General features: G+C 34.3%; 2 protein-coding genes, 1 long non-coding RNA gene, 1 other non-coding gene and 1 pseudogene across 7 annotated transcripts; 2 read left to right on the forward strand and 3 right to left on the reverse strand.

The window, feature by feature from the left end:
* Positions 1 to 47,296: 47,296 nt before the first annotated feature.
* LOC127560596 (uncharacterized) lies at positions 47,297 to 54,884 on the reverse strand. The gene is made up of 2 exons (XR_007953380.1): positions 54,632 to 54,884; positions 47,297 to 47,470 (listed from the first exon to the last, which is right to left on the reverse strand). It is a non-coding gene; the product is annotated as an uncharacterized LOC127560596 (long non-coding RNA).
* A 41,609-nt stretch (positions 54,885 to 96,493) lies between these two features.
* WDR7 (WD repeat domain 7) lies at positions 96,494 to 597,085 on the reverse strand. The gene is made up of 28 exons (XM_051969585.1): positions 597,004 to 597,085; positions 575,879 to 576,050; positions 568,207 to 568,313; positions 566,311 to 566,389; positions 564,608 to 564,782; positions 563,442 to 563,518; positions 562,527 to 562,646; positions 559,942 to 560,087; positions 559,401 to 559,503; positions 552,627 to 552,768; positions 552,259 to 552,507; positions 550,934 to 551,154; positions 520,209 to 520,404; positions 503,751 to 503,965; positions 477,863 to 478,632; positions 476,521 to 476,609; positions 466,381 to 466,479; positions 463,208 to 463,326; positions 457,379 to 457,502; positions 389,987 to 390,100; positions 333,167 to 333,391; positions 241,866 to 242,052; positions 203,359 to 203,476; positions 199,535 to 199,684; positions 198,293 to 198,375; positions 177,520 to 177,619; positions 104,292 to 104,396; positions 96,494 to 99,341 (listed from the first exon to the last, which is right to left on the reverse strand). Exons 2-28 carry the CDS (start codon positions 576,035 to 576,037, stop codon positions 99,138 to 99,140), a joined length of 4,476 nt encoding a protein of 1,491 aa, XP_051825545.1. The 5' UTR covers positions 576,038 to 576,050; positions 597,004 to 597,085; the 3' UTR covers positions 96,494 to 99,137.
* Positions 395,015 to 395,133, reverse strand: LOC127546157 (5S ribosomal RNA). The gene has a single exon (XR_007950000.1). It is a non-coding gene; the product is annotated as a 5S ribosomal RNA (ribosomal RNA).
* Positions 416,535 to 416,855, forward strand: LOC127543479 (NADH dehydrogenase [ubiquinone] iron-sulfur protein 5-like; annotated as a pseudogene).
* Positions 597,086 to 618,615: 21,530 nt separating the features above from the next.
* Positions 618,616 to 664,321, forward strand: TXNL1 (thioredoxin like 1). 4 transcript variants are annotated; one of them, XM_051969587.1, is made up of 9 exons: positions 618,616 to 619,051; positions 636,730 to 636,826; positions 638,357 to 638,530; positions 651,715 to 651,837; positions 654,433 to 654,502; positions 655,961 to 656,133; positions 657,163 to 657,267; positions 662,066 to 662,109; positions 663,531 to 664,321. In XM_051969587.1, exons 1-8 carry the CDS (start codon positions 618,954 to 618,956, stop codon positions 662,102 to 662,104), a joined length of 879 nt encoding a protein of 292 aa, XP_051825547.1. In that variant the 5' UTR covers positions 618,616 to 618,953; the 3' UTR covers positions 662,105 to 662,109; positions 663,531 to 664,321. The 4 variants fall into 4 exon arrangements, with proteins under 4 accessions (XP_051825547.1, XP_051825548.1, XP_051825550.1 ...); XM_051969588.1 differs by having other exon boundaries at positions 662,066 to 662,090; XM_051969590.1 differs by lacking the exons at positions 662,066 to 662,109; positions 663,531 to 664,321 and adding an exon at positions 661,036 to 661,338 and having other exon boundaries at positions 618,618 to 619,051.
* Positions 664,322 to 1,153,433: the final 489,112 nt, after the last annotated feature.

Genomic DNA, 1,153,433 nt, shown 5'->3' on the forward strand with positions numbered 1-1,153,433 from the left:
TTTTAATTTGATTTTTCTTGTGCAGCATGATAATTGTGGAAGTATATATAGAGAAACTGCACATATTCAACATATATTGGATTACTTGCTAGCTTAGGGAATAAGTGGGGATAGGGAGGGAGAGTTTGGAACATAAGATTTTGCAAATATGAATGTTGAAAACTATTTATGCATATATTTTGAAAATAAAAAGCTAGGGGCAGCTAGGTGGCACAGTAGATAGAGCACGAGTCCTGAAGTCAGGAGAACTTGAGTTCAAATCTGGTCTCAGACACTTAACACTTCCTATTTATGTGACCCCTGGGCAAGTCACTTAACCCCAATTACTTCAGCAAAAAGGAAAAAAAAAAAAAGAAAAGGGGAAAAAAGAGCTATAAAAAAGAACAACTTTGAGTAACTCATTTTGGCTATTATAAATACCCAGATCAGCTACCAAAAAACATATGAAAGAAAACAGTCTGCATCTAAAAAAGGAACTAATAAATAGAAGTAGGTATAAAATGATTTCATATGTGTGTGTGTGTGTGTGTGTGTGTGTGTGTGCATATATATACTTAATGTGTCTAGTGATAGTCATCTAGCCATCTCTAGGGAGAGGAAAAAGAAAAAAATAAGAAATTTATATAATAACTTTATTATAAATTTAAAAGGAATAGCAAGTTATACATAATAGATTTGCAATTTTATGTACAATCATCTTTTTATTACACTATGTTATGGAAGTTACATAAATTAAAAAGTTTTTTTAAAGTTTTTTAAAGAACCAAATGTGACAATGTATACAAAGTACTTTACAAATTTCAAAGTACTACATAGAGGTTAGCTTTTACTCATCCCATATTCAAACTCCACTGGTTCCCTACTGCCTCCAAGATTAAATATAAAATCCTCTGTATGGCATTCAAAACTCTTTATAAAGTATCCCTGCTCTACCTTTTCAATCCTCTCACACCTTCCTCCCAATCCCTACATACATCCTTCAAAACATTGACACTGGCTTTCTTGCTGTTCCTGAAACAAGACACTCCATCATTTTCTCTAGCTGTCTTTCATACCAGGAATTCTCTCCCTCCCCCCCAACCCCATCTCTGTTTAGTGGTTTTCCTGACTTATTTTAAGTCCCAACTAAATCCCATCTTCCACAGGAAGCTTTTCTAACCCTCTTAATTCTAATGCCTTCTCTCTGTTATATACTTCTTATTTAACCTGTAGATAGCTTAATTGTACTTATTTGTTCTTTTTGTATTAGACTGTAGGGTCTTTAATAGCAGGGTTTGCCTCCTTTTGTATCCACAGTGCTTAGCACAGTGTCTGGCACGTTGCTGCTGCTCAGTCATTTGAGTCATGTCCAATTCTTTTTGACCTCATTTGAAGTTTTCTTGGCAAAGATGCTGGAATAATTTTCCATTTCCATCTCCAGTTCATTTTACAGATGAAGAAACTAAGGCAAACAGGGTTAGATGACTTGCCCAGGGTCTCATAAATAGTATGGGTCTAAGGTCTGGCACTTGATAGATATTTAATACATGAATGCCAATATAATAAGATTTTTAAAGCACTTTACAGATAATACCTCATTTAATCTTCACAACAATCCTGAGAAGTAAGTACTTGTTTTATAGATGAGAAAAGAGAGACAGATGGAAATTGTGTCCTGCCCAGGGTTACACAGAGAATAAGTGTCTGAGGTCAAATTTGAACTCAGATCTTCCTAATTCTAAGTCCAGTGATCTATCCACTGTGCCATCTAGCTACCTATTGACTCATATCAATCTTAGAATCTATTAAAAACCGAGTCATTCTCTAAACCATTTTCTATTTAACTTTGCCTCTCTCATTTTGAACTTGTGAAAAGAGTATTAGCTCTTTTAAAAACTAGGCATTAGTTAGCTAATTTCTCATCAGAGACAAAAAAATATAAAATTGCAACCCCCATCCCTTTACTTTCATAATAGTTATTTGGTATATTATCTTGGGCCTCTGGCTTTGCATACCCAAGGCAAATGTCTCACTAGACTTACCCTTGTAATGGCTCTGCTTCTGAAGTCGGTTTTTTGAAGCTAAGTATAAGACTTGAAATTTAATAAAGATAAATGTAATCTTATTGGATTTGGCCCAGTGCTCTAGTCTGTCAGAATCTTATTGAAGTCTGATTCTGCCATCCCTCCCTCCCAGCTTTGTGTCATCTGAAGATCTAATAAACATCATCCATGACTTTATTCAAGTCATTGAAAAAAATGTTAACCAGGGGAAGGCTAAACACGATTCATACAATATCTCATCAGGGACATCTTTTCCAGGTTGACATACAACCATCAGTCAGACCCACTCTTTGGGGGTTAGTCCTTCAATAGATTCTGAATTTACCTACTTGTGCTGTCATCCAGCCTACATCTCTCCCAAAGAATAGCATGAGAAGTATTGTCAAAAATTTTGCTAAAATGCAGATAAACTAAATCCACAATAGTCCCTATTCTATCAGCCTGGGGACCATGTCACATAATGAAATGAGGTTAATCTGGCATGATCTATTCCTGAGAAACCTAAGTCTGCTCTTTATAATTTCTGCTTCCTTTATTCAATGCTCATTAAAACCATCCCTTTAACCATGCAATCCAGAATTCTGCCAAGAATTCAAAACAACTCTCTGCTCTATAATTCACAGTCTTTATTCTTTCCTCTACCCTACTCCCATGTTTTTTTTAAAGTAGAACATTTATCCCTCTCAAAGTATGCAGTAGTCCTTCCCATTCTGAGAGTAACTTTGATCATGACTGCCAATTCTCTCAGTAATGCCCAGGTGACTTAAATCACCCAAAGAAGCCAGGTACTCTTATACAATCTCCTTGCTTATGGAGTATCAGAATCCACTAACCATTTCTGTTTTATCCTTTCTAATCCAAAAAGCACACTCCTTGGCATAGAAAACAAAGAAAATAAGAGTTGAGCATCTCCAGTTTTTCTCTGACTTCAGCTATCATTCTTCTATCCATCTCCAAGCATCCTTGCCAGTTTTTCTTTGATCCTTTCCCCAATTTGGCTTTTGAATACTGCTTTATGCTATCTTATGTTTTTCTCTTCAGTCTTAGCTTATTCCAAACTTTAGAGCCTTAAACACTATATTATTAGGATATTGCCATATGTATACATATTCCGTTATCTGCCTTGCTGTGAATATCAGAAATCTCAGCAAACTGGAGTTTTCCTGTGTATCTATATTGAACTCTTTAGACAAGTCTTCCTCCCTGGATTTGTTTTCCTTTTTTATTTTTAGAGTTTCACTCTTGAGAGTTTTCCTTTTCCTGTGGATTGTCTCCTATGGAATTGTTCATTCATGGAATTTTACCTGATCCTTTTTCTGAAATCTTTGAATATGCTTTCACAAAATTTAGTATATGCGTTAGTTTTCTTTTCTTTTCCTTCTCTATTAGCAACATTAAAAGACCTTGTGGTCTTTTTCCTCACAAAATACTCATCATTTCTATCCAACAGCCAGTTTTCCCATAGGATTTTAGCTTCTGAGTCACTGGCCAAATCAAAGAATGGGGAAGTCAAGATAGCCTAGTGCCAGAGAATTCATTTTCGATGAAGAGTTGGTAAAGAAAATTGGATAGTGTCTGTAAGGAGAGTACCTATAGCTAGCTCTGCAGAATTGGCTAAGATGACAGGAAAAAAATAATGATAAATATTGGAGGGGATGTAGGAAAACTAGGACACTAATGCATTACTGGTGGAATTGTGAACTGATCCAAACATTCTGGAGAGCAGTATGCCCAAAGGGCTATCAAACTGTCATACCCTTTTATCCAGAAGTACTACCACTGGGTCTGTATCCCAAAGAAATCATAAAAGAGGGAAGAGTGCAAAAATGTTTGCAGCAGTTCTTTTTGTTCTGGCAAAGTATTGAAAAATGAGTAAATGCCTATCAATTGAGAAATGGCTGCATAAGCTATCGTATATGAAAGTAATAGAATATTATTGTTCTATAAAAAATGATGAACAAGCTGTTTTTAGAAAGGCATGGAAAGATTTGCATGAACTGACACTGAGTGAAACAAACAGAACTAGAAATACATTGTACACAGTAACTGCATGATTGTATAATAATCCACTATGACAGACTTGGTTCTTCTCAGCAGTTTGGCGATCCAAAGTAATCCCAATAAATTTTGTATAGAAAATGCCATCTGCATCCAGAGAGAAAACTATGGAGACTGAATGTAAATCAGTGCATGATATATTCACTATTTTTTCCTTTTCTTTGGTGATTTTCCCTTTTGTTTTAATTTTTTTCTCTCAACATGATTCATAAGGAAATATGTAAAAAAGGAATATACATGTATGACCCTCTCTAAGGACTAGTAGTGACTGAATCCAGTTGAAATTCAACTACACACAAGCCAACAGGCCCAAACCAGGTTCAGAAAGTTGAAGTAATAAGACAGAAAATCCTTGCCTATCTAAATACATCAGGACAAGTTTGGGAAGAGACAGTCTCTGAGGTGACAATTCTGGAAAGTTATGGAAGTGATGGAGCGTGTGAGTCTGGAAGGTTTTGAATCACCAGAGGACAGACCAGGAATGCTGTATTTCCAGAAGTAAGAAAATGAAACAGAGGAACTAGAAATGAGAAGTTGTTGAGGGACCTTGCCTACCTGTTATTTTTGATTGGGGTCAGTCCTAACAGATGATATTAATGTACCCCCAGAAGCCTACTCCTAGCAACTGCTCTCACCTCAGAACCTGACAGTAATTGAGATAGCTCAGCCAACATTAAACCTCCTTCTCCCAGAGGATGTAACCATCAGCTAGACAATATGTCAGCTCCCCCTGCAAAGGACAGGATGGGACACTCGATGGGGAGAATTGCACATTGCCCATTTTGCTGGAGGCCGAGAGGCCTTTCTTTAGCTGCTGTGCCTGCCGGACTGATGGAGCCACTGTCCTGACTTCAGTCTCCCACCCTGCGGGGAGGTTATGAAAGCGCTGGACAAAACCCAGAGCTCCCTGGGGAATCAGTGATTCTGAAGAGGTCTCTGAGGCTGTGGGGAGGACAGGTCAATCAATAAATAATAATAATAGTGTGGAGAAGGGAGAGGAGAGAGCAGAAAGAGAAAGGGCTTGCATGTTAGCCTCTAAATACAGATGGCTTTTTTCCCCTCCTCCTTTTCTTCTCTTCCCTTCCTCCTATCCCCTTCAGGCATTTGAGAAGGAAGGCTCATCCTCAATTCACATCTGCATGTTGTATAAACACACACACTTCACACACACACACACACACACACACACATTCACAGAGGTATGCACACACATTATCGGATCTGAGCAGCTGGATTTTGTTTTGCAATTTTCAATTTTCTCTTTATCAACATTTAGCTTCATCTCTTTTTCCTCACCAATTGTTAGGCTTTTTCCCTTGAGCAGATGTGGAAGAGGTACTGAGAAGTCCCTCTTTCCTAGGATAGTAATTGCTACACATTTCCTTGGTTATGTTAACAGCTGCTTCAATTTTACTCACAATTTGCAGCTTTTTAAATTCCCTTTGGCATAGGTGTCTCTTTCCCCTTTTTTTCTCCCTATTATAATCAAGCTAAAATTTGCCCTAGCATCTCACTACAGAATCTCCCCTCTATCCCATTCCCAAGATCTCACCAGAGCCCTACAGAGATTGCAAATCATTCCAGAAAACTGGGAGAATGAGATGAGCTCCTTTCAAAAGGTGTTCTCTCTTCTCTTACTGACAATGAGGCCTTTCTGATTGGAGTCCTCCTGTTCTTGATATACTTTTGATGAAAATGTACATATCATCAAGAAGGAGTAAACTCACATTAGCACCTACCATAATAATGAAATTAAAATGAAAATGTTGGGTGATTAAAATTTGTATTAAAAAATCTTTTCCTACTAGTTTTCATTGCAAGTATAGAATAAAAACCATGTCTACTTGAATATTTTCTTGCATATGGGATTTTATTAATATGTACCAAAGCAGAAACTAGGAATGAGGCCCAAACTGAACTCATTATCTTTTCCCCAAATCTTCCCTCTCTTCCCAACTTATCTATTACTGTTTACAGTACCTCTATCCTCTGCATCATTAAGGCTCACCCCTCAGGTATCTTATTCAGTCACTGCCAAAGCCTGTGGATTGGCTCCTGTAACATCCTCTTCCGTACTGATTCTGTAATCATAATGGCACAGGTTCTCACTATTTGGAGTTTCTTTTCATTCCAGAATATATTCTGCAGGGACATAATTGTTTGCTTATTGTCTTACCCTTTAGAATGTAAGTTCATTGAGGGCAGAGACAATATCTTTGTCTTTTTTTTTTTTTTGCATCATAGTAATCAGTTCATTGATTGGCTTATTGACTGGGTGACAGATTAACAATAATATGCTGGCGAAATTTACCAGTGAGATCTCTGTTCAAATGTGTATGAATTTAAAAGTTTAAACAGGTGCATGATGACAGTGAATTAGAATTGGGAAGGAATTGACTCAGCCTTCCCAGACCATGAAGGAGAGGTTTAGTGGTAGAGGGAAAGGTTAGACTGACACAGAGACCCAGGATCTTGGGTTCTAGGAGTTTGGGGATGTGAGGAGATACTGGTGTGCAGAGCATGATGCTCCCCTTGCTTCCCATGGACTCCCCCCACTGGGAAGAACCTTTGTGTTTACCCACAGACCTCAAGTCAGGGGACCAGGACTCCAGTTCCTTAACGCAGCTGCCCCAACGTGACTTAAAGACAATTCTAGGAACACTGAGGACTGGGCTATTCATCAAGAAGCCCAGTACCAACTCTGAGCATCTATTTCCTCCTCCATAAAATGAAAAAAATAAATAGGGTGGTCTCTGGAGGCCAAGGGAAACTCCTTCATAGACACAGATTGATTTCAATCCATCTGAGCTCTAGTAGATATGAATGTCTTTGACAAAATAAAATGAAACTGACCTTTTTTGTAATTGCTATTGCCTATCTGAATTAATCTAGATGCAATACAGAAGGCCTTTCCAACTCAGTGGGACTTGCCATCTATAGGCATAGTTTTCTGGAACTCATGTTTGTCTACCCACCGGGATGAGAAATTCAATTTTAAAAAAGCAAAATGTATTTAAGCCAAGAAATACAGATTTCCTCATGGGAAGCAAGCAGGTGGAATATTTTACAGGGACAGAAGCCAGATTTTAGAAAGGTTTAAAGTGTGATCTGCCCCTCACACTATAACTTTTTTCTATTTTGTTTGGGATGAGATCTTAGGCAGGCCTGATGTTTCAGGATCAGCATTGGAACAAAAGTAGATACTCAGAAACAATCTCACTGTTATTTACTTAGGAATAACACAGAGAATTTATTCAATCAATACTTTGATTCAACTGGGTGCAGCTTCCCTGCTTCTGAATTTCCTTTGGTGGGGTGTATCCATCAGAAGCCTGTGTCAAATCTAAAGGACTGAACAACTTATACCTTGTCTGCTTGTTCTTTTACTTGGAGCAACCAACAATCTATGTCAATGCGTTAAGCCTTAGACCTCAGGACCAATTAGGCTTCAAGAATGGTTTCAATACCTTTGGAGTAAAAACTAACCTACTTTATGTGGGATATTTGTTGCTTCTTCTAGGACTTATCTACTTTCTAAAGTCCTTAGTCATAAAAGGCATTATAAAATCAAGGCTCTCTTTCATAAATATTTTATTAATTTCTTTAACAAACCTAAATTTGGTTTATATCCAAAGAGACCTTAAAGGAAAGAAAGGAACCCATATGTGGCAGCTCTTTTTGTAGTGGCAAGAAACTGGAAACTGAGTGGATACACATCAGTTGGGGAATGACTGAATAAGTTACGGTATATAGATGCTATGAAATATTATTGCTCTGCAAGAAACGACTAGCAGGATGATTTCAGAGGGGCCTGAAGAGACTTAATGAACTGATGCTAAGTGAAGTGAGCAGAACCAGGAGACCATTGTAGACAGCAACAGCAAGATTATATCATGGTCAATTCTGATAAACGTGGCTCTTCTCAACAATGAGACAGTTCAGATCAGTTCCAATAATCTTGTGATGATGAGAGCCATCTACATCCAGACAGAGGACAGTAGGAATTGAGTGTGGATCACAATATAGAATTTTCACTTTTTGTTGTAGTTTGCTTGAATTTTATTTTCTTTCTCCTTTTTTTTCCTTTTTGATCTGATTATTCTTGTGTAGCAAGATAGTTGTATAAATATGTATGCCTATATTGGATTTACATATATTTTGCCATGTTTAACATGTATTGGATTACTTGCCATATAGGGGAGAGGGTGAGGGGAAAAGGGAGAAATTGGAACACAAGGTTTTGCAAGGATTAACGCTGAAAAATTATCTTTTCATATGTTTTGAAAATAAAAAGCTTCAATTAAAAAAAAAAGAAATAGTTCTTCTTGGAAAAAAAAGAAAAGAAAAATTTAAATGAGAATAGCTGTGGGAAAGATAACAAAGATGACTAACATATATTAAGAATTCTAACATCAGAATTATTTATTCAATTAATAGTTATTAAGTAACTGCTATGGACCAGACATTGTGCTTAGCACAGAAGACACTCAAAAAAAGAAAAAAGACAAAGAATAGTCTCTGTTCTAAAAGAATTCAGAGTCTAATGAGGAAGACAATACACCAACAATTATATACAAGCAAGCTATATAAAGGATAAATTAGAGATACTCTCAGTGAGAAGGCACTAAGATTAAGGGAGTATGTGATAAGGTTTCTTGAAGGTGGGACTTTAACTGAGACTTAAAGGAAATTGGGAGGCAAAAATGATGTGAGAAAAAGTTTTAGACATAAGGAACAGTCAGTGAAAGTGACCAGAGTTAGGAAGTTGAGTGTCTCGTGTGAACAGCATCAAGGAAATTAATGCCAGTGGATCACATTATACAGAAGGAAAAAAGATGTAAGAAAACTGGAAAGGTAGGACAGGACCAGGTTATAAAGGACTTTAAAAAGCCAAACAATGGATTTTATATTTGATCTTTAAAGTGATAGGGAGTCAATAGAATTTATTGAATATTGGGGCTCCATGGTCAGCTCTGGTGCCTTTGGAAGATCAATTTGACAACTGAATAGAAGATGGATTAAAATGGGAAGGAACTTGGAACAAGCAGACAAATGAACAGGATATTGTAATAATACAGGCGTGACATAATTTGAGGGATGCCATAAAAGTAAAACTAGCAATAAATTGGATATGGCAATGGTAGTGGATATAGTGAAGAGGCAAAGATGACCCCTAAGTTTCCAGTCTGGGGACTAGAAGGATGGGGATGCCCTTGACAGTAGGTAGTATGATGATCGGAGTAGAAAGCCTAGAGTCAAGAAGATGGATCTTCCTGAGTTCAAATCCAGAAACTTGTTTAGCTGTGCAACCTTGGACAAATCACTTAATTTTGTTTGGCTCAGTTTTCTCACCTGTAAAATGAGCTAGAGAAGGAAATGGCATACCAGTCCAGTATCTTTGCCAAGAAAAGCCAAAATGAAGTCATAGTTAGTTATACATGTCTGAAACTACTGAACAACACCATTTCCCACAAAACAAATATGTATGACACATTTTTAAGTTTAATCTGTATTAATATTTTTATGATTTTCTTAAACCTAAATGATCAGCAAAACAATAAATCAAGCTCTCTTTTGTAGCACTCATCAATTTCCAAGGTATTTGTAGTTGTCTTTTTATTTTTTTTTTAACAGCTCCATAGATGCTAAATTTCAGATTGAATTTGGAAGCAATTCCCAAAGAAGGAGAGTTTGTGTTTGTTGAGCCTTTCAAAAACCTTTGAGATATCAGATTGTATTATTTTCATAGAATCATACATTTAGAACTGGAAGGGTCTTTAGGGTACTGATCCAACCTCTTTACTTTACAGGTGATGGAAACTAATGTCCAAAATGACAAAGGGACTTGTTGATACAATTCTACAATAATACCATTATTAATTCAGAGTTGGAAGGAACTCCAATTTTTTCATTTTATAGGTAAGAAAACTGAGGTATATTTTAGAGTCCCACTTTTGCCATCTCCTCATTGCCCAGTTCTTCTCTCTCCAGATCCAGGGAGTTTCCTTCCTTTGTTTAGGCCCCCCACTTCCCCTCGTTTTCCTGGCACCCTGTGGCTTTGCCCAGTGCTGGGCTTTCTCAGGGGCACCTTTCCTTCTCCATGTTCCCCTACGGTGTTGTTTGGTACCAGGCTGACCCAGCCCCCTCCTCAGTATGGGCTGTGCACTCTCAGCTGGGAATTTTCCACTTCAATCACTTGCATTAGAGAAGCCTGAGTGTGAATGACCTAAAAAAGAGAAATGGGAAAGTTTGCTGCTCCAAAGGATTGCAGCCTCCCTAGAGAATAAGGCTTCCTAGTGCTCTGTCCCCCACCCTCTCCCAACCAGATCATGTCAGGAAGATAAGAAGATGCCCCTTCTTTCCATCCTTCACACAGCATGGCAGATAGCCTCCCTTAACCACTCTAAGAAGGAAAAGGATCTAGAGGTGATTAGCACTCAGTTCACTGAAAATCGGGTTCTCTCCAGGAAGCTGCTAAAAGAAGGTGCTAATTCAAATTTCTGCTCACATCAGTCACTGATGGTATTAAGGCCAAACCATAGCATCCCAGTGAGCACAACATTGTACGGACGTGTGATGCAGTCTATTCTCAATTCTCTAATCTAAGAGAAGTCAAGAAAGGCAGGCAAGGAAGATTACTGGGACAGATAATAAATAACAATCAATAACTTCTGATTTGGAAGGACTCTAGAGAGAGGCAACATGATAGGAGGGAATGAACTCTAGATCTGCAGTCTGAGGACCTGGGTTCGAGTTTCTGTTCTGAGTTCTGAACTTTGATTTCCTAAATAAATCATCTATAATACATCCTATACTATTCTAACTCTAAATCCTTTCACTTGACAGATAACAAGCGTTTCTACCTGCAGTATTCATAGTAAGTGGTGACCCCACCTCCAGCTATTAGGAATTCACTCGTTACTGAGGCATTTCTTATTGTGAAGAAGTTTTTCCATATATCCAATTGAAAATTGTCTCCTCTGCAATGTCTGTCTAATGTTCTTGTCTCTGCCCTTTGGAACAATTTTGTAAATCAAGTTTTTATTATCTATTCTACCTTTTATGCAATAAAATTTTCACTGAGGTATATCAAGAATTGCTTGCATGTTCTGCTTTTCGCAGAGATTCAACAGATTTCTTACTACTTGTATTCTCCCATCATTACTATATCAAGACTCTGTTTACTGAATTCATCATTTATATGTTCCTTTTTATCAAGTGGTTTAAGATACTACCACCACACTATTGCTTTTGTTTCTTCTCTCTTACATAAATGCTCTTTCCTCCCCTCTACAATTTAAAGGTTGCCTTATATGGGAGTATATCTTCTTAATATAAAATGCTACTTGGCTGTCGCTCTTATCTAATCTGTACATTTTAATATAAAACTTTCCTTTACAAAATTCCAATCTTGAGTTTTATTTCTCCCTGAAACTTGGGGAGAGGATCTCCTGACCAAAGTCATGGGTATTATTGCTGCCCTTTTCCTTAGATCATTTCCCCTATAATATCCATACCTGAAATTCTTTGTGGTATTTGAATTAGTCAATTATAGGAATAGAGTTATTTTTTCCTCTCTCCCCCTTAACTTTCAATTTGAAGCTCTCTCCATCATATCCCGTATCTTTAAATGGCACATGGTCTTCCTTTGCCATTCTTCATTACCTCCTAAATCCCAGAAACAGATATACAAGCATAAGAGATGCAAAAAATTGAAATGCAATCTCCAAAAAGAACATGGGGTGCATTGATTTAATTCCACCTTTTGCCTTTTTTGTTATTTATCCTCTTTTAAACTACCCATTTTGCAAGATGAAATAACAACTCTATTGCTCAGAATATAATACAATCTTCATGATTGGTAAGGTAAAAACAACCAAGAGGTAATAGAAGCTGTAAAAACAAATGGAGGATGCAACTCCATGGCACAGTAGATAGAGTGCTGACCCTGGAGTCAGAAGAATCTGAGTTAAAATCTGGCCTCAGATACTTCATGCCTCCTAGCTGTATGACCATAAGCAAGTCTCTAAGACAAGACCCTAAGTAATCCCAATTGCTTTGCAAAAATAAAATAAAATCTTTTTTAAAAATGGAAAGAAAGTTAAAAGAAATTCTACATGATGTGGATGAGAAACTCCAGGGGAATATAGAATTGAATTGAGATGATGCTGATTTTGACTATGGCGATGACAATAATAGCTTACATTTCTACAGCACTTTAAGGTTTGCTATGGATACTGCACAGTACAAATTACCCATGAAGGAATGACACTAGTTGTATATAAAATGCAGGATAACATATCTTCTATCATCTCCTTTTCCCACAAATTAAATATAATTCATAGTTCCACTCACTTACTATGTGAAATAGAGCTATCTGATTAAATTATGGAGTCACCCTGTCTTATTTCGATATTTTGTAATATAAGGCCATTAAATAGAGTACCACTTTCTATATGTAAGGAAGAAACAAAGGAAGAAAAGGAAAGGAAGGGAAGGAGAGAAAGAAGAAAGGAAAGAAGGAGGGAGGGAGGGAGAGGGAGGAAGGAAGGAAGGAAGGAAAAAAGGAAGGAAGGAAGGAAGGAAGGAAGGAAGGAAGGAAGGAAGGAAGGAAGGAAGGAAGGAAGGAAGGAAGGAAGGAAGGAAGGAAAAAAGGAAGGAAGGAAGGAAGGAAGGAAGGAAGGAAGGAAGGAAGGAAGGAAGGAAGGAAGGAAGGAAGGAAGGAAGGAAGGAAGGAAGGAAGGAAGGAAGGAAGGAAGGAAGGGTTCGCTAAAAGTTATTCCTCTCTGTGTCTGAGGTCTCGCGGGGAGGAAAAATCAGAAGTGAGATTTGAACTCTGGTCCTCTGACGGCTAGTTCTTGATCAGCCTACGAAGGCCTTTCCGGCTCTTAATCCAGGATCCTATTATCCTATATGCGGCAGTTTTATGTGAATGAAAGCTCTCAATCACACTCAAATCGCGCCAACTGGATGTGTGAGGTTTAAATCATTGTAAACTCAGAGGTAGTGGTTCATACCCTTTAGGGGCCAGCCCAGGGCTCCAATTTACACTTACACCTCAGGTGCACTGCCCCGAAGCCAGAGCTTCTGGGGAATCTGCGGGAGATGCTGTCTTTGTTTGCCGCTGGTCCCTCCCCTCAGGGCTCGCTGGTCAAATCCTCCGCGCAATCTTTCTTGTCAGCCTGACGGTTTTCTCTCGGTCTATCTCTTCCTCTTTGTCTCTGAATCTGTCTCTGTTTCTATTTCTGTCTCTGTTTTCCTTTCATAATTTATCTTTGATTCTCTGTCTCCGCATCTCTGTGTCGCTCTCAATCACTGCCTGTCTGTCTCCTCTGTCTCTTTGTTTTTGTCTCCGTTTCTGTCTCTGTCTGACCGTCTCTCTCTGTCTCCTTCTCTGTCCCTTTCTCTCTCTCTCTGAACCTTTCTCTCTTCCTCTGTGTACCTCTGTGTTTCTGTCTCTGTTTTTTTCTGTCTTTCTGTGTCTCTATCTCTCTCTGTGTGTGTCTGTTTTTCTTTCTTTTTGTCTCTGTTTCCGTTTCTCTCCATCTGTCTCTGTTTCTGTCTCAGTCTCTATCCCTGCCCCCCCACTCTCGAATTCCCTCCCTCCCTCCCTCTCCTCTCCTCTCTTGCCTTCTCTTCTCCTGTCCTCTCTTCTCTTCTCCTCCTCTTCTGTGTGGAAGGAGCAGTTCAGAAAAATGAACGTTAGGCAATTCATACCCCAGGGGGGCAGTGAAGTGTGAATAATCCTGGAAGGATGTCATTATCTCTTGAGAAGCTCATCCCCTGAGGTTCCTTGTTTCAGGTTATGGGAAATCTTTAGTGAGAACAGGGAGAGTGGGAGAAGGGAGATGGGATTTTTTTTTTTAATTCTGAACGGGGAATGGAACACAAGCAACTTAAACATTTACCTACTAAACCAAAAGTGTTTTCCAGGTATTTCAGGAGTAAGAACCTCATTCCTTAGATGTCACCTTTTATTTCCTATAATATTTAGTGTTTACTACTATAAAAAGGAAGACTTAGGATCTCTCCACCTCCATAGGTAAAGAGTAGGTATTTGGAGAAATGACAAAGGAAAAACTTTTCTCAATAACACTAAAGAAAGTTAGATTGAGACTATGAAGAAGGTTATTAAAATCATTACCAAACCAGGGCTCTCATATCATGATTAGAGGATCACAGAAATTGTTGTAAAGGCCCAGAGACTAGCCAGTCCAACCTGTAACTGACTTAGAATTCCTTTTCTAATATTACTAAGAAGTGGTCACCTAGCTTCTGCTTGAAGATCTCTGATGAAGGAGAAATCACTAATAAGGGAAATCATTGCCTCCCAACATAGCTTATTCCAGCTATTGATTATTAAGGATTCCCTCCCCCCAAAATCGGCCCCTCTGTAACTTCAACTCGTTACTCCACTTCTACCCTTTCAAGTCAAGTAGAACACCTCTAAACCCTCTGCATGTGATAGCTATCATGTCTCAATTAAACTTTTTTTTTTCAGGCCAAATACCCATTTAATCTACCATTAACTTTTCCTAATATAATATGTTCTCTAGTCCTGTCATTACTTTGGTCACCCTCTTCTGAGCAAACTACAGAGAAGAGAACAATGGGATTATTACCTCCTTCTCCTGAAACTTTTTTCTGCACTAGCTTGTTTTAAATGCCATATCAAAGGGTTGACTCGTCCATTGGTGAAATGGATAGAGAACTGAATTTGAAGGCAAGAAAAACTGAATTCAAATATGTATTAGTTACTTAAACACTGCCTGACTCAATTTCCTCATCAAGAAAATGGGGACAACAACCTTTGCATTATCTCTCCCTCATAGAATGCTATATATATAGTGCTCATTAACTGTAAAGAACTATGTAAATGTGAGAACATTATTTCATGCCTTTAATCTTTATGTTCTTTAGAGATCAGATAGAAATCTTTCTGGGACTCTTTTCTACCTTCCATTATTATTCTGTTATGCATAGTAAACTTTTTTTTAAGTGGATAAAATGATTCATTTTTTTTAATTCAGTAAAAGTACTGCTAGGCATGTTTCTCTAAGCTCATTGAAAAATGCCAGTTTATAATCCAACCATTCTAAAGAGCAATTTGGAACTATATTCAAAGAGTTATCAAACTCTGCATACCCTTTGATACAGCGATGTCTCTACTGTATCCTAAAGAGATCATAAAAAAGAGAAAAGGACCTACATGTGCAAAAATGAATATTATTGTTCTATAAGAAATGATCAGCAGGTTGATTTCAGAAAGGCCTGGAGAGATTTACATGAACTGATGCTAAATGAAATGAGTAGAACCAAGAGAACATTGTACACAACAAGATTATAGGATGATCAATTCTGATGTACGTGGCTCTTTTCAACAATGAGATGATTCAGGCCAATTCCAATAAATTTGTGATGGAGAGAGCCCTCTATATCCAGAGAAAGGGGATTGAGTGTGGATCACAACATAGTATTTTCACCTTTGTTGTTGTTGTTGGCTTGTTTTTTTTTTTCCTTTCTCATTCTTCCTCTTTTTAATCTGATTTTTCTTATGCAGCATGATAAATATGGAAATATGTTTAGAAGAATTGCACATGTTTAACCTATATTAGATTATTTGCTGTCTAGGGGAAGATATAGGGGGAAGAGAGGGAAAAAATTGGAACATAAGATTTTTCTTTTTTATTAAAGCTTTTTTATTTACAAAGCATATTTATGGGTAATTTTTCCAACATTGACATGCATAACATTTTGTTGCAAATTTTCCCCTTCCTCTCCCAACTCCCTTCTCTATCTGGCAGGTAGTCCAATACATGTTAAATATGTTGAAATACATGTTTGATCCAATATGTGTATACATATTTGTACAGTTATCTTGCTGCACAAGAAAAATCAGATCAAGAAGAAAGAAAAAGAAAAACTGAGGGAAAAAATGCAAACAAATAACAACAGAGAGTGAGAAGGCTATGTTGGAACACAAGATTTTTCAAGAGTGAATGTTGAAAACTATCTTTACTTGTATTTTGAAAATAAAAAGCTCTTATTATATTAAAAAAGTCCCAGTTTACACTTCAATGGCCTTGGAACATTTCACAGAGAGTTTTATGGAGAAGGGAATGGAATCAGTGTGAGGAAAGCTTCCTTACCTATTAGATGAGTGTGGCATTAAGGTGATGGTGGTATTGCAGAATTCTTTGTGTCTCACAGAGATCATAGAGAAAACAAATTATCTTCTTTCTTTCTTTTTTCTTCTTTCTTTTTTTTTTTTTGGGGGGGGGGGGTTGAGGCAAACAGGGTTAAGTGACTTGCCCAGAGTCACATAGCTAGTAAGAGTCCAAAGTCTGAAGCAGCCAAAGTCTGCAAGTGAAGTTTTTGAACTAGCTCCTCCTGACTCTGGGGCTGGTGCTGATCCACTGTGCCATCTAGCTGCCCTAAGAAACAAATTAGGGGAATAATGAAACAAGAGGCATGAGGGAGGAAAGGGCAACTATGGATTAGAAATTCAAATCTGATGACACTTCCCTCTAATTATCCAGAACTCAGTTTCTTCATCTGTGAAAAAGTAAAAACACCAGCATTGCCAGATGGGAACTTGGACTAGATGCTTTCTCAGATACTTTCTTTTTTTTTTTTTTTTAATTTTATTTTATTTAATAATAACTTTGTATTGACAGAATCCATGCCAGGATAATTTTTACACAGCATTATCCCTTGCAATCACTTATGTTTCGTTTTTTCCCCTCCCTCCCTCCTCCCCCCCCAAGATGGCAAGCAGTCCTATATATGTTAAATATGTTGCAGTATATCTTAGATACAATACATATTTGCAGAACCGAACAGTTCTCCCGCTGCACAGGGAGAATTGGATTCAGAAGGTAAAAATAACTCAGGAAGAAAATCAAAAATCAAATAGTTCACATTCATTTCCCAGTATTCCTTCTTTGGGTGTAGCTGTTTCTGTCCATCATTTATCCAATGAAACTCAGTTAAGTCTCTTTGTCAGAGAAATCCACTTCCATCAGAATACATCCTCATACAATATCGTTGTCGAAGTGTATAATGATCTCCTGGTTCTGCTCCTCTCACTTAGCATCTGTCCATGTAGGTCTCTCCAAGCCTCTCTGTATTCATCCTGCTGGTCATTCCTTACAGAGCAATAATATTCCATAACATTCATATACCACAATTTACCCAGCCATTCTCCAATTGATGGGCATCCATTCATTTTCCAGTTTCTAGCCACTACAAACAGGGCTGCTACAAACATTTTGGCACATACAGGTCCCTTTCCCTTTTTTAGTATCTCTTTGGGGTATAAGCCCAATAGAAACACTGCTGGATCAAAGGGTATGCACAGTTTGATAACTTTTTGGGCATAATTCCAGATTGCTCTCCAGAATGGCTGGATTCGTTCACAACTCCACCAACAATGCATCAGTGTCCCCGTTTTCCCGCATCCCCTCCAACATTCATCATTATTTTTTCCTGTCATCTTAGCCAATCTGACAGGTGTGTAGTGATATCTCAGAGTTGTCTTAATTTGCATTTCTCTGATCAATAGTGATTTGGAACACTCTTTCATATGAGTGGTAATAGTTTCAATTTCATCATCTGAAAATTGTCTGTTCATATCCTTTGACCATTTATCAATTGGAGAATGGCTTGATTTTTTATAAATTTGAGTCAGTTCTCTATATATTTTGGAAATGAGGCCTTTATCAGAACCTTAATTGTAAAGATGTTTTCCCCGTTTGTTGCTTCCCTACTAATCTTGTTTGCATTCGTTCTGTTTGTACAAAGGCTTTTTAATTTGATATAATCAAAATTTTCTATTTTGTGATCGGTAATGGTCTCTAGTTCATCTTTGGTCACAAATTTCTTTCTCCTCCACAAGTCTGAGAGATAAACTGTCCTATGTTCCTCTAATTTATTCATAATCTCGTTCTTTATGCCTAGGTCATGGACCCATTTTGATCTTATCTTGGTATCTCAGATACTTTCTAACTCTAATGTTCCAAGAATCCATAAGTTAAAAAAAGATTTTAAAAGCACAAGCTTTCCAAGATGAGAGAAACTGATGTGGCTTTGTTCCAAGTGCGATGCTAGATGGCAGACAATACTGATGGAAACAAACGCTAGTCTATGAATGTGAATGTCTAGGACTGAGAAGAAGAAAGTATTAGTGAAGAAGGACCTGACATTTAGAGAAGAGTTGGATTGAACATGGCTGAACTATGTAAGATAGAGCTGTTTGTTTGTCTGATGTGCTATCCATCAGTGTTTCTAGGGTCAGTCACAGAAAGCATTACTGAGATCACCCTAGACTAATCAGAAAAGCCAAGTATTTTGTTCTCACATCAATAGTACCTGACACAGTTCTTGAAATAGCTTTGTCAAGGCAGGTATCTTAGTGGAACTGAAACTTGAGTAAGGATATGGTTGGTGACTGACCTACAAATATAATATTTGTGATTCGAATCATCAGTTAACACAAGTATTTGGTTCCTATTCTTCTAAGATCCTTCCTAGAAAGAGCCCAACTTATAATTACACTGCAAGTGAATTGACCTGGAACATTTGATAGAAAGGAATGAAATCAGTACAAGGAAAGGTTCCTTTCCACTTAGTTTGATTATGGCATTGAATTGAGCGCAGATCTTCTTTATGTCCTACAGAGACCATGGGGGAATCAATTAGAGGAATATTAAGACAAGAAGATGAATGGAGGGCATGAATGTGAGAGAGGCAACTGTGGTGTAAAGGGAAAAAACAATAGATTTGGGATCAAAAGAACTGGGCTAAAAATCCAAATCTGACAATACTTCCCTTGGAAATATCACTTCAGTTATCTGGAATTCAGTTTCTTCAACTGTAAAATGGTGACAATACCTGCTCTTTCACAAGGTTGTTTTGAAAGTCAAAAGAAGGAATATATGCAAAGTCTAAAAATTATAGCATAAGGTTTTTAAAAGTATTTATTATCATTACCATTAATGAATTGAGCTCTGAATTCAAAGACAGAAATGGATGAGAAAAATAACCAAAATTGATTTTTTATTTCATTCATTCATTTGCTTATTCATTCTTTTTGAGAGTCATAGAATCTTACATTTGGAAGGGACTTCAGAGTTCCTATTCTTACTCTTTCATTCACGTCCTACACCATTCCATCCACAGCTCTCTTTTCTAACTTACTGTTTCATTGCGTTCTCAATTGAGTGTTTAATTTCTTCCATTGGGAGTTAAAATTATATCTTGTTACATTGTGTGATGACCAATTGTGATGGACTTGGCTCTTTTCAACAATGAGATGATTCAAGGCAATTTCAATACATTTGTGATAGAAAGAACCACCCACATTCAGAGAAAGAACTATGGAAACTTAATGTGGATCAAAGCATAGTATTTTCACTTCTGTTGTTGTTAGTTTACTTGTTTTTTTCTCTTTTTTTTCTTCACTTTTTGATCTGATTTTTCTTGTGTAACATGATGAATATGGTAATATGTTTAGAAGAATTATACATGTTTAACCTATATTGAATTGCTTGCTCTCTATGGAAGGGGGTGGGAGAAGGGAGGGAGAAAAATTTGAAACACAAGGTTTTGCAAAGGTGAATGTTCAAAACTATCTTTATATGTATTAAGAAAAATAAAAACCTATAAAAAAGGAAAAAATGGGAAAAAGAACATCTTGGTTGTAGTCATCTAATCACCCCAACCTTTTAGTGAGTATAGTTAGTTTATAAGCATTTGGTATTAAGGGGAAATAGCAAGAAATAAGATTGCAAAGGGGAATTTGGAAATCATATACAAACCATTCCAAAGATAAGAGGATAATTTATAAATTGTATCATATATTAACCAAAATTCACAGGCTGGTAATATTTGATGAATCAACAAAAGCTATCTAAACATTATTATCAAGGTTTCTGGCCCTATATGTAAATTCCAGACAAATTCCAGGCCTCCAATATTTCGGCCTAGTAGAATATTAAAAAGATCTAACTTTGGGATAATGACGGTTTTAAATTTTACCAATAACTTTGAGATGATTTGGATATATTAATGAACTAACTTCAAGGTGACACAGAAATTAATCTTCTTCCCTCTTCCCCCCAAAAAAAACTATAAAATTGAAACCTCAAATAGCTGTCTCACAGGCCCTCTCCTATGTCCATTGGGTCCATGATGCTGAGTGCTCCCAACTCTAATTTATGGTTACATAGGTGAATGATATGCTCTACTATTCCTCCTTCCCATCACTTACTCTGCCTGCTTTCCTTCCTATTCTCTGTGCCTAGGTCACCATCAATCGCTGTACCGTTTGTCACCACTTGTCTACTTTTATGGGATTCTTGCCTCCATACCTTCTATATTTAAAATGTTATTGCTACCCCATTTTCCTCTACCACTCATGGTCTTTCCCAAAGAATTCCCAGAGAATTGGGTGTACCCACCTTTATTTTCATAATGTCATAAATTATCAATTCACTTTTCTTTCCTTTTTTTCTCACTTACTACTCCAATAGTGACACTAAGCCATCTTAGACTTTAGCTTCTAGATGGTCATGACAGCAAAACTCCTTTCCTAAATGGGATCCCAAGTCTCTGTGCACACAAAGTACTGGAAAAGGGTATAATGGGCACCCTGTTTCATCTTTAAGAACTAACTACCTATATTATATGTAGAATATAAGATAGGGGGTTAGATATGAATGTTCTATATATAAGTATGTCTAGTAACATTATTATAATGTATTATATTTTTAGAAAAAATTTTTCTTTTTACAAAAAAAATTAATACTGAGATAGTATATAAATTGAAAATTAAAAAAAAAAGAAAAAAATTTGGGTGTGACTCATATCAAATCATCTTTGGACAAAGTTTCTTGTCAGTGAAGAAAGTATAATGCAGCCTTCGGGGACCTATTACTTTATTCTTTTTCTTTTTTTTTTTAAACCTCTAAAAATCCTCCTTATTGAAACAGTTAAAAATAAATATTCAAGGATTAAATGGATAATTCTAAGAGGGTAGAACATAACCTAGACCAAGTTTGAATCCTTTCTCCTTAATCTGATTGATATCAACTCCAGCTTACTGCCATACACCACAATTTCTCTGAGATCGAAGTCATGTATTTCTTGACTTGTATTCTATGGAAATTCTCAATAGAAGTTGTTAAATTGATTTAACACATAATTAATGTGGTAAATTACCATCAAACTCATGTCTATACTAACTATAAAACACAGAGTGAATGAGTGGAAATCACATAGTACCTACCACTCTCTCAAGTGGTATTTCTCTTAAGACTTAGAAACTGGGGTAAGTTAAGCTTTATAAAAGTTTTATGGTATCTTTTGGTTTTACCTTACAATAATTTTTAAAAACACATTTTCCCCAACACTCTCCATAATAAAGAAAAAAAATTAAACAAAACCAATCCACACAGTGACCATATCAGACAGCAGAAGCAATATTTCACAACTATGTTCTCCTATGTCTCCAAGAAAAGGAAAAAAGGTATATTTTATCACTTCTTCAGAGTGAAGTTTGGTCCTTATAATTACATATTGTTTAACTGTGTTTTATTGTTCTTTTCATTTATGTTGCTATGGTCACTGTGAATGTTATTTTACTAGTCTATTTAGCTTCACTCTGTATCAGCTTATGTAAATCTTTTTATGCTTCTTAGTATTCTCCATGTTCCTCACTTTTTATGATATAATATTTTGTTACATTCACATGTTATAATTTGTTTAACCATTCCTTAATCAGTGAACATCTTTGTGGTTTTTAATTCTTTGCTACCACAAAAAAAGTCATTTTATGAATATTTTTGGTACACAGTAGGACTTTTCCCTATTTTTTAACCTCCTTGGTTTTGCAGAGCAATGAAAGCTCTGGGTTAAAAGGTATGAAAAGTTTAGTTGCTGTTTCCACATAATTTCAAATTGTTTTCCAAATTTTTGGACAATTCCACCAACAGAGTATTAAACCCTGCATCCTTCAACATTAACTATTTCCATATTTTGTCTTTTTGCTAATTTGCTCAGTGTAAGATGAAATCTCAGAATTATTTTTATTCTTTTTAAAAATTATTTATAATTCATGGAATAAATATTTCCATAATGTGATATAACCAAAAAAGATGATTGTATATGAAAATGCATATCTATTATGAAAACTTGTTGTTTTTTAAAAATATGTAATAAAGTTATAATGTAATGTTTTCTCTTTTTTCCCCTTTTCTGCTCTAGACATGGCTACCATTAGATACAAATGTATCACAAACATACATGCATTCATATATGTATATAGTTATCATTAGACACAAAGGTGTCTGTGTGTGTGTGTATAAAATCATTCTATACATTTTTTTATTTTTAATTATGATCTGGAACAATCTTCTAATGGTTGTTAATAGTTTGCAATTCTTCATTTAAGAATTCATGTTCTTTGGCCACCTTATATTTCCTCAGCCACTGGGGCCTCAGAATTATAAGAGATCCTAATCCTTGGGGTATTACATGTACTGAGATTCTGCACTATCTCTCTACTCAGTCATTATAAGAAACTAGAAAGTGATTGCTCTCCATATATCAATGCTACAATAATCATCAAATGATACAAATATTCTCCCCATTTCCTTTTTCCTCTTGTTCTCATTCTTCTTGATTTCATCCCTTTTCCCATCCAAAGTCAATGTCATATGAAAAGTAAGGGATGAAAATACAGATGTGAGAAAGTCTCTGCCCTCAAAGAACTTATTTTACTAAGCAGATTCTTGCATAATTAATACCCATATTTGGAAGCCATTCATTTCTCAATACTGTCTCATAAACTACAAGCTCTCTCCATAAGAGCCCTATGATGCCTTTCCTGATCTCTTTCCTTCACCCCTTCCCCATAGTTATTCCCATTCTTTATCTCTTGAAATTACTCTACATTTGCTCATTAGAGTGTAAGCTTCTTGATGGCAGTGAGTTTTTATTTGTTTCTGTATCCCCTGCATTTAACACAGAGTCTGGCACAGAATAGGCATGCAATAAATATATTTACCTCCCTGAATACATGTGATATCTTTTAAATTGAATACTTCAAGTCCTTTGAAAGCAAGGTGTCTAGCCCTGACCCTTATATACAATTGGAGCTTGATGAATGTTTATCAAATGGAATTTAATTCACAGAACATGGCAGAAATGCTTATCTGAAACAAACCTTACCTAGATAGATGGACCCCTAGCTGGCAATCCTCCCTCTTTCAGTACAAGCTTAACTAGGCTTCAAATTTCAGATAAAACAGATTTGCTGCTGAAGCAAATTTTTTTCCATTTATTCCACCCACCCACTCACCATCTCCTTTGTTCTTTTCTACCTGTGCTGCCCATCTTAACCTATTTAATGAAAGCAATTACTGAAAAGCCCTTTTACAGTTGTTAAGACAGGTTAATGATTGTCCTGCCACAATATGAAAGCATTCCATAAGAAAAGTGGAAAGGATAAAAATGTAAAATGATCAATTTTTTTCCATTTTCCCATTCACTCATTTGTTCATTTATTCACCCATTCTTAGCTCAGTCTTCTAGCTGAGCACTTAGTTCATATGTGTAAAGAGTCTTTCCATTCCCCTTGTTCAAAATATATTAATACAAGAAGGAGAAATTTGGAAAGAAAATGAGTGTAAGTGAACAATGAGACTATAAATCATTAAAAAATATATAGGAAAAGAAAAATGTTTTAAAAACCAGGAAAACTAAGGGAAATGGAATGGAAGAAGAAAGCTAGGATACATAAAATGAGAAACAGAAATGAATTATAGAACAAACAAGAGAGTAAGAAAATAGGGGGAAAGATATAGATACTTAAGAGAATAAGAAATATATAGTGATGGGAATCTGAAAATTAAGTTGAGAATGATGAGATACCTTGTGAGTATATTTGAGATTGTTCCCTATATCAGAACTGAGATTCCTTAGCAGCACCTCTCCAATTCCATTGTCACAAAATCATACCTAGAAATCTGGGAACTTGTATTATGTTTAACAACATATCTATTTATAAAGGGAATTCAGATACTAGTAGTGTCGATCAATAAATATTTATTAAGCAAATGAAGTCAAAAACATTTATTAAACACGTCTGACACTCTGCTAAAGTGAAAATGTTAGAAAAAGGTATTCAGCTCACGATCTAATGGAAAAGACCATGCAAAGAACTATTTATAAACAAGACATACACAGGATAACTTATATATAATCTCAGAGGGAAAGTGATAATAATAAGGAAAACCAGAAGGTAGGATTTTTCTTGATTCTTGAAGGAAGGCAGTGAAGTTAGTGGAAATGAGAAGGGAGAGAATTCTAAGAATGTTGAATTGACAGGGAAAGTATTTAGAGTCAGAAGATGGAGTGTTCTATGATCAATGCATCATAGAAGACATGGAGGGAAGTCAAGTCAAGAAAGATAGCAAGGGTCTGGAGTCTTATGAAGATAAAGTTGGCCTTTACTGTGAGAAACTTCTAGTAAGGAAAATGTTTCCTGCCTCTGTGGATCAGCTACTATTCTGAAATTTATAGTCTTAGAGATTTACCTGAAAGATTGAGAGTTTAAGGAATTTGCCACCATCACAGAGGCAGTATGTTCAGAAGAAGGTTTCTTTAAATGTATCTTTCTAACTATAAGTTGCTCTTTTTGGTGATTTATAGTTGCAAGGTACCTCAAAACTCATCTAGCCCGACAATCTCAATTTTATAGGAGAAAGGAAATAAGTATTTCTCTAGGAGTTACTATGTGCCAGTTACTTTCTACAAATATTATCTCAGTTTTAAGTGAAGAACGTCCAAAGAAGAGTTATAAGTTCAACTTTTGACACACATATTTCTTATTTATGGGCTGCTGTGTTATCATAGTCTAAGTTTAAGCTTACTCATCTGCTGTGTGTATTTATGGAAAGGACTGAAGGAAATTTTTAGGAGAACATTTTGTATTAACTGTCTTCACCATGTTATCTGAGTAAAAATGTTTGGTAAAAATGAATTGAGACCATTGGATGACTGTCAATGAGTCAATGACTGCATTTGGCAGTTGGAACCCATAGTAGCAGAAGCACAGCTTCTGGAAGTCATTTCTAGTACCCTGGCAGTATAGTAGCTTCCCTCTGGTGACCCAACCTGCCAATTTAAGCAGAAGTTTGGGGATGCTATTTCTTCTCTTCCTTCTCCTTTTCCTTTTCCTCTTCCTCTTCTTCCTCCTCCTCCTGTTTCTTCTCTTCATCTTGCCCCTGAACTTTGATGACTGGAGGAGAGAATGAAACTGAAGACTTTGCACAGGTCAACCTTACTTAAATCAATTCAGGTACAAATCGGGATGTCACCTTATGATGTCATTGCTCCTTTGAGAACAATGGGTCATCAACAACAACTCCAAGTCGATGTCTCTCTAGTTACTATTCCAGTGTGCCTAAAATATGAAATCTTTACAAAAATAAATATGAGACAGTTCAGGAACTGGAGAAAAGCACTAGGTGTTAGGGGCGGGGCTCAGGAAAGGCCTCATGTAGAAAAAAAGATAGTATCTCCACTGTACTTGGAAGGAGGATAAGGGCTCCAAAGGACCAAGGAGAAGGGGGAGTGATTTTCAGGATTTGGGAGAATAGTCTCTGCAAACCACACAGAGGAGATTGAATGACATGCATGAGAAACAACCATTCAACCAGTTCTACTAGTTATATATAAAATGGATGAAGAGAAGTCATTTGACCTATATATAGCTTGTTTGTGGATATTTGTTTGCATGTTGTCTCCCCCATTAGAATATCTGCTTCTTGAGGTCAGTGATTATCTTTTGCCTCTTTGTATTTCCACTCTTTGCATGGTATCTGGCATATAGTAGGTATTTAATATAAATGTATTGATATTAAGTTTAGAAAAGTAGTGTGGATCCATATTGCTAAGTGTATTAATATTTATTTAGTATTTTCCCCAGTTACACTCAAAACAAGTTTTTTTTTTTTTTTACATTTCTTCTTAAAATCTTTGAGTTCTAGGTTCTTTGGGTTTTCTCCCTTATCCCACAATTAAGAAACCACCTGTGAAATTATACAAAATAAGTGTGGAGAACTTCTAGAAAAAGGAAATTCTCATTGCTGATGCTGATGGCAAATATCGAATCAAATTCTCTCAGTTGTCTGGAGCACTCAGAGGTTAAGTGACTTGAGCCCAGATTTTCCTTGTTCTGAAGCCAGCCCTTTGTCTACTATATCACACAGCCTCTAAGTTCAATAAGGTAAAATAAGATAAAATTTGGATAGAAAATGAATTCATGCCATTTGTATTTGTTCTGTTTGAATTTATAGAGTCTTTTCCTCTTAAATATCTTTCTACAGTTAGCATATGTAGCTCCCACATACCAGTATTGGTCTTGCCATGATTACACATGAACAATAAAATTTATACCATGGATATGTTCTGTGTGGAACAGAAATAAGTACTCTTATCTCTCTCAGCTCCATCACAAAGAACTTGATCTTGAAAGCCAAAATGTTTAGTCCTGGTTCATTCTAAATAGCTAATTATATGACTTGGTGAGCCACTTCATTTCTCTGGTGAGAAAAGGAATGTGGAGTTAACCTGTATTCTGATCCTACTTCTGCCACTTATCCTCCGTGTGACTTTCCGTAAATCATTTTACAGCTTCGGACCAGAGTCATAAGTGTACATAATGAATAGGTCAGATATGACAACACATTCTGGGAGAACATTCCCATTAGTCTTTGTCCTGAGGGGAAGAGGAAGAGGTAAAGGAAGAGCTCTTCCAGGCCGTACAAGTATATCTGGTCCACAATCTATATGCAGCTCTAATCTCAGTTTATTCATTTCTGAACTAAGTTGGATTTGATGGTATCAAAATTTCCTTCTATCTCTAAATCCTGTTTACTTTCCTCATTTGTCCCTTTCTCAGTTTATCCTTCCTATTATAAAGCACTTCTTACTCTCTTAAGACATAAAATGTTAGAGCCAAAGGACATCTTGGATACCACCTACTCAGTTCTCACATCCCATTTTACAGGAAAAGAAACTGAGGCCTTAAGAAGTTAAGGACTTGTCCATGGTCACATAAGTGCCAGTAAGACCACTTGAACCCATGCTTTCTGATTTCTATGTTCAGTATGCAATAGCACACTGTCTTTCTTATTTTCAGACATTGATTTGATTGATCCTTATCCTAAAGGCTTCTATTCTTCCCTAGAGGAAAAAAAAAAAACTTGGTGTTTCTAGAGAAGCAACTTTCTTTCCCATTAGACCTGCACTGTATCAATAATTCACAGGTCTTCTACAGGATAAAGTCAAAATTTTTACTCTTCCATATTATGGTTTATGCTGATCATTCAGCTCCAGGCCACATGATTGATTCTCTTTCCTTCAAGAAGCTGGTACCATTAAGACTTTCTTCTTTCTTTCTCTAGAAGTCTGGGTCTTAAAACCCTCCAGGAGCTTGACATTACGTAGGAAATCCTTCCTCCTCTCTTCAGGAGACTGGGTGATATGGATTCCTTCTTTCTAGGGACATTATTGAGAAATTCTATCACAACCTTTTGCCAACACTTCTTGGGATGAACAGGAAAGCATGCACAATTGCAGCATGTCTCTTTTAAGCTATTGGTGGCTTCTAGGATCGTGGAAGGATAGGGGAGAAGGAGGACAAGATTGTTCATGTAAACTAGCTTTCTCTCCTTCCTCTTGTTCCAACATACCCAGATCTGCTCTTAGCTCTCTATCTTAGCACAGTGCCCAGTATTTATGTCAACTTAGTCCTGATGTGTTTCAGGACCTTTAAGAGTCTATCCTGGTGGAGTTAACTTTGTTCCGATCCTTTTTTAGTCAAAAAAAGGGCACCAATGACAATGGCCTAATTCAATCAATTCATACCCAGACCCCAGATTTATCACTCATTCAATAAGATGTGAACATGTCAAGAATCCAGGTTCAGGAGATGTCTTGAATTCTCAGTAGGTCCATATCTTCATTGGGAGGTACAATCAAAATCAGTCAAAAATGGCTTCCCCACCTACAATCTCATCAACAGGTTACTAACTGGTCACCTTCTCTACAATACAGATCTGAAATCTCTCCATATTGTCATTCCCCACATTTGATAAGCATAGAAATCTATTTCTCCACCCAAGTCATTGATAAACAGATCAGTTTAAAAATGTTACAGAAATTTGCTGTATACCCAATTTTGCTGAAATTCACATCACCCACAAACCTCTGAATCACATGGGGAATGAACATGGATGAGCTGTTCCCATAGGCCAATAGGAGCTTAATGGGGGGGGGGGGGGTGTTACAAAGAATAAACCAAATTGGTAGAAGGATTTGTGAGCCCAAGCTAGATGCAGACATTTATCTTCAGACTTCACAAGAAGTTCTCTCTACACACAAACTTTCATCAGTCAGCCTCCATCTATCACATCTAGTCAGCTGAATTTTGAAATGTTAAATGGTTCAAGGCCATCCGAAGCCTCCAGAGGGGACAGGGCTCCACATCCCTAATGAGGTAGAAAAGACATTGGTAAGAAGTGTTTGTCCTGATTATATTTCACATTCATCTTTATTCGTCTTCTATATTCTCACTTCATTCATTAAAAGGTTGACTTGAAAGAGATTTGACATCCACAAAGCCTTTTGAGTCCCTTAGTCTTTTCGCTTTTAACAAAGAAAATACACACGCAGAGCCCCAAAGGTAAGTTGGAAACATAGAATCTATTCATTTTGTTTCAAAATGTCTCCAGTGATCCACTGGGGGCTGATCTGGTGTCGATTAACCCTGGATTCTACCTCAATAATGACAAAACAGCTATATACTTTCTCAGCACTGGGAATAAGCAGGAGGGTGGGGAAAGTGGATAGAGATTATATACTTTAATGCCCCCATAATGTATGGATTATAACAAAATTCCACTTATAATCCAGGTGGGGCATTACTCTGTGGCTGAAGGTGGGAGCCCATGGAGTGAAAGTAGTAGGGAGATTGGTAAAGGTATATCCATTTGTATTATTCTGAGATAACTTTGCTTAAGCTACATTGCTATCAGCACCTGGGAACCACTAAGTAAATAAGAATGGGAAAACAAGAAGCTAGGACTAGTTCCTAACAAGGGAAAGAGCAGCCAGATATAGATTTGACTCAGAATCAAATTGATACTCATAAGCATGATGTCAGGATATTTGATTCAATTCAACAAATATTTATTTAGTACCTACTCTGCATCAGATATTGTGCTAAATACTAAGGCTGGAAACAAAAACATTAAATATATAATATGTATTATAGCCAATTTGGACTGCTTACCCATTCTTGTCTTGATTCTTCCACATCTATGCCTTTACTCATGTTTTCCTATTTATCTGGAATGAATTCATTCCCAAATATTCCTATTGAGATATAAATCTTTTCTAATTCTCCTTCCTTTTTCCTCCTTTTCCCCCCAAAAAATGAAAGTGGGCTTCTTCCTCACATCTGACATTCCTCATAGCTCTTCATCTTAACCTCTTTACACTTGGTTCATACTCCATTATGTCATGGTTATTTGTACATATCCTTTATCTTTTAGTATCCTTCCTCTTGAGACAACCCCCCCGGCCCCATCCCATGAGCACTTGTACTTCCAGGTAAGGTCTCTAGAGGGGTAATTACTTTTTATTCTTTTTGAGGTTCTAGGGATAACATTGGGGTCTGGATTTCTAGTACTGTTACTCCAGAGACCTATTGTTCATTAAAATCGGTTAGCTAGACTTCATTAGCTTTTAGAAAAGGGATTTATTATTCTCTTACTACAGCAAGAAGAATTGCTATATCCATATAAAGTATAGGCTCATTCTCCAACAAATACACAGAAAATCCACAAGATGTTCAGGTGGAATCCAATGGAAATAAGGCACTTGGATAGAGAACTTATGTGGCAAAGTGTTATCTTTCCACTCCTGGCCCCAGAAGCCCTTTCCCGCTTTTGTAGAGCCTTCATGAAGTTTGTAGTGATAGATGAGTCATTCTGTTGCTCAGATGACCTGACTCCTAGAAAATCACAGCAAGTCTGCTCTTTGGACTGATCTGAACTGATCTGTTGGATCAGGCTTCTGCTGAGCCATTTTCCTGTCCTGGATTAGGACACATTCAAACTTGATCAGGTTTCTCCACCATTGCTGGCATCTCCTCTCTACTTTAGCCTAAGTACCAAGGAAGATGTTATGTTGCAATATTCAACATACTCAACTTTGTGCAATACTCACAAAGTTATTCCCTAGAATTCAAGGGTCCTCAAACTACCACCCGCGGGCCAGATGCAGCAGCTGAGGATGTTTATCCCCCTCACGCAGGGCTATGAAGTTTCTTTATTTAAAGGCCCACAAAATGAAGTTTTTGTTTTTACTATAGTCCGGCTCTCCAACAGTCTGAGGGACAGTGAACTGGCCCCCTATTTAAAAGTTTGAGGACCCCTGCCTAGATTCTCAAACCTGCTGCTCCTTCACCTAATCAGGAAAACAAATGCAAGAGCAGAGACAGGAATAATTCACAGTCAATGGTGGAGTGAAAAAAGTCCTTCACTCTCCTCCCCCCCCCCAAAAAAAAAATAATAATCCTGCCTTATCATCTACCTCAAAGGAAAGAGATTGCCATAGGGACAGGACACTCCTTTTTTTTTTCCCCAAACCCTTAAGTCATCAGTTCTTTCAGCTCTGCAATTAATTAGGTGGTTATGTTATCATATGGTACCAACCCCTCAGTCACACTTGGCCAAAAACAGGTTTTACCCCAATCTCTACAAAGCTACTTGGAGACTGAAGCCAGGAGAGCAATATTAATACCTGCTTTAAGGACTGACTCCCTTATAAATCAATCCATTTCTATCACACACTCTATTAAATGATAAGTTTCTTGAGGGTAGGAACTGTATTTTATTTCATCTTTGTATCAGTAGTTAAGGCAAAATATTTTTCTAACCTGGAATAGGCACGTAACAAATATTCATTGGATGTAACTTTTGTGGTATGAAATGTTTGTTGGATTGAAGTCAAAGGTTTGATTCCTGGTTTGAATATAAACTCTTTCCATTTATATATAGGGCAACAAATCATTAGACCTCTCTGGGTCTCAATTTCCTTATATGAAAAATGAGGAGTTTGGACTATACAATCACTAACTTCTCTTATAACTATATTATATGATACTATGATGGGGATTTAAAATTTTTACTTCCTTTTTTTCAGTTACTACGGAAGGAGGTGTCAGGGCAATTTCTCCTAGTAAGGAGACTACTGAGCTTGCTGAAACTTGTCCCATGGAATGTAAATACTGATGTAAGACATTAAACATTCTTCAGATAAATCAAGAAAAGATCCAAGGCTTCTTAAGAAATTTGAGGAAGGGATTCTACTAACTCTGTAGGTATGTAAATCTCCATCTCTCAATCAATCCATTTTGTACCTGCTAAATATAGTTTAATCTGTAACCAGACTTAGTTTATCTATTCAAGTGTATTTAACTAGGTTTTTTTCCCCCTAAGGGATGTATGAGATTATGTCTCTACTTAACAAAATTTATTCAACTTTTGCGACATTAAAAGAAGCATAGGATTATGAATCTATATTTTTAAACTTTTATAGGTTAAAAAAACGAGAGATTGAAATATGTAATTTATTTGCCTGTCACTCTGACCTAATTTTATCTATAAGAAGGCTTGTTAGAATCCTAATCATTGTTTCAGGATTGCTTTTATACTTTTTGACCCTGTCCTTACACAGAATAAAATCTAGATTTTTATCTATAATTTCTGCATTGTGATACAAATATTGTGGCAGCAGCTTTCTACCATGTGAACTGAAAAGGAATTTTCTCCCACAAAAACCCTATGAATTTTTTTTCTCATTCACTTGTTGTTCTTGCTGTTTTTATTTATCCTTCATTCTTGAAGAGGACTATGACATCAGGGAGGTAATTCCATGACACACAAGGGAGTTGAATTTAAGCCTCCCTCTCTCCTCTGGAGTCATCTGGCTCCAGTGACAAGATATAGATTAGAGGGGGTGGAGATGGCCCCAGATGCAGTGGGAGATCTTAGCCTTTTTAAACTAATATCTTTAATGGGTCTCAATGTGACTGAGGCAATGCCCAGTCAGTGATTAAGCCTAAGTAAGAAATGGGGCAATCAGTCTCCAAGGTTGGGCTGGTCCCAGACCCCATGCATGGAGTTTTCTGTTTAACTTTTCCTTTTCAAAACTTTTATTAAACTCATTACATATGCAATTTTGATGGGGTATGGTTTCACATCTGTGCAAGAAGGTACATTTGTAAGCTTGTACTTGTCTATTTTTAATTACTATTTATGGCAGCTACTGGTTGATTGACTACTGTTACATAAAATGTCTATAATATACCCTGCATCCTCCAACTTCTTGTACAATTTTTGCCCATTTCCCAATAGTCCAAATCCCAAGTTGTGCTGAGAAAGGCCGAGCCTTGGCCTCTGACATGTGAGCTAGACTCCTTTTCCCCCAGCTCAGCCTTTGTTTGGCAGGTTGCTCTAGTGACACGGGGAAGAAGGAAAGGTTCAATTGGCCACCATTGCCTCAGGCAAAGTGGGAAGGCCAGGCAAGGATGAATGATCAGGCTGCCCATTTTCCATTAATATCCCTGGATCCATTGTCTGGGTATATACCCCCAATTCATAAAGGTTTAAGAACAATGGATTTTTGTGTTGCTTGTTGCACCTGTAACCTCCCCAACTTGTCTCCAGGGCCCCTGTGTGTCATCGGGCAGGCTAGCAGCATGGGTAATGTAGCACCGCTGTAGAAGAGATGGGCACTCTGGGAGTAAGGACATTAACCAGATGAACAAGTGCAAATCAATCAGCCCTTTTTTTTCTTCAGAGACTCCAAGCAGTCTCTCTGTGTGCAAGGGGCTTCTCTCCAGGAGCAAGAGAGGAAAAGTGGTTGGGTTCTGGACAAAGGCTATAGGGGAACAAATGGGACCAAACCCCCAAAGTAGAAAACAATCTGATCACCATTGGCCAAATTCCATGCCTTCAATAGACCATTGCCTGAGCCAAATTAATTTCTCAAAGCCTTTCACAGGGCAAGGGGTAGTATGAAAAACATCATAGAATGTGTAATGACCTCCCAGCCCCTCAGCTGATCCTTCCCACCCATATTCCCCATCTCTTCATTGTTATCTCAGAAAAAATTGCCCCTACAATTCAAAGAAGCTTATTAAGCATTTGTTATGTGTCTGGCACTATTCCATAAGAACCTAAGAAGAACCCCCAGCTCAGGTCCAGTGAGACAAATTGAGAAATCAGTGTAGTTCTCCTCCACTGCCTAAATAAGTAGGGATCAAGATCAACAAAGCACTGAAAGAATGACTAAGAGTCAATTACCCAGAAAAAGAAAGGCAAAATGGATAAATCAAAGCTGTTGCAGTATGTCTCATTTTCTCTGTTTGTCGTGTGTCTCCCTCTTCCTAATTCCTCTCTATTTATCTGTTTCTTCATATATGACTCTCTCTTGCCCCTATTCATCTGTCCCTCTGTCTCTGTCTCTATCTTTGTCTGTCCTTCAGGCTTTATCTCTCAGTCTCTCTTATTATCTCTGACTATTTCTATATCTATTACTGTCTCTGTCTCAGTCTCTGTCTCTGTCTCTCTTCCTCTGTTTTCTGTTTCTGTCTTTGTCTTGGTCTCTCATTGTCTCGCTTTGTCTGCCTCTGTAACTCTGTCTCTCCTTTTTTTTCCTTCCTCCCTCCATTCTTCCCATCTTCACTTTTTGTCTTCATGCTTCTCCATGAGCTTTTTTCTCTCACACATCTATACATCTCTGTAACTATCTGGATTTGGGGGATGAAGGGTTCTTTACCATGATTTATAGAATTTTTTAAGAACCCACATTTTCAATATCCTTTCTATGAGAATCATACAAAGTGAGAGTTCTATGGAAGATTCCTATTTTTCCCCAGAAAAGAAGAAAAAAAAATGTAATCTTTAATTTATATTTCCAGGACATTTAATGGAACCCCATGACTGCTCCAATTCCCCTCCCCCTACTACTGACAGCCCATCTGTCTCCCTTACTCTTACAACCCTCTAGCAAGCTTCATATGAAGACTCCTCCTGCCCCTAGACTATGGGACCAATCCTGCCTTTAGGGCAGAAGGGCTCTAAGGACCACTAGCATCTGTTCACCAGTTCAGCATCCTATTAGTCTTGCTACTGGTCCTGCTTTGGACCTTTGTGTTAAAGTCCCTGACGACTGGGCTCCCTGCCTTAGACCCTAGTGCCCCATGGAGGGATTTATACTTCATAACCCAATTATCTGATAGATGACTTGCCTTTTACAGAATCCCCAGATTCCATTCCTGAAGCTTACAAGACCTCCCTCTTGTTATTTTTTTGTCCTTTGTTCTCAAGGAGGACCATGACATCAGGGAGGTGATGCCATGACATGCAAGTGAATTAGACTTAAGTGGGAGAGGACTGGGCAAGATCACCTGCCTCAGTTTCCCCTCCAGAGCTATCTAATCCAATGGCAAGATGTAGATCAGAATGACTGGAGATAGCCCTAGATACCTTCTTATTACTGCTTTCTTGGACTTCATACTTTTTAGACCTCTTCTATTTGTCTGCCCACCCCATAGTTAGTTGATGCTGCTCAGACTTTGTCTAATACTCCTATCCTTTTCCCCCTTATCCTATAGACTTAGTTTGTAGTTTCCTAAGCTCATTGCTAGGCCAAGGTTTAAGTCATAGAACTGAAAAATCTCAAAGTTAAAAGATTCATCCAATCTAACTCTTCTGTGAGTAAGTATACCATAGAAACCATATCTGACAAAATACAATACTTCCTTAGAGCAGCATTATAAATACCTGGCCCTTTCTCGGCGGTTCACATAGTAGCACATGCCCAACTTCATGGGGCAGATCTATAGGGAGTTTTGTCCCTGAAAACTCATTGTGTGAGCTTTGCATACCTGGCACTCCACTCCTATGTGAGAGCTGGGCAAGCCTATTCCTTTGACTTCCTGTGTACTTCTCTTCCCCATGCACTTGTTTATTTTTCATATTTGAATGTTTTTCTTGTTTTTTTCTTCCTTTAGGGGCCTCTAAAGAGGTTCCCAATCTTCCAAGGCATGGATGCTGGTATGAGACAGCATATTTTTCCTTACCTCATTCAAATTTACCTCTCTGCATCTTCTACCTAGAATATTTCTGAGCTTAAGAAAAATAAAACAAGGCAACTAGGATGGTGCAGTGGACAGAGAATCATTCTTGGAGTCAGTCAGAAGGGCCTTAGTTCAAATCTGTCTTCAGATAGTTATGGACCATATGATCCTGGCCAAATCACTTAGCCCTAATTACCTCCAAAAGAAAAAAAAAAGTTTAATTCTCCTTTCAAATGACAGCTCTTTAAATACTGGAAAGAAAGAAAAAACTTCACATATGCCTTCTCAATGTGGGAGGTGGGAGGAAGGAAGGCAAAGAATCTGGAACTCAAAGTTTTAAAAACAAATGTAAAAAAAGTTTTACATGTAACTGGGGGAAAATAAAATATCAAATTAAAATAAATACCTGAAAATAATTCTCAAGTCATATGCACCCTGTCTTTTTTTCTTTAACAGGCTAAGTTTTCATGATTCCTACCACAATGTTCAGATACAGGACTTTGGAGTTTTTTCTGTCCCCTGGATTCTCATTAAATGATTAAATTTTAAAATATCAGGGACTTTTGAAAGATCATACGGCCAACTCCTTTTCATGTGCATTCCTGATACAACAGACCTCTGGCCACACTTTTCCAAGTATTGTGATTTTATTCTAACTTTGCTTTTCTTGTCTGGCCACTTCTTAGAAGTGAGTACCCTGGTTATGGCAGGGTACTCATTTTTTCTTTTCTCACCCTGGAACCATGGATATAAAGTAGAAAGAGACCTTAAGAGATGTATAGTACATCTCTCTCAATTTATAGCTGATGAAACTGAGGCACAAGGACATTAAGTGATTTGACCAAAATCATGCAAGTAATAATTGTTGGATGTGGAATTTGAACTCAAATCTTCTGATCCCAGAACCTGAAAATATGATAGTCTCTGGGACCCAAAAGAAAACTGGAAAGTTAGTGAAATTTTAATCAAGGGGCCTCCCCCCCTTCATTTTGGGGTTTTCTTCTCTCTCCTCCAGCTCTCTTCTCCAGTTCTATTATGTGTTCCATTCTTTCCGAGGTTTTTTCTTTCCTCTAATTGTCATGGTGGAAAACAAAACTAGCTAAAAGTATAACTTGCTTAAGATTATACTTTCCTAGAGAACCTGAACCATTTTGGAGAACTAGAGAAAATAGAAAAAGACCTTCAAAACCTAGAGAAATGTCTAGCAAATGGCGAAATTTTAGGCATTGTGGTGGAAAATAAGAGAGAGCTTTTCTTTTTTCATGGAGACATTTGTGGGTTACTGTCATCAACACAATATACAAATGACTGGGTTTTTTTTTTTTTTTTGGTGGTGGGGGAGGGGGTTTGTTTGCCTACTCCTAGGCTAGTCCTGGCTAGTTAGGTTATATAAGAAACCTGGAGTCAGAAAGACTCCTCTTTCTGAATTCAAATCTGGCCTCAGACACTTACTAATTATGTGACCCTAAGCAAGTCACTTAATCCTGTTTGCCTCCGTTTCCTTATATGTTAAATAAATTGAAAAGACCACTCTAGTGTTTTTGCCAGGAAAAGTCCAACTGGGGTCATGAAGTGACAGAAGCAACTGAAAGGCAACTATAATAGGCCTGTCCTATGACTAGGGTATGGATGTATTTGGCACACAATTTTCTACACAGATTAAATATTTCTTCACCCCAAATATTATCAGCCAAGGGAAAGGAAATCCTAGTCACATTTAGAATGTGTAAAAAAAGACAACATTTAACTTGACTTTTTCTTTTGTTTTTTTTTTTTTAATTGGCAATGCTTTTCTGAGTTTAAGAGGGTTGTATCCCTCCTTGTGGATTTCAGCACAGAAGATTTGCAAATTCTGATTCTGACAGTTTCTAAATGTGATACCATGAGCTAGTGACTTCATCTTTTGTTCCTTCTGTTTTGGAGGTCATTTTTCCATTTTCCCCAATGTTTAATGCCATTGTGATCTTAAATGAGTCACTGAAAGTCATTGGACCTCAGTTGAACCCCTAAATCCACTAACATTCTTCACAAGGCAAAAATGGACACAAGATTTAGAGCTGGAAGAGATTACAAAGACCCTCTAATCTAATCCCCTTCTTAACATATTAGGAAACTGAGGCCTATAAAATTAAAATGATTTACCCAAAAGATCTAGACATAATAGGAGGCTGAGTCAGTATTTGAATCTAGATCCTACTTCTACAGGGCTCTTTCAAAGATCCTTAAACCATCATAGAAGTCTGAGTAATTATTATGATTGTTCTTTGTGTTAGTAACAGTTATCATACAACTTAAAGTCCAGAAAAGGCCATGGTTTAAAAATAAAAAATAAAAAATAAAAACGCCGTCAATGAGCAGTTTTCTTCCAGGACCAAGGTCAGTTCCCTTTGTTTATCCTGATTTTTCTGTACCTACAAAAAACCAGGCTTGGGCAGGGTAATGTTTGTGTTTCTCCGGGAGGACCTGGATTTATGCAGAAAGGAATACATGAAAGAGTAATGAGGAGGAAAGAACAGAGTGGATCTACCTTGAGAACAATCATTTAAAGCTTTCATGTTTGGGGACCAATTAATTATCCAAACCTACCCATTTGAGAAGGAGGATATTTAATCTCTCTTTTTCCCCTGGGTCCCTGCCCTTTAACCCTGGCTTCTTGACCTCTGCCCTCATACCTAGGCTGGCTCCCCAAGGATGGGCCTAAATATAGCACTATTGTTTTGTAAACAACAGCTTCCATAAAACTGGGGGAAGGGGAGAGAGTTTAGAAGTGGGGAGTGAAGCTGGTGACGTGAAGCAGTTTAGGCTAATGAAGCCCCATGCTTTTCACGGGTGACATAACCTGAGATGAAATAAAATGGGAACTAGGAGTGGCTGGAAGCTAAGAAGCAACATTCCATTGGGTTCCGCCTTGTGACCCAAAATGATTTTTTTTAATCCCAAAGGTCTGAGAAATCTGTATTTCCCTAACACCCCTAAACGGGTGAGAACCTAGTACTTCTCTTACAAGGGATTGTGATGCAAAAGAAAGTGATTAGCAGTACTTCCTTCTGCACTGCAGGATAGAAAACAGGAAACCAACTTTACAGCACTGCATTGGGGATTTAGGGTAGACTTAAGGGGGAAAATCCTGACTGTTAGTACAAAGAAGGATGGATTTGGAGTTCCGAAGACCTGGGGTTTAATACTGGCTCTGCTACATCCTATTGGTTTGACCTTGGACATGGTACTTAAGCTTTCTTGGCCTCTATTTCCGGATCTGAAAAATGAAGGGCTGTGTGCTAAATGGTCTCCCAAGTGCTTTCCGATGTCTTTAATCAATGGTTCCAGATCTACCAGCCTCCAAACTCTATTCCTCACCGGGCTGCCTTTCTGTCTATAAGGGAACTGCACCTGGGGCCTTTAGTAACAGGAAATTGTCCCTTTTCTCTAGGGTGGTCCAGGAGAATTGGATAATGATAGAGGAATAGGCAAGGAGATCTCCAGGATTTCTGAGAGAGTTGAGGACTAGAATTACTTCACAGCATTACCAGGTGACCAAGGCAAACAATTTATATTGGCACTCTATAGATTACAGGACAGGCAAGTCTTTAAGAGACTCAAAGCTGCAGAGTTATTGCTGATCTGCTTTGTTACCACACCCTATATTAATGAAATCACAGGTACAGAGTCCATACTCACTATATATAGAATCTATATATAATGTAGATTACATGTATTTGATCATAATGGAGATAACTAATTTTTACAAGTGATCAGTAATTAGAGTCACAAAGAAAATTCCCAGTATGGAAATCTCTTTCACCAGTGCAGATTGCAATCCATCTCTGACTAGTTAAATAAGTTCTAGGAAGTAGACTGAGATGTACAGAGGTACATTACCAAGGATGATTCAGGTAAGGAAATATCAGAAGCAGACTTCTTATCCAAATTTTCCAAACTCACAGCCTAACATCCCACCATCCTAAATTGCTTTTCTACATGACATGTATAAGTACACATTTATGGGAACTAAATCACACAGTGAATAGAGTGCCAGGCATGGAATCAAGAAAATGCATCTTCCTTAATTCAAATCCAGCCTTAGATACTTACTAGCTGTGTGTGACCCTGGGCAACTAATTTAACCCTGTTTGCTTCAGTTTCTTCATCTGCAAAATGAGTTGGATAAGGAAATGGCAAAAAACTTCAGTATCTTTGCTAAGAAAACCCCAAAAGAGGTTGCAAACAGTAAAATATGTCTGAAAAAAACAACTAAACAACAACATCAAACAATGTATTATGTGTGTATCTAGCTATCTATGATATGTATATATGTCAATAACCAAAATTATTAATTACAGCATTTTCTAAGCACTGCTTTGCCAATGACAAAAAGCACATCAATATTTTCAATAAAATGAAAAAAATTATCCACCATCCCTCAGTCTGGTTGAGTGTCTGTGACACTTTGTCAGTCAGCCCAAGCTCTCACAGGGCTTAGAAGATGGAAGATTCTTTACCTCATAATGCCATGGTCTTTCCAGTAGCTAACCCTCAAGTCTAATCTTTTTTAGGTTCAAAGATTAGATTTGCCTTCTTACCCAAGAGATATGAATCTTATCACTTGGTTATATTCAAGCAAGCCCCTCTCTGCAATACATTCAGAAACAAACCAAACAACCCAAGAACACCTGCATTTCTGAAAATTTCCATAATTCTTTCTCCAACATGAAATGTCATTACAATTGCAATCTTGTGAAAGGAATAAAGTCTTTCCTGAATTCTATTTTTAAATACTCAGCTAATAACATTATTCCATATGTCAATAGCTACAATTTTATGGCATCATGCAACAGAATAACACTGTGTTCTGAAAAGCCCCTTCATCTCCAAATCAAACTTTAATTTTATGCTTCTCCAAATACTGTAATTGGGGGAAGTGCTAAGTATTTAAGTCCGAAACACTTCTTTTTGATATCTTTCCAACCGATTACCATGATATCTAAAAAGCTGACCATCCCTGACCATGAACAGATTTCATCATCGGAGATGAAAGGGATTTGATCGTAGCCCTGAAATTGTGTGCAAGGCATATGACAGGCAATCAGACTTAATTCATTTTTTTTCTTTAAGAAAAAAAAAGCAATTTTCAAAACCAATAGTCATTTGGGGTCACAAAAATAACAATGTACTTTTTTTTCTCAAGATCTCTAAAAGATATGGGTATTCTACACATAAAATCATTGTTCCCTACCCCCATACTGAGTCCTTGATATAACAGAGTTAGGCTGTCAGGAGGGTATTGTTCTGATCCCTCAATACTGGCATTAGAATGAGGTTAGTTGTAAGGAATGTACATGAGTATTCTCAACATTCTTTCTACAAAACAATAGCCAGTTGGGAGGGGGAAGAAGATGAATAAATATAACCTTATCTTGGTTATATCATGTGGTCCAAAATCAATGAAGTTATTTGAATTTTCTATATTTTTACCCGTTACTCTGGTAATAAGGAAATATTATTCTAGTCTCAGTAAAGCACTTCCCCAAATTCTTCCACACCTTTCTCAGCTCCCCAGGGAAATGGGAAACATGCACACCTTCATTGAAAAAATAAGGGTCTGACACTTAAAATTTTTTTATAAGCTTGACATTCCCTGGGTCAATTAGCAAATCAACAATATAAGCAGTAGAGGAAGAAACTTAATTCCTTGTTGAATGGCCAAGTTTATGTTGGCTCTCCCACTCTTAAAAGAAACCTATTCAATGCCTTTCTTGATAGTCATCAACAAGTGTTAGAAGCCAGAAAACCTATATCCTAATCTCAGTTATGCCACCAATTGGGTGACTTCAGGGAAGTTATATTCTTTCTTAAGCCTAAAATGAGGAAGTTGGACTAAATTTCTACAATTTTCTAATCCTAATACAGAGATATAGCATCTCAGATTAGGCAGAGGATCATTAGGTTTTATTATTGGCAGATATTCTTATACATAATAAAGGTGAGGGTCTTTGCTTCATCCCAACACTTTAGTCACAACACATCTCCTGTTGATTTTTTTTTCTTTTTCTTTTTTTTTTTTAGCAGAATACTCAATATATATTTTGGGGATAGAGGGAAGGTTAGATAAGAATTACCAGGAAGATCCTAATCTTAAGTCAGATAGTCGTCTGGGACCATGAGCTTCAATCAGCATCAAGAAGTTAAAAGAACAAACATTCAATCCTGGAATATTCTGCTATGATTTGTTGATGTCACCTGCCTAGCTGTGGTCCCAGCCCCCAACTATTCTATAAAAAAACCTATGGTTCACTCCCAAAGAGGATTTCTAGCTAGTAAATCTCCAGAAGATAGGAATAGAAGGAGAACCAGTATTCCTGAAAGAGATAGGTGGCTGAAGTTCATTAGATGGTATCAAAGAATAGCACGTTGGCCACCATGCATCACTGAAAAGGTACAAAGAAGTCTATACTCAACTCCCAATGGAAAATGCATATGAAGTACCCAACAGAGAGTAGTAGGGAGCAGTTCAATGGCAACAGATGCATCTGTGTAACATCAAAGGTGTGAGTTTAACTAAGCATGTACTCTATGTATGGTGACCATAGGAGAGAGAGCGTTATATATATATTCATGGTGGGAGGGGGATGGAATATTTCTTTTGCCCCTTTATTTGCCTTGAAGTTTGACTAGCTGTCTTTTTCCCTCAAAACTAATCTGTCTTTTGGCTCTGATAAAAATAAGCAAGCATACACTATGGGGGCTCATGAGCTTTGTGGTTTTAAGTGGATCCTCAACCATGTAATGCCTCAGACCTCAGCAACTATCCTGGAATTCCTCAAGGGAGGAGATATCCAGGTGATACATTAAACATTCAAAGATTCAAAACAGTAAAGGAATCCCTTACTTGGCCAATCTAGCTACCACAATTTGGGTTATCAGCTATTCCCTTTGTCATTGCCTAGCTTCTGTAAAAATATGCATTTATTCTCTGCTTCAGAGAAGGTAAATGTCTCTGATGGAAACAAGTTGGAAATAGTAATATAAATTAAGCAAGAGCTTAACAGAAATGTAAAGTATATTACATCCTATTATTATTATTTTGTTGTTGTTGTTAGGTCATTTCAGTTGTATATGACTCGTTATGACCCCATTTGTGCTTTTCTTGGCAGAGATACTAAAATGACCTGCCATTCCTTCTCCAACTCATTTTATAGATAGGAAAACAGAGTTAAGAGACAGGGTCACACAGCTGGTAAGTATCTGAGGATGGATTTGTCAGGTCTTCCTCACACCAGCATCAGCATTCTAGTCTTTTAATTCTGCTTTATTTCTTCCCAGATCTCTGTCTGTGAGGGTACAACTCACAGATGGAATTTTGTTTCCTCAGTCTCTGAGCAAAAGGGAATCCAGATGAATACTTAGAGGAGCAAGTCATTGCACTCCTAAAGAAAGGGAAGAAGGTCTCATTGATCAACCTAAGTGCCTAAATAGCCTGATGTTGGTCTGTATTCTACAAGATCATATTCATAGGAGCATAAATTTGGAAGATCATGTAGTTCAACTCATACTTTACAAGTGAAAAATCTGAAGCCCAGAAAGGTGATGTGATACCCAAAGTGGTAACTTTGGCCAATATTGACCAAAATTGACCAATATTAAGAACTATTATTCAAACCCATGTCCTCTGACTCCAAATTCATTACACACACACACACACACACACACACACACACACAAAGAGAGAGAGAGAGAGAGAGAGAGAGAGAGAGAGAGAGAGAGAGAGAGACAGAAAGACAGACCAAGAGGCAGAGAGCACTAAATTTTAGTTAGAAGTTAGTCAAAATAAAAATGCAGTTTTTTTTTCCATCCAAGTTACAGACTCCCTTAAATCTACCCAAGTTAAGAATCCCCAGTTAAGTGACTTTCTCGTGATCACCTACCTAGTAAATATCAGAGAGATTCAAATCCAGACCTTTTTTGACTTAAGTCCCCCTTTTACAGCACAAAAAGACTACTAATACTAGAAAGATGAGCCTTTTTTTGTCTTCAAGAAGTATGTTGTCCTCAAAAGATTGACAAAATTTTCCGATTATAATCTAACCCAGTCTTCCTCCTAATCATTGACTACTTCATTGCTCATCAGCAATATCTGTTCAAGAATTACAGATTCTGTAAGTGCCGCCTACCCAACTGTATTGCCATTCTTGATCTACTTCAGGATGTGTGTGTGTGTGTGTGTGTGTGTGTGTGTGTGTGTGTGTGTGTGTGGTGTGGTGTGGTTCAGCTGACCTCTGAGTGAGCTTAGATTTCATTTAGGAGACTCCTCTCCTCAATGTTCTAGGGATTGATGAAATCAGTACCATGTCATCTGCAAACTGGAGCATCTGGAGAAACTGACCGTCTGCAGGGAATCCCTCTTCCATCTGAATGCGTATGATAGCCTTCGTGACAGAAGCAAACACCTTTGGTGAGCATATGTCTCCTTCTTTCATGCTTCACTTCATAGCAATAATCAGAGGGTTGTCAAACAAAGTTATCTCTGTTATTTCAAGGAATTATGTATGATTTTGACACATGGATAAGAGACACCTTGTTGGAGGAAAGCCTTTATGGTGTTGTTTTGCTCAATCAAATTAAGTTTTGCTTTTTTATCATTAATGTTAAACTCGGTGCATTCTTTGCATCTTTTAGTTAACTGGAAGAATATTAAGCAGGAATTATGTTATAGAATATCATTTGCAAGGGGCTTTCCTTCTCTTACTTTTCTCTAGAATGTCCTTTATACATCTGTAAATGCTTCTCATAAAAATTTTGTAGAAATAGGAAAATAGGTCAGTAGTTATTGATATTTTCACAGAAAACGGCCCAGGCCTATTCAACTATTTGAATTGTTGTTATTTTCCTCCATGGGTTGGAATAAAACTAAAGATCACCCTTACTCACTCTAATCAAGAATATCAAAAGGATTTGGTGTGAGTATAGACCACAAGATTTAAGTGCAGAATTGTGATGGGCCAGAAATAAAAGTAGTCTAGCAGAGTATGGAGTTGGTCTCACAGCAATCACTAGCTCACCAATTGGTGGGGTCAGAAGAACATAATGGACCCCTAAAATTTCCCTCCTCCTTTCCTCCATTATTTCCTGTCCTTCAGAAGAGACTCTAGGTGGATCCCAGACTTTTCCTTTGTCATCTTCTGGACATTGGAAGGAGAGGGTAAAAGAAAAGAGTATTCAATAATTCAGAACTGTCTCTCCAACATCCTGAAGGGGAAAGCTAGGAAAAGCTTTGGAGACTATGTGCTGAGTGTTCCAGGAGAAGAGAAATGGGCAATTCTTTTTTTTTTTTTTTTTTTTTAGAATTTTGCTGTTTGTTAATGTGGGTGATCATATATATATATATATATATATATATATATATATATATATATATATATATATATATTATATATATATATATGTATACATATGTATATATATATATATATAGAGAGAGAGAGAGAGAGAGAGAGAGAGAGAGAGAGAGAACATATAAGACTATAATTGAGATGGGGAGATCTCAGAAGTAGTGATGGGGCCAGTGAGTTACAGAGATTTTCTTATATTTTTCAATTATTTGTACTAGAATTCCACTTGCAAATTACTAGAATTCTGGAGCAGGGCCAGAAAGGGCTTCCTTTCTGCCTAATCTGAGGGTTGATGGATTTTCATGACTTGCATGTAAGCATGGAAGTTTTTCTCAATTTCAAACTGATTAATTAAAGTGAAAACTTACTTCCTGTGGATGTGCAGAAAGAAGGGCTTGAGCTGGGTACAGGTTGCTGTTACTTTTGTAGTATCTAAATTGTCATTTGGGAAACCAAAAGTCCCATCTCAGTAACCATTTTTCATTAGTGATAATTCATGGAATTCTCCCTAAGCATCTTCTTCTCTTTCAGATATCTTGATAATTGATCCTTCATTGCCCCCAGAGTTACTTTGTCTCTAGTATGGTTCATCTCTGTGTTCATTTGTTTCAGTCTCTCTTTGCTCTCTATTTGTTCCCGCTTTATTCTCTTTAGCGTAATTCTACTTCTTCTGCAATCTCACAATAATGCGTGGCTCTGTTTTCACCAATATAACACATCTGCTCTTTCATCCCATTCCTGACATAACTCAATGGTTCATATTCTCCTCATTTTGTGCCTTCTTTGAAGAATGAGCTTTCTAATTATCTTCCTTTCCTTTAGGACAAGGGTTCTTAACCTTTCTTTGGGTTATGGACTTCTGGACAGTCTATTGAAGACTAAGGAGCCCTTTTCAAAATAATGTATTTAGATATATAAAATAAAATATATAAGATTACAAAGGTAACCAAAAATTAGTGAAAATAAATATGTAATTTTTCTCATCCAAATTTCTGGACTTCCTGAAGCTATCTGTGGATCTCAGGTTAAGAATTCCTGCTCTAGGGCCTCCTACCTCTAATCTATCCTGTCCCCTATGACCAGGTTAATTTTCCTAGAGTACATCTTTCACCACATGATGAAATCTTATGCTCAGAAATCCTCAAGGTTTTCTGCTGTGTACAAAATAAAGCCATACTCCATAGTCTGGCACTGAAGCTGTTCCGCAATCTGAACACAACCTACCTTTCAAGTACTATCACCACTACCATTGTCTTCATCAGAATGTCTGGCTTTTATGTTACCTTAATCAAGAAAAGTCCTTTGTTCTCCTCAAATTGGTCTACTTTGTTCCTATTCCCACTCACCTATACATATTCATACCCATACATTTCAAACCTCAAGTTAAATCCCACAGATTCTTGTGATCTGATTATCCCTGCCTGCCACCCCCCCACTCTTTCTTTCCTCTGAACACTGAGAGACTCTAAGAGCCTCTCATAAAGCACTTAACCATTTATTACCGTGTACTATCTATTCTTTTCAAATGAGGAAGAGCCTCTCCCTAGAACATTTTGGTATACACTATGGTGCCTATCTTTGGTTGGTTTTTGTCCATTTTCTAAAAGGATCAAAATGACATCACTATGTTATAAGGTGTCCAACGAAGGCTGATCAGATCAATATCATCTCAGAATGCTCTACCACAGATTGGGCACAAATAATCCATCGAACATTTGGGGTGGATTCTCTAAATGTACATATATGTCTCTGTTGAGCTACTTCATTTCTGCTATGGAACACAGCTCCTTCTCTGATGAGGACTCCATACTGGGCGGTCTTGTCCCAGTGCCTTCCATGTCATACAAACAATTCCAAAATTCTTCAAACCTTGAGAGGGTCCTTGTGTTGCCTCTTCTGATCACTACATGAGTGCTTGCCTGTGCGAGTTCTCCATAAATAGTCTTTTGGGCAAGCATATGTTTGGCATTCAAACAATGTAGCTGGTCTATTATAAGCTTTATCCAAAATAGTTGCTCAATTGATTGTTACTGATTAAATTCAAGTCTCCCATCCTTTCATTCCAAGTTCTTTCAAACAAATTAATCAATGAATCAATATAGATTTAGACCATAGCACATCTACTACTACCCTAGAAGGAACATGCTCAACGTAAAGTAAGTCAGTATTAGTTAACTAAGTGGCACCTGTATCTGTATCTGACAACTGGATAGAAAAGAGACAGAGATAGAAAAAAGTTAAAGAACATGGTTCAAGAGAAAGAGCTATAGGTTCTCACTTCTTAATGATTTCTATTTAATTATATCCCTTTAGACTGAATTTTTTTAAGCTATGCAGATCCACCTTACTAAGGAATACAGATTTGGAAAATGTTAAAAATCAGTGTCTCTCTGTCTTTCCCTCCCTCTTCCTCTGTCTTTCTGTTTCTCTCTATGTCTCTCTGTTTCTGTGTCTCTGTCTTTCTCTCTGTCTCTATCTCTCTCTCTCTCTCTCTCTCTCTCTCTCTCTCTCTCTCTCTCTCACACACACACACACACACACACACACACACACACACACACACTACACAAATTAGAGAAGCTGAATGAAAATTTAGTTGTGTTTGTAGGCAATTGTTATGTGCTCCAGTGAACCTATGGGACACAGATTCTTTTTGTGTGATCAACCTGCCTCAGGCTTCCCTGGGTAATGTTGCCTTCATGGAAATTCCACATCTGCGGCCAGCATCCCAACCCACTGATGAGCAGGTGAGGCCATTCAGGAAACTGAAAAATAGAGAAAATGACACTGAAATTAGTCATCAGGATGGGGATGACTAAAGCCCTCCCTGGTTTCCAGTTTTCCATAGTAAACATTCCCCAGAGAATCCATGTGCCTGACCCTAAAGTTTCCCCATTTTCCAAGTCAATGCACTTGATGGGAACTCATCTTCTTACCCACTCTTTGATTACATACCCTGTAGATATTTAGCTGGAGAACTGTTGCCAATTTAGGGTTGGTAGAATTCATTTCTTCATTTCCACTTATGAGCTTATCAAAGAAATTGTGAGGGGCCTCAGCTTTTTTTTGTTGTTCCTATTCTCTCCCAATACAATATGCCCTTCCCCCGAACCTAGTCCTCCCATCCAGATAATTCGACCTCTTTGAGGTTAATGACTACACACATATTCTTGTATTATGTCCCTAGCCACTCTGATATTTTAAATTTGTGTTCAACAAACGTGGGGCCATAGAATCATCATTTAGGAAACAAAGCTTACTGTGTGCTTTTAAGTTGGTTTTTTTTTCCCCCAATTTTAGCCAGCTAGTAAAAATCAATACAGCCATGTTACCATCTGTAGGCCACCTGACAGCTTATGAATGATCAATGGGGCCTGCACCCAGACTGCAAGAAAGCCAGGCTCTATAGTGACCAGCAGGGCCCAGGAACTGGGAAAGAGCATTTCTCTTATGCTCATTCAAAAGCTTCCTTTTTTCAGGGGTTTCAAGGGAGCAGGAGGTGGAGGGGGTGAGTATCTCTGCTTTGGGGAAAGTATTCCCAGAGTAAGGAATGTTTAGCCAAAGGGTCAAAAAAGTTTAGGGGGAATTTGAGGCCAGAGAGACACAAATCCTTTGTTCCTCAAAGATTAGTCAAATGGGACAATCTGCTGTGGAGGTAATTTGAATCTAAGTGCAATTAAACAGGAGCTCCGGGAGGCAGGAGGCTGAGAACTAGGGACTCTACAATTCTAATCTGTGCCCCTAAGTACCTGCACCACTTCTTGTTCACAGAGAACACAGGGTTGATCTTAGTGTCAGGAAGATCTGAATTCTAATTCTGCCCCATGCACTAACTAGAAATGAAACTTTAAATTAGTTATTTAACATCTCCTGGCCTCAATTTTCTCATCTGTAAATGAGAACTATAATAATACCAACTTCACAGGGTCATGACCATCAAATGAATAACACATATAATGTGCTTTTCAAAACTTAAAGCTTTAGATGTAATTATTATTATTAATCATCATCCAACATAGAAATAGCTTAAAACTAGCCCTAGTAGCAAGTGAAACACAACATTCACCTTCAGAATACAAAGCCTCTACAAGATGGAGCTCTTTTATGAGTCAACTAATGTCACCAAATAATAATAATAATAATAATTGACATTCATTTAAGAATTTTAAGTTTAGCAAAACATTTAGGTATAATATCTCCTTTGATCTTCATAATAACACTGTAAGGTATTACTGTTATTCTCATTTTATAGATGAGGAAATTGAGACTCAGAAAACTTAAATGACTTATGCAGAGTGACAGAGCTATTAAGTGTTTGAGTCGACCTGACACCAAAGGCAGTGCTCTATCCATGACAAGCAGACTGACTCACTAAACATATTTGCTGATCACAGAGTCACCTCCGAGATTGTGGAGGACAGATTTGGAGAGTCATAATCATTTTGAACCTTATAATCAGCACTTTCAATTCCTTCAAGTACTACTTGGAAAGTAATTCAACTGAAATTCAGAAGCCAACCTAGCAACAGTACACACACTCTGTGTGAAGGAACCGAGACAAGGAAGGAGGCTACACAAGCGGGGCTGGCACCCCCTCTTCACCCCCCCCCCCCGGCCTTTCAAAGCTGTAGCCTGAACCATATTGTCACTCCCAAGCCAAGTTTGACTTCTAAAGAAATCTTTTCAAGATGTACAAAGCGGCAGAGCCCGGCGGAGTCATAAGCACTACCATCTGCCACACCAGGCCTGGTCCCATAATCCCTCGGTCTGGCAAAGTACCTTTTAACAGAGTTGCCTGCTGTGCCCAGTGAAGAATGAGCATTAGGTAATGACCTACAAAGAGTCGTGCTGTTGGAGAGTCCAACCTCTCCACCCCCACTGTCCCCCCCTGCCCAGGTCCCAGGCCTTTGGGCAATTCTAGCAGGTCTGTAGGAGGCCTTGGCACCCAGGTTAATGTGGGAAGTGTGGTGGGGTGAGGGGTTACCTGTGGGATGAGCTATATGCATTATGCATGTGCACAAAAATTGAAAAATTGTTTTAGAATCAAGTAAAAAGGATGTGGCAACATCTCTGAATGGCTCCTGGTTAAGCTGGTTAAGCTTCCACCTAATGAGCGACCGAAATCTCTTTTACAGAAAGAATAGAGAATTCTGAGAGATTTCCATGTTTGGCTTTATACCACAGAGTTTCAGGGCCATACTGTCTAAGAAGGATTCATCAAATTCAAAATGGAAATAAATTTTTCTCTTTTCTTAGAGGGCAAACATCATCCTTAGAGGAGTATATATAGTGGATAAAGAGCATGTCTGGAAGTACTGCCTCTGACACAATCCCTCCATCAATCTAGCAACCAAGGTAGCTTTGAAATTAAACAATAACGCATTTTAACACAGTGTGTAAGGTCCTGATAAGCAAGAAACTTCCCACAGTTTCATGGGGAGACCAGACATCAGGACTAACAACCTATGGCAAAGCCTTTAAAACAGAAACTTTGGGCCAAACTTGAAAGTTTCAGCAGATTGAACACTACTTAAGTGGTCTCTAGCATCTACTAACTTCATCTGCTCCAGTGGATTTTCATTTTAAGACATGTATATGTTTATCCATTTAAAAAAAAAAAAGACATTTCATTAAAAAAAAAAAAAGACAATAACAAATTCAAGAAAAATAAGTTCAAATTTGTGGAAACTTTCAAGGATTACCTATAATTATTCTTATTTCAATTGTTTAAAAGTTGCAGCTTTTGGAAACTGGCTCATTATGTTGATGAATTTAGCTGAGTGAAAATTATAACAGATATTAATTTTACTTTTAACTGCCACAAAAAGATTAATATTGAGTTGATATAGATTGAGGACACAGCACAAGGGTGCAATTCCTCTGTGTCATTAGCCTAAATTCATTTAACAGGGATAGTGGCAGATCATATTATGTAAATAAATTAGATTTCATGTGTGTATATCCTATTAAACAAATGTTACATTGCATTCAATGTTAATGCCAAGTTTTCTAGTTAGTCTTGTCTTTTCTGATTTTGATTTTAATCTTATTTTCACTTTCAAAAGTGGATGTATTTACATAGCAGTTATATTTGGAAATATCCAATAATTTTGTCAATTGCTTTGAACCCTGCTGAGAGTGTCTTGTGTCTTCCTCCAAAAGAACATGTTTCAGAGTTTGGAAAATGTTGCCCTTGAATAATAACTAGAATGTTGGCTAAATTCTCTGGGGAGGATATCTTAGGATGACAAAGACAAGAATCTCATTGGCTGAGAATTCTCGGCAATGGATTGGTTAGACTAGCTGGAATCTTATGCTTTTTCTAGTTCTGAAATTCTGACATTTTGTGAAGAAATGTATGTATGTATTGCTGTATTCACTGGCAGAGTACATGCCTTTATCAGTGAACTAATGGACCTATTGAAGATCATGAATCCATTCTCTAGTGTTGGGGTTGGAAACATTTAGATAAGTGGAAACTAGTTACGCCTTTGTACGTTGCCTCCACCTTTCTCTGAATGGAGTCACTTTTTCCAAACTCCTCTAAGGCCTGTCCATCTTTTTTGGAAATTATGGTATTCCATGACTCACAACCATATATTGCCAGACATCCTTAATGAGGGAGTGAAAAGGAAATAAGCAGTTTCTCATAAAGGATAACCTAGAACAAACCACAACTTTATAGATATACAATTAATCAAAACATATAGACAATGCCCAGCTAGTCCTCTTTTTTATTGACTACAGAAAAACAGATTTGATTCAGTAGAGCAAAATGTCATCTTGCACATAGTAGATGCTTAACAAGTGTTTGATTTAAATTTTGAGTGATCATCTGCAACGCTATCTGTAAGGAACAGAACCAACCAGATAGCTGTAGAGTCTCCTGTGACACTTGGGAAGTCAGTTGTGACCTCTTCAACCTCCAGGTCTGGCACAGATTTCTCTGGATTGTAAATTTAAAATTGAATTAAGTATTGAATGACAGTATAGTGGATTATGAAGATTGAAAGACTGCTGATAACTCCCATATGGGGAGAACAGAATCAGGGCAGCTGGTGACTTGTGCATGTGCTAACTCCATAATTAGAACCAGGAGAGAAAGGATGGCATAATGGAGAGAATGCTGGCCTAGAAATCAGGAAGGCTTGGGTACAAATTCCAATTTCATTCACATTTCTAAATTACAAAACTGTGAGTATCAATTAAACTCTTGAGCTTCAGATTCCTAATCTATAAAATAGGTATAGAGAAGATAAAGTGTTTATTATATGCTGGTACTGTGCTAAGCACTGGGAATATAAATACAAACAAACAAAAAATTAGTCTCTAATCTCAAGGTGCTTATGAGGATCAAGGCTACCAGGGTCATGTAGCAGTCCAGAAAGTATTATATCAAGTTGAGAATGAAGAAAACATGGCTAGGATTCCTGAAGAAATGGTGAACTCATAAATCAGAAGAAACGGTCCCAGGATAGAATCACTGTGAGGTAAGGGAGGCTGTTGAAGAAATGGAAAAATTCACTCTACAATGCAGCTTCAAATGATGATCAAAATAGAGATAATAATAGTACCAACTTCACAGAATTGGGAAGGAAAAATTGAAGTAATTCAAATGAAAGAATATATAAAGCACTTTGAGAAGCCCTAGAGAAATGTCAGTTATTATCCCTTTATAGGATGTGAAGCAAAACTCAAAGCTCCGTTTACATTAGATAGCTAAGTGGCTCGATGGCTAGTGTACCAGGGCTGGAGGCAGGAAGAACTCAGTTCAAAGCTGACCTCGGACACTAGTTGTGTGACCTTGTATAAGTCACTTAACTCTATTTATCTTAATCCACTGGAGAAAGAAATGGTAAAAACCACTCCAGTATTTTTACCATTGGTTGATTCACATTGATCCACATGATTCATGGGGTCAGGCATGACTGAATAACAACACCCCATTTCCTTGCTCCATTTCCCTGGCAACCTTGACTCTTGTAAGCTCCTTAAGATTAGAGCCTATTTTTTTTTCTTATATTTATATTCCCAGTGCTTAGCACAGTACCAGCATATAATAAATTCTTTATCTTCTCTATGCCTATTTATAGATTAGGAATCCAAACAACACCTTTATAAGACCAAAGGACATTAGAAAGACGGGAAACCCAAGAATTTGGAATTTGGAGGATCTGATTCTGTTCATTCAAAAAAGGTTTAAAAAAATACTTCTTAAAGACTTCAGCGTTGCAATTCTCCATATGCTAAAACTGGCCTTTACTACTATTGTTCTTCAGTCATTTCAGTCCTGGCCAACTCCTTCTAACCTCAATTGGGGTTTTCTTGGCAACATTTCTGGAGTGGTTTGCTATTTCCTTCTCCAGCTCATTTTACAGATGAGCAAAGTTTGGCAAATACTGTGAAATCTCTTGCCCAGCTAAAAAGTGTCTGATGCTAGATATGAATTCAGGAAAATGAGTCATACCTGAGGCCTCGTATTCTATCCACAGTGCCATCTATCTACTAACCAAACCTGGCCTACTTTCCAAATTTGACCATGGCTCAGTGATTGGCACAAAACAATTCCCACAAAAGGAATATAATATGGAAGACCTAGTTCATCAAGAAGTGTGCTGCACATGGTAGACACTCTCCTGTAATGATCTGCTGGACCATGGCCCAAGAATTCTTCAGAAAGATTGATAAAAGAGGTTTATTATGGGGATTGGGAAGTAAGGTTAGAAACCCCAACAGAGAGGTGTAAAGTCTTGTTAGGGAAATAGATGAGGATAGAGAGAGGGTAGCACCGGAAGAGAATGTTATTCCACTGGGGAGAGGTTTCCTTGGCATAGCAAGCCTGGCATAGCTGGCATGTCAGAACCTCTGTAAATACAGGATTTTAGATTGGCTCTTTTATAATAGGAAAGAAAGAAAGAAAGAAAGGAAGGAAGAAGGAAGGAAGGAAGGAAGAAGGAAGGAAGGAAGGAAGGAAAGAAGAAAGAAAGAAAGAAAGAAAGAAAGAAAGAAGAAAGAAAGAAGAAAGAAAGAAAGAAAGAAAGAAAGAAAGAAAGAAAGAAAGAAAGAAAGAAAGAAAGAAAAAGAAAGAAAGGAAGGAAGAAGGAAGGAAGGAAGAAGGAAGGGAGGGAGGAAGGAAGGAAGGAAGGAAGGAAGGAAGGAAGGAAGGAAGGAAGGAAGGAAGGAAGGAAGGAAGGAAGAAGGAAGGAAGGAAGGAAAAAAGAAAGGAAGGAAAAAAGGAAGGAAGGAAGAAAGGGAGGGAGGGAGGAAGGAAAGAAGTAAGGAAAGAAGAAGAAACCCTTTTGTAGCATACAGAGCAGTGCAAATGGAAGAATTTGATATTCCTGGATGACTTTGTGTCTGTGTCTGTAATTCTTCTGTATTGTGTGTGTTCTTAGGGAAATCTTATGTGGTAGAATCTGTTACCTAAGGTCTTGTATATATACAAACACTTATCACTTTGGTGGTGATAAGTCTGAGTCACTAGAACAGAGATAGTCGCATCCTCAGGGATGCCTATTGAAGCTTTACCTGGTCTCTTAGCTGTGACAGTGTCCAAAAGCTGCAGGGCATCAGAGTTCAAAGGGGAACTGAGAGCTGCAAGCAGCCTCTCCACCTCGAAGGCCCCTCCCAGCCCCTCCCATCACCTCTGTTTCTGTACCTCCCCAGTGCTACAAAGCAGCAAGATTATATACTTTTAATGCTTCATTAAGCCCAATTGAAAGAGTTGATGAGAAACAGTTACAGAAGAAAGTGGATGTTCCTTAACATGAAGTATGCAACCTTGTTCAGGCTGATTATTTGCCTGGGAACTCTCTAATTGGACATTTTGCACATGTAATGGGGAAGGTTCCCTGCTCTCTGGTAGTCGTGAGGTTTGGGAAAAAGACATTTGTTGAGGAGGGTAGATTTGTCAATTAAGCACTCACCGCCTGCCGCTGAGGCAATCATTATTCCCCCGAGGAGAGGCCTTCCCTCACAGTCACACTAGGGCTCCACCATTGTCAGGTCCAGCCTAAAAGCTGGAAGATTAGTCACCGAGTCAGTTACATGTTGAACGTGTCTGAAAATGAGGGGAAATCGCCCAGGATTTGTGAGAACTACTTTCAGTTTAAACCTTTGATCAGCAACTGAGATGAGGCTCCAGAGGATCAGCTCCTTTAAAAAAAAAATAGTTTTAAGTGAATTTAGTTAATGGGAAATGAAGCACATTGACAATCCCGAGCTGCATGCAGCCTTTTCACCAAGCAGGTGCATTGTGAGCAATAGGAAAGGAGGCTGATGCACATCTGCTACTAAACAATGGACTTTGGTCATCTTCAGACAGCTCCCTCTCCAGGTGTGATGGGGAAGGTCATTTCTTGTCACTCTGCATCTAATGCTCCTCTACTCACCGTTAGAGAAATGCATCAGTGCTCGGGTGTGAGAAGGTGATAGTCCTTGGCAGGGGAAAGAATCAGGAGACATAAGGTCTCGCCCCAGCGTTCTCAATAACTGTGTATGGTGATTGTATGGATCACCGCATTTGACAGCATAACAGGGTTTAGCACGGAGCAGAGCTCATCAGTTTGTTTGGCTGAGGCAACCTCTTCATGTGGAGGAGGCAGTGATGACATGGAACAGAAGTGCTTTGTAGGAACTATGGCTTGTGGATGGACATTCTGAAACTCAAGTTTCAATTTCCTCATAAAATGGGGAAAAGGGACAAGATGACCACTCAAGTCACTTTCTTTACTGTGAAATCTATTATGAACCCAACATCGCCAGAGAACAATAGATAATCTGGATTTAGGGACGTCATACCAACTTTTATGCTTTTGTTCCTTTTGTGACTAATGGAATCAATGTGTGAGACCACTGGTTGGGGTTTGTAATGCAAGCTCTGACAATGTGAGAAAGAAAAGATGAGTGGCAAGTGTCAGAATAGAGACCATAATCATATCCTTATTAGTTGTTGTTGTCATTTCAGTCATGTCCAACTGATGAGGTTTAGGTTTGGGGGCTCCCTTTTGTCAGGGAACCAAATGATGAGGTCTAGATTTAGGGAACCAAAATGAGATTAGGGTTTCTGGTGGTCAGGGAGTTAGATGATAAGGTCTAGTGGCAGGTTCGGGGTTCAAGGAACCAAATGGAGAGTGACTTGCTACACCCCCTTGGGTCCAAGGGTTAGGGAGTTTGGGGAACCCCCTTCTGGTGGTGCAGAGATTCTCTGTAAAGGAATTTACAAACCCCAAAACCTAGATTGATAAAAGAGGTTTATTATGGGGATTGGGAAGTAAGGTTAGAAACCCCAACAGAGAGGTGTAAAGTCTTGTTAGGGAAATAGATGAGGATAGAGAGAGGGTAGCACGGAAGAGAATGTTATTCCACTGGGGAGAGGTTTCCTTGGCATAGCAAGCCTGGCATAGCTGGCATGTCAGAACCTCTGTAAATACAGGATTTTAGATTGGCTCTTTTATAATAGGAATTTTGGCTACAAGCTGAAGGGGGCTAGTGGGTGGAGTCCCAAGTTGGCTCATCTACAGGCTGGGTTTCAGCTTGAGCTGAATTTGAATAGAATTGAATGAGTTTCTTTAATTGAATAGTGTTGGAATTCTTTTGCTCAGGACTGAACTAACCCCACCTAGATAACAGAATGAAGCTGTTTATCTTGTTTCCCTCGGGTGGGGTCCCTCGCTGAGGCAGAGTCCAAGAAGAATTTCTCCTTCAAGGAGTTTTAGAGTTCCAGGGTCCCTTCACAACTTTTGTGACCCCATTTAGGGGTACTGCAAAAGTTTTCCAATTCCTTCTCCAGTAAATTTCACAGATGAGGAAACTGAGGCAATCAGGGTTAAGTGGCTTGCTCAGAGTCACAGCTAGCCTGAAGCCATATATGAATTCAAAAGAATGAGTCTTCCTGATTCCTGCAGGGTCCAGCCCTTTAGCCATTGCATCACCTAGCTATCCTTATTAGATCCAAATTCTAACCAGGTAAACAGAGTAAGTATAGAGCACTGTATAATTAGGTGACCACAAATTCTCCTAAAATCTTTTTTCTGCATGCTCAGGGATGAATAAGAAGCCAATCAGAAATTTTAGTGGGACATGGGAATACCAGAGTAGCTCTGCTTTACATGGGGTCAAGATGTTGATTGTCTGAATTCTTATAATAGAGGACAGAGTCCTTAGAGAGGAGGCTTGAAGTGCAAATACACAAAGGAGAAAGAACATAGTGAATACAATTCATTCAGTTTAAGGTAATATCTGATTTCATGCAGGGGGGTGGGGGTGCGGTTTATGTGGAGAGGAAGAATTTGATAGGGTGTCATTGAAGGCCAAAGAGGATAGAGAAAGAATAATTCTAGAAACTAAGCTTTCCTTTATTTATAATTTTGCCACAGACAAACCTTAAATATGAGCTGATTGACTGAAAATTCCAAACAAGGAAGTCTGGAGAGAAGAAAGAACTATCCATCCTGATGGTTTATGATGTTTAGGATTCATTCATACATCCCATAGATATTTATTAAGCATATATTATGTGAAGAGCACTGTGTTATGCTGAGGAGACAATACAAAGATTATATGTGACATAAACCCTAACCTCTTGGCCTTTATAGAATAATCAGAGGATAAACTGCATACACAGATAACTTCAATACAAAATCATATGCAATAAGAACTCAGGAAAGATATGAAATAACGTACTATATGAGATGTGAAAATAAAAATAGCATTTTTACCTGGGGAATCAAAGATGTCTCCCTGGAGAGAGTAGCATTTGAAGCTGCTTGGAAGAATTTCAGGAATAGAGTAGTCTATACCACATACTTAGCAACCCCAGAATCCTGGTATAGTCTTTAAAAAGGCTTCCACTTTCTCTGTTAGCAGCCTTCTTTTCCTACCCATCTTCCCAGCCAATTCACATACCAGTGAGGGATGATGTTCCTCCACATGGTGGGAAAGGGGAGAAGAAAAAAAAATACCAATCAGTTGTGTTTCCATTATTTCCAAGGAGTATTTTGCTAAAGAAGAAAGGGGTTCTGAATCCCAGTGGGTCCTGAGATGAAGAAAGACAGTTTTAATGACTTCCTAATTCAATTAGAATCTGATTCATATCTAAAAAGTGAAAGCTGTTTTCCACTGAACTGCTATTAGAACCCACTTTTGTCTTTGGGGGGTAGGGTTGATTCATTGTCTTGGAGTTGAAATTCTGAAATGTCAATTGTTAAAAACCTGCCAAGTCCAAAGGAAAACCATGAACAGGATAAAACTAGCCTGACATTTACTAGAAAGCAGGTTGTAATGAGAAGATTCCAAATAACATCTTCCATCTTATCCCATCCTCCAAGGGTGTCAACATGTTAGAGTTTGGGGGGAATCTTGTTTCATAGAAATAACTTATTAGTCTTCTTCAATGAATTAGACCAGAGATAATCACGGGTAGTGTATTTTATCTCCAAATGACTTAACAGAACTACTGTTCATTATGGGTCTTCAACCAATCAGTCAACCAACAGGTATTTATGAAATGTCTACTATGTATCAGACACCATTCTAAGTTCTAAAAATACAAAACCCAAAGTAAATCTGTTCCTACTTTGAAAGAATTTCCATTTTCACAGGGGAAATGTATGCAAATATGTGGATATATATCACACTTAGATAAAATAGATATCAAGTCACCTTGGATGGGGAGACAGCTGGGGAGATCAGGTAAAGCTTCATGTAGAACATTGCACTTGAATTAAGTTTTGAAGGTATCCAAGGATTCCAAATGCTGAAGGTGAGAAAGGAAGATGCCTCTTAATTTCCCTAGCTTTCTGCAGGACAGTGCAAATTCTACCTTCTGTAGATCTTTCCTAGACCACCCCAGTTTGCTAGTGCCTTCCCCTTTGAGATAACCTTCTATCTACTATTTCATCATCTATTTTTCAGGTTATTTTTACATTTACTTTTAGATTGTACATGTACATTTTTACACATTTCCATATGAATCATATTGGAAGAATAAAAAATAAGAACAAAAGGGAAAAACCACAAGAAAAAAAAATACAGAAAAAAAAAGGTGAAAATAATAAGCTCTTTGATCTGCATTCAATTCTCATAGTTCTCTTTCTGGAGACAGAGGAAATTTTCCATTCAAAGTTTATTAGAATTGCTTTGGATCACTGAATTGCTGAGAGGAGCCAAGTATACATGTATGTTGATCATCATGCCATCTTGCCATTGCTGTGTTTTCCTGGTTCTGCTTACTTCATTCAGCATCATTTCATGTAAATCTTTTCAGGCTTTTCTAAAATCAGTCTGTTCATTATTTCTTATAGTACAATAACATTCCATTACATATTCAGCCACTCCTCAATTATAAGCATCCACCCAATTTCCAATTCCTTGCTACCACAAAGAGATGCTAGAAACATTTTTTTCATATGTGGGTCCTTTTCCTTTCTTTTACGATTTCTTTGGGTATGTCAGGTTATTTTGATGTCTTCTTCACCAATAGAATGTACGGCCCTAGAAGGCAAAGACTACATTTTTTTATTTGTTTTTACTAAGGCAGTTGGGGTTAAAGTGACTTGTCCAGGATCACACAGCAAGGAAGTGTTAAGTGTCTGAGGCCAGATTTGAACTCAGTTCCTCCTGACTTCAGGGCTGGTGCTCTATCCACTGCACCATCTAGCTGCCCAGACTTCTGGTTTTTTTTTTTTTTTTTGCCTTTCTTTGTATCCCTAGGATTTGGCACAGTGCCCGGCACATTATAAGCACTTAAATGCTTATTGACTGACTCACTTATACTTACACTACACTATACACTATACACTTATACTCATTTATATATAGGGGACAGGCAGTGAGAAGATCAAGTTGGCTGGATTGTGGAGTATTCAGAGAGAAGCAATTATGGTAGGAAAAGAAATATGGGGCCAGGTTGTAAGTCATCATCATCAGTCTGAACATTCATATAGCTCTTTAAGATTTGTAAAGTGCTTTAATAAAGACCTTCAAAGACAAACAAGAGTTTTGCTACTAGAGATAATATAGAGTCATTAGAGTATATTGAGCATAATTATAATAATAATTTCATCCTGTGACTTACAAAAATCAATTTTTGACTTTCATTTTTAGAAGTGAGAAAATTTGAAGCATTGTAAAGTCTATTTATTGAGGAGATAAGGTAAAGCCCCAAATCTTAGAATGATCAGGGAATGAAATTTCTGAAAAGTGACTTCTTGATAATAACAATCATTAAATAACATTAACGTACTGCTTTAAATTTAAAAGGCAATTTCCTCACAGCAAGTGCAAATATTATCTACATTTTACAGAGGAAGAAACTGAGGCTGGAAGAAATTAAGCAACTTGCCAGTATTCACTTGGCTAGGAGCTTTGTGACCTGGGTCAAATTCCATGCCCTCTCTAGGTTTCAGTATCTGCATTCTAAAATGAGAAGGCTGGGACTAGAAGATCTTTAAGGTCACATCTTGCTCTAAATTTTATGATCCTCTGATGAATGACATGGGCAGCGAGGTGGCAAAGTAGATAGAATGCCAGGTCTGAAGTCAGGAAGATTCCTTTTTATGAGTTCAAATCTTACCTTTGATACTTTCTAGCTATGTAACCTTGAACAGGCCATTTTACCTTGTTTGCCTCAGTTTCCTCATCTGAAAAATGAGATGGAGAAGGAAATGGCAAAGCATTCTAGTATCTTTACCAAGAAAACCCCAAATGGGATCATGAATAGTTGAACATGATTGAAAAATAACTCAACAACAATGATAAATGTCAATGTCAGTATTGGAAAACAGATGTCTTGACTCCAGTGCTCTGCCCTACCATTTGTATTGACTTACAGTATCCATGCACTTACTCCTTCTAGTTTTCATTTTTAACATTAAGTCACTGGACAAAGTATCTGTCCAAATATTTTTGACAGGAGTTTGATAAACACCAGTATCTTTGAGGAAGGAGAAGAACCTGACATCTAATCTCATCTTGTCTTCCACAAAAGCCCAAATTTAGAAAAGACCTTAAGAGTTCATCTGCTCTAACCCATACCTGAACAAGAATCTCCAGTGTAAAATCTCCATGCAATCAGTCTTCTTCCCTGGAAGACATCCAAAAATGAGATTTCTTCCTAAAGTAGTTCAGTTCATTTTTGGACAGCTCCACTTGTTAGAAAGGTTTTCCTTACCTTGAGCCAAAATCTGCTTCTCTTGTTTGTACTCATTTCTCCTAGTTTTATCCTTTGGGGCCCAGCAGAACAAATCTAATCCTTTTTCATAGGAAAAGTCTACACAGACATCTCCATTCCTATTCAATGATCCATCATCCACAAGTGATTCTCTATAGTACCTCACAGTGCTTCCCGCCTTTCCCCTTGCCCACTACAACTGAGGGCCATTTCTCTCCATCCCTATCCTCTCAAAATTAATGAGTCAAGAATTAAGGCACCACTTTCCTTCTAGTCAACATGGAATATTGAAAAGACACTGAACTATGTCTGAAAAATTGTTGCTGACTGTGAGACCTTGGGCATAATATTTTGCTGAACCTCAGTTTTCTCACTGTAAAATGGGGAAGTTGACTTAGCTCTCTCTGCTTTGTTTCCAGTTCTTACATCCCATGATTCTATCAGCCCTCAAGAATCAAAATCTTTGATATGAACTTTTCTCTCCCTGAAGTCTTCATCAGAAAGTTATTCCCAAATAGCAAATATCTATCTTTCTATCTATGTGGCAGGGGGAGAAGTGGGAAGGGATACATTATAATCTTTTATGTGGGCCCTGAATGACCATAAGAAATGTATATAAATATGTATTCGCAGGTCGTCCTCCCAAAAGTGAGGGAAAGACTGATATGATGAAATTGCTGTACTTAAGATCCAATGGATGATACATCCGGCTTCCAATTAGTGTGAATAATGAATCCAGTGAGGGGGTCACATTATTCAAATTTTTGTTACATATTTTCATTGGATTCATTGCATTAGAACCAATTTCATTTTTATGTAATCATAACTTCAAATAGTGCATCATGTCAGGGATTTTGTCATTTATTTAGGGATTTATTATTTGCACTAATTGGGACTTAGATCTACTGCACATGAGGATGATTTTTTTAAGGTAAAGCATAGTGGTTTGCATTTTTGCTCTGCTTAGAGAGAGGATTTCAGAGCTATATAATTATTGTATTCCTCTCTCCATAAATATGGCTGCCTGCCTTTGTGCATTTATAGCATTTATAGCTACTTCTCTGTCCCCTATCCTTGAATCTAACATACTTTGTAATTCTCAACTGAATTCCTCTGATTTTTACCTTAGATACTGACAAGAAAATGAACACTGTGCTGAAAAGAAATTGGGGTGAGGAGGAAAGGGAGGAATGAGGATGAAGGGAAAAAAACCAAGAAGGAAATTTCAGGGTACAAGATAAGTTTCCTTTCCCACAAGCCAGATGCAGATTTCAATCAATTCAATCAATGAGCAATGTTTGCTGGCTATAAAAATGGCCCAGAGGTTGCTGCAGACCTGCCCTAAGATGGATGACCAATGGCATTGGAGGGTCCAAAGGTCAAAGATGACTATCCTCTGGAAATGTAATCTATGACCAGGCCCTTCTTCTCCCCTCCCCCATCCCCAAGAGGCTTCAAGAAATAGCAAGTCACTCCCACCCCGTCTGCAGTGGAGCTGTCTGAAATCGAGCTGCTTGGCTCCTATTCCTTTTCTGCTTTCTAAGCTGCCTTCCTCCACACAGGAGCAGCCCGGAGAATCCTTGTAAAACACTAGGCCCCATTATTCCAATATGTTATGACAAATAACATTGGCGCCAACCAGGAGGGTCAACAATTCTCATTGTACCACTCACCCCAGGACTTCTTCATTCTCCTCATTCTAATGGATGTACAGAAACCAAAAGCTTAGCTGTCAGAAGCTATCCTGCTCAGAGGTTCTTTCGCAAATACTAGTTTCCTAGCAAAGGTGTAACTAGGAATTATTTCGCCTGAGACAAAAATGGTTGATGGACAAAATTTGTACTTTCAGGTCTTTCTGAAAGTGGAAATGAACTGGGAGCCATTGACTTGTCACAATAATGGACTTGTTACATTTAAGGTCAAATGGAAGATAATTGCAAATAAAGTTTTTCGTTTTTGTTTTTTAAATAAATCACAGTGGCTACTCTAGAGTAGTAGTAGTTACTGAGCTGTGTAGTTACATATAGAGGAATGGAGATGGAACACATAGTCCTTGTAAAGGTATAATCCGGCGAATATCCATTGCCCAGGGGAAGTCAAGAGAAGTTTGTGAGCACTCTCTGAGCATTAATGGTAGAGAACAATTGTGTCTTACACTATTGAAGGCAGTGGAGGATCAAGAGTCAAGGCACTCATGTGGTAGTCAGCTGGGGATGAAGAATCTACCATCATTCTTCCATGTAACATACAGATCTGTTCCCTGAGATTTTATAATAAAAATGACAATGCAATCCAAGATCTACCCACACAGTCTAGATTTTATTGAAAGAAACTGTAGTGCAAGAGAAATAAATATATTTCCATGTTTCTTATTTTGAGATTTGGAGAATATAATCATATTACCAAATGTACACTCAAAAGGAGAGACACATTCCTTCCATTCAGACACATTACTTTAAACTCATTGTGTACTCTTAGATATCTTATGCTTTGGGGACCCAGACTGCTTTTCCAGTTATGAGTTTGTTTTTGCACCCTTCAGACCCTTTTTCAGAATCCAAAAGAACATGTTTTTAAGGGTTTGGCTTATGTTTCATAGATTAAGAATTACCTCAGGGAAATATGATATTCTACAAGGCTAGGTCTCCACAGATATAAGTAAAAAGATCCCCAGTGTAAACACTAAACAAAAGTGTATGTTGACTGTAGGCTAGCTTTTGCTCTACCTCCCAAGAAATGAAAAGGAAAAAAAAACTCAGAAAAGCCTATAAATAATCAATACAATTCTTTGAAACAGCAGGTTTTGGAGTCAGATAATGTGTATTCATATCTTAGTTCTTTCATTTATTACCTATGTGAACTTTAGCAAGCATTTATCCTCTCTGGGCCTCAGTTTCCTCATCCATAAAAATTGGAGTTGAACATTGTGGCCTCTAATATCTCTTCCAACTCAAAATCTATGATCCTATATTCTTCCCACTCTAGAGGCCTCCATACTAATAGCACTGCTTTTTACTTCCTTGATTGCCTTCAAAAACAAATGCACAAACAAACAAACTTGGAGTTACTGTTGGAGTACTCAACATTCTGATGAATACTGCTTAATCTTAAAGACCCATAGAGTTATACAGCTTAATGTTATAATCAGCCTGGGTTTAACCTTATCCTAGAAGATAAACTTACTTGGGACTTTATTAGCCCAGTTGGGTCTATATTGTTTAGCTAACTCATGGTAATACTTGGAGGCAAATTCCACATCTTTAGCTTTCCTATATTTTGGCTTATACTCCCAAGTTACTTCTCTGGCTTCAGTGTTCCTTATCTGGCTTCAGAAGTCTGGCACTTGTCAGAAATTCCTCATTTCTTCTCTAAAAATTTCTCCAGTTTTTCGATTGTGTCAAAGTCAATGTTGTCCAGATATTTTCCTTTGTCATTAAAAGATAAATGCCATTGCTTTAGGGATTGTTCAACTAGCAACTCCCCCCTCTCTAATAGTCTGTGTTTCAGGAATTCCCAAGAATTGATCATATAGTATCCCTCTGTGTGGCAGGTATCTTTCTGCCTAAGAGGTTATGCCATTGATACTTCAAGCTTCATGTCAAGAATGTAAGGTCAGAGCTGAAAGTACATGCAACTCATATGTCTCTGTCCCAAGGTAGTACTTGATAGAGATCTCTCTCTCTCATCTCTCTCTCTCTCTCTCTCTCTCTCTCTCTCTCTCTCTCTCTCTCTCTCTCTCTCTCTTTCACTCTGTAGCACTCAGGTTTGACCTTTGTGAAGGATACACAAAGATAAATTTTTGAGAGAATCTTGATGTCATTAATGGGGCTTTGAAATTTTCTCAAGGTAACCCAGAACATTCTTCCTTCTTTTCAACTCTGGGTCCAACTCATTGTCCATTTCTAATGTCTGTTCCAGATATATGTACCAATGTACAAGTTCTATAGGTTTTCCTAACCTATTCATTCTAAATGAATTGGTCATAACCTAGGCAATAGGCATTCTTTATTCACTTTATCTTCCCTGCCCAGGCTAAACTCTGAGTTATTACAGATCTCTTTTAGTAGGCTCTGAAATGCTCTGGGGCTTAATTCAACCAGTATAGTATCCTATAAAAACAAAAGCATCTGTAAGATCTCCCCATTTATAAAGAAACCTTTGTAAACATAGACTTTGTGTAGGATGTCCACCACAGTGATGATCATCATTGGCAAGCATATATCTCATTGTTTTGTCTTTCCTGATGTTTATGGCAGCAGAGAATGATTGAATGGGGTTATTTATATTGTTATGTTGGAATGTTTTGGGAAGTTGGGAAAGGTTTTGATGTGTGGATGAGAAACACCATGCTGGAAAAGCACTTTTAAAGAAACATTTTATATTACTTTAATTAAATGCTTTTTCATAAATTCACAAACAATAAGCATAATGGGATCGTATAGTCTCTACATCTTTCAGTCAGTTGTAAAAATTATTACAGTATGGAGGTAACCTTACCTTCTCAAGAGATATGCTCTGGAAGCTTCTCTCCCCTTCTGAAAAGGTTTGAGTTTGTCTCATCCAGACCCTGAATCTGCTTTCCAAAGATCAGCCTAGCTAAGTATAAAAAGTCTCATCATCCAAACACTGGTTATTTTGTAATGGATATTTTGGCCATGGCAACATAAAATATAAAAAAGGAAATATAAAATTACTCTGTCCTGTGTAACCCCTTTCTGCTTTTTCAGTGACAACAGCAGAGAAGCAAAAATAGGGCAGAAAGTGCAAAGAATAGCACTATTGGTACAAAAATGTGAGCTCTTTTTCTAATGACCAATGAGTAAAGATATTGCTGAAAGAGAGTTGAATCAAAATTAGGGCTTCCTTTCTCTAAATGAAACCAGAAGGAAGATGCAGCTAAAAAGAAGAATATTTCACATGTACTCAAGCAAAGAAAAAAGTTGGCAGAGTTGGTTTTATCATATATCCAAAATAACAGGAAATATTTCATGGGATAGCTAATAATTTAATATGTCAGTGATAGTGATAAATATTGCATAATATCTGTGATATGAAAATATTGTAATATATATACTAGTATCAGTTGCAGAGAAAGGAGAGGTGGAGAAATTCTGTGAAAAGTTTGATAGGACTTTTCATTTCAAATAGCATACATTCTGATATTTGATAACTTCAATCCAAAGGTGGAAAAAAGTGAAATTGATGAAAAATATGTAAGAAAGCATATTTCAGAGAAAAAAGATTGAGAGAAGCCAAAGATTTTCCAACTATACTGCTGATTTACATTTTTACATCTTGAATAGCTTTGAGAAAAATAATTGGTAGGTACTAAAAGCCAAAAAGGATCACAACAACAACAAAAAAAAATTGAAACATTATGTTTTAACCAAAAGGAAAAAAAAAACTTATTACTGATGTAAGAATTATTCCTGAATCATCTGTCTTGGTATGTAGACTTATCAGGACAAAAATGAGAATTCATAATGAGAAAGAAGAGTAACGAGAAAAAGATGCATGGGCCATTCAAGCAACTTGATCCTGAACTATTTAAACAAGTAGTAAGCAATGAATAATGAAGTGGACATCAGAAATGACAACAATTCTGATGACAAGAATTTTATATAGAAGTTTAAGCACTGTAATCTATTGCTATAACCAGAAAAATAAAAGCACGCAGGAATCACCTTAGTCAGCAGATATTTGACTTATAGGACAAGTGAAGGGAGCAGCATCCAATAGTAATACTAGTTTGAAATATAAACTCATTTGTAAAATCTCACAATGGAAGATGATAAATGATTATGATCAGTATCATCTCAAGAAATAGAGAGCAGCCATACAACATAAAACCAGTTCAAGGAAAGTTTGACAGAAAAAATTCAATCAAGCAAGGTCATTTTAAGAATATAAGAATGAAAATGGAAGAGAAACAATAGCAGAAAAATGGAAAAGACCCTGTAATCCTCTAATTAGACAAAAATAATTTGTGGACTAGACAGTGGTTAAGAGATAAGGGTTTTCTTGCCACCATTGAGACATCTGTGTAATATTATTCCCTTATTTGAGTAAGAAGACGAAAGGGGAAGAAGGAAAGGTCCAGGACAATGTCTCTTATGTTTCCTAATGTTTTATCTCTTTAGTTGTTATCCTTTCATTTCTTTGGATAATTTGTTTTGCTAAGTCCAGGTCCACTTCCTAGCCATCTCTGAATTATCTCATTCCCAGCCCCCATATCTTCTCCAGTCTGGTTTGAACCATCTGGTACAAGCTCCTCTGTATCTCAGAGGCTCATTAGTTCCCCCACTTCTTTCCTTAGCTCACCTTCAAGTAATTTTTTTCTCTCCCCACCACCCCTTCTTCCCCCCACACCCAGCATGATAGACATACAATTTTTTCTTTGTGTTGCATCTTTGGAGCTTCATTCCCTGTAATTTTTACCATCTGCTGGGTTGCATTTAGAAGGCGATCAGGGATGGGCTGAATAAGATAAATACAACAGATGATGAACTTACATTTTGTTTTAGCAAAGGCTCTCTCCAATCTTTCTCATTGCAGTCTGCTTATTAGTTGCTTAGAAAACATATAAGCTATATTTGAATGCTGAGTATCAATCTCATTTCACAAATCATTTCCATTTAGCTATTTAATGATATATATGTCACCCAAAGATGCAGTATTTCCCAAAAGTCAGGAAACAAATAAATTATTACAATTTAAAAATGAATCTATTTATTGATCCCTTTCTTTTGTGCTATTAATGCTAATTGTTTTTCATGGTGCATGAATTTCGGATTCATCAAAATGAATCCTTAATGAATTTCCAAATGCAAAAATTTTTATCAGGATAACAAATAGATCCAAATCATTCAGCCATCTCTTGAGTGGCTGCTCTGAAGGATCATGACAGCCTTTAGAAGTTCAGAAGTTGTCAGCATTTTTGTGGCAAGGGATTCAGTAGTTTTATGAGCAAGACATAGAATCCAGTGATTTAGCATATAGTGCTGGGGTGCCTCTTCGTACAAGTACTTGTGCCTCACAAGGCCTGCTGCTGTCATTAAGCAGCTTAGTTAGGAATGAACATAGCAATAGAGGGTTGCTGCATATAATGGAAATTATCTATCCCCTGCCCTCATTCTTTTGCTGAGACAGAGTATGGATTTGAGGGAATCAAGCTTGAAAGAAACAGTGGTAGTATTTTGAGGTCTAGAAGCAGTGTTGTAGTGACTTAGATTTGATGCAAGGGTACTCATAGATTCAGTTGTGTGGTACTCTTGTGAATATTTCCTAACATTGTCACCCAATGGGCCAGGTTTATGGAGATATGGATAGCCATAAATGATGCTACTGTCACCAGTAGATCTTTCTACTTTGAACCTACATGAATAAAGGCTTTAAGTTTTATGAAGTCTATTCAACAAATCCAATTCAACAGACATATATTAAGCACCTGCTTTGTACAAAGCATTGTTCAAGATGATGGTGGAAGCTCCAAATTTAGATATGATATCATTCTTGCTCTCAAGGACCTTATAAATTAGTAGGTGTGTAGAAATAATAGAAATGAGAAGGAGTACAATGCAAATAACTACAACACACGATATTAGTTAGTGCAAACTAACTACACAGTGTGATGCATCAGGAAAATTCTTAATTTTTAGTATTTTTCATAAAGTGAAACTAAATTAAGTTTATATAATAATATAATACAAACTACATGCTAAAGTACTATGGGAAGATAATTAATAAACATGAATCATCAGAGTGATATGGGAGAAATATGGTAGGAAGGGCCCTAGATTTAAGAACAGAGGACTTGAGTTCTAATTCCAGGTCTACCACTTAATACCTATATCACTAAAAAGTGATTTGGACTGAATCAGAGGTGCTACACTTGGGGTGTTCAGGCTGTGGACCTCCAGAAAAACTGGCTGAGCATAGAAAATTAGGGGAAAAAATCAATACAACATAGATAATTTGCAGCTTTCTTAGTTAATATGTTTCCACAGGGACCTATTTCTATTGAACTAAATGACCTCTTAGACCTCTTCCAGATTTGAATCTATGATCATAAACCAGGGAAAGTATCTTGGAAAAGGTAAATCTTGATCATGGATATAAAGAAAGTTATGAGTGTAGATGAATAGAATTCCAACAGGAAGCATTCCAATCAGAAGGAACAGAGAATTTTCGTTGATCAGAAATGGTAACAAATAAGGCAGATATGTGCTAGTCTGGTTTGAGCCAGATTAAATAGACTGTTAATAAAGCATGGAGCTACCACCAGTAGTTCCAAGCTGTGCTTTAAATTAGGCTGTAATGTTTAATAAGTTTGCAGATCATGAAGGGGGTAGAGGTAGGGTAGAGAGGGTGAATAATCCATGTCTATATGCTACTTTTAGAGTTTAGAAAGTGTTTACTTCACAGTATGTTTGTTAGGTAGTCCCTATATCATACATATTTTACATATGAGTAAATTGAGACCAAGTGTGTGTGGGGGGATTGACTGAGGTCATCCAAGAAATCAGTGGCAGAACTAGGGTTCAATCCCAGATCTTTCCATTGTATTCCACTGCTTTCATTATCTAGCCTACCAATCAAGGTCCCCACTTTCTAGCTAAAATACTTTAATGATCTTCCACAATTTTTCATTTTTCCTCAAGGAACTATTTTGCCAGGACAGCTATCTCTTGTCACCGGACTGCAAATTGGACTTCTCTATCCCAGGTAAGCACATCTTTTTTTCCTTTCCCAGCCATCCCCCATCCCTTTTTAGCTTACTTTTATATGTTGCTTTCCCTCATTAGAATGTAAACTCTTTAAGGGCAGAGTCTATTTTTCTTTTTGCTTCTTTTCCTAGCACTTTGCACTGTTCTTGGAGCATACTAAATACTAAATACTAATAAATGTATGCTAACTGACTATCTGACTGCTATAGGTATATGGCTGCACTGCTAGTTCAGTTGAATTGCAGATTCTGGTAGGATCTTCAGACCTTTCTTTTATTCCATGTGCTAGTCCTCTTCATACAAAGTTGTTCCATTGTTCTCCAATTGTGTCAAGGAATTGAAACATACTGGTGGTTGGTAAGGAGTCAGTCAGTCAGTAAGCAAATGAAGCCATCCTTGCATTAGAATTTTCAAACCTAATGTAAAAAGAAGCTGATCCCAAAGCCCTCAAGGAATTTACAGTCTAGTAGTGTGGGGAAAACCAGACTACATTCTATCAATATTTATATTTTAGTTTACAGTTAAGGCCTTGCCCATTGCCCTGTTTGTGAAGGGCATCTGCTGGGATCAGGAGCTCCAAAAGGAAGAAATAACTAAAGTAGCTAGGGAATCTGTTCTGTCCTCTCTACTACCATTCATGGAAAGTTCTCATTACCATATACCTGGAATTAGCACATGTACTTCCTACCAGGTCCTTCCTGCTATATAAATATTGATTGGTTGGTTGTGATCATTATTTAAGTAATCAACCAATCAATAAGTCTGGACTAATGATAGCTTATATAGTGAAGGTTTTTCAATGCAATTATATATACATACATGTATATGTGTATATACATATGCATATATATTTGTATTTAAATGTATGAATTATCTCATTTGAGCCTCACAGCAATTCTCTGATAAAAAGAAAGTCTCTCTCTCTCTCTCTCTCTCTCTCTCTCTCTCTCTCTCTCTCTATATATATATATATATATATATATATATATATATATATATATATATTTGCAGCAGGATTTCTTGTGGGAGCAAAGAACTGAAAACATTAAATGTCCATCAATTGGGGAATGGCTAAATAAAATTGTGTTACAATGGAATATAACTGTACCATAAGAAACAAACAATGATTATGATGAACACAGAGATGCAAATGACTTATGAGAACTGATTCAGAATGAAGTAAGCCAAACCTTGAAAAGAATATACACAACTATAACAATGTAAAAGGGGGGGGGGGCAGAAATCACCACAAAACAATTTTGAAAGTGATTGTTTCAAAATGACAAAGATTAAACATAATTTCTGAAGAAGAACTTTCCACAATTTTGAAGGACTGGGAGATTCACAAGTGTGGAATATTGCAGATGTTTTCTTTTCTTTTCTTTTCTTTTTTTTTTTTTTTTTTGATTGATTGATTTTTCTAAATTGGTTTTATTCTTTTTATTTATTTATTTTTTTCATTTAGAAAATCCTTTACTAAATGGGATCTCTCCAGGAAAGAAGAGAAGAAGGGATACAGGAAAACTTTAAATGATACAATTACAAATTAATAAAAATTATTAAAAAAAAAAACAAACTAGGAGAACTATTAGACAATGTTCATAAAGGAAAATAATTTTGAAAAACTAAAGAACTCTAATCAATGCAATGACTACTCGTAACTTTAGAGTAGTAGCCTTGTTTTCTGCCTCCTGGCAGAAAGATAATGGATTCTTAAAGCATAGAATAAGAGGTTTCAGCTATGGACAAAATTTTAGCTCCTCTTCCTCATTCTTCTCTTTCTCCTCTGTCCTCCTCCCTGTTCTCCTCCTTCTTTTTCTCTTTTTTCTGTCCCCTCCTCTGTCTGTCTGTCTGTCTCTCTCTGTCTCTGTCTCCTTCGCTCCTTCCCTCTCTCCAACTCTGTCTCCCCCCCATTTATAAACATTTGTACATATAGGCATTTAATTGCATTTAAACATAACCTCTATTACAGAAGTGGGCAAATCGTTGATGAAAAAGAATCAGTGAAATAAAAATATACAAAAGAAAACAAAAAGTTCAGAAAAGGACACAAATGGGGTAATTTGTTACTTTGCTAAATTTAATATACACCTTTTAAAACAAATTATACATAATATAAGTTCACAATTTCATAGACACTTCCTCTTTTAGGATCTTTGTATACTGGAATATATGTATGTATTTGTTGATTCAGTTCTTTATTTAAAAAAAGCCAATTTTTAAAAAATTCACATAAACATTTCTTTCTCATTTCACTGTGATAGCTCCCTAGTATTATTTCCTTCTAAAGGCTGAACACCTCCTTTAAAATAGAACAGATTATAAAGTGAACAATGGCAGAAATGCCAGCCTTATTAATTTTTTATATGTAATTAATTTTTTATTGTTACACATGAGTGATCAGAGTCTTAGCTTAGTTGGCCCATGTGTGTTGCATTTTTAAATTTTATTTTAAAAGCATTTTATTTTTCCAGATACATGCAAAGCTAGTTTTCAACATTCACCTTTGCAAAACCTTGTGTTCCAAATTTTTCTCCTTCTCTCTCCATTTCCCCCCTCACCAAGGCAGCAAGAAATTTGATCTATATTAAACATGCAATTCTTCTAAACATAATTTCCATATTCATCATGCTGTGCAAGAAAAATCAAATCAAAAGGGGAAAAACACAAGAAAGGGGAAAAAAACAAGCAAACCAACAAAAAAGTGAAAATCCTATGCTTCAATCCATACTTCTCTCTCTGGATGCAGATGGCACTTTCCATTCCAAGTCTATGAGAATAGGCCCGAAGTTTTAAAGCCACAGGATGGGTAACAGTCATCACTTTTGATGGATGTTGTCTGGCCTTTCAGAGAAAGGGAATATGGCCTATCCAAATGTGACTAGAAGCATGGTTACTATAGTTTTCCTTAATAACAGGAGAAATAGAATGTTACTAAAGATAGGATTGGATAGTCTCTACTGCTTATTTCAACCAGCTTATAACTTTTTTGTAGCAAATAAATTAAATATTCAAAGGATACTTAATACATACAAATATATAATTCCACCCACTCCCAAATTACTGAGTTAAACAGAAGCATTATATTAGGAATGCAGAGATCTGGGTTTTAGCACTTTCCCTATCACTCCTCAGCTATGCACTTAACTGTCTGAGGCTCAATTTCATCATCAAAACAGAGATGGATCTCACCTTCCAACTTCAAAAAGTAGTTTCATGGATGAAATTAGATGATGCCTATAAAAGTGCTCTGAGAGGTATATTCTATACAAATGAGAGGTCATACTTTCTCTTTTTACATCAAAATAGGGTGAGTTCCAACTGGGCCATAGTTTTCCTCTAGCTAGCTCTGCAAACTCTTAATTCAGTTATCTCAGAAACAAATTGCCTACCTCAAGGCTGTGCCTTGGGGCAAAATAGACTTTGCTAACACTAAACACCTGTTTCTTGACACTGCCCTCACTTGATTCTTAGCTCCTAGGGCTATTTGAATCCCCGACTTCAGAGATTTATCCCTACCAATTCTAAATTACCTTTCCACTTTCTTCTGTCACTGCCTTAGATGTAGAAGTTCTAGTCCCACTAACTGCCATTTGCCACTAAGTGACTTCTCGTGGCTTTTAGATTCCTATTGCATTGGGGTCCTAGAGGATTCTGCTCTGGGTCTTCTGTTTTTTCTCTCTCCCTACTACTACTATACTTAGTAATCTCATCAACTCCCATGGATTTAATTATCATCTCTTTGGGGATGGTTTTCAAATCTACCTTTCCTGCCCCAACGTCTCTAATCTCACATCTTTCAAATATTTTAAACTGGACATTCTGTAGACATCTTAAACTCAAGATGTATAAAATTAATTTTTTAAATTATCTTTCCCTAAATCTCTCACTACCTCCTAACTTTAACTTTCCTATTATTATAGAAAACTACTCCATCCTCCCATCCTCAAACCTGGGGACACTATCTTCAGCTTCTAAGTCTCTCATCTTCTATATTCGTTCTGTTGTCAAGACCTGTCAATTTCAACATTGCAGCATCTCTGGAATACACCTTCTCTTTTTATCTCTGACACAAACATTTGCAATATTGTAATAGCCTTCCACTAAGTCTGCCTACCCCAAGTCTCTTCCTGCTCCAAGCCAACCTCCATTCAGCCACCAAAGTGATTTTCCTAAAATGCAGCCCCAACTATGTTATCCCTCATTCCCCATTCAATAAACTCCAGTGGTTTCCTATTTATCCACAAGATCAATTCAAAATGGTCTCTTTGGCATTCAGTCTTTCATAATCTACCCCCTTCTATCTTTCTAGTTTTCTTATACCATGTATTGCTTGATCCAATGACACTGGCCTCCTTTAACCAATCAATCAACATTTATCAAATGCCTACTATGTACAGAAACTGCCAACGCAAACTGATCGAGGCTTAACCAGAAAATGGGAAAAATGTGGCTAGAGGTAATTCAAAGTGAAGGGACCTCATCTTATTGCTGAACTTCACTATGACTACAATGCTACAAATGGACTGCTCTCCCTTGCTACAGGACTCAATTCCATCATTCATTAATGGCATGAGTTTTCAGGGATTATGAGTTGAATCTCTAGGGGAGGAAAATGGAGATTATTAACCTGTTCCTATAGGTCAAATGAGGACATTTCTCAGTTTTCTGCCAGAAAGGTTAATTCACAAATAAAATACATTTTAGAGAATGAACAAAGGAGATTAGAGGACACTCCAACCTAGCTAATAACCTAGTTAAAGGAACTGCTCTCTGTACCTTAGCTACCTAAGTATTAATCTTTCAGCTCAAAATATAAAGTTTTAATGTTCCAAGGTATGTTCTTTCAGGTTGAGATGATAGACTAAATAGTGATGCTACCAGCTGAGCAGAGATGATCTGAGATACTAAACATAGCTAGTGCCACTACATTTTCTAGACTTTACCTTGAAAAAAAAAAAAAAAGGAATACCAGGGAAACCATTCTCACTCATCTTCTACATAAAATATTCTCCAACACATTTCTAGGAACAATGAGCTGTAGCTAGAATGAGATTGACTGGGGCTTTTGTCAATATCCAGAAAGCACCCACCATCTCCTTGGAGTTCTTACAGTGGAGTACTACTAGGCTCTCACTCCTTTCCTCTTCCAATCTGTATTCATAACTCAACTGAATTTATCCTAATTATGACTTGGAGTACAGTAAAGAAGTTGATGCTTTGATCAGAGGTCTGCCTGTTCCTAAATATGAATTCAGAAAGAACCCCAAATGGGAGCTATCCAGTGGAAAATGTCAGATTTTTGTTACATTTTAGTTTTCTTTCCTCCTGTACAGTTCTATTTAATCTCTCTTAAAAAAAAAAAAGTTTATTTTTTCCTGTCATTTCGAGAGTTTACATCCTTTATAAAAGAGCAAATGCTTTACATAGGCTTTTCATATAGAAAATATAGATAAACATAGTTTAATGGTAGATGAAAACACATTTGATGTGTAGGGCAAGAAGGGACAATGGTTGATCTAGCAACCTAGCAATCTAGGTAGCAAATATGGGATTGAGAAAGAGAAGAGCAAGATCTTGCCCAATCTCTGATCAGGTAGTTTGTGAAAGCCTGCTTATTAAATATTTCCATCATGCTGATGTAGGAAATGGATGTAAGAGAAGAACATAAAACAGACAACATTAATACTCCTTGGAAACTTTTTTGAGGGTAAGGGAAACCTGTAAACAAAGTAGGTTTCCCTGATCTAGGATAAAGAAAGATTTCTTTTTGGAGATATAGTAATATCAATCAATAAACATTTATTAAACACTTGCTATGTACCAGGCACTGTGATCAGCAAAAGTTTGTCCCTCTCCTCAAGTAGCTTACACACTAATAGGGGAATTCACATGAAAACTAATTATAAACAAAGCAAGCCAAATGCTGGCTAAATAGGAAACAATTAACTTAGGGAAGATACTAGAACTAAGAGGGGATTGAAGAAAGTTTTCCTCTAAAAAGTAGGATTTTAGTTAGGACTTAAAAAAAGCAAAGATATATGAAGTATAAGTATTAGATTTTTTAAAAAAATATTCTTTCCTTTTAGAGATATAGTAGGATGCTGTAACTCCCTCCCTCACTATTGGTACCCAAGTTTTTCTCTTCCTCTTTCCCATCTTCCCTTTAAAATGAGTGCTTATTTGTTGTTGTTGTTGTTGTTTTTGTAATAGGACAACTAAAGTCTCACCTGGTGAAAAGAAATATATGGAAGGTGCGATGAAATACTGGCCACTCCCTTCCTAGATCTCACCCCATGATAGTTCTCCAAGACAAGGCAAAATACTATCTTTGAAAGAAAAGTCTGAGGAGTTGCTTGGGTAGGACAATAGGAGGGATTAAAAAAGGGGGATGAGAGTTGAAGAGCTAAGGTGGTTAATTTGGCAGAGTTCTGAAGAACAGCAACTCCTCAGACGGTGAAATCAACAGTGCTATTCCTAATCATTCACCCCAATTTAAGAGAGCCAGAGACTCACTGAGGATCATCATCTATGCCATCATGGCCTCTTCTCTGATCTCTTCAGTAGCTGTCACCTGATTTACTAGCTACTGCTCCAGAAGCTGCTTTCAATCCTGCCTTGTCCTTATCACTCTTCTCTCACTCTTAAAAAAAATTGTTTACATCCCTGGAGAAGAAAGAGACATAATCACTAATTAGTTGAAACACAATAAATTTTAAGTGTATTCTTATCTTAGTAGTAAGAAAAATGCTTGTCTTCTAGAAACAGACACAATTTGCAACTATACTACTTGATTCTTGGGCAAATTTTCTGATTTATATATTTAAAGCTATTCAATTTCCTCCTAATCTTTCACTGATTTGAAATTTGTTGGCTTTGTACAGAGATATAGAGATGGATAATCTTAGGGATAAGATGGATCTGTGATTTCATTTGTACAGAAAATTCCCAGATGAGGAAACTTCACCTATCAAAGCAGGTTCTTCTTTTGAAATTACAGTCTTAGGAAATTTTCGAGGGATAGGCCCAATAGACTCTCTTCTTTCTTCTTCTCTTCTTCTCCTTTTAATAAGATTAGCAAGCTAGGGATGGTTAAATTTTAAATTTATTTATTTTTTAATTTATGAAATAAAATAAGCATTTCCATAACATAGTGTAGAATAATAATAAAAAGATTGTACATGAAACTAAAAATCTATTACGTACAACTTGCTATCCATTTAAATATATAATAAAATATTTATGTAAATTTCTTTTTTTTTTTCTTTTTTCTTTTAGATCTGCCTCCTGACTCTAGAGGAGGCTATTATTAGACACAAATATGTGTGTATGTACACACACACACATATATATATAAAATCATTCTATACATATACTTCTATTTATTAGTTCTTTCTCTATGTGCAGATAGAGCCTTCCTTCATATGTCTTTGCAATGTATTTGGGTAATAATAATAGTCAAAATGACATATTTCCTCAGTAGTTCTTAAAACTATATTGCTGTTACTGCATGCAGTGTTCTCTTGGTTCTGCTCATTTTGCTCTTCTTTATTTCATGCGAGTCTTTCCATGTTTTTCTAAGATCATCAAACTCTTAATTTGTTATAGCATAGTAGTATTACATCACTACCATACACTACAATTTGTTCAGTCATTCCCCATTTGATGGACAATTCTGCAATTTCCAAATCTTTGCTACCATACAGAACTGAAATAAAATTTTATTGAATAAATTTTATTTTACAATGTAAAAACCATTTGTTGACTGGTGGGCCATGCAAAAACTAGTGGCAGATTTCTGACTTCAGTGTTAGCTCTCTTTCTGCTATGCAATACTGGCTTTCATAGATAGCCAGATTTACATTGAAAAAAAAAATCTACCTAGAGAGAAAAAGAAAAATTGGGGAATCATATACACAGTGATGATATGCAGAACTATAAGAAACTAGTGAGATCATCAAGAGAATATAAAGAAAGGAGAAAAGGGACAGGACAGAGCCTTAAAGGACAACTATGCTTCTGGGATGGGAGAAAAATGATGAGTCTGCAAAGAAGACTAAGGAATATTCAGACAAACGGAGGTGATGAATGACTGAATAAAAATAAATGGGGAAAAAAAACCCTCACATTTATTAAGAATATACTATGTGTTAAGCCAGTATAAAAATGCAATGGTAAAGATATTTCCTACCCTCAAGGAGCTTACATTCTAATAGCAGAGACAAAACACAAAACAGGAAGTGGTGACCAGGAAGAAGGACTTTGGACTAGAGAAAAGATTGACATACCCTATCTAGACAAAAAGAAAAATTGATTTGATCTGGATTCATAGTTCCAGAACCAAAGTGAGGTGATTGTTTAGAAGATTCTGGAGGAGGTACAAAGGAAGGTATGAAATGAAATGTATCAGGGGCTTTCCTGGAAGTGTTCTAGATGAGATAGTAGTGGAATCCCAGGGCAAACAATCTTCCATTAGTTTTTGTATGGCCCACCAGTCCAAAAATGGTTTTTACATTGCAAAATAAAGTTTTATTCAATAAAATTTTAGTTCAGTTCTTTATGGTAGCAACTAAGAGAAAATAATAGCTTGGAAATCAAAGGAGGAAGTGACTTGACAGCATCAAAAGCTATTGAGGGCAAAGTACAATAACAACTAAAAAAAGGTCATTAAGAATTAGCACACAGGAGTCCTCAAACTACGGCCCCAGGGCCAGATGCAGCAGATGAGGACAATTATCCCCCTCACCCAGGGCTATGAAGTTTCTTTATTTAAAGGCCCACAAAACAAAGTTTTTGTTTTTACTATAGCCCTCCAACAGTCTGAGGGACAGTGAACTGACCCCCTATTTAAAAAGTTTGAGGACCCCTGAGAAATGAGCCTGGTAATCTTGGAGAGAGCATTGTAATCTTGGAGAGAGCATTTTCAGGTGAGTTATCAACTAGGAAGCTACATTGCCAGATGTTGAGAAATAAATAGGAAATAAGAAAATGGGTTGTTTTTGCTGTTGTTCCTTCCTTTCATTCTAGAAGGGGACCTATGACATCAAGAGGGTGATTTCTTAACTTACAAGTGAAATGGATTTAAGTGAAACAAAGTCATGTAAAGTCATCAGCTCCACTCTCTCCTCCAGAGTCACTGGACTCCAATAGCAAGACATAGTTTAGGACAAGTGGGAAGAAATGAATGAGATAGAACCTTTCTAGGGATTTGGTTATCAAATAGAAAAGAGATGTAGGATAATAAACTGAGTAGGTGGCAGAGACAAGTTTTAAGGGATAGAAGAGGTCTGAAAATGTTTTCGGAAGCAGAAGTTCTGACCATTGGATTGTGTAGTGGTAAAGGGGAAGCTTTAAGGCAGATTTACAATAGGAAAAACAAGTCTTTGAATATGATGGATTTTGTACCTCATTTGGGAGATAATGAACTATGGACTGTTTTAGGGGAGAGTGTAACCTAACCAGATTTGCTCATTCTGAAGTTTAATCAGGAAGAAGTATTTAATGGTGTGAACTACAATGTAGAGGAATGACAGGAACTAGGTCTGGCAACTGTTTAATATGTGAAATAAAAGCGAGAAAGAAACCGTTTTCAAGTCATTGTGGCTGAGAGAATGTGAAAATGGGGAGATGGCTTGCGAGAAGAGAGATATTAACTGTTTTTGAACATGTTGAGTTTGGGATATTGTTGCAATATCCAAGTGGAGATATTAAACATTTGAAAATATGGAATCTTTACAGAAAAAAGGTTGGAACAATTGATAGAGAGATTTGTGTCGTGTTCATCAAGGTTATGGTAGAAATCATGGGAAAGAAAGAAATTGTCAAGGAAAAGAGTATAGAGCAGAAGTTTTTAACCTGTGGTTCCCAAAACCCCAAGGTGGTATATGGATAGATTTCAGAGTGTATGTGAACTTGGTGGGCAAAAATTACATCCTTATTTCAATATAACTTGTTTACTTTGTAATTCTATGCATTTTATTCTGTACCTTTAAAAATATCATTCTGATAAATTCTCTAGGCTTCAAGTTTGCCAAAATAGTTTAAAAAAAAAAAAAAAACACAACTCTGGTGTAGAGGGACAAATAGAAAACTATATTTAAGGGATGGGAATGGAAATCTAGGATAATACAACGCTTTAATAATCAAGGGAGGGATTTCAAGGAGAGTATTCTCGGGGTAGCCTATCTTAAGCCAATCCTCTGGTAGTTAATGTTCAATTTTGAAACAAAATGAGACATTTGTAGGTCATTCAACAGTTAACAAAGGAGATTTAGGTAACTATGGTGGAGATTTAGATAACAACAAGGATGCACATTGAGGATACCCATGAGACTGAATTCAGGGGCCAAACATCCAAGAGACCCCTCTAGCTTCTTGTGACTGCTTTGATTCACTGGATGAGTGACAACAGTAGGAGTCTTTAGTTCCCCAAAGCCAACCAAGTTTCAATTAATGTCTTAATACTATTTAAGGAAAAACTGGCCTATTCTGAATGGGGAATGTTGTTGTTGTTCATTTGTTTCAGTCATATTCAACTCTTTTTGACTCCATTTGAGGTTTTCTTGGCAGATTACTGCAGTAGCCACTCCATTATCTTCGCCAGCTCATTTTACAGATGAAGAAACTGAGGTAAACAGGGTTAACTGACTTGCCCTGGATCACACAGCTAGTACATGTCTGAGGCCAGATTTGAATTCAGAAAGATGAGTCTAGAGTTCTATTCACTAGGCCATCTAGCTGCCCCTAGAACGGGAGGTAGGCTGTGGGAAGGTAGGGAGTAAGATTATTGCTTCTACCCCTGAGGGAATAGGAAATCTTGATTAATCCAGTAGGCAGATAAAAGAGGTTAAGCCGCAGGGGTCCTCAAACAAACTACAGCCTACGGGCCAGATGCAGCAGCTGAGGACGATTATCCCCCTCACCCAGGGCTACGAAGTTTCTTTATTTAAAGGCCCACAAAACAAAGGTTTTGTTTTTACTATAGTCTGGCCCAACAGTCTGAGGGACAGTGAACTGACCCCCTATTTTAAAAGTTTGAGGAACCCTGTAAAGACTTATTTTTCAAACCACATTCTCTCTCTTCAATGATTTTCAATACATAAATAGCAGGTAATCCAAAGGGTAATGGAGAGTTGTACAGATTGGAGGCAGCAGATTTTCACACTTGGTTCAGGTATTAAAAGCAATGGTTTCAACCTCAAATAGAAACAGTTGCACAGTGCATGGAAACCACGAATTAAAAATATCTACATTGTATTGTATCTTATTCTGTTAAACATTTCCCAATTACATTTTAATATAGTTCTGCAGCATTCGAGAGATCTGAGAGTTTCAAGGGCCATGACTTTGATTCTCCTGGTGGGGACAGTCATTTTAAGTTAGTTTATGATCAGAAAAGGAAGTGGATCCACCATGTGGCAAGAGCAAGAGATAGAGAGATGTACATTCCAACTCTGCTCCACTGATAGCCATACCTAGAAGAGCATCTCTAGAGTTCTAAATAGATTCTCTGCTGAGGTTTTGTAGAAAAACATTGATTAAAAACTGCATAGTGTGAGACATCATAGACGGGTTTTGCAGTTTGCATCAAAGGAGGAACTATTCACAATGATGAAATTATAACTCTATTAAAGTTGATGTTGCAGGGGATGTGTAGTCATATTGAGGGGGGGAGGAGGGGGAGAAGGAATTGGCCCCAGGATGTAAGAAAATCTCACTTAGGAATGCAGCAAACCTTTAAAAATCATATGTTTAAAGGAAAGTCAATACCTTTATGATAAAATATTGATAATACTTAAAAATTCAGAAAAGAGGAATGCAAAGTAGCAATAGCTGTTTTTAAAATTTGGCACAATAGCCATTAGGTTTGAAAAAACATAATAGCTTAAGATGACAGAACTAAGAAATAATTGGTTTTCTTTAGGGCATCATTATGTAGCATATTGAACATAGTTGATATGGATTGTAAAGTTACTCAATTTTTATCAAATTTCATCTCCTTTCTAAGCTAAATATTCCAAATCAGATATTCTTCAATATTTCAAAAGATTCATGATCTCATTTTCTTTCATCAATGCCTTCCTTACTATAATCTATTGATGCCTTCATGGTCTTCAGGAGTTTCTGTGGCCAAAAGAAAAATAATGGTGGACAACTTTTTTAGTGATGAGCGTCTTTGAACCCGGGATAAGTGATGGAAAACAAATTAATAATATTATGTGGCCTATAATCCAAGCTTTTATTCCTGTCAAAACTTGAACTCTACTGATACATTTAAGAAATCAAATTTATTTCCACACCCCAGTGAGGCCTAGCAATAGGACTTTAAAAAGGACAACTAAACATACTAAAACAATTCTCTTTGATTACTAAGATCTGTTCTTTTTTTTTTTTTTAATAACTTTTTATTGACAGAACCCATGCCAGGGTAATTTTTAAGATCACTTCTTTAAACTTTGTGGAATAATAATAATACGAACTAACATTTGTATAGTACATACTATGTTGCCAGGTACTATGTTAAATATTTTACAATTTTAATTCCATTTCCCTCTCGCAACTACCCTGGAAGGTAGGTTTATTATTATTATCCCTATTTTACAGATGAGGAAACAGAGGCAAATGATGGTTAAATGACATGCTCAGGGTCATAGAGCTAATATGTGCTTAAAACCAAATTTGAACTCAGGTCTTCTTGGATATGTCACATTATGCCACCTCGCTGCTTAATCTCATTATATTTAATATTAATTTAGATTTATTAGCCAGCGTATGAGTTAATCATTTTATTTCTTAGTAAATATATTATTATTTTTTCTTTCAGAAAAGCCAGGAATAGAGATTAGGAAGGATAGGATTGCTATAATCATTTTTATAGTGTGTTTCAGTTTGGTTTTTAATCCTGGATTCAGTACTAACTAGTTGTGTGACTTGACCTCTCTGGACTACACACTCCATCTATAGAATAAGATTTAACTAGATGATTTCCAAGATTTCACTCCCCTAAAAGCATACATGTTTTCATAGTAGACATACATTTAGACAATTGTAATGGTAGACAGTCTCTGTAATCATTAGCATGACTGTTAGATGGAGGGCAAAGATAGTACAATAATTAGCTCTTCCAAGTCTTCTGTGATTCTGAACCAAACATCCAGATGACTGTATTCTTTTCTACTCACCAGCTCATGAGCTTAATTCAGTAAAAGTAGGGAAGTATTTGCTTCTTATGCTTTAGTCCTACTTTGGTGCCATTTTCCCCTAAAAGTTGTTGTGATGCTTCATTAAGATGGTGACCTAGACTCTTGCAGATTATACCAGCACCCATGCATGCTCTGCCACATCCTACTAGGTGGGAAAGGCTTTCAATACAGGGTCTGGAAATGGGCTTTGTGTACCTATCAGTTGGGAATCAGTCTAGTTAAACTCCATAGATTAGATAGTCAGAAAATTTGTTTCCAAAAATTAAGTTTTCCGATCATAGCAATTCATTGAGATATTGAGACAATTATCATAAAAGAGGTACCCAAGTTGGTGAAATCATTCATCTTTTAAAGTATGAAAGACATTGAATCATTTTTAAGGACATTACCAAATTTTGATGAAGGAAACACAAATTAAAAAGGCAAAGGAATCAGAATAGCCATGGAGATGCTGTGGTTTTTTGGGCAAGAGACTAGACCTATAACTCCACCAACATACATAGAGAAGAAATTGTAATTATTTATTAATTACAATTATTAAAATTGTAATTGTTTCCAAAAGAGCAGACAATAAACCAGGTATATTGTGTATTATCTGTATTGATAACTATTTAAATATTTATTTTTTCCATATATCCCCACTCATTAACACTCCTAAATCTCCTCCTTATCATTACTATGACCCATCTCTCACTAGAACTATATAATCACCCTATTTTATCTGTATTCCTCTCTCTTTCTAATCTTGATTCCTTGGTGAATCAATTCAATTTAACATTATCTTTTGCTTTCTTGTTCCATGATTCTATTGCTGATCATACTTTGCTAAAGACCGATATTGAATTATTCCCAACATTGTTGCTAAATCTTTTGCTTTCTTGTTCCATGACTCTATTGCTGATCACACTTTGCTAAAGACCAATATTGAATTGTTCCCAACATTGTTGCTAAAGGAAACTGAAGAAAATCATGAAACTATATTGGTTGGGTCCATTCTGAATAAATGTTAACTAATCTCACCTGCGCTCTCCCTGCAGCAAGGAAATTTTGCTATCACTCTAATGATTCCACCTCTGACTCACCATAGCAGCTGTTCCAAACCTGTTTTTTGTTTTTTTCCAAGCTTTTCATATTTCCTTTGCCTACACTCTGAGGTCAGGGCTGTGCATCATGTTTCACTGGGAAAAACTGAAGTCATTGGATGAGGGCTCTCTCATCTCAATTCTCTGTCACTTTTCCCCACTATCTACTTCACTACATTCTTTGAGGAAGAGGTGACTCCTCTTCTGTTTGGCTATTTTCTCCTTTCTGGGTTTTCATGAGAATGCTCTTTCAGGATTTTACTTTCTTTCTGATTGCTCCTCCTTAATCTACTTTGGTGATTAGACCAAAGATTAGATTCTAGACCATGCTCACCAACTGTGCGTGTTTCCAAAGGCTCTATTCTCTTTTCTTTTCTCTTTATGCTGTCTCACATTGCAAAGCAACCTAACTCTTGTAGCAGGACACTCTGAGGGGGAGACAGGAAGCAGCATGCTCCAGGCAGATAGAATCATTACCACTGCTATTGTGACTATCACTTCTTTGGACTCTGATGGAGACAGTCCAGGAAAGGAACAAGAGAATAAATGTTTTTAAAAACACATAATATCTGTGCTAAATACTTTTTTTTACAACTAGTATCTCATCTGAACCTCACAACACTGAACCAGGTGCTATTATTACCCCTATTTTTTATATTTGAGGAAACTGAGGCAAAAATTAAGGGATTTGACCACAGTCACACTACTAGTGTCTCGGGTTGCATTTGTAAACCAGGTCTTTTATCCACTGTGCCAGTACTTAACTTTGAATCCAAGAACTTTGAGAACAGTAATAGTCTCCAAACTACCAGACTTGCTTCTAGCACAATGACAGATGATGGGAAAAATCATCATACACAAGGAGCTCATCATCTTTATCACCACCAGCAACAACTGGTAACCAATGGCCATCAACAGTAGATGAACAAGAATCCCAGAAGAGGCAAAACATCTGAAACCACTGGTCTTGTTTCCAGCTCAGGCTTCATAGCTATCACCTGAGGAAGCAACTCCTACAGAGCAACACTGACCTGTTTTGTTATTCTTGCTCTTGCTCAAAATCAGTTATCCTCTTTTACCTTAGAGATTGAAATTCAAGTCCAAACTGAGTATTAAATGAGATGAATGTAATAATCTTTCATGATCCTTCATTACCAACTATCAATCAACTGTTACACACAGAGTAGATAAGCAAGCTAGTCTGGATGAAGCAGCAAGGCAGGCTGAGGGAGAGACAAAAGGTAGAGAGTATCGGAGAAATCAAACTATCACCATCATCTTGCCCACCATCTTGCTTTAGACCCTGGTGTCCAGAGCCCTGGACCCTGAAGCCAAGAATCCTCAGAATATCAGTGCTTCCAGGTCAGTGTCTGTAGTTACCAATTTATGAAGCAATCCCTAAGTGATGCATTATTAAACCGAGATGATTTTGTCAGTGGAAATGACATTAAAAAGAGGCATTAACATCTGCTTTGCAGCTCACTTTAAGGACTATGGGACTTTTCCACGTGTATTGTCTCTGTCATTAGAATGTGAGCTCCTTTATAAACAAGTACTATCTTACAATTCTATTTGTATCTTTAATGCTTAGCACAGTGCTTTGCATAAAGTAAACACTTCTTAATAAATGCTTCATTCATTTGCCTGGTCATCATCTCATCATCTCCCACTGGAATCAAATATCATTTCTATGCTAATGATTCCCAGGTCCATAGATTCAACCCTAGTCTTTCTCTATTCACTAACTGTTAGAATCCTAGTGTTAACTTGAAACAAGGTGATAACTCAAGGGAGATGTTAGAATCCTAGTGTTAACTCAATGGAATTGATACAATGCTTGTGTTCACACCCAGTACTCATTGGAGTTCACAAGTATGGGAGATTCACAAAGTAAACTTTGTAACTTTGTGAATTCACACCTCCCTTAATCCCTGCCTCCAGAAGGAGTCAACCTTTGGGAGATCATATATATAGAAGCTCTTAAGAGCTTCAAGTTAGTTACTTCAGAACACTGCCAGGGGTCGGAGAAGAGCACTCTGGGAGGAAGTCCACAAGCCCACTCTCGGAGGCAAGACAGATTCATTCCAACACCTTGGGGCTGGCTGGAGACATTTGGAATGGTGGCTGGCCTCCTGCACTCCCCCCACTGAGACCAAGGCTGGTCTGAAAGGCTCTCTAGAAAGCTGCCCAGCCCAGCAAGGAGACAAGAGATTCATTCCATCTTTTACCTTTGTGCTGGCTGGAGGCTGAAGAAAGCAGAGGCAGAAGCAAAGGACAAAGCTGCAAGAGCTCTTAGAATCAAAGAGAGAGAGAGAGAGAGAGAGAGAGGCTTCTAAAAAAACTAACTAGGCTATATTTGAACATAGGAAGAAGAGTCTTCTTAAGCCTAAACTTGGTGCTCTAGACCTAGACCAACAGACTTAACTTCCTTTTCTAGAGGGGCCCATTCTAGACCACTGAGTTCTAGATTGCCTAAAAAAGACGTCTTTTGTCCCAGAATGCTGTGTTCTGGGTCATCACACAAGACATGGCTGCTTGTTCTAGATTGGCCCTTCCTAGGCTACCGTGCTCTAGGCAGCCCTGTTCTAGATCGCCCCAAAAGGCATGCCGTCTGTTCTGGACCACCCTGTTCTAGACCACCTGGTTCTACAGCTGGGGGCTCTGGACGGTCTGTTCTAGATCACCTGAAACAAGAGGTCACTCTTCTCCAGACTACTGAGTTTCAGAACACCCAGAAGGCAAATCTGTGTGTTCTAGATCATGCACAGAAAAGGGTCAAAGATTCTGTTGGAGATCGGTCCGTGCCAGGCACCTGCAGGCTATCCGCCATGTTCTACAGCCAGAGCTCTAGAACATCATGTTCTAGGTTGGGGCTCTAGAACGTAGTATTCTAGAACCAAAAGCTCTGGAACGTCCTATTCGAGATCACTTTCGAGGGGCACAACTTTCTCTTCCACATCACTCAACTTTCTCAGGCTGGATTCAAACTTAGCAAGGACAATCTTCTTGACTCTACACTTGGCGCTTTTTCTACTACAACAAGTAGCTATCCCTAGCTCTATTTTACAGATGAATAAATTGAGGCACACAGGGTAAAGTGACTTGCCCAGGGTCATATAGCTATAAAGTGTCTCAGGCTGGATTTGAACTTTGGAAGAAGAGTCTTCTTGTCTCCAGACCGGCCGCTCTATCCACTACATTATGGAGCTGGCCATATCTGTTTTTTTTTAGATTTTGAGATCTTTATGTCCTAATATATGGTCAAATTTTGTATAGGTTCCATAAACTGCTGAGAAGAAAGTGTATTCCTTTCTGTCTCCATTCAGTTTTTGACAAAGATCTATCATATCTAGCTTTTCTAATATTCTATTTACCTCTTTAAATTCTTTCTTATTTATTTTGTGATTTGATTTATCTAGTTCTGAGAGGGGAGTTGAGCGCTCCCACTATCATAGGCTTCATAAATTTTAAATACAAATAAATGCTTATGATGCCTCATTTTTTATTAAGAGGGGGAGTTTAGGAGAGAAATTATTCCAGGCATGGGGGAAAACCAGTGCAAGGGCATGAAGTTAGAAGATGGTGCATTTTGTGTAGAAAAACAGCAAATAGGCTAGTATGACTAGATCATAGAGAGTATATGGGGGAAGGGAAAGTCTACTGTACTAAAAGACTAGAAAGATAGAAAAGGAAGGGACCAGGTTGTAGAAAGCTTTGAATATTAAAGCACTCTGTGTGTGTGTGTGTGTGTATGTGTGTGTGTGTGTGTATGTGTGTGTGTATAAAATGCTACCAATAATAGGGAGCTTTTGGAGTTAGTTTATTGAGTAGAGCTGTGATGTAGGATGTAGTCTTGGGATTTTGAGCAGGTTTCTTGGGGAGGTTTCTGGAGGCACCCTTAGTTTCTGTTCCATGTAATAATTACTTCAAATGCAGCCAGCTGATAAAATTCAAACATTTATTTTCTCCTTCCAAGTCTTATCTCTTTCCTTGGGCCTGATTAGCTTTCTTAAAGGCCTCTCTCCCTCCTTGGTTCCAAGAGCTCTTGCCACTTGTCTTTTAGCTCTTCCAGCTTCTGCCTGTAGCTCAACTCCGACTCGTGGATTCTCAATCTCCAACTGATGCTCCCCTCTCAATCTTTTTCAACTAAACTCTCCTGACTTATGCTCTTTTAGAGGTGTAAACTCAAAGGTTGACTCTTCCTCTGAGAGTGGGATTATAGGAGGTATGAATTTGGATATCTCATACTGAACCCTGAAATCTCCCAAACATGTGAACTAATGTGTAAGCTAAGGTATGAATTATCAAAGGTGTTAACTTAAGCATTGTTTCTATCAATATTAGTGACTTAACACCTTGTAAGGATTTGCTCTAACATGTGAACCAATAAGTACTTTATCAATTCCATTGAGTTAAAACACTAGGATTTTAACAATGTCCTACATAGCATTCCCTTTTATCTATTTGAATAGCTAATAACCTTCCAAATGGGTCCCTGGTTCAAGTCTCTCTTTATTAAGAATCATAGAATTGCTAAAGTGATTTTCCTGAAATATAAGACTACATTACAGCTCTACTCAATAAACTAACTCCAAAAGCTCCCTATTATTGGTAGTATATATATATATGTGTGTGTGTGTGTGTGTGTGTGTGTGTGTGTGTGTGTGTGTGTGTATATATATATACACACAGAGAGAGAGAGAGAGAGAGAGAGAGAGAGAAAGAGAATGAACGTGAGCTTTCATATTCAAAGCTTTCTACAACCTGGTCCCTTTTCTATCTTTCTAGTTTTTTAGTACAGTAGACTTTCCCTTCCCCCCTATACTCTCTATGATCTAGTCAAACTAGCCTATTTGCTGTTTTTCTGCACATAATGCACCATCTTCTAACTTCATGCCCTTGCACTGATTTTCCCCCATGCCTGGAATAATTTCTCTCCTAAACTCCCCCTCTTAATAAAAAATGAGGCATCAAAAGCATTTATTTGTATTTAAAACTTATGAAGCCTATAATAGTGGGAGCTCTCAACTCCCCTCTCAGAACTAGATAAATCAAATCACAAAATAAATAAGAAAGAATTTAAAGAGGTAAATAGAATACTAGAAAAGCTAGATATGATAGATCTTTGGCGAAAATTGAATGGAGACAGAAATACACTTTCTTCTCAGCAGTTTATGGAACCTATACAAAATTTGACCATATATTAGGACACATAAAGATCTCAAAATCAAATGCAGAAAGGCAGAAATAGTAAATGCATTTTTTTTCAGATTATGATGCAATAAAATCACATTCAATAAAAGGCCAGGGGAAAATAGATCAAAAAGTAATTGGAAACTAAATAATCTCATCCTAAAGAATGAATAGGTGAAAAAGCAAATCATAGATACAATCAATAATTTCATCCAAGAGAATAACAATAATGAGACAACGTACCAAAACTTGTGGGATACAGCCAAAGTGATAATAAGGGGAAATTTTATATCTCTAGATGCTTACTTTCAAAAAATAGAGAAAGAGAAGATCAATGAATTGGGCTTGCAACTAAAAAAGCTAGAAAAAAGAACAAATTAAAACCTCCCAATCAAATACCAAACTCTAAAAATAAAAGGACAGGTCCATAAAATTGAAACTTTAAAAAAGTATTGAATTAACAAATAAAACTAAAAGTTGGTTTTATGAAAAAAAAAACAACAAAATAGAGAAATCTTTAATTAATTTGATTAGAAAAAGGAAAGAGGAAAATCAAATTGTTAGTCTCAAAAATGAAAAGGGAGAACTATCCACCAATGAAGAGGAAACTAGAGTAATTATCAGAAGTTACTTTGCCCAACTTTATGCCAATAAATTTGATGACTTAAATGAAATAGATAAATACCCTCAAAAATATAAGTTGTCCAGATTAACAGAGGAAGAAGTAAATTGGTTAAACAGTCCCATTTTAGAAAAAGAAATAGAACAAGCTATTAATCAACTCCCTAAGAAAAAATCCCCAGGACCAGATGGATTTACATGTGAATTCTACCAAACATTTAAAGAAAAATTAACTCCAATATTATATAAACTATTTGAAAAAATAGGGAATGAAGGACTTCTACCAAATTCCTTTTATGACACACACATGGTACTAATATCTAAACCAGGTAGGATGAAAACAGAGAAAGAAAATGATAGACCAATTTCCCTAATGAATATTGATACAAAAATCTTAAATAAAGTAGTAGCAAAGAAATTACAGAAAATCATTCGCAGGTTAATATACCACAACCAAAAAGGATTTATACCAGGAATGCAGGGTTGGTTCAATATTAGGAAAACTATTAGCATAATTGACTATACCAATAACCAAATTAATAAAAACCATATGATCATTTCAATAGATGCAGAAAAGCATTGATAAAATCCAATACCCGTTCCTATTAAAAATCCTAGAGTGTATAGGAATAAATAGACTTTTCCTTAAAATAGTAAGTAGCATCTATTTAAAACCATCAGTAAGCATCATATGTAATGGGGATAAACTGGAACCATTCCAAATAAAATTGAGTGAAACAAGGTTGCCCACTATGACCATTACTATTCAGTACTGTATTAGAAATGCTAGCTTCGGCAATAAGAGATGAAAAAGAGATTAAAGGAATTAGAGTAGGTAATGAGGAAACCAAATTATCACTCTTTATAGATGATATGATGGTATACTTAGAGAACCCCAGAGATTCTACTAATAAGCTGTTAGAAATAATCTACAACTTTAGCAAAGTTTCAGAATACAAAATAAATCCACATAAATCCTTAGCATTTTTATACATCCTAACAAAATCCAACAGCAAGAGATACAAAAAGAAATTCCATTTAAAATAACTGTCGATAGTATAAAATATTTGGGAATCTATCTGCCAAGGGAAAGTCAGGAACTATATGAGCAAAACTACAAATATCACAAATAAAGTCAGATCTAAGCAATTGGAAAAATATCAAGTGCTCTTAGATAGGTCAAGATGACAATACTCCCTAAACTAATCTATTTATTTAGTACTATACTAATCAAATTCTCAAGAAACTATTTTATTGACCTAGGGAAAATAATAACAAAATTCATCTGGAAGAACAAAAGGTCAAGAATTTCAAAGGAATTAATGAAGAGAAAAGCAAATGATGATGGCCTATCTCTACTAGATCTAAAACTATATTATAAAGTAGCAGTTATTGGGGCAGCTAGGTGATGCAGTGGATAGAGCACCAGCCCTGAAGTCAGGAGGACCTGAGTTCAAATCTGGTCTTAGATATTTAACACTTCCTAGCTGTGTGACCCTGGACAAGTCACTTAACCCCAGTTGCCTCAGCAAAAAAAAGTAGCAGTCATCAAAAACATTTGGTATTGGCTAAGAAATAGAGAAGTTGATCAGTGTAATAGGTTAGGATCACAGGACAAAATAGTCAATAACTATAGCAATCTAATGTTTGACAAACTCAAAGACCCCATCTTTTGGGATAAGAATTCACTATTTGACAAAAACTGCTGGGAAAATTGGAAATTGGCAGAAACTAGGCATTGACTCACTTTTTTTTTTAATTTTTATTTAATAATTACTTTATATTGACAGAATCCATGCCAGGGTAATTTTTTTTTAAAACATTATCCCTTGCACTCGTTTCTGTTCCGATTTTTCCCCTCCCTCCCTCCACCCCCTCCCCTAAATGGCAAGCAGTCCTATATATGTTGGATATGTTGCAGTATATCCTAGATACAATATATGTTTGCAGAACCGAACAGTTCTCTTGTTGCATAGGGAGAATTGGATTCAGAAGGTATAAATAACCCGGGAAGAAAAAACAAAAATGCAGATAGTTCACATTCGTTTCCCAGTGTTCTTTCTTTGGGTGTAGCTGCTTCTGTCCGTCATTTATCAATTGAAACTCAGTTAGGTCTCTTTGTCAAAGAAATCCACTTCCATCAAAATATGTCCTCATACAATATTGTTGTCGAAGTGTATAATGATCTCCTGGTTCTGCTCATTTCACTTAGCATCAGTTCATGTAAGTCTCTCCAAACCTCTCTGTATTCATCCTGCTGGTCATTTCTAACTGAACAATAATATTCCATAACATTCATATACCACAATTTACCGAGCCATTCTCCAATTGATGGGCATCCATTCATTTTCCAGTTTCTAGCCACTACAAATAGGGCTGCTACAAACATTTTGGCACATACAGGTCCCTTTCCCTTCTTTAGTATTTCTTTGGGATATAAGCCCAATAGAAACACTGCTGGATCAAAGGATATGCACAATTTGATAACTTTTTGGGCATAATTCCAGATTGCTCTCCAGAATGGTTGAATTCGTTCACAACTCCACCAACAATGCGTTAGTGTCCCAGTTTTCCCGCATCCCCTCCAACATTCATCATTATTTTTTCCTGTCATCTTAGCCAATCTGACAGGTGTGTAGTGGTATCTCAGAGTTGTCTTAATTTGCATTTCTCTGATCAATAATGATTTGGAACACTCTTTCATATGAGTGGTAATAGTTTCAATTTCATCCTCTGAAAATTGTCTGTTCATATCCTTTGACCATTTATCAATTGGAGAATGGCTTGATTTCTTATAAATTTGAGTCAGTTCTCTATATATTTTGGAAATGAGGCCTTTATCAGAAACTTTAACTGTGAAGATGTTTTCCCAGTTTGTTGCTTCCCTTCTAATCTTGTTTGCATTAGTTTTATTTGTACAAAGGCTTTTTAATTTGATGTAATCAAAATTTTCTATTTTGTGATCAGTAATGGTCTCTAGTTCATCTTTGGTCACAAATTTCTTTCTCCTCCACAAGTCTGAGAGATAAACTATTCTATGTTCCTCTAATTTATTTATAGTCTCGTTCTTTATGCCTAGGTCATAGACCCATTTTGATCTTATCTTGGTATATGGTGTTAAGTGTGGGTCCATGCCTAATTTCTGTCATACTAATTTCCAATTATCCCAGCAGTTTTTATCAAATAATGAATTCTTATCCCAGAAGTTATCTTTGGGTTTGTCAAATACTAGATTGCTATAGTTGACTATTCTGTCTTGTGAACCTAACCTTTTCCACTGATCCACTAATCTATTTCTTAGCCAATACCAAATGGTTTTGGTGACATTGACTCACATTTAACACTGTATACCAAGATAAAGTCAAAATGGGTTCATGACCTAGGTATAAACAATGAGATTATAAATAAATTAGAAGAACATAGGATAGTTTACCTCTCAGACCTGTGGAGAAGAAAGGAATTTGTGACCAAAGAAGAACGAGAGATCATTATTGATCACAAAATAGATAATTTCGATTATATTAAGTTAAAAAGTTTTTATATAAACAAAACTAATGCAGACAAGATTAGAAGGGAAGCAATAAACTGGGAAAACATGGATCTGATAAAGACCTCATTTCTAAAATATATAGAGTTGACTCAAATTTATAATAGTTCAAGCCATTCTCCAATTGATAAATGGTCAAAGGATATGAACAGAAAATTTTCAGATGAAGAAATTGAAACTATATGTAGTCATATGAAAAGGTGCTCCAAATCACTACTGATCAGAGAAATGCAAATTAAGACAACTCTGAGATACCACTGCACACCTGTCAGATTGGCTAAGATGACAGGAAAAGATAATGACAAATGTTGGAGGGGATGTGGGAAAACTGGGACACTGTGGATGGATCCAACCATTCTGGAGAGCAATTTGGAATTATGCTCAAAAAGTTATCAAACTGTGTATACCCTTTGATCCAGCAATGTCTCTACTGTGCCTGTATTCCAAAGAGATCTTAAACGAGGGAAAGAGACCCACATGTACCATAAATGTTTGTGGCAGCCCTTTTTGTAGTGGCTAGAAACTGGAAACTGAGTAGATGCCCATCAATTGGAGAATGGCTGAATAAGTTATGGCATATGAATGCTATGGAATCTGTAAGAAAAGATCAGCAGCATGATTTCAGAGAGACTTGGAGAGACCTACGTGAACTGATGCTAAGTGAAGTAGCAGAACCAGGAGATCATTGTACATGGCAACAATAAGACTATACAATGATCAATTCAGATGGATGTGGTTCTTTTCAACAATGAGAAGACTCAAACCAGTTCTACTTGTTCACTAATGAAAAGAGCCATCTATACCCACAGAGAGAACTGTAGGAACAGAGTGTGGAATACAACATAACATTCTCTCTCTGTTGTTATTTGCTTGCATTTTGTTTTTCTTGTTTTTCTTTTCTTTCCTTCTTGATCTGATTTTTCTTGTGCAGCAAGATAACTGTATAAATATAAATATATATTGGATTTAACATGTATTTCAACATATTTAACATGTATTGGACTACCTGCCAGCTTGGGGAGGGGAGGTGGTTGAGGAAAGGAGGGGAAATTTTGGAACAAAAGGTTTTGCAAGGATCATTGTTGGAAAAATTACCCATATATATGCTCTGTAAATAAATAAATAAAAATTTAAAAATAAAAAAAGAATAGCATGAAACAATTGGAAACATTCAAAAATAAAATGTTAAAAATAAAAAAATTATGAAGTGGACACAGGATATTCATGGCAGCCAAACTTTAGTGCTGAATTTGTTGTTTCATTGTTTATCCTGGAAATTTATTCTCATCTGAAAACTCCTCAAACCCAATACCTATCTTTTCAGAACATTATGAAGGTAAGTAGCTGTAATAAATTTGGGGATTTTAAGAAAGTAAATAAAACAGGAGATATTTTCATTGTTATTATTTGAATAATGATAATATCAATGTATGTTCTAGAACAGTAACCAAAATGATGTTGAACATGAGGAATCCTCAGAGGTTCTGCAACCTTAAGAATATAGTTGGAAGGTATTAGAGGTTCTTTGACACATTTTACATGTAAACAAAAGTGAAAAGAATCCCAATTAATTTGATATGAGTGTCTATGGAATGAATTGACCTGATGTTGATAACTGAACAAATTGTTTGCCTTTCTAATGGTAAAATAATTTCTAAGAAAAAAGTACTTATTACAGAACTTAGGGAGATCTTAGGTATATCAAAAGGGTTAACAAAATATAAAAGAAATGCAAAACCAAACAACAAATTGTGAGGTGTGAGCCTAAAATATGTTAATCATTTTATATATAAAAATTGCCACAGTAAACATATCACAAGGTACAATGTTTGGTCAAATACATAAGCAAGTCCCATTCACAGGAATTCCTTTATAAAATGAAATTGCTAACACAAACTGGCATCTACTATATTTGAGGTTTGATGAGGATGGGGGAGGAGGAGAGGAAGAGCTAAGATCTGAAAAGCATGTAAAATTGGGTGCTTAGTTCATTTTAAGAACAATTCCACGCCAAAGCCATTCTGTGGTCTTTTTAGTCTATAAACAGCAAAAAGAACTGAGCATCTAATTTTTGAAGTTCTTCTGGCTTTTCTTTTTGACCTTTGGTATTTGTATGTATTGACGCTCTCTAAACCATCGTACAAAAACACCTTGAAGTGTCAAGCTTTAAAAATGAGTCTTCTTTTCTCTTTCTCCTGTGTAGCTTGGATTATCTTGGCCTTGTCAAAATACATTCTCTAGTTAGAGCTTGGAAATATTTCCCTCCTGGCTCTCAAGTATTGATTTTTGAACATTCAGTTCTGTCCATCAGCTGAAGAGGTGAAAGGTGAAAGTTCATCTAGCACTGCCTGGCTTTGCCTTCCTATTAATGTCATGCCCTTTCCACATTTGATCAGATTATGTAATCACCAATCATACAGGGAGGGATGTTATTACACCTACTTTACCTATACAAAAGCACTTAAATCATCATCGGATACTAAAACAATTCATGGTCCAGACATTCTAGGCCTTGGAAGAGCCATAGCTATTGTGATCAGCTCCTTTTATGCTTATCTAATTGTCAAAGAAAATACACTGTTACATAATGATTTTGACTCTGAAATTCAAAGTATCCTAACTTTTTATTTGAAAATTGAAAAAAAAAAAAAAAGGATTACATTTACTGCTGGCACTATAAACCTCTGGAAGCAATAATGACCTATTTTGTTATTCTTGCTCTTGCTCAAAACCAATTATACTCTTTTATCTTGGGTATTTGAATTCAAGTCCAAACCAAATATTAAATGAAATGAATTTAATGATCTTAGCTCAGCTCCCATAGGATAGCATCAGCCCATGTTAACAAATCTAACGATGTATAATTTGGTGCAATTAACAAGATACTTAGAAGATCATAAAGGCAGATAAAATGACAATGAGCTCCACTACTCTGCCCAAGCCACAGAGGATACTGGGTTTTTATCATGGTAATCTTTCTTCCCTGGTCTATACACATTTCTAATAACATCTGAGGAGGGAATTTGCTCTCTAATATCTCTTTAGAACAAAATTTTGCATTTCTTGAACATGATTTTTTTAGATTCATTGGGAAGTGAAAAACTATTTCAATAAACTATAGGTTTTATTTTAGTGGTGAAAAGCAAAAAAAAAAAAAAAAGTAAAAATCAGTATAAAATGTCATTTGAAAAGGTATAAGAAGAATGAATAAAAGAGCCAACCTAAATACACAGCACAGTAAAGCTATTTTTCAGTACAATTCAGTTTTATTTCACACACATATGTACACAGGGACATTCAGTACAGAGAGCATCTATTAAGGGGAATCTGGCAGAATTTCAACTCATTTGTAATCCACAGAAACTTCAGTCATCATAACATTTTCATACATGTGTCCCATCATGTCATCTTTTGCTTGTAAACTGCCAATGAAGCCACAGATGTCTCTACATTTACAAGGACAAGTCCAAATACTGTACTAACAAATCAATAAAAACACTAAAAGCTTATACTGGAGTGACAATATGAAATTTACCATGGTGCTGAGAGCTCTAAGCTGGAATGAAATTTGGGACTGTGGTTGACAAAGTGGTGAAAAGGTTTGTGTTTAACTAACTGACCAATGTTAGTTTAGCAGTTGGATATGTCTAACAACTAACATCATTTCACTATTTGTTTGGACAGAGACTGTGAGAGATGGAAAGATGTTATTAAAATTTGGAGCATTTTGACTCATGTAACTTTCCCAATTTATTTAAAATCTTCATGCCACTATTATATTTAGAAGAGATATGAAAGGAGGATGTTTTGTCCTGTTCCTTCTTATGAAATAGTCAACTCTTTTAAAAGAAACATAGGCAGTTTATTCTTTTTAAGGTACACTTTTACAGTATCATCCCAAAATATTTTTGTACACTAAAACAAATTAATTCTCTTTTAGATTCAGAAAATAAACATGGACGTGTTCTTTCCAAAAAACATGACTTGGGGTGTTCATGGCTCAGGTAGCCTAATGGTAAACAAATTAAGTGCACCTTTTTTTTAGTTTTTCTTCATATTTCTCTATCTATGTTGAGCACTACAGCATCAAAGATTATGCTGTATAATTCTTTACTTCTTCCTTAGAAACTACATATATAGTCTTTATAAATACAATATTCATGCATGTGGCATAAATCCACTTTTAAAAACATCCAAACTCTACTATAGAATTTGACCACCAAGGAACACAACAGCTTTGCCACAGTTAGAAATAATATACTTTACAGCAATATGAGAGAAACATTCCTAATGGTCTTAATTTCTTATTTTTGTTCTTTAAAAAACTCACTTCAGTAAAATAACCAGTGTGTTGCTTTTGGACTGTGATCCTACTTTTTTCATATATTACATAAATTTTTTCTTTGAAAAATCAATGCTTTTTAAATTTAGAAGCAATCATTTGCTCTTTTTCCTTTATTACCATTTTTGGCTTCTCTTTAAGTTCCATATTTTCTTTTTCTCTAATAAATCATTTACTTTTTTCCTTTTATGAGTTTTCAGACAAAATGGCCACCATCCTCCTGTCCCACAAATCCTTAATCCAACAAAACTATACATATGTCAATGTTTGTTAGGAATAATTTATACAAAATATTATTTTAAGGATTTCTTTCATTACTGTAAGCATAAAGTAGCATAATCTGACAAACTGATATGTAGCAGAAAAAAAATGAACATCTAAAGTTAATAGTGCAGAAGAAAAAAAATCCTTCTTTGGATATATGTTCAAGCAAATTTACAGAAATATAAATCATTCATCTTTCATACGTTTTCAAGAATTTTGTGCCACATTTGCTAATTGCCTAGGATATTTTTATTTTGGCAGAGCCTTTGCAAAAACAAACAAAACCTCTTACCTTACTCAATCAATGGTTTTTGAAGGCTAAATTCAACATTAGAGTTATTGACATGATAAATGCATGCCATAAATGTAGTTTCTTGTATTTTGATTTGTAGATTTGAAATATTTCTGAGGGGAGTAAGTTCTTTCTCAGAAAAAAAAATATCTTCAGTATATATATATAGATAAGAATGATCTTAGATTTTGCAAAATTGAAAATATTGCTATATCAACTAGATGCTTCTTTTGTTTAGGTCACAAGAGGCAATGGATTAAAAAAAAACAAACGCAAACTATTTAATGAACAAGCCATCACTTGAACATTACAAGGGCACATGCCTGAAAAAGGCTGTTTTGTTTTGAAAATGTCTTCATATACTTTCTCACTTCTCTCAAACCAGTTAGATTCCATAAAAGGAAGGTAACTGATAAGGCCTACAACACTGGACTGAGTAATCATCCAGTGATCACCTGAAGATATACATGTAAATGCAGAAAATTTTTGGTCAATAATAATACACATTAAGAAACTGTAAGTAAAATTATGTTGATAATTAGGACTGCCATATTACCTCAACATCCAATATCAAAACTACTAGATCATACTTTACTTTAGAGCTTGAGCTTAAATTCCTGAAAATGCTGAAATAGTCAGGGAGTGCAATCACAGTGTTTATTGATTTTCTAGCTTCTGCTGCACCAAGCAACAAGAACCTTCCCAATAACTGCCTTCCTTTCCCTTCCACCAGTGGCAGGATTAAACCATCTGGTGACCAAATAACAACATGTTATTGAGTTGGTGTATATTACTTCTAAATCCACAGTTGATACAAAGGGGATTCTGCCCTATAGAAAGAACTATATGCATAAATGTTGCTATCTGGTTGATCCCACTGGATGACTTCTATAGGCACTGATGTGGGTAAATCCAGTATGAGTAAGGATGGAGAAATATAGGTTTATAGAGAATTTTTAAAACAAAAATTATATCATTAAGAGACATTAATTCTAGACCATAAATCGATGCTCCTTTCCATCATGGGCCATAAGAATAACATTGCGATTTGAAGTCCAGATCAGCCGGGCCAGTCTGAGTGCATTATGTGATCCAGGAGATGCAGGTTGAACAGGGGGTACTTGGTAAGTTTTAATACAACGAAGCTGAGGTGCTGAGTTCAGCATGCCAATACTTCCTAAAAGTGAGGTGTTCATCTGGAACAAGAAAGAAATAACATCTTCATTTTTTTCTTTAAAAAGATCAAAATCAGTGTTTAATAAGATTCATTCAATCATTCTTTCTCAAAATGAGTATTCATCATCTTTAAAAAGTTTACTTTCTTAAATCCTGAAGAACTTCATATATAATGCCTGGAATAGTGTTAATCATTTTTCTGTAAATTTTTTTTGGGGGAAAGAAAACTTTTTCTTTGATATGATATTTGTTCCCTAATTCTTCATTAGTAAATGACTGGGAACTCACCTAAACTAAAAGTGCTGATACTAAATATAAAGAAGGGCCTACATTTGAAAATATATGCTTGAAATAAGAACTTCTTGCTTGCTATTAAAAACTAATACAATTCTATTTTAACATCCTATATATGAATGGGAGATACCTTTATGTAGAAGAGTTTATAAGGCAATATATTTCTCTACTGATTAAAATGCCTTTTAAAATGTTTTATTTTGTAATTAACAAACATGAAATATAAAAAAATCTATTTTTCCTAAAAACAAACAAACAAAAAACCACCGTATAATTTTGTGAATTATGGTCTATTGGAACGAGGAAACAGAGTAAAACTGAACAGAGTACTAAAATACTGATTCAGATCTCACAACGTAACCCTCTGTCCTTCATGTCTTACTTAGTCCCTTTCTCTTGTGTCCCTTCAAATTAAACTGAGAGATCTGAATCAGCATTTCAGCACTGTATCTATAGCTCATCTATGATTTCCCTGTCAGATAAAGAAAACTTGAAAGCTTATTACAATGCATTTTACCAGGTAGTGAATCAAGTTTGGGCACATTATTTTGTGTAAGCATTATAACTTCTCTTATTATGTTCAATCCATAAAAATAAGGAATGTCAAATTATGAATGACAAATTTATGACACATGATTAACAATTTAAAAAATTAAATTACAAAAGGATAGTGAAATAGAGTTATCTAAGCAATTATAATCTAGTTAACAATCTCTGAAACATTTTTCTGAAGTTTTCCTTTGGAGGGGGCTTATAACACACTTTTAACACTATGACAAATATCCTGAAAGCCGGAAAGATAATCTCAGAAATGGGTTCCCCTCCTAATTCACTCCTTCTCATATAATAACTTTCATTTCCAGCTCTTTTCTTCAGTACTATTTCCATCTCAATACATTAGGTTCTTGGGATTTGTATGGCTCAACTGCATATGTAAAATCTGACACATAAAACCTAGGCAAATCTTAGCACATTTAAGATGTGTTATTGCTGATATCATGTTCTGAATTCTGATCAGTACAAAATATAAGCCATTACTTTTTCTGGCCCTTCTCAGCAGCAGAATGGTGTCAGAGAGCGTAAATCACCGCATCTCTAGCAGGGAGCATGCAAGCTGCACTGACATTTTCACAATTTAAATCATCTTGAGTAATAACCCTTTTAAGATGACTAATGTTACTGATTTTCTTGCATTAATAATAGTGCTGAATACAACACAGAGATGAACAAAATCACTAGTGTATGAGGTCACATTTTAAAACCAAATATATGGTTATGGTTAACTCTTTCTGCTAAAGTTAGGCTGACATTTAGTATATTTTAAACCAAATAGTCAAAAGTCTTAATTCCCTTGCTGTTTTACAATTTTTCCCTCCAAAGATTTAGTGAAATTAAAAAAAATCAATCTCTTAATGTTTTCTAAGATTCCCAAATAGTTTATAAAAGAATAAAATTTCAAAGATGTTATAGTTACAAAAAGTAACAACTTTTAATTATTCAATCCTCATTATAGCATGACTCTGACCAAATTACCCAGAAAATTAGTGGTTAAAAATGAACTAGCATTAAAGAGTGTATTTTATTTTTTTAAACATCTAATTTTTAGCTGATAAAGACAAACTGTACTTTTTCACAGATTTTCTATGAAAACATAAATACATGAAATTGTACTGTGCTCATGAGTAGTCAAATGCTCAGGTACTTCCTTCTTTTTTTCCCTCCTTATTTCTAAGTCCACTATGTGAAAGAAGTACATGAAGGCTAAGGGGATGTTACGGCTAAAGGTAGAAAGTAGATGAGAGGTTTGGGAGAGGACATCTCTCTAGGGATACCATAGAAAGTATAAGATTTAGGAAAATGCTCAGTATGGATATGAGGATACCCTTCATCAATTAATGACATGGCCTTTTCTTCAATGTTGTAACAGAAACTGTAAATCACAACTAAAACATTAAATCAAATAAGCTAAAACTATGGAAATTCATTGAGTTCTAGAGCTGGAAAGCACCATAGAGAGCATTCATTCTATATTATTTCACTCTTCTTTTCAAATTTGTGATTAATTGTTCTGTCAAAAAATCCAAGGTCTCAACCATTTTATTATTAAATTTTAAGATCTTTCTTGACCAATACATGCGGTGCTAAAATGCATGACTTCTCTGAATGAATCATTGAAAGTAGAGGATTATTTAAAATGATGGGTTAAGGAGAAATTTCATTGGAAAAATTCTCTACACTTAATACAAATGTTACAGATAATATAAAATAATGGCTAATCTGAATATCACTAGCATTTGGTTTTGGAAACATAAATGCCAACAAACACAAACCCATCCACAAAAACCCTCTCCTTGTTCCTTATTCAACCTTGCTATCAATAATTTGAGGCTCTGCTCAAAGTAAGAGAAAAAAGTTGCTATTTCTAAAGATTATTCAAAAAGTAGAGATCTATTTTATGGACAGCTAAAAATTAATCATTATTATTTTCAAATTATATTCTAGACATCTCAGAAAACAATGAAAGGCATATTCTTCAAAACCCATGTACACTATACCAAGTACGATGTAGTTTTACATGGGTAAGCTAATGGAATATAAATTACCCGTCATATTTTATTCTTACTAAGGTCAAAAAGGAAATGCATAAATGATGTAAAAATGACATTTTGGTTAGACTTCAACTATTTCCTTTTTAAAAATTTTAGCAGAGGTATAACAGGAAGTAACCAGACAATTCAATTTCATTTCCCTTTAATATACTTATCTGCTTTAATAGAGACATTATCAAGTAATGAAACATATGAAATAAGCTTTAATATTATTTTTATATATTAATATACTTTGATCTGTCTCACCCATGTTTCTCCCTCATGACAATAGTCAGCATTTATAGAAGGATTGAAGGTCTGTAGAATACTACACACATTGTCTCACTGGATCCTCATTCTATTATCATCCTCGTGTTTTAGATTAAGATGACACTGGAATCAGAAAACTTAGCTCTAGTTCTCAGCTCTGATACTAACTTTATTTTATTAGGATTACTTTGCATCTGTTTTCTCATCTATGAAAATGGGTATGATGTTTTATATATATCTCATAGCATTGTGAGTACAATGTACTGCCAATCTTGAAATGCCATTCTAATGTAGTTATTACAGTTATAATTATGAATTTTTAAAAATCTGTAAAATTCAGAAATGAACTTGCTCTTGGGGTATCCTAAAGATGTAAAGCATCAATTTTTCAACTGGGAGCAAAGACCTATCAGTGGAACAAAATATGATTTATTTAATATAATAGTTCTTGTAAAGAAATGAAGGGAAGGCACTGTGTTGGATACAAATGTAGTATAGTTCTTTTCTTTGCACATCTCCAAAGAAAAAGAAGAACAAAGTATAAATTGATGAAATAAATGAACATTTGGTAAGTATTAAACAGGAATAACATCAGTAGGTAAGCTCTTTAAAAGACATGCTTCTTCTGTACATGTTTGGCCTATATCAGATTGCTTGCTGTCTTGGGGAGGAGGGGTAAAAGGGGAGGAGAAGGAGAAAAATTTGGAGCACAAGACTTTGCAAAAATGAATGTTAAAAACTATCTTTGTATGTACTTGGAAAAATAAGATACCATTAAAATAAAATAAAAAGATAAAAAAAAGCCAAGTTTCTTGCAAGAGTCCAATTTAGGGTCAGCTAATGGCCTTATTATGGGATCTAAATGGCATAAAGCAAGAACACTGGTTATGTAGGGGAAAAATGAAGATTAGGTAATATCTTTAGGGAAAACAATTTAATAAAAGCTAATTAAGATACTAGAGATATATTTTGGAAGTCAGGAAAAAGAGAAATAAATGGGAAAACTAAATTAGATAATGAAGAAAAAATCTGTGAAAGGTTTCGAGGTTGTCATCCTTTAATAGTATGTTGTTAATTAAGTAATTTATTGTATACGTTTACATTTTATTAGCTATTGATTTTTTAAAGTCATCATCAAATTGTGTTCAGACCTTGTTTAAACTTTTTTTTTTTTTAGTCTTTTAAGGCAATAAATAGAACCTCATAAAGTATCCTATTACATTAGAAAAAAAGTAAATGTGGAAAAGAATGACAAAAGTCTTAATTATATATCTCTATATAGTTAACTATATATCTACAGGAGGGGCAGCTAATGCTTAAATGTGAGTAATTTTCAATGGCCAAGGGAAGGCAACAGTTCCATTACCATTAGCTGTAACAGAAGTTTTGAAAAGGAAGAGAAGAACTTACTACCAAAAGTAGAAGGAAGTTAAGAAGCATAAAGACTGATAACTAAAACTTATAAAATATCTCAGAGGTCAAAACAATAAAGTTTTAAATGTTCATCTGAATCAAAGAATAGACTAAGTAATTATATGGCAACCAAAGTCTGAGATTTATAATAAATGGCTTTTATGGCAAATTATAAGGGCTAATATAAATCCACCATGGATTTAATACTAAGGTGCTTTGTGGAAAATATATTTTTTCTTTTAGCTTTTCTTTCCTATAACTTTTTTTAGTATTATCTTGTTGACTCAAGAGTCTTGATTATTTTCTGTTTTCAATATTACCTGACTTATATTTACTAAAGTTTCAAAATCCATACATATAACATGTATTACAGAATCAATTTATAGGAGTAGTAAATGTATTTACCTGCCAGAAGGAAATGTGACTGTCAGAATTTGAGTAGGTGGCAAGATACCTTCCATCAGGAGCAAATGCCACAGCAGTTATTGGTCCCTTGTGCCCATGAATTGTCTAAAATAAATGTCAAAAGTGATTAATTATATTAATTTCTCAGAGACATTGTGATAATATTGTTATCTTAATTACATATATACATACAGATAAACATAATGTTCAAAAGGTCATTTTTACAAATAGTAAACTTTTTTTAGTCTCCCCCCCCCCACTTTTACAAACTGACTCATATTTGTAGTTCTAGGGTTAGCTGATAATTTCTTCACTAGTTCGTCAAAATGCCTCAGACCTCTTTTGGTGAGTCTACCTGTGTCCTGATGTTCTGGAAAGTAATGGGCTAGTTAAGTTTGGAATTGACATTCCTGACCCAAATGTATAAGAATCAGCCTAGTACCCTTCTTTTATTGTCTCCTATCTTCACTTTCTTGGATATGTTTGATTAAATCAGAATTTCCATTTTGGATCTTTTAAAAAGACCCTGAATTTAAAAAAAATTAAAAAAAGCTATTTTCAAGCAATAATTAACTAGATCATCTAATTCCTTTGTAAAAACTTTTGGTTCTGTATGTGCAAAAATTGTTTGTGGCAACCCTCTTTGTAGTGGCCAGAAACTGGGAACTGAGTGGATGCCCATCAATTGGAGAATGGCTGAATAAACTGTGGTATATGAATGTTATGGAATATTATTGTTCTGTAAGAAATGACCAGCAGGATGATTTCAGAAAGACCTGAAGAGATTTACATGAACTGATGCTGAGTGAAACAAGCAGGGCCAGGAGATCATTATATACTTTAACAACAATACTATATGATGATCAATTCTGATGGATGTGGCCCTCTTCAACAATGAGATGAAACAAATAAGTTCCAATAGAACAGTAACGAATTGAACCAGCTGTACCCAGTGAAAGAACTCAGGGAAATGATTGTGAACCATTACATAGAATTCCCAATTCCTCTATTTTTGTCCACCTGCATTTTTGATTTCCTTCACAGGTTAATTGCACACTATTTCAAAGTTTGATTTTTCTTGTGCAGCAAAATAACTGTATGGACATGTATACATATATTGTATTTAACATATACTTTAATATATTTAACATGTATTGGTCTACCTGCCATTTGGGTAAGGGGGTGGGGGGAAGGAGGGGAAAAACTGGAACAAAAGGTTTTGCAACTGTCAATGCTGAAAAATTACCATGTATATATCTTGTAAATAAAAAAAAAGAATATAATATATATATATATAAAAATAAAACTTTTGGTTCTAGTGAAATAGCCTAATACTTGTAAATCAATTAATGCTAATGAGTGAAAAAAGATTTAAATGAGTTATAATTAAATAATATAGTTAATAATAGTTAAGATGCTTATAAAGGGATCTAGATATCTCATTAATTCCCAACCAAAACCTGCATTATCAGTTTTCTGGGAACAGTAAAAATTCTGGTAACTAAATAAATGCTCTATTTTCATAAATTAAAAATATATAAGAAATATACATGTACTATGTATACCAATATATACAAGTATGTGTATAGTTACATACACACACACACACACACACACACACAAATATCTAAAAACATATATGTACAATCAGCATAGGAAAATGATGCATAAAATATGAAAATAGGGATAGCTTGATGGCACAATGGATAGTGTGCTGGCCCTGAAGTCAAGAGGACCTGACTTCCAATCCAACCTCAGACACTTAATACTTCGCAGGTGTGTGACCCTGGGAAAGTCACTTAACACCAATTCCCTCAGCAAGAAAATAAGATAAATAAAATAAAATATAAAAATATATCATATCATGCTTGAAATATATTAGATACCATATTATACGTTTGCATAGTAAATACCTAGTTATATATATATCTGCTTTATATATGCATTTATGATGAATATATAATCATATTTTAGTACTGTTATAGAAACTAGTAACTATAAAAATGAACATTAAAAACAAATTAATAGCATTTGAATCATAAATAACCAGACAAATAACTATGAACAGTGAAAATGAATTAGAGACTAAAACTTTGATAAAAGAATTTTGCTGAAATATGATCGATACTTTTTATAGCTTTTTATTTATAAAACATATGCATGGGTAATTTTTCAACACTGACCTTTGGCAAAACCTTCTATTTCAAATTTTCCCTTCCTTCCCCCTACCCTTTCCCTAGATGGCAGGTGTTCCAATGTTAAAATATATGTTAAATCCAATATATGTATACATATCCATAAAGTTATCTTGCTGCACAAGAAAAATCGGATCTAGAAAGACAAAAAACAAAACAAAACAAAAAAACCTGAGAAGGAAAACAAAAATGCAAGCAAAAAACAACATAAAGAGTGAAAATGCTATGTTGTGGCCCACACTCAGTTCCCAGAGTCCTCTCCCTGGGTGTAGATGGTTCTCTACATTTACTGAACAATTGGAACTGGTCTGAATCAATTCATTGTTGGAGAGAGCCACATCCGTCAGAATTGATCATATGATCAATACTTTTAACCCTAGTGGTTTTGATAAGTACAGAAAAGAGTAGGGCAGCAAAAAAGATTAAGGACCATGTTGTTTAAATCAAAGACTTCTTGAAAATTTAAAAACCGACAAGTATAGAAAATATTAATCATAAGATATATTGATTCCTTCAGGTGATCCCATGTAATCTTTTGTGAATCTATAGCATTAACAGCAGAATTAGACTGAATCTATAATCTACCTTTACATAAAAGAAATTCAGGAGGACTTCATTAAAACGTTTAAAATGATAGATAAAAAAAGAGTATAAGAACTTTCCTACTTTTGAATATTATTTCTATGTCATTTCTTTTTCAATGAACAGTGGCAACAAAATCATACAATAAGAGGCACATTTATTCCAAACAAAGGTACCAGTGATTAAGAACATTCTTAAAATGGAATCTGAGCTATTTAATAAGTACATTACCCAGTGGAGAGTTGAGGAAAAAAGACTAATCCCATGTCAGATTACAAATCTGCTTACATTTAGAGTTCAGAAGAATACCAATTATTTAGAAGACAAACTGGTAAAGGACAAACTTGGTAACTGTCCGTGGTACTACCGCAGATTTGGCTTACAAGGTACTGCTCACATTAAATATAATTTAAATAAAAATTTATAAAATACTTTATATTTCTGAAAATCATACAGGCCTATTTTCTAATAAAGTAAGTAAATGCTTCTAGTTTGGGGTTCTTGCTCTTGTAGACTATTTGGTATATCTGGTGAGTTTGTAACAATTTCAACCTAAGAGACGCTTCAGACCTCAACGTAATAAAAATGTTGCTATTGTCTTTTGTTCAAAATCTCTGAACTTCTGAGATCTGTAAAGGTACCACCTGAACTGACTTTAACCTCTAGATTACTGTTTTAGGGACACAGCTGTGCAAGGATCAAAATCCAGTGATTTGGATCTTAAATGCTAAAACTGCTAAGAAGAGTTCACCTCATTTGGTTTAAGGCCAAGAATAAAAAGAAAGAATAGTTGTTTTATTTTCATATGCAAATGATTATCATGTCTTGCACCACTACTTTGGACAAAGATAGTTCTGCCTTCTAAAGAGAGAAATGGAACATAAAGAAATTAATGTAATTTAAGAAGTACTCTTAAAAATTAATCAAATAATCATTATTAACAGGAAACTAAATTGTTCTGTTGTTAAGCATTTCTCTCTTAGAAAAGATATTGAGACAGGATTTATAATAAGAAATGCTTGCATTTATATAACATCATTCAATATATCCCATGTGCTATAGAAAGAAACATGATTAATTCCATTTTACACAGAAGGAAATAGAAGCATATATTTCTTAGATGGCAGTATCAACAAAAACTGTAACTCTCTCTTACAGACAAGACCATTTTCTTTAAAACTCAGATTCACATGGCTTATCACTCCCTAGGGTGTTTGCCATTCAGCTTCCAAATGTCAAATGGTAAAATTAAAACTAAAAAGTAAGACTTTATTATACCTTCTTTGGAAGGTTAAACAGTGTAAAAAGGAAGACATTTTATATTACTGATATTTTATTGTCAGTAATAAGAAAAAAACCAATACCCAATGAATGTTTTTTTTTTTAAATTCAACAATGACTATTTAAAAATTCAATACAGGACTAAAATATAACAAGTATTATTACTATTAAAAGCTCTGCAAAATCCACGGCCCTCACTTCAAATAGTTTTTATGACATGAAAAACCAAAGCCAAAAGAATCTGGCCAGTCCTTTGAATTTCAATGCAATGGAAAGTAAATTATATTACTATAATGTAGAGATAACTAATGCTGGAAAGAAGAGTTAGAATCCATAGGAAAATTATAATTTTTAAAAGAATTAAGAGATTTTTCAAAATTTTATCTTACAGTTTATCAGAGCACTTTCATAATCACTTCTTGAATAAGATAGAGTAGTATGATTTGAAGGATGCAAAACAAGTATGAGACTTCAAATATTTACTTCCATTGGTTCTATGCAGTGCTTGAAATCCCCATCATTAGTTACTTTTGGGGTTCTTTCATTAAGCACTTGTTAAGCACCTTTTATTTACAATACACTGAGAACACAAAAACAAAAATAATATACTGTTTCCCTGTTCATGTCTCCTCACCCCCCATATCTTCAAATGCTTTAAGAAACTCAGTGTTTGTGGTAGCAAGCATATCACATGCACAAGCACAACCTCTATAACTAGTTGTCAACTCTTAAGATTGAGACAATGAACACGCATAAGCATGAATAGAAAAAGTCCTGTATTTGAAGTCTAAAAACACAGGCTCATATCAAGACTTTGCCACTTACTGCTTGTTTGACTCTGGCCAAGTGATTTAACCATTCTTTCTAGGTCTTAGTTTGAAAAACAAGAGGGACAGAATGAATGGATTCAAAAATCTCTTCCAGACTTAAACTGATGATACTCTGACATTCCTTTAAAGGATTTATAATCTAGAAATAGGAAAAAGTAACAACAACATGTACTCACATATTGTAACAGTTTACTTGAATTAAGTGCCCAGGAGAGCTTTAAACAAAGCATTTTGAGAGATTAAAGAGAGGATTCCTTCTGGTTTAGAGTTGGTGAGGCAAAGAATCAAGAAAGACCAAGAGGTCTCTTGGATTATGTCTTGTACATTAAAAAAGATTTTCAACAAGTAAAGGTGGAGGGACAAGAAAGGCAAAGAATTTGAGACACAAAAACAAAAGAAGGGGAAGGCTAAAATATTCCAATAAAATATAAATTCCTAATAAGGTACAAGTATTCCATCTACCAAAGGTAACAGTATCTGTTATCACATTAGAAAGAGCAAAATACTAAGGGAATGAGACACAGGCTATATTTAAAGCCAGGAAAATCTGGGTTCAAAGGCTGCTTCAAACATTTATAAGTTGTCAGATCTTGAGCAAATAGCTTAGCTACTTTGTATCTCAATTTCCTCATATGTTGAATGAGGAGACTGGATTCTATAGCTTCTGAGGTCCTTCTAACTCCAAATCTATCATCATTAAGAACATAACTAAGCACATTTTGTAGAGGTTACAAATTTGCCAGTTCAATAAACATTTATTAAGGGCCCATTATGTGCTAGACACCATGCTTAAGTGCTGGGGATATAAGTAAAAAAGGCAAGATAGTCCCTGCCTTCAAAGAATTTACAATCTAATGAGGGATGACAATACACAAAAGGAAATCTAAAGGAATAAGGGAGGTAGGAAGGACTAGTCATTAGGAACATGATCTTTCACTTAAATGCAATTCACTTGTATGTCATGGCATCACCTCCCTGAATATTATGGTCTTTTGCGAAAAACAAAGTACAAACAACAACTCGATGGAGTTAAAACCAAGCAGAACTGTTGATGGAAAATGTAGAGTTCTACTACTAATTGATAATGCATAGTATTAGCTTTGTTAAAAACTAATTGGCAAAAAACATATTTGCGCAAGGCAGCATTGTAGAGTAGATAAGGAGCTGGTCTTGGAGCAAAGAAGACTTGGTTTAAAGCGAACCAGAGCAAATAGTTGGACCATACTGTGCTCTAAGCAACTCTATTCAATTCAATAAATATTTATTAAGTGGCTAGTATATGCCAAGCATTCTCTAAGACTTTATTCTGCAAACTGGGAGTTTCCTATACTAAAACAATCACAGGTCCTAATGTGTAGGACACATTTCCTCTGGTATTAGTCATTGGATACAAAGGGAAGATATTTTATTATTCTATATCATAAAGGAAGTCAAATAATTAAAGGTAAGTAGGGCTACATGTCTCTTCATGACACGTCAACACAAAAGGCAAATTATTTCATGATTAAGTGGCACTGAGGGAACCAAGGAAGGCAGAAAGAAGACAAAGACATCTTCTTGACTGACAACTTTGCTTGTTAGTCAAGAAAAAGGGAAACTAGTTTAAAGGAAATGCATCTCAGTATGGTGGAAAAGTGAAAAATTAATTCCCTTTCCTTTTCTTATAAGCATCTGATGCTTTAAAAAGTTTATTAGGTATGTATCCTGACGGTCTTCCCTTATGGTAAAATATAATTTGTGACATAGTTAAGCTATTTATAAAAATAATAGTGACAGAGATACAAGTCATATTAAAGTATGGGTGTTCCTAACATATCTAGTGAGAACCCAGGAGTAATAAACTGTGACCTATTTGCTAAATATTCCTCAGTCATACCAAATTCAGGGTTATTTAATCATAGTAAAGAAAGTTAGCACTTTAAGGTTTGTAAAGTTTTTACATTATTTCATCTTAGTCTCACAACATCCTTGGAAGTGGATGCTCTAATTGTTCTCATTTTACAGATGAAGAAATAAGGCCAAAAGAAATTAAGTGACTTGTCCATGGTACACAGTTATTAAAAATATTTGAGGACATATTTGAATTGAGATCTTCCTGATTCCTGGACTGGCATTTTAAGTACCACCTAGCTTCCTTAAATGATTATCTTTTCTATTCTTCAAGCACATTGAGCAGACAAAAATCTATCCTGTTTTCAAACACCTCCAGAGAAGATTCTGTGATCATCTTTGAGCCTTCTTTTCAGTGTTTAACAATGTATACTCTGTCAGGAAATTTTTCCTTCTATCAAATCTAAATCCATCTAAGTGCTACTATTTAAGCTATTGTCCTTTGTTATATCCTTAGCAGAAATGGAAAATAGCCAGGCACCAGTTTTCCAGATGAAAGCCTTCATGCAGACTATTATCAACAACCCTTTCAATCTTTTATTTTCTGGCCTGAAAAATCTTATTGATTTTAATATTTCTTTAAAAATATCATCTTTTCCAATTGTGATGGTCCAGAAAATATTTCTGGTTTGGGTTTTTTTTTTTGGGGGGGGGGACTAGTTTCTCTTACAGCAGGTTGTCCCTGCTCCTTCTCTATTCTTGCTCTTTTCTAAAAAACTACACCTCACATTTGTACAGCGTGGGTTTCCTCTGGCCATGTTGGGCATTTCCTTGATAGTGACATCAGGGATAGGAATGCAGGATACAATTGCAGAGTCCCTAGTCCTTTGCTGATCAAAGCCACAATCCTCACTTTCATCAAAGACTGCTTTGATATGGAAATAGCAAAGGACCCATGGCTTCTACTTCTGGACTAGGAGGTGCATGTGGGATGAGATGGAACTTCAGGGTGCCAAGATCGAGTATAGTTTCTTATAAGATGATGATTGAATTTAATACAGTGATTTGACTATATGATTTCTTTATTTATTTTTGGTGAAAAGGAAACCATATTAAAAATTATAATCTCAAATTATTTTGTTATAAATCTCAGTAAGTCACAAGATTTGTAAACTAGATTCAATAAAAGATATATTGAATGTATAAATGTAGCTGAAATGTGCAGAATATCCTACAGTCAGATGGAAGAGAATATACCTAAATTCAAAGCAAAGGAAATAAATGAAAGGCATTATAGGTCAAGAGATTGAACTTCTAAAATATTTACTCACTATGTAGGAGATTTGCTGGCTTAAAAAAACCATTGTGTCTTTAATGTAATCACTATTGCCTAATGATAAGGAAAACTAAAAGGCCAATTAATTATAGAATTCAATATTTAGGCCATCAAATCCTTTAGTACTTAACAAGCAATTAATATTTGTCAATGAAAAATGTTTTGGTAATACAAAGGTGAAAATCAATAGTACTAGCACACTTGTTGCAATCTTTACCACTGACAATTTATCCAAATAAATTCAATCCTTAAGGGAGCAAAACTCTTTTGATGTTTTAATTTATGTGCTTGCCTGGAAAATGTTAATCCTTTAAAACAGAGATTTAGCCCTTTTTGGTTTGTTATTCAGAATATACTTTTTAATAATCATGCATTTAATTTGTAATTATAATTTTTGTATTCCTCTAGCAAATATATTAATCTTTCAAAACAAAAAAAGTCATTTCCTTTTATATGTGACATTCAATATGTACTTCTGTAATATCTTTTTAATTATTTATTAGGAAAATAAGCATATAATAAAATCTATGTGATTCAATCAATCAATAGTTCTCTTTTTAGGCCTGAGTGATTAAAGGACATTTTGTCACTTTCCCAGAGGTTATTGGGTCACTTGGCTTTAGTTAAAAAAAAAATTAAGTTGAAGTATAATTTTGTGAAAATCATTCCTATCCATATGATCTGAGTGAAAATTTTTGCATCATGTGTCCCTTTGTTCTGTAGTAACTTAAATTTTTAATTAAAAATGAGTTTTTATACTGATATTGAAACAGATAAATTTTAATTTTTCAAAGAAAAAAATGGGTATGTATATGTGCATATAGATAATTGTAGATAGATATCTTTGAGATAACTTTGCTGCCAGGATAAAATACAAATAATGCTTATATTACATAAATGAATACAATATTTATACAAAACTAGTATATACTAATATGCAACTTATTCCCTATGTCATACTTCAGTTGAACCTACTTCTTTGTCCTCATCATAACTTCCAATTCTTCTCTCTCATAGGTTGTTAATGCTGCTCTGGGTAAATTTACCCTTACACCTTTCTGATCTTCATACCTCAGTGAATCAGTTCATTTCTATATTGTCTCAAATCCCTAAATCCCTTATCTTGATCATCCATCACATCCTGCCAAACCACAAGTCTGATTTACTTCCACTATTTACCTCCTTGAATCCCACTCACATGCTGTCAAACAGAACTGGAGGAAATAAAGAAACAGTGTTGATTGGTTTCACTATAAATATATGTTAATTAATTTCACTGGGCTTTCACTGCAGCAAGGTGATTTAATAATCCTTCCTAACTGATTCCCTATCCCATTCACCATAGCAGCTATTCTCAACCTTATCTCCTCTTTTCATTCCGTTTCCCCCTACCATGTCACTTCTTCCTCTCAGCTGAAGAACCCACTTCATACATTATGAAAGAAAACTATTTCTTCTCATTTTTTTCCTCATCTAATATTCCTTTGATATCATTTTCTACTATCTCTTTCACTCCAATCTCTGATGAAAGGGGTGGCATTTTTATTTGCCAAGGTCACCTCTTCTACATGTAGCTTTTACCCTCTGCTATCCCACCTTCTTTTGCAGATCAAAACCTTTGATTGGCTCAGGGGACTAAAGGCTCACATCATTGATATCATTTATTTCATTGTCAGCTAAGTACAAAGCAATGGCTAATGGATTATAAATATGTAACCCAGGCAAAGGAATTTTGCTCAGCTAAATGAATATGCGGTGTCCTGAAGACTTAGCCTTATGGTCTATCTTCCTCTTACTAGGGACAACTTTTTGGTAACTGTAGAATAACCTGTATATGTCTCATTTTGTTTTAATATCAAAACTAAACAAGATGTATCCAGAACCCACCCTCTCCCTCAGCCTTTATCTAACTCTCTCTAATGGTTCATTCCTTGTCAATAGCCCCATCTCCCCTATTATTGAAAATCCTGGCTAGATCCTGCTACATATGCTATCATTTTATCTCTCTCCTTGATTTCTTAGCTAAAGTTCTCCTTGACTTCTTAACTAAAGTCCTTGAGAAAACATCTATATAATTGGTGCTTCTACTTCCTCTCACTTGCTTCTAATCCCTCCGAAATCTGTCTTCCAATTTCATTGTTCAATTGAAACTGCCCTCTTCAAAATTACCAGTGAGGGTCAAATCCAATGGCGTTTTCTCAGTCCACTTCTTGTTCTCTAGTCCTAGTTTCTTTACAGAGCTCCAGTTCTACATCATCAACTGCGTATTGGTCATTCGGAACTAGATGTCCATCAGTAATCTCAAATTCAGCATAGCTAAAATGCAATTCATTATTTTTTTCTCACAAACCCCCTCTTCCATTCATCTGATTTTCCTGAGGGTACTTTACTGCTCAGGATACTGCTATCCTCCAGTCATCAAGGTTCTGACCTTTAGAGTCATTTTCAACTCCTGTCATGAAACATATCAGGTCAGTTACCAAATCTTAAAATTTCTTCTCCTACAATACCTTTTCTCTACTCACATAGTCACAACCCTAGTATAGGTGCTTATCAACTCTCAATGAGACTACTGGAATAATTTTTAATTAGACTCACTTTAATCATATTTTCTGCCTGAAAACTTCAAACAGCTGTCAATGATTTTTCTAAAAAGTTATTCTAACTTGTTTATTTTCTTCCTTACTCAACAAACTCCAATGATTCCCTATTATTTCTAGGATCAAACATGAAATATTGTTTCATATTTAAAGCTCTTTATCACCTGCCCCCTTCAGATATTTTCAAGTCTTTAACCAACTTATTCCCTTTCACACACTCTATGAGTCATTAATTCTCTTTCTCACACAAAATGTTACATCTCCTGTCTTTGCACCTCTTTGATCTTAAAAGTGTAGGAAAATCATAAGATGTTTCTATTGTGCTATTGGCTATCTCCTATGCACTGAATACTCTCCTAACCTTGATCTTTTGGAATCCCAAGCTCCACTTTCCAGAAAGCTTCCCCAGTACCTGTAGCTACTAATACTTTCTACTTTAAGGTATTCTTTATTTATCATATATGTGCATGTGTATATGAAGTATGTGCATGTATGTGTGTGTGTGTATATATATATATTTTAAATTTATATACACACACACACATCTATGTATATAACACATATACATAAGCATATGTATATGCCTATGTATATTATATATGCAAATGTATATAGGCATATATATTATTATTGATATATGGTAATGATGGGGGAGAATTCTGAAACTGTCCTGACTTTGGGGTAAACACTTGAGAACTCCTTGAAGGGGGAAACTCCTTGAACTCTCCTGGGAGAGGCCTACCTCAGGGAATCAAGATAAAGTGGTTTCATTCGGTTATCTTGGTGGGACTAGTTGAGTCTAGGATCACTCCCTACTTAGTTCAAATTTAAGTAATCTCATTTAGCTGTAGATCTAGATTTCTATCCACACTGTTGAGCTTACAATTGGCTCAGGACTACTCCCAGTAAATTGTCCCATTCTACTAGAAATGTAGGCCTGAGGGCAGTAATCTTATTCAATTGAAACTTCAATCTCAAATCTCTTTTAATAGAGCAACTTTGGGCCTCATTTCTTTGCAGAGGGCCAAAGCAGGACAATGCCTTGTCAAGGAATTCTTTTCTCTCCTTGGCATAACTGCCTGCAAGGACCCCCTGCCTGCTGAGAAGATATTCTCTTTTCTCAGCGTTAACCCCTCTTTAGCTTTCTGTCAGGATTTTGCTACACTCCTTGTTTATCTTTCTGCCAGGACTCCTCTGCTACATCTTTTCTTTTCTGTCAGGACCTTGCCACTGAGGAAGTCAGCCTCCTAGCAAAGGCTGACTTCTCAGTGCCAATAAATTTGTTTTTGCCAATCTAACTTTTCAGGATGGTAAATTCTTTTATGAAGGACCTGTGCTGACCAGAAGGGCCTTATCAGTAGCCAAACTTCATCAGTAGCATCCATTGAAATGTAAACTCTTTGAAGGAAAGACTGATTTTGCTTCTTTTTAGCATAATGCCTATCAAAAATAAGAATTTAATAACAGATACTTATTGATTGATAATATATTTGAAAAATGAAAACAACTTTACATATTTATTTTGTGGTTTTATAGTATTATATATGAAAAAACTATGTTTTTAGTTTCAAAGGCAAATACATACTACTTAATTTCTACATTGTAGTCTGTAACATTATAAAGAGATGACAATTATAACATATAAAAAGGTGAAATATGGCAAACCATATTCTTTACATAATAAGAAAGTTTCAAAAAGAAATACTGGATCTGAAAGAAAATGGGTTGAGGTTTTTTGTATCATTATGGTAGCAATTTTATTGCAAGTGTTTTTATTTAACAGTCAACTGAGATTAGTATTTAGAGAATTGCATGTTATAATGCCTACTGCAGTACCATAGGTGTAGTTAGACTTACTGATTTTTAACTTATGATTTTTCAGGAATAAGGGTCTATAAATGTTTTAACAAAAATTAAATTAAAAAAAAATCCCAAATAGTTAAGAATACTTTTCAAAAGCATAGCAAAACTTAAGATTTTAAACTGAGGTATTTGTATATTATATATGCATCTTTATATAGGCACATACATTTCAAAAGATAAGTGATTTCATTAGAGTGTGTGTGCACCAACATAAATGATAATTCTTCCCTCCTCTCAGAAGGATGTTTCATAAATGATAGAGGCCAAAATATTTATTCCCTGGTTTTCTGATTAGACTGTCCAGACTTAGGTAAGATGGTGTGTGGATAACAATCTATTACTTGGCCTATACTCAAAAAATACAAGCTTGGTGAGGTCTGTCAGAACCTGTGTTCCATAAGCATGGCTCGCAGAGTAGCAAAGTAGTACAGTGGATAGAGCACTGGGCTTGGAATTAGAAAGAATTGAGTTCAAATTTAACTTCAGACACTTGGTTTTGTGACCTTGGGGCAAGTCATTTAGCATCTGCCTGTGTCCTTATTTGTTAAATGGGAACAATAATAGCCTCTGTCTTTCATGATTGTAAAGTGCTCAGCACAATATCTGGCACATAATAAGTGATATATAAATGTTAAACATTATTAGCTATTATAGTCTTTAAGAATGAAATGTCAACTTTATAACATATTAAGATTCTGAAGTATGTGTTATATTTATATAATTCTGTTGGACAATTTTATGTGAAAAAGTAGTAATAGTCAATGTATACTGTGAGAGTGGTAATTAGCCACTATAATCTTATAGAACTACCTCTCAATGAAGTTTCAAAAATTCTAGAATCATATATGAGAGACAGAAGGGATTTTGGAGAACTCTGATTGGGCCTCAAGTCTGGTGTTCTTTTTTTCCCCATGTGATAAATGTGATAAATATAATAAATGTGACTAAGACATAGGAAATTTAAGTGGGTATGCAAGTAGCATATTCTTTATGTAATGAGAAAGTCTCTTTCAAAAAGAAATACTGGATCTTAAAGAAAATGGGTTGAGGTTTTTTGTATCATTATACATTATACAATCTTAGAACACAGATCCTATTTCTTTAAAACTATTGTGTCTTCCATTTTAAGGTGAAATTGTATTACTTGAAATATATTATGTTTAAGTTGATAATGTTAAATGAAGCCATAATTATGACATTTAAATACTGAGTTAAATTATGACATTTAAATACTGAGTTAAATTATGGTTATTTTATAACTGGGAAAATGTAGTACGCTTTGATTATGAAGCTTAAACATAGCAAAAAAAAAAATTCTCGTATTTTCTGTTGCTATGTAATAATTCTAAATTATTTAAAAGGCTAAACTATTTGAATGTTTCAGATGTTACTGAAAAACATTTTCTTTAGATTCTCTCAAATATAAAATGTAATTTTTATAATTTATCTGTATATAATTTTAATAGTCTCATTTTACAAAGGTTATTCAAAGAATTTTAAAATGTTTTCAATTTCAATTTCAACTATGAGGCCACATAAAAGTAATCATTAAAGTAGAAAAGTTCAAATTTTGCTCACAAACTTATTGAAAAGGAGAAAAAATATTTATCTAATATCTTACATATTTGTAGTTTAAGATTCTGTTAAATCTTCCCAATGTAGCAAAATAAAATCATGGTTATAAAGTCATTTAATTTAACTAAAAAAATGATATAACAATTAGTAATGAATTTCATAGCACTCTAAAGTTTTATCAGGTATCACAATTGTTTAGAATTAAAATGTGACTTGCATGAATCCTGTTGGCTACATACAATGAAAGCATCAAATGACCTTGAACAGCAGCAGTGTATAAAAATACATTTATCACTAAAATGGCATGCTGGCTGTCAGTCAATATATGCTTCTCATTTGTTAGGAGGTTCTCCTGCTGTGATTCCCTCATTACAATTTGCTTTTACTTCCTGGGCAAATGACAACTAGAAAATGAGGCAGCTTCTTTCTTGACCAAACTTAATCCAGAAAAAATTAGATGACAGCTGCAGCCATTCAAGTGTTACAGGACATTTTACACATGTTTGTAAAATGTACAATTATATATTCTAAATATTATATCACTAAATATGACAGCTAACAAACTCATCTTGCTGAGTCCACTTCATCAGTGGCAGGAGATGCATTTGCAATATGAAATGCTTTTTTTCTTAAAAGAAAAAAAAATAATCCTACTATCCCTTTGCCAAGAGTATTTAGATGTAAGGTATTTATAAACTTTGCATTTATGGAAACACTCAGGAAATACTTTTTAAAAAAGTTATATTTACTCCTTGCAAAAGTCTGACAATGGGAGTTTACTATTGTACATCTATATGTATTTTTAAGGTTGTAAGTAAACATTTATAAATGGGCCATATGTGAGAAATTTGTCATGTTTTCTTGTCCATTTATTTTCGCTTTACTTATCTCCAACCCTGGTTAAGAAATATTTCTAATTGCTCTATTTTACAAGTGATATTATGAAAACTAAAAAAAAAAATCCTCAAATAGAAATTGTTCTTTCCTTTTAAATTTAAAAAATAAACACAGGCTAAGAGAAAAAGAAAAAAAAAATCAAACCACCAAAGTGTAGTAATTTAAAGAATCAGCATTTCTAATTAATAATTCACTTTTTGGATCTCTATTTAAACTGGTTATGTAATTTCTGATGTAACCATGTTAATAGATTATGATTATTATTTCAAACATTTTATTCAGTATTAGTCCAAGGAAACAATGGAAATAATATGTTGGGAATAGTAAGTTATTCAAACATATATGGCGTTCTCCCCTCCCTTTTCTCCCCTCCCCCATTGCCTGCAATCACAGGAAATGCAGATACAAATGGATAAGTACTTAAAGTATCCTCTAATCAGTATGTAGCTAGGTCCTTAGGATAAGTTTTCTGGTTCTTTATTCAGACTTGATAGAGAGTGCTCCTGTAACTTCCCTTGGGAAACTAAACCACAATCTAACATGTCTCAATCAGACTACCTTTCCTGTAAGTTGGCTAAAAATACTCCTTTCCTAGAATTCTTGTCAATCATTTAGTCTTATGTCCATTGTACCTCAAATATCACATTTTCTCTTTTGATAAAAGTGGCCTATTTTTTCTTGATTTGGAATAGCCTGTTTTAAGTCAAGAAGTGATATTACTCTTAATTTTTATATTTTCAAGATTTGCATCTGAAAGCATAAGCAAGATTTAATTTCAATTGGTAGTCCATGACAATATTAAAAAAAAAAAAACAGAATTTTCAAATATAAAAATTACATGCTCAAGAATTGCTGAATTTACAAATAAAACCATCTAAGTGCTTATGATATGCCAAACACTATGCTGAGTTCTGAGATTACAAAAAGAAAAAAATAAGACTACTCTCGTTTTCAAGGAGCTCATACTCTATGTGAGGGAAACCATACATAAAAGAAAATTCAGAAGCAAGGAAGATGGCATTTTCTATTTGATGGAAATGGAATTTGATAGAAATAGTCTGTATTTTTTCTGATACTCTAGCTTTTTATGTAAATAAAGTCTTCCATTAGGCTTTGGAGGCTAAATGCAAGGACAAGGGCATGAATCTAATTCCTATTTGATCTCAGCAACTTTAGTAGTCAAAATTCAATTCAACAACTTCTTAGACACCTACTAGGTACAAGGCAAATCCCATTCCAAATCAGAATAATGTATAATAAAGAAAAAAAATAGAGAATTATTGGACATTATCGATCTATCCAAAAAAGTACTATTCATTACAATAGCACACAGCAAAAAAGCAAAGAAAACAGAACAGTGTCTTCAACGCAAATAGAAAAATACCAGTTATTTCTTGTATTATCTTTAATCCACTCCTATCTTAAGATGACAGTACAGGGATTGAAACAATTTTTTAAAAATCAGTGATTAAAAAAGGGGAAAATAAATATAGTTTCAGTCATTCAAAATTCAAGCATATCAATGACAGTGAATGATTTCATTCTATGGCAACATACTTCTCTTTTGCCCAGGTAATATATTTTGTCCATCTATTTGGAGAGAGGAAGCCATTTCCTTTGGAGAGTTTTCCTGAAGTGTGGAACAATGTTTTGATACATATCCCCACTGATAAAACATCTGAACTTTTTATATACTGAAGAAATTGCCCTCTGTTAATATCAAGATTTTTTTTTTTTTTTTAATCTCCTTCAGTTGCTGGCATGGTATCTTGCAGGTAGCTGGTGCTCAATAAATGTTTGATAAGCTGACTATTTAAACCTCACTAAAAGATTGCCACAGGAATTGCAAAATTTGTGTTAAGAGTATGGTTGTGAAAAGGGTATATAAAAATTAGGTTTCTGTATTGCTTTTACCTATTTTTCTTGACATTGGATGAAAAAATAATTTTAACACAATGTAAACTTTCATTTGTATAATTCAAAAAATAAGATATTCAATTCATTTAAAATTTCTCCCATCTTCCAATCTTACCAACTTTATTTTCTAAACTCCTTTAATTTAGTCGTTTCTTTTCATTTTCATCTTTCTGATATTTGCAAATCTAAATGAGTTCAACTTGTTATATTCAGGCAGAAAGATAGTTTTATCCATACTGTTTCATGTACCCATATGCTTTTGAATAAATACTTCAAAACAATAATATATGATATATTTTTTCTCTGAGTAAAATATGGATCCTATTTACCATTCATTTTGAAAAACTAATTTTTTCATCAGCAAATTTCCCTTGTGTTTTATTTAATATGTGTGTATATATATATGTATATATATGTATATATATACATTTAAGTTTGCACACATATTAGCTTCCTCTAAGATGTTCATATAGCTAAATTTTCTGTATCAATATATTCATATTTCCAAAAAAATGAACAATCTCTCCTAAATTCTTTGTCAAATGTTTCCTGAAATATATATATAGGACAAATTAAAAAAAAAAAAAAAAAAAAAAAACAACCAGATTTTAAAGTATAAAAGGATCCTGAACTAATTATTATTTGTAAAAAAAAAAAAAAAAAATCCATTACCAAATCATACCAACATTGTACCACAAAATGTAGTTTAATTTTTAATGTAAAGCTATAAACTGAGCAACAACTGATTTTTGTAACCTATAAAAACTTAATCAGCACTGAACTTGAAACAATGGCAAATAATTGCTAATGTGGACAATATTTCTCAATTTCTTTTAAAAGTATTTGAAACTCAAAAATTTTTTAAAAGAATGTTAAAATTTTTCTATGTGTATTTGGAAAAAATAAAATATCATAAGTATATTACATATTTTTAGAAAACAAAACTCATGTAGCTAGTTTTGTTGAATCATTCAGTTTATCTTTTTAAAACAAAACAAAAAAAACAAATGAAACAATATTAATCTTTTAGCATACATGAAATGTGCAGCAAATAATACTCTCATATGGGTAGAAAAGACATCAGTGTAACAAACTATCACTGTACAAGGCAAATTAGATTTTTCAATTGATCAATATCAACTAATTTTTCCTTTTAACTGCAAAGGAGACAAGATTATTCTCACTTTTCAATAAAGTACAATAAGAAAGGGTAAAAGTTTAAAGCCATTCACAAGACATAAACAAGAGGCACTAGTTTCATATTGCCACAATGACAGAACTCAGTTCTGCTCCAGCTAAATAGTTTGTCACCAAATTACCTCTCCTGCATAAGAGGATTCTGCTAGTTTCTCAGTTAAAAAGATTTTTACCCCTTATTTTATTCATCAGGATCTATAAGGAAAGACTCTTAAACTGAGTAGTTGTAATGTCAAATATGCATGTAAGAAGCTAGAAACACTTGACCTTTGGCTTTAAGATGCCCCGTGGAAGAGAGTCGTGCATCTGTGCAGAACTCCCAAATGGCCAGCATTTTAAACACAATCACTCACAGGACCATGGGTGAAAGAAACCCCAGAAAATTCAGGCTTCGCTGCTTACACACTGGGAGTTTGGGGGAGGGGGGAGTTCTTTTTCAAACTGTTCTTTTAAGAAACATCCAGGGAATTCAGCATCATGCTTGTGGTATTGGGGAGTCCTGAAATGCTCAGAAGTAGAAATGATTTGTCTTCTGTTCCTTTTCTTGTCTCAAAGGAGGAGAAGCAGGGAGCAAAACAATGATTAGAAGGGTGGCTTCTCCCCTCCCCCTCTCTCCCTGCAAAGACAACATGGTTTCTCTAATACATTAGAAAAGGACTTAAAGTAAGATGTCTCTCTCTGTCTCTCTGTTCTGTATGTTTCTCTGTCTCTGTCTCTCTCATACACAAATACACACACACACACGTGTACACACATACATACATACATACATACACACACACACTCACACTCTAATTATGGAGGCTAAGCTCAAAGAAAAGGAAGTAGAGAAAAAGTAAAGATAATTACTTTCTCCAATACTGTCTTTCCTCCCTCCCTCCCTCCCTGCCTTCCTCTTTCCCTTCCTGCCTTCCTCCCTCCTTCCTTTCCTTTCTTTCTTCCTTCCTCCCTCCCTCCTTTCCTTCCTTCCTTCCTTCTTTCCTTCCTTCCTTCCATCCATCCATCCATCCATCACACATAAATTATGGTTCCCTTATGAGTAAATTGGAATTTAGGGAATGATTCCAGTATCTTGCACATAGCATTCACTTTAAATGTTTCTTGAGTTTGATGAAGAGGTGCCACCTCCACCTCACCAAAGAAAAAAGAAAAACCGATTAAGTCATCTTCTGTCATATACTACACTTCCATAATTTTTTTTTTCATACTGTTATGAAAGTGATTTTTGGAGGGAAGGGACAAGGAGGAGTGCAAGTTCTGTCAATGCTACCAAGTTGAAAAGATTTTTTAAAAGAGATCTCAATGTCCTTTCCTTTCTTTTTTATTTTTGCTATCCTATCCTTATCATTGCTTTATTCCTGTCCCTATTAGAAAAAGAAAAGAAAAAAAAGCAAAACTCATATAATAAATATGCATATTCAAACAAAATAAATGCAAACATTATCTATGTCCAAAAGTATGTTTCATTCAACAACTTGAGTATCATTCTCTTAAAAGAGGTGTGTAGCTTTTTTTTCATCATCAGTATTTTGGAATTGTGATTATTACACTGTTTAAAATTCTCAAATCTTTTAAAGTTGTTTTTCTTTATAATGCTACTATTATTGTATTGTTGAAAAATGTTCTCTTACTTCTGCTCACTTTATTTTGTATCAATTCATAAAATTCTTCCCAAGTCTTATATTTTATAACAATAACAACAGTATCACATTTTAAGACTGGCAATGTACTTTATATACGTCAACTCATTTGATTCTCATTATAACCCTTTAGGATAGGTGCTGTTATTAAACTCATTTTAAAGATGAGAAAATTGAGGTAGACAGCAGTTAAATGATTTTCCCAGATTCATAAAGCTAATAAATATATGGATTTGACTCTGATCAAGTCTTCCTGATTCCAAGACTACTGCTCTATCACTGTGCCAACTAGAATAACAGATTAAAACATTGTCACTGATATATAGGAATTTCATAAGACACAACCCCATTTTCCCTTGATTTGTAGAATTTCCAATTGTGCATCATAATTCTTGTTTCTCATATAAATACCTTTTGATTATTTTAGTATTAATACTAAAGTATTAGCATTAATACTTTAATATTTGTATTAATTTACTGTATTTATGATCTCCTTTATGTGATTATTCCTACTAATGATGCATTTTGCAACTTTTTCATGCTTGTTCATTGCATGCATCATGTGCCTATTGTTGTTTATATTTTCTTGCAAATTCACCACAGTAGGGAAGGGATGAAATCTGCCTAAAATGACATTCTTCTTATTCTCCTGACATTATATGGATATCAATGGCAAATATGGGCTGTTTGATGTTTTATCCCTCACTTTTTCCTTCCTTTTCCTTTGATCACAGCAATATAAAAACAGTTAATAAGAATCAATTTAAAAAAAAAAATTGTTTCTTTTTTTCAAGGAGAACATTAAGGATATTAAAATAAAAATATGAAATTCCAAAAGCAATCCTCTTTAAGGTACTCCACTACTTCCCTGGTCCTGAACCAGCATAAATACTCTTTATTTTGGAAGATCAAGACCAATTTGAAGAATTTATTATAACAATAAGTTCCCAGATTAGCTTCTCATTTCCACAACTCATAGTCACAGTTTTAAGTCTAACAAGGCCCATGGCCTCCAGACCTGACCCAGGGGAAAATTCAAGAACACAGTCTATTCCACAAATGCCTAAGCTTTGCCTTAGATGTATACAAGTGTGATAAACATTTATTCTTTTTGATATCTGCTACTACAGTGAAGTTATTGATCATGTCATACTTGGAATCACTCTGTGAGAGAGCATGAAGAAGAAGGATATTTTGTTTCTGAAAAATAATTGCTTCCTCTGTGGTGTGGTTCATTTTTAATGAGTGCTTTAAATTTTTACATTCTATAACTTCTTTTAAAACATTCATCAGATTAAAAACACTATCATTATAACTTTTATCAAAATGGCTTAAATGTGATAAGTTTTTAGTTTAAAAATTTGAATAGGGCAGTTTAAGGAACTAGGCCATGTGGGAATAATTCTTGTCAAAATGTAAATACATTTTATCATGTACTTTTTTCCTACTCTCAAATGGATTGGGCAAATGACAAACCAACAGAAAAGAAAATAATACTTGATCTTTAACTGTTTTAAAACTGTACACAAAAATTGAAAGCATTTTTTAAATACTTAAAGGGAATTTAACTTCTAAATCAATAAATTCCACTACCTTTAAAATTTACTACTTATTAAAATGTTAAGGCTTTTTATTTCTCAGTTCTATTATTTCACCCTTACTAGAATTCAAAGGCTCTTTCTACTTACTAGTTTTCAGAACCTGCATTGTGAGAAACTTGGCATATTTGTAAGGTTTTTCATTTTACCATTTGGGGCTTGGTTCTTTTCTGAGGAATATATGAAACTAAACTCTACTTTGTTCTGGCTGATAAAGTGAAAAGAATAAATATGGTAGGCATATTTAGCTATGTACCTCCTTAAAGTGAAGACCTACCTACAATTTCTCACAATTTAATTTGAATCAAACTGCCTTGAAGCTGGAAGGAAACTAAATTAAGACACTGGAACCTGGAGGATCATTAAATTTTATAATTTCTTAAAACTTATAATAGCCCATTTGAATCTCCTAGAAATGAAATTTTACTTTTAGATAATACTTTTTTCTTTGAACTTATGTTAGAACTTGTGTTTTTATAATAAATTATCAATGGTCTATAAACAAACATTTCTGAATTTGTCTCTCTGCCCACCTGTTTGTTTTTGTCTCTCTTATAATATAAATATGCAAGATCTTCATCTTGCATGAAAACATGTTATTGTTCAGCCACTTCAGTGCCTGATACTTTGTGACCCTCCTTGAGATTTTCTTGGCAAAGATACTGGAATTGTTTGCTATTTCCTTCACTAGCTTATTTTTACAGATTAAAAAAAAAAAAAAATTGAGGCAAGTAGGGTTAAGTGACTTGTCCCGGATCACAAAGCTGTATCTCATACAATCTTTGAAATGAGAGAGAAGAGTCTTCCTGATTCCAGGCCTGGCACTTTATCCACTGTGCAACTTAGCTGCCCTAATCAGGAACTTAGCTTTCTCCTTTTTATTGGTTCTACTCAGTCCCTGTGGAATAGATTTAAAACTTAAAAGTAGTAGTTTGATTTCATGGTTTTCCAGTTTCTTAGGAGGAAGCAACATCCAAAAATCAGGAAAGGTTCCATGTTGAATCTGATTCACTGGGAGATGAGAAAGATAATGCTCTAACTTCCTCTGGCTATCAATCACAAATTGTTACCATATTGTTTAAGTAACAATCAATTGGGCTCATGTACTAGAAACTGGCCTTGCCACCAAAATGGTTTGAGTCTCAATTGTCCCTTTTATAATGTCTCATGTGACAGGCACTCATGTGTCTGACATATTGGACAATATAGCCTTTTAATCTCTTATAATTATTTTCCTGAAAATTAATTCATAGCTAATATGTACATATGGGTATTATATATGGGTTAAGTACAGGCAAAAATTTTTAATAATAATTTCAGAGATGGGGTGTTTTAAAAATATATTTGTCTCATTTCTTGTGAGCTCTTCACTGCTCTACTGAAAGAAATTTCAAGCAAGCTGATTTTTGAATGAAGGGATATATGTTAGGAAATGGGTATATATCAGAGAATATAAAAGTAGTTGAGGAATAAAATCCTGACATGGCCTTAGGAAAATCTAAGCTTCATCTCACAGTCATTGGTACATCTCATGAGAAAGAAATCATGTTTTGCTCAAAATTAAAAAAAAATAGGATTAAATCTAGATATAAAGATTGATATTAGATATATATATATAGCAAGGAGCTATATCTATCTCACATGAATGAATTGAACAAGAAGCAAACTGTATCAGGTTTTGGAAATACATTGGTCAGACAAGCTAAATGAACATCAAAATGGCTCTGAGACAATGATACCATTTAAAAACTTACTCAATACTTTGGAGTTTACTAAGACCAAAGGGAAATAGCTTTTATATATATTTATATGCTTCTATCACTTAGCCTGTGAACCGGGGCAATACTGTCTTAAAAACTCACTTTTTAAAGCCTTTTCCTCTTCATAGATCTAAAGCAAGAAAGGCCCTCAGAGGCCATCTCTCTTTATAGATGAAAAAACTAAGGCCTAGGGATATTGAGTATAGTTGCAGTAGATTAGTTTCCCTTCTTTATCACCTGAAGCATAAAGATGATATGGAAGAAAGAGAGCACTGAGTGACTAGATAGTCTGATATAAAAGATCCTGGAATTCTGTGACAGTGGAATTATAAGGGAAAACGAAGAAGCTCCCACTGTTTCTTTCCCTTTGGTTATCTTGATGAATACTTAAGAAACTTACTAAGGCAAGTGAAATATAGCAAAATTAAATATCTTGTGGCCTTTTATATTGGTTTTAGCAAAGTTGGATCACCACTGAAAAGGAAACAAAAGAAATTACCTTTGGGCATTTGATAAAAGGATACAGATGTGAATGTGCTTTTGATTTTTAAGAACCATGCCTTGAAAGCCAGAAACTGGTTCATGGCTTTAAAAGTATCAATGAAAAGGGTAATGCTAATGGAGATGGCTTCTGATAGGTTCAAGATAGGAAGTATGATATCTGACACAGAGGTTTCTCTAGAGAATGTGTCCAAACTCTTCTGAGATTAAAGTTATAATGGAAGAGAATGGAAGCAGAAGTAAAGATGAAAACTGGAAATTGGTCCTGGTGGAAAGAGAACCTTGGGTTTATATCATTACTATACCCCTAGGCTATACCACCTCCCAAGAGTTCTCCATAGGGAAATCAAAGGGCACCAAAGAACTGAAGATGATGGGTTGGTACAAAATTTCAATTATCAAACTAATAAATCATCAGAACAAAAGATGAGGATGTGGTCTAATGAGGCAATGAAAAGTTCTTGTCAGTTAAGAAGATCTATTAGCTTAGAAATTTTACAGAGGATTTCTCTTACAAAGTCACCTGAAAATGGTTAATAGGCCCTTAGATAGGAATTGCTCTCTGTTCCCTTCTTAGGTGGCTTGAACGAGGAGTTGGCAATATTTGGTCCATTAAAAATGAACTTTGTCTACTTATTTCCTGATAGGGTATAGCAAGGGAAAGGCTGAAGACTTGTAAAGAAAAGGATTTGATAGGCTGGATATTTGCCTCTAAATTACACTTCCTTCCCACTGTGTCCACTCTGCTTTGAGTACAATTAGATCCCACTGGTTGGTTGGCATGCCATCTGAAATGCATCAGGTTTTAGCTATGGGTGCCTTGCCACCAAGGAGTGGGATGTGGTGGGAATAGCATCTGCTTTAGAAAAACAGGGCTAGTTTCCTTTTAAAGGTTTCTTAGACGCATCACTGATTTAGTCTATGAAGAATTGATTTTGGAAGTTTTAGCACAATTCTTATTGCCTTTTTGATCTAGCATGGCCAGTTGCTGTGTTGAATGTAATGATAACAAGGAACAGCATTTTATATGAATAGTACCCTGTTTAACTTTAGAACTGTTTTATTTATTTTTAAAAAATAATTTTAATAATTTTAAATAAAAAGTTATTTTGTTTTGTTTTTACCAAATGTCTCACTGCATTTAAACCCCAGATCTGAATTACTGGTCTCATCTGAATTAGTTCTGGCACAGAATATTAAGTGACTTGATTAAAGTTAAACAGATAATATATATCAGAGCCAGAATTTGAACTCAGGTTCTGTGGTTCCAGAGCCATATGTTATCCTCCCTTTCAATTTAGAAATTAGCTACAATAGAATCCATTTAATTTTGCTTTGTTCTACAAAATGCTCACTTAAGAAAAAAAAAAAAAGAATGATTTTATTTAACTTCAAAATTAAATATGGGTTTCCTGAAATACTATATATTTGATTTAGGTTCTTCATGTTTTCCTTCCCAATCTTTTTGCTAGCAGGTCATCATTACAATACACAGTAATGTTTCTAGAAAGTAGTGAATAATTGAGTATTTTTTAAAAAATGTATTATTTGTGTATGCAATAAAAATTCCATTCCCAAAGTGTTGAAATTAGAAATGCTTAGGTAAATGGTAGTCATTAATATCTAGCCATATATTATCAGGTTTTTTAGAAATCAAGTTTTTAAAAAAATTTATGCCTTTAATTTGGAATTCTGAGAGCCTTAAAATTCACAAAAACTATATTAAGGAAGATTCAGAGCAAGCTAGCTTGGCATCCATTCTGAGCTTCCAAATATCACCATCACAGACACTCTAGATATTAAACCTAAGAGGTGGGAACTCTTCTCTCTATTCTTTTAAAAATCAGATTCTGTTCATTAAAACTCATGGATTTAAAAAGATCAATGGGGGATGGGGAGAAGGATTTGGAAAAATTTAGAGAGAAAATTCCCTGAGCCATAACCCAACTACTCTCAGCTATACAGGTAGACTATAGTAACGATACTTATTGGGAAGAAAATTAGTCTGGCAACTGGAAGAAAAGAAGTCCTTGTCCTAGAACAACAAAAATGTCGTAAGAATAAAAATTCCTAAGTTTTTTAAACATCTCAATTGTTTCACTATGGTATAGAGGAGAGGTATGGATTACAATGAATGGACCATTTTAAAGAGTAATGGCTCAGCAGTAGTTGTTTGCTTCTAAATTGTCTAACTTTTATCAACAAAAAATGCAAGACAGGTAACACCCCCCAAAAAAACAATCTTTCTCACCAAACTAAAGTTGACTGACTACAATTTATCTCACTGATTTCTGCCAAATCTGTATATAGTAATCTGAAGATTATTCTGAAAACTGCCTGATCACTTTACAGGAAAATATCATTCCTGTGAAATTGTTTCCTATAAGAAGGACGAACAAGAAAAAAGAAGGAAAGCAACAACAAACCTACTCTTTTTCCCTGTGTAGCTGCATCCCTGACAGATTAAAGAAAAGTGCTTTACTAACAGACTTAAAGTAAGATGGAAGCATTCACAGAGTTAAAAGCTGGAAAAGGCTGATCCAGGAAAATAGTAGGTAACAGACACATTTCTGCATTTCTTCTGATGCAAATTCAATTTTTTAAAAGCCCCACAATTTTTTCTTCCCTTTATTCTAGACACTACATCACATTTTTTATGATAATAACAATTTAAAATCATTGTACCGGATGATATAATTTTAGAGACTGATCAGCATTACAATTATTTTTCCAGGCAAGCTAGCTCCATTATAGTAAATGGCATCATTTATTCCTCCATATATACACTTCTAAAAAGGAAAAGAAAAATGTTAAAAATGGTTATTATTTTATGTTGTTACTGTTTATATGATACATTAATCTTAGGAATTAATTTTGGATAGATTTGGAATAAAGTAACTTTTCCTTTCAAATTGTATTTTTCCTCAATAATTTTTTTACCAAACCTACCCAATTCTTACAAACGGATCTAATTTCTTCATCTAAGAGATGTTAAGTTTTAAAATCATCTATCACATCAAATCAGCTACTGAATATTTTTCACGTCTCTTCTGGAGTTGATTTATCAAACTGCTAAAAGGCCTCTGTTTCATGAATTTCTAAATGCTAAAAGAAATTTATAAGCAAATATGCACATGCAAATAAAAGATATGCACTAATGATGCTTATAAGTTTTGGGAATGTTGTTAAAATTTAGCTTGAAATAGGTAACAGAAGAGAGGTATAAGGGACTGTGGGAAGTGATTTTAGGAAATGTAAAACTGTTAAGAATCATTAACTCAAGCCTCAAGGGACTGAAACTTATTGAAAGCAGTATCACATGTAATTTGTTGATAAAGCCAACAGTTCATACAGAGGACATATGATGAACTTACTGGGCAAAGGGTCACTAGGCTATCTAAGAAAGGTGAACCAGTTCAGGCTAGAAACTTCTAGTTTGTGAAAAACAGATATATACATACATATGTGTGTGTGATAGGTAGGTAACTAGGAAGAGAGGAAGGAAGGAAAAAAGGAAGAGAGAAAAAAAGGGAAGGAAGAAAGGAAGGCAGAAGGAAAATCTTGATAATCTTAAAAATGACCTTACTTTCATTGCATATCACTAGTAGATTAATGCTTCCCTTAATTTCTTAAGAATGAGCATATTAGGAATGGGACAGGAAAACCATGGGATGAAGAAGGAATACATTCTAGCTGTCTCTGGTGTTAACTTTATGTCTGCTTTATTACACATCATTTCTCATAATAATCTGTCTTTATTTAGAATGATTCTGAAAGGTCTTAGTTTCAACACAGGTCTATTTCTACCTGCTCAGTTATTAGCTTTGAGTCTAGACCAAAATTCACTGTGACCATCCAGCATTTTTTCTTTTTAATTCTTTAGAAAATTAAAGCTTTATTTTAAATGAAGGTATCTGTTAAAACATACTCAGATTTCATTAAGGTAAACTACCATTTTAATTTTATAAATGGCATATAGAAACAAAAGAAGTTTAGGAAGAATCTGCAGAATCTATACCTTTGGCAGGCTCTTCCCACAGATCTAAATCACAAACATCTTAGCTATAAAACACTGCAGCTAATCCCATAAAAAAAGGCAGCTCACCTCACTCTTCCAGCTATCTATCATTCACTTGGATGCATTTTGCTATTGACACATGTCTAGCTTGGAACGATTCCTAGGTTAAAGGAGTGATTACAGAGGACCAACTGCCTTAATAAAGATAGGTAAGAGAATAAAGGAAGCTCTTATTTGGTTAACTGAATTATTCTTTTTCATTATAAAGGCTTTATAAAATTAAATAATAAGAGCTCTAGGCTACTTTACACTGAGCAGATCTCATATCTTCAATTTTAATTGATTAATATGATTCATCACCAGAAGAAGTTCAGATTAAGAAAATTAAGTAAGCAATATTTATGATTTAAGCAGAGAAAATTAATATATCCTGAAAGATATGAATTGTCTGAATGTGTACATAAGGTTAATTCTACCATTAAATTACACATAAGCTTATGGAGGGCAATGTCTAACATAATTAAAGTAAGTGAACAGAAAAAGACAAGGGCATTCTACCAGTTATTTGTTCTTATTATACAGCTTTGTGATAAAAACTCCTATATACAACTCATATACACAGATGCACATAATCAATACCTGTGCTATTTCCAGAAAACCAAATTTTTATAATATAATGTAATGCAGTTCACAGATAGATGTGTTTTCCTCCTATACCTATTAGCAGCCAAACTCCTTGCTCACAAAAACAATGATATTTGTGATTTAGTAACTGTCTAGTCAGGTGAATATCTTTTCTCTCTTCTACATCTCTCCCACATATTTAACCCAATTTACCTTAATCCCACTGTCTATATACTATATTTCTCTCTTCCTCCCTTCCTTCCTTCCTCCTGTTTCTTCCTATCTTGCCTAGATAGTTGTAGGCAACTACACTTCCTGTATTTGCTATTCAAGGCTCCAATGCCAAAAACTAAAGCTTTAACTTGCTCTGTTTTTCCAACTTGGGCTGGTTTGTTTCATTCTTAAACAGCCTGGTCATCCTCCACTCAGTAAGCTCCCCATATTAATGCTAGACTTAGAGAAGTCACCCAATTTGTTTTAGTCTTTTGCACTTCATAACTCTCAAACTCAACTGATCCATGAGACTTAGCATCTAGGAGGAGAGGGTTATCAAGTACTTGCAGATTCTGGGTCAAATAATGTACATTATTTGATGTACATTATTTATCTTATCTACATTATTTGATAAGAGGAGAAGACTGAAAAAGCCACTGGATATGGCAATTTGAAGACTAGTTTCAGTTGAGTGAGGAGATCAAAAAGGAAGAGAGGAATTGGAAGCAACTATTATAAACAGGTTTTATAGGAGTTTGGCTATGAAAAAGAGAAGAGAAGTGCAGAAGTTTACAATATGCAGTAAAATATGCAATAAAGGAAATCACAGATTTAGTTTTCTATGCATAAAATGTCTCTCCAGGTGATAAATACTCCATTTTCTATCAGCAGCTCTGCTGGGTTCCAATCTATGGAACATCTTGCCTTTCCCAATAAATTAACCATCTGAATGAATCATCATGCAGAATGACTCAGTTTTTGTTACTCAACACTATCACAACCCCCCACTGATTAGAGGGCTGGAAGTTAAAGCAGTTTGTGTTTCTTCTTTTATTTCTTGAAGAGGACAAATGACATCAGGTGAGTTGTCATGACTTGATAAAACATAAGTCAAGGGGACAGCTAGATGGCACAGTGGATCTGGTTTCAGACACAACACTTACCACTTACTAGCTATATGATCCTGGGCAAGTCACTTAATCCCAACTGTCTCACAAAAGGGAGGAGGGAGATATTAAGAAAAAAAATCAAAAGGACTGGCAATGGCCCTGAGTAAACTCCTTTCAAATACTTCCTTTAGAGAAGGCTCAGACCCTCCATTTTCCATGATCTTAATTTAAGCCTGGTTTCAACTCCATGAACATCATGCCCCAGAGCTGAATATTCCTAGTAGTACCCACCCCTTTTATGTGTTGTTTTATATTATTAGACTCTGGTAAGCTCTTGAGAATAGAGTCTCTCTTTCTTTTTTTAACTTGTACACACAGTGCCTGGCACACAGTAGATATATATTAAATTTTTCTGAATTGAAAATGCACAAAGTATAAGTGACAAGGAAGATGAAGATCCTAATATCACAGAAGTATTGAAGATCAAGCAGAGAATAGATATGCCCAGTTGTGTGAAGTGGTGTTGAGTTTCCTTTTCCGGTTGAGTTGAGCTAGATGGCCTTTTAGTTCTCTTTCAACTTGAACACCATGATTCTCCTAATCAGCTAGATTGATCCTTGATTCTTTCCTGTCCTAATTATGCTTCTTTTCTGAGCCCATACGCAGTCTAGTCATTACTCCTAACACCACCTCCTACATATATTCTTTTGTTTCCAGCCACATGGTCAATGCTTTCTCATTGCCTTTTGTTTGGAATATAATGCTCTTTCTGTTACCAGCTACTAAAGTAATCCAAAAAAGAAGTCTGACTATGCCACTCTTTGGCTAATACATTTTCATAGGCTTCCTAATGATTCTAAAATAAAATGTAAATTTCTCAAACTGACATTTAAAGCTCTCTACAATTTGATGCCCAGCTATTTTTCTAAACATTTCATCATATGCCCCCCATTCACACATTAATGCTTTAACCAAGATGACATATTAACTGTTCCTCAAATGAGCCATCTCCTCTATCTTCCAAGTTCATGCCTTGGAATAAGATGATGGTCCTCTTACCCCTGCAATGCACTCTTTGAACTCTTTCTTTTGGAATCCATGGCTTCAAGAGTTATCCCCTGGATAAATAAGACCAACAATCAGGACGAATCTCATTAGAACAAGGATCAGCTTTATTATTTGCTGATTGAAAAGGCAAAACATTTGGAGAAAGTTTTCTATTTTGTTCTCCCTTTAAGATTTGAAGTTAGGAAGCTGAAGTCCAAATTAGGAGGAGCTGCCTCCTACTTGTGAGACAGCTGGTGGTGCAAGAGATAAAGAGTGCTGGGTCTAGAGTCAGGAAGATCCAATTTCAAATGTGAACTCAGATATTTACTGCTTGTGTGACCCTAGGCAAGTCACATAACTTTTTTGCCTCAGTTTCCTCAATTATAAAATGTTATTAATAGTAACTCCTACCCCAAAGAGTGCTGTGAGGATCAAATGAAACATTTGTAACAGCACTTAGTAGGTACAACAAAATGCCCAGGTCCTTTCCTCTGGCAAGTGTTTTAACTTTTTTTTTTTTTTTTTTACTGAAGGCAATTGGGGTTAAATGATTTGCCCAGGGTCACACGCCAGGAAGTGTTAAATGTCTGAGATCAAATTTGAACTCGAATCCTACTGACTTCAGGGATGGTGTTCTATCCACTGTGCTGCCTAGCTACCTTGTGTTTTAACCATTTTGAACATCAGTTTCCTCATCTCTAAAAGTAGGTGTTGGACTAGATAACTAAAGTCCCTTCAATTTTGAATCAGAGTCTCATTCTAAAATATTTATTACTACTTTTCTCTTGTATTAAAGTTACTTATGTTTTTTTCCTCCAACAGACTGCAAATCTTTTGAGGAATATGATCTTATTTTTGTTAATCTTTATGTCCTTCTTCCAGGAAAATTTTCCTGATGCCATCAACCAGAAATGAATTTTCCTTCTATTAAATTTCAAAACACTTTGCTCAAAAACTCTTTTATTAACTTTATTCTATTTTGTATTATACTTAACTGGGTTCGTATTTTTAACTTCTCTAATGGCTCTCTTTGAGAAGCAGGGGCAATATTTTATTTATTTTTTAAATGTATGCTACATGAGTTAATGACAACTTTCCTGAGCTTATTTTCTTTCATTCACTTAAACTGTCCAAAACTCATAAAGGTATTTATAAATATTAATTCCCTATATCCTTCAAAAATTATGATATATATTACATAGTATAATACATATGATACAAAGAACTATATATAGGATATATGGTATGGTATTTCCTAGATCTCTTCTCAAACTTTCAGAGACTACTTATTTTCCTTTGCTTTCCTTTTTATATATTAAGGAAAATAGATTTCTAGTGATATTTTAATTTTGGTAGCACCTGTTTTCCCCCATATTCCTTTCCATCCTTCCTCTAAGAGATATATCTGATTCAGCCAAGATTCTTTTTTTTTTTTAAAGGAGGAAATGGAAAAAAAAAACCACAATAAAACTGATAACATATACACGACAACACATACAATGTTTCACACTCATGTCCAACTCCACCTTTGCAAAAGTATTGAGGTATTTTTATATTTCTTCCTTGGTGTAATGCTTGTTTTTTGGAATTGTGAAACATTCACTTTCAATTGTTTTGTGGTAGCTGGTCTTTCCATTTACATTGTTGTAGTTATTGTGCATTTTTTTTCCCCACTCTGTATAAGTTCATATGTTCTTTCATGGTTCACTGTAGTCATCATAGTCATCATTTCTTACAGGACAATAATATTCTGTTACATTTATCTACCACAATTTATTTAGGCATTCCCAAAATCAATGGGCATGTACTGTTTCCAAGTTTTTGCTACCACAAAAAGTCCTGCTATAAATCATCTATTATCTGTGCGACTTTTTTTTTTTTAAATCAATGACATCATTGGGATCCACTACTATGCCTGGTAATGGAATCACTGGATCAAGGTGTGTGGACATTTTTGCCACTTAATTTGCACAATGCCAAATTATTTTACAAAAAAAATGGTTTCAACTATATAGGAATTTGTTTTGTTTGACAAATGCATACTTATTACAAGGTTTCTTTTTCCCTCTTCTTTTCTTTGGGGGCAGGGGAAGAAGAGAATGGCAAGATAAAATAAATGGTTTCTGTTTTAAAATTTTCATTTAATTTAAAATGTATAGCATTACCAACTATGCATTAGTATCTTTCTTTCCATAACCCCTCTAACACTGACTACTTATATCTTTTGTTAGGTTGGCAAATTTCCTAAATGAGATAAGTGTGTGTGTGTGTGTGTGTGTGTGTGTGTGTGTGTGTGTGTGTGTGTGTGTGTGTGTAAGGGGGAAGAGGGGGAGGTAGATAGAGGAAGAGAGAGGGAGAGGGAGAGGAAGAGGGAGGGAGGCAGAGAGAAACAAGGATTGATTTGGTGTGTATTTTTCACTCATTATAATGAGAAGTAAATTTAAAAGCCCCCAAATTTTGATTGTAGTTCATTCAGATTACAATGTAATTGAGAGAGGTTTAACAAAATAAAAATACAATGCAATCCACATACTGTTAACATATAGTTTTCTAAGTTAACATGCTGTCCAATTTGAGTTTGACACCACTGCTTGGGAACATTTTTTCATGTGGCTGTAAATAGTTTGTAATTGTTTTAAGAAGTTTTTGTTGTCAGAAGTAGACCTATGCAAGTGGCTTATTGAAATGAAAACTGTAAAAGAAAAATAGATGAATCACACAATGATAAATTGTGTGTTATATTAGCTTTAAGGCAAAGTTCTTCTTTTAGAAATATGATAATTTCTTCTGATAAGATATGTTCTTCTTCCTCTTTTCCATCCTTATTTTCCTTCTTTGGTTTTAAAAATTAGCATTTAACATTTGAAACATTATGAAAATTGCAGACAGTCAAATGAAATAAATTTTATCTTACCTTTCATTTTCTATGGAAACTTAAATTTGATACTTCATATCCTATTACCAAACCAGATTTTTTGCCTCTCAGTGAAAATAAAAAAGCCTAGGAAAAACAGTATCTGATGATTTGGGAGAAGGTGGTTGAAAATCTTTTTATTTAGTTTTAACAAGAACAGATGCAGATGACACATAAACAACAACAACAAAAAAAAATACTGAATTTACTCTGTTTAAAAAAAAAAAAAACTTGAGGTTAAGTAATTCTTATTACAAATTTAAGAAAGCCAAAGGGATTCTTCATTTTCTGTTTCTGGTCCAGAAATGTCTATGTATACATCACTTAGTTGTACTTTGATGGAAAGGTAGCTTCAAAGGCTACCATTATATTTCTATCTAAAATCTGGTTCCCTGTAAGACAGAGAGGTTGGAAAAGTCTTTGAATTCCACATTGTCATTAGTGGACCTCTTAAAGGAGTTTTTCCTATGTCTTTTTGCATGCATGTTTTGCTATTTCATTGATTTTAATATCAATAAATAAGCCTTATTACAGGAATGTACTTTAACTAAATATCACAAAATTGGATATTCTGGCTGTATTCAAGAAACAATCTTGATAAAAATCTGGTAATAGGTACTCTAACAACACCATTTTCTTTTAAAAATAGAATAATTTTATTTCAAAGGTTGTGTTTTATAAGGCTGAGATTAGCTACAGATTCTAGTATCTTATTACAAAAGAAATTGACATATCTGCTTTTCTTGACAATCAGAGACCAAGTACTAAATGGGCTATAACAACTGAACTAATTGCCTAATGAGTTAAGATCTGTGGCAAAATATGTTGACCTCAAGATATTTCATTAAAAGAATCAGTCATGAAGTGCCAAGGGCATAAGGAAGAGACATGAAGAATAGATGAAAAAAAAGACAAAAGATTTTTCACTAAGTCGCTAAAGCTTGAATAGATTTAACAAAACTTAATGCTTTTTTCTAAGCTGCCTAAGCAATTTCCTATAAAAACTCCGCAGGTTTTTAGTTCTATCAAACTATCCAAATGTTCAAATATAAAATTTCTATTTCATTCCATGAAATATAAAAATGGTAGGCAAGTGGTATGCATAAATATGACATTTGTTGTATTTAGTCATAAAGTGTCATTGTCAAAAGTAGTTCTGTCATTTTTCAATAATAAAAGTTTTTTTGAAAAGTAATTTTTGTCTGGCAAAATTCTTAATGTTATCATGGGACTACATGTTGAACACAACTGCCTAAAATTTTTTCTATCTGAAAACAAGAATTTAAGCCAGAAGAAGAATGCTAATAAAGGATATTGAAAGTTCCTATATGAATAACAGATACTCCATTGTACGCAAAAGTCTTTTTCATCTCTTTTGAACAACAAAGGCAATTAGATCATAAACGGGCTAACTACTTAAAAATATTATTTTTTAACCCATGGTCATCCATTTTCAAGTAATGTTCAAAAATATCTCAAAAATACATATATTTTCTAAGTGTTTATTATTTTTAGAACAAAAGGGTTATCTTAAATTTATGCTTAAAATATCTAAAAGTAAGGCATCTGAGTCTATTTTTTTTCCTTAATGTATCACAAAGACTAAACATAATTTCATTTTACCTTTTGAATGTTAAAGTGTGGTTAGGAAGGGATTTAAAAAAAATTAATCTTTTATGAAATATTTTCAATTATCAAAAATTTAGAAGTATCCCTGAGAGATTATCTGGCCTAATCGATGTTTCTTGACTCTTAGGCCTATGTTTTTCTGACATCGTATTACTTCTACTAAAAGACATGCAATCAAAGATGGATGAAAATGGTCTCATTTCATGTTCAACATAAGAAACGCACATATAAAACAACTAAGAAAATTAAATATGAAATTTATCTTTATAAACCAAAAAGGGAGTTGAATATATTAACGAGGGAAAATAAATAACCTGGTAGTAGCATAAGTAAAGGAAAACTAAGAGAAGAAACAGGAGTCCCAAGTTTCAGTATTATTCCATATACCTATTAGTAGAACAATGACTATCATGTCACAACATCTCAAAGCTTCAGTTTCTCCATTTGACCCTCTTTGGACATCACAGTCCATCTCTCAATTTCATGCATTTTTATTGGTTTTCCTATATGCCATGCCTACTATGGTCTCATTTCTTGTTTCTGCCACGAAGAAGCCTTTCCTGATCCCCTTAATGCTAATACTTCACCTAATGGACATTACTACCTTCTATTTATCCCATGTGTATCTTGATTATACAGTTGCTTGTTATAGTCTTTCTTCCAAGAGAACTCCTTGTGGGCAAGGACTGTTTTTGGCTTTCTTTGAATCCTTAGTACTTGTACAATGTTTGCCATGTAGAATGTGCCTAATAAATATTTATTGACTGATTTGTAAAAAGAAGAAATTGTTTTATTACCAACCTCAGAGGGTTTTGATAAGAAATATGTTTTGTAAACCTCAGAGTGTTATAGAAAGTTTCATACTCTCTACATTACAGCCAAAATCAAATATCAATTATTTCTGGATCTCATTCTGCCTCTGCATAATTGCAGCCTATTCTCTAAAAGCGAAAACACATCTCCCAGTGAAATAACTGTCTTCCTTCAAAGTCAGTCTTAGCACATTTTATGTTTTATTTATACTTGTCAGAATATATGTCATATCTCACCCCACTATCTTTGAATGTAAGCATCTTGAAGGCAGAAATTGAAAAAAAAAAAAAAAACTGAACTCAGTGAGGACAGTGGCTAGTATGAAATGTAAGAGGGGTTTTAGTACAAGTTGTCTGGAAAGGTAGATTGAACCCAACTGGACGGGGTTTCAGATGCCAGACTCAAGACTTTCAAATACACACACACACACACACACACGTATGTATGTATGTATGTATTGCTGAAGCAATTGGGGTTAAGTGACTTGCCTAGAGTCCTACAAGCCATTTGAACTTAGGTCCTTCTGTGCTACCTAGCTGCCCCACTTTCAATAATATTCTATCCTTGGGATGACAGGCAGTCATTTAAGATTTTTGAATAAGGAAATGGCATGATCAAACTTTAGGAAAATTGTTCTTATAATTGTGTAGAGCATAAGTGTCAAAACTGAAGCAGGTAACCTGAACTAGGTTAAATATATTTGGGAACTATTTAACAAAACGTTGTTAAAATATAGATAACATTTCATTTTAAAAATTAAGTCAATATGTGGCCTGCTTGGATCCTAATATACACTTTAAGGGCTCCTGTGTCTATCTGAATTTGATACCATTAATATAGAGGCTAGATATTGGAGACTAAAAGTATGAAGAACAATCAGGAGATTATTGCAATAGTCCAGGAAAGTAATGCAGTTTAACAAGGGCAGTGAGCAAATGAGCAGAAAGAAAGGGACACATATTAGAGTGGTAGGAATAGACCTGACAAAACTTGAACACTAATGAATATGGGGTTGAGAATGAGCTAAAAATCAAGGATCTTTAGAGATATAAACTTAAGTGAATAGAATAAATCATCATCACACCAATTACCTATTTAGTTTATGGTCATGTAGTATTCTTGACCAGATTATTTTTGAAAAATATTATTGGTGTCATTTAAAATACATTAGTCATTTTCTGATATTTCCATTCCCCAAATTTCTTCATAACAAAGAAAAACATTTCAACAACTTGACAAAGAACCATATCTGTCAGCATATGCAACATTCTCTTCTCATAATGCCCCTATCTCTCTCTACTCAGAAGAGGAAAGTGCTTCATTATTTATTTTGGGGAGGAGACAAAAATTCCAGACTATAATTACTATTGCAACAAGTCAGACATTTATTATCTCTCTCTTACACACACACACACACACACACACACACACACACACACACACACACACACACACAGCACTAGCATGTTCTCTGGGTCAGACAACTGATACCAAACCGGGCAGCTCAACACACACAATGAGCTGCATGGTTTTCTTCAAAAATAAAAAATTTAGTTTTTTAGTTTTTTTCTTTTCTTTTGTTTACAAAATTCCCAACTTCCAACAATATAAAACAATAAAAAATCTCCTTCTATGGAATAGGAGAATTATATAAATCAGTAGTGTTAGATTCAAACAGATATAGATATCTTTAGGCCCCAGATTGACTTAGACTAACATTATCCATGATTCATTGTATTCTTATTTATTTTATTAAAAAATTCCCCAATTATTTTTGAATCTGGTTCTAGTCAGTTTGTAGGTGAGTTAGCCATCTCTAATGTACAAGGTCTATTTCCCTGAGTTCAGTGGAAATTTTTTCCTGCAAGTCAGAGAATGAAATTCCATTACATATTCCAAAATTATCAAGCTGAATAGTATCATTCCATTGTGACAACCTAATTGAAGTAATCATTTTTTAAAAAGTACATATTACAATTAAGTATGAAATGTAACTTAAGCAAAAATCTTATAAGTTTAAATTTCTGGTTTGTAACTATCAGTTTCCATACTCATTTTATCTCCATAATTATTTTAAAAAACTAACAAAAATAATTTTGCGTGGAAATGGCAATTCTATCTAAATTACAGTGGTATGGACATGCTGCAATGATATCAATGGACTGCAATGTGGTGTGTTTATCATGAGATAATCACACCCCTAGAGGATTAGAAGCACTCAGCTGAACCTTGTGCCTCATAACACACTTGGGGTGTCATTATCTCATGATAACCATACTCTCTGTCAAGCCTTATTGCTTAATTAGAGGTTACGAAGGTGATAACAAGACTAAAAGAAATCGGATGAAGAGCACCTAAGATGAATGATACCTTAATCAACTTAAACCTTGTTGCAGAAAAAAACATAGTCAACACATGCACATAAGACTTATGCATTTTTTAAAAAGAGGAATGGGTTAATAATTGATTAAGAGAAATCAAGATTCACATATCTTTGACTTTGATTTGTCAAGTGTCAATTTCTTGTGATCAATAATTTAAATTGTGTTTTCATATAGTGTGTAAAATGCTCAAGAAATTAATGGCAACATGAAATTTAACTTTGACCTTAGATACCTAGCTCATACATGACAGTGATTCATCATAATCCAAATGTGGGATTTAAGTATTAAGTCTGCAATGGACCTAATCAATAAGAACTATGCTATGCAAGACTTTAACAAACTAATCTGAATCCAAAGATGAAGCACATGATTGCTTTACTTCCTTTTTAAAAAATTTAGAATTGAAAACTGAAAAATGTTAAATAAAAAGTACAATATTGAATACTTTGCAAAAATCATGCCCAAATTACCTAATTTTAGTTCTTTTGTTCTATTTTATAAACAATTGCCATATTTGTGGACAGAATACAGCTACAGTTATGGTACACTTGGAACTGCTTTCCAATTCACTGTGAAACATCAATTATCGTTATCAAATAACAGTATCTCATCTCAGTCCATTATCAAGATGGAGTCTTATTTTAGCTGGACTGCAGCCCTATCTGTATATCAAGGCTGGCCACAGTGGCAGAGAGTGAGTGAAAGGCTGTGAAATAATCAATAATAATCATCAAATTGTGGTCGAAAGGTTGTGAGGATGGAAGTTTTTGATGAAACCTCAACCTTTTTTTGTGCACAGATGATAAGGCTTAACCTTTGCAATACCTGATAACTATGACTCAGTTAAGAGGCAGCCCTCATACACTTTAAAGTGGTTCTGAATGTCCAAAGACAGACTGAAATACTATGGTTTAAGTGGGAATACAAACCTCATGCCATCAAACACCATCAGGTGGGAGGGCTCAAAACCATTGTGAGTCTGGTTTATTGTAAACTTGCAAGTCTACTCATAGAATTCAAAACCTGACTTGCTGTAGATGTTAAATCTATACAAGTAAAGGTCAGATCCAAAAGAACAATGTTTGCATAACAATGGGTAAAGTGTATCCTGCTATTTTTCCCAGAGGTTATTGAACTGCTGCCTAAGCCAGTGACTCTGGGAGTTGAACAAAGCCTGCACTGAATCCCTCCCCTCACCCTTCCCCCAACAATAAACTGACCCAAATCAACCTGAAATTTAGGAATGTGTTGTTTTTAAGAAAAACTCAAAGCTTTTTTAAGGAAGATTTTTTGTACTGTCATGTCTTCCTGACATGACATGTCATATGGACAGAAAGTGTAAAAGCAAGCTGGCAGCAGCATCTTAGGCAACTTTCACTTAGGTTTTGGTTTTCAGGCTGACCAAGGAAACAAAGGAAGTCACTTGAAAAAAAATCATATTACATACCCAAAGGATAATACAGTTTCCCCTAAAAGTTACTGGCTTGTCTTCTTTTCCAAACAATATCCTGGATTATTATAAAATGTCATCCCACAAACTCAATAAAAATCCACTTTGTATTTTTAGAAAATAAATACAGGACAGATTTAAGTCAGAATTCACTAACTACCACAAATGAAATGCGCTTTTGATGTCTTCACGGAACCATTTTCATAAACTTGTTGATAAAAAGATTTTAAAAACCATATTCTCTTTCTACATTGTTATCTTAAATGGTCAAATGCATCATGTAATATAAGCAGAATTACATTTTACCAATAGTAAGTTACTGATCATTTTAATTGCAAGCAGACTGAAATCATAACCTTGAATGATAGCCCCATTTCCATGCTGATAAATAGAACAAAGAAAAAAGTATTTTGCTAATAAATAGAATCAATAAAAGATTCCCAAATCTTGCTTGACTGCATATCATTTAAGCTTTAAAGAAAATTTAAAGGCCTTCTGACTATTAAAAATATTTTTAAAAAAACAAAATAAGAAAAGTTGAATAATGATTATATATGAAACTCATATGCAAGTTCTGCTTTGACATAATCTTTTATATAAAAATGATCTAATACTACTAGCAAGAGCAGAACAAAACAGCCTCCTTTTGGAAGTGTATAAATTTTTTGAAGTCTGCTTTAGGTAATAATAGTAAAGTAGAGTTAAATATTTAAGGTACCATTAAGAATTATGAACATTTTAATCCTTTTCTTATTAGTATGATAAATGTATATTCTTGAGGGTCTTTGAGTTTGCTCCTAAGTTTGTGAAATGCTAAATACTAACTACATAATCAACAAGCAAGTTATAAAGGAATTTTGCGCACATTATATGATGCCTGAGAAAGTGAAAGAGAATATATTCTTTTTAAATATAGAACAATCCAATATTAATAAGAGGACTGAGCCCCAGAGACACAAAACTAAAAGCTACAGAGGCAAACACATTTTTCATTATTTACATCATCTAAAGGAAAACAAAAAACATTCACCAATGTTACTAAAAATGTGAAACGAAAGGTTTTGCATGATTTCATCAGTGCAGATTAATACACTTCAGAAGAAATGTAAAATCAAAATACATTCAGAATGCAGTGGTAATAAGAAATTCAGAACATAAGCCTGGTCAAATATGCTTAGCAATTTTGCAACAGAGAATCACTGTAGTAGATTCAAAATTGAGTTCTGAAAATTCATGCTACCATTACAGAAAATAAAAACCAACCAATAATGTTTATAGGGAAAATACCTTTAATTGGATTAATGTTTTTAAAAAATGTAATGTACAATGCAAAATTTCAGATGCAAGGCTACTAGATAAGACCTTTTTTTTTTTTTTTTTTTTTTTTTTACTTTAGAAAAATAAAATTTTATTGTGTGGTGCTGAATCTTGCTATGCAGGTATCTACTAAAATAGCACACAACACATTCTTAAAATTGCTACAACACTTTACCCCACATACAATAAATGTTCTCTAGAAATGTTGCCGTTGTTCTCAGGCTACATCAGTTGGCTCCCAGAGCTGAGTAGCAATAAGATAGTATGTTTTATTATGAGTGTCATGGAGACGGTGTGAAAATCCAAAAGCCACAGGCAGTAAGCGGCAATGGGTCAATACTGCTCACAGAGACATTGTGTAGATAATCAACAACGAGGCCCTGGGTTCTCCATGCACTGCAAACAGCTGAAGGGCAAATCAATACAGCCAAGGGAAGGACACTGCCCTGCTCCACTCCCCACAATACACTATTAGCACTTTAGGAAAAACACTCTAAAAATAAATGAAATAAAACTTTCAGTGCAACCAACAATCACCTACATAATGCAATCAAAATTCATCCTTCAATTAAAGCTCTTCAAAAAGAATTTGTTTTTTTTTAAAAATCAAGTAATCTCCAAGACGATCTTAAAGATGCTTTATAACTTAAAGTATTTCTAAAATTTAAGGAAAAAAATTGCTAAGAAAAATTGTTTTTACTCAGAATTACAAAATTATGTACCAAGACATAATTACTTTTAATGTAAAACTGATGAAGAAACTTCTCATTCATCTGGTGACATATTGCTGATAACCATAAAAATGAAATTTATATTCATTAATTATAAGTAAGCATTTTAACTAAAGGAAGTTTTTTGTTTGTATGTTTTAACTTTGAGATGTAATGTTAATAACTGAGAGATTAGGTCCATTTTGAATATCAGAAAAAACGAACAGGAAATATAATACTATACTAAATTAACAGAATTGTAAATTATATTTGTATTTCTATAATCACTATGTTTCCAGGAAGAAAGATAACACTAATATATATTACTGGTTCACAGGGCAGCATTTTATAGGTAGTATATGTATCTGACACCTTGTTAAATATATGACGCTAATATTTCAAGTTTTTCAGTAAAAATTTATGGGTAGGAAAATGTTGATTTATTATTACTTGAGAAAAAGGTGATTCATCACATCCATCATTCTGTTAATCATAAGATATATTTCTAAGCTACTATGTAAAGCCATTTTTTCTTAAACCAAGAAGAAAATTGCTGGAAGGAAAATTAATAATAGGAAAATTAAAATATTTATTTCTGTTTATTCAAAATTAAGGCTTTTTTGTGTTTCTAACAGGGTGAAACCATGTACATATAGAGGCAGGTCTGACCTATTTATCCCACTAACAAAATTTTACAGAAAGGAATGTAGTATGTCCCTCTTGTTTACAATATCAAAAGAAAATGCAGCAGGAGACACTAATATTGTAGAAATGTAAAATTACATCTAAGTGAATTCAAGAAAAGAAATGTTACCTAGAATATTCATCTATGGTAGCATTTTCTAGTTTTTAAATCAATAACAAGTATTTAGGTTATTAGGAAATTTGCACTATATCCTAATAAAGCTTCAATAAAATGCTAACATGAAATACCACAGAAAATGAGACTATGATTGATCTAGTAATATCCATTAAAAAAAAAAACTATAAAGGATCTGGATTCATAGGCAAATGGGTGATTGTAGTACATTTTAGGAGACTCTATGACTGGAAGTCAGTGTGTTTATAGTATGTGTTTTTTTTCCTTCTTTAGCTTAATTACAGGATTCCCGCTGAGTGGTAGAACTTGAAACTAGATTTATCTGTGGCTGTTACTGAATACAATCCCATTCTGAACTACCTGTTTAGGAACTCGTAGTTGATGCAAAATAATTTAAAGCAATTTTCCATTTTTTTTGGCAAGTTATAACACATTATCTAGTTACTATAGCAACCAAAATGTCACACTATTGCTAATCTTGGTGGGGGGGGGGAGAACCTTTACAAAAGAAATACTAGCTTTTATAATGGTTTTAAGGTCTCTGAATAGAATACTCCCCCCTCCAAACATCTCATCATAAACAATAATTTAAATAAATGATTAAAGCTTTAACATATCATATATGCTACTGTCAATGAAAACAGTTCAGGTTGAAATGTTAATGACAGAAGGCCTGAAGAAGGAAAGAACAATATCATTATCAAAGCAGATTGCTTATCCATGGGACCTCTTATTGTGCCTTAATATTTAACTATGTAACAGTATAGAATCTATGATTGCCAACTTAATTCTGGACTTTCTATCTCTTTGTCCCAAGTGGCTGAAATCAGATTGTTCAAGTTCTTCTGTTATGAGACATGCTCGATTTATTTGCATATTGCTTTCCTATTGGCTAAAGAATTTACTTAGGAGATGATATACTGTGGGGAAGAAGGACCCAGATTAAAGTTGTCTGTTCATTTAGAAAACCAAGCATATTTAAAAATCACATCATTATGAATTCTGGTTTTATTGTGTTTATATGAGAAGAGAAAAAGGATAAGAATGTGTTTGCTGGAACACATACTAGCACATTTTAAATCCCTAAATTCTAATTCTAATTAGAGGTGAGGATGTTTGGTGGGATTTTTAAAGTGTCATAACTACATGATCAATCCAGGTGATTTAAAATCAATCCCAAAGCCAGACAAAGCCTGTTGTAAACAGCTCTCCATTTACTTTATTGAAAAGGTGAAAAGATCAGACAGAAGCTTCCGCTTCAATGAGATATCTCTTCTATATAAAAATTACTCATTTGAACAATGTCATTAGAATTCACCCTTACTTTCTTAGTGGATTTATAATAAGATGGAAGACTTCATAGAAAAGGCAAGGAGACTTATGCCCATATTTATTGTCTGTTGAAAAATAAGTATAAATATATATAAAAATTTGTAATCATCAATATCATCAATATTTCTTCCTATTTTAAAGAAAGAGCTATAAGTATACCAAATTTCATCATTCACTGAAAACAATAGGATTTTGGATTCTAACATTAGAGGTCAACTATAATATCCAAATCAAATTTTTCTTTCTTTAGAACATTCAGAACATTATTATAGTCAAATCCAAAATAATTTTTTGTTCCATTTGTGTGAAATCTGATGTCCCTAATGTGCTACTGACAGTATGCTGAGTAGGTTTAAGGGCAGATAGGTGGCCTTGTGGATGGATTTATAGACTTGGAGTCAGGAAAACTTGAGTTTTAATTCTGCTTCACATACTTCCCAGTTGTGTGATTCTGGAGAAGTTATACTTAAATCATTCTCAGGCTCAATTTCCTTATCTGTAAAATGGGGATAATAATAGTAATGCCTACATGTTTGATTTTTTTTGTGAGGATCAAATGAGATAATATATGTAAAGGGCTGTTAACCTTAAAGCATTATATAAATGCTAACTATTAAGCAAAGTGTAGCCAATTTGGACGATATGTACGTAACCCAGTAGGTGCTATTAAACTTGGAAACAATTTTAGAACTTCTGGAGACTTTGGGATGCTCTTCAGGAATATTATCATAAATGATATAGATTACCGGGGACACAGTAAACAATGAGAGGTTCATCCCAAGTTTTGTGGATCGGATCTCCCAGGCAAGAGAAAGGGAAAGAAAAATCTTAGAATCCTCTAACTGGTGGGCTTTCTGAATTGGGAGAACACAGATGTTAGGACAGATCTCTTCAATCCTCAATAGGACCAGAGGTTCATCTAGTCTATCCTGATCTTGACATGTGTTTCTGTGATGATTACGGAGGCTCTAGAATTAATCATGGTCAAAAAAGTGGAAACCTATGTAGAAGGCAGTGGCATAGAGAAACACTCTCGTTACTTTCTAATGTGAAGAGGATACCATTGCTAGTCACTATAAAATATATTCTTAGATATGACCTAATTATAGAGGTGTTAACAAAAATAATTAAGTACTCTGATTAGACTTAGGGTTTTAAAAGTAGTGCTATCCTATAAACATGCAAGCATGTTTTCCCTCCTCAAACGTATATGAGACTCAACACTGGTCCAAGAATAATAATAATGATAATGATAAAAATAATGACACTAACATTTATATTGTGCTTACTATGTGCCAGGCATTCTGCTAAACGCTTTACAATTATTATTTCATTTGATCCTCACTACAATCCTGAGATATAGATGCTATTTTTATCCTCATTTTACAGATAAGGAAACTGAGGCAAACAGAAGTTAAATGACTTGCCCAGGGTCATACAGTTGGTAGGTATCTGAGACCAGATTTGAAATTTGGTCTTCCTGACTCTAGGCCCAGTGCTCTATCCAACAGAGTCACTTAGACCTATTTCAAATATTCTTGATCAGAAAGAAATTAGTTACCTTTCAAAAAACAAAGTTTCTATGAGTATCTTATATGTACACTCTATTGTAATAATCAAAGCTCCCATTCAGAAGGCATTTTTAGAGAGAGGGATCTGGGGGAAAAAGTCCTCAATTGATTAACAAGACTTTGAGGGAATTCAGTAATACAAATGTTTGATGATTGATGAAAATAGGATGTTTCTGATATTTTTCACATTTCCTTATGTTTGATATTCATTCTAATAAGGGATAAACTGCTATGTATCTAATTGCCTTTACAATATGACCTTTTCTTACCTCTGCCTGTAGAGGAGGCTATAATTTTACATTTTGATAAGATGGCCATCAGTACTATAAAAATCTGAATTATTGCTGTACACTTGTAGCATTAATTCATTTCTGGCAATACATTTACATAAATTACAGTAACAGTTTCATTTCCTAGTTTAGGATGACACTCTCAGAGGAAACTTCAAGATACTGATTAAATGCTTCCTGCACATGAGGAAGTATTTAATTTAAGCCAGTGGCCTTTATCTTCAGGGTTCTTTAGAAGGCTATATTTTGCTGCTACTTTTCCTTTGGGAAAAAGAGCTATTTCATTTACAGTTCTCCACATTAATGAATAATTTGAGCAAAACAACTTTAAGAAGTGACAAGACTGCTAAAATGGCAAACGTAAATGAAACAGGCATTTTTAAAAGGCATACTTTCAGCAGAGACAGTGCAAGATAGAGGGGAGGTGAACTTGGGATCAAATATGCTATTTGGGGGACATTTGATCCTCATTTGACATTTGATCATTTGACATTTACTAGCTATGTGACACTATACAAGTCATAAGGCCATAAGATCAGTGCTGGAAGAGATTTTAGAAGGTACAAGGTCTGGCAACCTCATTTTAGAGATGAGGAAATTGAGGTCCACCAAGGTTACATAGGGCATAAGCAGTGGAGAAGGAGCAGGACCTCTGAGGCCTGAGTTGGTGTTCTTCCCACTATGTTCTGCTTTCTCCTATAGGCTAATTCCTTTAATGCATCATAGGCAAAACTAAGGTTTTGACAGGTTGGTCTAGGACTTCTATTTAGTTGGTTGACACTACAACTACAAAAGGGACTGACCCTTTAAAATAATAGTACTATTATTGAACTTAATTTAAAAAACACCTTTATTAGTTGAGTTTCTTCTTCAGAGTAAAATAAAATGTTTTTTCCCATATTTTGATAATCATTAAACAATGCAGATCATTATTCTGCCTCCTTACTTCTGGATGACTTCACCTAACCAATTCCTAGGACACTGTTTACTCAATCTTAGAGAATTCTAAAGAACAAGTCATTAGAAACTCCCTTGGTAAAATGTTTCACAAGCTCTGTATTCCAAGAATTTCTCTCTAACGTTTGCCTAGCCCAAGTTAGAATTGAAATTCATTTCTTCCTGTATTCTCCATAGATAATATTTAACTTCCCTTTTTTTACTTCATTGTAATGTATCTTTATTTATTTTATAGTGTATTTTACAATCAGATAAATAGATAAATATGAGAAAATGCTTATGTATATTTTTAACAATCATATCAAGAATAGATCAATATCAACTTAAACATTTGAGAATTTGTTAAAGACTACAACTTAAGTTACTGAGAAATATGGTTAACAAACTGTTGTGTTTAAAATAGCAGAAATCACTCTCTATGCCTCATATTTATTTTTCATGGGATTTCTTGTAAAGATTCAGTGTTCTATCTTGGCATAAACATTTTGAATGTATAAAAGACAAATTCAAAAAAAAAGAAGGAAGAAAGGAAGGGAGGAGGGAAGGGAGGGAAAGAAGGAAAGGAGGAAGGAAGGAGCAGCAGAAAGGAAGAAAGGAGAGAGGAAGGGAGGAATTAAATATTTATTAAGCATCTATTATGTGCCAGACACTATGATACTAAGCACTTTACAAGTATTATCTCATTTGGTCCTTAAAATAGGTGCTATTATCTTTATTTAATAGTTGAAGAAACTGAGGCAAGTAATAAGTGATTTGCCTAGAGTCACACAGCTCTAAGTATCTGAGACCAGATTTAACCAATATCTTCCTAACTCCAGATTTAATACTCTATTCACAAATCACCTACCTGTCTCAGACATCAATCCCCCAACCAACAATGTCTATTATATGCTAGGCAATGGAGATACAAAGAAACAGTCTTGACTCCCAAAGGACTTAACATTCTACCTCAGAAGGCAACAGGTCCATTCATACATGAGTATACACATGATAGAGAAAAGGAATATTGTGGAAAAGGTTTCAAACTACAAAATTAGCTTTTATATGCTCTTCTCGCACTGAAGTATTATCTTCCTATAAATAAAATTAATCCCTTTAAAATGTTTTAAAAATTGTTTCAATATACTTAGGGGAAAATGATAAATATACAGCTACATTTCTTTTTGGATTGGCATAATTATTTTCTCAAGAGAATTTTGTCTTAAAAACAGGTTACTTGTTACGGAATTCCTTACCACTGTGCTAAGAGGCCTCTGTTTACCAACCATTCATCTTTTTATCATGCATGATGCTCTAGGATGGCAGAAAGAACACCTGACAAAACCTAGCACTGAAAAGAAAAGGAGAAAAATGCTTCAGATGTTACTGTCTGACCAAATGCTGTGGCCAGTTCTTATTGCAATTTTTTGTTTTCATTGGATAAGTGCCCTTGATGTATAAGCATTACAGACTTTTGTACAGTAAAAAGTATGCCTGAAGCTTCAGAACTCCATCTTAAAGCAACATTAATCTAATTGTACATTAGGTCTCTAAAGTTCATGATAATCCTAACAAAGAGTAAGAATCTTTTTAAAAAGTTATTTTTAGAAGATTATGTTTTATGAGTTTTTATCAATATAGATATGCCTGCTGTGATGTTTCTGCTGAGTTGTAGATGAACTAATTCTTTCATAATTATAATTATTATGATTTATATTGTTTTTGCTGGACCTAAATATACTAAATCAAATTTCCTTCCTTATTTTATTTTTGCAAAAATTGCCAATGACCTCCATCAGCATATTTTAAATAACATGTTTGATCTATTAATTATTTAATACAAATACTACATATCCTTGAGCATATCTTTTCCCAAACATATTTTAGACAACAGAAAATGCAAAAGCTCTCATTAAATCATGGGAATCAAGTCATCTCAAATTTTACTAATATAAATATGCTTTTGTAAACAAAAATCTATGTTTCAGTTGTAGCTTTTAATAATAATTTATGCATAAGAACCATGTCTATTTGTCTCCTGGATTTAGGCATTCTTTTTTCACTCAATATTTGGGCATTTCCCAGTAATATTTACCTAAAATTTACTGTATCTTGAATCATTTAAAGATTCATAAAAGAATAGTATTTGTAATTTCAGAAGCAGAACTATTTATAGAATGCCTTCTTATATTGTCAGTGTTCTATATGTTTTGGAGAACACTAAGAAGAAAATCACTATTTCTATAAATTAGCTAATGTTACACTTAAATACAGGTCAAATTAACCTTGAAGGAAAAAAAAGGCTAAACTTGAGGAATGATCTCCATTATAACTAAAATACAGGTAGTTGAGCATTTCTCAATCTTGCTTTCCTCAGAAAGAACCTAAAAACTACAGTATATCTTTCCAGTATGAGGTTTAAGAGTTTGCTAATGGAATTGGAATATTATCTCTGTAAGCATGGGATTAATCATAAACAAAAGTTAAAAACTTTTATTAGAAGCAAAATAAAAGAAAAATTAGGGGCTTTAACCTACTTACTCCTTTTCTCTTGCAATATACCCAGACTGTCCCCATTTAAAAAAGAAAATAACAAGCAACAACATCCCTAAATGGGCCATCTGGTGTTATCTCCTCCCTTCCTCCTCCTCCTTCTGCTCACGCCTCTGTCACATGCTGTATATGGGCCAGTGGGAAGATAGCTATCTGACAGTAATGACTACTTGCATTTTTTTATTTTTTGTGACCCCTCAGTGCAGAATAGTGCCTTGCACTTAATAAATGTTTGTTAATTGAATTTGTGATCTGTGCTGTTGGAGAACAGCAACTCACTGATAAAACTGCAAAGCTACTTTAAGTATTAATGTGCCCCCATCATCATCAAGGCAAAACAGTTTAAGGACTCCTTCCCACCTCCTCTCATGTCCCCCACAGTGATGCCAAGTTTTCTAACATTCTTTCAGAGTTGGGAGGGACATCGTCCTAAAATGGAGACCTTTTAGTCAAACACAGACTTAAGCCGGAGTTCAAATTTTGACTGTTTTCATATCAGCTCTATGATCTTAAGCAAATGACAATCTCTCAATGCTCTAAGCAACTTTTTTAGAAGGACAAAGAAAGATACACACTGGCATTAGTAAAAGAGTTTCCTTATCAAATAGCTGTCTATACCAATGAAATCATAGGTCCTGAACTATCTGCAACTAAATAAGGAACCCTGCTACAACAGACCCAACAAGATATACTTATCCAGTCTTTGCTTTGAGTCCTCTAGTAAAGAGAAACCTACTACCTCCCAATAAAACCCATTCCAAATATTTCCAACTGCAAGAAAGCTTTCCTTTACATGGAGACTATTATCTACTTCTTTGCAATTTCTATCGATCCTGCCCTTTGATCAAGTAGAACAAGTCTATTGTCTTTTAAGTACTTAAAGATAGATATATAGTCCTTCCCCAAAGTTTTCTCTTCTGTAGGTTAAAAATCATCATTTGTTTCAAGTGATCATCATGTAGAATGATTTCACCATAAGGGACATCTTCCATTGATGCTTTTCAGTTTCTTAATGTCCATCCTAAAATACCTTTCCCAGATCCGAACACAATATGCCAGATGTCATTTGGACAAAACAGAATACAATGAGCCTGTCACCCTCCTAGTCTTTGATACTTTCCCTTAATGCATTCTATTCAGTCTAATAAGCTCTAAGATCTTTTTTTTTTTCCTTTTCAGAGGAACTGTGATCTTGTCATGCCCATTGCATCTAATAACAGTGTAAAGCTGATTTTCATAACTTAAATGTAATACTTATATATGTATTCTGATCAAATTTCAGTTTAGACAATTCTGTCCAATGGTAGTAATGTGATTGACTGGAATGTTGTCCTCAGAACCAGGAAGACTGGGTTAAAGTATTTATTGCCTTGGGCACACACTGACTATGTGATCTGGGATGAGACACAATCTTTCAGTGCTTTAGGTAACTCTGTAGTTATAGCAAAAAAGAGCTGACTTGCAATAGCAGTAAAAGCTTCCTTACTTGGGAGTTTCTTTTATTTAGCATATCAGAAGCTCAGTCTCTAATCATACCTCAGTGACATAACCTATCAAAATGTTTTTGGCTTTGGAACCTGTCACTAAACATTTTAGCTATCCTCCTTAATTATGTGTCTTATGAAAATTTACACAAGGTATCCATGCTTTTCATCAAATCATTAATAAAAATAAAAAGTAGCAAGTGGCCAAGGACAGATTCCTGAAGCATTCAACTATTAATAAGCCGCTGCTAGAGTCAGTCACTACTCCATTAGTCTTAAATCAACTTACCTGTACATATCCTAGGTCATGTCTCAAGGTTTGGCCCACAAGCAAAACATGTGAGACTTTATCAAATGTTTTACTGAAGACTCAGTAATTTATATACCTAACATTTCCTTTATTTCTATTAGTCTAGTAAACCTGTCATTAATGAAAACAAAAGTGTCTTGTAGTTTGGTATTGAAGTAGATAGAATTAAAGTGGCATCAGAAAAACCAGAGACTGAATCCTACTGAAGACACTGGACAAGTTTAAGACCTCTGTACCTGTTTCTTCATCTATAAAAAAGATAATAATGAGACAACTAGGGTGGTTGTGAGGATCAAGTTCCTACATGAACTGTAACACTGCTCTTGTAGATATATTTTGTACAATGAAGTTATTTAAATTTTAGCACTATTATACTAATGTGATATTTTTGATTAAGGATGAAGATTTGCTCTCTGCTTCTGCTTGAGAATGACACAAATGGACATACTCTTATTACAATATTTGAAGATATGTTTTCACACAAAATTAGTAATTCTGTTACTGACAGTTATCAATAAATTTTACATTAAGAGGAAACTGAGGCCCAGAATTTAGTAACTTGCCAAGTTCACACAGGCAATGAGGAGTAAGGCTAGCCTTTAGTCCATTTTTCTCTTAACTCTTATTCTTTCTATCAGCAGTACTACCTCCTTTTCAAAATGAAGGTTCCTTTTCAGATTGCTTTGCAGCAGAACAGTGAAATGTCTTGTGATTTTTACTGTCTGAAGATAATCAAATAAAAATCATCAGAGATAACATTGTTAATTGTTATAATACAAATTTGTCTAAGCAGTACAACATATTTGGAAACACAAATATATCATAATTTTCATGAAATCAATTCGTAAATCACAGGATTCCAATTCTATTCTAGCAAAAGTTTAAAACCTAATCATATAATGGGATAATGATCATTATGTTTTGGGCCTAGTGTGGTCCGATCTTTCTGCATAAGCCCAAAGAAACAAATTTCCTTCTAGGAATTGCTTTTACAAACCAATCAGCAATTCAGTAATTGAAAAGGCAGTTATAACAATAGTGATAGTAACAATAGTTCTGCAATAAGACAATGCTGGTATTCATCCTGCCAGTGCAAACTCAAAGATAATACAAATTTTCAAAATATGGTGCCTAAAGGATTATGCTTTTTATTGTTTCTTTTATTTTTCACAATTAGAATGTTTATTAAATTGTTTAAATAACTTTTGATGTTATACTTGTAAATTAACTTTAGTTACTGACCTTTACTTTGTGCATATATACATATGTATCATAGACTGCAATTTTTTGTGTATATAGTATAATATACACACAGTATATATATATATCAAATATATGGATGCATATGTCTGTTCAAGATTGTATAATTCAAGGTTACATATATATTTATGTTTACTCTGCTTGGGATCTGGATTAGATGGGTGAGTTCTTATTTCATCTATACAATTTCTTAACCATTTCTAAACTGTTATATCTATATTCTACTCTCTTTTTTCTCCCTATTCCACCTCTGGAACCTTGTATTCTGATGGATTTTTTCACCTTATCCTGGCCAGAACTTGGAGCCAATCCACTTCCCAGCCATCTCCAAATCATGTGCCTATATGAATGTGCTCAGCAATCCTGCCCTCCAATTCTAGACTTCCTGTACGCTTTCTATTAGAATATAAGCTCTTTGTGGGCTGGGACTCTCTTGATTGCTTTTGTTAGTTTCTGATTCAGCCCATAGTAAGAGCCTAATTCATGCCTCTATATTTTGTCTCCCTGATTGAATGCAAAGTCTTTGAGGACTGGGATTGTTTCTTTTTTGCCTGTATCCCCAGAATCTGTAGAGGGCTGAAACTCCAAAAAGGCGTGTTTGAATCAGATAACCGAGCACTTAAGACTAAATACCTATTTGATGTGAGACAATAGCTTTATATACATATTTAGATGAGATGGTGATGTGATGGGTCTCCTTATCATTGGCACTTGCTGAATGTGTGTGTTAACTTAATCGTAGGCAAGAATTGGAGGGCAGGGGGAAAGAAGCCAGAGTCACTTGGTGGCAGGAAGAGGAGGAGACAGGCTGGAGATTCTGGACTCCAGAATCCAGGATACATCTTTGGCAAGTTGAATGGCAGGTTGCCTTCCCCCTTTACTTGTCCCCCTAAAGACCAAAGACTTTAATTTATCCTGACTCTGGCTGACCCTGAAGCCCTCCAGGGAGCTAGCCCATACTTTACATTTTGGCACTCAATATGGACCAAAGACCCTAATATCACTGAAGAAATCCCTGTGACTAGGAAACAGGATGAGTATTAAAATAGACAAACAGGGAACTTTGTTAAGAGATAAACTAGTAACTTTCCTTTTCTAGCTGAAATGGGGCAGATATTAAGAAAGGATTCTCCTCTACCCCCACCACAGGGGAGCTCTATAGAAAGCATACTTAGGTGATAAAGAGGCAAGGGTTTGCTTGTAAATTGGGAGCGGATTGGTGGACTCTTGGAAACATTAGAATGCACATCCCCTTGGTTCTTCAAGGAAGAAGAAAGAGAGGCAGATAATTGCAAACTAGTAGGAGATCAACTATGTGAATATTAAAATGATAAAGGTCCTGATTCAATTTCTAAAGAAACATTCTATATGTACAACTTAATATAAAGGGCTTCAAAGAATCCCATAAGTTCTAGAAAAAAGAAAAGCTCTAAGGAGAACAGCCAGATAAGGAAGTTTGTAGAGAAAGAGAAAGCAAAGGGAGAGGGTAATGAGGAGGGCATGAGGAGTTAAGTGAACTTGAAGGGTGTGATGATTCTCATTGTCCTAGCCCAGCTTCACCTCCTCCTATACCCTAGAAGGCTCTTGACCCACCTTCCTGGATGGAGGGAGGAGGAGTGGGAAGGGCAGTGATATCACCAGTACCTCCCCCCCAGCAATCATCACCTCCCTCTTCTCCCCACTCTGCATGACTTGATTGCAAAAGGCATTCCTTAAAGCCAAAGAGGAAGGGCAGAATACAGCTGATTTGAAAATAGAAATGTATTCTGCACTTGAACAGCTTAAATCTTCAGGTCAAGAAAGTAGAATATAGACTCCTTTTAATCTAGAAATTATCAAAGACCTAAAAAAGGCTTGCGCTCTTTATGGAGCTACATCAGCTTATATTAAGATCTTATTACAGAATTTGGCTTATGAAGTCTTAATCCCTAGTGACTGGAAATCTATAACAAGGACATGCTTAGAATCTGGACAAAACTTGTTATGGCTTTCTGAATATAGTGAGCTCTGTAGGATACAACCCCAAGGAAATAGGCAAACTGGAGTTAATACTCCAATCACCTATGACCAACTAATAGGTTGCAGACCTTTTCAGCACAGATTAATTACCCCATAGCAGCATATGAGCAAATTGCTTCTGTTTCTATCAAAGCAGGGGCTTCTCTCCCCAGTAAAAATGATAAGGGAGAGGCCTTCACAAAAATAGAAAAAGATCAAAATGAATCTTTTGCTGATTTTGTGGGACATTTGCAGACTGCTGTCGTATGAACTACTGGTGAAAATGCAGCAACAGAAATTATGATAAGGAAACTTGCTAAAGAAAATGCTAATGAGGTTTGTAGAAGAATTATACTAGGACTATGCAAGGATGCTTCTTTAGAGGAGATCACAGTGGGCACAAATACCTTTTATAGCCAGTTTATGATGCAGACTTCCCAAGATCCGAACATGGAAAGACAAGGTCCCTTTTGGCAAGGGACTTCCAGGGATACTCGTCAATGCTTTCAGTGTGGTAAAGTAGGACATCTGAAAGCTCAATGTTGGTATAGAGACAGAATGAGAAAACAGGGTGGGAGAACAAGACCCCAAATCCCATGTCCAAAATCAAAAGAAGCTTCCACTGGGCCTCAGAATGTAGACTGATTCAGGGAAACGGAATGGAGGGCTCAAAACAAAAAACTTAGGGCATGATGGCAGCCGATGCTATACCCAGAGAGTCTTTGGAAGTTCAGTAGTCAGACATGACCAATCAGCCATGAAGCAGTCTGATGGGAGAAAGGAATTACACAATCAATCAGCCAGGAAGCAACCTGATGAGAGAAAGGGATTACAATTGGGGAGAATAGAGTTGTATGCAGCTAGGATTACTGAGATATCCCCTGGAAAGGTGAAATCTGTCCCTCTCCAGCCTATGGCTCCCTTGACTCCAGGCACAGTAGGCTTGACCATTTCACCTTTTTATACATACAAAACAGTGTCCATCCATATACTACCGATGTGGGAAACTGGGGAATGTATAGATAATATCCCAGTCACTAATACAGACAGACAATGTGTGACTTATTAACCAGGAGAAGTAGTAGCATCACGTTTACTGATACAGACTCCTAATAGGCAATATGGTGATAGCTACCCAGATTCTGACTCCAAGCAACAAAATCCAGGAATATACTGGACAGCAGCTGTGACAGCTGACTGATTTATGCTCATGATCTATATAAATGGCCTACCATTAGAAGGATTTAGACACTGGTGCAGATCGTACAGTCATTAGAGGTGTCAACTGACCCAGTCACTGGTCAAAGATTAAGGCAGACACCTATATGTCTGGAGTAGGAGGATCAATAGCAGCTGAAGTTAGTGCTGCCCCTATGAGATGGACTTTTGAAGGTGAAACAGGAGTTTTTACTCCTTTTATAATTGAAAAAATTCCCATGGGAATCTTTGTTTTGAGCCCTCCATTCCGTTTCCCTGAATCAGTCTACATTCTGAGGCCCAGTGGAAGCTTCTTTTGATTTTGGACATGGGATTTGGGGTCTTGTTCTCCCACCCTGTTTTCTCATTCTGTCTCTATACCAACATTGAGCTTTCAGATGTCCTACTTTACCACACTGAAAGCATTGACGAGTATCCCTGGAAGTCCCTTGCCAAAAGGGACCTTGTCTTTCCATGTTCGGATCTTGGGAAGTCTGCATCATAAACTGGCTATAAAAGGTATTTGTGCCCACTGTGATCTCCTCTAAAGAAGCATCCTTGCATAGTCCTAGTATAATTCTTCTACAAACCTCATTAGCATTTTCTTTAGCAAGTTTCCTTATCATAATTTCTGTTGCTGCATTTTCACCAGTAGTTCATACGACAGCAGTCTGCAAATGTCCCACAAAATCAGCAAAAGATTCATTTTGATCTTTTTCTATTTTTGTGAAGGCCTCTCCCTTATCATTTTTACTGGGGAGAGAAGCCCCTGCTTTGATAGAAACAGAAGCAATTTGCTCATATGCTGCTATGGGGTAATTAATCTGTGCTGAAAAGGTCTGCAACCTATTAGTTGGTCATAGGTGATTGGAGTATTAACTCCAGTTTGCCTATTTCCTTGGGGTTGTATCCTACAGAGCTCACTATATTCAGAAAGCCATAACAAGTTTTGTCCAGATTCTAAGCATGTCCTTGTTATAGATTTCCAGTCACTAGGGATTAAGACTTCATAAGCCAAATTCTGTAATAAGATCTTAATATAAGCTGATGTAGCTCCATAAAGAGCGCAAGCCTTTTTTAGGTCTTTGATAATTTCTAGATTAAAGAGACATTTTACAACAATTAGGATTAAAAATGAGTACCTCGGTTTTTTAGGCAGGGCTGCTGTTGAAAGCCTGCCAACACTTTCACCTGTTCCTATCCAATGGAAAACTGATACACCAGTGTGGATAGAACAGTGGCCCTTAAGTAGCGATAAAATTCAGGCCTTATAAGATATAGTACAGGAGCAACTTGACCAAAGACACTTACAACCTGCTCTTAGTCCTTGGAATTCCTCTGTATTTGTTGTAAGAAAGAAATCTAGAAAATGGAGGATGTTGAGTGATTTAAGAAAAGTAAATGAACAGATGGAAACTATGGGAACTCTTCAGCCTGGGCTTCCATCTACTACTCAGTTGCCTAGAGAATGGCCTCTTTGGGTCACAGACATTAAGGATTGTTTGTATTCTATCCCTCTAGATATGGAGGATATGAAAAGATTTACTTTTCAGTGCTTAGCATTGATTTAGCTGAGCCTTATAAAAGATATGAATGTACAGTTTTGCCACAGGGAATAGCCCAACTATATGTCAAATGTATGTTGCTACTGCTGCTCTTACTCCAATAAGAAAAGCATTTCCAAAAGTAATGTTATTACATTACATGGATGATATATTGGGATGTGCACCTGAGGAACAAATGCTAGAAGCATGTCTACAAAAGACCATAGAAACACTAAGGAACTACAAATTGCATATAGCTCTAGAAAAAATTCGAAGACATGCTGCTTTTCAATATTTAGGCCATGAAGTATATCCCCTAAGGTATAGTTTATATCCCCCTAAGGTGCTTATAGTATAAAAATTTGCCTTAAGAACAGAGAAGTTTTAAAAAGCAATTATCAAACCAAAAATAAATAAATAAAAGAACAGAGAAGCTAAACATCTTAGATGACTTTTAGAAATTGATAGGAGATATCCAATGGATACAACCAGTCTTAGGTTTGACTACCTATCAATTGCAACCACATATGACATTTTAAGGGGAGACAGTGCTTTAAACTCACCATGCCAGCTTAAAAAAGAAGCTCAAGAGACTTTGAGAGAGAAGCTTTGAACTGGCTTTATCCAATATGGTTGAAAGAGTCACTTAAAAACCCTTGGAAATATCAGTTTTTGCTACAAAAGAGGCACCCACAGCAGTCCTTCATCAAGGAGACAGTGTGATAGAATGGGTGAACCTCCCAGCACAACCAGAACAAAGCCTTACTCCTCATCCAGTGCTTGTGGCTAGAATTTTATTAAAGGTTATTAAGGGAGCAGTACAATTATCTGGGATAAGACCTGACAAGATATACACCTTTTATACTAATGCACAAATTAATGTATACTGCGAAACCATCCCAGAGTGGCAAATTTTATTGGCCACAGCTCCAAATTTTACACACAGGTCTCCATTAAAGGTAACCCAACTATTATATAATTGGCAATGGGTTCCTGAAGAAAAGGTTTTTAAAGTTCCTCTTAAAGGACCAACTATCTTTTCAGATGCATTCAAACATAATATTTATGCTATATACTCTCCTGACTTAACTATAAAGAGAGTAGTCAGAACTCCTTTTCAGTCCACTCAGCAGAATGAATTCTATGCGATCATTTTAGCTCTTATTATCCAGGAGATATAACTATACTATCTGATTCAGCCTATTCAGTAAGTGTGGTACAAAGAATTGCCACAGCCCAAATAAAATTCATAGCCTCTAGTATATATCAGTTCTTTAAGGAACTTCAAGAGGCAAGTGAAAAAGCATCCAGGTAAGATTTATATCTTGCATGTCCACTCTCATAGTGGACTTCCAGGTCCTATCTTTGACGGTAATTCAAAGGCAGATAGTCTTCTAACCATGTTGTCCAATACTCCTTTATTTCAGGCAGTCCAAGAATCTCATTCTAAATATCATCAGGCTGCTCGAGCTTTACATTTACAATTTGGAATAACAAGAGAGGAAGCAAGGAGCATAGTAAAAGCCTGTACAGCTTGCCTTCCTTTCCACGCTCCTACGCTCCCTCCAGGGAAGAACTCTTGTGGTTTGAGACCCAGTGAAATCTGGCAAATGGATGTGACACATTATAAATCTTTTGGTCGTCGGTCTTTTATCCATGTTGTGGTAGACACCTTTTCAGGATTCACTTTTGCAATACCAGCAGAAAAAGAGACAGCCCGAGTGGTCACTGAATTCCTTATCCAAGCATTTGCAATTATGAGTGTGCCACAAGCAATAAAAACAGATAATGGACCTGCATATACTTCTAAACATTTTGTACACTTTTGGGCACAGCATAAGATTTTACACACCACTGGCATACCTTTTAATCCTCAAGGACAGGCAATAGTAGAGAGGAGAAACAGAAGCATTAAGATACTCCTCCAAAAACAAAAGAAAGGGGGAGTCACAGGTAACCCTAGCGAACCTCTAAATTTTGCTCTTTGTACAATTAATTTCTTGATTTTTGACAAAGATGCACTGGCTCTGGCAGACAGGTTTTATAATCCACTGGAAGGGCAGTGTCCAGTGAGAGCAGCTCCACTATCTTTAGTTAATTGCCAGGTGATGTGGAGGGACCCAGAAAGTGGTGAACAGAAGGGATCAGATAGGCTAACTGCTTGGGGGAAGAGGGTTTGCTTGCATCTCTACAGGTGGAGAAGGGATCAGATGAGTGCCAACGAGCCGTATTTGCCTTTTCAAAGAGAGAGGGAGCAGACCCTTGAAACAAAGAAGACCCAAGAAACATTGGGTGGTTCCACTGCTGACTGTGCTCACCACAGAAAGAGCACAGCAGTTATGGCAATTGACTCATGGACATCAAAAATTGTTGGACTTCAAAACCCTCAGGAATCATTGGATTCTCTGAGAAATGATAAGACATGTTGCAGGATTTCAAAACCTGCAGGAATCATTGGATTCCTTAATACATAAAAAGAATTCCTTAATACATAAAAAGACTGTTGCAAGACTTCAAAAACTTGCAGGGATCATTGGATTCCCTGACACATGAAGTAATGGACAATAGATTGGTTTTGGACTATCTCTTGGCTGCATAAGGAGGCTTATGTGTGATTGTTTACATACCCTCCTTCTAGGACTTCTGGAAATCTTTTATAACATCATGTTGATTCATATTGTTTGTTATATCACTACTTGCACGTAAAATTCATGATTATTACACCACATTGAGCCTGCACTGGCTGTGGGGGGAGTCATCACTAATAGCCTGTGCTTTATTGCTATGTCCTTGTGTAATACCTCCCATGTTGATGGGTTTGTGCATACCTGTTTCTAGTAAGACCTTTCAGCCCAAAAACCCATTAGCAATATCTGGCTTGACTCCCCACTTCTTTTGGTGTTTTTCACCTCCCTTCATGAGATGTCAGGGGGAGCATGATCATTTCCTTTTTAGTGCTTTTACCTCCCTTTCCTGAGAAGTCAGGGAGGGTGTGATCACCTCCTTTTTGGGGTTCTCACCTCCCTGAGAAGTCAAGGAAGGCATGATCACCTGTGTTCTAAAACAAAAGAAAGTAAGAGATGTAGAGGGCTGAAACTCCAAAAAGGTATGATTGAATCAGACAACTGAGCACTTAAGGCTAAACACCTATTCAATGTGAGACAATGGCTTTACATACATATTTAGATGAGATGGTGATGTGATGGCTCTCCTCAGCACTGGTGCTTATTGGATGTTTGGTGTTGAGATAATCGTAGGCAAGGATTGGAGGGTGGAGGGAGAAAAGTGAGAGTTACTTGGTGGCAGGATAAGGAGGAGAGAGGCTGGAGAATCTGGACTCCAGAATCCAAGATACATCTTTGGCAAGCCCCATGATAGCTTGCCTGCCTCTTTCACTTCTTCCCCTAAAGACAAGGACTTTGATTGATCCTGACTCTGGCTGACCCTGAAGCTCTCCAGGGAGCTAGTCTGGACATTACAAGAATCTATCATAGTGACTCACACAAAATAAGCGCTTAATAAATGCTTAACACCATTGTATATTCTGCAAATTAATTTTCTCCAATGCTTGAATTTCAACTTATTTTTTTCTTGGTTTAGATCTTTGATTTCACTGACATAGGGAAACTTTCAGTATAGAAAATCCCTCCACTAGGGATCTTAGCAACTCTTCTATGGGTTACTTAAAGTAGTAAGTGGAGTAAAATGGTTTCCTCAGGGTAACAGCCAGTATCTATGTGCCTCTGAGGAAGGCTCTTTATTATGCCACACTGTTTTTTAATTTACTGCTTCACATACTAAGTTCAAATTTCTGTTTTATAATATGACTGAAATAATATATTGCTGCCATAAGTAATATGGAAGAATAGGCTTTCTTTCCTTGAGCCCAAAGATTTTTGCATATTCTTGAGGTATGTATTCAAATAAGTAGTCTTTGATAACTATTCTACATATTTGCCATTTGGGACATTCCTGGGGATATTTGTGAGAGCTATTGTTGGAAGACCCCATTGAGGTTTTGTTTTAAAGTAGGAATGGCTTTTGATCATTGAAGCGAAAGCCCTGAACAAACTCAAGTTACTGAGCTCCATTGGTCCACGGTACCTTTTGGGATTATCTTTTTTGTTCCCCCTAAAGAAGTTACTTTATTATCACATCATGTATCAATGAGTGAACAAAAATACTCAATAATTTCCAAAGATATTTTCTAGGTTCTTGAAATAAAAATAATTCTTATGAGAGTCAAAACAACTAAAAGACTGTTAATATAGTTTTAGAAGAAGTATAATAATTAGTTACAGGATGAGAGCATAACTTCATATATACAGTATCCTAAAGTTCTTTCTAACAAATTGTGTCCTTCATTTCAACTTAAGTATAGTTCCAAAGAAACAGAATTGGCTATCCTTTGTCTCCTTTGGAAGTTAATATTTTATTATTATAAAGGAGAAAGAATGTCTCTCCACCCCAACCCCCCAAAAAGGTATGCTTTATAGTTCTATCTCCTATCCAAGACAACTACTTATTCAGAAGATACAGCTCCATTCAAAAAAGGAAAAGGAAACATAAATGGGTTGCATCTCCCTAGATTACTTCACACCTTTCTCTTCCTTCATCTTTATATTATGTATTACTACGTAGGCTAGGTTATTCTACCTTAGTTTTTTATAAGTGAGAGAAGCTTATATAGAAAATCCAATCCTAACTGAAAGGGACTCACTCTATCATTATTGTGTGTGTATGTGTGTGTGTGTGTGTGTGTGTGTGTGTGTGTGTGTGTGTGTTTTGTTAAGGAAACAAACTTCACAGGGAGCTTCATTTTAACAACAACAACAACAAAAATTAAGTTGGGCATTGGCCATAGCCTGACATATGTGGAGTTAAAAAAAGGTGATGAATTTTTAAGTCAGTTCAAAATCTAGTCAAAATCAAATAGAAATAAAACTTAAAAATCCTAACTTCAGGGTTACCATGATAACTTTAAAGTTCCCTACCTCTTTATGTAGTATCAAACTTTTGATTTGCAAAGAAGTTGATTTTTTGATGCAAGTAAACAAAGAGCAGATTAAAGATCTAAACTAAGAAATATCAAGAACCTAAGAAATATCAAGTTTGGAAGGAAAAACAAAGGGATAAAAGAAAATTAAGTGTGTCATCAAAGATAAGAAGGTGAAAGTATAATTAGCTTCTTGGGAACTCAATAGTGAATATAGAAAAAAACAGACCAATAAGAGCATAGAAATGGATCTTTGATTGTATATTTTTCAAAATTCATCTCTTAACAAAAGAAATGAAAATAAAGTCAGAGAATCAGAAAGTAATAAAATCCTTGAAAAAACAATAAATAGAAACTTTAAAAAGTAAAGGAAGATTTAAATATATGCAAATGAATAAGTTTAAATCAACTTTAATATGCTATACTATTTAGAGTACTGATTAATGAACTCAAGATTCACTTAAAACTATTTTGAAACATGATAAATAGTACATTATCACCAACCTCTCCAACAAAACAAAACAAAACCAAAAACCACTAATCAAGGCCATTAATCATACATTTCTTAGTTTTATAATATTGATAGTTTTAAAATGTCAATATATATAGAATAACTAAGGATAATGCAAGTATCTATTGAAAAAAATTCAGACTATATTTATTTAAAAGCTATTTCTGGCATTGGAATAAAGGAGTAAACTGGAAATAAAGAAGAAAGAATGCATTATAATGAAGAGAAGTAGAAAATAAAAATCATTGTCACAAGTATGGTGTTTTGCAGCTTATAAAGTGTCTGCATTTTATTGTTTTCTTGCAACAATCCTGTGAAGTAGAACTCAGACATATTATCCCTGCACTTACATCAAAATTTCTTAATAACCATCCCCTATTTTCTCCTCCCTGACTTCACTCACTGAGAAAAAGAAAAAATTTGCCCCCACAATCATCCCCTCTTTATCTCCCTCTAATTTTGAATTTCTTTCTATTTACTGGCCCTTTTCCTCTAACTTCAAATGGCTTACATGTTCCAGTCTTTACTATTCTGAGAAAAGCTTCATTTGATTCTACCATTCCTTCCAGCTATTGTCCCATCCCTCTCCTCTGTATAGCAAAATCCTAGAAAGTCATTTATGTATGTATGTATTCTCCTACTACCTTTTCTCTATGCCTCAAAAATCTTCAATTTGCTCTTATCATTCAGTTAAAACTGTTCCCTCTAAAATTATCAATGATCTCTTGATTGCTAAATTCAATAATTTTCTCTCAATCCTTACCTTCTTAACTTCTCTGTATTTGACACTTTTGATCACTTTCCTCTTGAATTCTTTCTGGATTTTATGACAAGGCTCTCTCTTGACTCACCTACTTGTCTGGTAACTTCTAAGTTTCCTTTCCTGGTTCATCATCCATATCATGTGCCTTAACAGTGGCTATTCCCAAGGCTCTGTTCTGGACTCTCTTCTACACTCCACCAGTTCTTCAATAGCATTAAAAACTAATGGACATATGATTGATGGCTTTCTGTTTATTTTTTTCAAGTCCTGACTTTGACACATAATGGCTATGTGATCCTGTGAAGAATGCTTAACTTTATCAGTACTTTAGGTCAGTACTGCAATGGTATTAAACTCAAATAGAAATCTGATCTCTGTGGGCTATATATTGATTTAGGAAACCAGAAATTAACATTATCTGTATTTTGTTGTATTTTATTTATTTTGTTAAATATTTTCCCAATTACATTTTAATCTTGTTCTGGCAGTTTGACATCTCTACTCTAGGTAATTCTCTAAGACTATACACTGCAGAGGCACTAAACTAAGTCATTAGAGGGAGTTTCCTCACTTGGGAATTTCCTAGGCTAATTAAATAACAAATCCATTCCCTATCATTTCTCTGGATCTTTTCATTTTCAATTTAAAGCCCTTGGGTTAAGATTTTTAAGATTCCAGGCAAATTCATGTATTCTGAATGTGTTTCCATGCTTATAGTTTAAGCCATTTTCCAGAAACTCAAATATCATGCTTAAACATTTTTTAAACTAATTATTCACTTTCCAAATTTGTTTCTAATAGTGAAAATAGCACCTATGATTGGAAAATTTTATTTCTCTTATCTGTGGGATCCACATCATCATTCTTTGAGAATATGTGGCTGCTTTCTCCTCAGAGATTCTAATGTTCTCTTTGATAAAGAGGGACCTACTTCCCAATGCTTAATGAGCCGCCTTCTCTGCATCACATTCTACTAATATCAAAATTTCTCATACAAGTCAAGATATGTTTCTGTCTCTTCATAATATTTTTCTTCTTTGCTTTCATATTGAAACTTTCTTTCCATTTGTTCTAAAACAAACATTTTTCTCTTCTATAATCTAGTGAGTGAAGTCTTTTTACATGTGAGACTAGCTTTGACAAAACAGAGATGATAATATCTTAGTCATGGAAAACATACTAATATGACATACTTCCTGCAGTATACCAGTAAAGTTTAAATTTCTTTTTCTGGCATCAAGAGCCCTCTATAATTTGGCACCACCTACCTCTTTAGTTTTGTTTTCTACCTTTTCTCTAAACATTCTATGCTCTTACTAAACTGGACTCCTCTCTGAATTGGAACATCTTCTGTAACCTCCAACCTTCTATGTCTCTGTATACATCGTCACGTATATATACATTGTCCTCTTAGCCTTTAAAGAGGCCTTTTGGTGTGCTCATGTACCACTGTGCATTATAATTATTTGTGTTCATCTCATTCCTATCACATATTTTAAGTAAGCTCCATGAGGGAAGGAGCCTTGTCTTATTTAAACTTTATATCTCCCTTAGAACCTAGCACAATGTTCCACACAAAGCAGATGCTCATGAAATGTTTGTTAAATTCATGAACTGTTAGATGTATTTGTAAATAGTAGAATAATTGCGTTCCAAAAAAATGATTTGTGAGAAAAGGGAATAGGAACACAGTATCACTAAGAAAGAGGAATTATATTTATTTGTTTTTAGAAGATAGTTCTAAAAACAATGAATAGCAGCTATAAGAAGGCAGATTTCAGCTCCATTCAAGGAAAAAATCCCCAACAGTAACAAATTTCCCATCATGGAATATTTCATTTAATCAAAGATAATGCACAGGATCTTGACATTGCAGACCTTTTCAAGTAGAGGTTTGATCATTTATCTAGAAATGTTATAAAAGGGATTTTATATTTCAGATTAAGGATTGAACTGTGTGATTCCTTTCAGCTTTCTGTCATCTACCTCATTCAACCTCCTTCAATTAAACCTGCTTTTAACTCAAAAATTTAAAAGGATTCAACAACAACAAAAAGATTTAGTTTCAATTTTGAATTTCAACATTTTTTAGTTACAAGTATTGAAGCATATTATTGTTCATTATTTTAGGCAACAAAAATAATGCATTTTTGCCACATTGTGGATTGTGCAATTTTATAGGCTCACTTAGGAACCTATGATAATTATTTCTACTGGAAAATATGTCCAAACACCAGATTCATAAAAGAACATTTCAATTTAAGGTTCGTCTCTCCCCAGTTTCAAGAATTGCACAATTTTTTGTAGGCAGCTAATCTCAGGTTCTCCTAGATATAACTGCATTCTATTTGGATGCTTTCTCTAGAAAGGAAGAAAGGCTAATTCAAATGGCATCTTTTAATAATTTCTCATTTTTTAGAATCCCAATGGGCTCATCATTTACTGTGTCCTAGACAAAGTCATTTCCAAATAACATATTTCTAATTCTCTTGCACCAGTTTTCTACAGTGCTTGCTACATCAATGAAAACAAACATTTTTACTGAACATTTAACAGTTTAAATATCTAGGCTCAGTAATGAACTATTTCTATTATCTGAGAATCACTCTAAATTCAGAGAGGCATATTATGAGAAAGACTGGCTATGATACAATGGTTTTTTGGCTATAGTGATTCATGCAACTATTTAGTAGAGGGGCACAACTATTTAGATGGCACAGTAGATAGAGCACTGGTCCTGGACTCAGGAAGACTCAAGTTCAAATCTGGCCTCAGACTTTTAATACTTACTAGTTGTGTGACCCTGGGGCAAGTCACTTAATCCCCCAAAGCCTCACAAAACAAAACAAACACAAAACAAGAAACCAAAACTATTTAGTAGAGTAAAATGAGATTATCTGCATAGATAGTGGCAATATACTGATATTGATACATTGATAAAATACTATTATTTCAAGGATCTGTGATTTTAACAGTTTATAAACCTGCTCCTTGCCAGCCCTCCTCCCAAAAAAACCCAACAAAATAAAACCAATAAGACGGGACAAGTAAATTTACCCTCATTTTACATATGAAGAAACTTTGGCTCAGAGTGCCTTCACACAGCTAGTAAATATTGCATCTAGGACTTGAATTCAGATCTTCTGAATATAAATCTAGTTACCTTTTCCCTATTCTACTCTTTCTTAAATTGAAAATATAATCTGATTGGGAAGGTTGGGTTGTCTAAAAATATAATACAAGGCATTATTTAATACATAAGTAGCACAGGCAATAAAAGTTACAATGAATCAAAGACAGAAAAAGAGATTGTAGACTAAAGTGTGGTCTTTGAAGAATACACTGAAACTTTGAAGAATACATTGAATATAGATAGATGGATGTATGGGAAATCTATGCAGCAAATTTGAGATGATAAAGTACAAAAAGTTGTATTCCTAGAATGATGGATAAATGGAGGGTCCTAGAACCATAGGATCATGAATCTAGACCTGTAGGACCTATAGGGGACTTTGGAAGTCATGAAATCCAAAGACTTCATTTTACAGATGAAGAAATTAAGACCCAGATATATTAATTGATTTAAGGTCATACAAATAGATATCAAGTGTCAGGGTCAAGATGTTTGTTGAAGAACTGGAAGAAATAAAGAAGGCCTTAAATATCAAGTTGAAAAGTTTGGATTTTAGTCCATAAATATTAAATGAATAAGTGTTTATTAACTGTCTGCTACATACAAGACACTGTGCTAGGTATTGAGGATACAATGACCAAGAATGAAATTCATTGATCTCTATTTGAAGAAGCTTATGCTGTAATGGAAAGAACAACATATATATATATATATATATATACATATATATATATATACATACAGTATAAATAAAAACATTAATGAATAGAAATACTCTATGGGTAGTTTGGAAGGGAGGGCACCAGAAGTTGGGAGATTGGAAAAGGTTTCATGAAGAGGATGATGCTTGAGCTGCATCTTAAAAGAAGGCTCCTATGAGGTAGAAGTCCTAGGGTATCCATCCCAGGCCATGTGGGATGACAACAAGGGCAAAGACAGAGATGACAGATGGAGAGCTCGGTTCAAGGAGAGTTGGATACCACTTTAGATGGGTCACAGAATAAATCAATAAATTGGAGAGACAGATTAAGAAAAAGTGGTATAGGGCTTAAGGAAAACCTGCTTTGGCATCACTGCACAGGACAAACTGGAATGGTGAAAGCCAACGCAGAGAGATCAGTCACCTATTGTCAAAATCTGGGTGAGGGGATGAAAGGGTGAGGGTGGTAGCTAGGTGAATAAGGAGAAGGGTTCAGATGTAAGAGATGTGAAATAGAAATGACAAGATTTGGTAATGTGAGGTTAGTGACAAGTATGGAGGGTAATGACAAGGTTACAAATCTGGGAGAATTTAAAGATGATGGTCATTGTGACAGAGATGGGAGGCCTTGGAAGAGGGAAATCTCAGGGGAAAGGTAAAGAGTTTAGGACATGCTAAATTTAAGAGGAAGAAATCAATCCAATGTTATAAAACAGTATGATGTGATAACCAGCCCTGAATTCAAGTCTTGCTTCTGACACAGACTGTTTACATTATGCTGGGCCAGTCACTTAACCGCTAATCCTCTTCATCCCCCCAATTAAGATTCTAAGATGCAAAGCAGGTGCAAATTTTTACTGATATAGAAAGTTCCTCACCACAAGTTCTCTACACCACTATTCCAGTCCCCTGACTTCCATTTCCCCACCCCAAAAAATCAGATGGTAGCACAGGGGTGAGAAGTAAATGGGAAGATGATGTGGGCAAACAAATCAATAAGGTGACTATACTTTTGCATGAGACAGTAAATCTATGCATGAAGCAATAAGAGTCTGACCAGGCTGTAAGCCATGGAAAGAATGCTTTTCAGGTATGATTAAAGAAGAATCAGTGAACTGATGGATGGGATAGTGATAAAAACAAACAAACAAACAAAAAAAAAAACACAGTAAAAGCTGAAAAAAAATTCTGAAGTTGCAAATTTGGAAGACAAAAATTCGAGTTTATTGGGATTTTTAACCAAAAGGAGTCAGAGGATCCAGATAATAGGATTTTTGATCTTACAGCAATATAGAATAGGAATTAGAGCTAGAGAGAGAAGTTACCTAGAATAACCTGATTTCAAGAATTATGTTTTAGCTAATATAAAAATTACTCATCATTGTGGGATAAATCTGGGGGACTGAAGACAAGTTTTGGCTGTAGGTTTCTTGTGATTGGGAAGATCATTTATCAAGAATAAGAAAGGCTCCTATAAGAAAGGAAAAAGGGTCTTCAGTTTGAACCTGAAACATAAAATAACATATCTTGCTTTTCTCACAACGATACTAATTTTAGATAAATGATTAGCTATTAATTTGAGAGAATCTATCAAAGTACTTGTTTTAATACAGGATTACTTTAAAAATTAATTGAGAAATTGGGAAAAAATATTGGGAAATCATTAAGATAAGCTACTTTAGCAAGTATAACAAAACGAAAGCAAATCTTGCCAGTGGGAAGCCTTTTCCTGCAGATTTTTCACCATCCCTATCCTGTTACCAATTCTAAATATTTAAGATTATTAACTAGGCTGACTATCAATGCTTCTGGTTTTCAACACATACTTAAGAATGACATAGAAGAAAAAAATTATCAGATTTTGAAAGCTGTGCTCTTCAGGGACAAAGACAAACTCTGCAAACATCCTAAAGCAATGAATGGGAAGAAAATGGGGTTGAAGGGAGTAATAGCCAAAGCCAAGGTTGGGAAGTATGATTTGGCTTTTCTTACTGTATCCACCACCAACCAATCACAAGCTCTGACCAGTTTTTACAGTGCTGGAATGTTATGGGCCAGAACTCTGAAACAAGGATTCTTACAAGGTAGCTAACTCAGTAGAATTGATAAACATAGTGTTTAAAAGTTCTCTAGTTCAGTATGTGTACTTAGTACTTACTATAGTTCCACAAGATTCACACCTATGATAAGAGAGCATATAAGCTTGGACAAACTCAGAGAGAGGCAGAACTGGAAGACAGAGATTGTGGTGGTGGTCCTCTTGCCTCCCCTACAGAAACCAAGACACATTCAGGAGGACACCTCAAGAAGCTGGCAGAGGCAGAGAACACAAAGGACTGGCGGCAGGAGTTCAAGCTCTCGAAACCAAGGAGAGAGATAGGTCTCTAAGAAAGCTAACGGGGCCCCAGGAAAGGAGACCAGTCTTTGAAGGAGATAATAAAGGATTTGGACTTTAACCCCTGGCTACTTGTGTGGTGATTACTGAACTGAAACGAAGGCTACCTCAGACCCCAAGAAACCCAAATCAGAGAACTTAACACTGGAAGAGTTTTGAATATAGACCTGGAAATAGACAGTTGCCTTTTAGGGACAATCCTGAAAAAAACATCAAAAGCAATAAAAATATCTATATTTTAGAAGACAGGAAAAGACTGAAAATTAATGTGTCATCCCCAAATTAGCTATCTTTGTCCAGTCATGGCACTGACTTGTTAGGCCATCAGAATTAATAGAATGAATAATTATGAGAAAAACATTTCGTATTCAATTGAAACAATTTAATCTTCAACTATTTAAATAAGAAACTGATAAAGAAAAATGAGAAATGGCAGCAGAAATGACACTGGTATTAATTATAATAATTTCATATAAGTTACAGTGATGTAAGGTAAATGGGTAAATGGAGACAATCCATTTTTCTTAATCAACAGAAACTGGACTGACTTACCAAACACAAAGAAATAGTGACCAAAAGCAATACTGATTTAAAATATAAATGAGTAGGGATATACTTGGATGGATGATTATAAACATTATTATTTCATAAAGCTGAGGGTAAGACCAGTTTAAAGAAAGTCTAGAAAGAAATGCAGCTTAGCATAGTCATTCCAAAAGCATTAAAGAATGAAAATTTAAGGAGGATGAGAAACAGAAGAAAATGGACAAGATGTATAAAAAGTTATATTTGAATATCGTATATACACACAAATATAATATACACAAAGTATTTAGTAAGAACTCATTATATGTTAGGTACTGTGCTGAGTATTTTATAAATATTAACTCATTTGATCTTCACAACAACACTAGGAAGTAGATGTTATTAGTATCTCCATTTTACAGTTGAGGAAACTGTGATAGACCCAGGTTAAATATCTTGTTCAGGGTCACATAGCTAGTAAATATCTGAGGCCAAATCTGAATTCTAACCTTCCTGAGTTCTGAACTGCACTACTGAACCTTCTATCCACTGCACTATTGAACTATTAGAGTTTATTAAGCAAAGAGATAACACAGTCAGATCTGCACTTAGGGAGTTCACTTGGACAGCTGAGCAAAAAATGAACTGGATTAAGCAGAGACTTGTGGCATGCTGGCTGACCCACCAATAGGCTCTTGCAGTAGTCCAAGTCTTAAGTGTTGAAGTAGTATACAAGAGTCATGAAGAGTCAGAGGAGAGAACTGGATAGATACAAAGTAAAATGGATTGGCCTTGCCAACATATTGGATGTTGAAGGTAAAATATGGGAGTCAAGAATGATAACTAGGTTGTGGGGCCTTGATGATTAGGAAGATAGAGGTGCTCTCAATAGCAACAAGGAAGGGAAAGGATTTTGTGAGAAAGACACTAACTTCAGTTTGGGACATATTTAGTTGAATGTGACATGACAAATTAAGAGGTCCTATCCTTTTTCTACTCATAGAATCAGCCACCATTTGCATTCAAATTCTTGTTGTCTCTCTTTAGTATTATTTTAATAAACTTCTAATACGATTCCTTGCCTTGTATCTCCCTACCTTAGTCCATCCTTCATATAATCACTAAAGTGATTTTCACTAGGTATAGATCTTAATATATATCCTCACTCAATAAACTCTGATGGCTTCCTATTATTTCTAGGAATAAAAATAAATTCCTCTGTTTGTTATGTGAAGCTCATTACATTAGGGCTCCTTCTATCTTTCCAGTATTTAAATATATTATTCCCTTTTACATATCTATTCTATGAGCCATGATCTATGATCCAGTCACACTAGCTTGCTTACTATTTTTCATAAATGATTGTCAATCTTCTTATCTCTATGACCTTGCAATGGCTGAACTCATGATTAGGACATGCTTCTTCTTTTCCCCTACCAAACTAACAGTCAACTCAAAGCAACAATTGCTGCAGAAGGATTTTTCTGTCTATTATATCAAATGGACCCTCCATTACTCTTGTTTACTATCTTATCACTTCATGCCTCGACTTCTACGATAGCCTGCTGGTGGGTCTGCCAGACACAAATCTCTGCTTAATGCAACTAAGAGTCTGTGATCTTCCTAAATGCCTATAACAGGGGTTTATGTTTATTTAACTATTTTCAATTGATGATGAAGCTGGTGACTTCTCCTGAGAATGTTTTTAAATGACTAAAATAAAACACATAGGATCATACAAAGAAAACCATTTAGTTATTAAATTTTTAAAGAAACAAATGCATAAATCCTAGAATAAGATCATCTGCCGTATATGCCAGTCTTCTTCTCTAAGGCTTTTTCTTCCTGTTTGTGTCTTATACATATTAATTTAGGTTTATGTTGTCTCATCTCTTTAGAAGGTTAGCTCCTTGAAGGCAGGTGTTGCTTTCACTTTTTCTTTGTTATTTTCAGTCCTTAGAACAGATTTGAGCACAATCATTTAATAATAATCATTTAATAGCTGATTAATTCAATTACGTTTCCTTTTTCTAGATGTTTAGGTAACACCAGAAGTCTAACATCTATTTAGGATTCTGCCAAGAAAAAAAAAAGTTGTTTACTGGTCTACAATTTGCAGATTTCATTCTCTTCCCTTTTTTGAAAACCAATTCTCTTCACTTTACTAATACTGAAAAAGAATATAAAAAAACTACTGATCTATATATTCAAGAGGCTCAGTGATTTTTTTCAAGGTTATTGCAAGTAGTACACAGCAGTTCAGGGATTTAGACCTGAATTTTCTGACTACTGATATAGTACTTTTTCTACTTCTTCAAATTTCTCTCAGAAATAGTCTGTATCTCTTTCCTCTTGACATTTAAATAGAATTTAAAGGAAATTTCTGAACAGAGACTTTAATATGGTTTCATCATGGCAATATATAGTTTACTTTTAAGGAACTTAATCAATAGTCAAGATTGATGACTGTTTTCAAAATTCATTAAGACCAGAAAATTTATGTAAATAAATCCAGTAATTCATAATAGTGTAAGCAAATAATTTAAAAGGCTCAACCAATTCTCTATTATATTCATCTTTTAAGTATCCTGCGATCAAGCCTAATTTAACAGACAATTCAAAACCTCAATTAATTTGATAAATCTTGAATTTCTTTATATTTTGTCTTTTGAAAGAGCAAACATATAGATAGTTTTCCATTAGTAATGATGTGAAGTGAAATGTAAGAAAGGATGAATCAAAATGAATAAACTCATCACTGACACAGGCACAGGAAAATTAATTTTCATTCAGGTAAATCAAGAGATTAAGTTCTAATTTCAAAATTCAAAGCAGTTTATAATATATCTGGCTGAAAACTCTATTACCTAGTTCTGCTAAGATAACATGTTAATTAACATTTGAAAAGCTATTTTTTGAAGTCATAATTATTATCAAACTGTAGCATTATAAATTGATTTTACAAAGAAACTTGGAAAAATTAGCAACACAACTGAATCCTGCATAACGCCAGACAATTTTTTTTTTTTTTTAAATAAGGCTTACTATAGGGTGGTTTGTGAACAGTAACACCTTACTTTGGGCTTCTATTATTAACCCATCTATGGCAGCCCTTCAGTTCCAGTGAATGAAGACAGTAGGGCTTTATACTCTTGGAGTCCTTCATTAAACTATTGATCCATTTAGTATTATCCATAATGTTCCAGCAGCTCCGCACGTCAACTGGGGCAGCGCTAGTCTCTCTTTGCTTTCAATAACTTCCACACTTTATGGAGAGGAAGTCACAATGATTTATTTACCTGACATTTTCCAGTCCGGATGTCGTACAGGGCCACTGAACCATGGCGAGCTCCAACTGCTATTCTGTGATTCCGTTCATAATAGCTGACCATGTAGAACCTGAATTGAACATTATAATAAGAAACAGGTGAGACTTGTCCTGAATGTAGAGAGGAATATTAACACATTTTAGTAATCAATTCTAATGATTCTTTAAAAAATAAATACATAAATCCATAGCAATTAAGAATTAAGATTCTTTAGTAACTTTTAGAGTCAGCTAATATTTAACAAAACATTGTGATGTTGAATCAAATTTTGGCTTTCTGATAATAATTTGAAAATCATGTGGTTTTAAACAGATTGTTTAAACAGGCTGAAAAATAAAAACAGGTGAGAAACCAGAATAGTAAACCTGAGGGTGTAGTCTTTTAATAAAAAAATTGTTAATATCCATATATTGGAGTTGACTATAAATAGAATGAATATTAAAATTTGAATTTTAGTCTCTCATTCTGTTATATTATAAAACAAAAATACTTTTACTGAATAGAATAACTGGAATAAAGCTGATCCTGTTAGCCATTATTCTGTTACATCTTTCAGAAAACTAAGCTTTGCAATAAAACAATTATTTCTTGTATAAATTTAATGGAAGAATAATGTAATTGTAGATAATAGGCAGGGATAATTTTTATCCTATTAGACATGTGTAGAAGACCCTAGTTAGTTAGGTCAGATATAGCTTATATACCTGGAATACCAGAGCCACTGATTTTCTCTTAGCAGCTTTTAAGGAATTTAACTAAAGACTACAGAAGAGGAGAAAGGTGGAGTGCCTACCTCTTGGCCAAAGATAGTTGTCTAACAATTAAGTTAGGCTTAAATCCTGGCTGATGTTCAGCATGAGGCTAACAGAATAGAATTTTAAGCTTGATTCTGAATGGTTCTGCAAGTTAATTAACTGCTGAATCTGAACAACTCTTTCATATGTAAGTACAGATTTTGATCCTGTACCTTGTAAGTAAATAATATTTGCTCAAGTAATGAATGACTGCACTTGGGATTGTGCACAGAATTATGAATACTCAGAGCATGGATGCTTTCAATAATAGAAAGACTATAGATAATGGGTAATAACTTTGGGCTGTTAGTGAGGAGAGGTTCCCTAGCCTAGGCATGAGTAAGATCTGAGTTCCCTGAAATGGCAGATTTCAGTATTTTTTCACAGGCTTAACAAAATAACTTAAATTGACTTTTAAAAATCTATCCACTTAAATTATAATTTACATATTTACAATATATAATTTACAAAGTTATAATTTATGTTATAATTTACAAAATTTTCCAATTTTCCTCATGCTTGCCACATCTTAAAAACAAATGACACAGATAATACTTGTGACTACAATATGAAGGAATATGGTATTAGTGGTCTGAGTCACTTTTAACTATTGTGTTATTTCGCTTTACATACAAATAGCATTTTGTAATTGCTTTTTGGTGGTTTTATTGTCAAGTCAGAATAATTTATTATAGCTTTGGTTTACTCTGCTCTTCTTGTACTTTGAACTTATAAACATTATGCTAATTTTCAAGTCTAGATTTAATATTTCTATTCTTTAATCATATGATGGCAGCTTGCTTTACTTATCTGTGGATAAGTAATGACTAAAGATTGCAAAAATAAAAAGAAGGATGATGGTAAGATGCCTGAATAAGGTTTGGTTTCCACTGCAAAATAATTTGTTAATGAGCTATATCCATTTATTGTCTACATCAAATTTGCTTGGTTGGACATGATAGTCCATATATTTTCATGAATGAGTTCCCTTAATATTATCCTCTCCCACTTTTTAAACTTCATTCCCCTTTTCTGTTTGATTCATCCTTTATTTTCAAAATATATGCATAGTTTTCAGCCTTCACCCTTGCAAAACCTTGTGTTCCAAATTTTCTTTCTCTTCCTTCTCCCTACCTCCTTTCTTAGAAAGCAAGTAATCCAATATATATTGAACATGTGCAATTCTTCTATATGTATTTCCATAATTATGCTGGACAAGAAAAATCAGATCAAAAAGGAAAAAATAGAAAGAAAACACAAAGCAAGCAAACAACAACAAAAAGAATGAAAAAACTATATTGTGATCCACATTCAGTGCGTACATTCCTCTTTCTAGATGGCTGTCTTCATAAGACTGTTGCAATTGGCCTGAATCATCTCACTGTTGAAAAGAGCCATATCTATCAGAAATGATCATTGCATAATCTTGTTGCTAATCAATGTTCTCTTAGTTCTATTTACTTTATTCAGCATCAGTTCATGTAAGTCTCTCCAGGTCTCTCCAAAATCATCATTTCTTATAGAACAATAATATTCCATAACATTCATATACCATAACTTAATCAGCCATTCTCCAATTGATGAGTATCAGTTTCCAGTTCCTTACCACTACAAAAAGAGCTGCTACAAACACTTTTGTACATGTGTGTCCTTTTCCCCTTTTTTAATGATCTCTTTGAGATATAGACCCAGTAGAGATACCTACAAAGGGTATTCACAGTTTGTTAGCCCTTTGGACAAAGTTTCACATTGCTCCCCAGAATAGTAGGATCAGTTCACAACTCCACTAACAATGTATTATTAGTGTCCCAGTTTTCCCACAATCCCTTCAACATTAATCATTATATTTTCCTATCATCTTAGCCAATCTGACAGGTATTTAGTGGTATCTCAGAGTTGTCTTAATTTGCATTTTTCTGAGCAGTAGTGATTTAGAGCATTTTTTCATATGAAATGTTTTAATTTCTTCATCTGAAAGTTGTCTGTTCATGTCCTTTGACCATTTATCAGCTGGAGAATGGCTTGTATTCTTATAAATTTGAATCAATTCTCTATATATTTTAGAAATGAGGCCTTAATCAGAACTCTTGGATGTAAACATTTTTTCTCAGTTTTCTGTTTCCCTTCTAATCTTGTCTGCATTGGTATTGTTTGTATAAAAACTTTTTAACAACATAATCAAAATTATCCATTTTGTATTTCATAATGTATTCTAATTCTTTGACCACAAATTCCTTCCTTCTCTACAGATCTGAGAGGTAAACTATCTTTTGTTCTTTTAATTTGCTTATAGTAATACTCTATGTCTAAATCACGAACCCATTATGACCTCATCTTGGTATAGGGTGTTAGGTGTTGGTCAATGCCTAGTTTCTGCCGTAGTATTTAAGGATCATACTTTTTATTAAAGCTTTTTATTTTCAAAACATATGCATGGACAAATTTTCAACACTGACCCTTGCAAAACCTTGTGCTCCAAATTTTTTCCTCCTCCCCACTCCCTCTCCTAGATGGCAAGTAATCCAATATAAGTTACACATGTTAAGATATATGTTAAATCCAAAATATGTAAACATTTATACAATTGCTGCACACACAAAAAAATGACATTAAAAAGAAAAAAAGTGAGGAAAAACCAAATGCAATCAAACAACAACAAAAAGAGTGAAAATGCTATGATCCACACTCAATTCCCATAATCCTCTCTCTGAGTATAGATGGCTCTCTTCATCACAAGATCATTGGAACTGGCCTGAATCACCTCATTGTTGACAAGAGCCACGTCCATCAAAATTAATTATAGTATAATCTTGCATTTACAATAATCTCCTGGTTCTGTTCATTTCACTTAGCATCAATTTATGTAAGTCCCTTCAGGCCTCTCTAAAATCATCCTGCTAAGGATCATACTTTATAATAAGGAAGCCAACGTGAATGTAACTACGTACATACAAGCTATAAACAATGAAGACTAAAGGTAATCTGAGAGTGGAAAGCATTAGTAGCTCCTGAAATAAATGGGATTTCAGCTGGGTATTGAAGGAAGCTAGGAAAACTAAGAGGTGGTGGTGATAGAGCATCACAGACATAAAGAAGAACTAGTGCAATGGTAGGGAGCCAGGAGATGGAATGATACGTCTAAATAATTGCAAAAAGGCCAGAGCCGAGCATGCTATAAAGTGCATGGAGGAAAATAATATATATGAAGATTGGAAGAAAGTACCAGTTTATTAGCAAGTTTAAAAAGTCAAAGCATTTATATTTGATCCTGGAAGTAGTTTAGAGTCACTAGAGAGGAATTACTTTTTCATGAGACTAGGAAGAAGGAGATAGTTGGGGAAAGCATCTGAGAGATGAGCATGAGAAGATAAAAGGAAATTGAAAAGCTTCAGTTTTTTTAAAGCAAAATTCTCAGCTGGGAGGATAGGAGCACAGAAAGAAGGATGGATGGGTACTAAGAGATCTGAGGAAAAATTAGGAAAATGTAAAAGGATTGCCTTGCTACAGGGAGATTACTTAACATAAACTTGTTGTGATTTTTCTCCAACTTCATCCAGCAGCATGTAAGAGCAAAAAGGTAGGAGATGGTGGAAGTAATCCAAAGTCTTATAAGTCTTATAATATAAGCACAGGAGTTGGAAAGAAGATGAAGACTCTGAGTCAGACCCTAAGCTTGTTGAGAAAGAAGGACACTGTCTTGGAGATTAGTAGACAACAGGTATACCAGAATTCTATATATATTCCTTGATTTGAAATCCCTGAGTCATCTTTTGTCTTATTTTCCCCCTCATCTCTCCCTTCATGTAACTGTCAGATCCAGTAGATTCTACCTCCACACTATCTTTGCTATGTCTTCTCTCCATTCCAAGGCCAGCACCCAGCTCTGGCCCTCATTAACTTTCATTATTACAACAGCCTTCAAAGTATTTTTTTTGTTTTGTTTTCTTTATCCAATCTCTCATGCACACTGCTGCCAGAAGTCCTACCCATGTGGTTTTTGCCATGACACTCCCTAATCGAAAGCCTTCAGTAACCCTCCGACACCTGCTGAAAAAAGAAAAAGCACAAACTCCTTAACCAGAAGGCATTTAAGGTCTTTCACAATCTGAGTGTAACTACATTTTTAGTCTTATTTGATTGTCCTCCTGTTCATGGATTCTTTATTCCTGCTAAACCAGACTGCTATCATATAATAAATATGGACTGAATGAGTCTCAAAGAAAAAGAAATTAATTGATGGTGGTGGAAGGAAAGCCTGGAAGTGGCAATGAGGAAGTAAGAGTATTCCAACTTTTCACAATAACCAGTGAGTTGGGCTGTGAGTCAAACTTCAATCTGTGCTGGAAAGTTAAAAACTGTTGAGACCAGAAAGAAATGTGCAGTCCGGTTCCTAGATTAAGAACTCAGAATGGTTAAATGCTTTCCCCAGTGTTAGTTTGCTATTAACTATCAGAGCAGAGACACTTGTCAAGTATTGGTAATTCATTTCTCCTAATTACAAACTGAGTGAGTTTTCTACTCTATCACACAGACTTTTGGGGATCTGAAGGAATGAACACATCCTTTAATGACTAGAATATTAATTGTGTTGAAAGACTTACTGTTCTTAAAAATGCATACTTTATAGTACGTAAAATAATAATTGAGAAAACAATTAAAGTGATTAATTACCATCAAAAAAGCAAGGCAGAGATTGCCATATGGGGTATTTGTACCCATTTTCCTAATACAAATATATTTTCAATTCAGTCAAACAATTGCTGATTTACTAGAAACTATTTATAATAGCCCCATATGCCAGGCTACATACATTAGCATGAAACTGACAGTTTTATAATGGAAGACACACTCATATCTTTAGAATATAGAAAAACTTATCTCAGTTAAAATGCCAAGAGGCCAATACAATTAAAATGCACTAAAAATGTGAACTAAAAAGATAATTATGTTGTATATGCTACATGATGTACTGGGAAAAAAATCAGTTCTAGGATTGACACAAATTCTATATATTCATTTTATTAAAAACTGTACTCATCAAAATACTATAACATCTAACATCATACTTAAAAAAAAAAAAAAAGCCTGGGACAGTATAATTCATTCATCATCAAGCACTAAAATGAATCATCAGGGGAGAGTCTGGATCTACATCTCTCAGGTCTTTAAAAATAAACAAAAAAAGCTATAATGTTTTATGAAATGTCTCATTGAAAGATAGTATGGTGGGGGGAGGAAGGGAAGGGAAGGGAGAGAAGAAGGATTAGTAGGAGGAAGAGAAGGAGGGAAAAAAGAGAGGGAAGAAGGTGAAGGAGGGAAGAGGAGAGGGAGGGAAGAAGAGAAGAAGGAGAGAGAGAGACAGAGAGAGAGAAGAAGAGAAGAGAAGAGAAGAGAAGAGAAGAGAAGAGAAGAGAAGAGAAGAGAAGAGAAGAGAAGAGAAGAGAAGAGAAGAGAAGAGAAGAGAAGAGAAGATTAAGTGTTGTTGTAGGATTTTTTGTTTCCTAAGACATTTCAAATGGAAACAATTCAGTTTCCTGGTACAATGCTGGTATGCTGTCCAGGTTTCACAAGTATACAACCCTGAGGTCAATACAATGGCTCTGTAGACCTTCAGTTTGGTAGTCAGTCTAATATCTCTCTTCTTTCACATTTATGAGCCCCCCAAACACTAAGCTAGTTTTGACAATGCATGTGGTCAACCTCTTTACTGTTGTTGTTGTTTTTTGTTTTTTGCTGAGGCAATTGGGGTTAAGTGACTTGCCCAGGGTCACACAGCTAGACAGTGTCTGAGATCAGATTTGAACTCGGGTCCTCCTGACTTCAGGGTTGGTGCTCTATCCACTGTGCCACCTAGCTGCCCCAACCTCTTTATCAATGTGAATAGTCCTGGAAAGTATATTGTCAAGGTAAGTGAATTTATCCATAGCATTAAAAACTCATAACTTTTCAATAAGTACTCACTAAAATGAACAAATATTAAATATTTAACAGCTGTTGATTTTCTTTTGATAAAATTTTCTTTCTACCACAATGTTGTGGTAGACATTCTTACAAAGAACAGGAGTCGCCACCAACTTGCTATAATGTTCAATGGAAACAATTACTTGTTTCTAGGTGGAAACCCAAGCGAGCAAAAGTGTAATGCAAATAAATCATAACTAAAGTTTCTTCATATCAGAAGAATTCCTGAGTAGGTATGCTGGTAAGAATAGATATCTGGTTAAATTGATTTTAATGTTACATGTTACTAATATTGAAAATGCTATAGCTATCATTCAAAAATGCTCAACATATTTCTGAAATAATTAAAAATGGTAAATATAATTTAAACATAGTTTCCAATTATGTGAATGTTAGAGGAAGCTGGCAAAGAAGAAATGGTATCTATCCTTTGGCAAAACTCCTACACTTTAGCAAAACTATTACCCTCTTTATTCCTAACAATTTAAAAAGAACTATTCTTCCTGTTAAACAGTGAACTGGAGGAAGCTGTGGATTTTTTTACCTGGAGGTCTTTAATAATGAATGATAGTAATTCGTTGAGGTAAGTTTTAGGTGGAGGAAGATGGGAAATATCATGCTGGGGATCTATCTGGCCTTGTGACTCCATGAGTAAGATGCATAATTATTTATTATCAAAATCATTCTCTCATAAATGATAACATTAATTTAAGATTTCACAAGTTGAGGTAGATACTGTTTTTAAATTCCATTAGTGTTATCATTCTCTATTGAGTAAGAACAAACCACAGGTTTGGACAAGATTTTTTAAAAAATGAGATCACACTGTTATTCTAAAGTAGACAGCATTCATTTCCTTACTGGATTTTAAGTGCCCATTTAGGTGAACAGAGCTGATTCAGCTTTTTGCTTGAAAAGCAGAATCAATCAGTCTGTCTACTTAATAACAAAGTTACAGAAAACATAAACTGTCCCTGAAAATATATACTTTTAACTACTACATAGGTTCTTTATGCTGCTCTATTCTTTTACAATTTCAATTCAAAACATAAATATTTCTTTAGTTTTGATTTTTATACCATATGTTTATATTGCATTTCCAAGAAACTTCAAATCATGTATTTTTCATTATTCCTTTCAGCTGCTATACTAATATTTTAATGGAAAATCTACTAATGTGCATTAAAATTTCTTTAGAGAGCACATATGAATAATGATGAGTATTTTACTGTAAAGCGTATACTATATATATAAAAAAATACAGTCATTTTTTAAGCCACTGATAGCAGAGGTCAGCTAAAAAACCAATGTACACAAGAACTAAACCACAAGAGGACATTTTAAATTCCAATGGCAATATGCCTTCTGAAAATCCAGGTGATTTATCCCTTCTAAATGTTGGCAGATTAGATAAATCTATATTCTGGGTGATGGCTTATTATTGTTCACAAGAATAGACAGCAGCCAAAAACTAAATGCTTACATAGTAACACACACTTCATTGTCATATTCTTTATTCAACTTGCACATGAGGAATGCTAAGTGCTCCATGATTAGGGCTTTGAGGATGAGATAAAGATTCAATATGGTTTATATTCCCTTAGTTAGATAAAGATTCAGTTGTAGGTTAATTATTAACATTCAGTCATTGGTATCACATTATATAATTTGATGATATCTCTAACACATAAATATGGAATATTAGATATAATTTCCAGTAACTAAAGACTTAAAATTGGGTCACATTAAAGAATACATTCTAGACTAATGTCTACAGTAACTTATCACTGTATATATTTATCTTCCTGCTTTCTGAGAAAACATTTTGTATTCTGACATTGAAAGTCTGTATCTTTTAATTGCTATAAAACACAGCTAAGTGCTAGGGTTGTTCTCTCCAAGGGCTGTTACATATTACTGTAATACACATCCAGGTAACGAGCTAGTATATGATTGAATTCCCTAAACATTGAAATGCTCTTGTAGTCATAAAATACATTACAGTAAACTTAAGAGCCAAACAATGTAATATATGTTAAGTAAAAAGACTATATTTCTAGTTGTTTTTTTCAAGTGTTTGAACTGAATGAACTGAAATCATTTTCACCAAAATAATAAATTTATTCTCATGTTTAAAAAAATTTAGATCTAAACCTAACTATAAATTATCTTGATGTGATAGAGATTTATTATATTTTAACAAACATCATAGTAATGCCATGAAAAAGCTTATGAATTTTTATGAACGGGGATGCTTTTTCCTTTTGTTTTCGATTTCACAAATTTGTGAATCCTAAAGCAAACTCTGAGATCATTTAATCCAATCCTTTCAGTGGATAGATATTTAAATGCTAGACTCAGAAAACTTTTTTAACCATCTTAACATTTTAATAAGTTACTATTATGAACAAATTTTTCCTGGACAGATACTACAGATGAACAACAAATTGCTTTCAGAATTTAATAGTAACAGAAAATTAGGCTCACTCACATTTGGCAAACTGAATTGTATTTAAAGATCTCAAACTTCTCTCTTAAAAACAATTGAAGAGATAGTGTGGTACAGTGGACAGAACAAGACATATGAAGTCAGAGGGTTCAAAATATACCTGAGATATTACCTCTGTGTCCTGAGGCAAGTCATAAAATAGAGAGGTTTAGCTTCCTCAGTGATGAGAATGGCCTAGAAGATTCTCACAGCCTTTTTAGCTTTAAACCTATGAGCTAATGCTGTTAAATGCTTTCATGTATCCAAAGAATTAAAGATACAGATCAAATACAGAATACATGAAGGATATTATAGAGATAGATGCATGGTGGGTGTGAATAGGTAGTAATATGTCATCAATGAAGAATTATTTAGGAGAAATAGCATAAAATATATATTATTAGGGATGTATAAATGGAAGAGAAAGAAGATTGGTCATTAGCCAAGAGTGTTGGATTACTGATGGATAGCCCACATGCTCCAATGTTATTTACACAATGACAAGAGCTTGCTCATAAGCTCCCAAACATTTTAAATGGCACCTAAGAATGATTTTTAGAACACGGAGGAAAGACATCATGCAGTATAAAAGATGCAGAAGAGTTAGGATCTATACAACTGTAAGGTATACCCATACAGATGATATAAAAGATCCAACAAATGATCAAAGCAAATATTTACTTAGTGTAAAATGACAATTACAATAGAATACATAATAGCAATTACTATTAAATCATGTAAAAAATCACCCACTAACCCATTTAATATGGCTAAATAAGAATCTGGTAGATTCTATTGTAAACTAGGCAGTATTTTAAAAACTATTACATGATGCTATTATGAGACACTTGTCAGATGTCTTATAAAATTGGGATATGCTATATCTATGCCAGTGATAGATGGCATAGAGGTTGAGAACTGCATCTGGAGTCAAGAGGACCCAAGTTCAAATTGAGTCTTAGGAACTTACTAGCTGTGTGACTGTAGGAAAGCAACTTAACCTCAATCTGTATCAATTTTTTCTCCTATAAAATGGGATAATAATAATACCTACCTCCAAAAGTTGTTTTGAGGATTGAACAAGACAATATGTGTAAAATACTTTTGCAAACCTTAAAGTGCTATGTAAATGCTATCAATTAGTAGCAATAATCCTAACTAAAATGATTTGATTTTGCATGTTTTGTTCTTAGTGAACCTGTATTTGACTGTAGTGGCAATTGTTGTTGTATTGTAGTTTGTTGTAGATTGTAGCTGACAATATCAAATAAAGAAAAAGATCCAGAAGTATTGGGGAAAAAGCCAATGGATCTGGCAGCTGGGCTATTTGTGACCTTTGGGAGAGCCATTTCAGTAGTAATAAAGTGTAAAAGAATCAAGTATAGACAATATTTCCCAGAAGTCTGGCAGTTAAGAATAAGAAAATAAGATTATTTGAAAAAGTAGCAGAGTCAAAAATGGTAGATTTTTTTTCTTTTAAGGATGATGAGATGTTAATTTGTTTTTAGGAAGAAGGAAAGAATTTGGTAAAGGAGAAGTAGAAGATTTTTATGAGAAGAAAAAGACATAGGATTTTAGTGTACAAGTAAAGGCATTAATATTTTGGAAGGAAATACATTCTATGAAAAGAAGGAAAAAAAATGGAGGAGAAAGAAAAGGAGAAGGAAAAAAATGAAGAAGAACAAAGGGGAGGAAGAAGACGAAGAAAAGGAGTACAAGATAAGTGGAGAGGAGAAAACTAGATGAAATAAGGTTAGAAATGTCATTTTTTAAAAAATTGATTAAATTTATTCTATGCAATTACAGAAGTAAATTAAGACCAATGAACAGAAGTTATATCAAACTTGATTTTATTTCATAAGAACTCCTTAACTATGAATTTTATCTGAATATAAAATGAGTTGCCACAATAACTCATTATTATTAAGTAGAGAGCCCACTATCATTGAATGTATATAATTAGAAACTTGATCACTTATTAAATTTGAGCTCTAGGGTGGGGTCCAGCTCTGAAACTTTATGAAAAGTTGAAGAAAGCTCAGATTTCTTTGGGAGATACCTAACTTAGGCCATTGAGATTGAGGACTATGTCATTTTTGCTTTTTTTTTTTTTTTTTCAGTATCAAGGACAGTGGCAGAATACAGAACATACTTAATAAATGTTTGGTGATGGATTAATGAAAAGTTGCCAGGAGATAGATAGATAGATAGATAACATTCAAGAATGTTTTTGGTTATGGAACATTAAATAAAAAGATAAAATCATAATTTTTACAAATTACAAAGGAAGCTTTGTTTCCTTACTTGGAGCTTCAATATAGTATTTGAGATAATAATGAACCACAAATTAGAAACTTTCAATTAAGGCAAATATTCACTGAAATTCTTTGTTTTATCTATTCCCATTTCCTACACACACACACACACACACACACACACACACAGAATAGTAGTTTTAAAAGCCCATACAAATTAATTATAGTCATATTAAGTATAATGTTAATAAAATATAATATGCTTCTCAATGATATTTTTAAACTGTGAATTAATGAAACACTTATTTTTCAAAATATTTCTAATCTTTTGAATTACTTTAAATGTAACACTGAATAAATTAATTTTAAAATTAAAAACTGAGTAACAAATGTAGGATTGGAACCCAAATACTGTGATTTCAAATCCAGGGCCCTTTCCCATAATCCATGAAATACTTTCTTTTTTTAGAGAGTATAAAATGAAGGAAATTCCTAACGGGTTTTGTCACCTCCTGGGCAAATTCAGAAGATTCTTTGGGTAGATAATATATCTCCCAAATCAAAGATGGAAAGGTCACCCTATCTAAGCACAGAATTTCTAAGGGAGATTTTTAATATGGCTGAAGAGGAAGGCAAGAGCTCCCAAGCAAGGGTTCCATGGAAGAATGCAAAAAAAAAAAAAAAGATGTTAGCTACAGTAAATGGAATCCTAGGATGCTTCTCTGGTACTAGATTAGTGAATTCTATCTACAAGGGAAGTAACTGAAATAGGGTCAGAAGACTTTAATTGACTCAAGTAGACTACCTGAAGTGTGTGATGGTTCTCAGAGCAAACCTGTGAGACATGTAGGTGGATATACCAAGACAGAAGGTCTTCCTCTGCTCTTTCTTGTGCCCTTTTGCCTCAGACAAATTTTTACTCATGGATTCACAAAATATTCAAGTTAGAAAGAAAATTAAAGATCACTTAATCTAACTTCATTTTGTTCTTTTTCTTCATTCAAGAAAAAAAGTGACTTGCATAGGGTCATACAGTAGTGAAAAAACTAAGACTCAAGTTATGTAACTCCAAGTAATACAAAATAAAGTGTTATATTACTTTGGTCTGTTAACACCTAAAAATAGTTTTTTTGTTTTCTCTGTAAAATTTAAAGGATGAACTAAATGATATCCCATATCCTTTATTTATATTTCTCAGACTCCAGTATTTCTGGATTTCTATAAAAATGATTCAGTGAGCTTGCTATTTACTTTTTGCTCTTACATAAAGTTAAAGAAATAGAGATGGAAGACATCTTCATAGGTCATTTAGGCCAATTTCTTCATTTCACAGATGAAGAAATTGAGGAGCAAAGAGGTTATATTTGTTCAAGGATCATATTGAAGGAACAGGAATAAAGTAAGATGGATACTCGAAAGGAATAATAATAACATTAAGGAACCCTATGCATTAGTACTAATGTTGAGAGCTAGAAACCTATACAATTATTTAGCCAGTAACATTCCTCTCCTTTATCTACTTACATATAACAATCTAAAATGATTTAGGAAAACATTCAGACCACATTTAGAAAGCAGAAAGGTAGATTATAGCATGGCTATACATGCACAGTAACCCCATGTGAGCTCTCAAGAGGTAACACTGAAATTTGAGAATGTTGTAATCACGCTGATCCTCTCAATTCTGTTGATTTTTTTTATTTTCTGGGGTTCCAGAGAAGGGAAGGTGAAATCGATAGCTTTGACAGTATACCGCCTAGGGTATTAAAAAAAGAAGACTATATTATTAATATCATATGCATTAATAAAAAGTTTACTTAGAAATGTGTGCCATGAGATTGAAATAAACTATAGTGTTTTTTAGAAGATCAACGAGGAGACAACACACTAGTGCATGTTTCAATGAGATTCTAGAGAAATGAAATGGTAGCCTCATTATTCTAAAAGAGTTAACATCATCATGTTGTTCTGTTATATAACATATAGCACCTCTTGGCTTGATTATACATGCAACCAAATTAATTAAAAAAAGAAAGCATTATTTCTTTGTCTTTTAAAAATAGTATTTAATTCCCATATAACTATGAATATATATTTGTCATACAGATGAAAAGTCCTTGACAGTAGAAGCATTTTGTATAACTGGGTTCTGAGTCAGAAATTGTGTACTATATTCAATCTCAAGGGCATAGAAACCTAAGCAATTTTCTTGTATTATTAATGGAAGTCACTGTATTATTAATAATATGCCTGGAACTAAAATGTAAATTATTAGGACACATTTAAAACTATGTCTACAATATTTGGGTATAATACTGATAGTTTCTGATATTGTTTTACTGAAATATTTTGGAAAATGTCTATAGGTAAAAAAAAATCCAGACCATAAGGACCAACAGAGATAGTACAGAAGTACTTTAAGTAAATGTTTACTATTTATCAAATTAGGCTACTTATGTGAAGTGATGAAATACGATTAATAATTACACAAGGATGTTGTTCTTCCATTTGGGGATAATTCAGGCTTTCCCTTCTTACTTTTTTGAGTTGCACATCTTTTGAACATATCTCTATTCACAGAACCTTGACCACAGTACACCTAAAAAGTACAAATAAGAAGTGCTAAAACTCAAGCACATCAGTTTTAATTTTTATCATGAGCCTCAGTTATAAGATTTGATGGAGAAAGGAAGTGACAGCTCCTGGCCAGTGTTGTTTTGGAGTTATCTACAGATTTCAATTATTCATGCCATTCCTATTTTGTGTTACCACAGAGAATCAAAAGCAGTTTTTGGTAACAGGATTATGCTGATGTCTAATTGTATGACTCCCGCCCCTCCTTCCCCCCAAGCTATTCTAAAACAGTGGTTCTCAAACTTTTCCACAGTAGTAGAAGTCTTTAATTTAAACCAAATTTTGGCAAAACCTTTACAAAATCCTTTAAAATTATCATTATTAAAACTAATTAAGAAAATACAAATTCATTAAAATAACCAACTTTGGGTGTTTCAAGGTTGCTTGAAGAACATTTTGAGAATTACAGTTCTAAAACCATTATTTTATTGGCCTGGATCAGAACGGTTTTACCTATGTTATTAAAAGTGGGGAAATGACAATAAATTTGATTATATTATTATTAAATCATAAACATATGATTGAATGATTTGAGCTCACTGGTAGAAGCTTAAGGCTTAGAAATGATATTCCTGTGTGCTCTTGTCCAATTTCCATGTCCAAATAAAAAACGATCAAAATAACCTCTAGCAATTTACATGAAATATGACTAAGAAGAAATAATTTTCTTGCACTATTTTTTCTCCTTTATGCTTGAATTTCTTGCTTTTATGTTAAGAATTAAATGGATTTTTTTCCGTGGGGAGGGGCAACCTATAGAATTAAATTGGTGATTTGTCCATTATGACCAGACTCTAAATTCAGTAACACAGTCACTTAGAAATTAACTCAATTTATGGAAATGACAATTTAAAACACCAAGCACATAATGAAAATTTTCTTAAACAAAACACTGCAATTTCACATACCAAAAAAAATTGTCAATATTGGTTTTTTTAATTATAATTTTTTGTTGACGGAACATATTGCCTGGGTAATTTTTTACAACATTATCCCTTTCACTCATTTCTGTTCCGACTTTTCCCTTCCCTCCCTCAACCCCCTCCCCGCTAGATGGCAAGCAGTCTTATGCATGTTAAATATGTTATAGTATATCTTACATACAATATATGTGTACAGAACCAAACAGTTCTCTTGTTGCACAGGAAGAATTGGATTCAGAAGGTATAAATAACCTGGGAAGAAAAACAAAAATGCAAACAGTTTATACTCATTTCCCAGTGTTCCTTCTCTGGGTATAGCTGCTTCTGTCCATCATTGATCAACTGGAACTGAGTTAGATCTTCTCTTTGTCGAAGACATCCACTTCCATCAGAATACATCCTCATACAGTATTGTTGTTGAAGTGCATAATGATCTCCTGATTCTGATCATTTCACTTAGCATCAGTTCATGTAAGTCTCTCCAAGCCTCTCTGTATTCATCCTGCTGGTCATTTCTTACAGAAGAATAATATTCCATAATATTCATATACCACAATTTACCCAACCATTCTCCAGTTGATGGGCATCCATTCATTTTCCAGTTTCTAGCCACTACAAAAAGGGCTGCCACAAACATTTTGGCACATAACTGTCAACATTGTTAAGAATGAAGAAAATCTTGGCTGAATTGTTTTTTTAAAGCTCTAAAATTATTTTTAAAACAAAACATACAGCAATTTGTCTACTTACATTGCATTTAAATAAGTAAGACCATTTTAAGGCATTAATCTATATATTTTGACCTCTCTCTTATACCGATACTGTTTCTTCTGCTGGAAGTATCACTCACTATACTCTCCTATTGCACCAGCCTTTGTTAAAAAAAATTTATTTATCCTTCAGAGTCAAGCTAAAGAGCCACCCCTTTCCTGAAATCTTTTTTGATTTCTCTTCTCTTTGCTATTTTTACATCACATTGTGTATTTTTTCCTACATATATTGTAACTCTTATCTGTCTTTCCATCCTTTTTATTAGCAGAAATTTATTTTTAAATGTTTATTTCAAAACTAACTTTAAATAACATCAAAATCATGGTTACCTAGCATCTTAGTAATCTTGTGACTAAGAAGCAATCCTTAGTTCTGTACATCAAAAGATACTTTGAATTATAAAAGATCTCATGAACATCTGTGTTATATATTAACAGATTCAAATAAACAGAAACAAATTTTTCTCCACAGTAATCTACGATATTTTATTGCTCAACTATGAAACTATTCTTGAGGATAAAATAGTTTATGTAAAATACCCTACATTTTAAATCAAATGTAGCACTTTCAAATATATAGTTTGTCTACTTAATGTATATTTATTTTCAGATGATTGTTTAGGGCCAAGCTTCTTAAAGATCCCAAATGAGGTTTTGCAACTGAATGTGGGAGTCATGAAATTATGATTTGTTATCAGTAAATGTTTGATTTGTATACCCATTTTATATACCTATAATGTTGGGGCATGTAAAAATTTCTTGGATGAAAAAGGGTCATAAGTGGAAAAAGTTTAAGAAGCCCTGGTCTAAGTGACAAGAAATGAAAATGAAACTACCATTCTGCTTTATAAACTACTTTCAACATATATTACAGTACATAATACCAGTACCTATCATTATGTAGGACAGCCTAAGATACAGATGGAGACAACTGAAATAGCTTTTAAAAGAGCGTAAGATATATACTTAGAGAACTCCAGAGGATTAACTAAAAAACTATTAGGAATAATCCACAACTTTAGCAAAATTGCAGGATACATTAGCATTTTTATACATCACTAACAAAATCCAACATCAAGAGATAAAAAAAGAAATTCCATTTAAAATAACTGTCGATAGTATAAAATAAAACTACAAAAAACTTTCCACACAAATAAAGTCAGATCTAAACAATTGGAAAAAATATCAAGTGCTCTTAGACAAGTTGAGGGAATATAATAAAGATGACAACAAATTAATTTATTTAATGCTATACCAATCAAACTCTCAAGAAACTATTTTACTGACCTAGAAAAAATAACAATAAAATTCATCTGGAACAACAGAAGGTCAAGAATTTCAAGGGAACTAATGAAAAAAAAAAATCAAATGAAAGTGGCTTAGCTGTACCAGATCTAAAATTTTATTATATAGCTGCAGTCATCAAAACCATTTGGTATTGGCTAAAAAATAGAGAAGTTGATAAGAGTACTAGATTAGGTTCAAGGACAAAATAGTAAATAACTATAGCAATCTAGTGTTTGACAAACCCCAAGACCCCAGCTTTTGGGATAAGAATTTATTATTTGACAAAAACTGCTGGAAAAATTGAAAACTAGTATGGTAGAAACTAGGCATTGACCCATACTTAATACCATATATCAAGATAAGGTCAAAATGGGCTCATGATCTATACATAGAGAATGAGATAATAAATAAATTAGAAGAACATAGGCTAGTTTACCTCTCAGACTTGTGGAGGAGGAAGGAATTTGTGATCAAAGAAGAACATTATTGATCACAAAACAAATAATTTTGATTATATTAAGTTTAAAAGTTTTTAGAACACACAAAACTAGTGCAGTCAAGATTAGAAGGGAAGCGATAAACTGTGAAAACATTTTTACATTCAAAGGTTCTGAGATAAAGGCCTCATTTCCAAAATATAAGATTCAAATTTATAAGAAATCAAGCCATTCTCCAATTGATAAATGGTCAAAGGATATGAACAGACAATTTTCAGATGAAATTGAAACTAATTTTAGTCATATAAAAAGGTGCTCCAAATCATTATTGATCAGAGAAATGAAAATTAAGACAACTATGAGATATCATCACATACCTCTCAGATTGGCTAAGATGACAGGAAAAGATAATGACGAATATTGGAGGGGATGTGGGAAAACTGGGACACTGATTCATTGTTGGTGAAACTGAATAGATCCAACCATTCTGGAGAAAAATCTGGAACTAGGCTCAAAAAGTTATCAAACTGTGCATACCCTCTGACCCAGCAGTGTTACTACTGGGCTTATATCCCAGGGAGATATTAAAGAAGGGAAAGGAACCCACATATGCAAAAATGTTTGTGGCAGCCCTGTTTGTAGTAGCCAGAAACTGGAAACTGAATGGATGTCATCAATTGGAGAATGGTTGGGTAAATTATGATATATGAATGTTAAGGAATACTATTGTTCTGTAAGAAACAACCAACAGGATGATTTCAGAGAGACCTGCAGAGACTTACATGAACTCATGTTAAGTGAAATGAGCAGAACCAGGACAAGCTGCTAAGTGAAATGAACAAAACACGGCAACAACAGGACCATACAATGATCAATCCTGATGGGCGAGGATTTCTTCAACAATGAGATGATTCAAACCATTTCCAATTGTTCAGTGATGAAGTGAGCCATCTACAGCCAGAGAGAGGACTATGGGAACTGAATGTGGACCACAACATAGCATTTTTAATCTTTCTGTTATTGTTTGCTTACATTTTTGTTTTGCTTCTCAGGTTTTTTTTTTTTTTTTTCCTTTCTAGATCCGATTTTTCTTGTGCAGCAAGATAACTGTATAAATATGTATCCATGTATTGGATTTAACATATACTTTAACATATTTAACATGTATTGGACTACCTGCCACCTAAGGGAGGGGGAGAACGCAAGGAAGGAAAATACAAAACCTTCTGTAAGGGTCAATGTTGAAAAAATTACCCATGCATGTGTTTTGTAAAGGAAAAGCTATAATAAAGAAACAAAAACCTAAAACATTTTAACCATGAAAAAAAAGAGCATAAGATATATAAGGATTTAAAGAATAAATACCATATGGGAGGATCTAATTAGCTTCGTAGTTATTTTCTCTAAGTTGCTTAAAAATTTAGATTTAATATGAATACAGACTATCATTTTACCTAAAAGTTAATAAAGGACATGAGCAATGGGATACACACACACACACACACACACACACACACACAGAGTGTTCATTCAATTGTTTTCACTCTAGTTTTTGTCCTACTTCAGATGACCAGAGTAGAGGTTCCTTCCATCATTAGTGTTCTCCTAGGGAAAGCAGGACAGTATAATGGAAAATGTTGGACTCTGATTCAGGAGACAGAGCTTCTTAAGTTCAAGCTCCATCATTTACTAGCTGCGTGACTTTAGTCAAGACCCTTAACTTCTCAAAGATTCAGTTTGCTTTTTTGTAATATACTACTATTCATAATACTGCTACTCATATACTATCTACTTATAGAAAGTTGTCAGGAAAGAATTTGGACAATATACATATATATGTGTGTTGAGTCATATAAATGCAAAATATAAGTTGTTCTTATTTTCTGAACTTCATCACTTAATGTTTATGCTACTCATTTAAAAATTAGCACATGGGTATAAAATATTCTTACATTTGAATATACCTATGTATTATCCATTATGTAGAAAAAAGGAGAAATATTTTTGAAATAGTACAAAATTAAATCCATGCAGATATAAAGGAAAAACTGCCACTTGTCTTTTTAAATATTTCTCATTTAACTTTTTTGTTGTGATAAACTGGACAGGACAGCAAATTAAAAAGGCTAGCATGAGTGAGCAGCCAGAAAAAGGAAAGATTAAGGAAAGTGTAAAGAGTTTAGGCATGAAAATAACTTTGGACATGCACACATATATTGTATTTAACTTATACTTCAACATATTTAACATGTATTGGTCAACCTATCATCTGGGGGAAAGGGTGGGGAGAAAGAGGGGAAAAGGTGGAACAAAAGGTCTTGCAATTGTCAATGCTGAAAAATTACCCATGCATATATCTTGTAAATAAAAAGCTATAATAAAAAAAAAAGAATTTAGGCATGAAAATTAACAATAAATATACCTATATGGCTGGCACAGTCTAGGACAGAAAGAAAAAAAAAAGTTCAACTAATATTAAATGTCAATTTGGGGAGGTTTTAAATTACTCTTGTTTAGCTTAGTGCCTTTTCTACTGAAAATCTCTAGTTGGACAGGTTATTATTTCATAAATGGATCTAAAGATAACTTTAAAAGTAAAATCAAGAAAAACTAACGCTGACAGGTTCCCTTTTATAAGTGGGGAAATATGCTTCAGATGGATGTATTTATGGAAATAAATATATACATAATTATTATAGGTATATTTAATGTATTCAACATAAATCTTCAATGAAAATATAAATATGTTTTTCAACACAAATAATCCTAAATAAATGGAATTAAAATAGAAGTTTTGCCCTTGGCACTGAATATTGCTTGGCATTTCACATGTAAAATTCACTGGTGAGAAAATGAGGTGAAGGTTAAAGATCACTGATAGAAGAGTATTTTTTATTTTACTAGGAATGAATTTAGCAAATACTTTTAAAAAGCAGACTGACACTACTTTTTTTTTCAGGAATGTTTCTTTCTAGCTCCTGAAGAACAAATATCAGAGTATAGACCCAATAGACCCAATCAACAGATACCCTATCTCCTCCATTTTTTTAATCCAAAATTTTAATTAGAAATATATTTAATGTTTTATGTCCTAATTTCTAGTTGGGCCAGACTAATAAAACAAACACAAAATATAAAAAAAACTATTACATTACATACAATTTGCTTTATAATTTTGTTGAAGATTTCTTTACCTGCAGATGGCTGGGAAACATTCTTGAAGTCCCTTCTTTTTAACTAATGATCCTTCAAGACAATACATTATAATGTCCATAACCTTTGAAAGAAAAAGTTACACAACTGACATTACTTTTTAATAATTAATTTTCTTTTACAGTTACCACATTTAATCTCTAATTGTGTCACTTTTGAGTTTTAATATTTATAATTTTAAAAATATCTTTGAAATATTTTTCTTTAAGCTATACTTGCCAATTCTGATCCTACCAGCCTTCAGAATTATTTCTCACATTGTCACATACTATGCAGGCAAAATAAAACCTTTTGGCTACATGGGAATGATATGAGTAATGATATCCATTGGGTTCCTAGGCTTCACCTAATCCACCTAATCGGGTCAGCCGCCCTAACACTCATATCCATCAACATCGCACTGTCATCAATCACATTTATCATCTTATTCTTCTCACAATCCTAGAACCGGTGGTGGCTATGATCCAAACCTATGTTTTTACTCTACTAGTAAGCCTGTACTTACATGATAATTCTTAACTCAATCACTCTAACAGTGAGAGGTCTCTCATAACAAAGTTAAACAAGTAAAAGTTAATAGTATCATTGATCCCAATGGAAAATAAATACAACATTCCATATCAGTAGCATTCAAAACAAATTTCCTCATTGGTTGCATACAAAAATCTAAATCTTTCACTCTTTACCTTAAATCAATTTCTTCTTTGTCACAGAAAGCATTAATGTCTTCTAGAATCATGGGTGATCAATTTATTTAATCCCTGTCCAACTGAAGGGCAGTCCCTTACTTTTCAGTTTTTGTTTTGTTCTGGCCATCATACACAAAAAAAGCTGCTAAAATATTTTTTACTACATATAAGACTTTTTTCTCTTTCTTTGGTCTCCCTTTGAGTATAGGAATAATATGTCAAAGGGCATGCACTATTGAATAATTTTCTGTATATAATGCCAACTTGCCTTCCAGACTAGTTATATCTATTAACAGATCCATAATAGTTCATCAATATACCAGTTTTCCTATGGAAAATAATAGTAACATTTATCCTTTTCCTTTTCTTTTGTCATCTGTGCCAATTTTATGAGTATGAGATAGAATCTCAGTACTGCTTTATTTTGCAGTTTGTTTGAAGTGTCTGAAGCATTTTTTCACATAACTATATATAGCCTGGGCTTCTTATACTAGACCATTTATCAATTGGAAAATGCCTCTTATTTCTATATACCTCAACAAGTAGATCAACAACATCTGTGGGCATTTTTTCAATAAGAATTTCAATGACTCTCAGGATCTCCCCTTTAGCGCGAGCAAGAGTTGTAGTATGAATATTCTGCTGTGACTGGGTGTTTGCTGCTAGAGCAGTATGTCTATGTACCTACAAAAAGAATGAGATAATATTATATTGGTCACTCTGTTAATATTTTATTCAATCTTCCATTTCTATTTACTAGGCTTTTGCTTAGATATTATTACACCTTTTGACAAAATATCAGTAAAAAACATCTAACATATATAGTACTTTTAAGATTTGCAAAGCACTTAAAAATATTTTCTTATTTTATTTTCATAACAACCACAGTAGGTAGATGTTATTATTATTCCACTTTTACAAATGAGGAAACCGAGGCAGATGAGGACAAGTACTTTGTCCAGAGTCCCAAAATTAGTAAGTGTACAAGAAAAAGTTACTAAGATGTGGATTTAAGGTCTTTGTGACTCAAAACTTTCTATGCCATTTTGCTGCCTCTTTGGGTTTGGGAAAGAAGTATGTTAAAATTTACCCAATAAAAATTGCTAACTTCCAGACTATACATAGAATTATATGACTTACTAAACAATATTAACAAAAGACAACTTTTTATACTTACCATTTATAGGACAACACAGAATCAAGTATACAAAAACTTCCAGAAATAATGATTAAGTCATCAGGCAATGTGGAATACTTTCATTTTTAACATTTGTGTACATTTTACAAGAGAATGGATAGGTAAAAAAATCTTCCTATGAATTATTACAATTATGAAATGTTATATACTTATATCACATTAATGTACATTACAAATGCAAAACTCATATAGAGATATATCAGAGCATACTAATACTATTCTCCATAGAATAGGATTGAGTATATGGTGTATCTGTCTCAGATTTTAGCTATAAATGAGGATTTTTTTAAGGACATGCCAAATTTAATATGAACTATTAGAAGGTTTCAATATATTACATGTATTTATTAAGGTTAACTATAACCTAGAAGTTAATAGTGATATTAATCAGAATACATTAAGTGAAAAGTAACAGCTTACTTTTGTATAATACTTTAAGGTGTATAAAATATTTTATCAACAACAACCCTCACAGGGTATAGGGTATAAGTATAATAGTACAAATGTTAAGATTCTCATTTTACAGATGAGTAAGGTGAGATTCATAAAGGTTAACTGATTTATTCATAGTTACAAAGACATTATTCTGATTTCAAATTCAGTGATTTTTCTACTACATATAATAACTTTTTAATAAAAAGTTGAATCTACCTCTTTGATGCTTTTTCCTATATGGCTTGTAATATGGTAACAAAGGGAGGCAGTACAAAAAAATATATATATATATAAGTCAAAGAGAAAGAAATGCCACCATCTTCTCCAGGGTTCAGGGTTCAGGAAAACTATCAAGTTCAGCACCTTCAGAATTTTATAGAAATTGCATAAAACGATGCTTTTTTTTTTTATCATTAGTACTAGTTCTTTAAAAATCAACAAAGAAACTATAGGTGAATTTGGGTCAGAATGCACCAAAATTTACTTTGGAGGGGAAAGGGATGCATGGAAAATAAGTGCAGATAATATTGTATAGCAAAAAGTTCAGTGAAACTGCAAACAGGAAGTCTAGATTTGGGGCATTGGCTTGAGCAGGGACTTGTAAGTCACAAAGTTTCTAACTCTCAGTTTCCTTTTCTGAGGACTCTCTTTTGCATTGCTTTGTATTCCTAGCTTGGCACAAAGTAGGCATTCAAATGCTTGTTGATTTGATTTTACAAAAACCTACCCAACTCATAGTATAGCCATGAAGAAAGCACTCCTAAGGCTTTAATTATTAATAACTAAGTAATTAGTAATTAAGGCCTTAATTATTAAAATGTAGAAAAAACATTATAAATGGTAAAAACAAAATTAGAGGAAAAAGTACTTATCTGTTAGTCATATTTACATGTAAAAAAGTTCATATCAATCCTTTGTTAGCCTAGATTTAAATAACTAAATGGTCAGGATCTCAGTTTCTTCATCTATAAGAAGAGAATGGACTAGATAATCTTTAGAGTATGCCTGAAGCTCTACTAGGTGACACAGTAGATGGAGTACTGGGCCTGGAGTCAAGAAGATTCATCTTTGTGAGCTCAAATCTGGCTTCAGTCATTTACCAGTTGAGTGACTTAAGAGTAAGTCAAGTAACCCTGTTTGCCTCAATTTCTCATCTGTAAAAATGATTTAGAGAAGAAAATGACGAACCACCTCAGTATTTTTGACAAGAAAAATCCAAGGGGAGAGGGGAGTCATGAAAAGTTGGACATGACTGAAATCAATAAACAACAATGAAATTCTAATATTCTGTGATATTCATGGAAATAATTTTTTTTTTTTGGGGGGGGGGATGGCTTTGAATTACATAAGCAGCAAGACTGTATGAGGTGGTGGTTAGGGAGCTATCCTCAAAGCCAAGAAGATCTCTGTGAGTTCCACCTCTGATACATATAAATATATGACTGAAGAACTTCTCAGTACTCTGTTGAATATTGAATTACTTCTTTAAACTACAGAGAAGGTACTGATTAGAATTAATAGAGGGAATTTCCTTATCTTAGATTTCCCTCATATCAGTGGAATCACAAATTTAATCCCAGTCCTATATTGTTTTCCTCCTCAGACTGTGAACTCCTTGAGGGTAAGGACTATCTTTTACATCTTTAACATTATTTAACACAATTCTGGCCCACAGAAGGTGCTTAATAAATATTTGATGGCTGTAATTGACTGACTGTCCCTAATCCAGTAAACTATACCATAGGTGTTTAGGTTCATTAGTTCATTTGTTCATTCAAAAGATATTTACAGAGTTTCCATATAGAGATGGCTCTGGGAATAGAACTTGAGTTCAAGAGTCTATGAATTAACAAGTTGGTACATCTGAGGGCATTTAGTATTTGCAAATCTATCCCTACAATATAAAAAAAACAATTCAAAGTACACAACTTACTCAGGAACATCATCTTACATATGCTGGCCTTATGAGATGGAATAAAACCACTTTTAGTATTTTGAATCTTGCCTTCTCTTCCCTTCCTCCTGCAAAAAACTTATCATATCTTTACTGAAAAGATCTACTGCTCTTTATTTGAATTTCCAATTAGTAATAACATTACTCATTACACTACAGCCAATGATGAGATCAACTGATTGTCTTATAGCAGACTTATAGCAGAGAAAAACAATTAGCAATTTCAATTATATTTCTCTTTACACATCTACTGTCAGCTAGTTAATTTTAAAATTCCATCTTAATTACAAGGAATTACTTGGTAAATAAGTTGTATTTCAATTTAACATAATTTTTGAGCATATAACTATATAATACAAGGTATTATATTAGGTTCTCAAGGGATAAAAAGATGAAAAATGTGAAATCTTTTCCACAAGGAAATTATAATCTAGATTATTTGAATTTAAGAAGCCTTGAGCTTCACTCTAGGAAACCAGAACCAATAAGAAATGCTGCTACTGCTGTTGTTGTTGTTTTAATCATTAGCTTTTAGAATAAAAAAGTCTACAAAAGTAAATAAATAATCAGCTAATTTTTTTTTTCTGCTGTGGACATTAATAGTTAGCCTTTAGGGAAAATGAGTTTATTCATTCCATATTAATTTCTCAACTTTATTACTTAAGTTATTATTCTATAAGGTTTAAATGTCAATATTTAAAGACTGAATGTTAAAATCAAAGTATTCCTTTAAAGAGAGAAGCTCAGGGATTGCTCAAAAGCTCCTCTTACCTCCTTGGCAATAGTTGTGATGAAGGCGGGTGGTCTGGCAGTGGCAATGAGTGAGAGGGCATGTCTCGCGGAGCGGGCGGAGTCAGCTGCTGGACTCAGGGGCAGCCCCATTGTGATGCTAAACAAGGATCAGACAAAAGGGAAAAAAAGAAAAGCATTAGAAATATAGACTGAAAAGATTAGACACAGCTTATAATGTCAGTTCAAGGTCAATGGGAGCACTCAAACAGTTAGAATATAATGGACTGCCAACAATGAGCAGTGATTAGGAGTCAGGGTGTTCTAGCATCAAATACAAAATCGAATAATTAACCGTGAAGATTGAAAACAGTGTGTGCATCTGTCCAAACTGTTAAAAAAGCCTTGTTAACAAATTATCAAGCCCTAGTACTGAATAAATACCACAAAGCCTAGAATAAGGCAAGAAAGAATGTCCTGAAACAATTTTTCTTTTACATTTTCCTTTATAAATTAAAAGGGAACATGCATTCAAAAGTCAGGATTTGAGACATTAAAAACAAAGTTCTTTAAATAGCATTAAGGTCCAGATAAACATTCAAGAAACGGAATGGACAAAATTATTTCTGTCTCTTGTGATGTTATGAGATGTTCTATGTAAGACAGGCTTACCTAGACAATCCTTAAGCAACCTACATTCTTGTTCAAAATATATAAAGTATTTTGTTGTAATATATAGGCGTATTAACTAGCGCTGATATTCTGAACATAGCTGAACAGAAAAGATCAAGCATAATCTATTTTAGGTTGTGGATAAAGAAGAACATGCATTAAAATCAACATTTGTCAATAATGAAAAATAAATATCACTATTAGATTGTGAAATGATGATGTGCCAAATTTTGTTGCACCTCTATCTCTTACAATCAGTTCTAATAAAGTCAAAGTTAAATATTTTCTTCTCTCTCTGTAATCCTCCCTGATCATAGTAATAAAAGTAAAAATCCAAACATGATGTCTTCTGGTTAAAGTGTTACATATAAGTGCACATTAATCATATGAGGAATTATCTAACATAATGAGATAAGATTTGTTTTCTAGCTTGGTAATATAAACTCATTTTTTAAAAACCATTAAAGATAAATGAAAGATGATAGAATGTTTCTAAGAAGATACTTCATTTCTCAAGCTAGTAATGCTCATTTTAAATTCTCAGAGTTGATCAAAATCTATTTCTTCCAAATTTATCTAAGTTTCAGCATTTTAAACTTTGATTGGTACCAGAAGCAAAGTCATTTATAAAAGTTCTTAAAAAATCAAAATCTTTCATACAGTAATTTTATAATCTTTGCTGAAAATATTAAAACAGGCACAAAACTACATATATTATCCCACATAGAATTTTCTTAACCTAATTAGCCTTCCAGATAAAGATGCTTATATATAACATCATTTTATCTTTCAAATATTTAATATTCAATGTCATTTACAGAGGAAGAAAAAGAAAATTTGTGGAGAGATAAATGGACAAGTGAAATTAAGAAATGAATTAGTTAAAAAAAGGTCTTTTTCATACAAAAGTACAACTGACTGACTCACAAACATTGGCCTGTCCCAAAAAAGTTCCAAAAACAATAAATATTGTTAGATGATTCTCTGATCTTCTTAATCTTAAGACTTTACATCCTTACCTAAAATTAGTTCAGAACTCTGAATAACTTTCCTAGACTTCACCAATTTTAACCCTAATTCAATTCAACAAAGATAAACTGAGTGACTAATATAGAACTAGTATTATGGTTTGATTGTTTTATTTAAATTAGCTTAAGTTATAAACAAAGGACACCTCCTCATGCAAATGTAAATTTTTAAAAATCACAACTCAAAACTAATAAGTGTTTATGAAATTAGCCCTGCTGATATTTCTGTCCATAAATGTTATTAAACAGAACTTAACAGTATTAATAAAGACAAAACACAAAAGAATAATTTAGGATATGGAATTTATAATGTAGTCAAATATATTTTAAACCATAATAAAAATTTTCTCTATCAGGATTTATTTGGTATGGTATATCTAATCTAAGATTTTGAAAGCATTTTGTATATTATTAGTATTTAATGATTACTCGTTTTAAAATCTTCAAAACTTGTTTGATTCAGAATTAACACAGGTTAAAGATAGTTAATATTAATATCATAGAAGCTGATCATTTACAATAAAATAAACTTAAGGAAGCTAAATAGTTCACTATAATAAAAAGACCTTTAAACCAGAGCAACTAAGCTCTTTGACTGATCTAAGATCTCATCAATTTGAGTACCCCTGCACTATTGCAGATCATAACATATTTGTTTTCTGTGACAAATTTATGCCTAAAATGATCCATAAATTTCCCATAAAGGATCTACCCAACATGACACCAAGGCATTTTTCTGGGTCTTTTCATATGTTGAACACCAAGACAGTTCTTGGGTTGCTCCTTTGGTGCCCAGATACATGACTTTTATAACTCTTTTTATGGTCATGCCTATTTTGTGGCTAATGCAAATTATGCTGTTTTTTGCATGCAAGTTAAAAATGACGATGTGCATCTTTCCATTTTCTGCAATGCTGCAGAATTATCTGCAATTCTGATTCTTCTGAAATTACAGGCAGCATTATTAGAAAAACATTAGAATTAAAAAGTCTTTTATACTAGGGCACAGCATCGGATGATTGAAAGCACTATAGACTTTCCAAAATATAATCTATTCCTCCTCTTCCTATTTAATACTGGGTTCAGCTCACTATCCATTTTTGGTACCTAAAATTCACTATAATTCAACAAATATTTAAATTTGCAAAGCATAGTTATCACCTGAAGACATAAAAGTAAAAATAGTCCTTGTCCAAAAGGACCTTACATTCCACTAAAGGAGGGGTTCTTAATTTGGGGTCCATTGATCTATCCCTTTCTTATTATCCCACCAAACAGTCTGTGGATGGATTTCATAATGCCCATGCAAAATAGAGGTTAAAAATCTTTAATATCTTTAATTAAAAATCTTTAATATAGAGGAGAAAATTAAGATATAATTTTCCCTAAATTCTAACTGAAATTTAGCATCCCCTTCAATCATGAATATAAGCAGTAAAACAAAAACAAAAACCAAAGCTACTATCTGTAGCTTTGTTACAAAGAGAAATCAGATATTTTCATATAATAGTACATAAAAAAAATAACTGGATGTTCAAATTAACAAACGCACTGCCTTGTCAAAGATCACACTCCACAGCTTCAGGTCCTTATAAAAGTTAAGTGAAAATAATCTTCAAGTTGATTTTTAAAAATTAACCTTAACTTACCTATATTTTAATGTATTATTTTGTTATTCAATGCATTAAAACACATGCATTACTTCATAAGTTTATTTGAAAAATAATTACATTTCAACAGAATTGGTTTCCCTTTGTATTTTATTTCATGCATTTAAACATTATTCTGAGGATGGTATATTCATTTTTACCAGTCTACCAACGGGATCCATGATACAACGAAAGATTATATGCATTGGAGGGATATAACAATATGTACACAAATGAGCAAATATAAAGTATATACACAATATTACAAAGTATCTTCAAAGGAAAGAGAATACTAATAACCAGAGAAATCAAGAAAGATCTCATGTAAAATGTCACCTGTAATTGTCTTTAAAGGAATAATTCTGGGAGATAACAGGTGAGAATTTTTTAAATCTATATGGGAAATTACTTATATCAATAAGGTGAGAAATATGACATTGTATATAGAGAACATCTAGCAAGACAGAGTGGTACTTAATGTAGGAAACTATTGATTTGGAGTAATATGAAATAAAACTTGAAATTGGGGAAGTAAAGGGCTTTAAATGTTAGTCTGAGTTAGCTATATTTTGTCCTTTAGTTAAGGAGTTACAGAAAATATTTTAGTGAAGGGGGTGGTGGTCGTATGATCAGATCTGTTTTAAGAATGTTAATTTGGCCTCTAGTTATATAGAGAAAGGTTTGCAGAAGGAAGAGACTTGAGTTAGGGAAACCATTAGGAGGTCATTAGGGGATGAAGGGAGAGAAAAAAGAGGGAAGGAGGAGGCAAGAGGAGGAAGAGGAAGAAAAGAAGGCAATGACAATGATGATGATGACTTAGAACAAAAAGGCTGTCTTGAAGTATTTAAAGGAATGTTGCACAGAAGAGGTTTAAATTTGGTGAGTTTGGCTAGAACCAAGAGGTACTGAGTAAAGTTGCAGAGGCCAAACAACTAATTGCAAAGATGGCTTGATATTAAGAAAAATAGGCTAACAATTAAAAATGTCTAAAAATAGACTGTGCTTCTTTAAGACAGAATGGACAGCTTCACTTCAGTGAAAGTGTTCAGAAGCAGGATAACTGTAAGATATATTTTAGTGAGGTATGTAGGGGTTCAACTGCCAAACTGTGGAGGTCCTTCTAAATCTCAAAATTAATGATTCTATTAAATGTTTTCATGCTTCTCTGATTCTTCATATTGTATCTTTTAATATTCAATTATATTTATATACACCATACTTTGCTTACCATTTTACCATTCCTCAATTAATAGAACTCTACATTGTTTCCAGCTGTTTGCTATCATTTAAAAAATGCTGCTGTTAATTGTTTTTATGAATACGGGACTTTGTTTTTTTAACCTCCCTGGGGTAAATGTAGAAAAATGGAATTTCAAGGACAAAAAATACAGACATTCCAGACACTTTTTAAAATTTTACAATTTAAAATTTACAAATTACCTTCCAGGATAGCTTGACATTAAATTCACCATTCTACAATGAATACACATATTACCACCCCTCCATTTTAAAGATAAAGAAACTCAAGATAAAGAAACTCAATGCAACTCAAGTAGATTAAATGACTTGTAAAAAAAAAATTACAGAGCTAACGAACAGCAGAACAAAGATGAAGTTTTAGTCCCTCCAATGATCTTTTTAAGATAAACTTTTTGCCTCTTGCTTGATTAGCATAACTATTAGTTATTCCACTGGTCATATTAGGATTTCATCATCACTTTTTTGGATAGTTCTTAAACTCAAAGTTAACTCTGTATAAAAGTATAAGATTCTATAAAATCTAGCATTTAAATACAATGTTCTTTTACAGAATAACTGAATATGAGAAGTCACTCTGTTAATCTTGAGGAAATTAAAGGAGTTATAACCAAAATCTTTTAAATTATAGGACTTAAAGGGTTAAGTAAATAAAGACATCTTAGAACTACTTGACTTTTTAAATGTCCAAATAAAGCTTAGTCTTGAATGAACAAAGTTAAAAGGCTATATTTTGTTTATAAAAATACAATATAAAGGATGCAACAGAATAAATTAGATAAGCTTTTATTGAACTTAATGTGTTCAATATGTTGAACAGTCAAGAAGGAAAAGAAATTGCTTTTATAAATTAATCAAATATAGAGGAGTAGCTGTGATTTTTTTTTATAACTTTTTTTTTCTTTGAAGCTTTAAAGAAAGCTTCAAAACTAAACCATAGCCAATTTATAGTCAAAATGAAAAACATAATACAATATATATTACAAATAAGAAATCTGTATAAAAAACTCTCAAAACTAAATTCATAATATGACTGTTAATTCTATTCTAACCCTTTATCCATCTGTTTGAAAGTACATTAAATGTTACACTTAAGAAAATTTCAGTTAAATGTCAATATGCAAAAACTGTCAGACTTTACCATCTGTCAAAATGAAATCTGAAGTAAAAGAATAAATACACATGTACATGAATGAGCACACATAGAGATGCAAACACATTTTGGAATTTTCCTTGAAGAGATAAAAACAAACTGACTGAATAATAACAGCATACTGAAAGAGAAAAAAAATCCAATGACATCCAAAATTAGTGGAAATACATAGTCAATCAAGTAAAAGGAAAAGCTTTGGTAATTCTTTTGTATTTTCCCTGCTCCCCACCAAAGTCTTCCATCAATTCCCTTCAGTTCTTTGGGTTATCTTTAAAGCATTCACTTTCTTTCATGTTTTGACCCTTAGTTTTCTATGTCAATTAGCTGTTTGAAAATAGAATCCAATTTTATAGGCAATTAATACTGTTTGTTTTTAAAGTTTTTTTCTTCCCTCAGATTTTTAGAAATGGAAGATACAATAAGAACTTGATTCTAAAAGATAAAGCTTCTATTATTAATTTCAATTCTATTTTATACAAATCAACATATAAAAACAAAACAAAACAAAAACTTTTAAAAAGTATTATACTATACATAGTATTATACTAAAGTATTATACTATACATAGAGGGTTTGCACCTAATTTATCGTAGCTACATATATTTCTGTCAGTGAGTTGTTTTCTTTTTTCTTTAAGGTTTAGCAAGGTATGACTCTCCTAGAAAAGCAACAGGCTTCTTGTTCATTCATTAATATCACCCAGCAATTATCATATGTGGGCAGAGATTAACCATCTCCTGCAGCTGGGCTGGCTGCTTTGTAGGGCCTCTTTCAGAGCAGAATCTCTGCATGATGAAACAGGTATACTGAAGGCAAGATCACACATCAAAACAAAAGACAAGTGTAGCTCTAGCATTCCCAAAACATCTCTTGGTTCATCTGAAAATATTACTCTTTTATTTTATTATAATTTTTACTTTTTCATATGTCATCAAGATAAAAATCCAATAAATAATGGATTTTAAAACAGGCTAACATAAGCAGGTATTTTTCTCACTTTTCAGAGCATGGCCCATTCTGTCATTTGGAAATAACGTGCTCTCAATTTTTTGCTAAACAATGTATCACAACAGCAGCATAACAAAGTGAATAGAGGGCTAGTCTTCCAGTCAGGGAGCCTAGGATTCAAATCCTGCCTCTAAACCACTACCTATGTGACTCTAGGCAAGTCACTGAAGTGCTTAGTGACCCAGACAAATTTCTAACACTGCATTATATATATAGATATATAAAAGTATGTATATATTTCCTTGTACTAAGGAAATAATAAGTCCAGATTCCCGTCTTTGTCTCATAATAAGCAAAAACAAAGTCTTAAAATGAAACTATATTCCAAAAGCTTACTTTTATTCAAAATACATTTGTTAAGCACGTACTAAGTAAAAGACACTATGCTAGGTACTATGGAGAATACCGGATTGCTTTGAAAATGACAGCTATTTAATAATTTAATAATTGTATTAAAGTACATTTCTTTCCTCCTAGAATATAGCTTATAAAGGAAGATTCAATAGAGGCATAGTGTTTTTCACTATTCCAAGAAACTACAGTGACACTGAAAATTGTCCCTTTTAATGCCAATAGTCTCATTCTTCCACTAATCCCTACTTTAAAGTCTTACTGTGGAGAGGAAGTTTTGATGTTCTCCAAAGTTCTTCCAGAAAAGCATAATAGCAGGAAAGTCCTACACTGAAATGGCTTTTAATAAGGGTCCAATAAAGAACTGCAATATTACTTATCTGAGAATTAACTCTGCTAAATCTGGAGAGACTTATTTGTTGCCAGGATGGCTACAGGGCAATTCTTTTTTTAATCAAAAAAATTCTCAGAACATATCTATTATATCAGCTGTATCAATGAATAAAGTATCCATACTAATGAAATTAAAGGAAGAAAATCAAGATAAACACAAATAATCTGAAGTATATTATTTTTGTGCTTTTGTTGTTGTTGTTGTTTGGTTTTTGCTGAGACATTTGGGGTTAAGTGACTTACCCAGGGTCACAGAGCTGGAAGTGTTAAGCGTCTGAAGCCAGATTTGAACTCAGGTCCTCCTGACTTCAGGTCTGGTGCTCTATCTATTGCACCACTTTGCTGCCCCTGAAGTAGATTATTAATGATTACTTCTGCACAAAAAGTAGCACAAGGGATCTTATTCAGGAAATGTCTTTTTGAAGGGCAAAATTGGGAGAGGTGTAACAGATTAATATTCCAAGTGGTACAATGGTATCCACAATTTTTTAAGACCAAAGAAAGGTTCCTAGTTCATTCTATAATTCTCTACAGAAGAATTAATGGGAAAACAAGAACAAAAGTTACTCAGGTTGAAAAAACATGAATTAGTGATGATTTGTACTGATAGAAGAAGTCCCACATATTTGGAAGAAATAAATATAAGTAAGCAAAAGAAATCAACACATTGACCATGCCTGAAAAGACTTCATTCTGTGCCTACATTCTACCATGTCTTTGTCAAAAGGTGGGTATTGTCTTTTCTACCCTTTTCAAAAATAAAACTAAATGGAAAATAAGAAAAAACAGAATAGAAAGCTACAAAATAAAAATAAAAAACCATTGTCATATGCCTATTATCAGAATATCAGAGAAGATTAAAAATATATAACAATATCCATTTCAAAAAATCATATATATAATAGAAAAGATTATATTCATGAGTATCCATCTTTTCTTTGCTTCCTTGTACATTATTCTTTTGTTCTCTTTTTGCACTTTTTACTTTATTCGAAACCCTTTCAAACCTTCTAAAACTCCCAACATATTCACACACACATACATATTTATATACACACATACATACTTACATGCAAACATACCCATAAATACTCACATACACATGTGTGTATATATTTACCCATATGAAAACATGCATCTAAAATAACATTAACATGATTTCAACTTTAAATATATGGTGTACATTTTCATGTTAAAAAAATGATATATTCATGTTGTATTCCTTGAAATTAATCTTTGATATTGGCTCTTATTTATTGAAGTTTCTATTAAGTTTAGGTGAGTCAAAATCCTGAAAATCTGCAAATTTGTTGATTTTTAGCCTGTTCAATATTATGGATAATTTTGCTGGATATAATATTTTTGGCTGCAGGCCTAGTTCTTTTGATTGTTGGTACATATTCTTTTTTTTTTTTTTAAGTAGAATTGTCATTTTTTTTTTATAGCTTTTTATTTACAAATATATACATAGGTAATTTTTCAGCATTGACAATTGCAAAGCCTTTTGTTCCAACTTTTTCCCTCCTTCCTACCACCACTTCCCCCAGATGGCAGGTTGACCAATACATGTTAAATATATTAAAGTATAAGTTAAATACAATATAAGTATACATGTCCAAACAGTTATTTTGCTGTATAAAAAGAGTCGGACTTTGAAATAGTGTACAATTAGCCTGTGAAGGAAATCAAAAATGCAGGCAGACAAAAATAGAGGGATTGGAAATTCTACGTAGTGGTTCATAGTTATCTCCCAGAGTTCTTTCACTGGGTGTAGCTGGTTCAGTTCATTATTGCTCTATTGGAACTGATTTGGTTCATTTCATTGTTGAAGTGGGCCACGTCCATCAGATTTGAGTTTCATATAGTATTGTTGTTGAAGTAAATAATGATCTCCTGGTCCTGCTCATTTCACTCAGCATCAGTTCATATAAGTCTCTCCAGGCCTTTCTGTATTCATCCTGCTGGTCATTTCTTATTGAATGATAACATTCTATAATATTCATATGCCACAATTTATTCAGCCATTCTCCAATTGATGGGCATACACTCAGTTTCCAGTTTCTGGCCACTACAAAAAGGGTTGCCACAAACATTCTTGCATATACAGGTCCCTTTTCCTTTTTAAAAATCTCTTTGGGATATAAGCCCAGTAGTAACACTGCTGGGTCAAAGGGTATGCACAGTTTGATAGTTTTTTGAACATAGTTCCAAATTGCTCTCCAGAATGGCTGCATGTATTCACAATTCCATCAACAATGTATCAGTGTCCCAATTTTCCCACAGGTACATATTATTCTAAGACCTGAGGTCTTTTATTGTCCCGATGATGAATCTTATACAATTCTAATTGTAGCTCCACCATATTTGAATTTTTTTTTGTTTTATTTCTTGTAAAATTTTGTCTTTTATCTGAGGGTTTTAAAATTTGGCAATAATATTCCTATGTATTTCCCACACAGGATCTCTTTTAGGTGGTGACTATTGGATTTTTTTTTTTTCCTATTTCTACTTTCCCTTCATGTTCTATCACTCCAGGACAATTTTCTTGTATTTTTTCTTGCATTATTGTGTCAAGGTTCTTTTTTTGGTCACAGCATTCAGATAGTTCAATTATTCTTAATTTTTTTTCTGATCTGCTCTCTAGATCTATTGTTGTTCTTTTAAGATGTTTCATATTCTATTCTGTTTTTCATTCTTTATATTTTGTTTTGTTATTTCTTAGTCTTCTAAAGCTTTACTGGCTTTCCCTTGTTCAATTATAATTTTCAAAGAATTATTTTCTTCTTTAAGACTCTGGACCTCCTTTTCTAATTAACTTATTTTTTTCATAATATTATTGTTTTTCTTGGGTTTTTAAAAAAAAGTTTTTCCTTAATCTCTCTTGCTTAATTTTAAAAGTATATTTTGAATTCTCCTTTCTAGGCAAGTAGCCATTTAATGTTACTCTTTGGAATAGAAGAGACTTTTTTTTTTTTAACTTCACTGTCCTCCTTTGAAAATAAACTCCTGTCTTTCCTCTTCCCATAGTAAATTTCTATGTTTGGTTTCTTTTTTGCTGGTTCTTTTTTTTTTTTTTTCTTTAAATAAGAACTTTTAGTGTAAGCACTTCTAATCCTGAGTTGGAGGACATGGTGACTCTAACTTCACTTCAGCTCTCCCTTCTGACTTGGAACCCCAAACTAAAAACTTTTCCTTCCTCCAAATGCTGGCAATGAGAAACATCTGTGCCCACTGCTTCTGAACTTACTAGATGTGTTTGGTTCCTTCTCACCCAGGACCAATTCTCAGTAGCACAGCTGGACCTGGAGTTCCTAATCAGAAGAGGTTCCCTTAGTGTTCCTGGACTCAGACTTCTGATTCTCCATACTATCTCAGAGATTAAAGCTTCTGTGATTCTGGTTGAGGCTGTCCAGCCCAACCCAGCTAGCCCTAAGGTTCTCCACTTTCTATTTCTGCAGAACTAGTCTGAAGATGCTTACACTTCACACTAGGTAAACTCAATCCTGAAGTCTTTCTTCAGGTCTTCTTAGGTTGTCCCAGTAGGACACCTCGTCTGTCTCAAATCATTTTTGCTTTTCACCAATCCTTTTTCATTTGGAGGCACAAATTTGTACTGTTGGGAAAATCTAGAGAGCTTGAAATTTTCTGACCTATTCTGCCATCCTCTCAGAATCCTCCCCCAGGCAATGTCTTTTAGTGTTTTGATTAGTAACTGTTTTAATCAGAGTACATAAAAGTTTTTCAAAATTGTTATTTAGTATTGTTAGAATTGTATAATTTGTTCTTTTAGTTCTTTCATTTCATCAACTTCATATATGTCTTCTCACATTTTGCTAAATCTGTATTTCTCATTTCTTATGGGTCAATAATATTCCTTTATATTCACATTTTTTTTTCTGCCATTCTTCTTTTGTCATCTTTGCCAATCTAATATGTGCTAAATGGAACTTCAATTGTTTGGACTTCCTAGACCTGAAAGTTCTATTATATAAGAGTTTCTCACCTATGTACTCTGGAATGTGATCCAATTTAATTCAGTAATTTTATTTATTTATTTATTTGAACCACTTGTTTCTGAACCACAGTCTAATAAGCTTCCTAAGAATAGGAGTCAGTCATATACTACCTTGTCATCTCCCTATAAAGCTTGGTATAATTCTAAGCAGATACTATAAAGCAGTGAGTAAAAAATGTCATTAAACTCAACTATAAAAACTATAAATGCCCAATAAAAATAACATGAAGTTATTTTAATAGCCAACTCTTAAAAGTAAGGATAGACATCTACTTTTTTTTGGTGCAATTTGTCATTTCTTGAGAATAGAGAACCCCTGAAAATTACTCCTACTAATGGAGATCAACTACCCTGAAAATTATAGTGTTAAGACCTGAGTTACTGAAAAGTTAAGTGTATTGCCTAGGATCATATAGCCAGTATATATCAGAGGTAGAATTTGGAACCATGCTTAACTTTCTTTGAGTCTGGTACTATATTACACATTACTTTAATTAATACAGCATCAGCATAAGACTAGAGCAATAGAAAACTCAAACTCTCACTATTAATACTATGTAATTCTGGAAATCTGTGACTACTTCTAGCTTTCATGAGTTTGCAGAGGTGTATCAGGGAAAGCATTGGATTTAAAGTCAGAGACACTGGGTTCCAATTATGCAATATTTACATAGAGCAATTAAATATTTGCCCCAAAAATAAGATATATGCACAACAGTCTTTCACATATGGAAATGAAATTGTTGTTTATTTCTACTGAATGTAAATGGATTTCTAGACTCTATGCTGTACAGTCTTTATAATTCTAAATAGTGATTTTTAAACTTGTTTAAAATTTCTTTTTGGAGGTACGGAAGAAGAAGATTTGAAGGTGATTCATGAAATACTTGACTTAGATGAAAAATAAAATTATGTTTTCCTTCAGTAATATAGGTGTCCTATGATATCTTTCTTAAGCCTTTTCTCATAAATATATAACAAATGAAACTATGGAAATGTTGTTTTAATTCTGTTATATTATAGCATATAGTGAGCATTCAGTAAACACTGACTAAAATAACTATTCTTTAAAAATTTTGAATTTCATATTCTTTCCCCTTACCTCCAACTCCTACCTCATCTATTGAGAAAACAAGCAACATATCAATTATATATGTGAAATCACATAAAACATATCCCTACATTAGCCATATTTCAAAAAAGCAAGAAAAATAAAGAAAATATGAAAATTACACTTCAATATATACTTAAAGAGTTCATCAATTCTATCTGATTTTTCATCATGAGTCCTTGGGAATTGTTTAGGATCATTGTATAGATCAGAATAGCCAAATCTTTCATAGTTGGTCATCATTACAACATTGTTATTATAGAATGAGTACCTGATTCTTGCTTTATTTTCTATTACATCATATAAGTTTTGCTATGTTTTTCTGAAACCACCTTCTTCATCATTTGTTATAGCACAATAAGTACTTCATCACAATCATACACTACAACCTATTCATCCATTTTCTGACTGGTGGTCATTTCCTCAATTTCCAATTCTTTGCTACCACAAAAAAAAGAGTTGCTGTAAATATTTTTGTACATATAGGTCCTCTTCCTTTTATCACTTTGGGACCTAGTGCTGGTTAATCATAGTTTTATAGTCCTTTGGGCTAGTTTCAAACTGTATTCCAGAATGCTTAGACCAATTAAGTATTCTACCAACAGTTCATTAATTTGCCTTACTCTTCCCTGAAATGCTCCAGTGTTTGTCATTTATGATAGATGTTAAATGGTACCTTGGAGTCTTTTTTTGAAATTTGCATTTCTCTAATCAATAATGATTTAGAGATATATCTCTATATATTATTTAGAATATTATGTAATATTCTATATATGAAAATTATATGAATTCTATATATGAAAATAAATGAAAATTTATATATTCTATATATAAAATATATATTTCATATAATTATGTAGATATTCAAATGAACTACAAAGTTTCTATGAAGGAAGTTGCTATCGACCACTAAAAAAGAACTGATAAAAAGAAATATGCAAATAATGGTTTTACATGTATTCAAACTTTTTTCTGAAAACTGCCTGTTTCATTTGACCGTTTATCAATTGGGAAACAACTTGTATATTTATAGATTTTAACTAAGTTCTATACTTAGTATATATTTGAGAAATGAAGTCTTTATCAGAGAAACTTGCTGTAACTTTGATATTACTTTATTATCTAAGATACCTTTTAGCAAAATGTAGTTTCCCTGATTGTAGTTTTTAATTAGGTCTAATTTTGCTTTTGCTCTGAGATCATGCTTGCTATCCATGCCTTTTTTTTTTTTCTTAATCACTGTAGATTTTGTTCCAGTTCTTTAATTCTATGTGAATATTTCTGTTTAAAATCTGTTTTTTGTACACAACATATTGTTAGATTTTGGTTTCTAATCCATTCAGTTATCCACTTCCATTTTATGAGTGAGATCATCCCATTCACATTCATAGTTATGATCACTAACAACAAAGGACTTGGAATTTAATATTCCAGAAATCAAAGCAGTTAGAAATATAACCAAGAACATCTACCCAACCAAATTGAATATAATCTTTCATGGTGAAAAATGGATTAATGTGTTTTTGCCTCCATATTATTTTCTTTTCTTTCTTCTCTTTCTTTTTATCCTGTTCTTCAAAAGTCAATTTTTGCCTCTAAATCATTATTTGAGATATCATCTCACACTTATAAAATTGACTAAAATGAGAGAAGGAAAAAAAGACAAATGTTGGAGGGGACGTGGAAAAATTGGGATATTAATACACTGTTTCTGGAACTGTGAATTGATCCTATCATTTTAGAGAGCAATCTGGAATTATGCCCAAAGAGTTATAAAACTCTCTATGACCTTTAATCAATAATACCAGGATTAGGTCTGTTTCCCATAGTGATCAGAGGAATAAGGAAAAGAATGTATATGTTCTAAATATTTATAATAGCTCTCTTTGTGGTCACAAAGAACTAGAAATTGAGGGAATGCCCATCAATTGGAAAAGGGCTATACAAGTTGTAACTGTATGATTGTGATGGAATACTACTATGCTGTAAGACATGATGAGCTAGCTGATTTTAGAAAATATGGGAATAGTTGCATGAAATAATGAAAAGTGAAATGAAATGAAACTAAAAAATATTACATACAGTAATTGCAAAAAATTGTTTGAAAAATCAAGTTATACTGGGCTTATATCCCATCGTGGTGGCCCTTTTTGTAATGGCTAGAAACTGGAAATTAAATGGAAGCCCATCAATTGGAGAATAGTTGGATAAATTATGGTGTATGAATGTTATGGAATATTATTGTTCTGTAAGAAATGACAAGCAGGATGAATACAGAGAGGTTTGGAGAGACTTACATGAATTGATGCTAAGTGAGATGAGTAGAACCAGGAGATTACACTTCAACAATACTATATGAGGATCAATTCTGATGGAAGTGACTATCTTCAACAGTGAGAGGATCCAAATCAGTTCCAGTAATGAACAGAACCAGCTACACTCAGTGAAAGAACACTGGGAAATAAGTGTGGACCACAACATAGCATTTACTCTCTTTCTGTTCTTGTTTGCTTACATTTTTGTTTTTCTTTCCAGGTCATTTTTACCTTCTTTCTAAATCCGCTTTTTCTTGTGTAGCAAGACAACTGTATAGATATGTATACATATATTGTATTTAACATATTTAACATGTATGGGACTACCTGCCATCTAGGTGAGGGAGTGGAGGGAAGGAGGGGAAAAGTTGGAAAGAAGTTTTTGTAGGGGTCAGTGTGGAAAAATTACCTATGCATATGTTTTGTCAATAAAAATCTATAATTAAAAAAAAGGAAAAAAAATCAAGTTATCCTGAGTTTTATAAATACTCAACTGAATTACAAAGGATCTATGAAAGAAGATGCTCTCTACCACCAAAGAAAGAACAGATAAAAAGATGTAAGTATAATATAATTTTACATTTATTTAGAAAACTGTATCAAATGATGATCTTCTCTAGTTGGAGTATGAAAGGAGGAAAAGGAACAGGTTAGAACTTAAAATTTAACCAAAAAAAGAAAAGAAAGAATTTTAAAAAATTAAAAAGTCTCCTGTGCACCTAACCATTGCTTTCCTTAATCTTTCCTACACACTCTACTTTCTGTTATTCTCTTCCCCTTCCCATTTCCCTACTGGGTAAGCTACATTTCCTTATACAACTGAGTATGTATATATTCTTCCCTCTTTGAACAAACTGCAATTAATGTGATGTTTAAGCATTGTCTGCATCATCCCCCTCTATTTCCCCAACTACTTTAAAAGCTCTTTCCTTTTACTTACTTCTTCTATCTGTGCATTCCTCTTTTTCATCCCTTAATGTTTTCTGGAGATCATTCAAACATAATTTTCATCATTTTCTTATATTAGTCTCATTTCTTTTCCCAATTTTTCATCTATCATTCTAATTTCCTTCTTTCCTTCCACATCCCCTCCAACATTCATCATTATTTTTTCCTGTCATCTTAGCCAATCTGACAGGTGTGTAGTGGTATCTCAGAGTTGTCTTAATTTGCATTTCTCTGATCAATAACGATTTGGAACACTCTTTCATATGAGTGGTAATAGTTTCAATTTCATCAACTGAAAATTGTCTGTTCATATCCTTTGACCATTTATCAATTGGAGAATGGCTTGATTTCTTATAAATTAGAGTCAGTTCTCTAATATAGAGAATTCTAAACACAATGTTTTGTACCTGTATTAATGGACCTTTAGAATTAGTTCAGGAGACTTGGAATAGAAAGACAAACCACCACCACTACCATCATCAGTTAAATTCTAGAATATTTAAAGAAGTAAATTTCCTTTGAAGGATTTCTGTCAAAAACATATTGTTAGTTCTTTTTATGAAACACAAAGACATGTACCTTAGGCTTCATTTCATGGAAATGAGATGATAATATTTTGTCAAATACTGATTCAATGAAAATATCAACATTTCTGTGATTTTCAAATGAAAATGCTGATAGATCCTTTAGCAGTTACAATAATATTGCCTCTAACATTAATAAATATGAGAGATATTTTTATAATTTAGTTGAATTACAAAATGATTCCAAAATTAATATTTATTTAAAATTTTAATAAAAATCTGTAAGTTGCTTTCCCTTTTATTCAACTTGTATTTTCTAATGGCCCAAAGTTTCACTTAGGAATTTATCCTCTTATGTCCAATTAAAAAAAAAGATTAAAAATTATAATCAACAAAATCTAAAATGTTGTTCCTAGACCACTTGGTTGTCCTTTATTACATTAGAGAGCTGATCATTTTCATTAAAAAAACTTATTTACCAAAAAGACAGTTAAATTAGTTAACAACTACAATTATATCGTAATAATTAAGATCAAGTCTTCAAAAGTTATACAAGGGATTAAAAAAGATCAGAACTGAAAGAATTTGTAAAGTCACATAAATAATTCAATATGGGAAACCTTAAAACTGGAATTTAACTTATTTTTATTTGTTTGTAATTATATCTTCATCAGTCTAACAATAAGTAATAACTAGATTTACTCTAAAATCAACTAGATTCAAATGAAGTAAAGATTATACAAATGTTTTAACAAAAATCACTAGCATCCTTAAATTCCTAACAAATGATTAAATTAAGGTGGTTAAAAGCAAAAAAAAAAAAAAAAAGCTAACCTGAAACAGTATTTCTGATGCAAAGATAAATAGGCATATAATCACTTTGCTTAAAAATAAAAGATTAATTAATTTCAACTGAAATATTGTTAATCTTCATGGGAAGGAGATTTAGTAGAGCTTATGTAATATAACATGATGGCCTAACAGGAGAAGTATGAGGCAAGTGGGGTACACACAACTCGAAGGCACTGAGCTATGAGATAATAAAGTAGTAAGTCTGAGCTAAGCTTCTTTTTGTTTGTTTTTCTTGAAATGAAGAAAAATGAGGCTAAAGAAGGAAATACAGCCTGTGCATTTCTTAATAAATGTGAACTGAAATTTTAAAAAGCACAAAACTGACATAAAAGCTCTGTCATAAAACATATTTAATATCACAGACAGAAGCAAGGTGGCTGTGCACTATTATGTGTACATATTAAATAAGACACAAAAAGGAACATCCCAACAGGCCAACAGAAGGGAGAGAGGAACTCTCACACCGCTATACAATATTGTTGCTCCATCTCTTTCTTTCTCGTTCCTTCCTGCAGTCAGTACTTTAACTCTCATGGATGTAACAGGCCATTTTCAATCTAAGTCTTATTATGGATTAATAAGCAAACACTTTCTTGCTTATTATGCAATTTATCATGATGAAAATTACATTGGGCTCCTCAAGGCTACATGCTGATACATTCATTTATTCAGTGCTGTGTACAGAGAGTCATACTAATCTTCATGACAGAAAAGGATGTAATAGGAAGATTAAAATTACCTACTGAAAAACTATGGTGTTTGCAAACACACCAACATGTAAATGCAACATAACTGTATCTTTGTGTTTTTCAGGATAAGCAACAAGTAAGAATAATCAGATTGCTATAATAATAAACACATTGTTTATCAATTTTCTTCCCTAGAAATAAAAAATCACAAATTATTTAAATTTAGTTAAGAAATTAGGGAAAAAATGATTTTTTATTTTAGAAAAATGCTACCATGACTCAAGATAATTGAAAGATCCTTTCAAATTATGACCCAATATGGGGTAACTTTTTGGAGAGTATGATAAAAGTAATGGCATTCAGGGGACTATTAGGCATACATTGTGAATGAATCTGCTATTACTAATTTTTGGAATCTTACAGACTCATATCCACAAATCTTTGGAATCATTAAGAAAATGTAAAGATTGCTCTGTACACTACTATGTTTTTCTTACTCAACTCATTTTGAGTTGGAAGTTCTTGGTCTAAAGCATAGAAAATTAGCTGTCCATTTAAGGAGCAGTTTGTTTTGATAAGGATAGGCAGAACATTGTTCTAGATTTATTAAAAATAGTCCCATCATAAGACAGACTAATCAAACCTTACTCTGGAGTCATTAAAGTTTTAGGAATAACATGTTGAGAATGCTTTGTATTTCAGCAATGAACACGGTCTTACAATTCCTAACCATGCGGCAATCCGTCACAGGTTAGCAATTCCTGTGTGGTATTGAAATATCAGAGGTTTATATCACATGGAAAAGGTAAGACAAAATTTGTATTTTTAATACTGTCTAGTGCTTAAAAAAAAAGATTCAAAAATACCCAAGGATATGAAGAATTCAATTTCAAACAACAGAACAGATATGGTACTACAGGTCCTCCTGTAGGCTACTTACTTAATTCCCAATGGACTCCCATTGAGTACACAGAGGGTGGTTATTCCTCCTGCTTTAGGATTTCATAGTGTTGTGGCTCATGAGTACCTCACTGAAGATATTTCCTATTGAATATTGTATTGATCATCCAGAAAGTCTGAATTAATTTGACTTAGGCAACTTTCTAAAACTATGAACTCAGAGGTCCATTCACTATCCTGTCCTATAATAAACCAGGTGGTTGATTTTGAATTTAAATTGATCAGAATTTATGTCTTTTGAAACCTGTACTATAGTGATGTAGTAGAAAGAACACAGAAAATTCAGAAGACTTGCAGCTCCAGCTTATCTCCTTACCAGCTGCACAAGTCACTTATTATTCTTCATTTTCTCATCTCTAAGATGATGTCTTAGGTTCCTATCTCAGATCAAAAGAAATTCTGTGAAATTATATTATATTATATTATATTATATTATAATTATATATAATATATTATATTATATTAATAATATAAATTATTAGATAAACAGAAGCGATTGCTACTATATTCCATTTTTGCTTTTCTAAAACATTATAAATTATGGCATTAGAAAAAACTAGATAGACATTGTACCAATTCATAATTAGCCTAAAAAATCCAACTAGCATTAAATAATTTATTTTTTAAAGCAGAAACCAAATTTGAAACAAAAGATTTCCCTTGAGTCTTTCACTTCTTTCCTTCTACCTTATTTCTGAAAAGATCAAGAGAGGGAAAGGGAGGATTTCTCCATTACTACTTCCAGAAACCATTAATGACTATCTTAAGGCCAAGGCACATGGAATATGTCTTTGTTTATTAATGAAGTTCATTGGCTTATTTTGGTCTTTTCTTCCAAGCACAGTTTAGAGACAAGCAATTTGAAAGAGTATTTTTCTAATGTAAGAGAAAACAGCAGCAGGAACAATGGTTAAATATCTTACTGAAACTTGCTGTGCTCACTCATATGGCCTAAGGGGAATTCAATAATGCCTAGATCAGCTTCATTTCTGAGCCTCTTTCTCCTTTATGGAAGATTGTGAATTTCTGAACCTTTCAGACAGAGAAGGGAAATTATTTGGGCAATGCTAAGGTAGGAGTTATTTCCCAAGTAACCCAAATTTTAGAAAGTCCCTGAGTGTAGACTTCCTGTCTTTCATCCTAAGGAAAAGAATTTCCTGTGAAACAAGTCTTTTGGGGAGTAAAGGTGATCACTCACATGGACTCTACAGGTAGACACAAGAACTAAAGTTGCTCAAATAGTGAAGCTTGCCAAAGGGAAGAGAACTGCCAGCCCCAGAATTCCACTAGTTTTTCCTTTCGAGAGAATCCAAGCTGTCAGATATCTCTAAAAGGAGGATGTGAAAAGATGAGTTGGCAGACAGAAAAATTAAAAGGAAAAGGACAAATGTTGGAAAGATTGTGGGAGAAAAAACAGGTACATTAAAGCTCTATTAGTGGAACCATGAACTGGTCCAACCATTCTAGAAAGCAAAGCCCAAAAGCTATAAAACTATGAAAACCTTTTAGCCCAGCAATATCGCTACTAGAATTACACTCAAAGGAGATTAAAGTAAAAAAAAAAAAACCTCAAATATAGAAAAATATTTATAGAAGTTTTATTTATGGTAACAAAGAATTGGAAACTGAGGGTATGTCCATCAATTCGATTATAGTTGAACAAATTATAGTATATGAAGAACTACTATTACTACACTTCATAAAATGACAAAAATGATAGTTTCAGAAAACTTGGAAAGATTTTCATTACATGATGCAAAATGAAGTAAGCAGAATCAAGAGAAAACTATTAACAACAATAACAGAAAGATAGGACCTTTCAAAGACTTTATAGCATTATGGCTGTTAAATTTTTTCTTTATGGACTAGCATTATGGTTGTTAAATTTTCTCTTTATATACTTTTTACATTCTTTTTTGATATCCATCACTCCTCTGTATTTTGCACATTTTTATAATAAAATCAGATACAGACTGTCACATATGCCCCAACAATAGGATTTTGTTTAAGGTACATATTGTTATGATTCTTATAATTCTACTTGTAGACTTCTTGAGTACTGGATATCTCCTTTCCAAGGATCACAAATATTTTCTCCTAAAAAGTTGCCACATTCATCAACCCTTCATTTGCCCAATCTAAACCATCTTAGAGGTATTACTATCCTTATCTTATTATATAGTAAAACACAATATAACATACTCTTTTTAAGTACAAGATATGAAATTTAATTAAGTTATTAGTTTTATTAATTTATTGCAAAGGGTTTTTGATAAAATTCTTGTGAAGTTATAAACTGTATTTACAGAGGTTATAGAAATAAGAAAAATAATCTTTGTAAGTAGCATGCAGTAAATAATAATCTTAAATTTATATAATAATATAATAAATTTATTACAAATAAATATATAATAAAAATAATGAATTAATAATAAAATAATAAATAATCTATATAAGTAGGATTTTAAAGCAAATTTATTCAAATTAAGACTATACAAAGCTATATACAACATATCCCTATTTCAGATTCCATGGCAAAGAAAAAATGGATATTATAAAAAGTAATGCAACCTATGTTCTCTGACCATTGAAGTTAACTGTGAAAATAAATTATATTATTCTTTAGTGGCAAATTCCAAATGTTTCTTAAATAGCTAAGCTTAAGTTGAGTTTTTAAAAGTTTAAACACTATTCAAAGATTTTATGAAGCCTCATGGTAAACTTCTAAATCTTTAACATAATTCAGCAAAATTACCTCATTTGAAAAAAATATTCTGCTCATTTTTACACATAAACATTCCCCCACACAATTACATACACAGGAATAATTGATAAAACATGTAAAGAATAAGAAATCTTAATTTTGTTTTCAACTCTGTTGGAATCTTTACAAACTGCTAACTCATTAGAATTGATAGATTATTGATCTGATCATACAAGGAGATATTTTGGGCCAGAACCTGAAACAAGGTACTAAGTAGAACTAATTGATACAATGCTTGTGTTCACACCTTTACTCATTGGAGCTCACAAGTATGGGAGATTCACAAAGCAAACTTTGTAACTTTGTGAATTCATGCCTCCCTTGGGTCAACCTTTGGGAAATCATATATAAAGAGGCTCTTAGCGTATGGTGAGTTAGTTTCTTTGGGTTAAAGAGCCAGAAGCTCTCCAAGGAGAGAGAGATTCATTCCATTTTCCACTTGGCTGGCTGGTAGCAGAAGACAGAGTTCAGCTGAATTACATTGGAGAAGAGCACGCTGGGACAGCCGCAGAGCACTCTGGGAAATTGAGAGCCAGAAGCCCTCTCTCAGAGGCAAGACAAATTCAACTTGGTGCTAGTTCCGGAGGCTGAAGAAAGCAAAGGCAGAAGCAAAGGACAAAGCAGCAAGAGCTCTTGGAACCAAGCAGAGAGATAGGCCTCTAAGCTAACCAGGCTATATTGGAGACAATAAAAGATCTGAACTTTTATCACCTGACTGCCTTTGGGATAATTATTGATCTGAACTGATACTAAGGCTGCCTCCAGAAAACCTCCCCGAGAAACCTGCTCTCTCCCAGAGAGAACCATCATATTATTATATTTTAAAAAAGAAAATCACCACACTGCTCTTCCTTCTATTTCTAACATATTTAATATCTCCTCTTTCCTACTAATTTCAAGCAGGCAGAAGGTATTCCTAATGCTTCAAGATCTGTTTGGCCCCCAAATTGCCAGGTTTCTTATGTGATATATATACCTCACCTCCACTACTTATTCAATAATCTTTTGAAACTATTCCTCACTCCAGCACTCCAAAGTTGAACAAAATCTGACTCATTCTATTTTTTAATTAAGTTTTTTATTTTTATTTATTTTATTTTATTTTTTAACCTTTAAACAACTTTTTATTGACAGAACCCATGCCAAGGTAATTTTTTACAGCATTATCCCTTGCACTCACTTCTGTTCCGATTTTTCCCCTCCCTCCCTCCACCCCCTCCCCCAGATGGCAAGCAGTCCTTTACATATTGAATAGGTTACAGTATATCCTACATACAATATATGTGTGCAGAACCAAACAGTTTTCTTGTTAAAACTTTTTATTTTCAAAACATATGCATGGATAATTTGACAACAATAACTCTTGCATAGCCTTGTGTTTCAGATTTTCTCCTCTTTTCCCCCATTCCCTCCCCTAGATGGCAAGCAATCCAATATAAGTTAAACATGTTAAACTATATATATAAAATCCAATATGTATGAACATATTTATATAATTCTCTTGCTGCACAAGAAAAAGCAGATCAAAAAAAGAAAGTGAGTAATAAAATAAAATGCAAGTGAACAACAATAAGAGGGAGAATGTTATGTTGTGATCCACATTCAGTTCCCACAGTCCTGTCTCTGAGTGTAGAATGCTCTCTTCATCACAAGATCAGTGGAACTGGCATCATCTTATTGTTGAAAAGAGTCATGTTTGTCAGAAGTGATCATCATAAAGTATTGATGTTGCCGTGTACAATGATCTTCTGGTTCTGCTCATTTCACTTAGCATCAGTTCATATAAGTCTCTCCAGACGTCTCTAAAATCATCTTCCTGATCACTTTTTATACAACAATAATATTCTATAACATTCATATACCATAACTTATTTAGCCATTCTCCAAGGGATGGGCATCAAAAAGGGCTGTGTGGCTCTTATTTTAGAGAGCAATTAGGAACTATAAAACTACACATACCCTTTGATCTAGTAGTCTTACTACTGGGTCTGCATCCCAAAACGATCATAAAGAGGGGAAAGGACCCAAATGCACAAAAATGTAGCGGCTTCTTTTTGGGGGAGTGGTGGCAAGGAACTAGAAATTGAGTGAATGCCCATTAAGTGGGGAATGCTGAATAAGCTACAATATACGTATATAATGGAGTATTATTGTTCTGTAAGAAATGATGAGCAGGCTGATTTCAAAAAAGCCTAGAGACTTACCTGAACTGAAGTTGAGTGAAGTGAGTAGAACAATTGTACATATTAACAGCAAGATTATGTGATGATCAATTTAGCTTTTAGCAATACATAGATCTAAAACAATTCCAATAAGCTCGAGATGGAAAAAAGCCATCTGCATCCAGAGAGAAAACTATAGAAACTGAATGAAGATCAAAGCATACTACTTTCACCTTTTTTTTCTTTGATTTTTCTTTCTCGTGGTTTTTTCCTTTTGTTCTGACTTTTTTTTCCCACAACATGACTAATATGGGAATGTGCTTAAAATTATTGTACATATATAATCTATATCAGATTGTTTGCAGTCTTGTGGAAGGAAGAGATATGGAAGGGAAAGGGAAAAAATCTGGAACTCAAAAGCTTACAAAAATGAATGCTGTGTGCAAAAATGTTTGTGGCAGCCCTTTTATAGTGGCAAGAAACTGGAAACTGAGTGGATGCCCATCAATCGGAGACTGGCTGAGTAAGTTATGGTATATGAATGTTATAGAATATTATTGTTCTGTAAGAAACAATCAGGAGGATGATTTTAGAGAGGCCTGGAGAGACTTACATGAACTGATGCAGAGTGAAATGGGGAGAACCAGGAGATCATTATACACAGCAATATCAATATTACAGGATGATCAATTCTGATGAACGTGACTCTTTCCAACAATGAAATGATTGATGCCAATTCCAATGTGATGAAGATATGCCATCTACACCCAGAGAGAGGACTGTGGGAAGTGAATGTGTATCACAACATAACATTCTCATTCTTTTTGGTGTTGTTTGCTTGTATTTTGTTTTCTTACTCATTTTCTTTCCTTTTTGATCTGACTTTTCTTGTGCAACAAGAGAATTTTATAATTATGTTTACATATATTGGATTTAACATATATTTTAACATATATAACATATATTAGATTGCTTGTTATCTAGGGGAGGAGATAAGGAGATAGAGGAGAAAATTTAAAACACAAGGCTGTGCCAGAGTCAATGCTCAAAAATTATCTGTGCATTTGTTTTGAAAAGAAAAAGAAAAAAATGAATGTTGAAAATTTTACATATAATTGGAAAAATAAATACTATTGAATAAATTTTTAAGAAGTGAAAAAAATCTGTGGCGATCAGTCTTTCATTCTTCTAGCTCTATCTGCAGAAGTTTTTACTTGAAACTATCTTCTTCCAATTTTTGTATTATAATCCACTTTCCTAGCATCCAAGGCTTTTTCCTTAATCTCAAATACCAATTTCTTACCAATTTCTCTCAATTTGTCCTTTGGAAGTCTCTTAAATTAGATCGTTTCTTTCTATTCACACTGCCCACATCGTAATCCAGAACCTCTCAATAGTATGCCTCCCTGAGATGTTCTTAAAAATGTAACACAAATGCAGAAAAACATTATACTTCTTTGTGGTTTTTCTGGTAACTTTCAAAAACTTACGTTTGTTTGAAGATTTCCCAGATATTAAAAAGATTCAAATGGTTTAGTGGGAATCATAATCAACAAAGGTACTAAAGCAGAATTTTTTTTTTTTTTGGTCTGCCATAAGGATAAAAGACAACTTTAAAATTCACTTTAAAAAACACCACAATTATGTATGATGCAATAAAAACTTTTTTCTTTAAAAGAAATGCCTCATCAAAACAATTTATGATAAAATACTTGTATAATGCACAAAAAGTATTTAATTTCTTATTTGTTTTTAGTAGAAAGGAACAGAGTAATTCAATTCTAACATTTATTCTTTCATATGTGCATTGTGAGAAATGCTGAAGATACAAAGATAAAAAACAAAATGATCCTTATTCTCAAGAAAAGTACATTTGTGGCAGTTCTATTTGTAGTGGCAAGAAACTGGAAATTGAGTGGATGCCTATCACTTGGATAATGGCTGAATAAATTATGGTGTACGAATGTTATGGAATGTTATTGTTCTGTAAGAAACGACCAGCAGGATGATTTCAGAGACACCTTGAGAAACTTACATGAACTGATGCAAAGTGGAATGGGCAAAACCAGGAGATCATTGTACACAGCAACATCACTATTATAGGATGATCAATTCTGATGGACCTGGCTCTTTTCAACAACGAGATGATTCAAACCAGTTCCAATTGTTCAGTGATGAAGAAAACCATATACACCCAGAGAGAAAACTATGGAAAATGAGTGTGGACCACAACATGGCTTCCTTTACTCCTACTCATGTGTTTTTTTAAAATAGTGTTAATCAAGGGGCAGCTAAGTGATACAGTGGATAGAGCACCAGCCCTGAAGTCAGGAGCACCTAAGGTCAAATCTGGCATCAGACACTTAACACTTCCTAGCTGTGTGACTCTGGCCAAGTCATTTAATCCCAACTGCCTCAGCAAAACAAACAAACAAACAAACAAACAAACAAACAAACAAATAAATAAATAAATAAATAAATAAATGAAAATTATCCATGCATACATTTTAAAAATAAAAAGCTTTAATTTAAAAAATTACAAAAAAAAAATCAAGAAGCTTGCATGTCACTGGTTTTCAAAATATACTTATTGGCTTCATCTTATCTGTAGCTGGAATCCTCTAACCCATTAGGACTGACAATTTTTTTTTAGCAAATCTTCTTAAGAAAGTAGACTAATACTATTAAGATTGCCAAGTCTGTAAAGTTGGACAACTTAGCTCCATATTTTAGTACAACATGCAAAGATGAGTTGCCATTCCCATAGAAAACCACATTTCTTTGTATTCTTATCAATATTCATCATGGTAAAGGGATTGAATGCTTGCAATGAATTTTTATTTCTGGAACAGGCATTAAACATTTTTACTTCTGGAACAGTAACACTAAAGTGTCACTGATGCTTCTAAATAGTTATGGAAATCATGAAGCAAGTAACTGGTTTTTAGGGAGAAAAGTGAGGGGGAAGGACAAAACTGCCACAAGCTCTCCATCAACCTCCCTTCTCCTCATCCTCCTCCAAAGTCAGTCTGGCTTGTCTCATTCCACCCCCAATCCCTCCTATGATTATCTGTATACACCAAAAGATCAAACCAGCAGGGAATAGTGAGAAGGGCCGTTTTTTCCAAGTATATGCTAATAGTTATTGTCCAATAAGTAACTAGCCTTAAGTGCTCGGTTGTCTGATTCCAGTGTGCCTATTCAGAGTTTCAACCCTTTTACAATATCATTCATACACACACACACACACACACACAAACACACACACACACAATTCAGACTACCAGAGACTATTGTTTTCCTCATTCCCCTAATTCACAGTAGTGGGCAATGGATTGGGCATATTAATTATCTCCAATGCCACTTCTAGACAGTTTCCTTTTTCAAGGTCCATATGATCTGCTTTTACTTACCACCCTCTCCTTGTTACTAACTACTTAACCTCTAGGTCAGCCAACTAGCTTTACCAAGAATTTTAGCATCTTGCTCCCAAGTCTTCTTTTCTATACCAACTCCTGGACTACAAAAATCATGTTGACAGACCCTTTAACTACTTGATCATATAATACCTGAAATCAAAGAACTCCACCTCACTCCAGAGACATACCAGATTAGTATCTCATCCATCTTTCAGCATTGTGGCTTCTGATATCTACTATTTGGAAATTCTATTCTCCAATTATATTTTCCTATCCTTTCAATTCTTTGACTCTCACAGACACATACTACCCCTACTTTTTATCCTTATCAAGACTTTTGGCTCTTTGAGCCATTTCTGTTCTCTTAAGTCTTCTATTCACTTGCCTCCATATCCAACCTTGACCCCATGATCTGCCATGTTAATGTAGCATGAATTAATATATTAGAATCTCTTGAATTCTGTAAACTTGTTATTTCAGAGTTTTCAACATAGGAGGGGGTCAATTTTTCTGCTGTTATTGCTATAAATTTTCTGAGAAAGCCACAAAACTGAACTGATCCTACCCACTACATATTCATGTTCAACAAATTCATTTGTATAAACCCTACTCTGTTTGGCAATCTCTTTAGACTTACTGACTCCTTATCTTAATCCAAACATTTAATGTTTCAACCTTTCTCTTTTAATGAAATCTCTAATCACACTTGTATTTTTCTTGACCTATATTAGCTTCCCTCTATTCTCAAATTGCAATATCATCATTCTCCACCCTCTTCCTTTTCATTAGTGACAGAAGTAGCATGTCTCCTATTGATTAAGGCTAATCTTTCAATCTGAATGCTTGATTCCATCTCATTTCCTCCTATCTTTTCTAGGATCTCTTGAAATCATTAGCTCTTTTATACAAATTCATGTAAGGTTTACTAAGCATTTCACTTAAAACTTCCTTAGAGGAGTAAGCTTTATTAGTCTCATTTTATTATATATAAAGACAGAGGCAACTTATAGTGGGGAAAATAACTTGTCTGATGATCATATAGCTAGTAAAAGGGAGAGATGTGACTGAACTCAGGACTAATAACTGCCATGTCCAGTTATCTTTCTCCTATCCCATAATGTATTTACTGTCTTTCCTTCTTATCTTGCCTTCAAAAATGCTTAGGTCTCCCTAATATCCCAAAGTTTGATCTTTATAATCCATTCAAATCAACTGAACTTTATTAAGCACTTTCTTTACACATAAAGTATTACGCAACTTTTCTTCCATCTTTCTGCCTCTCCATTACTAGTAAACTTTAAAATAAAATTTATATATATGCTTTATGAAATAATGAATATGATAAATTCAGAGAAGGATAGAAAACTGAAAGAAAGTACAGTCAACACAAAACAATCAAAAACAAATATCACAATGTCAAAAAAAAAAAATTAGGCTGGATCCCAAAGCAGAGAGGGGTGATCTACAAGAATAGGACACTATATATTGTCATATTTTTGATATATTAATCATTTTAATAATTTTTTTCCTTCTCATATTATCTCTTATGGAATGATATAGCAGGCCAGAACTCTAAAAAGGCCAGAATTTGAATCACAACATGGTGCTTATGGTTCCACATACTCAATGTGATGTAATGAGGTAATTGTACTGAAAGGATTTAAGGGCTGGGGGAGGGATACAGAGCTCTCTCGGCCACAGCACTCTCAGATACAGAAGATTCAGGCTCCAGACTCCAGAGTCCAGACTCCATCTTTGACCAACCACATGGCGGCTCTCCTGCCTCCTTCATTTCTCCACCTAAAGACCAAGGACTCTGGCTGATCCTGGGGTCCTCTAGAGAGCTAGTCCGGACATTACAGAATGACTCTGGAAAAAGGTAGGGGGAAGGACATGGGGATCAATTTAGATATTGTAGAAATAAGATATCCAAAAATTTATTTTTTAAGTTACCTATATCGGATAATACTATATTCCCCACTATTCTGAATTTGTTACCACATCTATTTTCATACAATATTTAATGTATTCTTCATTCTTCATTCTTGAAGAGGAACAAAATGACATTATCATATTAGAGTCAAGTTACAGTGTATCCAACTGTGGCTGATCAGACTAATATGAGCTTGAAATGCTCTGCCATAGCTCAGACACAAATAATCCCTGTGAACATTTGGGATGGCTTCTCTAATTTTGTGGTTCTCACTTTTTTTTTCCTGAGCTAGTTCAATTCTGCTTTGCTCACAGAACACAACACCTTGTCTGATGAGAGCATGCCATACTGGGTAGCCTTGTGCCAGTATCTCCCATGTCATATAATCAATTTTTTTTTTTCAGATTTAAAACTGTATTTATCTGGTATGGAGGCAAGTATTTATAAACTTTCATTCAAATAAAGAAGTCCAACATCAAAATTAAGTTTACATGCAATTATTATATTATTAAATATCTCCAACAGTAAATTACCATTAAAAGGTTATTTATATTTAACAAAATTTGTAAAATAGAGATTTAATATGAAGTATTTAAGATAATAGTAAGCATGAGGTCTTGTTGAATTACTTCTTAAGTTTTTTTGCTTTTTTAATAGCTTTTGATTTTCAAAATGCATGCCTTGCAACCATTTCCTCCAACCCCAATCTAATATATACTAAACTTGTGCAGTTTTTCCATACATTATTTCCACAATTATCATGTTGCATAAGAAAAATCAGATCAAAAAAGGGAAAAAAAAACGAGAAAGAAAATTGCAAGAAACAACAACAAAAAAAGTGAAAATCCTGTGTTGTAAACCACATTCAATCCCCATAGTCCTTTTTCTGGATGCAGATGGCTATTGGAAATGGCCTAAATCACCTCATTGCTGAAAAAAGTCACGTCTATCAGAGTTGATCATCACATAATCTTCTTGCTGCTGTATGCAGTGTTCTCCTGGTTCTACTCACTTCAATTAGCATCAACTCATATTAATCTCTCCAGACCTTTCTGAAATGATCCTATTGATTGTTTCTTATGGAACAATAATATTCATATACCATAACTTATTCAGCCATTCTCCAACTGAGAAAATGTAGCAGCCCTTTGGGCTGCTACAAACATTTCTGCACATGTGAATCCTTTTTTCCTTTTTTTATGATATTTTTGGGATACAGACCCAGTAGAGACATTTCTGGGTCAAAGCATATGTGCACAGTGTAGCCCCCTTTGGGCATAATTCCAAATTGCTCTCCAGAATGATTGGATCAGTTCACATCTCCACCAACAATGTCATACAATCAATTCTAAAGTTCTTAAGAGAGACCTTGAGAATGTCCTTGTATTTCCTTTTCTGAGCACCTTGTAAATGTTTGCCCTGTGTGAGTTCTCCATAAAACAATCTTTTTAATGAATGTACATTTGGCATTTGAACAATATGGCCAGCCCAACTGAGTTGTGCTCTTTGCAGTAGAGTTGGAATATTTCACAGTTTATTTTAAGAAAGGACCTCGGTGTCTGGTATCTTATCCCACCGAGTGATCTTCAGCATCTTCCTAAGACAATTCAAATGGAAGTGATTCAGTTTCCTGGCATGACACTGATATACTTTCCAGGTTTCACAGGCACACAACAATAAAGTCAGCACAATGGCTTTGTAGATCTTCAGATTGGTAGTAAGTCTAAAACCGTGTGTGTGTGTGTGTGTGTGTGTGTGTGTGTGTGTGTGTGTGTATTTACAGATGTATCCATACATAGACATTCACACAGTCACTACTTTAATTCAGGCCCTTATTACTTCTGACCAGGACTATTGCGATAACTTTCTAATTAACACTCTTCTTCAGTCTCTCTCCAATGGAATTCATCCTCTACTTAGCTACCAAGGTAACTGATACTTTTCTTGAAGCACAGGAATATATTAACTTTTCTACTCAATAAACATTAGTAACTTACCATTTCCTCCAGAACCAAATATAAACTCTTCTGTATGGCACTTAAACCTGTCACCTTCTCCCTTTTCCAATATTTTTATTTCCCTACATTCACTAAGTAGGCTTCCATTGGCCTACTTAGAGGTTTCTTGAATATGACAATCTTTATGCCTTTGCAATAGTTGTCACCCATACTTGGAATGCTTTCCTTCTTTATCCCTGACTTTTAAGTTTCTAGGGCTTCCTTCAAGACTCAGTTCAAGGCCCCCTTTCTATAGGCCTTTTCTTGTTCTCCCAGTTGTGAATACTTTTCTCTTTCAGATTAGATTCATCTATTTCATGTTTATTTGTATACTTCTATTAATTTATATTTGTCTATCCTATCTGTATACTCTCCTTGAGGGCAGAAACATGTGTATGTGTGCATTTCTTTGTATCTCCAGAGCCTTAAGTACTTAATATTAACATCTGCTGACTGACCCCTTGTACTCAGTTTTTGCCCCTAGTAACTCTGCTAAAATTGCTCTCTCAAATGTCACTAAATTATCTTCTAATTGTTAAATCCAATGGCCATTCTTCTGTCTCTTTCACCCATGAACCATTTTGTTTTGGCATTATCAATCCACACACAGGATATATTCTCTTTTCTCAGATTCAGAAGTATCACACTTTTGATTCTTCTATCTCTAATATTTCCTTCTTTGTCTCTGTTGCTAGTTCCTCTTTTTCAGATTGAACCTGTGGTGTGTATGTTCCCCAAGTGTCTAGCCTTGCTCCTTTCTCTTTAACTTCTTTCCCTTAATTTCTTTCATTCTCATAGCTTCAACTACTACCTTTAGAGATATCCAAATCTCTCTTTAAGCTAGACTTTTCTTCTGAGCTTTAGATGTTCAATTATCCATACTTCTTTACCTGGATGGACCACTAGTTCTTGTAGGCAACATCTCTGTCCAAAACCAAGCTTATCATTCTCATTAAACCTGTACTTTTTTCTGACTTCCCTACTTCCATTTAAGCCCTTATCTTGTTCATAATCTTGAGTTGTTTTGTTTTGTGTTTAACTTCTTCAAATCTTAGTCAGTGATCAATGATGTTTATGAATTTCAGTTATAAATTTCATCTCCAAAAACAACACTTCTGTTGTCTTTCTATTCCCAATGCCAAAACCTTACTTAGTGCAGACCTTTACTACTACCATAAATGTGAACAACTATCATGGTCTTCTAACAAGCTTCCTCATTTCTCTTCTTTCCTCCTTTAAATCTATCTCACATACTAAAAGAACAATATTTCTTCAACATTTATCTAATCAATAAACTTCCAAGCTTTATAATCTTCAATGGTTCCATACTGCCTACTGAGGAAAAATCAAAATTTTTTACTTACTATTAAAAGGCCTATCATAGTCTGACATAAAACAGTCTAAGCTAAAATTGCTACTTTCATGCACTTGATAATACAACGAAAATGTGATGGATCACATACAATTGTGTACTGAATTACCACCAATCTTTTTTGGGGGAATATTTTATTTTATTTTGGTTTCTTTTTTAAATATGTAAACATATGTATATAATTATCTTGCTGCACAAGAAAAATCAGATCAAACAGGAAAAAAAAAGGGAAAGAAAACAAAATGCAAGTAAATAACAACAAAAAGAGTGAAAATACTATATTGTGATCTACACTCAGTCCCCACAGTCCTCTCTTTGGGTGTAGATGGCTCTCTTCATCACAAGATCATTGGAACTGGCCTCAATCATCTCCTTGTTGAAAAGAGTCACGTCCATCAGAACTGTCATATAATATTGTTGTTGCCGTGTACAATGATCTTCTAGTTCTGCTCATTTCATCAGTTCGTGTTAAGTCTCTCCAGGCCTCTCTGAAATCATCCTCCTGATAAATTTTTACAGAACAATAATATTCCATAACATTCATATACCACAATTTATTCAGCCATTCTCCAATTGATGGGCATCCACTCAGTTTCCAGTTTCTTGCCATTACGAAAAGGGCTGCCACAAACATTTTTGGCACATATGGGTCCCTTGCTCTCCTTTAAGATTTCTTTGGGATATAGGCCCAATAGAAACACTGTGGGGTCAAAGAGTATGCACAGTTTGATAACTTTTTTGAGCATAGTTCCAAAATGCTCTCCAAAATCCACCAATCTTTTTATTATTATTATTATTATTATTACAATTTTTTTTATTTACAAAATATATGCATGGGTAATTTTTCAACACTGACCCTTGCAAAATCTTCTGTTCCAAATTTTTCCCTCTTTCCCCCACCCCTTCCCCTAGATAGCAGATAGTCCAATATATGTTGAATATGTTAAAGCATATGTTAAATCCAATATATGTATACATATTTATAGTTATCTTACTTCACAAGAAAAATTGGATGTAGAAATAAAGAAAAAAACTTGAGAAGGAAAACAAAAATGCAAGGAAACAACAGAAAGATTAGAAATGCTATGTTGTGGTCCACACTCATTTTCCATAGTTCTTTCTCTGAGTGTAGATGACTCTCTTCATTACTGAATAATTGGAATTGGTCTGAATCATCTCAATATTGAAAAGAGTCACATCCATCAGAACTGATCGTCATATAGTCTTGTTATTTCCATGTATAATGATCTCCTGGTTCTGCTTATTTCACTTAGCATCAATTCATGTAGGCCTCTCCAGGCCTCTCTGAAATCATCCTGTTTGTGGTTTCTTATGGAACAATAATATTCCATAATATTCATATACCATTCTCCAATTGATGGGCATAAAATTCAGCTTCCAGTTCTAGCAACTATAAAATGGCTGCCACAAATATCTTTGCACATGGAATCCACCAATCATTTAAAGTCTAATTAATGTGTTAACTAAAGGAATCCTTCCACAATGCTCTTTCCTACTTATCTTGCCCAGAGCTGGCCATGGTCTTACCATTTAGTCTTCGTAAAGTACTTTATTTTGCAACTCTTTGAACTTTTCATTTATCTACGCCAGTGTCCAACACTGGGATTGTTCTGCATACATAAAGCACACAATTAATAATTACTATTATGAATGAATAATGATTTGAGTGCTATTCCCATTGGATGGGAAATCTGTTTATACCTACACTTGCTTATCTGTTGAGCATCTACTAGGCATTCTATGTAATCTAGCTATGTGTTAAAGGGAAGCTAAGAAGTGCGACAGTAGAGGCAGCCCAGAGCCCCTGGCCCTCAAGGAGCTTACAACAATTACAACCGACTGTAACTGAAACAATTATTGATTGAAAAACATACAAAACCATATAATAAAGTGCTAAAAGCACACATTGTTGAAACTCTAAGAAAGAAAAAGTCACTGAGGATTAGAATTGTGAAGTCAAAGTTTAGAGATGAAGTAGAGTTTGTTCTGGGACTTAAAGGACACAGGATTTGAATCTATGGAGAAGAGAATAGAGAGTATGTCTAGCAAAGGCGACAACAAGAACCTCAAGTAGGACCTGATATATAGTTAGGATACTAAAAAAATAATATTAACATAGATACGTTAGCAGAGATTAGCAGAGGAACCCTAATTGTTTACTGGATATTTTTATTTATATGCTTGGTGATGAATGAGTCGGACTTTTAAAACTGAAAAAATTTTTGCTCTTTAAAGTTATAAGATTTGCTTTTGATAGCATTTCTTTAGTTTATAATCAATTTACTTAAAATGCATTTACTGAGCACAGATTATATATCCTATACTATATCAGGCAGAATAGGCATCATAAAACTATTAGAAGATACAATTCTATCTCTCAAGAACACAACACTATAATTTGGGAATCCCTTAAAATTAGTATTATCACAACAGAATAGATCTAAAGAAGGTAAAACCTAAATCAGTCATTTCTGTTACTTGTAAATGGTATTGTTTGCAATAAACTAGAAACTAAAATAATTTATGCTATTATTTTTCCTTTACCCTAGAAAACCAAGAATTAATTATATGTCTATCCATATCTTTTCACCTTAGTTTTTTAAATGCCTATAATGGGAAAATCAATAATATTCATATGTAATAATATGTAACATGAAGAAAAAGAATGAAACGTTATACTTGGTATTCAAATGCATTTTTAATATCTTCTATATCTGCATAAATTCTATAATAAAGTATTAAAGCTACATAGTACTTCTAACTATGCAAAAGAAACACAACAATGTCTTTTAGAAGGAAGTAGAGAACTATATTAAAGTACAGATCTTTATATCACTTAAATAAATTGAATTTGTTTTTTGCATATAAAAAAAAAACCCTAGTAAAGTACATTTTAAAATAGTGATGACAATGGATACATTTACATTATACATTTAATAGTAACTGATTTTTAAAAGCCAATAAAATAGTTTAGAACTCTACTTGCTATAAAGCAGGTAAGGCTAAATATTACATATAATAATCACACTCAGAATACTAATCTGTCATTGCAGGATTAAGAAGAAAAAAAAAAACATTTTTTTTTTTGTTAAGATTATATTACTTAAGAGTTGTGGCACAACTAGATAGCATAACATTTAATTTAGAAACAAAACAAAAAACTAAATGACTACAGAAACAAAACAAACATTTTTAATATGCCCTAACAAGATGTCAATTTTTAAGCTCAATCAGCAGTAGAAATGAATGGAAAAAAGGAGAGTCAGCTCTTTAGAGTGACAGTAGAGAGAAAATTCAAGGTAGACAAATATAGGTCTTCCATACCAAACCAATATACAAATCTTTTAGTAATGTTTCAATGTTAAATACTGAAGAGAAACTGCAGACCAATCAAGGTTTCTGCTATAAATGCTTTCATTAATGTTAATAGACCAACACTGTTCTGCTTAGGTGTCAAAGAAATTAAATTTCCTAAAGAGAATCTGAATTTCATTTGAGGATGATTTTCTATTTTTATTTAATATGCCCAGATAAATGCAGTTGAACTACAAATTTGTTCTGATATAATCTCAGTCTCTTTATGATTTTCTTGTTAATTCCAGAGATCCTCACTTTACTCTCTATTATTAAATTCTAATGAATATAGCTATCTACCCTACAGACTGAAGCTAAGGCAAAAGTAGAAGAAACAAAACACAATGAAAAAAGAACAACAAAAAGAGCAAATGAATCTGCATTTAATTTTCACCAGTGCATAGTTCCCATCCTAAAAAGCTATCACTAAGTCATCACAATTCTATCCCCTAGGCTACAAAAACAATTTTATCTGATACATTTCTTGCTTCTTTTCCTAAAGGGGAGATTGGACTTCAACCTCAGGCCCTACCACAATACCAAGAATGTTTCTTAGGGAAATATAACACTGAGATTTAAAAAGTTATAGTAAGAATCTCTCATTTTATATATTCCTTCAAAAGAAATGTTCTGAGAAAACTGTATTTGTAGCTGAAAAATCCCAAGATCATCTAGTACTTGTTCACTTTACAAAAGAAGAAACCTAATCTCAAGAATATTTTAAAACCCCAAACACACATCCATGTTTGCCACAGACAGTAATTCAATCAAGATTCAGATGGACAATAGTACTTTAATTGCAGTGATTTAATTACTGATTTCATGTATCTCTAGTTCAAGTATATTCACCTATTTAAATTTGCAATGTACAAAAATCCTTATTTTTTCTTTATATGGAGGCAACTGCTAATTAAATTTTTCTGTAGAGATTACCTTTATATTTAGCTAACATACCTAACCTCTCTAAAAGGTTCAATTACAATATATGTACAATGAAGATATGGGACTAGATGAATTTTGGGGTTCTACTTAATTTTAAAATCATGTGATTCCAAGATTGTATTACTGAGTTATGATATTGCTGGATTATCATCTTTCTCCAGCCTATCTGTACTTAACCCTCAAGATTCTGTCCTAGAGTCTACCTTTTCTTGATGCTCCTTTGGTGAGCTCATTATTTTCCTTTAGGTTCAATTATTATATGTATAAAGGAGATCTCCAAATCTAAAAAATTAATTTTACTTTTTTTCCTGAACTTTAATCTTTCATTATGAACTGCCTGTTCGATGGCCATCACCCAAATGTCCATAAGCATCTCAAATTCAACATATCCTGGAACTCAGTGTCTTTCCCCATAAGTCCACATTTTGTTCAAACTTCCTAAGTTTTATAGGGACAACCATCATCTAACCAGACACTGAGATTCACATCTTCAAAATTGTTCGTCACCATTACCTCTTATTAACTCCTCCCCCTCATATCAAATGAATTGCTAAGTTATTTTTCCTCCACCATATATATGACATCTCATAAGACCACCAACCTAATTTTAGACCTTATCATCTTTTGTCTGGATTACTCTTAATAATCTCCTAAATGGCTGCCAAGATAATCTTCCTTAAGTAGAGGTCTTATTAAATTACTTCTAGTTTGGCTGATAGGTACCAATTCCAGAGCCCTGATGGACTTTTTTTTTAAAAAACAGGAATTTTGTTTGTGGGGATTTTCTCTCTTATCAGTCAGTTTATAAAAATTCTTTAGAGTTGGTAATGACTGGGGTGAACTTTGAAACTGTATCTCCTTTAATCTGTAAAATAATCACTCTGAAACTGTGTTCCCTTTGATTTGTAAAAGAAGGGAGAACGGGGTCTCCCAGAGAGTCTAGAATGGGGCATATTTTCCAGAAAGGCCTTCTTCTAAGATAAGCAACATCATTCAATTGGAAATCTTGGGCAAATCACCCCACACTGATCATTTGGGTAGCTGGATTCCTATTCAGGAAACTCCAAATTCTGAAAAAAGTCTTCTAAGTGATTTCATTCAATTGGGAGACCTTGGTCTAATAATCAGTTCAAACTGCCCTCAGCCCCAAGATTTGCTCATCAAATAGGTTTCTATTTACACATTCTTTGCAAATCTCCTCAATAAGAGATTGGTCTAAGAGAGAGCCTCTTAGTGAAAAATAAAACTTCCTTTTTTTGTCACTAAGACTTCAGATTCGTGAATTCTTTCACATTGAACCTGTGCCTCTGACCAAAGAGGGGATTCTCACATCTCAGTTCTCTACCACTAGAACCGCATCAGTAATAACATGATTCATAAGGTAAAGGATTGGTCTTACAGTCAGGAAGACCTAAGTCCAGATATGGCCTCAGTCAAAAACTCTATGACAATAAAAAACCAAGTCATAGATCATTTCAGTGCTCTAGCAATTCTCCAATAAATTAAAGAATTTCCCTGCAATGGTGAAGGAGTTTCCACAAAAAGTTCCCTAAATAAATGATATTACAAATCAAGAACAACAAAAAAAATTTTTTAATAGTATAAATATTTTTAAATAGAATAAATACATGAATAAAAATAACTAAAACCGGGCACTTACTTAGCCAGTTGCTTCTCAGCATCAGCACAGAGCTCGAGAAGGCCCATTAGGACAGCAGACACATCCATATAAGGCTCCCATACTGTAAAACCTCGTCCTATTAGATCAATAGCAGTTCTTCTAATTGTGCTGTGAGGTGGGAGTTTAGGACTAGGTGGTTGTAGGAGAAGAAACGTCAATGCCTTGCCTAAGTACAAAACAAAATGCAAAGGAATACTGTTAACTTTGCTTCTTAGATTTTTTTTTCCTGACACAAGTTTTCAAATTGTGTTCCACATATTAGATTGAACTAGATGCCAATTCAGATTATAAAGAAGTAGTGAAATATGAAATGCCTACAATTCACATAGAAATAGATCATAAACCTTAAGCATCTTAATAAAATCATCAAAGTAAAAATAGCTTTCTCTATATATGAACTATGGAAAAATCATTATTATATCTCATATTCCCCCCAAATTGTAATTTGATAACCAAAACATATCTATGATAAATACATTTGTTTGTTTGTTTTGTATCAAAACTACCTATTTTTATGAATGAGAAAATCAAACTTTACAAAAATTAAGCAGTACGAGCAGGATCAGGCAAGTAATAAGTGTTAAAAGAAAGAAAAGGATAGGATAGAAGGAAGCAAAGAAGGGGAAGGAAACACATATTTATTAATTGCCTATTGTGTGCCAAGCATTGTGCTAAGAGAGTTTTTTTTACAAATATCTCATTTGGTGCTAAATGCTTTTACAAATATCTTATTTGATTCTAAAAACAACTCTCTGAGATAGGTGATATTATTATGCCTCCTTTCACTCTTCTTTATAATTGAAGAAAGAGAGATAGATATCGATTAAGTTACTTGCCTAGGGTCACATAGCTAATAAATAAATAAATAAAGCAGAATTTGAACTCTGATCATCCTGAACACTGACCCAGAGGTCTATCCACTTTCTATTACATGCCTTCTTTTTCAAATTTTGTCTGATAACAAGGAAACTTGAAAGGAATGCTAGAGGTACAAACAAATAAGTAAATAAATTTAAGAAGGCATTGGTGTTTCAAAGGTGGCTACTACCCAAGAAAGGGCCATCAAATTGTCAACTAACTAGTAATGGGCCTTTTCATATTAGTCAGATTGGTCCTTGCACCATATTAGGAACCCTTAGCCCAAGAGAAGGAATGCTAGAACATGCCTTTCTTTAGTATAACTTTCAAGATCCCAAGGTCACTTGGGACACTGTGACAAACTAAGACTTCACTGAATGTTTATTAAACCCATGCATATGACCAGGTGCTGCAGATACAAAGGCAAAATACTAAATTATTGGTATTCCCTATAAAACTTACGTCTTCATTGGGAAGAAACAACAAGGTGGAGAGTAATGAGGACAACCACTGGTCATTCTCAGAGGCAGGAGAGAACAATAACAACTATGGGGCCAGAGAAGAATTTCGGAAGATGTGGAAACTGAACTGAGACTTGAAAGAAAATGAGATTCTGAAAGGCCAAGATAGGAAGGCAGAGCAGAGCACATGCTATGAATATGCTCATAGAAGCAGGGAATGAAAAGCTGTCCATCTGGACTGAAACATAGAGTCTATGATCTCAATCATATAAGCATTTATTAAGTGTTCAATGTGTGCTGAGCACTGAGGATAAAAGATCTTAGTCCTAGCCCTTGAGGGGCTCCTATTCAAACAGGGAAGTACACATGTCAATAAATAGGTACATATAAGAGATATATACTATAGATGGAAAGTAATGTTACTTAAAACACTTAAAGCTAACTTTCTGAGAGATGACTACCAAAATGTTTAAGTTAACACAAAAAACTGTGAAGGGCCTTAAATGCTAGTCTAAGGCATTTAGATTTTATTTTAGAAGCAGTAAGTAGAAAAATATTAATATTTTTGGGCATGGAAGTGAGATTACACCTGTAGTTTAGGAAAGTTTTTTTTTTTTTTTTGGGGGGGGGCAGGGGCATCAGAGGAGAAGGGAAGCAATTTATAGAGTGGATTAGAGAGAAAACAAGGCAGGGAGATTAAAAAGCAGGTGATAATAATAGCCCAAAAAAGAAATGCTTGATTAAAAAGAAGAGGATAGAAGATTTAGAATCAGTAGGCTTACTGACAGGCTTAGCAGTTGAGGAAGCGGAAAGAATCATGGATGACTAGATCATAAAAGTGTGTGTAAGAGGATGATGGGGCTTTTAAACAGCTATAGAAGAGAATTAAAATGACAATTATTCACAGAAAGAAATTTGCTTTCTTATCCATTACATATTCTAAATGTTCAATTCATCTGTAAAAATTAAAGAGAAAAGGGATTAAAATGGCTCACATTTGAAATCATCTATATACCTCTATCCATATTTATACATATAATTACAAATACAAATATGTATAGTTGTGTATAAATTTGCATGAATTAATACATAATTCTTTTTTATGGTTCCATTATATTATGTAGCTTTATTTAGGTACTAGTTAAGGATCCAATTAGAAGGCTTGTGTTTTTCATTTGTTTTTGAAGAAAGGAATTCTTTGTTTTGTTGTTTGTCTTTCTTGGAAGTACATCCAGTCATTATAAACAAATACTCAAAAAAAAAAAAAAAAAAAAAAAAACTAGTAAAGTTCAGAAGTTTTTAAAAAAAAAATTTCATTCAAAGTTCTCCGTATATTATCCTGAACAACTTGTTTCACTGTTGGGGCTGAGTACCAGCCCAGAAAATGGCAAAATCAGTTTTCCTGCATCCCTCAGTTGTTCCATCTTTAAAAGTCACAATATTTATTCCCCACTTTTTCATTCCCTATTTAACAACTGTATTCAGTATGATAATAGTGAACACTGTCTGAAATGGACAAATCCCTCCTTCCCGCCTCAGGCCAGCAGAAGAAAGTTTGCTTAGTTAGATTGGGGATTTCTTTTGTATTTCAAAAGACTGGGTCAACAATGCCCTTAAGGTTATCTGTTCCAGGTGGGTGGTGCTCAGGCAGTGCTCAAGATTGATCTATTTATGCAGAATACTTACTCCCACCTTGGAGTAAAATGCTAATCACAGATTCCAATGTAACATAGCTGAACAAAGAAAAACGTCTATAAAAGCTGTCCTTAGTGCTGTGAAGGTACGGAATTCGATTAGAACTCTGTTCTGAGCTCGGTACCAAATAAACTCTAAATCTTCCTCATTGCGGCTGTCTTGAATTTTATTGCCTGGGCTATTTCATGTCCACTGATGATATTCTCCTTTTATTCTTGGTCTCCAATTTCACAAAAAGAAATGGGCATGACAGTATTTAGGAAACAATTTGTTCCTCCTCTTGCAAAGCTTCAGGCAGTTGGGACTCTTCCTTCTAATATTGTACACTCTGAGGCTTCTTCTTGCATTGTTACAATGATTATTAACCTTCTCCTTCCTCCAGGACTTTATCCTGCGATTCTTTCTCTGGTTCTTGCAATGTGATTTTTTTTGTTTCTGTTTCCATCATCGATTTAGACAATATGTCCTCTTTTTCTTCCAGAATGTTCACTTGCTTTTTTGTTTTTTTTGTTTTTTCCACTAGTTTAGACTCTGTGTCCTCCTATTGGTTTTAGACTTTATTTCCTCCTTTTCTTTCAGAATGATCTTTCTTGCTTTTGATTTTTTCTTCCACAGCTGACCTGGTTCTCTCTCCTCTTTCATTTTGAGCATTATTTTTATTCTCTGAAACATTTTATCCTGTTTCTAACTTGACTTCCAACTTCACTACTCTTGATTTTACATTGTCTGCCTTCTGAATTTAATTAATAGTTTCTTTTTTCATTTTAATCTGGCATATATATCTCATCTTCCTCTTTTTGGGGTGCAGGTTTTTTTTTGTTTGTTTTATCTTCCTTCTCATTCATGTCAAGAAAAAAAAAATGGCATCTTTGGGCATTACTTCATCTTCTATATTACAGTCCCAGTCTTCGACCCTTCTTTGCTTGAGATTTAGGAGTCTTTTCCTTGATATCTCTTCTTTGATCCTCTTTTATGCATTAAATGAAAGCAACAACTTGCTTGTGGAATTTCAGTTTTAGTATCACTGAAGTTTTCTTCCATTTCCCAATACATATAATATTCACTTATCTGCTCAAAATTTATTTTTAATATTCTAAAATTCTAAAATTTAAATAAAAATACCTATAGTGGACAATAAATTTTGTATTTAAACACTAGAACATGCTTGGCACATAGTAGGTACTTAAAAACATTTTTCTGTGAGTGTGCTGAGTTGAAATGTAGGTAACATTATTAAAGGCAATTAATAAAGGTTAAAAAGTAAAAACCTAAACAAACTATTTATCATATAATTTTCTAAGTAGTTTTTTAAACTTACAGGGGAATAGAGATTCCTAACATCATTATTATAACTATTGTTTTTGTAATTTTGATATCATCCAGACACTCACAATCAAAATGGAAAAGACAAAGACTTATTTTGAAATAACACATATACAGTAAGATGAATGTAAAAATTAGACAAACTAAAGATGTATTTGCAGAGCATCTTGTAAGGGATTCCCAAGTCAATAATAAAACAATTTAGTCTTCTATAATTTGCACTGCTCTACTGTCATTACCATTTAAATCATTCCTTCATTATCCATTGTTGGAATCCTTACTAACTGCTAAGTAATTAGAGTTGATCTAATCTTACAAGAAGTTGTTTTGGCCAGAACCTGAAACAAGGTACTAAGTAGAACTAATCAAGACAAGGCTTGTGTTCCCACCTTTACTCACTGGACTCCACAAGTATGCTAGCTTCAAAAAGTACACTTTCTACACCACACCTTAAAGCTCTTTGGGCCAGAGAGCACTATGGGAGAAAACCCATAATCCCATTCTCTCAGAAGGTTCACATATAAGGCGAGACAGCCATTCCAGAATACACTTTTTTCCTCTTGGCTGGCTGATCGCGCTAGACTCGAGAGGAACGACTCTGCTGCAGAGAACACTTTTGACGGACTTCAGTGGAGCTACGCCAGAAGCCCTTTCTCCGCGGCAAGTAGGTGGCTGGGCTCCCCAGAAGGAGATAAGAGAGATCTTCCATCTCTGTTGGAGGCAGAAGAAAGTAGAGGCAGAGGCTGAAGGACAGAACCTTTGGATTTGGAGACATCCGAAGGGCTCTAAGCCTCTAAACCGGCTGTGCTCTGAGAAGAACAAACTCCAACATTTGAACTCTAACATTTGGCGCCCAAGCGTGGGAACTAAGGACCCTACTTTCACTGAAGAAGTCTCCAGTGACCAGGAACTGAGTGAGTACAACCTTTTTTGGCTGAAATGGGACAGATCCTAGGTAAAGATTCTCCATCCCCCACCCCAACCCCCCGAACCCCAGACCCACCCAAGAGTGGTGCTATAGAAAGCCTGCTTAAGCTGATAGAAGATCAAGGGCTACTTGTAACTTAGGGACAGACAGCTAGACTTCTGGCTACATTAAAACGCACCTCCCCTTGGTTCTTAGAGGAAAAGCAAATCTCTCTAAAAAACTGGGCATTGGTTGGTCAACAGATCTCTGCATATAACAATGAAAACGGTCCTCGTTCAGTTTCCATTGCAGTGTTCTATTTATACAATACAATACAGATGGCCTTAAAATACCAGGATAGCCAACGGGGGAAGCCTGAGATAAAGGAGGAAGACAAAGAGCAGATTAATGGCCATATCCCCACAGGGCAGGGAGACTTAAGTGAGGCTCAAGGGTGGGGTGAATCTGAGGCAGCCTCAGCCCCACCTGAGGAGCAGGTAATTGACTCTCCTTCATCAACTCCACCCTCCGGGATGGAGGGAGGAGGGGTAGTGGGGGGGGGGGGCAGTGACAGCACCAGCACCTCCCCCCCAGCATCTAGCACCTTCCCCCCAGCATCCAGCACCTCCCCCCCAGCATCCAGCACCTCCCCCCCGGCATCCAGCACCTCCCCCCCAGCATCCAGCTGCTCCTTTGACTAGATTGCAAAAGGGACTAATTAAGGCCAGAGAAGAAGGGAAAAATGTATCAGAATTTCAACACCACATTTTTCCTGTAATTCAACAGTTTAATTCTTCAGGTCAAGAAAGTAGAAGATACTCACCTTTTGATATAGAAATCCTCAAAGACCTGAAAAAAGCTTGCACTCTTTATGGGGCTACATCAGCTTATGTTAAGATGCTATTACAAAATTTGTCTTTTGAAATCTTGACCCCTAATGACTGGAAATCGATAGCAAAAATATGCCTAGAACCTGGACAGAACTACTTGTGGCTTTCTGAATATAGTGAACTCTGTAGGATACAAGCCCAATAAAATATTCAAAGTGGAGTTCATACTGCAATCACCTGTGACCTACTAACAGGTACAGGTCCTTATGCAGATGTCACAGCACAAATTAGTTATTCTGTAGCAGCATATCAGCAAATTGCTGATAATGCTATCAAAGCGTGGGCTTCTCTTCACAATAAAGATGACAAGGGGGGGCCTTCACAAAAATAACACAAGGGCCAAATGAACCCTTCGCTGACTTTGTGGGACGCTTGCAGACAGCTATCATAAGAACAAATGGAGAAAATGCAATAACAGACATTTTGATAAGGCAACTTGCTAAGGAAAATGCTAATGAGGTTTGCAGAAGAATTATACTAGGACTGCGCAAGGATGCTCCTTTAGAGGAACTCATAAGACGCTGTGCCACAGTGGGCACAGGTGCCTTTTATAGCCAGGCTATGATGCAGACTTCCCAAAATCCAAACATGAGAAGACAGAGTCCCTCTTGGCAAGGGACTTCCAGAGAGACTCGTAGATGCTTTCAGTGTGGAAAAGTAGGACATCTGAAAGCTCAATGTTGGTATAGAGATAGAATGGGAAGACAAGGTGGGAGAACAAGACCCCAAACCCCATGTCCAAAATGCAACAGAGGCTTCCATTGGGCCTCAGAATGCAGACAGATTCAGGGAAACGGGATGAGGGGCCCAGCCCCAGGGCCCAAGGCAAAAAACACTTGGGGCATGATGGCAGCCAATGGTGCACCCAGAGAGTGCCTAGAAGTCCAGTACCCAGACATGACCAATCAGCCAGAAAGCCATATGATGGGAGAAGGGGATTACACAGTCAACCAGCCAGGAAGCAACCTGATGGCAGAAGGGAATTACAATTGGGGAGAATAGAGCTGTATGCAGCTGGGACAACTGAGATACCCCCTGGAGAGGTGAAATCTGTTCCTCTCCAGCCTATGGATCCCTTACCTCCAGGCACAGTAGGCTTGACCATTTCACCTCCTTGTATGTACAAAACAGTGTCCATCCACACACTGATGTGGGAAACTGGGGAATGTGTAGATAATATCCCAGTCACTAATATAGGTAGTCAATGTGTGACTTATCACCCAGGAGACGTAGTAGCATCAGGTTTACTCATACAGAATCCTAATAAGCAGCCTTGTGATAGTCACCCAGGTTCTGACTCCAGACCACAAAAACCAGGAATATACTGGACAGCAGCAGTAACGGCTGACCGACCTATGCTCACTATCTATATAAATGGCCTACCATTGGAAGGATTGGTAGACACAGGTGCGGATCGTACAGTTATTAGAGGTGCCAGTTGGCCCAGTCACTGGCCAAAGATTAAAGCAGATACCTATATGTCTGGAGTAGGAGGATCAATAGCAGCTGAAGTTAGTGCTGCCCCTATGAGATGGACTTTTGAAGGCAAAACAGGAGTTTTTACTCCTTTTATAGTTGAAAAAATCCCCATCAATCTGTGGGAAAGAGACGTTTTACAACAATTGGGGTTAAAAATGAGTACTTCGGTTTTTTAAGCAGGGCTGCTGTTGAAGGCCTGCCAACACTTTCACCTATTCCTATCCAATGGAAAACTGATACACCAGTGTGGATAGAACAGTGGCCCTTAAGTAGCGATAAAATTCAGGCCTTATTAGATATAGTACAGGAGCAGCTTGAACAAGGGCATTTACAACCTTCTCTAAGTCCTTGGAATTCACCAGTGTTCGTTGTAAAAAAGAAACCGGGAAAATGGAGGATGCTCACTGATTTAAGAAAAGTGAACGAACAGATGAAAACTATGGGAACTCTTCAGCCTGGACTTCCATCTCCTACTCAGCTTCCTAGAGAATGGCCTCTTTGGGTTATAGACATCAAGGATTGTTTCTATTCCATTCCTCTGGATAAGGAGGATATGAAGAGATTTGCCTTTTCGGTGCCCAGTGTCAATTTAGCTGAGCCTTATAAAAGATATGAATGGACGGTTTTGCCACAGGGTATGAAGAACAGCCCCACTATGTGTCAAATGTATGTTGCTGCTGCTCTTGCTCTAATAAGAAAAGCATTTCCAAAAGTTATGCTATTACATTATATGGATGATATATTGGGATGTGCACCTGAGGAACAAATGCTGGAAGCATGTCTACAAAAAACCATAGAAACACTAAGATACTACAAACTTCATATCGCTACAGAAAAAATTCAAAGGCATGCTCCTTTTCAATATTTAGGATATGAAATATATCCTAAGGCACTTACTCTACAAAAACTGTCTTTAAGAACAGAGAGGTTGAACACCTTAAATGATTTCCAAAAATTAATAGGAGATATCCAATGGATGCGTCCAGTATTAGGTTTAACTACCAATCAATTGCAACCCCTATATGACATTTTAAGGGGAGACACTGCTTTAAATTCACCACGCCGGCTTACAAAAGAAGCTCAAGAGACCTTGAGAGAAGTTGAACTGGCTTTATCCAATGTAGTTGAGAGAGTAACTCAAAAACCCTTGGAAATATCAGTTTTTGCTACGAAAGAAGCACCCACAGCAGTCCTTCATCAAGGAGACAGTGTGATAGAGTGGGTGAACCTCCCAGCACAACCAGAACAAAGCCTTACGCCTTACCCAGTGCTTGTGGCTAGGATTCTATTAAAGGCCATTAAGCGAGCAATACAATTATCTGGGACAAGACCTGACAAGATATATACCTTCTATACAAATGCACAAATTAATGCATGCTGTGAAACCATCCCAGAGTGGCAGATTTTATTGGCCATGGCTCCAAATTTTGCACATGGATCTCCATTAAAGATAACCAGACTACTGCATAATTGGCAATGGATTTTTGAAGAGAAGGTTTCTAAGGTTCCTCCTGAAGGACCAACCATCTTTACAGACGCAGCCAAACAAAATATTTGTGCTGTATACTCTCATGATCTAACCGTAAAAAGAGTAGTCAGAACTCCTTTTCAGTCCACTCAGCAGAACGAATTATATGCGATCATGCTAGCTCTCACTTATTACCCAGGCAACATAAATATAATATCTGATTCAGCCTATTCAGTAGGTGTGGTACAAAGAATTGCCACAGCCCAAATAAAATTTGCAGCTTCTAATATATATCAGCTCTTTAAGGAACTTCAAGAGCAAGTGAGAAAGCATCCAGGAAAGATTTATATCCTGCATGTCCATTCACATAGTGGACTTCCAGGTCCTATTTTTGATGGAAATTCAAAGGCAGATAGCCTTTTAACTATGTTGGCCAGTACGCCTTTATTTCAGGAGGCCCAGGAATCCCATTCTAAATACCATCAGGCTGCTCGAGCTTTGCGTTTACAGTTTGGGATTACAAGAGAAGAAGCTAGGAGCATAGTAAAAAGCTGTACAGCTTGCCTTCCCTTCCACGCTCCTACACTGCCTCCAGGGAAGAACCCTCGTGGTTTGAGACCCAATGAAATCTGGCAAATGGATGTGACCCATTATAAATCTTTTGGTCGTCTGTCTTTTATCCACGTTGTGGTAGACACCTTTTCAGGATTCACTTTTGCCATACCAGCAGCAAAAGAGACAGCCCGAGTGGTCACTGAATTCCTCATTCAAGCATTCGCAATTATGGGTGTGCCACAAGAAATAAAAACAGACAATGGTCCTGCACATACCTCCAAACATTTTGAACACTTTTGTGCACAGTATAAGATTTTACACACTACTGGCATACCCTTCAATCCTCAAGGTCAAGCAATAGTAGAAAGAAGAAACAGAGACATTAAGACACTCCTCCAAAAACAAAAGAAAGGGGGAGCCACGGGTAACCCTAGAGAACTTCTAAATTTAGTTCTCTATACCATTAATTTTTTAATCTTTGATAAAGATGCACTGGCTCCAGCAGATAGGTTTTATAACCCACCAGAAGAGCAGTGTCCAGTGCGAGCAGCTCCACTATCTTTAGATAATCGCCAGGTGATGTGGAGAGACCCAGAAAGTGGTGAATGGAAGGGACCAGATAGGCTAACTGCTTGGGGGAGAGGATTTGCTTGCATCTCTACAGGTGGAGAAGGAATCAGATGGGTGCCTACGAGCCGCATTCGCCTTGTCCATCGCAGAAAGATGGAGCAGACCCTTGAAACAAAGGAGAAGACCCAAGAAATATCGGGTGGTTCTGTTGCTGATTGTGCTCACAAGAATTATTAGATTCCTGGCACATGAACTAATGGACAATGGAATCCTATTGGACTGTTTCTAGGACTTATGGACATGTGTAAATTTTCAGATTGATTCTTGTTATTTGTTACATTACTACTAGCCTGTGTTATATTGCTATGTGCTCATGTAAATTATGTATAATGCCTCCCATATTGATGGATTTATGTATACCATGTATATCTGTTACAAAGTTCTGGCCCATATTGATGGATTTATGTGTACCCCCTCAGAAACCCCCTATGCTTTAAAACAAAAAAAAAAGGGGAGATGTTGGAATCCTTACTAACTGCTAAGTAATTAGAGTTGATCTAATCTTACAAGAAGTTGTTTTGGCCAGAACCTGAAACAAGGTACTAAGTAGAACTAATCAAGACAAGGCTTGTGTTCCCACCTTTACTCACTGGACTCCACAAGTATGCTAGCTTCAAAAAGTACACTTTCTACACCACACCTTAAAGCTCTTTGGGCCAGAGAGCACTATGGGAGAAAACCCATAATCCCATTCTCTCAGAAGGTTCACATATAAGGCGAGACAGCCATTCCAGAATACACATTTTTCCTCTTGGCTGGCTGATCGCGCTAGACTCGAGAGGAACGACTCTGCTGCAGAGAATACTTTTGACGGACTTCAGTGGAGCTACACCAGAAGCCCTTTCTCCGCGGCAAGTAGGTGGCTGGGCTCCCCAGAAGGAGATAAGAGAGATCTTCCATCTCTGTTGGAGGCAGAAGAAAGCAGAGGCAGAGGCTGAAGGACAGAACCTTTGGATTTGGAGACATCCGAAGGGCTCTAAGCCTCTAAACCGGCTGTGCTCTGAGAAGAACAAACTCCAACATTTGAACTCTAACAATCCATAATTTTTTATTGTTCCCCAAATTAAAGGCTAATAAGTTAGTATTTATATAAAACTTAAGAGTTTATAAAGTAGTTTTATACATTATGTCATTTGATTCTCCTAATGACCTATGTTACAAATGCTAAGAACCTACATAAGTATCACTACACTACATCATTACACTATTACAGATTAGGGAACAGGTTTAAAGGGACTAAATGATAATACTAGAAGTCTCCCACTTGACCACATTGCCTCTCACTCTATTGAATTATCAATATCTGAATTTAGCAAGCAACCTTCTTTTTCTCCATAAGCAATTCCACAAATGTCAAATAAAAAGGCAAAATATTTGGTTTCATCTGGAAGGTTCTATGCAAATGAGTGCAATAACTACATTCCAGGCTATCACATTTTCAAGTACCTGCTAAATATTTCCATCTACCTTGGATACACCAGCAAGAATTTTAAATGTGAAAGTTTAAAACTAAGCCATATCCCTCTAAATTCTACCTGACTTTCTATTTCTGTTTATGCAACCATCATTTCTTCGGTTAATGCATATTACCACAAATAATACTTCTAGAAAGCAATGAAAAATATTAGCATATTAGATTTGTAATGTTCTTGGCAAATATATACTTTTCTTGTTACACTATTTCATCTGTCCCTTTCTAACTTTCTAATCTCACTATGCTTTATTCCACTCCACATATTCTGTTGACACTGGCCTACTTGCTATATCTCTGATTCAACATGTCATCTTCAATCTCTATGTCTTTGTATTAGCTATCCCTCATTCCTGGAACGTTCTCTCTCCTGGTTTCCCTTAAATCTCAACTGAAATCCACCTTTTACAAGAGGATTTTGATCTCCCTTAATCATAGTTTCTTATTTCTGAGATTAACTCCAATTTTTCCTGTACTTGTTGTTGTAAGTAGTTGTTTTAATATTGTCTCTCCCAATTAGAATGTCAGGTCCTTGAAGGCAGAGATTATTTTTATGTTTCTTTGTATCCCTAGCATTTAGTAAAGGTTCGGACATATAGAAGGTAGTTAGTAAATGCTCTTTGACTGGAATGGAGCTCCATCATTCCTATATTTTGAATGATGACTCATGCCAAATTTCACTCTTAATATGCCATCTTAACTAGATATCTACTTCTGAATTATTCTTCTATCTTTAAAAACCTTCAATAGCACAGATGAAAACAATACCTGGGCTTTTAAGTTATCAATTTTTTGATTACACAAACATTTCTCTAAAAATGCACTTTCAAGGGACAGAGTCAAGATGGCAAAGTAAAGGTAGGGAAATATCTAAGCTTACTTAAATTCCCTTCCAAACAACTTTAAACAATGCTTCAGAACAAATTCTGGAGTGGTAAAACCCACTAGGTATATACATACATAGAAGGGTGAGAGTAGAATATGACGTGAGAATATCTAGGTCAACAGACCTAGAATGAGAGTGGAGTTCAGTGCAGGCTGCAAGAACATACATAGCCCATGCCACAAGAAACCAATATCAAGCCTTGTGAGTGACTGAATCAGTGGTGATAGTAGCTCCTTCTGTAGTTCTTTGTCCACAGTCAGTAAGATCAGACAATTGGACAGAAGATTACAACGATCCCTTTACTGCCACTGGATGCAGGACTGTTGCATTATTCATACTTGGATCTAAGTCACAGTGAGGGTGAGGAGTTGCAACAGTACACTAGAGATGGTGGCAACAGAGGAACAGGGACCAAGGTCACATTTCCAGGGAGGAAAAGAATGTTGTTTTTTTTCACTCATACACCACAGTACAGTGTAGGAGAGTAGTAAATGCACTTCATACCATCATGGAAGAACTAAAATCTTACAGATTCCCAAAAGTTGCTTTGAACATAGCTGTACAAAAAACTTGAAGCTAAGGGAGAACTATAGGAAAACAGTTCAAATTTATTATAAAGATAAAAATCAAGAAATAGTCTGGGGAAAATTAGCAAACATTTTAAAAACAGAAACTTTCTATGGTGTCAAAAAAGATAAAAAAGTTAACTGAGAAAATAGCAAAGTCAAAACCGCTACATTCAAATCCTCAAAGAAAATTGTGAGTTGGTTTCAGGATCAAAAAGAATTCCTGGAAGAGCTCAAAAAAGATTTTGAAAATCAAGAGTTGTAGAGTAAAAACTGGGCAAAGAAACAATGATGCAATAAAACTTATTAAAAAAAAAAGTTAACAACTTGGTAAAAGAGGCACAAAATTACTGATGAAAATAACATTTTAAAACACAGACTAGGCCAAAAGGAAAAAGATATGGAAAAATTCACTGAGGAGAATGACTTAAAAGATATACTTGGACATATGGGAAAAATATATAAATGTTCACTTAAGAAAAGAACTCCTTAAAATGCAGAATTAGACAAATGGAAAAAAGATTTAAAAAGCTCAATGAAGAAAATAATTTCTTAAAAAAAATTTCTTAAAAAGAACTGGATTAAAAAATAGCACTTGACAAGCAGAAATTAATGACTCCATGAGACATCAAGAAGCAAGAAAACAAAATCAAAAGAAGGAAAAATATAAGAAACTATGAAATATCTCATTGGAAAAACAATTAGAAAATAGATCAAGAAAGATAATTTAATAATTATTGCACTACTTAAAAGCCATGCTCCAAAAAAAAAAAAAAAAAGGTCTAGACATCCTCTTTCAAGAAATTATCAAGGAAAACTGCCTGACATTCTAGAATTAGAGGGTAAAATAGAAATTGAAATAATTCATTTATCATCTGTTGAAAGAGATCTAAAAATTAAAACTCCCAGGAATGTTATAGCCAAATTTCAGAGCTCCCAAGTCAAGGAGAAAATATTCCAAGTAGTCAGAAAGAAACAATTTAAATACTGTGGAGCCATAGTCAGGAGAAAACAAAATGTAGCAGCTTCAATATTAAAGGATTACAGAGCTTCAAGTATGATATTCCAGAAGACAAAGGAGCTAAGATTACAAACATAAATCACCTAACCAGCAAAACTAGGCAGAATGCTTCAGTGGGAAAAAAGGACATTCAATGAAACAGAGGACTTTTTCAAACATTCTTGATGAAAAGACCAAAGCTAAACAAAAAAATCTGATTCAAATACAAGACTCAAGAGACACAGAAAAAAGATAATCAGGAAAGACAAATCATAAGGAATTCAATAAGATCAAATTATTTATGTTCCTATATGGGAAGATGATGCTTGTAATCCCTAAGAATTTTCTCATTATTGGGGCAGTTAGAAGATGTATATACATACATAGACAGAAGGGTGAGAGTAGAATATGATGTGAGAATATCTAAAAAACAAAATTCAATGGTGAGAAAGAAGAATGCACTGTGAAAAGAAGGAAGGGAGATAGAGATTGGTGTAAATTATCTCACATAATAGAGGCATAAAAGAGCTTTTAGAATGGAGCGTAATCTGGAGGCTATGATGAGAAGCACTTGAATCTTACTCTTACTGGAATTGGCTTAAAGAGGGAATAACATAAACACTCAGTTGGAGAGAGAAATCTATCATACTTTACAGAAAAATAGAAGGGGAAAAGGACTAAAAGAAGAGAGAGGCTGATGAAAGAAGAATAGATTAGAGTATAGTTAGAGGGAAAAAAAAAACAATTTTGAGGATAGACAGGTTGGAGAGAGAGAATATTATATTAACAGTTATTATTAACAGTTGGGGGAAAACAGGATGAACAGAAGTAATGTTAGTAATCATAACTGAAAAAAAATTATAGCAAGTATCTCTGGTAAAGGCTTCATTTCTCAACTATATAGAAAACTAAATCAAATTGATAAAAATGAGATTTTCCCAAATAAGTGGGCAAAAGATATGAATAGGCAGTTTTCAGACAATGTAATCAGTTATCTATACTTGAAAAAAACTACTCTAAATAACTATTGATTAGAGAAATGCATACTACTCTTCCATCATCAGATTGGCTAATATGACAAAAAAGAAAAAGACAGGTTTTGGAGGGCATGTGGGGAAACTGAAACAAAATGGACAGTTAGCAGAGTTGTGAACTGATGCAATCATTCTAGCAAGCAATTTAGAACTATGTCCTAAGGCCTATGAAACCTTTGGCTCAGCAAGACCACTACTAGGTCTATATCCCAAATATATAAAAAACAAAAAAAGAAAAGGACCTAAACCTACAAAATATTTACAGCACATCTTTTAGTAGGGACAAAAAATTAGAAATTGAGGAGATGCCCATTAATTAGTGAATGAAGGACCAAGTTATGGTATATGATTGTAATGGAGTCCTATTATAAGAAATGATGAGTAGGATGTTCTCAGAACAACCTGGAAAAATTTACATGAAGGACACAAAGTGATATAAGCAAAGCCAGGAGGACAATGTACATAGTAACAACAATACTGTATGATGATCAACTGTGAATAACTTAGCTATTCTCAGCAATATAATGATTTAAGAGACTTTAAAACTACTGATGACGAAAAATGCTGTCTACCTCCAGAGAAAGCAATGATGGAAATCTGAATGAAAATCAAAACATAACTTTTTTAAACTTTTTTTTTCCTTTTTTGTGTATGTTTTCTTTTACAACATGGTTAATATATAAATATGCTTTGCATGACTGCACATGTATAACATATCAATTATATCAAATTGCTTGCTTTTTCCAATGGGGGAAGAGTGAAGTTAGGGAAGGAAAGAATTTGGAATTCAAAATTAAAAAAAAATACAAACGTTAAAAATTGCTTTTTACATATGTGGAAAAAATAAAATAGTAAATATATATATTTTTAAAATGTATTTTTTTCTGGGTTTATCCTACATTTGTGTGTATATGATCATCAGAATAGAGCAACAAGTTTTAGGAAGTTACATACTGCATGCAGATCCCAGGAAGACTGCAGACATACAACTCTTACGGGCAGATTGACAAATGGCTGCTATAGTTTCTCAGCAAGGTATTACCAACCACCACTGCTCATCTATCTCTACTTCCTCTGAACCTTTCTGAATGATCTCTTTCATTATGGTGGATGCACAACATCATTCCTCACTGGAAAAACAGCAGCCTACAAAATTGAGGCTTTGGGGAAGAACCTCATTTAGATTACTGAGCTCTTAAGTACTTAGTAGTTCTCTTTTGTTCCTTTCATATTCTTCCATCTTCCACCTCCTCACCTATAGGTCACCACCTATAGGTCAGGATTCTATTTTACCTTTTCTTCAATTCAAATGTCTCTTTCTCCTTTTCCTCCTCCTCCTCCTCTTCTTGGAACACAATTATCTCTGATAACTTCACCTCTTGAAGGAGGGAGACTAGCTTGCACTTTAAACATTAGATAACAAGGACTATGGTAAAGACAAATACTGGCCACTTCATTCTGTCACTTCAAAAGTTAGTACTTAATTTCAAGAAGTATTTTATAAAGTGATAGCTCAATCCCAATAACTATTTTATAAAAGAATGTGTTAGAGTGCATGAAAATTTTCTCTTTTCATAGATAGTAAAGATGCATAGCAAATAAGTTGGGAAATTATTTCAAAAAATACATCTGCCTTTATGGACATACACTTTCCTCATGCTGCAACACTCAATTGTTGGAATAATATTTCAAAATGTTAAGAAATCTCCCACTTCCCTGTTTATTCTTTACTTCTAGGAAGTTGTAAGAGCTGCAGAGAAAATCCTGCTGCTACTCTCGAAGGACCTTCTGTAAGAAACCAGCAGCAGTGGCTTTCAATCTAAACGAATAGGGCTACCTAGGGACATATCTTTGCTAAGTAATATTGCAAAGGTGAAGTAAAGTTTCCTAAGTACAATGTTTTATAGTATTTCAATCATTATTTTCCCTAAATGTATCTTGCCATTGCTCTGTTCATTACAGGAAAGAGCATTCTGGCAATAGTAGAGACACTGCTGAATTCTAACAGTCTCTGTGGTGGGAGCTCTACAGGCAACTTACTCACTACTCTGACAATTTTTTCCTAAGAGCAAAAATAAACAATGGGTAAGTGAGAGATTTCTTGCTATTTTCAATCATTCTCCTAACAAAGTAAAATAGAAAGCATGGAGAAGTGATCACTTGCCTCTCATATGCTGGTAGTGTTTTAACAATATGACAGAATAGGGAAAACCAGCAATAGTCCATAAAAAGATCTTTTGCCCCAAAACGGACCACATGTGTGGCTGTTGCTACTCTGAGAGTGATTGACGCTTCACAAAAGGCTACATGGTTGTATAGAAAAGGCAGCTATTCTACACATTTATTCTTCTAAATCACATCTCCTTTTAAAAAATGGCTCCCACATGTTAAATTTTCTTATGCCATTTTGTTCCCTTATATTTCACATTACTAATTGAATCTGAGTAATTGACCATTTTCTCTGGCAACAAATAAGCAAAATTTATATAATCTAGAGAATGAATTATAGTAGTGAATTCACTGTTACTGACATCTAACATTCAACAAAAGTAAGAAGATAATAAAGGCCATGATGGCTTTCAACTGTCCAAACTCTCTTTTGGACTTTTTGATATTTCAATTGAGAGGCAGTTTGTTAATATTATTGTCATAAGGAATAATATTTGGCTCTCTAAGCTTTATGTTTTCAAAATAACCCTTTTTGATTGATGTTAAGCAACTAACATTTTAAAATTCGATATTCATGAAAACCAAACTAAAAAGAACTGAACAGATTAATTTATCCTGAACATAGATACAAAATAAATCTTCCTAAGATTCAGAATTGATCATATCATTCCCTTTGTAAAATACTTAAATGCCTCCTCATTATATATGATATGAATTCTAAATTCATGATCATGCCATTTGGGATACTCCATCACTTGTTTACAATGAAGCTCTCAATTGTTATTGCCACCCCCGTGTTTTACTAACCTTCTGGTTCATCAAGCTGCTCACTACTTTTCCATCTCTATACCTTTGAAAATGCTATTACATCTCCATTACATCCATTAATTGCCTTGTCAGCTCCTCTCTGCCTATAATAAAATTCCTTCCCATTCTTAAGATTCGGCACAAAATCTCCTTCTTTTCTTATTAAAGCCTTTGATAGTTGCTTTAGACTAAACTCTTCCTTTTTTAGAACTCCTAAAAAAATTGCTTGACACAAAATTAATTTGTAATAAGCCATGTTTCCTTATGAAATAATGTCATTTAACTTTTATACTTTTAAATTTTCTCTCTACCATCTAAGTCATTAGCAATCTCATGGCAGGAACATGTCACATATGTGTGTATTCCTCAAGAGTACTTATCAGAGTATATACATTCAGGGAAATACTCATTTACTTTAAGAAATATAAGATTTCATGACATATGCAATTAAATTTAGCTATATTCAGTAAATTCTTTATTCTGAGATATGCCTAAAATAAGAATATCCTCAACTGAAATCTTTTAACCAGCACATTCAAAAAAGAACAGAGCTTTCATATCACTAGCTCCCAGTCAGAATGCCAATGATCATGCTATATAACACAACTTATTAGAGTATAAATTTTAGCATAACCTGGTTAATATGTGTATTTTTTTCAACATTTTCCACCTCATGGACAAATGCTAGTTTGCAAATGATGCATCTGTACATATACATGGGTATGCGCATGCATATACAATCTCACACACATGTACCAAAAAAAATCATAAAATTAATCAGATCCAAATTAGCTAATTGTGGCTGGTACAGAAAAAGGGATCATTCTATATTCTCAATATAATTCACATTTAACTGTTTTACAGATTTATTCTTTTAACTTCAGTAACAATAACCCAGTAAAAAGCACTTCCTTGACAACTCACTGTATATGTATTTTTCTATTATACCATGATAAACAACAGAAGAATGTTTTAAAATGTTTGACTACAACATGAAAACTACAACAACAAAAACTAAAATACTCAACAAAACTGGTAAGAGTTGAGATATGAATAGCAATATGATCCAGAATACTAAAATAGGGGGAAATTAGATACAGGTGACATAAAAAAAGCCTAAAAGTTTGATGCTTTGACTAGAAGAGCCCACGCTAATCTTAACTGAGCCAGTCTAAAGTTAGCTATTCTTTTTGTATTTTTACTACTCATGCTAGCTAATTTATACATGGTCATAGGTCAGAAGGTGTAAGAGCCAAGGACTGAGATCTAGTTATAACATAAATATAAATTCACCTTACAAGTAAATATTCCCAAAGAGAAATGTTGCTTATATGCATGTAATTTGTATATATGAAGAATATATATATGAAAAAATGTGTATGAGCAATAATTCATATTGAATGTCATTACTTAGATATATTCATGAGTAGATTTTATTTATATCAAAAATTAGGAATAACTACTACAGACTTTCTTCATAGGCAACTAGGTAGGGAGGAGACAGAATGCTGGACTTGAGTCAGGAAAACTTGAAACTCAGACTCAGACATTTACCAGTCATGTGACTCTGGGGAACTTCATCTCTGTCTGCCTCAGTTTTTTCTATGTAAGATGGAGATTATAGTACCTACTTTCCAGAGTTGTTGTGGGGATAATATGTGGTAGTATTTGTAAGACTGTTCATAAATCTTAAAGCACTATATAAATGTTAAGTAGTGACAGCAGCAGAGGCAGCAGCCACTGTTAAGGGACAAGTCAATTCTCCTAGAGCCTCCACACCTGTGGATCATATAGCATAGCATCTAAGGAGTTGCAAGGCAGTCTTTGCTGACACACGTTGTGTGGACTGGGAATGAGATAAATTGGAAGTGGAGGGAAGAGGAGAGAGGTCAGACATCGCAAAGGCCTTTCAGTCAGAGGTCAGAGAACGCAACTGCCTCTCAGTCTTCTTGTATCATCCTCTCACAAGAGGAGATCCATTTCTGGGTTGGATCTCCAGTAGCCACTGTCAGGTGGCTCCCGGGTATTCCAATACTCTGAATACTTCTAATAATAATGATTTATTATTTAGGAAGGCATTCCTCCTAGTTTTGGAGAATGCTTATCAATATAAGTCTTTCTTCTACTGAAAATCTTCCTTTTCGTAACTGCTACCAAGTGATAAATAATTCTGACTTCTTTAACTGAAGAGATGAAATTGCCCCCAGGCAAACAATCCATAGCTTCTTAGGTCAGAGTTTCTATGATTTCAAACTCCGGTATTCAGGACATGGGAAGATTGGAAAAGTGGAGTCCTTGAATGTATGAAAATATATTTAAGCTCTGTAGTTAAGAATTGAGAGTTCACCCCTTCTGATCTTAGACAGGCTTTATCAAATTCAGCACCTGACTCAAAGTTGATACAAGATATGAAAAAAAAAGTCTCCAAATCAACTAATTTAACCTTCATGTTAAAATTTCATGGCTAAAATATGTCAATTGAGAGTGCTGGCAAAATTTGCAGAATGAGAGTACACAGGTAGAGTCCAGAGAACCTCATTCTGAGTGCCATAAGTGAGTTTGTAGGTTATTAAATAAAATCCCTCTAATGTTAGTGTTTTCCCTCCTATTATTTCCAATTTATCCTGTATTTTCTTCTGTGTATTGTTGTCTCTCCCATTAGATTTTGAGGTCCTTGAGGGATCATATTTGTCTTTCTCTGTATACTCAGCACTTAGTATGCTGGCTCATAACACATAGCAGACAATTAATAAATGAGTCTTGACCAATCAGTCAGGGGGCCAAATCTGACCATTTCTAAATTAAGCCATTTTATTTGGAAGGTCTTCAATTAATAGAAAAGATGAAAACACTACCTGTACTCTTAAAAGACCTTAGTTTTTATCCCAAGTCTTTATTAAACTTTTTTTTAAACAAATGCTTGTGGACTTGACTTGACCTTTGTCTTTCATTATGCATAATACTTGTCATATGTATAAGAAATACAATAAGAGTGATGACAGCTGAAGTTATTATAACAAGTACAATTGTTGATATCCAATCTGAATAGAGACAAAGAATTTTTAAAATTGAAAAGAAGTTTAATGATTACAACCAATAAACAAACAGTATGCCTAACGGCTATCCACAAAATAATAAGTATAAGCCTCAGATTAACCTTCTTATATGTGAAGACAATGTTTAGCACCCTGAATACTTTAATATCAGAATAAGCAAAGGTCCTTTATTTTTATTCTTTATCGAAGGAAGAGGAGAGCATGTGGACACAGGAATCCTCTTTCTTTTACCGCTGGGAGTCACATTCGCTTATCCTACTCCACCCTTTTTCCTTCTTCCCAATCTCCCTATACACCAACCAACCAAGCCAGCACAGAATGGTGGGGCTGGCCATTTTCCAAGCAAATGCTAACAGAGTATTGTCCAATTGGTAATTAGCCTTAAGTGCTTGCTTGTCTGAACCTCAATTCATGAACTCAAGAGTTTCAACCCTTTACACTCTCTTAGATGCTCAATCATTACAAGTCTCTCAGATGCTCAATCCTCCACTATTAGCACATAGTCCTAAGTGTCTGCTTGCAACTTTTAAAAATTAAATATTGCATTTGCAATGTGCCTCCATCAAAACTTTTGTTATTCTTGAAGTAACTCAATTCTTCTTTAAGAGAAATACTAATTAGGCATGAATGAGGCAAAAATTAATAATCAGAAGTAATCTTGGGCTAAACAAGGTTCAGTTTCTCAGTCTTACTTTTCTTATCTATAAAAATAGAAGATAAATTATGGAATCTGTCATTGCCCTTTCAGATCTAAAACTTTCATTTTTTCATTCATCTAAAACTGCTATTACTATTAGGTAGAACACATAATTTTTTCAGGTTAAGTTTCTTTATGGAAAGTTATAAGCTCATATGCCTTATGATATTAACAAGATTGCCAATGTCTATAAAGAAAATACTGAATAAATAAAAGAAGAAATAAAAACTATCCATGTAGTTGAAGCAGAAATAGAAAAAACAATGACATCAAAAATATTGATACAATAATTAATAGCTCAATTACAAAGATATTCCTGTGGGATAAGAAATTATACACACTTTAAAGCCAAATGAGTTTATGATGATTTATGTTGTTATAATAATGCCAAATGAATTAATAATGATTGGCTATTTATTTCATGGTGTTACCAAGTGAAAGCAGGCTTTGCCCACATAGAGCAAAGATTGCAAAAAGCTACAGCATCACAGGAACAGTCTATCTGATTGAAAATAATTTGAAGGCAGGACCTATTACATAGAAATGGAATTCTCTAAATGCAATCATTCTTTTAAGTTAGATTTTTGCCCTCTATAAATATAATTCTTCATTTTAAAAATATAATTTAAGATAATTATATAATTTTAATATAATTTAATATAATATAATTCTTGGTTTTTAAATTTTTCTTTGCAATGAAATTTTAGAATTTTAAAGTTTCAAGGGGTCTACCTCTGATAGATCACTAAATCACTTAGTTACATTATTTTACAGATAAGAAAAAGTGAGGATCAGAATGGTCTTCTCTTAGGTTACAGGGATAGTAAATGATAGAAGAAAAACTTAGATCTTATAAGTTTTATTTCAGTACTCCAGGGGGCAGAGGGAAAGAGAAATAAATAATATGACCATGGTTTAAGAAATCAGAATAATACAATCTTGTTAAATTTAAAAAATCAGTTTAACAAATAAGTTTTTTAAACATCTTTAATATGATACTGATTTACTCAACATTGCCAAGGGCAAAGTAATTAGAGCTTTTTTGTCCTTTCACAGAAATTCTATATTATAAACATGCTTAACTCAAAAAATTTAGATTTCTGACATCTTAAGTTCTAAATTAACAAGATTTTATTTTTTAGGGCCTTTAATTATTTTGATTCAGCTTAATTATAAACATTTTATTTTTATTGGCACTTGATTTATTTTAAAAAAATATTTTAAATTACAATAAACATGAAGAAATATCACCTCCCCTAAAAACTAAACATTTTCTTTAAAAGAGAAAAACACTTAACAAGGATTTTTAAAATGCCTAAATACTGGTCACCCTTTTCCAATCTTCTGTCTGAGACTACCCTCAATTTATCCTTTTTATATCTTATCTTCCTCATTAGACTATAAGCTTCACAGAAGGAACTATTCTTTTTATTTTTTTCATATGCCCAGCACTTTCACAGTACCTAGTCAACTGACTGACATGAGAATTCTGAGATCATAAGCAAATGCATTAATGGGAGTATGTGGCATGAATACTCAGTACCACTGTACCTATTCAAAGGGAGATAGTTATGCTGATATTTATTGAGAGTTGTGTAGTAGGAGTGAATGAGTAAGGAAGAAGACCAAGAAGGTTAGTGGTTGCGATAAATAGGATTAGGGACATAAGCATTAGAGCTCATGTTTGACCAAGATTATTGTGTATTGATATTATTTGTTTGGTGATGAGTCGGATAAGTCAGATTTGTAGAATTTGGATTCAGTTGGGTAATCAATGCTGGGGCATTGTAAAGATTAGACGAGGAAACAGTATAATAACAGGTAGAGTTGAGATGCCTATAATAATAAGGTAGATGAAAGGGGCAAATAGATTTTTGTTCATTTTTTCTCTCAAGGGAATGGAATTTCTGGGAGTTTTAGGATTTCTTCTGGAGGATAAATATAAATTATTTCGATACCGATGAGTTGGAGTTGGAATAAACAGAAAATGTTGATAATGGTTAGGCCGACAACGTGAAATCAAGCTGATGTTTCTAATTGAGGCATCACTTTGAGGAGATGAGGAGAAACAAGACATAGAAAGTTGTTCAACTTGCCTATGGACAGAAAGTCTATGAAAGAGCACATAAAATTGGAAAAGTAGATTGGAAGTAAACTGTTAGTCAAAAACCACTTGTTTACTGGATGAATGTTACTATTCTAAATATGTAACTACATATATATATACAACATATAGAGTAGATAGAAAGTAATCTGAAAGGAGAAAATGTTAGCAAATGGTGGGGGAAAGGCTTCCCACAGGTGGGATTTGAGCTGAGTCTTGAAAGAAGCTAGGGAAACCAAATGTAAAGTTGTGAAGGGAGAGCATTCTAGGCAAGAGGGACAGTCAATGTAAATGTATGGAAACAAGAAATAAAGTATCATGTTTGATCAAGAACAACAAGGCTAGTGCGCCTGAGCATGTAGAAGAAAATATCCTATAAAAAGACTGGAAAGGTAGGAAGTGTCCAGACTGTGAAGAGCTTTAAATACTAAACCATTAGGAAAAATTAGTACTTAATCAATCTTAACTTAGAAGAAAAAAACTTAATTCTGACATCATATATCCATAATTGTATTTGACAGTCATGCTGGGGGAGCAGAGGAAAAGTGCAGAAGGAATGAAAGAAAAGAGAGAAGTGGCCCTTTTCCTTGCCAAAACAAATCTGTCTATCTAACCCCTTTATTTCATTCTCTCATTACACTCACTGCTTCTCTTATCTTCAATCTTTTTTTTTTTTTTTTTTAAATCTAGTGGCTCTTTCCTCATTGCCTATACAGATGTCTCCCTCATCCTTAAGAAACTCTCACTTGAACTGTCCATCTAAGAGCAAACATCCTATTCTCTTTTCTGCCCTATGGTAAATTACCCATGATTTTGTAATTATCCAATCTGAGGCTTTTTCTCAGTCCTTGTCTTTCTTGACAGTTCTACATTTGACTTCATCCTCATATTCTCTTCTGATTCATTCTGCTAGTTCTCTCTTTGCAACCATTTCTCTCTTTTGTGAGTTCTTTATCCACGTCAAATGTTCTAATCATAAGAATATATTTTAGTCTGCACTGTCTTCTTTTTTCACTCTTTAATGATCATTTTCATTTTGATGATTTCCATATATCTATATGTTCTGCCCTACTGTCTCTTTTGTGTTATAGTCATGAATTTCCAGCTGCCTCTTGGATATCTCAAATTCAATACGTTCAAATCTTTCACCCTAAATTCTTGCTCCTTCACAACTTGCCAATTTCTGCTGACTAAATCACCATCTTCTTTTTTATCTAGGCCCACAATCTTGATGGTATTCTTGACTCTTTAATCTCATTTGCTCCACAAATCCAATCAATTGCTAAATCTTACTATTTCAAATATATATCCTCAAATATATCTTTTTCTCTATATACAATTCAAATCCTGGTTTAATCCTTCATAACTTCTCTTCTAGACTACTGTGAATCCTTGTTCCTAAATACCTCTGATCTATTCTCCCTTCAGGTGACAGAATAGGTTTTCTTTCCCCGAAAGCCTACCCAATGAGCTTGAGTGACTATCACCTCCAGGAGTATGACTAGTAATAGAACTCAACCATATCAGTTGAGTAACCACTGAATGAAAAATGATACTTATCTAATTATTAAAGGTTTAAAAAAAAAAAAAAGACATTGTAGAAGGAAACTGCTATAAAACAGCACTGAATTTGATGTGAAAAAAGAAGCCGTCACCTTTCCTCCCTGGGACTGAGATTTTATTTTTATTTTTTAATCTAAAAAATGAAGGAGTTAGACTAGATGATCTCTAAGAGTCCTGATATGTCTTGATCTGTCATGTTCTGAATTGCTATGCCACGAATAAAATCATTATGGCCACTCCTTCCCCTTCCTTGCCATCAGGCCTAGGAGAATTAAGTCAGGAAAAACTTTAACATATCAATGAGTCATAAAATTCCAAGTGCCTTATTTTAATCCCTTTTATCCTGTCATGACTAAGTTATGATTCTTTCCTGAAATTATGGCTTGTCAGCTCACCTCAGTGTCCTTGTCCCACTTATCTGCCTTTATTTCTCCTATAAGATAGTATACCAAGTTAAGTATTCTGCTTGCAAACCCTAGTTAGCTAAAACCCTATAAAAGTTCCCTGACTCAGTTCCTCAGGGCCAAACGATTTTTGAACATGAAATGTTATGCCACAGTTCTCTTTTATTGTCCTGACTCAGTTTCCCTAATTATCCTGACTTAGTTTCCCTAATTGTTCTGCCTCAGTTTATAATTGTTCTGTTCAATCCTGCAAAACCTCCCCTCCCTCATTATCAGAATATTTGATAAGGATAAAAGATTTTATGTTTTAGAATATCAGAATGCCTCTCCCCATCCCAAGCTATCAGAATATCAGATATCATCTTAGCTAGATGCCTCTCCCCATCTCCAGTGGCTCATCCCACTCATCAAGAGTCCCATTCCCGCTCTCAGCACCTGACACCGCCCCTGCTTCAGCCTATCCCCTGAGTCTGAGCCATGTGTATATATGTCATTGAGAACTCACACTGTTTGCTGGATTCCTGGAAATGATAGTCTCATTCAGCCTGGGGACCAAACCATGGACTCATTTGGTCCCAGTAAATCTCTCCCTTTTAAATAAATTATTAAATACTCTCTAACCTCTTTTGCCTCAGTTTCTCTGGCATTACATTTTGGAAGTCCCACCAAGATGTTAGAAAATGAGAGCAGGATTAGAGAATAGAGACATTCGGGTCTCCACTTTGGGCCTCAGGGAGGCTGGGGATCTGGGTTGTTTTTTTTTTTTTTTGGAGAAGTTAGCCCTCTGGATTTTTTTCCAGAGCCTCTGGGAAAAGAGCAGTTTCCAGTCACAATTGTGGAGTAAGTCTGGATGTCTTAAGACTTGTTCTGTTCTGTCTGTGCTAACATCTGGATTCTCAGAATAATGAAATGCTCATAGGCATAAATTCTGAGAGTAGTGTCCTCAGGATGCAAGGGCACTACCTGGGTGTCTAAAACATATCTGATTCTGTGTGTCAGTTGGTATAACTCTGGGCATTCCAGAATATAAATCTGAATGTCTTTTTAAGACACCATCTGGCTAAAAAATCTCTGTTTGGGTTTTGGGAAGAAAGACTCTTGTCTCGAGCTGACAACTTCCCTCAGGGCTATTCTAAGGTTTCCAGATAGCCCCTGGTCTGTGTGTTAAATGTTTTAACTGCGTAGTCTATGTCTGTGTGTTCTGTGTGATCTGTTTGTCTGTTTTGTTGGTTAAGAGCTCTTCTAAAGGTTTAAGAACAATGATTAAGAAATCTGGGAATTGGTTATTTCAATGTTGCAACTATACTTAGTATAAAATTTGCTTGTGAGTTTAAACTTTTTAACCTGTTGTACTAATTTGTGAGTAAAAGGAACAAAAAGGCAGATGGTCTTTCCTTAAAGCAGGTTTTCAGAGCCTGCTACAGTAAAGGGCAATAAAACCTTTTCTGATTGAAACTCAGGCTGGAGAAAACATTTGATTAGGATTTTAGGATGATTCTGAAATTGTGGAAAATAATTTTACTACTGCCTTTGCATTCCAGATTTGTTCTGAGTATTCTTTTGGGCAGTTTTAAAATTGTGGGAAATAATTTTACTGTTGCCTATGCAAGCTAGATTTGGTTGTCTTTGAATATAAGATCTTAAGAAGTTCTATTAACTTGCTTGAAAGGCCTCTAATTAGATAAAGAAGGGTCTGACTTTTCTAAAGGCTCCAACTCTGGCCAAAGTTGGAGCTTAGGAAAAATCCACTGGGAATAATGGCCATGTGGAATCCTCCCCCTACCCCTCCACTGCTCTCTGCTACTTCAGCTATGGAGTGCTTAGTTAGCCTGGGGTGCAGTTTAGCTTGCCTTCCCTTCCCCCTACCTCTTTGAAGGTGGAATGAGGGGAAGGGTGACCACGTGGACTTTACCCTCTCCCCCACTAAGTGTGTTCCAGCCTCTTTCTGCAGAGGCTTGGCTTTGGCAAAAGATTTCAAGAAATAAGCCCACTTTTAAGTTAACTGACTGACCTATAATTTGGTAGGGCTATTTCTAAAAGTTCAAAGGACATTTTTAAGAATTTAAGAATTCTTTTATGTAGAATTGGGTATTCTGTATAATTTTAATTAATTATATCCTGAGGTTATGCTCATCATTTAAAGGGCTTCTGAAAATAATAGTTTTTCCTTGTTTTGAAAATGTTTCTGTTAAATATGAAAGATAACTTGTGAACTTAATGAAAAATTTATTACTGTTATCAATATGAGGTTATGATATTTCTAAAAGTTTAATAGTTTTAAGAACCTCTTGAATTCTTTTATGTGGTATTAGGATATTCTGTATAGGATATTCTAAGTTTTAATTAATTGTATTGGATCATCCTGAGGTCATTTAAAGAGCCTCTGAAAATAATTTTTTTTTTTTTTGTCCTTTTGAAAATGTTTCTGTTATGGACAATATATAATTTGGGATATTTATCTATGTATGTATTATTTTTAAAAGCAAACTGATTTGTATGTATAATGTTCACTTATGGAAACATCTACTTAGATATGAAAGAAGTGAACTCACTGAGACAAATTCTTACTGTTATAAATATATAAGGTTATGGTAAATATCTGTTTAGAATTTATCTGAGACTTTAGTTAATAGAATTTGTTACTGGAGGTAAAATTTCTTGGGCTTTTAGTTAATATTATTTAGGAGTTTTAAAGCTCCATTGAGACAATTAACTGGAGTAAAAGTGAATTAAAGCTATTTTATCCTGTTTTGCTAAAAGTTAAGTTTTAATTGCTTATGTTATAGTTATGTCCCTGCATTTTTTCTCCTGTAACTAATTTCTATAATCAGAGCAATGGTCAATAGATACTGTTAATGCAATTCAATTATGTTATATTTTGCTGTTTCCAATCTGGTTATATGTAATCATTATATCCTAAATACTTGGGGGCAAATAAGTATTTAGTCTGATCATCTATCTGTTACTGGATATTGTGTCTGGATATTCAAGTTTTTTTTAAGGTTTCTAACTAGTGAAAGGACAAAAGCCTAACTACCATTTAATCAGTCTGTTCTAACCTTCATTTGTTAGATTTGTATTTTTGTTTTAGATTTTGGTCAGCTTGCTGGTATTGACTTGCTTCTGAGACATGGACCAGTCCATCTGAAGCTTTGATAGCAGGCAGCACGGCCATGCCCATCCTCTCCCTGGACTGAGAATCTCGGATCATCCTCGGCAGGAAGCAGTTTTTGAGAGACCACTGCTCCTGATGTAATTTGGACTGATATAGGGGAATGGGAAAATAGTTGAATTATTGTTAAAATTTTAACTGTATTACTGTGTTTAAGATTTGTTAAAATTGTGTAATTATTGCTGTATGTTTGAGGGATTTTTAGGAAACTTACTGTACTAGTCTGTTATGTATAGGAATTTTGATTCACTCTTGGGACTTATATGTGGAATGGTTATTTGATAATTCCTTTCTGTGAAAAAAAAAAAAAAAGGGAGGAAGAAACTGGTTAGGAAATTGGGAAAACTGATGTATTTTTCTTAGGCACTTCTGCCCTGTCCTCTATTTCATTAGTTCGGATTGAGTTGGAAATTATTTAAAGAGTCCTTTTCGTGTTTATTCCTTGCTTAAAATTTACCGGACTATGATTTACTGGTTATGTTTTAACTTTGAAATCCCTTATTCTGCTGGAATTGCCCTGGCAGACTCAGTTTTGGGGGATTATTTTTTAGAAACAACCAGAAATCAGACACCTGTTTAGGGATTGGCAGTCTCTCTAATCTATTTTTCCACTCCTGTTACCAAATTCCTTAATTAGTATTTCAGCATTCTCAAAGAACCTTAAAGTTTGATATCTGACCTCTAAGAGTTTGGGGTTGCCTGCTTGATCTTATGGTGATCTTCTTTTAAAATAAGTAGAATAGTTCTCTCTGGGGGAGAGGTGCAGGTTTCTCGGGGGAGGTTTTCTGGAGGCAGCCTTAGTATCAGTTCAGATCAATAATTACCACAAATGCAGCCAGCTGGTAAAAATACAAACGTTTATTTTCTCCTTCCAAAGTAGCCTGGTTAGTTGAGGCCTGTCTCTCTGCTTGGTTCCAAAAGCTCCCTCTGAATGTCTCCAAATGCAAAGGTTTTATCCTTCAGCCTCTGCTTTCTTCAGCCTCCAGAACCAGCACCAAGTTGAATCTGTCTTGCCTCTGAGAGAAGCCTTCTCAATCTCCCGCTCAACTCTCGACTCGTAGCTTCTTCCTCTCAAAACTCTCCTTCTGCTACCAGCCAGCCAAGTGGAAAATATTCTGGAATGAATCATTCTTCACTGGCTTATATATGACTTTTCTGAGAGAATGGGATTATGGGTTTTCTCCCATAGTGCTCTCTGGCCCTAAGAGCTTCAAGGGAGGTGTGAATTCAGATATCTCATACTAAACCCTGAAATTTCCCAAATGTGTGAACTCCAATGAGTAAAGGTGTGAACACAAGCATTGTATCAATTAGTTCTACTTAGTACCTTGTTTCAGGTTCTGGCCCAAAACATCTTCTTGTAAGATCAGATCAATAATCTATCAACTCTAATGAGTTAGCAGTTTGTAAAGATTCCAACATCTCCCCCTTTCTTTTGTTTTAGAACATAGGGTGGTCATGACCTCCCTGACTTCTCAAAGAGGTGAAAACCCCCCCAAAAAAGGTGATCACGCCTTCCCTGACATCTCAGGAAGGGAGATGAAAACACCAAAGGAAATAGGAAGTCAAATCAGATTAGCGGGTTTTTGAAGGGGCTCACTTGAAACAGGTACACATAAATCCATCAATATGGGCCAGAACTTTGAAACAGATATACATGGTATACGTAAATCAATATGGGAGGCATTATACATAATTTACATAAGCACATAGCAGTATAACACAGGCTAGTAATAATGTAACAAATAACATGAATCAACAGGAAAATTTAAGTACTGCAATAGTCTCATCAACAATTTTTCACCTCAAGAAATCCAATGATTCTTGCAATTACATAAAATACATAAGCACATAGCAATATAACACAGGCTATTAGTAATGTAACAAATAACATGAATGAACCTGAGAATTTACACTTGTCCATAAGTCCTAGAAATAGTCCATAAGGAATCCACTGTCCATTAGTTCATGTGCCAGGAATCCAATAGTTCCTGTAAGCTCTGAAGTACTGCAAAAGTCTCATCAACAATTTTTTCATCTCAAGGAATCCAAGGATTCTGTACCTTGTTTCAGGTTCTGGTCCAAAACATCTTCTTGTAAGATCAGATCAATAATCTATCAACTCTAATAAGTTAGCAATTTGTAAAGATTCCAACACGATCTAATTGCATAATTTGCTCAGAAATCTGTTTCATAGTAGCAGTTCCTGTTCTATTGAGAGGAGATAGGTGGAGTTATTCCAGGTCCCACTTTTTCCCCCCTTTGGAGTCCCTGACAGACTTGGGGTGCCCCTCTTAGGATGAGTAGCAGGACTGTCTTGAACACTGCTGCTCCCTCTATAACCAGAGGCAGAGTTAAATGCACAAATGACTACAGACCTAACTCACAGTGGACTGTCCATCTCAAACTGGATTCTTTGGCTAAGATGCTCCTCAATTGCAGAGGACCTGCTATTTCTCCAACAGGGAGGTCTGTGTGCCTCCCTAAATGAGGAATGCTGTTTTTATGCTAATAATTTTGGGGTTATAAGGGAAAAGATTTGTCCTTGCCATAAGTCCTTGCATTTTTCTAGTTTTAGTTGGTTTATTTGCTTTACATAGAGTTGGTCAAAATTATGGTGCTAAGACCTTCTAGAGGAAGGTAATTCAATGACTTGAATATTCAGAAGAGAGAGAGTGGGGAATGTTATGCCACAGTTCTCTTTTATTTTCCTGACTCTGTTTCCTTAATTATCCTGACTCAGTTTCCCTAATTGTTCTGCCTCAGTTTATAATTGTTCTGCTCAATCCTATAAAACCATCCCTCCCCTCTTTATCAGAATATTTGATAAGGATAAAAGATCTTATATTTTGGAATATTAGAATGCCTCCCCCTATCCCAAGCTATCAGAATATCAGATATCGTCTTAGCTAGATGCCTGTCCCCATTTCTGGAGTGCCTCCCCCCATCTCCAGTGGCTCACCCCACCCTGTCTGTCCCGTTCCCGCTTTCAGCACCCTGACTCCACCCTGCCTTGGTCTACCCTCTGAGTCTGAGCCATATGTATATATGTCATTGAGAACTCACATTGTTTGCTGGATTCTTGGAGATGACAGTCTCGTTCAGCCCTGGGACCAAACCATGCATGGATCCATTTGGTCCCAGTAAATCTTTCCCTTTTAAATAAATTATTAAATACTCTCTAATCTCTATCTTGCCTCAGTTTCTCTGACATTACAGAGTTCCATTCAGTCGACTAGCCTAAAACTCCCCACATTAAAAGATTAAAAACCAATCTCTATCTTGCCTCAGTTTCTATTGCATAACAGTCCTTCTCTCTTTAAGTCTATAATTACATGGAAAATAGTTGTAACATTCAAGGAATTTATGCTCTATTAATAGGTGTAGAAAAATATGTTAGATAAAACAATTTAAGTCTCTTTTCTCATTATTTTCTTCTGGGTAAATTTTCTGTTCTTTGTTTCTCCCTCAACCTTCAATCACTCCCTTATTTTTCTTCTTTCAAGTCTTTGCTATTCCTTAAAGTCTTTTCTCCTGCCTTCTGCTAAATTTTGAGTCATCCTTGAAATTCATATTACTTTACTTCTGCTAAGCATCTGTCATATTTTCTTTATCTTAGATCAACTCTTTGCCATACTCATCAAAATTTTCCCAAATTTTTCCTCTCTCCTCAAACTCCAATCTTCCACAGATAACTTCATGTTTTACCATAGTGTGGACATTAAGGTCATCGTGAGCTTCTTCATCTTCCTTCTTTCATATATCCAAGCCTCATTGTACCTTTGATTATTCTTTCCTTCTTAGTTCCACTCTTGGAGGATGAGGTGGTCCTTCTTAACAAAGCTAAATCCTTGATCATATCCTTTCCACTTTTTTGGAACTTGCCCCATTCTATAAGTTCCTAATTTTTCAATTTTTCTCTACCTATCAGCTTGTTTACTAATCTCCAGAATTATTCTCAGCACTCCCGTATCCTTAAAAAGAACTTTAATCTTCCTTTCTCCACCTCTAAATTTCTATCACTATAACTCAATAAGAACTAAACTATAAGAAAGAAAAGAAAGAATGGTTGTTTCTAGTTCTTTATCACCTCTTAACTATACCTTGGAATCTGGTTTCTATTGTCACCATCCTCCTGAAAGTACTTGAAGTCCGTCAATGACTTTTTAATTGCCAGATCTAATGGGATTTTTTAAAAAATCAGTTTCTCAGTATGCTTAACCTTTCTATAAAATTTGATATTATGACCACTTTCTCCTCATGGATATGCTCTCCTTCCTGGGTTATCACTGCATTGTTTTCTTTTTCCCTTCCTACATGTGAGTCTCTTCTCTATCTTCTTTGCTGGTTTACAATCTCCCTCTCACTCTGTTCCCCAAATGTTCCCCAAAGTTTTACCCTAAGTCTTCTAATTCTTTCCCCCTAACTTCTCCCTCTTAGTGATCACATACAGAAGCTTAATTAGCACATCTATGAAGTTGAATCCTAAACTCATGTGTATCCAGATCTAATCTCACCCCTAATAAAAGGAGGAAAAAGGAGAGAAAAGAGGGAAGGAAGGAAAGAAGGAAGGAAGAAAATATAAATAATAATGACTGGAATTCTTAATACTTTAGGATTTGCAAAGTATTTTACATTTATTATTTCTTTATTGCATATATTCCATATTGATTTTAACTGTCTTTTACTCAACAAACATTATTAAAGTGTACATGTCTAGGTATTAGGATACAGAAGGGAAGCAGTTCCTGTCCTTAATAAGTTCATGGACTCCTTTAGCAATCTAGTGGTGTCCTTTTCTGAGTACTTTGCCTACATTCTCAATTGAAGGAAAAGTTAAATTAAGGGCAACAAAAATTCAATAAGTCCCTATTCTTGGCTAGCTACTGCCTAATGGCATGATTTGAAATTCTTATAACTGGGTTTCCAGATAGTGTCAGTTTAGGGACTAGATACCAACTCCTCTGATTCTAATGGAAAAAGTTAACACAATTCCTTGCTTCTCAGCTTCCATTACTTTTGCAACTTCCTTCAACTTCCTGTTTATTAGTATCTAACTAATGCTTGAATTAAAATATGGACTTAGGATAAATGAGTTCTCTAATCACTCAAGTAATAGAGTTATGAATAAAGTAGCTAGGGGTTAAAGCTTAGGAAAACTAGAAAAATGTACTCCAGGCAATATGGTAAGAATCTATAATTAGAATTTTTAAATTTATTAACAGCATAATGTAAATCTTTATAAAATTATTAACTAAGAATTGTTTTTAATAGAATGCAAAAAAACATTAAGTTTTCTGTCTAAGAGCAACTATGCAGATACAAAGTCTTAGATGATATATATTTATGAAATAATATTTACAGGTAACATATAATGCCTTATGGTTTGCAAAGCATATTATGTATTTCATTTAATAATATGACATTTTAAACAATTATTAACACTTATGCAACCAAATGAATATTATATCCTGAAAATACTATGTATTCAAATACACAGTGAGTACTGAAATATTCAAAATATTTGAAAAGTATACAATTTTAGAACTAAATGGAACTTTGCAGATGATGAGCAGAAGTTATATTTTATAGAAGAGAAAACAAAGGTCAATCAATCAATAAACATTTATTGAGCACCTACTATGTGCCCAGGCACTCTGCTTAGCACTGGAGATATAAAAAGAATAGGAAAAAAAAAAATGGAGAGGAGTGAGAGAAACCAGTCCATGCCCTGTAAGGATTTCATACAATCAAAAAGTGAAATGAGTTGTTTAAGGTCTACTTTTTAAATAATTGCCTTCTGAATCATCATATCTTCTTTTGAACTTCCTTATTGGATAACAGACTCTTACAGTCTTAAAGTAAATGTTCCTAAAGTAAAGGCCAGAACTATGTGATCCTTCATGAGGAAATTGTATTGCATTGCATTTAGGGTAAACACAAACTCTTCTGTGTATTATTCAATGCTTTCCATAACATTTCTCCTTTCCACCTTTTAAGCTTTATTGGAGATTCCTCCCCTTTTCATATTTTAGAAGCCAGCCAAATGAGTCTTTTTTATTTTCCTCACATATGACACTTCATGCCTAGAATATAATTCCTCCTGACCTGTTTGCAGGAATCACCTGTTTTCTTTAAAACTGCTCAGGTGAAACCATTTTCATCAATTCTTTCTTCATCTCCTAGCTCCTAATATTCTCCTTTCATTAAATTATGTTAATACGTATATTTTGCATAGACTGAACATCTTATTTCATCTGTTAAATTGGAAATCAATTTAGAATAGCCACTGTTTTACTTTTGTCTTTGTATTTTCAATACTTAGCACACTATATGGCACAAAGTGGTTGCTTGATAAATGATTGCTGATAAATTAGACTAACAATCAAGCTAGATAATCATTTTTTTGGTAAAACTTACCGTGTGACTAAAAAGTGTTTTTTGTGAAGCTTTTTAAATTGGAATATAGTCTTTCAAAATGACTAATTTAGAGGACAACATTCATTTGATAAGTTCATCTATGAGTTAGAGGGTGGGGAACAAGTATTATCTCTTTAGTCACGAGAAAGACAAAGAGACAGACACAGACAGAGAAAAAGAAATAGAGAGACAGAGAGACAGAGATAGAGAGAATACTCACCTAATTCCATACTTCATTGAGTCTTTCATCCCAACCATGAGAACAATTCCTCCACTTAAAGAAACTGGAGTTTATTTAGCCCTTCTTCTAACCCTTATTCAACATGTCTTTCTATATATTTCTATTCCCATCAATCCCTAAAAGTCCACACAACATACAAGGGGCTTCTCTGGAGCAATGCCTCTACTTAAAGAAACGAGTTCATTCAACCCTTCTTCTTACCCTATTCAACATGTCTTTCTATGTGTTTCTCTTATCATCAATCCCTAAAAATCGACACAACATACAAGAGGCCTCTCCTTCAGATCTTTTCATATCAATGAAGGAATGTTCTTTTTTCCCTTAGTAATCAATCCCATTCTATGTTCTTTTTTTTTTTTTTTAATAATTTTTTATTGATAGAACGCATGCCAGGGTAATTTTTTACAGCATTATCCCTTGCATTCATTTCTGTTCCGATTTTTCCCCTCCCTCCCTCCACCCCTTCCCCCAGATGGCAAGAGTCCTTTACATGTTGAATGGGTTGCAGTATATCCTAGATACAATATATGTGTGCACCATATATGTTCTTACCATATGACTAACTCCTTTTCAGATTTCTCTGAAATAGCTTACCATATACAGATCACTTCTCCTACATAATTCTTTGTAATTAATATATTATGGCCTACTCATTACTCTTTTATCTAATATTAAAATCCTAAATTTCTTTATATTATTTTGATACCACTTCTGAAAAAGGAGTGAGTAGCTAGACATTTTAACCCCTTCAGGAAATTTGTTTCTTATTAAACAAAGAAATAATTTAAAAAGCAGTTTTTATTGATCTTAAATCTAAAGTGAGGAACTCATTTCTCAATAGAAGAATGATACCCAATTAATTTTATCTTCCTAAACTTGCCTATAGTAATTTAATCATTGTTCAAAAGAAAGTGAAGCTAAAACAATGATATTTCTTGAGAAAGATCATTCGTGTTAACCACAAATGTGACAAGAACCTAAAAGGAAGTAAATTAGTTCATTTATAAATTCATAACTGCTTCTTACTTCCTTTTTGAAAAATAATTCAAACTTAGCTAATTAAATTATTAACTGCTATCAAAGAAATGCAAAGCAATTCTTACAGGTATTTCATTGGAAAATACCAGAAGTAATATGAAAAGTGATTTGTTTAAAATAATAGCCATAGTAAAATAAGTAAATGGTAAGTACCTTAGAAAAGCATTGGTAATTAACCTTTTATAGACCTATATTCAAGGTCAACAGTAATTTGTTCCTGATTAAAAAATATCAAGTTATGAGATGCAACTTGTACTGCTTTTAATGAAAAAATGATTACTACTATTAAAAACACTAGAAGATGGACAGATGGTTTGCAAGACATATATCCTAAGTACTACTTTCTCATGTATTTACTTTACTGAAGTTGAGTAAAATAAGAAAGAAAAAAAAAGATGAGCAAACAAAAGTCGTTGTGCTTCCTGTTTCTCAGTCTGGACATCTTTGTTTAAGCTTTGACTTGGCTTAAATGAACGAATTAATATTGACAAAAACATCAACTAAGCTAATGAGTTGTTAGTTAAGGCAATAAACATGTCACATTAGAGTCAGCGCAGTAAAGAGGTAATTAGCCCTGGAAAAGCTCCGCTGATTGGAGCTGTTGAGATCTTTGCTCTTAACCTTTGAGTCCATTATCTAATGCAGGACAAGTAGTGGCTATGCTAATGTGAATTCGCCAATACATATCAGCTCTGCAATAGTAGCCAAAGCCTAAATTAACAGTTTTGAGATGGTGCTACTTTATACAATCTACCTTTTTAACAAATGGATAGACAAACTTAAAACATCATTAAAATTTAAAAGTCCACATAAAAATTAAAAGTTGCATATATAAAAATTATACTTAAGCTTGAATTAAATATACTTAATAAAACATGAAGAATTCTACTAAGCACAAAACACTATCCCTTTCATATAAAGGGTTGCTATACTACTGCTATTCTATTCCTTAGATCATGGTGATAAAAAAAAATAATAGTAATAGTAATAAATGATACCACATTTTAAACTTTAGCAAGGCTCAAACACAAGTATTATAATTGAAGACAGAGCAATAAAATGGCGTCAGAAGTAAGATTTAAATTTAAACTTCTACTGATGCCAGTTTCATACTATTATCTGCTACATTGTGTTGTTCTGTGCTAATGGATGAAAGTCCTGATGCATATAATCCAAAATAGCAGATAATGTTCTCACATATGAAATAAATGCCCAGATGCTATAAAGCTTTGTAAATATGTGAGCTTTTATCTATATATTCATTTTATATTTCAGAACAAATTATTTTCTGCTGAGCGACAGGATCCTTCTGGAGGCTGTTTTTATGTTTTTTTTTTAAATTTTACTTTGGCATAAATAACTCATACTATATGTAATTTACATTCAGGAAAAAAAATTAAAAAAGAATACTGTGTAGAAATTTTAAAATGTTAGCCAAAAAGCCCTAAGCACAATTATCCATGCTTTTAAACTATAAAATGATGTTTTATTTGTGCTATGTAAAATTACATATTCACCTAACATAATAGTTATAAGATTTGCCAAGTAATTCCCATGTAAATGAAAATAATACCTTTCAATGTCAACTAAATTTTCTTCCATATAAATATTTCACTAATATAAAAAATTAGAAAATTGATGATTAAATATGAAAATTGAAATTCATATATCATATGTCCAAATGTGTTCAGACACATATGCAGAAAAGAAAAAAAAAGTAATTTTTCAAGAGAAAGGCATTAAATCCCACAATAAACCTATTGGGTTTTTTTTTCTTGTGTTTAAATTCCTATAAGCATAATTTAAAATATATTAAATAGTTAAGTGTTTAAGATGTATTCTGATTTTTGTTTTATGTGTTTAAGAATTATATGCAATTTTTTTTCACAGAAAATGACTGAGAATTATCCAAGGACAGTATTTTTTTTCCCAAATTTAAGCAAGTTGGATCATAGATAAGGACAGATTTGCAGCTAACTTTCCCATGCAAGTGTGTATGTGCGTGCATGTGTACATGCGCACGCACACATAGGTGTTATAGGAGGAAAGACAATGGGACATTTACTATACTACTGTGTACTAATCAATAAGTACTATCTTTTTCAATCTGAGTAATTTCAAAAGGGACAGGAAGCAATTAGCTGCCTCACGCCTTATTGGCCAGACTATAGTTGTGATATTTTTTATTTTTTTCCTCTCATGGGAATTCAAATCTCTCTCTCTCTCTCTCTCTCTCTCTCTCTCTCTCTCTCTCTCTCTCTCTCTGTCTCTGTCTCTCTTCCTCTCTCTCTAACTTTTTACTAAACATTGCAAATCTAGATAACATTTAGACATCTCAATGACATAATTTTTTATTTATTTGGGGGTTGTAGAGCATAATTTATGTTAAATAACTTAAAAGTTAAGTTTTCCTCTGGAATCATAAAATAGAAATAATTATATAGATGAGTATGTCATTTTTCAGTGGTGCCTAAAAAGCTAAATCATAGAACCTCATACACACATTTCTGTTGATCATGTATATTTCTGTTCTCATCATGTATAAATTTTTAAATGAAAAAATTATCTTAATAAACATCTTACCACTATCTGGTGGTAAGAAACAATATTAATAAAAATGTTAACATACATTTTTATTTTGAATATAATTCCTCTACAAAACTTCTAAACTTGAAAAAATTAGCTCCCTAATTGTTTTCTTTAATCACAGTTATTTGTACATGGTAGATAAATGATACAGCAGTTCCTATAAAAGAAAATCTTATACTTTAAAAAAAATGTCAAAATACCAATGAAATATATTTAAATTGTTGCTTCAAAAGTGGCACAAAATGTAACAGAAAAATTATACAAGTTAAAGGTTAAAGAACTATATTTTTTGAAATTTCAAGTTAGAAGATTAAATTGATCATATTTAAGATGTCCTTTTAAAGTTATTTTTAAGCTGGATATTTCATATTAACTATATCTTCTTGAGTTTTATCTAAATAATCATATATATCATAAACTGCCATCCTGATGATAAAATAATGGTTAAATCATTTTGCATATATTAAGGATAATGACCCAAACTAGTAGAACAAAATAGCTGTTATTAAAAGGAGTAAGTGTTCTAAAACCCAATAATAAATAATAAAGCAAAGAAAAATAAAATAAACAGATATGTTATAACAACTGGTTTGCTAGCCTTTTCTGTCTAACTCTGGCCTGGTTAAACTGATCTAACAATGCTATTTTTCTTCCTCTCCAAATCTGCAGTGGGTGAATCAAATGTGAAAGCAAGATCAATTCTGTTCCAAGACAGTAAATGAGCTTTAGATCAGACTTGTTTCAATTTATGGAGAGTCCAACTATGCCAGCTCAAATGCATGCTCACTTGAAAGTATAAAACTATATTACAGAATCATGAAAAGAGAGAACAATCACTTTCCCTTCTATTGTCCATGCAAAAATTTTGTTATAGTCTAATAAATTGTGTATGTATGTTGGGGAGTGTTCTTAGGAGTTCTCTAAGGTGGGGAATCAATGGGGATTGTGATCTAAAACATTCAGCAATTGTACTTAATGTTTGTTAAAATTAATTTTACATTTTTAGAATATTTTCAGTGATCATGAATGTTTACATTTTCACATTTGATACAGGTTATCTGGAAAGAATACTGAGCCAGGTAGAAGTATCTCAAAGCAGAAATACAAAGAAATGCAAAACTGTTTCTCATGCTAGCAATGTGCTATGCCAGTAGCTTAATGGTAGAGTTTCAGAAAGTTCCTTTTTCACAATCAAATTCACAAATAAATTAACGTTTATCTTTAGTATACTATGGACACCTTCTAAAAATGATAAATATGCCTTTTCTATATAATTTCAAGTTTCATGCAAAACTGGCCTCAACAACTCAAGAAGACTATATCCAAAGGCAAAAATATGTACTAAAGACACTGCAAAGTATTCTAATCTATCTTTTCTATATGTAATGAAATATTCCTATCCATCATCTGGAAATTCATCACCTATACTCCTTTCATTTCAATAATAATGTAGTGAGAAATTTGTTGCTGATCTTTGAAGATCAACAATACTGATAATGATTTCAAATACATATATATATACATATATATGTATATATGTGTGTATATATATATATATATATATTTACAAATAGGATGGCACATTATTTCATGCATCTATTGGAATTGCCTTGAATCACCTCACTACTGAAAAGAGCTAAGTCCATCAGTTGATCATCACCTAATTTTATTGTTACTATGTACAAGGTTCTCTTGGTTCTGCTCACTTCACTTAGCATCAGTTCATGTAAATCTTTCCAGACTTTTCTGAAATCAGCCTACTCGTTATTTCTTATAGAACAATAATATTCCATAACATTAATATACCATAACTTATTCAGCCATTCTCCAGTTGATGGGCATCCACTCAATTTCCAATTCCTTGCCACTACAAAAAGGGCTGCTACAAACATGTGGGTCCTTTCCCCTTTTTTATTATCTCTTTGAGATGTAAGTTCAGTAGAGACACCACTGCATCAAAGAATGTAATACGTGAAAGAGAGCATTTTTTGACTCAATTGCTATCTATCTTTATTTATTGAATGGGCGTTGCCTCAGTCAAACTTAGACCTGTTGAAGATCTTAGCTTTGAAAGGCCAAGGTCTCCCATTTTATTCTAGGCCATTTCTAGTTGTCCTGATCTGGACACTGGACCCAATGGCTCTGGAGGGGAAAGTGAGGCAGGTGACTTTGCATAGCCCTCCCTCATTCAATTCCAATTCACTTTTATGTCATGGCATCAAGCTCCCTGATGTCAGGATCCTCTTTGAGAATGAAGGATAAACAACAACGAACAAAAGTATGTGTGTGAACTTTTTCACTTTTTGGATCATCTAAGAAAGTACCATTTGCCATTACTTTTGTGATATTTCTGAAATCATGGAGGAAATAAAAGTTTAAATCAACTAATCGGTTACAGAAAAATACCCAAATTTATTTTTAATAAAATTGTCTAAATTTTTCTAGATGATGAATAAGATATGAGGTCTTTTAAAATAATTATATGACATACAAAATAAATGGAATACGGAAATGGTTGATAACAAAGTCACAAAAGTAATATAGGAATGAAGCGATCTGAGGATCACACTAGGATAATTAGCTAAATAGCAATAATGTGAAGAATGCTTTAAGAGATAAAATAGGAAGATAAAGATTAGTTAAAAGGCCATTTTAAGTTCAGATAGAGGGAATGAGGGCCTAAACCAGAGTGACAGTAGTGGGGTAGGAAGGAGAGAGATGAAGGTTATCAAAGCAAACCTCAGAGGCAACCTTATTAAGCTTCAAGGCCATTCTTGCTTTCCATTACATAACACTAACTCTTAATTATAATGTTTACTCCACTCAAATTGTATTCTATACTCATAAAATATTCTTTGGTTTGTAGATTATATTAACTTCTCAATTGGGAATTCCCATTTTAGGTATTCCTTATGTATCACTATACCAAGACACTTTTCTGATACTTATGGAAGGGAACTAAGAATGAAGTTTTTCCTGTTCAACTTAAGTGACAGTGTAAGGCATTGTGAGACAAGTACTAAATTAGATTAATCTTCCCTACATAAATTTTAGTTTATTAGAGGCAAGGACTATTTTTTCATCACTATTTTCCCTATTTAATTCACCTATAGTACCATATAGTTAATAAATGTTTCTTAAAAAAAAGAATATGTTCATAAAATTTAGAGGCTGGTTCCCAGATGAAAATTATAGTAAAAGAAACATAGCTCAAAACAGTGAGAGTGCACCTTCTCTAAGAGTGTGGTTTCTGGCCGTCAATATGCTTTAGCCACTGTTAATCCCTAAATAAGCTCCCATCCTAATTTATTGATATATCCTTTACTAGATCCCCAACATTGTCTCTTCACAGGAAGAGTAACTACCGTGTTTCCCCAATAATAAGACCTATCCTGAAAATAAGCCCTCCCTTTACTGTGTAAGATTCCTCGAAAATAAGCCCTCCCCCGAAAATAAGCACTATTGAGATTGGTACTGTAATGAAGGTGATCCCCTGCGCTACATGCTACATTACGGTACCCGCTGTATGCGGGTCCCCTCCCTTCCCCCGGGTGAAACGCACGCCGCACTCCGAGCTGCATCCAATCAGAGCTGCAGCAGTGAGCGCGTCATCCTGTTCTTTCCCCAGTGATTTGCTTGCTGGTGCCATTGAGAGCAGTGCCGCGGAGGAGAGCTGAGGCAGGACAACATAAAAACCCGGTATGTAAGCGGGAGTGAGGGGGCATGATGGAGGATAAAAGGGGCATGCATGATGGAGGATAAAAGAAAAACTCAGCCAGCACTCACCGCGCTAAAGAAATGAAGAACTTCCTTGCAGAGATAAGAATAGATCAAGTAATGATTCCTGCAGGAATGACTGCCTATCTCCAGACCCTTGATATTGCAATAAACAAGCCATTCAAGGACCATTTGCACATGGAAGTCAATGACTACATTGAAAATAGAATGGAAAGAAATCAGCGTGGAAACTTTGTGAAGCCCTGTCTGCAAGAAGCCGTGACTTGGGTGAAGAAGTCATGGGATAAAATTACTGACAGCTGTGTCGCCAAGGCACTACGAGCAGGTTACCTGGACAAGACATGTTCATTTAAAGAGAGCTATGTTGCTGGACATGACAGATTGGGTCCACTTCTTCTGAAGGAAATAGAGGCGCGAGACATCCAGGATGGAATTCAGGGTATGGATACTTATGACGATGTTGTTGAAGAAGATAACATGATCATTATTGAATAAAGGTACTTTTTTTTTTTCACAATTACCTGTTTATTAAAATTGCTGTCAATGTTCATTAAAGTAAGCCCTCCCCTGAAAATAAGCCCTCTGGTGTTTTTCTGTCCAAAAAATTAAGACAGTGTCTTATTGTCGGGGAAACACGGTATGTCTGTCCAAGGAACCTTTATTCAATCATAATCCCTCTCTTAGCATGGAGAGGCATCTAAAAGTTGAAATTTTGAAGAATCATTAAAAATAACCTGATTTTCTTTATGTTAAAAAGATACTTACCAACATATATACAAGCCTACTAATATAACCTTTATGTACATCTACTATATATACAAACCATTCCCAAATTCAAATTTATAGTATTTTCTTCCCTTGTAATCCTTGCCCCTAATCTTATTTCTTATTAAATACCACACTTGGATTATCTCACCCAGTGGCTTCCTTCACTCCTACTTATGTGTTTTTTAAATAGTGTTAATCAAGGAGCATCTAGGTGGTACAGTGAATAGAGCACCCGCCCTGAAGTCAGGAGCACCTGAGTTCAAATGTGATTATAGACACTTAACACTTCCTGGCTGTGTGACTTTGGGGCAAGTCACTTAACCCCAATAGCCTCAGCCAAAAAAAAAAAAAAGAAGAAGAAGAAGAAAAAGAAAGAAAAATTAGTGTTAATCAAAGTCAAGCAATGAAGATGACTGAGTTGATTATAAATTTCTGCTATCTAATCTTAACAAGAGGGGCATGAGACAAAGTCAAAAGATCTGGAAATAGATTTTTAAAATACAGTTCTAGTCTTGTCTCTGACACATGATTGGCTATATGCACTGAGAAAATTGTAACTTTCAGTAATTACAGGAAACTCTCAACATCACAGAGAAGGTGCCTTACCTGGGTTGGTAAAGGAAGTTCCTCATTAGGAATTCCCAATGCAAATGGAATCATAGGTTTGGTTTGAAAAAATCTCAATGGAGTCCTCATTGCATCAAGCATCAAGCGGATCATTTTTTGCTTCCTCTACTACTCATTCCTTACTTCATTTCTCATCAGATACCCATAACTCATATTTTAGTGGTAAAATGAAAGCTACTCTTCATTTGCTGCCTCTTTTCTCATTATTTACATCTCAAATATCATTTATCACTGCTCCTTCCATTCTTTTTTCCCTTATTCCAGACTGTCAAAGAGGTAGGTTTTTTTTTTTTTTTTTGGGGGGGGGAGGCTAAAACCAGCTACTATACTGATATCTTTGATCTCATTCTCTCCCTCCTTAAAGAGAGCTATATGGTATAGTGTAGAGAGTGCCATAGATCTGCAGTCAGAAAATCTCAATTCATGTCTGGCCTCAGACTTACTAGCTGTGTGGCCCTAAACAAATCACTCAATCCCTGTCTGTCTCAAGTTCCTCAATTATAAAATGAAAATAATAATAGCACTTACATCTCATGGATATTACAAGGATCAATGAGATAATATCTGTAAAGCAGTTAACACGATGCCTGCCACATAGTATTTAATAAAATCTTATTCTATATATTTTCCCATTTTCAAATTGTCCCTACAACTATCCTTTCTCTTTACTTTTCAATCCCTTCCTAGCTAACTATATCCTGCCATATCTAAGCTTTTTTCTATGGCTTTTTTCCCTTTCATTGTTAAAATCCTTTAAAAAAGACTATCTATAATTATTGTTTCCATTTCCTTTCCTCTCACTGCTTAGCTCCCTGCAATAAGGCTTTGGACCTCATTAATCAACTGTAATTACTGTCTCCAAAGTTACCAATGTTCTCTGCCCAGTCTAATGGTCTTTACTCAGTTGTCATCCTTCCTAACCTCTCTGTGGCACCTGAACCCGCTGTTCACTCTACCTGGCCCAGACTGTCTCTCTTCCCCAACTTTTATGACACTCGTGGTTCTTTCTCCTCCTACTCATTTGGCCTCTTATTCTCAATTTTCTTTGTAAATCACCATCTATATTCCATGCCAAACTATGGGTTTTGAAGGAAGAAAGGAAGCTAAAGAGGCACAAGGGATTGAAGTTCTTATATCCCCTTATCTGAACTACAGCAAAGACCTCCTAATTGGTCTTCCTGCCATAAGATATTGCCCTCACCAATTCATTCTTCATAAATGATATTTCTAAGAAAGACAGACAGACAGACACACACACACACACCAGTCTCATTTGCTTGTTCAAAAATTTTCCTATTGAATCTAAGATAAAATACAGGCTTCTCTATTTGACATTTAAATTTCTTCACAATCTGGTTCTAACCACAGTCTGAGTTTATTACACATTACTCAATAGTTCAGCCAAAAAGGCCTTTTTGCTGTTCCTTCTGCTTGACATTTCATCTCCCATATTTTATCATATATCATGTTCTGTTTAACTATTATATCATGTTCTATTTCTTTCTCTTTTTTTTAAATTTAATTTTATTTAATAATAACTTTATATTGACAGAATCCATGGCAGGGTAATTTTTTACAACATTATCCCTTGCACTCGCTTATGTTTCGATTTTTCCCCTCCCTCCCTCCACCCCCTCCCCAAGATGGCAAGCAGTCCTATATATGTTAGATATGTTGCAGTATATCCTAGATATAATACATATTTGCAGAACCGAACAGTTCTCCTGTTGCACAGGGAGAATTGGATTCAGAAGGCAAAAATAACTCGGGAATAAAATCAAAAATGCAAATAGTTCACATTCATTTCCCAGTGTTCTTTCTTTGGGTGTAGCTGCTTCTGTCCATCATTTATCAATTGAAACTGAGTTAGGTCTCTTTGTCAAAGAAATCCACTTCCATCAGAATACATCCTCATACAATATCGTTGTCGAAGTGTATAATGATCTCCTGGTTCTGCTCATTTCACTTAGCATCAGTTCATGTAAGTCTCTCCAAGCCTCTCTGTATTCATCCTGCTGGTCATTCCTTACAGAACAATAATATTCCATAACATTCATATACCAAATTTACCCAACCATTCTCCAATTGATGGGCATCCATTCATTTTCCAGTTTCTGGCCACTACAAACAGGGCTGCCACAAACATTTTGGCACATACAGGTCCCTTTCCCTTTTTTAGTATCTCTTTGGGGTATAAACCCAATAGAAACACTGCTGGATCAAAGGGTATGCACAATTTGATAATTTTTTGGGCATAATTCCAGATTGCTCTCCAGAATGGTTGGGTTCGTTCACAACTCCACCAACAATGCATCAGTGTCCCAGTTTTCCCACATCCCCTCCAACATTCATCATTATTTTTTCCTGTCATCTTAGCCAATCTGACAAGTGTGTAGTGGTATATCAGAGTTGTCTTAATTTGCATTTCTCTGATCAATAGTGATTTGGAACACTCTTTCATATGAGTGGTAATAGTTTCAATTTCATCATCTGAAAATTGTCTGTTCATATCCTTTGACCATTTATCAATTGAAGAATGGCTTGGTTTCTTATAAATTAGGATCAGTTCTCTATATATTTTGGATATGAGGCCTTTATCAGAACCTTTAACTGTAAAGATGTTTTCCCAGTTTGTTGCTTCCCTTCTAATCTTGTTTGCATTCGTTCTGTTTATACAAAGGCTTTTTAATTTGATATAATCAAAATTTTCTATTTTGTGATCAGTAATGGTCTCTAGTTCATCTTTGGCCACAAATTTCTTTCTCCTCCACAAATCTGAGAGATAAACTATCCTATGTTCCTCTAATTTATTTATAATCTCGTTCTTTATGCCTAGATCATGGACCCATTTTGATCTTATCTTGGTATATGGTGTTAAGTGTGGGTCCTATCATGTTCTATTTCAATTTCTATTTCTCTATAAATAAAGCCAGGAAATTTAAAAAGAATTTATGGTTAAATCAAAGAATGACTTTAAGTGGTCAAAAGATATAAACAACCAGTCCACAAAAGAAATGCAAACTGTTAACAACCACATGTAAGAACTTCAAGTTTCACTTCATATCCTGTAAGTTGGCAAAGATGACAAAAGATGAGAACAGTCAATGTTCATGGGGTAATGGCAACATAGATGCATTTCTGCACTGTTGACAGAATTGCAAATTAATACAAGCATTTTCAAAAGCAATTCAGAAATATGCAAATAAAGCAATAAAATTGCCCCAAAATTCTGACCCAGAGAATCTATTACTAGGCTTATATCCAAGAAGCCTGCTGATAGTAAAGTATCTATCTAAACAGTAAAATATATAGTACCACTTTTAGTGATCATCAAAAAATGTTAACAAAAAAGATATTACAACAATTGTATGACCAAACTGTACTATATGAAAGTAATATTAGTGTAAGAAATTATGCATGTGATAAATAGCAAGTACTTAAAGATTTACATGAACGGATACAGAAGGAAATAAGCACAGACAAGAAAATAATACATATAGTAACTACAATAATATAAAAAAACAAAAAAAAAAATCACATGTCAAAAAATTAAGGGACTAGCAAAATTATAAAGATAAAAAATGACTCAAAAGAAACTATTTTCTAAGGGGAAGATAGCCCCAATTCATTTTTCATTAAGGAGGGGGAGGGCCACAGGTGTTATACCTTGCACATGTTTTCACATTTTTCAATGTACTGATCAGTTGTCCTGATATTCCTCCCTTTTTAAACAAATACTATGTTATATGAGATGGTTCTCAAGAGAGTGGGAGGGAAAAGGATGCTTGAACAACTATGATAACATAATAAACAGAGGACATTAATAAAAATTAATTAAAATATTATTTAAAAACAAGAAATGAAAGTTGTGAAAGATTAGTAAAATCCTTAGGTCTATATTACAAGAACACTTGCTTTTTCAAAAGAGTATGAAGACATTGGCCATGGACAGCACTGAATAAGAAATTTTCAAAACAAAACAATATTATAACAGAGAAGAAATAAGATGCTGAAGTCACTACAGTCATTTTAGATTTTGCTGTGTGAATGTAAACAGGATCTTTAAATAGTTAAGATCAAAAGTATCATCAAATAAAAGCAAGAATAAAGATGAGAAAAAGAAACACAAGAGTAAATGCTCCAACCTAGCTAATCTAAATAAGTTATTGACTCTGAAATATAGGAAATTGATAAAAAAAAAAAAAGACACTGAATTTGATTATAGCTACTACATGAAACAATTGCCCCAATTAAAAAACCAAATCATCTCATAAACCACTTCAATGTACAATTCTTTTATGATTTTACCAAACAGAGATGACAATCAAAATCAGCCTTGGTAGGGGGCAGCTGGGTGGTGCAGTGGATAGAGCACCAGCCCTTAAGTCAGGAGGACCTAAGTTCAAATCTGGCTTCAGACATTTAACACTTCCAAGCTGTGACCATGGGCAAGTCACTTAACCCCAACTGCCTCAGCCAAATAGAAAAAAAAAAAAAAAAAAAAAAGATCAACCTTGGTTTAAAATATTTAGAATACTTAATTAGCAAAATATTAAAGAGGAAGGTAAATAAGATTATTAAAAGTATTGTCTCCACATCAGTGATGAGTAGTAAAGGATAAAAGAGCCTGCAGAAAACTTAATATGAAAGTGAAATTAAAACAAGAGTCCCAAGAATATTTATCAATGAAAATTGAAGGATAAAAAAATGCAACATTGCTTTAATAAGATGTATTGTCCTCACTGTTAACAGTGTAAACACCATACTTAGCTTCTATTATCTCAGTTTCCAAATGCCAGGTAAAAGAAGAACTAAAGGAGCAGACAAGAAAGGGGATATGATATTAAGAACACTTAAAGTTCAGCTCTGAAAACTGCTATGTGAAAGATGTTGAAAAAAAAATCACACAGTACTAGTAAAAGGCCACTAAGATGATAAATACAGATTCATAGGCCTACCATTTTATCTGTGCCACAAATAATACACCACAAAAGTAATAGTTAGGTTTTCTTAATGAAAACATGAGAAAAAAATTGGAAAGTTTTGATGGGAACTCTCTTCTGTAGGACACTCATTGGATTCCATTAAGATCCCAGAAATCAGGATATCTTATATGACTAAAAGTTAGTACAGAAAAAGGATAAAGTCTTATTTCAAGTATAGATATAACCTTTTATCATTTCAGCTATAAATTCTGACAACAAAGTAATCCCTATAATAATACTATTATGCTGACATACTGAGCTTATGATCCACCCTGCCTCTTTGGTCTTCCCTTATTTTATAATGCAAACTAGTCATTTCCTTTTTCTAATCTGTGTGGCTTATTTGTTTCGCTTACTTTGGACTTTTTCCCATTGAATTTTGTTTTGAACAGTCATTGGGGTGATTTGTCTAGGTCAACTTGAATTTTCTGTTTTCAAATATTTTAACAATGCTTCCAAATTTAATGAACATAACTCAAATGATATCAACTTAATATGTCACTGGAATAATTCTGACCTCCTTGATAAAATATTCAATCCTTCCTCTCAGTTAATTTAACATAATAAGCCACTGATAATTTATATACCTGATTTCATCTCAAATTAATAAGTCACAGTTTTTATGTTTAATTGTATTATGACTGAAATAAAAATATTAAAATTGAATTATGCACAAAGGAAACACTAATAGGATGTAGAATATTGTCCATACTGTATTATAAAGTTGGATGGACAGTCTTTAAAATTGGTCCATGACCATATGTCTTGCACAGACAAGATAAGGTTCAAATTGAATAGGAGGAAAAAATAGGCTGAATTCTATCTGGGAAACTATGCAGTATCTTTAATTATTCCAAGATTTTCCTTGAAACAAAAAATATTATCCTTTTTTCAAAATCTTTTTGTATTTGGCCAACTGAACTTTCATGTGAAGTATTTTGTTCATTGCACTTTTTTCCATTTCACAGATTTTGTTTTTCAATGAATTGGCTTCTTTTTCAAATCTATTTTATAAGGAGTTATACGCTTTTTCTAGTTCATCAAGCCTGGTTTTTAAGGAGTTTTTTTCAGATAATTGCTGGTTTTTCTTTTCCATACCCTCTTTTTTTTTTAATATATAAATATTTTATTTTATTTTATTTTATTTTATAATAACTTTATATTGACAGAATCCATGCCAGAGTAATTTTTTTACAACATTATCCCTTGCACTCGCTTCTGTTGCGATTTTTCCCCTCCCTCCCTCCACCTCCTCCCCTAGATGGCAAGCAGTCTTATATATGTTAGATTTTTCCATACCCTCTTGCAAAAATCTCATTTCCTTTCCAGATTTTTCTTCCAATTCTCTTTTAAGATCCTTTTGGAATTCTTTCAAGAGAGCCTTGTGAAATGGGGACCATTTTGGGGGGAAGGTTTCATCTGGAGCTGACTTGCCTTTAGGATCCTCAGGGTTTGAGGTCTGTTCTTCTCTTTCTCCAAATAAGCTATCTATGATCAGAGTTCTTTTTGCTTTTTTGCTCATTTTTTAAAGGTTGAGGGCTGCTTTTAAGACAAAGGGGTGATAGAAGCTTTAGTTTGCCCTGGGGCAGGTCTGCTGAATGATTTCTGGAGCTGAGTAAGCACCATCAGGTCCCAATTTCTTCTGGCCTCAGAAGCTCTCAATTTGCCTTTTGTATTGGCTTTTGGGTGTCTTACATTAAATCTCTGAACCAGGACCAAATAACCTTAAAGCCTCACAGTATATTCCCCAGTGCAGGGATGGGGATATAGCAACACCTTGGCTCCTTGCCCTGGACTCCCTGAACTGTGGTCTGGGCTCAGCAGCCTCCCCCCTTGCCTGACTGAAACAGACTTTTTTTGAAGTTCTTCCACAATATCTTCTTCTGGAAATTTGTTGTACTCCAAATATTTGTGGGTTCTGTCACTTCAAAACAAGTTTAGAGGCTTAATCTGCTGCTGATTTGAGGGAGGCTCAGAGGAGGTCACAGAAAGCTGTTTCTGCTCTTCACCACCTTGGCAACACCAAAGAATATTATCTAAAGTCATCTAGAATACTTCTACATTGTCATGCCTAGAAAAGTACCGTATAGACAATCTACGCACACATTTAGTGACTGATGAAAATAAGTGAAATAAAACTGGTAGGCTTTTATTGACATTTCTTTATAATCACTCACATGTTTAATGTCATAAAACTGACTGAGATATGGCAATTATTACAAGATGTTTTGTGTTTATTACATGTTGAATATTAAAAAGGAGGCACTCCCTTCCCCATTTAAGGTACTTGAAAGCAGGGACTGTTATTGTCTTTTTCTTCCCACTAGGGTTTCATTTAAATAATTAACAACACCTCATTGCTTGACTTAGTAAACACTATATAGTGATGTGAAATGGCAATAAAGTTGGTGGAATACCCAAAAAGCCAGAGAGACAAATGATAAGGATATGCGTATACTCTAGTATATTACTAATGACAAAATACAAAAGTAAGAAATAAGATAGGAACTCTTCAGATGTCCCACTGCTATACACACTATACACTGTGAGAATTCCTGTCAAGGATTACTATGAATATATATCATATATATTTATAAGATACAGATGAGTCGCAATGTGTAGGGACTTCTCATAAAATGAGATTATAGATACAATGAAGTAAACAATTTTTATAACTATTTTTTCTGAGTTATTGTTAAAAAGCCAAAAAGACATAGAAATATCTTTTAACATGGCATATAATTGTGTAGCCACACCAACCAAAGGTGGATATAAAGAAAGTATTAGTACCTAACTCTTAAATGTCACATCTCCTTTCCCAATAAAGATAAAATCTATGAGCACCTACGAAACAATGAATAAAACAGAACTGAATCAAAGACTTGAAAACTATATTGAATCAAGAATGATTAGTCCATACTTCATGGCAAAAGAGAAGAGTTAAGACTAACTAGCTATGTCCAACCTGTGAAACTAGAAAAGCATGGGAAAAACAAGAGGAGACAAAGACAAAAAAAAAGAAAAAGAAATATAAGGGAAAAGGGGGAAAAAAACAGCGCAGATGAATAGCAGAAGCAGCAGTAAAGGGATCAACAAAGTAAGAAAATTTCTTTGAAGTAGAAGGGAGTCAATCGTAACGGGGCAGAAAGGAGAGAAACTGTAAATGGAGAAGGGAAATGGATGAATAGGGAAGAAATGCCATTTAAATCTCAGTAGTACCTAAATAGATACTTTGTCACAGGATAATTTTGCCTAAGAAGATAAAATCAGCCATAGCCAAAGAAATTTAATTATCACATAAATTGAAAACAGGAGCTAAGTAATATAGTGAATGGAACATGGGACTTGGACTCAGATGTCCTGAGTTCAAATTCAGCCTCAGATACTACCTGTATGACCCTGAGCAAGACATCTGGCCTCTTTGGGCTTCAGTTTTCCCATCTATAAAATAAAAATAATCAGTCACTAAACTTTTATTGTTTGCAATATGCCCAACACATTGCTAAAAACTGAGAACACAAAGGAAGGTAAAAGATAGTTCCTACCCTTGAAGACAGCACAGTCTAATGGAGAGCCAACAGGCAAACTCACTATATACAGGATAAGGAGGAACTCATCAACAGCAAGAATGCACTACAACAAAAAAGGATTAGTAAAAGGTTCTTACAGAAGATGGAATTTTAACTAGAACTTGAAGGAACTCAAGATCCTGAGATGAAAAAGGAGAATATTCCAGATACAGGGAAACAGCTAGTGAAAATTCCTAGAACCAATAGATGAGAAGCCATTTTCAAGAAACAAAATAAAGATCAAAAGTTATTGGGGGAGGGGGAGGAATGGGAAAGCAGAGCAGGCTCTGTGGGTTTATTGAAATACATGAAAACTAGAAAGTCTTGGGGATGGGCTAGGTTTTGAACGGCTTTGAAGCAAATTACTTAATCTCTAGCTTAGTATCTTCATCAATAAAATGGGATAGTAATAGCACCTACCTCCCAGGAATGCTGTGAGAACAAAATTATTATTATTTGTAAAGCACTGTGCAAATCTTACAACATTATAAAATGCTAGCTATTATTATTGTTGTTACCAATTCTAAAGAAAATAAATTAATTTTTAATTTCATGAACACTATTTTCTTTCTTAGAAATGCTATCTCACCAATTCTAACCTATGAATCAGAATGATTTTTAGAGTCGTCAAAGATTTCATGAGAAAGTTGATCTAGTCAGGTGTTCTAACCTATCTTTGATAGGTTCAACTAAATATATAATAGATAAAATGATATAATAGATGGAAACTAAACCAGTATTATAATGGATGATATCAAATGAACATATTACAGGATAATTTCATGTCTTTAACTTGGGGTTGCTTATGATTTATTAACAAATTACTAGAAGATAATGTTGCTCAGAGAGACATTATGTAGAGTATGACTACATTAGTTTCTTGTTAAAAGATTAACAATTCCATTTGTAATGTTGTCTATGCCAAGAATTCTTGTAAAAGTTCAACATTAAAAAGAAACTAGGAATACATATAAAATAGCGGTAGAGATTTCTAAAATGCTTTTTGTCCATCAATAACAGTAGAAAGACCATAGTTCTCAGTAGGCTGAATTAGGAAGTAGAAAATGACACTAAAGAAAACAAAGCTGAGAAGCACAGCTGAACTAAACAAAATAGAAAGAGGAGATTGATTCTAGTGATGACACAATTTTGAGGGGCATAAAAGATTACTTATAATATATCCAAGGTGGAGAGAGGGAGAGGAAAGAGACTATAGCAAAGTGGCAGAAAATAATTTCAAAAATTATGGTTATACAAAGAGATGATCCAGGCCAGTTCCAATTATCTTGTGATGATGAAAGCCATCTACACCCAGAAAGAAGATTGTGGGAACTGAGAGTTGTGATCTACAACACTATTCAAAACTAGATCAACTTTCTCATGAAATGAGCATGTTTATAGAGAAGGGAAAGGAGACGTTCACAAATTACATGCTATAGCAGACCACAATAACTATTCACAGAATCAAACAACATAGCACTTTCACTCTTTTTGTTTTGTTTACTTGCATTTTATTTTCTTTCTCATTTTTTTCCTTTTTTATTTTATTTTTCTTGTGCAATAAGATAATAGTATAAATATGTATGCATATATTGGATTTAACATATATTTTTTACCATGTTTAACATATATTGGATTACTTGCTATGGGGGGAGGGGAGAGGGCGAAAACTGGAACTCTTTTGCCAAGAGTCAGATAATTAAAAAATTATCCATGCATATGTTTTAAAAATAAAAAGCTTTAATAAAAAAGTAAGGGTACTGCTCCAGGAAGGATGGTTATAACAACAAAAGAACATTTTTTTAAAGTTGCAAATATGAGGTATTAATATGGTTGTATGTATTGTTGGGATTACTAGCTCAAAGCCAAGCAATAAACAGGCACTCAATAAATAGCCACATTTTCCCATTAAAAAAGTAAAATATGGTTATAAAATGACCAAGCAAATATTAATAATTAGCAATGTTTTGGTCTATGTTCTCATTTCTAGAAAACTGTTGTGCAAAATAGTATATACATATATCAAAGGAATTTTTAATAGAGGGACAAGAGAACGGAAAGGAGACGTTCATAAATTACATACTATAGCAGACCACAATAACTATTCACAGAATCAAATCTAAGATCATCAGTATGGCATTCGAGGGCTTCCACAACTACTTATTTATCTAACCAATTCCCCTATATGAAAACTTAGGTTTAAATACAATGCATTTCTTTCTGTTCCCTAAACATGACATGCCCCACTACTTAGAATGACTTCCTCCTTGTTTTTTGGTTTGTTTTTGTTTTGTTTTTTGGTCAGGCAATTGGGATTAAGTGACTTACTCAGGTTCACATAGCTAGAAAGTGTTAAGTGTCTGAGGCCAGATTTGAATTCAGGTATTCCTGACTCCAAAGGCCAATGCTCTATTGACTGTACCATCTAACTGTTCCTTTTTTGGTTTGTTTTGAATGACTATTTCCTTATTCTCCTTTCCATGAGTTCTCTGATCAAATCTTCCTTATGTAATCCTACTTTCTTTCTATCACCTATTATGCCTCTCATAAAATGTTAAATTTGGAAGTGACTTCATTAGTTACATTGTCCAAATTGTAACCCATTACAATTATAAGGAAGAACTAAAGATATAGGAGAAAATGGGAATCATGAGGAAAATGAGTTCCTTGAAAAGGTAAGAAATCTATCTATACATTTTCGGTAAAAGGGTAAAGTAATCTGCAGAAATTAGGTGTGAGTGAAGTAGAAATTACACTATGGAATATTTAACAAAAAAGCTAAACAAAAATTAATAAAAAAAATAGTATCACAAAAAAGGAAGGGTCAAACTCAGGAAAAATAGTTTGAATCTATTGTACATCAAAAAATAATCCATGACTTTTCCACAACAATAAGAAAGTATGAATAGTATGAGTAGCAAAAAAGATGTTAGAGATTGCTCACATTTATAGATGAAAAGAGACAGAATGGTAGATCAATGGATTGAAAGGGGAAATAGTGGAGGTAAGAGAGTATGCACATTATTAAAGTGGCTGTCAGTAGAGTCACAATCAGATAGGCAGGTATGTAAAACTAGAAGAGAGACTGATGTCAATTAGAAAACAAGAAAATAGGGTCTAGAGGTTATGAAGAATGCAAAACACAAATATAATGGCACAAGAAAGGAGTAAAAGAAGAGTAAGAAATTATGATGACAGGAATTTTAGAGTCTAAGGCCTTAGAAGTGAGTAATGCTAAGTTTTCAAGTATGGCTTCCCTGGAAGGGGCTTAACAGAAAAATGGAGATAATTGAAGAATTCTAAGACCAGAATCACAGAAGAACCATTAAATAGATAGTGAAAAGTCACTAATACAGGAACAGGATGAAGCCTGTTGCAGAGCAGTGGATGAGCTCACTGAGAAATGGTAAAGAATGTGAAGTGTAATTAAGAGATCAAGAGATGACACTAAGGCAGGAAAAGGGCACAGAAGCAAAAGAAGGAAATTAAAAAGAAGAGGTGTTATTCAGCAATAGTGGCAGAACAAGAACCTGAAAGAGAACACAGATCAAGAAACAAGCTAACATCCTCTTCATGGTCTGCCTGCACATTAAAAGAGAATACCCACAACTTAAACAGGGTTTTGATGGCAATATTTAAATTATAAAATCAATATGCAATCTTTATCCAGATTTTTAAAAATAAAAATGGTTATTATTAATGATAATAATAATAGGCAAATTAAGATAGTTTCCAGATATTTTCTGATATGGAAGATATTAAGATTTTTATGGTAGCTTTGCACTTGTAAAATCTTAGACTTTTCCTCTCGTGTTCTTTTTTATTAAAGCTTTATTTTCAAAATATATGCATAGATAATTTTTCAACACTAACTCTTGCAAAACCTTGTGTCCCAATACACATTTCCTTCCCTAGATGGTACATAATCCAATATAAGTTAAACATGGAAAAATATATGTTAGCTTCAATATAGGCATACGTATTTATACAATTCTCTTGCTGTACAAGAAAAATAAAATCAAAAAAGAAAGGAAATGAATAAGAAAACAGAATGCAAGCAAACACCAACAAAAAGTGAGAATGTTATGTTGTAATCCACATTCAGTTCCCACAATCCTCTCTCTGGGTGTAGATGGCTCTCTTCATCACTAGATCATTGAAACTGGCCTGGATTATCTCACTGTTGGAAAGAGTCACATCCATCAGAATTGATCATCATATAATACTGTTGCCATGTACAATGTTCTCTTGGTTCTGCTCTTTTCACTTTACATTCAATTCATGTAAGTCTCTTTAGGCCTCTCTGAAATCATTCTGTTGGTCATTTTTTACAGAAAAATAATATTCCATAGCATTCATATACCATAATTTATTCAGCTATTCTCCAACTGATGGGCATCCACTCAGTCTTTAGTTTCTTGCCTCTATAAAAAGGGCTGCCACAAACATTTTTGTATATGTGGGTCCCTTTCACTTCTTTAAGATCTCTTTGGGATTCAGGCCCAGTAGAGACACTGCTGGATCAAAGGGTATACACAGTTTGATGGCTCTTTGGGCATAGTTCCAAATTGCTCTCCAGAATGATTGGATCACTTCACAACTCCACCAACAATGTATTAGTGTTATAGTTTCCTCACATCCCCTCCAACATTTGTCATTATCTTTTCCTATCATCTTAAAGCCAATCAAAGAGGTGTGTGTAGTGATAACTCAGAGTTGTCTGAATTTGCACTTCTTTGATCAATAGTGACTTGCACCTTTTCATATGACTAGAAATTATTTTAATTTCTTCATCTGAAAATTGTCTTCCTATCCTTTGACCATTTATCAATTGGAGAATGGCTTGAATTCTTATAAATCTGAGTCAATTCTAATTTTGTCTACATTGGTTTTGTTTGTACAAAAGCTTTTAAACTTAATAATCAAAATGATCTATTTAGTGTTCAATAATGAATTCTAGTTCATCTTTGGCCAATAATTCCTTCCTTCTTCACAGATCTAGGAGGTAAACTATTCTATATTCTTCTAATTTTTTGCTTATAATATCACTCTTTATGTCTAAATCATGAACCCATTTCGACCTTATCCTAGTATACAATATTAGGTGTGGATCAACACCAATTTCTGCCATACTAGTTTCCAATTTTCCCAGCAGTTTTGTTAAATAGTGAGTTTTTATCCCCAAAACTGGGATCTATGGGTTTGTCAAACACTGTATTACTATAGTCATTGAGGATTTTGTCCTGTGACTCTAACCTATTCCATTGATCAACTAATCTATTTCTTAGCCAGTACCAAATGGTTTTGATGACTCCTGCCTTTTAATATAATTTTAGGTCTGGCACAGCTAAGCCACCTTCCTTGGCGTTTTTTTTTTTTTTTTTCCATTAATTCCCTTGAAATTCTTGACCTTTTGTTCTTCCAGATTAAACTTTGTTATTATTTTTTATAGATCTGTAAGATAATTTCTTGAAAGTTTGATTGGTGTGGCAGTGAATAAGTAGACTAATTTAGGTAGTATGATCATTTTTATTATATTCACTCGGCCTACCTATGAGCACTTGATATTTTTCCAATTGATTAGATCTGACTTTATTTGTGTAGAAAGTGTTTTGCAGTTGTGTTCATATATAGTTCCTGACTTTGCCTTGGCAGGCAGAATCCTAAATATTTTCTATTATTGACAGTTATTTTAAATAGATTTTCTCTTTGTATCTTTTGCTGTTAGGCTTTGTTAGTTATATATAAATATGCTGATGATTTATGGGGATGTATTTTGTATCCTGCTACTTCTGCTGCTAAAGTTGTGAATTGTTTCTAGTAGTTTTTTAGTTGATTCTCTAGGATCCTCTAAGTACACCATCATATCATCCGCAAAGAGTGATAGTTTGACTTTCTCATTACCTACTAAAATTCCTTTAATCTCTTTTTCTTCTCTTATTACCAAAGCTAATACTTATAATACAATAATGAATAGTAATGGTGGCATTGCACAACCTTGTTTCACCCCTGATCTTACTGGGAATGGTTCTAGTTTGTCCCCATTACTTATGATGTTTGCTGATGGTTTTAAAAAGGTGCTACTGATCATTTTAAGGAAAAATCCATTTATTCCTATACTCTAATATTTTTAATAGGAAGGGGTGTTGGATTTTATCAAATGCTTTTTCTGCATCTATTGAGATGATCGTATGATTTTTGTTAGTTTGGTTATTGATATAGTCAATTATGCTAATAGCTTTCCTAATATTGAATCGGTTCTACTTATATAAGTATAAGTATAAGTCCTACTTGGTTATATTGTATTATCCTAGGTTTGACTTTCTGTAATCTCTTTGCTACTATTTTATTTAAGATTTTTGCATCAATATTTATTAGGGAAATCGGTCTATAATTTTCTTTCTCTCACCCTGCCTGATTTAGGTATCAGAACCATATTTGTGTCATAAAAGGAATTTGATAGGACTTCTTCTTTCTCTTTTTTTTCAAATAGTTTGCATGGTATTGTAATTAATTGTTCTTTAAATGTTTAGTAGAATTCTCATGTAAATCAATCTGGCCCTGGAGATTTTTTCTTAGCTGATTAATAGCTTGTTCTATTTCTTTTTCTAAAATGGGACTATTTAAGTAATTTATTTTCTCTTCTGTTAATCTGAGCAATTTATATTTTTGTAGATATTCCTCCATTTCACTTATATTATCAAATTTATTGAGATATAGCTGGGCAAAGTAACTCTTTAATTATTGCTCTAATTTCCTCTTCATCGGTGGAAAGTTCTCCCTTTTCATTTTTGAGACTAACAATTTGATTTTCTTCTTTCCTTTTTCTAATCAAATTAATTAAAGGTTTATCTATTTTGTTGATTTTTTCATAAAACCAACTTACTTTTATTTGTCAATTCAATGGTTTTTTTAGTTTCAATTTTATTGCTCTCTCCTTTTATTTTTAGAATTTCAAATTTGGTATTTAGAAGTTTTTAATTTGTTTTTTTTTCCGCTAGCTTTTTTAGTTCCAAGCCCAACTCATTGATCTCTCTCTCTATTTTATGCAAGTAAGCACCTAGAAATATAAAATTTCCCCTAATAACTGCTTTGGCTGCATCCCACAAATTTTGGTATGTTGTCTCATTGTCATTCTCTTTAATGAAATTATTGATTGGGCTTATGATTTATTGTTTCACCCAATCATTCTTTAGGATTAAATTATTTAGTTTCCAATTATTTTTGGTCTATGTCCTCTGTCCTTTTATTGAATGTAATTTTTATTGCATCATGATTTGAGAAAAATGAATTTACTATTTCTGCCTTTCTGCATTTGATTTTGAGGTTTTTATGCCCTAATACATGGTCAATTTTTGCATAGGTTCCTTGTACGCCAAGTTAAAAGTATATTCCTTTCTGTCTCCATTCCAAAGGTCTGTCATCCCTACCTTTTCTAGGATTCCATTCACCTCAAATTCTTTCTTATTTATTTTGTGGTTTGATTTATCTAGTTCTGAGAGAGCACAGTTGAGAATAGAAAACTAGCGTAGTTTTCTAATTTTCTTTCTAATTCATCTTGCAGTTCTCTTAACTTCTCCTCTAGAAATATGGATGCTATACCACTTGGTACATATACATTTAGTATTGATATTACTTCATTATCTATGGTACTTTTAAGTAGGATGCAGTTTCCTTATCTCTTTTAATTAAACCCATTTTTGCTTTTGCTTGATCTGAGATCATATTGCTACTACCTGCATTTTTTTTTTTTTTACCTCAGCTCCAGCATTTTATCTTTACTCTGCCCTGCTTTAAATGAGTTACTTGTAAACAACAAATTATAGGATTATGGCTTTTAATCCAGTCTGCCGTCCAACTTCTGTTTTATGGGAGAGTTCATCCCATTCACATTCACAGATAAAATTACTAACTCTGAATTTCCTGCCATCTTATTTACCCCCAGTTATAGTTTTCTCTTCCCTTTTCCCCTTTTTCCTCCTCCCCAGTATATTCTCACTGATCACCCCTCCCGCAAACAGCTGTCCCCTTTTGCAGCCCCTTCCCCCTTTTTCTTATACCATTTCCCTTCTAATTCTGTTCTCCTTTCTATTAGCCTCCCTCCTTCTCCTCCTATTTTCCTATAGGGTGAAACAAGCTTCTCTGTGAAGCTAAATGTGTCTTGATATTCTCTCTTTGAGCCATATCTGATGAGAGATCTGATGCTCATTCCCCTCCCCTCTTTCCCTCAATTATAATAGGTCATTTTTGCCTCTTCATGAGATATAACTTATCCCATCTTTCTCTTCTTTCAGTAGAATCACCTTTCCTCCTGTTGTTTCCTTTTTTAAAGCATTACAATAAAATCAAATTATACCTGCACTCTGTAAGTATACCCATAATGGGGTATCTCCCTATTAAACCTCAAGAATTATTAAACATATCTTTCCATACAGGGATATAACCTTTTTAACTTTTAAAAGTTATGTTTTCTTTCCTTTTTTACCTTTTTATACTTCTCTTGAATTCTGTATTTAAAGATCAAATTTTTTATTCAGCTCTGGTCTTCTTATCACAAACAGATGAAATTCACCTGTTTCACTGAAGGTCCATTTTTTTTGCCTGAAAGATGATGATCAGTTCTGCTGGATAATTGATTTGTGGCTACAATCCAAGTTCCTTTGTCTTTTAGAATATCAGATTCCATGCCCTTCAAACTTTTAAAAAGAAAACTGTTAGGTTCTGGGTAATCCTAATTGTGGCTCCTTGATATTCGAATTGTTTCCTTCTGGATGACTGCAATATTTTCTCCTTGATTTGATAATTCTGAAATTTAGCTACAATCTTCCTTAGAGTTTTTATTTTGGGATCTCTTTTAGGGGGTGATCTATGAATTCTTTCAATGGCTATTTTATCCTCTGGTTCTAGGACATCCAGTCAGTTTTCCTTGATGATTTTCCTGAAAGATGATGTCCAGGCTCTGTTTTTCATCATGGTTTTCAGGAAGTCCAATAATTCTTAGATTGTTTCTCCTAGATCTAGTTTCCAGGTCAGTTGTTTTTCCAATAAGGTATTTTACATTTTCTTCTATTTTTTCCATTTTTTTTTTTTGTTTTGATGACTGATTGCAGTCATTCACTTCCATTTGTTCAATTTTAATTTTTAGTGAATTATTTTCTTCAGTTAGCTTTTTTATTTCCTTTTGCATTTGGCCAATTGAGGTGTTTTGTTCATTGCATTTTTTTCTTCCATTTCATAAATTCTGTTTTTCTACGAATTGGTTTCTTTTTCATATGTATTTTGTAAGGAGTTAGTTATATGCTTTTTCCATTTCATCAAATCTACTTTTCAGGAGTTTTCTTAAGATAATTTCTGTTTTTCCTTTTCCGTACCCTCCTACAAAGATCTCATTTCCTTTCCCCATTTTTCTTTTAACTCTGTTTTAAAATCCTTTCCTTTCCCCATTTTTCTTCTCTCTTTTAAAATCCTTTTGGAATTCTTTCAAGAGAGCTTTGTGAAATGGGGACCAACCCATATCATACTTTGGGGCTTCATCTGGAGCTGATTTGCCTTTTAATCCTCAAGGTGTGAGGCCCCTTCTTCTCTCTCTTCATAAAAGCTGTCTATGGTCAGAGTTCTTTTTATTTTTTTGTTCAATTTTTTTTAAAAAAAAGATTGAGGTCTGCTCTTAAGGCAAAGGGGTTACAGCCAATTTAATTTGCCCTGGGACTGGGACTGCTGACTGACTTCTGGGTGCTGGATAGGCATGACCAGGTACTGAGTTCTAGGGTTCAAGGGCTCACAATTTGCCTTTTGTATTTGCTATGTGTGTCTTAAAGTTAATCTACTAAACTACAAGCTTGTAATCAGGACAGAGCAGCCTTAGAACCTCATGGTAGATTTCCCCAGTGTGCAAATGTAGCAACACTCTGGCTTCTTGCCCAGGGCTCTCCGCCTTGTGGACTGGACTTGGCAGCCTCTCTTTCTGCCTGATTGTTCTTCCACAGTACTTTCTTCTAGAAATTTGTTTTACTCTAAATATTTGTGGGTCCTGTCACTCCAAAACCAGTTTAGAGGCTTAATCTGTTGTTGATCTAAAGGAAGCTCGGAGAGGGTCAAATAGAGATGAGTCTACTCTCTGCCATCTGAGCTCTGGTCCCTCCTTTCTTGTTTTGTAAGAAAAATTCTATTTCTTCTTAATATGTTCACTTAACTATGCTTAGACATAGAGAGGAACTAAATCTGTGATTTCCTCTTCAAATGCAGATAAACACTTTCTCTGCAACTTAAAATCTGAGGTCCAATTTGAATTCAGGTATTGCTATCCATGCCATTATGTTTCTTCTTATAATTATTATACTTGTTCCATTCAAATCTAGTCATTGTGTCCTATCAATTTTTTTTAAGTTGATAAAGAGAATGGTTTTTTTCTTTAACTTTTAAAAAATAAATTAAATTAATGTTTTTATTTATTGAATAAAATAAGCATTTTCATAACAGGGTCCAATAAAAAAGATAATTGTATATGAAATTGCAAATCTATTTACTTTCGACTCCTTTAAAATATACAAGATTACCATGTAAATATCTTTTTTCTTCTTTCCCTCTTCCCCACCACAAAGTCATGAGACGCAAATAGGTATAGATATGTATACATACACAGAAACACATACACTCTCTGTATGTTTAAATTTATGTAAAACTATTCCATACATTATTCTATCATTTATTTCTCTGAATACAAGTAATATTTTTCTCATATATCCTTTATTGTTAATTTGGGTACTTATAATTAACAAAATAATTTATTCACTCAAAGTCATTCTTAAACAATATTGCAGTTATTATATAAAATTTTCTCTTCGTTCTGTTTATTTCATTCTTCATTATTTCATGCAAGACTTTCTATGTTTTTCTAAAATCATTGAGCTAATCACAGTAGTTTTCTATCACAACCATATATAACAACTTGTTCAGTCATTCCTCGAATGATGGCCATCCCTATAATTTCTACTTTGCCAACTTGTTATAACAAAATCCCTATAATCCACTTGTATATTATTCAATAGTCTAATGCAGGGGTCCTCAAACTTTTTAAAATATGGGGCCGGTTCACTGTCCCTCAGACTGTTGGAGGGCCGAACCATAGTAAAAACAAAAACTTTGTTTTGTGGACCTTTAAATAAAGAAACTTCATAGCCCTGGGTGAGTGGGATAAATGTCCTCAGCTGCCACATCTGGCCCACAGGTCGTAGTTTGAGGACCCCTGGTCTAATGGATCTGTGATCATATTGATGAAAGCCCTCCCTTAATGATGCTGCTCACAAGCTAGTCATACCCGCCCATCCTATAGAATTCTCCCCCTTACACATAATTTTTCCTCAGGGAAGTCCTCAAAAGCATTCAGGACCTTTTTGATAATCCTTTATTCTGTGTGGATACCAATGAAGCATGTAGACCATTATTAACCCTTACAAAAAGGAGATTATTTTGAGATTATGTTACCAGACACAAATTTCTCTCATTACATCCTTTATACTATTTTTCCTGCACAATTCCTCCTTCATAATGTTACAAGCTCACATTCACCATGCGTTTCTTTTGAAGATTTTAGTACATTATTCCTCACAAGAGGGTACAGACAACTCAGGACCCACACTTCGATAATATTTAATACCAGTTCTTCAGAGAAAATAATGTTTCTACAATCATAGAACATAATACTGGTGCCATTATTGAAGGAGATACTTATGGTCATTAAAAGAATTGTGCAATTTCACCAAATTTCGTTCTTATTCCATTCTGTGCCCAATGAATCAATCAACAAATATTTACTAAATACCTATTATGTGCCAAATCCATGGTAAATGCTGACTGAAAAAAAAAAAATAAAAAGATACTTGCCCTCAAGTGGCTTAAATCTAATTAGTAGAGATACCATGTTTATGCTTACAAAAACAGAAAACATTCAAAATGAATACAAAGTAGATTGAGGAGGAAAGAATAAGAGAGAGAACCAGGAAAAGATTTGTTTACAAAGTGGTACTGAGCTAAGTTTTGAAAGAAACCAAGAATTCCAAGAGGCAGAGGGAAGGAAAAAGAGTATTCCAGGCATGGAGGAGAGTCAAATCAAAAATACATTATTATTCAAGAGATGCAGTATAATGTGTCAGGAATAGCAAGTAGGCTGATATGACTAGCTTGTAGAGAATGTGTAAGAAGACTAGGAAGGTTAGAAGGGGCTAGACTTTAAGGATCTTTAAATGCCAAAAGAGGAGTTAACATCTGATTTTAGTTAAAAAAAAGTGACCTGATTTTAGTAAAAAAAAAAAAAAAAAAATTTCCCATATGGAAAATTAAGCCGAATTCTCTCAAATAATTACAATTACAATCTCTGCAATATTTTGAGGCTTAAGGCTACTAGTACATTATCATTAAATAGAAATCACTGGAGGACCATTCAAGGTCACTGTTTTCCATTTGACATCTTTACTGTATGTGACAGACCTCCTTCTATGACAGTGGTTAGCATTTTTGGTGATCAAAAATCTCCCAGTGTTAAGCTTCACCTGATATTAATAATCAGAGAGTTAAAAACTTATTTTTATTATTAACTTTTTTGATAAATCTTAAAGATTCTTAAGAGTCTATTAAAATCAAATGAAATTTTAATAGCCAACAAACAATAAACAGCATGAGATCTTATATTATATACAATTTTTAGTTAATTCTTTTTTTTTGCAAAATGTGTACTACAGTAGAATAACACTCTTGAAAGCTTGCTGACTCCCTGGTAATACCTTCACAAATTATGCCTTTGATCTATGTATTAACCATAAAAAGAGGTGGCAGAGATACAAAAAATAGATAGGAAGAAACAGAACCTTCTATAATTATAATAAACAGTATCTTTTTAAAATCATGAATTAACATTATTGGTGATTAGGAAAATGTAGAATCCTTTCTAGTAAAATCAGGCATAAAGCAAAGTTGTTCACTGGCTATCCCTATTCATTTAATATAGTCTAGAAATATTAAATATAAGCTCAAAAAATAAAAAAAAGACATTTAAGGAATGGAATCATCACTTTTTACAGGTGAATTGATCTAGAGTCAGTTAAACATTAACTAAAATGATTATTTCAATTAGTAGGATAGAAATAACTCCAGAAAATCATCAGTCTTTCTATATGTTGCATATAAAATCATGCAGAAAAAGGAAACAAATTTCATTTAAAATAATTACAAAATATACAAAATATCTGAGAATCTACCTACCATGTTATATATAGAAATTATTTCAAAACAATTACTAAAAATACTTTGCTGAAATATATGAAGACAAATAATTAGGGTGATATTAATTGCTGATATTTGGGTCAGGAGAATATTGGAGTAAAAGAATCTTCCATATTCCCACTTCAATAATTATAGAGGAGCCAGATATTGTTTGATCAAATCAATTAATCAGGAAGATGAATTAAATGTGTAAGGACTAGCCATTTCCATTGAATCAATCAATTAATCAAAGGCATAAACTAGGTATAATCAATCAATCAAAAGGACTGAACTGCTCTGAAGTCATTGGCTAAAAACAAATGATTACATTGTAGCTTGTTTAAAAAAAAATCACTATCAATATTAGATAAAAATAGTGAATTGGCTCAGAATCCAGAATTTCAATATCAGAGAGGTAAGGTATTCTAATAGAGAAAGAATACTGCCTTTCCAAGACAGAGGACCCAAGTTCAAATTTTGATTTTTGTCACTTAGTATGCAAAATTCACTCTAATTATTTATCTTCATATATTGATATCAATTGCTGATGTTTGGGTCATGAGAATATTGGAGTAAAGGAGTATTCCACACTTCCACTTCAATAATTACAGAGGAGCCAGACTTTGATCAATCAATTAATCAGAAGGATGAACTAGATGTGTTTGTAAGGACTAGCCATCTCTACTAAATCACTTCATCTCTTGAAGCCTCAATTTCCTCACATGTAAAATAAGAATTTTGAACTAGATGTTATTTAACATCCTTTCCAGCTTTATATACAAGACCTTAGGAGTAGCAGGCCAGCCTAATGGCAAAATGGAGGATGCCGTTTATGTCTAAACCTTCTACTACCAGAAGACAATCTACTTGAAAATGTCATAGTTTGGACTTTTTGCTGACATTATAGAAGTCCTTAGAATAGCAGAAGGTGATAGCAATATCTACGTAAGGTACTAAGCACAAATTAGAAACACTTTGAAAAGGAAGATTTGGAACTCTACAAGGAGATTGGGGGGGGGGGGGAATAACTATAACTAAGGAAGTGGAGTAGTATGAGTGGTTGCTTTTTTTTTTGGGGGGGGGGGGTTAATAAAACATTTTTTAAATGACCAAAGAAAGCAGAAGGAAGAGGATACAAATAAGCACAGCAGTGTTGACAGTGTAAAATTTAATGCATTTTTTTAAAGTTATACTTCTGTGAATCTTTGACATGTTCTAGTAAGCAAATTATATCATCTTGTAAGCTCTCAATAGAACTTGGGACTCTACCTCTTCATTTACTCTTTGCTCTTCTAATGATGATATGAACTCCATTTAAGGAGGGAGAGCTCAGCTCAAAATATCTCTTTACATTTCATGTAGCTATCCTACTCTGAGATTTCTCAGATTCCTCCACCACATTCTCCAATCTCAAATTCTCAATTTCCAGCATCCTTTTGTATATAATCATTCTCTCTAAACTGTAAGTTCCCTAAACACAAGAACTATGTTTTTGTTTTCTTGCTTTTGTCCTTTTTTCCTGTCTGTATACCTAGCACTTCGCATAGTACCTGGCATATGGTAGGTATTTGATAAATGTTTGACTGATAATCAATATTCACAGTCATAAAAAATATCTTTTTCTGTTCTTGTATAAGAAGATATCTGTGTTTATCTGTTTGCCAAAATCATTATTAAAAAAGAAAAAAAAAACTTTTTAAAAGTGTGAGTTAATCAATGATTCTTATCACTTTATTTCTAAAAATAATGTCCAAGTAATTCCCATGTCTTCTTTCAAATACATTGAGGAATAATCTTTTCTGAGATTACAGACTTAAAATAAGGAACTGATTATTACCCTCTTCTATACACACCAGGAGGAAAAGAACCATGGTGGTGCCTCCTTTCCCTCCCAATAAGTTCGGGTAATTTAAATGTCAACATTATTTATTTTGGTACTCCTTCCTCTTTTATGTTCTCCTTTATTGTTTTTACTCAGCTTTCTTCAACCGATGATCATGTTAGCAGCTGAAGAGAAGATGGAAAAGGATGGGAAGAGACTTGGGGCAGGTAGACACTCTAATGGACTATTATAGTATTAATTCAGGTGTAAGGTGATAAGGGCCTGCACTACAGTGGTAACAGAGTCAGAGGAAAGAAGATTTAATATTCAAGAGATGTTAAAAGGTGAAATGAACAGGATATCAGAAGTGAGAGATAGTAAGGAAACTAGGACAACTCTTAGGCAGGTTTTGGAGATGTATTACCTTCTATAAAAATAGGAAAAGTACAATAGGTTTTAGTAAGTTTTGTTTTAGATATATTGAGTTTAGGATGTCTAAAAGGCAATCAGAAATACAAATTTGGAGATCAACAAAAAGATTCAGGCAGGATAGATAAGTTGGAGAATCATCAGCATCTTCAGTTTCCTCATTTGTTAAATAAGACTAATAATAATACCTACTACTATGTCAAGGTTATTATGAGGATCAAATGAAATAATATTTGCAAAGTACTTAATATAGTATCTGCTACATAATTATTACAACAATTATTATAATTATTACTACTTGGATTAATTGATCCCTTACAATTATAAAACTTATGATCCCATTTTCCAACTCAGAATTTCCAGGAAAAAAAAAATTAAGTTGTGAAATAAACACAGAAAATTCACAGACCCTATAATATTCATTGTAATAGTTTTGCTAGAATGAGAATCTGACCCAAACATTACATTGTAGTTCATAGTTATACTTGCCAATAACAAGAAAAGAACTGAGTCATTATTCATTTTTCCACATTACTTTTTACAGCAGCACAGTCACCATCTCTTTGGTTTGGGGCTTATAAAACTTATCTATGCAATTTGAAGCTTCTTTCAAATTTAATTTTCTGGTTAATGCCAAATAACTTTCTATTTAACAAAGATATTTAGACACTTGTTTATAAATAAAAATGGGCTCACAATTATAAAATACATATAACCACCTATATAACTGAAAGCTCTACATTTTGAAATGTATGAACTTTTCTCTTTTATCATTTAAAGCAAAAAAAAAAGTATTATATAAACTAAATACAGATGTTATCATTTTAAAACTTTATTAGTATATTTTTTTAAAATAAGATAATTATAAAACTAGTCCAGGCAATACATACATGCACGTATACCAATTATTTTTTAAAATTAATTAGTATGCCTAACAATATAATAGGTTCAGCATTAAGATTCTTGAATATAAAGCAATGCCAGGACAAGATACTTCATATTCTTTATATTATATGGCCATAGTGTCCACATCAATACTTTAGGCTTTATATGACTATCCAAAGCAATGCAACTTCCAGAAACAGTGGCATGATATACCCATACCTAATTACTAATGTTATGTAGTGTGACAATCATTCAAAGAATGTGAAATTTTACACGTTTGGATTTTAAAATATTACTTTCCCTTGGATTATAGTTCTTTTCTAGCTTTTAAAAATACCAAAAAGTTCTCCATATACTTAATATCTTCCTCCATTCCCAGGCAACTGAAAACATTAAGAAAAACATTTTGAAAACAAATAGGAAAGTAAGCTTTTAACACATTGTTTTCCATTTGCATGGTGATATCTTATGGGATGTTAGAGAGTTTTCAGTCAGCTAATAAAGATGGCAATATTTTATAACATTTATGACATAAGACATTGTAGAACTAGAATCTCTATTCAGGAGAGGCCTCTATGTCTAGAAACCGAAGATCACAGATTATAAGAATCATTTCATTCAGATCCATAAAACAGGAGGATAAAAGACACAGAAATCATCATATGAAAAAGCAAGGGGAACTTAAGAAGAAGGGAAGGAGGGAAAAAAAGAAGAAAAGAAAGAAGCAGGAAGGAAGGAAAGGAGGTAGGGAGAGAAGGAAAGGAAGGGAAAAAGGGAGAAAAGGATAAAGGAAAGAAGGAAGGGAGAGTGGAAAGAAGGGAGGAAGAGAGGAAAGGAGGGAGGAAGAGAGAAGAGAAGAAGGGAGGAGTAATAAGCATTTGCAGAGTGCCTATTATATACCAGGAACTGTGCTAAGCACTTTACAAATATTATCTCATTTGATCCTCATAAAAACCCTGCAAGGTAGGAATAGTTATTATCCCCATCTTCTAGATCAGGGGTCCTCAAACTACGACTCGCGGGCCAGATGGGCAACTGCGGACATTTATCCCCCTCACCCAGGGCTATGAAGTTTCTTTATTTAAAGGTCCACAAAACACAGTTTTTGTTTTTACTATAGTCCGGCCCTTCAACGGTCTGAGGGACAGTGAACTGGCCCCCTAAAGTTTGAGGACTCCTGTAATCTAGATGAAGAAATTGAGGCAAATAGAGGTTAAGTGATTTGTTCAGGCTCACAGTAAGTGGACTTGAGCTCAGGAAGATGAGTCCTTTTGCCTCCAGGCTGGCACCCTATCCCTTATTACATCTAGCTATCCAGACTTAAAAAGTACCAAAGCTGAATTTGAACTCAAGGCTTCCTAAAACTCCTGGACTTCATCCACTGAGCCTCCTAATTATATAGTGTTGAATAGAAGGATGGTGGCACCAACAAAAATAAGGACACTGAGTATATAAGAAGGATTAAATATGTTGAACTTTCTATATATCTATTCTCTTACTATCAAACTGATTCCCTGGCAAAAGGGAATTCAGAAATTACAAAATCCCATACTTACAACCAGCCAACATAAGAAACCCCACAAAACCAAGACATATACAGTTCAGTGGAAGGAAAGTTCATTTGCTTATAGCTAGATGATTACAGAATGTATCACTGAGTTGAATATTAAAAATAAGGAGACAGTTCAATAGGGGAAGAGCATCCCAAGCATAAAGAATAGTCCTAATAAAAGCTTACAGCATTTTGTATAAAACTGAGCAATCTGTCTAGATTATATGAAGTGAACAATGTAAAATACAGTTGAATATATGAAATGATATTAAATTAGAGGTACTTGAATGCCAGGTTAAAGAGTTTCAACTTTATTCATTAATCAAAGAAGAGACAGTTTTTCATCAGAGCAATGACATATTAGAGCTGTGCATTAAGGAGATTAATCTGATAATATTTTATAGAGTAGGCTAAATGGAGATGAGCCTGAGGCAGGTAACTCTTTTAGGGAGGGTATTTGTGACAGTAACAAAAGTTAATGAGAAAAGTTAACAAAAATTAATGAGAATGTAGAACAGGAAAGGGGCAACAAAAAAAAGTAAAAGAAGGGAACAAATTCAAGATATTTTGTAGAAAAATCAGTAAGACTGGGTTACTGGATATGATGGGGCAAGAGAATTGTCAAAGATAAACCTGGGGTTTCAAGTTCAAAAAGGAAGGAAGGAGTTTTGTGGCAATTTATTTCTGACATTCCAAATTTGAAATATTGGTGATATAGATGGAAATGGTCAGCAGGCAAAAGGAAATGTGGGTCAACTCTAGAGATATAAATTTGGCAGTCAGCTATTTGGCAATGGAAGCTAAAGGCAGGACAATAAATAATTTAGCCAAGACAGAAAATAAGAGATTCGAAGACAGAGCTAAAGTGAATGCCTACATTTTAGGGAAATGTATGAAAGGAAAGAAGGTAAGGGAACAAGCATTAAGTGCCTACTACTTGCCGGGTACTGCTAAATATTTGTCAGATATCTCATTTGATCTTCACAACAACTTTAGGAGGTAGATAATGTTATCATCCCCATTTTACAGTAAAAGAAACTGATTCTCCCAGTCATAGAATCTGAGGCCACATTTGAAATCAGGAGTTCCTGATTCCAGGTCAAGAGCTCTATCTGCCTTTAAGGAAAGAGGAGAATGGCTGGAAAAAAAAACAGGAAGAAAAATTTATTTCAAAGGACCCCTGAGAGGAGGAGGAGTATCTACTATTTATACTGATTTCTTCCCTCATATATCAATCACAATGAGTATGTTTTGTCTGTCTCTTTGAGCTCCTAATTGTGCTGATACAGAATAAATGACTTAACTTTATCACATATGTTACAACATTTCTTAAAACTGTAGATTGCCATCACATATGGGATCACATAACTACCGTATAAACTCGAGTATAAGCCGAGTTTTTCTGCCCAATTTTTGGGCAGAAAATCCCCTCCTCGGCTTATACTCGAGTCACTAGATAAAACATGTGTAGATATCCCTTTGAATGCCCCCCTGCTGTGTAGTATACAGCGCGAATGCCGACTGTGATACTATAGGGCCGGCCGTTGCTATGGTGATGCGGCTGTTCCTGTAGTATCATAGTCGGTAACCGGACTACTGGCATATATATGTATACCGGCACCCGCTCTCCTCCTCTGCGGGCACCGGTGCGCTACCTAAACTTACTGATATAATAAGTTTACCCATATTTTTGGGTTAAAATTAGGGGCCTTAGCTTATATTCGGGTCGGCTTATACTCGAGTATATACGGTAAATGTAGGAGTCCAAAAATAATGATTTATTGTCAGTGTTTGATTTGTATACTTTTTTTATACACCTATATGCCAGGGATCTTGTAAAAATTTCTTGGACAAAAAGGGGTGGTGAGTGGAAAAAGTTGAAGAAGCCCAGATTTATAAAAAGGACGACAACCCAACAATAAACTTCCTCAAATATCTCCTTCTACTCTTCTATCATTACTACTTTTAACTTCTTTTCATTCAATCTCTGAGGAAGAAGGATTTCTATTCCTTACTACAATTAGCCCTTCTGTGTCTTTGATCTACCACCTCAGGCTTCTATCAGGCACTTATTCTAGCAATTATTGTGCCTTTCATTTTAACAAAAAACAAACTCCAAAACTAACAAACTTCTAATGATAGTTTTCTTTTCAACACACACACACTTCCAAGTATATCCTTCTCTTCTGAGACTGACATCTTTAATGTCTACAAACTACTTCCTATCTACATATAAAGATGCATAAATCTTTTTAGAACTAAAAATAACTTCATCTCACCCAACAAACCCACCTAGCTACCCTCTAATCTCTTTTTCACTTTCTTACTGAACTCCCTTATAAAGCTGCCTGTACTCAATCACTTCAGTACCTGACCATATACATTTTCCCTACCCTCCTGTAATCTGATTTTTGCCTTTATTGAAACTGATCTTTCAGAAGTCTACATTTCCATGACATTTAATTTCACTTTCCTTGATGTCTCTGCAGCACATAATGCTGTAGGCTGGCCTCTCTTTCCACTTAATTTTCCTTTCCCTCAGATTCAAAAGCATCTAACTCTTCTAATTCTTCTCTTAATTACTTTTCTTCTAGGGATTTTGAGGGTGGGGTGGGGGGGATTCTCCAGATCTTCACTCCATCCTGTTTTCAATTATGACAACAACAAAGCTGTTTTCCTATTTCTAGAACTGATCTCTAGAAGGCTCCAGCTTCATATTTCTATTAGTCACCTTCATTTTTCTGTCTTATAAGCAACTCTAATATATATCCACAAATGGCCTTGTTTCCCAAACCAAGTCTTCTTTCTAAGTTCGCTGTTTATGTTAACAGCATCATTATTAATTCAACTTTTCATATTTGAAATGTTGGTACTATCTTTGACTTTCCCCCCAATCTCATTTTCATGCATCATTCATGATAATTCTACCTCTGTAATATCTATTATGGCTATTTTATTTTTGCTTTTTATTGCTATCTCTAGCACTTAACAGTGTTTGGCATTCAATAAACATAAAATAAATGCATGTTAATTGGGTAGGAAAGGGAAATATGATTACCAACCTCACTATAACTAATATAGACAGAAAAGGCCTAGAATATAACTTCTTAATGAGGTATACCCTGACTTCTTTCTTAGATATGAATACATTTCTTATTGAATCAACTAAGAGAGGAAAAAGCTATACTACATGCAAAGTATTAGACTAAGCCAATGGGGAATAAACAAGGATAATAGCCCTAATGTCTAGAAATTCACATTTAAGTAAGAGAACATAACTCAAGAAGAGAACTATGTGACTGGCTGAGAAGACAAATGGGCTAATCCCATTTGTTGCACAAGAAGCAGATGCAGAAAAATCTCTTGTCTAGAAAAGGGCCTAGGGGGAAGAGGTGATCTGGCCTCAGTAGCCAGGACACCAATTATACCAATGAAAGACCACTTTTGAGGAGCAGAGATACATACTCTAGATATATAAGAATAGAGAGAGATCATTATTTATGGGAAGAAATAAGAGTACAAGTCCAGATAATCAAGAATTAGAAGTCAGGCTACTAAGAGAAGTAAACCCTGGGAATTCAGAGTGAAGACTTTATTGATGAAGAAAAAAAAAAACTTCTTAGCCCTGAGTTGTAAGTTGTTTCTGCCATACAAAAATTTTAAATATATGCTTTGCTAAAACTCTAAGTCTGAGCCCACTTTTCTCGGGATCACTCTGTATATCTGTTGCAGAGAGTATTCCAAAGGACAAACTAAGGAAAAAATGGGAGAAATTTCATTCTTATTATACAATTTAGCCATACCATCTTAGCAAATGTGTTCACCGACTATTAATGGAAAACACAACAGAGGGAGTTACAACAGTAATAGAAATTCTTGTTCAATCATTTCAGCTTTGTTTCATGACCTCATTTGGGGTTTTTTTCTGACAGAGTGGTTTGCCACTACCATTGCCTTCTCTAGCTCATTTGATGGATGAGGAAAGTGAAGCAGAATTAAGTGATTTACCCAGGATCACACAACTAAGAAGTACCTGAGGTCAGGTCTGAACTCAGATCTTCTTTATTCCAGGCTGCGTTTACTATCCACTGTATGATGTAGTAGAAATAGTCACCAACAAGATAATCCCTAAAACTCAAGCCAGCAGCCACTGCCTGGGGAATCTATACTGCAGAAGTATAAATCTATAGATTTATAGTGTAGAAGTATAAATTGGGATAAATGGAGCAAAGTGGTGTGTATATGTGTGTGTGTGTGTGTGTGTGTGTGTGTATAATAGATTAAATCTATTCCCATTACAACCACCCTATGGTTAGTCCTCATTAACATCCACCTATGCTATTGCCATAACCTCCAAATTATACATCTCCATTTTTTCACTACTCTGAATACTCCTTCATAATTTTATTAAATTTATTTTATTGGTCATTTTATTTTATTTTATTTTATTTTATTTGGTCATTTTATCCACTCTCCAAAATAGTTCCATTGAAAACTCTGAAGAGTTTGTGGAAAGACAAACACATTAATGCATTCCTGGTGAAACCTTCAGGTCAGAAAATAACTGGGAATTGTTTTAAGAAAGTAGACTTAAATGTCTACTCACTATGATCCAGAGATTACATGTTCCTAAGGAGGTTAATGTTAAAAATAAAGATCCCACATACAACAAAATATCTGCAATCATAAAAACTCATCTATAAATGAGGGAATTTGACTCAATTGGCCTTAAGTTCTTTACAATTTTAAATTGTTCGACTGAGGAGTAACTAAGCAAAATACATGGATGTGATGGGATATTACACTTAAATTTGAAAAAAAATTTTTTTGACTATTGCTAAGCTTTAAAAACAAAACAAAACAAAACAAAAAAACAAGTTAGGCCGGCAGGAAGGACAGAATGCCAAAATGAGGAAGGAATATTGTATAAAGATGAATGAATATGAAATATGAATATGGTAAGAAAGTGGAGGCCAGATATGCCAACAATTCATTCTGGAGTCTGGCAATGGAAAAAAGAAAGATAAAGGACAGGAACTTATAAGAACAGCAGAGTTGAAAAAAAAAAGTTCTTTTGTATAAGGGAGATGAACTTAATTATAGGAGAAGAAGGACTTAATGGATAGAAAGTAATCAAGTTTCAAATGCATGAATGATTAATAGAGGAAATTACTGAAGGAGACAAAAGATAATTAGAAAAAGAATAAAAAAAATAATATTTACATTATTCTTTAAAGAATCTCATTTGAACTTCAATATAAACTTAAGGCAATTGCTATTATTACCCCTACTTTACAAATGGGAAAACAAAAGCTGAGAGTTTAAGAAGTCTATCAATAGTTACACAACCAGCAAATGTCTTAAGAATAATTTTGAAATTGGGTCTTCCTAACTTTATATGCAGTACTGCATCCACTATGCCAAGTTTCTCCATGTTTGAAGTACAAAGTATACTATGGGTTACCTTGGATAAAAAAAAAGTCAATTTTTCCTTTGATAATTTAATCTAAAGTCTTGAAAGGTTTATATAAAATGAGCTAGAGTAGTGATCAAACACAAAAGAAAAACAGAAAGTGATGTCTCTTCTTGGTAGGACTACAAAACTTGTAAAACACTGTTTCAGTACCTTAACTTAAAAATGAAATTTCTATTAGGCCTCAAGCATACCTCATCATAAAGAAACACCATAAAAATGAACCTTTCCACATAACAACAGTTATTGGTGACCTAGGAGTACTGATGAAGAATATGCTGTTTTATAACCTATAATTCATTCTAAGTAATTATATGTAATCTGTATTGTTTCCTTTTCAAGAATAATCTCAAATCAATGTTATAACTTTCTAAAATTACTCTACAATTCAAATTCAATATTTTGATGATCATTCTGAAATAAATTAAGTTTTAGATACACCTCCTACAATGTCTTTAAATATTAACTAAGTAAATTTTAGCAAATAATAACAAACTTTTTTTTACTCTTTTAGTATGAGTAAATATATTTTCATGGAGTGGCCTTTAGCAGTTTACTAAATATGGTAAAGCTAGACTTTCTTAGTTACTGCTAAATCTATTATTAGCAGTCCGATAGGACTGCTATTTAATTTTATGTAATAATAGTCTCTGACGGAATTATAAAAATAATTTAGTAAAAGAGCTAAGAGTTAGTAGTAATATATTATAAAAAGACCTTTTCTGATGTGTATGTAAATCAATTTAATTCAGATACTTTTTCTTTATTTATTATTAAGCATTATTTTCACTCCAAAACAAGCAAAAATATATAGATATTCACAAAGTAAAAAATTAACAGTTTTCTGAAAACAGTAACATCTCAAGGGTTTGTTTCTCAAACTAAGCATTTATCAACATGTTAACTTTATTCTTTTAGTGAAAATAAAATACCCATTTACCCTTTGAGGTTATAGGATTATCAGAATAATGAGCATATATTTATTACACAGAGGACCAACAAAATAATACTTGGTCAAAGACAGTTTTAGGCCCATTGTATTTAGAATAAATTTATATCAATGAAACTTTAAACACATGCTAATAAATGAGAAACATCATCACGATTTAAAGATATAGTTTTACTTTACTAGGTGAAAAGGATATAGCAAATCATTTGTAAGAATACTGGAAAGAAAAAACCAACAATATGAGACATATCACTAAGAGCAATTTTAAAATTTGAAACAATAAATCAAAACATGCCTCCTTAAGAAAGACTTTTAAAAAAATCTGTCAAGAAAGTAAAAGGTAAAATTTTGTTAATAATGCTTTTCTATGTGATAAGACATAAAAGCAATTTAAAGTATGTAAATCTTAATTTTGATAAAACTCATTAAATTGTAGATGGGAAGTATGTTCTAGTGGACACTACAGCACATACTGCCTCTTTGGAAATGAGGTTTCTATTGCAAAGCCACATTCTAGTATCTATTCAGTTCACTATTTTCCCAATCTATAAATAACAAATTTGCTAACTTATCCCCATAAACAATGAAAAGCTTCTTAAAAGAACATGTATAAACATAAAGAACCATTCATTTGCAGTTCTTCTCTACATATCTATTTCATGATCAAACTAGTGCAGAGCTCACATTCATTATGAAAGTAATAAAGATAATGCTTTAGCTAAGATGAAGACTTTTCACAAAGATACAAAAAACAAGAGCATTTCAGAATGGAACAATTAGCCAAGTCACTAATATTAACTTTCAATAGCTGTACTACAATCACAGTTATTATTAAATAGATTACAGAGGAAAAATATCAGAAAACCCATAGGCTTTCAATATTTACTAAACATTTTAGTAAAAACATTTTTAATTATTAATAGACTTAGCAGTAACTAAGAAAGTCTATCTTTACCATATTTAGCAAAGTGCTAAAGGCTACTCCATGAAAATATATTTATTCATACCAAAAGAGTAAAAAAAGCTTATTTTTGCTAAAATTTACTTAGTTAATAATATTTAAAGGCATTGTAGGAGGTATATCTAAAACTTAATTTGTTCCAGAAAATGCTTCTATCAAGTTAAGAAACACTTCTTATTATAGACTTTTAAGAGTATCCGAGAAAATCTTGTCTCCCATTTTAAATTATTTAAAAATTCTATTTTATTATCATTCTAAATTCTTTTCTTCCTTTCTCTCCTTTCCCCATCCACTGAGGAAACAAGAAAAACAAAACCCATATAGATATACACAGTCATACAAAACATTTTCTCATTATCTCTATTCAGAAAAAAAGAAGAAAGCATACTTCAGTATAAACTCTGACTCCATTAGCTCTCTATCTGGTGGTTTAGAGTTATAATTGGTGATTGTGTTGTCTAGAGTTACTCTTTACAATATTGCTATTATTGTATAAATTGTTCTCTTGGTTCTGCTTACTTTACTTGGTATCAGTTCACATATGCTTTCCCAGGTTTTCCTAAAATTATCCCCTTCAACATTTTTTTGGCAACACATTATTATTCATCACATTCATATATCATAACCCATGTAATTATTTCCTAATTGAAAGGCATTCCTTCAGTTTCCAATTGTTTGCCACTACAAAAAGAGTTGTGATAAATATTTTTGTATATTTCTTTGAAATATCTTTAGGATATAGACCAGCAATATCACTGGAGCAAAGGGGATGAATGATTTAAGAGCTTTGGGGGCATCACTTCAAATTGTTTTCCACTGAACTGGTCAAACCAATTCACTCTTCCATCAACAATGTGTTAGTGTTTTCTCATTTTCCTTTTTTTTTTTTTTCCTTCCCATCTAAGCCAATCTGTTGAGTATGAGATGGTACTCCGAATTGTTTTAATTTTCATTTTTCTAATAGTAATTTAATGTAATTTTTTTTCATATGGCTATTAAAAGTTTAGATTTCTTCCTCTGAAAATTGCTTATTTATATCATTTGAACATTTATCAATTGGAGAATGGCTTTTATTTTTTATAAAATTTGACTCAGGTTGCTCTATATCTTAAACTTTTATCAGAGAAACTTGATGGAATACTTTTTCTCCTGCCTCTATCATCCATTTTCCTGCTTTTTCTTCTGACTTTAGCTGCAATGACTTTGTGCAGGAACTTATTTGAAATTTTCCATTTCACCTTCTATGAACCTCTTTCTCTTGTTGGTGATGAACTCTTCACATGTTCATTAATCTGATAGGTAACTTCTATATTTCACTAATTTGCCTATGATGTCACAATTTATGTCTAAATCATATACCTATTTTGACCTTACTTTGATATACAGTATGAGGGTATTGGTTTATATTTTGTTTTTGGCAGACTACTTTCCAGCAGTTTTTATTGAATAGTGACAGAATCTGTTTCTTTAAAAAAACTTCTCTAAATCTTACCCAGCACTCAACTATTTCAAAGATTATACCTTTGTAATATAGTTTGAAATCTTGTACTACTATATCCTTTTGAAGGGGAAGGTGATGTTGATTTCCTTGATAATCATGACCTTTTCTTTTTCCAGATAAATTTTTTTTAAGCTGTCTAAAATAATACTTTGGTAGTTTGATATGGTACTAAATAAGTAAATTAATTTAGGCAATATTCTCATCTGTATGCTATTGGTTTGGCCTGTCCACAGGCAATAATATTTCTCCAAATATTTAGATTTGCCTTTATATATATACATATATAAAGAATGTTTTATAATTGTGTTCACACAATTCCTTTGGATTTCTTGGCAGGAAGACTCTCAAGTATTTTATACCATCCATACTTATTTTAAATGAAATTTCTTTTCTTATCTCTTCTTGCTAGGTTTTAAAATAATATATAAAAATGCTAATGATTTAATATTCTGCAATTCTGTTAAAGGTGTTATTTGGATTAGTTTTTCTTTTTTTTAGCTGACTCTAAGATTCCCCATGTAAATCATCACATAATTTACAAAAAGTGATAGTTTTGTTTTTTCTTTGTCCATGCTGGCTTCTTTATTTTTTTCTTAATGAAATTGCCAGCATTTCTAATAAAATACTGAGTAATAAAAGTGAGAACAGGCATCCCTATTTAACCCCTGATCTTACTAGAAAGGTGAGCTTAATTTCATTACAGATGTTTGCTCTTTGTCTTAGAGAGATACTAACTATAACTTTAAGGAAAGCTCTGCTCATTCCCATACTTTCTAATTCTCTTTGTTATAAGAAGGATACATATTGTATTTTATTAAAAGTTTTTCTACATTTATTAAAACAATCATATTTAAAATCTAGAGATAATGACAAAACTTCTCGTACATGCTTCTGAAGCATAAAGGAACAAAGTTATACATCAATATATGTAAATAAGCAAGAGCTATTGTTTAGCTGACAGAGTTCTATGTACTGATGATCACTTCAGAAAGGACATAAACCATTCACCAACCTATACCAGTAAAATGAAGGTTTTTACTGGCAATACTAAACTAAAAGCTATCTCATTATTCTACTAGGCAACAGTGTCAAGGATAATAGGAATAATGAAAACTGAATAAAGCTGGATAAGACAATCTTTGGAAAGCTGGCATAGAGCCTACTACCAAAATAATATCATTTTCCATATCAAAAAAAAATATATAAAACCACACTATGATTTAAGCTCTTGTATGTCTTGGAGGTTTAAAACTACAATGACTATTAGCACTACAGGATTTTTAAAAGTCATTTTAATAATTTCACATAAATGGTCTTTTAGTACATAAAAACAGCAGAACACTAACAAGCTTCTGAAATATAATATCTGTACAATGAAAAGATATCCAACATGATACAAGTCCATTGAGTTGGACATGTATGGAGAATGAATTATAAAAGGATGCAGAAACAGCTGTTCTATGAAAGCTCATGTGGGGGGAACACAAGGAAGAGGAGTAGAAAACATGCTTTAAAGATGTACTGAAGCATAGTATGAAATTATTGGCATAGCTGCAGATTACTGGGAATGAGAGAAGCAGAAGAACGAGACTGGCATATATCAGTGAAGGTATGGCATAGGCAGCTTTGAAAAGCCAAAATGAAAATAGTGGCAAGACAGATAGATAAACGAGAAGGAAGACAGATGGAAGGAAAGAAGAGAAAGAGAGAGAGAGAGAGAGAGAGAGAGAGAGAGAGAGAGAGAGAGAGAGAGAGAGAGAACAAAATGAAACCTCCTCAGAACAACAAAAAATAAACCTAAACTCCCAACTTTGTAAAGCAAAGAATAACCAATAATCCACACTGAAACTAACTAAAACTTTTGGGGAAGAGATATCTGTGCCTGAATTTAATGTGAAAAAGCTTAGTGAAAAAGACAGTTGCCTCTCATGTAGGTACTTTAGAAGGCAGCAGAAGGAAGTAATGTCTTTTTGTACTATTTGATAATTTATCTAAGAAACAGGAGAGTCTATACTATTAAAAATATTGCAATATAGTATAAAACTGGAAACAAAGGAAATGGATCAATTATAGGATCATTGAAAAATTGTGGCTTTGCAAGTGAAAATATTTTTGTGTTAGAAGAAATGACAAATGTGAAGAAATCAGAAAATAATGAAATGATTTATATGAACTGATGCAGAATGAAATAAACAGAACCAGCATAATGGCTAAAAGACTAAAACATAACTGAACTTTACCAAAAAGTAATTGATTTTTACAAAGTAATTAATGATCAATCTTGGTCTTAAAAACTGATGATGAACCATACCTCCTTTCTCTCAGTAGAGGGGATCAGGGATGTGGCATATATATATGCTTAAAACAGATTACTCATTTCATTTAAATTTGCTTAAATTAAATAGTTTTTCTTTAAATGCTTTTTTCTTTATTATAAGACTATAATTAAGAATTATTATGATTTATAACAAAAGCTAACAATAACACTAAAAACAGTCCAAAAAACTACAGGATTCCATAATTTTCTCCATTCCAGTTTTCTAATATTTTACAAATCCCATTGTCAGAAAGTACATTCATAGTGAACTTAAATCTCTCAATCTACAAATTAAGCCTATATCATCCAAGTCTATCTTGTATGGAATCAGAGAACAGTTATTTGCCAACATCTTTATAATAACCCTTGAGATATTTAAATGCTGCTATTAATATTTTATCTTCAACAGAAATATAATACAAACCAACTCATTAAGAATTTATTATTGTTAAATACTGAAGGAGATATAAATTTAACAAAGTTTGAAAAAGTTCCTGACTTCAAGAAGCTTGAAGCTGAGGGAAAAAACAAGAACATAGATAGTATAATATTTGGAAGTGAAGACAATTTGGGAGAATAAAGGTAGGACACTCACTCAATTTTTATGCTGAATTACTCCAAATTCCTTTAAATAATGACAGTTATAATAATACTAAATATGACATGCATAAAAATATGGAAATAAAATCCCATATAGAGTTTGAGAGAAGAACCCCTTTCTTAGGAAGAGATCCAGAAAATTTTCTTGGCATTTGAGGGGGCTTTAAGGAATAGGAGGAATTCAATAGGCAATGAACAGAGAGACTTACAAAAAAGACAGAAGATGGGAAAAGATGAAGAATTATAAAAAAAAAAAAAATACCGTGTGTTTAGGGGACAGAAATTGTCTGGTCTTCTGGAACATATAATACATAGAAGGGAATAATGAGAGATAAGGCTGAAAAGAGAGAATGGGACTTGAAAAGCTCTGAATGCTAGACAAAAGAGTCTGCCCTTAGCTCAGTAGAGCAATAGGGAGTAAATGAAAATTTCTGATCATCAGACTGACAAACATATCTGTATGTATAGATGATTACTCTGGCAATAACAGATCAGATTTCATCATTTGTATGACATCAAGTACTTCATAATTTTACAGCCATTTAATTACCACATGCAGGCAAGTTGATACCAAATAAAACATAGAACACAATAAATTTCATTGAAAATCATTATATCTACTTTGTGAACACAGGAAAGTTGTTTATTCAACCTGGACCTCAGTTTCTTCTCATGCAGGTGTCCAATGAATTAACTTTCTAGCTGTTCTAGCTCTAAATTTATGATCCTTTGAATTAATCAAAGCTCAGTTAGCTTTCTCACCAGCTAAAAAATATTATCAGTTGAATGCAGTTTTAAAAATTTCAACTGCTTAATATGAATTTTTTACCTTCTTCCTTTGTGTGACAAATTCAGTAGAAATTTTATTATAATTTATTATAATACATAATGATAAAAACACAAATATATAAATAATAAATATGAATATAAACAATAAATTTATTATAATCTGTTTCTCATGATTGATTTCTCTTCATCTCTATCTAGTAATATCAATGTTCAGGAAAAGGGAAGGGAGGTCCAGATTGATTTTCCTCCACTATGAAATGATCTGTCAAAACCACAGAACTGGAAAACATCAGTAGGAGAACTAGAATTCTGACCCTAAGTTCATTGTTCTTTGCACTATATAATTTTACAATAAATTTATCTTCTGAATCAAGTGAATTCTATGCTACTAGATTTCCATGATTATAGATATAAGCTACTAAGTTGTGAACTGCTATTGATATTATTTGTTGATTCTTTCACCTCTGCTATTCATCATCTCAGTATTACTGCTGGATCTAATTCTCTGCAAAATGCTTTCAGCCCAGAAAAACCTGGTATTGAAGATTTGAGGAGTTGGCAAGGTACAATAGAAAAATCACTGGATTAGGAATCTGGTGTCCTGAATGTAATTTCTGCCCCAACAAGCAAATTACTTAAATACTCTTGGCCTGGCAAAGTTGTTCAGCCTCTCTGGGCCTTCAGTTTTCTTTTCTGAAATGCAAAGGGTATGAACTAGATGAGCCCCCCCCCCCACTCCACCCCAAATATACACACAAACCACAGAAATATGTCACAACTTGTGCTAAGTGGGATTGCGTGTGTGTGTGTGTGTGTGTGTGTGTGTGTGTGTGTAGTGTAAATGGAAAGTAATCCATTTGTTCCATAAGAAATGAGGGATAACTACACACCTGTTAGATTGTCTAATATGACAAGAAAAGATAATGATGAATATTGGAGGAGATATTAGAAAATTGGGACACTAATACATTGTTGATAAAACTGTGAATGGATCCTACCATTCTGGAGAGCAATTTGGAACTATGCTCACAAAGTTATCAAACTATGCATCCCTTTGATCCAGCAGTGTTACTACTGGGCTTATATCCCAAAGAAATATTAAAGAAGGGAAGGGACCCACATGTGCAAAAATGTTTGTGGCAGCTCTTTTCATAGTGGCTAGAAACTGGAATCTGAGTGGATGCCCCTCAGTTGGAGAATGGCTGAATAAATTGTGGTATATGAATGTTGTGGAATATTATTGTTCTGTAAGAAACGACCAACAGAATAATTTCAGAGAGGCCTGGAGAACTGATGCTAAGTGAAATGAGAAGAACCAGGAGATCATTATACACAGCAACAAGATTAAACAATGATCAATTCTGATGGACGTGGTTCTCTTCAATAATGAGATAATTCAGACGAGTTCCAATTGTTCAGTGATGAAGAGAGCCATCTATCTACACCCAGAAAGAAGACTTATGGGAACTGAGTGTGGACCACAACACAGCATTCTCACTTTTTCTGTTGTTGTTTGTTTGCATTTTTGTTTTCTTTCTCAAGTTCCCTCCTCCCCCGCCCCCTTCTTGATCAGATTTTTCTTGTGTAGCAAGATAACTGTATAAATATGTATACATATATTGGATTTAACATATATTTTAACATATTTAACATGTATTGGACTACTTGTCATCCAGAGAGGGGATGTAAAGGGCTGAAACTCTGAATAGGTGTACTGGAATCAGACAACTGAGCATTTAAGGCTAATTACCTATTGGACAATACTCTATTAGCAAATGCTTGGAAAAAAGCCCTTCTCACTATTTTGTGCTGGCTTGATTTTTTGGTGTACACAGATAATTGTAGGCGGGATTAAGGGGTGGAGTAAGACAAGCCAGAGTCACTTTGGAGGAGAAAGACAAGGAGAGTGGAGGTTGGTGGCGAGCCTCCTGGAGTTTCATCCATCTCCTTTACTTTTCTCCCTAAAGACCAAGGACTTTTGCTGATACTGACTCTGGCTGATCCTGAGGTCAACAGGGAGCTAACTCGGTCTCCACAGGGATGGGAGAAGGAGGGGATAATTTGGAGCAGAAGGTTTGCAAAAGGTCAATGTTGAAAAATTTCCCAGGCATATGTTTTGTAAATAAAAAGTTATAATAAAATTTAAAAAAAAAAAAGAAAAAAAAAGAAATGAGGGATAAGATGGCTTCCAAAAAATCTAGGAAGACTTGTATGAACTGATGCAAAGTGAAGTGAAAACCAGAAGAACAATTTATACAGTAACAGCAATATTGTAAGGATAATAAATTTTGAAAGACTAATACAATGGTCAACCATAATTTCTAGAGGATTCATGATGAAACATTTCAAAGAGAACTACCTGACTCATTCTGCAGACTGAAGCATTTCTTTCTTTTTATTACTTTTTTTTTTTAAATTAAGAATATGATTATTGTGGAAACTTGTTTTATATGACTCTATATACATATATATCTGCATATCTGTAATAGGTTTTGTTTTTCTTGCCCTTTCAGTGGATGGATAGGAGGAATTAAAAATTGCAATGAAGTAACAATAATGATAATAATATCTTAAAGAGAAAGCATAACTAGCAGACAAGGGGTTGTAGGAAGAGAGGTAGCTCAGGTTTCAGAAAAGGTCTGTTGAAAAAGGTGGATTTTGAGCTGATTTTTGAAGGAAGCCAGAGAAATTAATAGGAAAAAGTAAGGGTGTGGAACATTCAAAATATGGAGGGTAGGCAGTGAAAAGGCATGGAGGAGGGAAATGTCTCATCTACGACTAAATTAAAGAGTCTGTGGAAAGGATTAGTGTTCAAGAAGAGGTCACTGGAATGCGAGTAGAAAAGTAACATGATCAGACCAACAATGGGAGCTGACAAGGGAGAATAGAAAATGCAGAGAAGAGTCTAGGAAATCCTTCAGCCATAGTTAGTAGGTATCAATTGAATAAATAAACAGCAAAAGAAATAGAGAAAAAAAGTAACTAAATTTAACATTTTGAAGCTTAAATATTTCATAGCAACACAATACTATTATCATTAAACTATAATTTTCAATACTGGAATGAGATTTCAGTAGCCATGAATCTCACTGAGGAGGTCCAATTGCATTCTGCAACTTGATCTTTCTCATACAACTTTTCATTCTATTCATGTAGCCTGTATTCTAGTTGACATCCTTATAACCTCTTACTTGAGTTACTTGGTATCTTTTCATCTAGTCAGTCACTCTCCAGCTTGTCAGTCCACCCTTCAAAAAACTGACATATTAAGACTCCAAAAGCCAGATCCAGTTGTCACTATTTGATTCAAAAATCTTCAGTGATTTTCTACATCTCCAGAATATAGTACAAAATCGACAGCCTGATATTTAGGGTCCTTTACATTCTGGTTCTCATTTACTTTTACAATTGTATGTTCCTTCACTACTCTCCATTCTAGTGATAATGACCACTTAGCTTTTCTGTACATAACATTCCGTCTCTCACATTTGTGTCTTTGAAAAGGTAGTTTCCCATTTCTCTGGTGCATTCTTTCCATAATTCTACCTTCATGAATTCTTCCTTCAAAACATCCTTGACACAAAGCCTTTCTTGATTCTTTTAGTTTGTAGAATTTTTCTCTTTTGAAATTACTAAATATCTACTGATTTGGAGTTATCTCCAGTTGTCCTGACCTATGGCAAGCCACTGGGTTCAGATGACTCTAGAGAGGGTGGGGCTTATGACTTTGAAGAACCCTGCCTCGCTTGAATTCAATTCACTTGCAAGTCAAGACATCACACGCTATTGGTTCTCCTCAAAAACTAAGAAGAAACAACAACAAATGTTTATTACTGTGTGTATATATCATTCCAGTAGAATATATGTTCCATTAGAGTAGGGAACATTTTTATTTTGGTTTTTATATCAACTAAGTCTAGCATATAGCCAATGTTTGATAAATGTTTACTGAATTATTGAATTGATACGATTAGTACAATGTTGTTCATAAATAGGTGCATATTGGGCAGTAGGGAGAGAGGAGGAAACCCTAGGAAATTGTTCTTTCCTTTGTAAACAAAAAAGAAACACCTTTGGCAAACATATCTTCAAATTTCATGCCTTAATATTTACAATAGTGATGCTATATGACTATAAATCATGGCATCATACTATAATCTCAAAAGAATCAAAAATTCCAATAAAGATATGTGTGTGTGTATGTGTGTGAGAGAGAAAGAGAGAGAGAGAGAGAGAGAGAGAGAGAGAGAGAGAGAGAGAGAGAGAGAGAGAGAAAGAGAGAGAAAGAGGTAAGTGCAATTTGGTTATTATATATTATTAAAAGTAGGTCAAGAGATGTAATTAGTAAATATCAGTCTGAAAAAGAAAATGAACTAACACATAGTGAGAATGAGGAATATAAAGTAAAAGCCCATGTATCTGTTATTACAGATAGAATGTTAAAAGATCTAGAAGGATTTTAATACACTGGGTAAATTCTCAAAGGAGGATTTATGGGAGAATATAATCAAGAATTACACAGCATGAAAAGCTGTGAAGAATTTAGAACAGTCCTGTTAAAGAGAGAAACATACTGATAAAAGCACAAATTAACGAAAATATCAACTCAATAAAAACATTTTTAGTGCCTTATGAGTCAGGTATTATGATAAATGTTTGGTGATTTACAAGAGACAAAAAAACAGTTCTTACTCTCAAGGGACTTACAATCTAATGACTACTACTCTAAGAAGAATCCAGAAAGTGGCATATTTAATTTTTCCTTACAAAACTCTTCTAAGTACACTTTATTCTTTTTAGCCTTTTGTTTTCAAAATATATGCAAAGATAGTTTTCAACATTCACCCTTGTAAAACTTTATGTTCCAAAATTTTCTCCCTCCCTTGCCCCTATCTTTTCTCCTAAATGGCAAGTAATCTAATATAGGTTAAACCTGTGCATTTCTTCTATATATATTTCTATCTTTCTCATACTGCACAAGAAAAATCAGATCAAAAAGGAAAAAAAAAATGTGAAAGAAAAAAAAGCAAACAACAAAAAAGGTGAAAATCCTATGCTGTGATCTACACTCGGTTCCCACAGTCCTTTCTCTGTGTGCAGATGGCTCTCTTCATCACAAGTTCATCACAACTGGCCTCAATCATTTCATTGTTGAAAAGAGCCACGTCCAACAGAATTAATTGTCATATAATCTTGCTGTTGCCCTGTACGATGATCTCCTGATTCTGCTCATTTCTCTTAGCATCAGTTCATGTAAGTCTCTCCAGGCCTCTTTGAAATCATCCTGCTGGTCATTTCTTACAGAGCAATAATATTCTATAACATTCATATACCACAATTTATTCAGCCATTCTCCAATTGATGGGCATCCATTCAGTTTCCAGTTTCTGGCCACTACAAAGAGGGCTGCCACAAACATTTTGGCACATGTGGGTCTCTTTCCTTCTTTTAAGATCTCTTTGGGATAAAAACCCAGTAGAGACATTGCTGGATTAAAAAGTATATGTTGTCATACCGGAGCCACCTTCCAGTGGCTGATGGAGATCTAACTCCGACCCATAGAATGGATTTCTTCATATGAGAGGATAATAATGACACAAGGAGACTGAGAGGCAGTTGCATTCTCTGACCTCCCTCCTCTTCCCTCTTGCCTCCAATTTATTTCATTCCCAATCCACAAATAGCTGTGTCAGTAAAGGCTGATTTGCAATTCCTTCAGGGTTATTATGATTCACAGCTGTGGGGGCTTTTGGAAAATAGACCTGTACCTTCCCACTTAGGTGTGGTCCTTAACAGGTATGCACAGTTTTACAGCCCTTTGGGCATAGTTCCAAATTGCTCTCCAGAATTGGTTGAATCAGTTCACAACTCCAACAATTATCATCCCCTCCAACATTTATCAATATCATTTCCTGTCATCTTAGCCAATCTGAGAAGTGTGTAGTGGTACTTCAGAATTGTATTAATTTGCATTTCTCTAATCAATAATGATTTAGAGCATTTTTTCATATGACAATAGTTTTAATTTCTTCATCTGAAAATTGTTCATACTCTTTGAATATTTATCAATTGGAGAATGGCTTATATTTTCATAAATTTGATTCAATTCAATAGAATTCTTTATGAAGGAGACTGCACAAACCAACATCTAATCCACCTTCCTTCCATCTCACCCATCCTTCAAGAAACAAATACAATTCTGCAAAGAGGAAGAGAATAGAACAATCTCAGAAGTTCCTTTCTTTTTCAAAATTCCTTTATTCAAGTTAAAACACAAACTAATATATAGCAACAAAGAGTATACCTAAAAGGTGCTGACATGGCTAAAATGAGTATAGTAGCTGAAAATGGGGTAGAATTAATCATAGAAAAATTTATGAAAGTAAATTTTGATTAAGCCTTTGATGAATAAGAGGCATGGACTTTGAAAAGGATGAAAAAATCATTTCAGGATAGTGAGACTGGAAACAAAATAAATGAATTTAAAAAGCATTTATTAAACACTAGCCATGTATCTGATACTAAGTACTAGAGATACAAACATGAAAGAAAGCGTTCTCTTACATCAAGAGGCTTATATTTTAATAGAAAAAAATATATAGGATAGTAGAGGAGTGCTTCTGTCCAGGCAGTAACAGGAATGCTGAGTATAGTAATGAGACTTATAATATTGAGACATTAGACATTCTTTTCCAAGAATGATTATTATGATTTAATTTGGTTATTCTTCCCAGAACAAGAGATGGGAAGCTCAGGAAATGGAGAAATGAAGTAAATAAAACTTTAGTTGCATATCAGGATTCAGTACAAGATGGCTCTGATAAGGGCTTTACATAAAGATGTTGAGTATGGCTAAAAACACCTTGTTTACAACATGGTTTCAATTATGTATTAGTTTCCCATAGTGAATCTCAACAACATTTTAGTAATTCTTTTATATAACCTGACAATACAGTACAGATTAAATAAATTCAAAGTTGTTGGAATCTTTTTTCCAAAAATTATTTTCGTCAATAAAGTTGTAGATTGTAATGTAGAGTAGGCTTTGATAAAATCTCAGTCTGATGATAGACAAAAAATGTGAACAAAGCTCAGAATCCAGCTGTTATAAGAAAACCTTTCTTCATGTAAGATCACAGATGTAAAGAAGAGAACTAAGAGATCATCTAATTGAATCCCTACATTTTGCAATTGAAGAAACTGAGATTCAGTGAGGTAAAGTGTCTTGCTAATGGCCACAGAGCTAAAGAGGGTCAGAGATGAAGTTTGAAATTAAGACTTTTTGAATCTAGATCCTAACACTTGATCTACTACAATATAATAATAAGGCCAAGAATTATAAATGACTTTCTGTTGCACTGACATTTAAATTTAGAATACAGAAATTAAAGGAAAAAAAAAAAAAACTCAAGTGTTTTAACCACTACAGTTTGCAAACATGACATATAATGCATTGGATATTTTCTTACTTTAATGTAAATATGGTGGAAAAGAGAATATGTTTATTTATTTTTTTAACTATGGTTTTAATACCAAACAATGATTGTATTTAGAAAAGAAAAAAAAAATACTTACAAGTATGTCTGGCTAATGAATAGTTGGATCCACCACTGGTCAAACCAAACCCTTCAGGAATTTGGCTGGAACTTCGAGGTCTTGTCAACAATTTTGGAGGTTCAATTTCTGCACCAAATTCGGCTCCTATAACTCCTAATAAAACAATAGCTGTAGCTTGTTTACGTCTTTCTTCATATGATGTGGATATTTTCTTCATGTGTGGAAGACCTGATGATAGGCACCCTGAAATAAGAAATATATATTAATGAGCACATATCAAAATAACACAAACACACAGACATAATATCCCTCTTGCTAAGCAAAATCCAAAGATCTCTCCAATTCAAAATGTTAAAAATAATAAATTTTATTTGGAATTTTTAATTTGTATTTTCATGATTAATTTAGCACAAGTTTAATATATGATATATTTACACATATTTTTGTTTGTGTATATGAAGCATAGCTCAAAGAAAAGATACTAATTAGGCTATATATAGTGTTCCAAAAGTCTTAGTGCAGTTTCTGCACTAAAATTTCAAGCAAACTCTTATAATAGAATCTGAACTTTTTAAGAAAAAGGGGCTTGAAAAATTATAAACTTTGGTTTCTTCATTTTATTGATGAGGAAACTGAAGCTTAGAAAAATTAAATGTAAATAGAGAAAAAGCCTAGAGAAATGTTATTTATATGGGGATGTTACGGAGGAGATTTCCCAAAAAAGATATGGGTTGATTTTGATGGCTGCTCAGGATCTCTTTCCTATGCTCAAAGTCTAATTCTGTGACATTTCCAAAGTTTAGGAAAAAGTATGAGGCTTCCTAGTTCCAAAACCAGTATAGTCTCTATGCTCTCTAACAATGACAAATTCAATAATAGAAATAAATATCTTATAAATATTCAAGAATTAATGTATGTTAAAAAAAAAAAAAAAAAGAACATACTTCTTCAAAATATGTGGATATTGCAAGGTCAGAGAAGAGCCCAATCAAAAGGGCTATGAACTAGAAAAAGAAAGAGGATGGTGAAAACTGCAAAACCACCAACTAAGGTATCAGAGTAATTAAAAAGTAGAAAGATGAATAACAATAGAAATGTCCAGAAATCCATAGGACACTAGAATTCAAGAAGGAGAAAGTAATAAAGCCTTTATTTTCAAATACACACACACACACACACACACACACACACACAAAGCTGGAAAAAAATTCCAAATTAACTAGAATAACTAATGTGAGGAAAACAAATACGTTACAAAAAAACCCTCTGAAATTTGGGGGATGGGATCTTGAAAAAAAGAACAGCAAAGGAAATAGGACGATACAAAATAATACTCATTAAGAAGATATGTTCATATAAGGAAATTGAGGAACTAGAGAGGAGAAGCATGGTAGAAAACATTTCTACAAAGGTCAATGGAGGCAGAAAGTGAATGATGTTACAACTAGTTTATATATAATTAGAGATCACCAGTCAAATCGAAGGGCCTTTTCTCATTCCTCATTTGTACTGATTGCATGCCTTTGACACACTGACCATGCTCTTATCTTTGATATTTTCTTCTCTGGGATTTCATAACACTGTTCTTCCCTGGTTCTCCTCCTACTTATCTGACCCATTCTTCCTAAATCACTCTTGCTGGATCTTGATCCCTATTTAAGCCCATTAAGAGTAGAGGACCCCTAAAGCTCAGTTTTATAATCTCTTCTCATTATATACTACTTCACTTGAACTCACCATGGATTCAACTATCAACTCTATACAGATGATTCTCTGATCACTTGCCCAGTCCTGACTTGTCGCCTGATCTCCAGTCTCATATTTCCAACTGACTCTTGGATATTTAGAATTGGATGTCCTGTAGACATCTTAATTACCCCTGTTCTCTCCTTTTTCTCACTTCCTCACTGCATCTCACTCCCTCATTACCTCTCATTCCATGGCTATTCTGTTCAGCTTCAACTTCAATGAACAAGATGACTCTCCCAAGATAAGCTCATGACTTTTAAACTCACCACTATGCTGCTGACTCAAATTTTGACTGATTTTACTTTCCTCAACCTCCTTTCCCTCTTCCAAGAGGGCTAAGAACCAAAATCATCTTAAATACTTTCCTTTATAGAAGGCTGAAATTAGACTCAGATCATTCCACTTTCCATCTTCTGCTCATCCTGGTTTCAACCCCAAGCAACAAGATACCATACGTACTCCTGGTTCTCCCACTATCCCACTTTCTTACCTATTTTTATGTCTTTAGATTGTTAAAGTCACTGAGGGACTTTCTTTCTTTTTTGTTAATTATATCCCCAATGCTTTACTTAGCCAGGCACATAATAGTAATTTTTAAAAAAATTTAATGGTTTATTGAATTATTTTTGTTGAAAGTATCATCATTTTCAAAATCACCCAATGCCCAATGAGTCAATAAGTATCATTAAATACTTTCTTTGTGAAAGGTGCTATGTTAAGCAAGAGGATACAAAGAAAGCCAAAAAACATTTTTTCTCTGGAAGAAGCAAATGATCTAAAGGGAGAGATAAAAAGCAAAAGAATCTATGTACATATAATTTATATGCCATGGAAAAGTTTTCCTAGAGAAGGTAGATTTTAGTTGAGACCTGAAAGACTGACTTCATTCCTTCCTTCGAACTATCTGGACATATGGAAAATGCCAAATGCCATTTGTGGGGAGGGGAAGGAAAGGAGGAAGTAAGGAATCACAGGAGGGAAGGAACAGAGGGAGGGAGAGGAAGAAGAAAGAGGGAGAGGAGGAGGAAAGGGAGGAAAGGAGGAAAAGGTAGGAGAGGAGGAAAAAATGGGAGAGGAGCAAGGGAGAGACAAATTGTTGGAGATATTCAGTTTCTGGTTAGTTAAAACCTACATAATAAAAATAACAACAGTACTTCCTCAATTCCACAGGCTTCAACAAGAATGTATTAAGGAGGAGTTGTGAACGAATCCTGGAATTATGCCCAAAAAGTTATCAAACTGTGCATACCCTTTGATCTAGCAGATGCTACTACTGGGCTTATACCCCAAAGAGATCTTAAAGAAGGGAAAGGGACCTGTATGTGCCAAAATGTTTGTGGCAGCCCTGTTTGTAGTGGCTAAAAACTGGAAAATGAATGAATGCCAATCAATTGGAGAATGGGTGGGTAAATTGTGGTATATGAATGTTATGGAATATTATTGTTTTGTAAGAAATGACCAGCAGGATGAATACAGAGAGGCTTGGAGAGACTTACATGAACTGATGCTAAGTGAAATGAGCAGAACCAAGAGATCATTATACACTTCAACAATGATACTATATGAGGATGTATTCTGGTGGAAGTGGATTTCTTTGACAAAGAGAAGATCTAACTCAGTTTCAATTAATCAATGATGGACAGAAGCAGCTACATCCAAAGAAAGAACACTGGGAAATGAATGTAAACTGTTTGCATTTTTGTTTTTCTTCCCAGGTTATTTTTACCTTCTGAATCCAATTCTTCCTGTGCAACAAGAGAACTGTTAGGTTCTGCACACATATATTGTATCTAGGATACACTGTGACATGTACAGGACTGCTTGGCATCTGGGGGGGGTGGAGGAAGAGAGGGGAAAAATTGGAATAAAAGTGAGTGCAAGGTATAATGTTGTAAAAAATCACCCTGGCATGGGTTCTGTCAATAAAAAGTTAATAATTATTAAAAATAATAAAAAAGGAAAAAAAAGGAAAAAATAAAAAATAATAAAATAATAATATACTAAGCATCTACCATGTGTCAGAAACATTTTAACAACTAGGGACTCAAAGACAAAATGAAAACAATCCTTTCACTCAAGAAGCTTACATTATACAACATATACATAGATTAATTCAAACAAAATATATACAGAAAAAATTCAAAAGAATGTGGCAGCAATGAAAAAGATTATCCTGTTTAGGAGATGGTACTTGAGCTGAACCCTAAAATTCCCAAAAGCTGCGATAAAGAGGTAGATGATTTCAGACCTGTGCAAAGGCAAGGAGCCGAGAGACCAAATGTCCTAAATAAAGGACATGAAGTTGTCTGGTTTGATTGAAATACACTGTGGCACAGGTGAAGAAGAATAATGCATAGTATGAAAGTATGAGTGGGAACCAGGCTGTGAAGGACTTAACAAGAAGAAGACTTTAAAGCTTAACTCAGAAACAAGATGGAGGACACAAACTTTTGAAAGGAAGTGATAGAGTCAGACACATGATTTCAGAATATTAATTTGGCAGTTTTTTAAAGAGTAAAGTAAAAAGGGCAGAGGACGGATTTAAGGAGAAGTTAGGTAAGTGACTGATAAGTAGAATTAGGATAGAGGGTATGGAAAGAGAAAAAAGATGAATGTAAGAGAATATTGGTTTATGTCTAAGGAGTGATAGGGGAAGAGTAGAATATGATTTAATTATAACCTGGATTGGAGAAAATAGTGGTGTCCTCAACAATGGATGGATTTGAGGGAAAAAGATAAATGAATTCTATTTTAGATATATTGGGGTTGACATGACATTGAGACATCAAAATGTGCAATCAGAGATTAGGTAATGGAAGATTTTAATAAATTCAAAAGAGATAAGCTAGATATATAGATTTGAGAGTCATCCGTATTAAAAATCATAAACAAAAAGCTGCAAAGACATCAGAGGTCATATAATATACATTTCTCATTACAGATGAGGCATCTGAGGCCCAAGGAGATTAAATGATAGTACAAGATCAGGTAGGTAATATCAAATGAAGAGATTTGAACCCAGAATCTTGACTCTAGTCCAATAATTGCTCTTTCAACAATGTCCCAATACAATGCCTTAGAGAGATGATGACTGAATCATGGGAATGAATGAGATTACTACAATAGAGAATGGTGCAAGAGAAGGGAGTCAAAAACAGAACCTTTAGATATATGAACATACACACAGAGAGTAAATCACAGATGATAATCTTGCAAAGAATAATGAGATGAGTTGGTCAGGAAGTTAGAAGGAAAATCAAGAGAGAGAAAAGGGACAAAAATATAAAGAGAATATTCAGGGGATGAGGTAATATATAATGTCAGATACTGGAGAAGACAAGAAGGATGAAGACTTCAAAAAGGCCATTGGATTTAACAATACAGAGGTCAAGATTTGCCATAACGATAGCAGTTTCAGTTGATCCTTAGGGACTCAAGTCACATAGTAAGAGGCTGAGAAGTGAAAAAGCAGAGGAAATGAGCATAGTTTGGGGTGTGAATATAGCTATAAGGAAGTTGTATAAGCATATAATTAAAAAATGAATACCAACAAAATCCATTTATTAAACATCTTCAATGTGCGGGTCACTAATACAGGGTTTATGCCAGGAATACAAATACAAAAGTGAGACAGTCCCTGTGGGCAGTGCCATTGCCATATACTTTCCAGAGTAAGAAATGGAAAAGGAAGTGGTAGGAGGTAGAGCAGGGAAATATAATAGCAGGGCATTCTAAAAGGATGGATGTAAAGCAAGATCCTCATCGGACTAAATAATGCATTAAATGAAACTTTTCTTAGAAGGGGGTGGAGAGAAACTGGGAAGGAGAGTTGCTAGACTCGAATATCACAAGGAAACACCCTCTGCTCATCCAGTTTTGGCCACTCTCCTATAACTTATGGTTTGAGAGAGTTGCCTAGGACAGAGAGAAGTTATGTCTTGCCCATGGTCACATAGCATGCATAAGTCAGAACTGATTTACTACTGAACTGATATTTTCCTTTCTCCAATGCTGGCCCTCCATCCCAAGATCATGCTGTTTCCTTAGGACACAAATACTAATCTGAATCTTGATGCTCATGAAAAGAACTTGAAGAATATAGTCATTACTAAGAGTACTAAGAGTACCTGAAGTTAGTGTGAAGCCTTTAATCAAAATTTAGTATTTGATGACTTATTTTCCTAATCAACTAAACAAATCTAAATTCTGATGGAAACAGAAGATGTTTATCTTAAATGACTTGAATTTAGAATCTAATCCCTTTGTTCTATTTCACATGTTTTTAGACTGAGTGAGGATAAGGAATTCAAAAGTCACATTGAAAGAAAAGAAATAAATGGGAGAAGGTTGCTTTAAATCTGTATGACTAGAGAAGAGAAAAAAGGAGAAAAAGTTGTTCTGTATTTTAAGAAAATTAGATGGTCAACAATAAACTCTGGACTTTTTTTACCTGATTCTATGATATTTGTTATGTATGGGTAATATTTTTTTAAAAATCAAATGCTAATTTCAAAAGGTTTCATGTAATAAATTTGAAAAAAACAGATGTGAAATTCTGTCAGCTTTGGTTATTATTAACTCCATCACAGTACATACAGAGAAGAAAGGCAAAATAATTTCTCAGGGAATAAAACTGTTCTAAAAAATGATCAAATTCCATAAAGAAGGATTTTAAACAAACATTAAAAATATTAAAGCTTATTAAAATGAGCATACATTTTCATAACATATGACTTATATAGTAACGTATACTATTTTGTGTGTGTTGCAGAGCTAAAATAGTTTATCAATTTGTAAATTCTAACAAGTTCAAGATAAACATTATTTAATTAAATATAATTTCCATTCAAAAGCCAAAAGGAAGATGCTTTTTAAAAAGCGCTTAAAAACTGCATTTAAAAAAGCTATTTGCTAATAGAGTAACATTAAAGAATTTACTATTTTTTGTCATTACTAAAAAGAAAATACTATTGAACAAAGCTATTAGCATGTGTGTATGAAGAGGTGGGGAGTCACATCTATACAACATATATTTCCAATCCATACAGTACTATCTATGGTAGTTGTGATGGTCATATGGCAACTAAAGGAAAAAAAAAAAAAAACTAAAAGCTTAACCATGCTAAGAAAAAAAAAAAAAAAATCAATAATCACTGCCTCCCTGGGAAGAAGGATGAAAATGGACTTTAACATCAGACGAAGTGATATTTACCAGTTTGATCATCTATATCACAGTGCATACATTTAATAATAGTTTTATGTCTATACATAAACATACACAAGGAATAAGAGCTCTATTTATCTACATCTATACAGAGAGATAGAATATTTTACTCTTTCCATAGTATCCTTAAAACAGGAAGCAAGCCTGGCTCCCCTCCCCCAGTCCCAGCAAGAAGCATGCTCCATAACAATAGTTCAAAGGAAAGCTCTAGTCGGCAGTTGCACTGATTGTTCTGTCAGCTGACCTCTGCAGAAGGGAATTGCTAACCACGGCCATGCTCCTGAGCTGACAAATGAATGATCGCAGCTCCATCTATTTTCACTATGGCTGCCTCTAGCCCAGGTGCTCAGACAGAGAGCCCGGTGTGACATCTTAGATCAAGATGAATTGGCACAAACTCCTGATCCAAGATTGTTTTATACCATTTAATTTAGTTTCTTCCCCTGCTTGGATGAGCACAGCTCTGGTTATGGATTTCTATTCTAATGTACTGAAGCAGGCACTGAAAGAAGCCAATGAAGCAGATGCTAGAGCAAGGGACTGCAGGGATACTGATCAATAGGCAAGGCACTGACCCCAGCAGTACAGCTTCTGCAATGGCCACTGCTTAAAGAAAACACACACACACACACACACACACACACACACACACACACACACCCCTTCCAGTAAGAATTTAAAAAACAGGGGCACTTGGTGAACTTTTTTCTCCTTGTTGGGCTTCCTTTTGTTTGAGTACTACAATCATATGTTAATCATAACTCTCCATATATACAGAAACTGGGAATTCTAAATGGCTTTAATGACATTCTTTAAAACATAATCAATTTGGACGTTTTATCCCTAAGTTAACAGGAAGAATGACTAGTACTTTTTGTTAAATGGTGAGATTATGAAATTTTAATTCTTTCAAATTTTTTGAAGTAATTTCATATTTCTAATAGTATAGACATGTGTATACGTATATACACAGAAATTATCTATTACATTTATATGCATATTGCTCTAATGATCATAGTATTAACTCCTTTATGCTCCAAACATATGATACATAATTTTTTTTATCAGTATTCAGATCTAAAAAGGTAAGGGCTCCTTATTCAATAAAAGAAATTTCATGGCCAAAAGAGGAGCAAAAAAAAAAAAAAAGTATTGACTATTTGATTAGCAACTCTGTATATGCCACAAACATGCCAGACCTTATTCTAATAATGGTCCATTTTCTCTGTTTCTTGAAATTAAAAAAAGAAAAAAAAAAAGAAATCACTGAACAACTCTTTCTTCTTGGGTTACTCTCAATAAAAATATTGCAAATAATACAATTAATTATAATGACTTCTCATAAATAAGCTGACAGCTAAAGAGGAGATTCTAAAATTTTAAAAATGAAATAACGTCTATAAAAGTACTCTTCACTACAGTTTCATTTGTCTCATGAAAATCTGGTATTTTCTCACAGCAACGAGCCTCCATTTAATCATGCTAAAGGGTGACACAGAGATTCATTTTCTTGACAGGACGGTTGATCACCCTATCACAGTAAGAAAATTAATATCCTCCAATAGCCCTATGTGGAAAACAGAAGCTACACTGCACTGCTCAAAATAGTAAATGTGTATGTTTCAAGTTACGAACAGGATGAGATTTCTGGATTAAATACAAATGAAAAAGATTTCTTAATTCTTGGAAAACAAAATGTGAGACTTCGATGCTCTATTAAATTAACTGCCATACATATTCTTCTTTACCCAAAAGTGTATTAGCTGTAATTTAGTATAATTGTCTTGACAGCCATACTAACAGGAATAAACACTTTGCTTATTGTTTAAATAGAACATAGGTAAAATATTTGAAAAGTTTAAGCTATTTAAGGAGCTGTGAGGTATTGATTAATTCGTTTAAAAAGCAGTCAGAGAGTGCAACCATGAGGTCAAGATAAATTTAACAGTTTGGAGCACTTTACTAAATAACTCTAAAGATCATGTTAATTGGCTTTACACCATTACAAGGTAAAATTAATTTTATCTCAGCTTAAAATAAAAGGATTAAAAGACATATTAAGTTCTTCAGATTTAACTAGAACAGGAATCAATGGATTTGAATTAAAGCTAAAGGCAGTTTTATGAAAGATGGACTACCAGCAGATACTTTATACTTGCTATTAGGCATATATTGATGTTATTGTATTAGGTATTAAAATCTTGGAGAAGCAGACAACAAACCAATTTACTACCATTAGAATAACTTGTAAGAACAAGCATTATTGTTGGTTCCCAAAACTCAGCTATTTTTATTTTGCTTTATATATTTAGATCTATCTAAATATTTTTCATATCTGCTTTACGGTTTAATTTTTTAAATGCTGGTCAAAAATCATAAGAATATTTAATAATTTCATTGGCTTGAACTTTAAAAAGTATTATTATGTAATTAAAATAACTCAAAGGAGAAATAGAATTCTGATATTTTAGCTTATCAATTTTAGGTCAGAAATTTCTAAAACATGGAACAGTCTTAGTGACAATATGAAAAATTTCTCAGTTAACCTAAAGTAAAATAACATATTTAGAAGATACTAGTATGACCAAGAGAATATAAAGTCTTTTTATTTTTATTTCCATTTACAGAGTTAAATAACATGCTTAAGATTGTCATGAATTAAGAAACTATAATTGGATTAACTGGTAAGAAATGGAAAAAAGAAAGAAGTGGAAAAAATACAAATAGAATATAATGAAAAATAAAGAAACAAATATTAATATATATAAATAATTACCAAATTTTGTTATAATTTATATGAGATAAAAAAGTTTAAAAAAATCAGGGACCTTGTTGCAGAATGTCAACTATATTTTACATTAATAATAATAAATAATATTTGTAAATACTCTTACAATATATTTTTAATATATATGGATAAAATTTTAATTTATAAAATGTAAAGAATATTATTAGATATTTTTAATAATAAAATAATACAAGGGAAGTAACTTTTCTAATTCTACCCTACAGACATAATCAAAGTTTGGTTAAGGATGACAAGCATAAAGAGAATATAGATAAAAAACTATGCCTGAAAGTAGTTTTCAAATTACTATTCCACATGTTGTGCATGCCAAGTAAGAACAGTCTTAGCAACACAAATGACACAAAGCTCTTCCAGTGTTAGTTAATAAAAATACAAAAGAATTCTTGCTATTCCAGATTCTGTTTCTGATCACAGTATTATATTTTTCTCAGTTTCTTCTTCCCTTTATACCTTTGCATTGAAGACATATGAAACACATGGAGGGAAGGGAAAGGAAGTGAGGCGGCTATAGAAAGTATAAGAAAATGAAAACCAATAAGAAAGAGAATAAAAGAACAATATTAAATACAATATTAGAAACATAAAGACTAAGAAAGAAATTTGTCTAAGACGAGAAGATTTTACTAAATTCCTGGACATAGAAATATAGGGAAAATGACACTGATATGTAGAAATAACATTTTCAAAATTAACAGTTCTTTCAATTATATTTCAAATAAGTTGCAACTCTGCAATACTATGATATAATATAGCATACTCTAGCATCTAATGGATTATTAATAATTTATTAATAAAATATAAATTATATGAAACCAATTGAATTGATATGCTACTTACCAAGATACAGAAAATATTTAAAAATATTTAACTTCCAAAGTTCAAACTATCCTTTCCAAATCAACTGAAGCCAATTTTTTAACTTTTAAAAGTTTTAAATGAAAAATGCCATCAAAATTCCAAATCTTTTCATATAATTATTGTCAATGAAGTAAATGTAAACAAAGGAGAAAAATAAATTCTTGTCACTCTTATTTGCAAATCCATTGAATAAATAAAAATGTTACCTTTCAGATTATAAAGACAAATAAACAAAAACTTCAAAATGGTGAATGTTTTGGTACTAAAGTACTACACAATGCTGGTTAAACTTTAATGTCTCCCAGCTAGCCTTAACTTGCTTCATGTCTTGCTCATGTCAAGTTGAGAGACAACTCAAACCATATGCTACCCTGGTAACCTTAAGTCATATAAGATAGCATTATAAATTTATGTTTTTAAATAAATCCTTTAAATATTTTAATACAAATACTATCAACCATTCCACTTTATAGTCTAAGTTCTAAGACATTAACCAGTGAAGTATCAAAATGGGCATTTTACATTGGGGAGTTGCAATTAAATTTTGACAATTCAACTCAACCGATATTTATTAAGTATTTGCTACATGGAAGTAATATTGCTTTGCATTGGAATGTGGAGAGGAGTAGCAATTATTTGATCCAGTGAACATTTTAAGGAAGAATAAATTAGTTTGCATACTCGAAAATCACTAATTTACACCCTTATCTAATGTAAGCTAAAATTTATGCTGAAAAATTTTATTAAAAATTCTGGTTTCCTGTGATTAACTTCCTCTATGTGTTTTAGGAGAAACAGGAACTTTTTATAGGAAAAAAAAAGTTTATGGAAGCACATACACAAATACTTATGTATTAATTTTGCAAACATCAATACAATTACTTTAAAAGTACATTTTTAGAATTCTCTCAGTTTCTTCTCATAGTTTACCTGGAGTTTCTTCCATTATATTAAAAATATTTACATGGATGCTTAAGAGACATCTACCATATATAGTATTGGTTTCTTCCTACAGACTGATAGAACAAATTGAACATAATTCCTAAGTTTATTAACCTTTGCTTCTTTTTTTTTGTCTTCCAATATTCCCTTAAGAGATATAAACATAGCACTAATTTGTATGCATGCATGGTAGCCCCCTGCTGGAATACAGCAGTTCTGCAAACATTTTATTTCTATTTAGTAACCTGCTGTTGGTTTAGTTTATCTAGCTGGTTTGTTTTAAAATAAAATTTATTGCATTTCTAAATATACATGGAGAAAAATATTAAATTCAAATCAAAAACTGATAAAATTGAAATAGGTTAAAAATCTAGAATAATTTTCCTTCAAAAATGTTAGCACCATAAGAAACATAATTAACAGCTATAAATTTTATGCTTTGATTTACTTGTATTCTCCAGATAATCCATCTTAGGATTCCTTTATTCTTAATACATAGAAACTATGATATTCTATGAATTATGTTTTCTCATCAATTTGTACTTAGTTTCTTGAACTCAGTTAAAAGAAAATTTTATTAAATTTGAATGTAAACATCTATTACTATTAAAATACTTGACTTGTAAACATTAGAAATATGTCGTAAATCTCTTATAAAGTATGACTTTTTTCAAAATAAATTCTAGTTATAATTGATACATTAGAGAGACAGTTTCAATTTTTAAAACTAGAAATTGTAACACTAATCTGAATATTATTAGCTCTCCCCTAAGAAAACAAGAAAAAATATTTTAACCATAAAAATATTTTAAGTGATCTTTTCAAAAATTAAGTAAAGGTAAAAATATCAGAAATCACTAAAAGCTCTCTCTAAACATTTTTCAAATGGCAAATACCCTTTCACAAAAGGCTAATTCAACGATAATGATTCATATTTGCAAATTCTAAGCATATACTGACACATGCTTTGTGTATTTTTTATCCATTAAGCATAATATTTGATAGTTTGTTAGAATAGAAACCTCTAAAGATTCTGCATCAGTGTATTAACAGAAAAGAGCTAAGTTGGCTTACTTGTGATGATTTTTGCTTACAAAATGACTTAAAATGTATTGGGATTATCTAAAAAGGATTTCCACATATTTATTTTTGTGTTTTCAGAGTTATACCAAGGTCAGAATAAGAGGGATAATTGCCTCAGTGGACCCTCAGAAAAGTTATTAAATATATCAGCCCATTTATAAAATAAGCTATAACAATGGAACTAATAAAAAAAAGTTCAAGAAGCCATTTTTCAAGGAGCACTTCAAGCTTTGCTAAGAATGATTTTAAAATACTAGTGGGTTTTTAGTTTACCTTTTCTCTAGCTGAAAATTTGTTAGAAAAACATTGTTTACAACTGAAAAGAATTCATTAATTCTTTCTGAACCTTCCCCTAAATTCCTTTCTCCTGCTCCCTTCACAAAAAAAGGATTGGAGAAATGAAGACATTTCTGGTCCCAGTCATAAATTGTTAAATGAAAATCAATTAGTTGAAGAAAAAGGAATGTTTTGGAGGTACTCTAAAAACCAAGGGTTGGTCTTATAGCAGTATTACTAACTAGTAAGTACTTGATTGGATTGTTCAGAACATATTAGTCAATCTATGTGAGGCTTATACAAATCCACTGTTTTTTCCCAATCTAACCAGCTACTTAACCTGTTAAATATTTCATTGTTAGCTTCAAAAATATTCATCATTAGCTAACAACTCTAAAAGAAGCTGGGTAGAGGGGATATGAAATGATACTATTAATTATTCTAGCAGCTCTAGCAAAAGTTTTGGAGGATGATAAAGTTCAAATAGAAAAAATTTTTCTTATTGAATTTCTGATGTCACAAAAAAAAGCCTAATTTTGATCACTATTAGCCTAAATAAATAAGATCTGTTCCTTTTTAAAAAGTTCTTATGCACTATAAAGAAAATGGGAGAGATGGAGAGTGCTATAGAAAATATACTGTAATATTGTTTTTAACATATATTTTAACATGTATAACATATATTGGATTGCTTGCCATCTAGGGGAGGCGATGGGAGAAGGAGGGGAAAATCTGAAATACAAGGCCATGCAAGGGCCAATGTTGAAAAATTATCCATGCATATGTTTTGAAAATAAAAAGCTTTAAAAATAAAAAGAAAGTACAGTGTAGGAGAATTATGCTATAGTTAACTGCTTACATAAATTTCCTTAAGCATATTTTTAAAAACAATATAGGGAGAACAAGAGGGAGTCAAGCATGAGGATCAAAGTTAAGTATAACCAAAGATGTTAAGGAATAGTTATAGATTTTGAGCAATTCTTTTATGTTACTGTTCTTCATAAAGTAAAAGAATTTAAAGATAAAATATAAAACAATAGAAAATTATCAAATACATTTCCATGACCAATTACAGTCAGACTGCAGAAAAAGCATTAACCTGTGAAAAATTTGTCAAAGTAATGAGATAGGATCGCACTGTAGGTAGAAATATATTGTTATCCTGATAATTTCAGCTCTTAATGAAATATTTTCTATGGCTAATTTGGTAAAATTTTATCTTTACTAAAATTTAAAGATTATTTACAAATTGTAGGTGCTAATAATTTTCTGAATAGCTTAAAGAAAATGGATTTGAAGTCATGAGATAAACTAGCTAATAGAAAGTTTCTAAAATAGTTTCAAAGCTCTTATAGAAAATGTACTTTTTTTGGACTTTGGGAAGAGATAGGAGAAAGGGAAAGAAGATTTAATGTGTACATAGTAACATGCTCAGTTTTACAAATACCAATAATAAGTGATAAAGAGTTAGATTCACCGTTAAAAAAAATACCTAATATTTGGAATAGGGTGTAGGGTACAAGTCAAACAACTAGTTTGGTTGACTTTTTCACAAAATTGATTGTTTTCTTAATATATAAGATCAATTTACAAGTTATTCAGATGAAGTTTCAGAATTATCTCTCATAATCATTTCATCATTTCCATAACATAGATTTTTGCAGAATAATTCTTATTATACTTAATATGAAGATATTTTTAGCTGGAGTTTTATCTGATACATTTATGGGGCAAAGTGTTGATTTATTAATGAAAAGGATAAGACAGTTTGCTGAAGAAATACCTTAGAGGAATAGAAGATGCATGACTTCATAAGAACTGAAAAAAAAAAAACATTAAGGAAATATTCCTGAATGAAAAGTTAGTGTATTCAACAAGGACATAATATCATTATGTACTAAAAATGCAAAGATTAAAATTATCAAGAGATGATTCTAACATATACATTCAAAATTTCTAGAATATCACAAGTTCTAGAAATATTTAGACATGGTAAGAAAATAAATTACATCCTTTACTTGGGAAAATCCAAATATGTGCAAGGTTAAGGTTCCAGATGTAAATATCTAATGTTAATTGGTAAATTAAAGTCATCATTGATTCTATACAAATTCATTGGCCCACTCATTCCCCTATTTCTATTTTTTGTTTGCTGATCTTATCACCAGTATCTGACTGAACTACAATATGTAAAAGAGTATACTTTTCGAATTAATATCAAATAATATGTTTCTTCAAGGAAATCAAATTAAAATGATAGTGAATACATTCTGCAATGAACATTTTTTTCAAATTCCTAGATCAAACTTGGCAATAACTTTTTCATATGCTTTTCATAAATATATAAAATAATAAAATGATAGTACAGATGCAATGCTAATCATAAAAATGTCAATCAATGAAAAGGCATTAAAATTATGTATTATTCAACAGGTTCATAAAATCACTATCATCAAAAATAAAGACAACCACACATAGAAGAAACTTAACCAATAACTGAAAAAATTAGCAAACAACAACAATAACAAAATCTACACCACTACTCCCAATTTAAGAGATGAAAATATAGGATCAAAATAACAGTCCAGAGCTTACATTTAATTCTGTTAAGTCACTTTAAATATCTTGTAAATTATTTTTATTTATATACAGCATAACCATCAAAAATAGAAACATCCAAACTTATGTGTGAAAGCAAAAAACATTTCAAATAATTTATGACAACTTCAAAATTCATTATCATTATATTAGATAGCTAAGAGTAACAATAAGGGTTAAGGCAATCCTTTCCTGCTGTATGCTGGAGCTATTCTAAGCCGATAGTGTGTTTAAATCCACACCAATGAAATCAATACAGGCCTGTTCTATTCAAGGTGAGACCAAATAAACCTGTCTGCAGCTTTGAGAAATAGGCTTTGCAGTATACTTTGAGTGCTAAATGCCTTTCAGGCCAGAGATCTGTCATTAAATAATCATTAGCCATCATTCACTCTTTTTAAAAAGCTTAACATCTAAACTTGTTTGGCATTCACTAAAGTATCACTATAGACTAATAAGTACTCATTAACACTTAGAGATGTTCATATCACTTTATTTATAAAACACTATTTAAAAACATATTAGAAAAAATCTATCACCAATATTATATTAGCATATCAATAACAATGCAGTTTATTCACTAACTTTAAGACTCATATGAATTTTTGAGTGATAGATGGTACTTGACTTCATCTATACTTAAGATTGGTTATTTTTAATTTCTATTGAGAAACTACGCGTTTCTAACTAATATTCTTTTTGTTCAGTGTCATATATTGGTGGGCCTAACAAACACTATATGAAATTTATCGGAGAACACTAGATTTGTCTATAAAAGTATTTTCCTCCCAAACTGCAAACTGTTCAATTTATAATCTCATTTAATTTCGGAGTACATTCCTAATAATTGCAGACCATAATTAAAAATGAGGCCCAGAGATAACAAATAAAAATGCACAGACTTCTAAGCATGTAAAACATCAAAAAGAAAATTACAAAAATGAGTATTTCATAGATACAATAGTACATATACAAAATACTAATAAATTTAACTATGTCTAGCATTATATGTAGGAAGATTAATTCTAAAATGATCATAAAACTGTCCTTTTCTTGTTAAATTTAAGAAGTCATTTTTGAAAGATATAATTTTATTCCCCACTTTTAATTACTAAAATAAAAATATATTGTCTAAATGTTTGTAATTGCACCTAGAGCAATACAAATATCCACAAAAAATTTCTTTTTATCTCTACAATACACATTTCAATGACAATTATTTCACATGTATTTAATTGGTTACAAAATAAAGAAACATCAAAAGAGACTAGTTTTGTAATTTTAAATGAAAATATCCTCTATGACATAAACTGGGACTAAACATACACGGATTTCTATGTATCACTGAACAATATATTAGAAATATTGATTTTTATTTTTCTGTCAACATTCCTATATAAGTATTTTAAATGTTAAAAATAAAATTATTATTTTGAATAGTTTGGCAAGTACAGCATAATGGTCATTTTGGTCACTTTATTCTACATAGAAAGGACAAATTTGCAAATGACAAATTTGAAGAAAATATATAATATATATGCGTATTTATATATAAACAGAAATATATAATTAAAGATTTACGAACTGTTTTCCCTCTAAACAGTTTGCTTTTAAATACTATTTAGAAATCTATAGTGAATCTATAATAATTACTCATTTTGAACTTTTAAATTATGCTCAAATGATTTATCATCAACAAAGAAAAAACAATTTAAGTCATTAGAAAAATACAACATTTAGTGGTCAAAAAGAGAGGAAATTTTTTAAAAATTCTAAAATATATAGTATTTTATACAGGAGTCCTATTAAAATTGGAAGAATTACAATTCACTGAGGAGGAAAAGAAGCAGCGACCTGTTAATCCTTTTACAAAGCACATTTAACAGAATACTGCTTGGAGGACATTATAGTAATTTATTTTAGAAATCTAAATATGCATATATATATATCATCATGATCATATTTACAAAATTAATAGTATCATAACTTATTTTATAACAAACTCCTCTACTGAAGGAAATCCATATGTATGAAACTATAATAATTTCCTCAGGAATTTCTTTTTTAAGTCTACAAAAAACTCTGGCAAAAATTATTTCATCCCCTCACAGAATAACTTACAATAACAAGTAGTTTTCCTGTAAATCTAACAGCAAAATCAAGGTATAGTCATTTATTCAATCTCTTCTAAATTGTCAATAATAATACCTCTGGTTTTTTTGTTACAATTATTCATTAAGCTGAAATATCCTTATCAGTTTATGGTTGATTTTAAGAAATAAAATTTGACTTGTATTCTCTGGAAATATTAATAATTTTTCATATATAAGTAACTATGATTTAAAAAAACTAAAACTATACTTCCCAATAATTTGTGTGTTTAAATGTTAGATTAGCTCTCTATAAATATATGAAATATGTAATATTAATATATAATATGATGTATTATATATAAATATATAAAATATGATCAATAAAAGCAATTCATTCATAAGTATCAAATCTCACAGGGTATAAGAAAAACTTGAAGAAAACCCAGTACTCTTTTACATTTTGAAGTATGATTTCTCTTTTATTGAAAAGGAGTAACATACTACTTTAAATTACAACCATTTTGAAACTGAGTTGCAACTTATCCTGATTCTTTATGAATAGACTAGGCTCTTATTGGAAATCAATTGGAAGGCAGGTAAAATTAGATAGCCATGGTTTGCCAGAAAATCAATAAGAGATATAGCAATATCAAAATCTGAGCCTTGTGCTTTTTAAAAACTAAAATTCCGTTTTCCTGTGAGAAAATGTTAAAGTACACAATGCTAAATATATTTTCAAATACTATTATATACTTTGAGAGATATAAGAAACATAGATTAAAATGTATATAATTAAAAAAAAATTTGTTAATAGAAAAAAAGTCAAAAGTCGTGAGAATTGACAAATGCTTCCAAATAAACATTTAAAACAAATCTCCCCCTATACTCATACAATATATACTACAGACCACATTTTCTAAGTGAAGGGCATATAAATCTCAAGAACAGTTCTGAAAGTCTAGAGATGAATTTAGAAGCAGAATGTTTAAAATTAAGGGAAGAAATAATGAGGGAGCCCATCATGAACTCATTTAACTGTACTATATAATTATAAATTTAAAGCAGACAAAGCTGGCCAACAGTAAAATTCATTGTTTTTAATAATAAATGCATCCAGAAAAAAAATGAAATCCATAACTGAAAATAATATATTTGTACCTAAAATATTTACACTAGTGCCATATCAAAATCATCCTTATTTAAAAACAAAGTATATCATGACGTTTCTAAGCCCTGTAAATCATACCTAATGGTTAGCAATAATTGAGTATTTCTAAGGATGAAGTTCCTATCTTTCTGAGTTTTCCTTCTTCGGTGTAAACATATAGACTATATATAATTTTTGATCATATCACATTTGTCCTCTGGCCTATTGCATGTTTATGGCTAGACAGAACTTTATAATTTTAGACAAGAGCATAAATAAAAATGTATTCATCCCATTTATTAACATCCTTCTCACCAAAAGTAATATGCATCTATCTATATGATGCAATATTCATTTACATATCATATATAATATAATTATTGATATTCCCAAATTGTAATCATTAGCTTTTAATATTGATTCTCCTTCACAGAGAAGACTGCTAAGCATTTGTCCCTTTTACTCAACAAGCTCATCAAATAACTAGATAATTTTCATATGTGCACAATCAGTATGATACAACTTATTTTAACATTTTTTTTTAAAAAGCCATTTAACCTAAACACTCAACTTATTCTCAGAAGTACAATGTACGGGTGTATAAACAAGATATTCTTGAAATATGCTTACAAAAGACTTCTAAACAGAAAGCCAAATACAGTATTAGAACAAAAAATAAAACCACAAAATAAGTAACAGAATTGTGGCAGGCCCCACAGTATTGTGGAAGCTCAATACTAGACTGTTTCTGCAGCTGGAGGAACTCCAGAGAGAGTTAACCTGGTGTGATAAAAGACTTGACAAAGCAATTCTGACTGTGCAGCAATGCTAAGTTGTGGTCTGATACAAGAACAGGGGGCCCAATCGCCTGTCTTTCAACATGCGCAATTTACACATGGCTTTATCAATAGCCTTAGTGCTGAATACAGAACACACTCTATTTGGCTTTCAGTCAATTAAGCTTTAAGCTGTCAGCAAACAAGACTTTTAAGTTAATTTTGAATCACCACGAATCAAGTTGAAGGTTGTGAAAGGGCGGCTCACATGCCGGCATGAAAAAAGGCAGTTTAATTGCCTCTGAATAGCTATTATATGCTGCAATTGGCCTATTGAATCTTAGATGATCTATTTATTTATCAAGCTGCAACCAAGAAAGATTGGTAAAAGAATGAATAATAACAACTTCACTTTCACTATTTTTACATAACAAATAATTGATGCAATGTTGACTATATATATATATATATATATATATATATATACACACACACATACACACACACACATACACACACAAAAAAATCCATTTTTAAAAAATGAAACATTTAAATAAATGAAATAAGTTCTGAGGAAGTCAGAAAGAATAGAAAATTGCTCAAACAAAAACAAAAATACATGTTACATTTATATCAATACATACATGTTCTATGAAATATTTTAGTTTTTTACACAGTTGACATCGCCTTTCAAATATAAAATCCAAACATATATTTATTATTTAATATAAATATGTGAAATGTCACAACTTGAAAAGAATTTTGAAAATGAGTAATACAAAGCCAAAGAAATTCATGCTTACAAAATTAATAATAATTCACCAACTGGTATTTAAAATACTCATTTAATTCTAATAAAACTTAGGATATCTGAATAGTGTCCTGAGGTACACTATAATAACATTAAAGGAGTTTTCATTATATCCAAATAATCTTTGACATCAGTTTTCAAAAAATAGTTGGTTGAATAAAACCCTAATATGGTTCCTTCCTGAAATTATTTTCTCTCCAATTTCATGTGCTGTGGTTTATTATTGTAGGGTTACTCACAAGTGCTAGCTGCTCATATTGATTTTTTTATTAGAAAAGAGCACTGAAGCATTAGGTTGAGGGGGGAAAATGCACAGATTTTGTAAACAGATGTAAACATAGATCAAATTTAGGGCCTGCAAAACTGAACAATCTCTCTCCAGCTAATATAACTAACTGGTTCTTCATTTGCAGGAATTGCACGTTTTATTGGTAAACAGTTCAAAAGCAAATGTATTTACACAAGAATTTTTAACTCATTTACATACAAAAATCTATACCAACATTGGCACTTAAAAATACTTCTAGAAATGCTCAAATATAGAGTGTCATTACAAAACTGAATATGTTGATGGAAAAAAAAAGATCCAGCTATTTGTAGCTTTCCCACATGAGCATTTAGGTATCCTTAGAGGTTTTGACCTATCATCCTCTATTTCCAGTCAGCAGCTGTGATCTGGTTGTGAATCAGAACTGACTAGCATCATTCCAGTAACTGCTACACACTTAGGGACTTAAATTCAATGAAAGATTGTGGAATTCCTCTCGACTTCCCCATCCATTATTATAAAGTACTTCTCTTGCACTTTATGTTTACAAAGTGTCTAATAATCATTTGCTAGTTATTATAAAAATCAATGTTATTAAAACTAAAAATATGTAGATACTAGGCAAAGCATATTTACATGTTATTGAAAAGAAACACAACAAAAGATACAGAAATAGTATTAAGGTCAGATTTGTCATGATAAAACAGAATAAAATTATTGGCTTGAGTGGACTCTTCATTATTGAGATGAATCACTTACTCAATATTGTTTGGCACATAACACTTTAAATGTTAAGATCAAGAAAAACAGCACAAAACAAGCATGCTTTTCCGCAAACAGGATTGTAATTGAAGACAACACTTAAGTACAAACCAACATGGCATATAGGAATAACATATACTAGGTAAATGGAGTAGTATGGTGGTATATTTTTTCCCCTTCACATTTTGAGAAGATCAAATGGGGGCAAGGGGAATCTTGTATAATTTCCTCTTTAAAACCTGTTACAATATGAGCTTCTCAATAGCAGAGTCTGTTTCAGGTTTCTTTTTATATCCCTGGGAGCTTAACACTATATACAAGGCACATAGAAGGCACTTAATAAATATTTACTGACTGAAGATTGAAAAACAACTCCCATTACCAGGAGAGTCTACTTCATGTAAAACATGCTATCTTGCCCCCAAAAAATCAATGAGTAAAAGAATTGTAACTCACTGTGACCATCCTTCCACTAAAATGTCACTCAAATGCTTCCTCATGATGGGGATGTAATGCCAGATTTTTAAAGGTTATTTGAGAAAATCCTAAATCCTGGAAGGTTGAACTGAGCTGAAATCCAGTATGGGTGTGGCACTAGATCATGTCTGCTGTCCAAGGACAAAGATGGTTGAGTTTGTCAAAACTGATTTCTAGAAAGTTAGTTACCAGATTCCCCCCCCCATCCCAATATCAGCAATTAATTCACATAGACCATTTATTAAGGGCTAGAACAGTTTCAATATGTATCAGTAAAGAAAGAAATTATATTAATGACATCTATCATCTATAAATTTATCTAAATGTTTTCCTGAATCCACTAATATTTTCAGCCTTTCCCAAACAATACATAAATTTACTTTTCTTTTTATTTGTTAAAAATCTACTTTCTTTAATAGACACAAAACAATCATGTTGAATTCAATGAAATTTAACATGAATTTCCTCTACAGGATCCTGTCATTTTTCATTAAATGACCTGAGGGATAACCAAAAAGAAAAATATGTTTTCTAATGTAAGAGGCTTATAATCTAGACTGTGAATTGAAAGAGTAGCGGAACAGAGAAGGAGGAAATTATACAAGGCATTGTTAGTAAGTATAACAAAAAAGATTACAAAAATTAAATCATAAAAGAATCCTGACATTCCAAGATTTGGCTATTTCAAGATAAGTACAGTATAATTTAAAAGATGCAACATTTAGTACAAATTCCTGCTCTTTTACTTAATACTCACATGACTTTGGCCAAATCACTTAATGTCTCTATGTCTCAGTTTCCTACTGTGTAAAATGAGCTGTAAGATCTTATCCAGCTCTAAATCTATACTATAACTCAGATATTAACTGCTTCTCTGAGTTCACATTTGAACTCGGGTCCAAAACCAATCTGATTTTAATCATCACTAAGTCCTAGGTGAAGCCTCATTTGGTCATTATTTGGATCCTGACTGACTCAGATTGAATGTAAATAACAGTCATTTCTTCTTTGGCCAGAAGCCCTGAAGGTCTTCCCCTCCCAGATTCATCCATTTATTTATCTGGATTATTATTTTTTTTTGGGGGGGGGGAGGAACCTAGGTAAAAAAAGAGATTCTTTGCCTCAATTGCTACTTAGTTTTAATCACCAAATGGGGAGGTGAAAGGGGATTGCCTCAGTCAAACTGAGACCTGTTGAAGACCTTAGCTTTAAAAGCTCAAGATCTCCCACTATATCCAGGATCATCTCCAGTTGTCCTGATCTATAACTTATCTCTGGACCCAAATGGCTCTGAAGGGGATAATGAGGCAGGTGATCTTGCACAGCCCTTCCTCACTTAAATTCAATTCACTTGCATAGCACAGCACATCACCTGCCTAATGTCATAGTCCTCTTCAAAAATGAAGGACAACCAATAATTGCTTCTCAAAATCTCCTACTCTGGGTCATCTATCCTTATATTATAGTTCAGCCTCTTATCATTTTACTTGCCTTTCTACAGATGTCTGCCAATTCTATAATCCCCTTCTTTAACTATAATAATTAGAATTATTTCATGTTCAGGAAAAATATTATCTTATACAATGGTAACATAATGGTTTTTTTGTAACAGCCTGATGAGGATGATACCCAAAATTCTACAGAATTAAGCACTAGAATGAAGTCAGACAATGTTTACAATGAACAGTCTACAAAAATCCCCCAAACCCTCTCCTGATATAACTGAAAAATCAAAGTCTATCAAATTCAGTACAATCTGTGTGGTTTTTATTTATCTGAATTATCTTATGCTTCTAAATAGTGATATTAACACATTTTTCCCAATAACTCCCACTCATATGAATTTATAAATATTCCTGTAGTTTATTTTCATTTACCCACCTATTTTAGGGTTCATCTGTGATCTTCCTAATAAAAATGCAAACAAATATTCATGTTATTTCTCAGCTCGAAAATCTTACTTGGCTCCCTTATGACCAAAAAAAAAAAAAAAGCAAAAGTCCTAAGCCTGGAATTCCAGGTCCAACTCTTTTTTCCACTTGAATTATCTAATACTCCATTTCATACACTCTACAGTTTCCAATCTAGTCCTGACTTTTTCTGCTTTCCAGCACATTATACCCTATGCCTAAAGTAATCAGTCCTCACATTTCTACCAGTTAAAATCACTTGCTATATACTATCCTAAGTATAGAGGACACAAATATAAAATTGTCCTTGCCCTCAAGAAGCTTACATTCACTTGGGGAAAAGAACATGTAAACAGTATACAAAATAGCTGGAAAATATTTTCCCAGAGGAGGAAGGAGAAACACTAATAGTTATAAAATATTTATTGATGACTTTGAACTGAGTTCTTAAGGAAACAGAATTCTCAGAAGCAGAGGGAAATGAAAGCATCTTCCAGGTATCTGAGGAACAGCACAAAGACAAGTTTCCCTGGAATTAAGGTGCTTGAAAGAAACGAATGCATAATCTCCTGGGAAAGGTTGGCTATCAGGAAGATTGTAAAAAGTTTAACTGTTTTGATACTAGAGGCAAAAGGGAATCACTGAAGCTTATTAATCAGGGAAATAAAGAGACTTGACACTGGTCATAATTTTACTCTAATAATTTCAGTCAAATGCATAAAAAATAAACTGGAGAGGGGAGATACTTGAACTAATAAATAGTCTAGGCAGGAAGTGAGCGCTTGACCTGGGATAGTGGTATACAGTAGTAGATCTGGGTAATGGGCTTTTGAGTAGAAAGAAGAGGATAGATGTGAGCTACACTGTGAAGGTATAATCAAAGACTTAGAAACTGATCAAATATAGTTGACTGAGGCAGGGAGGATGAAAAAAATAAAGTACAACATCACTCCCAAGTTACAAACCTAGGTAACAACAGTACCCTTGACAGCAATATGGAAATTCAGAAGAAAGGTAGTACTGGGGAAAAAAAATAATGAGGACATGCTGAAATGGAAATTTCAGTGAGCTATCCAATTCTAAATATTTGATGTTGGAGACTTCAATAGCACAGGGCAGGAAAGAAACTGGTATAGATTATATAATCATCTCCATAATATGTGTGTGTGTGTGTGTGTGTGTGTGTGTATGTGTGTGTGTGTGTGTGTGTGTGTGGAGAGAGAGAGAGAGATTAAGCTTTTATGCCATTCCTATAATAATAATTTGCCAATAAGTTCTAACCAAAGTTCAAATTTTCCTTGTACTTCATTCATACCTTCCTATGTCTTATTATGTATTTAAAATTTAAAGCAAAATAAGAAAAAAAATTGAAAAAGAGAGACAGAAAAGCAAACAAACAACATTTTCATGTGCCCAGCAAAATATTGGGGAAGATTAAAAATCTATAAATAATTTTCCATTTGAAGTAAACATATATAATAGAACACATTGTACTCATAACTTTCTATCTTTTCTCTTTTTTCTTACAGGTTTTCTTGTGTGCTCTGCTGTACACTTTTTACTTTACTCTTTTTTTCCCTTTCTTCCCCCAACTCCCAGAAACAGGCTACAGATAAGCATGAATATATTTATGTATACATATATACATACATGCCTATATATACACACATACACATATATACATATATATGCATATACATATGCATCTAAAATAATACTAATACAATTGGCATACAATGTAGATTTCTCTTTTAAATTTGACTTTGAGATCAATGATTACTATCCTTACCTTTTTTCCTAATAAATTCTACTCCTAATCATTGTTGTTATGTTTGTTTGTGTGTGTGTGTGTGTGTGTGTGTGTGTATATCTTAATCTTATTTCCTATCCCTGCTAACTCTTCTACTTTACTTCTACCCATTAACTTGCCTTGCTATGACTTAACCTCCTCACTGCTTTCCTCCCTCTCCCCCTTTCCCCCACCGCCAAGAAATCCCTCCCTTATCTTATTCTTCACCCTTCCCCTACTTCTTTGTCTTATTCTTATTAATCTACACATCATATCCCACTCCCATTGATTTACACACTCTTCTATACTCTACCTTATTGTAATCCCTCTCCACTTATTACTTTATAGATGTTGAAGGTGTTATACTATCGTTGGTATATACATACCTTTATATTTCTTCAGCACTAATATACTATAGTCACAACATGTGAATTTGGACCACACATATAAAAATAGACTCAGTTAGGATAAAAAGTAGAGAAAAAGTATAAAAACGCAAATGAAAAAACTGAGATTCAAAATGGTTCTATAACTGACAAAGTCATAGGTTTTAAATGAGTAAGCCAGGAATCAAAACCAAGTCCCCTGATTTCAAATCCTTTACACTCTTCAGAACATCATAATTTCCAACTATATTGTAACTAGAATAAATTCAATTCAATTCAACATCTATAAGGCCTATCATGTACAAGATTCAACTAGGTAGTGAGAATACAAAAGGGAAAATCAATACAGTCCTTGACCCAAAGAACTTTACAGTATAACCAGAACAATAACCTAGTCTTTTAAGTTTTACAAAGTACTTTGTTCAAAAGAAACTTGTGCAGTAGATAGTGCAAGGATTGTTTTTGTTTTTAAAAAATGGAAGCTAAGGCTCAGATAAATGATACAATTTGCCCACAATCAAAAAGTCAGTATGTACCAAGATCAGAATTTAAACTCAAGTCCCTTGATTTACAGTCCACAATGGAGAATGAAATATATACCCAAATAAATTTTGTTGTTATTGTTTGGTCTCAATCAATATAAAGAGGCAAAAGAGAGCTGTAAAGTAATTTAGGAAAATTTGAGAAATGAGAGAACACTGTTTTGCTGAGATCAGAGAACATGGTACAATATGGTGAGTTAAGATTAAGAAAAAATTTGCCTGGTAGGAATGTGGAGTACATATTGGAGAATATTACACAAGTTTATAAACAGAGGTGGAAACAAGTTTATAAACAGAGGTGGGAGCCAGTTTATACAATAAATTAAGTGTCAAAAAGGAATCTTATCTTTTAAGCAAGAGGGAGCCACTGAAAAGAATTTCTGAGTAGGTGAATAAAATAGAAAGACCTGTGCAAAAGGAAGACAACGGTGGCAGTTGTACCAAGTAAGGATTAAGAAGCCAGCAATAGACTACCAGACCAAGTAGTATGACTATTAGAATAGTATAAGACAGAAATGATTAAGGATTGACTAAGTATGATAGCAAAATGAATGGAAAAGGAAGAAAAACCCACAAGATTTTGCAATTGAGTAGATATAGGGTAAGAAGAGGAAATAGTGAAACATGACCCAAAGGTTTTAGATTAGAGTGCCTGGAAGTAAAGAGATACTATCTGGAGAAACTAGAAAGTAGGAACTAAGTAAAACAGGTTTGGAGATAATAGTATTTCAGAATTCACAACCATATAACATCATTGGTAGAATTTTGATACTGGGAAGAAAATATTTTGTTTCAGAGAGATACCAGGAGTCAATAAAAACACTGGTTAAAACTACTCGAGAAATGGAATTCAATGGGATTAAGGGTACATGTAATTGGTTTTTCCCTTTTGAAGAAAGGTAATACTTCTTCTTGTGAAACAGGGATGAAGGAGAAAGTGAGGGAAGACTTCTGAGAAATTGTAATAACCAAGAGGGGAGAAGAGGAAGCTTTCCCATTGATGAGCATCCTCTCAGTTTCCAATTTGTGACCACCACAAAAAGAGCTGACGTAAATATTTCTGTATATATAGACCCTTTTACCTTTTTCTTTGATATCTTTGGGATATAGTTGAATGGCAATGAATGGAGATGGTTAGATCAAGTGAAGATTTTTGTTTCTGTTTTTTTCTTTTTTAAGGATGAGACATAATTATATTTATATACAGAAAGGAAACAACCAGTAGACAGAGGCTGAAAATTAGGGAATAAGGATGAAAGGTTTATAAGCTATTCTGATCAAGAAAATCATCCAAGATAATTCCAAAAGACTCATGATGAAAATTGCTATCTATATCTACAATGAGAATCAATGAATTCTTGAGTGCAGATTGAAATACTTTTTACATTTTTTTTCTTTTTTTATTTTGTGTGTGTATGTGGGGGTGTTTTCTTTTACAAGATGGATAATGTGGAAATGTATTTTACACAACTTCATACGTATCATATTGCTTGCTTTCTCAAGTGGTGGGAAAGGAAAGGTGTGGTGAGCTTTTTCTTCTCAAAACGCAGCTAGGTGATAAAAGTTCAGATCTTTTATTATCTCCAATATAGCCCGGTTAGCTTAGAGGCCTATCTCTCTGCTTGGTTCCAAGAGCTCTCTCCGAATGTCGCCAAATCCAAAGGTCTGGTCCTTCAGCCTCTGCCTCTGCTTTCTTCAGCCTCCAGCCAGCTCCACTCTTCATGTCATTCCGGTGAAATCTGACCGAGACCCTCTGTCTGTTTCTTTTATCCAAGAGGGAGGAATTGTGGGATACGAGAGAGAGGGGTTATGGGTTTTCTCCCATAGTGCTTTCTGGCCCAAAGAGCTTCAAGGGAGGTGTGAACTCATAAAGGTACAAAGTTTACTTTGTGAAGCTGGCATACTTGTGAACTCCAATGAGTAAAGCTGTAAACACAAGCCTTGTATTAATTAGTTCTACTTAGTACCTCGTTTCAGGTTCTGCCCAAAACATCTTCTTGTAAGATTAGATCAACTCTAATTAGTTAGCAGTTAGTAAGGATTCCAACAGAAAGGGACAAAAAGAATGAAAAAATGTGGAACTCAAAATGTTTAAAATGAATGTTAAATAATTTTTTACATGTAATTGGGAAATATTTCATTATTTCATGGCTAAACTCTTTGAGAAAGCTGTCAATATCTGCTGCTACTAATATATGTCTTTCACTTGCTTTTAAATCCTCTGTAATATGGCTTCTAACCTCAAAAACTCAAAATTCTCTCAAAACCTACCAATGATCCCTGATTACCAAATCTAAAAATATTAGCTAAACCCTCAACTCTCTTGATTTCTCTTCAGAATTAAGTGCTATTAGAATTTTATAACATTACTCTCTCATTGTTTTCCTACTAATTATTTAGCTATTCCTTCTAAGTTTCCTTTACTGGTTCTTAATCTAGGCCCTGTCTGTTAAATGTGGGTTTATGTTACCCAAAATTAGTGTGTTTCCTCTCTCTACAGTGCTATCTCTCTGCATATTATTCTCACATCTATTAATTCAGCCCTATCTTCTAATCTAATGTGCAGTCTGGCAACTGCCAGTTGAATATGTTGAACTAGATATCCCAAAGACATCTTAAATTTAATGTGTCCCAAACAAACTTAATTTCTTTTCCCCTCACCTTATTCTCCCCTCTTCAAACTTCTCCGTTATTGTTGTTTTGAAGAGGACCAGTGACATCACAGGGTGATGTCAATATGAACTGAAGTTAAGCAAGCAGAGTTGCACAAAGTTGCACAAAGCCTCTCTTCCTTTCAGTCACCAAAGACCACTGGTAAGACAAAAGTCCAGACAATTGGCAACAAGTAGGAATGCAGTGGTGTATCTGATTTCTGACCAAACTCTAAATGGTCTACATGACTTCTTTCTATCACTCTTAACCCTATTTAATCTGAGAAAGTTTATACAGTGGCCACAACCCCAGCAAAACCATCGTTCTTTAAAGCCTCAGGTGAGAGTTGGGTGACATGTGAACACTAAAGGTAGATTGAGCAGCCCTGAAAAAGACTTGACAAGCTCTCACACCAGAAGTTCTAGTCCTTAAAAGACCCTAAGGGAGAAAGCAAGAATGGCACTAATGATATTGGAAAAATCTGAATTCAAAACATCAAGTATTCAAAGAAAAAAAAATTAAAAGTATTCTCTAAAGAATAAATCAATTTTGCCTAAATAAAAAATTGATTATTACATACTATGACTACCCGACTAGTCCCATCTTTTTCTTTGACTGCATATTTGTCCAATAAGAGAGCATATGGAGATTCAGATTGAACTCCAGAAGTAGAATGGTGTTACCTGTATAATTCTTATTTGACAATAAATATGTTGCTTCATTTTCAAAGAAGACTAATGCCCACTGCTTACCACTAAGTCTCCACTGTGACCAAATCTACTGTGTCTTTCCTTTTAGTGGCCAACAATTTTAATTCTTCAAAGATTTCTGTATGTAATTAACCATAGCTATGGTTATGAAAGAAGGAAGGAAGGAAGGAAGGAAAGAAGAAAGGAAAGAAGGAAAGAAGGAAGGAAGAAAGGAAGGAAGGAAGGAAGTGAAGAGAGGGAGGGAGGAAAAGAAGGAGGGAAGGAAGGAGGGAGGGGGAGAGAGGAAGGAAGGAAAAGAATGGAAAGAAAAGAAAAGAAAAAGAAAAGAAGGAAAGAAAGAAAAAAAAGAAAATGCAAGGTAAGCTTAGAGGGAACCTGGAGAGTCATGATGAACATAATTTGGCTAAACTAAAATACACAGCAAAGGGAATTAAGTATAATGAAATTGAAAAAGTTGTCTGGGCCCAGAATCTTTAAATGTTGACCAGAGAACTTTATATCTAATCCTTAGAGATAACAGGAAGCCAGTGAAGTTTACTGAAGTGACACAGACATATTTTACAGAATCATTTTGGCAGTGCTGTGATTCACGCAAGAAAAGACTCAAGGCAGAGAGAAGAATTAGATTGCTATTGCAGTAATCTAGGTGAGAGGTGATGTCTACTTAAATAAAGAGATGATGAATACAGAACCTGTTGTGGAAATTGAAGGAATAAGACTTGAAAATTGATTAAATATGGTTGGGGTAATAACTAAGTTGAGAAGCAAAGGAAGACACTAAGATGGTGAAGTTGGGTGATAAAAAGACTACAGTATTCTCTATAATGATAGGAAAGTTGGGAAGGGGCAAGAGTTGGGAGTATGGGTAAAGGCGGGGGGGTGGAGAGGCTGGGAGATTGCAGAAGGCAATGAATTTGTTGTGGACACAAAATTCAAACTAGCAACAGAAAGCTCATGATGAAGAACAATAGTTCAAAGAAAAAAGTATGGAGCTGAAATGATTAATAAAGCAACAAGTTAGGAAGAAAGGAGATTATTGCTAGAAGAGAGGTGATGGAAAGTACAAGAAAAAAGATTTAAAATGGCAAGAAGCTGCTTAAGAACAGACTGGAAGTTCCAAAGGACAGAATGAAAAAAAGTGACAAATCTGGAGTGTGACTATAGCATTGTCAGTAATGAAGGGTTGATTGAGGGGTATGGTAATGAAGAAAAAAATAGCTAACAAGATTTAAGGAGAGGGATTTTGTAATTGGCAGTTAGGGTTTCAGTATCACTAGAATGGAGAAAGTAAAACAAGGTAGAATTATGCTGGGAAACATTCCATTAGGAAGGAGTAGAAGCAGAGTATCAGTGAAAAGTCTTCTGATTGTGCCCCATGTGGCATCTGTTCTGTAACTTAAAATGGGATAATATTTGCAAAACACTTAGCACAGTGCCTGGCATAGACTAAATACTTAATAAATGTGTATTCCTGTTTCTTCCCCTTATAGTCTTACAACATTGCCTCAAGGTTAAGTGAATTGCTTATGATCACAAAGACAGAATCTGGGACACAGAATTTGAACCAAAGTCTACATGATTACTAGCTCTCTATCCACTATACAACACATTCTCTCTAACTTATAATTCACAATAAATTCTGTCTCTCTGTGTAGTGATTCTAAAGAAAAAACATAACACTATTTGTCTAGAGTACAGAAAGGAGAAGCAATTTTATCAAACAAATATTTGATAAAAATAATTAGAAACAATATCAGTAAATTTGATTGTATGCAATCAGGGGTAGCTGGGTGGCACAGTGAATGCCCTAGACTTGAATTCAGAAATACCTGAATTCAAAATCTGGCCTCAGACACTTATTAGCTGTATGACCTTGAGCAAGTCACTTAACTCTGCTTGCTTCAGGTTTCTCACCTGGAAAAAGAGCTAGAAAAGGAGATGACAAACCACCCAATATCTTTGCCATGAAAACTCTAAATGGGGTCACAAAGAGTTGGATAAGACTTAAATAACTGAATAACAAAATACATAATAAATTAAATTTCAATAACAAAAATATCAAAATATAAGAAAAGGCAAAAACATTTGCAATCATGTCAGATAAAAAGTCTCACATATAGAACCTAAAAGGAAATAATGACTATCTATAATGTTAATACATATTTCCTCATGGAAAGAAGGTTATAGAATTAGACCCAGAAAGGAAACTTTTAGGTCATCTACTCCAATCTGCTCATATCACAGGAGAGAAAATCTGTGAGGTAGGGGACTTAAGCAACTTGATATGATTACTACATAAGGAGTAAGTAGTAGAGACAAAATGTGAATCTAGCTCCTCTAAATCCAAAGGCAACATTCAATCCAATAAGGTCCAATTTACCAAAGAAGGAAATACAAATAATTTTTAAATAACAGAAAAAGATGCTCAGTGTCCTTAATAGCGAGTTATAATTTTTAATTCCATATACATACATATCTTACATATATATACATACACACACACACACACACACACACACACACACACACACACACATATATATATATATATCTAACATATATATGTATATATCTTACAAAATGACAAAGAAAAGAAAAATTAAACACAATATTGGGTAGAACTAGAAGAAACAGGCAGGGTATTCTTGAGATTGCAAAATTGTGCAAATGTTTTGGAAAGCAATGGAGTGAAAATGCAATATGAGTTTTTAAAAAACTTAAACTTAAAAAAACTTAAAAAAAAGACCATGTCTTTCAATTCAATGAGCCCTGCTAAGACTTTAATCTCAAAAACATAATAAAATTGGGGGGGGGGGCGGGACAGAAGATCTCTGCATAAAAATATTCATAGTTGGACTATCTCTACTAGCAAAAAAGACAAAAAAAAAAAAAAAAAAACCTGGAAACAATCTACATACTCCCCAAGAAGGATTACTGATTGAATTGTAGCATATTAATTTAAAAGAAAAAGTGCCATAAATATAAATGAATCACAAAAAGAACCATGAAAGGACCTTTATAAAGTGATGCAAAGTTAAATCAGCAGAACTAGCACTTCATAGAAATTGGCTATAACTATTAAAAAAAATTTTTTTAAGCAAAAATGAAGCCCAAGGTAGTGAAACAATGTAAATCTGAAAGAGAACAGAGAAAAGTCAATTTTTTGCATGTTTGTTGATTCATTTGGTAATACCTCTTAAATATTAAGGATTTTGTATAATACTTTTCTGATCATGTCTTTTGACTTATTTTTATAATACAAGAATTTTACATGTAAATTACACTAAAATAAAATTTACATTTGTCAATAAGCTCAAATATACACACACTCACACACATACACATACACATATATCCACACAGTTCATTGAAATTAAGTCCTAGTCAATGATTTAAATCAGGAGTTAAGCCAAGTCTGTTCTCAATAAGGTTAGTATAGAGTAGATAGGATGCAACCAAAAAATGTGTTCTAATCATAAAATAATGAGCATAAAAACATTTATGCCTAAAAAGATAATTTTATAACTTTTTAATAGAACTAAAATAAATTAGCTAAAGAGAAAAAAGAGACATCCTGATAAAATTCTACATACCTGTTTTTCTTCTAATGATGGCAAAATATTAAAATACTGCAAAGGTCAATTCTTAGAAACACAAAGAAGCTTCATGCTTGTAAATATTATGTGATCTAAAACTCATTAATGAATATGTGGTTTTCTGATTCTCTGTATATGTGTACACTTAAAATAGACACAATTACAAAACAAACTTCATTGGTTGGCAAAAATCCCACTCTGCAGGAATCCAATATAATTGCATCCTGAAACTTCTCAAATCAATTTATCCTGCCTCCGAATTATTATGTCTCTAAAAGAGAAAAGCAACTATAACAAGAAAATTGGGTCTTAAAAATCAACATTAGCTGAAATGATCATTTTAAGTCCTGCTTCCCCCATGTACACAGTTCTGATGTGCCGACATTCGTTTCCATGGAAACATGGAAACATGTTTCAGCCTTTAGCTGAATTGTCTGAAATCTCTAAGTTTTGCTTGTAGCTTGCAGGCAAAGCTGTAGCTGCTACTTCCCATAACCTTGAACTTTTTAACTTAAAATGGCTAACTGAAAGGTTACGAACCTACATATTTCCTAAACTATAGATGAAATGAATGATACTTCATCTTGCTTTGTTGTCTTTTCTAATCCTCACTCTACTTAACTTTTTCTTCATTATTTGGAAAAACTATTGACGAAAAAGAGTCATCATTTTCAAAATTAACATCAGCAATAACATCACCAACAACAAAACTAACATCACAAGGAAAACAAGTATTCCTATATTGCTCAGAAGATGAAGAAAAAGTTAGTTTTTTGGGGAAAGGATGATGGTCATTCAGCCTTCTGAAATGCTGTCCAAGGAAAAGGTTGGGGAGTAGAAAGCTGGGGAGTTCATAACTTTCATTATTAAAAGACCTAAAAGGAAGGAGATTTTTAGTGGCAATGATATTGCCTGTGAAGACTGAAGAGCAATTCATCAATTTCAAGCAAGAAAGAGCCCCACTTGTCCAAGCAGCAGACAACCTCATGGAAGGATCATCAATTTCAAAGAAGACAAGTAAAGATGGGGAGAGGAAGGAATGCTCTTCTCTGGTCTAGGAGGCCATAGTTTTCTAGTGGCACATATAGATAGGCCATTGTCCTTGTATGCAAGAGAGATATGACCAAGAACAATGATCTCTAAGACCTTTTCCTTAAAAACTAAACTCTGTAAGTTTATCTCCTAAATAAAAAAATAAAATAAAATAAATGTAAATTATACAAAAATCTCAAATACAAATATTTTAGTATAATAAAATAGCATACAGATGAGCACAAAAATTTGGTAACAAATTATCTTTAAAAAATGTAAATCAAAACTCACAATTACATGTTGTACATATTTAACATGTATTGAACCACCTGTCATCTAGGGGAGGGAGTAGGAGGAAGGAAGGGAAAAGTTAGAAACAGAAGGTTTTGCAAGGTTGCAAATGTTGAAAAATTACCCATGCATATGTTTGCATGTTTGAAAAAAAAGCTATAATAATAATAAAAACCAATTACATAATAAAAACCAATTACATGTTGTATCTATAAAATATTATAAGACACGGTTTGCCATATTTTCATTTATTTCATAATCCATTATACTTCATATAAATCTGAAAGATACAGTACGAGCATTATTTTATTTTTTTTTGCATGTTAGTTACACCCAGTAGCTGGTCTTCTGAAATTTCATTCCTAAGGTATCATCTGATACACAAAAGAAAATGAGTATTTAAATTTAAGTTAATAACTTCAAGATAGAAAAAGAGGAGTATAAAAATCAAAAGCATTAAGAAAGTGAAGAAAATTTACATTATGGGGAAGAACAAAACTAGATGTTTGGATTTAATTACCTGAAACACTTATTATATCACTTGCTTGGAATTAAGGACATGCTATCTGCTATGCTGTAATTTATGTTTTTATTCATATATCTTATATTCCCAACTATTATTATGTTTCTGAGGGTATTATGTCATATATATATGCCTTTGTATTGCTGTAATCTACAAAAGAGTAGATATGCAATAAAATGATGATGATAATCATCATAACTACAATAAGAAGAAGCTAGGAAGGATTGATTTCATATATATATATAAGGAGGAAACAAAAATCTAGTGCAAGGAGTAAAACAAGATAGTGAATAATAACAACATATAGTACATATAATGTTTATCAATAAATTAACATCCTCAGAACTGGACAAAAAAAGAATGAGGTACCACAAACCAGATGTTAGCAAATTATTTTTTTAAACATATGAAATTTTCTACTTTAACACAGTTCAGCAAAATAAAACAACTCATTACACATATTTATAGATTGTTTCCCTGTGGTGGATTTACAGGACGATAAGGACAAACTTCCTAGAAGATGCATGTGAGTTGTTATTTGCATTGCTGGAAAGAGCAGCCAATTGATGACATACATTTTAGAGGATAAAGAATTTATGATATTATACATACATATATCAAATATACAAATTCTTTAAATAGAGTCTACATATTTTTAAAACATATAAAATGTATTCCATTTTGGAGGCTTAGAAAACTTTCAGGCTTCAACATAATCAGACTGTCATCAACAAAAATAATCATCTCCATGGCAAACTCTTTTTTCACTTGATCTTTGCACAAGATATCATTCAATATCAATTCGATAAACATTTGTTAAGCACCTACCACGTGCTAGGTACTTTACTAAATAAATAAAAACAAAAAGAATTCCTGTCCTCAAAAGCTTCCAATCTATCGAGGGAGGCAACATGGCAACAAATATGTACAAAGCAAGCTATGTACCAGATAAATAAGAAAAATGAGCAGGAAGAAAGCATTGGAACTAAGAGAGGATAGGGAAAAGTTCCAGTAGAAGGCAGGATTTTAATTGGAATTTAAAAGAAACCAAGGAAGTCAATATTTGGAGTGGAGGAGAGAGAGCAGTCCAGGCATAGGCAACAGCGAAAGTAAATGTATAGAGCTGAAAGATGGAGTATATTGTTCATAGAAAAGTCAGGCAGCCAGTGTCAATGGATTTAAGAATACACATCAAGGAGCAAGATGTGAGAAAACTGGAAAAGTATGAGGGGGATAGGTTATCAAGGTCTTTGAATACCAAACAGAGCATTTTGTATTTATTCCTATAGGAAACAGGAAACCACTAGAGTGTCATTCAAAAGTATTACATTCAAGTTGACAGCAACTTTTTAGTAATCAAAAATTCAAGTTCCTGAAATTTGTGAGTCAAACTTAGTAATCAAATCTGCCATACTTAGAAGGTTACATGGGGAAACTCAAAAAGAAAGCATGATTAGACCTTCATTTTAAAAAGAAAATAAGATGACACTGAAAAGACAAAAAGATTAATGATCAATTATACTGCATCCAAACTCCCAAGATAGATTAAAGCTGTACCAACAAAAGAAAATAACTTCATCATTCTTTGTATGCTACCAAAAAAATCAACAAAAGAAAATGAAATTAGATTCAAAATTTATTACAGTATAGAGAGATGATTGTTTGCCTGAAGATTAATTCATACAAATAGTAATTTCATTGATATTAAATTAAACTTACCACAACAAATGGTTAATATGAGCTTAGTTATTGAGCTAATAACATGAAGTTTATTCTGACATCCTACTATCTTTATTTTTATGTCCCCCTGGTTAGATATGCAGTGATCACTCACAGTTCAATCCTATTACTAACTAACTTGGGAGCTTTGACCTGCTTTATTTATCCAACCCAAACTGGCTCATACTTCCTTATGCTCCCCAATGGGCCCTCTATTCTAGAGAGCTCACCATACTGATGCTGAAGTTCATGTAGACATCTCATCACCTTGAGTCTTAATGTGGCTCAAAACTATTGGATTTGAAATCAATCTGATCAACCTAAATTTCCCCAGCAGCAGTAATTACAAGTAAACATGACTATACCCAGCACTACTTTCTAGCAGTCAAATGGATAATCAAGAGATTTGAAATTATAAGTGGAAGTAGCTTTGATGGTAGTCAAATACTGTTTTTTGATGTTTGGTTCTAACAACTATGGTAGTTACATATTAGTTTTCTTTATGTTCCATTCTACAGAAATTTTGAAATTTTATATAGTCCTCAAATGAATTTTTTCTTATTCATTTTCAATTTTCACTTACTATATTGACACACTAACTTCAAGGTTTCATTTCAAGATCAAATGGAATGTATTACTTTAAAATAGCTGCTGTAAAGTGACATTTTTGAATAAACTAATCAAAATTAGAGGCTATAAAACATGTTTAAAATTTTATAACACAAAATTGTTAAATAGATTCAGCTTGTGACATTTTTACCTAAATTTGCTACTGATTACACACTGATGAGAAACATTAATAAATCCAATAACATTTTTCTACACAGCCATTTTAAAATGTCAGCCATTGCTAATCAATAAACATTTTTGACTGGTCACAGTGGCTCACAAAGTGGGCACGATGGTTATTTTTTATTCCTTTAGAAAGGCATATTCATGCAAAACTAAACACAGAAGTATGTTCTTCAGTATCACTTACAAAAGCAAATTGCATTAGTTTATAGATATCTCGAATTTAAAGAGAAAACAGATGTAATTTTTTTTCTTAATATTGACTTCAAAACTGAATAGTATCTTAACTGCATAGATATCTGCCATTCAAACATATGTTAACTACTAAATTCTGACAAAGGACAAAACTGTTTATGCAAATTTACTTGGTGGCATCTGTTTGAATGACAGATGTCCATATCTGAATACAGTTCTGAGCACTCATATCTGACTGCAAAGCACTTTCAGAATTTTTTGTTGAACTGTAAGCATTCACACAAGTAAGAATTAATACACTAATAAAAATGTTATGATCCTATTAAAATGCTAATAAAACATAATAGTCTCATTTAAAAAGGTAACAAATTATTATAAGTTTAAATTACGAGGTGAAATAAAATCCTTCATTGACAAATTGAGGGCAACATCTTTATGAAAGTTTTTACTTAACAGATTTATTTCAAAGAAATAAAATTTTTTTAAGCATTCATTTATTTAATAAAAAAAAAAACCAAACTTTTTGTAATTAATACTATCTTCTATAATAATAGCTATTACAATAAAAATGAGATGAGAAATGCAAGAAAGTTTTTTTTTTTTTTTACTTTGCATCAGAAAGAGCTAAAATCTGCTTCAGATGAAAAAAAAAAAAAAGTCATTTATCTGGTGGTTTTCTATACAATAGCCGTTCCTGGATATGGTGGATGGTTTTTCAAAAAGTGATTAAACACAAATTAAAAGGTTCTTTGATCTCCGTATGACAGGCTGAGTTAAGGGAATCACATACTGAAATATATGTTGACAGGGCCTGTGTAAGTTTCTCAGGTTTAGTCTAACCTACTTAAATGAAACTCAGCAGGAACTTTGTCCAGGGCCTGACTCTCTTGGCACCTGTATTGTCCTGAACAGTGGGTCATTAGCTTGTTTGCTGGGGGTAGCAGATGGTTTCATTTGTTGTATACTTCCACTCTTCACTAAATTTTAGGTGGTTAGCTTGGCCAGAGATGAGAGGAAAGTAATACATGGTTGCACCTGTTGCTTTTTTGCTGCAAAGAATACTAAATCCAATAGGAAAGACAGAGCAAGAAAAAACTGTTAAATTTTAATTTAGATGCTCAATACAACAGACAAGTTATATGCCTATTGTATGAGATTATAGATTGTTTTCAATTAGTTGTCCTTTTAGTTCTGATGTTATCTTTTATAATTATAATTACATTCTTTAAGTTAATTGCTATAGATGTATTTGAAAGAAAGGTAGATGGCATAAGTATTTTTCAAATGTGTGAAGGACTCTAATGGAGATTAAAGATAAGACTTATTCAGTTATAGAAGGCAGAAGTATAATCAAAAGGTAGAATTAAAGGGAAACAGATTTAAGTTCAATATAAGGAAGAACTGTTTTAATTAGACTTTCTATAAAGGTAGTGAGCCCCCTATCACTGGGAAGTGTTTAAGCTCAGGTTAAATAATTATTTGTCAGAGACGTTGATAAAGAAGGATTCCTACACTGGAGAGGGTTTGAGAATGGAAACTATCATTTATTCTAACCCCAAAGATTCTATGTTACTATATCATGTAACAAAAGCTAGCTATCTAAAAATAAAAGCTACGTCATATCACTTTTTCTCTACCTTTTATCACACTCTTAATTTAACTGCATTTTTTTTGAAATGTTACTTTTCTTAATTTAAGGTTTTGATTTAGGCATTTTATTATGTAATCTAAATCCATTTGGTTTTGATTAGAACATTTTATTTTGTTTCTACATAGAGATCTCCAAACAAATAGAATATCAAATATAAAAAGTCAAAAATTTAAGTTATTAATGGTAATGATGTTTTTAGGAAAATCTAAAGGAAATTATGTTCCCTAAAGAACCAAAAAAGCAAAGTAGAAGGAAATAGTAAAGCTGAGTTCTGACCAACTGCTCTTCAAGATCTATAAAATGTGGCAGCCCAGAAAATCTTCTCCTCCAAAAAACCATAGTAAGTCATCTTTCTATCCCAAGTCAATAGAGAGAGGTTAGAGTGTCACTAGAAAATGGACCTAGGTAGGATTTCATATGACTGAGCTTTTGAACCTGGAACCTGAATGATGTCCTGTCTTCTCCAGTGATGAACCAGGGCCCAAATGAAGATTAGAAGGGTCTGACATTGAGCAAGGAGAGGAAACAAGTGCCAAGTGGCAGGTCTATTGCTCTCTACCCAAAGCTGGATAACAGATCCACGGCAAACTAAAGAGTAAAACTGCATCTAGGAGGTTGTGGTTTAGGCTGACAAGCAATCCCAGGTCTTAGATATATATAATGAGCAAGGAACAAGTGAAAAAGCAATTAGTACTTGTGAGGCTCTGACCCAAAAGCAGAATGGGGTCTCAGATTCAGCTCTTAGTCCAATCTAAAGCCTACAGTGGAAGAACCAGGGCATGAAGCCTAAAAGAAAAGAGATCTAGGAATTCTCTTGCTCAGAACCTTCAGACTTTTCACAGCAGCTGAATCCAGCAAGCTAAACTAAAAGCTCCAACCAAGGGCAGTCCCTCACAAGTCAGGAACACATAAAGCTCAACCCAGTAGGGCAAGTCTCCTAATCCTACAATCAAAGCCACACTTACCGAAAAACATATAGCTTGGACAGAAATTCAACTAGAATTCCTGGAAGAGATTAAGCAAGAAGTGTTTTTACTTTTGCTTAAATTAAAAATAAGAGGGAAGAAGCTGGAGGTCAGTAAAATTGTTCTCCAAATTTGCCCCACAAACAGAATAAATTTGTGTCTCGAGACGAACATAGAAAAGAAACGAATACACAAAGAAGATTAGGGGCAAAACAGGGGTCCTTCTGGTACAACCTAAGAAAACCTGAAGAAAGATTCCAGGCCAAGATTAACTAGTGTGAATTGCAAACATATCTAGGCTAGCTCCACAGAAACACCAAATGGGAACCCTGGGAATACCTGAGTTTGGCTGGAGCCTAAGCGGGAACCCCAGAAACATTTACCTCCTGGAATTTGGGCAGAGTCTAGGATCTGAGTTCTGAAAGACTTGAGAAAATCTTGGCTGATTAGGAGGAATGCCAGGCCCATTTGGGCTGTAGAGACATAGCCCTGGGTGACAAGGAGCCAGAACACTCAGTGAGTATAGAGGCAGTGGGGCAGGGGCATTGCTACTTGTAGATAGTTACAGGAAGGTAGACCTTATAAATGAATAAGATCTTATAAATGAAATGAAAGTACTATGACAAATAGCTGAGGGAAATGGGGTGCTTTAAGGAGAAAAATAAGTGCTGAAGGAAAAAGAAAAATAAATTGGATCTATGAAAGAAAAAATTAAAAGTAAATTAATTGCTCAGGACAAAAAGCATAAAACTTTATCTAATGATATAATAGAATGGACAAAACAGAAGTTAATAACTCCATGAGACAACAAAAAATATTTTTAAAAACACAAAGCACTGAAAACAATAGAAGTATAAGATATTTCACAGCTAAAACAACTGATCTGGAAAACAGATTAAGAACAGATGATTTTAATAAAGACTGTAATACCTGAAAACAATGAACAGTAACAAAAAAAAAAAAAAAAAAAGCCTAAAGATCATATCTGAAGAAATTTATAATTTAAAAAAAACTGCCCAGATCTATTAGATTGAAGTACAAAATAAAAATATGAAGAATCCATTACTAAAGAAATTCCAAAATGAAAATTCCCAGGAATATTATATTCAAAATTCAGAATTTCAGGGTCAAAGAAAAAATAATTTTTTACCATTATTATCATGCACAGTCTGTGCATCTGATTTATTGCATCTCTTCCTATATTTTGCATATATATTTTTAAAATGTGAATTGGAAGAAGCCAAAATGGTGAAGAGCAGACACAACTATCTGTGATTTCCTTTGACCTTCTCTCACACCAACAGCAGATTGAGCCTTTAAACTGGTTTTGAAGTGACAGAACCCAGAAATATTTGGAGTACAACACATTTCCAGAAGATAACTTGGAAGAAATTCAGAACTGGTCTGTTTCAAACAGGCAAGGAGACAGTCAGTAGATACCAGAGTGCAGCACGGATAGACCAGGCTAAGAAACGAGGGTGGGGAGCTAGAGTGCTGTGTGTGTCCCACACTGGGAATCTTCTGTGAGCCTCTTAGGCTACTATGTCCTGGTTGCAAGCAATGGTTTGGCAGTTTTGCTACAAAAGGTAAATTGTAAATCACTGACCCCCAGAAGAACTGACCAAGATTACCTAGCACCGGATTCCAGTTAGAAACACCAGCTCCAGAGCAAACTAAAGCAGCTATCATTTCTTTGCATTAAGAGCAGACCTCAACCCTTCAAAAAAAAAAAAAAATGATGAGAAAAATAACAAAAAGAACTCTCACCATAGGCAGCTTTTATGGAGAGAGAGAAGAATCCACTTCAAATTCTAAGGTTCCTAAAGGCAAAGCAACTCCAGAAGAAGCTCCAAAGAGAGATATGAGCTGGACCCCATTTCTCAAGGCTTTCTTGGAAGATTTCAAAAAGAATCTTAAAAAAGAGTTAGAAGAACAATGGAGAAAGGAAATTAGATCTTTGCAAGAGGGTATGGAAAAGGGAAAATTCAAAAATTTTCTGAGGAAAACTCCATAAAAATAGATATTTGATGAAATGGCAAAAGCATATAATTCCTTTGATGAAATGGAAAATATATAAAATGCATTACAAAATAGATATGAAAAAGAAAACTTGTTGAAAACCAGAATTTGTGAAATGGAAAAAAAAGCAATGAACAAAACAACTCATTTAAAAATTCAATTGAACAAAAATAAAAGGAGATAAAAAAGTTAACAGAAGAAAATAATACACTAAAAGTTAGAATTAAACAATGGAAGTGAATGACTTAAGACTTCAAGAATCAGTCAAAGAAGACCAAAAAATTGAAAAAAGAGGAAAAAAAAAAAAGAGAGAAATATCTCCTAGGAAAAACAACTGATCTGGAAAATATATTTAGGAAAGACAATCTAAGGATTATTGGACTTCCTGAAAGCCATGATGAAAAAAGAACTTCGACATTATCTTATAGGAAATCATAAAGGAAAACTGCCCTGATATCCTAGAATCAGGTTTTTAAAATAGCCATTGAAAGAATTCACTGCTCATCTCCTCAAAGAGATCCCAAAATTAAAATCCCAAGGAAGACTGTGGCTAAATTTCAGAACTAATGGACCAAGGAAAGCAAGCAGTCAGAAAGAAGCAAGTTAAATACCAAGGAACCACAATCAGGATTACCCAGGACCTAGCAGCTTCCACCTAAAAGGATGAAGGGGCCTGAAATCTGATATTCCAAAAGGCAATATCAAAAGCCTTTATATGCAAAATATAAAGCCTTAATATGCAAAAGCTTACAAAAATAAGGTAGCCAACTAAAATGAGAATTATCTTTCAGGGAAGAAGATGGCCCTTCAATGATACAGGTGAATTTCATCTATTTCTGATGAAAAGACTATACATGAACAAAAAATTTGATCTCCAAACACAGAACTCAAGAGATTAAAGAAAAAGTAAAAAGAAAAGAACTCTTGAGAACTATATTTCTATTGTAAGTACACTTAGAGAGGTTGAGTACAATTTGACTTTATTCTGATTAAATGAAAAAGAAACTGGAGGTGGAAAGGGGATTGTATTGGAAAAAGAGGAAAAAAGTAAAATAAAGGAAATTATATCTCATGAAGAGGCAAAGAAAAGGGAAAGAAAGGAAGGGAATGAGCAATGTGTGAATCTTACTCTCATGAAATTTGGCTCAAAGAGAGAATATCAGACATATTTGGTTTCACAGAGAAACTGGGAGAAAGTGGGGGGCAGGAGAAAGGCTGTTTGAGGGAAGTGGTGGTAAGAAGCAAAATATTGGGAAGAAGAGAAAGGGGGAAAGAAAAAAGAAAGAAAAAAAATTCATCTGGAAGAACAAAAGATGAAGAATTTCAAGGGAATTACTGAAAAAAATGCCAAGGAAGGTGGCCTAGCTGTGCTAGACCTAAAACTATATTATAAAACAGCAATCATCAATACCTTTTGGTACTGGCTAAGAAATAGTATAGTGGAGCTGTAGAATAGGTTATATTCATAGGACAAAATAGTCAATAATTATAGCAATCTAGTGTTTGACAAACCCCCAAAAAAACAGCTTTTTGCAACAAGAACTCACTACTTGACAAAAACTGCTGGTAAAATTAGAAATTAGTATGGCAGAAAATAGGCATTGACCCACACCTAACACCATATACCAAAATAAAATTGAAATGGGTTCTCAGATCTGTGGAGAAGGAAGGAATGTGTGACCAAAGAAGAACAAGAACTCGTAAATGAATACCAAACAGATAATTTTGATTATATTAAGTTAAAAAGGTTTTGTACAAACAAAACCAAATGCAGACAAGATTAGAAGGGAAGCAATAAACTGGAAAAACATTTTTTTTTTTTAAAAATTCAAAGATTCTGATAAAGGCCTCATTTCTAAATATATAGAGAATTGATTCAGATTTATAAGAATTCAAGCCATTCTCCAATTGACAAATAGTCAAAGGATATGGACAATTTTCAGATGGAGAAATTAAAACCATTTCTAGTCATATGAAAAGGTCCTATAAATCATTACTGATCAGAGAAAAGCAAATTAAGACAACTCTGAGATACCACTACTCACTTCTCAGATTGGCTAAGATGACAGGAAAAGATAAAGATGAAGATTGGAGGGGGTATGGGAAAACTGGGACATTAATACATTGTTGGTAGAACTGTGAATGGATCCAATTATTCTAGAGAGCAATTCGGAACTATGCTCAAAAAATTATCAAATTGTGCATAGCCTTTGACCCAGCAGTGTTACTACTGGGCTTATAGTCCAAAAAGATCTTAAAGGAAGAAAAGGACACACATGTGCAAAAAATGTTTGTGGCAGCCCTTTTCATAGTGGCAAGAAACTGCCCATTAGTTGGAGAATGGCTGAATAAATTATGGTACATGAATATTTTATAATATTATTATTCTATAAGAAATGATCATCATTATGATTTCAGAGAAGCCTGGAGAGACTTATAAGAACTAATGCTAAGTGAAATGAGGAGAATATGGAGATTATTGTATATAGCAATAATATTATATAATGATCAATTCTGATAGACATGGCTCTCTTCAACAATGAGATGGTTGAGGCCAGTTTCAATGATCTCGTAATAAAGAGAGCCATCTACACTCAGAGAGAGGAATGTGGGAACTGAGTATGGATCACAATATTCTGTTTTCTTATTCATTTTCTTTCCTTTTTGATCTTATCTTTCTTTGCAGCAAGATAATTGTACAAATATGTTTACATATATTGGATTTAACATATATTATAACATGTATAACATATATCAGATTACTTCCCATCTAAGGGAGAGGATGAGGGGAAGGAGGTAAAAATCTGGAATACAAGGCTATACAAGGATCAATGCTGAAAAGTTATCTGTACATATGTTTTGAAAATAAAAAGCTTTAATTGAAAAAAAATGAATTCATATAAGAAAAATTAGCATGAAGCTTCCCCCATATATCTCAAGCCTAAGATTCTAGAGTCTATCTATGGGACCAACTTTTCATTCAAGTTTTAAAATCAAATTTTGTAAAATCTAATATTCATTTCCAATAATGTCTAAAACTCTCTCTCTACACTATTATGGACCTTCAAGATGAGATGGCAACTTTCTGTCAAGATTCACTTCATCAAATAGTTCTTCAACCTTGGTCAGAATTAATTCAAATACATTTCAAAAGGAATAAAAATGGGGATCGTAGGTCTATACTGAAATGCTTAGGATTATCAATAATCAATAATTCATAATCTGAGAATTTGTCAACTGTGATTATTTGAACCAGGGATAAACAGTTCACGTCTTTGCACTACTTAGAAAGAAATAGTTTCCTAATCAACTAAAAATATATTCAGAAATAATATTTTAACATATCAAAAAGCTTTCCAATAATGGCAAACAATTAATCTAACTATATAAAATGCTTATCTGCCAAGTAAAATAAATATTTACGATTTTTAAAAAGCATGATTTACTGAAAGTACCTATCATTTCACTTGCAACTAAATGATAGGAGGTACCAATATATCTTTTGTATTTAAGTTGAAGGATTTGTCATTTACATTTCTCTTTATTTAAATCCTTAACTTAATTCTGTTTTGTTTTTAATTATATCCTGTTATTTAGATCTCTAAAGTGGCTCTATTATTAATACTCCTTTCCTCTAAAAAAAAAAAATTAATTTTAAAAAGATGTGAGAAAATTCTTTTTAATTCTCTGTGATTTTCTCTATTTCAAACTAAGCATACTTTTGTTCAAATTACTAACAGGTAAAAGAGGAAAAAAATCTCTCATTATATTATCATTTTTTATTTCCTGTGTCCTTTTGATCTAAACTGTGCTTATAAAATGTGCAGAAAAGCAACTTAACAATTTGCTGCACTTGAAAATGCATTTTAATTTTTAATTTCAACTTCAAATTAAACATAAAAAATACATGTGATCAGCAATGAACTTTAATCAAAAAAATAAATTTCAGACTACTAAGTTAGATGCAAAATTATTGAAGTGTCTCATTAAAGCGACTAATTAATTACTTCTTTCCTTGGTCTCAGTTTCCTTACTTGTAAAATGAACTGGTAAAAGAGCAAGCACTATATATAATAAAGAAAAGACAGATGTCTTTCCAATAAGTACACCTATTATAATCATTACTATTTAACAGTCCTAGGAATGGAACATTTTTATACCAATAACACAAGGATGAGAAATTGAAAGAACAAAGTTGAAAAATTGTCAGTTTTTGCTGATAGTATAATGAGTTCTAAGGAAATCCTATAGCCAACAACAACAACAAAAGTATTAAAATGATTTAAAAACACCACAAAGCTTCAGAATATAGAATAAAATTGCCTATATCATCAGCATTTCTGTATACTAAACAATAAATCCTAGAAAGAAAAATTCCCTCCAAATAACTATTTTAGATGGGAAATATTTAGGATTATATCTACAAAAATTCATGCAAGAAGTATGTAAATCAAACTGTTAAACATTCCATAAAAAAAACACTTAAACAGAGAAATACTAAATAGTTAGTAATAAAATCAACATAATAAAACTTAATAAGCCAAATAATAAAAATATGTAGTAATAAAATTAATATAATAAAGATAAGAGTATTATTTAAACCAATTTATTCATTGCTGTAACAATTGAATCACCATAGGATGATTTTAAAGAGTCAGAAAAAAATTACAATGAAATTCATTTGGTAAAACAAAAGACCAAAAATCACAAAGGGAAAAAAAAGCAAAAAAGAAGGTGATCTTTAAGTATGAGATTTCTACAAGGAAATAATTATTTAAAATTATTTGGTTCTGGCTTAAAAAAAAAAAATAGAGAGGTTGATCAATTAAACAGTTTAGATATCCAACCAAGCAAATTCAGTAGCAGGATATTAAACAAAACAAAACACCTACCTTACTGAAATAAGGATTTATTATTTTACAAAAAAAAAAAAAAAAAAAAAAAAAGGAAAACCGTCAAGGAGAATTTGGGTACAGATCAAAATCTCATGCCATATTATAAGATAAATTCTAAATGGATATATGACCTAAAGATGATATCATAAGCAAATTAGACAAATAAGGAAGGAATTCCCTGTAAGATTAATAGATGGAAAAAAAGTTGCTGACTAAACAGTGATAGGAAAGATCATAGAAAACAAAATGGATAAATTTTATATAAAAGTGAAAAAATGTTTTTCCATAAATACAATGCAAGTGGGAAGAAAATCTTTGCAGTAGCTTTCTCTGATAAAAGATATCCTATTGAAGATATAAGTTGATTCAAATTATAAGACACTGAGTCATTCTCCGATTGATAGATCAATAAAGCATATGCACAGGTAGTTTTCAAACAAGAAATCCAAGTTATCAAGAACAATATCTTTAAAAACTTTCACACATCACTAATAGTTAGAGAAATCCAAATAAAAATGCTCATATGCTTCAGGTTGGTAAGGATGACAGAAGATGAAAATTAAAGAGTTGAACAAGGGACTGAGGACAAGAGACAACCACAATGACTGTTAGTGAAGGTGTAAATTGGTCCAATCATTCTGGAAAACAATGAATTACTAAAAACTGTGACCAACGTAGGATGTGAACAGACAATTTTCAGATGAAAAAATCAGTCATTTCTAATCTAAAGTGAAAAATTTCTCTATATCACTACTGAATAGAGAAACACAAATTAAGTAACTCTGGGCTACCACTTCACATTTCTCAGATTGGATAACACAACAGGAAAAGATAATGATAAATGTTGGGAATGTGGGAAAATTGGGATACTAATGCACTGTAGTTGAAGTTGTGAAATGATCCAACCCTTCTGGAGAGCAATGTGGAACTATTGCCAAACAGCTATAAAATTGATTCAGCAAAGTCAATATTTGATCTATATTCCAAAGAGATCATAAATGAGGAAAAAGGACCTATACATGCAAAAATGATGTAGCAGCTCTTTTTGTAGTGACAAGGAATTAGAAACTGAGTAGATGGTCATCAGCTGGGGAATAGCTGAATAAGTTATGTAATTTGAATAATGGAAAACTACTGTTCTTAAGAAATGATGAGCAGAAAGATTTCAGAAAGGCCTGGAAAAACTTACATAAACTAAAACAGTGAAGTGAGTAGAATCAAGAGAACATTGTACAAGGTAACAACAAAGATTATGTGATCATCCACTGTGATGGATTTGGCTCTTTTCAACAATGAAATGATTCAAGGCAATTGCAATACACTTGGATTGGAAAGTGCCATTCACATCCAGAGAAAGAACTATAGAAACTGAATGTGACTCAAAGTATAGTATTTTCACCTTTAGTTGTTGTTTGTTTGCTTGTTCTTTTTTTTTCCTTTCTCATGATTTTTTTCTTTTTGATCTATTTTTTTTTTTTTTTGGTACAGCATAATGAATATGCTATCTTAGGGAGGGGCTAGAAGGAAAAGGAGAAAAATTTGGAACACAAAGTTTTATAAAGGTGAATGTTGAAAACTATCTTTGCATGTACTTGGAAAAATAAAAGACTATTGAACAAAAATTCTGTGATGATCATTTGTGATGAACTTAGCTATTCAACAATGAAGTGGTTCAACAAGACAATTCCAATAGACTTGGGATGGAAAATTGTAAAGGGCAAAAACTCTGTATGATTGATTTAATCCTAAATAAGGTGTTAATTCAGGTATTAAGATGATTCTCTAGTTTACATGTACTTATTTATAGTTTTACAAGTTGATATATTTTACAAGATTGACACCTATGATGACGTACTTATAATAGAGTATATAAGCACGAAGAGATCTGGATGGAAGACAGACTGGAAGATAAAGACCCTGGTGGTAGCTCTCCTGTCTCCTGCACTTTGAGAGAGAAGACTTGACCAGTCTCTGGTGGCTCTCCTGCCTTCTGCATTCCTCCACTGAAACCAAGACCCATTCTGGGGCGTCTCCAGAAAGCTAGCCGGGCCCCAGGTGAAGGAGACAGACTGTGAAGGAGACAATAAAGACTTTGGACTTTATCCCTGGCTATTCTCTTGGTAATTATACTGCTGAAATGAAGGCCCATGTGGAGGGCCTCCAGAAAGCTAACCAGAACATTACAGAAAATGCCATCTGTATCCAGACAGAAAACTATGGAGACTGACTGTGGATTGAAGCATAGTATTTTCACTTTTGCTGTTGGTTGTTTTTTTCTTTCTTGTATTTTTTTTCTCTTTTGGTCTAATTTTTCTTGCACAACATGACATATAGAAATATGTTTAAAAGGATTGTGTATATTTAACCTATATTAGGTTGCTTGCTGTCTTGGGGAGACGGGAGGTAAGGAAGGCAGAGAGAAAAATTTATAACACAAAGTCTTACAAAACTGAAAACTATCTTTACATGTCCTTGGAAAAATAAAATACTATTGCGGAAGAAAAAAAAAAAAGGACTATGACCAGAAATGTATTTAACTGTGATCCTTTACCTAACCTATATACCAAAGAGATCAAAGGAAAAAAAAAAGGATCCACATGTACAAAAATTTTATCACAACAATTTTTATAATTACCAAAAAGCAGAAATCAAGAAGACATTCATCTACTGGGGAATAAATAAAAATATGAAAGAAAAACATGAAATATATGAATGTAATGAGAGATTATTGTAACATAAAAGAAATGATGAAATGAATAATTTCAAAATAAATTGGGAAGAACTCTATAATCTGAATCAGAAGGAATTGAATAGAACCAGGAGAATAATTTGTATAATGAGAATAACATTTGAAAAACAACTTTGAAAAATTTTACATCATTAATGCAATGAAAATCAGGATCCCAGAGACTAAAGTATTTTTTAAACTTATTTTAACTAGCCATTGGAAAATTCATTTTGAATTCATATTCCTTTTAATCTATAACCCTAAATTGCTTTCTCTCTTCTTGTGTTTAACTTAGAGATGTTATATATTAGAAAAAATATAGTATTATACCATATTGACACAATTGGGTTATTGTAGATTAACAAAGCTTAGACTTATTTATCAACTGGTTATCATCTCTGAGAAAAGAAATTAAGAGAAATAAACTCACTTGATTTTTGTTGTTTTGCAAATAAAATATCCCACTCCAGATAATTCATCTTTCTATAATTTTTTTCTTTTAGGTAAAAAAGATCAATTAAATAACATTTTAACTACAAAAGATATTAAATGTTGATTGTTGATGCTGAATGTTGGTGGTACATTTATTATATGTGAAGTCATGTGACTGAATTGTGATCTGCTTTGGGAGGGGGAAGAGAAAGAGAGAGACAGAGACAGAGACAGTGTGTGTATGTATATATATATACATGTCACACATGCATATATTTGTGAAGATAATGCTTAATCAATTTTGTGACCCAGATAATAAAACTCTCTTAAAAAAAAAAAAAAAAAAGGCATGGTAGCATATATCTGTATCCCAAAAAGTTGAGAAGAGTAAATCATCCTGAGTTTGGAAGTTCTAGGCTACTAAGCAATGCTGATTGGATGGCCAGATAAAAGTCCAGGATTACTATGCAGCCATCTTGATGAAGCCCCTGGAACAGAAAGCCACCAAGTTGCCTGAAGAAGGTTTAACTGCTCCAGGTCAGCAAAAAAGAAAAGGTTAAAACCCTCAAGCCAATCAATACTAGGACTGAGCTGGGAGAGATCATTAAACCTGATTAGGGGAAGGCTTGGCCCAGATTCCCAATCCCTTCAAAAATAAAATAAAAGCTTATGTGACCAAACCAAGAATGTTTATAGTATTCTTTTGCTTTATAAGATCAAATAATTATATATATGATTTAGGAAACGTGAAACTTTTTTCAAAAAGTTCCTCATCTGTAAAATGAAAGATCTGGTTAGATAGATTCATAAACCTAACACTACTGTGATTATATCACATATACAAGCATTTTTAACAAATCAATTTTGAAAAAAAAACTTTGAAAATTTGGGGATGTTGAGGAAATACAGGTACCAGAAAGTATGCTAGATGTATTTGTGAGTCTTTTTTCACAGCACCACAATAAAGACTCACTTGTATGTAATCATTTATAACCATTCCTCCTCCATCATGCACCTGTCTATTGGCCACAATAGTTTCCAATGCAAGCTGCCAAGAATTTAATGCTAAATTCATGAAGCTGCGTAATCTTCAATATTGTTCTCTGTGGATTTCTAATTAAATTTTAAATGACACTAAAACGTAACATGAAAAGGATACATGTAAATCAAAATTAAAAACTATAGTAAAAAAAGGAGTAGATGAATAGCAGAAATAATAAAATTGGAAGAATTCTATTATTAACTATTGCTAGGAAGGCCATTTTACTAAAAAAGCATAATTTCTTTAAATAGATGATAATACCTAAAGTAATTCCATTAAGAGAGGTTAAATGTTGTTAGATTAAGTAATTAAGAAAAATGTTTTCCTAAAACAGAAACATTGTGTATCTTTTGTATTCTGTGTGAATATTCAACATTTTGTATCTATATGCAAATAGAATATATTAATTCTTAAAATTATTGGTGTGAAAGTGATCGTTTATTGTTTTTAAAACTGTTGATGAACGCACATTAATAGTACTTTGTAGAGCTGATCAATAGATATTAGCTTTAAAAAGAGATATATTTAGAAAAAAGCTATACTATTTTTTAAATGACAAGATGAGGATTTAAAATGCCACAATCAAGATTCAATTTTTTCTTCCTCCAGTTTTCCAGCTGTTCTCTTCCAGTTGAGACTATTTATTTCAAATATTTAGATCTAATGGATTTTAAACTACATTTACACAGCATTATTCATATTTCTATACCTTCATAAGGCAATCATTTAGTAAGGAAAAGCTCAAAGCTCAGTTTCTAGTTATCACATATAAAACCATCAGAAGGCAACATTTGCATTTCAAATACTAATTTTTTTTTACCTAAAGATATGGGAGTTTTTTCTTTTAAATGGCTGCTTTGCCTTTAATATAGTAAAAAAAAAAAAAAAAGTATTTAAATTTAGAAATTAAATAACCTAATACAAATAAAATTAAAATATCAAATTACAATGAAGAGACTGAAACAATAAAGTAGATTATTCTAAAAACTATTTCAGATTAAGCTTTCATAATCATAAAACAAAATATATAGTAAAAACCACTATGATAATATTACTGTTTGTATACTATATACATCAAAATAGATCTCTCCTTACATGGCAAATGAGACAATGGGACAAATCTTCCCCCATAAAGGAAAAATGAGCTAACATAGCCCATTTTCCCTTAAAGCTTCAGTGAAAACAACATAACAGGCCTCAAAATATGGTTATTATGTCTCATATTACTTCCTCATATTGTGCCCACTATATTTTTCATAATGTAATTTATATAAGCTTCTGGTCAATAAAAAGAAATATGGTTTTCTTTCAAACCCTCTCAAAAATCTATACACAATTCAATCACATCACACAATCTAAAGGCAACTTGAATCATCTATAGACTATAGCATGTGAGTTGCTTTGACAATATATTAAAGAAGTACCTTTTAGTTATTTAAATTCTTTGGATATTGAACATTCTTGATGCTAATACTCATTGTATAGATTGGCATTAAAAAAATCAGCTAAAGAAAATCAAATGACATATGTTTGAAACTTGATTTATTTTCTTAAGGATTTACATAATGTATATTTTAAAATGAAATAGATTTCCCAAAACAGATTCCTTTGTAGATTCTTGTCTTTGTTATTGTTAAAATTTAAAAATGTGATTGATATAGAATACTACCACCAACTAGTTTTAATAAAGTATATCTCCAAACTTTTATGTGTCATGTGTTTTGGTACTAAATTACTTTTAACTCAAATTAAAACAAATTGTTCTATCTGACCTAAACATCTTTTTAATTAATCCCTGCTTTTTTGAAGTAAAGTAAGATTTTTGAAAACACTGATCTATTAAGTTAAGGATCAAGGAAGCAGAAGAATTAACACATGCAAAAATACTGATAGTACAATAGGTAAAGTCATATAAGTACTGTAAAGGAAAACTAAAACAGGAGATTAATTTTATTTAGTAGACAATACTATATAACTAAACAACTTCCATAAATACTAATTGACAAATAGTTTGTATTAATTCCAGGAATTTCTGAAAGTTGTTATTTGCTTTGGAATTATTTGGAATGATTTCATTTAATTATTTTGGAACTATTTTCCCCAAATGATTACAATATCTAGCCATTTTGAAGTCCATATAACAACAACAATAAAAACTATATAGTCATTCACAGCACAAAAACTATCCTTACTTTTATTTGCAAAATTTGTAAATAAGGCTAAAAATAGAACCATCCCAAGTTAGACAACTAACTACATTTGCTGCATGTGGCTTAAATGTTTAAGCTCTGTAACAAAGGCTTTGAGGGCTTGCAACTATCTAGGGAGATCATTAGATTCCTTCAACTCTATTCCCAAAGGAAAAAATTTAAATCCACTCAGGTGTAAAGGCTATTTGGAAGTGCTCAGCTGAACTAAGATAATAATGGATTACAATAAGATAAGAACAGATGACTCAACAAGTTACATTTTGACATATAACTACTGGTTATACCTGTATGTGTATGTTATATATACACATAATTAATTACAAAATGAATTACTTAAATCATAATTTTAGTTTTATATGTAATTTAAACTTTATCAATTCATAAGTAAAAGTGTTTACAAATCTTAAAAATAGCAATTATCTCAATCTAGTCTTTAAGCTACTTAAGGCTAAGACTGTTTTTTATCTTTCTTTGTGTCCCCAGTGTCAATGCAATGCCTAACATACAAAAGTAAACACATAATAAATTCTCGATGACTATTTTAAAATTTACTGTATACATAATTCCAAGTCACATATTTCATTTAAAAATTCATTTCCATAAAACTAGTAATACTTTTATGAGACTGTTTAACTTCATAGACTCTTGCTTATATTGTTACATATTCTTTTCAAGTTTCCATCAAAATGTTTATCAATCTTTCCAGACAAAAGAGAATGTTTATGTTATTAACTCAATTGCTTTAAGACTTCAAAAATTTTGCTGAAGAATACCATGATCATACCTTTAATCAATTTACTACTAGGTATTTGCAGATTGAACTTTGGTTTGCCAATAAAGCTGCTGTGCATAGAGAATATTGCTATTTATGATGCAGCTATTTTGTCTGATGCCTTCATGATACCATCATTACAAAAAACCTCCCCAGCTGCAGCATACCATATAGTGTTATCTGATAGAGTTACCCCATTTTCTTTAGCTGTGCAATTGTCCTTAGAGCATTTCTGCTCCCTTGTTTATCTGCAATCACAATTCAGTTCAACACACCGCTGTACCTCTATAAAATTATCTCCAAAAATGCCCTGCCTACAATTGAATTAAAGCAAATTACCTTCTGATGGTGAAAAAAATACTATGCAATGTAAATACTAATCTTTCTATTTAACATTAAGTAATAATGAAAATTTTCAAGATTATATAATGATATCAAGGGCAGTCATAAGGAAAAAAATAATACTATCATCCAAAAAAGGCTTTCTCGGTTAAACTTGAAGTTGGACTACACATTGGCATCAGTCAGTTTCAAAAAGTAAAATAAAATTCCTCATTGGTTTTCTTTTTTCCTAGCTTTTTTTTTTTTTTTTTGGGGGGGGGGAGATTATTCAATACCTCAATCCCATGGGAACTATTTATCATTACCCAAAGTACCTTTTTTATATTCAGACTGAAGGTGAAAGATATGCATATCAAGTCACATAATTTCTTTCTCTAGAACATGTTATCTATATGTCTATGCTTTTTACCTCTACTAGTGCAGGACAGTTAGATGGCACAATAAATAGAGGACTGAGCCTAGAGTCAGTAAGACTTATTTTTCTAAGTTCAAATCCATCCTCAGACACTCACTAGTTGGTTGACCCTGGCCAAGTCACTTAACCCTGTTTGCCTCAATTTCCTCATCATAAAATAAATTGGAAAAAAGAAAGGGCAAACCACTCCATATCTTTGCCAAGAAAACTCCAAATGGGGCCATAAAGAGTTGGATGTAACTGAAACAACTAAACAACAATTTATACTACTATAATTTATCGTTGTCTTGTTGACCTCATTACCTGTAGTCTCACAACTATATCATTTTATACATATATATATATATGTTTATATATATATATATATATATTATAGCTACCGTTCTATGTCACTATTTCAATGATATATCCAAGTCTTCCAATGGTCTTTAGAAAACTAAGATGTTAATGGCTTACAACTTTACTATCTACACTACCATCTACTAAGCCACAAACAATTCTATTACACTTGTTTAAGAATGAGTATCCTTCATTCTTTTTTACCCTAAGGAATCCCAAATTCATATAATTTCATTATTGTCTGAAGTCTTCCAATAGCTTTCAAGCCTTGACATACCTCACAGTTTTTAGGGAATGGCCTAGATAGCTTCTATGGAATACTTAATGCCGACAAAATGAATAGGGAAGTAAGAAAAAAGTGACTAGCAAGAGGCTGGGAAGGGAAGAGAGAAGGCATGAGAAACACCAGGGTAGAACACTGAGAAAATCCACTTACCCCCAAATAGGACTAGATCACTTATTATTTTTTCTACTTAATATCAATTACTCTGAAAATGCATCAGCACAATTCCTTTATACCTCTTCTGCACGCATAAATACAACTTTCTGCCACAAATCCTAGAAATTTATTAAAATGCCGATCTCAACAAAGGTATCTTAAGTTTTAAGTGCATGCGCCCGCACACACACAGAGTCTCTGTTTCTCTCACAATATTACAGAGCCAGGTACCTCACAGTTTATCTAGATTATTATGAGACATGATTTTACTTGTCATGTTACTGTTCTTAAACCGACTATATGTTTATCTTGTCTAATTTATTAGATTTTGAAAGAAATTTCTTGTCCCATCCTTTCTCTATGTACTTCTAAGATCCTAAACTACTAGTGCTAAATATCTAGTCATCTGATTGACTCATCTTGCATTCTTTTTCTGTGTATATTATTAGATAAGAAAATTAACAAGCTCTTACTTTTAAAATTGCAATTCCTCTCCTTTTGAACTGTAACCAGGTGATTTAAAAAAAAAAAAAAGGATTGTGCATATCTTGATAAAGATTATATCATCATCACAAGTACCTGCTGTGATGTCATCATCAACAAGATCATGCTCTTCTTCTTGGACTTTAGTTTCAGTCCCCAAGGCATCTGGACTGGCATTTGCAGTCTGAATGGATTCTGCTGTCACTCCAGCTAAAATAAATGAAATAATAAACACTGAGTTTAATAAAATGGAAGAAAAATGGTGGGGAGAAAAACTTCCAAGTTATCTGAACTTGTTTACAGTAATCAAACCATTACAGAAGATGATTAATATATATTCAGAAATACACAAAGACAAAAAAAAAAGCTGCATATATGCCTATATATATTTTAAGAAGACTAAACAAATTTCTGCTAGAATTGAGTATTATTAACAAAATGGGGAGATAAAGTAAAATTAGGCCAATTTTGCAGATGAAGAAACTGAGGCTTAGAGATCAAATGATTAGTTTAGCTATACAATTAGCAAAGATCAAGGCCTGAACAGACATACACTACTAGCTATGGGGTTAATTCCTTTTTTTGCCAATACAAATTCTAAAAAAAAAAAAAAAAGAACAGAACTAGAAAAATTAGAACAACAATAAGATACAAAATCACCCATTCTTATTATTTAGCTATTAGTTGTTTTAATGAAGATCACCTAAAGGTGAAAGACAGAAATTGTAAATGCATCCTTTTCAGATCACGATGCAGTAAAAGTTATAGTCAATAAAAAACAAGGGGAAAATAGACTAAAAAGTAATTGGAAACTAAATAATCTCATCCTAAAGAACAAATGGGTGAAACAGCAAGTCATAGACACAATAATTTCACCCATAAGAATGACAATAATGAGACGACATACCAAAATGTGTGGGATGCAGCCAAAGAGGTAATAAGGGGAAATTTTATATCTCTAGAGGCTTACTTGCATAAAGTAGAGAAAGAGAAAATCAATGAATTGAGGTTACAACTAAAAAAGCTTGAAAAAGAACAAATTAAAACTCCCAATCAAATACTAAGCTTGAAATTCGAAAAATAAAAGGAGAGTAATAAAATTGAAAGTAAAAAAAAAAAAACTATTGAATTAATTAACAAAACTAAGACTTGGTTCTATTAAAAAAAACAACAACAAAATAGATAAACCCTTGGTAAATTTGATTAGAAAAAGGAAAGAGGAAAATCAAATTGTTATTCTTAAAAAAGGAAAAGGGAGAACTCCACTAATGAAGAGGAAATTAGAGCAATAATTAAGAGTTACTTTGCCCAACTTTATGCCAATAAATTTGATGACTTAAATGAAATAGATGAATACCCTCAAAAATATAAGTTGCTCAGATTAACAGAGGAAGAAGTAAATTGGTTAAACAGTCTCATTTTAGAAAAAGAAATAGAACAAGCTATTAATCAACTCCCTAAGAAAAAATCCCCAGGACCAGATGGATTTACATGTGAATTCTACCCAACATTTAAAGAACAATTAACTCCAATGTTATATAAACTATTTGAAAAAATTGGGATAAAGGAGTCCTACCAAATTCCTTTAATGATACAGACATGGTATTGATATCTAAACCAGGTAGGTTGAAAATAGGAAAAGAAAATTGTAGCTCAATCTCCCTAATGAAAATGGATGCAAAAATCTTAAATAAAATATTAGCAAAAAAGATCACAGAAAATCATCCCTAGGATAATATACCATGAACAAATAGGATTTATACCAGGAATGCAGGACGGTTCAATGTTAGGAAAACAATATCAATAACTAAATTAACAAAAACCATATGATCAACCCAATAGATGCAGAAAAAGCATTTGATAAAATCCAATACCCATTCCTATTAAAAATACTAAAGGGTATAGGAATAAATAGACTTTTCCCTAAAATAGTCAATAGCATCTATCAATAAGCATCATATGTAATGTTGACAAACTGGAACCATTCCCATTAAAATCAGGAGTGAAACAACGTTGCCCACTATCACCATTACTATTCAATATTGTATTTGAAATGCTAGCTTCGGCAATAAGAGATGAAAAAGAGATTAAAGGAATTAGACTAATGAGGAAACCAAATGAACACTTTGCAGATGAGATGATGGTATACTCAGAGAACCCCAGAGATTCTACTAAAAAGCTATTAGAAATAATCCACAACTTAGCAAAGTTGCAGGATACAAAATAAATCCACATAAATCATCAGCATTCTTTTTTTTAATAGCTTTTTATTTACTAGATATATGCATGGGTAATTTTTCAAAATTAACCCTTGCAAAACCTTCTATTCCAACTTTTCCCCTCCATCTCCCTCCCTCCTCCCCCAGAGGGCAAGTAGACCAATACATGTTAAATATATGTTAAATAAATATGTTAAATAAAAAATATGTTAAATATATATTTATTATATTAAATTAAATTATATTATATTAAATATATTAAATATATATATGTGTGTGTGTATGTGTGTGTGTGTGTGTGTGTGTGTGTATATATCCATACAGTTATTTTGCTGCACAAGAAAAATCAGACTTAGAAATAAGTTTTATCACTGGGTGTAGCTGATTCAATTCATTACTGCTCTATAGAAACTGATTTGGTGCATCTCATTGTTAAAGAGAGCCATGTCCATCAGAATTGATCATCATAAAGTATTGTTGTTGAACTATATAATGATCTTCTGGTCCTGCTCATTTCACTCAGCATCAGTTCAAGTAAGTCTCTCCAAGCCTTTCTGAAATCATCCTGCTGGTCATTTCTTACAGAAAAATAGTATTTCATAACATTCATATACCACAATTTGTCCAGCCATTCTCCAATTGATGGGCATCCATTCAATTTCCAGTTTCTAGGCACTACAAAAAGGGCTCCCACAAATATTTTTGCATATACAGGTCCTTTTCTCTTTTTTAAGATCTCTTTGGGATCAAAACAGTAGTATCACTGCTGGATGAAAAGGTATGCACATTTTGATAACTTCTTGAGCTTACTTCCAAATTGCTCTCCAGAAGGCTGGATTTATTCACAATTCCACCAACAATGTATCACTGTGCCAATTTTCCCACATCCCCCCCAACATTCAGCATTATCTTTTCCAATTATTTAGCATTCTTATATATCACAAACAAAATTCAACAGCAAGAGATACAAAAAGAAATTCCATTTAAAATAACTGTCGATATATTTGGGGATCTATCTGCCAAGAGAAAGTCAGGAACTATATGAGCAAAACTACAAAACAATTTCCACACAAATAAAGTAAAATCTAAACAATTGGAAAAATATTAAGGGCTCTTGGATAGGTCAAGAAAATATAATAAAGATGACAATGCTACCTAAACTAATCTATTTATTTAGTGCTATATCAATCAGACTCCCAAGAAACTAATTTAATGACCTAGAAAAAATAACAACAAAATTCATGTGGCAGAAAAAAAGATCAAGAATTTCAAGGGAAGTAGCGGGAAAAAAAATCAAATGAAGGTGATCTAGCTATACCTGATCTAAAACTATATTATAAAGCAGTGGTCCCCCAAATCATTTGATATTGGCTAAAAACCAGACTATTTAATCAGTGGAATAAATTAAGGTCACAGGACAAAATAGTCAATAACTATAGCAATCTAGTATTTGACAACTTCAAAGACCCCAACTTTTAGGATAAGAATTCACTATTTGACAAAACCTGCTGAGAAAATTGGAAATTAGTATGGCAAAAACTAGGCATTGACCCACACCTAATCCTGTATATCAAGATAAGGTCAAAATGGGTTCATGATCTAGACATAAAGAATAAATTAGCAGAACATACGATAGTTTACCTCTCAGACCTGCAGAGAAGGAAAGAGTTTATGACCAAAGAAGAACTAAGATCTTTATTGATCACAAAATAGATAATTTTGATTATATCAAGTTAAAAAGCAAACAAAACTAAAGGAAACAAGATTAGAAGGGAAGCAATAAACTGGAAAAACATTTTTATAATTAAAGGTTCTAATAAATGCCTCATTTCTAAAATATATAGAGAATTGGCTCAAATTTATAAGAAATGAAGCATTCTCCAACTGATAAATGGTCAAAGGATATGAACAGATAATTTTCAGATGAAGAAATTGAAATTATTTCTAGTCATATGAAAAGCTACTCCAAATCACTACTGATCAGAAAAATGCAAATTAAGGCAACTCTGAGATACCACTACACACCTCCCAGATTGGCTAAGATGACAGGAAAAAATAATGATGAATGTTGGACGAGATATGGGAAAACTGGGGCACTGATACATTGTTGGTGGAATTTTGAACAGATACAACGATGTTGGAGAACAATTTTGAACTATGTTCAAAAAGTTATCAACCTGTGCATCCCTTTGATCCAGCAGTGCTACTACTAGGCTTATGTCCCAGAGATCTTAAAGAAGGGAAAGAGACCCACATGTGCAAAAATGATTGTGGCAGCCCTTTTCATAGTGACTAGAAATTGGAAACTGAATGGATGCCCATCAATTGGTGAATGGCTGAATAAATTGTCATATATGAATGTTATGGAATATTAGTTTTCTATAAGAAATGACCAGCAGGATAAATACAGAGAGGTTTGGAGAGAATTACATGAACTAATGCTAAGTGAAATAAGCAGAACTAGGAGATCATTGTACACTTTAACAATGATTTATATGAGGAACAATTCTGATGGAAGTGGCTCTCTTCTATAATGAAAGGATCCAAATCAGTTCCAATTGATCAGTAATGAACAGAACCAGCTACACCCAGTGAAAGAACACTAGGAAATGAGTGTGGCCCACAACATAGCATTTCCATTCTTTCTGTTATTGTTTGCTTGCAGTTTTGTTTTTCTTCTCAGGTTATTTTTATCTTTGTTCTAAATTCAACTTTTCTTGTGCAGCAAGATAACTGTAGAAATATGAATACATATATTGTATTTAATATATACTTTAACATATTTAACATTTATGGGACTACTTACCATTTAGGGGAGGGGTGAAGGGAAGGAAGGGAAAAGTTGGAACAGAAGTTTTTGCAAGGGTCAATGTTTTTTGTTTTTGTTTTTGTTTTTTTTTTTTTAAACCTACAGCACCCGGTATTCCCAGGCGGTCTCCCATCCAAATACTAACCAGGCCCGACCCTGCTTAGCTTCCGAAATCAAATGAAATCGGGTGCGTTCCGGGTGGTATGGCTGTAGACTGTAAAGGTCAATGTTGAAAAATTACCCATGCATATGTTTTGTCAATAAAAAGCTATAAAAAGAGAGTACAAAATTTCCTCTACAAATACAGTAATTGTATTTTTAAAGAGAAAACCAAATACAAAGATTCTGTCCACTACATAGTCTACTGTAACTAAGCAATTAGCCTCATTAGTAGAGAGAAGAAAAAAACAGATCTCCAAATCTATATAATAAAGTATCTGTCACTCCTAAAGTTGTTGCCCTAAATTAAAGGACTGAAAGGATGTAATGAGAAGTAAAAGGTAATGAGAAGAAACCAGAATATGGCACAAAAGTGAATCGATAACAATTACTAGCATGGGCAGTTCCGGCCAAGATGGTGGAGAGGAGGCACACAACTGTGTAACCTCTGCGTTTTTCTCTCACTATCCATTTCATTTCATGCCTCTGAATTAATGCTCGACTGAAAAAAAAAACCACACACAATTAGTTACCAAGAGAAACCATCCTTGAGACTCGTCAGGAATGGTCTGTTTTTGCACGAGGGTGGGGACGGTTATTAGATCGGAAGCAGGCTGAGGGTAGCAGCGGCAGCGAGAGCACGGAAGGCGACTCAGAGCCGAGCAGAGTGGAGAGGGGGTGGGGAGTGATCGCAGCAGTCTCTACGGGGAGCGCTTTGCTACAGGATTAGATACTTTGCTCCGGCAGCAAGTCAGCAGTCCAGCAGAGAAGCTGAAAACACCGGGGGTGAAGAATACAACCCCAAACAGCTGGAGTGTCTTGGGACCTGGCCACCCCTCCCCCACAGTGTCTCAGCAAGCTCTCGGATCTCAGAGCGCAGGCGCCAGCACAGTAGGACCAGTGCCTCACTGCTACCCTGCAGTCTGTAGAGGAAGCTCGGCAACACCACCCAGCCCCTCCCCCAAAGAAAGCAGCCTCCATTCAAGGGTTTTTTTTTCTTCTGTTTCTTTGATAGTTTGTCTTTGATTATTAGACAGAATGAGCAAGAAACTGAAAAAGACTTTAACCCTTGACAGCTTCTATACAGATAGAGAGCAGACTCTAAATCCTGAGGAGACTAAAAACAGACAGTCCCCAGGTGAATCCCCAAAGGAGGAGATCATCTATTCCTCAGCACAGATGAACCTCATAGAAGTAATTAAAAAGGCTCTCACAAGGGAGCTAGAAGAAAAATGGGAAAAGCAGAGTGAGGCTTGGCAAAAGGAGAAGGAGGCTTTGGAAAAGGAGAGGGAGGCTTGGCAAAAAAGTCTGGAGAAGTCATCCCACTCAGTTAAAGAGAGACTGGATAAAGAAATCAAATCCTTGAAAAATAGGATTAGTGAACTGGAAGCAGAAAATAGCTCTCTAAAAAACAAAATTGGCGAAATGGAAAAAAATTCCACAGAACAAAAGAACTCATGTTATAGAAACTAGATGTGGAAAGGACATTGTACCAGAAAAAGGGGAAAATGGGGGTAGTACATCTCATGAAGAGGCAAAGAAAACCTATTATATCTGAGAGAAAGAATGGAGAGGGATGAATATAGTGAGTATTTTACTGCTTTCAGAATTGGCTTGAAGAGAAAAATTTTAGACATGTTCAATCTATGGTGAGACTTCTCCCACCTCATTGAAAAGTGAGAAGGGAAAAGTGAAAAGGGAAGGAATAAGCTAAGTGGAAGGGAATACGGTAACTGGGAGGGAAAGGGGTAAGAAAGGGGGAGGAACTCTAAGGGGGAGGGGGGAGGGATATTAAAAAAGGGAGGGCTGTGAGAAGCAAGTGGTGCTCACAAGCTTAATACTGGGAAGGGGGGTAAGGGGGTAAGAAGAGAGAAAAGCATAAACCAGGGTTAACAAGATGGCAAGTAATACAGAATTGGTCATTTTAACCATAAATGTGAACGGGGTAAACTCCTCCATAAAGAGGAAGCGGTCAGCAGAATGGATTAAAAGCCAGAATCCTACAATATGTTGTTTACAGGAAACACACCTGAAGCGGGGAGATATATGCAGGTTAAAGGTAAAAGGTTGGAGCAAAATCTACTATGCTTCAGGTGAGGTCAAAAAAGCGGGGGTAGCCGTCCTGATCTCAGATCAAGCTAAAGCAAAAATTGATCTAATTAAAAGAGATAAGGAAGGGCACTATATCTTGCTAAAGGGTAGAATGAATAATGAAGCAGTATCTATATTAAACATATATGCACCAAGTGGTGTAGCATCTAAATTCTTAAAAGAGAAATTAAGAGACCTGCAAGAAGAAATAGAGAGCAAAACTATAATAGTGGGAAATCTCAAACTTGCACTCTCAGAATTAGATAAATCAAACCACAAAAAAAAATAAGAAAGAAGTTAAAGAGATAAATAGAATACTAGAAAAATTAGATATGATAGATCTCTGGAGAAAATGTAATGGGGACAGAAAGGAGTACACCTTCTTTTCAGCAGTTCATGGAACTTATACAAAAATTGACCATATATTAGGACATAAAAACCTCAAAGTCAAATGCAGTAAGGCAGAAATAGTGAATGCATCCTTTTCAGACCACGATGCATTGAAAATTACATTCAATAAAAAGCCACGGGAAAGTAGACCAAAAAATAATTGGAAACTAAATAATCTCATACTAAAGAATGATTGGGTGAAACAGCAAATCATGGACATAATTAATAACTTCACCCAAGAAAACGATAATAATGAGACATCATACCAAAATGTATGGGATGCAGCCAAAGCGGTAATAAGGGGAAATTTCATATCTCTAGAGGCCTATTTGTATAAAACAGAGAAAGAGAAGGTCAATGAATTGGGCTTGCAACTAAAAATGCTAGAAAAGGAACAAATTAAAAACCCCCAGTCAAACACTAAACTTGAAATTCTAAAAATAAAAGGAGAGATCAATAAAATTGAAAGTAAAAAAACTATTGAATTAATTAATAAAACTAAGAGTTGGTTCTATGAAAAAACCAACAAAATAGACAAACCCTTAGTAAATCTGATTAAAAAAAGGAAAGAGGAAAATCAAATTGTTAGTCTTAAAAATGAAAAGGGAGAACTCGCCACTAACGAAGAGGAAATTAGAGCAATAATTAGGAGTTACTTTGCCCAACTTTACACCAATAAATTCAACAACTTAAATGAAATAGAAGAATACCTCCAAAAATATAGCTTGCCTAAACTAACAGAGGAAGAAGTAAATATCCTAAATACTCCCATCTCACAAAAAGAAATAGAACAAACTATCAATCAACTCCCTAAGAAAAAATCCCCAGGCCCAGATGGGTTTACATCTGAATTCTATCAAACATTTAAAGATCAATTAACTCCAATGCTAAATAAACTATCTGAAAAAGTAGGGATTGAAGGAGTCCTACCAAACTCCTTTTATGACACAGACATGGTACTGATACCTAAACTAGGTAGGCTGAAAACAGAGAAAGAAAATTATAGACCAATCTACCTAATGAATATTGATGTTAAAATCTTAAATAAAATATTAGCAAAAAGATTACAGAAAATCATCCCCAGGATAATACACTATGACCAAGTAGGATTTATACCAGGAATGCAGGGCTGTTTCAATATTAGGAAAACTATTAACATAATTGACTATGTCAATAACCAACCAAACAAAAACCATATGATCATCTCAATAGATGCAGAAAAAACATTTGATAAAATCCAACAGCCATTCCTAATAAAAACACTTGAGAGCATAGGAATAAAAGGACTTTTCCTTAAAATAGTCAGGAGCATCTATTTAAAACCTTCAGTAAGCATCATATGCAATGGGGAAAAACTGGAACCTTTCCCAGTAAGATCTGGAGTGAAGCAAGGTTGCCCACTATCACCATTATTATTCAATATTGTATTAAGCAATGAGGAAACCAAACTATCACTCTTTGCAGATGATATGATGGTATACCTAGAGAACCCCAGAGATTCTACTAAAAAGCTATTAGAAATAATTCATAATTTTAGCAAAGTAGCAGGATACAAAATAAATCCCCATAAATCCTCAGCATTTTTATACACCACCAACAAAATCCAAGAGCAAGAGATACAAAGAGAAATTCCATTCAAAATAACTGATGATAGCATAAAATATTTGGGAATCTACCTACCAAAGGAAAGTCAGGAATTATTTGAGCAAAATTACAAAAAAGTTTCCACACAAATAAAGTCAGACTTAAATAATTGGGAAAATATTAAGTGCTCTTGGATAGGCCGAGCGAATATAATAAAGATGACAATACTCCCTAAACTAATCTATTTATTTAGTGCTATACCAATCAGACTTCCAAGAAAATATTTTAATGATCTAGAAAAAATAACAACAAAATTCATATGGAACAATAAAAAGTCGAGAATCTCAAGGGAATTAATGAAAAAAAAAATCAAATGAAGGTGGTCTAGCTGTACCTGATCTAAAATTATATTATAAAGCAGCAGTCACCAAAACCATTTGGTATTGGCTAAGAAACAGATTAGTTGATCAGTGGAAAAGGTTAGGTTCACAAGACAGAATAGTCAACTATAGCAATCTAGTGTTTGACAAACCCAAAGATTCTAACTTCTGGGAAAAGATTTCATTATTTGATAAAAACTGCTGGGATAACTGGAAATTAGTATGGCAGAAATTAGGCAAGGACCCACACTTAACACCATATACCAAGATAAGATCAAAATGGGTCCATGACCTAGGCATAAAGAATGAGATTATAAATAAATTAGAGGAACATAGGATAGTTTATCTCTCAGACTTGTGGAGGAGAAAGAAATTTGTGACCAAAGATGAACTAGAGACCATTACTGATCACAAAATAGAAAATTTTGATTATATCAAATTAAAAAGCCTTTGTACAAACAGAACGAATGCAAACAAGATTAGTAGGGAAGCAACAAACTGGGAAAACATCTTTACAATTAAAGGTTCTGATAAAGGCCTCATTTCCAAAATATATAGAGAACTGACTCAAATTTATAAAAAATCAAGCCATTCTCCACTTGATAAATGGTCAAAGGATATGAACAGACAATTTTCAGATGATGAAATTGAAACTATTACCACTCACATGAAAGAGTGTTCCAAATCACTATTGATCAGAGAAATGCAAATTAAGACAACTCTGAGATATCACTACACACCTGTCAGATTGGCTAAGATGACAGGAAAAAATAATGATGAATGTTGGAGGGGATGCGGGAAAACGGGGACACTGATGCATTGTTGGTGGAGTTGTGAACGAATCCAACCATTCTGGAGAGCAATCTGGAATTATGCCCAAAAAGTTATCAAAATGTGCATACCCTTTGATCCAGCAGTGTTTCTCTTGGGCTTATACCCCAAAGAGATACTAAAAAAGGGAAAGGGACCTGTATGTGCCAAAATGTTTGTAGCAGCCCTGTTTATAGTGGCTAGAAACTGGAAAATGAATGGATGCCCATCAATTGGAGAATGGCTGGGTAAATTGTAGTATATGAATGTTATGGAATATTACTGCTCTGTAAGGAATGACCAGCAGGATGAATACAGAAAGGCTTGGAGAGACCTACATGGACTGATGCTGAGTGAGATGAGCAGAACCAGGAGATCATTATACACTTTGACAACGATATTGTATGAGGATGTATTCTGATGGAAGTTGATTTCTATGACAAAGAGACCTAACTGAGTTTCAATGGATAAATGATGGACAGAAACAGCTACACCCAAAGAAGGAACACTGGGAAACGAATGTGAACTATTTGCATTTTTGATTTTCTTCCCGAGTTATTTTTATCTTCTGAATCCAATTCTCCCTGTGCCATAGGAGAACTGTTCGGTTCTGCAAATATGTATTGTATCTAGGATATATTGCAACATATTTAACATATATAGTACTGCTTGCCATCTTGGGGGGGAGGGGGAGAGGGAGAGAGGGGAAAAATCGAAATATAAGCGAGTGCAAGGGATAATGTTGTAAAAAAATTACCCTGGCATGGATTCTGTCAATACAAAGTTATTATTAAATAAAATAAAATTAAAATTAAAAAAAAATTACTAGCATGATTTCACAAAACAGGCTAGTAAGAAAATAATGGTGATCATCCAAAGAAAGGTTTTATTATGCATATTTTGAGGTTTATCTTTTTTTATAAGATGAACAGCCTATTAAAATAATTTTATACAATCTTTTTTCACCAAGACATATTTAATAGGGTATTTCCTAAATAACTAGCAAATTTAACCGACCAATTTATAATGTACGTACTCAAATAATTACACAGATACTGTAAATTAACAGGACCAGTTGCCATGCACCAAGAGAACAACAGACTAACTTGTATGATCTGAACTGCATTGAAAAGTTCTTTCTAAAATACTTGCTTCACTAGCAAATGTATGTTACTAAATATTACTAAATAAAAATACTGTATATTATTCACAAAAATAAACAATGAATTTATAAATTTATATAATAATACATTTTAAATATTTTTAATTTAAATTTTGTCTTTGAATTCAAAGTTGTTGAATTTTAAAATATTTTTAAAAACATTTTCATCTTTGAATTCAATGTTGTTTCACTTTTCCCCACTGGAACCTCCAAAATCTGTGTCCCAGTTCCCAGAGAAAGTTCATCACTCATTTTTTGGAAGAGGGGTTGAGTTATTTTTGATGGATCACTTGAATGAAAATAAACTCTCCTACCCCATCTTATGAAAACTACGCTTAGACACTGAATGAAAGATAAATCATATCACAACCAGATATGTACTTAGACAAAATTATTAATTCATTTTGCTACATGCTTTGTTGCCACACAACATCTCCCTCTCCTCCCACTGCCACCTCTTCTTCTGGACAAAGTAATAAAACAAATAATTCCACTCCTTCTGGAAAAGGATACATGAGAAAATAGCATGTCAGTTAGCTGTCCTTTGGATTAATTCATTAATCCTGTGACTTCCCAGGCCAAAATTTATTTCATTGACTACCATTCCTCTATAAGAATGGAAGCTTCATTGACCCATACCTAATACCATATACCAAGATAAGGTTGAAAGAAGTTCATAATTTAGATATAAAGAGTGATATTATAAGCAAATTAGAAGAACAAAGGATAATCTACCTCTTTAATTTGTGGAGAAGGAAGGAATTTGTGGCCAAAGAAGAACTGGACTTCATTATTGAACACAAAATAGATAATTTTGATTATATTAAGTTAAAAAGTTTTTGTACAAACAAAACCAATGCAGACAAAATTAGAAGGGAAGCAATAAACTAAGCAAACATTTTTATATTCAAAGATTCTGATAAAGGCCTCATTTCTAAAATATGCAGAGAACTGACTCAAATAGGTAAGAATTCAAGCCATTTTCCAATTGATAGTCAAAGAATATGAACAGTCAATTTTCAGATGAAGAAATTAAAACTATTTCTAATCATATGAAAGGTGCTCTAAATCACTATTGATCAGAGAAATGCAAATTAAGACAACTCTGAGGTACATATTACCTGATTAGCTAAAATGACAGGAAAAGACAAAGCCGAATGTTGGAGGGATATGGGAAAACTGGGATACTAATACATTGTTGATGGAATTGTGAAGTGATCCAACTATTCTACAGAGCAATTTGGAACTATGCCCAAAGGGCTATCAAACTGTGCATACCCTTTGATCCAGCAGTGTTTCTTCTGGGCTTATATCCCAAAGAAATCTTAAAGGAGGGAAAGGGACCCACGTGTGCAAAAATGTTTATGGCAACCTTTTTGTAGTGGCAAGAAATTGGAAACTGAGTGGATGCCCATCAGTTGGGGAGTGACTAAATGAGTTATGGTATATGAAATGTTATAGAATATTATTGTTCTGTAAGAAACTATCAGCAGGATGATTTCAAAAAGGCCTGGAGAGACTTTACAGAAACTGTAAATTGATGCTAATTGAAATGAACAGAACCAAAAGGACATTGTACACAGCAACAAGAAGATTATGTGATGATCAATTCTGATGGACATGGTTCTTCTCAACAATGAGATAATTCAGGCCAGTTCCAGTAATCCTGTGATGATGAAAGCCATCTATACTCAAGAGACGGGATGTGGGAAATAAGTGTGGATCACAACATAGCATTTTCACTCTTTTTGTTATTGTTTGTTTACATATTATTTTCTTATTTTTTTCTTTTTCTTTCTTGGGCAGCAAGATAATTGTATAAATATGTATGCATATACTGGATTTAACATATATTTTTTACCATGTTTAACATATATTGGATTACATGTCATCTAGGGGAGGGGTTAGGGAAAGGGAGGAAATTGGAACACAAGGTTAATAATAATAATTATAAGGGTTAATGTTGAAAAATTATTCATGTCTGTGTTTTGAAAATAAAGGGTTTTAATTTTAAAAATTAAATTAAAAAAATGGAAGCTTTATGATATGAGGATCACTGATATTTCTTAACTATGGAGATCTAATGATAACTAAGGATGAGTTACTTTAGATGAAGTAGATACTGAACAATGACGGATATATTTCTGGAAATAAAGAACTTTCCTTTTATTTTTTACTGGTAAGAAGAACTCAATAACTGGAAAAGATAGAAATTAGGTTCAAAATAAAAAATTCTTAAGGAAGAAGTCAATAAAACTAAAAAGTAAGAAATTTAGATTGAACAAGTATCACCTTAAAAGAATAAATTCTTTACATGAGATATTGAACGATTTGTAATGCAATAATACCAAGGTATAATTTAAATGATATATATATATAAATGTATATATTATATATTATTTAAACTAAAATTGTTCACTTTGAACAAAGTGAATAAGCAACATGATTGGAAGAATATATGAGACCTCTGCAAATCAAGGACATTATGGTTAGTTAGGCTATAAGGAGATAATTATTGAATTTTAGGTATGTCAGAAAAATAATGGAAAAATCAGTATGCCACTTTTAAGTCAAGGAAAATTTGCTTAAGAAATATTAAAAGGTGGCAGCAAAGAATTTATTCCAGAGAATCTATAAAATACTGATGGACTGAAGTTCAAAATTTAATTTCTTTAAAAGTTGTTTGACAGTTGAAAAATGATGAGGGCTTAAACTAGGTTACTATTCCTATTCTTGGAGAGAAGAAGATAAACATGAAAGTTGTTAAGGGGGTATAATTTTTATTTATTTATTTATTTATTTTGACCATGGATTGGATTTGCATATATCAGTTAAGAGCCAAGGAAGAACTAAGATTATAATTCTTTGTGACTAGGAACATAGCACTGTCATCAATAGAAATAAAGAAATTAAAAAGAGGTAGGGGGAGGGAAGAATTCACTTCTGTTTTGTGGCATCAACATTAAATGTGTAGAGGAAATCCAGTTGAGAAGATTAAATTGATTCTGTATGATTGTTTATTGATTCTAATGACAAATTTTAAAAAATAAAAATTGTGGAAAAAACATGAGAATTACAATGTTAAAAATTAAATACTGCAAGGAAGTAAGGAAAAAGCTTTTTACAACCAAAATAAATTAATCAGATTAGAGCAGGATTACTTCTCATTTAAATTAGAATAATAAATTAGAACCAAAAACAAGGAGTTTAGTTGATAATTCAAAATGACATCTCTTTTTGTTTATTAATTTTGTGCATGTGTAAGGCAATTGGGGTTAGGTAACTTGCTCAGGATCACACAGCTAGGAAATCTTAAGAGTAAAGGCAGATAAGGTCCTTCTGACTTCAGGACCAGTGCTCTATCCATTGTGCCATCTAGTTGTCCCACTCAAAATGACATCTTATAGAAGTGAATTGAACCATAACTGCAAATAGCTGTACTTTCACTAGTCATACATTTAAGCAGAGGGGAAGAGATATTTGATAGGAGGAAAAAGAAAAAGAAGGAGGGAAAGAAGAAGAGAAGGAAAAAAAATGGGCTTCATTTGATATTTTTGACATTTAATATCAGGCTCGAAAGTAAATTTATGTCAGTTCAACTCAACCTGAGCTCAGAGCCCTACCTGAAATCTGGACTATGTCCAAGGATTTTTATAGAATAATTTATTTTAATGAGAACCAAAACTTGGCCTCATTTCTTGGTCGCTAGCTCGAATCCTTGCCACTTCCATTCAGCTTTCATTCCAACTCTTCTTCATTTCAACTTTCCAAGCTTAAAATTATGACTCCACTAGAAGAGCCATGGTATCACTGAAAGGTAAGCTTTAACTTTCCTTGCCCAGAAACAAGCCTGCAACTCACTTCCCAGCTACCACCAATCCTGGCAACCAATAAGTGCCTCTATAAATGTTAGCTATTATTATTACTCTTTACCCCTGCCTGGCTTCCTTTAAAATACCATTCCCTTTCCAACTTTGCTTTATATTTACTAGAATATAAGTTCCCTCAAAACAGGGACTATCTTATTTGCTCAGTACTTAGCACAGTGCCCAGCACACAGTAAGCACATAATCTTTCTATGTATGTATGTATGTATGTATGTATGTATGTATGTATGTTATCTATCTATCTATCTACCTACCTACCTACCTATCTATCTCAAAAGGTAACTATTTCTGAGCAAAACACCTAATGCTTTTCTCATTAAGAGGGGAGGAGTAACTAGGTATCTCTTGGGGAAACACCTCAGAAAAGTAGGATACTGGTCCACAAAGGATATAAGGTAACAAATAATTCTGATAATCCTAATACTTCATTATAAAAGGAAGAACAAGGAAGTAAGCTTTGGGGTTTAAAGAGAAAAAATGGTTATGGTCTAGAAAATCCATTTGGAGAATATATCATACACTAAGAGCTAAATTTAATAAAATACTGTCATGCCGCAATCAAGGCCCAATCTGTCTTGATATACTTGGTATACCTATATGAGTATAACTGGAATATGTGAAATGCCAATCATTTGGCCAAACCCATCTTATGATGTAAAACAAAATCAAAAGATTCTATGACTGCACCCTCACAACAGAAATGGTCCTAGAGAGGACTTGTTCATTTTAGTTGTGTCCAACTCCTCATGATCCTGCAGACCACATGGTTCACTGGATTTCCTTCATAAAGATACACCATTTTCTTTTCTAGTAGATTAAAGCCAACAAAAGTTAAGTGTCTTCCTGACTCTAGATCCAGTAATCTATTCACTAAGCCACTTGCTGCCTCCAATCAAGACTGAATAAAGGAGGTAAGTCATCATTTCTTCCCTTTAGTATATTTTTCTAATGCCTTACATTCAGCCACTCTTTCTCCTTGTTTCTTTATTCTTTCTTGTTTTATACACAACCAAATTTATGCTACAAAAGCAAATAAGGTCACCACTGTTTCCTATCTCTATACATAAAAGAATGACAATTAGCTTTGTTTTCTAGTACTGTTTATTATTTTCAATTTTAATACTGTATTTTTAAAGTAATGACCTAGATCAAAGATACAAGTAACTATTTTAATTCTGGGGAAAGAATTCAAATCATGTTATCTACATCTCTAAAATACAAGAAAAGTGTTAGGAAAGATTAAGTAGAAATAAGCTAGAAAAGATCAAAATAGAACTGACATTGTTAAGGAAAATAAAGGAACAGTCTACTGGAAGAGCTCTAATTTAAAAGTCAAATCTCATTTTCTATCAGCTCTTTAATGCAATAAAACATTTTGCTTCTTCAGTTGACAGATTTATCATCAAGATTTTAATAAAAACCATTATTTTAAAAAGTTAGTCTTCAAAGAACTTATAATTCACTAAGGAGAAACTATATGAACACAATGTATATAAATACAAAACATACAAGATAAATACACTAAGTGTATTGGTCATGATGAAGGAAAAAGCATCTAAAGGGAACCAGAAAGACTTCTTTAAAAGTAAGTATTTGAACTATTCTTTATAGGAAAGTAAGGATGCTAAGAGTCAGAAGAGAGAACACAGTATATTTAAAGTAGAGGGAACAGCCTGCACAGCACATGTATGAAAGATAGCATATTACATACAAAAACAAACAAGAAAGTCAGTTTTGCATGGACAATAGAGTTTGAAAAGGAATAAGGGACAATAAATTTGAGGAAGTGGGTTGAAAAAATGACTATGAAACATTTTAAACAACTGAGTGTTAAGTATTTTATTCTAGGAGTAATAACAAGATGATAATTTGATACATCAGAACCAAAGAGATCACCAAATGAAATAGGGCAGAGAGAGAAAAAAAAGGGAGCACAGAATATGGCCTTATAGGACACCCACTTTCAGCAGGTATGATCTAAATGAAGATCTAGCAAAGGAGACTGAAGAGGAGAAGTCACATAAATTGGAGGAGAACAAGGAAAAAGTAGTGCCACAAAAAATTTGGAGAAAATAGTATCAAGGAAGGAAAGGTGATCAGCAAAGTCAAAGGCTGCATAGGAGTTAAGAGGGATGAAGACAGATAAAAAGTCACTATATAAATCAAGCTATTCTCCAATTGATAAATGGTCAAAGGATATAAATAGGCAATTCTCAGATGAAGAAATTGAAACTATTTCTAATCATATGAAAAGATGCTCCAAGTCATTATTAATCAGAGAAATGCAAATTAAGACAACCCTGAAATACCACTACACCTGTCAGATTGGCTAGAATGACAGGGAAAAATAACGCGGAATGTTGGAGGGGATGTGGGAAAACAGGGACACTGATACATTGTTGGTGTAGTTGTGAATACATCCAACCATTCTGGAGAGCAATTTGGAACTATACTCAAAAAGTTATCAAATTGTGCAAGCCCTCTGATCCAACTGTGTTACTACTGGGCTTATATCCCAAAGAGATCTTAAAGAAGGGTAAGAAACCTGTATGTGCAAGAATGTTTGTGGCAGCCCTCTTTGTAGTGGCCAGAAACTGGAAACTGAGTAGATGCCCATCAATTGGAGAATAGCTGAATAAATTGTGGTATATGAATATTATGGGATATTATTGTTCAATAAGAAATGACCAACAGGATGATTTCAGAAAGGCCTGGAGAGACTTACATGAACTGATGCTGAGTGAAATGAGCAGGGCCAGGAGATCGTTATATACTCCAACAACAATACTATATGAGGATCAATTCTGATGGACCTGGCCATCTTCAGCAATGAGATGAACCAAATCAGTTCCAATAGAGCAGTAATGAACTGAACCAGCTACACCCAGTGAAAGAACTCTGGGAGATGACTAAGAACCATTACATAGAATTCCCAATCCCTCTATTTTTGTCCACCTGCATTTTTGATTTCCTTCACAGGCTACTTGTACACTATTTCAGAGTACAATTCTTTTTGTACAGCAAAATAACTGTTTGGACATGTATACATATATTGTATTTAATTTATACTTTAACATATTTAACATGTATTGGTCAACCTGTCATCTAGGGGAGGGGGTGGGGGAGAAGGACGGGAAAAAAAGGGAACAAAAGGTTGGCAATTGTCAATGCTGTAAAATTACCCATGCATATATAACTTGTAAATAAAAAGCTATTTAAAAAAAAGTCACTATAATGTGGCAACCAAGCGATAGTTAAATGTGAAGTTAGCAGTTTCAGTTAAATGATGAGATTGGAAGCTATCTCTCAGAAGCTACACTTGAACCCAGGATCATATTATTTCTTAGCACAGTCTTCTAGCTATTATACTATTCATTGTCTCCTTATCTTCTACACCAGGGCTTTTAAAAAATTTTCCTCTTGTGACCTTTTTTAGCCTGAGAAATTTTTATATGATGCTGTATATACATATAAAAAGGTATTGTAAATCAAACATTTACTGATAATAAATCATAATTTCACAACCCCCACATTCACTTATGAAACTCCATAGGGGGTCATGACCCCCAGTTTAAGAAGCTTTGTTATATAGCATCTCACATTTCCAGATGGTCATCAGTCTAGTACTAACTAGGTCTAACTCTGCTCAGATTCAGTTAAAAACTAACATGGAGTGTGTTACAGCACTATTTTTTTTTTTTCAATCAGCTCAGATTTTGACTCACTGGAACCCCCTTCAGGTTTTAAGCTGTAACTCTATGTCCTTGCTTATAATAGGTTTACCAAAAATCTTGGATATCCCCCAGGAAAAGAATACAGGGTTATCTTCATACCATATCTTCTTCCTCTTGATAACAAATCAGAATGGAAAGCACTGAATGGAGACTTGCTATGAAACAATGCTGGGAGACAGAAATGGGAGGAGATGGAGAATGGTAGTATGATAGAAAAATTCGTGTTCAAAATGAACAAATATTAACTATATTAACTCCAATTTATAAAGGTTCTAACCTTTATAATCTGTTATTTACTTACTTAACTTTTGAATTATTTGAATTACCTACATGGCACAAATTAGTAGCATTTATTAGACAACAGATATAAATACACTTTATACAAAAGGTACTGTTATTACATAACAGTATTATTAAAGTGTTTATAAAAAATAAAAAGCATTATTAAATAGAAGCAAAACTCAAATAACTATAGAGTCTGAACTACCCCCAAAGATATTGAAATGAATTGGTCATTATATCAATAAACAATAATGCTTCCTAAGTCAAGTAAGTCAAGTATTCCCCTAAGTCAACTTGGGGGAAAAGCAAATAGAAAACAGAGATGGACTAGAGAAGGATTACAATTATTAGAGCCAAGGAAAAACACTGTTATCCAAGAATCTGAAAAAAATCTTTTGTTGTTGTGTTCTTTACACAACAACTGTTGTGACCCCAACTGAGGTATTCTTGGCAGAGATATTGGGTGGTTTGCCATTTCCTTTTCTAGTTCATTTTACAGATGAGGAAACTAAGGCAAACTTGGTTAAATTACTTGCCCAAGGTCACATAGCTAGTAAATATATGAGGCTAGATTTGAACTCACAAAGGGGAATATTCCTGATTCTAGGAAGAGCAGTCTATCCATTGTGCCACTTAGCTATCCCAAAGAAATTTCAATAATCACCTAATCTAATATGGTAAAAGGAGTCTAAGGGCAATTATACATATCCTCTATATTTAAAAAAAATCACTTGTGATCATAATATATAATCCTTGTGTATATACATAAATATATATATACACACACACATATGCATATACTCCCACTCAAACTGTAGATTTTTTTGGTAGATATTTAATTTTATAATGATTGATAATCTGAGTAATATGAAATGATACTGATCATTCAACAATTCTGCTATTTTATATTTCATTTCAAGACTAAAGTCATAAAAAACTGATTTAAATTTATTTCACAAGGAAAAACAGCAAAAATTCATAAAGATGAAAATGTGTTTGCAGAATATTTATAAACGTGAACAAAGAAATTACGTTTCTTATTCTCATAGTAATATAGATTTCCAGTGATATTGAAAAAGCAGATCCAAATTTAAAGAATAGAAGGTAATTTCTTTCATCTGTTTCTCAGGACTGTAGTTTTTAGTGGTCCAATTAAATCACAAGAGAAGCAACAATTTGATATGAACATTTACTTGAATAAATTGGAATTTAACAATGTAGGAGCTAGAACGTGTTGAGTGTCTATAGTTTATTTTCAGACAGAAGGTTTAAATTTATTGGAAGCTGATCTCTGCAGTGACTGACCAACACTGCCCTACATTCCCTGCAATCCTTATGACAGACAGACTGCTTGCCTCACATTAATTCACTTCACACCACTTCTATCGATCCACAGCCGGTTCCCTAGTCTCTTTGCACACATTGCCTGTCTGGTTCTCTACATCCACATCAGCACATACACACAAAGGCCAGAGAAAGATAACCTTTTGCTTTCCATTAAAGACACAGTATCCATTTTTTCCATCAGTAGTAATATCAGAAGTATAAAATATACTAGTACAGATGTTCCCTGATTTAAAAAAAAAAATCTTCCAAGAAATTTAATAATGATTATTCATTCTATAAAGATTTTTATTGCAATACAGTTAAAAACAAAGTTAACTTCTCCAAGACCACAAAGAAATTAAGGAAATTAAAGGTACATACAAAAACATCAGTAAAATACACTATCAAAAATACAAGTGCATTTATAATACTTAAATGTTTCTAAACTCTTTGATCTTTTTTTCAGAAAAGCACATAAATTATCTTTTCCTCACTGCATTCTTGATTAAAAAGAAATGCACAACCTCTCTTCTTATGCAAAATGCATTTATAGATATTGCTGAAAGTAATCTACATTCACCCTCTTAGTCCAGGAACTCCTGAAAGGGAACATAAGGAACAGGAATAAGGTTGGAAAGTGCACCATAGCCATAAAAAATTAATATGAAAGTACAGCATAGCTTTATTCTTCCTCCAAAACACCTTGAAAATGATCCGTGGCAAAAAATCACATCTAATACTTTTAATTCGTAGTGTGCACTTTACACAATTTTGTTTGATTTGCAGGCAATCAGCTGACTCAACACCAATTTTGGTTTCAGAAAGCACAAATAAACAAAGATATATTGTTCAGTCGACAAAGTGTTGTGAAATGAAGGCAAATCTATCTTGACACCAACTCTAATTCATTTACTGTACTCAAGTGTAAACTTAGAATTATAACCTTCAACTAAGTTAGAAATCTGGTATGACTCACAACAGAACAAAGGAGGTTTCCCTTTTAGATACAAATATATCCTGGAAATTCTTCATAGAATTTTATTAGTGTTCAGGTTGCACAGACAGATTATAGTGTCAAGAGAGTATAAATACAGTATCTTTGGTGTATGTGAAATAAAGATTTTATATTTGAAAAATGCAAAAATTGTCTGAATGTTGAATGAAACACAACAACAAAAACTTTACAACATAAGTAATTCATCTTGTCAATAGTTGAATTTTCTACTAAACATTTCATCATAAATTCTGAACGAATTTTTCATTGTGGATGTACAAACCTTTTATTTATTAAGTGATTTGTTATTGTTCACAATAGTCACAGTTCAACTTATTCAATTTATTCCACAAACTCTCTGCACTTATATGGGTATAGAGCTGTGTGAGTGTGTGTATTTACAAATATGTATGTGTATATGTATGTCATATGCAAATATATACATATTTTCCCTTAAAAGTATACACCACAAAATATTGTTTATCAATTATGCAAAAAATACACATTGAGGCAAAACAACAATCATAAGAGACAGTAAGTTGCAAAATATCAAGGTTATAATTATAAGGATAATAAGCAGACTACCCTCAGAAGAATGAAAACTGATCTGATTCAAGCACTATCTTAGATCATCAACAACTATCCCATAGGTGTCTTCAGTAATAAAACAAAGTTACAAGATCTCAAGACAGCAGTCTAGGAAATTGGTTAGTGTATTAATGATGTTATTGCAAAATGATGTGAGGTGTGGCAACATTTTATTAAATACACATAGAAAATCTGGCTTACGGAGAATTGTCAGAAATATTTCCTCCCTGAGCTCATTCTTTCTCCACTCCATTCCAAACACTCCTTAGCCTTCTGCCATTCCCATTTTTATCCTCTTAATCATTTAGGTTCTCTTAGATATTATCCTTAATAATATCTTTGAAATATGCTCCCTCCTAACACTTCCATAACCCTGGTGAAGGCACTCATCACCTCATGCCTGGTAGTTGGTCTTCCTGAATCAATTCTTTCCCTACTCTAGTTCATCTTCCATTCAGAATATCCTTCCATTTTTCATCCTAAAAAGCAGGTCTGACCATATCATACTGTATTCATAAAACTCCTGTAGCTCTTTGTTTACCTCCAGGATAAAATACAAATTTTTCTATTTGATATTCAAAATTCTTCATAACTTGGCTCCATCCTATTTTTCCAATCTTCTTATATCTTATACTTCCTCCCCTCTATCCCCCCACATAAACTTTGTGATTTAGTGACAAATCCCTCTTTGGTATCCCTTAGACAAAACTGAATCCATCTTTGGACTCCAGTCATTTTCACTGGCTATTCCCCACGACTTACTCCTTTTCTCTCTGTCTCCTAGAATCCCTGGCTTCCTTTAAATCCCAGATATATTCCTACTTATATAAGAAAAGTCTATTCTCCAAGATAATACGAGTAATAAGCAACAAATCAAAATTTGAACCCAGATTCTGTGACCCCATATACAGCATTCCTTCCATGGCATCATACTATATTACTTGCAGTCCATTTATCTCTTATCTTGCATGACTCATCTATTAGTCCCTAGTTTCTCTAAACAGAATATACAAACGTGTCATAGGCTTTCCTCTATCTACACACATATTTTGTAGGTACCAGAACAGTATTTGGGCTAATCATGCTCCAGGATGAAACTTCCCTCTATCTATAATGTTTTTTCAACAAAATCTAAACACCCTGCACAAAGGTATAATGTCTCTAGTCCCAAGTTCTCATGCCTTACTAATGAGATCTTTGTTGTGATTTTAAGCTGAGTTTATGCAATAGCAAACTTTTCTGTGAAGAGCTATTTCTGGTAATCATTTTTATTGCATAAAGGATGTGCTTAATAATGGTGGGTTAAATTTTTTCTGTGTTCTATCCCAAGGTCTATTTTAATAAAGGCATAATATGATATTGAAGAATGTACAAATACAGATATGTATGTTTCTTAATGCTACTATTCAGAGGGATGGCTTAAGTCTTTCAGATCTAGTCTTTCAAAAACTTGTGTTCAAGTGCACATTTTACTTTTTGTTTATTTTTCCTCTGACATTAAACATTAAACAATTATAACTGTATTATCAGTGTCTTATTAGAATTCAGCATTATTTTTGTTTTAATTTTCCATTATAGATTTAGATGTCCCATTTAATACATGTAAATTTAATAAGGATACCTTTTAAAAAGTGTTTTATATGGAAATAATATAGTTTTAAATAATATAATTTCCCTATCTCTCCTGACATCATGATATTTTTTCTTTTTTCTTCTACCAGCATGACTGCAACTATATTTTAGTATTTTTTTGAAATAACTTAATTCATAGTAACAGGTGGCTAGGTGACACAGTGGACAGAATGTCAAGACTAGAGTATTCTTATGAGCTGATCAATTGTGATAGACAAAGGTCTTCACAGCAATGCACTAATACAAGACAACTTCTAATAGACTTGGAAAATGCCAGAGAGGGAACTGTGAAGATTGAATGTGGATCAAAATATAGTATTTTCAATGTTTTTGTTTGTTTGCTTGCTTTTTCTTTCTTGTGCTTTTTTCCTGCATCAAATTGGTTGTTGTCTTGGGGAGGGGGGAAGGTAAGGGAGAGAGAAAAAAATTTGGACAACAAAATCTTACAAAAATGAATGCTGAAAATTATTTTTACATATATTTAGAAAATAAATATATTATTGAGAGAGAAAAAAGAAAATGAGTAAATGAGTTGGAGAAGAAAATGAAAAACCACTTCAGTACCTTTGTCAATTAATTCCAATATAGTCAAGAAGAATCAGACAAAACCAAACAACAACTAAACAACAATACATAGTAAAATCTTCAATCATATGTCTTTGTTTTTTGGATTGGGAATAGGGATAGTCAGTGAATAGATCTTTATTTTTAATTTACATAGGGAATTCTTAATTTAAGAAAGCCCTTATACAAAGTAGGCAGGCACCATCTCTCCAACCTCTGGTCTTAGAAACTGTTTAGAGGACAGAAAGATTACATGCTTTTCCCAGGATAACAGAGCCAGGATATGTCAGGGATGGGACTTGAATCCAGTAGTTCTTAATTTCAAAGACAGAATTCTATCTTCCATCTTGGTCCTTATTCTCCACTGCTTTTTTTCTATTCTGCTACAGCTCCATGTCTTACTGAGAGACTTAAAAACTATCTTTTTTGCTTACCCATAGAAATACATCCCCAGCTCCCTCTGTCTCTTAGTTTTCCTCTTCCCTTCTGTACACATAATGTTAAAAGCTCTGGAAGGTAACTTCTAGCGTACTGGGAAAACTCTTAAAGGATTCATGGGAGGACATGGATAAGTGTTGTAGAGGATGAAAAGATAATAGGTGCACCACTAGAAGAAATCAATGATATCTACTGAAGGTTATGACACATTCAGAATCCTCCATAATATGGAGTTTTATCGTTCAGTTTAACTGAACATTCTTCTCCCTCAGTTTTTCAGTTTAAAGTCCTTCTGATCAGATTATCAAGTCTACAGATAAATCCAGTCTTACTGAGATGCATGCTGCTCCTATCCACGAACCTCCTATTCATAATATATTATTTTCACAATCTGGAAAATTGAATTCCTGTTCTTCATGTAATCTGTGTGAATTTCTCAAAGTCATTTTGGCCTCAGTTAATTAACTCTAAAATGAGATTTGGGTAGATACATATGGTCTTTACTAACCAAAGTTCCCTTTAAATGTTAAATTTTCTCTTCATTTCAATCTTCCATTAGGAAAATTATACCTCTTATGTACTCCTGAATCTTTCAATCTTCTTCAAAGAATTTCATAGATTCTGAATGTTTTCATAGCTCAAGATCCCTTAAAGTTTAAAAACAAACAACCAAGATGGCTGCCATAAGGCAGCTCGCTTAGCTCCCACATACCACACACCAGAAATTCCCACCAGACAATATATCCAAAAAGAAAACTATAATAAATCACCTCTGCCACTTCAGTACTGAATGAATCAGAAGCCTACATATAATAGGAAAAGGAATTGATAGCAAAGCCAGGACCAGACCGGACCAGACCAGACAAATAAAACCAAGCAATATAATAGTACCAATAACAGGCCAGACGGTTCCAAGAAGATTCTGTGTGTCTGAATGAAAAAACAGAAGGTCAAATAAGACCTTTCTGTTTTCTGTACAACAGAATCCCCAGATTCAGAGATCTCTGAAGCCCCTGAGAATGCCAATGATTACTGTGGTACACAGCATCACTTAGACCAGGACAATCCAAAGCACCAGATCCTCAGAGGTCTTTAGTACTCTCTTCTGAGTTACCACATGGGAAAATGAAGATTCACAGAAGGTGTAGATCATTGCTAGAACTCAGGACATCCAAAGCAAGACAAAGCAGTGCTAACCATGAAGCAGAGGACTGCAAAGTGGCTGTATAGCACTTCATTATTTTTGAAAGAGACTAGTATCTAGCTCGGGCCAGTTTTGCTCTCCCATAATTAAGGCAAAGACCACGGTCAGTAAATTGTCTAGTGTGGGAAAAAGCTAAGATAAGTAAGTAGCTGTAGGACTTTCCACAGCTATAGCTATACCCTCAGCCACCTTCTGTTCCCTTGCCTCAGCCTCATCCCCTTCTACAGCCTGTGATATAGTCTACAAATCTGCAATAAAATAAAATTTAAAAAGACTTCCAAAAAAACTGTATTGCAAAAGATAGGAAAGAAACAAAATGGCAAGAGTAAGAAAGTGGAGGAAGGTAAGACGACAGAGACTTGTGACTCTGGGTTTGGACTAGGCCACAGCCATGCCATTTTTTGACGTTTAAAGCCGGCTGAGCCTCAATGTTGACAAATGGATGACCATTATGAGTACTGAACAACCTTACAAAATGCCAGCCCGATGCCATGCTTTAGAGAAGGAATTCATTGAGTGTGCCTATGGAATTGGTATAACTTGAGCCAAGAAAGAATGCAGACTGGAATATGAGGATTTCATTGAATGTTTGCATAGGCAGAAAATGATAGAACGTTTGGGAACAGTCATGAAGCAGAAAGAGAAGCTAATGAAAAAAGTGAAGTATACTCCTCCATCTCACTACTCAGGCAAGGAAGAGCCAAAGTCTTGATTGGTGGCTTCACATAGCTTCACTCTATGTGATGGGATGAAAGTATACCCTTTTTTTACTGAAAATGTATATTTATTAAAACAGATATTTTCCAAATCAAAATTTATTCCAAATAAATTCCAAAAGTCAAAAATCAGAGTGTAGAAGCTATCCCATTTTCCCCTGCCTCTAGTTCTCTCTGTACTTTGTCATTGAGACAACCACACCAGACAAGTTGGTAGCAGTGGTTCACACTCTAATATATGATTTGTGATTCTGCCTGCATCTGAAAATAAGCATTTTGGAAAGGAAACATTTACCAGTGTTTAAAAAAAAAAGCAGAGAAGTAGATGGCAAAGAATTTGTGGTGGAAGCAACACTGAACCAACAAGTAGTCTGGAAAGAAATTGGAGGAAAAGTGAGTTAGGCAAGAATTAACAGAAACATTTCTGAATTCCCAGAACACTGGTAAAGAAAAGTCTTTATTCCATAGTTAGTCAGATGATGGCAAATCAAAGAAACCCAAATCTGGGGATAAGTCTTAGGGGTTGTACATAGAGTCTTGATCCAGAGCAAATCAGTAGCGTTCTACACAACAGTGGAGCCAAACTTATGTTTCTCATGAAGTGGAAAGATCTCTGAAGTGGAAACGCTGACAGTGTTGGCCAAAGAAGCAATCATGAAATATCTCTCAATTCCATTCTTTGATTTGTTAGTAGTATGAGGCACCATTTCTGAATTTAATGAAAACTGAGCTGGATAAATTGTAAATGGTTTTTGCTTTCATTTGAGCTAATCTTTGTAATCAATAACCCTAATAACTGAATGAGTAAATAAAAGTTTTCTGCATTTACTTAACATTTATCACAGAAGAGAACATCTGATACTTTGAAATTATTAACTTTCTCCACATTAAAGAAAAATTTTATAATAGTGGTTAGTATCTTCTGTAGTTACTATTCTGAATTCTCACAAATGTTTTAGTTCCTGTGATTAGATGTCTGAGAAAATGTATCTAGATAGAATTTTGACATTTACTTGAAACCCAACTAATTAATAAAAATGATTTAACACCTTAAAAAAAAGAACTTCCTGGAATAGAAAAGCATAGATGGGTTATAATCTTACAAGATTGAAGGGAGTACCCCCGATTTAATAAGTGATATGAAGTACTTAAAATAGGAATAGCTATGTAGTAGGAATTAAAGCTAAAAAGATGAAATAATGTTCAAGGAATTACAATCCAGCAAAAAGAAAATATAGGTAAACATTTAAATTCCAGTGGTTCCCTTTTGCATCCAGGATCAAATATAATATTTATTTGGCATTTAAAGTCTTGCTCCCCTTCCTATTTTTCTAGGCTGCTTATACCTTATCCCTCTGTTCTCAATGATCCAATGCTACCAGCTTCATTTCTCATATTAGAGATGCTATGTCCCTATTCCAAATACTTTCACTAGCTACCCTCCCATGACTGAATGCTTTTCTTCTTCAACTCCATCTTTTGCTTTTCCTGGCTTGCTACAATGTCTAGCTAAGATCCAACATTCTACAAGAAGCCCTTCCTAATATCCCTTAATCTTACTATATTCCTTCTATTGATTCTCTCTCCAATTTATCCTTCATAAATCTAATATATACATGGTTATTTGCATGTTGTCTTCCCCATTATATTATAGGTTCCTTAAAAGTAGTAACTACCCACAAACTCTAGGCTTGTACTCCAGCAGACTTACTTGGTATTTTCCTAAGACACTCACTTCATCTAATGTAAAGAGCTGAAACTGAATCAGACAAGAGAGCACTTAAGGCTACCTATTTGATGGGAGACAATGGCTCTATTAGCATATATTTAAATGATGGCTCTCCTTACCATTGGTGCTTGCTGAATGTTTGATAGTAAGATAATTGCAGGCAAGAATTGGAGGGCAGAGGGAGAAAAGTGAGAGGCACTTAGCAGCAGGATGAGGAGTAGAGAGGCTGGAGACTCAGGACTCCAGAATCCAGGATACACCTTTGGCAAGCCTCATGGCTTGCCTGCTTCCTTCACTTCTCCCCCTAAAGACCAAGGACTTTGATTTTATCCTGACTGTGGCTGACCCTAAAGCCCTCCAGGGAGTTAGCTCATACTTTACAATCTAACCCTGGTTCAAGTCATGCTTTACTTCACTGTCTAACCACCATGTCAATACATATAAATCTTCTCCCTTTCCCCTATTTTCTAATTCTGGAACCACAATCAAATCAGTTCTGATACTGTTTCAAAAAAGGGTATATTAATCTAGTCTGCTATGGCTCTATTCTTTATCCCTGTAATTTTCCAAACAAACAAACAAACAAAAATATGCCTCCCTCAACCTCACTCTCCTACACATGTTGATCCCACTATTAGAATGTAAGTGCCTTGAGAGTAGCTACTAGTCTACTTTTGTATTTATACTCACAGAATTTGGCACAGAGCAAGTTCTTAAGAAATAATTTTTTATTGATTTATTCATTCACTCATCCATATAGAAAAGAAGTCAGACTTCCGGCCAAGATGGCGGAGAGGAAATACACTTCTGTGTAACCTCCGTGTTTTTCTCTCACTATTCATTTCATTTCATGCCTCTGAATTAATGCTCGACTGAAAAAAAACCATACAATTACTTACCAAGAGAAACCATCCTTGAGACTCGTCAAGAAAGGTCTGTTTTTGCGCGAGGGCGGGACGGTATTTGGAAGCAGTCTGCGGGCAGCAGCAGCTGCAACCAGAGCACAGATAGCAGCTCAGAACCGGGTAGAGCGGAGAGGGGGTGGGGCGCGATCGCAGCCGTCTCTGCGGGGAGAGCTTTGCTACAGGAGCAAGTCAGCAGCCCAGCAGAGAAGCTAAAAACACCGGGGGTGAAGAATACAACCCCAAACAGCTGGAGTCTCTCGGGACCTGGCCGCCCCTCCCCCACAGTGTCTCAGCCCGCTCGGATCTCAGCGCGCAGGCGCCATAGCACAGTAGGACCCGTGCCTCACGAATACCCTGCCCCTCCCCCAAAGAAAGCAGCCTCCATTCAAGGGGTTTTTTTCCTTCTGTTTCTTTGATAGTTTGTCTTTGATAAATAGACAGAATGAGCAAGAAACTGAAAAAGAATTTAACCCTGGACAGCTTTTATACAGATAAAGAGCAGACTCCAAACCCTGAGGAGAGTAAAAACAAACAGTCCCCAGGTGAATCCCCGAAGGAGGAGACCTTATGTCCCTCAGCACAGATGAATCTCATGGAGGAAATTAAAAAGGCTCTCACAAGAGAGCTAGAAGAAAAATGGGAAAAGGAGAGGGAGGCTCTGCAAAAGGAGAGGGAGGCTCTGCAAAAGGAGAGGGAGGCTTGGCAAAAGAGCCTGGAGAAGGCAGTTAAAGAGAGAGTGGATAAAGAAACCAAATCCTTGAAAAATAGGATTGGTGAACTGGAAAACAAAATTGGCGAAATGGAAAAAAATTCCACAGAACAAAAGAACTCAATTGGACAATTAGAAAAAGATCTTAAAAAAGTGAGTGAAGAAAATACCTCACTGAAAATCAGGGTCGAACAATTGGAATTGAATGACTCGAGGAGACAAGAAGAATCAGTCAAGCAAATCCAAAAAAATCAAACAATGGAAAAGGATGTGAAATACCTTCTGGGGAAGACAACAGACCTGGAAAACAGATCCAGGAGAGACAACCTGAGAATCATCGGACTTCCAGAAAAGTATGATGAAAAAAAGAGCCTGGACACTATCTTCCAGGAAATTATCAAAGAGAACTGCCCAGAAGTCATAGAAACAGAAGGTAAAATAGACATTGAAAGAATTCATCGATCCCCTACTGAAAGGGATCCTAAAATCAAAACACCAAGGAATATAGTGGCCAAATGCCAGAACCCTCAGGCAAAGGAAAAAATACTGCAAGCGGCTAGAAAAACCCAATTCAAGTATCAAGGAGCCACAATAAGGATCACCCAGGATCTGGCAGCATCCACATTAAAGGATCGAAGGGCCTGGAATATGATATTCCAAAAGGCTAAGGAACTTGGTATGCAACCAAAAATAACTTACCCAGCGAGATTGAGCATCTTTTTCCAGGGAAGAAGATGGACATTCAACGAAATAAGCGAATTTCATCTATTTCTGATGAAAAAGCCAGAACTTAACAAAAAATTTGATCTACAAGCACAGAACTCAAGAGAAATCTAAAAAGGTAAAGATTAATCTTGGGAACTATATTTCGGCTGTAAAGATGTATAAAGAATACATGTATACCTTGTTCTAGAAACTAGATGTGGAAAGGACATTGTACTAGAAAAAAGGGAAAGTGGGGGTACTAAATTTCATGAAGAGGCAAAGAAAACCTAGTATATCTGAGAGAAAGAATGGAGAGGGATGAAAATAGTGAGTATTTTACTGCTTTCAGAATTGGCATTAAGAGAAGAATTTTAGACATATTCAATCTATGGTGAAACTTCTCCCACCTCATTGAAAAGTGAGAAGGGAAAAGTGAAAAAGGAAGGAATAAGCTAAGTGGAAGGGAATACTGTAACTGGGAGGGAAAGGGGCAAGTTGGGGGGGGAACTCTAAAGGGGAGGGATACTGAAAAAGGGAGGGCTGTGAGAAGCAAGGGGAGCTCACAAGCTTAATACTGGGAAAGGGGGTAAGGGAGTAAGAAGGGAGAAAAGCATAAACCGGGGTTAACAAGATGGCAAGTAATACAGAATTGGTCATTTTAACCATAAATGTGAACGGGGTAAACTCCTCTATAAAGAGGAAGCAGTTAGCAGAATGGATTAAAAGCCAGAATCCTACAATATGTTGTATACAGGAAACACACCTGAAGCGGGGTGATACATGCAGGTTAAAGGTAAAAGGTTGGAGCAAAATCTACTATGCTTCAGGTGAAGCCAAAAAAGCAGGGGTAGCCATCCTGATCTCAGATCAAGCTAAAGCAAAAATTGATCTAATCAAAAGAGATAAGGAAGGGCACTATATCTTGCTAAAGGGTAGAATGAATAATGAAGAAGTATCTATATTAAATATATATGCACCAAGTAGTGTAGCATCTAAATTCTTAAAAGAGAAATTAAGAGAGCTGCAAGAAGAAATAGACAGTAAAACTATAATAGTGGGAGATCTCAACCTTGCACTCTCAGAATTAGATAAATCAAACCACAAAATAAATAAGAAAGAAGTCAAAGAGATAAATAGAATACTAGAAAAATTAGATATGATAGATCTCTGGAGAAAATGTAATGGGGACAGAAAGGAGTACACCTTCTTTTCAGCAGTTCATGGAACTTATACAAAAATTGATCATATATTAGGACATAAAAACCTCAAACTCAAATGCAGTAAGGCAGAAATAGTGAATGCATCCTTTTCAGACCATGATGCATTGAAAATTACATTCAATAAAAAGCCACAGGAAAGTAGACCAAAAAATAATTGGAAACTAAATAATCTCATACTAAAGAATGATTGGGTGAAACAGCAAATTATAGACATAATTAATAACTTCATCCAAGAAAACGATAATAATGAGACATCATACCAAAATGTATGGGATGCAGCCAAAGCGGTAATAAGGGGAAATCTCATATCTCTAGAGGCCTATTTGAATAAAATAGAGAAAGAGAAGGTCAATGAATTGGGCTTGCAACTAAAAATGCTAGAAAAGGAACAAATTAAAAACCCCCAATCAAACACTAAACTTGAAATTCAAAAAATAAAAGGCGAGATCAATAAAATTGAAAGTAAAAAAACTATTGAATTGATTAATAAAACTAAGAGTTGGTTCTATGAAAAAACCAACAAAATAGACAAACCCTTAGTAAATCTGATTAAAAAAAGGAAAGAGGAAAATCAAATTGTTAGTCTTAAAAATGAAAAGGGAGAACTCACCACTAACGAAGAGGAAATTAGAGCAATAATTAGGAGTTACTTTGCCCAACTTTACGCCAATAAATTCGACAACTTAAATGAAATAGAAGAATACCTTCAAAAATATAGCTTACCTAAACTAACAGAGGAAGAAGTAAATATCCTAAACACTCCTATCTCAGAAAAAGAAATAGAACAAACTATCAATCAACTCCCTAAGAAAAAAACCCCAGGACCAGATGGATTTACATCTGAATTCTATCAAACATTTAAAGATCAATTAACTACAATGCTAAATAAACTATTTGAAGAAGTAGGGATTGAAGGAGTCCTACCAAACTCCTTTTATGACACAGATATGGTACTGATACCTAAACCAGGTAGGCTGAAAACAGAGAAAGAAAATTATAGACCAATCTCCCTAATGAATATTGATGCTAAAATCTTAAATAAAATATTAGCAAAAAGATTACAGAAAATCATCCCCAGGATAATACACTATGACCAAGTAGGATTTATACCAGGAATGCAGGGCTGGTTCAATATTAGGAAAACTATTAACATAATTGACTATATCAACAACCAACCAAACAAAAACCATATGATCATCTCAATAGATGCAGAAAAAGCATTTGATAAAATCCAACAGCCATTCCTAATAAAAACACTTGAGAGCATAGGAATAAAAGGACTTTTCCTTAAAATAGTTAGGAGCATATATTTTAAAGCTTCAGTAAGCATCATATGCAATGGGGAAAAACTGGAACCTTTCCCGGTAAGATCTGGAGTGAAGCAAGGTTGCCCACTATCACCATTATTATTCAATATTGTATTAGAAACACTGGCCTCTGCAATAAGAGTCGAGAAAGAGATTAAAGGAATTAGAGTAGGCAATGAGGAAACCAAACTATCACTCTTTGCAGATGATATGATGGTATACCTAGAAAACCCCAAAGATTCTACTAAAAAGCTATTAGAAATAATTCATAATTTTAGCAAAGTAGCAGGATACAAAATAAATCCCCATAAATCCTCAGCATTCTTATACACCACCAACAAAATCCAAGAGCAAGAGATACAAAGAGAAATTCCATTCAAAATAACTGTTGATAGCATAAAATATTTGGGAATCTACCTACCAAAGGAAAGTCAGGAATTATATGAGCAAAATTACAAAAAAGTTTTCACACAAATAAAGTCAGACTTAAATAATTGGAAAAATATTAAGTGCTCTTGGATAGGCCGAGCAAATATAATAAAGATGACAATACTCCCTAAACTAATCTATTTATTTAGTGCTATACCAATCAGACTTCCAAGAAAATATTTTAATGATTTAGAAAAAATAACAACAAAATTCATATGGAACAATAAAAACTCGAGAATCTCAAGGGAATTAATGAAAAAAAAATCAAATGAAGGTGGTCTAGCTGTACCTGATCTAAAATTATATTATAAAGCAGCAGTCACCAAAACCATTTGGTATTGGCTAAGAAATAGATTAGTTGATCAGTGGAAAAGGTTAGGTTCACAAGACAGAATAGTCAACTATAGCAATCTAGTGTTTGACAAATCCAAAGATTCTAAATTTTGGGATAAGATTTCATTATTTGATAAAAACTGCTGGGATAACTGGAAATTAGTATGGCAGAAATTAGGCAAGGACCCACACTTAACACCACATACCAAGATAAGATCAAAATGGGTCCATGACTTAGGCATAAAGAACGAGATTATAAATAAATTAGAGGAACATAGAATAGTTTATCTCTCAGACTTGTGGAGGAGAAAGAAATTTGTGACCAAAGATGAACTAGAGACCATTACTGATCACAAAATAGAAAATTTTGATTATATCAAATTAAAAAGCCTTTGTACAAACAGAACGAATGCAAACAAGATTAGTAGGGAAGTAACAAACTGGGAAAACATCTTTACAATTAAAGGTTCTGATAAAGGCCTCATTTCCAAAATATATAGAGAACTGACTCAAATTTATAAAAAATCAAGCCATTCTCCAATTGATAAATGGTCAAAGGATATGAACAGACAATTTTCAGATGAAGAAATTGAAACTATTACCACTCACATGAAAGAGTGTTCCAAATCGCTATTGATCAGAGAAATGCAAATTAAGACAACTCTGAGATATCACTACACACCTGTCAGATTGGCTAAGATGACAGGAAAAAATAATGATGAATGTTGGAGGGGATGCGGGAAAACGGGGACACTGATGCATTGTTGGTGGAGTTGTGAACGAATCCAGCCATTCTGGAGAGCGATCTGGAATTATGCCCAAAAAGTTGTCAAACTGTGCATGCCCTTTGGTCCGGCAGTGTTTCTATTGGGCTTATACCCCAAGGAGATACTAAAAAAGGGAAGGGGACCTGTATGTGCCAAAATGTTTGTGGCAGCCCTGTTTGTAGTGGCTAGAAACTGGAAAATGAATGGATGCCCATCAATTGGAGAATGGCTGGGTAAATTGTGGTATATGAATGTTATGGAATATTATTGCTCTGTGGGGAATGACCAGCAGGATGAATACAGAGAGGCTTGGAGAGACCTACATGGACTGATGCTAAGTGAGATGAGCAGAACCAGGAGATCATTATACACTTTGACAACGATATTGTATGAGGATGTATTCTGATGGAAGTGGATTTCTCTGACAAAGAGACTTAACTGAGTTTCATTGGAGAAATGATGGACAGAAACAGCTACACCCAAAGAAGGAATACTGGGAAATGAATGTGAACTATTTGCATTTTTGATTTTCTTCCCGAGTTATTTTTACCTTCTGAATCCAATTCTCCCTGTGCAACAAGAGAACTGTTCGGTTCTGCAAATATGTATTGTATCTAGGATATACTGCAACATGTTTAGCATGTGTAGTACTGCTTGCCATCCTGGGGGGCGGGGGAGGAGGGAGGGAGGGGAAAAAATGAAACATGAGTGATTGCAAGGGATAATGTCGTGTAGAAATTATCCTGGCATGGATTCTGCCAATGCGAAGTTATTATTAAATAAAATAAAATTTATATATATATATAAAAAAAAAAAAGAAAAGAAGTCAAACACAGAAAACAAATCAAGAAGTAGCAGTATTTTGCAAGTAATGAGAGAGAATATCTAAAAGAGAGTGGCCAAAAATTTTTAATGAAATAGAAAGGTCAATATAATTGAGGACTAAGGAAAAAAAAAAAAATAGAGGGCCTAAAGGCACCTCCAGACAACCAGTAAGTTAAAAAAAAAAAAAAAAAGGACCCTTTGACTCTTCCATAAAGCTCTTTTGAATTAAGAAAGCAAAAGGAGCCTGTCCAGATAGAAAAGCTGTGTCCAAATAAAAGACGACGAGCATATGCCTCTATTCCATATGATAAATTTGTTTCTCCCTTTCTTCATTTCGAACATTGACTACCAGTCTAAGAAATATTACTTATCGTGACCAACTTTAAACTCTGTTACTAGTTTCAATTCAATACTTGCAGTTCCCCAAAGGTTGTGATTTCTTATATCAAACTGGAAAAAAGGATCACAAAATCAGGGGCTTCAAGAAGAAAGACAGCAATGCAAGACAGTAATGCAATCCAAATCCTTCACTGTACAGTTGCAAAAACTGAGTCACAGCAAAGTGACATGTCTTAGCAGAAGAAATAGAATTCCAACCCAGATCCAAAGCCCTTGCCATTCCTCTTCAACATGCTTTCCTTCTTCACATGTACTTCTAAAAATTATTACTTTAAGATTCACTTCAGGTACAACTGTCAGGGAGTCTCTGAGTCTCTCCTGTTGCTCTTCATTTACAATCCTCTCCTCTCTTCATATTATCTTTAATTTATTAACCTGTTTGCTTATTATTCAACCCCATAAAACTTAAATTCCTTAAAGTGAGGGCTGTTTTTCTTTTTCATTAATTTTTTCTTTTTTTGGTAAAAGGATTTGCTTACTGACTGAATCTAACATGTATTTGTTGAATTCAATTCATACACACAAACACACACACACACACACACTCACATATATTAGATACTTAGCAGATAGATTGAATAAATCTCTTTGTGTATCTGTCTCTCTGTGACCAGCTCTCTCTTCTCTCTCACATTGTCAACTGCCTATTAGACTTCGTTTCCATAATGTCCCATAAGCATATCAAATTCAACATAACCAAAAATGCCTTTATTTTTCCTTCTAAACGCTGCTCCTAATTATTCCTCTATTTCTACTACCACTATCTTTCTAATCACTCAGGTTTCCAATTTCAGTTCATCTTCAACTCTTCACTTTCCCTCACCTTTCAGATACAATCACTAGTCAAATCTTGTCCAATCTATTTACAGAAAACTTCTCAAATTGTTCTGCTTCTCTCTACCCTTTGGCCATGACTCTATTCAGGACCTAATTAGCTTCCCCTTGGACTACTGTAATAGTTCCTTAATTGATGTTCCTACTTTCATTTTGGCTCTTCCTACTCTCCCAGACACCAAATTAAAATTTCTAAAACATAGGTTTGAGTTTGTCACTCTTCTGTTCAAAAAGTTTCATAGACTTACTAATATAAGGGGAAAAAAACAATCACTTTATCTATTATTTGCAGTCCTTTACAATCTGACACTAACTTGTCTTTCCAGACCTATTTCTGATTAATTTCTCCTCCCCCATTCATTCACCACAAACTCTTGTCTTCTAGCCAGGTGGTTTATATGTTATTCCCACATATAATATTCCATCTTTCACCACTCATTGTACCTTTGCATTGAGATGCATTGCAACTCCCATGCATTTAATGTTCTCTCTCCTCTTTACTTAGAATCCCTAACTCCATTCAAAGCTAAACTCAGTTGCCACTTTTTTATTCTAGGCTTTTTCTTAATGGCCCCAGGTGTCAGAATTCCCCATTCTTATCCTTAAATTTGAACTATAAATTATCTGTATGTGCTTTCCATACTTTTTTTTTGTTTGTTAACCTAAGTACACCAGTTGGCATAAAATTATGTTGTTTTAGTTCAGCATGATTCAAAATTAAAGTATCTTTTTATTACTTAGTAAATTTATTATTAATTTGTGATTTCTCACATCATGAGAGTAAAGGGGAGCACGGATATGACATTATGTACACAGCATTCATATTCTTATGCAACCTTTTTTGCAAAGCAAGCATTGCTATAATTAGCTACCAATTAGTTCCTTAAAATGCAAACTAAATTATGTTTTAAGTCACTAAGTGAATACTTAAAATATAAAGCCTTCTGATCAAAACAAGGAAGTAGTTGTATGAAATACATTTATTTCCACCTAGAAAAAAATGACTGTCAGAAGAAATTCACTTTCATATACTATAATGAATGTAATGCATTCATAGAGGCATGTCATTATTCCACTACATTACACAGATTAAATCTCACAATTTATTTCAAAGACTATTCATATCTATTCAATGCTTTATAGGAGAATGGAGAGCTGAATTAACTTAGAAAACACCAATAATTGCCTATAGCAAAGCTTTTAAAGAATTAACTTATAAACAAAGTTATGAAAAAAATGAAGAACGATCAAAACTTGCAATGTAATAGAAATCTAATCAGGCAAGCAAAAGTGGTCATAAGAAAAGCAAATATAAATTTTCAAACTTCCCATGCCCAACCAGCAAATAAATAGAATTTAAAAGACGATTGTAGCAGCCATCTGCCTCAACTGTTTTCCTTATTTAGTCTACCAAAGACATAAGAGGCTGTGTGGGATAATGCTTGGAATATTGGACTTAAGAGACTGGAAAACTTAAATTCAAATCCTGCCTCTGACAGTTAAAAACTAAGTGGCAGTGAGGCAGTCATTTAACCTCACAGAGTTTCAGAAAAGTCTGAATTACTTTTCGACCAAGTAAACACATGAAGTGACTTAAGAAAAAAATTAAATTCAAACAAACAAACAAAAAAAAAATTAAATTCAAACAAACATACTATAGTACTGATTTCTGAGTTTTAAAAGAGCTCAAAATCACGACACTGTAGATCCTTAATAAATACTTATTGACTTGACAGAGCAGTATTTATTCTTACAAATAATAAGATAATCTATTTGATTTCACATTACCCTCTTGCTTTAATTCCCTTTACCAAAATAAATATCTATGGCATATTTATTTTAAATTAATTTCATTTTAATTTTTCCCTAAATTATTTTAAGAAAACTAGATTTGTAGCTTCAAAATACCTCACATAATAATGCACACAATAATGAAACAAAACAATTCTGTCAGAGGAAAAGAGGAAACACTAGCTTTTCTGTAAAACTGGAAAGTAGGAAAGCCAAATAAGATCTATAAATATTGGTCCAAATACTTCACACTTTTTCAAGGAACCTTACCAGCTTTCTCTCAGGCATAAGCTCAATGCTATCTTTTACTTTTGTAGCCCCACTTCCTACTACAGTGCTTGATGAATCATTTGTATTAACATTAAGTTCAGCTAGATAGCAAAGTGGATAAGAGTGCTGAACTTGGAATCAGGAAAACCTGGGTACAAATCTAGTCTCAGATACTTAATAGCTGTATGACCTTGGGTAAGGCATTTAACTTTATATTTACCTCAGTTTCCTCATATATAAAATGAGCTATGGAGAATAAAATGGCAAACCACTCCTGTATCTTTGCAAAAAACAAGTCAGACAACAATGAAAACAACTCAAAAACAAAAACAAAAAAAATGGACTTATGGATCAAACAACAATGAAGAAAATATCTGGCTTTATGAAGACATACTACATACTAGAGTACAGAGAAGAATTGGCCAATATAATTACTGAAAGTATCTTAGTGATTTTTGAAAGATAATGGAGCTAGGAATAATGACTATGGAATTGAAAAACAAATCTCTTGTTTTCTAAGAAAAAAGAAATAATATGAAAGCTACAAAACACAGACCTATGATTGTGACTTTAATTCCTGACAAAGTTTTTAAAGTTATAGTTAGTGAGCTTTTTAAAAATAAAAATGTGGTCATTTGATCAGTGTGATTTAATAAACAGCAGCTTAACTCCATTTCCTTTTTTTTTTTTTTTTTAAGATTATTGGTAAATTAGTAAACAACAAAGGTAATGGAGATACAGCTTACCAAATTTTAGCAATGTATTTAAGAAGGTCTCTCTTAATATTTTCATACTATTCATATAAAAGTTGAAAGGCAGTGGGCTAGACAATGCTATATTTAGGAAGATCTGAAATTGGTTGAATGGTCACACCCAAAGCTATAAGTCCACTAGCATTAGTCAAGTGGCTCAGGATATGTAAGTGTTCTTGAATTATTTTAACTTTTTTTTCAATAATTTGTATAAAGACACTGCTGAAATTTTATAAAAGGTAAAATGTATACAAATATGTATAAATTATATTAAGAGAATGATGACAGAGTCAGGATCCAAATTTCTCAACATGTTGAGATAAACCTAGTAAGAATCTTAAAGTTGAGATAAAAATAACAATTTCCAATTATAAAATGGAATAAGCACAGCAAAAGAGTACTGTTTTTGTTCAGTCTTTTCAGTAGTGACTTTTCATGATCCCATTAGGGGTTTTCTGGGCAAAGATACTAAAATGATTTTCTATTTCCTTCTCCAGCTCATTTTAATCATGGTTGATCAGGTCAATGGTCAATCAGGGTTAAGTGACATGCCTCCAGTAGAAAAATAGTAAATATCTTAGGCAAGATTTGAACTCATTAAGATGAGTCTGCTTGACTCCAGGTATAGCCCTCTACCCACCACTAGCTGCCCCCAGCTAGAGAATAGGTCATTAGATCTAGGGATATTAAAAGACTACAAAGTTCAGCTACAATATAAGAAACATACTATGTAAAACTATTGAAGTGCCAATTATGCCATACTCTATTAAGGAACACATCTTGTATACTCTGTTCAGTTCCACATGCCACACTGGTACTTATAAATCAGAGAAGATTTAGAGAAGGGCAACAAGGCTAGTGAAGAGCCTAAGGATCATAGAAAAAAATGGATAAAACACTTAATAAATATTGTCATTAATAATTAATGACCCAAGTGAATTATTAATGATAATTACTTGTATATAACAATTACTTATAATGATTAATAGTAATAATAAAGTGATAACAATAAAGCATTATTAGTAAAGATTTATTAAGTATATTACATGCCAGGTACTGTGCTAAGCAGAAAAGATACAGGAAGCAAATTGCTGGACAGGGGGGAGGAGATGGACATGAAGACATATAAGGCCTTGTGCTGATAAGATATTTCTCAAAAGCCCATCATAAATGAGACCCAGATTCTGGCAGAAAGAAAATCATGAAAAGGAAGGTTGGAAAAGGAGGATCCAAGAACAGAAAGCAAAGTGTAGAAACAGTCATATTAAAATTGACTGAGAAAAAATGAGACTGTTTATCTTGGAGAAGGGAATATTTAAGATGGACATAACTATCTTCAAATACTTGAGAAGATGTTACATAGAAAAAAAAAAAAAAAAGATTAGATTGTCTTCTTGGTCCTAGTATACAAGAGAACTAAGAACAACAATGAATGAAAGTAACTGAGAAGCAAATTTGTGACTGATATCAGGAAAATCTTTACAAGCATACTCCCTGCGGGTAGGGAGTATCTATTCTTAGATAACACTCCTTGCTACCTCTAATCAATGTACTATGAACATTTGCATTTTATGCCTTTTTCCTTACTAATGGTGATTATGGCAAGTTATTTAAAAGAAAGAGGTATGTCTAGCTCTGAAAGCAACCTTTTACAGTGCTTTAACCCAAGACAGATTCATGGTAAAGAAAACTATCCTCCCTTTGGTGTGCTCCTTATATATTTGAAATATAAACTCCTAATACATATATTCTATTTGTTTTTCAACATAATCTCCACAACACTATAGTACCCATGGACACTGAAAATAAATAATAAATGTAAAGAGAGAAGGAAAAGGAAAGGAGGAGGAAGTGTGAAAGTGGCAGGTGGGGAGAAAGGTTGGAATTGTGATTCTGCTGGTACAATAAATGCTACTAAAGCAATATGGCACAATGCTTTTAAATGTCTGCAGCTTATAATTGCTTTGAGCACTGAGAGGTTAAGTAAATTGTCCAGGCTCACACAACCAATGTGTTTGAGGTCAGACTTGAACCCAGTATTGCTGGCTATAAGGCCAGCTTTACCTATATCATCATTTTGTCTCTCCTAACAAATGAGGATAAGAAAAATCAAATGCAAGATGGATTAGCTATATAACTCAACAACTATTTAACTAGAAAAGACACAAAAAGATAAAGCAAAACAAATTTTAAATCCCTTTTTTTAATAGACAACAGAATTGTTTTAGTTCTAGCTATTTTATGATTTTAGAAACTATTTTATTTACCGGGGCATTAAAAACAAAAATAAAAGTATTAAATTTACATAGCCAACCATATTCATGGATAATTAATTCAGTGAAGCTAAGGGTCAAATAAAAACTATCATTGAAGTATGTCATTGTTGATTATGGTATATCTGTTATAAGGAGTTGAATCAAACATATATTAATCTATATTCATATATGATCAAATTATAGTTATATAAAACTAATAAGTAGTCAAGGTGGGCATTTATTAATCCATACTGCAAAATATTATAAAAATAATATTTGAAAGCAAAAGTTCTATAAATAAAAAGTTACTTCTGTAACTTTTAGAAAGTATATTTTTGGCATGCAACTGTCAAAGAAATTAAATCACTATATATATACAATTCAAAGATAATAAATTAGCATGAAAAAACATGGTGCAAATCATATTACATAAATGTTTCAACACACGATTTTTCTGAAATATTTAGCAACTTCTTTAAAATTTTTATTGTATAAGTTGTTTATTTTAGTACATTTGAAGGAAATAAAAACATAGATTATATTCAAGCCTCTCATTATAGTCATCATAAATAATCCTTTCATACCATTGGGCAGAATATCCTTTATTTTTCAAGGAAGTTCTTCCATTGGAGGCACAGGAAGGACAAAGAAAGAATCTGGAGGCATCAGTAGATCAGAAATACATAGAGAGTTCCATTTTCCCCTTTCCTAGGCTGTGAACAAGGTGCAAGACTTCAAGCATATATCCATGAAATGAAATTGAAATTTCTAACCATATACTTTCATTTTGGAAAACTTATAATTACTGTACCATTACACTCAACAACACTTTATATTCATTTTAGATCTATAATAAATATAAATTCTTCACTAAGACTTTTTACATAAAGAGGACAAATATGTCAAAATTCTGCAATTAGTTCCATGTCATTTTTCTGTTCCTAGTTGTAATTTTTCATCAATTAGAATTTCATCACTCTGCTCTTCTGTTCTAGGATCATCTAAGTAAGACAGGTCACTGATCCCACAGCAGAAAGCTGATGCTTATCCTTCGTTTTCAGAGGTTCAGTAACTTCACAGAGTCATGACTTAACTCATGGAAAAATTGGATTTAAGTGAGGCAGAGTTATACAAAAATGTTAGTCTCATTCTCTCTTCCAGAGTCATCAAAATCTAGTAGCAAGAAAAAAGTCAAGACTACTGGAGATGGCCTGAGATGGATGACTTTGGCATCTTCATTGTCTCACCAAGCTCTAAGTGCTCCACGGCATTTGCTTCAATGGTCTTCATGGTCACTGGAATAATTTTTTTTTCTCATGCCCATTCTGCCAGGGGAAGTCTTTACTTGCTTCAGATAAACATCTCCTATCAGTTACCCTAAAACTGGTTTAGTCCATATGACTAAATGGTTTTACCAGGATGTGGCCACTGTGCATGCTCCAGCTTCTTGGATCCGCAGACGAGAGTTTAACAAGACAGTGTACAGCAAAGGTGGCTAAACAGCTTGAAAAGGACTTGGCAATCCCTCACACCAGAGCTGTAATTCTCACTAAATATCACACATACTCCAGAAAGGTAAGGAGTGAAGGAGTGGGTCAGCTCTCTACCAGTATGTTCATTCTTTACTTTCGCTGTAATGTAATGTGTTTTATAGGTTGGGTATTAATAAATATTGGAAATCAACTGACTACTCTGTATATAATGTAAACATTTCATACAATGCTTTGATTTTACTTTATGTATTACACAGTTAAGATCCTTTAAAAATAGGATGTAAATGCATACAAACTAAAAGTATTCAGCTTAAGAATAGAAAATTCTTGCCTTCTACAAAAAGTTGCTTTCTAACCTATAAACAATCTCTCTTTTCCTGTTATTTTAAGAAGTTACAAGAGAAATATAAACAGAACCATGATTGTCATATAGCACTGATGTAGGCTAGATACAAGTTTTTAATACACAAGTAATGTACAAGGTCATAATTGTAAATTTCATGTTCAGGACAACCAAAGAAAATCTTTTATGAGCTAGATAAGTTTAAGTCAAATATAAAAGTACATGCATAATCTCACAAAAATACTGAGTACTTTTATAGACAATGGTTTAGCATTTAATGGGGCTAGGGAAAGTAAATCAATCATAATCGGTCTAAAATCAAACTATATGCTTAAAACCAAATAAAAAATATTTTTTAAATATTCAGTAATTACAGTTTAAATGTCAAAGGATTATTAGCCTCACATCATACATTGGGGTAAAAAAACCACGCACACTGATAAAAGGACTGCCAATTATTAGCATCTATTTGTATTACAACAAAGCAAATATATTTTTAAAAGCTTAGTAGACACTTGTTCTACTGCAAAGACATGTTCCAGTATTCATGTGCAGTGTTTTGTAAAGCACTTTATTTCCATTAGCGTTATAAAATTCTGTTCTTCAGCAAATCAGCAAGAGACTAATGGCACAAATCAATATCATACTCTTCATAGCAACTAATATTAGGCCATTTGTTATATAGCAGGGACCACTAGAAGACCTACAGTTAAAAGTACATCGAGCATTTCAATTTTGAACCCCATTTTTAAAGCTGAATAAAGAAGGCATCACAGGTTGAATGAACCTTTATAAAATATACTACATAGGACTTAAATGCTCCAACTTCTTAAACTAAAGAAAGATAATGGACACTGACTCATACATGAAGAAAAGACAGAAGCTGATCACAAGGAAAATTGGTAATAATTCCCAGGAAAGGGATAAGAAGACAAAAGTTGTGCTGAAAGCTAGGGAAATATTTGTTGTAGTTCCAAAAGACTGAACACTTCTCTTCTGGGAGAAAGGGGATGAAAAAACATTGGAGGAAAGTTATAGGGAAGCTTTATAATTACAGAAGCTACATAAATACAATAATTATAATTACTCCAAAAACAAGACCACTTCCTATATTTTCTACATGGAGAGACAGAAGGGATACCAAGACTAAACACTCTTTAGTCCTTCAATGTCATTGTCATAATCAGTGAAATGCTATTTTTTGCCTCATTTCTTTCTGATTGTAGTTTAATTACAATCAGAGGGACACTGCCTCATTCAAACTGGGACAACTTAAAGACCTTAGCTTAAAAAGGCCAAGGTCTCCTGCTGCAACCAGGGATATCAGCCACTGGTTCTGGATGGCTCTGGAAGAAAAAATGAGGGTAGTGACTTTGCATAGCCTACCCTCACCTAAATCCAACTCACTGATATGTCATGACATCACCTCCCTGATGTCATGGTCCTCTTCAAGAAGGAAGGACAAACAACAACCTCTGTGAGTAGGATGCCCTATTGGGAACCCAGTTGGAACTGGTCAGTTGGACAACACAGCCCTTCCATCTCTCCCTTCCTTCCTTCTTCCCTTCTTTTTTTCCTTACTACATAGGTTATCATACCCTTACCTTCTACTTAAAGGAATACAATGTTTCTTCTTTGATTTCTGAAACATCACAAGTACCTTGTAGTTTTATCTACTATATTTCTTTCTTAAGGACCATTCCTTAACTCAAATCACTCTGGCTCTCTAGGATGGGCCAAAAAAAAAGGTCTCAGGTCAAGTACAAGTTGATCTTTGTTTGGGCCTTTGTTGACTCAGAATTAAGGTAAATAACAATCGCTTCTGCTTGTGCCAGAAACCTTGATGGTCTTCCACTTCCTGATTAGATTTTTTTTTAGATTAGGTAAAAGAAGCCACACTTTGCTTCAATTTTTGCCCAGACCTAATCACTGAAAGGACATTGCCTTAGTCAAATTGAGACCTTAGCTTAAAAAATCTCCCAGTACATCTGAGACTATCTCTAGTCAACCTCATCCATTTCTGGGCACTAGATCTAGATGACTTTGCAGGAAAAATGTAAATCCAATTTCCTAAATGTCATAGCGTCACCTCTCTGATGTCATGGTCCTCTTTGAGAATGACAAACAACAACCCTGAAATGTTCACCACTTTCTTAGTGACAAACAACAAAATCCTTTCCAATTTTCCATTTCCAGAAATCATGACACAGTGAAAAAAAAAAAAAACATGTTCTCCCTTCTTTGTGTAACTGAAGATCAAACTCGCTATATCAACTTCCATACAAGACAATACTCACAGAGAAGGGACTTATTAAGAGCATCAAGTTGGAGAGGGAGGGACAAGCAAAGTGAGGTACTGACTTCTTATGTACAGAACATATACAATGCAGTTAGGTGCAGCTAAACACATCTTGATGAAGCATAATTTACTAAGTACTTCCATTAATGTTCTAAAAGTGAATGTGTCATTGAAGTATCCTAATAATCAGTTTAGGACAGATTTACAACAAATAAAGAAACCTAAAAGGATGTTGGAAGATGACCTACTCTACTCAAATTTATACTGCATAGAGCAAAAGGATTGTATTAGATAGTTGTGAGTGACAGCAGAGAAATCCCATTGTTACTCCATTAGGGAAGGTGCCAAATCTAAATCAATAGACATGAGCAGTCTGGACTATTTAAAATTTAAGTTCAATAGCTTTGTCTCTGGGAGCAAAGAAAAAAAGCAAATCTATTTTATTCCAATGAATCACTAGCATTTTACCATCATATCCTTAGACAATAAACAAACATAAAGCTGTTTTTGTTCATTACCCCAATCTTAAATTACTACTTTCCTTGTCAATTCTACTTCAAAAACACTAAAAATTTGTTTAGAGAGGCTATTCTGAAATTCTAAACCATCTTATATTCCAATGAGTACCAAAATTTGGATAATAAATAATGATGCCCTATATTAACAAAATCAAACATCTCTTCCCTCAAAAAAAATTTTTTTTTATTATAGCTTTTTATTGACATTCATTGACATGACACTGACATGACATATGCATGGGTAATTTTTCAACATTGACCCTTGCAATCACTTGTGTTCCAACTTTTCCATTCCTTCCCTCCACCCTTTCCCCTAGATGGCAGGCACTTTCATATATGTTAAACATGTTAAAGTATATCTTAACTACAACATATGTGTAGATATTTATACAGTTCTCTTGTTGCACAAGAAAAATCAGATTTAGAACAGTAAAAATAACCTGGGAAGAAAAATAAAAATGCAAGCAGTCCACACTCATTTCCCAGTGTTCTTTCACTGGATATAGCGGTTCTGTTCATCACTAATCAATTGAACCTGAATTGGATCCTCTCATTGTTGAAGATAGCCACTTCCATCAGAATTGATCCTCATACAGTATTGTTGTTGAAGTGTATAATGATCTCCTGGTCCTGTTCATTTCACTTAGCATCAGTTCATGTAAGTCTCTCCAAGCCTCTCTGTATTCATCCTGCTGGTCATTTCTTACAGAACAATAATATTCCATAACATTCATATACCACAATTTACTCAGCTATTCTCCAACTGATGGGCATCCATTCAATTTCCAGTTTCTAGCCACTATAAAAAGGGCTGCAACAAACATTTTTGCACATACAGGTCCCTTCACTTCTATAATATCTCTTTGAGATATAAGCCTAGTAGTAACACTGCTGGATAAAAGGGTATGCAGAGTTTGATAGCTAAAAACAATTTTTTTAATTAAAAAAGTATATAATCTATATTAGAGAACTACATTAAGATATCACTTACCTAGAATTCAAGCAAGAAGCAAGAAGCAAACAAAAATGGCCTTCCTACTCCTAAAGGAGATATTTAAAAGACCATGCATTATATACTCTACTTACTGGAGAACCCCCAAGGGCCTCACATAGAACCTTGTAACTATACAAGCCTAAGAAATTTCATTGTCTGGTTTCACTGTGCATGTTAAATCAGAAGAAACAAGTAATATACTATAGGAAAGAAGGATAAATGAAATCATATTACAATCAGAAAAAATAATCAAATGTCACAAGTAGGGAAGAAACAGAATAACTATATGTAGCAAAAATTAAAATTTTTTAAACCATAAGTTTCCTCTTCTGAAAAATAAGTTTCTATTGCTAACAACCTCTTTTAACATTGCATAATTATAGTAAAAACAAATAAACCAACAAACCAATCTAGAACCTTTTCACATAGAAGAGCAATACATACTTCAGTAGCTACTAAGAACTATAAATAATAACATAACTCCCCAGCCTCTTAAACTGTGTTTTTAAAACCTCACCATATGGGGTCTCATAGCTGAATGTGAGGGTAGCAAAATTATGATTATCAGTAATTTTAAAAAAATTTTAATACATATATACCCAGGGTTCACATAAAAATTTCTTGGGCAGGGACAATCAAATGGCGCAGTGGATAGAGCACCAGTCCTGAACCTGAGTTCAAATCTTCAGACACTTGACATTTCCTACCTGTGTGACCCTGGGCAAGTCATTTAACCCCAATTGACTCAGCAAAAAAAAAAAAAAGAAGAAGAAGAAAAAGAAAAGAAAAAAGAGGTCAAAAATGGAAAACATTTTAAAAGCCTTGATATAATTGACTCTTATATGACTGAGAATCATTAATAAAAGATTAAATATGGTCAGCATACTATATTTGAGGAAAAATACATTTTCATAAGTTTCCCATTAAAAATCTTTTCACACTTATATCCTACATACTGATTTTCCCTCAGACACTATAACCACTCAGTTCTTCAATTTACTTACCTACCATGACTTTCCTCCACCCCTCCTCAACAGTACACAAAGACATTAAAAGTAAAAGGAATTTTTAAACATTATTATACTTAAAGGATTAAACCTCCAGCTTTATAATTAATGGGCTAGTTTAAACTCTAAACTCCACCACCTCACCTACATCTTGACCTCCCACCTCGTTTCCATTTTTGTTGTTAACAGAGCAAAAATCCCACCTAGATTAATGAGTGATACTTAGTACTTTGCACTCCCCCAATCTAACCAATCATCAAAACTTGTGACTGTATTCCTCTCTGTGCTCCCCCATCACTATCAACATTTTAAATCTGCTGGAACCATTCAAGTTGAGGCTTTTATTTCTGCTTGCCTAAGATATTATAATAGTTTCTAAAGAACTCTGATTGACTGCTATCAGCCTACCCCCTTCTTCCATCAATATACCCACAATTACTAGACAAATAATTTTAATATATTATAAAGAAACAACATGAGGTAAAAGAGAGAGTAATTTACTTGTTATCAAGAAGGCTTTGGTTCAAATCCTGTCTCAAAGGATTACAACCACAGAGAAATTACTGAAACTCTCAGAACTTCTCTTACTTCATGGGAACAATAATATCTGTGGTACCAACTTCCCAGGACTGCTGGGAAGCTCAAACAAGAGAAATGACATAAAATACTTTTTCTAACTTTAAAACTGAGGTTTTTGTTACTATTGATATGGTTGATAAAGTGAGGTTTGGCACCAAAAGTTGGGCATTAGTGACATAAAGAATTCACAACGGCCATTTCCTTTGGCAAAAGGTAGATTTATTTAGGGAAAAGGTTACAGACAAAATAAAGGGATACAAGAGACACCAGGAATGGTAAATATGAAATAGAGTGGGAGAATATATGAAAGACAAATTCCTCAGAAGAACTCACAATTAACCCAGTAGAAAGGGAGAATCCCAGGAGGGCAAGTCCCTAGCTGGCAAGCTAAATCTGAAAATGGACTCAGCATCCTAAAAAAGTTACCTAGCTGTAAGAAAAAGTGGGGTTGAGAAGCATAGTAGAGTTAAGAGATACCACATGGCACAGGAAGGAAAAAGGGAAAGATAACATAAGGCCTCAGAGTGCCTTCCATGGCAGACTGACCCAAAGGAAGCAGCAGCCATAGGATGGCCCATAAGTAGATTTTATAGAAAAATTTAACTTCAGGGACAAGATTGAGATTCCTGGCAGGGCATGGCAAGGTGAGATTACTCAAGATCTCCACAGAGCATGGGCTTTAAGAGTTTGACATAACTTGGATTTCAGACTGGATAATCTCTCCTAAGGGTGGGCCCACAGAGCATAATTAATCAGTGCCTTCTCCCTGCTTGCATCAGGAATCAATTCTTTAGTTTCTGTCCACAACACCATTCAGGACCTCATCATTGATATGACTTTATTCTCACTATATGGGACCACTTTAGCCTCTCCATTCTCACTCTCTGCTCCCATGATATGCACAGTTCCCAACACTTATAATAAAAGTGTTACAAAGACATGACTTTTTTTTCATAGAAATACAATTAGACATCACCTAACAAATAAATGACTAAAGAGAAGGAAGCAGTTCCCCAAAGAACTGCAGATATTAATATGAATGACCATATATTATTTTACAAATAAATGTAAATTAAATAATTCTGAAGCCTCACCACACATCTTACAATTTGGCAAAGTTGTCCAACACACACAAATCGTCAGTAGTGGAGGGCCTTGGGGAAGACAGTTACACTATTGGTAGAGCTATAAATTGATCAATGTTCTGGAATATGCAACAAGGCAAACGAAATGATTAAATTGTTTTAATCAATGATCTCACTAGTAGGCTCATACTAAAAAGAGGTCAAAAATTTAAAAGTCCCATATAAGTATTTCTGTTACAGCAAAAACCTAGAAACTAAGATGGTTTCCTCCAAGATAGGAGGATTCTAAGAAATCAAGTGGGCAACTATCTCTAATGAATATTTCAAATGCCTGAAAAAACTGTGGTAGGTTAATATAATGGAATATTACTGTGCAATAAGAAGTAACAAATAAGAGGAATACGGAAGAGATTTATGAAACCCTGCATGAAATAACAGAGTGAAAAAGGCAGAACCAAAAGAAAAAAAAAATGTGTAGTGAATGAAATTTAAATGAAAATTTAAAAATCACTAAAAGGAAACTGAATTCTAAATAACCAAGAGGGCTGGGGGGGAGGGGAGGGAGGAGGAGGGGAGAAGAAGAGGAAAGGAGGGGAAGAAAAGGAAGGGAAGAGGTGGAGATCACCAAAAGGATCTCAGGAAAGTAGTAATTATATATATATATATACACATATAATATATATTATATATACGTGTATATATATAATATGTATATTATATATATATGTAAAATAAGATAAATGGGCTATATATCCCATTTATCTTATAATAGCTAAATGAAGGACTACTAGAAGGTTTTATATCTTTTCAATTGTTACCATATGAGCAGTTTTTGCTTCACTGATTTTCTTTATTACAATGGAGAAATTCAAACTGGGGTTGGAGGAAAAGAATGCCCAGAAATGACAGAGAAGTTTAAAAAAAAAAAAAAGGAATCAGTAAATATTCATTTTTGTTAATTCCCTTTATCCCTAAGCCATGCTAAACAGATCATTTTTTAATGGTCACCATTTCTCAATCATCTCTATACAATGCTATCTTGTGGGTTCCTCCCACAGGAACTCCAGCGCCTATCTTTTTAAGTTCAGGCTCTGACAAGTTAACCTCATCATACTCTGCTCTTTGGCTCACCCTTATTTCCTGGCTACCTCATGCCATCTATCCCTCATATCCCTGTCTCTTAGACATTCTTAACTCTTAGAATCATAGTCAAAAATAACATTCAAGGAAAGAACATGTCAATCATTTGCTCTATGACTCCAATCAACATTCTCTTTAGACTGTCCAGTCTAAAGACTGGACTCTCCAGAGAGCAATTACTCTCCTGTAGGGACTATCTTACCTATTAGAATACAAGTTCCATAGAGGCAGGGACTTTCTTGCTTGCCTTTATTCTTATCTTATAAAGAAGCTAGGAGAATAGGAGGATCTAGGAGAACAGGAGATTCCTAATACTTAGCACAGTATCTAGCACAGAGAAAGGACTTGATATGTACCTTATCATTCATTCTCTACAAGAAATTTCTGGCGATACTTTTGCCAAGATCTTGCCTTTTTATAGAACCAAAGAGGAAGATAAGGGGGAAAAAAAGTCTGCATTTGTATAGCACTTTGTGGTTTAGAAAACACTTTCCTGATGAGAAGCAATATGGTACGGGGGAAAGAATATTGAATTTGAAATCAGAGGAACCAACTTTAAATTATACATTTTACAACCTGTGCAACCTTATGCTTCTTAACTTCTCTAGGATCTCAGGTTCTTCATTCCTAAGTGGATTGGAAAAGGAATCTCCAAAATCCCTTTGAGATATAAATCTATAATCCTATAAATCCTTTGAGGTATTATTTTATAGTCAATCAATAGACATTTCTTAAGTGCTTACCTACTTTGTGCCAGGCACTGTGTGAAGCATAAGTACCAGGCATACAGAAAGAGGCAAAAGACAGTCCTTGTCCTCAAGGAGCTTACAATTTAATGAGGAAGACAACTTGAAAAAAAATAATAAATGCAATACAAATTATATACAGAGTAAATCGAAAAAATAAACAGAAAGAAATCACTAGAATTAAAAGGTATTAAGAAAGGTTTCCTGAAAGATGTAGGATTTTAGATGGAACTTAAAGACAGGGAGGTCAGTAAGCAAAGATGAGGGGGGAAAGTCTTTTAGGAAAGGGGGACATCCAGAGGAAATGCTCAGAGCTGAGAAATGGAATGTTTTATTTATAGAAGAGCCAGGAGGCCACTGTCACTGGATGAGAGTTAGAGAGTAAGTTACAAGAAGAACACAAAGTGGGGAAAGGATTATGTTATCAAGAAGTTTGAATACCAGTATTTTACATTTGATCATGGAGGAATCACGCAACCATTCAATTGCTGGGAGAAAAGCAGGGGCCCAAGATCAGACTAGCACTTCTCCAAAATCACTTAGTGAGAGAATGTAGAATGAAATAGAATGGGAAGAGATTTGAAAAAACTATCAGCTACCCTCCTCCCCCAGCTGGGGGGTGGGGGTGGGAGGAAGGAGGAGAAAATTTGGAACAAAGGTTTTGCAAGGGCCAATGTTGGAAAAATTACCCATGCATATGTTTTGTAAATAAAAAGTTTTAATAAAAAAAAAGAAAGAAAGAAAAGAACTATCAAGTTATTGCAAAAAGGTTGTAAGATGATGAGAGCTTGTGGGACCAGTGTCAGAAGAGAGAAGGAGATATGTGAGATGCTAAGGTGAAATTGATATACCGTGGCAAAAGATGGGGAGAGGGGAGAGAGAAAAAGAACTGGGGACAAATCCAGACTGATTCTGAGTGTACAAGAGAAATTAGGCAGATAATACTGTCCTAGATAATTATAAAGAAGCTAGGAGAATAGGAGGATTTAGGAGAAAAGATAATTAGCTCCATTTGGAACAAGTAGAATTTAAGATACCAAATGGCCAGAGTTTGAGACGTTTGAATGCCCGCTGGAGATGGTTGATGGAAAACAGCAGAATTCCACATAAGACAGGCAAATGCACAGGAGTTGATGAAATCGCCTAGTGAATTAGTAGAGAGGGAAAAGAAAAGAGAGTCTAAGACAGAAACCTGTGACTAGAAAGTGTGATCTGGAAGAGAGAGGATCTAGCAGAGGAGACATAGAAGGAGTTGTCATACAGGTAGGACAAGAGTTAGGAGATTCCAGTGTCCAAAAAATCTAGAGAGAAGAGAAAGAGTATCAAGGAAGAGCAGGGTCAGTGTCAAAGCCTGCAGAGAGGTTAAGAAGAATGAGAATTGAGGAAAAAGGTCACTGAATTTGACCACTAAGAGATTATTAATAAACTTTTTAAAAGCTTTTTATTTTCAAGACAGCACACAGATAATTTTTCAACATTAACCCTTGCATAGTCTTGTGTTCTAAAATTTTGCCTCCTTCCCCCCATCCTTCTGCTCTAGATGGCAAGCAGTCATACATGTTAAAATATATGTTAATCCAATATGCATGAACATGGTTACGCAATTCTCTTGCTTCATAAGAAAAAGCAGATCAAAAAGAAAAGTAAATGAGAAAGAAAACAAAATACAAGCGAACAACAACAAAAAGAGTGAGTTATATTGTAATCCACCTTCAGTTTCCACAGTCCTCTTGCTGGATGGCTATCTTCATCACAGGATCATTGGAACTGCATTCAATCATCTCATTGTTGAATAGAGCCATGTCTATCAGAATTGATCATCATATAATCTTCTTGTTGCCATGTACAATGATCTCCCAGTTCTGCTCATTTCACTTAGCATCAGAGCATATAAATCTCTCCAGGCCTCTCTGAAATCATCCTGCTGGTTGTTTCTTACAGAACAATAATATTTCATAACATTCATATACCATAATTTATCCAGCCAATTCTCCAACTGATGGGCATCCATTAAGTTTCCAGTTTCTTGCCATTACAAAAAGGGATGCCACACAAACATTTTTGCACATGTGGATCCTTTATCTTCTTTTAAGAGCTCTTTGGGATATAATCCCAGCACAAACACTGCTGGATCAAGCGGTACACACAGTTTGATAACTTTTTGAGCATAGATCCAAACTGCTCACCACAATCCATTCACAGTTCCACCAACAATGGATTATTGTCCCAGTTTTCCCACATTCCCTCCAATTAGTCATTATCTTTTCTTGTCATCTTAGCCTATCTGAGAGGTGTGTAGTGGTATCTCAGTGTTGTCTTAATTTGCATTTCTCTGCTTAATAGTGATTTAGAGCACCTTTTCATGATCATTAGTAACTTTAAGGAGCAATTCAGTGAAATGAAAAGATTGGATGCTGGATTATAATGGCTTAATAAAAGAGTGAGAGGAGAAAGAGTGGAGGCACATATTGTACATGACCTTTTAAAACAGTTTAGGTATAGGAGAGGGGAAGGGTTAGGGAAGGAGAGAGAAAAAATTGGGAACTCAAAATCTTTTTTTTTAGTGTAACTTTCTCACTTAATTTTTTTTTCATAATTATAACTTTTTATTGACAGAACCCAAGCCTGGGTAATTTTTTACAACATTATCCCTTGCACTCACTTCTGTTCCGACTTTTCCCCTCTCTCCCTCCATCCCCTCCCTCACATGGCAAGCAGTCCTATACATGTTAAAATATGTCATAGTATATCCTAGATACAATATATATGTGCAGAACCGAACAGTTCTCTTGTTGCATAGGAAGAATTGGATTCAGAAGGTAAAAATAACCCAGGAAGAAAAATAAAAATGCAAATAGTTTACATTTATTTCCCAGTGTTCTTTCTTTGGGTGTAGCTGCTTCTGTCCATCCTTGATCAATTGAAACTGAGTTAGATTTCTTTGTCGAAGAAGTCCACTTCCATCAGAATACATCCTCATACAGTATTGTTGTTGAAGTGTATAATGATCTCCTGGTTCTGCTCATTTCACTTAGCATCAGTTCATGTAAGTCTCTCCAAGCCTTTCTGTATTCATCCTGCTGGTTATTCCTTACAGAACAGTAATATTCCATAACATTCATATACCACAATTTACCCAATCATTCTCCAACTGATGGGCATCCATTCATTTTCCAGTTTCTAGCTACTACAAACAGGGCTGCCACAAACATTTTGGCACATACAGGTCCCTTTCCCTTCTTTAGTATCTCTTTAGGGTATAAGCCCAGTGTAGCACTGCTGGATCAAAGGGTATGCACAGTTTGATAACTTTTTGAGCATGGGGAACTCAAAATCTTACAAAAAATGAATGTTGAATACTACCCTCATATGTAATTGGAAAAATAAAATACTTTTGAGGGAAAAAACAAAAACAAAAACAAAACACCAGCTCTTCTGGTGGCAAGGTAGTGGAAATTGAGGAGATGTCCATTAAGTGATGAATATAATAGAATACTATTATTCTGTAAGAAATGATGAGCAGACTGATTTCAAAAAACTCCAGAAAGACTTATATTGATTCAAAACAATTCCAATAGATTTAGGATGGAAAATGCTATCCAAATTCAGAGACAACTATGGAGATTATGAATCGAAGCACATTATTTTCACCTTTTTCTGTTGTTCACTTTTTTTCTCATTATTATTCTGTTTTGATTTTTTTCTTTCACAATATGACTAATATGGAAATATATTCAAAATGATTGTACATGTATAATCTATATCAGATTGTTGCTGTCTTGGGGAGGAAGGAAGTAATGAAAGAAGGGACAAAAAATTTGGAACTTAAAATCTTATAAAAATGAAAGTTGATAAATATGTTTATATATAATTGAAAAAATAAAATACTATTGAGAAAAAAAAAAGTTTAGCTACAAAGTCAGAGAAGACAAATGATGATAGGAGATACGGAAGGATCAAATAAAGATTTTTTTTCAGGCTGGGGAATAGATATGTTTATAGGCAACAAGGAATAAGCGTGTAAAGAGCTAGAGATGACAGCGGGAACAATTGATTGGAGATGAGATGAAACAAGATTGCTTGAAAAAGTAGAAAAGAATGCAATCAAAATTATAAGGGAAGCAAAAAATGGGGGATGGGCAGAGAGAATTTTGCAATAAGTATCTCTAATAAAGACTTCATTTCTCATGAGAACTGAGTCAAAATTTTTAAAATATACATCATTCCAATTGATAAATGGTCAAAGGATGAGAAAAGGAAGTTTTCAAAGAAAGAAATTAAAAAGCAATCTATAAATCATTATTGACTAAAAAAATGCAAATCAAAACAACTCTGAGGTATTACCTCACACCTATCAGATTGACTAAAGGAAAATGATAAATGTTAAAAGATATGTGGGAAAACTAAAACAATAAAGCACTGTTGGTGGAGCTATAAAATGATCTAAACATTCTGGAGACCAATTTGGAACTATTATACAAGGGGCTTATGAAAGTGTGCATATTCTCTGACCCAGAAATCCCAAAGATATTAAAGGGAAGGAGGGAGAAATCTATTTGCACAAAAATATTTATAATAGTTTTATCTGTGCTGGCTAAGAATTGGAAATAGAAGAAATATCCATGAATTGGGAAATGACAAAACAAGTTGTGGTATAAATGATTGTTATAAGAAATAACAAGCAAGATGACTTTAGAAAAACCTGGAGAGACATGAACTGATACAAAGTGCAGTGAGTGGAATCAGGAGAACAATGTACATACAATTCTATGATGAAGAATTATGAATGACTTAGTTATTCTCAGTAATACAATGATGCAAAATTCTTAAAGGCTAATGAAAAAGCTTATTACCTGCCTTTAGAAAAAGAAATGATATTGTCTAAATACAGACTGAAACATGCTATTTTTCACTTCCTTTATTCCTTTCATTCTAGTCTTTCTTTATAAAATGACTAATATGGAAATGTTTTACATGACTGTACATGTATAACCTAAATCCTATCACTTACTGTGTCATGGGAGGGAGGACAGAATCTGGAACTCAAAAATTAAAAAAACTTAAAAATTGTTTTAACATGTAATTGAAGAAAATATATATATATATACCTACATAAACACACACATTTTAAATAGCCTTTGAAAAGAATAAGCTCATTTGATTATATGGGACAAGAGGTAATGACAGAAGGTATTTAAGTGATAGAGATGGAGAGGAAAAGAAAGAAAACACAGCATTAGTCTCTAATTTTTCTTTAAAATATGAAGCAAGGCAGAATGACAAATTTGGAAATACATTTAGAAGAATTGTATATGTTTGACCTATAATGGATTGCTTGCCATCTAGGAGGGATGAGAAAGAAAAGGAAAGAGAAGGGGGAGGGAAGAAGAAAATTTTAGAACACAAGGTTTTGCAAGTGTGAATGTTGAAAACTATCTCAGCATGTAGTTTGAAAAATAAAAATTACTTATTTAGTTATTATAGAAAAATAAAATAAAATATGAAACAAGGTTTCCAAGTGAGAGAATAGAGGGAGGAGGAGTCATGGAAGATTTGGGAAGGGATAAAAAGGTTTCAAGAGCAGGGTAATGTGTTTTTTAGAGAGGTATAGTAGAATTTGTTAACAGCAATGTGTTGAGATTGTGTTAATATAAATTTGTACACACATGCAGGGGTGGAGCCAAGGTGGCAGATTGAAGCCAGGAAGCTGCTCAAACTCTCACAATTTCACTTAAAAACCACATGAAACCAAGCTTCTGAACAAAGTCTGACAGAATGAAAACACTCTCTAGTTCAAGATAAATTGGAAAAACTTCAAGAAAGGTCAGTCCCACTGACATGAATAGGGTTTTTCAGCCCAGGGAAAGCTGAGAAAGACAATGAGAGGGTCTTAATCACAACAAATTAGCAACCGAGACCCACAGTCTTGGCACAGTAGCACACCAGACCAGTGGGGCAACCTGTATAGCTCTGAAGGAAAATTCTGGGAAACCAGGCTGTTTCCTGGAAAAAGCAAATAAAGCTATCCCCTGCAAACATAAGGAACCCCTGTGCTCAAAACCAAGTGCTCACAAAAGTCTTTAAAAAACAATAAGAGCGGTAGAAGAAAAAATGAGAAAAGAAATGAGAGGTATGCAAGACAGAGTCAACAGCTTGGAAAAGGAAGACAATTCCTTAAAAAATCCCAAAAAAACATTTTAGCCAAATGGGAAAAAAAATCCTCTAAATAAAACAACACCTTCAAAAGAAGAATTAACTAAATGGAAAAAGAGATATAAAAGCTAACCGGGAAAAAAAAAAAAATCACACATAAAAAACCAGAATGGGGCAAATGTAAGCTAATTACTCTATGGCATATGAAGAATCAGTCAAACAAACTAAAAACAATGAAAAAATGGAAGAAAATGTGAAATACCTCATTGGAAAACAGCCGAACTGGAAAATAGATTCAGAAAAGGTCATTTAAACATTATTAGTCCATCTGAAGGCAACAACCAAAAAAAGAGCCAGAGTAGCATTTTTCAAGAGATTGTCAAGGAAAATTATCCCAATATTCTAGAAAAAGAGGGGGAAATATTCATTGAAACAATCCATTGATCATCTTCAGAAAGAAATCCCACAAGGACAACCTCAAGGAATATTGTTGTACAACTTCAGAACTACAATCTCAAGGATGAAGTACTGCAATTGCCCAACAAAAGCAATCCAAACATCAAGGACAAACAGTATTACCAAGGATCTGGCATCTTCTACATTAGGAGGACTCAAATACTATATTACAGAAGGCAAAGGACTGGGGATTACAACCAAGAATTAACTACCCCGCAAGACTGCACATCATCTTTTAGGGGAGATGATGGATCTTCAATGAAGTAAGTGACTTTCAATCATTTCTATTGAAAGAAAAAAAAACTAAACAGAAAATTTAATTTACAGACACAGGATTAAAGAGAAGCATAGAAAGGTAAACATGGAAAATATATATAATTTAAAGGTGAAATTGTTTACATCCCTACGTGAAAAAATGATATCTGTAATTCTTGAAAATTATATCTGTTTCAAAGGCAGACAGAAGAGGGGCATCTCATGGAAGGAGGGTATGATTATAAATGAACTCTGATGTGAATATCAAGGAAAAAAGACATTAAAGGGTAGGAAAAGACCTGTACAGGAATAAGAGGAAATAGGAAGGGTAATGGGACAAATCAGATCACATGAAGAGGTGCAAAAGACCTATTACAATCCAGGCAAAGAAGGGAAGGGAATGAGCATTGTCTGAATTTTGATCTCATCAGTTGTGGTTCAAAAAGAGGATAATTTAATCATTCAGTTGGATATAGAAATTTATCTGGGGCAGTTAGGTGGCTCAGTGGATAGAGCACCAGCTCTTTAGTCAGGAGGACCCAAGTTCAAATCTGGTCTCAGACACTGTGTGCCCCTGGGCAAGTCACTTAACCCCAATTGCCTCCGCAAAAAATTGGCTACAATGATGGGAAAAGATAATAACAAATGCTGGAGGGGATATGGGAAAACTGGGACACTGATATATTGTTGGTGTGAAATGATTCAACCATTCTGGAGTGCCATGCCCTTTTGACTACTACTAGTCAGCTGGGGAATGGCTGAATAAGTTATAGTGATGAATAAGCTGATCCTGGAAAAATTTACATGAACTGATATTGAATGAAACAAGTAGAATCAGGAATACATTGCACACAGTAACAGCAAGAATGTACACTGATCAATTATGAAAGACTTGCTTCTTTTCAATGGTTCAATGATCCAAGGCAATCCCAATAGACTTTGGATCTTCTGGATCTCAACTATATCCAGAAAAAAAAACTATGGGGATTGAATGTAACTCAACAGATGCTTATATTCACTTTTTTTTTTCTGTTTTTCTTTCTCTCTCACAATTTTTCTTTTTTGTTTTGATTTGTCTCTTCCAATGTGACTCATAACGCAATGCTCACTAAAAAATAAATAAATAAATCTAAAAACAAAAAACATAAATTTGTAGGAGATCTGATCAACATGGTAACCTAATTTTCTCCATCTTTCTTTAACAGCAGCACATTTGTTTATGAACAAAGGAGGAAAATGGTATAAGTGATCTAAGGCTGAATTATCTCAACTGTGGCTTGCTTGGGCATAACTGGCTATCTGATAATATAAATAGGAATATAAAAGAGGAGGACAGGGTAGAATTAGTTCACCAATGGATCAAGATGGGGGAAAGAGGATAGAATAACTCTTGCAGTGAAGAAAACATAGGAAAGAATTGAAGAATCAAGGGTCTAGAAGTCATGGAACAGATCAAAAGTAGGATTTTTTAAAGGGAGGGCGGGAGGTGAAAGAGAAAGAATTGAAGCTAATAAATTATGGCCGAATAAGAGGATTTTGGAGTTTTTTTAACAGAGGTGTGGTACCCACATCACTTTTGGTGGTAATGTCAAGATCATAGAGTATGAACATTTTTATGTGTGGCTGAGATGAGACTCAAAGCAGATAAGCAGGTTGAGGAACTGAGTAATTATAGTGTTTTAAGGAGCATCAGTATGTTAGCTAAAAGTGAAATAAATTTTCAAAAGATAAAGTCAGTGCCATTCTTTATACTATACTGCCTCTTTTTTCTAATCAATCACATTCTGCCATGAAAATAAATAATTATTACATATCTTGCCATTTTATTTATATTAACCTAAATTTGTGCTAGAATTTTAAATTGCCAGACTCTAGCACAGTAATTTACACATAGTAAGCCTTAAATCACCATTTACTAAACAGACACCGCAGAATCAAAATTTATTCTTGTTGAAAACAGACAAAAGAAAAGCATTTTCTGCAACTTGGACTTTAGACAAGAAAAAGCTAAATTCCTTTCAATACTTCTTTTCTCTGCAAACATCCATGCAAATATCTATGATCCAAAAACTGTTCTGAGGTTCAAATTATTTTTACTAACTAAAATAGATTTTTCCACTGCCAATTCTTGTCATCTGTAGCATGTGTATGTGTATATGTATTCTATCTTTATTTTTATCCATATTTGTGCCCAGAATGACCATTACCCAACAATCGTCCAAAAAAAAATTTTGGGTTAAACAAATAGGTAATATTATATGGCTTACTCAAGTTCAATCCTGAACATTTATTAGATTGATTTTCATTGAACAAAGATATCCTGCTCTGTAACCAAAGGAAGGGATAAAGAAAAGAGAAAAAAAAAAAAAAAAAAAAAACAATCCTAACCCTAGAAAGCTTAACAAGGAAGCTAAAAAGGCAGACAACAGATCAAAGGGCTATGCTTTCTGACATCAATATGTATTAAACATTATGCTGTATATTCTTTTTGTAAATATCTGAGGTAAGGTAAAATATTATTAGCACCTGCATTGCTCAGTACTGTAAAAAATCACAAATGCATGCTAATTAGAAGAAATGTTGATTTATATAATAAAAATGGTTTACATGTATTTAGAGGAAAGGAAAGGAACAGACTGTCCACTCTGAACAGCTAAAATTCAAGATATCAAAAATAATTATGTTTGTGACCTCCCACACTCTTAGGTCTCTATGAAGAAAGATGCATGAGAGTGGATCATCAGTATTTACCTTATAGTTGCTCCATATAGAACGAAAGGCAAAGGAAACAGCAGTGTATGAACTAAAAATTGATTAATTCCATTTCTTAAAAGACAAAAACTGCTTCCTGAAAATGTATACTATAGAGAATGTAACAAATAACTGAAAATGCAAAACTCTGTTCTAAAAGAAAGATCATATAGCATTATTTTTGACATTATCCATGGTAGGCCTCTTCTAGACACATTCCAGAAAACGACTATTGCTTCCTGTTCACTTGTGTACACTATAATTCTCTTCACATAGTGCTGGACAGATTATCTTCTAGAACAGCTGGTTAACATTTGGTTATATGTCACTGAGTCCTTCAGTTTTTTTTTCACGTAAACTGACCAAGTCTAACTGTGCCTGTCTTATTCTATACTTGTAGAACACAGGATTTTTTAGATCAAGAATAAAGCTTTACATATTTCTCTATTAGATAAAGTCCAATGCTTGAGCCTGTAGAGATCTTTCTGAATCCTGTCAATCTTTATGTTAGCTACCTCTCCCAGGTCTGTGGCATTTACAAATTTGATGAGCAAGCTATATAAACCTTTATCCAAGTCATTGGAAAAAAAAAAAAAAGGTTTAAAAGCATAGACCTCTGGGACCCTCCCAATGGAAACTTGCCAAGTTAATGGTGAACAATTAATTATATCTTACTCTTTGAGTCTAGCCGTTTAACCAGTTGTAAATCCATTTAATTGTATTAACATGTAGTAAATATCTTTCTATTGTTTAAAAAAAAAAAAAAACTGTGAGATCATCAAATCCTTTGCCAGTCAAACTGTATTACAAAATATTGCTTACCTGCTAACTTAATAAATCTATTTTAAAAAGTAAATAAGATAAGTATTCAAAGATGTGTTTTGATGAAACCATGCTGACTCTTGGTAATCATTATTTCCATTTCTATTTTAGTTTTCCCTTTACATTTACAAAGCCCCTTACATATTACCTCATTTAACCTTATAACTTGTGAAGCAGATGCTATTATTATTAACATTTTATATTTGAGAAATTGAGACAGAGGTTAAGTAATTTGCCTTAGTTCAGACCTATTAAGTATCTGAAGCAAGATTTGAACTCTGGTCTTCCTAACTGTATAGTCATAGTATTCAATTCACTGCACTACATAATTGAGAAAAGAATTGAAATTCACTGGCTTATAATTTAAAGATTGTGTTTTCTCCCTTTTTTTTTTTTTTTTTTTTTTTTTTGTAAAACAAGACACTCATCTCTTCCCAGTTCTGTGGAACCTCTCATTTTTGATGATCTTTTGAATATCACTTTTAGTAATTCAGTAATCAATTGACAATTTTTTTATGATTCAAGTGAACACAAATCAACTATACCTACCAGCTCTTTTAGTACTTCAAGATGCAGTACATCTAGACAAGATGATTTGACATAAAGAGTAGGTGCTTTTTTTTTTTTACCATATCATTCATTTCTCATTTATATCTCCCTATTAATCATTTTTTGATTTTCGTTCTGTCATTTCTAATGGAAAGGTTATTGTCCTTCACAGAAAGATAAAAGTATTGAGCAACTCAGTCTTTTGTCTATTGTCAGTTACCCTCACCCCATCTATCCTAAGTAGTAATCTTATCTTCAAATTTCCCCCAATATACCTTTATTTATTATTTATTTTAAGACTTCTAACTTTATTTTTACAATTATTTTTACAATTTACAATGAATTTTCCATATTCATTCCTTGCTTACATTTTAAATTGGTCTTTTAAAAATTTAAGCTAAGTCCAAACATAATATCCTCTTAAACAATGCCCATTTTCTCTCCCCACTGGAATTATCTCCTTCAAATTTTAATTCTTGAGATTTTTTTCATCCTTCCTGGGATGTAATATTTTAGTCAATGGGATCATATCTAACCTTCTTTTAAATCTTTTGAAATCTACTTTCACAAAATCTGGAATGTTTATCATTCCTTGCCTTGTCTATTCCATTGGAAGTTCTAGGAGGTTGTGGTTATTTCCAACAAAAGTAGTATCATCTCCACCAAAGCAACCACTCTTCTCCCTCTTTGGGAAAATGAGATCCAGTACAGAATTTCCCCTTGTTAGTGCCTCTTCTTCTCAAAGGATATAAATATCACTAAGTCAAGTCAAAAGTGATTAGCAGCCCCACTTTTGGCTGAAAGACAACTCTGGCAGATGTGTGAATAGCTGAAATATATTCTGATAACAAAATCAACTGTTTCTCCATTCACTGATATTAACCCAAATGTTCTCTACTATATTTTCCTATTTAGTCTCTGAATTTTCACAAGACTATACTCTTATTATATTGTGTTTCTATGTCTATATTTGATCTGTTTTGATTTCCTTTCAATAACATATACCCATAATAACATATACCCATCAAGAGCTATAATCCCATCTTGTAGATTTCTTTTTATTAATATTTATAAAGTAAAATTTGCCTTCTTGAATTAGACATCGTCTTGTTTCTACTGCTTCTTGCCTAAACTTTTGACATAGCTCTACCAAGATCTGAGGCCACAGGTCGAATAAAAATAAAAACAATGATTACAAAAAAAATAAAGACTTACAGGAAGTGAGGTTAAATGTGAGAACCAGAAGTATATATGGAATAAATAAAGCCATTAAAAAAAAGAAACCACTACCACCAAAGGCACCTTAGAAAGTGTTCTTTTTGTTTTCTGTCATTTGTTTGAGAGTATGCTGTCATAAGAAAGGGGTAATCACATAAGATTCTATTCCATATTTGAAAGAGTTTTTTTTTGTTTTTGTTGATGATTGTTTATAATAAAAATTTAAAAACCTATAAGAACTCAATGAAACACAAGATAGAATCAATCCTAACTACTTCTCACTTAGTAGAAGAAAAAAGAAGAGATGGCCAAAAACCTATTATTTGGCAACAAGTTATTTTCAAATGAGTAACAAAGCATCATATTTTCCTTTCATCCCTAGCAGGGATTCTCAGAGTTCATGCACATCACTCCTAAATATTGCCAGGAAAAAGAAAAAACTATCACTTGGTTGCAGATTTCTAAACTTCAGGATTCCAAGGTCTCATACATATTTTCATAAGTTACAACTCAATTCAACTCAAAATTCATCTATTACATGTAATTTCCTATATTAGATACCAGGGACACAAAAACGGAAAGTGGCAGGAATGACATTTCAAGTTGAGAAATATGGGTGATACGAGGCAGAATATAAAGGAAAAGGAGAGGCATAAAATAAAGATCAAGGAAAGATTCATGGAAAACCAAGAACTTGAATAAAACTTGATGAAAAAAAAGCAGATTTCAATAGATAAAGGTAAGAAAATAGAGAAAGGCAAGAAAAGGTAAGAAAAATATTCCAGCAACAACTTATAAGTATATAGGATTTTCAGCTTTTTCCACAATAACTCCATGTGAAACAATTATTCTTTCTATTTTACAGAAAAGGAAATTAAGATTCAGGGAATAATTTCCAAATGGTCTGATCCCTAATGAATTCCAGAAATGGAATCCAGTTATAAAGCATAGACTACATAGCTAAAAGAAATTCGGAAAGTATTAGACAAGATCGTGGGGAAAGGAAATTAAAAGCTGCTTGAACATCAAGTTGATGTAGTCTGAAACAAGACTGAAAAGGTGATATGGCATAAGAAATGCTAGTATAATAAAGGCACATTTTATTATAAGCAATAGGATCCCAAACAGCTTTGAGCAGCAGAATGCCAAGGTCAGGCTTTAGGTCACTCTGGTAATATTTCCTTCTAAGGAACAAGTAACATTAAAATCAGTTTGTAGGAACTGGGGCAAGTAACTTTACCATTTTAGTTCCCTTTTTTGTACAACAAATAGATTGAATAAATAATCTCTAAAGCTCTTTCTAGCTCTAAAATTCTATGATTCTATCTTTTAAAAATTGGTGGGCTATTTAAATTGGATCATCTTATCCAAAGATAATCATCTTAACTAAATCTTTTGTTTCCTTTAATGCTTTATCAAATTATAGATCATTATTGCTTGACCCCAGGCCCCCCATTCTGCAGCACAGAAATTTGCAGGAAATTATAAATTGGAATAGAAGGGTACAAAAATACTTGATCTGTGATCAAACAAATCCAAGGTTAAAACTTGAGGTTCTTTGACTCCCAAAAAAGTACCCTTCTACTTCTTCTAAATTACTTAATTATCTCTTAAACCTATTCCTAACTTTTCTATTCTTATTGCTACCAAACCAAGCAGATTCTCTTTTCACTAATCTAACTACTAAACTATTTATTATGTGTCTGACTCTGAAACTGTGGTTGGTTAGGTACTGCACTGATAAGAATGAAGGAATCATTAGTAATCTTGGAAAGAGCAATTTCAGTCCAGTGATGGATTGGAAACCAGATTCCAAGGGATTGGAAATTACTACTCCAACAGGTTTCTAATAGGTATTCTAGAACTCGTCAGTCTTCCCTCTAATCCATTTTTCACACTACTATTGAAATTAATCTTATATTATTCCTCTATTAAGACCTTTGGATGACTCCCTAAAGTCTACCAAATAAGACTCAAGTAACTTTATTTAGCATTCAAAGTCTTCTATAACCTACCTTTGCACTCATATCTTCAATAACTCTCCAATATTCTATTATCCAAATTTGATTGCCATGCCCAAACAGTTCCAAATACAGATTCAGCATCAGCATCTCAACCACATCTTTAAAATCATTTTTCCAGAAAAACTCCACTTTATTTCAAATAATTTATTCTCACCAACTTCTTGAACATATAGTTTAAAATACTATTTCCAAAGTAGATTTTTTTGAACTATAAACTATGGAAACTGCTCATTATTTTACCTCTCCTTTTTTATAGTTTGAGCTACCTTGTTCTCTACCCAATTTCCCTTTAATACATCAATATCTCTCATATTAAAATACCTCTATAAGGTATTTAAATTTTAAATAATTAAAAAGCATTTATTAAAACCACTACTAAATGCCACTGTGCTAGGCCTGAGGATCAAAGTATTAAGAATAAGACAATATTTATTCATAAGGACCTTATCTTACATATAATCCACAAATAAACAAAATATCTTCTCAATACTCTAAGAGAAGATTTGCAATAATCTTAAAACAAATTAATTCAACTAGTATTGAAATCTCTATTTATTCATCGTCTATTGGTTTAGAATTTCTCATTTTCTAGAATAGTGACAGTTTCTTATCTCTTATAAGGTAAATATGCATCAGTAAATGATCTTAAAGGCAAAGTCAAACAAGAAAAATTGGCTGAACTTTCTTGTAAAAAAAAAAGAGAGAGAGAGAGAGAGGGAGACTACCTGACCTGCAGTGACATTTATAGTGAAATGCCTGTTTGGTGCTTTTGATATTTTTCTGTTTATTTTAAGCTTGAAATTTTGAATCAACTGAAAATTTTAGAGGGCAAAAAAAAGAAGAAAAAAAAAACTTACGTGATATAACACTATCCATATACTGAGGTAAATAAGGAGCCCAAGCATCAATTGTTTCTTTTCTTCCTCCTTGTTCAATTCTTCTTAGTTCAGCTAACAGTAAAGCTTGAGCCGCTTCTCTTACCTAAATTCAAGCAGGCAATCAGGAAATATAAAGATGTTTACTTATAAATATTAGCAAACAGGAAAAGGCAGAGTATATTTGATTGTTTATTGCTGTACCAAAAATACTTTATAAAAGTAATAAAACAATCTTAAGAATATGGTAGTCCAAATTATTTATGCAAGGAAAAAAAAACACGGAATGAACAATAATCATAATCAATAAATATTAAGTGCCTACTAAATGCCAGGCAATATGTTAAGCACTGGAAATAATAAAAGAGGGAAAAGACAGTCCTCCTCTCAAGTTACAATCCATTGCTGGTTAAATAGAGATTTAAATAAAGATTTTATCGAAAATTAAATTTAAATGATAAAGAAGTTGACAGCATGATTTATCAAATTAACAGGCTCAAAATTTAAACTATAACTATAGTTTTGAAACACATATCCTTATATTTTTTTAATTTAAAAAAATTATTTATTTTTAGAGTTTTTTAAAATTTTCAGTTCCAAATTCTTTCCCTTTCTCTATTCTCTACCCTAGTGAAAGGGGGAAAAATAGGGTATCAATTACACTTGTGAAATCACGTAAACCATATTTCTTTATTAGCCATATTGTTTAAAAAAAAAAAAAAGCCAGACAAATAAAGTGAAAAAATGATGCTTTAGTTTGCAGTTAGAGTTTATCAGTTCCCTCTGGAGAGAGATGATTTGTCATCATGGGTCGCTTAGAATTGTCTTGGCTCACTGTATCATAATACATCATAATGTATGTTATAATGTACATTATAATGTAATCATAATAGTTAAGTCATTCACAATTGATCACCATACACAATTGCTAATACTGTATACAAAGTTCTCTTGAATCTGCTCACTTCACTTTGCAACAATTCCTAAAAGTCTTCTGAGATTTTTCTGAAATCAGCTTGCTCATTTTTTTTATAGCATAATAATATTCCATTACTATCCACTACTATCCATTACTATTGTTTTTTAGTTTTTGACATACAGACTTAGTAGTGGTTGCTGGGCCAAAAATACACACAGTCTTACAGTTCTTTGAGCACCGTTCCAAATTTTTATCCAGTAGACCTGGATCAGTTCACAATTTTACCAACAAAACATTGCTATCCCAATTTTTCTATATTTCCCTCAATATTTATCATTTTTCTCTTCTATCATAATAGTCAATCAGGTGTGAGGTGGAACTTCAGAGATTTTCTAATTTCTATTTATCTAATCAACAATGATTTGAAGTATTTTTTCTCCTATTACTATAGTTAAATTTTATTTTTTCCTTTTGAAAACTGACTGTTCATATCCTATGATCATTTTAACAATTAGGGAATGATTTGTATTTTTATAACTTTAACTCAATTCTCTAAATATTTGAGAAATGAGGACCTTCTCAGAAAAACTTGATATTAAAAACTTTGTCCCAATTTTCTACTTTCCTTTTAATCTTGGCTACATTGGTTTTGCTTTTACAAAAACCTGTATTTCAATGTGATCAAAATTATTTATTTTACTTCCTATGATCTCCTCTACCTTTGTTTGGTCATAAACTCTTTCCTTATTCACCGTTCTTTGGTAATTTGATATGGAACTGAATAAATATAGCTAAAATTATGATTTTTAGTCAGTAGCATCTATTTAAAAACCATCAGCAAGCATCATATGTAATGGGGATAAACTAGAACCATTCCCAATAAAATCAAGAGTGAAACAAGGTTGCCCACTATCACCATTACTATTCAATATTGTATTAGAAATGCTAGCTTTGGCAATAAGAGAAGAAAAAGAGATTAAAGGAATTAAGACTAATGAGGAAAGCAAATTATCATTCTTTGCAGATGGTGTACTTAGAAAACCCCAGAGAATCTACAAAAAAGCTATTAGAAATAATCCACAACTTTGGCAAAGTTGCAGGATACAAAATAAATCCATAGAAATCATCAGCATTCTTATACATCACTAACAAAATACAACAGCATGAGATACAAACAGAAATTCCTTTTAAAATAATTGTGATAATACAAAATATTTGGGATTTTATCTGCCAAGGGAAAGTCAGGAACTATATGAGCAAAACTACAAACACTTTCCACACAAATAAAATAAGGTCTAAGCAATTGGAAAAATATTGAGTGCTCATGGATAAGTCGAGCAAATATAATAAAGATGACAATACTCCCTAAACTAATTTATTTCTTTAGTGCTATACCAATCAAACTTCCAAGAAACTATTTTACTGACCTAGAAAAAATAACAACAAAATTCATCTGGAAGAAAAAAAGGGCAAGAATTTCAAAGGAATTAATGAAGAGAAAAGCAAATGAAGGTGGTCTAGCTGTACTAGATTTAAAACTGTATTATAAAGCAGCAGTAATCAAAACCATTTGGTACTAGCTAAGAAACTGAGAAGTTGATCAATATAATAGGTTAGGTTAACAGAACAAAATGGCCTATGACTACAACAATCTAGTATTTGACAAACCCAAAGCCCCAGCTTTTGGGATAAGAATTCACTATTTGACAAAAACTGCTAGAAAAATTGGAACGTACTATGGCAGAAAGTAGGCATAGAGCCACACAATACTGTATACTAAGATATGATCAAAATGGGTTCATGATCTAGACATAAAGAATGACATTATAAACAAATTAGAAGAACATAGGACCATTTACCTCCCAGATTTGTGGAGGAGGAAGGAATTTGTGACCAAAGAAGAACTAGAGATCATGATTGATCATAAAATAGATAATTTTGATTATATTAAGTTAAAAAGTTTTTGTACAAACAAAACTAATGCAGATAAGATTAGAAGGGAAACAATAAACTGTGAAAACATTTTTACATCCAAAGGATCTGATAAAGGCGTCATTTTTAAAATATATAGAGGACTGACTCAAATTTATAATAGTTCAAGCCATTCTCCAATTGATAAATGGTCAAAGGATATGAACAGACAATTTCCAGATGAAGAAATTGAAACTATTTGGAACCACATGAAAAGATGCTCCAAATCACTACTGATCAGAGAAATGAAGACAACTCTGAGATACCACTACATACCTGTCAGATTGGCCAAGATGACAGGAAATGATAATGACAAATATTGAAGGGGAAGTGAGAAAACTAGGACACTGACTTATTGTTGGTGGAACTGTGAACAGATGTAAACATTCTGGAGAGCAATTTAGAACTATGCTTAAAAAGTTAACAAACTGTGCATATCCTTTGATCAAGCAGTGTTACTACTGGGCTTATATCCCAGAGAGATCCTAAAGGAGGGAAAGGGACCCACATGTGCAAAAATGTTTGTGGCAGCTCTCTTTGTAGTGGCAAGAAACTGGAAATTGAGTGGATGCCCATCAATTGGAGAATGGCTGAATAAATTATAGTTAATGAACACTATGGAATATTATTATTCTGTAAGAAATGACTAGCAAATCTTCAACATTGACATGATTCAAATCAGTTCCTCTTGTGTAGTGATGAAGAGAGCCACATACACACAAAGAGAGAAACATGGAAACACAACATAGCATTCTTACTCTTGTTATTTGCTTGCATTTTGTTTTCTTTCTCAGTTTTTTTTTTCCTTCTTGATCTGATTTTTCTTGCACAACAAGATAACTATATAAATATGTATACATATATTGGATCTAACATGTATTTCAACATATTTATCATGTATTGGACTACCTGCTAGCTAGGAGAGGGGGGTGGGGGGAAGGAGGGAAAAATTTGCAACAAAAGGTTATGCAAGGGTCAATGTTGGAAAAATTGCCCACGCATATGCTTTGTAAATAAAAGGCTTTAATAAAAAATTAAAAAAAAAAAAAAAAGAAGAAGAAGAAATAACCAGCAGAATGATTTCAGAGAAGCTTGGAGAGACTTACATGAACTGATGTTAAATGAAATGAGCAGAATCAGGAAAACATCACAAAGAGCAACACTGTGTGATGATCTGCTATGAATAACTTAGTCCTTCTCAGCAACACAATAATCCAAGAAAACTACCAAGGCCTATTCACATTCAGATAAAGAACTGATGGTCTCTGAATGCAATCTGAAGCATACTTTTTAAACTTAGTTTATTCTTTTTTTTCAGGTTTTTCTTTTTCTTTTGATTGGTTTCTTCTTTCACAATTGTGACTAATATGGAAATAGGTTTTACATAATAGCACAATTATAATCTATATCAAATTACTTACCATTTTAAGAAGAGGAGAAAAAAGGGAGAAAAACTAGAATTCAAAATCTTCTAAAAAATGAATGCTAAAAATTGTCTTGACATGAAAATACTATTAAAAAAAGAAAGTTATCAAATGTTTGTTCCAATTTCTAGTACATTTAACTACTATTTCTGTTGTGTTTTGTTTTTTACAAAAAAACATTAATCATGTTGAAACAAATAAATCATTTTCTAGGAGCCAATTTACTATTAGCAATTTACAAGATATAATTCAATAACATCTAAATAGGAGTTAAGCTGAAAGAGATTTTTGTCTCAAAGATATTTTTAAATAAATTCAAATGTTTCTAAATTTGACAAGAAAAAGAAATACTACTATGCAAAAGGGAAAAGGGGGAAAAGTATAAAATATCGTCAGCCCCCTCTTAGGAAGTGGCATAGTATAAATTCCAACTTATGGTTTCTTTTCTCCTTTGTACTATTCTATTCTTTGTATTCTTTGTACAATACTATACTCTGCTTTTTGCAAATATATTTCTAATTTCTGGCTATTGAGTTTTTTCAAACAATCTCTGATAACAAAATTTCATCACTGCAAAAACATAAACATTTCCCTAGTGTATTGTGATCAATTTAATCATGGTATTTTTTAACATATCTTAAAAATTCATACTGATACAAACTGAGAACTTTTGGGGGGAAGGGTTGGAAGACCCTTATGTAAATTGTGATCCCTTTGGGGGAAAGGGTGCTCCAGACTCTCAAACCCTCTGCCCCTGGGAGAGGCACATCTTCCTGTCCATAAGGAAAACTCCCAAGATAAGTTATCTCATTCAATTGGAAATTAGCTTGGCACATAGTCTCTCAAACTGCTTCCCAGCTCCAGGCCAAAACTAACCAGATATAACCAAGGAGTTGTCAACCTATCTCTGCAGAAGTCCTAAGAGGATTTTACCCACTGAAGAAGATATATTCTTCTCAGTGTAAACCCATCTTAACTAAATTCCTAATCAGGAGTTTGCCCACTAAGAAAGCCATCTTCTTAGCATACTGTTTTCTTAATATAAATAAACCCATTCTTGCCACAAAAAATGCTTGTATTTATTGGAGTTTGCAAATTCTTTCACAAAACCTTTGGCAACTAGCCAAAGAGATCCCATTGCTCTCACACCTCATCAGTACAGTCTAACCTCTGATGAGGTAAATGAAATGTATGAAATTTATCATCTATATATCATGTAGCACAGATCAAGAATTAGAAGGAGTCCCAGACATCAGAAGTAGGGTTTGAAGTAAAGTCCTCAGTATTCTTTGTGCTATATCATATAGATATGGAAATTACTATAAATTGCCATTCCCCACATTCCTCCACACAGTAATTAGAGATACATAAAAGAGTTTAGAGAAACTATAATTTCATTGCCAACTTTAAGATCCCAGGATTGCCCCTATGCCAAGAAGAAGCATCAGAATAGCATTTTAGTAAAGATGTTTCCTAAATATATAACTTTAATATTACCTCCAGGCATCGATCCTGCCATCTACGAGCCAGCATTTCTAGAAGTGGAGGTCTAAATTTATCCAATCCCAACAGGTCTGGAAGCATCACACAATGCATAGCAGCTAGCTGACTCCATCCTGTTGAAATATAAAAACAATATTAAAAACCTTTTCACTATGAGCACCAAAATCTAAAACAGGTGCATTTTAAGCAAATAAAAAATAGAGGTTCATGGTGTTATGGCACAGTTCTCTTTTATTGTCCTGCCTCAGTTTCCCTAATTATCCTGAGCCAGTCCTGACTCAGTTTCTCTATGTGTTCTGCCTCAGTTTATAACTCCTGTAAAACTTTCTCTTCTTCTTTATTAGACTATTTGATAAAGATAAAAGATCTTATGTTTTATAATATCAAAACGCCTTTCTCCATCCAAAGCTATCAGAACATGGATCATGACACCACCCTGTCAGCGTTCTGTTCCTACTCTCTGCACCCTGACTCTGCCCTTGCCTCAGTCTACCCCCTGAGTCTGAGCCATGTGTTATATGTCATTGAGAACTCGCATTGTTTGCTGGATCCATTTGGTCCCAGTAAATCTCTCCCTTTTAAATAAATTATTAAATATTCTCTAATCTCTATCTTGCCTCAGTTTCTCTGGCATTACAATGGGAATAGTCTGTGATATGCATTTTTTTCCAAAATTAGAGATATTATAAAGACATTCAAAATTCTGTTCAAAAATACATAAAATGTTTGTATAATGTCTAAAAGTCTTAAGTTAGTCTTTTAATGCCTATAAGTATTAATGATATCATAAGAAAATCCAAGTCATTTAACAAAATTCCCATATAAAATATACAGAATATGAAAACAAAATTGTAAAACATCACCAAAATGTAAATATAAGTAAAATAACAAGTTAGCATTGAAAAAACAGCTTCAAAAGAGTTTATAGGGCCTCCATGCAGCAATCAAAAACATGGGTATCTTTCAGTTTAAATATAGCTACCAGTGTGGCTAGTATCTATGGCAAAAGGTAATTCATTCCTGTTGTGTCAGGAGTTGTTATTTAACATGGCTAATAATCCTCTTTCTTAGACTGCCAGAATTGCAGGCCTTGAGTATTCATATTAGAAATAAGTAAAGAGAGCACTAACTTTGTAGAAGTTAGTTAGTTAGTTCAGAAACTCAAATGTTTCTGAAAACAAATGCAACTTGAAAAATTTAAATCCTAGTAAAAATTGTATGAATGGCAATCTGTTGAAACTGAAGGAGGAAGAAAGTTACTCTTTTTCAGCATTCTAGTTCACACAACAGATTTTTGTTATTTGAAAAGATGTATCTTTTGATGATCTATTAAAACATCAATGTACTATATGACTAAAATATTCAAAAAATTATTTAATTAAGTTCACATCTTTTGTCCTTGTAAATATTACTAACTTGAGTTTCAGGTTTTATCATTTAAAGTATAAAAGCACTATTTAAAGTCATTGTCTTGAAATACTACTAAAGGTATTTTCAATTGCCTCTAAAGGGCAACTTTCACATTCATAAGAAGTCTTAAACATATATATAGATGCTTTGAAACAAACAATTCTTCCACAACTTGGAATATTTCTTTACAAGGTTCATGTTTGTAAACAGGAATTTGAAATATCTGACAAATTATTTTTTTCAGTTAGATACAAACATCATTACTTATTAATAAGAAAAAAATGAAAGGTTTTTTGGCATAGTTGATAAAAACATGGTCTTGAAGTCAGAAAGATCTGGATTCCAACTCTTTTCTTCTGACCCTTCTTGGTTAAGTGACACTGAGCACATTATTTAACTACTCGGCATACCAAGCAATCCTCTAAGACCTTACACCATGGCATAGTTGCAGACCTCATCAAAAGTTTCTAAAAACAAGGAAATCATAAGGCCAGTCCCTCCCCTCCCTACCAAAAAAAAAAAAAAGTGAGGAAAAAATTGTGCTTAAATGTCACAAGAACCTGTGGTCAGATCTTTTTTTTTTTTTTTTTTTTTTTTTTTTGGGGGGGGGGGGGGCGGGGTGCCAGTGGGGAGTCACACAATATTTTATTATGACCACAATTTTCCCATTTAACATTAATAATTTTTTCATCTTTCAAAATATAACTATGATAGGGGCTCTAAGTAAATTACTAAAGGCTATTCCCTCTTTATATACAGTATTACCACATTTTTGATAGCAAACCCAAAACGGATTCACACCCTTCAGTCTTCATTCTTTTGTTTTCATATGATCCGTTCAATTGTTAGAGATTGAATAGTATTCCTTTGTTTCTAACTGATTTTACTTTTACTAAAGTGTCCAAAATGACAAATTACATCTAAGATACTAGAAATCCATCCATTTTACATTGTACAATCTGATGAAATTTTAGAACCACAAAGGAATGGATCATCAAGGACTTCAATGGGATTTTGAAGGCAGAAGAGTGCAAATGACGCTTACCTGGTTCTTGGAGAAAACATGAGGTTAACCTTACACAAATTATGAGGAAAATATTTTTGTCTTCTTTCTGCTACTAATCTACCTACATAAAAATAAAAAACCTATAAGAGGCCCTTTTGGAGGTTTGTAAAGTTTCAAATCCTGTGTATATAGGAGCTATTATATCAGTTCCACAAGTAAAGTAGAAAAAGGAATGAGTGACTCCTAATCAGCACAAAATGATAAGGGATTATACAGTCACTCATCTGAAGAATTTGATAAGAGTAAATACTAAATTATTAGACTATTCATTTAACTCTCATCAAAAATTCCACCCTAAAACAAAAACAAAAAGTGTATATTTAACTAGTTAACTAGTTAACTTAACTGATTAAGCCTACAATGAAACAGCTTTACCAATTCTAAAACCAGAGAATATGTAGCAAAGAAAAACATAAATCGAACTGTACCTACTTTCTCATATTTTTGTGCTTCCACAGTAGAAATTCTTGTTGTAATTTGGCTCAAAAAAGTCTTCAAATAAAATTAAATTCATGACAATAATGAGTATCAATATATATATTAGCAAACAATGTCACAAAAAAAAAGGAACATGAGGATCCCAGAAATAAAGAAGATGAATGTATAAATTAGATAAAAGAACCATGTCATACTAAGATAAAGCATAAGTTGAAAGAATAGGATAAGTTGTTAGAAACTTAAGAGGAAATACCTTCATTTACTAAGAAACAGGCATGTAAAGCAGGAGTAGGAGCAGGGTCAGAACCAGAGTGATCAGTATCAGACCGAGCGGAAACGACAGGTGCAGCAGCTTGCAGAGGAAATAGAAGAAATAAAGAGGAAGAGAAATTGAGGCACAGCTGTTTCTGAAAAAATAGCTCAGTATTAGTAAAGAATGAAAAAAAAATTAAACAGGCAAAAGCCATGATGAATGTAGAACTGAAAAATGATTTTTTTTAAAAATCAGAAATATAGAATAAAGAAGAGATGGGGGAAATATTAATTTTCATCAAACAGAAATCATAAAATATTTTAAATATCAAACTCCAAAACTTACTTTTAATATATAACAAATACACATAGTCAAAAATCACTAAGTCTAAGCACCTCTAACTTAATCAAGAAAAGACAATAAAATTTTCAAATAGCAAAAATTATACTGTTAAAAAATAAAATAAAATGTTTGTTTTACTCTAAAATATTCTTATATTATTCAACTATTTGAATTAAAGTGGAGAGGAACAGGATCTAATCATTTAGAAGAGCTAATATGGTTTTAGAATAGCTTATTTCCTAACAATTCAAATTATTCTGAAATATCTAAAACATATTTTTATGAAATATATTCATTTACATTACATGGAAACTACAATAATTAGATACCAACTTGCAAAGAATGTAAATAGAGTTATACTAAGGAAATATTTACATAGTACTGTCTTCGTTATATTTCTTTTTTTAATAAAGTTCCTTTGACACACAAACCAAAGCTTTAGAAACCAAGTAGTGGGAACTATGTAATTCTTAATGTAATCACAGAAAAAAACAAATAACATATTTTATTTTATCACTAACAAACCTTGACTAAAATTATCATATGAAAAGGGAAAAGGACCTTATGGCACACACATTCTATGACAGGGGTCAATGTTTAGATTTAGAGGTCACCATTTGACACTTCCTTCCTATGAAGAAATTACCATATGTCATGCACAAGCATCTTCAAATGAATCCCTTTTCTTTATTTTGTCACTGAACTGTAGCAATAGGTTCAAGCTCCTGACCAGATTATGCATTGTCTTCTGACTGGTATGTTTGCTTTGCGTGCAGTGAACTGCTTTTTGTCACCATGGGACATCTGCATGAAAACTACTTTGTCATAATTTCCACATGGATGCATCATAATATCAATTTGGTACACACATCTAAGGACTACAGCCTAACTAGAAAAGTCTGTCCAATTAGACAAAAGTAAGTGTATCTGAGAAAGCTCATATAAAAAAGTTCATCTTACATAAGTGAAATTAAAAACTGTCTAGAAAAAAGACAATTTTTTAAAAATTTCACTTATGTAAGATGAACTTCTAGAAAAAAGAAGGGACAATCTTTTCTTTGACTTTAATTTAATCTACAGAAAAAATAAGGGCTGCCTTTAACCATATAATTTATAAAATCTAATTTTCCAAAGTGACACATTTAGTCTAAAAAGTGCACTTGTTCTTCAAACTCTTTTCTCCAAATATCATGACATAGCCTAAATCTAGTGACAATGAGTTCAGAGATAACATAAGCCCTGGTGGCAGAGGGAATTAGCGGTTTCTATGCCTCAGCTCATGTCCGTTCCTGCTGTTGTGGCATAAGGAAGCCTGGCCAGGGGCCTTGCTCTTGATGCTACTTTTGCTGACTCCCAAGCACTTTGGACATTCCATTATTTCACTAAGTAAGAGAAAAACTACTCCCCTTAAAAGGTGTGACACATTCTTTTGTCCTATTCCCCAAATTCATAAAGTATAATGGAGTAGGAGAAGAAGGGGGTACAGTACCTACATAAATAAGCAGGAGTTGGGGAATTATTGTTTCATGTCAGATTAATTAAAACCAACACTGACAACTATGCAAAACAGAATATTTATATCAAGACTCTCCTTTTCTTTTATGTATTCTATGTCCCTTAAAAGGGAACTTAGGCTATATTCTAAGTCAAATTTAATTGCAAAATATTGAAAGTATCTTAAAAGGATAATGGGCATTGTATTGTATCTGTAGTTACAAATGAAAAGTTACAGGAAATTCTACAAAATCTGTAATTATTGAATTCATTAGCTTTTCTGATAAATTTTCTGGTCATTATAAATCAAGAAAATATTATTAAAACAAAGTAACTAACTTAAATATTGTCTAGCATGAAGTATGCTTTTCAAAATAAGAAAGTTCTGCATCACCTTAAACAATCTTCAGGCTGACTAACCATGGTCATATATGCAGTTAAATGACAAAGATGGAACTTAAAACTAGGACTTTTAACTTATATTACACAACTTATTAAAGATTTTGTTTTCCTAGAATGGAAAGATTATATTACAGATATCTGTCCTTCCTGAAAAGGGTTAGAAAAATATTTTAAGTAAAATAATCTTGAGAAGGACCCAAAGGCCTTTGTTTTAGATGAGGATCCAGCACTATCATTACCTACATTTTGTCAGAATTGTCTCTTAAATTCTGTTAATTAGTTTCCAAAATATTACAGTTAAAAGAAGACCAAATATTTTCTAGTTATTTTCTAGTATACCCATTCATTTTAAAGATGAGGAAACCAAAGACCAGAGAAGTTAAGTGATTTTCCCCAAGTTACACAGCAAACTCCCAGAAAAGGGGGGAGCCAGATAGGGCCCAATTAGTCCTTCTTAAAACAAAAAAATCTTTGTCTTTCTCAAATTTTACTTTTACATGAAAAATATCAAATCCATGTTAGATGGAAATATTTATGTGTATCATATGTAATTTATTATACAAAATCATTTGATATCTATGATTCCTTTCTTTTTCAAAGGGGGGAGAATATTTGGTTTTTATTATAAACTCCATTTTTTACTGGCATTATACTGCAAATAAGACATTATAAGAATGTAATGTTTTTAAAGTATTGTAAGAATTAATATTTTAAAAAACATATATCTCTCAGCAAAAAGGTACTCTGTATATTAGTTGAAACATGTCAGCCTAATAATCAATGACCAGAGACATCCATAATGTAAATAAAATAAAATGAATACAGAAAAAATGAGAAATGAAAACTGCATCAGAGGAGTCAAGAAGCACTATTAATGAAAAAAAGAAATACTAGTCCATTTAGATAATAAAAAAAATTTTAATTGACAGGAAGAAAGTGATTAAGAAAATAAAAATTTTTTAAAACAATTTTTCCCAGCTTGGCATTTCAAAATTTTATAATAATGATTAATAACTTAAACAAAATCTGAACATGGCAACCATCTTGGTACTTTGGAAATTATAGGGAAGAAAGGTATAAAGAACCTAGGGGATTCTGTAAAAGTAATTTGATCCTACTTATATATTATTTTTAATTTTCTGCAGTGGATGTTGTGATGACCATATTACCTTAGAATCAGCCGGAGTCAGGATAACCAAAAGTCCTTAGTTTTTATTCTTGGTCTTACGGGTAGGATTGAATAGAATGGAAGCAGAATCTTTGTGACCTTCTTCTTCCTCATCTACTGCCAAAGTGATCCTGGCTCGTCTTACTCCACCCCCTAGTCCCTCCTACAATTCTCTGTATATACCAATTATTGAGCCAGCACAGAATAGTGGGAAGAGCCATTCCCCAAGCACATGCCCACAGAGTATTGTCCAATTGGTAATTATCCTTAAGTGCTCAAACCGACCTCAGTGCATCCACTCAAAAGTTTCTGCCCTCTACAGATGTGTCATTAGCAATGCAAATATGAAAGCAATATTTAACTATTTATAAATTTCATTTTTGCATGGAATGCCATCAGATCTGGTAGGCAGAGGGACTTTCCCACTAACCTTTTAAAAGAAAACTAAGAATTAAGGAAAGACTATCAATTCTACTTCTATTTAATTTTTTTCCCCTAATGCCTATCTTTTTATATAAGTGGCCTCTGGACTGCAGCATTTCTTTTAAAAAATCAAGAGTTTCTTTGTATTTTGCTCATAATAGGAATTTAAATGAATATCCATTTATCTATCCAAATTTAATTTCTGGTTCTTGGTACTTATTGTTACACAAAGCAACTATAGCTAAGCCTTCATTAAAAAGTTAAACGGCAAAACCCAGCATTCAAAAACTCCTTCATTAAAAAGACACTTTCCAAATCCTAAGAATTAAGGATATTCCCAAAGGTTTCATTAATTTAAGAAAAAAAAAATATTGCTTAACACAAAAGTATAATGACCTAAAAGGATTACCTTTCAAAAGACATTTACCTTTCCCACCTTACCACACTAACCCTGCTCCTTCTCCTCACTCTTGATGTCTAGCATTCTTAAAGAAACCCAAATTCTTTAATCTTTAAGAGCTTCATTTGCCTTTATACCTAGTCATGATCTCATGAGCCATAACTTTAATAATTCATTAGCCATGGTAGAATCCCTTCTTCCTCCTTATCTTTGGGTAACTCTTGCAATCCAATTCCCCATTCCTAGGCTTAAACCCAATTGAAGAAAGTCAAGAAAGAAAAGTAATGCTGTCCATAACAAATTTGTAGTATCTAACTCCAATAAGTTACCCATTATCATTTGACAAGCTTTCTCTACTCTACTTTTATTAACTCCATATCTTACTTTATCATAACTAGTCCAAACCATTTCTCTTCAAGTACTGTAAGATTTCAGCAGATCCATCCTCCAATATATAGTAAATAGATTAACATCCTATTTCAACAAGGACATTAAAGGCCAAGAGATGAGAGTTCTCTTCTATCCTCTTTTCCAAAGCTCAAAATTTCTTATCTACTCTTTTCTCCTACTATCACAGAGGATAAGCTATATATTCTCTGGACTTAAAGTTGATCCCATCCCATACTCTTGCTTTTTCCAGGATCTTGCTCCAACAAATTGTCTTCTCATGAATCTTCAATCTTTCCCTCTCCACTGATTTCTTTTGACGTATAAACACACTCAATTTCCCCCAAAAGTGACAACAACAACAACAAAAAAATGCTTTTCTTTCTTTTCTCTACCCCATGCTAATTCCATCAGATCTTTTTGGCTCTTTAAAACTTATAAGAAAAGTTGTCTACAGTAAAAGTCTCCATTTTATCGCCATCTATTTTGTCTTCACCTTCATGCATTTTGAACTTAATTTCTATAACAGATCAGAAATGACCTCTTAACTCTGGGAGATGACTACCATTACATAGAATTCCCAATCCCTATATTTTTATTTTCTTCATAGGCTAGTAGTATACTATTTTAAAGTCCAATTCTTTTTGTACAGCAAAATAACTGTTAGGACATGTATACTTATATTGTATTTAATTTATACTTTAACATATTTAACCATCTCCTGACTCTCTTTCTTCTCTAAACTACTAATTTTCTTCCAACTCCTTAAGATGATGAGTGTTCTATTATTGGTTAGTTTCTCTGTCTACATTAGGGGTTCTTAATCTTTTTTTTTTTTTTTTGGTCATAAACCCTTTGGTAATTTGATGGAAGTCCCTGGAGCTCTTATCAGAACAATGTTTTTAAATATATAAAATATATATATATCTATATATATATATATATAGGATTACAAAGGAAACAAATTATATAGAAAGCATGATCAAAATATTTTTTAAACAAATTCAATGACTCCAAGTTAAGTAACTGAATCCTCCACTCTTTTCTTTGGGAATTTCATTCACTTCCAATACCTTAGCTAATAAATTTATGTAGATAATTCCTAGATATATAACTCTAGCCTCATTACCTCTTCCAAGTTTCATATCCATGTTTTCAAATTCATGTGGGAAACATCCACAGAGATACTATAAAACTTATCTTCTTGCCTTATCCTGTTCCTCTATTTGATTTCACAACTTCCGTCATTTGTTTCATCCAGTCCTCTACATTGGTTTTATACAAATTTAAAACATCATCAGAACTGGATTCAGGATTATAACTATGAGAAGGATATAAACATCTTGACTATGTGTATCCAAAAAAGACATGAATGAATTTCCTCGAGATCTAGAACCATAAGAGACTGCTGTCATCAAAGTTCACCAGACTAAAAAGGACAGTTGTAACCTAAACATTAACTTGAATAATGCCTAACTTGGGCCCTTGTTATCTCTAAATACTGACATGCCCATAGAAAGAAGCAATAGGAAACTTGGGGATTCTACATCCCTTAGTCTGAGTTTCTAGTGATTTTATACAATGTAATAAGTAAGAAGACACTTCCCCACTTACCATCAGAGTAGTTGAAGTCAAACCTGATTTTGAAAACTGGGGTATACACTTATACTTAAAACTTTCAATTTCTGTATTATGCAATGGTAATATCCTTGTGGTTAAAGAAGCAGCATCAATATTCAAACACACTTTATCTTAATTTAAAGTCTAATGCCAAGTTTAGCATCAACTATCAAGCTTCATCATTAATATTGCTTAGTCCCAAATTCTGAAGTAGTGCTGTACTAAATACTTAATTCTTATTCAGTATAATCTACTGAATATTTTCTACACAATAGAATGATTTTAGAAAAATGGCAAGTTTGTTTTATAAAGCATCAACTAAAGTTCTGCTTACACTTTACTTGTCTAGGCCTAGTATTTAATAAGCATAAAATTACGCAAACCTAGATTTTTCTTGTATGATAGGTATATAGATAGATAAATAAATAGATAGATAGAAAGATAGACAGATAGATAGATAGATAGATTAAAAATCTACTTCAATCAGTTGTTATAAGAATCAAAAAGTGAAAGTACATTTAAAAAATCTGAAAAAAAAAAAAGGGAAGCACCTAAAAATTTTAAGGGACTACCATTATTCTAATATAAATCTAATTACTTGAAATTCAACAACAACACTAGCCCTTCAATGTTTTATTCAAAAAAATTTCTAAGACAAACAATTAGCTGGTAAAAGCTAATTCACTATTTCTCATGAATTTAAATCATCTTACCCCACTTCTAAATATTTATTTTGTTCTTCACGACACAGAAGTGTCTGGTTAATATCTCTTTGCAATAAAGCTCCCTAAATTTGTTTATAGAGCAGTGAAGACTTATCTATATTATCTCTGGTCTCAAAAATAAATTTAAGTACTTTCAGCCCAGAAAATGCATACTTATGTAGATTTTAAGGCAGCTTCCACAACTAACTCTAGATGTATAACATTGATTCAATATAACTATTTAAATAACTGCAGAAATATGGGTTTATATGCACTTCACCAAAGTGAATATAAGGAAGAAGAAATTATAAATCACAATGAAAACAAAAGAGATGAACTGGGTAAAATTGAAAGATAATGTTAAAATATTCTAACTGCTAAATGTAGAATCAGAGAACAATTCAAAAGCTCAATTCCATTTGAAAGAGACCACTGCATTCTATAATATCATCCAGAAATGTCTTAATGTCTGACCCTAATGACTTTAGACTGGATGTCTGTGGACTTTACTGCCAGAGACAGGGATCTGAGAAGCAAGTGGGTGTTTTACTGCTCAATGTTATCCAAATGGAAAATGTTGACCTTATTGCCTAAAATGAATGCTCTGAAAAGTCTCAATTCTCAATGCCCTTCTCAGTGCTCTCAACACTCAATTCTTTGCCAAATAAAAGCTATATTAAAGTCTCAGCACTCAGCCATTTGCACCAACAGAAAATGGACTGACTTGACCAGGTCAGCCAACTCAACACCAGCAGGTTGGTGGCATGATTGATACAAAGTGAACATGTCACAAACTGCTGTTGAAGCACTCTCCAAAAATCTGCTGCTGTTGCAAGAATGAAAAATAAGTCAAAGAAAAAAAAAACATTTACTAGAAGAATATTTTTAAAACTCTTTAAAAGCAAAAGGTCTGATATGAGCCTTTAAGCTAATTAAATGAAAGACATTACAATCTACTATTCTTTTGATGTATATATCTCTTAAAAGGTATTTTAATAAAATTTTAAAATGAAATGGGAAAAGTGCTTGCCTTCTAAAGTGTCATTCTCTGTGAGGGTTTTTTTTTTTTTTTTATCCTGCTGTTTAGTGATTCAAGCTTAAGCTAAAAACTTTCCCTTACTAAATATTCAGATTTTTTTTTTAAATAGTAAGTCATAGGGATTTTAATCCCTTTTTTATTTAACACTGAATAAAAAAAATCTTCAAGTTTAATCAGAAAATTTATGTATTAACTGAAACACTCTACATATGAAATAAAATTAAAAATCGTACTTTGGGGAGAAAATTCCTATTTTGAAAGCTTCAATAAAATTTTCTGAAACAATACATGAAAATAATTTTGCCTGAACAAAAAGAATATTTCTCTTAAAACATAATGAAAAGAAATATATGTAGTTACTTTCAGGCTTGATGTTTTACAAAAAATTTAATAGATTCTCTCTCTTTAAAAAGTAAAAAGAAGCTGAAATATAAAGACAAATGGTGAACTATACTTTGTAAGAAAAGTATAAAAATGTAATGGACTCTACAATAAAAAAACTCCACTACTTTATTGATTAGCTTTTTCTCTCCAGATTATAGAATTTTTTAAATGTGAACAAAACATTTCTAGGGAAAGGAAAAAAAAAAAAAAAAACAAGCATCTGGTGCAAATACTTCAAAAATCTTTTTATTCCATCAAAATGTGAAGATTCTTCACCTTCCCAGATTTCAGTTCCTCTAAAACACAGTAGATGGTCTTGAAAGTTTTAAGACTGAAAAAATCCACTACTCTAAGGCAAATTTGGTTATAAGTTTTCTCAGACTTTTAAGTCTGAGTAACTGACAAGTAATTGACAAATAGATATATCACTGAGCCTCTATAAGCAAAGCCTTTCCAATTTGAAAGGCAGTGCCAGAGTTTGTATAGTGCTGGCACAGCCTAACAAAAGGAGAATTACAATTAATCAACATTGTGAGGCATCAAAGAGGTTTAGTGAAGTATATACTACATAAAGTACAAGGACTGGCAGTCTGGAAAATCTAAATTTTAACATTTCTTTAGAAACTTCTTAGTTGTGTTATCCTTGACAAGTCATTTAACCTCTTCATATCAAATATATCATCTATAAAATGGCCATAAAAATTGTACCTGCCTCATAGTATGGTTGTGAGGATCAAATGAAACAATATTTGCAAACTTTATAATAATTTATAATAACAATTATATCATTACTGTTATTTTTATTAATAATAACCAATTATTATTATATAATAATATTATTATAAATGAATATGAAATTCCAACTATCTAAAATAATAATAATATTTATACAAATTATAATTCTAAGTAGGTTTTAACTGTTTCCAAAAGGCTCACAAGGCTTATTATGACAAGTTTCATTCTCAATCTGAAAAGCCTCAAAAGAGCAACTTAAAACAGTTTTAATTTTTTTAATGTAAAAGAATAAATAATAAATTATAAATTAAAAGAAAAATTTATCAACAAAGAAAATAAAAGCTACACCAAATACAGTTAATTCTCAATTAACTTAACAAAAGATATAAGGCTACAGAATCTAAATAAGCTTATAAAACTAAAAGTCATTTAGAACTATAGAACATTAAAACTGAAAGGAATTATGAAACCATCCTACATGTTACACAAATAACATGAAATTCAAAGAAATAATGACTTATCCTAGGTCATTAAGAGGAATTAAACCTAGAACTTCTGATTCAAGCTCAGTGTTTTTTTTCTTCTTTGTAATCTCAGTACTTAGTAGACGATAGGTACATAGTAAGCACTTAATAAATATTTGAAGATTGTTAATTCACTATAAAAAATTACTGTACTGAATGGAACTCTGGATTTCTATAACATTTTAAAACACAAATAAAATATAAATATAACCTATAGATTGAGATACACTTTCAATTCAGTTCATTCTATTAGAAATAAGGTGTTTCTATTTATGTATATCAAGTCATAGACCATAAAATGAAATGTTGGAATGAGTTGGCCACTTGTCAATTACTATGTAAATCATATTTTTAACTGCTATCTTAATTGCCCAAATTTTTATCTGGAATATATAAACTTTTCTCTCCTTTTTTAACAATCAGAAACAAACTAAATTTATCATTATATATAATCTACAACATCTCTTAGTTTCTAAAGCTGAAATGTCAAATCATTTACATAAAAAAGTCAACTTTACCTTGTTTAATCTGTCCTTGAACAACATTACTGGAAGTTGGAGGGGAACCCTTCACTTTGGAAAAGTCTGGGGTGCTTGGCCTAGGTGGCCTTTAAAAAAAAACAGATACATAATAGTTAAATTTTATGGTAGTAAACAAATTAATTAAATATTTGTGTCATTTAAAAAATAAACATGTGGAATATTTTCACATTTACTATAATAAAAATTTAAATATAGTCAGCATGCATCAAATGCTGACAAAAATGCAAATTTGGTATAAGGAACATTTGCTTTGTCTGTAAGCTTAAAATCTAGTTAAAATAGCCCATAATACTGTCAATGATTATATACTGTCCACAGAGAAGAAATATTTAAAGATTCTTAAAGCCCTACCATTCAAAAACATGGCTCTATTAAGAGAGCAGTTGATAGTATTACCAATAAATTTAAACAACAACAACAACAGGAAAATAAAGAAGGGGGTGGTGAGAAAGAGAGAATCCGACAGAGAGACAGAGATAGAGAGTGAGACACAGGTAGAAGCAGATACACTGTGGTATAACAGACAGAGAATTGGGTTCAAACCGTATCTATTACACATAAAGCCTGTGTGACTCTGGGCAAGTCACTCTACCTCTCAGTGTTTGAGGCAACTCTATAAGGCTAAAATTTGCCAGCCTGCAGTCGTAGGAAGTTCATGAAAGCACAGGCAAACCTTTAGTCTTCAAATTAATAAAATGAAAATTTTAGATTAGCTTGCAGAGAACAAAAGAAGGGTTTGAGAAATTGGGGTTTTCTTTCATATCTACATGAAAATATGTAACTACATGACATTGATTGAGCTTCATTGCATAGAAAAAGCTTTTTTCCCCAAAAGAGCTTTTAGTACTCCTTAATAAATTCCTAATTATTGTTTAAAGCACTATTATACTTTACATGAAAATCTAAAGCAAATCATTGAGTAGGAAAAGATACACAATAAAAGCAATCATGCTAACTAGATTTAGCATCTTGAATTGAATTTTAGTGGAAACATTTAGCAAGCAGGAATTCCATAGTATTAAATCAAGAGCTGACCTTAAAATGTCATTATTAATAAAATCTACAGATAAAATCTATTCTCTTCCATATCAAAAAGCTTGTTGCTAACTATTTTAGTTGATATAATTTTGTCCAATTTGTTCTTACAACTTGAGGAAAACAATAAGTATCAAGAACATAACTAAAAGATTTCTTTATATATATATGTCTCTGAATAGCATAGAAAAGTTCTAATCAGAGGCAAAATGGATTTTGTTTTGAAAAAAAGCACAAATGAAATTGGAACAAATGAAATTAAATCAGTCAACCATTGTCACACCTGACAGGGCCCTTCTTCATATGATCACCAATAAAAGTTGCATTGGTCATACTCATTAAGGTGTTTGCCAAAGATATAATAGATAGAAGGTGCTGAGTGGTAACAGCCCGGGATACTCCATAGGTTCCTTTTCCTACTCCATCTGTGGTTGAGAGTTTTCTTTCCCCTTCTGGTTTTCCACAGGATGGCTTACATATAGGCTGGTTATGACCAGGAAGCATCAATGACATGTGGCCTCCTCTTGACAGAAGACCAAAGGAGACTGTACAGTGGGGTTTAAGCATTCCAAGACGGTCAAGACAAACTTCATCTAGAACTTCATTCAAACCCCAGGCATGAAGACAGGACATAAACAACTTGGCAGTATCCATTGTTAGGTTATACTCTAATAAAGTCAGTGGCTTAGATTTGCTAGATCGATACTCTGGATCACTTTCTTCTCTCTTCTGCCTCAGTATCTCCTCGTCCTCATCTTCATCATCAAGAAGATGCTCCTTTATGTTCTCTTTGATTGTTTCTTTGACTTGCTGGAAGAGTACGGCAGCTCTTTTGCCAGTCAGGAAAGAGCCCCCTTTGTCAGCACTGCCTGATGCTTTATGCAAACTCTCTGGGGAAATAAGGGCAGTATTCGGCCTAGAGGCTTCTTCAGTCAGTAGCTGAATAATCAAAGCTTCCACATCAAAGAAGAGCACATGTATGTCCGGATCTGTTAGGTTAGTCTTTATTGCTTGAACCATTAGAGAATTATGAGAATATTTAGGTAAATTTCCCTGCAATAAAAAGTTTAAAAAGATAGTTATAATTAAAGCATCTTTTAATGTCAATATATCAAATCAAACAAATAGTAAAAACAAGAAATTTGAAAGTGCATTAAACTAGCTTATTTATAAAATTCTAACTATATACCAAATTCCCCAATATTTGATCACTGAAATATTACAAATATAGATTTATTTGGTAGAAATAGAAAATGCTATGCTCAAACATAAACTCAACACAAAGAAATTCTCAATTCCTATGAAGCTACCAAGAATCAAATTCTTCACACACACACACACACACACACACACACACACACACACACACACACCTCTCTCTCAGCATTTTATTTAAATTTCTCACAGCATTCATGTAACTAGAGGAAATAATTTATTTCTACCTTACATAGCAGAGAAAGTATACTATAATTGTTCACACTACAAATCAATCAAGATTATCTGAATTTCATTCTTCTAATAAGGTAAGTCAGTATTGAAAAAGAAATAATTTCTAGAATTTTAATTAATTTACCAAGAAAAACAATCCAAACTTAATCTTTATTAATAATTAATTTCAGAAGTCAATAAGAGATAAACCCAAGATTATTTTGGCCTACAATTAATCATTGTGCACATATATTGTGTGCACATACAGATGTTCAAGCATATATATCACCATTTGACATACCTACTAAAGACACATGAGAAATACAAATAATTGTTGAATTACAGACAAATAATGTAGGTACACACAGAACAGCATATATAGGTCACGACTAAAGATCTGTATCAACTTGTTAATAAGCTAATTTTAGGTCAGGCAGGAAGGGCATATGCCAATAATCCCTGTTATGAAGGAGACTAAGGCTGGCGGATGGCTTGAACACAGAAGCTCTGAACTGCCGTAAAGCTAAAGCCAATCAGGGCACCTATATAAAAGCTGACAACAATATGTAGTGAGCCTTTGGGGGTGAGGGAGACTATGAGGCCATCAGACTGCCTAAGGAGGAACCAGCTTATATAGAAAATGAATCAAGTCAAAGTATCAGTACATCAGGACCCAAAGTGAATCTATAATTTCAACCCAGGCAAGATGAGGAGACCTAGTCAGTCAAGTCTTCATACAATCACAAATGAACAAATGAATGTTAAATAGTTGAGCAAATAAATGAAGATAAATAAAACAAGCTGTTCTTAACATTAGCTAGGCAAGAACAATAACTGTCAACATAAAATTGAAAAGAAGAAAAATCTATCTGCAAGTTGCAAGAGTTTTTTTTTTCTCCCTATATTCAAAATTCTTTTCAGGATAAAAGAATAAAAAAGCATCTATATTGTTAGAATATTTATTTATAATTTAAAAATCAAGAAATTTTCCCTAAAAATCACTGACAAACCATAAATAACTCAGAAAGTAAAGGTTTAGGGACAAAACAGTTAAAGACATAGGTAGACACCTTCGGAATTGTTTGTTCTAGTCGTCCTGCTAAAATCCCCCATTTCATTCATCTCAACAGTTCTGGATTTGCCAATAATTTCTTTATCAGGTCAACCTCTCCTCTCTAGATAGTACCCAAGAGACCCATCTATGTGCCAGGATACCTGAAAAGTTGCCTGATGTCTTAAGATCTTGATATGTGCATATGATCATCTAAGACTCCTTTTATTTAAATTCCTGAAGGCTACTAATCATATAACTGATACAAACTATACTTAGAATTGAAGAGGGAAAAACAAACCTAAAAATTAGAGAGAAAAAAAGAAACAAGAATGGGGATAAAAAAGAGGGAGTGACTGAGGGATAAAAGGATCAAAAAAAAAAAAGATACTAAGAGAAGAGCATCAGAATCCAATTAAAAAAGAAATCATATCCATATGCTCACTTATTTAAACATTGGTTACATATTAGAAAATAGTAGTCACACTACTAAAATAAATATCTCTACTTATGAAAACTTTGAAGTCAACAATACTAAGGCAAGTTCTTTAGGAAATGACATACTACTATTTCTATTACAAAATGAGAAATAATAAAATTAAAGAGAAATACTTTATTATATATTTCCAGCCCTGCCTTGAAACTTATCCTTCGACATTACCTTAAGATATTAGAAAGCTGATTAGGAATTATATAACATTTGAAGGAGGGCAAAACAAAGGTTTTGTATGTACCAAATTATGTTTTTAAGACACAAGCCAAGACTGATCTACAAGGACTTGAGGATCATAGACTTAAATCTGGAATGGACCTCAAAAGCCATTTAATTTAACTCTTCATTTCACAGATGAGGAAACTGCAGCCCCCAAAAGTTCAGATTTCTTACCAAAGGTCACAAAGTTTTTAAGTAATAAAAAGAGGACTGAACACAAGTCTTCTAATTCCAAAGTCAGTCCTTATTTGTCTATGTCCACTATCTTGAAAAATATCTTTATGTTGTAAATGCCTTCTCTGGCATTCCAATGCTATCAAACTATATTTATGATATAAGCAATTCAGAAGCAATCAATTAATTTTGTGACGAGAAAGGACATGTGCATAGTGTAGCCCCACATAAAGAATAGAAAAACCTTTATATATTATAGTGGTTGTTAATCTTGTCTGAATTTTAAAAAATTCTCCTCCTAAAAAGCACAGTATGGCATGCATTCATCTTATAAAATTTAAATATATTCAAATTAATTTTTAAGATTTTAGGATTTAAGGATTTAGGATTTTAAAAATTCTTGGATACCAAAAAATAAGATCAGGCCTAGAAATAACTGGTATGAGAAAATAAAGTACAATGAATCACAATGAAGTATAAATGAATTCCAAAGAGGCATTTGTATGAGAAGTTTAATTCCATTTATCAATGGATAAAAGATAAACAGAACTTCCGTGGTCTATTTTAAAGAATACTGTGCTGAGAGTAAACCATGTATGCTAAATATCTGATCCCAGACAATACCTAAAAACAAGAAATGCAACTGTGTGTGCTGTCTTCATGAGGCAGGAGAGTTTTAGCTGGCTAATAATAGGATTCTAAATACCTATTCTGATGATCATTAAAGTGTGCATGTATGTGTATGTATACACACACACACACACACACACATACACACAACATATTATATATAAACCCCTTGTATAAATGTGTACATATGCATAGGTATACATTTATTAAATGTTACATATGTGTGTATATTTCAATAATTCTATCCTCTTTATACCTCAAATAATCTAAACTCCCAATTATTATCGAAAAAAAAACTTTTTAAATTGTCCAACTGCTAAAAGGAAGATGGGGTGACAAGGATAGATAGACATGTGCACATATTGTTAATCGATCATTTTTCAATCAAGTCCATCTGTTTGTGAACTCATTTGGGATCTTCTTGGCAAAGAAACTGAAATGGTTTCCAATTTCCTTCTCCAAGTCATTTACCAGATGAGGAACTGAGACAAACAGGGTTAAATGACTTGCCCAAACTCACACAGCTAGTAACAGCTTGAAGCTAGATTTGAATTCAGGAGGATGAAACTTCCTGATTCCACCATCAATACTACCTATATGAAGTATACATCTGTACTTCTCTTTACCTCTTTTCTTTTACCCAGAGTGAGATTGAGAGCTCTAGTTCAGCTCTAACATCAACTTTCCAACCAAAACAGAAATTTCTTTAACCATATCAGTTACAGAGAATTTTCTAGTCTCTCTTTAAGCACATCCAGTAACATAAAGCTCAGTAAACTCAGTATCTTACAAAACACACAATTTTATTCCATATCTGGTTATCTCTAATTGCTTTTAAAGTTATTCATTACATTCTGAAACAAAATCTGACTCTCTATAACTTCTCTTGCTTGAGTCTTATTTTACTTTTTTTGGCTACACAGAATTCTAAGATTATTTCTTTTTCGAAGGCTTAGAACAAAATCTAGCATGATATAGTGCACCCTCATTAAAAGAGGTAGCATAGTATTAAAGGGAAGAACATCAAAGATAGAACTAAAAAACCAGAGATGATGATGATGATGATTTACATAGCATTTACTATGTGCAAAGGATTGCACTGGCAGAAGACCACCCAGTATAGTATGTTCATATCAAAGAAGGCACTGCATTCTTTAAGCAAAGCAAAATTGTAGGTAGCTCAAAAAAAAAAAAAATGTGAAACACAAATATTTAAAGACATCGCCATTCAAAATATTCGTGTAGACTATTTGTACTTGACCTGTGGTGCAGCCTTCCAAACTTGTTTGATTAGCCATAGTTAGGCATCTACTTGGGATATGTCAACCCTGCTATCATAATCTCATTTGGTTCTCTTCAAGAAGAAAGACCAATGCAAAAATGAACTATGTACAAGGCATATTAAGCATTTTATTAATATTATCTCATTTGATCTTCATAATAACTCTGTGAGGCAGGTATAGTATTATTCCTATTTTATAGATGAGGAAACTGAAGCAGAAGTTAAGTGACAGCCTAAGATCATACTTGAACCTACTATCTGTGTGACCTCAGGCAAGTCGTTAGTCATTCAACCTCCCCAGGCTTAAGTATGGTTATCTGAAAAATCAAGAAAAAAATACTTAAACTACTCATGCATTATAATATAGCAAATAAAATTGCTGGACTTTGAACCCAGGAATTACTGGGTTCAAATCCTACTTCTCACTGTAACTAGCTATGTGTCTGAAGATGAATCTCTCAATTTTTCTGTGCCTTAGTTTCTTTTTTGTAAAATTGTTATGACAATACCACAGTATGTTTTGAGACTCAAATGTAGTAATGTAAACAAAATACTTTATAAATCTTAAGGCACTGTATGTATTAGTTGTTATTACCCATCGCATAGATTTTACATACTATTTAATAAACCACAAAATCTCACATAAATGCAAGCTCTACATTTTTTACATTTTATTCTCACTGCTCCACTGGTTGTTTTTGATACACAATATTCTACTTCCTACTTCCAAACTTTTGAATAGGCTTTTACCTGGAATGTACTCCCTTTCTTATGCTCTCTTTCAATCCCCAAACTACACTTAATGATCGCGCTTTTGGAATCATTAGCTTCTTTCAAGGTTTCAGACTTAGATTGGGTCAGACTATGACAGACATAGACTGTGAAGGAGACAGACTGAAGAAGATAATAAAGACTTTGGACTCTATTTTTGTCCATCGATGTAATGGGCTGAGGCTTGAGTTGATGCACTGAGGTCCCAAGCACATGAGGCTAAATAGTAATTGGACCATACTCTATTAATATATAAGCTTGGAGAAAGAATGGCCCCCGCCTACTCTTTGTGCAAGTCCTGATGTGTTGTATAAGAAATGACGATTCTGGTGGGTGGAGGCAGGGGAGTGAAAAAGGAAGCAGAAAAGAGCTCAGGCCCCACTTGCTCTGCTGAAGGGGAGGAGAGCTCAGCTCTCACTTGCTCTGCTAGCTGGCTTCCTGTCGCAGCTGCCCATATTGCTATCGCAATCCTTCTTGCCCATATTGCTATCGCAATCTTTTTTCACCTCTTCACTTGAATAAAGACTGAAGATTTTTCCCTTAACCTGAAAAAAAAAAAAAAAAAAAAAAAAGAACCCAACATTTGAACGCTAACATTTTGGTGCCCGAACAGGGACCAACAAAATCCTGATTCCAGGGAAGGCACCCAGAGAGAACTTTTATAATATTTTAAAGAAGAACAAGAACCCAACATTTGAACGCCAACACATCCTAGTGGTGACTATCCTGCTGAGGCCAAAGCTCTTCCAGAGGAACTCCAGAAAGCTAGCCCAAACATTACAAAGAGGCACTTAGGCATACATACATCATGTTTCTGTATCTTATGAATTCACTGAAGACATTTTACATGTCCTCAAATTGCCCAGATTTATTTATCAATATAGAAATTGCATAATTTTAATAAGACATTAGAAACTTGATTTTCTCTCTACCATTAGGGTAGTTTGTTTGTGAATAATCAACTGATTAATAAACAATTTATAAAATATTTACTATGTATCAGGAAATAAAGACTTGGCGCACACAAAAGCAAAGTAAAACAATCCCAGAAAACAACACAATCATGGATATATGCATATATAAAATACACAAAATATACTTTTCATGGGGATAACATAGTACTAGTTAAGAGTGCGAAAGAGAGTGAAGGGACTCAGGAAAAGGTCAATGTAAAAGGAAACAAATGAACTGTATCTTGAAAGAAACTAAGGATTACAAGAGGTTTCAGTAAAGAGGGACTGCACTGCAGATCAAAATCAGTCAATGCAAAGGCACAGTGATGGGCCTCATGCATGAAACAGATCAATGTGATTGGATCAAAGAGTGTGGAGTGGGAAGTAATGTTTAAGAAAATTATAAGGTAAAGAGGCCAAGTTATGAAAAAGGTTAGGGACAAAATTTTAAGGATTATCTTTAAATACTATATATACTTTGGTAAGAAACAGGAAATTTAAAAATCTATTGATTATAATCCACAGATCCACAAATACACACACACACACACACACACACACACACACACACACACAATGCATTCTAAAGAAGGCTTTTGGAATAGGTGTAACAATATTTAACATTAATACCTAAATTAGCTATAACGATATATTTTCCATGTGGGAAAGTATAAATGTACTAATTAGTACTATAATTGTACTAATTAGCACTATAAAATGAAACAAAAATATGGAATTACTAAATTGTTTATTCATATAAGAGAAAAAGACAAAAGAGATTTGCCATACATATTGAAGGGAGTAAGTGAAAATTATATTTCAATTAAAAGTTACAAAAAAAAAAAGAATTATAATTTTAAAAGTATTATTCTTCAAGCATGTATTATCTTTATCCATACCCTCAGAAGTAACTTTATGATGCATAATACAACAAAACATAATGCCACAAAAGGCATAGTTACAACATAGTCTACAGAAAGACAAAATGTTGGTTGGCTAAAAATGCAGTTAGAGTCCACTTTTTAAAAAATAGTTCACTATTACTTGAATTGAGAGATCCTATTCTCTGAAATATAATCACACACAAACAAAAGCTAACAAAACTCATTGCCCCAAGAGAACAGTTAAGTCTGTTATTTCTCATTCCTTCCACCCCACCAAACACCAATGTTACAAAGGTGTTCTACTGTTCTTTAAATTTTACTAAATAGCTAGTAAACAAGATAGTAATAAAGGTGTCAATTTGATTGTTTTGCTATTTTTTCCATATTACTGCCTTAAAACTTCTAGGTACAATTCAGTTATTAGCATCACAGCTTTTATGGTCAGAATTTAAACATCACAAAATTCTGGTTAGTACTTTGTTGTTGTTCAAGCAATGTAAAATATTTACTTGTTAGGAAATCTACCTTAAAAAAAGGATAATCTTTGCCAATTAGCATTATAACATCAACAACTCTCTAAGCTATGAAGACATATATTTGTAATGGACTTTTTTTTTTTTTTTGCTTTCTCAATGGGTGGAGGAAGGTGAAGGAAAAAAGAGAATTTGGAATTAAAAATAAAATAAAAATTAATTTTTTAGAAAAAAAAATTTCTATGCTAGAGCACTAACAAATTCAATAGAAGCAATAAAATGAAAAACTTTATGAATCAACTATGAAACTATAATTCAAAGACTAAGAAATCAAGTAAGAAATATGAGTGTAAGTATGTAATCTATCTATATATGTTTATAAATATATAACATGATTAATACTTGAAATAAGGAAAAATATATGGCAAAATAAAATATTTTAATGGGCACAATCTTATTTTGTAAAGCAGTTACTGATATATATATATAAATAATATGCATTGAGGATTGTTCTTAATTTTCTAAGTAAAGGCCATAGAATTGATTTTTACCATATGTCTTTTTAAATATGAGAAATAAAAACAAAAATATTTTCACTAATAGCATATAGAAAAATACTTATCAGAAAGATCCTACTTTCCTTGACAAGAAAGGCAATATTAAATTTGAAGAATATAGTCATTAAAATAAGTTGGCATCTTCATAAACTATTTTAGAGATTATGAAATTGTAATTGTACACCTAAGTACACATTCTCTCACAATCCAAAGGAATTTCCATAATATTCTATCTGAATATTAATGACTATAAGTCAAGAACAAACAGGATTATCAAGAAAGTGTACAACAGTAAAATAGGCATGGATATTTGGTGCCCTCTGCTGTTCTATACATGTTATTAAGAGTCACTAAGAATTACATTTTTTAATGAATTGAATTCTTTTTTATAAATGAACTTCAACTGGAACTGGATATCTTTTAATTCTCAAGGCAAAATAGAAACAAGGTTTAGGCAGAAGGTTATCAAATAGGCATAATCTAATCACTGGAGTGGTCATTTCATTTACTCTTTGGTTTTCATTAAGGGAAGCAGCTTTCAAAAGAAGTCACTTCATGGCAGAGCAGGGAGGCTCCTGAAGGTACCCTGAATAAGACAGTCTTAGGCTCAAGTCTTTCCTGTGACAGTGACTCTCTGGACAGTGACTATCAGGAATGTCAGCAAGTCACTTGGCCTCTTAGGCCCAAAATAATTCTCTGAGACAGTAAGTTTCAGAGACAATTTATCAAGCTGCAACAGTGGAATGGACTACCAGGAATTTCCAACACAGAACCATATACTCTTCTACAAAAGATAAGTATTAAGTCACCGGATGAATTAAAGAGTATTTTAAAAGAAATGCCTTTTGTAGGCAACTTTTTTTCATTTATGTCTTAAATATGAAAAAATGACTCTTGGATAAATATTTAGCAGCTTATATATAATGCTCTTTCAATTCAATTGATATATGCAGAGTAGAAAAAATAACTTATTAAGGTTGTGCCTAAGTAACATGAATACATCAATTTATTATAAGAATTTAGTAAGCTCTTTTTACAAGACTGGCTTTTTGAATCTGAATTTGATCTAATTTAATTCTAATTTTAATTTATAAATAATTAAGTAGGGAGAAACCACTGATAAGATAGAGAAAGTGCCTGCCCTCAGGGAACTTACATTCCACTACTGGGATTATAATATGTATTCATAGAAAAATATGAGATAATTGGAGGATGGAAAAGAAATCGCTGATTAATAGCATAAAGAAAGACTTGGTATAAAAGAAAAACTGAGTTGAGTCTTGAAGGAAGCTAAGATTCTAAAATGTAAAGTTAAGCTTTTTTTATGTTCCAAGACAGCCAGTATAAAGACAAAGTAAAGGACAATGGATCATCAAGTTTGGGAAAGGCATTGATGGAATACAGTAACTATGAAGAAAAGCAAAAGAGTAAAGTGAAAAAATTCAGAAAAAGATAACTGAAGCTAGAGAGTAGAGAGTGTCCAATAAATGCTGGAATTTGTATTGTATTTGAGAGGCAACTGGAAAATGATAGAATCACAGTTCCTTCATTTCCTTACAGTTTATATTTGAACTACAGTTTTTTATTACTACCTTTATACATACATATATGTACAGGCAATGATAATAAAGTATTGACATATGTGTGTGTGTGTGTGTATATATATATATATATGTACATATTACTACTTTAATTTCATTGCCTATTATAAAAAGAACAAATTCATTGTGTGAGATTGGAATTGAAGGGAGAAATTAGGACTGGGTATAAATAGGGACACAGTATAACTAATTTGGCATAGTGGAAAGAACACTGGATTTGCGATGAAACACTGGATTCAATTACAAGCTCTGCCACTTGTTCCAAGTGCTCTTAAACAAGATCCTTGACCTCTCTAGGACCCAATTTTGTCACCTATTAAATGATTAAATGATTTCTGAGGTTCTTATGACCTTCTGTGTGCCATTAGGCAAGTAGCTTAGCCATTAGAATTCTCAATCTACTTCAAATTGATATTTTGAAAGTACTGTGAATTCTAGGGAAAAATTATGAATTTTCTTGATTGCATGCACACTTTATTCTGACAATTGATCAAAATAAACCCCTTAGCTATGATAGAATTTCCTACTATTTCTAATCAAGTAAAGTAGTAAAACTATAAACAAATAAGGTGATCATGGTATAGAAAAAGACAAATCAAATGTCCAGGAATTCACAGAATCATAAATCTAGAACTGAAAGTAACTTTAGAAACTACATAGTTTAAACTCCTAATTTTACAAATGAGGAAATTAAGGCTAAAAGAATGAATTGCTTCTGGTCACATGGGTTTTAAACACGAAAATAGCACATGAGCCTTTTCATTGCAGAACCAGTTTTACTGCAGAAGGCCCCTTCCTGTGATTTCCCACTCCCTTTCACAAGTCCCAACCCCAGGTTTTAGAAACACTGTTCTCAATTTTTCCACAAGTTCATTTTTTCCCTGACTTTTTACTAACATTACTAAACAATTTACAGATTGTCAAGGCCCTGTCCAAGTTGAGTAAATAAATGTCTTACTACACAATTGCATCACTTAAGAGCAATAGTCCAATCCATGCTGTCAAATATCCATCTTCTCTTTTGCTCCTTCTCCATATATGTTTTAGTCAAAACTCCTACCCACTGAAAGTATGGGCAGCACACAGAACTGATAGGCTCAACCTTAATATAGGATTTTATGTTTATGTGAAGAACTTATTTCCATTGATGAATGAATAGAGAAAGTTATCTATGTAAAGCCTTCAGAAATTTTTTAATCAATTCCAGATTTTTACCCACTTCTTCCTTATCCACATGGCAAAAGCAAAGTAATTTTTAGGACAGCAAAAATGCTTATAGAGAGAGAAAAAAATGAAAAAGAAAAATAAAGGAAAAAAGCAAGGAAAAACATAAACATAAATTTCTTGTTCTTAAATATTGCTATAAAAACTTCTCTGATTGGGTTTGGGGAGAGTATTCCTTATAGGCATGGTTTAATTATTTAAGTTAAAAAAATGTCAGAACCTCAAGTCCCACCCAACTTGGCACTAAATCATACACTAAGCTTTGGTTAAAAAAAGAAAAAAAAAGTCTTAAACAGAGAATTTACATTTGTTATTAATATTTTATATCATAAAAAGAATATACTAAAAGAATTATTTAATTCTTTTTAATTTTTGAGCTTGGACAACAAACAGTTTAGAAGAAAAAAAAGGATGACCCCTCTTCACTATATAATAATTAATTTATAAATATAAAATAATTAATTTTTTAGTGAATTAGAAGAGATAAATTGGCCTTTAAAAAAAAAAAAAGAGGCAAACTCAGTATTTGGTCACAGATCTTAACAGAACATCAATATATTCTTAATCAAACTGCTGAGAAATGATTTTAAGTTTCCATATAAAAATGAGAAATAAGCCCTGGTGAAATTTGGTGACTGAAAAGGCTAGGGCTCCAGTTAACATTTCACTTCTCTTAGGAGACTGTCATTTGATTTATGTGAGACAAAAAAAAAGGAAATTTCTCTTACATTAATTCTGAGGTATTTTACATTTTTACTCAAGAATAGTATATGTCTGATAATGTATTTCATGGGAAGAATAAAACTTTTTAAATTAACATGATAATAAGACAAAATTGCCATTTTCCTCAGATTCATTATGATGTACCTAAAATTTAAAGACTTTAAAAAAATTTTTTAATCAATTAGATACTATCCATTAATTGCATGGTTTGAGATCATAAATTTGACAGTTAAGTTTACTACATAAAATAAAATGAGAGAAAAATGTGCCAATAATTTAAAAATAATGTCTCACATATATTTACTATTGTTTTTTAAATGTATGAAAGCATTGCTATGATTAATAAAGTAGAACTCTATTTAAAAGCATTACTTAATTTCTTTTTTTTTAATTTTAATTTTATTTTATTTAATAATAACTTTGTATTGACAGAATCCATGCCAGGGTAATTTTTTACAACATTATCCCTTGCACTCGCTTATGTTTCATTTTTTTCCCCTCCCTCCCTCCACCCCCCCCCCAAGATGGCAAGCAGTCCTATATATGTTAAATATGTTGCAGTATATCCTAGATACAATACATATTTGCAGAACCAAACAGTTCTCCTGTTGCACAGGGAGAATTGGATTCAGAAGGTAAAAATAACTCGGGAAGAAAATCAAAAATGCAAATAGTTCACATTCATTTCCCAGTGTTCCTTCTTTGGGTGTAGCTGTTTCTGTCCATCATTTATCCATTGAAACTCAGTTAGGTCTCTTTGTCATAGAAATCCACTTCCATCAGAATACATCCTCATACAATATCGTTGTCGAAGTGTATAATGATCTCCTGGTTCTGCTCATCTCACTTAGCATCAGTCCATGTAGGTCTCTCCAAGCCTCTCTGTATTCATCCTGCTGGTCATTCCTTACAGAGCAATAATATTCCATAACATTCATATACCACAATTTACCCAGCCATTCTCCAATTGATGGGCATTTTCCAGTTTCTAGCCACTACAAACAGGGCTGCTACAAACATTTTGGCACATACAGGTCCCTTTCCCTTTTTTAGTATCTCTTTGGGGTATAAGCCCAATAGAAACACTGCTGGATCAAAGGATATGCACAGTTTGATAACTTTTTGGGCATAATTCCAGATTGCTCTCTAGAATGGCTGGATTCGTTCACAACTCCACCAACAAGCATTACTTAATTTCTAAGAGCTTTTTGAGATCATCTATTTTAAAAATCAGTTCTTATACTACCATCTTAGGATGAAATTTTTAATTATGTAGAATGCTCCTGGTTTGAGAAAAGGGTTGGAAACAATTTGCCTTTCTAGACATTTCTTCAATTCCGTGACTTTATCGCAGCTGTTGTCAAATAGCAAAGCTTTGATTATTTGGAACCTTTAAGGAATGCCCTTTATAAAATGGATTGTATATCTTGAATTGTTGGACTATATGGAATATTAATTGAACATTTTCTTTATGACTTAAAGATTGTTATAAATATCAATTCATTTTAAGCATAGTTAGACATGTAAAAGACTTTATGTAAGTTATATGGCATATTTTGTTAAAGCTTTTAAAGAAAGATTAAAATAGCACTTCTTACAGTTGTGTGCATAATCTCCAGAGGTCTGAGCTCCACAATTTGGGAGATACCAGATATAGAACATGGTTTCAGTTCCCTGACAATTATCAACATTTTGGATGGAACTATACTACCATGCTCTAAATTATTTTCTTCTTTAATTTATCCTAACATAAAAGGAATTAAATTAAGTTGATAAAATTGCTAGTTCTCATAGCCACTACTGTTATTACTTAGTATTTTATGATTTAGAAAACTGGGACCAATAATTAAGTAATAATATATCTTCAAGATCTTTCAATGTTCCTTTGTTTTCAGGTAGTAAAGTTGATGAAAACTATCTTCACATGACTCAGGCACCACAAGACTTCCAATTTTAGCCTTCTTCCTAAGCTATTTTAGAAATAGATATTGAAATTATAAACAACTTAGTGAAGTTTTTGTACCTCAAGACAACAGTAGTTTATGTGCCTTTCCATGTTCAAAGATGTATTCTCAGCTACTAAGTCTTCCCGGTTTTCTTTGCCCCAGAAAACAGGGTTCTCTCTTTCTCCTCAAATTTAGTATTTAGAATACTTTGTTTAGATTCTTATTATACCCCATTACACTCCAACTTGGAGTATTCACAGTTGCTTATATGTAAGTCAAAACAATTAAAAATCTTCCCATCATCCAAGCACTGTTCTAAGTAAAAACAAAACAAAACAGCCCACATCTCAGGAAGTTCATATTGTAATGGGGGAAGATAACATGTAAACAACTACACATAGCACTAGCTATGCTTAAAACATCATGACTAACAATGACTAAATCATAAAGAAAATGTTAAATTAATGTTCCGTAATGTCCAAAATTCAGATATACAATCCATTTCATAAAGGACATAAAAGACACATACTTAGGAAATAGAAGTTAAACTGAGAAGAAATGTTATTAGGAACTTCACAGGGTAGAGGAGGTAAAGAGGACTGAGAAAGGCTTCCTACAGAAGTAGGACTTGAGCTGAGCTTTGAAGGATATCTGAGAAACTAAGAGGCAGAAGGGAAGGGATAGAGTATTCCAAGTGACAAGGAAAGACAAAAATATTGACATGGAGGAGAGACTGCCCCATTTGAGAAACTGCTAGATTTAGTATGCATGAAGGAAATAAAGAATGAGAAGACTAAAAAGATAGGAAGTGGTCATGAACTGAATGCCAAATAAAAAGTGTACATATTTGACGCTAAAAAAAAAAAAAAAAAAATGGAGCTTTTGGGATTCCAGAAGTGGATTGACAGTCACATCAATACGTTAAAAAAAAAAAAAAACAACTTTTTGCAGTTGAGAGGACAACAGATTGAAGTGGAAAGAAGCCCGTGGTAGGAAGACTAGTTAGAAGGCAAGTGCAATAATCTAGGCAAGGGACAATAAGGACCTGAATTAATAGACTATACTATTTAAGAGCATGGACTATTTTTCTATCTGCAGCAAATAGTACAATGATTTCACAATGTATCTGAATAATTTAGGAACTGGTTCTAGAAAACTTGAATCTGCACTTAAACAGATTAATAATGTACTGCACAATGTTTTGTGCATACTACTTTCATATAGTTCTGGATAAAATAGTTACTCTCACCAAAAAACATCAAGAAGTTAGTTCACCTGAAAAAATTCCGTTTGTGGAGAGGGACCAAGGAGACACACACACCCCCTCTGTTTTTAGCTGCCCCTTCCCCAATAAAACAAAAAATTCCTTTTTCTGGAAAATTAGAATTCTCAATTAAAATAACTTGTATGTTGCAATGTGACTTAATTTTAACAAAGAGAAGGCAGACAAAAAGTTTTTAATAGGTAATACTTGACTCCTTAAATAGCTTTTTCCACACTAATCATAAAGACAACAAACCTACTGACCTTTTAGAATATAGCTCCTTCATTTTTCCAGTCTCTTTCCTAATGAGGCAATAAAGTGAGACATATAAGGCAATGATAAGACATCCTAATGATTTTCCAATTTTGTCGTTTTTTTTCCCCTTGATTTGAGTAACAATAAAAGATACTTATATCATGAAAAACTCCAGACACTGTATGGTCCTCCTCCTATGATTTCAATATCTGACTTATATTCTCCTATTTACCTTAGATCCTGCCATCATCCTTAATGTCTCCAAAGTCCTAATTATTTATTTGTAGAGGGCTGAAACTTTTGAGTCGATGCACTGAGGTCAGGATAGCCAAGTACTTGAGGCTAACTACCGATTGGACAATACTCTATGGGCACATGCTTGGAAAATGGCCCTTCAACTCTCCTGTGCTGGCTCAATGATTGGTGTATACAAAGGATTGTAGGCGGGACTAGGGGGTGGAGTAAGACTAGCCAGAGTCACTTTTGCGGTGGACAAGGAAGAAGAAGGTTGCAGAGAATCCTCTGTATACACCAAATTATAAATACACATGAATAAAAAAATAATTTCAGAGAGTAAGAGCTCTAAGAATTGAGATCAGGAAAAACCTCCTTAGAGGTGATACCTGAGCTGAGACATGAAGGAAATTAAAGATAATAAAAGGCAAAGATACCTTAAAAAGCCTTACACAATGATAAAGAGAGAACATTTACAGTGACAAATTTATAAAACAGCAAGGTCAGTTTGGCTACAACATAGAAAAGTGTGAAAAGAAGTAATGAGACATAAGTCTGGAAAAATAGGTTGGAACCAGTTTGTAAAGAATTTTAAATTCCAAATCCTTCAATTTGTATTTTTTTTCTCTCAGAACCAATAGGGATCCAGCCATTCTGGAGAGCAATTTGGAACTATGCTCAAAAAGTTATCAGACTGTGCATACCCTTTGATCTAGCAGTGTTTCTACTGGGCTTATACCCCAAAGAGATACTAAAGAAGGGAAAGGGACCTGTATGTGCCAAAATGTTTGTGGCAGCCCTGTTTGTAGTGGCTAGAAGCTGGAAAATGAATGTATGCCCATCAATTGGAGAATGATTGAGTAAATTGTGGTATGGAATATTATTGTTCTATAAGGAATGACCAGCAAGATGAATACAGAGAGGACTGGCAAGACTTACATGAATTGATGCTAAGTGAAATGAGCAGAACCAGGTTTAAGGTGTGGACTCCCTTGAGTAAAGGTGGGAACACAAGCCTTGTCTTGATTAGTTCTACTTAGTACCTTGTTTCAGGTTCTGGCCAAAACAACTTCTTGTAAGATTAGATCAACTCTAATTACTTAGCAGTTAGTAAGGATTCCAACATCTCCCCCTTTCTTTTGTTTTAAAACATAGGTGTGGACTCCCTTGAGTAAAGGTGGGAACACAAGCCTTGTCTTGATTAGTTCTACTTAGTACCTTGTTTCAGGTTCTGGCCAAAACAACTTCTTGAAAGATTAGATCAACTCTAATTACTTAGCAGTTAGTAAGGATTCCAACAACCAGGAGATCATTATATACCTCAACAATGATACTGTTTGAGGATGTATTCTGATGGAAGTGGATCTCTTCGATAAAGAGAGCTAATTCAATTTCAATTGATCAAAGATGGGCAGAAGCAGCTACACCCAAAGAAAGAACACTGGGAGATGAATATAAACTGCTTGCATTTTTATTTTTCTTCCCGGATTATTTATACCTTCTGAATTCAATTCTCCCTGTGCAACAAGAAAACTGTTCGGTTCTGCACACGTATATTGTATCCAGGATATACTGTAACCTATTCAACATGTATAGGACTGCTTGCCATCTGGGGGAGGGGGTGAAGGGAAGGAGGGGAAAAATCAGAACAGAAGTGAATGCAAGGGATAATGTTGTAAAAAATTACCCTGGCATGAGTTCTATCAATAAAAAGTTATTTAAAAAAAAAAAAAAAAAAAAGAACCAATAGGGAGCTAAGGATAATAAAAGGCACAATGTTACAAAGGAAATAAAAACAAGGACAAAATTTTAAAATTGTACAACCTAAGATATTAATAAATCTAAATGAATTCCAAATATGTTTTAAGGATATACAGCAGTATTTAAATAGATTCTTTTGTCGTATACAAGAGCAGCACTCTAACATGATGGTCATATGTTGTTCTAGAAAACATTAATTTGATGCTTGGGAGTTGTAAAAGGCTTTTTTTTTTAACCAATTCCTATCCTTAGGCAAATTTAGAGATATCCTTATACTAATACCTTCAATTCTGCATCCCTTTAAAGGGCCAGTTTCAATCATGACAGTGGCAAAAAATTTTTTTCTCATTGATGGATTCTAGGGTTGCTTCATTTCTGCTGCAGTCTCCATGCTCAGGTTTGTGCTCGATCAACACCAGAAACTTCTCCAAGTACAAGATCTTATCCCTGTTATTCCTCTTTCCCCTTCTTCTATCTGCCTATCCCACAATTCATCAATATATCTCTTATTTCCTCTCTTTAACCAGGAAATAAAACCAATTTAGCAGACCCATTTTAATGTGCTTCAAAACACTGAAATCCTGTCCCTCTTTTTTTTTTTCTGATGTAACTTGTCTTGCACAATGTCAGTCCAGGATTAACCAGATAGCTTTCTTGATTAATTTTTTTGAACAGGCAAGCATTGTTAGAATCACAAATCTGACTTTAGAATTTAGAATCTTTAAACTCAAATGGAACAAAAAAACTGCTCAGTAATTCTTTATTCATCTAAGTTGACGCCTTATTGCACTCTCCAGAACATCTGTCCCAAATCTTTTAAATTCTCAAATTCCTCATCATAATTTTTTGTCCCTTCCCTTCTACTCCTCTCTATAGCTATTATATAGTCTTACTTTACTAAAAAAGGTAACCTTTAGATAACTGTATTTTCTTATTTTACTGAAAAACATCAAGATCATCAGACATTAAATGTCACAGCTCCCAAAAAGGTCTCTGTTGTTATCACCACCTATTCACTTGTAACTTTAATTTCATTATCTCCTACCACCTGCAGGACCAAAGTACAATTAGGTCTTCTCTTTCCTACAAAAATATTCAAATCTGCCCCTCCACCAAAAAAGAAAAAGATAACTCCTTAAACACAGCTATGCCCTCCAAAACAACCTTTATTCTTCCACTTACCTTCAAGATTTTTTAAATAAAAGTTTTATTGATGCTCCTTTTTTGCACCACTATAACTAATGACCTCTACCTCTATTTGAATCCTTTGTCATGACAAATAAGCACATTCAAGCAAACCAAATAAACATGCCATTCATGTTATGCATATATATTTTATTGGGCATTATCTCTCTGTTGAGACACAGGAGGCATGTTTTATCAGTTCATAATTTCACATGGCACTCTTACAAAAGAGTTCTGAAGTCTTTAAATACCTTTTATCTTTACATTAATATTGTCATCACAGAAATTGTTCTAGTCCTGCTTATTTCATTCAGTATCAGTTTGTACAAGTATTCTCAAGTTTCTCTACATTCTTTATATGTATCATACTATATTACATTCATAAAAGTTTGCTCAGCCATTATCCCAATCATTAATGATCAACTTTCTTTCTAAGTTATTAACTGACTTAATAACTCTATACCTCAGCTTCTTCAGTAATAATAACAGCTAAAATTTATATAGCACCCGCTATATGCTAGGTAGTGTGCTAAGAAATTTTTGCTAATATTGTCTCAACTGATCTTCACAGCAATCCAGTAAAGTGCAATTATTATCTTAATTTTACAGTTGAGGAAACTAAGGCGAACAGAGATTGCATATTTTGCTCAAGGTCACACAATTAATAAATGTCTAAGACTGGATTTGAACTCAGACCTTTCTGACTCCAAGTCTAGTGCTTTAATCACTGCCACTAAGCTAACAAAATGATATAAAAATGCTGCAAAATGGGAATAATGGAACTAATCTCAAGGATTATGTGAGGATAAAATAAAATAATTTATGTAAATATCTATGTAGATTAAATCATTATATATTCAAATATCAGTTATTAATATTAGCTCTATGTCTCTCTTCCTATCTGTTTCTCTGTCTCTCTCTGTCTGTCTCTCTTCCCTCCTCCCCCACCCCACTATCTCTCCTTTTCCTGCTCTCTGTCTTTCTCCAATCTCCTATTATGTCTCCATCCCCCCTCTCCCACATACCCCTATGAAGTGATTGAGAATGGGGGAGAAAAACTCTTTACTTCAAAGCTCCATTGGTATGATTCGTCAAAAATATTTTCTCCTAAATGTAACCACCGTGCTAGCACCCAGGACACCCCAGAATCAGATGGAGTCAGGATAAGCAAAAGTCCTCAGTTTTTATTCTTGATCTTAGAGGCAGGATTGAACAGGATGGAAGCAGAATCTCCGCAATCGCCTTTCTCCCTTTTCTACCATCGAAACTTTGAATCGTCTTAATCCACCCCCTAATCCCGCCTACAATCCTCTATACACCAATCATTGAGCCAGCACGGATAGTGGAAAGGACCATTTTCCAAGCATATGCCCATAGAGTATTGTCCAATCAGTTAGCCTCAAGCGCTCAGCAGTCCCGACCTCAGTGCATCAATCCAATAGTTTCAGCCCTTTATACCTAAAAACAAATATTTTTTAAGTGATGGCTTTTCAGACAATGTAAGAATGTACTTAACTCACAATACTAATGAAGGATTTAACATGTACAACAGTCCTATTTTATACTACCTTGTTTTTCATCATGAATACACAAGAGCATATATAAAATGAGAGCTAAACCCAGAGACCGATAAGCCTAATAAAAAACCCATCTGAAACACACCTATCAAGTGTTTTCCAACCTTTCCTTGAAGACATCAAATAAGAGCAAATACAGTATCTCTCAAGGTTATCCATCACCTCTAAATGAGATAGTTCTAAATGTCAAAATCTTCCTTTTGATAACGCTAGCCTATTTGTTCCTAATACTGCCTTAGGATCCATGAAGGAAAATGACTTGGATCTTTCATGTAATCATCCATCAAATTCTTAAAAACACTTATAATGTCCCCCACATATCACTAAATATTCCCACCTCCAATAAACATTCTTCACATTATATGATCTTTAGGCCTTACCCAATCCTGATTACTCTGCTTAGGACAATATCTTGCTTTTAAAATGTCTTTCTTAAAAAGTACAACCTAGAATTGAACACAATAATCAAGATACAATTTGACTGGGAAAGAGCACAGTGAGAATCACTTTCATAACTCAAGACATTTATCCAATACTCTGGTGGATCAATGATTATTCCTATAGAACACAGGCTCCTTAAAAATTGAGTTTTTCATTTTTCTTTGTATTTCCACAACCTAGAATTTGTTACATGCTTAACAACATATATGTTAATTTTTTTAAAAATGCTAATGCTCATTCCAATAATGAAACTAAAACCCTTTTTATGGTAATCCATACTGTGTGACTTATACTGTGTGATTATGTCCTCTCATAAATAGACTACAGAGCAACCTACTGTGATTTTTTTTTTTTAGTGTACATTATTTGTTTCTTTATTTAAAGCATTTTTTTCCCCTCTAAATCCCCCAAGTGTTTCTGAGTTGCCCTGAAAACTGGATTCCAATTCAGATTTGGTATTTTTGTGGAGTCATAAATAGTTCCTATTGGAGAAACCCAGCAAGATGTAGGTTGAAGTTCATCAGTAGCATCAATTTTAGCCATAGGGCTTTCCAACCCTATGCTAATTTGCAAAGCAGGTCTCGGCTGTTTTCTCAACACATTGTATTTCCAGAAGAATTTACTGAATTTTTTCTAGGAAGGACCACAGAAGTACCAAGAATTCCAACAATCTAGAAGTGGCTCCAGACAGGGTCTTGTAAGTCTTTATTCTTGAGAATAAAGATTTCTGTATCTCTTTAGTTCTGTCTTAAGACTCTAGATGTAAGATTTTCATTTTGGAGAGTTCAACTTCCAGTTCTTGAATTCGATACTCCATTTGTTTTTGTTTATTATCATTTAATTCCTCTAAGTAATCTTTTTTTTTTCCTCCTTGTAACTAAAAATACTAAGATGTTATTTAATTGTTCTTTAGTCTCCAATTCATCTTGTTCTTGATTGTGTTCTAGTTCAGGCATTTCTAAATGATGTTTAACATTAATTACTTCTTCCAATTGCCTTTAATTCCTTTCCAACTCGACACATTTCTTTTGCAGATTTTAAATAAATCTTCTTGAAGACTTCTATTCATTGATTCCAACTGTATATATATATTTAAATGCTGTTTCCAAGAGTTGTGAAAGGTCTTCAATCTGTTTCTTATATTGTAACCTATTCATTTGTCTATCCACATCAGAATGTGTTTGCTTCAGTTTATTCTAGGGAACAACATCTTATATATCTTCTCTGAATTTCTCTGTTGTTATTTTCAACAGGTTTTAAATCTGTATTGTTAAGAATAATGCTTCCTGTATATTTCTAGTCCAGCTTTAAGACTTTTAATGTGTGGTGCTTCTAAGTGTAAGAACAGATTGACTTTTTCTCTTTCTTCTTCAATCTCCTGCCTCGCTTGTGCTTTAATCTTTGGTCTATACTGTTCTACTTGACTGCATTCTAGTTTATACATTTCTAAATAATGTTTATGATCCAGTAATGACATAACTCTTTTGCAAGCTTTGCATAGACTATAACTCTTCTTGAAGCCTTCTATTCATTGATTCTAAATGTGTATTTTTTTAATATATTACATCCAATTGTTGTGTAAGCTTTTCAATCTGTTTCTCATAGCTGACTTAGTCCTAAAAAGCACTTGTGCTAAAGCTAGTGATACTGCACACTCTTAAAAATCACTGTAAACATTCCCTCACTCTCCATACTTACTTCACAGTAAGATCATTATTCACTATCTTTCATATGAAAAGCTATTATCAATGAAAATATTTTCTCCAGGAGAGAATATACTAAACCATTGTATTTCTTAAGATATAATTTACCTTAACTTTACCTTAGCTAAAACATTTTTCATCTCCTATGTACCAAGCCCTAATAGTCTCAGAGTTTCACTTGATGTAGTAATTAGACAGCAAATACACACCCTTTTGCTAGACCTATGCTAGAAGCATTTCTTTCTTGGTGAAGAAGAGCCTTCACAAAGCCAGAGACTCTTTCATGTCACAGAAAGTCAATGAAGTAGGATTTCAATGAAATATTTCAAATATTTATGAATGATATGAATTTTTCTGAGCCTGCCTAGGATTCATACCACCAATGTATTTCTATAGAAAAATTAATTTTATATTTTAAAAATATTGTCTAAAAATGTATTTTGAGGATGCAGTTATTTTTGTATGCTAAAGTTTATAGAATGTCCTCCAACCTCTGTTTCTAACACCCAATACCAAAATTATCTCCTTAACCTAGAATTTTTCCAAGACAAGCTTCTCACACTCTGGAACTATCTACACCTATCTAACCCCATTTTCCCATTAGTGAATTCCTCCAGGCCATCTGATTTCATTCCCCTCCTGATCCTACTATTAATACAAGGATTTGACCACTGTGACCTACCACATATGCTTCCTATCCTGCCTTTTCTTGCTTTTTTTTGTGTAACTCCTGCCATTATAATGTGAGCCCTATGAGGGCACAGAGTCTCTCATAAATTGTATTTTTGTATCCTTAGTGCTCACCACATTATTTATACATTTAATAATTATTTAATAAAAACACTTCTTGCCATGTCATTAGAAAGACTCATCCAAGAACAACAACATTAGTGTTGTTGTGCAATCATTTCAGTCATGTCCAACTCTTCATGACCCCATTTGGGATTTTCTTAGTAAATATATAGAAATAGTTTGCAAATTTCTTCTCCAGCTCATTTTACAAAGAAGAAACTGAGGCAAACAGGTTTAAGTGACTCATCCAGGTCACACAGTTATTATTAAGTGTCTGTGGTCAGATTTGAACTCTCAAAGATAAGTATATCTGACTCCAAGTCCAGAACTACTGTGCTATCTAAGTTTGCAACAAGCAATGGTAATTTCATTTTTTTAATTCATTATCTTCTGGTTAAAAAAGCAAAACAAAAAATAAAAAATATTGTGGCAAATAGATTGTTTGCTTTTGTGTATAAAGCAGTTATCTATACCTGTACAGATTAACAATATTACTTACATAAATAACTTATATAAATAACCAATGGCTGAGAATTCTATTTTATTGAGTATAAATCAAATTATTAATGATATACAAAATGAATATGAATCTCTAATGATATCCCTAATTTTATATTAGAAAACCCTGGATTTTGAAAAGAAGCCCTACCACACTGGTGGACTTTTGATCATATTTTTCAGATTAGAAATTCTGTTTTTATTTTTTGTACATTTTTTCCCCTGGATCTGAAAACTATTATCATCTAGAGTATGGTTCATTTTTACAATTTTTCTCAAAAAGACCCATAATCTGAACATGAGCAAACAGTGAACAAAATCCCTAATGGTTCCGTCAGCATACATTTTTCATAAAGTGATTATCCCTTTGCAGTCTCAGCTTCTTAAGCCTTTTTTTCCCTCCTATAATTGTTTTCCTGGTAGACTAGGCAACAATTACCACTGCTACACAGGACTGAGTATCTTCACAAGCAATATATTTTACAATACATAAGTGTAGTGTCTCTGATATCTGGTGCTTTTATCACTAATTGCACTATAAAGTGTGCTATTAAAACTGGGACAAACAAGACTGTAAAAATCACATAATGGACTGTGACCACTTATAAAAGACTTTTGTACATGTTACTGTACAATTTATTTTTTTTAAGTTTCTAGTTTCATACTGATTTTTCTATATTTTTTGTTTCCAGAGAACAACCTGAAGAATGCTGTTTATATTTAAAAATATAAATCATATGTCTGCCTTTCAGCAAAATACATCAAAGTTAAACATCAGAGAAAACTTTAAATGTTATATGTCCAAATCTATTACTTAATAATAATGATTTACGAACTATGTTACATATAAATCAGGGTTCCCCCAAATAAGCATCTGTGGGGCTTTTGTCAAAGAAAATACAATCATGACAGTCAAGTTTAAATTATGATTTCTATACTCCCTAGGGGTTAGGGATAAAGGAAAGAAAAATGATGCAGAAAAGGTTTTAAACTTTAAGATCCAAAATTGTAAAAAGTTATATTTTAGGGAAACAGAATAGGCAACGAAAAATTATTAACAATTACCACTGGAAATCCAAAAATTACTTATGTCTCAAATAAAGTTAATTCAATTTTTCCTGTGCTAAATTTTTACTTTGTAAATGATAAGCCTTTTTACTCATTTCATTGTTTACATTTATTGCTTCATAGGATAAGTAGCACATGGGAAAAAAAGATATAAATTCAAATCAGTTATTTTTGCTACATACTAACAGCACTGGTAAAAGGTTAAGAGAGGTGGAGATTTTAACTATTGACTCAAATGAGGTCTGGGGATTATCTCTAGATTTCAATTATCCATGCTATCCTTGTCCTTCATTCCCAGAGAGACAGTTACATAGCAATTCTTGATAGAAAACACTAAAAAGTGCCACAGAGCATTTCTTGGAAAGTGAACAGTGACTAAAAGCTATAGAACAAAAGAATATTTATAAAATTAATGAAATATAATGTAATTTATACTTTTATCTTGATTGTAAATGCCATATTAAGAAAATATTGATTGAGATTGGGTCCTTTATTATGGAATGTAACATGTAAAATTCAAACAGACTTGGCGAAATGCAAGCATTTTCATATAGTCTTAGAATTAATGACCTTAATGAAAGCAAAATGTCAAATTTAAAACAAATGATTAGTAATTTATGAATTTGCCAAATGACATTCTCTCCTGAGGATAAATTAATCTGGATCTAAATTAGCCAAAATATGTTAAAGTGAAAAATGCCATCTATTCTAAAATGCTACTACTGATATTAAAAGGTGCCTTAAAAGATTTAGAACCTACTTTTTGAATAATTGAAATATAAGATTTCACAACCATTTTTGAAAATATTCCTAAAGGAAAGTATATGTAGAATATGTAATTTAAGATAAAACACAGAAAATAACTTACCTTCACTATACTTTTCTTCACAAAGTCTGACAAATGCTAAAAATTATACTATTAAATTATTACTATATTAATAATTTGAGAACTAAGTAATTCACACAGTCATAGACAAAACTTACTTTGTCGGAAGCTTCAGAAGCCAAGAGGTTAGTGGCAAGAGTTTGTAGCTTATGATGAGCCATATTTTTTAAAGCAGCAAGGCTACGTCTTGTCATAGCTTGTTTTAAATTAATAGCTGGATGACTAAGAGAATCAACTGCAGCAGGAACTGCTTCATCACAAGCATTCAAAATCTCAACTGCAGTAATCCCCATCACACAACGATCCAGTGCACCTTTAAAAAAAAAAAACGCAACATTTTAAGTATATACTATTATATCAAAAGTTAGACTGGTTTACTTAAAATGCTATATACTATATAAAAATTTTTAATTTGCAACAGATCCATCAGTGTTGATCCCAAATATTATCTTGGACTTCTTGCCTCCATCAACTCTTTACTCCAATATTTAAAATAATGGCATCACTGTCCTTAGGAATCTTCCCTACTACTCCTGTAAAGTCCTTGTGTGACATTCCATTCCACTTGAGACATGACAAAAAATTTTAAGCTACTACCAAATTTCTCCATAATTACCAAGGAAATTTATTTCAATAATTCTGTTTAGAGGATGATATTTGGTGTTGAGGCTCCTGTCTTTCAACCTCCTCCAACCAAACAAACAAGAAATAGTCCTTGGCCGCAATAAACATTATACTCTATTTATTAAAAGTTGTCAGAAACTAATTATTCTATTCCAGACTTTTAAGCTTTCACCCAAACTGATATGTATGATTGGAAAATCCCTCCCCTACTAACCATATTATTATCTTCCTTCATTTACACAATTTACAGTCTCTTTTTCTCTATAAAATTATCTTGAATTACAGGACTGGTAGATAAACTTCTCTCTGAGGTCATTCTCACATTTACTTATTCTGAAGATTCTGGCTGAAGCCAGTCTATTTCTAAATGTTCTTATTAAAAAAATAAGAATATTTAAAAATGTATATTTACTTTTTTCCCATTAATGTAATCCAACAAACATTTAATAAATACATTCAAAGCACTCGTACTCAGACAATAAAGATCAGAACACACACACAAAAAAGAGTCCTTCCCTAAAAAGAATCTGTGTTCTATTGGGAAAAATACAAAATGTAACTATAGAAAGATGGGTATGTGAAGACAAATGAGAGATGCAGAAAAATGGCTTTAGGAAAATTTGAGAAAGAACAAAATATTTTCAGTTGTGAGAGAGTAAGAAAGGTTTACAGACTTGTCTCCATTTAGGCTACCAAACAGTGCTTTCCTAGCAGGCAGAGAACCATTTAGCCAAATGCTACCCACAAAGAGACTGGCAGTTGTCACTTTAGAGGATGACAATGTAGGAATTCTTTCAAGACTATTCCAAAACACGACTAAGTGACTTTGGGGAGAAGGAGGATAAGTTATGAAAGGAAGTACGCAAATAGGACTATTAACATGAAAGCATGTTTCCTGATTGTTGTTATTGTTCACCATTGATTCTCTCTCTCTTTTTTTTTTTAATAACTTTTTATTGACAGAACCCATGCCAGGGTAATTTTTTACATTATCCCTTGCATTCACTTCTGTTCCGATTTTTCCCCTCCCTTCCTCCATCCCCTCCCCGAGATGGCAAGCAGTCCTTTACATGTTAAATGGGTTACAGTATATCCTAGATACAATATATGTGTGTAGAACCGAACAGTTCTCTTGTTGCACAGGGAGAATTGGATTCAAAAGGTTAAAAATAACCCAGGAAGAAAAACAAAAATGCAAGTAGTTTATATTCATTTCCCAGTGTACTTTCTTTGGGTGTAGCTGCTTCTGTCCATCCTTGATCAATTGAAACTGAGTTAGATCACCACTGGTTCTCAAAGAGGATCAGTGACAACATGGAGTGATGTCTTTTAACTTTGCAAGAACTGGACTTAAAAAGCTATTAAAAAAAAAATTTTTTTTAAGTCCACTGAGCACACAACAGAAAATTGGAAGAAAAAAAAAAAAAAAGAACTGGACTTAAGTGAAGCAGAAAGTCCAGTAGCATAATATATGTCAAGACAACTGGCGATATAGAAAAGAACACTTAGCCAAGATCTAGGTTTGAATACCAACTATATCATTTATATTGTGTTCAACATCTTAGTCAATCTCAAATTCCCTCACTTATAAGCAGATACTGCTTGCAAAGACTAATTCAAGTGAGAAATGTAAAAAAAAATTTATAACCATGAAATTTGCATTATATACAAATAATAAAAATAAGAACAGCATGAATCTATATAATACTTTAAGGTTTGCAAAGTACTTTGTGCATGTGATCTCATTTGATTCTCACAGAAACTCTGTGAGGTAAGTGTTATTATTATCCCCACTGTACAGAGAGTGAAACTGAGCCTGAAAAAGATTAAGTGATCTGCCTAGGATAAGACAGTTAAGAATTGTCTCAAGCAAAATTTGGACCTAAGTCTCTCTTAATTCAACTCCAGAACTCTAGCTATTAGACAATTTCATTTCATCTCAAACACAAAGATCCCAGCTGCTAAGGGAAAGGCTTGCTATTAGGGTAAGAGAAAGGAAAAACTGCCACAAACAGTGGAAAGCAGTTTGATAGAAAGTAGATGAAGATCAACATTTAAAACTATATAAGATAAATTACATAGGACATATAACTTAAGGCCTTAAAAGTGACATTATCAACAAATTAAGAAGAAAGTATTCTTTTTACAACTTTGGAAAAGAAAAGATAATCAAACAAGAAAGAAAAAAAGATGATAAAATTTTAAAGGTTTTGTATGAATAAAATCAGTGCAATTAAAATTAAAATGGAAATAAGCAACTAAAAAAAGAAACAAAACCTTCACAATGAGTTTCTTGGTTAACCCATGGGAAGATATATAAGAAATAGATTCAATTTTATAAGAATATGAGTCATTCCTCCAAAAGGCAAATGATCAAATCATATCAAGTTAGATTTCAAAATAAAAAAATATAAACTATCAATTGCCATGTGAGAAAAAATGTTCCAAATCACTAATAATAAGAGAAAATTAAATTAAAGCAGATCTGAGATATAATCTCATTTCATTAAACTGGCAAAAATGAAAAATAATGAAAAAAATGTCGAATTTTGGAGGGGCTATAGAAAGAAGGCACACTAAAGCACTGTTGACAAAACTGTGAAATAGTTGAATCATTAGGGAAAGTAATTTAGAACTTTGTCCCCAAAACTCACAAAAATGTTTGGGCTTATAGTCCAAAGAGATCAACAAACAAGAAATTGACTCTTTTTTTTTTTAATTGTATCAATTCTTTTCTGATGGCTGTGAACCAGAATCTGAGGATGTGCTGATCAACTGAGGAATGACTGAAGAGTATATGAATGCAATGAAACCCTATTGTGCCAAAAATTATGATGAAATAGACAATTTTAGAGAAAACCTGGAAGATATGTATATGCTGATATAGAATGAATAGAACTAGGAAAGTAATTCAGTCAAGTCAATAAACATTTATTAAGCACCTACAATGGGTCAAGTACAATATTAAGCACTATCTTTTACATACTAAGAGGAAAATAATAAAGGAACAACTTTGAAAGACTTTAGAACTTTGAACAATGCAAAGACAAACCACAATTCTAAGATCAAAAATAACCCCCACTATTCAACTTCTAACAGAGAGCTGACAGATTCAAAATGCAGAATAAGACATATCTTTTAGAAGACAGTGACAATTGTCTGAGACAATGACAAGGTCTGTCAATATCACCTTAAGGAATGTCTCTCAAATACACCCGCTTTGGTCCTCTAACACTGCCAATACGTTGGTGCAGACTCTCATGACCTCATGATTAATAACTTGATCTATACTGATCAGTACTACTGATTAACAACCATCAGTAAGTTTGCTTGCCTCAAGTCTCTTCTTGGAATACAAAAACCTTCATAACTCTGCTCCATCCCAAACTTTTCAGTCTTAAGTCACTTTATTCCTCATCATCCACTCTTCAATTTAGTGACATCAGCCTCCTGGATGTTCAATTAACAATACTATCTTAAGGCATCTTCACAGTCTGCTCCTCATACCTAGAGCATCTTCTCTCCTCATCAACAACTCCTTATTTCCTTGAGTTCCTTCAAATCCTAATTAAAATCCATCTTTTTCAGGGAGCCTTTACCACTTCCTCTTAATTCTAGTGTCCTCTTGTGTGGTGTTTTTGTTCTTCTTTAAAGTAATAGTTCTCTCTGGGAGAAGGTAGGTTGGTTTCTCAGGGAGGTTTTCTGGAGGCAGCCTTAGTATCAGTACAGATCAATAATTACCCCAAATGCAGCCAGCTGGTAAAAATACAAATGTTTATTTCTCCTTCCAGATCTTGTCTCTTTCCTTGGGCCCTTTGGATAGCTAGATTCTTAGAGGCCTATCTTTCTGCTCGGTTCTGAGAGCTCCTGTAACTGTGTCCTTTGCCTCTGGCTCCCTTCAACCTCCAGCCAGCACAAAGATGAATCTGTCTCTCTTGCCTTCCGAAGTAATTCTCTCCTGGCTCTAGCTCAACTCCGGCTCCTGGCTTCTTCTGACTTGACACTCCCCTCTCCATGTAACTTGGCTGAATTCATTCCATGGGCCTCTGCTTTCTTCTTATATACCAGAGAGAGGGATTATGGGTTTTTTTTCCCATAGAGCTCTCTGGCCCTAAGAGCTTCAAGGGAGGTGTGAATTCACAAAGTTACAAAGTTTACTTTGTGAATCTCCCATACTTGTGAACTCCAATGAGTAAAGGTGTAAACACAAACATTGTATTAATTAATTCTACTTTGTAACTTGTTTCAGGTTCTGCCCCAAACATCAACTCTAATGAGTTAGCAGTTTGTAAAGATTCCAACACTCTTGTTAATTATTTCCTTTTAATCCTGCACATAACTTCTTTGGATAATTTGTTTGTTTGTTATCTCCTCCCATTAGATTATAAATTTCTTGAGGACAGGAACTGGTTTTTGCATCCCTAGCACGTAGCACAATGCCTGGCACATATATGCACTTAAATATTTATTTACTGACTGGACTTTGCATATTTTGTTGCAAAGATTTTGGTGCTTTTTTTTTTTCCAAATGAGAGGGAGAGAATAGATAAAAGTTATAAAGGGAGAAAAAAGATTACTTAAAAAATGTAAAATTAAAGACTTAAATAGCTCTCTTTTTCCTCTCTGCAATGCTTTGAACACTTCTTCATACATAGTAATTATAATTATATAGAGACATAAATATATGTACATGTGTATATATATGTAAAATACTGCTTGAATGAATATTCTGAGACTACAGATTCCAATAACATATTTTCTTCTTAATGTTAAGTGATCACAAACTTTATCTACCAAATATATCCACATATTCAAATGCTATTATTAATTGCCTACAGATAGTCCCATGTGTATGTGGAAGGTTATTAAACTATTTGGTAACTGTGGTGTTTTTGTTCTTCTTTAAAAGATAATAGTTCTCTCTGGGAGAAAGCAGGTTTCTCGGGGAGGTTTTCTGGAGGCAGTCTTACTATCAGTTAAAAGTAAATAATCACCCAAAATGCAGCCAACTGGTAAAAATGCAAACGTTTATTTTCTCCTTCCAAAATAACCCAGTTAGTTGAGACCTATCTCTCTGCTTCGTTCCAAGAGCTCTTGCAGATTGTCCTTTGCTTCTGCCTCTGCTTTCTTCAGCCTCCAGCCAGCCAAGTGGAAAATGGAATGAATCTCTCTTGCCTCTGAGAGAGGGCTTCTGGCTCTCAATCTCCCAGGGTACTCTGCGTTTGTCCCAGCATGCTCCTCTCCAATCTAATTCAGCTGAACTCTCTTGACTGGGCTAACTGAAGCTCTATTTCTGCTCCTTCTTCGAGAGAGGGATTGTGGGATGCGAGAGAGAGTAATTATGGGTTTCTCCCAGAGTGCTCTCTGGCCCTGAGAGCTTCAAGGGAGGTATGAATTCACAAAGTTATAAAGTTTACTTTGTGAATCTCCCATACATGTGAACTCCAATGAGTACTTAAATACTTCTTGCTTATATGAGCTCTCTAAAGGTGGGAACACAAGCATTGTATCAATTAGTTTACTTAGTACCTTGTTTCAGGTTCTGGCTCAAAACATCTCCTTGTAAGATCAGATCAATGACACTGAACCATGCTAAATTAGATAATTATTGTCTCTATCAACTCTAATGACGTAACAGTTTGTAAAGATTCCAACAGGTAACAGCTAATATAAAGTATTTTATGGATATTTTATACTAAATAAAAGCAATGGTAAATTATTATTATGCTTTTTATTCTTTTGTTAATTCCAATTCAAGTTTATTAAATTCTTCAGAATAGTGAACTTAACTGCCAATCTTATAATAACAATTGTCTGACTACATCAGATATATTTCACTGAACAAGCCTACTTATCAGAATTTGAATTCCATTTTTAAATTGTGATAGTCATGGATACAGTTTCCCCAGTCTAATTTTCTTAAAGAATAAAATTTCTTAGATGAAACTCAAGCCATATCTAAAGTGGAATCAGTATCAAAAAAATAAAGAATCCTTTCTTATTGCTACAAGGCTGATTCAAACTAATCATAACTTTTTATTTTATTTGTTCCAGACATTTATGTCAAATATCAATTCTTAATCTAATTATACAAAATATACCTTTAATAGATTTAGGACAATTATTTCCTAATGTAATCACTATTTTCAGATTTTAATAACTAAAGTCATCTAATAAATACTTGTTGACCAAACTATTAAAAGACTTCAATCTTCACGTGAAAAAAAATAGTCATTCTTAGTGAACCAAAAACATTCCAACTGTCTCAAATTCAACTAAGTCACAAGTTACCTTCTATTTTTGGAAAAATTCTCTTATCACTTTAAAAGATATAGTGGCATTTTTTTGCAAATATAAATCAAGTATATGAACATACATTAGACAAAAAGCATTATCATTATTAGTAGTACCATAAACAGCATTTCTATAGCACTTTAAGGTTTGTAAAAAGTACTTTTCATGTATTATCTCTTGATCTACCTAAAAAAAAACCTCCCTAGTGCCCTCCAATTTTGCATCTCCAATAGCATTTCAGACAAATCAAACTGGATGTCCAGTAGACAACTTAAACTAAGTATATCTTTCCCCCTAATCTCAACAATTCTGGTTTGGATCTTTGATTGTGTTAATTGTTTACTATGTTAACTCCATCCTCCCACTTCAGCAGATTCACAAGGTTCACAACCTAGGAGTTCATCCTGGACTTCTTTTTTTTTCACCCCTCTATAAGAAAGGTGTTATCAAGTTCTGTCAATTTCATCTTTGTAATGTTTCATTTTTATTTTTTTTTATTTTTTCTGATTATTTTGTTGTTTCTTTTTTATTTTTTTTTCTATTTTTATTTTCTATGTATTTAAAAACTTTATTTAAAAAAACAGAATAAGAAAAAAAGAAAAGAAAAACAAAACAAAATAGAATAGAACACTGTCAATTATCCAGCAGAACTTCAGGGAGGATTCAAAATATATAATAAACTACCAGTTTATTAGGATATATAATAGGAGAAGAAATTATATTCATGACTGTCCATCTTTTTTTTTTGTTTGTTTCCTTGTAAGTTATTCTTTTGTTCTTAGCTGTGCACTTTTTTTACTTTATTCTTTTTTTCCCCTTTCATCCCTTCCACTTCCCCCAAGGAGGCTATAGTTAAGCACAGATGTTATATACATATAAAGATATGTTCATAAACATACATTTACACATATATAGACACACACATGTATTTATACATATACACACATATATACATTTACACCCAATCACACATGCATATAGACATATACATATAGCAACATGCATGCATTATCTACATATACTCTGATACACACATATATGTATTTACCCACATGTAAACATACATCTAAAACAATATTAGAATGGCTGACATATATTGTTCTCTTGATTGTATTTTTCAGTTTGATTTATCTGTTTTTTTTCCTCTACCTGATAACTATTCTGCTTTAATTCCCCTCTTCAACCTGCCTTGCTATTACTTAAACGTCCTTCACCCATGCATCTCTCCCCTGTTTTTTTCACTCATCTTTTGCTTTCCCCTCCCACATTCCTCCTCTCTTATTTCTTTAAAGATTTCAGAGGGGGTTTTATATATATATATAGAGAGAGAGAGAGAGTTATCTGTTTGACCCATTATCTGTTTGACCCATTCCTGATGTGAGGTTTTCAGAATTATGAGCCCTCCACCTTTCTCTAATGCTTCTATGTCTATTCTTACTCTGCACTTCATTTGTATAACATAATTACTATTTAAACCTTTTCCTAGGTGGTTTTGTTTTTTTAAGTCAGATTATATTCAATTCTTCCCAATCTTTCTTTTGAGCTACCCAACTGTTGGTGTCAATTTTAAATATATGGCATATATAAATGTAAAAAAACATGTAAAAAACAAACATGCCCATTCCTTGAAAATGATCTTTGATACTGGCTCTTATATGTTAAATTTTCTATTGAGTTCAGGTTTGTTTGAAAGAAAGTCTTGAAAATCTGCAAGTCTGTTGAATATCCTTTTTTTTTTTCATACAATAATATGGAAAATTTTTCTGGATATGATACTTTGACTACAAGGCTAGTTCTTTTGATTGTCAGCAGATGATTCCAGATCTGTCTAATTCTAATGGTAGCTCCAGCATATTTGAATTTTTTTTTCTTGTTTTTTGCAGAATTTTCTCTTTGATTTGAGAGTTTTGAAATTTGGCAATAATATTCCAATGTGTAACATAAAGGATCTCTTTGAGATGATGATTGGTGGATTTTTTCTATTTCTATTTCTTTTCCCTCCTGTTTTATCACTTTGGAACAATTTTCTTGGATCATTTCTTGCATTATCGTGTCAAGGTTCTTTTGTTGTTGTTGTTGTTCATGCCATGTCTTTCAAATCTGCACCATTTTCTCCTCTAACATTGTACCTCTGACTATCTCACACATGGACTACTACAAGTCTAATGGTGATAGGTCTCCCCATTATATCCATCTTCCATTCAGCCACACAAGTGATTTTTGTAAAATGCAGATCCGATCATATCATTCCCCTACTCAATAAACTCTAGTGGCTCTCTTCTGCCTCCAGAAACTTAACCTAGACCACCTTGTTCTTTTCCAGTCTTCTTACATGTATCCTTTAAACCAAAGGCACTACCTTCCTGTCTTTTTTCAAAAGCAAAAAATTCTCTCAGATTTGGACACTCTATCTGAATGTCCTCTATGCTTAGATCATGTTCCCTGCTCTGCTCCAACTACTGATTTCCTTTAATGCTCAGCTCAAATCCCACTTTCTTCAAACATGCTTTTTTGAATTCCTCTTACTCCAATGCCTTCTCTGGGTTAATTACTTCCCACGGATGTTTTTAGTCCAATTCCATTAGTCTAAAACCATATGAACTATAACAATTAGGAAAGAAAAATTAGGGGGAAAAAAGAGCACCTTTCTTGACTGAGAAATTATCAATTTATTAAATTCTAGTAACAAATAAAAATACAAAAAATTACTTTCAAATAGGGGAACACATAAGGAGCTAAAGGAGTAAGGGTATGATTAGCATTGTAAAATTACTGAGATAATGTAAAATATTAGTTGATGTCTAATCACCCACAAATACTAGGCAATTGCAATAGTTCCTCCTCTAACTACAGTGATGATTTTACACAAGAGCTTCATAAACTTTTTCCAATCGTGACCCCTTTCACCTAAGAAATTTTTATGTGACCCCCATCTCTAATTTGACTCAAAGTGTTTCTGGCAGAATTCATGCATGCACAATGCAAAATGTACATGTGTGTTTAGAACTAAGGCTGCGGTAAAGTCAGTTGCATGATGTAACTTGGATAAGAGCTGCCAGAAAAATTTCAGATTCATTACATGTTTGATTTTGAATTAATTTTTGGCCATTGCATTAAAAAATCTTTTACTGTTGCCAATTTTTTCACAACTTCCACAAGTTACACAACCCCACGTGGGTTGTGACCCATAGTTTAAAAAGCTTTGACTTAGGGCACAGAGCCATATATACTCAACAAGTCCAAGGTGGAACACAGAAATTCTGACAGATCATACAAGTTGGAAAGAATTAATCAAGTATAAGTTCATCATGAACTGTCTCCTCAGGATCAATCTAAGTTAAGAGATCTATCAGAGACCTGACCACCAGACAATGATTTTTTTGGCCAGAGTAATTAATAAAATCACTTACAGAGAAGTATGAAGAAACTGTGATCTATGTCAGTGGTAAAAGTGCCTACATTTTTAAAAAAGTTATAATTTTTTGAAATTTTGAAATACTGTAATAATAGAATGTTCCTCATTTGTTAGCATTTATTCTTATTAGTATTATTTGGATCACTCATCTGACTGACCAACTATCTATACATCCAGTGGAAAGTAGTCCTACTCTTCAATATAATATTTCAAAGGGGGAAAAAAACCCTCCAAATTTACAAATTTTACTGATGTGCCAAGCAACTCAACCTAATAACCTGCCACTCTTACTGACAAAAAGGAGTAACAGATTCCAGAATCCCAATATTAAACTCCTCCAATTGCTTTGTTTATCTTGATGAATGCACCTTATATTCCAAAAATATAGAAACATCTTTTGTTTTAAAGAACTACAGCAAAAAGAGTATCAATTTAAGAATAGCTAAACAAATTATTGTATATGAGCATAATGAAATATTACTGAACTATAACCAATTATGAAAGGAATGGTTTAGAGAAACATAGAAGTCTTGTATTAAATGATATGTAGTGAAATGAACTAGGAATAATTCATACTATGACTAGAATACTACAAGGCAGTCTAGTGTTGGAAACAAGCTTCATGGCATAAGGAATCACTAAGAAAAGGATATGTGGGGAAGGTAGGTGGAGCAATGGAGGATCTGAGTTCAAATCTGGCCTCAGACACTTAACATTGCCTAGCTGTGTGACCCTAGACAAGTCACTTAACCCCAATTGCCTCAGGGGAAAAAAAAAAGAATATGTAAGGACAGTGTGGGAAGCTTATTCTAGACTTTTTGTTAAAACAGCAAAAATAACTGAATGAGATAATACCCTCTCCAAGATGTTGAAAATTCACATCACTTTCCTGAATATACTGAGAAGTGTCTCAAAACAAAATAATAAAAACTCTTTTATAGACACTTTTCTAGGTTCTAATGCATTTGGTGTTAGAAAGGCTAAGCAGAAAGAAACACAGATAGATATAATTCTGTATTTTGTGCCACATATACAAGGTATTCGCATTCAATACTTTTTCTTAAATTTTTAATAATACAAATAGCCATTAAAATTAATCAAAAGAAGAGGATTAACTTGGGAAACACAATATCTAAACAATACTATTGTTCTTTCAAATCTAAAAATCTCTTAATTTGAGAAAAAAATTAAAAGAAAAGTAAAGATTTAATTTAAAATCTATATGACTTAAATAAAGGACCAAACTACTGATTCTCTACACAATTCAGTGACAAATCCTTACAAGAGTTATAGTACAACATCTTGCATTTAAATGATCTTTGGGTTTTCAAGCAGATCTTTTTTTCTGCACTCCATTTCAACTGTCACAATCTAAACTATGGGGATTTTAGATGCAAAATGCTGAATCAGATAAGTCCCTAAAAACCCACAATAAATCCTATAAACATCTGTACTTGCTACAAATAACTATGTATCTTTTTAAAATTATTGATCTTCAAAATATATATATTTTGATATACATCAAATATATATTGATATATATTGATGTACATCAAAAATAAATATTTGGCAGGTTCCTTATAAAATTAATTTGTACATTATTTTAAAATCTCGTACTTTTTAAGAAGAAAATAATCAATCAAGATAATCAGCATGAAAAAATATAGGTAATTCAATCATCAGTAAAAGTCCAATATCCAAAATATGGAAAGAATAAAAAAAAATGAAACCAAGAATTATTCCCCAATATAAAAATGGACTATATGAGTTATCACAAAAAATTTCAAATTATAAATAACTACATGAAAACTGCTTCAAGTCACTAATTTTTTTTAAATCCATATTAAAACTATCCTATATTTATACTTCAGATTCAAGTAGGTTAACAGAAAGATCCTATATAGACAAAAATGTCCAAAGTAGTATTTTAATAGTAATTTACTGGAAATAGTGATGACTTGCTAGAAATCTGGAGACATACCATGGAGAATCTCAGATTGAAATAGCTAAAGAATCTGGAATTTAGCATATAAGCAATGGGGAAGGCTTGAATATTTAAAAACAGTGGAGTGACAAAATTAAATCAGTATTTGGGAAAAATAACTCAGCAGAGGACAGGTTAGGACATAAAATAGATAGAATAAATAACATCACTTGGAATACTACTTTGATAGTTTAGAACATGGATATAGGAAACTTAAGTAGAATGCTAGCAAGAGAAACATATAGAATGGAAAAGAGAAAAAATGTGAAGGAAGAGTACTTCAGTATGAGGGATGAGGGAAGGACAGAAAACAACTAAGACACCCATCTCTTCCAACATGCATAAAACTAGGAAATCATTCACCTCAGCTTTAACTTTAACTGAACATTGTCCAAGACCTAACCAAACCTCGCTCTTGGCAATGATTCCAAAACATTTCTCAATCTTTTAGAATTTCCATTAACTGTCACTCTTATCTTTAAACTTAAGGGTAAATGACAAAGAATATAAAAAAAAATTCAATGTCTCTTTACTGAAAAATATGCAATTAAACCCAATCCCTTCTTACAATACACCATTAGGAAAAAAAAATGATAAAATATATGATAATAAATATCTGATACTTCAAATATGCCATTAACAATAAAAGGACTAAACTGCAGCACCACCTCCTGTTTCTAGTATGTAATTTCAGTTTTGAGGGAAGAGCAATAATCAAATGATGCAAGGTTAAATTAAAATATAATTCATACATAAAACTGTTCTCAACAAGTCTGGTAAATATGATTCCATGGTCACTTCAAATGTTTCAAGTTATTGACTCTGTCCTATGAATACAATTTTCAAACACACAGCTAAACTAATCCCAACTTCAAGTAAAAATAACTTTAGGATCGATTTCTGACAAAAAGAAACATATGTCAGATTTGAAATGAAAATGAGTATCACTATGGCCTAATCTCAATTTAGAAGGTTTATCTTTTTTTAAATGGCAGGACTAAAACAAGAGGTACCCTCTCATCATTTTCTATTAATTTTTAGCACCTTTTCAAAGTTTGAATTAATAATAAGAAAAAGTATGCTATTATGGCCATGTGTGTATTATAAGAATTATGTAGCATTAGATAGCCTTATAGGAAGGGGTACAAAAACAAGCCAGTAAGAATAGAGTTGAACAATGACAATTTTCATGAGATTTCCTATAAAGATAACTTGGACATGGTATTTAACAAGTTAAAATACAATAATTCCATGTAATATAATTTATACATACATGCATATATGCCAACCTACCTACATATAGAAATACATATACAAAACAGCTGTTAAAGTTTAAAGTATAATAAGACTTTTAAAACATCATTTAACAGAATGAGACATTTTCAGTACAATATGATGCTTTCATTGCAATAAGTCACAGAATTATTAGCTTTTAATATTTAAAATTTCACAAAAAGGAAATCTGTTGCGGCAGAAATTATACAACCTAAACTTCCAAAGAAAAATCTATTAGCGCTTATGAAATTCAAGCAAGCAAATGTAAAATGAAAGAATACCTACAATTCTCTGAGCTACATTCTACAACTTCAGCATTCTCCTAAAAATATGGACTATGTCAGTCTGAAATAGATAATTAGGCAGGAAAAGTAGATATATGGAAGGATCAAAATTCTCAAAGCAGTAAGAAACTTGAGAGTGAATAGAAATAGCACTACTATGCAATACAAATGGTTTAGTGAAAGGTAGAATGAATATAAATCTAAATAATCTTACCTAATGTATGCTAATGTTCTCATTATAAAAGATCCAAACTTGATCCTATCTCTGCATACTGACCCCAGACAGCTTTAGGAAAAAATAGCTAGGCTATCTGCTGCCCAGGCCAAGGGCAAGAAGGTAGGAAGCTCATCACTATTATTAGGTGACTGGGATAATTTTCTATTTAAAAATTATTTAAAATGTATTTAAAAACATGAGAAAATATTTATATATTTCTCTGTACCCTACTTTAAATGTTATTAGAGATAACAAAAGATGGTATGAGAATAAGAATAAAAAAGTTTTGTCTTCTATATATCAACTATAGGTATACTGTATTAGTAACTCATACTGCATTAGTAACTCCTGCTTTCTGTCACAAAAATTAAGGCACTCGGGGGAAATAATACATTCAATAAGAAAAGGGTGAACTTAACTAGAAAATAAAGTGCTTTTTCCCCAAAAATTTTTAGTTAAAAATATCTATATTTTCAAATAGATTTATATGAATGAAGAACAAACAAATTAGTAGAACTAGTTTTAGACTAGAAGAACTTCATTTCTGAGGATGTCTATCCCAAAGCAATAAAAACAACGATCCAATAACTATTCAGAGTTTATGGAGACTTCAGACATCAAGCCTTGACACAGTCTGATTTATCTTTCCTCATTTTTTATTTATTTAATAAATAAATACATTTAATAAATAAATAATGTCACAACTTTCAGGATATTCCCTACTTAATCCCTCGAAGCCCTTATATTTCTATCTGGAAATATCGAACAGCAGGGGGGTGAAAGATAGCATGTATCTGTTATTAATATTGAAATACAAAACTTAATTCTGTTTTTCCATTTTTATCTTGATTTTGAAAATCCCTGGAATACTTGTATACTGACTTGAATCTATATATCTATATAGTAACAGCCAAAATATAGCTGCAGATCACAATATTATATGCATATAATATTATGTATTACAATGTTATATAGCACATAATCTAAACTGTAGTTCATTGTATAATGTATAACTGGATAATGATTGTAATAGTAGCAATATCTAGGCTCCATGAAGTTTTGGATTAGTTGTTTCTTCCACCAAATATTTTAGAAAATCAGTTTGCACTGATAGTCAACTTTAGACTCTTATTTACACTATCTCCCATAGCTTAATAGGTTTAAAAGTACTTTTTAAATGGGGGAAATGTTATTTTTTATTAACTTAAGTTGAACAAATTTTATAGAGACTTTAAACTACATCATCTCTGAATTCAATATGCTAATTTTTCCATATAAAAGTTTCTTATATCTGTCACTACTACAGAGCTCCCTTTCATAACAATACACAAATAAAACTTTCATAATTAGCTCTGCAGTTTTTTCCAAGAACATCATTTTAACTGTGAATACATAAGTCATAAACAACCTCAATTCGTTTATTATATACCTATTACGTGCAAAGGCATAGAGAAGATAGTTCACAGTCTAGCAGATAGGGGTGATTAAATATGTGAACAAAAACAAATTAGAATATAATATGTACTTAAAAGAAGAATAATGAAATATAAAATTGATGAGGTAGAGTGAAAGTTCTAAAGAAGTAATAAGAATGCAGATGTAGAAAACAGATAAACAAACATTCAGGAATAGGATCACATGGCCTTTCAAAGATTCAATACAATGAGTCAATCCAAGAACGCATATTGCTTAGTTTAAAATAAGCACAATGTTTTCATAAAAATAACATGAAATATCCTCATAAATTTTTTGACTCAAACCACTGAACCTCCGAAAGTATATTATCTTATTATTTTTAAACATGCTTACAATATTTGAAAACTCTCTCTTCCACAGAAATATTGCTCAACTAGTCTCAACAATTTTTTTAAATGGCTTCCTTACGGGCCTGAAACTCTAATCTTGACACATAGGATGTCTTATACATATTTTGAATATGTCTTTGTCAAATAATTACATCTAATTGTCTTATCCTTATCATCATGTTTTCATTGGTATAGAAACTCTTAAAAGGCAAAGACTGTCCATGTTATTATTTAAAGTAGAATAAAATATGTGCATGTACACAATAAACACTTAAGTATTTATTAACATTATAATATAATTTCTTTGGTCTAGAAAGGACCTTTAAAATCATTTAACAGATTTCCTTATTTTAGGGATGAGGAAACTGAGACATGAAACAATTAATCCAACAACAAACAGACATTTCTCAGGAGAGGTAGAGTAAAACCCAGGCTCTTGGATTTTTAGTCAAGTGCTCTTACCCCTTAACTATTCAGTCTTTCCTCTTTATTGATGATGAAAACATCTGGAAGTACCAATAACTGGAATAAAATAAAGCAAATCTATACCTCTAAAGCTAACTTTCCTAATATTAAAAATATACTCTTAAAATGTGAACTTATCAGTTTACTTCTTGAAATATCAAGTACACAAAAATAATTTTCTATTTAATCTTACCAGTATCCATTTGCCAGACATACACAGAGCCATCTGAACAGCCAACCACTAGATAATCATCTGAAGGTCTCCATTTTATTACTTGGATGGGAAAAAGGTGACGAGATGCCAACATGATACATTTCTTTTCTCTCAAACTTAGAAGTCCTACAGAATGGTCACTGGCAACAGAGCAGATGCAGTGTTGCACTCTTGTCTAAAAAGGAAAACAAATCTTGATTATGTTTTAGAGCAATGAAGAATAATAATTATAACATTATTTGAAAGAAGAATTAACTAAATATTCACTATATTTAGAGCAATGAAAAATTATTGCATAATATACATACAACTTCAATTGAACACTGACATATTGAGGAAATTATTTAATATTAAGATTAAAAGGATATGTAATAGTCTTACTTTTACCTAATGAATATTATTCTACTATATAAATATAATTGAAGATGAAGAGGAAAAAAAAAAACTATGTGCGATCATAAATCCTTTCCAGTAACCATTTTTTTCCTGCAACTTAATCTTTTAGACTTATGTATTTCCTTCAAACACCTTCCTTAAGAATAATAAGCAACATCATTTTTAAAGACTACCATTGATGCTATTCTGAAGGAGCCTCAAACTACAAAATCTAAGCTTCATTTTTATTTTTTGTAATTTTAAATTTTATTTTTTATTATAGCTTTTAATATACAAAACATATGCATGGGTAATTTTTCAATATTGACCTTTGCAAAACCTGTTCCAACTTTTCCCCTCCTGTCCCCTCCCCCCTCCCCTAGATGGCAGGTAGTCCCATACATGTTAAATATGTTAAAGTATATATTAAATACAATGTATGTATACATATTTATACAGTTATCTTGTTGCACAGGAAAGATCAGATTTAGAAAGGAGGTAAAAATAACCTGAGAAGAAAAAACAAAATGCAAGCAAAAATTAACGGAAAGACTAGAAATGTTATGTTGTGGTTCATACTCATTTCCCAGTGTTCTTTCTGTGGGTGTAGCAGGTTCTGTTCATTACAGATCAATTGGAACTGATTTGTATCCTCTCATTGTTGAAGAGAGCCACATCCATCAGAATTGATCATCGTGTAGTATTGTTGTTGAAGTGTATAATGATCTCCTGGTCTGCTCATTTCACTTAGCATCAGTTCATGTAGGTCTCTCCAAGCCTCTCTTTATTCATTCTGCTGGTTATTTCTTATAGAACAATAATATTCCATAATATTCATTTACCACAGTTTATTCAGCCATTCTCCAATTGCTGAGCATCCCTTCAATTTTCAGTATCTAGCCACTAAGAAAAGGACTGCCACAAATATTTTTGCATATGTAGATCCCTTTCCCTCCTTTAAGATCTCTTTGGGACATAAGCCCAGTAGAAACACTGCTGGATCAAAGGATAATCAGAGTTTGATAACTTTCAAAATTGCTCTCCAGAAAACTTGGATCCGTTCACAACTCCACCAACAATACATTAGTGTCCTAGTTTTCCCACATCCCCTCCAACATTCATCATTATCTTTTCCTGTCATCTTAGCCAATCTGACAGATGTGTAGTGGTATCTCAGAGTTGTCTTAATTTTATGCTTCATTTTTAAAGGATGAAATTATCATTATATAAGGTATGATATATGAATGTGATGGAATATTATAAGAAACAATCAGCAGAATAATTTCAGAAAGGCCTGGACATACTTGTATGAACTAATGCTAAGTGAAGTGAATAGAACCAGAACACTGTACATAACAACAATAAGATTATGTGATGATCATCTGTGATGGATTTGACTCTTTTCAACAATGAGAATAGAAAAATAAATTTTTATTGAAAAGAAGATTATATTGCACTGTTTTAACATAGCAGGTATTTAGATAAATAAATTTAAGAGAATACTTTTCCACTTCATTGGGAGTATGCAACAACTAATGTGAATTAGCATGTAATTATCTCTTCTTTTAGAAGAATAAAAATCATCAGGAAAGAAAAAAAGAGAAATTGTACCCATTTACTGTAATAATGAAGAACAAGTGATGAGTTAATTTTAGCTTTACTATAAGATATAATAAAGAGAGAACCAAAATAATCAAGAATGAAAATAATCAATAGTACTAATCCCCAGAAAGCACAGATGATTAAAATTATTTAATGCAAGAGAAAAGTTTTGGTTCTCCAGTTTCAAATGATTAGATAAATAAATCTAATTTTTCATCTCTGTAGAAACTTCTATTCCTACCAGCCTTGGGAGATGGAGAAAGTAATCAAAAGAAAAAGGAAAAAAAAAAAAAGGATAATACAGTAAAGTTTATAAATTTAACCTCTACTAATTAATTCTGACCTGAGGATTGCTATTATACACAATTTACAAGTAAATTAACATTGTAAACAACAAATCTTAAGCCCACTTAAACATAAAAGTATAATAAACTGTTTTCAAGCATTGTTAAAGCATCTAAATTGAATATTTATTGCAACGTTTCTTACATTCAAATGATGAATATTAGAAGAAGAAAAATTAACTGTTCAATTATAATTAATGATATTCTTATTATCAAGAGGCAGCTTGTTATGCTAGATAGTCTCATCTATGATATCCAGGCTATGTGATATGAGCCAAGTCACTTAACTTCTCAATGCCTAGGGCTACTTCTTTAGAGTTCTAAGATGTTGAATAGAAGTGGATCTGCCTTAAAAAGGGGATTGCCTCATAGAAACAACTCACAAAGGTAAAAATCACAGTATAAAGAATATATGTGTTCTTCATAATAATTCAGTCATAAGAATATGAGCTGGAAAGGTGTTCAGAAGCAAGTCTAGTCTGACCCCCTAATTTTACAGATGAGAAAACTGAAGCTCAGGGAAAGGAAATATGGTCCAAGTTCACAGAGTTGGTAAATAACAGAACCCAAAATATCCTGCTTCCTAGTCCAGAGCTCTTTTCACTATATCATAATGTCTCTCAATATAAACTTATCCTAAAAAATCTCTTAAAACATTTTATCTCATCATCAATGTATGTGGAATTGAAAATAATAAAACGGAACTTCTTAAAATTCCATTTTTATATTCATTATTAATATAGACTTTCCCCTGAATTTGGGATGAATAAGCAAGTATTTGCTATATAAGAATTCAAAAGATTTCGCTTACTGATCAACCTTCACTTAGTGATTAGTTGTATAAATCAGTATACATAAATTAACTTTCCTTTTCTGTCACGTTTAATATATATTTATGTATGTGTGTATATATACATATATAAACCACTCTTTGACTTCAAAAAAGTTATGACAAAATATCTATATCTCATCAGAAAGTTCTTAGCAATAATTATAAGATAATACAAGCAATAATAATCTAACATAATTCTTGTTCCTAAAAACTTAACTAGATTCATGCCATAAAACTCCTCAGGAGTAAGTCATAAATATTAGCTGTGTTTTGTTGTTGTTGTTTGTGTTATAAGGTATTACTGTAAATTAAATTTTTTTAAATGGAATGAGGTTTTATATTACTTCTGAAGCTCAGTGCAGTGCAGCAGTTTTATCTTTTTTTTTACAAAGAGAAATTATTTCAATATTGGCTATGGTTGATATATATAGTTAACACACCATATAATCATAAAAAGCAAGCTAGAATAGCAAACTAAGCTAAAGAATTTCACTAATAAGCATTTATTAAGTGTCTACATACCAATCAACTGTGCCAGATTCTAAGGATACAAAGACAAAAAAACAAAGAGTCCATGCATTCAGGGAGCTTACATAGGAAAAACAAATACACATCTATACATAGCAGATACAAACTAATTTTAGGGAAGAAGCACTAACATCTGGGACATGAGGCTGTCAAAAAAAAATAACAACAACCCACTTGTATAAGGAACTTGCTGTTTCTTGTCTAAAACACTCCATCCCATCTCTCAAATTAAGAAAGAAGAGAGCTTTAGGGGGGATAAATATGAACCATTATTGGCAATATTAATAAGTAAGCCAAAAAGGACACTGAACCAAATTAATGATCCCAATATCATATAACCAGGCTACTACAATTTATCAAAGAACTCTAATACTAAATTTAAAAAATAGCTTCTCATTGGATCTGCCAGCAAATAATCCTCAAAGTATATTAGTGCTAAATAACAAAATGCCACAAGCTACCACTCAATCAGAAAGAGTTGGAAAATAGCACCTAGGTCATCTAGTCTGACTCTTTGCATTTTACAAGCTGTTACTGTACATAATACCCAGAAACCTCATTTTAACCTGTTCTTAAGCACCTGCCTGCCATGAATTATAGAAATTAGAGACAGTTAGTCCATTTCCTCAACTAATTCCTTAGGGAATGGGTTCATTACTATCTTAAGTCAAATTATTATTTTCTACTTTAAGTTTTCTATATTGTCCTATTCTTAATATCCTTTTATTTCAACACACTGTTGGCCTGAAATAACTATCTTTTTGCCATTTCTCAGCATTGCATAAACACTTAACAATACTACAGCATGTCTACTGCCTATAAAAACATTAAAGGCATACCTTCTTAACCATAGCCATAATTAGCTAAGTAATAAATTGGCTTCTTACTCTCCCTCTTTTCAATCCCCACTATTTTCTTCATTTTTTTTCTTTATTTTCCATATAGGGAGCTCTGGAAAATAAATTTTCCAGTTAAGTCATTTATTACTTTAAAAATTTCTACTTTAAAAGAACTGTCTCAATATATTAATTTTACATCCCCATTATGATAACAAAGAATAAAGGAAAGACTGTGCTAGAAGTTTGTGCCTTATATTCTTATGCCATTAATCTAAAAGTAAGAAAATGAATGAATACAAAAGGCCTTAATTCTGGATAATCCACATAAAGAACAATCAAGTTTTGAAACATTAAAAAATAAATTACTAGGGAAAAAAATTTCTAGAAACTTAGTAGTGGCCCACAGCCCTGAAAATATAAAAATTTGACTAATTTAATATGTCACTCTTCTACTAAACCAGAATGAGTAAAAATATTTTAATGATTTATAAAAATGCAATTATAAAAATGCAACATAAATAAAATAAATGTAATTCAGATAAAAGCAAAAATAAAACAGAACACCACTATTTCAAAGGAAGAGATAAATCCTCTCCTTAAATAGAATATATTAGGCTTTATTAGATTATCAAAAATAGATTACAAACTGTCTTGCAAATTTAATTGTGTCAATTTGCTCTTTGTCTTTGAGGCTTACAGATTTTGCTTATCTACTAGGAAACATGGAAATGTTTGTTGTTCCACAAGTATATCAGCTTTTAATTTTACCTAATTAAAATTCTTCTATACAAGTAATCTATGGATTAAACATGCCATAATCAATATAATCAAAGAAATTTATGATCAGAATCATATGCCAAAAGAAAGAGATAAACAGATAGCCAATGTGTTTTGCCGATACTGATAAAATATAAAAGAATAAAAAAATAAAAGTATGTTAGCTGGATTTCCTCTGGAAGAATAAGAATCAAATAGAATGATAAGATAAAAATGAAACCTGTACATTCTGTACTGATTCAAAGTGTGCCCAAATCAATGAGATCTCAGAGTCACTGATATAATATTTATAGTCTAGATCTCATGATTGACATGAAGAAAGTAATCAATAAATCCTTAAGTACTATGTAAGTAAGGCTGTTGTCCTTATGAAGAAACAACTCATCTACCACATGACCAGCAAATAGACAAAAGAGGAAAAGGCAAGATAGATAGCAGAAATCAGTAAAGTTTTCAAAAAGAAACTATTATTTGAAATGAGTAATCAAGAAACTATGATAGGCAAATGAGAAAATACAGATCATATTACAGGTATAAAAGACAACCAGCACAAAGTAACAGAGATGAGAAACCAAACAATGAGTAACAGTAAGAAGGTCCATCTGGGTAGACTATGGAGTATGTGGATGAAAAAATGCATATGAAGAAATGAAGGCAAAAAGAGCTTCAAATGACAAACAGAAGAGATTATTTTTGAATCTACAAGTAAGAAGGAGCAACCAGAGTTTTCTGAAACGTTGGGTAACAACTTTAATCCAGCAAAAGCAAGATTAAAACGGGGAAACACTTGAAGGAGAAGTCAAATTATAAGCTACTACACAGTGCATGGAAGGAAAGCCTGAACTAAGTTATTGATTGTGTGAATCTAAAAACAGATTTATATTAAAGATGTGAGGTCAACTGACATAATAAAATTAGGCAAGAGACTGACTATATAGAGTATTTAAGAGTAAGGAACGACTTGATAACACCAAGATGGTAAACCTAAAAGAATGGGAGGATGGTAGTGCCTTTAAGAGTAAATATACATTCAAATAAATAGTATTTCAGGAGAATGTGAATTCTACTTTTTATTCTTCTCTATTTTTAAAGTTCCCCTCACATCCAGCAAACTGTCAATTAACAAAGTCTAAAGTCAAGAAGTAAGTTGGAAGACGGAGCAAACAAAAAAGAAAAGACGTTAAAAGAAGAAAAAACATTAAAAAGTTATGTGAGAAGGATGTTCAATATTTAAAGAAAAAGTTTACCAAACATCTACGAACAATGCCACAAAGAAAAATGCAACTTACTCAAAAGTTCAACTAAAATTGCTGCAAGAGATGAAGAGCTTCTTTAAAAAGTTTTAAACTGTTTTTATGAACAAAATTGGGAGGGACTAGAGAAAAGAAATAGAAAATAAGCAAGAACTCTGAAAGAAAGCATAGAAGGAGAACTAATAGTTGACGTGTGCATGCGCACACATGCGCGCGCACACACACACACACACACACACACACATACAGCCTACCAACAAAATCCCCCAAAATTAGAAAAAACTTGAGAGAAGATAATATAACACAACAAGAAGTATTAGAAAACAAGTGAGTGAAAAGACCAAAAACAAGAGAAGAAAACATAAGGTATTTAATAATAAACACAAATGATCTGGAAAACTGAGCACAGATTTAGTAATTTAAGAATCATTGAACTACCTGAAAGGTACAACCAAAAGAAGTGCTTAGATATCAAATCTCAAGAAATCATAAAAAGCAACCTAGATCTTTTAGAACCAGGGAACAAAGTAGAAATAGGAAAAAAAGAAAAAAAAAAAAAAACCTGAGTCATCTCTCAAAATGAAAATTTCTGAAACATCAATTCAGAGTCTCAAGATCAAATTTTTTTTAAATACCATAAGCAGTCAGAAAGAAACCATTCAAGTACTAAGGAACTACACAAGATCCCATAGAATTTCACGATGACATCCTAAAGGACCAGAGAGCTTGAATTATGATATTACAAGATACTTCTCTTTCACATATTCTAAAATCCAGAGGCAATGATTTCTTCACCAGTCTTCACACACAACATCTCTCAACTGTGAGCATTTTCACTCACTGTTCCCCATGATAAAATCTTCTCTTCTTCCTCTTCTCTACCTTCTAGCTTTCCTGGCTTCCTTCAAGTTTCAACCAAAATCCCATTTTCTATAAGAAGCTTTTTCTAGCCCTCCTTAATTTTAGTATGATCCTTCCTAGACTATACCAATTTATACTGTAAATTTCTTGTTTTTTCATAGTTGGTTTGCATGTTATCTATTTCCATTATGCTAATGAGCTCCTTAAAAAGCAGGGACTCTTTAATTTGGTTTTATTTGGTTGGTTTTCCTTTTCTTTGTAACCTCAGAGAGTACAGTGTTCTAGCACAGAAAAAGTGTTCACTAAGTGCTCATTGGCTGAATTATAAGAAGTAAAAGAATATAAACTTACAATCAAAAAATAATTTAACCAGTAAGATGGACTATAAAACTACAGGAAGAAAAATGAACTTTTAATGAAACAGAAAAGCATTCCTAATGAAATATCCAGAGTTATATAGAAATTCTGATATACAAAGATAGGCAAGCACGTAAAAAGGGAAACATGAACAAACAATCATAAGGAACTACACAAGTATAAACTGAATACATTTCAGTTTGAGAATGATATATATGTTTCCTCAAAATCCTGTCATCATGAGGTATCGTAGAGAAATTTTACTTAGAGAGTGTGAGAGTAGTTCCATTATGTTTTGATGATCTTAAAATAAGAATGGAAAAGGAAGAAAAGATAATACCTACGAAGCAGTGATGGTAGGGAGGGAGCTAAAGAGAAAGAACAGGAAAATTGCTTCACTAATCAAGGTGCAAAAATAGATGTTTCTACTAACAAGAAGGGAGGTATAGGAAAGCAAATGACACGAACTTCACTCTTATTTGAACTGAACAAAGTAGAAATAGGAAAAAAAGAAAAAAAAAAAAAAAAAAAAAAAAAAAAAACCTGAGTCATCTCTCAAAATGAAAATTTCTGAAACATCAATTCAGAGTCTCAAGATCAAATTTTTTTTAAATACCATAAGCAGTCAGAAAGAAACCATTCAAGTACTAAGGAACTACACAAGATCCCATAGAATTTCACGATGACATCCTAAAGGACCAGAGAGCTTGAATTATGATATTACAAGATACTTCTCTTTCACATATTCTAAAATCCAGAGGCAATGATTTCTTCACCAGTCTTCACACACAACACCTCTCAACTGTGAGCATTTTCACTCACTGTTCCCCATGATAAAATCTTCTCTTCTTCCTCTTCTCTACCTTCTAGCTTTCCTGGCTTCCTTCAAGTTTCAACCAAAATCCCGGACTTCCGGTTAAGATGGCGGAGAGGAGGCTCACAGTTGCATAAGCTCCGCGCTTTCTCTCACTATCCACTTCATTACAAGCCTCTGAATCAATGCTTGACTGAAAAAAACCCACAAATAGTTACCAAGAGAAGCCATCCTTGAGATCCGCCAAGAAAGGTCTGTCTTTACTGGAGGGCTGGGACGTTTTAGATCGGGCGCAGGCTGAGGGCAGCGGCAGTGAGAGCACGGGAGCAGACTGGAGAGGGGGTGGAGAGTAATCGCAGCCGTCTCTGCGGGGAGAGCTTCGCTACAGGTTTGGAACCTGCAGCAAGTCAACAGCCCAGCAGAGAAGCTAAAAACACCGGGGCTGAAGAACACAACCGCAAACAGCTGGAGTCTCTCAGGATCTGGCCGCCCCCCCCTTCCCCCCCCCCTCAGTGACTCAGCACGCTTTGGGATCTCAGAGCGCAGGCGCAGCACAGTCCTGCTAGTGCCTCACTGCTGCCCCCTGCAGTCTGTAGAGGAAGCTCGATAACACACCCAGCCCCCCCCCCAAAGAAAGACTCCAGTTTTTTCTGTTTTTCTTTGGTAGTTTGTCTCTGATTAATAGACAGAATGAGCAAGAAGCTGAAGAGGACTTTAACCCTTGACAGCTTCTATACAGATAGAGAGCAGACTCTAAATCCTGAGGAGACTAAAAACAGGCAGTCCCCAGGTGATTCCCCAAAGGAGGAGATTGTCTGTTCCTCAGCACAGATGAACCTCATAGAAGTGATTAAAAAGGCTCTCACAAGGGAGCTAGAAGAAAAATGGGAAAAGAGCCTGGAGAAGTCAGTTAAAGAGAGAGTGGATAAAGAAGTCAAATCCTTGAAAAATAGGATTAGTGAACTGGAAACAGAAAACAGCTCTCTAAAAAACAAAATTGGCGAAATGGAAAAAAATTCCACAGAACAAAAGAACTCAATTGGACAATTAGAAAAAGATTTTAAAAAAGTGAGTGAAGAGAATACTTCACTGAAAATCAGAATTGAACAAGTGGAATTGAATGACTCGAGGAGACAAGAAGAATCAGTCAAGCAAATCCAAAAAAATCAAACAATGGAGAAAAATGTGAAATACCTTCTGGGGAAGACAACAGACCTGGAAAACAGATCCAGGAGAGACAATCTGAGAATCATTGGACTCCCAGAAAAACATGATGAAAAAAAGAGCCTGGACACTGTCTTCCAGGAAATTATCAAAGAGAACTGCCCAGAAGTCATAGGAACAGAGGAAAAAATAAACATTGAAAGGATTCATCGATCACCCACTGAAAGGGATCCTAAAATCAAAACACCAAGGAATATAGTGGCCAAATGCCAGAACCCTCAGATGAAAGAAAAAATATTGCAAGCGGCTAGAAAAACCCAATTCAAGTATCAAGGAGCCACAATAAGGATCACCCAGGATCTGGCAGCATCCACATTAAAAGATCGAAGGGCCTGGAATATGATATTCCGAAAGGCTAAGGAACTTGGTATGCAACCAAAAATAACTTACCCAGCGAGAATGAGCATCTTTTTCCAGGGAAGAAGATGGACATTCAACGAAGTAAGCGAATTTCATCTATTTCTGATGAAAAAACCAGAACTTAACAAAAAGTTTGATCTACAAATATAGAACTCAAGAGAAATCTAAAAAGGTAAAGATTAATCTTGGGAACTATATTTTGACTATATAGATGTATAAAGAATACATGTATACCTTGTTCTAGAAATTGATGTGGAAAGGACATTGTACCAGAAAAAGGGTAAAGTGGGGGTAGTACATCTCATGAAGAGGCATAGGAAACCTATTATATCCGAGAGAAAGAATGGAGGGGGATGAATATAGTGGGTATCTTACTGCCTTCAGAATTGGCTTTAAGTGAAAAATCTTAAGACATATTCAATCTATGGTGAAACTTCTCCCATCTCATTGAAAAGTGAGAAGGGAAAAGTGGAAAGGGAAGGAATAAGCTAAGCGGAAGGGAATACGGGAACTGGGAGGGAAAGGGGTAAGATAGGGGGAGGAACTCTAAGGCGGGGGGAGGGACACTAAAAAGGGAGGGCTGTGAGAAGCAAGGGGTGCTCACAAGCTTAATACTTGGAAGGGGGGGAAAGGGGAAAGAAGGGAGGAAAGCATAAACCGGGGTTAACAAGATGGCAAGTAATACAGAATTGGTCATTCTAACCATAAACGTGAACGGGGTAAACTCCCCCATAAAGAGGAAGCGGTTAGCAGAATGGATTAAAAGCCAGAATCCTACAATATGTTGTTTACAGGAAACACACCTGAAGCGGGGAGATACATGCAGGTTAAGGTAAAAGGTTGGAGCAAAATCTACTATGCTTCAGGTGAAGTCAAAAAAGCAGGGGTAGCCATCCTGATCTCAGATCAAGCTAAAGCAAAAATTGACCTAATTAAAAGAGATAAGGAAGGACACTATATCTTGCTAAAGGGTAGCATGGATAATGAAGCACTATCTATATTAAACATATATGCACCAAGTGGGGTAGCATCTAAATTCTTAAAAGAGAAACTAAGAGAGCTGCAAGAAGAAATAGACAGTAAAACTATAATAGTGGGAGATCTTAACCTTGCACTCTCAGAATTAGATAAATCAAACCAGAAAATAAATAAGAAAGAAGTCAAAGAGGTAAACAGAATACTAGAAAAGCTAGATATGATAGATCTCTGGAGAAAATGTAATGGAGACAGAAAGGAATACACTTTCTTTTCAGCAGTTCATGGAACCTATACAAAAATTGACCATATATTAGGACATGAAAACCTCAAACTCAACCAAAATCCCATTTTCTATAAGAAGCTTTTTCTAGCCCTCCTTAATTTTAGTATGATCCTTCCTAGACTATACCAATTTATACTGTAAATTTCTTGTTTTTTCATAGTTGGTTTGCATGTTATCTATTTCCATTATGCTAATGAGCTCCTTAAAAAGCAGGGACTCTTTAATTTGGTTTTATTTGGTTGGTTTTCCTTTTCTTTGTAACCTCAGAGAGTACAGTGTTCTAGCACAGAAAAAGTGTTCACTAAGTGCTCATTGGCTGAATTATAAGAAGTCAAAGAATATAAACTTACAATCAAAAAATAATTTAACCAGTAAGATGGACTATAAAACTACAGGAAGAAAAATGAACTTTTAATGAAACAGAAAAGCATTCCTAATGAAATATCCAGAGTTATATAGAAATTCTGATATACAAAGATAGGCAAGCACGTAAAAAGGGAAACATGAACAAACAATCATAAGGAACTACACAAGTATAAACTGAATACATTTCAGTTTGAGAATGATATATATGTTTCCTCAAAATCCTGTCATCATGAGGTATCGTAGAGAAATTTTACTTAGAGAGTGTGAGAGTAGTTCCATTATGTTTTGATGATCTTAAAATAAGAATGGAAAAGGAAGAAAAGATAATACCTACGAAGCAGTGATGGTAGGGAGGGAGCTAAAGAGAAAGAACAGGGAAAATTGCTTCACTAATCAAGGTGCAAAAATAGATGTTTCTACTAACAAGAAGGGAGGTATAGGAAAGCAAATGACACGAACTTCACTCTTATTTGAACTGATCAAAGAAGAATATGAACACACTTGTTCAGAAATAATTCACTCCACGGGAAAAGAAGAGGTAAAGGAAAGACAGGAGAAGGAGAAAGGGATTAATCATAAATAAGTCTGAAAGATATACAAAGGTAATCAAAGCATTCTTTTTGTAATAGTAAAGAATTAGAAATTAATGGGTTGACCATCAATGGGAAATAACTGAAGATATGCTACATGAAAGTGATGGTATACGATTTTGCTTAAAGAAGTAATTAAAGGGGACAGTAAGTTTCTCTGTTTCAAAGAAATCTAGAAGACATATGAACTGACAAAGGAGAGCAAAACCAAGAGAACAATTTATTTGATAAAAACAATACTATCAATCAAAAAAACTCTGACTGGGTAATTCTGATTAACAATGACCTATTCTGACTCTAGAGTAAAGCTGATAAAACATGTTTTCCCTTTCAAGGGAATTAAAGGAAAAAAAAAAATCAAAGGAAGGTGGCCTAGCTGTACAAGATGTAAAATTATATTATAAAGCAACAGTTACCAAAACCATTTGGTATTGGCTAAGAAACAGACTAGTTGATCAGTGGAATAGGTTAGGTTCAAAGAACAAAACAGCCAATAACTTTAATAATCTAGTGTTTGACAAACCCAAAGACCCCTGCTTTTGGGATAAGAACTCACTGTTTGACAAAAATTGCTGGGAAAATTGGAAATTAGTATGGCAGAAACAAGTCATTGACCCACACTTAACATCATACACCAAGATAAGGTCAAAATGGGTTCATGATCTAGGCATAAAGAATGAAATTATAAATAAATTAGAAGAACATAGGATAGTTTACCTCTCAGACCTGTGGAAGAGGAAGGAATTTATGACCAAAGAAGAACCAAAGATCATTATTGATAACAAAATAGAAAATTCTGATTATATCAAATTGAAAAGTTTTTATACAAACAAAACTAATGCAGACAAGATTAGAAGGGAAGCAATAAACTGGGAAAACATTTTTACAGTCAAAGGTTCTGATAAAGACCTCATTTCCAAAATATAGAGAGAATTGATTCTAATTTATAAGAAATCAAGCCATTCTCCAATTGATCAATGGTCAAAGGATATGAACAGACAATTCTCAGAAGAAGAAATTGAAACTATTTCTAGCCATATAAAAAGTTGTTCCAACTCATTATTAATCATAGAAATGTAAATTAAGACAACTCTGAGATACCACTACACACCTGTCAGATTGGCTAGAATGACAAGGAAAGATAATGCACAATGTTGGAGTGGATGTGGGAAAACTAGGACACTGACACATTGTTGGTGGAATTGTGAATACATCCAGCCTTTCTGGAGAGCAATCTGGAACTATGTTCAAAAAGTTATCAAACCGTGCATAACCTCTGATCCAGCTGTGTTACTACTGGGTTTATATCCCAAAGAGATTTTAAAGAAGGGAAAGGGACTTGAATATGCAAGAATGTTTGTGGCAACCCTCTTTGTAGTGGCCAGAAACTGGAAATTGAGTGGATGCCCATGAATTGGAAAATGGTTGAATAAATTGTGGTTTATGAATATTATGGAATATTATTGTTCTGTAAGAAATGACCAGCAGGATGATTTCAGAAAGGCCTGGAGAGACCTACATGAACTGATGCTGAGTGAAATGAGCAGGACCAGGAGATCATTATATACTTCAACAGCAATACTATATGATTATCAATTCTGATGGATGTGGCCTCTTCAACAAGGAGATGAACCAAATCAGTTCCAATGGAGCAGTAATGAACTGAACCAGCTACACCCAGGGAAAGAACTCTGGAAGATGACTATGAACCACTACATAGAATTCCCAATCCCTCTATTTTTGTCCACCTGCATTTTTTATTTCTTTCACAGGCTAATAGTACACTATTTCAAAGTCCAATTCTTTTTGTACGGCAAAATAACTGTCTGGACATGTATATGTAAAGGGCTGAAATTTAAGTTCATGCACTGAGGTCGGATAACTAAACACTTAAGGCTAACTACTGATTGGACAATACTCTATTAGCATATGTTTGGAAAATGGCTCACCCCACTATTCTGTGCTGGCTCTATCTGTTGGTGTATACAAAGAATTGGAGGAGGGATTAGAGGATGGAATAAGATAAGCCAGAGTTACTTCTGGCCAGGAGATGAGGAAGAGAGGTGTGAAGATTCTGGTGTCCATTCCTCTTACTTCGACCAAAAATAAAGACCAAGGACTTTTGCTTATCCTGACTCCGGCTGATTCTAAAGTATACAGGGTGCTAACTCGGGCTTCACATATATACATATATTATATTTAACTTATACTTCAAAAAAAAAACATGTTTTTCATCTCCTGATTAGTAAAGAAATCAGAATGCAGAATAAAACTTTTTAAAAACATAACTTGGGCAGGAATTTGTTTTAAAATATTTTATGATTTAGATTTTTTTTATGTTTGTTTTCTCTCTCATGTCAGGAGAAAAAGATTTCCAATGATTAAAAAAATGAACTTCTTTCATTCATACATCAAGACTTGTTGTTCAATCATTTCAATCAGGTCCAACCCTTTATAACCTAATTTGGTTTATAGTATGTCCTTTCCTTCTCCAACTCATTTTAGAATGAGGAAACTGATACAAACAAATTAATTGACTTGCTTATGGTCACACAGACAGTAAATGTCAGAGGCTGACTTTGAACTCAGGTTTTCCTGACTCCAGACCTGAAACTCTATCTACTAAGTCACCTTTAAGTGCCAAATAAATATTAATCTTCAAAGTAATCTGTTTAGAAAACTACACTTTATTTCAACAATACTAGCCTTGCCAAAAAATATGCTTGCAATTCTCTTTCAGCAATTTACTCAAAGTCCATTTATAAGACATACAAGAAATTAAGTTTCCTTATACTTCCATACTCATTTGATTAAGACCAAGAATATTAAATCTGATCTCCTATTTCCCTCACTATACTGGGATATCAATGACTTTTGACCATTTCAAAAATTAAATTCACTCTCAAAGGACAGATGTGTCATCATCAAAAATAGTCAAAAAATGATAAAACTGAAAATAATCTACATTTGCTTATTGTAGCAAAAGCAGTATTAGAATAATTTTACCAAAAATGAGAACATTTTTTCTTTAAAATATAGATATCTCACTCCTTTTAGTTATACAGTAAAGCATTTTAACACATGATCTGTTTATGTCTTAGTTTAACTAACCCTAAACAGTGTCATATGAATAGTAATATGGTAAACATAGCCAAAGCAAATTTGTGCTTAGATTCACATTACCAAAGATATTCTTTGACTTGAACCAGTGAAAGCTGAGTAAAAATTTGGAGAGTAAATGAATATCATTTGCATTTCATAAGAACATTTAAATTTTACAAATCCCCTAAACTAGAGTTGTCCTTTAGTTTTTTTTTTAAGTCATGTTCAACACTTCATGACCCCTTTGGAGATTTTCTTGTAAAAGATATTAGAGTGTTTGCCACTTTCTTCTTTAGCTCATTTTACTGATGAGGAAACTGAGGAAAACAGAGTTAAGTGACTTGCCCAGCATCACATAACTAGTAAGGGTTTGAAGCTGAATTTGAACTCAGAAAGAGGAATTTTCTTGACTCTAGGTCCAGTCCCCTTAATCACTGTGCCACTTAGTTGCCCAAGCTGGAAATTAGAGGCAATTCCCTTCTAAGATATTAATTCTGGATGAATAGGAAAAATCTTCAGTTACACAACAAAATATTTTTTTAATTAAAGAAAATGACAGCTGTCAAGTAAGTGGAAGGTGTCTTGGAGTTAAATAATCCATTCCCTTTAAATGAGGAATCTGTAACCCAAATAGCCAAAGTGACTTGCTCAGGGTGACAAGCAATTAGTTGTGGCAGGGATGAGATTCAAATATCCTGACTCCAAATTCAGCCTTCTTTCCACTCCCTCTGCTTCATGTTCTTTCCTGCTGTGGACCATGTTAACACACATTGGTGTGTGTGTGTATGTGTGTGTGTGTGTGTGTGTGTGTGTGTGTGTGTGTGTGTGTATCATTATTGCTATTACATTTCTGTCTCTTGGAGCAGCCAAATGGCTTGCCTAACTCAATCTTTATCTTTCTTTGGCTGTGGCCTTGGACATACTTGCATTTTCATGAATTCATGGAGCCCTCTTCTGGATGTACATATAGGTACAAGTTAGTTAGCTTTAGTCATAAAAGATTCCCCTTGCCCTTCCCCCTTATCCTCCCTGCCTCCCACCCAAAAAATAATAAAAAATAGAAAGAATAAATAAAAAGAACAATTATTTTACAACCAAGTATAAGCAATAAAGTCTCAATATTCTTCCAACAGTAAAGTCTTGGTAAAAAATAGTTATTGAAACCAATTACATTTTTAAACTTTTAATTGAATAAATTAAAGCAGTAAAAAAAATTCTCTTTAATAATTTTTCATTGCTAAATGGGAACTGAGAAAAATGGAATTAATGATTTAAATCCATTCATCATTCCAACATTGTATCAAAACCATTCATTTTCAACCAAACTTCTCAAAAACCTCTTAAAAAGTTCTACTATATCACATTACCTTAGTCACCCCTTGACAAGGGTATTTCAATGCACTGTAACATCTAGATAACACATGGCAAGCAGAAAAAGAGAGATTTGGCGATCTCTGCATCTCTTCAAGACCCCCATATGTCTTGTCCATTCTTACTTCTTAACAACAAAGCAATACTGACAGGAAACATGAAACTATTCTAATTAAATCCCCCAAAAGTTCATGTTATTTAAATCTCTGCTGGTCTCTCATTAATGCAGAGCAAACCTTCCCCTGAAGTTCAATTTGGTACCACATATTAGCTAATCCAAACCTTCTCTCTTTCCTCAAAGCTCTCTAATAGAAGCTCAAATAATCAAGCCCCACAGGATTCCTCTCCTTTAGCAGAGGATCTTTACTAAGAAAACTCATGAATTGATTTTTCTAAGAATAAGACATTCTAAAATAAACTCCCCACACCATGATTCAAACCCACAACTAGGTCTATGCCAGTTTCCTCCTCCTAATTTCTACTCTCAAAGAATGATGACTCTCTTTTCTAAGTAATCCTTCTAGTAGAACCCTTGATCTTATATTCTCAAATCTCTACGACCTTTTTCCATTGATCAGTCTCTCTCTAGATAATGGTAATTAAACATATTCCATTTGGGTCCATGGCTCCATATAGCTGCTAAAATTATCTAAGGTACAAAATTATCCCCTAGCTAAAGGGGAAAAAGCAAAAACAAAAGATGAACAGCTTTTTATGGAACCTACAATAAAATGCAAATGCACGTGTAAAGACATCAAGCAACTCCTAGAAATAAAGGCCCTTTTCCCCCATACCAGTAGTTTTATATTGTTCTGAGGCTATAGACAAAAAAAAAAAATACAATTTTCTCCAAAGAAGTAAAAATGGTACAAAAAATGCCATGAAGAGCTGTGTGGCAGGTATAAGTAAGCAGACTACAACATAATATATATATATACACACACACACATATATATATATTTGTTAAAAGACTTCAAAAACAGTTGTAAAGGATGTTGTGAGAGAAATCAATTATAGAGAAAGATGGCCTAATAACAGGGAGAGAGTGATAGAAGATAGTCAACTAGTCCTGCTCTGCTATTCTAATGAAAGGATATGTATGTAAAGTGCTTAGCAAACAAGGCCCCACAGAAGATAATAATAATGATGATGATGGTGTCTGTTGCTGCTACTGCAGCAGCAAAAGTAAAGAAAGTCTCTTTGGGTAGAGCCTTTCTGACAAACTTATATGGAGACATGAAGGGAAAAAGGGAAAGTATTAAGCATTTATATGGCACTTACTATGTGTCAGATGCTGAACTAAGCACTTTCTATTAATATCATCTCATTTGATCCTTATAACAACTTTGTCAGATAGAAACTATTATTATCCCCATTTTAACTATTGAGGAAATTGACCCAAAGTTATACAAATCGCCTAAGATCACACAACTAGTTAAGTGTCCAATGTTGCATCTGAACTCAGGCTTTCCTGATTCTAGGCCCAAACATCCCCTGTGCTACCAGATGGCTCATGGATAAGACATCTGCAGAATGTGTGAACTAATGAATTGAGACCTGCATCAAGGGAGTGAACTTCTAAACAGATGAGATCATAGATCCATTTAAGATTTTAAAAGCCTTTTCTGAAATGCAGTATGCATCAACCAATAAACAAATATTTATGAAGCACCTACTCTGTATCAAGCACTGTCAATCAATAAAGCAGATACTATACTAGATATTGGGGACACAAAAGCAAAAGCAGTTTCTACCCTTAAAAGAGCTCACATGGGAGAAACAACATGTAAAAAACTAAATATACAAGATAGTCAGTAAGTCAATAAGCATTTATTAAGTACCTACTATGTGCCCGGCACTATGCTAAGTACTAAGCAGATAAAGAAAGGCAAAAGGCAATAATATCTAAATTCAAGGAACTTAAAATCTCATGGAGGAAACAATATGTAAGCAACCATGCACAAATATACAAACAAACTATAGGCAGAATTAACTAGGAAGTAGCTAACTGAAGGAAGACACTGGAATTAAGAGGAATTGAGAAAGAATTTCTGTAAAAGGTAGTATTTTATCTGGAACTTAAGAGAAACTAGAAAACCAGGAGACACAGATGAGAAGGTAAACATGCAATATTGTGAAGGAGTTTAAATGTCAAAACATTTCACACTTTATTCTGGAGGTGACAGAAAGCCACTGGACTTTAAAGAGGAGGGATAGATTAAAGTGGGAAAAGACTTGGGGCAAGGAGATCAACCAGAAAACTATGGCAACAGTCCAGGTATGAGGTGATGAGGGCTTGTACCAGGTAACTGTAGTAATAGAAAAAGAAAGGTGTGTTTTTGAAATAAGTTGTGAAAGCAGTATATCCCAAATACTAAAGAAGGGAAAGAGATCTGTATGTGCCAAAATGTTTGTGGCAGCCCTGTTTGTAGTGGCTAGAAACTGGAAATTGAATGTATGTCCATCAATTGGAGAATGGCTGGGTAAATTGTGGTATATGAATGTTATGGAATATTATTGTTCTGTAAGGAATGACCAGCAGGATGAATACAGAGAGGCTTGGAGAGACTTACATGAACTGATGCTAAGTGAAATGAACAGAACCAGGAGATCATTATAGACTTCGACAACAATATTGTATGAGGATGTAGTCTGATGGAAGTGGATTTCTTTAACAAAGAGACCTAACTGAGTTTCAATTGATAAATGATGGACAGAAGCAGCTACACCCTAAGAAAGAACACTGGGAAATGAATGCGAACTATTTGAATTTTTGTTTTTCTTCCCGGGTTATTTTGACCTTCTGAATCCAATTCTCCCTGTGCAACAAGAGAACTGTTCATTTCTGCAAACATATATTGTATCTAGGATATACTGCAATATATCTAACATATATAGCAGTGCTTGCCATCTAGGGGAGGGGGTGGAGAGAGGGAGGGGGAAAATCGGAACAGAAGCTAGTGCAAGGGATAATGTTATAAAAAAAATTACCCTGGCATGGATTCTGTCAATATAAAGTTATTATTAAATAAAATAAAATTTAAAAAAAAGTTGTGAAAGCAGAAACAACAAACAAAATTGGGGGTCTCTAGTAGGTATCAAGAACTACAGAGGAGTCAAGAAGAATAAAGCTGGAGATTGGACAATTAAGAAGTCACTGGTGATTCTAGAGCACTGTGTTAAGGCAAAGAAGATACAAAGACATTAAATGAAACAATTCTATCTAGGGAGGTTATATTTTAACTGGGAGGACAAGAAGTGTCCTTGTAAGTACATACAGAACAAATATGAGATGAATAAATGTAAATACATAAAGAATAAGTTAAATACAAGGTTATTTTGGGGAATGGGCAGGAAAAATCAGCAAAAGTTCTGAAGGCTGTGCTTATGTTGTCTTGAAGGCAGAGAGGGCTCCTGGGCAGCAGAAGTGAGGACACAAGCTCCCTGCATGGAAGATGAGCAGAACAAAAGATGAAAAATGGAAGGTTGTGCATGAAGAATAGAGAGAAAAGTGCTTTGGCTGGATTCCAGTGTTAAGAATGGAAAATCATGAATCAGAATTGATTGATAAATTGGACCAGGAAATGAAGAACTTTAAAAGCTAAACACAGGAATTTATGTATAATCCCAGAATCAGTGGAATGGGAGATGACATACATGGTCAGCACCGTATTTAAGAAAAATCTATTTAGCAATGGAGAATGAGCTGAAAGAAGACAAAACTTACAGGAGGAAAATCAATCATTGCAATAATCTAGGTATGGGATGACAAGAGTCAAAACTAAGAAGGTAGTCCTGTGAGTAAAGACAATGAGTTGGATGCAAAACATATGGTAGAGAAGAAAAGGCAAGATTTGGAAACTGGATATATGCAGTGAGGGAAAAGGAGGAGCTGAATAAAACTAACCAACAAACACTAAAAATTCTTTTCCCTAATGGGGAGAAGGGAAATAAAGTATCCGCAATGCCTCTTTTCAACTTCAATCACTATCAAAAGTATCATATACAAAAATTATTAATCAAAAGATATGATTTTTAAAGTTAGAAAGTGATTTAGTCCAACATTTTCATTTTACAGATTAAAAAACTGATTCCAAGACAGAACAAATAGTTTTACCTAAAGTATCACAAAGTAGAAAAATAAAATCTGAATTCATTTTAAAATTCCGAGACAAAGTTCTTTCCACTAACTCATGCCTATTCTACTGGATCTAATCTGAACCACTAAAATACCTAACTTGGATACTCATTTTTTCCTCTCTATCCAATGTCACAAGCCTTGACCAGAATAGTTTTTCCTAATGTATAACTCTAAAAAATTAGTTCACTGCTGGAAAACTATCAAAAGTTCCTTAGTGTTTCTCAAATAAAATTCTAGGACTGTAATGTCCTCATGTTTCTTCTGAGTCAAAAAAAAAAAAAAAAAAGTATGCTTAGTATTAGCTTAAAGAGCTTTTTGTTATAGCTCAATTATTTGAATTAATCTACAGGGTAGATTGTTTTGTTGTTTAATCATTTCAGTAGTGTCTGGGTTTTTCTTAGCAAAGATAACAGAGTAGTTTGCTATTTCCTTCTCTTGCTCATTTTGCAAATGAAGAAACTGAGGTAAACAGGATTGAGTGACTTGTCCAGGGGTCACACAATTAACAAGTGTCTTGAATCCAGATTTTAATACAGGAAGATGAATTTTCCTGCATCAACTACCTAATAGGAGACATGAATTACTAATTAATCAAAATATTAAATTAGCCAAACTAATGCAAATACATAAAATTAAAAGATGCTTTATGTTTTTAATAAAGTAATGCAATGTAAAGTAAAATCATTCCTTCAAAGGAAAAAAGAGTTTCTACAATCTTCATGTATAAAGCAATGTTCATGCGTAAATCAGTACAGAGTAAGAGAGCTATATTAGAAATCACCTAACCTCTCTAGCCCTGTGTTTCTTCATCTACAAAATAAAGAAGTTATACAATATTTTCTCTAATGTTCTATCTTAAAATATGCAAAACTACAGTAACTTGAAACATTAAAATAGTTCCATAAACTCAAACTTTTTACATTATATCAGGAAAAGGATATACCCAAGGTAATGCAACCAGAATATATCAAAAATAAGACTTGTTTTCCTGGTTTCTAGATCATCTCTCTATGCACTATATGATTCTGCCTCTCACACTCAAAAAATTTTTTTTTACAAACTGACAATAGATGTGAAAAGGTGCTCCAAATCACTACTGATCAGAGAAATGCAAATTAAGACAATTCTGAGATACAACTACACAGATAATGATAAATGTTGGAGGGAATGTGGGAAAACTGGAACACTGATACATTGCTAGTGAACTGTAAATGGATCCAACCATTCTGGAGAACAATTTGGAACTATGCTCAAAAAGTTATCAAACTATGCTCAAAAACTTGCCTTTTTGTATTGTTACTACCAGGCTTATATCCCACAGAGACCTTAAAGGAGGGAAAGGGACCTACATGTGCAAAAATGTTTGTGGCAGCCCTTTTTCATAGTGTCAAGAAAATGGAAACGGAATGGATGCCCATCAGATGGACAATGGCTGAATGAGTTGTAGTATATGAATGTTATGGAATATTACTGTTCTGTAAGAAACGACCAACAGAACAATTTCAGAGTGGCCCAGAGAGACCTACATGAACTGATGCAAATTGAAATGAGCAAAACCAGGAGATCATTATATATGGCAACAACAAGACTATGTGATGATCAATTCTGATGGATGTGGCTCTCTTCAACAGTGAGATGATTCAAACCAGTTCCACTTGTGCAGTGATGAAGAAAGCCATATACACCCAGAGAGGGGACCATGAAAACTGAGTGTGGAGCACAACATAACATCTTCACTTTTTCTGTTGATGTTTGCTTACATTTTGTTTTCTTTCTCAGGCTTTTTTTCCTTCTTTACCCGATTTTTCTTGTGCAGCAAGATAACTATATAAATATGTATACATACATTAAATTTGATATATATTTTAAAATATTTAACATGTATTAGACTACCTGCCATGTAGGGGAGGGGATGGGGGGAATCAGGAAAAAATTTGGAACAGAAAGTTTTGCAAGGGTCAATACTGAAAAATTACCCATGCCTATGTTTTGTAAATAAAAGGCTTTAATAAAAATGTTTTTAAACTGACAACTGGAGATGACTGAAGATAGCAGGATTAAGTACAAATGTGTTAATAACAGAATAGACATAGGCAAGGAGGAGGGTGAAATTTAAAAAGAAGCCCTCCAGAGAAATTTTTCAACATTTCATTTTGACTGCCTGATCATAGATAGGCACTGTATTTATCAACTGCCGAGCAATGAAAAGAGCCTATAATAATACAAAAATCCCTCAATAAAGAAGAAGCAATTGGATTTCTTATATATGATGTGTATACTCAAGCACAATGTTTCTGACATTTTAAAAAGTACAACACTCCTCTCCCTTTATTTGCCTTTGATTTAGGTGACACAGTGCATAAAGTACTATACCTAGATTTGGAAGAACTGAGCCCCAACACTGGCTTCAGAGATATAGTAGCCATGTGACCTCTAGGCAACTCTTTTAACTCTGTTTGCCCCAATTTTTTCATAATACCTATCTCCCAAAGCTGCTATGAAGATCAAATGAGCTATTTTTAAGGTGCTTTGTAAATTTTAAAACACAATGTATGTGCTAGCTTTTATTATTATTACTGTTATTTATTTTTAAAATGACAAAATAAAAAAAATTATTAAAAACTTAAATCTTCTGGTATTAAAAAACTAATGACAAATTCATCACTTATCAGAATCATTAAGTTGCACTTTTTCTCTAACTAAAATTTCTAGTGGAAGAAATTATTTTATTCACATGTTATGAATCTTGTGAAAATAAAAAATACTAGGGAAGCTAAATGGCACAGTGGATAAAGCACCAGCCTTGAAGTTAAGAGGATCTGAGTTCAAATCTAGTCTCAGACACTTAACATTTCCTAGCTGTATGATCTTAGGCAAGTCATTTAACCCCAAATGCCTTAGCAAAAAAAAGAAAGGGAAGAAAATAAATAATATTGTATGCCACACTATACATTTCAATATTTACAAGATTAATTTACCAATAAATTTATTTTCAAAATAAAAAGGATCTCTTTTTTTAAAAAAAAATAAAAGATAAAACTGTTAATAATTGTTTTTCATTTAATACAGAACTAGATAGAGACAGAGGGCCAAAGTGGTATGGTGCCAGATGTAGAATCATCAATACCTGAGTTCAAATACCACAAGACTCTTGCAAAGTCATTTTACTTCTTTATGCCTCATGTAACTCAGTGGCAAGAGAATTTCTTATAAAGAAAAAAATTTTTAAGAAAATTAATTTAAAGGCAAAATCCGTATTGTAGAAATTTCAATATCAGACCTCCTCCCAGTAAAAGAAATGTACACATTGTCTAGTAAAATACATCTACACAGTCCTTGATTATTAAATGCTGTTTCTGACATTTCAGGATAAAATGAAAAGTTCTGCAAAGATCTTAATGAACCTTGGCTACATGACAAGAGCACATCAAACAAGCCAACAAAAAGTAAAAAAATAATAATAATAAAACTTAAACAAAGATGAAAAAATCAGAAAACAAGATACTACCATACCTCACCAACAATTAAAAGATCAAAAAACTTAAAAGAGAGATTGAAAACTAGAAAAAAAGAGATAGTAGCCCAAGGGAAGTGTAAGAAAGAAAAATATGAGATTGTCAAGAATAAGTTGTTCCCAGTTAAAGGTTCTGATAAAGGCCTCATTTCCAAAATATATAGAGAACTGACTCAAATTTATAAGAAATCAAGCCATTCTCCAATTGATAAATGGTCAAAGGATATGAACAGACAATTTTCAGAGGATGAAATTGAAACTATTACCACTCATATGAAAGAGTGTTCCAAATCATTATTGATCAGAGAAATGCAAATTAAGACAACTCTGAGATACCACTACACACCTATCAGATTGGCTAAGATGACAGGAAAAAATAATGATGAATGTTGGAGGGGATGCGGGAAAACTGGGACACTAATGCATTGTTGGTGGAGTTGTGAACGAATCCAACCATTCTGGAGAGCAATCTGGAATTATGCCCAAAAAATTATCAAATTGTGCATACCCTTTGATCCAGCAGTGTTTCTATTGGGCTTATATCCCAAAGAAATACTAAAGAAGGGAAAGGGACCTGTATGTGCCAAAATGTTTGTAGCAGCCCTATTTGTAGTGGCTAGAAACTGGAAAATGAATGGATGCCCATCAATTGGAGAATGGCTGGGTAAATTGTGGTATATGAATGTTATGGAATATTATTGTTCTGTAAGAAATGACCAGAAGGATGAATACAGAGAGGACTGGCAAGACTTACATGAACTGATGCTGAGTGAAATGAGCAGAACCAGGAGATCATTATATACTTCGACAACGATATTGTATGAGGACATATTTTGATGGAAGTGGATTTCTTTGACAAAGACACCTAACTGAGTTTCAATTGATAAATGACGGACAAAAGCAGCTACACCTAAAGAAAGAACACTGGGAAACGAATGTGAACTATCTGCATTTCTGTTTTTCCCGGGTTATTTATACCTTCTGAATCCAGTTCTCCCTATGCAGCAGGAGGGCTGTTCAGTTCTGCAAACATATATTGTGTCTAGGATGTGCTGCAACATATCCAACATGTGGGGGACTGCTTGCCATCTGGGGGAGGGGGTGGAGGGAGGGAGGGGAAAAAAATCGGAACAGAGACGAGTGCAAGGGATGGTGTTGTAGAAAAAATTACCCTGGTATAAAGTAATTATTAAATAAAAATAAAAAATAAAAATAAATAAAAAAATAAATCTAAATCCACTTTAAAAAAAAAAAAATAAGTTGTTCCCTTCCACAGACATTCTACTTTGGCATGTGACTTCAAAAGTCTAAAAGATGCAATCTTTGGGGAATATGAATAAGAATACTCTGTCTTCTTATCAGAACTCAGCTGCTATATCCTTGAAGGCAGAATATATACTATTGAATAAAAAAATATAACTAAAGAATTATGTGTCTCCATCAGCATATATACTTGTTTTTCCATGCTAAGAAGAGATTCGAATCTTAAATAGAATATTGAGAGGCTACCTGACCTGCCCAGGGTTACATAGCCAATATGTGTCAGAAATGGGACTTGAGTCTAATTCTTTTTGATTGTGAAGCCAAATCACTCTCCATGATGCCTCTTGGACTACTGGGGTTCCTCAACTAACCCTAAATCCTATAACCTTGAGAAACACAGAAGATCAGACCCTATTGGTTAAGTATCTTGCCCTCTGAGGACAGTATTGTCGTCTTTGTGGTGTCTAGAATGTGTCAGAGGATCTTTTTGGTTCCTAGGTATGTCTCAATACAGACATCTAAGGTAAAAATAAGTATTAATTTCACCCACATGGTAAAAATTGTATAAGGTTTCTAAACTAATGTAACTTCCAAAATTATATATCTGTTACTATCACTGAAAAACCTGATCAGGATGAAACTAAGATAGTGAACAAACCACATGATTTAGTCAATTGTATATAATATAGTTGGTTTTGAAATGCATAACAGACTGGACATTTAAATATTCAGCAAATATTCAGTCTCTTCTTGGTCTTTTTTTCCAATCAACTAGAACTTTTGATTTTAAGCATCTCAACTATGCCTTGAAATTGTTAAATCAGTAACTTAGCTATTGTTTTTCTATTTGTAAAACAGCATTTGTCACAGAGATGGTTATCTTTAATCGATATTCTCTAAAGCTAATTAAGAACAAGAAAAGTCAACTCAAAAAATAATGGCATACTATGTTCTTTTATACTGCTACATTAAATTGAAGCAAACAGTTCTTTCTCTCCCTCATCCTTCCCTCTCAAAAAAATCTATTTTCTCTTACATACACATCAAAAGTGACTCAGAGATTCAGTTAAAACCATTCATTCTGCACTGCTCAAAGGATATGAGAGAAGTATTCTGGGCTGGGCCTGACTTAGGGCAGTCCTCTGGTGATTGAGATTCAATATTGGAACAAAAAAAAGAGACACTTGAAGAACATTCTGCAATTAACAAAGGAAGATTTACTTAGTCATAACAAAAAGACTTCAATGAGAATAGTCATTAAGGACACCTCAAGTTGATTCAGCTAAGAAAAGCTCTCTTGCTATAGTTGACCATCATGATGCACCAAACAAAGCATCAAAGAATGACTGGGAGGTTCATGGCTGCTGCTGTCAGGCAATCAGAAAGTTGGTGCCAAAAGCCTGAAATTTTAGTCCCTCAAATCAACTAAGATTCAAAAATGATCTCAATATACATTAAGGTAAAATTAGCCTGTCATGGAGGGGAAAGATTGGCCAATCTGATATTACTACAAGAGTTTAGAAGAATAAAACATTTATTTTCATGACCTAGAACGCACATCATCACAGTCAAATTAATATTATTGGTCTCCACAACATGAATATATATATATATATATATATATATATAATCCTTTCATAGTTTAGAGGATACCTCATTTTACTAATGGAAGTATGCTTCTTCCTACTCCCACCATGGAGACAGCTGACACCCCTTCAAGAAGGCTGTCTTCATAAGATGCAATAAGCAAAAAATGTCTTCCCCTAATCACTAAGTTTTTAGTGATGAACCTCTGAAGCTGACTATACTAGTGGATGGACAAGAGATAAGAGACACACAGGCCACTGCCTGATTTCTCCAGATAAGATTTGTAGGAGCTCACAATCTTTTGGAATAACCTTTGAAAATCCATTCACCTCTAACTACAAAGTATTAAAAGTAGCACTCTGTTATAAATATTATAATTTTTTATACTCATTCTTGATCATTAAGAAAAAGGGAGAAAGCATGATGTAATAGAAATATTGGAATACCTGAATTCTACATTTCACTGTGTCATTAACTGAGACTGGACAAGAAACTCAACTGCTTGGGACTTCATTTAATTTACAAAAAACAGGAGTCTAGATATGATGATAATGAATCATATCCATTTTGTAGTCTACTTTCCTCATAATGACTCTGAAGTAGTAGTACTTAGAATCACCACCTTATAAAACGGAACAATGAATTTGGAAATCTGTGAGATATACATATAGCATGCAAATGATAAACATCTGAGCCAAGATTTGAAGTTGGGTCTTAAATGTGAAAAAATTTTACATTTATCTCCAACATCCTTTCTAACTCTAGAATTCTATGAGCTCTGAAAAATAATTCAACGTTTTTAAGATTATTATTTCATAAATCTTAAAAAAAAAAAAAAAAACTTTGCTAATCTAAAGTGAGGCAGGGAAATAACCTAAAAAAACAAATTTCAACACTTGAGAAAATATAGAAATCTTGGACTTTAGAATCCAAGAACATTATCTATCATAATCCATATATTACCATGTACTTAACATACACTACATGAATTAAAAAAAAAAAAAAAAAAAGATAAAAACTGGCAGTGACACTGTTACTACTGTATAACCCATTTGGCCACCCAGGAGGCAAGATTACAGTTTCGTCTCTCTTATAATTTAAGTAGAGGTCTTACTCCTAGATGACCTATTCTTAGTATTTTGTAAAACATCCTAAATATATTATCAAGCACAATGAACTCTCACTTCATGCTGACCAAAGTCAAGGAAATCATAAAAACGTTCCTCAAGAGCTGTCCCCACTAATATATAGTGAAACAATACATAGGGGAAGGAGGAAAAGAATTGCACAAATGTCTTATAATTTCATCAAAATTTATACAAAAATAAAGATAAAATTTTTTAAGCTATAAAACAGCCAACAGAAATCTAGCTAAAGAGAAAAAAACAAGATCTAAAGATGATAAAGACAAACTGATCAGTAAGATATATACTAAGGAAAAAAAAATACATGGTACTTTGATAAAGATACACTGGCTCCGGTAGACAGATTTTATAACCCACCAAAAGGGCAGTGTCCAGTGTGAGCAGCTCCGCTCTTTAGATAATCGCCAGGTGACATGGAGAGATCCAGAAAGTGGTGAATGGAAAGGACCAGATAGGTTAACTGTTTGGGGAAGAGGGTTTGCTTGTATCTCTACAGATGGAGAAGGAATCAGATAGGTGCCAACAAGCCATATTCACCTTGTCCATTGCAGAGAGACGGAGCAGACCTTTGAAACAAAGGAAAAGACCCAAGAAACATCAGATGGTTCCATTGCTGACTGTGTCCACCACAGAAAGAGCATGGCAGTTATGGCAATTGATTCATGGACATCAAAAATTGTTAATGAGACTGATGCAGGACTTCAAAACCCTCAGGAATCATTGGAATCCTTCAGACATGATAAGATTGTCGTAGGACTTGAACACCCTCAGAAATCAATGGATTCCCTGAGACATATAAGACTGTTACTGTTGCAGGACTGCAGGGAATCTGCAGGGATCATTAGATTCCCTGACACATGAAATAATGGACAATAGATTGGTTTTGGACCATCTCTTGGTTGCAGAAGGAGGCGTATGTGTGATTGTTATTTACATACCCTCCTTCTAGGATTTCTGAAATCTTTTACAACACCATGTTGGTTCATATTGTGTTATATCACTACTTGCATGTACAATTCATGTTTGTTACATCACATTGAACTTGCACCGGCTGTGGAGAGAGTCATCATTACTAGCCTGTGCTTTATTGCTATGTGCTTGTTTAATACCTCTCATGCTGATGGATTTGTGTATACCTGTTTTTAGTAAGATCCTTCAGCCCAGAAACCCACTAACAATATCTGATTTGACTCCCCCCTTCCCTTTGGTGTTTTTCATCTCTCTTCCTGAGAAGTTGGAGAGCGTAATCACCTCCTTTTTGGGGTTCTCACTTCCCTGAGAAGTTAGGGAGGTATGACCACCTATGTTCTAAAACAAAACAAAGTGGGAGATGTAGAGAGCTGAAACTCTGAAAAGATACTTGAATCTAAGACAGCAAAGCACTTAAGGCTAATTACTTATTCAATGTGAAATAATGGTTTTATACACATATACTTAGATGATATGGTGATGTGATGGCTCTCCTCATGATTGGCGCTTGCTAAATGAGTTGTGGTAAGGTAATCGTAGGCAAGGATTGGAGGGCTGAAGAAGAGGGTCAGAGTCTCTCTGCTGCAGCACGCTCAGGAAGGAAGACTTCAGGGTCCAGATTCCATAGTTCAGGATCCATTTTTGACGAGCCATGTGGCAGCTTGCCTGCCTCCTTCACTTCTCCTCCTAAAGACCAAGGACTTTGACTGATCCTGACTCTGAATGATCCTGAGGCTCTCCAGAGAGCTAGTCCGAACATTATAGTACTTCACACTGTTAAAATTAAAATTCTGTATTCTAGCTGTTGATATACATGGTGATAAATAAACTTCACTAGTGATATATTGCAACATATTTAACATATATAGGACTGCTTGCCATCTTGGGGGGGGGAGGAGGGAAGGAGGGGAAAAAACGAAACATAAGTGATTGCAAGGGATAATGCTGTGTAAAAATTATCCTGGCATGGATTCTGTCAATACAAAGTTATTACTAAATAAAATAAAATTTAAAAAAATAAAATAAATAAAAATAAATAAATAAACTTCACTAGTTTAAAAAAGAATTTTTAGATAATGATTTCACATTCTTTAAAAAATGATTTTTTAAAAATTTCACGAATATTTTTCCTTATTCTATAAATGAAAATTGATTTACTTGTCTTTGGCAATATGATTCAAAGAAAAAATGACTGCCATGCTAACTGTGATCTCTTATAATCAACTTACACTGCAGTTTTCAGGTGGAACAAGGAGTTGAGTAATCTCTCCACCATGCACACAGAAGATATGCTTCATTTCTCCAGAAAATATATCCCAGATTATGACAGAAAAATCTACCCCTCCAGAGATCAAGTATCTTTGGTCATAACGAGCTGAGACCTGATGAGGATATAGTAAACATGTAATTTTGTTCCGATGACCCCGAAGAGTTCTGTGAGGTGGCCAACCTGTAAATGAAATGTTGTTTTTAAAATGAGGTAGAAATTCAAGTCTTAAAGCTTTTCAACAAAAACTAACACAAAATGATTTATCTACATGAAAAAAATTCTCTTTTAAATTTATAAAGCACTATTATACTATTAGTCTTATTTTTAAAATTTAAATGATTCAAAGAAAGTAAGTGGTGGACTCTACATATATTATACTAATACCTGTTACTCTTTTGTTGTACTAATACAAACACTGATTTAAATTAATAGAAATAAAAACAATTAACAAGATTAACATGCCAAGTCCAGTCAACAAGCACCCATCCAGCACCTTCTATGTGCCAGGCACTGAATAAAGAACAGAAAGGCAAAAACAGTCCCTCTTCTCAAAGAGCTCATGGTCTAATAGGAGAAACAGCAGGCAAGTAATTATGTACAAACATGAAGGATAAATTAGAGATAATCTCAGGAAAAAGACACTAGAGTATAAAGAGAGGCAAAAAATTTTCTTTGTAGAAGGTAGGATTTTAATCGAAACTTAAGGAAGTCAAAAAGCAGAAATAAGGAGAGAGAGAATTCCAAACATTCAAACATTGGGGATAACTAGTGAAAATGTAGAATCAAAAAAAAAAAAAAAAAAAAGAAGAAGAAGAAGAAGAAGAAGCAGTGTTTTGGACAAGAAACAACAGGGACAGTATTATCTCCTGGCCCACAGAAGATATGGAGAAAAGTAAGACATAAAAAATCTGGATAAGTAGGAAGGAGGACAGGCACTTAAGAATTTTAAAAGCCTAACTAAGGATTTTATATTTGATCTCAGAGATAACAGGGAGCTTCTGGAGTTTATTAAATGAGAGTTCACATGTTGACCTGGGTTTTAAGATCAACTTGACAAATAAGGGAAAGGTAGCCTGCAATGGAGAGAGAGCTGAGACAGAGACATCAACCAGAAGATTATTACACTGCTCCAGGAATAAGACAACAAAGGTAAATCAAACATACAACATTTTATAAACATCAATATGACACAAAGCTTTAAAAATGTCAATATGTGTTTGCTTTTTAAAAAGATATCTAATAATTCTTCTTCAAATATAAGATCATAAAACATTATTTCAGTACCTCTCCGGAGCATATGTTCCCCTTGTAGCAGCTGGACTATAGCAGTTTGTGTTGCTGGCACAATAATTATGCTTCCATCTTCACGACCACAAACTAGTCGTCCATGGGATGGGATATACACACTAGCTGTAACTTTCAAAGGTTCACTGCTATTAGGAACCAAACTTAGTTGATCTATAATACCAGCAGGACAAGGAGTAAGTTTACCAAAGGCCTCTTGTAAACAAATTGAAGTTGTCATTTTCAATCCTACAGGCAAGTTTGTTTTAAAAAAAAATAAAAAGAAGAAAAAAGACAGCATTTGAACATACAAAAATATATCAAAAAATATTTATTTGTGTTTTTTGTTATACTTAAACTGCCACTACCTTCTGCAGCTTCCTGTTTTTCAAGGGTGTCTGGAATATTCCAAATACACAGTCTTCCTGAAGAGTCCCCCTGAATAAGTAGCTTATGGAAACATTCCCTACGTCCATAAAAGAATCGAGTAACAGGAGGGCAGATAAACAGCTGTGAGGGGAAAAAAAAATAGATATTCATTCAGATTTTTCTGCTGTATGTTTAATGTGTAATAAGCATTCTTAAAACATCAGCAACATATGGTTCAGATGTAGATATTAATGATTTTTATTTTGAGGAAGGAATACAAAATACATTATAGGCAATGTATTTGTATCACTCATATTCTTTTTAAAGTGACATTTATATTAAGTTTTAAAGGTCTAAAAAGTAATTTCTTCACAAAAAGTCTGTAAGACAGATAGTACAAACGTAGCAAAAAAAAAGACATTATTAAGACAAACTGCTATAATATCTAAAATTGTGCAATGATATTTAAATTAAGTACAAAATTAACTATTAATCATAAAATTTCTAAAGCTAACAGTTTTATAAACATTGATTAATGAATGATCCTGCCAGCTACTAATCAGTTAAAACTTATTGTTGTTAAATCATGTATGTTGATTTTTCACAAGTTTTCAAATCAACACTATATTAACAAAAACCTTTCCATTATTAAATAACCACTGTGATGTAATCATTAAATTTTAAGATGGGCTCTATAATTTCACTGATGTAGGCAATTGCCAGATAAGCAACTGCCTTCTATCAATTCAGGTTAGCACTGTAACTGCAACGTATAAGGGTTACCTAGAGAACTGAGAAGTTTCTAGGGTAATAGCCATCATGCATGAGAGGCACAATTTAAACCAAAATCTTCCAAACTCCAAGGCCAGCTCTCTCTCCACTATACTAAGCTTTCTCTTATAAGAAATTTGGGAGAACCCTAATTATAGACATAAGAAAACTGAGTACCAGAGGGCTTACGTTCTAGTCTCCATCTTAACACAAATGGACAAATAGACACAAATATCAAATAGACATTACTTATATCTATTCCATATGAAGGTATGTCAATAAGAAAGTCACAATTAGATTTTTACACAGACATTGCAAAAATTCCGGGGGAAAAAAAAGAAATAAGAAAAGTCAAAAGATGGAAAGTTTACTACCAACCATTAAAGGGATAAATCAACTCACCAAACCTTCTTGCATAAGGAGATAGATTATATAACATTATGACAAATGAGTCTCTACTAGTCAGGTAAGAAGGGAGCAGAACAAACTACTACTGAGAAGGTTTATTATTTTTAAAAACAATAATACAACAATATAATATTATTAATAATAACACATAGACATATCATAGTATTACTTATAAGCCTTCAAAAATAAATTCAGGAAAGCCCACTCATCATTTATTTGTGTTTATTACTTAGAAACTGTCACTATCTTCTGCATTCAGAGAGAGGTCTGTGGGGACTGAATGTGGATCACAACATAAGTGTTTTCACCTTTTTTGTTATTTTTTGCTTGCTTGTTTTTTTTCCCCCTCTCCTTTTTTTCCCTTTAAAAGGTCTTTCCTTCATTGTAAAGACAGGTTGGCTACTTAAGAAGTTGTGTTGAATTATACTAATAGTAGTTATGACAGGACCATAGTAGTAGTAACAATAGTAATAAATAGCAGTAATGGTAGCGGTAACAGTAGTAGTAGTAACTGAAAAAAAAATTCCTCATACTAAATATAACATATCATATAATACTGAAATTGGGCAAATATTTGTAAAGTGAACAATTTAACGACAAACATCTGCTAGGATTTTGTTTACAATTTTATTGTGATGGAGGATTGCTTTTTAAATCTTATCAGGAAAAAAAACAAACAAAGAATAAAGGTAGGCTCCTGTTCAAAAATGAGACTTTAATTCACAAAATCTTTGAAAAGTCAAGCAAAAAATTAAGACAACTCTGAGATACCACTACACACCTGTTAGATTGGCTAGAATGACAGGGAAAGGTAATGAGGAATGTTGGAGGGGATGTGGGAAAACAGGGACACTGATACATTGTTGGTGGAATTGTGAATACATCCAGCCATTCTGGAGAGCAATTTGGAACTATGCTCAAAAAGTTATCAAACTGTGCATACCCTTTAATCCAGCAGTGTTTCTACTGGGCTTATACCCCAAAGAGAATACTAAAGAAGGGAAAGGGACCTGTATGTGCCAAAATGTTTGTGGCAGCCCTGTTTGTAGTGGCTAGAAATTGGAAAATGAATGGATGCCCATCAATTGGAGAATGGTTGGGTAAATTGTGATATATGAATGTTATGGAATATTATTGTTCTGTAAGAAATGACCAGCAGGATGAATACAGAGAGGCTTGGAGAGACTTACATGAACTGATGCTTAGTGAAATGAGCAGAACCAGGAGATCATTATATACTTCAACAACGATACTGTATGAGGATGTATTATGATGGAAGTGGATTTCTTCAACAAAGAGATCTAACTCAGTTTCAATTGATCAAGGATGGACAGAAGCAGCTACACCCAAAGAAAGAACACTGGGAAATGAATGTAACTGTTTGCATTTTTGTTTTTCTTCCCAGGTTATTTTTTACCTTCTGAATCCAATTCTTCCTATGCAACAAGAGAACTTCGGTTCTGCACACATATATTGTATCTAGGATATACTGTTGAATAACATGTATAGGACTGCTTGCCATCTGGGGGAGGGGATGAAGGTAGGGAGGGGAAAAGTCAGAACAAAAGTGAGTGCAAGGGATAATGTTGTAAAAAATTACCCAGGCATGGGTTCTGTCAATAAAAGTTATAATTAAAAAAAAAAAAAAAAAAGAAAAGTCAAGCAAATAATTTCTTCCTCAGATAATTCAAATGGAAGCCATTCAATTTCCTGGCATGATGTTGTATACTATACAGGTTTCATAGGCAAAAAACAATGAGGTCAGCACAATGGCTCTATAAACCTTCAGTTTGGTAGTCAATCTAATATCTCTCCTCTCCCACACTTTCCTTCATAGCCTTCCAAACACTGAGCTAACTCTAGTAATGCCCATGTCCTTCTCATTATCAATGTAAATATCCCTGAAAAGTATAATGCTAAGAGAAGTGGAGTAATAAATCACTCCACAGCATTTACTGTAATTGATGGTTTCACATATGGAAGGTGTGGTGCTGGCTGATAGAGGACCTGTGCTTTCTTGATTTTAATTGTTAAGCCAAAATCAGCACAAGGAGCAGATAACTGATCCATACTATGTTGCATCTCTTCTTCAGGTGCTGTACTGAGTGCACAATCATCTGCAAATAAAAAATTATGCACCAGCACTTTCCACTTTGGTTTTGACTTGTAGTCTTTTCAAGTTGAAGAATTTACCGTCATTGTGGTAGCTGACCAATTCCATGTTTGTCCTCATTGAAGGGGGTTTTAAGTATGAGAAGTCAAAAAAGTTAGCACAGGGATAATTGGCTTGAAATGGCTAAGTGTTCATAGTGATGTTTCTTTTTAATCCTTCAATATCTGTTCTTACTACCATTGTAAAGCAGAATTCACCAAGCATTGAATTGTTCACCCACTGATAGGGAACATGAGCTGGGATTATACAATTGCGAGACAGGTTAATTTTACCCTACTGAGGAGATACCACATTACTATAGTAATCCTGTGCTCAGTACAAGAGGAGCTACAGATCTATGTGCTTGGTTGAGGAATCAACAGGGTAAAGCTACCACCTGTGGGATTATGACTGAACATCTCTAAGTCAGAAGCCCTCCTAAGTGTGACGATGCCTCAGTGAGACTGAGCAGTCTTGGTGGGTCACAGATAGCCAGGCCTCTTGTGACTGGGGAATCCCAGGGATTGAGGCTGGGTGGAGGGCCATTCAAATGGGGGAGGGGGGGGCGGCTGGAAAGTGGCCCCAAAGAAGGACCACTTATCATTGGGAATGCAGGAGTGCTAAATCAAATATAAAATCAATTCATTTTATACCAACAAGTGCCTTAAAAATTGGGCCTACGGGGCAATTAGGTGGCGCAGTGGATAAAGAACCAGTTCTGAAGTCAGGAGGACCTGAGTTCAAATCTGGTCTCAGACACTTAACACTTCCTAGCTGTATGACCCTGGGCAGGTCACTTAACCCCAATTGCTTCAGAAAAAAAAAAATTGGGGCCTAAAATTGAAATTTAACATAACTGATAAGATGAGGAAAAGCAGCAGTTGGTCATTTAAAAACATTCATGATGATCATTCTGTCAGAGATAACAGCCTTCCAAGTGAACTGGTGAGAATCCAACTTAGAGAAGGCAAATTAAGTTGATGTTGTAAGGCTCATTTATTATGGAAAATCAATTATGTATAACTGAACAAATTTTCTTTCTTTCTCACAATATTTACAGCAAATATTTTCTACCTCACCACCATTTAACAATACAGGTTAGAATTTTCAGAAAAAAACTAGAAGAAGATTGAACAAACAGCATACACACACATACACACACACACACACACACACACAAATATATGTGCTGGAATTTTAAGAGAATTTTCAGGGAAAAACATATATACACACACATACATATATATAATATATACACATATGTAGACACATATATGATATGTACACATATGCATATACAAACACACACATACACATATATATTTTTTAAGTTTCATGTAAATTAAAGAGAACAGTCTTAGAACTTAGTATTAAATAAATTTTGGTTATAATGAATGTTTTTCAATTAAAATAAATTATTTTTATTCTTTTTTGAAGATATAGTCATTAAGACTTGGCTTTTTTCAATAATGAGGTAACTCAGACCAATTCCAATAGGCTTGTGATTGAGAGAGCCAATCTTGCATCCAGAGAGAGGGCTATGAGGACTGAATGTGGATCACAACATAGTAATTTCACCTTTTTTGTTGTTTGCTTGCTTGTTTTTTTTTTCTTTTTGATTTGATTTGTTTTTGTGCATGATAAATATGGAAATGTTCTTAGAAGAACTGCACATGTTTAACCTATATTGGATTACTTGCTATCTAGGGGAGGGAGAAAGGAAGGGAGAAAGGAAGGGAGAAAAATATGGAACTCAAGGTTTTTCAAAGGTGAATTTTGAAAACTATCTTAGCATATATTTTGAAAAATAAAAAGCTATTATAAAAAAGATACAATCATCAAAAGCTTTGAGAATATTCTTTATTATTATTCTCTAATTTTTATTTTTTAGTATTTTTTATTTATTTATATTAGAACACCAGCCCTAACGTCAGGAAGACCTGAGTTCAAATCTAGCCTGACACTTAACACTTCCTAAGCTGTATGACCCTGGGCAAAGTCACTAAACCTCAATTGCTTCAGTAAAAAAAAAAAAAAAAGTGAGAAGTGTATAATGTGTGTGTGTGTGTGTGTGTGTGTGTGTGTGTGTGTGTGTGTGTGTGGTATTTATGTATTACTGTGGATACAAAGACCTTATGCAACTTCAGAGGCCATGGGACATGGAAAAGCCTAAATGGGAATATTTAAGCCTCTTCAATGGTGTGGAACCCAGAGGACATAATTAGAAGGAAGCTGAACAAATGAGAATGAAATTTAATTCTTTCCAGGAAGGGGAAATGGAAGTAGAAGTTTCAGGAAGAAAATCACATGGTGGCTAGGTGGACACCCAGGAGAAAATTATTGTCAAGAGATTGTAACATGATGAAAATGATAATTTTCGGGAGAATAAAAGAAGTAGTGGCCAGGAAAACATCGAGTCACTCTGCCTCCCCTTTATCTACATCTGTGCTTCTTGGCCTTGCCTACTCAGTCTCTGTTTCCTTTACTTTAAAGCAATGTGACTGAATTAATAAATATTTAATTCAACATGCTATATGTCCAAGGTAAAAAAATATATATAATTAAGTAGGACAACTGAATTGGAAGAAGAATGCCACACTAACAAGTCAGAGAAAGTTATCCATAGAATAATGTTAATGGTTTAAGAGAAAAGACACAAAGAATTCATCCTCAAGAATGAGGTCAACAAGATGAAGGGGAAGTCACAGGAATTCCTCCAAAAAACTGACCCAGTGGAGTTCTATTTTACAGCTTTAAAGGTACTTATATTTTGGTTAGAGAATCCAACAAATTATATATGTCTAAAACATATTGAGTGTTTGTTTCATCAGCCAATAAGCATTTACTATGTGCCCAGCATATGTAAATTGTTGGGGATATATTGAAAGACAAAAACAGGGTCCCCATTTTCAAAAAAGTTGCATTCTAACAAGAGAACAACATGTAAAAAATTATTTTAAAAAAATAGATATAAATTGTAAATGAAAAACAACCTGAATGGGAAGGTGTTGGGGGTTGAGGAGGCGGAGACAAACTTAGGAAGGTTTCCTATAGAAGATGAGATTTGAGCTAAGTCATAAACAGAAGATAAAGGTGATGATAAAGGCCACTCAAAGCATGGAAGAGAGAGAGCTAGTGAAAAGGCACAGAATCTCAAGTTGACACATCATGTGCAAGGAATAGCGAGAAGGCCAATTAGTCAATCAGGAAATCCAATAATGGGCATATTATGGTGGATAGCAGATATTGTGAAGAAAGTGTTCCCAAAAATAAGGAAAATACAATCAACAAGATTAGATTTTATAGAACTTTACATTGTCATAATAATCAAGTCATTGTACTGAACTGATAAGGAACACAAAATTCATATACATTCATTTTTTTTTAATACAGCTGCATCAGTGAATTTGTGTATGGCCACAGTACTCAGAAAGCATCTCACCTCTTTATCTTCTCTATCCAAGAGACCATACTGTACAGGAGGTATTAAATTTTCAACAGCCTTTCCAACATCACTGCGAAATGAATCACTAGCAGGCAGGCAACTGAGAATCAGAAAAGACACTATTTTCGATGAAAGTTCATACTTTATTTTATACTTGTTTCTATCACATGATTTCATTCCAGAAAGCTTTTTTCTACTGCTAAAATTTATGTTTTTATAACTTAATAATAACTTATAACTAATTTTATAACTTAATAACTGAAAGTATTAATTATAAAATAAAATATGAAATATAATTTAATGTACTGCATTTTAACAAAAAATTGTAATTTATATTGCAATTTTAATTATATGCTACTTTACATATTTTATGATGCTTTAACCATACACTACTTTGATTTTTTTCACTGCAAAAGTCAGCAACTTTCTTGAAATTTATATTAAAAGTGATAAAAGACTAAAAGTATTTAGTTTTCATCTACATTGCATATTGATTCTAATGCCTAAATTTTTTCTTACACTGTGATTTATTAAGTACCTGGCAGGTAGTTTGTAAATATAACTCTGTCCATTTTCTGTCCATATAATTACTTTATCTGCTGATATGAAGTCACCACCTGTCCATGTTTGCCCATTTTCACTGGGACCAGAGCATAATAGGGAATAATCTCCAGCATCAAATACCTACAAAAAAACAAAGTCAAAATCAAAATCCTAAATTCATGTTACAATCTAAGTAAAAATAATGCTATCTCAGTTAATCTTCTAGGAGCACAAGTCAACCTGCAGTACATGAGGTAAAGTTCAGGTCTCCTCTGTACTTATTAGTGGTCACGACAATTGAATAAAAAAAGGCAGAAACATTGATTGAAGAGTGCTTGACAGCGCTATCCTACAGGCTGGTCATAAACAAGCAAAAATTGGTGTTCAGCTAAAAAAAAAAAAAAAAAAAAAAAAGCTCCTAGAGTGGTAGAAAATGTGTTCATGTGGTAACATGGCAGATATTGCCCAAAGTGTGTGTTGCCTCTAACTCAATGAATAAATAAAATCCTAGAGGAGAGAAGTTAAGATTGTCTTAAATCTCAAAGAGCTGGAAACATTCAGCATGCCTCACCCAATGATGGATTTATATCACAACTATGCCATTAAACATAACCATGAAATTAAAGCTAAAATAAATGAAATTTAATAGGGATAAATGTAAAATCTTAGATTTATTTTCAAGAAATCAACTTCCTAAATACAAAATGGCAAAGCACAATTAGACAACAAGTTATCTGAAAAATAGCTGAAGCTATTAGTGCTAAAAATATGATATGGGAGCTAACACCCTCAAACCCCCCCCCCAAAAAAAAACCCTAAGATATCAAATTGGGTTACATATATCGTCAGGTGCTATATTCTACCCAGATCAAAGCACTTCTGGAGTTCTTTTGTGTTAGGTTCTGGGTAATGCATTTTAAAAAACAAACTAAAAAAAAAAAAAAAAGTTAAAATGCTAAAGAAAGTCTATCTTAGAGAAAATGAAGGATATCAGATCTATAATGCATATCAATGATATAAGAACTACATGTTTTTACCTTGGAAAGAAGAGTCAGAACAACTGTCTTCAAGTATTGGAAATACAATTATTTTCAAGAGGGATTAAAATAATTGTATTTGGTTCCAGAGACAAAATAAGGAAAATGCAAAGGGCAAACCTCCTAAGATTTAGAATTATCCCAAGTTAGAATTAGCTGCTTCAAGAGGTAGTGAATTTCCCATTTATGGGTGGTCTTCAAGCAGAGATTCAATACCTACTTTCTGGGTACACTATAGCTGAGCATTTTATTTTAGGTCTGAAAATGACCAGACACCACTTTTTTTTTTTTAATAACTTTTTATTGACGTGCCAGAGTAATTTTTTACAACATTATCCCTTGCACTCACTTCTGTTCCGATTTTTCCCCTTCCTCCCTCCACCCCCTCCCCCAGATGGCAGGCAGTCCTATACATGTTAAATATGATTGATACCACTTTCTATTCAAATTCTGGAGTTCTAGAATTCATCAGGAGAAAACTAATCAAAGAGTTTAAGCTTCAAACTGGCTGCAACTCTCCTTTCCAAACTTGTAACATAAAGCGCCACTTTACATTATTTTCCAACAAAATAAAGGTAACAACACTTTAATAGACACATACGTAAAAATAGGAAACAGTTCAGAAAATGGTCTCCCACTCACAATTCCTCAGGGATAAATACAACTCAGAAGAATATAAAATAAGCAGGGAAAAACACAAGAAACTAAAGACCACAAATAAAGTATCATTTGGCTCTTTATTCCTCCCTCATCCCAAGGATATTTAATTCCTCCATTTTGTTCCTACTAGACAACAGAAATAGATGAACCCGTAGCATTAGTTAAACAGTTCTAATTCTTCTTGCTTTAATCTGTTAGCCTCAGGAGATCCAACACAGTGGATTCATTCAGGCAAAGGGCAGCAGATTTCCCATTTAATCTCAGTTCAATTTCCCTTCATTATATTAAGAGTGCTAACATCGATATTCTATTTTGTGATCTTAACATGCTATTTCCCAACTCCATGAATGTTGTCCTCCATGCCTGAAAATAATCCACGGCACTCTACTAATTTCCGTCTATGGAAATCTTCCCCTATATTCAAGGTCTAACTCAACATAAATTGAATTAATGTTAAGCTCCTCAGTGTGGCCTTCATTTAAAATGACTAATCACTCTACTTGGCATCTGCTATTCACTTATATTCTAACCAGAATTACAATTACTTGTATACCTATGTTTTTAATTCTCCTTTCCCCATTATGACAAAAAGTCTTTGATTACAGTGCCTTGCATAGCAAACATTTATTCAATCTTTGTTGAATTTGTCCTAAAAAGAATAGAGAGCTCCACAGAACACCATTCTAAATACCTCCTCCAAATGGAAAGATTTGGGGGGGGGGGGGGGGAGGAACAAGGAACATAAATTCAGACATAAGTATTAAAAGATTAAAATAGTCTTTCTCAATTATTCCTTTAAGTTTAGTGCTACATATCATATCTAATAAAATCTACATCATGAAATAAGAAAAATCAGCTCTTTTACTTAACTGGGGAACCTTACCCTCCAATATTTGGAACACACAACCAAAAGTGACCTTTGGGTGAATGCACAGAAAGAGATGCTTTGGCAATTCTGACAATAAATTGGTTTGGATTCTTCTTCAAATATTGGCTCCGTATCCTGAAAGATATAGAAATAACTTGGTTACCCACATTTACACAACAGCAAAATTAAGTGAAAACAGAAATTGCTATGTTCATCAACTTAGTAGCAAAGAAAGAACAAAACTACATTCCAAAACTAGTCACAAATGTTAAAGATAATCAAAATTTTAAAAGCATTGAAACAACGTAACAAGGTCATATGAGTGATAAAAAGAAGCAGAAATCAAATTTATTAATTGCCTGCTCTACAATATACACTATGATGCTAAGGGAAAAAAAAAAAAAAAAAAAGGAATGCTTACCAAGATATTATGCAAACTCGAAATACCCTATAATTCATTCAGCTTGCTGCTATCTTTATTTTGTTTTCTTTTTAATTAAGTCACATTCCTTGACAAAATGCTAGAAAGACTAACAGGAGTAGTAGCAGAGCATAGATTTGCCCCACCCACTATCAGAACGCAATATACTGAGACCTGTATTTGGTTTCTGGGTTATTTTTTTTCCTCAAACATATTACCATCTTAGAAGTTATACTTCAAAGTTAACTTAGACGTTTATGCAGAAGTAAAATGTATTTTTCTATCTCATAATCTAAGAAAGTTGAGCATTTCTTAAAATTCAAAAATTTACTTATATAATTATTATGGCATCATTCATTCCAAAACATTCAAGAAATTATAAAAACAAAAAATTAGGCAGACAACCATCACAAACACCAAAAATAGAGACCTAAAAAATATCACTAAAAAATTTGAGTACAATAAGAAACAATAATGACAATATTGGAGAGAACTATCACCAGTCTTACCTGGGTATCACTAATTTCAGATGTAACAATCCAAACCTTCAAAATTCCTGTCACTGAAACTGCTACAACAGTATCCTCTAAATTGGAAATAAAATGATACAAATATAGTATGCTTTCTCCAACATCAATATTTTTTAAAAAAATAATACAGCTGTGATGTTTAGGAACTGTTTTTTTGTCTACTGGCCAACAAGTTTCCATACAAGTATGAGAAACGAACTAATGAAGTTTCTATACTGATATTCTCAGATATCTACTAATCATAATTTTGGTCTTTACCAGAATTATGAATAATATTCTACACAAAGTCCAAATAAAAGACTGTATATTTTCTCTAAATGATTCAGTTCACACATGACACTGTACAAACTATAACAGAGGCTGAGGAGGAGACAAAGATGAAAATGAAGACAATGACTGGCAAGTGATGAGGTTAACAAAGTCTCTATACATATACATGATCTTCAAGAATTGATATGGCCAGAAGTTTATCACCTTATGGTTAATTTGATAGTAGGTTCAACAAAGTTAGCCAGAAGGGTTCTGAATCAATAGCCATGCACTTGACCATGGCCCACATAAAGAAACAAGACAGTGAAGCACTAGAGGAGAAGGTATTAAAAAATTTTTGTGGGAGACACCCTCAGGAATGAATACTACTGCATTCACCAGTTGCATCTAATTACTGAGATTCCCCTTTTTCCTCATTATGAAGAATACTAACAGCTCTAAAAGGAAAAAATCTATTGTGACCATTGTCCTAGCTTAAACAGCAAGAACACACTTTTTCCCTGTAACTTTGCTGGTGACAGCCCAACATTACACTAAATCCATCTTACTGTAAAGATTCCAAAAATATATAAATGAATCAATTGTAAATACTGTAAATTCCTTCCCTCACCTTGGAAAGTCAAGGAGCACAGAATCAGGACTTGGACAATGTTTAACAATCATCTTCCATAAGACAGTATTCAATATGTGAGTTATTGGTAAATTGGAAGGGATTAATTGCATTATTGGCAGTAATGTTCAGTTTCTAAATGTAAGAAAATCATGGAAATGATTATAAGTGTAAAAATTAAAGAAAGTACCAGTCTCCTCCATGAAACTTGCTGAAAGAAGGATTGTTTCCATTTTTTTAAAAAGCTTAAAAAAAGTACACTAACCTTGTGTTCGGTGAGATCGAATAATACTCATGGAGCTAATCCAGTCAGGAGATATCTTTGACACTAAGGAATAAAGAACCTCAAGGCTGGTGGCATCCACAACCAGAATTTCAGGGTAATGTCCATGGCACAGCAATCTCCCTTCACGCTGGTTCCCAACAGTGAACTGGTAGAACTAAATTTATATTTAAAAAAAATTATCTGTGACAAATTTGCTTTTCCCTTAATATTTAAACTTATCAAATGCTTAGCTATTTGGTACTCTCAACAAAAGTCTTGCTCTGCTAAAGTTTTTAAGTATGTAAAGTATGGATCAATTCATCCATAGATCTTGGCTGTCTAATTCAATCCTTTCATGTTACAGATGAGAAAACTGAGTTTGAAGGAGCCTAAGTGACTTGCCCACTATTACAAGGATAGTGCCAAGAATCAGGATTTGAACTTGGATCCTCTGGTTCCACAGTCAATTGTCTTTCCATTATGCCATATCTCTCTAAAAGGAAATTCTTATTTACTCAGTGCTAAAGCTGTTCATAACTTGTACCCACAATTATGTTACATCAAAGTGTCTATTTAATATTATTCTTTCTTTAACATTCAGCAGCAAAAGATATATATGACATTAAAAATACAGTATAACAAAGATGAAGTTATCTTATATATAAACATATTCTAGGTGTAATAACCTAAGATTTATTATAATAAATGATTAAGAAATGTTCTAAGCCTCTAATTACACACGTGCGTGTGTGTGCGCACGCACACACACACACACACACACACACACACACACACACACACAATGTACAAAGTTGAAACTAGGTGAAAATGTTCATTTTCTTCAACTGTAAGAAAAAATTTAATAAAAGGCATTATTTGGATTACTAATAATAATGATCATTTTCTAAGTAAAAGGAAATTATGACTTGTAGTTTTAAGATCATATCCGCTTCTCCATAAAATACTGCTGAGTCATGGAAGAAAAAAACTTTTTAAAAGACAGAGGTCCATTTTATAGGAAGGAGTTACACTATGGTCAAAAATCCTGATTCTAATCCCCACACTTCAAATTTTTCCTTTTCTTATTATTTTCAGGAGAAAATTAAGTGGGAAGAGTTTCCTGGGGCACTGAAAGTTTAAATGATTTTCAGTCAATAGGTTTCTGAGACAAGATGTGAGCCCATGTCTTGGTAACTCCAAGACTTCCCATCTAAAAATTCTATATATTTCTTTAATTGCATTTTTGTACATTTTAATATCCCTTAAAAGTTAACTTCTTAACCTTCTGTACATTAGTACAGCATACATATAGTGAGAAAACTAAAGAACAGTTTGACTACAGAGTAAAAATATTAAAAATGTAACTCAAACTTTGTCCATTCATTTATCCATTTCATTTATTCATCTATTCATTAAAGAAGTGTTAATTAAGTATACCTTATAAGCAAAAAATTGCATTAAATACAAAAAGGACAAATACAATAAATAAAATATCTCTGCCTCTAAAATAATTTACATAACAGGGAGAAACAATGTGAAAAAAATTACTTTAAATCAAAATAGATTATAAGAGTTTAAGAGAACTAAAAAAGTTCCCTGGAAGCTGAATTTTACAGAGGACTTTTAAGGATGAAGTAGCACTTAAACCACTTTAAACACATCTTTGCTTGCAGCCTGACAAATTAAAGAATTAAAATACTAACCTGTATGCCAGTATGTGTGCAAGCTAATTTCGTAAACTCAATACATCTGCCATCACTTACATCCCAAAGGCACATTTCTCTGTAAAATATAGAAGAAAAAAAAATTGGGGGGATTGATTAGGACCAACTATTTTCCTAGTGAATGCTACAAAATCATATGAAGGAAAATGTATTTAGTTCAGCTAATCCAAGGTTTTGTCTTCTGCCTCTAAATTTCTTTTTCTTTTTTATCCAGAGTTTTTCATGAGCTTCCTTCCAGATGAACTAAATTATTAATTCTAATTGAAAATTAAAATCAAGAAAAACTGATTATATGTTTAAAAGAACTGAAACTTATTCAACTCTATTCAGTGGTAGAAATATTAATGCCCTTAAATCTAACATATTTCATTAAAGAAAAAAATCAACTATTTTTATATATTTATATTTGATGTTTATTATCTCAAATCTATAACAGAAATTTTAGAATTTAACTGAATCATAATAACTTTGTTATGTAAAAGTAATAGCCACACCTTATAAATACCTATCTATATGAGGATTTATTTGTAAGCAAAACTTCAAAATTGTCAGCACTGAAAAAAAAAAGGTCATGAAATAGTCAATTGAAATTAAATTATTAAATAAAAATTATTAAAAGGTTTAGCCTTGAAAATGAAAAGCTCAAAGTATAACTAGTTTCAATTGATATGAGTATCTAAAAAAAATAATCCACAACAAAAAAAAAAAAAAAACTGAGTCAAATGAATTCAATCTTCCATAGTGTAAGATTAACTAATAAAAAAAATTACGTTTATGAGCAATAAGAATCAATAAATCATAAAAGAAACTCTATTTACCATGAAAAAAAAAAAAACACAAATTGCAAACAAATCTACCTTAAAATAAACAGAATCTATATATAGACAACCACAAAATTATAATGATGAATATAAAAATAACTAAATAATAAAAGAAACATTCAATGGTCATGGATAAATTAGATTAATATGACAAACATGAAAATATTCTCCAAATTAACATATTTAATGCAATCTCAAACACCAAACACCAAATATTTCCTTATAGGACTCTATAATACCATTATTAAATTTCTATGGAAAATAAAAAGGAAAAAATCCACAGGAATGTTGCATACAATGTCAAAAACAGTCACTCAGCTAGTTTTGCTAACTGTTTTTCTGTTACAAGGGAGATTCTGTCAAGAAGCAGGAATACAGAGTAGGTTTGGAAATGTAAAAATAAAAAATATCAATAAAAACCAATTTTTCAAAAGTAAAGGATCTGTTTCCATTAAAAAAAAATCACAATGTATTTTGGCAATAAGGTGAAGGGAGCCTTTACATCAACAAGATATATAAGGGGAAGAATTAATATAAAGTGTCATCAAATCTTTAAGGGAAACGAGACAGAGTAATAAAAAGAAAATATGTCTGATGTATAATATAAAAACAAAAAAGTGTGGTCTCATCAATATATGGTCTAAATCAAAACTTCTTAAATGGTGGGTCACAACTCCATATGGTATTGAATGATAATTGAATTGGAGGGGTCACAAAAAAATTGGCAACAGCAAAAAGTTTTTGAATACAAAAACCAAAAAATAATTCAAAATCAAATGCATAGTGAATCCCAGGTGTATCTCACAGCAATTGTCCATAGTTTCTCACGTGACTTCACTGCCACCTTGGTTCTAAACAGACAACACGAGCACTTTACACTGTATATGCACAAACGCTGCCAGAAATACCTTACACAATACATTGCCTTAATAACTTAAGGATCCACAATTCACATTTTCTTGCTTATATAAAATCAAGACAAGGATAATCTTTGCTAATGGATTTGTATTATGTTCAATTATAATTCAAAGAAACTGAGTAAAAGAATACTCACCCACTTTCAGATGCACTCACTACATACTGCCGGTCACTAGAAGCACAGGCTTTCGACAAACAAGTAATTGAAGCTGTATGGCCAAACAAGAGAGCCCGAGGATTGATCTAAAATTTAAAAAAAAATTTTTTTAACATATTCCCATTCGAATTCCAATACACTTAACTTAGAAAATGCCATCTACATTCAGAAAGAGAAGCATGGAGACTGAATGTGGACCAAAGCATGCCATTTTTGCTCTTTTTTTATTTGTTTGCTTTCTCTTACTCATGATTTTTCTCCTTTGTTCTGATTTTCCTTTCACAACACGACTAATATGGAAATATGTTTAAAATGATAGTATATGTATAACCTATGTCAAATTGCTTGCTATCTTGGAAAGGGGGGAGGTAAAAAGGGGAAAGAGAAAATATATTTGGAAGCCAAAATCTTACAATAATGAATATTGAAAAACTATCTTTGCATGTAACAGGAAAAATAAAATACAACTGAAATTTTTTAAAGAAAAAATACAAGTACATATTTGTATACACAGAAATGTAAAGGAGTTGATCCCTTAAAAATTTTTTTAAATGTTTAAACTATGAATACATCACCACATGTAGTTAAAATTGCGGTTAATGCTGAAAACTCCTTATTCTCATAAAGAGAAAAAAAAAATAGGATTTTTTTTTTAATGTTTACAAAGAATATGTGACTAAGTAGAGGAACATCAAAGCTAAAAAGATACTGATCATGGACCTCTCAAGTCAGCTTCAGTCTTAAATCAGTTTTCTTAGCTTGAAATACTTCTCCCTCTCTCCCAAAAAATAGAAGGAATTTTATAACATTCAAAAATGTATAAAGAAAAACCTTGAGATCAACTATGATAGACTTAGCTCTTCTCAGCAATGTAGTGATCTAAGACAATTCTCACAGACTTGGGATGGAAAATGCCCTCTACATCCAGAGAGAACTATGGAGACTGAATGTGGATTGAAGAATAGTATTTTTACTTTTTTTGTTTGTTTGTTTGATTATTTCTTTTTCATGTTTTTTCCACTCTAGTACAAGACAAATTTTTCTTGCACAAGACAAATATGGAAATATGCTTTAAAGGATCTTATATAAACTACATCAGATTGTTTGCTGTCTTGGGGAAGGTGCAGGTAAGGGAGAGAAAAAGAAAAAATTTGGAACACAAAATTTTACAAAAATGAATGTTAGAAACTATACATATTTAGAAAAATAAAATGCTACTGAGAAAGAAGAAAAACATCAAGCAATATTGGATTCATTAACTTTGTAAAAAACATATTTTTAAAAACCACACACCAAAAAAACTATATACCAATCCACAAATCTAAACTTGACAGAGAAGGTTCATAATAGCCTATGCTTATTCCACAAAAGCATAGACATTCATGACAGTCATATAAACTACTCTCTATCATTAAATAATAATGATAATAATGTGGCAGAATTTTATAACAGATATAATAAATGTTATTCTATTGCTTGAAATTATACTCAAAAAGAGCAAAGACTTCATTAGACTACTTTTCTAATGCACTAGTAAATTCTTCCAGTGCAATGTGGAACAAAAATGGAAAAAAAATATTAGTTAGCAGTTTAAGGGATATACTTTACAAACAGGAGAGATCTTGCTAGATTGATTAGCGAGCTAGCCCACAATGAAGCTTGCAAATCAGAAGATGATTGAAGCACATCTGTTAGTATAAACAAGAATAAAGCTACATCAAAGTACTGGGGATACAAAGACAAGCAAAAGATAGTTTCTGCTCTCAAGGAACTCCATTTCAATCCATCTTAATAGTAAATTAACACTACTATTAATAATAACAATAATAACAACAATAGCAACAATAACAATAAAAGGGAAGGGAGAAAGAAGATTTAAACTATATAATCTCCAAGGTGCCATTTAGCTTTAAAACTTAATGAATTCCAAAAGATGAATGTAATGGGAGGCTTTCCAATAAATGACAACTCCATACCAACACCAAACTATCAATAAAACTCAAGATTCCCACAATGGTGGCTGTAATACTATTACCTATCTAAAATGTCAAATATAAATAATAATTGTTGCCAATTCATTCATTTTTCATTTTATTTCCCATTCATTTTTCATTTCATAGGCAGCAGGGAATAGGTGATAGAGAGACCATCTTAAGAGTCAGGAAAACCTGAACTCTAATCACATTTCTAACATATTAGTCAAGTAACCCAAATACAACCATTTACGTGCTCTAAGACTAAGTTATAGAGAAAGTGCTGACCTGTACTGGGAGGACTCTCTCCCTCATTTCTCATGTGGTTACATTACTTTCAGATTTCTCTGATTTTGGTACCTTCCCTCTATGGCAAGTAGCTTTCCTTTCTCCCACCTTCAGCTTCTTTTTGTGTACTGTACACCCCAGGAGGACAGGGGCTGTCTTTCAGTTTTTTATATTTGTATCCTCAGCATTTAAAAGAATGCCCACAGTGTTTAATGTTTTTAATATCTTTCTCAGGTAGATAATACTAGTAATATCTGCAAATGCGGAAAAAGAGGCAAAGAAATGAAATCACAATGCTAATAAAAAGAGAATATAAAGAAGCCAGAATTCTCAATATTCCCAAGGGAAAAAAAAGTTTGAAATATAGCCAACATCTCCTCTAATCAATGCCAATTGAATTCTAAGTATTATATGTAAGCACACAAAATAAAACCCTTTTCCTATAAAATATAGATGTTTTCTCTTCCATCAATTCTAGCCCAAAGTCCCTTATGAGCTAGATAGTTTACTGCATCTGACACAGAAATACACTACCCAGACATCCTTGAGGCAAGGTAAATAAGATAAGGTTCATGTATTGGATAAAGGCAGGACCAGATCTTAATCTTCTTTTCTATTCTTAAATCATATGACTTCCAATCATGAGAATGTAGAAATTAGTCTTAACACTAATCAAGTGACAGTAACTGGAAACCATGAATATACAGTATAACACTTAGCAAACTAAAGCATAATCTCTGTTACCATGGAAATAAAAAGTCAGTTTATATTTTAAAAAAGCTTTCAAAAAGTTAACATTTTAATATATTTCATAGTTTCCATATAAGACTTCTAAAACTTACAAGTGGAAACTACACTGCACTTGTTAGTCAGATGAGCAGTAAAGAGGATCCAGAAAATTCAACTATATAATAATCACTAAACAGCAAATCAAGGAATGATAATAGTAGTAAATTGAAAATCCCCAGAAATGGAAAGAAAAAGATTTAACACCTTCCATAAAGCAGGTAGAAATCACTTCCTCTATCTCTTCCAAGCAATGGCTTATTCAGGGTTTAGAGTTGCAGGAAAATTAAACAGCCCAGAGGAAAAACAAACACCATAGCTATGGTCATTAAACAGCATACACAAAATATACACAAAAACTATCACAAATTGATCTTTTCACTTACACATAATGACTCCCACCAATATCATCTTTGAATATCAAAGATCACAATCAAGAAATTACACTTATCTGATCACTAATGTGACCAAGAAAGATAATTTAAAAAAAAAATAGAAGAGGTAATAGTTAACACTGTACACACAATACATTCTTTCTAAAGTGTTAACAGTACTATCCTAGATGCTGACAAAACTGTGAGTACTACTGCTACTTTTATGATGTGATTTAAGTTATTTTCATTACTGCCATGAACTTAGACCAAGTTTTTGTCCATCTTCCCTACAGACCAGAAACCAAAGGAGTTACAGGTCTATCTATGAATTCTTGCAAATCACTAATAAATGAAACTCATTAACAAAAACAATGTTAAGAATGTTAATCATAATCTCCCCAGAAGGGAAGGCACAAAAGTGTCTTATTGATCTTTCAATGGAAAGACCTATTTTTACCTGTTATCTAATTTTCACATACTAAATACAACAGAAAAGCACATTTAATCTTTTCTAGAGTAAACAACTTCATTTGCATCAACAGTTTCTCAAAGAATTGGTTTTCCATACTTTTAAAACATTTGTTTTTCCTTAACTCTCCTTTTTCATCCCAAACTAAATTTTACAAATGGGCCATATAGCAAAAAGACTTAAAAATACATGCCTTTCTCTCCATTTCAGTAAATCATTAATCCTTCTCTTTAACAGCAAAGCATTGCTGATTTACAAGCAGCTTTTCACCTCATAGGATCTTTTAGCTATGCTTTTTTTACCTAGGCACAATTGTTTCACATTTGATATTGATATTTTGTTTCTTAGTATCTTTAAGGAGTACCCTTTTGATCTGGGGGATCATTTTTTCCAGTCTGTCAAGATCTTTTGAAATTTTACTCATGTCTTCCTTATTTATCATCATCAGAAATTCTGATAAGCATAATCTTGATTTCTAGCTTATCATCTCATACATGACACAAAATATATATTCTCACCTATACTGTCAGTGAAATCCTGATAACTAAAATTTCAGGTGTAATCTTTACAATAGTTTTCTATACATCTAATAATGGCATGGAGTGTGATGATGAAACAATTTATGTATTTATATATATTTTATATATGTAGGTTTATGTTGAGGGAAAAGTTACAATTATTTTTAATGTAGCAAAATTCATCTATCCAAATAGACTTTTCCCCTTCAAATCATTTCATTAAGAGAAAATATATTAATACTAATGATACAGCCATTGCTCAAAATTTCTTTCAAAATTTTCTTTTGGAACTGTTGTATCATTTTCCTTTGAATGGCTCCATGGCAACAAAATCTGATTTTTGAAAGTAGCCAAGAATTATTTAGAGCCAAGTTTGATGAATAAGGTTAAGTGATCAAGCTGAAAAATATGACTGTTATTCAAATGCCATTTTACAGAATGTATACTATGAATTAAAGCTAGTCTTTTTTCATCACACAGACTCTCTCAAGTGCTTAACCATCGGTCCAAATGATTGCTTGATCTTGTGAAATACATTCTACAAGAACTATGCCATAATGGTGTGAAAAAGCAATCAATAGTGACTTCACTTATGATTTTGGTATCTGGATTTTCTATCTCACAGATGGTGCAATTTTCTTTTTTTTTTTTTTTAATAATAACTTTTTATTTACAAGTTATATGCATCGGTAATTTTACAGCATTGACAATTGCCAAACCTTTTGTTCCAATTTTTTCCCCCTTCTCTCCACCCCCTCCCCTAGATGGCAGGATGACCAGTAGATGAAATGGCGCAATTTTCTACTGAAGACTTAGGAACTTGGTTTTAAGGCTATATGGAAAATACCATGTTGGCCTCATTAGTGGCCATTAGTCAATTTAAATTTAACTCAAGCCATCATTCTTGAACTTTTCTATTTAATCTTTAAAACTGTAGGATTTATCGGACCAGTTCTACTTGTGCAGTGATGAAGAGAACCATCTATACCCAGAGAGAGAAAACCATGGGAACAGAGGGTGGAACACAGAATAGCATTCTCACTCTCTGTTATTATTTGCCTGCATTTTGTTTCTTTTTTCTCAGTTTTTCTTTTTCTTCCTTCTTGATCTGATTTTTCTTGAGCAACCGGATGGCTGTGTGAATATGTATACATATATTGGATTTGGCGTGAATTTTGACATATTTGGCATGTATTGGGACTGCCTGCTGGGTTGGGGAGGAGATGGGGGGGAAGAAGGGGAAAATTTGCAGCAGGGGGTTATGCAGGGGTTAATGTTGGAAAAATTACCCATGCATATGCTTTGTGAATAAAAAGCTTTAATTTAAAAAATAAATAAATAAAGGTATAGGATTTAGAAGTGAAAGAAATCTTAAAAAGCAAGTTCAACATCCTCATTTTATAAATGAAGAAACTAAGGTCAAAAAAGGTGTCCTTCTCAGCCCTAAATCATATCAAACAATAGTGGCAAAGCCTAAATGTAAACTCAGATCTTCTCAGTCTAAGTCTAGAACTCTTCCCATTAAACCACATTGCTTCATTACTAACATTTTCATCAGTCCTATGGATGCTTCATAAATCATGATAAACATCTTGTCTAATTTTAAAAAATTTTTATTTTCTAATTTGTTAAAAATTCTTATTCAAGTCTTAACTTCATCTGTATGCCACATCATCTGCAAATTGGTATGACCTCACATAAAAGTGCCTATTTTTTAAAAATTCTAAATAAGTTACTCATTTCTGTATTTATGAAACACTTGTATTTCTCTAAGTCCCCACAGTTGATAAGCACAAGACTGGCCAACCTTAAAATATAGCTGCAACTTCCTTCTGGAGGCAAAGAACTGAAATTGGGGGGATGTCCATCAATTGAAGAATGGCTGAATAAACTGCTATGTAATTGTGATTGAATACTCTTATGCTATAAGAAATAATGAGTAGGATGTTCTCAGCAAAACCTGGAAAGACTTCCATGAACTGATGCAAAGTAAAATGTACTTTGTACAAAGTAACAACAATATTGTAAGATGATCAGAAATACAATGATTCATGACAACTATGAAAGGATTTATGATGGAAAATGCTTTCCATACATAGAGAAAGAACTGATGATGTCTGAATGGAAATTTTAAGCATCCTTTTTTTTTTCTTTTTGGTCTATGTTTTCTGTCACATGACTAATTATAGAAATGTCTTGCATGACTACACATGTATAATCTATATTGATTGCTTGCATTCTCAGTGAGGGGAGTGATAGGAAGAGAAGAGGAAGAAAATCTGGAATTCAAAAATTGTTTTTTACATGTGCTGGGAAAAAAAATACAGCTTCACAGAAAACTGACATATTTCTAATATGATCACTTTCACAAGTCAAAATAATCTCATCATTTTATTAGAGATACGCATCAAAAAATAAAATTCATGTTTGTCAACTTTAACACAATAAAGAAAATTTAAAAATAAAATCTTATTTTTCTGAATTTTCCAGTGATGTCATGGGGACTCAAAGAAATGTCCTTTTATTTATAGCCAGTCATTTATCACTGAAGAAATTTGTCTCTTAATTTTTTTTGCTTCTGTAGAATTTTGTTAACTGACTGCTTGACTGTGCGAAACAGAAATTAAAATGAATGGTCTATAACCATAACCATTGTTTTTATTCTTTTGTACAGAAACATTATTTCATTTTACTTGTTTAAAATAGTCAAATTTCAATCATTTGGTACAAAGGCAGGTATTCTGATTCTCACTAGATCCTTAATAACTTTCAGGTCTTTTTTTTAATGAAAATTTAATAAGAGCAGTTAATGAATCTCACAATTTGTTAAATTAATCTATCTCCACAATGCAATAAGACTCACAATCACTGAAAAAAATCAAAAGGTAGGCAACAGAATTGTTAAAGTGTCAGATCCACCAAGTTGAAAAAAAAATTCTCTTATAGCAACAAGTTAATATCTTTTATATGGCTCTTTTCTATGATTTAATCTTACATCCTGCTAATAAACATTAAGATCTAGAATAGAGAAAATAAAACAGAAATGTCAACTATAATTAAGAAATTTCCTAGTTATCTTTTATTCCAAAACACTCTTGCAAGGAAGGTTAAGAAATAAGGATTTATAATAATTTTTAAAAATATTTGTAGTAGGAACTGTTATTGTTTTTTATAAGAAAAAAATGTCATCTGAAAAAGAGATAGCTATATCTAAAGGACACAAGTGATACCGTGTATACTTACTTCCAATTCTAAGGAAAGATCCCAGAGACATATTTGTCCATCATGACATCCTGTTACAATTGTAGCCCCGTCATCCATTAAAAGCACAGCTGAGATGCAATGTGTTGGTGCTTTACGGCCCCAAAGAACAATTGGTAGAACAAGGCTATTTCCTGCCATTTTGCTTCCACACCTGAAAAATTCATAAAGACAATTTTAAGTACTTATTGTTAAAAAAAAAAATTCCATCAGAAGATCCCTACATATCTACAATTTCATAACAAAGTCTAGCCACATAATCACACAATTTGAAAATCACCACTTTACCTTAATAGCAAAAGTTGGCCAAATGTTTACATCTATACAAACATAATTCTTCACACACAACTTTAGCCTTTGTTTTACTCAAACAATAACTAAATGAAAATCGATTCTCTCTAAGTGATTATTACTCTCAAATCAATTGACTGATATTTTACATACAGAGTCTAGAAAAAGAAACATATAGGAGTCCTCTTAGCAGAAGAACACAATACCATATATAACAGTCAAATGTACTACATCTACATTTTTTCTTAAAGATTTTTCTTTGTTACAAGGAACAATACAATGCAGGGAGGGACATGGGGGCAGGGAGCAAGAGGGATGAAGAGTTTTTTTTTTTTTTTTTCCTGCTTCATCTTCATGCAAGGTCAAAAGGCAAACAAAAATATATATAATTTTTAAAAAGTCAATTTTTAAAAGTATTTTGTTTAATTTGTTTCAATGCTTTGTTGATAGCACTGTGTTCCCTAAAGGAGAAGAAAAACATTCAGAAGAGTTTAGACTAACTGTCCACACATGTAAAACCAAGTGGCTAAAAAACATCTTTTGCTGCTTGTTGGGAGGGTGGGGAAGAGGGGAGAGGAAGGGAGAAAAATTTGGAACACAAGGTTTTACAAAGGTAAATGCTGAAAACGATCTTTGCATATATTAAGAAAATTTTTTTAAAAATTAAAAGCTATTTTTAAAAATGAGTATCTGTTGTGTGATTTCTGATGTGTAGCTGGACCAACTGATTCATCAATATATATACAAAGATTGAAAACAGAAAAATCCCACTAAGGGTGGGATGGGTTATCCTTGAAATTTGTGCAATGTTTTTAAGAACCTCAATATCCCCTCTGAAAATTCTTGTAATGAATTGGAGAGAAGAGAGGAGTACATTGAGTTCCTACTCCTTATCTATTCAGAGAATACCATAAAGATCAGAGCCTTAAACCTGCTACTACATCCAGAAAGCAATGGCAGCAACACTTGCAGAATTTCAGCCAGAAATTTCAGGAGTCAGAGCCTGGGACCAACCATCTCATTCAAGGCCATAAAAGTGTAGAATCTACAACTAACAGAATGTCAATTCATGACAGAAGAGGATATAAGCTGAACACCACCAGTATCCCTGCTTAGTTATGATACCTAGCACTATAGGAGTGACAAGAATACTTAAATCCCAGGCTCAATTACATCACTGCTTCCTCAATAACCCAGACCAATAATGTGAAAGGCAATAGGGCTAAGAAGCCATTCTCAATCAGAAATGCTGGCCACCCTACTCCACGCTGTGCACTGAAAACATAGCATGGCTTCTTTCTTCTTCTTTCTTCTTCTTTCTTCTTCTTTCTTCTTCTTTCTTCTTCCTCCTTCCTCCTTCCTCCTTCCTCCTTCCTCCTTCCTCCTTCCTCCTCCTCCTCCTCCTCCTCTTTTTTTTTTTAAATTAAAGCTTTTCATTTACAAAACATATGCCTGGGTAATTTTTTCAACACTGACCTTGCAAAACTTTCTGTTCCAAATTTTCCCTTCCTTCCCCCCATCTCCTCTCCTAATTTGGCAGGTAATCCAATATATGTTAAATATGTTAAAATATTTATTTTTTATATCCAATATATGTATACATATTTACATAGTTATCTTGCTGCGCAAGAAAAATCAGGTAAAGAAGGGGAAAAAAAAAAAAAAACCCTGATAAAGAAAACAAAATGCAAGCAAACATTAACAGAAAGAGTAAAAAGTTATGGTCCACATTCAGTTCCCACAGCCCTCTCTCTGGATGTATATGGCTCTCTTTTTCACCAAACAATTGGAATTGGTTTGAATCCATCAGAATTGATCATCGTATAGTCTTATTGTTGCCATGTATAATGATCTTCTGTTTCTGCTCATTTCATTTAGCATCAGTTCATGTAAGTCTCTGATGGTCTCTCTGAAATCATCCTGTTGGTTGTTTCTTACCAAATAATAATATTTCATAATATTCATATACAATAATTTATTCAGCCATTCTTCAATTGGTGGGCATCAATTCGGTTTCCAGTTTCTTGCCACCACAAAGAGGGCTGCCACAAACATTTTTGCACATGTGGGTCCCTTTCCCTCCTTTAAGATCCCTTTGGGATATAAGCCCAGTAGAAATATTGCTGGGTCAAAGGTTATGCACAGTTTGATAACTTTTTGAGCATAGTTCCAAATTGCTCTTCAAAATGATTAGATTCCTTCACAATTCTACCAATAATAGAATGGCTTCTTATAGGCCCTCCAGTAACCTTGGGTTCAACACTGAAGGATCCTAGGGAAAAAAAACTCTTACAACTGGATAGCCAACACAAATTCAAAACAAAAAGCAAATGAAAATCTTTGCCTGTTGTCTTTAGCAGAAAACTTAAAACATAATTAAGAGAAAATCTGTAATACAACAAAGAAATACATTGCTTATTAACAGAATCTTAAAGTAAAATTTCATAAGGTATTATCTATAGGCTGTAAAAAAGAAATCGCTAGATAAAGAAAAATTGACAAAGACGTAAAAGTTTGAATACTGAGATAATCTATTAAAAGACAAAAAGAAAAGGCATTTTTAAAATTAAATAAGCAATATGACAAAAAAATAACAGAAAAATAAGCAAAAAACTTTAATAAAGTAGCAAGATGTAAAGGAAACACAAAAATCAAGCTTTCTGCATACTACTAAAACCTAGCAGCATCAGATAGGAAAAGAAACTTCATCAAAATACATACAAATTGCATAAAGTTTAAGATTTCAAATTAAAGAAAATGCAAAATACTTTTTTTTTAATGTTATAAGAATTTTCTCCAACAAGGACACAGTAGTACTAACATATTTGGATCTTAATATTGCAGTACCAAATATGTTCATATAAAGGAGAAAAAAATGTCAATTAAAAGACTTGAAAAAGAAAAGGAATGGAGACTGATTTAGCTTTGGAAATTGCTAAACTTCATAACTGGCCCCACGCTTCTAAAGTACAGCTTTTTGATAGAAATATTCTATCCATATTGCTAGATGGCAATAAGATATGTAAAACAACAGTCTTAAAAGAATTAAAAATGAACATCATCTGGGCAGCAATGTTGGGATGTACAGTTGTTATAAGCTGACCACAACATATAACCAATGAGGAACTCTGATGAAGAAGAGAAATAAAAGATGCCATTAATGAAAAATATGAGAAGTGCAGAAAAGGGCTGGTCACAAGATAAGTGATGAGAAGTGGACAGTAAGAGTGATCCTTTGGCACTCTCATATCAGTAAAATGAGCAAAGTCTCTAACATGCTATAAGAACAATGGAAAAGAATGAGTAGGCATAGAAAAATTGTGATCTACAACAATGCAGGGAACTTATGAATCAATGAGATCACAGATACTTTAGAATATCTACACACACACATCCAAAATATCTATTAAGTACTTATATGACTACAACTAAAACCACTCTTTACAGAAGAAAAAGGTTTAAACTGAAGGGAATTTTTCATGGTTGGACATGTCAATATAATAAAACTATATTTCAACCTCAATTAATTTACATATTTAATGTTGCAGCAAATTATCAAGGGATTTCTTTATAGAGCTAGTTCAAAACCATAATTTATCTATAGGAACAAAAGGTTAAAGAATCTCAAAGGATTTTTAAAAATAGGAATAAAAGAAACCTTATGTTACTAAATCTCAAACAATACCAAAAAGCAATAATTATCTAAATTATTTGGAACTTATTTTAAAAGTTTTGTTAATGAATCATACTATAAAAAACAAGATCTATTAGCAATCAAATACTGTGGTGTAGTCTTTGATAAATCTTATTTGACAAATCTTTTGATAAGCTCTTGAGCTAAGAGCTTCCAAATAAAGAAAATCTTCTGGGTCAACTGAAAAAGAAAAACAAAGCAGGAAATTTAGCCAATGAATTGTGGGAGTCATAACACTAAAAGCATACATTTCACAGCAGATGATATATGCTTCGATAAAGGGGTATTTCCTTATTTGGAATTGCCTACTCCAGTGACATCATAGATCCAGTCCAAAAAAATTACATAAAATTAAAAAACTTTTGAATGGACAGAATTCTTTTAATTAGGAAAAAATCCTAACATGAAATGTCTCTGATGAAACAAATATTCTAAAAATATCAGATATTGTGATATAGTATAGGAATAAAAAGTATTCCCAAAGAGATAAATATTCAAAGGATTAAGAAAAGCATTTTATTTCATAAAACTACAGGTTACATACAAATAAAACTAATGAACTTAAAAATTAGAAGGGAAACAATTTCTCCACAATAAGTTTCACCAATAACATTTTCATCTTCTAATATGTTAGGGCCTTATTTGCTTATAAGAACAAAAACCATTCTCCATGTGATAAATGGTCAAAGTATATGATCAAGCAGTTCTCAAAGAAAGAAATCCAAGCTATCAACAGTTATATGAAAAAATGCTGTTAAGTCATTAATAATTGCAATAATTTAATAATTACAAAAATGTAATGTATCATACTCATCAGATAGGCAAACACGATTAAAAAAAAGGAAAATAATAAGTGTTCTTTTGCATGAAAATAAGCACACTAATGCACTACTGGCAGAAACACTGGCTAGACTAGTTCTAGACATTCAATAAAGCAAATCAAAACTATATCAGAAATATTTAAACAGTTCATATGCATACTTTGACACAGAGATACCACTACTAGGCCTATATCCCAAAAAGATTAAAAATGAAAAAAAGGCCTATATGTACAAAAATATTTATAGCAACTTAAAACTTAGGGGATGCCCATGAATTGGGAGATGACTGAATAAGTACCAGGATATAAAAATAACAAATACTATTTTACTATAAGAAATTATTATCAATCAACATCTGCTTATTAAGTACCTATCATATGCCAGACATTATACTAGGTCATAGGGATTCAAGTACAGTGAAAAAAATCTCAAAGTTCTTATTCAAAATGGCTTACATCATAGTAAGAGAGACACTAAGGTCATATAAAAATATATGCAGTGATTTCACATGTAAAATTGATATCAAATTGTTTGCCTTCTCAAGGAGGGAACAGGGACACAAGGGAGGGAGAGAATTTGAAATTCAAAATTTTTTTCCAATGATGTTTAAAAAATGTTTTATATGTAATTGGGAAATATTTAACAAAATAAAAATGCATTAAAAATAAAAAGTATATGTAGCATAAAAAGAAAGTTAATATAAATATATGTATACACACACACACAAAAAAAAAAAAAGAAATTAAACGTATGTTGCTAACAGCTGAAACTGGAAGACGGAAATCAAGAAAGTCTTCATGCAGAAGATGGCACCTACGGTGTATCTCAAATAAAGACAGGAACTTTATGGAGGTAGGAGAGAATGCATTCCAAGTACATAGGTGATCAGTGCAAAAACACTGAAGCAGGAAATGTACTATTATGAATCGGGAATAAAGAGAAGACTAATTTAGCTATAACATAGAATGAAAAGTGAAAGGAGAGGAAATGAAAAAGTACAAAGAAATGTTTTTAAGAGACTAGAAAAGGATGAGAGATATAGGAAGATACCTAGCAGGGAAGGTAGAATTGAATAAAGAGTTTTAAGGAGAAAAGAGGGAAGATCTAGTAGTGTTTACAAGTAGCAAGGAGATAGTGAAGATCTCAGAGACTGTATGGATGACAGTGAGGGCAATTTGTTGGGGAGGAAAAAAGGAAGTGGTGCAAAGATTCACTTTATAGTGAGTGTTGGCAAGAAAAAAGGCCAACTCATTTATCAGCAACTAGAAAAGAAAAGGAGATAGTGAAAGATAATGTCAAATGAATATGAGATACATACAGGAGGCCATTTCTCAGTGAATGGTCTCAATGTTTTCTTTAAAGTATGAGGGGAGGTCCTAAAACTGAGACTGAGAGGAAGGAATGCTATGGGAGTCATAAAAAGAGATCAGACCACTTTCAATGGTTATTTTAGTAATTAGAATAGTGAATCAATAAGAAAGAAATAAAAGAATTGATTGGTGGCAGCAGCAGACTAGTTGACATTAGATAACACAAAATTTATGAAACCAATCAATGGAAGAGTATACAGCTGTACATTAACAAGAGTGAAAGAGGTGGGGAAAGTGGAAATAATCCAGGATTGGAATTCGGGAAATTTTAACTGTTCTCACAGGATAAGTGGGGCAAGGAATTTCAAAGTAAATGATGGGATGGAGATGAAATGGTTCACCAAGGGGTTGAAAAAGAAAAGAGACTATGGCCAGTGAATGGGGTAATAGCCTAGGAAAATATTGAAGTATGAAAGGATTCAAGATCATGGTAAAGATGAAAAACAGTAAATTTTTATACTAAAGTATAAGAAATTAATCTTGTAATAGCCAGATAATTAGCAAAACACTTTTTTTTTCTACATCCAGAAAGCTAAAAATCAGGCTGACATTGTGGATCTTCTTTCATTTCGATAACATCTTAAAAAAAAAAAAAAAGAAAAAAGATTCTAGAATCCAAAACAAAGAAATCCAAATGGAGTATAAAATAATGAAAAAAAAATTAATTTTCAAATGTAAAAGGTTTTTAATAAACAAAAATACTATTCCATTTCAATTCATTATATATTTCAGTACTCACAATATATGAGAACTATTTCCTTTAACTCTGTAAGAAATATTATTTAACATAATTGAAGTTACTATCAAAAATGTATTATAGTAATACTTGCTAAGAAAAAAAGACTACACAGTACTTATAGTTAATGACAAAATTTATTTCTGATTGTAGAATACAGTGAACATGTTTTTGTTTTTTATCTTATTCAGGCATTAAGAGAGATCAAAAAGTTATCCCTGGCTACATTAATCAATCAAAAAACATGTCTTCTATCACAGACTCCAAAATATATTTCTCTGCCATGAATAAGTGAATTCTATTTTAAACTGAGTACTTATTCACTGTAGATTTTTCTTCCTATTCATTTTTTTCCTTTCATTTCCTATGATGATCTGGCCTTTGAAGCCAGATAAGGAAAGGACTGCCATAGACAGAGGGAACAAAGCCGTAATAAATGTTGGTAGGATAGGTAGTGTAAAAGAATAATGAAATAATGAGAAACCAGATTTTAAGCTTTCACTTGCAAACAATTTTTCTTACTCTGAAATTAATTAAATTCTCTTTGATCCCTAAATCTCCAGTCTCTGCCTTGCTTTGTTTGATTCCAGCCATTCATAAATTAGAGGTTGGTTCTAATCCAGTTGATGTTAGATATATTTATGTGCAATTGTGATCTCCCTCAATATAAATTCTATCTTAGCAAAAATCATTTCATTCTTTGTACTTGTATTCGGAAAGCTTATTTTAGCACAGTGTCTAACACATATTGAGTGCTCAATAAATATTTGTTTACTGACTGACAAATTTGTTAACATCAATGCCAAATACAAGACAAAGATAGTTAAAATCTGCATTACCTAAGTCTGAAATGTTACAATTTATGCTAAACTAACCAGAAATTTCACAATTAAACATCCTTACGTTCAGAAATAAGATACAGAATCTCAGAATCAGAAACTTACAGATTATTTATTACAACTATACAATAATTTCCTTTATAATTACAGACAAAATGGTCATCTAATCTTTGCCGAATATTTCACTCACAATGCTTACCATTTCATAGGGTATTTCATTATGCTACTACAAAGTACTGATTATTCAAAGCACCTTCCTTTTATTGAGCTCCAATTCCGGGCAATGATTTCAGTACTGATCTCTCAAAGTATATGTAACAAATCTACTTCTTTTATATAACTTCAAATATTTGAAGATCAATATGTTATATGATTAGAAGTGAAAAAATGTTAGATGCTAAACTAGTCCAGTTCCTTCCCACATTTTAATAAGGAAACTGGGAATTAACTAGATTAACTGACTGGTCACAGAGAGAATAGACAGAATAACATCTGGCTTTCTCCTGCCAGTACAGCAAGATTATCTCTCAAGACTTCTCTTCTCCAGACTAAATAATACCAAATCCTTCACATCTTCCTTGATGAAATGTTCTTAATCCCCTTCAACATATGATTGACTTCCTCTGAATGTGCTTGTTAGTATCCTTCCTGAAATGAATTCAAAATTGAATCAAATATATTCTGTATTGGTCTTACCAGTACAGCAGAAAGGGCAAATTATTTCTATTAATTATAGTACCACTAGCTGTGAACGAATCCAATCATTCTGGAGAGCAATCTGGAATTATGCCCAAAAAGTTATCAAAATGTGCATACCCTATGATCCAGCAGTGTTTCTATTGGGCTTATACCCCAAAGAGATACTAAAAAAGGGAAAGGGACCTGTATGTGCCAAAATGTTTGTAGCAGCCCTGTTTGTAGTGGCTAGAAACTGGAAAATGAATGGATGCCCATCAATTGGAGAATGGGTGGGTAAATTGTGGTATATGAATGTTATGGAATATTATTGCTCTGGTAAGGAATGACCAGCAGGATGAATACAGAGAGGCTTGGAGAGACCTACATGGACTGATGCTGAGTGAGATGAGCAGAACCAGGAGAACATTATACACTTCGACAACGATATTGTATGAGGATGTATTCTGATGGAAGTTGATTTCTATGACAAAGAGACCTAACTGAGTTTCAATGGATAAATGATGGACAGAAACAGCTACACCCAAAGAAGGAACACTGGGAAATGAATGTGAACTATTTGCATTTTTGATTTTCTTCCCGAGTTATTTTTACCTTCTGAATCCAATTCTCCCTGTGCAACAGGAGAACTGTTTGGTTCTGCAAATATGTATTGTATCTAGGATATACTGCAACATATTTAACATATATAGGACTGCTTGCCTCTGGGGGGGGTGGGGATCGAAACATAAGCGAGTACAAGGGATAATGTTGTAAAAAATTACCCTGGCATGGATTCTGTCAATACAAAGTTATTATTAAATAAAATAAAATTTAAATTAAAAAAAAATTATAGTACCACTAACTTTTTAGCACACATAAAACTTTTGCCTTACTGAGATTCATTGAGTCTGTCAATATATCTAATTATTATTTATATCATTTGCTGTTAGGTAATATCTTCTCATTCTTAAAAACAAACAAGAGATCGAGATCACAAAAAATAAAATAGATTATTTCCAATTACATAACATTTAAAAGGTTTTATACAAATAAAATCAACACACCTAGAAAAAGAGAACATGTTGACTGATAAAAAGATCTTTATATCAAATCTCTAATAAAGATCTGATATTTAAAACATATAAGTAACACAAATATTTAAAAATAAGAGCCATTTCACAATAGTTAAATGAGTATTCCAAATATGTAAGTAAGTAATTTTCAAAAAAGAAAGAAAGAGAGAAAGAAAGAAAGAGAGAGAGAGAAAGAAGAGAAGGAAGGAAGGAACAGAAAGAAAGGAAGAATGAAAGAAAGAAAGAAAAAGAAAAAGAAAGACAGAGAGAGAGAAAAAAAGGAAGAAAGGAAGGAAGGAAGGAAGAAAGAAAGAGAGAGAGAAAGAGAGAGAGAGAGAGAGGAGAGAGAGAGAGAGAGAGAGAGAGAAATCATGAAGAACTAAAGAAAAGTATAAGGATGTGATTTTACTGGTACACAAAATTCCCAGGTGAGAAAAATCCCTCTACCAATGCAGGTAGGCCTATTGTCTACAACCCAGCTTCCTAAATTGTGAGTCACAACGCCATATGGAGTCTCATAACTGAATGTGGAAATTGTGAAATTATGTTTCATTATCAGTAAATATTTGATTTGTATACCTATTTTATATATCTATATACATACATACACATATATATGTGTTTATATATATATATATATATTATATATATATAGTCTACAACTATAGAGATTTCAAGAGTTATATACAGCAATTCAAATAGAAAAGGAGTTCAGCAAACAGTACCTAATGATTATTATGGGCCACATAATGACTTAGAAAACCAGATGTATGTATGTATTTTTTTTAATTAATCCATCAACACATTAAAATTTAATAGGCTCGTGAATTGCACAGCTGACATCTTTGATCAAGAGTAGAGCTTCTTAAACTTTTTCTACTCATGACCTAGATCACTCAAATAATTTTTAGCCAACTCCAGCTATATAGATATACAAATCACACATTTACTGATAATAAATCATAATTTTGCAACCTATTCAGTTACAAGACCCCATATGGGACTGCAACTCAGTTTAAGAAACTTTGGCCTAGAGAACTGAAAAGTTCCATGATTTGTCCAAGATTGTACAGCCAGTATGTTGTCAGAGGTGGGACTCAAATCCAAGTCTTCCAGGACCAGATTTCTAATCACTACCTCGTACAAATCACCAATAAGATGAATAAAAATTAAAACAATTCTGAGATTTCACTTTCTATCTATCTAGCACTAATAAGGATGACAAACAATGAAAATCTAACTTGAAAGATCTATGAAAAGAATAAAGACAGGCACACTAATGCATTATTGAGGAGTAATAAAATGAGTTAATCATCTAGAAAATGATTCAGATTTTTATTTGAAGTCATCAAATTAGATTTGATCCAGTGATGTCAGTGGCATACACAAACACAAACTAGAGATAGAGAAAAAGTCCTATATATTAAAAAACAAAACCAAAAAACCTTGAGGCGGTATTTTTTTGTGGTAGCAAGAACCAGAAAAGAAATGAATCCATAATGTAGGAAATGATTGAACAAATTGTGATTCATGAACATAATGAAATATATATATTTATATATGTTATAAGAAACAACAAGTAATTCAGAGAAACCTAACATGTGTAACATGAAGGGATGCAAAGTGAAATAAACAGAAACAAGAGAACAATTTACATAATGATTCCCAATTCTATAAAGGAAAACAATTCTGAAAACCACCAGAACTCTGATTAATGCAATAACCAATTCTGACTTCAAAAGACTAATGATAGTGTTCTCCCTTTCTTCTTTCAGAGTAGTGGTACAACAAAAGTGAGCATAAGATTGTCAAATATGGCCAATGTGTTCATATCTTTTGCTTATCTATACTCAGGGCTACAAAAGAATTTTACTGGCAAGAGACAATGAGGGTTTGGGGTTTTTTAAAGCATCAATAAAACAAAATAAATAGTTGAGTTTCTGCACGTGTGAGTTCTGAGCTTTACCCTGATCTTTATTTGATTTATTTTGTTTTTAATTGTCCTTGTTACCCAGGTCTCCTCAATCCTTAAAACTTACTTCATTGATCCTACCATAACCTCAACCAACTTCTGTTTTATCTCTACCCTGTTCTTGGCAAACTTCTAGAAAAAGTACTCTTTCTTCACTGCTTTTACATCCTTATCAATTGTACTCAACCCTCTATAATTTGCTTTCCATTTCTACCACTTTACTGAAATTATGCTTTCCAAGGTCTACAATGGTTTTACAATTGCAAAAATCCAAGTGTCATTTTGCTGCTACTTGCCCTTCTACAGATTTATCAAAAACCTCTCCCTCTCTCTCCCTGTTTAAATATTTTTTTTTTTATTTTATTTGAGCTTCCCTGATACTTCTCTCTTCTGGTTCTCTTCCTACTATTCTAACTGCTCCTTTTCAGAAACTATATTATGGTCAGTCCCTGGAACATGTGTATCCACAAGGGTTCTTTCCCCTCTCACATCTTCTTGCTTTCTATTTCTATGCTCTCTCACTTGACAACCTTAGCTCCCATGGTTTAGTTTAACACATCTACAAAGATGCATCACAAATTTGATGTATTCAGCTTTGATTTTTCTCCTTAACTACTACTGTCACAATTATTTCATATAGTTCTGAAATTATGATTATACTAATAAGGCAAAAAAAATTTTAAAGAATTAAGTATAAGCAGAGAGGAAACAAAAGTAAGACTCTTTGTGGACAAGAACATAATTTATGTAAAGAACCCCAAACATTCAACTAAAGCTTCAGTAAATAACAAGAAAAAAAGGAAACCCATAAAAATCATTACATATTTCTTTACATTATAAACAAAATCTAGCAGGAAGAGATAAAAAAGAAATAATATTCAAAATAAATAAAAAATAAATGTAAAAATATTTGAATGTACAGTACCAAAATATACATTGGGCTTAAATAACTACAAAACCCTCTTTATAAAATTTAAGACAGATTAAAATAATTGGAATGATATTAATAACTCATACTTGGAAAATGTCAGTATGGTAAAAATGACACTACCTTAATTAATCTACAGATTCTTTGTCATGTCAAACTTCTAAAAGATTACTTTACAGAACTAAATAGTAAAATTCATCTAGAAGAACAAAAAGATAAAAAAGAAATATATTTTTTAAATAATAAAATGCAAATTACTTAGCAAATTACTTCAGAATTCTCATACAGACCGATTTCAATTCTACCTATTCAGCCTTACTCCTCTACAACATTGCAGTTTATTACAGCTACAGCTGACTCCAAGCTTTTCTCAGTCTCCAGAATGTGCTCCTTCATCATCTCCACCAGCTAAAAAACTGGAAAAGCAGGAAGGAACAAGATTGTAAAAAGTTTTTTGTATTACTTCTTGAAGGTAAAAAGGATCCAATGTAATTTATTGAATGGGGACTACTGAGGGATTGAATTTGATCAGACTTGTGCTTTAAAAGGATCAATTTGACAACTGAATGGACTAGAGGGGTTAGATACTGATGCAAGGAGACCAACCAGTAGGCAACTGCAACAGCCCATGTAAGAAGTGATGGAGTCATGTGAGGATGGTGACAGTGTCAGAAGAGAAAAGATGACATATTAGAGGTGCTACAAATTTAGAATCAACAGGACTTGGGAGGGGGAAGGAGGATAATGAGAGGGGATTTCAGAAGATGAGTTGAAGATAATACCCTAAAACTCATTCAGGGCAACTAAGGGAAAGCAAAAGCAACAAATATTTATTTCCTATCTGTTATGTAGCAGCCTCTGTCTACTAAGTTCTCTATAAATATTATCTCATTTGATCTGGGAAGATGGTGGTGTCTGTAACAGAGAAGGAAGGAAAAAGGGAGAGCTGGGTAGGGGGGAAGAGAATAATTAGTTCAGCTTTGAACAGAGAAGATACTTTCCAATTTTCTCCCTGACCCTAATCAATTCTCTATAAAAATGACAAATGAATGTTGCTAAAACACTTTTTCATCATATCAAAAACAGAGCATATTTAAAATCCCAAATTTTATGTATAACAAAAAAGTATAAGCTAGGATTTCTATATGCATGTATATAGATATATATAGAGATATATATAGATAATTTGTACTGAAGACAGATCTTTCCCAAACAATGGTACAACAACTGAATTTATATAAGATATCAGAGCAAGGGAAAGGAATGAATTAAAAAGTGAGCAAGGCAGAGGTGACCTATTTTTTTCCCCAATAGTAAGTGACAGGCTCAAAAATCTTTGTCTATTAAAGGGCATACAAATGTAATTATTTGTTAATTATATTATGCTTCAATTACAATAATTAGTTGATCTGTTCCAGTGAACATTCAGTAAAACAAGTATTTTTAAGCACCTTGTCCCTGGCAATGTGAAGACAAAAACAAAATAGTCTTTGCCCTTGTATTCTACTGAGAGAAGCAATATGTATACACATAAATATAATTCTGAAGAAAGAACAAAGATAAATAAGTGGAAAGTCTGAAAAGGCTTTCCAGAAGAGTTGTCACTTGGGCTGAGTCTTGAAGAAAAGCAGTTTCAGGAGATAGGGGATAGCCTAAGCAAAAGCAGAGAAGGAAGAAGATAGAAGTTCACAAAAGTAAACAGCAAATGGATTAATTTAGCTTTAAAAAAAATGGAAAAGAGGAATGTAAAAAAAAAAAAAAGAGTCAATCTAAAAAAACAGACAGAAATTAAATTGTGAAAGGCTTTAAAAGCCAAACTGGAGTTCCTATTTTTCCTAGAAACAATTATTGAAATTTCCTACATAGAGAAGTGACATTATCAGATATGTGCTTCAGGAATATCAATTTAGCAGTTTTGTCCTGTATATCTTGGAATAAGGAGACAGGATGCTAGAAAACCAATTAGATGGCTACTGAAACAGTGCAGGCAAAAAGTAATGTGTTTGAACTAAGGTGATGACTCTAGAGTGGAGAAAAGAGCACACATACCAGACTGAGAGGGTATGAGTGCAGGGGAAAATGAAGAGTTAAAAATGACCCTGAGGGCAGCTAGATGGCGCAGTGGATAGACAACAGCCCTGAAATCAGAAGGACCTGAATTCAAATCTAATAGCAGACACTTCCTAGCTGTGTGACCCTGAGTAAGTCACTTAATCCCAATTGCCTCTGCGGGGGAGGGGTATGAATGAATGAATGAATGAATAAATAAATAAATAAATAAATAAATAAAGGCCCTGAAATTAACCCGAGTGAATTGGTATCAGTAGAATTTTGAATGCAGTCCAGACTGAACTGTTTGGGAAAGCTCTAATCTCTAACCTGGCAATGGCCAGAGCTGAACAGATCAGGCTAAGGACACGTGTTTGGGGACACAGAGTAGCAGATATAATTTATGTTAGAATACGGAAAACAAGTTGTAAACAAGGAAATCTCCTGAAAAAGACAACTTAATAAACTAGGGTGAGGCAGTGCTTATATATAAAAGTGAGCTGGACTATGATATAATCATTCTTAGGTCTTGAAACAGTTATCATAGCTGGCACTTTTGGAGACAATATAAGAGTCCTTGAGTCTCTAGAAACAGTTAATGTCTCAAGTCTGAAGAGTCATGATTACTAAAAAGGGTTTTGTGACAGGAATATAAGTATAATACAAGGGAACAGGGATTGTGAACACGTGATGATGGGTCCTGGGATACATAGGGAACTAAATCCATCAGTGAACATCTGGTGCTGGTCCAAGCAATCATCAGAAAGTGATATCATACATCATGCAAAGGATTCCTGTTATGCCAACCAACTCAGGACACAATCCGTTTGCTGTGCTTTATCTTTGTAAAACAGGGTATCTTCAAAATATTTTGATACTGGAAAGAAAATGATTATAGAACAATATGAGAAGCAAAAGCTATTAGATTTGGGAATTTAGAGATTTATAGATTATTGAAACAGTTTTATTTCGTTAGATTACAAGGGGCTACGTGTCTGGGTGTAAGAAAATAAGAGTCAAGGAATACATTAGTCAGTTTTTTGTAGGAATTTAGCATAACACCGTAATAAATAAGTGATTAAGCCTCACTGGATTTTTGTTCCTATATGGTAGCTAATTTGGTACAGATTTTTACCTAAAAACTTCAGGACTAACTTTATTAAAGTCAGGCATATTCAGTTTATGACAGAAGCCTAAGATCTAAGGGAAAGAGTCAAGAAAAAGTGAAAGAGAAAAGCAGCAAGGGCTAAAATCAATTATGGATAGGCAAAAAAAGAAAATTTAAGGAAGCTACCCTAGAAAGAGTGCTGAAAAAGGAGATGAATTCATGACCAGAGCCTAGGAATAAACTTTAAAGATGAAGAGACTAAGGTTCAATGAAATTAAAATTTTTATCCAATATCTATATATTAGAAGAATGACCTGGGGTTACATATGCAGAGTTAGAATGTAACAGAGTCAATATGAAACCCAGATTTTAATTCCAATGGTTTTCTACTATACCAGGGTAGATGCTTCACTGCCTGCTTAGAATTAGTCAACCTGTATAAAATGCTTCCCATAATATGATATACTTGATTCTATAAAAATCTGAACATATAATGAATCACATAATGGTAAGGACTAAGAAGGGGCCACAGGAAAATTTAATGAGAACTCCATTTACATTCCTGAGGACTGAGAGTAGTAACTGCAAATATGGCAGTAGTTGACCAGACAATTCTTCATTGTTCACCAATTGTATCCCTTGGATTCATCTGTACCATCTATTCTCTCTCAAAAAAAGGGGGAAACTAATCAATCAGAACACTCATCATCTCCTCATGGAGATTGTACCAGCTTTCCTACTCACACTTCATCTGTACCCTCAGTACACTCTGCTCCTTAGATCAAAAGAGTAGAGGGAGAGAAAAAAAAATTCTTCCTCAGAATCTATATTTAAAGAGAACTAAAAAGTCCAGCCAATTCTTCATTTTCCAATAGCTGCACTTCTTTGATCAGATTCCACATCATCATTCCCTCCCCATCCCACAATCTTTTCAGCTTCTTTTTGTGTTGTTTTTCCCTATTGGACTGCAGGCTCCTTGAGGGCAGGGACCAGCCTCCTTTTTTCTTATTTGTGTCCCTAGTACTTAGCACAGCACCTGGCACATAATATATGCTTGATAAATGTATATTATATCACATTATATTGTACATAAGTGCTGCAGAAAGCCTCTTGTGGTTGGATGGATTCTTGACACTTTCATTAATTTATCACATCCTATCTAAAGAAGCAACTTAATTGTTCATCTACAAACAACTGAGCAACTGGGGTTCCCCAAAATAAAAGCTTATGCAACATGGTCACTTTTTCCCTGACCTAGGCTGGACTTCTCTCAGCATTTCTTTCAAGTCGCTGTTCAAGCCACATTTCCCCTATGTGACCAGTCCATCCACAATAAGCTTTTTTTTTCTGAATTCCTAAAAATCTCCCTACATTATAACTAAAAGTAGGCAAGAAGAAAGTAGGAAATTCAGGCAGCTTATGAACATGTAGAATGTGTTCCAAAAGTTCATTTTTATATCAATTCTTTGTAATTTAAGAATGCCCTTTCCCATCTCAAGAAATGTGAATCTAATCTAATATTTTTGTTGCCCATGTCCCTCTTTAGTTAACAAGAATATATAGAATCCATTAATAGTACATATTCATCAATATGATTTTGGATTCTAAATCATTCCCTACAATTGAGGTGGGGGGAGGAATCAGCTGGATACTTTCAATATAACATTAATATAATAAATATGCTCACTTAAAGAGATAATATATATATATATATATTAACAATGGCCAATACACTTCTACCTGTATGTGTGTCTATGTGCACGTTTCTGGGGTTTGGGAGTTTTTTGGCTCGTTTTTTGTTCTTTTTCAAAAAATGGATTACCACAGCCTTTTTTGTAGTGGCAAGAAGCTGTTAATTGAATGGATGCCCCTCGATTGGAGAATAGCTGAATAAGCTATAGCATATGAATATAACAGATTATTTTTATTTAAGAAATAATGAGCAGACTGACTTCAGAAAAGCCTGGAATGACTTATATGAACTGATATTGAGTAAAGCTAGAAGAACAAGAGAACAGTAACAAGATTATTTGATGATTAACTGTGATTGACTTGGCTCTTCTCAACAATGAGATGATTCAAGACAATTCCAATAGACTTGAGATAGAAAGTGTCATCCATATCCAGAGAATGTGGATGAAAGCATAGTATTTTCATCTTTCTTCTGTTGTTTATTTGTTTCCTTGGTTTTTTTCTCTTTCTCATGGCTTTTTCCCTTTTGATTTGATTTTTCTTATACAGCATGACGAATATGGAAATATATTTGGAAGAATTGCACATTTAAGCTATATTGCTTGCTGCCTTGGGAAGGAAGGAGGAAAAATTTGGAATATAAGGTTTTGCAAAGGTAAACGTTGAAAGCTATTTTTGCATGGATTTGGAAAAATAAAATACTTTTTTTAAAAATTAAATAAAATAAAATGGGTTACAACACAAAAAAGTTAGCCAGTGAGAGGCAGCTAGGTGGCCCAATGGATAGAGCACCAACCTTGAAATCAGGAGGACCTGAGTTCAAATCTGATCTCAGACACTTAAACTTCCTAGTTGTGTGACCCTGGGCAAATCACTTAATCCCAAATGCCTCAGCAAAAAATAAAAAAGTTAGCCAATGCTCAATGTACATATGAAAGGGAAGCTCTTAATAAATAAGTTCTAATTACATTTCTAGTTCTAAAAAAAAACCCCACAAAATATTCTGCTTTAATTAAAACTGTCAATAAATGAAAATTGTACTTGATTCATAGGTCTTGAATTTCATAGCAGGTGTCAAAAGTTTATTCAACAATTTTCCATACCTATAATTTAATACATAATACTTATCAATGGTACAAAGAACCAAATTTTCTAGTTAAGCACCCACTATAAGTTCATTTACCCAATCTACGCAATTAATTTTTTGTTTGTTTTGCTGAGGCAATTGGGGTTAAGTGCCTTGCCCAGAGTCACACAATTAGGACGTATTAAGTGTCTGAGGACTCAGGTCCTCCTGACTTCAGGTCTGAGGCTCTATCCACTGCACCACCTAGCTGCCCAATAATTATTTTTTAAAACTGGTATTTTATATAGTGCATAAGAGTTTGCAAAGCAACTTAAATAAAAGAATTAGGATGGCTAAACAGGCACCACTAACCTAAGAAAATACTCTTTATAGTATGAAAACATCAAATTAGAAATCTCTCATTTACACATTTAAAGTTTGCAAAGCACTTTCTTAACAACTATGTGGTAAATACTCCAACGATCAGTCTCATTTTAAAAGTAGGAAAATAAATATTCCTGAGAGATTAGTGGCTTATCCAAGTTCAAGAGGCTGGAAGAGATGCCCAAGTTCTCTGACTCTAAATTCAATGTTTCTAATATTACATGATAATGTCTTATAATACTATCTGTTCTGTAAAAATCAAATAAGAGGCTGAATTCATAAGAACTTTAAGATATGAGGGATCAACTCTCCAATCTTGGGCAATATTAATTCCATGCTAAACTAGTATCACTCTAACAAAATTACCACATACAGGATGAGTAATAAATATAATCATAAAGCATTTCTGAAATTCTAGGTATAAATGTACATTCAAAATATTTTTCCCATGCTCTATAAATAGATCTATCTTGCCTATGTTCAAAATGTTAAATGGCTTAATGTGATGAAAGGTATCAACTTCCTTTCTTCAGAAGAGCCTATTTCACCTCACAACCTTTTACAGCCATCTCTATGAACATGGCACGCATATGACATTTGGTCTGTCCACATAGAATGTTGATAAGGTAGGAATTCAATTTGAAATAAGATCTAGATTCAAATCTCCATTTACACCTTAGTGACCAAAAGGAAGTCAATTAACTCTTATGGGTCTCAATCTCAAATGTAAACAAGATGGTTTGTATTAAATGATGTTAAAGATCCATTCTAGTTTTAAATCCTATGATTCCAATGACCACTTATCCAAAATAAAGTTTAAAAATGAAATTGAAAGAAAATAGTCTCTCTATCTTCAAGTTGATGTCAAACAAATACAGTGATAGTAAACAAGCAAAAGGATGGCCTTTTTGAATGTCTTCAATACCAAAGCAAGTATTCATAAAACTTAACTTATCAACAAGCATATGTCTATCCATTACAACAGATTATAAATACATGAAGAGACACAGTAAAGTGAATTTTACACAATCAGAATATTGTAAAAAATTATTTAAAGAAAAATTATGTTGCAGCAAATATCTCTAAATATCTATTCAGTTCAGACTTTTTTTCAATTTGCTGCATCTAAAAATTCTTTCATTTTAGATATTCTAATAAATATTCAGCTTCCAATAATGAATGTATTTTCAATATATACTTCAATGGACTATTTAAAAATTTACTTCTATATTCACATTATGAATGCATAGACTATGAAAATACTAAAAAAACTATGTAAAAAATTTTTGAGAACTTTGTAAATTTCTCACAATGATTTTAATGCCTGTAGTCTAAGTTTACAAATATAATTTAAGTAATAAACTTTGGATCCATGACTCATAGCAAATGTTACATAGAAAAACACAAGCTATCACTGCTACTGATTAAACTCAAATTCATCCGTCATCACAAAATCATATATTGATACATAGAAAGAAACTAAGAGATCATCCAGCACAATCTTTTCATTTTAGAGATGAGGAAAATGAGGCAGAGAGGTTAAATCACCAGATCCACTCTCTTCTCCCTCTATACCAAGTCTCAAAATCCTGGGTGTGCAATTTTCTGAGCCTAACCATTGCCCCTATGAAGGAGTGAAGATGGCCAGCCAGCTGAACCTTTGAACTACTGCACAGCAAGTGATGGAAATAAACCATAGGATAAAAATCCAAAGTGGAAAAAAAAAAAAAAAAAAGGGGTTATACAGCACTAATCCCAAAATAAAAACTTTAGAAACCTGAAATCTATCAGCAAATAAAAGTGGTGGTAGATGTCACAATCCTATGGCCATGGGACCAAAACTGAAAAACATCTCAAATATGAAACTATGGAAAATATCTTAATTTTAGCAGAGGTGATTTCAAGCTCGATCCTTAGGTGAGATCAAGGCAAATGACACCTATAGCCCAAGACACGGTCGACTACTCAAAGGCACCAATCCCACTTGCCACTTAGAATTGTTCCTCTCCCCACCCCCCACTCCTTATTCGCAACAAAACAGCATCACCAACACCTGGAATCCAAAAACCACTGCAAGGTACCAAAGGACAATCCTGAACCGTCTAATCCCCAGAAATAAACGTGACACTGTCCAAGAAAAGAAGAAAAGCCACAAGACCCCCTGCAAGACTCTCTAAAGTGCCCCCGGGATATCTGGCACAGAGCTTAGCTAGTGGCCTGAAACCACCTGACAAAAGCCGATTTGTGGGAGGGAGGGAGGGAAATAGGGAAGTAGAGCGCTGTGGGAGATGGTGACAGCTGGCAGCTGCTCCCAGATGTTGAATGACCTTTGACCCCTGACCCTTTCGGGTCAGCAAAGCCATTCATCCCGAAGCTGCACCTGGAAACACCCCGAAGCTTCTTTACCTTCCTACACGTCGCGGGGTCGGCCCGACCCCTGCCACCGATTCCCCAGGAAATGAGAGCAGCGAGAGGACGCTGTGGCTGAGAGATGCGCGGGCGGGGCCGGAGGGCTCCGGCTCCTGCCCCACCGAGGTCCTCGAGCGCCCCGCAGGCTGAAAGCGGCTGTGGCTGTGGCTGTGGCTGTGGCTGTGGCTGCCGCTGTCTCTACCTCTGCTGCCTCCGCCGCTGCAGTAAATCAGCTGACAGCGGCCCCAACTGCTTCACCACGACTGTCGCAAAAAACGGGGTTAAAAAAAATATACCCACAGCTTCCCCACACCCAAAGACACAGTACGGGTTTGATCGACGGCTGCGGGACCCAGCCGGGTTGCCATAGAAATGGAGCGGAAGAGGACTTCCTTCCTCTCCTTAATTCCCACCCCTCTCCCCGCCCCCTCCTCTTTCGGGTATCTTTCTCGCTCTTGCCCCCTCCCTCCTTCGAATCTCTCAAGAAAAGGAGTCTCTGAGTCTCTGAGTAAAGGAGGCCGCTACTGCCATCTTTGTTGTGGGAAGTGAGCGCTAGATTCTTTACTAGAGTCCCGGGGGAGGAGAAGGAGGATAGTGAAAACGGAAGGGGCGGCCTTAGGGCTGAATGGGAGGCGGGCCCCTTAGGAGGAACTTCCGCTATAGGGAGGTTAAAATGCGGGGCGGTGACCTTGCGGCTTCCCTGGGGCTTTTCTCTCTTGGAGGATTTACCCTCCTTTTGGTCCCATGTGCCCTAGGGCCCAGGAAATGGAAAGGTTCGAGTTCTCTGATAAATGCCCCACAAAGGCTTCCAGCTCCTGTCAGTGCTAAGGATACTAAGGGGGAAAAAAAAACCTGTATCTGCCCTCCTGGAGCTCCCTAATTGGGGAAACAGTATACAAACAACTAGGTTACGTGTTTGATGGAAGGTTGCTAGTCTTTCACGAAGAGGACCTTGACTTCAAGATATGATACCATAACATGCAAGTGTCTTGGATTAAAGTGAGGGAGGGCTGCCATCTCCCCTGGAAATAGCCCTTGATGCCGTGCATTGTTCTCAGTTAACATTTCTGACCCTTTTGGGCAACTATAGCTGATTGAATGAAATGATCAAGGCAATTCCAATAGACGTGATGGAAAAGTCATCTGCATCCAGAGAGAACTATGGAGACTGAATGTGGATCAAAGCATAGTATTTTCACTTTTGTTGTTGTTGTTGTTTGTTTGCTTGGGTTTTTTTTTTTTTCTTATGTTTTTTTTTCCCCGAAAACTGCATAGATTTAGTAAAATAAGTTATTACCAAAAAAAAATAATAATAAATTCTCACTTGACCTTACTTTAGACGCATATTCTGTATCTCCTTTACGCAGCGAAACTTTTTGCTTTCACTTTTGCCTTCCCCTTAACCTTATATAATCTGAAGAGATTACTTAACTGAAATTATTCTCCCCAAAATTATATATGATTAAGGGACCATTACATCAAAGGACATTTCTTCAGTCATCTTTTTTGCTTTATGCCATTTGACATATTCTTTGGGGTTTTGTGACAATTTTGAAATGTGTAAGAATCATGGTTAATAGTTTGAAAGAATTGAAAGAGATTTTCTTAAAGTCACTGAAGAGTTTATGTCATAGTCGATGTAAAGGAAGTCTGACAAATTAGAAATAGTTTGAAAGGGTTTTATACACTGAAAATTTGGAGCTTAGCTAGCCCAATAACAGCCCACAAGGTGGTAAAAGAAAGATAAGAAGAAGCCAAGTAAGGAGACAAGGTATCGTTAATCAGAGAGGAAGGTTTTTTTGCAGAGGACAAATAAGGAGCAACAGATAAGAGATTTGGGGAAAGGTAGAAGGGAAGGGAGGAAAAATTTGGAACTCAAAATCTTACAAAAATAGTATTGAAAACTATCCTTACATGTAATTGAAAAAAATATATATTAAGTGAAAGAGAAAAAATAATAAAATATAAATTGTTAATTGAGTCAGTAACTTGCCCAAGCTCACGCAGATAATAGGTATCAGAAGGATTTAAAACCAGGTTTTCTGATTCCAGAGCAGTTGCTCCTTCAATTATACCAAGCTATATTTTGTTTGAAGTGAACAAACATTTTAGCTATATCATGGGTAAGTTTTGAATATGCCTAATTGCTAGTGAATTTTGTACTACATTTATGCTCTTTAATATTTGCTGCCTCAGATCTTACTTTCACCCCATTCAGATTTAGCACATTTTCTTTATTGTAGACAGGGAGGCATAATAGAATACAATTGGCACCAAAGCACCTAGAAGTGCTATTAGAATATCTGATCCCAGTTTCTTCATATATAAAATGAAAGAAGTGTACTAAATAGTCTCCAGATCCTTCCAGCTCTAAATGACTCTGAATTTTTTTAATTGAATTACAATTTGTGCTGAACACTGTGCTGGCATAGAAGATAGAAAGAAAAAACAATATTTAGGGAGCTTACAATTCAAATAAGAGATATATGTACTATCTGTGTGTGACCTCGGCCAAGTCACTTACTTATATGGAATTCAATTTTTTTATGTGTAAAAAAGAAAAAGTTGAATTAAATGAACTTTATAGGCTCTTTAGCTCTATTAAAACATGTTGGTGCTATAATTACGGAAATATATTTCATATCTCTGTCTGACTGTGATTAATGAGATGACCCTAATTAACACATTGTTATAATTTGTCATTCTAAAAACACATTCTTATTCAATTTATTTTGGTCCACTTATGTCTAGATTTTTATCTTATTCTTAGCACCTTTGATTTACCCATAGGGTGAAGGAAACTTATAGTCCTTATTATACAAATAACCATATTATGTAAGACTATCTGAGCATTATAGAGATGTTAAAAAAAAAAAAAAAGCTATGTGAAGTGACAATATGGTAAGAATGTACATTTGATTTATTTGGGGATTTCATTGGGGCTTTGAAATAAAAGGTAAGATAATCAAACTCAAATTTTCCTAACATTTACCAGCAAATAATCTCTAAAGGAATTAATTTTGTGCTATACCATTGGTATCCTCAAAAAGAAAAAATGTAACTCATCAATAAATCTTACATCCTAGTAAAGTTTATTGAAGAATACTATCTTTTACAGTTAAAAAAAAAAAAACCGACTTCTCAGAGACTAGAGACAGAGGATGCTGTGCTTTTCCTACTGTTTCTTTGGTCAGGTCTCCATTAGCTATTAGGCACATTTATTATCTACAGTAGCAGACAAGTTAATGAGAGTAGATGCACCAAATATGATTTTTTAGCTTTCCCCTTATATAGAAAAAAAAAGATTTCACTGTGACATGTTAAGTGATATTTCATCAGTTTTACTCCAATCTACTTCAATTTACTCCATCTACCTTGGGAAGTGATGGGCAAGTACTGGTGTTATCTGTTACTTCTGAATCCAGATCTGTATACTTTGGGATCTTTAAGCATTATAATTGGCAAAGGAGGGAGGAAAAAAAAGGAAGGATAACAAATTTGACCCAGCCAATGACTGATTTTATATAGATTTATTGTTCACCCCTCTATTGGAGCCTACTTTCAAAACCATATTCACCTTTTATGAAATATTTTTATGAAAATTTCCAGAGCCCAGTAGTCCAGGCCTCCTCTACCTGATGTCCCACTAAATCCCAATGGTAAATGAGAAAAGGGGCTTTTGGGTTTAGTAAATCTAAGTTAGCAAATGATTTTTTTTAAAGGGTTATTTAGTTTGTTCATGCCCAGAATTTCAGACTCGATTCTTAATCCTCCCCAGTTAGTCTTCAGACTTTAAAGTATGCTACTTATATAGACACAGTAAGCTAAGTTTTTGTTCATTATCTTATATATTGGGATACTTGGCACTAATGAATAAGATCAACAGACACCAATTTCAGACTAGAATAGGCTACTAAAATGTAATTACCATTACCAATGTTTCATGTGTAAGGTTTAATTGAAGTTGAACTTTGAAAGGTGGATAAGAATCCAACAAATAAAATAAAAAGGATATTCTGGAGTAAAGGAATAGAATGAAAACAAAGTTCAGACTGCAGGCATGTTTGGAACAGAATAATCTAGTTTAGCTAACACATTATATGAATAGGAGTTATATGAGTAAAGGCTGAAAAGTTAGAGTGACATCAGATTGTTTAATTTTTGCTCAGTAATAAGAAAAGATTTATAAAATACTTTTTTTTTTTTTAACAATGGCTCCACGACCATTGTTACCAATGTGAGATATTCCCAGGTATTGGCATTCTGTCCCTATTTCAAGTTATATTGTATTATACTTAGCAGCATACTGGTTTCTTTAGCATTAGGGACTAGTTTCATCCATGTCTTTGACATCCAGCTCCTAGCACAATGCCTTGAGAATGATAGATACTTAATTTCTGTCAGTTAAATTGAATCACAACTGACCATTATGCTCCCTTTAAGTCTAAGCTTCTCTAAGACTAGAAATAAAGAAATGCAGATTTTAAAAAAGGAAGGAAGCAAAAACTGAGTGCGGTTAAGCTACCTAAAAAAATTCTTATTCGATATTATTTTGATATCTTTCACAGTTCTCTTTTCTGCACATGACATGGATAATCAGAATCCATGACAGTTAAATACTTTTAGTTTTAAGCCTGTTGTGACCAAAGGTTTGGTATTTCTTTTTAAAAGGCATTTCACTAAATTGTCAACCAAAGGTGACTCAGCAAGGTGATGTGGTGGCCAAAAAAGTTGCAACTTGGGTTGTATTAATAATAGAGACTAGAACAGATAAGATGATAATCCTACTGTTCTCTGCCCTGTTCATATCATCCCAGAAGCACTGTATTCCACTCTAGAGACCACAGTTTAAAAGGCTGCTAAGAAAACTGGACAGCATGCTCTATAAGTTAGCTTCAGAAACTGGAGACATATTACTGGAGAAAACAAAACAGTAGAGAAATATATAATGATTTTCTTCAAATATGAAAAAGATTAATAGGATCATAGATTTAGATCTCAAAGATCAGTTAGTCCCCAGATTCTTAAATGGTGGCTCATGACCCTATAGGGGATCTCATAAATGAATAGGGATATTGTAAATTATAATTTATTTTCATATATAAATGTTTGATTTGTATGTACATTCCATATACCTATATATTCAGGGTCGTACAATCCTCAGGTTAAATGAGGTTGTAAATGGAAAAAGTTTAATAAGCTTGAATCTAGTCTACCTCCTTATTTGATAGATGAGAGGAGAAATCTCATACAGAATGTCACAGAAATTAAATTTAAACACAAGTCTTCAGACATTAGTTGCAATATTGTCCCAAGTTTTACAGATAAAAAAATTGAGGCTTATATAGTTTGGATTTATCTGCCCAGAGTCACACAGATGATAAAATATGGGGGCCAGAATTTAAAGTCAAATCTTCTGACTTCAAGACCAGTAATCAAATCATATATCATTCAGACATTTAGACAATTAAAAAAATGACCAGAACCATGCAATAAAGATTATTCTGTCAGTAACATAAAATATGAGTTAGTATAAAGATTGTAGGCCAAAAGACTTATTAAGAGACTATATAATAGTCTTGGGGGTGATCATGAGGGTCCATAGTGGGATAGAAATGGAAAGAAGAGGAAATTATAAATGAGATCTTGATGAAGTGGAATTTGAGTAATTTAATCACCGATGAGGTGCCTGGTGTGGAAGAAGAAAGAATAAAAGATAATATTGTTTCAGACTGGATGAATTTCTGATGTCACTAATAGAAATGGTCAAATCAAGAGAAAAAACATTTTATGGGGAAAGATAGTAAGATTTAGAACTGAAAGGATCTTTAATGAGTTGAGGCCATTTAGTTCAACCCCCTTGTTTTATAAATAAGAAAATTGAAGGTTTTGAAGTACAAAACAGTTCATTCAAGTAGAACTGGTACTAAAAATAGAAGACAAAGTCAGAGATATGGATTGCTCTGCATAAAAACGGTAGTAGAAATCATGGAAATACACGAAATTCCCAAGGGGGAGAATGTAGAGCATGAAGAAAAAATATCAAAACAAAAACATGAGCGTCACCTGTCTTAAGGAGTATAGAAGAGAATAATGAGCTAGTGAAAAAGCCAAAGAAAGAATCTGTTAGAGGGTAAGAAGAACCAAGAGTATATGTGAATTCAAAAGAAGAAAGAATATATTTTTAAAAGGAATTTCTTATAGTGTCAGAAGTCACAGGGATATCAAGAAAGATAACTGAGGGAAAAGTTACAAAAACATGAATAAGAAATCATTGGTAACTTTTGAGAGTAATTTTAATTGAGTTGTAAGGTTGGAAATGAGATTGATTCTCAGGGTTAAGGAAAGAGTAAGTGGTGATGAAGTAAAACCATTTGTTATGAACACCTTTTTCAAAAAACCTAGAAATTGAAGGGAAGGAAAAGGATGGAATGGCAGACAGATGGTATAGAAGAGTCAAAGAAAGGTTGTTTTGTTTTGTTTTGTTTTGTTTTTAAAGATTGGGAAGATTCAAACAGCCTTGCAGCCAGATGGAAAGCAACTGAGAGCAAAAGGTTGAAAATGACTGAAAGAAAGGAAAATTGCTATACTAAAATCCTAAAGGAAGTGAGCATGCTATTTTTAAAAGACCAGTTAATCTGTTGCAAAGAAAGTAAATATCTCTTCATTTATTTGCACCAAAAATTGGATTGTTCATATATCATATTTTACTTGGACATTCTTGTAGTTGTTTTGAGTACTTGTACATATGATTCATTTATTTAAATTTTCTTGGTGGTAATCTTTAAATTGTAATAATCTGAATTTCTAATTACTAATAGTGTATCAGGAATAAAAATTCTATAAGAAAGTTTAGAAATTCAATTATTCACGTGCTACTCACATACATACATACATACATAATCTGAACTTCTCCCTTATTGAGATCAGGATAAATCCATTGTATTGGCCCACCCAACTTCCATCATACTCCAACAACTAGCACCTAGCTAAAATAAATGATCTTGAAGTTTTAATGAATCTCAGAGTGATAATTAGAAACACTGAAAGAAATAAAATGAAGTGAAGCTACCAGCCTTTACCCTGCATTCTTGCTGCCATGGCAAAGATCCCTTCCTAGCCTTCCTTATTCTTTAAACAAAAAGTGTGTGTGTGTGTGTGTGTGTGTGTGTGTGTGTGTGTGTGTGTGTGTGTGTGAGAGAGAGAGAGAGAGAGAGAGAGAGTGAGAGAGAGAGAGAGAGAGAGAGAGAGAGAGAGAGAAAAGAAAAGAGAGACAGAGACAGAGACAAAGACAGAGATAGACAGAGACAGAGACAGACAGAGAGAATGCAGGTTGAAAATAGAAAAGTTTCTTTAGAGGGAAAAATCAGTCACTAGTGCCAAGGCTCATAATATAAACTATAAAAGAACCCACAGCCCAGGAGAGTCAAGGGAGATTTATGAAAACTACAAAGGGGAGATTCCTTGGGGGGGAAAAATAGACAATCTTCCCCAGGAACAAGTGGACATAGAAGCAGGGGATTTTATAAGAACAGTTGATTGCAAGGCTGGTTTGGCCCAGTTTGAGGGAAGGGGCAGGAACAAAGGTTTGGGGGGTGGGGGAGACAGCTCAGCATGATCAGCAAGCAAACACCAGCAAAAGCATCTGGGAGTGACCAAGACTTTGGCTCCCTGTAGGCTCCTGATTAGCTTTTTTCAGCAAAAAGGCTATGTCTACTGTATCTGTCTGTCAGTAACTCATAGAAAATAGATGTTAATCTCAGGGCTCCTTCTATATTCCTCCCCTTTTGGTCAAGGTGGCTGCAGGGCCCACTGCTGACCAACGAGGCATGATCTGTTGCTGCCTTGTGTAGTTTCTCCTTGAACAGATCTAACAAGATGTGAGATTGCCAGTTTTTGTTTTGTTTTGTTTTGTTTTTTCTAGAGTTAACGCAGACTTGTGACAGGGTTTGGGTTCCTTCCCCTTCCTAGCAATGGGAAAAATAGAAAGGAAGAGAAAAGAAAAATAAAAGGAAGCCATAATTGAATTAACAGGATTCATGAACAAAAGAAAACACAAAATGATTACTTGATGATCAGGGGTGCCATTTACTCAACCTATTTCCAGTGTCTCAGGTGAACAGTTTCTTCAAGATATCTTCTGTTTCAGGGTACTTGAAGTGGAGGCTCTCATCAGGTTTGGTGATCCACTAGGGACTGGATCCTTCTTCAGATGATCTAGGAGTTCCCTCCCTCAAATTTGGCAGGTATGAGAATAGTGAGAGAAGTACCTGGCAGGGACCCTTAGATTGAAGGAGAGAGCAAAGAGATACAATTCCCTGAATTTAGAAAAGGAGTTGTTCTACTCTCCAAATATCTGTGACATGGAAACAATAACTGATTGATAAGTACATAGCCAGTTTTTAGTTAAGCTGTAAGGGTTACTTGAAATCTAAAATTGTCAGAAAACTTCTTGTGCCCGTCTTTGGATCTGAGTTTCCTGTCAGCATGGCAGATGGTCCAGTTTCCCAGCCTTGCAGAGCTGGGTTCAAACAATACAATGAGATTTCCTTCTAATTTCCACAAATGAATAGTTTTCTCACAAGACAGAAGTTGAACTAGACCCATAATTGAACAGATATCAAGCTAGTTCCAGGATTGAGTCACAAAATAGAGTAAGTATGGTTCATTCATTTTCTACATAAAGTATTTGCTATCCTAATTCCTTTAATTTATTCAATTTTTCCTTTTTGCTTTCTCGGGGAGTGAGCAACCCACTTTTTTTCCATGGATCACTTATCTATAAGACAAATTTATAAGATTTTTCATAAATTCATATTCATCATTATATTTGTCAGATTATATGTCAGGTTATAGATTAATCTAGTTAGAGAGCTCACAATAGAATAATTTTGAAAAAATAGAGGTTTATCAAAATAACCAAAAAAACTTAAAAAATAAACAACATGAAATGAAAGACCAAAGCAATATAGTAATTATCATCAATATTAACTAACAGCAAGTCCCTTTGCATCCTACTAACCCATTCTCAATGTTCGTTTAATCAGCTCATTTATCTTGGACAATAGGCTTTATTTTCAGGATAGCTCTGAAGGAGGAGGTTCCTAGATAATTCTGCCAGTTACAAAACTTATTACAATTTAATACATTTACTTAAATTTGGTTCTTCAGTGTTGAAATGTCAGATAATTTCTTATTATATACTATTTGCTGTTTCTATCCTCACCTAAATCCTGTACTTATTATAAAAATCTTTTTAAAAACAAAACAAAAAAAAATTTGAGCTACTTGAAATTACTTAACCTCTTTTCTTTACATTTTTATTAGTTCCATTGATACTCTTGACTTTTTCTTATTCATTTTATCATTTATCATTATTATTATCATTTATTATTCAATTATTATTATTATAAGCATTTTTCATGCTTGCCCATGAAAAATTTATATTTCTTCAATTATTTAAATCTGATATAGAGGGGCAGCTAGATAGCACAATGGATAGAGCACCGGCCCTGAAGTCAGATGGACCTGAGTTCAAATCTAGCCTCAGACATTTAGCACTTCCTAGGTGTGTGATCCTGGGTGAGTCACTTAACCCAATTGCCTCAGGAAAAAAAACAACACCCCCTAAATCTGATATAGTTTCTGGCTTTGTGTTGGCAGATGTACTTCCAGGATATTTATAGTAGAGCTATTTTAAAGGGAATATCTTTTATTATTTTAATTGTTTCAACTAACTTTTAAGATGAGTCTTTGGGATTTTTTTTTTTTTTTGGTCTTCATTTTGGGATTACTTTTTTAAAAAGTAGTATTTATTTTTCAAATACTTGCAAAGATAGTTTTCAACATTCATCTTTGCAAAACTTTTTTTTCTCTCTCTCCCTTCCTATCCTCTCCTCAAGACAGCATGTAATCCAATAAAGGTTAGACATGTGCTATTCTTGTAAACATATTTCCATCTTGCTATATAAGAAAAATCAGATTAAAAAAAGGTAAAAAAAAAAACCACACAAGTAAACAACAACAACAACAAAGATGAAAATACCAAGTTTTGATCCATATTCAGTTTCCATGGTTCTTTCTCTGAAGGAATATGGCACTTTTCATTACAAGTCTATTGGAATTGTCTTGGATCACCTCATTGTTGAAAACAGCCAAGTCCATTACAGTTGATCATCACATAATCTTGTTATTGTATAAAATGTTCTTTTGGTTCTGCTCTCTGCCTAGGGCATAGTCACTCAAACTGCTCCCCAGCTCCAGGCCAAAACAAACCATATTTAACCAAATGCCCTTCAATCCATCTCTGCTAATTCCTAATCAAGAAAGCCCAATGATAAGTAGGTTTCAATGTAAACCCATGTTTGCTAAAACCTTTGCAAAAATTTTCCTAACAGAATTTTGCCAATAAGAAAGTTGTTTTCTTAGTGTAAATAAACCCATTCTTGCCACAAACCTCTAGCCTGTATCCACTGGGGTCTGCAAATTGCAAAACCTGCCAACTGACCAAAGGGGATCTCATTGCTATGAGGGGATCTCTCAACTCTCAATTCTCACACCTCAACAAAGAACATTAAATATCCTGAGTAGGATGTTTTTAGTAAATGACTACTGAAAGCCATCAAATAAGAAGCCTCCCGTAATTTGTATTCCTTTAAGGAAACCTTAAAAAAGGAATGGGGAAAGGCAGAAAAGAGAATTTATACCCTTCTGAATAAGATTCAGAATTGCACTGCTCAATTAAAATAGTAAATCAGGGATTTGTATACATGTATCATTGTCACCTCTCCAAGATTTACTTGCTCTACCCTTGGAAAGTCACCCTCTGCACACTAAAAATGAGGAAGGGAAGGGAAGGGCCCTCAGGCTATAGCCCCAGTACATCATTTCCTTTTTAAAACCAAGAAGGAGTCTGAGGTCAATACTCTTATTTCTGTAAGTTGAATTATGAAGTATGAATTATGAATCCACAATTACTTATGGAATAAATTTGTAAAAAATGTAACTGGTAATTTGTATTGCTCCTAATTTGGCTCTTAACATTAAGGGATTTTTTTTTTTTTTTTTTTGGCTGAGGCAATTGGGGTTAAGTGACTTGCCCAGGATCACACAGCTAGGAAATGTTAAGTATCTGAGGTCAAAATTTGAACTCAGGTCTTCCTGACTTTATTTGCAAATTAATCAAAACTAGTCACAGGAAAGTCTTATTCTGATCAGATAAACTTTAGGTTTTGCTAGGCAGCTTTAAGTGATGGTTTCAGCCCACCTCCTCCTAAAAGGGATTTCTTCTTTATTCTATGTATTTGTCTTATCTTATCTATGCTTGTGTCTTTGTAAAATGTAGGAAAGTCTTTGCATTGTGTTTGTATTATTTGTAGATTCTGTTCCCTTCAAGAATTTCTAAAAAATAAAGCACAGTCACTAAAAAACTCATTATTTTTTCTAATTAGATCCAATTTCCAGTGTTGATAGGTGAAGATCACCCTATGTAACTTCCTCTAAAGGGTCTCTTAGAAATAGAAACAATCAGTTAAGAACTTTGGTGGCGTTAGTTAAAACCAATTTTGAATTTTATGAGTGTGAACTTTTATGACTGTCAAGAAAGAAGCAAATTACTTGGTTAATAAAATAAGCTACCCCCATACCTCCACAGTCTTTAAATAATTGGAAGAAATTCAACAGTTTACCTCTTAATTAGTCTAGCTGAAGAAGAGTTAGTTTATTTAGTGTTCCTACTTTAAGAGTTCGAGACAGAAGTAGAAGAAAACCATCCTATGAAAGAAAGAGGAAGAAAGGTGATGTTGTTTGAGTGATCTAGATTCCTGGTGGTCTAGAGGTTAGAGGCTTTAAGAGAGTATTAAGAATCTCCATTAAATTGGCTTCAGGTTTTAGGAGTGAAAGAATTCACTCATTACCCATATTAATTACAAAATGAAAGTTTATTGTTAGGTAGAAATCAGTTTAACCAGAGACTGAGTTCTATGTGGCAGATCTATGGAAAAAGAAGTTTTGCACTGAGAATGCAGTTCTCAGTGGACAGAAGGTCCTAGCAGAAAAGGGAGCTGCAAAAGTCAATCTGCAAAAGATCTTAGTTGATAGAAGCTGTTTTATTGAGTGTCTTGAGGGGGTTGGACAGCCAGAGCAGACCAGAACCAGTGGGGGCTGGGATAAGCCTGGATCTCCTATTGGAATTCAAAGGGATGCTTTTTGAACAGCATTTGTAATTGAATCAAAGACTCTGGCATACTGGAAAGACAACTTATCTGGGGAGGATATGCCTCAGCCAGGAAGGGCTGGGAATCTGAAAGGAATCACAGATCAATAGGAAATAGTTTCTTAAAGGGACCACAACCCGTTTTAAAAGGGATTTGCTTTTCTTTCTCCCTTCTCTCCTCTACTGATCATATTATAAAGACTTGATCAGAAGACAGACATTCTAAGGATAGATACATACAGAAATTGGAAAAAGCTTCAAGGACCATGGCCCCTCATAACAGATAAAAATGATGGCTAAGTACCAGAAGTTTTGGGTTACTCCTTTTATCATTCATGTTCCTTACATGTGTATGTGGTTATTATTTTAAGTCTGGGCCCACTCTTCACATGGATATTGTGTATATCTATAGGACTGTTCTTCCCAGGTCTTGGGGCGGAGAGGCTTTACACCAATTGTTCTTATTCTACTATTTTAGTAAATGCCTTTGTTAAAAGTTAAATACACCGCCTGTTTGTCAAAGGAAAATTATACTGGTAGGGACTCAGAAACTCCAGTGTTAGAAGTATAGTCCTATAGAAATTGTGAGAGTAGTCAGTCCCTTTCAAGGGACCCAACATGCAAGTGAGAGTATAAATTGGGGGGAAAAGCCCCAAAAGAAATGCTACATTATTTTATTAGTCTTATAAATAATAAAGTGAGTTTTGTAATTGAACATAGCCAATTATCACCTAGCAATTTTACAACACTAAACAGAATATATTTTTAAATTGAATGTGTAATTATATTGTGCATAAGTAGCATCATATTATTGTCCATAAAGTATAACCTACAATAGTTCTATGATAGATCACCCAAAGGAAACAATTATTGCAACCATTGTTGTTGTCTTGCCTTCCTGAAGTTGACCATGATGTCAGGGAGGTGATGCCATGACATACAAGTGAAGTGGATTTCAGTGAGGGAAGGCTGTACAAAATCACTAGTCTCGCTTTCTTCTCTAGAGCCGTCTGGGTCCAGTGGCTAGATACAGTTCAGGGCAATTGGAGATGGTATTGGATGCATTGGGAGACTCTGGCTTTTCTAAGATCTTTAACAAGTATCTGTTTGATGAGACTATATCATTTGGTGAATAAAACTAGGTAAGAAATGAGGAAAAGCATGGCTTCTTTTATTCAATTAAAAAAAATTAGTCTAGTTGGGTTTCTGACCAAAACATAAATAATTGCTATTTACATTCACTGGAAGGTAATTTGGACCCAAACAAAGACCAGATGTTAGCCAATAAACAAGAGCCAGAGTGATTTGAGTTTAAGGCAATGTCTTAAGACAATAGAAAGAAATCTAGTCCCAGGATACCTTGGTAGGTTTCAGTGAGTAAAAAAAAAATTTTTTTTACATTCTTTTGGGTTGAGTAACTACAAGTAACAGCAGGAGGGAAGAAGGAAGGAAGAGAGGACAGAGGAAAGAAGAAAAGGAAGGACAGAAGGAAAGAAGAAAGGGGAGATGGAAAGAAGAAGGAAGAAGGAAGAAAGAAGAAAGAAGAAGGAAGGAAGAAAAAAGAAAGGAAGGAAGGAAGGAAAGAAGAAAGAAGGAAGAAAGGAAAGAAGAAAGAAGGAAGGAAGGAAGAAGGGAAAAAGGGAAGGAGAGACAGAAGGAAGGAAGAAGGGAAGAAGAGAGGAAGGCAGGCAAGAAGAAAGGAAAAGAGGAAGGAGGAAAGAAGAGAAAGAAAGAAGGAAAGAAGAAAGGGGAGAGAAAAAGAAAAAGGTAAAAGGGAAGGAAGAAGGAAGGAAGGAAGGAAGGAGAGAGGGAGGGAGGGAAAAAAAGAAGCAAGGAGGGAAGCAAAGAGGAAGAAAAAGTCAGGTATACATTAACACTGATGGAATATAATCTTAAAATTACTTTTAATACCCTCTCCCACCTATTGCAGGAATCCTTTCTATAACATCCCTAACAGACAATTAACCATTTTCTATTTGAAAACTCCCAGAATGAGTATTTTAGTGACTGAAGCTCTTAGGAAACCATGAACTGTACTTTGGGTAACCTTTCATGCACAAATATCCAGTGGCCTTCACAGTAGTTTCCCGTTTGCTATAGGATGATCAGGGATAGCCCCTTAATCTGTTAGATGGTGTTCTTATCTAAGGAGCTGGGTAGATGCTTTGGTCTCCTTCTGAGGAAATAAAAAACAAAAACTGTGATTTTTGCATCTGGAAAGGAAGGCCTGAAGTCTTAACCTTCCCATCTGGACCCATATGTAGGTATGAATATTGGTCTCTGATTTTTGCTTCTTTGCATTTGTTCTTTTAGATGAAGGAGTATTGGACTAGAACACGACTTTGTGAACCTCATAAAGTCAGGAAGGAAAAAAATGAGCCATCAGAGGTGTTAAGAGCTGATGTCCATGCTGTCAGATTTTGTGTACAGATCAGTCTGTTGAGAAGCAAAGTCCTTAACCCAACCTTCCTCCTAGCTTCTTGGTATTATTCAAATTATTGTAAAAAAATCAAAGTTAAATAGTATGAAGCCAAGCTTTGATCCCTGAGTGCATGCCATGATGTATAAGACATCAGACCAACCTTTTTTAATTTCTCTTTAATTGATTCCCTATCCAATATCCTTACTAATTTTTCTAAGCCTTTTTTCCCACAATGGCTTTCAAAAAACTTACTCAACCCATTTTCTTAACTGAGGACCCTTATCTAATAACAAGAATATTGTGAATATTCTCTATGAGCTTCTTCTTCTCTTTAATTCTTTATCAAATGCCCCAAGATCATCATCTTTTTTTTTTGCTTTAAAATATTTTATATTAATAACTTTTGTTTTTACATTATTCAGATTTCCTCCTGTTCCCTCCTCTTTTTCTTTCTAGATATCTGAGAAGTTAAAATAAAGATTATAAAGAGGTTTAAAAAGAAAGAAAGAAAGAAAACATCTCCTCTATTTCTGTTGACAGAACAACTAACCTAGAAACCCAAGTTTGCAACCTCTAAGTGATCCTCAATTCTTCCCTCTCTCACTCCCCTCCCTTTCCCAGCCAATCAGTTTCCAAGTTTTTTTGATCTTCCAATCATGTCTTCCAACTGTCTATTTCTCTCAACTCATTGGACCTGGGAGCTCCAGTTGATTTGGCTTTAACCAAGTCATCCATAATTTTTAAAATCCATTTTTTCCTTCCTCATATTTGCAGTGCAGCTTTCCTTCTTTGATTCCTTCAAGATGAATGAAGATCAGTACCACCCCCTATAAGAGTCCTCTTCTAATTTCCCTAAGTATAGAATTCTCTCTCTTGAAATCCTTTTTTTTCTCTTTCAATAATATTTCATTTTTCCAAATACATGTAAAGATAGTTTTCAGCATTCATTTTTGCAAGACTTTGTGTTCCAAATTTTTCCCTTTCCCTTCTCTTCCTTCTCTTCTCAGGACAACAAACAATCTGACATATGTTAAATATATGCAATTTTTTTCAAACATATTTCTATTTTTTTCATGTTGAACAAGAAAAAAATCAGACCAAAAGGGAAAAACCTTGAGAAAGAAAAAACAAATAACAAAAGAGGTAAAAAAATATTGTGCTTTGATCCACAGTCTCCATAGTTCTCTCTGGATGAAGAAGGAATCTTCCATCTCAAGTCTAATGTAATTGTCCAAGATTATCTTCTTGATGCCAAAACTGGATGGAAAGATAGCCTTTCTATCACAAAGGCCAATTCCTTTACACATTGATGCCACCCTTCCCATTTTCTCTAACTACTCTCTCAAATAATCATCCCATCTACTCTTCAATCTCTATTCTTGCTGCCAACAAATATTGCTAAGTCTCCCATATTTTTTGAAAATCCTTGCCAGACCTTTTTTGTTTTCTTTTCTTAACCAAATTTCTCTTGACTCCAGGGCCAGCTCTATCCACTGGGGCATCTAGTTGTACCTACCAAATTATTATTATTATTATTCTTTCTTCTCTCTCTCTCTCTCTCTCTCTCTCTCTCTCTCTCTCTCTCTCTCTCTCTCTCTTTTTGGGGGGTGAGGCAATTAGAGTTAAATGACTTGTCCAGGGTCACACAGCTAGAACATTTTAAGTGTCTGAGGCCAGATTTGAACTTAGGTCTCTCAACCAAATTCCTAGAGAATAAACCTATCTATATTCATTGACTTGCACTCATTTCTCAGTTCTTTGATTTTGCCTTCATCATTCAACAGAATCTACTATTTCCAAAGTTATTGATTTCATAATGGGTAAATTGTATAATGGCTTTTATTACTCCTCATCCTTTGTGACTTTTTATAACATTTAACATAGTTGATCACATTCTCCTCTTGCATATTCTCTTCTTTTGAGTTTTCATGACATGGTTCTCTCTTGGTTTTCCTTTGACCCTCCTTTAAGTCTGGGATTTCCTTTAGCTCCTGAGATTTTCTTACCCTGAAACATTCTTCTTCCATATTTACCTCATTGTCCCCTTTACCAAGGTCTCCATTTTGGGGACAGGCCAAGGCCAGTTATGTTTCATTCTTTTCCTTCCTGGGCTTCTTACTCTCTGGGATTCATCATCATGCTCCCCTTGCAAATATCTTTTTCTCCTCTCATCCTTTTATATATTGTCTTCCTCAGTTAGAAAACTGGCTCTGCATCTCTAATATGTAACCCATCTTTTGGAATTCATTCAAAGATGCATGTGAATAGAGCAAGGGAAATAGGAGCAGGCCTGCCTTTGTGAACAGATCCTTTCCAGTGCTCTTTAAGCTCTGAGTAGTTGTAGATTTTTAAACTGTCCAGAGTACTTTAAAAACAATGTAGGCATGCAGGATTAAGAATGTTGGAGTTGAGGAGGACCCTGAGGCTGTAAAAATGGGTAATTTATGAGGATGGTGATGGCCCAGCAATAAGGAATTTGGAAGAGGAATGGGTCTGGACATTTTGGACATTTTGATTTTGAAATACCTTTTACACATCCAATTTGAAAGGTTTAATGGGCATCTGATAATGTAGGATTGAAATCAGAAGAGAGGCAAATCCTGAGAGAGGGCATAGAAAAAAAAGCTAGATCCCAGTCCAGAACATTGGTTCACTTCCATTGAGGGGATGAGGCATGACATGGAAGATGAATCACAAAAGGAGACTGAAAAGGAGTGGTCAGTACCACTAGAAGGCATATAGGCCAAAGAAGTCCAAGATAGAGGGAAAGGACTATCTATTGGTCTATTTATCTGGCAACCATGTCACATACATATGTACATATGTATGTATATACACATATGTACATATTTAGGATGATAGCTTTAGAGTTGAAAAGGACCTCAGAAATTATCTAGCACAATTCCTTTGCTATTTAGAAAATAGAGACTTAAAGAGTTTAAATAACTTGCCCAATATCAAATATGCAATTTGAGTTATGAGTCAGCGTTCTCTGATTTCAGAGCCATTTTTTTTTCTACTGTACAAATCTACTTCCCTTATTTGCATAGCAGTACTTTTTGTTATAACATAGAGCTGGAAATAATGGCTATCAATGAAGGAATGACTGGACAAATTGTAGTACAAAAATATAATAGAATATTAAAGTCCTTTGTATATTGGAATGTTCATATTTGTTATGTTCATAATAAATTAAAAAATGGAAAAAAAAAAAAAAGGTGATCCAAGAGATACTTAATATCAGGTAAAGCTAAAATCTACCCTTCTCTTGCCTGGTATTTGTTGCCTCATAATAAGCTACTAAACTAACTCTTGCTAACTGTCACTGTTGCCAAGAGCAATGTTTCTCAGATATCCAGAAAATTAATCAAAGGTTTATGGGCTCTCCATAACACCACAACTGTTTTTAGATTCTATTAAGATTTTTTTCTTTCAGCTAATTATCAACAAGGGTACAAAAGTCATCTGAAAAAATTACTCTTTTGCTGGAGAAGACTATATGTCATCAGTAACTTTGCTCTTCTTGGCATGTCAGGTTTGCAAAGTGCTTTTTTTAGGCTATCTCATTTGGCTCTTACAGCAGTTCTGTGATTATTTGAATTTTGATTGCTGCATTTTGGCAGACATGAGAGGTGATTTGGAGCTGTGGCCCTAAAACAAATTAATAATAATAGATGACATTTATAAAGTACTTTAAGATTTATAAATATCTTTACATATCTGATCTCACAACCCAGTTAAATGGGTACCATACAGAAATTGTCAGTCAGAGAGAAAGAGATTAGCTATTAAACAAACCCCAACAAAACACTAAGCAGAGTCAGGGTCCATTATGGGTCCTTTCAGCAAGTTCTAAAAAGAAGACAAAGTGGACGTATAAGCCTTTCCTAATACCCCTAGTTGTTAGTATTCTTTTCCTGCTCAAATAATTTTATATTTATTCATCTGGATAAATGTTGTATCTCCAAGTAGCATGTAAACTAATGGAGGGCAAAACATATGTTTTAGGGGTCTTTGCTACTCTGTTCTCAGAAAGCACAATTCCTCTTTGTGATGCAATATCAAAAAAAATTTTTTTTTTACCTTTTTGATCTCCATGTTCACTTCATTTTCTATTATGTAAACTCCCTTTATTGGTGCAGATTAACAGCTCATTTGTAACACAATTTTAGAGAGTTGTTTGGAGACACAAACAGGCTGCCTAGCTTATGAACATAGAGACAAGTGTCAAAAGCAGGACTTAGAATCAAAGGATCATAGATTTGGAGTTAAAAAAGATTTTAGAAGACGTATTATTCAATCCTCTCATTTTTATAAAGAAACTGAAGCTAACAAGGTAAAATGATTTGCTAGACGCCATACAATTAGCAAGTCAAAGCCAGAATGCAACAAACACTGACTCTAAAACTAAATCTCTTCATTTTGCCATCCTTCTCTCTACTCCAAGATTAGCCCTCTATTTATTGCATCATAATATGCCTCAGTATTTCATTATATAGTCTATGGAACACCTTGGGACTTTCTCATCCACATACAATCTCCCCCACAAAAAAGTGATCCGACTTTCTAGTTGTGTGGCCCTGCGTAAGTCACTTAACCCCAATTGCTTCAGCAAGAAAAAAAAGTGATCCCAATTTGTCTACTTAAAACCACAGCTCATGAAATTTTATGCATATATTTACTTTGACTAGCTTAATTAGAGATCACATTAATTAAAAACAATAAACATTTAATCAACAATGCAAACGAAATGACATGCAAGTTCTACATGTGCACCCATGCATGCCAGAGGAGAAAAGGTCACTTTTAGGGGATTATGATTGTCAAGGCAATAAGCATTTATTAAGTGCTTACTATGTGCCAGGATCTGTAGCTGGAAATATAAAGAAAGGCAAAAATATTGTCCTTGTTCTCAAGGAGTTCACAGTCTAATGGGGATACCAACATGCATATGACTATGTAAAAGCAAGATATATAAAAAAATAAATTGATATTCATAGAGAGAAGACACTAACATTAAGAGGAATTGAAAAGGGCTCCTTGTAGAAGGTAGGATTTTAGCTGGTACTTGAAGAGAGGCAGAGAATCCAAAAGGGAGAGATAAAAAAGAAAAGAATTTCAAGAATGGAAAACAGGCAATGACAAATGCACAGAAGTGTCTTGTGGGAAGACTAGCAAGGAGGCCAATGTCACAGGATAGTACAGTATATGGAAAGGAGTAAATATAAGATTTGATTATGAAGAGCTTTAAAGATCAGAGAATATTTTATTTGATTGTGTAGTTAATAGGGAGCCAATGAAGTTTATTGAGCCAGATGACATGGTCAGACTTGCACTTAAGATCCATTGACAGCTGAGTGGAGAATGGCTTGGAATGGGGAGATCCTTGAGGTAGAAAGACTGACCTGAAAATCTATAGCAATAGTTTAGGAATGAGACGATAAAGATCTGTACCAGGGTAATGGCATTGTCAGGGGAGAGAAAAGATATATATGAGGAAAATTGATAGAACTTGGCAACTAACTATATAGGGAGTGTAAGCATAAACAGTTAAGGATCACACCTAGGGTACATGCTTGAGTGACTGGACTGTGGTACCCTTGAAAATAACTGAAAAATTAAAAAGAAGCAAGGGTCTTGGGGGGAGGGGAAGATAATGAATTCAGTTTTGGAAATGATAAGTTTGAGGTATCTAGAAGCCATGCAGTTTGAGATATCCAGTAAGTACTTGGAGATACAAGACTGGAGTCAGACAGTTTATTTGTATGAGGATAATAATTGGACCCACAGAAGCTGTTGGGATCACCAACTTAAAATAGTATATAGAGAAAAAAGATGAGGGGCCAGAACAGTCTTGGGGGACAGCCAAACAATCTGAAGGAAGACACATCCAAGGAGACTGAGAAGAAGTCATTAAGCAATAGGAAAACCAGAAAAGAGTAATGTGACACAAACCTAGAGAGAAAAAAGTATTATAAAGAGGGTAACTGTCAGTGTCAAAGGCTGCAGAAATGTTAAGAAGCATAAAGATTCCGCAAGGGTCATTAGATTCTGCAGTTAAGAGATAATTTCTAGTGATGCCATTATGCCATCCTAGGATGGTTGTATCTGCTGAGTTTCTCTTGTTTTTTCTGCCACGAATCCTTAGAATTGCATGTGCTCTCTGCTGCCATCTTCTGGTTTTCCTTTGGAATGGGGCAATTACTAGGGTTTGGGCTTTTGAAAAGTTTAGATGGATAAGATGAGGACCCAGCGAACGGCATCTAAGCAGCTAGGGAGAAAAGCCCTGCGGTGGTTAAGACACACTTTTGAACTCAGTATTTTCTTGATGTTGTTCCATCTTTTTTGGATTAAATTTTTATTGACTTAGATGGAGATTACTTTTCACTCTCATGCTTTTCTCCGACTCATTTTCCAGATGAGGAAACTGAGGTAAAGTTGAGTGACTTGCCCAAGATCACACAGCTATAGGGAGGCTGGATTTGAATTTAGATCTATCTAAATCCAGGGACCTACAAGCTCTTAACTTGGTTTGTTGTTGTGGTTGTGGTTATCCCCATTTTACAGAGGAGGAAATTTAAGCCGGGAGAAGTTAAGTAATTCTTGTCCAAGATCGCCAGTATACGTTAAATTCAAGTTTTTCTGATGTATAGCGTCCAACTACTTTGACGTTAGACAAGGGCAACCATCTCTCAATAGAGCCTTATAACGACAAATCAAATGGATGTGACTCCCCCATCTAAGAATCAATACAGTTAAGTGAAATGAACACCTGACCAAATTACACTATTCTCTGCGCTTGCGCAGCTGGACATTCGGTGGGCGGTGAGTTTGAAGGTAAGGATGTAATTTGTGCAGGTGGGGAGAAGCGCTTCCCTTTCTGGATCGGAATCAGAGGGCGGCACGGAAATGACGCACAGAAGGCGGACGCTTATTCCCGCGACGGGCGGCAGGTCGCGCCTACCCCAACGCGGGGAGGGGAGGAGGGAAAAAGCAGAGGTGGAGTGAAGTGTCTTGTCCCGCGCAGTGGCTGCTGGGTGCACCCACGCTTTTTTCTCCACCTCAGCTCTCTCCGCCCTTCCCGCCCCTTTCTCCACCTTCCCAATCCCGTTCCCCTCGCTCCCCTTCTCCCCCACCCCCCCGCCCCGGCCTGTTCCGTCCCTGGCGTGACTCGGCACGTCGAGCGCGGTGAGGAGAATCTGTCGCGGCGTCAGCGCGTCTCCGTCCCCGCTTCCCCGGGGAGTCCTCCCTCCTTGGTCCGGAAGCCGGTGGTGCCGTGGCCTCGGCTCTCAGCAGGCCCCTCCCGCGACCATGGTGGGAGTGAAGGTGGTCGGGACCGACCCAGATTTCCAGCCGGAGCTGAGCGGCGCGGGCTCCAGACTCGCCGTGGTCAAGTTCACCATGAGAGGGTGAGGCCCCGGCCCCGGCCCGGCTCCCGGGCTTTAGGCCTCCTGCTAGGCCTCAGCCCGTCCCGGGGCCCTTATCCTCTCCTGGGAGCTACGATTCTTTGCTTGGCCCTGGCCCGGGTCCCCGTGCTTCCCGGCTCCAATCCGGCTGTCACACGGGGCTTCCCCGCGCCCGAGGCCGCCTTCTCCGGGCGGGCCCGGGCTTCCTCTCGCTCCCTTTCCCCTACCGGGAGTAGTCGCGGAATGCCTCACGGCGGGACAGGTCCACAGGCCCTTTCCCTCTCGGTTTGGGTCCGGGCTTCTTTCCCAGGGCTCTCTAAAACTTGGTTTTTAAAAATATGTTTTGACAACTTAATATAATTGGTTAACTTTGTAACATTTAGAACATCTCGGGAAGGGTTTTATAGACTTCACTAAACTAACAAGAGTCCATGACCCACGCAAAATTCAAGGTATCTGAACTTGCTCGATGATATATTTTACTTATCGACCTTTTTTGAAACATCCTGGGAAAGCGTTTCATAGACTTAGTAAACTCTGGAGTCCAAGACACAAACAACAACAACATAAGATTCGGGTCACTTAAAAGCATCCTTGAGGCATTCTTTTTATCTATTTTTTTTTTAATCTATTTTATCTATTGTCCTTACTAGCATGTGAGATTTGTCATGAATTTTTTGCCAAGTTCTATGTATATGTATCCTTTTGCTTATTGTAAAGTCAGCATAGATAGTATTGATCTTTTCTAGGCTCTTAAATATTCTTAGATTTCGAATATCTGTTCGAAAGGACTATTCCTTTCTATTCTGCCTAGAAATGTAAACTAATGGTGTAATTGTTTCACTAGCAAACCCCAAGTCAATAAGATTTTTAGTTCTTATTGTATAAGATTCAAATTCTAATCTAGGCTATCCGTTTTTCCAAGAAGACTGATTTTTTTCATATTCCATCGCTAAAACAGAAGTAGAAATGGGGCCTTTAAAAAGGAAATTTTTTAGTGAACAGGAATATTTCTTTAAGAATTTATCGGTTTATACTCATGTGTCAGTTATTCTCTGAAATGTTTAGTGAAGGTTTAGTGACTTTTCACATATAAATATACTAAATGGACTGACTAAACCTTTTACTATCAGTTGAAAGAGAGAATTTTTAGCAAAACTGACAAGTAAAACTTTGTATTAACTTTCATTTAATCCTGTTAACAGGAAATGATTTCTAATGGCAGTCTTAGAGGGAGACAGTTTTTGAAAGTAGGTGATAAGTTGAAGTAGAAACTTCTGCCCCCTACAGCTTGGTGGCGGAACTGGCAGCAAACTATAAATTGAAAGTTGAGTTTGCTGAGGTGGAATTTTATCCTTAAAGTAGTAATAAAATAGGATTGAATTTCAGACAAGTAGGATTGAATTTCAGACAAGTAGGATTGAATTTCAGACACATTACTTCCAGGACTCTTTATCAGTAACCACAGTATGTTGTAATTGAGTTTTCCAGTAACATACTTCATCAGGTTTCTTAAAGTATTCCATAAAACAAATTCCAGGGTATAGTACCTGCATCTTTACAAGAACTGATTTTCATAAACTTTGGCTGAAACAGAAGTGACAGGTTTTTGTTTGTTTGTTGTTTGTTTGTTTCATAGGAATACTCAATTCCCAGTTAGTGAGGAGAATACAGTGGAAAGTACTTGACTCTAGGGGCAAAGGTTCAAATTTCTTTCATTGTTAGATCTTAGGGGAATTCATTTAATCTCCCTGATTATTAGTTTCCTAATCTTTAAAATGGAAGAGTTGGACCCCAGGGTCTCCAAATAGAGGTTAATAACTTCTGAGGTCTGTGGACTTTAAAAAAATATATATTTCCACAACTATTTAAATATAATTGGTTTTATTTGTAATCTTGCATTTTATTTTATGTGTTTGAGAGCAGTTCTGAGAAGAGGGTCCAAAGCCTTCCTTAGACTGCCAGAGAGGGGTTTTTGACACATAAAAAGATTAAGAATACCTGATGTAAATGTATGATTCTCCATTTTTGTTCAGTAAGGAGAAAGGGAAATGTTAGATGTTCGGGAAATTATTTTTGATTACAGACAAAAATTTTTCTACTTATGGAATATTTTTTTTAATAGAAAATTTGTGCCATAAAATTTTGAAATGCATCCAGTAGGAAAAAAGTATTTTGAAGGAAGAAACTTTATTAAAAAATCTATATCCTGAGCCTTGCTTATTGCTTTTGCCCATAGACAATTAAAGTTGTTTAAATTGAATATTATATATATTGACCAGTGAATTCAATAGCATTACATTATTAAGTGTCCTTTACTGGCTTGTTTGCTTTGGTGCATGGAATAATTTGGATCTTTTCTGAAAACTCAGATTAAAGACAAGTTTGATAAACTAATTTAGAAATGTTTAAGTTCAAAAATCTACTTAGTAGGAAATCCTTAATATTCATAAACTTCAGTAGAGATAATTGCTTAAATACGTTCAATATAGAATCACAAAATCTCAAATTTGGAGGTTCAATTTTATCCAGATAGTGCTAAGTATTAGTTTTGCCTTATATAGACACCTGCCTCTCTGCAACTTTCATTTATTCTTACTGTTGTCCTGTAGGGTTAAACAGAAAAAATTCAGCTCAACAATTCAGTTTTCATTTATTAATGTTTAATCTGAGGCAAGAGGAAACAATCTCTGCCTTCAAGGATCTTACATTCCACAGGTACAGAGAAAAAAAAGTCCAGTATTTATAAAAATCTTTGGAAGTGGAATGAAGGAGAACACAAAATAATGGGGAGAATTAGGAAAGATGGAAATGTACTAAACTGAACCTTGAAGGGATTCTAAAAGGTAGATATGGGAGAGAGCATTCCAGGTCAGGAGCATTCCAGGGTAAAAGTTCAGACAGAAGCTTAGAAACAACAGATAGAATGTGTTTAATGAAAATAGGGAAGTCAAACTCAAGGCTGAGGGCCCAAAGTACTCCCAAGTACAGCCAGAACCTTATTAAAATGTAATTGGGAAATGTTTAACAAAAGAAAAATACAATACAACATACAGTTATAGGTTTCTAAGTCAGCAAGGAGACCTGAGATCCCTTTCTATTTGAGTTTGACATTACTGATAACAGATAGTTCTTGTTGGGAAACTTCTTCCTATTAAGGCAATCTGAGAAGATTTGTTACTTATCTTTTGGCTTGAATATTCACTAGTCTGTATAATTGAAGGTCCCTCATCACTACATTCAAATCAAGAAGTAATTATTAAGTACCAGACAGAGCTGGTGTTGGGGATTATAACTTTTTTTTTTAATAACTTTTTATTGATAGAACCCATGCCAGGGTAATTTTTTTACAGCATTATCCCTTGCATTCAGGGATTATAACTTCAAAGAATAACCTTGTAGCTAAAAAAGCTCATATTCTAGCATAAAATAGATACAAGGCAGTTAGGGAGTCAAGGGCATTAGCATTAGGGGAATCAAAAAGGATTCATGTAGATAGTGGTCTTTGAGCTTCATCTTTAAAGAAGGAGTTCTCTAAGGCACAAATTGAGGAGAATGCATGTCAGGTATAAAAGAGTCAATATAAAGGCATGGAGATAGAAGATACAGTTTGTGTATGATGAACAGAGCAATCAGTTTGGTGGGGAGAGACACCTATGATGAGATTGGAAAGATAGATAGTGACCAAATTGTGAAGTGCCTTAAGTTAGAGTACAAGTAACGTGGACGAGAGTTAAATTTAAGGATAGTCACTTTGGCAGAGACCAGTTAGGAGATTATTACAAAGCACAAGTAGTACAGGATGAGAATGTGAACTAAGATGGTAGCTGAGTAGAGAAGGTATCTGAATTGAGAAATGAAGTAGATATGGTTTAAGCAAAATTTGTCAACTGTATTAGGATGTTAAGTCTTTTCAGTTATGACCGATTTTCTGTTGGGGTTTCTTGGCAAAGATACTGGAGTAGTTTGCCATTTCCTTCTCCAGCTTATTTTACAGAAGAGCAACTGAGGCAAACAGGGTTAAGTAACTGGTCTGGTGTCTGAGACTAGGTTTGAATTTCAGGTCCTCCTGACTTCAGACTGGGCACTCTCTCTACTTTCCCACTTAGTTGACCCCATTGGATAAGAGGGGTGAGGAATCAAAAGATAGCAGAGCCTTGAAGAATGATGGTACTCTCTTTAGAAATAGGAAAATGTAGAAGAGGTTGTGTTAGGGAGGATGGCAGTGATAAAAACAATCACTCTTCAGTCTTCAATTTCTTGCTTAAATCTTCATAATCTTGCTTTCACCTGTAGTCTTTTTGATGGTGTAATTTGTGTCCATGTGATTCCAGAAATGGGGAATTATTATCAACTTTAATAAGTCTTTGAAGATCCTCTGTCATACTTTAGAAAAAAATGCTCTAGGAAAATAGTAAGCCTCATTATTTTCAATAAATTCAAAAAATTGCCTTGGAACCTTTAACAAGAACTTAACCATCTACCCTTTATCTCTTTTGTCTGGTGAGATTTTTCACCTAGCAGTGCTTATGTATCTATGTCATCATTTTCTTAGAAGACAAGCATGTTTCCTCATCTCTGCATAGAATCTTATCTCTTGATTAGCTTTTAAGTATTGACTGCTCTACCTCCTTTTTTTTCTTTTTGGTCTTAGAGTCTTTAAATCTTCTGAAAGAGATTGGTTCCCCACTCTGTTTTTAGATCCTTGTTTTTACATTAAATTACGTCTGCTCCCCTTCCCTTCCCTTTTCTAATACAAATGTTTATAATGTGTTACTTTTGTTTCTTTGTTTCTTTTTTAAAAAATATTTTAAGATTTCCTATCCTTCATAGTTCAGATTTAGAGCTTTAGTCTAGGCAAGAAAGATTAAACAGACATAGTTGCTTCCTATCCCTACTCATCTTTATTCTCTATTTCTTAAGGGGCATTTTCAATCATCTTGTTTCTGCAGTTTAGGAAAGTTAATAGAAGAAAAAAAAAGGACAGGGAATAGATGTAGCTTAATTTTCCTACTTATCCTTGTTAGGATAATTCCTGTTTTGTCTTTTAATTCTCATATTGGAAAAAAAATAAACATTTAGAAATTTTTGATAAGAGAAACTTTTGGTGGTGATATTGCCAGTTCAAAGCATGAAAAAATTGGTATTTCTATGAGGATGTTTATATACAGAAACCTTGCCACCAACATTTTGTTAGGAGTGAGTAGAATTTGATTTCATTTCTGGAGTTTGGTCTTTTGTGTAAATGAAAATCTAGTTAAAATGTGGGTCCTATTTGAATATGAGTAAGTTATTAGAGCATTCTAAATTTATGTTTTTGATAGTTTTTGGTGAGCTTAATTTAATATAGCAGTTAATTCTACTAAAAGATATTTTGATTTTATTTATGCATAATTTTTTTTCAATTAACAAAAATTCATTTTTCCTCCTTACTCCCCATACCTCATTAGAAAAAAAGAGGAAAAAAAACCCTCTTGTGACAAATATATGTAGTCAAGCAAAACAAGATCCCACAATGTCCATGTCTGAAAAATTTCTCAATCTGTACCCTGAATCCATCATCTTTAGAAGTGGGTAGTATGCTTCATCATAGATCCTCTGAAATCATGGCTGGTCATTGAGTAATCACAGTTCTTCAGTCTTTTAAAGTTGGCTATTGTATAAACTGTTTCTGGTTCTTCCCTTTAACTCTATATCTGCTTATACAGTTTCTCTGAAACAATCCTTCGCATCATTTCTTATAACACCGGTGTTTCATATATTTAAGTTTAAAAATTATTATTTTTAAAGTTTAAGCTAAATTAACAGAAAATGTTAGCTTTCAGGACTTTCAAATGGAATAGTTTCTTGATTATAGTTTTCTGTCCTGTAAAATGAATGATCCTTATTAGAGGAATCAAAGAGAGTAAGATAAAGTTTTAAAACCTTATCAGCTTATAGACTGTGTAAATGTAAACTATTGTTGTTATCCCTATAGTTTTGGGATACTGATAAATTATTTCCTTTCCTTTTTTTTGGGAACTGGATCTGTGATTGCTTTTATACTGAGAACTCCCAATGATGTATTGTCTTTTTCCCAGTTATAGCCTTACCTGCATTGAGAGATTAAAAGACTTGCCTAGTATTAGTAGTGGGTTTTGAGCTCAGCTGCTTATTCTCTGTTATCTTGGGCAAGCCACTGCCAGGATCTCAATTTCCTTATCAGGTCTTTGTGATTCAGGCCTAGCTTTCTATATATCAACCTCTTTCCATTTATCTCTGTCTCTTTATTTCTCTGTCCCTGCCTTTCTGTTTGTTTCTGTTTCTCTCTGTTCTCCTTTTCTCTTGTTATCTCTCAGTTTCTCACCATATCCTTGTCTCTCCATTTCTCTCTCATATATAAACATATACACAGAGCAGGGTAGTTGTGGTAATAATACTTTTTTGTTATTCCTTTTCTCTATGATATTTCATTTGGTATAGGAAGCAGTCTAATCCTCTATTAATGGAGAATATTTGATAATCTGTTAAGTGATAATGTTAAAGGGTTATCTGGGGTACTAAGATGTTAAATGATTTCTTCAGGTTATAGAGCCATTCCCTGTGTATTTGTCGCAGCTCTAGGCAATTTTTAAGATTATATAAGTTCTATAGAAGCTGCTGACTTGTACTGAAATCTTTATGAAAGAGACCTTTTCCCATTCCCTGATCTCCTTCCTCCTCCTCCTCTTCTGAGATAACTTCCATTTACACTGTTTGTACCTTGTATGTACATAATTATTTATATTCTGTCTACCCTATTAGAATATGAACTCCCTGGGACCATCTTTAAAAAAAATTTAGCTTTTTATTTACAAGACATATGCATGGGTAATTTTTCAGAATTGACCATTGCAAAACCTTCTGTTGCATTTTTTCCCTTCCTTCCCCCCATCCCCTCCCCTAGATGGCAAGTAGACCAATACATGTTAAATATGTTAAAATATATGTTAAATACAATATATGTATACATATTTATACAGTTATCTTGCTATACAAGAAAAATCGGATTTAGAAATAAGGTAAAAATAACCTGAGAAGGAAAACAAAAATGCAAGCAGACAATAACAGGAGTGGAAATGCTATGTTGTTGGGACCATGTTTTTTTTCCCTTGTTAGGAATCAATTGGTAAATGGTCTAAAAGAAATGAACACAAAATTCTCAAGGGAAGATACTCAGCCTGTGTATAGTCATATGAAATATGCTCCAAATTACTATTAATTAGAAAATTACAAATTAAAGCAATCCTCATGTTCTACCTCATACTCATCAGTTACAAAGATGACATTTAAAAAAAATGATAGGTGTTGGAAGAGTTATGGGAAAACAGGCATACCAATGCATTATTATTGGATCTGTATATGGGTATAACTATTCTGAAAAAACAACTTGGAATTATACAGAAAAGTTACTAAATAACAGTGTGTCTTTTGACCCAGGAATATCACTGCTATTAAAGAAAGAGGAAAAGGATCTTACAGTCATTGAGGAATGGCATATTGGTATATGAATATGAGAGAACATAACAAATGAGGAAATAGATGATTTCAAAAAGAGATAGATTTCCAGCCATTCTGGAGAGCAATCTGGAATTATGCCCAAAAAGTTATCAAACTGTGCATACCCTTTGATCCAGCAGTGTTTCTATTGGGCTTATTCCCCAAAGAGATACTAAAAAAGGGAAAGGGATCTGTATGTGCCAAAATGTTTGTAGCAGCCCTGTTTGTAGTGGCTAGAAACTGGAAAATGAATGGATGCCCATCAATTGGAGAATGGCTGGGTAAATTGTGATATATGAATGTTATGGAATATTATTGCTCTGTAAGGAATGACCAGCAGGATGAATACAGAGAGGCTTGGAGAGACCTACATGGACTGATGCTAAGTGAGATGAGCAGAACCAGGAGATCATTATACACTTCGACAACGATATTGTATGAGGATGTATTCTGATAGAAGTGGATTTCTCTGACAAAGAGACTTAACTGAGTTTCATTGGATAAATGATGGACAGAAACAGCTACACCCAAAGAAGGAATACTGGGAAATGAATGTGAACTATTTGCATTTTTGATTTTCTTCCCGAGTTATTTTTACCTTCTGAATCCAATTCTCCCTGTGCAGCGGGAGAACTGTTCGGTTCTGCAAATATGTATTGTATCTAGGATATACTGCAACATATTTAACATATATAGGACTGCTTGCCATCTTGTGGGGGGGGAAGAGAGAGGGAGGGGGGAAAAAAAAACGAAACATAAGTGATTGCAAGGGATAATGCTGTGTAAAAATTATCCTGGCATGGATTCTGTCAATACAAAGTTATTATTAAATAAAATTAAATTAAAAAAAATAATTACGAAATTAAAGAAAGGAATGCTTTAAAAAAAAAAAAGAGATAGATTTAAAGGAAATGCTGCAGAGAGAAGCAGAATCAGAAGAACAATTTATACTCTAACATGAGATTATAAAATAACAAAAATGAAGACTTATTAACTGATGAATGAAATGAACAGAATTAGAAATTAATATGATAACCATTTCGATAAAAATATAACAGCTGTGAAGCTTTGAAAGCTTGTAAGAATTGTAATCAGTACAATAGCCATTTATGATTCCAGAGTACTGATGATAAACTGCAAAATGAGACATTGTGTGTATAGTTATAAGAGAATATGTTTTGCTTGACTATACATATTTATTTATAAGAAGTATATTATTCCCCAATAGAATATGTTTTGCTTGACTATACATATTTATTTATAAGAAGTATATTATTTGGTATATTTTTCCCCCCATAGGATGGGAGAGGTAAGAGAGAAGGGGGTGTTGTGGGAAGAGAGGGAGAGAGAGATGGAGAGAAGGAGATAGAAACATACACACAGAGAACTAGATCCCTATAATCTTTTACTTGGGGCAAGGGTGTGCTTCAGATGTGAAATGTATGCACTTTCAGATGAGGTTACTGTAATTAGTTGTACCTAACTGTTTCACTTTGTTTCAGGAAACCTCTCAGGAAGTGGAAGTAATCTATAAATAAACGTGTGTAATGTAAAAACAAAACATCAATGTAACAGAAAGCAAATAGGCTTGAAGAATTTATGCGATGTGTCCTAGGTTACATAGTAAGTTAAGAAGCTAAGATTTGAACCTAGGTCTCCAGGGCTTGTTTTAGTGGACTAGTATAAGTTTATAAAGGAAGCCTTCTTGCTTTAGAACCAATAATTTAGTCATATCTGCCTTTTGTAGTAAATAAACTACTTTTGACTCCTTTTAAAAGCAGTTTTAAATTCAATTTTATTTTCAGTTTCAAAGTTTTTTCCATTTCCCACCTTCAATCACCTATTGAGAAAGCAAGGAAGACAAAATCATTACAAATTTGCAAGCAAATACATTCACTCATTGGCTAGGTCAAAAAAAAAAAAAAAAGCCTTTCATTCCACACTGGATCCATCATCTATCTAGACTTTAAAAGTCTTCTGGTACTGTGGTTGGTTTCATTAATCAGAGTTCCTAAGCTTTCAAAGTTTGTTCTTACTGTATTGTTATTGTATAAATTGTTCTTCTGATTCTCCTCACTTTACTTTGTATCAATTCATATATATCTCCAAATTTTTCTAATACAATAAGTGGAATGATTTATTCTACCCTTCTTTTACTCCAGTAAGTATTAATCAGTTTAATATGATTCCATTGGGGTATATGATTAGAGTGAAATGCTTATCTATTAATATGTATTTAGTCAATCCAATCAACTATATATTGGTATTGGATTTATATAAATTAATACATATTTTACATATATTTTGGGATAAGATAGATAATAGGCCCCTAACATTAAACTACAAGCTATATATATATTCACTGTTCAAGAATCTGTTATAAAAATTTCAAGGTTCATTTGCCTAACCACAAGAATACTGATCAGGGGCCTTTACCCTCTTTTACTTTATCTTTTGGACCATGCCCATTGTGGATGGGATGTCATGAAGTGATATGGAAAATCCCCTAACTTATTTTTGTACCTCTTGTATACCATGAGGAGGACCCCATCTTATGACCGCTTAGTTGCCCAGCCTGTGAGCACTCATGCAGATGCACCATTTCTGGCCTCCTGATGGGTCAAAATCAAGATCTGTCAATAAGTTTTTACATTTTATTTTGTCTCTTCTATGTCTTTGGGTATCAGACACTATAAAACTAAGACCCTGGATAATAAGGACATCTCAGATTCTAAAGTATGTCAATAGAGGGGATCAGGAACTCTCTAATAAAGTGATATTGGCTGACTTTTATTGTAAATTGGAAATTTTGGGCCCTATGCCATCCTCTTCATAATTTCTTATTTGTAGCATAGTATCATTAAATATATAACCTTGGTTTATCCATGATTTTGTTTATGTTCCCTTGAATAGATCTGGTTGCAGCTCATCCAGAAATTTTTATCTGTGCCTTCTTATCCATGTTATATATTTCTTTTATGAAGGACCTGACTATTAGATTCTGGAAGACCTCTACATTTAGGTACAAGGTTCATCTTTACATTGTTTTCCTTGATTCTGGTACATAAACTACAATCCAATATACTTTTGTTGCCAAATCACTAGAAAGGAGGTAGTTTTAAAATAAATTTTGCTTATTTGTACATAGAATTATATATTAAAGCTAAATATTCAGAATGAATAATGAAAACTTGTAATGTTTGGGCTAGTTCTCTGGAGGGCCTCAGGATCAGTCAAAGTCCTTGCTCTTTAGGAGAAGAAGTGAAGGAGGCAGGCAAGGCTGGAGTCTGGAGCCTGAAGTGTTCCCTGCTAAGTGTGCTGTGGCAGAGAGGCTCTGACTTTCTCTCTCAGCACTCCATTCCTTCCCTAAGATTACCTCACCACAACACAACCTTTTGCAATCATGAAGAAAGCCAGCAGGTCACCATCTCATCTCAGTATATGTTTATAGAACCATTATCTCACATTGAGTAGGTACTTAGCCTTAAGTACTCTGCTGTCTTAGATTCAAGTACACCTTTTCAGAGTTCCAGTCCTCTGCAATCTTTCCAGCCCTCTACGAAAAATAATATGCAAGCATCTAAATAGAATTAATTTCATTCTACAATTGTGAGGGTAAATAATTTTGTTGGAAAAGAGCAAAAGATAGTTTAGTACAAAACTGCACCATGGGAGAAAGGAGATCTAATACTTTTTGTCTACTTTGTAACAAACAAATCATATAAATTCTCTGGTCCTCATACTTACTTTAAAATGAAGGGCTTATATTTGTTTATAGCTACACTTCTTTCCCTCACAGGATTTCTGACTTGTCAAGTAGGAGAATATTGACTACATCAGTTGGGGTTAGGAAATGCAGTATTGGAATTAAAACATATCTACAATCATAGTGTTTTAAATTCAGAAGTAACTTTGATAATCTAGTCCAATGGTCATTTTGCAAGTGAAGAAAAAATTGGAGAGGTTAAATGACTTGCTTTCTGAAAGTCACAATGAGTATTTAAAGAATGAAAATATTCTTTATTTCTTAACTGTTACTATCAACCAAATAAAGTGACTTTGTCCAATATAACCAGTCTGGGTAAATAAGTGTAAATGAAATAATAACTTAGACTGTTAACTATTTCACTAATTAGGCATTGCCTCAGTCAGACTGAGACCTGTTAAAGATCTTAGCTTGAAAAGCCCAAAATCTTCCAGTGTATGGGGCCATCTCTAATTGTCTTGATCTATATCTTGTCACTGGACCCAGATGGCTCTGGAGAAGAAAGTGAGGCTGGTGACTTTGCATAGCCTTTTCTCTCTTCAGTCCAATTCACTTGCATGTTATGGCATCACCTCCTTGATGTTATGGTTCTCTTTGACAATGAAGAAGGACAATGCCTTCAACTATTTTAATAACCATAAAACCAGCATCTTCTTGGTGTTGTTTTGTTGTTTGAATTGTGTCCAACTCTTCTTGACCTTGGTAAAAATACTGGAGTGATTTTGCCGTTTCCTTGTCCATCTCATTTTTCAAAAGGAGAAACTGAGGCAAATAGTATTGAATGAGTTGTCCAGGGTCACATAGTGGAGTCTTAGTGACTCCAGATCTGGCATGCTATCCACTACACTACGTGGTTATCCAGCATCTAGTCATTCCTTTCTTTAGTCCATTCTTCACAAAGTTAACAGAAGAGTCTTTATATACAAATGTAACCATTTTTTTCCCTTTGCTTAAGAACCTTTTTTTTTTTTTTGACTCCCAATTGCTTCTTATAAAAATACACCCTTTATTTTTTATTTTATTTTATTTTTTAATAATTACAACTTTTTATTGACAGAACCCATCCCTGGGTAAATTTTTGCAACATTATCCCTTACACTCACTTCTGTTTCGATTTTTCTCCTCCCCCAGATGGCAAGCAGTCCTTTATATGTTAAATAGATTATAGTATATCCTAGATACAATATATGTGTGCAGAACCCAACAGTTCTCTTGTTGCACAAGAAGAATTGGATTCAGAAGGTAAAAATAACCCGGGAAGAAAAACAAAAATGCAAACAGTTTACACTCATTTCCCAGTGTTCTTTCTTTGGGTGTAGCTGCTTCTGTTCATCATTGATCAATTGAAACCAAGTTAGATCTTCTCTTTGTCAAAGATACCACTTCTATCAGAACACATCCTCATATAGTATCGTTGTTGAAGTATATAATGATCTCTTGGTTCTGCTCATTTCACTTAGCATCAGTTCATGTAAGTCTCTCCAAGCCTCTCTGTATTCATCCTGCTAGTCATTTCTTACAGAACAATAATATTCCATAACATTCATATACCACAATTTACCCAACCATTCTCCAATTGATGGGCATCCATCCATTTTCCACTTTCTATCCACTACAAACAGGGCTGCCACAAACATTTTGGCACATACAGGTCTCTTTCCCTTCTTTAGTATCACTTTGAGGTATAAGTCCAGTAGTAGCATTGCTGGATCAAAGAGTATGCATAGTTTGATAACTTTTTGGGCATAATTCTTGAATGCTCTCCAGAATGGTTGGATTCATTCACAGCTCCATCAACAATGCATCAGTGTCTCAGTTTTTCCCGCATCCCCTCCAACATTCATCATTATTTTTTCCTGTCATCTTAGCCAATCTGACAGGTGTGTAGTGGTTTCTCAGAGTTGTCTTAATTTGCATTTCTCTGATCAATAGTGATTTGTAACACTCTTATAAGTGGAAATAGTTTCAATTTCATCATCTGAAAATTGTTCATATCCTTTGACCATTTATCAATTGGAGAATGGCTTGATTTCTTATAGAGTCAATTCTCTATATATTTTGGAAATGAGGCTTTTATCAGAACCTTTTGCTGTGAAAATGTTTTCCCAGTTTGTTGCTTCCCTTCTAATCTTGTTTGCATTAGTTTTGTTTGTACAAAGGCTTTTTAATTTGCTGTAATCAAAATTTTCTATTTTGTGATCAATAATGGTCACTAGTTCATCTTTGGTCACAAATTTCTTCCTCCTCGACAAATCTGAGAGATATACTATCCTTTGTTCCTCTTATTTATTTATAATCTTGTTCTTTATGCTTAAATCATGGACCCATTTTGATCTTATCTTGGTATACGGTATTAAGTGTGGGTCCATGCCTACACCCTTTATTTAAAAAAAAACAAACAATTTTTAATACTTATTTTTAAAACTTCGAATTCCAAATTCTTTCCTTTCCTTCATCCCTACTGCTCCACCCACTCCCCATGCCCTTCCCCCCCATTGAGGTGGCAAGCAATTCCATACAGGTTATAGTTATGCATGTGTAGTTATGCAAAATATTTCCATATTTGTCATGTTGTGAAAGAAAATCTAATTTTAAAAAATGAAAATAAAGTAAAAAATATGAAATATAAAGTAAAATAAATGAAAATGAAAATAAATGTAAAATAAAGTTAAAAAGAAAACGTGCTTCATTCTCTATTCATATACCATTAGTTCTTTGGAGATGGATAGCATTTTTTGAATCATAAGTTCTTCAGAGTTGTCTTGGATCATTGTATTGCTCAGAATAGCTCATTTACAGTTGATCATTTTGCAGTATTGCTGATACTTTGCACATAGTATTTTTTGCTTGACATCAGCTCCTCTAAGTCTTTACAAGTTTTACTGAGAGCAATTATTTCTTATAGCACAGTAGAATTCCATCACAATTACATAGCACAGTTTGTTCAGCCATCTCCAGTTGATGGGCATTCTTCCAGTTTCCAACTCACCACCACTACAAAAGAGCTGCTATAAATATTTCCATATGTATAGGTCTTTTTGTATAGGTCTTTTCCTCACCTCTCTTTTAAAAAAATTTCTTTTTGGCTGCATATCTAAAAATGGCTTGCTAGGTAAAAAGATATAAGTAGTCTTTTAGCCCTTTGGGTATAATTCCTAATTGCTGTACTGAATGGTTGAATCAATTTACAACTTGTCTTAGTAGCACTTTAATATTCCCCACATCTCCAGTATTTATTCTCTTTTTCTGTCCTCTCAGGCAGTCTAATAGGAATGATGTAGTAATCTCAGAATTGTTTCAGTTTTCATCTTGCCAGTCAGTAGGCCTTTATCAGAATCTTTCACTGTAAAAATGTTTTCCCAGTTTATTGCTTCCCTTCTAATCCTGTCTGCATTAGTTTTGTTTGTACAAAAACTTTTCAATTTGATATAATCAAAATTTCTGATGAGAATAAGATTCATTCACTTTCTTCCACCATCCCAGCTTTCTCTCCATTGTAAAAGCTTTTTTTTTAAATTTGAGATAATTTTTTTGTTATCCCTTCATATTCAACTCAGATTTGTGTTCTGTCTATACTGCTAATTGCTGAGAAAGCTTTTGAGTTATTAGTATCATCTTCCCATGTAAGAATGTAAACAGTTTTATCTTAAGTCCCTTATGATTTTCCTTTCCTATTTACCTTTTTATGTTTCTCTTGAGTTTTGAATTTATTTGAAAATCAAATTTTCTATTCAGCTCTGGTCTTTTCATCAGAAATGCTTTAAAGTCCTTGTTGAATGTCAATTTTTTCCCTTGGAGGATTATTATTCGTTTGTTAGTTATTCTAAGTTATACTCCTAACTCCTTTGCTCTCTGGAATATCATGTTCTAAGCTCTGAGGTAGAAGCTGCTAAATCATGTGTTCTGACTGCTCCATAATACTTAAATTGTTTCTTGCTGGCTGCTTGCAATATTCTCTCCTTAACCTGGGAACTCTGAGCATTTTCATTTTGAGATCTCTTTCAGAAGGTAATTCTTTAAGTGTGTGTAATTTTTTTTTTAACTCTGATTCTAGATTATCAGGGCAATTTTCTTGATAATTTATTGAAAGATGATGTCTAGACTCTCTTTTTGATCATAGCTTTGAGATAGTCCAGCAATTTTTGAATTATTTGTCCTGGATCTATTTTCCCAAACTTTAGAAATTTTGTGCAGTTGTTTTTAGAGATACTTCTAGGGACCTGTAAACTTTTAGTTCTTCCAAGGTCATATGATCCAAATAAAAGTGTGTTTACAATTCTCCTGGCTCTTGACTTTGAAACTGTCCTGTCTTCTGTGTTAGTGAAGAGAGTCCTGTAATCTTTTTCTGTTTAGTTGTCTGTGGACCTAGGATTCCAGAAGTAGCTGCTGCTGATTTAGTAGCTTTCAAGGCCTTTTCCTGGTTTGCTGGGTCACAGCCTGCTGTGGATGGTGCTCTACTCTCATCCAGGTGCAATAGACCTTTTCTGCCAACCTTCTAAGTTGGCTTTGGCTAGAAAATTATTTCTTCCCCATACTTTTGTGGAATCTACTCCTTCAAGAATTGTTTCATGATATTATTTAGAGTTGTTTAGAGGGCTCTAGGAGAAGAACTCAGGTGAGTTACTGCCTTTTTTCCACCATCTTGGCTCTGCATTAAATACAAGCTCTTTAGGTATTAGTTAAAGCCTTTTATGGTTTTATTTTTCCAGTTCTAACTTTCAGATTTAATCACTTTATTCCTCTTAAAGAAGTTTCAGCCAAAATAGACTACTAGCTATTCCCAATTTTGCTTTAATGTAGTCAGGCTGTTTCTTATTCCTAGAATGTATTTCTCTTTTATCTCCATTTTTTTTAAGTCCTTAAAATAGTTATTAAATACTTCTTATTTTATTAAGCCAACACATTTAATATTCATCAAATATTTATTTTAAAGGAACTGTTCAGGAAGGTAGCCAATGTTAGCCCAGTCATGTAGGTAGCATTACAGTTTCCCATCCTCATTTCTAAGGGTTTGTTCCTGTCTCAACTTTTTCTACAGTATTAGACTTGCTCCTTTCTGTTTTATCTACTTGCATTGTATTTATCTGTGCATCTTTTGGTTAAACTACTTGATGTTGAATTTTGCCCTTTTTTCTTTCTTGTTTTCTTGGTGTCCAGCATAGTGCCTTACAACTTGTAAATGTTTAGTATAAGGTTTTTAGATTGAGTTGTCTTGGAATAATCAAGGAAAGCATAATGTATATACCGTTATAATTAAGCTTTGAAGAGTTATTTGGAGAGGTAAAAAATCTAAATTTGAGATAATAGCATTACTTTATTTAATTAGTCAGATTTTTTGTTAAGTCATTTCAGTCATGTCTGACTCTTTGTGACCTCATTTGTGGTTTTCTTGGCAAAATTGCTAGAGTGGTTTGTCATTTCCTTTTCTAGCTCATTTTATAGATGAATTGAAGAAAACAGGGTTAAATGATTTGCCCAGGGTCACCCAATTATTAAGTGTCTGAAACCTAATTTAAACTCAGGAAGATGAGTCTTTTTGACTGAAGGTCCAGCACTCTACTAGAGACAGAAATTTGCAAGGTATACTGAATTATTATTATTGGTGATAATAATCAAAAACCTTCCATTTAAAATTTTTCTTTTGTAGGTAGATTTAAATTAATCAATAAACATTGTATTCTCAAAATTTAGCACAGTATTAGCAAATTTAATGCTGGTTTATTAGTCACATAGCTATTATATATTATATAATATGTATGTATGTGTGTATATGTATATATATATATATGGTTACATTGTACATAATAATATAACATATAATAGTTGCATTTCAGAATTAATGTCAACATGTGTAAGTTAGAAATTTAACATGCAAAAGTTGAAAATTTAGTTTAGATTTTGTTAGAATTTTGGAATAATGAGATCCAACAAAAATGTCATTAAAATGGATAGAGGATATCTTAAAATTTTATAGACTTTAGAATTCACAAAATGTTTTCTTCACTGTGTCCTTGTAAGTATATGTATTGCTTACATTTTGCACGTAATAACATTTTACACTAAGATAGCTTTATAAAGTTTGCAAAGTACTTTGCATGCTTTCTCATTTGATCCTCACAACCACCCCTGTGAGCTTAGTAATACTGGACTTTCCAAATGAGAAAATGGGATTAGAGAACAATTTGCACATAGCCAGTTATCTGATAAGTGTCAGAACTAGGACATTGCATGCTCTCTGACTTTAATTAAAATACTTTGTTCACAGCACCATATTTCTTTTCACTTTTTACAACTTGAGTAAAAATTGAAGCCTTCATCTTAATTATCTTTAAATTTAGTTTCTAGCTACAATGATAAGTTCTTGTCAGATATATTTTCTTTCTTTCTTTTTAAACAGTTGTGGACCATGTTTACGGATAGCACCAGCTTTTAATGCTCTGAGCAATAAGTATCCACAGGCAGTTTTTTTGGAAGTGGATGTACATCAGTGCCAGGTAAGTAAGAAGCCTGTGGTTCTTTTTAGTTTCTATAGGAAATTTGTTTGATATCCAGCTGTATCCTGATCATCCTTCACCCTCTATTTTTTCATGATACAGCATGCTATTACAGATGGATGGAATTGTAGCTGCTAATATTACATAGTCAGGTACAAAGTCTGTAAATATAGTCACATTATTTAAGAAAGTTGTTCATAAGATATAGTCAGAAGGATCACATTTTAGTACTTTTTATAGCCTTTCTTCTAATGATTGTTTTTGAAACTTGTTAGTGATTATTCTTATAATAATTTGAAGAAGAACAATGATATTTAAAAAACTAAAACATTTTCTGTCAAAACCTGAGGAACATATGTGACCAGATCAGCAAAAATATTAGAAGAGTCTCCTGTTAGGATTTTTTTATTGAACTAATTACTCTTTCTGGGTATCTGTGAACAAAGACCTGAATATATTGCTTGCTCATTGAATCACTATATACGTGTAGCTAATTAGCAAATCTGAACACTTAATGCTTGTATGACAAATGAGTTTGTTGTTGTAGAAAAACATTGAGGGGAAAGTTTTCTCTGAAAATACTAAAATAAAGTGTTTTGATTTTCTGTAAGTATTTGACACTTAATATTTCATGTCTTAAGAATAACATTTTTAATAACCTTAATTCTCAGATAAAGCTTTTAAAAGTAGTTTGTTGGTCAAACCTTTCATTTCAATTTTACAAATAATATAATGATCCCTTCCTCTTACTTGAGGATGCTGTCAGATACCATAAAATCTTAAGGTGACTATTTTTCTAATGCTTCATTTCTTGATAGCTTTCTTGCTAGAAAAAAGTCCATGCTAACTTATTGTTATAACGTTTGTTATTATTAGCTCTTTCCCTTCTTATCTATATAGATTACTAAGTTTTATCTGAAGTATGCCACATTAGGTAGTTGAGTAACATCTTTAGCTGTAAAATAAAAGACTTTCCTTAAAGAGTTAACTTAGTAGCATGAAACTAGCAAATAGTCAAAAGAGCATGCTTCAGTACTTTAATTGAGCTGTGATTTTATAGGTGTGATTGCTTTCACTAACAATGTGGATCACAACAGATTTATATTCTTTAAGAAATCATTCTTATTTGACATATGTTCACATACTTGTGTAAATCATTCTTTGTATTGGGACACTTTCTCTAGCTCTATAGATATCATTTGAGTGTTAAGGTAATATGTAGTCTTTTCACCTGCCATCAGTGCCTAAAATATATGGATGCTTTTATTGTTTGATGAGATAGTAGCAGTGGTGTAGGGGTTAGGGAAAACACTTTATTTTGACTTCTCCTAGGAACAAGCCTCATAGGTAACATTTAGTTCAGAATTTTCTATTGAGATAAGGACATTTAATTGAATTCTGATCTGTTGTATACATGTTTTTAGTTCTTGCTAATTGAGTTTTTTACACTTATAAAGAAGGTAATATGAATACTGAATGTTTTTTAAGATTTCTTTTAATTCATAACACTGTCTAACTTGTGAATTCTAGGGAACAGCTGCCACCAACAATATATCAGCAACACCCACATTTCTCTTTTTTCGAAACAAAGTGCGAATCGACCAGTATCAAGGAGCAGATGCTGTGGGTTTAGAAGAAAAAATTAAGCAACACTTAGAAAACGACCCTGGAAACAATGAAGACACGGATATACCCAAAGGCTATGTATGTAGTTATGAAAAAAATCATGCTTTTATAATAGTTCATAGTAGAAATGCATAGTTTGTCTAAAATTGTGATTTAAAGTACTAAACTATTCATGCTGTAGAGACTTTTAAATATTCACCTCATTTGTTTTTTATTGATTAGTTTGAAAGTAAATTTATTAAGAGAATATTGACTTCACATTTTTTAATAAAATAAGTTTTTCTTGCGGAGTTGCTGCATTTTCTATCATTTGTTTTATTTTTACTTTTAAGTATTGTTTTAATAGATTTTTTTCTTAACACTTGTTTTATGCATATTTTTTCATGATAAGTGAAGAAATGTGCTTTGGAACGTAAATGTTCCCACATCTTGACAGTTGTGTAAAATAACTTGTAAATTTTAATGTGCAACCATTACATACTGAAGTACATGTACTGCAATTTTCTTTCTGAAAATTTCTCTTCTTTTAAATGTCTTCCCTTTTCTTTTTGACATATCATTTAGGAAAAAAGAGAATCTAGTTGCCTTTAATTATAGATCTAATTGGTAGGGCAAAGGAATTGATCAACACATTAGTTATAAATCCCTTTAGATATAATATGAAACCTGACATGTTAGCTAGTCAGTACAAGTGCTAGACAGCTAAAGGTTCTTCTAAGTCTGACAGAATTAAAAAATGAAAATAAATTAAATCATCTAGCTTATATATCATCTTTACTTAATTTCCCTCTCTTGTCAAGTGAATAGTAGTTTTCTCTTACTCCATTTATTGAAAGGTATGCTTATGGATTCTAAACTGCATTAATTTTGATGATTGGAATTGCTGTATTTTGTATTAATTTTTTTCTTTGCTTTTGTCACAGATTGCATTATTCTTACATCAATTAAAATTAATTTAAAACTAATGATTACAGTTAGGTTCATGCTTAATAGGCAAAAAATGTATCTGTATTAAAGATTTTTGGTTGTTTTAAAATACATTAATGATGAATATGTTCTTCTTTATAATTAAAGTTTTTTAAATTAAAATGTATAATATTTTATGCAGTTGTATAATATCTAGTTTGAAATGCATGGTATTTTATAAGTCAGGGTTGTGACACCTTTTGGAAAATTTTGGAAAGCATTTTAATTGTAAACTGTTGTTTACATCTTTTATTTCTCTTCCTTTATTACTAAGGGTGTTTGCATGAAAAAGTCTTATGAGCTCCACAGTCCTGCTGCTTAGCCACAGGGATACTTCCTTACAGATCAGCTAATTGTGATATCAGTGTTTTGACTTCAGGTAGGAAATAAGCAGGAAAAAATGAAGTTTAAAGAATTAGAAATTTTATTTTCATGCAAATGTTATGGATAAAATGTGAAAAGCCTTAAAAGTGTTTTCATCTTTTTCCATGAGGTGTCAATACATTCAGAGCTTCAATAATTTGGGCCTAGTAGGTTAGCTTAAATACTTGTATCTTGCAACCAAGACCTATAGTTATTCTGCTAGCATAACAGACCTAATGAAATGACACTAAGTATTAAGCATACATGTAACAAATGCTGAGGATTAATAAAGTATCTATTAAGAGGTCCTAGATTCCTAGGAGAGGTAATTTTCATCTCAAATCTTATGATACTTAAAGCTTTCTCCAGAGATAGACTTTATTGTATGTTAAGAACCGGCTCCAAATTCTCAAATAAAATTAATTTAAATTTAAAAAAACAAAACAAAACAAAAAAAAAAAAACCTCTGAATACCACTTTTAGAGAACTTGGAGCATTTTGAATTTAACAGAAGGTGATGGATTATCATACCAAAAAAAGAACAAGGAATATTGTCTAGACGAATGTATTATATGTATCAATTTCTCCCTCCTTACCTCCCCTCTCCCCCAAATGATTCAGTCTTTGGCAATATTTAAGACTGCCCTCTCCTCTACCTGACACATCAAATTTCTGTTTTTCGGAGTTTGAGTGGTTGTCATTCAGTCATTTTTTAACTCATATCTGACTTGTCACCTCATTTAGAGTTTTCTTGGCAAAAATACTGGAGTTGTTTATTTCTCCAACTCATTTTATTATAAAAACTGAGTCAATGAGGGTTAAGTGACTTGCTCAGGATCACAAAACTAAGTAAATATCTGAGATTTTTGAAAATTTGAACTTCAGGAGTCTTCCTAACTCCTATTCTCGTGTTCTATCCAGTACTTTATAATTAATGAAGTATTTTCTACACAATAGCCCCTTGAGGGGAGGTAGCATAAGACTACAGATGAAGAGATAAACTTTAAGTTGTTCAAGGTCATATAATGAGTAACACAGAAAGGATTTGAACTTGAATCCTCTGTCTTTTGAGTTCAATCCTCTTGCTTCTATTTTATATGTGCCTTGCCATACTCAAATAGAATTTGATTAACATTGTCTCTGTTGTATTGTATTTTTATTTATCTTGTTAAATATTTCCCAATTACATTTTAATCTCGTTCAGGCAACAAGAGTTTTATGGCCATATGTAACTCAAATGGGAGTTTGACTCCTTTGTTTTATGTCATGCTCCCTTTTTGATAGCATTACTAAGTGGGACATAATAGTCCTTTTTTAAAAATGATTTCTTGTGTCCCTCACTTTTGAAGAACTTTATGGTTTGATAGGATGATTTAAATTCAGCATGCCTTTGGATTTGTTGAATCCTTTGAGGAATTTTATGTCTAGGTGTATTAGCTTTCCTCTTAAAATAGAAGTTATCTCTGTAGTAGATTTAATAGTACTCAAAAGTCAAAATCCAATCATTAGGTATATAGCACAGCTAGTTGAGTTTAGTTAAATATAGGATGCCTCCTGTATGGGTATTTGATAAAACTTAGTTTAGTACATAGAAAAAATATTGTTTGGCCATTAACTTGTGAAAATTTCCGTTGACTTCCTTTTGTAATACATAGAGACTATTTAAAAGTAGGAGTACAATTGATTCCTTAAACATCATAGCCACCCAACTAGGTAGCATTATATTAACTAAGTCAGCCTGTCTACTATTGTAGATGATATTTTAAGATTATGGATGTCATTAGAAAAGGAAGCATAATATACTACTTAAGAGTCCTGAAAACACAAGAATAATAAGAGCAAGATTCTATTTCTATTTTATAATTCTAGTTCTGACTCTGACTAATATTAGTCATATAATAAGCCAAATGTTTGAGTCTCAGATTTCTCTTATGTAAAATAGGAAGGATCACACCTGATCTCCTTGTCTCAAAGATTTATTGTTAATTTCAAAAGAGATAATACTAATACTAGAGATTTATGTTGTTGTTAGTTTTGTTGTGCTTCCACACATAAAATGCTATGTCAAAAATAAAAATTATATGTATTAGACAAATGCTAAATAGATTGATACAACCTGACCCAGAAGTCTTAGTGCAGCTTTGATGCGTCAAAGCTGCACTAAGACTTCTGGGACATACTGTGTACTTGACAGCTGTAATAATAACTAAACACATATAAGTGGGAATTTGCTTTAACACCTTCAGAAATGTCATTGTAAGTGAAATTCCCTAGGACAGCTTTTCAGAAAAGGGATCTTATTTTTCTCTGTTAGAAGATTTTTAAAATCCATCCTTAAATTTTAAGACTTAAATGACAAAAACCCCTAAAATTTAATTAGCAATAAGATATGTACTTATGATTTGAATGTTTGCTTCTGTTTTTGGTACTATGGTATATTATACTAAGTTATAAGTTTCACAAATATTCTTAAGTGCAATAACATCTTTTGTGTAAATATCACTGTCAACACTTAAAAATTCACAGCTAAATATGGAGCGTATCTATTATTGAAGTACTGATGAATTTACATGAAGTTTGGCTAATATTTTCATTGGTATCTTTACTCAGTGTGATTTTATGTTATATATGTAAGTATGAATTTTTAAAAAGTCATTATCGTGGGGTGTGAGCTTGAGGTCCATGGTGAATTCTTGGTTCTCTTATTAACCAGTTCTGTAACTTTGGACAAATTGTATATATTTTTGGAATGACATAAATCTCTTCCCCTATTTACAAGAATATTTTAGAGCAATATGTGATAGTTTGTCTAAAAGTGTTTGGGGAAGTTGAATACTTTATAGAAATACAGGAATCCCTTTATATATTGGAGGAAATAAATCATTTCTTTAGGTATAGTAGCAGCAAATTTCTACTTGCTTTGCAAGTACTTTCTGGATTTCATTAACCATCTCTTAAAAATATTTTTTAACAGTGTACCCATATAACAGCTTGTATAAAATATTTGTTTTAATCTTAAATGGATAGCTTTGTCATATACTTTATTCAAAAGGCAGTACTATTTGATGTCTTTAAAGCTGTAGGGTTTTTCTTCTTGCCTCCCTTTCCTTCAGTTCTGTCATCAAGATTTTGATTAAAGGAGAGTTCTTTTGAGCCAGTAATAATGAGCACTGTTAAGATCTGAACCATAATATGTTATCTACCTTGCTCTGTTGGAGAGAACATTGTCCTTCCTGCTAATTAGTGATTTAAAAAAACACCAAAATTTTTATGTACCTGTTTTTTAGAATAAACATAAATGAAGGCCTTCAATGCTTGCTGCAGATTAAGTACTATTAATAACCCCTCTCTTTAAAAGAAAAAGACAGATATGCTAATGTATTGGGAAAATGCTTTCTAAATGTTGAGGGTATAGAACTTAATTTTATTGTTATTCATGCCTGGAGACCTAACCCTTAATGAATTATTTTAGTGTAATCTAGAAATTGTTAGAAGATGCTTAATATGAAATGTTTCTTCTGTAATTATTTTAAGGTGGATACTTTCTTGAACCCTAAGATTTCATTGAATTCAGCTTAAAAATACTTGTATAAGAATTATTTTTAGGAAATTTATTTTATATTAATATAAATAAGTATAAACAGTATGAGGAAAAACTTTTTAAAACTGTTACTTCAAACTCCCCAAATCTACTAAATTCTCATGACTTATTCTAATGTTCAGCTATACACAAAGCCTGTCATTTTATTCTGAAAAAAGAAATGAACTTAGCTGATTACTTCTAATGAAAATTTGGTTTTTAATTCATTTTATCAATAAATGTGGTTTTTGCAGTATTAGGGAAAATGTTACTACTTTGCCTTGTATTCGACTTATGGGTGAATATAAATTTGAAAAAATATTCTTTTTTTATTAAAGCTTTTTATTTTCAATATATATGCATATAGTTTTCAACATTCACCCCCTGCAAAACCTTGTGTTCCAAATTTTTTTCTCCTTCCCTTACCCCTTTTCTCTCCCTTAAGATAGCAAGTAATCCAATATATGAAAAACATCATTCTTAATTTATTATGATTATAGAATCTTATATTGGAAAGAACTAAAGAGATTTAGTCCAACCCACATGTGAACTTTGCTCTGTCAATATAGAACAAATGATCAGTAAGGAATTAACCACTTCCTGAGATGTTCTATGTCATCTTTGGATAGCTAATTTGTTAGGAAGTTTTTCCTTCTGGAACTGTGATTAAACTTTATTCACTGTTCCTAGTTCTAGAATCTTTAGGACCATGCAAAACAAGTATAATCCTTTTTTCCTTCCACAAGTCAGGTACTTGAAAAGGTACCATGTCCATGTACAAGTATTACCTTTTCTAAATTCAGTATCTCCAGATTTAAAAAAAAACTTTATTGTGGCCTTGTTTCTTCATACATCTGGATTATCCTTCTTTGGATGTACTCCATTCCTTCCAAAAATGTGGCAAACAGAACAGTATATTCTTTCTCTTAATGGAACTTAGTATCATGCTACTATTTTGGCAATTGTCTCACAGAGTTGACCCATTAGATCTTAGGTCTTTTATGATTTTTTAACACTATTTATATTTTCCATTTCATTTCTCCTTCCATCCCTCCCAGAGAGTCATCCCTTATAAAATAAAGAGTAAAAAAGGAAGAAAGGGGGGAAAAAATCAAAAATCAGTCTGACATTAAATGTAGTGTTTAACACTCATGGCTCTTCCATCTTTTCAAAGGAAGTGGAGGGGGGAGCAGGAGCAGTTTACTTCTCATATCTTTTTTTGGGTAAGGTTTAGTTGCTATAATTTTGCAGCATTGTTCTTATTGCTTTGTTGTACTGTTCGTGTACATTATTGTGTATATTTTCTTGTCTCTGCTTAATTTCACTCTGAATTTTTGTAAGTCCATTTCCCCCCATCAGATGCATCATTTTTTATATCATAGTAATATTCCATTATGTTCCTGTGCCACAATTTATTTATTCATTCTCCATTTGTTAGCCATCTACTTTATTTCCTATTCTTTGCTATAACAGAAAGTGCTGCTTGCTATAAATAGTTTGGTACATATGGTACTTTTCCTTTTTGACAAATCCTCACGGGCCCCTGCTTATAAGGAAGGCATTGAAATCTCTGGGGCCCAGGCTATGGAAATTTTATTTATTTATTTATTTATTTGCTTAATTTCATATTTTCCAGAATGGTTAGACTACTTCACAGAGTATCTTCCTTCCTCATTGAGCTCAGCCTAACTATAGTTTTCTTTCTATTCTTTTTTTCTTTTGCTGAGGCAGTTGGAGTTAAGTGATTTGCCCAGGGTCACACTGCTAGGAAGTGTTAAGTATCTGAGACCAGATTTGAACTCAGGTCCTCCTGACTTCAGGGCTGGTGCTCTATTTACTGCCCCACATAGCTAGCCCTTTTCTTTCTATTCTTAACTCCTGTCTTTATATGAGGGAATTTCAACATACTTATTGTGGTTTTTCCTCAAATATCCTAACTATTTAGTTCTACTGACTTACTCTACATTTCCATCAGAGAAAGAGATGTTTAAATCCTTGTTCTTGTCATTACCCTCAGTGTTCTATGTCTTAGATATAAATGCCAAAATCCTTTATGGTATCATTCCATTTTTATCATTACATATTTCTATTTGCCTTAGAGCTCCAGGTCTGTTATTTATCATACTCTTCATTTCCTCCATTCCTGAGTGGTTTATTTGTTTGATTATTTATAAGTCATCACTCTTTTATTTCTTTTTTTTAAATTTTTAATAGCTTTTTATTTACAAGTTATATGCATGGATAATTTTACAGCATTGACAATTGCCAACCTTTTGTTCCAATTTTTCCCCTCCTTATTCCCTCCCCTCCCCTAGATGGTAGGATGACCAATACATATTAAATATATTAAAGTATAAATTATTTAATTTCTTAAAAATTTTTTTTAATTTAATTTTTTATCACATTTTGAGTTCTGATCTGTTTCCCTTCCTCCTTCCCAACCTTGAACTAGAGAAGGCTAACATTTGTCACACATAAATATGTGAAACCATACAATGCATACTTTCATATATTAGCTCTTTGTCTAGAAGTGAGTAGTATCTTCCTTCATAGGACCCTTGTAGTTTATTTGAATATTTATATTACTTAGAATAGCTTGGTAATTCAATTATTTTTCAAACATTACTGCTATTACAGTATTCTGTGTTCTCTTGATTCTGTTCCTTTTACTCTTCTTTATTTCATGTACGTTTTTACATGTTTTTTCTAAAATTAACCTGCTTCTCATTTCCTATAGCATAGTAGCATTCTATCACAATCATACTAAAGCTTATTCAGCCGTTTTCCATTTATTGGGCATCCCTTCAATTTCTAGTTTTTTGCCACATCAAAGAATGTTGCTTTAAATATTTTAGAACATGTAGGTCCTTTTCCTTTTTCCCTGATCATCTTGGAAAACGGACCTATTGCTGGATGAAAGGGTATACTTAATTTTATATCTCTTGGGCATAATTCCAGATTGCTCTTCAAGGTGTGTGGATCAATTCACTGTTCTATCAGTAGTGTATTAGTATCCCAATTTTCCATATTCCCTTTCAACATTTGTCATTTTGCCCATGTCATTTTAGTTAGTCTCATTGGTATAAGATGGTAGCTCTTAAAAGTTGCTTTAATTTGTATTTTTTTAATCATTAATGACTTACAGCATTTTTCATTATCACTATAGTGATTTTTTTTCTTCCCAAAACCTTCTGTTACATTCTTTGACCTTTTATCAGTTAAGAAATGATGCATATTATAAACTTTATCAAGTCCTCTAGATGTTTGAGTAGATCTTTATCTAAGAAAATATTTTCTTAATTTCTTAAAATAGTTTCCCAAATAAGTATAGAAGAATTACACATGTTTAACATATTGAATTACTTACCATCTTTAAGGGAAGGGGGTTGGGAGAAGGGAGGGAGAAAAAAATTGGCACACAAAAGTTTTGCAGGAGCAAACAAAGGAAACTATGCATATATTATTTTGAAAATAAAAATCTTTAAAATATTTTCCCAATTGGCTGCTTTCCTTCTAATCTTGGCTAAATGATTTTGTTCATACAAATTATTTTTAAATGAAAATATAATCTGAATTCATTTTATATTTTATAGTACTCTGTTTCTTGTTTATTCATAATATCTCTTGTCCATAGAACTGATAGATAATATATTCCAAGTTTTTTAAATTTATTTTTGATATTTCCCTTTATATTTAGGTCATGTATCCATCTTTATGTTATCTTGTTAAATGGTGTAAGATATTGATCTATCTATGCCTTATTTCTGCCATACTGTTTTCTAGTTTTTCCAACAATTTTTTTTTTAACCAAATAGGGAATACTTTTCCCAGAAGCTTAAATGTTTACATTTGTCAAACACGAGGTTACAATAATCATTTGCCACTTTGTATTGAATATCTACTCCATTCCACTGATCCAACACTTTTTCTTAGCCCAGTTCCAGATAAGCTGCTACTCTCAGGGCTTGCCTTTTTTTTGCTGACTTGGTGGAATTTGCCCAGCAGCATCTGTGCTTCCTCAGCTGTTGATTAGACCACTATACCTTGAGGTCAAATTTTTCCTAACAGTCTCCAAAATTGTCTTAATTGAGCAGCTGCTTGACTCCAACTTTTAATTATTTCTTCTTTTCTAAAATTCACTTTGAGGTATTATTTTAAGTTATTTGGGGGAGCTCTATAATTTCCTGTCTTATTCCACCATTTTCCCACAGTTTCTTCTGTCATCACCCATTTTTTTGGCTATTCTCTCCTCTTTTTCTTATCTCTACCCTTTGAATCAGTTCACTACCACAATGTCTACCTGATCACTGTGCAGTTACCAGTTATTCTTTGCCAAAACCCAACCGTGGATCACTCATTTTTCATCATATTCACAAATTACTGAATGGAATCAGAGAAAAAATCACAGAATTTTTGATTGGGTCTACTATAGACTTATTCATTTTTTCATTCACTTATTTATTTATTTTCTATTACAGCTTTGTGTTACATAATCTGATCTGGGCACTCACTGCAGTAAAGGAATCTTATTGACATCTCCCGAATTGATTCTCTTTTATATTTGCCAGAGAAACTGTTCAAAACCTTTCTTCAGCTTCTCCAACTGAGGATTTCTCATATTTCATTGAAAAAATTGAGGCCATTTCCTTTTCCTTTTCTTATGCCATTCATCTTTTTCCTCCCCACCATTTTCTCCTTTCTATTTTTGAAGAGGTGATTTTTCTGATCTCACCATTCCTTTCTAAAGGAAATGCTCCTTTTACCATCCCTACTCTATAATCTTTTTCTTTTTCTGATCCTTTTTCTACTGCCTACAAGCATGAATATTTCTTCCGCATCCTAAAAAAAACAAAATAACAACAACAAACCTCGCTTAATCCAGTCATCTCCCATGGTTCATATTTCAGTATTTCTATTTTTCTTAAGAGAGAATCTTCACTAGAAGCGTCTGCTTCTCTTCTTACTCTCTTTTCAACACTGCATTTTGGTTACTGACCCAGATCATTTCACTGTTATTGCGTTTTCTAAAATTACCAGTGGGCAAAATGTCATATCTTAAAGCCTTTCTCAATCCTCATCCTTCTTGACCTCTGTGCAGCTTTTGACATTTGATAACTGCCTTCCTCCCAGAGATTAGAGCTACTGTGTTAGTCCTGGAGTCAGAATGAATTGAGTGTGAATCCTGCCTTAGAGACTTATTTTTTACAAGATCCTGGGTAAGTCATTTAACCTCTGTCTCAGCTCTAAAATGGGGATAATAATAATATCTCCTTTACAGAGTTGTGATTATGCAAAGCACTTTGACTGTTTTTTTTCAGTCGTCTTTGCTAGATCTTCATATGTATTAACCCTAATAGTGGGTGGGGTTCCATCCTAGACCTCATTTTCACCTTATACTTTCTTGTTTGGTGGTCACATCAGCTTCTTTGAATTATTGTCTCTTTGTCAATGATTCTTTGATCTATATTTCCAGCCCCTTTTTTCCTCCAGAGTCTGCCCCAATCATAAGCCACCTTTTGAGTATCTTAAACTAACAGTCATACCCTTGTTCTTGTCAATACTCACAATATTTTATGTCTGTATTTATGTAAATACTGAAAACCTTAAACTTAATATATCCAAAACAACTCAATTGTTTTTTACTTCCAAGCCCATCCTTAATCCTAGTTTTTTCCATTTTTCTAATCACTCAGACTCACAACTTTGGTTTTTACTCAGTGAACACCTTATTGGTACTAATACCACATAAAACAATCTTCCTTCACATCTTCATACAGGTGCCACACTAATTCAGGCCCGTATCATCTCTTGCCTTATAGTCAATAGCCTACTAGTTTTTTCTTCCCCTCTTAAGTCTTTCACTAATTTGATTTATGTTACACTCATCTGCTTTTCCCAAAATGCAAATTTGGATATGTTGGCACTCCTACTCAGCAGTTTTAATGGCTCTCTTATTTCTTCTAGAAGTTAATTTTGCCATTAAAAGCCCTTTATATCTTACTTAGATGTTCTCTCTCCCATCAGAAGATGAGATCCTTGTGTGTAGGGATAGTATTTTTGCCTTTATTTATATTTGTAATATACTTAACCAATTCTTTGTATTACTAATACATAACACAGTGTTTAGCACATAATAAATGTTTGGTAAATACTTGTTCACTGCATGCTGAAGCCTTCCAACTTTGACTCTTTGTTTTTTTTGATCATTTTTCCTGGGTATAAAGTAAAATGTCAGGGTTTTTTTGATTAGTATATTTCTTAGTAATAGATTAGATGTTTTCTTTCATTTGATTAATCATTTCTAATTCATTTGGAAATTTATTAAGATTTTTTGACCATTTATAATGGTCAATAATGGTTAATAAATATTACTTTGGCAGTATATATTTGTGTTAGTTTCCTGTATATCTTGGATATTAAGACTTTTTTCAGAAATACAAAGTCCCTCTTTTCATTCTTTCCTTATCTTTGCTATATGTTAAATTTCTATACAAAAGCTTTTTGGTTTCATGTAATCATAATTCTTTTTTAATTGCCTCTTGTCGAATGAAGAACTCAACTCCAACTCATAATTGTGAGAAATATACAGTCTGCTATTAATTTTTTATATCATCTTTCATATTCATGTCAGTATTCATTAAAATATATTTGTGTCTAAATAGGTACTGAGAATACTGTGGTTGGTTGTCTTAAATTTTTTTACATTTTGTATCTATTTTGAAGAGAACTTTACTTTCTATATTTGTCTCTTGGATTTTGTAATTACTTCATAGAAATAGTATGGATTTTTATGGATTTATTTTGTGCCTGCAAGTTTATTGATGTTATTGTTTTAATTTCTTTATAAATTTCATAGGATTTTCTCAATAAACCATTATGATACCAGCCAGAAGAAAATTTTGCCTTTTTGACTTCTTTCTCTTCACATGGCTATTGCCAGCAGTTCTAAAATGTTTTGGATAATAGCAGAGAAAGAGGCATTCTGGCTTTATTGAAAGCTTCTAATGTTTGCCACCTTAGGTATTTTTCTTTTTCCTTTTTTTTGGTGGGGGGACAAAGTAATTGGGGTTAACTGACTACTAAAGTCACATAACTAGTAAGTGTTAAGTGTCTGAGACCAGATTTGAATTCAGGACCTCCTGACTTCAGAGCCAGTGCTGTATCCACTGCACTATCTAACTGCCCCAACTTTTAGGTATTTTTCACAGGAAATTTTATTTCATCATTTCCCTGTCCTATGAAGTTGATTTTTTTTTTTTTAATGACATTGTAAATACACTAAGTTGTATTATTCTTTGCCCAGTAAAATTTGACACCCACCCTATTCTGTTGTGATCCATGCTAAGAGAAAAAAGAAGTAAGATTTTAAAAGTTTCTCCATACATCTTTTTTTTTTTTTATAATTAATGTAATTGATGATATTTTTTTCTTTCTTTTTTTTTTAAATAACTTTTTATTGACAGAACCCATGCCAGGGTAATTTTTTACATTATCCCTTGTACTCACTTCTGTTCCAATTTTCCCCCTCTCTTCCTTCCTTCTCCCCCCCCCCCCCAGATGGCAAGCAGTCCTTTATATATTAAATAGGTTATAGTATATCCTAGATACAATATATGTGTGCAGAACTGAACAGTTCTCTTGTTGCACAGGGAGAATTGGATTCAGAAGGTATAAATAACCTGGGAAGAAAAACAAAAATGCAAGCAGTTTATATTCATTTCCCAGTGTTCTTTCTTTGGGTGTAGCTGCTTCTGTCCATCCTTGATTGATTGAAACTAAATTGGATCTCTTTATTGAAGAGATCCACTTTTGCATTGCTATTCCAGTCTAGTAGAAGTTTGAGCTTGAGAAATATAGTTAAATTATTTGCTGTCTGAAGATTAGTGAGTTGTTTCCAAATAAATTTGTTGTTTGTGAGTGGGCTAAACTTTTTGACTTTAATTCTGACTGCTCTGTGGTCAAGATAAATACATTGTATCCAATATAAATAAGGAAATGTTTCTTTTTTTCCCTCCATAGATAAAGGCTGTTTTATTCTGCAGAATCAATTACTGTACTTATATAGAGAGCTGTGTTTTTTAAAGTATCAAGTTTGTTTAACATCTGAAATAATATTTAACAGCCATTTTGATTTTGATTTATGGTTGGGATAGTTGGTATTTTGATAATGAATAGTAGGTTTCAATTAATAATTAAGAGTGGGAAAAGAGTATAAGCATCATTACAAATTGTGTATGCATTTCCTTTAAAAACTAATAATGAGAAGACTTGTAAATACTGTTTTTCCCCCTAAATTTTTAGGATATTAGTATTAGATCTTTTCTCTGAAATCTTAATTTAATTTTTCCCTCAGATGGACTTAATGCCCTTTATTAACAAAGCTGGATGTGAATGTCTTAATGAAAGTGATGAGCATGGATTTGATAACTGTTTACGCAAAGACCCTTCCTTCTTGGAATCTGACTGTGATGAACAGGTATTTAATATTTATCTTAAAATTTGGAAGCAATACTGAATGTTAAAGGGTCTCTGAATAGAAATTTGATAAGCTTTTTAGAGCTAAAAAAAAATGGTACCTGCTCCCAGTTTTCTATTCTCAAATAAATATCTTTTCCCTGACATTATAAAACAAAATAAACAAATAGGATTTTATTCCTATTGTTCCTAGAAAGCTTACCAAAAGTATCATTTTGCCTAGTCAAAGGAAACACTTTAAAAAAAAGTTAATTTACATCTTTTCGTTTTGTATCACCTGAAGTTCCTAATAAATGCCTTCTTCTATGACTTGCTTGGACTAATTCCTCATAACAAAAAATAAAAAAAAGAGAAAAAAAAGACAGTTTGACATAACTAAGAGTTTGAATATATCTGACAGGACAACTTTCCATCTCTGAAGAGATGAGACTGTTTCTCTTATTTGAGACTAAGCTTGGTTATTTTAATTTCACCGCATTCAGTTTAGATTATTTTGGTGGTGGTGATCTTAATATTTATACTGTTGCAATCCATCTTGTAGGAGTCAGGAACCATTCCATTTTATTAGAAGGACAAAGAATAATACTGATTGTTTTGGCAATCAGAGCATCTTAAGGGATTTACTATGAAATTATAGAATCAGATCACAAAGTATTTTTAATGCCAGATAAATGATATACTATATGGTAGGCCCTAGGAAATCAGTGAAGGTTTTGGAACAGAGAAGAAAGATTAATCTTGCTGCTGTAGAAAAGACATTTTAAAGAGGGAAAAAGTTTCACCTTTTTTTCTTTACCTGCTTAGAGCAGTGCTGGGCAGTCAGTAAATGCTCATGGATTGACTGCATTAAATATTGTTTAATGCAGTCAACATTTATTCAATTTCTACTCTGTATGAGGCTTTGTTTTAAAAAGCTTTGTGGGATGCAGAATTAAATTAAGTAGATTCTGGCCCTCAAGGGACTGTTGTCTATTAAGCAAAAGAAATTTCTATAGAAATAGCAAATATAATATACACTATGATAAAGATTTTAAAGTCGCAAAGAAACTGCTATTGTATACAGAGAGAATGTATGTATACATTTGTCTTTTCAAGGGTGACATTTATAGTTGTTCATTCTAATTGGTTTGGATTCTAAGTTCCCTTACTCTTAAGTCAAGGATAGGCAAAATCTTCTCAGTTTGACCAAAGTTCACCCACCTTTCACCTGACATATTCAGGGCATGCTAAAGAAGGATCTCATGAGAAGTTCATACCACTCAAATTAATTCTAGAAAATACATTATTAAGCAAAAGAATATTATCTGGAGTGCCTGGTTTTATACCACTAAGTATCAAACTAAATTTCAAGACAATGGAATGTTGATAAAAGAATATTGCTAGGAGAACCTAAATTTTTCAGAGTGAAATTTTTTTGTATTGCCAAAATTTCAACCTTACAAGCTGAAGTTAAATTATAATTACGAGGTAAAACGGTGTCAATCTGTTTCAGTTATATCTTTCACAGGATGAGGAAAATTATCCCATACAGATCTCTCACTGGCATTGGGGATATTTGATGTTTCTTATTTCTCCCATCTCTGAATGGGTGCCTTTCCTTTGTGATCTAATATAGTAGCTCTGGGGAGGAGAAATCTCAGCCCAGGGAGGAACTGAAACAACTTCATTTCATCCAGTTTTTCCTTGAATCTTTTTTTTTTTTTTAATTGTTATTTTTATTTCAGTCATTTCTCCTTTCTTATTGCACCTACCTTTCCTTGTAACAAAGAAAAAGTTGTAGGTAAAACCAAATGATACTGCACATCTTATATCCGTAATCCCTCCCTCTAACTTTTATATAAAAGTGGAGGTAAATGGTTCATCAACAATTTTTCACAAATGAGCCTGATAGTTAATTAAAATTCAACTGACTTATCATGTATATAATTTTCCTGAATCTTCTTGCTTCATCATGCATGGGTTCCTTGGAGACTTCTCATCACATTTCCCTGAGCTACTCATGTTCATGTTTTCTTATAGAATGTTTTTATTTCAACATTTCTTTGGAATCTTCATATTCCATTATATTCATATGCCATAATTTGTTCAGCTGTTCCCCAGTTGATGGGCATATATTTCATTTTCAGTTTTTTTGTGACCAGAAGACGTGTTACTGTAAATATTTTAGTGTTCATGGGATCTATTTCCGGCTTTGACCTTCTTGGAAAATATACTTAGCAATGGCATGATCAAATGATTTATGAACAGTTGAGGCATTTTTCTTGCATAATACCAAATATATATTTTTTAAAATAGTTAATTCACGGTTCCACTAATAGTATATAAATGTTTTCTGTCTTTCCACAGTTCTTGCATTATGAACTATTTATATATTTTATTGACCCTCTTACTTTGAGGGGTATGAGGTAAAAAATGAAATGTTGTATTCTATATTTCTTTTATTTTTAATCTACTTTGGGGACAGAGATTTTTAATGTTAAAAGTATGCACACCTATAAAAGTAATTTTTTTTTCTGCTAGCTTTTGATATTTTATGTGAATTTTTTTCTCACTGCATAAACTTTTCATGATAATGAAACTTATATTTTCTTCACAGCTGCTTATTACTGTGGCTTTCAATCAACCTGTTAAGCTTTATTCCATGAAATTTCAAGGGCCAGATAATGGTGAGTAAGTAGCCCTTTTTTTGACTGTCAGATTTAAAATTTTTAGTTATTCAATTTTTTGTTAACTTTTGACTGAGAATTATATAGGAGTGAGGAGTGTTTGACATCTTTAATGACATGAACAGAAGAGTAGTATTTACTATTCATTACAGAATCTAAATTTTGCATTTGGAATTCTAGTTTTGATTTTTTAAATATACTAGAGTGGCATATCTAAGTTGAAGTGGATAAAAATTGGTTTACTCTAAAAATGAATTTTAAATACATTCTTCTTAATTTAATATTTTTATAAAATTTTAATAGATTATTAAATGTTGAAATCAGGTTTAATTGTTTTAACAACTCTTAGATGTATAACTTTTTATTAAAAAATCAAAACATAATGGTGCAAAAGACCTTGTTTTCTTGAACTAATCTTTTTTGTGCTCTCCAATGCCTATTTTAATTCTTTGCAGGTAATATGTATTCTAATTGAATGTTTGTTGAATGAATACAATTCTACTTTGTTTTTAAAATAAAGTAGTTAATTTGATTATAAATGATTAGCATGGGCATTTATGATAGATTTGGATTAATTTTTTTTATAGCAAGATGGCATTTTCTTTTAAAATGGGAATATATTAAAATTGTGGGTTAAAAAGGGAAATATATTTAAAGTTGACCATTAGGTAGTAACCCTCCTCTATGATTTGAAAAATCAAGTTGACTGTGAAGTCTTTGGGATTCCAAGTAGGCCTAAATTTAGCTTTGGAAACCCAGGTTATTAGAGGTAATGTTTCCTTAACAAATATGGCAGCATATTCTGCCTTATAACAGATTATACGAATAGTTAGCACATATGTAAGAGTTATAGTAACAAGAAATAATTGTTTTGAGATTATTAGATAGTAAAGTTGTGAGGGAAGAAAGGAAGCTTTGGCCATCATATAATTCCAGAACTTGAAGAGTTTCCCTTTTTTGAGCAAGCAGATAATTTCTCAGTTCTGAGCAAGTTAGCTTAGTGACCTTTAAAAAATTTTGGTTTCCTACTGTTGGGATGTTGATTCCTTTGTTTTATTTCACTAGGTCTTAGTTTCCATATCTGTAAAATGATGTTGGATTTAATCTTCAAAGTACTTTTTGGTTTTAAAGTTTATAATCCTTAAAACTCCCTTATCAGCTAAGTTTCTGATTCTTTCCCACTCTTCAAATTTAATTTATAAAGAGAGATTTTAGTATGCTCTAAAAGTTAGGAGAAATTATTAATGTTGATAGTTCATTAAAAAAATCCCCAAAATTAAATTTGATATTCATTATTCTAGTGTGATTTCAAAGCCTTTTTGCTTGTATGTCCCCACTTATACATAATCTTTTAAATCTTAAGATCTGAATAATTATTGGATGTTAGCAGACTATTTAAAAGTTTCCATACAAAGTTTTTGATTTGTAGGTTTAAAAAAAACTTATTATTTTTTGTAGGTCAGGGTCCTAAGTATATAAAAATCTTTATCAATCTACCCCGATCTATGGATTTTGAAGAGGCAGAAAGAAGTGAACCAACTCAAGCTCTGGAACTAACACAAGATGATATTAAAGAAGATGGTATTGTCCAACTTCGTTACGTTAAATTCCAAAATGTTAACAGTGTAACTGTAAGTAATATTTCATGAAAGTATCAAAAAGATTTGTTAATGATAGTTTGTTTTTAGACATAGTAATTCTGAAATCATGTGTGTAACTAATCATTCCTTTGCATTCTTTTCAAAGTTTGTTGATATATAAGTAGCCTCTGAAACACTATTGATAAGTGATTATCCAGTCTCCAGAGGGAATCTCTAATGATGGAAAGTTCATTACCTGACAAGGAGAGCTCTAAATGTTAAAGCTTTATATCAGGCTCCCTGTAATTTATACCCAATTAATCCTACTTTTGCCTTCTACAGCGCCACAGAAATTTTAAAGAATTAAATAATTCCATTTTGTGTGTGTGTGTGTGTATGTGTTTGCATATATTCCTATAGATGTATAGATATATGTCACTAGGCTTATTGTTTTTCTTTTAAATTTGTGAATTCCTTTTCTGTCCTCAAAGATGAAGGCAGTACTGATTGAGGGGAAAATTATGGACTACTAATAATTCATGTTTTGACATGTGGAAAATGTTGGTTTAATTTGAATCAACTTTTTTAAAGGTAAATTGTTTTTTAAAATTATTTAATTCTTTAAAATTTCTATGGCGCTGTAGAAGGCAAAAGTAGGATTAATTGGGTGTAAATTACAGGGAGCCTGATATAAAACTTTAACATTTAGAGCTCTCCTTGTCAGGTAATGAGCTTTCCATCATTAGAGATTCCCTCTGGAGACTGGATGATCACTTATCAATAGTGTTGCAGAGGTTACTTATATATCAACAAACTTTGAAAAGAATGTAAAGAATGACAGCCAGGGTAATGAATGATAAAAATTAAATGAATGAAATTCATTGGATAAGGAAGACTTTGAAATGTACAGTGGTAGGAATAAGTTTCTTTAAATTTCATTTCTGTTCTTTTGCTTTTACCTCTAATGCAATTTAAAATATAGTCCAAGGAAATTATTTTGTAAATATAAAAAAAAAATCTTACTTTTTGCATGTTTGTCAAAAATTCATATAAAAATATTTTTTTACTTCTTTATTGTAGTTATTTGTTCAGTCCAATCAAGGTGAAGAAGAAACAACAAGAATTTCATATTTTACATTTATTGGTACTCCAGTTCAAGCAACAAATATGAATGACTTCAAACGAGTAAGTTTGTTTTAAATAACAATTTCCTGGAGGAATCATAAAGTCTAAAGACAATATTCTTTAAAGCAAATATAAGCACATTTATTTTGTTACTATTAAGTGACAAAATCTTCTATGGTGAAACAATGTGAAATTAAAGTTAGATTATCAAATAAGATGTATTGTCTCATCAGCTAAAAAGTACCTTGTTGGATTTAGTAACTATCTTTAACAACTAATTCTTTTTGGTACACTGGGTATTGGCTAATAGTATTTTAGACAAGTTACAGTGGAAATGATAGAAAGGTGGCTGGCATTAATATTGCTAGTATTTGGTGCTTAAAGGAATTGGAATGAATGATATATCTGACTGCCAAGTAATAAGCACCTTGTATTGAACAACTTTCAGGTTGCAGTGTTAGTAAGATTTTCATTGTTGTTTTATTTGAAGATTTATTTAAAAAAACAAAGCAGTTTGAGGAATTTGTATAGAAAAAGTGCATTTCACTGGAACTAATCTGATATTCTTAATATAAAAGACAACTTATATTTTAATATCAATTGACCTTTATTGAGAATTCTTAATATATGTGATAGCTTTGGTGACCTAAGATGTAATATTTAAATAGAAGTTTTCTTATAGGAGTGACATCTCTCCAGACTGGAGCATACACATGTCAACTCATTCCATCTTAAGAAAACACTTCATTGTTAATACCACTAGGCCAGTAACTAGTTTAAACTTGAAGATTCTAGAAGCATGGAACCTGATAATCACCACTAGTATCATAAAAATCTAAATTCTTAACTCAAAAACATTTATTATCTACCATGTGCCAGGCAATGGCTCTACAAAAACAAATATGAGAGATTTTTTGGCATTAAGGATTATTTTCTACTAGGGGTATACATGTTCACAGATAGGTATTTAGAACATATACAGAATAAATACATAGTAACTGGGGGGACTGAGAAGGAAGGTCGCACTAAACCACAAATCAGTTGAGTTCTCTGGAAGGGAGAAGGTGAGTTTGAGCTAAGCCTTGAAAGGATTGGTTTCAAAGAATGGAGGTGAGGAAGCTGATTAGTTCAGGAGTGGGGGATGCTTGTGTCCTTTACTGTAAATATTTTTAATGAATCACATGTTCTTTATAAAACTGAAAATTGATAAATATCTCAGCTAGGTATTAGTGGGAGGCCATGGAATACTGGAAAGAGTGCCAAATTTCAGGCCAGAGGGCTCAGATTCAAATCTCAACCCTGTCTTGGGACAAGTCATTGACTTGCTTGAACTTCATTTTTATCTGAAAAATGAGGTTGGGGCTGTGAATCTATAAGCCTATGATCAAATCACATTCCCAAGTAGTATCATAATTTAAAGTATGATTAACTTTCTGGAACTATTTTATCATTTCAAACAGGAATAATTATATCTCTAACTATATGAGTAGGATGAAGGGTCAAAAAATAATTACCCATGGAAGAAATTTTGATCTGAACAAACAACAACAACAAAAAACCCCTGTTCTTAATTGACTGCTTTTAAGTCAAATGATACTTTGTTTAAACAGATCTTAACTATACCTCTTCTGGAGTTATCTGATGTCCTGTTTCTCTCAAGTCCTTGCTTATAGTCTATTTGTAGGTTATTATCCTGTAAAAGATATATGTTTATATTTCTATTTTTCTAGCCTGATGTAATTGATCCTCATCCCTTACCACAATTTATATCAATAATTGATTTCAAAGATACTTTTTATATATTCACACATAATCTTCATAACTACCTTTTTCTTTGCATCTACCATCTGTCCATATTCTTTCTTTTTTTACTTGTATAAGAGTCATGTCTTTCTGGTCTTTATTCATGTACTTTCACATCTAGTCTAGTCATCTTTATTTTCATTTGTCAAACCAATATTAGTCTCTTCTTTTAAGACCAGTTCATGACCTGCTTCCTTTAGGATGTCCAGCAAGGTGTTAGAAGCATACATTCTTGACTTGGGTGCCTGTTTATTTTAGTATTTTGCTACATATATATCTCATTAGTTTGTTTAATGGTCTTGTTATTTAAATGGTTTTATACGCTTCATACATTTTTTTTTTAAGTTTTCCTTCTCCATTCCTATTCCTTTAATATAGAATGTTGAGCTAATGTTAATTGACAGGCTATTTGAATTTAGTTAATATTACATGTCCCATTTTTCCCCTTTTATAGCCACTTATTTATTGTTTTTAGTGAAGATTTTTCAGTGGTATATGTGATTATCAGTTGAGTTGATTGAAAGCAAAAGATCAGTCAAAAAGTAGGGATTTTTGTGGCATTTGTTTTGAGTTTTTCTTTCGAATTGATGGTTGACATTCTATAGCGTAAGAAATGCTTATGTATGAAAAATAAGTTTTGACATGAAACTCAACACCTCTTTATATAACTGTATTTAACTACTGGAGATACAAGTGAAATATAAAACACATTTCTTGTTAACTAAAAGAATTTTTGGTCTAGTTAGGGAGGCAGAGATATAAATACTTGGAAAGTTACATAAAACATTTGGAAAGTTACCCAACCAATGATGATGAAAGAAGTATCACAAAGGCACTTACTACAAGATTAATATAGCGACCAGTCTCAGTAGTTATATAGGTGACTGGTCCTGTAAATTCAAAAGAAATATTTTCTGGGAAGTCTTCATGGCAAGATAAGACTCCAGCCAAGCTGTTTAGTTGTGATTGGAGAGAGGCCATGTCATTCATTCAGCAAAAAAATTGTATAATTGCAAAGCACTTGAGGAGATTCACAAACAACAATCTCTGCCCCATGGGCTTTTTATAAATTGGAATAAATGGCATGAGCAAAGGCATGGAATTTGGAAAGCATGAGGGATGCTGACAAGTCCAGAAGTATAACAGTCTCTTCCCTTTTCTTGTTTGTTTACTCAGTCCAAATTTAAGTGGGCTTATTAATAAGATTTTTTTTCAGGTCAAGTTAAAATTAACCTAGGGAGTTCTATTTAGTACATTGAAGAAATATTTGATGTGTGTAGTGAAGCAACTAGCAGTGAATGTTTTGTTATAACACTTTTGAAGAGTAGAAAATAGAATCTTTTAACTTTATTATCTTGGGAGTGAGGGAGGAGTTGTTTCTCATTGTGTTACCAACATTGTATCTTTAAGATGACTCAAGTTCAGGTGATACCAAAGGAGGCACATTTAACTGTCAACAGAATTTTTTACCTTAGAACTCTCATTCTTCATCCTACTAGGTATTTGCTATCATGTGATTTCTCAGGCTACATAAGAATTGATTTGAAATAAAGAGTATGTAAAATTACCATTATTGATTTCAGATTGGATTGTTGCAATACTTGTTACAATTAGTTTTTAATGCATATCCAGAGAAGAGGATTATTTTATGAATTTTAATTAGAAGGGGAAATAATATGGAAAATCCCCAATGTTATATAGAGTGAAACGCTTGCAGTCTAAAATCTGGGGAAATAGAGTGGGGATTTTTTTGGTGCTAAAATATGCTATTTAAGTAGATTGCTTTGTTTTATTACTTTTTATTAAAACTAAATGTAATTGTCAATAAATCAGCAAAAAATAGGTATTTCAAAATCAGCAAAAAAGTAGGTGCTTTTCCTCTTTCTATTTGTATGTAGGAATGATACTCATATAAAAAGCCAGATTTTTATTACTATAATAAACCTATACTTCCCCTTATTCTCTAAATTGGCCACTCACATTTGCCAGCTATATTCGTAACACTTTTGTCTGTTTATTTTTCAGCTGATTAATCCAACTCAAATGAACTAAAAACACAGAAGATTTTTTTAAATGAAGTAATATAAAGATTGATCTTGTCCCCTCTTTGCTTCTCTGCTCATCTAGCACCTGTCTGCTCTCACCCTTTCCACAGTATCACCATTGGTGGTGCAAGAGCCTTCTCTACAGCTCCTATCATCTGGATCAGCCTTCTTGTATCCATATTTCATCAGCCTTCTTTCTTCAATTCCTATCTTAGTTGTTTCTCTCACTTGGGCTATTAATTTTGTTTTCTTTACAACTAAATGCTTTTATTTATTCACCATACCATGTGTCTTATACTACTTTCTGTTAATTTTTAATTTTCTGCTGTTTTGTACTTAATTTCACAAAGCATTTTAAAGAAGTTGTACTTCTAATCATGATTTGAAGTACAATTATATTTGATTTTTATATATGCTAAATTAATGTGATATGAAATAATCAGTCCTGAAGGCTGCTGTAGTTTTTGTTTTAGGATATCATGTATCCTTTAGTTAATTTTATTTAGCAAATTAAGTATTGGTTAACCCATGATAGCATTTTCAGGTTATTTTATGCTCACATAATGTTTTGGGTAGATTTTGAGTATTGGAGAAGGGTGGGGATGAGGGGGACAAGAAGAGGAGTGTGTGGATGTGCAATGTTTTAATGTATTTCTGATTAATTTTGTATTCTGATAGATTGGAAGGCTTTTAAGAGGCAGTTATTTCTTTTTTACTTTTGATTTAATTTAATGTGTATTTTAAACTTAAAAGAACTTAGATTAAAGTTATATTGTGATTCAGGATAACAGAAAGCTCCAGGCCAAATGTAGGGTAGGGGTAAATATTAAAAATAGAAGGCAGTCTGAATCTTGTTCTAAAAATCTAAATCTTTAGCATCAGTATTGATGGACTTTAGATGCTGTTAGGAGAGTGATGTATGAATCTCAGAGAAGAAGGAAGAAAACCTTTTAGGGCTTGGGGGTGGGAAATCCAAATGTACTGGTATGCTTAATTTCTTTTTTTTACAGAGAGTACACATTGGCAAGTTGAGAGGTATCAACCTGTGAAACCAGTATGCAGATTTGTATCTTCACTGTTACACATCTGCTAACATTTTAATATTTAATATATTAGTGAGGGATTTTTTTTGGTTTTGTTTTGTTTGCTTAATCCAAAAGCTCATTGTTGTGCTTATTGCCACAATAATACAAGTGAAGAATAAATGCTTTTAATAATTTGTTTATATTCATTTCTTGAGACTATTGAGTCTTTTACTGTCTTTGATAGTTCTTACATACTCTTTACTTCTTTCCCCATTTCCTATTCTTAAAACTCTGTATGCTATTATTAGTTTTAAAAAAATTCTTGATGTAATTCTTTCTGGAATCAAAAGTCCATTTTTGTTGGTCATTAGAATAATTACCCATATATAGGAGAAAAACTTGCACTGGAGTCCTAGAATGCTAGAGCCAAGAAAGGATCTTGGAGATCATATGATCTATTCTCGAACCCAAAAATGACCTTTAAAGCAGTAATTGGCAGCCTGAACATAGTTTCTAATGATGTAGGCTGAGCCATATTCTTTATCTTTTAGATTTGTCATGTATAGGGTGTCCCAAAAGTCTTAATGCAGCTTTGAGCTTTTAAAGCTTAATGGTGATAAGAAAGAAATTAAAGTTAAGGTTTGATAACTTAAAACTGCACTAAGATTTTTGGAACACCCTATATATTGGTGACTTGACATGAATGTTGCATGATAAAGAATACCTGCTGTTGTCAGGAGATATTTTTTAAATGGTAAATTGCAGTGCATTTTATATTCACCTATTTCTGCTTTTAAAAATGCAATTTCTTTGGTTGTAGACTTTTAGGATTAAGTGCTATTAGGATGTAAATTTTATAATTTGATTCTAAAATAGACTTAAATAGTCTATAATAAAGTTTTAGAACTTTGTATTTTTTATTGAAGCCAGTATGCCAGATCCAACTGAAAACAACTAAATATAGTAGAACTTTGTGCATCAAGGAAAGTAGATCTCTCCCTATTGCAGAAATTAGTTGTTTTCCGATGGCCTTTTTATTGCATGTTTGTTACTGTCGAAGAAATTTAGAAGCTTGTCAACAGCATGCAGATAGATATTTAGCATAATGTTAACTTCAAACTTTTTAATAGGCACCTAATTAAAATATTTTAATAGTATGAAAAATATGTTCTGCTTCACTTATATAGAAGCCTTCTGTTTTGCTTACTTTTCTGAATTGCCAACCTTGCTTGGAAAACTGTGTGGAGTAACCAGAAAAATTCCGCATGTGTTTCATTTAATCTTTGGGGGTCACAGTTTGCTCCATCATTGTAAATATATTGCATGCCAAAAAAATCCAGTGATAGAAATTAACACTTTTTTTGGGGGAGGGGTGACAAGAGGAAGGTCTGTTTTGTTTATATTATTTATATTTCCAAAGAAAATTAAGTAAAGTTACTTTTCTTTCCAGGTAGTTGGTAAGAAAGGAGAAAGCCATTAAGATGCAGAAGACACTGGAAAGACCTTATTGCAATCAAAATGGATCTTCACTTTATCTACGGCTCCTGGATAATTGCTTGACCCTAGCCAGAGACTGTCAATGTTTCCTTTAATGCCATTACCAATAAATCATTGCTTTTGTTCAGATGGTTTCACTAGTGTTTCTATTGTAATCTTGATACATGTATTTGTAAATAAAAGTCATTACTTTTGCCAAATTTAATTTTTGTCATTTTAAGTATATAAAAATTTTTACTTTCCATTTGTTTTGAAATTTTCTGGCTTCTGGTTTTAGGAGACTTAATGTATCTTATGTTATACTGGCTGACAGTTGACTTTAAAATTGAGAAACTGTCATAATTAAGGGTTATCTGTTTATGAGAAAATAGCAGTTTAATACAGTAAAAATTTGAAATGCAAGGAACTGGGAAGAATGGATTTTGAAGTACCCATATTTGTATTATGTAATATTTTTATTAAAGAACAGTTGGTTATCTAGGGAAATAGGAATTTTACATGATCTTTTGCATAGACTTAAGATTTAACTGTCTACACATGTTACCTACAAATTATTAGATTATAGGACTGAAAATTCCTAGGTCTAATCATTTATCGTACCAAGATTTTTATGCCCTCTGAATCATTTGTGAGTCACCATTTCATTTGTTGTGGCAATGTGGACATTAATCATTAGGTAAAAATATAGTACTTGAAATTAAAAGTCTATTAGTGTCATTAAATAAAGTTATTTCTATTATTTCATTCATTTAACAAATATTCATTGTGTTCACTACCTAAATATTCAATGTGATTGTAGAGATGATGTTTCTGGGGTAAAATAGCAAAAGGAGGAAGAGTATGGTTGGAGTAGCAAAATAATGTATAGTCACTTAAAGGATGCTTCAAAAACAATTTTGAGAAATTTGACAGATATCGTAGAGGAACCAAAGTTTGTTGTCATTTTGAGCTGTAACTTTAAAGCATTGGTAAATTTACTTTAAAAATATCCCTGAATATTTTAAAAATTGAATGACTATAAGAATACCCCTGGCACCTATAATTGTTTAGTTAAAGTAACTGAGTGATGTCAATTTGACTTTTGTGGGGGTATGTATTTAGGAAGAGAGTAGAGATTCTTTTTTGTCTAGTAATAGGTTTGATTTTGACTTGGGAAGATTAATATGTTTAAATATATAGCTTTCTGGGCGTAAATCATGCAGAAAATCTAGCAATGATTTCATGAAACACATGTACCAGTAGAAGTTGCTCATTTTTATGTACTGTTGCACATTCGATGGACTAAAGTGATGCCTTTATTTCTTATGTACTAAATAGTTATGTTACCTTGGGTGAAGTAGAGGCAAAAGAACCAAGAGATATAAGGCATATAAGACTATGTGTAGAGAATATCCAATGAATCACTTCTGAAGTTTAGGACAAGATGAATAGTAAGAACTATTTCTGTTACAGTTTTGTACACAACTACCTTTTTGGGTGATTGTTAAAGTGCCTCATCTTACATATTGCTGACCTCATACTATTTATACTTGATGATTTGATAACCCAGTGATAGTGATTTTTTCATATTTGTAAAGGATTGGACATCAGACCTATATTGTTTATGTAACTTTTCTATAACTTAATTGGTACTTAATATACAAATCTTCCATAATACAAATTGTAAATAGTTTTAAATGAATGTTTATAGGTAACTGTAAAATGTTTCACTTAATGGGGAGTTTTAATACTATAATAAACATGTCATCTTGACATAACTTAAAGTACCAAGCTGAAATCCTGATGTTTTCTCATGCTAAGAGAGTTAAAATCTAAAAATTATTTGGAACTGCCTAAAGGGATAAAAGCTGCCTTGGGAAAATATAGCCATAATCATTTTAACTAAAGCTCATTTGAACTTGCCCATTAAACAGAAAACTTTCTTGAGGAAGTAAGATGTAGAACTAAAATTTTTAGTTAGGAATAGTGAAACCTCTCTAGCATTTGGGAAAACTTTTGATATTTCATAAGCTTTTGATGTTATAAATCAATAAATTTGTTTTTTACATTTGATTCATCTTTTCTAATTTAAAATAAAATTTGTCTGGGTTCTGATTAATAATCCTACACTTCTCCCAGGTTACCTATGTCTTGTCTGGAATATATCACTTCTCAGTAAGAGTATGCCATATAATGTACAGAGTGACAATTTAATACAAGACACTGTACCTACCAAGTGCACTGATTAGACCTTGCCTTTGTAAAACTTTCAAAGCTGTGTTTTCATTACTACTGCTATAAATCTGATACTAGAACTTCTGCCTAACATTCATAAAATATGGACTGGAGTGTTATAGCAGTCAATTTGTCTAATAATAATATGACCAAAACATTGAAAATGAGTTACTTAAAAGTTGAATATTGCTGTGAATATTTAAAGTGAGAAAAAAGTTGACAGTTATTCATGTTGCTTGTTGAGAATTGAGGTTTTGGATGAGGTTTTTGATGTAGTCCTTTGATCCTTAATAATCACATTAGAAGAATATTTAATAGGTTTTGTTGTATAAGTAATAGTCAATGGATAATTAAAATTTATATGACTTCTGACTTGGCAGTTCTTTTGGAGAGGGGAAAAAACAAACATAGCTTTCTGACATTTTGCCTGTTCGAATTATCTATTAAGTTATATAGTAGAAGCAGAGGAAAGTCTATTAGAAGACTTAATTCACTAGCACTGAGGAAAAACTTTATTATGACATGAAATATTAGTATTGTGTTTAGAATTGTCATTCTTCAGAGATTGAAGAGCAGTTCCCTGACCTTTGTATATTCCTTTTCTATATCTTGAATATTTAATATCTACTTCAGATTATAGAGGTGCTAGGAAAATACTAGGGAAAAAAATACAGAATGATTTTCTAATTGAAATTTCATGAGTCAAAGTCATTTCTATTTGTAAGTCAAATGCAAATACCCCTCACTTTGAAGGGACTGTGAAGATGGGAAGAGCAGGGGAACCAGGATAAAAGTGTGAGACAAGATTCCTTTGCCTTTGAGAAGTTTAAAGCACCAGTTTATTTTCTATCACAGTCCATGGATTGTATTCATGGATACTAACTGCAGGGGAATCTGTAACAAAAATTGAGACCACCAATTTGAAAGTTTATGATGCATGAACTTCCCAAAGGAATGTTCTGGAAGATTTAAACAAAGTATGTTGGAAAAACTCATTGAGTGTATATATTTGTACAGTACATATCAGCAAGCAACAGGCACAGTGGCTGTTAACAAGTTAATTCTTCAAGGGCTAGATACACAAATAAATTCAACTGTCTAACAAATGTCATAACACATACAAACATACAAAGGAAAAGAAGTGTTTTTTTATTTTTATTTTTTATTTTTTCCCTTTGGGAATAGTGAACTCAGTAGTGAAAAGAAAATAGCTTGCTTGGTAGAACTGTATAGTAAGCAGTTTCGGCTATGCATTTTTAACAGTGAAACACCAGTTGTAATTCTTAGTCTTGAAATGAACCTCATAGCCTAAACTATCCAAGTCTCCAATTTACATCAGTTGTTATAAAACCTATATCCCATATTCAGTCTTGTGTACAACCATTACCATACTTTCAAACTGAGGAACTTATATGCTTCTTAAAGATAAGACTTTTTCATTTTTTGATGATATAACTTTAAATCATGAGTTGGAAAGAAACTGATGTAGATAAATAGCCTTCCCAAAGCAATAGCCCTTCCGCCACTGGTAAAATAATTCCTGAGTGAAATTCTCACAGAGCCTTTATGGACAACACTTGATAGAAATTTTAATTAAAGCTGTAGAGTACTGGCCCAATTTCCATTTTTGTCTATATATCCAGAGCTTAGTACAAAATACTTTCCTTATAGTAGGTGCTTAATGTTTGTTGAAGTTCTTTGGGTTCATTTGTACCATCTTTCCCAATGCTTAATATAGAATTACTTATACTAGGGATTCAATAAATAGTCATTTATTCAACTGTGCTGTAATTGTAATGTCTGTTTTGTAGAGACAGAAGGCTAGGTTTTTATATCCATTAACTGGATATTAGTTACATGCTCTATGAAATGAAGAGACTATGCTAAATTCTTTTAAAATGCCATTAATTAAAATAACCATTAATTGTTTTAATTTTTTTTTTTTGAGAGATGATTTCAGACATGGTCAAGTTATATTGAATGTTAAAAACCTGATAAGAGCAAAATGCATAGTAATCTTTTTCCTGTACCCTTTGAAACCTTTTTAAAGTCCATGGGATTAATTTTGCTCTTTTTGCTTCCAGGAAAAACAAGCAACTGTTCCTGTGACACCTATGCTGGGAATAATAAAGTTCTTGAAAAAAAAATTGCAGAGCAGTCTGCTACAGTCTAATTTTTGTGGAAATGGCCTAACATGGGATAAACAAACACCACTGAATTTCTGCAGACCAGTGTCCGTAGAGGATTTCTATTGATACCCCACTATTTGCCCATTGTACCTCTTCAGAGATTCCAGTTCTCAAATAGCTTATTAACAGTCTACAGTGCTCTAATCTGTTGTTACATTTTTCTTATTTTATTTTCAAATTAAAAAAAAATTTTTAGCCAACAAAAATCCACGTAAACAAAACTGTAATACATGTATAATCAAGCAAAACAAATTCCATCATTGGTCTTTTCCCCAAAGAATCTCTCAAATAGCCCACTGAGTCTATCATCTGTCAGGAAGTTTCTTCATCATCATCATCACATTTACATAATATTTTAAGGTCTTCAATGTGTTTAGTAAATTTTACTTAATCTTATCCTCACAACAGCTCTAGGAGGGAATTGCTATTATTTTTTCACTTTACAGATGAGGACACCGAGGCAGAAATAAATGACTTGCCCAGAGTAATATAGCTTGTAAATGTCTGAGGCAAAACTTGAACTCAGGTCTTCTTGATGCTTGGTCTAGAACTCTTTCACAGTTCTAGAGGAATTCTGAAGTGTTCTCAAATCTCTAATATTGTTTACTTTCACAATATTACAATTGTATAAATTGTTCTCCTGGACCTGCTTACTTCACTCTACATCAATTCTTACTAGTCTTTACAAGTTTCTTTGAACTTCATCATTTCTTAAAGCACAATGTATTCCATCAACAGGTTACTTCGAGAATTAAATTCTAGCAAGAACCTTGGGCACTAAATAAAACAATCCCAATTTATCAGTTTATTGCCCTCAACAAACAGCATTTTTATGTGTTATCCCTCAAGAAAGAAGCTACCAATTGAATAATGGACATGATTAGGTTAGAACTTGTGACAGATAGTCCAGCAAATATTAAGCATGTCCCACGTGTAAGAGACTGCTAGGATCAATAGGGACACAAAGAATGAGATAGGTGTTGTTCTCAGGAGAAAATAATTGATAAAAACATTTTCAGGTTTGCAAAATATTTTACCTATATTAAATGACATTACTGGTATGTGGTATGATATGAAAATATCTTAATATAGTAATGTTATTTAGAAAAGGGAAAGAAAGCCTAATTTCTAATCCCAACTATATTATAAGTTGTGTGTGAACTCAGCCTATCTACAATATGTGCTTTCACTTTTTCTCTTTTTACTTTCTTCTTAACTACTTACAATCCAGTTTCCAACTTCATTATTACATTGAAACTGTTCTTTCCAATGTTATCAATGACCTCTTAATTGCTAAATCCAATGTCTCTTCTCCCCCCCAAACCTTATTCTCCTTGACCTCTCTGCAATTTCTGATACTATTATTCACTCATCTTCTCCATGATATTCTCTTCTCTTAGTTTGTGGGGACCCCACTGTCTTCTAGTTTTCCTTTCTTTTAGATCCTCCTCAATCTACTTTGCTGAATCCTCATCCACATCATATCATCTAATTGAAGGAGTCTAACAAGGTTCTGTCTTGGGTCCTCTTCCCATCTCCATTTATATCACTTAGTTATTTCTTTAGCTCTAATGGATTTAACGACCATTTCTATGCTGATGATTCTCACATCTCACATCTACCTCTCTTGCCCCAATCTGTCTTTCTACCTGCCTTTCAGACATAATAAACTCATATAATAAACTCAATTCATCACTTTCCCTTAAACCTTCCCTCCTTTTTAAATTTCCCTATTGCTGTCCAGGGCAACTTAGTCCCCCAGGCTTGTGTCCTAAGTGTCATTCTCGATCCCTTAGTATCTTTTATGTCCCTATAAAATCTGTTGCCAAAGCCTACTGATGTCATTTGTACTTGAGCAAAATTAAACAGGATCAAAATTTGTTCCATACTAAGTGGAATCAATCTGTTGCCAACTCACTCTCCATCAATCAATAAATAAACATTTATTAAGCACTTACAATGTGCCAGGCACTGTGTTAGGGGTTTGGGGATACAAAATAAAAGAATGACAGTCTCTGTCCTCAGGGAGCTTACAATTTTAAAATGGCAGAAGACAATACATAGAAGAAAGCTGAAAAACTGAAACGTGGGGAGATGTAAGGAAGGGGTCATCAAATGACCAAAGGACATTGGTGGGGAAAGTCAGATAATTCCTAAAGTAGTGCAGCCAAGTGAGAAATGAGATATTTTGAGTTGAGCTCCGTTGTTAAAGGAAGGTTTTAGAATTCATGGCTTCACCTTCCAACACCCAAGAGGGCCAGAAGGTAGTGATGAGGTGGAATACCAGTTTGGCTGATGGGATTAAATGCATTAAAAAGGTCTAGAAGAAAATGGGATTATTTGTTTCTGATTCACACTGATTGAGATTTTGAAATTTCATTTTTGTAGACCATATGTTGATCACTGATGAAAATTAGTCAGTTGATGAAACTTTGATGCATGCTCACTTACACATAATACACATAGAAAGTCTATTTAATGTACAGTACAATGGTAATAAATGCTAATTTTTTAATAGCTGAATTTAGATGATTCTATCAATACTACTGTCTCAGTAGTTATCTTAACTTAGCTTTTCAGCTGTATGAAATTATAGTGCAGAACCTCTCTATAAAAATTTTACACATGTTAATTTCTGTCATTTAGAACAGTTGTCTCCAAGATGGGGGAGGGAGGGGAGCTGTAAAATGATTTCAAACCAGTATCAAATGATCTCAAGGGCGGTATGATCAATCAAAATATGAGGAGATAGATTGTATTTCCCTAACTAATAGCCATTCTTGGCCTTGTCTTTTTTTTTTTTTAATTTTTATTTAATAATTACTTTATATTGACACTCGTTTCTGTTCCGATTTTTTTTTCCCCTCCCTCCCTCCACCCCCTCCCCTAGATGGCAAGCAGTCCTTTATATGTTGGATATGTTGCAGTATATCCTAGATACAATATATGTTTGCAGAACCGAACAGTTCTCTTGTTGCTTAGGGAGAATTGGATTCAGAAGGTATAAATAACCTAGGAAGAAAAACAAAAATGCAGATAGTTCACATTCGTTTCCCAGTGTTCGTTCTTTGGGTGTAGTTGCTTTTGTCTGTCATTTATCAATTGAAACTCAGTTAGGTCTCTTTGTCAAAGAAATCCACTTCCATCAAAATATGCCCTCATACAATATCGTTGTCGAAGTGTATAATGATCTCCTGGTTCTGCTCATTTCACTTAGCATCAGTTCATGTAAGTCTCGCCAGTCCTCTCTGTATTCATCCTGCTGGTCATTTCTTACAGAACAATAATATTCCATAACATTCATATACCACAATTTACCCAGCCATTCTCCAATTGATGGGCATCCATTCATTTTCCAGTTTCTAGCCACTACAAACAGGGCTGCTACAAACATTTTGGCACATACAGGTCCCTTTCCCTTCTTTAGTATTTCTTTGGGATATAAGCCCAATAGAAACACTGCTGGATCAAAGGGTATGCACAATTTGATAATTTTTGGGGCATAATTCCAGATTGCTCTCCAGAATGGTTGGATTCGTTCACAACTCCACCAACAATGCATTAGTGTCCCAGTTTTCCTGCATCCCCTCCAACATTGATCATTATTTTTTCCTGTCATCTTAGCCAATCTGACAGGTGTGTAGTGGTATCTCAGAGTTGTCTTAATTTGCATTTCTCTGATCAATAATGATTTGGAACACTCTTTCATATGAGTGGTAATAGTTTCAATTTCATCCTCTGAAAATTGTCTGTTCATATCCTTTGACCATTTATCAATTGGAGAATGGCTTGATTTCTTATAAATTTGAGTCAGTTCTCTATATATTTTGGAAATGACATGGCCTTGTCTTCAACACTACTATACTATCATCTTTTATGTTCCCCATTCCAACTCACCCCTGGCATTCAAATGCTAAGTAGCTGTGCAAATCTGACTCTAACTTCTTTATTTAGTGAATACCAGTGGTTCTCTTTACTGATTATTTCCTCTCATTCTTTTGTTTTTTTTTTTAACGTTTTGTGTTTTATAACATGTAGTTTTAATATAGTATAGTCCAATGTATAAGTTATGAATAAGTAAATATGATCTATTAGTCAACTTTCTTTATGTTTCATATTACATAAAATAAAAAAAAATTGGAAACCATTGGTCTAAAAAATCCAAACATCTTACAAAATTTAATTGCATTATTAATTCTATCTAGTTTATTGCTCCATTCAATAATAAGTATTAGTGAAACCACTATTTTAATTTAGAGAATCTAAACTTATCAGCATTTATGGCTGGGAGGATAATCAGCTTGAAATTACAGGCTAGTTTGGGAGTGTATGAGTTTAGTTTGGTAGTTGTGGTCAACATTTCTAAAGTGTGGATTAGAGTTTTTGCATAAATGGCATTAAATTGCCTAAGAGATATAAAAAAGTCAGTGTATTTTGAAAATTTAGTCAAGATGTCCATATTATAGCCAACAACTGGGTATAATTACACTTAATTTCTTCATATTGTGAGCAGATTGATATGATCAACTCATACTTTATTAGATGACTGCAATTATATGTTAGATTTGGGCTGGAAACACATATAAATACATATACCCATACAAAAATACGTACATATATATATCATATACAAATACATATGTATGTAGATAAGTAAGGTAGATTATAGCTCATTCAACAAGATTTATTAACTATCTACTATGTGCTAAGTGATAAGGATATAAGTAGAGTGCATGAAACAATTTTTATTTTCAAAATGATTTCACTAGGACTAAGAAAAAGCTCTTGCGCCTGGAAAAATTTACATTCTACTGGGGGAGACAAGAACATATATCAGAACATACAGAATAATATATAGGGATATAATACAAATAATTTAATATAAGGTAGTCTGGGGAGAAGATACTACTAGTTTGGAGATCAAGAAAGACTTCTTGTAAAAGATGGTACTTGAGCTGCATCTTAAAGGAAGAAAGGAACCAGAAGTGAGGAGAGAGTACATGCAGACATAGGAGTGATTAGTGCAAAGAACTGAAGATGACAGTATAATGTGTGAGGAGCAAAGAGTTGTTTGGCTGGATAAGTCTTCTGTGTAGAGACAATAATAGAACCCATGGGAGATGAGGAGATTGCCAAGAGACAAGATGTAGGAAGAGAAGAGAGGTGGGCCCGGTCTGTGTGTGGAAGGGAGAGATTGTAACATTGAGAGATTGTAGGACCTAAATGATGATTCAGAAAAAAAAAAAAAAAACAAACTGAGAGGAAGTCAAGAGCAACCATTGAGAGAGGTTTGTCACAAAACTTGAGCAAAGTGAGTATTTAGAAGAAAGGAATGATTAATGATTTCACTAGGACTAAGAAAAAGCTCTTGGGCCTGGAAAAATTTACATGAACTGATGTTGAACAAAACAAGCAGATGGGAAAAACATTGTACATAGCAACAGCAAGACTGTGTGATGATCAACTATTATAGATTTGGTTCTTCTCAGTGGTTCAGCGATCCAAGATAATCCCAATAAACTTTGGATGGAAAACACCGTCCGCATCCAGAAAAAGAATTATGGAGACTGAATGTAAATTAACACATGCTATGTTCACTTCCCCCTGCCCTTTTCTTCTATTTTTCTTCTTTTGTTTTTCCCCTTTGTTCTGATTTTTTTTTTCTCCCATCATGATTCATAAGGAAATGTGTAAAAAAAAAATGTACATGCATAACAAAAAAAATGCTGTTTTTACATATAACTGGGGGAAATAAAAATTAAAAAAAAAACCCTTAACCTCAAGAAGTTTAAATTTTTCTGGAGAGGGGAGACCAATTTGTTAATGTTGCCTTTTTTTTTTTTTTAATGTTACCTTTTTTATTATTCAGAGTACAACACTGTCCTTCCAGGCCTGCTCACAACCCAGGAGTCATTATGGATTTTCTCTATCACTTTCCTTTTCCTACACTCCATAGATAAGCTGTTTCCAAGACTTACTGATTTCATCTTTGTAACAGTTTTAGTGCAAACCTTCATCACTTCACACTTTAATTATTGCAATAACCTGCTGGTGAGTTGGTCTGCCTCAAGCCTCTCCCTATTTCAAACCATTCAGCTACTAAAGTAATTTTCTTAAAGTACAGGTCCAATCATTTTATTCATCTCTATGTCAGTGACTCCTTATTGCTTCTGAAAGCAAATTCAAAATGTTCTATTTGGTATTCAAACCCCTATCTTAACCTCAACTTCTTCCTTATTTCCAGTTTTTTTATACCTCCATCTTTAATCCAGTGACAATGTTTTCTGGGTGTACTACAAATAAGATACATGTCTTGGCTCTGGGCATTTCCTCTGACTATACCTTATACCTGGAACACTCTCCCATCTCCACTCTGACAACTGACCTTCCTGGCTTCCTTTAAGTCTCAACTGAAATCTTACTTTCTACAGGAAAACTACTCTAACTCCTCCTAATTCCAATGACTTCTCTTTATTAATTATTTCCTATTTATCATGTATGTAGATTGCTTTGTATATATTTAATTTGGATGTTGTCTCCTCCAGTAAATTGTAACCTTCTTGAAGCAGGTGTGTCTTTTGTTTCTTTTTTGTATCCCCAGCACTTAGCACAGTATCTGGCACATAATAAGTGCTTAATTAATGTTTACTTATTGATTGATTTTTATTAAATTTAGCCTTTCAGTTTAGTGTGTTGAGATTTTTTTGAGTTCTGACTCTACCATGTATTAACTTTTCCTCCTAGCTCTCTGCTCAGCTTAATTCTAGTTCAATTATACATTTATTAGCCACTTGTATTATTAGCACAATCTATGAAATGTTAAACCTAAAAGAAAAAAAAATAAAAGAAAACAATCCTTGATTTCAAAGAATTTATAATCTACTGAGGCATGGTGTGCCTAATTGCAGCAACAGGACCCTAAGTTAATTATGCCATTTCCTAGGCACTTTTTGGTTCATAATCCGCTGCAAACCATAGCTCATATGCCCCCACCAATGTGTTTACTCTTATTAATCAACTGGAAGATAAACAGTTCATGACAAAATCGAAATAGTGAAATAATAAAGCAATCAAATAACAGCAGATTATTTCTTCCATAAGCTTTGAACTCACTTTCCCACAAATACACCCATACTCAAAGGGATTAATGCAATTATTTAAGTAGTCATGCTTGGAACATTACATACTTGAGGAACCACATGGTCAGGGTAATCACATAAAGGAACCGTGTGCATGCATGAGAACACATGTGACCTGAGCATACACATGAACTGACATTTGCTTCTCTATTCTCCAATTATTCTTGGAAGTAATGTGACTATCTACAAAAGAAAAAGTTTTTCAACATAGAGAAGGCTGTTGGTCAGCCCTTTCAACCAATGGCTAAGAAACTTTACCCCTTAGTTATGCTACATTATGCTATATTAAAAAAGAACAAAGGCTGAAGCTAAGATCAAGTCAGCTATTTGAATTATTTTTAGAACTATTATGTTTAATTGTTTCCTGAACTTTTATTAACTACCATTTTTCTATTGTCTCCCTTGTTTCTCTTAGTTTAACAGTCACCTAATAGGATTTAATACCCATTTTAATTCTTGGATTTTATCATTGTCTCTGTGGATAGGTAAGTGTGCTCTGGGCTTTACTTTTTTAAAATGGAAAAAAAAACTGAAGAATTACTGTTTTCACTCCCCCTTCTTGTTGTCCTCTGTTACATTCAAAGCTTGTGGGTTAACTAGGGAAGGCTGAAAATCCTGGGGACATCTGTCTCATATCTTCCACTACCACACAATATAAGGCAGGGAATGATGGGGTAAAAGAAATATCCAGACAAAATCCTCTCAGAATATTTAAAGTGGGAGAACAATATGTTAGTTGGCATTCATTAAGCATCTACTATATGCTTGTCACTCTGCTAAGTGCTGGGGATACAAAGAAAGGTTAAAAAAAAAGGAATCAAAACCAAAAAAATCAAAAAATAGCCCCTAAAACAAAATCTCAAATAACCCCCCCCCCAATCAGCCTGTGCTGTCAAGAAGCTAAGAGTCTAATGGGGAGAGTTTGCATAAACAATTATGTACAAAGAAGAATTGTATATAGGCATGGGTGTGTATATATGTAACGTATATATTATATGCACAAAATAAATAGAGGCAGAGAAGATAATCTCAGAGGGACTGTACTAAGATTAAGAAGGATTCAGAAAGACTTATTTTGCAGAAGATAAGACATTAGCTGAGACTTGAAAGAAGCCAGAGAAAGTAGGAGGCAGAGAAGAAGAGAGAAAATTTCATTTGTGGTATTCAAACCCCTATCGTAACCCCAACTTCTTCCTTATTTCCAGTCTTCTTATATCTCCACCTTTAATCCAGTGACAGTGCTGGGAATACAGCAGGGAAATAAGCAGGGAAAACACTCAATCCAGAGATAGAGCATTGTATTCAAGCAAAACCAAATGGACCAATGTCACTACATCTCAAATTCATAGAGGAGAGTAAGATGCAAGAAGGCTAAAAAGGTAGGAAGGGGCCAGTTCATGAAAGGCTTTGAAACTTAATGGAGAATTTTATATTTGATCTTAAAGGTAACAAGGAACCAGTGGAGCAGAAGGAGTGACAGTCAGAATTGCACTCTGACAATTTGACAGCTGAGATTAGATGATTGGAATGGAGAAAGACGAGGCAGGGAGACCAACTAGCAGGCTATTGTGATAATACAAGCATACCTCATTTTAATTCTATTTTACTTTGTTGGATTATGCAGGTATTGAGTTTTTATTTTTGTTTTTTATTTTTTACAAATTGAAGTTTTGTGGCAATCTTGGATTAAGCAAATCTATTTGTGTCATTTTTCCAATAGCATGTGCTTACATCATGTCTCTGTATTGCATTTTGGTAATTCCCACAATATCTCAAATTTTTTCATTATTGTTATATCTGTTATGGTGACTTGTGATTAGGGATCATTGATGTTACTATTATTATTGTTCTAGATTGTTCTCCAGAATGGTTGGATCATTTCACAACTTCACTAACAGTGCATTTGTGTCCCAGTTTTACTACAACCCCTCTAAATTTATCATTTTTCCTCCTATCATTTTAGCCAATATGAAAGGTGTAAGGTGGTATCTCAAAATTGTTTTAATTTGCATTTCTCTAATCCAAAGTGATTTGTAACTTTTTTTCATATGACTATAGATGGCTTTAATTTCTTCATCTGAAAATTGTCTGTTCATATCCTTTGACCATTTATCAATTGGGGAATGACTTGTATTCTTTAAAAAAAATTTTATTAAGCTTTTTAATTTTCAAAAGATATGCATGGATAATTTTTCAACATTAATCCTTGCAAAACCTTATGTGTTGTGACTTGTATTCTTATAAATCTGACACAGGTTTTTTGTATATTTTAGAAATGAGGCCTTTATCAGAAACACTAATTGTAAAAAATTTCCCCCAGCTTTATATTTCCCTCAAATCTTGTTTGTGTTCGTTTTGTTTATGTAAAAACTTTTTAATTTAATGTAATCAAAACTGTCCATTTTGCATTTCATAAAGTTTTCTTCTTTGGTCATAAATTTCTCCCTCCTCCAAAGATGTGATAGGTAAACTATTCTTTGCTCTCCTAATTTGTTATTGGTACCATTCTTTATACCCAAATCATATATCAATTTTGACTTATTTTGATATGGGGTGTGAGATGTAGGTCTATGCCAAATTTCTGACATATTCTTTTCTAGTTTCCGCAGAAATTTTTGTGAAATAGTGATTCTTATTCCAGAAACTGGAGTTGGGGGATTTGTCAATACTAGATTACTATAGTCAATGATTATTGTGTCAAGTGTATCTAACCTATTCCATTGATCCACCACACTATTTCTTTGCCAGTATCAAATGGTTCTGATGACTTCTGATTTATAATAAGAGTTTTAGATCTATTACTGCTAGGTCATCATTTTTTTTGTATTTTTTTCCCCATTAATACCCTTTGTTTTTCTGGATGAATTTTGTTATTTTTTTCTAGTTTTATAAAATAATTTTTTGACAGTTTGGTATAGTACTGAACAAGTAGACCAATTTAGGTAGAATTGCCATTTTTATTATATTAGCTTGGCCTATCCATGAACATTGATATTTTTCTGATTGTTTAGATCTGATTTGTCTGAGAATACTATTGTAATTATTTTGGAGCACCACAAACTGCACTCATATAAAATATCAAACTTAATCAATAAATGTTGTGTGTTTTCTGATAGCTCAACTGGCTAGCCTTTCCTAGTCTCCCCCTCCTTGTACCCCTCATTTCCCTGAGACATAATAATATTGAAATTTGGCCAACTAATAATCCTACACTGGCCTCTAAGTGTTCAAGTGAAAGAAAGAGTCAATATATGGGACAAACTTCATTGTTGTCTTATTTTAAGAAATTGCCATATTTACTGTAGCCTTTAGTACCCTGATTAAAACAAAAAGATTATGACTTACTGAAGACTCAGATGATGTGGTTAATATTTATTTTATTATATATTTCATTTATTATTTATTTAATATTATTATATTTTGTTTTATATTTTATTTAACAATAAAGTATTTTTAATTGAGGTATGTATTCTCTTTTTAAAGATATAATATTATTAAATATTTATTAGATTTTAGTATAAAATGAACATAATTTTTAGATGCATGGGAAAACAAAAAAATCATGTGCTTTATTCTTTATTCTTTATTTAATTTATTGTGGTGATAGAGGACCAAAAAATACAATATCTCTAAGATATGCCTTTACAGACTTGAGGTATAAGCATTTTATACTTGAAAGATGTTAGAAAAGTAGAAACAACAGGACTTGAACAATGAGGATATAAGGGATGAGACTGAGTAGAGAGTCAAGGATGACCTGAATTGGATTTAAGTGAGATTGAGAAGATAGAGGCAATCTCAACAGTAATGGGGAAGTTAGGAGGAAGAGAAGGTTTGGGGAAGAAGATAATGAGTTGACTTTTGGACATGTTGAGTTTAAGATGTCTATTTGACATTCATTTTGAGATGTTTAAAAGGTATTGGAGATGCAAAATTGGATAGTAGGAGAGAGATTAGGGTTGGACAAATAGATCTGAGATCATCTGCATAAAGAGGATAATCCAAATTATTGGAACTGATAAGCTGTCCAAGTTAAAATAGTACATATAGAGAGAACACAGGAGAAGAGGGAAGATTGCAGCAAATTGTTATCAGATGTGACATGGATGAAGATCTAGTAAATGATATAGAGAAGTAGTGGTCAAAAAGTTAAGAGAATATCCAGGGAAAACTGGTGTCCTGAAAACCAGATAAAATGGCAAAAATGAAATGAGATGGGAATATTACATATTGGAAAACATATGGGAAAACAGGCACACTGATGCATTGTTGATGGAGCTGTGTTTGTCCAGATGTTCTGAATTTCAGTTTGTTATTGTGTAAGAAAAATGACTAAGTTATCCATACTCTTTGACCCTCAAATTCCACTGGTGGGCATATATCCTGATGAAATCAAATGTAGCAATAAAAGTCCAATACTTACCAAAATATTCTCAATTATACTCTTTGTGGTAATAAAAAAAAAAACTGGAAACAAAGTAGGCACCAATGTAGTGGGGGAACACTTAAAAACATATATATATATATGTAACAGAACATTACTATATGGTAAGAAATGATGAGTTTGAAGAAATCTTAGAAATATGCAAAGATTTGCAAAAATGATGCAGAAAGAAATAAAGAGAAAAGTATACGTAGAATGACTGAAATAATGTAAACAAAAAGATCATTAAAAGATTGCTATATTTTAAGTTATGGAAGAGTCAATTGCAGTCCTAATGAAGAGATAATATTACATATCTTTTCATTTACACAGAGAAGTGGGGGCTACTAGTATAAAATAGTGTATACATTTTCAGAAATTTCTGTATAATGCAGTTTTAAAATTTTTTCTTTGTCTTGAAGGAGGATCCAATCTTAAGGGTGGGATAAGAAAAGGAAATGACTATAATGTAAAGACAAAAGATGTCCATCAATAAAACATACACACATATATAGAGATGATGAAAAGGACTGTCTTCTTAGGCAATGAAAAAGGGACCAGTAGATAGGGAGAAATCAAAGATGAGAGATGGAGGGAATGATGGGAACTCTTAAAGGAGATCACAAGTTCATAGATTGAAAATTGGAAGGGACCTCAGAGTAGGTCATTTAGACCAACTCCTCTTCCTCCTCCACTTTTAAAAAAACAACACCTGAGGAAACTAAATCCAAGATTAATGAATCGACCAAGTTCACACATAGGACAGAGCCAGGATTTAAATCCAGGCATTTTGACTTCTAAGACAGAACAATTTCACAACAGGATCAATGCATAAATAAAGGTACAGGAAGAAAACATAGGTAAAGAAAAGGACAGGGAGGAAGAAAAGAAAAGAAGCATTCTATATGCCAGGTACTGTGCTAAGTGCTTTACAATTATTATCTCATTTGATCCTCACAACAACCCTGAGAGGTGCTTAAAAAAAATCTCTACTTTACATTTGAGTAAACTGAATTAAGGTAACCATAAACTAAATGATTTGTGTAGAATTATACAACTTATAAATGAGGCAGAATTTGAATTCAGATTTTACTAACTCCAGGTTCAAAGCTCTACCAACTGTAGCATCTAACAGCTTCTGGGGTTTGTAGTATGTCCATGTTTCTCCATTATCCATGTCACTTAGTCACTTAGTCCCTACTTATAGGTCAGATATGTTCTTAGTATAGCCCTGGACTGGAGATAAATAAGCCTCCCTGTAAAGGGCTGAAACTCTGAGTTGATGCACTGAGGTTGGACAACCAGCATTTAAGGCTAATTACCAATTGGACAATACTCTATTAACATATGATTGCAAAATGGCCCCTCTCACTATTCTGTGCTAGTTCAATCTTTTGGTGTATGCAGAGAGTTGTGGGAAGGATGAGGGGGTAGAGTAAGACTAGCCAGAGCCAATTTGGCAGTAGGGGAAGAGAAGGAAGGTCATAGAGATCCTGAGTCCATCTTATTCACTTCTACCCCTAAAGACCAAGAATAAAGACCAAGGACTTTTGCTTATCCTGACTCTGGCTGATTCTAAGGTACCAGGCTGCTAACTCCGTCTTCACACCTCCCTGGGTTTATAAATCAGGGACTCAGCATTAAACCAGATTTACTATTACTTTCTCTCTGACCTAGCACCTTGTTTTTTTTTTTTTTTATTTTGTTTTTTGTTTTTAATAATTAGACTTATTCCAAGTTACTACTTTGAAATTGAAGCTTCTTATACCTAAGACCCTCTATCTTAGTTCCATGTTCTACAACTGAATTACCCCATGCCTTGATGAATTGTGATTCAAACACCTGCCTGCTTAGTACCTGTTCATGAGGTCTGGGGCCAGGATCCCTTGCTTCTCAGTTCTGGCCTCCTTAGATCCATACTCATTCCCCTTACTGGGCTTTCTTTTTGTTGTGCTCCTACTCCAGCGTCTGTTTTGTATTGTCTGCTGCTGAGCACTGACCTGATTTCTACCCTATTCTTATAAGTCTGTCAGAAATCTCTGTCCCATAAACCTTAGCCATCCCTAATATTATCTAGCATGGCCTGAATCTCGGTTCTGATAAAGTTCTCAAACCTATCAGAATTCATAGTTGTCTTGCTACACAAACTCTTCAACTACTACTACCACTGAATGCACTAATATTCTCCCATTATATAAAGGCATATGTTCACACCTCCCACTCTCATTCAGGTAAGATTTTTAAAAATATCTTTTTAAAGATTTGTTTTTGTTCTCCCTCCACATTCATCTTGTCCTTAGGTCTGCAGACAGATTCTCTTTGGTTCCAGGAAAATACAACCAACTGTTTGGGTCTGGGCTAGTATCCATTAATGCTAATTCTCACGAATGAATTTTTATCTACCAAGGTATTAATTTTTACTGTAGATCAACTCTTTGAAAAGTGAACTTTTACTTCCTGGGTGTTCCTATCCTTATAAACCAAGACAAAAACTGAGGCATCTTTCCCTGTAATCCAAGGAGTACCTTAGATAATCATTGTCACAGTTCTGCTTTTAATGATGTCTTTCAGTGAGAACTGGAATCTGCCAATTCAAGCCAGAAATGGCATGATCAGTCACACAAGGCCTCAAAGTCCCTGCTGATTCACTGCTGACTCGGGTAAGAATGCCATCATCTGATTCACCAGGGCTACTTCCTGCTACCCCTTGGAGCCCTGACAAGAAATGACCTTGTTCAGCCCTGCTTAGCTTCTGAGATTTAATGGGCTTACTGCAACACATGGGAAGGAGATTAAGTCTATTTTTAAAACATATAAAAATGCAGCCCTTCCCAAGGCCCCTGCAGTGACTATGTGGAACAATGCAAATATACATACGCACGCAATGTATATGTGATCATGTTTAATTAACTTCATCCATAACTGTAAAGCTATGTGTGAAGTCTTTAAGACTTGTCAGTTTCTCTGACTGTGAAATTTATCTGTTTCTAATTGTGAATAATAATATATTCAAGGTTGTCCAGAAGGGATGCAAATTTCTTAGAGATCTAAAGCAGAACTTAAAATAATTATAGGATCCTGGAATCTCAGAGTTGGAAGGGGATCTCAGGGGTTATGTTATTTAACATGACTTTTAACAGAAGGAAACCTTAGATGGAAGATCTTCAGGGTTGAATCCCCAGGTTCCACTGGGAAACCTCATTTCATTTTTGAATAGTTCTAATTGTGAGGAAGTTTTTCTTCCTGTTCAAATGAAATCTGCCTTTGTGCAGCTCCTAGTTGCTGCTCTTATTATTACCCTCTGGGGCCAAGTTAAACTCATTTTAACCTGTCTTCTGCATGACAGCTTTTTTATATCTGAGAATAGTTTATTTTCCGTTCTCCCCTCTTCAACTCTTCTCCAGGGTAAACACACCCCAATTTTCAACTGAATCTTATGTCAGGGATTCCAATCCTCATCATTATCATATGTATCTTCTTTTAGATTTCATTCCATTTATAGATTATAAATGACATCTGAAAAATGTGGCACCCAGAACTGAATGGAATGCTACAAATCATGTCAGATCAGGTCAGAGAATAGTAGAACTATTACTTATTCTCTTATTACAATTGAACTTTTTATTGCCTTCCTTTGTTATCACATCATGCTGTTGATTCATATTGCTTTTGCAGTCCAATAAAACTTGTTGGTCACTGTACATGAAATTGCATAGGATTATTTAATTACATCTCTATTCTGTATTTGTGCAGTTGACTTTTTGAATTGAAGTATAGGACTACATAACAGTGGATATATATATTTTTTCCTTTTAAAATTTTGTATAGGATTTGTTTGCTGTTCGATATTTTCAGAAAGAAAAATTAGCCATTACTACTTTTTCAAAAGATCTGGGGGATATTCTGGTATATAGAGGAAACATTTTGTCAGACTTGTTTAAGAATAAAATAAAATAAAATACTAATATTTAAGATGCAGTGAATACTAATAAAACATTTTAATTATGTAATAACTTAAAAGAAAAGAATTATTTAAAATAGGAATCTCATAGAAATGAATTTTCTTCTAGGATTGACAAATACTCTAACTTTTCCAAACTTCACCACTAGATGTCATTAAGCGCCCAGTTAAATAAATTTGTAGTCCTACTGAGTACTTTTACTTTGGAGAGTTTTTTCTAAATTCTTTATAGATTTAGGAATTAAATTGGAAGGGACTGGGGAAAAGAGAAAAGAGAGAGTTTGATTTTGGCCATGTTGCATTTTGCCAGAATATTTATTATGGATTAATTTTAAATAAACCTTAAAAATGTTACTAAAAATATGACTGGCTATGCCTATATAATCAAAGATAATATAAATATAAATATAAATATAAAACATTTGATATAAATGTATATAATGAATTTCAGTACAGCAATTATGGTCACGCTGAAAACTCCCTATTAATGGCAGCATGCCATTAAATCTGAAAAGTTTACTATTTGGAAAAATTAAGATCTTACATGAATTAGGGTTTTAATTTGATTTAAAGTTACCCTGACATTAGAGAGTTTTTGTCCATATGACAGGGTCAATAAGAGGAACAGAATGAGTAAGAAGTCAGTGGAATGTCTTGAAGACCAGATGGCGAGAATTTGGATTTCAATTTTGAGACCCATGAATAAAAAGAAGACAAGTTTCAATGAAAAAAAAAAAACCCAAAAGAACTTTCTAATATTTTGGATTGTCTTAAAAATGATAGGGGGAATCGTCGCAATAGTGAACTCTAACACTGAAAATATTCAAGTAGAATAATGATAGCTAATATTTATATAATTCTTTAAGGTTTACAAAGCCCTTTACATTTGTTATCTCATTTGACTCTTACAACAGCTCTGTGGAATAGGCACTATGGGATAGTGGATAAAACGCCTAGCTTGGAATCAGGAAGATTCATCTTCCCGAGTTCAAATCTGGCCTTCGACATTTACTAGCTATGTGACTCTGGGCAAGTCATCTAATTCTGTTTGCTTCAGTTTCTTCATCTATAAAATGAGCTGGAGAATGAACCCCAAATGGAATCATGAAAAGTCAACATGACTAAATGATAAAAACTTTCAGATGAGGACATTGAGGCTCAATGACTTCACAAGGTTCCTATAGTTGTTAAATGTCTGAAGCAGATTTTGATATCAGATGTTCCTGACTCAAAATTAAGTACTGTTTTCACTACACTCCATAGGCCACTAATAGAAATTGGATACCATTTGTCAAGTGGGTCATAATAGAGATTTCTACAGCATGTGATCTCTGTCACTATGATCTCTGAAGTTCCACAGTAAGTTTCTTTTAGTCTACTTGTGATGATTAATGTTATATTCAATAGCCAGGAAAGGTTCAAAAGCAGACTTAAGATAATTTTCCTGGATGTATACATAGTAAGCCAAATGTCATACTTAACCAAGGAGGAATGACATTCATGTAATCACTACGGGAAAGTTGTGGGAGTGATGATTGATATGTAGGCACACTAGGCAAAATTATGAAATGGTCATAGTTAATGGCTGATATTCCTAGTCTCCCTTTTTACTCTTCCCACTGCTTTTTATTCTTTCATCCCACCATCATGCTCCTAGAGCCCTCTTTCACATTTAGAAATAAATGACTGGTAATAGTTTGTGTTGACATGTTCCTGGTACTACATTATGAAAGCCATAATTAAACTAAAGGGATAAAACTCTGACCAAAATTTCAGGCACTGGGAAGTGAGAAAGAATTGAACTGTCAGATTTTCCTGACAACTGCCCACTCAGTCTATGAGCATGATTGACCTTGTAGGTATAGCATTTCTGCTTGAATGATTATGAAAAAGGGATGTATTCCCAATCTCTTAATAGCTCAGAGGAATTATCTGTAAGTTAATATTGGATTCCACTAAATTTAAACTCCTTAAATAAGACAGAACTTTATTATAGCACATCATTATTTTGTGGATTTGGATATATTATGTGTCAAATAATGTCTGTGGAACATTATTATACATAGTAAAAAGCTGATATAACATGACTAGCCTTTAAGTCTGTTCATCTAAAGGAATATAAAAGGGCAGTGTTGTAATTGGAAATTTTTGAACCTGAGCAAGTGGGTCAGGATGAATTTGGGATGTGGCTTGGGTAGAAATCCCACCATAGAATATTACAAAATTCTTGGGCTGCCGAAGAACTAGTCATTTCTGGAAGGCAGTGTAGCTGAGAGAAGGGTGTGGCCACTAGGGGGAAGAAGCGTACCTTGGGACGACACCTTGAAGAGCCTTGGCTGCTAGAGAGGAGGAAACAGGCTCTGTTATAACGCTGCCCTGTTACCCAAAGGGGCTGGGGGAGGAGGAGGGAATTTGTTAGCATTCTCTAAATTTCCTGCCCTAGGACAATGATCCGATGGCCCCACCCAACCCAATTATAACTTTCTAAAGGGATATTGAATTGCCACAGATCTTGTATATTTTCAAACTCAGGCTTTTCTGATCTTTGATGTTTGGGTCAAAAAATAAGATACTTTGAGTTTCATTATCTCACAAGCAAAGAGCCTCCTCACCAGGGCAAATGATTATAATTTTTATTGGTTCAGATCCAAATCTTCCTTGGGACCTAATGACATACAATGGGGTGATACAGAAGGGTAGCGCTAAGAATCTGTGGCCATTGGCCACTGAAACTATTTGGTTCCTATTGGGATCAGACCCTTGACCATGACCTCATGAGGTCACTGGGGCAGTGGTTAAAGCACTGAGATTAAGTGTTTTAGGTTCTCGTAATTCCACTAAATAATTCTGGAAGAGTTAATATTTAAGAAATAAAACATGTTGTCTGCATGAAACTATTTAGCCATCTTATTTCAAAAATGTTACTATGCAAATTGATACTTGTCAGCCTAACCAATGCACTTTGTCCATCAATAGTCTTAAAGTAATGTTGGGATATCTGCCCTGCCTTTACACCTCAAGAACCCCTGATGCTGTCATGCGATCTCATATAACTCTTGGGCCTTGCCATCTGTACTACTGCTGAATACTCAGGACCTTCAGGCCTTGCTATCTACCTTGCTGTTGAAATTTCTTTCATGAGTCATCTCCCTCAATTCAAGTGTGAGCTTCTTAAAAGCAAGATTTTCTTGCTTTTACTTTTTATTTTGTTAATTTCTCCAATATTTAGCATAGTGCTTGGTGCACTTAATAAATGTTTTTTCATTCATTCTTTTATTCATCCAAGTTAAACGATGTATAGTAGATATTGAACATTTGATCCAAGATTCAGATCCTAAAAATGGGTTCTCTTTTGATTCTGTGACTAATTTATTGTGTGACTTTATACAAGTCACTTAATCTTTCCATCCATTAATTGGGTATTTTGATTGATCTAACTCATAGGATTGTTTCTAGGATAAAATTAGCTGAGATATGAAAATACTTGAAAAACCTTGTGAAGAGTGTTATGCACATTTGATTTTCTTCAGTTAAATACTTACTGCACACCCAACATGCTCAAGGTATTATTAAGATGCAGATGATATTTTTTGGTCTAAGATTCATGCTAAGCTAAGTTATTTTCAAAGGCATCTCAGGATGCCTTTATACTTTAAAAAAAGTACCTACCCCATCCAACCAAAAAGCTTTTTTTCATGTAGGCTATATCTATCAATATTTACTATAGTAAAATTAAAACACCTTAGTATTATTATGAAAATGGTTTGAGCTTCTGGAGCCCTTGAAAGGAACCCCCAGGTAATCTCAGACCTTTGAGAACTATTGCTCTAGTTAAAAAAATCAAGGATTGGAAAAAATTTTGGAGGCTTAAGAGAAAGGGTAAAGGAAAGAGCTTGTGTATATTTCAATGCATTAAATAAATTACAGAGAAGCTACATACAAAAACAAAATTATAGAGAATTCTTCCTAGAAAAAGAGAAAAATGAGGTTCAGGGTTGTATTACTACAGATAAGTGCAACAGAAGTAATGAATGTCTTTACATCAAATACTTTGATGTAAATTATTGAGGAGAATGTTCTTATATTAAACATCTTATCCAAGAAAATCCAAGAAACAAATCCAAGAAAAAAGCACATTTTAGTTTATGAGATAAGATCCATCTTTCCTTTCTTTCTCTTATTGATTACCCTTTCAGTCTATATTGTATCTCTGTGAGAAGGGAGCATGATCTAGTAGTAAACTCAATTGACCTCAAGAATTAGAAGAACTGGATTCAAATGCTGGTTCTAATACTTCCTGCTTGTGTGATATTGGTCAAGTCCCATGCTTCTGGACCTCAGTTTCTTGATCTATAAAATGGGAATAATATTTTATCCTCCCCCATTTTATAAGGAAAGTGATTTGTAAACTGTAAAATATGGTACAGAGGTATCATGTGATATACTGTCTGAGATTCTCCTCTATTTCATGGAGTTAGTCTTATTTTCTCAACTAAATTGTAATTACCTAGCAAGGAGGGATCATATTTTATTTTTGCAATCAATCATCAACATTCTTGTAGTTAACTTTTAGGATTTCAAGCATTCCAATAATTTTATTAGCAACCTCGTTTACACTTTTGAGTTGGCAATTGGGCACATTCATGACTGTGTGTGGTAGAGAAAAAAAAATGAGGTGTGATGCATGTAAGTTTGTGGAGCAACTGGTATCCTACTAGGCACTTCAATGGTTTTATTTACCCTACGATTGTAGAATAAAGAATTCTCCATGCATTTGGCATTTCTGACAAAACTTTTGTTAGTCTAGTCTTCTTCCAACAATAGCAACTAGAGTCCTAGTAACTTCTCTCTTGGTTTTCAGTGAGCAGCCAAGGTAAAGAAATTTATAGGATTATTGTATTGTCTGAAATAATACTCTTAAATTAAGATGTTAGCACAAAAAGTCACTGAATTCTAGGAAATTAATAGCAAGAAAAATGTTTTCCATGTTACCAATTTTATTTTGTGCACTACATTTTATAGATCATTTCACAGTTACTGGTTAGGAAAAATACATAGTGTGAGAATTAATTTTTTCTTACAAAGAAATGCATGCAGAAAAATGCATTTTCAGAAATATCTAATGAAAGATTACAGTATTTGATGGTCATGGGAATTTAATCACCTGTTTCCCACATCTTCAATGTATCAACATTAATGTTTTTTACTTTTGTGCTGTTTTCTAGGAAACTTATCCTCTTGAAAGTTGAAGATTGACTGTATTTTTAATTTATTAGTTTTTACTACAGGTCCAGGCATACAGTAGATATTCAATATATATTTATTTAGTTGCTTAAAGAACAATTTCAGTTGTAGGAGTCACTAGAAGTTAGACTGAAAACAAAGCCAGATTAACTTTTTGGAAGACTTGAAATCTTCGAGTTTGACTTTTAAAGAGAAAGGAGTATTGGCTGAACTCTTAGGCCCCTTCTAGCTCTAAATTCCATGATCTCATGATCCTTTGATTGGAAGTATAGCTGATGAAGGACAAGAATTACAAAAGGGGGAGCTAATGGTAGTGCTCTTGAGTATCTGAGAAGCTGTTGCTCAGTTCTCATTTGTACATCTAAGTAGATTAAGGAAACATTTCTACATTTAAACACAAAGCACATGTTAGCATGTTAATTCTGCTAGGCAGAGTCCCACATGTTTGAAAAAGGGAAGCTGTTTTATTTTCTAAAATTGGAACCCTATGAAAAAATACTTGATAATCCTCCCTCCCCAACTGGTAAGATGCTGGAACAGGTATGGCAAAACTACCACCTGAATGTTTGAAGCTTGATGAAAAGATGAGCAACTTTTCAGAGAATTAACATGTTTCCTTTCCCTCTGTGGCAGGATCATAGTTACTTGGAAAACTTTCACAAAGCCTTAAGTGCTGTTTCATTGTCTTACAAAATGCATTTGCCATAAGGTGTAACTAAGAAATTTGAATTCACAGCAGGTAGTCACCAAAATAAAATAGAAAAACATAACAGGGATATTGGAAGAGGATTCTTGTTTAGATTTAGCAATCCATGGGTAAAAGGAAAGCCGATTTTAACTCAACACAAGGAAGAAGGGTTACCAGGTAAAGTCCTTTCCAACTTAGGTTTATGATTTTATTACTCTTTGATAATGACTATGCAGTTTTGTCCAGTTGTTTTTTAGTTGTGTTTGATTCTTCATGATCCCATTTGGATTTTTTTTTTTTTTTTGACAAAGATACTGGAGTGGTTTATTTCCTTTTAAAGCTTATTTTACAGATAAGGAAATTGAGGTAAACAAGACTAAGTGACTTTCACAAGGTCACAAAACTGAGTGTCTGAAGCTAGATTTGAACACAGGAATATGACTCTTCCTAACTCCAGGTACTATACTCTATCAACTATGTCATCTAACTGTCCTTATAAGTAACTATATTTTTATTTAAAGGGCTGTAGGAGAATGTAATTGCAAAATGCCCAGGTATACTTTTTTGTTGTTGTTGTTGTTGACAAGGGAAGGTCAAAGTTGATATCTAAAGAGTATATTCTTCTAGATTAGAATATTTTTAATTGTATGGCCATCAGGGAAAGAAATATCTGATGTGATCAGCTTTCCTGTATGCAGAAGGGGTCTTCCAATTCTAGAGAGAGGCCAAATTAATTCAGGTACATTTTATACTTTGGGAAACTTAGCATAAGTCTAACATTTGTTAGATTGTTTTTCTATTTCTATCTCCTTCATCTTTATTTACTTTTTTCATTGAAAACAGTAAAAAACCAGAATGATCTCATTCTATTTTGTAACAGCAGAGTGCATATATTTATACAAATAAAACCCTGTTATAATGCTGCGTCTGTAGAAAAGAAAACCATCTATGTGATAGGCCAACAGTTTTTTACTACCTGTTTATTCTTCAGAATTCCATTTTGAGGGACATAATTTAATCCAATTAATATACGTTAGTACTTGTTATGATATTCTGATGCTTTGAAAGATCCAAAGTTTCATGGGGTGGTCTTTCCACTAATGCAGATTGTCATCATTTTCCTTTTCATGAGTCATCAGCTGAAAAATGTGTCCAGAATCATGGTCAGCCTGGTAGTTATTGGGCTCTGTGGTGCTTAGCAAGGTGCATCTGTGTATGGCACACATAAATTCTGTCACCAGGTCTGTCCTTGAAGTATTTTCAGCTTGGGAAGACTTACCAAAGTTTGTGCTTTATTGTTGTAGTATTCAAGATATCCAGGATTGCCTTAATGTAATGAAACAGTACTTTGGTGGAAGATCAAAATCAGAGATTATGCAATAATGAGATTCTACTATTTTCATTATTATCTATATATTTGTGGAAATTTAGGCATTTTTATTTTTCATTCTTAGATCCTCCTCCCCTCCTCTCCTTTCCTTTTCTCCCTATCAAACTGTATCTATGATGGCAGAAAAAAGACAGGGGATTCCAGTCAAAATGGGAAAAGAATAAAGATCCTGATCCTATTGGTTCTCATTAAAAATTTTTTTTCTTGTTGCAAATCACTCTCTGCACCTTGGGTATTTACACTCTATACTCTGCACTAGCTTTTAATTTGCTTTCAAGTGCAGTTCAAGGTGTGGATATTGATCTATAAACCCCTGATGGTTGGTCCCTGGGTAGTGAGCTACATCTCTTTGTGTAGCATTGAGACAGCTGAGGTCAATCAGAACGCTGGGCTAACAATCCCAAGATTTAAATACCATGAAAAGGTGTCCTTGATAAAGGGCCCTCAGTTTAGGAATCCACTTCCCTGGTTGATCTGCCTAAAATAGGATTACAAGGCCTGCTTTCCTAGCCAAATTTCCCTTCTGACTCATAGAGCTTCTCTGATTTGTGGAATAAAGCATGCTTTGGGTCATTAAAGGAACTGATTTTTGCTCACATATTAGTAATTTTGCATTGATGTATTTTGTTGAGGCCAGCTTTATGTAAATAAGAGTCAGTAGCCACCTACATTTGTGCTATCAGAGGAAACTGAGTTCCAAAGAGGTTATCTGATTGAGCAAAGATTGTACACATGATAGATGACAAGGTCAGTCTTTGAACTTGCTTACTGTGTCTCTAAGTTTAGGGTTCATTCCTTTGGACTCTGTCCTAAATTATCATCATTTACTTGCTTACTGGATGCTTAAAATTTCAGTGGGAACTTCTTTCCTTTAGCTTAAAAGGGCTTTGTGCCTGTTAAAATGCAGATCTTCCTAGAAAAGGTGGTACTTTAAGCTGTCATTACTTATTTACATTTATTTATGAATGTGTTGTAAATCCTTTTTGAGTGAAGACTTTAAGAAAGAAAGAGGAAAGGAGAGAGCATGCTGGTACTGGTACCTAAAAGAGAAAGCAAGGTCTTGTTGGAGGGAAGAAAAAAAATCTGTGAAACCTCCCCCCTTCACAATTTTATTTAGGACCAATATAGCATCTTATTCTATTATATATAATATATAAGATAAATTACATAATATAATCTACATATAAATATATATAATATAATTTCTCTATAAAAATGGTTTATAGGGAATAGCAAAAATCTAAAACTGGTTGAATGGCCAGGAAAAAAAAAAACCCAAACAAAAAGAGGAGTTGAAAAGCATTAAGCTGGGGAATTTTTAAAGAGTTAAACATATGTAGATTAATCACTGCTCCCCTGCAAATGTTAATAATAAGGAAAAGAATATATTGCATGAAATTTAGTGTGAGTGAAACTTAGTGGGGAATCATTTATTTATTGCCTCTGTTTTACTGTTTACTAGGGATTATTCAAAGGCTAGCTTTCCCCTACTGCAGGAGAAAGAGAATGGTTGTATTCAAAATTCAACCAATAGCTCTATAGGTAACATTGCAGCAAAGACACAAGGAAATGCTTTTTCTCAGTTTCCCGTGGTGGAGTGGGACAATTGTCTTAGAAGGACGCTGCATGACTAGTGGACAAAGCTGGGTCTCAGAACTGGGGATCAGACATTCTAATCAGGACCTTCCCTCCCACTCCCCTAAATCCAGGGTGACTCCTTCACTTTCTCAGTGGTTGTTTCTCCTCCTCCAACCCAGGAATAATAATAATGGTCACTTGCCCCCTCAGGCTCACTTTGAAGGACTTTGGTTGATGACAGGACTGCCCTTTATGTTTTTAACGTGCCACCCAGGAGTAGTTTTGCTCAATGGAACCCTCTCCCTCTCTGTCTGCCTCTCCCATGGAGCAACCTTTCATGGCTCTTCGCAAAATCAATTCTGTTCACAAACTTGCTCAAGGAATCATAGGGAACTTGGAGATTTAAGTTCTCAAGCTGAAGTTACACAATAGGCGATTGCCAAATGTGAATGTTATAGGAATGAGATTTAACATGCTGAACGCAGTCTTATGCTGGATAATAATGGAACTGAGGAATGTGCAGCTGTTTGTATTGGATGTGAGCAGTACCAGTCCTTGGAGAATGGAAAATGGCAGGAACTGCCTCTAACTATTGTAATCTACAAGATTATCCCATTAATCATATTTGTCTCTGGGAGTACCTAAGTTTTAACTCTAAGTGTTGTTTTTCCCTTGACATATCACATGCAAGAAAGCCTCTAATTGAAAACATTGTGGGGACAAAATTCAAAATGTTCATAAGCAGACATTGAGTTTTAGCTGCCAATACAAGAGAAATAAGTATTGGTCTAACAAGCCTTTTTGGAGGTTTGATCTACTTTAACCCTCTCTCCTCCATCCCTAAAAGTAATATGTTTTCATTCTTTCAGAGTACTTCAAAGTTGAATTTAGAACAGGAAAGGACTTTAAGGGTCATCCATTCTAGTGAGTATATTGATAAGGAAACTGAGGCCCAGAGAATTTAATTAGTGAATTTAATTTATTATTATTATTATAATAAAATAATTAATTTAATCTTAAAAATCACACAGCTGGTAAAAGCCAGGATTCAGACTCAAGTCCAAAGATTGTTCTATATCCACTGCATAATGCAGTCTCTTTCAACAGACTTTGCCCAGGATTTCTGGGCATATTCAACACACATGTGAGTTTTGAGATCAGAGGATGACTAAGTATTTCAGGTTTTTGGTCAGTGAGATCATATACACCTCTCTCCTTTCCTTGACTCCCACCCTCTTTTCTCTTCTAGAGTTAGATAAGATGGTGGGAGTCATAGATTAGTTTATTGCTGGAGTGGATTTTTCCCTTAGGGGGAAAAAGCCCACAGATTCCTTTAGGAATGGGGATAATGGATTTTATTAATGGCATAATATCAATAAACACTAGACCAGTTATAGCAGTATCTTGTAACACAAGCAGCTTCCTTTACAACAGCTGTTGTGACTTTTCCTGCTGTTTCTGGAGGTGCCCCTACTGAGAAGCTGTGCAAATTTTAGAGAATGTGTGGTTTTTTCTTAATCTGTAATTCTAGTTGCCTAAGAATATGGTACCATGCAATACTAGAAATATACCTAGAAAAGAGAACAGTACACACATATCCACATATATCTATCTCTATATATTATTTACATATTAGATTCCTATATAGGATAATACAGAATCTGTTTCCCGATATATGGGTGTTAAAAACCAAACATTGGCAGCAGGGAAGAACAATTAATGAATTCATAAGTAATATTCTATTTATTCTACAAAGGAGATAATTGTTAATATATTAGATTCTGCCTTCATTATAGGCAAAAAAAAATGACCACTAACATATGGAAACATGCTACCATCTTACAAGGAAGTTTGCATTTCTTTATTTTCATATTTCACACCAAGGAGTTTAGTAAGCACTTTTATATAGAAACTGCTAAACAAAAAAAAAAACATTAAACTTTATTTGATTAGTTAGCTTTTTTGGAATTGAAATGTAAAAGTATAAAATTAAAAGAATGCTTTGAATTTGTTCATAAATCTTCCTTTTAAAAAAATCAGAACAGTGATTTCAATATCTTTGGAACTCTCTACCAAGCAGTCTAATGCTTTATTTGCAGTCCTATAGTCTTAATAATAGCTACCATTTATATAGTGCTTATTATGTGCCAGGCATGGTGCTAAATACTTTACAATTACCTTCTCATTTGATTCTTACAACAATCCTAGGAAGCAGGTGTTATTATTTTCGTCATTTTATACAGGTGAGGAATCTGAATCAAATAGGGTTGTTACTTGCCCAGGGTCACACAGCTAGTAAGAGTCTGAGGCTGAATCTGAACTCACATCTTCCTGACCCTAAGACCAGCATTGTCCACTGCACCACAGTTACCAGAAGCATTGAGAATTTAAATGACTTGCCCAAGACAGCATGTATTAGAATTTTGATTTGAACTCAGGTCTTTCTGATTCTAAGCCTTACTACCTCTCTAACTCATATACCTGCTTTCCCCTCTACTATTGATATTATTTGATATCCAATCCTTCCCCCAAATATTTTTTTTCACAGATACATAGTTATCTGGTGTTACTATTTCATATTTCAATAGATTTTGTTGTTTCTTAGGTGTTTTGCTGTATTTTTGTTTTGATTTTTCTTTTCTGTGATAGTGTTGCATATAATGACATAGAGATTTGAGACAATACATGCGCCATCACATACACACCACTATATATAGATACACTTTTCTACATATAAATATAAAACACACCTCTACATAAACATGTGCATATTCATACATACATATGAGCACATCTATATTTACTTGTACTTGCACCTCTAGACATATGTGTATACAACTTCTATTTCAGCTCTTGTAACATTTAAAATTTTTTTTTAACATTTTATTATTATATATATGAGGTATGTAGTCTCTTATTCTTTCATATTTAACACTGCAACAGCTTCATATATGTTCTCCTTCTGGCCCCTAGTTTCTCCAATTCATCTTCCACACAACTGCCAACTCCCCTTCCCCCCAAAACAAAACAAAAAAAAACCTTCCTAAGGCAAAGGTCTGATTATGTCATTCCTTGGCTAATACCCTTGGACTTGCCCTCCTTCCCTTCCTTCAAATTAAGGAGATTTATGTAGCTCCCTACTACCTCTAGGAGAAAATGCAGATACTAATATTGAATGTTCTCCCCAGTTTGGCTCCAATCTACCTTTCCATTCTAATTTCCCTTTACACTCTTCAGTGTGCCCTATAGTCTAGCCAAACCAGCCTAGCTGCTCCCCAAATACTGGATTCAATCTTCAGTCTCCATACATTGTCTTGGGTTCCCCTTCCCCTCCACTCCTGGCGTGCTCCCAATCAGCCTCCATATCTTAAAATTTCTTCACGGCTCACTTCAGCTACCATTTCCTACAGAAAACTTTCCTTGATCTCTGTGGTTGTTTGAATTAGCCATCTCTTCAAAATGCTTTCTACTAATGTCTATACAAATGTTATATTTGCCTTTAGAAGAAAATAAACTCTTTAAGGACAAGGGGCAGTTTTATTTTTAACTTTGTGTCTCCAGTGCCAAGAACAATACCTTGCATGTAATAAGTACTTAATAAATGTTTGTTGAATTGATGACATTTGATTTCCTTAGTATGAGTGTATCTCCCCCTGGTTCAGATCAAATCTCTTTATGTCTTTTTATTTTAAGTGATTCTTGTCCATGTTTTGCTATAAATCCACCACGGATGACTAACAACAGCATTGGAGACCTTTCTCTTATTCATTTATAATGTTAAAATTCCAGTATTTCATTGAGATTGTTCTTTTCTTTCTTGCTAAAAATAGGCCTTCTTAAAAAAATAAAAATAACAATAAATAAATAAAAATAGGCCTTCTTTTCTATATGCAAATATCCTCAGTGATTGTTTTTTGACTAAATCTACTCATGAAGGGGCTGCTAAATGTCACAGTATGTAGAGAACAGGGTCTAGAGTCAGGAAGACTCATCTTCCTCAGTTCAAATCTGACCTCAGATATTTCTTGTGTGACCTTGGGCAAGTCTCTTAACTCTGCCATAGTTTCTTCATCTGTAAAATAAACTGGAGAAAGAAATGGCAAAGCAGGACAGTACCTTTACCAAGAAAACCCAAATAAAGGTTGTAAAGAGTTGGACAACTCTGAAATGTCTGAGAAATAAGTACTCAAGAAGATTACGAAGATTTGAGGTTTGTCATTTGCTCCAAAGGAGGTAGTCCTCACGCCAATGTTATATTATCTAGAAATTAAAATCATAGAAATGGCTTGCCCAAAGTCATATCAATGTTTAGTGTCAGAGCTAGAACTACAATTTGAATTTTTGTAGTTATGAAAATGAAATAAATGAAAAAAGCTAAAACTGTTAATAAAGTGTTGCTCTAGCTACATTTTCATAAACTATAAACTTAGGCATATGATTACTAGCAAGAAGCAGATTTTCTAAGGAACTACTCATGTTTTCTTGGATTTATATTGCTTTTGTAAGGATTCTCTTAATTGTTAGATACAATGGACTTTTCTCAGTCTTCATTTTTTTTTCCTGCAACATTTAATGTTGAGGTATCAGAGAATTTGGGGCTGTTTCGGCAAATGCCTTACAGATTTTCAGGTCCCCAGAGCCTAACCAACTACAGACATGGTAAGTGCCAGTTTCTTTCCTCATTCCAAGGTAATCATAGGTGATATATGTTTATACGTTATTCTTTTATCTTCAATTGATGAAAAATTCATCTACTTAACAATGGATTATATTTCTTATGTGTATACTGGCACTGGATACTAGAGAGTAGAGGTCTCTTATATTTTACCAGCTATCTAGGAATCACTATATTTTGGGAGGAGGGGGAGAAATGGGAATCAATATTTTAATCACATAGCCCAAATCATGATTTTGTTGTTGTTCAAACATATTTTCAGTTGTGTCAGACTCTTTGTGATCCCATTTGTGGTTTTCTTGGCAAAGATTCTGTAGCAGTTTGCCATTTCCTTTACAGATGAGGAAACTGAGATAAGTGACTAGGATCACTCAGCCAGTAAGTGTTTAAGGCCAGTTTTGAACTCATAAAGATGAATCTTCCTGACTTCAGTCTTGATGCTCCATTTACTGTACTACCTAGCTGCTCAAGTTTAGGACCTGAATTGCTAACAAATACATTAAATGTACTTGTAGAGCATTTTCAAGTTTAGAGAATTTTGACACCTCAATTCATATTACTCTTCCAATAGCCCCAGAGCTGGTAGCACAGATATTATCATTCTCTGTTTGACAAATTGAGAAGCTGGAGCACAGAGAAAAACTTTGGTATTAGTTTATTTAAGGTCTCTTTGGACTAGAAGTAGAATCCAACTCTTCTATTTCTCAATTACATGATTTTACCACCTACCATACTCTCAGATCTTTCTATAATGCAAGCAATCAATCAACCCACATTTATTTAGTAGTAGAGTATTTCTACTCTGTACAAAGGCTTCTCATTAAATTGGTTAAAGGATATAGTAAGAAGGTAACCTATTTTAGGAGGAAAAATCCTAGATTTGGAGTCTGAAGGCTTGCATTTGATTTCTGATTCCTCTAACTTGTGACTGTGTGACTACATTCAGGAGACAAAATCTTTGGATTTCAGTTTCTTCATTTGTAAAATGGAGATAATGATACTTATTTCAGGGAGTTGGAGAGAGAATAAATGAAGTTGTTCACAAATTTTAAAGTGCCATACAGATGCTAATTATTATTGTAAGTAGTGAGGACATAAATATTACTTCAACTTCATGATCAAATCTTTAAAATTCACTGCATAAAGGACTTATGATTTCATCAGCATGGAACTTTGTTCTGCAAAGACAGATCACAACTCTGTTGCGTCTTGGTAATTGGCTTTGGAAGTTTCTGTGCCCCAAAAGTTCAATTTTCTATGGCCAACCTGGTGGTGAAGCTATCCAGACTTGAGTAGGATGGTTCTTAGGTAAAAAGTACACGGACCAGATGTTTATTTGAAAAATAAAAAGGCACTGATCTGAGTTTTCCATCTAAGCTAGGATTTCACTTCACTAAAGTTCAGCTGTGATGCCTGTTCATGGTGAGATGACCATGGTTTCTACAAGGTTATGACAATGGAGGGCAAGTTCTGGAAGCCCTATCAAGATGGAAGACCATTTGAGATGGTGTTGTTCAAGTTTTAGCCAAAGCGACTTCAGAAGAACTCAGTACCAGAAAGTTGGCTTCAAAGTACTGATTTTTTTTCTATTCCCCAAATCTAAATTTTCCACCAAAGTGTGGATAGGGTTTTGATTTGAATTAATAGAAGGAATAACTCACAGTAAAGATGAAGATTCAAAGGAAAGTGTAATTGTTTGCTTAGGTTTGTTCACTGGGTTACCTCTTTAAAAAGATGCAGAAATGAAGAACCAGAGACACTTGGAATCAAATTCTATACCCAATATTAACTATATGTTTCATTAACAGTAAGCACATGAGCTTCAGTTTTTTAATATGCAAAATGGGGCTAAAATGATACTTGTATAATTCATAGGGCTGTTGGAAGAAAATAAGTTTATAGGACCTGAAATAAATTCTATATAGAATAGACCTAAAAGAAATCCCAGAGACCAACCAGTACAATCCTTTCAATTTATATTTGAAGAAAGAGAAGCCCATGGAAGTTATGACATTTCCCTAATTAAAATATAAATAAAATAATATGCATATAATAAGTAAAAATATAATGAATAGTAAAATACAAAATAACTAAAATGTAAAATTTTTATGAATAGGAATGGTTTTATTCTTTGTACCTTCTACAGTACTAGTACCTAGTAATCACCTAATAAATGTTTGTTGATTGAATAATACTCAAGGAATAAGTTTAAGTATGAAATAGTATTTGAACTCTAGTTATCTGACTCCAAAGGCAGTATTCTTTCCATGCTGTCTTATTGTCCTTTTGAAAATCTTCCCATAGAATCATCCAATTCCTGTTCAGCATTAGGAATGGGACTGAATCCATCCTTTGTTTTCTGATGTCCTTCTTGCAGTGCTTGGTCAGTTGTTCTCTTTTTCCAGCTGCCAACAGTGATGTTGCCATCTGTTCAAGGTCACACAAATAGTTGATAGAAGGTTTGGAGTATGGAATCCCACCATTTATATAATCCCAGGTAATTCCTTGGTAGTTGTAATTTTTATAAGGTGATAAATATATATATATGTATATATATATGTACATATTTTCTCTCAGTGATAAATGACATCCTATAGACCTACTCTTTTTCCCTGAAAAAGATTTATTCTGGCTGATTAGTGCCTCATCAATTTAAACTTTCTTTTTTTAGTCATCCACTATGTTATATGCTATGTGCATAAATAGAAGCACCTGTAGATTTTTGGTATTTTATCTTTTAATATTTTTATTTTTACTCCATCATAATGAATCAGTTGATGATTCTAGACTGTAATAGAAAGGTTGATAACTACCTTACCAAAAAAAAATTAGGTTGCTTTGTTAGTGATATGTAAGAATGCTGATGTCTTATGTGGGTTTATTTTGTATCCTGCAACTTTGCTAAAGGTGTGGATTGTTTCTAATAACTTTTTAGTAGAGTCTCTGGAGTTCTCTAAGTATACCATCATATCATCAGCAAAGAGTGATAATTTGGTTTCCTCATTGCCTACTCTTATTCCTTTAATCTCTTTCTCAACTCTTATTGCCAAAGCTAGCATTTCTAATACAATATTAAATAGTAACAGTGATAGTGGGCAACCTTGTTTCACTTCTGATCTTATTGGAAATGGTTGCAGTTTGTGCCCATTACATATGATGCTTACTGATGGTTTTAAATAGATGCTCCTGATTATTTTAAGGAAAAGTCCATTTATTCCTATACTCTCAAGAGTTTTTTTAATAGGAATGGATGTTGGATTTTATCAAGTAACTCTTACTTCTTTCTCCAATTTCCTCCTTTATTACTCTCATTTGATTTTTAAAAGCTTTTTTAGAGTTTTTTTTCAGACTCATGCTTTAACTCTTCTAGAAATTCTTGTGGGACTTGTGCTAAAGAAAAATTTTTCTTTGAAGCTTTGTTTGTGCCTTTTTTTTTGGGAGGATAAGTCATTTTCTTCTTTATGTGTTTTGAGCTTTCCTTTTACCATAATATCTCTTTATGGTGGGATTATGTTTTTTTGCTTTTTGCTTTTTGTTTTTGTTTCTTCTCCAAGCCTATTTCTTGACTTTCAACTTTATGTCAGTGCTAGGCTCTGTACACTTCTGGAATGGGAGATGGGAATGGCTGGCCTGAATTTCTGTCTTACATTTTTTTTGTTGTTTTCATAGCTCCATATGGGATCTTGCAAACTTTCAGTGTTCCCAAAGTATTGTGATATGGGGGCGATCTCTCCTGGTCTGAGTTCTAAAAGCTGAAGAAAGATCTAACACTTACAATTAGAAAAATCAGATAAGAATCCAGGTTTGGGTTTTCTCCTCCTTATTATGTCCAAGAGTTTATATTCTATTGGGAAGTGAGAGAGGGTATAGGGAAAATAAAAATAATTTAATAAATTAATAAAGTTAAATATGATGATATAATTTAATAAAAGATAATTTGTGGAGGGGAACATGATTAACAGCTGGGAGGATCAGGAAAGATTTTATAGAAGAGATAATACCTGAGCATACTTCAAGGATGAGAAGGATTCTGAAAGATAGAGATTAGGAGGGAGTGTATTTCAGATACAGAAGAGGATTTGTCCAGAATTCATAGAGATAGGAAGTGGAATGTCAAATATGAGAAACACTAAAAACTAGTTTGACAGGAATGTATAGCACATGAAGGCATGCCATGTGAAATCTGACTGAAATGGTAGATGTGGACGATAACAAAAAGCGGGGAGTTTATAGTTTATCTTAGAGGCAATAGGGAGCCACTGAAAACTTTAATATATTTGACTAGGGGAGTGATATGGTCAGACCTGTATCTTGAAAAAGTTATTTTGGTGGTTGAGTGGATTATACATTGGAGAGGAGGAAAGAATGAGAGCAAGAAGACCAATTAGGAAGACATTTTAGGAGTCTAGGTGAGAAAGAAGACTCTAAGAAGAACCAAGATTTTGCTAGAAGAGGTGAAGAACAGTTTTGGGGACAAGGGGAAGATACTGAGGTTTTTTGATTCCTCTCATTTATCTTGGTCACCTCATGTTTCTTTGACTTTGACTTTCTTGAGCTTCAAGTTTTGAAAAGTGATTAGTGAGTAGCTATATTGTCTAATCTTTTCTTGAAGTCATCAGATTAAAAAATTCTCTTAGAAATGTAGTCTCTAATTTATAAAGTCTATTCTTGGCTGTCAACCTTTTCCATTAATTGCCATTTCTAGGAATCATTTAACAGGTTGAATTATCAAAGTATGATCAAATCAAATCAGTAAACATTCATTATAAATCACACTCTTCTGGTCCATATTAGACCATAAATTCACTGGTGGGATCCTTAATGTGCCATTTCCCAGTATATGTCTATACATTTGGAAAGCTTTCTTTTTACATTTCTCTATAGAAAGAAGAACAGAAAAAGGATAATATATAGGAAACCTCAAGTCTATTTTGTATAACTTGTTTCTTTTGTGGATATATTTTGAATTTAACATGGTGGTTACAACATGCCCTTTTTGTCTATGTCCTCCCTGAACTTCCTTCTATTTTCTTCTATTTATTTTTTTGAACAATAGATGATGTTCCTTTCTACTTACTTTTAGTATAACTATTAATATTATGCGTTCTCTCCACTCCTGCCACTACCAAAAATGTCCTTCTTTGGAAAAGATAAGTATAATCATGTAAAAAAAATTACACATATTGAACTGAAAATATTAGTCTCAGTCAGCATCTCTAATTCATCATTTCTCTGCCAGAGATGGGAAGCATGCTTCATCATATTGTGACTAAACACTATAGTTCTTCAGTTTTTCACAGTTCTCTTCCTTTACAATGTTGTAGTCACTGTAAATTGTTCTCCTATTTCTGCTCCTCTCATCTGATATCAGATGAAATTGTTCCAGTATTCTGAGCTTGCTCTCTCTCTCTTCATCTCTCTGTCTCTCTTTTTCTCTGTCTGTCTGTCTCTGTCTGTCTGTCTGTCTTCCTCTTTCCCCCTTGCTCTCTGTCTCTCTTTTGGTCTCGGTCTCTATCTCTCTCTTTCTGCCTCTCTGTTTTTGTCTCTGTCTCTCCATATATACATATATGTATGCACATATATATGTATGTATATGTTTGTGTGTATATATATGTATGTGTATATATATAGTCTCTTCTAAACAGCTCAGGATGGTGATGCACACCTGCATTCCTGATTTGGTAGGTCTGAAGCTGGCAGATGTATGCATTAATGCATTTGATTTTTCTTTCTTTTCCTTTCTGTTCCATGAAGTATAGGCCCTAATTTCAACTAAGGGCCCCAAAAAGCAAGGCAGTGACCCAAAGGTAGAGAGCAATTAGAAGGGGAAAAGAAGAATCCAATGGATAGTCCAATGACTATCCTTAGCCCCTGCAGGAGTGTTAGTTATATTATCCCAATAAAGAAATAGGTGACATCTCTCTCCTAGCTGCTTCAACAGAACCACTGATCCTTAGCTCAGCTGCAGTTAGCATGGAGCGTTCTATATTCTAGTCATCATTCCTCACTGACTCAATAACTTCCCTACTCCTTTCAAGTGGATCAGGAAGCAATTTTGAAACATCTTATATGTGTAACCAATCCTCCCAAGCATAGAGTATAATGTATATAAAATTGAAAGTATGGGTAACAGTAGAAAAGTCCTGGCTGGCATATTTTTTTGAGCCTCCTGGAATTAACTGAAGGAAATGCCTCTCTCTAAAATACTCATCTCAATAATTGTCTTAAAATCCTGCCACTCGTGCTTTCCTTAAATCATAAACAATATATTTGCAACTTGAGTCATCTTCAGGGGGCAATCATGGCTTCCTAGGCCACCTTCCCATTCAGGGGAAACTCAATTACTTCTGCATATATTAGATGCAGGTGAGCTGAGGTTGTATGAGCTTGCAGCCTTCACATTGCCCTCCACAGTCCTTAGGCACCGCTCAGGTGTGGGCTGCAATTTTGAAGATATGGCCATTTTGGGGACATGCAAGAAAGGAGGGATGGTGCTTTAGGTATACTGACCCCTGGATCTTTTAATTTATATTTCTTTTACAGATGGGTAACCAGAGCTTTAGAGGGTTTCAATGATTTGCCAAGGTCACAACATGAATGAACACTTAGAGAAGAAAGAGGTTGGGATTTTCTATTCCTTACTTGATCCATTTTACTGAAAACAATTAAATCAAAATCATGCCTTGATGGCCCCTCTTAAGTTATAGTTGAATGAATGAATGAATGAAAAGTAATTTAGTTAGTACCAATGTATACTAAGTTTTGGGGGTGCAAATACAAGAGGAAGACAATCTCTGAGCTCAAGGAACTTATATTCTAATGAGGAAAAATTTGATACATACATTTCTATATATGTGTATATAACTATATATGTAATTATCAACAGACATGTATATAACATACATATTATATATGGCTTATATCTATGTATGTCTTTGTGTTTGAGGGGATAGTAAGAAGAAGTCACAAGAATAGTGAATTAATCCATAGGGCTAAATGCACATGCCCTTTTCTTAAACAATGATGTTTGATATTTGATTTCCTCTTAATTGTTTGATGGAAAAGAAAGAAGTGAAATGTATATCCTTTAGCATCATAGCTACTGTCCTATGTTACTGAATGTGAGTATATCCCTATTCATATAGTAGTATTATTTCTTTATGTAACAAGGCTGTCATGATATGTGTGCCTTGACAGGAGGCAAGAATCGTTATGTCTAGAATATCTTCCCTCTCTTTCCTCCTGCCAGGAGGAGAAGCAAGAGATTGGGACCAGAGCCTGTCTACTTTGATCTTCTTACAGAGAACAGGTATTGGACTCCTGTTTCCTTAATTATTAATCCAGGGCATGTGATTTTTAGGCTTTAGTTAAACTTCTGATCAATGTTTCTTTTTTTTTTTTCCATAGCTTTTTATTTACAAGTTATATGCATGGGTAATTTTACAGCATTGACAATTGTTAAACCTTTTGTTCCAATTTTTCCCCTCCCTCCTCCCACCCCTTCCCCTAGATGGCAGGATGACCAGTAGATGTTAAATATATTAAAGTATAAATTAGATACACAATAAGTATACATGACCAAACCGTTATTTTGCCGTACAAAAAGAATCAGACTCTGAAATATTGTACAATTAGCCTGTGAAGGAAATTAAAAATGCAGGCAGGCAAAAATATAGGGATTGGGAATTCAATGTAATGGTTCTTAGTCATCTCCCAGAGTTCTTTCGCTGGGTGTAGCTGGTTCAGTTCATTGCTGCTCCATTGGAACTGATTTGTTTCATCTCATTGCTGAAGAGTGCCATGTCCATCAAAATTGCTGATCAATGTTTTTTAATGGGGAAGAACCCCAAACTTTATATCCAAGGCTTGACTTTCTTCCCCCAAATATCAGTTCTATAATCATCACATGTAACAAGTTGTAAAGAAATTCTTTTATCCAAATCAACAGAAAAACAGAACTCAGAGAAAGTATACATAAGAGAATATATACCATACTAAAAAAGACTGAAGGAACTTTCCTTTTGGGAATTAGATAACAGTTGGATAGAGACAGAGAGAAATAGCGAGAGGGAGAGAGAGAGAGGGAGAGAAGGAAAGAAAGAGAGGGAAGGAGGGGGAGAGAGAAGATGAAGAAGATGAAGACAAAAACAAAAACAAAGAAGATAAAGAATATGAAGACGAAGATGAAGAAGAGAAAGAGAAAGAGAGAGAGAGAAAGAGAAAGAGAGAGAGGAAGAGAAAGAGAATGACAAAGAGGAAGAGGAAGAGGAGGAGAGAGGGAGAGAGATTGAAGGAGAGAGGGAAAAAGAAAGGGAGAGGGGAAGAGGGAGATCTCACCCCAAGGCTATGGATAAGGACATGACAGAGACTACTAGTTTGTCTAATGTCAAATTCTTCCCAGAGTTTCCCACCCTGCCCCTTCACCCCCACTTTATTGACCTGAAGAGAGATTGGTATTACCCATCTTCTTTCTAGAAACATTAATTAGAAGAACTGAAGAGGATGGAGTGATATCTCAAACCACTCTGTCCCTATAAAAGTCCAGGCATTGATCTCTACCGTTAAGGAAAAAAGTCTCATACTAATGGCTATGAGGCTTGAGTTACATTTATTTCATTGATTTAACACTGACTTAATCACTGAATTTTGAGATGAGAAAGAAATCAAAAATAAATTTAAAATGTGGAGACTTTGGAGACTAATCATCTCATGGATGAAAGAACAGAGAAGTCCAGATGGGAAACCTCATTTTGGTAAATAATGCTACTTGATATGTATCTCATAGTTAAGGATTGAATTCCACTGTCCACAGCTGGGAAATAATTAGCAAATGCAGGAATTGTATTTCTGTTTATATTTTATTTCTTGGACTGATTCTTTAAGAGGTTGCTATTAGTAAATGAAATTATGATTACATGTCATAAATACATTTGATTTTCACAAGTTTTCACATTCTATCCCAAGTTATAGATTCATCAAATATTTTCATACACTAATGATATCCTCGATAATTACTGAAGGGCCGGATTAAGCAAATAATTGACCCTGAGAATAGAAGTTTACTTATTGTTTTCTCAATGATATTTTATTTTTCCAATTACATGTAAAATCATTTTTACCATTCATTTTTGCAAGATTTTCACTTTAAACTTTTCTCTTTCCCTTCCTGCTCCCCAAGAAAATAAGCAATTTGATATAAATTATCACATATACAATTTTTTTTTTTTTTTTTTTTTTTTTTGCAAAGCAATTGGGGATAAGTGACTTGCCCAGAGTCACACAGTAAGTATTAAGTGTCTGACATCGAATTTGAACTCAGGTCCTTCTGACTTCAGCACTGGTGCTTTATACATTGTATCATATAGCTGCCCCAATCAATTTAAACATAACAAGGATATGAACTTAAACAGAATCTCAATAAATCTCAATAAATTATTCTTTCTTGGTGCAGACATTAAATGAATTTACCATTAAAATATATATTCTGATATACCAAATTCATGTAGGTCTAAGAGACTAGTTTAAGAAGAATGGAGGTCAGAAGAAATTATACAAGGACATTATCAAAGTCTTTCTGAAGAATTTTGGTATCAATTCAGTATTAATTTTGAGAAGTAAAAGACACTGGCACAGGACTGTCTAGAATGGTGCATTCACATCAAAGAAAACACTATTCTCTGCATACACACACACACAAAATGTGAGATTTGAAATTTAGAAACATATTCATCCCAAATGTTTATGTAAACTATTTGTGCCTGACCCATGATAGAGCCTTCCCACTTTATATTGACACATTGTACAATGATCTTGACATTGTGATGTTATTTTGATCCTCTTATAGTAATGAAGGACAACAACTATAAACTCTTATATCTATGTCCTTTGTATGAGAACTCAAGTCTTAACAATAGGGTTATGGATTTAGTTGCAAACTAAATAGACTTACTCATAAGTAACTTGTATTGTTTTTTTGATCCTTTCACATAAAGACTTCCTTTTAATTGGAAGCTTTTGCCACTAATCACAACACCATTAATAAAACCAATATTCAATGTTCAGTTTAAGGTGTTGCTTCATTTTCTAGTTGCTCAAAGGGAGTATTTTCAAAAGAGAATCTCTAAGGTGACAGAGTTAATTTCCAGTTCTTACTTCAACCTTTCAAAAACTTCAGTTTTTCCAATTTTAAGAATTCAAGGCCATTTTTATTTTACAATGAGGCATTAATGTAGGATATTATTTTACTTTTTGATTTTAATAATATTTTATATTTCCCAATACATACAAAGATAGTTTTTAACATTAACTTTGCAAAATGTTGTGTTCCAAATTTTTCTCCCTCTTCTTCTCCCTCCTCTTTCCCCAAGACAGCAATAATCCAATATAAGTTAAACATGTGCAATTCTTCTAAACATATTTCCATATTTGTCATGCGTGAAAAAAATCAGATCAAAAGGGGAAAAAACACGAGAAAGAAAAAAAACAATAACAAGCAAACAAACAAGAGCAACAACAAAAAGTGAAAATACTATGCTTTCATTCACCTTCAGTCTCAATATTGTAAAAGAGAATTTTTAGTGAAAGAGTAAATCATTTCTAAGTGGTACAGTGGATAGAGTGCTGGGCTTGGCGTCAGGCAGACCTGAGTTCAAATGTAGACTCAGATATTTTACTAGCTGTGTGACCCTAGGCAAAATACTTAACTCTGCTTGCTCCAATTTCCAAGCAGAAATTTTTTTTTTTTTTTTTTTTTTTTTTGTAAAATGAGCTGGAGAAAGAAATGGCAAACCACTCTAGTATCTTTGCCAAGAGAACACCAAATGGGGTCACAAAGAGTAAAGCACAACTAAAATAACTGAACAACAACATTCACAGCTATGTGATTCACCTTACTAATCACTAAGTACTATATGATTAAGGTACTGCTCCTTTTATGTGTAAACAGTTTGGTTTCTGAAAGGGGAAGGAAAAAAACCAACCCATAAACATTTGTGTAGGGAGAGTTAATAAAATTCAGTTGTTGATAAACATAACTTCTCAGATAAAATGTTGAATAGAGACTGGAAAGACCAGATAGTGAACTATCCCTCAGATGAATACATGTGTTTGAAGCAGAATGATTGAGGCAATGATGGTTGTGGGGCATTATGGTCCATCAGGTCATTTGCATGTGACTGTTTTATAGATTTTTTTCCTTTTTTCTTCATTTTTTAAAGCACAATTTTTTTTTAATGTTCCAAATTCCATCCCTCCTATCCCTTCCCTCCTCCATGCCCGGTGACAAGGCAGGAAAAACAAAACACATTTTTGCATTAACCATGCTAAAAACAAAAACAAAAAAAGTGATATAATAGCATTGGGTCTATCAGTTCTCTATCTGGAAGTGGATAGCATATTTAATTATGCATCTTTTGGAAATGTGGTAGGTCACTGTGTTGATCAGAATCTTTCAAAATTGATTATTTTTATGATATTGCTATTACTATGTAAATTGTTCAAGTTCTATTCAGATTACTTTGCATAAGTTCATATTGATCTTCCCAAATTTCTCTGAAACTATTCCCTTTTCCATTTCTTACAGAGTAATGGTGTTATATCACATCTATATATCACAGCTTCTTCAGCCATTTCCCATAGTTAGTCATTTCCTACTTCCATCTCAATTTCCAATTATTTGTCATCAGAAAAAGAACTGTTGCAAATAATTTTGTACATATGGGTCCTTTTCCTCTTTTTTGATTTATACTTTGGGGGTACAGTCTTAGTAGTGTTATTATTGGTTCAAAGGACAAACCTTTGAATACTCTTGAAAAGGTAAAGTTGAGCAACCTTTTGGACATAATTCCAAATTGTTTTTCAGAATAGTTGGACTGGTTCACATCTCCATCACAGTATATTACTGCCTCTATCTATATCTTTTTTTTTTTTCGCATTCCCTCTAGTAGTTGTCATTTTTCTTTTTGTTCATCTTAGTCAATCTGATAAGTGATAAACAACTTTAGAGTTGTTTTAATTTGCATTTTTAAAATTAATTATTTAAAGCATTTTTTTCATATGGCTATTAATTTCTTCCTCTGTAAACTGACTATTCATATCCTTTGACCATTTGTCATTTCATAACTAATTAACTAAATTATAAATTTTACAAATTTTGGAGGATTAAGGATCATTGGTTTCTTTCTGACAGAAAAATGTGTTTCTCAAGGTTTGTCTCATAAAATAAACATCGATCAATTACCATAAGGAAACTCTATGTAAAAATTAGAACCTTTTAGAAGCCAGTGGATGAAAAGATATAGGACAAGATAGGCAGGAAAAAGTAGGAGAATGGACTGAGTTGAGGAATCAAAAAAAAAAAAAAAAAAAAGCTAGAGTGGAAGACATAGGCTTCCAGCTGAGACAGCTGACCCTTCAGCTGCTCTGATGGAAACTTGCAGTCTGGAAGACACGCATTGCTTTGTGTTTTGGTAAAAGGCTGGGACAACTGTTGGGTGGTTATTGGAAGAGAGCTGAATCCTGCTTCTATATGCAAGGCAATTGGGGCTTAGTGCAATCTTGTGTCATTTACAGGCTGAAAGAGGGAAAACTTCTCTGGGGTGTCCATGTTACTTACTCATTACTGACCTTTATGATTTGAGAGGAAGAAATAAAACTGAATCTGAGAATCATAAGGCAGATTTTGCTTGTTTCTCTGTGAGCTGTCTTTTGTTTCAGAAGATGTTTGGAGCTGATTCAGCAAAGCAGAATTCCTTGAAGATCATGGCTGTTCTTGGGCTTGTTGCAGAAAGCATAACACTTGTTTTCAGCACCGTGTTGAGGTGCTGAAATAAATGTGTTCATCTCTGCTTTGTTGCTTAGGAGCACAAGAGCACCTTTGCCTGGAAGGAGGGCAGCTAGTAGACTTGGCTGTATGTAACACAGATTATTCTTGAAGGAACCAAGACCTCAAAGGCCTGAAATCCAGAGTTTTGAATTGTTTCATGGTACATGAGTTTCTATTTATCTGCCTGCAGGCAACTAGGTGGCATTGTGGATAGAGTGCAGGAAAACTTTTCTTTCTGAATTCAAATCTGGCCTCAGACACTAGTTGTGTGATCCAGTCCCTCAACCATGTTTACCTCAGTTTTTTTCATCTACAAAATGAGCTGCTGAAGGAAATGGCAGACTACTCTGGTATTTTTGTTAAAAAAAATTCAAATGGAGTCCTGAAGAGTCATATAGGATGGAACAACAACAATACACTATTTTTTCTTAAGTATGTACTTATAAATAAGACTCATAAATGAGTCTTGCTTGATTGAATGTATTGGTGGGAGAGTGTGATACATATTCCCACATTATCTGTGAAGTTTTGACTATTTCTATTAAATATTAAAACTATTATATTTTGATTATTTCCGTGCTTCTAGTCTTCTTTTGATTTGCTGACTTACAATAGTCTAGTAACCTATTATTCTATTTGAAAAATCAAAGTATTATCTAGGCCTTTGGTTTTCTCCCCCCTTTTCTCCCTTATTTCTGGTCATTCTCAGTTTCTCTCCTTGTTAATGTATCATAATCAAGATGAAAAAGGCCTGGGAAAGAGGGTAAAAATCAATGTCAGTTATTGGTTTCTCCCTTAAACTCTTTCAAAAGTTTGATGTGGGAGGAGGTTGAAACCAACATATAAATAAGGGGGATCTGTGGGTTTCATTTATCCAGGCACATCCTGTTTGTAATTACTTGAGATTACTGAGAGTTGGCTGGACTTTTGAAAGGATTTATAGGGTTTTAAAAAATAAAGGTAAAGGGAGAGGAAATTTGGCAAGATTTCTCTCCTCCCTTCTACACCCTCCCTTACTCTCTTTTTCTTTCCCCCCTCCCCTCAGGCAACATCTTGTTTTTTGTTTCATGGGATTTTGTTGCTTCTATTTTCAAGGCTAAAAGAAAAAAAATAAACTGAGCTTTAATGTTAATCAGGTCTCATAAATTACAGGACACACAAATGCATTAAGCAGCAGCATTCATGTTGAGGAAAGATTCAATATTTGTCTTTGGCTATTTGGGATTTCAATGTTTGAAGTTATAGCGTGCACTCTTGTAAACCTCATTCTGATTTTAAACAGCAGCATCCTAAGATGAACGATCAAGAATTAAGACGTTTTGTTTTAACTTAATTTTTATTCCTTTCTAGAAAAAAAAATGCTCAACATAACATAAGCTGGGCCCACTCAAATCAGGGCCATGCATATGTTACTCGTTCTGTCAGGCTCACAACCAATTGGAGTGTTAGCTATTTATAAATTCAAGGTTGACGGAAACCATCTTACCACAGAACTCCTTCCTTAATAAAAGAAGATCCACTGGTAGGTGTTGGTAGCAAATGTTTAACAAGTGTTTCCGGCCCTGAAATATGGAGAAGGAGGGGAACCGTATGGTAGCAGCAAAGGAGGCAAGAGAATGCACAATGAAAAGTCTGCAAAGAAAAGAAGATGTTAGAATTAGAGTCCATATGGAGATGAATGTGTCACTTGGGCTGTTGGGGCCTGGAGAGGTCCAAGCCTTAAGGTGAGGAAAGAATCTTAGACTGTAAAATACCAGCTGCTGGACCACATGCCTTGGTCTTATTTCTATCATTTAATCTCATCTATTGGCCTGATCAGGTCACCTTCCACTCCAGTAGACAAGTACCAGAGACCACTTGAAGAAAACCTAGATTAACTCCATCACAAATAGGGTGGTATGACAGTAGATAAGATTGTTTTTATCTGTGTTGCTGACCCTTTGCTGAAGTATTGCTAGGGGTTATTCTCCATTTATCCTGCTTTGATATCTCATGGTATTTTGGAAGAGACTCTGGGTTCTCAAAAGCTTTCTTAAAGAGCTTGCCATTTGATTATCAGTCTTACTGTATTTAAAGAAATTTATATCCATAAAGCAGGGCATAGAATAATAATTTATTTTTGCCCAAAATGACTCATGAGAAGTGCTGTCTATTAAGATCTAGAGGGGATGTGATATCAATTGCTGGAGAAAAATACTCGCACTGATAAAATGATACTTCTTTCTAAGTACCGAAGCATTAAGGGAACAATCATAGGAAAATGGCACCAAAAATTCATCTCAGACTTGCAAGATAGTCTAATCTTTTATCAAGAAACACTAAAAGATAGAAAACTGAGCTTCATTGTATTCAGCAGAAAGGATGAAACACTAGAATTGAATTCTTTGAGGATCTCATATTGAACTTACAGAGACTGTTCATATTGGTGTAATTAGCATTGTCATTTTGTTTTACTGATATAGAAGAGTGTGGGAAACAGATCTCTCGATTGGTTTTTCTGTTCATTGGAGTGAGCTCACAAATCATCATAGAAATAAGGAAACTCTCTATCTGTTATAGAAAAACCATTGCAAAAAAAAGGAAAAAAAGAAGAACATCAACTTAATTGTCTAGTAAATATTTTCTTCATAACAAAAACAGGCATATCTCAATTTAAACAACCTGTTTCATTTCTGTCTTGATATTCCTAATCTCTAAACATACACTGCTTTGCACAGAGAAGGTGCTTAAAGAGTATTTGTTGAATGAATGTGAAAATCAAGATTAAAAATAAAAGATAAACTAAAGAGCAACTAGGTGGCACAGTGAATAGAGTTCTGGGCCTAAAGTCAGGAAGACCTGAGTTCAAATCTGGCCTCAGAAAAGTCCTGATTATGTGACCCTGGATAACTCACTTAATCTTGTCTCATTTTCCTCCTCTGTTAAAAAAAATCAGAGAAGAAAATAGAAAATAACTCCAATATCTTTGCCAAAAAACCCCAAACGAGGTCATAAAGAGTCAAATATGATTGAACAATAATAAAAGGACAAGATATTTGCTTTACAAAATGTTTACCCCTTTTACTAAAGAACTTGTCTTAAGATGCCTAGGAAAGTTATTTTAAACCTTGAAAGTATAATTTAATTTATAAAATTTTTTATTTACATGAACTTTTTCATGATTATGTATATTGCTTAAACTGAGATAAATCTAGAATCACTTTTGTTCCTTGAAAGAGGAAAAAGAAAAAACAAAAGAGAAAAAATTCATATTCTTAAAGAAGTTACTGCAATAGGAGGAAGAGATGATAGACTGCATTATGGTGAATTAGTAAAAAGAAATTCTGTTAGTAGAGAAATAACCCTTCCAGTCACTGTATGGAGTTATTCTGTTCTGTGAACTATTATTTTCTATGGCTGACTTTATCCCAGATATTATCTAATTATGTGAAGCAGCTAAAGAGGGATAGAAATACTTTGAAGTAAGGATAGAAACAACAGTAGGAAAAGGATTCACTAGGTGATCACACAAAAAATGAAGGAATAACATGGGACAGATATTGGCTTTCTGGAAAATGATAGAGGAAAGTCATGTTAATTTGCTCAAAATAGAGGAAAGTCGTTCTACTTGAGTCCTCTCCAATGATTCATTCCAACTTGGATGTAGTGCTAGATATTAGAAGTTGAGTTCAGTGTCTGGCAGAGCTTATTTATCTAAAACTATTTAGTGTGGGCCTTGCAATAGACTATGTGATTGTTACCTGTGGACAAATCTACCTAAGCATGGAGAGCTCCATCACCAGAAGGTCAACTACCAGGTGATGAGAGTTTGGACTGTGGAAGCTATGTTGACTTGAGCTAGGATTTCATAAATGAATAAGATCCCATGCAAAGAATCAGTGTAAAAAAAAGTAATCATACTTAAAAGTTGTAGGAATAAGAAAGCACATTTCCAGGCAAATGATATCAATTATATATCACTAGATGTTTTAGGAGCCATTGTGATTGGGGAGAAAAGTCATTGCTCTGCTTTCAGAGGACCTGGATTCAAATATCCCTTTGATCTTTACTACCTAGACTTTGGGCAAGTCACTGGACTGTATTGGTGGCCTCACTTTCCTTCTCTGTAAAAAGAGGTGGAGGGGCTCCAGAGACCCTTCTATACTATACTATATAGAAGCTCTCCTAAAACTTTATGTTTAGGAGGAATATGGCACAGCCTCCTAGTGCCCTGGCAATCAGGATATGTGATCTCTATTTTCTGGGTGTATTTCTCATAAACATATTATGCAAAGATTGAGGAACTCCCTGTTCCCACCCACTTCTTATATTTTTGTTTTTGTTTTTTAATTTTTGGTGAGGTTATGACAACTAATACATGTCAAACATCTGAGGCCAGATTTGAACTTGTTCCTTCTGACCTCAGGACCAGCTCTCTATCCTTTCACCACCTAGCTGCCCCTCCACCTCCCTTTTAAAAGGACTTTCTTAACTTAAATAACAGTTGGAAAAAGATGGTTACTATTTGACCACTATGTAATACTTAAGACAAAGAAGACAATTTCTCAGATGCTGGATAAGAGGTTGGCTCCTTAAGATATAACAAGTCAGATGTGAAGCCCGCTTACATTAAATTCATTTTTTCTTACTTTGTACATCTTTTCCTAGAGTGATTCTTACAGCTTTATTCCACCACAAAAATAGAAAGCTTGGGGTTTTAACTCATTCTAGCAATCCACAAAATGAGAAAAAATCATTAAATAATCAATATTCTTGTGTAGTTCTCTTCTACTTCCACAGCAATGGTATAATATTGTCAGAAAAGAGTACAGAATCTGCTAAGCATTACATAGTTCATAGCTCTCACACAAATATTGATTTAATTGTTGCTGTTCTTAATGAGAGATCTTTGTCTAAGGCCAACAAATTGACATACTGTTAAAAGAATTGAAGCACATCTATATTGATAATCTCAGTATAAATGTAACTAGATGATGTAAAGAAACTATAGCTCTTGATGATGAAAGATGGTTTACTTGGAAAGACAAATAAGGAATTGGTGGAATGAATTTCATTATTCAAAGTCATCAAAAGACATCATTTGATGGGATCCTTTATCATTCTGCTCTTAGCTGTGATCAAGATGAGCTTAAATCAAGGACATGAGATGAAAATACTTGTAGCTTATATTGCAACATCCATTAATAGAATGAAGAATGAATGAAATTTTCTGCTTAACTTGCCAAGGTCCTCCATATCAAGTCAACATACATTTTGCTAGTCAGTGAGTGCAGTGTGAAAGAAGACATAGCAAAGACAATAAAAACTATGATGTAAAATGGTCAAGATTAAGAAATGAAAGCCTATAGAATATTCAGAAGACTTACACTTGTATATGATGAATTCTTTCCTCAAGGAGAGACTCAGAAGTCACTGAATGTAGTGAGCACCAAACAATCATGGGCTCATAGTCTTCCTCTCTAACAAAATCCTTGGAAAGTTCAATATTCCTAATGCTGACCTAGTATTGTAAGTTAAGTACAAAATTCTTTAATCTTCTCTATCAACCAGGAAGAATTTATTAAGTGTCTACTATGTGCCTATACACAATTCCAGTGAACTTTTATATTGTATTTTAGCCATATACCAAGTTGGTCACACCTCATACCTCACCACCTTTCAGAAATATATCAGTTTTAAGAACTAGAACTTTTTCACTCTTCCTATTCTCTTTTGCCTTTATTATCATCTTTAGTTTATTAAGATCTCAATTTTCTCAGTCCAAGTGCTTTACACTGACACTGCTTGCATCCATTCAGCCTTAACATCATAGTCTAACTCTTCTGTTTCACTTGCCACTACTTTAGAATTACTTGTCCCCCTGACCTTTTGTTATTATGAATCTGCAAATTTTTATTCATAGATAAACCTTACTATCTTAGTTATCTTTTCATTGAGAAGTGATAAGTATCAATGGACTCACATGAATGAGTTATTAGACTTATTGCAAGTTGATAATAGATAGCTTCAGTTGGCTCTTTACTCTTGAGAATCATGCTACCTTATTTTTACTATTGGCCTATCTCATTACCAGGATGCATTAAGATTAATTGTCAGGGATTATTCCAAAGCTTTTACCCTTAGTTAGACCTCCAACTATTCCCCATTCTTCTACAGTTTTAAAAAATGATATAGCTTTTTACTTAACTAAGAAAATGAAGGCCATATAAGGTGGGAGAGAATAAAATTAAGAGCATAGACAACAGAATTTTCAGATGGAAAAAGGAGAGTGGCTGATATTACTAAGAAATTTTAAGGTATGGGTAAAGGAGAAGTGGGAGCACACATTAACTGTCGCCTGTCCAATTAGTCCATCGATACATGGTTCATGGACAAGTGCTGCAGATGAACTGAACCGAGAATTAAGTAGTAAAAGAAAATTGAGTTGAATTACTTTTGAGGATTTGTACAGTTCTTTAAAATTACTCTAAACTGCCCATTGTTGAAAAAGCTGTATCTTTAAAATCTATATTTACCCAGTGATCCTATATGATAACTAAAAATGAAATGCAGAAATTTTAGAAGAATTAAAATTACAATAACCCATGGGGAATGAAAGGACACATGGTAGATAGAAACAAGATGCAAAGCATTTTTGATTTTATATATATAACTAAAAAGGCACATGGTCTTGTAATAAAAAAAGTGAGAATGACATTAATAATAGTTCACATTTCTACTTTCAGGTTTATAGATCATTTTCTCACAACAGAGATGTGAGGTAGATAGGGCAAGTGTTGTTACTGTAAAGTTAAACATTATTAGGTAACTTATTCATTATCACATGGTTAATAACTGTTAGAGCCTAGGCTAACAGATGGGCAGCCCAAATGGCATATTTTATAAATTAAAAGAACTAGAGAAAGGTCTCTAGTATTCTGGTCTGATCCTCTTTGTGGGAATTTGGGAGAATCCACGAGATTCTCAAAGGATGAAAAAAATGAAGGGGTTTTGCTCTTTATTGGTGGAGGGCACACTCATACCAATGAAATCCTGGCTCACCAGTATATTTAGAGTAACAAGGAAAGGAGATCTGTCTGATAGAGAAAAGTCTGAACCATGGAATTAAAATTTTTTTTCAAAATTTTGTTTAGAAATTTATATTACTGTTAAGAAGACTTGGACTAAATATCTTGGAGAATTTCTTATGTGACTTAGCAAATTAATAAAAGGCATTTGGAAGGAGTTTATTTGTTTGAAATTACTGTTATGGTGGCTAGTATTGTTTTTTTAAGTCATAGCAGAAAAGAAACTGTGGATTTTCATTCTAAAGTAGGATTAAATTCTTCTCATTTGCATTGGTTATTTAGTAAACATTTCCCCCCTACTCCAGCCCTACTCCATAGTGCCCAAAGTACCTTTGTGATGACAAATGAAAATTAGTTAAGTCTTAAATAGCTAGGTATAGTCTGGAAATTAAAAAAGAAAAAAAACTGGCGATTTTAAGGACTTTGGTTCTATAGACCAGATCTCTTACTTAGGAAACGCTACATCTCACTAACTTGTATCTAGGCACCAAATTACTTTGGAAGCTTTTAACAAATGAACTATTTTTAGAGATTTTGTCAGTGGACAATTTATTTCCAAATGGTGGATGGTCACAAATCAAACTGAAGAGGTATATTAATGCCTTTTAGTAATGTAAAGGCCTATCCAATTAAGATACTACCCTTTTATAATGAGTAGTTTGTTACTGAGTTAAGTTCAATCAGAGTTCTAAGAGTGAAAAGATAGATTTCAGGCTTACACAAGCTAAGCCTGAAGTTGGAAGTAATGGACAGATACTACATTTGCTGTTGAGGAATAAATCTAGCTGAGCAGAGGAACAATTTGAAAGCAGTGAATCAAGAGAAGTCATCCAGAGGATCAATTCTGAGGCTTACTGCTTAGTGAGGTGTTAATCAGGCACAGTGTGGATCAATTTAGCTTAGCAGTTGAAGCATCTATCCAACACAGAAACTATATTCATCATGGAACTTATATGGACAGTTCCTGAGACTGAAAAAGGACACAGAAGATTTCAATTCGATGGTTATGAGCTTTGCCAATCACACGTGTTTTCCTCACTCATGAGCCTTCTTGACAGTGTTCTTTAAATCTCTGCCCACATTTTCCCTCAGATACAAAGTATATTGGTGGGAGAGGTGTAAGGTGCTACAATATGAATGGCTACTTCATACATCTATTATAGTAGCATGTCATGTGTGGCTAAAATAAATCAACTTTAAAGTGATTAGGGAATAGACAGAAAAATGAGAAATGCTGAATGTTTGTTTGAGTCTTTTTCATGTAGTCAGGTGATGAAAAACAAACTCAGGAAATTTTGCCATTAAAAAATTAAAAGTGTATAATCAAGTCATCATGAGGCAAAGATACAAAATGAAATCATATTGCATATTAATAGATAGATATTTTCTTGCAAACTGCCATAGAGAGAAAATCCTAATCTTTAATATGTTCTAAACTTTCAGGGTAGCTTCCCTATAAATTAAATGCAGAATGATATGTCAATACTTGCAAATATTGCAAACATTTGTGTTCCCTTAGATGGATGAGATGAGAAACAATGGGAAGAGATGGGAATGCTGGGAGAGAAAGGATGTGACTGGAAAGAATAAGTAGGAATTACCCTAAATTTTGCATGCTCAGTAAAGTAGTTACACAGAATGATTTCTTAAAAAAACAATTTTTCCAATTGGCAAGACTCTTTTGGGTTACTGAGGGGTAGGTATTGTTGCCTTTTGCATTTTACAACAATAATGGGAGTGAAAGAATGAAATTCTTTCCCATAGCAGCTAGCTTACTCCAGGTGGAACTAAGCAAATCTTAGGTTATCTAAACTTGTCATTAGAACATAGAAATACCAACCCATAATAGTTAATGACTGGGTATCACTGAGAAAGTCTGTTCCAATGAAGTTGCCATGGTAAGAATCTTCAGATTAGGAATTGTGCTTTGATATCAGTACAGGATATTTTGACTGGGCTATAAGGAACAGATGGAGGAAAATGTGGTTGTTTTCCTTGAGCAATCCTGAATTAACATCATAGACATTAAAGATGGTGCTGCCCATTGCCAAGTGGAACATCTGGGTCCACATGCAGTTTTTCATACCCACCTGGGAGCCACTACTGCCCTGGGCAAGGGGAGTTCTAATAGGTAATCTCAATGTCTTCCTCTGTTGGTCCTTCTAGTAATAGACCTTCTGGAGCTTGGTTCAGCCTTGTTATGAAGTGTCCCACGTGAAGTCATTCCAATCTTTAATGACTCTCTTGATCTGGAAGATTCAATTCAGTGAACATTTATAGAAGGTCTGTCATAAACTCAGAACTATTCACCCCTATTATACATGCTTAACTTTTACTTTTTTCTCTGAAATCTAGACTTTTCTTGCTCTTATATTTTATTTCTTTGATGAATGAATGTCCCTGATTTCTGCTGATTTCTCTGGGGAACTGATGTGCAACTATGATAATAGATCTTAGATTGAGAATTGGGAGGGAATTCAAAGGTTATCTAGTCCAACCATCTCTTTTTACCTATAAGGAAAGTGTGGCCAAGAAAATTTAAGTGGCCAATTCATGGTCGCACAGGTATTTACCATGTATGGAATAGATTTGTACATATTTCCATGAACAAAATTTGATAAATAGTTATATCTTTGGATAATCAGAAAAGTGCATACATGTGGATATAATGGAAACTAGGATTAAATGAGAGCAGATCATAACACCATATAATTAGAGCTAAAAGTTTGTCTTGTATAACTCCCTCATTTTACAAATAAAAAAAAACTGAAGTCAAATTTTAAAAAATAGACATACTTGGTTGAGGCAATAGTCACAGGGAACAGCATGACATGGTGGAAAAGCCAGCCTAGAAGCCTGGAAGTACCTCTCTCAAATGTCACCTCCCAGATCTACTGGCTACATTATCTTGGGCAAGCCATTTAATCTTCTGATGCCTCTAGAATTTGAATTAGGGACTTGGATTCAAGTTTTACTCCTGACAAATCCAGCTCTGTGGTTGGGAGTATGTCATTCATTTTTTAAGTATGCAAGTCAACTCTTTAAGGCTTTAAGTTATGGATGAGTTGCTTATCTGCACAGTGCAGGGAGTTTCCATACTGGGACCTGCTCACACTAATGATTCACATGTCTGGACTGAAAAAAACCCATTAGGACTGATTTATATTGCTCCGGCCACCTCTTGGTAGGTGAATAGTGTGCTATTTAGTTAAAAAAGAAGTTGTCCTGGGCTTAAAAAACAAATTGTCCATGTATAATCCATCAAATGGGTAATTAAGGATTCTCTACATTACAGTTATTCCTGTTTAGCATTTGTTTGCCATATGAGCATGGCCTCTGAGACACAGCCCCCTGCTCTCTGAGGGTGATGAGAGCACAGACCAGGCACACAGTGCCTGCATTTAATCTAATACACCACAAGGGCAATTAGGGCATCGAGAGCCTGTCATTTGTCACAATTGTTTATTTTAAATAGCTTTAATCCTTTACTTTGTAAAATTATTCATGTGGAGTGTAATGTGGAACTCTGGCTGAGGAGTTATCAGAAGGAAACATGGCATCCTCTAATTAGGCTGCTTTTGAAAAGCACAAAAATGGGAATTATAGGGTGAGGCAGAAGAGTGAGTTCTCATGGACATTGTAGTTCGGGTTTCTTGACACATTTGTTCACAACAGAAGAGATCACGTGCTTTCACTGCCCTAGCTTCCATGAGACTTTAGTTACAGTAGTTCCATGGTGCTCCAAGCAGTATTTTGGGCTATCTTCATGGTCAGAACCATAGAATACCAGGGCTAGCAAGGACCTGGAGTTCTTAATCAGAACTCCTCATTGTATTGCTGAGGAAACTGAGCTCTAATAGACTTTCCTTGAGTCACATAATAAGCACTGGAATCCAGTTTTCTTGACTTTCAGTACAAGATTCTTTTTACTATACCATGCTTTGACTATCCATTACTCTATGAATTTAATGTAGGGCCCACAACATTGAGCCCAACAGGTAACTTAAAAAAATTAAATTAAAATCTTTTCAATCAGCAAAAAGCTGCTTCTCTTTCCCCATCTTCAATTTCTCTTCCAGTTAAGAAACAAAGAAAACCCTTATTACAAATTTATGTCTATATTTATATATATAATCTATCTATATCTCTCTATATACATGTATAGTCAAGCAAAATGAAATTTCACTTTTACTCTCTTTAAAAAACCCACAAAAACTCTACATTCTGACTTTAGAAGGTGACCAATCCATTTCAGTAAGAGTTCATTGGAACTGTCATTAGTCATTACACTGAACAAAATTCAAAATTTTTTCAGAGTTGCTTTTTAACATTAGTTTTGTCACTGTATAATTTTTCTCCTGGTTCTATATACTTCACTTTGTGTCAATTCATACAAGTCTCCCCCAAGTTTCAAAATCATCCCTTTCATCCTTTTTTTTAAAAACAATACAGCAGTACTCCACTTTATTTATTTATAATAATTTATTTGACCATTCTGTAATTGACAAAGCTCTCCCTCAAATTTTAATTCTTTGATACCATGAAAAACATTGATGTAAATATTTTTGGATGTCATTAGTTATAGTATATTTTGCTTAATACTAATTTTTCTCTTAATTCAACTTCCCTCTTATTCTGGTATGTGCTGGAGCCAGATTGTGAGAGCTTATTGTTCTATTTTATACCTCAGAAAGCAGCAAAAATTACACATCAAGGCTTGATTTATAGTTTTGCAGATTGCCTGGACTAATGATGGTAAAAATATTACTAATGTTGAATAAACTTAAAAGTATAGTCAGGCATACATTGCCTGTTGCTTGTTAAACACACCCCAATATATTCTTGCTCTTATTCTCCTCTCTCCTTTCCTTCTTTTCCCTTTTCTCTGTTGAGTGAAATGCATTTTTGTATTCGTGTGTGTGTATGTGTGCGAGGTTTTTTTTCTTTTGACCAGTTCAGAGGTGATTGAGTTTCAAGCTTAAGTGGCTGCCTTATCTTATACCTTCTTCCTTGTTTGTAGAGACTTCTATACCCATAGGTTTCCCCCCTTTTTTCCTCCACTATTCCTCTCTTCCTTCCTTTTTATCCTTATCCTTCTTTTATAGTCAAGACATAACAAAACTACCCCTAAACCCATGTACATGTTGTTTGAGTCACTAGAATATAAACTTCTCGAGGTTAGGGGCTGTTCTTTTTTGTCTTTTTGTTCCCAGTACATAGTACACACAAGGTGACCAACCTTGTTTTTGTTCAATCATTTCTATAGTACAAATTTTTGGGATTTTCTTGGCAGAGATACTAGAATGGTTTGCCATTCCCTTCTCTAACTCATTTTACAGATGAGGAAACTGAGGAAAACAGGGTTAAGTAATTTGCTTAGGGTCACAAAGTTAGTAGTTGTCTGAGGTCAGATTTGAACTCAGGGTTTTCTGACTTCAGGACTGGTCTTCTCTCTATCCACTGTATCCTGTAGCTGCCCCTATTTAAGGCATACTTATTGTTTAATTGACTGACTGAAATTCAATTCTTTTGACTTCTGGAGGAACAAAATGCAAATAGTGATCAGGGTGAATTTATTTCTGAACCATAAAACAACTAAAGGAAAAGAAGACTGGATTATTTTTGCCACAATACAGAAATAATTTTAGTGTCTATCCAGGGCAGGGGCTGTTTATGAACTAGCTTACATACTCTTGGGGCTGTGGAATGAAGCTCCTACCTTCCTGCTGAACAGGACCAGATATTGAGATTCAAGACAGCCTACTGACCAGCATCTAAACTCAGGCTGGGTCAAATTACCATCTTCAAAACACCCTTAAAACTAGTCTTTCTGATCTTTTCCATCAAGTCATCCTTCATCCTGCTCTCCTAATCATCTTGTTTAATTTCTTTTATTTTGGTCAATAGTTTTCAACGGCTCTCCTTTGATTACTGAAAAAATGATCAAACTTTACAACCTAGATCTATTTTCATCTAATCTCAATCTACTTTTCCTATGTCATAGGTTAATTTTTTCCTTTTGTTAACCTTTTGATTCTATTAATGATATATCCACTGTCTCACAAACCTGACCTGTACAGGACAGATGCCACATTCTGGCATGCTTGTGCTGTTTCCTGTACATTGGAATAACCCCCATTCTAGTCCTGACTTTTTTTCTTCTTTTTTAAATTATTTTAGCCTTTTTATTTACAAGATATATGCATGGGTAATTTTTCAGCATTGACAATTACAAAACCTTTTGTTCCAATTTTTCCCTTCCTTCCCCCTCCCCCCTCCCCCAGATGGCAGGTTGACCAATACATGTTAAATATGTTAGAGTATAAGTTAAAAACAATATATGTATACAGAAGCCATACAGTTATTTTGCTGTACAAAAAGAATCAGACTTTGAAATAGTATACAATTAGACTATGAAGAAAATAAAAAATGCAGGCGGATAAAAATAGAGGGATTGGGAATTCTATGTAGTGGTTCATAGTTATCTCCCAGAGTTTTTTCGCTGGGTGTAGCTGGTTCAATTCATTCCTGCTCCATTGGAAATGATTTGGTTCATCTCATTGCTGAAGATGGCCAGGTCCATCAAAATTGATCACATCTAGTATTGTTGTTGAAGTGTATAATGATCTCCTGGTCCTGCTCATTTCACTTAGCATCAGTTCATGTAAGTCTCTCCAGGCCTCTCTGAAATCCTCTTGCTAGTCATTTCTTATAGAACAATAATATTCCATAATATTCATATACCACAATTTACTCAACCATTCTCCAATTGATGGGCATCTATTCATTTTCCAGCTTCTAGCCACTACAAACATGGCTGCCACAAACATTTTGGCACATACAGGTCCCTTTCCCTTCTTTAGTATCTCTTTGGGGTATAAGCCCATAGAAACACTGCTGGATCAAAGGGTATGCACAGTCTGATAACTTTTTGAACATAGTTTCAGATTGCTCTCCAGAATGGCTGGATGTGTTCACAATTCCACCAACAATGTATCAGTGTCCCAGTTTTCCCACATCCCCTCCAACATTCCGCATTATCTTTCCCTGTCACTCTAGCCAATCTGGCAGGTGTGTAGTGGTATCTCAGAGTTGTCTTAATTTGCATTTCTCTGATAATGACTTGGAGCATCTTTTCATATGGCTAGAAATAGTTTCAATTTCTTCATCTGAGAATTGTCTGTTCATATCCTTTGACCATTTATCAATTGGAGATTGATATAAATTATAGTAAATTAGAGTAAATTCTCTATATATTTTGGAAATAGGCCTTTATCAGAACCTTTGCTAGTCCTGACTTTTTAACCTCCTTTTTTTTTTTTTAAATGTTTTCTCTCTTTGGATCTTGCTAATTTTCAAAGCTCTGAGCCATGAAATCCTTTCTGATTCCTTTCTTCTCTGAATTGATGCCATTCACTTAGTGCTTAATCAGATTCTACTTTGTATATTATTTAATTTTCCATGTGTTCTACTCTGTCTTCTTGAACTATGTTCTAGGTGCTTTGAGAACAGGAATAGTTTAATTTTTCATCTTTGTATTCTCCACATCTAGCACTGTGCTGTCAGGTACAGTAGTTACTTAATAAATGTTTACTGAATGGAAATGAAGACTATTGTAAATTTATATGCCTCTAATCATGGTTGTGGTTTACAGTTAAGAGTGTATACATTATTTCATTCCATAAACATAACAACACTGTAAGATTGATAGGGAAAACTAAACAATCATTTCTTTCAACTTTTTTTCTCTCTTATTTATTACATTGATTTGAAATCTTTTTGACTTGAACATAACAGGCTCTACAGATAACATTGTACTATAACTAGTACTACAGGTACTAGGTATAGAAAGCTGTAATAGGTTGTTTTTGCTTTACTTTATGATATCATTCTTTAAAAATACTATTTTAGGCTTATATTTCTTTTTGAAAATAAAGCAAGATAAAATTAAAATTGTTTTGAGATGTCTTAGAGACTTCCATTTTATAATTCACCTCTTTCCACCCAGTTACCCATAAATGGTGACAATTTAGGGATATTATCAAATCAGTATGAGAATCACATGATCTATATCGACAGTCAAAAGATCTGGGATTCATTATGATAAATGAAGCTAAAGGTGGATTTGAGGTTTTTGTCTCATTTGAATTACTAGCAATGAATATAGAAATAATTTGATTGTGAAGGTGAGATTTTTCCAAAGGTCATGTGAAAGTGTCAAGTTGAATTTCATACTAAGGTCACGTTCATCTTTCTGCTTTCATCCGACTGGAGGTGTTCCCTCAATGGCCACTTATTAACCTGACTCATTCTTGACAGTGCTTAGCCCTGGATACCCACTGCACAGTTGGGGCTCTGCTATTGCTGCTGTTCTGAGTAACCTTTACAAACAAGTCATTCTTGGTAGATGACTCATTTAATCATAGCCTGTTTGGATCCCCCCACCAAGTAACTGTCCATGGAGATGAGGTGAGAGGGCTGTGCTATGTATGTCAAGAAGAAAAGCGGGGAGCAACTTCCCTCGCTCATCAAGAAAGTTACTCCTGTGTTGCCATCTGGCAGCAGAAATTACTTCTCCAAAATTGCTAGTATAAGTTAATGGGGCCTACCACACAAATAACTGCCATACCAGCCTCTAGTGATTGGTTTCTCTTTGCCCTGGCACAAAGATAGAAATATATACACTGGATATGTTATCAGAATTTTATGCATAGTCTTTTTTATATTCTCATTGGAGATATACATGAAAGGACTTTGATTTCTGTAACATGATACCCTTCTCATGCTCTGTTCTTTATATGTAATTTTAGCTAGGGAAGTGGATAATGTACCCAGGCATCAAGCAGTGGGAACAGATCACAATAAACTTGAAAATGGCCAGGTTTTATGTGAGCTCCTGCTAAAAACATGTCTGTCTTTGAATTGATGACTTTGGTTTTCTTCATTATTTTTCCTCCATTGTCTCACTCATTGGACCATTAGGAGAAGTGATCATTAAAATATTTATGTAGTCAAAAAATATTTCTTGGATTAATGAATTTAAGAATGAAATTTGGTATCATTTATTGAGAGTCTCAAATTCATGTAATAATTTTAGATAGCAGGAAGTTGTAGACTTGGAAATGTCTTTAAAGACTTGATTATCTAAATTAGATGAATTTTTTTTACCAACCAGAGAGAAGGAAATGGACTAAAATCTTGAGAAACTTCTCATGTATAAACAAAGGAGTTGAGTTAATTGATCTTTAATGTGCCTTTCAGCTCAAATATTTTCTGAATCTGTGAAAGAGAAAAAACAATGTTGACTATTTTCTCTCTTTTTTATAATTTTAGATTTTTTAAATGGTATTTTGTTTTCCCAAATACATGCAAAGATACTTTTTAATGTTCACCTTTGCAAAACTTTGTGTTCTAGATTTTTCTCCCTCTACTCCCCTTCCTCATTCCCAAAACAGCAAGCAATCTGATATATGCAATTCTTCTAAATTGCATTTTCATATTCATCATGTTGCGGAAAAAAAAAAAACAGATCAAAAGGGAAAACATGAGAAAAGGAAAAAAAAACCCAAGCAAATAAACAACAACAACAAAAGGTGAAAATACTATGCTTTGATCCACATTCAGATTTCATAATTCTCAATTCTCTCTCTCGATGTGGATGGCACTTTGCTCCACAAGTCTATTGGAATTGAATGGTGAGTATTCTCAATCACACTGGCCATCTTTTCCTAGGAAAGTGCCTTAGAAATAAATAAGATTGGTTACTAAGTAGGGAAAGAAAAATACTCAGTGGGAACAAAATCTCATTTTAGAATTGTAGCAGAATGGATATTGTTAAAAATGAAGAGAAAAGTATGGTCAGAAGTGAAATAATCAGGAAACTCAGATTTGGGGGCTAACATGAATTGCCTACATAAAATCCTGAAGGCTTCATGAAGCTGCTCCCTATTGTGAAAACTAAGCTGTCAGCATAAATGATAGTAAATGATCTAATCTTCAGATACACTGATTTTTAAGCTGAAATAGATGGTAAATTACTTAAGGAAAGGTACCATAACTCCTCTTTCTATGTATTTCCTATTGTGTCTATGCCTTGCATATATATAAATTGTTTTCACTAAACATGCATTTATTGAGTGTATGTATGTATATATACATATATATATATATATATATATATATATATATATATATATATATATATATATAATATATATATATATATATATATATACTGTCCTCTTTGGAAATCCTGCTTTCTCTTCTATCCCTCTCTGCTCAGAAAACAAGGCTTATCTCTGTCTTCAATATTTCAATGGTTCTGAGGTGTAACCAATTTGTTCCTTCTTTGGGGCAGACCACAATCCCTGTGATTCTGTGCTGTCCTTATTATGCATATTTTGCAATTCCTTGATCTTGTTCTATTAAACAGCAATAAACTACTTCACTGTCACAATGATTAATTTTTTTTCTTTATTTTATTGGGTAAATACTCAAAAAAGAAGAGCTTAGAGGTAAATGATATGGGCAGAAAGATTTCTCCCTTGCAAAAGTCAGAGATGTAGCCAAAATCTTGGGAGTCTTCATTTTTGATGTTAAAATGAGATTTTTTCCCAGTGAGTATTTTTCTTTCCCTACTTAGTAACCAATCTTTTTTATTTTTAAGGCACTTTCCTAGGAAAAGATGGCCAGTGTGATTGAGAATACTCATCTACTTAATTAAGCATGAGTTCAGAAAGTAATTTCTGATCTAGTCCATTGCAAAGAGGAATTTTTGTTCATGTGAATAATAAATTTCCGTGTTTTAGTCTGCAGGGGACTAGATCCTGTCAGCACGTATAGCAGGACAAATAGAAAGGAATCCTTGCAATCAGAAGTCAGAGAGAGAACCCAAAAACCGTGTAGGAAAATTTGGAGAAACTTTATGACCCAACTGTCTAATTGTTATAATGAACAGGGTACAAATGGTCCTTAAAATTTTTACATCTGTTTTCCTAAGAACCAGCCTTCGTTATCCTGTAGTCATTAATTTAAATTTTAAACAGGCAAAGACAAGATTATCAAACTCATGAGTAAAGACCAGATGTTTTCAAAATTATGTCTTATGTAGGAGTGTATGCTACCCTTTCTTAAAGCTGTTTCTTTGGTTTCTTCCATTAACCTAAGAGTTTCTAAGAGGACCTAAGCAAAGGAGAAGTCGATGGTGAAGATTTATATTTATAGTCCTTGATGAACTGAATACATTTACAAGCTGCATTTTGAAATCATAATGATCTAATGTGGAGCAATCAGAATTCCAAAATCATCTAATCAAGAATGACATCAGAGGCGAAAAATCTCTCGATGGAGTAGGTATAATTCCCACTATAAATCTTCGATTTACAGCAGATGTTCTAATTCAGGGGATTCAGGAAAGAACTTTAGAGCTAAGTTGTCCAGGAGATAGTTATTTAGAAAAGAAAGCCAACATAAAACTTGGTTTACTTAAAGAAAAAAAAAAGGTCATTCTTAATCTCTGTCCTCATTGCCTAGATCATAACCAACTCATCTTAGCCAACAAACAGCTTAAGATCTTGCCTTCCGGAATATCAAGAGAGTTGGACGGCTAAATAAATCTAAAGGGATAGGAGGCTGCTTGAAAAGAAGGATAATCAAAGTTGTGATACAAGGCTTCCTGTCTGTCCCCTAATTTCTAATGTCCTTTCTTTTATGGTAGAGTTCTTTTCCTCTTCTCTTTCCCACAGCCCTCTTGGACTGACAACAAAAATGAATATCAACAAGCCCTCAAGCTTGTCAATTCCAGTGAGGAGTTATTTTGGTTCATTGATCAAGGAAGTGAGAGGAATCCAGAAATGCTAGGGTGTTGCATCATTCTTCAACCTAATGTCTTCTCAGTTGGCACAGTGATGAGGCAGGGCCTCCTGGGGAGGGGGGTCGGGGTGGCAGTGGCCAAGTTATGGATGTGATCCATGTTATTGCAGCGTTTGGGCTCTGCCCCCTGATCTACAAGCAGAACTGTCAGTGCCAAAGGTCTGTTGTTCTTAACAGTTTCTTTGGTCTTGTCAGAAGCCACATTTATTCTTTACTGTTTTCTTATTGCTTTTATAATAAATATTTACAGATTTATTGCATACTTATTTTCCAAATGGATAGACATTTTTAGAAATGACATTTCTGAAAGTGCAGAAGCTATCTGGCACATCTACAGTGTAGCATACCATGTGTTTTCTGACAAGAGTCTCATCAAAACTGTCTCCAGAGTTTATCTGATGAAACTCCATTGCGGTATGTTGTATCAAGTTTACGGCCCCGACCCTTTCCTCTTTGCTTTTTATTTTTACATATGACACAGGGAAAATGGCAAGTTAAAAAAAATTCCCAGCAAACTGATCTGTAGAAGCTACAGGAACTCTTCAGAATTATGGAGAAGGATAGTGCCTTCAAGAGCTTCCCCTCTCTTGTAGAGAGTCTCTTTTCAATCATATTTTTGGTAATCCTCTCCTTACCATGAAGGGATTGGTTTAAAAGGAGAATAGTATACAGTTGAATGGAAGGGAGATGCATACAGAAGCAACAAGAAAAACTGGAAATCTATACTGTGGAGGCAATTCTGCCATAAAGATGCTGTTGACATCTCAACAAAATCAATACTTCTACATAAAAATCTGAAAAGTGATAATAATAGTTCTTGTTTTAAAATAAGAAAGGTCCCCTGCATGTTGCATGTACACTTTGGGTAGATTTATGGGAAGATAAACAAGAGTTAAATGGAAAGAGCAGCACATCCATGAGTGTGTTACACTGCTTTACTGGAACAGAATAAGCCCAGTGTTAAAACAATGCCCGAAAGCCCTTAAATGAAATTAGTGTGCTATAGTGGGAAAGTCACTGGCATTGCGTGTGGAAGACATGGGTTCAAATCCTGGTTATATTATTATATGCTTTTGTGGCTTTGTTACTTTTGTTAGCTTTAATTCCGAGTTTCCTCATTTTAAAATAAAAGGATTGGATTTGGTGACTTATGATATCTTTTCCTGCTCTAAACCTGTCATTCTGTGGTAGCTATTGATGATTTTCTATTAATCATAGAGCTGGAAGAGACCTTATAGAACCTTTAGTTTCAATGTATTTTCTAAATTAGGACCTTTTAGTTCCATTAATTAGAAATCCACCAATTTGAAATTTGGTCTAACTTGTACCTAGAGCAGGTGGACTTTGTTTTGCAGATCCTTTCTTTGCATTGAAATTTAGTAGATTTAATAAGGTTACTAGAAGAATATATTTAAACCTTAAGAGAACCAATTGTTTTCAAGTGCCTCAAGCATTTTAGAAGCATCTATTCATACACAAACATGATATGTTAATATATAATTATATATGCTGATTGTTCAATTCTTATCTATTTATTAAAGCAAATCCTTTATTGATCTTTACTAGGTAACAATTTGAAACCTAGTTTAAGTATATTATCTGGAAGTATTAAAATTATATTAATAAAAGTATTCTATATTTCAATTGGTGTCCTAATTAATCTGAAGTAAAAATATTGTAGTTTATTTGTATTTTATGATTTAGGAATATGACACAGCTCATTAGAAAGCTGGAAATTAAAGTTATTGCTAAATTAGATGCATTTTCCCTATGCCCTTCTTGTTCCATATATTTTTTGGCACATTTAAAAAACAGCCCTTCTTAGTAGTATAATGAAAATAACTCATGATACAAGATTTATTCATCATTCTCAAGGCAATTGCAAGGTTTGAGGTAATGGAGTTCAGGACTAGGGGAAATCTTGGATTCATCACTTTACAAATGAGGAAACAAATGCTTGGAAGTTTTGTGATTTGCCCATTGCCACCTAGGTAGTTGAATAGCAGGGCTGGGATTTGAACTTGGGGAACCTATGATTTCAAGTCCAGTGCTTTCCCTGTAATGCTTAAAGGGGCCATAACTATCCCTGAGGACTCCTATTTAGAAACAGGGTGTTAGTGTTGAAAGAAGCTTCTTTACTAAGCTTTGTGAGTTCCCCCTAATATCAATAATTGAACTGGTCATGGTGATCTCATAGACCCATAGAATGGTAGGACATTCAGATCAGCTGTCTCAGTTTATAGAGGAGGAAATGCATGTCTAGAGAGTGATTTGTCCAAGATAAGCCCAGTGTTAAGTGTCCAGTGTCCAAGATTATGTAGCTAGTAATTGGGAAAGCCAAATTTCAAGTCCAGGTAAGTATTATTGTTTTTTGGAGGCAGTCAGGGTTAGGTGACTTGCCCAGGGTCACACAGTTAGTAAGTGTGTCAGGCTGAATTTCACCTCAGGGCCTCCCAACTGTACTCCATCCATTGCATTACCTGGTTGCCCTGTTTCTTATATTGGGTGGTTTTTTGTTAGCTTGAAAACAGGATAAGAGTAAAAGCTTGAATTAGTTTGTACTCACTTGTCTCCCTGTGATTCATTTTCATGTTAAGTGGGAAAGTTGGTTGGGAGGGAAGAAAAGCCAGAGAGTGCTTTTGTGCACCTGATAGATGGGCTCCTAATAACATGCAGAGTTATAGGTAATAGTACTATAAGTTGTGTTCTAGTATGTCATTTATTATGTAATAAATATCTCTGTAGTGTGTTTAATTTCTGTGGGGAGTTTTGGGGCCCCTAGAAATTCCCATAATTTCTAAAACTGTAAGACCCTGGGAAGTGATGAAATCTGCACATGTGTTTTGGAGTTCCTTTTAAATTCTCTTTCACCCTTAAGAATAATTGCCTAATCATTTGCGGTAGCAGCCATTGGTAATTACCTAAGCCTGAAACTTGGTCTATAAGGTGTCAGGATCATATGAAAGAAGAGCTGAGTGTATAGATCAGTATTCTCCAATCTATATCGTCTGGAGAACCAGGTGGATCAGTGCCTAAAAGTGTTTGGGGTGTTAGAGATCCGCAGCTTTTGGAAATCTCTGGTGATATGGTGTGATGTTGCTTATTTTTTTTCATGCTCTTCTCCTTCTTTTGATAGAGGCCCGAGACCTAAAATAAAGTCCTGGGCTGGAATTCCTTGAATTAGTTATTCCTGTGAACTTGAGAGGAGTTTCAGGAGATGATTAAAGAAGGAGGGATCTCCTAGGAGGATTTAACAATTTTACTTTGTCACTTTATTCAATAGTATGTTTAGTGTCTAGAACTTGTGACTGGAGGGTTGTGATTCTCAGAAGAAAAGCCATATGTAGAGCTGAGGCAGAGTCACAGATCTTTTCTGTTTGATATTTTTGAACAATATTTTATATAATCTCCTAGTTTAAATTTTGAATCAGTTTCAAGATGAATTTAAAATTTTTTATTCATTTTCCTTAACTAGAAGCTCATTTCCCATTGGAATGGGAGGGCGCATCGTGTAGGGAATTGAGGGAGGTTCTGAAATATTTTCTGAATGCCTTGAAAAATGCAAGATAATTTGAGAGTAGGGACAGGATTTTGCCATTCTTTGTATTCCTGGTACTTAGAACAGGATTAGGACTTGATAAAGATTTAACAAATGCTCACTGACTAACTGATTGTGTTTTCTTATCTGAAGGAGGTATGGAGTGGATCACTTTCATTATTAAGATGAAAAAAAAGTATACTTAACTATTTTGGCCACAAACTTTAGAAATAATGGAATAATAGAAATAATTGTTTTCTTTTCTGATTAGAGATATTTGGATCTAACAACGAATGAGCTAGACGACCTCTGAAGTCTCTTCCTTCCATCTCAAGGTCTCTAATTCTAGGACTAGCTAAGGGTCATGAAATGAATGAATAATAGGTTAAGACTTCTTTCTCTCCCAATTCCCAACCCCATTATCACTATGAGTCTATGTTCTTTTAACACACTGGAAAAAAAGGAATCTTAACTTTGGTAGTTTCTTTCCTGAAACATATCATCCCTGTAGGATTTTTGATGGCCAAGGTTCCTGTTCATATACAGCTTTTATAAGCACTCCTGTAGCTAAACACTCACTTACAGCAGAGATTTTGGCAGCTTTTGTTTTCTTAAGAAGCTGGCCGCTATCGAAATGTAGGACTGAGAGAACAGAAGTGATGTTGGTTTAGCTCCAACAAAGCAGTCAAGTGTAACTAATACTGTATTATTAACACTGGGTGAAATTTTCAACTTTCAGTATCTTGATGAAACATAGACAATAAAAATTGCTCAGTGACTTTTTCTAACCTTTCCAACCTGTATTTTACTCCCCAAGACCACCATCCACTTTTCATTTGAAGACAATAAACCGGAGAGTGCAAAAGTACGCCACTCACGAGGAAAGATGGCTTTTTCTCTAAACTCAACAGCTACATGAGATTACTTTGCCAAATTTAACTCTCTCTTCTTATAAATGCCCAGGTACAAAAATGCAGTTATAATAAATGATTGGAATGGTAGCTGGGGCCCCTTGGGAGTGAGGGATGATAAAGGAGATATGTTTTTGTTTTTAAAAACAAAACCCAAACCACTCCCACTCCCAAAATGCATTGAGCTGGTCATATTAAGTGTGATAAGAAAACATTTCCTTATAATCCAATTGTTATTTAATTAATTTAATTGTTTTTGAAATGTTCTATTTTTAAGAAATACTGTAGAAATAAAACTATGAGATATGTTAAAATCACAACGGTTTCAGTCACTATTACAAAGACAGGGAAATATTTTTGTTTCAGGAGTGTTTGATTTCTTTAGGAATATGCCAAGAAGATGGTAAGATGTTTGCAAAGCATGTAGTCAGGAGCTCTGCAGTTGGGGGTCAAGGAAAACATTTTCTTGACTATTAAAAAATAAGAGGATATTTGCTGCTGATATTTTACATTTATGATTCTGGAAAAATTCAACTTTTACCAAGAGCCCATTTAGATAGATCCAGGCAAAATTGTGATGCTTACCTGGGCACCCTTCCACCTTTTCTTCATGTACTTCTTTTTTCTATATTTTAAGTGAAGCATTTCTTTTCTACATCTCCCCAGATTTCAGACTACAATTGTTGAAGCTTTTCAGAAAGCTGAGCAAGCATTTATGCTATTATTTCCATTTCCAAAGAATAAAATGCTCTCCCCTTTAGTATAAGTTAATCACTTAAAATCTTATCATCATGAAGAATAATTCAAGTTTGGATACATACATCTTTTCAACTCATGTTCACTTATCTTTTTCTTTTGACTGGACGGCTGGACAGTTGGAGCATTAGACTCCTCCCAAGACCTTCCTTTATAGAGGGATCACAACCTTTTCAGTAAGTCCATTCTCCTTTAGCAGCTCTGCTTGGGTTCCATTCCATGGGATCCCCCACTCCTATCCCTTGCCCTTTCAGTTTCTTTTTGAATGTTTCTTCTCTCTTTAGATAGTAAGTCTTTGAGATCAGGAAATCTTTTTAAAATTTGTACTTAGCACTTAGCACAATGTGTGGCACATAGTAGATGCTTAATAAATGTTAGTCAAATTGAACTGAAAATTTATTAAGCTCCTTCTGTGCCAGGGGATGAAGATACAATGAAACAAAAAAGGAATTTGTCTTTTGCTGGGAAAAAATGTGTATATTTAAGTACCTATAAAATCAACTAACCAATCAATCTTCATTTATTTAAGTGACTATTATGTTCCAAGTCCTGTGCTAGGCACTAGGAATCCAAAAAGAAATGGCAAATGAACTCAAGGAGCTTAGTCTAACGGGAGAGAAAATATGCTAACAAATATGTACAAAGCACATTATACTATAGAATAAATAGGAAATAATTAGTAGAGAGAAAGCTATGCAATTAAAAGGGATTGTGGAAGGCTTCTTGTAGAAAATGGGATTTAGTTGGGACCTAAAGGAAGCCAGAGAGGTCAGTGGTCAGAATGAAGGAGGGAGAACATTCCCGGCATGAGGAACACTAAGAGAAAATGTTGGGAGCTGAAAGCTAGAGTTCTTTGTTTGTAGAACACACAGGAGGCCACTATCACTGTATAGATATTCTGCATCACTGAAAAAAATGTGGAGTAAGGGGTAAGAAGACAGGAAAGTTAGGAGGGGGATAGGTTATCGAGGGCTTTGAATACTAAACAGAGCATTTGACATTTGCTTTTGGAGGCAATAGGGAGCCACTGAAGTTTATTGAGGAGATATATAAAAAGAAAGATAAAATAAATATTTTCTTTATTGGGGACAGGGAGGAAAAAGCACTAACTATTGGGAGATGAGGAGAAGCTTCACAGTCAAAGATGGTGCTTGACTTGAGCTTTGAAGAAAGTTAGATTCTAAGAAGCCGAGGTCACATGACTCAAATTCAGTGCTCTTTCTACTAGCAGTTATGCTTTCATTCAATTCATTCAACAAGCATTCAAATATCTATTGTGTGTGAAGTAGTATGCTAAATCCTAGAAGAGATAGAAAGATAAAAAAATGACAAAGTACTTGTCTCTAAGGAGATTATAATTTATTATTGGGGATATAAAATACATGTACAAATGACTATCTGAACAGTGTATGAGAGATACAATTGACTAAAATTTTAGGAGAGAAAAAATAATTTAATAATAATAACTAACATCTACATAAAATAATTTAATAATAACAACTATTTATTTTATTATTTCACTTGATCCTTGTCACAATCCTAGATGATAGGTGTTGTTATTATTCTCATTTCACAGTTGAGGAACTGAGATAAATTGACATTAAATGACTTATCCAAAGTTCCACAGTTATTAAGTGTCTGATACCAGATTTTAAATTCAGGTTTTCTTGACTCCTTCCACTGAGCCATTTTCTATTGTATTCTTTTTTTTAAAAAAATTATTATATAGCTTTTAATTTACAAGATATATACATGGGTAATTTTTCAGCATTGACAGTTACAAAATCTTTAGTTCCAATTTTTTTCTTCCTTCCTGCCACCCCCTCCCCCAGATGGCAGGTTGACTAATACATGTTAAATGTTAAAGTATAAGTTAAATACAATATATGTATACATGGCCATACAGTTATTTTACTATATAAAAAGAATCGGACTTTGAAATAGTGTACAATTAGCCTGTGAAGGAAATCAAAAATGTAGGAGGACAAAAATATAGGGATTGGGAATTCTATGTAGTGGTTCATAGTCATCTCCCAGAGTTCTTTCACTGCGTGTAACTGGTTCAGTTCATTACTGCTCTATTAGAACTGATTTGGTTCATCTCATTGCTGGAAAAGGCCACGTCCATCAGAATTGATCATCATATAGTATTGTTGTTGAAGTATATAATGATCTCCTGGTCCTGCTCATTTCACTCAGCATCAATTCATGTAAGTTACTCAAGGCCTTTCTGAAATCATCCTGCTGGTCATTTCTTAAGTAACAATAACATTCATATACCACATTTTATTCAGCCATTCTCCAATTGATGGGCATCCACTCAGTTTCTAATTCCTTGTCACTACACAGAGATCTGCCACAAACATTCTTGTACATACAGGTCCCTTTCCCTTCTTTAAGATTTCTTTGGGATATAAGCCCATCCACTGAGCCATTTTCATTAAGGAAATCAATTTCACCTAGGAGATATCCTTCTCTCTGGACTTGTAGGATAGGTTTCAACAAGAAGAAATATAAAGGGAAAACAAGAGCATTTTGGGTATAGATAGATAGGATATAGAATATCTGAGGAAGACTTCTGTGTATTAAGAACAAAAAGGTTATAAATAGACTGGCGTAGGGACTTTGAATATAAGGTGGAGAAGTTTGGAAGTTATTTAGTAGACAATAGGGAGCAATGAAAAAATTTTGTATGGATGAATATCTTGAAGAGGAGTGGAGTGCAATACACTAAAAAATTAATTTGACCACAGTATACAGGATTAATATGGGGGTAGAGAAGAGGTGAAGAGACCCAGTTGTCTTAAGGATTATGAACTAGAGCAGAAGCAATAATGATTTAAGATTTAAGAAGATGCAAGAGATGATTTTAAAGATAAAATCAACACATCTGATTAGATGTGGCACTGTGGAAGATACAAGAAAAATAGAAGACCTATTTTCTGTCTTCAAGGAGCTTCTATCTAGCTGGGAAAGAGAAATATAATACACACAAAAGAATGAGAGACCTATTTACTTGTAATATGGTACAGGCAAATTGCAATAGTAGCTATGACAAAGGAGAGATCAAAGTAGACGTGATCCACTTCTCATCATTTACTTGTGCAAGGTAATGATTGTTAATTTCTGATAAATTAAGTCCCATTCAAATATTAATATTTGCTAATAATGTAATATTCAATGTATACTAGAGAGACCTTTTCAATCAGATTGATGATTAAAATGTTCCTTGTTTTTATCATGTTGAACCATATTTTTATCTGTCCTATATATATAACTTGATTGTTGTGAAAACTCTTCTGTATATATTACTATAGTCTTTTTGTTAGGGTTTTATTTTTAAAATTTGAGTAGATATTTATTAGTGGTATTGATCCATAGTTCTTTTTCTTTGTTTTATCCTTCCCTGGCTTAAGTATTAGGATAAGATTTGTCTCATAGAAGTAATTTGATGGAGACATGCTGAACTGAAGTGAGGTGTTACAATAAAATTTTATTATGCTTTAACTGAATCCAAAAAGTAGGAGGTGAAATGATGATTTTGGATAAGACAATAGTAAAACTGGGTTCTGTAAAGAGAGATGTAAGAAAAACTACTTTATATATTCAAAGGCATCATGGATAGTGAAATATTTTAGTATCAAATAAGGAAAATGCTGATTTCTGAAAAAAGCAAATTGAAATACTAAAACACCTATAAAGTAAGGTAACCATTACATTTGACCAACATTTAAAAAAACAAACTTGGCAATTCTAGAAGAAAGACAAACAAGAAATAAGATTATATATATTTGTGTGTAGCTAACTCTGTCAATTCATGAGTTCATTTTCATGGAAAAGGGAATTAAAGAATATAAAGAATAATTCTAATTTTTAGCCAAATAGAATATTTGAATTGATATTTAAGAGGACACAAATTGTTGTTTTGTCTATTAATGGTCACATTATGAATTTTAAATCATATGTGATATATTTCAGATGAACAAATTATAAAATAGCTCATTATTGTTAAGAAACTATCAAACTGGCAATTGGGGGGAAAAGCAGCAGGAATATTGTACAACACATAGTTCCAAGAACTTGAGAACTTGAGTTCACTTTGAAAAACTTATAGACAACATAGGAAAACAGTTTTATTTATGAAATTTCACAAAGTGTAAATCTAACCAAGAAGAGCAACATTTTCCTTTTAAAAAATGTTCTATATTGAAATATAGAACAAAACAAGAAAACCATATAGGAAATTGTGAACTTTTATTTTACATTTTGTTTTTTTAAGTGCATATAATATTTAACAAGGTAGTAAACTATTTAAAATTTTTCTTTTCTTTTCTTTTTTTATGTTTTATTGATGAAAAATAATATTTCCCCCCTTTATCCAAGGTTGTATAAGGATGACCTCCTATTACATAACTAAGGGAAGATATAAAAGTACAAATGAGAAGAAATGACATCTGAATCTTGTGATTGAGAAAGGAGAGCCTGTAATGAAAGAGGATTTTGGTCAAATACAAAGTTGAGGAAAAGATCAAGATAACAGAGGAAAACATTAAGCAGAAAGGGATCTCTAAAGAAAAAGGTAATTTGGAGGGAAAGCAGGGGGATGACAAAGGAGGGTCATTAGGAAATGTTGGTAAAAGAAAGAAATGCAGACCAAGGAATATAGAACTGTGAAGAACAGCCTTTAAGCCAAAACTTGATTTTTCAGTCTCTAGAAATGAAATGTAAACATATCTGACAAGTTGTAAAATGAAAGAGATCCAGTCCATGAAGCTGATGTGTGTGAGCTATATAGCTTTTTTTGGGGTTTGTTTCACAGTCATGTATGATGCTTCTGATTCCACCCAGTCATCTTGCAAATGCATGTCATTAGCCACGTGTGGAACTGAGTGAGAGAATGGGAATAGCTCAGTGCAAATCCATCCTTCCTCCTGGAAATGATTCAAAGGGCAGACTCTCTTAATGATGGGTCAATATGTCATCTTTGTCTATAAAAGTCAGCACATTTTGACGTTCGGCAGATGTTAAACATTCATATCATTTGTCCACTTATGTCATTGATTCAACAGTCATTCTTTCCTTCCTCTTTGCCAGTATTCCTGAGTGGATTGATGAATGGGAAAAGGGGATTATATTTCTATTCATGTCTTCCTTAAGCACATTTAACATTTACTGTAATTTGCTGCTCAAAGAATAACCATCTAATTTGATTCCTCCTAAAATAAATCTTCCATTTTTTGTTTTGTATCCAGTTAAAGCTCTCTCTCTCCCTCCCTTTCTCTTTCCTCCTCTTCCTCCTCTCTTTTCTTCTTCTTCTTCTTCTTCTTCTTCTTCTTCTTCTTCTTCTTCTTCTTCTTCTTCTTCTTCTTCTTCTTCTTCTTCTTCTTCTTCTTCTTCTTTTCTTCCTCCTCTTCCTCCTCCTCCTTCTCCTCCTCCTCCTCCTCCTCCTCCTCTCCTTCTCTTCCTCCTCCTCCTCTTCTCCTCCTCCTCCTCCTCCTCTTCTTCCTTCTCTTCCTCTTCTTCCTCCTCCTCCTCCTCTTCTTCCTTCTCTTCCTCCTCCTCATCTTTCTCCTCCTTCCTTCCTCCACCCTCCCTCCCTTTTCTCTTTCTTTCTTTTCTTTTTCTTCTCTCTCTTTTATTAATTCCTCTCTAATATTCACTTCACATTTTTTGACAGTTCTCCTGGCTTCATCCTTCTTTGTCTGGGGAAAAAGTCATTACTTTCCCCAGAGAGGAAGCCCATTAGTAATATCTAGTAGTCTGTACAAGGAAAAGAAGTAGAGATGTCGTTGTGAAGCTGGGCATAATTCTTTGCAAATGAGAAAAAACCCACCTAAAAATCTTGTTTTATGTAAGATTCAGTGTAATACAGTGTAAGAATAATAAAGATTATTGTTTTATAACCCCACACAGGTCTAGTTCTTTTACCTCACATCATGTAGGAGTTTTTATAGCCATCTTAAAGACTTTGTTATCTTTGGCAGAAGCCTGGTGGCTTGGCTCAGCAAGCAGGCAGTAACAATGATATCAGTTCCTTTTTTTTCCCCTGGAACACCATGTTACCTAGAATACATGAGAATCTGGCAGAGGGTTACATTTTCTTCCCCTGTATCCCTTTCACACCATCTGTTTGGGTGTGCTAGAATCCACTGGAATGTCTTTACAAGGTGTCAAAACTCCAGGAACTCCACTCTATTTGGCAGCTGAAAGAGAAAGGATAAAGTTATCATGGGAGTCAGAGAGAAGAGAGAATCCTGGGGCTAGTCTGTCACAATTACAAAAGAGACAATTTGCAGTATGTTAGAATCCAATGTTGGTGTGACTTTCTTATAGATGTGTTTCTGATGGAAGACTCAGGAATTGATGCCATGGAGGTACCCTTGATCCTCAATGAAGGGAACCCCATGCGAAGCTGCAAAGAATTTCACAACCATTCATGTACTTGTCCAAAACCCTTTAAAAATGGCAACTCTAACATGGGCAGTAGGAAAATAGGATTTGGTCCAAAGTAGCAGCTGGTTTCAATGAATTGCATTTGTGTAGATGGCTAGAGAACTAATTCTACCTTGGGGTCACCTCAGGTCAGCATCTCAATGCAGATTTCCCATTTTAGTCAATCAGAATTTAGGACAGCACTGCTTCTCTCACAAATCTGTTTAAGAAATATCCTGGGAACATGCAACTTGGATTTAATCTACAGACTTCTATGGGAAAGTATAGATTGGCTTATAACTGTGTTTGTTTACAAGTTCATGGAGGAACGTGCCCCTCAGATTCAATTTCTTATATCTGTAAATTTAAGATTGATATGCTAAGGAAAGCACAATATTTACTAAAAGTAATATCACAATGCAGTTTATCTATTTAAAAAATGCTATGAAACACTTAGAGTCTATAAAACACAAAATCTCAATATTGCTTCAGGATTTCCCTCATTTAAAATATATATCAAACCATTGTCTGATTGAAACTAAACATAGTTAAACATATATAGATATAAATTATATAATTTACATTTATTATCCTTAATCCAGGTACACATGCAAACACATTTGTATATATAAATTATGTATGAAATACTCATAGTTAAAATTTATGTGGCTATATTTGAAGCTGTGACATCAGAGATAGGCTTAAAACATGTTTAATTACATTACCAGTTTGTATAATCAGAGTTAGAGCTACTGATAGATTTTGCTGACAAGAATTATGGAAAACAGAAGCTAATTCAGGACTGTACTATTGCAGATATCACAGGGGAAGAAAGTCTGAAAAGTAGATTTAAGTTCTTATATACTTTATTTTTTGTGGAAATTTTATCCTGAAAAAAATTACCAAATGTATTTCTCAAATAAACAAATTGTGGGGAAAACTATAGTTACAAGTGGCAGTGACTTTAAAACTACAATATTCCTTCATGCTATTTTGTTTTTCATCTATAAAATTTGTTTATTTTTTTTTTTTTGGCCTTTTAAAGAAAATACCAGCTTATGGGAAAATAGGCTTCTATCCATTAGATATTGGCACATGATGAAAAAGGTATTTAGAGGTCAGTGTGGTTTTTAACAATTCTGTTCCACTAACAACACTTTATTTACTGGTACTGAGGCTTTTTGAATCACCAAAAGTTTGGTGTTAATGTTTTCACCGGGTCACACATTTAAAAGTTATTTAGGTTTCACTTTTAAAAAGTTGAGTAGTTGAGCAATCCTTCAAAAAATGTTTGCCAATAATAGCTTGGAAATATTTTCTAATAAAAGGAAAGCTTGTTAACTTTATAATGATATTATATAAATTTATATATAAATACATACAGAAATATGTAATTATATATATGTATGTATATATATATATATATATACACATTAACACTCACACATACATATGCCATACTTGTGATTTCATCAACATAGAGAGACTTTGAATAAGGAAACTTCCTTTTTTGCAGATTCACAGAAGTTTGCAATTTATATTTCCTTGGGGGAATTGAGAAGTTAAATTACATACACACATATATGCCCAAATATGTATATATATATAGATGTATGTTCACACATTTATTCATACATCGATTATTATACATCCTTGTGGGTGGCAATTCTTAAGATGCCTCCAACCAAGTATATCTGTGTAAATATAAACTCACTTTTTGAAGAAATGTGATTATCTTAGTAGAAATGATATAAACATGGATAAATAAACATATATAAAGTGATACTCAGCAAATTAACAGCATTACTACCTGAAAAGAATTGTGTGGAAGCAATATTGGTTAGGTATGGCAGAGAGTGGAAAGCAAATGCTGATTTATGCATGCTCATTTCTGCCATTGACTACTGAATTTGTCCACTCATTCATTTATCTTCTCTTTGTAACCCCTGTCCCTTCTCCCTCAAATGACAAAGAAATCAGAAGTTATATGCAACTTGATAATATCCCCTAGACTAATAATATTTAAGGTAGCAGATAGATATATTTCTACCCCTTCTTTCTGAAGAGAGCAGAGTGGCCTCTGACACCAATCTCCTGCTTCCCTTTCTGGCAGAAATGAAAATCTCTCCTGGAGAAGAGTAGAAGAAGAAAAGGCTAGAGGAAGAAAAGGCTAGAGAAGTCTGTTTTGTCATTTTTCAAGCCACATGACAGTGTCCTTGTCACATATGAACCTTCTCTACACGAGAAGCTTACTCATCCCTCATTTTGCTGCATGTAGAACATCACTATATATATAGTCCCATTATAATCAATATAATTGATAATATCAATAAATGAAAAGGTCCAAGTTTGTTCTTCCACATCATGACTTTGTCCTATGCTGCTTTTTAGATTCCACTTAGATCAGAAATTCTTTCCCCTGAATCCCCAGATCATTCAGGGCCTTGAAAAGGCCATAAAGTAGCATAGCTTTTCCTCAACTTGACCAAATCCACTTTCGTCTGACCAGATTCTTTCTATCTCAAACTTCTAGTTTTTGTTCTCTCTAGCTTGCCTTGTAAAGGTCAAATCTAAAAATACGGCCCAGGTATATTAAATGGCCATCAACAAATAGATCATTTTCAGTGTGATATCAATAATGCAACTTAGGACAATGCAAAAAACCCATACATTATCAAGGATTTTCCTTGTCAAGAGAATGTCATGTTTTGTTAAGGAAATACCATCTCCAGTGTCACTGCAAAGTTCTATGATATATATCTATGATATAAAGGACTCTCCATCCATCCATCCGTACATGCATGCAACACACACGTATCTGTCTTTGTGGACTCAAATATTATATCATGTAACTTCAAATTGGGAGGATAATAAAGATTATCTAGTCTATAACCTTCATTTTGCAGATGAGGAAACAAATCCAGAAAAAAGCCATTTTTTTTCAAGGTCACAACAGTAATAAGTGAAAGTGTTAGGATTTGAGCCTTGGTGTTCTGATGGTAAAGCCAGTTTCTCTGTAGCTACACTGACTAAGGAAATAGTATTGACAACTGAGAGATTAAAATGAATGGAGGAGAAAAGATGGCCTGGAACTGCTCTGAAACAAACCAAAGGTCAGAGATCTGGGGGTAGGGGAAAAAATAAACACAACTAGAGGAGATTTTTGAGGCTGGTGCAGAAAGAGTTCAATCATACTGGTACAAAAGGATCTAATTACTTCCAAGTAGGTCATCTTCAAAAGCAAAGGAAAACTGTGTGTATATGTGAGTATGCACACATACACATGTACACACCATTGCCTTATTCATAAAGGTATCACAGTTATAGTGTAATTTTTCTTTTTCTTTTTTTTTTAATGAGCCAACCTGCAAAAAGAGAGGGATTTATGAAAAAAATTTGACCCATTTTTCCAAGTTAGTTGAAATAAAGGCTTCCATTGATGTTTTTGCCAACTTCTAAATTAGTATATAATCCCCATATTCTTTTGATTCATATTTTGGCAGTTAAAACTCTTTATAAAAGGTTACTAGCAAAATAAAAAAGGTTTTTAATTTTATTTCTGATCATATTATAAACTAATCAACACTAACATAGTTATATATATTTAAATGGCTAGGAGTAGAATGTGGATTTACCCAGAGATCTTTTCTAAAAAAGATAATGATTGTTTCTAGATAATATAGTAAGGAAATTAAGAACTGCTTTGTGAAATCACATAGAGGAATAATAAGTATTTTACATTTTCTGTCCACATATCACATTTTTGTTTCAGCTTTTTGAAAAATTACAGGGACAGGAACCCCAACACCTGTTCTGAGTATGCTCTTTTAAAAAGGGAATGGAGGGTGTTAGTAAGTAATAATAAATTAGTAAGTAGACATAGTGTTTGCTGAGCTCAAGGCACAAATCATCACAACCCAAATCCATAGTGTTGTTAGATATGTCTGGATTTGTTGTCCAGATTGTCTCCACTGATGCAAACTCCAGAGAGAGCCCCCCCCCCCAAAAAAAAATTAACGTCTTTTGAATCAGCTAAAGTAGATAAAGTTCTGGACCTGGAGTGGGGACGAGCCAAGTATGAATCTGGTCTCTAAACCTGTTAGTTATGTGACCTTGAGCAAGTCACTTAACACCTTTGCCTAGCTTTTCTCAACAGTAAAATGGGGATCATAATAGCATCTACTTCATAGGATTGTGAGAGTCAAATTATAATTATATATAAATATAAATTATACATATATATGTATAATTTTTAGTGACGCAATTAGAGTTAAGTGACTTGTCCAGGGTCATACAGCTAGTAAGTATTAAGTGTCTGAGGTGGATTTGAACTCAGGTACTTCTGACTCCAGAGCTGGTGACTTATCCATCTGGCTTTGCCATCTAGCTATCCCAAGATAATATTTTTAAGCACATGGAACAATGCCTGGAATATAGTAAACATTTAATAAATATTTGTTCTTTTTCCTCTATAATGTCTCATACCTGAAGCCTCTCCTACCCCCAATTTATACAACTAGAACTCCAGTCCAGGTCTTCAATTACTTCTCACCTGAATCTCCTAATCTGTTTCCAGTATTTTCCCTTCCAAGCCATCCTTTACTAGTCCCAAACAAATAATCTAAGGTATTGATCTGACCATGAAACTTCTTTAATCAAAAAATGTCAATGGCTTCCTATTAAATGCAGAATACAATATAAGATCTTCAACCTGGCATTTTAAATATGGAACATGCTTTTAACCTCACCCTGGTCTTTTAGAATTCTGAATGTCCTTCAAGGATTGGCTCAAGTGCTGTCCCTTATTTGAAGCTTGTTCACTGCTTGCATGAATGCTTGTTCCCTCCTAAGCTTTGTTCTTACTTCTCTGTGTATCTGCCATAGTCCATCAGCAAAATGGAAGCTCCTTGAGAGGAGACACTGTTTTATTTTTGTCTTGGTATCCCCAGCGACTGTGCAGAGACTTGCAAATGTTTAATACATGCATATTGAATTGAGTTGAATTGAATCGTAAGGCTTCCTTGGATTGGAGGTATACCAGCAAGATGCAATAACATATCGTTTTACATCTGTACAATTATTAAGACTGGTCTATGGGGGACCATCATATTCTTACTCTTTCCTGCTTAAATACGTTGGTCAATCATAGAAAATGCTAATGTCCTCTCCTCATGAAGTAGCTGAATTTGCATTGTTCTGAAAGAAAGAAATGCTGGAGTCATGTTGACAAAACAAAGAGAATAGTTGAAATTTGAAAATAACTCAAGCTCTCAAATTGACATTTTATTGAAGCATCTATCCACTTTAGGGAATGTTTAGAGTGGAATTATTCATTTCAACTATCTAGAAGGAATAAAATTCTTTGGCTCCCACTCCTTTTTATCCTCTTTAAGAAGCATTTATGAAGCACCTTTATGCCTATAATATTTCATTAGATACTATATAGACTCCTTGGGAATATATAGCAAAATTGAGAACAGCTTAAAATGTCATCTTAAATTTCCTGTGTAGATACACACACTCCAACCGTCTTTCTCTTCAAAGAGTTTTATTTTATTTCTTAGGTGACCAACCCAAATACATTGTCTAGTGTCCCACAGCAAGTGAGTCATCTCAGAGACACAATGAATTTAATACTCTCCAAATTTCTATAACCAAAATAATCCAGATTGATTAAAAATGTTTTATATATATGACTGTTCACATAATTGACTATGTATATGGCTATATAGGGCTGTGATCTACATACATATCTGTACACACACATTATATATTCATAATACATACATACATATATGGAAACAGACTACATATCTCTCCAAGATAGCTGGGAGGAAAAATGGAGAGTTTTCATGTTAAAAAAAAAGTCTTTAACTTTACTCAAAAGTTATTTGTTTTAATGGAAAGAAATCCATACTCTTTGGAGTCAAGAAAGATCTGTTTTTGTATCTTGCCTCTACTACTTACTAACTGGGGGACTTTGGGCATAATCCAAACACAGGTTTAGAGATTTCCAAGGAAGTGGTTAAAGGCTTTTATCCTGTCTTTTACTAGCCACTTATTAACTGGGCTATCCTGGACAAGACACATCACCTCTCTCAGCCTCAATTTCCTTTTCTCTAAAATGGGGATAATAGTCCATCCTTCAGAACCTTGCTTGGATAAAATGAGACAATATATGAAAGCACTTTTCAAACCTTAAAGCACTACATAAATGATAGCTATTATTATTATAATTGTTGTAATATTACTCATTACAGGTTAATAATAGTATTTAATGTTATAATGATATATTGTTAATAATTACAATAATAACATAGTAATTATTATTGCCACAATAGGAAAAAATGAAGGCATTATCTTCTACCTCAATCCTCACCTAAAAAAAGGTGTACTTTTTAGGGAGCATTATGAGTAATTATTGTTTAGATTGTACTTTTACCTCTCCTAAGATGATATCATCTATTGTGGAGCTCTGCATCAATGCATTGCTACTCCATTCTCTAAGGAAGCATCTCTCTAGTCCTATGAAGTTATTTTATACTATTGGTATTTAAAAAAATAGAAAAGCCTCTGGGCTTTGAGAAGAGCCACATATATAAAGCAAACAAGGAGGCTAGACTATTATGATCTTATCATTTCGTCAAACAAGTCCAACCAATTCTCAACATTCACCAGTTTAAATTTCTCCACTTCAAACATTCACTTAGTAATCTCGTAGGCAATTAAAAAACTCCTTTTTTAAAAATAGAAAAAATAACAACATTATTATCTTTACAGTATTATATCTTATAGTAGTTGTTCAACCTTCCAGTTTGTATTTGATTCTTTGTAATACCATGGACTATATCCATGGAATTTTCTCAGCACAGATACTGGAGTGGTTTGCCATTTTCTTCTCTTAGGATGTCTCTATTTTTCCTGTGAAGAACTGAGGCAAATAGAGATAAAATGTTTTTCCTAGGATCACACAACTAGCAAGTATCTGAATCTTAGTTTGAACTCAGATTTTTTTTTACTCCAGGCTCAGGGCCAAGCTGCCTTTTTTGGTATTTTTTATTCAAAAATGGAGCTAATTGACTTCTGAGGCTCTCACATTCTGTGGGGAAAAAATTTTGTCTTGGATCTCTGATATAATCAGTGTAGGAAGCCCCTAGGTGAAGGAAGCTCCTCTAATAATGGAGGCTGACAAAAGTACTGCATCTTTGAGTTTTGTCTGAGAAGTTCAGGGATTTAAGCCACACAGCCAATAAACCTAAGGCCTGACACTTGAACCCAGGTCATCTAGGCTCCAAAGTTAGTTCTCTTTATACTCTACTATACTGCCTCTCCTTGGGAGGAAAAAGAAAAGCACAGCATAAAAGGAGAAGAAAAGAACCACATGGATGTAGTGACGTGACTCTTTGAGTCTGCAATTATGCCCTGAGCTTCTCTCCCTCACACAAAAATGCAGGTAAACCCTAGTTATTGTCACATTCATAAATAGTGGAAATGAGACTTATAATTATTCCTTACTTAACTGACAGCTCACCTTGATTTCTCACCATGCTGCTAGCAGCACTGAAGTGTCTCATTGCTTTATGGTCGCCTAGAATGTAATGTAATAGAACAATGTTTCACAGGCGATCCTGTCCAATCAGACCAGGTAACAGGGCACTAGGCTGTCATTTTCATCATGAGGAAATAGGTCTTTTGGTGTAATTTTCCTCCAGTAATTAGTCTCTCTGTGATTTTTAGACTGCATGTCATGTTGTGAATGCAACATGTTCGACAGCATTCCTGCCGAGGAAATATCTTCTATGATGGGTAAGCAAATACCATCTTTCATTAAAAACATCAGAAAAATTTCATCTGAAACTTCTGAACAGTCAGGGGGAAGAAAACTCCTAATGACAACAAAAAGCCCACTTATTCCAGAAGCCACATGACTGTTTCTTGAAATAGAGTCTGACATGTTGGTTTTTAGTTCCTGCCTTTGACCCATGGGATAGTTCTATCTTTTTAAAAATTGGAGATAACTTATGTTCTTCCCCAGAAGATGTTATCTACAGAAAGTCTGAGAGTAGCAAAAAGACTTTAAGGAATGATATTAGTGAAGGGTGCCATAGTGGAAGGGATGGAGACATTTCTGGATTCACAGAAAGATCTGAATTTAAGTTCTGCCTCTGACTCTTATGAGTTACATAATGATGGAACCTCTAAAACTCAGGTAACTCTTTAAGAAATGTATATTAAAGTAGGCCCTTCATTGCCCCCAGCTGACAAAATTACAGCTTTCTAATGGTAACCTTATTCTGCTAACTCATACTTTCCTTGTTTTTGCTAAAGTGTGATGGAAGTTGAGAAGATCCTTATTCTTCCTCTAGAAAATGGCCCCTCAAATTGACTAATTTACAAATTAGACACATTCTGGATGTTAACAACCACTGAAGGCATAGAACTTTAGTGTCTACATTTGACATCTACAACTCCCCTGATTGTGTTGAGGAAGAAATAGGGGACCTATTCAACTGTGAGGTGAGCACCCAATGACAGATGGGAAGCTTCAAGTTAGACTAAGTCAACATAAAAAGAGAATAAATCATCTGCAAATTACATAGTTTAAGGCAATTCTCTGTCAGGCCCAGATTCACTCATGAAGTGTACTAATGTGGTTGCTTTGACTATCCAATCTCATTGGTTAATTGCCATCCTTCTCCCTTCCCTTAGGGTTGAGTAGAGTTGGCCATGTGGAGAAAGAAGGAAAGTGTTTAATACCCAAATTAGCCAACCACAGAAAACTAGATTAGATTGCAAATTCTCTATATATACAGGAAAGTGATCAGAACAAAGACAGAGAAAGGTTCTTCTTGGGCAAGATTATGGCTTCTTAGTATTAGTGGTCACAGAAGGCTGTGAAGCTTCACTGAACAGTATAGCAATCTTTAAAGTATTTGAAGGATTGTAATGTGGAAAAGGGGTTGAACTTGGAGGATGGATCCAGAAGCAGTCTGTGCAATTAAGAAAGAAGAAAACTTTGGCTTCATGTCAGATAAAAAGTGAATAGGACATTTCCAGAGATAGCTGAATTTCACGAGAGGCCATATAACCATTTATCATGTATTTCATAATTAGGATTTCTCTTATGTATGGGTTGAATTAGACAATTGCTAAAATTGCTTCTGATTCTCACATTATGCAATTTTTGTTATGCTAGATTTGTCATAAAATGAATACTTACATGTTATGAGTGGCATTTAAAATGAATGTCATAGAATAGTGGCTAAGTAGCTGGGTTTAGAGTTAGAAATATTTGGGTTTGAGTTCCATCTCTATATACAATACATGAATGGCCAGTTGCCTTGTTTCCCAAAAGGGAAAACATCCTCCAGTGGTCTTAATCTTTTCAATTCTCAACTCCTGCCCCAGCACTTCTGCTTATCTCAGTTATCCACTACATCTAGGCCTGACTTCAGCTATGCTTGAATCCCTAGCCCCTTTTTGATAGATGTCTGGCACCAAGACTTCTTGCAGCCTTCCTTTTCTTTTTTGTTATCCATACATATTTATACAATTATCATGCTAGACAAGAAAAATCAGATCAAAAAGGAAAAAAAATGAGAGAAAATGAAATGCAAGAAAGCAACAAAAAGAGTGAAAATGCTGTGTTGTGAATCACACTCAGTCCCCACAGTCCTCTCTGGGTACAGATGGCTCTCTTCATCACAAGATCATTGGAAGTGGCTTGAATCATCTCATTGATGAAAAGAGCCAGGTCCATCAGAATTGATCATCGTATAGTCTTGTTGTTGCTGTGTATAATGATCTCCTGTTTCTGCTCATTTCACTTTGCATCAGTTCATGTAAGAATCTCCAGGCCTCTCTGAAATCATCTTGCTGATTGTTTCTTGCAGAACAATAATATTCCATAACATTCATATACCATAACTTATTCAGCCATTCTCCAACTGATGGGCATCCACTCAGTTTCCAGTTTCTTGCCACTACAAACAGGGCTGCCACAAACATTTTTGGACATGTGGGTCTCTTCCCCTCTTTTAAGATCTCTTTGGGATATAAGCCCAGTAGAGACACTGCTGGATCAAAAAGTATGCGCAGTTTGATAGCTCTTTGGGCATAGTTCCAATTTGCTCTCCAGAATGATTGGATCACCTCACAATTCCACCAACAATGTATCAGCGTCCCAGTTTTTCCACATCCCTTCCAACATTCATGATTATATTTTTCTATTATCTTAGCCAATCTGAGAGGTGTGCAGTGGCATCTCAGAGTTGTCTTAATTTGCATTTCTCTGATAAATAGTGATTTAGGGACCTTTTCATATGACTAGAAATGGTTTCAATTTCTTCATCTGAAAATTGTCTGTTCATTTCCTTTGACCATTTATCAATTGGAACTTGAATTCTTTTAAATTTGAGTCAAATCTCTATGTAAAAATATTTCAGCAGAATTACAAGAAGAGTGGAGCTGGATTGAAGGCTGAAGAAAGCAGAGGCAGAAGCAAAGGACAAAACTGCAAGAGCTCTTAGAACCAAGCTGAGAGAGAGGCCTCTAAGAAAAGCTAACCAGGCTATATTGGAGGTTGAGAGCCAAAATTTTGTATCTCTAGATGCTTACTTACATAAAATAGAGAAAGAGAAGATCAATGAATTGGGCTCATGACTAAAAAAGCTAGAAAAAGAACATATTTTATAAAAACCCTCAATTAAATACCAAATTTGAAATTCTGAAAATAAAAGGGGAAATTAATAAAATTGACAATAAAAAACTATGAATTAATAAATAAAACTAAGAGTTGGTTTTATGAAAAAGAAAACAAAATAGATAAACCTTTAGTTAATTTGATTAGAAAAAGGAAAGAAGAAAATCAAATTGTTAGTTTAAAAAATGAAAAGGGAGAACTTTCCACCAAAGGAAGAGGAAGAAGTCCTACCAAATTCCTTTTATGGTACAGATATGGTGCTGATAGCTGAACCAGGTAGGATGAAAACAGAGAAAGTAAATTATAGACCAATCTCCCTAATGAATATTGATGTAAAAATCTTAAATAAAACATTAGTAATGTGATCACAGAAAGTCATCCCCAGGATAATACACTATGATCAAGTAGGATTTATACCAGGAATGCAGAGCCAGTTCAATATTAGGTAAACTATCAACATAATTGACTAAACTAACAAAAATCATATGATTATCTTAATAGATGCAGAAAAAGCATTTGATAAAATCTAAAACCCATTCCTATTAGAAACCCTAGAGAGTATCAGAATAAATGGACTTTTTCCTTTAAAATGATCAGGAGCATCTATTTAAAACCATTAGCAAGCATCATATATAATTGAGACAAATTAGAACCGTTCCCAGTAAGATCAGGAGTGAAACAAGGCTGCCCACTATCACCATTACTATTCAATATTGTATTCAAAATGTTAGCTTTGGCAATAAGAAAAGAAAAAGAGATTAAAGGAATTAGAGTAGGTCATGAAGAAATCAAATTATCACTCTTTGCAGATGATATAATGGTATACTTAGAGAACCTTAGAGAAAGAGCTAAAAAAGTACTAGAAAGAATTCACAGCTTTAGCAAAGTTGCAGGATACATAAATCATCACCATTTGTATGTATATATTACCAACGAAGTCCAGCAGCAAGAGATACAAAGAGAAATTCCATTTAAAATAACGGTTGATAGTATAAAATATTTGGGAATCTATCTGCCAAGGGAACGTCAGTAACTATTTGAACACAACCACAAAACACTTTCCATACAAATAAAGTCAGACCTAATCAGTTGAAAAATATTGTTAATAGGCCAAGCGAATATAATAAAAATGACAATACTACCTAAATTAATCCTTTTATTTAGTACTGTACCAATCAAGCTTCCAAGAAATTATTTTGTAGATCTAGAAAAAATAGTAACAAAGTTTATCTGGAAAAACAAAAGGTCAAGAATTTCAAGGGAATTAATGGAAAAAATGCTAATGAAGGTGGCCTAACTGTGCCAGACCTAAAAATATATTATAAAGCAGTGGTCACCAAAACCATTTGGTATTGGCTAAGAAATAGAATAGTCAATAAGAAGAATAGGTTAGGATCACAGGACAAAATAGGCAATAACTATAGGAATCTAGTGTTTGACAAAACCAAAGATCCTAGCTTTTGGGATAAGAACTCACTGTTTGACAAAAACTGCTGGGAAAATGGGAAACTAGTGCAGAAGAAATTAGGGCTTCACCCGTACCTAATATCACATACCAATATAAGATCTAAATGGGTTCATGATTTAGACATAAAGAATGATATTATAAGTAAATTAGAGGAACATAGAATAGTTTACCTCTCAGATCTGTGAAGGAAGGAATTTGTGTCCAAAGAAGAACTGGACCTCATTATTGAACACCAAATTGACAATTTTGATTATATTAAGTTAAAAAGATTTTGTATAAACAAAACTAATGCAGATAAGATCAGAAGTGAAGCAATAAATTAGGGAATCATTTTCACAGTTAAGGATTCTGATAAAGACCTCATTTCTAAAATATATAGAGAATTGATTCAAATTTATAAGAATCCAAGACATTCTCTAATTGATAAATGGTCAAAGGAAATGAACAATTTTCAGATGAAGAAATTAAAATAATCATATGAAAAGGTGCTCTAAATTACTCTTGATCAGAGAAATGCAAATTAAGACAACTCTGTGCTACTACTATAAACATCACAGATTGGCTAAGAAGACAGGAAAATATAAGGATAAATGTTGGAGGGGATGTGGGAAAACTGGGACACTAATGCATTGTTGGTGGAGTTGTGAACAGATACAGTTATTCTGGAGAGCAATTTGGAACTGTGTTCAGAAAATTATCAAACTGTGCATACCTTTTGACCCAGGGTGTTTCTATTAGGCCTATATCCCAAAGAGATCTTAAAGGAAGGAAAGGGACCCACATGTGCAAAAATGTTTGTAACAGCCCTTTCTGTAGTTGTTAGAAACTGGAAATTGAGAGGATGCCCATCAGTTGGAGAATGGCTGAATAAGTTATGGTATATGAATGTTATGGAATATTGCTGTTCTGTAAGAAATGATCAGCAGGATGACTTCAGAGAAGCCTGGAGAGACTTACGTGAACTGATACTAAGTAAAATAAGCAGAATCAGGAGATCATTGTACATGCCAACAGCAATATTATAGGACAATCAATTCTGATAGACATAATTCTTTCCAACGATGAGATGACTGATGCCAGTCATAACTTGTGATGATCTTGTGATGAAGAGAGCCATCTACACCCAGAGAGAGGATTGTGGGAACTGAATGTGAATCACAACATAACATTTTCGCTTTTTTTGATGCTGTTTGCTTGCATTTTGTTTTCTTACTCATTTTCTTTCCTTTTTGATCTGATTTTTCTTGTGCAACAAGAGAATTTTATAAATATCTTCACACATATTGGATTTAACATCTATTTTTAACACGTTTAACATATATTGGATTGCTTGCCATCTAGGGGAGGGGATGGGGTGAAGAAGGAGAAAATCTGAAACATAAGGCTATGCAATGGTTATTGTCAAATTTTCCATGCATATGGTTTGAAAATAAAAAGCTTTAAAAAAAGAGGAAAACTCCATTTATTCCTATATGCTCTAGTGTTTTTAATAGGAATGGATGTTAGATTTTGCCAAAAGCTTTTTCTGCATCTGTTGAGATAATCGTATGATTTTTGATAGTTTGGCTATTGATATAATCAATTATGCTAATAGTTTTCCTAATATTGAACCAGTCCTGCATTCTTAATATAAATCCTCCTTGGTCATGGTATATTATCCTGGGGATGACTTTTTGTAATCTCTTTGGTACAGTTTTATTTAAGATTTTTGCATTAATATTTATTAGGGAAATTGGGCTATAATTTTCTTTCTCTGTTTTGACCCTATTTCACCCTTCCTTTTCTTCTTGTCATTTTCCCTCCCTTCTCCTCCTTCTCTCCTGTGCAGTCCAATTCCTGAATCATAATCACATTAAATCTGTAATTGCTTCTGGAATAGGTGTGTCAGCCTATTCCCTCACTCCCCTTCACCTTTGGGATCCACTCTCTAACCTTGCAACTTTCCCAATTGAAATTCCTTTCCCTAGTAGAATTGTCCTTTAGGGATTTACTCTCCTTGTTAGAATGAAAGTTCCTTAAGCTAGGGGTTTTTTTCATTTTTATATTTTGCATTTTGTTGAAGTTGATTGGCAACTGACCTGACATCAGAAGGGACAACATTTATATTATTAGTCTACAACATTCAACTTGCAGTGGGCAAGACTTTGAATCTCAGTTTCCTCCTCTTTTGAGAACAACATCAAATAAAGTGTATAAAATACTAATATAATAATGAACTATTATAATTATTACTATCTCAGCAATCCTTTTATCTACTTTTTGTCAAACTTTCCCCATATATTCTAGCCCCCAACTTCTTCATATTTTCTTCACATCTAAAAACCTAACCTTCAACTTTAATGAAAATAATAGAACCATTGGGTTCAATCTCAATTCCCTTCTTTACCTCAAAATTTAACTCTCTCTCCTTTCTCTTTCAACTTTCTGTTTTAATCTTCTGGATCTTATATCATTTCTATTTTAGAAATCCCTTTTTAAACCTACTCCCTTCTATTGACCAACTATCCCATCTCCTCCTTACTTAATGATTCTGTCTCACCAATCATGCCTTCTTTAGATTACCTCCTAATTGTCAAATACAATGGCCTTCTTTTAATTTTCAGGCTCCTTATCCTGTCTATCAAATGAAGACTTCTTTTACTCTTTTTAATACTTCTCCCTTGCCCCCTGCAAAAAAGAAAGTTGGTATTCCTCAAAGTTCCTTTTGTAGCTTCTTTCTTTCCATTCATTTTCCATGAAAGTGATGTTAGCCACTGACATGACTTGTTACTTCAATGTGGATGATTTCCAAATTTGTACCTCTCTTTTAAGCCTCAGTGACACATTTCCATTCATTTTCTGAACATAGGATTTGGAGATGGAGGAGAGTTTAGAAGTCATCTAATTCAACTTTCTCATTTTATATTTTTAACTAGAGATCCCACTGGCATATCTAACTCAACATGTATAAAAATCAGTTCCTCCTCCTGACTTCCCTATTTCTGTGAATTAATTTAACCAGAAATCTAAGCTTGAACCTTTGGAGCTATCTATGCCTCTTCCCCTTTCTTCAAATTACATGTCCCCCATATCAAAATCATATCTTTACTCTATTATTCCTTTGGCGTGGTTCTCCCAGTCACCCCTTTTTTTATACTCACATTACTTATACCCCAGTTTTGTCTTTTGCCAGTCTTATGCTTGGAATATTACACTTGCCTATAAAATGCATTCTTTACCTCTATTTCCTTTATTTTTTAACTAATCTTTAATATCAAAGCAGTTTACCTTATGGTGAGATAGAAAAGGCCCTGGACTTGTGAATTATAGGATATGGGCTCAAAACTCAATTCAACCACTTAAAACCTATAAGACCTTAAATTTAACCTTTCTGGGTCTGAATTTCCTCATTTGTGTTTTATATCTGGGGTGTTTTTCTAGCATGTTGGGCTCACAGAAAGGTTGCTCTTAGGTTCAAAGTCACATAAGTTAGTATCCACTTAAAAAACTCTGTAACTTAGGAGCTATAGATAAAAATGATTACATTTATTAAGCATCCAAAGAACACAATCCAAAGCAAAGATATAATGAAATAAGATAATCAGAAAGGTAGTGATAGAACATTCCCTCATTTATCTAGGAAATACTTTAGCATAAATATGCGTATTATCAATGGGAAAAGAGGACATAGTTAGGGAACATGTGCAGAGAGACTCACACTTCAGGAAAATGTGGGATTATGGCTCAGACATGGAGGTACATCCTAAACCTAAATCAATGATGTCTTTTGGAGAAGTTGTTAGGTCTGCTCTTTCCTCATTTCACATGGCATGCAGTCTTAGCTAGGAGTTGTTTTCTGCTTTTCTTGTGTAGTTTTACTTTGATGGTGCTCCCCTGCTCTTTTGCTTGCTTGCCAGAATATTTTTGGAATATAAAGTATCCCAACAGCTAAGTAGTGACCATCTTTTTTTTTTTTTTTTTTTTGTTTAATATTCTCTTCCAATTCATTTCTGTCCCTGCTTGACTCAGGTTTAGAAAATCTTTGTAATTCTCACCTAAAGCTAAATGATTATCCTTAAAAACATTTTTTAGGAGTTTTCTTTTCAGCAAACCACTAGGAAATTTCTATATCTGAGGCCTTTTAATTTTCTCAATCTCAAGATTTTTTTTTGGTACATAGTCCTAAGAAAATGAATAGGAAAGGAAAAGTAAAAGGAACAAAATCCACTTTGTGTAGTGATTTAAAGGCAATCCCTTCCATCTCAATTCTTTATTTTGCATTTTAATTTTTTTTATGTGTTTAGTTGACAAGAAGCTTCTCTGGGTTTTGAGAAGAGTCCCATATATAAAGGAAACTAGGAGGCTAGACTATCTAATCTACAAGTTATAATCTAACTAAAAAATTGTGATCTTATTATTTTATCAAATATGTAAAACTGGTCCTCAACATTCACCACTTTAAGTTTCTTTACTTCAAACATTTGCTTAATAATCTCATTCTAAAAAATGGATTGGCAACCATGAACATTCAAAGTTATGTCCAGTAGAAAAAAAAATTAAAGATGTGTTGTGTACAAGTTTGTGGAGTGTCTGGGATCCTACTAGGCACTTTACTGGTTTTGTTTACTCTACACCTGTAAAGAGCGCCCTATGCATTCATTGCATATTTTAGTTGTGTTGCAATTGTACTCTCAAAGTGTAGTGCAAGTCTTTTGGGCTCTAAGCCCAAGCATGCAAAATCAGTGATGCTGCTTAGTGAGAAAATATAGTTGTTAGATAAACATTGTATACAACACCCTTACACTACCATCTGACATAGTGAAGGGTAAGATTCAGATTTTCAAATGTTTTAGTTCTAAAAAGTTTATTTGCTATACAGTGTTTATGGTACTGGAGAGTTTATGTGTCATGAAAAGTGAATGTTGTCTGAAATTAATGTTTTTTTTTTTAAATTGAGATGTTAATACAAAAGGCCATAAAATTCTGAGAAATTACTCTTGACAAAAATGTTTTGCATGTTACCAATTTTATTTTGTGTACTTCATTTTATGGATTATTTCATGGTTACCATGGTAAAAAAAAAGTTCATATTATCTGAATTAATGTTTTATTATAAAGAATTATTTGCAGAAAAGTGTATTTTCAGCAATCTCTAGTGAAAAATTAGTTTTTTGGTGGTTGTGGAAATCTACTCCCCTGTTTCCCAGTTTTTGACTTTTATGCTATTTTCTATGAATGTTACCTTCAAAAAAGTTGAGGATTGATTACACTTCACAAAATTTCAGAATTGGAAGAAACTTTAATTGGAAGAGACTTTAGTGGGACCTACCCAGAATAATATAAAGCATCAAAAGAGAGATATAGCCATATAACCATAGATCAGAGGAAGAACAGATCAAGTTCAGCTAGGAGGAACAGGAAAGAAGCTTTTGAGCTTGTCTGTGAAATGTAGGATTCCAATAGTCAAGGTTGCAAGTTGGAGCAAACCTTGAAAGCCAAGGTGGGTAAGTATAATTTGCCTTAGAGGAGGAATCAGTAGACCTTGTTTGACTAAAATATGAAGTAAGTAAATAGTATTAAGGAATACAAGGAGAAAGCCCTGAGAGTTAGAATATGGAAGGTCATGGATGAAGGGATAAGGAACTTAAACATAATTAGGTAGGCATTTTGTAAGCAACACTTCAGAAAAATTAATCCGCCACTCACATATAGGCTTTATTAGAGAAAGGATAGCCTGATGACAGAGACATTAAGTAGAAGTCCATTGCAATTGGAATCTAGATAAGAAATCCAGAATCTGATTTAAGGAAGTGGCTGTTTGTTGGTTGTCCTTCGTTCTCAAAGAGGACCAAAATGACATCCATAGGCAGAGTCAAGTTACAGATGATATAAACTCAGAAGGCTCTATCACAGGTCGTGCACGAGCAGTCCACGTCAACATTTGGGTTGGATTCTCTAAAAATGTGTATTTCATATTTCTTTTGAACTATTTCAATTCTGCTTTGCTCATGGAGCACAGCACCTTCTTTGATGAGGGCATGCTATGCTGGGTCGTCCTGTATCAGTGTCTCCTTTTTTGTCAATCAATACCACAGTTTTTAACAGAGACTTTGAGAGAGTCTTTGTATAGTTTCTTCAGGACTTTATGTCAGTGACTGCCTTATATGAGTTCTACATAAAATAGTTTTTTAGGCAAGTTTATTTTTGGCATTTGAATAATGTGCCCAGTCCATCAGAGTTGTGCTCTCTATAGTAGAGTTTGAATGCTTAGCAGTTTAATTCAAGAAAATACCTTATTCTGCCAGGTGATCAAACTTTTAAAGACAATTCAAATGATTCTGTTTCCTGGCATGGTGCTAGTATGTTACCCAGGTTTCACAGGCATGCAACAATGAAGCCAGCACAATCACTATATGGACCTTCAGTTTGGTAGTCAGTCTAATAGCTCTTCTCTTCCACAGTTTCCTTTGGACTCTCTCAAACAATGAGCCAGCTCTGCCAATGCACGCACCATTATTATTGATGCTACAGACCTAGAAAGTATACTGTCAAGGTAAGTGAACTTATCCACAGTATTAAAAACTTCCATTTGTTGTTATTGATGGTTCTAGGTATGGATAGTGTAGTGTTGGCTGGTAAAGTACCTGGTGTTAATTGGTGTTAATTTTTAAGCCAAAATTAGTATAAGCTGCAGATAATCGATATATACATTATTGCATTAAGTTTCAGAGGCTGCATTGAATGCACAATCATCTGCAAACAAAAAATCATATACCAACTCTCCCTCCACTTTAGTCATGGCTTGTATCCTTTTCAAGTTAAATAATTTATTATCAGTATGATTGCCATGTTCATTCTCACTGAAGGCATTAGACAACATAGTTGAAAACATCATGTTAAAAAGCATGGGAGCAATCACACAGACTTGTTTCAATCCATTTGGGGTTGGGAAAGCATGAGAACATTGTCCATTATCTAGAACTTGGGCAAATATGGTAGAAAGGAAGAAGAGTTTTTATAGTTGAATGGGAGCTGTGAGTCATGATTTGATTGGATAATCTATCCTATAAGTAGTTGGGACACTGCCCATTTCCAAAATAAATGAAGTAAAAGAGAAAGTGGAGCTGGGTTGATACTTCAGAGTGCACTCTGGTATTGAGTATCTGAGGTACCAAAATGGTATAACATTTTGGGTGAGATCTTAATTTGAGAGCCCAGACTGATCCTCATTACTGTAGAGGATCTGACACTGATCAATATACCTCTGCCCCATCCATCTTGGATCAGTACCAAGAAATTCTAAAGTAGAAAGTTGATATATAGATACTTTCCAGAGAGGAAAATTGAATATTAAATATGTTTTATTTTTTTGGGGGGGAGTAGTTTATCACTTTTACTAACAGTAGATCTTTAAACATGTTCCTACTAGCTTAGAATGAATTATCCCAAGAGCATGCTAGTAAATGTTTAACAACTCTCTGAACAGAAAGAATGCATGACGTTTAATTTACATTACTAACATTTTCTCTCACTTTCTTAAGAAATGAGAATCAACAAAACAATAAATTAACATACAATGATCAATTCTGATGGATGTGGCTCTTTTCAGCAGTGAGATGATTCAGGTCAGTTCCTGTGGTCTTGTGATAGAGCCATCTGCACCCAGAGAGAGGCCTGTGGGGACTGAATGTGGATCACAATATAGTATTTTCGCATTTTGTTTTTGTTTGATTGTAGTTTGTTTTCTTTCTCACTTTCCCCTCTTTTTGATAGGAATTTTCTTGTGCAACATAATAATTGTGGAATTATATATAGAAGAATTGCACATGTTTAACATACATTGGATTACTTGCCATCTAAGGGAGGGGGTGGGAGGAAAGGAGGAAGAAAAAATTTGGAACACAAGGTTTTGCAAGGATGAATGTTGAAAACTATGCATATGTTTTGAAAATAAATTGTAGCATTTGGCCATTTCCAAGACATATATGCCTACACTGAAAATTTAACAGTGGGCTCTTTCAAGCTAGTTTAAGTTGATTTGAGCATACTTTTGCATTATCCCTTCTGCATAGCTTTCCCCTGTGGATCTGAGCAGAGAAAATGGCTTTTTTCTATTCTACCTTTTATGGGTCTGCGATTCTGAAGCTTATTCCATCTGTCTTCTCACCCATGAAAACATTTACAACCCTTATTTGTTGTATTAATTTTGTTTCTTAGTCAATTTTTTTTACTGTTCAAAATGTTCACTTATGCTTGTTCTAAACATTAAATTGTGTCATAGTGAAGGGATATTTTTCTGATTCCAGGGAGACATGTAGAAATGTGATTTTAAGATTATAGTTAGAAAGAACCTTATAGATTATACAGAGAGTATAATACCTGACCTAGAGAAAGTACACAATGGTGCTCAATAGCACAATCAGAGTTTGAAAGCAGATAGTTTGATTCTAAATTTAATGTTTTTCCCACTATACTATACCTTTCTGGGTTTGAAGGAAGAATCCCTATTACTAGAGCCATAAATTTTTGGGTCTGGGGTAAAGTGGAAGCAGGGTGAGAGTGAATGCAGGACTGGGAGTGTGGATCTCAGGGCTGGCTGACGGTGATTGAAGGTAGATGGGAAGGGAATAGCTCACAGAGAGGGGTGGTAATTGGTGACAGTGTGGAGGGAGGGAATATGCTGCAAGATAATATAATTTGTGCTTTTAAAGTTCTAGTGCTTTGAGGCTAAATCCCAATGGTTCTGTTCTACTATGTAGGGGACAGGAACTATACCCATGATTTCAGCTCCTGGGTGAGAAAACACACTTTTTATTCAGTGCAGGATGGCATTTTCTCTGAAACTTAAAGCATTAGAATTGCCTAGAATGCTGAGAAAGTTACATTCCTTGTTCAGATTACACGACACAATCAATATATTTCAGAGGCTAGACTTAAATCAAGACCTTCTTGGTTTTGAGGTTAACTCTTTATTCAGTAAGGGCAACTAGGTAGTCCAATGGATAGAGGACTGGGACTGAAATCAGAAAGGCTTTTCTTCCCAACTTCAAATCCAGCCTCAGACACTTAGTAGCTGTGTGACTCTGGGCAAGTCATTTAATCTTGATTGCCTCAGTTTCCTCATCTGTATAATGATTTGGAGAAGAAAATGTTAAACCACTCTGATATCTTTTCCAAGAAAATTCCAAATTGTATCATGAACTGAACAACAAATGACAACTCTACTATTCCAAACTGCCTCTTATTTTATATTTTATTTTTTATTCAAGTTTCTATACAGATACTGTTTTTCTTTCAAGTAATGTGAGCTCCTAGAAGGTAGAGACTTTAGACTTTTGCCTTTGAATCCACAGGATTAGGACAGTGACTGGAACATGGTAGGCGCTTAATGATTGTTGATTGCTTGATTCAATAATAGTGATAAGAATGTTAATATTATATATATCTATATATCTGTTTATCTATCTATATCTGTCTAATATATGACAACTGCTTCACATGTGATATGGATCTATGTATGTCTCTAGAATTTGGTCCATACTTCAATTTCCACCTTGAGAAAATCAGAGACTATGGTTAGACTCTTATTCTTTCCTTCCCTCATCCATTTACAGAAAGGTATTGATCTAGAATTGCATTTATCTACCACAAGACAAATAATTATCTAGTTTAGGGACACAAAATTAAAGATAAAAGGGATCCTGTCTCTGTTTGCTCTTAAGGTTCTTACACTTGACAAGTTAACCCTTTTCTACCAAAATGTTCATTAGTCTAAAAATCATCACAAATAGATTTATCCAAACAAAATGGGGAACATAAATCATAGAAATTATAACATTAGAACATACCAAAAAATACATAAAGTGAATGAAATTTTCAGCTTGGAGCAAGAAAAGATCTTGGATCAAACAAGGGAAGAGAGAGCGATCTCACTTAGAGAAGGTCCATTCTTAGTAGTCCTTAGCACTTTAAGCAAGTCCAGAAGTATAATGGGGATGTCAGTTTCATTATTCCAAAATCTTCCTCTCTCTACTGTAACCCTAGAACTCCTTTTTTCCATATGTTTCCCTTGAAGTATGTCTGAAATCAATTCAACAAGTCTGTCACTCAGGTATGCATCATCATCACTCTACACATTCTCTCTGCCAATTAAGAGTTATTCTTTCCTTTATACATGATCCATAGGACTATCGATTGGGACAGCACCCAAGAGGGTTTTACACTGAAAAATGATTGTGATGCAAAAAATAAAAGGTGTAATTAATACAATTAAAAAAAGAAATAATGGGGTCGAACTAGTCTGTCAGTTCTCCTGATTTCCTGACTTACCTCCTAAATTCAAAATGAAAGTTTCCTTCCTTTAATTTAAGCCAAATGAGGGTTTTTTTCTTAGTAAGAAAATACCTCTTAAATTCTTAGGGAGAGATTAAACGTCAGCTTCTGTTTCTTTGAACCATCACAGAATTAACTGTTGTGCATCAACATCCTAGTATTCTCTGTTTCATTTATCTCTCCAACTGGATCATAAACTCTTTGAAAGGAGGAGGTCTTGTTCCCCAAGAGAATCATTTCATTAAACCTTTTTCATCTATTATGCTTCAATGTCAATGGATTTATCAATTTGTTTTCTGAGATTTTGCTGGTGAGAAGGGAAAGGGAACATGTGTACAGTAAGTTATTGGTGGGGGGGTTGCTGATAAAGGGAAAGAATGAGTATAGAAAGGGGAAGTTTTGGGGAAAAGATGAAATTCACAGTTTTTGTTAAGGGTTGGGCCTCTGTGAGGGTCTCTTTGAATAAGCCTCAAACTCAAAGCCAGATATATATCTTTTTAAAAATTGCAATTAGATGCTGCTGTCCTTGATAGTTCATCATTTGAGTTTGCTGACAGGAGGGAACAGATGCTATTCGAGGCTCATGCTGTCAGGGATGTTGCTGAACAATTTGGGCTTGATGGATGCCATTCTCTAACTGATTTTCCATATAGTGAACTTTAGACATGGCAGGGATAGGGGAGGTCTCTTATCTATCTCCTCTTCAATCTTGGTGACTGGTGCGGCTCTGGAGCTTAGCTGAGGGTGAGGGAGGCTTTTCAGCAAAGAGCTTATGTTTAAGAAGATCTCTGAGCAGATTTGCTGTCAACATTGATTCCCCAGCCCTGGAAGTTCAGCTCTATTAGTTATCAGTCAATGTGATGAGGCCTTTGCTATGTGCTTTGGGGAAGAGTCTGTGTTTTTCCTTTTCTGCTCTAAGCCCTCTCTCTTCTTTGAGATGAGCAGTTCCCTTTTGGGAAAATATTTGATAGCTATTGCCTCTTCCTTCTTTAATGGCTTAGTGGGAAAGAGCTTCTATTCTCAGGGCTTCCCTATGTTGCTCTAAGGGGAAGGAGCAGCCTGGCATTGAGATTTCTTAGATGTAGGGAAGTCCCTGGTGAGGCAATGTTGACCAGTGAATCCTCCACAATGTATAGTTTTATTGCAAGGGAATCTTGATCTGGGAATGTTTTCACTAATCTCTGGTTTTCTTTATAACCTTATTTTATTTTATGTATTAAATTTTTTTCCCTGAGGAGTGATTCAACAGACAGCAAAGGGTTTATGATATAAAAAGATTCACAACCCCTGTTCTATGACTTGACCACAACAATGCAAATATAATTAGTGTTTGTCCACAGTAGGACTTGAATCCCGGTTCTTCCAACTTCTTTATCTCTCATATCATTCATTAGGCTTTTATGATGTCTTTATGGGATAGTTGAATATGCTACTCCAGGTTCCCTGGCCATTTATACATAGTTAATGTCCAAAGCAATCGAGAGGAAGAGGTTGGATAAAAGAGAAAAGAGATGATAGTAGAGGCTGGAGAAGACAGAAGGGATCAAGGACTCATGAAGAGGATTAGTGTTGTCAAGGAGAAGAACCTCTACTTTTCTGGAGATGGAGTAAAAGATAAGGTTCTGGGGGATGATGTCAGGGGATTATGGAATGACAGAAGGTGGTTTTCAGAAATGTTTACAAGTCCAAGATTGGCTTTACTCATAAATAGATGAAATAATGACTTATGCGGTATGATTGGAGAGCAGCCAAAAGGTATCTCCTTAACACCTGTCCCTAAATCTCCTCATAAAATCTGCCAGAGAACCAGAAATACCTTCATAAAGACATTTTTTTCCCTCTGGGATTATACACTGATATTTTAGGCATCCTCTTTAAAATTCATAGGATAGGGGCAGGTAGGATGGAGGGGATAGAGGCAAGTCATTTAGACATCAATTTCTTTTAAGTTGTTAGGGAATCTTACAAGAAAATCATGTTAATTGTGTGGCCATGTCAGGCCATTGAGACAGTCTGTAATGGGATTGCAATCCTTGTGACTTTAACTCCATACCACAGGGTGTCAAGACTGCAAATAGTATTTGAGATTTACTCACCTACCATCATCAACTCTTATCTACTACTGACACAATGCCTGGAATTACTCTTATTAGCAGTCTCCTACCCTTTCTTACTCTCTCAGTTTCAGGGAAATTAGTGGAGAGAATAGTGAACCTATATTTAAGAATGTCTGAGTTTAAAATCAGACTTCAGACACATGAGCTATGTGATCTTGAGCAAATCATTTAATATCTGTCTGCCTCAGTTTCTTTAACTGAAAAATGGGAATTCTACTCCTATTTCCCTCACAAGGTAATTGTAAAGATCAAATGAGATCTTATTTATAAAGTGCTTGACATTTAATAGATATTAATAAGTGTTTATTTCCTTCTCCTGTAAGTGTAAACTATTCCCTTCCTGACCCCGTTTCCTGTTTTGTCATTATTATCCATTTCAACCTTAATCTTCCCATGTCCTACTCTGCCCCTTCTACTATTCCTTGTGAAACTCCCATGCCATAATGACAAAACTTCCCTTAATTTAAACTTCTTTCTTACATCCTGTTTTTCTTCATCTTTTGGCACTTAGCAGAGAATTCTGAATCTCTCTGAAGATCCTACATCTCTCACTGGCCATTTTTTGTAATATTGATTATATCGTCTTTCATAGCCTGCAACACATTTAGAATGACCTTTACTCCTTCCTACTCTCAGAACTTATTCTTATTTTCAATACATTTTCTCTTTCTTCATCTCCACTTTTTAATTCAGTGGTGTCAAACTCAACTAGAAATGGCCACTAATCCATACATATGGATTTATGAGTGCCATATTAGTTTTAAAATGTGTTGTTACCTAGATTTTATTTATCTTGTTAAATATTTCCTAGTTACATTTTAAAAGGGTCTGGCTGCATTTGGGAGTTTGGGCTACATGGCTTACACGTTTGATGTCTCTTTAGTTTAATTCTATACTAGTCTCTAATCTAAAATCTCTTATTCTATTTCCATTTATGTCTTATCAAGTTCCAAATTTTTTATTAACCTTTATTATTTCCATTATCCTTCTCTGTTTCTACTAAATGCTACTGGACAGAACTAGAAAAGGCAATCACATTTATGCAAGCACTGGAGTTTTATGTAATCTAATCTCAATTAGGCCCTTAATTTATCAAGGTAATTTTTTAATTCTCACTAATTGATTCACTGAATGTAATATCAGAGAAACTGAGGCAAGACAGAGACTGACTTTTAATCTTTAATGTGGAGAGTTTTAGACTAGCCAACCAAATGGGACTCATATCTGAAGCATTTAGCATGGAGGACTGAGGCAGGGAATTTATATAGGGTTTTAGCCAACTAGAGTTTGCAAGCAGGATACAGAAGCTGAGAAGGCAATTAGTCTAACATTTTACAGCTGTTGTTATCTTCAGAGAGAGAGCAAGGAGAAAGGAGTTAACTTGGCATTTACAACTTGGGGATAATGGCTCAGGCCCTGTCAGACAAGGGAGGAGGACCATTCTTGGATAGATAGGGGCTATAACTTAGGTTTTTAGGCAGGAGGGGAGATAGCATAATTCTATTCCCAGGGTCCTTTTGGACAAGGATGGAGTTAGAATGTTGGGCATTTAAATATTGTTTTTCTTTTCTATCCTTCATTGTGTCACAATGGTATATAAAACTCAATTTTCATTCTAATGGCAAGAAGGGGGTGGGACAGCACCCAACATGGGCACCTAGATGGTGCATTCTATAGAGTGGATAGAACACCAGTCTGACCTGAGTTCGAATTTAGCTTCAGACATGTACTAGATTGCTGATGCTGGGCAAGTCATTTAATCCTATTTGACTTAGTTTCTTCATGTATAAAATGAGTTGGAGAAGAAAATGTCAAACCATTCCAGTATCTTTGCCAAGAAAACTCCAATTGGGTCACAAAGTTGATTCTCTCTTGTATTGTAGGGAAAGATCTGGTGTCCATAGCTCATCTATAGAAAGGGAAGAACAAATAACAACTAATGAAGTGATGAGGTCTTAATTGAAGAAGAAACCTTTGCAAAATTATCTGAGAAACAGCAAGATCAGTGTTACTGGATTGAAGAGAATATAGAGGTGTAAGGTATAAGAAAACTAGAAAGTTCTCAGGGGCAGATTAAGAAGGGGTTTAAATGCCAAACAGAGGATTCATACTCTATCCTGAAGATTATAGAGAGCTCCTGGAATTCATTGAGTAAAGGATATGATTTAGTTAAATCACCTACAACTGTGAGGGTCATTAAAAGGCTGAGCTGCTAGCTCTGAGACAATTAAAGTGAAAGAATCTCACCTTTAAGAAGGAACTGACAGACATATACAAAGAAGCATTCATCTTCGGTAGGAAGCAGCTTCCAGAAGTAGGACCTCTTACATCAGAGAAATGAGCTGGCTGCAAACTCAAGAGCTATCCTTAGTAATTGAGATCTGAGATGAGAAAAGGAGTTGACTCTGGTGGTCCAAATGAGCAACTGACCTGGCAGACATTTGAACTATAGAAGAACTTTTTGAAGACTTCACATAGAAAGAAAGGGGCACCAAAAGCTGTAGAGTTGTGAATTGCTTTGGCCATATATATGTTTTACTGCTACTCTATTCTAAATCGATGCCTGCTTTTCTCATGGATGCAATATGCATGTAGGTAATATTGGGAAAGTGTGTCACAAGTTTCTGGGGGGAATGCTTAGTACTTATAGTTTTTGTCATGTCATTTTAGTATTGCCCTTTTTTTTTCTCTTTGTGGACCCATTTGGAGGTTTTTTAAAATTTAATTTGATTTAATTTTTTATTATAGCTTTTTATTTACAAGATATATGCATGGGTAATTTTTCAGCATTGACCCTTGCAAAGCCTTCTGTTCCAACTTTTCCCCTCCTTCCCCCCACTATGGCAGGTAGAATTACCTTTTCGAAGAATTAATTGTGTCCACTGATAGATTGCTAAGGGGAAGCACACTGGTGAGGGATTTACTACTTTGCTGCCCATAAACATACCTCAATCATCCCCATACTTTAAATATCTTTACTGTCACCTCAAACTGTTATTCTCACTTTCTCAGCCAAACTCTTTGAAAAATTTAATCTCTTTGACTTCCTCTCTCATCTAACCCTTTGTTTCTTCTGGCTTCATCATTCAACTAAAATTGGTCTTTCCAGTTACTAATGTTTTCATAATTGCCATATCTCATGATCTTTTCCTAGTCTTCAATCTTTTTCACTTCTGCAACATTTGCATCTAACCCTTTGTTTCTTCTGGCTTCATCATTCAACTAAAATTGGTCTTTCCAGTTACTAATGTTTTCATAATTGCCATATCTTATGATCTTTTCCTAGTCTTCAATCTTTTTCACTTCTGCAACATTTGAAACTAATGATGACTCTCTCCTCCAGCATACCCTCTCCTGTTCAATATTTGTACTTTCTCATGTGGTCACCTCATCAGTTCTCATTACTTCACTTATTGACTTTATGCTGGTGACTTCCAGATGTATGTATCTCTAGATACTCTAGAGTATTTCTAGATTCTAGAAACTCTAGAATTTCTAATGAGCCTTATTCTTATATTGTAAACTACCTACTGGACATTTCAAATGGAATATTACATAACCATCTCAAACTTAACAAGCCTAGGAATACTCATTATCTTTTTTCACCAAGCACATCTTCAATATACCTTAAACTTATTTTTGTCAAGGGCACACCATTTTCCTATTCACCTTAGTTCACAACATCAATTCCATCCTTGACTTTTAGACTTCTTTCTCTTACTAACTCTAAATAAATAATCAGTTGTCAGTTCTCATTTTTGCCTCCACAGTAGCCTTTCGATATGGCACAGACACTTATCACCTCTTGGCTAAACCAATATAATAATAGCTTCCTAAGTCAAGTCTCTCATCATTCCAATTCATCTTCCATACAACTGGCAAAGATCTGTTCTTTAAAGCTCAGGTTTGACTCATCATTGGCTAAAAAGCTATATATAAAGGTCTCTTCTCCTTCTGCCCTCAACTTTAACTCCCATCAGTAAGTGGAGAGAAATTAGCCAGAATGTTTGTGTCTGTTCTGAAGTGGAAGCTGTATATCATCACAGATTTCCAGAAGGATGTTCCCCAAGTCTCCTTGTGGGTTGGCAGCTTGCAAAGCCCTCTGTGCATGCTCTCAGAACTGGGCCCTCATTGTCTGGTCCCCCTGTTATACTCACTCCTTCTGTTTCCCTTGTGTTGGAAAAAAGTGCTGTCCTTACTAACTTATTTCTGATTGAATATTTGGAGGAAGGAGAGAATTGGGAGCTCTTATTAGGGAACAAACTGGGATGAACTGGAGAACTTCTTTAAGGGCATAGCTGAGGCTTGAGGGCTAGTGTATGAGCATCTCTCTTCCTCTTTTCCCTTCCTCTTTTATCTGGAAGGTAGAGATGATTGCTGGAAATGTAGGACTCTAGATATGTCCCCTATAACTACTGAGTAGGGCCTTAGTCATAGCCACTTTTCTCAGTGAAATAGCCAGGACAAAAAGTATTATTCTCCCTTCCTAACCTCCCACTCAGATGTCTGATCAAAGTAATGAATGTTTCTGTCTAGCTTTCAGATGGAGAGGAATGAGACTTAATCTGAGGTAAGCCAAGGCGGAAAAGGAGGTTATTCATCTGGAAGTCATCTAGATAGAGTTGATTAGAGATCCAGTGCACGAAGGAAGTTATCCTTGACGCAGACCTAGCCCTGAATTTCTCTGAAATCTTAAGCCCCAGGATCATCTAGTGGCCGGCTGCCTCAAATTGACCTAAGTAGTTTTGCCACTGATTTGATTTATCTGTATAGAGACAATAAGGCAGTGTCCAGCTTGTGAAGGGGACAAGATCAAGAATCCAAGATCCTCCAGGTCTAGAAAAAGTGACTCCATAGTCTCACTTCTAGAGTCATGCAGTTGGTAGAGCAAAAGTCCCAAAGTACTCTGGAGAAATAGGGATTGAGTTTGGTTTGAAGCAGCTAGGTGATGCAGTGAAGAGAGCACCAGTCCTGAAGTCAGAAGGACCTGAATTCAAATCTGGCCTTAGATATTTAACACTTCCTAGCTTTGTGACTTTGGGAAAGTTACTTAACCCCAATTGCCTCAGCAAATAAAAAAATACAGTTTGTATTCTTTCAGGAAGGTAACTGGAATGATTTTTGTTATTTTAATATTAATTTCTATCCTAATTAAATATTTTCTATTTCATAGGTGTACGTTTCCAGAGTCTATTAGCTCATGTTAGCCACTGAAAACCTAAGAAAGAGTTCATTTCAAAATCACTAAATTTTTAGGCTGGGAAGACTCAAGATAGGCTTAAATTGTAGAAACTTTAAGTGAAATTTATGAGTCTTGTGTTTGAATCCAAGTCTTTGTAGTTCCACAAAAAAGGAAGAACCATAGATTATAAAAGCATGGGGCTGATTTCTTCTCTGGTACTTCCTTTCTGTGTCATAGAATATAGAGAGAACTCTTCTCAATGAAGAGACAAATCTGGAGAGAAAATGAAAAGGTAAGGAAAACTTTTTTTTCTTGAAAGTAACATGTCTTTTTATAAAGATTAGTGCTGGACAAGTCCCAAACTGAGAAAGGAGAATACTGGGTTTGTAGTTAGTCAATAAACATTTATTGAGCACCCAGGTACCATGTTCCAGGTACCATGCTAAATACTGGGGAAGCAAAGAAAGATCGAGAACAGTCCATGTTCTCAAAGAGAAATTTGTATAAATAAGGATAAATTGGAAATAAGTGAGAGGAAAGGCTGTAAAATTAAAAGGGATCAGGAAATATTTCTCAAAAGGTGGGATTTTATCTGGTACTTGAAGGAAATTAGGATGCCAAGAAGCAGCCATGAGGAGGGAAAGCATTGCAAGAATGAGACAGAGAAAAGACTAGGTGCTGAGAGATGATGGAGCATCTTTTTCAAGGAAAAGCACAGAGGCCATTGTCCCTGGACTTTGTGTAGGAAAGATAGTGTAAGGTATAAAAAACTGGAAAGGTGGTGGTAAGGGATATGGTATGAAGACTTTTAAAAACCAAATATTATTTTATATTTGTTCCTAGAGATAACAGAAAGCCAGTGGAATGACATGATCAGTCTACTCTTTAGAAAGGTAACTTTAATAGATGAGTGGATCATAGACTGGAATGGGCAGGCAGTGGCAGATAAATCAACAGGATATTTCAATAATTTAAGCATGAAGTGATGAAGGCAAGCACCAGGGTGGTGTAGTAAATTGGGACATATGGGAGAGATACCATGAAGGTAAAATCAACAGGCCTTGGAAGCAGACTCTCTATGAGAGAGAGAAAGTGAGGAGGGGTGAGGGATACCAACAGTTGAGAATATGGTAGACTGAGAAGATAGCAGTTCCCTAAACAACAAGAGAGTTCTGATGGATTTGGCTCTTTTCAACAGCAAGGTGATTCAGGTCATTTCCAATAGTCTTATGATGAACAAAGCCACCTGAACCCAGAGAGAGCACTGTGGGGACTGAGCACAACATAGTATTTTCATTTTTTTTTTGTTTTTTTGCTTGCATTTTGTTTTCTTTCTCATTTTTTCTTTTTTGATCTGACTTTTCTTGTGCAGCATGGTAATTGTGGAAATATGTATAGAAGAATTATATATGTTTAACTTATATTGGATTACTTGCCATCTATGAGTGGAGTGAGGAGGAGGAGGAGACAGAGAGAGGGAGACGGAGACAGAGAGAGGGAGACGGAGACAGAGAGAGGGAGACGGAGACAGAGAGAGGGAGACGGAGACAGAGAGAGGGAGACGGAGACAGAGAGAGGGAGACGGAGACAGAGAGAGGGAGACGGAGACAGAGAGAGGGAGACGGAGACAGAGAGAGGGAGAGGGAATTTGGAACACAAGGCTTTGCAAAGGTGAATGTTGAAAAATATCTTTGCATATGATTTAAAAATAAAAAGCTTTAATAAAAATGAGAAGTTTGGAAGGGATGAGCATTTTGGAGGAAAGATAATGAATTAAGTTTTGACATGTTGAATTTAAGGTATCTACAAGACATCTAAGTTGAGAAGTTAGGCAGTGGAAAATGTGAGACTGGAGGTCAGCTGAGAGGTTTGGTTAGAAAAGTAGATTTGCCAATTTTTCTTGTGCAGAAAGATAGTTGTATAATTATATATACATATATTGTGTTTAACATATACTTTAACATATTTAACATGTATGAGATTATTTGCCATCTAGGGGAGGGGTGAAGGGAAGGAAGGGAAAAGTTGGAACAGAAATTTTTGCAAGGGTCGTTGTTGAAAAATTACCCATGTATATGTTTTGTCAATAAAAAGCTATAATAAAAAAAATAAAATATAGCACCCACTATGAAAAAAAAAAGAAAAATAGATTTGAGAATCATTAGCACAGAGAAGATAATTGAATCCATTGGAGATAATGATATTACAAGTGAAATGGTGTAGAAGCAGAATAGGGCCAAAGATAGGGCCATGAGATTCTTACTCTTAGAGGGTATAACTTGGATGATGATCCAGCAAAGGTGATTGAGAAAGCACAATTAGATAAGTGGAGTCAAACCAGGAGACAATCGTTAGAGCAAAGAGAGTAGAGGAAAAGAAGGTGATAGACAGTATTAAAGACTATAGAGCAATCAAGAAGGATGAGCAATGAAAACTGGCAACATAGTTTGGTTGTCAACTGTGTTAACAAGCTGTTTTAATGAGAGATTGTATTTAGAGATGAGTAAAATAAAACTGTATCTTGAGAGACCTAGTCCCAAGAAGGAACTTGCAATCTTCCAATATTATTAGTAGTGAAAAAGTAGCCTCTTGCTTTCTTTGGCTATATTTGGGTTATAGCTCTTAGAATATACTGTTTAATTCTGTTAGGATTTTTTTTTTACATTGTATGATTGCCTAGAAGGAATATGGTGTAGTGAATAGAGTTTTAAACTGGAAGTCAGGAAAACATATTCAGACCCTCCCATGATACATGCTAGCTCTATGGCTGTGGATAAAACACATTTTCTAGGACTTAATAATTCATAGAGTAATAATTAATTAATACTTAATAATTCAACGTTGTAGTTGGTAAAAGGAGTTCCCATATTAGGGATTTCATATGCTGATGAAATCATAGATTCTGTTTTTGTCTATAGCATTGTGTGGTCAATTACATCACAAAAGCATGAAAAGCAGAAAGTTTCTTATTTTCACTTATTATAGATTCTTAGAATAATAATAATAATTCACATTTATGGAAACACTTTAAAGTTTGTGAATCATTTCTTCAATTTGTTTCTAGGATACCATATGTAAGTTACAGTGTTAGACAAAGACAATTTTACCTGTAAGAAGCTTACATTCTAAGTTCATTAGAAGAGTGAGATAGATAGTGTGAATATATCTTACAAATGAAAAAAATTAAGGCGCAGAAAGCTTACCAAGAGTAAAAGATAGAAGGAAAGATCTTGGAATAGCTAGAAGATAATAGCAGTCATTATGTCTATTATTGTTATCAAAGATGATATTATTAAGGGTGACTATTGTCGAGGTGGGAGAATCATTGAAACTACCCATATAGAATTGACATGTTCTTTTCATTCAAAATGTTTTAAATGTTTACTATAGAGTGGCTGCATAGACATTAAAAGAAGGGACAGCATTAGACTTACATGTTAAGTTTTGGGAGCATTTTGGGAGGAAATGAGATCATTTAGTTTGAGTAGAGATGGTAGTTGAAAATGGGGGAACATCTTAAAAAATAAAATTTAGAAAAATCAGAGGGAGGAAAGTTGAAAATGACATATTTACTTCACTTTTGAAGGTAGACATATTTGGATTTAGTGAAAAATAAATGCAAAAGCTGAAATGAGGATTTGAACTGATTCAGAATGACCTTAGGGAAAGAATCTTGGCAGCCGCAGGATGTTGTATTTACTCAAATTGAGAAACCTAGAAGGAGGAGAGGCCATCTGGACAACAGTTATACTTGTCAAATCAAGAAGTGACCAAAACACATGCTGGTCTCATCCCTGGGAAAAGAGAAGGTTAGTAAAATCCTCCAGGATAAACAGTGAGTCTGACAATACAGGAAAGGGAAAGAGGAGATTCAGCATTAACTCAGGGAGTGAAATGATAGGGCGTAAATGCTGATTTTAGGAAAATGGACAAAAAGCATAAAGGTGAGGCAAGTAAAATCACTAGACCTGTGTGTCATTGAATACCCTCTCTATTTCATTTTGAAGAATTAAAACCAAAAATATGCATTAATTTTCTTTTAGTATTCAGCAGTACTTAGTCTTGACCAAAAAAATCTGACTATATTTTGCAAAAAAAAAAACTTCTTTAAAAACATATCAAAATAAAAAACAACAACAATAAACAACATTGGAGAAAATACTACAATTTTTATTTCTCATTGTGTGTCTGTTTATGTGTAGAAAACAACAATGTAGATGTGAAAGTCATCAAGTAATAATAAATTACAGCATCATCCTAAAGGATCTACTAAAGTTTATACAGAGGTCAATATTAGGAGTATAGTGATAAGCTTTTAAACATAGAAAATTCACATATATGGTGAGAATATATTCACAGATAGCAAAAGGTAAAGTGGATCAGGGACTTAAGAGAAAAGAGGTAGCTTGCAAAGAAATGGGTTTGAAGAGCCAGTTGTGAAAAATATTTGAAAAACTGTGTAGAAAAAGGATAAATAGAATAGAAGCCTTTGGAAGAGGGAGGACCCTTTGGAAGGAAGAAAGATGAAAGAATGTACTATTACAAATATACTACAGAATAGATGACAAAACTCTAGAGGTCTTAGAGAGTAAAAGAATACTCTTGAGATGAGTGTGACATAATGGGCAGAGACTGCTCTTGAAGTGGGGAAGAGGTAAGTTTTCAAGTCACACCTCTGATGTAGAAGCTATATGACTAAGAGCAAATCTCTCAACTTTGCAGTCAGCTCTTTTAAGATGATAAATTACAAGTTGCAAAGCTTGGAAGGACTTTTCATATTGGGAGTTTTCCACATAGTCTGGATTTTAAAAAATGATAAATAGTAAGCATGGAATAATTTCTCCTTAATATTCAGCACTGCTCAGATACAGACTAAAGTACTGTGTCCACAACTTGCCAGATGTGGAAAGCTTAGAGAGGGTTAAGAGAAGAGCCTCAAAGATGATTAAAGTGATGGAAAATAGGACGTATGTGGAAAGGTTAGAGGAATTTATAATTTTGCCTACAGAAGAGAAAGCTAAGGGAAGATTTTAATAACTATCTCCAAATATGTGAAGATATATTAAACACAATATAATGACCAGCTATTATCGATCTCCACTGAGCAAACTATACATTGATAATATATACCTTTAGCTGAGTCTTATGTTATGATTGACAATCCTTCTTTACTATTACTGAATTCTGGTGTAATTTCCCGCAGCAAATGTTTGACACCCTTTTCTCTTTCCTCTTACCTTCAATGAACCCCAAAACCAACATTTATAAGCAGATCATTTGTCCTCCCTATTTTACTGAAAAAGTGAGGTGATGTAATGTGAATTTTCTCCTCTGATTTCTAAATACTTTCAGCAGCACCACCTACTCTGTCTTTTTATTCTCTTGGCCATAAAAAATGAGATATCTCTATTACTCTGTAAAACTTACCATTCTACCCACCTCCTTTCAGGACCCAGTACTCCATTCCATTCTCTCATGCATCTTTAGTCCTTCCCTTTCATAGCTTCTTTCTTTCTGCCTTTGGGTATTCTCAGTCCTCCCCACACCTAACCTTCCTTTGGTCTTTATATCAAATCCAGCTATCATTCTATATGTCTCTTTCCTTTTACTTTCAGCCATCTTGAAAGTATTATCTTAATTCAATCCCTTTTATTTTTTAATGCCCACTCTCTCCTTAGTGTCTTGCAATCTAACTCCTGGCTTCATACTCTACTGGAACTATTGTCTAAAAGGTTTCTAATGACTAATCCAAAGACTTTTCTTTGATCATACAGCTCCTTGAATTCTCCAAATATTTGACCCTACTGACCATATTATGGAACATTGTATTGGAGAGCAAATTACAATCCAGATAAAAAATGTTGAAATTTGCCATGAATTTTAACAATATGTGTGTGATGTGAGTATAGGAAACAAGTATAAAAGCATCTGTATTACATTGAAAATTTTAAAATAGACATGAATGCTTATATTAAGTAGAATTTGCATAATACATATATTTTGTGCTTGTGCTATTTTACAAAAAATATTTAATAAACAAAGTATAGATGTAATTATGTGCACATATTTATATATACATATATGTATTATGGCACTTTCTTTTTCTTTTTTTTTTTTTTGTCCTTTTGTGAAACATTTAAAGAAGTTTCATTATCTACTTACAAGGCCATGTCAGGCTGCCCATCCCCTTCTTATGTATAGTGTATGATAACATTCAAAGCTAACTATGCACCAGACCAAGTGCCCTTTTCTTCCTGCTTCAGCTATTAAGAGATGCAAGGACTTAAGAGTGAAGCTCTAGAAGCAAAGTTCAAAGACAGCAGCTTTTCTCTTCACCAATTAAAATTTCGGAAAGTCCGAAGTAGCAATTTTAAAGTAAAGGATACAGAGACAGCTCCTTAGAATTGGTCCTCCTTACATATTAAGGCTCAAAATCTGAGCCTTTGTGGTCACTGTCTTTTTCCTCAGATGGGCTTGTATTTTGAATCAGGATGGGAGGGGTTACACAGGCCTGGAAGATATAATACTACATGGAGAATTGGGAAAAAACTGGACCAAAAGTAACCACGATTCTCTGTATTCTTGATGAAGTAAAGCAAGTGTGTGCATTTATTTTCATGCACACAGGAGTATAGCAATTTTACTGTAGACAAATCCTAAGAAAGAGAGGGATTGATCACCCTGCTCACATTGGCAAGAACTGAACAGTTGTTCCTTCCAACAATTTTAATAGTCTCTCATTGTTTCCAAACAATCTCTTCCTGGATATTCTCTCCTCTTTTCTTCTCAGTCACTCTACTCTTCTGTCTCTCTCCTTCCTTCACCACTTTCTTCTCTTTCACCTTTGATGGATCTCCATCTTCTTGTGTGTGTTCCTTTTGGTATAATGTGTTTTACCTCCTTACTAAATTGTAAGTTCCATAAATGCAGGTACTATATTTCATCTAAACTTTGCATGTCCCGCAGACCAGAGCACTATGCTTGGTAGATAAGGAATGTTTGTGGAATGAATGAATTAAAGGAAGCAACAGAGAAAAGCAGAGTATAAATAAGTCATCTTAAATTCTGTGACAACATTGTCTACCAGAACCACAGGTAATTATTTTATTAGATTGGAAGAACATTTCTAATTGAATAGTAAAGAGCTTTGTGGGTAAGACAAGAGTTGGTGGTAGAGGCAGGAAGTTGAGAAAGATAGGGGATCCAGATCATTGGAACTGTTATTTAGAGCTAAAGTTTCCTGGGCTTACTTGATACATGTCAGAATATACTTATGATACAGGTGGTTGAATTTGGTGTGGTGGCAGGAGATCAAGATTGATTCCTTTTTCTTTTAATTCAAAAGTGTCAAGTGAAAAAGGGAGAAAACCAGTGTTGTATAGTGATGAAAAGCTGAAAACTATCAATTGGTAAATGACTAAACAAATTGTGGCATATAAATGTAATGAAATACTACTGTGATGTAAGAAAGGAAGAAATAATTTCAAAGAGATATACAAAAACTTATATGAACTGATACACAAATTTTTGAGATTTTTTATTGATGTCTTATAAATTGTTCTGGTTTTGCTTATATCATTCTGTAAGCTGATTAAGAATGAAATGAGTAGAAATCCAAACAACTTTGAAAGTTGTAGAAACTATAACCAACACAACGATCATCCATGATTCTAGAGGACAAATGAAGCTTGCTTTCCATCTCCTGACAGATATTGGATTTGGGGAAGAGAATGAGAGAACCATTTTTTTGAACATGGACAATAAAGGAGATTTTTTTACTTACAAGTGTATATTTCTTTAAAATGACTTTTTCTCATTGGGGCTAGTGTGGGAAGAAAGAAAATAGATTTTAAATAATTAAAAAAATTAATAAAAAAAGAAAAACAAGAGCTGAATGTGAATATGATTTAGTGAATGTGAATGTATTTAGATGATAGTAAGGTGACAATATTCAGCTGTCATACTCCTTTTTCAGTTTTAAATCAATCAGTTGTTCCATGTTTGATTTTAACTGTTGTTTCTTAGTTCACATATAGATAGGATTCTCACTAGACAAGTAAGATGATCTGGTATTCCCATGTTTTGAGAACTTGCTACACTTTGTTGTGATCCACACAGTCAAAGACTTTAGTGTATCAAATATGCAGAAATAGATTTTTTTTCCTGAGTCTCTCTTGCTTTATCCAGAATCTAGCAGATGTTGGCAATTTGGTCTCTAGTTTCTCTGCTTCTTTGAAAATCAGCCTGCCCTTCTTCTCTGGCTGGAATCTAGCTTGCCAAATCTTATACATAACCTTGCTGGTCTGGGAAATAAGTTCACTTGTCACCTTAATTATTTAACTTATAAGCAGACTATATTTTATAAAATACAACTGGATGAATCAAAAGCCAGAATTAGGTTGCAGGGAGATATACTAATAACCTCAGATAAAGAGATGATACCACATTGATGATAGAAAGTGAAGAATAATAAAAAAATTTCTTGATATGAGTGAAAGAGGACAGTGTAAAAGCTAGCTTGAATTTTAAAGAAATAACTTAAAGATTTTGGCAAGTGGCTCCATCACTTCCTGGCAAATAGAAGAAGAAAAAAACAGCAATGCCAGATTTTTATATTCTTGGGTTCAAAGATGACTTCAGACAGTGACTGTAGCCATAAAATTAAAGGATGCTTGTTCCTTGGAAGAAAAACAATGGCAAATCTGGATAGCATACTAAAAAGCAAAGCTATCACCTTGCTAACAAAGGTCCATATGGTCAAAATTATGGTTTTTTACAGTATCAAAGTGTGGCTATGAGAGTAGAGTATAAGAAAAGTTGAGTGCCATGGAATTGAGACTTACAAATTGTGGTACTGTAGGAGACTTTTGGAAAGCAAAAAGATCAAATCAACCAATATTTTAAGTGATTATTTCAGATTTTTCTCAGGAAGCTGAAGCTTAAATATTTTGATCAGATAATGAGAAAATGGAATTCTTGGAAAAGATCCTGATATGGGAAAGATAGAAGGCAAAAAGAGAAGAGGATGGCAAAGGATGAAATGGATAGCTAATTTCATAGAAGCAACAAACATGAGTGTGGACAGACTAGGAGATAGTGGAGAAGAGTTTGGTGTGCTATGGTCCGTGCTCAGGAAGAGTCAGACATGACTGAACAATTGAACAAAAACAACTCTATTAGGGCATGTGGATTGTGGTGGTGGTGGTGGTGGTATGTGTATGTATCTAGAAAGTGGAGAACATAAGAAGATTATATTTGTTCTTAGAATAAGGGTCATGAATTTTGATTTATGGGAGGAAAAAAAAAGAAAAGTGAATGGTAGAGAAAAGCAGAGGGAGGGATACTCAGACTCTGAAATAAGACCTAAGACTGAGATTCTAGGAGAAACATATAAGAGTTAGCATACCTGGAGGGTACATTTTTGACTCAGTATATTCTCTCCATGCTGGTCATGTTAGGGGGAAGTTTCTGTTCAAATGGTTATATAACTTGCAGTGGTAGCCATTACAATGATCATTGTACATGTCACATAAGTCAATGTAAAAAATTGCTCCCATAGACATGCAAGTCTTTAAAAAAATGGTCCAAAAGTTTCATGCTTTGGCAAGAGTGTGTATAAGTGTATATCTAACTTAGATTCTCATAAGTCCTTCTGAGAAAATAAGAGAGCAAATTTATGAAATGTAGAGGAAAAAAATAGACATTGACATTGGAGAATGTAAAATTCAAAGATAAATATACAGATTATAGTTCATCAAAATGTGAATCAGATAATCATTTTGCATGAAGAACTTTTAACAACTTCAAGCAATAATAAAACAGTCAGGCAGGAAAAATGACTGCAGACACAAAAGGGAGATGAACAAAACTAGGGGATGTGTACTAATATATACATGTATATTTATACACATGTATGTTTTTATATGTACACACATACTCTTCTATGAATACATATACACACAATCTGTATACATACCTAAGCCTTTCCACGTGTAAAAACATGTATATAATATGTATATAAACTGTGTACATATAAAATGTACACATTTATACTTATATATTATGTTTATATACATACATACACATGTATGTGTTTATGTGTATATATATGTACAAATATATACATACTGATTAAGAATGAAATAAGTAGAATCATGGCAACAATTTATATAATAAAAACATTGTAAATACAAACAACTTTGAAAATTTGTAAGAACTATGACCAACACAATGATCACCTATAATTCAAGAGGACAAATGGGAAGTTTGCATTCCTCTCCTGACGGAGGAGTATTAGACTTGGGGTACAGAATAAGATGCATACTTTTTGAACATGATTAAGGAAGGAGTTTGTCTGTGTGAGGGGCTTATAACACACCCGCATATACATACATAGAAAATTGTGGCCCAAAGAAGAAATTGAAAGTATCAGGCAAAGTATCTTTGGATTGATACAAGATAAGAGTAAAGATTTTGTTCCTAGGGATACACTAGACCATTCTTCATGGGATGAGTTGAAATTTCTGTTTAGGTAGAAAGATCAAAGGAATTTTTGAATTTCTCATGAATCAGAACAAAGTAAGAGAGATACAGCAAAGAAGGAGACCAGCACAAGGAGGTGGCAGGAGAAAGATGGCAAATGAATGCAAAGAAGGACTGGGATAGAGGGAGAGAGTCTCCTATAAAATAAAGTAATAGAGTGAAAATCTTCTCAACATGCCTACAAGCCTAACTTCAGGCAATGAAAAAGTCAGATGCATAGCGACTTCTTCATTAAGTCCCAAATCAAAAACCACAACATCAGTCTTTCCAAAATAAATAAAAGTTTCATTTAATTCTTTCTGTTCTACTCTCTTTGCTTATAATGCATCTAATACATGTATCAAATACAAGTTAAATATATAATTTATTATTATATATGTATATATTATATGTTTTCCAAATAGAATAGAAAATATTTTCACAATAGAAAATACATAGATATCATTAATATTCCTATTGTCATGGTTGTGGTGTATTAGAAATGTCTTGTGTGTGTAACTTCCATCTTGGTCTTGCAAAAATATGTTTCCATTTCCCAAAAGCAGGTTAGGGAGCTTCACAAACATTGTTAAAGAGCAATTATTAATTGAATTCAAAACCAAAAGAATTTAGTAAAGAGAGACAGAATATCACATACACACACACATAGAGGGAGAGAGAGAGAGAAATAGAGAAAGAGAAGCATATAGTGAGAATATTGCATGAAGTATCTTTTAGTAGATTCTGGTGTAGGACTTGTAATCTGACTTAGCAAAGTTTTGATCTTAATTTCTTTTCTCTTGTTTTAATCGTGTAATCTTTAGCTTTAGAATTGTTGACTTAAGCAGTATATACATGCATGTGCACACACACGCAATCCAAAGAGTACAATAATCAGGCCTGTAATTAAAGAAGTCAGGATTATCTCTCTCAAGGGAGGAAAATGGAGTCTTCAGAGACATTCTACTACCACATTTGTAAGGCTTCTGTTTTAATCTATTCTGTTTTGCCTTGGTGTCTACTTGGAAACAATTTAATAGTGGGATCATTCATTTAAGTCCATTATTATGGCTTCAGTATGTTTTTCATAAGAATTTCAGGAGCTAGTAGGCGTATAAAACTTTGGTTAGATATAAAAAGATATATCAGAACAGTTGACCCTGGAATGGGACACACAAAGGAAGTTGTTTCTTGTTGAGCTGTTTTAAAAATGAAATTACACATTTAGTATACCAATGAAAAGAGTAAATATCCTTACCTGTCTTGGAACAGGTAAAGGAGGTACTTTAAAAAAAATTATTCTTTCTTTTCTTGTCCTGGCTAAGTTGGGAAGGTGAAGAACCATAATGCTATTTTTAGGAAGGAAGTACTTAAAGTAAATGAGTTCCGCTCATTGAGAATTGGTAATTGCCAGAAATCTCTAAAGGGAGCCTGTTTATGCAGAATTTCTGGAAGAATTGAAGAACTCTAAAAATTCATAAATATGTGAACTTTCCATGAAATATCAGTACATATTTGATAGAGACTTGCTATTCTGAACAAAATCTTTCAAGACATTGATGGATTCTTAGATACTCTGGGTATTATTTTTAAATGGTAGGCATGTTTCAGAAGGGTCCCTAGTGCTAGGAATAGCACAAATACTAGTGTTTTGAAAGGGGAAAAAAAGTATCTGATTGTATTTTTCATATATCTTTAATTTAATGCCCCCTTTATCTTTTACATCTTACCCTTATCACTAATGGATCTTTTGATTCTTTGTTGTATATTATTTTTGGAGTTGTTTTATAGTTAATGTCATGATTTTTTCTTACTATTAATAATATTATTTTTATAAGTTTATAAGTCAGCCCACAAAAATACTCTGCTTGTTAGATGCCCAGAACTAGTAAGGCACTTTGGCAAAGAACAATACTATGGTATTATATGATATAGTACTTTATAACCCTTACAAAAGGGTTCTCTCTATGGAATACAGATTAATGCATAGGAAATAATGAAAATTGAAGTTCAACTTATAGTTACTAAATTGTAAAGAGCAGATTATAAATTCAGAGATGAGAGAGATTATCTATGACTAGAGCAGCCTGGAAAGATTACTTAACTTATCAGAATGGCATTATATCATGTATATGAGGTATTTATTATTATTCTTCAATATTTTAAATATTCACTATATTTTATTGATATGGGTGTTCATTCTGCTAATCAACCCTCTATACTTAGTGGACAGTCTTCATGAGTTGCTATGGCCCCAAATATTCATCTGATATTCTAAAGTATCATAGAATCAAAGGATTTCAGAATTGGAAGGAGCATGAAATGGTCTAATCCAACTTATATCTGAAGAAGAATTCACTCTATGTTATAGTCAACAAATGATCATCCACTCATTCTTTGAAAACTTACTGTGATATATAGACTCTGCTCCCTTCCAAGACAGACCATTTTGCTTTTGGTACCCTAAATTGTTTAGAAGTTTCCTGTTATAAAAAGTGCAAGTTTCCCTTTCTGTAAATTCTTTTTCTGGCCAGCATTCATTTCTCTTGTGGCAGTACATCAAAAACTTGAGGGTAGTCCCTGTAATTTTTCTGAACATCCCCAGTTCCTCCAATTTATTTTCATAACATGAAGTATCCTGCTTGTCTCCCTCTAAGTCAGGATCAGAAAACTATAGCCAGAAATCTGTTTTTGTATTTCTAGGGAGCTAAAATTTGTTTTTACATTTTAAAATATATAACAAAACTAGACTGCTGACTAAAGTTGGCCCTTAGATACATAATTTATTTATCTTTACTTTATATACTCTTCAACTTACTAATATTCTTCCTACAGTTGCCTAGAATTTAAAATAATATTTCCGATAGAACTGACTAAGGCAGAGTCCAATGGGATTCCCAATTCCCTGGTCCTGGACAATTGTTTCTTTAGACATTCTCTGAATGAAGTATACAACTGCATTAATTCTGTGTTACCATGTCATACTCAAGAAAACAACAGTAACTCTTTCTGACCAACTGTCCTTAATTTATTACTCTTCATCTTATACTGGTGAAATGATATTTTGAATCCAAATGTAAGACTTTATTTTTATTCCTATTGAATTTCATGCTTTAGTAGGGCAGCTCAAAGAGATTTGTTATCAATGACATATACATTAACAAAGGCTTTTGGAAAAAAGAATTCAAATGGAGGAAGCTGCATTTCTCCAATGTGATGACAGGGTTCATAAAAAGACTGGTTTCTTAAAAAACTTGAAGCTTAGGATCTGGGCCCAAAGCTGAAAGAGATGGCAAAGTCCAAACCATTTCTTATGGAAATAAGATAACACCTTTGTTGAGGGATGCAGCTGGGGGTCTGTAAGTGTAACACGAAAAAAAAGCCTGAGAGAGAAAAAGAAGCTGGGTGTGGAAGAAATGAGTACCATCAGAATCAGAGGAGCTAGAGACTTCTAAAATACTTTTTTTTGGCATTTAAAGTCCTTCACAATCTGATCCTTTCTTAATGGAAGACTGGAGTTGAAACTACCCCATCCCATTTTAGCTTGATACAAAATATGATGAAAATTATCTTCCAATCATTCAATCAATCCAAAAACCTTAGACTACTTGGAAAAGTTATTTGGGGAAGCAAAATGGTGTTAGATAAGAGGTCTGTTCAATTGAATGAGGGAAGGTTTTTTTTTAGAAATTGTAGCTGTAACTTTTCAGAATATCACCTAGGAGAAGGAATCATCTAGGGGGTGAGGTGGGGTGGGAAGGAGGGATCCCAGTTTCAATCAGGCCTTCTTCTCTTTTGACCAGAGAACCTTCCATCATAAAAAAGTCTGGAGGATGTTAGACTTCTCATCTTCTCAAAGGTGCCCTAATCAGTTGGTGGTAGGGACTGCATTATTGGGAAACAAGGACTAATTAGACTTATAGGTCTATATGGAGTCCAGCAAAGAAACTTTTTGTGCCCAAACATAACTTTCTGAGTACCTGATGAATAGCAGAAAGGCCTTTCAAGCAGCCAGAATCCCTGATTTACCCATTTGTCACGTGTTCCCTAAGCATGAGCCCAGCTCTTAGTCTTCATTATGTACACATGAGAAAGTGTTACAGACTTTGGGTGTGTGGGTTATGGGTGGGGATGTGGATGGAGAGGGTGGAGGGGGAAGGAGATTTTTTTAAACCGACTATTCTTATTTTACCATTTTAGTAAATATACTCTATACCTTTTTACTTTCTGTCTTCCATTCCTGGAATTCTCTCCCTCCTCACTGGTTTCCTTGGCATCCTTCAAGACTTAGCTCAAATACTATCTTATCAAGCAGGTTTTTTTTTTTTTTTAATGATTTTCTTCCCTCTGCTAGTGCTTTCTCTCTGAGATTATTTTTCACATATCTCGCATATAACTGATAAATACATTATACATATTGAGTGTTTTTGCCTCTCTTTGTAGACTCATTGTGTCTGGCATATTATAAGTGCTTAATAAATACTTGTTGACAATGATGACCCAACATGAGAACCAAGTGCAGATCTAAGAAAACAAACTTAGGAAAAAACATGAGAGATTGTGCATTATTGTAAACATGCATTTTCCTCCATTCCCATACCCGGGGCATATATATCCCATAATGTGTTCTCATGTGTGATCACTTTGCTTCTATTCTTTCCATTGCTTGTGCGTGCATTTGTGGGTAAGTACTTTATTCTTATAAGAGAACTGATCTATTGTTACTTTTCTTAGAATATTATTTCATTAAATGCCTTTTAAAATTGCATTCTTTTGCTAATTAGTAAGTGTAAACAGATCAGAGGAGGATCTTAACCCATGATTTCAAATGGCTGTAGATCTACTGAATACCTTGACCTTGATCTAGCTTTTCTGGGAAACTTATTTATGAAGGAAATGTCCCTTGGTCCTACTTTGGAGGGATTCCTATAGATTTTCCATTATAATAGGAGACTTAGTGTTGCCAAAATCCATTGGCTAACTTTGTTTTTAGGCTGTGATTGGACATGGATATTGTCCATTTTTTTTTAAGGTCAAAGCAGTTGCTTAAAAAAAATCTTTTGAATGATGGTGTATCCAAGTATGGATATTCATTGCATTGTTGTGACTGCTATGAGAATGATTTAAACTAAAAGGAGCACTATATCTGTCTGGGATTTAGTGTACAGTTATAAACGTAGTTCTTCTCAAGGAGATAAAAACATTGAGATTGCTTTGCTGTATGCCAGGGATAATTTGGGGAGATTGAGGGACTTTCTGAAACATGCAAGGGGTCAGACAAGACACTTTCTGTGTTATGGGAACTGTCTGAAGCAGTGTTGCTTTCCAGGATCCATGGAAAGATCTGAGTCAAGGAGAATAATTGGGAATTGATCTTCTACCTTCCCCAGAGATAGTGATATAGAAATATAGCTCAAGATAGCCTTGAAAAGGGAGAGATTTTTTGAGCGCAGCATGAATAGCACAAGTAGGAAGTCGGCATCAAAGAAATCTAATGATAGTGAGTACTTTGAGTGGCTGTCAGAATCTTCCTATTACAAGTTAAGGAATTTCTCTGAAGAATATCCATGCCTTGATTGATTGACTTTGGAATTTGGTTAAAGAGAAAACAGTGCTAATAAGAAATAGGTGCTGCTCTGGCAAGAAACCCAGGGACAGGTTCAGGAGCAAAGGGTGCCCTGGGGAGGACCCTGAGAATCAGAGGACATTGGTGGTCACATGGGATCAGGGGTACAACTTACCCCTCCGATATGCACTTTGGCCATACACATTCTCTGTGGATGCCATTTCTCCCATTAGTAGTATATTTATTTGTGGAAGAAAATGTTGAAAATTTATAGGAGAAATGTTCCATTATGCTTTTTTATTAAATACTTGTGTCCTTTCAGTGATTGGTAAAAAAAAAAAAAAAATATATATATATATATATATATACATATATATAATGTGCTATAATATTAAGTGGTTATCTCGAACCTGGATTAGCTTTTCTGGTTGTGTTAAAATTGTATTTTGTTCTGGGACCCCTGACTACTCCACTCCCTTCTAGTCACTATAGTAAGTAGCCAGTGTAAAGGAGCAATAACAAGAAGTAATATGGCAAAAAGGAATTTTTAAATCATGTACAAATTCTCCTAAAGATCAAAGGAGCTTTTTTTCTCTCCCAATTTTCTATTTAAAAAAATTAGTTTAAAAATTCACTGTTTTAAAATTCTGAGTTCTAATTTTTTTCCTCCCTTCTGTCTCTGTCTCACTTATTGAGAAGGCAAGCAGTGTATCAATTATACATAGGAAGTCAATGCAAAATATATTTCTAGATTAGTCATATTTTGCAAAAAAAGAACAAGAAACATATAGAAAGTGAAAAAATATGCATCAATCTGTATTCAGAATTCATTAGTTCTCTCTTTGAATGTAGATAGCATTTCTTATCATCAATCCTTTAGATTTTTCTTATATTATTACAGTGATACACACGCACACACACACACACACACACACACACACACACATCGTGAGAAGCTTTTTGAAATGCTTGATTAAGATTTAGGGAGATGTCTGTGTCATTTCTCTGATCTATCAGTTGACTAACATTTAAAAAAAATAAATGAGGTTAGTCTGACATTCCTTATTTTTGATGAACCCATGTTAGCTCTTTGCGTTTTTATTTCTCTTTTAAAATGCTTACTAATAATCCATTTAAAAATAAGCTAAAATTAAAAGTAATGATGGGCTTGAGGGGGATAGAGATGTCTCTTTCTCCTACTAAAGTGGTTTTTCTCAATTCAGAAATTGGATATTTGCAAAAATGGATCCAGTCTTAGAGAAACTTAATCTCTAAAAAGAGGAGTTAGACTCTTTTCCTTGATAGTAGATCCCAAACAGTAACCTGGGAAAGATTATTTATACTTTTGGATCCTGTGTAAGGTTTTCCCTAGATGGGAAATAGAAAAGTGTTCAATGTATAATGTAAATCAGGTATGAGATAGCTGTTTATTTCTTTTACACAAAATAAATTCTTGACACCCTCATATCCACAAATGTGAGTTGGCAGATAAACAAGCAGCTTATAACTCAGATAATATTTTTTGAGAGATTAAAACTTAAACATTAGAACATGAAGCAGTTTGTAGGATCGATGAATTGGACTTTCATATTTCACCTTGGCTTTGCACTGTCCAAATAATTTCTTCTAGATCTGTCTTTTGATCAGTCTCATCTTCCTGTTTATAGCCATCCCTTCCAATCTGAATACTCTTCTAAGTGCCAATTTTATCTAAATGAAGGACATATGAACTTCAATCTTTTGAACTCATTAGGCTTCTTTCAAAGTTGGAAATACAGTTTTAGGACCATTGTTCAGTCATCTATACTTAGGAGAAAAATACAGGGCAGGAAAAGTAGCCAGGGCTTATCCAATTTTAACTTTCATGTGATTGCAGATACTATGCTGCTATGGTAGAGAGAGAGACAGTGTCTCTCTAGTAATTTCTCATTGAAAATCTAGCAATAGGGAGTTTCTCAGCACACTGAAGACTGAAAAGAAGAATGAGCTGGAACCTGTCTCTCAATTTTAACTGATATGATATCTCACTTACCTGTCACATTCTTAGGAGAGAGGAAGAATCAAAAAACCACCCAGATTTGCTGCAACACACCAAAGCTCTGGGTCCTTTCAACACAGAGACACATTTCCCCAGAAGTAGCTATGGTGCAGTTTTTGTACTCCATGGAATGTAGCCTACTGAAGGAGTTAGGGTGGGGAAGAAATTGCTATTTGTCCCTTCCATTTCAAATACATTCTAGATTTCTCCTAGAAATTAAAGTCAAATTCATTGGTCTATAATTTCAGATTCTATTCTCTTCAATTAAAAATATCATCATGTAAATGTTGGAGGGGATGCAGGAAAACTGGGACACTGATGCATTGTTGGTGGAGTTGTGAACAAATCCAACCATTCTGGAGAGCAATCTGGAATTATGCCCAAAAAGTTATCAAATTGTGCATACCCTTTGATCCAGCAGTGTTTCTATTGGGCTTATATCCCAAAGAAATACTAAAGAAGGGAAAGGGACCTGTATGTGCCAAAATGTTTGTGGCAGCCCTGTTTGTAGTGGCTAGAAACTGGAAATTGAATGGATGCCCATCAATTGGAGAATGATTGGGTAAATTGTGATATATGAAAGTTATGGAATATTATATTCGGTAAGGAATGACCAGCGGGATGAATACAGAAAGGCCTGGAGAGACTTACATGAACTGATGCTGAGTGAAATGAGCAGAACCGGGAGATCATTATATGCTTCAACAACAATACTGTATGAGGATGTATTCTGATGGAAGTGGATTTCTTTGACAAAGAGAAGATCTAACTCAGTTTCAATTGATCAATGATGGACAGAAGCAGCTATACCCAAAGAAAGAACACTGGGAAATGAATGTAAACTTGTGCAACAAGAGAACTGTTCAGTTCTGCACACATATATTGTGTCTAGGATATACGGTAGCATATTGAACATGTATAGGACTGCTTGCCATCTGGGGAGGGGGTGGAGGGAGGGAGGAGAAAAGTTGGAACAGAAGTGAGTGCAAGGGATAATGTTGTAAAAAAATTACCCAGGCATGGGTTCTGTCAATAAAAAGTCATAATTATTTTAAAAAAATATCATCATGTTTTCTTTCATTCTGTGGTAGTTTTCCTCTCCTTCATAATATTCCCAGGTTTCCTGACAATGACTCAGAAATAACATTTGTCATTTAATTTAGTACCATATGATAAAGTTTATCTGGGCCAAATACCTTCAATTTATCAAGAGCAATTTGGTGGGATCTTATTCTATTTTACTTGGTTTGGACATTAAGTGCCTGATATATTTCCAGTCCAAAGAAACTTCTCCTTGGCAGAGAAGGAAGAACTGAAAACTGCCTTTTATCTTCTCTTAAATCATGTTATGAATTGTCATTTTACTTACCTTGAGCATAAATGCTATTTTATTTGTGAAATTTTCCTTTTTCTCCAAAATAGTTGTCCCCTTCTTCCCCCTCAACTTTTTTTGTTATCTAGATTTCTTCATCACCCTCATGTTTATAGACTTTAGGAAATTAGGCACAATTCTATTAAGACTATACCATACTTTTTTTTTTAAAAATAAGTTTTTATTGACAAAATCCACGCCAGGGTAATTTTTTACAACATTATCCCTTGCACTCACTTCTGTTCTGATTTTTCCCCTCCCTCCCTCCACCACTCCCCCAAATGGCAAGCAGTCCTAAATACAATACATGTGGTGCAGAACCAAACAGTTCTCTTGTTTCACAGGGAGAATTGGATTCAGAAGGTAACAATAACCCAGGAAGAAAAACCAAAATGCAAACAGTTTATATTCATTTCCCAGTGTTCTTTCTTTGGGTGTAGCTGCTTCTGTCCATCCTTGATCAATTTAAACTGAATTAGATCTCTTTATCGAAGAGATCCACTTCCATCAGAATACATTCTCATACAGTATCGTTGTTGAGGTATATAATGATCTCCTGGTTCTGCTCATTTCACTTAGCATCAGTTCATGTAAGTCTCTCCAAGCCTCTCTATATTCATCCTGCTGGTCATTCCTTACAGAACAATAATATTCCAAAGCGTTCATATACCACAATTTACCCAACCATTCTCCAATTGATAGGCATCCATTCATTTTCCAGCTTCCTAGCCACTACAAACAGGGCTGCCACAAACATTTTGGCACATACAGGTCCCTTTTCCTTCTTTAAGATCTCTTTGGAGTATAAGTCCAGTAGAAACACTGCTGGATCAAAGGGTATGCACAGTTTTGCTATACCATACTCTTGAAACGATTAACTTTCTATTACTTGTTCTCACTTATATCTTATGCACATGATAGTTAAAAAGTCTGACTTTCACTTCTTAGGACAATTTTGCCTCCTATTTTCCCTCCTCACTGAAATATTTTCCCAGGGATAATCATTATTTCATTCTGGAGATCTTTCCATTCATTTAGGACTGGCTTCCTTTATAGAATTTTAGTCCATGGAATACAACATACTTATCTTTTCTCTGATCCCTATTATCAAAATCTAGAATGCATGTAAAACTTTTTCTGACTTTTCTCATCTATCACATATTCTAGGATGGATTGGTCAGTTTCTTTCAACATTTCCCTCATTTATACTCTAGCAACCAATTCCTCCCCTTTGCTGGGAATAAGACATCAAACAAAATTTCCACATTCATTCCAAAATTTCTAAGAAGATAGGAACTATCATTAGAGCAAGAAGTCAAGAAGTTATTAGCTGCTTTGCACAGAGAGTTTCAGATGGGAAAGTCAGAATGAATGCTAAAAGAGTTATGGGATAATTGATGGACATGTATTCCCCAGGAAAGGCAGTGTTGATTTGATTACTGTTTTCGGAGCTAGATTGGAAAAGCAGGTGAGGGAAATAGGAGGTTATTGCAAGACAGCACAGTATGGAGATGATCTGAATTGGCATGGTAGACCTGAAATATGGCAAGATAAATGAGGTCTTATCAATCAGAGTGCCTATCACATGATGGGACCTTCAGTTCTGGATTGTAGTGGAGGTTAGTGCATGAACAACTTGGAGTAAAAACTAGGAAATGGATGGTAATCATATAGTTTATCAAGTTTTGGAATCTTCTCTTTCATGCCTGGGGAGATGGCAGATCTCCCTATGATTATCAGGTCAACATCCAGTTGTCTCAGTTCTCCTCAGTAGTGAATCCTACTATTGTTCATATCTTTGATTTTTATTGGACTTCAGTAGCTGTGGAACTATATTTTAATTCTTTGAGAATAAGCAGCTTTCCTAGTGGTCCTTCTTCAAGGGTGGTTTAGTAGACAGCACACAGTGTACACAAGAAGATCTGAGTTTGAATCCTATCTCAGGTACTTAAGGGCAATGTGATCCTGGGCAAATAATTTAACATTGTTTCTTTATCTGTAAAATGGGAATACTAAAAATACCTACCTCACTGGGTATTTGGGAGGGTCAGATGTAATCATATATGTAAAGTGATTTTTAAACCTTAAAAGTTTTGTAAAAATGTGAGCTATTATTTCTTCTTTGTTGCGTTTTTCCATTATTCAAATTCTTAAATATGTCAGGATATTGGTGGTAGCTGAAAATAGCAACCTAGTCCAATATATATGTCATTGTAAAATTCCCTCTTGTTTGTACTTGCTGGAAATAAGTTCCTTAGTCCTTATAATTCTTAATACCCACTCCTCTGCCCCCCTCCCATGAATATCATGGTCTAACTCTAGCCCAACTGAAGTTATTCCTGCTCCTTAGAAATGATACTTGGTCTCCCAACTCTGTTCCTCTTCCTCTGGCCATCCTTCATGCTTGGAATTTATACTCTCCTTTCTATTGTCTTTCAGACTCTAATTTCTTTCTTTTTTTTTAATTATAGCTTTTTATTTACAAGATATATGCATGGCTAATTTCTCAGCATTGACAATTGCAAAACCTTTTGTTCCAACTTTTCCCCTCCTTCCCCCCACCCCTTCCCCCAAATGGCAGGTAGACCAATACATGTTAAATATGTTAAAGTATATGTTAAATAGTATATATATTATATATTAAATAGTATATATTATATATATGTCTATACAGTTATTTTGCTGCACAAGACGAATCGGACTTTGAAATAGTGTACGATTAACCTATGAAGGAAATAAAAAATGCAGGTGGACAAAAATAGAGGGATCGGGAATTCTATGTAGTGGTTCATAGTCATCTCCCAGAGTTCTTTCGCTGGGTGTAGCTGGTTCAAGACTGTTCTATTGGAACTGATTTGTTTCATCTCATTGTTGAAGAGAGCCACATCATCAGAATTGATCATCACATAGTATTGTTGTTGAAGTATATAATGATCTCCTGATCCTGCTCATTTCCCTCAGCATCAGTTCATGTAAATCTCTCCAGGCCTTTCTGAAATCATCCTGCTGGTCATTTCTTACAGAATAATAATATTCCATAACATTCATATACCACAATTTATTCAGCCATTCTCCAATTGATGGGCATCCACTTGGTTTCCAGTTTCTAGCCACTACAAAGAGGGCTGCCACAAACATTTTGGCACATACAGGTCCCTTTCCCTTCTTTAAGATTTCTTTGGGATATAAGCCCAGTAGAAACACTGCTGTATCAAAGGGTATGCACTGTTTGATAACTTTTTGAGCATAATTCCAAATTGTTCTCCAGAATGGCTGGATGTATTCACAATTTCACCAACAATGTATCAGTGCCCCAGTTTTCCACATTCCCTCCAACATTCATCATTATCTTTCCCTGTCATTCTAGCCAATCTGACAGGTGTGTAGTGGTATCTCAGAGTTGTCTTAATTTGCATTTCTCTGATTAATAATGACTTGGAGCATCTTTTCATATGGCTAGAAATAGTCTGACAAAGAAATTGATACTAATTTCAATAAAAGTTCAGCTCAAGTGCTACATTCTACACTCCAGTATTTCTATACTCTCCAGCTACTAGTGTAAGCTAGGGAAGAACCCCTTCCCTACCAATTACCTTATGTGTAATTTGTAGAACTTATTTATGTCCATGGCAATTTGCTGGCTCAGTGGATGAAATCCACTGAGACGGGCCTAGAGTCAGGACTTCTCTTTATGAGTTCAAATCTGGCATCAGACACTTAATAGACATGAGACCCAGGGCAAGTCACTTAATTAAACTTGTTTGCTTCAGTTTCCTAATCTCTTAAATGAACTAGATAAGGAAATAGTAAATCACTCTAGTATCTCTGTCAAGGAAAAAACCCAATGGGATCATAAAAAATCAGACATGATTGAAAAATACTAAATTTTATGTACAGGCTGTCTTCCTTGGTAGAATGTAAGCTCCCTCAGGGTAGAGATTGTTTCATTCTTGTCACTGTGCTCTCATCACCTAGCTCAGTGCTTAACAGATGTTCAGGATAGATGCTTACTGGATTCTTTTTGACTGATCGAATGACTGAACAGATGTTGTGACTTGAAATCAGCTTTCACTCTTTTTGGACAAGGTAGTGTATCTAGCAAAAAAAAACCTAGGGATCCAAGTGTCCTAAACCATTTTCTTCTCCATTAGGCTTGCTGATCCCAGAGGTAGTCCATTCAGGTCCCCTCCCTCTGCTCACTGCACCAGTGTCTGCCTCATATCTGGTTGTCTCTGCATGCTGATAGAGTGGGGAACTATGATGTCAGAAATGGAGTCCATCCTTCTCTATTGCCTTTGCATCTCTGGATTAGTGTTCTATCTTCATGCATTGTTTCTGTCTTGCATCAGCCTACAAGTCAAGGTATCTGACTCAAGTCCACGTCTCCCAAGGTACAAAACACTTCATGAGGAAAAGCTGAGCAAAGCTATTTTGAAACATCAAATTATAATGTTGAAATACTCCTCTTTAGGGATATTTTTTACTAAGCGAGTCAACAATATCAATCAGTTCTGCTGCATTATTTGTTTTGTCAAATAGCAGAATGTCTGGTCTGTTTCTCTGGATTTATCAGCCTATAATCATGGCTGTATCCCAGAACAGCTTGTTGCAGTTATTATAATGCATTTTTAGGTGCTGTGCTAATTGCTAGTGTGTGATCTTGGAAACACTATTATACCTGTTGGAATAATCCACAGCATTTAAGGTGGTGTGGGCTCCAATGATAATAACAATGGTAGCAGTTATAATAATAGGTTACAGTGGTATAGGTAACCTCTACTTTCAGACACAATGTGCTGCTGGTGATTATGTCTTATAGGGCATCACCAGGAGGAGAAACCTGTCTACACATTTGCTGACTGTATGTGCCCTGTTTGTTTATCAGCAGGAACCTTTAAGTGAGAGGACAAAAGCATCAAGAAGTGAAATACAGAACTTTATTTGGCAGGATTGAATATGTGGAGGGGCAAAATATGAAGAGGTCTTGTGCAGTGGTTAAAATATTGGGCTTGGAATCATATGCTCTTAAATGCTTACTAGCTGTGTGACCCTGTGAAAGTCATTTAACCCTGTTTGCCTCAATTTACTCATCTATAAAATGGGGATGATAATAATAGCACCTCCCTCCCAGGGTTGTTTTGAGGATCAAATGGAATAATAATTGTAAAGCACGTAGCGCAGTGCCTGATACATAACAAGCATACATAAGTATTAATTTATAAAAGAATGGGAGCCACACTGTTATTGGGTCTTAAGGTTTTCTGAGTATTTTTATAGACATGATTTCCTTTGTATTTCAGAGCTCTCACATGACAGGGTATTGGGTTTAAATAGAGAATCTTACTACTCTACCTAGTTTTTGATTAGAACCGAGTTGTTTCACCTTTTCTTCCTTTATAAAATAAATGGATTGGATTTAATAATCTTGAATTTTCCTTCTTATGATAAATCTATGATCTTATGGCTAGAATTTAGGCCTCCCTGTTTTAAGTTCATTGCTCTTTCCATCACACTATACTGGCTCCTTCATCTTTTTGATATTCCCAGAGTCTGTATCCAGCTCAGGATAAATTTCCTTTTATAATTTCAATAATTTTAGTGGAAATTGTTAATATTACAACTTCTGGCCTCCAGCATATTGAACCTGTGGCGCTTTCCTGGGAAAGCATAGTCTAGAATCACTTAAGATATGAAGATCTTCCTCAAAATGCAGTGACTAGACCAGAACAGATATGTCTGGACCAGGACGGAGCACAGAAGGACTATCTCTTTCCTCGTCCTGATCATGATGAACATTATAGACACAAATCATCAAGCATCATCAATCTTTTCAATTTGTTAGGGCCTTGCAGGGGTAGCTAGGTGGTGCCCTAGTGCACAGAGTGCTATGTCTGAAGTTAGGAAGACTCATCCTCCTGGATCCCAATTTGACTTCAGAAATTTACTGTGTGACCCTGGGTAAGTCATTTAATCCTGCTTGCCTCACTTGCCTGATCTGCAGAATGGGCTTGAGAAGGAAATAGCAAACCACACCAGAGTCTTTGCCAAGAAAACCCCAAATAGGGTCAAGAAGAGTTGGACATGACTGAAATGAACAATAGAGCCTTGCAGAGTTTGTGCTCAGCTGGCAAAATCTTTGAGAACAGTGTCATCATCCTACCACTATGTGGCGTTGATTTTAGTGGAATAATAAGAACACTCATGTAAATAGCTGCTAAATGAAAAAAAAATATGATGAAATATGTGGCACTTGGGAAAATATAATTTTTTACAGATGAGGAAACTGAGTCTCACAGTAGTTAAATGATAGTGATATAAATACCCGAGTTGGGCCTCAAACCCATGTTCTTTGACTCTAAGTCAACTTCTCTTTGTCCCCCACCCCCTTTTTTTTCTTCTTTTTTTATTGACGTTTTTATTTTCAAAACATATGCAAGGATATTTTTTTCAATCTTGACCCTTGAAAAATCTTGTTTCAATTTCTTCCCCCTTACCCTCACTCCTTCCCCTAGATGGCATGTAATTCAATATATGTTAAACATGGTAAAATATATATATATATATACATATATATATGTATATAAAATCCAATATAGGCATACATATTTATACAATTATTTTGTCAACTTCTCTTTGAGTTATGTGTAATATAATATATGAGTAATATGGAACTAGAAGATGGAAAAGAAATAGATTAAAAAACAATTGCCTCATATACACAAATATGCTGCTGTTGCTAATAATAGCTAATATTTATATACAATATTTTAGGCACTGTGATAGATACTTTATAAATGTCATTTTATTCTTACAGTGACTTGAGAGGTAGATGCTATAATTATCTGCATTTTACAGATGAGAAAATGGAGGCAAACAGAGGTTAATTTGTCCAGGGTCACAAAACTAGCATCTAGGGCAAATTTGAACTTGGGGCCTTTCCTGACTCTAGGCCCAGTGCTACTTATGTCAAATGTTGCTAATTTCATAAACAATCTAATCTGTAATCATAGGTTCCTAATAAAGCTTCTATAGAACTATAGTTCTAGTTGCTATGAATACTCCAGACAAAAAAAAAATTGTCACTTAATGGTTGTTCAGCTGGCAATATGTCTGACTGTACTGATCTAGGCTTGTCCTTAAAGAGCACATGTAATCAGTTACCAGGTCCATATGCAAATTCTTTCCTTGGTAGGACATGCTCAGATTTTCACCCCATTGGCATTGCTTTTGAGAACCCATTTTCACTTTCAAAATCATAAATATGAATTTTTGCTCCTGCAATAAGTACTTTTCCTCTTTTCCTTTTGCTAGAAGGCCCCTTATATTTAATTGTAAAAAATGAAGTCATTTGTGCCTCTTTCATCCACCTCTAAATCTTAAATTCCTTTTCCTTGAAGTCTCTATTTGGATGAACTCTCAATATTTTTTTTTCTTTTCTGCTCTGGGAACTTGCCCCTTCTATTGAAACTATACAAATCTCTCCTATCCTTAATTTTTTTCTCTTGATCTTAACTTCTCCTCAAGTTATTAAAACACTTGATTGCATCTTTTTCAGGCCAGTGCTATCTTTTCTCATCACTTCCATTTCCTTCCCTACAATTCATTCCTCAACCTTTTAAAGTTTGACTTCTTATGTCATTGATGGTGAAACTGCATTTTTAATTGATAAATTCAAAGATATTCTGGGCTGGTACTGACTCAGTCAGTTATGTTCAATATTAGAAGAAAATTAGATACACAGAAGTGATTCAGTAATTAACAAGAGACATTGAAGGAGAAGAATTTTTTTAGAAGGATTGATTTGACTCAACTGAATGAAACTTTGTTTCTGAAGTTGCCCCTTGGTTTCCATTAATCAAACAATAAAGAGAAATTTGGAGCTTCTTGTGACTGTTTTGTAATCAGGGTACAAAAAAGTTATGTTAATAGATGAAGTTCCCTGTGTTAATCAAGTCACAAGGATGGTTTTAATACATTTTGAGGAAATACTAGTTTAATTTGCATGGGTCAGGGTTAGGATATTGCTTCTGCTATGGCCTTTTCTCATTCTACATCCTTTATTACTTTAATGTAGCATTTGATATTGTTCATACTCTTTCCTCCCAGACCTACTGTCTTCTCTGTTTTTGTTGTACTCCTACCTGTCAGACTATTCCTTCTCAATATTCTAAATTGGTTCATCATCTATCCCTTATATCATAACTGTGGATGTATACCAACTCTGTCCTGTGCTTGCTTCTCTGTTGTTTTTCTCATTAGCTCCCATGGGTTAAATCATTATATCTAGGCAAATGACAGATAGACATATCTAATAGGGATGTCTCTAGCGAACTACAGTTCACCAACAATTGCTTACAAGATATTGCTACCTGAATGTTCCACAGAAATCACAAACTCAATATTTTAAAAATAGAATTTATTATCTTCCCTTCCTTCCCCTAAACTCACTCTTCTTTCTAACTTTTCTTTCTGTAGAGGCTATCACCATCCTTATAATCACAGACTTGGAGTCAGATATGACTCTTCTGTTCTCTTATTTTATGTATGTCATAAGTTACTGAGTCTTGTTGATTCTATCTTTGTAATAACTTTTATATTTGACTCTTCATCAGTGTTGTTGTTCAACCCTTTGATTCAGACGCTCATCAACTGTCACCTGAACTCTGATAGTAGCCTCCAAAATGGCCACCTTGCCTCTGGTCTCTCCCCTTTCCAATCCATCCTCTATGCTATTACTAAATAGATATTTTTAAGTAATATCTATTTATCTATCTATCTAATGTGATCATTACTCAAATGCTCACAAAGCTCCAGTGATATCTCTTTGATTAAAGATACATTTCAGGCATTTACATCCTTTGCTCACTGGGTCCAGGAAACTTTTCCATGCATACCACTATTATTCTCCTTCACATATACTATGTTCCATCCTATTTACTACTTTTCTTTTTTGGTATGTAACATTCCATTACTATTGCTTTTGCACAGTCTGTCTTTCTCCTTAAATCTAACCTTTTGAGATCCCTAGCTTTCTTCAGAGTAAACCTCAGGTGTCACTTTCTGAATGTGAGCTTTCCTGATGCCCCTTTCCCAATTATTATTTCTCATTCCATCTTTTTTTGAATATTTATTTTATTGTTAATTTATGGAATAAAACAAGCATTTCCATAACATAGTGTAATAAAATAAAAAAGGTCGCATATGAAACTACAAATCTATTATGTAGAACTTGCTATTCCATTAAAATTAATAATAAATTTATCATGTAAATTTCTTTTATTTTTCCCTCCTCCCCACCCTAAAGATAGCTACCAGTAGACACAAATGTAATATGTAAAATCATTCTGTACATGCTTCAATTTATCAGTTCTTTCTCTGGATGCATATGTCCTTTATAGATAATTTGGATATTTATAATAGTAAAAATGACTTAGTTGTTCAAAGTCATTCTTAACACTACATTGCTGTTACTGTATAAAATCTTCCCTTGTTTCTGTTCATTCCTTCTTTATATTAATTTGTGTCATTTTATATGAGAGGCAACAAGGTATAATGGTTAAAGAACTAGACTTGAAGCCAGGAAAACCTGAGTTCATATCAAGCCTCTGACAGATACAAATTAACTTTGTGGTGCTGGGCAAGGCACTTAATTTCTCAGTATTCTGGACAGTTCTCTAAGGTTCTAAGACTGATCTGAGCTAGTAGAGGGAGTGTATAGTGAAATCACAGGTTCCATCTCCATCCTCTTTTGTACTTACTCGGTACAAGTATAAGGAGGACCTTCCTATATGATAGAAGGATTATTTCATTTTTTGTCTTGGTCACTGTAGCTCCTGGCATATAGAAGGCATTTAGCAAATGCTGGCAGATTAAAACAAATTAACCCCACATGAAGCAAGTTTTAAAAAGAACACATTAATTGGAATAGTTGGGAAGGAGGCTTGACAATGGGGATAGTAACCCTGGAACCTAAGCATATGACTACTCACAGGAACACCTTCAGATGAGGTGGTTTGTGGGGAATGGAATATGAGAAGAACAACCTCTAGCCTGTTAGCTTAAAGCTTCCTATTTTAATTACTCTTTTAGAGGGGCATAGTAAGAAAGAGTTGACTTTGAGTTTAGGAAGACCCAGGTTTAACAAATACTGGCTGTATGACTCTGGAAAAGTCACTTATCTATCATCTCAATGATCTAGTCAAGGGCTTCTTAAACTTTTTCCACTTGCCATCCCTTTTCACCAAATAATTTTTCCACGATCCTGGGTATGTTAGTATTTAAAACAGATTTACAAATCAAACATTTGCTGATAATCATAATTTCACAATCCCCACATTCAGTTATGTGGCCCACAGTTTAAGAAGCTGGGATCTAGGCAGCTATAATTACTTCAAATGAGAGGCAGCAAAGTAGAGTGGCTAGAGAACTGGACAGAGAAGGCAGTAACTTATTTATGGGAAATATTTTTTCTTTTAGGAGATTCCTTCAGTGTTGAAATCACAGATCTGGTCTTCATCCCCTGCCCTATGTTTGCCATTTAGCTTTGTTTTTTTCTATGTTGCTCAAAGACAGGAAGTGCTCTCTAAATTCAACACCCTGTAAATCAACCCCCCCCTGGTATAAAACCTTATTTTGCTCCCCCAATTTTGGCTTTGGTTATCTTCACACTATTATGAGACCCTGGAGTAAATTGGCAGTGATTCTAGAGACACAATTAAGAAAAACCCTCTGTTCTAGAGAGAAAGTCTTGCTGTGGGTCAGTCTGTTAAAACAAAAGGACAACAGCAACAATAACAACAACAACCACCCCCACACCCCTCTAACAACATAGATCCAGGATTATCCCTTTAAAGCCTGATTACCAGTACCTTTCCTTAATCCTTTGAGAGAAAGCAGAAGGAGGATTTGTGACAGAGAGATCAAATATCGGAGGATAGATAGATTTTTTTTCATTTGCCCTTTTCAGCTATTGGAACAAGGTTTCTGGTGCTGGAGCAGAATTTAGTCATTTGGACCCCTGGAGTTAGGGATCTAGGCACTTCCTTGCTGCTTCAAATTATTCTGGGATCACGGCTAACAATGGTGGTGATAAGGAGGAGGAGGATGGTGAAATTAAGGGCCTTGTCACCAAGTGGCTCATTTCTCCCCTGCTGGGAAGTAGGCTGTCTTAGAGGGCAAGAAGACCCAAATCGGACTCCATCCGTGACTCAGAGCTCCCGTCACCCTTGCTGTGCAGTGGTTCTCATTTGCCCACTGAAGTGTTTCAACTAGCCACTATGCATGAGAATAGGGTCCCCTTGGTGGATAAACTCCATACTCCCATGAAAAGTCCATTAGACATTGCTAAGCAACACTTCCCGAGATGCCTTCCGCTTGCTGCTGTTCTCCTTGGGTTTTTCCCATATGCACTTTGACATTTGTCTCTAAAGTGTAACAAATAACAAGATTGTTTTCTATGTCGATGCATCAGTGCAAATTGGAGCTGTCGTGGGAGAGCATGCCGAAGCCCCCGCAAAGAGTGAGCAGAGGATCCCAGGACCCCTGGCGGGTGCACATATTAAGCTTGTGAACCCCACATCGGAACCTTATATTTTCAAAGATGAGTCAAAAAATTATTATTTTTTTCCACATTAGAAACGTCAAGCTGATCAAAGAAACAAACACTTTTAATGAAACATATGTGGGATACTTAGAAGGAGAAGATTTACAATGCATCTGCTGTGAAACCAGAAGGCTTATGGAAAGTGTGAAGTAGGAGGAGAAAGATAACTGGGGTATGATGCCAGAGGAGACATGGCCTAAATATTAAACAGAAGGAGAAATAATTTCCATCCATAAAATCACTATTCATTTCTGTATCTAATATAAATCAATAATATACATCTATGATATTTCCATATAACTGCAATCAATCTTTTCCTGCTTTCATCACAAAATTGTATACTTTGATCTTGGGAAAGGAAATTAAACTCAGCAATTCGAATGTCAAATTGTCACTGTCACTTCAAAACCCCAACCCCCATTTTTCCAATTTCTCTATCCTTTCTCCACTGATTTATTTAATAAAGATGGCACAAGACATATAGTAAAAGCAGATATTTGAAGGGTTAATATTAATGAGAGGCAGGATTTCTCTCTCTCTCTCTCTCTCTCTCTCTCTCTCTCTCTCTCTGGCTTAACTATTTCCAACAAGTTTGGGTCTGCAAGGAAATGTTGGCTAAAATGAGTGATCTGTTTCCTTACTAATGATCAGTCCTTTGAAAGACTGTGATCACATACACTCAGTGTGAGACAAAGTATTTCAAATTTTGTGGATGTAGTTCTAATCCTTTATTTTTACTAAGTAGTACAGTTAAAGATTATAGGATCATCAGATCCTGAACTCAAAAGTCCCTGAAGCACCATTTAGTCCAAACCTCATTTCACAGATAAGGAAACTTGAAGCCCAGAGAAGGGGAAGTATGGCCCAAGATCATACAAGTAATAAGTGTCCTAGGTGAGATTTGAGCCTGTTTCACTACAGAACCAGTATACTTTCTACTCTATTAGGCTATTTTCAAAACAAATTATAACCCAGTATTGAGGCATGATATTAAAAAAAATTTAAATCATCTAGTATAGGTAGTAAAATTTATGCCCTAATTTTCATCTGTAAAATTTCTTAGCAAGAATTATTTTTCAGTTAGTAAAGAAATAACTAGATTCACAATTATAGTGAGGTCTTCTCTTTTTGTATGAATTTCCCCTTTCTGCCTTATTTCCTGAGGGTTTGGGGAGTTCAGACAGAAAAATAGATCCTCATTCCACCTCTCCCACATTCAGTTTGGCTCTTTCCCATCTTTTCCCTTCTCATGATTACTCTGTTATATCCTCGAATTTTTTCCAGAGGGAACCTCACTTTTCATTTCATCAAAATCTTTAAGATGCCAGGACAAATGGACTTCTGATCATGGAAGGCAATGATGACAATATGAAGCATCTGACTTAGTAAATAAGTGTGTGTGTGTGTGTGTGTGTGTGTGTGTGTGTGTGTGTGTGTTGTATGTTATGTTTAGTCAGATGAAGTGATTGGAAGAATATTGTGGTGGTGACTATTCAGAGCCAAAGGGAACTATTACGAAAAAGTTTGCCAGTTTCTTTGGGTGGATGGGAATTTGGCTTTAAGTTTAACTAGAGAGTCATAGTGGAAAGATACTGTGGGTGTGAATTGACCTTGGTTCATCTTTGCAGTACCTAATTCAGTGTTCACAGACACATAGGAAAGACTAAGAGTTTGTTGGTCATGAGAGATTTAGTCCACACTATAGTTAAAGTTTCTTCTATCTCTAAATTCTGGGATTGTTGGCACATTTCTTCAATGACTGTACTTTGCCTGGACTTCTCTTCAAACTCCCTTTTATACTATTGACTTGTTTTGTTTGCTCCTTGGGACCCTGTCTTTTTTTTTTTTTAATCTTTGTATCCTTATTGACTACCTAGTACATAGTAGGTATGTGCTTGTTGAATAAATGATTTGACTACTTTGCTTAGAGGGACAGCAGATTTAATCATCTGTGCACATCTTTGTTTCTTGTCTGGTCTTTGCTCATCCCATTTAAATGTCTGAAATAGATTATTTAGAGGAAAATTAGTGTGATACATTGGAAAGAGCACAGGTTCTAGCATTAGACAACTTGGGCTCAAATTTCATCTCTGATGCTTTCTTACCAACTTCAGAGGCTATTATTCAACTTCACTGAACTTCAGACTAGCCTACCCCCAGCTCTATTGTTCACAAGTTCCCTTTCCCTACCCCAATCCAACCCAACCCAACCCAATTTGAACATTCCTTTGCAAGGATGGATACAAACTAAAGCTATACTTTAGAAGCCAGCTACCTTTTGGATTATCAGTGTAAAAGTGTAAACTCAATTTAGAGACTTTCTCTTTGGGCAGTCCTGTTATTTAGGTAGAATTTTCCCTCTGGCTTATTTTAGGCCTTTACACTCTTCCAACTGTTTGGTGGCTAATTTTCTTATGCAAATATAGTAACTATCAGTATTGAATTTTGCATGTCTGTGTGTGTACTGGGAGTCTAAGAGAGTATTTTTTGAAATGGTAGACACGGGGTGCTTTGTGCTGTTCCATTTTGAGAGAGATTATCTGGAGATTATAGGAAGAAATGTTTGATTCTACCCTGAAGGCTTTGGAATGGAGACAAGTTTCCATTTGCTGCCCTTTGGGCATTTTTCTCACCACCCAGGTTTGAGATCTCTTATGTCCACAGTTTCCCTGGGAAAAAAAAAGTTTCATTGATTTGGTTCTCTGTTTAAAAACACTTTTACTTCCAAATAATCCTCACTTTGCTCCCTTCCCCATATGTACATATAGAGCTTCTTTTTAAACACATAAGCACAGTGAACCAGGGGAGCTAGTTGACACAGAGGATAGAGTTCTGGGCTTGGAATTAGGTAGAGGAGTGTTTCTGTTTTCAGTTCTGGCCTCAGACACTTCCTAGCTGTATTACCCTGGGAAAGTCGCCTAATCCTGTTTGCCTCAGTTTCCTCATCTCTACAATGATCTGGAGGAGGAAAAGGCAAACTACACCAGTTATCTTTGCCAGGAAAACCCCAAAAGAGGTTGAACATGACTGAAATGACTGAACAATAGTTGAGCAAAAACTAACTAAGTCTTTGGACATTCCTGAAAATACCTTCCTTATTTGTAGTTATAATCCATCACTCCTTTGCTGAGAAATGTGATGCTGTTTGCCTGTGTGCTTTCCAAGGTCATGTTATTGATCAACGCTCTGAAGTCTATCAGTGTCATTTTCGTTTACGTTAACGTGGTTGTTATATATGTTATAAGTTGTTCTCCTGGTTCTGCTTATTTCATTCAATTTAAATTATTATGAATTCTTCCCAAATTTCTCTGAATTCTTTGGGCTGAAAATTTCCAAAGATGTATTAATATTCCATTATATTCACATATTACTATTTGTTTATTTATCTTCCAGTCAGTAGATATCTATTTTCCTTCTAGTTCTTTACAGTGCTGCTAAACTATACCACAAGGAAGCAATTGTCAGAACTATTAAGCACTGATTAAAATAGGAAAATCATTCTATGGAACAGATTAGGTAAGCATGACTTAGAAGTAATTGAATATAGTAGCCTAGTGTTTGAGATAGTCCCTTGTTCACTTCATAGTGACTGAGGAAGCTGAGGCAGGCAGATTAAGTGATTTGCCCACATTAACCTAGTTAATAAATGTCTAAGGTTGAATTTGAACTCAATCATTACTGACACCAGGATCACCTTTCTATCCACTGTATTTGTTTGTATTTTGTATTTGTTCAGTTCTTTCAGTCAACCCCATTGGGATTTTCTTGGCAGAGATATTAGAGTCATTTGCCATATCCTTCTCCAGCTCATTTTACAGATGAGGAAACTGAGGCATACAACGTTAAGAGTCTTGCCCAGGGTCACACAGTAAGTATTTGAGATCAGGTTTAAAATCAGGAAAATGAGTCTTTCTGATTTCAGACCTGGCATTCTATTTACCGTACCACATAATTGCCTTTCTACTGGATTACCACCATCATCTAATCAGTCAGTTTTACATTTAACTTGCAATATTATAAGTGTGTGTGTTTATTACTCTGTCTGTGGCTAATGGTGAGTCATTCTTGCAAATAAAATAAATATTAATAGATTTATATGCACAGTATATTTTATACAAAGAATATGAATGGTGTTCCAAAGAATAACAAGTTTTGGAAGCAAAATAAGTTCTTAAATTGGCAATGTCAGCATGTGATTCTTTGTAGTGCTGTCAACCTTGCAGGGAGATCTGAATGTTACATTATTTGAATACTCTCCAATAATGTTTGCTGGCAGTTGCCACTGTTTGAATATTCACCATAGGCTGCAGTTCTTCATAAATACTTAATAGTTTGCATTTATTAATCACTTTTTTCTAGATAGCCACAATAATGAATAAAGAATATGAAGAATATTGGAAGTATTTTAAAGAAAGATACAGGAAATCAGTCAGCTCATTGCCAGTTATGGTTTAAATCAGTTATAACAAAAAATCATTCATTTATCATCATTTTGATATGAAATCTCTGAAACTTTCATTACTACCCAATCATGGTAAAATGATTCATTGTTTATTATTATGGTCACAAATTATTATTTTAAAACAGATGTGTAAAATGTTATAAAAATTACAACTTATAATTTTGAGAATTCCTCAGAATTCCTAATTCTTATTCCTAAACTCCATAGATGAATATCAGTTACAAATGTGGAAACGGTAGACTAGATTTTTTTTTCCTAAAAGGCAACAACAAAACTGGCAGTTGATTGGCTGGAAGGCAAAAGTTTAAATTGCGCCCTCTTTGACTCAATTTCCTGGTAGCTTCTGGCTATATTGATTTCTCTTCCTGGTCTCCTAAGAACTGAGAACTTCAGAATTGGTGGATATCCTGAGACTACATCCTGCCCTGTTCACCAGTCATTTTTCTATATACAGACAAGATAGGGTGGGGCAGGGAACAACTACTGAATCTAAGTGCTATGATATCTTTGTTAAATATAACTATTATGGGGCAGCTAGATGGTACAGTGAATAGTGTACTGGCCCTGGGATCAGAAGTATCTGACCAGCCTTGTGTGATAGACACTTAACAACTACTAGCTGTGTGACCCTGGTCAAGTCACTTAATCCCAATTGCCTTGTCAAAAAAAAGTCTGTTATGTTAGAGCTAAGTTAACCTCCTTTCGTTGTTTAATGACTTATATATGACTTGTGTCACCCCAAAATCAAGACTGAATTAACAATGTAATGGCACAAGGCATGCCCCTATTAGATACCTTCTATAATCTGGTATCAAACTCTCTTTTTACCATTATCTCTCACTTCATCCCCACATGAGCCTTTGCTTTAGTCATGCTAGTCTTTCTACTGTTTTCTAAATATCACATTCATTGAAGTCTCAAAAATCTATGTTTTCCCCCTTTTCTTCCCTCTGAAGAAAGAAGTATGTGTGGTCTTTGGCAAGTTATACCACCTCATTGGGATGAGTGAGTTGAAGAGGGAGAGTCTTCTTGTCCTCATCTGTAACATGAAGGATTTTAATATATTTTTTTTCTAACTGAGCAAAACGTGTGTGTGTGTGTGTGTGTGTGTGTGTGTGTGTGTGTGTGTATGTGTGAGAGAGAAAGAGAGAGAGAGATAAAGAAAGAGAGAGAGGAAGAGAGAGATAGAGATAGAGAGAGGGAGAGAGATAAAGAGAGGGAGGGAGAGAGGGAGAGAGAGAAGAGAGAAGAGAGAGAAATAAATAGGGAGAGAAGAGAGAAAGAGAGAGAGATAAAGAAAGAGCGAGAGAGAAGAGAGAAAGAGAGAGAGAGAGAGAGAGAGAGAGAGAGAGAGAGAGAGAGAGAGAGATCAACCAACCAACCAATAATACCATCCTTCTCAAATTTTCTTTAGGACTAAGAAAGGCAAAAGACCTCCTTTCATTTTACAAATGTCCAAACTGAGACTCCAAGCAGAAGTGACTTGCTCAACATCATAGAGAAATAGTAGATTGGGGCCTGAACTCATGTCTCTTGATCCAAATTTAGGATGTTTTCCTGCTACTTCCAGTTTACCTTTCTTCTCTCCCTTTTCCTTCCTGTTTACCCCTTGTTGATTGTAGACAATATTAGATCTTTTGAGATCTTCACCAAAGTACTCTTTCCTTCCTTCCCTAACCCATTTTAAATGCTAGATTATAGGACTAAGTGTTTAACACTGTTCTGGTGGAAGGAATTCAGGAAGATTCAAAATGAAAATTTGCTTTTCTGAAGAGAAAAGGAATCAGGTTGCCATAGAATTTCATGCAAAGAGATCATTTGGATTGTGAAAATAAATGTTAAGTGTGATAATTTTCTGTCTGTCTGTCTGTCTCAATCAACCAAGAATAAGGCATAAGTTTATCTGGCCCCAAAAGGAGAAAAGAAAGATAGAATTAGAACTGCTAATTTAAAATCAAGAAGTTCAATTCTTACAAAGGACCAGGTAGTATTTTAGGTGGCAAGGAGTTGTGAGGCTGGTCTGTCTGTCTCTCTTATACATATTTACTTCTCTCCTCACCCCCTTCCCCTTCCCACACCCAAGAGAAACACTCTGAATCACCTCAGACTCTATTTCCTACATCCTGACTCCCCAAAATTCTCTTCATTCAAAAACCACTAGAAAAAAAAACAAGATTACCCCTGGAACTTTTTGTAAGCATACTCAATTCAGGCCTAGCAGCCAATCAAGAGACCTTTCACTGTGTGGTTAACAGCTTTCAATAGTGAGAAGATAACTGGATATACCCTAAAATGGGGAGAAAGACTTCTTTAGTTCATGTACCCAGAAATAATAAGATCAAAGTTCTCCATGTTGCTTGAGAACCAGGCAGAGGATATCATAAATATTGTAAGTAATGAGGTTTTATACCTTATATGGAATACATTCCAAGGGAGTCTCACTAACAGGTTTTCTTGAAAGGGAAAGTGCTAGAAGATTATAGGTTAAAAGAACATAGAACTACAAGGGCCTCACAGCTCATCTGGGTTTACTCTTTTCAGTATGGAAACAGAAGTCCAGAGAGGCTATGACAATGTTATGATAATTTTCAGGTATGGGACCTTAACTAGGCATCTTTGATCCCAAATCCAGCATTCTTCCCATAGCATGAGGTTGCATCTTCTTACATATAAAACCTCTCCAAAATAAAGTCATGTGGGTACTTTCATAAAAAACTCTTCATATCATCTGGGACTTGGGATGAGTCTACCTTATACTGATTTTTGCCCTGTAGTGGGGCTAATTCATTTCTTTTCAGTGGTCATATTTTTGAAATCTTTTTGAGTATTTTTCAATTTATGAGAAAGATCTAGAATCTATGCCCTAAATCAGTGACTCAAGCAGAAACAGAAAAGTCCTGTCACATACTTCTAAGTTGGAGCCACCGAGAGCACAAAAATAAGATATCCTGCTACTCTGATGAAGAAAGGAGCTATGGATGGGGAGGAAAAAACATAACCAAATATAACTCCACATTAAGAAGAGCAGAAAAACAAACATCCTCCTGAGTTCAACAATCAACCAAGAATAAGTCATGAGTTCATCTGGCCCCAAAAGGCGAGAAGAAAGAGAATCATTAGGGCTGCTAATTTAAAAATTAAGAAGTTCGAATCTCATTTTCATGCAGAGGGCCTTGCATGAACAAATCTTCCTGGAGTAAAGCTATGCCCCTAAAGTGGGGTTTCCTGTAGAGATGAAGCAGCTGCACCTTTGATGACTCCATGGATATTAGCAAAACACTTGCTAAATATAGAAGAATGTCAACAAGTCATAAATAAGGGAGCTTGAGTGGGAAACTCCACACAAAAGGTGAGTGGGCAAGAACAAAGAGATGCTTTTTTGCTCAGGCAATTATCATGTGCAGCGTCCAAAGCATTAGTCACCGAGTCATTTAAAAGCACAAATGCCAAACAAGAATAAAAGTCACTGTGCAGGAAACTGTCTCATATTGGGGTAATGGAAGCAAATGACGGCATAAATCTATTTCTAGAGCTTAGAGTAGAATGAAGGCCTAATGTTGGAGCCAGGCCTAATGATGGCACACAAAAAAATTACAGAGGGGATGAGTTTTGCAGAATTGTTCCAGGGTAGGTGAAAGAGAACGGGGGACATTTGAGTTGTTTGGGAGCCCTCCTTATCATCTCACTTCTCATCTTTTATAAATGTTGGGGATCCTGTTTCTTCTCCCTGTCATCTCCCTTCTTTTTCAAGTTTTTATTTTTACAGTGTTTTAAGCTTTTTTGATTTTTGCTTTGTATGTACATGAAATAGTGAGACCAAAATAAGACCTTATATTTAGGCCTTTTCTAATCCTGCCTTCCTACCTCCCTCCACTTTGTCAGTGCCTACTCAACTAAAAATCACCTTGTATTTCTATTTTATCTCTATGTCTAAATTCCATATCTATCTCTGCAAATCTATCTCCAAATATCACATCTATCTTTTTATATGTATGTGTACCCATGTGAATTTCCCCCTGAGGAAATGTTAACTTCTTGAAGGCAGACACATTTTTGTCTCTTTATCCCAGAACATAATGGGTATTTAATAAATACTTATTGATTAATTTATGTAAGTAACACTTTGAAATCTGGAAGCTATTCTATGGTCTAAGTAATACTTAAGCATCATCCTCTTTTACAAAAAAGGAGACCGAGACTCAGAAGAATGAAATTATTTGCCCCAAGGTTATATAACTAAATAGTAAATAAGTGAATTAAATCAGCTTTTCTGCGTCTAAGGCCACTGCTTTTTCAGCCCCCACTGTGGCCTCGAACAGAGCAGACCAAGATAACTAGAGGGCTACATGAACTAATCGGGAAATTTGACTCACTGTCTTTTCATCTCTTTAAAATTGTGAATATCTATTTTCTAAGTTAGCTATAAAACCATATTGATATAATATTATCTCTGTGAGTTTTTGTTTCTACATTTGTTTTAACAACATGAAGAAACAACTATATTTGATCTAATTGGAACTATTAGAAAGATCATTTTAAAGTTATTACCATTAACTTTTCAAGAGAGAAATTTGTTTTGTCTCTGACAGTAACAATAGAATTTGAATAAACATGTATTGTTTATCATGTCTCAAGTATTGTAAAAGATATAAAGTGTAGATAGGAATTTTAGAAATGTTTCCTGACTTCAATGAGCTTATAGTTTAACAGAGGAAGCTAAAATATGCTAACTCATGGTGTCAGGACTTGGCAAAGACAGTAGTAGTGTTTCCTATTCTGTGTTTCTAGTTACTTCTGGAGACTAATTGGAGCTTCTGGGCCATTTGCTTAACTATGAACCTTTTATATGGAGGGGCATGATAGCATTCAAGGAGTTATATCTTTTTTTTCACAACCTCAGAAAGACTCAGTGAGAAATACTGATCATGATTATAATAGTACATGATTGCATTCATTTGCCTTAACTCCACTGGAATGAAAGATGGGGGGGCCTTCCATTGAAATGAGGTGAGTCAGTGAATTATCAAAACTGTCTGTGAGCCTTTTGTGTATTTGCTGAATAAAGAAAGTCAGGTTATTCAGCCACACATCTAGACTGTGACCCCTCTCTAAAAAGGAGTAATAATGCATCTTGAGATAGGTGAAATAACCACTACAGCAGCAGCTGGCAAAGGGCAGAGCCTCAGTGGATGGCAGTTAAGGGGCTAGAAGAGCAGTGACAGAGAAATGATGAAGTATCAGAGTTCAGCAGCAAGAGAGAGTAGAATTTCAATAGAAGACTACCAGGCAGAAGGAAGAAACAGTAGAAGGTAGCTTTAATAGCAGGGCAGTAGCAGAGTGGCTTTTCCCAGCGTCAGAGGAAGTGAATATAGGGGAGAGGCAAGAAGCTTCAGGATCTTTGGGTGGTACCAGGAACCTGTGCTAGGCAGTCATGTAGATTCAGAGAGATATAGTTTAAAAAATTAAATTAGATTCATTTTTGAATGAACACAAATTTATTTTCTTTCCAGTCATTCTTCCCCACTCTATACTGAGGGGAAAACCCATAATAATATATTGTAATAAATAAGCACAGTCAAAACTCCCCCACAAACTTCTGCATTGCCCATGTCCAAAAATATGTCTCATTTTACATCTTGAATTCATTATTTGTCAAGAGGTGGGTAGCATATTTCATCACTAATCTTCTGGAATTTAAGTTGGTTATTACATTGATCAGGGACTTATCTTTCAAAGTTCTCTGACTTTACCATATTGTAATTGTGTGAAATTTTTTCCTGGTTCTGTTCATTTCACTCTGTATCAATTCCTATAAGTCTTTCTAGATTTCTCTGAAATTGTCTATCTTGTCATTTTTAAATGGCAAAATAGTATCAGAATTAATTTCCTGCCATGATACAAAGTGAATATCATAAAGATTGAATCTATTACTCACCTCAAGATATGAGCTTTCTAAAACATTGTTCCCTTCCCCAATAATATATGATACTATGAGCAATTGTGCCCATTTGTATATGGAATTTTAGTGCAAAGAATGATTCTTTTCTTTCATTTTTTCCCCTTGTTTTTTATTTCACAATCCTGTTCACTATATTATCTTTCTATTTGATTAAGAATTGCTCTGTTCTATTAGTATGGAAAAAATGCACTTGAAGGGTCCATGAACCAAATTTAAGCTCTCACAATGAATCTAAATGATGATGAGTTTCCAGATTTGAATAGGATGCCTGTTGCATGTACAGTATTATTTGACAAATGCATCAGAGAATTATAGAACAAGGTGCTATACAAAGTCTAAGGTCAACTAGGAAGATGAAGAAAGTTTTCCTGGAGGGAGTGGCATTTAGTTGGATTTTAACCAGAGAGTGCTGATAAATGTTTAACAATTGACTCTCTGAAGAAAACAAAATGTACATGACACACTTGAATATTTGGTCTCAGCACATACTGATTTTTACAATGGGTTAAAGAGGCAAAGAGACTAAGGGAAATCATTACAAGCAGAGAAAATGCCCTGAGAAGAATAGCTCAAAACATGGTTAGGGGTAGAGATAAAGTTTGACTTGAGCACTGAAAAAATGTAGGCATATGTTCATAAAAGTAGAATGAATCTAGTTTGGGGAGGATCTTGAATACCAGGAAGAGAAGTCTGAACTTACCTCAAGAGGAAATAAAAAGAATTTTTCTGAATGATTCTGGTAGCATTAACATATAAAAGATAGACTATTAGAATTAGAATTAGAAATGAAAGTCCAGAAGGCAGGTAAAGAGTCATTATCTAAGTAATAGGTGGGTGTGATGAAAATTTGTCCTAGGAGGATGTTAAATTGGAGGCAAAAACAAAAAACAGGGAATTGTGAAGGTACAAGTCAATTCTCTGAGATCCTCTATAGCTGTGGATCATACCATCTGAAGGAGCTGCAGGGCAGTTTGCTGACACAGATGGTGTGGACTGGGAATGAGATAAATTGGAGGCAGAGGGAAGAGGAAAGAGGTCAGACAACGCAATGACCTCTCAGTCAGAGAGCTCAGAGAACAACTGCCTCTCAATCTCCTTGTATCATCCTTTCACAAAAAGAGATCCATTTTGCAGGTCTGGATTATATCTCCAGCAGCCACTGTCAGGTATTCCAACAGCGCCCATGTATTCCAATGGGAGGATATCCTTGAGAGCAGAGAGGAAGAGATCTAAGGATATAGGTAATCATGATGTGGAGATGGAATTCATAGGTTTTGGTAAGTTAAGGAGAAGGAAAGTTAAGGACAGCTTTAGGTTCCGGTCATAGGAGCCTGTGTAAATAGTTGTCCTAGACAAAACAGATGAGTCAAAAAGAGAAAGTTTTAGAAGGAAAAGAGGAGGACAGTTTTGGATATTTTGAAATTGGAGTGCTGGTGAGTCAGGAGGTAGATCAGTTGATCAATCATTCAATCACCAAACATCTATTAAATGCTAGTGTGTGTCAAGCACTATGTTAGATGCTGAGTTCACAAAGACAAAAATGAAAACAGTTCTTACATCAAGGGAATTTACAGTTTAGTTGTGGAAGACAAAATGTACATCTGTAGGAATGTGTAAAATATAAGTAAAATAGTCACAAAGTAATTTTTTTGGGGGGAAGGCCCAAGTAGAAGAAGGAGATCAGGAAAGACTTCATTTAAGTAGAAGTGCTAGAGATGAATCTTGAAAAATTAGGGTTTCTGGAGTCAGAGGGTGAGGAAATATGCATAAGGAACAGACTGTTTATCAGAAATAGGGAGGGGGAATAAGGTATTGAGTATGAGGAACAGTAAGAAAGCCAGTTTGTCTGGATCACAGTAGAGATGCTCATTATGCAATAAAACTGGAAAGAAAAGTTGGGACCAAGTTGTAAAAGGACTTAAATGACAAGCAAGGGAGTTTATATAGAATGTTCCAAAAATTTTAGTGCCTTTTTAAGTTTTTATAGCTTATAGGCACTCTGTGGCTGATTCTAAAGGTAATGGGGACTTTACTGAGTAGGAGGATGACATTTGAGATTTGTATCTTAGGAAAATTGCTTTGTAGGCATAGAGAAGATGGAGTGAAAAGAGAGGTGGCACTTAAGGCGAGGAGATCAATTAGGAATCTATTGAAGTATTTCAGGTGAGAAGTGATTAAAGGCCTCAGTTGGAGTGATGTTTATATGAGTAGTAAGAAGGAAATGAATGCAAAAGATCTTGTGATGGTAGAAATAACAAGCGTTATGGAGGATGAATGATAGTGAAGAGTTTAGGATCCCACTGAGGTTTTGAATCTTAGTGACTGGAAGAATGGTATCCTAAACAGAGATAGTATCAAAATTCATGAGAAGGCTGTGTTTAGGGAAGAGTATTAAGTTCAGTTTTTAACATGTAGAGTTTGAGCTAGCTGTTGGAGATATGTTGTGGATAAGGACCCACCGAAGGGAAATGAGGACCAGTCAGACAGGTAGGAGGAGAACCAGGAAGGAGTAGTGTTAGAAAAAACTGGAAGAAGGTGTAAAGTAAGAGTCTGACAGAGTCAAACATATAGAGAGGTAAAGAAGGACAAAGATTGAGCAAAGAGATTACTGGTTACTTTGTAAATGTCCTAGAGGCAATTGGAGACATTTTTTTTGGGGAAGGCCCAAGTAGAAGAAGGAGATCAGGAAAGACTTCATTTAAGTAGCATTTTGCTAGAGATGAATCTTGAAAAATTAGGGTTTCTGGAGTCAGAGGGACTCCCCCAAAAATGCCTCTAGGACATTTATAAAGTAACCAGTAATCTCTTTGCTCAATCTTTGTCTTTCTTTACTCCATAAAGCTCAGCTGAATTTAGGAATTAGTAATTGCAATCAGGATTCAAGAAGATTGTCAAGGGAGAGAGTATATAGATGGAGAAGAAAAGAGGGCTAACAATAGATCTTTGGAGAATATCCCTTATGAGGGCTTTGGAAGGAGATGGAGAGCCATGATAAGAGAGAGGAAAAAAGAGATTGGAGAGGAAGGTGAAAGACCAGGAGAGCATAGTGTCTTGTAAGCCAAGGGAATAGAGGATATTCAGCATGAAAGTCCCTGCTCCTTTATAATTTTTGAGAAGAATAATGCAGACATTAGTCTCTTTCACATGCCATGAATGATTCAGCTACTGCTGGAACCAGGAAGAGGTGATCCCATGTGGTGTCTGCAGCTGTGGCTTGTGGGTCAGTGCCACTCTCTGTAACTCAGTCTCAGTAGAGACCATGTTGTTTTGGTTCAATTGAGCTCAACCTCCCCCTATTGATAGGCATGTGACATCAGTTATCATTCTGCTTTTGAGTTTTGTTGTAATGTCTTCCTCTTCTTGCAGCATTTTCCAAAGGCAATCCTCCTTTCAAGAGTCTCTCAGAAGCTGGGGGCTTTTGTTTAGCCATCCTTCTTACCTTTAGAAAAGCTGAGTTGCAATCATCTTATGTCTTCAGGTCAAAACAATTCTCCAGTAAAAACCCTTTATTCTAAACTCATCCCTTTGGGGTCCTCTAAGCTGGGTTTGGGGGCCAAGGTTTCTTTGAAGAAGGATTTTTCAAATGTCACAGATCCTGGGGGAGAAGTTGAGGGCAGGACTAGTGGGCGTCTTACAAGTCAGCGTATTGCAAACCATCTGTAGCTCCAATGCATGGCTGGTAAACAAGCACAAGGGATCACAGACACAGACTTAGAAAATTGTTGTAGAGAAATCTCATTAATTTGGACTAATTGGCAGGGGCAGCACCTATTGTTTACACCCATCACTTGACAATTGGATGCTGCCTTGAATTTTTACTTATTTATTTTCCTGAATATGTTTTGTCTCTTCTACTGGATTGTCATAGAAGCTGCCTGAGGGCAGGGAGCATGCCTTGGACTTCTGTGCAGGCTGTCATGCATCTTAATTCAGTGTGTAATACTCAGAGGGCTACTGATGGATTGGATTAGTGCAAAGTTAACATTAGAGAATATTTGTCAAGAATTGAGATTTTTTTACTCTGAAATATATGCAAATGAGATTAATCAAATATTGCCTTGTAGAGATTGTTAAAGGATTTTTTTGGGGGTTGTTGGGATCAAGCTGAAGAATCAGACTTGTGATTTTGTTGTGTGGCATATAGCATTAAGTTTTAACTGGCATTCCTCCAGCTTCCCTGCAGATTGAATTTTTGAATCCTGTTTAAATCATTCTTTTGCCAGGCAGGATAGTAACTAACTTCAGCTACCTATGAGCCGAAGCTGGAAAATCTCTCGAGCTCAGGAGTTCTGAGTTTCAGTGGGCTATATTACACATGTCATACTAAAGTTTGGTAATCAATATGTGTATGTTCCCTGGGAAGAGTTGCTAGGGAAGGGCTAACAGGCTGTCCAAGGAGCAGCAAATCAGTCCCGATTGCAAGAGAGCAAGTGGAAAAGGTCACAGTTCCTGTGTTGATCAGTAGAAGGATCACTTCTAGCCTGAGCAAGATGCCAAGGTCCACTCTTTAAAAATTTATTCTATTAATGCACTTTCACAGTCAGCATTCCTATCTCTTTGGAACAATAAACTCTGTATCACATAATTCATGTTTGTTTATTAGACATCTTTTTCGAAAGCTTTCTTACAAGTTTCTTACAGTTTCTATGATTTGAAGACTTTGCTTTTGTTCTAATGAATTTTGGATTCTAAGCTACCCTAAGTGGAAAAGTAACATTCTTAACCCAGAGATCTGCATTTCACTAAAACAAAAGTAGAAATAATGGGATGCCTCTTAGAATTGGTTCCACTAAAGATGCCCTCTTCTGTGGCATCTAAAGTTTATCAGGAAAATAACTTAGACTAAGGAAAATGGTGACGTGTCACCCACCCAAAAAGTGTGAAGCAATTTGAAAAAATATTTTAAATCTGCCATGGATTTGTAAATTAATGCAGGCCTCACTGTGCTTCAATTTCCATTTCTAAACGGCTTCATTTGCATGCAAAGAGTGGGCAATTTTTGTGTGTGTGAAAATTTAGCCTTAAGAAATGAAAATCAAAAACTCAGCAACTTGAAAAGAGCTGTTAGGCATAGAAATTGTTTAATCGGTTTCCAGCAGGGCCAATGGTGTTGGCATTTTCAAATACCAGATTGGTCTGGCATCCTAGGGAAAAAAAACCCTCAGCTCAGAAAAAGTAGCCTAGGAAAGCTACCATCCAAAAAGTGGTGAAAAGCTATATCTGAGGTATGACAAATGCTAATGGAACGGCTCCTGTTATGGAGAGAGAACCCTCAAATGTGAAATGAACAAATATGATCAGTTTGTCTGTCCCACTGCAATCCTCATCGGCAGTGTAAAGACAAGCCTTCGAGGGCAAGAATCTTTCATGGTTAGGAGGGGAGGGAGTTATCCGAGAAGGTCACCATGCTGTGGGTAAGGCAGCACCATGATGCTCTTCTCTGTAAGCAAAAGAGAAAGAACCCACACATATATTCTCTAGCAATGTCAAGGTAAAATTGTAAGCTGGAAAAAAATCATGGGTCTTTAAAATGACAAATTTAGACTGAAGATTACTTCTATTATCTATCACTCTGAGCAGTGCTTGAGAACTGCATTTGAGTTTTTTAATGGTACCCTTTTGCCTGACATTAAGATAGAGATTTTTGTGCATTTTGTGGAAAAGTTTTTTGTCCTTGACAAAGAACCTAAATAAATAGTCTAAGCATCATCCATTGGTGTTATAGAAGCACAAAGGGTAAAGGAATATTTGGGTCTATCTAGTCCAATCCCCTCATTTTACAGATAAGGAAATCAAGGCATGAGGAATTTAAGTAACTTCACCAAGATCACACAGACAGTTTCAGAAACTGGAATTGAATCCAATGTCTTTGATCTCAGAGTCCCAATTTTTTTCCCGGATATATTATAGCAGCTTGTAGAAAGTAATTCCCTCTTTTTCTCCCCTTCCTCAATACATTGGAACATATGCTTAGTGTTCTTTCAGCAAGTATTGACTAGGCTCTACCTTTCTCAGAATAGTTCTTCTGAATAAAGAAGTCTGAATATCAATAAATCTAATTTAGCTTTTGCCAATCTTTTTCTTCTTCTAAATTACAGTGGGGGAACAACCAGATCAGGGAACTCCATGCTGTATCGGCTATTATTTCATAGCACATTAGGCAGGCATTTTGTTCACATTCAAGTCTATTTCCCTTAGGAATAAAACAAGAATATGAAAATTCAGGAATCCTGACTTTTATTTGGAAGCACATAGTTTGAATTTGGGAAGCAATCAATATGAAACAGCAAGATTTCATGTTGCAGTTTTTTCTTTTTTTGTGACACAGGAAACAATTCTTATGGACCAATTCTTTTTTTGCTGAGGCAATTGGGGTTAAGTGACTTGCCCAGGGTCACACTGCTAGGAAGTGTTAAGTGTCTGAGACTAGATTTGAATTTAGGTCTTCCTAACTTCAGGGATGATGCTCTATCCACTGTGTCACCTAGCTGCCCCTTTATGGATTAATTCTTTTAGAGATATATTCTGGATTGGCATCTTTTTGTCAATACATGAGAAATGCATACTTCATTTATTCACATTCAAGTCCCATAACAATACCAGCATTCTAGAATTTTATGACTATTTTGGTTTGTTGAAAGGAAGGTGTTTAATGCTAAGTAATTTCTTGGGCTGTTTGTCTTGTTCTACTAGCATAAGGAGATTATATCAGATTGAAGTGTGGTGGTCCATGATAATGTAAAAGGGTTTTTCCTGCAATATTTATCAGCATCTCATTGGGCCCTTGATTAGTGATTTGCAAATCTATGACCTACATAAACATTTTTTTTCAGATTTCTTGTGTGAGTGGCACATTATCATTTTGACAAAGTTATTTTCCTAATAAATGTTGTATATAATATAAAAATTATCAGTGGTTCATTTTTCTTATTTAAGTTAATAATATCTACCAATCTTTTAGAAAACTGCATAGTAGAGTAGCAAGTAGTCAAAGGATCTGACTTCAAATGTTGGCTTTGCCACTTACTAGCTTAGTCAAGGAATTTAATTTTTTGCTTTAGTTTCTTTATAAAAATAAAGGAACTTGGTGAAATGATCAATAAAATTTTTTCCATTTCTATTCAAGTCTATAAACACTATTTATTAAGTACCATGTGATAGGTACTGTACCAAACTAGATTAATAGGTAGAAAATGTTTTAAGAAATTTAAAATGCTGCTAAATGAAAAGTAGAAACCTTTCTACAATGAAATTTGCTATATTGTGAGCGTGAATACAACGTAAGACTGGCTATTTCTCCCCAGATCATAGGCCTTACAATCAGAAGTTAAAGGGTTATACTTGAGCTCTTAAGAGAGTGACTTATGGGAGTGGTGGTAGTTTAGAGTTTAGCTTCTCAGACAGTGGGTTGTGACTTCATATGGTATCTTGTAAATGAATGTGATGCATTTATTTAAAATAAGTGATTTGTATCTATTTTATATACTTATGTACCTGGGGCATATAAAAATTTACCACTTTGTAAAAAGTTATTTTTACAGGCAAAAAGGGGTTGTAAGTAGAAAAAGTTTAAGAAGCCCTGGCCTAAGGGAAGGACAGTAACTTATCCACAGGTAGTAAATTATAGAGTCAAGATTTGAACTATGTTCTTTAATTCAAGGGGTCTGTATGTCATCCACCATGTCATATCTTGGCTTGGGAGTACTACCATATTATTGAAATTAGTAGTCAAAAATGGGTTGGATACTGTTTCACAATACAAAAGGCCAGAATTTTTGATGATGACTGACCAGGAGGCAGGAGTCCTGGTCTGTCACTTCTAGCAAGGTGATCTTAAGCAAGTAATTTTGATGAGGTTAGTGGCAGTTAGAGAGTTGTGGAAATCCCCTTTTGGTCGATCCAGGTCCTTCGTGAAAGAATTCACAAACCAGAAATATTAATGGCAAAAATGGAAGTTTGTTGTTGGATAGGAATCCAGTTTTGCTAAGAGACTGACTTCTTTAGTGCCAAAGTCCTATTAGGGAAATGGAGGCTGGCACTGAGAAGAGTGGGCAGGGTCCTACTTTGGATTTTCTGCAAAAGAATGAGAAAAAGGTAGCCTGAACTGAACAAACCAGGATTTTTCAATTGAATGAGAATTGAGAATTTCCTGAATAAGGTGTGACTTTTCCAAAAGATCAATGGGAGTTGATTTGCCCTTGAATAATGTTGCTTGGTCTCATCCTGGAAAGATGGGCCCTCTCTAGACTTTTTGGAGCCTGGAAGACCCTGATCTTTTCGATGGAAAGGGGATACAATTTTGGAGTGATAATTTTATAGATTAAAGGGAACACAGTTTCATACCCCCTTCAATTTCATTTCTCAGGATCTCAAACTTCTCTGTATCAGATGAGGTGGGGCAGAAAAAGGATTGCATAATCTCATAACTCATCTAGATCTGAATTTCTACCGAGGCTTCCAACTACTTGTGTCTCAGGATTTTCTTTTATATCTGGTGCTCAGAATAGGATATACTTAAAGATTCTCAGTTAACTTTGTACTTATCCAGTTTCTTCAATAAAAACAAGGCAAGTGCATAATTAGCATTTTTACAATAAATAAATTAGAACTTGAGATTTCTACAACAATATACACTGTTAGGAGAAGAATACAGAATACAATCTAAAAATAAAAGGCAAAACTGTAAACACTCTCCATTCTCTTTCTGGAAATTAAAAAAAAACTGTTTTATGACAAAGGGAGAATTATGGGAAAGGAAGTGAATACAATTTAGCTATTCTTCCTAACTGAAGGAATGTAGTTTGCTCTTTGAAGCAGGAAAAGGAAAACTTTTAACCAATACAACTCTAGAGTGCCTGGTTACTATTTCTACTTGAAGGGGAAAAAATGGAAAACTGATGCTAGGGGATTTTTATAAAAAGCTGTAACCTATGAAGACTAAGTAGGCATTTGCAAAACACTCTTCTAATCAGCAGAATTGTTTCCTTAAGTAAAAGTGGCTGATGCATCCACTACCCTGCCCTCGCACAGTCTACAAGTTAATCTTGCTTCCTGTGGGATATGGAATAGTTAAAAAAAATTGCAAGGAGGCTACCATGCCTCCCCTCTAAATCCTCAGTATCATCACAGAATAATCAGCCTCAAATTTTATATCATATACTTGCTATAGTCTACTGATCTTCAAATCATTTTTACTCACAGCACAGTTCTTTTCTCTGCTTTGAAGAATTGGAATCTACCATAAGAGAGCTGGGAAACTTCAACATGTACTGTGATCTATACAATCTGTAAGAAACTCATGTTCATGAATTTGATACCAAGTGGAAATTCCATGCCATTCACAGCAAATTTACAAAAACTCCTGGAGCATGATCATACCCCAGAACACCCTTTGGATGTGCACTGTTGGAACTGATTAATTGAAGTCCCAGAAGTAGGGATGTGAGGGTTGTATGAAGAATTCTTTGGAGGAAAGATGATGTTTTGAGTATTTAGAATTGTCTGGGATTTTTTTTTGTCTCGCCTCTTTGTCACTGTCTCCTCTGTCTTTTGGTCTGTTTATTTCTGTTTTTCTTTTCTCTCAGTCTGCCTATTAGTCTCTCTCTCTATTCTTGTTTCTTCTTTCTGTCTCTCTCTGTCACAATCACTCTTTCATCTTTCCCTCTCTCCTTCTTTCCATTTCTCCCTCCCTCCCTTCTCCCTTCTCCCTTCTCCCTTCTCCCTTCTCCCTTCTCCCTTCTCCCTTCTCCCTTCTCCCTTCTCCCTTCTCCCTTCTCCCTTCTCCCTTCTCCCTTCTCCCTTCTTTCTCCCTTCTCCCTTCTCCCTTCTCCCTTCTCCCTTCTCCCTTCTCCCTTCTCCCTTCTCCCTTCTCCCTTCTCCCTTCTCCCTTCTCTCTCCTCTTTCTCCTCCTCTCCTCTGTCCTCTCTCAGCTGTGATGGTCAAGATCACTTGTGAGGCTGATTTGTACCACCTGAGGTGAACTTTTCCTAATTCAGCTGGGTCTTATCTCCTTATTGCTGATTCCTTTCATGTAAGGACAGAAGATCCTGGAGAAAGAGATCTTTTTCAGGTCTATCATAAATCTTCTCCTGTTTCATTGGTCTTTTTACTTTTTCAGACAAAGTGACTCGAGTCATTGAGATGTTTGAAAAGAGTGTGTGTGTGTGTGTGTGTGTGTGTGTGTGTGTGTGTGTGTGTGTGTGTGTGTGTGTGTGTGTGTTTGTGTGTGTGTGTATTTCATTTCAATGTCCAAATTTGGGGTAAATATAATAATTACATTTACCCTGTGCTGAAGTCGGTAATTATGTTTTTTCCTTCTACCCACTAGGATGATTTTTAGAAAACTGATTTGCTCAATGGAGACACAGGGAAGGAAATTCATGGATATTAGTTAAATCACTATGACTTGTTAAAATCTGGACTTTGATCTAAAAAACTGGATGGAATTTAAAATAGAGAAAAAAATACTTCCCCATGGTATTGCCCCCATGGCAAAAATGATATAGGAATCAATGAGCTGGCCAAGAGAACTAGGGAGGAGAGACAGGGCATATCCTGGTCAGTGCTCATTAAAAATGAAATGAAATCCAAAGAGAAGAAGAAAGCCTATGAGCTGAAAAGAGCAAAGGAGTGGTATTTCCACAGGGCTTTGCAACAAGCTTTTTTGTATTTGGAATAGGATCAGAGAATATTCAAACTGCAAAAAACTTTAGAGATCAACTCCTTCCTTTTACAGAAAGGGATTGAGGTTCCACAGAACTAAAATGATTTGCCCACAGTTACCCAGTCTTGCTAGTGGCAAAATCAGAATCGGAACACACCCTTTAGTTCCTTCTCTAATTCCCATCCCTCCATTCCCACTTCATCTCCACCCCCATAAAGGCTCTTTCTACTGCAACATATTGTGTCTGGTTAAGCTTTGGTCTTTTTTGCTTTCCATAATTTCATTAGGAAATTAAAAGGGATTAGGGGATGGTGGAGAAAAGAAGCCAGATGGTAAAATAGCAGAATAAAAGACAATAGGAACAATTGTGAGGAAAGTAACTTAGTCCTGATCAATCTTTGTGTAGAATCTGAATTTTAGTAAATACAGACTGAGCGATCAATCAGCTGATCAATAAACACTTATTTGTTAGTGTTCCCCTATGTGCTGGGCAGTAAAGGTCATAGTTTTTACTTACAGACTGTGTTATTATGTGGGTTTTCCTTCCTGAAAGTGGTCCTAGCCTACGGGGCATACTAACCTCTTGTTCATTCCCACTAGATGCACCAAACTCATTATCTTCAGTTCTTAGTTATGCAAGTGGTGAAGAGAAACAGGTACCAGGAAAGCCCATAATTAATCCATTTATTACAGCTACTTCTTTAAGGACCTGGGTTCTATTTTCAGCATCTCTTCAGAGCGTTGAGATTTACCATTCTTCTGAGAAGGCAGCATGGGAGTAGTGGGCTAAACCCTAGACTGAAAGGTGTACTGGAGGTAGCTCCTACTGTTTCATTTTATCAAAATTTTAAAATTTTCATTGTGAACATTTATGTATCACCAACAAGCAAGTGCAAGACATTAGGACTTTATATATTTATATATGTTAATGTTAAAAATGATGGAGAAAAGATGATATGAATTAAATTGAAAGATATATGTACTTTTTCTAGGGAGCTGATTGTTAAATATATGCCTGTTCTCTCTTTCCTGAACTAAAAAGCAGAGTAGACCTGGCTTACTATGTGAGCTTGAAATAAAATCACATGGCCTATTTAAACCTCATTTTCATCTTCTGTAAAATAAGGGATGATAATAAGGACTTAAATGATCTCTTAAGTTTTGTTTTTTGTTTTTTGCTTTAAAATTCCATATGGCATGATGCTGTTAACTTCCCTGGTTTTGAATCATTTTTCTGCCTTTTGCTTTCCCTTTGGTCTTTCAGAACTTCTTCTCATCAAATTATAGCCCTTTCCATTCTCAACAAAAATGAAAATTGACAATTATAATAATTAAATCTCTTTGTATGCATACGTATATATTCACATTGATTACTGTTATCTAAAAGAGTCCTACATTCTCTCTCAGGATCCTTGCTCTTATTATAGTATTTCTTTTTCATTGCTGGCAGTCATTGCTAATTAATTTTCAGGTTTGTTGGGATCCTGGTGATTACATATATTCAGTGATAGAAATGTAAATGTATTACTCTTACATGATTTGTATACAATCAATGATTTTATACAATAATGGGACCAAATTAAATTCGAATTAAGTCTATTGTTATCAATGCATATGGTTATGATAATAGTACACTCTTGCTATATTTCTCACATAAAGTATTCTGGATTTTTTCCTCTTTGAGGGTTAAACAAAACTGCAGGACATTTGAATACCTATGGAGTGGAACAATAGGTCCTTGAGACACTCTGGGCCTTTTTGCTTCTAGATCATTGGAACTGTGAGAACCTTGCAAGAGATATGATTAGTCAATAGAGAGAAGGAAAAATATGGAAAACCCTTACTGGGGGAAACCAGATTTCTTTTATAAAATCACAATCATACCAATCCATTTCTGCCTGATGTAGTATGTTGCCTTATCACTTGGGAGGGCTGCATCTGCAAATCCTTCAGATTAGGCTAATGGATTCCTTTGTCTCCTTTCCAAATCGGAACCATAAAAACCACTGCAACAATTTGGGATGATATATGCCCTGCCTTTAGATGACTTGCTTCTCGACAAATGCTTAAAAAACCATAATAAGTACACACTGATCCTGTTAGAATTAACTTGCTATTTTTTTTTTCTTTTTTTGGGTGGGTAGCTTCTTAGATATTAGAATATTAGAGTGAGAAGGGATCATAACATTAGCACTGGCAGAAGGATCTTGGTGGCTATCAAATCCAGTCCCCTCATTTTACTGAGAGCATCTAGTCCCAGCTCTCATAGGAGAATAAATGGCTGTTCATTTGGAAAAGAACAATATAAGTTTTGCAGCAAGTCTATCATCTTGAAACTAATACTATGAAAACTCCAGAGACTAGCAACAGAGCTTAGGTAGTGGTAGATGTAAAGAAATCTTTGAATGCTTTTAGATGTATTGTGAATTTTTTCTTTTTCTTTTTTGGTTTGGGATAAAAGAGGATTGTGTTGATCCTTTGGAGGTTTCAAATAGATACCTAATGAAATGCTCTAGGTGGTGGTGTAGGGGTTACAATGCTGGTGTCTAGAATCAGGAAAACCTGAGCTCAAATCTGGCCTCAGATACTTACCAGCTAAGTGACCTTGGCTAAGTCACTTAACCCTATTTGCTTCCATTTCCTTATCTGTAAAATAAGTTGGAGAAAGAAATGGCAAACCTCTGCAGTATCTTTGCCAAGAAAACCCCAAATGGGGCTATGAAGAGTTGGATTATACTGAAACAATTGAACAACAATAATGACAACAAAATACATCAAACTCCCTAATGTATGTCAGCTTCTAAAATTTGCTGAAGATATTCCCTTAGACTCAGTTTTCAGGAGTAGTTTTATTTTTACTTTATTTTCTGAAGTTAGATGTATATATTTTTTATGTGTGCAAGGAGATGAATTATACTAGCCACCTGATTATGTGCTTAGCATTCCCATAGAAACATTTTTTTTTTTTAAAACCACTTCTTTGCCTTTCTTAAATGGAATTCCACAAGAGCCAAGGTAAGCCAATTTCCCTTTGAACTTGAGGTTCAACTGTACTGAAATGAAAATAAAAGTTCCTCCCTTGTAGAGTGTCTTCCAGTAAAGTAGGGGAGATTCTGGTTGTAAACAAATGGAAAAGCACTTACTAAGTGCTTACTGTGTGCTACTATGTTAAGTGCAGGGGATTTGAATAGGAAAGAAAGACTCTGCTCTCAAGGAGTTCCCATTCCATTAGGAATAGATAATCCCTGCGTTCAGCAGTCAAAAAATTCCCATTTTCCTTGGGTTACAGTGACAGTATGGATAGAAAAATGTGAAGCTAAATAGGTGACCTTGTGTCTCAGGTAGCAAGTATCAGAAGGACCCTGTAGTCTCTGATTCTAAATGAATTCTACCTTCTGAGTGCCATCTGAGTTACTTTGATGATTGCTAAAGTTCCTTCAACTCTAAAAGTTAAGATCCCCTTATGAATCCACCATACTTGAAAGAGTTGTATGTTGTAAAGATAATCAGCTAAGATTTAGTAACTGAATAATATAATGAGAAACCTTAATTCCATAGAACTGATCAGGAAACAACGTAACTATCTCCAGAAAGAGAAATGATGGACTCAGAGCACATTTTTCTCTTTCATCTATTTTTTTTTGAACATGGATAATGTGAAAATTTTTCATGGCTTCCTATGTGTAAAAATTATTGCATTTCTTTTCTTCTCAAAGGATGTGGAAGAGGAAAATTTGGAATTGAAAATAAAAATAAAATTTGAAAAAGAGAAGAAAATTGGGATTTATTTAACTTTGGGAACTCTGATATGGTAACTGTCTCCAGCAATTTGTCTTGACTTAGTATGTCCTAAGAAGATGATTATTACCACTCCTATTAATCTCAAATCAAATTTAGCCTTCACCCCAGGTGGGTTGCTAGTCTCCTGAAGGATAGCTTCTTGTACATAAACAAATATTCACTAGATGAATTCTATGCAAAGACTATCATGTTGGAAGCTTTTCACCAATCTCTACTCATATGTTTGGCCCCAGTGATATTTTCAGGGTAGCAATTACTACTTGCAAATGATATTTTTGGGGTACAGCATCAGGCAATGAGATTAATGTAGGTTCCAAATGTTGGATTCTGATCATGTGAAGAATTCATAATTCTCTTTGGCAAAAGGAAAGTTTATTTAGGAAAAGAAGTTATAGGCAAAATGAAGAGATACAATCGACATCAGGAATGGTAAATATGAAATAGAGTTGGGAGAGCATATAGTTAGTCAGAAAGGGGTTTTAACAATCAACAGTGGGAGAGACAATTTTCCTAGTGGAACTCACAATTAACCAGGAGAAAAGAAATAAATACTTCATGAGGTGGGGATATTCCTTTAACTGACAAACTAAATCCATAGAGGAAGCTAGCACCCTAAAAGAGTTGGATAGTATAAGGAAAAGAAACAAGCATGAGGGAGGGATGAGGAGTATGAGGGTGAGGAATGAGGGGTGAAGAGAAAGACACCACGAGGCACAGAACCATAGAGGGTTATAACCTGAAAAGGAATTCATCAAAAATGGTGTGGGCCATAGACAGATTTGTAGGAGAAATTTAACCTCTGGAGTTTGACATAACTTGGGTTTCTGACTGGACTCAGCAAGGTAAGGCTACTTATGACCTCCACAGAAGATGAGACTATAAAGTTAAACTGATCCCTAACACTGCTGTTCCCTGCTTACCTCATGCATAATTTTATCAGTGCTTTAGGCTCTCTTTACCAACTTTCCCTAGTAAGCTAGGACCTCTTCACGAGTTCAGTCCCTTATCCATTGAACTCACCCGGATAATTGGAATAACATCCTACTTAAAGTAGGTTAGTTAGTACTAATTAGTAGTTAGAAGTTATTACTTCTGTCTCCTATCTCTCCTCTTCCTGATTCAGCCTTCAGACAGCTGTCAAAAATTCTTTTTAATATGGGTTCAGGTTTGTCTACATTATTTCTCTCTTCTAAAACTCTCCATTGTCTTTTCAGATGAAACTAAAACTATTTTTAATCATATGAAAAGATGCTCTAAGTCACTATTAATCAGAGAAATACAAATTAAGACAACTCTGAGATACCACTACACACCTTTTAGACTGGCTAAGATGACAGGAAAAAATGATGAATGTTGGAGAGGATGTGGGAAAACTGGGACACTAAATACATTGTTGGTGGAGTGGTGAACAGATGTAGCCATTCTGGGGAACAATGTGTAACTATTTTCAAAAAGTTATCAAACTGTGCATACCCTTTGACACAGCAGTGTTTCTACTGGTCCTGTATTCCAAAGAGATACTAAAGAAGGGAAAGGGACCTGTATGTGCAAAAATATTTGTAGGAGCCCTTTTTGTAGTGTCAAGGAACTGGAAACTGAGTGGATGCCCATCAATTGGAGAATGGCTGGGTAAATTATGATACATGAATGTTATGGAATATTATTGTTCTATAAGAAATGATCAGGAGCATGATTTTAGAAGGGCCTGGAGAGATTTACATGAACTGATGCTAAGTGAAGTGAGCAGAACCAGGAGATGATAGTACATGGCAACAATAATATTATATGATGATCAATTCTGATGAATGTGATTCTTTCCAACAATGAGATGATTCAGGCCAGTTCTAATGATCTATACCCAGAGAGAGGACTGTGGGAACTGAGTTGTGCATCACAACATAGCATTTTCACTCTTTTTAATGTTATTCATTTGCATTTTGTCTTCTTACTCATTTTCTTTCCTTTTTGATCTGTTTTTTCTTGTGCAACAAGAGAATTGTATAAATATTGGATTTAACATATATTTTAACATGTATAAAATATATTGAATTGCTTTCCATCTAAGGGAGGGGGTGGGGGGAAGAAGGGGAAAATCTGAAACATAAGGCTATGTAAGGGTTAATGTTGAAAAATTATCCGTGCATGTTTTGAAAATAAAAAGCTTTAAATGAAAAAAAAAAAAAACCTCTCCATTGGTCTTTAGGATAAAACAAATTTAGCCTGATAGTTAAGGTCCTCCACAATCTGATCCCACCTGGCCTTTTAAGTCTCATTTCACCAAGTCTACTTTTCTTGGGATGCATTTCATCTTCTCACTCTTTCAGTATTCTCATCTTCCTTCAGATCTCAGACCAGATGCTACAGATTGTCTGAAGTCTTTCTTGATTCCTCTAGTTATTAGTGTTGTCTTTTCTTTAATATTCTTTGTACTTTGATCTTTCCTTTTCCCTTTTTACTCTCTAGCTTGTCTTTTATTTGTGCAAGTGTTCTATCCTTCCTGGTACAAGGAAAGATTTTTTTGTATATGTTTTGTACATAGTTCATGTTTTATACATTTTTTTTAAACTGAATTGGGTGCTGAGGAGAGAGAGTGAGAGTGAGAGAAAGAGAGAGAGAGAGAGAGAGAAAGAGAGAGAGAGAGAGAGAGAGAGAGAGAGAGAGAGAGAGAGAGAGAGAGAGAGAGAGAGAGAGAGAGAGAGAGAGAGAGAGAGAAAGAGAATTGGCAATCATTGCCTTCATGGAGCTTCTAATCCAGGGATGTAGTGCAGAAATAAGTATGAAACCCCACTTTCCAAATCTCAATTCAGATTTGGTTCAATTAGTAGAGTATCCCAGTTCTCTGCTGCCTGAGAATTCTGGGAGAATTACAAGGAAAATGGCTCTCATGAAATCAGAATCCTAGAATAATATAGGATTTTAATGAAAATCACATTGGGTAGAAAGACACTATCCAATAGGAATTCTACTGTGCTGAGTCCAATTCCCTTTTAACAAATATTACTATGGCACTTATTTTCAAAATGTTTCCAAATTCAAAACACTCTTCATTCTTAAGTTAAGCCTTGAGCACCCCACTACATTCATCTCTGGCTAGATATAATTCTGTGTAATTTATGAATACTTAATGAAATGTCCACTGAACTGAATAGAATAAAAAAGCTAAGATGATTTTTAATTGCTTGTGCCAAGACAAAAAAAAAAAAATGAGGTTACAATGTCATGTTCTGTCCTTAGGCCATTAGGATATTTGGGCCAGGGACTTGTTCCTTTATTCTGACCTCAAGAAAGACAAAGAACAACAGTGATCCCCCTTCTGGTGAGTTCTGAGGTTGCCCAAGGGCATCTAGTTAAATTGCATAATAATGAGAGTATCAAAAGCCTTACCTTCAAGTGGCCTGATGTCATTAGCTTCCAAAAACTATTTGACAGGGTCTCCAACCTCTGTGTTGGCACACCCTGAATTCTGCCAAGGTAAAGAGAGTGGGTCTTGGAAGGTGGTATCAGGCAGGCAGCAACAGCTGTGCCTGCGGGCACTCAAATCATTACTGACCATTTCCCTTTTGGAATTTTATGCTCCTTGAAACCCTGGAGCACCTTCTCAAGGAGGATGTGGACACATGATGTAGCTAAGGAAACATACACAGGACAAGTCTCTAGACTCATTCTCTGGGTAACACAGGGCATAGAGACAAAAAAAAAAAAAAGTACCTGATCCATTGCTACTTCCTATTTTGCTGCATGGTGATTTCTTCCTTACTTTTCTCACTGCCTCCGAGTCTGCTTTGGTAGAATCATGGAGCTAATCTGAGAAGTACTAATTATGTTCTATGACATTTCTTTAAGTCAGTTCAGGTCTATTCAAATGAAGTACCTGTGATGTACAGACCTATGTACTGTATTATCTATAAATATAGATACAGTTAATTTTCAACTTGCAAGGAGATAATGTTTTTAGAAAATGGCATGATAGTAAAAAATGTAAAAATGGATATTTTTGAACCTATGGGAAATAGGGAATTAGATTCTCATGACCACCAAAAACTGTAATCTTTTGCTAGAGATTGCTGAAAATACATTTTTCTGCATAGAATTCTTTATAACCAAACATTTATTCTGATAATATATATGTTGCCTAAGATAGTAACCATTAAATAACCTATAAAATATAGGAGACAAAATAAAACTGGTAACATGTAAAACATTTTTTCTTGTTAGTAATCCCAGAATTTTGTAACTTTTGTACTAAAATCTCAATAAAAAAGAAACATTGATTTCAGACTATATACACTTTTCCTGATACATGAAATCTACAATACCATAATACTGTTCAGCAAATAAAATTTTAAAACTAAAACACTTTTAAACTTGAATTGTACTGTCCACTGAGTCAGATGGTTGTATAAAGTGGTACAATATACCAAAATTATGGGTCACAATCACATATGGGATTTGCATATGCATGTGGGGATTGTGGAAAATAACAGTAAAAGATATAAAATTTAAAGAAAATATTTTTAATGCACACTGCTTTATGAATTATGTCAGGAGAGAAAAATCAGAGCAAAAGGATGAAACCATGGGAGAGAAAAATAATTCTTAAATTCTTAAAAATAAAAATAATTCTTAAAAATAAAGTGTATCCATCTCATTAGTATGTAAATAGGCCATTGATAAACAATAAGCAAACAATAATCTCTCCTAAACTTTGTAAAATGTTCTTTATTGAATTTGTAGAACTGAATTTTGGAGGGCGATTGTGATTTTTTTTTGTAAATTTGTAAAATAAGACCTATGTCACATGGATTTTTCTGAGACTCTTTAATACTAGTCACTGTAAAAGGGATTTAAAAAAGGATAATTCTTGAAGGCTATCTGGGAACTTGGAGAAATTGTCCAGGATTGGGGATATGGATGTGAGTTAAAAAACAATCACCTTAGCTGATTTATTTAGGGCAAGAATATTTTAACCAAGGGGAGAAGTTCAACGTTCAATTTTCCCTTGCATGAGCCTTCTTCCATGTCCATGCTCAACCAGCTTTCCAGAAAAACATATACAAGCTTGGGGCAGATTTGGGATTGTTTTCAGGGATATATGATAGGTCTTTTCCTTTCCCTTCATAACATACACAATATTCCTGCTTAATGTCAATCCAACCCATAAAGGCTTTATGAGTCTTTTTCTGGACATGAATGATTAAGGAGCTGGTATTATGGAATGATGAAAATCTTGGTTTTTGATTGGTTGAGGAAAGGAGTAACTGATGATTCACAAAAGAATTAACTATGTGAGTCAAACTGTCTTTCTCTCTTCCCCCTGGCAGCTTTTAACTGGAAAAGACTAATAAGAACTTTTAGGTGGGAGAGAAGTAGTTTGCCCTAACTCCCATCATGTGGCTTTTCAAGCATGACACTTATTCTGTTGTAATTCTTCTTTTCTTATCTTTGGTGAAGGAGTATTCTAAGATAGGTTGGGTGACAGGTGAGTTATTGTTATTATTATTTTTTTTTGTAAATATTGTTCTTGCTGTATCTTCTCTATAAATGTTTTGTACAAGCTAATTGAAATGCTGGAAGTTTTAGGAACTTAGAGTTATTTTGATGACCAAATTCTGATGGGAGAATCAGGCAACCGCATTCTGGAAATCTGGCCTATCAGTTTGAATAGAAGTTGAGGAAGTAACAAAAGGGGGTGCTACATGTAAAATAAGAGAGTTAGATACATTCTGAGATTCCTTCTAATTCCAAAACTATCAAATAAGACTGGAACTCAATCATCTGAGTACAAGGCCAAAGCTTTCCCACTAAATTACCCACTTGTACTCTAGAAATAATTACTTCAATAGCCAAATATATATATATGTTTACATTAACAAGCAATTTATTAGGATAGGGTTAAAACACATTCGCGTAGAGTCAAATATGTAAGTAATAGAGTCAAAACAAATTTACCTGGAGTCTTGTAAATCTATTCAAAAGGACTTTAAAGTGAAAAAGGGAAAGAGAAAGATGTGACCTCAGGGACAATCCTATTACCATAGAGAACATCAGGTAGAGTAAAGGAAGAAAAAAAAGCAGGAAAGGACTAAGATTCATGGAAGAATATCCAAAAAGAGAGACAAAAAAATTCATGATCTCTAATTTTATATTTAAATTTATAGATAATAAACAAATTGAATGAGAGCTCATAATGGAAAAAGGCAAATCTTATCTCAAGAATCACTGAGATTTGGTGAGATGAATTTGACGCCTGAAATATGGCTCAGCAAGAGTATATATTAGTCAAAAGGGATAGAATAAACAAAAAGTAGATACTATGGAATAATTCATCAATTAGATATAAACATGAAAGAAATCTAAGAAGTCAAGGGAGAAACCCAAAACATTTGGGTTAGAATCAATGGAAAATTGAGAAACAGAAAATAACATTATTTTGAAGTTATGCTACAGATCTACTAGAAAGGAGGAGGGTTTAGATGAGAATTTTGAGATTGGGGACTTCAATTACCTAGATATCTAAAGGAACTTTCTTTAAAAGCACAAGATCCAATAAATCTGTGATTTTGTTTCTGTTGATTACATTTTTTTTTAAAGGTTAGAGAAAATAAATAGGACTGATTTTGTGTTTTCTTTTTTCTTTTTTTTATGCCACAATCATTTCTCCCTCTATCTTGCTACTCTCCCACCTCAGAGAATCTTTCCTTATAAATAACATTTAAGTAAAATAAAATGATTAAGTAAAATTGACTGATACAGGATCCAGGTCTGATAGCCTATATTATGTGCCATATCTATGGACCCTTACCTCTCTGAGAAGAGAATGCTGTGTTTCATTATTGATTCTTTAAGATCAAGATTATTCATTATAATTCATAAGAATAGAACGAATACTTTGGACCAGATTCTAACCAACAAGGCTAAGAAGAAGAAGAAATGAAAAGCTTGAGATTAGAGTGGTGGTGGTGAAATGATCACCACACAATTTGCAATAGAAAAAGAAAAGAACGAGGAAAGCCACATATAGTCTGATATGCACCATAGGTTTCAATAGGCTCAGAGAAATGGTGGCTAGGCTATTAGACTCTGCTATTTTCTAGAGGAAATTAGCTTAACACATATGGAAAGATCTCAAGAATTAAATTATGATGACTCAAGCATAAGTAAGTCTAATGAGGAGGGAAAAGGAAAGCTGCCTAAAGAGACCAATGTGGTTGCAAAGGGAACTCATCAACCAACTCAGATTGAAAAAAGACATTAACGTGTGGAGCATACGGAGGGTAACTAAGGTTGAATGTAAGAGTATCACAGTTCTTTAAGAGTAATGTTAGCAGCACTAACAACTTTAATGAAACTGAAGCTGGTAGTGAATGATAAGAACAGACCTCAAAAAATGTTAAAGAAGAAGTTAGAGAAAGAGTATAACTGTCACTTGAAGTGGATGAGATAATAATCATGAAAGAATTGAGAAAGTTTTTATTCAACTTTTATCATATTTTTGTTTTTTTCTTTATCTTGAAAAGTAGATACTAAAATGGTTAGTTGAGAGTAGGAATGTAAAACCCATAAGGACATAGCCAGTAAGTACAGGCTACCAATCAGTTGAACCACATCCTTATAAATTGACAGAATTGGGGGTTGTTATTGCTAAGTTAATGGAATGATCTTGGGAAAATCTTGCAGAGTGATATAAAAAACTAGAGAAAAGCTAATGTCCCAATTTCAAAAAAAAGAGGAGAAAATGAAACTTGTAAACTAAAGACCAATGAGCTTGATCTGGGAGCTTTAGAGGACTGAAAACTTAGCATAAATCAATGAGTATCAATTAAATCAAAGGTTGTTGAGGACATATTGTTGACCTTGTAAGTCAGAAGCGGCTAATGCTACCTGCAAAATTCTGAGACTGTGACATGAGACTTGATGTTTATGTTATCCTTGCAAAGATTATGTTATCCTTGCATTAAGGAAGTACAGAATTGTTCCAGACCAAGGGAAGTGATGTATTCTGCTTTGGTCAGACCACATCTGAAGTACATTATGCAGTCTGGGTACCTACCACACATTTCAGAAACAGGTGTAGCAGAAGAGGGAAGCCAAGGAAAGGAATAAAGAATATATCACATAAGGATCAGATGAAGGAACAGACAACATGGGATAGTGAAAGGGAAAAGGGATGGCTATATAATGTGGTGGATAGAATGCCACGTCTGAAATCAGGAGGATTCATTTTCCTGAGTTCAAATCTGGCCTCACATATACTAGCTATGTGACCCTGGGCAAGGCATTTAACCCTGTTTGCCTCTCTTTCCTCATCTGCGAAATGAGTTGGAGAAAGAACTGGCATACCACTCCAGTGTCTTTACCAAGAAAAACCCAAATGGGATCATAAATAACTAGATGTGACTGAACAACAAAGTAGGAAGGAATAATGGTTTGTTTTAGAAAATTTGGAAGGATGTCTTTAGAGGGACTAAATTTATTCTGGTAGCCCCAGAGGGTAAAACTAGAAAAAAAAATGAGTGAAAGTTGTAAAGAGATGAATTTAAAATTGACATGAGGTATAATTTCATAATAATTCTTTTTCAGAGTAGGAATGTGTTGCCACTAAAGGTAGAGAATGTCTCCTTACTGGAGCTGTTTAAGCAGAAACTGGATAACCACTTATTGAAAATATTGGTATATGATTGTGATGGAATATTATTGTGTTATAAAAATGACAAGCAGGATGATTTCAGAAAAACCTAGAAAGGCTTATATAAACCAATGCAAAGCAAAGTGAACAGAACCAGAAGAATGTTGTACATGGTAACAGCAATACTATATGATGAAGAATTGTAAACGACAGCTATTCTCAACAATACAATGATCCAAGACAATCACAAAGGACTCATGATGAAGCATACTGTCTCCGGAGAAATAATTGTTATTGTTTGAATACAGACAGAAGCATGCTAATTTCACTTTCTTTATTTCATTATTTTTCTTTTATTTCCTTCTTCTTATACAAAATTACTAATATGGAAATGTTTTACATGATAACATATGTATAACCTATATCTGATTGAATACTATATTAGTAATGAGGGAAGAAAGGAAAGGAGGTTTAGAATTTGGAAGTCAAAACTTAAAAAAAAATGTTAAAAATTGCTTTAACCTGTAATTGGGGAAAAATAAAATACTTTAAATTAGAAAGTTAAAAAAAAGAAAGTGTTGTAGAAAGGGCGCCTTTTGGAATAGAGGACTTCTGGGTCCTTTTTGCCTTGAGATGCTGTGATGCTCTAAATATTGAGAAATATTGCTGAAAAGAATGGCTACCATTGAAAAGAAATTTGCATATCAGTTGGGTGGCCAAGTTTATTGAAGATATATTTTTTGACTTTGCAAGCCAGTGTTTAATTTGACCTGCAAAATTCTAAGAGTGTAGCCTGAACCACATTAAAATGTAATCAAGAAGTGTTTAACAAAATAGGTAAAAATATAATAAAATGTTTTGTGGTTCAGTTCTTTCCATCAGGTGTATTCTTTGTTACCTAATTTGGGCTTTTCTTGCAAAGATGCTAGAGTGGTTTGCCATTTCTAGCTCCAACTCATTTTGAAATTGAGGAAACTGGTAGGTTACTAGCCTACAGTCATATAGCTAGTAAGTGCTAGAGGCTAGATGAAGATGAGTCTTCCTGACCCATGGCATAAAGCCAAGTACTTATTTCATACCACCTAGGTGTTCCAGAACAGAACATAAATAATGAATTTGTAGTTTTCTAAGTCAACATGTGGTTTCTTTTTTTTTTTTTAATTTTTTATTTAATAATTACTTTATATTGACAGAATCCATGCCAGGGTAATTTTTTTTTTAACAACATTATCCTTTGCACTCGTTTCTGTTCCAATTTTTTTCCCCTCCCTCCCTCCACCCCTCCCCTAGATGGCAAGCAGTCCTTTATATGTTGGATATGTTGCAGTATATCCTAGATACAATATATGTTTGCAGAACCGAACAGTTCTCTTGTTGCATAGGGAGAATTGGATTTGGAAGGTATAAATAACCCGGGAAGAAAAACAAAAATGCAGATAGTTCACATTCGTTTCCCAGAACATGTGGTTTCTTAGATGCATTTCTATTTGAGTTTGACAACACTATGTAGGTCATTCTTAAATGTATGAATGCTAATATCAACATTAGTACTGATTTAGGTTATAAAAGATAGTGTGGTGGAAAAACTATTGGATTTAGAGTTATCCTGGGTTCAAATTCTGTTTCCTGAGGTCATGCAAAATAACTCTAATCCCTCTTCCAAGTGATAGTTCTTCAAATACTTGAAGAGAGCTCTCTGTCTCCTTTCCCTACACTTTTGCGCTTTAGGTCCTTGGTTTCCCCTTCTTTAAGATAAAAGGGTTGAATTAGCTGACCTCTAAGTTTCCTACCAATTCAAGATCTATAATGTGATGAATAAAACACAAGCAGCTTGGAGCCATTGTTTGAGTGTAGAAAAAAGCTCACAATAATGTGTGAAGGAAACATTTACTCAGCACACTTGAGGTGCTAGGAATTTAATACTGTTCTAGTACAACAAAATTTTTATCTGTAAGTAGCTTAAATAGAGTAACCTTTCTGTTATCTCTGTGACCTTGGCATGGAATATTCTCGTTAATTAAATATTTACCTTTCATATAATATTATATATAACCAATACTTTTTAAGGGATTGTAATATAGTAAATCAGACTTAAAATTAAAACTAGACAAAGGTACTCCTTTTTGGTGAGGTACTCAAGGTTCTCAGAGAATTATCATTATGGACGTTGGTGGTTATTTTATTGATTAAAAAATAAGTAATTGGTTAAAATAGATTTCATAACATTTAGAGTTGAAAGAAACCTTATAGATCATGTGATCAAATCTTCTCATTTTGCAGATGAGAATATAGAATCCTAATAGGTTGAAATCATTTCCCCCATTATCACACAGCTATTGATTGAAAAGTTTGGGTTTTTTATTATTTTTTTGTAAGTAGAACACAAAGAACATCAAAATGATGCAATCATTACCATATACAAATAAAGGGTAGAGGAATTATTTGTCATAGGATTTCTAGTTAGTCAGCATTATTTATTAAGCACCAGATGTTAAGTAAGTATAGCATTAAGTGCCATGAAAAATTACAAAGAAATAAAGACGTAGTCCATTTCTTAAAGGAACGTGTAATGTAAAAGGAGCATGTGAAAGGTAAATGAGAAAAAAAAATAAGAAAGAACAAATCTTATCCTTTCCATCCCAAACTTGAAACAAAAAAAAAACAGAAACAAAAATAATAGGTACACATAACATAAATACATGTTTATAGAGGTGCTAAAAGGATCGCTCTTGATAGTAAATATTATGGAGCAAAGAATTGTGGACAGTATTTAGCAAACTTAACAAGTGTTGATTGATATTTAGGTGAAGAACAAAGGAAAAAGAAATAAAAGTGATGTTTTGGTGAGACTATTACTTCAGATTATCATGGCAGCTTGAAGAAATGGATGATAAAGTCTTTTTTATAAAAAAGAAAATTTTATTGCTCTTTTCTTTTTACAGGCTTCTTATTTTTATCATTTCTTATAATACAATGTTATTTCATGTATTTATGTACCACATTTTGTTCAGCTATTTCATAATAGATGTTTAGCTATGTTGTTCCTAGTTCTTTGCTATGACAAAAGTGAATTTATAAATATTTCATTGTATATAAAGCTTTTCTTTGTATCAAATTTTTATAGACATTTCAATTACTTTGCATTATTTCATAATGGCTATACATTTCATAATGGTTATGACAACTTCAAGCTCTGCCACCAAAGTGTCTGTCTTTCCCCAATCCCTCCAACACTTAACATTCCAATTTTTTATTGATAATTATGTTTTAATGCAGATTAAAAAAGCTGATCCAGATTCACGGTATAGTTATAAGGAAGAACTTCAACTATCCAGATAACTGCTGAGAATCCTTACAGACAAGCTAAGAAATTCAGTCTTTGATTAGCTAATAATTTAATTTTTCAGAAGATGGAATGACTGAAGAGGGAAAATGCTAGTGTGAAACATATTCCCAATAAATGTGGAGCTCATTCCTACTAAGTAAAAAAGTATTGGTTGCTGAAGCAAAAAATTATGGCAACTTTGGGAATTAGTGATTATATTATCATTAAGGATCACTTTTGCCAAACTAACCTCCTTTTCATTTATTACAGGGTTACTGAGCTGGTGGATCAGGCTAATGCTGTAGATATAACAAACCTAAATTTTAGCCAAGCATCTGACAGTTTCTCATGCTATTTTTGTAGGAATAAGATGGGAGAGATGTGGACTGGACTATAATATAACTGGATGAACTCAGAGCTAGTTGGAATAATAAGTCAACTTAGAAGGGCATGTCAGTGAAATGTCTTAAGGACCTGTTATTAGCTTTGCTCCATCTCTCTCTCTCTTTTAATAACAAAAGTATAGATGACATGTTTATCAAGTTTCCAAATGATACAAAATTGAAAAGGATAGAGCTAGTATATTAGGTAACAGAATTAGGATTCCAAAATATGATGATTGGCTGTCTTATAGAGCTAACTCTAATAAGATAACACTTGAGAGAGCTAAAAGTAAAGTTTAGATTAAAAAATTGGTTTCAGAAATAGAAGATGCAAAAATTACAGTCAGAGAATAGTTCTTCTGAAAATGATTTGGAGATTATAGTGGTCTATAGCCCAACTTCTCCTGAACCCATATATGGGGGGTAATTGAATATGGGACTTGCAAAATTATGATTTATTATTAGTCAATTTAATTTGCATATCTATTTTACATATCAATATACCTAGGGTCATGTAAAATTTTCTTGGGCGAAAAAGAATCATGAGTGGAAGAAGTGATCTATAGTGTGATGTGGTATTCAAAAAAAAAAATAGAATGCTATCTTAGATTGAAATGGGAAAGGCATAGTATCATTCTCTTCTACTTTGACTGTGTTCAGCTATGGGTATCTCATTTTAGGAAGAGCATGCATAAGGTGGAGAATCTCCTAGAAGACAGCCAGGATGTTAAAGAATATTATGATTATGCCCTATAAGGATTATCTGAAGATATTTGAATACTTAACTTGAAGAACAGGAGATTGGGGTAGGTTGATATGAGAACTATCTTCAAGTATTTGAAAGACTGTCACCTGAATGAGGGATTAGATTTGTTCTGGTGATCTTGAGGGGAAGAATTGGGAGTGACAGATAGAAGTTTTAAATAGATTAATGGGAGCTATCCTAAATTGAAATGAGTTGACTTGAAATGTAATGGGTACCCCTTGTTTGTTATTTTTTAAACAAAGGTTGGTTTACTACTTACCAGGTATGTTGTAGAAAAAATGCTTATTCAGTTCTAAATTGTACTAGATGTCTTGTGAGATTCTATGATTTTGTGATTTTAGAGTTTATGACAGAGAAGAGAAAATCAAGGAATAATCATATGTACATATGAAAGATTTCATGGAATAGATATGTCCTTTTTAAATTTTTTTATTATAGCTTTTTATTTACAAGATATATGCACGGGTAATTTTTCAGCATTGACAATTGCAAAACCTTTTGTTCTAATTTTTCCCCTCCTTCCCTCTACTCCTTCCCCCAAATGGCAGGTAGACCAATATATGTTGAATACAATATATATACATATCCATACAGTTATTTTGCTGCACAAGAAGAATTGGACTTTGAAATTATGTACAATTAACCTGTGAAGGAAATCAAAAACAGAGGGATTGGAAATGCTATGTAGTGGTTCACACTCAATTCCCAGAATTGTTTTGCTGGGTGTAGCTGATTCTGTCCATCATTGAACAAATGCAACTGGTTTGGTTCATCTCATTGTTGAAAAGAGCCATCAGAATGATCTCCTAGTCCTGCCCATTTCACTCAGCATCAGTTCATATAAGTCTCTCCAGGCCTTTCTGAAATCATCCTGCTGGTCATTTCTTACCGAAAAGTAATTTTCCATAACATTCATATACTACAATTTATTCAGCCATTCTCCAATTGATGGGCATTCACTCAGTTTCCAGTTTCTAGCCAATACAAAGAGGGCTGCCATAAACATTTTGGCACATACAAGTCCCTTTCCCTTCTTTAAGATCTCTTTGGGATATAAGTCCTATAGAAATACTGCTGGATCAAAGGGTATGCACTGTTTGATAACTTTTTGAGTATAGTTCCAAATCACTCTCCAGAATGGCAGGATGTATTCACAATTCCATCAACAATGCATCAGTGTCCCAGTTTTCCCACATCCCCGCCAACATTCATCATTATTTTTTCCTGTCATCCTAGCCAATCTGACAGGTGTGTAGTGTTATCTCAGAGTTGTCTTAATTTGCATTTCTCTGATTAATAATGACTTGGAGCATCTTTTCATATGGCTAATAATTTCAATTTCTTTGTCTGAAAATTGTCTGTTCATATCCTTTGACCATTTATCAACTGGAGAATGGCTTGATTTCTTATAAATTAGAGTCAATTCTCTATATATTTTAGAAATGAGGCCTTTATCAGAACCTTTGACTATAAAAATGTTTTCCCAGTTTATTATTTACTTTCTAATCTTCTCTGCATTAGTTTTGTTTGTACAAAAGTTTTTTAATTGGATATAATCAGATTTTTCTATTTTGTGATCAATAATAATCTCTAGTTCTTCTTTGGTCTGAGAGGTAAACTATCTTATGTTCTTCTGATTTATTTATAATCTCATTCTTTATGCCTAGATCATGAATCCATTTTGACCTTATCTTGGTGAACGGTGTTAAATGTGGGTCAATGCTTACTTTCTACCATACTAATTTCTAATTTTCCCAGTAGTTTTTGTCAAACAATGAATTCTTATCCCAAAAGCTGGGGTCTCTGGGTTTGTCAAACACTAGATTATTAAAGTTATTGACTATTTTGTCCTATGAACTTAACCTATTCCACTCATCAACTAGTCTATTTCTTAGCCAATACCAAATGGTTTTGGTGACTGCTGCTTTATAATATAGTTTTAGATCTGGTACATCTAGGCCATCTTCATTTGATTTTTTTTATTAGTTCCCTTGAAATCTTGATCTTTTGTTCTTCCAGATGAATTTTGTTGTTATTTTTTCTAGGTCATTAAAATAGTTTTTTGGGGAGTCTGATTGGTATAGCATTAAATAAATAGATTAGGTAGTATTGTCATCTTTATTATATTTGCTCAACCTATCCAAGAGCACTTAATATTTTTCTAATTGGTAGATCTGACTTTATTTGTAGTTTTGCTCATATAGTTCTTAACTTTCCCTTGGCAGAGATTCCCAAATATTTTATACTATCAACAGTTAACTTTAAATGGAATTTCTCTTTGTAACTTTAACTGCTGGATTTTGTTAGTGATATATAAGAATGCTGATGACTTATGTGGGTTTATTTTGTATCCTGAAACTTTGCTAAAGTTGTGGATTATTTTTAATAGCTTTTTAGTAGAATCTCTGGGGTTCTCTAAGTATACCATCATGTCATCTGCAAAGAGTGATAATTTGGTTTCCTCCTTACCTACTCTAATTAGGATACCATGTCTTGAGAATCTCAAAGGGAGTCTGACTCAAGAGGGTTGATAATCTCTTAAGAATGAAATTATTTTTGACATAATCACAAATGACTTAAATGAAGAAGAACTATAGGCCTATACAAGTTGTTCATCAATGATCTCAGATTAAAATAGGGTTTGTACAAGAGATGGAACTGAAGAGAGTTTGTTGAAGAAGTCCACTAAAGAATATACTTTTGTAAAAAACAAAACAAAACAGTGTAAGGAAAACTCACATCCTGTATGAACTGAGGGTTGTAAAAAATGCTAAGGACAATAAAAAGGATCTTTGAAGCTTGATAAGGGATCAGGAAAAAGATTAGGAAAGAGTTAAGACTTCTGCTTAGAATAGATGGGGTAATGACAATGGATAGTAAGAGAAAGATAGACAGATGTACTTTACTTTATCTTGTCACTATTTTCCTCAGTTAAAGACAACAATTTTCAGATTGGGAAAGATGGAACAAAAATAGTTAAAAGGGACTTAGGTCAAGATACATGGTATTGAAGACATTGGAAGGGAGCTGCCTCACTTCCTTCAGTGAGTTCAGAACAATTAGTTCAAAATACATAATGATGATAAATTCTAGATACTAGTAAATTCCACTGGTGGTTTCCACTGGATAGAGCGTCAGGAATACTTGAGTGCAAATCTGACTTTAGACACATACATTTTAGGCAAATCACTTAAACTCTCTTTGCCTCAGTTTTCTCAACTGGAAAATAGCAATCACAGAATCTACCTCAAAGTTTGTTAGGAGGATCAAATATTTGTAAAGTGCTTAGCACAGTCCTTAGCACATTGTAGATACTTTAAGAAAGGTTTCTTTTCTTTATCCCTTCCCCTGACAATTCTAGAACAACAGATTATTAAAAGGATGGATTATATGCATTTGAAACGGAAAGGGGTGATCACAAAAAGCCAGAATGGATTCATTAAGAATGACTGCATGTAATCTTACTCTATCACCTTTTATTCTAGGATGACTGGCTAATAGATCAAAGAGATATCATGAACATAGTATGTCTCTTTAGCAAGATAATTTCACAAAGTCTTCCACGATGGTCTTTTAGACAAAGTACAGGAATACATATCAATGGGGTTTAGCAAACTATAGTCCAAAGGCCAAATTCCATGTCCTTCTGCCCACCCCCACTACCCTCTGCTTGTTTTGTGCAGCCTTGTAGCTTAGAAAGGTTTTTCACATTTTAAAATATATTGTATTTACATTAAAAAATAAGTTGTATTTTACTAGGTAAAAAATTTTTTGGTGCTGTCCCAAAACAGGCTACTAGCTACAATTTCCTGACACTGGACTGAATGATACTGTAATTAGGTTGATTCTGAATTAGTTGATTGACAGGGCCCAGGATGTAGATTAAGGGAGTATATTATTTAGAAGTCTTTGTCCTTTGCTCAGTTATATTTAAGATTTTTATTGGTGACTCATATGGAATGTTCAGGTTGTAGATGACAAAACTGGCATGAAAAAGATTATTAGAAGACAAAAATACCTTGCCAGGTTAAAAGAATAGACAAAGCTAACAAAATGAAATTTAATAGGGATAGACTTTATGAGGATTAGAGAAAATGCATCATGTGTTCTTTTTTTTTTTTTTTGCAAAGGTGGTGAGATATAGGTATGAGTTGTTGCATATACTGTCAGACACGATTAAAATGCTTGTTGAATTTATTGAACTGCTTTGACTTTCCCCCACTTTTAAAATCTTTGTTATAAGGATGGCGCACTGAGTAAGAGATGAAGGAAGAACATGTTTGGAAATCAAGGTGATGTTAAAAGAAAGACTAACAAAAATAAGATTTTAGAAATTCAGTAGGGATGTGAAGTTGTGCACAAGAACAGGAGTGGTTAGAATGATGTGACTAATGCAATGGATGTTTACACACATATGCAAAATGCACATATGCATGTACACACAAATATGTACATATAATATACATACATATGTTTAGCCATATAGGCATATGTGTATGTATATCCCTTGTTTTAGTGGATTAGTCACTGGTTAGCTCTGGTCTATGGGAAAAATCTAGCCTGAATCCTGTTTTTGTGCAACCCATGAGCTAAAATTGTTTTTTACATTTTAAAATACAATTAAAATTTCTTTTAAAATATAGAAAAAACATTCTTCAGTTGTGGGCAGTATAAAATCAGGTGGTGGGCTGGATTTGGCCTGCTGGCTGTAGTTTGCCAACTCCTGGACTAGAAGTTCAGAGAGAGACCACAATGTCTCTTTATAAGAGACTTGTACCATTGAAGCCCCAAAGTGCTAAAATCATCTTAGCCTTCATTAAAAGAAGTCTACTAACCAGAATGAGGTAAGTGATAGTCTTACCATATGCTTCCCTGGCCACATCACACTTGGGGAATTGTGTTCAGTTCTGCATGCTGTATTTAGTTATGGAAAGCGTAAGTTGGTATGGTCCAGGGAAGTTAATTAAGTAGGTGAGGAAATTGTACCATCTGAGAGTTGGTGCACTTATGATTTGGGTAAGGGCAGTGATGGTGTTGGAACTAGTTCATAGTGACTCAGGGGAGATAATTAAGTTTTCAGTGTGAGCCTTACAACCTCAGAAACTGGCAAATACTATAATCAGGACTTGATTTATTTTGTTGATAGTCTAGACTTAAAATGATGGACAAAATATTAGTAATGAATTAAGAGTGTACATGGGTACTTTTCAGCCCTTCTCTCCTGCTCTCAAAATCTAGTCCTTAAACATACCAGTACAACCCTGGGTCAAGGGCGATTGATCTTCTCACCTTTGTGATATAGGTGATATAGGTTAAGATTTTTGCTTTCAAATACATATTGTGTATTCAGAGACTATACTTTTCTTGTTTTTTTTTGTTGAGGAAAAAACTAGACATTATACATAAGCACATGTATATTTTCTATTAGATTATAAGCTTCTTGAAGTCAGGGACTATGTTCTGTATAATTTCATATCCTGTATGTGAAGGCTCTATGCCTTACACATAGCAACACAAATGTGTATTAAAAAAAAAAAAAGAATGATCATGGTATTCCTGGTACTTTATTCAATGTCTTCCCTTATTGGCATGCAACTACTTATATGCCTTTTCCAATAAGTTTCTTTTTTCTGTCTTTTTAAAAATTTGTTTCCTTTTTTTTGTTGCCCATACTTCTAACCTCTCAAGGTCCCTTCATATTACTTCTCTGTCCTTGAGGGTGTTTACAACATCTCCCAATTTAGTCTCATTTGCAAATTTAATTAACATGCTATTTACCCCTCTTCCGGATCATTAATGAAGATATTAAATAAGACCAGATCAAACATCAATCCCTGTAGCACCCCTCTAGCTCTTTCTCCCCTCCCCCACCCACAGACTTTTTTTTCCCACAGTTCTCTTGCTGCTTACTGTCACTATTCTGCTTTCGGATCCTTCAAGCCATTTCTTGGTCCTTGGCTCTAATCGTGCCCAAGATAACTGAATGAATTTATCAAAGAACATTTAATGAGACACTGTGTTAAATGTGGCACTCTAATCAAGCCGTATTAGCTGCATTTCCTTTGCCCAACTAATTTTTCAATTCTATCAGCAAGTCGCTTCATAAAGCAAGCATCCAAACAAATCATAATAAAGCCCTTCATTGATAGATTGTTTTTTTTTCCAAAATAGTTTTTGAAATATTATCTCATTCCTTTGAGGAAGTAGAGCAAAGCAATATTAACTCCATTTCACAGATAGGTAAACTGAGATAAAGAGGAGTTAAATGTAAGAACATAGAAGCATATGTTGATGGTAGACCCAGGCTTGCTAAAATCATCTTAGCCTTCATTAAAAGAAGTCTACTAACCAGAATGAGGTAAGTGATAGTCTTACCATATGCTTCCCTGGCCACATCACACTTGGGGAATTGTGTTCAGTTCTGCATGCTGTATTTAGTTATGGAAAGCGTAAGTTGGTATGGTCCAGGGAAGTTAATTAAGTAGGTGAGGAAATTGTACCATCTGAGAGTTGGTGCACTTATGATTTGGGTAAGGGCAGTGATGGTGTTGGAACTAGTTCATAGTGACTCAGGGGAGATAATTAAGTTTTCAGTGTGAGCCTTACAACCTCAGAAACTGGCAAATACTATAATCAGGACTTGATTTATTTTGTTGATAGTCTAGACTTAAAATGATGGACAAAATATTAGTAATGAATTAAGAGTGTACCTGGGTACTTTTCAGCCCTTCTCTCCTGCTCTCAAAATCTAGTCCTTAAACATACCAGTACAACCCTGGGTCAAGGGAGATTGATCTTCTCACCTTTGTGATATAGGTGATATAGGTTAAGATTTTTGCTTTCAAATACATATTGTGTATTCAGAGACTATACTTTTCTTGTTTTTTTTTGTTGAGGAAAAAACTAGACATTATACATAAGCACATGTATATTTTCTATTAGATTATAAGCTTCTTGAAGTCAGGGACTATGTTCTGTATAATTTCATATCCTGTATGTGAAGGCTCTATGCCTTACACATAGCAACACAAATGTGTATTAAAAAAAAAGAAGAATGATCATGGTATTCCTGGTACTTTATTCAATGTCTTCCCTTATTGGTATGCAACTACTTATATGCCTTTTCCAATAAGTTTCTTTTTTCTGTCTTTTTAAAAATTTGTTTCCTTTTTTTTGTTGCCCATACTTCTAACCTCTCAAGGTCCCTTCATATTACTTCTCTGTCCTTGAGGGTGTTTACAACATCTCCCAATTTAGTCTCATTTGCAAATTTAATTAACATGCTATTTACCCCTCTTCCGGATCATTAATGAAGATATTAAATAAGACCAGATCAAACATCAATCCCTGTAGCACCCCTCTAGCTCTTTCTCCCTTCCCCCACCCACAGACTTTTTTTCCCACAGCTCTCTTGCTGCTTACTGTCACTATTCTGCTTTCGGATCCTTCAAGCCATTTCTTGGTCCTTGGCTCTAATCGTGCCCAAGATAACTGAATGAATTTATCAAAGAACATTTAATGAGACACTGTGTTAAATGTGGCACTCTAATCAAGCCGTATTAGCTGCATTTCCTTTGCCCAACTAATTTTTCAATTCTATCAGCAAGTCGCTTCATAAAGCAAGCATCCAAACAAATCATAATAAAGCCCTTCATTGATAGATTGTTTTTTTTTCCAAAATAGTTTTTGAAATATTATCTCATTCCTTTGAGGAAGTAGAGCAAAGCAATATTAACTCCATTTCACAGATAGGTAAACTGAGATAAAGAGGAGTTAAATGTAAGAACATAGAAGCATATGTTGATGGTAGACCCAGGCTTGCTGTAATTTCTTGACTTTCTATTATGTTAATCTTTTGGCTCCATTCAGTCTACCATCTTATAGAGGTCTCCACTTCCCATCACAATATAAGCAATCTGAAAAGCCATGTGATGTACTAGATAGAGTTCTGGATTTGAGGTAAGGAAGGCAGGTTAAAATTTTTGTTTCTGACACTTTCATTGGCTGTGAGATCCTGGGCAAGTCACTCTGAGCCTTGGGCAATTTGTCAGGTCTCAAATTTGCAGAAAAATTCTGATCTGAGTTGATGGTGAGCACCTCAATATCAACAAAATCATAGCTCCTTCTTGTATTGCATTATTATTGTACCTTAGACAATTTATTAAGACATAAAGGGACTCACAGTCAACCAATGTGATTTTAGTACAACTGTTTGAATTATAGCATATTAATGCTGTGAACAAGAGACTTGAGAGATCATTTAATCCAGTCCCCCTCATTCTATAGATGAGGAAGCTAAAACCTAATGGCTTAAAGATTTGCTCAAACACGTATAACTATTTGGTTCAAGATCAGAGACCATAATCTTGCTCTTCTGACTTCTTCTTCAGTATTCTCTTTCCTTTCCATGATGATTTTGTGTTTTCTTCTGTAAACTCAGCAAATTCAAAAGCCAAGATCTTGTTTTGGATATTTATTTCTTATGACATAGGCTAGTAGTTGTAAGGATTCATAGAATTTTAGCATTCAAAGAATGTTCAGAGATTTCCACCTATTATAGAAATATCACTGATAACATCCCTAACTGGAAATTGATTATTTAACTTTTCCTTCAAAACCTCTGGCCATGGGAAATCCATAATAGTCTGATATGTTTTTGGACAACTGTCAGCAAGTAAATCCACCTCAGCAGAATGAGAGATATCTGAAGGCAGGACCCTTTTTACCTTTCTTTGTTTGACCAGTACTTAGTATAGTGTTTTGCATATAGTAAGTGCTTAATAAATATTTGTTCACTGACTCTCTGAAACTTTCAGCCATTATATTTTATTCTACTCTCAGAGGTCAAGCAGAATAATTTTATTACTTTTTCACATGATGGACTTTCAAATATTTAAAGATAGCTATTATATAATCTATAAAGTCTTCTCTTAAGGTTAGACAATCTTAGTTTTATGACATTTTCCATATCACTTACTATTCTGATCATCCTTTTCTGAAAAATCCTTCAGCTTGTCAATGATCTTGAAATATATTGCCTCACACTTAAGATAATATCCCAGATGTGATATGACTACTACTGAGCTCAAAATGGCTATTGCATTTTCTTTATCTGGGTACTATTCCTATATTAATGTAGTCTAAGATTGTATCAGGTCTTTCAGCAGCCATATCACACTGGTGGTTCTTTCTATTTTTTTTTTAAATTTTATTTTATTTAATAATAACTTTGTATTGACAGAATCCATGCCAGGATAATTTTTACACGACATTATCCCTTGCAATCACTTATGTTTCATTTTTTCCCCTCCCTCCTTCCTCCCCCCCCCCAAGATGGCAAGCAGTCCTATATATGTTAAATATGTTGCAGTATATCCTAGATACAATACATATTTGCAGAACCGAACAGTTCTCTTGTTGCACAGGGAGAATTGGATTCAGAAGGTAAAAATAACTCGGGAAGAAAATCAAAAATGCAAATAGTTCACATTCATTTCCCAGTATTCCTTCTTTGGGTGTAGCTGTTTCTGTCCATCATTTCTCCAATGAAACTCAGTTAAGTCTCTTTGTCAGAGAAATCCACTTCCATCAGAATACATCCTCATACAATATCGTTGTCGAAGTGTATAATGATCTCCTGGTTCTGCTCATCTCACTTAGCATCAGTCCATGTAGGTCTCTCCAAGCCTCTTTGTATTCATCCTGCTGGTCATTCCTTACAGAGCAATAATATTCCATAACATTCATATACCACAATTTATCCAGCCATTCTCCAATTGATGGGCATCCATTCATTTTCCAGTTTCTAGCCACTACAAACAGGGCTGCTACAAACATTTTGGCACATACAGGTCCCCTTCCCTTTTTTAGTATCTCTTTGGGGTATAAGCCCAATAGAAACACTGCTGGATCAAAGGGTATGCACAGTTTGATAACTTTTTGGGCATAATTCCAGATCGCTCTCCAGAATGGCTGGATTCGTTCACAACTCCACCAACAATGCATCAGTGTCCCGTTTTCCCGCATCCCCTCCAACATTCATCATTATTTTTTCCTGTCATCTTAGCCAATCTGACAGGTGTGTAGTGATATCTCAGAGTTGTCTTAATTTGCATTTCTCTGATCAAAAGTGATTTGGAACACTCTTTCATGTGAGTGGTAATAGTTTCAATTTCTTCATCTGAAAATTGTCTGTTCATATCCTTTGACCATTTATCAATTGGAGAATGGCTTGATTTTTTATAAATTTGAGTCAGTTCTCTATATATTTTGGAAATGAGGCCTTTATCAGAACCTTTAATTGTAAAGATGTTTTCCCAGTTTGTTACTTCCCTACTAATCTTGTTTGCATTCGTTCTGTTTGTACAAAGGCTTTTTAATTTGATATAATCAAAATTTTCTATTTTGTGATCGGTAATGGTCTCTAGTTCATCTTTGGTCACAAATTTCTTTCTCCTCCACAAGTCTGAGAGATAAACTATCCTATGTTCTCTAATTTATTTATAATCTCGTTCTTTATGCTAGGTCATGGACCCATTTTGATCTTATCTTGGTATGTGGTGTTAAGTGTGGGTCCTTGCCTAATTTCTGCCATACTAATTTCCAGTTATCCCAGCAGTTTTTATCAAATAATGAAATCTTATCCCAAAATTTAGAATCTTTGGGTTTGTCAAACACTAGATTGCTATAGTTGACTATTCTGTCTTGTGAACCTAACCTTTTCCACTGATCAACTAATCTATTTCTAAGCCAATACCAAATGGTTTTGGTGACTGCTGCTTTATAATATAATTTTAGATCAGGTACAGCTAGATGGTGGTTCTTTCTAAACTTACTATCCACCAATAGTCCAAAGTCATTTTCACAGCTACTCCTAACTTTGGTCTTCCTCACCTTGTACTTGTGTAGTTAATTTTTTCAAACCTTTATTAGGATGATCAAGCAAGTACATTATCAACAAGTGTTCATTAAACGTCTGCTGTGTGCCCACATACTGTTCTGAATAAATTTCTGATTAGAGAAGAAAGAAAAAGACAATACCAACATCAGCATTCAGACCAATATGGATCTGTTTAAAAGATAGTGACTGTTGGATTGGTGGAGATGTATGGGGTCTTAGCCATCTATCTCTGTTTCCTGACTCAGTTCCAGGAGTAAGAAACTTCGATCTGGAATTCCTAAAAGAGCATTGACTACACTCTACCAACTCTTCTAGTGAAGATTCTATGTTTCTGCTTCCTTTCTCAGTCAGTCTTAGAAAATATTGTCTATTATCATTGCTTCTCAGCACTTCTCATTTCTAAGCATTTCACTGTCTGGCTTTCAATTTCATGCTTACACTAAAATATCCTCTCCAGAATTGCTAATACTCTTTTTAATGGCCTCATCCTTCTCCTTTTTAAAATGAATTAATTCATTTACTTACTTATTCATTCATTCACTTACTTTTCTCATGTTCTATTTTTCCAAATACACGTCAAGATAGTTTTCAACATTTATTTCTATAAGATTTTGTTTCATATTTTTTTCTCCCTCACTGCCTTAACTTTCTCCTTTTCAAGACAGCAAGCAATCTGAATTCATCCTTCTTGATCTCTTTTTAGCATTTAACACAGTTAATGGCCCTCTCTTCCTGGATCTTATTTCTTCTTTCAGTTTTCATGATTTTACTATTTCTTGATTTTTCCTTCTACTTTGTCTGGTTCCTCAGTCTTCTGAGCTAGCTCAACAATGACAACATTATAATCCCTAACAAAAAATCCCCAATGCCCAAGTCTCAATTTTAGGTCCTCTTCTCTCTCTGAATACTCTCTTAATGATGTCATCAGCTTCCCTGGATATAATTGTCACCACTAGACAGATGACTCCTAATGTCAGCTCAGTCCCAGATGTTCTCTTGAGCTCCAATTCTGTGTTATCAACTGCATATTGGACATTTCAAACTAGATGACTTATGGAAATCTCAAATTCAAATTCAAAGCACAATCCATTATTTTTCTCCAAATCATCCCTTTTTTTGCTAAAATTCTCTATTTCTGTCAAAGATAGTAACCATTTTTTTCAGTTTCCTCAGTTTGTAACCTTGAATTTATCTTTGATTCCTCATTCTTTTTCAATGTCCAAATATCTGATCATTTACCAAAATTCGATGTTTCTTTTTCAACTATACCACTCTCAAGCATAGCCCCCTTTCCACTCACACAACTGGCACCCAAGTTTAGAATTTTATCACTTTTTATCTGGACTTCTTGCCTTAAATCTCCTTGCCTTCAGGGCACATCTGACCACGTCCCTCCTTTACTAATAAAGTTCTGTGGTTCCATATTGTCTATAAGATAAAACATAAATTTCTCTGCTTGCCTTTTAAGTCTGGACCAAACCTATCCCTCTGGTCTCATTCAATATTTCTTCGCTTCCCTCACTATTTTTGAATCTACTCCCTTTCCTCCTCTGTTATACAGAATCATTGACTTCCTTTAAGATTGAGTTGAAGCATCACCTATTACCTGAAGCCTTCCTTGATTCTGCAACTGCTAGTGCCCTATCTGTCTAACTGGTATATATAAATTTCATTTTGTATATATTCTCATGTAATCATTTACATGTTATCTCCTCCCTTAAAATGTAAGCGCCTTGAGGACAAGAACTGTTTCTCTATTTTATTTTTTTTCTCTGTTGTCTTTGTGTCTCTAGCATCTAGCATAGTGTCTGGTACATGGTAGCGGAGCCTTTATAACAGCTCATTAATAGGCTAATTAGGTAAATGTCATAGGAGAGCCATTCCTCTGGAGTTCTCATCTCCTAGTAGGGAAGTTCCTTTTAGTTAGAGCAAGAACAATACACTGATGGTTTGCTTTCATAAATATGATAAATTGCTTTTACAGTTATAGGTCTATCCTTATTAACAAGTAGTTTGACCTACATCATTAAAAGTTAGACATTCTGATTAGAAGAATTAATAGAAAGAGCATTGAATTTGGTGTCAGAGAACCCAAGTTTGGTTCTATTACTGTGTGTGGTCTTTGTAGTTTGTAATCTTTTTATTTATAAGGTTTATTGAAAAAGGAAGGATTGTGGACAGCACCATAGATTCTAACCAGAACTACAACAGTAATACTCTTTCTTAGTCATTTTTGCACTGAAATGAGCAAAGGTCAAAAATTACAAGTAGCTTATTCAACTTTTCTAGGACTAAACATTCCTAGTTTCCCTATCACAAGTTGACATGTCTGTGTTCTCATGGCAGGCACACATAGTAAGGCTTGTTTGTTCTCCTTTTTCTGTTTTTGTCAAATCAGCAGATTTGACCTTATATACTCTTGTTTTCCTTTCTGTTCCTGCCTGTTTTTGCCTGTTATATCTGTCACTCACAAGTCCTCTTATTTGTAGCTTTCTTGACAAGTAATTCATTTGACTATGTGAAATGTTAGAGACTCTCTACATTTTTTTTCTTTTCTGCCAAAGGAGGTAAGCTGTTTCAGAGAAAGTTATTACTGAGAAGTCTGTACTTATTTAAGGACAAGGATTTGTATGGGGAAGGGCGAGAGGGACACCCTGTGGTCTCTAGCTTGCCTTTAAACCAGGTTAATCTTGTATTTCTAGACTTTTTTCTATTTCAGATTTTTTAAAAATCCTGAGTAAAGGTCCATCTACCTTATACAGTATGCTTACATGGACTTTCTCATGGCTCAATCCCCTATAGACAGCAGATCAAATCTATTTTTATGCTTCAAGCCTTACTGAGAAGGGATCATACTTCTACATTAGAAGGAGTGCAAGCATTTGAACAAGGTGAATGGGTAGGAGTAGATTGTTTGAGTTTTTGCTGCTTTTCCAGCTGAATAGATCTGAGATCTCTTCTATGTTGATACCTCCAGTTTTGTATAATGTCATTGAGAGAAAAAGAGCGCTGAATTTGTGATCAAAAGATGGTTCAAGTCTTGTTTCATCTTGGTTCAACTACTTACTACCTGTGTGTTCTTGGGTGAGTCACTTCACTTTTTGAGCCTCAGTTTTTTCATCTTAAAATGGAGATAGGGTCGACCAGATATGTTCTGCTATTTCTTCCAGTTCCAAATCTGTTGTTCTATAAGTTCCTGATTTTACACGGCAGCCAATGAAACACATGAACCATCTGTCCATCAGCTGTACCTTACTCTGACTGCATGACCAACCTCTTTCCTCTTCTGTTCCTACATCTTCCTGGTGATATCTTTTATACTGCTTTTGTACAATAATTCTTCATTAATATCATCCAACAGGCTGCTCACATCCATCATGTATATTTCCACTGACATTTGTATTAACTAAAACTTATTTTTTCAGAGACAGTGGTGGTTTATGGGAGTGGGTGGAAAGAAGGTAAAGAATGAGTATGAAATATGAGGACATAAAATAGTTGTAATGATATAAAGTGACTAGGTAATGAACCTAGGGAGCAAAGAGATGGCACGATAGAGACAGTGCAAAATCAGAAAAGAAAGCTTGGTGATTGCATAGACAGCAGAGAATAGTTAAGGGGAAAGAGCATTGCTTCAAACTACTTATGTGGTCTTAGAAAATTTATTTCTTACCTTTGGCCTTAGTTTTTTTTTCATCTGTAAATGAAAGGATTGATCTAGAAGAGTTTCTTGCTTTATACCTTATGTTTGTAAGATCTGTTGTTCAGTTATTTTCAGTTGTGTTCAACTCTTTGTGATTCAATTTAGGATTTTCTTAAAAAGGCAAAGATACTGGAGTGATATGGCATTTCCTTTTCCAACTCATTTTACAGATGAGAAAACTGAGGCAAATAGTGTTAAGCAATTTGCCCAGGGTCATATAGATAGTAAGTGTCTGGAGACAGATTTGGACTCAGGAAGACTCATCTTCCTGACTCTGGGTTCTGCACACTATCCATTGCATCACCTAGCTACCCTGATTGTATGATTATATTACCTCCAAGATAAATCCCAAACTTGAGGTTTTTTGGAAAGAGGATGAATACATACCACACATAAAGGCATGAAATAAAGGAAAGCTCAGAGCAGTTATTGAACTGGTAAAAGGATTCAGGAATGACATGAAATTTAACATGTTCCGGCACGAGAAACAGAGTCTCTTTGTCTCTGTCTTTGTCTTTCCATCTCTGTCTCTCTCTATATCTTTCAATATTTGCAAATAAGACCCTTGGAGGGGGGACTACTAAAATAAAATGGATTATTTAACCTAGAAAATAAAGTCTTCATAATTTATTCCCAAGTTACACCAAGTTGATGGTGATCAACCGATTTTTTTTATTTTAAAGGTAAAAAAAAATTTCATTGAAGAATTAGATGGGAGAAAAAGGCTCTCAACTGCAGCATGAAAACTTTGATTTGATCACTGGAAGTAACTCACATCAAGAAGATTATTAGGTGGGTTACTGAAAGGTTTTATGGTTTTTTTCTATGGATTAAAAAAAACAGAATCCTAAAATCCTCTGGGAGGATATAGGGCAATATTATTTAAAGGACACAATTTTTTCTAATGAGTGCTCACATCTTTGAGAGTCTATCGAAGTATAGTCCTGAAATTTATGGAAGAAAAAGCTATAGCCAATATAAACCTATTAAACACATAGAAAAAAATTGATCTATCCTTAACAGGTTCTTGAATTGTCTTTCTATCTCTTTGCTTTTCACTCTTCTTTGCTTTGTTTCTGTATTGATCAGCAAAATTCCACAAATTACTTGGTTTAAAGAACACCAGACTCAGAGCTGAGAAATCTGGTTTGCTCAGTGTGACTTCATATAAATCATTTCCATTCTCTAAACTTTCTGTAAAATTATGGAATTGAACCAGAAGATAAGAGCTTTGTATTCAAATGGACCATATCAACCTACTAGTTCAACCTCCTTGCTTTACAGATATAGCAATTAAGACCCAAAGAGGTTAACTGCCTTGCCCTTGCTTCTATAATTATAAACGGTCCCTGAGGTTTGTACTTGGGTGTTCTGCCTCTAAATCTAGTGGTATCTCTTTTTACTCATCATTTTCTACCTCTAACTTTAAAGAAGATATTTATTCCTCCCCCACCAGACATCTCCTTTTGTTGAAGTCTCTGGTATTGTACTGAGTAACCTCCAGTAATACTAACTGTAATTATCTGAGTGTGTTTGATGGAGAACAGAATTCTTGAGGCACCAAATACCATATAACTGATGTTAATCAATATGTTTTAATTAATTAATTTTAAATATAGGCTTGAATTGAGAATGATAAACCAGCAGAAATTACTTATTTATTCTAAGAATCTATGGCCATACTTTAACCCCACCCCACTATTACCCTGAAACCCTCATGGACCTACGTCTTCTATAAAGCACACATGGAATCTCTTAAATTACATTTGTATCAAGCTAACTTGGGTGGTCGAAGTGACATCAAGCATGCAGAAAGGGTTCCTGTCAAAAGCTAATTTAAGAAAGTTGTTAGGGCATCTACAATAGGATCAACCTGTTCACTTGCTGTCAATGTGTTTTCTTTTAAAGAAACTTGCTCTTTCCTGCCCATGCTGAAAGCATCGACATCTCTCGGAGAGTAAAGTCCTAACATCTTCATGGGTGGTACCAAATAGAATGCCATGTTTTACCATGTGGGGAATGACAGTTTTTCTTTGCTTCCCCATCCCCCATCCCTGCCAAATAACATAATGATTAAATATTTTCATATACGAGTAATATATGTATGTTAAAATGGAGAAGAGCTCACATCCAATTATTATCATCATTGCTTCATTCTGTAGACAAACGGGGACCAGTGATGGAATTGTTCATTAGGAGATGAATGATATGTCTAGAAAATGTTGTTTATCTCATTGCTTCCTCAAATCTCCAAGGGACCAAGTTGTGAAAATGAAGGCATAAAGAGCACTAGGCAGCTTGTGAGTGATGCCGTGCTGTTCTCATGGAAGGGGACAGTGGGGAAAGAAAACAACAGACAGCGTGGGAGCAGTGTGATGGAGTATGTATTTGTATAGGGAAAAAAAATTCACATCTCAGCAGGGAGAGACACCTATTTTGCCTCCAGAAAGGCTAATGACTCTTCTCTCAGCTTGAATTTACATGAATGCTTATTAAAAAAAAATTACAGACTTTGCTTCTTCTTGATGATGAACTTCAAAGATCTTAAGAATTCAGTCTGGTGAAATACTCAGCTCACAGACTGGATGCCATTTTACCCCATTCCAAGTATTTAGAATGGGTATAGATTTGGATTGGAAATCTTAGAAGCCCAAACCAACTCAAGGACCATTAGCAACATCTCTGCCCAAGTCCACTGGTCATATAAAAGGAGTATCATTTCATCTTTCTTCCTTTTGGGGGAGTTTTTTCTCCATAGAAAAGGGAATCCTATCCTCTGTTTATTACCTCCCTTAACTCCACCATTATGTAGATTCTTAAGAGAACTTGTAAGTAAGCTCCTGACTGTCCTTCAGAATGCAGGAAAAATTTTCCTTTTTTTTTTCTTTTTGTGAGGGAGGCAATTGGGGTTAAGTGACTTGCCTAGGGTCACACAGCTGATAAGTGGCAAGTATCTGAGACAGTGTTTAAAACTCAGATTCTCCTGAGTCCAGGACTGGTGCTCTATCCACTGTGCTACCTAGCTGCCCTTTGCAAGGATATTTTTTCTTAGGCTACCAAAAGTCCTTTACACTGTGGCATAAATCAGTTACAATGTTTCTTCTCCATCCCGTCTCCCTCATACTGTCATAACATTCCATAATAGTACTGGGAAGTAAATTACAAACTCAGTTGTGATTAATTCCAGAATTTTAATGATCTTACATCTTTTGCTATATAACCACAGAATGCATATAAATAGAATGGCTTATATATGGCAATCAACCAGGCAGCAAATATTTATTGAGCATTTAGTAAAAACTCTGTTAGTAGACTCTTGTAAAGCATATTGAAGGCATGATAATAGACCTGTGGGCCTTATCTGACTAAATATTTGACTGGCCCTGGGTAAATTTCTGTGAATGATGAGGAGAGAAGTAATCATATGAAGATATGGGCACAACCTCTCTATGACTCTCACTGATTTCCTCCTGGGACAGGAGCAGTCAATTCTCTCCCCTCATCACCTGATTGACAATTGGATTTAACGTTAAACCCTTAGGTCAACAGTAAGAAAAATCATAGTGCAATGGAAAGATCATTGGGCTAGGAATTAGAATACTCTAATTTATAACCTGATCCTCCCATTTACTAAGTGTCAGAGAGCAAATCATCTAACTTTTCTGCACCTCAATTTTTCTATTCTGTAGAAAGGGGATAAAAATTCTATCTTCTAGGGCTCTTGTGAGAAAAGTACTATATAAAGGTGAGCTGATCGTTTAAAAATAGAAGCCTTAAGAACAAACCATACTAAATGAGCTGGCAACTCTGAGTTGCAATTATGCACTGTATCAAAATAAGATTAAAAGAGACAAGGACTAGTAGAGTGACGCAAGGCCAGGCTGACATCTGGAGTCCAGGATACTGAGAATTGTCCTGCAGGTGTCCCTCTTATCCCTTCACACTCTAACTTCATCTGCAAAGAGTTGGGTAATATACTTCTGTGGAAGCAGGAAAAGAAGTTAGATAGAAAACTGCTATTTATCATATAATCCACTGCAAATGATGAATCTAAGGCTGTCTTTATAATATAGAGAGGTGGAAATGCTTGCAGAGACAGGAAACAAAGCAGGAAAGAAATATTTAAACAACAAAGAACAATGAAAATAACCTTGCTATGCAAAAGAAAGGATATCAATAATATCCATGCATATTGTTAGAAGACAATATAAAATTAAAGAACAGGAATAGGACAGGATAACTTGTTTTCTTTTCTTTTTCTCTATGCAGGGTGGAGGATGACCGAGATGAAATCCTCCCCTTCCCTGGGAGTTTGCTTTCCTTATGAGTATTTTCTTACATAGAATCTTGTTCTCTTGGAGTTCTTGGAGGTTTGGAGATACATCTGTCCAACCAATTATTTCAATGTATTCACTCCACCAGAAATGGTTTAAGGGACCCCGGGAAGGGTTAACTTCATTATTTTTCCCCATTGTTTCGGAGGTATTTCATTACTTGGGACCCCAGGGAGGGTTAATTTCATTATTTTTTTCCCATTGTTTCTGAGGTATTTCATTGCTTTTCTTTCTGTATATTTTCTGTTTTTTATGGTCCTTTGGGTAACCCAAACCTCCCTTCCCCCACATATTTGGAAGATGTGTATTTGTGTCTGATTTGTGGTATGTGACTTACAATTTGAAGTTACTAAAGCCAAATTCCTCATGCAAAGTAGATAACTGATTGAGCTAATTTCGCATTTTTGATGAACAATGATTTGCATATTTGTCTTTGAACTAAAATTTCTCCAAAGCAATCAATGTATATTTGAATTCAGTATGCTTGATAAATATACACCTCTGTTTTCAAGGGAGGACCTGAGTTCAGAATGTGAGTGCATGTGACTATCATTTTAGGGGGCATAATCTGTCAATCTGCACTATTGTCAGTGACAAAAAAAGGAACAAAAATAAAATGAAGTTCATAAAATTCCTGGAATGTGTGCAAGAAAATCCCTTGTCCATAGAAGGAGGTTCAGTAACTGCTTGTGATATGTTATAACCATAATGCCAAAAGTTTTAGAGCTGGAAGAATGATTGGCCTGTTGCATTTTGCCCTGGTCAATCCATATTTGGACTATCTTATACCATTTTGGATGATCCAAACTAAAGAAAGAAATTGACAAGCTGAAGCACATTAAGAGAGGAGCAAACAAGGTGATTATCACACAAGAAACTGTATCATAGAAGATCATTTGAAGGAACTGGTGATGTTCAGTTTACAGAAAGAGAAGACTTAGGGAAAACTGATCACAGTCTGTAAAGACTAAAATGTTATCATGTATGTGGAATAAAAGATTTGTTCTTTTTCCTATAGGAACTTAAACCTATTTCTCCTGACTGTACATTCAGTGATCTTTATTTGTTAAAATAAAAGTACTAATATGTTTTCTTTTTCATAAAATAATTTTATTGGTATCTTTAGTCTTTAAATTATCTTTATCTATTCTAGTTACAGCTATATTTTTCTTGTTATTAGTAGCATATAATTCTAAAACTATGTCAAATAACAGTGGGGAAAAAGGAAATTCCTACCTGACTCATATTTATTAAGATGCTTTTTTTCCCTCAATGTATTTTCCCATTGTAGATAGCACTACTTTTTGATTCTAGAATCACAATCAGAGAATTATAGAAGGATGAGGTCATAGATTTTGAGCTGGAAAAGACATAGGAATCATAGAGTCCAACTCATTTTTATAGATGAGGAAACTGAAGCACAAAGATATTGGTTAAAAAGCCAGTAAAAGTTGGTTTGTTGATTCTGATAAATATAGAAGAAATGTAAGCATTTTCTTTCTCCCCATTGTATTTGACACAGAAACCTATGCCACCAAATGGCAAGAAAATTTTAGGTATTAACAAATAGTAGATGGGTTTGAATCCAGGTCCTGCTGAGTCCAATTCCAGTGCTCTTTCCATTATATTATAATATCCTTTTCATCACATTAAAAAGTTATTCTTTGTTGTCTATGCTTTATATGTTTTGAGAATAAATATATGTTGTACTTTGTCAAAACTTTTTTTCTATATCTACTGATATCCTGACGTTTGTTTCCAATATTTATTTTATGTTATTTATATTTTCTTGCTGTTTAATCATATTTGCATCCATGGTATAAATATGACTTGATCCTAGTGAATAATTTTTGGATATATTGTTCTATCATGATTTTATTGAATTTTTTGAAATCAAGATTCATTAGTGATCTTTCAAATATTTCATGCTACTTCTCTCTTTTACAACTTCTTGCCCCACAGGTTCTTATAATAACTTGATAAATGAAGGTTGACAGTCAGGCTTAGTGTTGAACAGTATCAGATAAAGGAGAAATTGTACAAAGTTGAATTTTTTTGAATGAATGTACTGACCATCAGGGATTGATATTTTAAAAACAAAATCAGAAAACTAGTTCTGTGTCTGACAATGAGGGAAATGAATTTAGGCTATTTTCTAGTTATCTAGTTGGGAGCTTCCATGATCCATCCTATGGCTTTGCTCACCCTTCCAATAACTTCTTAGATGAAAATACTTTTCAATGTTCCTCAGTTTTCTAAATGTATTGTTTATTACTAATATAATATAAACTCATTAAGGGCAGAGATTATTAGGCTTTTGTATTTATATCCAAAATTCTTAGCATAGTGCCAGTCTGGTACACAGCAAGCACTTAATAAATGTTTTTTTCATGCATTCATTAGCCAAGTCAGCTAGTGTTATTCTGTGTAAAGAACATTGGATTTCAAGAGGAAAGGGTTAGGTTCAAATTTCTTCTACTATTTTCTACTTGTGTGATCTTGGGCATGTTGTCTAGGCCTTAGTTTGCTTAACTCTAAAATCAAGGATTTGAACCAGATTTTTTAGAGAGCTGCCAACTCTATGCTGTACTCACTTGATCCCAGGCTCACTCTTGGTTACAGGATCTAAATATGTAAAAATAGGTGGGAGAGATGCTGATTACATAGTCTGAGGGATTTCTTTTATTTTTGATATTTAAAGCTTCTATGATTTCCATTCCTTTTTATTCTAATGATCCCCCTTTAAGATAAATACGAAACATTCATTTATAGAGTGAGTCTCTTTACATTCCCTAATCCTACCCTCTTTGAACAGTTTCTTTCTAATGAATATTAAATAGTCTACTGAAAGAAAGGAATACTGAAGATATGGACTACAGAATTATAGGACTAGTCTAAGAAAGAAAAATGCTTTAGAATTCAATAGTCCAAACTGAAGTCAATTACATCAGTATTAAAATGGAATCAAGTGAAACCTCATTTACTTATAATGCTTTCTTCTGACTAAATTTTTTCCAGAATTCTTATTCAAATCCAAATTTGCCTTTTGTAGACTCTGGAAAGAATCTGATATTTTCCTTGAAGAAACACACATGACATATATGTTCTGAAAAACACAAATGCAAATACAATGAAACCCACTTATATTGAACCCACTTATATTGAATCCCAGCATATAACAATCAAATTGGAAAGTCCAGACCTATTACATGTACACGTAATATTTCCAAAGTATATCAAATTCCACCCTATATCAAATTTTCTCTCTGGTCCCTTGAAATTCAATATAAGCAAGTTTCACTGTATTTGAAATGGACATGATGCAATATAATGTATTTTTCAATGAATAGAATTCTTGGTAATTCAATTTATGGTTGCAGAACTCCTTAAAGGGCAACTCTCACCTCACAAGGGCCTCAGATGAAGGTTCTGTTCCATAGCCCTTCCCCAGGAAACACGCTGTTAACTTGGAAGACTTGAGACAGAATGAATGGGAATGATTTTGGTGATATCTCAAATGATAATGTCACTGTCAAGTCAAGTTCGGAAGAAGATGGATATAGAAGAAAAACCAAAGTTTTTATCTCAGGTCTGTAATTGTAAGTCCGGCCATGTGCATGTATGTAGGCACATGGGGGAAATTTTTGTATTTCATTCTATTCCATCCTTTGATGTACAAAGTTGAGACTAAGTTTCTTTCACTCCCCTCTATCCTTTGTGATTCCCTTCAAGAATGCTTCATTTTGTTGATTTGTCTTCTCTGGTTACTTTCTTTTAAGATTCCTTTGAGAAGCTGATTTTTTTCTAATCCAGTTGGTTTCTATTTCAATACACAGACACACAAGACATAGACACATGCTCACACATGTATGCATACTGTGTATCATGTACAAATCACTCCTAGCCACGATTAAATAAAGTATATTACTATATCCTGTGTTCATTCTCCCAAGGGTAATAAACTGGGTTTGGTTTAAAAATGATTTGTACTTGGCAGTAGTCCTTTTATGTTAGAGAAATTCTATCCGAAATCTTGGAAAACCTGCATTAAGAATAGTTCCTCATACGTTTCTGTCAATCTTTTCTGCACCTGTTAGCATGTTTAGGAAATGGCTTCTTATAATTCACTCATCTTATTGCAAGTGAAAAAAAATTCACAAAAGTAATTCCGATTATTCAAATTGTTTTGTAAAACATAAAATTAAGAACACATCCTATAATAAGCACTAATAAACTTAGCAACTAGATATAAATAAAATATAGGTTATTAAAGTACTGTAATATGACGGGAAAGAGCTTATAGGCTCATGTAATTATCCTTGCTGAATGTAAACAGTTGCTCAGATAGTTCTAACTATTTTTAGTACCTGAAATATCTAAGCTTTCTGGCTTCACCAAAAGGAATGATACTGCCTCCATCATTACAGCTTTTGCTTATTAAGTCCCCGATGCATAATAAACCTATGAACTCTATTAGTTGTAATCAATACAAGTATAGGCATATAAAGGCCTTTGCTCACCTCTCTCACTGCCTCAAACAAGAAGCCAAAATGACTATGACGCCAAGTCCCCTGCAAGGAATCAGATACGTCATTTTTCATTTGAGAAGTCCTCTCCAATAATGGAAATCCTGAGAAAGGTTATTGCAATAATAAATGAGTTGGCAGGGTGATTTGTGCTCGAAACAAATGTACCTCCTGATGGAAGCCTCTTTAATTCCTTATAAATCTTGGACTTATTGGCCAGAATATGACTCCTTGAATCAGTCAGCCAAAGGCCCGCGGAACTGTGGGTTCATGTGGCTCATTTCTTGTTGTCCAAACAGCTGTTCTTGATAGTCCTCCCTGCAGGTATCTGTTTGGGGATTAGTAATGCTTCACATGGTCGTACATCACAAGAAATGGATGTGTAATTACATTAAACATGCTTCATCTCCTTGGGCTCACTCATCCTTAATCATGGGGATTGATGCTACTCAATGACCTTTCTCCACAGATGGTTTTGCTTTTAATAATAATATTAATAATAAGAAATTAATATAAGAATATGAACATAATAATAGCACTAGCCATTTACCCAGCATTTTTAACTTTTCAAAAGTGCTTTTGTAATATTTTCCTTCTCAACTCAACCCCTCTCCACCCCACCCCCCATTTGATTTGGCTGCTTGGTTTGTCTCAAGAGTGCCTGGGTGAATTTATCTCCCTGGGGGTAACTAAGTGAGAAGATTCTCCATGTTTCTTACCATGTAAGTAGAAGCAGGTGCAGATCCCTGTGCCCTGGTGTGGCCTGGGTGTGGATTTGAATCTCTAGGTGATGTACCTAGAAATGCAGAGTCTTTAACCTTCAAATGGCTTTGAGTTTTGAGAGAATGAATTGCCATTAGTGTCTGGAGAAAGAGATTCAGTAGACCTCAAGATCATTATTGGATTTTTATAATTTTATTAAGGAAAACTGCAGTTCTTGACAGGAAATTTCTTAGCAATAGTTTTGATATATAATTTTAATTAATTAATTTGTTGATTTTTCTGATCTTTTCTTCTGGGAATTGAATGTTAAGGAAGACATTGACAAATTAAGAGAGTATATGTAGAGGAGCAGGACCAGTGTAAGAATGAATTTGGAAATCATGTCCTGGAAGAATAGCTAAAGAAAGTAGGGATATTTAGCTTAAAGAGCAGATAATTTAGGGAGAATGCAATTGACATATTAAAATACTTGAAAAAATGAATTGTAGAAGATGGATCTGACATTCTGAGGGAAGACAGGAATAATAATGGAAGTCATGGTGAGGAAACTTTTAATTCAATGTAAAGAAGAAATTAAAAAAAAATTTAGTATTCTGTGCTTTTCAAAAATAGGAACTATTATAAAATAATGAGATACCCATAGTTCTGGATTCAAGAACTAGCTGGTAATAATGTAGAAGAAGGAGTGCCAATATTGAGTAGGAAGGTAGACTAAATGGACTTCAAGATCTTTTCTAAATTGATCATTCTATGACACAAGTGCCATTTAACTTTCAATTTTTTTATTAGTTCTGACACTAGTATATTTTCTTTCTTTTAAAATTATTTTCCAGTTACATGTAAAAACAATTTATTTTTAGAACTTTGAGTTCCAAATTCTCCCTATTCCTCCCCCTCCCCCCATTTAGAAGGCAAACAATTTGATATAGACTATATAGATTGATATTTGATATAATATTCCATATTATATGGATATGGATATATGGATAAATAATTCCATAATAGTAATTATATAAAAGAAAACAGGCACAAAATCCTTAAGGAGAAGAAAGTTTAAAAAGTATGCTTCAACCTGTATTCAGACACCATCAGTTCTTTTTTTGGGGGGAATATATAGTATTTTTCATCATTAAGTTCTTCAAAATTGTTCTGGATCATTATAAGTGGTTATAGTTGGTCATCTTACAATATTACTGTTACTTTGTGATTTTTTCAGTATTTCACTTTGCATCAGCTTGTGCAAGTCTTTCCAGGTTTTTCTGAGAGTATCCTGTTCATCATTTTTTATTGTGCAATAGTATTCTATCAAAATACCATACTTTGTTCAGCTATTCCCCAATTGATGGCATCCCTTTGATTTCCAATTCATAGCCATCACAAAAAGAAGTGTTATAAGTAATTTTGTAAAAATATGCTCTTTTTCTTTACTTTTTAAAAAATAGTCTCATTTGGATTACAGACCTAGTAGTGGCACTGCTAGCTTCAAGGGAATGCATGTTTTTATAGCCCTTTCGGCATAGTTCCAAATTGCTTTACAAAATGGTTGAATCAATTCACAATTCCATCAACAGTGCATTAATGTCTCATTTTCCCCACATCCCCTCCAACATTTGCCATTTTCCTTTTCTGTCCTGTTTGGCAATCTAATAGGTTTGGGATTGTACCTCAGAATTGTTTTAAATTTCATTTCTCCAATCAATAATGAGTCAGAGCATTTTTCCATATGGCTATAGATAGCTTTGATTAACTTCATCTGAAAGCTATTTATAATCTTTGATCATTTATCAATTAGGGTTTTATTTTTGTAAATTTGACTCAATTTTCTATGTGTTTGAAAAAGAAGGTCTTTGTCAGAGAAATTTGCTTCAAATTTTTTTCCACAGTTAGTTTTGCTAACTGTATTTCTCTCCAACCTATTCCCTCCTTCCACATCTGTGTATTCTATTCTCTTCTTTTTGCTTCTCACTACTCCCTCCCCCAATCTACTCTTCTTTATATCATCACTCCCTTATCCTCTTCCTACTTTACTATTCAGCTTCTCTTGTAGAGTAATATAGATTTCTATATCTAATTGAGTATGTATGTTATTCCCTGTTTGAACCAATTTTTGATGAAAATGAAATTCCCTCCCTCCCTCTTGTGTGCCCCCTCTTCCTCTTCAATGTAAAAACTTTTTTTTGTCTCTTTTATATGCGATAATTTACCCCATTTTACCTCTTCTTTCCCTTTCTTCCAGTATATTCCTCTCTTACTCCTTAATTTTATTTTTTCATATCAGCCCTTCATATTCAATTAACACCTATGTCCTCTATCTCTATATACTTCTTCTAACTGTCCTAATAATGAAAATTTTATAAGTTACACATATCATCTTTCCATGTAGGGATGTAAACAGTTTAACTTTATTAAATCCCTTATGATTTGCTTTCCCTATTTTTTTTTTATGCTTCTCTAGAATCTTGTATTTGAAAGTCAACTTTTCTTTTTAGCTCTGGTCTTGTAATCAAGAATGCATGAAAGTCTTTTATTTCATTTCATCCCCTCCCCAAGAATTAGACTCAGTTATGCTGGGTAGACTCTTGGTTATAATCTTAGCTCCTTTGTCTTCTGGAGTATCATATTCAAAGCCCTGTTATTCTTTATCTTGTGTTGTCCTCTCTATGGCTCTATGATCCTTGATTTGTTTGCTTTTTTATTTTTTATTTTATTGCAATATAATTGCAATATTCTTTCTTAGACCTGGGAGCTCTGGCATTTGGCTATAATGTTTGTGGGAGTTTCAATTTTTTGGATCTCTTTCAGGAGGTGATTGTGCTTCCTTTCAGTTTCTATTTTACCCTCTAGGTTTAGAATATAAGGGTAGTTTTCCTTGAAAGATGATGTTTAGGCTTTGTTGCCTTTTTTTTTTTTTGATCATGACTTTCAGGTAGTCCAATAATTTTTAAATTATCTCTCCTGGCTCTATTTTTCAGGTCAGTTTGTTTTCCAGTGAAATATTTTATTTTTTCCCCTATTCTTCTCATTCTTTTGGTTTTGTTTTATTGTTTCTTGATTTCTCATAAATTCATTAGCTTTCATTTTTCAAATTCTTATTTTTAAGGAATGATTTTTTCAGTGAGTTTTTATACTTTCTTTTCCATTTGTCCAGTTCTACTTTTTAAGGTTTTTTCCCCCTTTAGCAAAATTTTGTGACTCTTCTTTTATCTGGTGGTCTGCTTTTTAAGGCATTCTTATCCTACTTTGCTTTTTATACCTTCTTTACCATTTGACCTAGTCTGTTTTGAAGGTATTATTTTCTTCATTTTTTTTGTAAATTCTTAACCAAGCTGTTGACTCCTTTTTCATGATTTTCTTGTATCACTCTCATTTTTCTTCCCAATTTTTCCTTTACCTCTCTAACTTGATTTTCAAAATCCTCTTTGAGCTCTTCCATGGCCTGAGACAATTTCTATTTTTCTTGGAGGCTTTGGATGCATAAACTTTGTCTTTGGTATCTTCTTCTGAGTGTGTTTTTGTCTTCCTTATTATCATAGTATTTTTCTATGATCATTATTTTTTTTTCTGTTTGCTCATTTTGTCAGCCTATTTCTTGACTTTTAAATCTTTGTTAAAGTAGAGTTCTGCTTCCAGAGTGAAAGGTGTATTGTCCCAAGCTTCAGAAATTTTATGAAGCTGTTTTCAGAGATACTTCTAGGAACCTGTAAATTTTTAGTTGCTCCAAGGTGATATGATCTAAGGAGAAGAGTTTATTACTCTCCTGATCTGTTAGTAACTACAAGCTCTCTTTTCTGCCCTGGAACTGTGAGAAGGGTCTTTCCTCCACTGTGGTTGTAAGCTTTGGTGTATTAGAACTTTTCCTTACCCTGGGACTGCCACCCAGTATTGCAACCAAGATTGGACGCTAGGCAAAGCAACAGAATCCTGCCTCAGTGCAAGAAAAGAGATCCCTGTGATCTCTTTCTGACCAGTTGTTCTATCTGCCCTCCTTACTGTCTGTGAGCTGAGAGCTCCAGAAGCAGTTGCTGCTGCTGATTCACTGGCTCCTAAAGCCTGTTCCTGGCTTTTTGGGGCTATGGCTGTGCTGGTGCAGTTTGCACTGGACAATGATCCAACTGGGTGGGATAGACCTTTCTTTCTGATCTTCTAAGTTGTCTTGAGCTGGAAAATTAAATTGTTTCACTCCATCTTTTTATGGGTTATGCTGTTTTAGAATTTGCTTAGTTATTTTTAAAAGATATCTGGAGGGATTTGAGGGACAGCTCAGGTGAATCCCTACCTTTACTCTGCCATTTTGGCTCCACCTCTCCTAGTGTATTTTCTTTAGCCTTTAGGGAGGTCAAGGAGCAACATTTCACATATAAAATCTGGTTTTGTTTTTAATATCAATAAGAGTAAACTATCATTTATATAATACTTTAAGTATTTGTAAAACCCTTTACACATGTATTCTCATTTAATCCTTATAATAACCCCGCAAAATAGGTGATATTATTATACATATTTTTGCCCTGGGCAAGTCAATTAATTTCTGTTTACTTCATTTTTCTCATTTGTAAAACGGGGATATTAATAGCACATACCTTCCATGGTGGTTATGATGATTAAATGAAATAATACAGGGCTTAATATAGAGAACGGCACATAGTTGGTGCTATGTAAGTGTTAACTATTATTAACTATTGTTTTATAGATAAGAAAACTGAGGTTAAGAAAGTTTAAGTCCTTTGTTCAAAGTCACATAGGTATTAAATGTATGAAACAGGTCTTCTCTGGTCTTTGTGACTCCAAGTCCTGACCTCTATCCACTCAGGTGGCTTAGATGACTGTTTTTACAACAATAATGTAAGAGAAGTAGGGAAGATATTATTCTATTTTACAGATGAAGGAACTAGGGACTAGAAAGATGGCATTACATGGTTGACCACATTCAAAACAGGGGCAGAACTAGGATTGGAAAATGGGTCTTTTGTCTTTCAGACCTGTTCTCTGTCAAGTAATGAGAGAGTACTGGGTTCCCAACAAAATCATAACATCACAGATTTATAACCAGAAGAGATTTAGAAATCCTCTAATCCATTCCTACAGCACTCTTTGGCATCCATTTTACAGGCAAGGAACCAAGCTTAGAAAAAATAAATTATTTCTCTGAGGACAAATAAATAATATGCAATTGAGATGGAATTTGAACCCAAATCTGCTAATTATTAATGCAGGACTCTTTCCAGATGCTGCCTCTTTAAACTTCTTCTTTAAACATTGCTCACTATAAGTTTTTTTTGTGATTTCTTTCCTCCTACTTAAAAAAATCACTAATTTCCTCTGGCTCTTCTTAGGATACCCTATGACTTACACATATGATTAAAAATAGTATCTGATTATTTATCTCAACATTTTTCTATGTGAAAACTAAATCTAAAATGTAACTTAAAAGAGTAGTATTGTAAACTGTGCAAAGGGTTATTCTATCTAAATTTATTTTTTATTTTTGGGTGCCAGTTAAGGTAAAATGACTTGCTCAGGGTTGCATAGTTAGTAAATGTCAAGTGTATGAAACTGGATTTGAACTCAGTTCCTCCTAACTTCAGGCCTGATGTGCTATCCTCTCTGACATCTGGCTGCCCCTATTCTTTTTAAATTTGATGAAAAGCATAGGAAGTATCAATGCTGTACGACAATTTGGAGCATGGCACTTGAATCACATGGCAAGTGACATTTAAAATCTTTTCATGGTGTTAACTAAACTGAAATATTCTGCTAACAGAGTCACTTAAGTTAGAAAGATTCAAGTTTTTCGTTAGGGAAAATAAATAGTTTTTGTGAGACTTTTTTCAATAATTAAAGGTTCTTCCCAATTAGGCTAAGATATCATGTAAAAAGTAAAAATTTTTCTTCACCATTTCTGGTTATGGAGTTAAACATAATGTTTTGCCTCAGTAAGGATCAGAGCAGCACCCAGGAAAGCTTTTAATTCAATGGAAAACTAGCTAATGCCTCTTTCTGAAATGGAAAGAGAAACTATCACAAAGCTAACTCCTTGGAGATGGAAAATAATATCCCTCTTCAGAAAAGAAATGGATAAATTGTTAAGAAGATCAACTTGTGAGTTTCCTGGAAAATTGTGTAATCTAAGGAAAATAGCTGAGGCAACTTCAGCAGCATTTGGTGGAAATTGGAATATAGTCAAAGGTGGTTGAATGGAGGAAATTAGAGGAAACTGAAGAGAAAGCCATGCATTTAATATAATCCAGTTCTGGAGGATTAGGTCTGACGGTAACTATATCTTTTTATACAGCGATCAGCCTGATACCAAATATCTTCAGGGGATAATGAAGTGCAGAACATCATGGCTTTTTTCAATAAGAAATTGAAGAACCAAGGCATCTTGCTTCCCAGTTGAAGGACAAGGGTGGAATTTAATTCAGCAATGTAAAAACATTATTTTTTATTCTTGGAAGTGTTCCAAGAGGGAAGAAATCAGAGTGTTAAAAGGAGGAAGGGAAGAGACTTATAAATACCTTGTTTTGGCTTAAAAAAACATTTTGAAAATAGTGTCAGAGGGGATTTCCATAGAATGCCCATTAGATATATGTTTTTTCAAACAGCCAAAAAAAATCATAGATATATTATTTACTTAAAGATTTTGTTTGATGCTTTTCATTCTTCAAAAAGCTCTTTTCAGTCTTTATCCCACTTATATTCAAGAACCATCCAAGAATGGAGTTTTATTTTTGTATATGCTAATAGCAGAAAAATATTTCACATTGTTATAAGCTTTAACTCCTATTGGATACCTTCTATGTGACTGCTGCTATGTATCAGAATTAAGGATAAAGATGCGGATGGCTCAATGTAAGATATCACTACTGGAAAAAAAATTGAAAACATATGTTATAATGACTGGATCAGCTTTGCATATGGAGCACAGTACATTTACTACCCGGCAGACAAAGACAAAAAATTAAGGACCATTTAATTGACCTACTAAAGATTCACAGCAACTCAGATAATATTATAACTGGAATTCAAAGTCCTTAGTCTGTGTAAACTAGGAGATTATAAGGTCATTTGTTTCAATAATGACAGATAAGGAAAAAAAATGGTTGATGAAGTGTTTCCTTTGATTCTTGCCAAGATCCATAGGCATACCTGACTCAAATTCTGTTTAGCCTCTTTTTTGAACTGAATCTTTCCTAATAATATTCTGCTAATCAGAAATTCTCTTCCTCCCTTCCTCCCCCAGATCTATTCAGCCAAAGTTCCTGTTCTTCAAGGCCCAGCTCAAGAATTGAACTCCATGAAAACTTTCCAGATTGTTTCAGCCCACAGCAATCTATTTTTTTCTTTGAATTCATAGTACTTATTGTTTATGCATTCATGTCAAACTCAAATAGAAATGGATCCCTTTAGAGCTGCATACTAACTTAGAAAACCACAAATTAACATTATATTACATTTCATTTCTATTAATTTTGCAAACATTTTCCAATTACCTTTTTATCTGGTTTGGACCACACTCAGGAATGGCTATTGTCTGTGGAATTCAAATATGAAACCACTGAATAAGATATAGATGATTGATACAGAGAACCCCCATGAGTCAACTCTTACCAATGGAGGCAGTCAAATAGTATAGTGGAAAGAGTGCTGGATTTAGAAAACGGGTTCAAATGCAACCTTTGACACTATGTGTGAGCCTGGCCCAGTCATTTAACCTCAGTGTGCTTCAGTTTCTCAGTTTCAAAATGGGGATAATACCATCACTTATCTCATGGGGTTGTTGTGAGGATCAGCTGAGATAGTACTCATGCGGCACTCATACTTGGTTAGTACTGGAGGGTAGAAGGAACTGCAATTTATGGTTTTGGATAGTTTGCTAGAGCATCAAGCTCAAGTATAAATGAATGAATGAATGATAAAGTACTTATTAAGTACTTTGTATGTGTCAAACATTCTGGGGGTACACATATGAAAGCAAAGACAATCCTTGACTTCAAGAAACTTGTAATAAGGAGGAAAATGCATATGGGAGGATGATGGTGAGGGAGGAGCACTTTGGTATAGAAAGGGCTTTAGAGGAGGAGGTTGACTTTTGCCATTCAGAGCCCAATCTGAACAGTCTTGGCAGTATTGCTTTGGTAATGCTACATGGTTCCAAGACTGTGATGGTGGTGGTGGGTGGATAGAGTGGGAAACCCTGGTTATGTTTAGATCATTATTGAAGAGTTGAACAGAGGCAAAGGAAGTATTGAAGGGAAGGCATTGCTGCTCTGGAAGAGACTGTCACTGTTTTGGAGAGGGGGGCCCAGTGTGACATCAGTCTAAGACATAGTCTGAAGGCTTATCAAAAGGTGGAGTTAAGTGAGTTACTCAGGGTCATACAAATAGTATGTGTCAGAGACAGTAACTAAATCCATATCTTTCTGGCTAGGAGACCAGCTCTCTGATTGCTACAACTGGTTTTCTCACTTATCCAGACTAGTGGTTCTCTAACTTGTTCTCAACATCTCTTTCTACTATTAAAAATCATTGAGCATCTGTCCAAAGAATTTTTGTTTATGTAGGTCATATTTATACATATTTTCCACATTAGAAATAAAAACTAATTCTGAATTTGTAGATCCTTTGAAAGGGTTTGAGAAACCTTCCCAGGATTCTCTGGAGAACACTTTGAGAACTACTCCTCTAGACCACACTCAATTGGTGATTTATCATATATTTCCTTATAACTTAAGTCATTGCTTAACTTTTTGTATATTTGCATCTAGTTTCCCTAAGTAGATTATGATCTACTTCAGGGCAGGAACCAAATGGTAATGTTTCTTTTTGTTCCCTTCTTGGCACTTGTTTGTAAAAGAGACTTGATATGTTTGTTGACCTGTGCCATTAAATGACTTATTTCTGGATCTGTGTCCTCTGATAATAGAGATTTCAGATGCTATTATTTCTCATAATATATAAAGATAAGTCCTTACCATATTTTTCAATGGGTACCACATGTGTTATCGTTTTATTTTAATTTTATTTTTTAAAAGCTTTTTATTTTCAAAACATATACACAGATAATTTTCAACAATAATCCTTACAAAACCTTGTGTCCCAAGTTTTTTCCTCTCCCTTCCTGCCATCCCCACCCCTAGACAGTAAATAATCTACTATGTTAAACATGTGCAATTCTTCTATACATATTTCCACAAATATCATGCTGCACAACAAAAATCAGATCAAAAAGGAAAAAAATGAGAAAAAACAAAATGCAAGCAAGTAACAAAAAAGGAAAAATACTACGTACTCCACACTCAGTCCCCATAATACTCTCTCTGAGTGCAGATGGCTTTCTCCATTACGAGTTCATTGGAACTGATCTGAATCACCTTGCAATCAAAAAAGAGCGATGTCCATCAGAATTGATCATCATATAACTTTGCTGTTGCTGTGTACAATGTTCTTGGTTCTACTCACTTCACTTAGCATTGGTTCATGTAAGTCTCTCCAAGTCTCTCTGAAATCATTCTGCTGATCATTTCTTATAGAACAATAATATTCCATAACACTCAAATACCATAACTTACTCAACTATTTGCCAACTGATGGGCATCCACTTAGTTTCCAGTTCCTTGCTCCTACAAAAAAGGCTGCTACAAACATTTTTGCACACATAGGTCCTTTTTCCTTTTTTTATGATCTCTTTGAATTATAGACCCAGTAGAGACACTGCTAGATTGAAGAGCATGCACATTTTGATAGCCCTTTGGACATAGTTCCAAATTGCTCTCCAGAATAGTTGGATCAGTTCACAAACTCCAGTAACAATGTATTAGTGTCCCAGTTTTCCCACATCCCCTCCAATATTCATCATTATCTTTTCCTGTCATCTTATCCAACTTGACAGGTATGTAGTGATATCTCAGTTGTCTTAATTTGCATTTCTCTGATCAATAGTGATTTAGAGCATTTTTTCATATGACTAGAAATGATTTTAATTTTTCTGAAAACTGTTCATATCCTTTGACTATTTATCAGTTGAAGAATGGCATGTATTTTTATACATTTGAGTCAACCACATGGATTATTTCATTGAATATTGTGACTTAAAAAATTCAGAAGACATAATTTCTGGGTAATTAATCATTTTATTAATAATGCTAGCATTTTATTAATAAATTGGTCAGTGACACTCTTGAAGGCAAAAATCAATTATTGTGGTGTCCTTACAATTTATATATGCCTTTGGAAGAGTGGGTATTCCTGAGGGTAGCAATCAACTCTGATTGATTAACAATTAATGAGAGAATAAATAAATATTATAATGATAGGTGGGTTTATTTCATGACCTCTTGAGATACATTACACTGAGCACCCAAATCTTGGTCCAGAAGACTTATCAATTTCCATATCACTCATCTGAAAAGGCAGTAACCACATTTTCCCAGATCTGATTTGAGTAAACTTAAAATTTCTTTTCTGCCTTTGATTAGATCTTAGCCTAGGTAAGTCATTGCCCAAAGTTTCTCACACAGGTTGATTTCTAGATGAGGAAGTAGAAAAAGGAAAATACGCTGGTCCATACCCTATAGATCCAATAATTAATTATTAAATGCAAGAGAGAAATAATCATTTCAGTATTTATGATAGAGAAAAATATCACGGTTATATTGTTGTTGCTGTTGAATTGTGCCTGATTCTTCGTGACCCCAAGGACCATAATCACACCAGTACTGTCCATGGGATTTTCTTGGCAAAGATACTGGAGTGTTTTCCTATTTCCTTCTTAAACAGTAGATGCAAGATTTCCTTGGGTCATACAGCTAGTAAGTGTCCGAAGCCAGAGTTTAACTCAGGACTTCCTCACTCCAGGTCAAGCACTCTTCCTACTATACCACCTAGCAGCTTTCTCATTCCTATATATTTTTGAGAATTAAACCTCAAGACCTTTGCCATGACCGCCTGCTCCCTCTGCCTCCTGCTGTCTCACGCCTGGGTCCTAGCCCCCCTGGACAGCTACAGGAAGAAGGTGCGAAGGAGAGGCTCCCTGAGCTGATCGTTGTCTCTGGCGAAATATGCCTCCAACGGGATCTCAGCCTCCATCTGTACCCTGCGGACGAGGAGCTCTCCTGCTTTCCAGTTTTCCGATGAGCTCATCAATCATGACCACTTGATTTTCCCTTGGCGGTTGCCAGGCTTAGTGCTGCTGTTCTGGACTGGCACCTCCTTGATATATTAAAGTCAAATGAAATCTCTCTTAATTCAAATGAGAGAGACAGACAGAGAGACAGAGGGACAGAGACAGAGACAGAGATACAGAGAGACAGAGACAGAGAGAGACACACACAGAGAGACAGAGATAGAGACACAGAGAGAGACAGAGACAGAGATAGAGATAGACAAAGACAGAGAGTGAGAGATAGAGACAGAAACAGAGACAGAGCGAGGAGAGACAAAGACAGAGAAACATATAGAGACAGAGATAGAGAGAGAGACAGAGAGGAAGGGAGGGAGAGGCAGAAAATTAATTTTTGAATTGAATTTCAATTTTACAGATGACAACTCAAAAGTCCTGAAACAAATACAACCATTCCAATCTACTCTAATGTAAAATATATTTATTAAGCTTCTGTCACCAGAGGCAGTATACCCTAGTGCAAAGAGAGACTTGGAATCAGTAAAACTTAGATTCAAATATTATCTCCAACTCGTACTGTGGAATAATCCTGGGTAAATCACTTAACTTCCCAATGCTGCCAGCACCTCTAAGGCTCCAAGGTGCAGAGCAACTGCTGATCTGCTTTGGTGTAAAGTTTCCTCTTTAGGAGTTTCCTATGCCAGGGAAATCACAGATTCTTTAAAAAAAAAGCAAGACCTTGGACATAAAAACAAAAAATGAACCTCTGTCCTTAGTGAGCATATACTTTCTTGTGTGCCTATGAATTTGAAGAGGGAGAGATCATTGAGAAAATGGAGAGATCATCATTTTTTATGATGGTTGGGTTTTGATTACAGCCTAATATAGATAGTACAGTGGATAGACTGATGAACCTGGAGTCAGGAATATTCAACTTCCTGAGTTCAAATCTGGTCTCAGATACTTCCTGGCTGTATAATCCTGAGCAAGTCACTTAACCCTATTTGCCTCAGTTTCCTCATCTGTAAGATGAGGTAGAGAAGGAAATGGCAAAAGCACTCCAACAGGAGTTCCCAAGAATACTCCAAAAAATGTCATGAATAGTTGTACTCAATTGAAAAACAACTGAACAACATTTCAGTCTTATCTCTCTTTATTTCATCCCAATGAACACATAAAAGTAAATACTATAGTAAAGCTGTGTTCCCTTATGGTACTCATCTCAAGTGGCAATGCCTCATGTAGTAAGGGAAAATAAATTCACTGAATTTGAGTTTCAAGAACCTGAGTTTGAATCCTGGTCCTCTTATTTACTCCAATTACCTAGCCTTTATAATATAGGCCTTTAAAATTTGCAAAGTGCTTTTTTGTATATTATTTTATTCTTACAACAACCCTATGAGATAGAGTTGCAGTGTTTTATTTAACAGATGGAGAAATTAAAAGAAACAGTGCCTATAGTAAGTATTTGAGGCCAGATTTCAATTCAGATCTTGCTGACTCCAGGCCCAGCTCTCCATCCACTATGTCACCAAATTGGCTGCCTTATAGTATCAAAATGAATAGAGCAGCTGATTTGGAAATCCTGCATCAGACACTTAATAGATATGTTACTCTGGGCAAGTCATTTAACCTCTATCTATCTCAGTTTCCTTGATTGTAAAATGGGGATCATAATAGCATATTCCCTTCCAGGGCTGTTGTAAGGATCAAAAGAAATAATAGATGTAAAGTGCTTAGTAGTATAGTGCAGACACAGAAAGAATTTAAATCTGACCTCAGACACTGGGAAAATCCCTTAATCTATTGGTTTCAGTTTCCTCATCTGTACACAGAAGTACAGGCTGAAAAAGAGGCAGAAGGAGCACAGGATAAGTACTTGTTAAGCACTGGATAAATACTTGTTTCTTTCATTCCTTAGTCAAGGAAATCATTTATCTCTCTGCCACAATATCCCCAAAGTTAAAAAAAGAGGAATTAGATCAAGTGATCTCTGACTTTTCTTCCAGTCCTAAAACAATGACACCATGAGATATCTGAGCACAATCCTACAAAAAGATCTAGGATAGTTTTAGTTTCAAGAAGCAAAGTGAATTAGTAGACATAAGGCCGACTTCAGTGTTAGGAAGACCTGAGTTCAAAGCTACCTCTGATACACACTGATCTTGGAACTCTGGTAAAATCAGTTAATCTTTTGGTTCCCCAGGCACCTATCCAAGCCTGGGATGCATCAGTAGAGGGAATTTCCACACTGTTAACGAAATCACAGGTCTGGACCTGAAACATTTGAGACTTTTAGTGGTTCTAACCCTATGAATCTTCTGAGAATTGGAAAGAGTTTAGAAATTAGCTAATCTGAATTCTCACAATCTTTTCTTGAAGAGGAATTTCTTAGGAAGGGATCAGAAATCAGTGAGAAATGGAAATTGAACCCAAAGTGACCCCTGGTAAAAGCCAAACAACACAAAGGAATCATTGTAGCTGGGTCCTCTTGTAAACCTCATTCTAGGCAACAGCATCTTGTAGCAGTTGAAAAAAAAATGCTAAATTCAGAGATAGAGGATCCACCTGGGTCTGAATCTCTGATTGCTGCTTACTACCTCTGGGATAAAAGGCAAATGCCTGGGCTTGATATTCAAGACTTTCATTATCTGACTCAAACATCTCTTTCCATACTTATTTCACATTATGCTCCTTCATGCACTTCTTGTTCCAGCTGAACCAGTCTGTGTGCTGTTCTCCACATTTGGTATTCATTCTCCCACCTTCATGCCTGGAACAGAAGCCCTATCCCCATCTGCTACTTGGAATCTTACCTTCTTTTAAGCCTTAATTCAAGTGCCGCCTGCTGAGGATGTCTTACCCAACTCCCTTGGTTATTAGTGTTCTGCATCTTCCCAAATTATCTTGTATCTTTTTACCTAATGATAGTTAAATGTAACAATGGATATAATACTGGGCCTATAATCTAGGAAATCTGAATTTAAATCTGACCTCAGACACTGGGAAAATCCCTTAATCTATTGGTTTCAGTTTCCTCATCTGTAAAATAAGCTGGAGAAGGAAATACCAAAACTAGTCCAGTAGTTTTGCCAAGAAAAATCCCAAGTAGAGGTTGTGAAGGATGGGACATGACTAAACAATAAGAACATTTATCTGTTAATATTTGAAATTCTCCTCAGTAGAATATAACCTCCATGAGGGTAAGGATGACTATTAATTTTTTGCCTCTAGAATCTAGTATCCTACCTTATTTCTAGTAAATGCTTCTTGTTGTTTTCTGTGTGATGCAGGATAAATCACTTAATCCCTCTGGACCTCAGTTTCCTTATCCATAAAATGAGTATCAGTAAATGTTTTCTAATTAATTATTTGCATTTCTTACTGAACTCCTTCCTCTTTTTAAACCTGTTTGTCTGTGTCTTTTTAAAAGTGTATTTTTTTTCTAATCCAGGGTATGAGATGTGTTCAAGAAAGTGACATTTTTTTTTGAAAGAGCCTTTATTCCTCTATGTCATTTCACTATTTGTGTGTGTGTGTGTGTGTGTGTGTGTGTGTGTGTGTATGTGTGTGTGTGTGTGTGTGTGTGAAAACACTTCATTATTCCCTATAAGGGAAACCTAGAATTATAATTTTAGAGAATAGTTTTCAGATATTTATGTAACATTTTTTTGATCAGTTTTCTCATCTGTAAAATGGGGAATAACAGTAGCCACCTTTTTTTTGCATTATTGTGGGCTTCAAATGATATATTCTTGGTAAAGTACTTTGCCATTCTGACAGTGCTCTAGCTACAACTGGAAGAAAACAAAAACAATCTAACAAGTCTTTTAGTTTATAACTGAGGAAACAGAGGTCCAGAAAGATAAAGTGTTATTATCTTATTATTTATTATTTTGGAAGAGAAAAACTATAATCCAGACTCCCCTTACTACCAAGTTGTGTTCAGTTTCTGTGTTAAACCCTAGCAATTTCATGCCTTGGATTCTTTTTTTTTGTTTTTGGTGGTAAAATCAAGAGGTGTAAGTTCTCTTACATTTTTAGTTGTTGCTGGAGTATTCTGACTAGAAAGACATTTATTTACATAGAAACACTGTGTTTTGCCTTGGGTCCCTGTACCTTAGGGGTATGAGTGGGAGAACACCACGAATGGAATGGGTGGATTCTAATACAGGATCAGGCAGCAAGAATGAATGGAATGCTGACTTAGGAGTCAAGATGATCTCAGCTCAAATCACTAATTGTGTGATCCAGGGATGCTCTTAGCTTCAATTTCATCCTTTGCTAAATGGGAATAATAATAGTACTCACCTCTTTAAAGGTAAAGTGCCTGGATTTTATTTTCACCTTAACAAAGATCATACAAATCATTGATCTGGACTTAAAACATTTTAAATTTTTAGTGGCAGTAGTAGCTCTAAATATAAGAAACTCTCTCGGAAGCATCAATTTTCTCAAAAAGAAATTTCAAGAAGAAATTGAAGAGAAATTTCTTAGTGAAGGATCAGAAATTGGTAAGAAGTGGAAACTGAACTCAAAGGTTGCAAAGAGGTAGTTTGGGGTGAATTGAGTCTTCTCAACTCTGTTATAGTAACTAACAACATTTTTTAACCATGGTACTTTCATCGGGTAGGAATATGAAGTGTCTTTTGAATCAATTCATAAATTAGTCAAAGGCATTAAATTGATGTATGGCCTATGCATTTTCTATAAGATAGAAAACCAGTCTGGACCCCAATAACTCTGCGTCTGGAAATGTAGAGGAAAGATAATTTTGAGCCAAGTCCCTGAGAAGTAATTGTACATCAGGCTCCAAAGACAAACAAGAATCCTGAGGAAAGGCAGATTGAAGACTTCATGAGGACCCCATGAAAGAGAAAAAAAGGACTTCGAAGAGCTGTTATTTCTGATCAGCATATCTCTAATTTGCTATCACTCTCCACCACCCTGAACCTAAGTGTACTAAACTTTTGGTGGGAAGTTTTATACTAACTATTCTTACTGTATCATTTTAGTAAATATTCTTTTCTAAAAGCTAATTAAGTCCAGTTTACTAATTGATGCCACCTGCTAATTAATAGTGGATGCCTACTGATGGGGGCTCCTGTGAGTTCTTTGTTGTTGAGCCTTTTTCAGTTGTGTCTGACTCTTTGTGACCACATTTGGGGTTTTCTTGGCAGAAACACTGAAGTAGTTTGCCATTCCAGGCTTAAGTGATTTACCAGGGTCACACAGCTAGGAAGCAACTGAGGCCAGATTTGAACTCAGGAAGAAGAATGTACTCTATCCACTGTGCCATCTAATCAGAAGCCTCACTTTCCCTTCCTTGCAACCCATCAGGAGCCCCTAAAATCCACAGAGGAAAAGTAGCTGCCTTGTTCTAGAGACCTAGCCTGTTTTAGTGCTAATGGGGGTTGGGAAAATAGTTTAAGAGCATGTGCTAGTCAGGTAAATAGCAGAATTTGTATTCAAATTCAAGTCCTCTGACTTTAAATCCAGTGCTATTTTCATGATGCCATGTGCCTCTTTGCATCATACCACCTGTGCAGTAGAGACTGGGATTCTGAGTAGGTACAAGTTAAATTCATCCTTCAAGTATCCTAGGCTGACAACTTTGTTGTCATTCTTGATTCCTTGCTCTTCCACATCCCAAATGAGGGGTGGTCAGTTAATCTTGTAGATTCTACTATCTGCCTCCTCTCACATCTTTTTTCTCCTCTCTAATTGCTTGGCTACCATCATTGGTACTACATAGTGAGTGGGTCCACCCAATCCATAATCTAGGGACTACCAGAACTATCTTAGTTCTGACCCTTATCAGCTCTGGCCTGGACTATTGCAATAGGTTCCATCTCCCTAATTCAAGTATTTCCCTTCTCTAATTCATCCCCATCTCGCTCCTAAATGATATTGCTTTAGGAATAAAAGCAATTTTATTGACATTTGTTACTCCCTTGCTCAAAAAATCCCAAGGATGCTGTCATTTAAAATCCACCACACAACCTGAATATAACCTTTTCTTCCAGACTTAGAACATGATACTTTCCTTCACATGTAATTGTGGTCCAATCATGTAAACCACAATATTCTTAACAGAACATAGGTAGTCAGGGTTAGAACAACTAAACCTTTGATTGTTCCCTACACTTTACAATCCATCTTTCATTGTTCTGATTTTGCCCAAGCTCTCTTTCATGACTGGAACATACTCCTCTATATCCTTTTAAAATCTATAGTTTTCTTTAAAGACAGTTCCAACATCACTTTATGAAACCTTTCCTAGTTATTCCCATTCTCTAATCCTTACTCCTCCCTCCAAAAACTTTGTATTTCCTTTGAATATGTTTTACACATTCCTATGGATACACCTTTTGTTTTCTGTAGAATGTAATCTCTTTTGGGCAAAGACTTTCACATTGTCTTTTGTACCCCTTACTGGAGCAGGCAGACCACCTTGTTCTCTTATTGACCAGAGATAGATCCTACAGACCAGAACCAGCATCTCACTCAAGGAATTGCTTTATGTCCTCTCACATATTCATTATCCCAAGGCACAGATACACATCTCAATCTTTCATAACTACTTTCCTCTACCTCCACCTGCAAATATAGCACAGGGTATGATTCCCTGCTGGCTTCCTCCTTTTCCTGCTGTGCCACCTTGGATCAATCAGTCCCAGTTGGCAGTGGGGATTATGTGGAGGGGCTCCTTGGCATTTTCCTGAATCAGGAGTTCCCTTTGTGATAACATCTAAGGTCCATTATTGATTCCAGTCAATTCTATTTAAATTTATACATTTTGGAAATATGATAAAAAAAATGTTGACTTTAAAAAGTACAGTGTCTGGTTGTTTATTGATTTATTGAATGAAATTATATTAATCTATAGATGTGTGTTATGGGGGTGGGAGCTGGGTATGATTGAAAGCTCATATTTATCCCGTATCCTTGTACAGTTTAGATGCTGTCCCCCAGTATTCACTTTGACTAAATTTCATTCAATGCATTTCAGTAAGAAGTTTTAAAAAGTACTTTAAAAGTACATATTATATTAGATGGTAGGCTTACTATGGTAGGTTGGGGGTGGGCATAAGTAGAAAGATAACAAAAAATAAGTCTTGCCCTCAGATCATCTAGTGGGAAAACAAAGGCATTGATATAGAAATTGAAAATATAATAGGTGAGTATCAGTAACTGGGTTTGGGAAGGGTGGGATTGGGTGAACAAAATCATAAATTCACAGCTGGAAGGGACTTCGGAGGGTATTAAGTCTAAACCCATCATTTTTTAATAGGTGAAAAAGCAGAAATTCAGAGTTCAGTGACTTGTTCATAGTCACATATCTCTCAAATATCTGTGGCATAATTTGAACCTTTTCAGGTCCATTATCCTACCAGCTATACTGAACTGTCAGAAAAGTTTAGGTAGAGGACATGGCATTTGAAGGGAACAGGGTCCACATCTCTAGGTATGGTGGCTCATGGCAAAGTAGGGCAACTGATCTATATGATCTCAGCACTGGATTCATATACAGAGGATCTGAGTTAAATTCCACTTTTGTTCACCTTTCCTGGCCACAGTTTCCTCCTCTGTAACATAGGTATGGATCTTATGACTTTTAAGTTCCCTTCCATTTCTAAATCTATGAAACTTTGATCTGATTGGACCATGTACTTCTAGACTCAGCTGATCCAGCCATTCCATGAATAAATCTCAATTCTTTGACTTTCAAGTTTCCTTTCTCTTTGCAGAACCAACATGTGGATCTGCCTTCTGACCTAATCATACCCTGAAAAATTCAGTGCTGAGTCTTAAACTCTCTCCCAATAATATATCTCTTTCTGGTCGATGAACCTAAGTGAAAAATACATCTTCCTAGCCATGTGTTTATTAAATCTCTGGTAGCTTAAAGGGCTCATTTCAGAGTAATGCTCAGAATGAATTGCTTCCATGACTGTATAGTTAGAATGCACATGGAGGATTTCCTCATTCTGCATTCTAAGAGGACAATGAATCTTGGGAAGCATTAAGGATGCAAATTCAAAACATCAGGGCAATCAGCAAGAGAGAGCAGACATGTGCGGGAGTCAAACTAAGGACTTATTCCAAGACTCCCTTTAGGATGAAAACCTTCAGTAGTACCTGGGCCCAAATTTTCTCTCTAAAACTCACTGTGTGATCCTGGACAAGTCACTTAATTTTTTTGTGTCTCAGTTTCCTTATTTTCAGAATGCAGTATTGGATTTTGTGCGCTTTAAGTTTTGCCTAAATTTATAACACTATAAAAATGAGGGCCTTCATTTTCTGGCCTGTGTAGGCTTTGAGTCAGAATCCCATGGCAACTCTCAGCAATGCTTCCTCATGCTTGGGGGTTTACATAAATAAGAAGGGTATTTTAACATGGTTCTGGGGCTCTGAACTTTGTCATCAGTCACCACCTTCAGAGCAAAGAAAATGAATGGTGCTCCTGTACTCAGTCCAGCACCCTCATCATTCTCTCTGCTATATTGGGAACTTGCCTTTTTATCTTGCCAGAGATCTGCTCCCAGAGACGATGGCGAATGATTCTCAATTCAGTTTGGCCTTGCTCCTGTGAGAGAAATTATTCTTCCCTTTGAAGTGTGGAAAATTATAGAAGTGATTAAAAGTCTCCACTTTTTTCCCTTTCTTTCTTCAGATTATTATTATTATTTTGATTTAATGGATTGGTAAGAAGAACTTGTTATCTTAGTGATACAACCATCCTCTTTCTTTTTTCCTTCTCTTCAGATTATTATTATTATTATTATTAGTTCCATGAATTGGTAAGAAGGACAACTGTCTGATCCATAACTCCTAAAATCAGGCAAAATTAGCTGCTAATTTGCTATTCCTCAATACTTGAAGATTATTTCTCCTTATTATATCAGCTACAAACTTGGAGAAATTCAGATTTAAAGATGCTGATTCTGATTAGCTTACACAGAATGAAAGAAGTCCATGTAAGAAAGTCCTTAAATGCAGTGATACTTAGACTCAGCCTTTTTTTGTGGATACTATTGTCTGATTTTTTTGTGACTCCATTTGGGATTTCCTTGGCAAAGATATTGTAATGGTTTTCTATTTTCTTCTCTAGCTCATTTTACAGATGAGGAAGCTGAGGCAAAGAGGGGTATATGACTTTCCCAAGGTGATATAGTAAATGTCTGAGGCCAGATTTCAGCTCAGAAATATGATTCTTCCTGACTTTAGGTCTAGCACACTATTCATTGTGCCATCTTGTGTGACCTTGAATATGATTCTTTTTACCTCTCTTGGAATTTCCTGATTGTAAAATGAGGTGGGTGAACTAGATATGCTCTAAGTTCTTCTCAGGACCTCTGATCCTAAGATCATTCTCCTATGGCACAAGATGCTGAAAAGGGTGAGGACGTTTCCTTCTTTTGTTGCCATGTCCACGGTTCATGTGCCATTGTCTTTGTGTTGTGGAAAAAGATACCATTAAACAATTGAATTGTTTAATTCAATTCCAAGAACATTTATTAAAATTGTACTATGTATCAGGCACTGTGATAGATGTTATAAATACGATGATAAAAACAGAATAATCTTTGTTCTCAAGGAGCATATGTTAAAAATATAACAAAATACTTCCCCCATTTTCTTTTATTTGTAATGTTTTGTTATTAAATTTTTAAATGATTAAGAAGTTTTTATTTTTATCCTTTCACCTCCTTCCAGTCATTGAAAAGAAAAGAAGAAAAAAAGAAAGCAATTTGGAACCTCTGTGTCATGTAGGCAGTCATGCAAAACATAGTCTGACAATGGTCATGTCCAAAAAATGCATATCTTTTTCTGCATGTTAGTTCATCAACTCTCTGTCATGAGGTAGGCAGTGCTCTTCTTACAATACCTTTCAAATCATGCATAATCAGAATTTCATTGATCAGAGTTCTTAAATCTTTCAAAAATTGCTCTTTTGAATAAATAATAACATTCTAGTCATTTTCAAATTCTGCTCACTTCTCTACATTGGTTCATGTCTTTCCATGTCTCTTTGAAACCATATTTTTTCATTTTTATAGCATAATGGTGTTCTATTATATTATAATGCAAACATATCTTTTTTTTTGAACTTAGTACATGAAATGGTTTACAGTTTAGGTGAAAAAAAAAAGCTTGTGAGAAGGACAAATAAGTGTAGTTGACTGGGACAAAGAGGACTTTGGAATTGAGAGGAAATATGAGGAAAGTTGCAAAAATTCAATTTATTTCACTCTTACAAGCATCTACCATGACTCACACACTAAGCACTAGCAAGATACAAAGACAAAAATTAAAGCTGTACATTCAATTTGATCAATACCATGATGAGAAATATCATTACTAATTTGATTGAAATTTCTTAAGTCATTTGGTTTTGTTTGGCTTAAGTAAGTACCTAGAGAGTCAGAATAGATTTGTTTGAAATCAAAGTCCAGGGTTAGAATTCCATTCATACAGTCCTGGTTCCTAATAAAAGTTCATCCATTAACACAGTAGGAGTTTGTGAAGGAGAAAAGGAAATCAGGAGAAAGAAATAATAATAAGTAGAAAATACTCCAGCTGTTTCAGGATCTTTTAAAAGAATAAATCTTCCCCCAAAATATACAGAAAAAACCTAAAAGAAGTTAAGAATAACAATGCGAACAAGAGAATGATTTTGTCACCACTTAGTTTAATTTAATATGTAGCAAAAAGCATAAGAGAAATTCATAGTTTTCCTATGTAATACTTTTTTATTTTTTGTTGCATATAGGAATGTAGATTGAGAATAAAATTCACAATAAAAAAGTTAAAACTAAAAAAACCCATCACACAAAGATGATTTTAGACAACAGAATTATATCTATATGAAGAAAATAGGCAAACAGAACTGTGCTTTGATAATGGAAGAAGAGACAGAGGAAGACAATTGGTTCCTAGTAATATGGCAGTTTTGTGGATTGTTCTTAAGTCAGAAACAGCAATTTATTTAGTTGGCTAACAAACACTTATTGATTCTCTTTTCTGCTTTTGGGGGGAAGCCAAAGTAGTCCTTAAGGAAAGTACAATTAAACTGGAAGATAAAAAATATCCACAAGAAATAACTTGAGAACAGTTGTACAGCAAAATATTAACAAGTACAGAGTAATACATTATGCCCCTTGCTGAGGAGATGCAGGATAAAGGAATGTTGAATTGGGATAGGATTAATCAGGGTCAGCTTCCTGGGGGTGATGTATTTTGAGCTTCTGTTTTGAAGGACATATTGCATACAACATAACAGCTGTCATACCTATAACACTTGTCAAGTAAGTGATGTCCCAGGGATGGTAAATACATGGCCGTAATTGAAAAATACAAGTCATGTCATGGGATGAAAGAGAGACGAGTAGAGGGGTAAAAGGTGGGGTTGAACTTTGGGAAGTATTTGAATTCAAGACATAGGAATTTGAATTTGAGACAGATTATAAAGAGCTACCACAGACTATTGAGAAGGGGAACTATGTGGTTAGGTAGAAAAATAAGACAGAAAATTAAGAAGGAAGCCACAAAAAGTAGAAAGCAAGAGCATAACAACCCTAGTTATAATTTTTTAGCTTGTTGGAATTATGAGGAATGGGTTGATTAAACCTGAATAAAATACATTTTTAAGTCAGGCAAAACTATATAGTAATTTGTCACTAAACAAATGTCAGATTTAATATGGCAACTGTAGATTACAATCCTTGGGATCACCTATTTAGAGATGGAAAGGATGTCAGAAGTCTTCTACTCTAACTTCATTTTGTAAACTGAGCCCTAGTGATCATCGATGGCTTGCCCAAATTCGTATTGTTAGTAAATGGTAGAGATTTGAAGTCAGGTCTTCTAACTCCAGAGCCAGTGCACTATGCCTGTTCTGAAATAAATCCCTCATAGACTGAGGGGTGCATAGTGCTGAGGCTACACAAGGTATTCATTACTTATGCCTGTGCCAATTTAGAAGATTAATCTTAGACTAACCAAATTCTAGCCTCTACTTCTTTTGTGAATTAGCTGCTATTGAACTAATTTCTATTCTTTTTCCTTTACTCTTCATTAATGTTACCACAGAGCACTTTTGAAATATAGTTTATATGAAAAATATGCCATGTGATACAAACATTTGTGATATAAGCATTTTGATATCTTTTTAAAACTTGTGCTTGGAAATGGCTTCATAGCCTGGCATTTTCAGGGAATGGGAGAGCAAGTAGCCTCATTATTGATAAATATTTTAAAACACGTGGTATTTACCCAGAAGGCCCCAGTGGCTCAATATGCCTCCTGCAGAAATGGCATGTAATAAAAAAAACCCCGGAATGAAATTTCAGAGGAAAAAAGGATACTGCACTTAAACAAAAATTCAATAAAAGAAATGTTAGGAAATCCCCAAAGCATTCCAACCAAGTTATGGATTAATTGCTTGGCACGTTTCCTTTTTTAATTCCAAGCTGCCTTTTTGTTATCTGAGTAAACAAAGCATCTAGAAGGAATCACTCCAGCCAACAACCACAGCCTATTAACATCATGACTGATAATGATGATAATTCCACAAGGCTTTGACAAAGTCCACAAATAAGCAGTATTTGACCAGCAGAGATGGTGTTGGGAAGGAAGGAGAAAATAATCTTGTTCTCTTTTTTAATAGAAGAGAGAGGAAAGCCAGCTGATGGAGGAGAGCCCATCTTTTTGCCCATCTTCTCCATTTTTGATAAAAGAGCTAAGTTGATGAGAAGAATGAACTTGGAACCAGTTCAATGTAGGTCATGAACAGTCTGAGAAATTCTATTTCTCCCCCAATCCTATGGCCCGAATATAAACTTTGATGTCAGTGGATATCAAGCTGGAAGAAGATTGTAAAATTATAAAATAGTTAGTTAATATACTTGTCCATGTCTCAAGGTAAATGTTTTCATTAGAGATCATTTTAATTACACAATATGGCTCTTCTTCTTTCCCTCTTTCCTTCATCAATTCTCACCACATTTCTAGAGAGCAGGAATAGGGTCTTTTATATTTCTTACAGAGAGTGCTTGGTGAAAGTTAAATGACTATCATTTATAACCACGTGTTTTGGATGAAACTTTAGTTTAGTTTTAAAAATGACTATGACAAATAGGGTCAAAAATGAATTACAGCGTAAAGATGGGGTTCTAAACTCTTGGAGACACCTCTTGAATGTATTAGTATCCTTGTCACTTTGTGAAGGTTGATTTTTAAAATTTTAATAGTATTTTATTTTTCCAAATACATGCACAAATAATTTTCAACATTCACCTTTGCAAAACCTTGTGTTCTAATTTTTCTTCTCTTTTCTCCCTCTCCTTTCCAAGACAGCAAACAATCAAATATAGGCAAAACATGTACAATTCTTCTAAATATATTTCATATTCATCATGCTGTGCAAAAACTCAAATCAAAAAGGAAAAAAATGAGAAAGGAAAAAAAAAACAAGCAAGTGAACAATAACCACAAAAAAGTAAAAAGAAAATTATGCTTTGATCTATATTTAGTCTCCATAGTTCTTTTTCTGAATGCAGATGGCACTTTCCATTACAATCTACTGGAATTTTCTTGAATCATTTCATTTTTTGAAAAGAGCTAAGCCCATCACTGTTAATCATCATGTAATCTTGTTGCTACATATGTTCTTTTGCTTCCACTCAACTTCATTTAGCATCAGTTAATATAAGTCTTTCAGGCTTTTTTGAAATCACCCTGCTCATCATTTCTTATAGAACAGTAATATTCTGTTACATCCTTATATCATAGCTTATTCGTCTATTCCCCAACTGATGGCCACCCACTCAATTTCCAGTTTCTAGTCATTACAAAAACATTTTTGCACATGTGAGTCCTTTTCCTTCTTTTATGATTTCTTTGGGATAGAGACTTAATAGAGACACTGTTGGATCAAAGGGTACAGATAGTTTGATAGCCCTTTGGGCACAGTTCCAACTTGCCCAAATGGCAAGGATCATTTCATAACCCTAGCAACAATGTATTAGTGTCCCAGTTTTCCCACATCCCTTCCAAAATTTATCATTATCTTTTCCTGTTATCTTAGCCAATCTGAGAAGTGTGAAGTAGTACCTTAATTTGCATTTCTTTAATCAATAGTGATTTAGAGTATCTTTTTGTATGACTATAGATAGCTTCAATTTCTTTGTCTGAAAGTTGTCTGTTCATATCCTTTGATCATTTATCAATTGGGGAATGGCTTGTATTCTTAAAAATATGAGTTATTCTATCGCTCTATATATATTTTAATTTTTTAAATTTAATTTTATTTAATAATAACTTTGTATTGACAGAATCCATGCCAGGATAATTTTTACACAACATTATCCCTTGCAATCACTTATGTTTCTTTTTTTCCCCTCCCTCCCTCCTCTCCCCCCCCAAGATGGCAAGCAGTCCTATATATGTTAAATATGTTGCAGTATATCCTAGATACAATACATATTTGCAGAACTGAACAGTTCTCCCGCTGCACAGGGAGAATTGGATTCAGAAGGTAAAAATAACTCGGGAAGAAAATCAAAAATGCAAATAGTTCACATTCATTTCCCAGTATTCCTTCTTTGGGTGTAGCTGTTTCTGTCCATCATTTATCCAATGAAACTCAGTTAGTCTCTTTGTCAGAGAAATCCACTTCCATCAGAATACATCCTCATACAATATCGTTGTCGAAGTGGATAATGATCTCCTGGTTCTGCTCATCTCACTTAGCATCAGTCCATGTAGGTCTCTCCAAGCCTCTCTGTATTCATCCTGCTGGTCATTCCTTACAGAGCAATAATATTCCATAACATTCATATACCACAATTTACCCAGCCATTCTCCAATTAATGGGCATCCATTCATTTTCCAGTTTCTAGCCACTACAAACAGGGCTGCTACAAACATTTTGGCACATACAGGTCCCTTTCCCTTCTTTAGTATCTCTTTGGGGTATAAGCCCAATAGAAACACTGCTGGATCAAAGGGTATGCACAGTTTGATAACTTTTTGGGCATAATTCCAGATTGCTCTCCAGAAGGGCTGGATTCGTTCACAACTCCACCAACAATGCATCAGTGTCCCCGTTTTCCCGCATCCTCTCCAACATTCATCATTATTTTTTCCTGTCATCTTAGCCAATCTGACAGGTGTGTAGTGATATCTCAGAGTTGTCTTAATTTGCATTTCTCTGATCAATAGTGATTTGGAACACTCTTTCATGTGAGTGGTAATAGTTTCAATTTCTTCATCTGAAAATTGTCTGTTCATATCCTTTGACCATTTATCAATTGGAGAATGGCTTGATTTTTTATAAATTTGAGTCAGTTCTATTCTCTATATATTTTAGAAATGAAGCCTTTATCAGAAGAAACTGGCTATATCCTGAAACTTTGCTAAAGTTGTTGATTGTTTCTAGTAGTTTTTTAGTTGATTCTCTAGGTCTCTGTTTCTAAATAGGACCAGTGACATCATGGGTGATGCCTTGATTTGTGCATCAATTGGATTTAAGTGAGGCAAGGTTGTGCAAAGTCATAGCATCTCTTGGACTTCCTGAGTTATCAAAGTCTAAGATAATCTGATGGAATAGTTCTGGTAAGAATAAAATATCTTCCTGCTTCATGATCATATTTCTTTCTTTTCTTTTCTTTTCTTTTTTTTGCTGAGGCAATTGGGGTTAAGTGACTTGCCCAAGGTCATACCTTGTTAAGTGTCTGAGGTCAGATTTGAACTCAGGACTTCCTGACTTCAGGACTGGTGCTCTATCCACTACACCACCTAGTTGCCCCTAAAGGGTTCATTTCTAAAATATGTATAGAATGACTCAAATTTATAAGAAGCCATTCCCAAAATGATAAATGGTCAAAAGATATGAGCAGACAATGAAAAGATTAAAGCCATTTCTAATCATGTGAAAAATGCTCTAAATAACTATTGATTTGAGAAATGCAAATTAAGACAACTCTGAGGTACCACTTTACATCTCTCAGATGTGGGAGGGAGAAAAGTTAGGAATACAAGTTTTGCAAAAGTGAATGTTGAAAACTATTTTTACATGTATTTACAAAAGAATAAAAGCTATTATTGTAAAAATTAAAAGGTTAACTTTTTCTAGCTATGATAGGGCAACAACATGACTCCTGATTGCGATGTTTGCCAATGTGAGGGACAGGGTTGTTCATTGTGACTCATAGTCATTCTATGAAATGCTCCATATCACAGGGCCAGGAAATAATAGTGTCTTGACTTAAAGCCAGATTCCAAGTCCAACTGTCTTTCCATTATCATGTAATAAAATAATAGCCACGTTTTTGTAAGTCTTTTATGTTTTGTAAAATCCTTTACATAATATATCTTCTTTAATATTTATAGAAACTTCATAAAATAATTGCTATTATTACCCACATTTTTATAGATACACATTTTTCCTAGGCTGAGAAAGGTTAAATGATTTTTTACTTGCCCAGGTACACAGCTAGGATGGTTTTGAATCATGATTTGAATTCATGTCATTTAACTTCTTGCAAACATCTTTTGTGGTTGTAGGCAAATAATATTGGCTGCACTGATATCATAGATTTTAAGTTAATTTCAACAGACCTCATATTAATAACAGCCTAAGTGAAGGGGCATAAATGATAGTATGTCTTTAGAAAGATGGAACCTACAGCTATCAAGAATGTTCTTAGTCTCAGTTTCCTGATTTCTAAGATAGAGGTGATGATATGGGTGCCTCTCAGAATTGTTGTGGGAACCAAATAAAACAAGAAAGAGAACTGATGTGAAGAATTCTCTATACTATACTTAGGCAATTAACTAATCACAATTAGTTATTTTGTTTAATAATGATTAGGTGGTTTTTTTTTTTTTTTTTGACTTATCAGAAAGTGTTTGGAACAATATTAAAGGAAAGGACCTTTGTAGTCTATATAGGCAACCAGAAATAAAAGAAATCTCATTATTCTAAAGAAACACACTTGTGTATTTGTATTCAGTGGTTTTATGGACAGATTTCCACTCCTGGAACTATCATTATTCTAATCATCCCTATAATCATATCATCTTTATAATCCTCCACATTTTTAAAGTTCTGTAACTTTACATATGTTATCTCACTGGATCCTCACAATTAATGAGGTGTGTACTATTATTAGCCCCATCTTACAAATGAAGAAAATGAAGCAAAAAGTGGCTGAATGACTTGTCTAAAATCACACAGCTAGTATTTTAGGCAGAATTCAATTTCAGGTCTTTACAACTCCAAACACAATGTTTTATCTACTGTACAACTTCATTAACATCATCATCAATAATTTTTGTCTGTATCAAGGTTAAATTAATTCTCTTGGAGAAATATAATTGAGTTCTGTAGGATAGACAAATATATTGTCTCATTTTCTTTGAAGAGAAGTATCCCAAATTCACAATGATTAGGGAACGTGAAGGAGAGAGGAGAGAGGGAGAAATGAGAGAAGAGATTTCACCTGGATGAAAACTCCCTTTTTCCTTTCCCATTGCCAGGAACTTCTCTTTATTTCCATTCTCTCTCTTTCTTCTCTTTTTTTCTTCCTCTTTTCTTCCCTCTCCCTTTCCTATAACTCCTCTTTTCTCAGTGTGGATATATTTTTCCTTCCACTCACACCCTCCTAGCTCAGTTGTTCTTGTCACACCTCTACCTGCCAGAGAAACAATTTGGAAAAAGTAATAGTTTGGCATTCAGAAGACCTGGGTTCCAGTTCTAGCACCATCACCTACTATGTTACATTGGATAAGTTACTTAAGTCTCACTTTGCTCATTAGAAAGAAGTGGATAACAATATTTGCACCATCTCCTCATAGCATCATCTTCACATACAAGTATTAGCATATCACAGGTAGATTAGCCTGGTGTTACATTTTGTAAATCTTAAATACTTTAGAAATGTAACGATTTCTGTATAGGGGAGATAATGAGGAGGTATCCTTTACAGAACAGTGTTAAAGAGAGCATTTAATTAGAATTATTAGTGACATTATTACAAGAATATATTGGTTGTGGCAATGGTATATTACTTACACCTGTATAAAAAATCTTTTTATATTTGGCTCAAAGGAATCATTGCTTGAAGATGCTTTGTTATACCCGAAAGTAATGCAATTTGTAATGAAATGACTTTTATAAAAAATGCTATAATTTAGGTTTTAAACTCCTACAAATTCACAATGCTTGTAACCTAATCCAGTAGTCTGTTTAGAACACAAAGTGTATGGTCAGAATGAAATATGCAAAAAGCTTCTGCTTCTCCAAAATGTTCCTGTGTAAAACAGTATTGAAATTGAGGCAGGGCAGCAAGATCTGAGTTTGCTGTGAGGAAACATAGATACTTTGATTCCTTGTTTATTACCTTTGTGATCTTGGGCAAGTATCTTACCCTTTCTATAAAATGAGAGCTAGGACTAAACAGCTTATAAGTCTTTTATTCTATATCTAAGAACAAAAAAAGTGCTCAAGTGGTCATTAGTTCAATCTAGTCCTGATCAATAATCATTTATAGAAAGTTGCCTTAGAAAGGTCTTCCATTTTCCATTTGAAGATCTCTAGCAAAGTGGAACCCATCACTTATAGAGGTGATTTACTGTACTATTAAGAAAGTTCTGATTGTCAGGAAGCCTTTCTTTTATCAACACTAAATCTGAAAGCAGCTTTCACCTATTCCTTCTAGTTTGTCTCCTCTGCTTTTTTCTTGTCTAGACAATATCTAGATTTTTCAACAAGGCCTCCGGTCTATTCACCATTCTAGTGGTTTGCTAACCTTGCTCTAGCTTGTCTATGTCTTCCTAAAAAATAGTGTCCAGAACTGGACACAGTTCCAACTTCACCAAATTGTACTGTCATCTCTTTAACTGAACACCAACTGTAGTGTGCAAATCTTTGCCAAATGCTTTCCTGAAATGCAAATATTCACAAACTAGCTCCTTAATACTATATTCTAGGCCTTTTCCAGGATAGAAATTATTTGTTGATTTATGGTTTGCAGACTCTATCCTTTAAAACTTTTTGAAAATTGGCCACTATCTTCTCTTTTGCAGTCCTGTGACATGTTCCTCTGTTCTTCATGAATGTTCAGAGATCACCAATTATGGCAGCCTTATCAGTCATGTCTCCATTTGGTATTGTAGAATGTGGCTCATCTAGAAAAGCTGCATTGTATTGTGGACAAGGGGTGGCCTTTGAGTAATCAAGACTTACTTTCAGATTTTGATTCGGGTCCTTAATAGATTGGTCATATTGTGCAACTTATATGTGATTCATTTTCCTCACTTGAAAAATGAGTGGAAGATCTTGAATGAGTGAATGAATGAAGCATTTACTAAGCACTTATTATGTGCAAAGCATCATGCTAAATACTGGGGACGGGGATACAAATACAAAAGCAAGAGTCCCTGCTCTAACTGGGGACCATGCATATGGAAGACTTCAGATGGAAAAGTGCCATGATTCTTAGGGTGTAGTGTGAAAGCAAATAATAATGCCACTCTTTAATATCACTATTTTGGGGCTCTTGGGTCCGAAGTCCTAGACTGTTGTTATCAAGATCAATTGCTTAAGATCATGGTCATCAGAGAGGTGATGGTCTAATGTCTCATATCCACCATCCTGACCATTTTAAATCTTCTTGTTTCTTTTGAATTCATCCTTTGTAACCATTTCTTTTGAATCTTTCTGAGACTGAAAATTTCTCTCTTTGGAAAAGAAAATATGTGCAAAATAAAAATAAGACAGTTTATCTTGCTCACTGTCATCCATTATAATTATCCCATTCACTTGGAGCAGTTCTGTCCCTTTTCTATTTCTCTCTTTGCCATTAATACCATGAAAAAATTCCCTATTAGTTGTTTTTAGTATTTATCATTAGCCCAGCTCCTTTTCTTCTTTGGCAATCCTGGCAGGGTTCTTCTAGGACAATGCTACTGTTTTGTATTCACCCTCTATACCTCCATCCTGGCTTTCATCTTCTCTAAGCCTTGAGTTGTCTTTAAAAAATTTGTAGATGAGTTCCCTGCTGCTCCACATCAATCTCCTTAGCCAACTCTTCCTCATCACAATGATTTCTTCTGCTTATTTCTACAAAATTTTATAGTATTATAGGAGATCATAAATTTAGATTGAAAAGAGTCCAACCTCAAAGAAACTGAGGCACAGAAAAGTCAAGTGGCTTGTCAAGGATTCCATTTATGAGGATGGATTTGAACTTTCCCCAATACTATACTGTAGCTTGAGAGCTCTTCATCTCTGAAGGATGACTTCCTCTATAAGATATTAGAGTAATGGATTTTATCTATCCTTTCTTTGAATCCTTTGATATTTGATCTCCCCAAATCTAGTATGCACAACAGACTCTGCCTGGTTTTTCTCTCCCTTGCTATGACAGACTCTCTGATATAGTTGCTTGCCCTAGCTTTTCTTTCCCTCCTCTGCCCATTCTCGCTACTTCACTTGCTTTACAGCCATTCTTTGTGGGCTGGAATTGCATCCAAAACAGAAGTTCTCTTTGTCACTTGCTCTACCTTAAGGACAAATTTTCACAAAGACAAGACACACATGTATGAAATGCTATACTTTTGCCAGAGTAAATTTGACAGAAAAGTACCCAGAAAGTCAAAGACCTCTATTATTGTGCAATCTAACATAATCATGTTTCTCTAAATCTTCATCCAAATAATTTCATTTCTCTAAGCCTTAATTTCCTCATTTGAAAAATGGGGTATAATGCTTATACTTAAGGACAACATGGTTAGAGTGATGGCTAGAGGGTTTGCTTTGGAGGAGAAGAGATTGTGAATTTAAGTTCTTCCTTTCTTTGACATGCACTAGATGTATTATCACAGGTAGACTTCATCACATCTTAGCACTCCAAGTAACTCTCTAAGACAAGAAATTAGAGAGGAACTTCTGAAGGCTAATCTGCTTTTTTGGAATCCTAAAATCAAAGAATTTGAGTTGGAAAGAACTTGACAGATTACTCATTTCAAAGTTTTCTTCTTATAGGTAAGGAAACTGAGACTTGTAGAAAGCAAGTGCCCAAACATGCCCAAAGACACAGAAATAGCAAACATCAGAGCCATAATTGGAACTTAAGACCTTCAGCTCTAACTTAGTACACTTTGCACTCTCCTTTCACATGATTTCACATGAATTCCTTCCATTAGTGAAATTATCAGATTGAATCCCACTATCACTGTAATATTGTGAGAATCAAGTGAGAAAGTACCAGCAAAACTCTTGGAAACTGCAAGATATCTCTACAAATGTAAGCTATTATCATGATTGCAATATGCTATCATGCTCTAGGTTTAAGAAATGAGGAGACAAGGAGGCTGAGTCTTGGAATTGGATAGGAACTTTATTTTTTTACTTTTCATATGTAGTTTGATTCATCCATAATTGCTTATACATCCCATAAAACAAGCATGCCAATTAGTGTATTAAATCCCAGGGAAATTGCAATCTGGAACCCGTGTCACTTATCTCTGCTGTAGTCAAATGCTTTGTTCATTGAGTTAACTTGAGGAAGCCTGCAAATTCTTCTGATTTTAGCCACAATTTATTGCATAATGGATTGGAAGATCATAAATTTCAAGTACCCTTCTTAAGAAAGCAAGATTCACACTTAAAACCCCCCCAAAAAAACTCAAGGACATTTTCACTTTCTTCTTTGGTGGTTAAGAGAAAATTCATGATTGAAATAGACCAAGACAATTGGTCAACTCTTCAATACGGGCAAAAGAGGGGTAAAGGCAGGCATGAAAATCTGAAAATGAAAACCTCATGTCTGGGCAGTAATTCACTTCATTTTAGGTTCTTTTCCTTCCTTCCCATGCCAGTTCTTCCTCAACCCCCCCAATCCCTAACTCCATAGAAAATGTCATAATTAATTACTGTGGCTCCAACAGGACCTCCCTTAAATTCATTCTCCAATGTTGAATACCCATAAATGAATAGTTGTTATTTTATCTTAGCTAAAGAAAGTGAAACCAGGGGCTTTCCTAAATTGCTCTCACACAGAAGCTGAGTAAACTGAGTAAAGAAAGGGACCAGAGGTGGTTATGTTAACTTTCTTATGAGGCAGAAAGCTTGATTGTTTTTGGATTTCAGGCTGGGAAATGGAATCCTTTGGTGAAGACAAATTTAGCACATGGAATTAGAAGAGGGAATATGATGGCCTCTTTGCATATAAGTTCAGACATTTAGCAATGTAATAGTCTCTAACTTTAAAACCTCAGATGTCGTTCCACACACAAGTGGTAAGACCTCAAAAATGAGTAATTATCAGCAGCATATGTATGCAATAAGAGAAGCATTAGCTGAAAATAGATATATTTATAGTGCTGGCAAGAGAGGCAACATTAATGGACTGCAGAAAGGAGCCAATGTAACATTTACTCTGTATTTTCAAAAGGATTCAAAGAGGATCCTAGAAACTTAAACCCTTGAAGCTTTACTCTGGGAGTCAAGTCAGTGGATACACTAATCAGAAGCAGAAAAAGGGATATGTATACATGTATGTATTTGTATACATTTACACACTATATATGCATATATGTGGAATTATATCTTAGATGGATATATCTCAAAGTGTAATAGTATACATATATATTATATATATGAATCATGACATCTTATGATAAAACCACAGTTATTTATATATGTATATGCATATATAATTTATATATGCACATATAATTGTATATATCATATCATATGTAATAAAATAAGTATGTTTATATATCTATCATACACATACACACATATATATGATATATACACATGTGTGTATGCAATTTATTACAATTGCCCACTCTAATTTGATAAGTGGAGGAAATTTTATGACTAACGTCCAGGACAGCTCTTTGGGTGCAATAGTTTTGAAATGATCTACATGTTTAATGGAAAACTGCTTGTCTGAGGTTCTTTACAAAGCTTTGAGTAGAGTAAGGGGTAGATTCTGAAGGCAGGAGTTACAGGAATAGTTAAACAATAGACTTTCCTGTGTCCTTATAAATGTGCCTGTTACCAGAATACATTAAAAAAATTGTCAATGCATTTAATGAGTGTCTAGCTCATTAAACAGCTTCATTATTGAAATCATTTCTCCAGACTTTCTGAGCTTGGGATGCTTGTTCTGCTAGAAACTGTAGGAAACAAATTCATTGTATGACCTTGGGCACATATTTTTATCTCTCTGATCCTCTGTTTCCATATTTGAAAATTGAAGAGGTTGGATGAGATGGCCCACAATGTAGTTTTCAAGTGTAATTATTATGCTTCTTGATCTGGTAACCTGAAAGTTTGCATCCATGAGAAGTTTGCTATAGGAAATGGACATTGTTTATTTCTAACTTTTTTCCAGTTGTAGCCTCAATTATTGCTAGTTTGATTTAAAAAAAAAAACACTTCCCACTGTACCCAGGCCTTCTTTGGTCCCTGAAACATACTGCAGAGTTTTTTTTTAATTATGGGAATAAGTTAAAGTTTAATTTGTTTTACAGATTTTTAAAGGAGAATTTTTAGATAATCCTTAAGGTAATTGGCAATGTATTTGGATGTCACAGGATCAAATTTAAGTCTCCCTGTTTTACAGAGAAAAATCATGAAAGTCATTAGGAAGAACATATGAGAATAAACTTTTAAAAATCCATGTTAAAATGGTGGGAGGGTGAAGGAGATCAAACATACATGGGAATAAGAGGGTAATAGATTTTATCCTATGTGACATTTTATATAAAGTTAAATGGAGAGATGACTTATTCTGATAAATCATATCTCCAAACATTTTTCTTTGAAATATCTAGATAGTTAAAAATAGTTGACAAAAGTATTTTTTCTCTTAGATTCTAAATTATTTAGATATGTCACAGTTCTATATTTTGTTTTCTGTATGTAAATCCAGACCCACCTAATTGACTTTAACATGAAACCTAATGAATTTTTCACTCCTCAAAGAGAAATTGTTTGATATCTTTTTGGTGGGAGGAAGGATGTAACAAATAATAAGATCATTAAAACATATGGCTTCCAGCCCAGGTTACAAAACTTGGAAAATATTATGGAGTAACTGAGACATCCTCATCCTATTTAAAGGTCCTGTTGGCCCTGTTTTAAATTTAACCTCAGTCTCTGACTGAAAGATCATATTTCCTCAGTCATCCCTTCCATACATTTATTCTCTGTGTCGTCCTCTGAGGAATTCTATAACTTGGCTTTCATTCCATGATTCCTTGCATTTCCCATAACGTCATAAACATCTCCAAGGGCAAACCTTGTCCCAATCAGTTTAGCCTGAGTAAATGGGTTGTTTTCTTTTAACTGGAGGACAACTCTTATTATCTTTCTTGGGGGTTTGGGAGAAGAATGCAAGCATATTTCTGTTGAGGCATATGGTTCTCTCCTAAAGACTGGAATGATCCACATGGACAAAACTTAGGCTGACATCCAAGTCACTGCAGAGGGGCTTGTGTTATTCATCTTCTGAAAGAGAATTGCCTCAGAGGGTGCTACTACAGACTGAATTTTATAGGACCCTTCAGGGCAATAGTGCTCAGTCTCTTCAAAATAGAAAATTTTGTGACATTACAAGGCAGGACTTTCTAGTCTCCATCTGGCTTTCTTCTTCTTAAGCTGAGGAAGTCGGCGGGCTCTGGTGAAGTGATATGGTGGCCAACAGCAAGACTCAGAAGGATTTAACACATTTCACAAGCTTCCGTTTGTAAAAGGACACAGTGTATTATGATTTAAAGGGGGTGTTGGTGGTGGTGGTGGAGGACTGCTTAAGTGAGCTGGCTAGAGGAGAGTGCTAAGGAAGGTGAAGACATGGGTTCCAGTCCCAGATGGATTTTTTTTCCTAGTTAGAAGACTGTTCTCTGGTCACAGAATGAACTTTTAACCCTAACCAGTTATCTCAATTTAATTGAATGGAAAGAGTGCTGGATTTGGAATTAGAGGAACTGGGATTGAATTCCAGCTCAGTCATTTGTTGGCTATGTGATTTTAGGCAAGTAACTAACACAGGTTCTTACCATGTGTGTGTATGTGTGTGTGTGTATGTGTGTGTGTGTGTTGAATCTTTTTGGAAACCTGGTAAAACTTATGGAACCCTTTCAGAATAATGTTTTTAAGTACATAAAATACATAGTGCTACAAAGGAAATCAATCCTACTGAAATATAGTTATCAAAAAGCTTAAAACTTTACTAAAACATTTGGGATACCCTGTATTTAAAAACAAACAAACAAAACAAACAAAAACCAAAACTAAGTTCTTAGAGACAGGTTAAGACTCCTGTTTTAAAGGACTCAGTTTTCTTTCTTTTTTTTTTTTTTTTGAAAAATGAGAGGGTTGAATTGGATGAGGTATCTTCCAACTTTAAGTCTATGGTTCTGTGACTCTACATGGAAGATACTGTGCTTGACTCTATGCAGGATTGCAAAGATAGATAAGTTGCTTTGATTATTTAATCAATGTCTGTTGAGTTGAATTCAGTGAAATAGATTCTTTTTATCAAAGATCCTACAATCTGATGGGGAAGAAAGTGATACCTACATGTGTCTTGGATACAAGCAAGAATGAAATAAGTACAAAGTAGAGGTCCAGGCAAAGTGCTAATAAAAAATCAGGGACAAGGAGAGATTACTATTAGTTGGTGGAGGGGCAGGCAGGGTAAAGTTCAAGGAATATTTCATAGAATAAGTAACTCCTGGAATATTAAGTAGTTATTAAGTATAATTAAATATATTAAGTAGTATTTAGTTAAAGTTAATTTCTAGAATTAGAAGAGAAATTAAGAGGTTTGAGGCTTGAAGAAAGGGAGGAACTTGAATAGATGTGCAATTTCATCAGCATGTTGAGACCATTACCACTCTGTTAAGAAATAGGTAGTATAAGAAACCTGGTATCATGGTAAGTCATTGCATTTATGAAAGTTTTTAAGTCTTTCAGAATTGTAAATTTGTACAATGCTATTATTGTATATGTTATTTTGGTTCTGCTCATTTCTCTATTAATTTATATAAATCTTCCCAGGTTTCCCTAAAACTGTTCTTTTTTATCATTGCTTATGGCACTTTCTTTTGAGGATAGCAAGAGACCAAAGAGTGCCATTGCTCAAAGGGGAGAAAAGAATAAATTAACAAACATTTATTAAGTTGTTTCTATGTGCCAGACAGTAAGATATGCACTGGGTATACCAACAAAAAACAAAATAGATCTTGCTTTCAAGGAACTTAAATTGTCCTGAGATAAACAGCAAGTATATAAATATGTATTTCTAAGATACATGCAGAGTAGATACAAAATAATCTACAAGGAGAAGGCCCTATATGCTTCTAGGAAAGGAAAAGACATTGGGTAGAAAGTGGCATTTGTCTTGAAGGAAACCAGGAATTCCAAATGGTGGGAGTGAGAAGGGCTAGTAATCAGACATAGGGACAGGCAGAGCAAAGGCACTTAAAGGGGGAATGGATAATGGTATGAGAAAGCAAATTTTCCTGTATAGTTTTGTTGTCATAGAGAACATGGAGTAGCATGATATGTAAGAATCAAGAATATCTTTATTGTCTCCCATGTGCCAGGCACTGTGTTAGGTGCTGGGGATACAAGAAGAAGCAAAAAATGTTCCATTCTTTCTCTACTCTATTCTACTCTAATGGGGGAGACAAAAGCAAGCTATATACAGGATAAATAGGAAATAATTAACACAGGGAAGATACTGAAATTAAGAGGCGTTAAAGAAAGCTTTTATTTTTAAAAGGAAAACTGGAAAGAGAAGGGCCCTTTTGTGAGGAGATATGCTAGACAGAGGTATTTTATGAAGCTGAATCCCTGAAAATTGTTCTGTGTTGAGAAAGTAGGCAAAAGACTATATTTGGGGGCAGTAATATCATCTTAGAGTTTTAATGATAGCATAACATAGGCAAAAAAGCTATTAGTTAACTAGTGAAATGTATCAAGATAACTCATTCAGACCAAATCCCTTTGCTTAAATCTTTCAAAGATTACAAATCCTAGCTATTATTATTCAACTTTACTATGTGATAGATAGCCATCTCATCAGATATTATGCAGATCTTCATTTATTTTTATTTTTTATTTTTTTTTGCTGAGGCAATTGAGTTGTGACCTGCCCAGGGTCACACAGCTAGGAACTGTTAAGTGTCTGAGGTCAAATTTGAATTCAGGTCTCCTGACTTCAGGGCTGGTGCTCTGTTCACTGCACCACCTAGCTGCCCAGCATTTATTTTTATTAAAGAGAATCACAAAATCTCAGAGATAAAAGATCATCCAATTCAACCTTTACCTGAGGAGAAATACCTTCTGCAATATGCTTGAGTGTCTACTTACTCAAGTGATAATTGAGTATCACTTACTTGATACATCACTTTGGGATACTTCATCCCAAAGAACTCTGGTGAACTTTCTACCTCTCAAGATAGCCATTCTTCATTATTGGAAAATTTCCCCTCACACTTTGCTATAGGGTCCTTGATTTTGTCAGTTTGGGTATGCTCCTCCATTGACACAAATTTCAATCTTCCTATGACTTAGTTAAGCAGAGCTAAAGAACTGCTGTGGCAAATAAAAATAACTTTCTTGTTGATCTGGAAATGGGCTTCTCTAAGCTTATTCATGTTAGTTCTTTAATGACAGATTCATTGGTCTCTGCCAAAGTATTTTGAAATGTCTACAGGTTGATTTGGAAAAAAAGGTAAATTTCTTACTATATTTCCATTTCTTCTAAAGAATGAGCTAATTTCTAGTGATTTTTCTATATTCTTGGAAAGATCTTTGTCTTCTAGAATTTACAGTAATAGTCAAGAGAAACAGAACTTAACTTTTTCATTGTGGTAAAGGATTCTTTATTTTCTTTTGCTGATGATGCATATTGAATGGTGGTTCATTTATTAAAAAAAATTAAATATTTCAACTGAAAAGACAGACAAAAGAAACAATTCCAGGTCCTTTCAATTTATTTATTTCCTCCATAAATTAAGAGACATCCAAATCGGCTATGTCCAGAGTTAAGCTAATTCATTCCCTTTTGGCAGAATTTTTATTTGTCTTTCTCAGCAGAAAAGTACTCTTCCAATGGAAGGAACTATTAGGCAGAAGGGAATTTGAAAAATTGACCTCAACTAACAAGGCTTAAGGGAATTAAGAGCCTAGAATCTCTTCTTTGGCTATAGACTGGATTGTTTCTTTCTGACAAATCACAAGATGAATGATTCTTTTTGAATTATTCTTGGCCTTGTTCTCCAACCTGACCTGGTTTCCTCCAGCAAATATATTTCTTTTTTTCCCTTCAGTAGTATTTTATTTTTCCAAATACATGTAAAGATAGTTTTCAACATTTATTTTTGTAAGATTTTGTGTTCCAATTTTTTCTCCCTCCCTCTTTTACTATTCCTCTCCCCAAGATAGCAATCTAATATAGATTATCTATATACAATTCTTTTAAACATATTTTCATATTTATAATGTTGTGCAAAGAAAACAAGACCAAAAGGGAAAAAACCACGAGAAAGAAAAACCAAAAACCAAAAACCCTTCCAAAGAAACAAACAAGCAAATAAAATAAAATTAGTATGATTCAATCCACATTCAGTCTCTATAATTCTCTTTCTGAATATGGATGGCATCTTCCATCCCAAATCTATTGTAAATGTATTGAATCAATGTCTCGCTGAGGAGAGCTAAGTATATCATAGTTGATCATCATATAATTTCATATTTCAAGGAAATCTCAGAATCATAGCATTTTAGAGCTGGGAAAGAGCTTAGAGATTATTTAATTGAACTATCATTTTTAGATGGCAAAACTGAGGTGTAGAGAGACTAATTGACTTGCCCAAAGTCATTTAGGTAGTTAATAGAGGAAGCTCAGGGACTTTATCCCCATGAACCTAAGTTTTGTCATCTATACAATGAGGGGGTTAGACTAGATAATCTATAAAGTCTCCTTGTGTTCCAAATCCCATGCTGTTTTCCACTTCTGACTTTTAGTTTAGTGCTCTTTCCATTTTCACACATTGCTTCAAATGAATAACATTTTCACATCAAAAGTTTTCAAGAGGAAAAGTGTTTAAGATTTCCTACTTTGTTCTCTCAATTAATGTAGCACCCCCTCTGAGTTCACTATTCCAATTCCAACTTCCTTTTGTTGGGTCCCCAGAGGTGGTTTCTAGATTTCTTTTTGGGTTCTATGGATGATAATGAGAGGCTGTGGCTTCCATTTTGGTTTCTAGTGAATGTTTAGGGGCTCACTCATGAGCTCAACCATCCTGGGTATCTCCCCATATTATTTGACCAATTAACATCTCCCTTAAATCAATTAATTGGTTAATATTAATTAAAATTTAAAAAGGGCTATCTATAAAGAAAGTATAAAAAAGATCAAAGTACAAAAACACTATCCCACTCTGCTCCCCAAGCAGGTGGTATTTGCTCCCCTCCCTACTCAGGTCTTAAGGAGAGTGGATTTTAGTATAAAACATAGACAGTGGATAAAGTGCCATGTCTATTATCAGGAAGACCTGAGTCTGGTCTCTGACAATTACTACTTGTGTAATCCTGGATGAGTTAGTTACTTAATCCTGTTTGTCTCAGTTTTCCCATCTGTAAAATGAGCTGGAGAAGGAAATGGCAAACCACTATAAATTTTTTTTGGCCAAGAAAACCCCAAATGGGGTCATGCAGACTCAGACATGACTGAATTACGACAACAAATAAAATATTCCCCTTTCCCTCAATTGAGGAAGGAGAGATGATTCCTGACCCTAAAAGTAATTTCTTTCCAAGAGACCAGGGTCCAACTGCAAGTCAATCAAGTTCACTTGGACATTTGACCAGGATCACTTCTGGGTATGGTATGATTGAGTTGGTCCCTTGCTCAGATGGGCTGGTTCCTTGCTGATCTGGATCAAGGAATTTGCTTCTTGGGATTGGCTTCTCATCAAATATAGCTATTCGCTCACTTAGTCACCTTTTGCCATTGTACTTTGGCAACTAAAGATGTCTAAAGATCAATGTCATTTTAAAATTAGATCATATTAATACAGTTAAACAACTTCCTGAGTATGTAAGGAAGAATGCAAGTCCTATGTGTACTTTCTAGTTCCTGATATTCCCCTCTTTAATATACTTACATCTAGTTAGAAGAATGAATGTGCCATTAATGGAAGTAAACTTTAATGTTGTTTAGTGTTTTTTAGATGTATCCTACTCTTGGAGAATGGCTGAATAAATTGTGGTATATGAATATTATGGAATATTATTGTTCAGTAAGAAATGACCAATAGGATGATTTCAGAAAGGCCTGGAGAGACTTACATGAACTGATGCTGAGTGAAATGAGCAGGGCCAGGAGATCATTATATATTTCAACAACAATACTATATGATGATCAATTCTGATGGAAGTGGCCCTCTTCAGCAATGAGATGAACCAAATCAGTTCCAATAGTGCAGTAATGAATTGAATCAGTTGCACCCAGCGAAAGAACTCTGGGAGATGACTAAGAACCATTACATTGAATTCCCAATCCCTATGTTTTTGTCCACCTGCATTTTTGATTTCCTTCACAGGCTAATTGGACACTATTTTCAGAGTCCAATTCTTTTTGTACAGCAAAATAACTGTTTGGACATATATAGTTTTTTTGTATTTAATTTACACTTTAACATATTTAACATGTATTGGTCAACCTGCCATCTGGGAGAGAGAGTGAGGGGAAGGAGGGGAAAAATTGGAACAAAAGGTTTGACAATTGTCAATGCTGTAAAATTACCCATGCATATAACTTGTAAATAAAAAGCTATAATAAAAAAAGATGTGTCCTACTCTTCATGACCCCATTTGGAGTTTTCTTGGCAAAGATACTGGAGTGATTTGCCATTTCTTCCTTCAGCTCATTTTACAGATGAAGGAATGGAGACAGACAAGGTTAAGGTATTTGCTCAGAGCCACACAGCAAGGAAGTGTCTGAGGCCAGATTTAAACTCACAAAGAGTCTTCCTGAGTTTAGGCTCTGCACTGTATTTAATTCACCATCTAACTGTCCAACCTTTAATAAGGAAAAGTTATAATCATCAAAGAGTGCTGAGTTATGGGATCCAGCAGAAAGGGAGTACCGAGACTACCTCGACCTATGGGGCACAATAAGTTTTCTGCCACCTTGCAGAAAGCCCTTGTTGAGCAAGGTGTAATGATTTGTGATCGTGGGAATGGGTGTAAGCCGAGGGTCGGAGCCAGTGGCTACATGAGCAGGGATGCCTTGACAAGGCCTCTTGCCTGTGAGTGAGCTGCTGAGGCAGCTGCATTGGCTCTCCTCCCATTGACAGATAGTACCCATCTGCAAAGCCCACGAGCTGCTTCTCTGAATGGTGATTGGGGATTGTCTACTGTTCATACACTGATCACGCATGAAAAATGTATATCAATTGGAAGTGGATTTCTTTGACAAAGAAATCTAATTCAGCTTCAATTGATCAATAATGGACAGAAGCAGCTACACCCAAACAAAGAACACTGGTATGAATGTAAACTGTTTGCATTTTTGTTTTTCTTCCCGGGTTATTTCTACCTTTTGTATCTAAGATATACTGTGACATATTTAACATGTATAGGACTGCTTGCCATCTGGGGGAGGGGGTGGAGGGAGGGAGGGGAAGTGAGTGCAAGGGATAATGTTGTAAAAAATTATCCTGACATGGGTTCTGTCAATAAAAAGTTATTTAAAAAAATGAAAAAAAAAAAAGAAAAATGTATATCAACAAGGCTGTATGGCATAATAAACTGGAGCTCTTTTCACACTCTATGAATCTCCTGCCCCATTCAAAGGGCTCATATGGCTCATATGCTTTGAGATCTTATTGACTTATTGACTTATTAAGAGTCAGAAGACCATGTTTAAGACTTGGTTTGTTTATTTTCTCCCAAGTCACTTTACCCCTCTATGTATCAATTTCTTCATCTGTGAAATGGGTGTAATCATGCTTGTGACACTTACCTCATTGGGTATCTATAAGAAAAGTGATTTTTACAAATGCTTCTTAAGGTAGTCTAAACTATGACTTATTATTTAGAGAGTCAATATGCGGGAAATGAGTACCAGTTTTGATACTTACTAGTCATGTATTATCTGCTTCACAGTGTTGCTATGAGGAGAGCACTTTGTAAACTTTAATGTGCTATATAAATGGGAATTATTATAAATAAGCAACATTTATTTATCATCTATTGTGTCAGATATTATGCTAAGTGCTTTACAAATGTTATCTCATTTGAGCTTCGAAACAATCCTGGGAAGTAAGTGCTAGCATTATTTCCATTTTACAGTTAAAGAAACTGAGGAAGACAGATGTTAAATGACCTGCTCAGAGTCATACAGGTAGAAAGTATCTGAAGCTGGATTTGAACTCAGGGCTTCTTGACTTTTGGCCCAGCACTCTATCCACTATTCCATCTCGCACCCTCTAAATAGTGGATATACAAGCTGACAGAGCCATGTCATGGTAGGAAAAGAAGGTTTAGTAGTCAACAGTTGAGGCCTGCAGGGTGGGAGTTTCTGTGAGAATCTTGCTGAGAGCATACTGTGTTAATCAAGCAGTGAGGGAGGGGTCCTGGAAAGCCAAATCCAAAGGAACAGGCAGGGTCAGAAACCAAATATGAGTCAGGCCAAATGAGGTGAGATGTTATGAAAAACAGACAAAGTCAAGTGGGACAGACAATAGGAGAACCAGCACAGAAGAGCCAAGAACTGAGAAGCACCAAGTAGTCAAAAGTAGACAAAGCTCTGTGGGTCATAGTGGAGACAAGTTGATGAGTGAAGAGGAATGCCTGCCAGTGGCTTCTTTTTGAGAAAGAAGTGGGGCCTGCTGGTTACCCTGATCCTTGCATCCTAAAATAGATGCTTTATTGGAAATGAAGAATAAGACAGACTCATTCGTTATTCTTTTTAGTTTGTATAACATGTTCATTCAGAATATTAAACCACCATCTTCAGGACATTCTAGCAGGCCTTGCAAAGTCAAAGACACACTAAACTTATTCTGATCAGCTATCATAGCTTTTTGACTTTTAAAAAGTGATTTGTCAAAGAATGACGCTTAATAAAACAAAAGAACAGACAGTCTTCAAGTAGATGGGCTGGCTTTGGAGAGGGAGAAAGTGGAAGCATTAAAATCTCTCATCAGATGTTCTGAAAAATCATTTCAGTTGCTAGAGAAAAAAAAAGAAACAAAATTTTATTTTGAAGGATGTGTTCCAAGAACTTCCCCTTTGATTTTTTTTAAACCATCTGTCATGTTTGTTACATTCCAGTCTTGAAGTAAATAGATTTTGAGAGTGTGTGGCAGCCATTTAAGCTTTTCCCCAGAAGAACATTAGCAGTCAGTGCCCTTTTTCTGTCATTTGGTCATTTTTTTCAGGCATGTCTGACTCTGTGACCTCATTTTGGGATTTTCTTGACAAAGATACAGGAGAAGTTTGTCTTTTCCTTCTCTAGCTCATTTTACAGATGAAGAAACTGAGGTGAATAGGTTTAAGTGATTTGCTTGGGGACACACAGATAGTAAATGTCTGAGATCAGATTTGAACTCAGGAAGATTTATCTGGATCCAGGACTGGAACTTTATCCACTGTGCTACCTAGCCTCCCACTTTTGGTTTGCTTTAATCATGAACATTTGGGGAAAAAAAAGTCTCTTGCTTGAAATGGACTTTGGTTGCTGTCCAGGAGCACAATACCTGGGACTTTTGTTTGAAATCTCCAAAACATGTCTTTTTTCTTGTGAAAAGAAAATTCCTGCTTGCTTAGGCAGGAAGTAGAGGAGGAATACAGGGGACACAGATTCTAGGTAAGATTGACATTACTGGTACAAGAGAAGTTGATTAACTTCCTTCTGTCTCAGCTTAGCAACCCATAAAACCTACTTTATTTTTCTCAAGGTGAACTGTGGAGAGTAGGACTCCATGTTATCAGGAACAAAGAAGCATGTGGCTGCCATCCACATATGTCCATTTAATCTCATGATGTCATTTAAACTTCGTTATTTATTCACACCTTGAGAATTTTAATTTTTTTTTCCAGCTAGCTTTTTCCAGGGCTTTCATTTGGAAACTTTATTTGAGAGTTTCTTTGGAAGTTGGAACTATTGATATAGAAATGCCAAAGGGATAGAAGATACATGAACTAGGAAATTTTCCTCTCGTAAAAAAACTAAATTGTTGATTGACATGAAGAATCTCTTGAAGATCAATAATTGCCTCAGTGCCAACAAGAAAGTTAGAATGCGAGAATCTCATTATGATTCTTAAAACATTCTAGATAAATGGTAAATTTTGTAATATGCTCAAAATAATAGTGTGGTGATGACTGACAAAGTGTGACCTGGTATGCACAGATGAATGACTCTACAACAGCTCTGAGCTGATTAGAAGTTGTAATATCCCTAGGCTATTTTAAGAATAATTTAATTTGGATATATTGTGCTAACTTTATCCCACACGTTTACAGAAACCATTGAAATCAACAGTAGTTTCACTGTGAGGAGAAAGGAGGATAATTTAATAATGATGATAATAATTCAATAATAATAATAAAATAACAAAATCTCCCATTTATAGAGCTTTAAAAGTTTATTTTTAATACACAGTGCTTTATGAATCATGTTGGGAGAGAAAAAATCAGAGCTAAATGGAAAAACCATGGGACAGATTAAAAAACAGAAAAAAGAAGTGAATGTAGCATGTGTGCTTTAAAGGTTTACAAGCATATTCCTCAACTCACAACAGAAAATAAACTATGTGAACATTATTATCCCCATTTAATAGATGCAAATTCTATTTAGGTATTATTTTTAAAATATCAGATTTACTTAATATATAACAAAAATGTAAAAATTTATGTAGATAATCAGCATATCACAATCCTTTGGGATACTAAAAGGTTTTCACCATAGCCAAAGGAATAAAGGCACCACCTTGTGGGCAAGTGATATTACTTATCTGGTCTCTTTAAATACTGTTAACTGGCAAAGAGTGAGAAGTCCCAGGATTTTATGATCATCCATTTAGAACTGGAAGGCATCTTCATCAAAGTTATTTAGTCCTATTCCATTTTACAGTTGAGGAAGACCCAGAGAGATGAAAGGATTCACACTAAGTCACATAGATAGTAAATGGTGGAGTCCTTTGATTTCTGGGTTAGCAGTAGATAGGGTATAGGTTTTGGAATGTGTTACCCTGGACAAGTCACTTAAGCTGGTTTTTCTCAATTTCCTCATTTATAAAATGAACTGGAGAAGGAAATGGCAAACCTGCCCAGTATCTCTGCCAAGAAAGCCCAAATAAGGTTTCAAGGAGTCAGATATAGGTTAAACACTGGAACTTTTGATTCTGACAACACTGTTTGTATCCACTAGATGTACATGTTAGTGAACTTTAATGAACAGTGTGTAAAATATTCACTTTAGAAAATGATGGATTGTCTAGCCTGATAGATGTTTGTCTGGGTCTCATCTTTTCAAACAGGGTCTATCTAAACTGTGTGAGATTAAAGAGTTGAACTTATCTTACATTTTCTTTCATAGTGCTGGCACATAGTAAATACTTGGCAAGTTATTTGGTGAATGAATGAAATTAAAAAAAATTAAATTTTAAATTGCACAATTGAAGTTTATTATACTAGGAGATCTGGTATTATTGATAAATAAGTGAAAGAATAATTCAAGTATTCATAGAAATACTTTACAGAGGAGCTCTTTTAATTGGAGCTTATCTCATTTATAGATGAGAAATGGAAAACATAATTCAAAAAAACCACCCCTCTCCCTTTTCCCATTCTTACTACCTTCCATTGGTTCCAGAGTAGGACTAGGAAGTTAGATTTGCTTTAAGTCTGAAAAGACATATAATTTCAGAGCTGTTTGACATGGCGAATTAACATTCTCTAGCAAAAGGCAAGAGATAGCTTATGTCAGTGACAGATCTACTCTGGTTCAGGCAGGTTTTTCCAAAACAGTCTTCTGTGCAGGCTTCAGATTTTCAAAATGCTTTCAATTGAGTGATGTTGTTGGAAAAATATTTGCTTCCAAATCAGTGTGCCGTGGAAAACAGAAGGGCTCAGTCCCCGCTGCTGTGCGTTACAGGCTGGGCTTTAAAGAGAAATGAGGAGCACAGTAGCAGCAGCCCATTCCAATGGTATTTTCCCACTGCTGGGAAAGCCACACTGTGTCTGTGGAAAACAGGATGTCATTACCTCAGTTAATTTTCTTAGGGGTTTAAGATTTCAAATCGCACTTGAGAACACCAAAGCTTATGTGAGCCATTGACAGATTGATAGCCCTAGCTGTGATTTGTAATATGTTGGTGAACATCTTGAGATATTTTTGTCATGACTGAGGTAAGATTAGGAAAAATACATTTGCTTATTTGGACGCACTTTTTTTTTTCAGTGGTGTGCTTTCTATTAGTATGGAGGACTGCTCAGTCCAACAGATTGACAGTAAGTCATATCTTTCCCTCCTCTGCCAAGACACACTGGAACCAGTATATTTATTTTATTGGGGACTCATGATACCAGCTGAGAACCTCGATAGTCTTCAGAGCTTTGTAACCCAGTTGAAGCCAAAAACAACCCTGTTTAAAGTATTTTCTGAGGAGACTTTTTGGAGGATGACTTTGACATAGGAAGCACTAAAGGGGCCTCTCTGATGAATATCCTGGACAAAGGACTACTGAGACCGGATTCAAGGATCTCAGGACATTTAAACATGAGATATGCAAAAAGAAATTCCAATATTCTCACTGAAAGAGTTTTGGTTCTGTCTCATAAGACTATTTTTCCCAAAAGAGGCAACCTTCACTGTGTCCTACTTCTTTTTGTCCTAGAGAAATATGATCTCATACATATGTAATACATTATAGCCTAGGTTAGGGAAAAATATGGAATGGAAATAGTTTCATTTCTACTACTTCCTTTAGAAAGTTGGCAAATCTGGACAGTTAGGTGGTGCAATGGTTAGAGCATTGGCCCTGGAGTCAGGAGAATTTGAATTCAAATTTGGACTCAGACACTACCTGTATGACTCTGTGTAAAACACTTAATCCCATTGCCTCCCCAAATCCCCTTTGATCCTGCCAAAACCTCCCTTCCCCCCACAAAACAAAAAATAAACAACTCCCTCTTTCTTTCTCTTTCCACAAAAGAAAGTTGATAGGCCCACAGTTACTGTTTTCAAATGCTTGTTTTTAAAAATGTATATTCCCAAAGCTATGACTGTGTCAATTATCCATTCAAGAAGTTTCAGTGACTTGCACTAACTCTAAAGTGAAAGGCACTTAAAGCCTTTTTTAGCTTTAGTTGACTACAGATCATCTTCTAGGGTGATGACACATTTTCCTCTTCATGTTCCTAGATAAACTGGAATATTTGAATTTACCACGACACTCAATATTCTGCCTCTGTATTTTTTTTTTTTTTTTTTTTGCACAGGCTGTGGCTCCCAGGCCTGTAATGTTCTCTCTCCTCAGCTTCAAATTTTGGAATTCTTTGCTATCTTTAAGGACCAGTTCAGGTTTTATTTCTTTCAGGAAGTTTTTCCTGATTTTCCCAAATAAATTATGAACATTCCCAAAATAAAATATGCACAAAATAAATACAAAGTATTTATTTTTACTTATTTGTGAACTCATGACATATCTCCACTGGAAAGTAAGTTCCTTGAAGTCAGGGACTGTCTCCTTAACTGGTGTCACTAGTGCCTACTTTTTTTTTTGTCCAATCTTTCAGTCATATCTGACTCTTCCTGATCTTGTGGAAGATTCTATATCAATGTTATTCAACAAGTTTTCTTTCAATGAGTTCTTGGCAAAGCTAATGGAGTGGTTGGCCATTTCCTTTTCCAGTGTTTTAAGGCAAATGGAGGTTAAATGACTTGCCCAGTTTTACACAACTAGTAATTGTCTGAAGTTAAATATGAACTCAGGAACTCTTAACTTCAGGGTTGGCAATTTATTCATCACATTTCCTAAATGCCCTTTTTTGATTCTATGATTTTATTTTCCAATAGAGGACACACTTACATATATTATTCATAGAATTTCTTTTAAATTTTTTTGTTTGTAAATAATATTAATATAATAATAATATTAAAAGTAAGGCCAGCTACTTCTCTGTCAAGAGGCTTTTTGATTGTATGAATCTGACTTGGAATGAGTAATTAGCCTGAAGGACAAAGCTTTTGGTCTGGAAAATTCTCCTCAGAAGCAGATGTTTGGAAATGCCTCTGAAAAGAAAGGTGGGGTGTTAATAAGACTCACCAGACCTGAGGAAGATTATAAAATTTGTTTTGCTTGTCCTCTCCCTTTTTACATGCTACTTTTTTCCCTTCATGGAACAAGCTTTTTTGTCCAACTTGGACACTTTGTATCTTTGTAATGTGTTCTTTCCTACTTTTCAAAATCTTCTTTTATGAAAAAAATTGATATTTCTGATTCACACTAATATATAAATGACTGATAGTTTAAAACTTATTCTTTCCAGAGATATTTGTATTAAGCAAGGATCAAAGCTAACAAAATGAGACCTCTAAGTGTGGAATTCCAGGCATTGGCCAATATGGAGAAGCTTCAGGAAGGGTTTTTGCAGAGTCCTTAGCCTGAATGACACCATTTCTGGCTCTCTCTACTCATAAAGCTGCCCCTGTGACTTATAACACAGCTCTTTGTTTCCCTTTATTTCCTTCCAATTTCTGCATCTGGTAAGTGGAAGACCAGGTCTCAATGCCTCAGGTGAAAGGCCAGATCAAAGCAAGACAGAATCAAGGCAATTATTGGGGTGGCTCAGGGAAAAGCCCTGAAAGATTGGAAAATCCCAACCATTTCATGTTTTTATGACTCTGTAATTTTACAATTTGACTGCAGAAAAACAACAACAGGTGAGTTGAAAGATTAACTAGTTGGACACACCACCAAATGGTTTCATTTAAGTATGACTTTTCCCTTTGGGATCTTTTGCAGATACACTCAGTCTCTTGAGCTTAGGATCTGTTGACAGACACATCCCATGTCCTACTTAATATCTCTGCCCAGCCTATAATTTAGACTATGTAATGAGTATTATTTACAAAAGCTGGCAGCATATTTGGCACTCTACAAAACATAGAACAAGACACAGAGCTCCCCTCCCATTGAGTTTAGGATATGTCAACCCCTAATCCTAGGTTCTTAGCCCCTGACCACCTGTAGTGCCTTTGATTGGGTTTGTGACCTGGAATGCTTCCTTAACCAAATTGTAGCTTTCTGCCCTGTTGAATTGGGAATTGTGGACACCCACGTACAGATCTTGCAGTCTCCTGGATCAACTATTTCAAAGAAGGGCTTTGTGTCTTTTGAAGCAGGCAAATAGGGAGTGAAGGGATCTGTGGTTTCCTTGACAACATCTCCACCACACCTTTCCTGGTGAGCTTGTGTAAAGAGAAAGACAGGTCCCCAAAAATGAGCTGTTGGTTGGAATTTTCTAAATCACAAGTCCATTTTATGCAAGGCCAATTCCATTTTACAGCTGCTTAAAATGAAAGGGTTAAGAGGGTTTGTGAGATGAGAATGAGAACAAAGAATATACAAGAAGCATCAGAGAAAAGAGACCGAGATATGGTATTTGGGGAGATCTAGTGGTTTTCAGATAAAGGATGAAATATAAAGAAGGAAAAAAAAATCTCATCCTTACAGCAGTACAAAGAAATGTCACTTCAATATATTATGTTGGGTACTTCAAAGAATATTGCTTTCAGAAATATGGATTTTTATTGCCAACAGGTAACCCCCCCAGTTCAGAATCAGCAGATACTCTCCCATACTGAGCTTCAGAAATGAGAAGATAGTCTCTCCTCAGAAGCTAGAGAAGTGCCAGCCAGCAGCATTTATTGGCAATAAGATGCGCCTCAAGAAAATGTAACTTCTGAAATCAAAGGGTTGTTGGATGAACTAGAAGTCCCAGGCATTAAAGAGAACCTGTTGGAGAGGAAAAAGGGTGAACTTTCTAAAGTTTTGAGGTTTCTTATTTCCACATGCATGACCACTCTTTCTTGGAACTGTGTTTAGCCTGGGGACCATAATAAGCATATTTGGTTAAACTAGAGCTCCTCCCTTTTCATTTAACCTGTGGCTAGGCATCTATACCCAGCTACCATTAAAATCTTTCAGAGGCATTGGGATATCTCAGATCTGGTTTCCTAAAAGGAAAAATGTTTGTAAAATTCATGTAAGAAATGGCTATGTACCAAAATGTATGCATATATATGTGTGTATATATAGAATGAATTGAGGTGATTTTTAATGACCAGGACTTGATTCTTGATGCCATATTAAAAAATTTAGAATCTTCTGCCAAAAAAGGGGGCAGATTTCAATGTTACCTCTTTCAGATAGGAATGTTCTCTATTAGAATGTTATCTCTGGACATGTTATTTAAAAAAAAATTCCTATGGCCTCCAGATCTGATTTGCCCATCCAGCTAGGCATCCCTCTTTAAGATTTTTAGTGGTAGGATACAATTACATGACAATTTAAAAAACATTTACTCTTATCAATATTTTTTCCTTTTTCTTGAAAAAGTTCAACAAACATTAGCTGCTGCATATAGAAAAAGAATATTCATGAAACTGCATCTCTATTATATATAGATTGTTTCATTTTAAAAGTATATATTACATTTAATGGGGAAGCTAGATTGCACAGTAGATAGAGTGCCAGTTCTGGAGTCAGGAAGACATCTTTCTGAGTTCAAATCTGGCTTTAGACCTTAACTAGTTGTGTGACCCTGGACAAGTCCCTTAACTCTGTGTACCTTAGTTTCCTCATCTGCAAAATGATCTGAAGAAGGAAATAATAATCCACTCCAATTTATTTGCCAAGAAAATCTTAAACAGGGCTTCTTATTTGAAAGGCACAATATATATATAAAAAAACCCATTACTTCCTGTTTTCTTGTACTTTTTTTTTCTTTGCCAGATTTGTAAATTCATGGGTAGAAGAAGCTTTTGATGAAGAAAGCAGGTCAGTTATTCAGTCATATCTAACTCTTCATGACCCTGTTTGTAGTTTTCTTGGCAAATATATTGGAGTGGTTTGCCATTTCCTTCTCCAGCTCATTTGATAGACAAGGAAACTGAAGCAAAAAAAGGTTAAATAACTTGCTCAGAGTCACACAGTTAGGAAGTGTTGCAGAAATTGAGTCTTCTTGTCTCCAGACTGAGTACTCTATCCATTGCAACATCTAACTGCCTCTCATAATAAATACTATACCTCACATTGTTTCTGTCATGTATTTGCATTTTCTTACTGAAAAGCCTTGATACCTGAAGGGCAAATTGTAGTCTTAAGGAGATGCCTAAATCAAAACTTTGATCAATATAGTCACCAATCTTGACTTAGAGACATGTTTCCTTCCCCCTCAATGCAGAATTGTTGTGGATTATAGGTATCTAATGAGACATATTTTATTAGAAAAAACTGACATGTTGGTTTAAACAGGCAAGTGGAACAGTGGTTAGAGCATTGGGCTTAGAATCAGGATGATTCATCTTTTTGAGCTCAAATTTGCCTTGAATACTTACTAGCTGTGTGACACCAGGAAAATCATGAAATTGTTTGCCTCAGTTTCCTCATCTATAAAATGAGCTGGAGAAGAAGATGACAAAGTGCTCTAGTATTTTTGCCAAGAAAATCCCCAGAGTCACAAAGAGTCAGACACAATTGAAATAACTTGACAACCACAATAAGTTGAATTGTATTGTTGTATTGTGTTATTATTTATTTTAACAAGAGAATGGTTTATGGTAGGTCAGGATTATTTATAAGTGATAGTAATATAAAAAAGTGTCAATAAATCATTTTTAAGAGAAAAAGTTCTAGATTAGGTTCTAAAAATGTAGGTTTATGGACAATAGCATTTTAGAGCTGAAGAAGATAATTTTGTTCTACCCAGTAGATAAGTGTTTTGTAGGTCAGAGATGTGAAATGACTTATACTAAGCCTTAAATTTATTAATGATGAAATTGAGATAAAATTATGATCATTTATTGCTCACTCCTACATTTGTTTTCCTGAACCTATATTTATTCTCATTTAGCATTTAGATTTGTAACTATCTAATATACTTATGTAATATTATATATTACAGCTGTGTTGATGTCTTTGCTCTCTTTAGACTGTAAGCTCTTTAAATATAGGAATTGTGCTCAGTCTAGACTTCATATCTCTCAAATCTTGAGCACAGTGGCATATACACAATAGGTGCTCAATAAATGTTTGTCATATTTGTATTTGACACTATATTGCCTCTCATTTGCATTCTGCTGATAACTAGCTCTGTGACCTTAGGAAAGTTAACTTCTTTGAACCTCAATTTCCTCATCTGTAAAATGAAGAGTTCTTAGACTAGAGATGATCCCTACATTCCTTCTAGCTCTAAAATTCTATGAATCTAATTATGACAGACAGCAAATAGGCCTGGAAGATGCACACTAACAACTTTGGAGAATTCATTAACCTCTAGTTGCAGTTCAAGTTCTTTTAGGCTAACCTACTTAAATAATATGCAAGTGTGTGACTTAGCTCTTCCTTTGATTATTACTTCTGTAAAATATTCCAGGTGAACTGATTTGTTTGGTTATTTTGAACATTTAGTTTGTAAAGGTGACAGTTCTTGGGAGACTTAATACTCATTATCCAATGGATCTATGAGCTCATCGATTAGGATTGATTCCCTCCAGTGATGGAGATTGTAAACATTCATGCTTGTGCATTCTGTGCTAAAGCCTTTCTAGCTTTTTTTATTCCTCTGTTCTTGTAATGTGACTAGCCTATTTTTTCATCACATACGTTTCTTTAATGACATATTTTATTCTTGTTAAGAAAGAGAGTAAATATATAATACCACCCAAGGGTATATGGTTAACATTTAACAATAGGTTCTCAGGAAACGCATGGAATACTTTTATGTTTAATCAGCATTATTAACATTTTTCTCCATTGTCCAAATTAAATAATCCACAAAATAATAAATCATTGTTAAGTCTAGACAATTAACAAAATAAACCAAATCATAAATCATCTGAAAATGTTTGCTGATTTCTGAAGTATAAAGACTCACACTGACAATTTAACAATTGGCTCTCAGGAATTGATACAAACTGGACTTTTTGTTGTTGATTTTTTTTCAGTTGTGTCCAACTATTTTTGATCCCATTTGGGGTTTTCTTGGCAAAGATACTGGAGTGGTTTGCCAATTTTTTCTCCAACTCATTTTATAGATGAAGAAAATAAGATTAAGTGACTTGTGCAGGGTCACATTGCTATGAAATATTTGAGGTTAGATTTCACCTCATGAAGATGAGTCTTCCTGATTAGCAAACCTAGTGCTCTATTCACTGTGCCACCTAGCTGCTGAACTGGCTCTATATACCCCCAAACTCTGACCAACTTCACTCAATAGACATATGATTATGTCTAGAGATATGTTTAGCTAGCATTATGTTGATAAGGCTTCTTAATCTGATGTTTCATGATTATGTAGCAATGACCTTGGTTTCTTGAAAACTATGCAGGGGGACACCAAGTCTGGCAGGATTTATCATGTTTTATGGGTCTGGAGATGAGGAGTATTATAGATTAGAACCTTGACCATAGAGTGATAAATATTGCTGTCAAAATAACTCTCAAAGTCTATCTCCTAAGGGATGAGTGGGGACTTGTGGATCAGCATTGGTAGAGAAAATACCTGCACCAAAGAAATCATAGATATTTCATGTATTAGAAAGTAAATATGTGTGTTCATTCAGACATGTTTGTATGTGCAATATGTATGTTTAAATAAATACATCAGGAAAAGTCTTCCAAATATCAACTAAGTAAAAACTTTTGCAAAGGAAATCATGGCCAATTTTAATAATTCTCCATCCAAGTGATTAGCTGTTTCCTCTTTTTCCTTGGCTATTGCTATGCTGTTTCATGCTGACTTTTCTAACTTGAATGGTTTTTGGGCAATCATCAGTTTTTCATAGCTTAACCCTTAAAGATAAAATCCTTTACCTCCTTCTCTGCATGGTTAAGTGAAACAGTCTGCCAAGACTGATGAACAGCCCATCAGCTATACATGGCAATTCATAAAAAGACTATAGAAAAGATTACAAACATCTATAGTGTTAGTTACAGGAACATTACCCATACAGCATGTAATCCTATCCAAACCTTCCTACAACAGTTTCACAGTGCGCCAGAATTTTTAGGATAGTTTCTATTTTCATCCCATGATCCCATGTAATACATAGTCTTGGCATTTCTTATCACTACCAACCATGCATTTCTCATTTTTAAAAAATGTTTGTTCCAAATTTCAATACTATGCCTTCTTTTTGCCTTAGACCAAAAGCCTATCACACGTTCTCATCATTTTAATTAAACTCGGGCCAATCCAGGGCAAATGTTTGATTTTGACTCAAAAGGTGCATGCAAATCACAAATTCTATTCGATTCCGAATGGAAATGCTTCCTGCAGCATCCTTTCAGCATGTAGAATTAAACAGTCTGCCAAATTTATGATTGCACATTGCTCAAGAAGGGCCCTGCCGATTCACAAATAGAAAAGCAAACCCATGTTAATTCAACAAACAAACATCATGCTTCCATAGTTTTAAGATCCTCCATAGAAAAGAACATTTGGACGCAGAATATCAGAGCCCTGACTTTATCCTTGAGAAAAGTGAGTACAAATAGTGCTAACTGGCCACAGATGTGGGAACCAGTGATCCCTAGGAAATTACACATAGGTTCAACATCATAAAATTTTGAGTACTCATGGCTTTTCTATTCCTTACATTCGGCCTGATTTTAGGTTAAAAATTATCCTTTTCCTTGCCTTTAAAAACAGGTAAAACACTGTGGATTTATGATAGTTGCAAATTTTTCAAAGCTTGTTAGGTCAATTTGGGTCCACAAAGGAGAAACTAGATAGAGCACAAGCCCTGAAGTGGGAAGGACCTGAGTTCAAATCCAGCCTCAGATACTTAACACTTACTAACTATATAATTCTAGGAAAGCCAATCCCAATTGCTTCACCAAAAAAAAAAAAAAAAAGTTTTCAAAAATTTTTCATGATAGGTGTTAATTCAATCTGCTAACTGATGAGCTTACTTTTTGATGGAGATGGGGGTCAGTTAGTATCATTGATGGGGAATTGTTTGGAATGATATAAAGGTAGCACCCTGAACTAATTCAGGTTTGATGGTAGGACTAAATGAAGCATTTATAAGTTATTGAACAGTTGATTAAAGGAGGTTAATTTCATTCTAACATAGCAAAGGTATGTAACAGGTATATATATATATATATATATATATATATATATATATATATATATAGTATATGTATATAGTGGCCCTTATCCTTATGGTTTCCTTGTCTTTTATATGGAAATATTTTTATATCAGCAGGGCAGGGAATAATAACTCATAAGAGCTTCAGAAATCTACCCATTTGGAGAGACTGATTCTGTATGAATGGAACTCGTTATTCTCTCAGGTGACCAGGATGCTACCAAGGGAGTGAGAGCAAAGTCCTAGGGAGTGCTCTGTGGTCTTTGAGAAAAGGAAACTCATCGTTATTTGGGGAAAATGGAGGAATCCTAGTCTCATCACATGGATACTTCAAAGAAAAGTTGTCATTTGAGAGGCAAGATGATTTAGTGTCTAAAATGGACTTGCAATCAACAAAGTTCTGGCTTCAAATTCTGTTTCAGATACTTGTAGCTATATTGGACAAATTTTATTTTTCAGTGTTACTTTACTCATCTATGAAATAAGCATAAAATACTTGGAATATCTATCTCACAAAGTTGTTATGAAATATATTTGTAGTTTATTTTGTCTTCTATTACAGAATTGCATTGTGTAATTGATAAATTTGTTTATTTCAAATCCCTTTTAGGTGCTCTTTGCCCTTAATATCTCAACTATTTAGAAACAAAAACACAAAACCATAACTTCTTCAAGCTCATGTGAAATTTGGTATATAATTAGTCTTTCTGAGAAATAAGAGATATAACATGGATAAAAAGCCAACAAAAAGACAGAGGAGAGATCAGAAAGATAGGTGGAGATCCAGAAGAGATCAGTGCCATAAAAACCCAGAGGGAAGAGTAAATACAGGAAGAGTGACTGATCAACAGTCAACAGGCAAATAAGTAAAGACAAGTGAGGATTAAAGAACGATCATAAGATCTGCCAGTAAAAGATCAAGGGCAACTTTTGAGAGAATCATTGCAATTGAATGATGGGGTCTGAAGTCAGATTTAGGATTGAGATTGAGGGGTGGGGTAGGGAATGGGGGGACTTTTGGAAAGATGGATGAAGTAGGAGGGATGAGAGGATTAAAAGAGAATAAAAGGCAACAGGGATAAGATAAAAATAGAGATTGAGAGAGAAAATAGTGAGTAAAAGTAAGATGGAGGGAAATCCATAAGTAGTAATTATAATTTTGAATGTAAACAGAATGTTTATATCAGCTTTCTTTGTAGTGGCAAAGAACTAGAAATTGTGGGGTTACCCATCAATTAGGGAATGGCCAAACAAGTTGTGGAGTATGGTTGTGATGGAATATTACTGTGCTAAAAGAAATGAAGAGCTCATTGATTTTAGAAAGGCATGGAAAGATTTGCACAGAATAATGAAGAGCAAAGTGAGCAGAACCAGGAGAACATTGTATATACTTTGTTTCAAAAACAACTTAAGTAACTAAGACATTCTGACTGTTATAAATATACAAATTAAAAATAAAGGAAATATTAAAAGTTTGAGGACTGAGAGAGGAGAAATAGAGGCATCAAGTGCAGATATTTTTTCTAGGAGTTTGGATGAGAAAGGGAGGGGAGCTTTAGCTTGAGAGGATGATAGGATTTAGGAAAGGTTTTTAAAGTTAGAAGAGATGTGGCTACATTTGAAATAAGTAGGAAAAAATTTAGGAGGGGCTGAAGATTCAAGGGAGAAAGGGAATGATTAAAGTTGCAATATGCTAGAGAAGGTGGGAGGGAATAAAATCAAATACACATATAGAGGGGTTTGCCTTTGCAAGGAAGCAAGTCTTTCTCCTTTGCAAGAAGAAGGGCTAGCTTGTTGTCAGAGATGAGAAAAAGAGAGAGTCAAGAAGCATGTAAAGGGGTTTTGTGATTTAAGAGAATGGGAAAAAGAATGACCTCATGTTGAATGGCCTTCATTTTCTTAGCAAAGTAAGAATTGAGGTCTTCAGTTGAGAAAGGGTGAGGGGAGAAAGAGATGTGGGAGACTTAAGGAGGAAAGAGAAGGTCTGCGTTAGCTTCTGTAGAGGAGAGAAATCAGGAATTATTTAAAGGAGAAATGAATAAAATAAATCCTTTGCTGCAGTGAGATCCCAGTTGGAGTTAAAATATATAAAACTAGGTGAGAAAGAAATAATTTTGCTTGGGCAAATAAAAATTTGTAATATTCATAATATTAGAAATTCTCAGGCATGAAAAAGAGTAATGGAAAAGTTTATACCAGAGACATTGTACTTTGGGCCTTAGGAAGAATGTTATTAAGGAACTCTCCATATGTTAAGGCCATGGGGCAAGAAGTGAAAAGAATGAGGATAATAATGTCAAGAACAGATTATGGGACAAAAAGCCCAAATTGATTTAGAATTAAACTAGCAATGAGTCAAGTTGACACTACATTTCTTAAAATTTTCTTTTGGCTTGGCTACACCCTACAGATATTATGTTGTGTTTAATTATCCCATCATGTCTGACTCTTCATGACCCCATTTTGAGTTTTCTTGATGAAGATGCTGGAGTGGTTTGTCATTTCCTTCTCTGGTTCATTTTATAGATGAGAAAATGAAGCAAACAGGGTAGGTGACTTGTCTAGGATCACATAGCCAGTCAGTGTTGGAGCACAGGTTTGATGAGACTTCCTGACCCCATACTCTATACATGTGCCATCTAACTGCCTTTAAGAACAAGTATTATATCTATCATCATCTCTATCATGTACTTGAACTTCCTTAATGAAAAGTCCCCAATTATCATATTGTTGCATTACCATATTGACCATATTTGTGATTGGGATTGGTTAAGACAATTCTTCTGATCTGTAACTCTGCTTTGGATCATAAGTTGTTATAGCTGGAAGGAACTTTAGAACTTATCCAACTCCTTCATTTTATTGATAAGGAAGGAGAGGCCCAGAAAGGAAGAAGAAACTTGCCTAACATTATCACATAGAAATAGGCAGCAGGGGCCAGGGCTGGAACTTGAACTCAGATGCTCTCAGATGCATTATTACAAACAAATTGACAAAGGTGGCAAAAAAGTAAATAGTATTGAAGAAATTTTGAAAATATGAGCAAAGAAATGCACAATTGATGCAACTGGGAATTTGTTTTTCCATTCTGCATTTATATTTATACAAAGAAAGTGACTAAACTGTCCATATTCACTTACCTAGTTCAGTATTCCTTCCTCTAGGTTACACTGCTATGGTTGGGTAGTGCTGGTAGTGATTGTGAAATCACAAATTAGTTAAGCATTTAGTGGGACATATTCAGGTAGTAAAACAATCATGAATGAAATTGAGATTTGTTCATGCAATATGAATATATTTCTTGATTTATGTAAATATTATTTTTCGTATTTTTTAGTTCTAGAGTGGCTTAATATTGACAAAGCATCTTTTCCCCCATAATGTAAATTATGCACTTGCCCTTTTTTATATTTTAGAGATGAGAAAATGAGTTTTTTTGTATTGGACAGTGAGGGAAAGAATTGAGGCTATGTTATGCTAAAGACTTTAACATTTGGGTACAAATGCTATTAATAGTGGTGTTATTTTAGTTAGATTGTAATTCTTCTGATTCAGTTTCTTTACGAGTAAAGAATTTGATTAGATGACCTCCAATGTCCATTCCAGCTATATATTTATGATTGTCTGGCCCACTGTCCAGTTCAATGTTATATGATGACTAAAGCTTATGACCTAATAGAACTGAAATCTTGATTTTCAAAGGCTGAACATGCACATTGCAAATTATCCTTGGAAACCATGTTTTTCAAATTATTCTCATTACTGAGCACAGTAGGTGAAAAAGTTCTTTATCAGCACATTTCAGTGTGATGGGTTTACTCTTACTTCTCCATGAAGCTTACAACAAAGGGGAAGGCCTTTTAAACAAAAACATAGAATTACTTTTCCCAGGTTTAGATTAGTCTCATTCATATGAAAAGCATTGTTGTCCTCTCTATCAGGGAAAAGGTAAGAATTCTGAATGGGTGATACTTTTCTTGTGAGACAATAGTAAGAATGTTCCACTTGCAAATTGACAAAGGTGGCAAAGAAGTAAATAGTAGTGAAGAAATTTTGAAAATATGAGCAAAGAAATGCACAATTGATGGAACTGGGAATTTGTTTTCCATTCTGCATTTATATTTATACAAAGAAAGTGATTAAACTGTCCATATTCACTTACCCAGAGATTCTGATGCTAATTATACAACTCAAGCAAGTCAATGACAAAGAAAAAAGTTTTACAAATACTAAAATATGTATAACAGCAATTTTTATAGTAGCAAAGAACTAGAAACAAAATAGAGGGATGCCCATCAACTAGGGAATATGATGAAAAGAGCAAATAAAAGGAAGACATAGGAGTAACACATAGTATAGTAAGCAGAATCGAGAAAATAACTTACACAATGACTATTATTATGTAAATGAATGGGAATAAGAAGAACAACAAAATGATTAAAAATAACACGTTGAAATCATAATGATTATAGTTGATCTTCCAAAAGAGGTATGTACCTCTTCTGATTTCTTTCCAAAAGTAGCAAGTATAGAAAATTTCATTTGTCGGATTTTTTTCTTTTTTCATATTTTTATTAGTTTTGTTGACTTCTTTTTGACCATCTTCTGTTGTTGTTGATGTGTTGATTATGGGGATGGGGATGGCTCTTTGAGTGGGGTAAAGGGAATAAGTTATATTGAAAAATATATATCTCCTTACCTGGAACTCCTATATATTAATGAAATCATATTTTTGGTTTCCATATTTATCCTTTTTTTTGGATTCATGTGTAAATTGGATTTAAGTAAGACAGAATTTTATGAAGTCATCAGCTTCATTCTCTCTTTCAGAGCCACCACTGTCCAATAGCAGAACAGAACTAAGACAATTGGTGATGACTCAAATTGCAGTGGATGACCTTGGTGTCTTTAATGTTTAACCAAGTACTCCACAATACCTGCTTCACTTGCCTTCATGGCCATTGGAACAAATCATTCTCATCCACCCATTCCATCAGGGGAAGTCTTTACATGCTTGGGTTAGACACCCTTCTAACTCACTGTATGGTTTGAGATCCCTTCTTATCAACCATCTGGTTTAGTCACCAAAGGTGACCACTAAAGAGCCCAGCAGCCTTTACTCCAGAGGTCTAGTCTTCCCTTAACACACCCTACAGCTCCCTGAACATACCCTATACTCCATCTTTATTCTTAATACAATTATAGCCTTTGTGTGTTATTGGAATCCATGAAAATTCAGATGAAAGAAGGAAGATTGATAACATTTTGAGTGGATGCTTTGGGGCAAATTTACATGAGCAAAAGCATGGACAGATATGCATAGGTTGCAACCTGTACCACTGGAAAGAAAATCTCACATGATTAGCTCACATGTATAGTACAGTATGATTATTCTTTAAAATTATTCAGGTTTGTTAGTAGCCTGCAAGGAAGTGGAACTATGTAACACTCTGAGGTTGACCAGTAAGCCAGAGTCAGGTGGATGAGAAGATACAATCATATATGGGCAGGTTATTAAAAAAAAGTTTCTTCAACATTTTCTATGCTATTGATGAGTGTTTGGCCCTATTTCAGGATCTTATTCAAAAGTTTAAATTTTCCTACTCTGACTGACTCTTGATTCCAGTGGTTTTGATCTCAGCTTGGTGACCTGACCTTCCTGTGTTTCCAATCTAATAGCCTGCTTCTTCTCTTTGTCTTTGATTTCCACTTTTGTTCATCTAGTCCCCTCCTCTGAATCTCTTAAACTTGGTTTGAGTTTTTCTTCTTCCTAGAAATCTAATCTTACTCAATACTTGCTTTTGCTTCAAGATGGACTTGGGTTTTTTTGCTTTAATTCTTGATTAACCTCACCATAGTGCCTCAATAGATAGGCCCTGAATCAATCCTACTAACATGCCATTGTACCATTCTAATTGGATAATCCTGGCCCAAGTGTACCAAGTAGTTTGGGTCACTAATTCTCATTAGTGCCTTTCTCCTAATAGCACCTTGAGTCAGGTCAATAATTAGTACTCCTCTATCAGTACCTATAAAGGATCAGAGTGAGAGAGGGAGTAATACAGCCTATAAATTCTAGACTCAGAAACAATCATTTATAAAAATCTCTCTTTTCAGTGGACTGCAAGACAAATAAATCTCTGATGGGCCTCTTCTGAAAGTAACATTGAATTGGGTGGCAATCTCCCTTATGGATGTATGTACCATGTTACAGGGAGAGGCATGAGTAGAAATCATAATCCTTATATTTCTACATCTTTGGCTCAGAATAAAGGCTGCTTGTTTAACCTTTATCCTAATGCTTGTCGGAAACTGAGTTGCTTCCTCACACATGTTTTCCCCTCAGATTGTTGATGTTGGGCTGTATCCTATATGATAACAAAATACCAGACTTCTTGGTCATTGGTTTGCATGCAGCTGTGACTGGTTGAATTTCACAGAAACCACCATCTGCCATCTGGTTTTTTTTGTCCCTGTCCCCAGAGAATGAGGGGTTTCTCATTTTTGGAGGGACAGGAATTTTAACCCCTTAAATTTCTCTTGTACCTTCTAGTCTACACCAGTTGTCATCAGGCAGGTATCTACTAAAGGGCTATGTTCTCTATGAGTGTTAGGTAGTGTTTGTTAACTACCTAGCTAAAAGACAATCTAAGTGTAAAAGTTAGAAAAGAGGTCTAGGAGTAAACTAGATTTGGTAAAACTCTTCAGAATTGGTCCAGAGTTTAGTTTATCCAAACTGATGGTGGGACTTTGTCTGTTTCGATGAATCTGGGATTTTGAGTGTATGGAAAGTGGGTCAGTCTGTCATATTTCATGAGGGATTTCTCTGGTCACAAGATAATGAAAGAGTCCAAGTGAATAAGGGAATTCCAGGAAACTAAATGCTACCCAGCTTGGAGTGGGGGCAGCAGGGCTGGCTGGGACAAGGTTATTGAGTTAAGGTTAGCAATCTGTGTTCTTCTCAATTGTCACCCTTTCTTCATATCACCCTAAAAACTAAAGATTACAGGCTCTGGGAGCAGCTAGGTAGTGATGGCAATTGCTCCATTAGGATGTAGTCAAATGGGACATATATCTAGTCTCTGGATTAGAAATATCCTTACAAATGAGAGTTTTGTGTTATCATGGATGGGAAGAGTAGGGCAAGTAGACAATTTGAGACTTTTAATTTTTTTTTGACCTTTTATACTATCAGTATCTTTCTTGGTCTATAGAAGTCAGAATATTCCTTCACTCCTTGCCCTGATCTGAATTCCAAGAGCAGAGAAGCCAATTATCTTAAAGGAAAGATAGGTTCAAAGGGAGGGTCTTTTAAACTATTTCCATTCATCATCCCTTTTTATCCAAGAAATTTTTATGTAACACTAGTATGAAGGTATATAAAATAGACATATAAATCAAACATATATTGAGAATAAATCATAATTTCATGACCCCCATGTTCAATTACATGACCCCATATGGAGTCATGACCTACAGAGTAAGAAGTGTTGTTTAAAGAAAGAGGAAGGTGACCCTCAGGCCCTTCCTTTCCTAATTTACTTCATGGAAGTCTTTCTCTAAGGGTTTGCTGTATTTCATTTAGGTAGATTTAAAGATGAAGGCAGTTCTGATTACATAGCCAATGGAAACAGTCTGCTTTCCATCATGTGCAAGGTCAACATGGAATGTTTATTCTTAGAAGTAAGTCTTTATTTTCCACATGGATATCTCTATTTTAGCTCATCTGGGAATATACCAAGTCCCTATTTTAAAGACAGCTGGATGGCACAATGGATAGAACTGTGGTCTTGGAGTCAAGAAAATTTGAGGTTAAATATAACCTTGCACACTTGCTAACTATCTGACTTTGGGCAACTTATGTAAACTGCCTCAGTTTCTTCAATTGTAAAATGGCAAAAATAATAGCATCTACTTTTGCCATTTCTTTCAGAAAGTTAGTGGTGGGTTCTTTCTATTTTCACTTTAATCTCTAGTTCTAATGGATATGAACAGTTTCATTTATGAATTCTTGAAATATGGTAATTAGATTTTCCTTTTTTATTTTGGTCATGGTTTTAGTAAGTCTAATACATACCAAACTATTTCTCTTTGATTTATTTTCCAAGACACTTATTTTTGATGGTAAGTACCCTATATTTTTTTCTATTTTTTCAATTTTTGATTTGATTCTAATTTTGATTGTTGGTTCATGGATTCATTGAGTCCTATTTACCCTTTATTAATTCTACTTTTCATTATTTTATTCAGAATTCTTATTTTGGTTATAATTCTATTTTTATTTCTTTCAGATATTCTTGTAGCCAAATTAATTTTTTCTCCTCTTTCTGAGGCTGTTTGAACCATACTTCCATAATGTTGTATGTCTTTCCTTTTGCTCATATCTCTAGCTTTAGTTCCTCGTTTATAACTTTATTGTAATTAATTCTCCACTTGTCATTGGCAGCTCTGCTTGGCCTGAACTCCATTAACATAATGTCCCTGTGGACAGTACCATCCTGTACGAGTCCCTCACCACTCTCTGATTTTCAATTTTTTCTTGTGGTGTCTTCCCTAGATTGTAAGCTCCTAGAGAACAGGGACTGTCTGTTTTAATTCTTATTTGTATCCTCAGCTATTAGCACAATACTTGGCACATAAGAAGTGCTTAAAAAGATGTATATTATATTGGATTGTATTGCATTGCATCATATCCTTATGTTGGAGCCAGGTTTTGTCTCATTCTGTACTCTTGGATGGAGTGATTAGATCCTGTTTGGTCCTGACCTTGATTTTGTGGCTCCTATCACTGACTTCCACCATTCCTGGTACCTGCATTTAAAACATATTGGATTCCTCTAGTTTGTTCTGGTTCAGAGTGTTGCAATCTTTGGGAACCTTTCTAGTATCTCTGGTCCTGGTGATATGATTTTCTAATACCTCTCAGAATTTTTTTTGGCCATTTTTCCAGATTCCTTTCTACTGATAACTGATGCCACTGGAACGATGGGTACCATTGGAACATCTCCATTCAGAGTGCCAGCAGACTTATTGCTTGTGTTACTGAGTTTATGCTGGTTTCCCTAGGTGGATGAGTGAGGGAGGACATTTCCCAATACCTGAAGTCTTAAGGATATTTTTTTTTTAAATTTTTTATTTAATAATTACATTATATTGACACTCATTTCTGTTCCGATTTTTTTTTCCCCTCCCTCCCTCCTCCCCCCCCCCCCCTAGATGGCAAGCAGTCCTTTATATGTTGGATATGTTGCAGTATATCCTAGAAACAATATATGTTTGCAGAACCGAACAGTTCTCTTGTTGCGTAGGGAGAATTGGATTCAGAGGATATAAATAATCCGGGAAGAAAAACAAAAATGCAGATAGTTCACATTCGTTTCCCAGTGTTCTTTCTTTGGGTGTAGCTGCTTTTGTCCGTCATTTATCAATTGAAACTCGGGTCTCTTTGTCAAAGAAATCCACTTCCATCAAAATATGTCCTCATACAATATCGTTGTCGAAGTGTATAATGATCTCCTGGTTCTGCTCATTTCACTTAGCATCAGTTCATGTAGGTCTCTCCAAGCCTCTCTGTATTCATCCTGCTGGTCATTTCTTACAGAACAATAATATTCCATAACATTCATATACCACAATTTACCCAGCCATTCTCCAATTGATGGGCATCCATTCATTTTCCAGTTTCTAGCCACTACAAACAGGGCTGCTACAAACATTTTGGCACATACAGGTCCCTTTCCCTTCTTTAGTATTTCTTTGGGATATAAGCCCAATAGAAACACTGCTGGATCAAAGGGTATGCACATTTTGATAATTTTTTGGGCATAATTCCAGATTGCTCTCCAGAATGGTTGGATTCGTTCACAACTCCACCAACAATGCATTAGTGTCCCAGATTTCCCGCATCCCCTCCAACATTCATCATTATTTTTTCCTGTCATCTTAGCCAATCTGACAGGTGTGTAGTGGTATCTCAGAGTTGTCTTAATTTGCATTTCTCTGATCAATAATGATTTGGAACACTCTTTCATATGAGTGGTAATAGTTTCAATCTCATCCTCTGAAAATTGTCTGTTCATATCCTTTGACCATTTATCAATTGGAGAATGGCTTGATTTCTTATAAATTTGAGTCAGTTCTCTATATATTTTGGAAATGAGGCCTTTATCAGAACCTTTAACTGTGAAAATGTTTTCCCAGTTTGTTGCTTCCCTTCTAATCTTGTTTGCATTAGTTTTATTTGTACAAAGGCTTTTTAATTTGATGTAATCGAAATTTTCTATTCTGTGATCAGTAATGGTCTCTAGTTCATCTTTGGTCACAAATTTCTTTCTCCTCCACAAGTCTGAGAGATAAACTATTCTATGTTCCTCTAATTTATTTATAATCTCGTTCTTTATGCCTAGGTCATAGACCCATTTTGATCTTATCTTGGTATATGGTGTTAAGTGTGGGTCCATGCCTAATTTCTGCCATACTAATTTCCAATTATCCCAGCAGTTTTTATCAAATAATGAATTCTTTTCCAGAAGTTAGGGGCTTTGGGTTTGTCAAACACTAGATTGCTATAATTGACTATTCTGTCTTGTGAGCCTAGCCTTTTCCACTGATCCACTAATCTATTTCTTAGCCAATACCAAATGGTTTTGGTGACTGCTGCTTTATAATATAATTTTAGATCAGGTACAGCTAGGCCACCTTCATTTGATTTTTTTTTTCATTAGTTCCCTTGAGATTCTCGACTTTTTATTGTTCCATATGAATTTTGTTGTTATTTTTTCTAGATCAATAAAATATTTTCTTGGAAGTCTGATTGGTATAGCACTAAATAAATAGATTAGTTTAGGGAGTATTGTCATCTTTATTATGTTCGCTCGGCCGATCCAAGAGCACTTAATATTTTTCCAATTATTTAAGTCTGACTTTATTTGTGTGGAGACTTTTTTATAATTTTGCTCATATAATTCCTGACTTTCCTTTGGTAGATAGATTCCCAAATATTTTATGGTATCAACAGTTATTCTGAATGGAATTTCTCTTTGTATCTCTTGCTGTTGGGTTTTGTTGGTGATGTAAGGATATTTTTTTGTTTAGTCTTTATTTGGATGGAGGGGCTTCTGTTTTTCTCCTTAGTTTTACTTATTTTTCTATTTGGTGCCTTTTTAAAATTTTTTTTTAAAAAGATAATATTGGATAGGACTTTAAATAATTTTATTTGGAAATCTCTTTTATGTTAGCTAATACATAATTGTGATGACTGATGAAAATTCTATCAGTCAAGAAAGATAAAGTTTTGATATGATTCTGAAAATCTTTCAAAGAACCTGTCTTATTTACATTTGTGGTTATGTATTTCTATATTTAAAAAAAATCCCAGCTGATTAAATCATTGGCCTGATGTTTTGTTTTTTCTAAATGGGCACTCCTAATTGGGTTGTTGTACCTTTGTTGGCAGTAATCAGCCAATGAGACAGTTTGAAAAAAAGATAGCAATCCCCTAAAGATTGTACAAAACCCTGTAATCTTCATGAACATTTTCTGGATTCATGGATCTTCTCTGGATTCTCATTGGAAAACTGATTTGATGTTGAAAGAATACATAGGGGATTCTCTTCAAGTATCTCAGAAAAAAGATAGTGTCATCTTTTAGTTATTCTCCATAGCCAGGAGCATGATGGCAATGTTTATTCCATGGTAAATAGTAATTGAAATAAGAATAATAAGCCTTTGGGGCAGACATGTCTTGGAGAACTAACTTTGAATGGCTCCCTTATTTAGCTCAAATGCTTACTTGTATAATGTGCAAAGGAGAGTAAAATAAAGCCTTAGAATGTGGTCAGAGACTGAAACGGAATAAACAGACCAAAAAATATTGAACCAAAAATGTAATGCATGAACTGGACTTACATCTGGTGTACATACATATACACGGCTTCTCTGTGCTAGAAACCATTATGAACCATTTGGGGTGATCAAAAAATCGCTGCCCAGGTGCAGCAGTTTATATTTTGAAAATGAAATAAATCTAGTGGATACTGTGGACTAAGAAGTTGCAAAACCTTATTAGAAAAATAAATCTGTTTTGAGTTAGAGGAGTGAAAAAACCCTAACAAATTATGGGAGTAGAAGTGTTGCAAAACTCAATACATTCATGTTTATTCAATAATCACACACATGTTCCATTAAGAAATACAGAAAAAATGTGCAATAAATATTGACTCTCACAGCAAAATGTAGAAGTATGTGTGCGATGAATATTGAATCTACTTCAAGACAGTCTGAAGAAAAAAAAGAACTTTAGAACATGTATCCAAGTTCAAAAATGGAGAAATCTGGGCTCATTAACAATCTACAGAGCTCTTCATGTAGTACTTGCAGTACTAATTTTTTTTTTTTTAAAGAATGACCTGTTTATTCTTTACATGCAGAAAATTCATTTGTGTGACATAAAGAGCTTTGACGCGTTAGTTCTCTTGGTATGTAATCCCTCCTAAACTTAGGACTCAAGATATGGAAATGGAACTGTTCTTTTATGGGCGGTAAATCATTGTAGAGTTGTTAGCTTTTCCTTCATTTTAATTCAATTTGATTTAATTCCATTTCTGTTCGATTCAATAACTACTCCTCAAGCTTGGTGCTATACTAGGAACTAGACATGTAAAGATAAAAAACCAAACATAATTTCTGTTTTCAAGGATTTTATATGATGCAACTGTGGTTAGAATACTGGATCTAGAATCAGGAAGGTGAGTTTTAATCTGACAGCAGACAATATACTAGTTATATGACTGTCAGCAAGTCAAACCTTTGTTCACCCTCATTTCCCTCAAATGTAAATAAAAGCACCTACTTCTCTCTCCCCAGGATTTTTTTTTTTTTTTTTTTGGCTGAGGCAATTGGGGTTAAGTGACTTGCCCAAGGTCATACAGCTGGGAAGTCTTAGGTGTCTGAGATCAGATTTGAATTCAGATCCTCCTGAATTCAGGGCTAGTGCTCTATCCACTGCACCACCTAGCTTCCCCTCTCCCCAGGATTATTATGAGGATCAAATGGGCTAGTATTTGTAAACAATGCCCAACAGTTTGCCTAACATATAGTAGGTCCTATATAAATGCTTATTCTCTTCCTCTTCCTAATATATCATAACCTAATAGGGGTTTTTATGATATATGTTGAAATAAGTCTAATTCAAAGTAGTAGAAATAAGTATAATCCAAGTTAGGATGTGACAGGTTAAAGGAGAGACTCCTGCAAAGTTTTCTGATAAATTTGAGGCATATTAGTCAAAGCAGAGTAAGAGTAGTAGGGAAAGATTGTATGAAGAATTTGGAGATATGGTTTAAGTAAGTGCTGGCTTTGTCACTTAATAGTTTGGGCTATTTATTTCACATCTCTGAACTCAGTTTCCCTATCTATAAAATGAGGGGTTTGAACCAGACAATCTTTTAAAGCCCATTCCAGCTCTAACAATCTGACCTTGTATGTGGAATCTAATAGACAACAAAATCTGGAGAAAAGAGTATTAGGCTATAGTCAAGAAAACTCAGGGAGGAAGTAGGGGAGAGGAGGATCTTCCTCTTTTGATACTTACTAGCTGTGTGACCAAGGGCAAGAAATTTCATCTTTCTGAGCTTCAGTTTCCTTATATATAAAAATAAGGGTTGAACTAGACCTCTGAGAGCTCTTTCACCTCTACATCCATGAGATTCAGATGTGTTTGCAGGAGGAATGTGGTACACATGTTCTTGTGCATTCACTTCCTTATTCCCTAGCACCTTGACCAAGGTGAAATCAGATTAAAGGAAGCCTTGAGAAAGAAAATAAATCTCATCAAAGGACACCATGAAAGGTATTAATGGTATAAATCTCTTAATGATTTGGTATTGATAGAGGGTCTATATGTGTACATGGGCAGTAGAGAAAAGAATTGCTTTTCTGAGCACTGAAGTGGAGGGGAGCAGATTGAGAGAATACACATTTAGATAATACTTACTATGTGACAGGTGCATTGGAAGATAGATGCTATGTTATAGGTGAGAAAATTAAGGCAGAGTTTAAGGGACTTGCTCAGGGCCACACAGCTAGCAAATGGCTGAGGTTGGTTGAAGCTTTGTGTTCTGTCCATGGTGCTCTCTAGTTAAAGAATGATTCCATTAACCAATCAGATAGAAATGATATAAAATTCCACCACTTCTGATTTTCCCAGTACCTGTCACAATCATCTACATAGCAAAAAAAAAATCCAATCCACATTGGTTGAATTAATTCTGCTGCTCCAGCCTGGGGACCACCCTCTGATCTGCTTTGTATTAGGAATGGCCCTGCTGAAGCTGGAGCTTCAGCTGGGGCTAAGGCATTCTTTTTTGAGGTCCCTAGTGAGACCCACAAGTCAGTCACCACCTCCAGAAACTCACTTAACCTCTTGTTCATTCCCCTGCTGTGCTAAGTTTCAGCTTGCACTCCCACTGCTTTGTCAAAAGCTCCCCATCTTCCCATCAGCTCTGTGGGGCAGAAAGCAATAACAGAAATGGGCCCCAGGTTTAGTAGCTACATATGTAAAATGGGGACGTGCTTGTTTGCCCTCAACACTGTAAGATCATATAATGATGACAAGAAAATTGCTTTGAGATCCACAGGCAAGTAAACAATCCTATTAGTGGTATTTAAGCAGTGTTGCTATTTACTCATGCAGGAGCCATTGAAAACCCTTGATCCTGAACTGAACAAACTAATCAGGGATTGAATCTGGGGAGATTTTGGCGCCAAGACCACAACATGTTTGTGGGACAGGCACAATGGTGGAGCATCCTGCTGACTGAGGTTACACAATCTCAGTGTAATGGCAGCTTTGGTGCAATGGAATGAATACAAAACATGGCGGCAAAAGACCCAAGTTTGAGTCTCAGCTCTGCCTCTTATCTTTGTGAATCCAGACAAACCATATCCTTATAAATTTCCTCATTAATAAAATAAGGTTCTTTTTCAGCTTGGAAGTTCTGTTGGCTCTCCTATTCTCTCCCTTCTTTCATACAGCTACCAAAGTTCTAGAGTATAAGTGTGACCATTTTATTCTCTGCCTCAAGATCCTCCAATGGCTCACTTTGCCTCTAAAATAAAATAAAAATTCTTCTGTTTGGCATTTAAAGTCCTTCACAATCTGGATCATATTGAATCCTATAGAAAAGTCAAGCATGCTTCTCCTTCATGTGCTCTGTAGGTCCAGCCAAATCAACCCTCTTGCTGTTCTTTTTACATTAGGAATATGCCACATTTTCAGACAGGTTGCCTGCCATGAGAGAATGTCTTACATGCTCACTCCACTTCTAGAATCCCTAGCTTCCTTCAAAGCTCAGAAGCTTCAAAACCTTTTAGAAGATGCTTTTCCTGATTTCATCAGCTACTTGTGGCTCCTGGCTCAATTCTATTGTATTTATTTTATGTATATACATACTTGCATGTGCATTTTTGGTTTCTTTGCTTGAATGTAGGTACGTGGGGTCTACTTTTTGTTTTTTTCTACATATCTCCTATTCCCAAGACAAGACATATCTCTTGCCTTGGCTTATAATGATGACTTAATAAATATTTATTAATTGATTAGTCTGAATAGCATCTCAGATGTAGTGGGGACCTAACGAGTAATCTAGTCTAGCACATTCCTGAATGTGAATCCACTCTATACTATCTTCTACAAGTTCCCTGGTAGTATTGGTCCCTTTACACCAAAAGGACCTTTCTTTCTTACCCACCCCTCACTTCTCTGTGGATAGTTTCTTTCTTTTCACTTTTCTCTGACACAACAAAACCAGGTTGATTTGTCTAATCTTTTCCAGCTGTTGTCATTTATTGCCTTTGACCAGGCTCCCTCTTCACTGGACCTGGCCCCTACTGGGAGCTGGGAGCACAGTCTCACAGTTTCTTCTATATCATTCTGTTTCTGAAGCAAGTCCTCAGCCCTGTGGAACTTTTCCAAGGAAATTTTAGTCTAACTGAGTACCTGCAAGGGTAAAAATAACAAATGTGACAGATATGTATAAAAAGATAAGAAATCTTAAAGGTTTCATAGTTGGAGTTATCCCTGGAGTGCCCTGAAATGTAAATCAGGTTCATTATGGACTCTCTCAGTTATTTTGACTTCTTCACTAATTCTTCGTTCTCAGTCTTGTTTTAAGAGAAGACTTCAGTGGGCTACATCTAAACTTTTTATCCTTAATTTATTACTGAGGTTGATTCTCATGAGTCTGCTCCCAATAATCCCACCTAATCTCATGATGTGAATCCTATAGAGTTTTCCCTTCCCTCCGCTCCCTTCCCTTCCCTTTCTTTTCAAACATAAATACCAGGGCCAGGTCTTCAGGTATTCTAAGAACAAAATCTATTGATCACCATTAATCAGGAGTCAGTATGGAGAGACAGAGAAAGGAGAGAGAGAGAGAGAGAGAGAGAGAATGTATACTAGAATATTGGGCTTAGATAACTTGAGTTCAAATCTCATCTCGTGCATGACCTTGAGAATGTTAGTTTACCTTCCTAGATCCTTCTTCATCTGTAAAATGAGGGTGTGGGACTAATTGGTCCTTGAGATCTCTTCCAACTCTCTATCTATGATATCCACATCTTAGAGGAAACTCCAGATGATATCACAATATGGCTTTACTTATGGAAATTATTTTGGTTCATTCTCTGTTAGTTTGAGTGGAACAGAATTAAGAAAGTAAATCCATTGGAAGGGAGGGAAATCTTATAATATGCACCAACGCCAATTGAAATGGAGTTGTAAAATAGCTACAAATTCCATTGCCTGAATCAGCATGATAGTTGAACACCTCAGTATAAATGCTCAGGTTATGTGGTCATATAGTAAATATTTAGCAAAATCCAAGAAAAGAAACTTCTGGGATTTGGTTCTCTTTCACTTTTCTCCCCTACTTCCAGACTGAGTTTTACCTTTCTACAGGGGTGCCTCTTAGTTCAGAGATAATGGGGTGTATCCCCATAGTGTATCCCACTAGGTTCGAGCAGAGATTTTATTAGAACTGCAGCCCAGTTTGTATGTGTTGCATAGTTAAGAGTTCCTATGTACATGTTATATTCTCCTGTTTCTTTCCCCAAATCTAAGTTCCTTGAGGTTCAGGGATTGTTTCATTCGTGCCTTTGTAACCCTGGTGTCAGACACTGCTTAAAAATGCTTGTTGGATTGACCTGAATCCCACCTCCATCCATACTATTGAGATGCTGCCCTCTTCCCATAATGCTGTGTCCTCCTTAGTCAATAAATGCCTGTGATGGCATTAGCAGTTAGCTTTCTGGAGGAGTAATTAGTTCACTTTCCTAGTTCTCAGTACTTTACAATCATTCATTTAATTCATATGTTTGGGGCACATACTATGTGCATAGATAACATTATATTGCAATGAAAAAATACAACAAAGTTGAGGATCTTGTTTGAGGAGCCAAGCAGCCCCGAAGTTACATAGGGACTATTAGGTGTGTAACTGGGTGGTACATCATGAAACACCAGAGGCATTGCACATTATAAATACAATGTGCTTAGAAGAAGATAAGTGTAATTAGGCAGGGATGTCTTCATGGAAGGGATGAAATTTTAGCTGGGAAGTATTTGGACTTTTAGAGAAACAGAAGCTGGGGAATTCCAGGTGGAGAGATTGGCCTGTAAAAAGGCATGCATCTAGTTAGAGAGGGACTAAATGAAAACCATTATGAAAAAAGTGCTGAATGTCTGGTTTTAATGAAGGGAGAGGTGTTTCCAGCCACCGTGAAACTCTGAGGTATTAATGAGATTTTACAGAACACCATATTTGCACCTGCAAGAGGAAAGTCTCTTTTCACCCCCTCCTCATCTTCTCCATAGGAAAAAAAAAGTAGCTACAATGCTGCATTTGAGGTTAGGGAGGAACAGAAGCAAGTCCATGAGAAGGTATAGGTAATTAGAAGAGAAGCTTGTGCTGGGAGGAAGTTTGTGAACAAGAGCCTGCCTTTTCTTACTTCTACACCTTTGCAAGAAATCTCAGTTTTCATTTTCCCCATCTTAAGATGCGTAATTTGATTCTTAAATGTTGCCTTATGATCTCTTATATGGGCTCCCTAGCTAGATAATATGCCTCCTGAGTACACCTGTATTCCTATTTAATTTTAATTACTATTTAATCTTATACTTTATATCACCAGACACCTAACACATTGTAACTCAGTTCACTATGATGCTTGTTTTGAAAACATGAATTTATTCCAATGCCATTGATATATTAGGGAATAATTAGAATTTTGAATTTGCTTCTGCAAGATTTCATCATAGAGAAACAGAAACCTGCAACTAGCTGAATTGAGCTTAAAACAAACTCAGGCAAACATCTCAGATATGTAGCAACATTCCCAGTTCACTGCATTGTATTACTTTGCAAGGATGGATGGATAATTATTTATTTCACAATAAATCACAAACTGCAGCCTTTCTCATGTCTGTTTTCATAAGCACACAAGACTTTTTTCAAAGTAAAGCTCCATATTTATTGTATGTTTTCTAGTGTAGTAATGGTGTGAGCAGAGAAGGGCTGGTCTAAACTCACAGACTACCCTATTACCTTCTTTCCTAGTCCTGGTTATACTTCCCAGAATTACTGCCCTGTAAGCCAGCCCTCTAGCATAATGTAGCCATCAGCTTCACCAGGTTGGTTCCCCTTTAGATTGAACAGCAGGCCCAGTTTGCTGCCACTGGCATTCTATTATAATATTCATGTATTTCTTAACTATTTAACACATCAAAAACCATGCTCTCTTTTTAAAAAATAAGTTTTTGTCTTTTATTTTTATATGTCAGTGATGGAGTTTTTCTCCAGTATCCTAATGATTTTTTGTTGTACAATTTTGCATAGGAAGGTGATATGTAAGAACATATGGATTGAATTATAATAGAATTAACTATATCTGATAACAATTGGCCATTTGGTCATCTCATACTACAGTACTCATAAGTATCCCCCTCCAAAAAAAGGCCTCTATGAAAATAATGTTGAAGCATCTATTGAAAAGGATGAAGAGGGAGAGAACTTTCATGAAGAATACAATAAGTCTTTCTTAATTAAATCAATGTGTACCTTGGTATTGTGAGACTTCAATGCAAAGCTGTGTATAAGTCAGGATGGTGGAAAACATTTGGGAAATATGATTCAAGAATAAGGAATGGGAGAGACCTAAGTTCTGCAAACCAAAGACTTTACATTTATACTCTACAAATTTACCCCATCCCAAAGGAAAGATGGTGCTGAGTATTACAAACACCATATAACATAAGAAAATATAAAATTGTTTATGTTTTAATAGATAGAAAATGAACAGTTACTGGTGTGTACAGTATAGTAGAGCATCAGTCAAAAACAAAAGAAGAAAGAATTAAAAATGAGGGAAATTTTTGTTGTGTAATTAAAACAACTCTAACCTAACCTTTTTGGATGAGTTATGTTGCTAAAAGAAGGGAATTGTATAGAGAAAAGAACATCAACAATGATTATGGGATTTTCATATAGAAGTTTGGCTAATGCAAATCAAATGACATAATCAGACCAAAGAATCCCTAAAAGACCTTGGTCAGCAATACCAAGAGACATGGTAGTTGGTCTAGAATAGAAGTTTATTTCTAAAGTTTTATAAATCAAGATTGTAGAATACTGTTAATTTGTATTGCCTTGAAAAAGAATGAAAAGTAGTGAAAAGGGGAAAAAATCAAGAGCTTAGGGACAGATTACTAAGCAAAGCCAGTTTGATGATTTGTAAGGATGAAACAGGAAAAATTAAAAAACTTTTAAAAGAAAAAAAAGATAATCCTTGAAAAAAAATTTTTTATGCTGAGCTATTTTGACTATCATGGACAATTTAAGTACCATATGGTTATCATGCAATCTAATGCTTACTCAATGTTTAAGACTGGGTAAATCACTTAATCTCATTGAACCTCAAGTATCTTCAACTGTAATATGGGAATAACAGCAGTATTTACCTGAAAGGAGAGACAATATATGTAAAATACTACATAAATACTGACTATTATAGTCCTATCAGTGCTTGTAGGTGAAGTGGCAATGGCGTTGATGAAAACATAGAAGGAAAAATTAGACTAGACCAAGTCTATTTCATATCTAAACAAAAATTCTCATAGCAGCATATTCAACAAAGTAGTCATTCAGCCTTTGGATGACCATCAATGAGGGCAAACCCATTACTATGAGATACAGTATGGTATAGAGTATTTAAAATACTTAAAGAAATCTGCCTTATCTCAGGATAAACATTTCCAGTTTTTTCAACTGATCTGTACATGACCCTTTACATATCTTGGTCACCTTCTTGTCAATGTCTTTCCTGATCCACAAGAGACTATTTTGTTGTATTGCCATTGAGCAATTCTTTTCCTTCCTTCTCTTTTTCCTTCCTTCCTACCTTCCTTCCTTCCTTCCTTCCTTCCTCCCTCTCCCTCCCTCTCCCTACTTCTTCCTCCTTTTCCCTCTTTCTTTCCCTCTTTCTCTCTCTTTTTCTTTCTCTCTCTCTCTTCTTTTGCTTCTTCTTTTAGTTCGTCTTCTTCTTCCTCGTCCTCCTCTTCTTCCTTTTTCTTTTCCTCTTCTTCTTTTAGATTTAATCATCATTCCTTTGATACTATGTTATAAAACTTTACTAGTAATTGAAGCCAAACTTATTGGCTCATAGTTTGCAGACTCCTTTTATTGGAAAAAAAGGATAACATTTGCCCTTCTCCAGGCCTATGGCATCTCTCCTGTTCTGCATGACCTTTAAAAGATCATTGACAATGGCTCATCAGTCTCATCTTCCAGTTCTTTCAGTACCTAATGATGTAGTTCATTTGATCCAGGTGACTTGAATTCATCAAGAAGAGTTAGATCTTCTGTAACTTATCTTGCATACCAATTCCCTATTCACCTATTAACCTGTTACATTATGTCAGTGAGATTATGTATATTCTGATCAAATGATATGCCAATATAAAGTGCTGTGCAAACAAAGGTGTACTGGTAAATGTTTACTAACTTGCACTCCAAAAAATGTATCAATGGTGCACTTTTAAGTTTAATTTTCATTATTAACATTTTCTCCATTATTTTCTTTAGTCTGGACAATCAATAAAACAATAAACCAATCTCTGATTTTTAGAGTTTGACAAATTCTGAGGCGTATATGTTCACATTGATAATTTAACAACTAACTCTCATTTGTTTGAGGTGGCTTCAGAACATTTGTGTATGCAAATCTTAAAGAACTCAATGTGAGTGTTACATGTTGTTATCATCACCATCACCATCATCTAGACACTTGACACTCAGTGAGCACCTGCAGTAGTGACAGGATGTAAATACACATGGATTAAAAAAGAAAGAGACCCATTCGGGTCTCTTTTCTCTTTGTCATTTAGATAATCATTCCTGATCTTCCTAATACTTTCAGTTAGAGTCATTTTAGGAGCATTTCAATATTAAATAAAAAGTAGGAGTTTCATGCTGATGTTTCTACTCAGATAGACAAACTACCTTTTAATGAAGTTTTTTTTAGTTTGCAGTTCAGTATGTAAACACAATTTCTTTTAAAATACAACTAATTATAGATTGCTGGCTATAGAAGATATGAACATCAGATATTATGTTTAACACTTACTTATACAAAAGGGAAAAATCACAAATTCTTTTAATTGTATCTTTAATAACAAAAAGAATATAATCATAACTATCAAAGACATATTGCTTTTTTATGGGATATCTTCTCTATTATGCTCACAACATTAATTATCAGGGACTAATTAAGCAGAATTGCAGTACAATAGTTAATAAAATCTATATTCTTAACAAAACCCTAAGTATATTTCCATATCATTTAGAGTTCACCTTTAATAATGTGAAAAGTCTTTGCTACCCACTGCTAGCATATGCCAGAAAATCTTATCTTTAGGATGTTTGACTATTCCTAGGTTTTTGTTAATTTTTATAATTGCTACAAAGACTAATGAAGTGATCTCACATAACCAGAAACTTACTTAAACTTGAATACCAGGAGCAGACATAGCAAGAAAAAGGAACTTGAGGAGAATTCCTTAAGCAGTTGTTTGATGAGTGACATTTTTAAAAGGAAGAAAAGGGGAGGGAATAGTATGTACATTTTAGAAAAAAAATTTCCTTCCCCCCCCAAATGTGGCATGAATGATAGTTATATAAACAAATTCATTTTCACACATTTCATTTTCAGAGCCTCTTCTTCCCTCCCCTTCCCTGTCTCTCCCCTCCCTCTTATTTCTCCTTTCCCTCTCCTCTCTCTTTCCTTCCCTCTTCTCTTTATATTTTTTTCAAATAGCTAGCTCTTTTGCATGCCAGTCATATAATGAAAAGAATAATGTCAAAGGATTTGGATTCAAACCCTGCTAATGACACTTTCTTGCCTTTATGAGCAAGTCATTTTTTCATATCTGTAAAAATCAAGGGGTTAGATCAGAAGGAGTCAAAGGTTTCTTCTATTTTTGAATCTGTGAGCTGATAATCACTTTCTCTTTTTTAATTGAACATTAGTGATGAGACTTTGTCTCTTTTATTGACTCCTCTTCCTTCCCTCAACCGGACAATTGTAAGCATACTCCAGGGCTTATTCTTTGGCTCTTCAAAAATTATAACAACAATAACAAAAATAATAATGTACATGGCACCTATTTTGTGCCAGGCATAGTGCTATGTCATTATGAGGTAAGTGATGTTATTATTCTCACAGTTGAGACAAATAGGTAAATTTTGCTAAGGTCAAAAAAATTGCTAAATGTCTGAGGTTGTATTCCTTATCTGTGCCCAATGCTCTATCCACTGTGCCATCCAGCTGCTCACCAATTTATATGTTGCTATGTTTTTTAACATGGTGAAATTAATCTGTCTGACAGGTTTAATGATCTCAGTTCTTCATGGTGTAATGGATTAGGCTTGAAGTTAGCAGACTTCAGTTGGAATTCCCTATAGCCAAGTAGTTATGAGTTATTTAAACTCGCTGAATCTTAATCCCTAATCTATAAAATGGAGATAATAACACTTGTACCACTTAGGTCCCGAATTTATTATAAACAATTTGTAAACTTTAAAATGAGCTGCTCTCAGTATTGCTTACTGATTTCTTACCTGCATTCTAGGCTTGAATTGTGAAATGCCTATATTAGCAGTGTGGTGTGATGGATTTTTATCTGAATTTAGGGAGAGGAGAAGAGGATTTGAAAATTGTAGGTTCCATGTCCTGTTTTGCCACTTATTGGCTGTGTAACTTCAAACTTGTCACTTATCTTTTCTGCCATAGGTATTCTCTGGGCATTATTTTCTTAATTTGTCAAATGCTGAGAGTAATCTCTAAGATATCTTTTATGTCTACATTTACAATGCTATGAGCCTCAGTTTCCTTAGGTGTAAAATGGAGTTAAGCTTTGTGTTGCTCTCTTCTCAGGACTGTTTCAAGGTGTTTTTTGTTAATAGTAGCATTATTTATATGAGGATTATCATTATTGTAGGACATCCACTTGACTGTCCCCATCTCGCTTTTAATTCAACATGTCTTGAAAAGAATATGACATTTTTTCTCTCTAACCTCTGGCTTTTTTTCTTAACTTCCCTATTTTTGGAAATGGCACTATGATTCCCCTAAGCACTCTCAATAAAACCTGGGAATCTTTGAAATTTTTTCTGTTTCATTTGCATTCATTTAGTCACTAAATCTTGTAAATCCTTTCTTTAAAATGTTCTTTTCATATTTTTAATCTACTTTCCTACTTGTTGTCCCAGTTCACTCATTTATCATATTACCAACACAATGCTACTGGTTTCAGATTGTTCTCTCTGATTTCAGTCTCTTTTCCCTTCTAATATATCCCATTCTCAGCCACATCATGTGGACTCCATCAATCTCTCCTCAGCTCAAAAACCTCTGGTGGATTTCACTTGCTTAGGAAAAAAAATATAAATCCATCACTTTTGTTTTAGCACTCTCAGTAATTTGGTCCAGTTCTATCTCTTTTGCTTTATTTCCTACCAGTCCTCCAAATATATCCTTTACTCAAGCAAGATTGGTCTCTTCATTTGCCTTCACATGTGCCATATTCATTTTAAGTTCCAAGTTTTTGTCTATGCTATCATCCCTACTATCTTCCCTACCTAGAATAAGCTCTCTCCTTTATTCTAAGCTTCATTCCACACTGCTTTCATCATATTACAAAGCCATAAATGACTCCTCTATTGCTTCCTTTGTTAAATCTAAACTCTTCAACTTGGATTTTATTGTTCTCCTGTAATCTGGCTCCATATATGTGATCCAAACACAGGACTGTTTTGCCTCCTTAACTTCTTCTGAAGATATGCCATATTCACTGTGGATTCATGTCCTCTTTTCCCTCCACAAGTTGACCCATTTACCCACCTACCCATACATAGAAATGGCTTTCCATTAATATTCTATCTAAAATTTAGCCATTTAAGATTCATATTTAGTCTTTCCTCTGTTGTCATTCCATTTATAAATTCAATTACCTACATGAAACTCTTCCCCTATGTCCCTGAAATTCTACAGGAATTTTCATTTGTACTACAAAATAACATGGTAAAGTAGGAAAAAACCCATTAAATTTGGAGTCTGAATATCTGGATTAAAATATTATCTATGCCTAAATAACCCTAATAGCACATCAATTCTCTCAACCTCATTGTTGTCATCTATTAAGTGAGGAGATTGACCTAGATGATTTATTTCTTCCTTTATAGCTTGATATTCCATTGATTTTCTTCTATGATTTCCATATAATTTATAAAATTGTGTGGCCTTGAACAATAATGGTGGTGAAAGATATATGGTGATGAGGTAGCAGAAATGTGTAACTCTACAGTGCCATTTGCCATGATCTAGGCATTGGAATGTTGCTTTGTGAAGAATAAAAGGAGAATCTGTCAGTCATGCAATCATGCAATGGAAAGAATATTATGTAGTATGCTTCTGGGATGTCATGATAGAGTTGTCCATGGAAGGAAGGAGATGGTAGATGCCCTGGGTACACTGGTTATAATTCACTGGGGGATGTGGCAAAGAGCAAATCACAAATTAAGGATGATGAGTAACAGAAAAAATAGTCTTGTATCTTAGACCCAATGGTAATACAAATAGCTATTTAAGAGATAGAAATCTCAGTGAGATAAGCCAATGATTCTGTAATGTGTATTGAAATAAAAATGGCAAATACAATGCCATCAATTCCAGTATTTAGTGGCTCTAAATTCTTCCTATGGAGGTATAATGGATCTGAGTAGAATGGAATTTGCAACTTTATTGTAAGAAGTTCCATTCTGAATATATTATTGTCACATGAGATTTTATCAACTATAGGATAAAGAATGATGAAGATGGTGATCACAGTGCTGATGCCAGTGATGGTGATGCTGAAAGAATGGATGGCTACCTTGGAGATGAAATATGGTTGAATCTTATAAGAAATAGAAACAATTCTGTTCTAACTTAAAGAAGAAAGTAGAAATAAAAAGTATCAGCCATCTTTTTGTGGCTGAAATGAAGTGATTTGGGTGGGATAATATAAGGGTAGAGTAGTTTCCTGGCTAATTTAGGCAAAAGTACTTTTGCCTTAAGTTGCAAAAAGCAATCGAAACATGCTGTCACTAGATAAGGAAACACCACTCTCTTTGCATTCCCCCTATTTAAATTTCTACCACTTGTGGCTATTATTAAAATGGTAGCTAGTCCTATTTACCAACCAATCTTGACCTTCAGCTATCTTTTCTTTCTGGGGATGAGAGGAGGACTGTCAATGTGAATAGGAGATACTATGATTTTAAACTAAGAGCTATCTCTTTGTGGGTTATATTCATGCCAGGGACTCGTATGCAAAATAGGGCTTTCTGCTATCCCTTCACATTTCTTTTAGCAAAACTCCTTTTGATGTCCAGGTACTTACCTCATTTATTAAAGACTTATAGAAGTCCAGAATAAACTCTTAAAAGTAATAAAAGAGAAAAATTAATTAAGACCTTAAAGGGAATGACTCTGATCTTCCACTAACAGGGAAAGGGTCAAAGGATTTCAATTCAAAAGACTCTAGTTAGCTTTTAATTTTGTTATTTGGTCATTTTTTTGGTTGTGGTCAACTTTTCATGATCCCTTTTTGAGGTTTTCTTGGCAATGACTGGAATGGAAAAAACTCCTTCTTCTTCTCCAGCTCATTTTGTGGATGAGAAAACAGTGGCAAACAAGCTTAAGTGACTTGCCCAAGATCACACAACTAGTAAGTAAAAGATGCTGGATTTGGATCTAACTAGAGTAGTCTTCCTAACTGTAGTCCTGGTACTCTATCCACTTCACCACCTCACTGTCCATCAGCACTTATTAAGTACCTATTGTGTGCCAGGTAATGTATTATGTGATAGGGATTTAAAAATAAAATAAAAATGAAAATAATCCTTGACCTCAAGGAGGTGACAGTTTATAGGAACTTCAGAGGGTGAAGGGGTGCATAAGACCCAAGTGACATTGAGTAAAATGATGTCAAGAACCTCTACATTTTTCATTTCCTATCCCAATGAGGAGTTCCAATTTATGTACTTGTGGCTAAACCTTGGGAATTACCCACAAAGTGGTCTTCTCCTCACCTTCCAGCTGTTTCAGTGGCATCGGAAAACATTCTTGCACCATAGGAACAGCTGGAATCTGAATTCAATGTTTAATGGCAGTAATGGTTGAGTTAATAGTGTTGTTGTGATTTTGGGGCCAAGTGGTGTAGATGCTGAGCAAGGCCTGTGAAGCTGTAACTCAGAGAGAGTAAACATTAGAGAACAATAATTAATGAATGATGTTTCTACCTGGTGGCTTAAAAAAGGTTGTTTTCCCAGATTGTGTGCAGATATAAAAACTGATGATGGCAAGTGAATGTAGATGAAAAAGAAGGAAAAAACAAATGAAAACTGTTGAATTTAGTAATTCAATTACATGTGCATAGGCGGAATTGTGATAAAGGTGTTGTCTATAGGATAAGGACTAGACCTGTGATCTCACTGGATAAGCAACTACTGGGTAATGAAACTCTACCAATTTGAGTTAAATCAGGTTGAGGGTAATCAACAAGCCTCAAGTGGCTATTTCAAACATATGAAGACTTTTTCTGGTGGGATGGGAAGCTGAGAATAATTTGTTCCAATGGCTATGAGGGTGTCTGAAATAGTGAAACTTGGTCAGAGACTGAAGATGCCAAGGTTATTACTGCATGCTGGACCATTGCAACTTGACTTTTCTCCTGCCACTGAACTTCAATGGAAGTTCAGTGAGTCAAGCTGATGGCTTTGTGCAACTCTTCAATTCACACACAAGTCATGACATCACATCATGATGTCATTGATCCTTTTCAAAAATGAAGGACAAACAACAATAGTATCTTAGAGAACTGCCTAGAACACTGAGAGGTTAAGTGACTTCTCCGGAGTTACACAGCTAGCATCTATCAGATGCAGTACTTGAACTCAGATCTGTCTGGATCAAAAGCCAACTCTCTGTTCACTGTACCATATTGTTTTTATGTCTCTATGATGACAAATATCCAGTTCTGTTGAATTTTTTTTTATATTTAGTTGGTTGCATTATGTAATTTTGGATCTATAGCCAAAATTCTCTGCCTTTCCAGCACAGATATAACCCTTATCCAAATGAAAAATATCTTACCCTCCATGGACAGGAAATACCTCATCCACTCATTCTTCTCTGACCATTAAGATTAACCTCCAGAGTTCTTGGCTGGGACAAAGACACTGCTGTCCCTAGTGGCTTAGGGAGCAGAAGTGAGTTAAGAGTCCCGGGATCATTTGTAACCAGAGGGAACTGGTAATAAGTCAGAATGTGATTACTTAACTGGAAAATCGCCCAGACACTGGGGATGACACCTGTGTGCTTGCAAATGTGAGAGAGGACGAGCAGGTCAGAGCTGTGCACAAAAAATCAAATAAGATGCTGAAGAGTTTCACTTGTGCAGTTGGGACATTTTCTGTGCTCTGTGGTTAATAAAATATTCGTAGTAGCTCTCTCAGGTCCTTTTATTTTATGTTATTTTTACAATTATTTCAAGTCTAAAAGCTGAGTAGGTCTCTTGACACCCTTTTTGAATAGACAGTCTAAATCAGTGGTTCTCAAACTTTTGTTTTCAGTATCTTTATCCTATTAAAAATTATTGAGGATCTCTCCAAAGCGTTTTTGTTTATCTGGGTTATATTTATAGACATTTATAATATTGGAAATGAAAACTATTTTTGAATTCGTAGACCCTCTAAAAGGGTTTCAGAGATCCCCAGGATTCTCTAGACCATGCTTTGAGAACCACTGGTCTAAATCATAAGTTCAAAAAGGGTCCTTAACATCAAGACTAAGACAAATAAATGTAATGTTGGAAGACTGAGATACATTCTGTATACATACATACATACATACATTGGAAGTCTGTAATACAGTCAGAGTTTCAGAGATGGAAATGTCAAATCATCTAGCCCAAAACCTTTATGTATATCTGAGGAAACTTAAGTTTCTGTTAGTTTAAGTGATTGCCTCAAGGTCACATAATCAATATAGTTTAGAACAATGATATCAAATACAAATGGAAATGGAGGCTTCAATGCCTATTGACTTTGTTCTAAATGTAATGTTATTACAGTTTGCTATATTTTCATTCATTTTGTTAATTATCTTTCACTGACACTTTAATCTGGTTCTGGCCAAACTCATGTTTGACTCCTCTAGTCTGGGGCATAGCCTGGACAAGAAACTTGGATTCTGACTCCTAGGCTTTGTACTTTCTCCCTAAATCATGCAGACTTTTCCCCATCAGTGAAAGACTGGAAGTAGAAAATTATTTAAACAGATGTATTATGGCTAAAGATCATAGTTAAGTTTTTAGTGAAAAAAGCTGCTAGGGAGTAGAGAGTGCTTGCTAAGAATTACACCATTTTTAGACGATCTATAAACTTCAACTTGGCTGTTTATACTCTAAATGTGAGAGCCTTGTCCAGTGATTAATAACTGGACACACTGCTAGAGGTGTCAACATATCAAGGCTGACTTTCTCATTATAAATGACACCAAAAGAAAGAAAGAAGTTATAGTTAAGTGGAAGGGTGACTCACAAGTAGTTTTGAGAGAGAAAAAGGAGTTGGCACAATTGGTTTTTAATCACATGCTCAAAGGCAGTAAGAAACACTTCAAGGTCATAAGTATTTGAAAAAAAGACTAACCATAAAAATAATTACAGTTTATGCACCAACATTGGCTATAGAGGGTGAAGAGGTAGAGAAAGTCTAAGGACAACGTAATAAAATACTCTCTTGGATCAACAGACATTCTGATACTTGGTAACTTTAATGCAAAGGTGAGGATGGTGAGAAATAAATGAGGAAGCATGGGTCAGGAAGAACAATCTGTAGGCAACATAGAAACCCCATGCCTTTACATAATGGATACTTTCTTTAAGAAATGGATTATTAAGTACCCAGTACTTAATAATCCATTTCTTAAAGAAAGTATCACAGTAACTAACATCATGAAAATGGAAATTAATGTTATTTTAATAGAATGGAAAAGTCATTTTTGATAGAGGAGTCATCCTGGTTCACATCTTTGTTCAATTGATTGCATACAATTCAAACAAGTAATTGATCATGAAAAATGAGTAATGAATAACAGGAATGAATGAACACTTATTACAATAATTTTACTCAGAAATTTAAGTGATGTAAATCAATTAATATCATAAGAAATCCCAAAGAACCAAAAGAGTACTATATTTCCCAAGAGGATAGAGATATTGAACATAGAAACATTGGGTTAGAATATAAAGTCACTTGTAAACCTTATAAAGAAAGAAGACAGATAATTATGAGTAGTATTATCTTGCAAAGTTGATAGAATCAGTGGAAGGTAAAATTAGTGTAAAGATAGCTTAGGGAGATATCTAACTAAACAAAGTCATCCTGAGGGCATGTAAGAATAAAAATGGAAGGAGAACAACAATAAAAAATAGAAATAGAAAAGATCCATAAGGATTTTTTTTAAAACAAATTTTTTTTCATCATTAATTACAATGGACCTATCACTCTTGGACTTTAACATCAAAATATGAGCTGTGTTTTTTAGGAGAGATAGAAATGGCACTAAAGAAAAAAGATGTCAATACCAATTGGACAAAATATATATATGGAAATGTGTATTGGAAGCAATGACTTTGTGAGATATTTATTGAGGGGAAGTTCCCAAAATCATGGGAAAAAGATAATAGATACTACATCAACAATTACTGAACTATCTACTTTCATATGTATGAGTATGTGTATGTATATATATGCATATATAAACATATATATTCCTTATAAAAACTAATCTATACACATTAATATTTAGGACATTCTCGATAAAGGTATGTATAGGTAGAGAGCAAGAAGATTTGCACAAACAATATCCTAAAATAGATCAGATCTTTATGACTTTTAATTTATTTTAAATTTAATTTATAATTTAATTGATTGAAAGATATAATGTAAAATTCCATTCACCTTGTTGTTTTTAATTATAAAAAAGTAATTTTACTTGGTAAAGCAAAATTTTGCCTTAACATATATGTTCCAACATGATATTTCCTCTTCATATAGCAAAATCATTTAAGATTTCTTAAAAGATAGAACAAATACAAATAACTCTCTGATTAAAAGAATATTAAAATTTGAAGATGTTTTGGCATTCATGGAAAAGATCCAGAACTGTATAATATGAATTTCTTGTTGATAACAAATTCTTCTTAATGTGTTTTCCAGATGCTTGGGATAGACACTCTCCTAACTCACTGATGAGTTTGAGGCCAATTCTTCCCAATAGTTTTTTTTACAGGGGTATAGGTGCTGCTCTTGTTATAACTTTTTGGAGCCAGAGGTGAGAATTGAATTAAAGGTGGACCCCAAAGGTAAATTTGTGGCCCTGAAAAGGACTCAGCAATCTCTCATATCAGAGGTGCTAGTCCTCCATAAATATCCTATATACCTCTAAGTATATGGTAGAGAAATACAAAGATAAGAATGAAATTATCCCTGTATTATTTTTGAATTAGTTGGAAACATTATATAGATCGAATATACTATATCATATATATATATATGTGTGTGTGTGTGTGTGTGTGTGTGTGTATAGCCTTACACAGATAGTTAAGTGCTTAATAAATGCTTCACCACTCATCATTAATTCACAAAAAGTGAATACAAAGAAATTTTTGTGGGGAGAAAGAGTACCAGTAACTGAGCATTATGGGAGAAAGTGGAAGTTCTCCATCATGCAGGTCGATAACTTCTGCTTAAACTATAAACATTTTTTCTTTGAGATTTTTCTTCATTCCTAGCAGATTTTTCAACTATTATCTAGTAGGAAGTAGTTACTTCCTGTCTTTACTTTCACCAGTCCCTGTTTAATGCCTGGGGCACCTAGATTATTCCAGATGTTTCTCATATATGATTTGATGGTTGCCACTTTTTCTCTGCTTATTCTGATTACATGGGATAATTCAATTTAAATTAACTATTAATTTATTAATTTCTTTTTATGTATAGAGGACTGGAATAAGATCTGGGGAAGAGATGAAAAGGGCCTTAGAAATCATCTAGTCCAACCCCATCATTTAACAAATGAGGAAATTAAAGCCTAGGATAGTGAAGTGACTCAGAGAATAAAGAAAGAAAAAAGGCTATTGAATTGAGCAATTAGGAGATCATTGCTGATCTCTGAGAAAGTAATATTATTAATAAAATGATGGCTGTAGGAACCAGTTTACAATGTGATGAGGAGAGAGAAAATGGTAAGTCATCAAGCATAGAATTTTTTTCCCAAGAAGTTTGACTCTGAAGGGGAGAACAGAGATAGAACTACAGCAGAATTGGGGAGAAGGCTCATGAGAAAGCATTTTTTTAGCATCAGTGAACCTTAAATTCATTTATAAACAGATAGAAAAGAACATTATAGGGCCACTGATTGCTGATGCATGAGATATAGAAGGGAGGATTGCTAGATCAGAGTCCTGGAAGAGGCATGAGAGATGGGATCACAAGACTAAGAGACAGTGTAATATGGTAGAAAGAATATAAGATTTGGAGTTAGGAGACCTGAGCTTGAATAAAGGCTCTAATATTTACTAGCCATATTACTATGGCTAAGATCCTTTACCTCTTGGGGTCACATACATACATATATACATTTATTCACAAGTGCATATACTACACTAAGACTTTTGGGAGACTGTGTATGTGTGCAGGGCTCATGTAGACAATGCCAGATACCAATTAGTATGAATGATAAATTCCCTGAAGTGTCACACATGTTTGAATTCAAACTATTCAATGTTATAATTACATAAAATATGGTAATTGGTTCCAGTTCAATAGAAATATGTAGCATAAATTCAAATAATGCGAAAACTTAAGGGGATTCATTATTACAGTAATTGTAACCTAGCTATGTATCAATACTTTTCTTGTTATCTAAATCATCTCTCATGATCTCTGTCTCTGTCTCTGTCTTTTTTTTTGTCTCTCTGGCTCTGGTTCTCTATCTTTCTGTCTTTGTATCTGTCTGTCTGTCTCCCTCTTTATGATTTTATCAGGGAACTCCTAATGTTGTAAAAGCTCTTTTTACCAGATATAGATTGGCAACTCGTTGATAACCTATAGATTTAAAGCATTACCTAGGATACTGAGATATTAACTGACTTGTCTGTTGCCATACCATTATGGTAACATGAGGAAGAGAAAGGGGTTGAACTCAGGACGTTGTTATTCCAGTCCATCCCTTAATCCACCATGCCATATGGATTATAATACATGGCAGTACTTATATTTCTGCCACAGGTGTATGACTATTATCTGTCTTAAGTTTAGATGGATCCCACTCCTGAAGAAAAAAAGGTGATGGAACTTGGGGAAAGGCTTTCCATATTCCAGTTTGTGAGGGACAATGAAACATTCTTAAACAGAAATGGGTCTTCAATGGGAGGAAAAATAAAAAAAAATTGAGCAGGAGATCTTATTCTTGTCAGAATATTAAAGAGTAGAAAAATGTTAGAGAAGAAAAGAAGGGGAAGGACAGTCATACAGCTAAAGCTTAAAAGCTGATTTGAGGCTCTAGGGTGGTGTTTCAGAATGAGATTTGCATTTCTGTTCCATGACTTAAAATATAGACACAAGAGTTTATTGACCAGAAATGATTAAAAATGTAGTAATATACTCAAAAGACTTTAAACCACAGAGTTTGGGATAGGGGGCAAGACTATATATTACAGAGTTCCCCATCCCAGTTAGATACTAAAGAGTCAATCAGTAAGTAAACATTTATTAAGTGCTTAACTATGTGCCAGACACTGTGCTAAGTATTGGGGATACAAAGAAAGGCACAAGTCAGTTTTGCTCTCAAGAATAGCTATAACAAATGAAGACAGATAGTTGATACACTCAGTTCACCAGAGGCAAATTCCAGGTAAAGAGCTAGTAATAAAGTCTTTTGATCTCAAGTTTCAATACAGAAGTGCCAATAGGTCCTAACAGAAAGAAGCAAATTTAACTACATAAAAATCTGATAAACCCTATGACTAAATTCGAAGAGTGTTTATATCTTATTTAGAAGCAACAGGATAGGTTAAAAGGGGGTGGGCAAGGTACCACTGTTTTTTTTAAAGAGGTAAACTAAAGAAATCCAGGAACCAGAATGGTAGAAGATGGTGTAAAGTATTTGAGTGAAGGTCAGAAGTAATTTTATTTTTGTAGTATACTACAGACTATTTGGACAGAAAGAAATATATGAGAAATTTGGAAAACAGTTGACAGACCTGGCACAGAGGCATGATATACTACTGTAGTAGTCATGGAAAATTTCAATTATCCAGACATCTGCTATACCTCCTCTGCCAAAAGGGGGGAAGTCAATAACAACAATAGCAGCCTTTAGTAATAATTTAATTGTCTAAAAAATAAAGGAACAAAGTAGTATAAATTCCATCCTGTATCTAATTTGTACTAGTAGGAACTGTTTGCAATAGTGGAAATGGTGTGAAACTTGGGAGGAGATAAACCACTCCTTCCTTGAATTTGTGACAAATAAGAGGAAATCTGAGAATAGTATAGCATTTACCCTAGATATAAGGGAAGAAGATTTCAAAGAGTTTGGAGGAAAGATAGGTAGGATCCTGTGATTTAGAACTCTATTGAAGATATCAGCTCTGAAGGGATAGAGATGTGTAAAAAAGAAATAAAAACATAAAGGCAAACAATCCCAATAAAAAGGGGAAATGGCCTATTTCTGAAGAGACTTCTGGGAAACAGCAGAAACTAAGCAACCAATTAAGACTTATGAAAGAAATATCCAAATAATCAGGAAAAAGAGGATGAATATGTTGTTTAAATTATGAACAATTGAAGAAGGGATAGGACTATTGCTTGGAATAAATGGAATGATGATAACTCACAGTAGAGAAGCTAGAATTATTTAATGCTTCTCTTGCTTCCCTTTTCTTGGTCAGGGAGAATGATCTTTGTCCTGGAAATAATGGAACAAAAATAATTAACATGAGTTGATACCTATGATAATTATAGACATAATAAAAGAGAACCTAAATATCCATGATGATTTCAGGTTACCTGATCCACTTGAACTTCATCCCTAGGTACTCAAATAACTAGCAGATTTGTGACTGTCAGTGATAACTGAAAGACATCAGAAAACAAATATTTTCAAAACAGGGAAGAGACAGAGACTTGAAATTGATTTTGGATTAAATTCTCAGGTAAATTCTATAAAAATAGAGAGCATTTAAAAATGGAAGCGATGATTTCAAAGAGCTAACATGGCTTCTTCAAGAGTAAGTCATGCCAGATTCACCTCATATCCTTTATTAATGAGACAACTAGCAGATGAGAATTTTGTCATTATAGCTTCATTTATATTTGGAAAGCTTTTGATAAAATATCTTGTACCATTCTCTTGAAGGACATGGAAAGCTGTAGATTAGATAATACAAATAGATGAATTAAAAACTGGTCAGATCATCAGATATAGAGAGGAAGTGTTAATGATTCCACGTCAACATGATAGGAAGGAATTCTTCAGTGGGCCTGTAACTAAATTCCCATGCCACCCCCCTCCAAAAAAAAAAGTTCATAATTTGTTTTGGGTTGTTGAACATTTTTTTTAATCTCTGATTAAGATAAGGACATAGGTCATACTCACCAAATCTGCGAAAGACACAATGGAAGAGCTAAACAGCTAAACAGAATCAAGCTCCAAAAGTAGATTGAAAGGCTACAGTATTAGGCTAAATCTAAAAAGCAGAAATTACTGTGTTGATCTCTAGGCATTCCTTGCAGCTTTACATTTCGATGTGAACAATAAAATATTACTACACGTTGGAGTAGAAGGACAATCCGAATTAATCAACATTAAATTGTGGAAAATTAAAAAAAAAAAACTATTACATATTTATTTTTAACATTCTTAAAAAAAAACCCCAACAGTTCCAAATTCTGTCCCTTCCAGTACACCCCCACACAATGAGAAGACAAGCAAAAGGATAGAAATTATACATGTGAAATTATGTAAAATATATTTTCATGTACTCCATATTGCAAAAGAAACAAAAAAAAACTAAAGAAAGCAAGAAAATTATACTTCAATTTTCATTCACAGTTCATCAGTTCTCTCTCTGGAGGTAGATAGTATTTTTAAAATCATGAATCCTTCGGAACTGTCTTAGATTATTGTATTGAATAGAATATTCAAGTCTTCCAAAGTTGATCATCATTACAATATTGCTGTTACTGGGTGCAATAATCTGCTGGTTCTTCTTACTTCATTTTGCATCAATTCATGTAGGTCTTGATGTTTTTTTTTCCTTCTTCTGCAATCATCCTTTTGTCATTTTTTTAATAGTACACTAGTATTCTACTACATAATGGAACAAAAACAATGAACACATTAACAAAAAATAAATACCACAATTTTTAATCATTCCCCAATAGATGAACAAGCCCCCAAATTTTAACTCTTTGCCACCACAAAAAGAGTTATTATAAATGTTTATTGTGTGAATAGGTCCCTTTTTCTTTATTTTTTGGTTCAAATCTTATTAGCTAACAGACCTGCTGAGTCAAAGGGTATGTGCAATTTTATAGTCCTTTGGGTATAGTTCCACATTATACTCTAAATTACAGGAATCCTCAAACTATAGTCCATGGGCCAGATGCAGCAGCTGAGGACATTTATCCCCCTCATCCAGGGATATGAAGCTTCTTTATTTAAAGGCCCACAAAACAAAGTTTTTGTTTTTACTATAGTCTGGCCCTGCAACAGTCTGAGGGACAGTGAAGTGGCCCCCTATTTAAAAAGTCTGAGGACCCCTGCTCATTGGACCAGTTCACAACTCCACTAACAGTTTATTATTGCACCTATTTCTCCTCATGCCCTCTAGCATTTATTATTTACGAGAGGTGTACAATGGTAACTCAGAATTTTTTTTAATTTTAAAGATTAAAAAAATTTTTTTTTGATTATACATGTGTATTAACTTTTAAAATACACATTTCTTTTTGAATTATACTGGGAAATCAGAACAAAAGGGGAGAGAGAAAACTAGAGAAAAAAAAACAGAAAAAAGAGGTGAACATAGCATGTGTTGATTTACATTCATTTTCCATAGTTCTTTTTCTGAATGAAGATTGTGTTTTCTATCCAAAGTTTATTGAGATTGTCTTTCATAGTTGATCATCATACAATCTTGCTTTACTGTGTACAATGTATTCCTGGTTCTGCTTGTTTCGCTCAGCATCAGTTCACGTAAATCTTTTCAGGTCTTTCTAAAATCAGCTTGTTCATCATTTTTTATAGAACAATAATATTCCATCACCTAAAAATACACAACTCATTTAGCCATTTCCTAATTGATAGGCAGCTACTCATTTTCTAATTCTTTGCTAACATAAAAAGAGCTGCTACAAACATTTTTGCACATATGCCTTGGGATACAGACCCAGTAGTGGTCAAAGGATATGCAAAGTTTTATAGCCATTTGGGCATAGTTGCAAATTGCTCTCTAGAAAGGTTAGATCATTTCACAACTCCACAAATAATGCATTAGTGTCCTGGTTTTCCCACATCCTCTTAACATTTATCATTTTCTTTTTTTCTGTCATTTTAGCCAATTTGAAAGGTATGAGGTAGTACCTCAAAGTTATTCTAATTTACATTTGTCTAATCAATAGTGATTCAGAGCTTTTTGTGTATAGTTATAGAAAGCTTTGACTTATTTTTCTGAGAACTGCCTATTTATATCCTTTGACCATTAATTAGGTTATTTTTTATTTTTATAAATTTGACTCAGTTCCATATATATGAGAAATTAGATCTTTAACAAAGAACTTTGCTATAGAAAATTTTTGATATTATTTCGTTGTCTATGCCACCATTTAGCATAATGAACGTTACCTGATAATCTCATTTAATTATGTTCATTTTTGCTCATGCTTTATCTGATCTCATGATTGCTACCTCTGCCTTTTTAATTTAGCTGAGGTATAATAGATTCTGCTTCAGTCCTTTAATTTAATTCTGTGTGGAAGTTTCTATTTTAAGTATTTTTTTTGTAAATAATATATTATTGGATTCTGGTTTCTAATCCATTCTACTATCAGTTTCCATTTCAAGGGTGAGTTTATTCCATTTATATTTACAGTTATGATGATTAATTGCCTATTTCCCTCCTCTCCCCCCATTTTTTTGCTTATCTTCCTCTCTTCTGTCACTCCTCAAAAATCTGTTTTTGATAACTGCCTCCTTTAATCTGACTTCCCTTTACTGACTTCCCATACTCCTTATCTCCTTCCCTACTATTTCCCTTAAGTAAGCTGAATTTCTATACTAAACTGAGTATCTGTGTATAAACTTATTACACACACACACACACACACACACACGCACATATGTGTGTGTGTTTCAATGAACCAATTTCAATAAAATGAGCTATAAGCCTTGCCTGCACCTCTATTTTCACCTCCGCTGCAAAAACTTTTCCTTGCATGCCTCTTTGATGTGAGAAAAATTTCTCCATTTTACCTGTCCCTTTCCCCTTTCTCAGAGTGCATCACTCTTTCACCACTTCATTTTTTGAGGTCATTCCCATATAATTGACACATATTCATGCCTTTTGTATATGAAGACTCTTCTGAGTCTCCTAATAATGATAAAATTCTTAGGAGTTGCATATAACATCTATCCATACAAAAATGTAAGCAGTTTAATTTTTTTAAATGTTTCTTATAATTACTCTTTCACGTTTATCTCTTAATGTTTTCCTTGAGTCTTGTGTTTGAACGTCAAGAGCCTCATGACTCTGGGGATAAATGGATCTATAGAATTAGTCTCTTGGATCAGTCCCTATGTCCTAAGATCCTCTGAATTACATGAATGTAGTGTAATAGAGTTGATTGTTTAAGTATGATTTATCTGTTTTTGATTTCCTACTCATACTCATGGAAGTAAAAGGAATGAAGTCAAATATATTATACAGTTACCACAAGGGCTACAATTCCATAGCTTTTCTCAGACTTAGCTAGCTCTAACTAGTCTACAGGTCTGCCCCCCAAATGGAGGCTTTCATCTGGTGTTCTTAATATCTTACAGGTATCACTTGGGCTCATGGTCTGTAATCCTTATGTCTCTCAAGGGGAGATTGTTAATTTTTTCAGTGTGAGCATTTGTACCTCATTAATTAGCAAACACTACAAATCAGAGCTTGATTTACTGTTTTATTGATTTGTCAAGATTTAAAAAAGGGATGGAGAAAACGTGAATAATGCAGATTAAAACTGTGTCATGCATACATTTCCTCACCCCCTGAGAGCCAGTTGTTAAACATTTGCTAGTACCCCACAGCATAAAACCCGCAAGTTTTATAGGTAGAAAACTTTAAATAGGAAGTAACAGTCACATAACTACCATTATAATCTCTCAGGAGATTGCTACTTAAAGATATGATGCAATTTGCAAAATTGCTGAAGAAGAATTTTATATTTTATTTTCATTGTATTCTGTTTAAAAATTTCTTCCAGATCCATGTTTTCTGGCAAGCTGAGCCAGGACTTGAACTCATCTTCCTGTAGGTGGTGGTGTAATGGATGTAGGGGGCACCTCCCATTACATATTCAGCAAAGAGGGGACCCAGGAATTTTAAAGTCTTAAACCTTCCTGTCTCAACACATCCATTTTTTAGGTCTCTGTGTGGTCACCTTAGGTCAGAGAAAGAAATTCAAAGAATAAAAGATAGGCAGAGGCATCAAGGTCCATGCTCAGCTCACTTAGCAGTGTTTTGGCTTCCAATGTCACGCAGGAATAATTGTCTTACTAAGAGGTCAGAAAAAGTCAGCCTTTTTGGAATTAATGCAGTCCCAGAATCACATAAAATCATATAGAGAGGTAGTGGAAGAGAGCTGGAAGCTCTCTGAAAGCTATCCTACATAGTATCCTGGTGTCCCTTTCCTTCCCCCTCCTAACTCCTTTCCCACAGGGGCTTGACTAAGGGATAATACAAGATTTTTGGTGTCATATCAAAGCACCAAGTCCTTCAACATTGAGCTATACATGTCTATAAAACAGCTCCTGCAAGCCTATCTATTCACATTTTCCATAGGAAATGTGCTCTACTCCCTATGTTCTATTAATGTAGAAAATATATATATATGTATATAGAAAATTAATATAAAAATATAGCCATGTGTTCTGATATAAAAAATGGTATATATTTGTCAGGGAGAATGGCAAAGGTCATTCTCTTTGGAGTATTTGTATACAGTAAGACACAGAAATAGAACATGAGGTTTTCTAAATTCTTTGAATTCTATAGTTCTATATCAGGTCCTATATCCTCAGTCTAGCATTCTAGTCAAATTCCACAGATATCATGGTAGACTGGCATTCAAAATGATATCTCAGATCTGGGTCATCGAACTTCTGGTTACTAACTCCTCCTTATTGCCCATGGAGAAACATAAACTGCCTGGGCAGAGTAGTGGGCAAATATTGTCAACCTTTCTGTTTATTATTTTAGTGAAATATAAGCAGGTTATAATGTTCCCCTTCTATCTTCTTTTGTCACCTCCCACTTCAAAAATTTATGTGAAGAAGTGATGTTTGTAATCAGAAGCAAAAGAAAACTTATGTGATCAGAATTCCAGAATTTCTCAGAAATCTCTACAGTTATTACACTATGCTTCAGCAATGCCATATAAAGTCCCAAGATTTTCCCTAATTTTTCTCTCCCTCCCCAATACACGCACACACACACACACACACACACACACACACACACACACACACACACCACACACACACACACACACACACACACACACACACAGACTCTTTTGCAATCTGGCGTGATTGACTGAATGGCCTGAGCTTTGTAGATATGTCTGCCCTCATCTCTGTCTCAAACCTTAAGGGACATGCAACAGGGTGAGATTTTAATGTGATCATGGCATTACCATGTGGTCTATCAACCATCATTGGCAGCATTTGAGAGAGCCTTGAAGGGGTTTTAATTGGCAAAGCTTTAGCAAAATTTGCAAATTAGAGATCTGCCGGCTGATGTTATGACAATGTCTAAACACTATCAGTGTCATTTTAAAATGATCTTTTGTCAATACAACACTCTTTTTAATTAGCCCAGAAAATGTGGGTCCTGATAGGAAATAGCACATAGTTTCAGAAGATTTGTTTCTAGATTTGTGGAGTGGTTAGTCTATTGTTAGATATTGGTTCATATTTCATTTAGAAAAATAAGAAGAAATATAGCCATTGAATTTCCTTATCCTAGATCCAGTTTGGACACATAGTCTAGGAATCAAGTATTTGCCTGAGATTGATTCTAAAAAGGGTGCCAAGGAATTTATAAAGAACCAGAAGTCCCCAGAACATAACTGCACGGGTTGAATGACTAATATATAACTTTAACATATAAATTTAAACTGGAGGTATTCTTTAGGGTGTCTGTCAGCTTTGTGTGATAGAAAAAGCCCTTTGCTGGATTCAAGAGAATTGTGCTCTAAGTACAATCTTAATTGGCTTGGTGCCTTTGAGAAATAATATAGTATTTTACATACAAAATATTTTCACAGGCATTATTTCATTTGCACTTGTATCCATGAGGCAACTGGGAATTACTATTGAATTGTACTGCATTCATTATATATATCATATACAATATTTTATAGGGGAAAAGAATGACACCCAGGCTCAGATTAGCTAAGTGACTTATCCAAAGCTACATATCTAATAAATAAAACCAAGGTAGAAAACACAAAGCTCATGATAAGCTGAGGCCAGTTAAAGACAACAAAAAGAAATAACATATGCTGTATGCAACAGGAAGATCAAAGATGAATTGACTGCTTGAAGGATAGAAAAATGATAATAGACCACAGAGGGAAAACAGAATGATTCCTGCCTCCCTTCCTTCCCTCCCTCCTTCCCTCCCTCCCTCTTTTCCTCTTTCCCTCCCTCCTTCTTTTCCTCTTTCCCTCCCTCACTCCCTCCTTCCCTCCTTCCCTCCCTTCTTTCCTTCCTTCCTTCCTTCCTTCCTTCCTTCCTTCCTTCCTTCTTTCCTTCCTTCCTTCCTCCACCTTCTTTTCCTTTTTCTCAACAGGGATTTGAAATGTAATATAAGTGAGTAGATGGTGAGAGAGAACCTAACTATTCTCATTAAACTTAACTCATAAGGATATAGGAATATAAGTGAAGTGAAATAAATTGTGGATTGATTATTGAATGGCTATTAATGATCTGGGAAAAGTTGTAGAGAAGAGAAAAGGTCCTGAAAGATTAGAAATAGATAAACTTTCAAAAGGGGGAAAATTCTTTAAATTATAAGACCATAGGACTAAAACTGGAAAACACTTGAGATGCCATTTGGTCTGATGCTCTCAGATGTTGTAAAGATGCTGTAATATTATTATAGAGTTGCTTCAATAAGATCTTTGACCTCTTCCAGTAAGTAGGTCCCAACATCCACAAAGGAAAAACCAAAAAATGCCCATTATGTTGGCCATGATAGAATTGCAGAAGCAGCCCTTTGCTCTAGTACATCAGTATATATCTTGTATAGGCACTGCAGATGGATAATACACTGAGCCAAGAATTGAGTAGGAGGAAGGGAGCAGGTGAAATTATATTTGGAAAACTGTGGAGCTCTTTCAGTGATCCCAAGCTGTTCCCTGACCAAAACAGGTAAATAATGCCCTATGTCCCCACCCCCACCCCAAACGGTGTACTTTCAATACTAATATTGTTCTAGTGGTGCTATATAGCTATGGGTCATGAAGTAACATATCCAAAGGAACAAAATTCCAGGTGACCCAAAGAAGACTGCAGTATATTAACCAGCAATAACTTGTATATGGGAAGGGGTATGAAATAAATTAGTCAAGAGATGTATGATCAGAAAAAAGAACTAGGCTGATAAATTAGTGAGAACAAGTTAAAGCATATTGATAAAACAGGCTGAATGTTACAGTGGAATGTTAAAAGACAGCAATGAATATGTCCAGTTTTTTGGGTAGATGTTCTATGGGGGAGTTATAGGGAGAATTTGGATAAGAGTCATACAGAATAATAAGGCATAAATGTGTTGTCATCTTCACCAATGATTTAATGATGATGACCCACTGAATGTTTGACTATTGAAGTATTCCCAGAGTTGAGATGGTTTCTGGGGACACATCAAGAAGAGAAATGATCATGTAAAGTTGGTGCCTTATCATACAGAGCAGGTCATACCTCATTGACTCCATTTTCTTCTTTTGACAGGCTTAATTCACTGATAAATCAGAGGAATAGCATATATTTGAATTTCAGAAAATGATTAGAACAGAAGTTTTTCACCTATTTTGTGTCATGGGTCACTCAGGCATTCTGATGAATTCGAATGGACCTTGTTTCAGAATAGTGCTTTTAAATGCACAAATAAAACATATAGGATGATAAAACAAACCAATTTTATTGAAATATAGTTATCAAAATGTTTAAAAGACAAGTTTATGGACCTCATGTTAAGAACAAAGTATTTTTATGGATAAGAGCAAAGGATATGATATCAATCTACCAACCAATAAGCATGTATTTACTATTCACCTACACTGTGCAAGGCACAGAATTTTGCTGGAAATACAAAAAAATGGAATTGAAACAATACCTATTCTCAAAGAGTAGGGATTCATATTTTATAAAGGACAAAGCTTGCAATATATAAGTATATATCAAATAAATACATACATAATGAATTTTAAAAGTCAAAAAAAAAAACTTGTCAATCAGGTTAACTAGATAGTACAGAGTATAGAGTGCTAGGCCTAGAATCAGAAAGACTCCTTGTAAGTTCAAATCTGACCTCAGATACTTACTAGACATGCAATCATGGACATGTCACTTAACCCTATTTGCCTCAGTTTCCTCATCTATAAAATGAGCTGGAGATGGAAATGGCAAACCACTATCACTGCCAAGAAAACCCCAGATGGTATCATGAAGAGTGGAACACAACAAAAAAAGGACTGATCCACTACAACAAACTTATTAATCACCTATGGTGTGCCAGATACAGCACTAAATTCTGGAATAAATATATGGTAATTAAATAAAAGGGATTAGAGTGGGAAGGGATTAGTATTTGAGAGGTAGATTAGAAAAGGTTTCTTGTAGAAGGCTGTAGAATAGAACTCAGAGAGTGATGATCAATGTAAAGATACATCTAATGTGGTGATAATCTTATTATTATGGGCAATTAGTACTAGAAGATAAAATATATTTTGGATACCTTCACTTTGTGGATGGTGAAATTGAGGTCCAATGAGGTGATTTGCCCATGTCTCACAGAGTAAAAAGACAGATCTTCTGACACAAAACTCAGCATTCTTTTTACTATATGATATGGATTCTTGTGCCCTAGGGATCTATACATGGTTCCATTAAATTCCACTTCAAAATAAATTAATTGGATAAAGGTATAGATCGAATGTTGATTAAATTTTCAGTTGACAAGAGATAAATAGCTAATACACTGAACAATGGAATAAAGATTCCAAAAGATCTTGATATTTTAGATTAATGGACTAAACCCAATATGATGAAATTTAATAGAAATAAATGTAAAGTCCTATTCTTGGATCCAAAAAGAAAACCAACTTCAGAAGTATAGAGTGAAGAAAGTATGCTTAGAGTTCATATTTAAAAAAACAACAAAACAACCTAGAAATGTTAGCTAATTGTTGAGCCAATATAAGTCAACTGTGTGACAATAATCACAGAAACAATGTGAACAAAATAAGGGAAATTATGTAGCATGTCTCTCTCCTGCATAAGTCAGACAAGACATATAATGTTGAGTTTAGGTCCTAGTGCTACATTTTAGGAAATATATTCATTGGCTGGAGAACGTACATAGAAAAATAACCAGAATTCCCAAAAGGATCCATTCTGGGAACTGAGTATATTTTTGTCCCCATTGCTGGAGACTTTTAGGTATTCTGTATGACTTCTTGTTGGAGATGGATAACAAACAATTATGAATGGATATGAATTGGATTGGGTAACTTCTGAGCTCCCTTCCAACTCGGATATGACATGTTTCTATAGTACAGTGGTCTTCTCTGGATCTCAGGTTGCTTCATCTGTGCAGTAAATGGTTGTACTGGACAATTTCTAAGTTCCCTTAGAACTTAGATCCCACAAATCTTCTGATTTGGGGCATCTGGCTGTTCTTACTCTTGGGCTATACCAAACAAAGGGCACATTTTGTTGCTTATTACATTCATATGAAACCAAAAATACCATCCTCTGGAGGTTGCCAAATGATTCAACATTTACCAATAATATGACTATGTAATGTATTTATACACATATGTGTATATAGTAATACATACATGTGTATTTATATATGTATATATGATACACACAGATGATTTATATGTATATATATGTAGCTATATGATATATGTGAATGTGTATGTATATATGATAACACAAATATTTTATATATACATATGTGGGTGAGTAGATTATGTATGTATATCACAGCATATTAGCTCCAATCCCTAGACCATTTGTCCTGGCTCACTAGACTGGCACCAAGCCGTACATGACAACCCTTCTCACTCACTCACTCACAGAAGTACATGCTGCCAGCCAAAAAGAAAACCACCTTCTTCTGCTCCAGATACATTGGCAAGCCGCTCGGGTGCTCAACACCCTGTGGGTGCTCAATCACTGTTTACTGACTGGCTGCCTGACTGACAGAAGCAGAGCTGTCCCTCCTTTAATCTTTCATAGAATATCAGGAGAAGGGTCAATTCATTTGAATGTGAAGTAAATATGAGATTCTGAACAAATTCTTGGCTCTGACCAAGTGTGCTAAAAATGCATCAAGGAGCATTTTTTCCCCTGGTATGAATTTCTGCCCCAAAGCATGAAATTCAACTCAAATTCAGCTCAGACTGTGGGACAGGATGCCAGACGGCTGCTAACATGGGCCCTTTGCATTGCCTATTTCCTTTTAAAAATAATCTATGACCTATCCACCTGGACTTCTGATGGCAGGCTTTCCATTCACTCTCAACTTTTCTCCTGCTTTACTAAGTAGAAGAAAACTGTATTTAAATTGAGGAATATCTCTACTCATCCTATCCACATAGTGGAAGGATGTCAAGTTTTACTGAATGTTAGCATTTAAAGGTTAGCATTAACCTTAGGAGTTATCATGATATGGTAGAAAGATAGCTGCATTATGGAATCAGAAAATCAAGTTTCAAATTTTGGGTTTTCCTCTTCCTAATTGTATGATCTTACACAAGTTATAGATCTTTTGGGGCCTCAATTTTTTCAATGATAAGATGCATAGGTTTTTAAGGTACTTTCCAATACTAAAACTGGGCTTCAATGTTTTAATTTGTGAAGTGAGTAGGATTCTCCTTATATCCAGATGAGTGAGTAGGATTCTCCTTATACTCAATAAAACTGACTCAGAATCACACAGTGAGTTACTAATAAGTTAATAATATTAACCCAGTTTCCTGGGCTGTTAGATGTTTTCTTGATTGAATCATAATAAAATTGTAAAAAAGACTGATTCAAGATTTGGGGCATCTTATTTTATCTATTTTATTCGAAAATAACCTTTTCATTCTTTTAAAATTTTAGATCTAGAGATCGTTTTATCCCATCATCTCACTTTACAAGCAAGTAATGATGTGACTTGCTTATTGTTCTACCCCTCCCCTTCCTTCTATTTCCCATTAGAGCTCCTGGTAAACAGGGATTTTTTCTTTTTACTTTTTTCTTTTTTTTTCTTTTCTTTCTATCCTTCCAAGGCTTAGCACAATGCCTGGGACATAATATATGCTTAATAAATACTTGTTGAGTTTACTTAGGTAGTAAATAGAAGATAGAGGACTTATATAAAGTTATGTTATTTCCATGTAACTATTTTCTACATGTCATAGATGATTCCACTTGAGGCTAGTAAATACTGGCTTTGTGACTTAATTGGATTTTGTGACTTACATTTAATAAAATGTTATCCGTTATCAAACATTTAAGGCATGCAGTCTGCAGAGGAGCCATGGTCTCCTATGCTTTTTTTTTTTTTTTTTGTCACTTTTGGCTAACTGATACCATGGGGAAATGCTGGCTTTATAGTAGGTTGTTATTAGGTCCTATGATTTGAGAGTTGTCTGAAAGATCCTCTGCTCCAAATCATCCTTTCACAACATCCATGAGAATTCTAGAATTCCTATTATTAGAAATAGATTTCTTGACATTAATGCACTGAGTTCAGTGAAAACAACTCTGAGAGAAATAAAGACCAAGACTCACTAATACTTTAGCAAAGATCAGTAAAATAGAGTGTAAGTTCCTTAAGGGGAGGGATTTTTCATTTTTGTCATTGTGTTATAAGCATCTAAAACAATGATCGGTACATAGGAGGATGGAGATAGAGCTTTTAGTAAATGTTTATTGTGTACCAAATCCTATGCTAAGTGCTGGGAAGACAAATACAAAGTGGTCTCTGTACTCAAGTAAATTTTATTCTACTGAGACAAGGAAGAAGACAATACATTTGAAGGAGTTAGAAAGCCAGGAAGAGAAAGGGAAAGGGAAAAAGGAGGCAAAGAAGTTTGGAGACAAACATGGATGAGGTGAAGCATGAATGGGATTTTTCTTAAAATGGGAGTCCCAGGGAAGAAATCTCCAACAGTAGAGGAGAATTTCAGAACAGAGGTTTCTTCAGAATGGTAATAGAGCAGGCAGGAGGTAAGAGATGAAAGGAGGAGAAGGGGGAATAAGAAAAGAAAGAGGAGGAGGAAAAACAGGAGGAGCAAAACGAGGAAGAAGAGGAAGAAAAAGAGAAATGCTTCTTGATTGATAGATTTTGAAGGTCACTAGATTACAGAAATCATTTATTCAAATCTTCTTACTTTATGGATAAGGAGACAAGCACAAAAAGGAAAAGATGGAAATCTTTGGTAAATTAATGGCACAGCTAGGGCTCAAACCCAGATTTTCTGACTTTTCCTAGACCTACTTCACCAGAAAAGAATGAAGAGATGCCAAAAAAAAAAAAAAAAAAAAAAAAACATTTGGATAGAAGGAAATTGATAAGAAATTGGAGAGAGATTTGAAATATGTGATATTGTCAGAAAGGGCAGACAGGAATTTGAAAGTGAAAGAAAGGCATATGGTCAATGGTAACTTGGGGTGAGCAACAAAAGAATGGGAGAAGGATAAAATTGGGGATTTTGCCTGAGTTTGAATTTGATTAAAAGTCAAGATGTCATTGAGGTCTGAAGTATGGCAGTATATTATGCTGCATGGATGAAGCTACTCTCTAATAAAAAATATGAAATGGATCCATGGTAGAGTAGAAAGAGTATTCAATTTAAAGGCTGGTTTCAAATTCCAGCCTTTCCCTTATTACCCAGGTGATCTCAGTGAGGATATTTTTCTTTCTTGAGCCATAAGAAAATGAGGAATTTGAACTGCTTTATCTCAAAGTTCTTTTTGCCAGTACTAAATGTTAGTATCTCTGGCCAAAAAGGAATTTCTGATCTGCCAAAAATAGCCTCAAGGAGAGATTACCTAAGACAGTTGTGTCTTCACAGTAAATTCATTTTGTTTTTGTCATTGTAGCTTCAAATTGATAAGAAATTGTTCAGATCACATTTTTGTTTGTTAAGACAATAGAAACAGCTGGAAAAAATCATTTGAACTCTTTCATCCCCATCATTGTGCTCTGATACTTGGGTCATTGGTTATCTTGAATCTACCTGAAAACAATCTATTCTGTATCCTGTAAAGACCCAGCTACAGTTAAATAATTTTTATTCTCCCCAGTAGGGGAATGTATATGTATATGTTCTCAAATAAAAGAAAGTTAAAAATAAAGTGAACTTTTAAATTGAATCTGATTTCTCTAACTTTTCAGGGTTGATGTGAGGATCAACTGCAGTAAAATGTTTACCCCAATCTTGGTCTATAGTGGATACTTTAAAAACGCTTGTTTATATCTTTCTTTGCTGCTGCTTCTGTCCTTGGTATAGTCTATTGTGATAGCATTGTTAAAGTACTGAATTCATCTTTGTGGGCCAAGAATCCTGACTCAGTTCTCTGGCCATGGCCCACTTGCAAAAGCATTTCATGAGCCTTTTGAGAGATAGTATAGCTGGACTAATAAAAAACAGCTCATAACTATATTTTGTTTTAAGGTTTGCAGAATGCTTTCCCTAAAATTCTGAGGAAGGTAGTAGTACATGTATCATTAGCCTCATTTTACAGGTAAGAAAAATGGAACTCAAGGAAGTGAGATGAATGTCTATAGAAGGTGTTGTATCTATTTCTAACCCAAGTATATAGGTCCAAAGCTTAGTATTCTTTTTACTTCACTCTGACGATGAAAACTCATTCACACTCTTATTCCTGGAAAAATCAAATCAAACCAAACCCTCCAAGGATATATGCCCCATTAACCTCACCTTTGTAAATGAAGGACAACATAATTTTCCCATTTGAAAAGGAAGATGGGTTCTAATGGGGGCAAAAGTTGCCTAAGGTCATAATAAATTCCATTAAAGATTGAAACAAATATTTAAAAAAGAAATATCTTTCTTGTTTAATATATTTTGATTTTATTTTCTAATTTTCTAATGTATTTTCTAATTTTCTAATGTGTTTTCTAATTTTCTAATGTATCCTTCTTCCCTTTGAGTCCCAAAGATCCATCCCTTGTAACAAATGATTGCTCAAGTTCACAGCTTTACCAACACTGAATTAGTGAGACTGGGTTTCCACAACCTTCCAACATTGAGTATTCCCATCTTTTGTCATCTTTGTTAATTTGCTGGTTACAAGACAAAATCTCAGCGTTGTTTTGATTTGATTTTCCTTATTATTAGTGATTTATGATATTCTTTCCTAGCGTTATTAATAGTTTTCAATTCTTCTTTTGAGAATTGTTTGTTTATATTTCACTACTTTTCCAGAGAGTAATGGCTATTATTCTTAGGCATGCTTAGAGCATGGGCTCTGCTCTGTGGAAAGAATAACCTTTGTCCTTTTTCTGACTAATAATAATGCATACTCTACTATACCTGGTACAGGTCCTGTGTATATAATGTTGTTGGTCTTATATTTGTCTTAGTTCCCTATATAACTTCTCAGATCTTTAGCAAAGACATTTGATGCAAAGATTTTATTCTCCAGTTGACCACTTCTTTTTCATCTTAGTTGTATTGATTTTGTTCAACAAAAACCTTTCAATTTTATATGGCTGAAGTCACCAGGAAAATATCTTTCTTATAAAGGATTAGCAATAATAATTAAAATATCATTATACTATAACTAAGTAATAATAGCTCACATTTATAGAATTGTTAATATTTATATAGTGTTTTAAAGTTTGCAAAATGCTGTATAAATTTGTTGTTTACTATAATCCTGTGAGGTGAGTGCTGCTATTATTATCCTTATTTTATAAATGAAACTTAAACAGAAGTAAAATGACTTGCCTAAGCTCACACAGATGGTAAGTGAGATAGCATTAAAACTCAGTTCTTCCTGACTCCAGCTTCAGTTTCTATTCATTTTATCACCTAATTGCTGATGCATTATAGAAAAGTTTATTGTTTATAAAAAGTTTTCATCTCAATGCTGTGAAGTAAGTTGCCTGAGTATTTTTGTGTCTACTTTACAAACAGGGAAACAGAGGCTTAGAGAGGTTGGGATTTACTATCTAACTAGTGTTTGAATAGGGGCTTGAACTCAAGGATGTGAACCCAAAGGGCTTGACTCCAAGATCTCTGCTCTTCCTACTATTTGTTAAGACTGCAAGCATTGATCCCAATGCACCAAAATGACGAGGTTTTTTTTGCAGTTGGAAAAGTACTGGCTGTTATTAGGCTGAGTCACAGCTCAGACTTAGCTCATAAGGTAGAATACCAGATAATTATGGACATATTATGCTTCAACCTGTATTTGAGTAGAATTCTTGAATTCTTTCAGTTTTTTAAATGATTTCTGCATCATGAGAGATATGTGGGTATGTGTTCCAGTTAGACGGCTGCGTGGATGGTGAAATTATTTGGACTTCATTGATTTCTGGATCCATCCCTTGCTCTTTGATTGACCTCTGCTTAGGATGTACCCTTGTTCAAGCGAGTGCACCTGCACCAACACTTGCCATGGCAAACCCAGCCTTTTGCATGCACAGCTGCTAGGCTTCCCTTTGAAAATCTGAACTTCAAAGATTCTCAATCTTATAACCATAAAATTTTTTCTGCCCCTAAATGCTGGTCCTCATAACAAGCCTAAGTGGATCTGGATTTTATCTCCTTCCTCAGAATGATTTGCAGCTTGGTGACATGAGCTTACTTAGAAACTTAGGGGGTGACTGGGAAGGGAGTGATGAGGCAGGGACCAGGCTTGGCTCCTGTAACCAGAAATACTAAACAACCCTATTTGTCAAGGTTGGAAGCAGACTTACTGAAAGTTTTGACCCATGTTTCTTATGCCAGAGAGTTAGAAGAAAATACTAAAGGGAAAAGTGGAGCCAAGGGAACACTGCAAAATAAAATGAGGCATATACCAAACGTAAGTCAGCCATCCTTCAGTAATTTCTGTTCTTCATTCATGGGAAAGTCTGTCTGTTTCCCATTGCGATAGAGCTATAAATTGTCCTTTAAAAACTACACAGAGCTTTGTCTTGCTTCATGCAGGGCATGTGCCAGCACTGGCTACTTAATAAATGCCTAAAATTTGGATGAAAGAATATATATGGGAACAGGAGCCTTTTTCTGAGCATGAAAGGCCTCTGTACTTGAATAGGAGCTGGCTGGGGTTCAAGCACAAGTACATACTACAGAGTTCCAGAAGCCTTCCTACTCAAAAAGCAATGTCGTGAGACAGCCCTGGAATTGAAAGAGCAGTGAAGATCTGTCTAAATTTTTATCCTATTACCAAATCACATACCAATCAAACTTGGCCTTGATGAACAGCTCAACTCAGATGGTTCCTAAGTTTCTGTGGATTCTGTAAATTGCTTCTGAATTCCAGGCGATGTATCATGAAGAACTTTCCTTCATTTCCCATATCTTCCAAAGTCATCTTCCTTTTACCCTTCAACTGGATCAGCTTCCCTCAAAGAATCATTTCTTTCTTACATCCTTTCTGTTCCCTTCCTTTGTTTTTCTTGATAATCAAAGCTACCCTCATACTTTGACTTCTACAACTTACCTTCTCTTCTCCTTGCCCCTCCTGTCCATGTGAGTTTCCCATGATTTTTTCATTTCTTTTTCATTTTTAAACTCCAAACACTGGCTATCAGTATAGAATGGAGAACTGAGAGGATCACAATGGATAACTGGGACAATCGTGTAATCACAATCTGAAGGACGTGACTTAGGTGTCATCCAGTCCAAATGGTGGCTGAATAGTAATCCTGTGTGCAATCCTCTTGACAAATGATGTTCCAAACTTCACCAGAAGGTTGAACAGTAAAAGGAAATCTTCTATCTCCTGAGGCAGCCTATTCTGTTTTTGTATATACAGCTCTAATAAGAAGAAAATTTTCTATATATTGAGACACAATCTTCCTCTCTGCAACTTCTGCTTTTTGTGCCAAATTTTGCTCGCTAGTGCCAAGCAAAATAAATCTTCTCTCTCTTCCACATGGCAGGCCTTGGAATTTAATTCAATTCAACAAATGCTTATTAAGTCCCTGATATAAACTGAGCACTTTACTAGGCTATGGGGGAGATACAAGTTTAGGTGAAGTCTCATTCCTGCCTTTATGGAGCTTATAGTCTAGCATTTGATTAGTATTAGACCTTTCAACCCATCCAGTTGTCCTTACTCCAAATTAAATCAGCTTAGTTTTTTCCACTGTCTTAACACTACCAGTATTCAAGTCATCTCAGCATCTTACTCTATCTTTTCCAGATGTGTTCTGGCTTGGCAGTATCCTTACTAAAATGTGGAACCTAGAACTGAGCTTAGCACTCTAGCTGTAGTCTGTCTAGGACCTTCTGTATTTTGATCATGGACTTTCTATTAATATGATTTAGAATGTATATTCCTAAGGAGATAATTTAAGCCCCTTTGAATTTGTACTTATTATTCTTTCTTTTTTTTTTTTTACTTATTATTCTTTTAAAAATAATTTCACCTGTGCACAAATATATGTGTGGGAAGAGTTAGAAAACTGATGGGAGTGGTTTATTGTGTTATTTGTCCTAGGAGCTGGCTCTGTATGCTAAGGATAGTTAGTCCCAGATCTTGCAATCCCCTAACAATTGCAACTGTACATAATTTGATTTTGTACTATGGGATCTTATCTATCTTATCCTATTAATAGGGATCAATGGAGATTCAAATGACATGGGCTTAATCTTATTTATCCATTTAAAACTAGGAACCAGGTTTTTCCATTGTTGGGATTTAATGGGTCATAATGAAGTCATCTGGGATCCATAATAAAAACTTGAATACCTTCTTATGGAATTTTTTTCACATAATTGTTTTTATTTGAAAATGGAAGTAGCAAACTCTAGGGCTAGCCCTAGGCAAAATTATACATGAGAAAAGTTTTTCATAGCATCATAAATTTAGAGAGTTAAAGTGACTTCAATGGAGGGGAGAGAAGATAGAATATTAGTTATCAAGTCCAGGTCAGGAAGATGAGGTGCAGAGATAAATGATTTTCCCAGGATCATACAGTTAATAGGTGAAGCTGAAAGCAGATCTTTTGCTTCTGAATCTAGCATTCTTTTCCTTCCCTTCCTCCCTCCCTTTCATTGTTCTCTGCTTTTGGAGAGGAGTTGTGCTTTCTCTTCAGATCCCAGTAGCCTCATAGTGACCCTTAATTGCTCAGGGTTTTTGACTGTGACAGCTTCCACAAGTTATCAGAGTTATACCTTTTTCTCTGCCTGTTTTTCATTCTGCAATGACTGTTCTCATCAGTTGGCACGTTGATAAAGATGACAAACTTGTTCATTATCTAAAGTTTAAGTAACAGAGATGGCGTCACATTACCTCAGCTAGGATATTATACTTTAATGAAGCAACATGCCTTATTTAAATTAATGAATATTTAGGGGTGAAACTACAATCTCAGAGATAAGCAGGTGAAAGAGAAAAATTGGAAGCAGGGGAATACTTTCTATACCTCCTCAAATCACACCATTAAGTAAGAGGATATGTGGTCAAGGTTATTCCTCTCACCAAGAAAACAAGGTGAATGTTTCTTGAGGTAGAGGGAATGAAGGCTCCAATAGAGAAGCTTTGGACAAAGTGATTTACATGGGATTTTGGATTTTTGAAAGGAAATTTTTGATAAATTAAAAGAAATCAGTCCAGATTGGAATTTAGTTATGTAAACAAAGTTTCATGAATGATATTCTTGTTTTCCTACAATGACTCTTAATACTTAAAAAAATTACAGAGGCAGCATGAGACTCTGAGGGGGTAATATGAGTGCCAAGAATAATCCTGAACAGAAATGCCCCTCCTCTTTGATGGAAGAAGCTCAAAATTAGGTCAGGCCATTGAAGGACAGAGGGGTTAATGAGATTTTACAAAAATTAGAGAATAAACCATTGACAGAAGCAGAACTGGGATTATTGGTCCCTGGTCTCCTCTTTTATTTCACTATAAAACTGAACCTTTTCAATGGTATTCAACATTCATGCCAGACAACATGGTCTGGCTTCCCAACCTCTACCTACTGTTACTCATCAACTCTCTTGCAGGGGCATGAACAGGAATGGAAATAGTTTGGGGCTATTCACCAGAAAACTGCCTCATGGGCTTATAAAACATTTGAGTTGAAAGTTACCAAAAAAGATCACTGAGTTCAACTCCTTCAAGATGCAGCTAAGGAAACTGGCACAGGGAAGTATTTGCCAAAGGTCACATAGGTATTTAGAAGTAAATCCAAGTCTAGAATCCAATTCTCCTGATTCCTATCAATATTCTTTGCATTATCCCATAGTACCTTCCCTGGGCACCTCTTATTCCCCAGGGTGATGTTAGAAGAGATCTTATTGTTATAATACTGACAACAGAGAACCATATTATCATAGAACCAGAGATCTAGAACTGAAAGAACTTCCTAAGTCTATCTGGTCTAATTCATTTTGCAAATGAAACTGAGGTGCAAAGAAGTTAAGATCCCTCTTTAAGTAAAGGTTTAAAGTGGCCCATATTACAATTCAACCAATCAATATGTTTATTAAATATCTAATATATTTGATCCATTACTCTTGGAGCACCAAAAAAACAGTAAAATATAAGACCATTTCAAACATAGTTCACAGTTTAATTGTGACGATCTATGTACTGTGATGAGATAAATGATAATACCCACCAATAAATGGAAAGTCTCAATTGAGGATTAAAAAAAAAATCATAGGAATTTAGAGGTGAGAGAGAATTATTGTCAATAGTGCTATCAGAAAAGACTTCTCAGTGGATCTATTGAGTTGGGCACTGAAGAAAAGGTAGAATTAATTGATCCATTTCCATTTGGTGGCTCCCAAAAGATACTGCTGTTTTTGCCAAGATCCTCCGGTTGTCTAATTTCCTGCACAGGTTAAACTAAGTATTAGAAGACTATGGCTTAGGACTGAAGAATTATATACACTCACTTCCCTCATAGTGAAATAGTGATCTCTCTAATTATGGCAGGCCTGCATTTCATCAGCCAACGGCAAGTTCCCATAAGTGCGACGCACCTTGTTAGATGGCTTCTGTTTTCTGCTAATTACTCTACGAAATCAAGCACAGATTGTGACACAATTAGGTTCTGCCTTTTACATTATTTCCTTAAAACATTCTTGACGAGAGGAAATCTCTAATTGAGGAATCTAATTTTTTTTCTCTCTTTGTAGTTGAAGAGACCCCTTAGCACCCGATTTTCTGCTTTGGAAATTGTCGTTTCTATTGCAAACCTCAGAGAATTTAATTTTTAAAAAAATATATGAGCAGAAATAGGATATTAATAATACCAGGGTGAGAAGAACCCTGTAAAACTGCTTTTTAAAAAAACCCTCTAGAATGAATTTTTTTTAAAAGTTCAGGTTTCACATTTCAAAGTTTTATCAAACATTTTCCACCCATAATTTAAACCATTGTTTTCCAAGGGAAATTTAATAAGAACTGCCATGTGTTTCTGCTTAATTTTGGAAGGCTATGCTATGCAGTAAAGATTCTCATTTGAAAATAATTCCTGTCCTTATTCTGGAACTGCCAGGGGAATAAAATAAAAAAAGCCTGTTACAGCTTTCGAGTTTATGTTTTGCCCAAAGCCAAGCAGAGTTTCAAGATCAAAAGTTTGGAGTTCAGTTCTAAAACAAGACCTCCCCCCTCCCCTTTCTTGGACAAGATTGGCCAGTAGAAAGCTTGGATTCTCTGAGTAGTCACTCTAGGTTTACTAGTAATTGGCTTAAATGTGGGGATAGCCCCAAATTCCCCCCTCCTATCCCTGTTTGTGAGGCAGGACCCCATGAATCCATAGGCCTGGGAAGCAGATCCCATGGAGATGGAGTAAACATGCTATTTTTAGAGCACATGTGCCGTAAGGGCCTCCCATGCATGTCACAGTTTGCATCTGCCCCCTCAGAATAAGGGTGGGAGAAGAACACAGCACTTGTACTTGCTTTCTGCTGGGCTCATCTTTAGTTAGAACTATTTGTCAACACGATATATTCATCCACTAATGTTTAAGGATGGGCAAATTGGGTCATGTTTTCTATTCCCTATCAATCTCTCTTTTTCACTTTTAAAAATACACATAGGAGTTTAATTTTGTTTGGTTGCCCTAAAGCCCTTCTGCCCTTGGCATTGATTTTTAATGCTGTGAGCTTCCTAAGTACCATAAGAAATGTAAATCCTCTGAATATCAATTTTTAAGGGAAATAACATGTAAGAATGCCCCACAAACTCTATCCCTTCGCTCTTCTTCATCACATATTCCAGGTGTTGAAACTTACCAAACTAGGGGCCTCAATGGTCCCTTCCAAACTCAGGAATGAGGGATGTCAGGTGGGTGCTTGAATGGGACTCAGAGTCTTCCCTCTTACTAAAGAGCTCTCTCCCTATTTTCCTCCATGTCAAGTGACCAAGTCAATACACCCATCACTCTCTTCTTCCCATCTAGGACATGCCCCTGGATTTTGGGAGGCATAAAAGGGACAGACCAACTCAAGATTTTCCTAATAAGATGAGCTCTCTTGGCATTCTGTTAATGGCAAATGGTGCTGGGTTCCTTCTTTGACATGTCACTAGTGCTCTTGAGACTTCCTGTTTGCTATTGCTCCCTTGGCAGAAGTTCAAAGGCAAGAGCAGAAAGGCAGCTGTCTATTTTCAATCCCAGTGAGCTCCTCAGCAATTCTCAATTTCACATGGTCTGTTTTTGTACAGAGGCTTGGTTTTATAATGATTCTCCTAACTTTGCAGTCCTCAATACACACTCTTGTGCAATCGATAATGGGAAAAACAGGTGAACTGCTAAGTTTCACTCAAGCTGTCCACTTAGCTATTTTTACCCTTTGTAAGTTGAATCAGCTCTCTCTATCTTCTTTTCCTGTAACAGAAGGAGATCAACTGCCTCTGAACAACAGGGAACAGGAGAAGCCTGCTCTTTCCTCTGTAAGCAGTTTGCCTAATTCCTATAAAGTTATTGTATGTTATATGATCTCAGTGGGAATAGGTCCCTTTCCCCCATATCAAACTGAGAAGGAGATCTTAGAATTTTGGAAGTCACACCCAGCCTGATAAAGATAATCCAATTAATTATTCATTTTGATTAAATTCAATAAGCAGTTATTGAGAGGCAGTTTCAGCTAATGGATAGAAGTTTGTCTCAGGGACAAGAACACCAGGTTTTAAGACCCGTCTTGGACACCTAATGGTTTTATGACTCTGGGCAAGTTGTCTAATCTCTAAGTATGCTACTCAAACTTTCCAAGTTTGAAAGTAGCAAGGCAGGTGCTGATCTACTTTGGAAGAAACAATTTCCTAACAAGGAATTCCTTGTAAAGAATGAAAATCACAGGTCTGGCAAAAAAAAAATGTACTAAGTGCCTACTATGTGCCAGACATGATGCTGGAAATACAAAACCTAAAATAAAATAGTATGGGCTCCAAAAGAGCTTGCAGAGGAAATGTTTTGTTTACCAATGTACACAGGAAAGCAAATCCAAGATATACCCAAAGTAATAGTGGGAGGAGGACATTAACAAACAGGGAACTGAGAAGAGAAGGTGTTGTTTGAGCTAAAACTGAACCTAGAAAGATTCTAGGGATTCAAAACTTCTCTGGAGATTGCTATAGGTCAGTCCTACATGATTGGATGATGAGGAATTTCTTTCATCCTTGCTCTGCCTTTTGAATTTCCAGTGACAAAAACAGCTTCAGGCATTAAGAAGACGAATCCATGAGGAAGATCACTAGAACTTCATATCTTTTGTGAAATGAATCTTCCCTGGGAGAGCCTGTCCTAGCATGGATGGCTACTAAGCATTCACAGCATCAAATAGAAACTCTCCTAAATGCTGGATGTTTTCAGAAGCTCCTGTGTTTAGGGTCCTGTCTGGAGGGCTTAAATTGTAAAGATCAGAGGTGAGTGGATGCTTTGTGGAAGAAGACTTTGTGTAGTTTCCATTGTGACAAGGTGGTACTATGGAACTGGTGATTTCTCACAATACCAGGTGCATTACAGATTGGTGTGTGGGTTTTTGTAAATTGGCTGCATATAAATGAGAAACATTTAAATAAAAAGGGATCTAGAAACTTTCAGGAGTTTTTGGCTCTTATTTATAGCTACATAAATAAGTACAATGCTTATTTTCCTTACCTTATGAATTAACATCACAGCATTCTTTTGGAAACACTTAAGTCAGATTCACGTGCATTGATTATATTAGAATGGAATAGACTGTCTGGATAGAGAAACAGACTTTCTTTTTTTTTTTTTTTTTTTTTTAAATTAGAGATCCCAAGCATGGGGACAAAGAAGGAAGTAAGTTGGAAAGACTGAGAGACCAGATTTAGCAGGGGGAATTGAGAAGGACATTCCGGGTAAGGGAGAATGAGTGGGAGAGATGGCTGGTCCTAAATGAGTGAGTACTCCTCAGGTTTACCATGTGTACTGTCACACATGTCATAATCACACTCAGTCTGGCCTGGGACATGGTCTCTCCACTTTGCCCAAACGCATCTCTTTTTTCCTCCAGCAAGACTCACCTCCTTCCGGGTCTTTTCAAATTAGTTCCATCTGCCACAATCTAATCATTGTTATCTGTAGCAGCTTTGGGAGACACAGCTCAAGGCTATATATCAACTTTCCCCTCACCCACCTATCCATTCCTGACATTTCCTACATTTTAGATGATTTAGCACCTCTTGGGATTGCTGTGAGGAAAGCGCTTTACAAACTGTAAATCCTCTAAATCCTGGTCATTATTATTATAGTGAAAAATATTTTATTTCCCATTTCTATATAGATTGTTGGGTTTGTTCTGTCTCAATCATTTGAAGAGTCAACAAGCATTATTACGCACTTACTATGTACCAAATTACAAAATTAAACATATTAAACGAGAAATAAAAAGTTAAAAACATTCCCAGCCCTCAAGGAGCTTAATTTCTCATGGGAGAAACAACACATACATAAATAGCTATTAACAAGATATATACCAAGTAGATATAATATAATTTCACAGGGAAAGGCAGCAGAGCTCAGAGGACTAGGAAAGGTCTCCTACAAAAGGTAGGATTTAAGCTGTTTTTTTTTTTTTTTAAACAAAATGCAAAAATGTTTGAGGCAGCCCTTTTTATAGAGGCAAGAAATAGGAAACTGAGTGGATGCCCATCAGTTGGAGAATGGCTGAATAAATTATGGTATATGAATATTATGGAATATTATTGTTCTGTAAGAAATGATCAGCAGGATGATTTCAGAGAGGCCTTTAGAGACTTACATGAACTGATGCTGAGTGAAATGAGCAGGACCAGGAGATCGTTATACACGGCAACAGCAAGATTATATGATGATCAACTCTGATGGACGTGGCTCTTTTCAACAACGAGGTGATTTGGCCAATTCTAAGAGACTTGTGATAGAGAGGGCTATCTGCATCCAGAAGGAGGATTATGGGGACTGAATATAGATTACAACATAGCATTTTCACCATTTTTGTTGTTGTTTGCTTATTTTTCCTCATTTTTTTTTCTTTTTGACCTGATTTTTCTTGTGCAGCATGATAAATATAGAAATATGTATAGAAGAATTACACATGTTTAACATATATTGGATTCCTTACTTTCTAGCGGAGGGATGGAGAAGGGAGGAAGAAAAATTTGGAATATAAGATTTTGCAAGAGTGAATGTTGAAAACTATCTTTGCATGTATTTTGAAAATAAAAAGGTAATATTTAAAAAAATAATAAATTTTAAAAAGCCAAGAACTCAAGGTTAGCAGGGAGATTACATTAGGCAGTGGATGCTTCCATCTTCCCCATTTTATAGGATTACACAGAAAACAGGTATTCATATTTAGTGTTTCTTTTGTATAGTATTTATGCTTGATTACCTGACACAGTACATGGGGAGCCAGCCTTTTATCATACAGACTGTGTGATCCTGTGACAATACCATCTTTTCCCCAGCTACCTCTCTAAGACTGTCCATTGCCTAACAATGAGGGAGTTTCCTCACCAAGTATTCCCTAAACCAATGAAATTGTATATGTCTGGACAAAAACCAAATCAGTCTACTCAGATCCCTCCCTTTTCTCATAGATCTTATTGATATTACTTGTCAGGATCACTAATTAGTGATACACTTAGTGTATGTGTGTGTGTGTGTGTGTGTGTGTGTGTGTGTGTGTGTGTGTGTGTGTGTGTATATATATATATATGCCCTGGATTGCTAGCCATATTTTCAGGTCTACTTATCTCCTTAACTATACTCTCATTTCCTTTGGGGAAGGAACCAGGGTATTGTTCTTTACATCCTCCCAGAGTTTAGCACAATCCTCTGTACTGAGAATCATAACTTTTGCTCTACAAGACACCTTAGGGTCATGTGGGCCAATTCTTCATTGAACAGATAAGAGAACTGAGGTTCAAAATTCACACAGGGAGGCAACTGTACTTAGGATTTAGGTATAGGGGTTTACATCCAGTATTATATCCTTTGAACCACCTTTTAACAAATGCTATGGACATATTTGATTGATCATATACTCATAGAGGTCATTGGAGTACTATGTGCAGTCAGTAATTATCTTTGTTTTCTGAAAGCAACTTTTTGGGGTGAAGGCAGTAGAAACATTCTTTTTCATGATTTATTTAAACTAGAATGAGTTAACAATGTCCCTTGTCTGAAACTGAGGCTTGCTTGTAAGGTGTTATACACATTAACAGATTATCTATTTTTTTTAATAGATGTGGCAACGTTTAGCAGCATCTAAAATCAGAGACTGGGTGTTAATTGTAGACAAAAATCTCCCCATATCAAAACAGGTCCAATGTTAATTAAGTCAGAATGAAAATAGGGCTATTGGATATAGCAAAATGACTGCAAGTCTGATTGTGTATGTGTGTACATGTGTTTGTATGTGTAGTAGGGAGAGAACAGAGGTGGGGGGAGACAAATATTTGAATTCTAAGGGACAAAACTGTGAGAAATTGAGTCCTAGGACCAAGATTGTGATCTAATAGCCATCTTCCAAGCCAGGAAGATCTGTTTTGCAGCTCTGGAAGGTTTTCAGGTACTAATAGAAAGAGCCCTACCCATTTTTCTAACTTGTTTTTTTAAATTCCTTTGTATCTGGATTTATAAAGAATGGACTTAATTTTCATTAGACAAAATCATCTTTTTGAGATTATCCAAAAACAATAAAACAAAATTGTGCTTTTCAAAGTCAGCTTTAGTGAGTAGGGACCTTTATTATTATTATTCTTTTCTTTATTGCTTTCTGGTCTTGAAAATGAATTAAAATCAATTGTAACCCCAAAAGGAAGGTCTGTGTCATTATCTCTAATTTTCTAGTGGGAAATCAGAAGTGGAGAATGGTTCTAGTGACTCACCCAAACTCACACAGTCTGGTTGGGTCTCTATAACCAAACCTAATGGAATTAGAGAGAAGCAATCATCTTGAGAAATCAAATTAGGCAAAAAAAAAAAAAAACAGTTTTGGATTGAATTATCTTATAATTGTCTCCATTTTCCTCTTGATGAAAGCTACAAAGATCTGGATCTTGTGGAATCTGGGGCAAGTTATTTTAGTTTCTACTTCTTGTTTCTTCTGTGAAATGGGATGTACATGGTTTTTCTTTAATTTTTTTTTCTTTTAAGTTAATAAACATTTTTTCTCCTTCCTACCTCCTTTTCCCAAACCTTCTTCCCATGGAGGGAAAAAGAAAAACAAAATATTTGTGACAATTATGCATAGTCAAGCTAAGAAAATTTTTGTATTGGCTTAGTAATGCTTTCTCCACACTTTATGAAAAGACTTGTGCTCTTGGCTTATAAGCAGCCTTTTAAGCTGCTTAAGTAGCAAAGTGGTTAGAATACTGGCCTTGGAGTAAAGGAAGATGTGAGTTAAAATTGGGCTCTAGACAATTACTGGCTGTGTGATCCTGGGCAAGTCACTTAACTCTATTCGGATCATTCCTCATTTGTAAAAGAAGTGGGAAAAGAAAATGGCAAAATACTTTAGTGTCTTTGCCAAGATAAATCCCAAATAAGGTCAGAAAAAGTCAGAAATGATTAATTAACAAAAACAACAGCAAAATTCCTATGGATAATGAACAGTCTTAGGAAAGAAAAGATAAAAATCCTGAAAATTGTTTAGTATTTTGGTCAAGCGGTAGCCAGTGAAACTGTTCTGTTTGAGCTAATAATGGCAACAATGATAAAGCACTTCAGCTAGAATGAATTTCTTCCTTTTTGCTCACAAAAAGTTTCCTATTTTTCTAAGATCCTTTTCTCGAAAGAGTATCAGTGACTTGGTCCTTTGTATAATCAACTAGGGTCAGCATTCATTTGTCATGGACAAGGTTCTTGCATGCATAACATCAACCAGAAAGGATTTTTCAGGTCTTTTGGGCCTCCCTCCCTTCTTTTCTTTAAAAACCACCTTCTCTCAAATTGATGGTGAGGTGTTTGGTATGAGTGGGGGAGACCAGAAGGCTTCTCTGCCTTTTTCCTTTGACTGCTATGTCATCCTCCTACCAGTTCTGCCATCTGATCTAGGTGAACTTTGCAAAATCACTTAAACTGGGGCAGCTAGGTGGTGCAATGGATAGAGCACCAGCCCTGAAGTCAGGAGGACCCGAGTTCAAATCTGACTTCAGACACTTAACACACCCTAGCTGTGTGACCCTGGGCAAGTCACTTACCCCAATTACCTCAGCAAAAAAAAAAAAAAAAAAATCACTTAAACTTTTGGGGCTTCATTTTCTAGCACTACCTACTTCAAGGGGATGTTCAGATGAACAGATTCACAGAATGTAAGAGATAGAGAAAAACTTGGCAAGGACTAGTTCCTTTTTTCAGATTTAGAAGGCCAGGGAGGCTAAAGCAACTTGTTCACACAATGAATTAGCGCAAGAGCCAAGATGAAAACCTGATCTCCTTACTTCCATTTTGTTGCTCTTTTCACTATGATGGAGGTGCTTTGAGCACTCAAAACTTCCATATAAATATAAGAAATTTTTGACTAGGCTTCTTTTTTGGGTGGTTGAATAGTTCTTTAAAGTACCTAGGACCCATTTCAGTTGATTGTTTCTTTCATATCCATCATGTACTAGGAAAACAAACTAAACCTTTGCTCAGTCTTATTCCTTAGTAATAACTGCTAACATCTGTACTGTGCTTTTAAGTTTTCATAGTGCTTTAGATCTATTATCTCATTTGATCCTCACAACAACTCTGTGAAAAATAAATATTATAGATATGATTATACCCATTTTAAGGCAGTAGAGACTAAGGTTCTGAGACTTGCTCATGCTTACCCAGCTAATAAGTCTCAAAGACAGGTTTTAAATGTACATCCTCCTCATTTCAGGTCCAGCAGAGTATTCACTGTGCCAGACTGGAGCTCTGGGAAGTTGACTCACTTTGGGACTATGAAATTTATGGATACTAAATTTCTGAAGAGTAAAGTGCAAAGGAAAACTTATCTGCAGCTCTATTTTATACTCCAATATTTTGTCTTTTAGACATGTCTGTTTACAGTTCCCAGGGCATCTGTTGGGGTTTAGGCTTAATATTTATCCAGAGACAAGGTTAATTTTGTGCACTTACACAGAATGCATATTAGAGTATAGTGTGATTGGCTGAATAAAGGTGTAATGCCTGACCCCATGTTTCCTTTTCCAGCTTCTTTACACACCACCTTCTGAGTCTGAAAAATGATGCATCATTCAAACTCTTAATTGCTTGAACATTCTCTATACTTTATCCCCTGTACTTTGCATTCTAATCTTGTTATAAATACACATATGTATATGTATGTGTGTGTATGTGTATTTTCATATGGAAATTGGTCATTTCCTCTATAGTCTCTGAGTTAAAATGCAATTTTTGTTTTTGAGAGCCAATCCCAGTTGATAAATGATCAAAGGAAAGTAAAAGAAAGTTTTCAGAAGAAGAAAGCAGAGATATCTAGTCACATAAAAATGCTCTAAATAAAGAAATTAAAATGAAAGCAACTGAGCTACCTCTTCACAACTATCAAACTAGCTAACATGAAAGAAAAGGAAAATGACAAATGCTGGAGGGATTTGGAAAAATTGAGAAACTAATGCATTGTTGATGGAGTTGTGAACTATTTCAACTATTCTAGAAAAAATCTGAACTATTCTCAAAAAGCTATAAAACTGCTCCTACTCTTTGATCCAGCAATACCACTACTAGGACTATATTATAAAGAGATCAAAGAAGAGAATAAAGGAATTATTTGTACAGAAATATTTATAGCAGGTTTTTTTTGGGGGGTGGTAGCAATGAAATGAAAATAGAAGGGATTCCCATCAAGTAGGAAATGGCTAAACTAGTGGTATATGATTGTGATGGAATTACTATTGTACTATAAATAATGATTAGCAAGATGATTTCAAAAAAATCTGGAAAGATTTTTATGGACTCTTGCAAAATTAAGTGAGTCAAACCAGAATATTGTACCCAGTAACAACAATGTTGTAATGATAGTCAATTGAGGAAAACTTAGTTGTTCTGATCAAGACAATTAGTCAAGGCAATGCCAAAGGATCCATGATGAAAAATACTATTCACCTCTACAGAAAGACCTGATGAATTCTGAATACAGATTGAAACATGTTTTTGCTTTACTTTTTATTATTTTGTTTTGTGTTTTCTTTTGCAATATAACTGATACGGAAATATGGTTTCCATGAACTTTGATATAAATTGCTATCAAATAGCTTGACTTTTCAAGGAAGGGGAAGGGTCAAAAGGGGCAAAAAATTCCACAAAAATGTGGAATTTAAAACAAAAAAAAAGATTGCTACTTTTTTACCTGTAATTGAGGAATATTTAATGAAAAAAAAAACTAAAAAAAGAATTTTTCCTTTTGGGACATCTTGTTTCCCATTGCTTCCATCAATGGCACTTGAGGCCAGTAGTAGGTGGGTATAAGTGGAAGCAAAGTAGAAACTTGATCTTTTTCCCTAGTTCAGATATTTAAGTATAACAATGACTTAAAAATAAATCTTCTAAAACAAAGCCTTTATTAATTGGTTAGCTCAGGCATAGAGAGGTTTAAAATGATATTCCAACTCTCTCAGGACTGGGTTAGTGTTTGAAGCATCCATGGAGGATTAAGTCAGTACTTTAGGTTCAGTCTTCTTCTAAGTGGGCTGAAATTCTGGCTGACTGGCAAGCTGTACCCTTAGCCCTCACAAGGTCTGGCCACCTGGGAATGTAAAAGCTATCTGAAGTGTGCCTATGTGTAACTTCTATATCATTGGATGAAGAACTGTGCAAGAGAGAGATTCATCTTGCCTACCTTTTCCTTTTTCCTTCCCCAGTCCTGTACGTTTCCTCCTCCCTTCCAGTGATCCATAAAGTTCAGAGATTCTAGACAAGTATATCTATTTTCTGACTATATCTCTCTAAAAACTCTATACCCCTTTCATGTATTTCTTTATCTTTCATTAGATTGGAAATAACCTGAAGCCATGGAGTATCTTCTAAATTATTTTTAGTGACCCATCGTGACTAGTACAGTGTTCTAATACAATTATTACTATTTTAAGAAATTTACTCTAAACCATCATATGAATAATGAGCTATCTTGGAACTAACACTAAGGGACTTTGGTCTTCTTGACCTTCACCCAAGTCTTAGAATTCCATCCATAATATCTGCAATCCTTTAACATCAATTAATAACATTGTTTTGCATAACTTCATATGTATCTTCTCATTGGGGGTGGAAATAGGAAGGGGGAGAATCTGGAACTCAAAGTTTTAAAAACAAATATAAAAAATTGTTTTACATGTAACAAGGGAAATTAAAAATATTAAAACCAAACATCAATTAGTGATATAAGTGGTTTTTTTTCTTTATAAATCATCTGAAGACTAGAAAAAAAAGAAAAAAATGGGGAATAGTCCCTTCAGTCAAAGTCAGTTCTCACGTCTCATATGTTGGGAGCAGGTTGTGCAGGAGCATAAGATTTCTTAGTTCTCTACTGAATTAGAGGGTATTTTGCTTTGAATCCGCCAGGGAGACAGCACAGAGAGCCCTGAACTTTAAAATGATGACAGGGCACATCTTTTACAGTTTTCCCACAGCCTTAAACCTCTACCAACCCACTCTTATTGACAAATGAGAGGGCCAGGGCCAAATTAATTATTTTGGCACTATTATCATACAGACCAATTCAGAACATTTATTTTAAGCTGAATATTAAACCTATTTATTTTCTCTTCTAACACCTAAGCTTTTTTCTTCATAGCAACATTGTTAAAGCTCTTTGCTCTAGAAATTGTTCAAGTCATTTTCATATGAATCTTATATTCTGTAGTTTGAAAAAAGTACAAAAGTATATAACTCCTTTTGAACTGCCCCCTCTCCTTCTTCTTCCTGTAGCGTGTGAATAATTTTTTGGGGGGATGCAGAGAGGAAAACACAAGCCAAAGTAGTGGAGAGAGGATAGCATGGAAGGAATATTCACTTTCCTATTTTAAAGAATGTATTTTGTAAAGATGAAACAGGCAACATTCTAACTCTAAGCTTTAGTTTGTAGTTTTCTTGAGAATCCTTAACAATTTCTTTTAAAAAGTTGGCTCATGTATTTGATCATTCTGGCCACAGTCCAGTTTTCCTGGTTGATGACACATTACTTCCCTTATATTTTCTGTTTCAGGGAGACCAACATACTTGCTGTTCTCCAGACCCTGAGCTCCATTTCCCAATTCTGTAACTTAGTCTCCCAGAACTGGACTCCTGCCTTATCTTCTTTTCAAATTCCTAGTTTCCTTGAAGGTTTGGCTATGAGCCATCTTCTAGGGAAACCTTTCTTGATCCCTTTCATTGGGAGAATGTTCTCTTTCCTTCTCAAATAAGTATTGTGTGTGTGTGTGTGTGTGTGTGTGTGTGTGTGTGTGTGTGTATATAATAGTAATAATAACTAATATTCATGTTTATGTGCACACACAAGCATAATACAATGTGTATGATTATATAAGCATACAGATATGTGCAATGCACATATAGGCACATACAATATGCATCCATACGGATGATCGTATGTGTATACACATGCATATAATGCATACATATGCAATAATACATATTTTAATGCAATTATGTAGCCATGAATGATTTGCATATGAACATGTTAATGTGTACAGCATGTACATATAGATTTGTATGTTTGTGTACATATATGCATGTACATATACAATGCATGTGGTACAAATATTTGTATGCACACATATGTACACACATATATGTATACACACATGTATGTATATAAGCAAATGTCTGTTGACATATTAGGTCCCTCAAGTAAAATGTTAATTCCTATAGGGCAGGAACAGAATTGTTGTGATTTGCCTTTGCATCTCCAATGTCTGGCACAGTGCTTTGCATGATTTCTTCCATATATAAATTTCTTAATAAATGTTCATTCGATTGAATTTGGTCAAATCACTAAAGTGGACAATTTGTTTCTTCATTTTGAGAATGAACCCTTGTCTTCAAATGCTGGGCCAATTCTAAGAGTTGAGTTGAGGAAATAAGACATACTAGATTTGTTTTTATTTAATTTTTTAAATTTTATTTTAAAAGGTGAGAACTGAAAAAGCCCTGAAATATTAACTCAAGCAAAAGAGTTCACTCTTTGGTCACTTTTTCCTTCCATTCCAAAGTTCAGGGTCAACATACTAATCTACTCCTGTTTTCCCCTTGTCTCAAATGACTCAAACAACATCTAACGGTTCTTTCCACCCCCTTACTGCTCCCCCACCCCCACTTCATTATAAGGTTCCCTCTGTTCCCATTTTCTCTTTCTTCATTGTGAGCAGCTGTGCTCTTTTCTGGGCAATGTGATTACAGCAAATTAGCTGTAAAATAAAGCAGCACTTTTTTTTAGGGAATTGTGGAAGAAAAGGTGGCTAAGGAACAGTAATCCAGGGATTATCTTACAATAATCAAATGTGGACAAAGAAGCAAATGAGTAGAACGATGATTGCTTATGGAACTGGTCCCAATCATCTTTGCAGGGTGGGAGAGCCCACTGCTTTTCTTTCACATCTATAGTGATCTTTGCTCTGACATCTCCAACATGAAGCTTTCCTGGGTTGAACCAGAGTCTCGGAACTGTCAGTTCTCTCTTACTTGAATCTGCTTTCTGAATGAAGTCCCAATCTGAGGGGAAGATGCTTTATGTATCTGATACGATTGTAGCAACTAAACTATTGGTTCTGCTTTTCATATTTTACTTTAAAAAATGCTTTTGTTGATGAATATCTTCTTTGTCAGTCAGAAATGTCAGACTGTTATCAAAATAGGACCTTGAACATAGTAGGAATTTAAAAGAGATTCACAAAAATGACTTAGATAAGAAGAGAGTAAAATTAAAAATTTTAAATTCAGAATGAAAAAAGGCAAAGAAAAATAAATTTGGATGATTTTTTTTAAAAGAGGAAGACCAGGAACAGAAAGGAGACTTGACTCTAAATTCTTCTTATATTCCCGGTTATAAGGCATTTTTGTCATCATCATTGTGTCTTCTGTCACTACTTAACTATTGTAGAGAGAAAAGAGTTCCATTCAGGTCCGGCATCTGTCACTTACTACTATTTACTACCTTGGACCTGGAACATCGGTAAAAGGACTAGATTGGAAGCCTCAAACTCAAATATAAATGGAGGGATAAGGATCCCGTTGGGCCATATACTGACTTAGTTTGAAAATTATATCTCTATATGTGTGTGTGTGTGTGTGTGTGTGTGTGTGTGTGTGTGTATACACATAAATATATATAAATAAATAAAAATAAAATAAAACATATGTATAGATATATATATCTATACATATGTTTTATTTTATTTTTATTTATCTTGTTAAATATTTTCTAATTTTAATCCAGTCTAGTTCATACCTTAAGAAAGTTGTGGGCAGTTTGTGACTTCCAAAGTCTTTTCAATCTTTAAATCTATGGTCATATGGTCATATGGTCTGTGGTCTTATGCTCCCTAAGAGATTGCATAGTAAAGTACCATTTTGAATGAAGTCATTAAACAGTGAGGTCACATAATGGTGGAATGAAGGCTGTACTGCCAAAGTTGGAGAGAGACTGCAAGGTCACTTCCCCTCCCTGACTTTCTTTCTTTGTCTGTAAAATGATGGGGTTTGCTTTAGATGATTTACAAGTTCTTTTCCAGATCTAAAGCACAAGGAGTCTGTATTGCTATTACTTAGTACTTACTCATCTAGCACTGTTTTAGGCACTATAGGAATATAAACAAAGATAATAATAATTGCTAACACTCACAGAGTACTTTATAGCTTGAGAGATACTATATATACATATATGTTTATATGTATATGTACATATTTACATATAATATTGCTTTTGAACCTTGAAGTAACTCTACAAGATAGACAACATAGGTACTATTTAATTCTTATTTTACAGATTAAGAAACTGAGTCACAATCCAGACATTCTGGAAAGCAATTTGGAACTATGCTCAAAAAATTATCTATCCTTGGATCCAGCAGTGTCTCTACTGGGCCTGTATCCCAAAGAGATCTTAAAGGAGGGAAAGGGACCCACATGTGCAAAAAATGTTTGTGGCAGCCCTTTTGTAGTAGTGAGAAACTGGAAATTGAGTGGATGCCCATCAGTTGGAGAATGGCTGAATAAATTATGGTATATGAATATTACGGAATATTATTGTTCTACAAGAAAGTATCAGCAGGATGATTTCAGAGAGGCCTGGAGAGACTTATATGAACTAATGTGAAGTGAAATGAGCAGAACCAGGAGATCATTGTACACAGCAACATCAATATTATACAATGATCAACTCTGATGAACATGACTATTTCCAACAATGTGATGATTGGATGACATTTCCAATGATCTTGTGATCATCTATACCCACAAAGAGAGAACTGTGGGAACTGAATGTGAATCACAAAACATTCTCACTCTTTTTGATGTTGTTCACTTGTATTTTGTTTTCTTACTTATTTTCTTTCCTTTCTTGTGCAATCAGAGAATTATATAAATATCTTTACACATATTGGATTTAACATATATAAATATATTGAATTGCTTGCCATCTAGGGAAGGGGTGGGGGAAAGAGGGGAAAATCTAAAACACAGGACTATGCAAGGGTCAATGTTGAAAAATTATCCGTGTATATGTTTTGAAAATAAAAAGCTTAAAAAAAAGAAACTGAGTCACAGAGTGGTTATATGACATACCTAAAGTGATACAAATACCAAACTTTGGTCCTCTAACTTTATAACCAGGATACTTGTCATTGTACTGTAACTGCTGTCAAGACATTTGTTTTTTGCTTAGTGGTAGAGATTAGTAATGTTTCCTGCACACAAATTCTAGCTCTTTGTACCTTTCCAGAGGCTCTTCCCTATAAATGGAATGTATTCCCTCATTCATTTCATAAACCCCCCAAATCTCAGAATTCCTTCAATATTTACTTTTTATGTGATTTTTACATGAAGCCTGCCCTGATCTTTCCAATTGTTACTATGGCGGAACTTTGTGGCTATTTTTGTACCACATGATGACCCATTGCTGAAATCAAGTATGGCCTTGATCTTCCCACTAGTTTATCCTTAGGAACAGGGAGCTGGGGTACACTTATGTGTTAATATTCTTCTTGATTGAGAATTGAACAGTAGCAAGATATTTCTCAAACAGGGGCTACAAAAAGACAGCATCCTTCTTAATCATGGTGCCATGGCAATCCTGCCCATGTAACAGCTGGTTCCAGGGACTTTAATGAATAGATTATTGTTAATTTCAAATCTTGGAAGGTCCAGTAGATCTTTCGTTATTCCTATCATCTGAAGAACTCTTTACTTAGCTCTAGGGTTGAAAGCATTTTTTGTCCAACTTTTTGTGATCCCATTTGGGGTTTTCTTGGCAAAAATCCTTCTTCTCTCCCTCTTTTCCTTCCTTCCTTCCTTCCTTCCTTCCTTCCTTCCTTCCTTCCTTCCTTCCTTCCTTCCTTCCTTCCTTCCTTCCTTCCTTCCTTCCTTCCTCCTTCCTTCCTTCCTTCCTTCCTTCCTTCCTTCTTTCCTTCCTTCCTTCCTTCCTTCCTTCCTTCCTTCTTTCCCTCCCTCCTTCCTTCCCGCCTTCCTTCCTTCTCTTTTGGAGGCAAGGATCCATTATGTCTCATAGATATTTTGAAGATTTTGATCCCACTAATTATTTAGCAATATTTAAGTTTCCAAAGTGCATTGTCCCCAGACCCTTTCCCTAAAAATAATAGTTCCACATTTCAGTGCATCTGCAGGTAAAGCATCAGGAGAGGGTTAGAAAGAGTAGAAAGTTTCTGCCTGGAGACATCTGTTCCATGAAATTTCATGAGTAATGACCAGGGCATAGAATGGGAAAATCATCTTCTTAGTTCTCAGAAAACCATTGTGAAGAATTCCAGGTAAAGGCAGGAAAATAGGAGAGAAGTAAGGGAGTTTGTAGGGATTGGAGTTTGGAGGGGGGGCCCAATGGCAGGAGCTGGACTGAACAGCCCATCTCCCTTCATTCTTTCCCTCACCACATCCACAAGGAATGGAAGTGGCACTGTGATAGGTGAGATAGCATACAGGCAGATTGTCCACCAGATGGTACAATCTTCTATTTAAGAAATATTTGAAAGGGCAACAAAATACAGCAGAAACCATCCGACAGTCCACATGGCTAATGCAGCATTCGCCAAAATGACTACAGTGGTGGTTTTGGGGAGTGAGAAGCACAAAACAATGATGGAAGACCCTCAAATGACACAGCTTGGACTAGCTCCAAAATACCAGAGCATTTCTGAATAGTTCAAGACCTTGAGTCTTAGGTCTAGAGCTGGAAGAGACCCTAAAGAATATTTGCCCAGCCCCTTTGTTTTACAAAACAGGAGAGTTGCAGTAATTTGCCCAGCATAACAGAATTAGTAGGATTTGATCTAGGTCTTTTGACTGATCTGACTTCCAGTTCCACGAATTTTCTTTCTGCTGTAGTATGCTGCTGCTTTAAGCAATCAGACACTTCTTTTGTCATGGCTTTCATTACTTCTAACCAGCAGTTACATTGAAAAGTAACCCAATGAACCACTTCTGGGGTCAGGAAGCCTGGTTTTCAGCTCTAGCTCTAACACTTAAGCTTGCACAAAGATTCTTAGACCTTTAGTTTGCCCATCTAGAAAATCGGGATAATGATATCTTCACTTCTTCCTGGTCAGGCTATGAAGGATGTAGGCTGTAAATCAAAAGATATTATGTAAATGTAAGCCATCTCTATATGTTTCTAACTTGATATAATAGAATGAGGGCTAGATTTGGAGTCAAGACAGCTGAATTTTGATCTTAGCTTTAAGCACTTGCTATCCTTGTAACTTTGGGAAAATGACTTACTAGGTCAAGGGAGACTAGCTATAAAATTGGGGGTTTGAATTGATGACTTCTAAGGTTTCTTCTAGCTTTGTGATAGTTCATTTCTTTGACATCTACATGAGCTTGATGGACTTTCCAGGCTTGATTATGTTCAATTTCTCCTTTTGCTTTATTCTCCTGGAAAGATAATGGGAACTCAGAGATCAGAGAAGAGCAATCAGAATTGGTGCAAGATTCTGAGTTCATGCCATATGCAAATCATTGGAAAGAACTGGGGATATTTAGCCTGGAGATGAGAAGACTCAGATGGGACATTGTGGCTGTGATTCAAATGCTGAGAGGTTCATCATGTGGAAAAGGGATTACATTTGTTATGTTTGATCTCAGGGACAGAGCCAGTAGCAGTGGGTGAAAACTGCAGGAAAGAAAATTTAATCTTGATTTGAAAAATCCCCCCCCACCCCTTCCCCAATTAGGGCCATACAAAAGTTGAATTGACTGCTGGTGATTTTTCTCTCCCTGGAAGTCTTCAAGCAGAGTCTAAATGATCACTATTTGGGTCTGTTATCATGAAGATTCTTTCTAATCACTTATTTATTTGTTTTTTCAAGGCAATTGGAGTTAAGTGACTTGCCCAGGGACACAAAGCTAATAAGTATTAAGTGTCTGAAGCCACATTTGAACTCAAGTCCTCTTGACTCAAGGCCAATGCTCTATTCAGGACACCAACTAATTGACTCTATAATGGCATTTTTTTTTTCTAGGCATGCATTGGCACTCTGAGGTCTCTTTCAACTCTGAGATTCTGTGATTTTTATTTTTACCCAATTGAGAGGATCAGTGTTTGAATATATATCCTTTGGTTCTAAATCCAGTGCAATTTCCATTGGACTATATTGTTATGGCTACTGATTGAATCCTAAGAAATTATGCCCTTATACACAGATGACTTATGTCCACTTTCTGATAACTTTATATCTTGCTATGTCTCAAATCTGGTCTCAACTTATTAGCTATGGGATTCTGAACAAGTCCGTTTGCCTCAGTTTCTTCATCTGTAAAATGAGAATCCTAGAGTTGGTGTCTTGGTCAAAAGGAGAAATAAAAAACACTTTGGTCTATGAAATTACTGCTTTTGATATGGAATTTACATTCCTTCCTAGGATGTGGAAGGGTATCCTTTTCAATTAGTGAGAAAAAGATTTTTAGTTCTTTTTTCTTTTTAATACATTTAATTTTATTCATTTTAATTTTTGATTTTAATATTTTCTTTTAATTTATTTTAAATTTTCTCCTTAATATATTTTTATTTTCAAAACATATGCACAGAAAGTTTTCAACATCCAGCCTTGCAAACATTTGTGTTCCAGTTTTTTTCTCCCTCTCTTCCCCTTACCCTCTTCCCTAGAAAGTAAGTAATTCAATATATGTTAATCATGTGCAATTCCTCCATGCATATTTTGATAACTATAATGCTACACAAGAAAAATCAGATCAAAAAGGAAAAAATGAGAAATAAAACAAAAAGCAAGCAGACAACAACCAAAATGGTGAAAATACTATGTTGTGATCAACACTCAATCCCCACAGTCCTTTCTCTGGATGCAAATGACTCTCTCCTTCACAAGTCCATTGGAATTGGTTTGAATTACCTCTCTATTGAAAAGAGACACGTTCTTGGGGCATCTAAGTAGTGCAGTGGGTAGAGCACCAGCCCTGAAATCAGGAGGATGTGAGTTCAAAATCTGGCCTCAGACACTTAACATTTCCTGGGCAAATCACTTGACCCCAATTGCCTCAGGAAAAAAAAAAGAAAAAGAAAAAAAAAAAAAAGAAAGAAAAGAAAGTAAAGAGCCACCTTCAACAGAATTGATCATTGTATAATCTTCTTGTTGCCATGTACAATGAATGATCTCCTGGGTCTGTTTATTTCACTCAGCATCAGTTCATGTAAGACTCTCCAGGAGTCTCTGAAATCATCCTGCTGATGGTTTCTTATAGAACAATAATATTCTATCACATTTATATACCATAACTTGTTCAGCCATTCTCCAACTGATGGGCATCCTCTCAATTTCTTGTTCCTTGCCACCACAAAAAGAGTTGCTACAAATATTTTTGCACATGTGGGACCTTCTCTCTCTTTTATGATCTCTTTGGGATATAGACCTAATAGAGACACTGCTGGATCAAAGCATATTCACAGTATAGTTCTTTGGATATAATTCCAAATTGCTTTCCAGAATGCTTGGATAAATTTACAACTCCACCAACAATGTATTAGTGTCCCAGTTTTATCACATCTCCTCCATTTGTTATTATCTTTTCTTTCATCTTAGCCAACCTGACAAGTGTGTAGTGGTACCTCAGAATTGTCTTAATTTTAATTTCTCTGATCATATTATTATTATTTTTATAAATGTAATCTTATCAGTTATCACAATTTTATTAGGGAAGAGTCATTTCCTGTTCTCAAATCCCCCTCCCACAATAGAGAAGTGATTGAAAAACTTTTGATGAGGTTACTTAGCAACAATTCTGTAGATCTGATAAAAGTGCTTGGTTACTCAGAAATGAGGGTCCAGTGTTTACATCTTGGGAATCATAGGATTTATGGCTGGAAGATACCTTATAGATCATCTAAGAAAATCTTTTTACTTTATACATAAGGAAACAGATCCAGAGAGGTGAAGGGATTTACCCAAGGTGACTCTGTTGGGTGTTTGTACTTTTAAGTTTTGTGCCATTTAAATAACATAAAAAAGCACTCCTCTCTTGTTTCCCACTCCTTAATATTTCTAGCCTTAGATGTATCACATTGTGTTTCCATTCTGGAGAAATTACTATATGGGCTCCATTTGCATATGCTCAGCCACAAAAACAATGCAGTGTAGTTGGACCCTTTAGCCAAACTAAGAAATTGCATTAGGATTAAGAATATGACTGAACCTTTTACTAAAGGATTATTCACTGAAAAATAATAATAATGAATAATTCACCACTTAATTTAGGAGGTGAGTGCATATACACCTGTAAATTCATCAGCATTGGTAAATCCTATTATGGAACCTCCCTTCTCCAATGTTGATTGCTAATTGATCTGTAATTTATAGTCTTAGAGAATTACTTGGGGGAAGCGAATAACTTACCCAGAGTCATACAGATCTATATTTTAAAGTTTTCTTGACTCCAAACCCTGCCCTCTCTGTTTATTATGTCATGATGCCTCTCAATTATTAACATCCTATAGAACATTTTACATGTTATTGTCTTACAAAAACATCTTTAAAAGATGATTTTTCTGAGGCATATTGTATAAAATGAGGTATACTTTTAAAACAAGGTCAGTAACAATCTCAGAGCATGATAGTGTGGATTCTATGATTCTATTAAGGCATTTGTTTCTTTCATACATACATATTCATCCCAAACCTTCCAATTTGTAAAGAGAATTAACCAAACATTAGGTGGGAAGGGGAAAGGAACATGTATCTCTAACACCTAGAACAGTGCCTGGCACATAATAAGCATTTAATAAATGCTTTTTCACTGACCAACTGACAGCTTTGAGCCTGGAGCAGCTGCCCAGTTAATTGACACAAACTGTTATTTGAAGTGTTTGGCCAAGTAAATCTAGGTATTGTCAGTATGATGGATCTACTTTTTGATTTGAAAGTAGCTGACAGATCTGAAATTCCACATCTGGATTCTGGATATTCAGGAAATCAGAAAGGGGACAATTGTAAGGAGTACTTCCTTCTATGAATATAACATCAGCTCTCTTAATTTTCCAGTGGGACATCATAATAAAAAACTCAGAGAATCTTCAAGTTGGGAGAGACCTTGGATGTCATCTAGTCTAACCCTTATGTGAAGCATGAATCCTTTCACTCTTTCAAGGTCTTGTGTTCCCTGCAGACTCACAAAACATTACTGCTGTCTCCTCTTTGATAAAATATCTTTACACACGTACTTTCATATCTCTGAGTCTCTAGATACCATCATGAGAGTTAAGGTCAGAGATGAAGGTCAGGATGGTGATTTCAAAATCAAGGGAAGGGTGTTTACCACAACCCATCCTCAATCCTAAATTTGTTTTGCCATTAGGCTGACAACTTTCATTTTGCTGAACTTCATACACTCATACACAGGCTGAGTGCCTGTTTTGCCCAAGACAGGCAAGGAAAGAGGAGAGGTTGGTTGGCCTTGGATAAGGTTTATCTGTGCCCCACTTTTTCTATCCAGGCTCTTACAACAGTCAAGCTTTCATTAACATTGACCAGATGCCCAGAAATCACCTAGTGAGTTCCTTTTATAAATTCAAAACAAACAAGTAAATATAAAATATGTGGGAAAGATTATAAATTTAGTCTGTCTGGATGGCATTTAAAATGGATATAGCATGATTTTTTAATGTACTGTTTCAAATGTCACGACAGCTGTCCAACTCTGTAATTTTAAAATTTATTTTATGTTATCACATACATTTGCTATACACTCTATCAAATACATGAGTAATATGGGAAAACAAATATGTTTGCTACAAGGGCTGACTCACGCCTCCTTGGATGCCAGAGACTGACTCCTTAGAGCACCAAATACATACCATTGGCAGCTTCAAAGGGGGATTTTTAGACTGCAGTTCTTCTAGAGCATTGTACAGCTGTACCGGTCCATTAATGACTGGCAATTTGGACTGAGGAAAATGAATCACAGAAGCTGGATGGAATCATGGGCTTTGACTTTCACAGCACAAAGGGAAGGTCTATATTTGTTCAAATTAAATAAGTCTAGAGTAGGGGTTCTTAATCCAAGGTCTACAGACCCACGAGTTGTCACTGGATGGATTTCAGAGGTCGATGAATTTGGATGGGAAAACATTACATCTTTGTTTTCACTAACCTTCAACTGATATTTAGTATTTCCTTCTATTTTTAAAAAAATATTATTCTGAAACAGGTTCCGTAGACTTCACCAGATTGCTAGAAAGGTCTGAGAACACAAAAAGGTTAAAAAACTTTGGAATTGAAGAAGTTACAAAGAACAAAATAAAGAGTTTACATACATATTGAGGAATGTCAAACATGGTAGTGATCAGTGTAGTAAATAGTTAAACAGGGAAGGTTTCTGGGAGGAGGTGATGTTATCCTCAAAGGTCTAGAAAAAAGTAAACTATAAAACTTGATTTGAAGTCACCCTGGGATCTTCTGAAGGGACTATGCTTGCCAGAAAGTTGAACTGCTTAGCTTGCTCACCTCCATTCTGCCTATTCTGTTCTTTCTGTATACAAAACTCTACCTAAAATTCCACTTAATGTTATGCCTGATCAAGCTGGGATGGCTAACAGCCACCTCAGTTATTCAGAACTAATTTCACCCACCTGATGAATGAGTGAAAAATCCAACCTGACTGTGTAGGGACAAAGGTATAATTATCAGTTAATAGGTGAAAGAAAATCAAGCAAAAGTCTCCAGATAGGAAAAGCAATGGATCAGATGGGATCAATGCATAGTCAAGTGTGGGAACTAAGAAGACCCAGAGCATTGTTCAAGTTGAAGAACTAGGGCTTCAGTCTAGTAGGTAGAGTCAGAGAGATGATCAATAGCCAGAGAAGGAAACAATCAATCAGGAAAAGTAAAACAAGCACCAGGAATTCTTTAGGGAAGAGAAAAGGCAAGAAATATGAGAGTAATATTCATATCCTGGTTCTAGAATATTGGATTTAATTTTAAGAATGCCCAGGTTCAAATCCCACATTAGACACTTTTTAGGTATGGGATCGTAAAGGCTAAGGGACCTTATCTATAAAAGGGATGTAACAATAGCATCCATTTAACAACACAGGGTTGTTATATGAAATCAGATAATATAGAAAGAGAATTTCAAGACATAACATGATATGTGAGTGTAATTTTTGCTATAATTATCATTATTATATTATGCTTATCTTTTTTCAATGAAATTCAGATAAAATATGATCCTATGATAAATTATTATCCTATTATTATTCTTTTATTTTTAATATTCTTTTACACATGGATAAAATAACAGGTTTTTGTACTTCAAAAACATTATTAGAATATCAGCTATCTTCTATAGGTTAACTAAAAGCCTCCTCAGCATAATTTAACAGCAGGAGACAGGACAGTGAGGATGATGTCTACTTCAATCTATTCCCACTTTATTTTGATTTTTAATTCCAAGTCTATTTTTTTATTCCTTGTAGGTCAGACATTATTTGCTATGGTGACATCTATAAACAATGCTTTTAAAAATGTTTTTATTGATGACTTTAAATTAGATCACTATAGTTTTTCTTAATATCTCTCCTCTTCTCTTTCCAGAAAGTTATCTCATATAATAAAATAGTTTTTTAAAACCAAAAAAAGATGTGATATGAGCATACCTATTGATTAAAAAAAATGTGCAATGTGCAATAATTGTGAACCTCTTAACTCTAGAAAGGGATGGGGTGATCATTTCTTCTCATTTTTTTTTCTTTCAAGGCATGCCTTGTTCTTTATAATTTTTCTTCTTCTTCTGCTTCTTCTCCTCCTCCTCCTCCTCCTCCTCCTCCTCCTCTTCCTCCTCCTCCTCCTCCTCCTTCTCCTCTTTCTTCTCCTCCTCCTCCTTTTCCTCTTCTTCCTCCTTCTCCTCTTCCTCCTCCTCCTCCTCCTCCTCCTCCTCCTCCTCCTCCTCCTCCTCTCTCCTCCTCCTCCTTTTCTTCCTCCTCCTCCTCCTCCTCCTCCTCCTCCTCCTCCTCCTCCTCCTCCTCCTCTTCTTCTTCTTCTTCTTCTTCTTCTTCTTCTCTTCTTCTTCTTCTTCTTCTTCTTCTTCTCTCTCTCTCTCTCTCTCTTCTCTCTCTCTCTCTCTCTCTCTCTCTCTCTCTCCTTCTTCCTCTCCCTCTCTCCCTCTTTCTCTCTCTCCCTCTCTTCTCTTTCTCTTACACACACGTAACAATGTTGTTAAATGTTTACAGCTAAGTGATTTGTCTGGGCCTCTATGGTGTTAATCCATGATGCTAGTCTTGTTCCAGTATAATTTATTGTTGGACTCATAAGGATATTTTTGAGGTTTGAATTTGTATTATGAGTATTTGTGACCCATTTGGCTAGGAACAATAGTGGGTTTCTCAAATATCATTTGAACCACCAGTTTATATCTTGCTTATGCTTCCATTGTACTGCAGCTTTTTCTATCTATTATATTAAGTAACCAGAGATATCTCATGTCCTCATTCTTTGGAGGTTTGCTCTTATTTCTGATTTTCTTTTTTTGATTTTCAAGATTCCAGAGTAAAAGTTTCTGATTGAAGTTGAATTTTTTGTTTTTTTTCTTTGATTCCTTGTATGCTTTCAATTATTGATTTAGGTGATCTAGAATACCTCTATATTCTGGTACTCCAGATTCCAGTGTGTATGTTTTTTTTTTTTTTTTGCCTATTTATTTGGATAAGATGCTGTTCAAATTTTCAACTTTACTTCCTAGATCTTCTAATAGAAAGCATGGAAATGATGATAATGGTGATGGTAAAAGTAGTGAAAGTCAGGGTGATATAGTAATAGAGAGCTGGTCTTTGAGTCAGGATGACTTAGACTCGATTACTACATTGCATTTATACTGGCTATGTAACACTGGGGACCTTTTTTACTTTTTAGTGTTCTCAGGCAATTCATTGCTACTTGAAATTTGTTCTTAGACATTTTTGAGAAGAGATTCTGAGCAGCTGCTAATCTGCATTGGTAGTACGAATTTCATTACTGGGAGTTTTTTATACCAATTGTAGGTCTGCTATTAAAAGAAACACAAAGTTGTTATCATCATCATAGTTATCATTGTCTTCATCATCATCATCAATATAACCTTGGCTAATTTTTCTCATTTACAAAATATAAAAATGGGGCATGTGCTCTCTGATGTCCCTTTCAACTCTAGTAGTCTATAATCTGGATAGCTAGGTAGCATAGTGGATAGAACACTAGCACAGTGGATAGAGCACTGTACTTAAAAAGAAAAAAGATTTATTTTCATGAGTTCAATCTGGCCTTAACCCTTAACACTTTTTGCCTCAGTTCCTCATTTATAAAATGAGTTGGAGAAGGAAATGACAAACCAAATGTTGAGAAGACCCCAAAGGAGGTCACAGGTAATTTGACATGATTGAAAATGACTGAACAACAACAACAAAGTCTATAATCTAAATCAATGGTTTTCAAATATTTTGGTTTCTGTATCCCTTTATATTTTTAAATATTACTGAGGACTCCCGAAAGCTTTTGTTTATGTGGATTTTATGTATCAATATTTACTATATAACAATTAAAATTGAAACATTTTCAAAATATTAATTGATTAATTTAGTCACAATAAATTTATTATATTTTAACATAAATATACTTTGAATGAAAAATAACTGTATTTTCCAAAATAAAAATAAATTAGTGAGAAGAATGGCATTGCTTCACATATTTTTATAAATCTCTTTAATGGCTGACTTAGAAGACAGTTGGATTCTCATATCTGCTTTTGTATACAATCTGTTGCACTATGTTGTTTGGGTTAAAGTAAATTAAAAATTTGGGCTAGCATAGATATGTAGTTGAAAAAAAGAAATATTTTAAAAGGCAAATAACATCAAAGTATTATTAGGAAAATAATTTTGACCTTCAGACCCCCTCTCGAGTCTCAAAGATCCTTAGAAATTTGTAGCCCACACTATGAGAACTGCTGATCTTAGTGATACACAGAGAGAGAGAGAGAAGAGAAGGGAAAAATAGAAAAAAAGGAAAATGGAGGAAATAGAGAAGGAAGAAAATGGAGTTTAATAGGAATGGAGATTTATCATCAAGGGACATTTTGGAAGAACAATTCCAATTAAGAGGAAAATGGAGTTCTTCTGAAAAGAACAGTATAAGTGCACAGAAAACTCACCAGACAACTTTGATTTTTTAGAAATAATAATAATTGTAGAGAATTTGAAAGCAATAATATATTATAATCTTCTAAAACCATTAAGAATTTTGAGGTCCAAAATAAGCTGAAGCTGACCAAGAAAGTAAATAAAAATTAGTGTTTTTAAAAATTATACTGGGAAGAAAAGAGAATCAAAAGAAGGAATAAAACCTTTGCTTGCAGTGGATGGGTTAATGGCAACCAACAGTAGAGTTGGTTAAATTTTATTTTGCTTGTTTTCTCCAGCAATGATCTTTGCATTGGGAATGAAAGAACAAAAATGCCTGAAAGATAGTTGATACCAAAGATAAATAAGAATACAGTAAGAAAAAAATAGCTTTTAATTATTCAAATCACCTAGTACAGATATACTGCATTCTTGGATCATGGAAAAAAAAAAAAAAGGACAGCTTTGATTGCTGAGTCACAATCAGTGATATTCAAAAGATCATGAAAAAATAGGACAGCTACCACAAAATTGGAGAAGGAATTTTTTCCTGATTTTCAAAATGGAAACAGAATATAATTGGTAAATAAAAAGTCAATGAACTTAGCTTCAATTCCTGGTAAAATTCTATAATGCAATATTAAAGAGAGGATTGGTCTATCTAGAAAGAAACAGTGATTATAAAGCATTTCATCAAGGGCAAACACTTTATTTCCTTTTTTGACAGCCTAAACTAATTACTAATTACTTAACTAAACTATTAGACGAGAAGAATGTCATAGATGTAATTTATCTAGGTTTCAGTAAAACTTTTGCTAAAAACAAATTCATACTATACTTGTAAAGAAGATAGAGAGATATGGGCCAGACAATACTACAATGAGATGGTTTGAGAACTAGCTGAATAACTGTACTCAAAGAGCAGTTGTTAGTTGTTCATGTTGATAAGACAAGAGATCTGTAGGAATCTGTGCTGGCTCTTGTGCTTACCAGTAACATGGATCAAAGAATAGAGGATATATTCTTCAACTTTACAGATGATATCAGCTGGGAGGAGTAACTACTACATTAGATAAGAAAGTAAGGATCCAAAAAACAGGTATTCAATATATTAAGGACCCAAAAAACAGGTATTCAATATATATCAATGTAAAGTCTTATACTTGGTTGCAAAAATTAAATTCACCACTACAAGATGGGATAGAACGATCTGGAAAGAAGTTTATCTTAATAAGAACTGGTCATGATTTTCAGATGATGAAATTGAAACTGTTGTCTACTCATATGAAAGAGTGTTCCAAATCATTATTGATCCGAGAAATGTAAATTAAGACAACTCTGAGATACCCCTACACACCTGTCAGATTGGCTAAGATGACAGGAAATGATAATGACAAATGTTGGAGGGGATGCAGGAAAACTGGAACACTGATGCATTGTTGCTGGAGTTGTGAACAGATCCAACCATTCTGGAGAGTAATTTGGAACTATGCTCAAAAAGTTATCAAACTGTGCATACCTTTTAATCCAGCAGTGTTACTACTGGGCTTGTATCCCAAAGAGATCTTAAAGAAGGAAAAGGGACCCATATATGCAAAAATGTTTGTGGTAGCCATTTTTGAAGCGGCTAGAAACTGGAAATTGAATAGTTGTCCATCATTTAGAGAATGACTAAATAAATTGTATGTGAATGTTATAGAATATTATTGTTCTGTAAGAAATGACCAGCAGGATGAATACAGAGAGGCTTGGTGAGACTTACATGAACTGATGCTGAGTGAAATGATCAGGACCAGGAGATCATTATACACTTCAACAACAGTACTATATGAGGATCAATTCTTAATTTTTTTATTATAGTTTTTTATTTACAAGATATATGCATGGGTAATTTTTCAGCATTGACAATTGCAAAACCTTTTGTTCCAATTTTTCTCCTCCTTCCCCCCACTCTCTCCCCCAGATGGCAAGTAGACCAGTATACATGTTAAATATGTTAAAGTGTATGTTAAATAAAATATATGTATACATGTCCATACAGTTATTTTGCTGCACAAGAAGAATTGGACTTTGAAATAGTGTACAATTAACCTGTGAAGGAAATCAAAAATGCAGGCAGACAAAAATAGAGGAATCGGGACTTCTATGTAGTGGTTCACACTCATTTCCCTGAGTTCTTTCACTGGGTGTAGCTGGTTCAATTCATTACTGTTCTATTGGAATTGATTTGTTTCATCTCATTGTTGAAGAGGGCCACGTCCATCAGAATTGATCATCATATAGTATTATTGTTGAAGTATATAATGATCTTCTGGTCCTGCTCATTTCATTCAACATCAGTTCATGTAAGTCTCTCCAGGCCTTTCTGAAATCATCCTGTAGGTCATTTCTTACAGAACAATATTATTCCATAACATTCATATGCCACAGTTTATTCAGCCATTCTCCAATCGAGGAGCATCCACTCAGTTTCCAGTTTCTGGCCACTACAAAGAAGGCTGCCACAAACATTTTGGCACATACAGGTCCTTTTCCTTTCCTTAGTATCTCTTTGGGATATAAGCCCAGTAGAAACACTGCTGGATCAAAGGGTATGCACAGTTTGATAACTTTTTGAGCATAGTTCCAAATTGCTCTCCAGAATGGCTGGATGTGTTCACAATTCCACCAACAATGTATCAGTGTCCCAGTTTTCCCACATCCCCTCCCACATCCACATTATCTTTCCCTGTCATTCTAGCTAATACACACTATATTGTGTATAGTGGTATCTATGAGGACCAATTCTGATGGAAGTGGCTATCTTCTGCAATGAGAGGATCCAAATCAGTTTCAATTGATCAGTAATGAAAAGAACCAGCTACACCCAGGGAAAGAACATTGGGAAATGAGTGTGGACTGCTTGCATTCTTGTTTTTCTTCCCAGGTTATTTTTACCATTCTAAATCTGATTTTTCTTGTGCAATAAGAGAACTGTATAAATATGTACACATATATTGTATTTAAGATATACTTTTAACATGTTTAACATGTATGAGACTGCCTGCCACCTAGGGGAGGGGATAGAAGGAAGGAAGGGAAAAGATAGAACAGAAGTGTTTGCAAGAGTCAATATTGAAAAATTACCCATGCGTATTTTCTGTCAATAAAAAGGCATAATAAAAAAAGAATGGTCATTAAGGTGTACTACAAACTTAATGAATTAACATTGTGATGTGGTAGCCAAAAAAAGTTGAGGAAAAATATAGTTATCATTTATATAGAGATACAAGGTTTTCAAAATGTTTAGTCTTGTTTGATCTCTTAATAATCCTGAGGTAGGTACCATTTTTCATCCTTATTTCACAGATGAGAAAAGGGAGACTGTGAGGGAATAAGTGACTTTTATAACTTTACACTTCTAATAAGTGTCCAGGGGAGGACTCTATATGCTCAAGGGCTCTATATGCCACTCTTCCTAACTGCTTAATGAAAACTTTATGCTGCAATCAAAGAAACATAGCCTCCAGGAAAAGAAAAGTAATAGTCCTACTATACTTGGCCCCCATAAGATGTCATTTGGAGTATTAAGTTTAGTTCTGAATGCTTCAGTAGAAGAAATTCATCAATAAGTTGTAGTGTCCAGAGAAGAGCCTTGAATTCCATATCCTTTGAGAATCAGTTGAAGTTATCTGGCAGGTTTAGTTGAAAAAGAGAAGGCTCATTGGGGACTTAAGAGCTACCTTTAAGTATCTGAAAGGCTGTCATGTGGAGAAAGAATTCTACTTATTTCACTTGGCCCCAAAGGCAGCATCAGTAGCAATTGGTGAAAATTGAAGAATAGGTTTCAGACTTGGTGTCAAGTCTCTAAAATTAGAGTTATCCAAAAGTGCTATGTACTTATAATATAAATATGTATTTACATTATACACATATATGTGTATGTGAATGTGTATATATATCTTTTACAAGAGGGGAAGGAAGTTGAAATTTTGGGCTGTACTTGGAAAGAGATCTAAGAGGAGTCACTGAAAGAGCCTGGCAAAATTATGAAGAAGAAAAAGCTTGCCTTTCTAATCTTGTCACCAGCACTCTCAAATTCACTTTCTTTCTTGATGTCTATTTTGTGCCCCATTATTTTAAACCTAGGTTCCTAAAACATTTTTGTCCAATGGATCTCATTTGCAAAATGTGGAACCCTTCTCAGAATAAAAACTTTAATAATTAGTCAAACAAATGCTAAATTTCATTTAGAAGTTAGTAAAAAGAAAGATGGATTTTTTTTTTCCTTTCATGTTCGTGACCCCTTGAAATCTCTCTGGACACATGGTCTCCAGGTTAAAAACTCCTGCTCTAGGATGTTGTTGTCATCTACCCATCAATCAACTAAACTGTTAACAATCCATAGTGTTTAATCCCCTCTAGTGGTATTTATTCCAAAGCCTTAATGTCCCAAAGGATAAAGCTCTAATGGTGGAATGAGTTATTTGCTTTCAGGAGGCCACGCTTGACACCCTCTCACGTCATATCCCGTACAGGAGGTGGAGCTGACATGGGGTGATCAGGCTCAGCCAAACAGTGAACTCAAGGCCCTGTTGGGGATCCCAGCTCATGAACAGAGAGAGCTTGTCTTGGTTCTTGCTATTGCCTTCACTTTTACAAGCTCCAATATTCATTAAGAAGGGTGAGAGAGAAAAGAGAAAGAACAATAGAGTTCTTAATTGGATCCCTGAAAGAGATACTGCATTTCCACTGATTAAGGCAATTAAAAGGTGCGGACGCTGCTGCTCAAAAGCTGACATCTTCAGGTGTCTCATAACAAAAATTAATACCACTACTAGCTGTGCCACCTAGTCATGCTGTAAAGTAAATTAATTACTGCAACCAAACTCATAATAACAGTTCAGGCAGAGTTGTAGCAATCTTGTGGTTTACCATCAGAGACTGAGCTGAGACTTTTGCCTCTCTGCTACCCATGAGCGCAGCCCAGCAATTGCTGACTGTAACATTTCTATTGTATGGTTTATGCTAAATATGCATATCTTAATTGCATTAGTCAAAATAATTAGCTAATATATTTTTGCATAATGACGAGGTAAGCAAATATCACCATAGCTCAGTGGTTCTTGCATGAGTAAATTTGGAAAATTAATAGACTCCCAATTTCCTAATTATCTGTCTTTTATTCCATGCTCAAACAAAGAAATGCTACTGCACACTCCTGGGCATCATGTAATTTAGTTTGCACCTTGAAAATTTTAAAGCACCTGTGTTTGTTGTTTTTTCCCTCCATCTTCTTCCCTTTTTGCAGTAAAAGGATATGAAAATACTGCTACTTCTTCCTACTATGCTTGGATTAAAGTGATTCAAGATAAGCTGTAGATTGATACATTTTAATTTATATATACAATTGGGTTATGGATCACAAGACATTTTTATGTCCCTAGAAGGTATAATTAAATTAAAACAATTACCAAAATTTTTTCCAAAGAGACAATATAAAGTAGGCACTGGGGTTCTAAGAGGCATGTTAATTGTCATTGTATTACATCAGGCCCCACATCAAATCTATTAATCCACAATGTCTCCTCTCCTCTCCTCTTCTCCCCTCCCCACTCTTTCCCTTTATCCCCTTCCTTTCCCTCTCCCTTCTCCTCCTTCACCTCTTTTCTACTTTCTTCTCATCCCTTTCCATCTCCTCTCTTCTCTTTTCCTCTTTCCCCTCTCTTAACTTTCCTCTTCTCTCCTCTCTTCTCCCATTTTCTACTCTCTTCCTTCCCTCCCTCCTTCCTTTCCTCTTTCCTTTCTTTCCCTTCCTTCCTTTCCTTCTCTTCCTTCCTTCCTTCCTTCCTTCCTCCTTCCTTCCTTCCTTCCTTCCTTCCTCCTTCCTTCCTTCCTTCCTTCCTTCCTTCCTTCCTTCCTTCCTTCCTTCCTTCCTTCCTTCCTTCCTTCCTTCCTTCCTTCCTTTCTTCCTTCCTTCCCTTCTCCCTCCCTCCCACCTTTTCATTCTATTCTATTTAACTTAATTTAATTTAACTTCTACTTTCCTCAAGCTGCTTCCCTACTTACTAGTGGTACAGCAGTGATGATTCTTCAGCCTCAGAGCATTGTGCTGCACTAGAAAGACAGAGTGGGAACTTCCCTGCTACTAGTTGGACTTCTTTTTAGTTGAGTATAGTTTCTCTAGGGTCTGGAATTTGTAGACCTACACTGATTTGTAAAGCAGTTATGTGCCACCTCCTGATTTAATAGAATCTGACCATTCTCTTTAACAGTGTCAGTTGTTCTTCACTCTGCTTGTGGAAGCATGTCCTTAGCATGCTAATCTAGTGTGCAAAGAGAACAAAAATCTGCCCAAGAGGACATCTTAGCAATATGGTATAATACTCTAAAGAGATTGAAAAAACACTCCCACTTCAACACTTTTGATGGCAGGTTTCAGGCCACCACTTAAAAGGAAGAGTGTGCTGGGGCCTGAAGCCCACTACATCTGGATGAAATCCTTATGCCAGACCCCAAACCATCAGTCTAATGATAGGCAAGACATTTAAGAAAGAAAGCAGCTGGGTGAGGATTTCCCTTAAGTTTCCAAAGCGTCTTTAGATTTCCTTTGGCTTATGGGAAAGTAATCGGAAACCTGATAAGCAAAAAGATCTTCATTGGATGTCACTTTGTCTAGAAACAAACTCTGATGGAATCAATTCCCTTTGCAGGTGTGTGACTTGTTAGGATTCCATCCCTGAGACCACTTGGGCTGCCTGTCAGAGACAGAACTCCATTTGGGTATCTGCAGCAGGTAGCAGCTGTATGCTGTAACATCATCAGGTATCACATTAACTTCCACGCTCTCATACAAATTGCCAGCAACTAACTATAAAGGGAGAGAATGTAAAGCTTGACAAGAAACTCAGTTCATTTAAACTTGTACGTGTGAGTGGAACAGCCTTTAATTAAGATGGGAGAAGAGATGAAGAAGCACTAAATAGAGTGCAGGAGGCCATGAAGGTATATTGTCATTGGCTATGGAACAATAGCAGGTACAAGAGAAATAAATCTGGAATTCTAGAGGCAAGCTTCCAGTTCATTCAAGGGGTTGGCTATCCAATAAGGAAAGGGAAGCTGGCCCATGGTAACGAAGCAAGAAATTAAAATAAAAACAGTTTTAAAAAGCTGGCATCAATCAGTAAGGAAAGAGAAGCTGGCCCATAGTAAAGGAGCAAGAAATTTAAATACAGACAGTTTTTAAAAAGCTGGCAGTGTTCAGGAAGGGGAAATAAGAGGAGAGTCAAACTGAAGATGATTAAAAGGAGAACCAGGAGCTGTGGTCTTCTGTAGAAAAGTAAAATAATAATGTCTTATCATTGCCAGATTTCAGCAAGACAGTTGACAGAGTCTAGTGCAGTGTCTTTAGAGATAATACGGAGAGGGTGAATTGTATAACAGTATACGTAGGAGACTTCAGAACTGAATAAGTGAAATTTAAACTGGAAGTGATCAGTAGACATAATTCTAGGCTTAGAGTCAGGAAGACCCGAATTCAAATATGACCTTAGATACTTAATAGCTATGTGGTCCTGGGTAAGTCATCTAATTCCACTTACCTCCATTTCCTCATTTGTAAAAAATGAGCTGGAGAAAGAAATGACAACTGCTCCAGTATCCTTTGCCAAGAAAACCCCAAATGAGATCACAAAAAATTCACCATGACTGAAAAGCCACTGAACAACAATCTGGAGGGAAATCTATAGCAGAGTAATTTAGATCTCTAGAGATCTAGATATAGCAGATATGTGGATTTGTTTCCCTTAACTATATTTATTTTTTTCAAACCTCTCTCTTTTTCTTTCTTTGACTCTCTTGTCTCTCTGTCTTTCTCCCTTCTTCCATCACCCTCCTCCCTCCCTCCCTCTTTCCTTAACCTAAATTAACCTTAACCCATTATTTAAATTGCAACCTTGAGAAAGGAGGGGTAAGTTTATGGTTTCTATTTAACAGATGATTTATTTTTGTTTAGCTTTTTATTTTCAAAATATATACATAGATAGTTTTCAACATTCATCCTTGCAAAACCTTTTGTTTCAAATGTTTTTCTCCCTCCTTTCTCCCACCCCTCCCCTTAGACCACAAGTAATTCAATATATGTTAAACATGTGCAATTCTTCTACACATATTTCCATAATTATAATGCTGTACAGGAAAAATCAGATCAAAAAGGAAAAAATGAGAAAGAAAACAAAAAGCAAGCAAACAACAACAAAAAGGTGAAAATGCTATGTTATAATCCACACTTTGTCCCCACAGTCCTCCCTCTGAATGCAGATGGATCTCTCTATCACAAGTTCCATTGGAACTGACCTGAATCACCTCACTGTTGAAAAGAGTCACATCCATCAGAACGGATCATCATTTAATCTTGTTGTTGCTGTGTACAATGTTCTCTTGGTTCTACTAACTAAACTTAGCATGAGTTCATGTAAGTCTCTCCAGCCCTTTCCAAAAACATCCTGCTGATAATTTATAGAACAATAATATTCCATAACATTCATACACCATAATTTATTCAATTATTCTCCAACTGATGGGCACCATTTAGCTTCCAGTTCCTTGCTACTACAAAAAGGACTGCACATGTGGCTTCTCTTCCCTTTTTTATGATCTCTTTTGGATATAGACCCAACAGAAATACTGCTGGGTTAAAGGATATGCACAATTTGATAGACCTTTGGGCATAGTTCCATATTGTTCTCCAGAATAGTTGAATCAGTTCACAACTCTACCAGCAAGGTATTAATATTCCAGTTTCCCACATGCCCTCCAACATTTATCATTATTTTCTTGTCATTTTAGTCAATCTGACAAGTGTATAGTGGTGCCTCAGAATTGTCTTAATTGGCATTTCTCTGATCAATAGTGATTTAGAGCATTTTTCATGTGACTAGAAATGTCACATTTTCATTTGAAATCACACATTTTCATCTGAAAATTGTTCATATCCTTTGACCATTTATAATGGATTATTTATTATTAATAATACAGAACTAGGAGATGCCTCTGAGACCATATAGCTAAACTCCATTTTAAAAATGAAAAAGTTGAGGTCTAGAGATGTTAATTGACTTGTTCAAAGTCCCAGAGATAATATGTAGCATTCCCAGTCCTCTGCATCTAAATCCTGGATATTTTCCATTATGCCACACTCTTTCTATTAGAGGATATTTCAAGATTTACACACCTTTTTTTTTCCTTTCAAAAGTCCTTTGAGGTAGGTAGCACAACTATTATGATTGTTGGGTAAAAACTAAGTCTCAGAAAGTTTAAATATCTATTCTAATGTTATATAGCCAATGCAAAGTAGAGTGGTGTCTAGAACTCAAGGAGAGCTAGATGGCTCAATGGATAAAGTTCTGGAAATGAAGTCATAATTAAAATTTGGCCTCAGGAACTCACTAGCTGGTCAAGTCACTGAATTTCTCTCTGCCTTAGTTTCCTCAGATATAAAATGGAAATGATGAAAACACCTGCTTTCCATGATTGTGATGAAGATCAAATGAGATAATATTTGTAAAACACATTAAATGGTTGTTTCCTTCCTTCCTCTCTCCCTTCCTACTTTCTTCCCTTCCTTTAGTCTTTTCTTTCTCCCTCTCTCCCTTCCTTCTTTCCTTCTGTCTGACTTTTAGTCCAGAATAATTTACATTACACCACATTTTTTCTCTGGTACTAAAGGATAAAAATGTTAATGGGATGGAGAGAAAAGTGAAATAATTTGAACTAGTGGCTAATAGCAGTAAAAATATGTGCTGAGCTGAGAGAAGGATGAACAGAATGAAAGGCTAGGTAAGAGAGAGAGAAGAATGGAAGAGAACTGAAAACAATTAACATCTGTCTTTCCTTGCCTCCACTCTTAACTCATTTCTTATTCTAGAATGCACAGTGGTCTCTTTCAGTTTCTGTATATTTCCTGGTGCCAATGTGCCAGAGTTGCATCAGGATCCTAGAGGCTGTGAGGGATGGAATACAGTAGGTGTGTGTTTTGGGAGGTTTTTTTTTCTGGGGCTGATACAGAGAAAAAGGAACAGGGATAGTTAGTTGCCCTCCCTTTATTTTCCCCATACTTATTCTACCTCCACAATAGTGGAGGTTTTTCTACCTTTTTTTTTTTTTAACCTCAGTCAATTAATCAATAAATGAATCAATAAGATTTTCATAAAGGCCTAAGTCTATTTGCCTGGAGCTGAAGGTTAGTCCACTAAGGGGGAGTAATTAGAAGAATAAATCCAGAACAAACCATAAAAGGCTTCAACTATGAGGTTAAGGATTTTGGCAAATGGGAGCCATTTATAGGAAGGTTTTAAGGATGGGATCTTTAGCTTGCCACATCATTTAGGGGAAGAGAAACATTTCACTTTTGAGACATCCTATGATAAGAAAATGCCTGCTTTTAGCTGAAAATATATCACCCAAGAGCCCCCAAACAAGCAGCTCCTGATGAAAAGACTATGATATAGTGTTTCCTATTTGGTGCCCTATTCAGTAGTCTCTCTTGTGTTCCAAATCATGACCAGAAGTCACCACGCCAGAGTTTTCTTCAGTTTCAGGATGACCTGATATAGTGGCCCCTAATGATGAATAGCTCTGATTTCAGATTGCTTTTCTGGTTCTATAATTTCTAAGATTTTTTCTTCCTTAGGTTATCGGATGTACAAGACTCATTGAAAGTAAATTTCATGGTATACCATACTAACAAATATTATTCCAGTTCCTTTCCTATCAGCCTCTTTTTTTTTTGTCTGCTGAAGAGGATGATTTTTCTCCTGCAGACAAAAGTCTTTGAATATCTTTAGTTTCTTTTTATTTATTGGCTCTGCAAAAATCTGGGGACAGTAAATGTACTCATTTAGCAGGTTTTTTATTGCCTCAGTCATTCTTTTAACTGGCCTTCAAAGTATTATTTATTACAATACAATTATTAGAGCATTGAATAAAGTCAGGAACCTGTCAGCATTTTCATTATAAATCCCAAATTTCAGGGGCCATGCTGTGAGTTTGGCAAAACAATTCTGTCTAGGGGAAGCTTGGACAATTCTCAAGACTGCATTCCTAACATAAGACCTCTGTTCCCACTGCAGCTTTAACGGGATGTGGTATTTTTAATTCAGGCCCCAATTCTTCCACAGTATTAAGCCTGGGCTGTTAAACAGCTGCTGTGTTTAGTTACAGATGTGAGTGTGCTTTATGGAAGTGATCACTCCATGTGAGTGCACACCCATAAACAAATATGCATATATTTTAAATATCTACCTGATGCAATTTTGATATTTGAAACATTTACAAATCAAGGAAAGATAAGGTTCAATTTTCCATGATAGCATCCTCTTGGCCACACTGTATCTACTGCACATTTTATTTTGTGTTCTTTCTCTACTGTAGAGGGCCGCAGAGAGTGGGGGAACTTTACATTTTACCTCATAGCATAACTAGCTCCCTTTAAGGCTCAGCTTTAGTAGGTCCTTTTATTAGAAACATTTCTGGATTCTTCTAGTTAAATCTCCCCCCTCAAAAAATAAAGGAAAAAAAACCTCCAAATCAATTTAATTTATTCTGTATGTATTTTGTATCTATTAACTTCAAATCATTGTTGCACCCTCCCTCCTCTCTAAATTAGAATGTATACTCCCTGAAGGCAGAGATTATTTTGACTTTGAGATCCCTATCACTTAGTATAATTTCCCACATTTAGTATGCACTTAATAGTTAATGAATTGAATTGAACAAAAACTTAATAGCACAAACTTAGTGGGACATAATATTTCTTGACAAAACTGGACAAAAAAATTATGACTTTCAGGTTCTTTATTTGTTAGACTTAGTCTTATTGGCATATAGTCCTTGCAGTTATGTTTTAAAACCTGAAAAGGAGGGGCAAAGACCTTAAAACCCAAGAAAATGAATTTCTTTTGGTTTAGTTGATATACCACGTGGAGATATGTTCAATATTTCCTTTACTTCATAATCATTATCCAAATGGAAGCTAAAAGCAGTAAAGGAAATAAATGTTCCTCATCATGTGCTCCACACTTATTGTTTAAAGCTTCAAAACTTCAAAAATATGAAACCATTTTTCTTTGGAATTGGCTTTCTTTCCCTTCCTTAATGAGGACTACAATCCTGCCAAATTTGAAGTTCACAGCTTCAGTCATTTTTGAGTTTTTGAAACACAGATAAAACATCTTGGGTTTTTTTTTATGACCAAAAATGTGCAGTTTTCCCTACCTAGGTGTATGTTCTACTCACAAATATATCATAGCTATTTGTGGTTAGTTGAGACAGCCAGATAAGCTCTTCTGTTTGCAAAGTACAGTGTACCACAGAAGGCTTTGGCTTTCTTATCCTATATTATATTCCAGTTATCTCCCAATTTGATTCCCTTTCATGACCACATTTTCTGGTTGGAGGGGTTTGTCAACAGTTGTTGATGAGTTGGAAGAAGCTGGCCAGGGAGTTAGTGGGCTGACTCCTTAACTGGCTGCCACCAGGGCCCTGCTTTTTAATAGCATTGCTTATTAGGTTTTTGCCTTCCCTTTTTCAGCTTCCAAAATCCTCTGAGAGATGCCAGATAATAAGAGACAAATTGTGCAAATTAAATGTCAGGAAGTGGAGCATTAGTAAGTGAGCTTTTTGCCATGTATGGTACTGCTGAGTCCCCTCTCCCCAAGCCAAATACTCCTTCAAATTGGAGGAGGTTTGATGAATTAGGTTTTTTAAAAGTTAAAATATGACAGATGCTTATTTTCATTTTTTTTTGTTCATCTGGTGAAACCAGAAGGGGCCCCAAAGAAGTCATTAATGTCCACTGTGTAAAAGCTATAGAAGATAGTATGGAGAGGGAACTGTAAGAACAATGTTGTTCTCCATATGTATACTAGGGACTTCCTTATGTTCAGGATACATGGATAAGAGAGGGAAACTGTTATAATTAACTATATGATACATATGGTGGACTAGAAAGTTTACTCCTTGGAGACTGGTTTAGTTACAAAATCAAACAAACAATGAACAGAGTCAATTAACAATTGATCTTCTATATGTTGTCAAGGAGTTCTGATGGCTTATGGTTACCACCAAGTCAGGAGATGTGCATATCCTGATCTAGATTCCTTATTTTTTTGGGTAGGAGATACAGTGAAAGAAGGAGTGGCTTTGGAGGCACAGAGGATCTGAATTTGAGTCTCATTTTTGCCATTTACTAGCTATGGACCTCCCTGTTCAAACCTGAAAAATAAAGAAAGGGTTCATAGGATCATAGGTTTAGAGCATAAAGGAACTATTCCATCCTCTCATATCATCATTAGATGATAAAAATTGAGAACCCAAAAGGAGAAGCAGCTTGCTTGAGATTGTAAAAGGAGTAAATAGTCAAAAAAAAAGATTTAGAGATCTAACATTCCATGTTCTGCAAAAGCAGAAGTTAAAAATAATCAGTTTACAATCAATTGATCAGTAAGCTATGGTACTATAAGTTAGGCATTATTTTGGACACAGATGATATAAGTACAAAAAATAGAAAATATTTCAAGGGTAATGACAACACTAACATCTTGACTTTATCTAAAATCACTAAAAAGCACATACTTTCCTCAACAGAGGACCATGTCCATATGATCATCTGAGAACCATCAAAACTATTATCAAAACTACAATTACCTAAGTACCACTAAAGGATATATTGTTTGAACTCCATTCTATTTCTAAGAATAATATTTCTAAGTGCTTTCTCAAGAAAGCACTGGATAGATAAAAAAGACTTGAGTGTGAATCCTGCCTCACACTCTATTTACATGACCCTTGGCAATTAAGTAAACCATTATTGTTATTATAATTTATATAATAATAATTATTATTTGGATAGACAATTGGAATTAAATGGAAATAAATGATTTTTCAGCCCAGAATCACATAGCTTGTAAGCATTAAGTGTCTGAGGCTGGATCTGACTCGGGTCCTCCTGATTTCAGGGCTGATGCTCTATTGACCGAACCATCTAGCTGCCTCAATAGTTATAATTATTAACTTAGAGTGATTATTTTCCAATGCTTTAAAATAATTCAGATATCACATCACTGAGATCATTTCAACTGTTCATTTAGTTTTACCACACCAATATCTGTACTATCTGTTTCCATGTCATAGTGACTATGATCAATGCATGGAATTTCAGATAAGTTTATGCTATTGAACTTGAATGTGCGAATTCCTTTTTAGCATTTTTTTTTTATTCCGTTAACATATCTGGAACTGTGCTGGATATCTTCTGAGGGTAATTCCAACCAGAACTCCCTTAAGAACAATTCTGGGAAATATTACTTCCTGTCTGATAGACAAATACACAGTTATTAGAATTTTTTTTGATGGTGACTATAATAGTTATGACAAAAATAAAATCCAAGTTATTTGAAACTTCTAAATAAACTTAATAATTAATTGCTTTCTCCTCTAGTAAATCTTCATAGATTTAGGTAAGTTCCTTTGTTATGCACAGTTTTAAAGAGCTATCTAAGGCACTGACAAATCACTGCACAGGATTACTCATGTCAGAGACAGACTTTGACTCCTGGTTTTCCTGATTCCAGGTTAACACTCTTTCTACTGACTTCTGTCCTTGGTGTCACACTGCTCCTGTCATATTATTATAGGTTTGGAAACTTACTCTGACTCTGTTCTGTTTGGAATTTTGTGACTTGCCCTATTGTTCAGTTGTGTACAGCTCTTTGTGATCCCATTTGGGGTTTTCTTGGAAAAGATACTGGAGTACTTTGCCATTTTCTTCTTCATCTCATTTTACAGTTGAGGAAACTGAGGCAAACAGTGTTAAGTGATTTCTTGTACATGGTTATTAAGTGTCTGAAACTGGATTTGGACTCAGATCTTCTTGACTCCAGTCAGGGCACTCTATATATTGTATCATCTTATTGTCCCTAAATTTCTGATACTATATTCATTTTTGTGGAATAAATAACTGATGGAATATGGTTTAGGAAATATCTATTGCTGGAGGGATATAACATTTTAATATAATAGTCACAATGTAATAACAATAGTAGTAATAATAATAAAGTAATCATGATAGAAATAAACCTAGCATCAATATAGCTTTTTAGGGTTGTAAAGCACTTCATACATTTGATCTTCCATTTTAAAGATATATAAAGTGAAACTAGGTCAGGTTAAGTGACTTACTCAGAGTCATTCACCTAATAACCATTTGAGGATGCAGCATCTGATGACTACACTCCAGAAACCTACCTACATAAGTACCACTTAGCTGCCACATTTATCCATTAGCAGCACCATGAACTTTCCCTCACTGTGGAGAGAACATTCTGTTCTAACTTGTTCTGTGTATATGGCATTCTTTCCCTGTTATAATCATGTTTTGAAGGGGGATTCTAGTAAACCACTCCCATTAGAAGGGTGCCAGAGGATTACTTCATTCTGAGAAAGCAGAAGTAAGGGGTTATAGCAACTGGACTAGGGAAAGATGCCTGTGAATGTCAATGAAGTGAGAATAATGAAAGTCCTGGAAAGAGGAAATCGGTAGAAGGTCCACTAAGGGACAAGAACTTGGATAGGAAAATGAAACTCTGGAGCTGGAGATTATTAAGACAGATGAGAGAGGCTTAGTTCCATGATCTTGCAGTCTTAGATCAGGCTTCATAATTGACCTTTCAACCTTGTTAATATTGTTTCAAATTTATCTTCTACTCTTTAGTCTTCCTTCCTTCCTTCCTTCCTTCCTTCCTTCCTTCCTTCCTTCCTTCCTTCCTTCCTTCCTTCCTTCCTTCCTTCCTTCCTTCCTTCCTTCCTTCCTTCCTTCCTTCCCTCCTTTGTTCCTTCCTCTCTCCTTCCCTTCTTTCCTCTCCCCCTCCCTCTCTTCCTTTTTCCCTCTCCTCCCTCCCTATTTTCTTTCTTCCACCATATGCTGAGAGATCTTTGGGGTATTTTTCTCAGGCATTTTAGGATGATGACTGAGTTTGGTCTGAATTGGAAGACCTGAACATTTGTAATTTATTAATTCATATGATTTGGCACTTATTGGCTTCCTTGTTTGGAGTGATCAGCTATGGACACTCCACTACTATCTCAATATCATGCTTAGCTGTCATAAAATTCTGGAGATTAGGAATCCCTATCAATTCTTCCCACTGCCCGCCCCTGGCCTCCCCTCCCCCTCGCCCCAGATTGTAGTGAACAAACTCTCATATAATATTCCTCTTATTTCTGTGATTCAGAGTTATCTGCTTTAGAAGAAAACCCTTCCCTCACAATGTATTCTCATCTTTATTCAGCCCACTCATATCCTCCTACACCACATATCATTCATCATACATCACAACTCTATTGTTAGCAAACTCTTCTTTCTTAAGTCTTACTCTTTCTTCTAATTCTTCTTTAACTCTTCTAATTTCTGATATATGGGGAACTAAAGGAAACTTTATTCAAGATGAAATAGACTTCCTTCTTTCATCCTTTCCATTGCTGACTACTCTTCTCCAAGTCACTGAATCATTGGGACAAGCAGAGGAACAACTTCACTCCTTATTTTTCACTTCTACTTCTAGGTCATCACTTTGCCATGATTACCAGCAATCTTTCCACCTGAGGTGTATTCCACTCATCTATATTGTGCAGTCTGGACCTTGGTAGGTTTAGCTATTTCCTTTCTCAAAGAGTTCAGTGATTGGCTCTCAGATTTTTTTTTTAATCTCCTTAAATCAATTTTTACTCCTACAAGTGATTCTTTTATTCTTCCCTGATTGATTCTCTATTATAATCCTCAGAGTGGGTATGTCACTTTTCTCTCCTTATGCCTCCAACAACTTTTCTCTGACTCCTTTTCTCTTCATAGAGGACCTCAACCTCTACTACTGAGAAGATAGTGGCCAATAGACATGAGCTCCCCTCTATTCCTTTCTTCTTCTTATAAAAAATCCTTTTATATCTATAATTCTTAACCACAAGACACCTTACCTGTGCCAGGATCTTTGACAGATTTTAGGAAATTATAAACTTGGATGAGAACAAATTACATTTTTATTTCCATTAATTGCTAACTAAAATTTAGCAATTCCTTCAGTTATGAATAGACCAGCAAGCAATTTGCTGAGAAGAGGCACACGGACTTCTCTAGAAAGATAAAAAATAAAACAAAAGATAGAATCCATCCTATACCTTGTCTCTCATTCTCTCCTGTTCTTTAGTCACAGGGGAAGAGGTTTTCCTTCTCTTTGTTGAGGCCAAATTTTTGACCTCATTCTCCCTTGTCTTTTCTGGAATCTTAACCCTCCCATCAGCTCTCTTCTTTCACTTTCTATTTACTGATTTTTCCTACATATGGATAGTAAGGTATCCCACAGTCTTAAAATATGCCAGTCAACCTTGGTATTCCCTATATTTTTGAGATTTTTTTTTGGTGAAGTGCCTGGCATGTACATAGTAGTTGCCTAATAAACATTCCTCCTTTCCCTTTCTAAAAGAATAGAAAGAGTTATCTCTATTTGGTTCCTCATCTTCCACTGTTCAACTCCTTGCAGTACAGGTTTCAAACTATTAATTCTAATGAGAATGCTTTGTTCAAGATTATTAAGACCTTCTTTACTATGAATTCTAATTTCTTTTTCTCAAAACCCACTTTATTTTACATTTTGGTTGTTTTTGACATTGTTGGATATTTTCTTTTCAAAGATATTCTCTCTTTATTTGTTTTTTTTTTTTTTATGATATCCTTCTTTCTTCATTTACCTCCTATCTGTTTGATTATTCCTCACTATCTTTGAGTGGTCCATTATCTACCTTCAACCCACTAAACAATAGCATTTCCTTGTAATGTTCTCTCTAAAATGTAATGTTTTCTGTTGAGGTTTTCTTGGGGTTTCTGGAGGCAGTCTTCATTTCAGTTCAGTAATCACCACACAAGTAGCCAGGGATTAAAACCCAAATCTTTTATTGTTTCTTTCAAAGTCCTATCTCCTTCACTTGGACCTTGGCTAGTTTTCTGGAGGCCTTCTGGATCTTGGTTTCAGTGGAGAAATGAAGGAGGAGAACCTGCTACCACTTCTCTGTCTTCCCTTGTTCTGATTCTGGCTGAGTTTGTATGAGCTTATATGATCTCTTATCATAGGTGTGAATCTTGTGGAATATATTGAGTACTAAGTACATGTACTGAACTAGAGAACTGTTAAGCACCATGCTAAATAACCATTGTCTATAATTCCACGGAGTTAGCACCTTGTAAGAATCCTTGTTTCAAATTAAGAAATCTGGCCCATAACATTTCCTAATGATCATAAGGATCAGTTTTATGCCCTCTTTTCATCTTTACTGGTCTCTGAATAGATGACTCCCAAATATATCTAGTATTCCATCTATCCTAATCTCTCTCATGTGCTCTAGTTGCTTATTATCTCCAACTGCCTGATATAGACAACTCTACTTGGATATCCTATTGACATCTTAAACTTAATAATGTCAAAATGTAATTCATTTACTCCTTCCCCAACTCCATCTCTCTCCCAACTTCTCTATTTTTACTGAGGGTATTACTGTCTTTGAAGTAAGAGGGTATTACTTACTTTGTCAAAGTTCCATTCACCCTCAATGTTACCCTGGACTCCTCCATTTCCTACTCACCTCTATATAATAAGATGTCAAGTCTTGTTAATTCTACCATGACAACATTTCTTAAATCTATTCATTCCACTTATAAGATCACTAATCAAGTTCAACCCTTTAATCCTCTTATTAGTCTCCCTGCCCCAGATCTCTATTTGTTTTCAATCCATTTTCTACAAAATTGATATATATGGTTGAGTATTCCTAATGTACAGATTTGACCATATTGATGCTATGCTCAAGAAGCTCCCTATTACTTCTATGATAAGAAAAGAAGGAAACTATATATTAGGCACTGTGTTAAGCCCTTTATAACTATTATTTCATTTGGTCCTCACAGTAACTCTGGGACAATTAATTAAAAAATAAAGGACAATAAAGTAACACAGGAAATATAGTGACCTCAAATCCCCCTCTGCACATATTGCACATCTATAAGATAAAACAAATGGTTGTTGTTGTGATGATAATGATGCTTAGAATGTGTGTGATCAGAGAAAGATAATAGTTGTACTCTCATAGAGAACATGCAGGGTGAGGATAGGGGTACATGGCAAGAACTCATATGTAGTCAGGGTACCTTCATGGAAAGCACAAACATAGAGGTTATATGTGGCCAGGGCACATTCTTGTAAATAGCAACTCACCCACTTAATTTTAAAGATAAGTTCCTATTCTCTAGTGATATTGTTGCACAGCTTAGTTTTTGCTTGGTTACATGTCCCTTTTTTCTGTGGCCAGGTAGGTTTTCTCTCCTGATTGCAATGGTTCTACCAGATGAATTGTTGCTGCTGGATATATCTGATCTTTGCTCACATTGTCTTTGCTGGGCTTTTTCTATGGACTGAGTGGTTCTCTTCTATCATCTATTAATCTACAACTCTTCAGAAGACTCTAGCAGCTCTGTTTCTAACTTCTGGTGTTTTTAGTCAGAAGATATGACTCTCTTCAAATTTATTAACAAATTATTAACAAATTTTGTGCATCTGTGGGCAGTTTTTAAAAAATTTACAAAATAAAGAAATTGGAGTACATAGCCTTTAAAATCCCTTTCAGTTGTTCTAAATTTAGACTTCGATGACTAGTGATTTCACTATGATCCAGAAAACCTCTCCCTGACAAGGGCAGGCTAAGTTCTTAGTGGTGAACCAACCCACATGGTCATGCAAGCAGTAAAAGTCAACCAGAACGTAGTTTAAGTGTATACTTTTTTACTTCCTATGTCTGGTACTAATTTAAATTCTATGACCCCAAACAACTATCTGACTTAAAGTTAGAAAATATCTCAGAACTGCTGATAAACCTCCAATGTGCATATTATGCTTCAGAAAATATAGTTGAGTATTCTCTCTTTCTCTTATCCCACACTCAAGATGTGAAGAGAAGATGTATTTCAGGTATAGGGGAAAGCAATCATAGACAGAATGCTATGTGTGAGAAATAGAGTAAAGGCCAATTGGCTAGACTGTATCGTTTAGGAAGAAAGAAATATATAATGAAGCTGGAAAGATAGGTTGGGAGCATATTGAGAAGGGCTTTAAATACCAAACAGAGGAGTAGATACTCTATGCTAAAAACAATAGGGAATCATAGGAGCTTACTGAGTAATGTGACAAGATCTATGCTTATGGAAAATTACTCTTGCAGCTATGAGTTATAACCTGAGAGGCAGGAAGAATGGCAATGCCAGTGGAAGGAATGATTTTTTGGGAAAGATAATGAATTCTATTTTGGATATGTTGAACTTGAGACTCCTCTGGGACATCCCACTTTAAATATCCAATAGTTAGAGATACAGTTAACATTCTATCTTCATGTCTCTTCATATGTATATATTATATTCCCTTGTAGATATCTTAAGGGCAAGGACTTTTTCATTTGTGTATTCATATCACAGTGTCTTTCACAATATGTTATATTTTGTAGGGAATTAGTAAATGCCTTAAAAATTAAGTTGAATTAAAAGTGTTTTTCTCCGGTGCTTAAATCACACACACACACACACACACACAAAATTAAAAAAGAAGACATTTAAGGAAGGGTATGCTGAATTTCAGGGGATAGGATATAGAGTGAAATGGTTGCATCTTCTATCAAGGACATGCTACATTCAATAAATATATACCAAGAGAAGAGGATTCAGAAACAAGCCAACTGGGATTGTCAATAAGTCAAACCTTAGGTCGTAATCAGAACCACAAGGGATCTCAAAAAATATCTAGTACAAGTACCTTATCTTAGAAAAGAGAAAATAGACTCAGGGAGGTTAAATGACTAGTCCAATGTCACAGAGCTAACAAAAGTCAATGGCGGGGTTTGAAGCTTGATCTTGAGGCTTCCTGGCCTTTGTTTTAATAAATATTCCATTCTATTGATCTTATAGACTAAATGATGATCCTGTTCCATAAACATCATAAAACAAGCACAACAAAAACCTTCTTCAGATAATGTTTCAAGGGGTTGGAAAATATAGTCATCCAAAATAGGTGTAGTACTGGTATTCATGACATCACCACAACAAAAAAAAAAATAGTAATAAATTTGTATCAATTCTTTTATCAATTTAAACAGCTGATACCCAGAAGATAATTAGGGGAGGAAACTGAAATTGCAAATGCCGATAGGAGGGAGATCAGAGGGATCCATTAATTTGAGTGTCATAATGAGGAGTACTTGGATAGTCTTGGGAGGCATCTTGAAAACCCTGAGATGCTTTGTTGAGAGAAGAGGAGTAGGATAGCAGAGATGGACTTGCCAATATGTCCAGGGCCAATCCTGATCTGACTCCAACATATCCTTCAGGCAGGATTGGATAAATTACTCATTCTCTTTCTCTGCATCTTCAGCTTCCTCCCTGGACAAAGGAATAAAAACATACCTATCCCCACCCCCTTGGATCTTGTGAGCATGAAATGGAAAATATCTCCCAAGTCCTTTGATCTTTTTCCAAGAGATTTTTATATGAACAGCAGGTATATTTCTATATATTTATGGAGCACAAATTCACCCATTTCCACCTGATTGGGATTAGTAATTTCCTTTACATTCCTTTGATCTCTTCAAGCTCATAGCATCTGAGTTCCCCAGCCAGCATTCTGCCATACCCCTGTCCTTGCCTATCCATTTTTCACTCATACTGTGATTTCCTCCCCATGTCTGGGTTTTGTACAATAATGATGGCTTTCCAGGTGAATGAAACCCTGAAAGATAAAAGGGAAAAAAAAAAGCAAGCAAACAAGAGAGAAAGCATGGCTAATGACCATGGAGAGTTTAACCCATATTTAGCGTCTCTTTTTCAGTAACTGACGAAGCTTATGGAGTAGATGAACCAGCTGGTATTAGTAAAAGTGTGAAGATCTGTGATGGGGGAGGGGGCAGGAGGGGCTGTGGGTGTATTTCAAAGTCTGTTGGATGCAAATGGTTTAATTTCCTTTGTTAATCTGTTCTACATATTTGCAATGATTTAAGAGAGGTTTTTTTCCTCCCTCACCAACACAGTAAGTGAAGGATTCTGGTATCGTGGCCCACATTAGATTGTAGACATTATAAAATACTTTACAGTTAATTTGCATTTGAGAAACATGTATTAAGAAAGCTTATGAAGAGGCAGAGCAGGAGGAATGATTAAATCTAATCTCATAAAGTGGGTGCATGGGTGTGAGGATGACAGAGGTTGTGGGGAATCTAGAGAGAGAGGTAGAACGTTAGCTTCTTGAGGGTAGGGTTGTTTTGTACTTATTTTTTGTGTACCTAACACACTGCTTTAAAATTACCCATACATATAACTTGTAAATAAAAAGATATTAAAAATTAAAAAAAAAGAAAAGAAAAAAAAAGAAAGTTATATGATTTTCATTCAATATTAAGCCACTTGGACTCTATTTATGGAAAATGAGAATTAATTGGAGAATTCTCCACAATTCTTTCCATAAGATAGAGTCCAAGTGACTTAATATTGAATGAAAATCATATAACTTTCTTTTTTTTAAACTTAATTTAATTTTTAAAATTTTTAATAGCTTTTTATTTACAAGTTATATGTATGGGTAATTTTACAGCATTGACAATTGCCAAAAAAATTTGGGAAGTTTCATTTCCCAATGAGGAAACAAGAGATTTGTTTAATATTCCACAACCATCGTGTGACAAAGACAGTTCTTGAATCCATATCTCCTGGCATCAAAAGCTACCCTTTTATCCGCTGTGTGTTGATAAAGGGAATTCTTATAGCAGGAGTTTGTTGTTCATTCTCCATTGTCAAAGAAGCCCATGACATCAAAGAGGTGATGCCATGACATGCAAGTGAATTGGATTGAAATGAGGGAGGCTGTGCAAGGTCACTTGCCCCACTTTCCCCTCTAGAACCATTTGGGCCCATGATATAATTCAGGATTATTAGACTTGTCTCTGGGTGCAGTAGGAGACCTTGGCCTTTTTAAGCTAACATCTTTAATAGGTCTCAGATTGACTGAGGTAGCACCCAATCAGTGATTAAAGTTAGGTAAGAAATGAGGCAGAGAATGGCCTTTTTTAATCTAGTAAAAAAAAAAAATCAGTCTGGGAGAGGAAGACCTTTAGAGTTTTTGATCAAAACAGAAACAATTGCTATTTATATTCATTCAGAGTCAATTATATATCCATTGAATCTCTAGAATAAAGATAGTCAATTTGATTAATCTTGGAAAAGTTTGAGAATCAAATGAAATAATATTCATAGAAGTTTTTTGATGACTTTAAAGTACTATACAAATGAAACAACAATGAACATTTATTATACTTTATTATTATTTATGTGTGTAATAAGAACAGGACTAGGTACAATTTTGATTAGAAGGGAAAACCACACTATTGGATAAATCAACAGAGAGAACTCTAAGAAACAATATGAAATGATAAGTATAATATAGTTAAAAACTTGTGTTTCATGATGTCTCAGGGGAATTGACCAAAGGCATCACAAAAGAAGTAACATGCATTTTAAAGCAGAATTCAGCAAACAACAAGAGGGAAAGAAAAGAATTCCAAGCACAGATAAGAGAGTGTATGGAGGCGAGAAAGGGCAACAGGATCTTAGAGGGCAGAGGTTAGTCCATTTTGTCTGGAGTATAGAATGCATGAAGGAAAGTAGTGTATGAGAAAAGTGAAAAGAAAGGATGGTTTCTATGCAATTCATTCTGATTTTGGACAGTTTCAAATGTTTTGTTTATTTTAAACCTTAACCTTCTTGCTGTGAACCATTTTTCCTAGTTCAGTCTTCTTGGGCCAAGCAGAGTAAATTCAATGCCTCTTCAATGCTAATTCTTCAAATATCTGCTGTCACACCTCCTTCAAAGCTCTCTTCTTCGAGTCAACATCCACAATGCCTTGGAGAGACCCTACTATGATATTTTCTCCTAGTTAGCAACTGGAAGCCAAGAACTGTATAATTTTTATCATATGTACAGTGCCTAGCACAATGCCTTACGTATGCTTAATATTAAATAAAAAAAAATAAAGATTAAATGCTTAATAAGTGAATTGAATTGAAAATAGCATATTCCTCATTCCCCTTATCATCCCAATCCATTTTTCCAATTTATCTAGTCTTTCCTAGAAGATGATGTCCAGACCGAAATATTATGTTAACAATATTCCAAATCTGATATGATCAGGACAAGTATGATGGAGTTGATGTTTCCTTCATTCTGTATTCTATATATAGCTTTTTCTGCCATGTTGTTGATTCATTGAACATATATTTCCAATGTCTTTTTTATAGGAATTGTGATCAAGTCTCAAGTCCCTTATCCTGTACTGATGAAGCTGATTTTTTTAGTTTTACTTATTTATTTGATGAGGCAATTGGGATTAGATGACTTGCCCAGTGTTACAGAGATAGTAAGTGTTAAGTGTCTGAGGCCACAATTGAAGTCAGGTCCTTCTGCCACAAGAACTGGTACTCTATCTACTGCACTATCTAGCTGCCCCATGAAGTTTATTTTTTAAAGCTAAAATATAGCATTTAAAATTTATTCTAATTAATTTAATCTTACTTAATTCAATGAGCAATTCTTGACTAATTAGATCCTGATTCTGACCTTCTCTGTGTGTGTCAGAGGTATTCCTGACTGCAAATATCAACTTCTGGCTCAGTGACACAATGAATAGACAGGATAAATCTGAGTTCATAACCTCTCTCAAGCATTTACTAGTTATATGATTCTGGACAATTATTTGACCCTCAGTTTTCTTGTCTCTTAAATGGGAAAAATGGTATCTATTTTCTGGAGGTGTTGGGAGGATCATATATGTATGTATGCAAAAAAATATATATGTATATATATGCACATATGTAGTACATATGTAAGTATGTATCTATCTAGTGATTTTTCAACCTTAAAGCACTATATAAATATTTACTATTAACATCATCAATTTGCCCCAAGGTACTTGATAGTGGGGAACCCAGGACTAGAACTCCCCTAATCCAGAATGTATATTGTTAGCTAGACATTCTCCTTGCCCTCTGATACCAGCTTCTAAATTAAGCAATTAGTGTGTTCTCTGAGATGCCGTCTGTTTATAGATACTTTGGTTCTAGATCTCAAGCAGTAGAAACATAGTCACATACTCCTTAAATCTAACTATAGCATTCATGAATTTTGGTTCATGCAAAGAATATACACTGATACATACGCTAACTGGCTTCACTGGGAACCAAAGTGAACTCTGGTTCCTGAAAGACAAATCAGCCAGCGTATAAGTATTAATAAAACTAACCCTGTCTCAAACAGTGGACTAGATGGAAGCAGCTTAATGATTAGTGCTAGGTTAGTTGTAGTGTTTTATACACAGGAAGGCAACAAGAGGTAAAGTCTTCTTCAAATGCACCAGCTTAAGAAAAGCAGACCCCAGGGTGCTTTTGAATGTACCAATCATGGGAAAGCTAGATAAAGATATATATACAGGGATCGGTACTTATGCATTGTGCATTTGTTTATAGACATCTGGGGCCATGGGTTTTATTGCTGTCTCATTCTTTTTAGATACTGTCTCTCATGAAATAGTGGTTCTTTCTTTTGCTATTTTTCTTTGTACATTTAGGATTTCTATGCCACTGTCTATGGTACCAGGCTTATCATATTTTGGGGGGTATTTTTCTCCCTTCTCTTTTGGTTAGTCAAGCCTTCTTGATTAGATTCACATGACATCTAGACAAATACGTTTTTATCAGCTCTTGTTAAGTACATTCTACCTTTGATCAGGGACCCATTATTCTATTCTAAGCAAACACCCAGAAATCTATATCTTGTTCTCTAACACTGTCTTCTTAGCCAGCTATTAATTTTTCAAATCTAGCTTTTTCTATTGCATCACCTTCAAATAGCTCTAGTGATGAAAACTCTTATGTTCCCAAGATCACCAAATTGTTTCCCCTGTCTGTAGATTATCATCTCTTCAACCCATTCTCTATATTACTGCCAGAATAGACTTCCTAAAATGCCACCATATATACATAATCTTTTCTGCTAAAAATTCTCCAATTAATTCTCATTTTCCATAAGATAGAGTCCAAGTGGATTAATATTGAATGAAAATCATATAACTTTCTTTTTAAAAAAAATTTTAATAGCTTTTTATTTACAAGTCATATGTATGGGTAATTTTACAGCATCGACAATTGCCAAACCTTTTGTTCCAATTTTTCCCCTCCTTTTCCCTACCCTCTCCCCTAGGTGGCAGGATGACAAGTAGATGTGAAATATATTAAAGAATAAATTAGTTACACAATAAGTATACATGACCAAACCGTTATTTTGCTGTACAAAAAGAATTGGACTCTGAAATATTGTACAATTAGCCTGTGAAGGAAATAAAAAATGCAGGCAGGCAAAAATATAGGGATTGGGAATTCTATGTAATGGTTCTTAGTCATCTTCCAGAGTTCTTTCACTGGGTGTAGCTGGTTCAGTTCATTACTGCTCCATTGGAAATGATTTGGTTCATCTCATTGCTGAGGATGGCCAGGTCCATCAGAATTGATCATCATATAGTATTGTTGTTGAAGTATAAAATGATTTCCTGGCCCTGCTCATTTCACTCAGCATCAGTTCATATAAGTCTCTCCAGGCCTTTCTGTATTCATCCCGCTGGTCATTTCTTACAGAACAATAATATTTCATAACATTCATATATCACAATTTATTCAGCCATTCTCCAATTGATGGGCATCCACTCAGTTTCCAGTTTCTGGCCACTATAAACAGGGCTGCCACAAACATTCGTGCACGTACAGGTCCCTTTCCCTTCTTTAGTATCTCTTTGGGATATAAGCCCAGTAGTAACATAGCTGGATCAGAGGGTTTGCACAATTTGATAACTTTTTGAGTATAGTTCCAAATTGCTGTCCAGAATGGCTGGATGTATTCACAATTCCACCAACAATGTATCAGTGTCCCTGTTTTCCCACATCCCCTCCAACATTCCCCATTATCTTTCCCTGTCATTCTAGCCAGTCTGACAGGTGTATAATTTTCCAATTTTATCTCTTACTCTCTTCTATACAAACTTCTCTGGAATTGCATAACTTTTTTTGCCCCAACCTTTGTTTATACTTGTTTTCTTATCTATGATTTTTTCCCCTACCTCTTTCTTATGTTTTATCTTTCTTTTTTTTTTTTAAATTTTTATTTAATAGTTACTTTATATTGACACTCGTTTCTGTTCCAATTTTTTTTCCCTCCCTCCCTCCACCCCCTCCCCTAGATGGCAAGCAGTCCTTTATATGTTGGATATGTTGCAGTATATCCTAGATACAATATATGTTTGCAGAACCGAACAGTTCTCTTGTTGCATAGGGAGAATTGGATTCAGAAGGTATAAATAACCCGGGAAGAAAAACAAAAATGCAGATAGTTCACATTCGTTTCCCAGTGTTCTTTCTTTGGGTGTAGCTGCTTTTGTCCGTCATTTATCAATTGAAACTCAGGTCTCTTTGTCAAAGAAATCCCCTTCCATCAAAATATGTCCTCATACAATATCGTTGTCGAAGTGTATAATGATCTCCTGGTTCTGCTCATTTCACTTAGCATCAGTTCATGTAAGTCTCGCCAGTCCTCTCTGTATTCATCCTGCTGGTCATTTCTTACAGAACAATAATATTCCATAACATTCATATACCACAATTTACCCAGCCATTCTCCAATTGATGGGCATCCATTCATTTTCCAGTTTCTGGCCACTACAAACAGGGCTGCTACAAACATTTTGGCACATACAGGTCCCTTTCCCTTCTTTAGTATTTCTTTGGGATATAAGCCCAATAGAAACACTGTTGGATCAAAGGGTATGCACAATTTGATAATTTTTTGGGCATAATTCCAGATTGCTCTCCAGAATGGTTGGATTCGTTCACAACTCCACCAACAATGCAATAGTGTCCCAGTTTTCCCGCATCCCTTCCAACATTCATCATTATTTTTTCCTGTCATCTTAGCCAATCTGACAGGTGTGTAGTGGTATCTCAGAGTTGTCTTAATTTGCATTTCTCTGATCAATAATGATTTGGAACACTCTTTCATATGAGTGGTAATAGTTTCAATTTCATCCTCTGAAAATTGTCTGTTCATATCCTTTGACCATTTATCAATTGGAGAATGGCTTGATTTCTTATAAATTTGAGTCAGTTCTCTATATATTTTGGAAATGAGGCCTTTATCAGAACCTTTAACTGTGAAAATGTTTTCCCAGTTTGTTGCTTCCCTTCTAATCTTGTTTGCATTAGTTTTATTTGTACAAAGGCTTTTTAATTTGATGTAATCGAAATTTTCTATTTTGTGATCAGTAATGGTCTCTAGTTCATCTTTGGTCACAAATTTCTTTCTCCTCCACAAGTCTGAGAGATAAACTATTCTATGTTCCTCTAATTTATTTATAATCTCGTTCTTTATGCCTAGGTCATGGACCCATTTTGATCTTATCTTGGTATATGGTGTTAAGTGTGGGTCCATGCCTAATTTCTGCCATACTAATTTCCAATTATCCCAGCAGTTTTTATCAAATAATGAATTCTTTTCCCAGAAGTTAGGGGCTTTGGGTTTGTCAAACACTAGATTGCTGTAATTGACTATTCTGTCTTGTGAACCTAGCCTTTTCCACTGATCCACTAATCTATTTCTTAGCCAATACCAAATGGTTTTGGTGACTGCTGCTTTATAATATAATTTTAGATCAGGTACAGCTAGGCCACCTTCATTTGATTTTTTTTTTCATTAATTCCCTTGAGATTCTCGACTTTTTATTGTTCCATATGAATTTTGTTGTTATTTTTTCTAGATCAATAAAATATTTTCTTGGAAGTCTGATTGGTATAGCACTAAATAAATAGATTAGTTTAGGGAGTATTGTCATCTTTATTATGTTCGCTCGGCCGATCCAAGAGCACTTAATATTTTTCCAATTATTTAAGTCTGACTTTATTTGTGTGGAGACTTTTTTATAATTTTGCTCATATAATTCCTGACTTTCCTTTGGTAGATAGATTCCCAAATATTTTATGGTATCAACAGTTATTCTGAATGGAATTTCTCTTTGTATCTCTTGCTGTTGGGTTTTGTTGGTGATGTATAAAAATGCTGAGGATTTATGGGGATTTATTTTGTAGCCAGCTACTTTGCTAAAATTATGAATTATTTCCAATAGCTTTTTAGTAGAATCTCTGGGGTTCTCTAGGTATACCATCATATCATCTGCAAAGAGTGATAGTTTGGTTTCCTCATTGCCTACTCTAATTCCTTTAATTTCTTTCTCAACTCTTATTGCCGAGGCTAGTGTTTCTAATACGATATTAAATAATAATGGTGATAGTGGGCAACCTTGCTTCACTCCAGATCTTACTGGGAAAGGTTCCAGTTTTTCCCCATTGCATATGATGCTTACTGATGGTTTTAAATATATGCTCCTGACTATTTTAAGGAAAAGTCCATTTATTCCTATGCTCTCAAGTGTTTTTATTAGGAATGGATGTTGGATTTTATCAAATGCTTTTTCTGCATCTATTGAGATGATCATATGGTTTTTGTTTGTTTGGTTATTGATATAGTCAATTATGCTAATAGTTTTCCTAATATTGAACCAGCCCTGCATTCCTGGTATAAATCCTACTTGGTCATAGTGTATTATCCTGGTGACAATTTTCTGTAATCTTTTTGCTAATATTTTATTTAAGATTTTAGCATCAATATTCATTAGGGAGATTGGTCTATAATTTTCTTTCTCTGTTTTCAGCCTACCTGGTTTAGGTATCAGTACCATGTCTGTGTCATAAAAGGAGTTTGGTAGGACTCCTTCAATCCCTATTTTTTCAAATAGTTTATATAACATTGGAATTAATTGTTCTTTAAATGTTTGGTAGAATTCACATGTAAATCCATCTGGTCCTGGGGATTTTTTCTTAGGGAGTTGATTGATAGTTTGTTCTATTTCTTTTTCTGAGATGGGACTGTTTAGGATATTTACTTCTTCCTCTGTTAGTTTGGGCAAGCTATATTTTTGGAGGTATTTTTCTATTTCATTTAAGTTGTCGAATTTATTGGCATAAAGTTGGGCAAAGTAACTCCTAATTATTGCTCTAATTTCCTCTTCGTTAGTGGCGAGTTCTCCCTTTTCATTTTTAAGACTAACAATTTGATTTTCCTCTTTCCTTTTTTAAATCAGATTTACTAAGGGTTTGTCTATTTTGTTGGTTTTTTCATAGAACCAACTCTTAGTTTTATTAATCAATTCAATAGTTTTTTTACTTTCAATTTTATTGATCTCACCTTTTATTTTTAGAATTTCAAGTTTAGTGTTTGACTGGGGGTTTTTAATTTGTTCCTTTTCTAGCATTTTTAATTGCAAACCCAATTCATTGATCTTCTCTTTCTCTATTTTATACAAATAGGCCTCTAGAGATATGAAATTTCCCCTTATTACCGCTTTGGCTGCATCCCATACATTTTGGTATGATGTCTCATTATTATCGTTTTCTTGGGTGAAGTTATTAATTATGTCTATGATTTGCTGTTTCACCCAATCATTCTTTAGTATGAGATTATTTAGTTTCCAATTATTTTTTGGTCTACTTCCCCCTGGTTTTTTGTTGAATGTAATTTTCATTGCATCGTGGTCTGAAAAGGATGCATTTACTATTTCTGCCTTACTGCATTTGAGTTTGAGGTTTTTATGTCCTAATATAAGGACAATTTTTGTATAGGTTCCATGAACTGCTGAAAAGAAAGTGTATTCCTTTCTGTCTCCATTACATTTTTCTCCAGAGATCTATCATATCTAACTTTTCTAGTATTCTATTTATCTCTTTGACTTCTTTCTTATTTATTTTGTGGTTTGATTTATCTAATTCTGAGAGTGCAAGGTTGAGATCTCCCACTATTATAGTTTTGCTGTCTATTTCTTCTTGCAGCTCTCTTAGTTTCTCTTTTAAGAATTTAGATGCTACCCCACTTGGTGCATATATGTTTAATATAGATAGTGCTTCATTATCCATGCTACCCTTTAGCAAGATATAGTGTCCTTCCTTATCTCTTTTAATTAGGTCAATTTTTGCTTTAGCTTGATCTGAGATCAGGATGGCTACCCCTGCTTTTTTGACTTCACCTGAAGCATAGTAGATTTTGCTCCAACCTTTTACCTTTAACCTGCATGTATCTCCCCGCTTCAGGTGTGTTTCCTGTAAACAACATATTGTAGGATTCTGGCTTTTAATCCATTCTGCTAACCGCTTCCTCTTTATGGGGGAGTTTACCCCATTCACATTTATGGTTAGAATGACCAATTCTGTATTACTTGCCATCTTGTTAACCCCGGTTTATGCTTTTCTCCCTTCTTTCCCCTTTCCCCCCCTTCCCAGTATTAAGCTTGTGAGCACCACTTGCTTCTCACAGCCCTCCCTTTTTAGTATCCCTCCCCCCCGCCTTAGAGTTCCTCCCCCTATCTTATCCCTTTCCCTCCCAGTTCCCGTATTCCCTTCCGCTTAGCTTATTCCTTCCCTTTTCACTTTTCCCTTCTCACTTTTCAATGAGGGGGAGAAGTTTTACCATAGATTGAATATGTCTTAAGATTTTTCACTTAAAGCCAATTCTGTAGGCAGTAAGATACCCACTATATTCATCCCCCTCCATTCTTTCTCTCAGATATAATAGGTTTCCTATGCCTCTTCATGAGATGTACTACCCCCACTTTACCCTTTTTCTGATACAATGTCCTTTCCACATCAATTTCTAGAACAAGGTATACATGTATTCTTTATACATCTATATAGTCAAAATATAGTTCCCAAGATTAATCTTTACCTTTTTAGATTTCTCTTGAGTTCTATATTTGTAGATCAAACTTTTTGTTAAGTTCTGGTTTTTTCATCAGAAATAGATGAAATTCGCTTATTTTGTTGAATGTCCATCTTCTTCCCTGGAAGAAGATGCTCATTCTCGCTGGGTAAGTTATTTTTGGTTGCATACCAAGTTCCTTAGCCTTTCGGAATATCATATTCCAGGCCCTTCGATCTTTTAATGTGGATGCTGCCAGATCCTGGGTGATCCTTATTGTGGCTCCTTGATACTTGAATTGGGTTTTTCTAGCCACTTGCAATATTTTTTCCTTCATCTGAGGGTTCTGGCATTTGGCCACTATATTCCTTGGTGTTTTGATTTTAGGATCCCTTTCAGTGGGTGATCGATGAATCCTTTCAATGTTTATTTTTTCCTCTGTTCCTATGACTTCTGGGCAGTTCTCTTTGATAATTTCCTGGAAAATAGTGTCCAGGCTCTTTTTTTCATCATGTTTTTCTGGGAGTCCAATGATTCTCAGATTGTCTCTCCTGGATCTGTTTTCCAGGTCTGTTGTCTTCCCCAGAAGGTATTTCACATTTTTCTCCATTGTTTGATTTTTTTGGATTTGCTTGACTGATTCTTCTTGTCTCCTCGAGTCATTCAATTCCACTTGTTCAAGTCTGATTTTCAGTGAAGTGTTCTCTTCACTCACTTTTTAAAAATCTTTTTCTAATTGTCCAATTGAGTTCTTTTGTTCTGTGGAATTTTTTTCCATTTCGCCAATTTTGTTTTCCAGTTCACCAATCCTATTTTTCAAGGATTTTACTTCTTTATCCACTCTCTCTTTAACTGACTTCTCCAGGCTCTTTTGCCAAGCCTCCCTCTCCTTTTCCCAAGCCTCACTCTGCTTTCCCCATTTTTCTTCTAGCTCCCTTGTGAGAGCCTTTTTAATCACTTCTATGAGGTTCATCTGTGCTGAGGAACAGACAATCTCCTCCTTTGGGGAATCACCTGGGGACTGCCTGTTTTTAGTCTCCTCAGGATTTAGAGTCTGCTCTCTATCTGTATAGAAGCTGTCAAGGGTTAAAGTCCTCTTCAGCTTCTTGCTCATTCTGTCTATTAATCAGAGACAAACTACCAAAGAAAAACAGAAAAAACTGGAGTCTTTCTTTGGGGGGGGGGCTGCGTGTGTTATCGAGCTTCCTCTACAGACTGCAGGGGGCAGCAGTGAGGCACTAGCAGGACTGTGCTGCGCCTGCGCTCTGAGATCCCAGAGTGTGCTGAGTCACTGTGGGGGGGTAAGGGGGGGGCGGCCAGGTCCTGAGAGACTCCAGCTGTTTGGGGTTGTATTCTTCAGTCCCAGTGTTTTTAGCTTCTCTGCTGGGCTGCTGAGTTGCTGCTGGAGCAAAGCATCCAAACCTGTAGCGAAGTTCTCCCCGCAGAGACGGCTGCGATCACCCCCACCCCCTCTCCAGTCTTCTCCTGTGCTCTCACTGCCGCTGCCCTCAGCCTGTGCCCGATCTAAAACTGCCCCAGCCCTCCAGTAAAGACAGACCTTTCTTGGCGGATCTCAAGGATGGCTTCTCTTGGTAACTATATGTGGGTTTTTTTCAGTCAAGCATTGATTCAGAGGCTTGTAATGAAGTGGATAGTGAGAGAAAGCGTGGAGCTTATGCAGCTGTGAGCCTCCTCTCCGCCATCTTAACCGGAAGTCCATGTTTTATCTTTCAATTGAAGGTGATGCAACAGAAAAAGCTAGATTTGAAAAATTAATAGCTGGCTAAGAAGACAGTGTTAGAGAACAAGATATAGATTTCTGGGTGTTTGCTTAGAATAGAATAATGGATCCCTGATCAAAGGTAGAATGTACTTAACAAGAGCTGATGAAAACATATTTGTCTAGATGTCATGTGAATCTAATCAAGAAGGCTTGACTAACCAAAAGAAACGGGAGGAAAAATACCCCCTAAATTCCCAGATTTAGAAGAAAAACATTCAAATAATGCTTTTAGAACTTTCTAGTTGTTTGAATTGTGTGTGTGTGTGTGTGTGTGTGTGTGTGTGAGTATAACTCTTCATGACCCCATTTAGGGTTTTCTTGGCAAAGATATTGGAATTATTTGCCAATTTCTTTTCCAGCTCATTTTATAGATAAGGAAACTGAAGCAAATAGGGTTAAGTGACTTGCCCAGGATCACACAGCTAGTAAGTGTCTGAGGCTGGATTTGAATTCAAATGTCTTTCTGACATCAGACCTAATACTCTATCTACTGTGCCATCTAGCTCACACATATACAGAGACACATATGTGTAAATATATAGATATGTGTAATATTCTCTCTAAAATGTAATATTCTCTGTTGAGGTTTCTTGGGGTCTCTGGGCAGCCTTCATTTTGGTTCAGTAATCACCACAGCCAGGGGTTAAAGTCCAAATTCTTTATTGTCTCTTTCCAACTCTTGTCTCCTTCACTTGGGGCTCGGCTAGCTTTCTTAGAGGCCTGTCTCTCTCCTTGGTTCCGAGAGCTTGAGCTCCTGCCTTCTTCTCTGCCCTTTGAATCTCTCTAAATTCCAAGGATTTGTGCTTCAACCTCCAGCCACCACAAAGGTGGAAGATGGAATGAATCTGCCTCAGCCTCTGAGAGCTTCCAGTGCACTTGTCCCTCCTGGCCCTGAGAGCTTCTAGCTTATTTGCCTCACCATTGAGTACAAACCAATCATTATATCACTGGGAAACCATTATTTGTTGTAGGATTAAATCAATGCTAAATTAGATTTAACTGTTGTCTCCTCAATTCCTTTAGTACCTTGTTTCAAGTTCTGGCCCATAACATCTCCTTGTAGGATTGAACCAATCATACTGAACAATGCTAAATTAGATAACTTTTGTCTCTATCAATTCCACTGACTTAGCACCTTGTAAGAATCCTTTGTTTCAAGTTCAGAATTCTAGCCCATAACAGATCTATATGTATATATACATATATGCATTGTGTACGCATGTATATAAGCATACACACACACACATATTTCATCATTGAGAATCTACGTGATAAGAAAGGGAGATATTAAAACAGAGAATGACCTCCAGTGTGTAGTATGACTTTCCAAAGGAAAATTTATTTAAAGTTAAGGATAAACATTATGGAGAAATTATGATCCATGCCAGAAGAGGAAGTGTCCATAAATGACATATGTCTTCCCAATGACATTGCAAAGAAAGGCAGGGACTGAATTTTATGCTTCTTTGTACATCCATTAATACTGACAATACTCTCCAAATAACAGACATTGAATAAATGTTTATTGATGATCATGAAAATGATGAACCAATTTCTTACCTCATAAGAGTGTATACATCTTCTAATTAATGACACTTCCTGGCACGATGGAAGGTTAGTGGAAGAAGATTTAGGGGGAACAAGTTAGCTTTTAACTGATGTAGAATATGGGAAATTAGAACAGGAAATAGGTCTCACCTTTCATTTAGTTTGACTTCCAAAATAGGAATCAGAGAGGTCTCTTGATTTGTTTGACATGTTCTTCAAATTACAGCTTGTTCCACTAATGCATGGCCAGAATGAAAGGGCATGGTGATGGAAACCTGGGAGTGATGGTGGCAAGTACATACATGAACCTTTCTTCAAATGCTAAATTTCTCAGCAAAGTGCCTAAAAGGGGGTTACCAGTAAGGAACAATGCTTGTTTTTTATGGCATTTATCATTTTCCCACAATTGTTTGCCAAGAACTGATAATATTCCAGAGAAAAAAAGTCAGTCTCCATTTTAAGCAGTATACCTCATAGAAATACTGAATTGAAGAATCATAAAATGTTATACAAGAAAGACTTATAAAAATTAGCTTCCCCTCCCTTTCTACTTCTTCCTACCTCTTCCTCTTCTTCTTCCCCCTCCTTTCCTTCCTTCAAAATTATAATACCTAGTTTCTTTCAAGGGCATTTAGTTGGCAAGATAGAGAGAGAGCTGGACTTGGAGTCAAAAATACTCATCTTCCTGAGTTCAAATTTGGACTTAGACACTTATTAGCTGTGTAACTCTGGGCAAATCACCTAACCCTATTTGCCTCAATTTCCTCATCTGTAAAATGAACTGGACAAGGAAATAGCAAAGAAGTATCTTTGTCAAAAACAAAAAACCAAAACAAACAAAACACACAACAACCCAAAAGGGATCATGAAGAATCAAACATCACTGAAAATGACTGAATAAGTTTCCTTCAAAACTTAGTTCAAGCACTATTCTACTTGCTACCTTCCCTGATCCCTTTATATGATAGTGTCCTTCCTCTCATAACTATCTTTTACTCATGTGTATATTTTGCATATATTTCTATTGGATATATATACTTACATACATATAGAATATATATTAGAATGTAAGTTCCTTGAGGGAAAATTTTTTCTTAGGAATCATTGTTGTGTGTTTTTTGAGTGATGGAATAAATTGCTTGAGGTTACAGAGAGGTTCAGGAAGACAATAATTATTGCTCTTACAATTGCATTGTAAAAGTCAAATACTACAATACTTTTGGTTAGTCAAGATCTCACTGATACAGGTAATCCATCCAGGGATTTAGATCACATTTAATTCACCTTATTATTTTTCCCCCTCATGTGGGTGTCTTGTCCTTATGCTTCTATATTCTTCTATATGGGCTCACTCACCATGCTGGGGGCCTTCCTCTAACAGTATGTACTGGAACAAATTCTAAGAAAAATTCCTACCAACAGCAACTCTTAATAACTTATACATTCTAAGCAATGTGTCAGATACTTAGAGTTTTTATTTGTAGGATATTTCTCAGAAATTGTTCCAATATATACTGTTAGTTGTCTCCAGCTGGAAGGGATCTCTTTCTCCTCCAAGCTCATATGGCTTGTATCTCTCTATTTCACTTTCATATTCAGTTGGGAGAAGCAGCATGGGATAGTGAGTAGCTTTAGAGTGAGGAAGATCTAAGTTCACATTCCCCTTCTGATTGAGGGGCAGAACTATGAGCAAATCCCTAAACATCTTTGAACCTCAGTTTTTCTCATCTCAAAATGGGGATAATGATATCTGGAAGATTCTAACACATAGGATTGTCACTTAAATAAATCAACATATGTAAAATGGAAGGAAATGGCAAACCTCTCCATTATCTTTGCCAAGAAGAGTTATGAAGAGTTGGACACAACCAGAAACAACTGAATAACAACATATGTAAAGTGCTTTGCAAACTGTATATAAATACCAATGAAAATCATCATTATTAGTATTGCAGTTATTTATACAGGAGTCTTAAGTACTCTGTTAGACTGTAAGCTTCTTGAAGGCATGAGTCTGGTCTTTTTCCTTGGAGGCCTTACTGCACTAAACACTGTATCTTATACATAGTGATTGATTGATTGGTATACCAACCAGAGATATGATAAGCAGAGGAGAATATTATAGGACTCCTGAAGCTGATAGCACTCACCTTTCCTCTCCTTATTTCTCAGCAGTCAAAGCAATTTGCAATAAGGGCAATTTTTCCTGGAGGAACAAATGGCATTTTACTAATAAAATGCCTCTTAAGAATTGTCTGCCACATACCCCCCTTTTAGGTTCCCTACTCCCAATGCCTGAATTGAAAATTGTCCTGTCAGCAATATCACAAACATGATTTCTTTATCAAAGGTCATTACCAATTATTTTGTAAAGAACTGTCGCTTCAGTAATTACCTGATTTTATCTTTTTTATGTAGGTCATTTTTATTTCATTATTGTCATGTTATGGCCTATCTGCCTACAAAGAGGCATATATTAAAACCAGCAACTTTGCCTTAGTCACAGAATTATTGCCCTTTATTTCATTTGTTATTTTATCTACTGTTCTGGAGAAGATCATAGCTGGTTAGTTAAAGTGTTATATTAATGAACACAGAAAAGTATAGACAACATTTGGAAAGCATCCTCCTCAATCATTCTTCTTTTTCTTTCTTTTTAAACAGTAGTGGATGATACACTCTCTCTGAGATATTAATTTTGATTCACTTCAACAAATTTATTAAGTAGCTATTACATTCAAGCCCATTGGAGTTTGATTCTTACTTTAAGGAACTTCTAGGCTGATAGAGGTTAATATAAAACATTTGTATAAGTAATTTAGGCTTAAGATAGGGCTCGAGAGGCAAAGATAGGACTCAATAAATGGAAAGTATGAAAAATTTGAATAGGGAATAAAGGACTGACTTAGTTTTTAACAGTAATATTTATTGTTGCTAGTGTGTTTAAAACTGGACAAAATTGGAGTTGCTGAACTGAAACATGGAGAAGAAAACTCTTCTTAGTCATAGGAATGGAGAATAAACACCTATTCCCATAGGCAAAGCCTATGTAACAGGTGTTTTAAGATGTTGGCTGTAACTTTTTGAAGAGTATTAATTAGATCACAGGGAAGGTAGGAAATATATGTAGACCTATTTCCCTAAAAGGCTTGTTTCCATTTCTTTTGTCCTTGAAAGGATTCTTGCCTTAACTTTGGGGTACAAGATAGATGAAAAGAAGAATCTCACATGTCTTGTGGGTCATTCCAACCACAAAGAGGGATCCACTCCTCAAACTGGCATTTTTCACTGTGATCCCTGTTGCTGCCATGATATGACTGGTCATTGTGAGAATTAAGATTCAGGATCAGTCAGATCTAGAAGAGAGATATATTCTGGGAATACCTGGCCTGATAGTTTATGGGAGCTGAATTAGCTGAAGGAATGGAGGGAGGATATACTTTTCATTTTCACATTTCTTTGTTCCAGGTGATAAGCCCCAAACCCTGAACAAAAGCTCAAAATTCATAATTCTAGCCTCTAATTTTTTACTACCTGGAATAATTTTCTGTTTCAGAAAATACTTGGGAGGTTAGAGGGGAAGGGCATGATTTGTTTGTACATTTTGCAGAGTAGCTCCTGAGAAGAGTCATATACATACCTAAATATAATTATATAAAATTTCCATAATTCTCATAATTTGGGATTATATGATATCCCCCCATTTGAATTTTTAATCCAGCTGGTGAGGTGACCTAAATGTGCTCATTTAAGGGGCAAAAGGTCAAATAGATCTCTAGCATTACGATTGGAGAAACCTTGTCTGAGACTTGACCGTGGCTTGTGGCTTGAGCAGATCAACACTTTGGTGGACAAATTACACATTATATTCTCTTTATACTTCATTGCATGGCAGCTTATTTCATTGTAGCTTGAAAATAAAGACAATTGGTCAGTTGTGAATGGATATAGCAACAATCGCATATGGAGCTTGCAACTTGAATCACAAAACCTCTATCACAGAAGAATTGGCAGATAAATGACAGCTAACCTCCTTGTGCCCTTTCTCCTAATATTTGCTTCAGAAGGCTGAATAAAGTGTCAGATATTCTAACTAATTAAGTCATCCCTTTAGGTTAAGACCTTATTTTGTTATTTGGAATGAATAAAAATTAACATTTTTGGTTGATCTGGGTACTGTGGGCTAAAACATAAAAAGCTAAATTTTGATAACTGAAAGGGTAGAGAAGTTCTAGAACATTTGTTATTTTGTAGGAAGGAACAGATCTAGATGAATGTGGAAGTCCTGTCAATAGGGAACTTTGTAGAGTTAACTATGCAAAGGATATTATGCTGTCTTGAGTATCATGGGATGAAAAAACAGTAATGTATATATGTATGTAGGTCTATGTGTAAGTATATAGTTGTTTGATGATCAACAATATTATTATTATTATCATGATGATGATTGATATTTATGTGGTACTTGTAAGTTTTACAAAATACTTTATAAGTATGATCTCATTTGTGCCTCACAAAAACTGTATGTAGTAAGTACCACAGGTATTATCTTCATTTTTATAAAGAAAGAAAATGAGACTCAGATAAATTAATAACTTTTTCCTTCTCACACAAATAAATGTTGGAAGTGAGATTTGAACTCAGTTCTCCTGCCCTCCAAGACCATGATTCTATACAGGAAACCATTCTGATTTAAAAAAAGCATGGTAAGAGCAGAAAGGAATATTGAATAAATAGGGTATGGATTTGATTTTCATCTCCATGCAAACAATTTTTAGATATATATCTCCAGTTCTAATCTCTTTGCTGAGCTCCAGATTTGCTTCACCAATTATGCTTTGAAGATCTCAAACTGGATATGTAGGAGTACCTCAAATTCAATATTTCCAAAATAGAACTTTTAAACCTACCCCACCCCTTACCAAATTTGCCATTATTGGGAATGGTATCATTATTTTCCTAAATCACCTATACTCACTGTCTTGGTGCTAGCCTCAATCCCTGTTTTTCTCTATTTTCAAAACATCATTTCTATGTGTCCACTTCTTTCTACTCATACAACCACCACCATAGTACAGGATTTTATCACCTCATACTTGGACTATTTCCATAAACTTCTATTTGGGATCCTTATCTTGAGTCTGCACCCCTTCAAATCCATCTTGCCAAAGTGATTCTGCTAGAATCTAGATCTGATTACATCACGCCTCTACTCAATAAGCCCAGTGACATCCTATTAACTATAGGGTAAAATTTAGTCCTCTGTTTCACCTGAAACCATTCTTAATTTGGTCTCTTCCTACCTTTTATGTCTTTTTATATCTTAGAACCTCTCACATACTCTGTGTTTCACTGACACTGGCCTCCTTTCCATTCCTTGCACTAGATGCTTTATCAGCTCTTGACTTTGGCCGTTTCTCCTGCTGTTCACCATTCCAGAACTCTTTCCCTCTTCAGATTTATTGCCTAACTTTACCGACTTTCTGCAAATCTCAGTTAAAATTCTGTCTTCTGCAATAAGCCTTTTCCCCAATCATGCTTAATGCTAATGGCCTCTTTCTATCATCACCAATTCATCTTGTCTATAGATAGCTGATGTCATATTGTCTGTTCCATTAGCCTGTGAGCTCCTCAAGAGCAATAATTGTCATTTTCCTTTCTTTGTGTTTGCACAGCTTAGTATAGTGCCTGGAACATAGCAGGCATTTAATAAGTGCTTGTTGACTAAGTGACTAATTCTGTCATCTAAATCTCAGTTTTCAACACCTTTCCAGTCTTCTCAGACTTTATGACCTCCTGATGGAGCCACAACCTATAAGCCCCTACAATCGACTTTGCTTTTCCTCATACAAGGCATTCTACCTTACAATCCAGTGCACTGTCTGGCCTCTATGTCTGAAATGCTCTCCCTCCTCACCCCTGCCTCTTGACTGTCTTCAAGATTCAGCTAAAATACTACCTTTTGCAGATGTGAATTTTTGACCCCTCATACCCTTCCTCCCAACCTAGTGCCTAAATTTCTGAGGTTACCTCCTATTTACACCATATGTTTCAAATGTATTTAATTCTTTACATATTGTCTTCTCTATTAGAATGTGAACTCCTTGAGAACAGGAACTATGTTTTTGACTTACTTTCTATAAGGTCTATATTACTTGGAAAATAATGCTATTACTTTGACATATAATATGCATCTAGTAAATACTTGTTGACTGATTTGGGGCAAGAAAACTAAGACATTCAAAGTTCCTCAGGAAGATTTGAGAAAGAATCTTGGTGAGAGAAATTCCTAAAGTGAACATTTTCTTCCTGAACATCTGAGGAATGGGGCTAGCATTTTTTTTTTGTACGTGATCTTCATTTTCTACCCTCCACTGTAACTGAAACTGAGAAAGTACAATAATACTTTGACACACAATAAACATCTTTTGGAGAGGTGGGAGGATGGGCAGAAATAGGAAGGATATGGAGGAAAATCAATTGCTCTGTGCTGACAACTTCTGCGTGTAATAACGGTATTCTGTCACGATGCATTAGCGGTCCTTCACAATTGTGTGTGTTTTTGCTAACAGGCTGTAAAAGTGTAATCATATGAGCACTGAATACATTGTATTCGTGGGAATGATTCCCGCCAATGTGGGCTTTATTATGGCACTATAGTGCATAATGTGTTGCTTACTGAAGTGAGGCATATCATTTTGCTATAAGAATATTTATTATTTATTTGTTTGTTTGCTGCCTCCTTGTCTTCAACAGTGCCTCCCAGGAATAACTTGCTGGGTTCCCCTGAGAGGGGGTTGAGGGTGGGAGGCCATTATCTTTAGCTCATCCTTCCTCTCCCACCTTGTTCCCAAGCACTGAAGCTGACCCTGAAGTTTGGTTGAAAAATTACCTTGAGCACCAACTTACAGCCCATCTGAGACAAGGAACGGCTCTGCTTAGGTTCCTAAACAGCATTTGTAAAACTAATGTGACTGTGGAGGGGAAGCAAATGCTTTCAAACAAGGACAAGAACCTGGAAGGTAGTTAAGGACTGAGAGGATAGTATCCCAAAGAAAAGAACTTAAGGGGACAGGACAAAGTATACTTTTACATCAAATGTTCATTTTGAGAACAGGTTGAGTTTCCTCAAATGATGTGCAGATTATAGCCTCATTCATGCCCATTCATCCTATGCGATTCTCATCCATTTCCCCCGACAGTTCACCACAAGGGTTCCACCCAACCTACTGAAAGTCTTCTTTGGTTTTTTCTCTACATCTTGAGAGTACTATTGAGAGGCTCTGGCTCTCCACCTGTTACCCATTATTCTTACCACATAACCAATCTATTTGTGTGAGATAGGCAAGGTTAAGTTTTATAATTACCTATTTTATTGGTGAAAAAACTAGAGGTAAGATGATTTGTTCAGATTCATAAAGGTAGCAAGTTCAGCAGAATGTGTAGAATTTGCTATTAGGAAAGATCTTCTTTTATGCTTCTTTGGTTTCTATTTGGATTCAAGACCTCTGGGAAATAGGAATAGAGAACTATGATGAAGGATCCAGAACTGAAAATGAGAGAATGCTGTGAGTTATTACATTGAGACTGAGAATGGTTTGTTTTTTTGGGGGGAGGGGTTCAAATTATTGTCACAATTTGTCTTGGCATGAGACCACTGAAGAACAATTGTATTAGATCACCATGCAGTATAACATGAAAGACTGAGAAGTGAGTATCACTATGTTGGTTAGAGAACTCTCCACTGCACTCCCTTCCTTCCTTTTCCCTTCCCCTTTCCCTCCCTCCCTCTCTCTGTTTCTCTCTTGTCTCTCTGTCTCTCTCTCTGTGTCTTTCTCTGTGTGTCTGTCTGTCTGCTGTTTCTCTCTTTCTCTCTTTCTCCCTCTGTGCCTATGTCTCTGTTTCTCTGTCTCTCTCCATGTCTCTGTCTCTCTCACTCCCTTTCCCCCCACCTCTCTCTTAAACATAAGGCTATATGGTAATATGAACAGATAGCTGGGCTTAGAGTCACTGAGGGTTGGATTTGAATCATAATTCTGATAGTTATTATAATTTATATGATCTTCGATAAGTCAGTTTTTTTCTCAGAGCTTCCATATTTTCATTTATAAAATCGAGATCCTTGTTCTGAGGAATGGCTGGGTGCAGCCTTTAGGGTGCTGGCTGTGTAGTCAGCAATATCCTAGTTCAGATGACACCTTTGCCTAGCTTTGTGACCCTGAGTAATACCCTTTGTTGTTCAGTGCTTTCAATTGTGCCCAGCCCTTTGAGACCCCATTTGGAGTTTTCTTGGCAGAGGTACTGGAGATACTTCACCAGCTCATTTTTCAGATGAGGAAACTGAGGCAAACAGGTTTAAGTGACTTGCCCATGGTCACACAGCTAGTAAGTGTTTGAGGTTAGGTTTGAACTCATGAAGATGACTCTTTCTGATCCCAAAGCTAGTGTTCTCTCTGATTATAAAAGTGTTGTTGATCTGTAGTGGTGGTAAGAATTTCTACACCCGGAGTTTCCTACAATAATGAAATCATGGGAAGGAAGTGCTGCCATCTTCCTAAATTATTCTTTCCTGTTTCTATGCCTTGGGCAGGATGACCCATTGTTTCCAAAAATGTAATAGCAATTTCATTTTTACTCCTTTGTATATCCCAGAGCCCTCTATGGAGCACTCACTAAATGCTTTTATTGATTTCAGCTTGCTGCCCAATTAAAACGGGCATCAAGTGTTTATTCCACTCCTGCCAATTCTCCAGTAAGCAGACAGCCATTTTATAAACTGGTATGAATTGGATTATATGACAAAGCTAATGATTATCCTTAGATTGGTTCTTCTCTCAAGGCAACCCCAATACTTCTTGTTTTTGGAGTAGTTTCACAACCTTGATTCACTGGATAATCACAATAGCCTTGTGAGATAGGGCATCTTTTTAGCTCTATTTTACAGGTGAGCGCAGTGAGATTGATTCAATGAGGTAAATAACTTTTCCAAAATCACAGAGGTAGTAACAGAACTGAGACTTGAATCCAGATTTCCTGATTCCAAGTTTAGTGATCTTTCCATAATACCATTATATATGTTAACTTAATGGTGTATCCAATTAGCTCCATTTTTCATATTAGTCAGAAGGCTATTTCTCCACCATGGGCATTGGGGACAAAAGAAAGCACAAAAATGAAAACTCAAATATTCCTGTTACTAGTTAGGCTTATTAAGCACATCCGATGTACTAATAGTTCCTAGTGAAAGCAATAGTCATCAGTGAAAAAATACCATTGAATTAAAATGGGATGTGTCAATGCTAGAATGATGTATTCTGATGGTATTCACACCATCAGAAAAGACTGTCTTTTCTGGAATAGAGAGTGAATAGGCTTGTGCCCTAAAAATAGTCTTTTGAAACTTGTATAGGTTTTGGTCACACTATTATTATTTAATTGCTTTCTTTCCTATTAATTTTTTTTTTTTTGTGAGGCACTGAGGTTAAGTGACTTGCCTATGGTCACACAGCTGTCTGAGGTCAGATTTGAATTCAGATCATCTTGTCTTCAGGGTTGATACTCTGTACACTAAGCCATCTAGCTGCCCTATATTAGTTTCTGAGAGCACATCTCAGTATTCTTCATCTAGATTACACTGGAAACTAACCTCAATTTTTATCATGTATGTTTCTGAAACAAATATTTCACCATGAACCCAGATGTGGAACTTCTAGTATCTAGGAATAGACCGAGAAAAATTAGAACTGTGGATTGTATGAACATAGGAAAGATAAGGCAAACTTTTTATGGCTGGACTTTTTAAATACCAACCAATTAAAATGCTTAGTGGTGATATTAGTCATGCTTGGATTCAGACTCAGGTTCCACAGTTAAATTTTCAGTGCATTAATCCAAAGAGCTATTCCATCCCTTAGGACATTATAATTTACTTTAAAGAAATTAAAAATGCACTATAGTTAGTATGCTTTACATTCTCTATCTCCAGTTGTTCCATATCCACTTATAGAGCCCGACATTTGTTCAGCGGCCATGTCTCCTGTATTAGATTTCTCATCATCTTGAAACTTTCCAATATGAGGCCTTTTGCACTGATTGAAAAGGAGCACCTGCCAGGCTCTGTCAAAGCTACAAAGGAAGAACTAGACAGTATTTGTCTCCCCAGGGGGTTATAGTCTAGTTGGGGAAGTAAGACATAAATACATTAAAAAGTTAAAAAAAAAACCACAGAGATGAATAGAATTTGATTTAATAAGCCAAGATATAGCACAAGACTATGCATGATTACCTGCAAAGTGCTGGTCCAGTGTATAGGAAAAAGGAATGGATTTTGAGTCAGTAGGAAAGAAAAACCTCTAAGTTATGTTATGGGGGTGGGGATCTAATGAATTAAACTAGTTTTGGCTAGATTAGAAGATTCAAAAAGATGTATGGCTTAGTCTATTTAGATCATTTAGGGACTTACAGAGTTTTTCTCAAAAGAATCACATTAATTGCTAATGCTTAAAGCAATAGGCCTTTAATAAGTTCATTTAAACTCACACAAAGCTTACTATGAACTACGTGGCAAGGGGTGGGAATCGATCAGGATACAAGCTGCTGGAAGGGGATCAACGATGGTTCTGCAAGGGACTACCCTCAGATTTATTACTCTTTGATTTTGCCTTCCTAATTCCCAAATCAGGGTAGCTTATTGAAGCAATAAAGACTGGGTTTTTACTGGAGGAGATAGGTTTATTTTCAGGCTAATCTGATTGGTTTCCCCTCTCTAATGTCACAGGGATTGGACAATGACTTCAATGTCTCAGCAACAATAAACACATTGCACCCCAAATTCACAACATGGAAGATTACAACAAAAGGTATTTCAGACATCTGTAGAGGACAGATTTAGTCTCCCACAAGAGATACTGGGCCCCAAATAGGGGAGGGAGGTTTTCTCTTTTCCTTCTCTGTTTTTCTTCCTTTTCTTCTTTCCCTTCCCTTCCCTTCCCTTTCTTCTTTCCTTTTTACTCTTTTATTATAAAGGATTATCATGAAATGAGGCCAGAAACTGAAGCTGAAATTAGATTGAAGAGATCTAGATCTCTTGTCTAAAAATCATGGAATTATACTACAGGTAATAATAGGATAGCAGAATTTTGGAGCAGCAGACTCTACAGGTATCACCTGCCTTTAGTTTCTTAATGAGTTCTAAAACAGGAGTCATTATTTTTCCTTGAAAAACTCTTCTTAATTCTCCTATTTCTGTTTTTTCTGTCAAGGGAAACCACTATCCTTCCATTTACCTAGTTTTACAATCTTATAATCATTCTGGACTTTTCAATTTCCTTATCTTCAATATCCATTCAATTTCTAGACCTCACTAATTCTACCATCATAACATCATGTGTTTCTGTTCCTCCCCTCTTTTCTTTACTATTGGAAATGCTACCCTCTTAAGAGTAGGCTCTTATCATCTCCCACCTGGGGACTAAAGTAGTCTCTTAGTTTTTATCAAGTCTCATCTATCTCCCATTCATCCTCCACACTGCAACCAACATGATATTCCCACATTCCCCATTACTTTAATGTCTCAAAACTACACTGATCCCCTATTGCCTCTAGGATAAAATGCAAATTCCTAAATTATTTCAAGCTCTTCATAGTCTGGCTCCAGAGTCTATCTTTTCCTAGACTTTCTCTACATTTCCTTCCTTCATACCATCTATATTACAACCAAACTAGCCTTCTTGTTGCTAATACATATTATATTTCCTATCTCAGTCAATAAACATTTATTAAATGCCCACAGAGTGGCAGGCACTGTGTTAAGCATTAAGATATGAAAAAAATCAAGATAGTTCCTGTTCTTAAGGAGTTCTCAGACTAATAGGAAAAGACAAGAATTTTTTTTAATGCTGAAAGTGTTAAGGAAGGGTACTAAGAGTAAGAGGGAGCATGATAAAGACCTACAGCTTGGTGAGAGATGATGATGTGATCCTCTCTTTAAATGATGAAGTATTTAGAAGGAGCTCTCCAAAAGCTGTTCACTTTTTCCAATCAGAGGGAGGAAGGAGTCCCAGGGTTGGGGGGTACTAAGAAGGACTGTCAGAGTTGATTTAATCTTTCTGGAAGATGAATTACTAGAGACAGTGGTGAAGTCCAGGAAATTGGTCTAGGGGATAATAGCCTCCGTACCTTCTTATGGATGTTCTGCCATAGCCTGACTTCATGATACCATTTGGGGTTTTCTTGACAAAGATATTGGAGGGATTTGCCATTTCCTTCTCCAAATTATTTTTGCAGATGAGGAAACTGAGGCAAACAGAGTTAAGTGACTTGCCCAGGGACATACAGTTAGTAAGTTTGGTCACAGATTTGAATTTTAGAAGATGAGTTTTCCTGACTCCAAGGCTGGTGTTCTATTCACTGAGCACCTTCCTGCTCATGTCCTCTTCATAATCTCTTTCTTCCTTCAAGGCTCAGCTGAAATAGAAACTCTTACTTGAGGTCTTTCTTGATCTCAACAGCTGTAAATGTCTGAATGCACCATGGAGAATGACTTAGGATTTATATTGTATATATTTTATATTCACTGATAAATATATATATGTATATATGTATGTATATATATGTGTGTATGTATGTGTATATATATATATGTGTGTGTGTGTGTGTGTGTGTGTGTGTGTGTATGTGTGTGTGTGTATTCTCCCCCCAGCAAAGGCAGGGACTGCTCATCTATATCTTTGTATGTGCAATGCCTAATTTCCCTCTCTTTCCCCCCCCAGGAGTTTAATAATGTTTGTTGAATGAATTATGTAGAATAATTCAACATGAGCAAGGTTGTTGTTGAAGGTTACTTTTATAGGAAACTCATCCTCCTTCCAGTTTTTACTTGATTTCATTTTGAAGTCACATTATTAAACCTCCAATAAGTCCTCCAATTCTATTAACAAGCTTGGGAAACTTCAAGTTTAGAACAAGGAATAGACTCTGTCTATATAGTTCAAGGACCAGAACAACTATTTGGAGAAGCTCATCCCCAGCATTTGCCAGCAGGCAAACTGCTCATTAAACTCTACTTAAGGCATGGGAATGTTTCCTTCAGTATCAGCAGAAGGACTGCTGAGCTCTAGATACTTAAAGCTTTGGGGTAATAACTATCCAGAAGGGAACTGAAATCTAAACAGAGCTTTAGTTAGATTTGTATTTCAAATTACTTGAATTGTCAAATTACTTGTCAAATTACTGTTGAATTGCCTTAGACATCCAATGGGTAGAATAGAAGTGATGAGAAGAAGGTATGTGTGGTAACCCCTCCAGTTAATGACAAATCAAGAGGGCATGCTAGAAATGAGCTAGTTCTGTAATGGGCCTGTCTTGATGCTTTTATTTATGTTTCCCTATAGAGGTAACAGCAGTATTTTAATAATCTACATAACATTTAATTATAATTCAGTTACCTGATGCAAGTAATTTCAGTGCCCTTTAATATAACAAATCTCTAGTGTGAAATGTCTAACTAATAAGAGATGACAGGTGGTTGTTATACTGAAAACTTCAATGTCTTTCCCTGGTACTGCCTTCTGAAAGGTAAACCAGTCATTCTCCAATCTGAGAGATTCCCCAAGCAATACTCCAGGGAAATCCACATATTAAGTTCATAAATGCTGCACTAATGGTAAGATATGTGGCATGAAGACAGAGGTCACTGGGGATCACAGGTTACAGTTATAACGGGAGGGATTTGAGCTTAACATCTAATTACCCCAGGGTATAGGTTTGGGAAGTTAAGACATGCTTTTGATGGGGTCAATGTTTCCTGATTAATTCTTATGGTGGCCTGTTTAATGTCTAAAAACTTTACTCTGGAGCCTAATAGCCAACCAAATCAATTCATCAAATAAAGTCATTAAATCATCAATCATTTATGAAGTGAGTAATATAGTCCTGGTACTATTGTTGTTTACCTTTCATTTTCAAAGAGTACCAATGGCATCATGAACTTGGTATCTTGATTTACATGTGAGATGGATTGGAATGAGGTACAGTTGCATCATCAGCCCAGCTCACTCTTTCAGAGTCACCACAGTTCAGTGTCAAGTCAAAAGATCAAAATGACTGATGATGACACTGTACTGGGGACCTAAAGAAAGCAAAAAACAGTTCCTGTACTCGAGGAGCTAACTCTAATTGGGGATAAACTATGTAAACTATTATGTGCAACCAAGCTAGAGACAGGACAATTTGGAAGAAGATAGAGGGAAGACTAAGGAATACGAGGAAAGGCTTCTTGAAGAAGGTTGGAGAAGGAAGAACTTAAAGTCAGCTAGGAGGTAGAGATAAGGAAAGTTTCACTTGTGAGGAATAGCCAACAAAACAAGCAGTGTACAAAGAGTGAGTGTTGTGAGATGAATAGCGAGGAGGTCACTGATTCAAGAGTGTGTAGAGGTTATTGAAAGCTCTAGGTGATACCATAATATATAGAGTGCCAAGTCTGAAGGCATAAAGGCTCATATTCCTGAATTCAAATCTGGCTTCTGAGACTTACTGATCTTGGGTAAGTCACTTAACCCTGTTTGCCTCAGTTTTCTTATCTGTAAAATGAGCCCAAAATGAGACAATGCCAAAACACACCAGGAACTCTGCCAAGAGAATCCCAAATAGAGTAACAGAATCAGACAAAAATTAAAACAACTGAATGACAACAAAAAGTATGAAAAGATTAGAAAGATAGGGAGGGAACCATGTTACAAAGAATTTTGGTGGCCAAGTGGAGAATTGTGTTTGATCTTGGAGGAATGGGGATTTATTGGAATGTTTTGAATGGCATATGATATAATTGAATTTAAGTCAAATGGAAAGCTGAGTGGAGTATGGACTGAAATAAAAGGGTAAGGAGATCAAAAGGCTATTACAATATTCCAGGTGTGAAATAATGGGGAACTGCCACAGGGTGGTAGCTGTATCAGCGGAGAAGGGGATATATTTGAGAGACATTGTGAAATTCAAAATCATAATACTTGGTAAAGAAAAAATTGATATGTGAAATGAGTGAAAATGAAGAGGTGAGAGTATTGAGTTGGAGTCTGTATGACTAGGATATTTTTGGCTTAGTTGATACAGATCATCACACTACCATGTCTTAGTAAAGAATTTTAGGAGTTGCTATGAACAAACTTGTTTGTCATTTGGTGGCCAAACTTTTGATGGCAAGCTTGCTTCCTAATTCAGAGTTTCTATCAGAAGTCTATCTACTGCACCAAGTAGTTGCCTGACCTGATATTGTTGTTAACTTAGTTATCAGGAAATGCTGAAATTCTGGCATTTTAATTTGCTTTTAACATGCTGGTTTGAATTTAGGGAGGAAGAACCTTCTAGGACTAGGGAGAAGTGTAAGAAAAGGCAGGAGAGTATAATGTGTTTCAGAGGCAGATGATAGCATCGTTTGAGTAGAGTATAGAGAGTACAATATAGAATAGGACTAGAGAAGCAGAGTAGTGCCAGTTTATAGAGGTTGCTTCAGCAAAGGAGTTTGATCTTCAATGCAATTGGATGTCACTGAAGAATGTTGAATAGAGGAGTAATGTGACTAGAAAATTTGCAAGATGAAGAGAGAAGTAGAAAATCCTCTAAAATGATTATTGCAGTTGTACAAGTGGATGTTGAGAACTTTGTACTAGGGTATGGGAGAAAAAAAAGACAGATTGGGAAATATTGCATGGGGTAGAATCTTCAGACATTGGAAATCCATTGTTTATAAGAATTAAGAGAAAGGAAAGAATTGCAGATAACTTTGAGACTGTGAACACTGAAGTCATATTGAATGATGACACAGAAATAAAGAATTCAAAAGGAGGATCAAGTTTAGAGGGAAAGAAAATGAGCTGAATTTTGGACATATATAATTGTATAGTTTGTGTTTTGGCTGTGACATGCAGGTGGGGATATTGTCTCTAGTTTGGGATGTGGGTTTGGAACTTCAGAGGTCAGGACTGGACAGTTGCAACCACATATTGGACATGCCCATCAATGGTGAACAGAGAAGAGAATAGGACTGAGAAGAAAAAAACTGTCAAACATCCAATCTAAAGGTTGGGAGGATGATGAAGACTCATTGAAGGATACACAAAAAGAGTGACTAGAAATTTAGCAGGTTCAAGGGTGTCATTTTTTCTGAAACCAAGGGCTTTCATATACCATTTCAATGTAATAGTGATCAATAATGTCAAAAGCTTCTGAGAGGTCAGGACATTTGAATTTGTAAAAAAAAAAACACAAAAAAGATATATTTAGTAATTTTTGATTATGTTTCATTCTCCTTTATTCTAGCTTCTGAGGATGAGGTAGCTCTTCTTTTTAATTCTATACCTAGTATGTATATTCTTCATCCCTTCTCTTCATCTTGAGCTTGGAGCATCCCCTCTTCTATCTTTACCCTCTTGTTATCCACTGTTTTCCTTGCTTCCTAAAACATATCTTCCTTGCTTCCTAAAACCTATTCTAGTCTTTCTTGAGACAGAATGTTATAATTGATAGAGTGTTGGACTTGCCATTAAATACTTACTGTGTAATCCTGATCAAGCTGCATAACTCAAAAGTTTACATATTTAAAAATAAGGGTGTTTCCAAGAAACCCCAGAAAGAGGTAAATATAAATATAATAATATAGAATAATAGGAAAAATTTAAGTAAATAAATATCAAAATATTTGGCATTTATAGAAGAGCTTTTTTTTGCCCTGTTAAGAGTCTGGAAACTAATCTGGAGATCATAGATTGAGAAAGGATTAAAGAAAGTATGATACATCTAAAGTTCTCTCCAGTGTCCTCTTATCTCCTTTTATTTACACACTGTCTCTATCTCTCTTTCTCTGTATATCTGATTAGTGCTTTGAGAGACTGAAACTTTCATGGATTCTAATGGCTTGTGGAATCTTGAAAAGAAAAATGACTTGGGAATCAGAGGACTTTAATTCAAACTCTACCTTGGCCACCAACTCACTTCCTATATAGTGATGATGTTGTTCACTCATGTCCGACTTTTCATAATCCCATTTGGGATTTTCTTGGCAAAGAAACTGGAATGATTTGCCATTTCCTTCTGCAGTTCATTTTACTGATAAGGAAATGTGGGTAAACAAGGTTAAGTGAAAATTCTATCCTAGGTTTCTCCCCCCTTCCTCTCCTTCTTTCCTTTCCTTCTCCTTCCTCTCCTTCTCTCTCATTGAATTACCTTATATTTATTTATGTGTATTTTATTTTTGTGTATATTATGTGTATATTTTTGTGTATATTATGTGTATGTTATTACTGCAATAGAATGTGAATTCTCTGAAGGTAGAGACCATTTATTATCTTTGTGTCTAGCACCTGGCACAGAATATGTATTGAACAAATGTTTGCCTGAATTGAATTGAACCTTGAGAGAACAGTTTTAGTAGGATATTTTATTTCAATGAGAAAGTGACCAGTGAGGAGGTATAGACTTTAACCATAGACAACTTTTTCAAGAAACATAGTATAAAAAACTGAGAGAGAGGATGGTGTCTTGGTATAGAGGGAAAAGGAAGGCTTAACTTAATTTTTTTAGGATTGAGTATTTTTGTATGCTGCTGAGATGGAATCAATGACAAGGAAGAAGAGATTGATAACAAGCATTTTCTCAAGTATGTACTAAGTGCTAGGCACTTTATAAATATTATCTCATTTGATCCACTCAACAACTTTGGAAGGTAGGTGCTATTATTGTCCCCATTTCACAAATGAAAAAACTAAGGAAAATGGAGTTAAAATGACTTGTGAATGGTCATAATCTAGTAAATATATGAGGTCAGATTTGATTCAGGCCTAATTCCAGATCCAGGGTTTTTTCCACTGACTACTTAATTGATTCAGATTATAGCTACAAAAAAGGAGAGTGTGAGCCTGATAGAGATACGACTCTAGTTAGTATAGGACAAAATGGAATGGGAACAAGAGCACAGGAAGTGGATTATAATGAGAGGTATGAGAGATGAGAGTAAAAATTTAGAAGAAAAGGAGTGGAAACTGAGAGTTTGAATTGAATTGCTTGTTTTCCCAAGTAGAAAAAGAGGATAGGTCCCCTTTTATAAGCATTTTTGTTGGAACAGAGCTGCAGGTCCGAAGAAAGAGAAAAAAAAGTTTTATAAAATTGCTATGGGGAATGGGATTAGGGCTCTACATTTAGAAGAGTAGAAAGACTATTGAGGAAAGACCGGCACCCAGAAGTACCACATGAATTTGTAGTGGATGAAATTAGCTTTTAATTGTGTGACTTTCTCCAGTAAAGTTCGACAGCCCTGAAATTGACTGCTGAGCATTACTCAAGGCTTTGAATTATAGGATGGAAATGGAATATCAGAAAGCAAGGGAATGCTTTTTTGTGGGAATAACTAAAGTCATTAAGGAACATCCCATGAGGCAGTTAAAAAATTACTCTTTTTTTTCAGTATCTTTTGGGTCATGCATGAAAAACCACAGTAGCCACCATATTAGTAAAAGAGATTTTGATTTGGGCCATAGTGTCAAGACTAAAAGAAAATTGTTTGGCTAGACACCTTCAAAGGAAAAAGTTTGTCTAATCCTGAATGCCATTCCTCCTTTTCCTATCTAAATGTTCTCCCACTTTCAGAGCCTAATTCAGATTTCACAGTCTTGCTGAAGTCTTTCCTGATTCTTATGGACTCTAGTTATCTTACCATTTTTTTGTGCTGATAGTACTTTTCTATCCATTTATCATGCATGTGGGTGCCATATTATTCTGGCTTCCATGAAGACACAAGATTTGAAGCTTTCTGAGGAGAACGTTCATGTATTATATTTCTTCATATTCTTATTCTCTTTTCTTCACTCATATCCAGCACACACTATTCTAAATATTCTAATAAGCATTCAACAAACTTTTACTGAAGGTATGGATGGAAATTTTTACTGAAGGAATGGCTGGAAGGGTTAAAAAAGCCAAGGGAGTCTGCTCTTTACCCAAACATTCAAGCCAGTCCTAGAATGTTCCTTCTAGAGATTACAGGAAATGACAGGAATGTCTTGTGCCTTGAGGGACTCAAACTCTCATAGCTTTCAGAGCTTTGTATAATCTTGAAAAAAGGGATGACTGAAGTCAGAGAACTTGGATTCAAATTCAACATGTTCAGTCATATCTGACTCATCGTGACCCCATTTGGGTTTTCTTGGCAAACATACATTAATGATTTGCCATTTCCTTCTCTAGCTCATTTTAACAGAAGAGGAAACTGAGGCAAGCAGGATTATGTGACTTGCCTTACACAGGTAGTGTCTGAAGTGAGATTTGAACTTAGGTCTTCCTGACTTCAGGTCTGACACTCTATCTGTTGGGCTATGTAGCTGCCCCTTCTGCTCGGTTAACATTGGACAAATATCTATGTGTTTTAGGGCCTCAGTTTCATTGACTAACCTCTACAATCCCTTCGTGCTTGACATTTTTGATCTGATGACTGTGTCCCCTCGGATTCTCCCAAACTCCTCTGCTCTCTCGGAACCGAAGTATACCCTCTTCCTCCTCCCTTCACGTTGACCGCCTGCTGGTTGGCTTTTCCTAGCACGCCGGTGTCACTGATTCACCTTCATTCTGGGTGAAAGAAAGGGTATAGCAAAAAGCTCTTGGATCCTCACCTTGTGCCAGACATGCTAACAAAACTGGCAGGGTGGAAATGAGTTGAGAACTAATGCAAACGTGTTTGTGAGTACAGAGGGCTGAGAAAATGGCACTTTTCGTTCCGGGTGGGAAGGGGGAGCCTGCTGTTCCTCCTGACCCTGGGACAGAGCTGCTGGAGTAATGATGCAGAAGCTGTCAATCACAGGGTGTGGTGGAGGAGGGGGACTCAGGGGGAAAAAATCCACACGTGCAAAACAGCTCCCCACAACCATCTAGAAAGTCAACAAGGGAAATTAGTGGCTTCCATTCTAGACCTGACATATGCCGGAGGAGGTTGAAGAAGCGAAAGGCACAGAGGAGTGAAGCTGTGAGTGTGAACAGAAGACAGAGGCACACACATGTTTACAGGGAAGGGGGTGGTCATGATGAAGGCTGCTGAGGAAGAAGTGAGCTGGGGAAAGCAGGCTGACAACCTGACAACACAAACAGCAGCAAAGGAGTGAGCAAAAGAGAAACCTCAAAAGCAAATGGGGTCTCACTCTCTGTTACCCATATGATCAAAATAAACTAATTTATTTGGGGCTCAGAATCTAATGGTATTTGATGCCAAACTACTTTTCTAGGATTTTCTCTCATTATTATAACTTTGAGAACTTTCTTGTTTAGTCAACAAGGTCAATTCCCAGTGTCTAAAATACTAAAAATATATATATTATATTTTTTATAATTTTTATATATTTATATATATATATTATATATAAACCAACTTAATATCTCTGTCAAAAAAAAAAAACTCCATGAAGAGTTGAACATGACTGAACAACTTGTTCATTTTTCTTTTTCTTTCATCAGGGCCAATTCATTTCCCTCCTTCTATGATGCCTTCCTTGAGTATCACAGCCCTTCTTTCCTTTGTACTTTTTTTTGTTGAAGCAACTGGGGTTAGGTCATTTGCCCAGGGTCACACAGCTAGGAAGTGTTAAGTGTCTGAGGCCATATTTGAACTCAGATCCTCCTGACTTCAGGACTGGTGATCTATCCACTGCACCACCTAACTGCCCTCCTCTATACTCTTCTAACATTTCCTTCGACATTCATTTGTTATATCACTATGGTATGCTGGAAAGTTCCCTGACCAAAGAGTCAAGATACATTTGAGTGTGAAACATTCCAATATTTTTGCAGAGAGAGTTGGACATAATCGAAATAATTCAGCAACAACGAATTGGTTAGAGAATTCAGGTGAGGTTTCATGGAGGCAATGGAGACTTGTAGACTTGGCAACAGATAAGTGAAGAAGACATTCCAGGCAATGGAAATAAAATTCAATCAACAATCTATATTCATAATAGTTTTGCTGATGGTAGACTTAGTACCTTAGACTTCTAGTCACTCCTACCCTCCCACCCAAAAGAACCATGTTAGTTGCTGCAAGAACTATTTCTCAATTATTCAAATTTCAACTAATGTCTAGAGATCATAAGATTTTGCAACTAGAAGAAAATTTACACTCTTCTCATTTTATAGATGAAGAAACTGAGATGCAGAGAGTAAGTGACTTTAGTCCACTATGAGAACTTGGTTTCTTTCCTGAGAGATCCTGACTTCAACTAATTCATTTGCAAAGTAGAAATAGCTAATTCTTCTACTTTTTTACATTCTTTTTGAAGTCAGTTTGGTATATACAACAAGCATTTATTTAGTACTTACAATATACTCAGTGCTCTTGAATGGTTCAAAAGAGAAATGAAAATTATGAGAGCAGAATTTGTGTCTCACACAGCAAAAATAATGGGTAAAATAGAAAAAACATGAATCTGCAAAGGCTCAGCAAAAAAAACAAAAGAGAACAAAGAAAACAGAGAGAAGGCAAAAACAGAAGTGAAGGATGTTCCAAAAGAAAGCAGCAAAAAAAAAAAAAAAACCCTCAAAATTTACATTCAAAGAAAATATGCCCACTTTGTAAGGAAGATATATGATTTTAAAAATAAGAAATATAGAGATAACCAAAGTATCATAGGTGTCCCACAAGAACACAACAGGGCAAACAAACTTTAATATCATAAAGAAAGATATAGTAGAAGGGGCAGCTAGGTGGTTGCAGTGGATAGAGCACCAGTCCTGAAATCAGGGAGGATCTGAGTTTGATGGGAGTAAACCCTGAAACTGTCCTTGATTTTTGGGGGGAGCCTTGAAACTCTCCTGATAGGGACCCACCTTTAGGAGCAGTTAAGTGGTTTCATTAAGATTAGCCCAGGATCAGTCCCGATTTAGCTTGAACTTGTGGTCTCATTTAGCTTGAGATCTGGACCTGATAATTCTTTTGAGTAGCTGCATCCTCTATTGAGCTGAAAATTAGTCCAGGACCACTCCTACTTAGCTCAAAGTTAAGTAGTGTCATTCTACTGGAAATCTAGGCCTGGGGGCAGTGACAACATTGAAGTAATTTTATTCAATTGAAACTTCAGTCTCAGATTTCCTATTAAAGGATAATTTTGGGCTCATTTCTTTACAGAGGCCCAAAGCAGGACCATGCCTTGTCAAGGAACCTCTCTTCTTGACATAACTGCCTGTCAAGACTCCTACCCTCTGAGAAGACATTCTCTTCTCAGTGTTAACACCTCTGTTTATCTCTCTGCCAGGTTTTGTCTGCTAGGATCTTTATCTCTCTGCCAGGACTTTGTCACTAGGAAGCTGGCTTCTGCTTCTTTTTGCCAGTTTAATGTTTCGGGTTTGTGAATTCTTTCACGTTGGACCTGTGCCAACCAAAGAGGGGTTCCCACAGCTCTCTGCACTGCCACTAACTGTATCAAATTCAAATCTGTTCTCAGACACTTAACACTTCCTAGCTGTGTGACCCTGGGCAAGTCACTTAACCTCAATTGCCTCAGGGGAAAAAAAACAAAAACATACATATATATAATATAATTTTCAGCTCAATAGAGGGTGAAATTATTCAATAGTAATATCAGGTCCAGATCTCCAGCTAAATGAGACCATTTAAGTTTGAGCTAAGTAGGGAGTGGTCCTGGGCCAATCTTAATGAAACCACTTAACTGCCCTGAAAGGTGGGTCCCTGTCAGGAGAGTTTCAGGGCTCACCCCAAAAGTCAAGGACAGTTTCAGGGTTCATCCCCATCAACATATATATGTATATATCTATATCTATAATGGCCTACAGCTTTTGAACATAGAATATGAAATTACAATTGAGGGAATTCATAGTCTCCAGCAAGAAAAAAAAAAAACCCAAAGATACTAACTACAAAGAGCATAGTGGTTAAAACTAATTCAACTTGAAATTTCAACTTGGAAACAAATTCTGCAAGTGACCAGAAAGATTTTCAAATACAAAGGAAAGGACATTTGAATATGATAACACTATTTTTACATTCACTAGAAAACATAGAAAGGAATGGAGTAATGTTTGGCCTGTTTCTGAAAAGAAAACCTCTTTATAGGCAGCCAGTATACAAATATGAGCTAAACCATAGAGAGAAAACAGATGAATGTTCAATTAAAAAGAAGAGTTTGAAATATTTTAAAAAAGAAAATAAGATCTGAACAGATTATTGGCTTCTCAAACATATCAAACAATAGAAATGAAGGAGGAATGAATAAATGAAGCAAGCAAGGACAGCAAAAGAGACAACAGACCAGTAAGAGACTTCATTCTAAATGTGAATAGAAACAGAGGTGAGGATAGAAATCTTGTAAAGGAAACAGTAAAGAGGAATAAAAGGGGACGTTATGGACAAAATCTGGTGATCCCTTACTTAAAGGTTCATTTTTTTGGGAGACATTACAATATATAAAGGGACATGAAAGAAGTTAAAGGAGCAGAGTGATAAAAAGGAGTGTGTGATGTATGGGGTCAATTCAAGGATCAGAAGGGGAAAGGTGACCTCTGTGGTCTCAGAAAGAGAAGATCCTACAGGGAAGTAAATAAAGAGGAGCAGGGAAGGATTAAAAAGGAAGAGAAAAAAATTTTTTTTGCCTTGATGGTGGGAGGAAGTTCCATTGATAAATGCTCTTCTTGGTGAAGAAAGACTGTGATGGGAGATGATGTTCTTAATACTGGGTTTGATCTGGTGCTCAAAGAGTATACAAAAAACAATATTGGGAAAGGGAAAATTACCATCCTAGAGAACAAATGGCACTTGAAGAAGTGGAGAGATATGGACTCAGGAAAGAAATTTTGGTGCAAATGTGGGAAAGAAAAACTACTCAGGAAAGCATATAGATCAGTAGTGGATTGTATAATCAAAAGAGAAAAAAGCCATTTCCATGGGACACTGTATTCTCTGATGCCTACAATGTATGACATCATTCTGGGCATGAGGCACTTTGGAAGAAGAGAATCCATGAAGTAAGTTTTACAAGGCAGTTGCAGAAAGCATGCAGATAGTGAGAATCTAGAATGGATGCTTTGGAAGTTTTGTTTGCATGAGGAATACAGAGAAAGGAGAGAGACCAGGTAATTATAAGGTCATAAATCAAAGAAGACAGAAAAAGAATAGAAAATTAAGAGAGAATTTGTTTTTGTTTTTAAAGAGATACAAAAACTTTAAAAACTTAATGAACAAAACTAATTAAAAAGGAACAATGGTAAAGAGAATTAACTTGACTAAAAGGGATAAAAGAGTTTGGGTGGAGGAAGAATTATATAATCAGATAAAATCAGGAAAATAGAAGTAGTTCATATAGAAAATGCTAAAAAGAGAGGCATAACAAATGAGAAGAAGGGATTAAGAGTGAGGGGAAGGGAATCAGTCAGAATAGGACCACCTTAAAAAAATGATTAAAGAAAAGCAACTGAAGGAACACAACACTGTGATTATAACAGAGAAGGCAAAGATCATAACTTGAAAAAAAACTTCAATATAAGAGACATATGGAGGAAAATATAAACCTGACTTATAACTTTAAAAGGGTTAAACAGACCAATAATCTTAAAAAGAATGACAGATGAGATAAAAAATAAACTCAAACCCTATGTATAATCCGTGACTTATAAGAAACACATTTAAAAAACAAAGACATTCACAAAATAAAGCTAAGGAGTTGGAAAAAAAAATTTACTATATAACAAAGTGAATAAAACAAAATAGAAGTTGCAATCATGTTATCTGACAAAGCAAAAAAAAAATTAAAAAGCATAGGGACTAAATGAGGAAAATTATATAGGTATATATGTGTCTACATATGTGTATACACATACATATCTGTATATCTGTATATGTACATATATACCATAAGCAACAAGGCAATACTAGTAATAAACTTAAATTTATGTTCTCCTAATTTTTAAGCATTAAAATTCATAAGGGATACATTATATGAACTTCAAGAACACATAGTTAATAAGACAAACATAGAAGACTTCAAAATACTTCTGATGATTTTGGATATGTATAACAGAAAAAGAAAAAGGAAATTATGGAACTGTATATATTGTTGAAGAAACCACAGCAAAGACTTATGGTGTCTTCAGAATGAGGTAGCAAAAGAATGTACGTAGTTCTCAACATTATATGGAATTTTTAATAAAAATTGGCCATATAATAGAGTACAAAGATATTATAAATAAATGTAAAAAAGGCAGAAATAGATAATACATCCTTTACAGACCATTATGTAAGATATTGATTTAGGGATTATAAAGAAAAGATTCATTTCCATATTAATTAAAACTTAACCATAAACCTTAAATAATGAGTCAAAAAAGCAAATCATAAAAACAAACAATAGCTATATAAAAGAAATGTATGATATTGAAATAACACACTAAAATTTCTGAGATATAAAATTATACATTCCAAAACATACATTGAAAAAATAGAAAATGAGAGAATTAATGAATTGAATAGGCATAAAAGGACCAAAAAATCCAACAAATAAAAATAAAATAAGCACAAAAGAAAAATAAAATGATTAAGAATTAGAGGGGAAAAAATTAAAAAAAAGAATTAGAAAAAAAATGGAAATAAAAAGCCCATAGAAATGATAAAACTAAAAGGTATTTCTTTGAGAAGCCATAGTAGGCTGATTTTTAAAAAGATAAAAAAAAATCAAAATCAGTAATCAATGAGCTAGGTGAAATCACAGACAGAACAGAAAAAAAATAAAAGGACAACTCAGAACATATTATATATTATTATATACTAACAAAACAGAAAACCAAAAGAAACAGGAGAATAGCTTCAAAAATATGAAATGGCTTGATGTATCAGAAGACAGATCTTAACCCAGATAGAGACTTTAACCCAATCTCAGAAAATTTAATAGATCCAACTATAAAAGGAAGTATAAAAGAATAAAACTTCTGCTCCTGACAGATTCACAATGGAATTCTATCAAACTTTTAAAAGAATAGTTAGTACCAATATTTAACAATCTTCTCAAAAACGGAGAAACAAAGCACCTTCCCAGAATCATTTAATTTGATAAATATAGTCCTAATACCTAAATCAAGAAAATGTAAAACAGAAGGAAAACTATATGACAATATGATTAATGAATATTGACTCAGAAATTTTAAACAAAATCCTAATAAGCAGATTTTAATGATTTATCCAAGAAATCATTGATTACAATCAAGTAGAATTTATACTAGGGATTCAAGAGTGGTTCAACATTAGAAAAATAATCAACATAAATAACTATAATAAAAACCAAGACATTCAAAACATGATCATCTCAATATAAAAAAAAAGCCTTTGACAAAGTAAACACTCTTTTATTCTAAGAACCCTACAAAATATAGATATTGGAGTCCTTTAAAAAACATATTAAAAGGCATCCAGCTAAAAACAGACAAGCATCTTAAATAATAGGGCTACACCAGAATCTTCTCTAATAAATATGGGAGTGAAGCAAGAATATACTACTGCATTTTCATATAATTATGGATACTATATATCCATACAAATGTATGGATAATACAACATAAAGAAATTAAAGGGACAAAGATAGGTAAATGGATAAAATTATACCTCTTTGCTTATTATATGAAGTTGTAAATTGGAAAATCCTAGGAAATCCATAAAGATATTGAGACAATTAATTGCTTCAGCAAAATTGTAAGCTACAAAATAAACCCTCAAAAATCAACATCAAGAAATAGATATGAAGACTAAATAGTACTTAAGGATCTCAATTTATATTATGAAGCAGCAACCACCAAAACAATCTCTTAATGGCTAAAGAATAGGGAGATAAATTCATGGAACAGACTAGAAAAGGGGAATTAGGAACAATGTAATTCAATAAACCAGTGTTTGATACAGTGGAAAGGATAAATTATCTAGTGGAAAAACTCAATAAAACCTTCTGGAAAAATTAGAAAAAAAATGGAAATAATTAAACTTAGACCAACATCTTAAACCATGTTCCACAGTTCATTCTAAATTGATTTACAACCTTAATATTAAAGATCATACTTTTAAAAAGTAGAAGACAAACAGATCATATACCAGTCACTGATATGGACAAGAGATATATTCTAAGTCAAACAGAAATAGATGTAATTACAAAAGTTAAAATAGATACTTTGATTACTTGAAACTGCAAAGCTTCTTCACATATCCATTAATGAATTTAGAACAAGAAAAGAAATGGTAAAATAGGAGAAAATTTAACTCAAATTTCTGTCATAAAATATTTGGTAGCAAGATATATAAATTACGCATCCCAATATATAAATATTAACTATCTTAGATACATACAAATATATCTTGACAGGTGCTTCAGAGTATTAGTCCAGTAATGGAATATACATAATATATAATACATATACATACATACGTACATACACAATATAGACATAATGTCTTTCTATATGTGAAGTCTTTACATATATGTATTGTGTGTATGTGAATACATATACATACAACACAGACACACAGTCATTTCCCAATTAATAGTCAATGGATATTATGAAAAACAGTTTCCATAAGAACTACATAATAGTCACAACCATATGACAAATATAACATACATCACTAACAAGAGAAATTAAAATCAAAACAACCTCTAAATTTAACTTTATACTATAGAAATTGGTAAAAATAATTCAAAAATGGAAACAGAGATTGTAGAAGAATAGCCACACATAAATTGTTGGTGGAGATGTAAAATGGTATAGCCATTTTCGCAATCAGTTTAAAATTATACAAATGGAATGACTAAACTGTCCATAACTTTAGAACTAGAGACTCCATCATTGGCCATATAACCTAAAGAAAAAAATCATAAGAAGATAGTTCTCATGTATAATAAAAACATTTATAGCAGCAATTTTTTCAGATTTTTAACTTTCTCTTTTTTCTATGAAACATATATTTTTATAATAGCCATGTTACAAAAAAGCAAGAAAAATAAAACATAAAACAATTTAGTTTAATCTGTATTCAGAGATAATCAGTTCTACCTCTTTAGGGGAATAATCTTTTACATCATGAGTCTTTTGGAATTGTTTCGAATCTTTCTATTGATCAGAGTAGTCTTTCACAGTTGATTATCATTACAATATTTCTGTTACTTTGTCCAGTGTTTTCCTTGTTCTGCAAACTTTATTTGCCTCAGTTCCTCTGTCTTTTTTTTTTTTTAAGTGCTTATAGGACAATAGTATTCTATCAAGATCATGTACTACAATTAATTCAGTCATCCTCCAACTGACTACAATCTCATTAATTTTCAATTCTTTGATACCACAAAAAGAACAACTATAAATATTTTTATACATGTGGTTCCTTTATCCTTTTCTTTGATCCATTTTGAGATAGAAACTTAGAAGTGGTATTGTTGGGTCAAGTAATATGCATAGTTTTATATAGCCCTTTGGGTATATAGTTCCAAATCACTTTCAAGAATGGTTGGATTACTTCACAACTCTTCAACAATGCATTAATGTACTAATTTTTCCTCATCTCCTGCAACATTGATCATTTTTCTTTTCTGCCATGTTAGCCAATCTCATAATTCATTTCATGTAATAAAAGTTATCCTAAAATGAATAAAATAATGAATAAAATTTAATGACATTTTAATAATGAAATGAAAATTTAATAAAAAATAATGAAAAAAATTAAAATAATGGATAAAATTTAAAAAGGTAAAATCCTTTTGATATCCTTTCTGTGTCTTGTTAGGTCATAAATTCTTCTTTATTCATAGATTTAGCAGATAAATTTTTCTATGTTCCCTTAATTTACTTATGATATTATCTTCTAAGTCTAAATTGTGTATCCATTTTAACCTTATACTAATATTTGATGTAAGTTGTTGGTTCAAGCCTAGTTTTTGCAAACCTTATTTCTAGTTTTCTCAGTAGTTTTTGTCAAATAGTGGGTTGTTATCTTCTACATGTGAATCTTTGGGTTTATTCAATACTAGATAATTATAGTCATTTATTACTGTATATACAATACATAATCTATTCCACTAATCAACCACTCTATTTTTCCACCATTACCAAATTGTTTTGATGATTATTGTTTTGTAATATAGTTTGAAATATAGTCTGCCAGGCCACCTTCCTTCATATTTTCATCATGGATCTCCTTGATATTATGGTACTAAATAGGTGAATTAATTTAGGAAGAATTGTCATTTTTTATTCTATTGTTTCAGCCTAGTCATGAGTGATTAATATTTCTTCCATTGTTTAGAGGCAAACTTATTTGTCTGAAAAGTGTTTTGTAATTGTATCCATATAGTTTTCTGAGTATATCTTGACAGGTAGAATCCCAGTATTTTAAACTGCAATTATTTTAAAAGGAAATTTTCTTTATGTCTCTTCCAAATAAATTTTATTGGTAACATATAGACATGTTGATGATTTTTGGAGATGCATTTTATATCCTGTAACTTTTCTAAAGTTGTTAATTGTTTCAACTAACTATTCAACTGATTCTTTAGGGTACTTTCTCTATACCATCATATTATCTGCAAATGACAATAATTTATTTTCTCCTTACTAGCTTGATTTCTCTTTCATGTTTATATTTTTATGCCACTCTTGAATCTTGCATTTGGACGTCAGATTTTTTATTCAGTTATGTTTTGTTTTTTCAGTTAAGAAGGTGTGAATACCCTCTATTTCATTAAACACACACACACACACACACACACACACACACACACACACACACCCCTCCTGAAAGATTATACTCACTTTTCTTGTGCATGTTGTTTTTGGTTGTAATCCTCATTCATTTGACTTTCAGAAAATCATATTCCAAGCTCTCTGTTTCGTTAATATGGTAGCTGCCAAACCTATGTGATTCTGATTCTGGCTCTATGATATTTGCATGGTTTCTTTCTCACTGCTTACAATATTTTGTCTTAACCTGGGAGCTCTGGAAATGACTGTAATATTCCTGGGATTTTTCATTTTGGGATATTTTTCAGAAGGTAATTTGGAGCTTCCTTCAATTTCTATCCTTCCTCTCCCTGCTTTTAAGATACTGGGATGGTTTTCCTTTATAATTTCTTAAAATATGAGAGTGAGACTGAATTTTTTTTTAACTGTGGCTTTCAGAATATTTAATAATTATTTCTTCTGAGTGTGTTTTTGTCAGTTGTTTTTGTGATGAGATATTTTACATTTTCTTGTAAATTTTTCTTTTTTTAAATTGGTCTTGTTGTTTCTTAATTTCTCAGGAGTCATTAGCTTCCACTTCTGTAATTTTATTTTTTAAGGAATTATATTCTATTGGATTACTTGCCATCTAGGGGTGGGGGTAAGAGAAGGGAGGGAAAATTGGAACATAAGATTTTGTAAGGGTTAATGTTGAAAAATTATTCATGCATATGTCTTGAAAATAAAAAAAAGCTTTAATTAAAAAAAAGGAATTATATTCTTCACAGGGTTTATGAACCTTTTTTATTATTTGGCCAGTTCTGTTTTTTAAGGAGTTTTTTTTTTTCAGAATTTTTAAATGCCTCTTTTATCAAGTTGTTGATTTTCTTTTCACAATTTTCTTGCATTACTCTCATTTCCCCCAGTTTTCCTGTATTACTCTTATTTCATTAATTTTTTTGCTTTTTTGAGATATTTTTTCTTTAGCTCTTCCATGGTTTTTATTGAGCTTATATCTAACCTTCATTTTATTCCTTTGAGGTTTTGCTTGTAGAGATTTTCTCTCTTCATCTTCTGTTTTCTCAGTATATTTTTGTGATCAGATTTTGTTTGCTCATTTCCCCCCAGTTTAGCACTGTTTTAGGCTTTAGGTTTTTTCTTTCTTCTGTTTTCACAATTAATTCTAGGGGTTTTTAAGTTTTTGATACTTCCAAGTTGATGTGATTCTGGGGAGTAGTATGGTCACTGTGCTTCTGGTGTTTGACTTGGTGTTTGACCTGGTGTTCGCCCAATGACTTTGCTTCTTTGCAACCATAAATATTAATCTTCTCTCTTCCTGTGCAACTGCAATTAGGGCCTCTGATGCCTTGTGAGTGTAATCCTCCCCTCCATCTCAAAACTGATACCCAGAACTCAGTGATGATCAATGGAGTTACCAACAGTACCCCGTCCTGTGTCCATTGCTAAGACAGGAATCACCTGTAATCTTTTTTGACCAATTTTCCAATCTCCACATCACTTCTGGTTAATGAGAGCTCCTAAAATCAGTGTTGTTATTTCTGCTGCTGCATGGTTGCTACCATCACCACCACCTAGAAGGTTTACATCTAGTATTGCCCTCATGCCATATTCTGGGCCAACCTTTACTCCCATTCACAGTCCTCTTCTTCATATTTCCTAACTTGTCTTAGACTAGAAAAATCTTTCACCCTGACCTTTTTGTTTATTTTTACTGTTTTTCTGTCATGTCTCTTTGGGACCCCATTTGGGATTTTCTTTGCAAAGATACTGGAGTGCTTTGCCATTTTTAGATTCTCCAGCTCATTTTATAGATGAGAAAATTGAGGCAACCAGGTTTAACTTGCCCAGGGTCATACAGCCAATTGATGTCTGAGGCTAGATTTGAACTCAGGAAGATCAGTCTTTCTGATTCTAGGCATTTATACATTGTGCCACCTAGCTGCACATATGTTTCTCCAGAATTCAATTTGAAACATTAATTTAAAGTTGTTTGCAAGGTGATATTAGGATACTTTAGCTTCAGTGCTCCCTCTATTCTTCCATCTTTTTTGTGATAATTAAGAATTGGATGCAGAGTAGATGCTTATCAATTAGGGAATGGCTAAACAAATTATGTTACATAAATATAATAGAATACAATTGTATTATAAGGAATAATGTATGTGCTGGCTACAGAAAAGCATGGAAAGTTTACATGAATTAGTGCAGAACAAAATAAGCAGAGCCACGCAAATAGCATACAATAAGAAACAATATTTCCTTATGTTGAATCATCTCTTAGCATCCCTGAAAGAGCCAAACAATATATAATGCAAATGAAAAAAAAAACATACAAAAATCCCCAAAGTAAATGTAAAAGAATTATAAAGGCCAAGCATGAATAGGATGAAGTGATATGAAAAGATAGTCCCCACCCACCTCTTCTTAGAAGTGGTAGTCTACAACTCTCACACTGATTATATTTTCAGACTTTTTTAGTGTAACAATTTCCCCCAAAAAACATACTATTTGTACCAGAGAGTGGCTGTCTAGGAGATGAGGGAGAGAAATAATTGTGATAATTATAGTTACATAAAAAATAGAAAATATCATTAAAATCTTCATAAAAATATACAGATGACAAAAGAACAGAAGGGAACTCAGAGCAAACTATAATTACTTTCTTCTTAAATATATGTATGCATATATTTATTTTATAAGATTAACATATAAGAAATCATGAACTTCTTTTATATAATTAAAAATAAGTACATATGTACACATACACATATCTGTGATCATATATTGATGATAACTTATTTGATAATAAAAATGAAAGTTAAAAAAAGTAAGAGAATGGTTGTTCAAAATCTAGCAAATGAACTAGTTAATAATGATCAATCAAATAAACAATAAAAATTTTTTAAGGACTAACTATGTCCAAAGAACTATTCTAGGCACTGGAAATACTGAGACAAACCAAAACCCAAGGAAACAAAGCTGATTTGTGGGAATATAAACACAAGAAGTCTGGCTTACATGACCACAGCTAGCCAAGATTGTAGAACAATTTTCATTGGCCCACATTAACAAGAGAACTTGAAATAGGAGTGGAGGCTGAATTATCAAAAGCTTTATCCATCTCTCCAATTTACTTTGAATGGTACAGATCTAATATTCACCAAGCAACTTCTTTGTTTTTCTCTTCTCAGTTAGAACTTGAACAAACCAACCTGCTCGGTTTTTTTTTTTTTTTCTTTGTTTGATTCTGAAATTTGCTCCCAGCCTGAGAAATTATGTGCCAACTTCCTGCCAGGAGCACCTTTCCACAGCTGTGTTATAAATGTCTGGGAGAAAGGGGGGGGATTAAATTGAAGACTGAAACTCCCACTCCTTTCAGTGCCAAGGCAGTCCTGTGAGGAGCAGATAATAATATCTCACATTTATAATTTAGATCGTAAGCCCACTGGGCCAGGAGTGAGTCCAACTCTTTATGTCTTCTACAAGGCTGACTGCATCCGAGGTGTTTGATGAATGCTTATTATGAACATCAATCATAATTACTCTAACAAACATGTTAATAATTAAATTATTATTTATTATAAAATATGATTTATGTCAATGTATTTACATTAGGGGAGAATTTCATCATCCTCATCCCTATCACCTTCATCCTCATCCTCACCAAATATCCATATAGAATTTTCTTCATTTGATCTTTTCAAAATTCCTGAAAGGAGGTTGGGAAGCATTACTAATCTTGGTTTACAAAAGGGATGTATAATCTTGTGTAACCAAAGCTGAAAAGAACTTCCATTTGACAGATGAGAAAACTGAGGCTTACTAAATGATTTGCCAAGCTGTACAAGTGGAAAATATCAGAGGTGATACTTGCAACATCACTGGGCCAGTTCATTTTGTCTTGATCATGGGAGGTGATGCATGACATGCAATTAAATTGGATTTAAGTGAGAGAGGGCTGTACGAGGTTGTGATGACCACGTATTTAAAATCAGCTGGAGTCAGGAATTCAGATTAAGGGAAAAATCTTCAATATTTATTCTCAGTAAAGGTGAAGAAGGATTGCGATAGCAATATGGGCAGCTGCGACAGGAAGCCAGCCAGCAGAGGAGGATTGGAGGTGAAGGGTGGTTGCGATAGCAATGAGGAGCTGTGACAAGACGCCAGCCAGTAGTCTCTCCTTCCCCTTCCTTTTCCACTCCCCTGCCTCCACCCACCAAAATCGTCACTTCCTATACAACACATCAGGACTTGCACAAAGAGTGGGCGGGGGCCATTCTTTCTGCAAGCATATATATTAATAGAGTATGGTCCAATTACTATTTATCCTCATGTGCTTGGGACCTCAGTGCATCAACTCAAGACTCAGCCCATTACACAAGGTCACCTAACTCTTTTTCCTCCAGAACCATCTGGGTCCAGTGGCCAGATATAGATCAGGATGACTGGAGATGGCCCTGGATGCAATGGGAGACCATGGCTTTTTTAAAGTAAAGTCTTCAATAGGTAATCAGTTTGATTGAGGCTGCACCCATTCAATGATCAAGGCTACATAGCAATTGAAATAGGGAAAGATGTGAAATATTTCTAAGAATTCTAGAAAAAGGCTTCCAACAGTGCTCCTATAATTACTTAACTTTGATGCCCTGAAATTCTTTATTGGGAGACTCATTCCTTTGTTTTTATTAAAATGTGAAATCTTCTGGGGAAGTAAAAAGCACGTAGTTAACACTTAAATACTAGTTGATTGATTTTCTGATGGCAAAGTTTTTCAAGAGGAGAAGATACTTGAGCACATTTTAGTACGTGAGGAATGAAGTAAAGGAGAGGATTACAGAAATAGGAATTTCAGCATGTCAAACACAAATCTGTAACTTCCTAGTTTTGCCCGGTAGCTCTGTGAAATAGAAGTTGAGCAGCTAGCATAATTGGTTTAATCAAACAAATGCAAACTTTAACAAAACTACAGAATCCAAGTACAGGGATATGGAAATCTGACCTGTATTCTGCTCTGGTCACACCACATATGGCGTACTGTGTTCAATTCTCAGTGCCATATTTTAAGAAGAACAGTGATAGGAGTGTCCAGGAAAAGATAACAGGATAGAGAAGGGTTTCAAAACCATGTCACAAAAACAAAGATTTGGGCATGTTTGATCTGAAGAAAATAAGACTTGGTGGGAATAGGAGTGAGGGATATTATAGTTGTCTTCAAATATTTGAAAGGTTGGAAAGGATTTGAGATTTGTTTTTCTTGGTCTCTGCAATAGTCATTCATTTAATCAACAAACATTTGAAGCACTTACTATAAGCCAGGAATGGTGCTAAGCCCTGAGGATATTCAGAAAGATAGAATCATGGTTTCTTGTTTCAATGAGCTCCTATTCCAGTGAATGACCTAACAGGCAAGCAAGTTATGTCCATACAAAGTATGTAAAGAGTAACTGGGAGGTAACTTCAGAGGGAAGACACTAATGGTGGTGGTGGTGGGTTTGAAAAAGGAGTAAGAAGGGCTTCTTGTAGAAGATAAGATTTGAGCTGAACTTAAAGGAATTCAGGAAATCCAGGAGGTTAGGAGAGAAGAAGAGAAAATTCTAGACATGGGCTAGAGGAATAGCAAAGAAACCCATGTCATTGAATCTCAGAGTAAATGACTGCAAGTAATAAGGTGTTAGAAGTGTGGGAAGGGGCCAATTTCTGAAAGTCTTTGAATGCTCAAAGTCCATTGAGTATAGAAGATGCTGCATAGTTGAATTGGCTAACAAAAGGGTTCAGATAAAAACAGGAGAAGAGGATAGTCAATATAGGGGTGATAACCTAAGAAAGAACTAGAGGAAGAAGGAATTGCTAATTATGGAGAGGCCATATTATAGGATTAGAAGTGTGAGGCAGAGGGGAAAAATGAAATGACAGAAATACTTTGATTGCACATAGGAATTTTCTAACTCCCTCACCATGAGCAATAGGTTGTGGAGTATGAAAGAAAGTATTAATGATATTGGGAAGGGTATACAGAGCTAATGGATGATATAATAAAAAAATGCTTAGATTCTCCTATCACCATTAATCAATAACATCCTTTTTTGTGGTTCAGTCAATTAAAATTTATCACTTCATTCAAAAATTTGGTACTTATTATTTATCATGTTCTGGGATACTCTATTTTTCCAATGAGTTAAATGAATGGCTCATAGCCTTTTTAAAAAATCCTAATTCTGCCCTCACTTTAGGGGACTCCAACTACATATGATATTTCTGAAAAAATCCTAATTTCCCAATTCTATTGGGAATTTACTCAATTGCCACATTCTACTTATCCATTCTACCTCAACTACATATAAGAATAGTCATATTCCTGACTTTGCAAACACACCTTGATGTTGCACTTCTTTTATATGATCAAAATATTTCAAAAATTTCATTTCTCCCTTTACTTTATGTCTTCTAGTCCTATTCTTTGTCCTCATCATAATTTCCAATTTCTTCTTCCTTTAATTCTTTCATAAGCCATCATTCTTGTATTGGTTATCCTAACTTAGAAAGCTAATTTATGAATAAAGAGGTTAAAGTTGTAATACTGTACAACTCTGCTGCTTCAGAGACCTGTGCTTTTTCTACTTTCTTATAATGTCTAGTAAAATCTAATTAATTACTTAGAAAGAGACTTCAGTGGTTTTTGATTCCAAGTGGATCTTAAGATTCATTTGTTAGGGTCAAGCTAGTCAATAAGAAATACCTTCAATAAAGTAGCCATTAGCTACAAGGGGAAGACAGGAAGTAAGGTAAATTTTAATTTCCACATATATTATTTATGTATTATGTACTTCTGGAGAGACTTTAGGAAATAGGGCTGTGATTAAAATGACCACAAATCATGACATCTTTCAAGGAGATCTATCATATGGAAAGGAACATCAAGTTAAGAGGAATATACACCTAATCTTGAAAAATAAAAGGTCATGACTCTTAAGAGAAATAATGACGAGAAATGGAGGGGAATTGACAGATGAGGAAGGCCAAATTTCATATTGTATTATAAACATTAATGATAGGAATTATTCAGACTGATCAAAAGAATACAAAAGTTGATCTATGGAATAGACTAAGTTATCATCACCTTGAAAACCCTGAACATGAGGACTTAGTATTTGGTAGACACAAGAATATGATTAATGAAGACATATTTGACAATAGCTTCTGAAAAAAAGCAAAAAGTAGAGTTTAGATCAATATCTTGCCAAATATATATAATAATTTGAAAATCTATGTGAAATCTGATTATAAAAGGTGACAAAGTAAAATTAGAGGAGAATAGATGTAGGTGTCTGGCACAACTATGTTTTGGAAATAATTCCTAAACACAAGACAAATTTTCAAAAAAAATAAATTAAATTAAAAATTAACAAAACCTTGTGCATAAATGAAATCAATAAAGCTAGACTAAGAATAGAAGTTTTTGATGGGGCAAAATTTTTCACACAAATATTTCTGATGAAGGTCTAGTATCCAGGACACATAGGAAATTGTCACTGAAGCCATGCCCCAATAGTAAAAAAATATAAACAAGTGAAAAAATGTAAATTATCAATAACTGTATGAATGACTATTCCAAATTATTAACAGACATGCAAATTTAAGCTATTTTAGTTTTTTGTCATGCTCATGATATTGCCAAATATAACCAAAAAATGATAAATGTTAGAGATGTAGTAGAAAGGAAGTCACACTGCAGTATGGTTGGTAAAAAGATAGATATGAGATGGGTAGATAGATAGTAGTACTATCTGTGAGTAAAAAAGAGTGATCCTATAATGAAGTAATTGTAGGATTTAATTTAACATAATATCATTATGAGGCAGCTAGGTTGTTTAGTGCATGAGTGCCAAGCATGGAGTCAGAAAGACCTGAGATCAAATGTGATCTCAAACATTGACTAACAATTTCCTTATCTGTTAAATGAGCAGGATGTTAAAAGCAGCAAGAAAACTCCAAATGAGATAACGAAGAGTTGGACATAACTGAAATGACTAAAGAACAATAAAATATTGTGCACTAAGAAATAAATTAGAGAAACTTGGGGAGGTAGATGTCTATTTGCAGAGTGAAGTAAAAAGAACTAAGGAAATAATGTGTGTTATCCCCTTCTTGATGTGACAGAAAATAATACTGAAATATATTTCAATGCTGATGAATACCATGATTAAGTAATGATGGTGAGACATGCTTCTCCTTTTTAATTTTAATTTATGTAATAAAACAAGTATTTCCATAACAGTATAATGAAAATATAATTGTACATGAAACTGCAAATTTTTTATTGACAACTTTTTATTTCTTTAAAATATATAATAAAATTATCATGTAAATGCCTTTTTTCTTTTCCTTTAATCTCTTACCTACTTATTGTCCAGAGATGTCTACCATTAAAGACAACACACACACATATATACAATCTATCTATCTATCTATAGAGAACTGTGTGTGTGTGTGTGTGTATGTGTGTGTGTGTGTGTGTGAAATATTCCATACATACTATCAGTTCTTTCTCTGGATGCAGATATCATCTTTTTTTATATGTCTTTTATAGTTAATCTGGTTATTTATAATTGTCAAAATGACTTATTTGCTCATAGCCATTCTTAAAAAAAATTACTGTCATTGTATAAAATGTTCTCTTGGATCTGCGCATTTCACTTTCCATTATTTCATGCAATTTTTTTTAAAAGAACATTGATTATTGACTATTTCTTTATAATACAGTAGTGTTCCATCACAATAATATTATACCACAACTTGTTCAGCCCTTGCTCAATTGATGATCATCTCTGCAATTTCCTGTTCTACTTTTCATGACAGAGGGATGTGGCAGATTCTGGGTGCACAATGAAGCATGTGTTATAGGACATGGACATTAATTTGTTTTGCTTAGTTATATTTAGTTGTTATATGGGAAAATGATGATAGTGTAAATAACTTGAATAGGAACTCTTTAATTTTGTATCTATATATCCAGTTCCTAACACAGAGCTAGCTCATAGTAAATGCCTTTTTGCCTGTTTATAGTTAAGTTCAGGAAATGGATCACAAATAAGGTTTAATCAATTATAGGAATCAGAAATTTTGGGCTTGTGAAAATGAAGACACAAGTAAGACAACATAATTACCTTTATGATATCTGAAGGGCCATCCCAGAAAAGAGAAATTAAAATTTTTATTTTGTTCTTTTCTCCCTAAAAAGTAGAACTCATAGCAATGGGTGAAGGGTGCAGAGAAGCAGATTTTTTTTTCTTAACATGTAGAGAAATTTCTTAATAAACAACACTTCATTTGCCTTCTTTGTATTTGGACACTTGCAGCTGTGTCTGACACATAGTAAGTGGTTAATAAATGCTTGTTGACTTGATCTGACTGTTACAAAGTGGATTGCTTCAGAGTACATTTCCTCCATCAATGAATATCTTTAGGAGAAAACTGGATGAACCTTTGTCAGGGATGTTTTAAATGTAATTCATGCATCATCAACTAGAGGATTAGACTAACTGATCTCTGAGGATTCTCCCAATAACTTATTTATATAGCACTTTGTTATTTATAATACACCTTCTTTACAATAATTCAATGAAGAGTATTTTAAATACTACCATTCCCACTTTATAGATGGGAAACCCAAGTAGTTTACATCATACAGTGAGTAAAGTGGGGGAACTCATGAAGATTTTGAATCATCTTTTTTTTTAAATTTTCAGTGCTTTTTCCACTTATATACTATAGCTCAGATATCATTTTAAGGGTTCAGGGTAGGAGTTGGACTTTAAAGACTAAGGAAAAGACTTATGATTTTTACCCAGGGTTAAAGAAGATTAAAATGGTTTAAAAGGCTGTCTTGAATGGTATATCATATCATACAAAGGACAACATTTGTCTTAAAAGGTATATGTAGAAGTGGGAAATGAATCAGCTAAAGAAGCTGTAAATGCTTGGTTCATTGAGAGGAGGATATGGCTCAGACATCATGATTACCTTCCTTTGGGTCATCATACAAAAGAGGAATGGATGAAGTGAATTGGAATCTCTTGTTGGCATATGTATGTATGTTTTTGTATGGCATACAGCTATCTGCTATTGCTATCTCCCCCCTTTCTCTCTGTCTCTGTCTGTCTCTCTCTACCTCACACACGTGTGTGTGTGTGTGATGAACCTTCAGACGCATCCTTCTCCTTCTCCTGCTGAATTCCTGAGTCCATGCCAGTCTCTCTGTTGCCTCAGACCATGAAGTTATCATAGTGATTCTATATCTCAAGATGCATCTGAATTCAGCTTCATCTCCGATTCAACTGAGGAATTTTGTTTTTTCATAAGGGGCTTATTATAACACAAACCCATTCATCTAAAACCCAGTCTCTTGTCATGAATTCCAGAGGCAATATGAGAACAATGAGCCAATATGTATAGTCTTAAAAGGCAATTTTTGAGGTAACTTAGGGGAGAGATAAGGTTAGAGTTCTCTGGAGGTCCCAGAGTTGCATTGGATGCCAATTCACAGTCTGGCAGTGCCTTACTTTGTCCATTGTTCCAATATTTTTGTTTTTAAACTAAACTAAACTAAAAATGACTAGTCTGGCAATTTTGGAAATTTTCATCATGAAACTCAGTCTATTGTCTTGTGTAACTATGATGAAGATCCGTTACTCAGAGTCTGACTTTTAGCAAAATGGAAGAGGAAAAGGAATTGCCTTTGATAATGTCAGTGATAGGGCCAGGGAGGAAAGAATGGATGAATAGGCTTAATTCAAATGTTTTTATTAGATAATATTACTTTATAACTTATAATAATAATGATTATAACACATAAAATATATTAATGATAGATCATATGTATATACTGCTTTAACCATAGCCATAATTATAACCATAATAACCACTTAAGACCATGGGATCATAGATATAGAACTAAAAGAGATCTCAGAGATTTTATGGTCAAACTCCATTTTTACAGGTGAGGAAATAGGAATTTCAGGACATAAAATCATTTGTCCATCACCAATAAGCTTCGTTTGAAAACAAATCTTATTTATGTTTCTACTATACCATGCTGCCTCCTACTATAGGACATGGTATAACAGGCTGACAGTATTTCAAATGCCCCTAGAGATCATCAGATCTACATCCTTTAACAGGATGAGGAAATTATAGTCTAGGATCAACCTCTGACATTCCCATCAAAGCCAATGTCTTTTTCTTTTATATCCCATCATTTCTATTTTTTCTCTCAATAGTATTTTTTCCCAAATATATGTAAAGAGAGTTTTCAACATTCATTTTTATAAGATTTTATGTTCCAATTTTTTTCTACTTTCCATTAACTCCCTCTTCCCCCAAATAGCAACTAGTCTAATGTTGGTTGTATATGTACAACTCTTTAAATATATTTCCATATTTGTCATGTGCAAGAAAAATCAGATCAAAAGGGAAAAAAACATGAGGAAGAAAAAATAAATAAATAAGGTGAAAATACTATTTTTAATCTATATTCAGTTTCCATAGTTCTTCTCTGTATGGGGATGGCCTTATCCATACTGAGTCTATTGGAATTGTCTTGGATCACTGCATTGCTAAGAAGAGCCAAATCTATCATGATTGATCGTCATATAGTTTTGCTGTTACTGTGCATGGTATTCTCTTGGCTCTGGTCACTTCACTCAGCATCAGTTCACATAAGTTTTTCCAGACTTTTCTGATATTAACCTGCTTGTCATTTCTTATGGAAAAATAATATTCCATTATATTCATATACCATAATTTATTCAGCCACTCACCAATTGAGGGATATCCACTCAATTTCCAATTCTTTGTCACTACAAAAAGATCTGCCACAAACATTTTTGCAATATAGGTCCTTTTTTTCATCCCCTTCATCTTTAGTACAAGTATTATTATTAGTATAGTCTATCCTTTATTCTTGGAGCATACTCCCTCTTTCACTTCCCTAATTAGATCCTATCACCTCCTTCAAGGCCCAGATCAAGGGCTACCTCCCAAAGAAGTCCTTTTTGATCTTCTCAAGTATAAGTGCTTTGCTCTTTCCCATTATCTTTTAATTATTGTGCAATTTTGTATATGTATGCACAAGTACATGTTATCATCACAAACGTCATTCACCCACTGTCATTTTTTTCTTTGTATTCCCAGTACCTAGGACAGTACTGGCTTATAAAGAGAGGAAAAATTACTTGATCTGTGATTTTATTGCTGCAGAGAATTCCCAGATGAGATGTCTCTCTCTTTCTATCTGATTCAATGTCTTTTCTGAAATTCATAGTCTTAGGAGAGGGCTTTCCCCCTCTCAATAGTATTTTATTTTTTCAAATACAGATAAAGATAGTTTTCAACATTCATCTTTTGTATGACTTTGTATTCCAAATTTCTCTCCCTCCCTCACCTTCCCTGACTCTAAGACAGCAAGAAATCTGATATAGGTTAAATATGTAAAATTCTTTTAAATATATTTCCATATTTGTTATGTTGTGCAAGAAAAATCAGATCAAAAGGGGAAAAACCACAAGAAAAAAACACAAGCAAGTAAATAAAAAAGGTGAAACTACTATGCTCCGATTTACTACATAGTTCTTTCTCTGGATGTAAATCCCAAGTCTTGGAATTATCTTAGATCACTGCATTGCTGAGAAGATTCATAGCTGATCATCACATAATCTTCCTGTTATTGTGTACAATGTTCTCTTGGTTCCATTCACTTCACTCAGAATCAGTTCATGTGAGCTTTTAAAAAATCATCCTTCTCATTTCTTATAGAACAATAATATGTCATTACATTCATATAGCATAACTTATTCAGCCATTCTCCAACTGATATGCATCCACTATGAAAGATATTTTTAACCTGGAGTCCATTAACTGGTTTTAAAAAACCACTGGATATTGGTAAAATTGTCTTCCTTTTGTAATCCTATATATTTTATCTTATACTTAAACATTATTCTGAAGAGTCCATAGACTTCAACAGTGTGTCATGACCCAAAAAAGTTTAAGAACTCCTGTTTTAGAGAATTATCTAATACCCTGAGATGGCAAGTGATTTGTTGAGAGTCACATCCAGTATGTATTGGAGGAGAGAAAATTCCAAGTTTTTATGACTCCAGTGCTAACTCTCTCCATTAAACTAGACTACTTCATTTGGCACATAGAAGATAATGAATGTTTTTTGATTGAATATCTACATTTTATAAATAATGCTCAGGGGAATGAGATGACTTGCCCAAAGTCACTCTATACTATTTGATATAAGAAATTGGATACATCCAAGGCTTTTAAAGTCCATAACCCATGAGATCTCTCCATTATAGTATGGCATTTCCTACAAAAACACCTGCTTTTCTTCTTTTTAATAATTGGTCCTGATACTTAGAATAACTTGTATGATTCTGATCATTATCTAAGTGACTGGGTAATTGAAGCACAAATGTTATGATTCTTTTAATTATCCAAACAATTTTCTCACCTCCCCCCCCCCCCACTTGCCACTGTGTTGGGTAGATCTACTTTTTTGATCAATTCATGAAGATTTGCTCACTTTAATTAAAGAAATAGTCCTTCCCTTTTCTCTGTGTACCATGAAACCTAGCACCTAGTTTTAAAATATTATGGTCAATTATACATATAAATCTTGCACAGGTAATGAATATATTCTTTAGATTGCAAGAAGGTCTGGACACTTATCTTATTCTTTAAGATAAAATACCACATCCATATAATGCATTACTTAGCTTTCTTTTCTCTATACACATTACCTGGAATCCCATTTTCCATTAAATAATAATCATTGTAATTAATAGACTGGTTATTTTATCTCCCTAATCTGGTTACTGTAATTTATCAAAGGTATGCAAATGAATGCTAAAAAAGCAGTTCATTCTTATTTTCTAAAGGGTGTGTGTCGCTATTCAAGGCATGTAAAATGTAATTCTCTATTGAATTTAATAAAATACTTGACTTCATATAATTCTTTGAAAGAAAAGCCACTGAATAATTTACATCTCCTACACACCATTTGATATGTTTTAGATTAATTTTCTTTCAGTTGGTGATTGCTAATGAGTTGATAGACTGCCTAGAATTCTAGTATCACCCAAATGTCATTGGGCTGAAAAGAGAAGGATTTATTCCTGGATTTTCATGATGATGATCATTCACCAAATCATGACTGCCCTTGTGAAAACATCTCATCCCATCTTAAATCTGAGGAGTACATTTAGCCTCCAGCATCATAGCTTTTATGTGCTAGAAATTCCACTTGGAGTTGAGGTCAAAAGACCCGGTTTCAAGTTTTAACATTGCCATTTATTAGTCCTATGATCTTGAGTCCTTTCTTCAAATGTCTCAAAATTTTCAGAGACATTCAAACTCTTTTTCTCTCCTTACCCCTCTCACACTCTCCTTCTAATCCACAAATTTTATCACCAATCTAACAACCCTTGGAGGTAATTGCTATTATCCCATTTTCTCTGTGAGAAATCTGAGGTTGAGGAGATTATGTGACTTTTCCATTTACAGAATTAGAAATATCTTCCTGAATCCAAATCCAAGAAGACCACTATCTCTTGCACTATCTAATTATTTACTAAATATTCCCTGTATTACCTTGATAAATTTCATGAACCTTCCTGAGGATATGTGTACTCCTAGTTGGGAACCAGTGGATTAGATAATCTCTCTGTTCCTATCTCTGGAATATTAAAAGCAGAAGTTATTTTTGCTTTTCATCTTTGTATTCTCAGTGGCCTAGCATGGTGCTTTGAACATAGTAGGTGCTTTATACATATCTGCTGGACTGAATGAAATGGAATTTAATTCAAAAATACTTTTACAAATGTGTTCCCATCATCCATGCAAGGCTTTCAGACTGTATAAAGCATCCCCCAGCAGAGCTTCTGTAGGCTCCAAGTTGAAAAGAACCTGATTAATGATAGCACCTGAGATAAGTGGCACTTTAACCAACCTTAACTGTTGATGTATGATGACATAATGTCCCCTCCAATTAATGACAAGGATATAAAACACCTGTATTTAGCAGAGCAGATGCTGCTTTTATGGTTAGATGCACAGACTAAATTGACTTCTAAAGGACCATCTATAACTTACTTTCCTATTATTTGTTTCTATATTTGTTTCATTATGTATATTATATGTGGAAGATGAAATTTAACCTCAGATTCTGCACCTGTGTAACTGAGTGGGTACAGGCGACCCTATGATTTAACTAAAGACAACCTTCAGAGCACAAATGCAGCAGAAGGTGACAGTAACTTATTCTATTCAGAGGGTGCCTTTCATCCCGTGGGAACCCAGAATGCTTGGGATGGATTAATAATCAATCACTTAATATTTATTGAGTACTGACTGTGTCCAAGACACTGTTAGAGAAATTATGGTGAGTTCTAAGAAGTAGAAGGGATAGTCCCTTGGGGGGAGGTATCTTATAATCTAGGTGTGGAAATGATATACACATATTAAAAGATAATGGCAAAAGGTGTTGCATGATATGTGTCCAGTGAATGGTATTCACATTGAACTACAGCATAGTATAGTACATAGGGTATTGGACTTTGGGTCAGAAAGATTTGGGTTCAAATTCTTTGTCAGGTTCCTATTAGCTGTAATCCAAAGCAAATCCCTAATCTCTCTGGTCCTCCATTTCTTCATCCATTAAGTGAGTGGGTAGAACCTTATGTCCCCTAAGTTTTAAATCTATGCTTTATGAGTGCTATATAAGAGCCCACCATGGAGGAAGTTTTGTAGGAAAGATTGGACCAGCTTGATAAAGAGAAAGAATGTGGAAAGGGGCAAGGGGAAAGTGATATCTGTGAATACAGTACCATAAAAATGAGTCTCAGAATTGTCAGCCAAGATTAATGAACAGAAACAGTCACACTGCCCAACTCAGGCCTGGTGAGCAGTAGATTTGGGGAAGAATAGTGCCTCATATGCCAATTACCTCTTGTACCCTCAGAAAAATTCTATTTCCCCCTAGCTGTAATTTTAGTTCTTTCTATAGTTAACTTCAGGGAAGAAATGTGGATTGTTACTTATTTCTGGCTCATGATCTTTTATTGTCTTTCAAGACTCTGGATTCTAACTTCGATTTTATCCCTAATTTACACTTGAAAGATGACTCTTTAGCAGTAGGTGGGGGTGTAAAAAATAACCTGTGTTTTAAGTGAGACAGTTTTCTTCTCTTACCCATGTCAACACTTATAAACATTAGTTTAGAACCTCTTATGGGATGCTGTACCTAGCTAGAGAATTGACTCAGAGGATGGGGTAAGAACTGTTCAGCAGCTCATATTCTTGCTGATCCTGCTACTTTAGTTACTGGACATAGTGAGAAAATGCTGAGGAAACACAGCTTGGATTGGCTTGGACCAGGAGCACAAATTCAGAATGTGCTGAGCCTTAAGGTAACATTAGCTTTTGGGGTAGTAATATCCTGCTGTTGATTCTTACTGAGTTTCCAGCCCATAGGAATCTCCAAGTAATGTGGAAGAGAGCTCTTGTTTAAAAGAAAAGATGCACCTAACTAGATTGTCTTTTTTCCTTTGGAAGAAGTCCTTAATGTAGGTCCTTTATCTATTTATTTACCTTTTATTTGCTCTTTCTGTTCATGAATAAATAAATAAAAGATAATTTTGGGAGGGACATGATACTAGTGGCTGGCTACTTTAACAAAGGATTCTCAAAGGAAAAGATACTTAAGCTGACCCTTGAAGTATTTCAGGGTTTACAAAAGGAGGTGATGAGGAGAAACTGTTTTCAGGCTATGTCAGACAGCCTGTGCAAAATCAAGGAGATAGGTCATGGTATATGGATTTCAAGGCATAGTACATAGACTAGTTTTGTTGGAAAATGAAGTATATGAAAGGAAATGTGAAATATCTGGAAAAGTAAGTAAGACCCAAATTTTAAAGGAATTTAAAAAAAACAATTCTTTTTTATTATTATTATTATCACCATTATTTGACTTGCTCAGGGTCACACAACCAGGAAGTATTAAGGTTCTGAGGCTAGATTTGAACTCAGATCCTCCTGACTGCAGAGCTGGTGCTCTATTCACAAACCATCTAGCTGCCCCATTTTAAAGAAATTTAAAGCTTGTACTTAAACAAGAAGAAGTGGGATGTAATGGAGAATATACTTGATTTGAAGTCAGTAAAAAGTGAATTCAAATTCTGCCTTAAATTCTTGCTAGTTGTACAACTTTAAATGAGACATGTAAACTTTTTAATCTTTAGTTTTCTCATCTATAAAATGGAGATAACAATTGCACCTACCTCACAATATCATAGTAAGAACTTAATAAAATAGCACATGTAAGTTGCTTTGAAAGCTTAAGTGTTATATAGGTTCTAGTTATTATGATTAATCTACAGTCAAAAAGTCTGAAGATTTTTGAGCAATGGAGTGATGTGATCAGAATTGTGTTTTTGGTAGTTAAGTGGAGGTTGGATTAGAGAGGAGAGAGGGAATAAAACCAAAGAGACATATTAGAAGACTATTATAATAGTCTATGTGAAAAATGCTAAAAGTCAAAACCAGGATTATAGTCATATAAATATGGAGAAAGAAAGAAATGTGAGAAATGAGGGTAGAAACCTGGCTGATCAGAGGTTTGGTTGTGCCATCAACATACTATAGGAGGAATATTTGGGTCATATAACCAACAAGATAAAGGATATTTTCTCTGATCCTTACAGCCCCTCAAATCTGTCTACAACAGAAATTATATTATCAAGATAAAGCAATTTTAGCTATATATGTGATCTAGGCAAAAAGATTAAAAAAATTCATGAATTGACGCCTTCTCTGAACTCATGGAGTACCCTTTCCCACACCATCTACCATACTACTAGTTGCAAGGTTGCACTAGCCAACCCAAGAGATTGGACTTGTAATAAAACATGACCTTAAATCTTGGTCCTTACTTCATCTTGCTACTGCCATGGAGATGTGCGCTCAAGGCTTTGGAAGTTTGTTTGGGAGGGGACAACCAGAGCCATGATAACATCCTTTGATACAAATGATCTTTAAAAGATTAGAGAAACAGGGAAAGCTGTAGGCTTCAAGTGATAGAATAGAAATACTTTGCATAGATATATTTTCTTAGAGGTTTAGATATGAAAGAGAAGAGATATTGAGTTTGCTTGAGTTGATTGTATGTCCAAGTGGTAATGTTTTTTTAAATGGGGGTGAGGGAGCCTGACATGGGTTGATGAACTGCGTTGCCAATGTGTTTAAAGGGATTATCAAGATATATATGAAAGCTCACAAGTATTAAGGTTGACATGATGCAGATATTGACATCCTTGAAAAAGAGGGAAAATAGTGGAAGTTACTAGATGATTATAGAGAAGAGCTGAACAGATGACAGAGTGATCTCAAATCCAGAAAGAGGGAGAAGAGGACACTAAATAATGGTAGCAAAGGTGTGATCTAAAAGTGGAGCAATAGTCCTGTATTGGAGTAAGGAAAATCAAGATTTATCTGATTCTCTGCTTTGACTAGTTCTTAGTAGTTCAGTGCCCAAGGATTTTTTTCTTTTTGATTGATCAATAGGTATTTGTTAACTGTCCATTTTCTGGTGAGTACTATTATTAAAATAATCAATAATGAAACAATGCTTATTGCCAATATTCTTACATTCTTATGGAGGAGAAATGTAAAAATAGAGAGGAAACAAAATATCAATATATATATATATATACATATATATATACACACACACACACATCTATCTATCTATCTATGGACAAAGTAATTGAATAAAAGATCATTTGGTGAAGGGGAGGACACTCATAGCAGATGGGAGTATCTGGAAAAATTTCAAGCAAATTAGAATTCCAGAACTGCATTTAATTTAATTCAAATTTAAGGTTTATAGGTTTTATATATATATATATATATATATATATATATATATATATATTCATTTAAAAATATTTCCAAGGATTTAAAAAAAATATTATTGTACTCTTTCTGCCTTGGGAATTTCACTGTTATCTTGCTGTGCTACCAAAAGAGATATATCATCTATAACTCACTAAAAGGTTTAAGTTGCGTATTATTGTGTGTTACAGTTACTGTATTTTATCCACCTCACTAGATTGAAGATTTTGTCTTTTCTCTATTGGGCATTTCCCCCAGTGTTTCCCAAAATGTTCTGCACAAAGAAGGCACTTAATAATGTTTACTTTTGTTGTAATTTTGCATTTGGAGATGCAGAGCAGTCGAATAGGAGTTGAAAGAAGCATCTTAGCTTTTGAAATAGAGCCCTCTAGAAAAATAACAAAGAAAGAGTCTCAGGAATCTGTATCATTTACTTTGGTCTTGTGACCATTTTCCTGGAATCATTCTACATGCCTGGTCCAATACTCCCTTGTGTAACTTTGACAAGAAGCAAAAAGTTATTGAAGACAGTGTCCCAATAGTTACATAAGAATCATAGAATAGTCTCAGAATTCTTAAAGCCGGGAAGGCCTTATGGGTCAGTGATTTCAGTGCCCTCATTTGACAGCTAAGGAAATAGAGGCCCAAAGAAAGGAAGAGCTTCATCTAAAGTCTCACAGGGAATCTTCAGAGATTTATCTTATAGCAGAAAAAAAAGTACTCTTTTTTCAACTCTCTACATAAAATAGTTTAAATGAAGCTCTTTTCTTTTACAGGTTTACACATTACTGGCAGTAATGTGGCAGAACTTGAACCAGAACCTACGTGTACTGATATCTTGTCTGGTTTCCCCTCTTCCTTCCTCCCCGCCTTTCTCTCGGTCTCTTATCTCTCTCTTCTTCCCTTACTTGCTCCCTCCCTCCCTCCCTCTTCCCCCTCTTTCCTCTCTTTCTCTCTCTGTCTCTATTTCTGTCTGTCTCTGTCTCTCTGCTTCTCTCTCTGTGTTTTCCTCCCTCCCTCCGTTCTCTCTCTTTGTCTCTGTCTCTGTTTCTGTCTGTCTATCTCTATATTCTACTTCTCTCTCTCCTTTTCTCTTTGCCTCTACCTCTATCTTTCTGTCTGTCTCTATTTGTCTATCTGTCCTTCCAAAAGCTATGATTTAATTTGCATGGAAATTTCCATGTGAGGGACTCCCCTTACCAATTCTGATTGGCATTTGCTCTCCAATTACGTCTTAGAGAGTTGCCTGGGACACAAAGATAGATGACTTGTCTAATATCATGCAGCCAATATATGTCAGAGTTCAGATTTGAACCCAAGTCTTTGTTACTCTTTCCACTTGATCCCTGATGCACTGCCTGTATAGCAGTTTTCTTTCTGTTATATCAAGATATATTTATAGAAGTTACTTGGGTACACTACTGACACATCTTGTTATTAGTTTACTGCAGCTAGTCGGGTGATGAGTAAGTAGACACTGCTTGGAGATGTTCCTATTTAGGTATTCAGGTAAAGAGGAGATGGGTTATGATGTTAAACAGTAACACACTGTTTAAAAATAGTGTTTGGGGTTGGGGAGTAATGGGAGTGGATTGGCCAGCTGAGATAATTGCCTCTTTGTCTGAAATCACTAGATGGCTTCATGTTCCTTTGTCACCAGTTTATTTGGAGCTTGAAAAATGCCTCCTCAGGACATTTTTATGTTTTGAAGGAGAAAAATAATGCTTCCTTTGACCAAAAAAAAGTGTGACTTCAACAACACACAAACATTTAGTCTGACAAATTCCCTGGTGCAGTCCTGGGGAGTTCAAGAGTTAGCAGCAAAATGCTGAGCTTGATAGGTTTGCGTTATGTGTTTGTGGGTACATATATTTTTTTTTAATGGCAAAGATGTATGAGAGTTGTCTCCTAAGCAAAAAATAAACAAATGCCCACTCTCAGACATTTGTGCTCATAACACAATTTTTAGCATGTGAATTGGGTCCTGAGAGATTAAAGACAGCTGGCGCACACTATAGTGACCATGGAGAAGAACAGTGCAGTGTGAGACTTGAAGGAAATCTAAACAGTGTGCCTAGTCACAGACAGTAATTAAGGAGCACAGCAGTAGCTATGGATTCCTCTCAAGGAAACACTATCTTTTCTTCATTTTGTTGACACAAAGATACCAAAAGGGCCTAAGAAAGATTGAAAGAAGGGTTGGGAAGTGCTGTAATCCTTTCTCACTGTGAAATTTGCAAAAATCAGATACTCCCATGGAGGAAATAGCTTCCAGCCACCAAAAGGCATTGCTAAATGACAGCTGAATTATTGAAGAGGGGCAACGAAGGGGCTTTTCTTTTAAAGCCACAGGCCTCAAATCCTTAGTGATATGCCATCACAAAATAATACTTTTGTATTTGTTTAAAAGAAAGAGCTCCATTTAAATTATTTCATGTAGAGAGCTGAAAAAAAGGGACTCTTTTCTTTCCTTTTTTGGCTATAAGAAAAATCTCCAAAGATTACTCTGCAGGGAGGGGTGAAGGTGGGGAAGAGGGCAAGAATTTTAAGAATAGCTTTATGAAAGGATTTTATCCTTTTATAGAATTTTCCATTCAGAACATATACGTGAAAATACTTCAATGGAAAAGAATTATTCATATAATGGACCATATTTTACTTTCAGTTGTACACAGACTCTGAGTCTGTTTCTAGCTTGCTATAAGACATCGTTTTCAATCATTCATTCATTCAACAAATATTTACTGATCATCTGCATGTCCTATACCACTTCTCCTCTCCCAAGATACTGTAGTAGATTCTGGGGGAGATATAAAAGTTAAATAAGATTGGTTTTCTTTCCCCCCAAATAATCTTCTAGTCTAACAAATAGATTGTTGCATGTATATAGATGGCAAATTAGAATATAAGTACATAGGAGTAGTTTATAAAGTGCTATAAGATCAGATGAAAAAGAAATTATTTTTATGGGAGGTGAGAGAATTAGACAGGTAATAGAGATAGAGATCTGGAAAGGAATCATGAGGGAAAGAGCATTTAAGTTAGGCTTTAAAAGTTGGGTAAGATGTCATCAGACAAATTGGGAGAAAGAGTCACTTCTGGAATAAGGATCAGTACTGTTAATATTAGTTTCCTTCATATATATGGAAATGAGGTGTTAACCTATGTATTTTGGTTTTCAGGGCATCTACAGGAATATCCTTTGGGAATCCAGATTCTGGGCCAGACTCCACTTTACCTCTTCCATGTTTGTACCAAGCTGCAACCAGGTGAAAATAACACCAAGTTCAACCAGGTAAATGAAGAGTCACAAAGGAGAAATGTGCAGCAAGAGTGTCATGTTTGGAAGTGGGCGGTGGGGGCAGGAGGAATGGATTCAGCAGAGGTTCTGCCTTAGCACTGGTGGTGGGTGTGATTTATGAACTGACTGCGTATGAGAAATCCAGGTTCTTTGTAGCATCTTCAACTGAATCTTTAAAATGCACTTGACAGCTTGGAGCAGCCTCCCATTAATTTTCTCATGACTAGATAGCTAATTTGGCTATGTAAATTTACAAGGAGTGACACATGAAACTTGGGGGTGCAGCTATATTTTTCCTTTTTCTCTGAATGCATATTCTGCTAAACTGTCTCCTTAAGGTAAAGAGAGGTAAGGTAAGAGATTACATGACATATTGGCCTTGTTCCATAACCAAGAGGAGCCAGCTTTAGGTCCAAATATAGCAGATGTCTTCCCTATGATTCATATATTACCTAGAACTCTTTGCCTTCCTGGAATTTTTCATTAAAAACTCCAAGTCCTTCAACAATAATTTCCAACCACAAAACTCTCTAACCAGGGCCTAAAAATCTTTCAGTGTTTAAAGTATCTTTGGCTTGGATATGACTTCTTAAAAATTCCAGCAACAGCCACAAATGTCTCTTTCTCTGATGAGTGAGAGCAGTTAGTTCAGAGCTTCTCTTCAGGTCTTATGGGAACTAGTCATGTTCACAGTGCCCATTCACTTATAGCTCAATGTCCATCTATTTGATCAATTTGATTCTTCTGAGGTTCATTACAAAAGCTCTAACCTGTTCTCTTCAACCTGTCCTCCATATAGCTGCCAAACAGTGATTATTAAAGCAAAAGTCTGATCATGTCACTCTCTGGTTTTGAAAAGCTTTACTTGTTCCTGTGGTCTCAAGGACATTCTAGTCAACAAGAGAATAAAATTCTGAGGACTGTATATGCCCATGAACAGATTTCAGGGGGCAGCCATAAACTTGGATGAGGAAAAAATGACATTTTCATCAACCTCTGATTTCATTTTTAATCCAATGTTTATTTTATGCTTTTAAAATATTATTTTGAAACTGGAAAGGCTTAAGTGAACTGATGCTGAGTGAAGTGAGCAGAACCAGGAGAACACTCTGCACAATAATAATAACATTGTGCAATGATCAACTATGATGGACTTAGCTCTTCTCAGCAATAGCGTGATTCAGGATAATTCTAAGACTCATGATGGAAGTGCTATATACATCCAGGGGAAAAAAATCTATGGATACTGAATGCAGATTGAATCAAATTATTTTCACTTTTTTTTGTTTTTTCTTTCTTGTGGTTTTTCTCTTTTGTTCTGATTTTTCTTTCACAGCATGAATAATATGGAAATATATTTAATATAAAATATTAGTTTAGGAGAAAGAAGTGAGGAGAAAAGAATGGAAAATCAAAATCTTATAAAAGTAAATTATGATAACTATCTTTATAGATAATTGAAAAGAAAAATACTATTAAGCATAAATTATTGTTTTGAATAGAGGTCTGTAGGCTTCATCATAACACTCAAGGGGTCCAGAACACATAAAAAAGTTAAAAATCACTTTTGTAGAATAAAATACAAATTCCTCTATTTAGTATTCATGATTCTTCACAAACAAACTCTAAATTATCTTTCCAGCTGAAGAAATATTATTCTGTCCTCATGCATTCACTTACATTCCAGCTAACTTTGGCCTATTTGCCATTCCCCATGCATAACATTCTATCTTCCATTTCCATGTCTTTGCATTATCTGGATAGTGCCCTTCCTTCTCTGCCTCCTCCATCTCCTCCTTTTACTCTGCCCTCCACCCCACACTCAGAATGTTCTTCCTCCTCATTTCTAACTCTTAGAACCCTAAGCTCTCTTCAAAATTCAAGTTAAGTGCCATTTCTTGCCATGGATTTTTCCTATTCCCAATTCAGTCTAATCAGATAAATATTTATTAAGTAATTACTACATGTTGGACACTATACTGAAAATTTGGGATAAAATTAATAAAAAGAAAGATGTTCCTTGCAGTCAAGAAGCTTACAATCCAATGAGAGTAGACATCCCACAGAAAAGGCAGGAAAGGATGTGGGATACCAGGGGAAGCCCAGGGCAGAGGCATTTGGTTCCATTGCCCAGGCAGAGCCCCTAATGCAAAGAAGAGTTAATGACTATCCAATTTCTGTCCTCTCTAAAAGGCTTTGGGAGGAGTTTGGGACTCCATCTTCCAGCCCTCCAATCAGGGGTGAGAGGAGGCTGAGGGAGATGATGTCCATAAAAACTGAATTAGCAACATGGTGATGAAATAAGAAGTATCAAACCTATCCTAAGAGGGACATCTTATTCTGTGGTGCTGAAAACAGACAGTGCAGCAGATACAAAATAGAATTCCTTTACTTAGAATTTCTTCCTCTAACCTGAAATTTCTTCCTCTAACCTGAAATTTCTTTGCCTTTATCTCGTATATATATATTTCATATATAAGAGGCAGGGTGGTAATACAGATAAAGAGCAAAAGTCCTGACACTGACACATACTGATTGTATGGCTCTGGGCAAATCAACTTCTCAGTGCCTCAGGCATCTCTGTGAGAATACAAACTGCATGGAAGTTGCCTATAAGCATAGGTAGAGGAATTTTCTCTTCTCATTGGGAATTCCCTACACTGCTAAAATCAGAGGACCTGTATACATAGTGAACAAATAGGAGACTTGAATGTTCATTTGAATTTGCCCCTCACCCTGCAATGCAGTATTTCTCATAGCAGTCAACTTAAGATGAGGTGAAATAAGCCAAGTTAAGTCATTATATGACCTATTGGCTTTTAAATATCATCAAAAAGAACCAGTTTGGGGTCCAAATTTATAGCAGATGTCTTCTCTATGATTCATACATTAACCAGAACTCTTTGGCTTCCTGGAATCCTAGTAACAATTCTAAGAACTTTAGCAATAACTTTCAACAAGAGCCTTTATATAGGTCCTTTTACATATATATGTACATAGATGTGTGTATGTGTGTATGTACACATATATTAGTTGTTGTTCAGTCATTGCAGTTGTATCTAATTCTTTGGGACCCATTTTTTGGGGGAGGGGCAAAGATCCTAGAATGTCTTGAATTTCCTTCTTCAGCTCAATATACCAATGAGGAAACTGAACCAACCAGTGTTAAATTACTTGCCCAAGAGCAAGCTACTAAGTGTCTCTGGCCAGATTTGGACTTAGGAAGATGAGTCTTCTTGACTTTATTCTGGCGCTCTATACACTAAGCTACTTTGCTATTTGTATATGTATATGTACATGTATGTGTATGTATTATTATATAGGTATACACATATACTTAGGTACATAGGCATGAGTATCTGTGTATACATATGTAGATGTATATATATACATATATACTCACAATATATGTGTGTATATCATGCGTATGTATTTACTTGTCTGGGTAGATGCTGTTCCCCCTCAGTAGAATTCAAGTTTCTTGAAGACAATTCTTTTCACTTTTATCTTTGAACATATACAGAAGGTACTTAATAAGCAGTTTTCCAATTGAATGTTGTGATGGTGAGTTAATATGTTAGATAGCCACATTGTGGAGAAAGCTAGGAAGGGAAATCATGTCCCAAGGTGCTATGTGCCATGTACCATGTACCTTTTAGTCTTTTCTATAAAGTACATCCATTCCCTTCCCTTGAGTCTGCTTTTAGTGGGAAGTTTTTCCGTGAAGGCTTAAAACAGCAGAGAAGTTCATTCACATTTATGCCTTAGATGAGGAAGATTCTCTTAAAACACAATAATAGCTGCAAAAAAAAAAGAAAAGAAAAGAAAAGAAAAGGAAGACATCCATTTTCTACCATTAGTCAGTCACTTGATAGCAGGTGTACATCAAGGGGTATGGCCTCTAGTCAGGCTCAGGGGCTGGCCAGAGAACTGCCAATTAATCATCCAGGAAAATGTACTTGGTAGACTAGAACAGGCTCCTATTAATTTTCTCATGGCTGTATTAGCTATGCAAATTTACCAGGAGTGACATATGAAAGCTGGAGGTCTAGCTGCATTTTTACCCTTCTCTGCCTCTCCTCCCATGTAGTCTTCCTCAAAATAAAGGTGTTTACAATAATAAGGCTGGGACTGGATCTATGATTTCGCTGGTATAGAAACTTCCTATTTCAAATCAGCAACTTAAAAATGTAACCTTGGCTGCCCAGTGTTATACAACAATTCTGTATCAGAGATGACTTGGACCCAACTCTTTTTGGCTATGAAGACCATTCTATCTCTTATGCTGTGATATCTTTAATAATAAGAACTTAGCTTTCTATAGCATTTTAAATTTTATGAAACATTTCCTCTGTAAAAGTGCAAGTGTTATTATTCCCATTCCACCTAACAGAGGATTGAACTTGTGTGACTTGGCTAAAGTCCCACAGTTGCTGAGTGTGTGAGGGGATGTTACTAACCCAGGTTTCCTGACTTTGAACCTATCACTCTCTCAAATGAATGCTACATAATTCCAATGATTTCTCCCATCTTGTCACATCTTTTTTCATGTGTATCATCAAGCATTTCTTTTCTCCAGATTGCCTAGCTCCTACAGTCTCTCAAATATACCCTACTGTTATCCTCCTCTCAGTCTTTGTTCATGCTTCTTCCTGTCCCTCTCTGCTCACATAACTCTTATTTAATCTTTAAGAGAAAGGTCACATCTTACCTTCTCTGAAAAGAGTTCAGCTAGCCTACAGTGAACTCTCCCTTCTCAGTTACATTTCCAATCTGTTTCACTTGCTTGTCATTCATCTCATCTTCTGCTACCTTACAGGATTCCTTATCTCTTCATGTCTGTATATTATCTTTTCATATATGTTTATTTGTCTTGTCTTCCAACTAGATTATAAATTCCTTGAGGTTAAGGACCTTATGTTTGCAATCCCCATGAAACTTATTACACTGATTTTTTTTTCTCTCACATGGGAGGTATTAAAAAAAAGTTGATTGATTGCTAATATAGTTCTATATTTAACCAGCCTTGTGCAAAGAAGGCATGCATATCTTTGAGGGCTATTCCTGGAAATCATCTTGGCCCAGTTCCTTTTACACAAGATCTGAACAACAATCTGTCCTGAAATTCTTGCTATTGATGACCCTGGCCCAGAAAGAATGTGTTTCCAGAAAAGGAAAAGGTAGCATCCCCAGGAGAAGGTTTATGCTTCATGACCATAGAAAAATATTGTTAGCTAAAATGAGCTCTCTGATTTTATTTCAGGTTATATATGGGGAATGATGGTAGGCTGATAGTTAAAAATGAGCACACCATCAAGTAAACATTATTTCTTCTGTCTCCCTAACATAAATAGGCAGTATGGAGTCCCAGAATGAGCACTGATGGGGACTCAGGAGACCTGGATTGACATCTTGGATCTACTTGCTAGTTGGGTAACCATACAAATTGATTCATTCCTTTTGGCTACAACTTTCTGAAGGAATTAGACTGTGATTTCTAAGGATACTTCTAGCTCTGGGCCAAGTCCTAATGTTATTTGAAATTCTCTGTTTCTGACATAGAGATCTGAAAATTGTTAGCAATGCAATGATTAGCCAGGGTATCAGAGAGCTGATGAAACATACTGCCCATCTTCTGACACAGAAGTGATAGACTCTGGGTCAAGATAGAGAAATACATTTTTTAATACATCCAATGATGGAATTTGTTTTGCATGGCTATATATCTTTGTTACATGGGTTTTCTTCTTCTTTTTTGTTGCGGTACAATGGTGAGAGGAGAAGAATACAAAAGAGAAAGGAAATACTTGTTAATTGAAAATGAATTAATTAAAAAAAATAAAACTGTGTCTGGATGCCTGTCTAATGTTGAAAGGAAGTTGGGTCAGCAAGAAAGACATAGGTTCTAGCTTCACACAGATAATATCAGTGAAGAATTTTAGATGTATCATAGAAAGAATGTATGTAGAAGCAATGTAAGTAGTAAGAATTCTTCTTGAGGGGAAAAGCTCTCTCACTATTTTTGACTTTGTATCTTCAACTACTAACATAGTGTTTTATAAATGTTTGCAGAATTGCGTTGGTGTTAAAAAATCTGAAATTGAATCCTGCCTATGCCATTTTTAAGGCTTTGTGACTCTGGTTAAATTTTGTTATCCTTCTGGGCCTCTGATTCAACTGTTAATATTGTGTGTTCAAATCCAGTCTCAGCATTTATTAGCTGTGTAACCCTGAACTTGACTCTGTTTGCCTTAACTTCCTCATTTACAAAATGAGCTGGAGAAGGAAATGGCAAACTAGCCATTTCTTTGCTAAGAAAACTCGAAAATGGGGTCACATTTCAATCCAGAAATGACTGAAAAAAAAAAAAAGACAACACAACAGCAGCATAAAGGATTCTAGATTCTGACAAATGATGATTAAAAACTTTTTTTAGTGGTAAGATAATGTTTTTGTTTGTTTCCAAACCAGTTCCATGGCTTTTCAAATTATTGGCTAAGATTTCTAACAATCTAGTTCTTCATTGGAAGTTAAGAAAATGATTGTTTTCAAAATGAAGCAGTCAAGGAGCACTTGTCAAATGCCTACTATGTACAAGGTACTGTAGGAGGCAGTGGGACAAAGGAGACAAAGCAAAAATATAGTCCCTGTCCTCAGGGAGTTTATGTTCTGCAGCTAGACTGAATTTGACTATTTTTTTCCCCTTCCAAATGGTTTATATATTTAGGGATTAACTTTGTACTGTTTACACAGATGTTCAGGCAATATCCAATTCATCATAAAGAACTGGTCTCTGGCTCAGGAATAGGTGACAGTTTATACTATCACCATTATTGTTTAAATGGTGATTCATGAGAACTGATCATTGGTGTAGATCATGGCAAACACAAAATAGGTGGCCGTTTTCCTCATTAAAAGACCCAAGCTGAGAGTTATCATATTCACATGAAGTCTGACAATAATGGTATTGCAAACAAACTAAACAACAACAACAACATCAACAATAAAACACCAAACTATTGATTGGATTTTAACTTTGGACTTTGTTATAGTAGAAAACCTGCAATTATATATGTCTATATATAATTCTATATAATTTTTATATTTATGCACACATGCAATTTAATATTCATATCTTATATATTTATTTCTAATATACAATTTTATACTTATATATATACACACATTTACACATCCACATATATATGCATATATACATAATATGTTATAAATATTTATTTTCCACAGATATAAAATGTTAAATTAGAAGAATATTTATAAGATTAAATTCTGCCACAAGTTGTTCATAGCTAATGTGTAAAATAAGTAGCTACCTTTGATAAAACAAAGTTTGATTTAATATCAAAGTTGATATTTAAAAGATAGGATTGAAGTCAATTTAACTCAACATTTTAAAAGCATCTATTTTGAACCATGCACCGAATACACAAATATAAAAGTGAGACAGTATCTGCCCTTCAGGAATTCATATTCTATTGAAGTGTATTATTTCTACATTATTTATAAATTAATTATTATTCATTTGGTCTGTCCATTCAGTAAGTTCTGAATCTAGTCAACTGTACTATCAAAAACTGTACTATATTAACTCCACAAGAACATTGTGGGAGACTGTTTTTAAATTCTTTGCTAAAATCTAGATAAAACAAACTGTGACCTAGCACTCTAACAAGTTTATTTAAAAAAGGACCTGAGTTTAGTCTTATGTAGCCTGTTCTTTATGAAATCATTTTTGTGTGATTCCTACATTATTTTTTACATCTGTACTTTCTTTTCCTTTATTGATATCTCATATAATTTTGTAAACTATCAAAGTTAAGCTAATTAACCTACATTTTCTGACTTTTCTAACTTCCCTTTTGAAAAGCAGGACATCTGATTTTCTTGAGCTCCAGCATCTCTTCTATTCCCTACTGTCTTTCAAAGAGACAATAGTTACTCAGTAGCCAGTAATATAGTTTATCTGGTCTTGATGACTTGAATTGATCAAGGGCAATTAGATATTCTCTTGCTATTTTTTTCCTAATCTTTGACATCAAATTTTTATTTGCCATTTTTTTTTGTTTTGTCTTTTCCAGTCTTAAGATCATTCTAATTATCAGTAAAAGTAGAAGCAAAAAAAAATTATATAACTCTGCCTCCTCTCTGTCATCCATTGTTATCATTTCATTCATCTGCAGTAGTGACCCCATTTTTAATACTACCTTCTGTCCCACCCCCTTCTATAGCTAAAAACATTCTTTATCAGGATCAGTCCCTTTTTAGATTTAGTACTCTCTTCATTCCTATAACCATGCTATACTTTTTTATTCACTTACTATTAACTGCCTTAGCTTCCTTTTTTTTTTCCATTAAAAAAATCTAATCTGTTTGAGGAGTTCCATGGGCAAAAGCATCAGTTTTTACCCAAAACTCCATTGTTCTCAGTGTCACAACTGCTTCTCTTTCTCTTTATTACTTCATTCTTGAGAGTTTCCTGTCCTTCCTAGGCTAAATTTATAGAACTGGAGTCATGGGATATTGCCTAGGTGTTTCTCCAAGTCTTTTGAATTTTTTTTCCTTACTAAAATCTCATGTGCTAAAGGGATTTTGTAAAATTTTTTTCTTCTTCATCACAAATTATAAGGCAGTACAGTCACTTTCCCAAAAGGTTTCCGTCAGTACTGCTCAAGCAACCAATTCCTTCTTACTGATAAAAATAGACAGCATAGAAAATCCTATTGTTGGATTCTTTTGAATTGTAAAGTTATCATTAAGATAAGTTTAAAAGTTAATATCTGCTTAACTTTTCAGATGGAAGTGGTGGACAAAAGATTGAAGTTGAAAGGAAAGAGAGACAGAGAGAGAAATAGACAGACAGAAACAGAGAGAGATAGAGAACAACAAAGAGAGAATGCTCTTAATGTTTAAATATTTGAAATGCTTTATTGTGTCTTTTTGTTAGTCTTGTAATCTATTTCTAGGATTCCTTCCCCTCTTTTTTGTCTAGGTTGTCTATAATTATAAGTTCATTTGTTTTGAAGATGATATCTCTTAGGATTCTGCTTCTATTAGTCTTTACCCAATGTTTTCCACCATGTTTCTTTATATTTCCTAGATTTTCTAATATGAATATATTTTATACATATTCACACATATACATATATGTGTATATATAAATACACATATACACATACACATAGTGATGTTCCATATCCTTTCATACATTCCCTTGAAATGTCCCCTTTTCTGCCTTTGTCCTTTTGAAGATCTAGAACTACATTTGTCATGGCTCATTCTACCAAGTTTAACTGATAGTTATGGGGTCAAATTTCTCTTCTTGTATTACTATTTTTAACTTAACTTGTTTGTTGTGTATATTATGTGCCACGAATTTTATTGCTGGTCCTTTTCTTTGATTTTGTATGCTGAAAAATTCTGGTATCCCTAATGATGTCTTTTCTATATTTTTCAATCTCTGATGTCGTCTAGTAGCAGTCCTCCTCCTCCTTCATCTTCTCTCTCCCTCCCCCCTTTCTTTTAGTTTTAAAGATCCTTTGATTAGATCTGCAAGACTTAAAGAAAATTCATTTTTATTTGCCTCTATTATTTATTTGCCATCCCTGGTCAGAGCTCATGTTTCCCTTTGACCCCTGATCTAAAAATGCCAAACTCCTTTTTAGATACCATATTCTTAACCAATGGTTCATTTTCCAAAACTTCTTTTTCCTTCTTAGGATTAAGTATTTGCTGGGCAAAAACTATGAAAAGACTGAATTTTATCTGGTTCAGTTTATTGTCCAATACTATATAATAATCTTTAGCAATATTTTTAGATTCCTTCTGATAGTACCAGCTTTGCCCATGTATATAATCAGAAGGAAGTTGTATTTAACCATTCTGACAAGTCTTGAAAGGTTCTTTGTTATATCCAGGACATATGTCTTGAGAAGGTAATAGAGCATTTTATTCATGTTATCAGATTGACAAATAGGTTCCTCAGTACCCTTGAGCAGTGAGTGTACCAACTAGTACCACTTGTTTTATCCTTTTAGTAACTAGGTGTTTTTTTTCTCCCCAAAAATACCTGGTTGCTTCACTGAAATCAACTTTTAAAAACTAAACCTAAAATAAAACACAATTAAAGAAACTCCCTTGTGTAGGCATCTTCTAAGTGAAATAATAAACTCAGTCATTTCAAGACCTAAAAGACAACTCATCTTGACAGTAGCAAAGACTTGGTAGAGAGGATACTCCTTTTTTATTCTTTCAGACTAATATAGAAAACTAAAACATTTTCTGATACACAAATGCCTTCTAGTTGACTGTAACTACAATCAAAGGCCATATTGAACCAAGAATACTTGAGAAATAACAACAAAAACAAACATTTATATAAATTATTAGTATAAACTATGTAGTGATGAATATGAGACAAGCACTGTGCTAAATGCTTTTACAATTATTATCTCTGAATCTCACAAGAATCTTGGGCATCCTAATGATGCCATTATTATCCTTGTTTTACAAGGAAGAAATTGAGGCAAACAAGTTAAAGGTCTTGCCCAGAGACATGCAACTAATCAATATTTGAGCTGGATTTGAATTGTCTTCTTTTCTTTAGGCCTATCTCAATACATAATAAATTTTTAAAATTATCTGCAAATCCCTTGCTATTGAACTCACTGATTGTAGTTCTTTATAAGTATGAAATAGATGTAGTTTGTTCTGTGATCTTAATTTCTCCCCCTTTCTTCCTAAGTTGATTTTCCTCTCATGAGCATGTTTGATTCAGGGTTACATGAGTGTATCAATTGAATCATTACAGCTGCTCTTAAAAACAACAATAACTGCATTAACTATAATAGTAATATATGAAAATTTTTCGTTAGCTGGCTCACATTTGATGAAATGCCTGCTTTTTAACATTTAACATAATTTTTGGCTGAAATAGAATGAATTTCAATTTTTCCAGCAATTCAACACTTATATCAAGGATTTCTTACATGCCCAGGTAGTGAAGTGAGTAGTAAATACAATGCCCAGTCTTGAGTCAGGAAGATCTCAGTTCAAACCCAATCTCAGATACTTATTAGCTATTACTGTACAGTGATGATTCATTCCCAAATTTCACTTCTTTTGTTTTTTTTTTTTTGGCTTTTGAAAATCATATAATAAATATAAAGGGTTGGTTTATATTTTTCTCCTCTAATGTTCTTAAGCAACTGAATTTTAAATAATAATTATAAATGTGGTTTTTTAAATTTCTAGATTTTTAGACATGCATAAAAATAAGTCATTTCCAGAATTTATGCTGTTTTTGGATGCATGTTTTATGTTCAAAGAAAAATCCTTTTTACTTAACCCAATTCCATTTTCTGTATGATTCTGGGCAAGTCCCTTTCCTCATCTGTAAAATGATTTAGAGAATGAAATGGCATATCACTCCAGTATCTTTACCAAGAAAACCCCTTTGGGGGTCATGGAAAGATAGCCATGACTAAAAATATTCAATAGCAACAGGAACAAAACCAGACTATGCCAGCAAGCCATCACTGGAAATAGGACAACAATGAAATGGTCACTATCTTCAGGGAATTTATAATTCCTTTGGGTAAAATAACATGCACATAGAAAATTAAATGTAAAATATAAAATTATTTCTAGAATGAGAATGCCAAGCAGGAGGGATCAAGATAGAAGTAGTACTTGGGCTAAGATTTACAACATGAAAATTATAATCTTTAAATGTTTTTCTAAGAGACTGACCTATATAGACCAAGAAGGAAAGTCATCTAGTTCAAGACTTTCTTTTTGGAGATGATGAAATGAAGGAGACCCAGAGGAGGCTAACAATTTGATTTAATAATAACTGGCTGAACTGGGATTTGAACCCACAGCACATTACCAATTCTCTTGACACTTCTTTTAGAAATATGAAAGCTGAAAATTTAAAATAAAAAAAAAACATAAGTGCTTCAATTCATTTCAGGACAGAAAGAAGAAAGATTTTGGATCCTTTTATGTTTTTAAAATGGTTAGCTTGTTTATTAGATGTCAGTGTCTCATGGTCTTCAAAAGCTCTTGGGGATTTGGCCTTAAGTTGGCACATGTTCTTTCAGGTTTATGTAAGGTCTTACTGCAGGTTCTATTTTTAGTTACGTTAATAAAAAGGATTGTTCATCATTATACCAGCTTAGCAGGCACGAATCACATGCCGAGGCAAACCTTTAGGGGAAGGAAGGTGATTCATTCCATTAATCCTTGCTCTGTAAAGTCACAATTAATCCTTGCTCTGTAAAATCCTGCTTTTTATGTTGAGCTGGGAGGTTCAGACCTCAGAGATGGCCACCTTTTCTTTTGCTGAGTAGGCTGTTGAAGCATCAGATTCAGATTTCAATTTGGAGTATAGGTGATCCACATTGATCCAATGAGGAGACAATGAAAACTGATCAGGATTCTGATTTGAAAGTCCAAAGTGAAAGTCCACACACTGTGAGTGGAAATAAAGTTCAGGGGAAATCTCACACCTCTTTCTCCCTTTCTACAAGATATAGTAAGTTAGAGCCCACACAAGAGCACTGGCCCTTGCCCATGAAATGCTCCCTTATGCTTGCTTCAAGTGGCATTTTAGCTGGCAGGAGATATCTTGGCCATTCAAGACATCCTTTGGCAGCCCTGCCATCAGGCTGCTAATTTCAGTGTCCTTTTGTGAGTGTTGTTTAGTCAGTGATTTCATAAAATATCCAGATTTTGAATGTACTAAGGGATTTTTTTTGTCCAAAGCAGCCCAAGTAATGGGTGAGAGATCAAAAGATTCAATGCTTGGGAGATAAAAGAATGAGGAATTTGAATGCTTAGCTGAAGCTTATCCAGACTTATCCCTCTCCAGCCTGGAAATTCTGCTAGATCTCACAAGACACTCTGTGCTTCCTAGTTTTCAGGGTGACTTTACCACAGATGCCTTGGCCTATTCCCTTTGGAAAATGGGAATGAGGAGAGTAAGGGAATGGGGTAGGTAAAAATGGCTTGAAAGATTTTTTTTTAGGATGCTTTCCTATATAGGGAGAGAATTCTTATGTACAGATGGCAAATGATATTGCCCACTTCTAACTCATTTCCTTTTTTTATGAGGTGTAAAAGCTGTTTCAGCTCAATGGGAGAGAGAATCAGAAACAAATATTCATAAATACTATATTAAATCTGAATCATGTGGAAGTGGATTTTTTTTAAAACAAAGCTGGGCCCTCTCCTCCGTAATTCAGGTCTTAGAGAATAGATAGGGTTGCAGCAAATGAAATCATGGTACATAGAGTGATATTGTGACAAGATCATTGACTCCAGAGTTAATTAAGAGTTAAATGATACTCATCTGTGTGATCTTGGGTAAGCCATTTCACTTCTCTGAATATCAATTTCTTCATCTACAAAATGGATTATATTATTTCTGGGGTAATTTCTAGAACTACATTCTTTTAAGAAAAGATGGAGGGGAGAAGAAGGAATATGAAACAGGGAAAGAGGGGGAGAGAGAGAGAAAGTAAGAGAGGGAAAAGGAAACAGAGGGAAGAAAAAAGGGAAAGAAATAGAGGGAGGGAGAGAAAAGAATGGTGGTCCATGAAAGAGATAATGTAGAGTTAGAAATGGAAAGATTTAGAAACTGATTAGATATGAAAAGTGAGGAAAAATGAGGGTGTTGAGGATGGCTCTGACTTTGTAATCTTCGGTAAATACAATAATAGTATTCTAATATTCAGTCAGAATAACTTTTGAGTGATATAACTCAAATTGTCCCAGCAGTAGTAGCATTAGAATTCTTGGACTGGTGATAATTCCAAGAATTCAGAAGTCTAATTTAAATTTTGGGAGCCATTTTAAAGGTTGCTTTTGCTTTTAAGAATTTCTCTGTGCAAAACTGGAATCCCATCACTTTGAATGTTTAGTTATTGGCTGCTGCAAAGCAACCAAACTCTCTGGTCTTATTAGCAGGGAATATGAAGAACCTCCTAAGGATGCTGGTGGATAACTTTGATTGGTAGATTAATCAAATATCTTTTATTTATTTTTAGGACAGGCTTTATTCTAAGCTATTCAACTTCATTAAGTGACCATTCAAAAGCAATAAAGCCAAGAATAAGATGACATGTATTATTTGAAGTTTTAAGTCTTCAAACTGTACATTAAAAAAAAATGAAATCTCTTTCATCTGAGATGTAAATGCTGAAGTAGTTCCCTTCTGATTTCAGCGAAGAAAGAGTAGTTTGCTTTCAGAATCTGAATCTGAGAAATGTTATGTTGGGTGAGAAAGCTTAGAAACCAAACAGAAGCATGGCTAAAAACTGTTTTTTTGTAATCAGACCCTTGTGAAGTTCCCATTGTATGCAAAGCCCCATGCTGGAAGAAAAACTCGGATTTTTAAAATTAGAGCTACTTTTTTGCAATATGCTGTGGGAAACCACGTGTACTATGGGATTCAAAGTGTTTCATTGATTTTTGTGGGTGAAATATTCCTGTTGATTAAGCAAACTTCATGATATAGAAGTAACAAGTGTTTTACTTGGAAAAAGAACAGAACATCTCAGGACTGAATATGAGTGCTAAGAGACTTAAGTTTATTACATAAGTAAGAAAAAATAGGAGAGGCATTTTAATTTTATTTATTTACTCTGCATATGTGAGACTTTGCCAGGAATCTAATTTCTTGTAGTACACTGGATCTACCTCTGCCTGCAGCTGAAATCAACAAATTCAATTCAATTCAATTCACAAACATTTCTTAACTTTCTACTACATGCTGAATATTATGTTGTGCATTGGGAGATACAAAGTTTAGACAAATTAAGACTTGCTTCCTGATCTCATTCAGCCTATAGTCTAGTAGGATACTATAACATGAACAAATAGTTATAATACAAAATATTATGTAAATGCATCAGAGAGGTTCATAAAAATGGTCTATATATAGTTTCACTGGGAGTTGTGAAAGATTCCCTGGAGGGACTGGCACATTACTAGTTTCCCCTTAGACGTAAAACAGATTCTTACTTTTCTTAACAGAAGAATTACAAATCTATTACCAAAAGAAAATAATGACAGTAATCCCATTCACATAGAAGCCATATGAGTTCATATGTGCTTTACTCAAAGAATTCACAATTTGAATCATAGGAAAATAATCTATAAACATATAATAAATTATACTGTCTAAGAAACAAAAATCAAATACTAAGAAGATCCAAGGGTGAAAGGAGCAACTTCATATAAATTCAATAGTTATTGAATAAGCTTTCCCCAAATACCATAAATTATGACAAGCAGGCAACACACATTTATTAGGTACTTATGTGCCTAGTTATATATTCAGTGGTGAGGATTCAAATGCAAGTACAAAAAAAGACAGTCATAAAGAAAGATAGTTGCAAAAAGAAATTATAGTCTCTGTCTTTGAGGAGCTTGTATTCTAATGGGGAAGATGATTTTAAAAAGTTTGAAGATTCATAAGCACAACAGTGATGGAATTGGAATATGGCTAGGCTGAGCCCAAATCCAAAATGGAAGCCCCAGACGGAACTCATCAATTGGAGAAAATAACTGGCATGACAGCAGGATGTTACAGGTAAATAATTCTAAGAATCTGAGAGATATTCTAAGGTAAAGGCACTGGGCAAAACTGATAGGGTGAAATCTAGGAGAGTCAGAAATACTTTTAATATTAAAGAGCCATTGTTGCAGTTCTATACTTATGGCTTAGTTATATAATTCACATATGGAAAATAGATCCTAGTAAAATATGCTAGAATATTTGTGGTCCATGTGAAAAAAAAATTCTCTTTAATACATACTGACACCAGAAAAATGGCAAGAATGATTCCTATAAAGCATAGCATTTCAACCAATTATCACCTCTTCTAAATCAAAGTGAGTATAGCTTCTAAATTAAAGAGACAATCTAACAAAAAACATTTTATTAATCACTTGTTATGTTTCTTTAGCATCAAGATATGTGATCCCCTCTACAAACAATACTTTCTTAATCTTGTAGAATTTTTCTCTTATGATATAAAAATGTCATTTGGACTCTTTAAGTATAAAATTCTTAATATATGCAAAGAACCATAGGGACTGAAAGTTGTGAACTTGAATTTGGAGGTCACATTGATGAATGAAAGTAATATTTACAAAAAATTTTTTGCCTGCTTCAGGCAAGATATGTTGTATAAGAACATAAAAAAAAAAAAAGAAAATGGTTGAATATGACAAGAGAAATTAAAGCTGAATGAGAACTTATTTAAAGTAATTAACATGTATGCAATAATTATATTAATGAGTACCTTTGAAGACACAAAATGAACTGTAATAAATTTGGAAAATCCTATAAAAAACACATATAATTTTAAGAGAACACGGCCCTGAAGTAGATTGAAAAAAATGAATATTTCTTCGTCAAAAAGAAAGAAGATTGATATACATTTTTTAGAGTACAGATGGAAAGGTTAAAAAAAACCTGTATGTATACTTTTGGACCAATCAAACATTACTTCACAAAGCAATAAGAAAGGTTGATAATAAGAGCATACCAACCATGTGATTTCCTGTATGTAAATAGAAATGTTTTATCTCTAGATGGAATTTATAAAATGGTTAAAATCCAAAAATGGAATCAAAAGGCCTTCCATGGCCAATATCTGCATGATTTTTGTGAGTAGCATGTTGATAAAGATATTTTAGATAAATAACTGAGTCATGAAAACAGAAGGATTTATGATTGCAATTCAGGACCATATTAATTATATAAAAATTAAAGAAGGGCGATCTTTAGAGAAGTTTCACTGATCAATGTAGATCATACAGGAAATTCAAGAAATTATGCAACATATCACTGGAGGTTGAGGAAATTTAGCACCTTCTGAAAATATAGCAAAACATGACATAATCAGAAACTTATCTTTGATGGACCAACAAATGATAAATCCCCAATCTATACATATAAACATCAAAATAACCTATAGAAATTAACTAATAAACTGTACTGGAACAAAATAATCATTACAGACCTAACTGTGGCCTATAATAAACTAGATATGAAATTTAGCTATAAAAATTAAAGAACAACCTTTTTAATACATGTTAACATGTAAAATATTTATAATCTTCAAGTAAAATGATACACAAAGCTTTCAAGATAATAAAGATCTAGCAGAAGGTATCAAAATCATGTATGAAGGGGATAAGATACATCAATCAATCAATCAACATTTATTAAGCATTTATTATGTGCTAGGCACTGTACTAAGTGCTGGAGATATAAATAGAGGCAAAAAAATCATCCCTACCCTCAATATAATGAAGAAGCAATATATACAAAACAATATTTAAACAGAATAAATAGGAAAAAATTGACAGAGGGAAGACAGTAGAATTGGTAAAGGTTGCTGAACTTCCAGTAAAACAAGAGATTTTAGTTGAGATTTAAACATAGCTAGGGACAAATCATCCTCATCCTGTCTCCAGCTCAAGCTGTCCTGAGGTTGTTTTGAGTCAGTCTATAAAAAGTGACCTTACATCATAACACTGTTACTCCACTATAAAAAGCAGTCATTTCATCCATCTGTGCAATAGTCCATAGGACCTTATAGATAAAATAAAAATAGTATTATGGTAACTGACCTAAGAACCTTTCTAAATTAATTTTATTGAATACTGTGAGAATGAATCTTTTTGGTAACAGTAATAACTTCATTATTAGTATGAATATACAGTAGATGATCCTCTTTGAATACTAGGACAAATCATACAATCTGCACTGACATAGCAATATAACCAACTCCTACTTAAATTTGTCAGCCATATAGGTGATTGTTTACACAATCTATTTTTTTTTCATCCCACAATAACATATTTCTTTACTATTGTGGAACATAAATTATGTAGTACAATTTAATCCTTTAGCATGGTACAATGGATGGAGTTCTAAATGTGGAGTCAGACAGACTAGTTCAAATCCTGATTTTGACACTTGGTAGCTGTGTTCACATGGCTAAATCATTTAAGCTTTCAGAGCTTTAGTTTCCTTTTCTTTAAAATGGTAGGAATAATATATATAATAACTACCTCAAAGCATTCTTATGATAGGATAATGGAAATGTGAGTAAAGTGCTTTGCAATTTTTAAAGTATTACACAAATTTCGATTGTTTCTATTGTCACATACTATTTGTTATTTTCAGTGAAAACCAGATTTTAAACTCCTCGATGGCAAGTAGCATGTCTTATGCTTATTGTCTATCTTCCTAGGAAATAGAATTTGACCTAATGTGTGTGAAGCAAATTTCAATGAAGAGATGAAAAATCACTTAATTCTGTCTCATTCCCTTCATCAATTTTTTGTTTGATTTTTGTTCTCTATTGATCACATTTACGTATTATATCAACTCTTTGAGGTAAGTATTATAAATATTATTATCCCTTTTTACAGATGAGAAAACTGAGACACAGAAAGGTTAACTGACTTGGCCATAGTCTTGCAACTATTACATATCAGAGTGGGACTGAAATCCAGGTCTTCCTGACTCTAAATCCACTTCTCTATTCACCAGGCTGCATTGTCTTGTTTGAGGCTAGAAACATCTGCTCCTACTTTTTCTGAAACTCTTTTTAGAAAAGCAAAGACACACCCCAAAAGAACATTCCGATTTAATCACACCCAGAGTATAAACCAACAAAGGAATTTGGGGTAAGAGGAAGTTACAACATATGCCCTGTAGATACTTAGTAAAAACTACTTAAATAAAATAAGATGAAATTTAATCGGAATAAATGCACAGTGTTACATGAGTTAAAAAAAAAAATCAGCTGCACATGTACAAGATGGAAGAAGCCTGGCCAAATACCAATTACTGAACAAAAAGACTCAGGGTTTTTTTAGTCACTTGCAAGTTCAATGAATTAATAGTGTGGCATAACAGCCAAAACAAGGTAGTATTAACTAAGACTCTTTAAAGAAAATTTTTCTGTCCAAAACACAGAAAATTGTTACCGTACCCTGGTCAAACTTCATTTGGAGTGTTGTGATCCATTATGGATGTCATATTTTAGGAAGGCCATTGATAAACTGGAGTGCCCAAGGAAGAGGATGGTGTTGAGATTAAAACCATACTGCACAAGGATCAATTGAAGGAATTGAGGATATTTAGACTAGAGAAGAGAAAACTGGGGGAAGGGAAAATGCAATAATTTGAAGTGCTATCTCTTTGCAAATACATTATATGTTTTATGCTTGCTCCCAAAGGAATTGATAGAAGTTGACCACAGGATGCAGTTTCTTAAGGTGATCTTAAATCTTTCTAACAGATTACATTGTCTAAAAGTTGAATTGTTATCTTGAGAGAAAGGGAATTAACATTTATTAAAAAATCTTCAATGAAAGAAAAATAGCTGCTTTGGGGGGAGGGTGTAGTATACAAAGAATATGGCAGTGAGATGGCTCAGTGGATAGAGTGCTGGGTCTAGAGTCAGGAAGACTCATCTTCCTGAATTAAAATCTATCTTCAGACACTTTCTAGATGTGTGATCCTGGGTAAGTCACTTAATCCCAATGGCCTGAGTTTCCTCATCTGTAAAATGATCTAGAAAAGGAAATGGCAAATAATTCTAATATCTTTGCCAAGAAAAACTCCAAATGACACACGGTGTCAGACATGAAAAAGAACATGAACAAATAACAACAAAAACATCAGCTGACAAGAAACAGAGAACTTGCTCTGGACAAACAGCAAAGTTTAATTAATTCTAAAAATAATTAGGTTGTGCAGTGTCAGCCCTGGAGTCAGAAACTAATCTTTATGAGGTCAAATCTGGTCTTGGAGATTTACTAACTGTGTGATCCTGAATAAGTCACTTAATTGTTTGACTCAGTTTCCTCATCTATATAAAAAGTTGGAGGAAAAAATTGTAAACCACTTCAGTATCTTTACCAAGAAAACTCCAAGTGGGGTCACAAAAAGTTGGACATGACTGAAAAACAACTGAACGTCAACAACAATACAAAGAATTCCTATGTCGATTTAAGTTGAACTGGATAAATTCTGAGATACTTTCCTATTTTGAGATATTCTCAGGTTGAACTAAATAGTATCTGCATTCATTGATAATGGTGAGTTTCCTAACTATCATTTTCTATGACTGGCATAGGTCTTTGTTGAGGAAAAACATTTATTAGTCTTTCTGAAACACATGTAGTACCACAAACTTCAATGGTGACTATGCCCCATGTACCTCAGACCCTATAACTATCAAAAGAGACATAGTTTGGAATGGGGAAGAGAGGAAGGTACAATGGAGCTAGCTAGCTTGCACATCGTTTAGTGATTTTCCAAGGGAAATTGGTTGACTCTGCATGCTCCTGAGAAACTGTCTGCTTTTTACAAAGAGCTTGGTACATAATACCTCTTTGTATTGAAGGGATAGACAAATAATTTCCCCGAGACAAATATAACTTACAAATCAAAGGGAGAATATCTAAGAGAGGTAGAGAAATTTCTCTCCCTAAAGAAACATATGTCCTCCTAACCAAAGGGAAGAACTGAAGTCTTTAAAGAAAGTTTACATGTCTTTTTCTTTTTTCAGAGAAAAACTCAGTTCAAATCAACAATCTCTCCCAGAGAAGTGGGTATTGAATTGGTTGGGTACCATTTACTTAGTAGAATTGGCAACCAAGGTGGTCTTAAGACCACATGGATACCCAGAGACTGCCAGTTCTCTGACTCATGACATTGCAAAGTAGAAGATTTGGCAGCAAAGTATTGGCCCAACCAAATGTTTCCTGAACGATCTGATTTTCTACCCATTTCTGCAAGTAGAGTTGTTTATAAAGGTTTTTAAAGGTTTATAAAACTATCTTTAATAGCAATAGAGATAGGCAAAGAGATGGGAATGGCAATAAATATATAGATATTTATGTAAAAATGCCTAAGATGAATACCCATGAAAGATATCATCATTTTAATCCTTATTATTATATGTTATGATTGAGACCTTGATCCTAATTACTAGTGGAGTACATTATATTCTTCCAGATCTTCTCATTGAATCAGTCAGTCCTTTTTTTGACTTGGCTTCTGGGCTAAGGGAAAAAAAAAAGATGAATAGTAGAATTGAGACTAAGAGAATGGGAATAATTTCTTAGGATGAAGAACGTAGGTTTGGAGAGAGGCATATTTAGCGTGTGACTTGAGATCTACCCACATATTTTCCCTATACGCTTAAGGAGAAGTCTTTCTAACATGGACTAATAAATACTAATAGATATTTACTTTTCCATGGGGCAAGACAGAGTTCTGCAGGTACTCATGATTATAGCAGGAGGCCAGATCTCTGGGAAATCTTCAAAGTTCTAACACTCTATCTGTAATGTTCATAAGCCAAATCAATCAACAAGCATTTATTAAGTACTTATTACTATGTATCAGGCAGTTTGCTTAAGTTCTGGGGAATATTAAAAAAAAAAAACCAGTCCCTGGGGGATATATTATAATGAAGAAGACAATACATATATATAAATTGATGCATTCAAGAGAAATACTGAGTAGGTATAAGATAACATTAGATGGAGAAAGCAATGAAAATTGGAAGGGCTGGCAAATAACAGAAGATGGCATTTGAGCTGAGTCTTAAAGAAAGCCAGGTATTTAATGAGGCAAAAGTATGTGCGCGCGCGCGCACACACACACACACACACACAATAACATTTATGATACATTTGTATCTTTTAAAAATATATATTGATTGGGTGTGAAATTTAATATTTAATTTTAAAGTTTTATTTGATTTCAGTTTTAGCAGATGCAGCAACATTTATATGTCAGTAAATATCATCCCCTTTAAAATAGTCTTTTGGTGAAAATAATGCATTTATTCTGGCATTGTGATCCCCATGCAAAACTCTTGCAGAACCCCTCATTGGGAATTGCTCCACAGCTGTATGCCTTTTGATTATTTTTAGTAGTGTAAATCTACATCTAAATTCATCATGTTTTACTTGTATCTGTTTGCTTGCTTGCTTGTTAGTCATTTGAGGGTGATATATTTGTTTTGGGGGCATAGTCAAAATCATTTGGAGTTAAATTTCATGGATGAGGTTAGTAATCATTCTGAGCAGTGGTGCTTTGGTCCAAGAACACATGTTATTATAGAGAAGTGATACTAATTTTTTTGGGGGTCACTCATAATTGAATTTAGCAAATAGTATCTAAGTAGCTGTTCAATATTTAAGGATAATGTACATGCACTAGAGAGGCAAAGATGACCAATATAGACACAAAACCTGATCTCCAGGAGCTTAGACTTGTGTAGATTTTGAGGAAAATTTATTCCTAAAATGGGGCTCTGAAAATATTTTACATAATGGCAATATCATTTCTATGAATGTATAGCCTCTAGAGATGATTAGTTGGAGAAAAGAGCACTCATTTGGATTTATAATTCATGAGGTCATAGACTGAGAGATGAAAGGAATCTAAGAAATGATTTAGTCCAATTTTTTTATTTCATAGATGATGCTCAGAGAAGTTAAGTAATTTGAACATAGTCACGTAGTCATTACATGATAGTGGGATTTGAACCCAGGATTTCCTGACTCCAAGTTCAACAATCTAACTACTACCTTGCATTGCTTAAGGAGTTATGATTAGTTTAAACACACATATACATATATTCTAGACTCACTACTTTAGAGTCTGTTTTTGCATGGCCTGCCTCTTCAACTAGACAATAAGTTCCTCTAGGAAAAAAAAATATTTCTTGTAGCAATTCAGTTATATTCAACAAAAATTTATGAAGTATATTACATTGGTAGTTGTGAGTATCACAAATAATCCAGTTAGCTACCCATTACTACTCACTGCCCTTTCCCTTCCTAATTGCTTTATTTCTAGAGATATAATCAGCTATACCCTATTATAATAATTAGCTCATGTTTTTATCCTAGACAAAATGTAAGAAGTCCATGTGGAATCTTTTTCTATTATTTTATGATATTTTTATCAAGTGAAATTTTATCAAATGAAAAAACTAGGAGAATAATCATAATAGCTCAGATCCTCTAGTTGGGAAAAATCCTAATATTTATACAAAATTTATGCAAAAAATAATTCTATGTCTTTATTTAAATTTATGTTTGTCTCTAGCTGATTCCTTGCTCTCTTTATTGTTCAGGATATAAGAAACATTTAGTTAAAGTAAGTAGAGGGTATTATAATGTATTTTATTGGAAAGACTTCGGGAGGCCAAGTTGAGGAAAGAATACATCTATCTTTTGGAACTCTTAGTCCTTAAAGAAATGGCTACAGCCACCCATTTCTGCCCACATGTCTTTTTCTCTGAGATGCCTGTAGGGAACTGATGAGTCTCTTTTATCTCTCTTTTCTTTGTCACAGTGAAGTCTTCTTTTTGCTTTTTCTTTGCAGTTTTTCAATTTATTTCTCTATTGTCTCAGCTTGTTAGATTTTGGATGGAGCTATAGAGGCTGATCCCACTGCTTCTCATGATCAGTCCTATGTTCTTTTAAGAACTTCTGAGATGGATATAGTCACAAATAATTTTCAGGGATAAGAGGGAATGTTTATGTCTTAGTGCTGAAAAATTGCACAGAACAGCCATCCAATAAATGCTTGTTGATTAAGCATGAGACTTACTTCCCTGGTTGAGCAAAAAACAAAGACATTGCATTTTTTAATTTAGGGGTGATTCAACTTGATCAAAATAAATAAATAAAGATAGTTAAAAAAAACAGCATCACTCTATAATGCATATAGAGCACGGGTTTGTAAAACAAACAAACAAGCAAAAAACAGTACAGAATTAGAAATAACAAGGCAGATGAAAAAGGAAGAAACAAATTCAACAGAGGAAATAAGTGTAAACTTAAAAAAAACCTAAGTGTTTAATTTTCTAATATAATTATTTTTAGTTAGTCCACTGATGAGCTGGACATCCTACATATGCCCAGTCCAATTACAGCATTTTCAGTCAATGATCCATGAATTTTAAATTCTAATTAAGTCTGGACACAGCATGTTAGAATGATACAAAGGATCATTAAAGATTACTGAGTATATAATACCTGTTTAAAAGCTCTAATTACGTATTTACTCAATTACTTTTACAAGATAACAAACAACTTCTCTACATCTTAAAAAGTCCCTAATTCAATATTTACATAAGGGCCTGTAAATAGACAGAATATCAAATAATTAATACATATATTTAAGATGCCTCCCCCAAAGGCATGTTCAAGAAGCTAATTATGTGTTTATGTGCTATGGACTAGTGAGCAAATGATATGCATCTTTTAAAGTTCATTGTTACATATTTACATAGTAGACTGCTGAAGTTCACAAGGAGAAGTTCATAATGGGTAGCTTATATCACATCGTTTTTTGTTTTGGATCTGCATGATGAATTCCTATTTGTCTCCTTACTATGGTATTATCAGTCTCCATTTGGTATAATGCTATCCCAAAAGGCTTTGGGAAATCAAACCTATGAATCCCAACTCCACGTTGCAATTAAAGTATGAAAACTTAATCCTTAGAATGTCACCAATGAACCAAATTTTTCTCCTTAACTTTAACTTTTGGCATCATACTAGATACACACTTACATAAGTTAAAAACCAAACTATCAGTTTTTATTTAGGTCCCTAATGTAAGATTTTTAAAAATCACCTTTTGCTAATTTAATTTGGAATCTCATAATTTATTGAATATGGACTATGGAAGGCATTTATTATTTATTTGGTTTCCAGACATGATAGATTCCTAATTTGAAAGTTTGAAAATACAGTCATGTCTTCTACAGATAAATTTTTATAGGGGGATCCATCACATCATGTGCAAAAATCATCCAGTGGCAACTAACCATTAGTTAATGATACAAAGCTACTAAAATGATAAATCTACCGATAATATGCTATTTATCAGAAAAAAAAAAACACTAACAAGAATTTAATCTCACAATTCATCATTTCTAAAGCTGCCTATTGCCCTTGGGAACTCAGAATAGTCCCAAATGACATTCTCTTTTGTAATGTTTCAACTGCTTATGCTTATAAAATGTATTAAAATAAGTCTGCCCCTGAAGTGCCTCACAGAGAGACTGTGTCTTCTTGTGAAACTGATTGTGTAATTATTGAAGTGCATTGAACACTGAGCCTAGAGTCAGAAAGACAAGTTCAAATCTGGCTTCAGACACTTACAGACTTTGGAATTCTGGCAAGAGATTTAAACCTGTTTGCCTCAGTTTCTTCAAATGTAAAATAGGGATAATAATAATAGTTACCTCATAGGGTTGTTGTGAGGATCAAATGAGATCTTATTTATAAAAGTACTTGGCATAAAATAGGTATTATATATGTTTGTCCCCTGCCTACCCCACTTTTTTCCCTAAAGCACTTTATCTAAGGGACAATGTAAATACAAGAGTTAGCTGGGTTGATCTAAGTTCAAGTTCTATACCATAAAATTGCAATATGATCCTGGGCAAGTCATTTAGCCTTTCTGAACCCAATTTTTTTCATCTACAAAAAGGAATGCACCTGCACCACAAGGTTTCTTAGAAGAGTTAAGAGATAATATATGGAAAATGTATGACAAAATAATACTCTATGAGTGAATGAATGAATGAAAAGGGATTTATTAAGCACTTACTCTATGCTAGAAATATAAATAAAAAATAAGACTGTGTTCTCAGAGAACTTGCTATCTTTAGAGAAAAAAATAATATTCATGATATAATCATGATACTCATGATAATAGTATCCATGCCTTTTAGTAGTCCATTATTTTAAATGAGACCAAAAATGCTTTCTTATATCTCACAAGTATAAGACTATTCTAGAGCCAAGTGAAGTTGCTTCAAAAATTAGCCTCCTTCACTCTCGATCCATTCCCATACCTGTATATCTTTGCCAAATGGTCTTCTCTTGTTTTTTCTTAATAAAGGAAAAGTCTCAATTTCTATGAGCTGGTAAAATGGCATGGACATAACCAGCTATGGTCATAAGTATGTTATTTCAATTATCCAGGTCCCATATCATTCAGTGCCTTAAGGATATGGAGTAGTGACTTGAAGTAGATTCTTTTGAAAAAGTTCCATCATATTTCATGCATAAAGTAATGTCTTTGAACTGGATGATCTTTATGAATCTTTTCATGTTTCAATGTGTGACTCTCAGCCTAAGTATGGAGCTGTGTATCAGAAGAATATGACCTTCCTGAAGATGAAAGTAGCTAACTAGTAATGCTACTAATAACTAGTGTCTACTAGCAATGACCTCTATATGGCCCTCTCTCCTGGATGACTGTTTTCTATATTTTCATTAGAGTAGCAATAGGAGGTTCTCTGGGCATTAGCCAGCCTTGGCTATGATGAAGCATAGCTTGCACAAGAATGTGTAGGAATTATTTTGTTCTTGAGGACTAAACTTGGAGTCAGTGGGAACATGGGAAGGAATCTTGCCTCTGACAATAACAAGCTGTATGACCACAGGCAAATTTCTTAAACTCTGCCAGCTTTGGTTTTTTCATCTATAAGGATATTAATATCCGTATTACCCCATAGGGTTGTTGTGAGGATCAAAAGAGATGATGTGTGTAAAATGCATAATAAACTTGAAAGTGCTATGTCACTCTTAGCTATCATTATTTTTCTTTTTAAAAAGAAAGATATTCAGCTTTAACTGGTAAAACCAAGAAGAAAGGAAGGAAACCAGGCAAGCAAACCAGGGATTGCCTCTTTTCTGTGTTTTTATTTTGAATGAATGACTGAGTGAAAAAAAAAATCATTTATTAAGGTCATACTTTATGTAAAGTGAGACAAGGTATCTCAAAGCATTCACATCCTAATAGGGGAGAAAAGGCCCCATGGTCCTTAGAGTACAGCAACAAAGCAGATGGTAAGATTTTGTCTTTAATTTCATTTCCACTAAACAAATCATACTGTTTTCTCATCCCGAATCACTTGACAATGCCAAGGACTTTGGTGATGAAAACTTCCCCCCCGCCTGAGTATTCAGTAGTTGTGTCTATAGCACGTGAAGAAACAATTGTCAGTTCACATTTCTGTGGGGTTTGCTTCCTTGAATGATGGCTTTGGGGGCTTGAATTAGAAACAGAACCAATGATTTGGGGAATTTCTACCATTCCCAGGGCTCTTAGGCTTATCTACCCATTAGCAGCAGTTGATTAGCAGATGATGTTTATGGTGGATAGGAATGTGGATCGCTTCTTCCCAGTGATGATTCCACTAAATTCTGGTTGTGTATCTGGACTTGAAAACAAGAGGGGGCATTGCTATTCAGAACATTCTTATTTTCAGGATCCTGGGATATTTTCATTGGCATCTTAGAGATGATGGTGGTGATTGACTTATTTGGCACAATTAGCCATCTATTTCTCAGAGAAGCTTGTTGCTTTATCAAGGGTGGCTTGCCTACTCCACAAATGGCAACTAGTTGGCATTTGGTGGGAATGACTGACTCCTCTGTAAAAGTAATTTCCTTAATAGTGACTGTGGACTGGAAACACAACTCATGCTCTGGAACTTGCTTCTATTTTTGGGACTTGGGTTCATCTTAGATTCTATCCTGGGTCTTTTTTTCTTTTCTGTCTATATTTTCTGACTTGACAACTTTATAAGCTCCTAAAGGTTCAACAATCATTTCCCTGCTGATGATTACTAATTCTTCATATTCACTGCTAATCTTTCTCTAGAGGTCCAGTTCTACATTAAAAACTTCCTACTGGACTTCTCAAATTCAATTTTCTGTATGCATCTCAACATGTCAAAAACTTAAATTTCCCCAAATCCTCACACTTTTGCATTTCCCTATTGTTATTAAGGACCACCTTTCCATATATTTAGGTTTGTAAATGTATCATACTTGACTCTTTATTATCCTTTGCCCCACATATTCAATCAGTTGACAAGTCTTGCCATTTGTATCTCTACATCTTTTGGACATATTCCCTTCTCTCCACTCATACAGCCAAAATATTATTTCACGCCTTCCTCAGCTCTTGTTTAGCTTATTTCAATAGACTCCCCATTGGACTTCCTGCTTTTATCTCTTTTCACTCCAAGTAGTCCTCCATATGGCTCCCAGAGTCATTTTCCAAAAGTAGAGGTCTGACCATTTTCCTACTCAATAAACTTCTAGAATTATACGTAAAAGCTTCTGTTTTGTATTTAGAGTTCTTACAAACTGACTCTCACCTACCTTTCCAGGCTTCTTATACTTCTCTATGTTTGGTCCAGCCAAACTGTCCTATGTCCTATGTGCTACAGTTAACACATATCCTCTTTCTATACTTTTATACTGACTATCTGAAATGTTTGTAATATTTTTTCTCTTCAACTCTGTCTCTTGGCATTTCCGATTTGCTGTAAGACGACACAAGTAAAATTCTGCAGAAGGACTTTTCAGGTCCCTTACATCCATCCCATGCCTATAGTATCTTTCCCTTTACAGTTCTCTTGTATCTAACTTTGTATATATTTTACATGTACTATATTTGTTCTTTGTTTGTTTCTTTGTTTTTTGATGAGGCAATCAGGATTAAGTGACTTGCTAGGAAGTATTAAGTATCTGAGACCAGATTTGAACTCAGGTCCTCCTAACTTCAGGACTGGTGCTCTATCCACTGTACCACCTAGCTATCCCATGCTAATTTTCTCATTAGAACATAAACTTCCTTAGAAGAGGGACTCACTCATTCTCCCCCCCACCCCTTCTCTGCATCTCCAACACTTGGCACAATGCCCAGAATATAGTGGGTGTTCAATAAATGCTTGTTAATTATTTGCTTGACTTTGTTCAGGACAAAACAAGAAGACCTGATTATAATAGACATATGTGTATATACTTCTGTTTCTAATAAGAGTTTGCATTATTCTTCCCTCAACAAAAAGGCTACAGTTGCACTCATCATTTTGGGATTCCTTTAGTCTTCTTAACTTAAGAGAAAGGTCTCTCTTAACTTTGGCAGCTGGGTGGTTCAGTGGATAGATCAATGGGTTCCAAGTCAGGTACATATCTTAAGTCTGGTCTGAAATATTTACTAGGCAAGTCAACCTTCATCTGTCCCAGTTTACTAAAATATAAAGTAATAATAATAATAAAATTTGCCTCCCAGGGTGGTGGTGAGATTAAAATGAATTAATATTTGTAAAAGTACTTTGTGAACCTTAAAATTCTATATAAATGTTAGTGATGATGATTATGACGATGATAAGATGATATGAGGCTGAAAATATGGTATTAAGTTTGTGAATAGTTAATAGGACTCTCTGAGTATTATACCACTTAGAGATTAGAGAATGTTGTAAAAATAGAACCATCTTAAGAAGAGTTCACTAATTTGAGGCAAAATACAACTTGGACTGGCCTGATTTTGACTTTTTACTCCCTATGAAAAATAAATTAAACTATGAATAGTACTGCCATTTAACTAAATTGAGATAACTCTTAGCAATTTAGAAATATCCAAATCTTAACATTTGATATGATTTAAAATTCTTGCCTATTCATCACTTTGTCACTTTGAAGTCTTATGTCATATAGGAATAACCACTAGATAGGAAATTCAGTTCTGCCACCAATACACCTTACACATTACTACTCCCCTCCTCACCCAGTTTCTTTGTCAATAAGATGAGAAGATTGGATCTGGTAATCTCAATGTACTTTTCTTACTCTAAAATATATGTACCTATGGTTTTAAAATAGTCTTAAGAATTTTTCATAAATAATACTTTTTGGAGTTTGCATACTGTAGTTTTATATATATTAATAAAATGCCAGTTCTATTTTTAAAAATATCTTATCATGAATTCTTTTCATTATCGAAACAAATCCTTCCTCTCATTAGTCTAAATTAGAGAGATTATATGACAATCTATCTAGAGATAGGAACTTTTACACATAATTTCTATTCATGTCATTAATACTTCCTTGAGGATGGAAAATTGCTTATGCTAACATTTAAAATCCATCTCATGACTAGGTGTCTCAGAATGAAGGAGCAGATTGTATATCTACATTGTACAAATTGTTTGAAACTTTGCATTTGGACAGTCCTTGCTCAATTTTATCCAAAGCAGACTACACAAATGTGTCTGTACAGAGCCCTAGTCCATTTTTTTTTCTTTTTATCACTAACCTATTGCCAAAACCAACTCAGAGCAGCAAACCAACTTTGAAGTTGTAGTTGAATATGGACAGATGTAGCAGGGCAAAATCTGGCATTCCAAATGCCTGAATGATTTAGTCCATGCAATCTCTTCTCAGACAATCTCTTGAAAAACAGTCTGAAAAATCTAGATGCTCCTTTGAAGAGCAACTAGTGAAAGAAAAAGGATTTTAAATTTGGTGACCTGAGATGACTTCCTACGTTGTTGACACACACCATAGTGAAAGTAGCCATTGGTAAATGGGATCTCAAGTAGTCATCCCTCAAGATGAAATTTACTTGTCTCAATATAGAATAATAACATTTATTTAATGTTTGCATAGTGCTTTACATCTATTATCTTATTTGATTTTCACAACAACTTATTTTACACGGGCTGAGAGAAGTTAAATGACTTTTCTAGGGTTAGAGATGCAGCATCTAATATAGGGCTTAAACTCAAATCTTCCTGAGATTTCCTGTCCTCTTTCCAGTGTTCTACCTAGGTACCTCAATGTAAGAAAGAGACTTGTCCTGTTTTATCTGTGTTACACTTGTCATTCTTTCAGTATATAATACATGTGAATGGGTAAGGATTAATCAAAAAACTACCACACATGCTGGGGATTTCTTAACTTGAAAAAATATGTCCCTGCAGTCATGCTTTTTTTACTCTTCTGAAAGATGCAAATATTTCTCTTTGAACCCATGAATATCCAACCTTGTCCTTCAGCTTCTGACTCCAGTAGGAGGCAAAAAAAGAGTCATTAGAGAAAGGAATCCTTGTCTGAAGATCAGGCTAAGTACTATGTTCTGCTGTTGGGGATATTGTTCATGATACTAAGGTTTTAATTTCTAGCATTGATATTTTCTATGTAACTCTGGGAAAGTTAACTTCATAATGCTTCAGTTTCCTTACCTGTAAAGTGAAAGAAATATCTATTTGCAGTAGATAGGCATCATGATGCAGAGCAGTACTAGATAGACTTGGAACGAGGAAGACTTGGAAGGTTGTGACTTGCATTTATGGAGTTACCATATCAGATTTTTCCCACAATTTAAAAATGACAGATGATTGATATGCTATATATTTCACTTGCCTTGCAGACCTTCTGGAATATATAACACAAAGAAAATTTGAATTTTTTTCTTATTGTTTTGAACTTCTAGAATTCCTGACCCATGTTTTCCGTGATTTCCATGACCTGGTTATTCCTTTTCAATTTCTTTGATTTTCATGACTTCCTGGTTTCCTTGGCTTCTTGCTGGTTTCTTGGGACAAAGTTAAAAATGATGATTTGCAAATTATGGCTGTTATAAGAACACAGAATAGGCTTTTTATGGTGGGGAAATTCTTGTACTTGGGAGAAATCATAGAAAAAAAAATGCTGAGTAACAGCAATAACTCATGTATTGTTAGTTGGGTCCTTGTTGCCAAAGTTGAATAGAATTTAAATTGTCTTGTCAATATAGGATCTTTTTATCATGATCCCTGGTATTCAAAGGGACTTTATCTCGTATTAGGAAATTAATATATGCTTATTTAGTTCTGGGTAACATATTCTCAGAAAGACACTGATGAGATGGAGTATAAAGAGACTTAAAATTAGACTATTGAAAGGTTTGAGGATATTTAATCTAGAGAAAAGACAAGTTGGGAAGTAGAATGGTAGGCGGTGACAGACATGGTATCTGTCCTCAAAAATTTGATCTTACACATGGAAAAAGAAATAGTTTTCCTTGTAAACCATTTGCATTTTTATTTTTCTTCCTGGGTTATTTCTACCTTCTGAATCCAATTCTCCCTTGCAACAAGAGAACTGTTCGGTTCTGCACACATATATTGTATCCATACTGTGACATGTTTAACATGTATAGGACTGCTTTCCATCTGGGGGAGGGGGTGGAAGGAGGGAGGAGAAAAATCGGAACAGAAGTGCGTGCAAAGGATAATATTGTAAAAAATTACCCTGGCGACACTGATACATTGTTGGTGGAATTGTGAACACATACAGCCATTCTGGAGAGCAATTTGGAACTATGCTCAAAAAGTTATCAAACTGTGCATACCCTTTGATCCAGCAGTGTTTCTACTGGGCTTATACCCCAAAGAGATACTAAAGAAAGGAAAGGGACCTGTATGTGCCAAAATGTTTGTGGCAGCCCTGTTTGTAGTGGCTAGAAGCTGGAAAATGAAAGGATGTCCATCAATTGGAGAATGGTTGAGTAAATTGTGGTATATGAATGTTATGGAATATTATTGTTCTGTAAGGAATGACCAGCAGGATGAATACAGAGAGGATTGGCGAAACTTACATGAACTGATGCTGAGTGAAATGAGCAGAACCAGGAGATCATTATATACCTCAACAACGATACTGTTTGAGGATGTATTCTGATGGAAGTGGATCTCTTCGATAAAGAGAGCCTTAATTGATCAAAGATGGACAGAAGCAGCTACACCCAAAAAAAGAACACTGGGAAATGAATATAAACTGCTTGCATTTTTGTTTTTCTTCCCGGGTTATTTATACCTTCAGAATTCAATTCTCCCTGTACAACAAGAAAACTGTTTGGTTCTGCACACATATATTGTATCCAGGATATACTGTAACCTATTCAACATGTAAAGGACTGCTTGCCATCTGGGGGAAGGGGTGGAGGGAGGGAGGGGAAAAATCGGAACAGAAGTGAATACAAGGGATAATGCTGTAAAAAATTACCCTGGCATGCGTTCTATCAATAAAAAGATATTAAAATTAAAAAAAAATTACCCTGGCATGGGTTCTGTCAATAAAAAGTTATTAAAAAAAAAAGAAATAGTTTTCTTATACTAGACCTTAAGAAGAGAACTGGGTATAATGGGTGGAAGTTTCAAAGAGAAAGGTTTTAGATGTGGGAAAGGAAAATCTTCCTAACAATTAGTTATTCAAAAGAGAAATGGACTGCCTCTGTAGGCTATTAAGATGTGAAAAGATTTGGCAGAGCCTTTGCGGAGAGTGGGATATTGAATTGATGAGGGAGGTATGATATGATATCCTAGCAGCAGTGAGGACCTAGTTGAGATTACATAACATAAATTTGTCAGAATGATTGCATGATTTTTTTCCATGATCATTTGGTAGCTCATGTGTAGGCTTGAAGACAATGAATGGATGGAATGATCCAAACTGAGGTTTGGCTATACTTAGTTGTTGATATGAAGTAAATTAGATTCTGCTCCATCCTCTATATGTGTTTGTCTGTTTCAAGTGTGACTCTTATAAACAACATATAGTTGGATTAATGTTTCTAATACATCGTGCTATCTGCTTCCATTTGATGTGTGAATTTATTCAATTCACATTCAGTTATGATTGCTAACTGTATGCTTTCCTCTGTCCCATTTGCTTCTGTTTATCTCCCTCCTCCTCCTCTTCTTTCTTTTCTTCCTTTTTCTTCTTCTTTGCTCTTCTTTCTTCATTCTTTTTCTTTCTCTTTCTTTCCTCCTTTTCCTCCTCTTCCTCCTCCTCCTCCTTCTCCTCCTTTTCTCTCTCTCTCCTTCAGGTATATCATATTCAAAGTCCTCTGCTCCTTCACCTGGAAGTTACCAAATCTTGTGTGATCCTGACTGTGCCTCCATGATATATAAATTTCTTTCTTGCTGCTTGAAACATTTTCTCATTGACCCAAGAACTCTGGAATTTGGCTATAATATTCCTGAGAATTTTGTTAGGGAATCTCTTTTAGTAGGTGATTAGTGGATTTTTTAAATTTCCATTTTTATCTTCTGAAATTAAGCCATCAAAATAGTTTTCCTTGATATATTCTTGAGGTATGATGTCTAGGTTTTTTCTTTGATCATGGCTTTCAGGTAATCCAATAATTCTTAACATATATTTCTCTGATCTATTTTTCATGTAAGTTATTTTTTAATGAGACATTCCCATTTTTTCTTTATTTTTAAAACATTGTTTTATTGTTTCTTGATGTCTCATGGAATTATTACTTTTAAGCTGCCCAATTCTAATTTTTAAAGAACTATTTTCTCTAATGGACATTTATATCTCTTCTATATGTTAAATTCTGCTTTTTAAGAACTCTCTTCAGTGAAGATTTATGCTTCTTTTATCATTAGTGGAATTCTGTTTTTTAAGATGTTTTCAGTATTTTATGTGCTTCTTTTATCAAGCTATTTTTTTATAATTTTCTTTTACCAGTTTTATTCCTTTTTTCAATTTTTCCTTTACTTCTCTAGTTTCTTTCATTAATTCTCCTAGGATTCTTTTTAAAATTTATTATTATAGCTTTTTATTGACACAAATATGCATGGGTAATTTTTCAACAATAACCCTTGCAAAAATTTCTATTCCAACTTTTCCCCTCATTCCCTCCACCCCTTCCCCTAGATGGCAGGTAGTCCCATACATGTTAAATATGTTAAAGTATATGTTAAATACAATATATGTGTACATATTTTTACAGTTATCTTGCTGCACAAGAAAGATCAGATTTAGAAAGAAGGTGAAAATAATCTTAGGAAAAAAAAAAAACAAAAGTGAAAACAAACAATAACAGAAAGAGTGGAAATGCTATGTATGGTCCACACTCATTTCCCAGAGTTTTTTCACTGGGTGTAGTTGGGTCTATTCATTACTTATCAATTGAAACTGATTTGGATGCTCTCATTGTTGAAGAGAGCCACTTCCATCAGAATTGATCCTCATATAGTATTATTGAAGTATATAATGATCTCATTTCACTTAGCATCCGTTCATGTAAGTCTCTCCATGTCTCTTTGTGTTCATCTTGCTTCTCCTAGGATTCTTGTTGGGTTTGGTTTCAATTAGTATTATTTGAGGCTTTTCATATTTGTTTTTTATATTGCTATATTTTTCTGAGTTTGCATTTTTGTTTTCCATTCCACTGTAGTAGCTTTTTATGGTCAACTTCTTTATTGTAGTTGTTGTTGTTATTTAATTATTTTTCCAGCCTATTCCTTGATTTTGAACTTTATGTTAATATTGGGCTACTCTCAATTTAGGTGTGAGAAAGCACTGTCCCAATCTTCAGGATTTTTCGTGTTGCTGTTTTCAAAACTACTTTTTGAGATCTGCAAGTTTTTGATGCTTCCAAGGTGATATGATTCAGAGATACATGATTACTATTCTCACGGTCTGAGTTCTAGTTGTTACTCGGGAAAACTAGAACTCAGACACTGGTCCCATTCAGTCACAAGCCTTAAAACTGTGACCTGCACCCCTGGCTCCTACAAGTGTTCCTTTCCACTTCAGAATAGTGACCCAGAATTACCAATCAGTACTATCTATAGCCAATGTCAGCAAAGGGTCTCTGTAATCTCTTTTTGATCAGTTTATCACCTCTCACTGTCTCCATCCTGAGATCCCGAAGCAGCTGCTGTTGCTGCTGAGACAGCTATTGCCACCATAGAGTGTGTGGTTTTCTGACAGGCTTAGAAGTTAGAGGGGTGGATTCTGATTGGTTGAAGCTTCCAGTGGTATTACAAATGTTATTCTTTCTAATGAGACAGAGGTGTATCAGGACTCATATCCTCCTATGGTTCTCTTGATCTTTTTACTGCATAAGTGTCTTTCAGACCCCTTCCTAAACACTGTCATATTGTCTGCTGATGTAACTAATTCATTTGAATTATGAAGTTGGTTCATTGGGAAGTTCTGAGACAAGCCAGTAGTTTGCCCAGTGAAACTTAATCCTTATTTCTCTGCATGAACCATATCATATTCCCCAGATTCCTATCAGGTTGTATTATTTGAGTTGAGGTTACCGCAGCAGAACTTGTCTTACCACTGTTGCAGCTTTCATAACACTCTATCTACTGGTCATTTCAGTTTGTAAAACTATATGATCCTTACTAGCAAAGGCCAGCCATCCCAGAAACAGTGGATCTACTTTCACGGCTGTGAAATTCTTCATAGCCTCAGAAAATGTTCACGTTCTCTTATACAAAATCTGAGGTCATGTTGATTCTTCTTATTTCATTTGATTCCAAAAGTAACAAACCTTGAGCTGGCATAAGGTAGTTGTGGAATGCTTCTGTAATGACATAGTTATTTTAAGATGCATGCCTAGGAAGCAGCTTGTGGCTGTTACAAACCTTAAAGGGACACTTCAACCTGCCAGGACAGTGCTATTAATGAAATGTCATTCTGGCATGTGTGATGTCTGTGTGGGTATCTTTAATTACTGAAGTTACATTTTATTAATAGATTTGTTAACTCTGCATCCTGGCTGGCTTCCAATGTGAATGACTACATTCTTTCTGCCTAATTCTCCCCAGTCCCAAGCCACTATGTGAATAATTATAGATTAATAATGGGCTCTTGTAGTCTATTCCAGTAGCCAATAGTAATTTAGTGGAGTGTGTTGGACTTTTTTTTACTGATGAACATTATTATCCCTTGCAGAGATTCTTAGTGCCTTGCACACAATAAGACCTTTGCAAATTTTTATGGATTGGTTTTGGGGTATACAAGGTATTCCCCAGGTGTTTAGTGGGCTGTTATCTTGTGATATTGATGTGTATGATATTAAGCAACTTTTCTGCTTTTGTGACTTAAATGAATCAATTAATAGAAGTTGTCATACTATTTCCCTATTGATATTGATTTTAGGATCTAGATCTTAAACAACCTACCAGATATTTTTATCTAAATGTTCCACTAGCACCACAAACTCAATATTCCTAAAACTGAACTCATAATCCTTACTTCTCTTCCCAACAATCCAACTTCTTCTTTGGATCGCATCATTTCATCAGTCTCCTATGTCTTAAAAAGTGTGTTATCTTTATCTCCCTTCCCCACTTCCTCATTTCAAATCCAACCAGTTACTCAGTCCTATTCATATAGCTCCTGTAACATTTCTTGCATCCATTTCTTCTCCTTTATTGCCATAGCCACTATATTCATTCATTTGCTCATTGCCAGACACCTGGACTATTGTAACCACACAATAGGTCTTTCTCTCTGTACTTTCTCACTCAATTCCCCATATCACTGTCTTTCTAATCTTCTTCATCTTCAAAATGGGAAATGGTACCTTTATTCAATACTACCTGTGAAGCAACACATAGATTTGCTATAATAAAAATACTTTGGGAACCTTAAATGTGAGTTGTTATTGATTAGTTCATTCAGAATTCTGTAAAAAAACTAATCTCATCTCAGATCAAACTTTAGTTATCATTACTATCTACTATCTATCAAAAAAAAGTCAAATTCTAGTAACAACTTCTTCATCCATTGGACTATATTTGTATATTTTGCTTTACAATCCTGTAATGTACTTTTCAGTTATTATATAGTATCATAGCTATTTGTATATAATCTCCCTGAAGATAAGAACTGTTTTTGTCTTTGTACTATGCCCACCCACTATTTCACTTGTAAGCATCATAACAAAGATTTTTGTTTAAAAAGATTATATCCCTAAGATGTAGCCTTGTGCTAAGTGGGTGCTTAATGAATATATATTGATGAACAAATTTACGAGAATCCCAAAATCAAAAACCAGTAGCTTTCTTCTTATAATTTCTGTGAAGTAGAAGAAACAGGAAGTGAACAGGGTAATCTATAAAGTCTATCTCTCACTTAAGTGTTCTAGAGATGATAACATTTGTATTTATTATTTCCCATACATGGAAAGTGATCCATCTGCAAAGAAATATTTATACAAGGATAGCGACGAGGTGGCACAGAAAAACGTATCTTCCTGAGTTCAAACCCAGCTTCAGTAATTTACTAGCTATATGACATTGGGCAAATTATTTAACTCTGTTTGTTCCTCATCTGTAAAATAAGCTAAAGAGGGAAATGGTAAACCACTTCATTATATTTGCCAATAAAATCCCAAATAGAGAGTTGAACTCAACTGAGATGACTGAACAACAAAATTCTTTACTAAGATCATGTGATATTATAAACGGAAGGGACTTGATAGTTTGCATAATCTCCATCCTCTCTCATTTTATAGACAAGGAAACTAGTTTGGAGGGATTGTGACATTTCTAGATTCACAGAGGTAGGGAATGCTTAAACCTGATTTATACCTAGTGATTTAAAATCAAAATCAGGTTTGTTTTGATCACCCCTCTTTTCTTTGACTTGATCAATCATCTTTATTTATATAAGTTTAAAATAAATATATATACTTATAGATCATTAAAAACCAACAGTATACTATTGGGCAGCATGATACCATGGGAATTAAATGACTCAGCCCTTATTTCATCAATCCCATTCATTCTATGACCTTGAAAATGTCACTATTCTTTTCTAAGCAGCTCTTTCTTCCTGTGTAAAATGAAGGGGTTGGACTAGATGATTTCAAAGGTCTAATATTCTATGATGTTAGTGTTCTTGTATAACAACTTGGAAAGCAGGCTGTTCCTGACACCCATATGAAGCTAACTACAGTGTATTATGTATAAAAAACAATGAAATCCATTGGAAAGTTCTTGTAAATTGGTCAGTTTTTATTTTGTGTGTGAAAACTTAACTATCAGTTTCTTCTGCCATAAAATATGGGAGATGAAATAAGATCTAAAATCCCTTCTTTATTATTATTTGGTTCTATAAATAGAAAAACAGTGAAAAAAGAACAAGTTATCTTACTGTGTTGAAAAGTTAAGTAAGTATCTCTCTGAAGTCAGAGACACTACTCTGATGATTTTGAATTTCTCTTGATTATTTTCTCTTGGGGGTGTGAGTGAAGAAAGTCAAGTTATAAATGGGCCAGTTTTCACATGTGGGCTATGAACTCCTTGCTATTAGAACCTAGATTAACTCTTCCCTTGTCTTAACTGATCTCTACTGTAAGTTTTCTCTTTTTACTGGCAATATGGTCCCTTATCATCTCGTGGAGACTAGAATTGGCTTTCCTTTCTTCTGTCTCTGGGGAATGAATTATTCTGTCTTAAAAGCAATTTGTATAAATTTCCCTTTCATTAATTTCAGGGAAAATTGATGCTTGGCTTTGAAATTTTAGGGCATGAAACTTAGAGGAGACTCTTGGAAAAAAAATGGGTTTGTCAACCCACTGATCTTGAGAGCATTTTAGATCTCTGTCTCTACTTTATTATTTGCTTCTGTTGTCCTTTGTGGTCACTTTTTTTTTGGCCTAATTAGACATTATCTCCTCTGAAAGTCTGAGAATAGATGTTGTCAACAACTCATTTATGTGATTTCTAACACTATTTATAATGATAACAATAGTAATGGTTGAAGAGTCAATAGAATAGTGGGTAGAGAGTTGACCTTGGTGTGAGGAAGACCTGGGGTTAAGTATTGCTTCTGACATATATTAGCTTTGTTACCTTGGACAAATCATTAAAATCTTCAGTGGCTCAGGCAATTCTTTAAGACTAAATTTTAGACAAGTTGTTTATGTGTGTCAGTGGAGAGAATTTTTACATCAGGAGTTACTATCCTACTAAACTTAGAGGTCTAGAAATAATACTCCCAACAACAATTTTGAAGGGAAATAATTGAAATCGAACAATATAGTATTCATGGCAAGTTGCAAAAATTTAGTAAGTATTGATTACTGGAAAGTCAATTAAGTTGCCAGGATTATGTATCAGAAGCTGGCTATTCTTTATAAATGAATGACAATCTCCATCCTAAAATGCAAACCCTCCCAAATTTTAAAGAATTCAATAAATAAGCTGCTCTAGAACCATTTACTATCATAGATGGATCGATTTCCCTTACCAACTGGACATAGCATTGATCCAAAAAATGTGAGAAAATCACCTTAGTAAATCTTTCCACACACCAAACTCACAATCTCCAAACTAATTAGAATAAAATGCTTTTGAAATATAAAGATTTAGTAGAAGAAATTAAAATCATGTAGGGACAGGAGAAGGCCCATGTTATCCCTGTCATCTTGTCCACCATTGGAGTTGTCCAAAAGATAATTTTTTGAAAGATCAGTTTGTATTTCAGTAATCTTTTTCAATTTTAATAGCAGATGTTTTTTCCACCTGCTCAATTGACCACACAACATTAAATATAAAAGAACAATAGGATAGTGACTTGTCCTTGACTTTTTCTATTTGGACTTTATCAAACATAAAGATGGAAACAATGGGACTATTTATGTATTTTAGAAAATATTTTCTTCATAGTAAAGTAGGTAATTTTATATTTTTCATGGGGAAATACTACACACCAACAACAGTATACTATTTTAGTATTATTTCCCTATCTCATCCAGAATGGAAATGAATCAGTCATGAATAGATTCAAACCCAATGTTGATTGCATGGAAGTTTTGACCTCTTCTTTTTCTGGACTGTTTCTGTTTTCTTCTTCCTTGGCATTGTTCCCCACTCCTGAACTCCTAGGGGTTTACTATATTAGTGCTGTATTTATTGTGGACATCCTAATGTCTTTGGGCTTATCTCAGCTCAGAACTCTTAAACGCAAGTGAGCTATTAGCCTTAGTCTATCAAAAACCATAGATTCCAGGCATGTATCACAATGCCCAACTATAAAAGGAAGTCAAATTCTGTTCTTAGTCACTCAGTTATTGTGACAATTTCTATAGAAATTTCATTGCTCCCTAGGATCCCTAGAATCCTTTGGATTAAATGGCATGAAATGAACTGAAAAGATGTCATGGCTCAGAATTCACAAACTTCCTATTAATCAATTAAGGTTGTTAGCAAGGACTAGCATCATTTAGATGGGTTATGTGCACATGAAATTACAATATATAATATCATGTGTATAAGCAAAAAGGAAGACTTCAGATCCAAAAGCACTTATATTTCAACCTAGTGAATGTAGCTAAGGTCATACAAAGGTTCCATTGTCTTTCCTAGGTATATAATTCCCCCCCGTTCCCCCCCCCCAACTGAGAACAGGGTAAATGGAGAGACACAATTTTGTGTCTCTTTTCAGGACACAGATGGATGACATAAAAGCCATGCATCTTTATTAGCAGCCATTGTGGAGCATCTGGAAGTAGAGCAGGGAAGGGCTATGTAATTATTTTTCAGTACCTGTCCTAGGGACAGGTGTATTGTTCCGGGACAAGTCCATGGCTTTTGAAGGGACATCAGAGATTGATGGAAATCATTATGCTTGTGTACAGTCAGCACTCTCAGCACGAGTGTCACGTCTCTTTTCCTGTTTTTGCTGAGAGCATCCTTGAAGACCTTGATAGTCTTATAAGTAGAAAACTGCAGTCATGGAATAAAAATATTACATGTCCTATTTTTTTCTTTTGTGGAAACTTATTCTATACTTTACATTTCATTGTTTTTTACTGAGATAGGGCCAGGAAAAGCAAGAACATTGAGACATGCCTTATTTTTTTCTCTCATCTCTGTGCATTGCTTTGTGCCTATCAAATAATTTAAAAACTCACAAAATCTTAGAGGTCATTTAGTCCAATTCATACATGAAAAAAAAAACCCTTTACAGCCTACTAACACATTATCAAATCTTGGTCTGTAGATGTTCACAGAGGGAGAATCTGCTCACTTCAAAGGATACCATTCCACTTAATAATTGTTAGGATACTTCCCCTCTACTTCTTTCATCAAGCTAAAATTTGCATTTTTTCAACTTCTACTCATTGTTCCTAGTTCTGTCTTCTGGATACAAGTGGAGTAAGTGCAGTACTTCTTCCACACTATTATTTGAAATAGTTATCACTTCCCCTTTTCCAACTCACTTGTTCTCCAGCTAAATATTTTCTGTTCTTTTGGTTAAATTGTATAAGACATGGTCTCAAGGCTTTTCATTACTGTTTCTCTGGATGCTCATTTGTTTAGCAGTATATTTCTTAAAATATAGAGTCTAAAATTAAATTCAATAATACAGGTGTAGACTGATCAGGCCAGACTATAGTTTTAATTTTATAAAATAAATGTTTTGGCAGTTTGATTGGTATGTCACTGAATAAGTAGACCAATTTAGGTGGAATTGTCATCTTTATTATATTAGCTCTGCCTACCCATAAACAATTGATATTTTTCCAATTGTTTAAATCTGACTTTATTTGAGAGAGAAGTATTTTGGAACTGTGTTCATATAGTTCCTGGGTTTGTCTTGGCAGGTAGACATCCAAATATTTTATTTTGTCTACAATTATTTTAAATGGAATTTCTCTATCTCTTGCTGTTGGGTTCTATGGTCTTTTAAAAAGGTCATTGACAAAGGCTATACCAGTTCTTTCATTACTTATTCTATGAAACTTTCATTACAAAAACTTGGATTGAATTATAGCTATTTACTCTCAGTAACTTCCTACTTACTTTGAATTTTAAGTTCTTATTTACCATTTTTATTATGGCATTCTCAGTCCATATGGAAATTCCAGAAAATATGGAAGCAAAACAAATTTTAAAAAAACTTATTTTTCCTAATATATTTTAGCACCTTCCAATCCACCACAAGCCATGCCTCTCTCTTTTAATTCTCCTTCTTTTCCCAAATATACCTTTAAAAACTTATTTTGTTTTATGTCTATCTACCCATTCATCTATTTATCAATTCATTCACACCTCAACTAGTATCTATTAAATACTTAATATGTGAAAGGAATTGTGTTAAGAAAGTACATACACACACATACACACACACATACACAACCCCAAAACAGCCCTGATTCCAAAGAGGGATAAAAAATATGCATATATCAGTACTTATAAAATAAATATAGAGTAGATGGAAAGGAGCCATGAGAGAGGAAGGTGGTAGTAGTAGTTGGAGGGACTGGGAAAAGATTCCTGCAGAAGGCTACTTGATCTTAATTTTAAAGATTTCTATAAGGTAATTTTAAAAATTGACCTCAGCTTATTCTGAGCATTTAATATTCCTGCCATCATTTTTATAGGATTCTGCTAAAATGTTGTAGCTTATCTCAGATGTTTGCTATTGCTATTGCTTTTATCTTTTGTACATATTGCTTAAAAATCTAAAATAATTGATGAGTTTGTTGGGCATCTACTTATATCTTTTTAGGTAAGTCTATCTTTTTCTCCTCATCAGATATTATTGATATGTTTTCTTAAAAGTCATTCTTATTTCTGATCAGCAATAGCATTTTAGACATGAGATAATTTCTATCTTTTTTTCTAGGCCATTCAAAATATTGTCTCTTAAAATGCAGTGTGGTAGACCCCAAAACGGAGTGAGTGATTACTGTAAAGTCCCTTCCTATGCTGGCCACCTCAAAACAATAAAACATCTACAAAATATATTAATAAACCACAACCAGAGAAGGAAAATAAGCAATTTTCTCTTAGGTTATTCATTTTTATAGCTTTTTATTTACAATATTTATATGCTTGGGTAATTTTTCAGCATTGACCCTTGCAAAACCTTCTATTCCAACTTTCCCCCTTCTTCCCCCCACTCCCTCCCCAGATGGCAGTTAGACCAATACATATTAAATATGTTAAAGTATCTGTTAAATGCAATATTTGTATACATATTTATACAGTTATCTTGCTGCACAAGAAAAATCGGATTTAGAAATAAGGGAAAAATAACCTGAGAAGGAAAACAAAAATGCAAGTGGACAGTAACAGAAGGAGTGAAAATACTATGTTGTGGTCCACACTCATTTCCCATAGTTCTTTTGATGGGTATAGCTAGTTCTCTTCATTATTGAATGATTGGAACTGATCTGATTCATCTCATTGTTGAAGAGAGCCATGAACATCAGAACTGATCATCATACAGTATTGTTGTTGAAGTGTATAATGACCTTTTGGTTCTGCTCACTTTACTCAGCATCAGTTCATGTAGATCTCTCCAGACCTCTCTGAAATTATGCTGCTGGTCATTTCTTACAGAATAATAATATTCTATAACATTCATATACCACAATTTATTCAGCCATTCTCCAATTGATGGGCATCCATTCAATTTCTAGTTTCTAGCCACTACAAAAATGGCTGCCACAAACATTTTTGCTCATGTGGGTCCCTTTCCCTTCTTTAAGATCTCTTTGGGATAGAAGCCCAGTAATAATACTGCTGGATCAAAGGATATGCATAGTTTGATAACTTTTTGAGTATAGTTCCAAATTACTCTTCAGAATAATTGGATCCATTTATAACTCTACCAACAATGCATCAGTGTATCAGTTTTAATAACGCACAGTTCGATAACTTTTTGATCATAGTTCCAAATTGCTCTCCAGAATGGCTGGATGTATTTACAATTCCACCTACAGTGTATTAGTGTCCCTGTTTTCCTACATCCCCTCCAATATTCCACATTATCTTTCCCTGCCATTCTAGCCAATCTGACAGGTATGTAGTCATATATCAGAGCTGTCTTAATTTGCATTTCTATGATTAATAATGATTAGGAGTATCTTTTCATATGGCTAGAAATAGTTTCAATTTCTTCATCTGAGAATTGTCTGTTCATATTGTTTGACCATTTATCAATTGGATTGATTTTTTATAAATTAGAGTCAATTCTCTAAATATTTTGGAAATGAGGCCTTTATCACAACCTTTGACTATAAAAATGTTTTCCCAGTTTATTGCTTCCCTTCTAATCTTGTCTGCATTAGTTTTGTTTGTACAAAAACTTTTTAATGATATAATCAAAAAAAATTTTTTTTATTTTGTGATCAATAATGATCTCTAGTTCTTTAATCACAAATTACTTCCTCCTCCTCAGGTCTGAGAGGTAAACTATCCTATGTTCTTATAATTTATTTATAATCTCATTTTTTATGCCTAGATCATGAACCCATTTTGACCTTATCTTTGTGTATGGTATTAAATGTGGATCAATGCCTAGTTTCTGCCATACTAATTTCCAGTTTCCCAGTAGTTTTCATCAAACAAATTCTTATCCCAAAAGCTGGGGTCTTTGGGTTTATTAAACACTAGATTGCTATAGTTATTCACTATTTTGTCCTATGAATCTAACCTATTCCAATGATCAACTTGTTTATTTCTTAGCCAATACCAAATGGTTTTGGTGATCGCTGCTTTATAATATAGTTTTAGATCTGGTACAGCTAGGCCACCTTCATTTGATTTTTATTTTTTTCATTAGTTCTCTTAAAAATTTTGATTTTTTTGTTCTTCCAGATAAATTTTGTTATTTTTTTAGGTCATTAAAATAGTTTTTTGGGAGTCTTATTGGTATAGCACTAAATAAATAGTTTAGGTAGTACTGTCATCTTTATTATATTCGCTCAACCTATCCAAGAGCACTTAATATTTTTTAAGTTTTCAGGGAGCCCAATAATCCTTAGATGATCTCTCCTAGATCTATTTTCCAGGTCTGTTGTTTTTCCAAGTAGATATTTAAATTTTTTTTCTACTTTTTCTTTCTTTCTTTCTTTCTTTCTTTCTTTCTTTCTTTCTTTCTTTCTTTCTTTCTTTCTTTCTTTTTTTTTTTTTTGGTTTTGCTTGAATGATTCTTGATGTCTCATCAACTCATTCATTTCCATTTGTTGAATTCTGATTTTTAATGAGTTATTTTCTTCATTTACTTTTTAAAAATTCTTTTTGTATATGTCCAATTGAATTTTTAAATGGGTTGTTTTGTTCTAAGGAATTTTTTTCCATTTCACAATTTTTAAAAGTGAGTTATTTTCTTTTTCCATTTCACAAATTCTACTTTCCTGGGAGTTCTTTATCTTTTCCAATTCACTAATTCTGTTCACTGGGAGTTCTTTACCTTTTCCATTTCACATTTCAGGGAGTTGTTTTCTTTTTCAAATTTTTCTTTTAATGAGTTATATGGCTTTTTCCATACTCTCTTGCAGAGCTTCTCTTTATTTTCCCCATTTTCCTTCTAGCTCTCTTTTAAGATCTTTTAAATTTTCTTTTTAAATTTCCCCCACACCTTGTGTGGTGGGGACCAGGTTATATCACCCTATTGAGTTTTGTCTGGAGACTGTTTGCTATTAGTCTTCTCAGGGTTGGAAATTTGTTCTGTTTTAGTATAGACGTTACCTATAGTTAGAGCTTGCTTTGCTTTACTCATTTAAAAAAAAAATTCTTGGGTTCTGCTTTTAGGGAAAGGAGGTTCCCAGCTTCCTCTACAGAACAGGGACAGACAGACAGTGGGTGTCCTGTGAACTGATTGTGAAGAGTGGCCACACTTTGGAAGATCGATTGCCCTGAGAAGAATGGCTACTCTGGGAAAAAGTGGCTTGCTGTGGAAGTGTGACTGCCCTGGGATGAATGGTTGAGTGGCTGCACTGTGGAAGAACAGCTGCCCTGGGATGAGCAGCCCTGCTGCGGAAGTATGACTGCCCTGGGAAGAGTAGCTGTGCTGCAGTGTGTGGCTGTGCTGTGATCCTGTGACTGCGCTGTGATCCTGCTGAGTCACTCCCAATTCTGGGTGACTGTGGCCAGGCTGCTGGCCTGTGAAACTCTGGTGTTTTGGGGTATACTCTACCTTTTGCATTTGTGTAACTTATGCTGATCTACTGCTTTGCACCCAAAGCAGAGCAACCAACCTGTGGTAGAATCTTCCCTGCAAATTCTCCATCCACAGAGACTGCACCCTCCCTTCTCCCCTCTTCCCCCCCCACCCCATTCACTCAGTGTTGCTGACCTCCATGTTCTGTCTCCTTGCCTGTGCTGGCCTCCTCCCACCTGATCAAGACAGACTTTTTCTGGTAACCTTCCAGATTATCTTCTGCTATTAATTTGTTGTACTACCAATATTCATGGATTCTACCAGTCAAGCACTATTTCAGAGGCTGAATTTTGTAATCAGTAGTGAGGGTGGTAGGGGAGCTCAGAATGAAGCATGTGTCCTCTCTGTCATTTTGGCTCTGCTTTTCTTAGGTTATTCTTAAAGGAAAAATAATAATAACAAAAACAACAACAGAACACTATGTTAACAGGTTACCATTTTCAGATATGGCATATGCTTTTTACTCAGGGTTCAATATGGTACTGTCAGTACCTAATACTGATTTCTATTAAATTATTCTCTTGTAAGCAATTCAGAGTGAGAAAATTTATAAATCTACTGTGGTCTAGGTGACAGAGGATAAATGGGTTTGGAGGGGGGAGGAAAATAGGGACACAAGGCCTGTCCCAATATTATCTAGACAAAAAGGAAGAGGCTTTATTATTATTTTTGTATTTAATAGTATTTTACTTTTTCCAATTATGTGTAAAGGTATTTTTCAACATTCTTTTTTGTTAAGATTTTGAGTTCCAAATTTTCTTCTTTTCTCTCCTTCTCTTTTCCCCTTTCCAATACAGCCAGCATTTTGAAAAAGGTTATTTGTGTACAGTCATATTAAACATATCAGTAATGTTGTGAAAGAAAAATCAAAACAAAAGGGAAAGGTCATGAAAAAGAAAAAAAATAAAAATTGTATGATTCAATTTGCATTCATACCCCATAATTCTTGTTCTGGATATGGATAACATTTTCCATAATTTTTTGGGGAAATTATCTTGTATCATTGTATTACTGGAGCTAAATCTAACATAGTTAATTATAACATAATCTTGTTATTTCTATATACAACGTTATGCTGATTCTGCTCACTTCACATGAACATCAGTTCATGTAGGTATTTCTAGGTTTTTCTGAAATCCAACTATTAATCATTACTAATTGTACAATAGCCATATACTACAACTTATTCAATCAACCCCCAAATGAAGGGCATCCCCACAAAAAGAGCTGCTGTAAATATTTTTGTATATTGAGATCCTTTCTGCCTTTTTATGATCTCATTCAAATACAGACCTAGTAGTAGTATTGCTGTTTTGTAGCCCTTTGGCATAATTCCAAATTGCTCTCCCAAATGGTTGGATCAGTTAACAATTCTACTAACTATGCATTGGTGTTTCAATTTTCCCATATCTTTTCTAGCATTTATCTTTTTCCTTTTTTGTCTTATTAACCAGTTTGATAGTTGGTACTTCAGAGTGGGTTTAATTTTCTTTTCTCTAATCAATATTGATTAGAGCATTATTTCATATGCCCATGTGTAGCTTTAATTTCTTCATTTGAAAACTGCCTGTTCATATCTTTTTATCATTTATCAATTGGGAAATGACTTGTACTCTTATAAATTTGTCTCAATTCTCTGTCTATTTTAGAAATAAAGCCTTTATCCATAGATACTTGCTGTAAAGATCCACTCCCCAGTTTTCTGCTTTCCATCTAAACCTGTTGCTTTGGTTTTGTTTGTGTAAACACTTTTTAATTTAATGTAATCAAAGTTATCCATTTTGCATTTTATAATGTTCTCTATCTCTTGTTTGGTCAGAAATTCTTCCCTTTTTCAGAGATCTGACAGGTGAATTATTCCCTATTTTGCTAATTTGCTTATGGTATAACCTTTTATGTCTAAATCGTGTACCTATTTCAAACTTAACTTGGTATAGAATGTGAGATGTTAGTCTTTGCCTAGTTTCTGCCATACTATTTTCCATTTTCCCCTGCATTTTTGTCAAATAGTGATTTATTATCCCAGAAGCTGGAATCTTCAGGTTTATCAAACAGATTATTATAATAATTTACTACTATGTTTTGTGAACTTAATTTCTTTCATTGATGCACTTCTATTTCTTAGCTAGTACCAATGAATGATGATTGCTCTTTACTTAATATGGTTTTAGATCTGGTACAGGTAGGCTACCTACCTTTGTATTTCCCCACTACACATTTATTGATTTTCTAGATCTTTTGTTCTTCCAGATGAATTTTGTTATTTTTTTAGTTGTATAAAATATTTTTTTTTGTGTTTTGATTGGTATGTACTGAATAAGTAAACTGACAGGTAGAACTTTCATTTTAATTATATTAGCTTGCTCTACCCATGAGCAATTGACATTTGTTTAGATCTGTTTTTATTTGTGCTAAAATAATTTTGTAATTGAGCTCATATAGTTCCTGGGTTTGTTTTGGCAAGTGGACTCTTGAATATTTTGTATTATCTTTAAGCATTTTAAATGGACTTTCCCTTTTTATCTCTTATTGCTAGACTTTGTTGGTTAAATAGAAAAATGCTGTAGATTTATGTAGGTTTGTTTTATATGCTATAACTTTGTTCAAGTTGTTAATTGTTTCAAGTAGTTTTTTAATTGATTCTCTAAGTCTACCCATATATATCCACAAAGAATATAGTTTTATTTCCTTATTTTAATTACTTCTATTTCTTTTTCTTCTCTTGTTACTATAGCTAACAGTTCTAGTACAGTATTAAGTAATAGTGATGTTAATGTGCATCTTTATTTCATTCTTGATCTTATTGAGGGCTTCCTGTTTCCCCCCATTACATATGATGCTTGCTGATAATTTTAGATAAATACTGATTATCATTTTAAGGAAAACTTCATTTATTTCTATATGCCTGATGTTTATATAACACTAAGAATGAGTGCTATCTTTTGTCAAAAGAATTTTCAGCATCTATTGAGATAATCACATGATTTCTGTTAGTTTTGTTATTGATATGGTCAATGATGCTGATGGTTTTCCTAATGTTGAACTAATCTCATATTTCTGATATAAATCCGATGTGCTCATAATCCTTGTGATATACTGTTGAAATCATATTAATAGCATTTCTTTTCAAATATTTTTTTACAATGTTCATTAGGAAATTGGACTATAATTCTCTATTTCTGTTTTCACTCTTCCTGGTTTTTAGCTAATGGTGTCATTTTTGTATCATAAAAAGAATTTGTATGATTCCTTCTCTGCCTATTTTCCCAAATAGTTTATATAGCATTTGAATGCTATCTGGTCTTGGGGATTTTTCATAGGGTGTTCATTAATGGCTTGTTGAATTTCTTTTTCTAAGATGGGCTTACTTAGGATTTCTATAAATCTGTTAATGTAGGTAATTTATATTTTCATAAATATTCATAGATTTGCTCACATTGTCAGATTTATTGCCATATAATTGAGCAAAACTTTTCCTAATTATTGCTTTAATTTTTTCTTCATTGATAGTGATTTCATTCATTCATTTTTGATATTTGATTTTCTTTTCTTTTTTTTAAATCAAATTAACCAATAACTTATCTATGCTATTGTTTTTTTTCCTGTAAAAGCAACTTCTACTTATCAACTCAATAGTTATTTTTATTTTAATTTTCTATCTTATTAATTTTATCATTGACTTTTTTAGATTTCCAATTTGCTGCTCAATTGAAGGTTTTTAATTTGCTCATTTTCAAATATTTTTTTTAGCTGCATGAGCAATTTATCAATCTGTTCTTTTTTCATTTTAGTAATATAAGAATTTAGAGAAATAAATTTTCTTCTAAGTATTGCTCTTGTTGCATCCCATAAATTTTGATGTGTTGTCCTGTTTTTATCATTATCTTCAATTAAATTACTGATTGTTTCTATGATTTGTTCTTTGACCTACTCATTCTTTAGGATTAGAGTATTTAGTTTCAGATTAATTATTAATCTATCTTTCTGTTGCTCTTTGTTGAATATAATATTATTGCAATATGATCTGAAAAGAATAATTCTGTCATTTTGTTATGATTTGGAAGTTTTTATGTTCTATTACATGGTCTGTTTTTGTGTAGGTGAGATGTATTGCTGAGAAAAAGATAAACAAATTCCTTTTTGTTCCCATTCAGTTTTCTTCAAAGGTCTGTCATGCATAACTTTTCCAATATTCTATTTAATTCCTTAGTTTCTTTCTTGTTCTTTATACTTTGGTTGGATTTATTGAGTTCTGAGAGTGTATAATTGAGTTCCTCAGTAGTATAGTTTTTCTATCTGTTTCTTCGTGTAACTCAATTTTCTTTTAATTTTAAGAATTTGGATGCTATACCATTTGGTGCATATATGTTTAGTATTGATATTGATTCATTGTTTATGGTACCTCTTAGCAAGATGTATCTTCTTTAATTGGGTTTATTTTTGCTTTTGCTTTGTCTGAGATCAGAATTATTAACCCATTTTTTTGTTTGTATTTTTAGTTTAGTTGAACCATAATATATTCTTCTCCAGTCCTTTACCATTACTCTGTGTGCATCTTCCTCATCTCTTAATATTTTAATGTTTTTCCCTCTAATTCACCTTATATCCATACCTTCTATTAGGTATACACCCTTAGTGAAATTTGGAACTGATAGTATTGGAAGTGCTTCTATTGCCCCTCAAGAGTATTTCCAGAACTTTGAAGAGAGAATGTAACTAGCCTTTCTCTGGGCCACCCAAGTTATAAGTTTGGATAGGAGGTAGAAACATGATATTCAGAGGCTACGTTATCTCATAAATTGAGCCCAATGTTCTAATTTGCTTTTTAGATGTTGATTCTATTGCCCATTATGAAATGAATGATTCTGTACTCTACTTTTATGTGAATTAGGAAAAGATATCATAAAAACAGGGAGAACAATACATTTTTCAAAAGCTAAGAAAATTTCTTTTTTAGCAGGGTACTTTTTTGGAGAGAGTAGGACATAAAGGATGGATAGAATGTTGGCAAAGATCAATATATGCCTAGGATAAAATTAGTATAAAACAAAATAAACCAGAAGGATTAGGTTGATCTAAAAGAGGAGTGAAAGATAATCAAAACAAATTTAATAAAAGAAAACATGAACTTGACAACTGATATCTAAATGTGAATAAATTAAACTTTCCAAGAAAAAAATTAATAGTAGAAGAGATAAGGAGACAGAACTAAGCAATTTATTGTTTACAAGAAAAACTTAAAAAAGACATACATATAAAAATAGGGGATAAAAAACAGTTGTTATGCTTCAAGCAATAAAATTATTCCATGAAGATTGCCATCATGATTCTACATAACATAATTCTGAAATGGGGAATATGAAGCTAAAAAAACAGTGAGATAGTGATTCAAAGAAGAAGTGATTTTGAAAAATAGTCTTGTTATATACGTATATAAAGATACATACTTATACATTTGCTAAATGGTATAGCATCAATACTTTTAAAGGCAAAGGTAAGTGAATTGCAAAATATATTGATAACAGTATAATAATCGCAAGCAATTAATATTCTTTGGTAAATATAACACAAAGACAAATAATAATGAACATACAGAAATAACAAATTTCTGGGAAAATAAATTTAAAATGGCTAAGGATGTCTGAATAAGAATATAGAAAAAAACATGTCTTATATTATCTTGAAAAAGTTGATTATATGATAGGACATTGTTGTTGAATGATTTCAGTTGTGTCCAACTTTTTATGACCCCATTTGGGGTTTTCTTGGCAAAGATATTGAAGTAGTTTGAAGTAGTTTGCTCAGTTTACACAGCTAATTTATGAAGTCAATTTTAACTCAGGAAGATGAATCTTCCTAACTCTATGCTAGGGCATAATGAAATCACAAATAAATATAAAGAGGCAGAAATATTAAGCACATCCTTTACAGACATATAATAAAAAAATTGTCAATGGGGAAACATAAACAAAAAATACAAGCATTAAGAAAGCAAACAAATAAAAACAAGTAATAGAAACTATCTCAGAAAGAGAAATTGACTAAGATATAAATGAATTATCAAAAGTTGGATATAAAATTGTCCAGATGTATTTATAAGTAAAGTCTAATAATTTTATCTAACCTATCAATTATTTAATTATCTTTAAATTGTTCTCAATAATCAAAAAATAAGAATATATAAGAAAAATATTATCTTAATGCCCAAACCAGGAAGAGATAACTAATGAAGAGAAGATTCTAGATTAATATTAGTGAAAATTGATACAAAATTTTAGATGATATTTTAGAAAAGAAAAGTTTTTAAAATAAATATTATTCATTAAAATAAAATTTGGTGGCAAGAATGGTTCAACATTAAAAGACAATTAATTAATCATATAAATGACATAAGTTATAGAACCATGACATTATAAGAATAGATGTAAAAAAACCCCCACATGTTAAGAATATATATCAAAGTTAAACATTAAGTTTCTATGATCAAATTCATGGATATCCAAAGTAAAAAAATAGTATTATTTTAATAGAGAAATATTTGATTTTTTTCTCAGAGGGTTCAGCAGTAAAACTAGGATATTCCTTCTTTCTCCACCATTGTACAATATTTAATATATATTACATAATACACAATACATATTAATAAGCAAGAGAAAAAATCAAAGAAATCAAATTTGACAAAGAGGAGACTAAATTATTCCTATTTATGAACAATGTTCTTTTTTTTTTTTTTTTTTTACTTTGGACACCCCAAAGAATCAGTGAAGAAATTAATTGATTTAATTAATGACTTCAATAAATTAGCATCCCCACAAAGTATTTTCTTTTTTATGTGGTGCTATCAGAAACTGTGAAGAAGCAATAAAAAAGAAATTCCACTTAAAATAACTACAAGAAACATAAAATATTTGGCATATTAGCTATGATGATACAAATATTATTTACATTAAAACACCTACAAAATACTTTGAAAATACTCCAAAAATAAACACTTTTTTTAAATGGAGAGATAACTATTCTTAATTTTGAAACCATGATATTATAATGCATAATGATAGTATAATGCAACTTAAATGAATCTACAGATTTAATGATGTACCAATAAAGTTACCAAGGAGATACTTCATGGAAATAGACAAGACAATAAAATTAATCTGGAAATCAATCAATAGACATTCATTATGTATCTGATATATAAAAGACACTAATGCAAAATTATTGAGATACAAAGAAAAACAAAAGACAGTTCAAGAAGCCTACATTCTAATGGAGGAGGTAGTATTTATCTTTTCCCCTGAAAGTTAATGCTTAATTTTGCTGGATACTTGATGGCTGCAATCCAAGTTCCTTTGCCCTCTGGAATATCATATTCTAAATCCTTCGATCCTTAAAAGTGGAAGCTGCTAAGTCCTGAGTAATCCTGATTGTGGCTCCTAGACATTTGAATTGTTTCCTTCTGGCTACTTGCAGTATTTTCTCCTTGATCTGGTAATTCTGTAGTTTAGCTACAATATTCCTTGGAGTTTTCATTTTGAAGTATCTTTGAGGAGATAATCAGTGGATTCTTGTAATGGCTATTTTACCTTCTGGTTCTAAGATCTCATTTTTCCTTGCTGATTTCTTTTTTTTCCATCATGGTTTTAAGGTAGTCCAATAATTCTCAGATTATCTCTCCTGGAGTTGTTTTCCAGGTCAGTTGTTTTTCTGATAAGATATTTTTATCTCATCATCAAAAATGTATTTTACATTTGCTTCTGTTTTTTCTTTTTTTGCTTTTATTTGACTGATTCTTGATGTTTCATTGAGTCATTCACTTTCATTTGTTCTAATTTTTAGTGAATTATTTTCTTCAGTTAACTCTTTTACCTCCTTTTACCTTCAATTTGGCCAATTGAAATTTTAAATGAATTGTTTTGTTCATTGGATTTTTTTTTTCCCACTTCACCAATTCTGTTTTTTAGGTGGTTGTTTTCCTTTCCCAGATTACTAAGTCTGTTATTCAAGGAATCATTTTCTTTTTCCCATTTTACCAAATTTATTTTTAAGCAGTTGTATTTTTTTCCATTTCACTGAATCTATTTTTAAGGAGTTTTCTTCATATAATTTCTGTGTTTTTTTTTTCAAAACTCTCCTGTAAAACTCTCATTTCCTTTCCTCATTTTTCTTCCAATTCTCTTGTAAGTTCCTTTTTGAATTTTTTTCAAGAGAGCCTTTTGAGTTAGAGACCAATTCATATCACCTTTTAAGTCTTCATCTGGAGATGTTCTGCCTTTAGTGTCCTCAGAGTTTGAGGTCTGTTTTTCCCTATTTTCCAAAAAAGCTATTTATGGTCAGAGCTCTTTTTGCTTTTTTGCTCATTTTTAGAGATTGAGGTCAGTTCTTAGGGCAAAAGGGAGATTTTCCAAAGCTTCTTCTACAGGTAACAGTTGCTTCATACTATTCTGGGGCTGGTGCTTCCAGCTTCCTTCCCAAGTTGGGTGGGCATGGCCCCGTCTCATGTTATGCCAGGGTTCAGGGACTCACTATTTGCCTTCGGCAATTAAGTTGGAGATCTCATAGTTAGTTTGCTGATGCACTGGCTTCTGAACTAGGACAAAATAGGCAGTGCTGCTGTATTTTGGCTAAAAGCCTCCCAGTAGATTTCCCTAGTTTTTCAACTCTGGGTCCCTGTGCTGTGCCTATTCTGAGCTGTGCCTATTCTGAGCTGCCTCCTCCTTTCCTCCCCTCACTGCCCAATTAAGAGAGTCCTTTCCTGGAATTCTTCCAAAATATCTTCTGCTGGAAATTTGATACAGGCCAAATATTTATGGGTTCTCTCACTCCAAAACCTGTTCATAGACTTTAACTGGTGTTGATCTGAGGGAAGCCGGAAGAGCTTAGACACAGACTTGTCTACTCTATACCATCTTGGTTCCACCTCTGAGGAAACAATATTCAAACTGTTATGTAAAACAAGATATATACGGGAAATGTTGCAGATAAGGAGCAGAGGGAAGATAACATTAATATTGTTAAGAAAAGCTTTTTGTGAAAGTTTGAATTGAAGGAAATTAGAGTAGTCAGGAGGCAGAAATAAGGAGAGTAAGAATTCTGGGCCTAGGGATAAAATAAGTAAAAATATCAAGAATCAGGAGATAGGATATCTTAAATAAGTAACAAGGAAACCAGTATTGCTACATTACAGAGTACATGAGGTGGGGGCAAAGAATAAGTTGAAAGAAGATTAAAAAAGGGAGAAGCCCAGATAATGAAAGGCTTCTAGATAATTTTATGTGTGGTTTTAGAGATGTCAGAAAACACTAGAATTTATCATTAAATATGCCAATAATGTAGAAGAAGGGGGTGGCAAGTGTATGTGGTCTATTTAACTTTGTACTTTAGGAAGATTAATTTGACATCAAATGGAAGATAGACTAGAATTGGGAGAGACTTGAAGTAGTGAGACCAATCAAAAGGCTATTGCAATAACCCAGGTGTGTGGGGTGGTAAGGCTCTTCACCATTGAATTTCATTCAATCTACTTCAACAAACAATTAAGCATCTACTTTATTCAAAACATTATATTAAATATTAGAGATCTACAGACAGAAATGAAATAGACCTGGCCTTTAAAAAGCTTACATTATATTGGGACAAAAAGGAAATAATTTCAAAGGAATAATGAAAAATGTAAAAATGCAGTTGTTCCATTATGTCCAACTCTTTGTGGTCTATGGACCAAAGCATGCTAGTCCCTTTTATCTTCCTTGAAATCTATCCAAGTTCATGTTTATTATTTCCATGATGTTATCTATCTCATCCTCTGCCATCTCCTTTTACTTTTGAGTTCAGTCTTTCCCAGTGACAGTTTGTAGCTCCGTAACCTTGGGCAAGTCACTTAATCCTGTATGCGCCTGTTAAATGACTCCAGTATCTTTGCTTTGTTTTCCAATGAGTTTTATATTCTCATTATTTGACCAAACTATTTCAACTTCAGCTTCAGTGTTTGACCTTCCATTGAATAGCCTGAATTAGTTTCTTTAAGTATTGACTGATTTGACCTCCTTAATGGACAAGATGTCAGAAGTCTCCTCCAGCTCCATAATGCAAAAGTATTAATTCAACTCTCACAACCATACTTTGCTATTGGAAAAATTATAGCTTGACTGTATGAATCTTTGTCAGCAAGGTTGTGTCTCTGCTTCTTAATATGCTATCTAGACTTACCTTAGCTCTACCTTCCAGAGTTTTCTAGGAGAAAATAGGCAAAGAAACCCAATGTTTGTGAAACTCAAGAGCAGTGCCCATTATAAGAAGGACCTTATTCAACTATTTTCATATTTAGAATTCTTGGAAAAGTTTGGTGCTTATCTTCTTTGAGGGAGGAGAGGAAGGAAAAAAAGAGAGACTTTGGAATTAAATTTTTTAAAAATAAAGATTAAATTTTTTAAAATTGAGGAAAAAATAAGAGAAAAAAGTTTGGTGGAAAAACAACTTTAGATCAGTATATTTAAAAAGCTTCAGTTTTAGTATTTTAACTTCCAGTGGATATCCTTATTTATAATGTTCTCTTTAAAAAAATTGAGTTACAAATGTTGTTCTTTCCTCCAACCCTTCCCCCACCAATTTAAAAGGCAAGCAACATATTAGTGATATTAGTGGTTATGCAAAATATATTTTCATATTAGTTATGTTGCAAAAAAGAAAGACAAATAAAGTAAATGGAAAAAAATATATTTCAATCTAAACTAAGAATTCATCAGTTCTCCTTCTCTAAGGGAATAGCAGTTTTTTGTTAAATTATGAGTCCTTTAGAGTTTTCTTGAATCATTACATTGATTATTACAATAGCTAAATCTTTCACAGTTAATCATCACTTTAATATTGCTGTTACTATGTATAATGTCCTAGTTTTGCTTATTTCACTTTTGTTGTTGTTATTGAGTCATTTTAAGTCAAGCTTGACTCTTTGTTGACACATTTGGGTTTTCTTAGCAAAGATACTGGAGTCATTTAACTGAGGCATACAGGATCTAGTGACTTGCTCAGGGTTACAGAGCTACAAAGAATCTGAATCCAGATTTGAATTTAGAAAAATGAGTTATCCTGACCCCTGGCCCATTACTCTATACACTAAACAATTTGAGTGCCCTCATTTAACCTTGCATTAGTTCATATAAGTTTTCCCACGTTTCTCACCCCCTAAAACCACCCTTCTCATCATTCCTTATACCACATGTATTCCATCACAATCAGATACCACAACTTATTCAGCCATCCCATCAGTTTCCAATTTTTTTGATGCTACAAAAAGAATTGCTACAAATCTTTTTTTGTACATATAGGTCCTTTCCTTTTTTATTTGAAATCTAGAGGTGGTATTGCTGGGTCAAAAGGTATGTACAGTTTTACAGGACTTTGGACATAGTTCCAAACTGTTTAACAGAATTGTTCAGAGAGATTCATAACTCCACTAACAAAGCAATATGCACCCATTTCCCCACATATTCTCCAGCATTTGTCATATTCCTTTACTGTTTAGATCAGTATCATACACAACACATTACAATAACATCCAAGTAAAGTATAAAAACATAGAAGTTCTCAAAGAGAAAGAGAGGTAGAAGAAGAGGGAGAGAGACACACACAGAGACAGAGAGACATAGAGAGAGACAGATACAAAAACAGAGAGAAACAGAGAGACACACACAGAGAAGAAACAGGAAGAAACAGATACATATAGACAGACATTGGGGAGACAAAGAGAGAGAGAGAGAGAGAGAAAGAGAAAGAAAGAGAGAACTTAATCATAGTTATAGGTTGGTAGATCATTCATGCCCAGACAAGCATTAGTGGGGGGATGGTCACAAAAAAAGAGAAATTTTAATTTTGTAAAAATATAAATATTTTGCACACATAAAAATTAGCAAACAAAAAATAGAAGCTAGTTGTGAAAAAAAAGACAAACAAATATTTGCATCACACTGCTCTGATAAAAATCTGATATTAAAGACCTATTGTTACTGACACAAATACATAAGGCTGTCTCCAATAAACCTAAATGATCAAAGTATATGACTAGTTTTTAAAAGAAATAATGCAATCTGTTAATGAACACATTAAAAATGCTCCAAAGCACATATAAGAAAAAGTTGCAAATTAATGCAACTCTAATGTTTCACCTCATGCCCAATAAATTGGCTGATTACAAAAGATAAAAATAATTATTATTATAGCAGGTGGGAGAAGGCAGACACGATAATACACTGTTAGTGAATCTCAGAATGAATCTAGAAATCAGTTTGGAATTATGCTAGAAAATTTGCTAAACTGTTAATTTCTTTTGACTTAATGATCCCATTACCAAACACAACAATAATAGCAATGATAATGATAATACTAATTGGTAACATTTATATAATGCTTTAAGGTTTTCAAAGTGCTCTAAATAATCTAATTCATCTGGTTAGTTAGGTAGACAGACAGATAGATAGATAGACTTATGAAACATGTATTAAGTGTTCACTATGTGCAAAGAACTGTGCTAAGAATCAGTGATACAAAAACAAGTAAGGAAGTCAGTCTCTGTCCTTGATAAGCTTACCTTATAATGGGGAAAACATAAAGGAGATCTGGAAAGAGAATAGCTATATTCTAAATATGTCAAGGACAAAAAGGAAGATACATTATATATATATGAAATATTTATAATAGCTTTTGCAATAGCAAAAACAAACAAAAAAGCTAAAACAAACTTAATGACCATAAATTTGTTGTAGAATTGGAATTCAGAAACTAAGCGAATAATATACACAAAACTTCCTACCTTTAGATAAATTAAGATAACACTAATAAACAGTAGAATATATATGCAGTGATGGTTAGTGAGTTCAGAAGACTGATTTTAGGACATCAGGGATTCTTAAAATTTTTATGTCTTGTACCCTTTTGGCAATCTGATAAAATCTATAGACTCCATGGTTAAAATTCCCTACCATGAAGAAAGTTTATGGACCACAGGATAAGCTCTTCTGCCAGGCGGAAAGGTGGTAGGCAGAGGATGTTACATACTTATTTCCTCAATCATTTCTCTTTCCTAACTTTTTAATACTGTTGTGGATACCACAATTCTCCCACTCACCCAGGATCATAACTTGGGTATTATCTGAAACTTCTCAAAGTTTCAGTAATATAGAGTTACCCCTTGCCCCTTGACCATTCAATCTATTGCCAAGTCTTATCAATTTTCCTTTCATGACCTCTCTCGTGTATGCCTTTTCCTATCTTATGATATTGTCACCAATCTCATGAAAACCTTTATTACCTATTCCCAGACTATTTTGGTAGCTTTTTGGTTGTTTTTTCCTGCCTCATAGTTCTCACTACTTTTTCCCCACCTGTCAAATTGATCTCACCAAAGCATAAACTTGACTATGATATACCCCTCTCCTATAATCAATAGATTACAATGGCTCCCTATACTAAAGGATCAAATATAAAATCTGCTGTTTGGGTGTTCATAACCCTTTATAACTTGGGGCCTTGCTAAAACATAGGTCTGACTCTACCTTTGGTTCATCCATCTTTTGCAAAATGAAGTCATCGTTATGGAAAGTCAAGATAAGTTTTTGATAATTATATAGCATTAGTAACTTTTTTGGATAAGTTTAATGAACAGCTTTACTCACCACTACTATATCATATTTATGTGTTAGTCTAGGGATCTATGTCCAGAACTTTTCCATGATTTCTATTTTTAAAAATCAGGTGGTCCATAATTAACTCCAGTGACAATATTCCTCATATATCTTTATAATTTTTCACAAAACACTGTATTTTCTATTAATCCTCACACAGGTTGCTAGAGGTTTTTTAAAGGAATACACACATACCTATGTGTGTGTGTGTGTGTGTGTGTGTATACACACACACACATAGGTGTGTGTACACACACACACACACACACACACACACACACAAATCTCTCCCCTTTTCCTTGTACTGTTTTAGGTCTGACCTACAATCCATCATCACTTCTTTCTGAAATCTACATACCTCCAAATATTCATACACACCTCAAGACACTGGTTTTGTATGAACCAGGAGTAATTTGAGGATCATTTAAATGATGAAATTTATTTTAGTTCATTGCCTCCTGATTAGAATTTATCTTGCAAATTGGCAAATATATTTGTCTATAGGATCACAGTTTCAGAGGGCCTTAAAAGCCATCTTGCCCAGCTCCATCATTTCAAAGATATTTTCCACAAATGTGAATAACATTATTTCCTGGTTTCTGCCCAAGCATTCAATGTAATAAATGCATATCATATAGGATAGACTTTATTTTACTTCACAGAACAAAAGACATATAGATTTAGATATGGAAGAGATTTTAAATGTAAAATAGAAACTAGAAAGGATTCACAGAAGCCTCAGAACAGATGTACAAAATATCTAAAGTACTTATAGTTATTCTTATCTATAGAAAATGCTCTTGGGATAGTTACCAGGATAATGAGCTGACATTTTAAAAATCCATAGCTCTTCCACAGGATTCCACCAATGCATAATGCCCTTTGGTGTTTGAGCTCACTCTCTAAACAAATTCATAAACTTTCCAGATTTCTTGCCCTATACATACATACTGTAGATCTTCTATTCAGCTTTAGAAGCCATGTGGGATAGTTCAAATCCACTTCTCTCTCTGCAAAAGGTCTTAATCCTCAAATATTCACTACATTTGAAGCTTCATCAAATGCTGTCCTTGTCCAATAACTTCCTTTCTTTGCTAGGATACTACTTACCTGGATTATGATGTTTAAGCAATTAAAATTCCACCTTCTGTACATAGGAAGTTGTAGTTCAATATAGTCAATCAGTTCCCTGAACTAAATAAGTCAATACTTGTCTGATTCTTCCATTTGCTTCTATAGGAATTCTATCATTGCCATGCCTTTTAAAATTTCTGAGGTGGTGAAGTCTCTGATCAGGTGTTTATTTTCTGATCTTTATTGAGAAAATAGTGGAAAGCCAAAAGGAAACAAGAAATGAGGTTCAGGAATTCCATTCTTGGGCCACCTGGACAAGGTCATGAAGTTTGCTTAAAGCTTCTGTTGCAAGTTATTTGGCTTGTAGGGGAATGGGATATACCTTTCCCCTTTATCCTTTTTAAATTACTGAATTATGGCATGAGAAGAACAAGACAGGGAATGTAAGGGGAAAAGAAAAACAAATACAGATTTAGAAGTTATTTTGAGAGGAGGGACTCCTTCATTTTTGTTTTTATATCTTTTCCACTTACTTAGCAGGACTGGCACATAATAGGTTTGTATAAATATTTATTAATAAATTACTTCAGGTATTGAGAAATAGAGAGGAAGATGTTAGATTGCTTAATTGATCCCTTAAAGTATTAAAAGATATAGTTTTCCCCTCCAGATCAATAGATTGAAATGATAGATAGATAGACAGACAGATAGATAAAAATTGGTAACAGAATCTCTTGAAGTCAGAGGTTGAGAGGAATATTCCTTAGGACAAAGCTTTAGAAGTAGGCAGGAACAGTTGTCAACAGGATAAGAGTCCTTATTCTGGCACTTCATACTATAACTATTAGGCAAGCATAAATCATGTCTTGTCTTAAGTAGGGATAGTTAGCAAGCTTTCTCTCTATAATAAAGATTACAACCAATAACAGAAATATTTGTCTTTGTAAATGATTTGGAAGTTGTTTAACCAAAATATGAGCACAATTGAAAGAGAATCTCCGCTATAATTAGAGGAGAATGCTTAATCACCTTTTCTGGGAATGATGACTACTTCAGGAAAAGTCAGGATAGGGAATGGAGAGAAAACATAATGATACACACAAAGATCCTGGGGAACTGTAGGAAGAGCCATGGCAGGCAATATCTACGGTCATAATAGGAAGAAGAAGTTTCTCTATGGGATCACAAGGGATTCTGTTCTGTCAGTTTACACAGTTTTGGGAGTTAACAGTTACTCATTCAAGAGTTTCTGGTTTTAGTTTCCTCTTTTACACTGTGAATTTGCAAGTGAGGAGTTAATTTCAGCACTACTATCATATACATTTTCTTGGCATTTATGGGTGAGAACCCAAAGCTGAGAGTGAAAAAAAAATTGCCCCAAATTTTAAACAGCCCTTTTTTCATGACATTTTGGACTTAAAGATTATGGATAGATTTGCCCAATTAAAAAAATGCAACTTATCTTTGCAAAGCAAATAATAAAAATTCAAAGAGAAAGTAGAAATAGCCAAAAATTACAATTTATACTCTCAAAATCTCCTATAGTAGTCAGCGTACCATTGAAAGATTTGTAAGCTAGTGAAGGGAAATGTCAGATGAAAAAAAAATGGAAATGGACACATAAAAAAATGGAAATGGAGACATTTTGATAGGGTTATATTCTACATATATTATCTATGTCTGGAATTGGCTCTTTTTGTTTCATTTGTCAGTAGTAGCCTAAATGACATTTGTGGTGACACAAATTATTGCTACTTCTGTTTAACATAGTCCTAGAAATGCTAGCAAAAGCAGTAACATATTTGTGATGTGACCCATTTTATCTGTTGTGAATCCATTTGGAACTCATCTTGGTATATGGTATAAGGTGTTGCTTTAAATCTAACTTTTTTTTCTTGATGCTATCTAGTTTTATCAAAAGTTTTTGTCAAACGGTGAATCTATATCCTGGAGTAGCTGCGGTTTGGTGATTATTATCACGGATTTGTAGTATAGTTTGAGATTTAGTAGTGATAGACTCCTTTACCACTAAAAAGATTGTCTTGAAATTCTTGCTCTTTTGCTCCTCTGCATGCATTTCATTTTTTCTAGTTCTGTAAAGAAATCTTTTGATTTGCTTGCTATGTCACAGAATAGGCAAATTAATTTAGTTAGTATTTCATTTTTATTTTATCATTTCAACCAGCCCATGACTAATGAATATTTCTCTAATTATTTATAACTATATTTCTATAAATAGCCTATTGTAGGGGGGTTCACATCAATCTTAGATGTATCTTCATAAGTAAGACCTTTTATTTTATATATATGTATATATATACTAAATGAAATTTAACTTTCTATCTCTTTCTTCTATAATTTACTAGTTTCACACAGAAATGCTACTGACATTTTGATTTATTTTTATCTTATAACTTTGTTGAAGTTATTAATTGCTACAATTTAGCTAAGATTTTCTAAATTATCATATCTGAAAAAAAACCAAATTTTGTTTCTTTTTTGCTCTTTCTTGTTCCCTCAATTTATTTTTCTCACCTTACTTTTATTGCTAGAATTTCTAGCACTATGTTAAACAGAAGTTGCAATTGTGGATGTCTTTGTATCACCCCTAATCTAAATAGAAAAGACTCTGTCCCCTTATATTTGATGTTGGTTTTAGATATATACCATTTAACATATTAAGAAATGCTCCATTTACTTCTATGTTTTCTAGTGTGCTTTGTTTTTGTTTTTAAAGACAGAAATAGATGTTGCATTTTGCCAAAAAGGTTTTTTTAGTTATTGATATAATCATATAATTTTTCATGATCTTGTTATTAATATGGCTAATTATATTAATGGTTTCCTTGATATCAAAATGACCCCAAACTTATTCAAACCAAGTCATAATGTATAATCTTTGCACTAGGTTGCTGCAGCCTCTTTGCTGATTTTTTATTTAAAATTTTTGCATCAATGTTCTTTGGC

This window comes from Antechinus flavipes, chromosome 1 (assembly GCF_016432865.1).
Source record: "Antechinus flavipes isolate AdamAnt ecotype Samford, QLD, Australia chromosome 1, AdamAnt_v2, whole genome shotgun sequence".
NCBI lineage: Eukaryota > Metazoa > Chordata > Mammalia > Dasyuromorphia > Dasyuridae > Antechinus > Antechinus flavipes.

Bases quoted from the DNA above. Each gene is read 5' to 3' on its own strand.
- WDR7 (XM_051969585.1), bottom strand. From the start codon at position 576,037: ATGGCAGGAAATAGCCTTGTTCTACCAATTGTTCTTTGGGGCCGTAAA. The intron at 552,508-552,626 runs GTAGTGGCAGTT...ACTTGCCTGTAG, and splicing joins AAAACAGGAAGCTGCAGAAG to GATTGAAAATGACAACTTCA. The intron at 177,620-198,292 runs GTAAAGAAATCT...TGTTCAATTCAG, and splicing joins TGTTTCCCAGCCATCTGCAG to GTTCTACATGGTCAGCTATT.
- TXNL1 (XM_051969587.1), top strand. From the start codon at position 618,954: ATGGTGGGAGTGAAGGTGGTCGGGACCGACCCAGATTTCCAGCCGGAG. The intron at 651,838-654,432 runs GTATTTAATATT...TTTTCTTCACAG, and splicing joins AATCTGACTGTGATGAACAG to CTGCTTATTACTGTGGCTTT. The intron at 654,503-655,960 runs GTGAGTAAGTAG...TATTTTTTGTAG, and splicing joins ATTTCAAGGGCCAGATAATG to GTCAGGGTCCTAAGTATATA.